The 1,153,433-nt window shown below is 46.3% G+C and overlaps 1 protein-coding gene across 11 annotated transcripts; it reads right to left on the bottom strand.

The window, feature by feature from the left end:
- Positions 1–199,741: 199,741 nt before the first annotated feature.
- Positions 199,742–1,121,141, bottom strand: ARHGAP9 (Rho GTPase activating protein 9). Of its 11 annotated transcripts, none has more exons than XM_085654614.1 (20): positions 1,121,023–1,121,141; positions 1,021,417–1,021,655; positions 1,009,613–1,009,997; positions 996,594–996,703; positions 959,479–959,721; positions 937,995–938,075; positions 852,823–853,005; positions 828,480–828,587; positions 826,951–827,012; positions 825,751–825,838; positions 759,616–759,711; positions 693,855–693,953; positions 649,706–649,835; positions 595,714–595,833; positions 588,459–588,557; positions 470,049–470,126; positions 435,157–435,210; positions 407,079–407,213; positions 371,941–372,046; positions 199,742–202,833 (listed from the first exon to the last, which is right to left on the bottom strand). In XM_085654614.1, the coding sequence occupies exons 3-20, from the start codon at positions 1,009,947–1,009,949 to the stop codon at positions 202,644–202,646; spliced, it is 2,319 nt and encodes a 772-aa protein (XP_085510740.1). In that variant the 5' UTR covers positions 1,009,950–1,009,997; positions 1,021,417–1,021,655; positions 1,121,023–1,121,141; the 3' UTR covers positions 199,742–202,643. The 11 variants fall into 11 exon arrangements, with proteins under 11 accessions (XP_085510740.1, XP_085510737.1, XP_085510738.1 ...); XM_085654611.1 differs by having other exon boundaries at positions 996,465–996,703; positions 1,121,023–1,121,124; XM_085654612.1 differs by lacking the exon at positions 1,021,417–1,021,655 and having other exon boundaries at positions 937,995–938,078; positions 1,121,023–1,121,127.
- Between the last annotated feature and the right edge of the window lie 32,292 nt (positions 1,121,142–1,153,433).

Genomic DNA, 1,153,433 nt, shown 5'->3' with positions numbered 1-1,153,433 from the left:
GAAGGTGCTGAGGATGGATCCGCCAACATTAACAAAACTGAGGGCCCCATACGTTTCCTTGAGGCCTGAAGGCATGCCAGAAGGAGCTGGGAGAGTGCTAAATATTCACAATATGGCCACCTTAAAAGCGTCTATCTGCTGTGGCGTCGATGACGGCCCAGGAAGTTTGGATGCACTGGGACCAGCTGAGTAATAGGCTCCGCAACCGGAGATCTGAAAGGAGACCAACTGACATTTTGATGCCCTTCTTTCTGCATAGAGAGTGGCAGAATAGGGCCGATACCCGTTTACCCTATTTTTGTAAATGTTTGGACTTTGACTTATCGAAGGACTTCAATCACAAAATGTACCTAAATTGGCCTCTTGTGGGACAAACCTCAGAAGCATGAACGATCTTGGAAGTGAGAGCAAGTCTGCACCCCTCATTTGGAGCGAGTCTTATGAGAAGCCCGAAACTTCTTCTTGTGTTCAACAACGTACAGCTTTACTTCTTATCTCACATCACCTTCAGGGGCATGAGGACAGACTGGTTACATAACTTTAAATCCTGCTCTGAGCTGAAACACCAGAGACACACCTTGGACAGATCCATTACCAACATCTGTTTTCTACAGTTGAGGTTTGGTTTGAAACATTGTTCTCTAGCACACTGAATTTTCTTGTTTACAGAGTCATCAGAAAGCAGTTGAAATTGAAATGGAGCTCCAAATCCACGTTGGAAGGAGTGAAAAGAAAGGAACTGACATCGGCAGAGAAGGGTAGGGCGTATATGTGGCTCTGCTCCATGATTTCCAGGACAATACAGAGCAGTCAAAAAGCCACATGACGCGCCATACGGTGCACAGGAGTATTGCTGAAAAAGCTTCCAAACCCAATCCGGCACCTGTGGAATATTCTAAAGGTGACGAATACAAAACAAGGAAGCCCAATCCATTAAAGATGGCTATATGTCATCTTAATTTAGTTCAACCTGCTTACACTGTCTGGTAGAATCACAAGGTATAACTCTGTTCTGTGCTCTACCCCAGTTCCACTGGACAAATCTTTACCTTTGGTGCCTGGGGTTTTCTGTGGAGTTTAGTTCAGCTCCTGCCCTCTCTTCACCAAGCGAAAGCTTTTCCAGGCCCACAATGCAGTAGGGTCTATAAAGGAAAATAGACACTCAGGAGTGCTCACCGAAGTCTAAAACATGTTTATTGCAAAATAGCAAGCAAGCATCAAAATTAAGCAAAGTGTGGATCGCCATATCAATGGACCAGAGCTTACCTCCCTTGTTAGCTGGAGCATGTGATGCTAAAATTCATACACTTTGGTGCTACATTTATACATATTTTAGGCTGAGCCTATTACACAACATAGCTATCTGGTTGCGAAAGATATATCGTGGGTTTACCAAGAACAAAGAGAGACTTGCACCCCTCCTATTGCTTACCATTGGTTGGCTTTGCTGTTACTCTCAACAGCCTGCTTCTTATTCTATGCCTTGTCTTGTCCATCTTATGTCAATCCCTCCCCTGGAGCCTTGCCAATTTACTTGTGTTTTTCCACTGCTCTGTTTTTTGAAAACTACTGTTTTCTTTTATCTTAAGCACTCCAAAAGAGTGCATGCGTTTTCAAGCTGTCTCCCTAGTATACTTCTCTTCCCACCTTCACAATCAGTGTTAATGTCTCTCGCCTGTTTGCTTCTCGCCTGCCACCCTCCGTGATGCGCTCGTCCTCATGTGCTAAGACAGTCGTGCTATTGTCTCTTTTTGATTCTTTTTTTAGTCATGCGCACAGCATTTGGGCTGCTAAAAACCACTGGCAACGCGAATAGGTCCCAAAGACTAGACTTATAGGTTTTGCCAGTGCTTCTTATCAATGTAAACAAATGGATGAAAGAACACGTTGTAACTATAAATCAGCACTAATGTGCAGATGCCAGGCTGTTCTTGTGGGAGAATGCGAGAAGACCTGGAAGACTTAATAAAGCAAGTTACAATAAACCTGCTAGCTTCACTAATTTCTGGTATTCACCCTTTGCCAACTTCAAAATGAGGCAACTCTTATTAGAACAGTTAGGCTAAATGTACAGTGAACAACACGAAATAGCAAAATCGCAGTGCACTTAACTAATGTTTACAATAATGAAGTAGTAATAATAAGTACTTTGGTGTCAACGGCTCCTTGTGAATAGGGAATACTATTGTAGTTTACAAACACAGCCACTTTTGATAACTATAGAAATATAATTAATTGTAATGCTTTTCTAAAATTTTGTTACAGAAAAGCAAGTTATTTACCTTTGCTAATGCTTTTTCTCATGCTTTTTCTCATGGATACTCTATACAACCTCAGATTCCTCAACTTATAACACTCTTCTGACGCCAGACTGAATTAGAAAACATTCTCATCAATACTTCTGTATGCCATTAGGAAAAGGAGTATGTTCCTGCACTGGCTCCATATCACTCAAGAATTAATGGAGTGGAGACATATATAAGCACCAACACTGTGCGCATAGGTCAGCTTCCTGCTTGACTCCTTCTGTGCGGTCAGTCGCAAGCATGAAAACAATTGTTGATACTAGTGTGCCAATTCCTAACTTAAGACTTTTTGAAAAAGAGGCCACTCCACAGGACCGGGAGGTGGCAGGACAGTGAGGATTATGTGAGTAGATAGAGCAGCGATTCCTAACATGTAGTCCATGGACCCCTAGGGGTCCATAACACATAATCCGAGGATAACCATTAAATGTTAGCAGCTTAATAAAGTGTACATATATTCAAAAAAACAAGATGTAAAGATGAGAATTTAAAAATGTTCTGTAAATGTGAAAGTATATGAAACTGGGGCATACACATTATATTGATAACTTGGTATCAGCTTGATTTGTTGGTGAGGTGCAAGTAGAGATTTAAATGCTAATAAAAATAGAGCATGAATAAGAAGCCAAAAAACAAAGTGACATGTGTAGGAAGCTGGACTTCTCTCTGCAGATGTCCCTCCATTTTCTGCCCCCATTTGAACTACTAGATGCTGGTTTTAAACTTTGCAATGAAGTTTGCTAGACAAGGTCTCCAGTGCCCGTGTTCTTGACCCTAAAATGAAAGACTTAATTGTAACCCAATTGGCAAAGAGTTTAGCTCCCTGTAAATCCCTGGTAAATGGTACCCTTGATACCCAGGGTATGGGTACTAAAGATGGTCCCTATGAGCTTCAGAATGTATTATGCAACCCAAAGGGACCCACACAAAAACTGCATGCAGCCTGCCATTGCAGGATGCGTGAAATGGTGCAAACCATTTTGAAAACACGACATGGCACACTCACTGTGTGCCATGCCCCTGTGCACTGCATAAACAATATGTAAGTCACCCCTACAACAGGCCTTAGAGCCCTAAGGCAGTGTGCATTATATTATATGTGAGGACATATTTGCATGACCAGATATGCCCCTGTGATGTCTGGTTCCATTGCCACAACACTGCAAGTGATAAGGAAGCCATCTTAAGCATATGTACTGGGCACCACATTTTACCCAGCTACATAATGGCTTCACTGAGAATAATGGTATTTGGTAGTAAACACCTTGACTTAATAAATCTACACTGATGCCAGTGGTAGATTTATTATGACATGCACCCAGAGGGACAAAGAAGAGCAAACAACAACATCCTCCCCTCTGTCCAGCCCCTCCTCTGGGAGGGACCCTTGAATTGTCCCAACCCTTTCTCTAGGGTATCTGAGGGCTTACCTGTGGGTGGCTCTTCAGATTAATTGTGGGGCAAGACACAAACCCGAAACCACTTCAACTTCGACCGTCTGGGCACCTTGGACTTCGTCTGGAACCAAGACTGTATCAAGGAAGACTCCTGCTGCTCTTGGTCTCACTGTTCTGAAAGTCTTCTTCGTCGTCTATGCCTGTGCTTTATCCAGGTCCCTCTCCAGGCCTGTGGCCATCAAAGACACCCTAAGAAATATCCCTTCGAGTAAAGAAGTCACTTCCCTGCATCTGCAGGCACCACTACGAAGCTAACCGATCTGCTGCTCCTGACGTCCTCCAGACCCTGAAAGGCTCAGCAACACAGGTGGTGGTTCTACAACTCCCTCAAGGTCTGATCTGTCCTCTCAGCAAGTTTGAGGCCACTATCCCTCGTCAGTACTGCTCTTTCGGCCCCTGTGCCTTTGGCCCGTGGGTCCTATTGAGAGCCTTCTTTGGCTTCAGTGGGCTCTTCTGCTTGCTTGGGCCCTGCTCTGACTCTCCAGCAATTGGTGAATTCCTTTGACCTTGATGGTCCCAACGTGGCACTTTTTTTGTTTGCCAGGTCTGTTGCTGCTGCCAAGGCTTGTTGGTGTTCCCACTGGGCACCATCCCCCTGGTTCTTGACTTCAGACATGGGACAGCTTGTGAACGGCTCCTGGTTTCCACATCATCACCTGATCCTCACAGCCCGAGCGACAAGGTCACCGTTATCACTCCTGCATCTTCCATCATCAGTGGTCATTGTTCTTCCGTTCCTCCTAATCACCTCCGAGAGGCATAGACTCGGTTCCCTCTGCTTGCAGATTCTTTTTACCAAGAACCCATCCTTGGATTCCACCGGACTCTTTCACCTTCCTCGCCAGCTGCATCTTTCCTGAAGTCCGCCATTGTGGTCTACGGCTGTTTCTGATGTCACTTCGCCCCTATGCACCTGGCTTCCCTAGTGTACTTATTCATGGGTGGGGTGACTCTCCAACCTTCTGTCTTCCACTGGGTTTCTTTAGGGTCCACTGGGAAGGGCCCTCCTTCTTAGAAACTGCCACCACAACTTTCCCTTTGACTTGAATTGAGTACGCAACTGTGTTTCCACTCTGCACACAGCCTCTGTAGGGCTCCTGGGTACTTACCATTGTTGGTTCCTTATGTCCCCAGCTCTTCTGAGTCTTCTGGCCCAACTCCTGACTTCGGTTGCAGTTCGCATTCTAATTCTTTAGTATATAGCTTGGTCCGCCCCAGGAGACCACTGTGTATTTGTGCTTACTTACCTGCTTACATTTGAAATATTGTGTGAGTTGTGTTGATATCCCTGAGTAGGAGAGTAACCAATGTGTTAGTGAGTGTGTATAATAAATATACTTTTTTTTTAACTACACTGTCTTTTTTTTCCATTTAACCTACACTATAAGATTAGTTCTGGTAAAACAAACTACTTCACACTCCTTCGGGACTAAGCCTGAAGGCTGCTCTCCACAGCTCCCACTAGAGAGCTTTCTAAGGTTGTTTAAGAACCCTAAAATCATCATATTAAGGGTTGCCTGTGTTAGTGCAGGGTGCTCCACTTAAATAAGTATGAACCATATACTAAGCTAGCCTCCAACAGTCGCCCACCCTCTTTAAATTTAATATCAATATTTAAGAAGTAGTTTCAAATGTATACAATATTTTATTGTAGGGTGACTACCTGTCTGTATTTTCCATGGACTGTAATTAATTATAATGCCTTGTCCATGAAGGCATGAGTGGTCCTTTATGGATGTCTTTTATCCAGAATTTTATATAAACCACTAGCACGAGGATGAGCTCTGCAAAAGAAGTGCCACAGCACTGTTTTACCTTTCAGTGTCTTTAAGAACAGGGTCAGTTGCTGCTGCTTAGGTTGTTCTTGTAAATTACGCTGTAAGGAAAAGGCTCTTTTGTGTGGTCAACGCTAAAGTTTTGGATGGATGCTGCTAGTTTTTTGACTCTGAGAGTGCACTGAGGCCTGCTAACAGGACCTCAGTGTATGTGCCCTGACCTGAATTGGCTCATATTCAATTAGCATAAGCTGACTTACTTATAAGTCCCTAGTATATGGTACCCATTGTACCCAGGGCTTGCAGGTTAGAGGGTCACCCCCAGGGATTGCAGCACTGATTGAGCCACCCTGGGTGTGACAACAGTAAAACTTTGCCCCCAGCCCACCCCTGCGGACTGGAAGAGCAATTACCACTTTGCTGCCCTAAAACCCATGTGCCCGCCCACGGTTGCACACAGCGTTTGTTCCTGTGACAGCTTTCTGCCCTCCTGGAGAGATGTGCAAATGGCACCCAGGAAAGGACATAAAAGAAGAAATAAAAGCCTGCGAGGGCTAGAGGTGTTACTTCTCCCTGGCAGGAGCCCACACGGGTATTGGCCTAAAAGGTGAGCTTCTAAGAAGAAGCCGCTTTGAAGGGCAAATGGAGTACACTAGAGAGAGGGGCTGCTCTATAATCTAGGTAGACAGGCTGGCACTCGGGAAGGAGAGGGGAACCAGTTGCGAAACCGTTTGTTCAGGGGGTTGTAGCACCTTTGGTAGCCACACCTCTGGGTTAAGCTAGGAAGTGTAACATGCCAAGCGAGGGGTTCTGCCATTTTGAGAATGGAGAATTCTGTCATAGGTAGGTGCCACATTTCCCAGGAAGTGGTCATCAAAAGGGAGGGAACCTAGTAGCCCAGCAGCTACTGATCACTTATACTCTAAGGGCATTTTCTGGGCATAAAAATGGCACCTCTAGCCCCACAGAACTCAGATCTTGATGGACTGGAGACGAGGACAGAAGAAAGACTGCCCTGCTTCACCAAGGACCAAGAGAAGAGAGGCTGCACCGACAAAGACTGCACCTGCTGAACCTGGTGGCTAGCATATAAGAAGGGTCTGTTTCTGCTGTGTCCTGCTCGTGGAGAAGTCGACTCCTAAGCCCAGCCATAGCCAGAGACTTCAATAATAATATCCACATTTGTAAAGTACGAACACTCACTCGTAAGGGTATCTAGGCACTGGGGGCCATCAGGAAGACTAAGCAAGCTATTGCCCAGAGTCACATGGTGCTGGGCTAATCTGCCACCGGCGTCGGGGATCAAACCGTGCTCCCCAGATTCCAGAGTCAGTCGCCCTGGCCGCGGCGCCACACCTCTTCCCAGTTGGTTGACCTCCAGTTAGCAGCACATAACAGCTCAAGAATTATGCTGAGGTGAGTTGGCAGCCCAAATCTTCTCATCACAGCTCGTCCCCCGCATAGCATCCTTGAGCATTTTCAGCAGCCTGCATCTCTTGCATCGGGACCACTTACATAGGAATCTGTGGCAAGGAGGTAAAAGTGCCTGGAAATTACTGACTTCCTTCAAGGTAACTGTTTCTAAGGACCTTGCTGATTCCGCGGACTGGCTCCCTGTGGAGGAGTTGGTCGCATAAAGTAACTCAAAGTAACCGCATTGATACTTACCCTAGAATTTCTTGAAAAAGTTTCTTAGTGTCAAATTTGTTGAATTGCCAATGCTAGCTCATGGTTAAGTAATAAGTGCATATTTACTGTTCTTCACTAAAGTCTATATTTCCGGAACACTCCGGTGGATCTCTTATGTTTTGGTGTTGGATTGTGTATTTCTTCTCCAATTACTTTAGTGCTGTGTAAGTGCTTTACACTAGTTCCTTTGTGTAAGCCTGACTGCTCAGAGCCACAGCTTCCCGGGGTTGAGCTAAGGATTGACAAATGAAACCTACTCGTCCTAAAGGGGTTAGTAAATGCATTACACAGTGAAGTTGCACACCACACTATATAATTTACCTAATTTCCTCACATACACCTTTTTTTTTACAAGGAGTGTTAGAGACAGGCAATTAGCAGTGAGATGATCACATTTGCATTTGAAAGGCTATCTCTGCCCTCTCACCCACTGGGTTGTTTATTCCTTGGCTGCCTACAAGAAAACAAGCATTGTCATTGATTGTTAGCCTTGCAGTACAGCAGCCAGGTTTTAAAATAATTAAAAAAGAAAAAGCGCTATGATGCAGCCAGCGCTAATGCGTTTAAAAAAAACAAAATAACACAAAACCAGGAGTGGGTTGGGGGACAAGTCAACAAGGGGGAAGCAGGGTAGTAGAGAAGGACGCTGGGAACGCTCAAATGACAGTGGTGAAGTCCATGGACAATGGAGGGTGGGCATGATGGCCTGGGGAAGCAAATTGGCAACGGTGGTGAGTGGGAAGTGATGGAGCAGCAAGCTGACAATAGGGGATAAGTGGGAGTAGGTGGGGAAGCAAGCTGACAAAGGAAGCAAGCTGACACATGGGGCTGAGGTAGCAAACTGATAACCAAGGGTGGACTGGAGGGGCTGGGAGGGCAGGATGGAAACAGAGGGATAGCGGGAGGAGATGGGACAGCAACCTTACATTGGAGTTAGGAGGGTAGCATGGGGCCGTGAGTTGAGAACCGGGGGGGTCTAGATTGGGGCAGATAGCTGACAATGGAGAGTGGGGGTGAGGGGGTGGGGCGGCAAGCTGACAAAAGAGCTTAGGCGCGATGGTTTGGGGGGCAAACCGAAAACAAGTATGGGTGAGAGGGAAGGAGGTAGAAAGCCGACAACGGAGGGTTGGCGAGAGGGACTGGGAGAGCAGGCTGACAAGATAAGGTGAGCGGGAAGGAATAGAGCAGCGAGCTGACAACAGAGCTGGACGGAACTGAATGGTGCAGCAAGCTGACAATGGAGGGTGGGTAGGTGGAGATGGGGAAGCAAGTAGATAATGGAAGTTGGGCAGGAGGGAGTGGGCAGCAAGGTGACAATAGACCATGGAGGGTGGATGGGAGGAACTGAAGAAGCACATGAACAAAAGATGGAAGGTTGTCTATGCTGGAGTACACGGTCAAGGTACTTATGATTTTTATTTACTGTTGTAATATGGTTGACTTACACAGATGTGTCAGTAAAAATGACCTTTTTTCCTTAATGTAGTCCCTTTGTCCTGAATTTTTACAGCCCTGCCCAGAATTTGTGTCTATGGCAGGTAGTCAATCTATTTTAAAGTAACTAAAAGAGTAGTGTAGAAAGTGCAGTTATTGAAAGTTGTACATCATACATAATCAATCAATCAATCAATCAGTACATTTATAGAGCGCGCTACTCACCCGTGAGGGTCTCAAGGTGCTGGAGGGAGGGGGGTGTCGCTACTGCTCGAATAGCCAGGTCTTGAGGTGTCTCTGAAGGTGAGATGGTCCTGGGTCAGTCATAGGCGTGCGGGGAGGGAGTTCCATGTTTTGGCTGCCAGGTAGGAGAATGATCTTCCTCCGGTGGTGGTTCTGCGGATCCGTGGGATGGTGGCAAGGGCGAGGCTGGCGGAGCGGAGCTGGCGGGTGGGGGTGTAGAACGAGAGGCGGCTGTTGAGGGATTCGGGGCCCTTGTCGTGGAGCGCTTTGTGTGCATGGGTGAGGAGCCTGAACGTGATCCTCCTGCTGACGGGGAGCCAGTGTAGGTTTCTTAGGTGGGCAGATATGTGGCTGTGGCGGGGGTTGTCGAGGATGAGTCGTGCGGAGGCGTTCTGTATGCGCTGAAGTTGTTTCTGAAGTTTGGCTGTGGTTCCTGCATATAGGGCGTTTCCGTAGTCCAGTCGGCTGGTGACGAGGGCCTGGGTGACGGTTTTTCTGGTTTCGGTGGGGATCCACCGGAAGATTTTTCGGAGCATGCGCAGGGTGTTGAAGCAAGAAGATGAGATGGCGTTGACTTGCTTGGTCATCGTGAGGGAGGAGTCCAGGATGAATCCTAGGTTACGTGCATGGTCCATGGGTGTAGGTGCGGAGCTCAGCGCTGTGGGCCACCAGGAGTCGTCCCAGGCCGATGGGAATTGTCCGAGGATGAGGACCTCCGTCTTGTCTGAGTTCAACTTCAGGCGACTGAGCTTCATCCATTCTGCGACGTCTTTCATTCCTTCCTAGAGGTTGGTTTTGGCTGTGGCTGGGTCTTTAGTGAGGGAGAGTATCAGTTGAGTGTCGTCGGCATAGGAGATGATGCTGATGATGTGTTTGCATTCGATGGCGGCGAGGGAGCTCATGTAGATATTGAAGAGGGTTGGGCTGAGCGAGGAGCCTTGGGGTACGCCGCAGATGATCTCGGTGGCCGCTGAGCGGAAGGGTGGGAAGCAGACTCTCTGGGTTCTGTCGGAGAGGAACGAGGTGATCCAGTCCAGAGCCTTTCCTTGGATCCCGGTGTGGAAGAAGCGGGTTTTCAGGGTGCGATAGCAAACGGTGTCAAAGGCTGCCGAGAGGTCTAGGAGGATGAGAGCGGTTGTTTCTCCGTTGTCCATCAGGGTCCTGATGTCGTCGGTGGCTGCGATGAGGGCGGTCTCGGTGCTGTGGTTGGCTCGAAATCCGGACTGGGATGGGTCGAGCGAGTTGTTTGCCTCGAGGAAGGCGGTCAGCTGTTTGTTGACGGTCTTCTCGATGACTTTAGCCGGGAAGGGAAGAAGAGAGATGGGGCGGAAGTTCTTGAGGTCTTTGGGGTCCGCTGTGGGTTTCTTCAGAAGGGCGTTGATTTCTGCGTGCTTCCAGCTCTCAGGGAAGGTGGCTGACGTGAAGGAGTTGTTTACGACGTTCCGGAGATGGGGTGCGATGATGGTGTCGGCTTTGTTTAAGATATGATGGGGGCATGGGTCAGAGGGGGAGCCGGAGTGGATGGAGTTCATGACGTTGGTGGTGTCTTCAGTGCTGATGGGGGTCCAGGTGCTGAGGGTGGTGGTGGGGGTCGTTGGTTCGGTGACTGGAGGCGGAGTCTGGGGTCCAAAGCTGTCGTGTATATCTGCGATCATTCGGTGGAAGAACGTGGCGAGGGAGTTGCAGAGGTCTTGTGACGGTGTGATGTCGTTGTTGCTGGCGCTGGGGTTGGAGAGCTCTTTGACGATGTTGAAGAGTTCCTTGCTGTTGTGGGTGTTGTTGTCTAGCCACTCTTTGAATGATATCCTTTTGGTGGTGCGGATCAGCTGGTGGCGTTCGCGAGTGGGGTTCTTGAGGGCTGTCATGTTTTCTGTTGTCCGTTCTTGGCGCCAGGTTTTTTCGAGGGTGCGGCAGGATTTCTTTGAGGGCATCTGTGAACCACGGGGTTTTCCTGTTGCCGGTCTTGCCTGGGTGGTTCTTCAGTGGGGCGAGGTCGTTGGCCCAGTTGGTGATCCACTGTGCGAGGTTGTGGGCTGCGCCGTTGGTGTCGGCGGTGTTAGTTGGCGGGTTCTGGATCAGTGATGAGAGGAGCTGGTCTGTGGTGATTTTGCTCCAGCATCTGCGGGGGATTTGTTGCGTGCGGTGGTGGGATGTAGTCTTATTGAAGGTGAAGTGGATGCACCTGTGGTCGGTCCAGTGTAGTCCGGTGGAGTGGCTGAGGGAGACGTGGTTGCTGGCGGAGAAGATGGGGTCGAGCGTGTGGCCGGCGAGGTGGGTGGGGGTGTCCACCAGTTGTTTGAGTCCGAGGCTGGCAAGGTTGTCGAGCAGGGTGGTGGTGTTGTTGTCATTGTTTTTCTCCAGGTGGAAGTTCAGGTCCCCTAGGAGGATGTATTCTGGTGAGGCTAGGGCGTGCGGGCTGACGAAGTCAGCGATTGTTTCGCTGAATTGTGTGCGCGGGCCCGGGAGTCTGTAGATGAGTGTTCCTCTGAGGGTGGTCTTGGGGTCGGTGTGAATCTGGAAGTGTAGGGGTTCGGCGGCGGAGAGTGTGTCTTCGGCGTTGGTCGAGATGTTGATGGTGTTCTTGTAGATGATGGCGATTCCTCCTCCGGTTTGGTTGATGCGGTCCTTCCGGGTGATTTTGTAGCCGTCTGGGATGGCTATGGCTATGTCGGTGGCCGAGGAGGCGTTCATCCAGGTTTCCGTGAGGAAGGCGACGTCTGGTGCTGTTGTGTCGAGGAGGTCGCAGAGTTCGATGACGTGCTTGTGGACGGAGCGTGTGTTGAGGAGGATGCACTTGAGGTGGTTGTTGTTGTTGCTTGGTTTGGCGGCGGGGGGCAGGTTCGGAGGCAGGTGAATTTGCAGGCTAGGCAGGTGAAGGGTCCGTGGGTGCGCTTCGGGGTGGCTCGGTAGCAGGCGGGTGGTCGTCTGGTGTTGAGTGCGTGGAGGGCGGCAGTGTCGTATCTCAGTCGGGTAGGCTGGCTCCAGCGGGGGCCAGGGGTTCTGGCGCTGGGTGCGGTCCAGGCGCGGACGGGCGCAGACGGGCTTGCCTTTGGTGCGCCTTCGGCGCGCCCGCTGTGCGCATCCGCTGCGCGGCCACCATATGAGGGGCTGTGGGAGGGAGGAGCAGCTGGGAGGCGGGAGCGGGGCGGCGAATGGGAACAGTGGGGGGCAGGGCCGCAGGGACGCAGCGGCGGGAAAAGTGGCACAGAACGAAAACAGGGAAAAAGGACACAGAAGGCAAATCGGGGGAGAGGGGCACAAAGGGCAAAACAGTTGAAAATAGGTGGTACAAAAGGCAACAAGGCAACAGGGCAACAAAATACAAAAGGCAGCAAGGCAACAGGGCAACAAAATACAAAAGGCAGCAAGGCAACAAGAGGGGCGAGGGACAGAGACCAGAGGAGGTAAAGGGGACGGCGGAGGACTCACGTTGCCACAGGCAGCGGCAGGAGCAGGCGACAGCTAATTGCGGGAGCAGCGTCACAGGAGGACCGTGTGGCAGCTGGGGGGGACGACCTACCTGCGGGCAGGGTCAAAGGTCGCTCAAAGGTTTGCACAATGAAAGAAGAGGCGCTGAAAAAACTTGCACTGTTTTCTTTCAAAATCAAAAAAATACTTCTCTTTTGAAGCTTTGTCAAGCTCACGTGCACTGCTTCCATTGTGATTCCATCATAGCAGGGAACACTGCAATATGAAGAAGCAATGATAAACTCTTTTTGGCCCCGAATTGTCTGAATGACAGTGGGAAGAGTGCGGTTCCGCATCACGCAATAGCACGGGGACAAAATTACTTTTAGAAACAGTATTTTCGACACCGTTTGACAAAAACAAACATGAAGATAGATTTGGGCTGACAAAAAGCAGCTCCAACGGTAAGCAACAGCTGCTCTATCAGGCTAGATGTAGTCGACAGTGCGGTCTGGGTTACACTGTTGCGTTCAGAGGTCTGGGCAGCTACAAAGTTTCAAAAGTAGGTTCAGATTTATTTTGGGAAAACAAAATTTATCCTGGCACATGGGTGACACTTGAGTCCGTGTCTTGGACAAAAACTGGGCTGTTAAAGGTATATCTGCAGAAGACCAGTACAGCGAAGGTCTCAGCTGAAGCATCGTGGAAAAAACAGTATGCATGCTGGGGGACTTTTGAGCTTCTTGTGACGCGCAGTACCAACGGCACCTCCCAATCAAGTCAGTTCCACTAAACTTGCTTTGTCAGCCCTGAGAAGCGAGGCACCGAGGGACACACAAGTGATTTTCTTCGTTCCAAAGAAATCTGCGAACAATTCATAGACCGTCCATATGGTTTCTATTGCCTGAGCTCAGCAGAGTTTTAACGAGACCTCCCACACAAGCAATGTTCTACAAAGGCAGTTTAAATTTAGAACTAACATCTTAACCTCACAAACCCAAAGGAGCCACGACTTACTTCCTGCCTGCTCTCGGGCGTCTAAGGCTGGGGATTTCTCTTCCAAGGTGTAAGTATGTGGCGTGGGCTATTACCAGTCAGGAACTGAGCTGGCACAATCTGGCAGAGATCGCCGGAAATATTCTGGTCACCTCTGTTAATCACCCTAAAAACAGGATTGCATTATGTTCTCAAAATAACATGTTACTGTTAATGCTTCTTGGAGCTACGGTCGAGGCAACACGCAGAAAAAATGGAAACAGGAAGTACGCACAATTCACGTCTTTTTGCAGGAAAAGTGCAACATGCTTGAAGTTTATGAGGTATTTTTTGTTGTTGCTTTTGCCGCAAGCAACTTCTTAGGGATCGCACCATCCAAATGTTAGTGAACAGAAGACAAGAGCAGACTTGGGGGTTCCATAGGCTAAAGACTCAGGACCTTAGACCGTCAGCCACGTGAAGCTCACAAACTGGCTGTGTGCTTAAGACGTGTGTATGTCGTATTTCTTTAGCGCGAATATAGAAAAGGACTGCTGCCTTGTCTTTTTCTTTTAAACATTTCTTAGTCTAAAGTCTGATGGTGTTCTGGGTGCGGGTGTGTCAAGAACCGCCATAGGTAGTGAGCTTGTCTGCCAGATAAACCAGAGGTGCTTGTCGTACAAAGATGTGCAAACCCCACGGAACACAAACAGGGTAGGAAATGTCTTCTTTCTATTCACAGGATTCATCTGGCCATAAAAGCAGACTCTGCAGAAACAACAACAAAGGCCAAGCATCAACACTATTAATCAGTCAACAGCACAAGCATCACAACCAGCAACAACAGCCATAGAGCACATCACAACAACAGGACACAGACAGCAACAACAGCCACAGACCACATCACAACAAAAGGACACAGACAGTAACAACAGCTGCAGACTACATCACAGCCACATGACATAGCTAAAGTACAAGCCAACGGATTATGATGCAACAGCAGACATATGCTACAAAAGTTATGTGTTACAAACTGACATTATTTCTTGTATATCTGGCATACTCCGCTGATATTTTCAAAGTTGATGTCAACCCGACAGAGCTGAGGAGACAGATATATGACTGTATACCATCTCCGTTTGAGGAAAAGAGCTTGTCTTTGTCTCAGACTCATGTATGTGGAAAGTGGGCGAAAACTGTACGAACATCCTTGTTGTACGATGGTAAGCACAACAAATTGTAGGGATCCAATACTAGTGATAGGTGGCTTCACCCCTCATTTCCAGTTACTGAACCCACATACACTCAGAGCAGTACAGATGGCAGATGAGTTAGTACCCGTGACTATGGCAAAGGTTGACAGATATGTCCCATTTTATGAAAAACATAGCTAATTATGACAAGGAAGGGTATATACCTGTCAACTTCACAGTTGTACAACTAACTGATAGGCAACAAGAGCTGCCTGTATTTGAAAATATCTATACATGTGTTGTAAGCTGCTTTGAACCAGTACCATCAGAGATTCACAAACGAGAGAAAAATGACAAGGAAAAATAATAATACTCTCACATATGCATATGCCAAGGATGTATGGCCAGCGAATGATGCAAACAGTTTAAGGGAGCAGGCACTTGTATATTTTAACACTGGTTATTCACATGCACCTGTAGCATTCAATTTATCCTTGTGTATTGTGTTTGATAAATATAGATGTTTAGAAGGAATATGGAAAGAGCTTCATGTATTGGTACAGCAAATACCTGAACCACAAAGTGAAACTGGGAGAGGGAAAAGGGATTTGTGGAATGTACTAAATATAGGAAGGATGGGTAGCAGCTTGTAGGAAAGCGACATGGCCACCCCCACTTTTTGCCTGGTATCTGATACAATTTTGACAGACGTGCACTGGGTTCCTGTTAACCAGGTACCCAGTGCCAGTGCTGTTCCCTAAAACAAGGTAACAGTTCAATGGTTACCAAATTGCCAAAACCTTTAGCACCTTGTAAGTTCCTAGTAAATGGTACCCCTGGTACCTAGGGCATGGATACCAAAGAGAGTCCCTAAGGACTGCAGCATGTAGTGTGCCACCCTAAAGGACTCATCACCAACCTCATGCAGCCTGCCATTGCAGACTGCATGAAATGGTGCACATAAATGAGAAAACACGACATGGCACACACCCTGCATGCAATATATGTTAGTCACCCCAACACCAGGCCTTATAGCCCTTAGGCAGGGTGCATTATATTACACGTGGAGACATATCTGCACAAGCAGATTTGCCACTGTGCTGTCTAGCTCAATTGTTAGGTACTACAAGTGAACAGAGAAGCCATCTTAAGTATATGTACTGGGTCTGGTCAATATGAGTTCCCAAGCTGCAGGATGGGTTTACTGAAACCCATGGCGTTTGGTATCAAACACCTTGTCTTAATAAATCCATACTGATGCCAGTAGTGGATTTATTAACACATGCACCCAGAGGGCACCTTAGAGGTACCCTCTGAAAAAGTGCCAGCTTCTTAGTGCGTTGGCTGACTGGTAAAATCCAGCCTGCCACCACAGACATGTTTCTGGCTCGCTGCAGGTGAAAGACTGCACTCTGCGTCCAGAACCAGCGCCTGCTCTGGAGGAAGGTGTTCACACCTCTTCCAGCAGGATGGCTAGTGAATCTGCATACCAAGGCAAAGGATTTCAAAGCACCTGCCGTCTTTGATATGTTGCCATGGCTTCCCCAGACCTGGGAAATGCCACCCTCTGCCTTGAGGCCTATTTGGCACCAGGACAGGTGGGAAATTAGCACTGCCCGGCCAGTCACACTCCTAAAGTGGGCTGTCTGATGAGTTCCTCGAAAAAAAGGTTCCAAGAGTTTAATTTTGTTGTAAAATGGAATTCTGGGACAGGGCTATGCCTAAACCCAACAGGAAGTGGTCATATAGGGGATGTAGTGACTCCGAAGATAAGTAGCCCATTGGCTATTATCCTTCAGTCCCTTTAATGCCCCTAAATTGAGTTTTAGGTGGCCCCTTGACATCAGGAATGCAGATTCACCTGACAAGAAAAGAAGAAGGAACAAAAAGAGCAGAAGAAGAGAGAACTGCGGACTACTGGTGGACTTTGGCGCCAAACACTGCCTGCTCCTGTCCTGACAAATGCGACAACCCAACTTGTCCTGCAGCTGTGCATCCTCCAAAAGCCCTGGAGGGCCGCCAGAACTTTGCAAAGCCATCAGCATCTCCTTTGAAGTGGAGGAGCCACTTCCCTGCAACCTGCAGGCACCGACTGCAATGTTCGGTTCACTGTTCTGCTGATCACCAGGTCACCGATGCAGCAGCCACCCAGGAGGTCACCATGTTCCCAGAGGTCAGATCCATCTCCCCACTGAGTGTGAAGACGCCAGGATCCGAGGAGCTTCCCTGCACAAATACTTGTGGTAGGGGACCCCTTGCAGCAACCAAAGCTTGTTTGAAGTCCAATCTGGACTCCAGCACCTCAAAGACTGAGCAGCCGACGAGTGATATCAGCATTGCAGAGGCCAGCACCGAAAGTGGCCCTGCTGTTCTGTTAGGTCCCTCTTTGCAAGTCTCACAGAAAACTGTGAGTGCTTCTTACGCACAGGCCCAGCTTACCAAAATCCTCTGCACACCCAGCTCCTTGGCCTGGGCCCATGACAACCGACTGTGCCCCCCAGCTCCCAGGACCCTCATGAACGTAACCCCCCATTGAGAGCTCCCGTACTTGTCCCCAAGTGCCCCTCTGTAGCCTGTTTCTAGGTGCCCCCCCCATTTGCCTACGGTGTAGCGTGCAAGGCTACCAACCCATCCAGCTCCTCTGCACCTGGGCACTCGTAGGCAGGCAAACTCGAACTGCTGATGGTACTTTGGGCCTTGCCCTCCTAGCAACTTAAGTCCTCAAAGGGACCCCCGAGATTCGATTGCAAATACCTGTATCCAGTATATGTTTCTTTCTCAATAGGAAAGCATTACCGTGTAAAAATGCTTTTGTGTGACATTTTTACTTACCCGAAAAACTGATAAACTGAAAAGTACTTATCCAATTATGAAGTTCTTGGGGTTAAAAAAATATAAAAATAGCTGTTATTTTTCTAAATTGGTCTTGAGTTTCTTCTTGAGTGTATGCCTCATTTATTGACTCTGTGTGTTCAACAAATGCATAACACTACACTCTGATAAACCTAAACTGCTTGCCCACAATACCACAAACAAGAGCATTTGGGATTAATAATTTAAGCCCTGTAAAACACTAAGGGTCGCCTGGACTTTCTGCATAGTGTACCTCATTTTGGTACACTACATAAAAAACAGTTTCCTAAACAAATCAATAGGCCTTGTAAGTAAAAAATACAGAAAAAACCATTTGGCACAAGTAGGAGGTAAAGAAGCAGACTATAAGCTGTCTTCACACTAACTACAAGTTGATCAACAACAACTAACTGAATGTTTTTCAGGAAACACTAGACAGTACAATGCAAATACAACAAAGCATAGCCAGTTTAGATATTAATCCCAGGAACGTGAGTAGCAAACTGAACAGAGATATTAACTGTCTCTTGACCCTTAATCATATGGCAACATGGGTGAGTGCAGAGGTGAGGAGGATCGTTTTGGGCAGGAGTGATGCTATTGCCAATGTATCTGCCTTGCTACAATTGATGCATCATATGGACACACAGATGAATGCTGACCAAATAGATTTAGCTACTATGAATTCACCCTTGTAGACGTAAGATTGGCAGTTGATTGCAGCCACCAACAGTCCTTGTATGGGAGGGTGAAGCAGAACAAGTACTGATGGCCAGACAACTTGGCAACTGCTCAACATTCTGGAGGCATTTTCCCTTAGCAAAACGATTCAGAAAGGCCTCTGGAAGGAGAATCATACCACAAAGTTGCAAACAGGAAGCGGGCACATGGCTCAGTTGACGTACTACCAGAGGACTGGACTGGATGGATGAACACATCCTCCTAGCACCCAAAAGCCCAAAGAGTACTGTCAGAGTGAACAACATATTGTACGTACAAGGACATGTAGCGGCATAGGCTGGCTCAGAGGCAAAAGAAGGCAAGAGAACATCATTGTATGTCCTCGAGGGACTGTGATAGTGATTGAAGGGTGTTTGGACAAAATGTTGAGTTAAAAATATTGGGAGACAGAAATAGCGGAAATTAAATATTGTGACACACAAATATTTATATTTGCACTAATATTGCTGACAAGAATATAGTTTTTGGAGGTAAGTAATAGCGTTTTAAATAATATCAATGTTTTTGATTTCATTTTCAATAATATAGTGGTTAAAATATTATTTTTTAATTACTTGGATGCATTTTAGATGATATATTAATTTTATGTGTTACGATAGTTTATCTATCTATTGATATTTTTTTTAAATGTAGCTTTTTATTTTAAGTGATTTAGAATGTTTTATTTAATTTGTCAAAGAAACTTATAGTGTCATAGTGGGTTGTTGGGTTTGTAGAGGGATAGGGTGGGAAGTCAATTAGGTACAAATTAATTATGAATCATTGAATGCATTTTATTTGATTAAATGATTGATATTTTGGTAAATTATGTAATTTTGATTTATTTTCGTTATGTTATTTGCAGGCTATTAGGTTTGTAGGGGTATAGGGTGGGAAGTTAATTAAGTAATAATTAATTACCAATTAATTGTTAATTAATTATTTAACTGATTTTAAATATGTTAATTATGGAATACTTTCTTTGTTATATTTTAGATGCGGCTGCTGGGTTTGTAGATGTACATGGTGGGAAGTTAATTATTTAATAATTGAATACAATTATTGATTAATTGATAATCATTTTATTGGATGGTAGTTATGTAAAATGGTTCATTGTTTTTAGCTTTTTAATGCATGCATATATATATATATATCAAAGCTCCAAGTTACCAGTTCCCACACGGTGAGTCAGCACTCGACCACAAACACAAGGTGGAAAGCCTTTAATCAGGGTATGGGAAGACATCTGCTCTCTGCTCACATAGGACAGCCAATTCCTCCGCCTGACGCGTTTCGAAATTATAAACTTTCTTCCTCAGAGGCTTTACGGAATTGAATGCATGCATCCGGTTTCAGTCCCTTAAATTCTATAATTACGCCCACCAATTGGCCGGTCAAATGACTGCTGCATTATGGGAACTGAAGTCCTGATATTTACATCCCTCGATGGTGGCATTAATTTCTGTCATCCTTTCAAGCCCGTAGATGGGCCGCAGCGAACAGCGTCTTCCCTCAATCCCGTGTGTGTGGTCACAAATCGGCGTGAAGTATTCCAGGCCGCATGTCCCTCTTTGATCTTGAGGCGGAGCATTTAAGGGACTGAAACCGGATGCATGCATTCAATTCCGTAAAGCCTCTGAGGAAGAAAGTTTATAATTTCGAAACGCGTCAGGCGGAGGAATTGGCTGTCCTATGTGAGCAGAGAGCAGATGTCTTCCCATACCCTGATTAAAGGCTTACCACCTTGTGTTTGTGGTCGAGTGCTGACTCAACGTGTGGGAACTGGTAACTTGGAGCTTTGATATTAGGCGGCTGCACAGCCGCCGAGTCGCGCACCGCCTCAAGATCAAAGAGGGACATGAGGCCTGGAATACTTCACGCCGATTTGTGACCACACACACGGGATTGAGGGAAGACGCTGTTCGCTGCGGCCCATCTACGGGCTTGAAAGGACGACAGAAATTAATGCCACCATCGAGGGATGTAAATATCAGGACTTCAGTTCCCATAATGCAGCAGTCATTTGACCGGCCAATTGGTGGGCGTAATTATAGCATTTAAGGGACTGAAACCGGATGCATGCATTCAATTCCGTAAAGCCTCTGAGGAAGAAAGTTTATAATTTCGAAACGCGTCAGGCGGAGGAATTGGCTGTCCTATGTGAGCAGAGAGCAGATGTCTTCCCATACTAAAGGCTTACCACCTTGTGTTTGTGGTCGAGTGCAGACTCAACGTGTGGGAACTGGTAACTTGGAGCTTTGATATTAGGTGGCTGCCCAGCCGCCGAGTCGCGCACCGCCTCAAGATCAAAGAGGGACATGCGGCCTGGAATACTCCACGCCGATTTGTGACCACACACACGGGATTGAGGGAAGACACTGTTCGCTGCGGCCCATCTACGGGCTTGAAACGATGACAGAAATTAATGCGACCATCGAGGGATGTAAATATCAGGACTTCAGTTCCCATAATGCAGCAGTCATTTGACCGGCCAATTGGTGGGCGTAATTATAGCATTTAAGGGACTGAAACCGGATGCATGCATTCAATTCCGTAAAGCCTCTGAGGAAGAAAGTGTATAATTTCGAAACGCGTCAGGCGGAGGAATTGGCTGTCCTATGTGAGCAGAGAGCAGATGTCTTCCCATAACCTGATTAAAGGCTTACCACCTTGTGTTTGTGGTTGAGTGCTGACTCAACGTGTGGGAACTGGTAACTATATATATATATATGTATATATATATATATTCACTGAAAAAACCATAGGTTTCAGGCACGTTATTGTTAGAAATTAGCATTTAAAAAACCTTAGAAATTCACTGAAAAAAAACATAGGTTTTAGAGAAATTCCCCCGTTATAGTTAGTTCAGCTAACTATAACTCGCGCCCCCGCAATGCACTGCTGATGACATCACATATTACATCACTCTTGACATGGTCAGTGACATCACTGATGACATCACTGATGACATCTCAAATGACATCACTGATGACAGCATCCAATGAATGCATGTATAAGTGTCTGACTGGATGATTTAGTAGGTGCGTGACTGACTCTATAAGTGAGTGATTAAACGTATCTTACTGAATGCATGGGTTAGTGACTAAAGTGTGTGAATGTCTGTATCCGTCTGTCTGTTGGTGTGTAAGCGGCTGCATGGGTTTGTGAATAGCTACATCAGTGTCTATATGGGTTATTGATTGGTTGTCTGAGTATCTGTATGGGTGCCTGAGTGTTTTTGTGGGTGAGGTGTGTGTGACTCTGTGCATAGATGTGTGAGTGGGTGATTCACTGGGTGCATGGTTTCAAGAGTGCATCTGTGATGGACTGTATGGGTGGGTGAGTGAGTGTGTGTATGGGTGTGTTAGTGAGTGAATGTATATCTCAGTGGTACATGTGTGAGTAACTTCATATGTGAAAGGCAGTATATATGTGTGTTGGAGTATATAAATGGCTATAAGTGAGAGTGTGTAATTGTGAGAGTGGTTGTATGGATGAGTGTGTGCTTGTATCAGTGATTGTATAAGAGCGTAAGAATGTGCTAGTTTTTGTATGTGTAAGTGAGCTGGTGTGCGTATAACTGTATAGGTGAGTAAATGGCAGTGTAATTAATTATTTGCATGACTGACTAGGTGTGTGAGTACCTCTATGGATGTGTGGTGATGTGTGAGTGTCTATATAGGTGTATGAGTGCATATGATAGTCCTGTACTGAGTGACCATAAGTATGAGTGACTGTACGGATGAGTGAGTAGATGTGTGTGTAAACCTAAGAATCAGTGAGTGGGTATGTAGTTATTGGTGTTGGAGTGTCTATGGTTTTGAGAATGGCAGTCTGTAATTTAGAGAGGGTGTATCAAAGGTTATATTAGGGTGTGAGAAGATGCATCAAATTATCACATGGATGATGTCATCAGTGATGTCATCAGTGATGTCATTTGAGATGTCATCAGTGATGCCACTGACCATGTCAAGAGTGATGTAATATGTGACGTCATCAGCAGTACATTGTGGGGGCGCGAGTTATAGTTAGCTGAACTAACTATAACGGGGGAATTTCTCTGGTTTTGTACGAGTGAAATGTCCAACTAACTATAACTTTCCCTAAAACCTATGTTTTTTTCAGTGAATTTCTGAGGTTTTTTAAATGCTAGTTTCTAGCTATAACGTGCTTGAAACCTATGGTTTTTTCAGTGAATTTTAAAGGTTTTGAAATGCAAATTTTTACCTATAACGTGCCTGAAACCTATGGGTTTTTAAGTGAATTTCAAAGGTTTTTTAAATGCTAATTTCTAACTATGCCTACAAAGGTAGGGCATGTGCAGAAAGATGAAGAAAGGCGCAGAAAGAAGCAAGAGAAATGCAGAAAGGAGCAAGTGAGGTGCAGAAAGAGCCAACAGAGGTGCAAAAAGAGGTAAGAGAGGTGCAGAAACAGGCAAGAGAAGTGCAGAAAGAGGCAAGAGAATTGCTGAAAGAAGCAACAGAGGTGTGAAAAGAAGCAAGAGAAGTGCAGAAAGAGGCAAGTGAGGTGCAGAAAGAGGCAAGAGAGGTACAGAAAATGGCAAGGGAACAGCAGAAAGAGGAAAGATAGATGCAAAAAAGGGAAGAAGGGTGCAGAAAGAAAGAAGCAAGAGAGGTACAGAAAGAAGCAAGAGACACCACCTAAACGTCCTCGAATAACATAGGGCACAGACTTCTTCCAAAACCATAGGAGACTAACACATTCTAAGATACAGAAAAGACACCAACCTTTCAGTATTAAAATACTCATATTGTGCAAAAATAAAAAAAAACACGGAAACATATGCCTTCGAAAAGACTGAATATAAGCACCTTCCAGTAACAACGGCCACTAGTTTGTCCAAAATATAGGTTTGCTTTAATGCACAAACACAAAGGGAATTATCATAATGAAAGACACACAATTGATGGACGGAATGCAGAACAAATCAAAACATTCTCCCCCCCGTCAAAATATCTGGGTTAAATTGATCATTCTTTTGCTCACCATGCCACCCCAGTTTAGACCTGGCCATATGCAAATCAGTCTTGACCCTGTGCCTCATGGCAACAGTCCAGCCCGAACTGCCAAGCCAGGTCCTCCCTGGACCAGAAACAAGCATCCTAGGACCGGTTTCGGGGTTTCACCCCTTTTCAGCCAGGATAGCTAGAATCCAGCGGCACAGTGAGCACGGGACCTACGTCTAGGCATACCCGGCACACATAGGGCGAGAAAGCAAAAGACACACAATTGATGGATGGAATGCAGAACAAATCAAAACATTCTCCCCCAGTCAAGAGATCTGGGTAAAACCCATCATTCTTTTGCTCACCGTGCCACCCCAGTTTAGACCAGCCATATGCAAATCAGTCTTGACCCTGTGCCTCATGGGAACAGTCCAGCCTGAACTGCCAAGCCAGGTCCTCCCTGGACCGGACACAAGCATCCTAGGACCGGTTTCGGGGTTTCACTCCTCTTCAGCCAGGATAGCTTGAATCCAGTGGCATAGTGAGCCCGGGACCTACGTCTGAGCAAAATAACAATGGATTTAAACCCAGATCTGTGACTGGGGGTGAATGTTTGACAATGTTCAACATTCTGTCCATCATCTTTTTGTGTTGCATTTTCACCCTAAGTGGGAAGGGTGTGCACAGACGTGGGTCCCATGCTTACTACGCCACTGGAGTCAAGCTATCCTGGCTGATGAGGGCTGAAAGCCCGAAACCGGTCCTAGGAGGCTTGTTTCCAGTCCAGGGAGGACCTGGTCGGGCAGTTCGGAATGGACTGTTCCCATTGGGCGCAGGGTCAAGACTTGATTTGCATATGGCTGGATCCAAACTGGAATGGCGTGGTGAGCAAAATAACAATGGATTAAACCCAGATCTGTGACTGGGGGTGAATGTTTGATAATATTCAACATTCTGTCCATCATCTTTTTGTGTTGAATTATCATAATGACACAGAAATACAAAGTTTGTCTTATAATGCAAAACAGAAACTCATACCAACAGCACAGAATATAAAATTCAAACAGTGCACAAACTCAGTTCAAAAATGCGATAAGACAAATGCATTCTAATGACATGAGCACAACAGGGACACACTTGTACTCACACACAGCCTCTTCTATGGTGTTAAAGCATGCTTTATTTTGGAAAATAAGCGCTTATCTCGAGCACTAGTGATCAGCGCCCTGAGACCCGTGTGTCACGGAAACAGGCATGGAGCACACTTGTGGCAGTAGCAGTCAGAAGCCAGTGAGCTGTAGGGTGCAATACTCTGTCTCCTCTGGTACGGTAAAGTCTGCAGCTTGCGTGCACATTCACTGCTCATGAAACCGTGACATATATATGGGGTTGTGTGGATGACAAAGAGGATGTCTTGTGGGCTATGGCTAGTTAAGGGAAATTGCTTTTATAACACCCCATAGTTCCAACAATACAAGTGGCAATCCGCCGGTGCTTTAGTTTTGCGTTGACAACACCATAGATGCTATGCAACGGGTTTAAAGGTGCTTGTAGACGGGTGGTCGGTGCGTGCTGAACACGGCACCCTCGCTTCTACTAAAGGTGTAATGGTGCTGTTTTGGTGTCGTACATATCTACTGATCTTGGCACGCAAGTAAATACATTGAAAAACACTGCATACACCTTTGAGCTCAGGAATAAGCCACATGGCGAGGCTTTTCGCACTTGAAGTAAAGTTGAAGAAATTAACGGTGCACGCTTCCTGGACAGAGCCCCTAGCGCCTATCTGGTTCTCATCTCCCGGTGCCGACTGTGGCGCGCCTGCTGCTCCTCGGCCCTCGGTGATCTTCTCACGAGCTCTCTGTGCACTTGTGCTCTGGTTCGAAGCGCTGCGGGTATCACTCCGAAGACTCAGTGCGGCGTGCACTACTGCAGGGTTGGGGTCGAGGCCTATGGGTAATGCAGCGCTGCAAAACATAGATACCTACCCTTACCCGTTACCACAGCGCCCCCTTCAGCCTCAGGAGGAGCAGCGCTCCCTGCTCTCCCCTCCGGCTGGCCACCGGTCACGGCTTAGGTTTCCCGGCTTCGCTGCGAGTCCAGGGAGCTGTCACCCCCCGGAGGAGGGGTCCCACCCACTCCCGGATCGGGTTTCCATGACTGACAGCGTCTCCGCGGCAACCCCATCCCCGGCTCCCACCACCGCCTCCCGCCCGCCCCAGGGTTATGTGTCCTACCAATTAGCGCGCGTCCAGGCCCTTCTCATGGCCGCTTACAATAATATTATGAAAAAGCTGCCGGGGAAGCCTGAGAGGGCGAGCTGACTGCGGCACACCACGCTGCCAAGAGGCTTCAAGTTAAAGGGTGGGGGCGCACTCCCAGCGCCGCTGGAAAGCCGAGACAATAGACACCCAAAGTCAAGTACCTGCGCAAGAACTTCACAAAAGTTTTCACATTTTCCTGGTGAGATGCCAATGCCTGTGTTCACTGCCCACCACTCTTATTTGTTCCTCCGTCTGAGGTACAAGATGGCTGCCAACACTTCCTGGTTTGAAGTGTTGGCAGCCAATTAGAGCCAAGCTCGTGCTCGGAGGGTTAGGCTCAGCCCAGATATTAAAACATTTTATTTTTTGAATATCTCAGGAACTACTGAATGGATTTACACCATTTAACAAAAAGGTCTCTTTCTTAACCAAGGGCTACCTTTTTGCCAAATTTGGTGTAATTCCGTTCAGCAGTTCGGGCTGTAGCCGTGTCTAAAGTTTCCTATGGAAAATAACATGGGGAAAACTCGTTTTGGGACCCCCCTTTTTTCTCGGCCCCTGCTTGGAAAAATCACCCCGAAACATTCAGGATAGGAGCTGACCTGAGCGGGCCATAAGTTTTGAAAAGTTTGCGAAGATTGGGCAACTGGCGCCAAAGTTATTGGGAAAACAAAAAACGCTTTCCCTATGGAAACTAGGTCCTAACTATAACTATCTACTGGTGACATGCCAGTAGATGATATGTATATATTGTAAGTTATCCTTTTGCCAGCGATTCTAGCATTGCTGAATCCACAAATGGAAACAAACTCCTCTTTCTTAGTGCACATTTGTATTTGTTGTGCTGTGCTACCATGATGCGTTTAGGCCTCGCAGGGCTTTGATCATACACATATATAGTCAGCCGGTTGACTGTACAATAAACTAGTCTGAGCCAGGACAAGGCGTCGTCATCCTTTTGAGTCTTTCAGGGGATTGGGTGATGTAATGCGGACTGTGCTGGAGTAGTTCGCGGCAGACGACGCACCCTCTGATTTGGAGTGCGGCGGCAGTAACTCGAGCGTGGAGGAGCAAAATATATATATATATATATATATATATATATATATATATATATTACCTACTGGCGGTCGCCAGTAGGTAGTTATAGTTAGGACCTATTTTCCATAGGAAATCCGCAACATTCTATTCCCAATAAGTCTGGCGCCGGTTGACGAATCCTTGCGCGTAGTGTGCCCAAATCTACGCACACTCGCGCGCTCCGCGTAGCCCCACTACGCGCCGCCCGCCTCCCGCCCACCCTCCTTTTAAATAATACCCTGCATGTTAAATAATTAAAAGGAAAGAGACTTACCTGAAGCGCGGCGTCTCCGGGGCTCCCTCTTCCTCGTTTCCAACTTCTTGTGACAAATGCGCATGCGCGGACGCCCGCGCATGCGCATTTCTCGCAAGAAAAGCGCATGCGCGAGCGTCTGCGCATGCGTATTTGTCACAAGAAGTTGAAAACGAGGAAGAGGGAGCCCCGGAGACGCCGCGCTTCAGGTAAGTCTCTTTACTTTTAATTATTTAACATGCAAGATATGATTTAAAAGGAGGGCGGGCGGGAGGCGGGTGGCGGGAGGCGGGTGGCGGGCGGCAGGCAGCTACGCTTCGCCCTGGCGTGTGCGTAGCGCTTGCCTGCTTCGTCTACTTCGAAAACTGCGAAGCAGGCAGCGCTACGTACACTACGTACACTACGTGGGCGAAGCGTAGTGTAACGCCCAGGGTTAGTGTATATTTCTGTTTTTTAAGGGTATGATTCTTATTGGTTAACAAAAACAGATTGTAAGGAACATTATATATGATAAGCTGATATGTTGAAAAGTCAAGCACACTTCCTGTCTTGTTTAGTAACATTGTGTGCTGAACTTGTGACCTGTGAGCTCAGTGCAGTGTTCCATGACCTGTTTCTATGGTAACAGGCAGAAGGCAGATTGGGGGAAGGGTTGAAATGTATTTCAGTTGGAAAGGGTTGAAATGTTTAACCAATAGAAATGTGTGTTTGCTTTTGAGTTTATGTGTGAAGGATTGTGATTTGATGTTTACATGTATATGTGTGGAAAATGAAAGGGAAACTTTTCCATTCTTTGTTTTTGCTGAGAGGTGCACAGTGCAGAGATTCTGTAAAAGAAAATATGGTGAGTGACTGATATACTTCTTAATCTACAAAAGAACTTGAAAGATGAGTTATTTAATTGTGAGGGGATGTATGTACACTATTTTGATTTTAATCAGACTAATGTATTTCTCCTGCTAAAGTGTAGGGAGTACTTTTTTTCTCTACAATCTTATTGACAGTGTGTGTGCATGTAGAAACCATTCTGTGATAAGCATTTGTGTTTTTCATTTGTTTGCAGATAACTTTGTTGTTTTTATATTTTGGTAGAATTAGAAACCAGTCATTGTTTATGAATTTGTGAAATGAGTTATGTTATGTTTCTATACTAAAATGTAGTACTACTTCTAGATGAAGAAATGTGTTTTGGTATAGTGCAAGGGATAGTGTTGTTTGTCTAGAATCACACAGTGAGTCTGTGTGCATTTGGGAACCACTGTGAGAGAAGCATTTGGTAACATCGTGTATTTGCTGACAGATAACTATTTTAAAACCTGTCATGTTGTCAAGGTTTAGTAGCATTAGAAGCTAGTCATTGCTTATGCGTTGATTAAATGAGTCAGGCATTGACACTAAAGTGCAGTCGTGAAATATGTAGATTGTGTGCAGTTCCCTTACCACTTCCACTGTAGTGAATGAGTTTTGGTAAGCTGCTAGGGATAGTGTTGTTTGTCTAGAATCACACTGTGAGTCTGTGTGCATTTGGGAACCACTGTGAGAGAAGTGTTTGGTAACATCATGTATTTGCTGACAGATAACTGTTTTAAAACATGGCATGTTGTCAAGTTTTAGTAGCATTAGAAGACAGTTATGGCTTATGCTTTCATTAAATGAGTCAGGCTTTGGCAGTAAATTGCAGTCGTGAAATATGTAGATTGTGTGCAATTCCCCTACCACTTGCACTGTAGTGAATGAGTTTTGGTAAACTCCTAGGGATAGTGGTGCTTGTCTAGAATCACACTGTGAGTTAGTGTGTATTTGGGATCACTGTGAGAGAAACATTTGGTAACATCATGTATTTGCTGACAGATAACTGTTTTAAAACCTGTCATGTTGTGAAGTTTTAGTAGCATTAGAATCCAGTCTTTGCTTATGCGTTGATTAAATGAGTCATGCTTTGACACTGATGTGCTGTACTTACATATGTAGATTGTGTGCAGTACCATTAACTCTTCCAGACTAGTGAATGAGTTTTGGTAAACTTCTAGGATAATGTTGCTTGTCTAAAATCACACTGTGAGTCTGTGTGCATTTGGGTAAGGATTGTGAGAGAAGCATTTGGTAACATCGTGTATTTGCTGACAGATAACTGTTTTAAAACCGGTAATGTTGTCAAGTTTTAGTAGCATTAGAAGCCAGTCTTTGCTTATGCTTTGATTAAATGAGTCAGGCTTTGACATAAAAGTGCAGTCCTGAAATATGAAGATTGTGTGCAGTTCCCTTACCACTTCCACAGTAGTGAATGATTTTTGGTAAACTCCTAGGTATAGTGGTTGTTGTCTAGAATCACACTGTGAGTCTATGTGCATTTGGGAAGCACTGTGAGAGAAGCATTTGGTAACATCGTGTATTTTTTAGCAGATAACTCTTTTAAAACCTGTCAGGTTGTCAAATTTTAGTAGCATTAGAAGGTAGTCTTTGCTTATGCATTGATAAAATGAGTCAGGGTTTGACACTAAGGTGCAGTACCATGTACTATTCTGTTCACTGTGGCAGAACTGAAAATTTAAAAGTTTTACCTACGCACTGTCCTAGAAGTAGTCTGATTATTTAGTCAGTTTCTAAGTACCGAATAGATTGCTTCAAATGTCTCTGCAGTATGCATGTAGTGTTCTAACATACTATATACTTGTCTTTTACACCTTCAATTCCCTAGTCAGTATCCATACACTTCCAGGAAACACCCTGTCACTTCCTTTGCAGTCCTCTAGAGACCCATTCAACAGCATGTACTAATCCATTCACTGTGCCAAAACCCAAACACTTATAAATTCACCAAGACACTCTCTTTCCAGTACTCTAATGATTCAGTCACTGCCTAAGTATTCATGCACTGAGCCAGGTCTTAGCACATGGACTTTTTCAAACCCCTATCCACTATGCATGCAGTTCTCTAACCACCTACACACTTGTCTTTCACACCTTCAATTCCCCAGTCAGTATCCATTCACTTCCAGCAAACATCCTGTCACTCCCGTTGCACTCCTCTAGTGACCCATTCAGCACCATGTACTAATCCATTCACTGTGCTAAAACCCAAACACTTATAAATTCACCAAGATACTATCTTTGCAGTACTCTAATCATTCACTCAGTGCCTAAGTATTCATGCACTGAGCCAGGCCTTAGCACATGGACTGCTTCAAACCCCTATGCACTATGCATGCAGTCTTCTAACCACCTAGACACTTGTCTTTCACACTTTAAATTTCCTAGTCAGTATCCATACAGTCCAGCACTTGTCACTTCCTTTGCACTCCTCTAGTGACCCATTCAGTACCAAGTACTAATCCATTCTCTGTGCGAAAAGCCTAGCACTTATAAATTCACCTAGGCACTCTCCTTGCTGTACTCTAATCATTCAGTCAGTACCCAAGTAGTCATGCAGTGAGCCAGGTCTTAGCACATGGACTGCTTTAAATGCCTATGCAGTATGGATGCAGTCCTTTAATCACCTACATAGTTGTGTTTCACACCTTTAATTCCCTAGTTAGTATTCATACTCTTCAAGCAAACACCCTGTCACTCACCCAGTGTGTCTCCTTATAGTACTGTAATCATTTAGTCAGTTAGCATGTAGAGTTTTAGTGAGGTAGGCTTTAGGGCATGAACTGCTTCAAAGTAGTATGCACTATGCATGTAGTGTTTTAACCATCGTCACACTTGTGGTTCAGGGACATAGTTTCTTAGTCAGTATTTATATAAAATGTGTTTGTACAGTAATGGAATAGTGTAATTTTGAGAGTTATTAATATACATTTATTTGTGATTCTTTTTTACACATACAAAATAGGAGTGTTTCTCATCTGTTTGCACTCTTCTCGTGCAAGATTGTTCGGATGAAGGGTCCTTAGGTGTTTCATCATACTTGCCGTGCCGTACGAGTATTTCTTGTTAGGATCCCCTCGTGAGAGAACTCTTTTGCAAATCTTGCACGTGATCAAGGTGGCATTGGTCTTTGTTTGCCCCTTGGGAAAAGTAAAAAATTTCCTCACCACTGAAGAAAAACATTGTGGGCGTGGTGCCTTCGGCAAAAAATTTTCCTCAGATTCGGTAAATATTTTAAAGCGGCAACATTTACAGTTTTTGTAAGTTAAACTTATAAAATTTTGTTAGCTGTAAGCATTTTATATATCTGTGATTTGTTTCTTGTGGTATTTTGTTGAGAATACCATGTTGTTTTTTTTTAACAATCTTTCTGATTTTCCAGGTCTGTCGTCGACATCCATGGTCCCCACAGGAGTGTTCCGCCTTGTTGGTTTGTATTATTGTTGTTACATTTTGTTTATTAGTTTATCGTTCATATATATGTTAATAAAAAAAGAAAGTTTGAAAATAGTTTATCGTTTACATATTTATGATTATAAAAAATAAAGTTTGAAAAAAAAATTAATAACGTTTTTGGTTGTTCTCTTAACTGCTGTGTGACTCTTTCTTTTTCTTATTACTGTTATTTGATGGAGTCCACCATGGTGTTAAATTTTGGGGCACTTATCGCTGAAATACTGGTGATATCTGCAGTTTGCACCAACTTCTGAATAGTGTGTTAGATTTATCTCAACTTTACTTCCGTTAAAGTGTTGATAATGAAATGGAGACTAGCCGTTCTCGTGCAAAAAGACACGAGGTGCAATTTTCCAATTGATTCTAAATACTAAAATGCTGTATTGAATTGCACTGAGGTATTGGCTGCACTTACAGTGTACACACAAAATCTATTAAGAAATCTCATTGTATTTATATTGATTGGGAATAGTGCGTCAGGTGCTGGATCTTGACGAGATACACTGCTCAGTTCGTATATTGTTCTGCACACGAAAAAAATCACATCACAACTATCACACCAATTGCAATGCGAAACAAATTTCCGCGATAAGACACGTTAGCACCAGGGATTTTACACCTGCTTTCTGCTGGTGTTAAGCAGGACAACTACCTGCACCATGAAAGGGAACACAGCCAAGAGCCACACCAGAACACCCACAGGTGCCATAGAGTCAATGAGCATGATACAGGGATACCCATGAGGGCCAGAAGACTCATCCCAACAACTCCAGGACCGCCAATGCCCCCCAAACCCACATTTTAGTAAGTGTGTCCCTGTGGTCATTGTCTTAGCATGATAGGCACGAGCCCTGCAACATCACAGTGTGCTGTCACCTCAGCGTTGGCAGTGAGCCTGGACGTGTAGCTACGCACGCATCCTCCTGCATGCACAACTGGCGTGTGCTGGTCTGGGGTTCACAGGTCAGTTCAGGGGTGTGCCTATCCGGCAAGGGGAACGGGGTGTCTCGGACATGTCCGTGTACAGGAAGTGCGGTAAGTGTGTCTCTGTGTTCTGGTGTGGCCTGCTACAAGAGACGCAGCAGTCGATGTTGTAAAGTGGCATGCACCACCTCCAAACGCCACTGTGATGGTGTAGTTGGAATGTAGCAGGACATGCGCAAATAGGCTTTACAATGGTGTGCCGTACGAGTGCACGAGCTACAACAGCGCACCGTACAAAAGTGTGGGGGCTCGTGGGAGGGAGGAGCAGCCATTTGGCAACATAACACACAGTGAACTCGACCATGTGCCACATGCTGGGCATCTCATCCATGATGACCACGGTCGCAGACATCCCACAACACCAACGACTGGCCTTTGTACACACCCTGTATGAATGCAGCGTGGTTTTCACTTCTATGCTCGTTCAGTGGTGTGATGTTGGCGGGTTGTGTGACTTGTGCTCCTTGTTGGTGTGTTTCATTTTGGCCATTGTTAGTCTATATGTGTGTTGTACTTAATTGTGCATGTGTGCCATTCTGCCCATCTCCCCCCTCCCCCCACTCCCTGCTTCTTCCTCTTCCTAGTGCTGTTGTGTCTATAATTTTGTTGCTGTACACATAAATACATGTAAAGAATAAATTAGAATAGTTCCTTGATTCTTTTAGGTTTCAAAACTTCTCTATTGGTTTCTTTTTAATTTTCCATATGAACCGTTTTTTAAATATTCAACAACACATAGAAGTCAGAAGTGCAACGTATTCTATCAACACACTTTCTAGAACACTCTACAACACGTGCAGGTTAAAAGTTCATACATTTTTTAAAACTTAACGATATTTTTTTGCAACATTTTCTTGAACATTTAACGACACGTGCAGGTTAAAAGTTCACGATTGTTTTAAGTTCGAACAGTGCCTTCCAAATGCAAGTAGCAGGTGTGGTTGAGCTGTACTCCACATTGGAATTGCTTTTTCTTAACCAATCACAAAGATGCTTTTCCACCAAACTAATGTGCACCCCTACTTTTAAAAAAGAATGCTTTTCATGATATCTTTAGAGATAAGTTATAGATAGGAATTAGCATTTAAAAAACCTTTGAAATTCACTGAAAAAACCATAGGTTTCATGCACGTTATAGTTAGGAATTGGCATTTAAAAAACCTTTGAAATTCACTGAAAAAACCATAGGTTTCAGGCACGTTATAGTTAGGAATTAGCATTTAAAAAACCTTAGAAATTCACTGAAAAAACCATAGGTTTCAGGGGCGTTATAGTTAGCTGGACATTTCCCTCGTACAAGACCCTAGAAATTCCCCTGTTATAGTTAGTTCAGCTAACTATAACTCGCGCCCCCGCAATGCACTGCTGATGACGTCACATATTACATCACTCATGACATGGTCAGTGACATCACTGATGACATCACTGATGACATCTCAAATGACTTCAGCTTCAGCTTCAAGAGTGGGGGTTCGCTTAACCAGTCTTCTGTCTGACCCTCGGACACATCTGACTCCTCTGTATACAATTCTTGATAAAGGGTAAGAAAGGCCTCTTCTATGTCTCCATCAGCAGTCCACCATACCCCAATCATCTTATTTTTTATCCCCCTGATCAGGTTCCTTTTATTGCCCACCTTAGTTTTCCAGGCTAGGAGCTTTTCACACCCTTCCCCGATACTCAAAAGAGCTAATTTGCTCACTTACCATTTCTTACACCAGAAGTCCTCCATATAGTCCAGAAGTCCTTCCCTAGCATCTTGCAGTCTGCTGTTTATGGTGACCCCCTTCAGTGCACCACCTAGAACCTCCTGTGCCTCCAACTAAAGCATGGAGACTCTTCCCTCAAAATCTTGGAGTTTATTCTTCTTTGTTCTTATACACAGCTATACTCGTGATCCAGCCTCTTATGAAAGCCTTAAAAAATTCCCAAGCTATATGAGGGAACAAGTCCTCATTTATCTAAAAAAACTATTCTGTTTCTGCTCTCAACTGATCTACCACCGTCTGATCCAACATCAACCTCCCGTTCAGAGTTCATCTTGAGGGGTCTAACACCTCACTCAGGGACATCTCAAGCATAACAGCAGAGTGGTCTGATAAGTGCTCAGGTAGATGAACCACCTTCTTCACTTTACTAGTGATTTCAACATTCAACTAGAAAAAAGTAAACACTGGAGAAGTAGTCATGTTTCTTTTTAGGGAAAGTAAATTCTTTAACTCTACCATCCCTCTGTCTCCGCACATCACATAGGCCCAAGCCCTTAATCATAAGCCTAACTTGAATTTGCGTCTTTAGAGAATTAGCTGTTATGCTTGTAGTGGATTTATCTAATGTAGGATCAAGCACGACATTAAGATATAATTATCGGTCTTGTAACTTCTAACAAGCGAAGGTATAGAGCCTTCAGGGGGCTGGGGTAATCTATATTTAGTACAAGATTTGTTTGGCACGTGCACAGCTCCTTAATCTATATTTAGGCCATAAAAGCCAACAATACCATACCAAGCTCCATGAATCAATACGTTGGCTATTAGCCATCTCCAATCACTATCTGCCATGTACTCATCCATGTTTGCCTGAAACGAGGTCTTATACAAAGAGGTTGAAGCAATACACTATCGCACCTAAAACCTTTATGGGGTAAATTAACAATAGGTCAAAGTGGTGCATGGAACCGGAAGATCAGCCTCTCTCAACTTCCAATCAGGAAAAATCCTTAAACATTTACACACTGAAATAGCCCAGCACCACAATTCAATTGACATGTGACAAACTTCATTCATAAAATTTCAGCACAATTGTTATATATAGTCCACAGACTCTGTCATGTTTATTTAGAAGAGACTTCTTGATTCACATTCTTGTCTTTTGATTATTTTGTTTTAAAAATTCTCTTCTTTACTTCAAATGCAGCCAATGCGTTTCGTCACTACGGACTTCTTCAGGGCTTCGAGTATGGATTGTTCTTTATAAAGCACTGTGATGATATCTTAAAATTGATTGTGCAACGGTTTTCTCAGGAATCAGCTTTTCATTGAGTCCTCTGAAGCTATTTCTCTGTAACAAATTCCAGAGCTGAGTAGTTCCGCCATAGATTTTCAATTTGATTAATCGTAGTCACAACAATAGAGATTTCTATGCTTGAGGGTTGAGATTTCGTTTTGCGAGATAACAAACTCACAAGAAACCTCCTCTCGAAGTGCTCCTTTAAACATTATGAGACTTTATTTGTTTGATTAGACTCTTTACTTCTTCAGACTCTCTCAGATTATGCAAACTGTTCCACATAACCTTAAGAATTGCTGAAAATCTAAGTTGAGAAGTGGCTTCCGGTTCCCTTAAATGTTTGATAAAGTTCTTCAGCCTCCACTGTAAGTCCTGAGTAGCTCTTGAGAAGTCTGATTCTAATTTTAAAGGAAAGCACATCTGCCTTCAGGCTATCCGCTTTGAGAGCCACTAACAGAATCTGCTCTATAAGGGAATATGTGTTGATGTTAACCGAGATCTTCCTTGCATTTTTCCTATTAGGGTTTCTTCTAAATGGATCATGATGCACCCTCAGTATAGCAGTAGCAACATCTAAAGCGGGGTCTAGACCTTCTTAATTAGGTTGACCACAAACTCTCTCAAATTGTCGCCTTCCATCCCCTCCAGAGTGTACAACAACCTTATTAACCTTATTGGTCCTAGAATTGTTTTCCAGAGGTTCCAGTTTCTCCCAGCCCTCCCTGTACCTTGTTTTCAATGTCCTAATTTCTTCAGTTAACCTCAAACTTGCCCCCTAAACTTCTCCAGTGAGTCCTCCAAGGCTTCTGTCCTTTGCATTAGCATGTCTGTCTTTCCTTCCAATACTTCACAGACGCCCTGGATACCCTTCTGATTTTTCTGTTAAATGGCACATTTTAATTTGACCTCTTCCATTAATTCAGCCAGCATCACCTCATCACTGCTCTGTGCTGCAAAGAGTTTGGGCGCACTGTCCAAATTTGCAGTAGTTTTGTGCTCTTCCTTCCTGATCGATCACTTTGTACTCCTCCACAAGCACCTGAAATCTACTCCCAAGCAGTCCTGGCATAGCATCTTTAGCTCCTACAACATTCTGCATTCCTCCATACCCCTCCTCCCTAATGATGTTGCTTTGCTGCCAAGGCTCCACCTGTTCTTGTAAGGGATCTCCTTTCTTATGTGCCTCCTTCACGGACTGAACCCTAAAATAAGACTTAAGTGAGGAAGTAATTTTATGGCTATTTGAAAATGTTGACAGGTCCACAGCTCCAGGGGCTGGCCTCACTCTGCTGCCAACAAGAGAATGCATGAAAAGGTCTGGGGCTAACACTGAGGCTTAGGCAGTATTAGATGTATTTAGTGGGGGTACCAGTTGTTGAAGGAGCAGTGGTTAATGCTAATGGTTTATTCACCACCAGCCTCGTAGGGCCACTCACAGAATTATCCTCCTTTGCCCTCCAATTAGCTTAGCACACTATCCGCCCCTGCATATTGTACTGACCTCTTTCCTCTGGTCTTTTTCTGCCTTGAAAAAGGTGACTTTGGGGCTTTATCACTGCTGCCACTGGTGTTGGCCTTCCTTGCTGTATGCATATGCCCGCCAAGCCTTCCTCTTCTCCCACTGACGAGAGCCACGGCACTGCCAATGTGTCTGCTGGCAGCTGGCAACTTTTTTTTTGCAGAGTTTTATATAGCGCGAACTAGACCCGAATCCAATCAGGTATCAGAGCGCTTTACATAGCACCAGTTACGTTACATGAGTACACACATTCATATTTTGTTAGGCACGGCGAGGTTAAGTGATTTGCCCAGAATCACAGGATGTTTGGCGTCATTACCGAGACTCGAACCCAGTTCCCCAGGTCCGAGGTCGAGCGCCCTAGCCGTTAGGCCAAACTTGTGCCAACGCTGCCTGCAATTCCCCAGAGAGAGATTCGAGCCGAAGCCCAGCAAACTCTGCCAAGTCCTGCCATTGCCTTCCTCCAAACAGCCACAACACTACCCGCCTCTACAGGAGCCCCGTCCTGATCTCTGCAACCCTCTCCCCAAACATCCACACACCAGAAGGCGTCTTTCCCTCTTTTCCTCTAGAGGTGAGTCCTACACGTCACTATCCTACCCCCTGACCCATGAGCACCAGAGGCAAGGTCCCAGCCGGCTCATTTAGCTGGCCACCATGTTCCCCGGGACAGGAATCGAATCCACAACATAGTTTTAAAACAAGCATTGGCATAGCCAATAGGTCTCGCCTTTGGGACCTTATAAGTGTTTAGCCATGCAACAGTTGCATAACTAAATACTTATAAGGTCCCAAAAGCGAGACCTATTGGCTATGCCAATGCTTGTTTGACATTTGGGACAGCTTCTGTTTAAGCCTTTGTTACTTGTTGACCACAAATGAAACCTAGGCCAAATTGGGATCCCTTTACCCCACGTTTTGTGGATTGTAAAGATGATCAGGGTTTCACTTTACTAGAGAGAAGTCTATAAAAACTGCCAAAATATGGGCTTTTTTGAAACATGGAAATATGTGCAGTTCGAAAACATTGTTTGTTGTAAGCTGTAAGTTTCTAGAGTGAAACACAATTCTGAGTTGAGCCTTAGTTTGCAAAATTCAACCCCTTAAGCTGGCAAACTACAGCCTGGCTGTCATTTACTCTGTCCTTCCTAAAACCGCATCCTTCCTGCCCCTCGCTTCTGCCCCCTCAGTATCTGTGGTGTCCAGCGTAAATGTTTTCAATTTCACAAAATATAAAACCAGTAAAAGCTATAAAAACCCAATCACAAGAGTATTACTGAACACCACACCAGATATAATTAGAGGCGGCAGGCCCGTAAGCAGAGAATCGGCCAGGGACCAGAGTTCAATTCCCGACGCGGCAGGGTCGTGGACCAGGGTCAAAACGGACTTGATAATTCTCGCCTCGGTACCTACTCTAACCAGGAACACACTAGGAAACTCTGGGCATTAAGCTTGCCTCATCTTTACAACGGCCCCCCACAGACGCCGGGGATGCCTGGTTTCACCTTGGAGATACCCAGAAAGGGACCATCTCACGGGGAAAACCAGGACAGGTTCCCCAGCGGTCTTCAGCGCCAGGATACTCCATGGAGTCACAGTGCGCTTTACAAGTACACCTACATTTACATTTACATTTACATTTACATATATATGAAGAAAATACATTTCCCTCTTAAATATTATCATAAAACATGATGCTGTCAGTACGTGACAATTTGACCTGGTACTGCTAATATATACCACTGGGCTAGTCACCTACTGCAGAGTTCTGCCTATAGTACAAAAGTGCTGTTCAATATATCAGGTGCGGCCAATAATACAGCACTGCTGCTTTAATATTCCAGGATGCTGTTAATAAATTGTGATGTTGCTAAATACTCAGAACATCAGATCGCCAGTAGGCAGCTCCACATGCAATGTTGGCTGCTAAATGTGTCAGGGGTGCTGCTCAACATGTCATGGTGAGGCTGAATATACCAACGGCGATGCTTAATATGTCACAGGTGCATAAACTGGCAGTATTCAGCAAGTGAATGGCAAGGCAGGTGAATGCAAATGAGCTGTCTAGAAATCTACTCTTGAGTTCACGAGTATCCTAACCTCACAGTGCAGGATCAGTCTCCCTGATGAAGCCCTCAACCTAAAGTCCTTATTAAATCCAGAGGTCGAAACACAGCAAGAGCTTTACTCAGAGGTGAAAGAAAGGATGATCAGCACAGAAGTCACATTTTAAAGATGTATCATATTGGACCCACAAACAAAAAAGTACAGCGCAAAAAAATCTTATATCACTGGATCAGAATTGAGTCTTGTACAAAATCATTTTTGAATCCCAACGATCCAATGATTACTAAAATTGATCTTTTTTATCACTTTGACACACGGTGGAAGAGCAAGCAACACTGCTGGTAGTCAGATTTATTGAAACACGGAGAACAATGATTTATATTAAATACTCTACTTAAAGGACGGCAAAGTGAGGAATGGGTCTTCTCCTATAAATCACATATTGAATGATGGCTAACTATCTTCATTAAAAGAATAACTAGGCATTACTGGACTCACGTCCACATGGAGTCCATTCTTCCAAAAACAGAGACACTGGGCGTTTGGTGGCTGAGCAAATGGCTTTTTCTACATTAAAATATGTCACTTTGCCAAGGTGATGCTCAATATACCAAGGGTGAGGCCGAATAGGTCAGTGATGCCACTGAATGGGCCACTTGGCTCAAAGAGCCAAAGGTCATACCTGGGAGAACCGGCTGCTGGTCTCCTTATGTCATCCGCTGATCCATTTGATTTGTGCTTGATCCCTGATGTCCTGAGCGGTTCATTATCACGGTCTTCTACTGACACCTGAAGTAGAAATGTTCTAGGAAGCAGCTTCTCTACGTTTGGGATGATTAAGTGAACAATCACATTTAACTAATGCTCTGCAAACACCAGTGCTGCTTTACTTTTTGGGGTGACGTGGTGGAAACAGCTCTTCTGTGTGCCCATAAGGAGGCTTCATAGTAGACTAGGTATTTGACAAAAGGCAGCAAGGTATCTAAGAGCAGGACTGGTCTTTATGGGCCAATGTCTGCTCTCTTCCTGACTCTGATACAGACTTCTCCACCTAGTCAGTCAGGCAGGCAGGCATTGAAGATGCAAGATGGGGGATGGAAAGCATGTGTACCCCACCTGGTGAAATCAAAGACAGCAAAGCCATTAGTAGTTGTGCCACATAAATGTTTGTTTCAAAGGTAGGAGTGTGGTGTGCAGAGAAAATATGCATCTTTCGCATCAGTGGGGACAAATGGCTCGGAGATGTCTCATATGTAGCTGAAAGTATGAGTGATTGCTCAAGTAGTCATAATGGATCAAAGTGTAAAAACTGATTTCTGGTGGCTCCGCAGTTGTATTTGTTTTGTACAATGTATGTCTGAAACAGTTTGCCAAATAGACAAACATCAGCCACAGTATTAATCTGTGCCACACTCTTTTTAGCTTGATTTTAAAACGTGCTGTGGGAGCAAAAATAAAATGAATTCATGAAGAAAAACGTATACTTTAAATAACAGTTAAATAGGGTAGCAGATGCAAATGTGTATCGATTTATGTGAAAACTATCACTCTGACAAGTCCTAATTGGCTTGATTACGTCATTTAATTGGCATCGCCCAAATAACAAATCAGGGGGCAAGACTTTAGGAAGACGTTAACCTCTTGCCTCAAAAATGTATTTACATATGTAATGCCCTATACTCCAGTCCTCTGAACCAGCATCCGTAAATTTATACAAAACAGTATCCATGACTAAAATAATAAACTTGCTTCCAAAATATGAAGGAGTGGGGAAAATATTTGTTCAATACCAAAACACACGAGCATACCTGAATACTGAACTGCTACCAGGGTCAATGATTAATTCATCAATATTGCACTCGGTCTGGGAGCAAAGCAGTTAAAGATGGCTCTTCCATTAGTAGTGATCAATAGGGGAAGTATAGTTAAGTCAGTAATTATATGGTGCCTGAACAGCAGCCAATTCTGCCCACATACACCAAAGAAGAGATCAATTTCACAAAGGAAATGAGAGATCAATTTAAAGAAAAAAAAAGTGAAGCAATATATCAGGCTAACATGGGTATAAAATGCAAATTTAAAGGGCCACTGACCCCATGGCCCAGCAAAACAAGCATTGACTCACGGAGAAGCTCACGGAGAACATGAAAGAGGCCGTGTGGCCGCGAAAGTGAAAGTGATTGCGATCAAGCGCGGCGCGCGCCCGCGCACATGCACTGTAGCTTAGGCCGGCCAGTCGCATTCTTTTTTTGCCCTCACAAAAAGTCTCGCCAGACCAGCGCATGCGCTGGGTCAGGCGAGACCTAAAAAAGTTAAACAAACTACAAACACTGTAGTTTGTTTACGTTTTTCTTTTAACCCCTTCGCCGCGGCAGGAATTCCGCCGCGGCGCTGGGGGGGTTTGGGGGCAGGTGCGGTGGCGCTGTGCTCGTGACGGAACCACTCCGTCACGAGCCATGGTTGAGCTGTGCTCATGACGGAGTGGTTCCGCCACGTCTCCTCCCACTGCGCTAATCGCCCGCACAGGCGGGGAATTAGCGCCGCATGGGCGGAGCGGCCGCCAACGGCCACAGCATGACGGAACCACTTCGTCATGAGCACAGCGCAACCGTGGCTCATGACGGAGTGGTTCCGTCATGAGCGGGGAAGGGGTTAAAAGACATTTTAGATTTTAATAAAATGGGATATTAACCAAGATGAGGAACGTATCTGTTTCCCAAACAATTATGTTCTGTTTGCTACTATCTGCATTGATTCTTATCTCATTGAAATCGATAATATACAGTCCTCTCATTGTTTTAACTCGAGAAAGAGCAATGTATGCCATTCCCTCTTTAAATACTGTTGACCCAAAGCTAATGAGTGCCTAATCTAAGCTTAGTATGTGCAATTTGTGAAATGCTACTGCACAAGCCAAATAAAGAGGAAGCTGTTCTATAAGAATAGATAGATTTAGAAAGAATCTTGCTGCACATCAGAAGATATGTCTTTGCTGTTTAATGTGGTCAAATTTAACCACAATAAATTAAATGTCTTGTTTTTTCCAGACATAACAAAGTCCACAACAAATCCCATTGCTCTATTTACTAGTTCTTCTTCTACATTTGAGTTTTGATGTACAATTACAAAAACGTTTACACAGCTGTAAATATTTCCTCGATCCCGCTGTAAGTGAAACTGATTTTTCAATCTCTTGAAATTTATTAGCTAACATTTTACTTGTAGGTATGTTTAGTCCGTGATTCTCAACTTTATCTTTAGAAGGAATATGGACAATCGTTTCTTTTTCCAAGATGCAGCATTTCATAGTTTAATTGTGCACACTCTTCTACAGTTGGCATTAAACAAACAAAGGGTTCTGATTTTGAGAAAAGGTAATACAGAACTTCAGCAGGTGGATGAAGATTAGGAAATCATTTCTTGTATTTCATATCCTTAGCATAATCTTTGCTTCATTTATTACAATGCCAAGACGAATGTCTTTAATATCTTAGCATATACTTCATCATTAGCTTGCCTCATATTTTGTGTTAATTCTGTATATGCTAAATGCTACCAAATGTCCACATTGGCTGTTCTTCCCAAACAATCTCGAGTTTGGTCTTGCAAAAGTTTATTTAAAATCAGTAGACCTTTTAGATTTGTTGGTTGTAATAAGTTTTGCTTCTAAACAGCACATTCTGAATATGAAGATGATCAAACGCCAACATTGAATTAGAAACCATACTAACTTCATCTAACTTCATCTACAGTCAAAGCTTTTAGTTTTTTAAAGACTCTCCCAAGTTTTTGGCATGCATTTGTATTTAAATGTAGGTATTCCACTTTGTTATCATGCTCCACAGGTAGAAAGAGTAGACAATGTCAGGTAATTCCTTTGATGTTATGTGCTGCTAAGTCTGTAGGAGCAGTGACTACACAAGATAAATTAGAGCTAGTAACTTAATGCACATAAGCAGTAATTCCTTTAATAAGAACACTTTTCTCTGTTCCTGCCTGTCTACTCATATATTGTAATGTAGGTTCATAAGTACTACATTTACATATTCCATTTTCATGATAAAGCCCACATCTACTGATTCAATTATGTATTTGTAAATTTATAGCTGTTCACTATTTAATTGAGATACTAAGTTATCTAAATTATATACATCCTTTTTGACTTGGTTCATTGCATTTTGTACTTCGTCAATGGAAACCACAGCTTCAGTATCAATAATTAGTTGTCCGAAAGGGTCAGCAGCCCTGGATGTAGAAGTGTTATTAGTAGATAGAGTATTTTGTTGAATTTCTGCATTAATATTGTTGTCTTCTTCTATTTCATTATTGAGCATTAGTAAGTATGTCTGAAATTCGGGCAATGCAATGTAATTTGAAAAACATAAAATGCATCTTCATAGCATTGAAAGGGAATTATAACCTCTTCTTTGTTGTGCCTTGGTTTAAATAATTGAAGAAGTGCTATGTAGTAAAATTCTTTCTTTTCTCCTGTGTCACAACTCAGTTTACGATGATTAAAAACAGTAGGTTTACTATGACATATTAAACAACCATTGGTACCTTCTACTCAAAATTTTCCAGTGTTTATTCTTCTGTCACATTGTTTCTATATGTGTAGAACTGAGCAACTTCATAGAGGCATAGTTTTTTCTAACAATGGACTTCTCTTTGGGTAGTATGTATTCAACATATTTGTTTTCAAAATGTCTTTGTGAGATCAAAATGTACTAGGTATTCAATTTAGGCAAAATCTATATAATCTTTTCCATAAGGATTGCTCTGCAGATATCTTCTGCCTTTGTAATGTAAGAAGTAACATAACTTTAAACCTCTGTTTAGTTATCTGCACAGATTGTACATCCATGCTAGCACCCACATATGTAAAATAAAGGGTTGTAGTAATACATTTGTTGTGAGGCTTGTTATCTTCTAAGATTGACGTGTTTTTAGGTGAATTACCGGCAACCGCATATCTTACTGATGACATTAAATTGTTGACTCTTCGTTTCTGTAGAGTTGGTCTTGGAAATCCAAAGTGACATTTTGAGTAGTATTTAGATTTGCTCCAATTTTCTTTCAAGCAGCATTTACCACACCTATGTGATTGAAAGCATAACATTTGCTCAAATAGATTCTTGTTCTCTTATTTGGGCTGTCACAAGTCACATAACGATGAATAAAATTTAGAGTGTGTGGATAATCGTGATGCAAGTGATGACACTCAGAGGGATGAAAGATTTGTTTTAAATATAAAGGAAGTAGAGAAGGAAGTAGAGAACTAAATATTGAATGTGGATAATGTAATGATTAAGAAAAGACTCTTGTGTGGCATGACCATGGGGATTTTGATATACACATTTAAGCTGATTCAGGATTTCGATATTCCATTATTAATAAAAATGTATGGAAATCTAAGTTTGCAGATAAATTGGGCAGTGCGTTAGAAGACCCTGATTTTACTACTGAGGGGTTCTTGCACTTCCTTTTCACGTTTAAAAACAATGAAAGTGTAGGTAAGCTCTATGTAGCCAGAAAGGGGCCTCCATTACTAGGTTGGTACGGTTAGGGAGAACCAGGTATGGTGTTTAATCGTAAAAGCTCTGAACCGGTTATAGTACTGATTTCCAGTTTGGAATGATGGGGTGGTCACTGATACAGTTGCTGAGAAGGAAGATGTTTGTCCAGGTGGTGCTTAAAGGAAATAAATACTGGTAATGCTACTCTCCCGTGTATTACTTTAGGCACAATCACAGTGTGCCATGCCCATGTACACCACATATGCTATATGTAAGTCACCTCCACAGCAGGCATCAGAGCTCTAAGGCAGGGTGCATTATATATTTCATGTGAGGGCACATCTGCATGAACAAACGTGTCCCTGTAATGCCTAGTTCCATTGCTAGACAGTGCAAGTGATCAGGAAGCCATCTTAAGGACATGTACTGTACACTGGTCATTACGAGTGACCCAGCTACATGATGGATTCACTGAAAATAATGGTGTTTGGTATCAAACACCTTGTCCTAATGAATCTATACTGATGCCAGTTTCAGATGTAATAATACATGCATCCAGCCCGCCACCACAGACAAGTTTCAGACTCCTTGTAAGGGACAGCCCATGCTCTCAGAGGTCAGAAACAATGCCTGCTCCAGTGGATGGTGTTCACACCTCCTCCAGCAGATTAGCATTTCAAGGCCAGAGGCTTCTGAGCAGCTACTGCCTTTGAAATGCAACCCAGCTTCCCCCACCCTTCCCTGAGACCTATCCGGCCCGAAAGCAGGTGGGAAATTAAGTTGTCAGAAGGTGTGTCACACTTACACGCTAGGCACACCCCTAAGTTTGGCCCCCTTAAGTGGACAGTTTTACCATCTTGGTTTTGGTGAAACTAGGAACTCTGGTCAGGATAATGTCCAATCTTCACAGGAATTGGTTATACAGGGGGTGTAGCTACCCCAGGGGTAGGTAGCCTATTGGCTACTGCCCTACACTACCCTAACCACTCCTAATGTTTGCATTTAGGGGTCCCCCAGAGGTCAGTTCCTTCTCTCAACTGAGTTTCAAGATTGTAGACCCCTCAGGAGACCCCCTGCACCAATACCCTGGGTACCGAAGCACTTGCTGTAACCAAGGCTTGTTGAGCGTCCAGTCCGGACGCTACTGCCGTCAAAGTGACCTGCATGAAGAGAGATTTCAGGTCCGATGAGGCTTAAACAGACAGTGGCCCTACTGCCTTGTTTTCCTCCCTTCTACAGGTCTAACCGTGAACCCTGACTGCCTCCAACGCAAGTGACCAGCCAGCCAAACACCTCTGCACCAAATCCAACATCCTGGGTTCACAACAACCAACTGTGCCATCTTGCTCCAAAGACACCCATGCGTTGTGCCCCCATTTGGGTTCTGCTGAATTTGTCCTCAAGTCTCCCCTTGCAGCCTTTGCTTTCAGGTGCCCATTGACTTCAACGGTGTAGTGGTCGAGGTTACCAACCTATCCAGCACCTCTGCACCCGTACACGCCAGGGCAGGTAAACTAAAAGTGCTGGCATTTCTTTGGACCTTGGCCCCCTGGCACCTTAAGTTTAGAAGGGCACCCCCAAACTTTGGCTACAAATATATGTTTGCAACATTACCGTGTTTGAGGACCATACCTCCAAAAACATTATTTGTGTATTTTACTGTTATCTTGTAAAATCAATAACTCTGAAAGTATTTATTTGATTCCGATGATCTTGGTGTCTAAATATATATAAAAATTGGTGATATTTTTATAAATTGGTCAAGGATTTCTTCTTGAGTATGTGTACAATTTATTGACTCTTCGTGTGCAACAAATGCTTAACACTCCACTCTGAGAAGCCTAAAGTGCTCGACCACACAACCACAATCACAGCACTTGGGATTATTAAAGTAAGCCCTGTAAACCAATAAGGGTCATCTGGACTTTTTGCATGGTGTGCCCTTACATTGTCCCACTACATAAAAATCCAGCTTCCTACAATGGACCTAAATATCTGAGCATCCATTTTAATTCCCTGTGTCTTCAAAACCATTTTTCATTTGTCCCTTGTTGACATGCCATGTTGATTAAGTTATATTCTAGATGTTCATCTTTTTCATGCACCCCTTCAACGAAATCCTATGCTGTTATATTAGAAAAGTCAGTTACAGTTCGTATAACATATGCAACAGGATAAGAAGTGACAAACAAGTTACTTACCTTCGGTAACGCTTTTTCTGGTGGATACAGTATCTGCCTGTGGATTCCTCACCTTATGAATATCCCCTTAGCGTCAGCATTCCGGAATTCTTTCGTAGCTCTCTGCTCCACATGACGTCACCGGAGCCATAAGAAGACCACGTCGGCGTGATGATGTCAATTCCACCCATTTTTTCCGTGCCACAGAGGCAAAACGGGGGGACCGACATAGAGACAACATATACATAATATACAGAATTCACACAAATACACACAGTGTATAAAGAAAGAAGAAAGCTTGCACTTCAAACAAGACAATAGTAAATAAACAGAGGTAACAAAGTCTTGAGTACACATAATACGTCAAAAAACTAAAACCTCAGCTTTTATGGTATAAAAGGGTGGACAACGGGGAAGTGGGTGGGTCTGTGAGGAAGCCACAGGTAGATACTGTATCCACCAGAAAAAGCGTTACCGAAGGTAAGTAACTTGTTCTTCTGATGGATACATCTGCCTGTGGATTCTGTGTGCCAGGAACAGGATAATATACCATCCCATGGGACTGCTGTATTCTTAGACTCACCCTTCGTTTATAGCCACCCGGGATTAGGGACTAGTTACCGGGATCCTCATGTTGGGAATGAGGCCAATCATTTAGACTTAATTTCTCTTAAAGAAGTGGAATCTGCAATTGAGGGACTGCCCCTAAATAAAGCACCAGGACTTGATAAGCTCCCGGGGGACCTTTTCCGTTCCCAACCTAAAATCTGGGCTCTATACTTGACTGTTCTGTTTAATGCGGTTCTGCAAGGTTCCGCACTGCCGGACACATGGCTTGGAGCCGAGATTGTTCCAATTTTTAAGAAGGGCTGTCCATTAGCCCCATCCAATTACAGACCCATCAGTTTACTGGACACCACTCAAAAACTGCTGGGCCGAATTCTTCTGAACAGACTATTAGACTGGGTGGAGGAGAACAAAATACTGACTCCCTTACAAGCCGGTTTCAGAACGGGTATTTCTACCCTGGACCAGATCTTCCGGCTCCAGGTCCTGTATTGGAAAACCGCAAGAGTGGAGGGTGGCAGCCTCTACCTTGTTTTTGTGGACCTGCGGGCCGCATTTGATCTGGTTCCCAGGGAGAAACTTTGGATGGTGCTAAAGGAACTCGGTCTCCCACCCTACCTACTTGATGTGCTGGTTCGTCTCCATACAGGGAACTTTGCACAGGTGAGGTGTGGGAAGAATGGGGAGCTATCAGCATGCTTTCCTGTAACTCGGGGGGTACGTCAGGGTTGTGTACTGGCCCCCACATTGTTCAGCCTATATGTAAATGGATTGATTAACAAACTAAATAGTCTCAGGGATATTGATGTCCCGTGTTTGGCATATGGTCGGGTGCCCGCTCTGATGTTCGCGGACGACACATTGTTGTTGTCGCGGACATCATCGGGCATCCAGCGGGTTTTGGACGGGTTTATGACCTTTTGTGCCTCGAGGGGATTGGAGATCAACCTGGGGAAAACTAAGTTTATGATCTTCAATCCCCCGAGGCACACACGCCCGAACCCTGCCCTAGGTGGTGTTCCCCTAGAAATAGTTAAGACCTTCATATATCTGGGAGTCACGCTGACTGAGCATTTCGTATGGGATGCTCAAGTAGCCAAATCTTCCCTGAGGCTATCCCAGATAACAGGGGGTATCGGAAGATTCCATAGAATCTCTATATTTAAACCTGTTACTCCTGTACTAGAGATTTATAAAACACAGGTGAGGTCAGCAGCATTGTATGCTGCTGAACTTTGGGGCCACACAAATACATCCAATTTACGGAAGGTAGAACAAGCTTTTATGCGTGGTCTGGTTGGTCTCCCCCAGAGCACGCCTCTTATACCACTGCGCCTGGACATGGATCTGGAATCCATCAGTGAATTGGCGGCTGCACGACCATTACTTTACTGGAGAAGGCTTTGGTCTGTCCCGGAACTTGCAATTTTCAGAGCGGAATTTATTGCAATCTGGGGACAGTTAAACTACAAGAAAATACCATGGCTACTCCATATAAAGACTTCCCTCCATCAAGTTGGTTTGCCCCATCTTTGGGATTCTCCAGGTACTAGTTGCGTGAGGACTCAAAGGTCCGAGATATTGGCGGGTGTCAGATCTTACAACTCCAAAATTCTATGCTGCTCGACTACCTTGGGTAGGTTGACCTCTGAGTTCTTAATGGTGAAAACTGACTCTAGGCTGGAGGCATTCTTGGATTTAGTACAGCCCCCCTCTAGTAAGAAAATTATATATTCAATTGAGACATGATTCTCTCCCAATCGGGGCGCTAACATCCAGATGGGAAAAACTGATGGAGGGCACTTGCCCAGTTTGCAAAACTTGTAATGAAGATATTACCCATATTATGTTATTTTGCCCAGCTTACAGCATGATTCGAAAATGTTGGCTTATTCCTCTGTGCAAAAATTTGGGGCTCAGACAATGTGCACAAGCTTGCAGAGTCTTGACGTATGACACTGATCCTCTTATTGTTTATGCAGTTTCCCGCTTTTATATGGTATGTGGCGGAGAAGGATGAGTTTTATTTAAAGAAATGGTTTCTTTTTAGCTTTTATCCTTTTTCACTGCTAAATAATCATGATAACGTACTGTTTAATAATCTCTTTAAAAAAATTCTTGTATTTATGGTCTTACTCTTGTACTTGTATATATTTTATTGTACTTTTATGGTCTTATGACTGAAATAAAGTTATTCATGATGATGAGGATTCTTCACCTTATGAATAGAATCCCACAGCAGTACCTCTCCCGGAGGTGGGTGTCCACCCTTCTATACCAAAAAGTCCTGCAAAACAGAGCGCGCAAAATGGCCGTCCCTCCTCACATCGGAATCTAAGCAGTAATGCTTTGCGAAAGTGTGGAGGGAGGCCCAAGTTGCGGCCTTACAGATGTCCGAAACAGGAACACCTCTAGACAATGCAGAAGTAGAAGATTTAGACCTGGTGGAATGAGCTCGAATGTCTACAGGAGGCTCCTTACCAGCCAGGGAGTAGCATATCTTGATGCACAAGATGATCCATCGTGATAAAGTGCGCTTGTGCACCGCCTTGCCCTTCATCCGACCAGCATATCCAACAAAGAGCTGGTCATCCTGACGGAAGTCCTTTGCTCTGTCCAAATAGAAGCTAATCACCTTCTTTGGATCTAAACGATGAAGTCTCTCCTCCTCCTTGGAAGGGTGAGGGGGAAGATAGAAAGTAGAAAGGGTAATGGACTGACCTAGGTGGAAGTGAGTCACCACCTTAGGCAGAAAAGCAGCCCTGGTCCTAAGTACCATCCTTTCAGCATATATGGTCAGAAAAGGAGGTTTTGAACTCAAAGCCTGGAGTTCACTCACCCTCCTGGCCGAGGTGATAGCTACCAGGAAGACCGTTTTAAAAGTTAAAAGTCTTAAAGGACAACTATGCATCGGTTCAAATGACGATCCCATTAAAAAAGTTAACACCAAATTCAAGTCCTTAAGACTATAGGAGACTTAAATAAAGAAGGCTGATCAGGTAAACACAAAAATGCCGACAAAGCCGACAAATACCCTTTAACAGTGGCCACAGCAAAACCCTGCTGGGCCAAATGAAGAGAAAAACAAAGAACATCAGATAGATGAGCTTTTAAGGGATCAATAGATTTCTCTCCGCACCACTTAACAAATTTAGACCACCTGTATGAATAGACAGACTTAGTGGAGTGTCGCCTGGCCGATAATATAACATCTACCACGTCAGGCGGGAGAGGAAAAGAATTCAAATTGCCCCGTTCAATCTCCAGGCATGAAGGTACAGGCTCTGGAGGTGGGCGTGTAGAACTTGCCCCTCAATCTGAGAGAGGAGGTCTGCCCTGAGAGGGAGACGGAGCGGAGGGTATGACGAGAGGTGAAGAAGGTCCGTGTACCACACCCTTCTTGGCCAATCCGGGCGATCAATATAACTTGGGCCCGGTCTTGGCGAATCTTTCTCAGAACCCGTGGAATCAAGGGTATGGGAGGAAACGCGTAAAGGAGTTGCGAGCCCCTACTCAACTCAAACGCGCCCCCTAACGCTCCCTGCCCCGGAAACTGGAGACTGCAGAATGACAGGCAGTGCGCATTCTCATGAGTGGCAAATAGATCCACCCGAGGTGTCCCCCACGTCCGGAAGATGTGTCGGACTACATCTGGATGAAGCCTCCACTCGTGGTCGGCGGAGAACTGCCGACTGAGACTGTCCGCACACACGTTCAGCACCCCGGCCAGAGGATTTGCCATCAAGCAATTCCGATGGTCCTGAGCCCAGGACCAGAGTCGCAACACCTCTCTGCAGAGACTGTACGACCCTACTCCTCCCAGCTGTTGACATACCACATCGCAGCAGTGTTGTCAATCAGGACTTGAACCGACTGACCGCGAAGGGAAGGGAGAAAGGCCTTGAGCGCCAAACGTATCGCCCGCAATTCCAAAAGGTTGATGTGAAACAACCTTTCTTCTGGAGACCACAGCCCTTGATCTCCAGATCCCCCAGATGTGCTCCCCACCCTAGGTAGAGGCATCCGTTATCACTTTCGCCACAGATGGAGGAAGATGGAAAGGCTTTCCTTGCGACAGATTGCCCTCCACGCTCAACCAAGACAGATTCGCTGCAGCTTCTCTAGAGATCCTCACAGACTCCCTGAGATCTCCGTTGTGCTGATACCACTTCCTGCGGAGACACCACTGGAGCGCCCTCATGTGCCAGCGTGCATGGTTGACCAGGAAGCGAACAGACCGAGCAGGCGAAGGACCTTCAGAACTGGAACAACCGCTCCATTGTAAAACAAGGGAATCATTTCCTGTATGTCGAGAATCCTTTAAGGTGGAGGGAACGCTCGACCCACAGTGGTATCCAGTACTGCCCCTATGAACAGGTTGCGCTGTGAGGGCACCAGGTGAGACTTGGGTACATTTATTGAAAAACCCAATTTGTACAACAGCTGGGTTGTTACCTGCAGATGACGACACACCATCTCTGGAGACTCTGCCTTCAGAAGTCAGTCGTCCAGGTATGGGAAAGCCGGAATCCCCAACCTTCTGAGATGAGCTGCCACCACTGCCACCACTGCCATCACCTTGGTGAAGACTTGAGGTGCAGTAGTAAGACCAAACGGAAGGACCGCAAACTGGTAATGTTGCGACCCAACTGTGAAACGGAGATACATCCTGTGCGACTTCGGGATTGGGATGTGGAAATACGCATCCTGCAAGTCGATGGACACCATCCAGTCCTCTTGTTGCAGCGCCTGAAGAACCTGCGCTAGAGTGAGCATCTTGAACCTCTCCTGCTTACGAAATAGATTCAAGATTCTGAGGTCCAGGATAGGACGTAGACTGCCATCTTTCTTGGGAATCAGGAAATACCGGGAGTAGCATCCCTGACCCCTTTCCTGCTCCGGAACCACCTCTATCGCACCTTTTTGTAACAGGGTAAGAACCTCCTTCTGAAGGAGAAGCAAATGATCCTCCGTGCAAAACCCTTGGCAAGGAGGGTAAGGAGGAGGAGGAGGAGGGCGTACCCATTTTCCACAAGATCTAGAACCCAAAGGTCCGAAGTTATTAATTTCGAGTCTTGTAGAAAATGGGTAAGCCGACCTCCCACAGGACCCACATGATCCAGGATGGCAGATCTAGGGCTGCTTTCTGCATTACCGGGAGGGGGAGGGGAGGTAGAGGAGGAGGAGGAAGAGGGATGTCGTCCAGCTCCACGAAGGCGACCTCTGCCTTTACCTCTGTAGGATTTATACAGAGGGTTTTGCTGCTGTTGTTGTTGTTGCTGAGTCTGACGGGAATGAAAGGAAGATTTCCCCAAACCACGGTATCTTCTGTAACCATACCTTCTTGACTGAGACTGTAAACCCAGAGATTTTGCTGTGGCTTTACTGTCCTTAAATCTCTGCAACGCCAAGTCAGCTTTTTTCCCGAAGAGCTTAGAACAATCGAAGGGAAGGTCCAAAAGGGCAACTTGCACATCAGGTGAAAATCCTGAAGATCTTAACTATGCATGCCTCCTAGTAGTAACAGACGAACCCATCACCCTTGCCACCGAATCTGCAGTGTCTAGACCCGACTGGATTACTTGGCGAGCAGCCACGTGAGAGTCCATCAAGACCTCACTTAAATTGCTCCAATCATCTTCCGACAGCTTAGGGAGAATCTGCTTGGCAGAGTCCATAAGGGCGTGGATATATCTGCCCAATAGACAAGTTGCATTTGTGGATTTCAATGCCATACTGGGCGAAGAAAAAACTTTCTTTGCCGATTGCTCAAGCTTTTTTGAGTCTCTATCAGTCGGTGCTTGAGGAAAAGAGCCTACCGATTGTTTTGAACAAGAAGCTTGAACTACCAAACTTTGAGGTGACGGGTGAGAAGAAAGAAAATCAGGGTCCCCTGGTGCCGGTCTATATCTTCTAGAAACAGATCTAGAAACTGCGGGAGCAGAAAGAGGATTACTCCAGACTTCTAATATCGGCTCCGTCAGGGCATCATTGAATGGTAAAAGAGGTTCCACCACAGCAGAAGGAGAAGGAAGCACCTCTGGTAAAAGATTAGGCTTATATTCAGCCATAGGAAGCTGTGGATCCAACAGTTCAGCTGCCTTCTTGATGACAACATGATAAGGAGCTACATCCTTCGAAGGAGAAGCTTTCTGTAATGCAAAGTCCCCTTCCGAAGAGACATCCTAACCACTTGCTTCACACAAGTCTTCCAATAAGCCCTCATAAATTTCCACTTCCTCTATGTCACCAGCCCGATATTGCTCCTCATCAATCAGCCTTTGAGCTTCTCTTCTAGAACGCATCCTCGGCTGCGGCATCGGCGGCGCCATCCGCGGCGTTGACGGCTCCGGCAACGGCGTCGAAGGAGGCTCCGTGACAGGGACCCGCGTCGAACGAACCCTGGAAGAGGGGGATGTCAGGACCAGCAGACCATATTCAAAAAAGAACCTTACGGTTAGGACTAATGTCCTGTTCCCCCGCATCAAACACTGTACAGGAAAGCAAAATAAAGACAGATCAGAATCTAAGATGGCCGCTACATTAGGAACGATTGAGCAGCAGGTAAGCGCTCTAGCGTTCCAGAGGAATCATCAGGATCCAGGTGTCAGCCCATTGGAGTGGCGCACTTCACCAGAGCCTTGAGGAGAGAAGGTCAACCTGTCTTGCGTCGCAAAGTTTTGTGAGGGAAAAGTCTATCGTCGAGTATTTCCAGGAGTACAAGTTCCAGGTTCCAGATATAAGTAAGACTGTTCCGCATTATAGTTGCCTGTGCGCTTGCGCTTCATTTATAGAAGTGTCAGGTTTTTGAGCCTTGCGTGTGAAGAAATAAAAACACGCAAACACCCTCAGAATTATTGTTTATGGCGACTTATACAGATGATACTTAAGAGTAGTTTTCACTACTGAGAAATCCTGTGGGAAGCGAGCAGTGAATGCAAAACCTTCTGTCAGCTGCACGAAGCGAAGCGAACTTTCAAATTCCAGTCAGCGGTGGAAGCGCCAGCACATCGTTATTTTAGCGGTCAGCACAGGCAGCTATTCACCACAGATTAGTGTGTTCTAGCGGCGCCGCCTACTGAATAGAAGTCCTAGTTAAGGAGAACACGAACAAGTGTAGGTAGTTTAAGGCTTACACTTCAGAGTCTCTTTAGTTAGGGAAGGTTTACGGAGAGTAGAGAATTTCGACTATAACGGATAGAGAGATACTCAGAGGCTAAAATTAAGGAAGTTAGGAAGTAGTTCAACTTACCTATCCAGAATCCAGTTAAGGCATCATTGGTTGTATCTTGGGTAAGAGAAACCTGTAGGATTAAGAGAAAAATAAAGAGAGTATGCAAGATAAATAAAAGGCAAAACAAATCTAAAACTAATTGTTGCATTACAGCAGATTACACACCAAGACAACCCCCAAAACAGAAGAGGAGCATTGGTCACTTATAGACAGGGTGGGTATACTGAGGAAGAAAATCACACATGAATATAATAGGGTAGAGTGTAGGTATAGACCGGACCTTACTAACGTGAATACTTCTTTTGCAGTATATACACATCTGTCACCAAAAAGAAGATAGAAAGAACGACAACACTCAAGAAAGAAAAAGACGTAGTGACTGTCTCTTCTCTGTCCCATCCCCTTCCCCCCCCCCCTAGGTTTCTCGGGCGGACTCGCATTAAAAGGCGCGTTGCCCGGAATGCTGGGAAGGGGCATTGGGAACTAGCGACATTCTGCTCCCGAGCGATTCTGAAGAGCACCGAACCTTGACAGAGTGAAGTGCCCACGTGTTGGTTCGCTTTTGAGCAGAATGGCTGAAGGAGGGGATTTGAAGAAATTAGGAGAAGTTTTAGAAGGAATCATCCAAAGGGAATTAATTTCTGTTAGAGAGGAGAATAGGGAACTGAGAAAAGAAACCACAGATTTAACCTTAAAGATGAGTAGTCTAGTTTCTGGCCCAAGTTTAAGATATTCAGTCAATCCTGAAGGAACTTCTAGTGAGCCTTCAGTCACTCAGCCTAAAATAACGACACAAGTAATTCATTCATTGTCACCCGTAATTCCTTCGGCGCCCCCTGAACGTTTTAGTGGTGATCCACAAAAGGCACAGGTGTTTTTAACTCAATGCACATTACACTTCATGTGTCGCCCGGCCCTTTTCCCTGATGCGCAGTCTCGAGGGGCATTCATATTGTCGTACTTAAGTGGAGACACTGCGTCTTGGTCTATGCCTCTGGTCACCAGTAACGCTCCAATATTATATGATTTGGACGAATTTAAGAAAGAATTCCTTCGCATCTTCGACAGAAGAAGAGCCTCCCAGGCGACAGACAATGAGTTATTAGAAATAAAACAGGGGAGTAGAGATTTAGTAGCTTACTTGGCTCAGTTCAATAAGTTAGTTGTAGAAACTGAATGGCCGGAGAACAAAAGAGCAGCTGTGTTTTATCGAGGCTTAAAGGATGAATTAAAGGATGCATTAGCACAAGTACCCAATCGACCCACAGAGATTTCAGCATTAATCGATCTAGTTTTAGAGATTGACTTCCGTCAAGGTGAACGATGAGGAGAGAAAGAGTTATTAGCCATTAAAGATGCTTTCAAGGACTGGAGACATTATTTGATGGGGGCCAGGCATGTGGTAACAGTTTACACAGATCATCGAAATTTGAAATTCTTGAAGTCTGCTAGAACTTTAACACCAAGACAGTTAAGATGGTCATTATATTTTGCAGACTATGACTTCATAATTACTTACCGTCCTGGCGTACAAAATGACAAGGCAGATGCCTTATCTAGAAGAGGGACAGAAAAAGTAATGGAGGAGGTCAAGTTCCAGACCATCATTCCAGTAGAAAAGGTGATTGGAGCAGTTTTGCGAGAGTCGCAGGAAAAAGGGAATCAGTTCTCAATGTCGGTAGAAGAATTGGAAGCATGGGTGAGAGAAGATTCTGGGCGAGAGATTCGGGAAGGTTTACCGTATCATCACGGAGCCCTTTACTTGCCGACAGTAGAAATGCAGCAAAAGGCCTTGAAAGAAAGTCACGATGATCTATTGGCAGACCATAAGGGAATAACAAAGACTGAAGACCTAGTGAAGCGACGTTTTTGGTGGCCTAGTTTGATAAAGGATGTACGACAATATGTAACCACTTGTGAAATCTGCGCTAGGGGAAAGCCGGAAAGGCAAGCTCCAAAGGGGCTGCTGCAGCCCTTACCTACTCCACCACATCCATGGCACACTATAACCTTAGACTTAATAGTTGATTTACCATCTAGCAAGGGTTATGATACAATATTAGTGTGTATAGATGCATTTACTAAAATGGCCCATTTTGTACCTTTGAAAGGAGTTCCCACGGCAGCAACCTTGGCACATACTTTTAGTCAACATATAGTTCGAGCCCATGGAATACCTAAGGTTTTGATATCAGACAGGGGTTCCCAATTCTTAGATACTGATGACCCAGATACTGATGGCCAAACAGAGCGCACCAACCAAGAATTAGAGCAGTACCTAAGATTATGTTTACTAGAGCAGGAGGGAGATTGGCCGGATTATCTGTGGGCGGCAGAGTTTGCCCACAACAATGCTAAAAACATGTCCACAGGTTATTCACCTTTTTATTTAAACACAGGAAGACATCCCCATCAATTTGTAGAATTTCAAGAGGTAGATGTACCAGCTGTAACTAATCTAGTTGAACACATGACACGAGTGCATTCGTTAGCCACAGACAATTTAACCAAGGCAAAGGCAACTTATAAGTTTTATTCAGATAAAAAAAGAAGGAAGGTACCAGACTTGCAAGCAGGTGATAAGGTGTGGTTAAACACAAAGAACCTTAGACTTAAGGGAGTCAGAAAATTTCAACCAAGATTTGTAGGTCCATATGAGATTGAGAAAAAATTAAGTGCAGTAAATTATCAGTTGAAATTGCCTAAAGGATTGCGAGTGCATCCGGTGTTTCACGTCTTAAAAAGGGTGACAAAAGATTTACGAGTTAAAAAACCCCCTAAACCAATCCAAACAGAAGTAGGGGAATAATTTGAGGTACAGCGAGTCTTAGATTCTAAGATACGAAATGGACAGTTGTACTATTTGTTGGATTGGAAAAACTATGGGCCCGAGGAAAGATCTTGGGAAGTATCTTCAAACATTCATGCTCCTAGACTAATTAGAGAATTTCATAAGATATTTCCTAATAAGCCCAGAGTGGGAGGACGTTCTTTGAGAGGGGGTACTGTCAGGACCAGCAGACCATATTAAAAAAAGAACCATACGGTTAGGACTAATGTCCTGCTCCCCCGCATCCAACACTGTACAGGAAAGCAAAATAAAGACAGATCAGAATTTAAGATGGCCGCTACATTAGGAACGATTGAGCAGCAGGTTAGCGCTCTAGCGTTCCATAGAAATCATCAGGATCCAGGTGTCAGCCCATTGGAGTGGCGCACTTCACCAGAGCCTTGAGGAGAGAAGGTCAACCTGTCTTGCGTCGCGAAGTTTAGTGAGGGAAAAGTCTGTCGTCGAGTATTTCCAGGAGTACAAGTTCCAGGTTCCAGATATAAGTAAGACTGTTCCGCATTAGAGTTTCCTGTGCGCTTGCGCTTCATTTATAGAAGTGTCAGGTTTTTTAACCTTGCGTGTGAAGAAATAAAAACACGAAAACACTACCCTCAGAATTACTTATACAGATGATACTTAAGAGTAGTTTTCACTACTGAGAAATCCTGTGGGAAGCGAGCAGTGAATGCAAAACCTTCTGTCAGCTGCACGAAGCGAAGCGAACTTTCAAATTCCAGTCAGCGGTGGAAGCGCCAGCACATCGTTATTTTAGCGGTCAGCACAGGCAGCTTTTCACCACAGATTAGTGTGTTCTAGCGGCGCCGCCTACTGAATAGAAGTCCTAGTTAAGGAGAACACGAACAAGTGTAGGTAGTTTAAGGCTTACACTTCAGAGTCTCTTTAGTTAGGGAAGGTTTACGGAGAGTAGAGAATTTCGACTATAACGGATAAAGAGATACTCAGAGGCTAAAATTAAGGAAGTTAGGAAGTAGTTCAACTTACCTATCCAGAATCCAGTTAAGGCATCATTGGTTGTATCTTGGGTAAGAGAAACCTGTAGGATTAAGAGAAAAATAAAGAGAGTATGCAAGATAAATAAAAGGCAAAACAAATCTAAAACTAATTGTTACATTACAGCAGATTACACACCAAGACAACCCCCAAAACAGAAGAGGAGCATTGGTCACTTATAGACAGGGTGGGTATATTGAGGAAGAAAATCACACATGAATATAATAGGGTAGAGTGTAGGTATAGACCAGACCTTACTAACGTGAATACTTCTTTTGCAGTATATACACATCTGTCACCAAAAAGAAGATAGAAAGAACGACAACACTCAAGAAAGAAAAAGACGTAGTGACTGTCTCTTCTCTGTCCCATCCCCTTTCCCCCCCCCTAGGTTTCTCGGGCGGACTCGCATTAAAAGGCGCGTTCCCCGGAAGGCTGGGAAGGGGCATTGGGAATTAGCGACCTTCTGCTCCTGAGCGATTCTGAAGAGCACCGAACCTTGACAGGGGACGCCAAACGGAGCCGGAGACTGCTCAAGCGGCGTCGACACCCTCGGTGCCAGAAACTGCCATGACGGCGCCATCGGCATATAAGGCATAAAGGGGGCCGGAGGATAATGCTGAGGCACGCCTAAATTAAATGCCAAAGGGCCCATGGGACCCGAAGGTGCTCCAGAGGGGCATGTGGCTTTGGTAAAAATACCATACATCGCATTCATGAAGTGCGACGGAGCCGAACCCGGCGCCGGGAACGAAGGATACTGCGCCGGTTCGACTTCCTTACGAGGAGTCTCCGGAGTCGGATCCACTGGAGTCACAGGTGGAGCCACAGGAGCAGCAGGTGACTCTTCTTCCACTGGATTCGAATCCCCATTCGAAGCCGGAGAATCAACTGGCGCCGGAGACTGCGCCAGAGTACCCAAATCAGGAGACCGGACCGGCGAAGCCTGTGGAGACTCAGAAGGTGAAGGAGTAATAACATCCTTGACACGACGTCGAGAAGCAGGAGAAGGCGACTTCGAAGCTCGAAACTTGGACGAACGACGTCGAGACCCATGTCTCTTCTTCTTCTTGTGCCTTCTCTTGGATCCATGCAAAGTCGACGACCTCGACTTCGATCTTTTACGACCTCTTTTCTCCTTTCTCACCTTGACATGTAGAGCTTAGCCTCTCTTTCCTTCAGCGCCTTAGGGTTCATTTTTCTGCAGGATGAACAACCTTCGACGTCGTGATCACTAGAAAGGCACCAGAGACAGTCATCATGCGGGTCAGTAATTGACATGTGACATGTAACTATGGTTAAAATGCTTTCATATAAATTAAGTTGCTGGCGTTTTGCAGGGATTAGATATAGTTCCAAATTGTTATGAATCCCACGTAAATGCATGCAGGTATTGTCTAGTTTTCCAAGGAAGTAATTTTGGATTACACAGTGTTTGCAGAAATCACATCTTTCTTCTGAAATAGAAAGAGAGTTTGATGTCTCTATGCCAATCTATCCTCATTTTCGATTTTGCAAGGAGATCAATCATTTTTACTTTTCTTCTTATAATGTGTTTTTCAGCAACAAATGCAGATTTGATTAGGGATTTCAGAAATTGTTTCTTGAAATTCAAGAAGATCCACTTTGTAATCGTCTAATTCGATTAATGGATTTTGTGACCCATTCTGAGTAAAGGCAACGTTTGGACAATTCTTGTTCTAAGAGAGAACATCAAAGTATTTAGTATGGATATAGTCTATACTATTGTTGACTAGTACTAGATTAGAGTGAGGCCGGCGGTCTGCAACCAGCACAAATATGCTTGGCGGTGCTGCTGCCGGCACCGCCAAGCATATTCTGAGTTGCGTTTTCACTGCCCTTTTCAGGGTGGTTAGCCCACCATGAAAAGGGTGGCAGAGAAGCAACTAAGGGGGGCCTTAACAGGCCACCCTGCCGTATTTGGGCCTGGGGTGTATGCAGGGGGTGCATGTTGTGCACCCATGAAATTGCAACCCAGCTCCTGCACGGTGTGGCATGAATTCCACACCGTGCAGGAATGTGCTGCAGGTACCTGTCACAGCAGCAGGCTGCAGCCCAGGAAACCGTCCCAGCACCGCCCGCCTAACCCAGATTACATTTGTAATCTGGTGGGCATACCACTGCTTTGGCGGTCCTCCAGCAAACATCGTGGTGGTGGCGCCGCTGGTGGACTCCCAATGTCGTAATAAGGCCCTCATTTTTTTAGAAGTTTGATTTTTATAAAATAGTGATGTTATTTTATATGTTACTAAAAATGTCCTTGCCTTCAGAAAGGATGTGCTTCAGAAATTAGAAACAGAAGTGCAATTCAATTCATATACGTGTTCTGTTTTTTTCCCTACTAATCTTCACTAGAACTTGTATATTGTGTGATTGAAAGCACGCAATTATTCTGTTGATGGTAACTCGCTTTATGAAAGTATAGTTCAGTACTTGACGTTTGTCTCCATATCCCCTGGAAAATGTTACAGAAGTTTAGTCTTGCTAGTTGTTTGTTCCATAGAGTATGTATTTTATAGGTTGAAATTAAAAAGGGTTTTGAAGCAATTTGCTGTGGAGCTTACATTTAGCCTCCATTTTAGTTTTGCGGTTTTACATATGTTTTCCCCTAGTGCAAGAATGTGCTATGCACACATTTATTCCTAATAGTCATTGTTGCCCTGTAGTCTGTACAACTAGGTCCAGGGTCGCACATTTCAGAACACGATGCTTTGTTTTATTTTCTGAGCTCGTAGGAGAAGTCTCTTCTTCTTCAAACTACCTAAAATGTTGTTCTGCACCTGTGGAACAGTACAATAAGATTGATGTTTTATTACTTAAGCAGCATCCATGCTGAAGTCGTGGAGAGGCCGGGGTCATGGCAAGATGGGTAGGACGCCTTTCCTTGTCGCTTCGTCTCTGCCACCTGCATTTGCCTTAAACAATGCCGTAATCACCAGGTAGAGAGCTAGGCTAGAGTGCTGAGAGTCCGCGGGGCTCGTATACCCCCCTGGGAGCTGAAAAGAGCAGTATGATCAGCGCCTCACCGGTTTGAGACGGGTTGCCGGGAGCGGCTCCGGTGAAGCAAGATAGCAGCGGTGGCTCAGCACTAGCTGGGAGCTGAGGCTTGTTACATCTGCAACACAAGGCGGAGAGCTCTCTGGATACCTACGAAGCTCTGACTTGGCTGCTCTACCGACTGCCACAGCCCACCTTTACAGCAGATGAAAGCAAGGTGAGCCCTGGGACCGCCAACACCGCGGGGCAGATGCGCTGTACCTCCGGTGAGTAGCCTTGGAATCGGTGGCATGGCCCTGCCACTCTGTCCAGCCAGGTGTTGCAGTCCGCGATCTGCCCTTGGACCGGGGGCTCGCTAGAGAGGGTTGAGTGCTAGGGCCCCCTTGGATGGACGGTGGCCTCGAGGAGATGATAGTGTAGGGGGTTGTCCATCCCCTGGCCAGTCCTAAAATCCAGTTGGGAACACCACGGGCTCCAGACCAGGTCGGCAGAATTCCTCTTTGCCCCGGGCATATAGCCCACTGACTCTTGCTTCTGTTGCTCTGGTGGGCCTGTGGGCTTCTGCGGCCTGGCTCTTTTCAGACTGGGGGGTTTTGCTTATAGGGGCCAAGGCTCGAGAGGATTACCCCTGGATTGAGGTGGGTGACACAAACACTTGTATCTACCTGTGTTCAACAACAACCCCCTCTGCTATCTTGGGGGAGACTGTTGGGCACACACTGCTTATACCCCCCTCAACAATCCTCTCTCTGGGTACTCAGGCTGGCCTTGTGAGCCAATTCAATTCAATTTCAGCTTTATTTCGACTTTTTGTCATAAAAGCGACATACATAATATAAAACATATATAATACACAGTCCAAAATTTCCAGGCAATATAAATGGAGGTGAGTCACATTCAATTCTATTACAGCTATGCTAAAAACATATAAATTAGTTAAGAAGCCAGATAATGTATAAAAGATTATTAAAATACATTTTTGAAAAGGGGGAAGTATAAAATTCAAATATCGAACCAAGCAAGAGCATTATCTAACCAGCCTTTAGGTGCTATAGCTTGCATCCTTTCTTATTCCTTATGAGATATACATTGAATAGGAATCTGCTTAGACCAAAAACTATTAATTGGGAAGTATTTGCTTTGAATGTGCGTTCTGCCTCTTTAAAAAACCTAAACCCCAAATTTATGCACAGGGGTTTAATCCATCGAACTCTTGGCTTTTTATAAGCTGGGCAGAAAAACAGTACATGAGCATCATTTTCTTTTGCTTTTTGTACACAAAGGGTACACAATCCACTATCATCTTCATTGCCCCTCCAACTACTGGTATTTGCAGCAATCTGTAAAACTCCATACCTATATTGTAGATACAGTGTTTTAGCTAGTGGTGGTCTTATCTCATCCATGAATTGTTCGAATATAGGGGTATCCTTCACAGATAAAAATTTCTGTGACAATATACCCAGTGTAGTGTTAGTGGATACTTCATTATTTACGTATACCCAAAAAGCGGATTTCAAAAGGTTTTTTGAGATTGGTAACATGTTCTGAGGGTTTTCCCAAAAATGGGAAAGCCCAAGCTTTTTGAACCACTGGGAGATATGTTTTAACCAAGGGATACTTTTATATTCGTCAATCCTGATTATTTCTAACAGTCCATTCTTATAGTCGCTCAGCTCAGGGGTTGTCCATAATCTAATCCAATAGAGTAATGGCCTTAATGTAGCTTGATGATCAGTTCTTTTAAGATTAATATCCAGAAAGACTGGAATTATCGGTGTTCTTACTGGTATTTTAAGTAACCTGCGTATGAAGGTGTTCTCTTCCTTCCTGAAAGTGTTATTGCAGGAGTAACCCCAGACCTCAGCGCCATAAAGTGCTGCCGATTGGGCCTTTGCTTTGAATAATTCAAGTGCCGGCGTGATTGATTTAGATTGGCTACTGCCGTGCACCTTTAGGATGGGCATTGAATTTTGTTTTAAAATTAAGTTACTTTTTTCCAATTGCCCTTTCCAATTGGGCATACTATCCAGCATAATACCCAGGTAATTAAAACTCTCGACATGTTCCAACTTCTGGTTATTTAAGGCCAAGTTCTTTCTAAAGGATTTCTGAGGGTTTATGGACATGTACTTTGTTTTGGATGAGTTGATTTCTAATCCCTTTTCCGCACAGTAATTATTAAAAGTGTTTACTAGGTTTTGTAAGCCTTGCGGGGTTTGCGAGATCAGAATTGTGTCATCAGCAAAAAGCAATGCGGTGACGACCTCATCTACTAATTTCGGGGAGTCATGTTTACAATCTTTTAGATAATTAGGTATATTGTTAACATATAGAGAGAAGAGTGTGGGCGCCAGCACACACCCTTGGCGGACGCCCCGATCCACAGGGATCTCCTTTGAGATTTCTCCTCCCTTACCCCATCTAACTCTAGCATAATTTCCTGTGTGGAGTCTAATTATTTCCTTGAGTAGCTCACTGGGGACTGCCATATCAATGAGAGTAGACCAAAGTAGTTTACGGGGTACAAGGTCGAAAGCAGCCCTTAGATCGATGAATGCTACGTACAAGCTTCCCTTTCTTATGTTAATATATTTCCAGCAAATACACATAAATCTGAATACTTGGTCTACTGTGCTGGTTTTTAACCTAAATCCTGCTTGGTATTTAGTTAAAATCTGTTCCTCCTTTATCCACGATAGAAGTCTATTTAAAATATGTCTGGCGAAGGTTTTTTGTAAAAGATCAATTAAACTTATAGGGCGGTAATTTGCTGGGTCTTAACGATCCCCTTTCTTAAAAATTGTAACGATTTCAGCCCCTTTCCATGAATCGGGAATTGGTGTCCCGGCCACTATAGAATTAAATAAAAAATGAATGTAGGGTCCCCATATTCCTACATCATGCTTTAGCAAGTCACCGGGGATTTTATCGGGGCCTGGTGCTTTACCCGTTTTAATACCCTGTAGTGCCTCTACAGTCTCCTCAAGACTAAAATGTAGACGGGTATTTTTATCAAGTAATCTATTTATGTCATAGTCATCCATGGCCATCTCCTCATTTATATTGCAATATAATTTAGAGAAGTGATTGCACCAGGTTTCTTCATCAAGATATATATCCCTAGATGATCTGCCTTTTTTATTCCCTTTGGAGATTAGATTCCAAAATGTGGCCTGTTCTTACTGGTGGGCTGCAATTAAAAGGTCATCCCAGAGGGCATCATCCCAGGCTTTTTTTGCTTGGGACAATGTCTTTTTATATGCTAATCTACTGTCTTTGATTCCCTGGACGTCCATTACTTTTACAGCCTGAATCAGGTCAATTTTCGCTTTGCGACAATCTTTATTGTACCATTGGTTTGTTGTCGCTAAATGATTATCTTTCTGACTCGAATCCTTTTTATAGATTTTACTTAACTGGGGAATCAGTGCATCTACAAGTTTATAATGTAAGTTAAGGACATCCTGGGTACCTAAAACAAGCATATGACTTCCCTCCAATATGTCAGCGAAAGAGTTATATATATTAATCATTGTTTCATCCTTGGCCAGAATATAGGGCCACTTAATGGCACGTCTGTTATTGGAGACCTGCTGTTCTCCTATAGGGCTATTTAACGTGGCTATCATGTTAGTTTTTTGTACGAAAGGTTCTGAGTGTAACCATAATTGGAGGGGGAAATGGTCGCTCTCTGTTCTATGGTCTATTTTGAAATCTATTATTAAATGCCATAGGCTCATGGAGGCCATTAAAAAGTCTATATGAGACCTATAATTTCCCCTACCAAAAGTTGGAGCCGCTGGTCTATCAGACTGGAAACGGCCATTACACGCCCTTAATTCATGGTTTACTGTGAGTTGTAAAATCTGTATAGCTGCTCTTGAATTTTTTACCATATTATTGGACTCTAAAGGAAGGATATTATTAGCTGTATCCTGTTCTTCAAATAAAGTATCCAAGCCCAATATCGGCTCATATTGACAATTTAAATCTCCTCCAACAATTACCTGCTTACTTGGACTTAAAGTATTTAAAACGGAATCAAGGAGGACTATCACCTGTGAATCTTTACTATGGGGATACGGTCTGTTATAGACATTTATTAAATATATTGTTTCTTTCTCCGTGGTTACCATTCTTAATCCCATTATATCAGGGGAATCAATCGGCAGTAATGTAATTTTTGCCTCCACAGTAACCCTTATCCAAATCACCAAACCCCCAGATGCTCTTCCTCTCGCAGATGACACTGCGCCGCGACTAAAGGTTCTATAACCCAGTCTATGTGGAATGTCTATAGCCCAGGTCTCCTGCAGAATAATAATGTCAAAATTTTCAATATAAGAACACCAACCCTCATCCTGCATATTCCTGGATACCCCTGCTATGTTCCATGTTATTAATCTAGTAGGTGGGAGTTCAGCTGCACCGTCCGCAATGATATGTGGAACATTATTTCCATGCGACGGTGGATTTACGATGGTTCGCCCCCCAATCATAGTGTGCTTGGTACCACATTGACTGTTCTCACCCAAGCTAGCAGTAGTTACCCTTTGATTTGTATAAATCTCCATAGTTTTCCTAGGATGGGCTGTCTGGGTTTCATGTACAATTACGGGGGCCTCCAACCTTATTTGGGCAATTTCAACATTGGGTTCCACTGTGATCAGAGTCATGTTTCCACCTTGGGTTGCTAGCTTAGTCTCCACTTCTAACACAGAAGGTGGTATTAGTCAGTCATTCATATCCAAGGTGCTTAATGCCAAGTACCTGTTATTTGTGTTAATCTGGAAAGGTAAACCTTGGGTATCGTTTTGGGATATGATTGGAGCGTTGATCTGCTTGCCCCTAGCTAGATGCTGATAGAAGTAGCCTAAAGGATGTACACCCACACTATTCTCTCTCGGTGCCAATGATGCTGCTCTAAGTAGTACGGTCGCCACGTGTTGAGGGTATTTAAAATTGACAATTATGCAATCTCCTTTACAAGATTTCCTGGCACTCCCAATCCAGGGGACCCGTCTAGTTGATAAAATCTGATCTGAATAATTGACAGGGAACCCACAGTTATGGTTTAGCCAGGAAACTGTTTTCCGTTTGAGGGAATCGTGTGATTCGTTTTGTGCCTTAGACTGCATAATGTCTAGAGGTGGCACATTTGTAAGTACTACAACATATGGTTCACATTGTGGGGGTAAATTAGTAGAGCGACTTTTCTTGGCTTGGACCGTTGACCAACCTGTAGAAGGTAGATCTGCATCCGGGGCATTGATTTTATCCAACATCTGGTTGTTTAGTGTGGAATTAGATGGAAGGATATTCTCCTTGTTCGGGACTTGTACATTTCTTCCCTCTTGCTCATTTGTCCCACCCTGTGATTTAATCTGAGGGTCAATTAGTGAGGAAAGGGAACCACCTAATCTAAGCACTTCTGCTGATAATTTGTCTATTTTTTCAGTTAGTGGTTTTACCACTGCCTCTAATTTGTCCTCGAAGGCCTTAATAATACAGGATATAGTATTTGATGTTGAAAATATATCATTGCCACAATTTTCTGTCATAGTCCCCTTTTGGCTGAATGAATTTTTGGGAGTAGCTTCACGATTCGATTTATACTGTGCCCCACCTCTATTTGGTTTCATTTTTCTGCACTCCCTTACAGCCCTTTTTTTTGAGGAGCATTCTAAATGATGGTCAATTCTAGTTTCATCCAATGGATTCAGGGGTATGGTGTTAGTGTCTACAGGCGTAAGTAGGGGACACTCTGAGACTACAGGAGACTCAGGAAGCGCCGTAAACTCTGTTAACAAACACTCTGTCACTAGGACATTAGGTGCCACATTATTTGTATTGGTATTGCCCCCATTACTCAAAGAGCCTAAATCAATAGGAGTAGTATTTTCGCGGCCCAATGACTTCCTTCTGTCTTTATTAATTTGGCTTACTACTTTCACAAGGTAGTTATCCATAGTGGAATAGTTCTTTGCCATAGATTGACAATATGGGCACAGTTAGGTTCAAAGCCCAATTACTTAACTGTCTGTCTGTGGTCACCCTAGTTGCCCTGGACTTAGAGAATATTACTTAAGATGTTTCAGGCACCACATTTGCAAATACAATAAATAGTGAATTATAAGTAGGGTCACACACAAAAAAGGGCCTGACGACTATCCTCTTATGTAGTTATATATTGTGTATATTAGGCCAGAGTGGTAACTGTGAGTGCTAGCTAGATCTATTTGCTATTAGTGAGTCAAAGCGTATCCAAAAGCCTCGGCCAGCAAGGATGATGAAAACACAAAGTAAGCCAGCAACCAATTAGTCACAGTTTGGTGTATGTCCATTAATGGGGGCAAAAGTCTTTCTAACGGGCTTGTAGCCAGCCAACTCTCAAGATAATACAAGACACACACTTACATGCGTGTGTAACTAAAGTACAGCAGGTGATATGCTACGAGATATATCCAGCTTGAAGTGGACACTTGCCTTAGAGGGGTGGCCCAGCCCGGCCTCCTTTGGCCTCTGACGGCCACAGACGGCCCGCCCTCTGCCCGGGCTCAGCCCGGCGTCGCCCGCGCGCGTCCCGCGACGCGGAGGGAGCCTCAGTATTTGTAGCGCCTCCAGGCGCGTAACAAGCCGGAAGGAAGTCGTGGCCGGCGCTGTGTCTGCCGGGAGCTGTAGTCCCCCCCCACTGCGGCCAACGATCACGGGTGGCGGCGAGGGGAACCAACAGCGTGTGCGTCCCGTCCCTTGTGGTCCAGCGGTGATCCTGCGGCGTCAGCAAGGCAAGGTGAGTCCCCCACTCCACCGAGGGAGCCTCAGTATTTGTAGCGCCTCCGGGCGCGTAACAAGCCGGAAGGAAGTCGTGGCCGGCGCTGTGTCTGCCGGGAGCTGTAGTCCCCCCCCACTGCGGCCAACGATCACGGGTGGCGGCGAGGGGAACCAACAGCGTGTGCGTCCCGTCCCTGGTGGTCCAGCGATGATCCTGCGGCGTCAGCAAGGCAAGGTGAGTCCCCCACTCCACCGAGGGAGCCTCAGTATTTGTAGCGCCTCCGGGCGCGTAACAAGCCGGAAGGAAGTCGTGGCCGGCGCTGTGTCTGCAGGGAGCTGTAGTCCCCCCCCACTGCGGCCAACGATCACGGGTGGCGGCGAGGGGAACCAACAGCGTGTGCGTCCCGTCCCTGGTGGTCCAGCGGTGATCCTGCGGCGTCAGCAAGGCAAGGTGAGTCCCCCACTCCACCGAGGGAGCCTCAGTATTTGTAGCGCCTCCGGGCGCGTAACAAGCCGGAAGGAAGTCGTGGCCGGCGCTGTGTCTGCCGGGAGCTGTAGTCCCCCCCACTGCGGCCAATGATCACGGGTGGCGGCGAGGGGAACCAACAGCGTGTGCGTCCCGTCCCTGGTGGTCCAGCGGTGATCCTGCAGCGTCAGCAAGGCAAGGTGAGTCCCCCACTCCACCGAGGGAGCCTCAGTATTTGTAGCGCCTCCGGGCGCGTAACAAGCCGGAAGGAAGTCGTGGCCGGCGCTGTGTCTGCCGGGAGCTGTAGTCCCCCCCACTGCGGCCAACGATCACGGGTGGCGGCGAGGGGAACCAACAGCGTGTGGGTCCCGTCCCTGGTGGTCCAGCGGTGATCCTGCGGCGTCAGCAAGGCAAGGTGAGTCCCCCACTCCACCGAGGGAGCCTCAGTATTTGTAGCGCCTCCGGGCGCGTAACAAGCCGGAAGGAAGTCGTGGCCGGCGCTGTGTCTGCCGGGAGCTGTAGTCCCCCCCCACTGCGGCCAACGATCACGGGTGGCGGCGAGGGGAACCAACAGCGTGTGCGTCCCGTCCCTGGTGGTCCAGCGGTGATCCTGCGGCGTCAGCAAGGCAAGGTGAGTCCCCCACTCCACCGAGGGAGCCTCAGTATTTGTAGCGCCTCCGGGCGCGTAACAAGCCGGAAGGAAGTCGTGGCCGGCGCTGTGTCTGCCGGGAGCTGTAGTCCCCCCCCACTGCGGCCAACGATCACGGGTGGCGGCGAGGGGAACCAACAGCGTGTGGGTCCCGTCCCTGGTGGTCCAGCGGTGATCCTGCGGCGTCAGCAAGGCAAGGTGAGTCCCCCACTCCACCGAGGGAGCCTCAGTATTTGTAGCGCCTCCGGGCGCGTAACAAGCCGGAAGGAAGTCGTGGCCGGCGCTGTGTCTGCCGGGAGCTGTAGTCCCCCCCCACTGCGGCCAACGATCACGGGTGGCGGCGAGGGGAACCAACAGCGTGTGCGTCCCGTCCCTGGTGGTCCAGCGGTGATCCTGCGGCGTCAGCAAGGCCAGGTGAGTCACATTCTAGTGACTGGATCGCCATCTTGCCTGTTTTGCCTTTGGGAGGGCATCGGCCTGAGGGCCTCTGCGGACCGTGCCTTCTGCACCCGCCCCACCACGACTTACGGCTAAAGACCTGTACTGCTCGATCTTTCCGGTCTTATTGTGTTGAAGGGTGATTTAGGTGACTTCAGTCTCTTTCCATTCAAGTCTAAGGGTTAGAGTAGTGTATAGAGCCTATTTATTAGGCACTTCGACATGATCCTGTGTTCTTCCCCATAGATCAGGGTTTGCATATATATATCCTAGGGGATAGATTCGTTAGCATTAGGGGTAATCTGTTCTGTAGTGAGGGTATTTCATGGAGCCGTGCTGAATTCAGGCCTGGTAGGCCTTAAACGGGAGAGACTCCATCTTTCCTCCTGCTCTGGCAGCTCGGGATGTTTCTAGGTCATAGGCAGTGTTTTAGTTAGGAGGTGTTATTCGCTTGGAGAGAACCGGTTCAGGCCGGCCCTTATCGAAGGATTGTATTTTTCTTCATGCCGAAGACACTACATCAGGCCGGCCGGCTGGGAACGTGTCCTTGGCACGGGGAGGTACAAGAATTTGGTGGGCGGCAGGTTACGGGCTGGAATTTTCCATGAGGAAATGCACGTCTATATTAGTAAAAGTTTGAGGCAGATACTGGCACTTGCTTCTTGTCCATGGGCGGCACCTAGCCGTTAGTAGTAAAGCTGCTACTTATTCCAGGGAAGACAGATGACAAACTTGGAGGTGGAGAAAAACCGAGAGATAGATATTCCAAAGAGAAGAGAGTAGCCGATGAGGAAGAGGTCCCAGTGACTCGGAGAGGGAGACGGGAGTAAACCCGTGATTGCGGAGGTGTGACTTCCAGGCGAAGCCGAGGCGCAGACGAGAAGGGAACCTAGATGACCATTGAGTGCAGGCTACATACGACCAAGGTGATGTCAACCCCTTACTATTAGAGTGTACAACTTAATCTTTCACTTTTCTTTGCAGGTTATGTAATATATATTATGTTCCGTGAGTGTGCATGTAATAACTAAATAAAGTATTCAGTTTGTAGTAAAGCAATATGTGCTACGTGTTCTTGTGTAAGAGGGTAACCTACTCTTCTAGTCAGCTGTGACTTAACATGAACAGATGTTAATCCTGATCAGGTAGGTGGTAACTGAATAAGGGAGAAAGGAGCCCTTCGAACTGGGGAACAAGTTGTGCTCAACTAGCTGTCTTTGTGTGATCTGATATATAGTAACACTGATGTCGTGGTAATTATAGGATGAACTCGTGCTAAGGCTGCCGTCTGGGCAGGAAGTCCTGGGTCCATTTGGGACCGCGAGGCTGTGACTGCCGTCTGGGCAGGAAGTCTGTGGCTGCCGTCTGGGCAGGAAGTCCTGGGTCCGTTTGGGACCGCGAGGCTGTGACTTGTCTAAAGCTGCCGTCTGGGCAGGAAGTCCTGGGTCCGTTTGGGACCGCGAGGCTGTGGCTGCCGTCTGGGCAGGAAGTCCTGGGTCCGTTTGGGACCGCGAGGCTGTGGCTGCCGTCTGGGCAGGAAGTCCTGGGTCCGTTTGGGACCGCGAGGCTGTGGCTGCCGTCTGGGCAGGAAGTCCTGGGTCCATTTGGGACCGCGAGGCTGTGGCTGCCGTCTGGGCAGGAAGTCCTGGGTCCATTTGGGACCGCGAGGCTGTGACTGCCGTCTGGGCAGGAAGTCTGTGGCTGCCGTCTGGGCAGGAAGTCCTGGGTCCATTTGGGACCGCGAGGCTGTGACTTGTAGGTCTTGGTATATATAGTAGGAATTCCCTGTCCTTAGGTGGTACATATATGTGGTTATTTAGGTGTAAATAGGCCCTAGGGAGGGGGTAATGTTCTGGTTTGGGTTAGAGAGGCTCTGCTGAGCGGGTTCCGAAAACCCAAGCAGAACATTTGGCGTCACGAACCGTTTACGAAACCTGTGTGCGTTGTGGTTGTCTTGTGTTTGCTTTCGGCGCGTGCGTGGTTTTGTTTGCATTTTATTTTTGTATATTTCTGTGTATAGTTTTTATTTTTCTTCCTTCTTTTCTTTCTCTTCTTTTCTTCTTTTTCCTTTTTCACGATGTTTTCTAGAAGGTCTAAATCTACTTTTAAGTTGCCCGTTGATATTCCCGGATGGGATTCAACGCCTTATGAAGCCTTGGCCCGTGAGTGGGCTGATTCCACTGGTTTGAGTGAGAATTGGAATTCTTCTTTGGAGCTGGCAGAGCCGGCTGATGTGATTGCTTGTTTGCAGAAGGCACCCGTATCGAAGGGTGAGGAGATTCCCATTTTGGGGCGCAGAGGTTGGATTCTTTTGTCTGCATACAGGATTCTGCATGAGAGATTGTTGAAGTTACAGATATCTCTTAAAGATGTGGAAGCGCACTTTGTTGAGATTCAGAATTCTCATACTTTGTTGCGGTGTCAAAATAAGTTGCTTGCTGATAAACTTGAGACTTACCAAACTATTGCCGAACGGGCGGCTGTGCGAATTGCTCGTTATAAATACAAGAACAGGCGCGGTCGGGTTTCGACGCGAAAGGTGCGTCTGGTCATGGCGACAGCTGGGCTGGATTGGAATCCTGATGAATGGGATGGTAATATCTGGAACTCGACGGATTCTTGTTCCTCGGGTGAGGAGTCTGCCAAGCGCGAGTCTTCTCGCTCCCGCCATGATTGTGAGTCTGCTTCTCGCACCTTTGATGGTGCACCCCGTGATTACGCTCGTTCTTCGAGTGGGATCAATGCTTCTTACACTGATTGTCCCTCTACGAGTACTGATCGGGCTCCTTGTGATGCTCGTCCCACGGTTTCTGCGCATCCAGTTTTCCGTCGGAAGTTGCAGCAGTCTCCCAATGCTCCGCAGGGTATTTCTTTGGACTGTTTAGAAGACTTTACTCAGCAGGAAATTAGTGATATTTTGCAGCGATTTCGGCAGCGAGCTGGTGAGTCCTTGCTCACATGGATGGTGCGCCTTTATGAACTGGGCGCTGCTGGTATTATGTTGGATACTGGCGATTGTTTAAAGTTCTGTTCCTTGAGTTTGGATTCTACTGTGCAGGATCATTTTCGTAACTATAATGGTGTTGGTCAGATTTCTTTACTCCAATTGGCGACTGAGGGTTGTAATCTAAAATATCCTACTGAATCTGACTGGCCTGTGAATGACAAGCCGTGGTATACTTTGCGTGATGCTGCTCAACGTCTCAAAGAGGAGGTGATGAAAACGGCAATTTTTCTGGGTACTGCTGACAGGTTGCTTGATGGTTCATTGACATCTTCTGTGCGGAACCGTATCATTCGATCTTCCCCTGTTGCTTATAAGCAGGTCATGATGACTTTATTGATTAATCAGACTGGTAACGTATTATCTACGGTTTTGGAATCGGTGCGCCAACTCGGTGAGTTGGGTGAGTGGTTTAAACCTGAACGGCAGTCCCGGCCTGACACTCGTACTCCTGGTGAAAATAAACTTACTAGACGTGATATTTTTTCTGGTCTTCTGGCTGATGGTGTGCGGAGGGAGGATATTGATGGTGAGACTACCGCTCGTTTGTGAGAGTTGTTTCGCAAACGTGGCTTGGATCGAAAGGAGGGTGCCCGGCGTGTTCGGACCACTGAGTGTGATCGTGGTGGTTCTGACGGTAGCGGTGATGACGACCGCCGTGGGCGCTCTGTTCGTCGTGATGATCGACGTTCTGCACGTGATGTGTCCCCCCGTCGAGAGAGAGACAGGGAGAGAGAGGGGGAAAGAGAAAGGGGGAGAACTGACTATGTTTACAGCAGACGTAGAGATGATAGGGATCAATCCCCTGAGTTGAGGAGGAGAGAGGATCGTCACAGTTTGGTTGATCGTAACCCGCAGTACAATGCAGAAGATACGAATCCGTTCCGTACTGGGAATGGATATGAACAGGAGGTACCGATACCTAAGAAACGTGAGAGTCTTTATCCTGATCTATCCTGGTACACAGAATGCAGTAAGAATGACTAGGAAATAGGTCAAGCTCCGGTACACAGATGGGCTCACAGAGATAATAGACCCTATGTAGATATTGATATTTATTGGAGACATCGTAATATCCAAAGGGCCCGAGCATTGGTAGATACAGGAGCGGAGGCCACTCTTATTCATGGAAAATCAAAGAAGTTTACAGGTCAGCCTTTTACTATTACCGGATTAGGTGGAAAAGAAACCCCTGCAGTTCAAACTTTGCTTGAAATGAGAATAGGTAGAATTCCTAGAAAAGAGTATTCTGTACTAGTAGTGCCACTTCTAGAATTCATAATTGGGATTGATATTTTGAGAGGAATGACTTTGCATCTAGATGACGGATGTTACCAATTTGGAACAACGCATTATATATCGTCCAGACCTATACGGGTTGGTCGTTTAAGAATGCCCCCCATACAAGTTCCCCATGCGACAAAAGTGGTTTGTCAGAAGCAGTATCGTATTCCAGGTGGTCATGAGGAGATTAGTACCACTATTCAGGAGTTAGTGGATGCAGGAGTCATAACCCCAGTTACTTCTGCTTGGAATAATCCTGTTTGGCCGGTGCGTAAGAGTGATAACTCTTGGCGCATGACCGTTGATTATCGAGAATTGAACAAGCACACACCCTCTTTGACTGTTGCAGTACCGGATGTTATTACACTTATTGAGAGAATCCAAAAGCATCCAGGTACATGGTACGCGTCCATTGATATTGCTAATGCTTTCTTTTCAATTCCGATTGCCCCAGAGTGTCAGGAACAATTCAGTTTTACGTGGAACGGGCGTCAGATGACGTTTAGAAGTCTTCCCCAGGGCTATGTGCATAGTCCTACGATATGTCACCGGCTGGTGGCAGAGCATTTGGCTGAGGTACCGGTTCATCCCCAAATTCAGATATGTCATTATATTGATGATGTTTTGATCCAAGGCGAAACACAAGAGGAAGTTCAGACCCAATTAGACAGAGTCATTGAGTGCCTGCGTGAGAAAGGTTGGGAAATCAACCCAGATAAATTGCAAGGTCCGTCCCAGGCTGTAAAATTTTTGGGTATTAATTGGCATGAAGGTCACCGTGAAGTGATCCCTCAGGTTAAACAGAAGATTCTTGATTTTGCAGTTCCTAGAAATAGGAAAGAAGCCCAGAGCTTCATTGGTCTGTTTGGCTTTTGGCGCCAGCATATTCCTCATTTGAGTCAAATATTGGCCCCCTTGTACCGGGTCACGCGTAAAAAGAATGCATTTGAATGGGATAAACCACAGCAAGATGCGTTTAGTCTGGCAAAAGAGGCAATTCAACATGCTCTGGATTTATGGCCTGTACGTGATGGTGACGTGGATTTGAATGTGTCTGTACAGGGCCTTTATGCAAATTGGAGTTTGTGGCAGAAACAAGGCAGGAGTAAAGTACCGTTAGGTTTTTGGACCAAAAAGTTACCTGATGCTGGTGAGCGTTACACACCCTTTGAGAAACAGTTACTTGCTTGTTATTGGGCTCTGGTGGATACCGAGCAATTGACTTTGGAACATGATATAGTTCTGCGTCCGGAAATTCCTATCATGCAGTGGGTTCTGAGTTCACCGAAAACTCACCGAATTGGACACGCTCAAGAGGCGAGTGTGATTAAATGGAAATGGTACATACAAGACAGGGCACGTGTGGGCCCGAAAGGAGTTGCTTCTTTACATGAGCAGGTGGCGCGAGCGCCATCGACTGAGACTGAGAGTGAATGTTCCGTACCTTTAGCACAGGAGTCTCCTGTCAAGTGGGGTAAGCCTTTTGATGATTTGTCCGCAGCGGAAAGAAACCATGTTTGGTTCACTGATGGTTCAGCGAGGTTTATAGGGATGACACGGCACTGGAAGGCGGTGTCCTATAATCCGATCACACAGAAATTATTGAGCACAACTGGTGAAGGTAAAAGCAGCCAATTTGCCGAGCTTTACGCTGTTTACCAAGTTTTGAAACAAGAGTTACCTGGTACATGTCATATTTTCACTGATTCTTGGTCTACTGCCAATGGACTGGCTGTTTGGTTGCCAACTTGGCATTCCCATAATTGGAAGTTACATTCCAAAGAATTATGGGGAAAAGAGTTATGGCAAGAAATTTGGGAGATGCTCCCACAGAGTACTGTTACAATCTTCCATGTGGACGCTCACACCCCGATAGATTCTCTTGACAAATTTTTTCATAACATTGCAGATGAGAAGTCTAAAATTGCTGAGGCAGTGGTGGACAGGCAAGATTCTGATATTGCGGGATTGGCGAAATGGGCACACCAGAAGGCAGGACATTTTGGAGAGAAGGCCACTAGCAGGTGGGCTGCTGATCGAGGAATTTACATTCCCTTAGATTTAATCAAAAATGTTATTTTACACTGCCCCGTTTGTCAGCATATCAGACGGCGTAAGGTGCCCCAAATTGTTAAAGGTCATTTACATCGCGGCAAATTGCCCGCTCAAATTTGGCAGATCGATTACATTGGTCCACTTCCCATGAGTAGGAATTGTCAATATGTTTGCACTATTGTTGATACATACAGTGGCCTGCTGGTAGCCCTTCCCTGTAAGCAAGCTACCCAATTGAATACCATTAAAACATTAGAATTAATTATGATGTACTATGGTGTGCCATTCCAAATTCAATCTGATAATGCATCCCATTTTCGTGGAAGAGTGGTACAGGAGTTCTGTGCGGAAAACAATATTGAATGGATATTCCATATCCCCTACTACCCACAGGCCTCGGGCCTGGTGGAGAGATTGAATGGCCTGCTAAAGGACCAGCTGCGTAAGTTAACGGATGACAAGTATAAAAATTGGCGAGACTTTTTGCCCCAAGCACTATTGATTTTGAACAATCGTCCTTTTTTAAATGCTGAATCTCCACTCATGCGTTTGTTTCCCCCGAATGCTGAGGCTATGCCTAATGAAATCAGAGAAACCGTGATGTATTGGGAAATTACTCCCGGAGCTTTGGCTCCATGTAGAGCGACCCCAGGGTCGGCAGGTTTAGACTTGCATGCTATGGATGACATTGTTATAAAAAGTAGAGATCGAGTCATCATAGAGACAGGTGTTGGTGTTCAGATACCACCTGGAAATTTCGGATTGATCGCCCCTAGATCGGGGCTGGCTGTAAAAGGCATTCAGGTGCTTGGAGGAATTATCGACAGTGATTATCAGGGAGAGATTAAGGTGCTCCTGCTGAATAGCAGTGAGATTGACTTACTGATACATCGCACTGACCGAGTGGCTCAATTACTCATAATGCCTGTTTTCAGTGGTATATTAATGAAAGGCACTGCTCCAACGTTGCTAACTGTACGTGGCCAGAAAGGTTTTGGCTCCACGGATAATCCTGGGGCCAGAGTTTGGGTGCAGTCGCCTAAGAATCCCCCTGAACAAGCAGAGGTCATTGCCACCGGTCAGGATAATACCATTTTGGTTATGAGACCAGGGAAAGATAGCTGGGAAGCGGTCCCGGCTGATAAATGTTATTTACGAGAATGATTAATGCCTGTATTTGGTTCTCTTTCAGATCATTCTTTGGATTGTTGCTGCAGGATGTGTCGGAGCCGGACTGTTTTCGGACTGGTACGACGAGAAAGGAGGGATCCTATCAACCCGGGATGAACTGGGAACCAGAGTGTTGCGTTCCTTCGCTGCATGGGATTCATCATCGAACTTTTGGACCGCACTTGTCAAAAGGGTGACTGACGCCCCTCACTTCTGTTTGACACCGATGAGATCTGTCCATGACATTCTGGCGACCTGCCTGGTTGCTGTCCCCGCCTCATTGGAAACTTTAACTCATATTTTTAATGTCTCGAAGGCCCGTCCCAATATTCTCCTGGGTGATTTTGCTACCCATGTATATTGCCCCCTATGTATTGAATTGCCGAACGAGCAAACCCCCATCCAGTCCCAAATACTTACTTATAATATCACACAAGGTGATTTGTGCTTCTTTCTTACGTGTAATCCTAGTGTGATCTCTGAATGTCTACGCCTCAAACTAAAAGGCGCCACTTCATTTACCGCTCACGAACGGACTTTGTGCTTTCAAAGGACACCGACCACATGTGTTTCAGTTCAGAACAATATGACTTGTAATAGTTTGGTAGTTACCCCCAGTCACTATCGCACGATGTTACTACCTGCCGGATGGCTTTTCTCATGTGGTAATACTTCCTGGCCATTTGTCCCTGCAAACATTTCCGGAGGCCCTTGTGCCATTACGAGACTCAGTTTGTTGATGTTTGCATCGCACCCGAATGCCAACTCTCGTGTGCTTCGAGATACTGTAATGTTACAGGAGGATTGTGACCCATCTTTGCATTTATATTCCAAGTCTGAATACCTTAGCTTAGCTGTTTCAATTATTGGTGTTCCTGCTTTGGCGGTTTATAATGCCAAATCTATTGGGAAAATGGCCTGCTGGATGGTGAAATCTATTAATCATACTTCTACAATTTTGTCTGACATGCTATTAGACGCCCAGGGTGAACGTAGGGCCATTTTGCAAAATAGAGCAGCCATTGATTATCTTTTGCTTAAACATGGACATGATTGCTCGGACTTCGAAGGTCTCTGTTGTTTTAACTTGTCTGACCATACACAATCCATTCGTGCTCACATCGACAAGTTGCGTGACTTAACAGAAGAAGTTAGAAAACACATTGACCAGGGCTGGTTTGACTGGCTCTTTAATTGGTTACCTGATATACACGCGCTACGCCAAATATTAGGTGGTATTTTGATTGCTGTTGCTGTTTTGATTTCTATCTGTTGCTTTATTCAGTGTATTCCTTCATTATTTCAATTCTGCACACTTGGTACTAGACATAGATCAGTTAGCTTTGTTTCATATTATTCTTCCACAGATGTTAGCTCCATTTAATGAATGTATAATAGACTGAAGTCAAGGGTGAAATGTACTGCTCGATCTTTCCGGTCTTATTGTGTTGAAGGGTGATTTAGGTGACTTCAGTCTCTTTCCATTCAAGTCTAAGGGTTAGAGTAGTGTATAGAGCCTATTTATTAGGCACTTCGACATGATCCTGTGTTCTTCCCCATAGATCAGGGTTTGCATATATATATCCTAGGGGATAGATTCGTTAGCATTAGGGGTAATCTGTTCTGTAGTGAGGGTATTTCATGGAGCCGTGCTGAATTCAGGCCTGGTAGGCCTTAAACGGGAGAGACTCCATCTTTCCTCCTGCTCTGGCAGCTCGGGATGTTTCTAGGTCATAGGCAGTGTTTTAGTTAGGAGGTGTTATTCGCTTGGAGAGAACCGGTTCAGGCCGGCCCTTATCGAAGGATTGTATTTTTCTTCATGCCGAAGACACTACATCAGGCCGGCCGGCTGGGAACGTGTCCTTGGCACGGGGAGGTACAAGAATTTGGTGGGCGGCAGGTTACGGGCTGGAATTTTCCATGAGGAAATGCACGTCTATATTAGTAAAAGTTTGAGGCAGATACTGGCACTTGCTTCTTGTCCATGGGCGGCACCTAGCCGTTAGTAGTAAAGCTGCTACTTATTCCAGGGAAGACAGATGACAAACTTGGAGGTGGAGAAAAACCGAGAGATAGATATTCCAAAGAGAAGAGAGTAGCCGATGAGGAAGAGGTCCCAGTGACTCGGAGAGGGAGACGGGAGTAAACCCGTGATTGCGGAGGTGTGACTTCCAGGCGAAGCCGAGGCGCAGACGAGAAGGGAACCTAGATGACCATTGAGTGCAGGCTACATACGACCAAAGTGATGTCAACCCCTTACTATTAGAGTGTACAACTTAATCTTTCACTTTTCTTTGCAGGTTATGTAATATATATTATGTTCCGTGAGTGTGCATGTAATAACTAAATAAAGTATTCAGTTTGTAGTAAAGCAATATGTGCTACGTGTTCTTGTGTAAGAGGGTAACCTACTCTTCTAGTCAGCTGTGACTTAACATGAACAGATGTTAATCCTGATCAGGTAGGTGGTAACTGAATAAGGGAGAAAGGAGCCCTTCGAACTGGGGAACAAGTTGTGCTCAACTAGCTGTCTTTGTGTGATCTGATATATAGTAACACTGATGTCGTGGTAATTATAGGATGAACTCGTGCTAAGGCTGCCGTCTGGGCAGGAAGTCCTGGGTCCATTTGGGACCGCGAGGCTGTGACTGCCGTCTGGGCAGGAAGTCTGTGGCTGCCGTCTGGGCAGGAAGTCCTGGGTCCGTTTGGGACCGCGAGGCTGTGACTTGTCTAAAGCTGCCGTCTGGGCAGGAAGTCCTGGGTCCGTTTGGGACCGCGAGGCTGTGGCTGCCGTCTGGGCAGGAAGTCCTGGGTCCGTTTGGGACCGCGAGGCTGTGGCTGCCGTCTGGGCAGGAAGTCCTGGGTCCGTTTGGGACCGCGAGGCTGTGGCTGCCGTCTGGGCAGGAAGTCCTGGGTCCATTTGGGACCGCGAGGCTGTGGCTGCCGTCTGGGCAGGAAGTCCTGGGTCCATTTGGGACCGCGAGGCTGTGACTGCCGTCTGGGCAGGAAGTCTGTGGCTGCCGTCTGGGCAGAAAGTCCTGGGTCCATTTGGGACCGCGAGGCTGTGACTTGTAGGTCTTGGTATATATAGTAGGAATTCCCTGTCCTTAGGTGGTACATATATGTGGTTATTTAGGTGTAAATAGGCCCTAGGGAGGGGGTAACGTTCTGGTTTGGGTTAGAGAGGCTCTGCTGAGCGGGTTCCGAAAACCCAAGCAGAACAAGACCCTACAGACACTTCATCTCGGGACAACCTGGGCCTTCACCCCTAATTATCGGCTGTCTTCTTTGAGACCCAGGCGGGATCACTGGGAGGCCCGTGAGTGTCATTGGTCTATTTGGCTCCCAGAAGGCAGGGGGTCATAATGAACGGGTTCCTCATATCACTGTGCTGATATTTTCGTTCCAGCACTGTAGATCACTGGAGACCCAATAACTGGGCAGGAAAAAACCTGGAAATAGCCTCTTGGGTCCCGGGAAATGGCCACTGCCTGGACAAAGAAGGACCGCAATCTGAAGGACATGTTGACCAAGTCAGTGAATGCCCCAACCGTTGACCACCTGCTGACATCTGACCTGGGCCTCCTCCACAATGAGGATGTATCAGAGGAGACTGTCACACATACCTTCCTTGAAAGCCTGTTAACATCTCTCACGGACGACCTTCAGGTGGTCAAGCGAGATCTCTCAAGTGACATCAAGGAAATCCGAAGAAATCTTGATGCGGTTGGGTATCGAGTTGCTGCCTCGGAGGACTTTTAACACAACCGCGATGAGAAACTGGAGCTTCCACAGCAAGAAAACATCTGCGTACTAGAACAACAAATTTATCTACAGGTCCTTACTGAAGACTTGGAAAATAGATCAACGCGGAACAGCATTCGCATTAAAGGTGTGCCATTGACAGTGGTGGGTTCAGACATTGCCCTCTATGTTAAGGATCTTTTCCTCTTCATACTGGAGGCCCCCCTAGAGTTTGCAATTAAAACAGAGCGGGTCCACAGGGTGGGCCCACCGAGAGTGGGGATGGCTCCTCCGTCCGACATTCTTGCATGTGTCCACGACTTTCAGCTGAAAGAGACTATTTTGTGTAAAGCTCTTAAAAAGCATCCAGTGCAAAGTAGGGATCATTCACCAACACTCTATCAGGACTTGGCAAAAATCACCCTGCAGAAACGCAGTGCCTTCCACCTGGCCACCTCCCATTTACAAAGCCTGGGGATCAGCTACTCCTGGGGTCACCCATTTCGCCTTATTCTCCACTTGAATGGCAAAAGACACCAGCTGAAATCCTTGGAGGAGGCATAACAGATACTGGGTATTGATGTCCCCGGCTCACAAGATTACCTCTCAAACTCTCAGACCTGCTTAGCTGGGCGACGATTCCTCAGACAAAGACACAACTCATCTTCATGTAGCGCCAGACCAGATCAAGCAACAAACGTACTCGAGCAGCAAGCGGTGCTGGACTTTCTGCCCGGGGCATTGGCCAAAACAGAGAGTCCACGAGACTAGCAGACATATCACCATGAACAATCACTATGCAATGGCCGGGCGGGGGGGCAGAGGAGGGGGGAACGAGGCCACAACACAGACCCCATCTCTTTGAATTCTAAGTCAACCTATTGCTCTTGGACTTGATTGTTACATCACTGTTGTTGTTATATGTTGTTGTTTTTTATGTTTTTTCCTAGGGGAAAGTACCCTTTATTGCAAACGGAACACTCTGGGTTGCATATATTCTCACGGGGTCTGGGTGGGGCCTGGGAGAATATGGGTCTTTTACATCTGGCTCGAAGCTTACCAGCACGACCGGCTATACCAAACACTAACATGGCTCATACATCTATTTGCATTCTTATGTGGAATGTGAAGGGCCTCAATAGCCCAGTCAAGCGCAAGTCAATACTCTCATACTTAGAGCAAACAAAAGCAGACATTTGCATGCTCCAGGAAACAAATCTCTTATCGACTGACTGCCACTGATCTCGAGCTTTTCCTTGTCATGTTTCTCCTCAGCTCCTAGTAAAGCGGCGGGAGTCGCTATTCTAGTGGCACACTCCTTCAAAGGCAGAATGGGATCCAAAGTAACTGAAATAAAAGGCAGATTCCTAGCATACTATGTGACCATTGGGCACCTCTCCGTCATTGTTGGCACTTTATATGCCGTCAACAGGGTCAGGAATCCTTTCTACGTAGAGCTGTGACTGAAGTCATGTCTACCCCTGAGCAGAGGGTTCTCATAGGCGGGTACCTCAACCTATTTTTCAACAATACCTAGATAGAACTGCTCACCAATATGGTCAAACGGGGGCCTTGTCCTGGAGGGGTCTTCAGTGGCTGCAAGAGGTGGGATTGCGGGGCCGATGGCGGTAGCTACATCCACGCACCCTAGAATACTCATTTTTCTCACACGCCCACAAGACATGTGCTTGGTTAGACTACTTTTTAGGGATGAAAGAAATACACGCACTGACGACTACATCCGAGATTGAGCCTGCTGCCCTTTCAGACCACGCAGCGGTGACCCTTACCATAACGCTCACTTCGACGGAGCATCCCACTCATTTGTCGCAATTATGGGGGACCCTTCTACATAGCCCGATAGTGGTTAAACAGATACAACAGGCCATAACTACATACATGGGGTTTAATGATATTCCAGGTACTTCTATAGGCACACTTTGGGAGACTTTGAAAAAGGTTATAAGGGGGACCTGATAGCAATCTAGCCTGCAGATAAAAGTTCCACAAAGAAAAGAGATGACATAAATCTTGTCAAATAAAAGAGCTAGAACAGAGTCATATACGAACCAGGCCTGAGAGTCTGGCACCAGTTAACAGCTGCCCGCTTGCAGTTAGTGGGTATAGATTTATATAGGGCAGAATATGCAGAATATCATTGACAAAGCCAAGCTCGACTAAGGACATTATGTTGCTGGCGATCAATGAATCAATGCATGAGAAGTCTCTTGTTAGGGTGCACTGGCCCTATCTCGATGCGACCCTCATCCACTTCGAGTTTAGAGATAGATGACCATCCGAGTACGACGGTCAGAGTGAATGGCCATATCTCAATCCCATTTTCCATTGGCAAGGGCAGGGATGCCCATTATCGCCCCTGGTCTTTACTCTTTATATGGAACTCCTCGCCCAGGGTATTCAATACAACACCCCTCATCACCAGCGGTACTTTTGGAGGGGAACAACAGACTATTAGCTTATACGCCGATGATGTCCTTGGCCAATCATGCAGCCTCTCTCCTGGCTTTCATGATGGAACTGACTGACTCTGGGCATGCCTCTGGATTTCGAGTCAACATTAATAAATTACAAGCCCTTAACCTCTCAATGTCCCCAACTCTGTTCTGCCGACTTAAGGCACTATATCGAATACAGTGGGCAAACCCGGCTATACCATACCTGGGAATCCAGCTGACCTCTTCAATCCAATCTACCTCCACTCTAAACTACAGTTCTATACTTCGGCAGCTTAGAAGTGTTTTATCCCGCTGGAAGCATTATCTGCTCTCCTGGATTGGCTGCATAGCTGGACTTAAAGAACAAGTTACTTACCTTCGGTAATGATGTATCTGTAAGAAACATTAGTTAGTTAGATTCCTCACCTTAGAATATCCCCAGGCGTCAGACTGGATCCGGAAGATTTTTCGTCAGCAATACCCATTGCGCGTCGCTAGGCGTCGTCTGCGGCTCCGCGTCCATCGTCGGCGTCGTGCGCCGGAATGACGTCGTCGGAGTACTTAGACGCCGCCCTCGCGCGCTGACGTCAGTTCTTGTACATAGCTTTACGCGCCAGGAACGCAGAGCCATGCAAAGACCGACACTGGTGCCAAAAAGAAAATCTTGGGGCCTGAAAAGGATAACCTTAACCCTAGATGTCAGTTCGCAGAACGGGGAGGATGGGTGAGTCGGTGAGGAATCTAACTAACTAATGTTTCTTACAGATACATCGTTACCGAAGGTAAGTAACTTGTTCATCTGAAAGAAACACGTTAGTTAGATTCCTCACCTTAGAATAGATACTCAAGCAATACCATCCCCGGTGGTGGGTCTGCGAACCAAGATCACAACAGAAAGTCCTGGAGGACAGAACGGCCAAAGAAGCCATCCCTCCGGACTTGGCTGTCAAGGCAATAATGTCTGGCAAACGTGTGTAGCGAAGCCCACGTCGCCGCCTGACAGATGTCCTGCAAAGGGACACCCCGTCCCAAAGCAGTAGTAGCCGCAGTGGCCCGAGTAGAATGGGCGCGCAGCCCAACAGGAGGGTCCTTTTTTGCCAAGGAGTAACAAATTTTGATGCACAAAACGACCCACCGAGAGATGGTCCGTTTGTGCACAGCTTTCCCCTTCTTAGCACCCACGTATCCAACGAAAAGTTGGTCGTCCACCCGGAACTGCTTTGTGCGGTCCAAATAAAAGGAGAGCGCACGTTTTGGGTCCAGACGGAGGCGGAAAGAAGGTGGGCAAGGTGACAGACTGCCCAAGATGAAATGGAGTCACCACTTTCGGAAGAAAGGAGGGACGAGGCCGAAGGACAACCTTGTCCGGATGAACAGAGAGAAAAGGAGGCTTTGAAGATAAAGCCTGGAGCTCACTCACCCGTCTAGCCGAGGTGATGGCTACCAGAAAAGCAGTCTTAAGCGTCAGCAGACGAAGAGGACAATTATGAAGAGGCTCAAAGGGAGCACACATGAGAAATGTGAGAACAAGATTCAAGTCCCACTGAGGCATTACAAAAGGGACAGGAGGGAACGTGTGAGTAATGCCCTTTAGAAAGCGCGTAACTACAGGGGACTTGAAAAGAGAAGGCTGATCAGGAAGCCGCAAGAAGGCAGAGATGGCAGCAAGATAACCTTTCAGGGTGCCCAGGGCAGAGCCCTGCCGGGCCAAAGAAAGAAGAAACAGTAGAACCTCAGAAAGAGGGGCGGAAAGGGGATCCACAGCCTTTGCTGTGCACCATGCCACAAATTTGTTCCACCGGCAGGCGTATACCGTCTTTGTGGAGGGACGCCTGGCTGCCAGAATGATATCACAGACTTCAGGAGGCAAGTCAAATGGCATCAACTGCCGCCGCTCAATCTCCACGCATGGAGGTGGAGGCTGGACAGGTTCGGGTGGAGGACCGTCCCCTGCTGCTGCGACAGAAGATCCTCCCGAAGGGGCAGACGCATCGGAGGATCGGTCAACATACTGAGTAGCTCGGAATACCAGTACCTTCGTGCCCAATCCGGAGCCACCAAGATGACTTGGGCCCGGTCGTGCCTGATCTTCTTCAGCACTCTGGGCAGAAGTGGTATAGGCGGAAAGGCGTACAACAGACCGCAACTCCACTCGTGACGAAAAGCGTCGCCGAGCGAGTGCCGCCTTGGAAATTCCAACGCGCAGAATTGCTGACATTGCGCGTTCTCTTTGGTGGCGAATAGATCTAACCAAGGCTCTCCCCACTGCTGAAAGAGACCTTGCGCCACTTCGGAGTTCAGACGCCATTCGTGATCCATCATGCACCGGCGGCTGAGTTCGTCTGCTCTGGCGTTCAGAGAGCCCGCCAGATGGTGAACCACTAGAGTGACGCCCTGGTGTTCCAGCCACGTCCAGAGGCGCAGAGCCTCCTGACAAAGGGTCCACGACCCCTACCCGCCCTGTTTGTTGCAATACCACATGGCGGTGGTGTTGTCCGTGAACACCTGCACGACGCTTCCCCTGACAGAGGGAAGGAAGGCTTTCAGTGCAAGTCGGATCGCTCTCAACTCCAACAGGTTGATGTGGAGACGAGACTCCGCCGGAGACCAGAGGCCTCTGATCTCCGTCTCTCCCATATGGCCACCCCATCCCAGGAGGGACGCATCCGTCACTACGACATGCTCCGGTTGGGGAAGGGACAGGCTCTTGCCCTTGACCCAATCGCGGTCCGTGAGCCACCACTGCAACTGCTGTGCAGTGCCCTCCGAGATCAAGACATGGTCGGACAGGTTGCCGTGATGCTGGGCCCACTGAAACTTCAGGTCCCACTGCAGAGCCCGCATGCGCCGCCTGGCGTGATGCACTAGTAGGATGCAGGAGGCCATCAGCCCCAGAAGCCGCAACACTAGCCTGACCGAAACCCAGGATAGAGGCCGAAAGATGGGAATCAGGGCCTGTATATCCCGGACCCGCTGTTCCGGCGGATAGACCCGGAACTGCGCCGAATCGAGAACCGCTCCGATGAAGAGGAGCTTTTGAGAGGGACTCAAGTGTGACTTCGGCACGTTGATGGAAAATCCCAGCAAATGCAGGAGATCCGCCGTAGTCTGGAGGTGGGAGACGACTGTCTGGGGCGAGCCCGCCTTCAACAACCAGTCGTCGAGATAGGGGAAGACTGGAACCCCAGATCTGCGCAGATGAGCTGCGACCACCGCCATCACTTTCGTGAACACCCGAGGGGCACTGGTGAGGCCGAAGGGGAGCACGGTAAACTGAAAGTGCTCTTGGCCCACCGTGAGCCGCAGGTAACGCCGGTGGGCCGGCAGGACAGGGATGTGGAAATATGCGTCCTGCAAGTCCAACGCTACCATCCAGTCTCCAGGGTCTAGGGCAGCTAGAACCTGAGCCAAAGTTAACATCTTGAACCTTTCCTTCCGGAGGAAGGCATTGACGTTCCGGAGGTCCAAGATAGGGCGTAGGCCCCCTTTGCCCTTCTTGGGAACCAGAAAGTAGTGGGAATAACAACCACGACCTACTTCTGGGCTCGGAACGCGCTCGACGGCCCCCTTGGCCAAGAGGGCCGAAACTTCCTCGTGGAGAAGATTCAAATGATCCCCCGAGATACGGTGGTGCTGCGGTGGCATGGCTGGAGGGGTCGTCTCGAAGGGGAGGGAGTAGCCCCTTCGGACGATTTGCAGCACCCACATATCCGATGTGATGGACCGCCAGTGGAGCAGGTGATGGCGAACTCTGCCGCCCACTGGCGTGGAATGGGCCTGAAAGCTCGGACTAGGAAGGCTTTGAGGCGGATGCTGCCGGGGTGGATGTGGGCTGACCTCGTCGTCCTCCAGAACCGCCTCGGCGGAAACCACGTCCGCGACCGCGCGCAGGTTGGTTCTGCAGCTGGTGGCTAGGCGTACGTGAGGAGGCACCCCTTCCTTGGCCACGAAAGGGGCGAAAAACGGAAGTTTGCGACCGCGGGGCCGAGAGGCCCAAGGACTTGGCCGTAGCCCGGGAGTCCTTAAAGCGATTCAGCGCACTGTCCGCTTTCTCGCCGAAAAGGCGAGTGCCATCAAAGGGCATGTCCATGAGGGTGCTCTGGACATCGCCCGAAAAGGACGTGGACCGCAGCCAGGCGTGACGTCTAAGCGCCACTGAGGTAGAAATCACCCTACCCAGCGAGTCCGTAGTGTCAAGCCCACATCGGATAGCATGTCGCGCTGCATCCCTCCCATCGGCCAGAGCCTGGGTAAGTCGTGTCTGGACCTCCTCCGGACACATGGGCAGCACGTCCTCCACCGTATCCCACAGAGAGTGGGAATAACGGTCCAAGAGGCAGGCGGTGTTCAAAGACCGCAGGCCCAAACTAAGGGAGGAGAACAGCTTTTTGCCAAACTGTTCCAGCCTCTTGGAATCCCGGTCCGGCGGAGCGGTCGGGAAGGAGGATTGGGAGGTAGAGGCCTGGATAACCAGGCTCTCGGGGGTAGGGTGTTGGGACAGAAAACTGGGGTCGCCCGGAGCAGGGCGGTGGCGCCTGGCGACGTTCCTGTCCACAGGAGGAACTGTGGAGGGCTTGGACCAGGTGCCCTGCAGAACGTCAGTAAGGGCCTCATTGAATGGCAGCAGAGGCTCAGTGGAGCTTGCTGCAGACTGAAGCACCTCAGTGAGGACGTTCGTCCTCACAGCCACGGCAGGCAGCTCGAGCCCAAGGGCTGCGGCCGCCTTGCGCAGCACCACAGAGAAAGCAGCACCCTCCTCCGAAGCCACAGTCGGAGGAGAGATGAATCCAGTGTCTGGAGAGGTATCCAGGCCACTGGCCTCCCCCAGTTCATCTGCCCAGTCCTGTGACAGTTGAGCCTGAACGGCCATAGGATCCTCGGATCCCTCCCAGTTGTCCCCATCATCCGATTCCTGGTATGCAGGAGGAAGGATCGGAGCCGGCCGATAGACAAAATGTGTCTCCAGCGGCGCCGAACGCGGCGTCCATCGACGCCGTATCGGCGCCGGGCCCGGAGTGGGACTGAACCGGGGCTCGACGCCGAGCGGTGTCGGCGTCGGAGGTGGTACCGGTGTCGACGCCGGCGGAGGAGGCGTGACGAGGTCGACCGGCGTCGGCGGGGACTCGGGAACGGGTCCCTCGGGCGCTTGCGGCGTCGAGGCCGGAGCCGTCGACGGCGCCGGGGCCGGAGCCACCGGCAGGCAAGGTTGCCCAGTCGGGTCCGCGGGGCCCGAAGGCACGCCAGCGGGCGTCGACGGCGGAGCCAGGTTCCTCATGGCCGAGAGGAAGGCACTGACTTCCGCCGGCGTCGCGTCAGTCCCAGGGACCGGCGGATATGGGGACTTGCGCGGAGCCTGCGGCTCCGCCGGAGCCGCGGGGGTGGAACCACCCTGACCCTCGGCCGAGTCGCGCGACCGGCGAGGGGAGTCCGAAGAGCGGTGTCGCCTCTTGGACTTCTTGGAGTGCTTCGACTTACCCGAAGACTTGGATCCCGACGACCGATGATGACGTCGGCTGCGGCTCCGCGACCGATCCTTGGACCTCCTCCTGGACCGGGATCGAGAGGGGCGCGGAGCCGAGTGGCGAATCTCGAGAAGCTTACGGGACCGCTCCCGTCTAGCCTTCGAGGTCAGGGCCTTGCAGTCCGAACACGACTCCGCGTCGTGGTCGAGGCCCAAGCAGTAAAGGCACCGGCGGTGATGGTCCGTAACCGACATCAAGCGGCTACAGTCAGCAAAGGCTTTAAAAGCAGGCATCCTACCGGCACCGGAGTCGAGACAAGATCAAAAAGGATCAAAAAAGTTAGTCAAAAAGTGACAAAAGGGGTAGCTCTCCCGGATCTGCGCTTACTGGCGCGGAAAAAAGAAGAACTGACGTCAGCGCGCGAGGGCGGCGTCTAAGTACTCCGATGACGTCATTCCGGCGCACGACGCCGACGACGGACGCGGAGCCGCAGATGACGCCTAGCGACGCGCAAGGGGTATTGCTGACGAAAAATCTTCCGGATCCAGTCTGACGCCTGGGGATATTCTAAGGTGAGGAATCTAACTAACGTGTTTCTTTCAGATAGGGTGGAGCACACACACTTCAAATGTTGGGAGGAGTGGCCAAGCTGGATTTCTGCTAACTTCGGGGCAGATTTACAAGCCCCATGCGCCTCTTTTACGCCACCGTTGCGTCACTTTTGTGACGCAGCGGCGGCGTAAAACCAGCGCCATGCTGTGGGGTATTTACAACGTGACGCATCTGGGAGATGCGTCACATTGTAAAGCCCTGCGCCAGAAGTAGGCGTTCCTGCGCAGGGGGGGCTTTCCGTCGCAGGAACGCCTCTTAAAAGTGGCTGAGTGAAATCTAAAAGATTTCACTCAGTCACTTTTGACCCCATGCTGCGTCAAAACCCTGCGCCTGCTTGAAGCAGGCGTAAGGATTGGCGCAGCATTGTGAAGATAGGGCACCCCAGAGCCTTTCTGGAGCTGCGTCGCGCTTGCGACGCAACTCCAGCAATGCGCTGCATTTACGGCACAGATGCGGCACGCATCTGTCCGTTTTTTGCCCCATGGTCCGCCGCATTGTAAATGCGGCACATCCATGGTGGCGGAGCCGTGACGCACAATAACTGGCGCATCCCTGCTGATATGCAGGGATGCGCCAGTTATTGTAAATCTGCGCTTTCATGTTCAAAGCATCTTAGGTCTTTCCATCTCTTCCGGATGCTACACCACTTGTAGCTCTCCCAGGGACAAGACCATCTTGGCGGTGGCCTTCCAAAGTTTCCTCTGCTGATGGGAGATGACCTGTATGGACGTAAAAAATGAAAAAATATATATTTGTTTGTTACTTCTTGTTTTTTTGTTTTGATGTAACAGAAGTTTGGGAAATTGATCACAAGCATTTGTAAAAATAAAACAGCATAGCTTTTTGTTTTTTTACCTAAAAAAATAAAAAGAATTTTGTGATCAGCTGTTGAGTAACATTATCCCTTGTTATGTCCTTATTTTACTAATTCAGGCCAGTGACACCATCTAGGCTGAGTTATTTGGTTGGATTATAAAAATTGCCCAAATTTGTTTTTATATGTAAAAAAAAATATATATATATATATATATATGTCAATTTGTATTATAAATATTTGTTCTTTTTTAAATTAACATATCGTAAATTTAAACAGAACTATATATATATATATATATATATATATATATATATATATATATATATATATATATATATATATATTTAAATGTGTTTAAAAATACACACCATATTATTTCTAACACTTCACTCAGGAACTAAAAGGGACATTATAGCCTGTGTTTAAATGAAAATGTTGTCATAATTACATTTTTATTTAAAACATGTACTGTTCTTCTGGTAAGCCATACAGCTTGCTGTACAGGGACAGGACCTCATTAGCCAGCATCTCCAGCTCATCTGGTGGGAATGTTTGGCGCCATGTCTCCTGCTTTGCCAGGCATTGTAGCTCCCAGAGGCAGAAAGCAGCAGCAACAGGTGACAAGGTATTTTTGGTAGCACTGTTAGGAGGCAAGTGAGCTTGTATTTTAACACAACGTACATCTACACGATGTGCAAGATCGTCAAAGGAAACATGTATTGGCTTTCAATCATTGCTTTCACACACGCTAGCCTATGGCTGTGTCCCTTGTGGAGTTTCACACCCACTACCCCGTCAACTTCCGCTGACTCCTATCTAATTCCAATTGTCCTGACAGCGAGGTCAGGTTTCCGCCATTTTAGATTGTTAAATAGTGTGTTTGTGAATGTTAAGTGCGTCACCACCACACAAAATGGTGGCTTGTTTGTTTACATGTACAAAATGCTAATCTTATTTATTTATTTAGTTTGCCGAAAATATATTATGTAGTGCATTACTGTGGTTAAATGCGATAGTTGCGTAGTTTTGCTTATACTTCTGCTGACGGAATTTTAGCTAAAAACATTTCAAATGTATCATTTACACATTTCGTTTTTAAAGAAAAGACATGTCAAAAATGCACTTAAAAAAATAATATTCACAAATAAATGGTATGTACAATTATGTTAAAAAAAATGAAAAATAAATTAACTTTGTGTTTGAATTCAAAAATATGATTGTAAAATTTATAACAATTATTTACATTTTAATTGCAGACATATGAACCCTGGGAGGATGAGAAGATTACTGGCTCGAGTTATGAGACCATTTCCAGACTTTGTCACCATGGAAGAATGGTATATAATAAAAAAAAATCAGATTATATAGACAAACTATTATTGATTTATGTCATCAGCTAGAACCAGATCATCTCCCTCACAATAGGAATCCCACATCAATAACACAAATAGTGAAAATAATGGCTGTACTCCATTTTGTGGCCACAGGATCATTCTAATACACTGTTGCATTATCTGTTAAAATGTCACAACCAACTTTCAGTGGTGTGCTACAAGAAGTTCTTTCTTCAATGAGGAGACACATCAACAGCTTAATACAGTTCCTACGAAATGAGGATTTTGCCAATGTGAAGGGAGATTTTTATGCTTTAGATCGCCTACCACTTGTGGTTGGAGCAATTGATGGCACACATATTGCCTTGGTCCCACCACACAACAGAAATCAAGTCTACCACAATCAAAAGAACTTCCATTCAGTCAAGGTGCAAGCTGTCAATATATTTTTTAGTTAATTTCAAATTTAATGATCAAGAATATTATTACATTTTTGGGTTAATTTTTTTTTTTTCATATAGGATACTCAACTTATCCTAACCGACCATGGTTGTTAGCACCGCTGAGGAATCCAAGGATGCCAGGGAATGTCCGCTTTAATGAAGCCCATGGAAGAACACGAAGCCCAGTGGAGAGGCTTCTAAAGACCAGATTATGATGTCTGGATAAGACTGGTGGAGCCCTCCTCTACTCACCTGATAAGGTGGGAAAAATCACCATAGCATGCTGCATGTTAAATAACAAAGCCCTGTGACGGAACATTAAGTATATTGCAGAGAAAGGAAACCATCATGAGCCACCGGGTGAGGATGTTGAAATGCCAAATAAAGATGAAAGTGGTGAAGAGGAAGGAATAGACTTACATCAAGATGGTATTGACAACTTCTTCACATGAGTGTAAGTATATATTTGCATATTATTACATTAAATTTTAAACAAACTTTTAATATAATGAGTATAAAAGTCTGTGCTAGACATTTTTCAGAAAGGGCAAGTTAAGACAAATACAAGGCAAAGATTTTTGTTGATCATAGTTTTGACACATTGAACTTCTGTGTTTATTTACATTGTTTATCTGTGTTTGTTCTTAGAAAATGTGTCATAAAAATCAGTCATTTGTAATGTGTCTATTTTGTAATGTAATTAAAAAAAAAGGTTTATTAAATCTATTTTAGGTTCCTCCACCATGTCATCTTTATTTGGCCATTTCAAAGTTTTGACATTTGCAGTTATATGCTGCTGATGCGAAATACAAAGGGTACATAGGTTGATCCTGTGAATGACACACACACACTTTGGATGTATATATCTTGTACAAAGACAACTTGCACAGGATTGAATTGAAGGTTTTGAGATTGCAATACTTTTGTTTTCTGTTGAACGGTGGCAAGGTCTGGAACTGTAACTGTAAACATAGCTTCAAGTATTTGGATTATGCAAGGGTTCTAATGTTTAAAAAAAAAATTGAAAAACAATTCTTTCTTCCAATTTAATCAAATATTATTTTTTGATTTGTGGTTTTTGTTCTTTTTTGTCATTTTTTAAAAATGTGAAAAGCATTACCTACATGTAATTTAAAATGTATGATGAAATAAAGAAATTGAACAAATTAAGACAAGAAATATAACACCAGTCTTTGAATTTGTAATTTTTGATTTCATTCAACAACAAAAAAATAAAACAAATGCAAGATGAAAACCAAAAACCGCTAGCGCGCAACCAAGATGGCCGCGTAGGTGCGAGGCTCCCGAGGACCTCCGCAACCTCCTACGTTTATCCTGTCTTCATCCTGCATCGGTTGAGGGGACTGTGTCGGTGAGCCTGAGCCGAGGTGGTACCCGTTTCCCATTTTCGAATCGGACCTCGGGTGCCGGAGTGAGCACCGATTGAAGTTTGCGGCCTACTTCTCTCCTGACCCCGGATTCGCGTTTGGTGGCGACCCAGTGGCAAAGTGAACAACAACGGCGGGCTGGGCCTGGCGAGTCGCGTACCCCACACTTTCACTTTCACTTTCGCGCCCCCTTGCCGTTTTCGCAAGTGGGATCACGGCGCTCTTTGTGTTGGGGTGGCCTCGCTGGGAGACCCTGCCTGCCTGCCTGCTGTGGCCCGCTCTGCCGTCCTGGGGTGGCCCCCCAGAGCTCGTGGCCTTGATTGCTTGCTCTTCACTGCGTGACTGGTGCAGGTGTGAGACCCGCGACGATGGCCACGAAGCAGGATGGGGATCGGTTGAAGGCCAAGTCAACCCGGCGTGGCGCCGCACATCAGGCCAACATCATGGACCGCTACACCCTCCCGAAGGGGTCTCCCGGCGGATCGCACAAGTCCTCTGAGTGCCTCCCGGATGCCCCGGACTTGCCCACGGATCTGTCTCTGCAAGACGTCATGAGCGCCATTGCTCAGATGAAGGCCTCGGTGGGCCAGCAGTTTGACACTTTAGCGCACAAAATCGACGCGGTCCTCATTGATGTCAACCTTGTGAGAGCTGATCTCTCTAAGACTAACGACCGGGTCGACTCTTTGGCCCACACCGCGTCGGGCCTCACGACTGAGGTGGCGGCCCTTCAAACGGAGGTGCACCGGCTCCGTCAGGCGAGTGCGCTCATGGATCGGCGCCTGGAGGACTCCGAGAGCCGGGCCCGGAGGAATAATATCCGCATCATCGGATTGCCCGAGGGACGGGAGGAGTCGGCAGCGGATCTCTTTGTGGAGGACCTGATCACTACCCATCTCCAGCCTCGAGGGCTGAGTAAATTCTTTGCCGTGGAGAGGGCCCATAGAGTTCCCGGGGGCAGACCGAAGGTTGGAGCCCCTCCGCGGCCTCTTATTGCCCGTATCTTTAACTTTCGGGACAGGGATGCGATTTTGCAAGCTTCCAGACTGCAAGGGCCGATTAAGCTGGAGAACATGAAGGTGAACTTTTATCCTGACTTCACCCAAGCGGTCCAGAAGCAGAGACTGAGACTCCTGGGCGTCAAGCGGCGGCTTCGAGGCATGAACTTAAAATACGCCATGCTCTTCCCGGCCAGGCTGCGGGTGGAGGTGGATGGTCGCACTCACTTTTTTGACCGTCCTGAAATGGCCGGGGACTGGCTGGACACTTTGTCTGGGGGTCATGATCGGGATGGCGGGGGGGGGCTGCGGGAGGGGATTGCCCACCGGACCGGGTCTGAGGTACCGATGCCGGGGCTCACTCCGGATGACGCGGCCACTTTCGGCCAAGCTTAGGGTCTTTTGTTTGTTGTACTCGTCTCCCCTCCTTTGGAGGCTGTGCGGGGTCTTGAGGGGGTACTCTTTCCTCCTCTAGGGGGTCTAGCTAGTTCCAATTATATAGGGGCGACAGGCACACTGCAAGTTGGGGGGGCTGTCTGGGCTCATGCAGGGGTGCAGGGAGGGGGGAGTTTTGTTGGGGCGGTTGGGTTGGGGTGGGGTATTGTTCATTTGTACCACAAGGCAAAAGTATTGTTGTGCTATTCCTAAAGTGCTCTCCGGGGGACGATTGATCGCTTTCGGCTATGATGGGGGGTAGGGGACTGAGTCTTTTGTCCTGGAATGTTAATGGACTGGGGGACAGGATAAAACGGGGTGTGGTCCTGCAGTTCCTGAAACGAATTTCACCTGATATAGTTTTTCTGCAGGAGACGCACCTCATTGGCAACTCCTTTCGTGCTATGAATCGACGGGGCTACCGCCTTCTGGCCCATTCGGGCTTCACGTCTGGTTCCAGGGGTGTGGGCATCATGGCTAAAACCTCGCTCCCATTGGAAGTTGATGAGGTGCTCCATGATGACAGGGGACGTTACACGGTTCTGGTGGGTAGAATGGAGGGCAGAGTGATTGTTTTTGTTTCTGTCTATGTCCCGCCAGGGTTGCAAACGACTACTTTTGCGGATCTGGGGCGCCTCCTCCTTGGCCTTCCGGAGGGGATTCTAGTGGTTGGGGGGGATTTCAACGCGGTGGTTTCCGGAACTGAGGACCGTCACCCCCCTAGGGATCTCCCCCGTGCCCAAGCGTGGTTATCTGGCCTCTTGGATACTTTGGGGTTGGTGGATTGTTGGCGTTTGAAACACCCTACGCAGAAACAGTACACCTTTCATTCCGGGGCCCATGGCAGTCTCTCAAGGCTAGATTATGTCCTGGTGCTGGCGGCGCATGCGGGGAGGATCGGGGAGGTGCGCCATTTGGCGCGGGGTATTTCAGACCACTCCCCGCTCCTGTTGCACTTCGACATTCTCCCGAGGGGGGAGGGTAGGGTGGTCCCGATTAATCCCTGGTACCTGCGTGACCCCACCATTCGCGCAGAGTTGGTTAAATCCCTTAAGCGATATTTTGACGATAATGTGGGGTCAGTGTCATCGGCGGTCTCCCTGTGGGAGGCTTTCAAGACGGTACTCCGGGGGGAGGCCCTGTCCCTTATTTCCCATTCCCGGAAGCGCGAGCGGGAGGAGGTGACCCGTGTTGAAACTGAGATAACCGAGTTGGAGGGTGACCTAGAATGTGGGGTGACGGATGACAAACTACATGTTCTCCGACTCAAGCAGGCAGCCTATAAGGCCCTCGTCACCGAGGCGGCCAGGGGCCTCAGTAGAGAGCAACAGGGGAGACTGTATGATGTGGGTGATAAGGCTGGGAAACTGATTGCGTGGCTGGATAAAAAGGAGAGAGCGAGTCGAGTTGTCCCGTCGATTGAGAAACTGGATGGTGTGTGTGTCACTGAACCGGAAGAAATTGTTGATTGCTTTGCAGAATATTTCCGTGGGGTGTATACCCCGGTGTCCTCCTGCTCGGAAGAGGATTCCCATGCCCTGCTCAGGGATATCGCGCTGCCTTCCCTTTCGGAGGAGGACAGAGTGTCGTTGGACGCCGCCCCAACATCTGAGGAAATTGCCCTCGCCATACGTTCGGTCGCTTCCGGCAAGGCCATGGGTCCTAATGGTCTTCCTATCGAATTGTACAAGCTGCGACCGGATACGCTGGCGCCGCATCTCCGTGCTATGTTCCTCGCGGCCCGTTCGGCGGGCTCCCTCCCGCTAGACCAGCGTCTGGCTACTATTGTGGTTATTCATAAGGAGGGGAGGCCGCGGGACCGGGTCACGTCCTACAGGCCCATTTCGCTGCTGAATGCGGAACCCAAAATTCTCGCCAAGGTGTTGGCCAATCGGCTGGTTGGCGTGGTGTGCGATCTGATTCACCAGGATCAGTCCGGTTTTATCCCTCATCGCAACACTGCGCTCAACCTGCGGCGCTTGCATGGGGTGCTCGCGCGTGTCCCGTTCCTACGGGCGCCGGCCATTTTGGCGTCCCTGGACGCCACTATGGCCTTTGACACACTTGAGTGGCCATATATTTGGGCGACGCTGGCGAAGTTTGGGTTTGGCCCGGGATTCATCGGTTGGGTGAAATTGTTGTATTCCGGACCGCTGGCGCAGGTGGCTGTGAACGGTAGGGTGTCGGCTCCGTTTGAGCTGGGCAGGGGCACGCGGCAGGGCTGCCCGTTATCGCCGCTCCTCTTCGCGCTTGCCTTGGAGCCCCTGGCGGAGTGGCTGCGGTGGCATCCTTCTATCCGTGGTCTCCGATGGACCCCCGAGTATGAGGACCGCGTATCTCTTTACGCTGATGATATTCTTTTGTACCTGGCTTCCCCGCGTAAATCGCCGATAGTACTGGTTGATGTATTGCACTCATTTGGCCTCAACTCCGGCCTAGTCATCAATTGGGCTAAATCTTGTGTGTATGTCCTCTCTGGGGAGGCTCCTATCCTTCCGCGGGGTTGTCCTATCCAGATTGCTCCGCGGGGATTTAGGTACCTGGGTATCTTCATTACCCTGGACGCGGAGACCCGGTATAAACAGAACTTGCTTCCCCCCCTCCAGCGCCTGAAGGATGATGTCGCGCGATGGAGGCGCTTGCCGCTCTCGCCGCTCGGCCGGGCGGCATTGTTTAAGATGATGTCGCTGCCACGTTTCCTGTACGCCTTACAGAACACAATGGACGTTGTCCCGGCGCGCTACTTTCGCGAAGTGGAGAGTTTGCAGCGCCGCCTGTTCTGGGAGGGTAGACCGCGTATCGCCCTGGCGAAGCTGACGCTCCCGTGGTACGACGGGGGGGTTGCCCTCCCAGACATCAAGCGATATTACTGGGCCTCCCAGCTGGCTGCGATAAATCACGGCCTTTACGGGCCCGCTCTAAACCCGGCCTTTGAGATGGATAAAATGTTACTGCCGGGCGGCGACTATAATCGGGCGCTTTATTCTAGCTCGCTCGACGCACGTCTGACGGGCCCCACGCGGGTCATGGTGCGAGTGTGGCACGCGGCTAACTTGGCGATGGGGTGGAAGGATCGTTTGACTCGGGCGACGCCACTATACGCATCTGAGCGGCTGGGCTCCCTGTGGACCTCGAAGGGCTTTGAGAAGTGGGACATGATAGGCATCAGCAGGGTGGGCGATCTCTGGACGAGGGGGGGATTCAAAACATTCGATGCGCTGCAGACGGAATTCCAGTTGCAGGACAGGGAGTACTTTCGATATATGCAGATCCGTCATGCGCTGTGCTCCGTATTCCCGGACGTTGCCTCCATCCCGGAGTACTCCCCTCTGGAAGATAGAGTGCTAGATGGGCATGTACCGGACGGCACGATTTCATTAATTTACAAAAAACTCATCAATGATCGCTCGGGACTGCTGACTGGCCTTCGTGAGGCGTGGGGGGCTGATGGATTGGAGCTGGATGACGAGGACTGGGTGTCTGCGGTGGCCTCCCCGAAAGAGGTGGCCATACCGGCTCTCCTTCGCTTCGTCCAGCTCAAGATACTCCATAGGGTCTATGTTACGGGGCCGAGTCTGATGCGTATGGGCTATGCTGTGGACGGGTTGTGTAAGCGTGGGTGTGGTTCTTTGGGGACCTTTCTCCATATTTTGTGGGAATGCCCGGAGGTGGCGCGATTCTGGCGTGGTGTGCATGAGGTTTTGCAGGCAGTTACGCATGTGCCGCTGCTGCCCGAGGCGAGGAGATGTCTCCTGAATGTGTGGGAGCCAACCGACTACTCAGTGCCGCAGACGTGGTGGGTGACTCTGGGATATATGGTGGCCAAGCGTGATATTGCGCAATTGTGGGGTTCCCAGAGGTCACCGACTGTCTCGGCGTGGAAGGACAACATGGATTGGTGTATGTTTCGGGAAAAGGTGGTGTATGTTGCGAGAGGTAAGCCTGGGAAATGGGTGAAAGTGTGGGGCCCCTGGAACGCCTACCGTGGGGGAATCTGTACCCCGCCGCTGAGGCCTGATCCGTCACCGGCCCCGTCTCCTTAGCCTGCTTGTCTTCCTAGTTCTGGGCATTGAGTCCACTTTTGTCTCCGTCCCGACCTATCCCCCCCCTTGATATTCCTGTGTATCGGTAGGGTCCCCCCCAGGGGAGCACATGCTATTGTTTCCGATTGTGGGTTGCCTTGTGGACTTGTTTTTTCGTTCTTTATATAAAAATGAAACCGTTTTGTGGGGTCCGGATGGTGTGGCTGCCAACGCTTCTCTCAACTCCTGTGATCTCACTTCTGCCGCAGCGTGTGTTCTACTGTTTGTATTATATGCTCTTTTTGTTTGCTAGCGGCCGGCCTGAAGGTTGTAGGCCCATCTTTGTATACCTTTTGGATTCTGTAATAAACGGTTAAAAAAAAAAAAAAAAAAAAAAAAAAAAGAAATCCAAAAACCAAACAAAAAAAAATTGTATTCTGTCATGGTGGATGAAACCATTTTTAAGAGCCAAAATTGTTTGAAATCCAATGTACAAAATACAACCGACATCAAACAAGGTAAATGTGTCCAGAAAATAGTCCACAGAGTGAATGCTAGTCATACACTGGAGGAAATTAGGTTCTGAGTCTCTTGCCAGTGGTGGTGGAGGACTTTCCATCCTTTCCTGCTGGTCCGGATGAATGTCCCCTCCTGAGGGGGACTGGTGAATCCACAGTTGCCCAGACTGAGGTGGGTGCAGATTTTCCCTCTTGTGGTAGGAAGATGTGGGAGGCCCAGATGTTGTTTGACCACACAAAGGGGAAGATGTTGCTGGAAAAGCCCTGCACATATGGGCCAAACAATCCTGCAGCACCCTTATTAGGGACCCCACATCTGAGTTGAGATTTTCCATCTGAACATTTTGCTCCCTCTGCAACTGCTTCCTTTCTCGGAGCTTTGTAAGGACCTGGCCAATCATGTCTTGGAACTGATCCCAATACTTGGTCGATGGTGAACTGGGTGACAATGAACTCTGAGGCCTCACTTTGCTGGCCCACAGATTCTGTGCCATGAACCCTCCGCCCACTACCCTGTGTCCTTGACCGAGTGTGCCCCATCTCACTGGATCCTGGCTGAATTGGAGGTGGTGGTGTTGGATCAACAGCAGCCAAGACTGGGAGGCATTAGATTGGCATGATGTTCCTTTGGACACAGGAAGTGGAGGTATCTAGAAGCTGAGTTGTGGTAACAGCTGGGGTGGGAGTGATAGGTGTGGGCTGAGTGAGACTCACTAGAGCTGTCTGCCCAGGCAGACCAGATGGACCAGCCTCCGCCTCATTATCCGGACTTGCAGGAGTGGATTCCTAACCGAAGGCTTGTTCCTGATTTGGAGTGGAGGTATCATCAGTAGCAGTGGCAGATGGTTGTCCACGTACTATGGGAGTTGGACCTATTACCAATTAATTTTTTTTTAAGTCTGGATCATACATCAAATGATTATGAAGCAAAAAATTAAGCAACCTACAAGGAAAAAATGTATATAATGATTATACCTTGCATCAAATGATTATGAAGCAAAAAATTAAGCAACCTACAAGGAAAAAATGTATATAATGATTATACCTTGCATTAGTATAATAATAAATTACAAACAGTTCAAATTACACACAAAACTCCTTTAAAAAGCAGATAAAACGATGTCTTGAAATGACAAAAACAATTTGAAATTGTACGTAAAATATACCAAACATTCAACACAACATAGTAGAGATGAGAAATGTGAAATAAACCATTCCAAGGACTAGCAGTTTAAATTTCTGAAAATTAAACAACCGATAAGGATAAATAGCATAAGACATCATATCAACATTGCAAAATACATTTATTTAAAAAACAAATTATATTCAGCAGTCAAAAAAACATGCATTAAAATGTTTAAGGCAAGATAGTTTGATTTGTGAACAACATCAACTCAATAGAATAACAAGAAAATAACAACATATAAAATTAAACAAAAAAACTGTTCAAAACGTAGCATACAACACAGATTGATAATACATAACACATGTGAAAATATGAATGAAAAGAGAGAATGACCAAAAAAACATTGCAATAATATTTTAACAAAACAAAATCAAGGGATCAGGGAACTTGTAGTCATTTCAGCTAAGCATTAAAAGCACTTGCAAAAATATAAGTTAAACATGCCTAGTAAAAATGTGCTGTGAAAATTGTACAAATATTTACAATATGAAGCACATATATGAAATATGTTATAAGGTGAAAAAACACTTACAAGCACCATGACATCATGTGAAATGTCATGGAGACTGAAACCTGTAATCTTTAAGAGAACAATATATATTCATACAAACAAGACACAAACTAAAATAAAACATGAAGAAAAACACACATATTACCAACACATATTAACAATTAGTAAAACAATTGAAACTATAAGTTTCCGAAAAAAAGGAAATAATAAATTATATAAAGGTTTAAATGTTTAAAATTGGTGCAAAACACATTAGCAATAGTTAAATTAACAGCAAAATTGACATTTAGGTTTACCAACACATTCAAAAGTAAAAGACTCACAAAAGTATAACTTACCCATCTCCACTCCACCAAGGATTGCTGTCTAGCCTTCAGTATTTAGGATCTGCCACACCTTCTCCTCCCAGGAATAAAGTTGTATGGGGGGGCTCGGAGAACTACCATCAGTCCTCTGGGTTTCCAGGTTATGCTTGGAGGTACACTTTGCCCCACAGGTCGTTTCACCTCTTCCTAATTTCCTCCTGTGTGTGCAGGTTGCTTGCTGCAGCATTTACTCTGTCAACTATTCTATCCCACATTTGCCTTTTCAGACCTATAGTTGTATTTTGTACTTGGGCTCCAAACAATTAACTCTAATAATTTCATTCACCATTACTGACATTTCTCCCTTAGTAAAACGGAGATTTCTCCTCCCTGCCATTATGAAAAAAAAGAACCCCCCCAAAAAAAAAGACTTTACTGAAAAAGTGCTCAGAAACAATGTTCTGCTGCAGTGGAATGGCAAAGGATTATTGTCTGAAATGATTTGTGTTTTATAGTATGGTATGCAGGTGAAAATGCATCAGGTGTGTGATGCTAGCATCCATCCAAAAGCCACAGGAACAGCCGCGGTGCGTCCATTGGGGCTTAGGGGCGTAGCCCCACCAGCCCTGCTGCTTGGACCCGCGTTAAATAATTAAAATAAATGTTTTAAACTTTTACGAAATTACCATTTACTGCGTAGCACCAAAATTATTCCGGCGGCGCCGGGCAGCACCCGACTTTATCGGGAGTGTGGGGGGGGGGGGGGGGGCGGGCCGGGCTGGCTGGTGTGGATTGACAGGTCTTTAAAAAAACGTTTTTTTTCCCCCGCATGTATGCTTCGGGCAGCAACTTGCCCAAGCATGCGCACCCAGGCCGGCCCCATTAGCTAGTAGGGGGGGGTGCAGGACCTGCTGGCGGCAGCGCTGGCAGCAAAAGGGCGACAGGGCGAGCAGTCACTGTGCCCTCCAAGCCAATCCTGGCGCTGCATGCAGCGCCACTGCGCCAGGATTGGCCGGTCACCGCAGGGGCAATCCATATTGGATGCCGAGCGCGTGACGTAAGGTAAGCGTGCTGCTCGGATCCGGTAACGGTCGGGTTCACTTCATTCTCGACTCGTGCGCGTCGCCTGAGCCCAGCCTCGTGGTCGTGAGGGACGGTGTGTGTGTGGCTACTACTTGCCCGGCAGGACCTTCATTAGTTCCCCCTAATAGGTAAGGTAACATTTGATGACTGGTTAAAAAAGAAACTTTCCACTGCATGTCCTGTCAGGCAGGGAAGGATAAACGCATGCTGTAAATAAATTGAAAATGTACTCGTACAGCGTACTGGAAAGGTAGAGAATGATGCATAATGTTGCCGCAGGCATGACTGCATTGTGGTTCGTGTTGCAGTGTTTGATGGAATTGAAGCTGACATCCACGGGATCAATATGGCGTCCACTGAGATGCAAAGCAGTTGTCAAGAGGACGAGAGCGGGCTGTATCTCTGCTCTAAGTGCCTGCAGGTGTCAGGGAAGTTGAACCGTCTCCATTTGGAAGAGGTGTGAATTGAAATGCAGCATATAGATAAATCATTAGTTGGAGAGGTTAGTTGTGCTAAGTGTCTGGTAGAAGGGAGGTGAATATGGGGCCGAGAAGGGAAGGTGGACTTTGAAATGGATTAAAAAAGGCCTGCACAAACGCCTTTTTAAAAGTCTTCATTTGATTTTCACCCTAAATGATAGCCTATTTTTCTCATTCCCATGTTACAGAAAGTCCCTTTTGAGTCATTAGGGGCCACATGCATCAAACTTAGTATGCCCCGTATAGAGACTGCGGCTTTTAGAAAGTGTACAACAATTCGAGGACAAATTCATTTGGAAATATACGCAAATATAAAAGAGGGGGGCGAACTTGTTAAAACGCTCTACCTTTAAATAAAGGGACTATAAAAAAATCTCCTAAACATAAACATAAACCCGGATTTGTGAAGCGCTAACTAATCAACCCTAAGGGTCTTAAGACGCTAGGGGCCGTTGGGAATATTAAGCGAGCTATTGCCCAGAGTCACATGGTGCTGGCTAATCTGCCGCCGGCGATCAAACCGCGAGCCCTGTGCTCAGGTGTCAGCCATCCTAGCCGTTGCACCACACCTCTTCCTAAATTCCATAAAATAATTGCAACTCATCATAAAGTGCAGTTGTCCTGCGGGGATCTATTATGGCAACTGCAGGGACCCAATGATTTGAAATCATAACAGCCTCTTGAGAAGGCTAAAGTCAGGTGCAGCAGATTGAATATGAATCGTATTAGCAAATATCCATCCCTATTGTTTTTCACCAGGGTTAGGTAAGGCTCCATACCCAATGTGGTGGTTTGCAAAACATATATCTAACGGTTGATTTCATCAATGCCTACTCTTCCCTAAATAAATTCTCCCTATCCATAAAACTATCCTTTCCCCATTTATAATCCTCTTTACTGGTGCCCTCAGGATTAAAAAATACCTCCTTCCTACCGTATTTGACGAAAGAATCCCTTATGTACCTGATCCAGGGTATTTTTAGAGTGCGGTCAATTGACATGCAGCCTCTCACAATTAAGTAGTTCAGGCCCAGCTCCTTCTTCGACCAAATCCTAATCCAGCTCAGTAATGGGTGAATGGCTATCTGATCACTCAGGTACCTAGCCTCTAGCTCCACATGCACGCAATAGGTTGGCGTGCTCTGTGGAACATAGAGTATGTGCCTGAGGAATTTATTTTCCTCTAACTTGAGCTCATTAGAGGGCAGGAAGCCCCAGATGTCACTCCCATATAGGGCTTTTGAGACACACTTGCCCTGGTAGATCTTAAGAAGAGCTTTAAGGGGTCTGTTTTCCAACCTACAGGAGAAGCTAAAAAAAACAGCATCTTTCAAAATCCAAAACTCCTGCTTCTTAATCATGACCACAAGTTTACAGCTCAATTTTGAAACAAATAGCACCCCCAAAAAAGGGAAATACTTTTGCTACTTCAGGGTGAGAGTCTTGGTTCTATTTGCCTTTGACCACACCACCATGATGTAATGTTTGGAAAGATGGACAGACAGATCTAACTTCCTCATGAAGAAATCAAAGGAATTCAAAAGGGTTTGCAGTCCATTAGCCATTCTCGCCATTAAAGCCGTCAAAATTTGGACAATGTATTACTGGAGCTGAACATAGCAGTTCTTTAATTACTTGCAAAGCCGGCACCCAGCGAGTTGCCCATCTCTGCCTCTATTTTCTGGTGTGAAAAATAAATCAGTAATGCACCGGTGCTTGATAAATGGGGCCCGGGTGTGCCTGTGCGACATGGCCCTGATATACGCTACATTGCTTTCAGGTACGCTTGATTGACTGGTGACATGAAGACCTAAGGGGCTTATACGAGGTATATCCGGTAAATCAAAAGCCACTTTCAAGCTACTCAAAGAAAATACAAAAGCAGCACCTGCATTAAGGTTTCTCATTTACAACAATATCTCCGATAGAGAGCTGCACACAAGAACCTTGGTCTCAGCGCCATTCAATTATTTTATCAAAATCCTTTGCAACGGGCATCTGTCGGAAACAGCCCACAGAAATGGAAGGACCTTGTTCAGTCGCATTTGGTGTCTGCCGTGCGGCATGTTTAATCCGAGAGCATTCCGCCCGCGAAAACACCAGAGCAGGAGATGAAGAGCGCAAGCACGACTTTTACACGGCACAAAGTGCCTTTTACCAGCTCTTTAATTAATAATTCAGGAGCCGCTCTCAAAACTTTAAACAAGCAGATCGTAGGCAGGGAAATGTCAAGGCTCATTAATTCACCACCGTGTGCTGACGTCCAAAAACATGCGGATAGCTAAATAAAAGTTTTAACTTTTGAATGTACACTGGTGAATATTTAATCTGATTCAAATGAAATCTGTGAATTTCCCAGTGCGTTGCGAGCTGCTGAGGTAGACGCCATTATCTAGAAGACACCTGCTGCTTTATTCCATGGAGTTGAAACATCGACATGCCCGTAGGGTTAAATAACTTATTGTTACACGAATTTATATCAAACTATGTTTTAAATACTGCATATAGAACCAGTACGGTCTATATCGACATGACACCCTGAGTTTCATGTACATATGACAATATTATTTACACATCAAGCAATTCTGTCACACTGTGCTGTCTGCACTACTTTGCATTATATACTGTATTATGAGATTTGAAAAATTCAGTAAATCAATATATCTACAGTACCCTGAGGTGCATCAATTGATCTACTATTACACCTAATTATGAAGAATTACCAGAACTATGTAGATGTGTGTATAGGTTTAACCCAGGGAACAATTATCTGTGTTCTGAGTGCGTTTATAAGCATTAACTCATTTGTATGTTATGAAATAATAAGCATATGCTTTCCTCAAATGCAAGTAAATATAAAATATGGGATACTAAAAGTGCTTTAACAAACTATGCAGTCTTCGACTGTATTTATATCGCACACCAATCAAGTTGATATCAGGTGTTACATGTGGCATCAAATATGATTATTTGTAGTACATTAAAAATATGACACTGTTGTATGAAGTTTGCGATAATGTCTTTTGTTGAGTGATTGAGTTAGTGCACTTAAAACATGTCGGGTCTGCTGATGGTTTCTTCAGGAGGGGCCTTAAATCAGCAGGTTTCTATTCCTCAGGGAACAAGGCCACAGTGATGGATGTGTTCAGGACCTTCCTGAGCTCGTCAACTATTGTCATGCTGGTGTTGTTGAAGACGTGATGGGGGCATGCGTCGGTGGGTGCCCCAGAGTACACGTAGTTCATGATGGCAATAGCATATAGAGTGGTGAGAGATTCCCAGTGGGTGAGCGGCGTTCGGCATTTGAGTTTGTGGGTGTGAACCAGTTGATGGGGTCAGCTGTAGTGGGTTGGCTTTCGAAGTTTACATCACTCCAGTATCATTAGTCTCATAAGTTATATCACTCAAATTACACACATAGTTCACAACGCTCACTTATTTCACATCACTCACAGTACTCACAACATTCACACCCCTCACATGCATCAATGACATCATCACATCCTGCACTCCATTGACATCGCTCACGGTGCTCATATCAGTCACGGAAGGCACATCCCAGACATCAGGCTCACTGTCCATATCACTCACTGCTGTCAGAACACACATCACTCACTTCAACTGCACTACGTTAGATGTCCCAGACTCTACACCCTTCTGTGTTGGAGCCTCCCTGGATCTGCATTCTCTTTCAGTGTCCAATTGCCTGCTTTGTTGCTGATTCTGGTGGAACACTTTTGATGTATGGGAAAAAGTGGTGTAAAAAACAAGACACCAATCAAAATGTGCCTATTTCCCATTGACACTGAGAACACAGCTTTTCAGAAGCACAAAGACTAGGGTTGCCCTGTCTGTTTCCTCTGTGTGTTTGTTTGCTCTACTAACTAGATTGGGTATCTCCCCATTATCCCTAGCCACTTTTCTAGAGTAGTGATGAGGTCACAGAAAAGACCGTCCTGCAGAGTTATGACACCCGCTGCAAAGGTTAAATATTTGGTACCTAGGGGTCAGACTCAGACTTGCCTCTTCAGGGACCTTACAATGAGAATGATGTCTGGACCTCAGAGGATGCAGGTTTTTGCACTCAATTCATTCCTTCTAATCTGGTAACTGTTTCTAGGGCAGTGATGGGACCTCTTTCCCTGGCAGTCACTTTCTCCTTATTTTCAAAGCCTCCAATAGATTCATCTGATGTCTAGGAAAAAATTGGAGCGTTATGTTTTTTCCCCACAGTCTTTGTTTCATTACCCTACTGTTTCAAAAATAAATTGTTATCTTTTCATTTTCAGCACCTGACAACCTGAAACATTACCGCATTTTGGGGCAATTTTCCAGCAAACAACAAGAGGACCCCAACCTCCTTTGCTGCTCTCTCACCCGACCCCGGCCACAACCCAGCAAACACCAGTATTAAAGGTAAGGCAACTGATGCTATATATTTTTTTACATCGTAGTTAGAGCATGTATGTCATGTGGTCACTCTCAAGGCCCTCAAGCAGTGTCTTTCAGTGCCTCCAGCAACCACTATGGCACAGAGAGGCAGGAGGCAGTACGGCTCTATTTTTAGCAGTCATTTGAGATGTATTAGGATAATGCACAAGATATATGTATAATGTATTTACTCAAATTTGATATTATTGCACTGCACATTATATGTTGTACCTTGATTATTGACAGGTTTCTTTAATATATATATATATATATATTGGTAAGGCCAGCAACACCCGACACCCCATCATGAATACAGTACAAGAGCTGATTACAAAGTCATTCCAGTCACGGCCACTTGAACAAAAACTGAAGTTAAAAGAATTGGGACCTCATCAGCCTGAAATAAACCTACAGCAAACTAACCAGGACAGAGGAAAAATGTCAAAACGTACATTCTCAAATGCCTGGTACACAAAAGCTGATTGGCTTACAGGGTGCCCTATAAGAAATTCTCTGTTCTGCTTCCCCTGCTTGCTGTTTGGCGGTGACTTTTCTTGGACACGGCAAGGAATGGTCGACCTGAAGCACATCGCTGAAAAAATAAAGAAGCATGCACTCACAAGAAATCATCTGGAAAACCTGCCAAGACTGGGAATGTTGGGGGAAGACGCACCAATTGAGCAGCAGATAAATGATGCGTATCGCAAATCCATTCAAAAACACAATGAAGCTGTTGATAAGAACAGACAAAATCTATCCAAGATCATTGATTGCATTCGTTTCTGTGGTGCTTTCGAACTGGCATTGCGAGGCCATGACGAATCGGAAACTTCCTCAAAACCCGGGATCTTCCGAGGCCTAGTGGATTTAATGTCAACCATAGACCAGGATTTGGAAAGACATTTAGCACATGCTACAGTCTTTAAGGGCACCTCTAATACAATACAAAATGAACTCCTTGACTGTATGCTCGAAATTATAAGAAGCCATATTGTGCAAGAGTTGCGAAACACAGACTTTGTGGCTATTCAGGCTGATGACACCACTGATGTGTCCACTCAAACACAGTCCGTGTTAGTGTTTCGGTACCTTGACAGTGACAGAAACATTGTGGAAAGATTTTATGGCTTCACGCATTTAAGTGACTCTAGTGCAGCAACCATCACTGAAGCAATACTGTGTCAACTGGACTTAATTTTCCCGGACCTGCCTCAAAAACAAAAGCTTATCGCACAAAGCTATGACGGTGCATCCGTAATGAGTGGGAGCCTTAGTGGAGTTCAGAAGAGAATTCGAGATGTGTACCCTAATGCTCATTTTGTGCACTGTTACGCCCACCAACTCAATCTTATTATGCAACAGGCGGTATCAAAGATCAGAGAGACACGAGTTTTCTTTCAGGATATCGGAGGCATAGCAGCATTCTTCACACGTTCCCCCAAAAGAACAGAAGCCCTTCATGAGATTGTGGACAAAAGCGTACCAAGGGGATCCTCAACTCATTGGAACTTTCACATTCGTACAGTCAACTTAATCTTTGAACAGAGGGAGGGCCTTGAGAAATGTTTTGTCGCCATAGCATCCAGAGCAGACTTTGATCACACAAGTCAGAATGAAGCCCATGGCTTTATTAGAACACTACAAGACAAAGAGTTTCAGTTCTTACTGTTTTTATTTCATGACATAATGATTCCTGTTGATGTGTTATACGATCAGTTGCAAAGAAAAGACCTAGATACTGTCTCTGTGAAAGCCAATACATCTGCATTTGTACAACAGATTATGAAAGTGAGAGATGGGGTTGAAGATTTAGAGAGCAAACTGCCGGAGCATTCTGTTTTTGCAAACCGCAGACAAAACATCACCTCTCTGGTTCGAATTGGAAAGGAGATATGTGACATTGTAATTGTGCAGGCGAAAGAACGATTTTCGTTCTCAAAACATTTGGTGAGTGCGACTTTATTGCAAAGTAAAGAGTTTGCACAATATGATGAATCCTTCCCTGAGCGTGCTCTGAATCAGGCTGTGGAAGCATATCCTATGCTCAAAAAAGAGCAGCTGAGAAATGAGTTAACTGTACTCTACGGAATGCCTGTGTACCGGAAAGCCACAAGCGCCTTGACTTTGCTGAGTTTAATTCATAAATTGCATATGGAAAACTCACTTACAGAGACAGTGACTTTACTAAAAATTGTGATTACGACTCCAATGACAACAGTAGAAGCTGAACGATGTTTTTCAGCCTTAAAGCGCATAAAGACATTCATCAGGAACACCATGCTAGAGGAAAGACTAAATGCTTTGGCGATGCTATCTGTAGAGAGCAAGCTAGTCCAAAAGATACCGGACTTCAACATGAAAGTAATTGACAAGTTTGCTACACTGAAAGAGAGACGTGCGGATTTCATATACAAAAAGTGAATGCTGCTACTTGTTTGAATACAAAAAATTCTGATTGAGGTAAGAAATGCATTGTTATCTCTGTTTTTAAAAGTTTTGTAGTGTTTGTTCTATTTGGAGACTACACAGATTTGCTCACCTTTGTTCACTGGCCGGACCTGTCTCCCGCAGGGTGAACGATTCGTTGCTTGTGTTGCCTATCAAACCTTTCCCCTTGGCAAATTGCGAAAACCTTTATACCATTTATATTTGGGGTACTTGCGTGGACCTATGTGAAGTGTGTGTACAAAGTTCAGCTCAACCAGAATCACGGTAACAGCGCATTGCGCTGCCTCTTTTATATTCAGTATATTGTAAGACTGTTTTTCTTCCCCCGCCTTTCCTTGTTTTGTTTCCCTGTTTTCCCCTTGCTTGCCATTCGTTACTCTAGAGTCTAATATTCAGTATGTTGTAAGACTGTTTTTCTTCCCCCGCCTTTCCTTGTTTTGTTTCCCTGTTTTCCCCTTGCGTGCCATTCGTTACTCTAGAGTCTAATAGAGTCGGAAGTCTGTAGGGGAAGACTGTGGACTTTTCTTCAAGTTCCTGACGCTCCTGCGGAACGAGCCTGGCAACCATTACACTGCTGTGCAACTTCTTCTACTCTTAGAGCTGAGATTTCCATGAGTCTTATAGTCTGAATTCAGCACCTGAGCATAATAGGACAGAATGTATGAAGCTCTGTGGTAATACTGAATAAGCAGCTACCTATGTTATGCCATCTATTAATGTAATAACTGCACTTTCACAATTGCTTTATTAACCTTCCTGCTTTCTCAAATTTGCTTGAAAATGCACGATTTTTCTTCTTTTTTTTCAAAATTTTCTTGGGGGGGGTAACCCCCCCAAACCACCCTTTTGGGGTTCGGGCTCGCTCGCTGAGCTCGCTCGCTACGGTGCTGTATGCTAATTCGTTTGCGCCCCACCACTTTAAAATCTCACCCACCGCCCCTGCACAGGAATAGTACAATGTTGAATGTGTCCCGCAACGGAATACCTCCATTGGCAATCTGCCACTAGGACAATGCCAGCACAACTGTGAAATCTAAATAAGGTTGGCGCACGGCGATGGAGTAAAGTTAGCCAGCTGGGGAGTCTGCTGCGTCAACAGCGGTGCGGCTGCTTACGCAACGGTAAACACGCTGTCAAGGAGGACGGAGGATCAGCCATCCCACATCTAAATAGCTTGACAGAATACTTTTCAATTCTGCCACGGAGAGACAACAGGAGTCCTTCTAAGATCTAAATCAGGCCCTAAGTCTCTGTATCATTAAGTTTTGTTGTTATAAATTCACGGTTCTACTAAATTCATAGGAACTGTTTAACAGATTCGTTATGAAAATAAAGAGTTTTCTTTTCATATGATATGCTTTTTCAACAATATGTTGAACATATCGTTTCTGTATGAGTTTATCTGCCTTTTTCCTTATGAAAGAAAGTGTTCAAAGCAGATTTTTTTAAAGACTTGTTTTAAAATGCTTTGCAGTTATACTCTTAATCATATCTCTTCTTGTGAAAGTGTATATTGTTCTTGAATGGGCAGCATTTTCTTTGCATGAATAGCTAACTGTTAATGGTGCTCTCTTTGTCAATTGCTTCCTATCACCCTTTTTACTACTAAAGTTGGGTGTCTATAAACATAAGAAAAATGTATTGTAGTTTTACCAGTGCTACTGTTTTTCTGTAGGAGTCCTTCTCTATGTCCAATTTTTTTTTCTCCTCTCTCTGTAGTACATGTTCTTTTTTTGCTTCTCCGGGTACTGCTTTCAGGTATTGTTTCCAGGTGAGGAAATCTGTTTTATCAAATACATAAAGTAATGGTTACAATAGTAATTGCCCTAATAAAAGTGTTACTTTTTCAATTCAGTTTCCTGTATAATTCCATAAAAAGGTTACCTGTTTAATGTAGAAATATATAGATGGAGGTGATGAGGTATAATTTTTTTATTATCTGCTATGTCTTCGAAGAAGAAACACAGGTGTATTGCTTTCCAACAGTCACCGCGACCTTTAAGGCTGTTGCGGTTATTTCGTTGTATTGGGCTGTGTTTGGGTTTATAGCCCACTTTGTGTTAATAACCAACCACATAATGGTTTACTTCTTAATTATATTTCTTATCTGGTTTTCTATTGGTTTTCATTATCATGTGACCAGAAATGTGTGTTTTAAATGCCTTTCTAATACTTTTTAAACTTCCTTACTGGAGACTAGTTCATTTTTACCTCATTTTAGTTATTGGTAGTATTCTGCTACAATAGTAGCCCAAACTGAATTTAAGCCAATAATTGTGCTACTTTCTGATTTAAATTATTCATATGAGGTACTTTGCTAATGGCCAATGGACTAACTCTTTATAAATGTGTTTGTCTAAGAGTTCCACATTCCTGTATGTCAGTGTATGTGCAAGATGGTTTGAGTTTGGCCTGTTGGGCACAGTTGCATTTTTGGAGCTAGACAGCATGCCAAGAAAGTAGGTGTTGAAAATGATTTAGGTATGAAAGGAGTTGAATTATCCTGTATTGGTGAACGATTTTGAAATGGAATCCATTAGTCCCACTACTTTCCTCTACTAGTAAATGTGACCATCCCCTAACTGGAGTTAGACTGGAAATTGAGATGAAGGAGAGATTTTCCATCTTATTATATATGTTTCCGAAAACACATTTTGTGTTCTCAAATATTTGACAGCGACAAAGGTGGACGTGGTTTACTCTAAATGCTGCTAAGTTTGAAAAGACGTGAAGACATGCAAACAAGGTAGTGTCAGCATTCCTTTAAGATCATCAAAATGTCTTCCATTTTTCATTCTAGTATACAATATTCCAATGCAACACTGCATTGTCCTGATGGTGTACATTGTAAAACCTATGCAAACCATATTTTCAGTTCAAACCTAAGAACTTGGCCGCACAAACAAAGACTCTTTTAAGAGCCATCCTATATTGTAACTAATTGTATTTTGTCATAAATATATATATATATATATATGGGACTGAATGACACTCACCTGTGAGCAAGGCGGTAAACGCTGAAACGCGTAAGGTATAAGAGTGGTTTTTCATGCTGTCATGCAGACAAATAAAAGTCAAGCCTGAACAGAAGTCGGAGTGGGGCTCTACTTTTTGGTACTATTGGCAACAACAGGATTCTCCGTTCCTGTTTTTCAAGAGCCCGCCCTGCAGGGTTGGGGGCCCCCGGTAAAGCGGAGCTTTTCTTGGAACATCTATATATATATATATATATATATATATATATATATATATATATATATATATATATATTACCTACTGGCGGTCGCCAGTAGGTAGATATAGTTAGGACCACGTTTCCATAGGAAATCCTCAACATTCTATTTTGAATAACTTTGGCGCCGGTTGACGAATCCTCGCACATTTTTCAAAATAGGTGGGGCGCTACGCTCCGCTCCTACCCTGAAAGTCTCGGGGGGATTCGTCAAGCGGGGGCTGAGATAAAAGGGGGGTCCCAAAACGCGTTTTTCCCATGCATTTTTCCATAGGACCTTTAGACACAGCTACAGCCCGAACGGCTGAACAGAATTACTTGAAATTTGGCAGAGAGGTAGTCCTCAGGTCAAGGATGTGCCTTTTGTTGGTTTGGTGTAAATCTGTTCAGTAGATTCTGAGAAAATAGCCTTTAAATCAATATATATATCTGAGCCAGCTTACGGTGCGCTTACGGTACGCTTACCGCACGCGTACGGTGACGTGCGCGAGCGCGATTCTGATTGGCTGTTACATCTAAGTAAACATTCGAATCGGTCGAAACCAGGAAGCGGCGGCCGCCATTTTCTCTCTCGCACTGTGAGGGAGGGGCTGTAAACAAAGGCAAAAAACATATAAAGGGGCTGTTTAGACAGCGCCCATGCACATAGCCATGTTAGTTGAGTCCTCAAAGATCCCCCAAGGCCAAAAACGGTAAATTTTTATTTTTTGAAAATTTCGCCGATTACGCTTACCGTACGCGTACCGTGCGCTTACGCTAAAAAATATTTTTCAAAAAAAACACACTCTCTGTGCATGGCATATTATTGTCATCACTTACAAATTAAATTTAACAGATTACCTATCACAAGGAAGCGCATAATATGTCCTCCATGTGCGCACGGTGCGTAACGTGCCCACCTTGCGTGTACGGCACTAACTGCGTAAAGTGGGCGCGCGGTGCGCGAAGCGCACCGTGCGCGCACGGAACGAACTGCGTTAAGTGGGTGCGCACGCCACGAATGGCGTAAAGTAACTTAGCATTTAAAAAACCATACAAATTCACTGAAAAAACCATAGGTTTCACACACGTTATAGTTAGGAATTAGCATTTAAAAAACCTTGCTAATTCACTGAAAAAACCATAGGTTTCACACATGTTATAGTTAGCTGGAAATTTTACTGATAAAAAACCAATGAAATTCCCCCGTTATAGTTACTGTAGGCAACTATAACTCACGCGACCGTAATCCTCTGCTGATGACATATGTGTCTTTATGAAAAAAAAAAATTTGTAATATATGTATAGCTAAAATTTAATGGAAGAAGACATGGGCAAATAAGTGTCTAAATACAGTATTAGCATCAGCAGAGGATTGCGGTCGCGTGAGTTATAGTTGCCTACAGTAACTATAACGGGGGAATTTCATTGGTTTTTTATCAGTAAAATTTCCAGCTAACTATAACATGTGTGAAACCTATAGTTTTTTCAGTGAATATATATATATATATATATATATATATATATATTACATCAAAGATTGCCCTGAGGCGAGGACACCCTTCGCAAGCTGAGTGCTTTCAACAAAGCCTTTATTTAACAGAAACGGTGTTTCAATCCAAAGCAAAGTCCTTACGCGTTTCAGAGCCGGAAGGCTCCTTCATCAGAGGATGACGCTGTGAAACCGGCAATCTTGCTGGAGTGCCATTCACTGCATGCTGATATACCGCCCATGTGGGCCTCACAGGTGAGTTCTCGTAAATGCATGCTGGGACCCGTAGTTCTGTATTGAATGCAAAAAGTTATCCCTCGTGGGTGCCGTTTCAAACAGTGTCTTTATTCTTTTACAATTACTGCCCGAGTGGGCTGGAATGGAAACAACGGAATCCGCTTACTGTCCTCAGCTGCGCCTCAAGGTCGAACAATTCTAAACCTCTTTGGCTCCATAGTAACTTCATGGTGGGGCGTCCTCCTCGGCCAGGCTGCCGAGTTTAAATTACATCAAAGATTGCCCTGAGGCGAGGACACCCTTCGCAAGCTGAGTGCTTTCAACAAAGCCTTTATTTAACAGAAACGGTGTTTCAATCCAAAGCAAAGTCCTTACGCGTTTCAGAGCCGGAAGGCTCCTTCATCAGAGGATGACGCTGTGAAACCGGCAATCTTGCTGGGGTGCCATTCACTGCATGCTGATATACCGCCCATGTGGGCCTCACAGGTGAGTTCTCGTAAATGCATGCTGGGACCCGTAGTTCTGTATTGAATGCAAAAAGTTATCCCTCGTGGGTGCCGTTTCAAACAGTGTCTTTATTCTTTTACAATTACTGCCCGAGTGGGCTGGAATGGAAACAACGGAATCCGCTTACTGTCCTCAGCTGCGCCTCAAGGTCGAACAATTCTAAACCTCTTTGGCTCCATAGTAACTTCATGGTGGGGCGTCCTCCTCGGCCAGGCTGCCGAGTTTAAATTACATCAAAGATTGCCCTGAGGCGAGGACACCCTTCGCAAGCTGAGTGCTTTCAACAAAGCCTTTATTTAACAGAAACGGTGTTTCAATCCAAAGCAAAGTCCTTACGCGTTTCAGAGCCGGAAGGCTCCTTCATCAGAGGATGACGCTGTGAAACCGGCAATCTTGCTGGGGTGCCATTCACTGCATGCTGATATACCGCCCATGTGGGCCTCACAGGTGAGTTCTCGTAAATGCATGCTGGGACCCGTAGTTCTGTATTGAATGCAAAAAGTTATCCCTCGTGGGTGCCGTTTCAAACAGTGTCTTTATTCTTTTACAATTACTGCCCGAGTGGGCTGGAATGGAAACAACGGAATCCGCTTACTGTCCTCAGCTGCGCCTCAAGGTCGAACAATTCTAAACCTCTTTGGCTCCATAGTAACTTCATGGTGGGGCGTCCTCCTCGGCCAGGCTGCCGAGTTTAAATTACATCAAAGATTGCCCTGAGGCGAGGACACCCTTCGCAAGCTGAGTGCTTTCAACAAAGCCTTTATTTAACAGAAACGGTGTTTCAATCCAAAGCAAAGTCCTTACGCGTTTCAGAGCCGGAAGGCTCCTTCATCAGAGGATGACGCTGTGAAACCGGCAATCTTGCTGGGGTGCCATTCACTGCATGCTGATATACCGCCCATGTGGGCCTCACAGGTGAGTTCTCGTAAATGCATGCTGGGACCCGTAGTTCTGTATTGAATGCAAAAAGTTATCCCTCGTGGGTGCCGTTTCAAACAGTGTCTTTATTCTTTTACAATTACTGCCCGAGTGGGCTGGAATGGAAACAACGGAATCCGCTTACTGTCCTCAGCTGCGCCTCAAGGTCGAACAATTCTAAACCTCTTTGGCTCCATAGTAACTTCATGGTCAGCTTGCGAAGGGTGTCCTCGCCTCAGGGCAATCTTTGATGTAATTTAAACTCGGCAGCCTGGCCGAGGAGGACGCCCCACCATGAAGTTACTATGGAGCCAAAGAGGTTTAGAATTGTTCGACCTTGAGGCGCAGCTGAGGACAGTAAGCGGATTCCGTTGTTTCCATTCCAGCCCACTCGGGCAGTAATTGTAAAAGAATAAAGACACTGTTTGAAACGGCACCCACGAGGGATAACTTTTTGCATTCAATACAGAACTACGGGTCCCAGCATGCATTTACGAGAACTCACCTGTGAGGCCCACATGGGCGGTATATCAGCATGCAGTGAATGGCACCCCAGCAAGATTGCCGGTTTCACAGCGTCATCCTCTGATGAAGGAGCCTTCCGGCTCTGAAACGCGTAAGGACTTTGCTTTGGATTGAAACACCGTTTCTGTTAAATAAAGGCTTTGTTGAAAGCACTCAGCTTGCGAAGGGTGTCCTCGCCTCAGGGCAATCTTTGATGTAATATATATATATATATATATATATATATATATTATATATATATATATATATATATATATATATATATATATATATATATATATATATATATATATATATATATATATATATATATGAACGCTCATTCCTTCATCACTTTCTCAATCAGGAAAAGCACTCACAGGGTTCTTTAGTTTGGCAGGGTGTTTAATTCATGCAACCCATAAATAAATATTATTTATGGGTTGCATGAATTAAAAACCCTGCCAAACTAAAGACCCCTGTGAGTGCTTTTCCTGATTGAGAAAGTGATGAAGGAATGAGCGTTCACATTGTATGCGGTTGCACCTCCGCGTTATAGCACCCGTCCGTGAGTGCGCTGGCCCAAGGTGCAGTGGAGCTGAATATATATATATATATTATCTACTGGCGGTCGCCAGTAGATAGTTATAGTTAGGACTGTGTTTCCAAAACTAATGGGGCGCTACGCTCCGCTCCTACCCTGAAAGTCTCGGGGGGATTCGTCAAGCGGGGGCTGAGAAAAAAGGGGGGTCCCAAAACGCGTTTTCCCCATGCATTTTCCCATAGGACCTTTAGTCCGAGCTACAGCCCGAACGGCTGAACAGAATTACTTGAAATTGGGCAGACAGGTAGTCCTCAGGTCAGGGATGTGCCTTTTGCAGGTCTGGTGTAAATCAGTTCAGTAGGTCCTGAGAAAATAGCATTTAAATCAATATTTATATCTGTAAGCGCGCTCCGTGCGCTTACGGTAAGCTTACCGTACGCGTACGGTGCCGTGCGCGAGCTCAATTCTGATTGGTGGTTACATGACTGTAAACATTCGAATCGGTCGAAATCAGAAAGTATCGGCCGCCATTTTCTGTCTCTTGCACTGAAAAACAAAGGTTGATAACATGAAAAGGGGGCAACGAAGAGAGTTGCAGACCCCCTAGCGTTCGTCAGGGGGTTCACGAAGGACCAAAAAGTATGAAAAATAAATGTAATAATTTTTAAAAAAAATCGCGGAGTGCGCGTACGGTAAGCTTACCGTACGCGTACGGTAAAAAAAAAAAAAAAAAAAATAGAATTTACAATCACATTTAATATATAAATCTAAGGACCCCCAAGGGAGAAAAAAACAATTGATATTTTGTAAAAAATGGAGAGGCGTGCACGGTACGAAATGCGCAACGGGGGAGCTCGGAGCGCGAAGCGCACCAAGTGCCCACAGCGCGCACACGGTGCGCGAAGCGCACCGTGCGCGCAAAAATTCAAAATAAATACATAACTTAGCATTTAAAAAACCGTACAAATTCACTGAAAAAACCATAGGTTTCACACACGTTATAGTTAGGAATTAGCATTTAAAAAACCTTGCAAATTCACTTAAAAAACCATAGGTTTCACACAAGTTATAGTTAGCTGTACATTTCACTCGTAAAAAACCAATGAAATTCCACGTTATAGTTAGATCAGGTAACTATAACTTGCGCGACCGCAATGCACAATGTGTCATTTCAGATGTCATCATTGATGTCATGAGTGATGTCACTGACCATGTCATAAGTGATGTAATATGTGACGTCATCAGCAGTGCATTGCGGGGGCGCAAGTTATAGTTACCTGATCTAACTATAACGTGGAATTTCATTGGTTTTTTACGAGTGAAATGTACAGCTAACTATAACTTGTGTGAAACCTATGGTTTTTTAAGTGAATATATATATATATATACACATACATATATATATTTTATATTTCAATAGGAACTGTGGTACTTTCTATATATTTTCGCGAAATTAATTACAGTGGTACAGCGTAAACTTAAAAAAATATATATAACTCAATTAAAATACTTTTCCCTACTGAATTTCCTAAACTGCCTCATTTCTTCCAATGCATTAAGAAAAAAAAAGGAGTATGCTATATTTCACGTAAAAACAACAAAGCAAATAGAAAGTGTTGTCTAAATAATAGGGCTGCCTTTTCATTTTGCGATTGCTTTGATTAACCAATAATATTGTGTTTCGTCAGCGCCATCTACCGCAGTGTACCACAGCCCAATATATCAGTAAGTATTTGTCCTTTATAACTTAAATACTGGTGAACCTATTCAGATCAATTAACACAAAGTACCCTTTCCACACCATAATCTATATTCCTGCTAAATTTCATGTAAATCCGTTCAGCTATTTTGTCGCTATGTCTGTCTAAATAGTCTATGGCAAATTTATTGGTTGAAAAACATGTTTTGGGATCCACTCCTATTTTCTGTATACTCCCTTAACAAATCACCATGAAACTTTGCATCAGCAGCCAATGTAGAAAAAAAGAAGCCTGCAAAGTTTTGTGGCGATTCATCAAATGGTGACAAAGTTATAAGCAAGCAGAAATCTGAGGAATTCCTATCTGTGGGAATCCCGACTAAAACTACAAAGTGGCAATCATCACACTGTAAAATATATATCAAAACAATAGAATACCCTTTCAGGCTTAGAGTGGCACATGCATTATACAAAAAAAGAAGCAAGGAGTTCTGGGTAGTTCCTAAGTTTTAGGTGGGGAGCAGCTCCTTTATATGGAACACTCTGCAACACCACTAACACTAAAACTGCTTACCCCAAATGTCTGTTTTTCTAGCTGAGGTTTTAAGCATAGGATTAGCAAGTGCCAGCCACCCGAGTTAAAAAAGTGACCAGGGGGCATATCAGCAAGGGCCGGCGATAATTATCGCTCAGCGCTCTTAGCGCAAGGATAATTATCGCCGGCCAACTCTGAATTTTATCGCGGAGATAGTGTGCTATCTGCAACGCTTATCTCCAAAGCGATAAAATTCAGAGCGCAAGCTGCCAATTGTGAGATTATCGCTGGAAATACAGCGATAATCCCACAAGGTTTGGCGATAGCTTGCTGACAGGGATAGACATACTTAGCCATGATATCCACCTTATATAGGATATCATGGCTAAGTCAGAAAAATACCAGACGTAAAAAAGCAGCGTTAACCGCGGTTAGCGCTGCTTTTTTTTATCGCTGACAGGGTTAGCGATATCCTTGATAATAGGAGAAATGTCGCTTAGCGACATTTCTCCTATTATTTTACTCTGGAACGCCCCCTTTGCATCTCATTAGAGATGCAAGGGGATGCGTGAAATAAAAGGGTGCTAACATGCGAATTTGCGTGTTAGCACCCTGTTGCTGATAGGGCGCCAGTTTTATCTCGGCTTTTTTGGCTTTTAAAGCCAAAAAAACTGAGAATAAGCCCTTGTTGATATGCCCCCAAGTCCTTTGCTATTTTACAGCAAAGGTTTAAGCTCAGGATTTACTAGTATCGTCCATGCCGAGCTGAAAAAGTACAAAAGCCTTTTACCACTCTAAGCACAGTATTTACAGCTTTGGAATGGTAAAATACCACCCAAGCCAACCTGGAATGAATAAAAGCAGTCTTTTTTCTAGCGGAGTTTTTAAGAACAGACTCTGAGAATAAACTTCTTCAACTTGTGCAGATTTGTTGGATTTCCGAACAAGGACTACAGTGTAGCCCGGAAATAGAGACAGATTTATAAGAAGATTAGGGATGGCTGAGGAATTCTGTTTGTGTGCAGTGGGAGAGCATTAGCACTTGCATTCTGTGGCAGTGATGCTCTCCTTAAATCTGATCTGGATACTTTGAATCTCTGAGAGGGCTTGTCTTAATTCGGAGAGCTATGTCTACTATGTTTCATATTATGTCAAAGCGCTGACTTAATAGTCATGGGAGACCTTTTGTCACAGCAGATTTTAAGCAATCCCGAATGAGGAATCCAGAAGTTTCACGAGAGGCCAGGCTTGATACTGATTGGTGATTTTGCTTGTGAGTTGTGCAGATTGTTGAGTGGGTGAATGCAAAAATGACTCAAAGTCCAGAAGAATGGATGGAAAAGTGATTAAATGCATGAACTGATGGATGATTGAGTACATATATGAATGGGTGAGAAATGTCTGAATACATGTATGGATGGATGAATGGGTGAGTGCGTGGACAGATTAATGGGTATGATGAGTGGTGAGTGCATGGACGGCTAAACTCATGGTGGCTGGAAGATATTCTCAAAACCTGCCTCTGTTACTCACTCACCCAAGTACTCACCTATTCATTCATCCCTGCACCCAGTTAGTGAACCATTCATCGCACCACAATAATTCACATCATCTCACTCACATAACCCCTACATTCACCCATTCATAAATCCTATGCCAACCAACAAACTGGCCCATTAATTACCAAGCACTTTCAAAAATGAAAAGCCAAATTCTCCGTGAATGCCGTCAGTAACGGTTGTTGGTTTTCACTCCCAGTGAAGAGCTCCTGGATGTCCCGTACCTCCATGAAAACACTGATGCTTACCTGTATTAAACTGTCTTCTCCAATCACTTTCACAGTCCCCTCGGGGCATGAAGTGCATGTTCACTGATAACAAATTTCTATTGCTATTTTACATTTACTCTGCCATGCTAATTAGTTAAGTAAATCAAACAATATAGCATAAGCAAAAGAAACTTCATGATTATGTGCTCAAAGAACAGATACTAATCATCAGCCTATGAAATGAAGATGAATGAAAAGGAAACAAAGGCCAGAATGCTTGGTTTCAATCTTGCTTCAGATCATTCCATCATAAAGCTGTTGGCACTTAGACCTAAAAAGAGAGAGAGCGGTTCTTAGGCACGTATTCCATCAAAGTGAAATGCAGAGTAGTTTCCAGTCCCACCATTCAGCACGAATGGAGCTACAAATGAACTGCACATCAGGCGGACCGCCTGGACTACACTGTGCCGATGGTAAGCATACGCACAGTTCTGTGGCCTTACTTTTTCACAAAGTGGTATAGATAACAGAAAACGGGAATATTTACAAATGTTATGACTAGGAGAGCTTTTGTACAGGGCAAGGCAGGACTCGACATGTGAGACAGTGGAAAATAGACTGGTAGTTGGAGGAACAAACAGATGCTTTTAGGGCTGGAAGAATGAGCGATTCTCAGCACAATGATCCGTAAAAGCATCTGTCTTCAGGGAGAGGTGATTTATATTATACAAACGTACAAGATTTTCCTGGGTACTTTGCCAGACCTTGAGGAAAAGGAATATTTCTCTTCAGAATTGACTCTAAACCCTATGTTCCTCATTCCGAGTTGTTGGGTAAATTATGACTACTGTGTAAATGAAGATTTGCTAATGGATGGTGATTCCGAGTTGTGTAGTATTTACCACGTGACTATACTAGGTAGTGAGATATAGGTGAGATGTCTTAGGGACTCAGGGGAAGATTTGCAAGCCCCTTGCGCCACCACTGCGTCACTTTTTTTGACGCAATGGCAGCGCAAACAATACGGCCAATTTACAACGTGACGCATCTAGGGAGATGCATCACGTTGTACAGCCCTACGTCACATTATACCTGAGCCAGGTATAATGTATGCAGGGTGGGAGTTCCCATGCAAAAAAGCCATGTAGAACTGACGCAGTGAAATATACAACATTTCACTGCGTCGCTCTACGCCTTCACTGTGTCAAAATCCCTACACCTGCTCAGACCAGGTGTGAGGAATGATGCAGGGCTTTTTGCATGGGACTCACCTATCTGTTGTGGCACATTGTGGGAGTTGCATCACTTTCATGAGCAACTTCAGCAATGCGTCACTTTTGTGCCAACAGATGTAGGAAGGTGGATATCTGACTATGGTTACCCCCAACTTTTTGCCTAGTGTCTAGCTGGTTTTTCGACTTAGTTGGCCTGAGATCCTGCCATTCAGGGTCTCAGGCTGTCTGCTCTCTCTTTAAAATGGACTCCATGTACCCTAGGTACATTGCCAATTGGTAAGGATCACCTTATTGGACCCTGTACAGTGTACCCTAGGTACCCAGGGCATAGGTGTACCCTAGGCCTCCCAGGGGCTGCAGCATGTATTATGCCACCCCTGGTCTGGCCTTCCAATCAGACACAACTGGCTGATCACTCAGCTGGGGCAAGGTCATGTAATCACCCCTTGCTTAGATATAGTACGCCTATATCTACCCTTATGTATAGACACATGTGTACCTATCAGTCACTCCTATGGCAGGCCTTAACAATCCTGGGGGCAGAGTGCTTGGTAACATGTGAGATGGTGCTCTAGCATGAGCTGAGCCTGTCTGCAGCTTTCGGAACCATGTCCTTATAGCTGTTCTATGATATAGCCTACCATATACTCTTAAAGTGCCTTATAATCTTAAACGGTTATGGTAACTATGGTTTGGCTTTATCAAAACATGTCGTGTAAGGTGTCTAACACTTTGGAATAATACCCCCATACCATTTCTGGTGATGAGGATATTATTCCTCTCTTCTAGAGGGAGAGACATGTTAAAATCCTACTTTGCTGTTTAACTCTCACCAAAGCCTCAGCATCACAAAATGGATGCTGCCGCCACAGACACAAGTCTGACCTCCTGCTGCTGGGAGTGATCCCGGCAAGGGAGGCTTGGACAATAGGTTTCCTGCTTGGGGAGGTGCTAGCACCTCCCCAGACAGACTTTAGTGTATTGGGGCAGGGAGGGCTGAAAGGAATGAGACATGCCTGGGGCACACATGGTGTCCCATGCATAGTCCAGTTCAAACCGGTGCTGGGGCACACCAGCCCCAGTCCTGGCGCGAAACTGGACAAAGGGAAAGGGGGTGTAACCACCCCCCTCCCAGGTCCCACCCATAAGGCGTGACCTAGCAGGTAACCCAGCCCCCCAGATTAGTATACGAGTGGTAGCTGGGCCCCAGGAGATTAGATTATCCTGAACCTTCAACTTGAACAGAAACTCTGGACCTTCGACATTCGACGAAAGAAGAAGACTGAAGAATCTCCCTTGTGGCCAAGGAGTGGCTACCCTGTGCAAACAGGCACCATCAAGAGACTACCCTTTGCTTTGCTGAAGTTCTACGAGGGACCGACTGCAGAGCCCGACCAGAGCCTTGACTTCCAGACTTCTCCGACCCTGATCCACATCCACAGCCGAGCTGAGATCCGTGGAGGCGACGAGAGACGTGGGACCGGCTACCTGGGAAAAGTGGCTAGTATCTTCCAGCGCAGCTTCTGAGGCACCCTCGAAGTTGTGCACCGGGGATTGAGAAGCCCCAACCCCAAGCACCATCTGCACCGAAGATCAGCCCCCCACACTCCACGAGTCCTGCGTGGGGCCCTTCTGCATTTTCCTGCTTGCCGCGTCTGTCCGGTTGCTTGCCCGTTGGCTAGTGGCCTTTGTGACGACACTCCCTGAAATCTTCACTGCTGGTTTGGCTCCTCCAGACTGGCTCCTGCTTCCCTGCAAAAGAGAAGCACCCCAGACCTTCCTGGTCTGCACCAGAAGCAAGTCCTCCGTTCTTCGTGGGTTCCGCTTGCCAAGGCTTGGTGAGTCCTAGTTCGACTTCGCTGCCGCCGACAGCAAGAGCCTTTGTGGGACAGCTCGCCTCCTGGTCCTGGTCGTCCTTGACGTCTCCTGGTCCCCGTGGCTGCAGCGACAAGCTTCACCCTTCACCTGCAATCTTCACGACATCGCCTGGTTCCTTCCTGGTTCCACGTGGTCACTGGCTAGTGACCTTGACTCTGTCCCTTCTGCTTGCAGGTATCCTCTCTTCTTGATCCCAGCCTTAGGATCCACCGGACACTCTTCACTGACTGCCTGTCAGCAACTTTCCTTCAGGCATCCATAGAAGTCCACGACGAAACCCGACGCAAGTTCACACCTATGGACCCGCAGTCCGTGGGCTAGGTAACTTGGGTACTTCGGTGCTCACAAGGGTAGTGACTATCCTAGGGTCTAGGTTCCGAGTCTCAACTCTCTAGCTGCTTCAGAAGTGTCCTTAAACTGTTAATTTCTAACTGCTAGTAATTCTATCGACTTTTACGCATTACGCGTGAGTGTTTCCACTCTGCACCTGAATCCCGTGGGCCTCCCACTTCCAAACTGTTGCTAGTGTAGTGTAGCCCCAGCGATTCCCTAGGCCTAGGCCTATCCTATTTCCGTGACAGTGGTCCTTATACCACTTCTTTAGTATATGGTTTGCGTGGCCCCTAGGGCCTAACTGTATTAATTACCTGTGTGACTTAATGTATGCTTAAATAAGACTGTGTTGTACTTACCTCTAATCTCATAAAGAGTGCTGAGGGTTTGACTAGAATAAATACACTTTATTTTATATATATATCTGTTGTGGTGCCCTTTCATTTGGTATTCAAGGGATTATATATGGTATCACAGCTGGCTTCACATGCCATTCAGAGTTTAGCCTAAGACTGCTCTTGTCCATGCTACCACTAGGATAGCTGGTCTATAAGGTTGACTTTACAACCAATCACCATAAGGGTTGTTTGGACTGATATAAGGTGTACACTAGAACTAGTGACATCATACATCAGGCCAACTTCTCACATTGGTGAGCAGCGGTTGGGATCTGAGCTTGCTGTTGTAATACCATTGTAATCTTGAGATACGAAATTGAAAGATCAAACAGATATTGGCTAGGTACATATAACATAGATTATAATACTTAAATCCTACTGGACTTAGTGGTTGTAGGTTGAAGGGAGTAACACACCCTGACTACAACTACCAGAGAGGTTTAGTAGTGTAGGTAGGTGCACACACCACACCCTCACTAGATCATGTCTCTGGGAGGAGATCAAGTAGATGCTCTCTCAGGAGGGGCAGGTCTGAAGAAGACCCCCTCTAGATATGATACCCTAACTTTTCAGGAGATGAGACAATTGTGTACCTCCAGAAAGTTAAAACAGGGTGCAAACCCTACCCTCCTTCAGCTAGTACAACTCCTAGAGGAGTATGATACTCTTAGGGCCTCACAGGCCAGTACCCTAGGTACAAAAGAGGGTCTACCCACCACATATGAGTCAGATGGGACTTCAGATGAAGAGGTAGACAGCCAGGGCCAAGTAGGAAGACTTAGCCAGGCTAACCTAAGCTTACATGGGAGTTTGCATGGGATCCCCCCATACAGACCCCCACGTGGGCTTAACCAGAGAAGCAGGAGAGACAGATCCCCTTCAAGGGAATTCATCCACTCCCATGTCTCTAGCATCTCTAATGCCTCTTCTCACAGGGGAATGACTTCACCTGAGAGAAAGGAGCATGAAGCCAGAATGAGGGAAGTTAATCTGAGGATTGAGATGGAAGAACTTGCCCTTGCCAAGGAGAAGCTTGCTCTGGCTAGAGAGCAAAAATTGTGTGGGTCAGAACCCACTGGTGGCAGCAACATTCCTAGAGATAGGGATAGGTCTTATGACCATAGAAATCTAAGCAAGATAGTCCCCCCATATCAGAATGGGGATGACATCCACAAGTGGATGACTGTTTTGGAGAGGGCCTGCAAAGTACAGCAGGCACCCCAGAGTCAGTGGGCAGCTATCTTGTGGCTCTCCTTTTCTGACAAAGGTAGAGACAAGCTCCTCACAGTCAGTGATGAGGATGCTAACAATTACAAAGTCCTGAAGAGTGCTCTGATAGATGGGTTTGGCTTAACCACTGAGCAATATAGGTTGTTGTTCAGAGACACCCAGAAGACACAGACACAGGACTGGTCTGATTTTGTGGATTGTGCCACTAAGGCTTTGGAAGGTTGGTTAACTGGCAGCAAGGTGCAGGACTATACAGGATTGTACAACTTGATTATGAGGGAGTAGATCCTTAATAATTGTCAAAACCAGCTCCTCCATCAACACCTGGTAGACTCAGATTTGACCTATCCCCAAGAATTGGGAAAGAGGGCAGATAAATGGGTCAGGACCAGGATTAGGCCTAAAAATCAGGGTGGTGACCAAAAGAAAGATACCACCAAGCCTCAAGAGAAGGGTGGGGACAAAACAAAAGAGAAATCTTCCTCAGGGCCCCAAAACACCACACAGGGTGGTGGGTCCCAAGCTCCCTCCTCTACCACAGTTAAAGCGCCTTACTGCCATGAGTGTAAAACTCCTGGGCATTGGAAAACTGACAGCAGTTGCCCAAAGGCTAAAAGCAAAACTGTTCCTCCAACTACTCCTGTCACACCACCTATTACTGTCAGCAGTAATCCCCCAGGTGGTGGGAGTGCCCCCAAAAATTTGGTTGGGTTTTCTTGGGGAACACAGGGGGACCCTGGCTTAGCCAATTTCCCTACAGCAGCTACTCTTGTCTGTGATGGTGGCATGGGGTTTGCCAACTTCACTGCCTGTCCCAACACTTTGGGTAGGTACAGACAGGAGCCCTACATCAATGGTAGAAAAGCTGAGGCTTACAGAGACACTGGAGCCAGCATCACTATGGTGGCCCATAGGCTAGTTCCCTCTGAGCAGCTTTTGCCTGGTTTCTCATACCAGGTAACTAACATTGATGGCAAACAGAACAGTCATCCCATGGCAGAGGTATGTCTCAGATGGGGGGGTGTCACTGGCCCTAAAGGGTGGCAGTGTCTCCAACCTTGCCTGTGGACTGCTTACTGGGGAATGACTTAGAACTCTCAGCTTGGGCTGGAGTTGAACAAGACACCCATTCTAAAATGGTAGGCCTTTCACAAAAGGGTAGTGGGGTTGTGCCAGCCACAACCCCTGTCCAAGTAGATTTCCTCCCTGAAAAGGTTGGAGGGGCAGTGGTAGCCACAGCCCAGGTGAAGACAGACTTCCCTGTAGAGATTGGCAGAGCTGTGACAGTCACAGCTCAAACCCAAACTGAGTTCCTCCCTGAAAAGGTTGGCAAGGCTGTAATGGTCTCAGCCCATACTCAGACTGACATAGGTGTAGTGAAGCCTGAAACTATGGATCACTCCACACAAACAGAGAGTAGTGGGGAGGAAGAAAAGTCTCCCTCTCCCCAGACATTAGGAAAAGGTCAGCCTCCTCAGGGATCTGACCCCACCCCTTGTGAAGGAACTGCCCCAGAGGTAGCCAGGCCTGGCCTGGCAGAGCCTCTGATGTCAGTGGCCCCTTCCAAGGTGGGACCCAGTCTGGTGCAGGTAGCCTGCCTCTCTCTACCCTGCCTCAGTCAGCCCAGGGCTGCAGAGGTCAGGGAGGCCAGTGGACCCCAAGAGGGCCCCTGTCCACAAGAACCCCCCCATCAAAAGAATGAGGATTGCCTGGCTAGTAGCCCTAGCCAGGTGATGGGTAAAAACACTCCTGAGGGATCCCCTTTACAGGTAGTTAGGGACCTCCCCCAGAGGGATTCTGTTGGGCACAGGCAAACCTGGGACCTTAGGGCCCCAAACCTGACCTGTCCCTCCAGTAAGCCCACAAAAGGGACCCAGCCTACAGCTTTAGGTAGCCAGAGGCTGACCCTGAGAGCCCAGTGCAACTCAGTGAAAGAAAGAAAGGCATCCATGGTGGAGGATGATTGGAGGAAGCTGAGGCCTCACTTTGAGGACACTCACTTCAGTACTCCATCTCAACACCAGCCTTTTACTTTGCAAAGACACACCAAAGGTAGAGATTCCCTATGGTGGAGACCTATGATACCTTTAGGATGAGGGATTGCTTAGTGGACCATGAGACAGGGGGTAGCCATGCCAGTGCTGGTTCTTCCTTATATGGCCACTTAGGCAATAGAGGCTTACCTTGTCAAGGCCAGCCTTATCTCCTTTCGTTTGGAGGGGGGGGGGGTGTGTAGGAAGGTGGATATCTGACTATGGTTACCCCCAACTTTTTGCCTAGTGTCTAGCTGGTTTTTCGACTTAGTTGGCCTGAGATCCTGCCATTCAGGGTCTCAGGCTGTCTGCTCTCTCTTTAAAATGGACTCCATGTACCCTAGGTACATTCCCAATTGGTAAGGATCACCTTATTGGACCCTGTACAGTGTACCCTAGGTACCCAGGGCATAGGTGTACCCTAGGCCTCCCAGGGGCTGCAGCGTGTATTATGCCACCCCTGGTCTGGCCTTCCAATCAGACACAACTGGCTGATCACTCAGCTGGGGCAAGGTCGTGTAATCACCCCTTGCTTAGATATAGTATGCCTATATCTACCCTTATATATAGACACATGTGTACCTATCAGTCACTCCTATGGCAGGCCTTAACAATCCTGGGGGCAGAGTGCTTGGTAACATGTGAGATGGTGCTCTAGCATGAGCTGAGCCTTTCTGCAGCTTTCGGAACCATGTCCTTATAGCTGTTCTATGATATAGCCTACCATATACTCTTAAAGTGCCTTATAATCTTAAACGGTTATGGTAACTATGGTTTGGCTTTATCAAAACATGTCGTGTAAGGTGTCTAACACTTTGGAATAATACCCCCATACCATTTCTGGTGATGAGGATATTATTCCTCCCTTCTAGAGGGAGAGACATGTTAAAATCCTACTTTGCTGTTTAACTCTCACCAAAGCCTCAGCATCACAAAATGGATGCTGCTGCCACAGACACAAGTCTGACCTCCTGCTGCTGGGAGTGATCCCGGCAAGGGAGGCTTGGACAATAGGTTTCCTGCTTGGGGAGGTGCTAGCACCTCCCCAGACAGACTTTAGTGTATTGGGGCAGGGAGGGCTGAAAGGAATGAGACATGCCTGGGGCACACAAGGTGTCCCATGCATAGTCCAGTTCAAACCGGTGCTGGGGCACACCAGCCCCAGTCCTGGCATGAAACTGGACAAAGGGAAAGGGGGTGTAACCACCCCCCTCCCAGGTCCCACCCATAAGGCGTGACCTAGCAGGTAACCCTGCCCCCCAGATTAGTATAAGAGTGGTAGCTGGGCCCCAGGAGATTAGATTATCCTGAACCTGCAACTTGAACAGAAACTCTGGACCTTCGACATTCGACGAAAGAAGAAGACTGAAGAATCTCCCTTGTGGCCAAGGAGTGGCTACCCTGTGCAAACAGGCACCATCAAGAGACAACCCTTTGCTTTGCTGAAGTTCTACGAGGGACCGACTGCAGAGCCCGACCAGAGCCTTGACTTCCAGACTTCTCCGACCCTGATCCACATCCACAGCCGAGCTGAGATCCGTGGAGGCGACGAGAGACGTGGGACCGGCTACCTGGGAAAAGTGGCTAGTATCTTCCAGTGCAGCTTCTGAGGCACCCTCGAAGATGTGCACCGGGGATTGAGAAGCCCCAACCCCAAGCACCATCTGCACCTAAGATCAGCCCCCCACACTCCACGAGTCCTGCGTGGGGCCCTTCTGCATTTTCCTGCTTGCCGCATCTGTCCGGTTGCTTGCCCGTTGGCTAGTGGCCTTTGTGACGACGCTCCCTGAAATCTTCACTGCTGGTTTGGCTCCTCCAGACTGGCTCCCAATGCGGCGCACCATGGGGCAAAAATGGAGATGCGTGACGCATCTGCTGCCGTGAAGGCGGTGCATTGCTGGATGCAGCTCCAGCAAGGCCCGGGGGTGCTCTATAGTTAAAATGCTGCGTCAATCCTTACGCCTGCTTCAAGCAGGCACAGGGTTTTGACGCAGCATGGCCTTAAAAGTGGCCTCTTAGGAGGCGTTCCTGCACCGGAACGCCCGCGCCTACATGTGGAGCAGGGCTTTACAACGGTGTAAGTACCCCGCACCATGGCGCTGGATTTGCGCCGCCGCTGCATCACAAAAGTGACGCAACGGCGGCGTAAAAGAGGCGCAAGGGGCTTGTAAATCTGTCCCGTAGTTTTTAGGTTTTTTTGTTTTTTTACACCGGTTTCCCATTTTGACCTGGTAGACTAGTGAAATCGCATGAAAATCTATTTTTAAAAAAACAAGGCAAATGTAGACTTTACTGGCCTAAGGGGGGCATTTGTCATGTAGATATATCAGCTTGAATATCTCTAGCTGGTCCTACTTTGATTCAATAAATCAGGACATCCAGAAAGGAATCCCATTATTTGGCCATCATCAGGAATTGGTAACCTCTTTTGTCCTGCAAATATCAAGGTCCACAGCATCTGAAACGCTGTTCTCTTCAGTGTCATGAGTAATATTACTAAATCCCTTCTGGAGACAATAGGTGCAAGTGCAAAGACTGGCCAGTGATAAGTGTTGTGAACAACATTTAAAACTATAGGGATCTGCACATTGGTCATAAAAATGATGGAGGTGAAAGGCAGATGAGCACAGCTTCTGGCGACGAGGGAGTCTGAGGAAACTAGAGGAGCTGGGATTATCTCCTTAGGTGACAGTGAGAAGCATTGCAAAGATTCAACCTCATGCTCCATGGTAGAACCCAAAACTTGAATGGTTGTAGTTATCTTCATGGAATAAAAATGAACCTCCATACTGGTGAAGATAGTAGAGGCGCTGGTAATAGTAGCAATGTAGACGAACCCAAATCTTAAATGGTTGTAGTTATCTTCATGGAATAAAAATTAACCTCCATACTGGCGAAGATAGTAGTGGCACTGGTAATAGTAGCAATGCAGACTGGCTGCAACCTTCTCATCAAACCCTTCTTCTGTCTTTATTGCAGAGAAGGCGAAGCATCTAAACAATAACCCGAAAAGAGATGCTACATGGGAGGATGAAAAGCTCTTTCTATTCTTACTGATCGGTACAATTGTTGTGCTTAGAGATGCATGCACTAGGGGCATCCCTCCAGAATAGGGAGTGGAAGGGCTCAGAAGAGGTGACCATCACACTGGCACCAACATGTGATGCTTTACCAGTACCATGCCTAGTCAGGAATCCCTTATACCCTGATAAAGATGGTGGCTTCCTGCTACAAAGATGATAGTCTTCTGTGTTTCTGATGCTACGTTTGAAATACCATGGGGCAGATTTACAATAACTGGTGCATCCCTGCATATCAGCAGGGATGCGCCAGTTATTTTGCGTCACAGCAGACACCTCTTGCGCCACCATGGATGCGCCGCATTTACAATGCGGCGCACCATGGGGCAAGAATAGACAGATGCGTGACGCATCTGCTGCCGTAAAGGTGACGCATTGCTGGAGTCGCGTCGCAAGCGCGACGCAGCTCCAGCAAGGCTCAGGGTGCCCCTATGCCTAACATGCTGCGTCAATCCTTACGCCTGCTTCAAGCAGGCGCAGGGTTTTGACACATCATGGCCGTAAAAGTGACTGAGTGAAATCTTGTAGATTTCACTCAGCCACTTTTAGGAGGCTTTGCGCCGCCGCTGAGTCACAAAAGTGACGCAACAGCAGCGTAAATGTTGCGTGCGGGGCTTGTAAATCTGCCCCCATATGTCCTGGGCAGAATGGAGAGAAATCTCTGAATTAAATTTCCACAAGCAGGACATGCAGGCCTTGGGCCAGATTAAGACTTTGGCGGTGCATCACTGGGTCTGTCCTGTCGCCCCACCGCCAAAGCCGTGGTCAGGCCGCCTGCCAGATTAGAAGTTTTCTCCTGCTTGGCAGGCTTTTTTTGGGTGTTCCCACGTGGGTGCCTCTAAGAATGGGCACCGCAATGGGAACGCCAAAAACTTTTCATGCATGGCCTGGACTGAATAGACAATGCAGTGCAGGATCTGGGGTGTATGCACACAGGGGGGCATCTTGTGCACCCCTGCATTTACCCCAGGGTGCAGTGGCACTAGGGGGGCCCTCTCTGCCAGGGTTTTCATGGAGGAGGAACCACCATGAAAACCATGGCGGAGCAGAAACTCACCAAGCATATTGATGTCTTCTGATTGCCGCAACACCGCCATGGAAGAGCAGTTCCCTGGCAGCTGCGGTGAGGCAATAGCGGTCCAACCGCCCTAATAGTAATAGGGCAGTCGGGAGACTGACGCCTTGCCCCCACAAGTCTGGTGGTCCATGGACCGCCAGACACGTAATCGGCCCCCTTGTAAGAATCAGCCGGATAAAAGAAATAGCTGCAATACATGCAATGCCGAAGGAAAAAGTGACTTACCTTCACTAACAATATTTCTGGTGACTACAATAGTTTACATGATATTCCTGCAGGTGTCAGACTGCATCCGAAAACATTTTCTCCAACAATACCTCTCAAGTGCTACCAGGTGGAGCCATGCAGCATCTGCTTCAACTCTGTCCTCAAAGGATGTGATGACACTGAAGAATAAAAGGCACACTGGGGTCAGTTCCTGATACGTTTTTCACCATCTATTGTGGTACGAAGGTAGGAACTGAAAGAGCATCAATAAAAGCGACAGGTCAAGATAAGATACTTCTGCAGGCCTTGGGATCTTATTAATCACTGCACTTCCTCATGGGGAAGAGCAAAGGTGGATAGGAATTTGAAAGAAGATATGTTATCCACCAGCAATATTGTTATGGAAGATAAATAATTTTTTCTTCTGAATGATACTTCTTTCTGCAGTTTCATCACCTAGTGACTGAGTCCCAAAGCAATGATATCATCCGAGAGGTGGGAATGAGTGGCATTGATTATCAATGAACTCATGCTACACAATCCTGGTAAAGTGCCCATCACTGTATGCTCGAGCAGAGGAAGTAGTGTTTACCAAATGTATGTAAGGATAAACGTGGCCATCCGGTGAAGAAAACAACCAGAACACCTTTGGTAAGAGCTATAAAAGCTGTCCTGGAATGGGCATGAATACTAGACTCAGTGTCATTCCTGGATAAAGGAATATAACATTTTAATACATAGGGTGACCCCCACCACGAGAAATCATCTTCACCAATCCTATTTGCTGGCAGGGGCTACCCCAGGTTCAGTATGGTATCTCAACACTGAGGGGCGGATTTACAATCCCCTTGAGCCTCCTCGCGCCGCCATTGCGTCACTTTTTTTGATGCAACGGCGGCGCAAAAAATGCGGCCTACTTACAACATGACGTATCTAGGGAGATGCGTCACGGTGTAAAGCCCTGCGTCACATTATACCTGCGTCAGGTATAATGTATGCAGGGTGGGCGTTCCCACGCAGGAAGGCTTCGTAAAAGTGATGCAGTGAACTCTACAAGATTTCAATGCGCCACTTTTAGGATGCCACTGCGTCAAAATCTTACGCCAGCTTGAGGCAGGCATAAGGAGTGATGCAGTACAGTAAGTATAGGCCTCAAAATACATTGCTGGAGTTGCGTTGTGCTTGCGACACAACTCCAGCAATGCGTGACTTTTTTGGCCAATAGATGCGTCAGAATTTCTGACGCATCTGTTAATCCTTGAGCCATGGAGCACTGTATTGTAAATACAGCGCATCCATGGTGGCGCAAGGACATTTGACGCTGGTGCAAGGAAACTGACGCATCTTTACAGATGGGTCAGTTCCTTGTAAATCTGCCCCTAGAAGTTCACTGTTCTGTGGTTAGTACTGATGACTGCTCCATGAAAATTGATCAAGGTGTTGACTATGGTAGTAGTGGTCAGGAGTCCATGTAATTCCATTCCTGGACGACTGGCTGATAAAGACAGGCTTTCCTGTGTCAATCACTGTGATCAAACAGGGTCCAACAGAAGACTTCAGTTCATATACTTGGGTTTAAGGGTTTAACAAAAGCACTTTATTGAAGCTTTCAACTTCTTGAACGTAGAGTCTTCTCTTATTCTTATGTTGGTTTCTTTCCATTGTCTTCCTCTTTAGATTTCTCTTGACAGATTTGCTCCTCTTTTTTAGGGACTACCTTCTGGCAGGCCGAATCACTCAGAATGAACAGACAGAAGTGACAGATATTTGTTATTTTCCCTGTTTCCATTTATTTTCCTGATTTTTCCTTTCTTCTCCTTTTTCTGTACATTTCCTTATGCCTTTTAGATTTTCCTTCCTCTATATTTTCCCTTTATTTTGTATATTTTATCTCTGTATTTCCTGTAAAACCAAGCTTCTTCTCCTTTGGTTGACTAGCGAGTAATAAGTAAACGAAATGACAGAAAGAATAATTATTCCCAACTCAAGTTTTCCTTTCTGGAAGTTACTTATTTGTGTAACAATATATCTGTAAGAGACATTAGTTAGTGATAGATTCCTTAATTTAGAATATCCCCAGGCGTCAGACTGGATCCGGAAAGTTTTCGTCAGCAGTACCCCTGCGCGTCGGTAGACGTCGTCGCATGGCTTCGCGTACGTTGCTGGCGCCGTAGCCACGAGATGACGTCATCAGAGCTACTTAGACGCGCCCACGCGCGCTGACTTCAGTTCTGTACACAACTTTTCCGCACCAGAAGCGCAAAGCCATGCCAGAGACCGACTACTGGTGCAATAGAACTAGAGCCCTGAAAGGGATGACCTGAACCCTTGAGAACAGTTCGCAGAACGGGGAGGATGGGCGGGCGGTAAGGAATCTATCATTAACTAATGTCTCTTACAGATATATCGTTACACAAGTAAGTAACTTGTGCATCTGAAAGAGACACGTTAGTGATAGATTCCTTACCTTAGAATACATACCCAAGCAATACCAACCCCAGTGGTGGGTCTGCAAAGTAGGATTACACCAGAAAGACACAGAGAACTGAACGGCCAAAGACACCGTCTCTCTGGACCTGACTGTCAAGGCAATAGTGCTTAGTGAAAGTATGCAACGAGGCCCAAATGGTCGCCTGACAGATGTCTTGCAGGGGGACACCATGTCCCAACGCTGTAGTAGCTGCTGTCGCCCTGGTAGAATGGGCGTGCAGCCCAACCGGAGGTTCCTTTTTAGCCAGAGAGTAACAGGCTTTAATGCACAAGACAACCCATTGGGAGATAGTTCGCTTGTGCACAGCACGGCCTTTCTTGGCACCCACGTAGCCAATAAAGAGCTGGTCATCCACCCGGAACTGTTGTGTGTGGTTGAGATAAAACGAGAGTGCACGTTTTGGGTCCAGACGGTGGAGCCTCTCCTCTTCTCTTGAAGGGTGCGGAGGCGGAAAGAAAGTGTGTAGAGTTACAGTGTGCCCGAGATGAAAGGCAGATACTACTTTCGGTAGAAAGGAGGGACGTGGTCGAAGCACAACCTTGTCCGGATGAATCGCCAGGAAAGGAGGTTTGCAGGAAAAAGCCTGGAGCTCACTCACCTGCCAAGCGGAGGTAATGGCCACCAGGAAGACAGTTTTCAGAGTCAATAACCACAAAGGACAGTTATGAAGAGGCTCAAATGGAGCGCACATCAGATATGTGAGAACCAGGTTCAAGTCCCATTAAGGCATCACAAAAGGAATAGGAGAGAAAAGGTGAGTAATGCCTTTGAGAAATCTATTGACAACCGGGTACTTGAAAAGAGAGGGCTGATCAGGCAACCTAAGAAAGGCTGAAAGAGCAGAGAGGTAGCCCTTGATAGTGCCTAAAGCAGAGCCCCGCTGGGCCAAAGAAAAGAGGAACACTAGGACCTCAGAAAGAGGGGCAGCAAGAGGATCAACAGACTTAGCTGTGCACCATGCCACAAATTTGTTCCACCGACATGCGTACACCATTTTAGTGGAGGGACGCCTGGCTGCCAAAATCACATTACAGACTTTGGGAGGCAAGTCAAATGGAATCAGCTGTCGCCACTCAATCTCCACGCAAGGAGGTGGAGGCTGGACAGGTTCGGGTGGAGGACTGTCCCCTGTTGCTGCGACAGGAGATCCTCCCAAAGAGGCAGTCAGATTGGGGGATCCACGCTCATACTGAGTAGCTCGGGATACCAAAATCTTCTAGCCCAGTCCGGTGCCACAAGAATGACTTGGGCCCGGTAGTGCCTGATCTTCGACAGCACTCTGGGCAGAAGTGGTATAGGCGGAAAGGCGTACAACCGACCGCAACTCCACTCGTGACTAAAAGCGTCGCCTAGCGAGTGCCGCCTTGTAAACTCCAACGCGCAGAACTGCTGACATTGCGCGTTCTCTTCGGTGGCGAATGTCTAACCAAGGTTCTCCCCACTGCTGAAAGAGACCTTGCACCACCTTCGAGTGAAGACGCCATTCGTGATCCAACATGCACCGTCGGCTGAGATCGTCCGCCCTGGCGTTCAGTGAACCTGCCAGGTGTTGAACCACCAAGGAAATGCCTTGACGTTCCAGCCACATCCAGAAACGTAGAGCCTCCTGACATAGAGTCCATGACCCCACCCCGCCTTTCTTGTTGCAGTACCACATGGCGGTGGTGTTGTGTGTGAACACCTGCACTACTCTCCCCTTGACAGAAGGAAGGAATGCTTTCAGTGCATGTAGGATCGCCCTGAGTTCCAAAAGGTTGATATGGAGCTTGGACTCCGCCGGAGATGTGGACATAGTCGGACAGTTTCCCTGATGCTACGTCCACTGGAACTTCAGGTCCCACTGCAGAGCCCGCATATGCCATCTGGCATGGTCGATTAGCAGGATGCAGGAGGTCATGATACCCAGCAGCCTCAATGTCTTCCTGACCGAAACCCAGGACCAGGGCTGAAAGATCAGAATCATAGCCCGAATGTCCCGGACTCACTGTTCGGGAGGATAAACCCGAAACTGCGCCGTATCCAGAACTACTCCGATGAAGAGGAGCTTCTGAGAGGGAATCAGGTGCGACTTCAGCACGTTGATGGAAAACCCCAGCAAATGCAGGAAGTCGGCCGTAGTCTGGAGGTGGGAGAACACTACCTGGGGCGAGCCCGCTTTCAACAGCCAGTAGTCGAGAAAAGGGAAGACTGAAACCCCTGATCTGCGCAGATGAGCTGCGACCACCGCCATCACTTTCGTGAACACCCGAGGGGCGCTGGTAAGGCCAAAAGGGAGAACAGTGAACTGAAAGTGCTCGTGGCCCACCATGAACCGTAGGTAACGCTGGTGGGCTGACAGGATGGGAATATGAAAATAAGCATCCTGCAAGTCCAACACTAGCCAGTCTTGCGGGTCTAGAGCAGACAAGACCTGAGCTAGCGTGAGCATCTTGAACTTCTCCTTACGGAGGAAGCGATTGATGTTCCGGAGTTCTAAGATAGGGCACAGACCTTTGTACTTCTTCGGAACCAAGAAGTAGTGGGAGTAACAACCATGACCTACTTCTGGCATCGGAAAGCGCTTGATGGCCCCCTTGGCCAAGAGGGCCGTACCTTCCTGCTCGAGAAGTGCCAAGTGTTCCCCCGACATGCAGTGGTACTGAGGAGGCATAGCTGGAGGTGTAGATTTGAAGGGGAGAGAGTAGCCCCTGTGGACTATTCGCAGAACCCACCTGGCCGAGGTTATGGAGCGCCAGTGGGGAAGGTAATGGCGAATCCTGCCACCCACTGGCATCAGGTGGGCCTGAAACACCGGACTAGGAAGGTTTAGAGGCGGGGGCGGCAGGGGAAGTGGTGGACTGACCCATCTGCTGTCCCCGGGGTCCAACACGGCGGGTCCAACGTCCGCGGCTGCGCTGAGACCGTGGCTGCGCAGACTTGCGGGTCTGAAAAGAACGCGCCTGGGCGCCCCGACCTTGGCCTCGAAAGGACCGAAAAGTGGACCCGAGGGAGTACGCGTGTTGGCGAGACCCAAAGACTGGGCTGTAGCCCAAGAGTCCTTAAAACGTTCCAGGGTGCTATCCGCCTTATCACCAAAGAGGCATGTACCGTCAAAGGGCATGTCCAACAGGGTGTTCTGGACATCCCCAGAGAAGCCAGTAGTGTGGAGCCAAGTAAAACGACGGAGCGCCACAATTGTGGAAAGTGCCCTACCAAGAGAATCGGCCGTGTCAAGCCCACAACGTACATTTCGCAGCATCTCTCCCCTCAGTAATGGCTTGGGAGAGAACCGCCCTTGCCTCCACAGGGCACTGAGGTAGGACCTGTGCCACAGTGTCCCACACAGAATCGGAATAGCGGCCTAGCAGGCACGCAGTATTCAGCGCCCGCAACCCAGAGCTGGCAGATGTGAAAATCTTTTTCCCAATTTGCTCCAGTTTCCTAGATTCCTTGTCCGGAGGAGCAGAAGGGAACGCACTCGGCGAGGCAGAAGCCTGGACAACCAGACTCTCAGGCGTCGGGTGTTGTATGAGAAAGCTGGGGTCGCCCGGCGCCAGACGATGGCGGTGCGCCACACCCTTGTCCACAGGGATTCCTGTGTTAGGTTTAATCCAGGTGCCCAACAGGATATCAGTAAGCGCTTCATTGAAGGGCAGTAATGGCTCCGCAGATGAGGACTGCGGCTGCAGGATCTCAGTCAGGAGATTGGTCCTGATCGGTACAGAAGGGAGCTCGAGGTTAAGAGCCTCAGCTGTCTGACGTTAAACCACCGAAAAAGTCCCAACCTCCTCCGTGGCCACGGAAGAAGGGGACAGAGTGCCAGGTTGTGGAAAGAAAGCCAGATCCTCTGGACCCTCCACATCGCCTTCCCACTCAGGCTCATCCTCGCATTGAGCTGCAAGAGGGTCCTCAAACCCCTCCCAGTATTCCCCTTCATCCATCGGTTGCTGAAGGGGCCGGTAAGTACGAGGTGCCCTGGGAAATGGGATAAACTCCCCTCCAAGAAATGGAATGGGAGGGTAAGATACTAGTCCCATGTCGGCGCCGTCCGACATCAGCGGCGGTGCCGTGCCCGGTGCCAGATCCAGGGCCGGCGCCGAGGCCGGAGTCGACACCGGGGCTGGCGGTGCTGCTGGGTATGGTGCCGGCGTAGCCGAGGCCAGAGGCGGCGGCATGGGGGCAAACCCTTCCGACAGATCCGCGGGGCCCAGAGGCACTCCGGAGGGACCCGGCGGGGCAAACAAATGGCGCAATGCCGACATAAATGCCTGCACCTCGTCCGAAGTCGCATGTGGCCCCGGAAAGGGAGAGTAGGCCGCAGGCAACGACAGACGCTCCAACAGAGCTGCGGGGGAGTTACCGCCCGCCCTACACCGCGTCCCACGATCAGTGAGGGGTAGAAGAAGAGCGACGAAGCTTCTTCTACTTTTCATGGCGCCGAAACGTACCTGTCTCCGATTCCGAAGAGCGATGCTGATGGCTCCGCGACCGGTCCCTTGACCTCCCACGGGATCGGGACCTTGATTGGCGCGGAACCGATTGCCGAACCTCCAACAAATTTCGGGAACGCTCCTGCAAAGCTTTCAGCGCCATGGCCCGGCAATCGGGGCACTCCTCGGGGTCATGGACGTGCCCCAAGCAGAAGAGACACATGTCGTGAGGGTCCGACACCGACATGTTGCGGCGGCAGGCCCTACAGGACTTAAACCCGGGCATCTCTATTGCACCAGGAGTCAAGCACACGACAAAAGAAGTAGGGGTACTGCTCTCTCTCGGATCTGCGCTGCTGCGTGGAAAAAGAAAGAACTGATGTCAGCGCGCGTGGGCGCATCTAAGTAGCTCTGACAATGTCATCTCGGCGGCTACGGCGCCAGCGACGTACGCGGAGCCTATAGACGACGCCAACCGACGCGCAGGGGTACTGCTGACGAAAACTTTCCGGATCCAGTCTGACGCCTGGGGATATTCTAAGGTAAGGAATCTATCACTAACGTGTCTCTTTCAGAGTGAGTGTTTATCAACAGAAGGCAAAAAACGAATACCCCCTAGGAGCCACCTCCTTCCGGAGGCCTAAAACGCCTTTCTGGCAAAATATTATGTTTTCCTCCTCCTTCCAACCTTAATCCATGAGTGCCCCCTCCATTACCCTATACAGGCACCGACCTAATTGAGACACGCTCCCTTGTGCGCGTGGCTAGCGCCGAACACCTCCCCAGTTCTGCTGTCCCTTGGGAGGCCCTGCGGTGCAAGCGTAGGTCTCCCTCTGTCGTTTCTCCTGAAACCTACTCAGTCATCCAGCAGCTGCTCCTCAGCCTTTTCTCGCGCTCCCGGTCCTGCCTCTCCTGCTTTCTCTCCACCCTGCCTGTTTTTCCTCCTGTCCTCCTTCTATCCCCCTCCAGCTGCCTGATTTCTGTGTTTTCTCTTCTTGTGTTTCTCCCTGTGGGAAGAAAGTAAATCAATTTTCTATCTCTCTGTGTTCCCCTTATTTCTCCATTTGCCCTCCATCTTTCTAACGGGTCTGTTCCTATTATTTCAGGAGTCAAGGTGGAGAAACCTGTCTTCTCTAATGCTGGAATTACCGGTTAGGTTTTTTTGATAGGACAAAATAGGAAAACAAAAAAAAATATATAATCAGTCATTTTGTCCTTTTCCTTTTCGTGCCACAATTAAATAAAATATGGTTGTAGTGAAAGAAATGACTGCAGAATTCTGGGATAATGTGGTTTGTTTCTACACATACAGGTGAGTGAGCCATGATCAGTGTGGAGAATAAAGTGGCGGCCTTCAAGATAATAACGAAGTTTCTCAATGGTCCCCTTAATGGCTAAGAACTCCTTCTTGATCGTACGACTAATCAAAAGGATGGTGTTCACAGTGTTCTGGTCATTTACCTGAGATGGAACGGCACCTAGCCCTACAATCAATGCGTCGGTATGTAAGATTAAAGGTTTTCCTAAATCAAGAGATTGTATAATTAGCTTGGAGGATATGACGTGCTTCACATTGGTGAAAGCCTGTAGGGCAGACCCAGGAGGGTGGTTATAAGTTGAGGTTCCCTATGATTCTTTTAATAAACCAGTAAGGGGTGCGAAAATGTGAGTGTAATTCAGAATGAATCATCTATAATACCCCAAAAGGCCTAAAAAGATTCTCATTGTTTGTTCATTTTTAGTGAATGGAACCTCAGTGATAGCCTTAACCTTTTTCTCTTGGGGCTCAATAACACCGCTTCCCAGCAGGTAACCCAGGTATTTCACTTTGTCAAATGCTAACTTAAATATCTTGGAGTTAATATGGAGTCGAACCTGCTGAAGTGTTTTTAAAATGACAGTCAGATGTTTTGAATTGTCCTGCCATTGGGTACTAAAAAAAATGTTATCTAAATATGCAGCAGCATATTGTTAGCGTGGTTCTAGAATCTGATTCATAAGTCTCAGGATTCTGGAAGGTGGCTGGTGCTAAATGTAATCTAATGGGCAATACTGTTAATTGATAGAGACCCTGAGAAGTAAGAAAGGCAGGTTTCACTTTATCCTCGGTTCTCAAAGGGATTTGCCAATATCCTTTTGTAAGTTCTATAGCAGAGATATACCAAAAGTCTCCCAGTAGCTCTATCATCTCATCTATTCTTGGCACAGGGTAGTTATCACATTTTGATACTCTAAAATCGATACAAAGGAGGACGCCAGCATCCAGCTTAGGAACCAGAAGTATGACTGAGGACCAAACAGTAGAGAATGGTTCTATGATACCCATTTCTAGCATTTGGGTAACTTCTTTATGTGTTGCCTCCCTTGGATCCTCCGGTATTCCATATGGCCTTTGTTTTATCACCATCCCAGGCTCTGTGATTACAGCATGAGAAATCTAGCGGGGATATCGAGAAATTATTGGAAAAGGGACACAGGGCATGTATCAATTTTTGTTAATGAGTCTCACTAACAAGTCAAGTCAAGTCAAGGAAAGCTTTATTCGATTGTTATTGTACCAATCATAAAAGCACATAGAAAAATACATATAAAATTTCATTTTGAATTACACAGAATAAGAATTAAAAATACACAAAAATGTTTTCGAGATAACATAAAACCATACAAATACGAAATTTGAAGCCAGCATTCATAGGGAAAGAATTGTCCAGAAATTACAGAACGCCAAATAACATACGTTTCCTCTCCTGGAGCGCTTTCTTTAAAAATGTAGCTAATCTCCACGCAATGTGTTCATCTTCCAATAACTGCAATCAAATAAAAGCTGGGCGACATTGCCTTACACCTTAACGTCTTAAAAGTGGGAGTATCCACACTTTCCTCAACTCTACATAAAATTTACAAAAGAAAATTAGGTGAATCGTGGACTGCTCAGAATGATTGTCACAAAGGCAGAGTGTCAAGTTTCGGGACCAGTTGTTCATGATTGGTGTTGTCAATAATCTATGAACGTTACCCAATCTAAATCTTGTCAGAAGCCTCCTATCGAAGGCTTCTTGTACAAATAGTAAGTAAGTCTTCATTCGCATACAGGAAAGCGTTAACTGATGGTGCATAACGCTAGGTTTTGCCATTTCCCCTGCCATTCTCAACGAGCCCAACAGTTGAAGGCCCTCTATTCTCAGGGCCTTTCCCGACACAGGTAACATAGTAGCGGGATTCGTAAAATATTCCGGGTGACCTAGGACCTTCATGAAGCTACATATAAACCTAATACAGGGGATCTTTATGGCCCCATCCAAACTCAAACTATCTTGCAGGATATCTCTATTTAACTTCGTCTACTCCTTAGTCCAAATCCTGTGCCATAGGAGTACTGGTTCCAGTTTGATGTTGAGATCGGAGATGAAAGAAAGACCCAGATCCTCATGGCACACAAAGGAGGACGTACTAGGAGGAGCGGACAAGATATACCGCAAGGAAGAGTTTTCCACCTGCTGCAGTGGGAGGGTATTAGTAAAGCCCCACACTCCTGCCCCATACATAGCGGCTGTGATGCACTTTGCTTTAAATATTTGCAAAAGGTCACCTGGCGGCTTCCTCCCCAATTTCTTAGCGAAGGATGCTAGGGCTGTGGTTGATCTAGTGAACGCAAGCTTTTTCGTAGTTAAAATCTGGGACCAACTGTCATTCTGGTTGAATAGGATGCCGAGATACGAAAAATTCCTGGTTGTGGCTATCTTATTGCCATCCAGAAACATTTCCCTTACTCTCTGGAACCCTTTGCCGCATCTCATGACAAAAGTTTTAGAGACATTAATGCTGAGGCCTAGGTCTTTCATGAAGTCATTGAAACTGTCTAGGACCCTCTGCAAGCCATTTTGTGTCCGCGCCATTAAAACCGCATCGTCTGCATAAAGAAGGGCTGGAATAGGTCGCCCTCCCGCTTGTGGGAAATCTTGTCCCTGCCTAATCAGTGCTTCGCCGAGGCCATTTATGTACAGTTTAGATAGGAAGAGGGCCAGGACGGAACCCTGCCTGACCCCTCTCCTAATAGGGAATGAATCAGTACACTCCCCGCCTAGGCCGAAACGAACACTGGCAGAGGCTCACTTGTAGAGACGCTGCAGGAAAGCTATTATGTTTGGGTCTACCCCCACAGCTCCGAGAACCACCCACAGTCTCCCATGGCTTACGGAATCGAAGGCCGCGGTGAGGTCCACGAAGACCACGTGCAGACAGCCCTTTTTTGCTCTAGTATATTTGCCAATCAGAAAAGACAGGTTTAGGCTTTGTTCTGTGGTGCCTAGCCCTTCTCGAAAGCCATACTGCAAGTGGGACAGTACCTGATAGTCTTCCCCCCAGTCTTGCAAACGCTCCAGGACAATATGACCCACCACTTTTACCATTGAGTCGAGCAGAGAAATCGGGCTGTAGCACAACGGGTCATGACGGTCACACTTTTTAAATATTGGGATAATTATTGATTCGACCCAGGTCTTTGGTATTGATGTTTTAAAACTAGCGTTCATGACTTGGGTTATTATAGGACCCCACAGGGAGATATTGGATTTAAATAAATCAACCAGCACTCCGTCTGGTCCTGGGGCCTTGCCCCCCAGGCTGTGGGAGAGCGCTCTATTCACTTCATCCAGTGTAACTTGCATCTCTACCCTATCAGGCTGAGCTGAGAGGGTAGAGGGCAGTTGTGGGTCAGAATTTCCTTGCCCGTTATAAACCTTGGTGAAGTGGTTAACCCATGCCTCCGAACATTTTTTAAGGCGATTGATATGGTAAGTTTGATTACGGGATCTGTAAATTTATTAATTTATAGCTGAGTTCTCCTATTCTCTCCACTATCTTGTATACGCCTCACCATTCGGCTTTAGGTTTATTCTCACTAGAAGTTAGTAATACTGAACCTCAATCGCCTACTTTGAATTCTCTCCACTTTGTTTCCTGATTGTAGAAATACTGCTGCCTCTTTTGGGATTTATAAAGTTGGGTCCAAGCCAACTCACATAGTTTTCCTAATCTTGTTTGCAATTGCAGGGTATATTCCAAAAGGGTTTTATCATCCAGGGAGGTTTCTTCCAGGAAATCACCAGTTATTTCTAGGAGAGCTAGGGATTTCCTCTCGAATAGTAACTCAAAGGAAGAGCAGTCTAAACTACTATGGACTTCGTTACGAATAACGTATAGGGCTAGCGGCAATAATTGGTCACAGTAGCAGCCTTCCCAGGTCATTATCTTTTTAAAAGTCAGCTTTAGAGTACCAATATATCATTCCACCAGTACATCGGTTTGGGGATGGCATATGGATGTACGTGAGTGCTTTATCCCTAAGTTGTTGCAGATTTGTGCATTAGCATGGAGACAAAAGGGGTACCTTTATCAGTTAAGACCTCTTTGGGGAACCCCACTCGTGAAAATATTTCAATTAGATGAGTAGAAATGATTTTGGAAGTGGTTTCTCTCAATGAATCTCCCTCGATTCAGCAGGTTGCATAATGGACCAAAAAAACAAGTAGCTTACATTTGGTAAAGCCTTATCTGGTAGAGACTCCATTTAGCCGCAGATTACTTCCTTAGAATTATCTCCAGGTGTCAGACTGGATCCGGAAATTTTTCATGAGCAGTACCCCTGCGTGCCAGTAGGGGGTGTCATTCAGCTCTGTGTGGCGTTGTCGGCGTCATCAGCGGCGGAAGTGACGTATGCGGTGCTGATATAGGTGCTACCACAGCGTGCTGACGTCAGTTTCTTTTTTTTCTCAAATTTTATTTATTTCATTTTATTGGCACACATACAGCAAAGAAACATAGCACCAGGTGAACCATATCACAAAATCATGCTACTGTTTTGAACAGTATCCCACAAAACGGTTCTCATATAATTCCAGTTGTGTTCACTGGAACCGAGCCGTATTACAAAGATAACCCAATTAAGGAAATTAGTATAAAATAAAAAAAGTAGAATATGCACACAAAGAGCATCAACACATCAAGTGAGAGTACGCAGTTATAAGTTGTAAGTTGGGGTTCATGTTGCAGCAGCCAGGTTGACTCCGCATGGAGTGAGGATGGGAACAAATCGCCTTAAAGAATTATATCTGTAATAAAGGAAGGGCATGAATGTGAGAATGGAAGGAAAGTTGTGGCATACCCCTTGATAAATATCCCACCAGTGTGCCCCATATGTAATTCAATCCCTTCCAAGCACGTGTGAGCTTATCCGTCAATCGCTCCATGGTTAGGCCTTGCCACAAGCGAACATGCCATTGTGGCATGGAAGGAGCCAATGGTATTTTCCATGCCGCTGCTAATCCCATCTTGGATGCCCCCAAACACAATCACATAATTGATCCGTCCCCCATAGTTCCGAAGTCCCAGCAGGACATACCCAGGCATCTGAGGCAAGGGGTTGCCCAAGATATCCTTCATCTGGGCTAGAATCTCATTCCAATATGGTCTGATCGAGGGGCAGTTCCACCAAATATGCCTGAAGTCCCCCAAGAGTCCACACCCACTCCAACAGCGGTCTGAGGTAGCCGGGTAGAACTTGTGTAGCTTTGCTGGATGGCGATACCAGTCATAGAGAAGTTTATAGTGGGCCTCTCATAGACCTAGCGACCTGTTGTGCTTAGGTATGACCTTCATGAGTTTATGACACTTGATGCTGATAATAATATCAGACACATAACCACTGGCCTACAGGATACTGCTGCTGTAGCGAGAATAGCTGCTGGAGATGTTGTAGAAATAGATGGCATGCGCCACCTAAATCGTCTCACAATATTCCGGTATCGTCAACGATCCCTCATGAGAAAAAGACAAAACGCTGATGGACGTCAGATAGAAGAAAAGAAGATTGAGGCGCAGGCTTTCATTGAGCTTATGAACTTAATAAAAAACTCAGTAGAAGATGTTTCCTGCTTCAAGCTCACTGAGTTGCGTCACAAGTATGCAGATCATATTATGACACTTGAAGTTCAGAAGGTCATCAACAAAGTCTGCTTCAAGGAAAAGGTTCTTAGCTACTTTTCACAGGGTCAAGTGCAGAATGATAGAAATCGTGTTATGCCTATTTCCAACCAATGCATGAAGCAAATGCTGAAACATGCTTTCACAGACAATGAAGGAGATTCAGCCATATTGGCAAAAGCTACCAATATAATTCGAGCAGACATCTTGGGATTTGACGGATTTCACTTTGATGCCAACTTGTCACCAAACGGTCAAAAAAACTCAGTACCAACAACATGGAAAATGGTTGTTTCAATGTTGTTGAATTGGTCTGACATCAACAGACAAGGCACACACAAATCCCAGGAAACTCTTACTATCGCCCAAACAATCATGTTCAACTGCAAGACAATAAAATCTGTGTTACAATCTGCCATTTTTTGCCATTTGAACCGCCACTTCCTTTGTACATAGGGCTGAATGTGCACAACCTGACACGGTCAAGAAAATTGATAACTCAACTGCACAGTTTGGGATTTAGCATCAGTTACCACTGCATTCTTCAGGTGAAGAATCGGTTAGCAACTGTTTCCCAGAAAGCACAGAGAGAAGGAGTTGTGAGCCCATCTATGCTTCGAACTGGGATTTTTACACCCAGTTGGTGCAATAGACAATCTTGATCACGTCCCTCCAAGCACCACGGCCAAGGGTTCTTTCAATGGCACACGGATCAGCATTTTTCAGACATCATCAATCTCAAACCCAGGACAGACCAGAGAAGCTATCACTCTTCCTGCAGAGACCTGACAGTTTCACCCCTGCACCAGCAGTAGCTCTGAACTAATCGACAGTCAAGGTGCCAGAAATCACCTTGACAAAGTTAGTTGTAGGAGATATGGTGGAAGCAATGAAGCATGAGAAACTGTGGATTGAATCATCTCTCCAACTGATTGAGACGGAGAAGCTAGAAATGGAGAGGGTTTGGCATGTTCAGCCTACCATGCTTTCCATGAGACAGAGCCATCTTTGAATGAACAGCTTTTTCACAGCTTCTGCCTCTCTTCTACGAGAAGGCAGCTTCAGCATCCATGATCAAGCATGGTATGGATGTTGTTTGTTAGTCAACAGTGGTCTTCGATCCCATGCAGATCCCAGTAGTTGCAATGGATACTCCTCTGTGTTGGCAAAGTACATACAGTGGAAATGGCCCAAGACACATTGAGAAGACATGTTTGTGGTGATGTTTGGTGGCCTCCACATAGTTTGCTGTATGGAAAACCATTGGAGACTACCTGGAAGGCTCTGGTTGGACAAATGCTCTGACACACGCAGGACTTATCATGTCAGGAACAGCCAATTCTTTTCTCAGTTGCTAACATATCTACAGGACGAGACATGCATATTAGTCATGTGCTGTTGCTCTGAAGAAACTTCCGAGAAATGCATTTCTTACATCACAGTCCCCAGACACTGAGGAATCAGAAGAAGCATGGAGACAGGAAATTGTCAGAAAGAGCCCAACATTCCACTACTGGGATACCATCTTCAGGCTTGAACTCCTTGGTCTCCTCCTTGTCAGAGCTCATCCAGAAGCCAACTTTGTTTTTTATTTAAAGTCACTGAAAGCCCTAGTCCCATGGTTCTTCGCCTTGGACCAGCAGAATTATGTGTGCTGGATCCCTATTCATATACATGACATGAAGAACCTGCCACTGTCCATCTTGGAATAATTTGTGAAATGTGGCCAATGGGTTGTTCAAGATACAACAAACAAGTTCTCAGCCATGCCTATTGATCGAGCTCATGAGAAGAATAATTAGCTAGTCAAGGGTTCTGGTGGGCAGTTTGGACTCACTGAAAATCCATCTGTGTTCAGAAAGTGGATGCTAGCAGTCCTGAACAAGCATGGTTGCTCACAAAGTTTGAAAACTGCTGCAGTCTGGATAATGCAAAACGTTGTCACCATGAAGGACTTGCAACACAGGAGAGCTTCAAGCAACATATGCTGAGCCATACAGAGACTATCAGGGAAATGCCAATCCCTTTCTAAATGTAACTGAAGAACTGCTGACTTTTGATTCTCATGATGTCCTCAACCAGTCTGTAGTTAATACAGTGTGCACAATCGAAGAGGTCGGTGAACACCAGTGCAAGGACTACAACAAGTATGTCCTCATTGACAGTGAATGGTCTATTCATGACCCAATTAGGAAGAACTCCATCCGACTATTCAAGTCTCCTGCCTCGAAAATGAGCAGCAAACAATCATAAACGATTGCAAGTCTGAAGACAGATGTCAACCTTTTCTCAAGACTGCACATCGTTGCAAAACACCAGTAGTATGATACGAATACTTGCTTCAGCCATGAAAACTACCCATTTCACCCTCCGTGTCTGATAAAGAAAAGCTTCGATTTGGGAATAAGTCTGACCTAATGACATGTTTGATAAAGACATCAGAGAAAGATGCGCCAAAACCACTTGAATTCTATTACATTGATGATGCAACTGCATTGTTGGCTAACTTGGAAAAATTGGATGAAGAATAGCCATCTACAGAGGTGAACGGTCAGGATCTTGATCCTGAGCTGGTGTCTTTGGAAGAAACAGCTGAGACAGATGTGCCAACTTCCTTTGATGTGAGGTGTTCGATGGTGCTGCTGTGGTGCACTTCATCTCGCTAACTGCAGGTGTCAGGACTTTTGAAAACTATGCCATTGCTGTTTTCATACCTGACATAGCACAGCTGCTTGATAGCTCGAGAAGGGTGTACATTGTCTGGGACAGGTATGTCAAAGGCAGCATCAAATACTCTGACAGAGAGAAAAGTGAAAAAGGAAAGTGAAGAAAGGTTGCAAGTCAAAATAAGATTCCAGGACAGTGGCAAAACTTGTGTGATGCAGACAACACACAGGATTTGTTTAGTTCAACGCAAAAAAAATCGAGAGCAGTGAATTCCCCCCTGGTAAGGAACATATGGAGACGGAATTCTGGTCAGAGGTAGTATCCTATCTATGCCAGCCTGTAATCACGAAAAGGCAGATACAAGACCGGTCTTACATGTACAACATCCCCTGCAACAAGTCTCTGTGTCTTGTGTATTCTGCACTGTGGACATCAATGTCGTACTGATTCTGACAGGAAAGTTTCACCTTGTGTCCCAAGGCCAATATCTGGGTAGCATTTAGTACAGGGACGAAAGTTTGCTGGTGTTTTCACAGCTTCACTGGCTGTGACACTGTCTCGGCATTCATTGGAAAATGGAAAAAACCAGGATAGCTGGCTTGGAAATCTTTTCCAGAAGTTACTGCAGCCATCACCTACATGGCAGTAGACATTCAGAGTGACAGCTTCCAAATTCTTGAACGCTTTACCATAATTTTGTACCAGAGAGCAAGCTAACTGGGGTCAGTGAATGAAGCCCGCAGGGGGATGTTTTGTCAGTAAAACAAGACAATGGAAGCCATCTCACCATCACAGTCTGCTCTTCTTGCACATACAAAGCATGCTGTTTACCAAGCAGGGATCTGGTCCACATGTGACGCACCTCAGCAGGAGCTACCCATTCTGGAGGGATGGGGAAGGGAAATGGACAGAGACAGTCAGTGCTGGACATCATTGCAGACAGCGCTACCAGTGGCATCTTAGGAATGTGGTGTACTTGTCAAGTGTGGCTGCAAAGCTGCAGCTGGTTCCATAGGCATGTGTGCTTGCAAGATGGCACTGTGGACATGCACTGAACTTTACAAGTGTAATTGCATCAGAAACTGAGCTCACAAAAAGATTTTTTTTAGGAAAGTTTATTAAACACAGAACATATCTTCAGATTTCAAAGTGCTGTTTCTACTTTTGATTTTTTTTAACACAATAGAAATCTGCAATTAAATGAGTTCCATATATGAGAGGTCTTGATTTACTTTTCCTTCATGTCCTCTTCTGAACTCAATAACAGAAGTATTATTGCTTACCTTGTTCCTCTGTGCCTGTTGCGCAGCCCGATTTCGGAAAAATGTCACATGACATAATCCATGAGCACTGATTACATGGATCCTACCAAAAACTATTAGCATACTACCAAACAAAATTCCACACAAGTGTGGTGCTTTTGTCCAACCTGTTCCCTCGATCTTGCTAAGATACCTCACTACTGTTTCTCAGCCCTCTCTTGCACTCCCTGTCCTGTGGCGTCCTGTCTCTTCTTCTCCAATTTCTCCACCGCCTCCTCTTGCTCCTCTCCTTCTTCTATCTCCCTCTAGCAGTTTGACTTCTGGCCTTTCTCTTTCTGTGTTTCACCTTGTGGGAAGAATGTGAGTCCTTTTTTTCTATCTCTTTTTTCTATTGTTTCCCCTATTGTCCTTTCCCTCTTTCTAATGGTTCTGTTCCTTTTTTTCTAGGAGTCGACATGAAAGACCCGGTCTTCCCTAATGCTGGAATCGCTGGAAAGTATGTGACTCCCTCTTGTTTCTGTTCCCCTCCTTCGTCAGAGTCACTGAAAATCTTCAGTGCACCATGAAACTGCTTCAAGACTTGTGCTTCACGATCAACACCCATAGTTGGCCATTTGAAGTTGAGGTGAGAGAAGGAAACCTTTTTCAAATGTAGTTGTAATACAAGAACCTTTCGGGAGGACAAGACTGAGGGTTGTGGTTATATTTGTTTTAGGAGGATATGAGTGCCTCTAGGGGTGACAGTACCAACAATGAGATGTTTTGAGTAAAGTGAAATGGCGATCTAGGTACCATCGTGAACAATAGTATACTTTCAAACAGAAATGGACAACAGACTTTTACAGTAGCACCTCACTCTTTTACTGCAGTCTTAAAAAAGTTATTGTTCGTGCACAAAACTTCAGCATCTGTCACCCTTTGGTGCTGCTGATTACAGATTCACATAGCAATTTCAACAACAAGTAGTGCACCGAACAGAATACGTTTCAGTCCTTTTGTATTTTCTTTGGTTTGATCCTTTAATATAGCATCCATATAAGATCTTAAAAGCAGCCAATGCGTTTTGTTCTTTAAAGGCACAAGCCTTGAGAACTTCTTCAGGGCTTAATGGTCAGAAATAGAATATCTTCTATATCAAGATCAAAAATCCCATCAGCGAGAGCACAGTCAGTGAACATGTAATAATATAGTGCTACTTTGATGTTTTCAGTTGGTTCACCAAATTGTTGGGACAACAAGACAAAGAAGAGACCGTCTTGACGCGAAACAAAATTGGATGAAAGTACACTCCTAGCAAATACAAGGAGCTCCAAGTGACAAGGGCTGGTCTGCCGTGATAAGCGTTCTTCCGAATTCGAGGTTGTCATCAATAGGAGTACTATGTATGAACAGACTGTCCGTGGTGGCAGCCCTTTGGTATAGCCATTTTAATAGTGGCATTAATAGTAAAGATTGGGGCTGAGAAGTGGTTAGAACACATATAAAGAAAAAAAAGTCAGTTAGAACTCCTACCCAAGATATTTCTTTTGATCTGCATCAAACAATGTTCAAAAACTATAGAAATGTGATTTTACTTTTTCCCTTTTGTTGTATTATAAACAATAGATTTCTTATATTTTTCTTAATCTAGCCCAGGTTTTTGCTATCGACTGAAGGACCTTAAGTTTGACCTTTTTGAAAAACTTTTGGTTCCCAAATTTAAACATGAAGCCTTCTTCTGGTAAACCAGCACCCCTTAACATAGCCCGAAACATGTTGCCTCCCCCTGCACTCACAGGCATTTTCAATAACATTCGAGAATGTGAAAGCTGGAAGGCCCAGGCATAGTATTGCAGATCAGGTAGCACCAAGCCCCCTTTCTCTCTCTTTCGCCTAAGCTTCTTCCAGGGTAATCTAGTCGATCTAAATCTCCAAACAAAGGAGTTTACCTCTTGTTGAAATTTGTCTATCAGGGATTTATAAAAAAGCAGAGGGATTGTATTAAAAAGAAATGTAAGCTTAGGTAAGATTGTCATTTTAACCAAATTAACCCTCCCCAAGATGGATAAGGGGAGGTGTGCCCACAATTTCATCTGTTTCTGACACTCTCTGAAGACTCGCTCTAGATTTATCTCTGCGATTTTTCCTACATCCTGTACAATTCTAACCCCCAGATACCGCATGGCGGAACCGGCCTGGGATTGTGTTCCTCTGATATTCCACGCCATTATTTCGGTCTTACTGACATTTATTTTATATCCAGAAACTTGTACGAATTCCTCTGCCAGTTTTATGACTGTCGGAAGAGCTGTGTCCTAGTCTGCTGAAAGAATCAAGATGTCGTCCGCATACAGGGCCACTCTCCTTCCCACTTGGTGGGGCTTAATTATTTTTCAAAGCTAGCGCCACTCTGGGACTCCCCAGGTTCGCCAGAATGCCTCCAGGATAGCTTGACGATACCTCTAAGAGAATCTGGGATTAAAGTGTGGGGAGATTTGATTAGCGAGGATACATTTGTTTCTTGGGAAGATCTAAGACAGAGAGTTGGGACGGGTCTCTCTAGATTTAAGTATATCCAGCTAAAAAGCTGGGTACAATCCCAGCTTAGTCGTAAAACATCATTTGGTAGGGGCACTACCCTGGAACAGCTAGTCGTGAGGCTGGTGGGAAAAAGGGAGGTCTCAGTGTGGTATTGGGTAATCGAAGAGGCGGTGGATGGGGTATTTAAGCTCGCAGATGAGTTATGGGGGGAACAGATCCTGGACACACAGTGTGATCTTCTATGGCAGGACTCGTTTAAAACTCTTTTCAGACTAGTTAAACCTGCTTGGCTGAAGCGGAACCATCTGTTCACCGCTCATTGAGCATATCTATCCCCTCTCAGATTATCTAAATTTTTTAAAGGGAAAGTGTGCAACAAATGTGGGATGGCAGAAGCATCGGATATACACATGTTTAAGGACTGCCTCTCCATCGCTTCTTTCTGGGAAGATGTGCAGAAGACTCTTGAGAGTATCTTAAAAGTACCAATCCATATAAACCTGTCCCTGATAATCTTCGGCCTCAGCAGTAACATCGTAGGCCCTGCCAGATCTCTGTTATTCTACTCAATTTTAATAGCTAGGAGGCAAATTTGCAAACATTGGATAGATCCAGTTCTACCCGATCACTCAGGGCCCGATTCACAGAACTAACTTAAGACAAAATCCTAAACTTACTACCATTTTGGTATTCACAGAAGGCACTTACTCATTTTGGTATTCACAGAAGGCACTTACTCATTTCGGTATTCACAGAAGTTAGGAGTCCTAACTTTAGGACTCCTAAATGCCTTCTGTGAATACCGAAAGTCTTAAAATTAGGATTTTTCTCAGTTTAGTAGTAGTATAGTTAGGACTCCTAACGTTAGGACTCCTAAATGCCTTCTGTGAATACCGAAAGTCTTAAAATTAGGATTTTTCTCAATTTAGTAGTCCTAAATTTAGGACTCCTAAATGCCTTCTGTGAATACTGAAAGCCTTAAAATTAGGATTTTTCTCAGTTTAGTAGTTGTAAAGTTAGGAGTCCTAACCTTAGGACTCCTAAACTGAGAAAAATCATAATTTTAAGGCTTTCGGTATTCACAGAAGGCATTTAGGAGTCCTAACGTTAGGAGTCCTAAACTTAGGACTACTAAATTGAGAAAAATCCTAATTTTAAGACTTTCGGTATTCACAGAAGGCATTTAGGAGTCCTAAAGTTAGGAGTCCTAACTATACTACTACTAAACTGAGAAAAATCCTAATTTTAAGACTTTCGGTATTCACAGAAGGCCTTTAGGAGTCCTAAAGTTAGGACTCCTAACTTCTGTGAATACCGAAATGAGTAAGTGCCTTCTGTGAATACCAAAATGAGTAAGTGCCTTCTGTGAATACCAAAATGGTAGTAAGTTTAGGATTTTGTCTTAAGTTAGTTCTGTGAATCGGGCCCTCAGATTGACTGACCTCACTATACGAAGTATCCAAGATGGACATGTCTAGAACATGTAGTAAGAAATAAATCGCATATTGGGACCTGTTGATTCAATGGAGGTAGTTTTTTTTTCTTTGGGTCCTATGATTATGCCTTTGGGATACTCCTTGGACTACCCTATGCTTTTAGGCTATTGACAATGTCCATCAGGTTTGCATAAGACCTAGCTGGAGTAAACCCAACCTCCCTCCTCTCATAACTGGGGAATTAACCTTCCGACCCAAAAAGAAGGAAAAAAGAAAAAAAAAAACGCACCCTTACGGGCTGAGGTACCGAGAGATTCCATATAAGAAGCCAAAGACATTCAAGTTCAATAAGTAAGGCTACGAATGGGTGGTTGGTCCTATCGAGGCGGTTGAAGGCGAATGAGGACAAAAAGAAAATTAAAGAATAGATTTCTTATATTTAATGCTTATGAATGTATATGTTGGGTATTGAAATATTGGCTTGTGCTTTTAAAAAACACATTGGAATATTTTTATTATATGAGAAATGGTGAAATATAGTTAATACTTTGTGATATACATCTTTTATTGCAGCGCTTAAGAAGAACATTTTCAAAACTGTCATACCAGATCAGGTGGATCTGTCTACTAATATGTTGGTGGGTCAACCTTTTAGCCATCTGGAGTACCAGGCTACGGTGTTCATAGACACCTCTTTGCTTGGCTGGGCACTCGTATAGGCCTAGGGCCCTACCTACACATAAGCATTTTGGAGCTGCAGGCAGTTCCTCTTGATCTGAACACCTTCTTTGCTTCCATTTAGGGAGGGACAGTCAAGTTTCGTCTGACAACCAATCACCATCATGCACCACCAACAGGGCTGTATCAACCCATGACCCTTCTGTTTGGAAATGTGCAGCGGGGCTAGCAATGAAGAATATTCCCATTAGCAAAACCCTGCTGACATCATCATTGTGAGTGCAGATGATCTGAGACTCCTCTCCATAGAGGACCATGAGTGGGAACTTAATCCCTAGCTTTCCAGATTAGGGTGTCCATGTGTGGATCACTTAGCCATGGTCCACAAAAGGAAGTTTCTTTGTTGGGCCTGTACCATACGCTGCTCTCTGGATGGTCCCCTTGTGGATGCATTTGAGTTCAACTAATCATGGGGCCTGCTTTGCACATTCTGGACAATCCCAAATGTACTGAGAGTATTGCAGAAGGTGCAGAAGGATCAAGCACAGCTCAACATAATCAGCATGGCTGGACAATAATTTGATTCACCGATCTGTAGAAACTCAACACTCTGCCCTTTTTCTTAGGTACTCAGAATGGGCATGCTCACACAGCTAGGTGACCAGGATCTTTAAACTAATCCCCACGCACAATCACAGGCTGCATGGCATCAAGATTGAGCAATGTCAGCTGAAGACTTGCTTAACATCAGAATTGGAAGATGTCATCTTTAGCTGCGGGAAAACACCTCATTAAGTTTATTTGTGCCGGCAACTGGAACAATTCTGACAGGAATATTGTGACCTGGAATAGCTCTGAAATGCTTAGATCTGCTGGGGAAATTGTCTTGCTGAGGAGGTTAGGCTCAGAGTGCAAGCCATGGCTAGGTAGTTTTTGAAGCTTTATAGGCAAGAGTCTGCCTTTGTTGTTTACAAACACTCACCATCAAATCACACGTCCATGACACTTGGAGATCTCTCAAAATTCTGTGGAATGCATCCAAGAGGTGCGATGGAGCATTACAGCTGTGCCAATGGAGTGTGTCCTAGTATTCGCAGAATTTAGCCCACACTTCAGGATCTGTTTGGAAGCATCCAAACTATTGACCGAATCAGAAAGAAGAACTTTTCATGTGCTCAGGTAAACTGACAATGGTTTGTTAGGCCAACTCCCAAAGGGTGTGGACATATACATCCAAAACGTATGTGCCATCCTAAGTGCGAATGGCAAGCCTGCCAGAAGCAAAGCATTTTTGCTGCAGAGTCCAACCTTTAAACAACTCATTGGTCTGGAAAAGCTATCAGAAACACATTTGGGTACAGTTTTGTGAAGGAAGTTTGTAACACCAACTCTCTGGATAGAAGTGTGAAGACCAGAATTTCAAGTCACAGGGAACAGGCCTGTGTTGTCTAGCAATTTGTCTGTGGGACTGGTGGGCCCATGAATGGTTTCTCTGGGGCAGCCAGTAAAGGCTTTAATAGTGCCTCATTGAAAGGTAGCAGAGGCTCAGAGACTGCAAAGGAAAGGCATAAGATTTTGGCCAATATGGTACATTTGGACACATTGGTGGGCGAAGTCAACTCAAGCACTTCCTCTGTTTTTCATACCATAGTAGTGAATGAAGACACTAACTGTGGCAGCTTCATAGGAGGTGCCGAACTCACAGGAGTTGGCACCCTGGAGGTCATAGGTTTTGATGGAAGCAGTGGCAAGTCTAGAGTCTGTGGAGTTGTGGGGTTAGTAGGAGTCAGTGGGAGCCTCCAAAATCAAACAAACCACAAGAGAGGGCTCATTCTTGCGGGGTGGGCCAGAGGATGCCAGAAATACTCTGATAATGTTCAGCATGGCATGCCAAAAGGCCTCAACCTGTGCGGGGCTGGCGGCTTATGGAGGCCAAAATTCCAGCTTCATCTTTTTTTTATTTTGGAATCGGCACAGATAAAGAGTTTGATACTTGGGAATAGCATCAGGAATGCAAATGGACCCATAAGTGGGACCATTTCCTTGAGGAAGAAGAGGACTGCTGCTGTGATCGTTCTCTGTCAGGGGACTTAATGGAATGTAAAAGGGGATGCTTTGGCATATCCCTCCAGTTCCTGGTCAAAATAGCTTGTCCCCCACTCCATGATGTCCATCACATGCATAAATAAACAAGGGTCACAGGCCAATGGGTCTTGTTTGGATCCACAACACCAGTGCAGTTGTTGTGTGGGGTCAACACAGACATGTTCTAGTAGGATCTGCAACAGTGTCTGAACCTTGGAATCTTTGGAGGAGCTATCATATTAGGTCACTGTTAAAGATGAATAATTTCATTGGTGAAGCACTTAGAGGAGCACAGAAACCCACTTTAATGAAGTGTGGGAAAACAGGAAAATAAGCCAGTGGGATCCTTACATTCTATGAAACTGTCACATCTTCGACAGGCAAAGTCTGTGGGAAAAAATAAGAAGCTGGTCTTTAACGCATTCATATAAAGGATAGGCAATTAAAAAAAAAAATTGTAATCAATAAAAACAAAAACCTCCTAGCAGAAAACCAGCACTTCCATGAAGGCCGACAATAAAAACTGAGAAAATGACAAAAAAGGATTAGTTACTTACCTGTAATCCTAGTTCTCATCCAGGGGTATACTCATCAAAGTCATAATCTATGAATTATCCCCGCCCATGTGTGGGATCCTGGAGCATACAGAAAATACATATATATACATATATATATGCATATGTGAAAACATATACACGCAGCCTAAAATGTTTCCAACATGGCAAAAATGCTGAAATTACATAGGTTTGCATTGTAGTTCCCCTAACCCATAAGGAAAAAAGGAAACACTAAACAATTGTCATACAATAATGCTTTATTGCCATAAAGCAAACTTGTAATTGCAGGCATTTGCCTGTAGGCTGCAGCAGAGTACTGAGAAACAAAGAAAACTGACACCTTGCCTTTAAGGCATTAGAGTAGGGGTACCGTGCCTTTAAGACCTGCAGGAGACCCTTGCTCCCATGATGCACCACAGGTGGCAGTTAGGTCAGTTCTTTTTGACGGTGCATATGCACCTGAGTAGATCTGCAATCAATAAACAATAACTTGAAGAGAATGCTCGTCCGGGGAGGTGGGTGGATCACTTATGACTTTGATAAGTATACCCCTGGATGAGAACTAGGAATACAGGTAAGTAACTAATCCTTCTCATCTAGGGGATACTCATCAATAGTCTTAATCTATGAATAGAGTAGCAAGCCCATACCCAAAGTCTCGCGGATGGGCAACTGAGCATATAGAATATGAAGTAACATCACAATCAAACAGCAGTTATGCAAACAAATTCCTCAAAGAGGCCTGCCCCACCTGGGCATCAGCCTGTGCATATGAATCTAGGCAGTAATGACGTGTAAAGGTATGTATCGAGCGCCATGTAGCCACCTTGCAAATCTCAGATATAGGAATGTTGCGAAGGAGAGCTGTAGTAGAAGCTTTTCCTCTGGTAGAGTGTGCTCGGGGTCTGCCCTGCAGAACCTTGTTGGCTAGTTGGTATGACAAGGCTATACAGGAGATGATCCATCTAGAAATAGATCTTTTAGAAGCAGCCAGCCCGGTATTTGTTGAACCATAATTGACAAAGAGCCGGTCAGACTTCCTAAGTGGAAGGGTTTTATCAAGGTAAAACTTCCATACCCTCTGGAGATCTAGAGAATGTAAAGCTCTCTCCGGGGGACTGGTTGGCTGAGGAAAGAAAGTAGGCAACTTGATAATCTGATTGATGTGAAAATCCGAGACCACCTTGGGCAGGAAACTCGGATGAGTCCGCAGCACCACTCTATTGGCGTGGAAAACAGTGTAAGGCTCCTTGCAGCACAGGGCCTGAATCTCACTTACCATGCGTGCTGAAGTGATGGCTACTAAGAAAGCAGCCTTTCAGGTCAAATGCTGCAAAGATGCCTTATGAATAGGCTCAAAAGGAGCACCCATCAATTTGGTGAGGACAATGTTAAGCTCCCAGGGAGGCAAAGGGGACCTCACTGGTGGAAACACTTTCTTAAGCCCCTCTAGGAAATCTTTGACCACAGACAGTTGAAAGAATGAGGTTTGGGTAGGAGACTTTCTATAAGCTGTGATAGCAGCTAAGTGGACCCTGATGGAGGGGTACTTCAGGCCTGACCTTGCCAAGTGCAGTAAGTATGGAAGAATCACTTGCTGTTGACCTTGAGTGGGATCAAGTGCATTGTCCCTACACCAAAGGTAAAATCTCTTCCACTTGAAAGCATAAGACTTTCTGGTGGAGGGCCTCTTTGCTTCTCTAAGAATGTCCATGCAGTCAGCCGAAAGGTCTAGCTGTCCATACTGGATGACTTCAGGAGCCATGCAGTCAACCGGAGGGAGGGGAGGTTGGGATGAAACACTCTCCCCTCGTTCTTGGTCAGTAAGTCCGGGCGGCAGGGCAGCCTCTGGTGTGGAACCTCTGACAGTTGGAGGAGATCCGGGTACCACTACTGGCGTGGGCACTCCGGCGCTATCAGGATCATTCTGGTGTTGGTCCTGTAGAACTTCTGTTTGACCGCCGGGATTAGAGGGAGCGGAGGAAAAGCGTACAGCAATGTCTGCAACCAGCTGATCAAAAGTGAATTCCCCCGTGATCCCTGCTGGGGGAATCTGGAAGCGAAGAAGGGGCATTTCGTGTTTGCCGCATCTGCGAACAGATCGATGTCCGGCACTCCCCATTGCCGGAAGACCTCCTGAGCGACGTCTTCGTTGAGCACCCAGTCGTGCGCTTCTACGAAGTCTCTGCTGAGGCCATCTGCCTGCACGTTCAGGGTTCCTGGAAGGTGGATTGCGACGATTGAGAGACCTCTCACCAGCAGCCACTGCCAAATGGATTGGGCTTCCAGAGACAGGACTTGTGACCTGGTGCCTCCTTGCTTGTTCAGATAGAACATAGTTGTGTTGTCTGTCTGAATCTGAATGTGGCTGGATTGAAGAGACGGATACAGGGATTTGAGCGCCAGATGGACCGCCCGTAGCTCCAAGAAGTTGATGTGATAACTTCTTTCTGTCTCGGACCAGAGACCTTATACCTGAAGCTGGCCCATATGAGCTCCCCAGCCTTGCACTGAGGCATCTGTGACCACTGTCTGTGTTGGAGGCGTCTGATGAAAAGGGACCCCTTGCAGCAGGTGAGAACGGTTCATCCACCATCTGATGGAGTCCCTGGCAGCTTGGTGGAGAGAGACACGATCTTCCCAGCGACCTGACCTCTGAGACCATTGATCTTCGAGTGCCTGTTGTAGAGGACGCATGTGAAGGCGTGCATTGGGCACAATGTAAATGCACGAGGCCATCGATCCCAGTAGTGAAGACACTTACCTGGCTGTGGGAAGTGCAGTGTCGAGAACAGTGTGGTACTTGAGAAGCATTGATGACAACCTCTCCTCCGAAGGACACACGCTTGCCTCTGCGGAATCCAGGGAGGCGCCCAGATAGTGTATCCGTTGAGTGGTGTTGAGGACCGACTTCTTGTAGTTGACTTGCAACCCCAAGGAATGCAGCAGGTTGAGGCAGTATGAGAGATGGCTCTGGAGTAGCACAGGTGTGGAACTTTTCAGGAGCCAGTTGTCTAGGTATGGATAGACGAAGATCTTCCGCCTGCGGAGGAAGGCAGCCACCACCGCCATGCACTTGGAGAATGTCCGTGGGGCGGATTTGAGGCCGAACGGGAGCACTCGATACTGGTAGTGGTGACGAGAGACCTGAAACCTGAGAAATTTGCGATGTTTCACTGAGACAGGAATGTGAAAGTAGGCGTCCTGCAGGTCGATGGCACACATCCAGTCTCCCTGGTGAAAGTGTGGAAAGATTTGATGCAAGGCTAGCATTCAGAATTTTTCCTTTCTGATAAACCTGTTCAGCAGGCGCAGGTCGAGGATAGGTCTGTACTCTGGCTACTCCTCGTTTTTGGACTAGGAAGTAGCAGGAGTATACCCCCTGGTTTCTTGGAGAGGAGAATAGATACTTTGTCCTGTAAAAGCCGACTTTGAAGTTGAGGAAGGCGCTTCAATTGCGGGCGCACTTTCGGAGGGGGAGACTTGAACCTTAGTAAGTAACCATGCTGCACAATATTCAGCACCCATTTGTCTCTTGTTATGGATTCCCACTCTTCCAGGTGAAAAACTATACTCCCTCCTACCGGAGTGGCGAACGGGTGCGGAGGAAGCAATGCCTCACTGTTTGGGAGGCTGCTTATGGTGGACTGTTACTGTTTGTTGTTCCCTCTTCCTCTGCCACGACCCCTCTTCTGGAATTGGGGCCTCTGCTGGTTCTGGGAGGACCATTGAGGGGTTTGAACCCTCTGCTGAAAGGAACGTTTGTCGCCCTGACGAAAGCGCTTCTGGTATTCTTTGCGCTTCTCCTGACCTACAGCCTTGACAGTATCCAGCTCTGTCTTCATTTTATTCATCTCCTCATCGGGGTGAGCCCCGAACAAGGAGGAGCCATCAAATGGAAGATTTAGAATCTTTCTCTGTGCATCAGGCTTGAGGCCTGTGAGGCGCAGCCAGGCTGAGCGCCGTGAACAGACGCCATGGGAGTAACCATGAGCGGCGAGATATGAAGTGTCCGCTGCTGCACTTATAACTTGATTGGCTACTAGCCCACCTTCTAGCAGAATTTCGCTGAAGTTCTGCCGGTCTTCTTTGGGGAGCTTTTCGGTGAACCTTGACAGGGAGTCCCAAAGAGACCTGTCATATCGCCCGAGAAGGGCTGAGGCACTTGCAATCTTCATGGAAGCAGACGTATTGCACATTTTCCTGCCATAGGAGTCCATCTGCTTACTATCCTTCTCTGGGGGGACAGAAGATGACACAGACGCCGAATGAGACCTCATGGCTGCCGCCACAATGACGGAGTCTGCTGGTGGATCAGCTCTGAGAAATAAGGGATCCTCGGCTGGGGCCTTATAGTTTTTGGCAATCCTGGATGGTACGGAGCCCACCGTAGCAGGGGTGAGGAATGTGGCCATAGCTGGTTCCAAGAGTCCTGGCACCAAAGGAAGCAGCGGTCTAGGAGCTGTGCGATGGTGTAAGGTGTCGAAGATGATAGATGTGGGAACTACAGGGGTATGCAAAGTGATTTTAGTTTCTTCGCACCCCTACCCTGGACATCTGAGAAGGTCGCGATGTCATCGATGGAAGACACCCGCGATGGAGGAGAAGGTCGGACAATAGTCCCGGACCGAGGACCTCGTGGAGGAAGACCATGTGGGCGATCTCGTGGGTCTTCTCTTATGGGGACGGTCGTGATGAGAGCTGCGACGACCCCTGGACCTTGATCGGTGCCTAGAAGGTGATCTTGCTCTTCTGGGGGGAGACTGACGACCCCTAGACCGTGATCGGTGCGTGGAAGGTGATCTTGGTCTTCTGAGGGGAGACTTGCTTCTCTGAGGAGAGATCCTAGAAGGCGAGTAAGTGCGAGAGTAGTCCGAGCCCGGACTTCTGCAGTCACCTGTCCCGACAGCTTCCAGCCAGCGAGGCGACAGACCGTACTTCTCTCCAGCCTTAGGAGATTTCTCCGGTGAAATTTTCACAATATGCAGTCCTGGGGATGATGACTGGTCCCCAGATGACATGTCCTCTGTGGCCGCTGCACTTTTTTTTCTCGAGGTCGAATGCCTCGACGTCGATTAAGTCTGCGTCACCATCAGCATCGATCGAGGGGATCTGCTATGGGAACGCCGTCCCGCTCTCGACGGTGGTCTCGACGTCGATCGCCTACGGCGATGTGGAGACCTCGACGTCGGCTTTCGCCGTCGGCCTGGTGATCTAGACGTCGATCGCCTACAGCGATGTGGAGACCTCGACTTTCGCCGTCGGCCTGGTGATCTCGACGTCGATCTCCCATGGCGCCGAGTTGGCGTCGATCTTCTTGACGTCGAGTGATGGGACTTCGACGAAGCTCTCGACGTCGACAAGGCCACTTGCGGCGAGATGTTTGCCGTCGTAACTCTCGACTCCGACCCCCTCGAGGGTGGCGGGGAGTGTCTCAACGTCTACGGAAGCCTCGACGTGGACTTTTCAGGTCTCTCAGGACCCACAGCCTTCGAGCCCGAAGAGCTGTGCCTCAACGCCAACTTTCTTGCATGCTGCGGAGAATCTCGACGTCGATATGGTGATTCGTCCCTCGACGCTGAAGAGTGTCTGGGTCTCTTCGACGGCAAATCTCCTTTTACCTTCTGCTTTCTGGACTCAGGGGAGGTGGTATGTCGCCGTTTTCAGTGTTGTTTGCTTGAAGAAGGTGGTTTGAAGACTCCATGGTCACCTCCACGATGGCTTCTGTCCCTCTCCAGCTGGGCATGAAGTTTTATGCGTTCTCTGTCACGCAGAGTCCATCTTGAAAATTTCTGGCAGTGGGGACACTGGTCAGGATTGTGTGAGGATGGAAGACACACAATACACACAGAGTGTGGATCTGCCAGTGCCATCTTATTGCCACAGGAAGGGCATTTCCTGAATAAGGCAGGCATTCTGACTGGAAAAAAATGTATGGTAAGATCAAAAAAACAGTAGAATAAGCCTTTAGGAGTCAGAAAATGTCGAGTTTTCTGAAAAAATATCAATTAAATCACTTTCGGTCAAAAAACTTATGAGCTCAAGCTCCAGGATCCTCATAGAAGGAGCCGGAAAAAAGAACTGACCTAACTGCCACCTGTGGTGCATCATGGGAGCAAGGGGTCTACTGCAGGTCTTAAAGGCACGGTACCCCTACTCTAATGCCTTAAAGGCAAGGTGTCAGTTTTCTTTGTTTCTTAGTACTCTGCTGCAGCCTGTAGGCAAATGCCTGCAATTACAAGTTTGCTTTATGGCAATAAAGCATTATTGTATGACAATTGTTTAGTGCTTCCTTTTTTTTCCTTATGGGTTAGGGGTACTACAATGCAAACCTATGTAATTTCAGCATTTTTGCCATGTTGGAAACATTTTAGGCTGCATGTATATGTTTTCACATATGCATATATAGATGTATATATATGTATTTTCTATATGCTCCGGGATCCCGCACATGGGCGGGGATTATTCATAGATTATGACTTTGATGAGTAGCCCCTGGATGAGAAGCGTAGTATCCGGAGAAGCTCCTTCTGCATGTTGCTGATTGGAGGAAAGATCAAGAACTGGAGAGCAGACTTGGTGACGCACTGGAAGGGGAAGAGATGTGTGCATAGACAAATGTTCGCACTTATATAGTCAAAATTTTGAAGCAACATTTGAAAAGCTTTCCTACAGACCTGCCTGAAGTACAGGCATTCTCCGACCAGCTGAGAAAAAGGCAGAGGAGAATTGATATAAGAAAAAGGAGAGTAAGAAAGACAGATTTGACAGTGAGCGGTGAGAAACATTCAAGGTTGGAAAGAGCAAGTCTAACGAGCATTGGCAAAGCCAATAGGTCTCGCCTATGCAAGAGCTACAGGAGTTACCGATTTGCTTTAGCCATGTTGTACACCAATGTGGCTGCTGTCAGCATGGCTAAAGGTTAGTGGGGCAAAATAAAGTGGGGTGAAGTGGAGTGGCGTAGAGCTGAGTGAAGTGGAGTGTTATGGACTGCCATAGAGTGGTGTGGAGTGTTGTGGAGGGAGTAGAATGTTGTAGAGTGGAAGGATGTAGAGTGGAGTAGAGTTGAGTGGCAAAGAGTGTCAGAGTAGAGTGGTACAGAGTGTCGTGGTGTGGTGTAGAGCAGAGTGGAGTATGCATGATCTGGTAGAGCACTGCCATTACAGACAACACATCTTCAATTAAAATTACCATAACATTTGCACAGACATACAGTTTTACTGATAAATGTATGCAGCGCACAAACAATAATGTGTGGAAATGGCAACACCTAGTGCATTGATTTGCTTTGATCATATTCAAAAATATGTTTCCACCACACTTCTTTAGCAAAAAATGTGCTTCATTTGTTATTTCCATATTCTGAAATATCCGCACAGTTTGTTTACAAACATTTAACATTTGTTTTGTGCTAGAAAACAAATAACATGTCTGGAGGGGGAACATGGAGGCCGTCAGCTAATGGCCACGAGCTCCCGGGAGGAGAGCGTCTTTCTGTAGTTCGCGGTTTCTTCCTCTCCCCACCCCCAACACTTACCAGCACACGGCATCTCGAGCTTTGTGCCCACTCCATCTGAAGTGTCTGCCTCAGCTGCCTCTCGGTACACCCTCGGCTCAGGCGGGCTGCAGGGCTGGGCTGATCCCCCACTGGGGAGCAGCCACATGGGAGCTGCAGAGGTCCCGGGCTGCTACCATCCAGGTCCGTATCAGTGGAGGTAGAGACAGCACAAGTCTGAAGGGGGCTCATAAGGCTGTAGCTGGGTTTGAGGAGCCACAGGGTGCTTTCCAGTCCTCTCAGAGAATTTGGAAGAGTATTCTGGGTGCAGAGAAAGAAGTTCAGTGTGGCCAACCTTTTTTGTCTATGGAGAGGAGTGAACTACCTTTAGAGAAGTCTTATAAATTGTGTGGCAAGGTCTTGAGGTACACTTTACGTACCAGAGCTGCAACAACAGCGTTGAGGATAAGTCCTGGTTGTGAATGCCCCTCATTTTATACAGCTCCTTGCACCAAGGAGACTGGGCGCGAGTTAAACTACCTATATAGTAAAACAGTGGAATTGTAGCCTAAAGTGGCAAAGCCTGGGAAACTAGGAAAAACTGCAAAACTGCCTCGGAAGAGCCCGCGAGGTACATATAAAAAGCTCCCGTTCTTGCAGATTAAGGTGACTCCCCTCTTTAACATCCTTCTATAAAGTGTTGTCTGTTCCAACTTTATCCAGTGAAGATAGAGAAGTGGAAAGGGGGGACCCATATGTCATCCAATGTGGAAGCTCCTCATAAGTCATCTCTAGTTAGTGAAGCCGACCCACAAAACCAGAGCAACGGGACTGAAGTGGATAGTGGCACTCCGGACAACCTAAGAAGTGTAGTCCGGATTCTTACACACATCCAATGAAGTAAGCTTGGTCCCAGGTGGCTGTCAGAGAGCGTCAGACGCGGGAGGTGTTAACTGTGGAGAACTCAGAAGAATCATTGGTCTCCATCCTCTTAGGATTAAGGAAGGAGATGAAGAATTGGTTCAAGACATCGGAAGCTAATCAGGCAGACATACAGGCCTCTTGCTCTGTTCTCACCCAAAAGTTGGATAAAGTAGCCGTTCGAACCAGGGCATTAAAAGAGGAGGAAAAACTCCTCTGGCCTAAGTTTGCTTGCAAAACGGAACCAAGCGTTAATAGAGGATCTCGTGAGGATCGAGAATCACTCTTGAAGAAATAACCTTAGGCTCCAGAATGTTCCAGAGGCGGAGGAGGGACCTGATATTAAGGCCTTTACAATTAAGTTGTTGCAATATCAACCTTGACCTGGAGATACAACAAGTACACAGAGCTCCCTTTAAAAGAAATCCCCAGAGGTAGAGGCCGATGAAAATCTTAGTGAACTTCCTTTTATATTCAGTGAAAGAGGCAATACTGAGTACAGCCTGAAGTAATGAACCCTTCATGTTCGGTTCCTATTCCCTTGTGATGAGATCAGATGTATGTCGGGCAACCGTCCAGAATCAGTGGGAACTAGGAAAAAGGATAGAGGAATTTCATAAGCTAGGGACAAAAGCTCAGTTGAAATTCCAGGCAATGCTCCGTGTCATGTGGAATAATCAAATGCACAATTTTCGAACTGTGGAAGATGCAGAGGCTTCAATCAAACTTATTAAAAAGGGGGCGGGTCCCTGAACTCTTACCGAGACGAAGATAAAGTGTGCTGGGGGTGAGGGGGTAGAAGGGGATCCCGCCAAAGGTAAGTTAGATTGAATCTTATTCAATCCCGCACAGGGAGGCTCATCAGGCATTCATGCCTGTTAGCAGTGGGAGGGTTCCCCAGGGTGGGCATCGTCACGGGGATGCGGTAGGGCATAGGATGGAGAGCAGTGGAAGAAAAAACAAAAATAAGTCCTCAATGTCACCTTTTCAAATTAGGTCTACCACTTGCCCTGTGACAGAGTGTTTAAACATTAAACATAGGCCCCAGGCCCCTGGATGAGAACGGGTACTAGCAGGGAGATCTCATTTATATCATGGAATGTAAACAGCCTCACATTTTTAAATTGCCAGAGATTGATAATGAGATACTTAGAGGACAGTCTGGCCCACATTATAATACTGCAAGAGACCCATTTAAGGCCCAGTGAGAGTAGAGCTCTCTTCTCGAAATTTAGTTGGATAGATAGGTACATTGTCTCAAAGCAGACAGGGCACAATATAGGGGTGGCCATTTTGATAAGGAGGGCAGTTGGGGAGGAGGTGATTTCATTCAAAACTGATGCCTCTGGAAGTTGGGTCATGGCAGTTCTGAGATGTGGACACTCAGAATTAGTGGATGTCAGTTTTTATGGGCCGAACCTTGATGATCCCCAATATATAATACATTAGGAGTGGAACTCAGTGGAGGTGACTACCCAGATAATAATTGGGGGAGACTTTAATACCCTGTAGAACCCCCTTTTAGATAGATCTACCAGGAAGTTTCATGCCCAAGCTCCTAGGGCAAGACTAGCCATTAAGAATATGCTCCACAATATTGGCCTGGTGGATATCTGGAGACACCTAGGTGCCGATCACGATCCTGTAAAAACCGGGTACGAACCGTCGGACGGAGCACATTCCCCGTCCGACGCGTACCCGGTCGTCAAAATATACAAACATGGAATTACGATTCGCACGGAAACACCTTTCCCGTACGAATCGTACAAAACCCCGACCGAACAAAATAAATGTACAAATGCGATCCGGGAAAGCGCCGACGTGACGTCGGGACGCACGCAGCCTGCCATTCACGAACCAGGAATCACGATTCGCACCGACGTCATCCCGCACGGACAATATTTTCCGGCTGCCAAAAACTGCCGGGAAATCAGGACGACGCGAACAAGGAGGACCTGTACGCGACGGACAGACATGGACCCGAACCTACGTGTCATCCCGGCCCTCATAGCAGTCGACCTCCTCTACAGGTTACGACGCAGACGCCGCAGAAGGTCAGAACAACACCCATGGGCAAAGGGGGGGGGGGGGGGGCAGGGGCAGGACACATAACCCCCACCCAAGTCACACAGCACACATGCCCTGGACATACCTGACCCTCAGGCCCTGGTCACTACGAGGGGGTGGGGGCGTGTCCAGCCAAGCCAGCGACCGCCACAACGGAAGTTCTTCACGACGCGAACCGGCAACACAACCATACAGGTACGTCCCGTACCCATGCCTTAAGAGCGTGGGTACGAGTCGTACCACGCCCACACCTACGTCACCCCAACAATTGCGGGACGGCACGTACCCACGTGGCAAAGGCCTGGGGACGGCCCGCACAAGCATTCCACAGCGTGGGTACGGCAATGTATGGACCGTACCCCCACCCGCGTATGCATGGAGCGTACCCCCACCACAACAGTGTAAGTACGACACGTACCCCCACCCGCGTACGTACGGAGCATACCCCCCACCCCAACAGTGTAAGTACGACACGTACCCCCACCCGCGTACGTACGGAGCGTACCCCCCACCCCAACAGTGTAAGTACGACACGTACCCCCACCCGCGTACGTACGGAGCGTACCCCCCACCCCAACAGTGTAAGTACGACACGTACCCCCACCCGCGTACGTATGGAGCATACCCCCACCCCAACAGTGTAAGTACGACACGTACCCCCACCCGCGTACGTACGGAGCATACCCCCCACCCCAACAGTGTAAGTATGACACGTACCCCCACCCGCGTACGTACGGAGCGTACCCCCCACCCCAACAGTGTAAGTACGACACGTACCCCCACCCGCGTACGTATGGAGCGTACCCCCCACCCCAACAGTGTAAGTACGACACGTACCCCCACCCGCATACGTATGGAGCGAACTCCCCACCCCAACAGTGTAAGTACGACACGTACCCCCACCCGCGTACGTACGGAGCGTACCCCCCACCACAACAGTGTAAGTATGACACGTACCCCCACCCACGTACGTATGGCGCGTACCCCCCACCCCAACAGTGTAAGTACGGCACGTACCCCCACCCGCGTACGTATGGAGCGAACCCCCCACCCCAACAGTGTAAGTACGACCCGTACCCTCACCCGCGTATGCATGGAGCGAACCCACACCCGTGTATGTTCGAAGCGTACATATTGTGAATTAGGAGGGGTGTGTGCAGAGTCCCCCCAGCAGTGCCCAGAGACAGGAGGGGTGGGTGCCTATCACTCCCAGCAGTGCCCAGAGACAGGAGGGGTGGGTGCCTATCACTCCCAGCAGTGCCCAGAGACAGGGGGGGTGTGTGCCTATCACTCCCAGCAGTGCCCAGAGACAGGAGGGGTGTGTGCAGAGTCCCCCCAGCAGTGCCCAGACATATGAGGGGTGAGTGCCTATCACTCCCAGCAGTGCCCAGAGACAGGAGGGGTGGGTGCAGAGTCCTCCCAGCTGTACCCAGAGACAGGAGGGGTGTGTGCAGAGTCCCCCCAGCAGTGCCCAGACATATGAGGGGTGGGTGCCTATCACTCCCAGCAGTGCCCAGAGACAGGAGGGGTGGGTGCCTATCACTCCCAGCAGTGCCCAGAGACAGGAGGGGTATGTGCAGAGTCCCCCCAGCAGTGCCCAGACATATGAGGGGTGGGTGCCTATCACTCCCAGCAGTGCCCAGAGACAGGAGGGGTGGGTGCAGAGTCCTCCCAGCAGTGCCCAGAGACAGGAGGGGTGTGTGCAGAGTCCCCCCAGCAGTGCCCAGACATATGAGGGGTGGGTGCCTATCACTCCCAGCAGTGCCCAGAGACAGGAGGGGTGGGTGCCTATCACTCCCAGCAGTGCCCAGAGACAGGAGGGGTGTGTGCAGAGTCCTCCCAGCAGTGCCCAGACACAGGAGGGGTGGGTGCCTATCACTCCCAGCAGTGCCCAGAGACAGGAGGGGTGGGTGCCTATCACTCCCAGCAGTGCCCAGAGACAGGAGGGGTGTGTGCAGAGTCCTCCCAGCAGTGCCCAGAGACAGGAGGGGTGTGTGCAGAGTCCTCCCAGCAGTGCCCAGAGACAGGAGGGGGGTGTGCAGAGTCCCCCCAGCAGTGCCCAGACATATGAGGGGTGGGTGACTATCACTCCCAGCAGTGCCCAGAGACAGGAGGGGTGGGTGCAGAGTCCTCCCAGCAGTGCCCAGAGACAGGAGGGGTGTGTGCAGAGTCCCCCCAGCAGTGCCCAGACATATGAGGGGTGGGTGCCTATCACTCCCAGAAGTGCCCAGAGACAGGAGGGGTGGGTGCCTATCACTCCCAGCAGTGCCCAGAGACAGGAGGGGTGTGTGCAGAGTCCTCCCAGCAGTGCCCAGAGACAGGAGGGGTGGGTGCCTAACACTCCCAGCAGTGCCCATGCAACGCAAAGGGTGGAGTAGCCACAGAAACCATGCCCACAAATGTCAGTCAGGTGCACAAAGACCCTGCAATACATGTACCACATGTGTGCGAGGCTGGGAGTATACGCATGCATAGCGCCGAAAAGAAAACATGTCCACATGAAGTCATGTCAATAGTCCACACACTCAAGTACTATGACTACCAAGGATGCCACGAATGATGCAGGTGGAGACATCGCTCAGCATGCATGTGCAAAGTTGAAGGAGTCCGTCACACACCCAGCTGATGTAGACACAGCTCAGCACCACATATTGGGAACACCCTGCAGGGAAGATGTCAGGGTACACAGAGGAAGGAATACACCTTGGGACAATTCCACCATGCAGCAACTGCGTACATGGACAGAGAAACCTAGCTAACACCGTGTGATGGCACACAGATACCAGGGTCCCCCCTATGACCAGCACACTACTACATTTCCCACACACCCAACACATGATTACCACCCAAAATCAGGTCACAGCCCCACCAACAGCAACATCAGAAAAGCAGTAGTGTTCAAAGGAAACAAAAATGGCTTTAATCAGCATGATCTTAAATAGTGTGTTAGTAGAAAGTTCAATATTTACAAAGCCCATAGGGCAGTCCATGAGTCACAGCTGGATGGGGGACACAGTGGGATGCGTGTCCCCTAGCTTGCCTGCACAGTTACAAGCCGTCGTCTTCCACAGGGGTGAGGGCATCATGTGGGGGGGAAGGAACAGGCACCGCAGGGACAGGAGGGCGAAGGGTAGGCGACGTGGGTGCAGGGATGGAGGACTCCACCACAGGGGGTGGGGCAGGGCCAAAGGTGGATTCTAGGAGCGCGCTGCACACCTTGGCAAGGTCCTCCAGGGACTCCCCTGCACCCGAAGGAACCACAGGCCCCAAGGAGGGGGGGGGTCAGAGGGATGGGTCGCAGCGCCACTGGGGGAGGGTGTGGACGGGGGGGGACTCAAGCACCCTGACCGTGGACTTCCTTGACCGCTTGCGGGGTGGTGTCACTGTGGGGCTCAGGGACAGAGCGGCCATGAAGGAGTCTTTGGGGGAGATGTGGCCAGGAGAGCTGAGGGGAGGGGATTTGGAGGGAGTGGATTGGGTGGAATGCGGACTCCCACTCTGGCTGCGTGTCACACGTTTGCCCCCCGACCCAGTGGGTGTGCCTACTACACCCTGTGTGTGCGTGTCAGGAGGTGTGCGGCGGACCTTCCCTGCTGGTGTGGTGCCTGTGTCTGTTGTGGTGGGTGCATGCTGACGTCTGGGTGTATGTGGGACAGGTATGGGAGTGGGAAGTGTGGAAGGGGCAGGGGTAGGGGGTGGGACGTAGCGCTGCAGGAGACCCACTGCTGCAGTCAGTGTCGAGTCTATGGACCTCTGCAAGTTGCGTTGGTCAGCCTGCGATGAATGAATGCCCTCCAAGTATGCCTCCATGTTGTTGAGGACCTGGCTGTGGGCATGGAGGACATTAAGGATCGCAGTCTGACCAACCTGCAACTGCCGCTGGATGTCCACAGACTCGGCATTGGCGGCAGCAGTGGAGACAGGGGCAGGGGGTGCGGTGCCTGGCAGGAAGGAGACATGCGGTGACTGTGCACGCTGGGAAGGGACACGAGCACGTGGGAGGCGGCTGATGCCAATGGAGGGGGCGGTGCGAGATGTAGGGCTGCTGTCAGATGGTGGTGCAGCCACCGCCCACTCGGAGAGATCATCCTCGGACCCGTCAGCTTCATACTCTGTTGTGCCAGTCGACAGGTCCCCGGCTTCACTCTCCTCCGCCTCAGTCCCACTCGATGTGCCAGCCACGATGTCACCTCTGGCACTGGTGCTCGGTCCCTCTGCGCCGTCTGTGTCCATGTCTCCCTCCGTGTCCCCCGACGATGCTGTGGGCAGGGTGAAGAGACAGAAATTAATCATACACCTGTATACATATGTCACATGAGTCCAATCTACTTAGGTAACAGTGCATAGCCTGAAACAAAAGAAGAGTTACAACTACAAAACAAGGTACATATGTAGGCCCTGCAAGACACAGTTGTTTGACCCACCATGCCACGGAAAAACTATGGAGAGCATGACACAATAGCAAATGAGATGACATGGAATTTTGACTGAGGAGCAAGGCCCTGGGGACAATCCAGCACTGCATCTGCACCACACAGCGGGGCAGGAAATAGGGATGAGCAGGGACCATAGCCAGGAACTAGAGGCACATGCAGCATAGGTAATACTGATAACATGCCCACCCTGACTGGCACACTGCACCTTGAGTGTATGTCCAGGCAAACATCACACACTGGCCAGTCCTAGCAAGGAGATTTCAGGTCTGGACATGTAGGCCATGCCCGCACCACCCACCCCCTACATGAGACAATTCTTTGGAGACACAGGAAGCACGTACATCTCTTAGTCTGGGTGAAATACACATGGGATGCAAAAATTCAATATTGCACACAAAATACCCAAGGTGCGCCTGTCCAAATAATCATGTACAAATGGGCATCATCAGATGATTGTAACAAGACACACAGGCAATGGCCACCGTGAGTATGTACTGGGAAAATCAGGTCAGGCTGGACAGTGGACACTTGTACTACATTTCACGTCAATATACATGGTGCCAGGGGACAATGGCACAGAGCACAACCTATGCTGTAGACACAGAGATTTTCGACATTTTCGGATTACACACATGATACCTAGGTAAAGATGCCCCTGGGGACAGTAGTGGCCACACAACTCCATGCTCCTGAATGGGAATGACTGCAACACACGCTAACATCCCTGCACTATGCGTACCTTACACTCATGCACATCATGTCACAGGCCACCACATAGGACATGCGTGCTGGAAGGCCTCGCACTTGAGAGATTAACTCCCATGTCTGGACTCAGCATTAGTGCCAACTGACATGGAACCCACAAGTCCAGAACTGGACAGGGCACAGGCAAGGTCCCAAAACCTGTTACACACCACCCCCACACATGATGCTGCAGGCATAGTACACTTGGAGAAGGTGCCAGGCTACATAACCTTGTGACGGAGTGACTACACACAGACCAGGGAACACATTGCAAGGAGGGGAAGGGAGGCAGGAGAGCACTGCAATACTGTGGGTAACAGGATCTGCACAGCACCATAAAACCCTGGCAGTGTATCCATGGAACAGTGCACATACAAATGCTGGTGAAACACAACAAACACACATGTACCTACCCCCTTCCTGCTGCTGCATCTCCTGTAGGCGCCTGTCCAAGTCTGGAAAGACCACCGCCAGCACACGCTTGTGGATGTGGGAGAGACGGCGGCGCCCGCGGTTCTTATGGCTCTCAGGTGAGTCCCCCAGCAGGACCCGTGCGATCCTCCGCGTCCAGCACCGGATATCCTGCCAGCGTTTCCTCACCTGGGACAGGCGCCGCTTCCGACCATCCGCACTCCTCACGGCGCTGACGGCGGTCAGCCATATGTGCTCCTTGGCAGAGGCGTCTACCTGTGAGGATGAACAAGTGACACTACATCAATACACCTGGCACATGTCACAGAGACACATATTAGAACACATTTGCTGTTTACAACAAGACATAGTATGCATCCAACGCATAGCACCTTTGTCATAGGGACATGATCCTCTGGGGAAGGCCAAAAGCAGTACGTGCCATTGAAAGGACACAGGTGGAATGAGGGCAACTACACAATCAATGATCCAGGCTCACACTGTGCATCACACCCACCCCTCCTGTCTCTGGGCACTGCTGGGAGTGATAGGCACCCACCCCTCCTGTCTCTGGGCACTGCTGGGAGTGATAGGCACCCACCCCTCATATGTCTGGGCACTGCTGGGGGGACTCTGCACACACCCCTCCTGTCTCTGGGCACTGCTGGGGGGACTCTGCACACACCCCTCCTGTCTCTGGGCACTGCTGGGGGGACTCTGCACACACCCCTCCTGTCTCTGGGCACTGCTGGGAGTGATAGGCACCCACCCCTCCTGTCTCTGGGCACTGCTGGGGGGACTCTGCACACACCCCTCCTGTCTCTGGGCACTGCTGGGAGACATCAGGCATTCCCACCCTGGGACCCCCCCTACAGTACATAGCATGTGTGTCACACCTGGACACAATGGCAGAAGTCACAGTCACAAAAAAGGGACACAGTCTGTGCCAGTGGACACTGCACTCACCTGATAACCTGGTCGCCCATACAGCATGGGGTACTGTGGGAGGATCCCATCCACCAAAGCCATGTTCTCCTCCAGGGTGAATGGCTGTGACCTCTCCACAGCCCTTGACATGGTTCCAGGGAATCAGTAGCAGCAGCTGGGTCGTGGAATACAGAGATGTGCAGGCAAGTGCACCCTCATGGGACCTGGCTGCCTTATATCTGCCTTGCTGGCCCATTTCATGCACAGGAGTGCAGAGTGATTGGTCACTCACATTTGCATCCTATGTTTCCTCCAATCCCTTCAAACCTAGCAGTCAGTGGGTTCTTATTCTGTTTTTTTCTTCAGCATGATGTCAACCCCACAAACACATTGCAACAAAGTAGATCCATTCCAACTGACTTCTGCTGTGCACCTTCCAGAACAAAATCAAAGTTTAAACTTGGTCTCCATGACAACCAGCATGCATGTAGGCCTTAATACTTGTCCCTCATGTGTCCCCTATGTAATTTGGAGCTTCACACACAGGTACGGTGCGTTCCGGGGCCCTAGGGCACCCCAAATGCATAGCAACGGCCCGTACACACGCCTGTACGCTCCCTATCACTATGGGTGTCCTTGCGTATGCGTACTCGTAGTGATACGGCCCGTACACACGCCTGTACGCTCCCTATCACTATGGGTGTCCTCGCGTATGCGTACTCGTAGTGGTACGGCCCGTACACACGCCTGTACGCTCCCTATCACTATGGGTGTCCTCGCGTATGCGTACTCGTAGTGGTACGGCCCGTACACACGCCTGTACGCTCACTATCACTACGTGTACGCATACGCGAGGACACCCATAGTGATAGGGAGCGTACAGGTGTGTGTACGGGCCGTACCACTACGAGTACGCATACGCGAGGACACCCATAGTGATAGGGAGCGTACAGGCGTGTGTACGGGCCGTACCACTACGAGTATGCATACGCGAGGACACCCATAGTGAAAGTGAACGTAGGCACGCGTGTACGGGCCGTACCACTATGAGTGTTCTTGCATATGCGTACTCGTAGTGGTACGGACCGTACACACGCCTGTACGCTCACCATCACGATGGGTACACATACGGCAGCACTCCCATAGTGATACGGGAAGGTACACAGGCCCTCTTAGCAGAAGTACGGTGTTTTTCACACATCACAGTGGTGACAGGCAGCACACAGGAAGGAATAGTGCTGACATACTTGTCCATGGATGGACATCAAGGCATTGTCTGGGCAGTACTACATGTGTGGGGCACAGGTGTGAAAGGCTGTGATGTGGCACAATACTCCTGAGTGGAGAAGGCACCAGATGTATGATGAGATGTGTACATATGTAATGTGTGACGGTGCAATGTGTGCCAGGCATGCCCTTGACTCCTTTGACATGTGTGCATGTCGTACTGCACACTTGGCATGAGTGTCACTGGCATGGCACGGACAACAACACACGCAAGTGTCCCCTGAGGCCCGGTACAGGGGTTACCACACCTGACATGTCACTACCCACGGTGCACGATGTGACTATGTCATGTATGTGTGGGGGGTTCACATTAGGTAGATGTTTGAGCTCCCTCAAAAGCTGCAGCCGTTGCAGCAACCAACATGTGTCTGTGTGTAGATGGCCATGGCACACTGTTCCGCACACCATGCCACATGTGGTATCAGATGTGAGGTCCGTATGTATGCATGGGACACGGAGTAGCGTAACAAGGACATGTCTGCATCCTCTCTATGAATGTGTGGTGAGTCATGACATGTGCACCTTCATGGCAAGGTGTGTGGGCTGTCCTAGTGTAATGTCATGTGACCTGTGGCTCTAGTGTTCCGCTACCAGTCTCTGCAATCGACATCCTACTTCTGCTGATGTGTGGGTGTATGTCACTCCTGTCTTGCGTCTGGCTGTTCACTTGCACTGGGACACAGCTAATCCCATGCCATGGCATGTGGAGGTTCTCAATCTGCGTGTGTAGCTGGGTCTTGGTAGGAGTGTCACCTGCCAGCCACACGTGTCCAGGGCATGTGGCACATACCTGACTCCGTATGTCGCATATGTGTATAGACAGATTAACATGTGCTCAGGACAAATTATTTGTTGTTGTGGTGCACTCACTCTTCCTTGTCACTTCCAAATTACTGCAGAGCGCCGCCTCTTCCCCGACCAATTCCGGACTTGGCTGCCATGCGGGAGAATGATTGTATCCGGTGCTACCGCTTCCCCCAACGGTTGATTCTGGATTTGACGGCGAGACTGGCACCACACCTGCAACCGCTGCACAGGTATCCTACGGCACTGACACCCAAGCTGAAGGTAATGGCAGCCCTACATTTTCTAGCCACGGGTACCTTTCAAAATACCATAGCTCAAGTTGGTGGCATGTCCCAGAGCATGTTCTGCCGTGTGCTGCATGATTTCTTAGAGGCCATGTTGATTCACCTGGATGACTTCATACATTTTCCTACCCCTGAAATGTTGACTGGGGTCAAGCGTGGATTCTATGCCCTGGGAGGGATGCCCCATGTCATTGGGTCCATAAATGGGACACATGTTGCTTTGGTACCACCACACGCACAGGAGGTAGCGTACCGCAATCGCAAGCACTACCACTCCATCAATGCCCTTGTGGTGTGTCTGTCCAACATGGTGATTTCACATGTCTGTGCTCGTTTTCCAGGATCAGCACACGATGCCTACATCATGAGGCGTAGCAGGGTGCCTGAAATGATGACGCAGCTGCGCAACGAACGAGCATGTGTTGTTGGTGGGTACAGTCTGTCTGTCCTGTATTTTGCGTAGACTTCCAGCACGACCGCTTCTCCTGTTCTAACGATGTCCATGTGCTTCCCATGTAGGGGACGCTGGCTATCCCAACATGCCATGGCTGATCACACCTCTCCGCAACCCCATCACGCCGGCCCAGCTCCGCTACAACACCGCCCATGGCCGGACAAGGCGAGTGATAGAGAGGACGTTTGGCCTGCTGAAGAGCCGATTCAGGTGCCTACACAAGACCGGCGGCGCACTCCCATATGCCCCGGCGAAGGTCTGCAAAATCTTCATGGTCTGCTGCATGCTGCACAACATGGCAGTTGAGAAAGCTGTGCCACTCATCCTGGATCAAGATGACGAGGACCATCCACCCGTGGTGGACGAAGGGCTTGGCAATGGGGCTAGTGATGTGGAGGATGTGGAGCCGCAAGAGAACATCCGGACTCGGCTCATACGCGACTTCTTTGCTTAGTGGTGAGTACCAGTGTCTGAGTGTGCACGCATTGGTCCCCGTGTGGCATGTGTTGTGATGTGTTTCTCCACCTGCATGTATGGCATGTGAGTCAGAGGTGTGTGTGGGTGTGTCACTGGAGTGATGGTGCCAGTGATGGTTGTATTTCCCCAGTCATAATTGTGTCCTAGCATGTTGTCATCCATACATGTGTCGAGTAAATGCACATGCAAGTGGCTGTGCTTTTTGTGGCTGACTTCTTGTGTGTCTCTCTTCCCCAGGTACTTGCGCATGCCGTCTGCTGCTTGCATTGTTGTGACACTGCTATTCCTCATGGACACGTCATCGTGTGCTGACTCAGCGTTACAGGCACGGACACGTTTGGAAGTCTCCTTAGGGTAAGGGATGCATCAGGGGTGTATTGGGTGTGGCAGTTGTTCACGATGTATGCACACTGCCCCTGTCGATGTTTGGTTCCTCTGCAGCCATGTTGCATCACCATGGTACACATGACATGCAGCTGGGTACACCTGAATAGATGGTCAGACTTGTTGACAGTCATCAGTGATGGGATAGTGGATTGTGATGATGGCATCAATGTGTGTAACACTGCCCTCGGACACATACGGTTTGCATTGGCTTGACATGCTGTGGGACTTCCACATCAGCGGATCAATGGTGTATGGCAGGCTCTCCGTGAGCAGCTGTGGGTGTTTAGCTGTTAGCCGACGCTTGTGTGCCAGTTCCATGGCTATCACGCATTTGTGCTGCAGAAGGGGGGTGCCAGTGTTGGACCCACATGTTACTCCACATGAAGTGTTCATGTGTACTTCAAGTTGCCTCTGCAATCCCGAAAACATGACTAATAAAGGTGTCCCTATGCCTCCAAGGTGCCTCTTCTCAGTCAATGCTGGTGTGTTGCCACGGTGCATCCAGCATGTCTGGCATGGTTTTCCCTGATAGTGGCTATGTGTCTATGTGTCGAGTAGCAAGATGCAAGCTGTGTGTGTGGGATGAGACTGTGTATTGTGCATGATGTCCATGACTGTGTGGGTATTGAGACATGTGCCATCCCCATGCATCCAACGTTGGCCAGGCCCCCATTATGTGCATCCACCGGACTCAAGCTTGCAGGACATGGTTCTGCCACCTGTCTACACATACCTGGGTGCCCCCCAGGACACTGGACATGATCCCTGACCTCTGCGCATGACTGTTGCTGTACTCAATATGTCTGTCAGCACGGTTGTGCGGCCACCCCCTCAGCTGGTTGGGCCCATCACGGGTGTGTATGGTGCTCCATGTCTGTCTTGCCTAATACACTGTGACCCGTGTGTCCTGTGCCAGACTCATGCCCCAGGGTGTGGATGGTTGAAGTCAAAAGAGAACTCAGGCATGGTTAGACTTTACAAGACACATGTAAGGTAATAATGCAACCAGCAGGCATCTTCTCTTCATGGTGTGACTTTTTATTTTAGTGGGGGGGGGGGGGGGGTATGACATGAGGGGCTTTCCGGGTGTTTGGAATCCAAAGTTCAGTAGGGGAGTTGGTGTCCTTGCCATTTGAAATCCTCAGAGTCCATACCACAGTCTTAGTCAACATTGGTCAGACAGTGACCAGCAAGGCCATGTGGCAGAGAATGTCTTTTGATGCTGTGCTGCTGTTGCTCCAGTGGGCCAGGTGCCAGGCCAGGTGTCCTGGGAGATGGTGCTGTAGCGCCGACCCTCACGGTCTTTTTCGTGGACGACCCGCCCTCCTGTGGGGACCCTCAGAAGCAGGCCGTGACGATGTCTGGGATGCTCCATCGGATGTTTCCTCCTCCTCCTCCTGATCCCTCCCTGTGGGTGGTGATGTTCTACGCCTTCTGGCACAGGGATGGTTGCCCATGTTGTCGGCCATCCGACGGAGTGTATCGTGAATTCCCGTGTACGCCGTCACGAGCTCAGCCTGTCCGTCCTCCGTCCTCCGTTGGTGTTGCAGTAGACAGGCATGTAGCTCCGCATGTTGCTGGGCCTGCTGGGTCTTGATCCCCTCGAGGACGGACACAACCTGGGCCAGGCCCGTGGTGTCCTGCCGGTATGTGTCCAGGATGTTTCGGACATGGGAATACACCGGATCCCCAGCAAACTGGTCAGGCTGGCGCCTCTGCCGTCCTCCACTCCCACCACCCCTGCCCACTTGCACCTGGCCTGCCCTTGTGGGCACATCGGGTCTCCGGGACCCCTGAGGGGTGGCATTGGCGTTGTCGCCTGCCTCCTCCTGGGTGCCCGGGACACCGCGTCCCTCCTGGCCAGCCTGGCTGCTTTGTGGTGGTGGGGCAGGGATCCTGGGTGTCTCCTGGGATGTGGCAGGAGTGGGGGTGGTGGTTGGCCCAGTTGTACCTGACGCAGGTGCTGCAGGTGGTTGGACACCAGAGGGGCCAGGTTGGTCGGGGTCATCCACAGAGTGGTGAGAGTCGTCGCTGCCGGTGGGATCGGCCTCCCGCAGAGCCGGGTCCTGTGAGTTTTCCCCCCCAGTGTTGGGGGGTGAACCACGAGGTTGACCTGTGTGTGAGAGAGCCAATGTTAATTTTGGTCCATGCAACATCCATGTTTCATCAGTTTCAAAGTTGGAACATTTCCTCTGGGAATTTGGATCTGTCTTGCATTCCACTCACAGTGCACTTGTGCATGGGTGTGTCCCTTGGGCACAGCTTTGGCGCCTTTAACTATGTGTGGCACAGTCTTACTTGCTGCGTCAAGTGTGACTGCATTCAGCAGTGGAGTGGGCAGGTGTGGCGAGCCGTGCATTGGCGCCTTCCGTGTTGCACTACGTGGGCACATGAAGTAGTTACACACACTTCAATGATGCAGGTAGCTGTCGTTGTGCTCGTGCACAGGTTGTGACATGGCCCTGTGTTTTGCCATGGAGGAGAGGGGGGGTGCTGGCACTGGCCACCCTTGTCTACATGCACGCAGTCCACCTGCTGACGAGCAGACATTCCCACACACCACATGGCTGATTTGCTCTCCCTGTGTCTCCCTCCCTCTCTGTCCCCCTCTCCCTCCCTCCGTGTGTCAGCCTCCTCCCTCTGTCCGTGTCCCTGTGTCTCCCTCCCTCTCTGTCCCTCTCTCCCTCCCTCCGTGTGTCAGCCTCCTCCCTCGGTCCGTGTCCCTGTGTCTCCCTCCCTCTCTGTCCCCCTCTCCCTCCCTCCGTGTGTCAGCCTCCTCCCTCTGTCCGTGTCCCTGTGTCTCCCTCCCTCTTTGTCCCCCTCTCCCTCCCTCCGTGTGTCAACCTCCTCCCTCTGTCCGTGTCCCTGTGTCTCCCTCCCTCTCTGTCCCCCTCTCCCTCCCTCTCTGTCCCCCTCTCCCTCCCTCTGTGTGTCACCCTCTGTCACCTCAGCCCAGCTTCCTGGGCACACACTGTTAGCAGATCTTTGAATGGCCCTTGGCTTGTTGATGTGAGTTTGTTTCTGATCTCCAGGCACCCATTGGGTGTAGTGTGTGTCTCTGCGCTGCTGCTGTGGTGGTGTGTGCTGCCACTCTTTCACAATGTTGGCTGTTCATTAGCTGCTGTCATGTGCAAAACAGTGCCTTCACCCCTATGTGTTAATGCAAGGCGTCCGCCATTTGCTGGCGAGTCTTTCCTGTGTGGGGACACACTGTTTGTCTGGCTGTGACCTAGGCCATATGGGCAGAGGGCATTGTTGTCTGCTTCTGAGTTGCACTATGTGAATTTTGGCGCCCACCTTCCCGCCATCCGGGTTACCGTGTCATGTGTTGGTGTCTTCTGTGGCCTGTGACTTGACATTGTCCAGCTGGGTGCATGGGGCATGGTGGCGCCAGTGGCATGTGGGTGTTCATGGAGTGTGGTTGAGTCATGCGATAGCTTGGGGTGGTTGCGTGCCTGTTTGTGAGTTTGGTTGTGGATGACGTTCCCCCCATGTGAGGTGCGTTGTTTGTGTACTCACCCGGGTCTCGGAGTCCTCCTAATCCTTCGACTGCCTCCACCGGCAGTATGGCCATCACCCTCTCCTCCCAGGGATGGTAGTGTACGGGTCTGCGGGACGGCCCTCCTCCAGTGACGTTGGCCTGGTTGTGTTCATACGTCATCTTGGCTCGGATCCTCCTCCGCAGATCGTACCACCTGGCTTGGCATTCCTGCTTGTTCCTTCTGGTGTCCGCAACAGCATTCACAGCATTGACGATGGTCTGCCACATGGCTGTTTTTTCTGCAATGCTGGTCTGTCTGACCAATGTTCCAAAGAGCTGTGGCTCGACTCTGAGGATTTCATCGACAAGGACCTCCAACTCTCGGTTACTGAACTTTGGATTCTTGTTAGTGGGCATGGTGAGGGGTGTGGGTGTGGATGGTGGGGGGGTGTGGATGGTTGTGGGTGTGTGGGTGTGGTTGTGCAGGTGTGTGTGTGAATGTGATGAGGGGGTGTTTGTGAAGGTGGTTGTGTGAAGGTGTGCAAGTGTAAGGTGTGGTGAAGCTTCTAGTTTGGTGCTGTAGGTTGTCTGTGGGGTCTGGCAGCAGTGAGTCTGTTGCAAAGGCTCATGGTTTGTGTGTGTGGGCCCTTTTTATTGGTCCATTGGTGGGTGTGGCTGTGTTTGAAGTTTGGGTGGGTGTGTTATAAGGAGTGGTGGTGTTTTGGGCCTCTGTTTGTTTTTGGCAGTTGCAGGTCAGTGAATGTGTTGTTTTGGTAGTTGTTGGACATGTTTTGTGGCTTTGTGCCATTCGAATGGTGTATTCTTGTGTCGTTTTGGTTTGTCCTGGTTGTGTACGTGCGTTTTTTGGCGTGTATACGGTGTGTACATGGCCCATTTTGTTGTACAGTGCTGTCCTTGTGTTTGGCTTGGTACGAGTCGTACATTCGGTTGTGATGTTGGGGCCTGGGGTGCGCTCCGTCCTTAGGATGTTGTGGTGAGGGTACGCTCCATGCATACGCGGGTGGGGGTACGACTCTGACGTACACGGGTGTAGGTACACGGGGGTACGACATGTACAGGGGTGTACATACACGGGTGGGGCTTCGACACGTACAGGGGTGTACATACACGGTGGTATGACACGTACAGGGGTGGGGGTACGACTCGAACGTACAGGGGTGTACATACACGGTGGTACGACACGTACACGGGTGGGGGTACGACTCGAACGTACAGGGGTGTACATACACGGTGGTACGACACGTACAGGGGTGGGGGTACGACTCGAACGTACAGGGGTGTACATACACGGTGGTACGACACGTACACAGGTGGGGGTACGACTCGAACGTACAGGGGTGTACATACACGGTGGTACGACACGTACACGGGTGGGGGTAAGACTCGAACGTACAGGGGTGTACATACACGGTGGTACGACACGTACACGGGTGGGGGTACGACTCGAACGTACAGGGGTGTACATACACGGTGGTACGACACGTACAGGGGTGGGGGTACGACTCGAACGTACAGGGGTGTACATACATGGTGGTACGACACGTACAGGGGTGGGGGTACGACTCGAACGTACAGGGGTGTACATACACGGTGGTACGACACGTACACGGGTGGGGGTACGACTCGAACGTACAGGGGTGTACATACACGGTGGTACGACACGTACAGGGGTGGGGGTACGACTCGAACGTACACGGGTGTACATACACGGGTGGGGGTTTGACACGTACACGGGTGTACATACAGGGGGGGTGTACATTCACGGGGAGTACGACTCGAACGTATGGGTGCTGGGGGGAGTGTTGGGCGCGTATGCGGGCACATGTCTCCATGGTTGCAATGAGAGTTCGGTGCGGACGGTGTTTTTACCATACGGTTGTAAGATCGGACGCACGGGTTGGATCGTGATTCCTCGGTCGGACTTCACTTTTTACATTTGTACGGTAAATCGTCCGAGGACGTGTCGGACACATTTTCCGACCAGAGGACGTGTGGGGAATAATTCCCAAGGCGGTTCGTATGGACTTTTTACCATGCGAATCGTGATTGCCAGTTTGTACGGCACTTGTACAATTCGTACGGTAAAAAGACCGGATACGAGTTGGACGGGGAATTTTTTTAACGGATCGTGATCGGCACCCTAATGGGCTCAAGAAGAGGGTATACTTTTCATAGCAAGAAGTATGGTCACTTCTCCAAATTAAATTATATCTTGGTCGACAAAGCTTTGGCTGGGGAAATAAAAGTTGTTGGCCATCTGCCAGGACATCTCAGACCATGGAGCAGTTAGCATGGTGCTTAAGGGCCTTAGAGGGCATAGCAACATGCGGTGGACATTAAAAATGGCAATCTTTCTGGATTCTGATGTAGTTGTTACTCTGGAAAAAGCTATTGTAAAGTTATTTTTAATCAATGTAGGCTCTGCCTCACTGGATATAATCTGGGTTTGTGCCAGAGATGCAAATTCAAGAACTCACACAGCAACTTATAGGAACTATTGATCTTGCCATCGCCCGCTCGGTTCCCTTGGCCGTGGTCACAATCTATGCGGCAAAGGCTTTTGATCGAGTTTGTTGGGCCTATCTATGAAGGGTTTTGGAGTTTATGGGGTTCAGTCAGGGTTTTATCTCAACACTACGAGCAGTATACGAAAATTCATCTGCTAAGATCCTCCTTAATGGGTCATTGACCAGGAGTTTTAGCATTCAAAGGGGTACAAGGCAAGGCAGTACCCTGTCACCCCTTTAGTTTGACATCTACGTAGAGCCGTTAGCACAATTGCTAAGGGAAGATAAGTTTGTTATCCCGTTTAATTCTCCCCCTTTTAGCAATAAGATTGTGCTGTATGCTGATGACCTTTTAATTTATACTTCTGATCCTGCCCAAACCCTACCTAGGGTGGAGAGGCTGGTTGCCGAGTTCGGGGTCTTTTCAGGGTATGCAGTGAATAATTCTAAGACGGAAATAATGTGCTGCAACCTAGATGGGTGGAGGGGGAAAGCATCAGCAGAGTTAAAATATGTTGTGATAGCCATCGTTAACTGTGTGGAGGAAATACCAGTCCATAATTTGAGGAAAGTGGCTAAGGAGGTGGATACCATGTTGTCAAGATAAAAGAACTTGCCACTGACAATTTATGGACTGTTGAACCTCATTAAGATGTAAATTTTACCCACATTCACGTATTCATTTAATTGTATTCCCCTCACTTTCCCAAAATCAATTATCAACAAGATTCAGGGGAAAATATCCAGTTTTATATGGGCCTCTTGCGGGGCAAGGCTGGCCTGTAAGAAGCTGAGGCAAAGGCTTGTGAAGGGTGGCTTGGATTTACCAAACCTAAACTTTCATTGTATAGCATTCCAGTTTAAAAACTTCCGGAAGTTATTCTGAAAACTAGACAGCTCTATGTGGGGGAAGCTTCTAGGGGAAAATGGTAAGGGAGTTTGGTGAGGGCGGTTTTCTGTGTAAGTTTGGAGCCCCACAATTTTTTACAACGGTTTGGTTAAATGTTTTAAAGTCGCCATTAAACCTCTAGTGTGAGGTGAGGAAGAAACTCGATATAGGGTTTTATTCTAATTTTGTCCCCATTTGGGATTCTCCTGGCACCCCAGAATGTATGAAGGATGGGCTAAGTCTTCCATTAAGGCATGCGGGGGTAGTGTCTTGGGGGGATTTGATGACAGAGAAAGGAATATTCCCATGGGAGGTCTTGAAAGCTATAACTCGAGGCACCCTCTCCAGGTTTAAATTATGTGCAGCTTTTCTACTGGTTTGCAACTTCGACCGCGGATGTAAGAGGAGACTGGGAATTCGAGTCCTCACTTCAGGATGAGACACCCAAAAGGAAGGAAGTTGCCCTCTGGCATTGGAAGCTCCTTGACGCTGAGGATAAAAATGTTTTGACCCCATACGCGATCTGGGAGGATATTTTTCGGAGGGTGGACATACAACCCATATGGAATAATTCCCTGAAACAGTTATACTCGATCGGCAAGTCCGCAAACTTAAATCGAACCCAGAAAATTGCAAAGTACATAACACAGCCACGCCTGAGGTGTAGAAGATGCGGCTTTATGAAAGTGCATGAGAAACATGTCTTTGTTACCTGTCCCAGAATAAAGACATTTTGGGCAAATATTGAGTCCATCTTAAAAGACATCCTGGGTGTCCCCTTCGTATTAATCCCTGTATTGGTTTAATTGGGCGTGGATAACACCAAACTTAGGGGTATATTCACAAGAACGTGTGATAACTACCGCAAGAGTAGCGTAACGCAACTTTCAATATCGCAGCCTATCACGGGAAAATAATCCTGTGACAACGTGGGATTCACAACAAGGCGGTAGCATCCGATGGTCACCAGATAGCGCGCCAAATGTCCGCGTCAAAATCAACACCACACCGCATAAACGCGATACGCGAACGCAAAAAAACATGCGATGAGGCCAACCGTGGTACAAAAAGTAGTGAAAAACCAGCCACAGGCCTGAAAATCCCATGCGTCTGGCGGAACAATGCACTATAAAAACCACAGAAAAAATACACCAAAAACAATCCAAAGTGCTTAGCAACATGGATGCACCCTGACACAGCGCAGGGGCCAACCCGAACCCCACAACCCCCACAGACTACCAGCAAGGAACAACTGGGCCAGGGAAGGCCAAGGAGAAGAGGGAGAGGAAGACGGGGTGCAGACCGCAGGAAAACATGACCAGCATCCCGGAGGTGACAGAACACTACCAGCAGCTGACCCACAAGCAGACCACCTGGATTGCAGGCGGAGTGCCGAGAAGGCCAATCCAGGAGGCCAATAGGCGCCGGCATTACGTGACTACCTAAACTAGGCACAAACCCGCTGCCAACAGGAAGGCAGCGACGGCGACAGGAGGTGGCAGTCCAGCGCCAGCAGAGGAGAAGGAAACCCAGTCCACAGTCATCAGTGTGGAGATGGTGCAAGGAGTAGGGAGTACGGACACAGCTCGAGAGGACCAGACACTACATCAACAGGGAATGCAATGAACAGGGACTGAGGGGACGGTGGAGTGGGCACAATGGCATACATGCACAACGAGGTGTACCACACTGCACACCCACAATCACCCAGGTCCATGTCCCAGATCCCCTTGGCACACTGCAGCACACACACAAAGCACGAACAGCACACCCACATTGACGACAACGAGGAACAACGCGCATAGCCAACACTGCAGAACAGAGGACACAACTGGCTCCGCACATGCACAGAAACATGCCTACTACATCTGACGGAGCCGGAAACTGTGAAATGGAAATGTACGCGTACGACCTCACATCCATCATGTAGACCAAATGTACACTGTCCCGCAGAAGAATCCTGCACCCCCAAACAGTCACAATGTACATTGCCATACAATCTGCATGCAAACCTGCACAATGCGCCAACATATATGCCAACACAAACTCAATACGCACCTCCCCTTCACATCGCAGAGGTGCACACAACATATTCAGCAGAGCACAGAATACAACACATCAGTGATGCCGGAGAGGACCACCACACCGTCGACACCGACGCCCTCCAACAGCACATGGATATCCCACGCAACCCCCCACCAGGACCCAGACAGCCAAGCTACTCAGAGGAGAACACTGAGCCTGCAACAGACCACACAGCAGGAAGAACCTGCAAGCACAGTTGGTTCACGACACTTCACCCACCCACACATCGCACCCCAATGCCATGTTCCTGCACGCCAAAAGGAGGTGGCCCAATAGGTGTGGGTAGGGGCCAAACCCGTGGAATGCGAACCAGGACACATACGTAGGTGTCCATCACCCTTCAGGGGCCACCAACACCCCATCAAGGAGACCCACACTTCAAAGAGACACATGCAGACGCACATTCACAGTACAGAACCATGGGCAGGAGCGCTCAAATTGAAGTCAGACTGAGTCGCATCTTCCTCTTACGCTTCTTCCTCTTACTCCTCTCCGTGCGACCACTGGTGTGGACTCTGCCATTCGTGATTTGCGCCAAGATGCTGGATGTGGGACCCACTGGTCCGCAGGGTAGTCCTGGTCCCTCATCCACGTGTCGCAGGCTGGCGTTGAACAGGGTTAGTAGCACCACGTGTCGCAAATAGCCCATATGGAACTATGCCTCACTGATCGGGGTGGGTCTGGTGCTGTAGTCGCTGGCTGGGAATTGGGGTCACTGCCATTCTTGAATCTGGACACATTTTCACACGTGACCAATAGGGCCGAAGAGTGGTCCGAAGGCGGCAGTAGAGTAAGTCAACGAGAAAGGACTAAAATGGGCCTGTGTCGTGGAGGCCGTGATGGACTGAGGAGGCTGCTAAGGTCGCTTCCCTCGGGCTTGGAGCTTGCGGCGGCACGTGGTGGGCCCTCCTTGACACACACCAGTGTCGGCAGGTGATCAGTGTGGCCTTGCTGCGCAGGGGCGGGCCTTGCGGTTTCATGGTCCAGCGTGCCGGGGTCCGGCAGGTGCACGGCATCGCAGGGAACTCCACTCACGAGGACGGCCTCGGCCTCGTGGCGGGGTGAGAGGCGCCGCCCTGGCAGAGACGTGCTTTCCGGAAGAGGACCACGCCCAGGGCTACGAGCTTTTTATTCACACCCCTATGCTGGCGTGGCGTACGCTGGGCCATCCCACTCCGGTCACGCTTGGGGGGGGGGGGCGTAACAGGTAACATTTCCGCAAGGTCCCCCACTGGCTGGGGTGAAATGGTTGCGTCCACTGTCCACTAGACTCCATACACCAGAGGTTTGCGTCACCATGGATATGGGTGTGTTCTGCATACTGCGGTCTGTCCAGCACATCTCCGCCACTCTTGGCATTGTGTACTTTCCCAATCATGGTTCTCCTGCATCCTTCACACATGCCTGGTTGCCACTTCTCCCCACATTTGGATGTTGTGTGGCTGAGGTGCCATGCCATTGATGGCTCATGTTCACGGCTTGGCCAGGTAACCATTGTGAGTTGTTCTGTCGTGTCTGGTGGGTGGTCATGTTGTTGTGCATGTTGGTAGTGATTTTGTGACATGTGCATTGCCAGAGTTGTGAGTTGCATGGTTGTGGAGTTGAGGTGAGTAGGGCGTCCATTTGAAACTTGCCATGGGGCTGTGCATTTCCATTGTTGCCATCCTGGGTAGGCTGGTTGATGATAGACAGTTGGAGGGTGAAGGAATCATGCACACTGGCTGTGTTTTTGGAGGCGGCATTGTTGGAGGTTCCACGGTGTTCTGATGTTGCCTGCACATTGATGTGAGACGTGTGCTTCCTTTTGTGGTGATTGTGTGCTGTACTGCGCATGTCCTACCTGTGCTGCAGGGGGCACAGGTAGGACATGTGTGCTGTGGATTGCCCCCAACAAGTGCGTGCATCCTGCTATGGCGTATGGTCCTTGCTTGGTCTCCAGCGGATCCTGTGCATTGTGTTGGACGTATGGGGACTGAGGTACCAGGGTGATGTTGATGTCCAGGACAGGTGTGGGGACTTAGATGTGGCTGGCTGTGAGACTCCTCTGACTCTGGCGGATGTTGTTTGGGGGGTGCCAGGGGCCAACAGGTGCAGCCAATCCAGCAGCTTGGTGTGGGGCTGGATGTTGGTTGTCTGCTATGTTGGAGACGTAGGCCTGTTAGGCGATGATGGTCAGGATGCGTAGGATGGTTGTCTCTATCAACCTGTAGTGGACGGTGACATTATCAGATGTTGGGTCTGTGAGGCTGGTGCGTTTCCTAGGGGTCCACTGTCCTTGTCTGCGCTGCCTCTGTGGTTGTCCTGATGGGGGGGGTCCTGGGGTGGTGTCGGTGGGTGTTGTGGCCGTCTTGGGTGTCCGGGCCGCATGATGAGTGGCTCCTTGACATCTGTTGCACTTCCGATGTGGCCCTGGGCTGTGCTCTGTATTGTGGTGCTGGCTGCCATCCGACTTAACACCAGGTCGGAGCAGGTGTAGATTTCCTAGTGCAAATGCGCCTTATCGCCTGTTTTTTGTTTTTATCGCCGATCTCTCTGGTCGTTGAGAATGGTGAGGTGTGGTGTGGTCGCGGCTTTTGGCACGGGAACGCCCACTCTGCATCTCATTAGCGATAGTTGCAGGGGTCCTCTCTGACGATGTTTTTGCGTCTGCTATCGCGGGTAAACTGGTGCTGTGGGCTGTTAGCACCAGCTTGTGAATGGAGAGGTAAATTTATCATGACTTTGGCTGCGATAAAGTGCCGTTAATTCGGCGATGGCTCCTTGTGAATATGGCCCATAGTGCATTGAGTATGGATCAAATTAGCCTTGTTTTCTACTTGATATTACTAGCAAGAATGGAGATCTGTAAACACTGGATTGACCCTGTATCCTCAAGAGTAATAGATTGGATTAAGACAGCCAAATGGACTTATCGTATGGGTATGGAAGGCTCTCCGGGAAGGAAGTCAGCGGTGTGGGCTGACTTTATTAGATGGGCTGGATTAGAGGGACCTACTGCCGAATCCACATAAGATCCAATGATGATACCAATGGTATCGATTAGAATTCCAGCCTGGTCGGTTAGCTCTAGTACGGTGAAAATAAAGTGAATGCAATAGACCAAGTGATGGTTAGAACTGGGGTTGGCGGTCCAAGTATTGCAGACACGATGGTGATATGAGGACAAAAAAAAAAAAAACATCGTACAGCACAACCCGAGTAGCCAGCATGATTGTCACATAAATCCTCTCACTTTGAAGTCAGAGAAAAAAAAGTTAACACCAAACTCCCTTGGGAAGACAGAGCCTTACACTTGACCTCTGTCTTTGCATGCACAGCAAATGTGACAGGATAAGAACAAGATTTAAATGCCTGTTTACAGAAATCCAGTGCTGGTGGAAGAATACAGTAAATAAGGTTTGGGCAAGGGAAGGGATGAAATCAAGCAGGACAGCCTAAAACAAATAAAGCCAGCAAGCAAGTGTGAGTTACAAACCACAAAGTCAATGGTAAGCAATGGGTGGAATGAATTTCCAGGGAAGCTTTCCGGGTGTCCCTAACATGTCGTTAGCAAACCACACAGCTGCCCTTTCTGGTAGGCTTCGATTTAAAAAGCAGGCTGTAAAAATAATGAATACTTAGAGAAAAATTAATGTCACATCGTTTTTTAAATATTTTAAAAATGTTCATGTATGTTCCAGAGTATTATGAATAAGTAATAGCATTTTGAGTAAACATAAATAAATTCACCTTTCTTCCACATATTGGATCGTAAGTTAAACCACATAAGAACTTTCCAGAAGAAGAAAAACACTATGGGGTCCATTATGATGTCAGGTGGATCGCCACCGCCCGACCGGCGGTGGCGATCCACCCATCTTTCCCCGCCCGCCCTCCATTTATCCCCTGCCACATTACAATAGCGGGGGTGACAGCGGCGGACGGTGTTTCTGTCCGTCGCTGTCACCGTTACGATTGCCTGCCGGGCGGAACTCGGGCCTAATATGGGTGTGGTGTCTGGAAGACACCGCCATCCATATCAGGATGCATGCCGGAGATGGCATTTCCATGGCGGCGATGCCGCCATGGAAAGGCATGCAGGAATTGCGTTGGGGGCCCGTTGCGGGCCCCCGGGGGGCTGCACTTTGGGGGTACCTATGGTACCTCCCTACATTGGCATGCACAAGGTGGCAGGCACCGCACGGTGCCTGTCACATTGTGCATGCCAATGCACAACATGCACATTTAACATTGTGGTGGGTGCTGCTTACAGCACCGCCCGCCACAATGTTAAATGTGCGGGATGCGACCGCCAGGGTGGCGGCCGCATCCTAATGGGCACAGCGGGACCGCTGCACCTCTGGCGGTCGGTCCTGTTCACCGTTATAAAGTCCGTCTGCCATCGTAATGGGCTCCTTTGTGATGGTGAAAATGCCTTAGGCCAAAGTAAATATAGCTGGATGAAACCCTGCAGGATGGCATTGTAATAGGTATATGGGTACAATTGTTTGGCTATATACTCATTCATCACCCCCGGCGACAGGCGGGAAAGACAGAAATACTATCACTGCAGGGCATCAATAACTAGTACCCTTGATCACTCTTCATCCCATGAAGACCAGACTATTGCTACAGCACAGACAGTGCATACTATTCCTCTTTTTTTATTTCTCATCACCTCCGAACACTTAGTTTTGAGTAAGAGACTATCATTTGTTCCCACTACCCATCCCAACTCTCTACAACTGCAGACGGAACTGCTAAGGTGTTTCAGGAATATTAGATTACATGCATTTTTTTACAGTCTCCCTTCTACCTACAAGTCTGACATCACTGGACTCCAGCCTACATCCACGTTTTCTCCACCTAACAAGACTATTCACCCTGAAATTCACACTTTTGAGAAACTTGTAATGAAGGAATTGTCAGCTTTGGAACAACATAAAACTTTTATCCCATATAATATTTCACTACCAGAGAAGACAGCATTACAAACCTTGAAAAACAACAATGCACTAATTGTTAAACCTGCTGACAAGGGAGGGGGAATAATAATGCAAAGTATGGACAAATACAAAATCGAATTGTGTGGTGTTATAGGGTAGGAAATAAAAAAAGTACATTTAGGTAATAATTAATGTTTTTGTTTCTAAATAATGTAATATTGTAATACTAAATATATTTGTATTTTAATTTTTAACATATTGATATTTTTGTGTTTATTTAGTTTTTAAAATATTTTTGTTGTTAACATTATGTTTGATTTTAATTTTGAACTGACTGGAGTGAGAATATTAATTGTTACCCCTCTGCTATCCAACAGTACTGTTGAACTGATTGGAGTGGGAATAGCAAATTTTACCCTGCCACTATCCTACACTTTCCCTACTGTTGCACTCACTAGAATGGGAATGGTAAGTTTTACCCCTCCGCTATCCAACACTTTCCCTACTGTTGTACTCATTGGAGTGGGAATAGAAATTTTTACATGTCCGCCATCCAAGACTTTCCCAACTGTTACACTCACTGGAGTGGGAACAGTAATTTTTACCCCTCTGCTATCCAACACTTTCCCTTTCGTTGCACTCACTGGAGTGGGAATAGTAATTTTTATCCCTCCGCTATCCAACACTTTTCCTACTGTTGCACTGACTGTAGTGGTAAATTTAAGTTTAAACATTTTTAAATAATTTACGGTTTTAATTTATAATAGAATGTTTTTTATAAAATAGATTTTATGTTATTGGTAGATATATATATAAGTAAGTACATTTTAAAATTACTAAATAAATTAAAATTAATAGTTTAAGAATTGTTTTAGAGTTAATATATATGTATATACATATATATTTATTATTATGTATATGTTTTACTTCTTTAATTACGTTTGTTTGTTATATTTGTCAAAATGTATATTAAATCTATTTTATTTAAAAAACTAGATTTTATTATTTTATATTTAATAATATATATATATATATATATACACACACATATATATATATATATATGTATATATATATATATATAGATATATTGTACAACTTTATTTTTAACATCGATATTTTTTTTCTTGATATTTTTGCACTTACCAGTTTAAGTATAGGGAGTCGATTTTTTTGACATCGTTATTTTTTCAGTAAACCCTTCAACATAGCAAACATGAAGTAGCATTCCTAGACTTAATGATCAAATTTGAAAACGGGGAGCTGTACACTACCCTATACCACAAGCTCACAGAGAGAAAAGCTCTTGTGGTCTAATCAAGTCATTACCCGAGAGCCTTAAGGGACTCCCATCCCTACTCCTAATGAACTACGCTGGTAAGTAACTACTGTTGTGGACCAGCCAATGAAAGGTGGGAATATTTTGTCCATTCTGAACAAAGAAGAACTGAAATGGATTCTTCGCACTGACAGCCTACACACTGGATTGAATGAGTTGGAAGATGGAACCTCTTTACTCTGATGCATCTTGTGTGATAAAGACTTTTTCAGTATAAAGGAGCATTTGAACCATATACTGGATTGTAGATAAAAGCTCTTTAGTCACCTGTACTAAATATACAGAGTTGTGTATAAATATATATTTTTGTTACTCCATGCTCGCCCACCTATTTTGGAATGGGTGTTACCTTTCAGCCCATGTTCACATTTATAATTATGATTTGATTGATTGAGCTATTCTTTTCCTCGTTAATTTTGTTTTTAGCACCAGTTATATTATTGCTGACCATCACGCCCAGTTATTGTGAAATAGGTTATTTTCAAGCAGGTGTTCACTTGTATATGTATGAATTGGCTTTCCTTTCTTTTCCTATTTCATTTTATTAGAATGTTTGTCCCTTATCCATGTGTCTTCAGCAGCAGCAATACACTCAATGTTGATCCTTTTTTCCCCTGGAGACTCGCTTCAGTCTGCAGTCCCATCGCTTTAATCATTTTTATAAATCACATTTTTTAAACCTTGTTCAGATTTGAGTACGGGCCACTCCCCGATGCCCATGAGTCTCTTTGCCAGTTCCTCATATTCTGTTCCGCCCACTTGGAGCTCCGCATATGGGGCACTTCGGTTCCCTCGTTCGCTACCATTGTTGGCTCAACACTGATTCTGTGCAAAGCGCTGCACCAATCAATCAATCAGGGACTTGTAAACCATGGCTACTCACCCGTGAGGGTCTCAAGGCGCTGTGGAAGGGAGGCTGCTGGTCATACTGGGTGGAGGATCATTCGATGAGCCAGGTCTTGAGGCCCTTCCTGCATTGGGTAAGCAACGCGGATTGCCTGAGGTGGAGGGGCAGGGTGTTCCAGGTCTTGACGGCGAGGTAGGAGAACGACCTTCCTCAAGTTCTGGTCTTGTGGATCCTGGGGACAGAGACAAGGGCGAGTTGGGAGGATGGGAATTGTCTGGCGGGTACGTGGAATGTGAGGCGGTGGTTCAGATTAGCTGGTCCTTCGTCATGTAGAGCTTTGTAGGCGTGAGTGAGGAGCTTGAAAGTAACTCTCTTGTTGACTGGGAGCCAGTGGAGTTGTCGGAGGTGTTGCATGATGTGACTGTTGCGGGGGATGTCGAGGACCAGCCTGGCTGTGACGTTTTGGACGCTCAAGTTTCTTGAGCTGTTTCTGGGTGATGCGGGTATAGAGTGCATTGCCTAGTCGAGTCTGCTGGTGATAAGTGCATGGATGACCATTCATCTGTATTCTGTATGTCGTTCGAAGCAGGTGGAGCATGTGGAAGCAGACTGAGGAAACTGCGTTGATTTGGTGGTTCATAGTGAGTGATGAGTCCAGTATGATGCCGAGTTTGCGTGAATGGTCCATCAAGGTGAGGGGAGATCCCAGAGTCATCCCAAGTTATAGGGGTGGGTCCCAGGATGAGTACTTCGGTCTTGTATGAGTTGAGCTTGAGGCAGCTGTCTTTCATCCAGGTAGTAACAGTCTTCATTCCACTGTGGAAGTTAGTTCGGGTGGTTGTGGGTTCAATGGTGAGGGAGCGAATCAGCTGGGTGCTGTCATCATAGGAGACAATGTTAAGTCTGTGGCTTCCGACGATGGCTTCAAGGGGGGCCATGTAGACGTTGAAGATGGTGGGACTCAGGGAGGAACCCTGGGGTACTCCACAGCTGATCTCCGTGTGTTCTGAGAGAAACGGTGGTAGTCTGACTTGCTATGTCTGGCTGGTGAGGAAGAAGTGGATCCAGTTCAAAGCCTTGTCGCAGATGCTGGTGTCGTGGAGTATTGTGATTAGGGTGTGGTAGTATACGGTGTCGAAGGCAGCCGAGAAGTGTAGTAGGATGAGGGCTGCCGTCTCGCCCCGGTCGAGGAAGGAGCGGATGTCGTTGGTGGCAGCGAGGAGAGCAGTCCCTGTACTGTAGTTGCTTCAGAAGCCAGAATGGGAGGTCTCCAGGCTGTCATTCACTTCGATGAACTCGGAGAGTTGGGTGTTGATGGCCTTCTCTATGACCTTGGCTGGGAAGGGTAGGCGGGAGATAGGTCTGAAGTTCTTAATGTCTGTCGGGTCTGAAGATGGCTTCTTCACCAGGGGGTGGACCTTGGCGTGTCTCCAGTCATCGGGGAAAGTGGCGGATTCAATGGAGCAGTTGATAGTGCGGCGAAGCTGGGGGCAATGGCGGCAGGTCCTCTGTGAAAGATGTGGTACGGGCAATGGAAGCTCTTCATGGTCTTGAGCGTGTCCTCTGTTGTGTGTCGGGTCCCAGCACAGCATGGTCTGTCGGGGTGCTGCTTGGTTGTGTGTGATGGTGGCAGGCGTGGTGTCCGGGTCTGGGGTTTCGAAGCTGTCGTAGATCTTCCTGATCTTGTGGTGGAAGAAGGTGCCAAATTTGTTGCAGAGGTCTTGGGATGGGGGGACGTCTGTGGTCTCGCTGTTGGGACTGGAGAACTCCTTGACGATGGTGAAGAGTTCTCTGCTGTTGTGTGTGCTGGAATTGATTCTGACTTGGAGTGCCGTGTTCTTAGTGGTTTTCAGGAAGAGGTGGTGTGTGTTGATGGCGGATTTGAAGGCTGTGTGAGTTTCTGGGCTTTTATTGTTCCTCCATCTCTTCTCGAGACATCTGCACATGCGTCTCGGCTCGTGGAGGGCCAGAGTGAACCAGCTGGCTGTCTTGGAGTGTTGTTTGCCTGGTCTTTTCTTGAGGGGTGCCAGGGTGTCAGCGCAGTTGGATATCCATGGGTGGAGGTTATGTGCTGCGGTGTTAGTGTCCGTAGGCGTGGCGGAGTGGTTGTGCTGAGGGAGCTGACGAGAAGTTCTTAGGTGGCCTTGATCCAGCTGAGACGGGGGAGGCGATAATGACGGTGGTGTACGGTGGGCGTGGCGAAGGCGAGATGCATGCAGTGATGGTAGGTCTAGGAGAGTTTGGTGGTGTGGTTGTAGCTGATGTTCCCGCTGGCGGAGAAGAAATGGTCGAGCATTGTGTCCATCTGTGTGGGTCAGTGCAGTGACTAGCTGCTTCAGTCCTATGTTGTCATGGTTCTACTGGAGGGAGGCGGTGTTCTGGTCACTGGGGTTGTCCAGGTGGAAGTTGAAGTCTCTGAGTAAGATGTAGTCGGTGGATGCGAGAGCCTCGGGTGCAATGAGGTCTACAATGGTGTCAGTGTAGGGGGGCCAGGGCGGCCTGTAGATGAGGGTGCAGCGGAGGGTGGTGTTGGGGTTGGTCCGGATCTGGTAGCGGAGGTGTTCCATGGTCATCGTTAGGTCGTTAGAGTGTGTGGTCAGTTGGAGTGTGCTTTTGTGGACGATGGTGATGCCTCCTCCTAAATGGTTGGGTGGTCCTTGCAGGTGTTTTTGTAGCCATTGGGGATAGTGATGTCCGGTCTGGAGCAGGGGTTGGTCCTGGTCTCTGTGAAGAAAGCGATATCAGGAGAGGTGGCGTTGAGGAGGTTACAGATTTCTGTGGCGTGTTTGTGGAGGGACCCCACGTTGAAGAGGATGCAGTTAAGTCGGAAGGGTGCGCTGTTGTTCGGCTGGGCGGCGAGAGGAGCTGTTGTGTTGGCGTGGCTGAAGGTGCAGTTGCTGTACCGGTAGGCAAATGGTTCATGGGTCTTCTTCAGTGATGCTAAATGGCAGATGGCGTGGTGTCCAGGGTTGAGGGCAAGGAGGGCGCTGGCGTCGTAGAGGTGGAGTCTCCGAGAAGCAGGGTCCCTGGTGCTGGGCGCAGTCCAGGCTTGTACGGGCGCAGATGGGCTTGCCTTTGGTACCCCTGCTGCGCGTGCAGTGCCCGCCATTATGTAGTGCTGCGGAGAGCTAGACAGCTGGGAGGTGTAAAAAGCGGGAGCGGGAAGGGACACTGGAGGGGGCAGGGCAGCTGGAGATCGCAGGCACAACAAGGGAGAGGACAGAAAAAAAAGGAAGATAAAAGAATAAAATGCAAAGGCAGAGGCAGAAAAGCAAAGGAGAAAAGCAGAAAGAGGGACAGAAACAGCAACACCATGAGCCCAGCGGTGTTTTTGCCGTCTCAATTCTATCCTGCTACTTAGCAGGTCTTCTGGGCCCAGGCAATGTTCAATATTGGCTTCAGGAAAGCCATGGCTAATGCATGCTTCCACTTTCCCTCACCTCTGGAAAATTGGTACTTTCCTTTCCTTTTATCACTTTTGAATAGGTCTTGACATTTATTCAGCCTGTAGGCATCTAATTTGCTCAGCTGTTCATGCCTACTCACAACGCGGTTTCATTGCAAACCATCTTCTGTAACTGACGTTGCCAAGTTGTACCGGGTTGCAACGCCCTATTAATAATTTGGCTTTACCACACAGGTAGGCATCATTTTGTGTAGCTCTGCTTATTTTCTTTTGGAACCTTCTGTTTCTTATATAGCATTTTTATTCTTTTTAGGGCTCAGCCTATTGAAGAGAATTGTGATTACATGACCCCTCCAATTATTGGTCTGTTAAGGCTTAATTGATAGCACAACGTAGATCTGAAAATTAACTATTCTCTTTTGCTCTTGTGGCAGGCACAAAGCAGCAGAAACAGCCCTGAATTTATGTTGAAGGGGTGAACCTAGATGGTGTAGATTCTTTTAACTACTTAGGGATCGTGTTCGATCGAGATAATAATTGGAGAAATATGGTCTCTAACACGGGGTTATTGATGGAAAAAAATATTGGGGCCCGCTTAAAGTTTGTGAAAAAACTCGGGACCAAACCAACTGAAGTGATAAAAAAGGTTTACGAGGCGAAAACACTATCCGCCGCCTCTTATGGCGCAGCTGTTTGGGGCATCTCTGATGCTTCTAAACTGCAGTGCATAGAAGATGCCTTTTTGAAAAAGCTGGTCTCCCTTCCCTAGTCGTGCTCTAATTATAACTACCACATGGAGCTGAGAGTTCCTTATATTATTGATAAGATTGGTATTGCACCAATTATGATGTGGCATTCAGTCTGCCGTAAAGAAACCCTCTCATTGACTAGAGATATTGTAAATGACATCCTGAAATTAGATGATGCAAGTAAAATAAAATGGTTAAGTTATGTTGAATCTAATCTTCTCTAGGTTGGTCTACATTATGTTTATGAGGATCCGAAGATGTGCCGGTCAATATCCAAGAAGGAGTTGAAAACTCACTTATTGGTCCATCTACAGGCGAAGAGACACAATACTAATTTTAAACTTTCTACAGTCAGATTATATTACGCTCCTCCAAGTATATATGTAAATAATGCGAACTGCATTTATCTATCGTTCGTTACGAATCTACAACCGATACGTTTTAAAGAGATTTAGTTTAAATTATATCTACCTCATGTTAGGCCATCCGCCCAAAACCTATGCGATTACTGCACTCCCATTTTGCCCTTGCGCCAAGCGATCTACTCAGAACGATCTTAATTTTTCATTCTTTTGTACATTTTATAGTGATGAAGGAAAAGATTCATTGTCCCCCTTATCTGTAAAATGAATTTTAAACAATGTTGTGTAGCCTTATATTATCTTCAGTTACTGTCTGATCCCTTTACATGTTTCTCTTTGGCCTCGTTCTTTTTATCTGCTCTGAGCAAAAGGAGATCAAATTGTAATTTCGATATTTAAAATGCAATTGAAGATGTTGGGCTGGGCAATATTTGTGTGTATACTTATGAACTAATGTTTTCCTTTTAGCTTATGTTCATTAATTATGTTTTAATACATGGTACTCTAAATTTAAATAATAGTTTTTATCTATCTATGTACATGTGTTTGTAAGATACTTTTTATGCCATTGTTTTGTAGGCGAAATAAAGTTATTTCTGACTGACTGATAGCACAGACCCCTTATAAAGAGGAACACTTGCTGGGTTACTTGTTATGTCACTATTGTACTCTAATTTAGCCTCCAATGTTTGAGATTGAGTAATTATTTTATGCTTTATTTTCTTTTTCCTATTTTTTTCATTGCTTTCCTTTTGATTATGTCCTTGCACACATATAAGTTGTCTCAGATATTTTAAATTGTTATGTCCTGCTGATGATCCTAGCATTGTAAGAGGATTAACACATTGTCGACAGCACATACTGACCCCTGACTGTATATATACTGTGATTGGTCTGGTTTGTGTTTTGTGTATTGTGACACATATGAAATATTACATATAAGTGACATTTGAAAACAACTGCCTGAGTAATAAATAAGTTAAAATATTTTCTTTAGCACTACCCACTAGTTTATTATCTTTCAAATTAAAATATTGTCTATGAAAAAGAAACTGAGATTTTGAACATTTGTGACAGTAGTAAATTCATTGATTTAATTTCAGATTAATCTTGTTTTTTGGAGGAACCGTTGTTCCTTTAAAATATATACTCATTCAGAGCACCAACATCCAAGTAGCAAGCGATCGACAGTGCAACAAGTGTCGAGTTATAATACCATATGACACCTGACTAGGAGAGCCAGGGTAAAAGTGGCAAAAGCTCCTTGTCATCTTGGGAAGGGTGCATGCATACAAGACTAACATCTATGGTACTCATGGAGACCTTTATAGAACGTGCTTTCCTGCAGTTAATCACATCACTTGGAACAACAGTTCTCCAGCAAGCAATTGATAACCTTTAGAATAATTCCTGACCACCAGGTAGGACCTTGCAAGCCCCTGCACTTTATATTTTTAAACATTTGTAATCAAATAAAACAATGTTTCGCCTTAGTGATGGAGTCAGAAATAGGGCTAAATGCCATATCTGTTTCATCTAGCAATATCGAGCCTCTAATGTGGATTCATTCGAGTAACAGCAAACCAGAAATATCCCTCTCCAATACACATTTCAAGATTCCTCATGGTCATGATTTTGTGAGGGTTTTCAAAAAGAAAACACCCACTTTGCAGAATATAGCCCAATTCAAAATTGAAGAGGTTTCCTATTGAGCCAGCGAAAAATGCACCCTTAAAATCATAACCTAGAAACTGGCTTTTATGATTGCATTTCATTTTTCTACTAGCAGGTTATGCCAATTACTATTCTTTCACAACCTTTATAGAGACATAGTGGTCGTTAATTATTGCCTGATGTAGTCTCAGATTTACATATGAGCAGGTTTTTTGACGTTCTGGATTTTTTCTCAAAATCCTTCTATCTGAACTGAATACGCTATTCAAACTCTGGAGGTGAAAATCCCATTGGAATTATTAATGGGAATGGACAAATAATGCAAGGCAGTCTTCCAAGCTGCTAGTCTATTACACACATGGGAAACTAACCAAACCAGTCAACAATTTAGATTTTGAAGGATTGCTGAATATCTTAAGTTGCATACCAAAATGTGACTAAGACTCTATAGGCACTCTGGAATCCCTTTTGACCATGGGAAATGTCTCTACAGCAGCACTTGGTTTTATAATGTTCCCGTGGAAGTTATTTTTAAAGCACCAACTTGGAGGTCTATTAATACATCCTGTTCTCAATACTGTTTGGATTCAGATGCAAAGTTTGATTCCCAAGTGGGCCAGGTGTCTCCATGAAATCTGCTTAGTTAGGTATTCTCTCATTTCCATCCGACTTCAGGATGGCATACTGCCTTAGAGCCTATTCTAAATGTTGGATTTCTGGGGAGGAACTCTCACTGGAGAAGGAAACGTTACTTACCTGTAACATATGTTCACCAGTGAGAACATCCTCCAAATACTCATTACCGACCAACCCCTTGCTAAAAGTTAACTATCTGCTACATATAACAAACGGCAGGTAAATGGCTCCAAGTATGCACTCTCCAAAATAATGTGTTCCCAACTCAGCTTAGAATGTATACGTAAAGAAACAGTTATCCTTTTCTCTGGAAACTGCTGATTTAAAGTGTTTTATGTTGTTTTACTCATATGTAAAAGAATTTAAATAGTGTAAGAAAAAAAACTTTATTTGCTGGAACATTTTTAGAAATTTAAAAAACTAAAAGTGTTTTTTTCCAAGTCCAGCCTTGGGGTAGGAGTTATACTACAATGTATGCTGTAAGGAGGATACTTTGCTGGAGGGTTTATTATTTTTCAAGGAAGATCATTAGTAGCACTAAACTGACAGATCTCATCATCTCAAGCATCGTTCAGGTAAAGGCATTTTAGACCAACACATGAAGCCTGCTGGAACGGCAGAGGACGATGCTCCTGCTCAGAACGCTGTAATGCGGGAGTGAGACATTTAGCACTCAGGTAAACTTACAGTGGCCGCTCTTCCATCACATGTTCAGGTTTACAACCAAATGTCAGCACTGAAGCTAGCATGAGCATGGCTCATACACTGAGCAATCCCGATGAATATACAGCAGTGTGAAACGGATAGGACGTACGAGGTCTCTATCAATACTGCCCTACAAGCGCATAAGTGTGAAGATGTGCTGTGATCAACATTTCTCCTCTATGTAAGTCTATGTAGGGAAGCCTTATCTGACGTCACCAAACTCTACAGACCCTCAAAATGTCTTCTTTACTGTTTGTTTCAAGCAGCACGTTAGATACGTGGCTAGACTGGGCTTGGACAAGGCATAGCCCTTAGCCCACTCACAAGTTTATCTTTACAAGTAGTTGATAATGATATGGAAATACTGGCCAACTAAGTCACTCAGTTTGGGTTTCTGAAAACTGGACTGAAATGAAAAATGATATAGTATGGATCCTTAAAACAAAAAAGACACCTGGTCAAGCTAGAGCCGGATACCTAAACTATTAAAAAGGTGAACATGGAAGACTGAGTTGCCTTTAGTTTGCTATCTTCCTGAATCCTGTTATTAACTTACTTTGCCCCAGTCTTGGTTTCTCACAATCAACCTACGCAACCGAACGGTCCCACTTTATTTCAATGCCAGCCTACGCCTTCTCAGAAAGAAAGATTTACTATTTTATTGGTTTCCAATTTGTAGATGATCAACTCTGTTGCTCCAAAATGATCCTGTTTTTCAAACATCGCAGGTGGGAGATCTCGATCTTCTAATCCACCAATACCTGGCATTTATATATTTCAACTTTTGAATGGAGCATCTCTTCTAATGAAGAGCTTCTCCTACCGTCCATCCCCTATGTACAGAAGCAGCACAACACAAATTCAATGAGTCCTTCTCTCTACAATAACTTAAAGCCGGGGTGGAGTGACAGCCAAATGTTCAGATATTTCAGCGCTCAGTTCGGCCCTCCAAGACTATTCTCCGGGTGCTGCCAGAAAGATGCTGTCGAAAGCAGTGAGGAGCAGCTCCACCACCTGGTTCTGATAGACCATGTTCACAGCGATGTTGGAAAAGAGTTCCTTCTCCGGCCGCATGAGCGTAGGCCCGAAGACAATTCCAATGTTCTGAGTAGTCATGCGGTTCGTTTCTGAGTGTTCCAATATTCTGTGTGGAAATAGAATACAGGGAGAAAAGCACACACACATTAAAGGGAGATAGGATTTATCAAAAGCATGCAGGATCTTTCCCTTCTTGGTCCAAAAAAGGCAGCAGAAGCTAGTATAAACATAGCAGACCAACAAAGTTGAATTAGAAAGTCAAGCACAGCATAACGGTAGTAGGCCCCCTGGCCAACAGGCTCTAGTAAACTGATTTAATCTAACTAAATCTTCCCTAAGAGCTCCAATACAGACTTGCAGACATCAAGCTCAGTATTTCCAGGTTTCCCAGTTCTCAGACTGTCAAAAAACAGTCTTGTGACATGACTTGAAATTAACTCTCAAGTAGTGGTGGCTGAAGCCAAGAGACCAACAAATTAATGAGCACAGGGAGACAACTTCGTTTTCACTGTGTTTTTTCAGGATTGTATCATGAAAGTATGTATGTATGTTTGTGGTATTTTTATAGCACAAACCTAGCCAAAAGGCGACTGAGTTCTTAATAGGGTCAAAGACAAGCATAAAGTCAACGAGTGATAGCAGAGGTAACTTTCTCTACTGTGAATGCTTTGTGATATGATGTTCTTTAAGTTCTTTAAAGAGGTGCGTCTTCAACTCTTTTCTAAATTGGAGTGGCACTGGGGTAGCCCTGATGGATACGGGGAAGTTGTTCCAGATCCTGGGTGCACAGATGGAAGTATGTTGGACAGAAATGTTATTTTGTTTTTATCTAGGTTTCCTAGACCACTGTCATTTTCCAAGTCACCAAGCTTAAAATATATGATACCCAAACATACCTATCAGTGGAAGTGTCTACTGGGAAAAAGTCAGGCCTTAAGATGCTTCCTTAATTTGAGTAGGTATCCTCCTTACATTCATAAATGAGCATTTCTCATTGGGGGATGTAGTGTCCTGAGAGATGGGGCACTGGGACACTAGGACCTCGGAGGAGGGCAGAGGGCAGGTCAGGTCACCGGACACCAGTTCCGGTCAGGGAAGCGTGGGGGCAGAGCACAGGAAGCAGGAGACGAGGCAGGAAGTGCAACATGCTGGCTGCAGATGATATAATAAAGAAGTGACAACTTACGTGGTGTGGTGGTGATTCTTGCTGCGGAAGCGACGCGACAACTGGCGACGAGGATGGGTTCGAAATCCATGTGTCACGGCGACTGTCGGAGCCCACCCGGTCGCGGAAGTAAAGTCGGAGCCAGGAGCCCACCCTGGTCCAAAGTGCCAGTAGAGAAAAGAACATTGTTGCGGGAGCCCACCCCTAACGCAAGTAAGAGCAGCGCGAAACTGAAATTGACGAGGCAGCCGAGAAAAGATTGAAATCCCTCCCGCACGTGAGTTTCAACTAACTCTCGCGAGAGGAGGCGGCCATTTTAAAGGGGCGAACTTCCTATTTCATACAGGTAAAATGACCCGAATGTGGGCTCTCTTAGTTAATGTTTGCCCACGAAAATGTAAAGAAATAGTCACTGTCTTATCGGCAACAGCTGATTTGAACAGGTTTTTTTTGTTTTGCTCATACTTAAGAAATGTTTTTAAAAAGTGGAACGGACAAAAACGGTTAATTTAATGGAACATTTTTGCAAATTCAACCCCCCCCCCCCCCCCCCTCTCTAAAATCGAGCCTAGGAGTGCAATTAAGTCCATAAGCTATGCTGTCATGTAGAACACCTTATGGAGGATTTGTTGTTTTTTAATGAACACCATACAGGCAGCTCCCACTAGCTCAAGCATCTGCCAGGCTAAGGCACCCCAGGCCAACAGGTGAAGCCATGTGGAAAGAGGAGGATCCCCTGCTCAGAGAGCTGAAATAGTACAGAGCTTGAGGGATACCGGAGTAAGCCATTTAAGACTCGGTTAAACACACAACAGTGCCTTCCATCAAGTGCTCAGGTTGAGGTGCACATTTTTCACATCCGCTCCCTTTTCTATTGTTACAGCACAATGCTGTATGTCTAGCCCCTCTGTGCTGCTTTTGCTTTTAGCTTACTGTTATCAGCGTTACCTCAAGAGTCCTTTACCCCCACTCTTAGAGAAGGAAACCGTTGCTGCTGTCACATACACTTCATTAGCTTGCCCGCCCAACTAATGGACCACGGAGGCTGCATATGTTTCATACTCATAAAAATTTCACAAGAATTTAAAAGAAACAGATTTGTACGAAGAAATTGTGTTTTGCAATTCTAGGGAAGCTCAAGTAGATGCTTTCTGATGAAAAGTCACTTGTGTTCAGTAAGTAATCTACAAAAGAATAAGTACCACGGACCAAAGCTTTGTTCAGAAGACTGCATCCGGAATTATCAAAGGTCGGAGTGCCAAATACCAAGGGGCTAGGTAGCCTTGATTCCACCTCATGCCTCTTTATTCCATTACCAGACACTCCCTGTCTCGTTATCACACTCCTGCAAGTTCTTTTTCATCCCTGCTTTCTCGCTTTGTCACTGTTTGATCGTCTTACTTTTCCTCCATCTTTCCTCCTTTTGAGTTTTCTCTCTCCTGCTTTGGTTCAAGGTCTGTTGAGGAAAATAAGTGCCGATCCCCAAAAATGTGTGCCACCGGACCCCATCTGCAACCACTGGCTCAAATTAAGCACTGACTGTGTCTGCGCTTACGCCACTCCACGATCCACATTGGGTGATACCCTTCCCATTTTTTTTCAAAAACAGCTGTTTACCATTCCTAATGCCCGCCGATGTTAAAACAATGCAATATAACAGTAAGGCTTAAAGCCTACAAAATGGATGTACTGCGCCCATCGACCTCAAGTCTGCCTGCCGTTCCACAATGAGCTCCATGGCATTGCCATCAAGCCTGTTGCATAACCCGAGAGTTGCTTCTGATGTTGAACTGTAATCGCACATATAAGTAAGTAACAATAGTAAATGCATGCACACTCCGTAGTATACTGTCACTTCTGCTACAGTCGCTCACTATCTTCCTTATAGGTGTCTTCTTCAATGGCAATTTCGGATGCCTTAATTTTCTAAGAGTATTTGTTCAGATTAAGGACTCTGTTTTCGCTTTGCAATCTAAAGTAAATTTCTTATTACTTTTTATCATTCTTATAACTTGTTATTAACTTATTAATTAGACTGTACAAACTCTATAGCTTGCAACTGCAAATGGTCCACTAAGCCTGGCCTTCATAAATTGATTAAATTCCAGTACTATGAGGTTCTCGTAGTTTTATTCTGAGCATATCTTCCCAGTTTGCATTAAGTTCTTAATCAGCACTCACGCACTTTCTCATCATTTCAGTATCATTCTAGGCAAAGGCAGCCTGCCATTTTGTACCTCCAACATCTGTGGTCAACACTCATAGACATTTCTACACTGACTATTGAAGTTCTCCCATCTAAAAAACAAACAGTTCTGAAAACTCAAATTTTTTTTTAACTGTTTCTGAAGGTTTCCCTCGACATCACATAAGTACTAGCCCCATCAGCATTTAGCTAATTCAATCGTTTAATTATGTACATCTCTAGGAAACTCCTCACCAAAACTGTTGGCTAGATTCAAAAGGTGTGTGTAATTATACAGTCCACCTCATTTTAGGTCTGAAACCAAGTAAGACCACATCACTCCTGCTTCACTGTCCACCACTGGCCGATGGTCCAAAAAGGACAAGGGTAACACATTGTGTTTCATTCACAAAGTTCTCCAAGGCTGTGCAGCTGACTCTCTATTGAACAAACTGGTTCGTGTATCAACCGAGCAGATGGTTCATGTCAGATGTCAAAACTCCCTATCTGTCCTCTTTATGTGATACACATATTTTGACCGAAGGTTATTTCACTCTCACGTTCTTCCATTTCTCTGAACTTTGCATTGAGCCAGTCTTTGGAAAGTGTTGTGAAAACACATCTCTATAGGCAGGCCTATGGACATGTCCGGCCCTAAATATGTGCCTACTCTTTGCCATCTGCTAGGAGCTGTAAGAGTGGCGTATCTCTGTCAGATTGCGATATACACCATGTGAACGAATTCTGTTTAGATTTGTTGATTCTAAATGTATCTCACGTGGATATCCTGAAAAGATCCACTCCAACACAGACAGTGGCTTCCCGTAATAATGTTGGAGTACATTGCATACCCTATCAAATCAAAACCCTGTTTTCTTACATTGCCAAATCATCCCAGAAATAAACTTTAGCACTGTAATGACACATTTATACAATGTTATATTTATATCCCCCTATAATAACACACAAAGAGCTCCCTTGATTGTCAAGGTTGAGCCCACCCAGACTCTATATCAGGGTGAGGACTCGATGATGAAGCATTCCACTGATAACCGTAGTGGGCGAGAGTCATTCTAAAAACACACAAGCGGGATCTCCTGTGGTAGGCAGTAAGAGGCACCAATAAAGGCTATAGTGAGGTCACTCTCTTTGATGATGTGGATTAATTAGTTGTGAAGGGGAGTGTACCTACTGATAAACTTCCTACTCCCTCTCTTTGATTACAGACATTCCAAAAATATGGCATGAAAAAGGCAATTGTGGATCTTTGCTGGTCACCTGTGACCCAGAGCAACTTTTAATCAATGCATGTTTAAAAGACAAACAAATAAATAAATAACAGAATCTTCTGTTCTATAAATCTGTTACTTTTTGTTTATAACAGTCGATGGAGTGACAGCAATCACTTCACCTTTGGCTGTATCTTCACAGGTTATGGACTTCTCATTGCAGCTTTACAAGACATGGGATCGAGAGGACACTGTGCGCAAATGTGGTGTATTATAAAGTGTGGTAGTGCAGCCTCACCATGTAATGCACTTACTAACGCCATTGGGACTGCTGGGTTTCATCTGTCAAACCCTCAGCTCAATCCTGGACAGATGTGGCACTGAGCAGCAAAGCTTACACAAAAGATCCACCAGAGGGTTCAGGTGATACATATTATATAACCAAAAATAAATAAATGCAATTTCACTCAACCATGAACAAGCCTTGGCAAAGTCAACAAATTGGTCACAAACTTTTTCAAGGAAAACATAGGTAAGTGTCAATGCGGTTGTTTAGAAGTACTTAGGGAAACCATCTCCGGCAGGGTGCTAGTCAGGGGGACCAGCAAGGTCCTCAATAACAGTTACCTTCACAGAAGAAGAAATTCTTCAGCAGTTCCAGGCACTTTATCTGTGTTGCAATGGATTCCTATGGAGCAGTCCTGATGCAAGGGATGAAGGATGCTGAAGATGCTCTAAGGATGCTGTGGATGTGACGAGGTCAATGGGGGTTTTCCAGTAGGGATTCCTCGGTTCACAAAAATGGTGAGGGGGTCCTTTTTGCAGGGTTGACTTCCTATGAAGTCATCTCTGTTCTGGTTGAAGCCAAGTCGCCACTGGACTACCAGTTGCCCGCTGTCACGATCACAGGCCAATCCTTCCTGAGTCAATAACTCTCCTTTTGAGGGCCCCTGCAACTCTCCGACAGCTGTCCCAGGCTCAGCAAACTCGGGTATATCTCTGTGCGTCGAGGCTTGGTCCTCGGTGCTGCATGGCAGCGCTGGCAGTAGCTTGAAGACTTTGGGCTACCAACTCCCCCCAGAAGGCTTCCTCCTTTTTCAGCTGTTGTTTCCCAGTACTGTGAACAGAAGGCTAGTCAGATGGCTCTTGGAGTACCTTGACTGGGCTGTGGTGACAACTCTTTCTTTGAGCACGATATGGCAGGCCCAGTCCCTCTCTGCACAAGCCACCAAGGGCAGCAGTTGCAGTCTTCGGCTGTGCAGCCTCTCTTTGATGGTCTCTCAGTGCTGCAGGGCAGTCCTTCTTCGGTCCTTCTTTTAAGTCATTCGAGATCTGAGCTCTGGGTGCCATGGGTGCCCTCTTTATGCTCGGAAAGTGCCTTCAGGGTAGGATGTGGTTGGTAGCCAATGGGCTACCAGGTTCATCCCACCTGATGACCACTTCCTGTGGTGTGTGGCATCTGGCTATCCCATGATGCACCATTCTGCCCTCTCCCATGGCGAGACCTCTCTCCTGGTGTACAGACTTCACCCCTGGGGTCTGGCTAACTCAGAGCTACAAGCCCCTGGGGCAATCGGTTTGGCAACTGGTTTTCCCTCTCTGCCTCCTGTGCCAGCCTATCTACCTCAACAATGGAGCAGCCCTCCCACTTGTGCTACACATCTGCCCTTCAATGGCGGCTTCACCTTTGAATCCTGCCTTTTGGAGCTAAAACTCAAGTGGCGTCCTGCTGGAGGGAGGTGATCTTCTTCCTGGGAGTCATTAGCAACTCTCTCCAGGAGGGTAGGAAGCTGTCTCGTGGGGCAGGCTCCATGTGTGCCTGGGAAGGCACAGGAGCTTTAAAGACAACAAAGTGGCTTATTTGCTAAAGTTGGACACTGCAAGAAGTTACATTAATTTCAATTTGAGATAAAAGTTGGGCTTAATGAACAAGTTACTTACCTTCGTAAGTTTGCGTCCGTCGTCGGTGTCGTGATCGCCGGGATGACGTCGTCGGAGTACTTAGACGCCGCCCTCGCGCGCTGACGTCAGTTCTTGTACATAGCTTTCCGCGCCAGGAACGCAGAGCCATGCAAGAGACCGACACTGATGGCAAAAAATTCTAGGGCCCTGAAATGGATGCCCTCAAACCTAGATATCGGTTCGCAGAACGGGGAGGATGGGTGGGTCAGTGAGGAATCTAACTAACAAATGTTTCTTACAGATATATCGTTACCAAAGGTAAGTAACTTGTTCATCTGAAAGAAACACGTTAGTTAGTTTCCTCACCTTAGAATAGATACCCCAGCGATACCAACCCCGGTGGTGGGCCTGCGAACCAAGATCACACCAGATAGTCCTGGAGAACAGAACGGCCAAAGAAGCCGTCTCTCCGGACTTGGCTGTCCAGGCAATAGTGTTTGGCAAATGTGTGCAGCGAGGCCCACGTTGCTGCCTGACAAATGTCCTTTGTCACCGTCATCCGATTCCTGGTATACAGGTGGAAGGATCGGAGCCGGACGGAAGATGAATCTGTCACCCATCGGCGTCGGATGCGGCAGGGGCGGCACCGGAGGAGTTGGCGCCGGCGGAGGGGTCGTGAGGTCGACCAGTGCTGACTGGGATCCAGGCCTGGATCCCCCGGGGGCCGGAGCCGCCAGCTCGCTAGGCCTGCCAGTCGAGCCTGTGGGGTCCGAAGGCGCGCCGGCAGGCGTCGACGGCGGAGCCAGGTTCCTCATGGCCGCGAGGAAGTTCCTGACCTCCGCCGGAGTCGCGTCAGACCCAGGGACCGGATGGGACTCCTGCGGCTCTGACAGAGCCGCACGGGTGGTGCCACCCGAACCCTCAGCTGAGTCGCGCGACCGGTGAGGGGAGTCCGAAAAGCGATGTCACCTCTTCGACTTCTTGCTATGCTTCGACTTACCGGATCGCGAAGACTTCGACCCCGACGAGCGGTGATGGCTGCGGCTCCGCGACCGGTCCCTCGACCTCCTCCTTGACTGGGACCTTGAGCGGCGCGGAGCCGACTGCCGGAACTCGAGCAGCTTGCGGGACCGCTCCCGCCTAGCCTTCGACGTCAAGGCCCGGCAGTCGAGGCACAACTCGGCATCGTGGTCAGCCCCAAGGCAATAGAGGCACCAGCGGTGGTGATCTGTGACCGACATCAGTCGGTGACAGGTGTCACAAGCTTTGAAGCCAGGCATCCCTATCGGCACCAGAGTCGAGGTCGACGAAGAATGGAACCAAAAGAGTTCAAAAAAGTTTAGTCAAAAAATGACTAAAAGGGTATGCTCTTCCCGGATCGGCACTTACTGGCGCGGAAAAAAGAAGAACTGACGTCAGCGTGCGAGGGCAGCGTCTAAGTACTCCGACGCCGTCATCCCGGCGATCACGACGACGGACGCGGAGCCGCAGACGACGCCTAACGACGCGCAAGGGTATTGCTGACGAAAAATCTTTCCGGATCCAGCCTGACGCCTGGGAATATTCTAAGGTGAGGAATCTAACTAACGTGTTTCTTTCAGATGTAAAGAGTTATTTGATACCTTGGAGTGCCCACTTTGATTGCACCATTCAGGATTTATGGCAGTTGAGAGGGTCAGCATGTAACCCTGTACTTGCTAATTGGGCAACCAAGTCTTTCCACAGTAAAAACAGCAGTTTTGTGGATTTTACTATCAGGACATGTAAAGTACATGTGTCACACCCTGCCTTTAGGGCTCGGTAGGCTCACCAGACAAGTGACTTACACACATGTCCAGGGAAGTTGGGGTACGACTGCTCTACAAGTCTGCAGTGGCGGACTGGGGGACTTGTTTTACTTGGAGGACCTCCAGGGTGGCACAATCAGTGCTGCAAGCCATGGGGTACCCCTCTAACTTACATGCCCTGGGTGCCAGGGTACCATTTACTAGGGACTTACAGGTAAATTAGCCATTTCCAGTTGGGTATAGCCAATTCAAAATACACTTTAGGGTCAGAGCACTGGCACCGAGGTCTGGTTAGTAGGCCTCAGTGCACTCTCACAGAGTCAAAAAACCAGCAGAATCTGTCAAAAAACTTGGGGGTGGCCATACAAAAATAGGCATTTTCTTACACGAAAGAGGCATTCCTTACAGGCACCTCTTGTAGAGATGTCTCTATTAGCAGCAGGGAATCTCTTTATTCTATTTCACATCTCCTGGACTCCGATACTAGCCCAAAACCTCTCTTAAATGTACAAACATTGTGATTGATATTCATGCAAGACCATGGCTGTACTATTCGCTAGGCATCGAGGTGCTGAGGTGTATAGAGGCTTACTTGGGACTGCAGGCCTCTGTCCTTGGAAAACGTATTGTGATGCCACCCCCATAACGGCACCTAGCCCAATGCAAGGATGGAGGCGAGAGAGTGGTGTGCACAGCAGGATCATTGGGACACTGGGAAGGATGACTAGTTCCACTGGCTGAATTCATAAAGTGGAAGTCGTGCATCATGGATGTACCCACGTTTCCAATTAAGGGGCATATCAGCAAGGCGAGGTGATAAAATTATCACCGCTTTTGCGGCCGTTTTCGTCCGAAAAGTGGCGATAATTTTATCGCCTAATTAGCAAGCTAACGCGTGAAAACTTGCGTTAGCGTAGGAATTCCTAACGCCCAGCTTTGCATCTCTAATGCGATGCAAAGTAGGCGTTCCTGACCTGACATGACAGGAGAAATGTCGCTAAGCGACATTTCTCCTACCATCAAGTCCCACGCTATGAAGCATAGCGGCAAGAAAAGTAGCGATAACCCCTGTTATCGCTACTTTCCTTACGCCTGCTTCAGGACTGACTTAGCCATGATATCCTATGGAAGGTGGATATCATGGCTAAATTTGTGAGTCCCTATCAGCAAGCTAACGCCACACTACGTGAGATTATCGCTGGGTTTCCAGCGATAATCTCACGTTAGGCAGTTAGCGTGAGGATTTTTATCGCTTTTGAGATAAGCGTTGCTGATAGCACGCTATCTCAGCAATAAAAATCCACGCTAGCCCGCGATAATTATCCTAGCGCTAAGTGCGCTTAGCGATAATTATCGCCGGTTGTTGCTGATATGCCCCCAAGTGTGCTGTGGTGACACAAGCAGCCGCCCAGCGGTGCTAAGTGATCTGGCGATCTGAATGAAGAACACCAAGGGGCATATTATCAAGCCAGGCGATAAAATTATCGCCGCTTTAGCGGCAGAAAACTGCCGCCAAAACGGCGATAATGGGCTTGATAATATGCTCTATGGAATTCCAATTGAAGCCCATGTTAGATGTGAAGGACATCTAAGCTGGGCTTCAATTGGAATTCCATGGAGCATATTATCAAGCCCATTATCGCCGTTTTGGCGGCAGTTTTCTGCCGCTAAAGCGGCGATAATTTTATCGCCTGGCTTGATAATATGCCCCCAACTATCTGCATAAATTTACGATACAAGTGAGAGCAGAGCATACACTGTGATTAGTCACAATATCATTCATATAATTCAAACAACTTCTGTGCGAAAATAAACATCAGGTTGATCGGCATCGGAATTGCAGCCGCACGAAAACCATGAAAACATCGACTTTACATTTCCTGTGGAAAAGAGCTAGCAACCCCAAATCATCTGGAACGGTTACAGTTATTCAAAGACTCAAGGAAATGTTAAAGAATAAACATCAAAAAGCATGAGTTCATTCTCTAATTGACGAATTAGGAACTCAAACTAATTTACTATGATCTCTCTGAAATCGGTGCTCCAAACGAGGGATGGCTTGGCTCTATCCTCAGTCACGGCTGGACAGGTAACTTGCAATATCGTATTTCTAAAGAATAGTGGTCCCTGCAATACAGATCCTCTTACAAATCGGCTGACCCGGAGTTCACACAGTCGTACTTGAGCCCTTCAAGTTAAGTGCTCAGGAAACGTGCCACCAAATGTCAGAGTGGCAGCCCTGTGTGGCCGGCTAAATGTGCCATAGGTGCAGCCCGTGGTCACCTCTGCACCTTCATGCACGCGAGTGTAACCACCTTAGAGGGTCCTGTAGACGGCCTTTATTCTCAAGCACTAAACCCACCACCTCCAAGGGGCAAGCCAGAAGGAGGGGCCCGGAAAACGTATCGGAAGACATAACGACTGCCTTCCGGTAAAGACCGAGGGTGGGCAGGTCCGGTGGTGGGCTGGGGGTTTGTGGCCTAGGACGTGGAAATTATTCATCGCCTCTGTGCAGGCGGCCACCGCCCGCTGCAGGGGATGACTTCACATGCCATGGCAGCGGGTTCATAGCATGGTGAGGGTGGCTCGCAGACAGGAAGGTACTCGTAACACAGAGGTCAGATGCTGTGGACTGCGCTGGACTCCAGGGGAAGCCAGCCCTGAGACAGCACAATCACCTACATTCACAGGCACTGAATCAGGTTTCCTGCATGGTCATACTCTACTTGTGCGCGAAAGAGAACCACTCACAGGTTACGAAACTTCGGGCCAAATACAGGGCCTCAGAGCCAGAATACTGGATCTAGCTATCTCTATAAAGCACATGGTACAAGTAATGTTGGTGTGGCAAAGCATACATTTTCGTGCGTCGTGGTGACTTTAACACTCTTGATTAAAAGTGGATTGCAAACAACATAAAAGGCAAATTTTAAGGGAAATGTGCTCAGTCTCATCTTGCTTAGTGCTCTACCGAACAATACCATGTGAAAAAATAAACTGTAAAATATCCTCAACCGTATATAAAGATCTCCCTACACGCATTTCGGCCTATATTTAATTCCAAAATCTGCTAAAGTCAATCGACTCTTATTTTATGGCCTGGGTTAATTTACTGTCTCAACTCTAATCCTGGCATTTTTAGGGGACAAAGTTTGGTAGCAGTAGTGAACATTTTTACAGGGTGAAATTTATAGGGGCAACATTTTGGTAGTCAATGTTAAATACAAAACATGTTTTTGCAGGCAATGTTTTTGTAGGCGGATCCATGTGGTATCCTTCTAGGGGATTTTTGGCGACGGAACTGCATTTGAAGTCTGATTAGTTTCCGTTGATGAGAAACCTGGTATGACGTGTATGTTTGACGAAGGCGCGAGCACTGCTGTGCACAACATGGTGGTGATGTGGCTGTCAAAAATGTCACGTGCTCAGTTCTCGAAAGATATAAAGACCATGACAAAAGAGCATGCTAGGATCCGTAGCTGGTAAGGAGGCTGACGATAAGTTGTTTTCAAGCCTCCTGCTTTCAGATACATTTGTTTCCGCGTGTCAGCCAGGCACAGAAGTAGACTTTTCTCCAGTCACTTCTCGGTTGGAGCAAGTTCACTCAGAAGAGGAGCCACAGGTAGGCAGTTTCCATGCGCCTTATAGACCACAAGATTGCGTGTAAATGTTGCAGGCTCACAACCAAGAAAAGGTGAGCGACGTTCCGTGCATCGACAAAATGGGCCACAAGAGCCCACAAGGAGACCAGGGTGGGCTAGCTGCCCTTGCTTTCTTCCATTAGTCATCGATATAAGGCTTCGCTCTGCTAAAGACGTGGGTGGAGCAGGCCACCCCGTGCACCACCAGTATCCCCTGATGACACAGATCTGAAGTTCTGTATATAGGCCGAGGGCGTCCCTAGGTGAGCGAAGCAATATGCAGCAAGACAGAAATAGGCTGCAGCAAGTATCACAGAATGCACTGACCGAGAGCAGAACCAGGATATGCAAAAGAGGCCAAATATGGCCCAAGTCATCTAATCCTGCAACAATTAACACGGTCTGGAGATGGCTAACACCGTCTTTAGTGGTCATGCCGCAGCCTACCAGACAGCGCGGCTGTCTGGTTTGCTATAGACATCTTGGGAACATTTAGAAAGTTGACCTGGGAATGTATTCCGCCCATTGCTTACCATTGGCTTTGTGGTTTGTAACTAGGGCCCCCCATTTTCCGTTTTTACTGAAAAACAATGTGTTTCCTGTCTGTATCTATTTTTAAAAGTGGATAAATGCAGATAATTTGGCTTCTTTTGAGTGACTTCATGCTGACATTAATGACTTTCAGGCCAATAGCTGTACATATTGGTAGCAAGGGGAGTTACAAAGCTCGATGAGAATTGCTTAAATTACTGCATATCGCAATATGTATTTGTGCTATAAGGCTAATTTTTTATGTTGGTTTATGTTTTCTGGCTGTGTAGTGTGCTAAAACCTGATAGGCATCAATGTATGACTGCCCGTTTATCTATTAAATAAATGTGAAAATATATGAGTTATCACATCATCTATTCACAAGCACAAAATAAATATGGATTAATACCAAAAAGATGCACAAAAAATAAATATGGATAAATACAGACTGAAATGTTAAAAAAAGAAATAATAAAAAACCTCTTTGTAAATCACATGTTCTAGCTTTCTATTTGCTGGCTTTATTTGCTGTAAGCTATCCAGCTCAAGTTCGTCCCTTACGTTGCCCAAACCTTGTTTACTATATTCTACCACTTTTGGGGGCATATTTACAAGGCGACGATAGAAAATTATTGCCACTTTTGCGGCCGTTTTCGGCCGAAAAGCGGCGATAATTTTATCGCCTAATTAGCAACGTCACGCTAACGCGTGAAACCTTGCATTAGCGCACAAATTCTTAACGCCCAGCTTTGCATCTCTAATGAGATGCAAAGTGGGCGTTCTTGACCTGACATGACATTTCTCCTATCATCAAGCCCCACGCTATGAAGCATAGCGGCAAGAAAAGTAGCGATAACCCGTTATCGCTACTTTCCTTACGCCTGCTTCAGGACTCACTTAGCCATGATATCCTATGGAAGGTGGATATCATGGCTAAGTTTGTGGGGCCCTATCAACAAGCTTACGCCACATTTTGTGAGATTATCGCTGGGTTTCCAGCGATAATCTCACGTTAGGCAGTTAGCGCTAGAATTTTTATCGCTTTTGAGATAAGCGTCGCTAATAGCACGCTATCTCAGCAATAAAAATCCACGCTAGCCGGCGATAATTATCCTAGCGCTAAGTGCGCTTAGCGATAATTATCGCCGGTTGTTGCTGATATGCCCCTTAGCTGGGTGACGCGACGGAGGTTTGCGCTCCAGCTTTTACAGGGGGATTGTTTATATAATGACATCCAGTGTGCAGACACGCCGTTAGTGTCGCGCACTACCGAACTGAGGAGAAATTTATCACACAGCTGCTAATTGGGAGGGAGAGCTGGGAACCACAGATTGTTGTTTTTAATATGCGAAACAAAAGCCTTTTAAAATCTTTTACTGCACTGTTGCACTTTTTAGGTGGGAGACACCATGGAGATTAGCGCTCCAGCTGTTTTAGGGGGATTGTGTATATAATGACATTCGGGGTGCGGACTAGCCGTTAGTGTTGCACACTACCGAACTGAGGAGAATTTTATCACACAGATGCTAGTTGGGAGGAAGAGATGGGAACCATAGGTTGTTGTTTTTATTCTGCCAAACAAAAAGTCTTTTAAAATCCTTTACCGCACTTTTTAGCTAGGAGACGTTACGAAGGTTAGCGCTCCTGCTTTTTCAGGAGGATTGTGTATACAATGACATTTGGTGTGCGGTCATGCAGCTGCACCCGGACAGGTCCAGGGGCCAGGAACCCTGGTTCATCTCCAGTAAGTAAAATAACTTACTCTCACCTACAACTATTAGCCCCACATGAGCCTCTTGATGAAAGCTGTCTCTACTACATAAGTTGGTCTTAAGGTGAAGCAATTTGTAAACATTGTGCCTCACCCCTCCCAGGGGTGATTGATGCCAATCCCTGTACTAGAGAGAAACCTAAGTGGCAAATGCACCCAATTAATTGCAGATCGCTGCCTGGCCATAAGCTAGAACTCTTCACCTTCTTAGAGGACAATAAAGCAGGCGCAGAATTTCTGACCAAAACCTGGCTCCATGCTGAATCCGGGCCCCACCCTGTTCAAGCCCTGCATCCTGGTTATTATGTCCATTGTTTAAATCAGAAAAACAAAAAAGGCGAAGGGATTGTGATCATCTTCAAAGATGAGCTCAGTTGCTTTACTGAATCTGTAGAAATGCCAGATTGCGAAAGCCTGCTGTTCACTATCTCGCTCTACCTTCTCAGGAGTTTTGCTGCATAGGCTGCCTGGCCCGAGTAGTAAGTCTCTCAACTCCCTTCGTGAATTGACTGCTAACCTAGCTAGCACTAGAGCAAATTTTTCCCTCATGTGAGATTTTCACCTTAATTTGGAAGAGCTGGCTGATACTAAAGCCGGTGACTTATTACAGGATCTTTTGCCCATACAATTTTCTCAAACGGTTTTTGGACCTACACATGAGAAAGGCCATCTACTTGACCCTGTCTCTTCCAATGATAAACGGATAATGGTTCAAGACCCTTTACCGATCATTTGTTCAGATCATTTCATGATTCAACTTAACCTTGAAACCCCTTGCCTGTCCTCAAATTGTAGATCAGTTTTCTGGAAAGACTGCCCCTGTTCCAAACTGCCTATTGCATCCTGGAAACAAGCTCTCATTGACTCAAGACCTACTGTAGGCTTACACCCTATATTAGCAAATGATACAAATTTCACCTTGGATTACATCCACTCTTGATCAAGTCATCCCGCAAAAAACTTTTACCAGAAGAGCAAAAGATAAATCAGCTCAGGGGTATACCACCAAGCCAAGCTCCGGAAACTCAATCATGAATGTAAAAAAGGCAAAAGCCTTTCAAGAAAAGATTATGAGGAGTCAACTAAACAAATATAAAGAGAAACCATCAGAGTCTACCATGTGGAAATAAAAAAAGATCAAGCTTCAGACTTTGAGGAAAAAATCAATTGTGCCACAAACTCCTCACGTGAAATGTTTGGCATAGCTAGCACTCTATTAGAACCCTCCTCCACCAGCTCTCCCCCAGAACCCTACCCATCATGGTAGAATTACCTCGCAAGGCTTTTTCAGAATAAAATCCACAAAATATACCGCGATTTCCAACCATCAATGAACATCAATATTATGAGCTATAAGGAAGCTACACTGGGCACAAAACCAGCCTATGCTCAGTGCTTCCCTCCCTCATAAGTTAGTTACTTTCATAGGTATATTGAGTAAAGTCAAATCCGGCTCCCCCAAAGATCCAGCCCCTTCACGGATTTTAGCGAAAGTAACTGACCAGATACTTCCTACCCTGCTGGAAATGGCCAACCTATCCTTGGCTGCGGGACTAGTCCCGGCAGCCTGGAAACAGGCCACAGTCAAGAAACCTAATTTGGACCCCCTTGACTTAGGAAATTACCAACCGATCTCCCTGATTCCTGGGATAAGTAAAACACTAGAAATATATGTCCATCTCACTCTCTCTGAATTTTTAGAAAAATATAATATTTTGCCCCCCTTACAGACCAGATTTCGAACCTACTACAGCACAGAGACTGCTTGTCTAGCAGTGGTAGGAGAAGCCTAAAAAACTGCTACATCAGGGAGGCTCAGCAGCCATGATACTCCTAGACCTCTGCTTTGATATGGTAAACCATGATATCCTGCTGAAAGTCTGTAGAATCCTGGAATCTCAGGACTAGCTCTTTCTTGGCTGATGTCCTTATGGAAAGCAGGTCCTTCCAGGTTTTTGACAGAGGTTGTTCGTCAGATATTTTCCCCTTAGAATGTGGAGTAACTCAGGGTTTGTCTCTGAGCCCTACTCTATTTAATGTTTATATGAGACCACTTGCAGATATATCATCCATCTATTTGGGATAGAAATAGTATTTTACAAAGACAACACTCAATTGGTCTTTTCTGTCACTCAAAGTCAGAACTCTGCTGCCTCCGCATGAGGCCCCTGCCTAGAGAAAGTGGCAGGCTGTATGAACAGCTACTGCCTTAGATTAAATGGAGGAAAACGGAGCTCATGATGTAGGGCAATAACTTGACCTCCTCATGTAATCTGTGTGGGCCAAGCTGTCTAGGCCCCCTCCCACCATAAAAAAAGCCATAAAGAGCCTAGGAATGTGGTTGGACAAATCACTGAACTTCAACATCCAAGCAGTAAAGCTCTCTGCCTTGTGTTGTGTTCTACATAGAATGCTCCAAAAAAGTCTCCCCTCCTACTTCCCTATTCAAAGAGGCTGATGGTCCAGGCTATTATTTTTTCCACCTGGACTACAGCAATTCCCTTTACTTGGGAGCTCCAAGGGCCACAATAAGAAAACTACTTGTGATACAGAACTCCGTCACTAGGACTTTTTGTACAATCTACCTAGACATCAGTCTAGCTCTTGCTTCCCTCCATTGGCTACCAGTGACTGAGAGGATTAAGTTTAAATCACTATATATCGCCCACAGGGATCTCCTTGACAAATGGCCTCTGATCTCCCACACTATGATATCCCCCTACCTTCCCGGGAGAACCTTACACTCCTCTATGGCCCACCCAGCCATAGTCCCTGGGGACAGAAAGGTAAAATGTGGAGGGTGCTTCTTTGTCTACAATTCAGATAAATTATGGAACAGCCTTCCGCATTCTCTGAGATCAGCTAAAAGGGGACTTCCATTTCGAAAAGTATTAAAAACCTGGCTTTTGCAGAACAGATCCAGGTAATCTTCATTTATCTGGTCTGTTCCGTACTAACAGCGCTGGCATGCCTAAAGCACTCCATAGGTGCTATAGGTGCTACAGTATATTTTTTCACCAACTTACTTTCTATAAACAGGCCTTTAAATCCTGTTCTTATCTTGTCACATTTGCTGTGCATTCAGTATCAGAAGTCAAATGTCAGGCTGTGTCCTCCACGTAGCTTGGTGTTTATTTAGTCTTTTTCTGACTTCAAAGCAAGAGGATTTATGTGACAATTATGCTGGCTACTGGGGGTCTAATTGAGGAAGGCTGTACACTGTTATTTTTTTTCTAGCACACAACAAAATGTAAATGTTTGTTAATGAACTATGCTGACAGTCAAATCAATACATTGTGTGATGACATTTCCACACATTATCGTTTGTGCGCTGAACACTTTTATCAGTAAAACTGTATGTGAGTGGAAATGTAATGGTCATTTCAATTGAAGATGTGTTGTCTGTAATGGCAGTATGCTACCATACCATGTTTACTCTACGTTACCCCACTCCAATCTACTCTGCACCAATCCACTCCACTCCACACTACTGCACTCTGCTCTGCATCAGTCCACACTACGCCGCTCTACAGTGCGACACTGCACTCTTCACTGCACTACTCCATTCTAAGTCTCTCTACAGTACACAACTCCACTCTACTTTATGCCAAGGCACTCTACCCCACATTACTCCACTATGCACCACTGCACTCTACACCACTCCACTCTATGCCAACCTCCTCTGCAACACTGCACTATATGCCACTGCATTCTACTCTGTACCACTCCACTCTACCCCTGTGCACTCTATGCCAATCCAATCTAATCTACTCGGCACCATTGCACTCTACTCTGAAACAATGTACTCTATGCCACTTCATGTAGCACCACTGCCCTCAGCCCCACTCCATTCTACTCTGCACCACTCTACCCCTCTGCACTCTATGCCAATGCACTCTATACCACTCTACTCTGCGCCGCTACGAACTACGCCACTGTACTCTGCCCCACTGCACTGTACGCCAATGCACTCTAAGCCACTCTAATCTACTCTACACTACTGCACTCTACGATATTCTACTCTATACCACTGGACTCTACGCCAGTTCACAGTTCACTCTACTCTGAATCATTGCACTCTATGACACTGCAGTCTACGCCACTCTATTCCTCTTTACACCACTTCACTCTATGCCACTCCACACCATGCCACTGCATGCTACGGCACTACTGCACTCTACCCCACCCTATTGCACTCTACACCACTATACTGAAATCTCTACGCCACTTGACTCTATGCCACTGCACCACTCTACTCTATGCAGGAGCGGTTCCTCCGCTTGAGCAGAGGAGCGTCGCCCCACCTAAATTTCCCCCAAAGACCCAGAGATGAAAAATAAAATGGTAATTTCTTACCATTTTATTTTTCATCCCCAGTACCGAGCATCAGGACGGGGGCGGGCCGCTGCTGAGGGACAGTAGCATGGAAGGAGGGTCGGCTGGCTATGCACGGTTTAAAGTGTGCATGTCTTATTGGCAGACAGTCTTGCAACGGCTAGCTACACATGCGCACTTTTAACATCTCTAACCCAGCTGTCTTAAGACCGCTGGGTTACAGAAAGCCAAAGCATCCAGAGCACTGTGGATCGCCGAGTGAGGTCACTCCCACCAATCCTAGCACTGCTCTCATGCTGGTGAAAGCAGGGCTGGGATTGGTGAAGGGAGTTGCAGCAACCTATTCCTGTGGGCATCGGTGAAAGAAGAGCCCCAGAGCGGAGGACTTTGTGTTTGGTAAGTCTTTTAATTTTGTATTCAATTTTGCACCTGTTCGCCCCCTCCGTAGATGCCAGTCGCCACTGACTCCATTTCAATGCACTCTACACCACTCTACTCTGCATCACTGCATTCTACCCTGCACCACTCCACTCTACTCTGCACCACTCCACTCTATGCCACTTCTCTCTACGTCACTCTACTCTGCAGCACTGCTCTCTCTGGGACTGAGCTCTACGCCACTCTACTCTGCATCGCTCCACTCTACGCCAATCCACTCTAATCTACTCTGTGCTACTCCACTCTACACCACTCCACACTATGACATTCTATTCTAAACTGCTGCACTGTAAGCCACTGCACTCTACGCCAATGCTCTCTACACCACTTTACTCAAAACTAATACACTCTACGCCACTGCACTCTATGCCAACCTACTCTGCACCACTGTACGCCACTATACTCTACACCATTGCACTCTGTCACTTTACTCTGCACCACTGTACTCCACTGCACTCTACACCAATGACCTTTATACCACTCTGCTTTAAACCACTGCACTCTACTCTGCTGCACTGCACTCTCTGCCACTAAATTCTATGGCAATCTACTCAATGCCACTGTACTATGTGCGACTTTAAACTATGCCAGTGCACTCTACTCTGCACCACTCTGCGCCCTCTAAGTCTCTCTACTCTACTCTACACCACTCAGGTCTAGTCCACTCCACTCTGCACCACTCCAGTCAGCAACACTGCACTCTATGCCATTGCACTCTACACCACTACTCTACACCACTCCACTCTACCCTGCACCACTCCACTCTACTCTGAAACAATCTACTCAATGCCACTGCACTCTACTCCACTCTACGCTGAGCCAGTCTACACCTCTCCAGTCTACATTATGCCACTCTTCTCTAAACTCCTGCACTCTACACCACTTTGTTTAAAACCAATGTACCCTATGCCACTGCACTTAAGCCAACTACTTTGCACCAATGCACTTTATACCACTGTACTCTACAACATTCTTCTCTATGCCACTGCACTCTACACCACTGCGCTCTATGCCACTCTATTCTACTCTGCACCACTGTATTCTACGTCACTGCTCTCTGCACCACTCTACTCTCTTCTACGACCATACTCTGCATGACTGCACTCTATGCCACTACACTCTACTCTGAAACACTCAACTCTATGCCACACTACTGCATTCTTCTCCACTGCACTTCATCCTGCACCATTCCACTCTATGCCTCTTCACTCTATACCACTCTACTCCACTCTGCGTCACTCTTCTCTACACAATTGCACTATACGTCACTACAGTCTACTCTTCACCACTTTACTGTATGCCACAGAACTCTACTTTACTCTATGTCACTGCACTCTACACCAATGCACTCTACACCACTTTACTCAAAACCAATGGACTCTACGCAACTGTACTCTATGCCAATCTACTCTGCACCACTGTACTTTACGCTACTTCACTCTAAGCCACTCTACCCCACTCCACGATACTCCACTCTATGATGCTCTACTGTATTAAACTCTCCTCCACTGACACTCTATGCCACTTCACTTTACAGCACTCTACTCAACTTTATGCCATTCTATGACACTACTCCACTGTAAGATGCTCCACACAACTCCCTCTATGCCTTTCAATGCCACTTTACTCCACTCTACACTACTATAACACACTACTTCTCTCTACTTCACTCCACTCTATGACAATCTACTCTTCTCTATGCCACTCTACTCTACAACACTCTACTCCACTCTACACAGCACCCTCTCGGTCACTCCACTCTGCTATACACCACTCCACCAGTCTATGCCACTCCACTCTATGCCACCCTATTCAACTTGACATTGTACTCTACTCTACACCATTCCACTCTACAACACTCTACTACACTGTACAACACTGTACGCTACTCCATGACACTCCAATTTACTCCACACCACTCAACTCTACTGTACTCCACTCTATGCCACTCCATAACACTCGACTCCACTTCAGGACACTCCATGCCACTCTCCTTTACCCAACTAACTTTTAGCCATGCTGAACAGCAGCCATTCTGGTGTACAACTTTGCTAAAACACATTGGCAAAGTCAGCATCTCTTGCATACACGAGACCTATTGGCTTTGCCAATGCTTGTTTTTAAATGCAGCTGGGAAAAGTAAACTGCAATAAGCGTTCACCTGTTGAGCTTGAAGGTCACTCATCAAGCATTAGAAAGTGACCTTACCATCTGTGATACATGCCTGTACTTGCATACCTATAGGGCCGGTCCAAACAGGTGCTGGGATTACAGCATTTGTGTACAAAAGCGATGAGATGTGGAGAGGCATGTTAGAGATGGAAAGAGAATGGAAATGGAAATACAATGTATTTATTAACTAGGATAAGGTGACAAAATTTGCTGTGAAATGAATCAGGTGATATTTGCCTTTTTTTCTTTAGCCCATTTGGGTAAATGCCCCTGTTACTTACCAGTAATCTTCATTACTCTGAGTCGTGGCCTCTCTCGTCACAGTCCTTACTTTATACTTCATAGGCAAATTACTTCGAATATCGCTATGGGACTTCCACAGAGGTTCTGAATACTGACCACTGTGAAACTGCCCGTTGCAGCTTGCCCTTTTTTTGCCAATCATACTCTTAAGTGAGTCTGACAAAAATGGCAGATTGGTTACTGTTGAAAAACCTGCTATTATTATATTGCATTACTACCGACTAGTGTTGTTGTTGCACTTAGCGTAATAAAATGCACATGAAAATAGTACAAGCATTTATGCCTCCAGCGCATACTGCAAGCAAATGCACCTTCAAGTGTAAAATAAAAAATAAATGGTCTTGAAGCTTATATTTAGTTTGAGATCCTTAGAATGTGCCCAGTGTCTCCAGCTCCTGGTATAGTCTGATTCTGGGTCATGCCACAGGGTAGCTCATTCAGAGTGGTTCAGTTGTATCCTGGGTGAGATACCTCTCTGGGCCGTTCTGAGTTTTCCTGTGTTTATAGCACCAAGATAACAGGCCTGAAAATACCAGAACGAGTAATCCCAGAGCATGGGAGACAAAGTCTTTCATGGTATTGCAGACAGCAGCTGCACCCATCCTCCTCCTACCCAATGGGAGGAGAAGCAAACGCTAATGCTTCTCCTAGCTTCCTCCTCACCAAGTATGTCAATGTGTTGTGTGCATTATGCTCCTCACTGTCTCTACCCTTGTCAGAAGGATCCTTGCGCTGCCTGTCCATAAGCATCTATGTCTTCACAGTCTGTCCATGTGTCTAGCTCTACTTAGTCAATCCATAAACTTCAATCTCCTCACATTATCTACCCACGTGATCCAGCCTACCACACCCCAGTTTTTAGGTATCACCTAAGGTGGTGAATGCGCTGTAGTTTGCAAGACATTTTGGGGCATGTTATCAAGGATGGCGTTAAAATTATCGCCGGTTTAGCGGCAGAAAACTGCCGCTAAAGCGGCGATAATGGGCTTGATAATAAGTCCTGGAGAATTCCAATAGAAGCCCATGTTCACACCAGAACATGGACTTCTATTGGAATTCTCAAGGGCATATTATCAAGCCCATTATCGCCGCTTTAGCGGCAGTTTTCTGCCACTAAACCGGTGATAATTTTTAACGCCGTCCTTGATAATATGCCCCGTGGTTAGTTAACAAAGGGCTTAGAGCTTATCCATTACTTGCTATTGATTGGCTTCATCGTCACTTCTATTTGCTTGCTTCTGATTTTTTAACAAGTTTAGGCTTCACATCCTCTTCTTCTGTTTGACCCTCCCAAGGAGTAAGCTAAAGTACTTGGGGGCATATTATCAAGAAACGGCTTTACAATTATCGCCGATTTAGCGGCAGAAAACTGCCGCTAAAGCGGCGATAATGGGCTTGATAATATGCCCTTGGGAATTCCAATAGAAGCCCATGTTCTGGTGTCAACATGGGCTTCTATTGGAATTCTTAATGGTATATTATCAAGCCCATTATCGCCGCTTTAGCGGCAGTTTTCTGCCGCTAAAGCGGAGATAATTTTAACGCTGTGCTTGATAATATGCCCCTTGAGTATTTCCATTGCTCGCATTTTGGTGCTACTTTTTTCTCTTTGTTAAAGCAGTCCTTGATAGTGCAAATGTCTTCATGTTTCCTGCCCCAACTGCCCCCTCCATGTCTGTGTCCTTCCTATTGCTTTCCCAAAGAGCTGTAGAGTAAAGGATACAAGCTTGTTAAAACACCTCGGGGCATATCAACAACAACCGGCGATAATTATCGCTGAGCGCATTTAGCGCTCGGATAATTATCGCCGGCTAGCGCTGATTTTTATCGCTGAGATAGCGTGCTATTAGCAACGCTTATCTCATCAGCGATAAAAATCTCAGCGCTAACTGGCTAACGTGAGATTATCGCTGGAAACCCAGCGATAATCTCACGTTAGCTTGTTGATAGGGACTCACAAACTTAGCCATGATATCCTCCTTCCATAGGATATCATGGCTAAGTCAGTCCTGAAGCAGGTGTTAGGAAAGTAGCGATAACAGGTGTTATCGCTACTTTTCCTGACGCTATGCTTCATAGCGTTAGGCTTGCTGATAGGAGAAATGTCGCTTAGCGACATTTCTCCTGTCATGCCAGGTCAGGAACGCCCACTTTGCATCTCATTAGAGATGCAAAGCTGGGCGTTAGGAATCCTGACGCTAAAGCAAGGTTTTACGCGTTAGCGTGGCCTTGCTGATTAGGCGATAAAATTATCGCCGCTTTTCGGCCGAAAACGGCCGCAAAAGCGACGATCATTTTTTATCGCCTGCTTGTTGATATGCCCCCTCGACTCTCTGCGGTATGGTTTGCATAGGCAAATACAGGAAATATGAATCCTGCATGTCACAGACTTGCTGGTTTGCCAGCACCTTCTCTATCATTAAAATGCAGCACGAGAAAGTTCTGAAAAGTACAGGTAGACGTTAAAAGGCCACTGCATCACAAAATCGATTTTTTAGACCAGAACAACAGAGGCTTTCATGATATAGGTACTGGCTCAAATAGTACCAGGACTTAGTAAAAGTGATTAATATCAGGCTGCTTCTTCGCTGGCCTCATTCTACATTCCCAGTCCACTTACCAGTGAGCCCGTTCCACATAAAACAGGATGAGTAAACGAACCTGCATGCCTGAGAGCATTCTATGAAGAAAGTGGCAAGGGTTGAGTGGGTGTGGGCACTTCCCTACGTTCTCACCTTCCAGAGTACCCTACAGGCAGCTAAGGCTTCAACCTTCTATAAATCTCCTAGTACACACGCTAGTAGTCCTGAATGGAGACCAAGCTGAATGTTCAAAATTTATGGCAAGGAAGACAAAAGTTTTAACGGTAAGTTGAAAACAGAACAGCTCGGACTTTGAATAGGTCCATGAAACTAGCGATTATTTTGCATGACAATAGCTTGAATTTTCCCCATTTCTCTAATAATATATTTTTGGGGGTATTCACCTATGCTGTAAACTATGTAGGAAAGCGCCCCATTTTGAATGGTTACCCCCCACTTTTTGCCTGATTCTGATGCACTTTGACTGTGTGTTCACTGCGTCCCTGCTACCCAGGCTCCCAGTGCCTGTGTTCTTTCCCAAAACTGTACCTTTGTTTCTACAATTGGCACACGTAAGGCACACATATAAGCCCATTGTAAAAGGTACCGGTGATACCAAATGCCTTGTGACCAGAGAGGGTCTCTATGGGCTGCAGAATGTATTGCGCCTCCCTCAGAGACCCCTCACCAAACACCTACACACTGTCATTGCAGACTGTTTTTTTTGCAGCTAAAACTGAAGTCAGCATGGCACTGTGTGCCATGCATACACAACATTACTTGTGGCATAGGTAAGTCACCACTCTAGCAGGCCTCACAGCCCTCTGGCAGGGTGCACTATACTACTGGTGAGGACACAGCTGCATGAGCAATATGCCCCTTTAGTGTCTAAGTCCATTCTCAGACATTGTAAGTGCACTGAAGCCATATTGTGCACAAGGGCTGAAAGTTTATCATTACGAACTCCACAGCTTCATGATGGCTTTAGCAAATGCTAGGAAGTTTGGTATCAAACTTTTAAGTCTAATACACTCACACTGATGCCGGTGCTGGATTTATTATAAAATGCACTCAAAGGTCACCTCAGAGTTGCCCCCTGAAATCTACCAATCCGCTCGTGTGTAGCTGATTGGTCTGTACCAGCTGGCCACTCTCAGATATATTTCTGACCCCTGAGATGGGAGCCTTGAGCTCTCGTGGGTCAGAAATAAAGCCTGCTCTGGGTGTAGGTGCTTCTTAGCTCAAAGGCTTCCTGCCCATTGTTATGCTAGCCAGGGCCTCTCTAGCTAGTAAAGATGCCCGCCTCCTGACCAAGCCCCACTTTTGGCGGCAAGGTCTGCAGGAAAATTAGTAAGCAGGAGAGGTGTGTGCCCTCTCATTCAGGACAACTCCTAAGGTGTCCCGAGCTGAAGCAACCCCCTTCCTTAGAAAAACCTTCATATTGTATGGAAGGGTTTTGGCCAATAGGATTAGGGGATGCCCCCTCCCCAAAGGGGACATTCAAAGGGTGTAGTCAATCTAAAGGTACGTAGCCCATTGGCTACTACCTGCCAGTACCTGTAATGCCCCATAATTGAGTATTTAGGGGCACCTCTGAACCTTAATCCTCAGATCCCTAACGACCTAAAGAAGAAAAGGACTGAAGAGCCGTGCAGCAGTGAACACTCCAGATGACAACTTACTTGGCCTCAGTCCTACCAGCCTATCTGAAGCCCTTGAAGAAACCTGCTCCGGAAAGCGGCTCGTCGAACAAGTTACTTACCTTCGGTAACAATATACCTGTAAGAAACATAGGCTAATTATAGATTCCTTACCTTAGAATTACCCCCAGGAGTCGGATCGGATCCGGAAAGTTTTTTCGTCAGCAGTACACCTGCACGTCGGACGGTGGCGTCGGTCGACTCGGTGTTCATCGTCAGCGCCATGGTCGCCGGGATGACGTCGCAGTAGCTCCATAGACGCCGCCCTCGGGTGCTGATGTCAGTTCGGTACACGATGTCCACGCCATAAGTGCAGAGCCATGCAAGACACTGACCACTGGTGAACAAAACTAGGGCCCTGAAAGGAAGACCTTAACCCTAGAAGTCAGTTCACAGAACGGGGAGGATGGGTGGGACGGTAAGGAATCTGTAACTAACCTATGTTTCGTACAGATATATTGTCACCGAAGGTAAGGAACTTGTTCATCTGAAAGAAACAGTTAGGTATAGATTCCTTACCTTAGAATAGATACCGCAGCAATATCAAACCCGGAGGTGGGTCTGCAAACTAAGTTCACACCAGAAAGTCCTGGAGAAAAGAACAGCCAAAGAAACCGTCTCTCCGGACTTGGCTGTCTAGGCAGTAGCGTTTGGTGAACGTGTGCAGCGATGCCTACGTAGGTGCCTGACAGATGTCATTTAGGGGGACTCCTCGTCCTAAACCAGTGGTAGCTGCCATCGCCCTGGTGGAATGGGCGTGCAGACCCTCTGGAGGCTCCTTCTTTGCCAAAAAATAGCAGGCTTTGATGCACAGAACGACCCATCTGGAGATGATCAGTGTGTGCATGGCCCAACCTTTCTTAGTCCCCACGTAACCAACAAAGAGCTGGTCTTCCACCGGGAATTGTTTGGTGCGATCCAAGTAGAAGGAAAGCGCATGTTTTGGATCCAGACAGTGGAGCCTCTCTTCCTCTTTCGAAGGATGCGGAGGCGGGAAGAAGGTGAGCAAAGTGATGGTTTGGCCAATGTGGAAAGAAGTAACCACCTGGGAAGAAAGGAAGGTCTAGTTCTAAGGACTAGCCAGAAAAGGAGGCTTGAAAGAAATAGCTTGTAGCTTACTCACCCTGCGTGCAGAGGTGATGGCAACCAGAAAGGCAGTTTTCAAAGTGAGAAGTCTGACGGGACAGTTATGTAGCGGCTCAAAGGAAGTATACATAAGATATGTAAGAGCCAACTTCAAGTCCCACTGGGGCATTACGAAGGGAACAGGAGGAAAAAATGAGTAATGCTCTCAACGAATCTATTTACAACAGGGGACTTGAAAAGAAAGGCTGATCAGGAAGTCTAAGGAAGGCTGAAATGGCTGAGAGGTAGACCTTTAGAGTGCCCAGAGCAGAACCCTGCTTGGCCAAAGAAAGAAGGAACAAGAGAACCTCAGAAAAAGGGGTGGAAAGGGGATCCACAACCCTTGCTGTGCACCATGCCACAAATTTGTCTCATCTGCAGGCGTATACCATCTTAGTGGAGGGACGCCTGGCTGCCAAGATAACATCGCAGACTTCGGGAGGCAGGTCGAACAACGTCAACTGCAGCCGCTCAATCACCACGCAAGGAGTTGGAGGCTGGACAGGTTTGGGTAGAGGACCGTCCCCTGCTGCAGCGACAGAAGATCCTCCAGAAGAAGCAGTCGGATTGGAGGATCGATGGCCATGTAGAGCAGCTCGGGATACCAGACTCTTCGTGCCCAATCCAGAGCCACAAGAATGACTTAGGTCCGGTCGCGCTTGATCTTCTTCCGCACCCTGGGCAGAAGAGGTATAGGCGGAAAGGCGTACAACAGACCGCAACTCCACTCGTGACGAAAAGCGTCACCTAGCGAGTGCTGCCTTGGAAATTCCAACACGCAGAACGGCTGACATTGCTCGTTCTCTTCAGTGGCGATCAGATCTAACCAAGTCTCTCCCCACTGATGAAAGAGACCTTGAACCACCTCTGAGTGAAGACGCCATTCGTGATCCATCATGCAACTGCGGCTGAGTTCGTCCGCCCTGGCGTTCAGGGAACCTGCCAGGTGTTGAACCACCAGGGATATGCCCTGATGTTCCAGCCATGTCCAGAGGCAGAGGGCTTCCTGACATAGGGTCCACGACCCCACCCCGCCCTGTTTGTTGCAGTACCACATGGCGGTGGTGTTGTCCGTGAACACCTGCACTACTCTTACCCGGACAGAGGGAAAGAATGCTTTGAGTGCAAGACGAATCGCCCGAAGCTCCAGAAGGTTGATATGGGGCCCGGACTTCGCCGGAGACCAGAGGCCTCTGATCCCTGCCTTCCCCATGTGGCTGCCCCATCCCAGAAATGATGCATTGGTCACCACTGTGAACTCTGGTTGAGGAAGGGAGAGGGATCTGCCGTCAACCTATTCCTGGTTCATTAGCCACCACAGCAATTGGTGTGCAGTGCCCTCCAAGATCTGGATGCAATCGGACAGGTTCCCCTGATTTTGGGCTCCCTGGAACTTCAGGTCCCATTGTAGATCCTGCATATGCAATCTGGCATGGTCCACCAGCAGGATGCAGGAGGCCATAAGACGCAGTAGTCTGAGGGTCATCCTGACCAAAACCCAGGATAGAGGCTGAAAGATCGGAATCATAGCCCGAATATCCCGGACTCGCTGTTCGGGAGGTTAGACCCGAAACTGCGTCATGTCCAGAACCACTCCGATGAAGAGGAGCTTCTGAGAGGGAGTCAGGTGTGACTTCAGCACATTGATGGAAAACCCCAGCAAATGCAAGAGGTCGGCCGTAGTCTGGAGGTGGGAGACGACAGCCTGGGGCAAGCCCACCTTCAACAGCCAGTCGTCGAGATAGGGGAAGACTGGAACCCCTGATCTGCGCAGATGAGCTGCGACCACCGCCATCACTTTAGTGAACACTCGAGGGGTGCTGGTAAGGCCAATGGGAAGCACGGGAAACTGAAAATGCTAGTTACCTACCATGAACCACAGGTAATGCCGGTGGACCGGCAGGACGGGGATGTTAAAGTAAGCGTCCTGCAAGTCCAACGCTACCATCCAGTCTCCAGGGTCGAGGGCAGACAGGCGAGCGTCAACATTTTTAACTTCTCCTTCCGGAGGAAGTGGTTGACGTTCCTGAGATTCAAGATACGACCCAGGCCTTTGTCCTTCTTGGGCACCAGAAAGTTGTGGGACTGACAACCACGACCTACTTCTGGGAAAGGAACATGCTAGATGGCTCCCTTGGCCAAGAGTGCCGAAACTTCCTGTTGGAGAAGGGCCAGATGATCCTCCGACATGCGATGGTCCTGAGATGGCATGGATGGAGGGGTAGTCTTGAAGGGGAGGGAGTAGCCCCTTCGGACTATTTGCAGAACCCACCTGTCCGACGTGATGGTGCGCCAGTGGGGGATGTGATGGCCAATCTTGCCGCCCACTGGTGTTTGGTGGCCCTGAAGGTCGGACTAGGAGGGTTTGGAGGCTGCTGCAGAGGGGGCTGTGGTGGACTGGCCCGACAGCTGGCCCCTAGAACAACGGTGCTGGTTCCCACGTCCCTGGCCACGCAAAGGCTGAACAGCTTGCGCCGGCCTGTGGCTCTGGGCGGGATGTGGCGGGGCACCCCTTCCGTAGCCACGAAAGGGGCGAAAGGCAGACTGCGCAAGGTGGGTGGTGGAGAGGCCCAAGGACCTGGCCGTAGCCCGAGAGTCCTTAAAGCGCTCCAGCCTGTTGTCTGCCTTGTCGCCGGTAAGGTGACGGCCATCAAAGGGCATGTCCATAAGAGTGGATTGGACATCCCCCGAAAAAACAGTCGACCTCAACAAGGCGCAGGGTCAAAGGGCTACCGACGTGGAAAACGTCCTGCCTAGTGAGTCGGCGGTATACAGCACACAGCGGATGGTAAACTTTGCTGCGTCTCTCCCTTCGGCAACTGCTCGAGAGAGCGCGGCCCTGGTCTCCTCCGGGCACTGAGGCAGCACTTGCGCCACCGTATCCCGCATGAAGTGGGTGTAACGGCCCAACAGACATGCAGTGTTTACCGACCGCAGTCCCAAGCTGGAGGAAGAAAACATCTTCTTCCCAAGATGGTCCAGCTTTTTGGATTCCCTATCAGGTGGAGCGGTAGGGAATACACCCTTGGAGGTCGAGGCTTGGACCACCAAGCTCTCAGGGGTGGGGTGTTGGGAGAGGAAAGTATGGTCGCCCAGGCCGGGCGGTGGCGTCTGGAAATCATCGTATCCAGAGGAGCCCCTGTGTCGGGCCTGGACCAGGTACCCAAAAGGATGTCTGTGAGGGCTTCATTAAACGGCAGCAGGGGCTCTGAAGAGCTCGCTGCTGGTTGAAGCACCTCTGTCAGGAGGCTAGTCCTGCCTGCCACTGTAGGTAGCTCAGGGTAGAGATCCTCAGCAGCCCTACGTAACACCACTGTGTATGGTGCTCCCTCCTCCATAGCCACAGTAGGAGGAGACAACATGTCAAGGTCTGGGGAGGTATCCAGAACACTGGCTTCCCCCAGTTCCTCTCTCCAGTCTAGTTCATACCATAACTGGTCGGTTAAAGGGTCCCCAGACCCATCCCAGTCCTCCTTACCCTCCTCTGGCTGCCAATCTGGTCTCAAAGAGCCAGGGTAGAACAGGGGCACAAAAGTACCTGTTGGCGCCGGCTGGGAACACAGCCAACGCCAGCTGCGGATGTGGTGCCGGTGGAATCGGCACCAGGGGAGGTGTAGCGAGGTCGACCGGCGCCGATCCGGATCCAGCGGAGTCCATGGGGCCCGAAGGCGCGCCAGCGGAGTTGGGCTGCCCAAAGATGGCGTGCATTGCTTCGTAAAACTGACGAAGCTGGGTAGGGGTCGCTCCCAGTCCTGGGAAGGGGGGGAAACCCGGAGCTGATCCTTCGGGCTCTGCACGCGGAGCCGTGGGAGGGACACCACCTGCATCCCTCGTCGCATTGGACGACGGACGGGGAGAAGTCGAAGAGCAATGATGCTTCTTCGACTTCTTCTTGTGCTTTGACTTACCTGACCCGAGTGCGAGGACTTGGATGAACAATGGTGGTGGCTCCGCGACCGGTCCCTCAACCTCCTATGCGACCGGGACCTCGAACGACGTGGAGCCGACTGCCCGGCCTCGAGTAGCTTTCGGGACTGCTCCCGCAAAGACTTCGGGCCATGGTCAGGTAGTCGGAGCACGACTTGGGGTCGTGCTCCAGGCAGCAGAGGCACTGGCAGTGCGAATCCGTCACTGACATCAGTCAGTTACAGGAGCCACAAGCCTTGAAGCCGGGCATCCCTCGTGCACCAGGAGTCGATGGACTCAAAAAACAAAGTCGACAAAAGTCGAGAAAAAGTCAGTCAAAAAGTGACTGGAGGTACCGCTCTCTCCGGATCTGTGCTTGCTGGCTCGGAAAAAGAAAGAACTGACGTAGGCGCGCGAGGGCGGCGTCTATGTAGCTACTGCGACGTCTTCCCGGTGACCACGACGCCGAACACGGTGTCGACTGACGCCACCTTCCGACGTGCACGGGTACTGCTGACGGAAAAACCTTCTGGAACCAGTCTGACGCCTGGGGGTAATTCTAAGGTAAGGAATCTATAACTGTTTCTTTCACATTTGCAGGACCAGCGCCCTCCAGAACCCTGGGAGGACTGCCTGCCTTCCCCAAAGACCAAGAACTCCCGAGGACAGCAGCCCTCTCCACAAAGAAATCAACACCAAGGACTCCATTGCCTTTTGGAAGCGCAAGTCTTACCCATTCTGCACCCGATGCCCAAGGCCCGAGTATGAGTGGCCCACTGGTCCAGTGCAGTCTCCCCAGCAATCCTGACCTCGAATACATTAGTGGCTGACCTCTCCTGGACTCCACAAAGATTCTTGCAGCCTCAGCACGAAGGGTCTTCCTGGCCGGCTTTTCCAATGTCTAAAGGCACCCATGCATCCTCAGCATCCCGACCTTGGGGAGCCTAGCCAATGGTGCCCCGGCATCCACTGACATCTCACTTACCTGCCCAGTCATTGGTCCCCTTAGTCCAGCCTCCTGGTCCGAGCCTGCAGCCGGCTTTCCCAATGTCTAAAGGCACCCATGCATCCTCAGCATCCCGACCTTGGGGAGCCTAGCCGATGGTACCCCGGCATCCACTGACATCTCACTTACCTGCCCAGTCATTGGTCCCCTTAGTCCAGCCTCCTGGTCCGAGCCTGCAGCCTCTTTGTGAAACCAAGTTCCCCGATTCACTTGCATTGGGCACCCAGCGCTGTCTTTGCAACCTGCACCCGGCCGTTCCTGTGCCGTTGGTGGTGTATGCTTGGTGCTGCCTTGTGACCCCCATGTGCTTGTCCAAAACTCCCAGGGCCTGTGCCCTGAAACTGCAGGTATTTACCTGCAAACCGTACCTCAGTCTCCACAGAATGACATTAGGCCCTCAACACCAACATTGACCTCTGCACCCGGTCGCCCCCTGTGCCGCTGGTGGTGCAACCTTGGTGTCCCCTTGAACCTTCCCCTGTGTTGGTCCAAACCCTCGAAGACTCGGGTAGTAAGTCATGTACTTACCTGTTAATGTGCATAACTGTTTTCCTTCGATAGAATGGCATTGTATTTCTTGCTATTTGCACTGTCTATTTTCTACTTTGCTATGTTATTGCTACTGTTGATTGACACCACAAAGTATTTCCAGTACTACTGTAAAGTATTCCTATTGATATTTGCAACACAATGTACCTGAAAGTATTGCTATCTTTAAACGGGTACATACCTGCAACTGAATTATTCTTGGTTCTAAAATGAAAATACCAAAGTAAAATCTTTATACAAATATTGGACTTGGAGTTAGACACTGAGTGTGTGCCTTATGTCTTGATTGTGTGTGTACAATAAATGCTTAACAAAACCCTATGACAAGCCTAAGAGCTGGACCACACTGTCACAAAAGAGAGTAAGGTATTATCTACTTTAGCCTCTGTAAAGCCTCAGGGGATCCACTGGACTCTGTGCACACTATTTATTACTTTGGTATAGTATATACAGAGCCAGCTTCCTACAAACTACTATAATCCTAAACCACATCCCTTACCCCTAATGCTGACCACATCATTTACCCCATAGTACAATGTACTGTAGCTCACAACACTAACACAACCCGCCCTAATTTACCCTTTAATCCTCCCTAAACATGTCTCTAACGGTAGCCCTAACCTCCTTTATTCACCCTCACTTAATGCCAACCCTTACCCTAACACTAAGGCACACTCTTACTCTTTCCCTTGCACCTAAGTGTAAGGCGCGCCTGTGAAAGGCTGGCAGGGATGGGACAACAGGCAGGCTCTCAGTTGAATGTGCTCATCCAGAAGCTGGCTGTAAACTTGTGAGGCACTCCATGGAAAATATTGATCTGCAATTTAAAGAAAAATAACACAACCAACAGAATAAAGAATGCAAACTGAACCCCGTTGGAAAGAAAGAAAATCCTGCTGGTGAACAGCCATTCCCAATTTACAGAAGAATAATCCTATTACATATTGGAGTCATTTTTCATCTACTGTGTTTATAATAGCTTTAGTCTATCCCCCAGAACAGTCTCTCTCTTTCTTTGTGGGTATGGTGCCCTTTATATTGTTGTTGGCACTGCCCGGAAAGAGAGTCAGTGGCAACTAGCGAATTACTTTATTACTTTAGTCATAATGACTAGCAGATGTCCCTGCAGCTCCTCCTGCCCCCTCTATTCTTTCAAGTTCCAAGACACCCTCTCCCTCTCTTTGCTCCACCCCCCCCTACCAGTTAAACCTCTTTGAAGTGTGGCTGTTTTTGCTGCAGAGGCAGGAACGGATGGCTGTCTTCAATCCAAACCTGGCAGAGAAACGCTGCATCCTTCCTCAGTACTCCTCGTGTCTTCTTCCTCCACCGCCAACACCAAAGCCATATGGAAGCTGTTAGCACAGTGGGGACCATGTTGAGATTGGGCATGCTGGGCGATAGTGGAGCATGTCTTTTCTAGTTGGCATACTCGGGGGCCGCTGGGACATTTTTAAGGCTACAGGCTGGGAAGTTACGACTATTTATATGCTCCTAATGAAACAAACCCTAAACCAACATAACCACACTGTGTAGAATTCAGAAGCCTGAATGTGGCGAGGTACTTCTACACAGGTCTGTTATTTCCGGATGGTAAAAGGGGTGCAGATATTATTAGAAAAGGAAGGGCAGTTGCACCAGAAGCCAGGTCTATAAGGGGCCCGCTACACCTCATTGGTAGCTGTTTTTTACTATCCCATCAATTTAGGTTTGCATAGATAAAGATTTACCTGTTTACAGGAACTCAGGTAATCAGCAAAATGAATTGAAAAACAAGTTACTTACCTTTGGTCATGCCTAATCTAGTAGAGACTCTATCTAGCCACAGATTCCTTACCTTTGAACATCCCCAGGCATCAGACTGGATCCTGAAGATTTTCGAGCAGTACCCATGCGCGCCGGTGTAGGAAGCTGGCTTTTTATGTAGTAGTGCCAATGTATGCAAAAAGTCCAGACGACCCTTATTTACAGAGCTTACTTTAATAATCCCAAGTGCTCTATTTGTGGTAGATTGGTTGAGCAGCTTAGCCTTATCACACAGGAGTGTTAAGCACTGGTTATACACACAGAGTCAACAAATAAGGTGCACACTCCCCAAAAAATTTGCAACCAATTTAGAAACATAGCACAGATATTTGTATGAATTTAGACACTGTGGGGCATATTATCAAGGGTAGGCGATAAACTTATCGCCGCTTTAGTGTCCGTTTACGGGCAAAAAGCGGCGATAAGTTTATCGCGATATCAGCAAGGCCACGCTAGCGCATGTTTTGCTGATTTTGCTCCCGTTTCCAGCACGCCTAACTTCACATCGCTAATGAGATGCAAAGTAGGCGTGTCTGTGGAAACAACATGGGTAAATATCGCAAAGGCAGCTTTGCGATATTTACAATGCGGGGAAGCGATTATTTTAATCGCGCTAAGTATGCCTTAACGCAGGAATTTAACATCTGCTAAATTCCTGACTAAGGCATACCTAACATGGGAGGTGGATTCATGTGATACGACCACAGGGTTATATCATCAAGCATTTTGCCGTTTTACATGGAACATCGCTGGAAAACCAGCGATGTTCCATGGAAAAGGGCGCTATCGCTGGAGCTGGAATATACATCGCCATGGCGCTAAGTGTTGTTAATACAATGCTAGCCTTGCAAAATATTCCTGCGATAGAAAAAAATGCGGTATACAAGGTCAGCGATAATTATCGCTGCCTGTTGCAAATATGCCCCCAAGATCTTCGGAATCATGTAAGCACTTTTGGAGTTATTGATTTTATAGGAAAACACTAAAAATGCTTGAATAACGTTTTTTGGCAGAGAGACGGGGCTGACCTAAAAGAGCCACAAATTCTTCCTCCTGATGTGCTGCTCCCTCGGTGGGCCCGATGGCCAACAACACAGTGTACAGGACAAGTGGGGTCGGTGCCTGTGGATGCTGGGAGATGGCTCTTCCATCCCAAGGGAGATGCTAGATGGTTGGCGAGGAGCTGGACAGTCTTCCAAGTGTTGGGGAGGATGAAAAGCTTTTGGACAAGTCGGGTCTTTGCAACTGTCGTGGTACCAGCAGCCACACAGGGTTTGTGCCAAGTTCGGTGTGGGGCCTCAGTTCTTGCGTTGACGGCTCTTCTTTCTCCTTCTTCTGTTCCCAGGTAGACAAATATGTTGCTCTGGTGTCAGGGGACCCCCAAATACTCAATTTAAGGGTGTTTAGGAAGTATATGGTAGTAGCCAAGGGGCTACCTACCACTAGGGTGACTACACACCCTGTAAGACCACTTCCTGTGGGCATAACCCTGACCTAAAATTCTCTGGTTTCACCAAGAACAAGATGATGAAACCCTTCTCTGGCTTTCCACTTTAGGTAGCCCATCCTAGGGGTGTGACTAGCAAAGTCAGTAAGTCAAACACGCCTTGTAAATATCTCATTTCCTGCCTGCGCTGGTGCCAAATGGGCCTCAGGGCAGGGGGGTAGCGATCGCCAGGTCTGGGGGAAGCTGTGGTTAAAGGTGGCAGAGGCTTTGAAGCCTCTGGCCTTGATATGCTAAATTCACTAGCCATCCTGTTGGAGGAGGTGTGATCACCTTCCGCCGAGCAGTCATTGCTTCTGGCCTGTGAGAGCGCGGTCTCTCACCTGCATGGGGTCAGAAACTCATCTGTGGTGGCAGGCTGGATGATGCCAATCAGCCAACACACAAAGTGACTAGTAGGGATACAAGGAGCACCTCTAAGGTGCCCTCTGAGTACATGTCTTCATAAATCCGATACTGGCATCACTATGGACTGATTAAGACAAGATGTTTGATACCAAACATCAGTATTTTCAGTGAAGCCATTATGTAGCTTGGTAACCCATAATGACCCATGTCCGGTACATACCTTTAAAATGGCTTGGAGCTAGACATCACAGGTACGTATCTGCTCAAGCAGATGTGCCCTCACATGTAATATAATGCACCCTGCCTTAGAGTTCTAAGGGCTTCTGAAGGGGTGATTTACACATAGTATATGCAGTGTATATGCTGTGTTCTTTGGCACTGAACACAGGAAGTAGGCAATGTCGTGTTTTCGGAATGGCTTGCACCACTTCACGTATCCTCTAATGGCAATCTGCATGCAGTTTGTGTGTGGGTCCCTTTGGGTGATATTACACATGCTGCAGACTTTAGGGACCCTCTCTAGTACCCGTGCCTTGGGTACCAGGGGTACCATTTACCAGGGATTTACAAGGGTGCTAAAGTCCTTGCCAATTGGGTTACAATTAATCATTTGTCTTGTTGTTAGGGAAAGAGCACTGGCACTGAGGCCTGCTTAGCAGGGACACAGTGCACTACCAATTAGCATCAGTGAGCAAAGAGTGGGTGTAACCATGTCAAAAAGTGGCACTTTCCTATAGCCAGTATGTGGTGTCATTTGACGAGCATAGTATCTTTATGGGTACCCCTCAGCGAGCTGACGTCAGTTCATTCGTTTCCACACCAGATAGCGCTGATCCGGATTGAGTTACTCAGTTGTTTTTGACTGGCCTTTTTCGACTTTTTGTTGATTTTTTTCGTGAGATTCTTCTCCTGGTGTGAGGATGTCACCTGCACAACCGTCCCGTTTCAAAACTTGTGGGGCCTGTCACAGGCAAATGTTGGTGACAGACACCCACTTGGTGTGTTTGTGGTGCCTAGAGCCAAGACATGATTCCAAGGTGTGTGAGAACTGCCGCTCCATGCACCGGAAGGCGCTGGAGGAGCAATCCCTCAAGCTTCTTGTTGCCTGACATCAGTCGACTCTGCAACGCTTGAAGTCCCATTTGGATGGGGCGTCCCTGGACTGCTAGAGCCTGTCCCGACGTTCCTCGTCAAAAGCAAAGCCACTGGGGAAGTCAGGGAAGTCCCACAAAAAAGAAGTCGGAGAAGTCCAAATGTCCTTCGACTTACCCATGTCCGTCAAAAACATCTGACGAAACGAGGAACCATGGACAACAAATAATATGGGCCACTGAGTCCCACAAGGCATGAAAGTAGCGGCCTAAGAGGCAGCTGGCATTCAATTAGCTAAAGGCCAAACTTGTGGAGGAAAAATCTCGCTAACCAAAAGTCTCTACCCTATTCGATTCCCTGTCAGGAGGAGTAGTGAGAAGAAAGTTTGGGTTTACTCTAGTGGCCGAAGACTGCACCACAAAACTCTCAGAAGATGGGTGCTGGGTGAGGAAAGCTGGCTCACGCGGAGCAAGACGATGGCATCTGGTGATCCGGCCATGCACAGGTGTGCCTGAGCAGGGTTGGCCCAAGAAACTAAGAGCATATAACTAAGAGCCTACTTGTAGGGGCCCAGGCCTCGACTGGCCAGGCTGCAACACCTACATCACAACATTGGTTTTAACTTCCTAAGTGGGAGGTTGAAGATAAAGAACCTCGCCGCCCTTTGCTTAACCATAGCAACTGAGGTGCTGTCTTCTGTGGAAGGCCCTGGGGGGACTAGTCCAGTGTTTTTGGTAATCCAGACTGCTGCCATCTTGGAGGCCCTCTAGGGAAGTAAGGCTGAGCAATCTCATCCTCAGCATCATAGCCCCCATTATCAAAGATTGTGCCGAATAACTCATGAAGGATATGAGCCCTTCCTGAAGGTAGAGGCACCGTGACAGAATTAAAAGAATGGTAAAAAAGCTTGCAGCACAGATGGAAAATGTACTTACCTGCTGTAACATAGTTTCTGGTGGATACTCTAACTACAGATTCCTCACCTATAGAACAACCCCCAAGGGTCAGACTGGATCCGGAAAACTTGAAAGCCATTATGCCACCAGTAGAGGGCACTAGGATCAGTCGGCGCCAGAAGTGACTGACGTCCCTGAGTTCATACAGCACCCGCTCCAGAGCATTGACGTTAGTTTCCCTCCATTTTTTCAGAGTCCTGCAAGACGGATCTAGCGAAGAGCCCGACCCTGCGTACCTGTGCATCAAGTCAGTGGTGTCTCGCAAAGGTGTGCAGGAAAGTTCACGTCGTCGCTTTACATATTTCTGCAATCGAGACCCCCGTAGCCAGTGCCAAAGTGGTTGACTTAGCCCTGGTGGTATTGGCTCTGATTCCTTCAAGTAGGATAGGATAGAATAGGATAATATTTGTAGAGCGTGCTTATACCCGAAGGTGTCAAGGCACTGGGCAGATGGAGGAGGAGAGAGAAGCGTTAACAGCCAATTAGGATGAAAATAACCATGTTTTCAAAAGTTTACTGAAAACTGGAAGAGAGTCTGCATTGGAAATGAAGGTGGGCAAAGAATACTAAAGCTTGTTGGCAGCTACAGAAAAGGAGCGGCTGCCCCATCTGGACCTGCAGAATCTGGGAGAGATCAGTTTTTTCCATTTGAAGGATCTCACGGTCCTCCAAGGGGTGTACCATTGAAACATGGTTTTCAAATGGGGCGAACTGTTACTGTGCACAGCCTTATATACCAGACTCAGGACCTTGAAAGAAATATGCTTCCTGATGGGGAGCCAGTGCAAGGCACTAATCCCTTCCCTGACTGACTGGTGCTTCGGAATATTAAGGATCAGCCTTGCCGCAGCATTCTGTACCACTGTTCAGAGACACCGCGTTGATGTTAAGGTATAGAGCGTTGCAGTAGTCCAGCCGGGAGGTGACTAGTGCGATCATGGTAGACCGATGCAGTTCTGACAGAATTTATGGCAGCACCCTTTTAAGAGTTCTTAGAATATAAAAACAAGTGCTGACAGTACAGCTGACCTGAGCATCAAAGGTCAGACCCTCATCAAAAGTGACCCCCAGATTTTTCGCTGTCCTAACCGGAAGAGATAGGAAACCAGAACATGCAGGCCACCAGGCATTTGACCAGATGGAGTTCTGTGAGCCAAATACCAGCACCTCAGTCTTGTCTGCATTGATCTTTACATAGTTGCCCTTCATCCAGCAAATAATACTGGACATACACTGATTAAGCTTCTCAGCGACGGATTGCAAATCATTTGAGATGGAAACAATAATTTGTGTCATCCACATTGGAGAATACCTGGATTCCGAATGACCTCACCAGCTCAGCCAGAGGGGTCACATAAAGGTTAAAGAGAGTGGGGCTCAATAATGATCCCTGGGGGACCCCACAGGGAAGGCTAAAGACCTTTGCTGTAAAGCCTCTGTAGTTAACGATGAGCGTTCTGCCTGACATAAAAGAGTGCAGAAGATGCATGTCCTTTCCCGTGACTCCTACATCCCGCAGACGCTGAACCATGTGCACCGGGGAGACGGTGTTGAATGCAGCTGATAGATCAAGCATAATCAGCACCACTGATCCACCCTGATCGACCTGCATGCAAATACTATCAGTGGGCGCAATAAGGGCAGACTCAGTGCTGTGACCAGCTCGGAACCCGTTCTAGGAAGCATCTAGGATCTCCTGGGATTCAGGGTATTTCATCAGTTCAATGTTGATGAATTTCTCCAAAATGTTAGCAGGGAAAAAACGAAATTGGTTTCCTTCCAGGTAACAGGGTAGCTGCCAGATAGAAGTATGTCGTTGAACACCTTGCACATGAAATTAGCTACTAAGTCAGGAGCCAGTTTAAGTATGGAGGGCATACAGTGGTCCAAAGGAGCGATAGATTTTAGGTCCAGTAAAAGTCCTTTTGTTTGCTGAACTGTGATTTGAGGGAAAGAGGTAAGAACATTCTTCCTGGAATTCCGGGTGAGTTCCCCAGCGACCGGATCGTCACCTTCAGTAGGGGTGAGCTTGTGAAAGATCTTAAGGACTTTGTCCTGAAAGTAGATTGCTACTCTGTCACAGAAATCTTGGGAGGGGTTCAGCAGCTGTGTCCCTGGTAGCTCGGAGATCTTCTTTATGACTTTGATTAGCATGCTGGAGGAGTTGTCTGCCAACTGAATCTTTTCAGTTAAAAAACGGGATTTGGCCTGGAAGATAGCATATTTATGTTTCCGCAGAAGAGATTTCTGCTGGATTTTTCCCTGGGACAAGGGTCAGCACGCCATTTACCTTCTTGTCTGCGGCATTCCCCGTAAGGGACATGAGCTCTTCCGAGAACCATGGGGCCGAAGGTTTTGCTCTTTTAATAACACCATTTTTAAAGGGGGCAACAATGTCTACGGCTTCGTTGATCCATTCGCGGAACCCCTCTGCCGTGAGAGGGTGAATGATGTACCTCCCTTCAGAAACCGTAGACAAGCGGCCTCCAAATTAGCAGGTGGCTTCTTCTAGGTGAGAGCATAGCAGATTTTAATGCAGAGGATGATCCATCGGGATAGAGTCCTCATCTGAACGGCCTTCCCCTTCTTGACTCAACAATAGCCAACAAAGAGTTGGTCATCAGAATGATAATCACTGGTGCGGTCCAGATAGTCATTCACCGCCTGCCTCGGATCCAACTGATGCAATCGTTCCTCCTCCTTAGAAGGATGAGTTGGCAGGTAGAAGGTTGAGGGGTAATGGATTGGGCTAGGTGAAACGGAGATAAAGGTAACCAGTCCTTTGAGAAAATGTAAGACAACAAGAGACTTACATAGGGATGGCTTATCCGGCAGACCAAGGAATGCAGAGAAGGCGGCTAAATAACCCTTAACAATGCCAACAGCTCACTCTCTTTGAGCTAGCGAGAGTGCGAACTGCAGCACTTGGGATAGCTTGGCCTGCAAGGGATTCATACCGTTATCTGCACACGAAGCAACAAAGTTGCTCCATCTGCCAGAGTACACCAACTTAGTGGAGGGGCAACACGCCTACCACCTCCAGTGGAAACTAAAAGGAGCTCAATTGTACCCGCTCAATCTCCAAGAATGAAGGTGGAGGCCTGGGAGTTTGGGGTGCAGAACCAGCCCCTCTGACTGGGAGAGAAGGTCTGACCTGAATTGCAGGCAGAGAATATGTGGAGAAGTGCAGGAGGTCTGCATACAATACCAGTCTCGGCCAATCCGAGGCTATTAGAATGACTTGGGCCTGGTCTTGGTAAATCTTCCTCAGAATCCGAAGGAATCAAGGAAATGGGGAGAAATTCATGATACTGCTGAAATTTCCACCTCTACTGAAACAGGTTTCCCCAAGACTCCTTCGATGGACACTGGAGGGCGCAGAATTGCTGGCACTGAGCATTTTCCGGAGAAGTGAATAGGTCCACCTTAGGAGCACCCCACTGGGGGAATATGTCCTGGACTACCTCTGGCAGTCAACGTCATTTATGATCTGCAATACAATGCCGGCTCAGGCTGCCGACTCTGACATTCATAGATTTGCTAGGTGATTGGCGGTGAGATCTCTTGGCGGGGGTGCTAGAGGGTGCACAGCAAGATGGCTGCACGTTAGTGCAGCTCCGCCGTCCGGCTACACTATCCATTCATAATCCTGCACCTAGACACGGTGGCGCGCTACATCGGTAGCGGCATTGTACCGGGGAAGAGTTCCTGTGCTCGGTGACATAATTATTGTGCACCGGATTGATAGGGGTGACGGAGACACGGCAAGGAAGGTGCGGAAGAGGTCTGTGACAAAATGGTGGCAGCCAAACACTGCCGGTATTCTAGATTGAGACGCGGACTAGACGCGGCTCCTGTGCGGCTGCACATCGCGGTGGGAGACAAGGCCACTGTGGAGACTGATCCGGAGCTCCAGGAGCTATGGCGGCCGTGTGTGGCAGAGATGTGGAGCCCGGAGCATGTCTGATGTCAAGTTGCGGACAGTGTGCACTGCGTCTATTGCTGCAGTGCTGAGGCGGACTGGAACGCTTCAGTGATACGCGGAGCAGCGGAGGGTAAAAGAACGAGATAGTGCTGCCCCCCCCCGGATCGGTGCAGCACAGGGCGGTGCTGGAAGAGGCCCGAAATACTGATTGCTGTCCTGGGGACGCAGCGGTGAGTCACGCAGTATACTCGGATTGGGGATAGCGCGGTGGGCAGAAGTGTGCGCGGGGAGGCAGGCAGACGGAAAGTGATTCTGTGATGCTCCAGACTGGCACTCACAACGAGGGAGCTGACAGGAAGGCTTTAAACAGCAGGTAGATTGAGTGGACTCCCCTGGCTTGCAGTAGTAACTGGACAGGTGCAAGATATAACAGACTGGCCTGAATTGAACTAGGTGGGTATATACAGGCGGACACTGCCCTGGGCTGTGACGGAGTGGGGGCCTAAGGAACAGGAGAGCGTTGTTGGATGACTAGCCGGCCCTCATCAGTAGCCGGCTATCGGTGTTCAACTTGAGATCTTGGGGGATACTGGGGGAACACAGGCAGAAGTTATACCCCCCCGCGGAGGAAATATTCGGCAAGTGGCCCTTTGGAGACAGGCCTGGATGCCGCTTCACAGTGAGCGACACTACTGAGACTGGAGCGAGCAGCCATGCGCTATCACCTCCCTGATTGCTAGGCCAGGTATTATGGGCAAACCGGACAAGACACAACTGCGCCTCAACTTTGAAATGCGCAAAACTGGGTGTACACAAGGCAAGACGACTTCGGATTCGGAGGCGGAGGCCCCATCGGACACGGTTCCTGACCTGGAAACTACCCTCCTAGCAATGCAGCAGAGCTTGCAGTCTATAGATGGTAAAATTGACGCCCTCAACTTACGAATGGACCATATAGCGGAAAAATTGGATAAGCAGGGCACAAGGCTGAGCGAAGTCGAGAGTGTCCACCATTGAGGATGATGTGCAAACTATATCGGATGAATTGCTCAATATGGAAAAGGTGCTCTCGATAATCCAAGCCAAGACCGAAGACCTGGAAGCGAGGTCCAGGAGGAATAAAGTACGGATAACAGGGCTACCAGAGTCAACCAATGTTGGTAAATTGGAGCTTTATGTAGAGGGGCTGATTAAGGACATATTTGGTGCTGTAAATGTATCGACTATGCTAATAGTAGAACGAGCCCACAGATCCCTGGCAACACGTCCCAGTCAGGCGACCCACCGCGGCCTATCATTGCGAGGCTGCTGAACTATCAAGATCAGGACCCAATTCTTCGCCTGGCTCACAAAAAAGGGCAGATTACACATCAGGGGAATGCACTTGCGTTCTTCTCAGAGAGTTCATTCCTACAAAGAAAATATTACAAGTAGAGGAGATACCATACGCCATGTTTTACCCAGCGAGACTGCAAATAGGTCCGGAGGGAGCATCCAAGATTTTTACAAACTCAAAAGCTGCAATGGAACATGCAAAGCTCCTAAAGAGGCGTCGCAGGGACACAGCGGATGACCCGGATGTCAATGAACAGTAACCACAGGATGGTAACTATGGTTGGACTGTGGTATATGAGGGCCTTCACATAGTCGTGGCTGTTATTTTGTTGGGTGGGAGAGCCTTGAACTACAGTTTTAAGTTGATGAGCTGGTAATATTGCTGGAGTCATCTGGCCCTTGGTGGGGACTGAGTCCGAGACTATGGCCTTGAAATAAGGTAAAACACCTGTCCAAGAATTGGGTCAATGCCACCATTGCACATTGTTAGATACTGTGCGTCAGTGTGTCAGATTATAGACACAGTCGGCCACCTCCCCACACTACCGGGAGGCTCTATGCACTCTTGTGCCCCCAAATGGGTGTTCCCCATTAATTCATTTGGGCTAAGGGAGGGGTGGGTGGTTCAAAGTTTTTCTGTTGGGGTTGCCTTTGGCAAGATGGGGGTGCTAAAGTGGGCATGGGGAGGGTGGGGCAGGTGGGGTACATGGTAGAAATGGTCAATAGCAGCAGAAATGGGTTGTTTACGGTTATGTCACAGCAGTGTGTGTCAGGTAATATTCATATAACACAATGTGGAGTGATCTGGCATTGGTGATACGATAAAGCTAATAACATGGAATATACGCGGGTTAAATAACCCCAAGAAAATTCGCAATGTACTAGCTTTCTTGGATAGGCAGGATGTACAGGTTGCCTTCCTCCAGGAGACACATCTAACTTACAGCACGAAATTACATGTTGGATCCTGTTGGACTGGGATATGGGTGGCTTCCTCATTTTCATCATACTCCAGGGGAGTGATGATCTTAGTTAAGAAAGGTACCCCATACACATTCATTAGATCTGAAAAAGACGACCAAGGAAGGATACTACTTGTTCTGGGTAAAATGGGTGACACAATGATATTGTTTGTAAACAAGTATGGGCCAAATGTTGAGGATCCCGCCTTTTATAATGATGTATGGAGAGGTATCTCCTCACATCCTACCTCAGTAGTTATATAGGTTGGAGACCTGATTGTCTGTCGGAATCCCAGATTAGATCGCTCCTCAGATACTGAGAGACGTGGGAAACAGGCAGCTTTGATACTGAGTGAGATAATGGAGGCAGAGGGTCTTATAGATATATGGAGGGCACGAAACCCAGAGGGACGGAAGGGTACATATGTCTCAACAGTGCATGGATCCTGGTCCAGGCTTGATTATTGTTTGGTGTCCCGAGAGGCAGCCCCCTGGACTGTCTAGGGTAAAGAATCTGGCTAAGACGTTGTGGGACCATTCCCCAATATTAATTGAACTTAAGATACCGGCCTGTGTTAGACCCCCGTTCCCGTGGCGGTTGCAGCCATCCTCCCTAAATGACACAGTATTTCGGGCCGAAATTGGAGTGGCAATGCACAACTATTTCTCAGAAAATGAGGGGTCTGTGGACAGTGTAGGCACTCTTTGGGAGGCCTTTAAAGTTACAATAAGGGCAGTGTGTATGGGTGCACAGGCTGGTGTATTGAAAGACATCAGGAACAGAATAAGACGTCTAGCAGATCAAATTCGCTCGCTAGAGCGAGATAATGAGTGGTATCCGACAACTGCTACGCTGGCCCAGATAAGAGAGTTGGTTGCTGAACATAACCAGACTGCGGATCAGGAGGTATTACATAAATCCAGGCGCTCCAGGGCCCGATACTATGGAGAGGGCGGGAGACCTAGTTGTTCGCTGGCGTATAAGCTGTCAGCACCCAGGGGCCAGGATCACATTACCAAACCACTGGATGTTGATGATACTGTTAAACACTCCACGTCCGAGATCAGCAAAACATTTATTGATTTTTACTCCACACATTATGGGCCTGGGCTGGAAGTGGCTGAAGCTGATATTAACAAGTATCTGAACGATATAGCGCTGGGGTGGCTGTCCGATGGGCAGCGTGAATATTTGGTACAACCGTTTGATGTTGTGGATGTAAAGGAAGCTATTAGGACTATACCTACATGTAAAGCAGTGGGGCTGGACGGACTGCCAAGTGAGTTCTTGAAAGCATATATTGAAGAACTTGCCCCACAATTACTAAAAGTGTTTGCAGAAGCCTATGAAACTGGAGTACTTCCCCCGTCACTCAGGGCAGCCTTGTTAGTTACGCTTCTGAAACCTGACACAGTAGCCAATAGGTGTGAATCATATAGACCATTTTCTCTTATAAACTTAGATACCAAAAAAATGGCTAAAATGATAGCAACTAAATTACAACATCTGATTCCTAAGTTAGTTCTTCCGTGTTCGTCCCCAAGCGATCCACAGTGCACAATCTCTGCACAATCTTTGCAGTAATACACCATTTAGATCCAAAGACACAGGCTGTTGCGGTGCTGCTTGATGCAGCTAAAGCTTTTGATTTGCTCCACTGGGGCTATATGTTTGCAGTGTTGCGGCGAATGGGCACGCCACCTTTTTTTGTAAAATGGATACAGCTACTATATACCAACCCGGAAGCACGAGTGCGAGTGAATAGATGGATATCGGATGCATTTGCAATTTGAAGGGGTACGCGGCAGGGGTGCCCTTTATCTCCGATGCTTTTCTCATTGGCACTGGAGCTGTTGGCTTGTAAGATACATCAGAAGCACTCGACAGCCGCATTGGGGTTCAGGCAACGCCCACTGATCATCCATTATATGAGGATGACATATTGTTCTAAGTCCGCGACCCAGATACGCAGTTATCCACCCTTCTACGCGAATATGTTGTATTTGAAAAGAATCCTGGGTTAGGGATAAATTGGGCAAAGCCTAAGTTATTTCCATTGACTGATTGTACCCAAGTGGTAGTACCGGACTATCCGCTCGCCTGGTCCTCTGACTCAGTGAAGTATTTGGTGGTTTGGGTACTTAAGGACCCAGAGATGGTGTTAAATTTGAAATATGGATGGGCTGTCAGTGCAATTACTGAACAAATCTCTCGCTGGAGGCGGCTCCCGCTGGCACTGGTGGTTAGAATCTCAATTGTAAAAATGACAGTGCTTCCTAAGTTGCTGTATTTATTTGTCAATGTCCCAATAAAACTAAACATTGCATTTTTAAAACGCTGCAGACTTGCTTAATATCACTGGTTTGGGCTGGCAAGCAACCGAGGTGCAGTTGGAATACATTAACACTGTCGCTCGAGAGAGTTGGTTTCGAGGCGCCAGATATAAGCCTTAACTACCTGAGTGCCCAGGCGCAGTTTTCACACTATTGGCTGTTTCCGCAAAAGTATATGCCACATTTGGCAGTCGAGGCATATACGGCTCACCCAATGCCATTGCTAGCAAAGATTTTCTATAGCGGCGAAGGCAGTAATGGCAGGGAAAAAAACCCAGTTGGCTGCACTGTGTGGGCATGGGATGCCTTGGCCAAGCGCGCGGGGAGAGAATATATTTATGCACCTGACATGCCAATTGAGGCTCACCCAGGGATAACGGTGGCAAGGGAGCGTGGGGCTCTCAATGTTCTTCAAAAGGCAAACATCACAAAACTGGGAGATTTAAACCGTAATGGGGCCTCTTTAACTATGGCTTATTTTCAAACTGGGCAACAGTATACACTAATGCATGGGTTTATATATGCCAGACAGCGGGCAGCGGTGTGCGCCCTGTGACCTGATTTGTCACGAGAGCCACAAATGCTGAGGGCGCTCCAGGTGGTTTCAAAAGGTGATGATTGTAGGGGATTGATCACCAGAATATATAGTACATCACAGCGAGAGAATGAATGGGATAGTTCCCCTGCATTGGAAAAATGGAATGCTTGATTAGAGACCCCTATATCTCATGCACACTGGGAAATGTGTTGTAAATTAACTGGACGATTGACTGCCAACTGTAATTTGCGCATTATTCATTTTAAATATCTGCATCAGGTAAATTACACCCCCGTACGACTGTTGAAATTTGGACTGCGTGAGGATGCGCAATGCCCCAGATGCCGCCAGGATGGTACAGACTTTGTGCATCTGGCATGGCTGTGCCCTGCCATATTTACATTTTGGAGTGGTGTGGTAAAAGCATTATCAGATATGACGTTGGAACAAATTGCATGTGCGCCTGAATTGTGCCTGTTAAATTGTTGCATAAAATTAGACCATGTAATAGATGTATTGTTGCAGTGGCTACACTAATGGCTAAACGTGCAGTTGCAATGTACTGGAATTCTAAGGCCGCTCCGACACTGAGAAAATGGGTTTGTGATCTAGTATTCTGCAAGGAACTGTTGAATATATATGCGGGGGAGCTACCTGAGGCATCAAAACCCATTGATTTTTGGGCCCCACTCACTGCCTATCTGCTGGTACATCCAGATATGACATAGACAACATGTTGTGATTATTGTCACTTAAACCTGAGTGATACTACATGGTCTGTTGTGATATTGTATTACACTGCTGGCTACATGATGTACTGCTGTATTTTACCTATATGCTCTATCAATATATTGTTAGGATAGGATGGGGTTGTGGTGAAGGGGTGGGGTTGTAGTTATAAAAAGGGAGATAAAAAACTGTACTGCTTCCTTGATCCTCAACAGAGGCAATTTTACTGTGTACTGAATATACTTGCAATAACTGTGATTCTGCATATTTGTGATTCAATAAATAAATAAAAAATAAAAAAAAAGACAGATCTCTTGGCAGTGTGCCCAAGACCACAGTCTCAAAGCCTTCAGGCAAAGGAGGTCAGACCCTACTCCCACTTTCTTGTTCACATACTACATCGCAGTCATGTTGTCTGTCAGGATCTGGATGGACCAAACTACGATGGAGGGGAGAAAGGCCCTGAGCACCAACCTTATTACCTGCAATTCTAGCATGTTGATGTGAAGAAATTGCTCCTCCGGAGACCAGACACCCTGATTTCTAGATCCTCCAGATGCACACCCAACTCTAGGGTGGAAGCATCCATCACTACCGTAGTCATGACAGGAGAAGGAGTAAAGGTCATCCCATATTTCAGGTTCACCTTGTTCCTCCACCAAGTCACATCCGCCACAGCGATTGGGGAAATCATTATGAAATCCGATAGGTCTCCCCGTACTGTAGCCGATGTCTGCGGAGGCACCACTGCAGGGCCCTCATGTGCCAATGTGAATGCATGACTAGAAGAATGCAGGAAGCCAACAGACCTACGAATCACAATATTCTCAGGACTGGAACCCTTGTGCCACACTGGAAAAGTGGAATCATCTCCTGGGTGTCTGTTATCCTCTGTAGAGGAGGAATGGTGCGGAGAAGGGAGGTGCCCAGTACTGGCCCTATGAACTGGAGTCATTGGAAAGGCCACAGGTGAGTTTTGGACTTGTTGAACGAAAAACCCAGGTCGAAAAAAAGAAACCTAGTTGACTGCATGTTGCACAGTACCATCGCTGGCGAGTTGGCTTTGAGGAGCCAGTCGTCCAGGCGAGGGAAGATCGGCACACCCTACCATCTGAGGTGGGCGGCAAACACTACCTTCATCTTGGGAAGACTCGAGGTGCCAATGTCAATCCAAAGGGAAGCACAGCAAACTGGTAGTGCATAGAACACACCACAAAGTGCAAGCACTTCCGATGAGACTGCAGGATAGGGATGTTGAAGTACACATTGTCCAGAGACACTATTCAGTCTCCAAGCTCCAACACCAGTAGAACTTGAGCTAGGGTAAGCCTCTTGAATTTTTTGTTTTTGAGAAAGAAATTCAGAATCCTGAGATCTAGAATGTGACAAAGGCTGCCGACATTCTTGAAAACCAGGAAGTAACGTGCATAGCAACCTTGGCTTATTTCTTTGCTGGCATTAACTCCACCGCTCTTTTCAAAAGTAGAGTAATTACTTCTTGATGCAGAATGGTCAAACGATCGGGAGGTGGGAAAGAGGGAGAAGGTGGAATAGAAGGCGGAACTTGAAGAAAGGGAAGGGTGTAGCCCTTTTCACATATCTGCAGGACCCACTGGTCCGAAGAAATGGTCTTCAAGGCGGAAAGAAAATGGGACACCTACTCTCCAACAGACTCCGTGTGGGGTTGGAGTGACAAACCAGGCTTTCTTTTCTTGAGGCTCGGGGGAGGAAGAGGTGTAGGAAGGTTGCAAGATGGGTCCTCTAGCACGACTTCTCTATTGCTGAACCAGGGGGTTAGGTTGTTTCTGGGTTGGCTGAAATTGCTTGGAACGGAAGGATCCTCTCCCAAACCCAAGAAAACGGCAAAATGATCAAAAATCTCTGTTTGTTGGTGGCAGCTGAAGACCAAGTGAACATGCAGTGTCCCATGGCGCTTTAAACGGTTTCAACACCGAATCTGCCTTGTCACCGAAGAGGCGCACTCCTTCGAAAAGAAGATCCATTAAACTGGACTGAACATCAGCAGAGAAATTCGAAGGAGACAGAAGTGCCCATGGCCTGGGCGACGGAATCAGCCATGTCAAAACCGATTTAATAACGTGTCGGGAAGCGTTCTGACCATCGGGGATGGCCTCTTAAAAAATAGTCTTTCATGTCTTGAGGGATATGCGGCAGCATCATCTGGGCCACGTCCCTTAATGCATGGTTAGATTTAGCCAGAAGACAACTGGCATTTAATAATTTCAAGGTCAATCTTCCGGCTGAAAAAGGATATATTGTGCCAATACTTTGGTCTTTGGGGCTCCCTGTCCGACCTTACTGTGGGAAAAGCTCCGCCCCACTGCATACTGGAGCAGGACACATGTATCACCAGGCTCTCTGTTGGAGGACGTGTGGAAAGAAATGGCGGGTCATCTGGTGCTGAGCAATAGCATGGAGCAACAAGCCTGTTGACTACTGGTGTCGATGATGGCTACTCCCAAGTCGCCAGGACAGGAGGCAGTAATGCCTCACTAAAAAGGAAACAAGGGTTCAGATGTAGTTGAGGATGTCAATAAGATCTCTGTGAGGACATTTGATTTCGTTACAGCCAATGGGAGCTGTAGATCCAAGACTTCTCCAGCTTTCAACATAATTTTATGCAGAGACATTATTGCACGTGCGGGTGGCCCAACTAGAAATTTCATGGTCAATTCAGGACCACTAGCCGATGATAAGCCCTGAAAATCCTGCAGGGCAATCTTGCCATTGGCATTCATAGAGGGGACCCTGCACAGGGTCTGGGTCTGTACCAATATTTAATGCATGCAGGCTCTGTAAGCCTTCTCTTCAAGCAGTCTTTATATCTCCCTACAGAAGTGAAGGTGTGATTCGACGTCCATCTGCGACACCGATGACTGCATCTGGCACCACTGGAGGCGGTGGTGGAGGCGAAGGTGGAAGCAGTGGTGGAGGCGAAGCTGGAGGTGGCGTGCTGGCTATGAGAATAGTTACGGCTCTGAGTATCGGAGTGCTGAATCAAAGCAGGGCAGCGGTGCGGGATCATAAGGTGTGGTGCTGAATGGCTCCAGCAGAAATGGCATGAACAGCGGAAGCCATGCTGGAGCCATCGAGCTCGAGGCGGCTCTGTATGGTGTCAATGACTTCACAAAAAGTTTGTGCATGACATTGAGAAATGCCATTGGATCTGATCCTGGCAAACGAAAGGCAGGGAAATGTTGCATCGAATGGGCAGGCAAGGGAGTTGGTGCCAAGTGTTTCAGGCGCGATAGAGGTCTGTCTGTAGCCAGGCCTAGTGGAGGAACAAGGCTGCATGGAGGATCCTCAGCTAGGATTTCAACAGCTACAGTTCCGAGGACGAATGTCCTGTGGGAATCAGAGAATGTCTGGGAGACTTACCTTTGGACTTTTGGGATCTCTTGTGGTTTCTCCTCCGTTTTGTGGACAAGGAAGATGGAGTCCTGGAACTGCATAGAGAATGTTTCCGGCATTGATGGTCGTCCCTGGCCCGAGCCATAAAGAGATTGGCTCATGCTAAGACAGGAAGAGCAGGATTTGGTGTCATGATCTGAGCCCAAGCACCAGAAACAGATGGAGTGGGAGCCCATGATGGACCTCCCTCCTAATCCCTAAACGGTTTAAAGCCCAATTTCTCTGGTGGAAACGTTGGTAGTGCTTAGAATTTTGTTTTGTGTGAAGGTAAAACTCCTCAGGATTTAAACCTTGGGCTGCGTGTGGAAGGTGCAGAAAGGAAACTGATGATGATGCGCTGGAGCAGGGGCTTTAAGGACTCGGGGCGTTGCCTGCTGTTACTTCCTGTGCTGACTGAGTTTTGCGCCCTCTACTGACGGCCCTGAGGCTTTGAAGTTTTCCGTATCCAGTCTGATGCCTGGGGGATGTTCTACAAGTGAGGAATCTGCAGGTAGAAGTATCCATCAGAAAAAGGGGCGAAAAGCCTCGGCCGAGGTCGGGGCAGAGCCGCCTTGGCGTCGGACAGCACTGCGGATTGGCCGTTGTCATTCAGAGTCAATTGAAACTGGCATCGGAGGATCGCGTTCTAGCGTGGGTTATGCAGGAGGGAGGGAACCAGTGCCAAAGTCGGTCCAGAACCAGTGTGCCCAACTGCATAATGTGCAAAATAACGATTGACTGGGATGTGCCCTGAGTGATTAGGAGTGGCTGAGACTAATTCAAGCATTCCAGTCATCATTTGTTGTATACTTTAGTGTGCCACTCTAAGTAGAATGGTTGTGCCCAGGCATGGGTCCTGTGCACACTGTCACTGGGATCAAGCTATACCTGGCTGATGAGTACTAACTTGGGCGAAATCTGTCTTGGTTGATAATGTTCTCGCTCAGGGAGGACCTGGCCTGGCAGTTCTGACTGGACTGTCCCGATTGGAGCAGGGTCAAGACTGATTTAGAAATGGTTGGCTTTAAACCCTGTAGATTTTGGAGGTGCCATATTTTGCTTCCACGCGTTTTTTTAGTAGAAATGTGTATGTAGATTTGCCACAATGAGATAAGGAGGGTGCTGGATCCACGTCTTTTGGTGTGGAAAGAGAGCAACACATGTCAGATCGCATGGGTGCACCGATATAGTGCAACAGGTACTACATCTGGTGCGGAATGACATTGTCGCAGAGCTGCCAGAGCCACCTGCTGGCGCAGAAGAGTACTGCTAAAAATATACCAGATCCAGTCAGGCACCTGGGAACAATTCAAAAGGTAAGGAATCCTTTTTTAGTAGTCTCCATCACAAGTACAAAGCATTTTAACACTCACAAATGCTTTGAATAGTCATTTGCAACCATTAAAATGTTTATTTCGATGGACTAATTACATTTTAGTATTGTAAGGTTTTGCAACTCCTAAAATGGAAATCCGAATGAATACCGATTTTGTATCTGGAAGGGGTGTATTTTAGATGTAATTTCAAATATATTTATCATATGCATCAATGTCTTTGCAATTGAAATCTGGTTGGAAAACACTGACATTTTACAGACCCCCAAGCTGGGGTGGTAACCCATTCGCAAAAGGGAAGGAGTTTCTTTAGTACCTTTCCCCTTTCTGAATTGTAAAACAAAGTTTGTTGGGGAGTAAGGAGTGGTCCAGGGGGCAACTGGCACCTTTAAAAAAAAAACGTTCCTTTTTAAATGCAGCTCCATTTCCTTCATGCAGTGCTGTGGGGGAGACAGCTCCAAACATGCTCTTGAACACTGTACAAACCTTTAATGAGTTGAGGGAATTTCAGCATTCAGTTCCAGCAACTGAAAAGGCAAAATGGGAGTGAACAGGATGTGTGGAAGATGTTAGCGACATCTGTGTATCTACTTATGAAAAGCCTGTGTTACCTGATTCTATGTTACCGGCCATGGTGAGTCATTTGCATGGGATAACACATGTGGGATGAGACGGGATGGTGGTGATGTTTAGGCAGCATTGGCTTAATCCACATGCTTGTGAAATGGCAGAGAACCTGTGCCATCGCTGTGTGATTTGCCAAAGGCAGAATGTGGGCAAGAAGGTTGTAGTGTCCATGAGTCACATAGGGAAGTCCTATGGCCCCTTCATGCATCTCCAGACTGATTTCGTGGAGATGCCCCAATATAATCAGTTGAAGTACATCTTGGTCATCATATGCCTAATCTCTCGTTGGGTTGAAGGATATCTCACCAGGAGATGTGACTGCCTGACCGTTGCCAAACTACTACTGCGGGAGTTGATCCGGCGATTCGGAATCCCAGTTCACCTTAAATCAAATCAAAGAAGACGCTTCAAGAACAAAATGATGCAGTTGCTATGCACGACATTAGGGATTGATCACAGATTCCACTACAGCTACAGACCAGAAGCTTAGCTGTAGTCGAAAGAGTGAATGTAACAAATAAAGCAAAACTGGCCAAAACGTGTGTCTCAATATCTCTCAAATGGCCCAATGCACTTCCCCTGGTACTGATGAGCATTCACAGAATGCCTTGCAAGAGAACAGGACCTCATGATGTGCTGAAGGGGAAAGCTATGAGAATTCCCTCTGCTCCAGCTGCAGCTCTTGTGAATGTTACAATGGTCTGGTTATCGAATAGTGCATAAGACTGGCTGATGTGATATGTTCTATCTCTCACCAGGTCAATGCCGCGACTCCGGTGGGGAAAAAAAACTCCTTGTGAGTGTGTTGATGTGAAGAAGCACATTCGCAAATCGTGCTTGGAGGAATGCCGAAGAGGCCAATACTAAGTGATCTTGGCCATCAATACTACCGTGAAGTGTGCTCAATTGCTGAACTAGATACACATCTTCCCCATCAAGAGAATGAGACGAGCAGTGGAAGAAGCTGGACCAACATCCACTAATCCTTGAGTCCACCTAGGTTTGATGTTTCAGAGGCATCCAAAGAGGAAGGCCAGTCTGAACCTTCTCAGCCTTCCAGAACACTAACAATGGCAAGAGCAGAATGACAGTACAGACTTTTCAGTCAAGGCTGACACTCCAGGCTCAAGACTGAAGTTACGCATCCGCAGAGACTGCAGGAACTCATGGAAAGCAGAAACAAACCTGCCTGGGACAAGTGCCCCTGAATTTGAGAGCAGCATTGACAGAGAATGTTCCACATCTAAAAGTAAAACCGCTTCAACTAAGCCAGAAATCACAAGAACTTTGAAAAATCGAGTAAAGTTGGAAAAAGGATGGCCAAAAACTAGGACCAGACTAAAGAGACTGTTGACAACCACTAGGGAACAAGAGATGATAAGGGAAGTGAGTGAGTTAGAGGAATAAGAACAACATGACATTGGTGATGGGTGTTCAGACTTGACTGTCCCTAAAAGATCTAGAAGGGAGAGAAAGACAAATCGCAATTATTCAGGTCCCAATTGGGAATACTTTGGCAGGATTGACACTGAATCTGACAAATGTCTGACTGACATTGATGAACCTTCATGAGTCAAAGAGAGAAACCGAAGACTCAACCTACGTCAAAAAGGACGGAAAGCGAGCCACCACCAACGCTTGAAGATGAGACCCTTGATGCGGACTGAGGTGCAGGCCTCTATGGTAAACAATGGGGGTGTGACTGTCTGGGGTGGGCACCTGTGTGGGGGGATTGCCGGGAGGTGGGGGGCTGCACTGCTTCGGACTTTGTTACATGCAGAACACCGATTAAATAATCGTCATTTGCTGTACTGTACTGTGTTAAAGAAAATAATAAAAATTGTATTTAAAAAAAAAAAAAAAAAAAAAAAAAAGGACGGAAAGTTAGGGCAATAGTCGGAGGACTATGGGGGCATATTTATTAGCCCTTGCGTCACTTTTTGTGACGCACCAGCAGCGTAAAAAATGCACCATGTTGCATCATATTTACAAAGTGACGCATCTAGGTATATGCGTCACTTTGTAAACCCCTGCGCCACATTATACCTGCGCCAGGTATAATGTATGCAGGGTTGGCTTTCTGACGTAAGTAAGCCTCGTAGAAGTGACGCAGTGAAATCTATGAGATTTCACTGCACCACTTCTAAGACGCAAATCGGTCAATATCGTATGCCTGCCTCACAGTAGGCGTAAGACTGACGCAGATACATTGAAATGGGACTTTCCCATGTTAAATGACTCATTGCTGAAGTTGCGTCACTTTTTTGACACACTCCAGCAATGTGTCATTTTTGCGCCTAGAGATACGTCAGAAATTCTGACGTATCTGTAACTACTTGCGACATGATGCGTCATATTATAAATATGACGCATCCAGCATGTCGCAAGGAGGGCATAATGAAAAGTGACGCATCGCTGTTTTCAGACTGCGATGCGTCACTTTTCATATATGAGGCCCATAGAGTCTTAGGCATCCAGCAGACACTGAATATACATCACTATAGATTTCGAGATAGGGTAGTGACTACAAAATAGTTGTAGAAGGACTAAGCTCTTCAGCCAAAGATACCGTTTTTTCACTTGATCTGATCCAAGATGGCATGGCACAGCAACACTGCAAAATTGTGCTTGTAGTCTTCATAGTCGTCCTTGCTGTTTCTGTAGTTGGCTGACTGTAGGACACTGATATGGCGAGTTTTGTAGCCGACCTTGCAGCTTGCCAACTGCTGCAGTTGGTCGTATGCCCTACGCATATTGCGGGGCACTTACTAGACCCTGTTTTTACTAACATACCCCAAATTATAATGCATGCACCCATTAGGATGGGATGGACGGACCACTTCCTGGTCTCAATGTCCTTATATGGAGTAATTCCTGCCCAGGATGAGGGTCGGTCGACCATTTTGAAACGGCCCTGGTACAAACTGAATTGGGATCATTTTGAGGCCTGTCTCTTGGCCACCCATCCAAATTTGCCAGAGGACTCTAACGAGGCACACAGGTTATCAGAATGGATAAGGCATCCATTAGACAGTCTAATCCCCATGAAATGGTCAGTCAATCGTAAATCTAAAACAAGATCTTGGTTTAAGACTGAACTCGCTGACATGCGCAAGGGATGTAAGAGATTAGAGCGGATATGGAGAAGAGACTTCAGCCCGGCTGCCAAAGACATCTATCGGGCAGCAATTAAGAGATATCATAAAGCCATATATCAGGCACGAGCTGCTTTTCTCTCCAACCAAATCCGCGAGAGTGCTAATCCTTTGAAGAGCACGTTCTTAATACTGGCCAGTTTACAATCCCAGCAAACCAGCGCTGGGTCAACCATCAAGTCCAATAAGCAGTGTGAGGACCTGGCCACCTTTTTTGTTAAAAAAGTGGATGATATTTACAGTTCCTTCCCGACCACACACAGTAACATGCCGATGGCATGTTGCTGTCAACGGGCAAATACTCTTCACACCTTTCCGCCGATTTCGGCAGATCAGCTGCTAGCACTCTGTAGTAGGATCAAGTTGGGTTCTCCCACTGACCCACTCAAACCAAATCAATTCAAGAAAGTACTGCCGACAATCTTACCTTTCCTGAATCAGTTGATCAATGGATCCCTCAGTACAGCCACGGTGCCAAGGGCTTGGAAACACACCAAGGTAATTCTGTTACTCAAAAAAACGGTGCTTGACCCAACCAAATCAGAAAGCTATCGCCCCATCTCTCTGCTTCCCTGGGCAGAAAAGATCACTGAGGCATATGTGAACTCCCTTCTGTCGGATTTTCTTTCCCTAAATAATATACTGGATCCCTCCCAAAACAGCTTTAGGCCGGGTCACAGCACGGAGTCAGCACTCCTGGCTGTGACAGAACATCTCTGGTCAGCTATGGATGAGGGGCAAACGTTGGCGCTGATCCTGCTGGACTTGAGCGCCACGTTTGACACGGTGTCCCACAACATACTGTTGAGACGCCTTGTGGAGGTAGGAATCACGGGCTTGGCACTGGAGTGGCTTGCCTCATTCCTTCATGAGAGGTCATTAGCAGTATCTGCTCCCGCGTTTGCTTCTGGCGAACACTGCATCACACAAGGGGTGCCACAGGGCTCCTCCCTTAGCCCCCTGCTATTTAACATCTATGTTCAACCTTTGGCTCCAGTAGCCAGTAGCAGGGGCTTGACCATGGTCTCCTACGCTGACAATACTCAGTTGGTGGTGGCCCTCTCTGATAACATCGAGCAGGACGCTCTTAAGTTTCAGGGCGACCTTGCGGCAGTGGCCGAGTGGATGACCGCTAACTGCCTCCAACTGAACTCCAACAAGTCAGGGGTACTGTTAGTAGGTAGGGACTAGGGGTGGGCGGAATTTGCGAAATTAACTTTCGGAAATTATCGCGAAAATGTTTAAAATTATCGCAAACAAGCGGAAATATCGCGAAGATGCGGAAGTTTTTTTCCCGCATGTTCGCGAGATTTTCTGCATGGTTGCGGGTCGCCAACTTACCCATGTGGTTGCTTGCGGGCGCGGCCATCTTGTTTTGAGTTGTCTCGTGGGGCATGATCGCGAGAAGAAAGACGTGATCGCGCGACGCATGACGTCACTGCGGGAGCGAACTGTCGCGAGACAGCGCAAATGGCTAAAAACAATACAACATCTCATGGAGAACGCGACCGGATCAAGAAAACTTGTCGGCGAACGCAGGGATTCAGGTAAGGCGATCGCGCCCGCGCGAGAATGTATTATTTTACAGCGCGAGCAAGAAACAAATTATCGCCAAGCTGCGGAAACCGGAAATTTTGACATTTTCGCGCTCTCCGCGGAACGCGAAAATGTCAAATTATCGCAATTTCCGCGAACGGAACGAAATTTTCGCCCAGGCCTAGTAGGGACCATGGTCTGTGGAGTGATCTCTGGTGGCCAGCCAGTCTGGGCAAGCCCCCCCCCCCAAACAAGCGGTAAAACATTTAGGGGTCTGGATGGACTCATCTTTAAACTATTGAGTTCAAACCAAAAAAACAGCAGGGACCTGCTTTGGACTTCTACGGGGGCTCAGACCATTGCTGGGCTTCTTCGACGCCTTTACGCGCCAGGTCATCATCCAGGCAATGGTTTTGTCCAGACTTGACTATGCCTGCTCCCTTTATTTAGCGTCAAATAAGGCGGAGGTCCTGAGGCTGCAAAGGGCACAGAATGCAGCAGCAAGAACACTTCTAGGTTTACGCAAGTTTTGCTCTGTGTCCAGCGCCATCCGTCGTCTTCATTGGTTAACTGTGGCCAGGCGTATGGAATTTAAAGCCCTATGTACTTCCTTTAAGGTTTTGAAATCCGCCACCCCTCCTATTCTGGCCAACCTTCTATCGCCATATGCTCCATCGCAGCTCCTTCGCTCACAGGGCCAGCATATGGTAGTGGTTCCCCGGATACGAAGAGTTCGCGCCGGTGGCCGCTCCTTTCGCTACAGAGCTGCCACTTTATGGAACACACTCCCTGTGCATATCCGTGGCCTCAATAATTATTTAGAATTTAGGAAGGCCATCAAGACTTTTCTTTTCCCTTCAATTTAGTCTGTGACGGCTGTGCGGTTATGTCAGTTCTTTCCTACCAGCGCCGGGACGCCCCTTTGCTGGGGCAGCTGTTGCGCTTTATAAAATAATAACATAACATAACATGTTAGATGTCCATCTGCTGGAGCAAAATATTTCCCATGTGCCAAAAAACCAAACTGATAAACCTATTACTAGTAAGGAAATGCATGAAGGTAGACGTTTGCATTCTCCTCACTCTAAGAGTGTTTATAGCTATAATATGTATTTTCAAATGCTTGCTGAATGCATAAAAATATTGGAAATTAAAAATTGTTTTGTGTGTTCCTATCTTCCAGCTTCTGCAACCGAGGAATCATCTTATTTCCACCTACCCATGTCCTATTTTTCTCTTGCAGTGTTTTCCTTAATTTGTTTAACCAGTAACACTCAATTAAATTGTTTATACTGATTACAAAAAAACTTTAGAAAATGTAGAGTTTGTGAAGTGATCAATTTGGTATTCGTGGCCAGCCAACCATGCTTATCGCTTCTCAAAAAAATTTAAACAAAGGGATGAGCATGAGTATACGATGAAATTATTTATCCTTGTAACTAACACAAGCACTACTAGTCAAGGCATGCATGACTTAACTTGTAAAATTAGCAAAGATGAGATAAGCTTCATTTATGAGTTGAATGAAAGAATGAGGCAAGTTGAAAAGAAGGGGAGCAAGGGATTGAAATCGGAACATGCTGGAAGAAGGGATAAAGGGAATCCAGACAATGCGCCCCAAAATTCTGATTATTAACCTCTAAAAAGGGAACTTTATGTATGAAAAGAAGACAAGCAGGGAATGAGACTATCGAGGAAGTGGGTTGGAGCGAATGTGAGCATAGCTATCTGGTTAAAGGTAGAGTTTTTGCTGAATCAGAGGTAAGTTGTTAGGGATATATGTTATGTTTGTGGTAAATCAGCTTACTTCCAGTTGCCACACAAATGGGTAGGTAGTTGCTATGCAGCTTTAGTTTTTCCAAATATTTATCACAATAATGACAAGGATCACCAACTCAACACCTACATGGGATGAAGTAGACGCAGCTTTAATCATATAATAAGTGATATCTTAGGAACACTAATACACTCAGGGGCCGATTCCGATCCAGGTCGGAAGGCACTCCGACCGAGTCGGATCCAGAGTGTTTTCCGACCGAGCCGGACCCCTACAGTCCGACCGAGCGAGTACGATGCAGCCGTATGCTGTCGGACTCGGTTCAGTCGGACACCCATAGAAGTCAATGGGAGCCGGTCGTACGACGTGTACATGCGCTCCCATTGACTGAATGGGTACGTCTCGAACAAAGTGCACCCCGTACAGTGGGTACGCGTTGGTGCCATCTGTGCCATACATGCCTGTGTTGGGGAGACCCATAGGTCTTCCCCTGTGTCTGAGTCATAGGGCTGAGGGTGTCAGGAGGTCCGACGCAGACCCCCAAAGTCCCACTCCAGGAGCTTTTGCGAGCTGGACACTCCAGCTCGCACAGGCTGTCCGACGCGTGCATCGTACTGGCTCGGTTGTAAATCGCATCCATTGCACGCCACGGTTAGCTTCCGACCGAGAGGTACGGAGCGGTTTGGACCCGGAAACGACTCGGTTGGTGAATCTCATTTAGCTCGCATTGTACTTGCTAGCTCGTAAAACTGTAAGAGTCGGCCGGAAAACACACTGTACAGCTCGTAGTTTTTCCAGCCGGATCGCGTTCGGTGCCCTTCCAACCCGGATCAGAATCGGCCCCTCAGTGTGAACTCTAGTGAACAGGCTTGCTACTAATACGGCAAGTGCTTTAACTATCATTCATAAAGAACAGCTTGCAATTAGAGCTATGATGATTCCAGAGTTGCCTCTCTTTAGGCATTCTTCTCGCAATGGAGGGTGGAGTTTGTAAGGTAATTCATGCTAGAGAATGCTGTGCTTACATACCCCCAAAATGGGTAACTAGAAACAGTTACATTTTCAACAGCACTAATATTACCTATGAACTAACTAAATTAGAGGAAACAGGTGCTTGGGAGGGAATAGGTTCCGTATTTTGGTCTACTGGAAATGGATTTACTAAGATAGGTGAGGGGTTAGGAAGTATGGGAGGAGGAATACTAAAACTGCTTTTGACCCCTCTCTTGGTCATACTAATTGGCGCTGCACGTGTGCTTTTCTTTCTAAAACTTTGCAGAAGAATTTCATCAAATGGTGGGTTAAACTGTGGGACAAAGAAGCTGTCAACAACAAGCGGAAGAAAGAGGAAGAGAGATGACGTAAAGGTTGAAGAGATGCAGAGTGAACTTTATGTTACCACAGAGTTGGAAAGATCCAAGCAAAAGAACCCTAGAATGATGACGACTGTTTTGTAAATAAATGCATGAGTGTGATGATTTAAAAATAGAAGGGGGATTGTGAGATCTGTTTCTACTAGATTGTAGTGTTTCATATATGAGAAACCAAGCTTATACTAACTTAGGACAACTTTGTGTTTTCTTTCATCTTCGATGTGACATTGTAGCATACCACGTGATTATTTTCGTTGTCATTATTTTCACTGTAATAAAGAATTGTAGACTTTGCAATGAAAAGACGTCACTTTTGCGCCACTTTTTGTGACGCACCAGTGGCGTAAAACATGCGCCATGTTGAGCCATATTTACGAAGTGACGCATCTAGGTAGATGCGTCACTTCGTAAACTCCTGCACTACATTATACCTGCACCAGGTATAATGTATGCAGGGTGGGCGTACCCCCGCAAGAAAGGGTTGTAGGAGTGGTGCAGCGAAATCTATGAGATTTCGCTGCGTCACTTCTAGGACGCCAATGCGTCAAAACCTTACGCCTGCCTCATGGCAGGCGTAAGGGTGACACAGGCCCTTTCACATGGGGCTTGCCCCATGTGAGAGGAACATTGCTGTAGTTGCGTCAGGCTTCCGACACAACTCCAGCAATATACCACTTTTTGCGCCGACAGATTATCGTATCTGTCCTTCCTTGCGACATGATGCGTCATATTATAAATATGACACATCATTGGTGTCGCAAGTAGGGCGCACTGAGAAGTGACGCATCGCTGCTTTCACGCAGCGATGCGTCACTTCTCATAAATGAGGCCCTAAGCACTTACCTAGCACACTGACTGAGATGTACCCATTCAAGAACAAAGTAACTGTGTCAGACAGAATAGCATACTATGTAACAAGTCACATCACCTGAATAGACTCTGGAAATGCCCAAGTCTAATGTAGTAGAATGGTGAGAGAATCTTTGAATGTATTCCATAGTAAAATGTTTTTTCTTGCTTGTTCCCCATTGGTGCATACCCTGTAACACCATATATTTGTGTAGTAAATGTATGAAGCTCTTTGTTTAAAGCCCTATAAAAGGATGCGATTTCTCTGTTACAACTCACATTTTCCCTTTTTTAAAGGTGAATCTATGCTGGATTTCCAGTAGAACTTTACTGAGTTCTTCCTGTATTTTTATGATTTATATGCTTATACACTTAATTGATTGATGGGGAAGCTTATGTATTTCTGTACTAATATTCTTTGAGTAAACTTTTAAACTTTAGTGCTTGCCTGTCGTTCTTATTGGAAACTCTTGCAACGTAACTTTAATGTATGAAATTTGGCAAGTAGAGATGGGTCCAACAGGGAACACCGCTGCTGGTTAAAGCTGTTGCCGCATATTAGGAAAGCAAATGAGACGGGTTTGCTTACTGACCGAACTGCGTGACTGTTGGCCACTATCAGCCCTGCCAAGGGCCATGCATGTAGTGTTAGAATAACGCATTTGCGGTAATTTTTCCTGCATTACCGCAATGCCTGAGATTGTCACGTAAAAGAAAGGTGTCCTGAAGTGCAATAAAACCCATGTAGTTCCAGTTTATCGCTTTGCTGGGACAGACACATAAAAGCTGAGCTCATTTTTCAAACGCCACAAGATGGCGCTAGTGTACAACAGGAGTTATAGGAATCTCAATAAATTAAAAGGTGGAAATGTCCTGCTATCACAGAAACTCATATGTAAGCCAAACCAACTTCAGAGGTTTGAAGACCGAAACACAAAACCATACACCTGTTTAATAACTGTAAAACTGCACTCCCTACTCAAACCATAGTATCAAACAGATGTGGATGACCAGCCGCAAAATGGAGCTTCTGGTTCTGAATACATGCCAAAACCTGGGTCAGTCTAAACTACGGTAAAAGGGGGGCCTGATTGGAGAACTATACAGGGAGAAGATCCCCGCTGGGGCCCCTCTCACATCCTGTAGTTGGCCTCGGATCCCACGTGGCAGGGAGCCTGGACAGACTCTGTCAATTGATCATGATCTGATCATGCCATTAATTTGATCGGTTGCCAGCCAGGGAGGAGCAGGCTGGCTAAGGCAAGAAATCTCCAATTAATGTATTGTTTCTCTGCTGCCCGGCAACAGATGTCTGACCTAGGCTGAGGGCTGTGCCATGCTACCTAGTGTGGGCGACATAATACTGTTAGCGAGAGAGTGCCACTAATGGTCGTTACATGCCACTCATAATTACACTGAAATTATGAAAACGTCACACTTAAGCAATCCAAAACCTTGGCAGCTATGCCACTATTCTCTCTATCTACTGTTCCTGTCCAGCAGCAGCTGCCATCTCATCAAGCCCCGGAAACAGCGTGGCCTTCGGGAAAAGCTCCAAGAAACACCTCCAACTTTCCTGAGAAGTGAGGCAGGTGGCTGCAGGGACTTTTTGGAGTGAAGAACATACGGAGCATTTCCTCTCCCCGAGCTTGTTTTGTCAGTTACTTCTCGACATCATTCTATTAGCCTCAGATGACGGGGGCCTGTGGTTTTCTCTCACTTTTCCCCACGGCCCTTTCTTCCGCAGTCTTCCACCGAGTCCTCTTTATTATTAACCTCTTGTGGCCCACAGGAGCGCTGGACTCGTGCAGCCGCACTCGACTCATCGCAGACATCTGGGAAGGCGAGGACAGGCCACGGGCGGGGCCTCGGACGGCCACCTGGAAAGACAGTTACATGCGCCCAGGGCTTCAAGTGGGATGGAAAAACGGGGGGCGTGGCTTAAATAAACGTAAGGTAAAAATCTGTGCTTACTGCTTAGCATAGTGAGCCGCCCAAATGGTATTTTGCTGCTTCTGTCATTGCATCCAGATATAATACAAGTAACATTAAAACAAGCTAGGACTATTGGCTTTGTCAATGGTTGTTAGGTGCTTACGATAAATAAGCAACAGCTATGGTTTTCTTGTATATAACACTGTAAATGCTTCCGTTCTGAAATAATGAGGCTGAAAGTACTACAGTGGTGGCTGGTGACATTTGAAAGTGGTGCGGCGTAAAAGTATTTTTCATACTGCACCCCAGCGAGCGAGACGGAACAACCTACGGGGGGTTTAAAAAAGAGTGGACAAATGGTGCATTTTCAAGCAAATTTGAGAAAGCAGGAAGGTTAATATAGCAATGGTGAAAGTGCAGTTATTACATTAATAAAGATCCCTCCCAAAGACATGTCCAGTACAGAGCCACAGGTGGGCAGGCTGTTCGGTATAAACTTCAGAGGACATCCCAAGACTTAGTGAGGAATTTCCACTACTGTAACTTAGAATGACAGGACCACCTACGCTTGTTAGCATCACCGACTGCGCTTGCTTACCTTGTGACACTGCATTTGAGCACAGAAAGCAATTTTTAGGTCTCGCCTGACCCAGCGCATGCGCTGGCCTGGCGAGACATTTTGTGAGGGCTCCAAAAAGTGCTACCAGGCCAGCCTAGAGCTACAGTGCATGTGCGTATGCACGCGTGTCGCGCTTTACCGCGATTACTTTCGCGGCCGCTTTGATGTTTGATCGCGATCACTTTCGCGGCCGCACGGCCGCTTTGATGTTCTCCGTGAGGCTTCAATAGATTGCAGCAGTTAAAACAAGCATTGGCATAGCCAATAGGTCTCGCTTTTGGGACCTTATAAGTGTTTAGTTATGCAACTGTTGCATGGCTAAACACTTATAAGGTCCCAAAGGCGAGACCTATTGGCTATGCCAATGCTTGTTTTACTTTGTTTTCTCGCTGGTGAGAGAAGAAACATCAAATCAAGTGCATTCATTTAAAGTTTGATGCATTTCCACTTCCCTCTGCCTAGCATTCCCCTAATGGCCCGCCGCCTCTCCGGCCGCACTCACTTTTACTTTCATGACATTATATTATATTTGTGTTATTAGCCTGGGCCTGGCACCTATCCAGGCAGGGGACTGGAGCGTGAGTGTGATTCTGTCTCTTCAGCCAGTGATGGGAACCACACTCCTGCTAGACCGCCCTCTGCTGTGGTATTCGGGAGATAAGCTTGTGTCACTTCACAACGTCACCTCCACTGGTGTCATTCTGAACACCTACGAGAGGGTCACTTCTGCCACCTCTGCTGGGCCTACAAGTGTGAAGTCGACCATCTGTCTGAGATAGTTTGAATTTTGGCTGTTTACCCCACTGTTATCTCAGAAGTGAGCGGAATATATGTGGTGTAGGAAACCGCATACCAGAACGTTTCAGCGCGTTTAATTCCATCAAATTTTTGTAAAATTGACCGCCTTTTAAAACATCATAATCGCAGTCGCGGCTCGTGCTCCCAATACTCGCGGGGGGAGGAGGGGAGTCGCGCTGGGTAGATTAGAATGAAACAAGCAAACAACTTACCGGGTCCGCGCCGCCTCTGTGTGCAATTAGCAGCCGGTGGGAGACACTGGCAGTGCCTGTAGTCCGCTGGTCCGGGGCCAGTTCGGGTTCTGTATTTGTGTGGCCAACCACGTTGCAGACCAGAAGGATGGCTGCAGGCCAGGAAGCGACCTAGTTCTGACCTTCGGTCCCAAATCCTGCTGCATGTTCCGCAAACCAGTTCAGCTGCTAGGGCCCCATCTCAAGGCCTGCTTCGCCTATTTGCAGCCATCAAATTTAAGGCAGCTGCGATCGTTGTGTAGGGCCGCCAATTGCCTGAGCGAACCTCGGCTCATAGAAGGCGAAACAGCACCACAAGCCCAGTCCCGCCGTTATCTCTCAGTTTCAGGGTGCAAAGTCCAGACCCCTCACAGCACCACTGGGGCACTGCAGGGTAGCAGGCCTCATCCGTGAGTCACTACGCAGTACGCACGAGGAGGACGAGGTCTCTCACTAACGATGGCCAATCACAGTGCGGCAGTGCCACCCACCCACGCGCGGCACCCAGTGTTTTAATGCCTGCCCTCAGGCTCAGGCTGCGCAGTGTCTCTGCCAATCCAGACGCTGCATTGGCAGCGCCAGGATTGCCTAGGGCATGGAGACGGCCCGCCCATTAGGAGACCGGGGGCTGCTGCATGAAGCAACCCTCGGCCTCTCGGGTCCCGACTCCCCCCTCGCTCTCCTGGCTACAGGAAGGTAGTATAAGGTGGCAGTAGTGCGCATGTTCGGGCTGGTCACAGCCCACAATAGAACATGCGCACAGTCGCACTATTGCAGCTGCGCTTAGTAAGCGCTGCTGTCACCCAACCCTTGCTGCCACAGCCCCACCCCCTTCAGCAGCCGATTACATGAGACTGTCTGCCAGTGCTGATTCCGAACGGAGCGACGAGCGAGTAGTTACTAGTTTTTATTACTTAATTATGAACTCAACTCTCTAGATGCTTGCGACTGTGAATGGGGCAATGTGGCTAGTGGGGCAACGCCCCAGCACCCCAATGGACGCATCGCCCCTGAAGTACTATAACGAATCTATTTGAAGTTAGATCATAGGAAGTGCAGTGATACTGCTGAAGAATTAAGAGGCATATCAACAAGGCCCCGCGATAAAATTATCTCCGCTTTAGCGTCCGTTTTCGGATGAAAAGTGGCGATAATTTTATTGCGCTATCAGCAAGTCCCCGCTAACGCGTGTTTCCATGCCTCAACGCCATTTACCTTAACGGCAAGCTTTGCATCTCTAATGAGATGCAAAGTGGGCATTCCTGACCAAAATAACGTGAGAAATGTCGCTAACCGACATTTCTCCAATTATCAAGCTGCATGCTAACCTGCATAGCAATAAGAAAAGTAGCACTAACCCGCTTATCGCTACTTTCCTTACGCCTGCTTTCAATCTGACTTAGCCATTGTATCCAATGGAAGGTGGATATTATGGCTGAGTCTGCCCTGCCCTATCAACAAGCTATCGCCTATGTTTGTGCGATTATCGCTGGATTTCCAGCGATAATCGCACATTTTGCAGCTAGCGCTTGGATTTTTATCGCATTGGAGATAAGCGTTGCTGATGGCACGCTATCTCTGCGATAAAATCCAGCGATAGCCGGCGATAATTATCCTCGTGCTAAGCGCGCTTAGCGATAATTATCGCCGGCTGTCGCTGATATGCCCCTAAGATTTTTTTCACCCAGGCGGGGAGGGCAAAAATGGAGAGCCCGATTGGGACCCGTCTCAGGCTCAGCCCCTGCTTTTTAGAACTGCCGGTGCTGAGCACTGACAGGACTCGGCCCACTTAAAGGCCTGCATGTGCCCAAAGTGACCCGTCGAACTCCCATCCAATCCCATGTGTGCAATGACAGAAAACCGTACTGTTGTCATTTATCAAAACTTTGCCAGATACAGAGCTGCGTATTTCCACTACAGAAAAAAGCTTCATATATTCGGCTTTTAGGGGTCGTTGAAAGCTCCTGCAGCGTTTCGCGGTCAAAACTGACCTAGAAAGGTATTGGCCATGAGCCTGGCTCAAGCAAGAAAAAATAAAATGAGTGAACAATTGTGACCAATTAACCACTACATAAAAAGTGGACGTGTTAATTTCTAGACGTATAATTGGGCACCAAATATGTACTTGTTCTTACTCAAGAATAGCTTCTTAACCGGTGACCAGAATGGCGGTAGAGCTCGACTTGGTCACTTTAATAAAGCGCGCAACATGACTTCTGGAAAACAGAAAAGCTTTGTGTACCGTGAAAAAACTTCAGCCACCTCTAGTGTGTCTTTCACCAACTCCGTAGCGATGCTGCCATCTGGCGAACAAAGACAATACTGCAGGCCATCGACTTGTCTATGATGCCAGGAGCAAGATCTACAATAGGGGCTGGTTGTCTGGAGAGCGCCTGGATGTTATTAGGTCTCGCTGAGCCCCAGCGCTTGCGCTGGCTCGGAGAGACATTTTGTATTTGGGATTTTTAAAGTGCTGCCTGTGGCCTAAAGCTTGAGTGCACGCGAGCGTGCACGCGCGCAGCCACCAATCACTGCTGCGCGCGCACCACTCGCGTGCTTGCCACACAGCGCGTCCCGTCCTAGCGATCGCGATCACTTTTGCTTTGATCGCGATCGCTATTACTTTCGCTTTCACGGCTGCGCGGCCGTTACTTTCACGGCCGTGCGGCCAATGCTTGTTTGGGCTTACACTCTCAATGCCCTCTGGCTCCTTCGTGCTGCTTTATCCTTCCCTCTGCTTGTGAGATCTGTGGGCACGGTCTGTACCCACCCTCTCCCCAAGTCTGGCAGCACGGGGCATTACTGCATAAGAGATGTGCGATCCGCTCCACCCCGGTACCTGCAGAGTGCGAGGAACATGAAAACCACGGGTTCAACTCTGCACGAGACAGTTTACGAGGCTGCTGTACCTGCTGTAGAAATATGTGCATGACATGCAGGTAGTGACCTCCACATCCCATAAAATAGATTAGGGGGCTACTGTGCCTGCTGCAAAGATCTGTGCCTGACAAGCAGGTCAGGAAGTCCACATCCCATGAGATAGCTTACAGGGCTGCTGTGACTGCTGCAGAGATCTGTGCCTGACATGCAGGTCATGACCTTCACATCCCATGAGATACCTTACAGGGCTGCTGTACCTGCTGCAGAGATATGTGTGTAACATGCAGGTCATGAACTCCACACCCCATAAGATAGCTTAAAGGGTTGTTGTACCTGCTGCAGAGATATGTGTCTGACATGCAGGTCATGATCTCCACACCCCATGAGATAGCTTACGGGGTTGTTGCGCTTGCTGCAGAAATCAATGTGTAACACGCAGATCATGGACCCCACTCCCCATGAGACAGTTTAGAGGGTTACTGTACCTGTTGCAGACATCTGCGTGCAGCATGCCTCTCAGGCTTCACTCCCTACGAGACAGCTTCCAGGGTTACTGTACCTGCTGCAGAGATCAGTGTGTACGTGTAACGTGGTCACACACTCCACTTTCCAAGACACAGCTTACACACAGGGTTACTGGAGCCGCCGCATAGATCTGCGCAGACCACGGGCTGCACTCCCCACCAGACATCTCACGGGGTTACTGTACCTGCTGCACAGAGACCTCTGTGCAAAATGCGGCCAAAAGGCTTCACTGACTCCTCGTGAGACAGCTGACAAGGTGACTGCACACGCCACAGAGATGCTACAAACGACGGGCTACAGGCTCCCTCCAAGCACAACAGATCAGGGAAAAAAATCTATGTGCAACAGGGAGATTAAAGGCTTCATTCCCCGTGAGTCACGAGCTCTTCATAGCACAGTGCCTTTCCAGTGCTCCGCTCGGAACTCAGCTGTGCCATTATTTAAATGTACCACTTTAAATCCAATCGGAGCTCTAATGTTGACAACGCCACTCCACCATTTCCATTTCTTTACGCCACACCCTTGCCTTCAATTGCCTCCTTGAGGTTGTTTAAAAGAGACATGCATAAATGCTCGCAGATGGACACATTCCTTTTTTTTCTGGTGCAGTTTTCTTACTATAAAAATATTTTTGATCCTTATGTTATGAAACACTTGGCGACAGTTAAAATAGCACTATTGGTGGTGTATGGAGTGGCTCTCCCCGTATGTTTCTGGAGCACTGTGCTTTACTGAGGAGCAATGCTACATTTTTTTTTTTTAACTGATCTTAATATTTATTATACTTTTGGGTGGTTTTTGTTTCTTTCGGTTGAAGGATAGGTCTCCGGTACACTTTAAATAATATTTGGAACCTGTTCATGTACTTACTAGTGATGGCTGGGTAGTTGGACGTAAGACTATTTCACATCAATGGGAAAGCCTCCTCGCTCATAGATCATTCGTATACTTCGAGGTGCATTTGAATCGGTGCTGTATGTTAGTGCACATGATTGTAGGTACACATGCCGGGTCTGGGTGCGCGGGCTGCAGGGCAGTGCACCAGATGCGTGTGTAACTGAGCTGGTGAAAATTGGGCACGTGAGAGTTTCACCATCGTGCACAGGCAGCTGACGCAGTACCCCCGCAGTGTCAAAGTTTCTGTGGTTACTCACTCACCAGCCGAGCAGCAAGCAGTGCCATTTCAGCCCCGCATGTGGCATCTCCCAAGAAGCGAGAGGAACGCTTTTATGTTTCAGATAATCTTATGTATCTTCGAAAACTCATATCAGGACAACTTTTTTTTTTTTAAACTATGTTGCTCATGTCCGTAGGTGTGTGTGTTCGTGTTTGTGTTTAGGTTGTGATATGTGACTGTAAGTGTGTTTGAGGTCTTGTGTTTATCAACCGATCTCCATACCTAGTCTGTTTGAGTTGTGGTGAGTTGATGTAATTTTGCCTTCTCCTGCCATATAATTTACTTAGCCGTGCCATATAATTACAGTGACCCTGGTCTTAGCCTTTGTACGTTATTATGTGAATATGGAAGTATACTTCAATGTGTCTATTGTAGTGTCTATCTATCTATTCTGGGAAATTCACTTAATCTCCCCTTGCCTACCAAAAATAAATGTGCACTTATGCAATGTAACTGGTGTCCACGTAAAACACTCCAATACCTTTGGGTCAGAGTTTATGCTTTATAAAAATGCAAAAAAAAGAGAGACAATTTACAAGCACAAAACCATTTTCTCCCAATTTTGAAAGGTTTTTGCAATTGTGAACATACCTATTTGCGCTTTTGAGTTTCACTTATACATACATGCAAGGAGATTTAACAATGAACACCCCCCACCCCCCCCTTCCTCCCGGGAGTCCCATGGAAGTCTAAAAATACGTTTTACCACCATATGAGGAAGGTTACTGGTCTTATTGATGTCTAAAGCGTGACACCGGAAGCTACAAACAGGTAAAGAGAAGTACTTGTAATATTGGAATAAATAATACTTTAAATTCCAATTCTTCTCAATAACCATTGCAAGAACTAGAAAACTAGAAGACATTTTTTAAGTTAATTCTTTTTTTAATAGGGTCGTGCAGTTCTATATAATGTCTTATTGGTTGCATATAAGGTAACAAAAATACTTATAACACTTTTTTTAAATATAACTTTTCAACATGCTGCACAGCAGCCATGCTGCTGTACAGCATATCTTAAATACACTGGCAAAACCAAAAGCTCTGGCTTAACACTTATAAGGTTCCAAAGGCGAGACCTATTGGCTATGCCAATGCTTGTCCTCTTAAAGGGCTGGGCCTGTATTTGTACGTGAAAGGGATCTAACACATTTCCAGAACTGCACAAGGGATGTTTTTCTTCTATGTTTGTAGCCTATGATGCCTGAATAGGTGGGCTAATAGTGCTTCTTGATTGGCCTGACCTGCCATAGAATCAGTCTTAAGCAGTCGGTGGAGGGCAGAGGCAGGATTGGATTGGTATCAAAAATTGGCCGGGGGCACATTTGCGGATTGCCTTTCCGCAAACACTGCTTCAGCAAAGTTTTATGAAAAGAGAGGGGGTGGGGGGCATGTTTTATTATTATTACTTAGATAAAAAAAATTGCACAGATTAGTTCACACTGCTGAGCCACACATGAATGCAAGTGAGACCACTTCAGGCCCTCTGCCCCCGCTCAATCTGCATTTAATGGGCCGGCCCAGCGAGAGAAAGGGAGTGATACCTCCGCCCATCTGCCTCTACCCACTGGGCCGCTGGCGGCATTCTAACAGCACAGACAGTCCAGGCTCCCCAAAAAAGCAGCCCACAGCCAGAACTCGGCTACGGGCCATTTCCCGAGTGCCAGCCTTACCAATCCAACCCTGGGCAGAGGAAGTGTTTCCCAGCTTCCGAAGGTGACAAGGTAGCTCGCAGTTGAGTGCCTGCCACAGAGGTCATAGTGTGACCTGCAGAAGGCATCTGTGAATTCAGCCTTTCATTCATCTAAGGTACAGTGCTTTATATGGAAATATAGAGGTGCAGGTGCTCACTCTTTAGAGCACCTCACTGCTCCTGAACAGGGCCGGCACTCTCCCATTAAATGTATTGCAGCAGTGCTGAGAAGTGAAGGTACTCTCTCGTTCAAATGAAAGAAGTGCTGTTACTCGGTACCGGACAACACCCGCCCATTTAAAGCACTGCCGGGATAGATACCATTAGTGCTACTGACCTTGGTAACACTAACGCCTATTATCAAAACCCAAGAGATAATTCAGTACGGGGCAGGCCCTATAATTTATACCGTTTATATTATTTTCTCGATTGGGGGTGTTGAGGACAGGCCCATGAAGGTGGTCTGTGAATCGACACGTGTACAGACAATATTATGTAACCCGAGTTAAAAGTTGCTTTCCGTTTGCAGAACGGATTCCATTCCTGCTCTCTCCGCAAGCAGCTATTTTTTTATCTTCACGCTCTAATCGTGGTCTGTGTTAAAAAACACAAACAGCTTATAAGCATCTGCTCCGTTCCGGTGTATGAGCCCCCAGGAGAGTGTCACTGAAGGGTCCCTACAAATAGCATTATTGGCTCCACTGTCAGAAGAGGACAATAAAATGTCAGTTCAGTTAGGCTTGCTGAGATCTTGTGAAAACTCCTGTTGTTTCCTGCATGGTCAACGGGTGTGTTTCCCTGGCCTTGGCGTCCCCATAATTTAGCCTCTGCTCTGAGGCTTAGGACTGTCCCAGTGAGAGGTCCTGGACTTGTCCTGTTACCTGGAGGGGGGCACCAAGCGTGTCTTACTGGCCATCTTGTATAACGTTCTGCTTCTTTGAGCTTGTCAATCCTTTGAGCTAACGCCCAGAGTGCATGTCTAGTGGGTTGGTTTGTGTAGCTTTTGTGGTACATGCATGTTGTGTTTGTCAGTGAGCCGGAGTAATGGAGGCCAGAGGGATCCATTTTGGATACCCCTTGTCTCGCCGTGCACAAGATGGAGGGTGAGGACTGTGCTCTTAGAAATTGAAAATGTATTGCTCGCATTCCTACAGCCTTAGGGTGGAGACCTAGACACTGAAGTGAGGGGAGTGGAGATGGATCTCCTTTCGATATTCAATGATACCTTTTGGTTTGCAAGGAGGTGCTGATTTCTGAACACTGCCACTTGATGGGTGGTAGAACTGATAGCAGGAACTGCAGACTGTTGTGTAAAGGGGGGAAGCTTTTAGGTGGAGCCTTCCTTTTTGTCCTTCCCTCATTACTCCTTCATTTGGGTTGCTAATAGGTAGGTGCAGAAGCTTCACTCTTTGGGGCATATTACCAAGGACAAGCGATAATTATCGCTAAACGTGCTTAGCGCGATTTAAATTATCACCGGCTATCCTGGATTTCATCGCCGTGTTAGCGGCGTATTAGCACCGCTTAGCTGACAGGCAATGTGAAAACCTGCGATAGACTGAGGTAATGAGCATTAGCGTGTGAAATCCTGCGATGATTTCACAGCGCTAATGCCAAGCTTGTTAATAGGGGAGTGTGGACTCAGCCTTACAATCCACCTCCCATAAGCATAAATGGTAAGTCAGGTTTTTTTCTGGCGTTGGAATCATGCAATAATGGAGGCTTAGCACGCGTTTTGTTATCGCCTCGCTGTCCAGGGGCAGCGTTGTTGATACAGCCATGTTGAGGGAACGCCTACTTTGCATCTCATTAGCGATATTTATCGCTGTCATGAGATGCATTACGACATCGGCTGCTAACATGCGCTGAAGCATGTTAGCGCCGCCTTGTTAATAGGGTGATAAGAATATCGCCGCTTTAGCAGCAAAAAGTGCCGCTAAAGCGGCGATAATGCCCTTGATAATATGCCCCTTTGTGTCTATGTTGTGAGTGTTCCAGGATGGAGGCAACAATGCAGTGAGAAGCATCAGTCTACATAAAGGCTGTGTCTTGAGAACAGCCTCGAAAGGACATAAGCACCGTGCACCAATTGAGGCGACCCTTATGGTGATGTAAGTGGTCTTAGACAACCATAGAAAGCTCTCTAAGTGGTAGCTGTGGAGAACAGCCTTCAGGCTTAGTCCAGAAGGAGCGTTAAGAAGCTTATTTTACCAGAGCTAATCATATAGTGTAGGTTAAACGAAAAAGAGCCACAGTGTAGTAATAAAAATAGGTATATTTATTTTACACACTCACTAATGTATTGGTATATATCCTACCCTGGGATATCAACACAATACACACAATACTTCAAAGGTAAACAGGTAAGTAAGCACAAATACACAGTGGTCTCCAGTGGGAGACCAAACCATATACTAAAGAAGTGGAATGTGAACTGCGACTGAAGTCGAGACTTAGACCAGAAGACTCAGAAGAGCTGGGGACACAAAGAACCACCTGAGATAAGTATCCAAGAACCCCATGGAGGCTGTTTGCAGAGTGAAAACACAGGTTTGTACTCAATGCAAGTTAATGGGTAAGTCACGGTTGCAGGTTTCGAGAAGGACCCTTCCCAGTGGACCCTGGAGAAACCCCGTGGAAGATAGAAGGTTGGAGACTCACCCCACCCGTGGATACCCCAGGATCCAGGATACCTACACCTGGGAAGCCAGGTGCATAGGTGCGAAGTGACGTCGGAGACCGCCGTAGACCATAATGGAGGACTTAGGAAAAGATGCCGCTGGCGAAGAAGATGAGAGAGTCTGGTGGAATCCAAGGATGGATTCTTGAAAAGGAGTATCTGCAAGCAGAGGGGACAGGGTCAAAAGTGACCAGGAGGCATGGAAGACAAATGAACACCGATGACAGAAGATGCAGGAGTGATGACGGTTAACTTGTCGCTGCAATTGTGAGGATCAGGCGATGCTGTGGAAGATCAGGAGCCATTTACGAGCTGTCCCTCGTCAGAAGTCGAGAACCAGGGGGTCGTATCCGGCGGGAGCACCTACAAGCTTTGGCAGCAGCAACAGACGTGGTAACGAAAAAGGTGCAACGATGGGACCAGCAAGGTCCAAGGGACTCACCAAGTGCAGGAGAGTCAGAGCAAGCCACATGCAAGCAGGGGAGCCCACTGAAGCCAGAGCCATCCTTGACGCTTTCATTACTAATAAGGACCTGGCCTTCTTGTCCAATATCGTACCCATCGACTGGTCTGACCATCATCTCGTACTGTTCACCATAGCTGCCATGGCTCCTTCCCTCCCCAACAAAATCATAAAACCTATGAAATTGATCAGAAATCTAAACCTCATCCCCCCTGCAGTACTCGAGTCCAAACTCCATGCTCAACTTCTCCTCATCCCTCCCTCACAAAACGCAAATAAGCTTACTGAGCACTTTAATAAAGCAGTCACAGATACTCTTGACCAATTGGCCCCAATGAAACTAAAAAATCAAAGAACTATCCCGTCCAAATCATGGTTTTACTCAGAGCTTAACAAAGAAAGACGTACACTTAGACTGACGGAGAGAACCTGGAGACAGCATCCCTCTCCCGCACATCTGACTCTCCTCAGACTAGCCAGATCATCCTACAAGAAACATATTTTTAATGAAAAGTCATCCTTCTTCCGATCTTAACTCGATCGGGCAAAGAACAGACCCAGAGAACTGTTCAACATTGTTCGTAACCAAACTTCTTCCGCACCGTCTATACCATTGGCTTCGACGTACAGATGTGAAAAAATTGCTTAATTCTTTGTGGAAAAAATCATGAAGATTGAACAATCCTTCCTCTCAACTCTGATCCCTTCTCCACACCCCCTGATCACACTACTCACACCTCTCCCCAGCTTACTCCTTTTCCCCACCCTCACCATACTCCTTTTCCCCACCCTCACCTTTCCTTACACACTTCCTCTATATTACCCCCATAATCTCTCCTCGCACTTACCCATAATCACTCCTCTTGAAACCAATCACCCTAATTCGCAACTAAAAAACAATGCCTTCTGGTATAATTTCCACCCTGTAACTGAACGTGATGTTTTTAACATCATTTCTAAACTTAAACCGTCCTCCCACACCAAAGACCCCCTCCCCACTAACCTAGTCCAAGACATGAAACACATCATTACCCATCCTGGACCTCTATCATTAATACCTCCCTGGCCTCGGGTTGTGTCCCCACCTCCGTTCAACTTGGACAAATCACCCCCATTCTTAAAAACCCTACGGCTGACCCCAATGACCTTAACAATCTCCGCCCTATCTCTAACCTCTCCCTGCTTTCCAAAGATCTTGAAAAATGTGTCCTACTCCAATTAGATAAACACATTGAAAAATTCAACTTACTGGACACCCTACAATCTGGCTTTAGGAAAGGCTGCAGCCCGAAACTGCTATGCTCAACATTGTCGACGACATACACCACTCCCTTGACAATGGCGAGACCTGTCTACTAATCCTCCTTGATCTCTCCACTGCATTCGATACGGTCAACCACGCGGCTCTGCTTAATGTTCTCAGAGATCGTTTCGGCCTCAATGGCACGACACATAAATGGTTCGTCTCCTACCTCCAACACCGATCACAGCAAATTAAAATGCACAACTGCCTATCTAACCCCACTCTGGTCTCCCTAGGAGTTCCCCAAGGATCTATTCTCTCTCCCTCTCTCTTTAACCTTTTTATGGAACCCCTCACCCACTTTCTTAAACAAGCTGGGATCAACTACCACCTCTATGCCGATGATACCCAACTCTACCGTAAGATCAAAACCCACGCTGATATCTTACACCTTAATAACACCCTCACCAAGATTCAATCCTGGTTCCAATTAAATCATCTCAAACTTAACCCCCCAAAAACTGAAATCATTCTCTTCTCCCCTAAAAACAACCACCTCCCCATTCAAACCTGGATTTTTGACCTCAATGCCCTCAACTGCTCCCTATCCCTTTCCAACTCAGTAAAATCCCTGGGTATCTCCCTTGATAATAACCTAACCCTCAATGTACACATCAAAAACTCTGCTAAAGGATCCCTCTTAACCCTCCGTAACACAAAGAAGATCAAACCCTTTCTCTCCAATGAAGATTTTAAATTAGTTGTCCAATCTCTTGTCCTACCACACATTGATTAAGGCAACGCCATCCTCACCAGAATCCCCAAACTCCACCTTGCTCCGTTTAAATCTGTGCTCAACTTTGCAGCAAGACTCATCACCGACTGCAAACGCTTCTACCACATCTCCCCTGCCCTCAAAACCCTTAAATGGCTCCCTATCGAAGGCAGGTCCGCCTACAAAACCGCTTGCATTATATACAAAGTCCTCCATCAAAATACTCCGACATACCTCGCCAACAAAATCTGCAAAACGGGCAACACAAGACCTCTAAGAAGCACAAATGCTCTCCTCCTAGTCCCCCCCCTACTGAAAAAGAAATCCACTCAGTCCCGCAACATCCCCATCATCTGGAATGCCCTCCCAAAAGACCTACAATGTAACCCATCCTACTCCAGCTTCAAAAAAGAATTTAAAATACACCTCCTCAATACATTTTGGGGTGTCTAACCTGCACCATGTTCCAACGCCTAATAGTCTTAAACTCGCCCTTCTCCCCTTCTAATCTCCCTGACCCCCCTTCATTTTTAACATTCTCTCTCCTCCCCCGTCCCCAAATCCCCTTGCCGCCACATTCTACTGGCACTGATTTCACTCCTACCCACCTCCCTCTTCCTCTAACTCTCTCAGTTCTCTTACTCTACCGTCCCTTCTCATCTAAGTTTCCCCTTTGCCTCCCTCCTCCCTGTTGCTCATCTAACCTCCCACCCCCCGCTGTCCACTTGCCTTTCCCCTTCTCACACCACCATTCGAAATCTGATCTCCCACATCCTGGTATCACTGATGTATATTGCCCTCGCTCTCTCTATTCGTGCTCTGTGATGTATGTTAACCTAAGCAGTTTCTAGTTTTTTAACATGTTGATTTATTTTTCTCATGCTGTTGTTTTATTGTTCTTTACTGTGACCTCCTTCCTACCCATGTAAAGCGCTCAGATACCTCCGGGTCCAGCCAGCGCTATATAAAACTTCTAAATAAATAAATAAGACGCACAAGAGGAGCCATAGGCCGCAGGCACAGAAGTCGCAAGAGGACCTCGAGCAGCTCACCAAATATGCAGGCCCAAGGTGCAGAGGATGGGGTGAGGACGAAGATCTTGTCTGGAAGAGATGCTGGAGACTGGAGCTTCTTTTGGCCAGAACATCTCTGGAGGACAGATTCAACAAGCCTTGGCAATGGCAAGTCAATGCAGTGCACAAGGGTGCAGTTCCAGCAGTTCCGACAAAGGATACTGGCCTCAAACTTGCTTAGAAGACAGTGTAAGCCTCGAGGGAGTTGTAGAATCACCACCTGTTTTGCGGAGCCTTTCAGAGTCCGTAAGATCTCAGTAGCTGCAAAACAGTCAGCTTAGTTGCGGTGCCTGCAGATGCAGGGCAGTGACTCCTTCACTCCAAAGGAGATTCCTTCGGGTGTCTTTGATGCCCAAAGGCCTGGAGGAGAACCTGGTTGAAGAACAGGCACAGACAACTTAGAAGACTGGCAGGACGACGAGACCAGGAGCAGCTGGAGTCTTCCTTGGTGCAGTCTCGGTTCCTAGGCGACGTCCAACGAAGTCCAAAATGCCCAGAGCGTAGAAGTTGAAGTGGTTTTGGGTTTGAATCGTGTCCCACGATGAACCTGAAGAGCCACCCAGAGATAAGACCTTAAGTACCCTAGAGGAAGGGTTGGGATGATTCAAGGGTCCCTCCCAGAGGTGGGGCTAGACAGAGGGGAGGATAATCCCATGTCCTTTGTCCCGTTTCGCGCCAGAGCAGGAGCCAAGGGCTCACTGAACTGGTTCGGACAGGAGTATGGCAAAAACCAAAGGAAATGATGGATGGAGTGTTGAACATTGCAAGCACTCACCCCCAGTCAACTGATCTGGGTTTAATCCATCACCGTTCTTTAGCCCACTCTGCCACCCCAGTTCAGACATGGCCATATGCAAATCAGTCTGACCCTGTGCCTCATGGGAACAGTCCAGCCCGAATTGCCAAACCATGTCTTCCCTGGACCGGAAACAAGCTTCCTAGGACCGGTTTCTGGCATTTCAGGCGTCTTCAGCCAGGCTTGCTTGAATCCAGTGGCAAAGTGAGCAAGGGACTCACGTCTGAGCATACCCTGCCAACTTATGGCGAACAAAGCAAAAACCAAAGGAAATGATGGACGGAGTGTTGAACATTGCAAGCACTCACCCCCAGTCAACTGATCTGGGTTTAATCCATCACCGTTCTTTAGCCCACTCTGCCACCCCAGTTCAGACATGGCCATATGCAAATCAGTCTGACCCTGTGCCTCATGGGAACAGTCCAGCCCGAATTGCCAAACCATGTCTTCCCTGGACCGGAAACAAGCTTCCTAGGACCGGTTTCTGGCATTTCAGCCGTCTTCAGCCAGGCTTGCTTGAATCCAGTGGCAAAGTGAGCAAGGGACTCACGTCTGAGCATACCCTGCCAACTTATGGCGAACAAAGCAAAAACCAAAGGAAATGAAGGATGGAGTGTTGAACATTGCAAGCACTCACCCCCAGTCAACTGATCTGGGTTTAATCCATCACCGTTCTTTAGCCCACTCTGCCACCCCAGTTCAGACATGGCCATATGCAAATCAGTCTGACCCTGTGCCTCATGGGAACAGTCCAGCCCGAATTGCCAAACCATGTCTTCCCTGGACCGGAAACAAGCTTCCTAGGACCGGTTTCTGGCATTTCAGCCGTCTTCAGCCAGGCTTGCTTGAATCCAGTGGCAAAGTGAGCAAGGGACTCACGTCTGAGCATACCCTGCCAACTTATGGTGAACAAAGCAAAAACCAAAGGAAATGATGGACGGAGTATTGAACATTGCAAGCACTCACCCCCAGTCAACTGATCTGGGTTTAATCCATCACCGTTCTTTAGCCCACTCTGCCACCCCAGTTCAGACATGGCCATATGCAAATCAGTCTGACCCTGTGCCTCATGGGAACAGTCCAGCCTGAATTGCCAAACCATGTCTTCCCTGGACCGGAAACAAGCTTCCTAGGACCGGTTTCTGGCATTTCAGCCGTCTTCAGCCAGGCTTGCTTGAATCCAGTGGCAAAGTGAGCAAGGGACTCACGTCTGAGCATACCCTGCCAACTTATGGCGAACAAAGCAAAAACCAAAGGAAATGATGGACGGAGTGTTGAACATTGCAAGCACTCACCCCCAGTCAACTGATCTGGGTTTAATCCATCACCGTTCTTTAGCCCACTCTGCCACCCCAGTTCAGACATGGCCATATGCAAATCAGTCTGACCCTGTGCCTCATGGGAACAGTCCAGCCCGAATTGCCAAACCATGTCTTCCCTGGACCGGAAACAAGCTTCCTAGGACCGGTTTCTGGCATTTCAGCCGTCTTCAGCCAGGCTTGCTTGAATCCAGTGGCAAAGTGAGCAAGGGACTCACGTCTGAGCATACCCTGCCAACTTATGGTGAACAAAGCAAAAACCAAAGGAAATGATGGACGGAGTATCGAACATTGCAAGCACTCACCCCCAGTCAACTGATCTGGGTTTAATCCATCACCGTTCTTTAGCCCACTCTGCCACCCCAGTTCAGACATGGCCATATGCAAATCAGTCTGACCCTGTGCCTCATGGGAACAGTCCAGCCTGAATTGCCAAACCATGTCTTCCCTGGACCGGAAACAAGCTTCCTAGGACCGGTTTCTGGCATTTCAGCCGTCTTCAGCCAGGCTTGCTTGAATCCAGTGGCAAAGTGAGCAAGGGACTCACGTCTGAGCATACCCTGCCAACTTATGGCGAACAAAGCAAAAACCAAAGGAAATGATGGACGGAGTGTTGAACATTGCAAGCACTCACCCCCAGTCAACTGATCTGGGTTTAATCCATCACCGTTCTTTAGCCCACTCTGCCACCCCAGTTCAGACATGGCCATATGCAAATCAGTCTGACCCTGTGCCTCATGGGAACAGTCCAGCCCGAATTGCCAAACCATGTCTTCCCTGGACCGGAAACAAGCTTCCTAGGACCGGTTTCTGGCATTTCAGCCGTCTTCAGCCAGGCTTGCTTGAATCCAGTGGCAAAGTGAGCAAGGGACTCACGTCTGAGCATTCCCTGCCAACTTATGGCGAACAAAGCAAAAACCAAAGGAAATGATGGACGGAGTGTTGAACATTGCAAGCACTCACCCCCAGTCAACTGATCTGGGTTTAATCCATCACCGTTCTTTAGCCCACTCTGCCACCCCAGTTCAGACATGGCCATATGCAAATCAGTCTGACCCTGTGCCTCATGGGAACAGTCCAGCCCGAATTGCCAAACCATGTCTTCCCTGGACCGGAAACAAGCTTCCTAGGACCGGTTTCTGGCATTTCAGCCGTCTTCAGCCAGGCTTGCTTGAATCCAGTGGCAAAGTGAGCAAGGGACTCACGTCTGAGCATACCCTGCCAACTTATGGCGAACAAAGCAAAAACCAAAGGAAATGATGGACGGAGTGTTGAACATTGCAAGCACTCACCCCCAGTCAACTGATCTGGGTTTAATCCATCACCGTTCTTTAGCCCACTCTGCCACCCCAGTTCAGACATGGCCATATGCAAATCAGTCTGACCCTGTGCCTCATGGGAACAGTCCAGCCCGAATTGCCAAACCATGGCTCCCTGGACCGGAAACAAGCTTCCTAGGACCGGTTTCTGGCATTTCAGCCGTCTTCAGCCAGGCTTGCTTGAATCCAGTGGCAAAGTGAGCAAGGGACTCACGTCTGAGCATACCCTGCCAACTTATGGCGAACAAAGCAAAAACCAAAGGAAATGATGGACGGAGTGTTGAACATTGCAAGCACTCACCCCCAGTCAACTGATCTGGGTTTAATCCATCACCGTTCTTTAGCCCACTCTGCCACCCCAGTTCAGACAGTGCCATATGCAAATCAGTCTGACCCTGTGCCTCATGGGAACAGTCCAGCCCGAATTGCCAAACCATGTCTTCCCTGGACCGGAAACAAGCTTCCTAGGACCGGTTTCTGGCATTTCAGCCGTCTTCAGCCAGGCTTGCTTGAATCCAGTGGCAAAGTGAGCAAGGGACTCACGTCTGAGCATACCCTGCCAACTTATGGCGAACAAAGCAAAAACCAAAGGAAATGATGGACGGAGTGTTGAACATTGCAAGCACTCACCCCCAGTCAACTGATCTGGGTTTAATCCATCACCGTTCTTTAGCCCACTCTGCCACCCCAGTTCAGACATGGCCATATGCAAATCAGTCTGACCCTGTGCCTCATGGGAACAGTCCAGCCCGAATTGCCAAACCATGTCTTCCCTGGACCGGAAACAAGCTTCCTAGGACCGGTTTCTGGCACTTCAGCCGTCTTCAGCCAGGCTTGCTTGAATCCAGTGGCAAAGTGAGCAAGGGACTCACGTCTGAGCATACCCTGCCAACTTATGGCGAACAAAGCAAAAACCAAAGGAAATGATGGACGGAGTGTTGAACATTGCAAGCACTCACCCCCAGTCAACTGATCTGGGTTTAATCCATCACCGTTCTTCAGCCCACTCTGCCACCCCAGTTCAGACATGGCCATATGCAAATCAGTCTGACCCTGTGCCTCATGGGAACAGTCCAGCCCGAATTGCCAAACCATGTCTTCCCTGGACCAGAAACAAGCTTCCTAGGACCGGTTTCTGGCATTTCAGCCGTCTTCAGCCAGGCTTGCTTGAATCCAGTGGCAAAGTGAGCAAGGGACTCACGTCTGAGCATACCCTGCCAACATATGGCGAACAAAGCAAAAACCAAAGGAAATGATGGACGGAGTTTTGAACATTGCAAGCACTCACCCCCAGTCAACTGATCTGGGTTTAATCCATCACCGTTCTTTAGCCCACTCTGCCACCCCAGTTCAGACATGGCCATATGCAAATCAGTCTGACCCTGTGCCTCATGGGAACAGTCCAGCCCGAATTGCCAAACCATGTCTTCCCTGGACCGGAAACAAGCTTCCTAGGACCGGTTTCTGGCATTTCAGCCGTCTTCAGCCAGGCTTGCTTGAATCCAGTGGCAAAGTGAGCAAGGGACTCATGTCTGAGCATACCCTGCCAACTTATGGCAAACAAAGCAAAAACCAAAGGAAATGATGGACGGAGTGTTGAACATTGCAAGCACTCACCCCCCGGACAGGAGTATGCAAGGAGGACAGCAAATGTGCCCTTCAAAGCAGTCTGGTGGTGCTGGTTAGCGCCCCTATCCTAGCCCAATACACTAAGTCCTGTCTGGGAGGTGGTCACACCTCCCTGTGACAAGAAACCTATTGTTCTACCTTCCCTTGTTCGAGCTCAGCTCAGCAGGAGGAGCGCAGAATCGTTTCTGTGGTCGGCAGCATCACTAGCTTGCTGTTAGATCCTGATAGACTGGTAATAGGAATACAGGGGGCACCCAAGGGGAGTCCGTTAGTACATGGGATCCTATATCCAACACTGGAATCAGTGTTGGGGTAGGATTCCAACATGTTTGATACCAAACATGACCGGTTTCGGTACAGCCAATATATAGTTAGACATCTCGCAATTGACTTGATGACCCACTATATGTATTAAATTGCTGAACGAACTAAGAAAGCCTGGAGAATCGACTCCGGGATTTGTAGGGGGTGTCTGGATATCTTGCTAGAGAAGCTATGAACTTACACCAAAGTGCCTAAAAGCCTGTCTGTCTGTTAAGGGAGGCAAGGAACCTGTTTGGCCCTGCAGTAGTAGAGATGGTTGAAGGAGTAAAGTTCACTGCATACCCGGTGAGGCAGTGGGGTACCCGGCAGAAGCAGACTAATCAACAAAGATACAGGAGGACCTTGGTGCCAGAGGTCGCCCCCTACCCCAATCAAAAGACTCTCTTGTCAGACCCTGGCAAGAAGGATAAGTTACTTAAGTGTAATCCTAGTTCTCTTCCAGGGGTATACTCATGAAAGTCATAAGCACTGAATTATCTCCGCCCAAGTGCGGGAACCCAGAGCATATACAAAAATACATATATATGTGTATGTAGTAGAAAAGGAGTACATAGTACGAAATAAATATACACATATACATGTATAACATAAAAAATATGCAGCCCTAAACACATCCAATAGGCTAAGAAGCCAGAGTTACATGTATTTCTCTAGTATGAAAATAACCCATAAACATATAATGTAAGAGAAGGACATGTACAGTAATAGCATTCAGCAAAAAACCTTTTATTTTCATCAAAGAAAACAGGTAATGGCAGGCAATTAGCCTAAAGAGGGCTGCATAAATAAATAACACCCCTGTACAGAAAAGGAAACTGGCACCTCGCCTTTAAGGCCTCAGGGACCCTGAGCACTTTGCCTTTAAGGCCTCCAGGAGAACCCTACTCCCATCATGCACCACAGGTGACAGTTAGGTCAGTTCTTTTGTACAGTATAAGAAACCTGTAGGAACCTGCATCAAAGATGCAAGAATAACAAGTAAACTGTTATTGCACGTCCGGGGAGGCTGGAGGGTTGCTTATGACTTTGATGAGTATACCCCTGGAAGAGAACTAGGATTACAGGTAAGTAACTTATCCTTCTCTTCCAGGGGATACTCATCAATAGTCATAAGCACTGAATAGAGTAGCAAGCCCATACCCACTTCCGTGCGGACGAGCAAAAAACAGAAAACTAAATTGACGTACACATGTTAAACAGTATTAGCAAACAAGTATTGCAGTGAGGCTTGCCCAACCTGAGCATCTGCCTGCGTGTCAGCATCTAAACAGTAGTGGCGAGTAAAGGTATGAACTGATCGCCATGTAGCTATTTTACAAATTTCTGGCATGGGGACATTCCTCAGGAGAGCCGTGGTAGAAGCTTTTCCCCTAATGGAATGGGCCTTAGGCTTCCCCGGAAGAGATTTGTTAGCCAATTGGTATGACAGAAGAATACAAGAAACTACCCATCTAGAAATGGATCTTTTGGAAGCTGCAGAACCTGTGTTACCAGGACCATAGTTAATAAATAAACGTTCTGAGTTCCTCAGTGTCTTTGTTCTGTCCAAATAAAACTTCAGAACCCTCTTGAGATCTAGGGAGTGGAGAGATCTTTCTGGAGGATTCGAAGGATTCGGAAAAAAGGTACGTAAAGTGATAGTCTGGTTAATGTGAAAGTCCGAGACTACTTTAGGCAAAAAGCTAGGATGTGTTCTGAGAACTACTCTGTTAGCGTGGAACACAGTATAAGGTTCCTTACAGCAAAGAGCCTGGATTTCACTCACCCTGCGAGCAGATGTAATAGCCACCAGGAACGCGACTTTCCATGTTAAATGCTGTAAGGAAGCTTTATGAATAGGCTCGAAAGGAACAAAGAAGTCTGGTTGGGGGGCTTCCTATAGGCTATGATTGCTGCAAGGTGGACTTTGATAGAAGTGAACTGAAGACCAGATCTAGCCAAATGCAGCAAGTAGGGTAAAATCACCTGTTCCTGACCCCGGATGGGATCATGTCCATTGTCCACACACCATAGGAAGAACAGCTTCCACTTGAAGGCATATGATTTCCTCGTGGAAGATCTTTTCGCTTCTTTGAGAATAGCCATACAGTCTAGATCCAATTGTAGGTGTCCATATTGGATGACTTCAGGAGCCATGCTGTCAACCGGAGGGAGGACAGGTTGGGGTGGAATACTCTCCCTGCCTGTTTGGATAGGAGATCCGGGCGGCATGGCAACCTCTTGTGTGGCACTTCCGATAGTTGAAGGAAGTCCGGAAACCACCACTGGGCGGCCACTCCGGGGCTATTAGGATCATCCTGGAGTTGGTCCTGTACAACTTGTTGATTACAACTGGTATCAACGGGATCGGTGGAAAAGCGTACAGTAAGCTCTGAGACCATTCGATCAAAAGGGCATTCCCTTGAGATCCTTGCTGGGGAAACCTGGATGCGAAGACAGGGCATTGTGCGTTTACCGTGTCTGCAAACAGGTTGATGTCTGGCGTTCCCAATTCTCGAAAGATGCTGTGAGCAACTTCGTTGTTGAGAACCCAATCGTGGGCTTCAATGAAGTCTCTGCTGAGGAAGTCCGCATGGGAGTTGAGAGAGCCCAGTAGATGAACGGCTACTATTGACAGGTCTCTCGCTAGAAGCCAGTTCCATAAGGTTTGAGACTCTATGGAGAGTGTTCTTGATCGGGTACCTCCCTGCTTGTACAAATAATACATCGTCGTTGTATTGTCCGTTCAGATTAGAATGGAGCGAGACTAGAACGACGGAAACAGGGACTTGAGAGCTAGATGTATGGCTCTCAACTCTAGCAGGTTGATGTGGTAGCTCTGTTCGGAGTCGGACCATAGACCTTGTACTTGCAGAGGGCCCATATGAGCTCCCCAACCCTGGAGAGAAGCGTCCGTGACTAAAGTCTGGGTTGGAGGGTCCTGGTGGAAAAGGACTCCCTTCATCAGGTGCGATGGCTTCATCCACCACCGGATGGAGTCCTTGGCTGATTGATGGAGAATTACATGATCCTCCCAGCGCCCTGACAAACATTGTTGTAGTGGACGCATGTGTAATCGTGCGTTTGGTACTATAAAGATGCACGACGCCATTGATCCCAGTAGTGATGACACCTGTTGAACTGTCGGGAGATGTGTGTGAAGAAGGGTCAGGCATTTCCCTTGGATGGACGCACACTTGCTTTTTCGGTGCCCAGGAAGGAGCCTAGGTAATGGATCTTTTGCGTTGGATTTAGTATGGATTTCTTGAAATTGACGTGAAGGCCTAAGTTGTGGAGAAGCTGAAGGCAGCACGAGAGATGATCCTGCAGTAGAGTTGGAGATGAGCTCTTCAGGAGCCAGTAGTCCAAGTAAGGATATATGAATATTTTCTGCTTGCGGAGGAAAGCGGCCACCACAGCCATACATTTGGAGAATGCTCGGGGAGCTGATTTGAGCCCGAACGGGTGAACTGAATACTGGTAATGTTGAAAAGACACTCAAAATCGTAGAAATGTGCGCTGTTTCTTCGATATTGGTATATGGAAGTATGCGTCCTGTAGATCGATGGAGCACATCCAATCCCCTTGATGAAGCTGTGGTAAAATTTGATGGAGTGCTAACATTCGAAATTTCTCTCTGCGAATGTATTTGTTCAACAGTCTCAAGTCCAGTATAGGCCTGTATTCTGTGGTGGGGCCTCTTTTTTGTACAAGGAAGAAACAAGAGTAGAGTCCTTGATATCTTTGAGGAGCGGGAACTTTCTCTATAGCTCCTTTGCTTAATAAGGTATTTACCTCCTTTTGTAACAACCGTTGGTCGCGGTGAGAAATGCCGCTCGGAGGTATAGATGGAGGAGGAGTTTTGAACTTGAGAAGATAGCCATTTTGAACAATGTTGATGACCCATTTGTCTTTTGTTATACGTTTCCACTCCTCCAGTTGTAAAGAAACACTTCCTCCCACCGGAGTGGACAACAGCTTTGGAGGAAGACACACCTCATTGCTTCTGTGGCTGATTTGGTGCTGCTGACTGCTGTTTGTTACCGCCTCTGCCACGTCCCGGTCTACGTTGTTGGAACTGGGACCTTTGTTGCGTTTGACCCTGTTTCTGCGATGACCAGTTAGAGGATTGACCTCGCTGTTGAAAAGAGCGTTTGTCATAGGGACGAAAGCGACAACGAAATTCCTTCTTCTTTTCAAGGCCTACAGCCTTGAGAGTATCCAACTTAGTTTTCATTTTTGCCATTTCGTCGTTCGCATGTGACCCAAACAACGATGATCCATTAAAGGGCAGATGAACGATCTTTCTTTGAGCATCGGGTTTGAGACCCGTGAGACGAAGCCATGCTGATCTTCGTGAACAAATGCCATGTGCATATCCATGAGCTGCCAAATCTGCAGAATCGGCCGCTGTACTAATGATCTGGTTAGCAAACAGGCCACCTTCCTGCACGATCTCTAGGAAATCCTTTTGATCTTCCTTGGGTAATTTCTCTGTGAATCTTGTTAAAGAGTCCCATAAAGATCGGTCATATCGCCCCAGTAGAGCGGCTGCACTAGCCACTCTCATCACGGATCCTGACGTACTGCACATTCTCCGTCCCAAAGAATCCATGTTTTTGCTGTCCTTCTCTGGAGGAGCAGATGACATAGAAGTATTGGAGTGTGCTTTCCTGGCAGCGGCGACTATAAGGGAATCCGGTGGAGGGTCAGACCGCAGAAACAATAGATCTTGGTCTGGGGCTTTGTATTTCTTTGAAATTCTTGAGGGACCCGAGCCCACTGTGGCAGGTGTCAAAAAAGTCTTCAGCGCAGGCTTTAACAATCCTGGCACCAAAGGTAGCTGAGGCTTTGCCAAAGCCCGATGGTGTAAAGTTTCAAATATAATGGATGTAGTAACCTGAGGTACAGACATGGTTATGTTAAACTTGTTGGCACCTCTACAGAGCACCTCGTTGAATGTCCCAAATATCATCAACAGGGGAAACCCTGGATGGTGGAGTTGAAGATATAGTAGGAGAATAGTCTCTATACGATGAGCTTGTTGATGCGGTCATTGTAGGAGACCTCTGTCTTCTCCTTGGCATATGTGATGGCGGGACCTTGAGCGCTCTTTTGAGCGTGAGTGCCGTCTTAATGGAGATCTGGAACGCCTCGGGGACCTACTAGCGGGAGGTCTTGAGCATCCCCTGGTAAGAGGTCTCTCATTAGGTCTGGGTTGGATCTTCCAGTGTCTAATGTCCTCCAACCATCTGGGTGCCATGTTGATAGGAGGTGATTTGCTCACCGGAGAGCCCTCCGGTGTAACTTGAATGATAGTTATACCCGGCGAGGAAGAAGTTTCCCTCGACGTCGAGCGCCGTGATCTAGACGTTGGTCTTTCTAAGCCTTCCGCAGAGATAACTTGCCTGTACCTCGACGTCGAACACCTTGACGTCGAACCAGAATGAGCCACCATCGACGACGACCGTGCAGGCGACACTCTTGATAGCGGAGATCTATGGGACGAAGTCCTCGACGTCGGTCCCTTCGACGTCGACCGCTGCTGTTCATGCGGTATCCTCGACGTCGACCCTGCCCTCGACGTAGACCTCTGACGGGTCCAAGAGGGTGATCTGGAGTGTCTCGACGCCGACCTTCGAAAAGGGGGCGGAGATCTCAACGTCGACCTCTGCATTGACGTCGATGGGCGCTTCGACGTCGACTGTGGTTTATCATGCCTCGAGCCCGAAGCATGTCTCGACGTCGACTTACTTCTCGACGGCGATCCTGTCCTTGACGTCGATCTCACTTGCTTTGCAGGTCTCGACGTTGATTTACTTCTCGATGGCGATCTGGTCTTTGACGTCGATCTCACTTGCGTTGACGTCGATCTCGCTTGAGTCGTAGGTCTCGACATCGACTTACTTCTCGACGGAGATCTTGTCTTTGACGTCAACCTTATTTGTTTAGTTGGTCTCGACGTCGCCGACACGCTGTGATGTTTTTTCTTACTTCTAACTTCTGGTGATGCAGGTCTTCGCCGTTTTCTCGGAGAGGAGGGCCCTCCAGATGAATGATGACTCTCTGGGCCACTTTTATGATGTTTTCCTCTCTCCAGCAAGCCTAGAAGTCTGATCTTCTCTCTGTCTTTCAAAGTTCTTCTTGAAAGTTGACGACAGTGGTAGCATGTCTCTGTGTCGTGAGAAGCAGGTAGACACACGACGCAGACCGAATGAGGATCGTATTTGGCCATCTTCTTCCCACAGGAAGGACATTTATAAAATAAAGGTGGCATATCTGACTAAAAAGAATGACCAATTAGTCAGAAAAAGACTGATAAATACCACCAGTAACAAGAAATATCGAAAAAAGTAGTTAGAATATAATTTCTGACTGGAAAAAACCACAATCAGTTAAGCTCAAGCTCCAGGTTCCTCACAGAAGGAGCCGGAAAAAAGAAGTGACCTAACTGTCACCTGTGGTGCATGATGGGAGCAGGGTTCTCCTGGAGGCCTTAAAGGCAAAGTGCTCAGGGTTTCTGAGGCCTTAAAGGCGAGGTGCCAGTTTCCTTTTCTGTACAGGGATGTTATTTATGTATGCAGCCTTCTTTAGGCTAATTGCCTGCCATTACCTGTTTTCTTTGATGAAAATAAAAGGTTTTTTGCGGAATGCTATTAGTGTACATGTCCTTCTCTTACATTATATGTTTATGGGTTATTTTCATACTAGAGAAATACATGTAACTCTGGCTTCTTAGCCTATTGGATATGTTTAGGACTGCATATGTTTTATGTTATACATGTATATGTGTATATTTACTTCGTACTATGTACTCCTTTTCTACTACATACACATATATATGTATTTTTGTATATGCTCCGGGTTCCCGCACTTGGGCGGAGATAATTCAGTGCTTATGACTATTGATGAGTATCCCCTGGAAGAGAACCGTGATTCAGCAGTGATGTGACGGCTGTGTGGGGCAGCATCTGCCAAATTGCTGACTAGTCTGTGCTGATTTGCTTCTGATGCACTGATGACAAGGCCATGCAGGGACGGTCCTGATGAATACAGACTGGTCCATGTGAGCTGCAACTGCTGAACTGCTGAATGGCCCAAGTGGGTTTGTATCTATTGTCCAGTCGACCCAGACATGACCTAAAACTGATGATTTTGAGAGACCCCACACCAACCTGCAGACTGGTTGGGACTGCGTCATCTCAGGAATACAATTTTGAGTTAATTGGCTGCACAGGCCATGGCGAGGCTGTTCCATACTGGCCAATAAAATTGCTAAGTAAATGCTGGGCTGACGCACTGCCAAGCGGCCTTGCACTCAGTGCAGGAGCGATTCCACCAAAGACTGCCCATGTGCTGCTGATCTCGTGAGTTTGCAGAAACACAGATGGAGATCAGGGCATCTTTGAGAGGACTTGCTCATCCTGTGAAGGAGTAAGACTAAAAAATATGAGACTCAGCACATATGTATTGGGGGAGATTGTACTGTACTAGAGTCCTAATCAGTATACTCCTGAAAGCCCCTAGAAAGAAAGGGGGAACCCAGAACATGTGAGGAGGGACAGAGAGGGAGCAAGGTGGGTGCAGCACCTGCCAAAGATAAAGCCCTGATACACTGACTTGTGTAAAATTGTTGTACTGTTTAATACTGCAAGCAACTCTATGGTTAAAGTGCTGTCTTTATTGAAAAAATAAGCACTGAAATGGGCATCCACTTTCTGGGCTCTGTTGGGTGATTTTTAGGTCTGAGCGCCAGCACCCCTACATTACTATCCTATTGCTATCATGAGAGTCAAGTGCAGAAAGGGTTGTAATTGGCCCAGTTTGCAGAGCCACAGAAAGACAGCCCCTAGAATATCAGAGGTAAACAACCTCAACATTAATGGTTGAAGTGCCATTACCCACTGTCTGTCCTGTGGTCACCTGAACATGGTCAAACAACACTGGTGATGTGTGTTTGATCTGAAACACTCATATTCAGGGACACTGAAGTCATGCATTTCTGCAATGGTGGCGATTTCCACATAACTACAAATTATCCATCATCTGCTGCATAACCTTCAGATTTTAACCCAAAAATATGTTTCTAGCTCAAACGGATTAAACATTAGTAGAAATGCAAAACGTTAGTAAAAATGCCGCAACATGTTCTTTAGTCCTGGTCTCGTATGCCCCTATCACTGTATTGCAGGTCGGCCATCTTCAAAATGGTGGTGCTCCCCCGGCTCCTCTATCAGCTGCAAAACCATCCACATCAGATCTCGCCCCGATGGTTCCGGCAGGTGAATGCAGTGCTTGGGCAGTTCTTATGGGAGGGGGGTAAGGTGTGCGTAGCTCTGCGTACATGTTTCTTGTCAACATACGGCGGGGGGCTGGCATCCTCGGATGTCCTATCGTATTACTAAGCTTCGCATCTGTTGGTTCTTAACGAGTGGTGGTACAGTGATAGAGGACACCCGGCATACGCTGTTGAGCGATGGCTTATGGGGTACTATTCATTACACACAATTCTCTACTCGGCGCCCTTGAGGGGCTCTCTGCCGGCTGTTACGAGGGTGGTATTCCTGATTTGGAGACAGGCACTGCGATGAATGGGTTGGTGGAATTCCTTGACTAGGGAGACCCCCCCTCTGGAACAATGGGCGACTACCTCAATTGGCTGCTTTGCTGGGGTTTCGGGGGTGGGACAATATAGGCATCTCAGCACTTGGGGATGTCATGAGGGGCCTGACGCTCAAATACTTCCAAGATCTCCAGGACGAGTTTCATACGCCACGGTCCCAGTTCTTTCGCTACCTTCAATTTCGGCATGCCCTATCCCCCAGCCTAGAGGGTTTAGAGTCCCTGCCGGAATTCAGTCCACTGGAAGCAAAGGTTTTCATGGGAGACTTGCCAGACTGAAAAATTTCCCGTATATACCAATCCCTGGTTATACATTGCTCCTCTACACTGCAGAAGCTCCGGGGGGACTGGGAGGAGGACGTGGGTTCATTGGAGGAGGAGGACTGGACAGAAGCCCTGGCTACACGGCGGGGTGTGGTTATAGTTATGTGAATCCGCCTTGTCCCGTTCAAGTACCTTCACAGGGTCTACTATACGCTTGTGGAGGGCGGGGTTGATTGCCTTCCCCCGAGTGTCTTCGCTGCGGGCGGGAGGAGGGCACATTCATTCACACGGTATGGCATTGTCTGTCCTTGGATCGTTTTTGGAGGGGGGTGTTTGACTGTCTATCGGAAGTCCTGGGGTGGAGGCTCTCACGCACACCACAATTGGCCTTGCTGCATGTCATGGAGGGTAATATTTACAAGAGACACCTCATGCTGCTGGGTTTCACACTGGCGAAGAGGGACATCGCCAGGGCATGGAAGGCACCTAGGGCCCCGTCTTTGGCCGCATGGAAGAATGGGCTGGACTTTTGTATGGGGTTGGAACAGCCTATCTTTGTTGCCAGGGAATGCCCACGCAAGCACTACAAAATCTGAAGATGCTGGGCGGACTATCGAAGTCGGATGTTAGAACCGCCACCAGCGGAGGAAACTCATTTATTGTGATAGGTTATGGCTATGATGTGGGGGGTGGGGGTGCAAGGGTGGGGGGACTCAGGGAGTTCCATTCGCCTGGCTTTGCACGTATGTGGGGGGCAGGGCTTAGCAGACCTTTTGTGAATCGGGGGAGGGGTGAGGGGGTGAGGGGGAGTTGGGGTTTTCAACGTATTTGTTGAATATATTTGTTCGGGCAACATTGGAAAAAGTCAAAGTCATCATATCTGTGTGGGTTGATTGTGCAGAAGTCTCTGGGATGCAGAGCTCTGCAATATATGTGCAACTTGACAAATAAAATCTGTTTTAAAAAAAAAAAATGCCGGAACATGTGTTGCTGCACAGTGAAAAGCACTTCTTAAAGATCAACTGTTCAAATTTCAGTTTATTAGGGCTGCAATTGGGTTTTACTCTGACATTATTGAAGTGAAACCTTTCTCCAGACAGTGTTAACATGGGTAAAAAATGTGAAATTATTAAGAATATTATCACAGAATGTGCTGTATTATGCCGCATAATATGCCTTTTCTTGTTGCATTATTTAGTCAATGATGCCGCACAATTTGGTCTTCCCCTGCCGCATAATTAGTGGCCATACAAATATATAAAGACCACACTTTATTTGTATGAAATAAAGTGACAAATGAACTAAGCTTTTTTGCGGTGCAAAGCTTGCAGTTCAAAAATTAAATGGTTGGCATCTACAAAATGGATTTTTGGTATTCACTAAACCCATTTGGCAATTCTGTAAAGGCTTACTGAACCACAAAATCTATTTAGAAATGGACACTTAATCATAATTTGGAAGGGGCATGTTTAGATCGTCCTTTCCAAATTACAATTTGGTATCACAATTCCGGTCGCAAACCATTCACAAGTTACTAACATCACGAAGGAAGAGGTAACACAATTGTAAAAGTGAACAGCTGTCCATTCCCTTTGCACATGTTTAAAAAAGTGTGTTGAACAGTAGCCACTCGTGAGTAAATTGGGATGCATTATATGGTGTGGTTGTGAGACCTCACAGTGTAATAAACTTACCACTCCCTTTAGGACCCTTAGGTTTCGTCTGTCAAATCCTTAGCTCAATTTTGTGTAGCTGCGGCACTGAGCCTTAAGGCTTACACAGAGGAAAGAGTGCAAAGCATTTAAACAGTACCAAAACAATTGAAGAAAAAGGCACGACACTCAAGAAATCCAACATTAATTTATAAAAATAGATTATATTTTTATAAGAATTTAGATACTAGAATAAAAAAGATGGACCAGAGGGTTCCGGAGATAAGGATTTTACATTCAATAATAAATCAAGCAATTTCACTCAACTGTGAACATGTCTTGGCAAAGTCAACAAACACTTAAAAAAGTTTTTAAAGAAAATTTAGAAGTGTAACTGCTGTCAGTTAGAAGTACTTGGGTGACCAACTCCGGCTGGGAACTAGTCTAGGGCACCAGCAAGGCCCTTAGAAACAGTTACCTCCACAGCAAGTGTTACCCATTTACTCTTCAAACGCAGCTTCTCCTTTGAAGCTCTCATTTTGGACTAACGCCCATGTGTCTTCCTGCAGGAGGGAGGTAACACCTCTCTCCCATGCAGGCTTCTATTGTGTCCATTCCTGGGAGTCATTAGCACGTCTCTCCAGGAAGGAAAATTCCTGTCTGCAGAACAAGCCCTGTGTACATCAGTAAACAGGCACTGAAACCATGGGCAACTAAAGTCGCAACTTCTTAAGTTGCACTTTCCCACCAGTGACATTACATTTTATGTAACCATTAAATTGGATCTAATTCGCTGATTCTTTTGATACCAAACAGTACCAACCTTAGTAGTCCCATTCAGAAGTTAGCAGGGCTGGGGTGCCAGCTTGTAATTCTGTACTTGCCAATAGGGCTAATAGCCTTTTCACAGTAAAAACAACAATTTAGGGTTTTTACGGTTGGAACATATAAAAGTACAGGGGCCACCTTTTAACATACAGCACCCTGCCTCAGGGCTTGTTAGGCCTGCCATAGTGGTGGCTTACGTACATTAACCAACGTCATAATTCAACAATCCCATCAACACTAAAGGAACTCAGTAACCTTTCCTCCCCCATACTGACGAAGATAGTAAATTCATCACTAAAACAAAGCAGTATATCAGATTTCCTGAAGATTGGGCAAGTAAAGCCCCTCTTTAAAAAAGTAGGAGGTGACCCTACAATTCTGACCAACTTTCGTGCAGTGTTGAATATTCCCTTTCTAGTAAAATAGTTGGGAAAATGTGTGCACAACTGTGAGAAGTTGGCCTGATGTATGATGTCACTAGTTCTAGTGTACACCTTATATCAGTCCAAACAACCCTTATGGTGATTGGTTGTAAAGTCAACCTTATAGACCAGCTATCCTAGTGGTAGCATGGACAAGAGCAGTCTTAGGCTAAACTCTGAATGGCATGTGAAGCCAGCTGTGATACCATATATAATCCCTTGAATACCAAATGAAAGGACACCACAACAGATATATATATAAAATAAAGTGTATTTATTCTAGTCAAACCCTCAGCACTCTTTATGAGATTCGAGGTAAGTACAACACAGTCTTATTTAAGCATACATTAAGTCACACAGGTAAGTAATACAGTTAAGCCCTAGGGGCCACGCAAACCATATACTAAAGAAGTGGTATAAGGACCACTGTCACGGAAATAGGATAGGCCTAGGCCTAGGGAATCGCTGGGGCTACACTACACTACCAACAGTTAGGAAGTGGGAGGCCCACGGGATTCAGGTGCAGAGTGGACACACTCACGCGTAATGCGTATAGTCGATAGAAATAGTACAGTTTTGAAATAAGCAGTTTAAGGACACATCTGAAGCAGCTAGAGAGTCGAGACTCGGAAACTAGACCCTAGGATAGTCACTACCCTTGTGAGCACCGAAGTACCCAAGTTACCTAGCCCACGGGCTGCGGGTCCATAGGTGTGAACTTGCGTCGGGTTTCATCGTGGACTTCTATGGATGCCTGAAGGAAAGTTGCTGACAGGCAGTCAGTGCAGAGTGTCCGGTGGATCCCAAGGCCGGGATCAAGAAGGAAGGGTACCTGCAAGCAGAAGGGACAGAGTCAAGGTCACTAGCCAGTGACCACGTGGAACCAGGAAGGAACCAGGCGATGTCGTGAAGATTGCAGGTGAAGGGTGAAGCTTGTCGCTGCAGCCACGGGTACCAGGAGACGTCGAGGACGACCAGGACCTGGAGGCGAGCTGTCCCACGAAGGCTCTTGCTGTCGGCGGCGTCGAAGTCGAACTAGGACTCACCAAGCCTTGGCAAGCGGAACCCACGAAGAACGGAGGACTTGCTTCTGGTGCACACCAGGAAGGTCTGGGGTGCTTCTCTTTTGCAAAGAAGCGGGAGCCAGTCTGGAGGAGCCAAACCAGCAGTGAAGATTTCAAGGTGTGTCGTCACAGAGGCCGCTAGCCAACGGGCAAGCAACCGGACAGACGCGGCAAGCAGGAAAATGCAGAAGGGCCCCACGCAGGACTCGTGGAGTGTGGGGGGCTGATCTTCGGTGCAGATGGTGCTTGGGGTTGGGGCTTCTCAATCCCCGGTGCACAACTTCGAGGGTACCTCAGAAGCTGCGCTGGAAGATACTCGCCACTTTTCCCAGGTAGCCGGGTCCACGTCTCTCGTCGCCTCCACGGATCTCAGCTCGGCTGTGGATGTGGATCAGGGTCGGAGAAGTCTGGAAGTCAAGGCTCTGGTCGGGCTCTGCAGTCGGTCCCTCGTAGAACTTCAGCAAAGCAAAGGGTAGTCTCTTGATGGTGCCTGTTTGCACAGGGTAGCCACTCCTTGGCCACAAGGGAGATTCTTCAGTCTTCTTCTTTTGTCGAATGTCGAAGGTCCAGAGTTTCTGTTCAAGTTGCAGGTTCAGGATAATCTAATCTCCTGGGGCCCAGCTACCACTCTTATACTAATCTGGGGGGCTGGGTTGCCTGCTAGGTCATGCCTTATGGGTGGGACCTGGGAGGGGGGTGGTTACACTCCCTTCCCTTTGTCCAGTTTCGCGCCAGGACTGGGGCTGGAGTGCCCCAGCACCGGTTTGAACTGGACTATGCATGGGACACCTTGTGTGCCCCAGGCATGTCTCATTCCTTTCAGCCCTCCCTGCCCCAATACACTAAAGTCTGTCTGGGGAGGTGCTAGCACCTCCCCAAGCAGGAAACCTATTGTCCAAGCCTCCCTTGCTGGGATCACTCCCAGCAGCAGGAGGTCAGACTCGTGTCTATGGCAGCAGCATCCATTTTGTGATGCTGAGGCTTTGGTTAGAGTTAGACAGCAAAGTAGGATTTTAACATGTCTCTCCCTCTAGAAGGGGGGGATAATATCCTCATCACCAGAAATGGTATGGGGGTATTATTCCAAAGTGTTAGACACCTTACACGACATGTTTTGATAAAGCCAAACCATAGTTACCATAACCGTTTAAGATTATAAGGCACTTTAAGAGGGGGAACAACCTTTACAACGCAACTTTTACAACGCACTACCTTTACAACGCATTTTTTACAACGCTTAATCCATTACAACGCATGACATTACAACGCATGACACTACAACGCATTTTTAAAAACTACCTTTACAACGCATTCCATTACAACGCATACTACCATTACAACGCATACCATTACAACGCATAATATTATACTACACTATCCAACACTTACCCTACTGTTGCACCCCCTGGAGTTAGAATAGTAATTTTTACCCCTATACTATCCAACACTTACCCTACTGTTGCACCCCCTGGAGTTAGAATAGTAATTTTTACCCCTATACTATCCAACACTTACCCTACTGTTGCACCCCCTGGAGTTAGAATAGTAATTTTTACCCCTATACTATCCAACACTTACCCTACTGTTGCACCCCCTGGAGTTAGAATAGTAATTTTTACCCCTATTCTATCCACACTTACCCTACTGTTGCACCCCCTGGAGTTAGAATAGTAATTTTTACCCCTATACTATCCAACACTTACCCTACTGTTGCACCCCCTGGAGTTAGAAAAGTAATTTTTACCCCTATACTATCCAACACTTACCCTACTGTTGCACCCCCTGGAGTTAGAATAGTAATTTTTACCCCTATTCTATCCAACACTTACCCTACTGTTGCACCCCCTGGAGTTAGAATAGTAATTTTTACCCCTATACTATCCAACACTTACCCTACTGTTGCACCCCCTGGAGTTAGAATAGTAATTTTTACCCCTATACTATCCAACACTTACCCTACTGTTGCACCCCCTGGAGTTAGAATAGTGATTTTTACCCCTATACTATCCAACACTTACCCTACTGTTGCACCCCCTGGAGTTAGAAAAGTAACTTTTACCCCTATACTATCTAATACTTACCTTAAATGCAATTTAATATTATGCGTTGTAATGGTATGCGTTGTAAAGGTATTATGCGTTGTAATGGAAATGCGTTGTAAAGGTAGTTTTTAAAAATGCGTTGTAGTGTCATGCGTTGTAATGTCATGCGTTGTAATGGATTATGCGTTGTAAAAAATGCGTTGTAAGTGCATGCGTTGTAAAAGTGTGCGTTGTAACGTCATACATCCCTTTAAGAGTATATGGTAGGCTATATCATAGAACAGCTAAAAGGACATGGTTCCGAAAGCTGCAGACAGGCTCAGCTCATGCTAGAGCACCATCTCACATGTTACCAAACACTCTGCCTCCAGGATTGTTAAGGCCTGCCATAGGAGTGGCTGATAGGTACACATGTGTCTATTTTAAGGATAGATATAGGTATACTATATCTAAGCAAGGGGTGATTACACGACCTTGCCCCAGCTGAGTGATCAGCTAGTTGTGTCTGATTGGAAGGCCAGACCAGGGGTGGCATAATACATGCTGCAGCCCCTGGGAGGCCTAGGGTACACCTATGCCCTGGGTACCTAGGGTACACTGTACAGGGTCCAATAAGGTGATCCTTACCAATTGTGTATGTACCTAGGGTACATGGAGTCCATTTTAAAGAGAGAGCAGACAGCCTGAGACCCTGAATGGCAGGATCTCAGGCCAACTAAGTCGAAAAACCAGGTAGACACTAGGCAAAAAGTTGGGGGTAACCATAGTCAGATATCCACCTTCCTACAACAACCAACAGAGTCAGCACATTGACCAATTCAACCCACTTGACAAATCAAATTTCAATCAGGATTTAGAACAGGACACAGTACTGAATCAGCCATTGTTCACATAATGGACGACACACTTATGATACTAGACAACAACGATTCTTGCCTACTCATCCTCCTAGAACTCTCATCGGTGTTTGACACGGTCAAACCTAACATCCTACTAAAATTACTAGAAAACAGAACAGGGCTCTCATGATTTGCATCCTTCCTGTAGAATCGCTCACAACTAACTAGTTAACTCATTCTCAGGTACCTCACCAGTGAGGTGTGGAGTCCCTCAAGGGTAGACCATTTCCCCCACACTTTTGAACCTATATCACTAACAGAAAGCCTCAAACAATTGAACACTGCATACCACAAGTGCGGAGACAACACACAACTATATTTAAAGATATCCTCCTTAAATGACGTCATCCAACTAAATAACACTCTAGTAAAAACTCAGTCCTGGCTATCTCAAAACAACCTCAAGCTGAACTCTCTAAAAACAGAATTCCTACTTTTCTCCCCTCAAAACAGCTCCACACTCATCCAAGATTGGCTCAAGCACCTAGTCGCCCTCAACCGCAAACCTACCAATACTGAGTCCACTAAATTCCTCCTTGGATTAACACTAGACAAGAATCTGAACATTCTAGCACACATCAGTGCAACCATGCGCAGTGCGTCATTCCAACTCAAATCACTGAAGAAACTGAAACAATTTCTGCCACTGTCAGACCACAAACAAGCAGTGCAATCATTAGTGGTCTCCAGACTAGAATATGGATCTGCGACCCTGTCAGGTCTTCCCAAAGCGAGAACAGCTCCACTCATAATGACCCTTAATGCAGCAGCGAGACTGGTAACAGGCACTAGACGCTTTGATCACATCACCCCATCGCTTAGGTATCTCTACTGTCTCCCCCTCAAGGTCAGAACTCAAATTAAAATTGCTTGCCTCACACCCAAAAGATTACATTTTAACGAACCAAGGTACCTGGCAGAAAAGATTCCAATCTCAGGTGGCAGCCGCTCACTAAGAAGTGCAAACTTTCTCAGGCTTGAACACTTTAGATTCAGAAAACAAAAAACCTATACACGCTCCTTTTCTGGATCGTCAACAAGGATCTGGAAAGCCTTACCACGCAAGGTGCGTTCAAACCCATCGACTCACTTTTTCAAAAAAGAGGCAAAAAAGATCCAAATGAATGGATTCCTTTCATAGACTCTAAGGGAGCCTTTCCCCTAGGATCAGGGGATGCCACAATGTCAGCAATATCTATATAGGTCAGAAGAACATCCTTCACAAGAAAACCCTACTCAAACATTGCTCCCCTGTTTACCTGGAACTGAATAATTTCAGAGCCGCACCATAAAATCCACCATGAAGAATCTAAAACAGTGCCTAATAATTGAATGACATACATTTATTTTGATATCTGCTTCAACAGCCCATTGTGTCTTTTACTCTTGATGTACTTGTCTATGTTTATTTTTGTTCAGTCAATCATATGCACAGCACTCTGAAACCCTTGGGTCATGTTCGTGCTTTATAAAACACTCAAAATAAATAAATAAATAAAAATAAAAAGGGAGGTTTGGGATTTTGTCATTAGTTTTAAATGGCAAAGTCGAGTTAGCAGTTTTAAACTGCCCTTCCAGACTGCGGTGAAGGACTGGGAGCCATATTTTGCCCTGTCGTAATTGTGGAGGCACAACTAGTGCTGCAGTCCATGAGAGACATCTCAACCTACAGGTCCTTGGTACCCCTGGTACCATATACTAGGGACTTACAAGTAAGTTGGGTAATGCCAATTAGGGACAAGCCAGTTAAACATACACCATTTTAAGGGCCAGAGAACATGCACTGAGTCCTGTTTAGGAGGCTCAGGGCATTTTAGAGCCATTACACCAGTGCCTAGTAGTCAAAATGGGTGCAAAAGGTGGGGGGTAAACCTGCAAAAAGTCTGTTTCCTTACTGCACTAGTCCATAAGATCATTGCCACTATTAAACCAACTTAAAAAAAAAGATTTTTTTTTAAACACAGCCCCATTTACTTTGTGGAAAACAGGGTGATTTTAAGTTGACATGGACCCTCTGTACACAATCGCAAGTTGTGCACCTCCTGGTGCTTTTGTTCACTTTTCTTATCTCTGTTATTATGTATCTGGGAATCTGTGCAGCGGTTCTATCCTAATGTACCATGGTAAAGATACTTAGTCTGAATGTAAGCGGTCTCAATTCACCGGCTAAAAGGGTAGCAATTCTTAACCAACTTAGGGCGGCACGATGTGACCTTTGTCTCCTACAAGAGACATACCTGTTGAAACAGGTTTTCCACAGAATGCGGTCGCGGTGGTTCGATCGCCAGTATTGGTCCCCAGGACAGGGGAAGAAAGCAGGAGTAGCGATCCTTGTGGCCACACACATTCAAGGGAGGGTTGAAGGGGTACAAGCTGAACTCTCGGGGCGGCTGCTTTCTCTGAGGGTGTCTCTGGCCCACCACACATTCACTTTTGCTACCCTCTATGCTCCCAATGAAAAGTAGGAACCCTTTATTCGCCAAGCACTCAGTGACGTACTGGTGTCTCCAGATCTCACCCTGATAGTAGGGTGTGACTTCAATTTGGTTATGGACGCAGCTATAGATAGGTCCCCTTCTCGTTCAGGGCCTACGGGGATGAACTCACCACAGGGGGTGCGCTGGGTTGAGGAAGCCGGGCTTACTGATAGTTGGTGAGCATTGCACCCCCAATCGCGGTCTTATTCCTTCTTCTCCGCAGCCCACCAATCTCATGCTCGAAAAGATTATTTCCTGGTTTTGGCCCCTTTTTGCCTAAGAGTCGTTGGCGCCACGATAGACGTGGCAGCCATATCTGACCATGCCCAATTCAGTTAGATATTCGCCTCCAAGCTGTACACCAGACCAGCAAAATGTGGCGCCTTAATCCTAAACTGCTAACTTATGAGGCTGCGGTGAAGGAGGTAGAGAAGGCTATAGTTGACTTTATTTCTCTCGACACGCCAGACACTGCCATCACGTCACTTTGGGAAGCCCTTAAAGCAGTCACTAGAAGGACATACATTGCGATAGCGGCAAGGCTTAACAGGGACCGAGCCTCGAAGCGAGCTGCACTCAAAGCCAGTGTGAAAGAGCTGGAGGATGAGCAGCGACGAGTAGCCACCCATACAAAGAGACGGCAGTTAAGTGCAGCACGGAAACGGCTTAGGGCGCTAGATATGGATGCGGCCGCATATGCCTTGCTACGAACGGGACAGAAGTACTATGCAGGGGGAAATAAGGCAGGGAAATTATCAGCGCAGAGGCTGAGGGCGCAGGCGCACTCTACACGTGTGCAGGCGGTCATAGATAGCAATGGACGCCACCTTACGAGGGATGAAGATATAGCGTCAGAGTTTGACCGCTTTTATGCACATCTATACGCACCCGGGGACTTCCACACGGACGCTTGCACATTATACATCGAACAGGCTCCTGTCACAAAATTACTGCCCTTTCATGCTGACCAATTGGAAAAGGATATTTCCGAGGAGGTGGTGCTGGATGCGATAGGTCGCTTGCAGTTAGAGAAAGTGCCGGGGCAGGACGGGTTTATAGCAGATTTTATAAGCAGTACGCATCCCTTCTGGCCCCCATTTAAACTCGCCTTTATGACTTCTTTAGCGAATCGGGGGAACTTTCAGAATCGATGCGTCTGGCGGTCATCACGGTGTTACTGAAACCGGGGAAGGACAACATATCGTTGTGCCTCCTACCGCCCCATTTCTCTTTGGAATGTCGATGCTAAGATATTCACTGGGAACTTGGCAGGGCAAATTGGTAGGCATATGCCAGGCTTGGTAGAGCCTGATCAGTCTGGCTTTATACCGGGTCGCATCTGTAGTGACAACACTAAGAGGCTCTTCTATCTCTCGGATAAGACAGCGCTCTTGGGTCCCAACGTTGTTTCTGTCCATAGATGCCGAAAAGGCCTTCGACCGCGTTCATTGGCCCTTCCTCCATGGGGTGCTGAAAGCGGTGGGCTTCAGACCCAGGTTCCAGCGTTGGGTAGAGGCGGGTTATGCAGACCCCAAAGCATGGGTGGGGGTCAATAATACGCAATCTCCGATCTTCCTGGTTGCTAGGGGAACTCTCCAGGGCTACCCTCTTTCGCCCCTTCTATTTGCGCTCTACATGGAGCCCCTGGCGGAATGCATCCGCTGTCATCCGCAGATAGAGGGCGTATGGATGGGGGGGCCAATCCCATGAAATAGCTCTATACACAGAAGACGTCCTACTGACTGTCACTAACCCGCGTGGCTCCCTACCTCCCGTCCTAGAGGAACTGGCTCGGTTGGGGGAAGTCTCTCGCTTCAAGGTAAACACGGCCAAGACACAAGCCCTGAACATTACTATACCACGAGCGGAGCAAGCTCACTTAGAAGCCACATTTCCCTTCCAATGGTCGCAGCAAGGTATCCAGTACCTGGGCATCCAAATACTACTAACAATAGACTGCTCGATAACCAATAACTACGAAGCTCTGTTGCACACCGTGCAATCCCTCATTCAATCGTGGCGGGGGGGCCCCCTCTCTTGGGTGGGCCGCATCACGGCTGTGAAAATGACCCTGTTACCGAAAATTCTCTACCTGATGCAAGTTATGCCATTACCGCCTCCTCTGGCTATCTTGAGGAAATTGCAGGATGCACTGGAGACCTTCATATGGGCGGGTAAGCGGGTTTGGATGGCGAACGAGCGCACATACCTGTCGCTGGCCAAGGGGGGATTGGGAATTCCTAACTTGAAGAAATATTATCAGGCCGCTCAGCTACGCTATATAGTCGAATGGCTGCACCTAATGACCGAAAAACACTGGTGCTTCCTGGACCAGGCAGTAGCCGGCATCCATATCTGGAAGCTTGACTACAGCATATATACCGCCTGCCTGGTGTATATATCTCGCCTGTGGTTAGGGCAACTATCGGGGTCTGGGACAAAGTGTGCTCCTCCTATCAACTTTCCACGCATATTTCGCCACTTACGCTGATCATAGAGAATTTGGACGTCCCTCCGGCGATGTCGGAGAAAGCGTTTGCGCCTTGGCAGGAAGCACAGTGTAAGCGGGTTGGAGAACTGTTTGATGTGCAAGGCCTGTTGGATTTTAAGGCCCTCCAACAGGACTTTGGGCTCCTGAACTCAGAACATTGTCATTACTGGGTGTCTTTATCTACGGTTAAGCCACATGCTAGCAGAAAGTTCACCTTGTTTGAACGCTGGCTTTTCACTCGAGCTGATGACTCCCGTCTTCTATCTGATATTTACTCCTTTTTAAATACTCTACCTACACTGCTGCACATTCCAGCCCGGAAGCAATGGGAGCAGGAATGCGAACGCAGTTTCACGGATAAGGAGTGGTTAGACATCCTGCACTGAGCACGCACATCCGCCACACGTGCGGTGGGCAAGGAAACACTATTAAAATTATCACACTCCAGGTATTATACCCCGGCGTGCTTGGCTCATCGGCAGAGGGGGACATCAGATGAATGCAGGCGGCATTGCGCTCACTCAGGCACGCTCACCCACTTACTGTGGCACTGCCCCAAACTTCATAGGTATTGGGTGGAAGTCCTGGCCAACATTGACACAATGTTAGATACTGAACTACCCCGCTTTCCGGCTTATATCGTATTGGGGTTGCCTAACGCTTTAACCTACCCCTTACACTCCGAACAGGGTAAGGCTATCACACTTGCATTGTGCGCTGCAAAACAGGTCCTGTTGTCCAAATGGGGTACGGATGTGATTCCGACCTACGCAGACTGGCTCCATAAACTGTGGGACCTACTGGGGGTGGAGAAATTGACTGCCACGGTGAACCACACCCTGCCCAAATTTGAGAAACAATGGGGCCCCTGTATCACATACCTCTTGGGAGAATTCCAACAATTAACCTGTCCAATATACCTACGCATACTGCAGATTACACCTCCCACACCCCCGGTTGACCCAAGGGAAATGAAAGTGAGTCTACATCTAAGTAACCTGAGCACACGTTGTTCTTTGTTAAAGGTTTGATGTGAATCTGATCTATGTCTCTCTCCTATTTTCCCCTCCCCCCCATTCCCTCATTTCTGTCTAATCGCATGAATACCGCACCGGACGATGGCTGTAGGTGCTGGATGTTGTAAACTGAATCAATACTTTACAGTTTATTCCTCGCCGGCCCATGGATGTAGGCGACAGATGTTGTTCATTATTCTCCTTTTTGAAATCAATAAAAAGTTACAATCCTTAAAAAAAAGTTAACTTTACTGAATGCCGGTCACAGACATGGTGGTTTTCTGACCGTAGCAGGATAGCATTCCTGTGATGGCCTCGAATTGGAGTCAGTCCCAATTTGAAAACTTCTGCGTTAATATTCATGAGGTAGGTCAGAATGCAATCTACTCAGAATGTGAATTTTGCCAACGGACCTATAAGTACATAGGTCGATTCACAAAATCAATTCACAAAAAGGTGGTGCACAATTTGCAACCTAAATTTTTAAAATAGAAAGTGTTATAAATAAATACAAGAACATTCGACAAGTTTATGCTGAATGAGATTCTTCCCTATGCCCTGTTCACCTTCTTTAACTGATCATTGATCAGCTAAATAGCACTGGATTTTTTTAAAGTCAGATTTCTGTCTCTCTTAACATAGCCTAGACTAATCTGTATTTACATCAAACTACAAACAAAAGGAATACAAAGTCCAGTATATAAAAGTTGAGTGACAGTGAAGCTGCTGATCATTGCAGCGTGGCTGCTTTTCTTAATTATTTGAGATCTTATATAGCATGTGCAAGAGCCTTCAGAATCAGAGCGCTTTACAGAAGCAGCTCTACAGAGCAGAAAACATACCAAAAGTATACGATTTAAAAGTAAAAAAGACAACAAAAATCCATCCAAGTGTCCAAAAATACAATAAATCACAAAAATCTAATGATGCAATAGTTATTGAAAAATGTACAAGAGCACATGTGATCAAACCAAGAGGGGCAAACAATAAACCGGATAAAAATACACTCCCGCCCACCAAGATTAGTACAGTCAACATACCAAAATAGACCCCACTATTACTCGGAGAGGGATATAGTGACTAGGGAGATGATGGGAGGTAGAATTGATCAATATGAAAGTCTTTATTTTAGATGTGGAAAGGAAGGCAACAGTGTGGATAGCAGGCAGAATGCGGTTCCAGGTAATGAGAGAACATCCAGTGTGTTTTTTGTGAAAGATGACGGTTTCTAGTCGAAAAGTGACTGGACTGTCAAGTCGACAAGAACCCACTACAACTCTTTGACCAAATATTGGGATTGACTGGAGCCAACAAGTATATGCACTAAACAAGCAAGTTTAAAGGTGGGTCTATAATCAATTAAGGGCCAGTTTAAGGGGTGCAGTACAAGAGTGATGTGATCAGTGTGGCTGATCCCAGAGACCAGTTTTGAGACGTGCAAGGCGCCATCTCGGAATGTTGTAAAGAATGACGTTCCCTTAGTTAAGTCTAGACAATAACAACGCAGGGACAATATCGTTCAGGTCATGCTGTAAAAGAAAGGGTTTTATCTCTTGAATAAGTCTAAACTGAATATTGGCATAACTGGACATCTAATTGATATGTTTATGGGGAGTGAATAAATAATCAATTAACATTTAAGAAATTAAGACATTTGGCACTCAATAATGGTCAGAGTGGTGTCTAGGACATTGGTAGAATCTAGTCATTTTTGGTCTGAGGTTGAGAAAAACTAAGATGAGCTAAGTAGGAGCCCTTTTTGTGAGGATTACATTTCAAATTACATTAAACATAGTATGTTTTCAAGTGTCTAAGCTGCTAAAGCGATATTAGAAATAGAACAGACCATCAAGTACAGATGGGTTTCATCAGCAATTTGGCGATATGAAAAAAAACAGTATCTCTGATTATGTCATCCAAAAGTTTGGGATAAAGATTAAAGAGCGCTGGGAAAAACACAGATCCCTGGGGAACACCTTCTCACAGAAGAGCAGCAATGGATATGGCACGATCTAGTTCGACCATTTGATAATGGCTAATTGGATAAGATCTAATTTAACACCTTGCCTTCAAAGACCATGAAGGTATTTAATGTGTGAATAACCATACCATGACTGAGATTATCAAAAGCCACAGCGAGATCTAAGAGTATCGGAAAGCATGAATCACCTCAGTCCAGGATGCATAAGGTATTGTGAATAATTCAAAGGGTGATGGCTTGGGTGAAACATTCTGCTGTGAAACCAGAACGGAAGTCATCAAACAGATTGTTGTAATTTACTGTTTTAGTTGGTTATCTATGTAACATTCCAAGATTCTACCATGAGAGAGTACACCAGAGAAGGACTAAAGTTATTAAAATCATTTGGATCAGCAGATGTTCTTTTTTATTAGAGGTATCACTTGGCCCACTGTCAAGCAATCTGTGAACACTCCTTGGTCACAGAAAGGTTGATAAAATTGGACCCTTGAGGCACCAAATTACAGCCCCTCTTTTGGGCTAAGATGGAGGGTAAATGATCAGCTGCACGTATAGAATTTGCGTCTGGAAATGTTGCTGATAAATTGAGTTTCAGATAATTCTGTACCAGTTGTTCGGGGATTTTTTAAACATGGCTAGACAGAGAGAGCTGGAGAGGAACAAGAAGATGCCTTCTGATAGTCTTGACTTTCGAATCAAAGAAATTACTGAATTTCTCATTTTCCTATCTGGTTCTGTTTCACAAAAGGAAGATAACAAGTTAGTGACCAATTTGCCGATTTTAAAAAGCTTCTTGGGTTGATATTTTTGCTGATCTGAATTGCAACTTAATAGATTAGGATTTTACCTCAAATATATATTTTTAGTATAATCTTCTAACAGCATGCAGTTGTTAAATATTTATCTTGGAAATATTTTGTCACCAACAGCGTTAAATCAATTTAAGTGTTTTTTGTGTTTTATTTGAGGCCAAATTCATATGATGACAGGAAGGGAACTCTGTCATGACAACGTTCCCTACCTGCCAGCAGCACAAGTTACTTACCTTCGGTAACGATATATCAGTAAGAAACATTAGTTAGTTAGATTCCTTACCTTAGAATATCCCCAGGCGTCAGGCTGGATCCGGAAAGATTTTTCGTCAGCAGTACCCCTGCGCGTCGGTAGGCGTCGGCGTCCTGATCGCCGGGATGACGTCGTCAGAGTACTTAGACGCCGCCCTCGCATGCTGACGTCAGTTCTGTACAAAGATTTCCGGGCCAGGAACGCAGAGCCATGCAAGAAACCGACACTGGTGCCATGAAACTAGGGCCCTGAAAGGGATGACCTTAACCCTAGATATCGATTTTGCAGAACGGGGAGGATGGGTGGGGCGGTAAGGAATCTAACTAACTAATGTTTCTTACATATATATCGTTACCAAAGGTAAGTAACTTGTGCATCTGAAAGAAACACGTTAGTTAAATTCCTTACCTTAGAATAGATACCCAGCAATACCAACCCCGGTGGTGGGTCTGCGAACCAAGATCACACCAGGAAGTCCTGGAGAACGGAACGGCCAAAGAAGCCGTCTCTCCGGACTTGGCTGTCCAGGCAGTAATGCTTGGCAAACGTGTGCAGCGAGTCCCACGTTGCTGCCTGACAAATGTCCTGCAGAGAGACTCCCTGTCCCAAGGCAGTAGTAGCCGCTGTGGCCCGAGTGGAATGGGCCCTCAGTCCCACAGGAGGATCCTTCTTAGCCAAGGAATAACAGATCTTAATGCACAAAACGACCCACCGAGAGATGGTTCGCTTGTGCACTGCCCGCCGCTTCTTAGCGCCCACATAGCCAACGAAGAGTTGGTCGTCCACCCGGAACTGTTTTGTGCGATCCAGATAGAAGGAGAGCGCACGTTTTGGGTCCAGACGGTGGAGCCTCTCTTCGTCTTTCGAGGGATGCGGAGGCAGAAAGAAGGCGGGTAAGGTAATGGACTGCTTGATGTGAAAGGCAGTAACCACCTTAGGAAGAAAAGAAGGGCGAGTCCTCAGAACAACCTTGTCCGGATGGACAGAGAGGAAAGGTGGTTTAGAAGAAAGAGCCTGGAGCTCACTCACTCTTCTGGCAGAGGTGATGGCAACCAGGAAAGCAGCCTTGAGAGTCAGAAGACGAAGAGGACAGTTATGAAGTGACTCAAAGGGAGCGCACATCAGATAAGTTAACACCAGATTCAAGTCCCACTGAGGCATTACAAAGGGAACAGGAGGGAACATGTGAGTAATGCCTTTCAAGAATCTATTGACAACAGGGGACTTGAAAAGAGAAGGCTGATCAGGAAGCCTCCAGAAGGCTGAAACAGCTGAAAGATATCCCTTGATGGTGCCCAGAGCAGAGCACTACTGGGCCAGGGAAAGAAGAAAGAGGAGAACCTCAGAAAGAGGGGCGGAAAGGGGATCCACAGCCTTTGCTGTGCACCATGCCACAAATTTGTTCCACCTGCAGGCGTATACCGTTTTAGTGGAGGGATGCCTGGCTGCCAGAATGACATCACAGACTTCAGGAGGCAAGTCAAATGGCATCAATTGCCGCCGCTCAATCTCCACGCATGGAGGTGGAGGCTGGACAGGTTCGGGTGGAGGACCGTCCCCTGCTGCTGCGACAGACGGTCCTCCTGAAGAGGCAGTCGAATTGGGGGATCGATTGACAGACTGAGTAGCTCGGGATACCAGTATCTTCGTGCCCAATCCGGAGCCACAAGGATGACTTGGGCCCGGTTGCGCCTGATCTTCTTCAGCACTCTGGGCAGAAGTGGTATAGGCGGACAGGCGTATAACAGACCGCAACTCCACTTGTGATGAAAAGCGTCTCCGAGCGAGTGCCGCCTTGGAAATTTTAATGCGCAGAACTGATCACATTGCGCATTCTCTTCGGTGGCGAATAGATCTAACCAAGCCTCTCCCCACTGCCGAAAGATTGCGCTATGTCCGAGTTCAGACGCCACTCGTGATCCATCATGCACAGGCGGCTGAGTTCGTCGGCCCTGGCGTTCAGAGAGCCCACCAGGTGTTGAACCACCAGGGTGATGCCCTGATGTTCCAGCCATGTCCAGAGGCACAGAGCATCCTGACAAAGGGTCCACGACCCCACCCCGCCCTGTTTGTTGCAATACCACATGGCAGTGGGGTTGTCCGTGAACACCTGCACCTCACTTCCCCGGACAGAGGGAAGGAATGCCTTCAGTGCAAGGCGGATCGCCCGCAGCTCCAATAGGTTGATATGGAGCCGGGACTCAGCCGGAGACCAAAGGCCTCTGATCTCCGCCTCTCCCATGTAGCCCCCCCATCCCAGGAGGGACGCATCCGTCACCACTACGTGCTCCGGTTGGGGTAGGGAGAGGGATCTGCCACTGACCCAATCGCGGTCCGTGAGCCACCACTGCAACTGTCTTGCAGTGCCCTCCGAGATCAGGACGTGGTCGGACAGGTTGCCCTGATGTTGAGCCCACTGGAACTTCAGGTCCCACTGCAGAGTCCACATCCGCCACCTGGCGTGATGTACCAGCAGGATGCAGGAGGCCATCAGACCCAGCAGCCGTAGGGCCATCCTGACCGAAACTTGGGATAAAGGCTGAAAGATCGGAATCAGAGCCTGAATATCCCGAACCCGCTGTCGGAAGGATAGACCCGAAACTGCGCCGAGTCCAGAACCGCTCCGATGAAGAGGAGCTTCTGGGAGGGACTCAGATGTGACTTCGGCATGTTGATGGAGAACCCCAGCAAATGCAGGAGGTCGGCTGTAGTCTGGAGGTGGGAGACGACTGTTCGGGGTGAGCCCGCCTTCAATAACCAGTCGTCGAGATAGGGGAAGACTGGAACCCCTAATCTGCGCAGATCAGCTGCGACCACTGCCATCACTTGCGTGTACACCCGAGGGGCACTGATGAGGCCGAAGGGGAGCACGGTAAGTGCTCGTGGCCTACCGTGAACCGCGGGTAACGCCGGCAGGCCAGGGAGGTGGAAATAAGCGTCCTGCAAGTCCAACGCTACCATCCAGTCTCCAGGGTCTAGGGCAGCTAGAACCTGAGCTAAAGTCAGCATCTTGAACTTCTCCTTCCGGAGGAAGGCGTTGACGCTCCTGAGGTCCAAGATAGGGTGTAGGCCCCCTTTGCCCTTCTTGGGAACCAGAAAGTAGTGGAAGTAACAACCCCGTCCTACTTCTGGGCCAGGAACGCGCTCGATGGCCCCCTTGGCCAAGAGGGCCGTAACTTCCTCCTGACTAAGTTGCAAGTGATCTCCCGACATGCGGTGGTACTGCGGTGGCATGGTGTTGGAGAGTAGGGTCTGCTTTCAATGTTCACCCCCACTTTTTGCTTTTGCTTCACTGGTTTTCGACTTAGATGTGGCTGTGGGCCTGCTAATCAGACCCACAGCCCAGCTGTTCTCTCTCTAAATTCACACAATGTACTTTAGGTACATAACCCAATTGGTAAGGATCACCTTTTTGGGCCCTGTACAGTGTACCTTAGGTACCCAGGGCATAGGTGTACCCTAGGCCTACCAGGGGCTGCAGCATGTTTTATGCCACCCCTGGCTGGCCTTCCATTATGACACAACTGGCTGATCACGCAGCTGGGGCAAGGTCGTGTAATCACCCCTTGCTTAGGTGTAGTATTCCTATACCTACCTTATATATAGACACATGGGTAACCTATCAGTCACTCCTATGGCAGGCCTTAACAATCCTGAAGGCAGAGTGCTTGGTAACATGTGAGATGGTGCTCTAGCATGAGCTGAGCCTGTCTGCAGCTTTCGGAACCATGTCCTTATAGCTGTTCTATGATATCGCCTACCATATACTCTTAAAGTGCCTTATAATCCTCGCGGTTATTGTAACTATGGTTTGGCTTTATCAAAACATGTCGTGTAAGGTGTCTAACACTTTGGAATACTACCCCCACACCATTTCTGGCGATGAGGATAGTATTCCTCCCTTCTAGAGGGAGAAGACATGTTGAAGACCTACTACCCGGTTAAAGTTAACCAGAGCCCCAGCATCACAAAATGGATGCTGCTGCCACAGACACAAGTCTGACCTCCTGCTGCTGGGAGTCCTTCCAGCGAGGGAGGCTTGGACAATAGGTTTCCTGCCTTGGGAGGTGCTAGCACCACCCTAGACAGGCCTTAGTGTATTGGGGCAGGGAGGGATGAATGAAACGAGACACTGCCTGGGGCACACAAGGTGTCCCATGCCTAGTCCAGTTCAAACCGGTGCTGGGGCACTCCAGCCCCAGTCCTGGCACGAAACTGGACAAAGGGAAGGGGGTGTAACCACCCCCCTCCCTGGTCCCACCCATAGGAGGGACCTAGCAGGTAACCCAGCCCCCCAGATTAGTATAAGAGTGGGAGCTGAGTCCCTAGGACTTTGGATTATCCTGATAACTGAAACTTGAACAGAAACGCTGGACCTTCGACATTCGACTATGGAAGAAGACTGAAGAATCTCCCTTGTGGCCAAGGAGTGGCCACCCTGTGCAAACAGGCACCATCAAGCGACCTGCCGTTTGCTTTGCTCAACGTTCTATGAGGAACCGACTGCAGAGCCCGACCAGCGCCTTGACTTCCAGACTTCTCTGACCCTGATCCACATCCACAGCAAAGCTGAGATCCGTGGAGGCGATGAGAGACGTGGGACCGGCTACCTGGGAAAATTGGCTACTTGCTTCCAGCGCAGCTTCTGAGGCATCCTCGAAGTTGTGCTCTGGGGATTGAGAAGCCCCAACCCCGAGCACCATCTGCACCAAAGATCAGCCCTCCACACTCCACGAGTTCTGCGTGGGGCCCTTCTGCATTCTCCTACTCGACGCGTCTGTCCGGTTGCTTGCCCGTTGGCTAGTGACCTCTGCGACGACGAACCTTTGACTTTCCACCACTGGTTTGGCTCCTCCAGACTGGCCCTTGCTTCCCTGTGAAAGAGAAGCACCTCAGGCCTTCCTGGTCTGCAACAGAAGCGAATCCTTCATTCTGCGTGGGTTGCGCTTGCCAAGGCTTGTTGTGTCCCAACTCAACATCGAAGCCGCCGACAGCAAGAGCCCTCGTGGGGCAGCTCGCCTCCTGGTTCTGGTCATCCTCGACGCCTCCTGGTACCCGTGGCTGCTGCGACAAGCTTCACCTCTTCACCTGCATCTTCACGACATTGCCTGGTTCCTTCCTGGTTCCTTCCCGGCTCCTGGCTGGTGACCTAGACTCTGTCCCCTCTGCTTGCAGGTATCTTCCTTCCTGATTCCATCCTTGGAATCCACCGGACACTCTTCACTGACTGCCTGTCAGCATCTTTTCTTCAGGCATCCATAGGAGTCGACGACGAAACCCGACGCAAGTTCACACCTATGCACCCGCAGCCCGTGGGCTAGGTAACTTGAGTACTCCGGTGCTCACAAGGGTATTGACTATCCTAGTGTCTAGTTTCCAAGCCTCTAAATCCTAGTTCCTTCCGAAGTGTCCTAAAACTCTTAATTTCTAAATACTACTATTTCTATCGACTTTAACGCATTACGCGTGAGTGTTTCCACTCTGCACCTGAATCCCGTGGGCCTCCCACTGCCTAACAACTGATAGGATAGTGTAGCCCCAGCGATTCCCTAGGCCTAGGCCTAACCTGTGTTCGTGACAGTGGTTATTATACCACTTACTTAGTATATGGTTTGCGTGGCCCCTAGGGCCTAACTGTATTACTTACCTGTGTGACTTATGTATGCTTAAATAAGACTGTGTTGTACTTACCTCGAATCTCACAAAGAGTGCTGAGGGTATTTTGACTAGAATAAATACATTCTATTTTTATAATATATCTGTTGTGGTGTCCTTTCATTTGGTATTCAAGGGATTGCAAATGGTATATCAGCTGGCTTCACATGCCATACAGCGTTTAGCCAATCACCATAAGGGTTGTTTGGACTGATACAAGGTGTACACTAGAACTAGTGACATCCTATATCAGGCCAACTTCTCACACATGGCTGGAGGGGTCGCCTCGAAGGGGAGGGAGTAGCCCCTTCGGACAATTTGCAGCACCCACCTGTCCGAAGTGATGGTACGTCAGTGGAGCAGGTGATGGCGAACTCTGCCTCCCACTGGCATGGAATGGGCCTGAAAGCTCGGACTAGGAAGGCTTTGAGGCAGATGCTGCGGGAGCGGATGTGGACTGACCGGCTCTCTGTCCCCCTGCTCCGCCACGGTGGAATCCACGTCTGCGATCGCGTTAAGGCTGGTTCTGAAGCCTGTGGCTGAACGAATGTGCGGGGGCGCCCCTTCCTTGGCCACGAAAGGGGTGAAAAGCAGAAGTTTGCTGGCGCTGGGCCAACAGGCCAAGGACTTGGCCGTAGCCCTGGAGTCCTTAAAGCGCTCCAGCGCGCTATCTGCTTTGTCGCTAAAAAGGCGACGGCCATCAAAGGGCATGTCCATGAGAGTGCGCTGGACATCCCCTGAAAAGTTTGTGGACCTCAGCCAGGCGTGACGACGAATCGCCACCGTCGTTGCAATCGCTCTACCCAGCGAGCCTGTGGTGTCAAGTCCACATCTAATGGAGTACCGTGCTGCATCACTCCCCTCAGCAAGAGCCTGGGCGAGCCGTGTCCTGGCCTCCTCTGGACACTGGGGCAGAGCACGTCCGCCACCGTATCCCACAGAGAGTGGGTGTAACGGTCCAAAAGGCACGCTGTATTAATGGACCGCAACCCAAAACTGAGGGAGGAAAACAGTTTCTTGCCAAACTGTTCCATCCTTTTGCATTCCCGGTCCGGAGGTGCGGACGGGAAGGTGGTTTGGGACGTGGAGGCCTGGATAACCAGACTCTCAGGCGTGGGGTGTACAGACAGAAAGCTGGGGTCGCCCGGAGCTGGGCGGTGGTGACGGGCCACGTTCCGATCCACAGGAGAAACTGTGGAGGGCTTGGACCAAGTGCCCATCAGAACGTCGGTGAGGGCCTCATTAAACTGCAGCAGAGACTCCGAAGAGCTTACTGGCGGTTGAATCACCTCAGTGAGGAGGTTAGTCCTCACGGCCGCTGCAGGGAGCTCCAGGCGTAAGGCCTGAGCCGCCCTACGCAGCACCACAGCATAAGTAGTACCCTCCTCCGTAGCCACGGAAGGAGGAGAGATGAAACCAGTGTCAGGCGAAGTGTCTAGACCACTGGCGTCCCCCAGCTCATCTGCCCAGTCCTGACTTAACTGGCACTGCTGTGCCAGAGGGTCCTCAGACCCCTCCCAGTCCTCCCCTTCATCCGTGTCCTGGTAAACAGGCAGAAATGACGGAGCCGGGTCATAGGTGAAAGGCTCACCCATCAACGCCTGAGCTCGGCGCCGCTCCGACGCCGGACCCAGACCGGGGCTGAAACCAGGGACGGCGTCGTCCGAGGACAGCGCCGGGAGCAACACCATGGGGGTCGGCGCCAGCGGCGGAGTCTTGAGGTCTACTGGCGTCGACCGGGATCCAGGCCTGGATCCCATGGGGGCCTGCGGCGTCGGGACCGAAGTAGACGACGGCACCGGGGCCGAAGCCGTCGGCTCGCTAGGGCCCCCAGTCGGACCTGCGGGGCCAGGAGGCGCGCCGGCATGCCTCGACGGCGGGAAGAGAGTCCTCATGGCCACGAGGAAGTCTCAAATCTCGCCCGGAGTTGCATGAAGCCCAGGGACCGGAGGGTGTAGGGCCGGATGCGACTCCTGTGGCTCCATTGGAGCCGCGCGGGTGATGCCACCCGAACCCTCGGCCGAGTCGCGCTACTGGCGAGGGAAGTCAGAAGAGCGATGTCGCTTCTTCGACTTCTTTTTGCCATGGCTCGACCTACCTGAGTGCGAGGACTTGGATCCCGATGAGCGGTGATGACTGCGGCTCCGCGACTGGTCCCTCGACTTCCTCCTTGACCGGGACCTTGAGCGGCGCGGAGCCGACTGCCGGACCTCGAGGAGCTTGCGGGACCGCTCCTAACCTTCGACGTCAAGGCCCGGCAGTCGGACCACGACTTGTCATCGTGTTCGGCCCCAAGACAGTAGAGACACTGATGGTGGGGGTCGGTAACCGACATCAGTCGGTGACAGACGTCATACGGCTTGAACCCGGGCATCCCTACCGGCACCAGGAGTCGAAGTCGACTCGAAAAAGATAGACAAAATGTCCAAAAAGTTAGTAAAAAAATGACTAAGGGTACGCTCTTCCCGGATCTGCGCTTGCTGAGGCGGAAAAAAGAAGAACTGACGTCAGCACGCGAGGGCGGCGTCTAAGTACTCCGGCGACGTCATCCCGGCGATCAGGACGCCGACGACGGACGACGGAGCCGCAGATGACGCCTATCGACGCGCAGGGGTACTGCTGACGAAAAATCTTTCCGGATCCAACCTGACGCCTGGGGATATTCTAAGGTAAGGAATCTAACTAACGTGTTTCTTTCAGATTAGTGGTCCACCTGCCAGATTTATACGTGGGCGGACCTTAAGTTTGGTCACGGCAGACACTAATCTGTCTCTGCCGTAGCCAAACTTCTCCGACGGCCCTGCAGAGTAAGGACCCTCGGAGGCTGACCTCTCATTCCGCTCACCTGATGGGTGGCATGACAGGTCAGTTTTCACTGCCCATCATCAACAGTAAAACCCTGGGTTTAAGGTGCAGTGAAAACGGCTAAATGCTCCACCTGCCATTGGAGAAGAAACCCATAGCGAGGGGAGCATTGCATTTTTTATTTTTAAAAAGAAAATCCTGGGGCAGATTTACAACTTCTGGCGCATCCCTGCAAATCAGCAGGGATGTGCCCAGAAAGATGTGTCACGCAAAATGATCCGTGCGCCACCATGGATGCGCTGCATTTACAATGCGGTGCGCTGTGGTGCACAGATCAGCAGATGAGTGACGTATCTGCCGGCGTAAGGTTGGCGCAGTGCAAGAGTCGTGTCTCGGGCGCGACGCAACTCCAGCAGTGTTCCAACCCGGCCTATCTCCAACATGCTGCGTCACGCCTTACACCTGCTTCAAACAGGTGCAAGGTTTTGACGCAGCGGCGTCGGAAAAGCGACTGAGTGAAATCTTGTAGATTTCACTGCGTCACTTTTCCGAGGCTTTCCTCCAACGGAACGCCCACACTGCGATGGAACGCCCACATGAAACCTGACGTAGGTTTCATGTGGCGCAGTGCTTTACAACGTGACGCATCTGCCTAGATGCGTCACGTTGTAAATAAGTCACAACGTGGCGCATGGTTTACGCCGCCGCTTCATCAGAAAAGTGACGCAACGGCGGCGTAAAAGTGTCGCAAGGGGCTTGTAAATCTGCCCCTCAGTTTCAGTAATCTGTATTTGTACATAAAAACAGAACACTGTTTGGTACAGAGCTCCATCCTGCTGATGGAGGCCTGTACCGAGCAGTAAAATGCATTGACAGGGACCGCCATGATGGCAGTTCCTGGCAATGCGCTTTATAAATGATCGCCAGCTTGGAAGTCATTTGCAAGTCTGCCAGGTGGTCCACTCCACCAGGGCCACAGAGTAATTTACTCCGTCGCCATGGCAGAACAACGGGCTGTCCGTTGAAATATAAATCAGGCCCATAATTCCTTAGTCTAGCTAGGGGAAGTTCATCTGGTCTTAGATGTTTTCACTATGAATAGGGGAAACTCATTAATGATCTCTGTCATGACCTAATTAAATATATCAGCTGTATCATTGACATTAAGATTTTTATTAAAACAGGGGCGGTTGGAAGCAAAGAAAACAGTGGGATCATCAAGATTTATGTTCTACTAGCTCTGAGTCCAATCCATGACCCAACTTCAGTTTTGCACTGTGACTGATGTACAAATAAGTCGCAACGCAGACCCACCATTCACAAGACTCAAGTCCTGCCTCATTAACATGCGTGAAGGAGGATTCTTTTCTTGAATCACTAAGAATGGTTGTGAATGAAAGGATGGGGACCTGCGAAGGACAGCACACTTCCATCCCTGAATTTGCATGTGCCTTTTTTATTCCAATTCCCCATGTGGCCATGGCCTGATAAACTGCATTATGAATTGGTAGGAGTGGGATGGCCCTTTCATGTCCCATTCAGCATTGGATTTGTAATGTGCTGTAAAATGCATTTTGTGAGCTGGAAAGACATTTCTGATTCGCAAAGTACCTTCTGTACATTTCAACATGGTGTTTTGCAGTTCATAATTCTATGATTTTGTAAATCACAGGCCTAGCATCCGCAAAAGTGGGTAATAAACAGTGATAGGAGTTGTAATAAATGATGAGACCAAACTTAACCTTTTTTGAATTGCAGAGGTAGCACAATGGAGGAAGGTTTTTAAATCTTACTATATGTTGTTGACATCACTGCCTTTGATTTAGAGAACTTAAAGAGAGATGCGTGAGGTGGGAGATGAGAAGCACTGATCATTTGGGAGAAAGAGGTATAGTGGAGGCAGTGGAGGGTCACAGTGCATCAATTTGTGCCTTGTAATACTAAATGCATCTGGCCACTGTATAGTTGCTTCAAGCGTAAGGAGTTGCTGCTGCCAGACAGAATGTGTTACTTTTCGGGATATGCTAAATATTTATTTTGCAGAATAGCCAGCATCTGTGCACATCTCTGGCCCCTGTTGTGTTTGGTGGTGAGGTTAGTGAGGGATTGTTCAGCAACCATACAGTGCTCTAATGTAAAGGACCATTTGTTGGTTTCACTTGTTCGTTCAGGGATTGAAGCCCTTTAGAGGGGCCATGGTATCTAAGGCCAAGGTTACACCTTGTTCAATTAGGTCTAGAAACCTATAAGAGGTAAGCAAAGGGGAGAGTTAAAAACGCAGAAAGCACTATTGAGCTACTAGCTGGGGGAATAGAAATTCAAATGGCATAAAAACTAGCCTGAATGTCCTTGAGCCCACGGTTCTGGTAACATACAAACCATGGTCCCTAAATCATAGTCTTACTCTGGATGGGCAAGCAGAGAGTTCACTGACCATGGCAAAGAGGATCAGGGAATGATCAGTCCAGGAGAGTGCCAGATATTCAGTGACTGTGTGTGTTGTTTCAATGATGAACCAAGTCAAACAGAGGGAATCCATACCCATAAGAAACCTCTGCGGGAAGATATAAAACACTGATACCCTCAAGTACGAAAAATTGGTTTCACCATTATACCAGGTGTTGAAACCAGCTGTCTAATTCTAGTTGCAAAGTGCCATTCTGGTGATTCAGGAGCAGCAGACAAAGCACAGACAAAATGATGTGTGCCCTTTTTCTGCATTTCACCACCAAAATTTGTTAAAACAAGCTTACACTTGGGCTCTGTACCTTCATGTGGGTGACTGATAAACAAGTTACTTACCTTCAGTAACCCCTTATCTGGTAGAGACTCTATCCAGCCACAGATTCCTTACCTTAGAATTATCCTCAGGCATCAGACTGTATCCAGAATGTTTTTGTGAGCAGTACCCGTGTGCGCTGGTAGGTGGTGTCATTTGGCTCCACATGGTGTTGTTGGTGTTGTCCACACCGGAAGTAATGTGTGCGGTGCCTATAAAGGTGCCACCCCAGCACACTGAAGTCAGTTACTTTTCACGACTTTCCATGCCAGGAGCACGGAGCCAGGAGGAACACTGACCACTGGTGTGAAAAAATAGGGACCTGAAAGGGGAAAGCCCGTTCGCAGAGAAGGGAGGATGGGTGGGTCTGTAAGGAATCTGCAGCTAGAAAGAGTCACTACCAGATAAGGCAATACCGAAGGTAAGTAACTTGTTAATCTGATAGAGCCTTCTAGCTGCAGATTTATTACCTTAGAAAGATACCTAAGCAATATCGCCTTGGAGGTGGATCTACGAAACAATTTCAAACAGAAAAGTTCTGGAGCACTGAACAGGCAAGGTGCCTGTCCCGACGGACCTAACTGCCCAGGTAGTAGCATTTTGTGACCATGAGCAGAGAGGCCCATGTTGCTGCCTGGTATATGTCCAGGACCAGAACTCCGCATGTCAATGCAGTGGCTGCAACCTTAGCTAAGGTGGAATGAGCACGCAAGCCCTCAGTGGGTTGCTCTTGGCCAATGCGTAGCAGATTTTAATACAGAGCACAATCCACAGGAAGATGGTCCGCTTCTGCACGGCCTTTCCCTTCATCGCATCAACTTACCCCACGCAGAGTTGGTTGTCCACCCGGAACTCTCTTGTGTGGTCAAGGTAGAACGACACGCTCTTTTTGCGTCCAGTAAGTGAAGTCACTCCTCTTCTTTAGAGGGATGTGGCAGAGAGTAAAAAGTAGGCAGGGTGATGGACTGGCAAACATGAAAGTGAGTGACAACTTTTGGCAGACAGGAAGCTCTAGTTCCTAGAACAAGCTTGTCTGGGTGGAAGTTCAAGTATGGAGGCTTGAATGACAAAGCCTGAATCTCACTGACCCACCGGGCGTATGTTATTGCCACAAGGAAGGCCATCTTGATGGGCAGTACCCTGAGCGGACAGTTGTGCAAGGGTTCAAACGGAGTGCACATAAGGAACGTCAGGACTAGATTAAGGTCCCACTGTGGCACGATGAAGGGGAAGGAGGATACATATGTTGCAAACCTTTCAAGAACCTATGAACAGTAGAGGATTTGAAGTGGGATGGCTGGTCAGGCAACCGCAGAAAAGCTGAAATAGCAGAAAGGTAGCCCTTTAAGGTTTCCATAACAGAGCCCTGCTGGGCAAGGGAAAGAATATATAGAGCATAAGAAAAGGTAGCAGAAAGAAAGTCAACCTGTTTTTCTCCATACCATGCCATAAACGTACCCCAACAGCAGGTGTATACTGTTTTGGTGGAGGGACACCTGGCTGCCAAGATAACAGTACAGACTTTGGGCCGAAGGTCGAAAGCTGTCAACTGTCGCCATTCAATCTCAATGCAAGAAGGCGGAGCATTGACAGGTTCAGGAGAAGAACCCTCCCCTGCTGCAGCGAAAGAAGATGCGCCCGAAGAGGCAGTCTTATCAGGGGAACAATGGTCATGCTCAATAGTTCGTGATACCAAACTCTCTGAGCCCAGTCTGGCGTCACAAGGATGATTTGGGCCTGGTCGTTCCCGATCTTCTTGAGAACTCTGGGCAGGAGTGGTATGGGCAGAAAAGCATACAGAAGGCCTGAGTTCCACTTGAGGTGAAAATTGTCTCCAAGCGAGAGCTGCCTTGCAAACTCCAGCCGGCAGAACTGCTGACATTGCGCGTTCTCAGAAGTGCCAAACAGATTCAACCAAGGCTCCCCCCACGGCAGAAAGAGACCTTGCATCAACTCCAGATAGAGACACCATTCATGGTCCGCTAGGCATCTTTGGCTGAGTTTGTCCACTCTGATGTTCAGAGAGCCCGCCAGGTCTTGAACCACCAGGGATATGTCCTGCTGTTCCAGCCATGTCCAGAGACGCAAGGCCTCTTGACAAAGGGTCGAAGACCCCACCCACCCTGTTTGTTGCCTTACCACATGGCAATGGTGTTCATGAAAATCTGATCTAGCCTTCCCTTAATGGAGGGCAGAAATGCTTTTAATGCAACCCTGATCTCCAGAGCTCCAGAAAATTGATGTGGAGTCAGGATTCCGCCAAAGACCAGAAGCCTCTGATCTCCCCCTCTCCCAGATGGCCGCCACATGTCAGGAGTGATGCATCTGTCACCACTGTCATATCTGGTTAGGGAAGGTAGAAAGGTCCACCGCTGAAACAATAGCAGCTCGCTGACCATCACTGCAGATCTTTTGCAGTTCCCTTCAAGACCTGGACCATGTCAGAGAGATTCCCCTGATATTGCGCCCACTGGAATTTCAGGCCCCACTAGAGAACCCGCAAATATCAGCGAGTATGTGTCACAAGGTGGATGCAGGAGGCCCTGAAGCTCAGCAGACTCAAAGTCAGTTTCACCAAAGTCCTGGATAGATGCTGAAACATCGCAATCAGAGCCTGAATATCCTGGACCTGCCGTTCAGAAAGAAAAGCCAGAAACCACACCATGTCAAAACAGCTCTGATGAAAGGGAGCGTCTGAGAGGGAGTCAGGTGTGATTTCAGCAAATTTATGGAGAATCCCGGCGAATGCAGGAGGTCTGCCGTAGTCTGGATGTGGGAGCTGACATCCTTGGGCGAGCCATTCTTCAACAGCCAGTCGTTAGGATAGGGTACGACTGGCCCTCATCTCTGCAAATGAGCTGCAACCATCACCATTACCTTGGTAAACAACTGAGGTGCACTGGTACGGCCAAAAGGGAGCACAGCGAATTGAAAGTGCTCGTGGCCACTGTGTACAGCAGATAATGTCTGTGGGCAGGCAGGATGGAAATGTGGAAATATGCAAGTCCAACGCTATCATCCAGTCTCCAGGGTCCAGGGCAGACAGGACTTGAGCGAGCATGAGCATTTTGAACTTTTTCAAAAGGTGCAGGTCTAGGATAGGACGAAGGGCAGCAGGAAGTATCGAGGAATAGCAACTACGGCCTACTTCTGGTGTCAACACCTTCTCAATGACTCCCTGAGCCAAGACAGCCATCACTTCCTGGTGGAGCAAGGAGAGATGGTCCTCCGCCAGCCTGTCGCAAGCAGGTGGCATGGGTGGAGGGGTGGTCATGAAGGGGAAGGAGTATCCTCTACGGACAATTGCAAGCATACATCGGTCTGATATTATAGACTTCCAGTTGGGCAGGTGATAGGTGTATTCTTCCTCCTACTGGTTGTCCATGATGGTAACAGGGCAGGCTATAACAGTCCATAAGTTGTGTCTACTGGGGTGAGGAGGAGGGTGGGTACTGGCCTGACCTCTGGCTGCCCGACTCACAAGGTCTGTGGGTATTGCGTCTTCGAAGAGACTGGGAAGATTGTGCGCGGCAGGGGCTGGGAGGGTATAGAGGTGGCTGGAACCACCTTCTGTGGCCACAAAAGGTGGATAAAGGGTGGTGAGGGGCCATGGAAAGGTCCAAGGACCTGGCTGTAGCCCTTCTGTCCTTAAATTGTTCCAGCACTGAATCTGCCTTGGACATCCCTAAAAAGCCAGTTGTTCTCAGCCAGGAATGGCAACATAAGGCCACCGTCAAGGAATCCGCTCTGTCCTGCGAGTCGGTGGTGTCAGGTACACATCTGATCGTGAACTTAGCTGTATCTCTCATGCCAGCAACAGCCTGGGAGAGTATGTCATGGGCGTTCTCCAGAACCATGGGCACCACCTGTACAACCGAATCCCATAGAGCATGGAAGTAACAGCCCAAAAGGCATGCAGTGTTCACAGACCGCAGTGCCAGGCAGGTGGTTAAAACATCTTCTTCCCTAAGGTGTTATGCCTCTTGGATTACCTATCCTGTGGGGCAGTAGGGAATGCCCTGTGATTTACATGGGAGGTAGAGGCTTGGACCAGCTTTCCGGGGCAGGGTGTTGTGTGCAGAAATTGTTGTCCCTTGGTGTGGGGTGGTGTTGGCGGGCAATAGTCCTGTTCACAGGAGCTCCTGTGCTGGGCATGGACCGAGTCTCAAGCAGGATGTCATTTAAGGCATCATTAAATGGGAGAAACGGTTGTGAGCGGGACACTCACGGATTTATTTATTTATTTATGCATTTTTATATAGCGTGGACTTTACCCAAAGGTGTCAGAGCGCTTCACAATCGGACCAGTTACGTTACATTAGGAAAATGTTACAAATGTACATTTTACAGAAGCAAATGAGATGCAAGAAGAGGTATAATACAGCAATAGATGGCAGTCACTCAAAAACACAAAAACACACTGGAATGACACCTGTACAGGCATAGAATACAACATTTACAATAGGGAGAGAACTTCATTGAGGGACTTGAAAGGGCGTGTATTAGTTCTGGAAGTGTCTTTGGAAGAGAAGAGATTCGAGGTCAGTTTTGAAGGGCTGGGTAGAGGTGGTGGTACGGAGTTGTGGCGGAAGCGAGTTCCGGATTCTCATCGCATTGCCTGAGAAGGATTGAGCCATCGATCTCTCCCTTTTGGGAGAGATGTCTTGACAGATGAAGCACCTCCGTCAAGACATTGGTCTTGACTGCCACTGAGGGCAGGTTAAAGTCCAGGACCTCAACCATCCTTCTCACCACCATAGCAAAAGAAACTCCCTGGTCTGTAGCCACGGTAGAAGGAGAGACCATGCAAGTATCTGGGAAGGTGTCCAGTCTACTGGGGTCTGCCAATTCCTCACACCAGTCCATGTTGGGGTCTAGGGGGTGGTGTTCCTCGGGGTCCAGTGGCATCTCCCAATCCTCCCCAAGTCCTAGCCCTTAGAAATAGGACTCCGTGACAGAGATGAGAATGGGGATAATGACAAGTGGAGTGGCGACATCTGGACCAGTCTCAGGGAAGGTCGAGGTGGTATGACCGGCGCTGATCCTAATTCATCCGTGGATCCAAGGGGCTCAACAAGTGCCAGGGGTGTACCCGCCAGCGGGGTACTAATAAGGGCAACTCCCGAACCCGCGGGCCTGAAGGTGCACCAGTTCCTGGAAACTTGGGGAAATGCACAGCCGGCCCAAGCACAGGCTCAACCGCGGAGCCGGGCTTTGAATGACGATGCTCCCTCGTCTCGTTGCAAGGCTCCAACAGATGGGGTAAAGGCGAAGACCTCTTTGACTTATCTTTTTGTGGGACCCCGACTGTAATGAAGATCGATGGCTCCACAACTGATCCCACGACCTTCCTATCGACCAGGATTGAGACCATCGCGGCGTCGCACGTCGAGTAACAAGTAGCTTTAGGGACCACTCCCTCAAGGCTTTGGGATGCATGGTGGGGCAGTTGACGCAAGTCTTAGTGTTGTGGTCACGTTCAAGGCACCAGAGGCAAACAAGATGCTGGTCCGTCACAAACATCTGTCGGTGAAAGGTGCCACAGGGCTTGAAGCCAGCTTTTCTAGTGGCCATCCGTGCCAGGAGAAGGATCTCAAAAAAACTTGACAGAAAGTCAAAAAGGTCAGTCACAACATGACTGGGGGTAGCTCTCTCCAGATCTGCGCTGAGTGGAGCAAAAAGAAAATAACTTACTTGAGCTCGCTGGGGTGGCGCCTCATTAGGCACCAGGCATAGCACTTCCAGCGGGCTCGATGCCAAGCGGAGCCGAATGACGCCACATACCGGAGTGCAGCGGTACTGCTCCGAAAAAATGCCCGGATCCACTCTGACACCAGGGGATCATTCTAAAATAAGTAATCTGCAGCTAGAAGTCTCTATCATATCTACCACATCTCAGGTGTAATTGTAAACAGACATGTCCACTGTCTTTTTAATTATCTGCCATTTCCACAAAGAGTTTGTGCTAGGGTGGTCCATGTATACACACAGATCTGTTATGCACATGAGTTTACTCAGGCCCACATACCTACCCACTCAAAGAGCGGTAATCTGGCATTGTTACTAATTTCTAAAATGATGAAAGTCAGCCTCTCCAAAACAAGCTGACTAAACTTCATTTTAGAAAAAGGTATAATAGAGAAATACCTCTTCCATAAAAATATTTTTTTTGTGAAAAAGATAAATGTAGACAAGTAAGAGGACAGCATGACAAAGAGGTAAGAAGCAAAAATCGGTACACAGGCAAGGGGTAGCGTGGATGGGAAGGGGGTAAAGAATTTGTAAAAAGAGAGGAGTATGGTGAGCGGAGGAGTAAAGAGGTTTGGAAAAAATTGTATAAAACGAGATAGAGTAACTGGTTTTTTTTAAAAAAAGGGTGTAAATCAGGAGGGGAAGTCAAGAGCTTGAAAAAAAGTGAATAAAGCAGGATGGGGAGTAAATGTTTTGTAAATAAATTGTGAGTAAAGCAGGTGGGGAGCAAGTGATTTTACTAAAAAGGCAGTTAAGCAGGATAAGGAGTAAGTAGTTTTATAAAAAAAAAGAAAAAAAATGAGAGGGAGTAAGGATTAAAATATGGGAATACAGTGAGAGGAGGAGTAAGAAGTTTTATAAGCATGCATTGGCAAAGCGAATAGGTCTCACACAGACATTGAGTGTGGGAGGGTAGGAAAGCAAATGGACAATAGAGGGTGGGCAGACAGAGATGGGGGAAGCACATGGACAACAAAGGGTGGGTGAGTGGTAAAGGGGAAGCACATAAACAATGAAGAGCGGACAAGAATGTGGAAGCATATGGACAACGGAGGATGGTAGGCCGGGGATGGAAAGCAAAAAGACAACAGATTGTCAGCAGGCAGGAATAGGAAAGCACATTGACAATGGTGGCAGGATGGGGAACAAGAACAGCAACAGAAGGTGGGCAGGCGTTAAGGAAGCAAGAACAACTGAGGGTGAGAGGGCAAGGGGTGAAACAGCAAGAAAGTGGAATACGAAGTACACGAGGGAGAGAGCTGGTAAACAGCTGCATTCTCAACCAGAAAGTGCTTAACCAGAAAGAAAATATTATCGCAAAAGCAAGCAGTGAAAGGACAAAAGTAATGGGTCAATTTTTCAAGGGAGGCACAAACACCAGAAGAGAAAGGAAATCCCACAGAAGCTGATGAATACGAAACAAGCAAATGACAGTGACAATAATGCCAACTGATGGTAAACGGGGGGTGGGGCTTCTAAGCCCACTGCAAGATAACAAAAAGTCTTGCAGCAAACAGTGCATGCACTGTCTGAGGCGAGATCTAAAAATGAAGTGAAGCAGAATGGGAAGTAAGGGGTGTAGGAAAGTGCTCCTTTTTGACATGGTCACCACCATTTTTTGCCCTAGTACTGATGCTTTCCGACTAAAAGTGCACTGCATTCCTGCTAACCAAGCCCCCAGTGCTGGTGCTCTTTCCCTTATAACAAGGTAAATGTCTAATTATAACACAATTAGCAAGGACTTTAGCACCCCTGTAAGTCCCTGGTAAACTGTCTCCCTGGTACCCAGGGCATGGGTACTAAAGAGGGTCCCTTATGGGCTGCAGCATGTATTATGCCACTCAAAGGGACTCACAAAAATTGCATGCAGCCTGCCACTGCAGGATGCGTGAAATGTTGCAAACCTTTTTGAAAACACGACATGGCACACTGCCTGTGTGCCCCAAGGTACACGTACTATATGTAAGTAACCACTACAGCAGCCCTAATAGCCCTAAGGCAGGGTGCATTACATTATATGTGAGGACCCATCTGCATGAGAAGATAGACCCCTTTGATGTCTAGTTCCATTCCTACATATTGGAAGTGATCAGGCAGCAATATTAAGCACATGTACTGGCCACTGATCATTACCAGTTAGCCAGATACATGATGGCTGCACTGAAACCAATGGTGTTTGGAATCAAACACCTCATCTTAATAAATCTGTACTGATGCCAGTACAAGATTTACCACAACATGCACCCAGAGGGTACCTTAGAGGTGCCCCCATGAAAACCTACTAGTCCTCTAGTGTGCTGGCTGATTGGCATCATCCAGCCTTCCACCACAGACGAGTTTCTGACCTCCTGTAGGTGAGAGCTCGTGCTCTCAGAGGTCAGAAACAGTGCCTGCTCCAGCAGAATGGCTTGTGAATTAGTATGTCAAGGCCAGAGGTTTCAAAGCCTCTGCTGCCTTAGATATGCGACAACGGCTTACCCCCAGACCTGGGGAACGCCGTCCCCTGCCCGAGGCCCATTTGGCACCAGACCAGGCAGGACATTAGTTAGTCAGGAGGCATGCCACACATTCAGGCTAGGCACTCGCCTTAGGTGGGCCACCTGAAGTGGACAGCCAAGGAAGGGTTTCAACATTTTGAATTTGGTGCAACTAGGATCTCTTGGTCAGGGTTATGCCCACTCTCCCCAGTAAGTGGTCATGAAGGGGGTGTAGTCACCCTAGGGGTAAGTAACCCATTGGCTACTACCCTGCACTCCCCTAAATTCAGTATTTAGGGGTCCCCCTGACACTAGAATTCAGATTTGTCTACTGGAAACGGAAGAAAGGACAAAGAAGAGCCAAAATCGTGAGAACAGAGATCCTGCACTGAAATTGTCACCAACCCCTGCCTGGCTGCATGCACCACGGCAATCAGAAAGACTGGCTCATCAAGAACCTGAACAGCCTCCCCAACCCCTTGGAGGACTGTTCTTACCTTCAACAACCAAGCAGTATCTCCCTTGGGTAAGAGGAGCCATCCCTCTCACACTGCAGGCAGTGACTGCATCAACCTGATACATTGTCTTTGTTATAATGAAGTACAAAGCAGGTAAGCAGATAACTCTTCTTTATTCGTACTTCCACCACCACAGGATCCAGCATAACCAAGGAAGGGAGCAATAGAATGTTGGTGACAGGGCTAGGGGCGAACCAAGGGAGGAGAAAAGGAGGGGGAGAGAGGGACGTACCAAATAGGAGATTACAACACACCTCCCTGCGTAGGGCGAAGAAAGGGAAAGAGAAAGAGAAAGTTATAAGGGACGAAAGAGGAAGACACGGTCAAGGAGGAGAAAGGAAGGACACGAAGCCTGAGAGGGAAAACGGTGTAACAGGCAGCAACATGGTCACTACAGTAACAATGTAAAGAGTAGAACAGCCAGGCTAAAAGGGAACCACACGGAACATTTTACACTATCTCATTTTACACAGTAGTCTCTGGTCCAGACAGGTGATCTCCTTGTTCTCATAGACCTTCTGTGACTGAGAGTTTGCGACTCTGTCTCTGGGTTACTATCGTTGTCCCAGCCACCCCCTTGTCCATGAGGAATGATTCTGTCCATGCTCCATGTTTGGCCATTGTCGAGATGGACTACATTCCTGCCCACACTAATTATTTTGTAAGGATCCGAAAATCTTGACGCTTCTTTCCTGCGTGCTTTTGGTAAATCCACCCGGACCCAATCACCTTCTTTGAACATTTGTGTCTTTACATGTTTGGTCTGGTCGTATCTGACTTTGTATTTAGCTTGGTGTTCTTCCACTTTTCTTGAGATTTCACCTCTGTTTACTACACCAGCGTCCATTCTTGGCCCTACCGGTGGAGTTAGTTTAGTCTTAGGGATCCTTCCTTTGAGAGAGGTGAACGGAGAAACACCAGTAACACTGTTTGGAGAAGTGCGATATGCCCATACTGTTTCCACTAGCGCTGAATTAGCTGGTGTCCCCATTACTTCTGCTCTCTGCAAACACTCTTTGAACAATCGGTTGATCCTTTCCACCAACCCATTTGCACGGGGACAGTACAAAGCAGATTTGAGGTGAGTGATGCCCCGGTGATACAGAAATTCTTTCATATTGTCCGAAGTGAACTGTACTCCATTGTCTGTAATAAGGGTATCAGGTAACCCCTCCTCAAAAAACACATTTTCTAAGAATTGTATGAGAACTCTTGTGTCGATTTGCTGGACACATTTGTAGACCAACCACCTTGAGTGATAGTCCACTAGCACCAGGATGAAACGTTCCTTCAATGTTCTTAGGTTGAGGGGACCAATGATGTCCAAGGCTAACTTTGACCATGGTCGATCAGGCACTTCGACAGGAGAAAGGGGGGGCTTGCGGGTCTGGTGAGTTTTGTCACTCCGGCTACAGTCTACACAATTTCTCACCACCTGTTCCGTCATTGCGTCCATACCTGGCCACCAATATTCCAGTCTGATTTTATTCTTGGTTAGGCTACGCCCTAAGTGTCCTACGTGTGCGAGTCCCACAATCTTCTCTCTCAAGTTCTCCGGTGGAATCACTTTCTCCCCTCTGCAAACCACATTTCCTTGTATATTGAGTTCTACTCTGACATCCCATCCTCGTCGCCAGTGTTATAATGAAGTACAAAGCAGGTAAACAGATAACTCTTCTTTATTCGTACTTCCACCACCACAGGATCCAGCATAACCAAGGAAGGGAGCAATAGAATGTTGATGACAGGGCTAGGGGCGAACCAAGGGAGGAGAAAAGGAGGGGGAGAGAGGGACGTACCAAATAGGAGATTACAACAGTCTTGCCCGCCATTGGGCCCACCGAAGAAGCAACTCGCCAGGAAGAGGTTGTCATGAGTCCAGGAGGCCAGCCCTATCGGTCTAATCAAGTCTTGAGCCGTTGACCCTTCTCAGAGCCTTTCAGCACCAATATCATGGGCCCGGAGCCCTTGCAACTACCAAGGCTTGTTGCGTGTGCAGTCCAGACTCCAACGAATCCAACACCGACCTGCCATTGAGGGACTTCAGGATCCACAAGATCTTCCTCCAGAGTGGCCCTGCTGTCCTGTTTTCTGTCCTTCTCCAGGTCTTCAAAGCCAAGTGAGAGCCTCTAAATACAGGGACACAGCTAGTGTATGTGACCCCGGGCTGGGGGGCTCGAGTGCAAAAGTGTTTTGCCCGGCGGGTTACTGTAGTTAGAGCAATTGGAATTATGAATTAAGCCCTGCAAACCAATAAGGGTTGTACAGACGACCGTTATTGGTTTGCAGGGCTTAATTCATTAAAAATCCCAAGTGATCTATTTGTGGTTGTGTTCTCAAGCAGCTTAGGCTTATCAGAGGGTAGTGTAAACCATGCGTTGTAAACACAGAGTCAATAAATGAGACACACACTCAAGAAGAAACTCAAGACCAATTTAGAAAAATAACACAGATTTTTTATATTTTAACACACCAAAGTCATTGGAATCAGGTAAGTATTTTCAGAGTTATAGATGTTTGTAGGAATAGAAATAGCTGGCACTACCACATAAAAAGCCAGCTTCCTACAAGGGGTTTGTTAATCAGGAAGGTCAGTAGGGGGTTTGGGAAAAAAAGGAAGTGAAGTGAAGTGGAAGGGGAGTAGTACAAATAGCATGGCAGGCAGGAGTGAGGGCCTTTAAAAGCAAGGGAAAAAAGGAATGGGGGAAGTTAAGGGGGAACCCGCACCCCTTAAAAGCCAAAAGACAAACTCTAAAGAAAGGAGTTTTTCATCAGGAAAGGCTTTCACCAGGTAGATAAAAAAAATTGTAAACCTTGGTTGAATGATAACATTTTGCTAGAACCAATTGTTGGTTATTCGTACCAAAAGTATATAACCCCAAAAGCGGCATGCTCCGCAGAACTCAGCAACAACCACCTTAATGGAGCTAAGGGCCTTATTACAAGTACTGGGGCCAACAGGACTGCCGTACTCGCAGCGGCGGTCCGACCACCACCACCACTGCGGTCCGCCCGCAGTATTATGAGTGTGACAGCCGGACCGCCACAGGAACACCACGTCCGGCAGGGATCCAGGATCCTGCGGTGGTCGCACAGTGCAAGGTGAGCCTGCCATGAAAACGGTGGCAGAGAGGCAACTGTGGGGGCTCTACAGGGCCCCCGCCGCTCCTGGACCTGGGGGTGCATGCAGGGGGGCACATATTGTGCCCCCCAGGAATTGCACCCCAATCCTGCACGGTGTGGCATTCATGACATGGTGCATGCCACACTGTGCAGGAATGTGCTGCAGGCACTGTCACAGCGGTGGTCTGCTGTTAAGGCTCTTCTATGAGCCTAACATAGACACCGCCGTGAAACCGCCTCAGCACTGCCCGCCCGACCTGGTTTCAACTCTGAATCTGGCGGGCGTATACACCATGGGCTTGACGGTTCTTCTAGGGAGGGAGCAGTGGTGGAGCCTCAGGAGGACCGCTAAAGTCGTTAATATGGCCCTAAGAAAAAAAAAAAAGACATAAAATATGTCAGGTATATATTGTTGCTCCCTCAGACTCCAGCACAGCTCAAGAGGGTGGATGTTGCCACCCCTAAGTTTTTTCATCTGTGTATGCATTGTTGGTCTGGGGAGAAGTATGATAGCGATAGTATGGTGTATGATTGTGGAGTTTTTGAATGGGGTATGAGTGTAGGGGACTGTAGCTGTTAGTTTTTACGTTTATTTACTCTGTACAATACTAACTTGAAAAGTAAATAAGAAAGTGTATTGTGATTCATATATAAAATGAAATGTTTTGTTCAAGTCAATTGTGAACTCTGGACATGTCTTTTTGATAATACCTATCTATACAATTACAAAGTAAAAAAAAAAAAAAAAGAAAACATTTTCCTAAATAAAAAATTCAAAAATAATTTCAGAAGCTTATGTGTGGAGACCAGTTCTTAAATTTGCCCCAGGTTGTGAGCTTTATTAAGTCAGTGGGAAAGTAATAGAGGTCGAGTGGGAGCTTGCTTTTGCAACAATATTTATTTGATACATTTTTCCCCCTTCTCCCAGACCTATTTAATAGGGAGTTGCCTTTTCTATATTGATAAAATATGTCAGGTACACTCTTCCCTGCCTAGGCTCTTTGTAAACAGGTGGACTTAATGTCTTCCGCCTCATGCACAAAGCTTCAGATGATCAATGTCCAGCCTTCCTGAAGGATAAGCTGATACAATATTCTCCTACACGCGTATTGTGAATAACCTCTCTACTCTCAGTTGTCTTGGTCGAGGATGCTATTGCTTCATTACATCATATTTTTTCTTTATTTTTTTTTTATTAAAGTGAAATATTATTGGTAAAAAATGTAGAAATATATATCATCCTAGTCATGCAGAGATACCACCGGTAGTAGAATTTATTTTGACCATTTTGATCCACATCAATCCATAAAAGCTTTCCCCTAATTATTTTTTTTTAAAAAAACATCTTTTTATTGATAAGCTTACAGCAAGGATATGCAAAGGTCCAGGTGAATAGACCGGCATGTGTCACAAACAGCAAAAGCAAAGTAAGCGGTATTTTACATCAAAAAGAAGAGAAGTATATGAAACAGCAACCCCGGAGGAACCAGACCCTAACCCACCACCCTCCCATAACAAATGACTCCCCACCCTAACCCAGGCAGAGCAGAACACAGACAGTACTCATTTAGAGACATCCCATACAAAGTAATGAGACACATATGTGGCAGAAAAACAACGACAGGCACAAAGGCAGAGCTCTCATACCAGATCCGCTGGTACATACCGAGTATGAGGCGCATTTTTCACGCCAGTTACATTAGATCTGGATGGGACAACAAATATGCAGTTAACGGGGCCCAGAAATCCTTGGGGCGTGAGGCCTCGGGCAGTTCTTCTACATAAACCCCCAGCTGATCCCTACAGTAAAGTAGTTCTCGAAGCCACATTTTCATCGTAGGGATAGTTTTAGCTCCCCAGCACTGTGCAACAGCCCTCTTAGCAAATAATGTGGACACTGCAACTATGCATCGATTGCACGGTGTGAGACGTTTCACATACCCTAAAATGCAAAGCTCGGGAGTGCAAGCCACTGGTTCCAGCACAACATCTGCAAGCATTTTTGTCACCTTGGACCAAAACGAGAAGACACCAGGACACATCCATGCCACATGCAAAAAAATCAGCATCAGCCTGCAAACACCGCACACAGCTCGCAGACTCACGGAGACCATACCTACAGAGTTGCAGAGGGGTATAATATAATTGGTGCAGATCTTTAAAGTGAATTATACGAAGATTGCAATTCGCCGTGAGACGGCCAGTAAGGTCACAGCACGCTCGCCAGATGTCGAGCGTGAGGGTGGGGCCCAGGACCCCCCGCCAACGGAGATAAGAGGGGGAGTCTTCAGGGTCGCGTTCTCGCAAGGAGGCGTTAAAGAGCCTGGTAATTAAACCTTTACGATCTTCTCGTGCCAGCATCGCCTGTTATGCTCGCAGAGTCGTGGGTTCATCTGGGAAGTTTGGATAGTCTTGACAGCTTGTCGGACTCGGACATAGGTAAATCCTAGCATGAATCCACGATCATAGTCTCCTTGAACTGCTTGTAAATGTCCTAAATCGACCTTGTGTGTACACGTCCCCCATCCGGGAGATGCCTACCCCTGCCAGCACATGGAGGGCAGACTTCTCACCCGCCACAGAGATATCAGGGTGTGCGGCCAAAGGCAGCAGAGGAGCATACAGATAAGGCAACTGCGCTCGTTTCGCTAACATTCGCCAGGCCCAAGCAGTGCACTGCACCGGATTTATCTCGGACCGGGGGCCTCCCGATCCCCCAGAGAGTTGCGGTCTGCAATGTCATTGGTAAAACCGCATCCGCCTCAATAGCCGTATGTGGTTGAAACCGTAGCGGGAAATGCCAGTAGTGCGCGAATTGCGCCTGTGCGCAGAGATAGTATAGCCAAAAATCAGGCGCCTCAACACCCCCCCCCCCCCGTTCGAAGGGCTGGACCAGAGTATCCCAGCTGCATCTGGGTTCCTTCCCACCCCACACAAATGTGAGTAATACCGATTGGAGCGTTATAAACGTTGCCATATTCAACTTGATAGGTATGTTAACAAAGAAATAGAGCAATTTGGGGAGAAAGGCCATTTTTAGAACAGCTATCCTGTCCACAAGGGAGAGGGGCAGGCATGCTCGTCGCTCAGCCAGGTCGGTAATACGCATAAGAGTGCGTCCATAATTCTCCAAGATTACTATATCTGGATCCCTATGAAGCCAAACAACCAGATATTTCATCAGTTCTGTCGTCCAGGTGAGGGGGAAGTCCAACTCTACCTCCTGCGTGCCAGGTGTGAGCGAGAACACTACCGACTTCGCCCAATTTATCCCCAGTTCCGAGAACCACTCAAATTTAACATACTCCCGGAGCACCGCAGGCAGAACCGTGGCAGGCTCACGAATGTACAATAGCATGTTGTCTGCATACAATGAGACTGAAAGTGGCCTTTGCCGAAAACGTAATGCTGCAGCTGCATGCCTCTGGCGAAGCTTGCAGGCCAGCAGCTCCAATGCAAGCGAAAAAAGCATAGGCGACAATGGGCAACCCTGCCGAGTACCCCTCTCTATGGGGAACACCGAGGACACCCATCCGTTAACTCGCACCCGTGCAGCCGGTTCCTCATAAAGCACTCTAATCCATTTTGTAAAAAATGGAGATAGGCCCATTCTGGCTAGCACCGTAAACATATAGACCCAACTGAGGGAGTCAAAAGCCTTCGCTGCGTCAAGCAGCACCGCAACAGCCTGGAAATCCGACTCAAAGTAGTGCAAGGTGGAAAAGACAGTGCGCAAATTGTGGGTTGTAGAACGAGCAGATACAAATCCATATTGGTCGGGTAAGACCAGGAGGGGAACCAGTGGTTGGAGCCTGGTGCTGATCATTTTTGCCAGGATCTTAGTGTCTATATTAATGATAGAGAGAGGCCTATAGGACTCACACAGGTTAGAGGACTTGTCAGGCTTCAACAGAGTCACCAGCAATGCCTCTTTAAGAGTAGGCGGATGCCGACCCTTCTCATAAGCTTCCACATAGACATCAAGAAGCATGGGGGCAAGATCCGACACATATGCCTTATAGAACTCACTGGGCAGCCTGTCCATTCCGGCAGTTTTGCAGGTAGGCAAGGACATTATGGCAAGTTTCACATCCTCAACATCAAATGGCAGCATAAGATATTCCCGATGGAAATTAGAGAGCCAACCCAGAGCAACGTCTTCAAGATATGCATCTATCTCGTCAGAAGTTGGAGAGTCCCTCGCCGCCTAAAGCTTGGTATAAAATTGTATCATTATATCGCACAACTCTGGAGTAGAGTTGTGTGCAACCCCCTCCTCATCCAATAATTCCTTAACATACTCCTGACTGCGAGGAGCCACCAACTTCTGCGCCAAGGAGTGGCTCGGGCATCCCCCTTCCCCATAATATCCAGCAGAGCTACGGCGGGAACGGTGCAACATCTCCTGATCTGCAGCGGCGTTATGTTCCGTGACTAAATCCCATATTCTAGCCAATTTATCAGGGGATGGATCAAGTTTGTATGCGCGCTCAAGTGCCGAAATGTCAGAGGCCAATTTGTGAATTCTGCGGCGGAGGTCCCGCAGCATGCCAGACTGCACCCCCATGCAAGCCCCTCTGATAGTGACTTTAAATGCTTCCCACAGCAGTCCAGCGCTATCAGCAGTCCCCTCATTTTCTCTGAAGAAGTCATGAATGGCTTCCCCAATCCTATGCTTAAAAACTGGGTCAGTTAACTCAGTCGGCTGTAATCTCCACGTAAATGGCGGACGTTCAGATGCGGGCACCTGCAACTCGAGAACTACCGGGGAATGGTCAGAGAGCGTGCGAGCCATATGCACCACTTTCACAGCCCAAGTGCACACCACTTCCGAGACAAGCCAGAAATCAATGCGGGACCATGTTCCTTGTACAGACGATTCAAACGTGCCCTCCCGACCAGCAGGATGCTGAATATGCCAAATATCCTGTAGGTGGCCAGCATCAAGCAACCCCAAAAGCACTTCTGCTGCCTGTTTAGTCCTAGCTATTCCTATACCAGACCTGTCCAATGAGGCCTCAAGACAGACATTAAAGTTGCCGCCCCAAATCGCTGCGGCTGTAGGAAACAGAGAGATCCTGCGCCAAACGTCCGAAAAAAAGGATGGTTCATCAGTATTCGGCCCATAGACCTTAACCAGCAGCACATTCACACCACCCAATTGCCCATATACTATCGCCACACGTCCATTCTCGTCTATGTCAGTCCGAGCTACAGTAAATGGGACACCATTTTTAACAAGAATCAGGACACCGCTAGAGTATGTAGAATAAGAGGAGGCAATCCTCGAAAACGCCCAGCGTGCACCCACTCTGTGCTCTGATTCCTTAGTAAGGTGGGTCTCTAGCAAGAAGGCTATGTGTATCTCCATCCTATCCAGATACGCGAGCACCGACCTTATCTTTTTTGGGTTATTGAGTCCACGCACATTCCAGGTGAGGAAATTCATCTTACCACCCATACCAGCAAGCCATTAAGGAGACTCCTAAAGCACATAGTACATCATGCATGCCTGAGGACTCATGTTGTTTATGTACAGGAAGTTCAATAGGCACTTGCAGCGCCCGTCTGCCTATGCCTAAAAAGAAAACACCACCCCCTGCCCACTTCAGCGACTCAAACCCACCAAAGCCATCCCAATCCAAATAATCCCCCTCCCAACAAAACCCAACAAAAGAACTGTGAATTTGGGGTATATCCACGTAAGGGGCGCAGAGTGAAACGAGCCTCCCAACGAGTAGGAGGTGGCCAAGCTGAGCTCAAAAGGTGCCAAACGATCAAGCTTCAGTTAACACAGCGAGTAACAGTATAACATGAATCACCCCTGGGGAGAAGCAGGTACCCAACCAGAGCAAATGCGGCAGTTAGACATATAACATCATACTAAGAATATATTCCTGAGGACACTAGAATAAAAACAAGGTAAATGTGTAAGCAATATAAATGCAGAAGCAAGCAGTCCAACATTCAGTCTTCTTCTTCCTGTGGCGAGCCAGACCTGGTTCGCCTATCCTTGAGCTGCTTTGCGTGTTCAAGGGCTGCCTTAGGGTTGGAAAAGATTTTGGAGTCCCCCTCAGGACCTATGCGCAATTGTGCAGGATAAAGCATTGCATAGGGGACCCCCTCAGATTGCAAGAATTTTTTGACTGCAGTAAATTCACGTCTGGCAGACTGCACCGCAACAGTAAAGTCAGGAAAAAAAGCCAAGGTGTTGCCCTGGTGTTCAATAGTCCCCTTATCCCGAGCCAGACGTAGAATAGTATCCCGGTCCCTATAGTTCAATAGCCTGGCTATTATGGGACGTGCTGGAGCGCCCGGCACAGGACACGCCGCCAGAGAACGGTGAGCACGCTCAATAACAAACATATTGGAGAGATGTTCAGTGCCATACAGTTCCTTAATCAGATTCTCCAGAAAATACTCAATTTTCCCCACATTGTTGGACTCCGGCAGCCCCGTGAGTCTAATGTTGTTGTGCCGGGACCGCGCCTCCAAGTCCTCATTCTTGGCCTGGATAAGGGACAACACCTTCTCCATATTAAGTGCCTTGCCAGCAACATCGCTCAGACCATCCTCAGTAGCCGACACACGTTGTTCAACCTCACCCATTCGGGCATTTTGTTTCTCCAACTGCGAAGAGAGGTGGTCTAGGCGGTGATTTACTGCAGCCATGGTGCCCTCAATAGATTGAAGGCTTCGTTGCATGGCCAGAAGAGTGGTCTCTAATGTAGGGGGACTGTCACCATGAGAATCTGCCTCCGAATCCGAGGCCGCCTTCTGTGAGGATTTAGCAGGCTTACGAGCCTCAAAAGTGAGGCGAGGTTGCGTTTTATCAGTTCTCCCCATGGTGGAACAGGTAGGATTCGCCCCCAAGGCCAGCGAGTACCAACCAGGACACGTGTCAAAGAGCGCAAACTAGTTCAAAGGCGGAGCAGGGGCAAGCGTATTAGGAGTCCGCATGGTCGATCTTCGCAGCCCAAGGCGCCCCGGAGGCACCCCCTAAGCCAGCGCAGTATAATGGCCCAGTGGCTGCTCACAGTCCAGCTGTCCACACAGGAGACACACAGAGCGCCAGGCAGCCTGTATAATGTAGAGGCCTCTAGGTATGACCGGTAAAGCAGCAGGGGGAGCCCCCAATAGTGAGCTGGGCCGCCCGTGCAGCTCCGCAATGCAAGCCCCACACACAATGTCCCGGCAAGGCAGGCGTATTCAGTGAAGGCCGCCGCTAGCGTCACTGCCAATTAGGGCCAAATGCAAGGCAGCGAGAGAAGAGTAGCCTCCGCAAACTCCACAAATCAGGAGGGGAGCACAGCGATCCAGCGGGGACACAGGCAAAGCGGGAGAGGCAACGATCCGCAGTCTCGATCGGAGCCGCAGTCCAGGCCCGCGCTTTTCACAGAGCCGTGGCGCCACCAGTCGCGCTCTCCAACCGGACCCGGCAGCAGCAATCAGAGTACCGCACCCGCCAGGGCCCCACCCGCCTCCGCAGCTGCAGGCCCCGCAGGCGCAGCACCCCACTCACCACTGTCAGCCCCAGGAGCGATGCGATCCGCTGGCGTACTCCAGCAGTCCAGCTCCAGACACGTAGCTCGTATGTAGGCAGCCGCTCTCCCCAGTGCCTCCTCCGCTCACAGCTGTACGCCGATCGAGCAGGCTTTTCAACCCCACCACATGAACAGGTCTGCAATGTAGCTCCAGAGGAATCCCAGGCAGCTAGCGCACCGCGGCGACCACAATACCTGCTCTGAGGGAGCGCCCGGGGGCCGCCATTTTGAGAGAGCAGGCCGGGCAGGCTAACAAGGCAGTTTTCTCTTGCTGTGATGAACCAAAGTGGGATTTAGTACTCCCAGCACCAGCAGACCGGCATCCCAGCGCAGGCCGGCCCAGTCAGGGGCTGAGATGGCGGCGGGATGTCGGCCGGGCAGAGCAGCACTAAGGTGCGGCCATCTTGCCGTGCGCCCTCTAGCACCGACGCTGTCCCCTAATTATTTAAGAACAAATTACAAGCGCCAGGCAATTTGACATTTCTTCCTGCTTGCTCTGTCTTTTAGTCTATATAGTGAGGCCTCACGATAGCAGGCAGTGTACTTTGACCATCATTACATACTGGCGAAGGGTTTGGGTTGAGCCACTCCATTGCAGTACATTATTTTGCAAATACTACCACAACATATACTGCGACTGAGAGACCTCTAGGGATAGCATGATGATCTCCTTACATGATTAACTTATCTAACATTGGACACCTTGGACTATCAGATTTATTACAGCTGTCCCGTTTAAATAACCTAGCTGGCAAATAATACAAATTAAAAATGTCTTGTAGCACTGAATTTTAAGGCTGGCAAACATCAGCAGCTGATGACTGCAGCCCAGAAATAGTTGTAACATACTAATAGTTGCCTAATTATTCAGCTTAACACACCAATAGATAGCTTGAGCCTCTACATGATTGAGACAAACTTCTTTGAAAACGAAATAAAAAGTTCAAATTCTGTTGTCCCTAAAGACATTTTCTCAAATTAGCCCTCTCTACCATTTTGAAAAGGGCCCTTATCTGCAGGTAGTTAAAAAAGAAATGTTTGGGCAAATGAAATTGCTCTTAGATCTGTAAAAAAGGCAATACTTACCAGAAAACAACTGTTTAAACTCTTAAACAAAATTTTCCCCTATTCGACATGCTAGAAATGCGCATGCGCGGGCGTCCGCGCATGCGTATTTGTCACAAGAAGTTGAAAACGAGGAAGAGGGAGCCCCGGAGACGCCGCGCTTCAGGTAAGTCTCTTTACTTTTAATTATTTAACATGCAAGATATGATTTAAAAGGAGGGCGAGCGGGAGGCGGGTGGCGGGCGGCAGGCAGCTACGCTTCGCCCTGGCGTGTGCATAGCGCTGCCTGCTTCGCCTACTTCGAAAACTGCGAAGCAGGCAGCGCTACGTACACTACGTGGGCGAAGCGTAGTGTAACGCCCAGGGTTCATTCTGACCTGTTTGGTGTGGAGAGTGGCGGTGCGAGGATTGCTGTAATCATGATTGAACTATGTTAAATTGATTTACCTTGGCAGTCCTCAGTTTTTTATTAAAAGACTACAAGTGATACAAAATGCAGCTGCTCGGATACTGTTAAAGGTATCAAAACACAATGCTGTATCTAGTGCATTGGCTGCCGGTTTCTAAGAGCATACAGCTTAAGGCTCTTTGCATAGCACATTGTGTTTTACATAACAAGGGCTCTCAGCTATTACCTCACCTGGACTGTCCTTATACTCCCAAGAGTTCATTACCATCCTCTGTCCTATGCCTATTAAAAGTTCCTAATTTTAAGAAATCTAGGAGTGGAGAAAGCTCTTCTGCCTATTTGGCTCCTAAACTATGGAACACTATGCCTGTAGCATTATGAAAGAAGAAGGATGAACTACGTTTCAGAAAGAAGTCAAAGACCTGGCTGTTACCCAAATTGCTAAGGGTACTGAAACTGGTGGGATCTATTAGCGCTGGAAGGCCTGTTGGGTAGCCATGCGTCCTAAAAATGCCAAGAATAGAATAGAGTAACTCCCCAATGATAACATTTTAAATCAGGTATGGTTCAACCACCTCCATCTACCCAGTTGTAGCCTGAAATATTTTAATGATCATCTCCATCTCCCCAAATAGATCACTGACAGAATATCAATCCAACAAATATCGAAACACAAAAATATCAGAAATTAAATATTGATAACAAAAATATCGATTCTGTACACCTAACTATAAAAAACTACAAATATTGAGAACACACATATCATTGTTAAAAATATCGATTTTTACATACATCAAAAACAAAATATTGCTACCTTTAAATAAACATAGAATGTCACAAATATTGATCCACAAAATATTGAGTGCGATCTTATCGCCAAAATAATTAAATAATCATTAAACACTTAAAAACACTTACAATATACACAACTATTTAATATGTACTAATAAAATATATGTGAGGGGCGTGGCTTGGGCGCGCATGGAGTGAGACTTGTCCCATCGAGTCTCCACTCCGGTGCCTCCCGTAGCCGCTGGTCACTGGGCCCGCTTTGCAGACTGTAAAGCCTGGACGTCTGCGGGGGGGGGGGCTTCTTGGCGACGCCTGGTGCTGTGGGGGCTGCTTGGAGGCTTAATTTCGACCAAGCTCCCTGCCCGGGAACAATCCAACCCGCTCCGGGTGCCATTTTGAGCACCGGCCGTGGCAGAGATTCAACAGGCGGCCTTCACTGCTGTTACGGGGTGGCGCTGATGGCGGCAGAGAGGTCCTGAGTGCCCTAACCTCTGCCGACCTGCTTGGGGCCCCGAGTTGTGGATGGTACCCCCTTTGGACCTCGGCACTGGCAGAGACGTACGGCAGCCCCTCTACTGCCCGGGGCGCCTAGCTGTGTGGGCAGTCGCCCCCCCACGTGTCCTGAGGGTGCATTGGATCGCGCTGGACTACCCTGAAGCTGGAGGTACTGGGATGAGGGGGTCCGGTACGGGTGAGCTCCATCTCGGTCTCCGACGCTGGGCCCGCCGTTTTATCTCCTCTTGCGACCTAAGACTTTCCGGCCCCTGCTTCACCACTCCTACTCCTTTCCTGTGGCCCTGGCTCCAGCGGTACCCCAGGTGGGGGCATACATCAAGGGAAATCCCTCCATCACTGCCTGACTCAGCCATTTTGATCTTTGGGCCCTGTGCTGCCGCAATTTTGATCCGTGTAGTCACTGGGGGCCTTCCAGATGCTGTAGAAATCTGCTCTACACTGGATGTAGCCTCACTGCCTGCAGGGCCCTTAGAGGGGTCCCAGAGACTTACTTTGCCCCTCCGGCTTGAGAACCCCCCCTCCTGGCCTACTTAGTCTGCCCCTGGGTCGGGGACCCTACTGCTGCTACGAGGCTGTAGTGCCGACCTGTGAGGGATCTCTGCGGGCTGGTGGATGCGCTAGCCCTACACTGCTGTTGAATGATCATCCCTCCTCCGCCTGCAAGAGTGTGTCTGCTTGCGTCTCTCTAACTCTCGGCGACCCCGCGCACTTGGGAGCTCCTGTTTCCAGTCTTTCCGCGTTGTTTTAGGGGGCAAGCCATCTTCGTGCTGTACGGCTCTTCGCTCCTCTGCTGCCTCACTGCCGCCCTTCCCGGGCCATGTCATCGGCTGGAGAGCTCTAGTCTTTCCAGCACTGGGTCCTTGACGTCTTTTATCTTCGCAGGCATCCCTCCTAAGCATAGAGGCACTCAAGAGTCTGATGCTGCAGCACTGACCGCCTACATTTTTGGCTGGGCTAGCTGGCAGGTTCTGTTGGGTTAGGGAGTGGTTGGGCTCCTGGATTTTATTGACTAGGGAGGGGGGGCACGTCGGAAGCGGGTACGGAGTAGGGGAAGGGGGCACACTGACAGGGGGTGGGAGGGGGGGTAGGGGACTGGGGGGGAAGGTTAAGCCATCTTCAGGAGAGTAGGGGATGCTGATATATGTATGGTATTGCCTGGAGGGGGGGGGGGATGGAGAGATGATTGATGCTTTGTTGAGTTGGAAAACAATAAAAATATTTCAACAAAAAAAAAAAAAAAGAGTCTGATGCTGCAGCTTCCCGTGAAAACCCGGTGACCTCCTTGTGGTCCAAAATGCTCTCTCATACACAGGAGGACCCCACTGCCTCGTTGGCGCCAAATGGGTCATCCGCCTCTGGGGTGCCCATCACCTAGGCCTATATGTCATCCTTCCTACAGGAAATCAAGACTGAAATTGGCTCCCTTCGGCAGGATTTAAAGGCCAGATTGCAGGACATCCGCAGGGAGGTCACCAAGATTGGCGACAGGGTTGATGGTCTTGAACGAACGATGGACGCCAGGACGGAGGATATTGATGGACTTTGGAAAAAGGTAACGGAACTGGAAGACCAACATCTCACCCTACAGTTGAAACAAGAAGACCTGGAGAACAGAAGTAGGCGGAACAACCTTCGCATCCGAGGTGTCCCATTGGAAACGGAGGAGAAAGACATCATGTCATACACGGCGGACCTTCTCCAAGCCGTCCGTGAGGGTGAGGGCACCTCGCCGCCCATGCTTGATAGAGCCCGTCGGGTACCTGGCCCCCGCAATCGCCCTAACTTTGTACCGGACATTATCACGAGAGTCCACTTCTTTGCGGACAAAGAAGCCATCCTCGGAAAGGTGCAGGGAGTTCAAGTGGTCTCCTACAATGGGCTCTCCACACAAATTTTTCAAGACCTTGCACCTTCTACGCTTCGCAGGAGGAAAGATTTCAAACCTGTGACGGACAAATTACGAGACCTTGAGATTAAATATCAATGGGGCCACCCTTTTGCTTTGATGTTTACCTGGGAGGGTGGGCGGCGGATTGCCCATTCCCTACAAGAGGCACAGCGTCTCCTCCATCTTCCTGTTGACTCTGACAATGATGACCTCCCGTCCTCTCGCATACGTCCTACAAGCCCACTCTGGCCGGAGTGGTCCACTGTTCCTCCTCCTCGTTCCAGACGCCTCTCAAGGGATCTTGAATCGTCACAAGCCAAGCAGGATGCGATCAGCCAAGTTCACTCCTTGAGTGCCTCCCTGTCTCTCACGAACTAGTCGCCTTCTGCACTGTGATGTTCCTGGCTGTGTTCTAACCTTGCTCCCAGTCTTGGGGGCCTTCCAGCCCGGACCTGGTGACTGGATTCAGTTATGCTCTTTTTCACTGATGCACGGGATGCTGTCGGTGGGGGCTCTTCACCTCGTGTGTGCCTGCCGCCCCCCCTCTCCAGAGTCCTATAGGAGAGTGACTTCTCCGAAATGGTCTGCCTTCGGGAGCCCGGGCTATTCTGAATAGACTCAACATTGACTTGGCCCAGTTGGCCTATTTTTTTCTTTATTCTTTCTCTTTTTTTATTTTCCTTTTCTTTCGCTCCCCCTTCTACAGGTTCTTTTCGGAAGCGCCTTTCTCAGAGGCTGGGATGTGCTGTTACTTTGGGAATGTATGGCGGAGCTATTGGTCACTATGTGGGGTTGGCCGGCCCTTTGCCCCTGTGCTTTATTCTTTCTCCTTGCCGCTATTCTCATCGACAGGCTTCTCCCCCTTCCCTGCGCGACCCTGGGGGGTTGTTTGTTTTCCGGTTTTGGTGTCTGTCTCCTTTAGCTTTATTGGGATGTATTTGGCTAGGTTCAGGATTTGCTAAGTTCTACGATTTGCTGATGCTGCTAGGGCGCATTGTCCTTCCTTTCCCACACCATGACACACACTGTCACATTCCTCTCTCTCAATGTGAAGGGACTCCACTCTCATAACAAGCGTCGGCAGGTTTGGCGCTATCTGTTCCAGCAAGATCCTGACGTGGTTTTCCTACTGGAAATCCACTTGCTTTCCACCGACACTCACCTCATGTCCCACCGCATATACCCCACCCAATTTTGGGCATGCTCCTCGTTTAAGACTTGTGTTGTGGTAATCCTTTTCAAGCTCGGCTGGCGCGCGACGTCCTCCCAGTGTATGGCTGACGAAGGCGGGAGGTATCTTAAGATTGACATGGTTTGGAGTCGGGGCACCTGTACCTTTGTTAATATATATGCCCCCAATCAGAAACAAGATGTGTTCTTGCGCCAGCACCTTGGGGCGTTACTACGCTCTCTCTCTACCCCTGTTGTCCTTGGAGGCGACTTTAACCTGGTTTGGGACCCTGAGCGGGATCGCACTGCGCAGGCGCACCATGCAACTGGGGCGATGTAGGCGCAGTTGAAGAATGTAATTACTGACTTTGGTTTGGTTGATGCCTGGAAAAACCTACACCCGGACTCTCTGAACTACTCATGTTTTCTCTCACGTTCACCGTTCCTACTCGCAAATTGATTATTTTTTCTTTCGCTCTCTCTGGCCCATGTCCTGTGCACGATGGACATCTCGGACATTTCTATTTCTGACCACGCGCATGTTTTGATTACGCTACACCCTCCCACTGCCCATGGCGACCCCCTTCCTCGGTGGCAACTGCCCCTCCAAGCCCTCCGAGACCTGGTAGATGTGGCAGACATCCGTAAGGAGATTGAGTCCTTCTTTGCAGCTAACTCTCTTACTGATACCCCCGAGGATGTCCGTTGGGACGCCTTCAAAGCTACTGTTCGGGGGGTTATCACCTCCATCTCTATTGCCCGGACCCGAGAGGCTCGCTTGGTGGAATCCACCCTCTCCTGAGATATTAAGGACCTGGAACACAAGGATCACGCCTGTTTCTCCCTTGCTAACAAGTGCCGCCTGGCTATCCTATGCGGTCAACTGCGCTTACAGCGCACTAATAAACCCGACCGGCTTCTTGTAAACCTTAAACACAAATTTTATGTGGGTGGGGATAAGGTCGGAGCATGCTTAGCGTGCCGCCTGCGGACCCAGACTGCCCGATCTTACATCACGAAGCTTTAATGTCCCGATGGCTCCTGGGCTGTCTCGGAAAGAGTTGTACTTTAATGGCCTTTTATACGGATCTTTATGCCCATGATCCTTGCCCATTGGAGGTGGTCGAAGCGTTCCTCGATACATGTCCTTGGGACCCTATCGATCCCTACTTTAGAGAATTACTCGATGAGCCTATCTCCCACGAGGAAATTGCTAAGGCGTTGAAGCGGCTTTCGACGGGCTTTTTATCGGGTCTTCTACCCACAATTGCGAGACCATTTGCTCAATCCCTTTCAAGCTTTACTGATCATATGGGCCTCTTTCCTACGATGAACAAAGTGGAAATAGTACTTGACCCCAAACCTGGCCTGGCCTACGCTTGCCTCTTGGTCCTCATCTAACTGGCCTAGATTCCGTAACTCTATTCATGAAGAAATGTGTCGTTGGGAAGTCTCCCTCTGGGGTGGCTGGGCCGCCTTCATGCTGTTAAAATGTCCCTTCTTCCTAAAATCCTTCATTTGTCCCAGTCTCTTCCTACTCTCTTCCTACTCCTATTGTGCATGAGGACATCCAGGCTTTGCAACGAGATTTTACCAAGTTCATTTGGGGGAAGTCGCACCCCGATTCTCTCATAAAATACTCATGCTTCCCAGATCACGGAGTGGCCTGGCCTATCCCAATTTATTAGAATATTATTGGCTTGTCAGCTCCGTTTTATATCGGAATGGATCTTTCCTGAAAGCGAGAAACACTGGTTCCACATGAACCGTGCAGTGGCTTGTGGACCACTGTGGGATTTTGCCTGGTTCCCGCGTGAGGCGCTTCCTCGCCATGCCTACTTAGCGACTCCAACAAGAACGGTCTTGGAGATATGGGATAGGCTGGCGCTCCCCCGGGGACTCACGACCTTCCCTTCCCCCAACACCACGCTAACACGCAACTCTACGTACCCCCTGCTTTCCAGCCTCAGGCCTTTGAGGCTTGGACCATAGAGGGGCGATGTGTCCTCCAGGAGATTCGACGGGTGTAGGGTCCTCATCTCCAAAACCTACTCTGTCCTTCAACACTCTGGACACCTTCCGCTCCATGGCTACCAAACGCGTTGGGCATCTAATCTGGCTGCTGACATCTCTCCGGAGGAGTGGGACCGCTTTTGGGGAGACATCCCTAAGGTATACCGTAGCATTCCCCAGGGCGAATATGCCTATAAATTGATGACACAATGGTATTATACTCCTACCCGTCTCCACCAGATGTTCCCAAACACTCCTCTGGTCTGCTGGCGGTGCCGGACTGCTAGAGGGGACTTCCTGCACATTTGGTGGTCTTGCTCGGAACTCACTATGTTTTGGAAGAGGTCCTCAGCCACAATAAAGAGATGGTGGCTTTTCGAGTTCCTGCTACCCCGTCCCTGGCGCTTCTGGGCATTGGGCCCGGCACGCTGAAGGCCATGACCTCGACACACTGGAATATTATCCTTCACTTACTAGAAGCAGTGCGACAGTCCATTGTCTCCTACTGGAACCGGCCCCATCCTCTGCCTATAGCTGCGTGGTTTCTCCGGCTGTGGGATGTCCTTTCCCTGGAACTGCTTACTGCCCGTCTCACTCACATGGACACACGCTTTGACTGCATCTGGCATCCACTTATACACCACCTCACTAAAACTGAACACTCCCGCTTGATGCCCCCTAGACTGCGGGCTCTACAACTGTTTGACGATCCCCTGGAACCTTTCTCTCGTGGCACGAGACCAGCTTCCCCGGAGTAACCTGCTTGGCCTGCTGGGCGGACTCTTCAGGCCTTGTGACTGCCGGCCTCCACTCTGGGTCTTGGCCCTTCCCCCTCATCTTCATTCTTCTGGCGCATACGCTTCTGTCCTCTTTTCTTGTCCTCACCTTCTTTAGGTTCCACCCTTTCTCTTTCTCTTTCCTTTGTCTTTTTTTTTCTCTTTCTAGTTATATGATGTTTCTTATGTTATTTGCCACAAAGTGTATTGGTGCTGGCTCAGTACGAATTGTAATTCCCAAAGGGGCGGGGGGTCTCGCTTTGACAAGACCATGTTAGCCTTGATCCAATGTTTGATTCCTGGGTTGAGTTGTTGTGTTCTCCCTTTGTTGGGCAATGAAACTCTAGCTGGGCCATTGCCTTTTGGCCCTCTACATGGCTTACCCCTGGGGTTTTGCGAGAATTCTCTCTCAGAATGTGTCTCCTATGTTTTGGAGAGTTGCTATGCCCTCATCACACACGTGTTTTGAAGCTTCGTAAACTTTGCAGGGCCTTAGGACTGATTGCTTATTCTGTAACCTCTTTTTGTTGGCCCTCCAACCTTGCCTCTCATTTCCTGCGACATGTGTAATGTTCTATTTGTTTGTACTCAATAAACAGATAGTAAACAAAAAAAATATGTGAAAATAATGTTGAAAATAAATAAATAAAAACTTTAAGAAATGTGAAAAAATGTAAACAATTATTAAACCTATAATACATATCAATCAATTGTAAGAAGAATTACGAACAAATTGTAAAGTATAAATTAAAAAATAATATATACAACTATTTAATATATACTAATACAATAATGTAAAATAATGTTAAAAAATATATATAAAAAAGTTAAGAAACGTTGAAAAAATGTAACAAATTATTAAACGTATAAAACATATCAATCAATGTTATAAAAAAATTGAAAACATTGTAAAGTATAAATGAAATAATAATACATAAAATTATTGATTCAAGACTAATAAAACGTGTGAAAATAATGTTGAAACTATATATGTAAAAAGTTAATAAATATTAAACAATTCTTAACAATAAAAAATTTACGTTGAAAATGTATAACATACAAATGTATATAAATAAAATTTACCTGATTTTTAAATAATACAGAATTTTTTTAAATTTACGTATGTTTATATATATTTTCTTTTTTTACTTGAAGTATTTATAGTACAAATTGTAAAACTATAAAGTAATAAAAATTGGAAACAAAAACGGAAAAATGTATAGCATGTATTTATTATACAAAATTAGGGAAAAGTGTTGGACACAAAATGGGGGGAATTTACTTTTCCCACTCCAATCTAAATCAATTTGAGGAAGGTGTTGGACACTAAAGAGGTGATATTTACTATTCCCAATCCAATCTAAATCAATTCAAGGAAGATGAAGGACACTAAAAGGGTGACATTTACTAGTACCACTCCAATCTAAGGGCCTTATTATGACTTTGAGGAGACAGGAGAGGTCCGCCCAGCCTCCGCCCCACCAAAGTCATAATTTGACCGCCCACTGGATTCCGATTGGAATCCAGGTCATGCGGTCCAGCGGTGGCTGGCCCACGGCAGTGCCTATTTACAGGCTCATAGGTCAGCCATAACTTGCACCGCAATGGGAACGCCATTGCAGGTTCCTTTGGGGCCTGGACTGTCAAGTGCATGCCCTGCAGGAACTGGGGGTGCATGCAGACAGGGGGAGCACACCATGTGTCCCCCCTGCATGCATCCCATGGCGCAGACGGATGATTCCTCTCCACCACACATTTCCTGGCGAGCTCACTGCCATGAAAACTGTGGTGGAGAGGAAACTCATAGCATGCTTGGCGGGGCCGCAGCGGCCCAGCAAAGGATACTGCGGCCTCAAGACCGCCGCAACACCGCCAGGGATCTCTGATCCCTGGTGGTTGTGGTGGTGTCAATGCACTCTGACAACCCAATTCTAATGGGGCTGTTGGACAGCCGGTGCAGCGGTGCCAGCACCACACCGTAGCTATGGCGGTCCGATGGACCACCTTAGTCATAATAAGGCCTGAAACCTTATTGGGGAAGGTGATGGACACTGAAGGGGTAACATTTGCAATTCCCACTCTAATCTCAACCAATTTTGGGAAGGTGTTGGATACTGAAGGGGTGATATTTACTATTCCCACTCCAACCGGAAATAATTTGGGGAAGGTCTTGGACACTAAAGGGGTTACATTTACTATTATCTAAACCAATTCAAAGAAGGTGTCAGACACTAAAGAGGTTACATGGAATATTTCCACTCCGCTCCAAACAAATTCAAGGAAGGTGTTGGACACTAAAGGGGGGATTTTTATAATTCCCACTCCAATCTAAACCCTATTTGCAAAGGGGTTGGGCACTAATGGGGTAACATTTACTATTCCCACTCCAATCTAAACCAATTTTGGGAAGGTGTTGGACACTAAAGGGATGACATTTATTATTCCCACTCCAAACTAAACCATATTGGAGAAGGTGTTGGACACTCAAGGGGTGTTTTTTTACTATTTCCACTCCAATATATACCGTATTGGGGAAGATGTGGGACACAAAAGGGGTGACATTTACTATTCCCACTCCAATCTAAACCACATTGGGGATGGTGATGGGCACTAAAGAGTTTAAAATTACAGTATTCACTTCAAAATAAAACATTTTACATAATATGTTACAAAATAAACATATTACAAAGACAATCAATACTACTATGTCGAGAGATAATGGAGCGGTGCACCACCATAATGTTCTGTTTAAGTCACACCAAGTGGTCAATTTTCTTCAATGGAAATGCTCTTTATTGTAATAATCCAACAGAAATATGAAGACAATCTCAGCCAACGCGTTTCGTTCAGGAATTGAACTTCGTCAGGGCATGCGCAACAATGAATAATAACTCCACAGTAAGGCAACTCTCTGTATTGGTGAAGAATAGTCTCAGGAAAAGCCAATGTCGCTAAAGTAGTAATCCCATATCATATGGCGGGTCTGGGGATAAAGCAATTGCCTCCTTGATAAGGGCACAATGGTTGGTTCTGGAGCCGTCAGATGTCCGTGCTCCTTCCTCGCACCGCCACCGGATGTTGGTAGAATCCCAATTCGAGAGTGGGCTACCCTTTGGGACCTATTAGTATGGCGGGCGAATTGCCACTGCCCAAACGGCGGTGGTGATCCGCCTGCCATAAAACACTGCCCGCATGCTCATTACCCCCGCCATATCAGTATGGTGGGGGGTACCGTGGCGGACGGGAAGACTGCCTGCCGCTTTTCCGCCTGGTCGACGAGTCGACCAGGCAGAAAAGGGTTTAATATGGTGGCGCTGTCTGCTAGACACCTCCATCCATATCAAGATGGAGGCGGGAGTCTGCCTTTCCATGGCGGCGTTGCCGCCACGGAAAGGCATGCGGACTTTGAACTTGGGGGCCCGTTGCGGGCCCCCAAGATGTTGGGGGTGCAGGGGGGCGCATGTGCATGCACAACATGGCAGGCACTGCGCGGGGCCTGCCACGTTGTGCATGCAAATGCACAACATGCATTTTTGGCATTGCGGCGGGTGATGCTGAAAGCACCGCTCGCCGCAATGTTAAAAATGCAGGATGCGCCTGCCAGTGTGGCGGGCGCATCCTAATCACCCCCACGTTACCGCCGCACTTATGTCGGGCAGTCCCTTTTTACGTCAGGATGGCGGGCGGAATGATACCCTTTGTCTCTACAAAGCGCTTGGAAGTAAATATATACATATATATATGAAAGCTGTCCCCTAAAGAAATATGCTGCACTCGCGGTGCTGCATCCAAATTGTGTTATTTTGCAAGGACGCGTTTCGGCGTTTGCCTTCTTCTAGCTCGCTCAAACAAACAGCATATAAATGACAGTGCCTTTCAAAGTGTCTAGATGGATTCCCATTAGCAGCAGTACATGGAAGGAAGAAAGAGATTGGTTGATCACGTCCCAATGGCATTCCTCTCTTCTTATCAACCAATCCCCTTCTTCCTTTCATGTACTGCTGCCAATGGGAATCCATCTAGCACGTTAAAAAGACACTTTGAAAGGCACTGTCATGTATATGCTGTTTGATTGAGCGAGCTAGAAGAAGGCAAACGCCAAAACGTGTCCTTGCAGAATAAAGCAATTTGGATGCAACCCCGTGAGTGCAGCATGTTTCTTTAGGGGACAGGAGCTTTCATTTTTAAATGGACCCACCTCCATTTCTGCATGCACCCGCCACAAAGAGTGCAGTATGCCTAAAGGTGGACATTGGAGCAGAGTTTATTACACGGCGCTGTGCACTGCCATGCATGCATCTTGGGTACTGGCATCGACGTTGTCGCCAGTCACACATACTGTTGGGTTTACGGCGATTTACCGACTCCAGCGCCATGTATCTTGGAGCCTCATGGTTGACGAGGGGTTCGCCAAAGAAATCATCTTTGCAGCGTGACAACGTACTTTAATGTGTGGCAACAGTTATGGGAGGACCATTAATCAATTTGACTGTGAGGGTGCCTATGTGATGGCACAATCTGTAAACATCGGAATTGTCATTCAGACCGTAATTGTTTATTTACATTCCCATAGTGCGGAAAAAATCCCGAAATAAGAACAGAGGGGAATGCCATTGGGACGTGACCAACCAAACTCCTTCTTCCTTCCATGTACTGCTGTCAATGGGAATCCATCTAGCATTTTAAAAAGACACTTTGAAAGGCACTGTCATTTATATGCTGTTTGTTTGAGTGAGCTAGAAAAAGGCAAACGCCAAAACGCGTCCTCGCAGAATAAAGCAATTTGGATGCAACCCCGCGAGTGCAGCATGTTTCTTTAGGGGACAGGAGCTTTCATTTTTAAATGGACCCACCTCCATTTCTGTATGCACCCGCCACAAAGAGTGCAGTACACCTAAAAGTGGACATTGGAGCAGAGTTTATTACACGGCGCTGTGCACCGCCATGCATGCATCTTGGGTACTGGCGTCGACGTTGTCGCCAGTCATTCAGACTGTTGGGGATACGGCGATTTACCGACTCCAGCGCCATGTATCTTGGAGCCTCATGGTTGATGAGGAGTTCGCCAAAGAAATCATCTTTGCAGCGTGACAAGGTACTTTAATGTGTGGCAACAGTTATGGGAGGACCAATAATAAATTTGACTGCAAGAGTACCTACGTGATGGCACAATCTGTAAACATCAGAATTGTCATTCAGACCGTAATTGTTTATTTAAACTCCAGCAGTGCAGAAAAAATCCTGTGATAAGAAGAGGGGAATGACATGGGGACGTGATCAACCAATCTCCTTCTTCCTTCCATGTACTGCTGCCAATGGGAATCCATATAGCATTTTAAAAAGACACTTTGAAAGGCACTGTCATTTATGTGCTGTTTGTTTGAGCGAGCTAGAAGAAGGTAAAACCGAAACGCGTCCTCGCAGAATAAAGCAATTTGAATGCAACCCCGCGAGTGCACCATGTTTCTTTAGGGGACAGGAGCTTTCATTTTTAAATGGACCCACCTCCATTTCTGCATGCACCCGTCATAGGGAGTGCAGTACGCCTAAAGGTGGACATTGGAGCAGAGTATAAGATATATATATATATACAAGCATATGACAAATAAAGTCTAATTTGTCACAACACGGCATCGTCTATCCTTGGTTTCTGAGGAGTAGGAATCGTAAATACCGGATCGAACTTGTGTGATTCGGAGCGACGACGCACCCTCTGGTTTGGAGTGCGGTGGCTGCAACGCAAGTAAAGGAGAAGAAATATATATATATATATATATATATCACCTACTGGCGGTCGCCAGTTGGTAGTTATAGTTAGGACCTATTATCCATAGGAAATCCGCAACATTCTATTTGGAATAACTTTGGCGCCAGTTGACGAATCTTCGCGAAATTTTCAAAACTGGTGGGGCGCTCCGGTCCGCTCCTATCCTGAAAGTCCATAGGAACCTTTAATCGCAGCTACAGCCCGAATTGCTGAACAGAATTACACCAAATTTGGCAAAGAGGTATCCCTTGGTTCACACTCGTGCCTTTTGGTTAAATGGTGTAAATCCGTTCAGTAGTTGCTGAGAAAATCAAAAGTAAAATCACATATTTATCTATGGCCTCAGAGGATCCGCGCACCCTATGCGCACCCAGCGCGCACCCTCCCGATCACAAGCTGCATGCTAATTGGCTGTCAACACTCCAAACCAGGAAGTGTTGGCAGCCATTTTGTGCCTCGGTAGAAGGGAGGCTCAAGAAATCAGTGGATGAAGTGTGCAAAACGTATAAATACCCTGACCCTTTAGACCTGCTTAGGGGGTCCCACAAGGACCCCCAGGGCCCCCCCTCATTTTTTTTTGTTGATAAAACTGTCAAATGCGCGCAAAGTGCGCGGATCTTGCCGTAAAAAAAAAAAACGAAGCACGGGCTCCTGCGCTTCTTTAATAATTAGCCCCCGGGGGTGCCAAATCCCGGGGGCAAAAATATTACATTTGATGGGGGGCCCAGGGGGGCCCCTCAGCCCCGGGGACCGCCACCCCCCGGGGCTACAAAATAAATGGGTGGGGGGGCTCAAAGGCCCCCCCAGCCCCGGGGACCGCTACCCCCCGGGGCTTTCAAAAAAATGGGTGGGGGGCTCAAAGGGCCCCCCCAAGCCCCGGGGACCACCACCCCCGGGGCTTTTTATATTGTGGGAGGGGGGCCGCGTGGCCCCCCTCCTGGAGCCGTCGATGGCCCTGGGAACCGCCACCCCCCAGGGCCGGCTCCTGCAGTGTCTCGGGGTGCCCACCCCCGGAACACTGCTGTTTGCTATGGCAGAGCGGGAGCCGAGGCTCCCGCCCTGTCATAGCAAACTTGGTTTGGATTTTGAAAGAGAGAGCAGGGAAATCTGCTCTCTCTTTCAAAATGCAAACCATATTGCTTTTCCACATGAGGAGCTGCATGTTAGCAGCTCCCCATGTGGAAAAGCAATGCCGGCTCCCGAAGGACGTGAGAAGCCGGCTGGGACCGTGGGGGCATTGGGGCTCCCCCCACGGTTCCCAACGTTGTATATAGGCCCCGGGGAGTGGGGTCCCTGGGAAGAATAGAACACATCTATGACGTCGAACACGTATATGACATCACGCGCAAGCGCGCGAGCGTCGCGTAAAGTAATATGTATGTGTCGCGTATGCGCCTGGAGTCGCGTACTGGTCGCAGTGATATCGCGCACGAAAATACACACCCATCGCACATCCTACGTGGATCCTACACAACAATCCTAAAATGGCGGCTAGGTTCCGCGCAGCGATCGAGAAAGGTACGCTTTGGGTGCGTGACTCCCCCAAAAAATGTGAAAATAAAACCAATAAAGAAAATAATACAAATATATTAAAAAATATATATAAAACAAAAAAAAAACTGTTTCAATATTTAAAATTTTTGTTTCCCATTTATATTAAAAATATATAATGTAATTAAAAAAATTAAATATGTAAAAATAAATAAAGTTTAAAAAATGTAGAAAATCGCGACGGGACGTGGCGGGCTGGCGGCGGTTGCCGCTTTCCCTCCTTGGCCGTGCCGCCCTGTTTAAAATGATGTCTCTTCCCCGTTTCCTCTATGCCCTGCAGAATACCCTTGACTTGGTCCCGGCCAGTTATTTCCGTGAGGTCGAAAGCCACCAGCGCGCGCTATTGTGGGAAGGGCGCCCGCGCATAGCGATTGCTAAGTTGACGCTTCCGTGGTACGACGGGGGTATCGCGCTTCCAGACATTCGACGTTATTATTGGGCCACTCAGTTGAGCGCGATTAACCATGGTGTATATGGTCCGGCGCTGAGCCCCGGCTACGCCATGGACCGATGGTTGCTGCGTGGGGGTAATTACCACAGAGCGTTGTACTCGAAGTCGTCGGACTTAACCCTTACGGGGCCCACCAGGGTGGCCGTGCATGTATGGAAGGTGGCGATGGATCCACTGGGCTGGAAGGGTAAGCTTACCCTTGCCACCCCTCTGTTTGACTCCGATATTCTGGGAAAGCTCTGGCATACAAAAGGGTTTGAGAAATGGGACCTGATCGGTATATCCAGGGTTGGAGACCTTTTGCTTAAGGGTAGGGTAAAGTCATTCGAGGAGCTGCAGAAGGAATATGAGCTAGGGAGCACGGAGTTCTTCCGATACGCTCAAGTGTGCCACGCCTTGCGGTCAGTCCTTGTAGAGGGGGAGAAGGTGCCTGAGTCCTCTCCGTTAGAGGACCGGATCCTGGATGGCCATATGCCAGAGAGTACAATCTCGCTCATTTATAAGAAACTAATTAATGTTCGGGTGGATCTTCTTCTAGGGTTGCGCGATCAATGGACCAGGGATGGCCTCGAACTAGATGATGAGGATTTGCAGTATGCAGTTTCTTCTCCCAAAGAGGTCGCGATCCCCGCGCGCCTGCGGCTGGTGCAGCTTAAAATACTCCATAGGGTCTACGTGACGGGGCCCAGGCTGGTTCATATGGGTTTCTCTGAGGAGGGCTTATGTAAGAGAGGCTGTGGTATGGTGGGCACCTTCCTACATATTATTTGGGAATGCGGTGCGATTATGGAGTTTTGGAAGCGAATCCACGATGTGATGGGGGAGGTGACAGGCATCGTCATGCAGCCGGAGGCGCGGTGTTGTCTCCTGAATGTTTGGGGTCCTACTGACCACGACACGGCACAGACTCAGTGGGTGACCCTAGGGAACATGGTAGCCAAGCGCGACATCGCTCGCCTGTGGGGCTCTACTAGGCCTCCTACATTGACAGCGTGGATGGAAAACATGGACTGGAGCATGTTCAGGGAGAAGACAGTGTATTGTGCTCGAGGGCGCCCTCGGAAATGGCACTCTGTATGGGCGCGATGGAACCAGTACAGAGGGGGCATATGCCTGCCCCCAGACCCGGACCCGCCTGAGGAGCAGCTCTCCCCTTAGCTTTCTTTCCGGCTTTGTACTTCTTGCTGGTATGTGTTTGTCTTCTTGAGTCTCTGACTTCCCCTCCTTTCCCTTACTATAGACCTGTGTCTGATGGACGAAATGGGGCTCGCTCCCCCTGATGGGAACCCTTTTTGTGCTTTGAGTACTTATCGCCTTGCTTGTGTTTAGGTTTGGGTTTGTGTTTATTTAAAACAGAACCTTTGATTCTCCTGTCAGTGAAATGTGGACGCTCACATGTGTTGTGTTTCTAAAGCTGCCGTGCCTCCGGGTTGTCGGCTGACTAGCTGTGTCACTGATTTAAAAGAATAAAGGTTTTTGGAAAAAAAAAAAATGTAGAAAATCAGTATTAAAAAAATAAATACAACTATTATTACATTTAAAAATTATCATTTAAGAAATCTTTGAAATTCACTGAAAAAACCATAGGTTTCAGACATGTTATAGTTAGCAATTAGCATTTAAGAAACTTTTGAAATTCACTGAAAAAGCCATAGGTTTCAGACAAGTTATAGTTTGGAATTAGCATTTAAAAAACCTTAGAAATTCCCTGAAAAAAACCATAGGTTTCAGGGGTGTTAAAGTTAGCTGGACATTTCACTCGTACAAAACCACTGAAATTGCTCCGTTATAGTTAGTTCAACTAACTATAACTCGCGCGCCTGCAATCCACTGCTGATGATGTCACATATTACATCATTCATGACATGGTCAGCGACATCATTTATGACATCACTGATGACATCTCAAATGACATCACTGATTACATCATCTAGTAGATGTAATATGTGACGTCATCAGCAGTGGATTGCGGGCGTGGGAGTTATAGTTAGTAGAACTAACTATAACGGATGAATTTCATGGTTTTGGACGAGTGAAATATCCAGCTAACTATAACACCCCTGAAATCTATGGTTTTTTCAGTGAAAAAAAAAAAAAGATATATATATATATCTTTTTAATATGTCATTCTATTAACATATATGTGAATTAACATCAAATTAAACTTTAATCAAATATTATCAAAAAATAAATGCAAAAATTCCAATGAATACTCGGCATACCATTAAAATATTTTGCTTATATATTAAAATTTAAATATAAATTCTTTAAAAATCTCACCACCCTTATCCCCTTAAACCCAATATCTCGCTACTAAAAACAAAACAGTTATATACTTTATTACAGCTAAACACACAAACTTCAACATCTTCATAAAAAATACATTAAACAATGTTTTTTTAAATAAAAACATACAAACACACTACAATACATTACATACTAATTAACACAAACAATATTAAATGAAGCAATAATTTCAACATCAATATTTTTTTGAACGATCTTAAAAACAACACTAAAATCCATTTCTTTACTTTCGATTTTCCTGTCGACAATATTTTTGATGTCCCAATATTCATGCCACTATATTTTTTTATCACAATATTTGTTTTCGATACTCTGTCCAAATACCTCCCGAAATAAAGCTGCGTGTGATTGAATCTATGTAACTGAACACATTTGCAGGTATAATCAAAGGCACAGCTTTAAGATATTTGAAACTGTTGGGAGGACTGACATTTTAAGTGTGTAGCAGCATTGCTAAGTCCAACTGGTATACAATGCGAGTTCTTTAAGTTCGTTTTTACCTTCTGTTGTAGAGGCTCATAACTTGAATGTATTCAATTATTAACATCAGCAGGGATTTTGTACCCCTAATTAAATGGCTGACAGAACCAAGGGTTGATCCTGTGTATGACAAACTGGTTGCATATGATAAGTATTTTGTTTTTGTTCTTCTCTAAAAGAAATAGCGCTCATTTCAATGATTTGCCTTGTTCTATGAATTTCTATCAATTTCAGATGAAACAACTGCAATATCATCCATGTATGCCAGCCCTTGTTATCAATAAGGATGATGTATTTCAACTTTAAAAGCTTGTGTAAAAAGGCTCCACTTATAGATTGAATAACAGTGGTAGGCAGGGAAAACCCGGTAATCACCTCTGCTAATTTGAATGATTGTTTATACTTTACTCATCATTACGATCTTAGGCTTAAGTTCTTGAAAAACGAATTGATTTAATGAAACTTGGTTTAGGGAGTTAGACGAGTTCAAATAGAGGGTCACTTTGTCTTCCCAGGATACCCTATATAACACCAAAGACGAGAACCCTCACCTAATCCAATCCTACTTAATCATACCTTTGATTTTGTTAATAGCAAGATCCTATTACAAATATTAAAATAGCCTCCAGGCATCTCAGTCGGTCCTGATGAAAGCCGGAGACCTACAGGGCAGTTGAGAAGTCGGATGAAACATGATGACCAAAGTGGATGTGGAAGGAATAAAACACTCCAAGCACATCTTGCTCTGTTTTTAACCAACCTAAAGCCCCTGACAATTAAAGACAAACATTGCATGCCTGGAGGGTATTTTATTATTTATAATAGGATCCTGGTAATAAAGTCAAAGGGCTCCCCCACCTTTGGCAAGTGGGGGTAGAGCCTACCTTGGGGTATTAGACGACCAGATGTGGATGAAACATGCCACAAAAGTTTGTGTGTGCAAGAGAGTCCTTTCAATTAATGAGTATTATACTTTGGAGATAGGTTGAAATAGGAATGATTAAGTAGGATTGGATTATGTGCCAGTTCTCCTGTTTGGTGACATATTTAATGAAATGTGAGCAGAATTTGAGCTTTTTCATAACTAGACACAGATACTGCCCTGACGCCCTATTAAAGTATCCCTAAGCATTGAGCAGGATCATTGTCAAAAGAACGTGCTACTCTGTCACAATAACTAATAATTCCACCTCAAGGTTTGTATGATTGGTGGTATCTCTCCCAGGAACAAAACCAGGCTTCCACGTGGACATTACATAAGTGAAGATTCTGCTCTTGCAAGTAACAAAATCTTTGAGTACATTTTGGCATCACTGTTAATCAATTGTTTTGGTCTGTATGACTTGGGCTCTGTAGAGGGCTTACCGTTTGCTAAAATTGAGCACTATTAGGTTGGGTTCAAGATGTGGGTACTATACCATTCTCCTGAATTTCTAAAAAAATAGGGAAAGTAGGAATAGTAAAATGGTGGAGTTGCTTTAAAACTTCTTGAGGTATACTGTCTTCACCGAAAGCTTTATCAAGAGGGAGGTATACTACAAAAGTATTTATTTCCTGATGAGTTATAGTGGCTTTTATAGAGGCTGAGTCACTTTATGTGAAAAGATGCAAAAGGAAATAAACTCTTAAAAATTTGCCGTTCTTCTGTATACAGCAGTTGGTGATATTCCTGTAAAACATCAACAGCGCCATATGTTCCTGTAAACTCATTTCTTGTGGATTTTTTTTACAGAATGTGTGTTATTTAGTGAAGTACGTTCTCTAATTTTAACAGCTAATATCCTTCCCACTGACCAACTGTGACACGTTTTTATTCAATTAGATGTATATTTACACACTTTGGAGTTTTCACAACAATTCCTCTACAGCACACCTTTTTTATTATCTACGACTTGTATAATAATGATTCTGTTGGATCATTTTTAAAGATTGTCTGTAAATGTTTATAGTCTATCTGTAATAAGTCTAGGTATCTCTGTTTCCCTTGATTTCCTTAGTTACTGACTTTCATTATTGAATAGCTTAACTTGAATAGTTGTACCTCTAATCTCAGATGTATAGGCATCTCACACAATAAGGGGTGCTGTGAACCAAGGTTATGACTCAGAAAGCCTCAACCCATGCTTGCATCATATGACAACCAACCAAAAGTCTGGGACATGACCTCTGCAGGTTGTTAACCGTGAGATCTAATAAAATTGGGCCATGCTCAGATGAAACATTTGGGAATATATTAAGTTCTGCTTTTGTTGCTAATACTCTTTTAGGTAGGAATGCACTAATAGAGGGCTACTTACTATGAGGGTGGGAATAGCAAGTATATCCTGGAATGCTAACTTTTACATTTCACCAGCAGTTAGATAGATTATATATATCTGCTAACCTTAAAAGTGGCATTCCAAGCTGAGGCATCTGGCATTTCCTAGTATTGAACTTCTCTTGTCTAATAATAAATTTATATCACACCAGATGATCAGAGGGTTTACCCTTACCGCTAATTTAGTTGCAAGAAAGTCAAATAATTCCAAATCATCTATATTGGAACCCTATAATGAACAAATTGTGAACCTTGCCAAACCCCGCTGGATTTGTACAATTACCTACCTTCCTTTTGGATCAGCAGCTTTCTGTATAACTTGCCAAATCCCTATAGCAGCCCCTTAGAGAGAAATATGCTGAGGAGTGTTTGATAACCTAACTTTTCTTATAGACTTTGAAGTTTACTCTTAACATTAGATATGTATTTCGTGAATACAGATTACTTCTGATTTAACTTTTTCAATTCCTCTGCAATAACCCGTCTCTTACTGATCTGATTTAGCGCTTTAATATTTCCTGTTAGAATTATCAGATCAGTCATGCTCATCCAAGCATTGGATTTGAGGGGACATAAAAAAAAATCTCTTGACTTGCTCTTTGTCAATGTTTTTATATTTTCACTTTCATTTCATGTTTTGCTTTTCCCACTACCCCAACAGCATTACATACCATCACGTCACCATCACTAGGGCAGGACATCTCCCTCAGGAAAATTACCCTCAAACTGACTAACAGTCAGTCAACACTCTAAGAACACCGCCTTCTCACACAATATAAAGCTGCTGTTAAACAACAAAACTGCTCAAAGTTTTTCATTGTGCTTTGCTTTTAGAATCTGTGGTAGTCGCAATTTGCTGATCAGTTGGAAGCTATGCAGTTACGAAGTGTATGTACTTGAAGAATCTTTTGCTCTCCTTTCCAGTCCTAATATGTGGAAATACCTTCTTAAATAAATAAATATTGAATCTTCCTATTATCGGATCCTTCTGATTCTTCCTCGATCCCTAAGACTAAAGATTGTTCCTTTATTGAAAATGTTCAAAATCCTCTAGTTTTCAGGGACTATCAACTAAGCGTTTTTCTTCTGCCCCTCTACTTGCTCATAGACATGCGTAAGACCACACTCCAATTCAAGCATGCACTCCTCTTCTGCTTTCAGTCTCTCCACCATGCAAGAGCAGAGTGATGCAACTTTCAAAACTAGAATTTAGTGTCAGTGCACAAGCTGAACTTTTCTTTGCAGTGTGACATAATCAGCAAATAAATTGAGCTTAGAGGAGGCTCGCTCTACTCCATACAGGTGTAAAGTGCGCCTAAAGGTACAAATTTGGCCTCTTTGCATTCTCTGAAAGGGGTGAAGCATGCAGCTCTACCAGCTCACTTGAGGGAGTTCTCTTGTTTCTTATCCAAGCACTTATTTGAAACTGTATAGTTGCAAGGTTTATCTTGGCTTTTGATATTACTTTCAGGGTCGCCGCAAGAGTTTGAGTCTACAATTGAGACTTCGCTATCCCGACTGACTTTACTCTCAAACATATCTAATGAAATTGGACAAAGAAGGAACTGTTCCAGACCGTCTAAAATAATGATTGATGCCCAGAGACCCTAATAACGAGCTCTATATCCTTTTATGTCACCCGAAGGGAAAGATTATCAATTGTCTCTCTCTCTCTCTCTCTCTCTCTCTCTCTCTCTCTCTCTCTCTCTCTCTCTCCCTTCAGTATCTATATCTGGAAGTAGACCTGGATCTGGATTTGATGGTTCAACAACAGAGTTTGTACTTTGAAGTTCCATGTTCCGGCTTGAGGCTCGTATTGAAATCTGGCATATCCTAATATTGGACTTGCCTAATAAGCAATTTAAATCCACAAAGATTCCCCCACTCTGAGGGGAAGGGGGCATGCCATTAGAGTCACTGGGCCTGGTTGACTGAGGAGAAGATGGCCATTATTACTACTATTCTCAAGGTCAGAGAGAGAAGGATAACTAAAAGAAGAACCGGTATGATCTGTAGTTACAATGCCCCCTGTCTAATAGGGCTGCAACAAAGTGGGAAAAGGCTCTGTCACTTTATTCAATCTTCTGACTGTGGTTCTTAGCGGAGTGAGGAATTCTGCTGCTCTCAAGGGGGTTGCCATGCATTTCGCTCCAGATTCCTTTACCTTCGTCCCCCCCCCCCAGAAGCCAAGCTGAGCATATGTTCTGTTCTCTGCCTTGTGTCTGATGCACCATCCGCATGCGTCCCTCAGCTTAACCAACAGTGGATGGCAAATTGGAGACTGCAGAGAAGGAGATGGTCTGAGCAGAGATAATTTCCAAATTACTTGAGGCTGAGACAATTGCTGCAGAGAGCATTTCACCATCAAAAATGAAAGCACAGGTAAGATATGGCTCCACAGGCTTTCTGACTTCTTTCACAGTGTTGAGGAAACCATCGAAGAGCTGTGGGCTCGCCTTCAGAGCCGTCCGTGGCATGAGGGTGAGTCAAGTACTTGGATGTCTTTTTCATAGGTGTGACCAAGTTGGGAATGGAGTAGGATGCGGACTCTGCCAGCTCCTCTCCTCTATGACCCCTAAAGCCCAGAAAGCACCCCCCATTCACGGCTACGGACTCGAAGGACACCTAAGAGCCTGAAGCTCCTCCCGGTGCAAATTAGCCGGCCGAAGACCCACCCGCAGCGGAGAGCGGGCCCAATCACTCACGCCCACTCACGTAGCTCTCGAGCGCCCACCATATTGGGCGACTTCATCCGCGGCGTCTCAATGACGTGAACTAGTGCAGCCAAGGCATAGCCTACTCCAAAGGCCAAGGCCGTGGGACAGTGTAACCCCGGGCAGGTTGGGGCCCACCACATCATCCCACAGATCCCGGTCCCTCTGCGTCCTCCAGGGGCCTCACATCGCCTGGCCGTTGGCCGCTCACCACGCCCACAATCTCCAGCAAGGCCATGCTGCCTACTTGAGAGAGCCTTGAAAGCAAGAGGCCATTTCCTTGGGGCAGGAACCAGCAGCTGCAGCCCTAAACTGCAGATTGGGGCACCAGACCCAGCAGAGCCTCAACTGGATACTTCTGATGCCCTCAGCACTCACTGCCACCCCGCCCTCAGCAGGGGGAGCATACTGGGCCTCCTACGCTTTCTTTGAGGGGCCCAATACCCTCACCTCCACTGTAGAAGAAGCTCTGAGACCCCATGCGTACTGCAGGGGGATACCACTGACTCCGGATCACAGCCTTTTGCAGCCCTGAGCCCGCTCCCAACATCCAACTAATACAAAGGTGAGCCCAGCTATCCCATGCAGACTTTCCCACAGCAGCAACATCTTGGGTCGGGCTGGCCTAATGGCCTTCCAGACTGGTTTCCCCCTCACCCTGCTGGCCCCAGCCTGACATTTGGAGCTGTATAGTTCACCTTCACACTCTGCCTCACCAAAACAGAAGAATGTTCGCCCTTGGGGTCTATACTAGTTTACCCCCTCCTACACCTCCTTAACCCTCTTCCCCCTAAAGGCCTCTGACTTTCACAAAGAGGCTTGTTTCAAAGGGACTTTAGATGTATACCTCATCAAAGTGCTTCCCCCATATTCAAAGATCATGTTTCTGAACCATACTCCAATCAGGGAATTGCACATTTAGGCAAAGATAGCAGAGGGAGCCATGTATTGCACCCTATGCCACTCTTCAAAGAGGAACTGTGCAGCAGGTCTCACCATACTCCCTGTGAGACACGTCTCTGACCTGTCCTCACTTAGACGCTGGGAGGCCCCCTCTAGCTTCACACTCAAGATGAAGGTTTGGGGTAAGGTCCAGTGAAAAATGCTATTGGCAGACTAATGGAACAAGCCGCCCCAGGTAGAAGGAAATGGACACTGACAGGAACCCCCTCAAACTGACGGGGGGCTGTCCCACTCCCTGTAACCTGGGAGTACATGGAACATTTTCTTTGCAAAATACACACAGTGATATCCTCCCTCAAATCTAACTTCAAATCATGTCTACAAGACCTGCGTAGAGACACCTTGGTCCTGGGGTAGAGGGTGGACAACCTGGAACACTACTCTGACTCCCAGGTGGAAGACCAGGAGATGCTCTGGCACAGGGTGCAAGCACTGACAGAACAACAAATGGAACAACAATTAAAGCAAGAGGACCTTGAAAATATGAGCAGGCGCAATAACATTTACATCTGCGGAATCCCCTGTGTGCTGGAGGGTGACAAGATAATGTCTTTCAACAGGAGCCTGCTGCAGTCAATCAGGGGAGACTCAGACGCGCCACCCTTGCAGATGAATCAAGGCTATGGCACTTTGAACTCAATGACCGGGACGGATGAGGCCCCTGACATTCTCACGAGAGTTCTCCATGGACAAGGAGGCCATCATGAATGTAGCTAGCATCCTTTCAACCTCATGTTCAGGGGAATGGCAAACACATCCTACGGTCCTCAGCCGAGGTGAATACCATACATGGGAGATGGAGACCCCATCTATTCTCAAACCACCAAAGACAGGAAATGCATCCCAAATGACATATGATTGGCCATAGACTCATAATACACAAAACCAAATATAGAACCTCAGCAGGGGCTAAAGAGGACATTATCTGTCATCTCTACAATATGAAGAATGAACAGCTTGAACAGGACACTCCCAAAGACCAGCAGTCCCCAGTATCCAAGGCACATGCTCACAAGAGGGCCTTTGCTGAAGGGCCCAGAGGGGAATCCGGACATCCTCCTCACACACCTTTGGAAAAAAGGACAATGAGGACTCTCAATGATCTACCAACCCTTCCTCCGACACAACTGAACTCTCCCCACCACGTCCTTTCTCCTCCCTGCCAGAAGAGGGTTGCACCTCTTAATGGGAAACAGTTAGGCTATTCCCATTATGGACAACTGGAGAAATAAGACTAGGCCCTGTTGACCTCAAGTAGTTAAATCGTATTGTTGTCTTTCTTCCCTTCTCTCAGCTTGGGACCTGTTGGGAGGGATTGAGAGATCTTCCTTCCTAGCCTTACCTGCCATACCCTGCACCTACCACATTAGCAGATGGCCTCCCCCATATTTCCATTAGAGACTTTAACACCTGCAATTTACTGTCCCTCAACGTGGACGACTCAATTTGCCTAATAAAGGCAGACAGATCAGGAAATATATACTCCAACCCCACCCAGACTTCTATTTCTCCAGGAAACCTGCATCTTGAAACAAGATCACCACTGCATGAGGCCTACTAAACACCCCTACGAGTTCTGGGCTTCTGCTCTCACTAAAACAGCTGGTGTTGAAATACAATGCAAAGCGCATCTACACAGTCACTCATTTCAGGTTGGCTTGGTTAGTATTTTACCAACTCAAAGCTGTAATATTGTGCCTGGAGTGATAAAAGGCTTTGGTCGTTTTACAGCTCAGCATGGAAAGCACTGTGCTAGTCTTATGCTTAAAGACTTTTCTGTAGACATGGCAAAGTACTTTGTCCCTTTTTATCTTGGTGTGGATGGCACTGTGCTAATCCTATGCTTAAAGACTTTGATAGAAAAGCAGACATTTGAGGTGAGCAGATCTAGAGTGTCGCTGGTGTTGAGGGTGCTCTATACAGGAGCTGCTTTCCACCTAAACTTGAGAACTACCTAAAGATCTCTGTTTCTTTTTTACATAATTTATGTGTCACTCTACGCCTCTATGTATTGTTTTGACTTATACTGGGTGCCCCCTTGTGTGTGGGCAAAGCTATACCTAACTGAGGAGCTCTAATGAAAGCAAAAAACTATATCAGGGGTTGCTTTTACTCATTTCAGGTTGGTTTGGTTGGTATTTTACCAATTCAAAGCTGTAATGCTGTGCCTGGAGTAGTAAATAGCTTGTGTCATTGTACAGCTCAGTATGGACAGCACTGTGCCTGTCCTATGCTTAAAGACTTTACTGTAGAAATGGCAAAAAACTTTGGGTCAGATTTACAAACCCTATGCGCCTCCTCGCGCCGCCACTGCGTCACTTTGCTTGACACAACGGCGGCGCAAAAAATGCAGCAAATTTACAATGTGATGCATCTAGGGAGATGCCCGTCACGTTGTAAAGCCCTGCGTCACATTATACCTGCGCCAGGTATAATGTATGCAGGCTAGGCGTTCCCACGCATAAAGCCATGTAGAACTGACGCAGTGAAATTTACAACATTTCACTGCGTCACTCTTCACCTTCACTGCGTCACAATCCCTACCCCTGCTCAGACCAGGAGTAAGGAATGATGCAGGGCTTTTTGTATGGGACTCACCTATCTGTTGTGTCACTTTCATGAGCAACTCCAGCATCATTTCAGGTTAGCTTGGTTGGTATTTTACCAATTCAAAGCTATAATACTGTGCCTGGAGTGGTAAATGGCTTTTGTCATTTTACAGATCGGCATGGACAGCACTATGTTAGTTCTATGCTTAAAGACTTTGCTGAAGAAATGGAAAAAGACTTTGGGCCTTGCAACAGTTTTGCGCTGCGTTTGCGTCACTTCCTTTGACGCATCAGCGGCGTAAAACATGTCCCTTGTTGAGCCCTATTTACTAAGTGACGCATCTAAGCAGATGAGTCAATTTTAAACCCCTGTGCTACATTATACCTTTGTCAGGTATAATGTATGCGGGGGGGGGGGCGTTCACATGCAAGTAAGCCTTGTAAACGTAATGCAGCAAAATCTATGAGATTTCACTGAACCACTTTTAGGACGCAAATGCATCAAAACCTTACACCTACCTCATGGCAGGCGTAAGTTTGATGCAGTGCTATATTCATAGCCCTCCCCCTGCATTGCTGGAGTTGCGTCATGCTTCTGACACAACTCCAGCAATGCGTCATTTTTGCGCCAACAGATACGTCAGTAAAACTGACATATCTGTCATTCCTTGCGACATGATGCACCATACAGTAAATATGGCGCATCCATCATGTCGCAAGGAGGGCGCAATGAAAAGTGATGCATCGCTGTTTTCACGCAGCGATGCGTCACTTTTTATAAATGAGGTCCTTTGTCCCTTCCTATCTCGGCATGGATGGCACTGTGCTAATCCTATGCTTCAAGTCTTTGGTAGAAAAGCAGAGATTTGAGGGGAGCAAATCTAGAATGTCACCGATCTTGAGGGTGCTCCGTACAGAAGCTGCTTTTCACCTACACTTGAGAACTACCCAGAGTATATATATGTATATATACAGACACATATATAATGGGTAACACATGAAATATATTGCTATGATATGTAACACTTGTCTTTCGGCCTCATGGTTTATGATGTCACCAGAACTCTTTAATTCGTATTTCACAGTTACCCGATATGTATCCTCTGTCTTAAATGGTTAAGAGGGCAAGAAGCCCGACAAGCAAAAAAGAAGAAGAGGAATAAAAAGGTAGGTGGGATAATACGGGTAGAGCAGCAGGTGTTTAAACATTTTCGGCAGATTTACAAGCCCCTTTTGTACACTTTTGCGCCACCGTTGTGTCACTTTTGTGACGCAGCGTAAAAACACTGCGCCATGTTGCGATACATTTACAACGTGACGCATCTAGGGAGATGTGTCAGTTGTAAAGCCCTGCGCCACATTATACCCGCATCAGGTATAATGTATGCAGGGTGGGTCTTCCGACGCAGGAAAGCCTCGTAAAAGTGACGCAGTGAAATCTACAAGATTTCGATACGCCACTTCTACGACGCCACTGCTGGAAGCAGGCGTAAGGATTGACGCAGCACAATAGGTATAGGCCTTCCTGAGCATTGCTGGAGTTGCATTGTGCTTGCGACACAACTCCAGCAATGCGTAATCTTTGCGCAAGCAGATGCGTGACGCATCTGTCCATCCTTGCGCAATGGTGCGGCGTATTGTAAATGCCACGCATCCATGGTGGTGCAAGTTTTTTTTTTCATGGCGCAAGAAAACTGATGCATCTCTGTTATAACGCAGAGATGCGTCAGTTTCTTGTAAATCAGCCCCTTTGTGTAAAAGCAAACAACATGAGTGAAGTTAAGGAAAAGGGACAAGGAAGTGAAGTGAAGTGGAGTGAAGAAAAGAAGGTGCAAGGAGGCTGAACAGGGAAGAAAGGAATATCAGGAATCTCCCTACCATAACAAGGGTAAAAAATAGAGAAGAACTGGGAGGAGATGTCAGGAAAAGACAGGTGGATCAAAGAGATCGGGGGAAGGAATAAAACATGGTAAGGGGAATTTGAGGGAGTTGACCCCACCTAATGACCACAATACAGAGGATTGAGTAGAAACTGGCTGAAACAAATCTGATGACAAAAATGTGTCTCTAAAATGGATTTTTTCCCGGCTTGACTTGTCACTCATAGTGAAAAGTACAAGGAAACCATTTGACAGAAAGAGGTTTTTGAAATCTGTATCACCAGGCTTCTTCTCCTCCAATTTCATAAACAAGTCGTAAAAAAGAAGCTAATGTTCATGGTTTAACTTTTTTTCTCCTTGACTCATAATTAATTTGTTGAATATTTCCCTCCAGTTTTTTACAGAACTGCACCTCCATGTTGACCAATATGGCACCTATTTCCACAGGGCTTTCCCTGATGTTAAAAAGTAACCTGTGAATTAGCAGATGGGGCAACAGTCTGAACTCATATTGATTTTGCTACTTTCATTCAGAAGATAGCCATGACTGCTAAGTTGCAGTTTGTACAGCACGTTCATATTTCTTTGAAAAACAAAACGGTGCAGAATTTTCCTGAATTTGAAGACGGAGGGAGGGAAAAAAGGAACTATCCAAAGTACCTATTCCAACGTTTGTTTTTTTATAGGTTTACCAAACTTTCCTCCCTACTCATAGTTCTCCTCCATGGGATAAACCAATGTACTCAAACTTATCCTCACCTCTTCAGATGCTCGAGGATGAACTTGAGGGTGTCGTGGTTCGGTCTAGGAAGACTTCTCACCTGCTGCCGAATAGTCTCCACTTTGTTAGAATACTCAGGAAGTTCTGGCAGGAGAAAGGACACAAAAAAGGAGGTTGGGAAGGATCCATGTTGCTTGATCGAAACAGAAAACAAAACACTGGACAACAGAAATCAACCAGGGCTTAGAAAAGTAGACAAAGAGCAAACATGTGTACAGTATAAAACTGAAATAAGTATAAGCATTACTGAAGGTTCAACTTAAATGCTGAAATTATGTCATTTTAATTATATAGTGCTTACTACGCCTGCCGAGGTGTCGAAGCGCTTTTTCTGCACGTAGCATGATACTCCCGGAACCCAAAAAGGATTAGTGGTGAATAAGTATAGGGAAATATGAAATCAATTTGAGTGGGATTCATGTTAGTCTGTTATTTGGATTGAAAAAGGATAGTGGAGGGACAGAAGAGTGAAGGGTTTGCTTTTAAATTTATTTAGCGCTTGCTAACCCTGATGAGGTGTCCAAGACCTTTTCAGCAGGTACCACGCTACTCCAGAACCCAAACAGGATTAGTGGGGAATTAGTATAGGAAAATATTAAATTAATTTGAGTGGTGGACATGTTAGGCTGTTATTGGGATTGAAAAGGATAGTGGAAGGATAGAAGAGGGAAGGATTTAGGATTGTTTTTGGAGCTCATAGGAGTAGGAGGAGGTTTGGGATAAGTAAAGGGGCGGTGAACAGGGAAAGTCAAAGGGAAGGGTTTAGAAATGCTAGTTTGGGAGATCTGAATAGTTAAAGAGGTATGAGATGATGCAAGGGGGTGGAGGAGGGAAGAGTCTAGAAAGGGTTATTTTGTGGATCGTATTAGTAGAATGGGGTTTGGGATGAGTGAGAGAGTGGTGGTAGAGGATATATTGAGAGAGGTATAGGGTGAAAAGTAGGTGAGAGTCTAGAAAAGGTTCTTTTGGGGATCATAGTAGAATGTGAGTCTAGAAAGGGTTATTTTGTGGATCGTAGTAGTAGAATGGGGTTTGGGATGAGTGAGAGAGTGGAGGTAGAGTATATATTGAGAGAGGTATAGGGTGAAAAATAGGGTAGTGCATTGGAGAGAGTAGTAGATTGAGGTTAGAGATGAGTCAGAGTGGAGGTAAAGGATATATTGCGAGAGGTATAGGGTGAGATATAGGGTAGTGCATTGAAGATGCTGAATTAGAAGCAAAGTAATAAATATAAAGATACAAAAGTCAATGTAAGGTATATATGCATAAGCAAGGTAATATATGCAGATTTAAATTGTAATTAATAAACTCAGGGGCATATGTACAAGGACTTAACGCTGCTGTAGCATCAAGTTTTTGACGTTACGACGGCTATTTTTTTATCGTCTTATTTACAAGTTGCCGCTAACTGAAGTTAGCAGCACTTATCCGGCGAAAACGTGAATTTTAAAGATCGCCACTTCTGTTAGCGAGAGTTAACGAAAATGAGATGCAAGGTGGATGTTGGAAGGCGGACCCCGAGGAGTCGGTGAGACCACCAAGGGGGGCCCTCTCACTGCACGAAGTAGCCGAGCGCTGCCGAGAAGTCTCCTGAGAGATCCTTCTCCTATCACGCACTAGCACAGTAACACCACCACACAGGACTCAAGGAGGTTTGTCTGGTGTCAAGCAATTCTTTATCAGCAATCAAAAGGTTACGAGGTCAATATTTACACGAAGGGATCGAGGGATCCACCAAAAGTCTCAGTGTCTCTTTGGAAGGGTAGGGGTAGCGGGACAGTCTTTGGCAGGAGTGCGGTACGAGGGTACCCGGGGCCCAGTTCTTATCCTCAAGCTGGAGGACCTCCGATCTCGGAGGGGTCGAGCCGCGACGGCGTCAGCAGGGCTCTGGCGTACAGTTCGTGGAGAGCCGCGATTCAATCCGCAGGGCTCTCAAGATGGTTTCTGCTCAGCTCGAGCCGCCACGTCGTCAGCAGGGCTCCGAGGAAGGTTTCAGCGAGGTTGGGCCGCGACAGCGTCAGCAGGGCTCCGATGTTCCAGGTGGTTCAGAAAGGGTTCACAAGAAGGAGCCGCGACGCAGTCAGCAGGGCTCGTGATGGTTCCGACAAGAGTTCTTCTCCGTAGGGTCAGCCGCGATTCAATCAGCAGGGCTCTCGACTCCGGGATACAACTGCCGAGCTGTGGTGGGGTCGCCCCAGATATAGGTCTGGAGCCCTTTGATGTCCGGACCTATGCGCCCGAGGGGGCGGAGTGGCCGGGTGGAGGGGGCCAGACGCACAGCAGGAGAGGCGCCAGGCCCATGGGAGTTGCAGGGCGATCACACCTCGAGAGGGGGAGGACAGTTGGGGGTCCCATCGATACTGTCCTCCGCCGGGGGCGATGAATGGTTCCTGCGGCACCCCCTGGCTGGTTCGTGGTGCCTCGATGTCGGGGCTTCGCTGGGGTTGAGGCCGGGTTGAGCGGGGTCGCGCCGGCTGGTGCACGGCGTGACGTGGAGGCCAACAAGATGGCGGAGCCACGAGGAGTATGCGACCACGTGCAGCTCCGGGTGAAGGGCCTTGGTGCAGTTCAGACGGGTGGCCCGTGACGGCCGGGGCGGGGAACGGGCACAATCCAGGGGGTTAAGGACCACGCCACGAGGCCGGGTCCAACAGGCGTCCCCCCCAGCCGAAGGCATGGAGAGTCACCCATCTCCTTGGGGATTCTCCTCGTCAAGGCGGAAGAAGCGAGACAGGCCGTCGGCGTTGGCGTGGTCATTGCCGGGCCGGTGTTCGACGTCAAAGTCCATCCCTTGTAGCGAGATGGACCATCGCAGCAGCTTGAGGTTCTCGCCCCGCATTCGCATTAACCATTGCAAGGGCCGGTGGTCGGTCTGGACCCGGAAGTGGGCGCCAAAGAGGTAGGGCCGGAGCTTCTTGAGGGCCCACACCACAGCGAAGGCCTCGCGCTCAATAGTGCTCCAGCGTTGCTCTCGGGTCAGTAGTCGTCGGCTGATGAAGGCCACTGGCCGGTCGAGCCCCTTTTCGTCGGTTTGGGATAGGACGGCCCCGATCCCATACTCGGAGGCGTCCGTCTGTACTACGAACTCCTTCTGGTAGTCCGGGGCCTGCAGCACCGGAGCAGTACACATGGCTGTTTTTAGGGTGTCGAAGGCTGTTTGGCAGCGGGGTGTCCAGTGTACCTTCTTGGGCTGCTTTTTGGACGTTAACTCTGTGAGGGGGCCAACAATGCTCCCATAGTCCCGGATAAACCGCCGGTAGTATCCGGTGAGGCCCAGGAAGGCCCGGACAGCGGTCTGGGTAGTGGGGGGTTCCCAGGTCTTGATGGCCTCTATCTTCGCTTGGAGGGGGGCCACCTGCCCGCTCTCCACTTGATGGCCCAGGTAGGTCACGGATCCGTGGCCGATTTGGCATTTGCTGGCCTTGATTGTGAGCCCGGCCTGCTGGAGGGCGGCCAGGACGGCCCTCAGGTGACGGAGGTGCTCGGCCCAGTGGTTGCTGTACACGGCAATGTCATCTAAGTAGGCCGCGCTGAAGGCCTCAAGCCCGGCCAAAACCTTGTTCACCAGTCTCTGGAAGGTGGCCGGGGCGTTCTTCATTCCGAAGGGCATCACCCGAAAGTGGTAATGCCCATCCGGAGTCGAAAAGGCGGATCTTTCTTGTGCGCCGGGGGTGAGCTGGATTTGCCAGTACCCGGCGGTGAGGTCCAGCGTGCTCAAGTAGCGAGCGGCCCCTAGGCGGTCGATGAGTTCGTCGGCCCGGGGTATCGGGTGTGCGTCTGTCTTGGTTACTGTATTCAGGGCTCGGTAGTCCACGCAGAATCGCAACTCCGGGGGGTGACCGGGAGCTGCGGCCTTGGGCACCAGGACGACAGGGCTGGCCCACGGGCTGTCGGAAGGCTCGATGACCTCCAGGGCCAGCATCTTCGCTACTTCGGCCTGGATGCAGGCCCGCACTCGGTCAGGCACCCGGTAGGCTCTGTGTCGTATGGGGGGGCTCTCCCCGGTGTCGACGTCGTGGACGCACCAGTGGGTCACCCCCGGGGTGAGAGAGAAGAGGGCTGCGTAGTCCCGCAGTAATTGCTGGCAGTCGTTGCGCTGTTCCGGGGTCAGGGACGAGGCGAGTTGGACCCCTTCGATCGATCCATCGTGAATGTCGGATTGCAAGAGGTCAGGCAAGGGCTCGGAGTCGTCCTCGCCCCCCTCGTCGGTCGCCAGCAGCAGGCTCAGTTCGGTCCGGGCGAAGTGGGGTTTTAGCCTGTTAGCATGTAGGACCCGGAGGGGGTTCCGGGGGGACTCCAGATCAACCAGGTATGTGACGGGACTTTTCTTCTCCACCACCTTGAAGGGCCCGGTCCACTTGTCCTGGAGGGCGCCGGGTTCGACCGGGGCCATGACCCATACTTTCTGACCTGGCTCGAATTCTACAGTAGAGGTGTTGCGATCGTACCACCGCTTCATGTCCTCCTGGCTGGCCTCGAGGTTGGCTTCGGCCATGGCTCGGAACTTGCGGGTCTGGTTTCGGAGGGTCAGGAGGTATCGGTAGACGTCAGGAGGGGCGCCTCGGGGTGTCATCTCCCAGCCCTCCTTGACCAGGCGGAGCGGTCCGCGGACCGGGTGTCCATACAATAGTTCAAACGGGCTGAACCCCAGGGACTTCTGCGGGACCTCCCGATAGGCAAACAGGAGGCAGGGCAGCAGGACATCCCATTTCCGCCTGAGGGGTTCTTCCAGGCCCTGGATCATCCCTTTTAATGTTCGGTTGAACCGCTCAACCAGTCCGTTCCCCTGAGGGTGATAGGGGGTCGTGAACTTGTAGGTGACCCCGCACTGTTGCCACAGAGACCGCATGTACCTGGAGATAAAGTTCGTGCCGCGGTCGCTCACCACTTCGCTGGGGAATCCCACTCAGGAGAAGATTCCCATCAAGGCCCGGCCTACCACAGGGGCCGTTATAGTTCTTAGCGGGACCGCCTCCGGGTACCTGGTGGCGTGGTCCACGAGGACCAGGATGAAGCGGTGGCCCAGGGCGGTTTGGGGGTCCAGGGGTCCCACAATATCGATTCCGACCCGTTCGAACGGGGTGCTGACGGCGGGAAAGGGCTGGAGGGGGGCCTTGACCCGACCCCCCGTCTTTCCGCTGGCCTGGCAGGTCTGGCAGGACCGGCAGTGGTTGTCCACCTCTCTCCGCATCCGGGGCCAGTAGAAGTGGGTCACCAGACGACTGTACGTTTTGTCTTGCCCCAAGTGTCCGGCGAGGGGCACATCATGGGCCAGGTTGAGAAGGAACTCCCGGAAGCGGAGGGGGACCACCAACACGCGGCTGGCCCCGAGTTCTGCTACTTTCTGTTCACTGTACAACAGGCCCTCGGCCCAGTAGATCCAGTGGGTGCCGGTCTGGTCACCGTTGGCTTGCGCGGTCGCCTGTTGTTGGACCCCTTCGAGAGAGGGACAGGACTGTTGCTCTTGCTGGAACTGCTCTCGGGTGGGGCCCCCTTCGTGTTGCCATTGCGTCAGCTCTGGTAGGACGCTCGGAGAAGCCACCTCTTCGGGGGAGGATTCGCTGGGCCCAGGGTCGGTGTCCGCCTCCTCCTCGCTGCTGGTGGGAGGGGGTGTGAGCCCCTCGGGTTGGGTGGTCCCGGAGGTCGAGGATGAGCGGGGGGCCTGGGCGGTCATGGACCGGGTGATGGCGCAGGCCCAATCAGCCAGTCCCAACATTCGGAGGTGCTCTCGTCTCTCTACTTGAGCCCAGGGGGAACTTTCCAAGTCGTTCCCCAGGAGACAGTCGACCGGGGCGTCGTCGCGCACTGTCACCTTCAGCAGGCCCGTCACCCCTCCCCACTCGAAGGGGACCAGGGCCATCTGGCATAGGCTTTCACTGTTGTCGGCCGTCCGTACGGGGCACAGCACATTCGGTAGAATCTGTTCAGGGGTCACCAGGTGGCAGCGGACAGCGGTGATGCTGGCGCCCGTGTCGCGAAGGGCTTCGGCCCGTTGCCCGTTGACCGTGACCTGCTGCCGGTACTTCTGGGTGTTGGTTGGGATGGGGGCGCAGGGTACCATCTCTCGGCTACCCAGGCAGACCAGGGACATGGCTGCCGGCTCCCACTCAGTGTTCTCTCGGTCGAGGGCCTCCTCTTCCTCTTCTCCTCCCCCCAAGGCGGCGGCTGTCAGCTGCCGGGGCGGGGGCCCGCCAGCCCCGTTTCTTCGGTTCAGAGGGCAGGCCGGATCGCTGGCAAAGTGTCCGGTTTGTTGGCAGCCATAGCAGGTCACTGGTGGCCGTGGTCCGGGTCGGGCCGGGCCCACACTTCGGGCTAGGCTCGGGGAGAGATGTGACTGCGGTGGCCCTCGAGGGGGGCTCCTGGGGGCCCCGGCGGGAGGGTCTCGGTTCCTGTTCGGCCCTCCCCCCCACCGCGCTGGCGTGGGGGTCCGTTGGGGTTCCTCTGGTACTCCCCCATTGAGCTCCGGGGGACCCGGGAGTTGACCCATCGATCGGCCTCGACGGCAAGTTTTCGCGGGTCGGTCATTTTGCTGTCGAGGAGGTGCTGTCTCAGTTCCACGAAGCAATTGTTGGAAAGATGTTCCCACACGATGAGGTCGACCAGCTGCCCGTAGGTGGTTACTTTGCTTCCTTTGATCCACCCTTCTAGGGCCCGACTGAAAAAGTCCACATATTCCACCCATGTGGTACCCGGGATTTTCTTGCAGTCTCTGAACCGCTGGCGGTACATTTCCGCTGTTAGCCCGTAGCGGGTGAGCAGGGCCTCCTTCATGTGATCGTAGGAGGTCATCACCTCCTCCGGTAGCTGGAGCAGCGTGTCCCGTCCTTCACTCAGGAATCGCCCCCACAGGCCTGCGCCCCAGCCTTTTCGGGGCACCCGATGGGAGGTCATGGCCACCTCGTAGGCCTTAAACCATTGTTGGATGTCGTCATTCTTGTAATACTCCTTGACGACCTCTTTCGGGATATGTACCTTGGCCTCGGAAGGCGGTAGAGTGTCTCTAGTACTGGGGGTGTCGGTCCCTCCGTTCTTGGCCTTGATCTCGAGTTCCTTGAGACTGCGCTCGTGCTCAAGAGTTAGTTTCTTTTCCTCCAACTCCCTGTGTCGTCTCTTCTCTTCTATCTCTTCTTGAAGGCGTAGCTGCTCGAGGGCCAGTTTCTTTTCTGCCAGCTGGAGTTCGCCGTCCAGCCGCAGTCGGGCGAGCTCTAGCTCGTGGCTCCGGACCTTTTCCCGCTCTCGTATTTCTTCTTCGGAGAGGCCGGTTTCTAGGCTCTTTCTTCCTCCGGTTGCCGGAGTCAGTGCGGTTGCTGCGGTCTCCGTCAGGGGCAAGGGCCCTTCTTCCTGGGAGGGGCCTGCCCCGGCCTCCAACCATGCCCTCAGAGCTTTCTGCATCTCTTCTTTGGTACCTAGGCTGGTGGTTGCAATGCCTTTGTCTTTGCAGAACTGTTTTAACTCTTTGTGCGTATATTCTTCCAGCCGTTCGGGCTGGAACTCCATTGTCGCGTTGTTTTCCTGGCTGCTCATGATTACTGTTCGTTTGGATGGGTAGCTAGTGGGTACTGGCTGGTACGTACTGCGTTCGGCTCGGATCCCGTCGCTGGCCACCAAATGTTGGAAGGCGGACCCCGAGGAGTCGGTGAGACCACCAAGGGGGGCCCTCTCACTGCACGAAGTAGCCGAGCGCTGCCGAGAAGTCTCCTGAGAGATCCTTCTCCTATCACGCACTAGCACAGTAACACCACCACACAGGACTCAAGGAGGTTTGTCTGGTGTCAAGCAATTCTTTATCAGCAATCAAAAGGTTACGAGGTCAATATTTACACGAAGGGATCGAGGGATCCACCAAAAGTCTCAGTGTCTCTTTGGAAGGGTAGGGGTAGCGGGACAGTCTTTGGCAGGAGTGCGGTACGAGGGTACCCGGGGCCCAGTTCTTATCCTCAAGCTGGAGGACCTCCGATCTCGGAGGGGTCGAGCCGCGAGGCCGTCAGCAGGGCTCTGGCGTACAGTTCGTGGAGAGCCGCGATTCAATCCGCAGGGCTCTCAAGATGGTTTCTGCTCAGCTCGAGCCGCGACGTCGTCAGCAGGGCTCCGAGGAAGGTTTCAGCGAGGTTGGGCCGCGACAGCGTCAGCAGGGCTCCGATGTTCCAGGTGGTTCAGAAAGGGTTCACAAGAAGGAGCCGCGACGCAGTCAGCAGGGCTCGTGATGGTTCCGACAAGAGTTCTTCTCCGTAGGGTCAGCCGCGATTCAATCAGCAGGGCTCTCGACTCCGGGATACAACTGCCGAGCTGTGGTGGGGTCGCCCCAGATATAGGTCTGGAGCCCTTTGATGTCCGGACCTATGCGCCCGAGGGGGCGGAGTGGCCGGGTGGAGGGGGCCAGACGCCCAGCAGGAGAGGCGCCAGGCCCATGGGAGTTGCAGGGCGATCACACCTCGAGAGGGGGAGGACAGTTGGGGGTCCCATCGATACTGTCCTCCGCCGGGGGCGATGAATGGTTCCTGCGGCACCCCCTGGCTGGTTCGTGGTGCCTCGATGTCGGGGCTTCGCTGGGGTTGAGGCCGGGTTGAGCGGGGTCGCGCCGGCTGGTGCACGGCGTGACGTGGAGGCCAACAAGATGGCGGAGCCACGAGGAGTATGCGACCACGTGCAGCTCCGGGTGAAGGGCCTTGGTGCAGTTCAGACGGGTGGCCCGTGACGGCCGGGGCGGGGAACGGGCACAATCCAGGGGGTTAAGGACCACGCCACGAGGCCGGGTCCAACAGGGGACGTTCCTGTGTAAAAACTGCCGCTAACCCCACTGTGCGATATTTACAAGGAATTCCTTGTATGGTGCAAAACCAAAATAACTGCCTCTAAGTTCAGTTAGAGGCAGTTTTTTAAGACCAGAAATTAGCTGTTCTTAAAGTTGGTGCAAACACTTGGGGCATCATTTCAGAGGTGTTGCTGCTGGACAGCACAGTAAAGAATATTGCTGCGCTGCCCTGTGCCAAAACAAAAGCTCAGGAATGTGCCCCACAATAAGATAGGGTGCAGTCCTGGGACTCATACATGAAAAGTATTGCATCGCTGCGACAAAACAGCATTGCAACACTTTTCACTGCGCCCTCCTTCAACACCATGGATGAGCCATATTTACTGTACGGCGCACCATGTCGCAAGGATTTACAGATATGTCATTATTCCTAACGTATCTGTTGGCGTTAAAATCACACATTGCTGCAATTGTGTCGCAAGCATGACGCAACTCCAGCAATGTATGGGGCAGGCCTATACCTATGGCACTGCGTCACCCTCATGCCTGCCATAAGGCAGGCAGGCGTAAGGTTTTGACGCAGTGGCATCCTAGAATTGTCATAGTGAAATTTCATAAGATTTCACTGGGCCACTCCTACAAGGCTTTGCTGCGTGGGAACGCCCACCCTGCATACATCCTGCCTGACACAGGTATAATGTGGCATAGGGGTTCACAAGGTTACTCATATGCCTAGATGTGTCCCTTTGTACCAAGTCTACTTTGGCGTCCAGGGTGTCTGCTGTCACCTTACCCGGCGGTCAGTGACCCACAGATGCTCGATCCACTGACACGGAGGAGCTGCCAGGGTGTTGGCGCAGTTGGAGCACCATTGGTGGAGTTTGCGTGCTGCGGTGTTGGCATCTGTAAGCGTTGGCGGGGTGGTGGTGCTGAGGGAGTTGCCAAAAAGTTCTTTGATGGCCTTGATCCAGCTTCAGCTGGGGGGCGATGATGGCGGTGGGTACGGTGGGCGTGGTGAAGGCGTGATGTATAGTATGATGGTCAGTCGAGGATAGTTTGGGGGTGTGGCTGTAGTTGAAGTTTCCGCTGGCGGAAGAGACGGGGTCGAGCGTGTGTCCAGCTATGTGGGTTGGTGCGGTGATTAGCTGTTTGAGTCCGATGTTGGCGAGGTTTACCCGGAGGATGGTGGTATTCTGGTCACTGGGGTTTTCCAGGTGGAACTTGAGGTGTCCGAGTAGGATGAAGTCAGTGGATGAGAGAGCCTGGGGTGCGATGAGGTCTACAATGGCATTGGTGAATGGGGTTCATGGGCCGGGAGGACTTGTAGATGAGGGTGCCGCAGAGGGTGGGATTGGAGTTCGTCCGGATTTGGAAGTGGAGGTGTCCCATGGTAGCCGTCGGTCATTAGAGTGCGTGGTCTGTCGGAGTGTGTCCTTATTTAGACAATGGCAATGCCTCCTCCTGGGCGCTCGAGGTGGTCTGTGCCGGTAACTTTGTAGCAGTCGTGGACGGTGATGGCGATGTCTGACCGGGAGCAGAGGTTGGTCCAGGTTTCCATGAACAAGGCAATGTCTGAAGACGTGGCCTGGAGGAGGTCCCAGATTTCTTTTGCGTCTTTGTGGAGGGACCGCACTTTGAGGAGGATGCAGTTGAGCCGGTCTGCTGGGCTGCTGGTCGGCTGGGCGGCAGGAGGTGCTGGTGTGCTGATGTGGCAGAAGGTGCTTTTGCAGTTTCAGCAGGCGTAGGGTGCAAGGGAATTCTACAGTGATGCTAGATAGAAGGCAGTGTGGCGTCCAGGGCTGATGGAGAGGAGGGTGCTTGTGTCGTAGCGGTAGAGTGTCCGAGACGAAGTGTCCTTAGTGCTGGGCGGGGTCCAGGGGCAGATGGATGCATTCAGGCTTGCCCTTGGCGCACCAGTGGTACGCCCGCTGAGCATGGCCACACAGCGGCCGCAATTAAGTAGTGCTGCGGGGGGGACTGGAAAGCTGTGAGGCAGGAAACATGGGAAAGGACATAGGAGGGGACTGGGACGTGGTGGGGGAGCAGGGGGTTGTAAATATATATATTTTTAAATCTTACCTCAAGGCCGGGTCCCACGTCTTCTGTGCTCCTGCTCTACTGAGTCTGCTTCCAGGAACAGGAAGCAGGCAGTCAGGTGCCCTCCCCTAAGCCAATCACAACTCTGCAATGTGGCGTTGTGATTGTTCTTGAGCAACTTGACAAGGCGTTCAGTCAGGGGCTGGAGGGGTGGGCATGTTCTGCATACAGGTTGTAATGAAGCCTGCATTGCGAACAGGGAAGTGCGCATGACTGCTTTGGGCAACCTGAGAAGGCCGACCAAACAGTCATTGCGCACTTGAGTTGGCATACCACTCCGCCCGCCCTGCTCCGTAAGTAGAGCGCCCCATCCCTGTAAAGGAAACATAGCATGAGAATACCAGAAAGTTATTATCACGTTATGTTTCCTCTTGCACTGCTTGAAAGCAATGGGGCGACGCTCTTCCGCCATCGCGGTGGAGCCGCCACTGGGGGTGCGTCACCCACAGGCTCTAAGGCCCGTGCCCGACTTGACCCCCAAGCCTCCTCCACTACGCGTCCAGATTCTCCTCACCTGGACATTGACATTGTGGCACAATCCGCTGCACTATCTCCAAAACTGTGACTCAGTCAGCAGGAGCCTCAGCCACACAGGATTTCCCAAGCCTGGGTACAGCAGTCGCCTCCAAGTCCGCTTGGGAACCTCCCGATGCAAGTGATGCAGCAGAGTCCCCTTATGCATGAAGTTGCAGCGCTCCTGCCACACAAGTTCGTGCACCTCAGGGGCCTCACTCCCAACAGCGTCCGACCAGCGCAACATCCTCCAGCCTGTGATTCAGAGAGGCGCGGCCCACCATTGGTAAATCTCTTCCGTGCACCCCGGTGTAGTGGTGGTGCGTGGTATGCGATGCAGACGTTCCTACGATGATACGCAGGAGCACCTCTACTGTTCACAGCTCTAAGGGGCACCAGGCGGTCTTCTCACACAGGTCAGCAACATGTCTCATGTGACCTGACAGACTTCACCACCAGGTAAGGGCGATCGCCAACGCCTCAATGACTACTGCCACGGCCCAGCAACTGCACAGCACCCCCGCATCCCATTCCGGGCCCCAGACGCAGGCACAGCGAGGCCTCCGGGCCCCAGGGCCTGTCTGCGCTTTCAAGGTTTTGGCTGCCATGGTGTTGCAAGGAGGGCGCTATGAAAAGTGATGCATCACAGGATGGAATGCGTTACTTACCTGTAACTGCAGTTATCCAGTATTGGTATCTTTCATAGATTCACATGCCTCAATCATTCCCCGTCGTCGGGATGGGAGTCCCCGGTACATAAATATAGTAAGGTCCCATTAGACATATATAGTAATAGGCCAAGGGTCTCACATTAGTAACAGCTCCATGTCCTTTTGTAAAAAGGACCAAACTCTAGAAAAGAACCAATCAGCTATCACCACCCTCTGCCACCCTCCTGGAAGTCCCTCAGATTTTCATAAGCACAGTGCTAAGAAGGTGTATCACTGAGAGAACTAGGTGAGCCCTTCCAGGGGAGATGGGGCGGTTGCATGTGAATCTATGAAAGATACCAATACTGGATAACTGCAGTTACAGGTAAGTAACGCATTCCTTATCCAGTATTAGGGTATCTTTCATAGATTCACATTCCTGAATCAGAGTAGTAAGCAATGATAAGCACATTTCGGATGGTATAGCATTTAAAAATTCACCAGATAATTACATATCAATGTAAAACATAGAAAGTACCAAAGGACAATCAAAGAAACCATTATGGAACACAATAGAGAAATGTGCGTATAAAAGAAAGGATGGTGGAATGAAAAAAGGGCTCACCTCTATCGAAATAGATGACGCAACACCGCCTGTCCCACTGCAGCATCCTTTATGAGTTCCGTATCCAAGCAGTAATACTTGGTAAATGTATGCGGCGTCTTCCATGTTGCCGGTCTGCAAATGTCTGTGATAGGGACACCTGCAAAGAGTGCCATGGAAGTAGACATCGCCCTAGTGGAATGGGCTCGAACCGTGGAACGCAAGGGGTGGCCCACTTGCTGGTGACAGAAAGTAATAGCTCCACAGATCCAACGAGAGATACTTTGTTTAGTAAGTGGAAGACCTTTCCTAGGTCGACTGTAAGCCACAAAGAGTTGGTTGGATTTGCGGAACGATTTTGTCCTGTCAAGGTAGAATTTAAGACAGTGTTTAAGGTCTAGAGAGTGTAGAGCTCTTTCTGCCACCGTTTGAGGATTTGGAAAAAAGGTCCGTAAGACTATAGGTTCACTGAGGTGAAAGTCTGACAGGACTTTGGGCACAAATTTAGGATTAGTCCGCAGTATGACCCTGTCATGTTTGAACTGAAGAAAAAGGTCTTGAATTGAGAATGCATGGAGCTCACTTACTTGCCTTGCAGAGGTAAGTGCTAGAAGGAGTGCCGTCTTCCAAGAAAGATATTTAAGATCAGCTTTGTGTATCGGCTCAAAAGTGTGTTTCATAAGCTGAGCAAGAACTGTGTTGAGCTGCCAAGTGGGAGGCAGAGACTTCACTGGAGGAAAAGTCCTGAATAGGCCTTTGAGAAATTGTTTAATCAACCTACTAGACCAAAGAGAAGGGCCTGCAGAAGATCTTCTGAAACGGGATATTGCTGCTAGATGAACTTTAATAGAGGGGTGAGCAAGACCTGAAGTTGTCAAATGGAGAAGGTAAGGCAGTATTTGTTCTGGGGAAGACGAAAGAGGGTGTATTTTCGCTGACTTACACCAGATGCAGAACCTCTTCCATTTTAAGGAATATGTCTTGTTAGTACTGTCGGCTCGAGCCCGAGCCAGAACCGCCCTGCAGTCTGGAGGAATGTCTAGGCCATGAAACTCTCGGAACTCAGGAGCCAAGCCGATAACTTGAGAGATGCTGGATCCGGATGCAGGACTTGTTCCCGGTTCATTGTGAGGAGAGAGGGAAACGGTTTCAAAGAGATCGGCGGTTCCAGAGAGAGAAGATGGAGCTCCGTGAACCAATGCTGACGCGGCCACGCCGGAGCTATTAGGATTAGCGTGCAGGGTCCTGTCCTCATTTTCCTGAGGACCCTGGGAATCAGGGGAATCGGTGGAAAAGCGTATGCAAAGACGTTGAACCATGCGATTGAAAATGCATTCCCTAGAGATCCCCGTAGGGGATGCCAGCTTGCGAAGTTTTGGCATTTGGCGTTCTGCTTGGTAGCATATAGGTCCAGGAGAGGAGTGCCCCAATGGGAGAATATGCGGTCGAGAGTCCGCTGGTTCAACTCCCATTTGTGGCATGTTGTATGTTGCCTGCTTAGAGAATCGGCCAGTACGTTGTCTGTTCCTGGAACATATTCCGCTCAAAGGGAAATGTTGTGATGAAGTAACCAGTTTCAGATTTTCTAGATTCGTGAGATAGTGTCAGTGAACGAGTCCCTCCCTGCTTGTTCAGGTAGTGCATCGTTGTAGTATTGTCCATCCGGACGAGAACTAGAGAACCTTTGATCCTGGGAAGGAACGCCAGGAGAGCCAGATAAACAGCTCGAAGCTCGAGGAGGTTTATGTGAAGCTTTCGTTCGGCAGGAGATCACTTCCCGCTGATTCGGAGTTCTTGAAAGAAAGCTCCCCAACCCTCCAGGGACGCATCTGTTGTGATGACCTGTGGAGAAGCTTGGAGCAAGAAAGGCAGGCCTTGAGAAAGATTCCGTGGACGAGTCCACCACTGCAGAGCAGTGACCATCTGAGGGGTCACTTGAATGACATCGTCGAAGGATCCTTCGGATTGAATCCATTGATCCGTCAGTGCTTCTTGGAGAGGGCGCATGTGGAGGCGACAGTAAGGGACAAGCAGAATACAGGATGACATCATTCTGAGAAGGGATTTGAAGAGGCGTACTGAGAGAGACTTCTTGGATTTTAAGTGATTTGCCAAATGAAGAAGTTTGTTCTGTCGCTCTTGTGATGGGAAAGCCTTTTACTGGGTTGTGTCGAGAGTAGCACCCAGAAAGGTTATCCGCTGAGAAGGCTGGAGGACGGACTTGTCCTGATTCAGAGTGAGTCCTAGGGGACTGAAAAGCTGTAGACAGGCATCGGAAGACCTAGTCGCGCCGTCCAGAGAAGGTGTCTTGACGAGCCAGTCGTCTAGATAGGGAAGTAGAGGCAGACACCATGGGGGTCCGCCACCGACATATTACAGTGGCACGACCCGCAAGACTTAAATCCGGGCATCCCTACGTGCACCAGGAGACAAGAGGAGAAGACAAAAAGTCTCAAAAAGTGGTAAAAAAATTGACCGAGGTACGTGCTCAATCCTGATCTGCTCTTTCGGCGCGGAAAAAGCAAGAACTGACGTCAGCATGCATGGGTGGCACCTAAGTAGCCTCTGTGACGTTGTCCTGGCGTGCACGACGCCAGTGACGGGCGCGGAGCCACAAGGCGCCACCTACTGGCACGCAGGGGTACTGCTAAGCAGAAACTTTCCGGATCCAGACTGACGCCTGGGGAATATTCTAAGGTAAGGAATCTATCACTAACATGTCTCTTTCAGATTGCTATGCCACACAACCACAAAGAGAGCTGTTAGTACTTAATTAATTTAGCCTCTGCTAAACCTCTGGGGACTCCCTGGGCTCTGTGCAACTATATCTTTCTTTGGTATAGGATATACAGAACCAGCTTCCTACAGATCTCCCAGAGGATCTGAGGATGACCTCATCACCATACAATAGGCCTGCTTGGGAGGAGTGCAAAAGGTTGGGAGATTTACATGGGGGCAAAAATCAGTTTATTGGAGGGGTAGAGCCGGGATGGCCAAGATGGAGTGCTTGAGGGGGGGCCCCTATGCTGTGCTACAGGGCCCAGCACCTACCAGCTCTGGCAGCTCTTGCCACCCGTACCTCAACTAGGGCAGGCAGGCGGAACGCAGTCTGCACACCTTGGACATTGAGGGGCCCCGCAGGGGCCCATCCATGGACTGCGCCGAGCCAGCATCGGCAGTCATGAGAAAGATGGTGGTGCAGGTCTGTATCTCAAAACATGGTGTCCTCCAGCATACGGGACCGTCTAAAGTGCCATGCCTGGGGCCCACACGACCCTGACTGACTGACTGAGTATTTATAAAGCGCACTATTGCCGAGGCGTCTTGGCGCTGAGATGTACGCAATCCAAGGAGAAGCTAATCAGATCTAGAGCTTGGTGAAGAGCCAGGTTATTATCAGTTTTCTAAAAAAAGAATCGTGCTCGACTGTAATCGCATCTGTACGGGGAGACAGTTCCACAGTTTAGCGGCTTGGAATGAGAAATCCTTTCCTCCCCACCTGATTCTTTTTATCTTGGGGAGGGGTACCAGTCCAGTTTTATTCGACCTTAGGCAGCGTAATGGCACATATCGGGGAAAGAGTGGTTGTATATCCTCCGCACCTCCTCCATAAAGGGCTTTGTGCACAAGGCAGAGAGCCTTAAAATCCAATCGCCGTCGCACTGAAAGCCAGTGGAGCTGTTTTATGCTAGTGGATGTAGGATGGTGTTTAGGTAGATTAAGCAATACTCGCGCGGTCGCATTTTGGAGTGACTGGAGTTTAGAAAGCTGCCTTGCGCCTGCTTCCAGGTATAGAGCATTGCAATGATCTACTCTAGACAGAACTAGTGCTCCGTCTACCGTTTTCCTTAGTGAAAAAGGAATGAAAGAAAGTTTCTGATGCAAAACTTTCAACGAGAAAAAACAAGCAGAAGATACTTGATTTATTTGTGGGGCAAGCGTTAGATCTTTATCGATCAAGAAGCCTACATTTCTAGCCTTGGGCACAGGTGCAGGACACGTTCCGGCTTCAGGGGGCCACCATAGTTGGCTCCAAACCAAAGGTTTCTGACCAAACACTACAATCTCGTTTTTTTTAGTATTAAGTTTCAGAAAATTAGTGTTCATCCATGCCATCAGTGCTGTAAAGCAGTACAAAAGGGGGTGGTGATGGATGGAGTATCAGAACCAATCAAACACTCACACCCAGTCAACAGATCTGGGTTTGTTCCATCACCGTTCTTTAGCCCACTCTGCCACCCCAGTTCAGACATGGCCATATGCAAATCAGTCTGACCCTGTGCCTCATGGGAACAGTCCAGACCGAACTGCCAAGCCATGTCTTCCCTGGACCGGAAACAAGCTTCCTAGGACCGGTTTCTGGCATTTCAGCCGTCTTCAGCCAGGCTTGCTTGAATCCAGTGGCAAAGTGAGCAAGGGACTCACATCTGAGCATACCCTGCCAACTTATGGCGAACAAAGCAGTACAAAAGGGGGTGGTGATGGATGGAGTATCAGAACCAATCAAACACTCACACCCAGTCAACAGATCTGGGTTTGTTCCATCACCGTTCTTTAGCCCACTCTGCCACCCCAGTTCAGACATGGCCATATGCAAATCAGTCTGACCCTGTGCCTCATGGGAACAGTCCAGCCCGAACTGCCAAGCCATGTCTTCCCTGGACCGGAAACAAGCTTCCTAGGACCGGTTTCTGGCATTTCAGCCGTCTTCAGCCAGGCTTGCTTGAATCCAGTGGCAAAGTGAGCAAGGGACTCACGTCTGAGCATACCCTGCCAACTTATGGCGAACAAAGCAGTACAAAAGGGGGTGGTGATGGATGGAGTATCAGAACCAATCAAACACTCACACCCAGTCAACAGATCTGGGTTTGTTCCATCACCGTTCTTTAGCCCACTCTGCCACCCCAGTTCAGACATGGCCATATGCAAATCAGTCTGACCCTGTGCCTCATGGGAACAGTCCAGCCCGAACTGCCAAGCCATGTCTTCCCTGGACCGGAAACAAGCTTCCTAGGACCGGTTTCTGGCATTTCAGCCGTCTTCAGCCAGGCTTGCTTGAATCCAGTGGCAAAGTGAGCAAGGGACTCACGTCTGAGCATACCCTGCCAACTTATGGCGAACAAAGCAGTACAAAAGGGGGTGGTGATGGATGGAGTATCAGAACCAATCAAACACTCACACCCAGTCAACAGATCTGGGTTTGTTCCATCACCGTTCTTTAGCCCACTCTGCCACCCCAGTTCAGACATGGCCATATGCAAATCAGTCTGACCCTGTGCCTCATGGGAACAGTCCAGCCCGAACTGCCAAGCCATGTCTTCCCTGGACCGGAAACAAGCTTCCTAGGACCGGTTTCTGGCATTTCAGCCGTCTTCAGCCAGGCTTGCTTGAATCCAGTGGCAAAGTGAGCAAGGGACTCACGTCTGAGCATACCCTGCCAACTTATGGCGAACAAAGCAGTACAAAAGGGGGTGGTGATGGATGGAGTATCAGAACCAATCAAACACTCACACCCAGTCAACAGATCTGGGTTTGTTCCATCACCGTTCTTAAGCCCACTCTGCCACCCCAGTTCAGACATGGCCATATGCAAATCAGTCTGACCCTGTGCCTCATGGGAACAGTCCAGCCCGAACTGCCAAGCCATGTCTTCCCTGGACCGGAAACAAGCTTCCTAGGACCGGTTTCTGGCATTTCAGCCGTCTTCAGCCAGGCTTGCTTGAATCCAGTGGCAAAGTGAGCAAGGGACTCACGACTGAGCATACCCTGCCAACTTATGGCGAACAAAGCAGTACAAAAGGGGGTGGTGATGGATGGAGTATCAGAACCAATCAAACACTCACACCCAGTCAACAGATCTGGGTTTGTTCCATCACCGTTCTTTAGCCCACTCTGCCACCCCAGTTCAGACATGGCCATATGCAAATCAGTCTGACCCTGTGCCTCATGGGAACAGTCCAGCCCGAACTGCCAAGCCATGTCTTCCCTGGACCGGAAACAAGCTTCCTAGGACCGGTTTCTGGCATTTCAGCCGTCTTCAGCCAGGCTTGCTTGAATCCAGTGGCAAAGTGAGCAAGGGACTCACGTCTGAGCATACCCTGCCAACTTATGGCGAACAAAGCAGTACAAAAGGGGGTGGTGATGGATGGAGTATCAGAACCAATCAAACACTCACACCCAGTCAACAGATCTGGGTTTGTTCCATCACCGTTCTTTAGCCCACTCTGCCACCCCAGTTCAGACATGGCCATATGCAAATCAGTCTGACCCTGTGCCTCATGGGAACAGTCAAGCCCGAACTGCCAAGCCATGTCTTCCCTGGACCGGAAACAAGCTTCCTAGGACCGGTTTCTGGCATTTCAGCCGTCTTCAGCCAGGCTTGCTTGAATCCAGTGGCAAAGTGAGCAAGGGACTCACGTCTGAGCATACCCTGCCAACTTATGGCGAACAAAGCAGTACAAAAGGGGGTGGTGATGGATGGAGTATCAGAACCAATCAAACACTCACACCCAGTCAACAGATCTGGGTTTGTTCCATCACCGTTCTTGAGCCCACTCTGCCACCCCAGTTCAGACATGGCCATATGCAAATCAGTCTGACCCTGTGCCTCATGGGAACAGTCCAGCCCGAACTGCCAAGCCATGTCTTCCCTGGACCGGAAACAAGCTTCCTAGGACCGGTTTCTGGCATTTCAGCCGTCTTCAGCCAGGCTTGCTTGAATCCAGTGGCAAAGTGAGCAAGGGACTCACGTCTGAGCATACCCTGCCAACTTATGGCGAACAAAGCAGTACAAAAGGGGGTGGTGATGGATGGAGTATCAGAACCAATCAAACACTCACACCCAGTCAACAGATCTGGGTTTGTTCCATCACCGTTCCTTAGCCCACTCTGCCACCCCAGTTCAGACATGGCCATATGCAAATCAGTCTGACCCTGTGCCTCATGGGAACAGTCCAGCCCGAACTGCCAAGCCATGTCTTCCCTGGACCGGAAACAAGCTTCCTAGGACCGGTTTCTGGCATTTCAGCCGTCTTCAGCCAGGCTTGCTTGAATCCAGTGGCAAAGTGAGCAAGGGACTCACGTCTGAGCATACCCTGCCAACTTATGGCGAACAAAGCAGTACAAAAGGGGGTGGTGATGGATGGAGTATCAGAACCAATCAAACACTCACACCCAGTCAACAGATCTGGGTTTGTTCCATCACCGTTCTTTAGCCCACTCTGCCACCCCAGTTCAGACATGGCCATATGCAAATCAGTCTGACCCTGTGCCTCATGGGAACAGTCCAGCCCGAACTGCCAAGCCATGTCTTCCCTGGACCGGAAACAAGCTTCCTAGGACCGGTTTCTGGCATTTCAGCCGTCTTCAGCCAGGCTTGCTTGAATCCAGTGGCAAAGTGAGCAAGGGACTCACGTCTGAGCATACCCTGCCAACTTATGGCGAACAAAGCAGTACAAAAGGGGGTGGTGATGGATGTTTGATTGGTTCTGATGCTCCGTCCATCACCACCCCCTTTTGTACCGCTTTGTTCGCCATAAGTTGGCAGGGTATGCTCAGACGTGAGTCCCTTGCTCACTTTGCCACTGGATTCAAGCAAGCCTGGCTGAAGACGGCTGAAATGCCAGAAACCGGTCCTAGGAAGCTTGTTTCCGGTCCAGGGAAGGCATGACTTGGCAGTTCGGGCTGGACTGTTCCCATGAGGCACAGGGTCAGACTGATTTGCATATGGCCATGTCTGAACTGGGGTGGCAGAGTGGGCTAAAGAACGGTGATGGAAAAAACCCAGATCTGTTGACTGGGTGTGAGTGTTTGATTGGTTCTGATGCTCCGTCCATCACCACCCCCTTTTGTACCGCTTTGTTCGCCATAAGTTGGCAGGGTATGCTCAGACGTGAGTCCCTTGCTCACTTTGCCACTGGATTCAAGCAAGCCTGGCTGAAGACGGCTGAAATGCCAGAAACCGGTCCTAGGAAGCTTGTTTCCGGTCCAGGGAAGGCATGACTTGGCAGTTCGGGCTGGACTGTTCCCATGAGGCACAGGGTCAGACTGATTTGCATATGCCATGTCTGAACTGGGGTGGCAGAGTGGGCTAAAGAACGGTGATGGAAAAAACCCAGATCTGTTGACTGGGTGTTAGTGTTTGATTGGTTCTGATGCTCCGTCCATCACCACCCCCTTTTGTACCGCTTTGTTCGCCATAAGTTGGCAGGGTATGCTCAGACGTGAGTCCCTTGCTCACTTTGCCACTGGATTCAAGCAAGCCTGGCTGAAGACGGCTGAAATGCCAGAAACCGGTCCTAGGAAGCTTGTTTCCGGTCCAGGGAAGGCATGACTTGGCAGTTCGGGCTGGACTGTTCCCATGAGGCACAGGGTCAGACTGATTTGCATATGGCCATGTCTGAACTGGGGTGGCAGAGTGGGCTAAAGAACGGTGATGGAAAAAACCCAGATCTGTTGACTGGGTGTGAGTGTTTGATTGGTTCTGATGCTCCGTCCATCACCACCCCCTTTTGTACCGCTTTGTTCGCCATAAGTTGGCAGGGTATGCTCAGACGTGAGTCCCTTGCTCACTTTGCCACTGGATTCAAGCAAGCCTGGCTGAAGACGGCTGAAATGCCAGAAACCGGTCCTAGGAAGCTTGTTTCCGGTCCAGGGAAGGCATGACTTGGCAGTTCGGGCTGGACTGTTCCCATGAGGCACAGGGTCAGACTGATTTGCATATGGCCATGTCTGAACTGGGGTGGCAGAGTGGGCTAAAGAACGGTGATGGAAAAAACCCAGATCTGTTGACTGGGTGTTAGTGTTTGATTGGTTCTGATGCTCCGTCCATCACCACCCCCTTTTGTACCGCTTTGTTCGCCATAAGTTGGCAGGGTATGCTCAGACGTGAGTCCCTTGCTCACTTTGCCACTGGATTCAAGCAAGCCTGGCTGAAGACGGCTGAAATGCCAGAAACCGGTCCTAGGAAGCTTGTTTCCGGTCCAGGGAAGGCATGACTTGGCAGTTCGGGCTGGACTGTTCCCATGAGGCACAGGGTCAGACTGATTTGCATATGGCCATGTCTGAACTGGGGTGGCAGAGTGGGCTAAAGAACGGTGATGGAAAAAACCCAGATCTGTTGACTGGGTGTGAGTGTTTGATTGGTTCTGATGCTCCGTCCATCACCACCCCCTTTTGTACCGCTTTGTTCGCCATAAGTTGGCAGGGTATGCTCAGACGTGAGTCCCTTGCTCACTTTGCCACTGGATTCAAGCAAGCCTGGCTGAAGACGGCTGAAATGCCAGAAACCGGTCCTAGGAAGCTTGTTTCCGGTCCAGGGAAGGCATGACTTGGCAGTTCGGGCTGGACTGTTCCCATGAGGCACAGGGTCAGACTGATTTGCATATGGCCATGTCTGAACTGGGGTGGCAGAGTGGGCTAAAGAACGGTGATGGAAAAAACCCAGATCTGTTGACTGGGTGTGAGTGTTTGATTGGTTCTGATGCTCCGTCCATCACCACCCCCTTTTGTACATCAGTGCTGTAAGGCAATTGCGAAACCGCTCCGCCGTCAAATCCACGCTTTGCGTGACTGACCCCACTAACTGGGTGTCATCCACATATGACACAAGCATCAGACCAGTAGTTTTGCAAGTGGGGCGACGCACAGATTAAACATGGTAGGGGACAAGGCCAATCCCTGGGGAATTAACTTTCCTGACTGAAGTCCATCCCAGTGAATTAGTTGTTCCCTGGATGACAAGAATGATGTTAGTAAGGCTAGAGGCTTATCCCTAATGCCAGCCGCCTTCAGCCTTCGCACCAATACCACATGGTTTACGGTGTCGAAAGTTGCGGTTAGGTCAAGCAAAATAAGGGCGGCCCTGCCCCCTCCTTCCATCACCTTGCGGATTTCTTCTGTCGCCATAATCAAGGTTGACTCAGTAGAGTGCCGAGATCTAAAGCCATGCTGGGTAGAGTCAAGGATGTTATTCTGATCCAGATATTCTGTCAGTTCAGAGTTCATAGCTTTCTCCAAGATCTTGGAGGGTAGCGGGAGACAGAATATTGGACGATAGTTTTTGGTCTTCAACGGATCAAGCGTGTTTTTTTAAGAATAGGTCTGATACAGGCCTTTTTCCAACGCAGTGGGAAGACCCCTGAACTTGTGATCCCATTTAGTAAGGGGGTCAAGGATGCACTGATCTCCTAAGGAGCCAAATGTAAGATGTAAGAGGGCAGGGTACAAGGTACAATACGGACCCCAGTGAGTCGTGAGACCGCAGAGGAGGCGTGGGGCCCTGACCTGAGTGGAGGAGGGGTAGAGCACCCACTGAAAATTTGCTGTGGCAGAGAAAGCCATGCTGACCCCTGGAAGGTGGGAGTGCTCGGCAATGGTAGCAGGGACAGGGGGCAATCAGCCCTAGTCTGTGATCCTGGCCAGGGACCTGCCGGCTTTGGTTGCTCGGGTCAGGTGGGCCGTAGACCACACACCTTGGACATAGAGGGGCCCCCCAGGACCAGCACGGCCCCACTCGCAGCCAACACTGATAGATCATGGTATGCAACAAACATCCAGCAACCGGGGCACAATACAAAATCGACAAGTTTATAGCTCCCACAGTCACAAAGGGGCCCGAGGAGGAGACTCCCAGGCTCTCCAGGCACGAGAAGGGGAGACACCATGGTCATCCTTCAGGCGATTCAAGACTCCCACACAGCACTCAAATTTAAGATAGGGGAGGTGCCAGTAGACGCGACCCTTCTACACCAAGATCTCCGCAACACAACAAGGAGGTTTCCGAAGTGGAGGGGGGCATCTATGAATTGGAGGATGCAGTCCAGGAGCTGAAAAACAAAATGTCCCACCTGACCTCGAACTCCAAAGCTCTCACTGTCAGGGCTGAGTACGCTGAAAATAGGAACTGAAGAAACAACCTTTGCTTTGTGGGATTTCCAGAAGATGTCGAGAGGTCTATACCTGCGGTGTTTTTAGAGCAATGGATTACATCCTGGATCAGCCCTGCCTGACTGTCGCCATGCCTGGTCCAAAAGCCTGGCCCCGACCTCGGGGGCACCATCCCAGGGACACGATTTTGCGGTAGACAAGGATCAACGGCCAACTAATGTACCAAGCCGGGCGGGTGATGATGTTCTCAGACTACACCAAACAGGTTCAGGTCCAACGCTAAATTATGTGGCAAGATCAAGCAGAAACTCAGGAATATGGCACTACAACACACACTCCTTTTCCTGGTGCTCTTGCAGGTTGTCCTGGAGGGCAAAACTCATATTATGATACTCCAGATAAGGCCTGGACTTGGCTGACGGAACAACAGCCCTTGTGGACAAACCTGCTGCCTCCCTGGGGGTCCACTAGCTCACAGGCCACTAGAAACTTCTTGACAAAAAGTAGGGAATAGCTTCTGGCAACCACATAACATAAAACCCTGACCCCTCAGGATCGTGGAAACAATATACTACTTTTCATTCAGTCACTCATCTCAGAGAAGTACATAGAAGAAACAGTTGGTGTGTTTACAATAACATTTATTGCACAGTTGTTATTCTAGTACTGGTAATAGGTGCTGCAACAACTGTTGGACAGTAGCAGAGAAATATGGCCAGCAGTGCAGTAGAATAAAAATGCATGGTACAGTTTTACCATTGTGTAATAGTAATGAACACATACATGAAATACAGAATGCATTAAGATAAAGCCTATACCCCTATGATGCCTAACTAGATGTACTTAAGTGTACCTAGCATGTGTGTAGGTCTTAGAGAGCCAAGAATCCCCCTAGGATTTGTTCTAACCCCATTACCTTAGTGGGACTTCATCCTGATCTCTAGCTGGACACCCCAGGATGGGTGGATGGACCTCTGCCAGCTGGAGCTGTGGCATGACGCAGGTTGCAGCATCTCAGGTCAGAGTGTCGGCATGGATGTCTCGGTCCCCTCTGGTTTGCTTGGACAAAGGGAGGTATATTTATACCTGACAGGTGCCTTGGAATGTTAGTATTGACGTAAAGTCGGTCAGAGGAAGACGTCAGGAATGAACCCTTAGGGAATAGTGGTTCATGCATATTTAAAGAGTTCTTGGAGAAATCAATAATCCTGTGCTAGGGAAAATCCCAAGAACTTAAGGGTCTGTCTCTAAGAACTCGTTGTGACGTAGGTTAGTCACTGTTGGACATGGAGATAACGTATTTAGGATGGACTGTCTTCTGCACCCAGAGCACACGTCAGATAAGGGACAGCCTCTGTTGCCTGTTATTGTGAAGGGAGGGTTAATGTAGGTGAAAGAGCCTGCCTGTCTTTGTGGCACGAAGGATTTGTGCCTCTAAAACGGCGCACATATGTTAGGTCCTCAATCCAGCACATAACACAATGGAAGACCAACGGACCCGCATGAGCCGCAAGTGGAGGGGGGGGGGGAGGGGGCTCACTGTATTAGGGCACATCAGCACTATATTATCATATTATCCTTGAATGGCCACAGAGGCCGGGAGCTTCTGACGGAAACTTCAGGCTCTATTTTCTCCACCATCTACCTTGAGATGGGATCAGTTCTTTGGCGACAGATACTTCTATTGAGGGAAAGTTTAGGGAGGGGGGCAGTTGAGGGGAAAGAGTTTTGGTTAATGTGATTTGTTGTTTGGGTTACAGTTATCTTTGTCGGACACTGCACATGGTGAACACACTTCAAAACTTGATCTATCCTGAGGACCCACTACTACCCACACCCACACAGTGAGGCCCCCTGGTGAATCTTGAGACTCGGGACATCTCATACCTCTCTCGACTGTACTTCGCTTGTGACGCCATTTGACCCACCAACAAGGCCTTCACAGTCCTGATGTGGAAAGTTAACAGCCTGTTAGGCCACATTAAAAGGGGTGCGGTCCTTCAGTTCCTCCACAGGTAGGGCCTCAAAGTAGTGATGCTGCAAGAAACACATCTCTTGGGTAAGAACTGCTCCCTCCTGGCTAGATATGGGTACAGCAGAGTCTACCACGCAGGCTACAGTCACAACCCTAGGGGTGTAGAGATCCTCCTTCATAACTCTTTACCGATGGCCGCATCCAGCATTACACGTGATACCCTGGGGCGGTTTGTACTGGTGGTAGTCTCTATTGATGATACTCACTATAATCTCCTTAGCCTACATATCCCCCACAACTCGCCACCTCTACATTGTCATCTTTAAGAGACTTGGTGCACTGCTTCCCAACCATCAAGCCAATCATGGTGGGTGACTTAAATGACATCACGGGTACCATGGATTCCCTTTGGGGCCCCAAAACAGCACTCAGGGAAGGGAGTAGCCTTGGCAGCTGTGCAGAGGGCCTGGGGTTTTGTGACACATGGGAGGTCTGGAATCCAACAGCACATGAATACACCCATGTATCAACTGCCCACGGATTCCTCGGTCGCATAGACCTCTTTCTGCTGCCAGCCACCGGCCTCCTTTACGCACGTGATTCCCACATTCTTGTCTGGGGACTCTCAGACCATGTGTTGGTTTCTCTATGTATGGAGGGACTCTGAGAGGGGATCTGAGAGGGAGGAAGAACGGCTAATGTCGTGTTTTAATGCATGGTTCCTAACCGATCAGCAGTTAGTCCAAGCCCTGGAAACGGACATACAAATCTTTCTTGACACTAGCCGAGGGCTGTTGGAACCCCTGGGGACGCTATGGGGGGCTTGCAAGGCCACTATGCGAGTAAACACCTACGTCTGAATCTGGGGCCTTACCAGCGAGACACAATCCTGTATATCACAATTGTAGGCCTTGATCCTGAAACTTGAGTCCAGGGGTGGGCTTGGGGGGATTATGGGGCGGGGGGGTGTCTTGCCAGAACTCCTTGGCCATCTCCTGACAGTAGTGCGACTAACTTGCGTCATCTTTGCTTGGGCAAAGCCTGCAGATGCTGGGAGGCCTCTGCTAGTAGGGTATATGAACAGGGGGACAAGCCTGGCAAACTTCTGCACTGGCTGGCCACCAGGGAGTGGGAATCGAGAGTAGTATTCCATATCATAGGTCTGGGTCGTGCACAGGCCACTTTGGGGCTGGAGGTGGCTGCCATGTTTCCGAACTAGCATAGATCCCTCAATGACACAAGATTGCGGTCCCCATGCGAGGAGGAGAAAGGGAGGCCCTTGATCAACCCCTTATAGTGGAGGAACTCCGTGACACTTTCATGGCCCTTAACCCGGGCAAAACTCCCGGCCTGGGTGGGTTCCCTATGGAATACTACTGCAAGTTATGTACTCTTCTCTTGCCCCCTCTCTTAGATATGCTCCTCGAGGTTACTAAGCTGGGCCATCTTCTCCCAAACATAGACTTAGCTACTATCGTGGTCCTGTTGAAGCAGGGCAAGTCCCCAGACCAGTCGGCCCATCTTTTTTCATCAACACTGAAGTTGAAATATACGCTAACCTGCTGGTACGACGCCTGACCCATGTATTGGGATGCCTGGTCCACCTGGACCAATGTGTATTTATCCCCCAACGCGGCACTAGACACTGAATTCATACGGTTCACTTTGCCCTGGCCAAAGTTCAGGAATTACACTGTACCACGGCACTGATGCTCCAACATTTGGAGAAAGCTTTCAATTCCATGGACTGCACCTCTCTTTAGGAGGCGCTGACTAAAATGGGACTGGGACCCAGGTTCCAAGACTAAGTTGGTGCACTGTATGCTGGGCCGCAAGGGCGGGTGCAGGTGAACAGCGTACTCTCCCCCAACGTTCCTAGTTGCCAAGGCACCAGACAGGAATGCCCTCTGTGGTCCCTTCTTTTCGCCCTTGCCATGGAACCCTAGGCCTTGTTCAGTAGCGCTAACTTGTATACGGAAGTGGTGGGGTGCGGGAGGGAGAGCACAATAAACAACAAAAATAATTTTAAATAAAGAAAATTGGACTTGTCTGCTCCGACGGCTGCCGTCTTACTACCGATCCCCGTGTGAATGCTATTCCCAGCATTTTAGCAGCCCTGGGTTGGTCTAGGTGCCTTGGTTCGGCACTCAGACATAGCCTGTGTTGGTTTCTCCACCCAGCTGTACAACACAGCTTGGTGGACAAAGGCCAAGTGCGCATGACGGTTTGGCCAGCCCCAGAGGGGCGGCTAAACCGTCATGAGCACTTGGCAGTGCCCACCACTCCCCCCTCCTCCCTGGTGCTGCAACTGCAGCATCAGCGTAGGTGGCCAAGCCCCTCCCTCGGCTCGCAGTTGCAGCCTGCAGGACTAAAAATGAAACGATAATTAAAATGTTTTAACACAATTTTATTTTTGTCCTTTGCCCTTGCTGGCTTTCAGCAGGGGGGCAACATTCCTTCGCCTTAACGGAGGAGCTGCCCCTGGCCTCGTTGTTATGATCTGATGCCCAGGTTTGAGGGTTTGACTGGGGGATGGCACCGGAGGACAAAATAGCCCTCTATGACGACGATGTCCTTCTGTTTATGATCTGTCCTGCGGAAACAGGATCCCACCTTCCTTCTATTCCTGACGCCTTTGGGAAAGCATCACAGCTCACAGTGAACTGGCCCAAATCTCTGCTGATCCCTCTTAAGGGGGTTAAAGCTGATGAGACTTGGCATGCGGACCTGCCGATCCGTTGTCTAAGCTTTTGTTGCCTGGGGATTTACATGACGTGGGACCCGAGGCTGGCCTGGAGCCTCAACCTTAGCCCCCTTACCTGGGCCATCCAGGCGGACCTCGACAGATGTAACAAATGTCCGCTTAATTAGCTGGCAGAGTGGCTTTGTATAAAATTATGGTCCTCTCACCTCCTTGATGTCCTCCAGAATTTCCCCTTCCCTGTATCCAGCCAGTGGTTTGCTACCATAACCTCCTAAGCACGGAATTTTCTCTGGGACAATAAAGCCCCCAGTATCTCCTTCGACAAATATATCCATTCTACATACAAGGGGGGCATGGCAATGGCCTATATCCGCCTTTACTATTGGGCAGCGAATATGTCTCTTTACATCGAGAGCAAATACCACGCGGTAGGTTACCACGCAGACGTTACATCGTCCGCGTTGTTACCACGCATGGCTTTACATCGCAAGTCGTTTCTATGACTTGCACTAGATGGCGCGCTGGACTTAGGAATAGTATAAATTACTATTCCTACTCCAGTTAGCGCAACAGCAGGGAATGTGTTCGATTTGAAATCCAACACATTCCCTGGTGTTGCGCGCCATCTAGCGCAAGTAGTTGAAACGACTTGCGATGTAATGCCATGCTTGGTAACAACGCGGACGATAAAACGTCCGCGTTGTAACCTACCCGCGTGGTATTACCCGCGTTGAAACCGCTGTTTCCCTTGGGCAGCATATACCGTTTTACGACCTGATAAATGGAGGGTGGCCCACTCAGCCTTTAGACTAGCGGTCTCCCTGATCCGTTTTGTCTATCTTATGGGCGTGCTCTATGGTGCACCGATCCCCCTGCTAGCTCTCGGAGATCACCAAAGTGGCTTTCACGACCTGGAGGGCTGCTCTGCGATGAATGAGATGGGATCAGGGGTGACCCCAGAAACTTCAAAGTGTACCGGCAGATGACTGGACAACAGGGGCACCAGACTGAAGGGGTTCAAGGGATGGGAAACTATTGGCATCTCTCGACTGGGGGACATCTGGGAGGGCAACCACATGAAGTACTTCCAGGACCTCCAAATATCGTTCTTCCTCCATAAATCACAGTTCTTTTGTTACCTTTAACTCTGCCAGGCACTTTCTGGATACCGGGCAGCAATGGCCGGACCCCCTGACACCAACCCCTTGGAGGTCAAGCTCTTTATGGTCCCACTGGCTGAAGGGAGTAGCTCTCAGGACTACAAGGCCTTGATCAATCACTCCCCCTGTGCATTGTCACACTCGAGGGAGCAATGGGAGGGGTGGTTAGGCCAGTTGAAGGAGATGGAGTGAAGAGAAGGATGTATGGCACCCCAAAACCTGGCCACTTCTGCCCGGTTATGTCTCATCCAGTTGAAATTTCTCCATTGTAACTACCACACCCCAGGTGCCTGTGGAAAGCTCAGAGGCTCCTCAACCCAGCCTGCTCTAGATGTGGAGGGGATTCAGGGGACTTCTACCATATGGTCTGGAAATGTCCCATTATCCACAAATATCGAGTGTCTATTTTTGCGTCTCTATCTCAGGTACAGGCCCAGGACCTCAATGCACCCCACAAGGTCAAGTTGTTGGGTTTAGTAGATGACCTTGGGGGCCCTAGAGGAGACCACACGTTAGTGGGGCTGGGTACACTACTGGCAAAAAAGGACTTGGCCAGATGTTTGAAGTCATCAATAGCCCGATGTTGAAGGAGTGGAGAGTGGACATGGACTGCTCCGCAAGGTTAGAGGGGCTAATAGACTGGGCCCGAGGGTGCCTGTGGTAACACTTGAAGATATGGGGAAAATGGTGGTCATATTATGGATTAAATACTGGGTCTACGTGTTTTCCAGTGGGTGAGTGGGTTGAATGTGGGTATTGTCCGAGAATGTATACATGATCCATAGAGCGGATTGTCATTGTGTGTGTTGCCCTGTACTTCCAAATAAACTCTTGTAATAAAAATAATCAGCTTACTAATCCTCTCCCTAATGATCTTGTGTATCATATTCACACATTGTTGGCAAGGCACAATATCATGATCCAGTAGGAGGTAATGTAAGCACCAGGAATGTCCCTTCAACTGCACTATGGCATCACACTTAATGCAGAACTTAAAAGAACATTTGTGAGAGAAAGACATAAATGAACTGTATATTTTACCTGAACAAAATACTCAAAAAGTAGTAGAATATGTTGGAAAACATGCTAGGTTAGAAAACGACGGTGCTGAAATGAAAAACGCATGTGTAGCAAGCTCTTATTATGAATTATGAAGTGGAAAAGGGAACTGAACTAAAACTGATTTTCTGATGCTGAGCTTTTAAGAAGACAACAGCTTACTCTATAAACAAAACTTATAGAAGCAGTTACCTTTTTCATGGGTGCTGCAGCTTAGGCTTTTTTTCTTTATTTCATGTTGTTCAAAAAGGGATATTAAAAAGGATTTTGTTGTATGATTAAATATCAAATAAAAAAATAAGAGTTTCATAAGAACAGTCTGGAATCAATGAATTATTGGGAGATTGTGAACCTGGGGGTTGTGTACTACTGGATAAATATTGTTTAAGGGTAAATAATGTTTTCTCACCTATCATGAGGTCTGTTTTGGAGATGTGCTGTTAGTTTTGTGTACCAGGCTCTAAACTGTTGGAAATAATCTTGCAGAGTATTGAAGTTGGCCTGGTCTATTGATGCGTCTGCGCTGGAGTCAGTACCAAATAGGAGTGTATGGAGTAATTATGACTGAATTCAGAAAACATTATGTTTATACGGTTCCAGTGTTTTGGCTCTCTTTGATTAGCAAATAATGCAAACTGATGTCTCTGTGATGTATGTGCAGCCTCTTCTCCTCCTTTGTACGGTGAGGTGGGGGAAAGGAGGATAGAAGAGTGATTGATTGATCCAGACAGAAAGGGGTGACCACATTCCTCAGGAAAGCAGCTCTGGTTCACTTTAGTGATAAAAAGTGGTGAAGGTGGCTTGATGCTCAGTGCTTGCAGCTTATGGACATGCCTGGCTAACCTAATGGCAACTAGAAAAAACTTTTTAAGGAATAAAAGCCTTAAGGAACAACTTTGAAGTGACTCAAACAGAGCTCCGATCAAAAAGTAAGAACAAGGCTCAAATGTAACTATGGCATAACAAAAGCAGTGGAAGTAAACATACTGGTCAGACCTTTCATGAATAGTGAAAAAATGAAGGACTTGCGAAGGAACGGTTCATCCAGGAGGCAAAAAAAAGCGAACAAGGCTGCCAGACACCCCTTCACCATACCTATGGCACATCCTTTCTAGGCCATGGAAAGTGTGAACTTGAGAATGTCAGACAGCAGTGTTTTCAAGGGAGCAATCTGGTGACCTGCACACCAAGCGATAAACCTGTATCACCTCCCAGAGTAAACAGATTTTGTGGAGGAACGACAAGCAAATAAGATCATATCCACCACATCATCAGGCAGTTGGAAGGCAGCCAAATATCCCAGTTCAATCGCCACACATGGGGAGGAGATGTGGCATAACGACCAGAGCTGCTGTATTTGGAATGGGGAACCAGGTTTAAGTTCTGGTGTCAGCTCAACAACCTGTGATTCTGAGCAAATCATTTAATCATCCACTGCCTTAAAAAAAATTAATCCGACCTTGTGTAATCTGGTGCTTATATATAGTGCTCAAATGCTTGGTGCCAAGTTTGCACTATATTTAAAACTGCAAAAAAATAGAGATGTATGCTCTGGAAATTCAGGTAGGGACCTGCCCCTCAACCTGGGAGAGAAGAGGATCCCTGAGATGAAAACGAAGCATGGGATACTCAGATAGAGGTGCACAAGGTCTGCGTACTACACCATTCTCGACCAATCTGGAGCCACGAAGATGACTTGGGCCCGTTCCAGGCAGATCTTCCTCAGAACCAAAGGAATAAGGGGTGTGTAAGGAACCGCAACACGTCAACAAGGCTCTTTGGACCGGATTCCGTAAGGCACAGAACTTCAGGCAAAGTGAACTGGAACAAGTGGAAAAGAGATCCACATGGACATGCCACATTGATCGAAAATGCTCTTCACAACCTCTGAGTTGAGTCGCCACTTGTGGTTAGCAAGAATTCGCCGACTCAGGTCATCAACTCTGGTGTTTAACGATCCCGCCAGATGATTCGCCATCAACCAAATCCCTTGCTTTTGCTCCCAGCGCCGCAGACTCTGAGCTTCAAAACAGAGAGACTAAGACCCTAATCCCCCCTGCTTGCTGACATACTGTATTACAGACATATGTTCTGTCAAGATCTGGACTGACCGACCACAAAGGGAAACGAGGAATGCCTTGAACACTAGGCCAATCCCCTCAGTTCGAGCAGACTGGTGTGGAAACTGCTCTTCTGGAGACCAGAACCCTACTATCTCCAGCTCCTCTAACTGAGCCCTCCACCCTAGAGTGGAGGCGTCCATCATTACCATGGCTGGATGGGGATGTAAGGCCATTTCGCTGGGAAAAAAAAGAGAGGTAGGGACTTAAAATAAAACTCCTGTAGGAAATAATGTCAATTTAAATTAAATTATTTAAAATTGATAAAAATATAAATTCATATAATAATAATCATAATAATAATAATATACAAATAGAACACAACAATTATTATTTAAAAATTAAATAATATATCTGCGCAATTTTTATATTTTTAACCTTCCATTTTTAACTAATTTAACTAATTTAATTTAATTTAGCATTATTTCCCATGGGGTTTTATTTTTGGCGCCTACCTCTATTATTTTCTATGGAAGGGTATTGCAGAACCAGTGGTTGGCCATGCGTAGTGCTGGACTTACTACAAAAGTAAGTTACCACAAAAGTGCAGTTTGTGAATAACGAAAATTAATCTAAATTAATGTTAAAAAAATATTAAAATGGTGCACTTGTATTATTAAATGATTAAATAATACATCTGTACCATGTTTATGTTTTTTACATTAATTTATATTTTTAATTACTTTACAAAATGTAATTTAATTTATTTCCTATTTGTTTTATTTTCAGTTCCTTCCTCCATTGTTTTCAATGGGAGGGTATGTAGTACCAGTAGTTGCCCATGGGTCGTGCTGGGCTGGACTTACTACAACAGTTTAAGTTACCACAAAAGTACAGTTTGTGAATCAGGCCCTGAGACACAAAAGCGGTAAGCTCTGACATCAGCAACGGTGTAAGGGGTGCAGGGGGAATTACTGACGGTGGCACCGCAGGCCGGGAGGGTCTCGGCAGGGCCGGATTTATTGTCAAGAGTGACATCATTTGGACAAACTGGGACAAACACGAGGCAATTTTTGCGAAGGTAAGTCATGGTGATGGGAACCCGTATGGCAACCCCATATGACTCACAGAGTCTCATCGCGTGCCTGAATATCTCAACAATGGCGTTGAGATAAGGCACTAGATCAGCTACGGAAGTCTGGGTATGGCAGAGGTGGAACTAGACCCATCCCAGAGTTGGCCTGAAGTGGAGGTAATGGTGCCGGGATCCCAAGTTGTGCAGGTGGCAATGGTTCCTGCTGGACCAGAGCCTCAACCAATTCTGGCTCTAAAGAGGAGTCCAAGAGAGGCCGGAGTGATTTACCCATTCTGTGTGGGCTCCCATACCTCTTCTTCTTTTCGTGTTTTCGGGAGGAGGATCTAGACTCCAACAAAACTGGAGACATCCAGTGGGGTCTGGACTTGCGCCTACCTCTAGTGCCCTTGACCCTGGCCAATAAGAGCTTAGCTTCCCTCTCTTTACTGACCTTTGGGTGCATGATCGGGCATGACTCGTAAGATTTGGAGTTGTGGTCAGAGCCCAAGCATCACAGACAGATTTTGTGGAGATTGGTAATCAACAGATGTCCCTCATATTTGCCACAAGGCCTAAACCCTCACCTCTTGGGAGGGGACATGGCTTTTGCAGTTGTAAAATTTTAGGAAGATTTATGACAGAATTTCTGTAGAGAAGTAAGCTCCAGTATCTTGTCAACGGTGCGGAGAAAAGGGAACTGACAGGTACAACTGTGGGGGAGCTTTATGGGGTTGGCGACATGTCAGGGACAGTACTTCCAGTGTCAGAGGAAGACGTGCCCCCCTCCCATCACAGAACAGCTATGGAGAAAGGTTTCCAAAATTTGGGATATGCCTCAACATTAGTATGGCACCTGGGGGAGTAGTCACGAGGTGAGACATCTGAAGGTTCAAGTCTCCCTCAGAAATATATATATAGTGTAAATTTACCAAACAACAACAACTAGATACGCTCTGAAAACGATTTTAAGAAAGTGAGGATGAAGGGCTGATTTCTGTTTTAGGGAGTGGCATTTGAGAAAGGTTAGCGTGCATAACATTTGCAATAAGCATTTTGTTTCCCTTTGATAGAGCTCGTGGGCTTCAGACACTACTGCCAGTAGCTTTCAATTTTCATGTGATTATTTTAGCAAAATTGAGAACTAAAACGGCACACTTTTAACTGAAAAGAAAATGAAAAATGTATTCATTTAATTGGGTAAAGAAATAAAACTGAATTAAGAGAAAAAAAACATTAAAAAACAATAAAACGACTTAGAAAAGCACAAACAGTGCTGAAGATGAAAATAAACGTTATTGTAGTTAAATAAGTGTCTCAGAAGGAAAAACGGATACAAAGATCTTGAAAACTCACATACTGCACTGAGACCTGATTCTTTAAAATTATGTACAAAACAATCCTGCCAAGCAGACGACACTGGAGCCTAGCAGCATCTCTTTTACAGACCTTTAAACATGATCTTCCCTTGATATCACACATCATCTATCCCAAGGTATTTCAAACTGAGCAATCAACTGTCAATCCTATACTGTAGAAAATGAGAAACAAGAATATTGAATATGTTTAAAATGCCAGCTTACTGATCGCTGCCACAAACTCATCGAACAGGTTGTAAGGAATGACGGGATCTGGGAGTTCCCGAAAGAACAACTTCACAGCTCCTGTTATCACGTGTATGTCGTCCCATTCACTGTGGTCCAAATTCAGTTTTTCTTCTATAGAGCGACCCAAAGGATAAAGAGAAGAGAGCAAGGGAATTAATACGCTAGTAAAACTCAGTCAGTCATCTCTATGTCTCTATGAGAATAAGACACCTATGTGCTTCTGTACTTCTAGGCTAGGGTTACCACATGGCTGACACTTGATTCTGGTAAGCTAACCAAAATATTTTTAGCAAAATTATCAACAGCTTCTGGCGTCATAAGACTAGAGAAACACGATCTTATGCGGTCTGAGATCCAGTCATGAACTATATACCAAGTTTAAAAATTGGAAGGCAGAGAAGCAATGGTTTGCTGTTCAATAATTAACAAGGAAAACATTTTTGCATAATAAAGCGTCACCGGACACAAAACAAACACAAGCAAGAGCACATAACCAAATTAGTAAAAGCAATGCAGAAGCTGTGAAGTAGTCCACCTGCCTCTGATACCAAAATAATACACTGACACCATTGACTGAACAGATATGAAAATCATCAGATCCACGGAGCGTCTTTAATATCAGTTGCAACAATCTCATACATCAAGATGGAATGAAACACATTTTACACAAAGCTTTGAAAGACATATAGCTGCAAGAGGATATTTAGAGCGCCACCCAATGAATTGATTTCATTTTTAGGCTGCTAAACCACAGCAGGGACCCAGTATATTTGTGGTTTGGACATTGAGAATCGAGACAGCACAGGGTGAGAAGAGGTGGTAGCATGTGAATGAACCATAGTAGGTTAGAGAACGCAAACTGCTCCGAAATCTACCCTGAAGCAATAAGAGCTATGACCAGTTATCACTGAGGTACCTAGATCGAGCCCAACCAAAACACAAACAAACGCTCATTATATTTGGCCCTATTCTAGATGGAGCTTACAATTAGCACGCACTGTATTAAAACAACGTATATCTTATTTATGCTATGTTATGGCTATTTGTATAGTGCACAACTCACCCAGAAGGGTACCCTGGTGCTGAAGGAGGAGCAGTATGATCTGAGCCAGGGTCGGGGCTAGGTGAAGAGCCAGGTCTTCAAGTTCTTGCGGAGTTCAAGAACTGTGGAGAAGGCTCTGATGTGTGGTGGCTGGTCATTCCAGGCTTTAGGCACAATGTAGAAGGCCCAATACCCAGATCTCGTTCTCCGTATGCAGGGGAGGGGGGTCAGTAGGGGTCCAACTGAGTCGATTTATCTGCAAGTTTATGCAGTTGCTGAGGTACATGGATCAATGTTGTGCAAGGCTTTGTATGTGTGCGTGAGGAGTTTGAAGTGTGCTCATTTGAGGATTTGGAGCCAGTGGAGCTCTTTCAGGTGCCGGTTTATGTTGGTGCAGGGTTGGAGGCTCAGAGCTCGCTGAGTTTTGTATGGCCTGGAGTCTTGTGGTCAGTTGAGCATTGAATCCAATATATAGTGTGTTGATTTAGTCCCGCGTGCTGGTGATGAGGGCTTGGGTGACGGTTCTATGAGTGTTGGTGGGGAGCCGTTTGAAGATCTTCTTGAGCATCTTGAGTGTGTGTAAGGAGACTGCATTCACTTGGCCAGTCATTGTGGGTTAGTTGTTGATTCCTATTCTGAGGTTCTTTGTGTGGGTCGCCAGGATGTGTGTAGGTCTGAGTTTGGCAGGTCACCAGGTAGAGTCCCAGAGCGAGGTGTATGTGCCAAAGATTGCTACTTCTGTCTTGCAGCCGCGGCCCGTGGAGGGAGTTCCGTGGGGCGGTAAGGCGGGGCGGGGAGGGGCAGGGTGGGGGGTTCTAAAAACCGGAATATGGATAATTGCAGGTCAGTAAATATTTAAATAAATAAAACGAATTTCCTAGCGCGCGCTGCATCGCATTTTGCGATGCAGCGCGCGATACGAAATTCGTTTTGTTTATTTACTCTCAATAAATATATACCCAAAAGGTACTCTCCCCTGAGAGTACCTTTTAGGTATATATACACCATATCTTTGCCGGGGCAGGCAGAAGAGAAAGACTTCCATGCTGACACACTAACGCGAAACGCTGAGGTTCCTGCATGCAGACACTCCAGCTAGCAGTGGTCTGACATCCCTCGCGGGGTATCTGTCTCGAGACCAAGACAGGGTCCCACAGTCTCTCACTTCAGGTAACGGGGTTGACTTCAGCCTAGAGGGATTCTTGGCTCTACACCTACATACATGCTAGGTACACTTAGGTACATCTAGTTTGGGTTGCATCGTAGGAGTGCACATTATTATTATTATTGACATGTATTTATATGCTTGCATATATTCATTGTTTTAACACTATGGTGGGAATCTACCATCCTTTTACCCTAGTTGTGCTTGTAAATCATTTATATCAGTTTCTGTCTTATGGTTGTTTCAGCACACCTGTTTTACACTAGAATGACGCTGGTTCAATAAATCCTTATTGGAAAACGTCCCCACCGTTTATTCTTTGTACTTTCTGAGACAAAGTGCGCACGAGTGACTGAGTGAAAAGTACTGTACTGTTTCCACGATCCTTGATGGGACAGGGTTGTCTTGTTCGATAGTTGTCAGGAACTATTCTCTCCTTGGTAAGAGAAGCTTACAGTGGCACTGTGAGCTAGCTGCAGAAAGATCCATTAGGATGAGGGCAGTGGTGTCACCACTGCCCATGATCATTTGGATGTCATCCGTTGGGGCGATTAGGGTGGTCTCTGTACTGTGGTTGGGCATGAATCCAGATTGGGTGATGTCAAGGAGATAGCTATAATGATTGATTCATTCGGAGTGGGGGTGAAAGTTGCACTGATGGGGTCCAGCCCTTTAATGAAGATGTGGTTTGGGCAGGGTTTTGAGTGTGCTTCAGAGCATACGGACTGCATGGTTATGTAATATTAATGGATACTTGATATAGCGCAACGACTCGCACACAGAGGGGCATCTCGGCGCTGAGGTAACAGAGAGGTCAGGAAGCAGCCGTTAGAACAGTCAGGCTTTGAGATTTTTTTAAACACATGAAAAATCAGGCATGACCTAATAAAGAGGGGAAGCTTGGTCCAATGGTAAGGAGCAAGATATGTGAATGCCCAACCACCATACTTAGATGTGCGAATACGCCGGGGACAAAGAAGAAGTTTACTCCTTGATCTGAGGTTTCTATCAGGCAGATAAGGAACCAGTTTGTCCTGTAGGTATTTGTGTCCATTTCCTGACAGGGCTCTGTACGTTAGGCAGAGGAGTTTAAAAATTGCTCTTTTCTTTATGGCGAGCTAATGCAGGCATTTGAGCAGAGGGTCATATCAGTTTCTTGAGTGGTGATGGTGGACCAGGTGATCAGGGTGGTCCTCTGGGTATTGGTAGAGATAGGCAAGAGAGCTGCGAGATTTGAGGGGTCCGGTTGGGGCTCCAAGTTTTTGGAGACGCGGGTGATCTTGTTGCTGAAGTATAGGGACAGCTGGGTACAGAGAATGTTATGCTTGTGGAACTTGCTGCTGGAGAGGTGAAGTCTTTCACTATGGCAAAGATTACCTTGGTTCTGTTGGTTCTGCTTTCAATGCGGTCGGTGAGTGGAGAGTGTCTGGAGGCTCTGATTTTCCGATGGTGCCATCCGAGGGCGGATCTGTTGGGTGCTCATGTCTGTGTTGTTTTGGCCTTATCTCAATTTAAAATCAAGTTGCTTGAAGTGGAGTTTAGGAAGCCTCAGCTCTTCTGTGTATTAGCTAGCGTGTTGTCTGGTTTTCGTGGCTTTTTTGGCTGTGACTGAAGCCAGGTTATCTGTGCTGCAGTGATCCAGGTATTGAAGTTAAAGAAGGATTCAGGGAGGTTGTTGTTGTGTTGAGTTGAGGCCAGTGATGTAGGAATTGTTAAAGACCAGGATACTTTTGACATCTTGTTTTAGTCCTGTCGTGAAGATTAGGTGATGCTGTTCCTTTGCATATAATTATGTACATTGAGTACTTGTACACTGCAAATTCAGCTGAAAAGTAACAAAGTGTTGTACATGGTGGAGGTGGTGCTTATGATTCTTTATGTGGATACAGGTAGAAGAGTTGCATTTCAAACTATGTCTGATGTTAGGAATGTGGAAGGTGCAACCGCTTGTCGTGGTGTGCCTTTGGTTAATTTCTGAAGTGAAAGAGTAACGTGTAAGATGAATCTTTGACAATATGCAGTTCCTACGTGCGTAACAGAAGACTTGTCTTCTAATTTTCAGTTTCTTTCACTTCTTGGTCACTATTGTGGCAATGTCAAAGGTAAATGTGAGGCATTGGCTACCTGAAATCTTAGTCTTATTTGCCAGGTAAGTTAGGATGGTGGACATTACTGTCTTAAGTCAATGGCACAAGTGGGGAAACAACAGGAGCCAGAGAAGTTGTAGAAAGAAGGATGTGATCAAATTATCCTTGACCATTCCCTTGATGTGTTCGGCAGCCACATGAAGAATGTTCCTCAATGGTACAAATTGGAATCTTGCATTTCGGCAAACAAGATATTACTATTATCCAGGTGGGACAGAGCCAATGCTTGAAGGCTGTTCCAAAGTCGGCTTCCTGATGACATGTCTTGAATCTACTCAGCAGTAAAAGCTCATCCTACATTAGATATTGAGTCCTTGAAGATGAGACTGATGTAGAAGCTGTGATCTGGTGCAGTCCTGGTGCTAGGGTGTGAAGAACAAGTTAATTACCTTCAGCTGTGCCTTTACTGGAAGAGGCTCTATCTAACCACAGATTCCTCACCTTGTGAATACCTCCAGGCACCAGACTAGATACCGAGATTTTTTAATAGCAATTCCCTCATGGGATGGCAGGTAGCATTGTGTGGCTCCATGTTGCATCCCTCCTGCCCCTCGTGTGATGTCAGGGCCACTATATCTGTACAACTTCTGTGTGCCAAATTCAGCTTCTTTCTGATCTATGTCCTCACCATCTGACACAAAGCCCATAGAAATCAGAATTTGTCAGTGTGTTGCTCTCTAGACTGGACTGGAATGGACTGTGTGTGGAGGGTAGGCGGTGAAGAATCTGCAGTTAGAAAGTCTCTACTAGAAAAGGCATTACCGCAGGTAAGTAACGTGTTCTTCTGATAAAGACTTCTAACTGCAAATTCCCCACCTTGTGAATAGATATCAATGCAATATCTCCCCAGGTGGTGTGTCTGTGGAATGACTCAGACCAGGAAATCTTGCAAGACAGACCTGGTAAAGTGCCCATTCTGCCAGACATAGCTATCCAGGCAGTACTGTTTCTTGAACGAGTGAAGGGACATCAACCTAGAAGCCTGGAAGCTATCCAAGACTAGCACCCCGTGCGAGTACTAGATTTTGATACTTGGATAAGGAAAGACCAAAGAGTAGAATGTCGGACATCTGTAAAGGCTGAATGTCATGTCCAGAGCAATAGACACCAAATTTACCCCCAGCTTCCCACATATAGAGTTTTGAGGAAAGTATGCCTGGCTGCCAGAATTACATAAACAACTTCGGGAGGGAGATGGAAAGCCATCAACTGTCGCCGTTCAATCTCCACACATGGAGGTACAGGTTGTGCCATTCAAATGCAGTATCCGATGCTGCTGTTGTGACAGGCGGTCCTCCCAGAGGAGCAATCAAAGTGAGGGGCAGATGCTCATGGTCAGAAGTTTACAGTATCCATACTCTCCTCACCCAGTACGGGGCCACTAGGACTGCTTGACCCAGTTCTTTATTGATCTTTTTCAGCCCTCTAAGTCGGAGGAGCAAGGAAGGAGATGCATACATCAGTCCCGAGCACTAGTCGAGGCGAAAGGGGTCTTTGAGTCAAAATCCTTGTGGGAACTCCAATGCACAAAACCTTGGACGCTGCACATTATCTATGGTGACCAATAGATCATACCAGGGTTCTCCACATTGTTGGAGGATGCCCTGCACCACCTATGAGTGCTACTACCATTTGTGACCCACTAGGCAGTGTCAGCTGAGTTTGTCCACCCTGGCATTTAAAGATCCTGCCAAGTGTTGGGTGATCAGGGAGATTCCCGGAGCTTTCAGTCACTTCCACAGACTTAGGTCCACTGGTAAGGCCAGAAGTTAGCACAGAGAACTGAAAGTGCTCCTGACCTACCTGAAACAACATGTAACATCTGTGGGATTGCAGTACGGGGATATGAAAATAAGTGACCTGTAAATTCAACGCCCCATCTAGTCTCCTGGATACATGGTAGACAGTTGTCTTGGCTGGTATCCCCTCCCAAGGACCCAAATAAAGTAAAGTTGCCTGGGTAACTGCAGAACAGGCAGACCTAGGTCTAGAGAGCAGGCAGTGGCTTTGCTCGCTTTATATCTTTCCAAGGCTGAATCGTCTTCGCTCCAAAGAGCCTAGAGCCAACAAAGCGCATGTCCATTAAAGATTGCTGGACGTCATTGGAGAAGCCAGTGGAGCGAATCCAAGTATGGTGCCTAAGCACCATACTGGTCCCGACTGCCCTATCCAGATAGTCAGCAGTGTCAAGACCTGAGCATATAAAATACTTTGCTGTGTATTGGCCATTTCGTATAAGAGTTTGTAGGAATAGCTGAATGCCCTCAGGAATGCCCGGCAACATGTTAGCAACTCTATCCCACAATGCGTATGGAGACAGGTAATGTTGACTGACCGGAAAGTCTAGTAGAAGAGGAAAACATAATTTTGGTGAATGTTCTAATGCATTTGGATTCTCATACAGATGGGGTGGTCGGAAATACATTTGGATGAATTCTGCTCGTAAACACCTGCACTAGTAGGCTTTCTGAAGTCAGATGTTGCAAGTGGAAATCTGGGGCTCTGGGGACAGGTCTATGCTGTCTTGCTATGTGATGTTGACGGGGGGGGGCAAGATCCTGGTTTTGACCAAGTGCCCATCAGTACGTCAGAAAGAACTTCATTAAAGAGTAGAAGAGGTTCTTGATTTAAAACCTAAAACCTCTGCCACTCTCCTGATTACAGTGCGACGGAGGTAGACTCCTCGGTTGCCACTGCAGAATTGGGTGTGTAAAGCACAATGCCTGGAGGAGTATCCAGGTAAATGGCATCTTGAATATCCTAAAAAAGATACTCATCGTCATAAAGGTCATCAATCATCAATTATTGGGATATTTCAGGGTACAAATGTGAGTAAAGGTGTGTTGTATGACCTCTGTGGCGCTTGCAGATGATTCTAGAAGCCTAGCAAAACTACTGAATACACTTCCAGCATTGGTGCAGGCACTGAGGCTTGGACTGGTGGTGTTGGTTGTGACGCCGTAGTCAGCATCAGATGTTGCACCAGAGTTGGCGAGCCAAGCTAGAGTAAAGGACCTTCCTCAAGTCGAGGTCTAGCCGTGCAATCAGTATCAGGGACAGATCCGCTAGCAGTAATCCTATTGGAGGCACCAAAGATCTAATTCATGGGCAGTCACAGATCATGGGACTGATGTGGCATTGCTGAAGGGCTGGAAAAATTTGAGTGCATCAGGAGCAGGGTCAGGTTCTGTTCCAAAATGTAAGAACGGCTCTGTAGCCTGAAAATACCCGGGGAGTAATGTGACTGTGAATGGTGGGAGTGGTGGGAGGAAGCAGAGCCATGTTTGAACTTCTAATGTTTTCTGGATTTCTTAGAATTACCTGAGCTTCGTGACTTTAATGACGATCACTCACAATATCGGACTCAAGAGCCAGAGGGTTTCCATGCCCTTGACTGGGCCTGGGTCTTACTCAACTTCTTTCGAGTTTCGCAATGGCAAGTCCGGCTTTGCGGATGGCCATATGTTTAATCTTTACACAGCAGTCGCACACTGCTAAGACATGTGTGGAGCTGAGACACCAGAGACAGTTACCATGAGTGTCAGTCACAACATCCTGCCATGACAGTCCCTGCATGGTTTAAAATATGTGGTGTTAGGAGGAGACATCCCAGCAAACTGAGAAAATGTAGATGAAAAAGAATTCTGTCAAACTGACAGGATAAGATTGAGCTCTAGGTCTGTATCAGAAGGTGCGGAACGAAAGGAACAGATGTGGGCGCCTTAAGGTGGTACAGATATATATAGCAGTCCCAACGTCACATCTAGGGTGGGACAGATTTGTTTCTTGATATGGTCTGGGAAAAGCTTAATCTTGTCAAACATTCAAACATAATTTTTCAAAGTGCCCATAGGGCTACTGCCCATCCATATGCATTCAGGACATCATACTCAATTACAATGCACCACCGTGGGAAGTGAATGGCAAGATGGCAGACATGATGTGAATCTTCCCAGCTCTTTCCTGCCCAAACAGTAACCCTTCAAAAATCCTACACCATCATTGGCTTCAGAATCTGTTGCCTACAGAGGAGAAAACCTGGAAGACCTACGAGTGTGCTGCTGTTGCTCAAAGGGCTTTGCATGCCATGCTATGGAATTGCTGACAAGGGCCTTGAGACCTCCACGATGCAGCTGAATTTACGATGGAAGCCGGACAAGCATGAGCCCGTCTTTGGTGCTGTGGGGATCCCTGGAGGCTCCCCTTGATCCTGGGTGCCCCTCGAGGGGCAAAATTAGAGCAAGTTGCGTCACTCAGCTAGAGACTGACTTCTGGCATGTACTGGGCATCTGTGTAACTGCAGATGGTGACCTGTTTGGGGGAAAATATAAGCAGGTTTTCCATTCTGGCATTGCAGACTTTGTCCCACCAAAAGCAATGAGGAAGAAGAAGACACTAGGGCCCAACTGGTGGAAAACGGATGCAGCTTGGGTCACTAATATGGAGTGGTTGTTCAGTAGATCTCTGCAACCTATTGGGATCTTTGAAGCCAAATGCAGGGCACAATGATTGGTTTTCAGTGTATTCTGTCACAACAGGCAGGTGAGAGTTCCTGCCATACTGATTGTACAGGCTATCACTGTGGATTCTTATCAGTATGCATTATTGTCTGTGGCAGAGCACTATGCTTGCCCACACTGATTTAGCTTGCACTGCAAGACTGATGCATCTGTGGCGGCTATAAACTGCTCTCTTTGAGATCGGCAGGGTGGTCCCTCCTGCGGACCTGTGTGTACTTTGTAACTACAGCAGGCTCCCTTAACTGGAGGACACTAGTGGGCGGTTCGGTGTATTGACTGTCACTAAAACATAAAAAATGAGTAAAGATAAAGTAACCAAACCTATTCAGGCCAATAAAATAATGCAATACACAACTCCAAATGGCCTCCCTGGGTGTAAAAAAGTGCACAAGAGATGAAACCTAAACACCGATTCTTGAACCATCATCACCAGAGCTCCTAAAAACTATAACTGATTCACAACAGGCGGTGAAGAATAAAATTGACACGATTAAGGTGGAAATGACCCTTATCAGGGCAGACCTGGGGAAGCTTGCAGATCAGACTAAGACGAATACATATAAACTACAGAAAGGCACGAGAGACATCTTGGAAAAGCGAACGATGATCAGGCTCCAGGAAACTGAGTACTGGAGGAGAGGATGGAACAGGCTGAGGGCCGCTCACGACATAGTAACCTGCTTATCTTGGGCTTTCTGTAAAGGACAGAAGGCCAACAAGCTGAACTCCTCATGGAAAATTGTATAATGAAGAATATGAAACCTAAAGGCCTATCAAATACCTCAGCAGAATGGGCCCACAGAATCCTGACTCTGCCATTAAGGCCTGGGATCCCCCCACCCACCATCTCGAGAGCCATGGTAGTGCACTTCTTAAACTGTTGAGACAAGGAAGCTATCTTACAACGAGCATGCAAAAGTAGGACATCACAGTATGAGGGCCTAACGATCCAGGTCTGTCCAGACTACACATATCGAGAGCATAATAGGAAATCCTTTAGAGCTGTTTCGAACAAATTACGTGAAGAAAGTCTGAAGTAGATATTACTCTTACCCTCCAAATCGAAAGTGATCAAGGAAAAATGTATTTTTTTTATGGTAGCTGCGATAGCATAGGACTGGCTCCAGGGCTGGCAGAAGTGATAAGAGATTCAAAGTACTGGATACACAAATGGAGAAGGACTGGCAAATTTAAAAAAACAATGGTGCAAAACGGCACCCATTCCGTTGGAACATGTGGTGGTGAAGTGTGATGGAACGTTGAGTAAAAGTGATATTAGACAAGATGATGAAGACTATGCCATTGCATCTCTCAATATCGAGAAAGCTTTTGATACCATCTGTTGAAAATGTATGTTTAGGATGCTTGAGAAGATGAACTTTGGCCCATACATAATACAGTGGATCAGGCTTTATACCTACCCTTTGGTGAGGGTAAAAATGGGAGAGACTGTCTCTGAGAGATGGGAGTTTTAACGTGGTACACGACAGGGGTGTCCCTTGTTACCCATGCTGTTTGCTTTAATCATGCAGCCGCTGGCACAAGGTGCTTAGAAAGAGAAATAGCTCAGATGGGCATTAAAATGTCATACTCACAAAAAGAGGCACTGTTCCCGAGCGAATCAGGTCGAGGAGTGACCAGGATCCACATATGAAAAATGAAGGGATAGAGGAAATTAGGTCAGGGATGAAGTGCTCTGGGTGGCGGGGGAGACACAATATTGTCTCTTGTTGCCCTCACACACCCCGGAGGATGTCATGCTTCATCATCGGGCGTATGCTCCTCGTCAGGCCGGCGGTGCAATGCCCTGCGGGTCCGACGAAGGGTCTCTTTGGCGGAGATCTTTTAGAGAACTGCCGATGGGTGCATGCGGGTGTGTGGGAGGGGAGTCCCAGAAAGGTCGGTGCAAGCTAGTGTGTGTGAGGTGAGTTAAAAATACCTAAGGAGTACCGGACAAATGGTGATTTAATAAAGAGGTACCCTTGGTATGTTTAAAAAGCCCGTAGGTAGGTCGTTATCAGTAGAGACGTACCCTACTTTTACATCCTTCCAAAGATCCACAAAGGGGTCTCCCCCTGCCCAGGTCGCCCCATCGTTTCAGGGATCGGATCTCTTCTGGAGCCCCTCAGCCAATTCTGTGACTTCTTCTTGCGCCCTTTGGTTCAAGCATCACCCGCATACCTGCAGGACACCCGGGACGTCCTCAACCTTATCCAAACCATCAACGAGGAAAACACCGAAAACATCGACCTACTGCTCACACTCGATGTCGAAGCACTGTACACTAATATACCACAGGCTGCAACCATCGAGGTGATTAGCAATCTCCTTCAAGAGTCTGAGCTTCCCACTAACACCCCGGCAGCCTTCATTTCAGCACTTATTGCATTGGCACTCACCAATAACTTCTTTATGTATAAGACAACCATTTACCATCAGGTACAAGGTACCAGTATGGGCAGCACCTTCGCGCCGAGCCTGGCAGGCCTGTACATGTCCCATTTTGAAGCAACTCACATCTTTGCGGACACTAACCCCTTCTGTCAACACCTGGTGACCTGGAAACGTTATATTGACGATATTCTGGTCCTATGGAGGGGCCCCGTAACCTTGACCAAGGACTTCCACGAATGGATCAACAATCAAGATCCTCACCTCCGCTTCAGCATGACAACCAGCAAGGAAAGGATCGCTTTCCTGGATCTATCCATCAATCTTGAGAATGGAGTACTACACACCAACACCTACAAAAAAGATACGGATTGTAATAGTCTCCTGAGCTTCAAAAGCCATCACCCCAAAGCCCTTAGGGAAAATCTCCCCTACGGGCAGTTCTTAAGGATTAGGCGCAATTGCAGCAAAACACAGGACTTTGAACTGCAAGCCAATTCTTTGGCGGAAAATCTGAAAGAGAGACATTACCCTCAACATGTGATCAAGCAGGCCAAGAAACGGGCTAGAAATAATACCCGTGACGGCCTCCTGGAAACAAGGGAGCCGAAAATCAATGACCTGATCAGATGTGTAACTACCTTTACTCCGCTCTCGAACCAACTTAAGAAAATCATCAATCGCAATTGGCGGATTCTAAACAGCGATACCTTGAATATTCCAGCACCCCGATTTGCTTTCAAAAGGACGGAGAACTTGAGGGACCAACTTGTCAAAACAAGACCTCGACCTACACAGATGACCAGAGAAAACACTCTCTGGAACCTTCCAGCTGTCAGAGGCCACTATCCATGTGGTTCATGTGGTGCGTGTGCCTCCACCCAACACACCAAAGTATTACAGTTGGGCAATATTAGATGGGAACAATGCAAGCACACCAATTGTAACACCATGAATTGCGTATATCTGATTTCATGCCCCTGTACCCTCTACTATGTAGGGATGACGACCAGAGCGATCAAGAAAAGGATTAGTGAACATAAAAGTAAGATCAGACGAGCACGCTCAGCCACGAAGTTGACCAACCACTTCTTGGAAAAAGGCCACTCTTGTGAAACTATCCAATGGACCATCCTGGAAGCAAATTCCCATTGGAGTAGCGATTCACTCTTCAGACAAGAACAACGCTGGGTCCATCGCTTACATACCGATACACTTGGCCTGAATGATGACATCCCTTGGTCAGAACTATAGGGCTGACCTACGGGACATGTAGCCTGTTTAGGACCCGTCTCATTTGCATAATTATTTTTCTGATCTGGTGGCTACTCGCATCTCTTAGAGCTGATTGAATGGCACACCTACACACCACCTGAGACCCTATCAGCAACAAGCAGCCTGTTTAGGACCTGTCTCATTTGCTTAATTATTTTTCCTGATCCGGTGGCTATTCGCATCTCTTAGAACTGATTGAATGGCACACCTAAACACCACTTGAGACCCTATCGGCAACATGAGGGGAGTGACCGTGCGACCCCTCCTCCCTACACCATCACTACCAGCCTTACCCCCCAACCGAGGTAGGCTGCACACTGTCTGTTGCCAACTACCTTTGTCGAGAGCTCTATCACATGCTATTGATATTATGCCTCACTTCCTGTATAACCACTACGTAGTGCATGTACCTCGGTAGGTTGAACACTTTTTAAACGAAATAATGGTGATACCATCGTGCCTCCAAGTAATTCACACTGAACACCTTCTCTCCACGCATGCACAGATCCAGCTCGCTAACTTCAACGCATGCGCGAGCCTACACGGGCTTGTCTCACACACCACGCATGGGCAATTCGCTCGCTTGTGACGCTGTACCTCGCGCTTCCACCGGAAGCGGGCACCTCCCCACTCTCACAGGTCCTGCCCCCTTAAATACAGTGAGTGTGTATTCTTCAACCTACCTACGAGCAGGCGTCTGGACCGGGCAGGTTTCCAGTGCCGTCACCTGAGTAACCCGTGAGTACTTTTCAGGTTCACCACCCGCCTCTGCATCCGAAGTAAGTCTCGATTCTGCGAGTGCTGGTTTGTTGTAATTATGACTAATGCTGTACATATAATTTGTTTTCTCCCCTACTCGGGCTCTGCTGCTTTGGAACCCGGTACTTTTTCCGCCTACAGCCCTAGAAGGTGTGGGCATCCAACGCCATTAGTCTCATGGAGTAACTCTGACTCCGTTGCTAGGTAAGCACGCACTCCCAACCTATTTGGTAGGCCCCGCTATCTGCGTGTATGGATCCCTCTGATACTTGCAGACTCTCGCACTTGCGAGTGTGACAACAGCCCTGTGTTGTAGCTGCGATGTGGTTGCCTGGAGTGGGCTTGGCCGGCCTCTGTTACGGAGCCATCCCGGCTTGATTCTCAGAGCCCCCACCTCCCTCTGGCACACCCTCTGACAGCCAACGCGGTGATCTGTGAACGCGAACTTGTTATATCATCTTGTAGCCTCCCTATGCCTCCATAATATGTGAACTGCCTGTGCTTTCGGTAACTGGTGCTAGATACGGAGACAATGACGCTCCGCTGTCACAAATGAAAGAGCAGGCATTGTTTTAACCCATGTTCTCTCTCCTCTTTGCTTCTCTCTATTTTAGGTCAGCTTCAAAAATAAGGGGGCATAACTTACTCCTTTATTCACTCACTACTTATTTAGGAGGTATATACCTATTTTCCCCCTCCTGATCAGCGATAGGGATAATTCTACCCTACCCGCTGTATTTTGTCTGTGCACCTTCTACACTTCACCTTCACCCCTGGTCCTGATGAAACGCCAAGGATCACTTTGACCACCCAAGGCGTGAAACATGTCGACCTCTTTTTAAAGTTATCTAGACACATTACTTCTCTACTGATAACGACCTACCTACGGGCTTTTTAAACATACCAAGGGTACCTCTTTATTAAATCACCATTTGTCCAGTACTCCTTAGGTATTTTTAACTCACCTCACACACACTAGCTTGCACCGACCTTTCTGGGACTCCCCTCCCACACACCCGCATGCACCCATCGGCAGTTCTCTAAAAGATCTCCGCCAAAGATACCCTTCGGGGTCCCGTAGGGCATTGCACCGCCGGCCCGACGAGGAGCATACGCCCGATGATGAAGTATGACATCCTCCGGGGTGTGTGAGGGCAACAAGAGACAATATTGTGTCTCCCCCGCCACCCAGAGCACTTCATCCCTGACCTAATTTCCTCTATCCCTTCATTTTTCATATGTGGATCCTGGTCACTCCTCGACCTGATTCGCTCGGGAACAGTGCCTCTTTTTGTGAGTACCTCATCGATTCTTTTGGAGCATAGGCACTGGACCATTATCAAGCTCCTGGCCCCCCCCCCCCTCTCTTTTTGACACATTAAAATGTCATGTCACTACACGCGATCAACACACTTGTTTATATGAAGGACACTGTTTTCTGGACTCAACACTAATTGGCCCAAATCTTGCTTGTTTCCAATAGAAGCAATGGCCTGATGCACAACGGAACACCTCTTGGATTTTATGTCAGAATGGCAACATGGATCTCTAAAGTATCTCAGGATACATGCAGCTTATTTCCAAGATGAGGAATTTAGTTAAAGTTTGGAAAATCATGCTAAATATGACCTTATGGTCCCATTTTGAAGGCGGCTTCTCTTGTCATTGATAAATAGAGTGTCCCTTGTTAAAATGATACTACTCCTCTGATGTTTGTATGCACTCCAGGGAATGAAGAGTTCACTTCTAAAGTCGATATTCCAAAAGACTGACAAGGAACTTGCAACTTAGTTATGGGGAAAAGGTGCACCAGACTTAAGCTTTCTAAGTTTAAATTGCCATATGAGCAAGAAAGAATAGCTCTGCCTGACTTTGAATGTTACTATCAGGTTGCCCAATTACAATTTATTTAACAATGGATAGATAAGGTCCATAACTGAATAATAAAAAAACATTTGTGGTAGAATCCAAAATATGAGGTGACCCTAATTTTCAAAGGTTAAAACATAAGGGGGAGGTTTCAGGCTGGATGGGTGGAGGTTGCTATACTTTGTGTGACATATACAAAGGTGACACGCTTATAATGTTTTAGGAGGCCGAGCAAAAGTTTGCCTGTTACTTTTTTACCTTTGCCGGAATTGTGAGGATGGCAAGGCTTACCTGGGAAGGATTTTCTTGGCGCAACACCCCCATCTCTTCTCTTCCCTCCGAATCCAATATTATCTACAGTCTCACTGGCCTTACTTACAGTGACATTCTTTGTATCATGCACTTACTAAGCCCTGCTGTGTGACCGCGAGACACAATAACTGTCCATTAAGGACAAATGGGAATACGACACTGGAATACCATTTACTGTCTGAATGGGAAAAGGTACCGTCATACCATATGACAGTGTCCAGTAATGCTTGTTCCTGTCTGACCCAATTTAAAATGATATGTATGGCGCACCTCAACCTGCCCCACTAAAAAAAAATATCTCCGTCTAGGTTGAGGGAATGGTCACAATTCCAATTGTGGAATGCAGATTTCTCACATATAGTCTGCACTTGTTCAGGGGTGATAGGATTTGGAAACACATGACAGCAGCCTTGATGGCGATGCTACCAGGGGCAGTGACTCACTTCATGACCTGAGACATATGGTCTAGTAGGTTTACATGAACAAAAAAAAGGAAGAGCAAAAATCGTTATAAAGTCAAGGCTCCCTTGTTGCTACTGGCAAAGCTGAATATAAGGATTCACTTGTTACAACTGAAAGGCTCCTCCACAGTCATGTGTAGAAAGGATGCAAAGAATAAGTTACGTACCTTCTGTAGCAGTTTATCTGGTAGAGACTATCTTGCCGCAGATTTCTTACCTTAGAATATTCCCTAGACATGACCAGACTGGATCCAGAATTTTTTTGCAATCCCTCTGGGCACCGGAAGATGACGTTGTTCGGCTCTGCGTAGCGTTGCTGATGTCGTCCATGCTGGAAGTGACATGTGTGGTGCCTATATAGGTGCCAACCTATCGGGCTGACCTCAGTTCTTGACTGTTTTTTCTGCACCAGCAGCATTGAGCTAACCTGAGGAGGAATAACTAGGTGAGGTCTCTGTAGTCTAAAATTACTAACAGTCTGCAGAACAGGGAGAATGGGAGGGTCGGTAAGGAATCTGTGGCTAGACAGAGTCTCTACCAGATAAGACATTACCGGAGGTAAGCAACTTGTTCATCGGATAGAGACTTCTAGCCGCAAATTCCGTAACTTAGAATAGATACCAAAGCAATTTTTTCCCAGAGTTGGGTTTGCGGACTATTCAGACTAAAAAGTCCTAGAGGACCGAATGTGCAAAATGCCCATCCCTGCACACTGGCTGTCTAGGCAGTAGTGTTTGGCAAACATATGTAGTGATGCCTATGTGGCAGCCTGCAAGATCTCCAGAACTGGGACTCCTCAAGCTAACGCAGAGGTTGCTGCTTTAGCTCTGGTGGAATGAGCCCTCAAGCCCTCAGAGGTTTTTTCTTGACCATTGCGTATCAGATCCTAATACAGAGAATAATCCATTGAGAGAAAGGTTATTTTCTGTAATGGCATCCCCTTCTTTGACCTCAAAAACGCATGAAAGAGTTGATCGTCAACCCAGAATTCTTTTGTACTATCTATGCAGAATGACAACGCTGTTTTGGGATCCAGGCGATGGAGTCTCTCCTCTTTCTTGGTCCGATGAGGGACAGGGAAAAAGGTAGGCAATGTGATGTCCTGCCTAACTTTTAAAAAAGATACTCAAGATTTAAGCACCAGCTTGTCTGGGAAGAAGGAAGTGTACGGGTGGGTTCATGGATAGCGCCTGCAATTCGCTAACCCTCCTGGCAGATGTGGTTGCCAGAAGGAAGATGATTTTGATGGTCATAGCCTTAGAGGGCAGCTGTGCATGAGGAAGTTGAGGACTAAAGTCAGAGCCCATTCGGACATAATGAAGAACGCAGGAGGAATCATGTGTCACAACAGGTGACTTGAACAGGGAAGGTCTGTCTGGCAACCACAGGAAGGCGGTAATGGCAGTATCGTACCCCTTAACTGTGCACAGAGAAAAGCATTGCTGGGCGAAGGATAGAACAAACAGCTGAACTTCAGACAAGGGTGCAGACAAAGGATCAACAGATCTATTTACACGCAAAGCCACATCTTTGTCCCATCGGTAGGCGTAAATCTTTTTTGTAGAGAGACGCCTGTCTGCTAAGATGATCACACATTTCGAGAAGGAGGTCAAACACTCCTGACTGTCGCCGTTTAAATTCCATGCATTTAGGTAGAAATTGAACAGGTTAGGGTGCAGAACCATACCCTGCTGCTGCGACAGAAGATCCTCCTGAAAGTGCAGCCTAATTGTATGACAGATGCTCATGCTCTTGAGTTCGGGATACCAGCCTTTTCTTGCACAGTCCGGGTCCACTAAGATAACGCGGGCCCGGTTGTGCTTAATCTTCTTGAGAGCTCTGGAATGGAGTGGTATTAGTACAGGAGTCCGGAGCTCCACTCAAGACGAAATGTGTCTCTGAGCAAGAGCCGCCTTGGAAACTCCAGCATGCAGAAGTGTTGTCATTGTGTGTTCTCGGCGGTGACAAATAGATCTAACCAAGGTTCTCTCCAATCTCTGAAGAGGCCTTGAACCACCTCCAGAAGGAGAAACCATTTATGATCTGTAAGGCATCATGGCTGAGTTTGTCTGCTCTGGCATTCAGAGAACGGATCAGAGATTGAACCACCAGGAAAATGTTCTGACGTTCAAGCCACGTCAAGAGATGCAGGGTCTCTTGACACAGGTTTCCTGACCCCACACAGCCCTGCTTGTTACGAAATCACATGGCGGGGGTATTGTCTGTGAAAATGTGAACCAGCCTTCAATTGATGGAAGGAAGGAAGGCTCTTAATGCCAATCAGATCGCTCTCTGTTCCAACAGGTTGATGTGGAGCTGAGACTCCACCGGACACCAGAGTCCTCTTACCTCCACCTCTTCCAGATGCCCACCCCAACCCCGAAGTGAAGCATCTCATCTGTCCACTGTGAGCTCTGGATGGGCAAGATAGAGGGGTCTGCCACTGACCCAGTCACGACCCGTGAGCCACAGCTGCAGAGCCTTTGCAGTCCCCCTCAATATCTGGACCAGGTTGGTGAGAATCCCCATGTGCTGTGCCCACTGAGTCTTCAAATCCCACTTCAGAGCCCGCACACGCCAATGGCCATGATTTACCAAGAGGATGCAGAAGGCGATGAGGCCTAGCAGCCTCAGAGTCAGTCTCACCGAAATCCAGGATACAAGCTGAAACATCAGAATCATAGCCCGAATATCCTGGACTCACTGTTTCGGAGAATAAGGCTGAAACTGCACTGTATCCAGAACAGCTCAGTTGAAAAGGAGCATTTGAGAGGGAGTCAGGTGTGACTTCTGCATGTTTATAGTGATCCCCAGAGGGTGGAGCAGGTTCGCTAAAGTCTGGAGGTGGGAGACAACTGCGTGGGCAATCCCGCTTTCAACAGCCAGTCGTCGAGGTAGGGGAAGTCTGGAACCCCTAACCTTCGCAGACGTGCTGCAACTATAGCCACCACCTTGGTGAATACCCGAGGGGCGCTCTTGAGGCCAAAGGGGAGCACGGCACAATAAAATTCCTCGTGGCTCACCGTAAACGCAGGTACCATCTGTGGGATATGGAAGTAAGCATCCTAGAAGTCCAATGCTACAATCTAGTCTCTTGGATCAAGGGCAGATAAGACCTGAGCCAAGTTGAGCATCTTGAAGTTTTCCTTCTTCAGGAAGTAGTTGATAGGGCATAGGTCTAATATGGGATAGAGGCAGCCATCCTTCGTCGGCACCAGAAAGTAGCGGGTATAGCAATCACAACCTACTACTGAGTTGGTACCCTCTTGATGGCTCCTTCGACCAGGAGAGGCAACACTTCCTGTCACAAGAGCAAAGCCTAATATGGGATGTAGGCCCCCATCCTACTTCAGCACCAAAAAGTAGCAGGAATAGCAATCACAAACTACTTCTGATGCCGGTACCTTGTGGTTGGCTCCTTCGACCAGAATAGCCAATACTTCCTGTTGCAAGAGGTAGTCATCTGTCAGCCAATCAGAGGACGGTGGCAAAGGTGGTGGAGTCTATTGGAAGTGGAGTGAATAGCCCCACTGGAAGATTTTCCCAGGCCAGAGCAGGACATCAATGAAGGCTTCATTAAAGACTAGTAAGGGTTCTGAGGAGGATACCCAGGGCTGAAGCATCTCTGTCAAGACATTAATCTTGACCTCTACCGTGGGCAGCATCAGGTCCAGGACCACAGCCGCCCTCTAGACCACCATACCGAAAGAAGTCCCTTCCTTCTTAACCAGAATAGACCAGTGTCTGGTGAGATGTCTAGACCACAGGCGTCAACCAAGTCCTCGTACAAAGTGTCATTGGACATGGGCTCTGCTAGGGGGTCGGAGTAGCCATAGAGATACACAGATCCCTACATTAGTGATCCTCCATGGGGCTTTTAGGAAAACAGTAATCCATCTCCAATTCCTGCCATTTGGGGCTGATTAGTTTCCGGAGCTGGCGCCATGTATCAGCATTGGCCACTACTGGAATGGTACCCAGAGGAGGTCGCATGGCTGCAGTCGGGCCGATTCTGATCCACCAACAGATCCTGAAGGGGTAGTCTATGGCCCTCCTGAAGTAATGAGGCACGAAGGCACTCCAGAGCTGTTCGACTGTCCAAAAATTAGGCTAAAGGCCTGGGAGAATTCATAGAGATGGGCAGGGGTTGCTCCAGAAAACTTGGGGAAGCATGGATCAGATCCAGTGTCAGACGCCAGCTGTACAGGAACAGCCTGTGAGCGGGTTATGGAATGTGGTCTGGTTCACTTGGGTAGTCCGAAGAGAAGGAACAACATGAAAAAGTTGAAGAGCGCTCCGACTTCTTTGACTTCTTCTTATAAGACTTACCGAAGAAGTCCAGGATCATATGGCGAGCAGTCATGAGCTTCATGGCCTGCTCGCGGAGGGCTCATGGTCTGGCACTCCGTGCAAATCGCAGAGTCTTGCACCACAGACACACCAAGTGGGGGTCCGCCACCGACATCTCTCAATGAAAGGCTATACAAACATTGAATTTGGTGAGTTTCTTTAGGGACATTCTGAAAAAATAAAGTAAGGCACACTAGTCTTTAACAAAAGGTCGAAAATATTCAGGCCAAAAATGACTGAAGGAAGCTCATCTGGATCTGCGCTGATGGCACAGAAAAGGAGGAACTGAAGTGAGCTTGCTGGGGTGGCGCCTATATAGGCACTGCACACGTCACTTTTGGTGAGGACAATGCCAACAAAGCCACGTGGAGCCAAATGACTGCAAAAAGATTCCAGTTCCATTCTGATGCCTGGGGAATACTCTAAGGTAAGGAATCTGCAGCTAGAAGTCTCTATCAGGTAGAGTGGTAACTTGCGGAGGAGATCTTCATGAAAATGATACACAGACAGAGGCTGCAGTTGGGCTTTGCAGGTTCAGGGGAACTTTGGGAGGTACTTCAGGGATGGCTTTGTGGACCATTCAGTCAACATTCAGGCTGCTCTTCCCTACACTGCCATATTTGTGCAGCCCACAATGTTTATCACATAGCCTCTCCACGTCTCTTCGTCTCCACACCTTCTTTTCTTCGCTTGGCGTCATCGGATGGACAGACGACTTGACACGGACAGCACTGTATTGTGTGCTTACTCCTGCTCAGCTGCTATCTGCTGCTGTTTATTGCTGATTAGCCAGGCCCTGTTCTGGGGGCACTGCAAAACCCTTTTTTGCTGTGGTTCTAGTGGCTGCTACAGGGACTGTAGGATTCTGTCACTGTGCCCTTCTCCCTCGGGGAGCCAGGGAAGACTGGGAGTATTGTATGGTGAGCGTGTGGCCCCCGGCAGCTTGGAAGACACTCAGGAAGTTCAGGTACCTACTGTTGTGGCTGCAGGAAGCAGGAGAGTGAGCTCTGTTTGGTCATTTGGCCATTTGGCCTGAAGTATCTTTCTCAAGTTGTTGTGCTTTAATTTTGGCAAAAAGATCACAAGACAGCAAATAGTAGCAGCATATGGTCCGCGCATGGACATGGACTCGCGATTTGACCTAAGATGAGAAAATATTATGTACCATGTATACCAGATGTAACAGCTCCCCCTAGGATGCATCTGAACAGATTATCTCTCCAATTGATTGACATAACATTTACTCATGGCCTACGTGCATGTAATGGCTGCTCTCTATCTGATACAAACACTTTTCTGACTTTTCAAAGGGGGATTTACAGGAACAATATAGACTATATTCTGTTGGATATAAGGGTCTGGAATGCCACAATCTACATGATGGTTGTTCAAAGAGAAGTGAGCAACCGTTATCTCATATGGTTTATTGTTTGATAAGCAGGTATGCAACTCCCATAATAATCTTGAGGCCTTATCAATTAACAATAATCGCAGGACCCTCAGATGGAATACCATTGCCAATTTCAATGATATAATCTCAAATATCCATGAGACCATAGGTGCTGCACTAATTCTAATGATGGAGAATATTGACAAGCCCAATCTAGCCCTAGAGACTAACTGCAACCTCTTTGAGAAACTCAAAAGAATACTCTCAAAAAGAACACAAACCTATTACTAGAGTTCCTAGGCTTCAAGAATGGTTCACACTGATGTGTAGAGCTGCCAAAACTGCACTTCTGGTTACTATCAAGCAGGGAGACAGGGAAAAGATATCAGAAGGCAGTGCAATTTACAAAGCTACACAGCACTCAGCAGAACTGAAGTGGGAATTGGGAAGGTGGGAATCAATCAATTAAGTTACTGGCAAAGCATGACTACTCACCCAAAAGGGTCTCAAAGTGCATAGGAGGGTATGGTTGGACTGCTGATCCGCTGCAGGAACTGTGGTTCAATCGAAGAGCCAGGTCTTGAGGTCCTTCCTGAATTGGGGCAGTGACTGTGATTGACTTAGGTGGAGAGGCAGGGTATCCCAGGTCTTTGCTGTGAGGCAGCAGAAGGATCTTTCCCCGGCCGTGGTCTTACAAATATGTGGGATGGCGGCAAGGGCCAGTTGGGCAAAGTGGACGTCTCTGGTGGGTGCGTGGAATGTGGGGCGGTGGTTGAGTTATGCGGGTCCCCCATTGTGTAGGACTTTGTAGGAGAGTGAGAACCTTGAAGGTCATTCTTTTGTTGACTAGGAGCCAGTGTAGATCTCTCAAGTGGCTGGAAATGTGGCTGCGACACGGGATATTGAGGATGAGTCTGGCAGAAGCATTCTGGATGCTCTGCAGATCCTTGAGGAGTTTCTGGGTGATGCAAGCATAGAATGCGTTGCCGTAGTCGAGTCTGCTGCTGATGAGTGCGTGGCTGATCGTCTTTCTGGACTTGGTGGGGATCCACTTGTAGATCTTTGGGAGCAGGCGTAGAGTGTGGAAGCAGGATGATGAGATGGCGTTGATCTGGTGTTTCATGGTGCTGCCAAGATGATGTCGAGATTTCGTGCGTGGTCTGTGTGTGGGGGTGGAATCCAAGATCTGTGGGCCCCAAGGAGTCCTCCCAGGTGGAGGGGGTGGAGCCCAGAAAGCGGACTTCGGTCTTCTATGAGTTTAGCTTGAGGCAGTTGTCATTCATCCAGGTGATGACAGCCTTCATCCCATCGTGGAAGTTGTCCTTGGCGACTGTAGGCTCGTTGGAGAGAGAGAGAGGATCAGCTGGGTGTCGTCGGCATAGGATACAATGTTGAGTCCGTGGTTCCTGACGTTGGCTGCGAGCGGGGCCCTGTAGATGTTGAAGAGAGTGGGGCTCAGGGAAGAGCACTGAGGCACCCAGCAGCTGACCTCTGTGGATTCAGAGTGGAACGGTGGTAGCCTGACTCTCTGTGTTCGGCCGGTGAGCAAGGAGCGGATCCATTCCAGGGCTTTTTCGCGGATGTATAGGGTGTGGTGGGAGACGGTGTCGAAGGCGGCTGAGAGGTCCAACAAGATGAGGGCTGCAGTTGCGTCTCAGTCAAGGATGGTGCAGAAGTCGTCTGTGGTGGCAAGGAGGGCAGTATCGGTACTGTGGTTGCTTGGGAAGCCGGATTGGGAGAGGTCGAGGATGTGGTTCGTTTAGAGGAACTCGGAAAGTTGGGCGTGGATGACCATCTCCATGACCTTGTCTGGGAAGAGGAGCAGACAGATGGGACTGAAGTTCTTGAGGTCCTTCGGTTGGCAGAGGGTTTCTTCAGCAAGGGGTTGATCTCTGTGTCTTCCGATAATGTGGCAAAGTTGATGGAGCAGTTGATGGTGCAGCAGAGCACGAAGGTGAGGGAGGTGCCGGCTCTGTTGAAGATGTGATGCGGGCAGGGGTCTGAAGGTGATCAGGAGTGGATGCTCTTCATTCTCTTGAGGGTGTCTCAGTGGTGAGGGGAGTCCAGCTGAGCAGGGTCTGCTGGGGTCTGGTGCCGTTGGGTGAGGTGGTTGCGAGTGGGGTGAGAGAGTCTTGGGTATCGAAGCCGTTGAAGCTGTCATAGATCTCCTTAATCTTCTGGTGGAAGAAGGAGCTGAGGTTGTTGTAAGAGGTCTTGGGTGGTGGGGGGTGGGGGGGGGGATGTCTGCTGTCCCTGTGCTGTGTTTGGCAAATTCTTTGACCCCAGCAAAAAGTTATTTGCTATTGAGTGCGCTGGTGTTGGTCCTTTCTTGTAGGGCCACTTTCTTTGTTGTTCTAATGAGGTGGTGATGTGTGGAGACAGCGGTTTTGAAGGCTGAGCGGTCTTCCAAGGTCTTGCTGCTCCTCCATCTCTTCTCGAGCCATCTACAGGTGCGTCTGGACTCATGAACGGCGGGGGAGAACCAGCTGGCTTTTTTGGAGTGTGGCTTGCCTGGTGCTTTCTTGAGGGGGGCCAATGTGTTGGCGCAGTTGGAGAGCCATTGGTGGAGGTTGCGAGCTGAGGTATTAACGTCCGCGAAATTCGGAGGTGAGGTTTTGCCGAGGGAGGTGGTGAGCTGTTCTTCAGAGACCTTGTTCCAGCTTCGGCGAGGGTAGGGGTAGGTGTGGTGGTGTACGGTGGGTTTGGTGAAGGAGAATAATTATAAGAAGCAGCTAAGACTAATAACTTAAGACACTTCTAGCATATAGTGAGCCATGGCGGTCGTGATATTGCCATGAGATGAGAAACCCACATCCAGCCAGGTGATTGGGTGAAACATTTTGAATCGCTCTATGCCACTATAACTTCATCTTCTCTTCAAGAGCCCTTCCACAATGGGAACAGCTTTTTCAGACCAAGTGGCATTAGACACACTATCACTTTCTCTTCACAAGATACTGAGACAGCAGTAACTTCCCAGAGCCAGAGGTACACCCCAGGCTTGGACAGAGTTCCTGCAGACGTGTTCCGCTGGGAGCCCAAAATAAAGGAGCCTTATATAAATCTTATCTCCGATGTCATAGCCGCGGGCGGACCAATCCCCTCCTCATGGATGGGTATTGAGTTTGTACCCATCTTTAAGAAGGGTTGTAGAAACTCGTCAGGAAATTATCGCCCCATAAGACCTCTGGATAACTTTTAAAAGATCTTCTCGAAACAAGCCCTTGATACATTAGGCGACTGGATCAAGGAAAATTACATTTTAAGCCATTACCAAGCAGCCTTTTAGGGAGAAAACAAAAACTGTGGACCAGGTCTTTAGATTTTGTGAAACCAAATGGAGGATGGTGGACATTGGCAGGGGAAACCTATATATTGCATTTGACAGTCTTACAGCAGTATTCGACCTGGTTTCCAGAACGAGGCTATGGGTAGTTCTAGCTGAAATGGGAGCTCTGCCTGACCTTTCTCTCAAAAATAATACACCTCCATGAAAACAATATTACTCAAGTTAGGTGGGGCCCAAAAGGTGGACAGACAGATCAAATTATTGTTGATAAAGCCATCCACCAGGGCTGTGTCATGGGCCTGATATTGTTCTTTCTCCATATCAATGGCTGTATTAGCTTTTTGACAAATTATGAAAAAGATGCACCAACTCTAGCCGGGGAAAGGGTTCCAGCGCTATTTTTTGCTAGTAACACCCAGCTCATTTTTAAATCCCCAAAAGGACTACAAACCCTGGCTCACAGGTTTTCTACTTGTTGTAATACGCACGGGTTGGAACTCAATGTCCAGAAAACTAAATGTATGTGTTTCTATCAATATAACAATTTTAGGGGGGAATGATGTTGGGGGAGAACCGGCCTTAGAGAGCCAATACAATAGATTATTTGGGAATCAGGCTAACTGGCTCCAATTCATGTGTGCCACATATTACAATAAGCTTCGCGCCCATGCAATTAATGCTGCCCTTTATGGTTCAGAGTTAGGGGAATTGTGACGGTACAAACCTAGGGGTTGAGGGGAACAAATATATAAGGTCCTTAACGAATCTCAGCCAGAATACTCCTCTATTACCCTTAAGGTTAGATCTCGCACTGAATCCCATTGTAGAGTGCATTGTAAAGGTCTATATTTTATTGGCTTCGTATTTGGTGTGTTGATGAGTTGAGACCATTTAGGGATGTGCTTCATGATATTATTACCAGAGCTCGAGTCTTGACGATCCCTTGGCTGAACTATATTAAGATGTCCCTACAGAACCAGGCTTGAGAGGCAGCTGGAATAATCCATCTTCTGTTTACCCAACTGTAGTCACTAGAGCGAAGGTCAGGTACTGGGATTCATTCATGGAGAAGAGGGTATCTTCTGTATTCCTAGGCACTTTATCCAAAGCTTTTTCGCACTATAAAACTGTATTTAAGTGTGAGGATCTTTCAGACCCTATTAATCCACCATTTTTAAGGTCTTTGTATTTGAAGTTTAGATATGGTGTTTTACAGTTAGTTAAATTTACATTTGCTTGGTCCCTATCTGCCACTAAGTCCAAACTGTGTCCTTTCTGTTGTATGTTGGAGGATTTGGAGGAACATCTTTTGTATTTTCTGCGCGCCCTAATCTAGACCTAGAGCTCAATGGGTTGTTTCATTATGTTGGTCTATGGGCGTATCGGACCAGACAAATATGTTACGAATATGCAAAACTGTTTCAAGAAGTTATATAGCATTTCCTGTTACTTAATTTTTGAAGACAGTGGGCTGATAAGGTCTAAAACACTGGGCAAGGCCAAAACTTCTACTGTAAAATAAGTATCAGTTGATTTAAAGCTAGCCTTTTATTAAGTGTTTCTAGAATTTTAAAAATATTTGTTTGTCTGACCAACTGTTAATGTAGAACAAGTATCTGTCGTTATAAAATGCATGCTTTTTATCAAGTGTTTTTAGAATTTTAAAAACAATTGTTTTGTTTTCTTGATCAGCTGTATTGGTATGAGGTTACATAGGTTTTATTGATTGTTTATGCTGTATCTTGTTGATTGATTTTATATCCATACTGACAATAAATATGAAGAGATATGGAGACATAGGAAATAACAAAATGACTTGCACGAGTGGCGGGAGTTAACAGACTGTTTGATGGGAAAACGTGATTGCTTTAATCCTTCACAATCTTCACGATTTAGATATTTGATTGCATGGTATAGTCCTTGGTAAATGATGTATTAATAAGAGGCTATATTCCTGTTGCTGCACCTGTGAATGTGCTCTCTGGTATGAAGTAATTGATTAAGACCCTTGATTATGTTTTGTACCTGTAAAATCAATCAAAGATGTTTTAAAAATTGTATTGCTGTGCTAGACTGTCAAAGAATGCCCTTCAAAGTAAAAGCTGGTTTCTATAATTAAGGATGAGATTACTTGCCCTCCACTAAAGTTGCAGTAGACTATTTGATGTATTCTAATTTCTCTGTACTGACCTTGAAGATTTCTCCACCAGTCAATGTCTCTGCCATGGGAGGAGCCACCTTGGTGGGGAAAATTCTCCCAAACATTAGCCCAATACACAGGGTGGATACTGGAAATTCCATTAGCAATGATTTGATCTGAAAACGTCCTGTTAGTGGGGATACATTGTTAGCTACCATTGCACGTGTCTAGCCTCCTTGTAAGCTGAGGGTCTATTACTGTATCCTAGGTACACTATATTTACCTTTGACAGTCTGCCACAATTTCCATGGCTGTCTTTCCCAAAGTTTACTCCCCTAGATCCATACCTGGTGGAACACCTGACTCCACTCAATGATGTGGCTGTTCCTCCACTATTTTTAATGGGAGTGCCTAACCAGCCCAATAGTGAATAAAAGGATTTCCACACCGGCGGAAGTTCTGCCATATACAGGGCTCAGAATTGAACAGCTATGTTGGCAGGTGCAAAGACCAAGGACTGGATTGTTTTGGGGTGGGACTCCCTAATGTCCTCCTCTAAATGGGGCTTTAGGTCAATTTTCAACCGGCTAAAATGTGATTTTAGCTAGAGTGAAAATAATTCAAATTTTGGAACCAGCTCCCAGCAAGAGATATTCAGATTGGTCTTTCGGGACTCATTCACTCCATCAAAAATGACAAAGAGAACCATATCACCTGATTCCCAAATACACTGATTTCATTAAAAAAAATGTAACATCATGCATGTTAGCAGAGAAGCTTGGTTGCAGACAAGAAAATGCAGACAGTGTAGGTGAAATAATAAAGGCACAGCATACAATGACACATGAAAAGCTGAAACTGGACAAGCTCTGGACGAAATGCTATACTGAAGACTTAAACCTATGGAAACACTGAACATACGAAACAAGTGGTCAAATAGCTACCTTGTGGCCTCTTTTCCGGGAACACATATCGTCCATCAGATGTCACTGCCCTCTCTGGAAAATAACAGGTAATTGGACTTTTTTGTCACTTTCAGAAAAAAGTAAATTGGAACAATTGGTGTTGAAGAGTTATATTTTTCGCATAGCTTCAAGAGGAAATGTTTGTAGGATACGTGATGAACATTTCACAGAACTTTAGGAGGGAGAAGCCCTCTAACACTCAAGAGAATGTAGGGGTTATTTGGAGTATGGCAGACAGGATACACCACCACAGATATGACTAAGTACCATGTCTGCCGAACTAACAGTCCATCTCTATTTTTAGAGTTCTGTTATGTTTGTATTTTGTTAGGTCTCTGCCTACATAAACCTCACACGACAGCCTGACTTACATCGGGCTGTTGGTGTAACTTCGTCAGACCATCTGCCATGGTTTTAAAAAAACTAAGGGGCATATTATCAAGAAACGGCGTTAAAATTATCGACGCTTTAGCGGCAGAAAACTGCCGCTAAAGCGGCGATAATGGGCTTGATAATATGCCCTTGGGAATTCCAATAGAAGCCCATATTCTGGTGTCAACATGTGCGTCTATTGGAATTCTCAAGGACATATTATCAAGCCCATTATCGCCGCTATAGCGGCAGTTTTTTGCTGCTAAAGCGTTGATAATTTTAACGCCGTGCTTGATAATATGCCCCTAAATATTTGCTGAGCGAAAGCATCAAACAAGGCATCAGTGAAAGTATAATGCGTTGAGAGAGATGACATAAAGATCTCTGTCAGGCAGGCAGAGATCTCTAAATATAGAGGGCTATAGTTCACCGTGGAAACGGAGTACATGCCTCTACAGCCCCAATGGAGAAAAAGTATAGCCCGCCTAACTCAAAATAACCTTGCAAGTGACTAAACGTTTCATGGATCAGATAAAGACCAACGCCACGTTTAGGGAACATTCAGGGGCATATTATCAAGCACGGAGTTAAAATGATCGCCGCTTTAGCGGCAGAAAACTTCCGCTAAAGCGGCGATAATGGGCTTGATAATATGCAGCAGAGAATTCCAATAGAAGCCCATGTTGACACCAGAACATGGGCTTCTATTAGAATTCTCAAGGGCATATTATCAAGCCCATTATCGCCGCTTTAGCGGCAGAATTTTAACGCCGTTTCTTGATAATATGCCCCACAGTACTTCAAAAACGGTTTGTAGTAAGTAGAAAATTCAACTGCAACAAGTTTATGAAGGAACAGCTACTTACCTTTTACAAGTGTTCTACAGCTAGTTTATTCTCCACTGAATCAAAACTGTAAAATAATTCTTGGCTGTCAGGCTGGACTACAGAAACACTCAAAAATGTATTAGCTTTTATTTCAATAATATTTTCTACTTCCCAGTTTACATTTTTTTTATTTGAAAATGAAAAACTACACAAAAACAGTTTAAGTCTGGCACCCACTAAAATAGATGACTGTTCCTTAAAATGTTGCTTCAGTTTTGAGCTAAGCCTACTTCAAGGTAGCAAGGTTAGCCGCATGGTATCTACTTCATCTCAGTTATTTTTCAGATAAATGTTTAAGGAGAAGATTTTTTGCAAGTATTTAATAACAGGCAGAGTGAGAAGGCTGGCTATGCATCTGGCGAGGATAGCATTTTTGGAGAAGGAAAATCTACTTACTCTGTAAGCATCTGTTCGTAGGTGTGTAATGCTGTAGATTCACATGCATAGCATCTTCCTGCCATCTAGCATTGGGCTCAGATGTGTGCAAGCTGTTTTTCTTCAAAGAAGTATTTGGAGTCACGAGATGCGCTGTGACTCTTTTACTTGGTGTACACTATGCATGGACACCGACTGTTAGATTGTTTTTCGCACAATGGGTGAGATTATGTATGAAATGTGAATGAACAAGTGAAAGAAAGAAATATGTGAGAGAGCCACATGCCTCCATGGAAGAGAGTGGGTGCATGAGAATCTACATCACCACATGCTACAAACAGATGATCACGTTTTATTGTTCGTAGCATGTGTGGCTGCAGATACACGTTTGGTATAGACTGTCTTGCAGAATCTTCCAGCAAGCAGTGGCTAGTATGTGAGAGATGCAGATGTCTGAAATAATGTCCTCAACATCGTCTGGCCTAGTAAGGCCTCTTGACAGGCCAGGATGTCCAAACAATTATGCTTAGTAAAGGTGTGTGAAGTTGATGAGGTGGTCGCTTTACAGATTTCTACATGCAGGATGTTTCCTAGGAAGGCCATAATCACACCCTTTTTACAGGTAGAATGTGTCCTAGGTGGTGCAGGTAGAACCCTTTTTGCCTTGTGATAATATGTCTGAATGTATTTGACTATCTTCCTGGCAATGCCTGCTTTGGAAATGGAATGACCTCTCTGGGGCTTTGGAAAGGAGACGGATTTACAGAATAGCTTTGTCCTGTCAATGTGGTACACAAAGAGCCCATTTCACACAAAGAGCCCATTTCACACCCAAAGTATGAAAAACACTTTCTGCAATGGAGTCTAGTTACAGAAAGAAAACTGGGAGCCCTACTGTTTGGTTGAGATGGAAGGGTGATCCCATCTTGGAAGGAATTTAGGACTGTTCTCAAGAACTACCCTATCTCTGCGGACCTAGGTGAATGGCTCCTGTATGGTGAGCACTTGCAGCTTGCTAATGCATGTAAGAGAGGTAAATGCCACATGGAAGGCCACCTTCCAGGTGAGAAACAGGAGGGCACAGGAATACATTGGTTCAAAGGGTGGACCCATGAGTCTGGTAAGGGCTACGCTTAGGTTCCACACCTACCCTGGAGGTATCCTGGGAGGTATGAACCTTTTAAGATCCTTCATAAATGCTTTGACTACAGGGATCTTGTGTTCCCTGTTCTTCATGTAGGCCACGACCGCAACTAAATGTAGATGACTAGAGGTGTAGGCAAGGCAAGCCTTTTATTTGTAACCATCTCTGTCTATTGGGTTTAGTAGAACATAAGCACCCTCCATCCCTCAGTCTCAAAAACAGAAAGAACTAGTGTTGGAGAAGAGCCTCTTAAGCTTTGTGGGATAGCAGTACCAATCAAATACAGTTTCATAGTGTTCTTCCCTATCAATAATGCTGAGGGAGTTTGTGGCTATGTCCCGCAGGAGGAACTTCCACTGAGAGTCTGATATATGTGTGTGTGTGTGTGTGTGTGTGTGCGTGTGCGTGTGTGTGTGTGTGTGTGTGTGGGTGTGCGTATGCAATTTTCAGCCAGCGGAATCATAACGGATGGGACAGGAAGTTACCATGTCTAGTAAAATAATGAACAATGATGATATTTTACCTCTTGACTCCTTGGCCAACTTCACAAATTTTTCATACACGGTATACATGTGTGGATGCATAACCAGTGTTTCAATTGGGTTTAATGAAACTGTTCATTTTCCTGGAGGCAGAACTTCCGCTTACACCCTTTAAAGGAGAGGACCTCTTGATTACAAAACATGTCTGAGATGGAGAAACAGTCTCCTATTAGTCAAAATGGCACGGGTGTTGGGCTGGAGTAAAAGTTGGATTACGTTGAATAGGAGTATGTGGTGTCAGAAACAATGTGTCCAATGATCTTTGAGTAATGGAGTCCCACACCTCCGGTGAGGTTCTGGTAGGAGTGCTGAGGTAGGCTTTGGGTGGGCCAGACCCGAGGTTTCCATATTAGATCCAAAGGAACGTGTCAACCACTGCCCACTCCATTTGGACCCAATGTTTCCTAGAGGCTCTGATGGACCAGTAAACAATAACTCTCAGTTGAGATAATTTATAATAGAATGCAAAATCTGGGAGGGCTTTTCCTCCCTTCGCCTAGACAAGCCATTAGACTTTGTGACTTAAGGTGGCATTACGAACTCGCCAAATAAATTGTTATGTCAGCGAATGCAGCTCAGAGAGGAAGGATGAAGGGAGAGCAATCGTGAGGACCTGGAATAGGTATAAAACCTATGAGTAAATATTCATTTTAGGTTCAAATTTCTTTATGAACTTTTACCATGATGTACTTATGAACTCAATACAATTGCGACAGTCTCAAGAGACATAGCCCAAAGGCAAATTTACATCTTATTTCAAAATTAAATCAAAAGATATAACTAAGACTATAATACAATCCCAACATTAATCCCTACCACCAAATTTCGCTTTAGATATGAAGTGTTGCAATGTACTGATCCACATTACAAGGCTGTGTCTGGGCTGGGACCTCCCCCTATCTTTGCCAAGTGCAAAAGTGTAGATATTTTAGGCATGTCAATTCTCGAAATGCTTGAGAAAGGATCAACAGGAAGGGGCCCCATTGTTTCACAAAAGAGGCTCCTTGGTCTACGAGTGTTAAGGAGATTCTCTCCATTCCCAGGAAATGCCATAGACGATGTAACCAACCCCGTGGCTGTATGTGTTGTACCCCAGTGCAAGAGTATGTTCTGGGTTGAAGCTCCTAGGGCTAGGCCTATTTGTCTGCCACATCTGGATTTAAGGGATTAGTTAAGGGGGCTGGAAAGACCCAGCAGGGTATATGCTGGGAATCTCAGGATCTGCGTGTGGAGGTGCGAGTCTATTTAGTCAAGTACCTGTGTCCAGTAGGCCTTAAGTAGAGGGTGATTCCAGAGGATGAGCACCAAGGTGCCATTCTCTCCACAGCCTCTCCAACAGTCGGCGCTGCGGTTGGGGATTATTTTGTGCAATCGAGAGGGAGTGAAATACCAATACATGCCTACCTTGGTAAGGGTTTCCATAAGTGATGTGTTACATGTTGTATATCTAGCCCTATAGTATATATTTGTCCATTCCTGATCTCTCAATTGTCTTCCCAAGTCGCGCTCCCACCTTTGTTGTCCCGCCCTGTACATGTGCCTGTTATGTTGAATCAGAAAGGAGTATAGGTCCCATGTAAGCCGTGTCGCAGATGTTTTAGCAAGTAGCCACTTCTCATATGAAGTGAGGTGTCTATGCACGTTGGGCTTGTTATCATGGTGTAGTAACCAGTGGTGTAGTTGCAAATAGACGAGTCTTTCAGACTCTGGGATATTAAAGTCAGAGCGGAGTTGGTGGAATGGGAGAATCCCCTTCTCGTCAAACATGGGGCCCATTGAATGGCACTTTGTTCATCTCCATCGCGCAAAGGCCTATGGGACAGGCCCAGGGGTGAAGTCTGGATTGTCGAGCAGTGGCGTAATAGGGGAGGGGAAGGTCGTAAGGCAACACCCAGTGCTAATTTGGTCCCAAGCCTCCAATGTTGCTCGTGTAATTGAGGAACGCTACAGGATTGGAGGTCTTTGTGCCCGAGGTAGAAAAGGGACCCTCCATAGGGATGGGCCAGCCACCGCCCTATCCTGAAAAAGACAGTGTTTTTCTGATTCTGGTTGGTACCATTCCACTACATTTCTTATTTGGGCTGCTCTGTAGTAAGTGAGCAAATCTAGCATGAACAGGCCCCCCATCTGGGGCAGGAGATAATTAGGTTCCTTTCTCATCCGGGGTGTCTTCCACATCCAGATATACTGCATTATCTCCGCTTGTAGTTTAGTAAGCATTCCCCTTTGTGGTGTGAATCTAGTTCTCGAGAGTGCAAGCTGCAGGGGGGCTAGTTAACCTCTAGGATGGTATCTTGTTGTGGAATCTTTATCTTTTTTCCTGAAAGAGGCCCTATTTGATTCTAACCTGATTATCTCAGGGAGGGAGTTCCACAAGATGGATGCTTGGTAAGCGAACCCAGTTCCTCCCCATCTAACTCTTTTTGTTCTGGGAACACAGACCAATCCTGTATTGGCAGACCTGAGAGAACGTTGGGGCTGGTATACAGAAAACAGAGTTTGGATGTCCGCAGCCCCTTCTCCATATATTGCCTTATGCAATAAGCATAAGGCTTTAAAGTTCACTCTCTGACGGACTGGGAGCCAATGTAGTTCCTTAATCGTCGCTGACGTCGGGTGATACTTAGGTAAGCCATGTAGTATCCGAGCCGCAGCATTCTGAAGTGATTGAAGTTTTTTGATCTGTCCTTTGCCAGCTCCCAGATAAAGAGCATTACAATAATCGATTCTGGACAAAACCAAACCTCCGACCACAGTTTTCCGAAGTGACAAAGGAATGAAGGGTAGAATCTTCCGCAGGGTTTTTCATGTGAAAAAGCATGCTGAGGTAACTTGATTTATTTGTGAGGCAAATTTAAGGTCTTTATCATGCATAAATCCCAGATTCCTGGCCTTTGGCACCGGGACTGGACAGGTTCCTGCCTCTGGTGGCCACCAAATTTGGCTCCATACAGAAGGAAGATGCCCAAACTCTAAGACCTCAGTCTTTTCTGTATTTATCTTTAAAAAGTTTGAATTCATCCATGCCATTACATCTGTAAGGCAATTGATGAACCTCTCAGCTGTTAGCCCGACACTTTGGGTTACAGAGACCACTAGTTGAGTGTCGTCAGCTTACGATGCCAACATTATGCCATGATCTTTAATTACCTGTGCCAGGGGGCTGACATATAGATTGAATAGTGTTGGCGACAGGGCTGAGCCCTGTGGGACTCCACAAGGGAGATGGAATGTTCCAGATTGCAGGCCATTCCAGTGGATCAGTTGTTCTCGTGCTGTGAAAAATGATGTGAGTAGAGTCAGAGCCACATCTTCAATACCCACAGCCTTCAATCGTTGCAGCAGTACCGCATGATTTACAGTATCGAAGGCTGCAGTCAGATCTAACAAGATGAGTGTGGCTCTGCCTCCCCCGTCCATCACTTTGCGGATCTCTTCTGTGGCCATGATTAAAACTGACTCGGTGGAGTGCCGGGAGCGAAAACCATGTTGTGTGGAGTCCAGAATGTTACTGCTATCCAAATATTCTGTCAGTTCTAGATTCATGGCTTTCTCCAAGATTTTGGATGGTAGTGGGTCACAGGAGATTGGGCGGTAGTGTTTTAATTCTGAGGGATCTAAAGAGGCCTTCTTTATATTGGGCCTAATGTATGCTTTTTGGCAGTGGCAGTGTCTTGGCAGGTTGAGGACCAGCCTTGCGGCGGCGTTTTCTATGTTCTGTAGCTTGCGGGTTAGGTTTTTGTTTATTCCGGCGTAGAGTGCATTGCCGTAGTCGAGTCTGCTGGTGACCAGGGTGAGTGACGGTCGAGGGGGATCCATTTGAAGGTCTTACATAGGAGGCAGAGGGTGTGGAAACAGGAGGACGAAACGGAGTTGATCTGGCGGTCCATGTTGAGCTCGGAGTCCAGGATGATTCCCAGGTTGCGTGTGTGGTCCGTGGGGGTGGGCGGGTTTCCGAGGGCGGGGGGCCACCAGGTGTCGTTCCAGGCGTCGGGGTTTGGGCCCATGATGAGTACTTCTGTCTTGTTGGTGTTTAGTTGTAGGCAGCTGTTTTTCATCCATTTGGCGACGGCTCCCATGCCTTCTCGAAAGTTGTGTCTGGCCGTGTTGGGTTCATTGGATAGGGAGAGGATGAGTTGGGTGTCGTCTGCGTATGACACAATGTTGAGTCCGTAGGTTCTGCCGATGGGTGCGAGTGGAGCCATGTAGACGTTGAAGAGCGTAGGGCTGAGGGAGGACCCCTGAGGGACTTCGCAGTTAGTTGGTGTAGGGTCCGAGAGGAAAGGGGGGAGTCTGACCCGCTGCATTCTGCCAGAGAGGAAGGGGCGGATCCATTCGAGGGCCTTGTCCTGGATCCCTGCGTCGAGGAGTCTGCGTATTAGGGTGCGGTGAGAGACTGTTTCGAATGCCGCTGAGAGGTCGAGGAGGATGAGGGCTACTGTTTCTCCTTTGTCCAGTAGGGTGCGGATGTCGTCTGTTGTGGCGAGGTGGGCGGTTTCCGTACTGTGTTTTTTTCTGAAGCCGGATTGGGAGGAGTCAAGGATGTTGTGCTCTTCGATGAATGTGGCAAATTGTCTGTTGATGGCTTTCTCGATGACTTTTGCTGGGAACAGGAGCAGGGAGATGGGTCTGTAGTTTTTGAGGTCGGTGGGGTCCGCCGAGGGTTTCTTCAGGAGGGGCTTGACCTCGGCGTGTTTCCAGTCGTCAGGGAACGAGGCGGTCGCCAGGGAGTGGTTGATGGTTTGGCGGAGTTTGGGTGCAATGGTGTCGGCGGCTCTGTTGAAGATGTGGTGGGGGCAGGGGTCCGTGGGGGCCCCGGAGTGGATTGACTTGATTGTCTTCAGTGAGTCTTCAGTGGTGAGGGCTGTCCAGTTGTCAATCGCTGGCTTCAGGGTGTCGGGTGGTTGGCTGGGGTTCAGTGAGTTGGTTGTCTTCGTCGAAGTTGTTGTAGATGCTCTTGATTTTGTGGTAAAAGAAGGTGCTGAGTTTGTCGCAGAGGTCTTGGGAGGAAGGAATGTCCGTCGATTCGCTGGTGGGTTGGGCGAACTCCTTGATGATGTGGAAGACTTCTTTGCTGTTGTGTGCGTGTGTGGGGATTCTGTCTTCAATCGCTTTTTTTCTTGTTTTTTCTGGTGAGTTGGTGGTGGGCGTTGGTAGCGGCTCTGAAGTTGTTGTGTGCTTCTGTGGATTTGGTGTTCCCCCAGACCTTTTCGAGGCAGCGGCAAGGGCGTCTGGACTCTCGAAGTTCGGTGGTAAACCATCTGGCATTCTTGGCATAGGTGGTGTTGTTTTTCTTGAGGGGGGCTATGGCGTTGGCGCTGTCGGAGATCTGTGCAGGGTTCGGGCTGCGGGTTTGGGGTCGTCGGTTACCGCAATGGTTGGGGTGGAGTTGCTGAGTGAGGAGGTGAGCTGGTCGTCAGTGATTCTGGTCCAGTTTCTTCGTGGGAGCAGGTGCTGGTGTCTGTGGATGGTGGGTGTTCTGAAGGTGCAGTGGACGCATCGGTGGTCAGTCCATGGGACATCGGTGGTGTGGCTGAAGGTGATGGAGTTTCCTGTTGTGAAGAGGGGGTCGAGGGTGTGTCCTGCTGAGTGCGTTGGTTCGGTCACGATTAGGCGGAGTCCAATGTTGTCGAGGTTCTCCAGGAGGGATGTGGCGTTGGGGTCCAGTTGGTTGTCGAGGTGGAAGTTTCCTCGTTCCTCTAGGGGGCGACAAGGTCGTCCACTGAATCGAAATCTCAACTGATTTCCTTGATGTCCTGCAACAGGTCCCTTTTAACTGACTGCAGGTCTTCTTTGAGTGACAGAAAAAGCAATTCGATGAAGGAGTGAATGACTGGTTCCTCTCCTCCCACTTGATCCTGGGGCTTCAACACCTCTACAGAGGGTGGCGAGTCTCCTATGCCACCCTCAGCTGATCAAGAGAGCATATCCTTTATGGTGCGATCTTTCTTATTACAGGCGGGTGGCATTTCCGGTATGCGTAGAGTTAGTCAGTAGCTCAGCTATTGAGAGGCCTACTTCCCAGTGAGAACTCCATACAGTTCCCGTGCAGCAGAAGGACAGGGTCAGAGCTCCAGGTTGTGGTTCAGTAATTGATCTGACTTCAGGGAACGAGTTGGCCAGTTTTGGGCACCGCAGTTTCCCCCAGGCAGGGCCGTCGCTGTATTGCCAAGCCCAATGGTGGTGTAGCGAGCAGGAAGCGCCAAGACGACAATGGGAAGATGCCATTGTGGGATTGGACTCTAAATGGGGATGAACTGCTATATGCACTGTTTTATGTTTTTTTATGGTCTACTGAAGACCAGAAGCTGGTTGGTGATTGTGCGCTTCTCCATGCTCCGGTGGGCTGGGCCTTGTCCACTCGAAAGCCAGATGCATGAGAGAACTTGGTACGATTATAGGCTCTGTTGCTCCCATTCTAGTTAAGCTTTTCTAGCTTAATGCAGGCTGTCAGTATTTGGATGTCTGACAACTGCCCCCAGTTTAATTCAAGTAAGACTGAGGTCCTGCTCTTTGGTGTTCATTCTTCATTCTGGACTACGGCACGGTGGCCCCAAGAACTAGGCCCTCTCCCTACGCCAGTCAGCAGAGCCCACAATCTGGGTGTCTTGATAAATGATAAGCGCTCTCTCACTGATAAAGCCAATGCAGTCTCTTCCAAAATGGTCTATACTTTGACGCTGATAAAAAAAGCTTCTTCTTTTCATTCCATCATCTCTACAAAAATCACTAGTTACCTTTCTTGCAATTTCCAAACTTGATTATTGCAATGTACTTTACCTTAATGCTCATCAACATGTGATTATAAAGCTACAAACGATACAAAATACCACAGTCCGCCTTCTCCTCAACATTCCAAAACACCAATCGGTGTCCAAACATTTGAAGAAACTTCATTGGCTGCCGATCAAGCCCAGAATTGTTTTTAAGGCTCTCTGCATCACATACAAGGCTCCACGTGATCAAGGGTTAACTTTCCTGAAGAACAGCTTCAATTGGTACATTCCCAACAGGCCTCTAAGATCCTCCACAGCCAAATCTGTGAATCTGCCTAAATACAAACGTGTGTTGTGGGGAGGCAGCAGCTTTGTGCTGGGCACCTCCACTTTCTGGAACAAGCATCCCCTTCATATTAAATTTTCCACAAATCTTCTAGCTTTCAGAAAAGCTCTCTAGACCTGGTTATTCAATTCTTTATAGGTATTTTATTCTCCGCAGGTTTCTCTTTTACGTTCACAGTAGCCAGAGCCAAGACACCCATGGGTATTCAAGCGCTTAACAAGTTCATCTAACATTAACATTGTTTACAGCACTACTTGTCAATATGTTGTTGTATTTCTTGTATATGATACAAAAAAACGATTAAACAAAAAAATAAAGTATTTAATTTACCTCTAAGTGTCATTATCCCCCTCTGAAATATTTGTGATGGGTTGTGTTTATGCTTGAACTTATCTTCACAGAGTTGATCAAGCAGACGAGATCTCTCCATCTGACACACCCTCCGGACTGCCACCACAGTGGTGACGCAATGACCTTGTATAACGACTTTAAAAGCATCCCAGGTGCAGGCCCAGGATGTGTCCTGAAGTATGTTATGTGCAAAGTAATCAGTAACACAAGCGCGCATATCTGACCTCAAGACTGGGTATCTCAGCACTGCCGGATGAAAAATACATCTCCCAGAGGCCTGTGGTCTCAAGATCCATTACAGATGAAGCTCAACTTGGGCACGATCTGAGAAGGATATCGAATGGATTACAATCTCCTAGATATGTTGCATGAATGCATTGTTGAGTAGAATGTAGTCTATCCTGGAGCAGGTCCTGCATACATGTGAGAAAAAGGTGTAATCTCTGTGGTTCTCATAACTTGCTCTCCAAGGGTCTCTAAGCCCCATGTCTCCCAAGGTCAAATAGATTGTGAGAGGGCAGCTTGTTCCATCTCCATTTTGGTGTTCTATCTAAAATTAGTTCTCAGACTGAGTTGCAGTCACCGGAGAGGGTAATGTCCCCAGTAGCCAAATTCGACAGAATGTCCAAAAAGGAACACAAAAATGAGATCTGGTTGGTGTTAGGAGCATAGACCGTCGCCACCGTGTGAGGTCTGCCTTGCAGTGTACTGGTCACTATAATGTAATGGTGTTTTTTCTCTGTCTTGTGCGCCCAAGACTGAAAGGCAAGACCATTATAGAAGAATAGAGCTAAGACATTATGTTTAGTAGTCGTGGAGGAACATAGACCATAAGAGTATTGTTTATGCTTAAGGCAATGTTCATCACGCATATAAGGTATGTCTCTTATACCTATGTCATAGCGGCCTTTGCAGACAGCACTAAACTTTGGAGCGCTGACTAGGAGAATTTAGACCCTTACATTTAATGAATAAATTGTAAATATTGCTGCCTGTCAAGTCAGGGTCTCCTAGAAATAAGCCAGGGGAATACCCCTCTGATCCAATCTGCATGCCACCTATGTACCCCTTGGGTGACCAGCCAATAATACGACCTTTATATGAACTCAAAAGACTGTCCTCTCTATCGACCAAAGAACTCCTCCAATCCCACCCAACACTAAGATCAGAAACATATGAACATTAGCGAAATACGATAAATGCAGGTAACTGCGAAGGGGTCAGTATGCTGGACCCGAAACAGACAGGTCGACATTGTGCACCTGAATTGTTGTCTATAAATCTTACATCCTAGGGCCTATCATTTGCTAAAGAAACATGTAACAACCCTGAAACAGTGGAGACGAAAGAAAAAGATACAAAGGAACAAGAGACCAATGTGTAAACTTGGGGTGATGTCACTGCAGCCAGGCCACCCGCCCAAGTGTGGATCACTATACCAGTGAACTCCACAGGGTCATTACAAGCCTCAAAGGAGACCAAGCACGGCAAAACACAAATTTTCCAAAGGTGAACATAGTCTTTAGCCCCATATGAAGGGCCGTGGACCTGAGATTATAAGTGCAAGATGACCACAAAATGAAAGAGCTAGGACCCAAAGACAACATACAAATGGAGGAGACCACAAAAAAGGAGAAAGCAAAGACAGTTCAAGAAGGTACATCCTACCGTGGTTGGCCTGGATCCTCTTCTGAAGTTGTTGGTATGTGCAGGGCTTCTCCTACCTTTTTGACTGGTTTGGCTCAAAATCGGCTTCTTCTAGGGGGTTGTGGTCTGTCTGTTCCTCTGCAAGATATGGCAGAGACACATCTCGGAGTTGGGCAGTAGGGTGTCAATCTGTGAAAGGATGAAGTTATTCTGCCACTCATAGCCAAGGCCAAATGGGAATGTCCAACGGTACTTGAGTTTCTCTTTCAGCTTTCTTTCTTGTGAATACGCCCTGATGCCAGACTGGATATAGTGAATTTTCTTCAGCAATTCCCTTGCATGTCAGTAGGTGACATCATGTGGCTCCGCGTCTTATTCATCCTGCCATGGATGTGATGTTGGGTTGCCACCTCCGCGTGCTTACGTCTTTCAGATATCTGTCACGCCATTGGACACGGAGCCTTAGTAATCAGATTGTGTCAGTGTGCAGCTCTCTAAACTGGCATCTTATTATCATGGATCAAAACAGTCCATTCCACAGAAGGGGAGGTGGGAGGGTTGGTGAGGAATCCACCAGAAGACAAAGCATTAAGACTGGCATCCTACACACCAGTTCTCTGGTAGGAGCTTATGCTCTGGCAGAATTTGCACTAAGGCTGTTTCTTGGTCAATTTGTAGCAGGTATTGATGTCCACCTCTCGATTGTTTCTGCACAGCTTTTCTCTGATTCACCCCAGAGAAGCCTAGAATAGGTGATCGCCCAGCTGATGTTCCATGGTATCATCGATGTAAAATCTCAAAGCTCTTTCTGGGTCTAGACGATGTAGCTGTTCTTCATCAATGGGTAGATGAGGCAGGGCAAAGAAAGTTGACAGGGTGATAGACTGTCATACGTGGAAAGGAATGCCAACTTTCCAGAGGAATGCTGCTATAGTGCGTGGTACTAGTTTGTCCGTAAAGAAGTTGATATATGGCTGCTGGACAGACGGAGCTTGCAATTTACTCATGCTAGAAAGAGACACTATCGCTATGAGGAATGCCATCTCCAGGGTAAGTAGTCAGAGAGAATAGCAGTGCAAGGGCTCGAATAGAATGCACATGAAAAAAAGTGGCAAACTGATTGAGCTCCCACTGGGGCATCCTAAACGGTGATGGGGGGAGATATAGGTCAGCCTTTGAGAAAATGCATCACAACAAGTGATTTAAAATAAAGATGGCTGAACAGGTAAACATAAGAAACCTGAAAGAGAAGACAACCTTTAACTGGTGCCACATCAAGGGCCCTGCTCAATATCCTCAATATCCTGAAAGTGATTTTCTTTAATTCCCACACACAACTCTTAATGACTTTGGATACTGAGGTGCTTTATACTAGTTTCCCTGAACAAGAATCTCTGAAGGTCCTAAAATATTGAGGGTTCAAATCTGAATGGCTCTCAATAACACCTAGAAAGGGTTTATTTTGGACTGTGCACACATGGCCCGTGCCAGAAATTACTTTAGATTTGAGGATGATTTCTATTTACAAGTGCACGGAACATTGGTGGGCTGCACTCTTGCCCCAAGCGTGGCATGTCTTTACGTACATGCATTTGAAAAAGAACATATCTTCAATAATTCCAACCCATATTTTGTAAAAATAGCATTATGAAAAAAAGAAGCTATAATGTTTGCACCTTGGATTAACTAACATGAGTTTCTCAAATTCACTATGAACAACAGCAGAATAGAGCTTTCCTTCGTAGATATGATGATAAAAACTACTGACAATACTCTCAAGTGTGAGGTATGTAACAAACCCACTGACTGTAATAGCCTTTTACGATATGACAGTTGTGACCCAAAAGCTCTACGGGACAATCTCCTTGTTGGACAATTTCTGAGGCTGCACTGAGAAATAAAACTGCAGTCATCAAGTGCATTTGTTAACTTAAAAACTGCAAGAGAAGGAATATCCAAGAAGGCTAATGCAAAGAGCATCTACAAGGGCCTAGAAAAGCTCCACAGACATGTTATTGCAGACATTAAAAATACCTACAACTGACCGTCATATTTCTGTGACAACATATGGAACCCATTCTAATGTAATACAGAAAACTGTCAATAGGATCTGGAGTATTCTTACATCTAGGGCAGTGGTGTTTGAAAAAACAATGTTTGCTTTCCAAACGGGGAATATCTATCAAGGATGAGCTGGTACACACACGCCCTAAAAAAAAACATGATCAAAAAAATAATCTTGTCACTGAGTGGAATCTTCCACCCCTAGCAGGACATTCGCCTTGTGGACATTGCAAACTATGAACATTTACAGGAGTCAAACAACCAGACTTAGGGATGCATGTACCATGGGTTCTAAGACAATTTACTAACTGTGACTGTAATCTATATGATAATATGTCCGTGTGTTAAGATGCCAAGATACATAGGGATGGCTACACTTAAGAGGAAGACGAGAATTAATAAACACATGAGCACCATCAGGTGCAAAAAGACCTACAAAAATGATGTGACACTTTCTTGAACAAGTCCACCTCGAGAATGACTTAGAATGGACAATTATCGATCAGATATCATCAAGTGTAATGAACATCAATAATAAGCTTTTATATGTGGAGTAAAGGTGGATCTACCGCCTAGGGTCGTCAACTAGGGGCCTCAACGGTGATGTACAATGGACACAACTTTATTTGGAACACTATACGGCTACAGTGTGAGGTTGTCACCATTGAACTGTTTAAACATTTATCTTGCTCCACCCTCCCCTTCAAGTCCCCTCTACCTCTCTGTGAGATATTTACCTTTTGGAAATATAAACACTGATTGGACTTTGACCCTTTTTACATTTTTATTATTGATTTTGTTTGTGTGGGGGCATGATATAGACCCCCCCTATAAACACTTTTGCGTTTCTGTTATTTGTATCTGAGTATAAAATCAATCACACTTTTCATCAGTGGGTTTGGTCTATTAGCGTTCCTCTATAGAAACAAAGCCATTCGTTTCATCTTGTTATACCACTCAAATCGAGTCATTAATTATCCCTTCAAAAGTCCATTCTTGAATGATTAGTTAGTCATTATGACTTCCTAATTTCTAAATTAACATTTTAAGTTTAGGTTTGTGTGTTCTTTCTTCATGTTGCGTTCACTATAGACAGCAAAGACTTCATTTCCCATGAGTCTGAGTGTTGGTACGTCATGTACAGGTTACATACGAATACATGTACATGATGCAATGCGTATGCAGTGTAAAGGATCGCATGTTCTGTGTCTCCCTCGTCTGATATATGGCAGCATGGGGATACTCTAGGTGTTGGTGTAAAGGACAGCATCTCCCACTTGACGAAGTATGTGCCCGGATAGATTGATAGAGGCTACACACTATTGTAGTCGAAACGCTTTATTTAATCCCTAAGATCAAGTACAGATATAAACTAAGGGCCCGATTCACAAAGGAAGAACTTGGACCTGAAATCGAAGTTTATACCCGAAGTCTATATTTAGACCTGAAGTTTAACTTTAGATGTGAAGTTTAAGTTTAGACCTGAAGTCTAACTTTAGACCTGAAGTTTAAGTTTTGACTTCAGGTTTTAAGTTAGACTACAGGTCCTTAGATCTAAACTTAGACTTCAGGTCTTTCTGTTATTTGTATCTGAGTATAACATTATTTGCACTTTTCATCAAGGTGTTTGGTCAATTAGCATTCTTCCATAGAAACCAAGTCACTCATTTCATCTTGTTATACCACTCAAACTGAGTCATTAATTAGCCCTTCAACAGTCCAGACTTCAGGTCTAAAGATAGACTTTAGATCTAAACTTACATTTCAGGTCTAAAGTTAGACTTTAGGACTAAAATTAGACTTCAGGTCTAAGTTTACCTTTGTGAATCGGTACCTAAGTGTATATGAACAATAATATGTGATCTCATTACATGGCTATTTCCCTTCACATTAGCCGCATTATGTCTTGCACCACTAAGGACTATGGGAATTCATCTGTGTGTCTTGTCTATTTGTTGAACTTTTTAGTTTGTCCGTTTGCAAAATGGTACCATTATACTACTAGCTCATTTATATGTATATGTATTAACCAGAACATATATGACAATATTTATTTTGAAATAACTATTTTTCGCTTCAATCATCAATAGTCGGTTAGCATAGACAACTATCACTTGGTCTTTCTCAGTCACTGGAAGTTTCAGTGGATATGTATTTTGATATGTCAGTTATTGGTAATGCAATTAGAGCGTGGCTAAAGAGGAGATGCCCTCCATTCTGAACCATGAAGCCCAAATTTACTCCTAAGATGGCTAAGTGACCATGTTGTCTGGATGTTATCATGCTTGTCATCTGCATGTAAACACACTTTGCTTGATTTTAAAGTACCATCCATCACACAAGAATCCCTCACTCTCCCTAGAGTTTTGCAGTGCTCACTAATGGGATGAGTATGAAGAATGAATAAATTTCAGGATGTGGTAACATGCATTGACATATACTCTTGTTATGAGCATGTTTGGTAAAAAAGAAGCTTTTCTGATGTTAGTTGAATTTTTTCTCATACAAATATATTTGTGGTTTTGTTTGTTCCTATAGGATTATATACTTAATAAGAACTGATAGGTATGGGAGCCTTTGCCTCCTTTCTGCATGGAATCCATGTAGTGAATGAGTAGGTAGCTCTTTGGCCCTGAAGAAGATCTTTGACAAGGTTTGGCACTTTGTTAGGCCGAAACATGTTTGTATTTTGAAGTGATCCGGTGAAACATTAATTTTTACCTGTATGTCACATTCTTTAATTTTAACCCATACCAGGGGTACCAATTTATAAAGAAATGTTCTTTGGGTATACCTCTAGGTATTTTTAACTTATGATCTGGACCTTTGGATTTGTCCTATAGAAAAAATATCTAAACTCCTTTTTTTGGTTGAGTCCACTGGAGTTGTACCATCCTACTCCCGTGTGGAAGATGAAGCATGCCATTATAAGTTATGGGTGATGTGACCTCTCAAATCTCTCAAGATGACCCTGTAGGTCAAGCCCGGTTCAATATCTCAGAACAGGATATGATTTATATATAGCTCCTCCAGTACCTTGTGTGGTAAGATGCTAAATGTAAGAAAATGCCTCTTTTTGTATGGTCGTCCACATGTTTTTCAACTGATGCTGCTAGTTTTTCAACTTTTAGAGTGCACTAAGGCCTGCTATCCAGACCTCAGTGCCAGTGCCCTGACCCTAAAGTGTATGTTGAATTGGCTATAACCAACTGGGAAAGGTTAAATTACCTGTAGGTCCCTAGTAAATGGTACCATGGGCATGTAAGTTAAAGGGGTACCCCAGGACATGTAGTTCTGATTGTGCCACCCTGGCCATCCCCCAAGTAACACAAGTCCCCCAGTCCACCACTGCAGACTGGTAGAACAGTTGTGCACTGCTAGCCCGAGTTTGCCATTGAAAGCGATGGCAAAGCCACCACTTCCCCTACACATGTCTGTGTGAGTCACCCCTCTGGCAGGCCTACCTATCCCAAAACGCAGGGCACAGCATACGGCACAGGCAGAACATGTACTTTACATGTCCTGAGAGTAAAACAAGCGAAATAACAGTTTTCACTAGGTCGCTCAATTGGAGAGTGCAGTGTTACACACTGGCTCCTCAGCTGTGCTACCGCCTGACAGTTGTGACCAACAAAGTGGGCACTCCCAAGGTAACAAACAACTTGCTGAGACATATCTCATGTCAAAATTAAAGTAACTTGTTGTAGTGTGTAGCTTTAGCCAAGCTGCCACTTTGTTGCCTTTAAAACTCCTGTACATTCCAGGGCACACATGGAGCCTGCTCCACGAGACAACTTTCTGTCCTCTTGCAGAGACGTGTTAAAGACTTTCAGGAAGGAGAACAATGATAGATTGCAGGCCAGGGAGATGTCACCTCCCTCCTGCACGAAGCCACTTGAGTGTTAGCCCCAAAAGACAGGCTGCAAGGGAGAAGCCGCCTTGGAAGGGCAGCTGTGTAGCACTAGGGGGAGGGCTGCCCCACTGTTGAAATAGACAGGCTGGCATGGGAGGCAGAGAGGAGAAACCAGCTGCTAAACCATAAAGGTAGCCATACCCCAGGGGTTGGCTAGTGAGGTCTGTACACCACAAGAGGGGTGTTGCCATCTTGGGATTGGGCAGAGTGGTGCATCCTGGGATAGCCAGATGCCACACTCCACAGAAAGTGGTCACCAGGTGGAAGGGAACCTGTTAGCCCATTGGCTATGAACCGCAGTACTTTCCGAGCATAAAGAGTGAACCCTGGCACCCAGGCCTATGATCTCGACTGACTCGAAAGAAGGACCATGGGAGGACTGCCCTGCTGCACCGAGGGACCAGCAAAGAGAGGCTGCACAGTAGAGGACTGCACCTCCTCCTCCTTGTGGCTAGCGAAGAGAGGGATTTGTGCCTGCTGTGTACTGCTCAGGGAGAAGCTGTCTCCAGAGACCAGTCAAGCCAATAGAACTCCATGGGCCAGCTGACTGGCCTTGCGCTCACAGCACAGGGACACAACAGCTGAAAAAGCCTGCTGGAGCATGTTGGTAGCCCAAAGTCCTCAAGCCGTTACCGCCGCCTCTGTGCAGCACCAAGGACCAAGACCTGAAGCACTGGTGGTGCACCCATGTTTGCTGAGTTCGGGAGTGCTGTCAGACAGTTGGTGGACCTTCAGTTATTGACCCAGGAACGATTGGCCTATGACCGTGACAACAAGTGACTGGTAGTCCAGTGGCAACTGGAGTTCGGCCAGAAAGGAGAAGACTTTGTGGGACATCAACTCAGCAACCAGGACCCTCACAATCTTTGTGGACCGAGGAATCCCTGCAGGAACACCCCTGTCGACCGTATCATATCCACAGAATCCTTGGAGCATCTACAGCATCCTTCATCCCTTGCATCAGGATCACTCTATAGGAATCCATTGCAAAGCGGATAAAGTACCTAAACCTGCTGAAAGACTGCTTCCTCTGTGAAAGTAACGTTCTTCAGGACCTTGCTGGTCCCCCTGTCTAGCTCTCTGCCAGAGTTGGTCACCCAATGTACTTCTAATCAACAGCATTGACACTTACCTACGTTTTTTTAGAACGTTTCTAAGTGTAACAATTTGTTGACTTTGCCAAGGCTTGTTCACGGTTGAGTAAAATTGCATTGATTTATTACTGCTGGGAAAAAACTATATCTCCGGAACCCTCTGGAGGATCTTTTTCGTTCTAGTGTCTAAAATCTAATAAATACAGTCTATTTGTATGAATTGGTGTCGGATTACCTGAGTGTTGTGTCAATTTCATCTTCAATTGTTTTGGTGATGTTTGAATGCTAAATACATATTCCTCTGTGCAAGCTTTGCTGCTCAGTGCCACAGCTACCCAGGATTGAGCTGAGGGTTTGACAGACAAAATCTACTGGATCTAAAGGGGTTGTTAAGTGTATTACACGGTGAGGTCACTCAACCACACCATATAATACACCCCATTTATTTACACTTATTATAAGCAAAACAGCAAAATATCAGACAACTGTGCCTACAACGGCTGGATATTTTGGAAAGATCACCACACATCAGAATTCTACCTGCATACTGAATAGAGTGTTTTAGTCAAGGGATGCCTGGCTGCCAGGATGACACTCACTACTTCGGAAGGGAGATCCAAAGCTGTCAACTGTCACCGCTCAATCTCCAAGCAAGGAGGTTGGAGTGCAGGCTTGGGTGCAGGAGCCTGCCCTGTTGTTACAACAGGAGGTCTTTCCAAAGAGGCAATCGGATCGGAAGACAAATGATTATGGCCAAAAGCTCTGAATACCACACTCTCCTCGCCTAGTCCGGGACAACCAGCACAATCTGGGCCCAGTCGTTCCTGATCTTTTTCAGGACTCTGAACAGGAGAGGCAGAGGTGGGAAGTCGTACAGGACTTCTGAGCTCCAATCTAAGTGAACTGCCTTGGGAACTCCAATGCGCAAATGTTTTGAGAGTGTGCGCTTTCAGCAGGTCCAAAAAGATCAAGCAAATGTATTTTCTGTAGCTAGAAGACACCTTGTGCCAGCTCTGAAAACTGAAACTGCTGGTGAGGACTGCAGAACAAAGGGTGTGGAAATAGGTGTCCTGCATATCCAGCACCATGTGCAGTCTCCTGGGTCAAGGGCAGTCAGAACTTTGGCCAGGGTGAGCATTCTGAATTTGTCTTAGTGAGGAAAAGGTTCAGGAAGCAAAGGTTAAGGGAAAGGACGGAGGACTCTGTCCTTCTGTGGCATCAGGAAATAACGGGAATTACAACCAGTCCCAAGCTCTGATGCGGAAGCATCGCAATGGCTCTCTTTTCAAATAGATGCTGAATTTCCCCTTGCAGACTAGGCAAGAGGTGTTGTGATGTAGGATGTATATTCAGAGGGATGGAGAAGAGGTGGAGGGTGTAACCATTTTGTAAAATTTGGAGCACCCATCAGTCTGATGTAATGCTGTGTCACCCATGGAGGTAAAGGTGATCCGACCTCCTATCAGGCGATAGTGAGCCATCGAGGGCAAACTAAAATGGCGTTACAGCAGCTGCGGGAGGGGGGGCATGGTTTTAGGAAGTTGGTTGCCCCTAAGTGCATGGACGCTAGTGGCTGGACCCCTAGCCTCTCCCTCAAAATGCTTGGGGGGCCAGTTGCACCTGAGGGAGGGTCTGACAGTCTCTGCTTATATCCCCTTCCGATGCCTCAAAAGGGACGAAACTGGTGGGGAAACTGCTATAAAGGCGACGCTAGCCCAAGAAATTGTGCTTTTATCTTTCTCTTCTTGAAGTGCTTCAAGGTTGAGTACGCTTTGCCTCTGAAGAGAAATGTGCCACCAAATTGCATGTCTATCAGGGATTGTTGGACATCACTAGAAAATCTAGTTGAACAAAACCAACAATGTTGCAGAAGCACCACACATTTCCCAACTGCCCCACCCAGGCAGTCAGTACTGTTCAGGCCTGAACAAATTACATATTTAGCAGCATCCTGGCCATCCTGAATTAAGCTTTAGGTTGACCCTGAGGTTTTCTGGGACTGCTGGCAAGATCTTTGCCACCATGTCCTGCACTGCAAGCAAGTATCTACCTAGGAGGCAACGCAAGTTCACTGAAGGGAGGGCAACGCTAGTGGAGATGAACTTGTGTTTTGAAAATGTTTCTATGCATTTTCCGTGCAGTGTGAACAAAAATACATTTGGGTTCAGCCTGCTCTGAATTATCACGCTTTCTAGCATAAGGTGTTGGAGGAGAAAGGCAGGATCACCTGAAGCAGGTCTGTGTCTCCTTGCTATTTGATAGTTTATTGGTGGACAAGATCCTGGTTTTGCCCAGGACCCTTGCAGTGTGTCAGTCAAGTCCTTACTAAATGGCAGGAGGGGTTCCTATGTTGTGTCTAGCAGTAGGATTTTTGTAAGGACGTTGCTTTTGGCCTTAGTAGTGGTAAGATGCAAGTCACGGACATCTGCTGTCCACCATTGCAAAGGAGGCAGACTCTTCAGTTGCTGGAGCTGGAGGAGGGGAGAGTAGGCCAGCATCACGTGATGTTCGAGCACACATGCATCTTGTACGTCAAAAAAAAGTTTTTGTCGTTATAAACATAATTGTTATCATCATTAGGGTCAGGCAGGTCATAATGGAGCAGCAGCCTGACGACTGTAACTTCGGTGGATGTGAAGGCAGATTAGCTTCTAGTCCAAAAGGACTATGGCCACCCCTCCCCCCTCACAGCCAATTTGTCTCTGGATAAGACTAGACTACTGGGTGTGAACTTTGAGACTCTGTTGGACATTGCAGCGGATTCACTTCCGAGTTCGAAAGGACTATCGGCTCCACCTCTGGTGGTGTAGGTGCCGGCGCTAAAACAAGGGGTCACGGCATCGTTGTTGGAGCCTTGAAGAACATTAGGCGTGGAGCCTGTCTTGGAGTTTAGATTACCCCAAAATGGGTTCAAGGGGCACAGTTGGCATTGGGGGCAAATTCACAGGCGGTAATTCGACTTGGGCCCCCTTGAATCGTTAGGGCTGTAGGCGGGATCCGGTAGAGTGACTAAAATTTGCAACATGACATCCCTGAGTTCCATGATCTGTAGCAGTGTCACCGATGGACTAAGGAATGGCAGTTGGATCGGAACCAGCTCACAGAGGTGGTGGCTTTGCAGGGGCCCCAACGTCACATACAGGGTGCGATGAATCTGACGTAGAGCAGCAAGATGCCACCTACTGATGTGCAAGGGAATTGCTGAAGAAAATCCTCTGGATCCAGTTTGGCACCTGGGGGTATTCACAAAGTTAGGAATTTGCGATTAGAAGTATCCATCAGAAATGTACAAATTTCACCAGCAAGTCCGTTGTCTTAGACATGTCCCACTGATGACTTGGGACCATTCTGTGTGCTTTTTCTATGCTGAAGTTAGCATGAGGGTCTCCCAGGACATGTGAGAAGTGGCCTGACAGGAAGTCTTCCCAATCTGGGCCCTTGGACCCTTCCTGCAGATTTCTTAATGCAAATGTTATTGAGTCAGAGGGGGTTCTCTAAATCTTCATGTTTCAGAGTGTGAAGAATCAGGTCTGGGTCTGTAAGAGTCAATTTTTGCTATTATCACTTTCCTTATTCAACTTCTCAAACATCAACTCCATCTTGACCACCCAGAATCCTACCTGGTCAATATCAGCCTTGAAAGAGCCCACTAGTGCACAGAGGTCTGATTTCAGAATCCTCAAGTTTGTGGCGATATCTGCTTTTAGTTGTTCTGTAGCTTAGACTTGAAGGTGGAGAAACTCTCCAGAAGATTAACCTTCATAAGCGCGATGGTGAAGTTTGGAACCCCCTCCCCAGTGACCGCTCGGGATGAGCCATGGCTGTTACTTCCCACAGGTTTGCGTCTTAAAGAAAGTCAAAATGCTCTTCTGAACCTGCTTTTTTGGGTGGAATGGATGTGTCTAAGGTAAATTCTGCCCTGTGGCTAGAGGGCACCAAAGAGGTGTCTGATAGAGGGGCAGCAAGTCTCCTCATCAGCAAAAGGCAACGCGCATGCAGTAAATCATCACACAGGGCCCAAGGGTTTCAAAGGGAGGCATGTGGCAGAACCCAAGCCCCTAATCAGCATAGAAATGTAGCTTCTCACCCAACCACTGGGGGCTACCGAGGTGGGCGAGCTTCCACTCTGCCATGGCTTCTGTCCTTGTCCATAGGCCACAGTAGTTCAAATAAGCAGGTCCGCTTTCTTAACACAGGTGTGTATCTGTTTCAGGCTGCGCCTCAACCATAGGTCACAGTTCCAGGCATGCTGCACGTTGCTCCCCTCAGGAGGCGGAACAGGTCTCTATGTACTCCCTTCCTCCCCCACAGCACATCTTCCATAATGGGCTTGGAATAGGGAGGCCGGTTACAGAGATATCATATGGAAAGTACAGGGCCTGGCTGGAGCGGTAAAAGGGCATGTCTACACAGACCATTTGCCTGGCTATGCCTGCCCAAGGCCTGCCTTTTGTAAGTGCTTGAAGCAGAGAATGATATCCTGGATAGTAGGCTGAAAGGTATCCAGGTCTTTGGAGATGGAGTAATGAACAAGCCTTTGCCATTTTGCCAGGGAACAGGCCTGAGTTGTGCGCTGACAGGCCTCCTTTAAAATTGACATACAATCTTATGGAAGGTTGAGGTATGTGAATTCTAGGACTTCAAGTGCCATATCGCAAGGTTGAGTTGCTCAGGGTCCGGATACCTGACCTTGTCTTTCATGCGAAAGTCCAACCTGAGAGGAAGCCTCTTGTGGGTCTGAGTGACATCTCAAGGCTGGTGAAGCACCAAGGTTGCCTGGCTCAGGTTAACGCTTCTAGGATGAGGGTTAGTGACATTTGCCTGAGTTTCCTCACCACGAAAAACAAGAACGGGAGAGGTGAAAAAAGCATAGGCATATATATCCCTGACCGGTTAAACCATAGTACATTGTACATGAACTGTGGATGTGGGTACATGGCGGCGAAGATTAAGCATTTTGCTTTTCTTGGGGTGGCAAACAGGTCTATCTGAGGAGTCTCCTAAAGCTGGAACTGTCTGTGAAGAACCTTTGGATAGAGTTCCTATTCATGGCCTTGTTGATGTGACCTGCTGCTCAGTTCCACAATTCGTTGTCCACCCCCAGGAGCTGCTCCACTGTGAGGTGAATGCCGTGGTGGATAGCCCAGTGCCAGATCATCTTAGATTGGAATCCATCCCTCAAACACCATAACTAATTTTGATTATGTTCATCACCTATCAAGCTCACCCTTCATGTAGCAGAAGGACAAGATGGTGGAGACAGCATGAAATCCCTGCTTCGTGTGTCATTGCCTTCCAACTCAACAGGTGAAATACTTGTACCGGTCAGAAAGACCATGCATCACTGTAAGATCACAAGATGCAACAGTGGCACAGGATCCTGGCACTAATGCTGGTAAGGGGGGAAGAAAGGAGCCAAGGAACCTGACCTATGCAGTAAGGGCACAGGCCATTAGACTGGCAAAGCCTAAATGAGAGGCCTCTGGGAGGTAGCATTCTGTGTAGCTGCAGAAATGCTGAGCCCAGGTCGCAGCCGTCAGATATAACACGTGCAGAGATGCATATAGTATTTTGCACTTTAATAAATGAGCAAAGCCACAAGGCATGTGTTGATGGAGGTAATACTCAAGAAGAAAACAAGTTACATACCTTTAACTGTAGTTGTCCAGTAATGGAAGCTTTCATAGATTCACATGCCTGAATCATTCCCCGTTGTCGAGATGGGAGTCCCCGATTTATAAAAAAGCAATGCTTAAATTAGTACAAAACAGAAAAGAGGCCTAGGCCTATTTCCATTTTGCAACCCATAACTCTCGTTATGTAAAAGAGACCAAAATTGTCCCTGAACCAATCAGAACCTCTCATCCTCTAGAACACTCCTTAGAGAACCCTTTGCCCCTCAGATTTTCGAGCACTGGTGCCAAGATAACTTTTGTGCCAAAAATCCAAAGGTAGGCCTCTCAGGGGAGGAGGGTGGGTCGCATGTGAATCTATGAAAGATTCCAATACTGGAGAACTACAGTTACAGGTAAGTAACTTGATTTCTTACTTCAGTAGTGGAGCTTTCATAGATTCACATGCCTGAATCAGAATAGCGAGCAGTACAACAGCACATTTTATTGTGCATAAACCTGACCTCAGCCAGCATATGGACTGAAACTGCACTTTATAGATATATATATGTTGGATTTTCAAACTTGCAGATATCACACAGTATTGAGATAACTTTCGATATCAAAATAATAAAGTATACCACTCGTAACATCTGACATGATAAAACGTCACAATAAAACGTGAATATGTAACAAATAAAGGAAGGAGGGATGAGAAAGAGAGCTCACTGTTACTGGAAAAGGTTTCTCAGTACCGCTTGTCCCACTGCCACATCCTTCTCAGCAGCTGCATCCAGGCAGTAATGTCTGGTGAAGGTGTGCGTACTCTTCCAGGTAGCCGCCCTGCAGATATCCTGTTATATAGGAAAAACAATGGTTCCTGTGGAATAATATACTATGAGGATATGATACATAAGCACAATCGCGATATAGAGGGTTAGATGATGGCAGAGCACGAAGGAACCACTAACACACCGATTACAGTGTAGTATATTTTATGGATTTTTTAAACAATAAACTTAGGAGTAAACATTATACATCAAAACAACATTTGTGCATAGTGTTCCAAGTGACAAAGGGAACCTACAATTAGGTAATTGTACCAGATCAAGCTGACTGATGCGGCTTTTTCTGAATCTACACGCGGAGCGCTGTCCTGCTTTTCCATTCTTCTACCGAGAAATACTCTCAGTGCATTGTCACTGGTAATCCACAAAGGGATTCTACAACGCTACGGCTGTGGCGTATAATTAATTGAGCCCCTCTGGCCCACCTACATACACCATTGCATTGACAGCCTGTCCTCACATTGAGTACCCGGAAGGGTCCTCCTGTGAGTAAACCTTTTTCCTCTTTTCTTCACTTGTGGCACATCATTTTCACAAGGATGCACAACCATATATTAAGATGTCCCTTCATCAATAGTCCTGAAGAGACCCCACATTGTTTTGAGGGTCTAAACGCCGTCGACATACAGAAAAAGTGAACCATTTCCCCAGCACATATCACTGTATATAGCTGCTGTTCACATGGAATTATTATGATAATGGTCGACTTGTACAAACTGTGGAAACCTTGTATTTAATATTCACATTGTTCCATAGGTTTAGGTTCCCTTTGTCACTTGGGACACTATGCACAAATGTTGTTTTGATGTATAATGTTTACTCCTAACTTTATTGTTTAAAAAATCCATAAAATATACTACACTGTAATTGGTGTGTTAGTGGTTCCTTCGCGCTCTGCCATTATCTAACCCTCTATATCGCGATTGTGCTTATGTATCATATCCTCATAGTATATTATTCCACAGGAACCATTGTTTTTCCTATATAACTATTACCCTGGTTCCTTAGATGAGTAGGGTTCCCCTGTTTTTTCTTGAACTGCAGATATTCTGGACAGGTACTCCAGCAAACAAAGCAGTGGAAGTGGACACTGCTCTCGTAGAATGAGCACGAACTTGTGCATTTAACGGATTCCCAGCCGCCTAATGACAATATTGTATTGCACTGGAAATCCATCAGGCAATTTCCCTTTTGGATAGAGGAAAACCCTTCCTGGGTGCACTAAAAGACAAAAAAAGTTGTGAAGACTTGCAGAAAGGTTTTATTTTTTGTAAATAGAACTTGAGACAGCGCTGGACATCCAGTGAGTGGAGAGCTCTTTCTGCCGCTGTAGGTGGTTGAGGAAAAAATCTTTTCAAATGATAGTCGGATGGCATCTTGGGTATGAATTTCAGATTAGTTCTGAGTACAATACAGTCTTCCTTAAACTGCAAGAATGGTTCTTGTATAGTGAGAGCCTGTATCTCCCCAACTCTTCTGGCCGAAGTGAGTGCAATGAGCAGAGCTACCTTCCATGATAGGAATTTGAGATCCGCCCTGTGAATGGGTTTGAAGGGTTGCTACATTAATTGAGATAACACAATGTTCAGCTGCCAGAGAAGTGGTGGAGGCTATATTGGAGGAAAGGTGCGAAATAACCCCTTCATGAATTGTTTGATGATTCTTTCAGACCACAACGATGGTCCCAAGGAAGTTCTTCTGTAACATGATATAGCGGCTAGATGCACTTTAATAGAGGCAAGAGCTAAACCAGAGTTTGCCAAGAGCAGAATTTATGGGATAATCTATTGAGCTGCCGACCTCAGGGGATGAATATTAGCTTCCTGGCACCATAGACCGAATCTTTTCCATTTCATCCTGTATGTTTTGTTTGTACTCTCTGCTCTGGCCTTTGACAAGATATCTTTGCATTCCGATGAAATATTTAAATGTTGAAATTCACAGTGTTCTGGAGCCAAGCCGCTAAACGTAGTGATTTCGGATCTGGATGAAGTACTTGTCCCTGGGACATCGTCAAGAGCGAAGGAATCAGTTTGAGGCGAATCGGGTGAGCCTCCGACAGTAGAAGAAGCTCTGTGAACCAGTGTTGTCTGGGCCACCATTGGGCTGTCAGGATCATTCTACATGGTTCCCTCTTAATCTTTGTAAGAATGCGTGGCAGGAGGGGAATCGGAGGAAAGGCGTATGCAAAGATGCCTGACCATGCTATCAAAAACACATTCACCTAAGATCCCCGTTGGTGAAGCCAACTTGCGAAGAATCTGCATTATTTGTTCTGAGCTGTTGCCGAGAGGTCCACTGTTGGTTCTCCCCATCTTAGGAAGATGCCTTCTAGGATATCCTGATTGATCTCCCACTCATGGCAGGTTGATTTGAGCCTGCTCCGAGTGTCCGCCTTGACATTCTGATCCCCTGGAAGATGTTCCGCTTTCAGGGATATTCCATTTTGAACAGCCCATTCCCATATTTTCTGGGCTTCCTGAGACAGGGAGAGTGATCTTGTACCGCCCTGTTTGTTGAGATAATGCATTGCTGTTGTGTTGTCTGTCCTGATTAGTACAGCCGATCCTTGTATTTTCGGCAGAAAAGCCAGCAATGCTAATCCCACTGCCCTGAGTTCTAGTAAATTGACGTGAAGTTGCTGCTCCTGTAACTTCCAACGACCGCTGACCTGAAGGTCTTGAAGAAAAGCCCCCCAACCTTCTAGGGATGCATCGGTGGTAATAACCAGCGGAGCTGGTTCGGTAAGGAAAGAAAGGTCAACTGAGATATTTTGTTGTTGGGTCCACCACGCTACTGCTTGAATCATGGTCGGTGTAATTTTTACAATGTCGTCGAAGGATCCCTTTGCCTGGCGCCATTGTTGATCCAGTTGTTCCTGCAATGGACGCATTTTCAATCAGCAAAAAAGAACGAGGGGTATGCAAGAGGACATCGTTCCTAGTAGTGACTGTTAACGGCGTACTGAAAGACACTTTCTTTTGTCAAATGCCTGGGATAGAGAGATTAGCCTCTGTTGCCTCTCCATGGAAGGAAACGCTTTGTTTACTCTGGTGTCCAGAATCGCCCCCAAGAACGTGATGTTCCTTGCAGGATGGAGGGATGACTTCTCCGTGTTTAGAGTCAGGCCTAACTCGGCAAACAATTCTACACATGCTGCTGTTGACGACTGTGCCGATGCTCGTGAAGGCGCATTCATTAACCAGTCGTCCAGGTAAGGAAACACCTGGTGTCTTTGTTTCCTTAGAAAGGCCGCCACTGGAGCCAGACATTTCGTGAAAATACTCGGGCTGATTTGAGGCCGAACGGCAGTACCTTGAACTGGTAATTGTCTCCGGCTACAGCAAACTGAAGATACTGCCTGTGGGAAGGATGAATGGGGATGTGGAAATACGCATCCTGCAGGTCAAAGGTGGTCATATGAGCCCCTGGGTTTAAGAGTAGCAGAAAGTCTTGGAGGGAAACCATCCGGAAAGATTGCTTTTTGAGATAAGTATTTAGAGTTCTCAGGTCCAGAATAGGACGCCATTGAAGAACATTCTTTCAGGCTCGAAAAAACGGGAATAAAATCCCCTTCTTCTCTGGGAGATTGGCACCGGTTCTATTGCTCCCTTTCGGAGCATTGTCTGAATCTCCAAGCGCACCGGGCGTAGATGTTTGACCTCTTGACGTGTCGGAGGAGTACAAGGGGGGATTTGAAGGAACTCTAGAGTATGTCCAAATTGTATTAGATTGAGGACCCATCGGTCCATAGTTATTTTTTGCCACTGATGAAGATGATAGGCAATTCTTCCACCCAGAGGAACATGTGGAGGGGATAGGGTAAATGTAGCCGGATCCTGAAGGTTGTCATTGTCTTCGTGACTTATCTTTTCCTTGACGACCTCCTCTTCCTCTAGGGGCAGATTTTGTATTACCTCCGGCCTGTCGTTGACCGTACTGTTGTCGGTACGGCTGAGAAAATGTAGAGTAGGAGGGGTATCTGTTCTGTTGGTATCCCCTCTGTATGATGTTTGGCCTCTTCCTCTAGCTCCTCGAAAGGGTACCTTCTGGTACTGCAGTGTCCCCAGGGATTTTGCGGTATCGGTATCCTTCTTGATACTTTGTAGCACATCATCCACGTGTTTCCCAAACAAGGCTTCCCCATCGAAGGATAGATCCAAGATCTTATTTTAGACCTCCGGTCTAAAACCTGTCGCTCTCAGCCATCCTTGACGGCGCAACACCGCCGCCCCTCCAAGCGATCTAAAAGCTGTGGTCGCGATGAACAAGTTACTTACCTTCGGTAACAATGTATCTGTAAGAAACATTAGTTAGTTAGATTCCTCACCTTAGAATATCCCCAGGCGTCAGACTGGATCCGGAAGATTTTTCATCAGCAATACCCCTTGCGCGTCGCTAGGCGTCGTCTGCGGCTCCGCGTCCGTCATCGGCGTCGTGCGCCGGGATGACGTCGTCGGAGTACTTAGACGCCGCCCTCGCGCGCTGACGTCAGTTCTCGTACATAGCTTTCCGCGCCAGGAACGCAGAGCCATGCAAGAGACCGACACTGGTGCCAAAAATAAAATCTAGGGGCCTGAAAAGGATAACCTTAACCCTAGATGTCAGTTCGCAGAACGGGGAGGATGGGTGGGTCGGTGAGAAATCTAACTAACTAATGTTTCTTACAGATACATCGTTACCGAAGGTAAGTAACTTGTTCATCTGAAAGAAACACGTTAGTTAGATTCCTCACCTTAGAATAGATACCCAAGCAATACCAACCCCGGTGGTGGGTCTGCGAACCAAGATCACACCAGAAAGTCCTGGAGGACAGAACGGCCGAAGAAGCCATCCCTCCGGACTTGGCTGTCAAGGCAATAATGCCTGGCAAACGTGTGGAGCGAAGCCCACGTAGCCGCCTGACAGATGTCCTGCAAAGGGACACCCCGCCCCAAAGCAGTAGTAGCCGCTGTGGCCTGAGTAGAATGGGCGCGCAGCCCAACAGGAGGGTCCTTTTTTGCCAAGGAATAACAAATTTTGATGCACAAAACGACCCACAGAGAGATGGTCCGTTTGTGCACAGCTTTCCCCTTCTTAGCACCCACGTATCCAATGAAAAGTTGGCCGTCCACCCGGAACTGCTTTGTGCGGTCCAGATAAAAGGAGAGCGCACGTTTTGGGTCCAGACGGTGGAGCCTCTCTTCCTCTTTGGAAGGATGCGGAGGCGGAAAGAAGGTGGACAAGGTGACAGATTGCCCAAGATGAAAGGGGGTCACCACTTTCGGAAGAAAGGAGGGACGAGGCCGAAGGACAACCTTGTCCGGATGAACAGATAGAAAAGGAGGCTTTGATGATAAAGCCTGGAGCTCACTCACCCGTCTAGCCAAGGTGATGGCTACCAGAAAAGCAGTCTTAAGCGTCAGCAGACGAAGAGGACAATTATGAAGAGGCTCAAAGGGAGCGCACATTAGAAATGTGAGAACAAGATTCAAGTCCCACTGAGGCATTACAAAAGGGACAGGAGGGAACGTGTGAGTAATGCCTTTTAGAAAGCGTGTAACTACCGGGGACTTGAAAAGCAAAGGCTGATCAGGAAGCCTTAAGAAGGCAGAGATGGCAGCAAGATAACCTTTCAAGGTGCCCAAAGCAGAGCCCTGCCGGGCCAAGGAAAGAAGAAAGAGGAGAACCTCAGAAAGAGGGGCGGAAAGGGGATCCACAGCCTTTGCTGTGCACCATGCCACAAATTTGTTCCACCGGCAGGCGTATACCGTCTTTGTGGAGGGACGCCTGGCTGCCAGAATGATATCACAGACTTCAGGAGGCAAGTCAAATGGCATCAACTGCCGCCGCTCAATCTCCACGCATGGAGGTGGAGGCTGGACAGGTTCGGGTGGAGGACCGTCCCCTGCTGCTGCGACCGAAGATCCTCCCATAGGGGCAGACGTATCGGAGGATCGGTCAACATACTGAGTAGCTCGGGATACCAGTACCTTCGTGCCCAGTCCGGAGCCACCAAGATGACTTGGGCCCGGTTGCGCCTGATCTTCTTCAGCACTCTGGGCAGAAGTGGTATAGGCGGAAAGGCGTACAACAGACCACAACTCCACTCGTGACGAAAAGCGTCGCCGAGCGAGTGCCGCCTTGGAAATTCCAACGCGCAGAACTGCTGACATTGCGCGTTCTCTTCGGTGGCGAATAGATCTAACCAAGGCTCTCCCCACTGCTGAAAGAGACCTTGTGCCACTTCGGAGTTCAGACGCCATTCGTGATCCATCATGCACTGGCGGCTGAGTTCGTCTGCTCTGGCGTTCAGAGAGCCCGCCAGATGTTGAACCACTAGGGTGACGCCCTGGTGTTCCAGCCATGTCCAGAGGCACAGAGCCTCCTGACAAAGGGTCCACGACCCCACCCTGCCCTGTTTGTTGCAATACCACATGGCGTTGGTGTTGTCCGTGAACACCTGCACGACACTTCCCCTGACAGAGGGAAGGAAGGCTTTCAGCGCAAGTCGGATCGCTCTCAACTCCAACAGGTTGATGTGGAGACGAGACTCCGCCGGAGACCAGAGACCTCTGATCTCCGCCTCTCCCATATGGCCACCTCATCCCAGGAAGGACGCATCCGTCACTACGACATTCTCCGGTTGGGGAAGGGAGAGGCTCTTGCCCATGTCCCAATCGCGGTCCGTGAGCCACCACTGCAACTGCTGTGCAGTACCCTCCGAGATCAAGACATGGTCGGACAGGTTTCCGTGATGCTGGGCCCACTGACACTTCAGGTCCCACTGCAGAGCCTGCATGCGCCGCCTGGCGTGATGCACTAGTAGGATGCAGGAGGCCATCAGCCCCAGAAGCCGCAACACAAGCCTGACCGAAACCCAGGATAGAGGCCGAAAGATGGGAATCGGGGCCTGAATATCCCGGACCCGCTGTTCCGGTGGATAGACCCGGAACTGCGCCGAATCGAGAATCGCTCCGATGAAGAGGAGCTTCTGAGAGGGACTCAGGTGTGACTTCGGCACGTTGATGGAAAACCCCAGCAAATGCAGGAGATCCGCCGTAGTCTGGAGGTGGGAGACGACTGCCTGGGGCGAGCCCGCCTTCAACAACCAGTCGTCGAGATAGGGGAAGACTGGAACCCCTGATCGGCGCAGATGAGCTGCGACCACCGCCATCACTTCCGTGAACACCCGAGGGGCACTGGTGAGGCCGAAGGGGAGCACGGTGAACTGAAAGTGCTCCTGGCCCACCGTGAACCGCAGGTAACGCCGGTGGGCCGGCAGGACGGGGATGTGGAAATAAGCGTCCTGCAAGTCCAACGCTCCAAAATTCTCCTCTTCCAGGTCACTTCCAATTTTTCTGGTGTTTTTTCCCTTGTCGACGAGCCCGTTGACGACACCGTCGTCATCAATGCCATCGTCGTCGACACCATCGTCGTCGATGCTGCCGTCGACATCAACGGCAGTGCCTTATCCGTCGTCGATGACGTAGTCACCGTCGTCGTTGTAGTCGTCGACGATCCCGCCGTCGGAGCAGTCGTTGTCGTCGTTAAAGTTGTCGTCGTCGACGACGATACCGGTGTTGAAACCGTCGACGGAGAGTCAGTCACAGGTCGTGAAGGCTTCTTTGGGACTAACTTTACCTCAATCTTCGTTGTTGACGACGAAGTTTTCTTCGTCGACGGTCCTGTCGACGATGCTGAAATCATAGATTTTACCTCAGGAGGTATTGAGGAAGGTTTTTTGAAAGATTGTTTGACCTGAGGGGGTGGTTGAGATGGCTCAGAACCAGTCTTTTTCACAGTCTTATCCCCTGAAGCATGTCCCTTTCTCTCCTATTCTCTACGCTGAGGAGATTTTGAGGGACTGCGCCCAGAAGGCCCATGAGTGGTCTTTTTGAGGGCCTTCTCAGGACGCTCTTCTGAGGTATGAGCATGAGGTGATTTCTTCCTCTTTTGAGATATCCTAGATGAAGATGAGGATGCCTCATCGCTATCACTGGAGATAACCTCCTTTCTGGCCTTAAGCTTTTGAAGCCATATTAAAAGGCGTCCTTCACGGTCCCTTAGAGTTTTACTCGAAAAGGTACGACATACGTTACAGTCTTTCGCTTGATGGTCCGGGTAAAGCCAGTAAATGCAGTAAGAATGAGGGTCATCAGTGTAGAGCCTTTTCTTGGAACAAGTAGCAAAGGCTCTAAACAAACCCTTTTTCTCTTTTCCAGACATTCTCAGGTAGAATGAATTGTAAGTCAGCAATGAAGATGATCTCAGTAGATGAAAATCACTGAAAAAAATCCAAATCTTAAGTAGCAATTTTGAGCAGAGCTCAAAGGAGACTCCCTAGCACAACGTGCGGTAGAAAATCTGAGGGGCAAAAGGTTCTCTCAGGAGTGTTCTAGAGGGTGAGAGGTTCTGATTGGTTCAGGGACACTTTTGGTCTCTTTTACATAACGAGGGTTGCAAAATGGAAATGGGCCTAGGCCTCTTTTCTGTTTTGTACTTATCTAAGCAATACTTTTTTATATACCGGGGACTCCCATCTCGGCGACGGGGAATGATTCAGGCATGTGAATCTATGAAAGCTCCAATACTGGAGTAACCTTATTATCTTACATTTTGTTTGTGCTAACGTATTATATTGACCATGATAATTTACACATCAACCAGCTCCCTATTCCCTTAGCATCCAAAGCAATAATTGTGTCTAGGCAAATTTTAAACTGGAAATACTTCAGGTTTGGAAACTTATGGGCATTATATCGCTAAACAAATTAAACTATTCAGTTATAAAAGTCACTCTCCCATGGACTACTGAAACAACTATCAGTTTTAATGCCTCTGCATCTCCTACATACCCTGAACATCCACTAAATCACAGTTCACTTTGGAGGTAACCCTGCGACGAAACACCCATCTCCTCCTAAACTAAAGTAGATTTGAGTTGCTTCCATGTCATTTGCAAAAGAGAAGTTACTCACCCCTGTCAACAATGAAGCGAAGCTTCTGGATGATGGCCAAGTTACCATTGACTCTGTAGATTCCATCGACGTTGAGCCCTGTAAAGAAAACATCAGGGAAGAGGAGTTAATGTTGGTGACTGAAAACATTCTTATCCAAAATGTAAAGTGCACCCAAAATGGATTCTGCAGGACTTTGAAATATTTAGTAAAAGTGACTTTTAGTTTTAGTTTATAGAAGTGTACCCGCATAGAAAGGTGTGGTATTTTAAAGGGGTGTGTATATGTCTATGTGCAACGAAATAACTTTATGACCTTTTAAGAATAACTTGATAGTCTCATGAACGTTATGGGAAAGCATATCACTATGTATTTACATTCATAAACACTGCGAACAGATAACCTGAGGAACAAAGCTGCACTGTGACACATTGCATGACCAAAGGTACATGGGTCTTTATTGTCAGAGGATTTGGATTCAACAGAACAGACGAGTTTTGTGCATATACGTTTTTATTCCCTTCCTGAAATTTCGGAGTGTTAACCTGCACAAGCCCTGCTGCAAACTTTGTAAGAGATACAGGAGCTGATGTTATCAGATTGAGCCACTTCTACTACGTATAGATGCCTGGAGTGGCCGGGTATATTGCGATGATGCACCGAGGGATAATGACCTATTTCCCCATCTCAATCTGACAAACATCTGCATTGACATTTGCCCAACGTAGTGCAAAATGTATACCATTGTCTTAATGCTCCACGCCAAGTTAGTGTTCAATTTTGCAAACTGGGAAGGAAAATAAAAGAAGCTAACCGTCCACATTCCTTAATGAGACACTAAGTCTCATAAGCTTGATATGTGTGCAAGACTTTCCTCTTCTACTAAGTCATGGCCGAAAGGTCCCCCTGGGACAGCTATTCATAATCACACATTTTTTAAAGATATGGTCTATGGCCTCAAAAAATCCTGAACACTTTAACATGGCAAACACTTACTTCAAATGATAGGTGGCTTCTGACACAATAGATATTGTTATAGTCTGAAGTGTTTGACAACAAATACAAGGGGGCATATTATCAACGGCCAGCGATAATTATCTCTGGCCGTTCATAGCGATAGAAAAATTATCGCCAGCTATCGCTGAATATTATCGCCATGATAACGCTATATTTACAACGCATAGTGCTATGGCAATAATATTTCAGCGATAGCGGTGTTTTCAATGGAACATCGCTGGTTTTCCAGTGATGTTCCATTGAAAACAGCGATAACATTGCTGATAGGACCCTGTGGTCCTATCAGCATAATCCATATCCCATTAAAAGTATACCTTAGTCAGGAATTTAACAGGTGTTAAATTCCTGAGTTAAGGCTGAGGTAGCGCGATTTTTTTTATCGCTGCACCTCCTTGTTAATATCGCGAAGCTGCCTTCACGATATTAACATGTGTTGTTTTCACAGCCACGCCTCTTTTGCATCTCATTAGCGATGCGAGGCTGTGAAAAAACGGGCTCTACATCAAGGAAACACGCTAGCGCGTGTTTCCTTGATGTAGAGCCCGTTTTCCTTGATGATATTGCGATATAATTATCGCCGCTTTTCACCCAAAAACGGACGCTAAAGCGGCGATAATTATATCGCCAGCACTTGCTAATATGCCCCTAGGTTACTTACCCTTAGTAACATCAATTCTCAAGGACACATAGTCTTTCTGGAGAGCCCTTCCCCAAGTCTACAAGCTGAATTAAGAAATTTGACAGCGTTACAGTCCACCCAGCAGCAGGTGGCCTTGTTCACTTCTGAAGGGTGTTAAGTTGTTAGTGATTTTACACAACCATAACACAAATGTCTCCATGAAGAGATTGGGAGACCTTGGCCCACACTGATTCCTTATGTAACACTTTAGCTTAGCTCTTTGTGTTTTGATCAGTCTGGACCTCCACTGGATCACAGTGATGAGGGACTTTAACAGCAGTTCAACTGTTCTGAGTTTCATATTGCTGAGTTGGTTATTCGCCTCCTTTTCTAACCACAAGGGCGTTTTCCTGTTTGATCCATAATGTGCACTTTATGTGTCCATCACCATTGTTGCCACTTTGGAGGGGTGAATGGCATATCCTTCAGGAGACTAGATGGATAATTCTACTACTTCACTGTTTTTTGAAAGGTGGATGTAAATCTGATTACATCCCTTTAATCACTGGCTGCCTGAATCCAGTGTCCATTCAAAGCTTTCTATATGTCGGCGCTCCTAATATGCTAAGTTGAACTAAGGAATTGGAGAAACCACTTGTTACTTGTTAAGTGCTTTCTAATCATCCAATGAGCATTTGTACATGATAACTTCATGGACATCTTACTCCTATAGTTTACCCTTTCTGTTAATGGCTTTCCCTCTTGAATGACCAGATCCCTCCTAGGAACTGCAACCACTTGAATGGAAACATCACTCATTTAGAGTGGTCTACCAATAGGCAAAACTCAAACATGTCACAAGTTTGGATTAACTTTCTGAATAATGAGCCAGTCACCAGGGAAACCCAAAAGGTATCCTTATGAGTGCCTCTTTCTTCCTGGCATCGTTCTAACCAATATTTTCCTGTTAAAAATGTTTTACACTTCCTTCTTTAGTATGCTCGATTGTTTGGAATGTGAAGAGGTCATTTTGAGAACTAGACTGTTTGTATGCTGCAAAATGTTGAATATCCTTTGCTCAGCCGTCATCTTTTTTTCACCTCACTATGAACATCTTTATGCCATCTTTCAACAGAGTAGACACGCTGTTTGCCAGGTTTGCATGGAAGAGTGGATCTGAGGGCTGCTCAATCAAAGTTTCTTCTACTGGGGTCACTTTGCATTAATAATTTTGTCCTTTTTGTTGGTACAAGGAATGTGGGGTTGGCGGGCAAGCATTAAGGAATTTTTCAGATCAAGCAGGGCAAAAATTATCTCCTTTTCCCACTGGACATGAATACTGATGCACTGGTGATTTTTCTATGAAGCAAACAGATTAAAGTAAACCACTACTCACTGAAGACTAAATAAAGAATGGCCTAATCCATGTGCTATTCATGAGGAGCATAGTATAATTTACTCAGAGTCCTTCTTAGATATTGTGCTTCTTTCCAAATTAAAAAGCATAGGAAAAATGTGTTTCAATCACTTCTGCCATAGCTGGACAGCCAGGTGGAATACATGAAGTGTTTTGAAGCACTCTGCTTGTCCGAATAGAACATGGCTGCTGTGCTGAATGTGAGGACTTGGTCAACTTTCCATGGATGAAGGGGAAACACACAGAAAAAATGTTTTGACTCCAGGTAATTTATGTGGAGTTGTATCTTCGGAGTTGACCGCAGTCCAAGAATGTGGAGCTCCTGGTATCAAGCTCTGCAGCCATACTGAGATGAGTTAGTTGACATCATTATTTGTGTGACTAAAACAACTGGCCTTTAGAAAAGTTTGTTTTATGACGACACTGTGCTAAGAGACTCATCATTTTGCCAGAAATAGGTTTCTGGGCTTACGTTCTTGCTGCTGATCGCAATACAGGTAAGATGGTGTTGCACAGCTCTCATTTTCTGAAAGTTAGGCATGGATACAGGAGGACTTAATTAGTAGTAGCCTCTGTATGCACCATGACAGTGTCTGAATCCTCAACAAGAAGTAAGCAATTGTCTGCTTGAGCGCTTCCATCATCTCAGGTAGGCACAAAATACCATTCCCAGAAAAATGTCAAGCAGATCCTCCAAAAACTATTTGAAACATCTTAATATACATGAAGAAACTTAAGTTGTGAAGCATGTTGAACGCCAATGGCACTTTCATGGCTGTTTCTTCCAAAGGCTGAGTTTGTATCAACTATTTATCGAAGTACAGATGTAGGTGAAAACACTGCAGGATGCATAAGCATTAATATCACTGGTGCTAAGTTTGAAGAAATCAAAGATGACTTCAAGGAGGCTGATGAACCATAGCAAAAAAACAGATACACTGACAATTCTCTCTAGACAGGAATTTGAAATTAAACATCTTGGAGGTCTACAGCTGCTAAACAGTTTCCTTGATGTAACACCTCCAGAACTACAGCCAGAGTCACTATGTGGAGCGAGTCCACTCAGAGAAAGGCATTCAGACTGTACACCTCGTCAACAGGCCTTATGTCCCTTTTTAAGGAGGGGGAGGCAGGAGAATTAAGTACACACAGTAAAACCTAGACCTTTTTTGTCATCCAGAACTATTTTGTAAAAGAGCTTTTGAAGCATCGGTAGCCGCTGTGGAAACCAATGTTGGTGATTGAGACGACGAGAAAGACTTTAAGAAAGATTGTCCAATGCAATTTTCAGTACCCATTGATGTTGAGTGATGAAAGACCATTGGAACTGACATTTGGAAAGTCAACCTAATATTTGAGTCAAGCAGATGTCTTGATTGCATATGCAGATTTTACAGCCAGGGAAGCAGACCTCTAGTTGCGGTGAAATGTGTGTTTCCCAAGTCACACTGTCATGGGTATTATGCTTTTTCTTCTAGGTATTCCCCATTTTAGATGGTATAGGTTAATCATTTAGCTGTGAACGCAAATTCCTAATTCAGAATGCATGTTTATGTCATTTCTTTTTGCAGTGTGATAATAAAATGTGCTCTATTACAATCACAGTATTTTATCTGAAGTTGACTATTCTTTTTTAAGTAATTGTTACTGAATTGTGAACTAAGTTTCATGAAAAGTTAATAACTAGGTGCCTTGTTGATTGTTATTTTTCAAAGAACACAGTCTTGCTGAATGTGAAAAGGTAAAAGGGCATAAGGCAACTTTCTGCTGCTTGTTTATTTTGAAAGATTTAACAGCGTCTAAATAATATTATAAAAGCTAGACAGAGTGTGTGAATGAGCAGTGACGTTCTTCCAGGCAACACTAGGACTGAACAGCCTATGCAAGTCAGACGAGAAGACATTCGACCTTCACTGGCTGAGCTTTATCATTCTAGCTGCAAGCATAAAATAAGAATAGCAAGCACTGCTATTATTTTGAAAATAACAAGTTATTATTCAAACTGTTGTGCATGTGTGAACCATCTGAAACTAAAATTAGGTCTTCTTTTGAGTTAAAATTAGCTTAGTAACTTTTGAAATGAGAACAGGATTGTTATAAAATACGCTGCCAATATGATAGAATATTTCTTGCTGTTCACAATTTTAGTAAACGTTGCAGTTACCCTTCTGTTTGTCTTTATTGTAGTTACTATTCATATTGTGTGCACTAGGATAAGATTTTGATTAAAAAAAAGAAATCTTTAAAATGTATCCATATTTTCCTTGTGTTCTTCCTTAATGAAAGAGGGTTTGTGGTTCCACTAACTAACCCACTGATTTCTCAAAGGATTGGTAGTTACCTCAAACACATCCCACTCAAATATTGCTCTGTAGGTTGTAGGGTGGTTGCAGTCCAACTGGTTTTAAATCTCAAGTGGCACATTGGGTCGTCCATAGTGACAGGGGGTCTGAAAAAAACTAAATCTGGGTCATGTTCTGGAAAGAAAATCTAGAACATGTATCAATATACAGAAGATAGCTTTCCTTAAGAAAGCTGTCCTGTCGTAAAAGCTTATGATGCTTGTGAAGTTTGATAAACCCCTTTGTTGGTTTGAAATGATTGAGTTCAGGAACGTACTTGTCACTGCCTTAGTCAGGCATTTTCAAGGACCCAAAAACTGGAAGAGGTGAACAAGCTTTTGCCATTAAATAGCAAATGTATGACCTTTGTCTTTAATATCTCCAGTAAGGGACTGAAATGCATCAACCTTAAATTCTGAAGCCCAAAAAGGAAACCTCATCATCCTCAGTCACAACAAATTCCTCAAATCTATCAATGTTGTCCCAGTTTTGGAGGGTGCAGCATGATGCAAAGGTGGGGGAATTAATCTGTCTTCAAACTAGAGAAGCACTTTTGCAGCTTTTATACCCCTGAACCCCTATTAGTAACACACCTTAGCCTTCTTTTCTATTACTGAAAAGGTGGCACAGCTGGCTGTTTACTTACAGCTCACAACTGCTGAGACCACTGCCGATTAAACTGATCAAATTCACCTGTCCAAAATGGAAATGTTATTCAGGGTGCAATAAACAATGTCTACAATGTTAGCAAACAGTGGCTCAAATTTAAGGTCTTACCATGTAGAAACAGACTGCTGAATAATAGACTCCTTCACTGTTATGACAAATTTGGCAAGGTAAGAAGGAGCAGTTTTACAGCCCGGTCCAGAAGTCACAGGCTTATTTGCTGCTTATCATTACACAGGGCAATTGTTTAGTTTGGTGTGACTGGTATAGACCACCCTAGACTCAGATTTATTATCTGTGTCAGGAGAGCCATAGCTTTGTATGTGGTGTCACTCATGAAACACAATACTGTTGACCTGGCTGATGAATGATTTAGAGTGTTGCTTGTGTCAGGCTAGAGTGTTTAACCGCCTGATTTTAGCATATTTGATAAAGAATCAGTCATCAAGCGGTGAACATAACATGGAATTTAAAATGGTCTCCTTGAAACATATCCAACTGATAGCACTGTAGCCTTAAAAGCTACTTGAAGTTTTGGAAAATGCCTTTTTTCTTCTCATACATATTATACTGCCCAAGCTTTGGGACCTGTGCATTAGCCAGGAAAAATGGCAGAGGAGCCTGAGGATGTGGTGAGAACCAAACTATGCTTTCTGGATAGTCCAGGTCATGATGAAGTATGAGGCAAACTGCTGATGTAATGGAAAGAAATTATTGAAGGCACAAAAAGTACTGCAGAGGGTAAACTTCTAGTTACTATGCCAAGACTGAGTGTGTTCAATAGGTTAAAGTTCAACATCCGGTACCAGAGAATCTACTGGTATTGGCACTAGTATAATACTGTGTTCTTGCTTTCTCTAGTTACCGTTTCAGTCCTCTATCCCTGGCCATTTATTTTAGCGCCTTCTGGAGCAACGACCGAGGAACAGCATTAGAAAAGACCTATACCAGTGATTTGACAGCACCCTAACCCCTCTCTTTGTGTATGAAATACTGCTATACGAGAAATTGATTATTTCCTGCAACACAATATGGACACAATTACAACACTAGTACACAAGTTAGAGGTCCCTGCCAGAAGAAGGACTAGTTACTTACCTTCAGTAACAGTCTTTATGGTGAATACTCTATCTACCTGCAGATTCCTCACCTGTTGAATATCTCGATGTACATGACTGGACCAGAAAAATATCAATACCTAACCTGCGATGGTAGGAGGTGTTAGGCTCGTTCTCTGTGTATGACCCTTGATATGACATCATCGGTGCCATGTAGTGTCATCCCGGCATCCTGATATCAGTTCCTTGTTCATTTTTTTCCAAGCCCTAAGACAGTTATGCGGTGGATCAATCTAACTTGGAACTTCATTATCATGGTACCTATGACCATTCCTCAGAATAGGGAGGTGGGTGGGATCAGTGAAGAAAATGCAGGCGGATAGAGTATTTACCAGAAAGAATATTATTGAAGTTAAGTAACGTTTTTCTGAAGGATGTTTCTATTTGCAGATTCCTCTCCTTTTGAATAAATACCATATTAATGCCTTTCAGACTGTGGGTCTGAGGAGATGGTCACACCAGAAAATCCTACAACACATATATAAAATACCCATCCCTTCAGATATCTGATTCTAACTAATAATTCTTAGTAACTTTGTGGATAGAAGCTCAAGTTGCTGTTCTGCATATGTCCAAAATAGAGACACCTCTGAATAAGGCTGAAAACGTTGCTTTTGCCCTGGAGGAATGGGCTCCTGATATCTCCAGCCAGTTCCTTCGTGGAAAGGGCATAACAGATCTTAATACACTGTACAATCCATCTGAAGTCTTCTTCTGGTCAGATTTGTTCTTTTTGATATGCATACTGCCTATGAGGAGCTGTTCATCAGATCGGAATTCCCAGATCCTGCCTATGCAGTAGCTACCCACCCTACAAGGATCTCAGTGGTGCAGGGTAATGGACTGGCCAACATGAAAGGGGGGCACCACCTCTGGGGAAAGAAAAATGTCACTTACCCTGTAAGTATCTGTTTATGGCATGTAGTGCTGAAGATTCACATGCTCTGCATACTCCTGCTATCTAGTATTGGGCTCAGACATGTACACTTGGTTTTCTTCAAAGAAGACTTTCAGGTCACAAGGTTCAGTGACACCTACCATAGCTGGTAATGTGCATGGGCAACGACTACACAGTTAGATTGCATTCCCACATGGTGGGTGAGGATGGAGATCGGGCAAGAGAATGTGCAAAGATGTCTTTGCCACAGAAAAAGAAAAGTTAGAGAAAAAAAGACGTCTGCAACAACCAAAGCTTCGGGGGAGAAGGGCGGCACATGTCAATCAACAGCACTACATGGCACAAACAGATGCTTACAGGGTAACATTTTCAGTTCGTGGCATGTGTGGCTGTAGCTAGAATGGATGGAATGTACAGTAGTTTCTCCATAAGGCAGTGGCTAGCCAGAGGATGTTGCAGAAGATTGGAGAAGCGTAAGTAGTACAGCCAGGCCCACCTTGGCCTGTGGTAGCGCTAGGACATCCAAAAAGGAGAAGGCAGCCGTGGTGGAGTAGAGAGCTGCCTTTTGGCTTTGGCATAGCAGATTTGAATGCACTTGACTAGCCAGCGAGCTATCCCTGCTTTTGAAATGGTGCTGTCCTTGTGTGGTTTTGAATAGGCAACAAATAACTTGTGTTTTACTAAATGGTTTTGTCCTATCAATCTAGTATATGACGGTCCTCTTTATGTCTAGTGTGTGAAGTGCTCTTTCTGCTACTGAGTCTGGGAGCTGGAAGAATACTGGGAGATAATTGTCTGGTTAGGGCGGAAAGAAGAGATCACCTTAGGTAGAAACTTTGGATTAGTTCTAAGGACTATTCTGTCAGTGTGAATCTTAAAAAGGGCTCGTCTTACGTGTGCGGTTGAATCTCAGGAACACGTCAGAAGGAAGTGATTGTGACTAGAAATGCCACCTTCCAGGCAAAAAAATGGAGAGGGCAAGAATGAAGGGGCTCAAAAAGTTGTCCCATTAGTCTAGTTAGGACTATATTGAGGTACCAGAATGGGACTGGGGTATCCTGGGAGGGATAACCCTCTTAAGTCTTTCCAGGAAAGTTTTAATAACAGGAATCCTTAACAGAGAGGAGTGCTCCCTGTTCAGTTATGCTGCTGCCGCACCTAAATGTTATCAAATGAATGTGTCACCTAGGTCTGAGTGTTGCAAGTGAAAAGGGAACCAAACAACTTCCTGCACTGTTGGCTTTAGTGGGTCAATGTGTTTAGGTAGACAGTACTGGATGAACCTCTTCCACTTCGCGGCATAGAAGGCCCAAGTAGTGGGGCGGCGGGCCTCCCTGAGGATGACCATGAGGATGACCATACACTCAGGGGGCAAATTGAGGTAACCAAACTCTAGGATTTCAGGAGCCAGATCACTAGGTTAAGCTGCCTGATGTTGGGATGCCTGAAAGTGCCCTGGTGTTTCCGTGAGAAGGCTCGGCTTGATGGGGAGCTTCTCGTGAGGAACTACAGACAAATCGTGGAGGGTTGTGAAACAAAGTTGCCTGGCCCACGTGAGGGCCACTAGGACTAGGGTGAGGGAGGTTTGCAGAAGCTTCCGAATCATGTACGGAAGGAGTGGGAGAGGCGGAAAAGCAAACGCAAATATCCCTAACTAGTTCATCTAGTGCCATGGACTGTAGGTGTGGAAACCTGGAGGCAAAGTGTGGGCATTTGGCGTTTTCTGCAGTTGCAAAGAGATCTTGTGAGAAGTTGGCCTGATGTATGATGTCACTAGTTCTAGTGTACACCTTATATCAGTCCAAATACCCTTATGGTGATTGGTTGTAAAGCCAACCTTATAGACCAGCTATCCTAGTGGTAGCATGGACAAGAGCAGTCTTAGGCTAAACTCTGAATGGCATGTGAAGCCAGCTGTGATACCATATATAATCCCTTGAATACCAAATGAAAGGACACCACAACAGATATATATATAAAATAAAGTGTATTTATTCTAGTCAAACCCTCAGCACTCTTTATGAGATTAGAGGTAAGTACAACACAGTCTTATTTAAGCATACATTAAGTCACACAGGTAAGTAATACAGTTAGGCCCTAGGGGCCACGCAAACCATATACTAAGTAAGTGGTATAAGGACCACTGTCACGGAAATAGAATAGGCCTAGGCCTAGGGAATCGCTGGGGCTACACTACACTAGCGTTAGTTAGGAAGTGGGAGGCCCACGGGATTCGTGTGCAGAGTGGAAACACTCACGCGTAATGCGTAAAAGTCAATAGCAATAGTACAGTTTAGAAAACGGTAGATTTAGGACACTTCCGGAGTAGCTAGGAAGTTGAGACTTGAAAACTAGACACTAGGATAGTCACTATCCTGATGAGCACCGGAGTACCCAAGTTACCTAGCCCACAGGCTGCGGGTGCATAGGGGTGAAGATGCGTCGTTTTCGTCGTCGACTCCTATGGATGCCTGAAGAAAGATGCTGACAGGCAGTCAGTGAAGAGTGTCCGGTGGATCCCAAGGCTGGGATCAAGAAGAGAAGAAACCTGCAAGCAGAAGGGACAGAGTCAAGGTCACTAGCCAGTGACCACGTGGAACCAGGAAGGAACCAGGCGATGTCGTGAAGATTGCAGGTGAAGGTGAAGCTGGTCGCTGCAGCCAGGAGGACCAGGAAGCGTGGAGGACGACCAGGACCAGGAGGCGAGCTGTCCCACGAAGGCTCTTGCTGTCGGCGGCGTCGAAGTTGGACAAGGACTCACCAAGCCTTGGCAAGCGGAACCCACGAAGAACGGAGGACTTGCTTCTGGTGCAGACCAGGAAGGTCTGGGGTGCTTCTTCTGTGCAGAGAAGCGGGAGCCAGTCTGGAGGAGCCAAACCAGCGCAGAAGATTTCAGGGAGCGTCGTCACAAATGCCACTAGCCAGCGGGCAAGCAACCGGACCGACGCGGCAAGCAGGAAAATGCAGAAGGGCCCCACGCAGGACTCGTGGAGTGTGGGGGGCTGATCTTCGGTGCAGATGGTGCTTGGGGTTGGGGATTCTCAATCCCCGGTGCACAACTTCGAGGGTACCTCAGAAGCCGCGCTTTAAGTTACTAGCAACTTTTTCCAGGTAGCCGGTCCCACGTCGCTCGTCGCTCGTCGCCTCCACGGATCTCAGCTTTGCTGTGGATGTGGATCAGGGTCGGAGAAGTCTGGAAGTCAAGGCTCTGGTCGGGCTCTGCAGTCGGTTCCTCGTAGAACGTGGGCAAAGCAAAGGGTAGTCTCTTGATGGTGCCTGTTTGCACAGGGTAGCCACTCCTTGGCTACAAGGAAGATTCTTCAGTCTTCTTCTTTCGTCGAATGTCAAAGGTCCAGAGTTTCTGTTCAGTTTTGCAGGTTCAGGATAATCTAAAGTCTTGAGGCCCAACTCCCACTCTTATACTAATCTGGGGGGCTGGGATACCTGCTAGGTCACGCCTTATGGGTGGGACCTGGGAGGGGGTGGTTACACCCACTTCCCTTTGTCCAGTTTCGCGCCAGAGCTGGGGCTGGAGTGCCCCAGCGCCGGTTTGAACTGGACTATGCAAGGAACACCTTGTGTGCCCCAGGCATGTCTCATTCCTTTCAGCCCACCCTGCCCCAATACACTAAAGGCTATCTGGGGAGGTGCTAGCACCTCCCCAAGCAGGAAACCTATTGTCCAGGCCTCCCTGGCTGGGATCACTCCCAGCTGCAGGAGGTCAGACTTGTGTCGTGGCAGCAGCATCCATTTTGTGATGCTGAGGCTTTGGTCAGAGGCTAACAGTGAAGTATGATGTTAACATGTCTCTCCCTCTAGAAGGGAGGAATAATATCCTCATCACCAGAAATGGTATGGGGGTATTATTCCAAAGTGTTAGACACCTTACACGACATGTTTTGATAAAGCCAAACCATAGTTACCATAACCGTTTAAGATTATAAGGCACTTTAAGAGTATATGGTAGGCTATATCATAGAACAGCTATAAGGACATGGTTCCGAAAGCTGCAGACAGGCTCAGCTCATGCTAGAGCACCATCTCACATGTTACCAAGCACTCTGCCTCCAGGATGGTTAAGGCCTGCCATAGGAGTGACTGATAGGTACACATGTGTCTATATATAAGGGTAGATATAGGCATACTATATCTAAGCAAGGGGTGATTACACGACCTTGCCCCAGCTGAGTGATCAGCCAGTTGTGTCTGATTGGAAGGCCAGACCAGGGGTGGCATAATACATGCTGCAGCCCCTGGGAGGCCTAGGGTACACCTATGCCCTGGGTACCTAGGGTACACTGTACAGGGTCCAATAAGGTGATCCTTACCAATTGGTTATGTACCTAGGGTACATGGAGTCCATTTTAAAGAGAGAGCAGACAGCCTGAGACCCTGAATGGCAGGATCTCAGGCCAACTAAGTCGAAAAACCAGCTAGACACTAGGCAAAAAGTTGGGGGTAACCATAGTCAGATATCCACCTTCCTACACAACCCCCCCCCCCCCCCCCAAACGAAAGGAGATAAGGCTGGCCTTGACAAGGTAAGCCTCTATTGCCTAAGTGGCCATATAAGGAAGAACCAGCACTGGCATGGTTACCCCCTGTCTCATGGTCCACTAAGCAATCCCTCATCCTAAAGGTATCATAAGGTCTCCACCATAGGGAATCTCTACCTTGGGTGTGTCTTTGCAAAGTAAAAGGCTGGTGTTGAGATGGAGTACTGAAGTGAGTGTCCTCAAAGTGAGGCCTCAGCTTCCTCCAATCATCCTCCACCATGAATGCCTTTCTTTCTTTCACTGAGTTGCACTGTGCTCTCAGGGTCAGCCTCTGGCTACCTAAAGCTGGAGGCTGTGTCCCTTTTGTGGGCTTACTGGAGGGACAGGTCAGGTTTGGGGCCCTAAGGTCCCAGGTTTGCCTGTGCCCAACAGAATCCCTCTGGGGGAGGTCCCTAACTACCTGTAAAGGGGATCCCTCAGGAATGTTTTTACCCATCACCTGGCTAGGGCTACTAGCCAGGCAATCCTCATTCTTTTGATGGGGGGGTTCTTGTGGACAGGGGCCCTCTTGGGGTCCACTGGCCTCCCTGACCTCTGCAGCCCTGGGCTGACTGAGGCAGGGTAGAGAGAGGCAGGCTACCAGCACCAGACTGGGTCCCACCTTGGAAGGGGCCACTGACATCAGAGGCTCTGCCAGGCCAGGCCTGGCTACCTCTGGGGCAGTTCCTTCACAAGGGGTGAGGTCAGATCCCTGAGGAGGCTGACCTTTTCCTAATGTCTGGGGAGAGGGAGACTGTTCTTCCTCCCCACTACTCTCTGTTTGTGTGGAGTGATCCATAGTTTCAGGCTTCACTACACCTATGTCAGTCTGAGTATAGGCTGAGACCATTACAGCCTTGCCAACCTTTTCAGGGAGGCACTCAGTTTGGGTTTGAGCTGTGACTGTCACAGCTCTGCCAGTCTCTACAGGGAAGTCTGTCTTTGCCTGGGCTGTGGCTACCACTGCCCTTCCAACCTTTTCAGGGAGTAAATCTACTTGGACAGGGGTTGTGGCTGGCACAACCCCACTACCCTTTTGTGATTGGCCTACCATTTTAGAATGGGTGTCTTGTTCAACTTCAGCCCAAGCTGAGAGTTCTAAGTCATTCCCCAGTAAGCAGTCCACAGGCAAGGTTGGAGACACTGCCACCCTTTTAGGGCCAGTGACCCCTCCCCAGCTGAGACATACCTCTGCCATGGGATGACTGTTCTGTTTGCCATCAATGTTAGTTACCTGGTATGAGAAACCAGGCAAAAGCTGCTCAGAGGGAACTAGCCTATGGGCCACCATAGTGATGCTAGCTCCAGTGTCTCTGTAGGCCTCAGCTTTTCTACCATTGATGTAGGGCTCCTGTCTGTACCTACCCAAAGTGTTGGGACAGGCAGTGAAGTTGGCAAACCCCATGCCACCATCACAGACAAGAGTAGCTGCTGTAGGGGAATTGGCTAAGCCAGGGTCCCCCTGTGTTCCCCAAGAAAATCCAACCAAATTTTGGGGGGCACTCCCACCACCTGGGGGATTACTGCTGACAGTAATAGGTGGTGTGACAGGAGTAGTTGGAGGAACAGTTTTGTTTTTAGCCCTTGGGCAACTGCTGTCAGTTTTCCAATGCCCAGGAGTTTTCCACTCATGGCAGTAAGGCTTTTTAACTGTGGTAGAGGAGGGAGCTTGGGACCCACCACCCTGTGTGGAGTTTTGGGGCCCTGAGGAAGATTTCTCTTTTGTTTTATCCCCACCCTTCTCTTGAGGCTTGGTGGTATCTTTCTTTTGGTCACCACCCTGATTTTTAGGCCTAATCCTGGTCCTGACCCATTTATCTGCCCTCTTTCCCAATTCTTGGGGAGAGGTCAAATCTGAGTCTACCAGGTGTTGATGGAGAAGCTGGTTCTGACAATTACTAAGGATCTGCTACCTCATAATCAAGTTGTACAATCCTGTATAGTCCTGCACCTTGCTGCCAGTTAACCAACCTTCCAAAGCCTTAGTGGCACAATCCACAAAATCAGACCAGTCCTGTGTCTGTGTCTTCTGGGTGTCTCTGAACAACAACCTATATTGCTCAGTGGTTAAGCCAAACCCATCTATCAGAGCACTCTTCAGGACTTTGTAATTGTTTGCATCCTCATCACTGACTGTGAGGAGCTTGTCTCTACCTTTGTCAGAAAAGGAGAGCCACAAGATAGCTGCCCACTGACTCTGGGGAACCTGCTGTACTTTGCAGGCCCTCTCCAAAGCAGTCATCCACTTGTGGATGTCATCCCCATTCTGATATGGGGGGACTATCTCGCTTAGGTTTCTATGGTCATAAGACCTATCCCTATCTCTAGGAATGTTGCTGCCACCAGTGGGTTCTGACCCACTCAACTTTTGTTCTCTAGCCAGAGCAAGCTTCTCTTTGGCAAGGGCAAGTTCTTCCCTCTGAATCCTCAGATTAGCTTCCCTCATTCTGGCTTCATGCTCCTTTCTCTCAGGGGAAGTCATTCCCCTGTGAGAGGAAGCATTAGAGATGTTAGAGACATGGGAGTGGATGAATTCCCTTGAAGGGGATCTGTCCCTCCTGCTTCTCTGTGTAAGCCTACTTGGGGGTCTGTAAGGGGGGACCCCATGCAAACTCCCATGTAAGCTTAGGTTAGCCTGGCTAAGTCTTCCTACTTGGCCCTGGCTGTCTACCTCTTCATCTGAAGTCTCCTCTGACTCCTCTGTGGTGGGTAGACCCTCCTCTGTACCTAGGGTACCTGCCTGAGATGCCCTAAGAATGTCATACTCCTCTAGGAGTTGTCTTAACTGAAGGAGGGTAGGGTTTGCACCCTGTTTTATTCCTCTGGAGGTACACAAGTGTCTCATCTCCTGGAATGTTAAGGTATCATATCTAGAGGGGGTCTTTTGCAGACCTGATCCTCCTGAGAGAGCATCCACTTGATCTCCTCTCAGAGACATGATCTAGTGAGGGTGTGGTGTGTGCACCTACCTACACTAGTTGTATCTACTAAACCTCTCTAGTAGTTGTAGTCAGGGTGGGTTACTCCCTTCAACCTACAACTACAAAGTCCAGTAGGACTTAAGTATTATAATCTATGTTATATGTACCTAGACAATATCTGTGTGATCTTTCAATTTAGTATCTCAAGATTACAATGGTATTACAACAGCAAGCTCAGATCCCAACCGCTGCTCACCAATGTGAGAAGTTGGCCTGATGTATGATGTCACTAGTTCTAGTGTACACCTTATATCAGTCCAAATACCCTTATGGTGATTGGTTGTAAAGCCAACCTTATAGACCAGCTATCCTAGTGGTAGCATGGACAAGAGCAGTCTTAGGCTAAACTCTGAATGGCATGTGAAGCCAGCTGTGATACCATATATAATCCCTTGAATACCAAATGAAAGGACACCACAACAGATATATATATAAAATAAAGTGTATTTATTCTAGTCAAACCCTCAGCACTCTTTATGAGATTCGAGGTAAGTACAACACAGTCTTATTTAAGCATACATTAAGTCACACAGGTAAGTAATACAGTTAGGCCCTAGGGGCCACGCAAACCATATACTAAGTAAGTGGTATAAGGACCACTGTCACGGAAATAGAATAGGCCTAGGCCTAGGGAATCGCTGGGGCTACACTACACTAGCGTTAGTTAGGAAGTGGGAGGCCCACGGGATTCGTGTGCAGAGTGGAAACACTCACGCGTAATGCGTAAAAGTCAATAGCAATAGTACAGTTTAGAAAACGGTAGATTTAGGACACTTCCGGAGTAGCTAGGAAGTTGAGACTTGAAAACTAGACACTAGGATAGTCACTATCCTGATGAGCACCGGAGTACCCAAGTTACCTAGCCCACAGGCTGCGGGTGCATAGGGGTGAAGATGCGTCGTTTTCGTCGTCGACTCCTATGGATGCCTGAAGAAAGATGCTGACAGGCTGTCAGTGAAGAGTGTCCGGTGGATCCCAAGGCTGGGATCAAGAAGAGAAGAAACCTGCAAGCAGAAGGGACAGAGTCAAGGTCACTAGCCAGTGACCACGTGGAACCAGGAAGGAACCAGGCGATGTCGTGAAGATTGCAGGTGAAGGTGAAGCTGGTCGCTGCAGCCAGGAGGACCAGGAAGCGTCGAGGACGACCAGGACCAGGAGGCGAGCTGTCCCACGAAGGCTCTTGCTGTCGGCGGCGGCGAAGTTGGACTAGGACTCACCAAGCCTTGGCAAGCGGAACCCACGAAGAACGGAGGACTTGCTTCTGGTGCAGACCAGGAAGGTCTGGGGTGCTTCTTCTTTGCAGAGAAGCGGGAGCCAGTCTGGAGGAGCCAAACCAGCGCAGAAGATTTCAGGGAGCGTCGTCACAAAGGCCACTAGCCAGCGGGCAAGCAACCGGACCGACGCGGCAAGCAGGAAAATGCAGAAGGGCCCCACGCAGGACTCGTGGAGTGTGGGGGGCTGATCTTTGGTGCAGATGGTGCTTGGGGTTGGGGCTTCTCAATCCCCGGTGCACAACTTCGAGGGTACCTCAGAAGCTGCGCTTTAAGTTACTAGCCACTTTTTCCATGTAGCCGGTCCCACGTCGCTCGTCGCCTCCACGGATCTCAGCTTTGCTGTGGATGTGGATCAGGGTCGGAGAAGTCTGGAAGTCAAGGCTCTGGTCGGGCTCTGCAGTCGGTTCCTCGTAGAACGTGGGCAAAGCAAAGGGTAGTCTCTTGATGGTGCCTGTTTGCACAGGGTAGCCACTCCTTGGCTACAAGGGAGATTCTTCAGTCTTCTTCTTTCGTCGAATGTCGAAGGTCCAGAGTTTCTGTTCAGTTTTGCAGGTTCAGGATAATCTAAAGTCTTGAGGCCCAACTCCCACTCTTATACTAATCTGGGGGGCTGGGATACCTGCTAGGTCACGCCTTATGGGTGGGACCTGGGAGGGGGTGGTTACACCCACTTCCCTTTGTCCAGTTTCGCGCCAGAGCTGGGGCTGGAGTGCCCCAGCGCCGGTTTGAACTGGACTATGCAAGGAACACCTTGTGTGCCCCAGGCATGTCTCATTCCTTTCAGCCCACCCTGCCCCAATACACTAAAGGCTGTCTGGGGAGGTGCTAGCACCTCCCCAAGCAGGAAACCTATTGTCCAGGCCTCCCTGGCTGGGATCACTCCCAGCTGCAGGAGGTCAGACTTGTGTCGTGGCAGCAGCATCCATTTTGTGATGCTGAGGCTTTGGTCAGAGGCTAACAGTGAAGTATGATTGTAACATGTCTCTCCCTCTAGAAGGGAGGAATAATATCCTCATCACCAGAAATGGTATGGGGGTATTATTCCAAAGTGTTAGACACCTTACACGACATGTTTTGATAAAGCCAAACCGTAGTTACCATAACCGTTTAAGATTATAAGGCACTTTAAGAGTATATGGTAGGCTATAACATAGAACAGCTATAAGGACATGGTTCCGAAAGCTGCAGACAGGCTCAGCTCATGCTAGAGCACCATCTCACATGTTACCAAGCACTCTGCCTCCAGGATGGTTAAGGCCTGCCATAGGAGTGACTGATAGGTACACATGTGTCTATATATAAGGGTAGATATAGGCATACTATATCTAAGCAAGGGGTGATTACACGACCTTGCCCCAGCTGAGTGATCAGCCAGTTGTTTCTGATTGGAAGGCCAGACCAGGGGTGGCATAATACATGCTGCAGCCCCTGGGAGGCCTAGGGTACACCTATGCCCTGGGTACCTAGGGTACACTGTACAGGGTCCAATAAGGTGATCCTAACCAATTGGTTATGTACCTAGGGTACATGGAGTCCATTTTAAAGAGAGAGCAGACAGCCTGAGACCCTGAATGGCAGGATCTCAGGCCAACTAAGTCGAAAAACCAGCTAGACACTAGGCAAAAAGTTGGGGGTAACCATAGTCAGATATCTACCTTCCTACAGATCTATGTCAGGAAACCCCCCAACACAGAAAATAGGGGAGCAGGACATCTGGGTGGAGTTCGCATTTGTGGACCTGTTGAACAAGTTACTTACCTTCGGTAGCGATATATGTGTAAGAAACATTAATTAGTTAGATTCCTCACATTAGGCGTCAGGCTGGATCCGGAAAGATTTTTCATCAGCAATACCCTTGCGCGTCGCTAAGCGTCGTCTGCAGCTCCGCGTCCGTTGTCGGCGTCGTGATCGCGCGGTGACGTCAGTTCTTGTACATAGCTTTCCACACCAGGAACGCAGAGCCATGCAAGAGACCGACACTGGTGCCAAAAATTCTAGGGCCCTGAAAGGGATGACCTCAACCCTAGATATCGGTTCGCAGAACGGGGAGGATGGGTGGGGCGGTGAGGAATCTAACTAACTAATGTTTCTTACAGATATATCATTACCGAAGGTAAGTAACTTGTTCATCTGAAAGAAACACATTAGTTAGATTTCTCACCTTAGAATAGATACCCCAGCAATACCAACCCCGGTGGTGGGTCTGCAAACCAAAATCACACCAGAAAGTCCTGGAGAACAGAACGGCCAAAGAAGCCGTCTCTCCGGACTTGGCTGTCCAGGCATAGCGTTTGGCAAACGTGTGCAGCGAGGTCCACGTTGCTGCCTGACAAATGTCCTGCAAGGGGACTCCCCGGCCCAGGGCAGTGGTCGCCGCTGTGGCCCGAGTGGAATGGGCCCTCAGCCCTACAGGAGGTTCCTTTTTAGCTAAGGAATAACAGGCCTTGATACACAAAAAGACCCACCGAGAGATGGTTTGCTTGTGTACCGCCCACCCCTTCTTAGCGCCCACGTAGCCAATAAAGAGTTGGTCGTCCACCCGGAACTGTTTGGTGCGGTCCAGATAGAAGGACAGCGCCCGTTTTGGGTCCAGACGGTGGAGCCTCTCTTCCTCTTTCGAGGGATGCGGAGGCGGAAAGAAGGTGGGTAAGGTAACAGACTGCCCGATGTGAAAGGCAGTAACCACCTTAGGAAGAAAAGAAGGGCGAGTGCACAGAACAACCTTGTCCAGATGGACAGAAAGGAAAGGAGGCTTCGAAGAGAGAGCCTGGAGCTCACTCACCCTTCTAGCAGAGGTGATGACAATCAGGAAAGCAGTCTTAAGCGTCAGCAGACGAAGGGGACAATTATGAAGTGGCTCAAAGGGAGCGCACATCAGATAGGTCAATACTAGATTCAAATCCCACTGAGGCATTACGAAAGGGACAGGAGGGAACATGTGGGTAATGCCCTTAAAGAATCGAGAAACAACAGGGGATTTAAAAAGAGAAGGCTGATCAGGAAGCCGTAAGAAAGCAGAAATAGCCGAAAGGTATCCTTTGAGGGTGCCCAGAGCAGAGCCCTGCTGGGCCAGGGAAAGAAGAAAGAGGAGAACCTCAGAAAGAGGGGCAGAGAGGGGATCCACAGCCTTTGCTGTACACCATGCCACAAATTTGTACCACCTACAGGCGTATTCCGATTTTGTGGAGGGACGCCTGGCTGCCAGAATAACATTACAGACTTCAGGAGGCAATTCAAATGGTATCAACTGCCACCGCTCAATCTCCACGCATGGAGGTGGAGGCTGGACAGGTTCGGGTGGAGAACCGTCCCCTGCTGCTGCGACAGAAGGTCCTCCTGAAGAGGCAGTCGGATCGGGGGATCGATCGATAGATTGAGTAGCTCGGGATACCAGTATCTCCGTGCCCAATCCGGAGCCACAAGGATGACTTGGGCCCGGTCGCGCCTGATCTTCTTCAGCACTCTGGGCAGAAGTGGTATAGGCGGAAAGGCGTACAACAGACTGCAACTCCACTCGCGACGAAAAGCGTCTCCGAGCGAGTGCCACCTTGGAAATTCCAATGCGCAGAACTGCTGACATTGCGCGTTCTCTTCGGTGGCAAATAGATCTAACCAAGGCTCTCCCCACTGCAGAAAGAGGCCTTGCGCCACGTCCGAGTTCAGACGACATTCGTGATCCATCATGCACCGGCGGCTGAGTACGTCTGCTCTGGCGTTCAGAGAGCCCGCCAGATGTTGAACCACCAGGGTGATGCCCTGATGTTCCAGCCATGTCCAGAGGCACAGAGCCTCCTGACAAAGGGTCCACGACCTCACCCCGCCCTGTTTGTTGCAATACCACATGGCGGTGGTGTTGTCCGTGAACACCTGCACTATACTTCCCCGGACAGAGGGAAGGAATGCCTTCAGTGCAAGTCGGATCGCCCACAGCTCCAGAAGGTTGATATGGAGCCGGGACTCCGCCGGAGACCAGAGGCCTTTGATCTCCGCCTCTCCCATGTGGCCCCCCATCCCAGGAGGGACGCATCCGTCACTACTACATGCTCCGGTTGGGGTAGGGAGAGGGATCTACCACTGACCCAATCGCGGTCCGTGAGCCACCACTGCAACTGTCTGGCAGTGCCCTCCGAGATCAAGACATGGCCGGACAGGTTGCCCCGATGCTGGGCCCAATGAAACTTCAGTTCCCACTGCAGAGCCCGCATCCGCCATCTGGCGTGATGCACCAACAGGATGCAGGAGGCCATCAGACCCAGAAGCCGCAGCACCAACCTGAGCGAAACCTGGGATAGAGGCCGAAAGATTGGAATGAGAGCCTGAATATCCCGGACCCGCTGTTGGAGAGGATAGAACCGGAACTGCGCCGAGTCCAGAACCGCTCCGATGAAGAGGAGCTTCTGGGAGGGACTCAGATGCGACTTCGGCACATTGATGGAGAACCCCAGCAAATGCAAGATGCCTTCAACAACCAGTCGTCGAGATAGGGGAAGACTGGAACCGAATCTGCGCAGGTGAGCTGCGACCACCGCCATCACTTTCGTGAACACCCGAGGGGCACGTGGCCTACCGTGAACCGCAGGTAACGCCGGTGGGCCGGCAGAACGGGGATGTGGAAATAAGTGTCCTGCAAGTCCAACGCTACCACCCAGTCTCCAGGGTCTAGGGCAGCCAGAACCTGAGCTAAGGTGAGCATCTTGAACTTCTCCTTCCAAAGCAAGGCGTTGACGCTCCTGAGGTCCAAGATAGGGCGTAGGCCCCCTTTGCCCTTCTCGGGAACCAGAAAGTAGTGGGATTAACAACCCCGACCTACTTCTGGGCCAGGAACGCGCTCGATGGCCCCCTTGGCCAAGAGGGCCGTAACTTCCTCCTGCAGAAGTTGCAGGTGATCCCCTGACAAGGGGAGGGAGTAGCCCCTTCGGACGATTTGCAGCACCCACCTGTCCGATGTGATGGTACGCCAGTGGAGCAGGTGATGGCGAACTCTGCCTCCCACTGGCGTGGAATAGGCCTGAAAGCACGGGCTAGGAGGGCTTTGAGGCGGGTGCTGCCGGGGTAGATGTGGATGGACTGGCTCGTTGTCCCCCTGCTCCGCTTCGTTGTAATCTACATCTGCGACCGTGTTGAGGCAGGTTCTGCGGCGTGTGGCTAGACGGACGTGAGGGGGTGTCCCTTCCTTGGCCACGAAAGGGACGAAAAGCAGAAGTTAGCGGGCGCGGGCCGAGAGGCCCAAGGACTTAGCCGCAGCCCTGGAGTCCTTAAAGCGATCCAGCGCACTGTCCGCTTTGTCGCCAAAAAGGCGACTGCCATCGAAGGGCATGTCCATGAGGGCACTCTGGACATCCCCAGAGAAACTCGTGGACCTCAGCCAGGCGCGGCGACGAATCACCACCGTGGTCGCCATTGCCCTGCCTAACGAGTCCGTCGTGTCCAGTCCACATCGGATTGCATGCCATGCCGCATCCCGCCCCTCGGCAAGAGCCTGGGCAAGCCGTGTCCGGGCCTCCTCCAGACACTGGGGCAGCACGTCCTCCACCGTATCCCACAGGGAGTGGGAGTAATGGTCCAAAAGGCACACAGTGTTGATAGACCGCAACCCCAAACTAAGGGAGGAGAACAGTTTCTTCCCGAACTGTTCCAACCTTTTGGATTACTGATCCGGGGGAGCGGACGGGAAGGAGGTCTGGGAGGTAGAGGCCTGGATAACCAGGCTCTCGGGTGTGGGATGCAAAGACAGAAAACTGGGGTCGCCCGGTGCAGGGCGGTGGCGCCGGGCCACGTTACGGTCCACAGGAGGAACTGTGGACGCCTTGGACCAGGTACCCCTCAGAACGTCAGTCAGTGCTTCATTGAACTGCAGCAGAGGCTCCGAGGAGCTTGCTGGCGGTTGAAGCACTTCAGTGAGGAGATTAGTCCTCACGGCCACAGCAGGCAGCTCCAGCCCGAGGGCTTCAGCCATCTTGCGCAGCACCACAGAAAACGTAGCACCTTCCTCCGAAGCCACGGACAGAGGAGAGATGAAGCCAGTGTCAGGGGAGGTATCAAGACCACTGGCATCCCCCAGTTCGTCTGTCCAGTCCTGAGATAACTGGCACTGCCATGCCAGAGGGTCCTCAGACCCCTCCGAGTCGTCTCCATCATCCGATTCCTGGTATACAGGTGGAAGGATCGGAGCCGGGCGGAAGATGAACCTGTCACCCATCGGCGTTGGATACGGCGCCAAACGGCGCAGCTCCGACGCTGGGCCCGGACCGGGGCTAAACCGGGGAACGGCGTCGTCCGAAGGCAGCGCCGGGGGCAGCACCAGAGGGGTCGGCGTCGGCAGAGGGGTCGAAAGGTCGACCGGCACCGACCGGGATCCAGGCCTGGATCCCCTGGGGGCCTGCGGCGTCGGGACCGGAGTCGGTGACGGGGCCAGAACCGCCAGCTCGCAAGGCCTCCTAGTCGAGCCTGCGGGACCTGAAGGCGCACCGGCGGCATCGACGGTGGAGCCAGGCTCCTCATGGCCACGAGGAAGTCTCTGATCTCCGCCGGAGTCGCGTCAGACCCCGGGACCGGAGGGTATGGGGTCGGATGGGACTCCTGCAGCTCCGATGGAGCCGTGCGGGTGGTGCCACCCGAACCCTCAGCCAAGTCGCACGACCGGCGAGGGGAGCCAGAAGAGCGATGACGCCTCTTCGACTTCTTGCTGTGCTTCGACTTATCGGAATGCAAAGACTTCGACCCGACGAGCGGTGATGACTGCGGCTCCGCGATGGGTCCCTCGACCGGGATCTCGAGCAGCTTGCGGGACCGCTCCAGCCTAGCCTTCGAGGTCAAGGCCCGGCAGTCGAGGCACGACTCGGCATCGTGGTCGGCTCCTAGGCAATAGAGGCACCGGCGGTGGTGATCCGTGACCGACATAAGTCGGTGACAGGCGTCACAAGGTTTGAAGCCAGGCATCCCTACCGGCACCAGAGTCGAGGTCGACTGTAAATGGAACCAAAAGAGTTCAAAAATGGCGCGGAAAAAAGAAGAACTGACGTCAGCGTGGGAGGGCGGCGTCTAAGTACTCCGACGACGTCATCCCGGCGATCATGACACCGATGACGGACGCGGTGCCGCAGACGACGCCTAGCGACGCGCAAGGGTATTGCTGACGAAAACTCTTTCCGGATCCAGCCTGATGCCTGGGGATATTCTAAGGTGAGGAATCTAACTAACGTGTTTCTTTCAGATGCTGCATCCTGCTGAGCAGGTCTGTAAAGTCGTTGTCTGCTCCCGGAAGTGACTCCACTAGGAGGTGAAGTTTGTGGTGGATCACCCAACCCCATATGCCCTGCGCCAAGGCCAACAGCTGAAAGGAGTGCGTGCCCCGGTTTCTGTAGGTAGTATGTGGCAGACTTGTTGCCTGTTTTGCACAAGACAGCGTTGAGGTGTACGTGGCAGAAAAAAGCCTTGAGTGCCAATTGAACCGCCAAAACTCCAGATAGTTTATGTGAAAAGTCTGTTGGAGCAGAATCCCCAAATCCTTTGCAGTAATGTCCTGTATGAGTAACCCCCCTCTAACCAGCCTGTGAGAGAGGAGTCTGCGGTGATGGTCACTTGGGAAACTGTGTCTAGGAAAGGCCTGCCCTGCAACAAATTGTTGCTGTTTGACCACCGCACAGAGCTATGGGCGCTGAGCCTTATCACGACTAGATCTTCCCATAGACCCTTTGCTTGTGACCACTGTGCTACGAGGCACTCTTGGAGTGGGCGCATGTGTAATCAGGAGTGGTGGATGATCATGAAGCAGGAGGGCTTCATAGCAAGTAGGCGCAATTAACTGACTATCTGGCTGAAAAAGAGGCAGCAGGGACTGATAAGCTTGGACTCGAGCCAGACTAGGGTAAGCTTTTCCAGCGACGGAATCCAGTATTGACCCTAGGAAGTGTTGTTTCTTTAAGGGCTGGAGGTGGGATTTGCCCATGTGATGATGAAGCCCAGATCACAAAGAAGATCTAGGGTGATCTGTGTGTGATCTAAACACTGCCACTTGCTTGACTCTTTATCAGCCCTGCCGCCACCCAGCAGAAGATGTGCTGTGGGAGGGCCTGAGAGGAGCTCAGTGGTCCCGCAGGATATTCCGGGCTGTTGAGGAGGCTTGAGTGAGCCCATCCTAAGGAGTACGAAAGAGGTGCTGCGGGTAGCGCTGCCCCAGCGATGCCCTACTGACATAGTGACAGCCTCGCTGGCATGGGTGGAAGCCTGGATGGCCTTCTATATTTGAGATGGGCCTGACATGGGCTGGGGCACCACGAGGCTGGTACCGGGCTCTCCCTTCTGCCCGCCTGAGGCTTTGAACCCTGCAGGGAATTTGACTGAGGACATAGAATGCCCCGTGGAATGGATGGCCGCTCTGGAGACATCCTGGGGAATCAGAACTGACCAGATGGGCCACTAGGCCCCTCCTGCTTCAACACAGAGTGCATTCCTCGAGGACTGCTCATGTCACCTTGGAGGGCCCTGTGACCGACTCCGGGGGCTGGTGGGTCCATCGGCTGAGCATAAAGAGAAACTTTGTGCCGCTTTCTCATGGGAGTGACAGCTATGGCCAAGGACAAAATCCCCCCACAAGACAAGCGGGAAACTCTCAATACGTTTGCCTACCCTGCTGTGAATCCCGTGGAGCCCTTACAAAACCTGGGCAAAGGGACGCACAGAGCTGCCGCAGATATGACAATGATTAAGGCTACCATTAATCAGTCCAGAGACACGCTTGGTGCCAAGATAGGTGCAGTGGGGGAGGACGCCATGCTATTACGAAACATCGCGCGGTGCCAATATTACGGTTTCTGGACTATACTAAGATGGTCCAACAGCAATGTAAATCCTTCACAGAGGCAAAAAAAAATGAGAAGCCTCAATATCCATTGTATGTTGCTCTACTCTGCTAAACTCAAGAGCCTTTACCAGAACCAAACCAAACCTTCTTCTTTGACTCTCTGGAGGCGACCTTCCAATGGACAGATGAAAAGTTCTGTGTGAAACCGCACACATCGCTCCCGATTGCGACTAGTGGCGACCGCAAAACATGGGCCTCCCCACATCGATCCCACAACAGAGGATGGAATAGGAACAGCTCATGTTCATCCTGGAGAAATCGATGCAACGAGGTCGAGAAGTCACACGAAACCAGCGACCAGGAGGCGAAAGTGTCTGCAAAACCAGTGGGAGAGGTCGGTAACGACCATACAAAACTTGAACTGATAAAGACCTGATCAGCGCCATCCCTGGAGGAGGGGCGAACGGGAAAAGCAGCAACTCTTCCTTCACTGGGGAGCCTCAGGATGACGGAATGTAGACCCAAGCTGATGATATGGAACACTTTAATGAGAGGCAGGACAGTGCTAGGGCCTCAGGGCAGTAATCGTGCCCCCCCCCTTGCGTGCTGGCTGCCCACTGAGACTGAAGGGTGCAGCACCAGTCATGAATAGTTGGGACAAGATCCAGTTGGTGTACGTCAGTCCTGGTGCCCAGTTAGCATCAAGAGCTGCACTGTCCCACAACAGATACTTCATGTTACTGATGGAGCAGGTAGTGCAAAATTTTGTATACCTCCTCTATTTTGCATGGAAATACTAATTAGATAATCTATTAATTATAATATTATTAAACGAGTGCTGCATGTATATTAATTCAACATTATTAGAAACAAATTATACGTGGGAGACTGCCAATTGCACGGCTTAATAACTCATGTAACTAAAATCTGTACGCATACTAACAGTAGTATATGTGATAATTAGGTATTGCATGCTTTATGTTGCTTTTGTAACGTTTGCACCTTCGTTGAGGATCGAAAAGGTGAATATGATTGCTTTAAATGTCGCCATATGCTAGATAAATACAAACACATAAAGGGATTAGTAAGGGGTTAACATTAGAACCATCATTTCTATATATTAATTATTCTTTTGTGTTTGTTTCGCTTAAGTTCAAAATTCAAATTCAAATAGACTTTATTCGGATTTCAAAAAACCATCCATAAAAGCACAAAGTAAATTTTAAAAATACACATATGATACTGCAGTTTTGGGCCACAACTTGTCATTTACAAATATAATTTATAAAAACAGCAATGAAAACTCAAATGGCCTTTATACTGTACAATGCATAGAACCACCTTAGATACAATATATAGCAGTGTACAGCAAAGGGTAAATATAGGTATTATGAAAACAAGACAAATGCGTTATAACACATTAGGTTAGTGCAAATCATGTTTTAAAGTGCAAAGTGCATATCTTGGTATAAAATTAATCAATTCTCAAGGACCTGCGTGAGCATACAATAGCATTAAGAAAATTGCTAACTCTAAAAATTAATTCATCAGATCCCAACATTAAAAAATGTCTATAAGCGTGATTGAGGTCGGTCAAATCATGTTTTCTACAATACGGGATTAAATAGTGCCTTGTAAACTTCATGTAAAAACCACAGCCAAAAATAAAGTGTAACATACTCTGGGTTCCACCATGGTCACATGGGCAATTTAATTTTTCCAGATTGTTAATGTAGCCCAATGGGAAACAGATAAGATTAATAATACTCCGGTCCCTGAATCTGAAAAGTAAGGTCCTCTTCCATCTGCCCAATTTTTTACATAAATAGGGCTGAGGTAACATCGAGAATTCAAGGGATGATTCCTGGATTTGTAAATATTTGATAGTAGATGGTTTCACAGAATCTACTCTTTCCCTCTCTATGTAATAATGCTGATAGAGTGCCCTTCTCACTAAATTTTTGTGGGAGCCATCAATCTGGTCAGGGTGTGTAAAGAGATGACCATAGTTAACACTCATGAGGCTCTTTTCTACCGCATTAATCCAAGGAATTAAGTTGGCATTCTCGCAATTCAGACAGTCCATAATAATCTCACGGGACAGGGAAGCTGCCGGGTTTTTCCAGACCCTTAACCAGAACAGTGCGGGTCTGGCTCTTATAAAATCCTCAACATAATGTAGTTTTAATTCATTATGGCATACAGTAGTTGGTGCACTAATGACTCCCCCCAAGATTTTCCGGCAAAATCTGTTCTCTTCTCTCTGTAATTCCGAACAGTTCGAAAACCCCCAAACTTCAGCCCCGTATGTGCCAGTTGGGAGACATTGGCTCCGATAAATTTGTAATAGGCTGGGAACCACGTCCGCCTGGCGCGGTTGGCGGAGAGAGATAACAGAGTTGATCGATTTTGAGAGTTTATTTCTCCCCATTGCAACGTGGGGTTGCCACGAGCCGCTATTAGAAAATAGCAGGCCCAAATATGGGAAAGTGCAAGTGCTTTTTAAGGAGTTTTGACCTATCGCAATCTTTGGGATTTTATAGTTTTTAGGACCACAGGTCATTAAAAAAGATTTACTGAAATTAGTGCACAGACCTAAGTCAGACATATAGTCAACGAATCCCGAAATTAAAATTCGTAGGGCGTTCGGGGTGCGGCCTATGAGTACCGCATCATCCGCGTAGAGTAACGCCGGGATTGGTTTCTTATTAATCATAGGGACGTCTTTTGTCAGGTTACATAAAGAGTGAGTTAATTCATTGATGTATAATATAAAAAGCAAGGGGGCCAGAACGCAGCCCTGTCTGACCCCCTTGCCTATTAAAATTTCGTTTGAGACCTCGCCTTCATTATTTATTCGGACGCGGGCCTTCAGGTTGCAATGGAGGTTGGCCAAAAAGTGGACTAGTGGTTCATCTAAGCCGTAATTTAAAAGAATGGACCATAAGCGGGAACGGTTTACAAAATCAAATTCTGAGCTTAGGTCCATGAACCCAAAATACAAGGGGGATTGTTTAGCTCTTGTGTATTTAGCCATTATAAGGTTGAGGTTCAGACATTGTTCCACCGTGCCAAGTTTGCTCCTAAAGCCTAACTGGCAGCGGTGGATGATAGAGTTGTCATCTGCCCATGTGCTAATTCTATCGAATAAAACCCTGCCAAGGACCTTCAGGGTATTATCGATCAACGATATTGGTCGATAACACCCCGGGTCCAACCTATTTCCCTTTTTGAAAATAGGCACAATAGTACTACTGGACCAAGTCGGGGGGATAGATTTCTTACTCAAGTTGTTAAAAAGATTACAGAGTAAGGGGGCCCAGAAGCTTATGTTGGATTTAATCTGGTCGATAGACAGGCCATCCGGGCCTGGTGCCTTGTTACCTGCACTATTTCCAATAGCTTCCTCTACCTCCTCTAATGTTATAACTATGGTGCTATCTGGGAAATTATCCTCGGTATGATCTCCAACTTCCGCATATAATTTCGAAAAGTGGGTGACCCATGAGTCTCCTGTGATATTGCAGTTAATCGGGGTGATGTTGCTTCCCAGGGCTCTCAAATTCTTTACGTTTCTCCAAAACCCGGTTGAGTCTTTTAGGGCAGCCGATTTCGTTAGATTATCCCAGTGACTTATTAAAAGCTCCTCAGTTCTAACTTTTAATGCGTGTTTATATTTAAAGCGTAGTGAACTGACAAGGGACACATCTCGAGGTTTAACTGCCAAGGCCTTTCTGAGTTCTCTATTGGCCCTCGAGCAATTAGTGTCAAACCATCTTTGATCGGTTACATTGTGTTCTTTTGTCGGTCTGGATATTGCCCTTTTTATAGCTATGCATAAATCACAAAAAGACTTAATTATGTCGGGGCCACCGAATGCTAAACATTTGGAGATCAACAGAGGATTATTCCTGATCACAGTAGATAGGATCTCTTGGTTGTCGATCCCTCTCCAAACAATCCTGAGCCCGTCTGTAGAGACAGTGATATTTTGGGCTCCTGTCTCACAAGGGCCTATAGGTTTATTGATAGATTTAAGTTGGATTACTATGGGCAGATGATCGCTATATGGGCTATTAACGACCTCAGCACTAAATAACACTTCACTAAGGAGGGAAGAGGTAAACATATAGTCAATCGTAGTTGAACTACCACGGCCAATGTAGGTAGGGGCCGGCTCAGTTCCCTCGGGGGATCCACATAGGCTCATTACATCATCTAAATCCCTGCTATGTAATAAATCCAATAATTCGGCACCTCGTCTACAGGGCAGGGATGTATGGTGGATGTGGGCATTAAAGTCTCCACCAACACAGATGCCATCAAATTGGCCAAACTTTTCCCCATTTACAACTTCATCAATGAAATTAAACAGTTCCAAAAAAGTAGGATTTGGATGGTTAATAAAATCATTATTATAAAAGTTTATAAGACAAATTCTTAACCTAGCAACATATTTCACAGCTATCAGATATTTACTGGCCACATGTAAAGGTTCAATTTTCACGTCTTTAGAAACTTTTGCCCAGATGGATAAACCACCACTTGGTCGCCCCGAAACGGAGGGCAGAGCAGTAAGATTATGGGCGAAAAAACCCTCCAGTAATTGAGGACATGTACACCATGTTTCCTGCAGCATTACCACATCAAAGTGACTTATCCATGTAACCCATTCTTTAATTTTCATCTTGCTTGAGAGCCCAGCAATATTCCAACTAATAATACTAAAAGTATCAATTGGTGGAATAGTGGTGCGAGGAGGCTGGGCAATGGGAAGGTAGGGGCGTACTACCAGGGGTGAAATTAATCCATCTGGACGGGGCTCAGGAGTGTTTATAAATTTTGCCCTTTCCAAAGGCATTGTACTAGTAGCCTTATCCGGTGTAGTGGAGGAAGTTAATAGTGGTCAATCTAGGCTACCTAATTCAGATAGGGCGGAGAATCTGTTGAATAAAGGAATTGTGTTAGGGGCCGTTTGGAATATTCTGTGTGGGGGCCTATAAAAATGGCCCAGTGGGTGAAGAGTTATGGCAGTCGATGTATTGGCATAGGTATTGTGTGTGTCTAAAAAGAATCTTACTGAACTCGGGTGTCGGAAGTTAATCACTATGCAGTCCCCACTGATATTCTTGTGTTGTGGGCCCACCCAGCTTACCCGACAGGTTGATATAATCTCATTAGATATGTTCCATCTTGCCCCTTTATGTTTGGTCAGCCAATCAGTGCATTTATTGTGCAATTGTTGCCATGACTCACTTTGGTTTTCGTTAAGGGCTGGTACACCAGCTAGCACAAGAACATATGGGCAGGCTTCTGGGGGTAAGTGAAGTGATGGTCCTAAATTATTAGTGGTGCTATTTCTTACTGTCGCACCTCTACTTGCGCTTACACTCTCCGGTTTATTGCCTGTCCTATCTTTACGGGTTACTGATGAAGTAATAGTGGGATTAGCGCCCAAGCTCACGGTATTAGTAGTAGCTCTTCCTGCTGCTCCAAAAGAATCATGATTTGGGCCCTTAGTCAGTGCGGGTTGGGTATTGGTTAAAGTACTGCTAGATGGAACGGCTTTAACCGCTGTTAAGCTTTTAGTGTTACTGTGGCCGGAGTCATTAGTAGTGGCCAAACCTCCCTTCCTCAGATCATTGCATAATGATTCTAATTTGTTCATAATTTTTTCACCCCGGGCGACATCCACATTCATAGTGCCTTTCCTTTTAATTTCCTCTTTTTTTACAAGGGTTTCGATTTTGTCCAATCTTTTAAAAACAAGATTAAATTGCTTGGCTATTTGAATCTCGACTTGCTTAAAAATGGTATCAACGATAGTTTCAATCAGGTTGCCATTGACTTTGGGTTGGATATTGTGGTCAGTGTGCTCAGTCTGGGTACTGACCGAATTGTCAGTCTCATCGCATAGTCTAACAACCTCACATATACCCTTATCCCGGGCAGGAGACTCTGGACTACAGACAGGGACGGTAGGTCTTCCCGCTCCTTCATCCGATGGTGAAAGTTGCGATGATAAATCCTCAATGGAGCCTGATAACACTTTTTCACAGTCATTTCCTTTATTTTTGTTCCATAAACTTTGTGGGGTAGGTTGGTTTCTACAATGACTTGGTTGTTTCCTCTTGTTTATGGTACGTTTCACTGGGCCTCTCTTACGTTTCTCCCTTGTTGTTACGACAGGACGTGTTGTTTTGTCTGATGCGGATTCCGCTAGTTGGACAGTTACAGGTACAGTCACCAAGCTGGTTGTATCAATAATGGGAGTTACAATATCAGTTTGGGCTGATGTTTTAATAACTGTTACTGTAGGGGAGAGGGGGAGACCCGAAGTAGGAGATTCGTTAAGGGACTGGGAGCATGATAAGGTAGTAGTAGGAAGTCCAAAGGACATCCTGCGTTCGGTGTCCGCAATCTCGTTGGTAACCATGGTGAGGGCATTAGCCAGTAATACATCAATCGATGAGGGCAACTCGATAGGGGTAGCAGTATTAGCAGGTGTGGGCTTCATCGTGCGTTTCCCCATAGTTTATGTAAATACCTGTATGGCTTGGCGATGCAAGGGGGGGGGCCCAGCCCAGCCTCGTCCTGCCCCGGATGGCCACAGACGGCCCGCCCTCTGCCCGGGCTCAGCCCGGCGACGCCCGCGCGCGTCCCACGACGCGGAGGGAGCCTCTGCTTATGTAGCGCCTCCGGGCGCGGAATTGGGCGGAAGGAGATCCGGAAATCAAAGGATGCCGGGAGCTGTAGTTCCCCCCCACTGCGGCCAGCGAAGGAAGGTGGCGGCGAGGGGAACACACAGCGTCAGCGTCCCGTTGCAGCCTGGTGGTCCAGTGGTCTTTGCCAGGTAGGTCCTGCAGTTGAATGCTCGAAAAATGGTCCCCCCGCTCCACCGAGGGAGCCTCTGCTTATGTAGCGCCTCCGGGCGCGGAATTGGGCGGAAGGAGATCCGGAAATCAAAGGATGCCGGGAGCTGTAGTTCCCCCCCACTGCGGCCAGCGAAGGAAGGTGGCGGCGAGGGGAACACACAGCGTCAGCGTCCCGTTGCAGCCTGGTGGTCCAGTGGTCTTTGCCAGGTAGGTCCTGCAGTTGAATGCTCGAAAAATGGTCCCCCCGCTCCACCGAGGGAGCCTCTGCTTATGTAGCGCCTCCGGGCGCGGAATTGGGCGGAAGGAGATCCGGAAATCAAAGGATGCCGGGAGCTGTAGTTCCCCCCCACTGCGGCCAGCGAAGGAAGGTGGCGGCGAGGGGAACACACAGCGTCAGCGTCCCGTTGCAGCCTGGTGGTCCAGTGGTCTTTGCCAGGTAGGTCCTGCAGTTGAATGCTCGAAAAATGGTCCCCCCGCTCCACCGAGGGAGCCTCTGCTTATGTAGCGCCTCCGGGCGCGGAATTGGGCGGAAGGAGATCCGGAAATCAAAGGATGCCGGGAGCTGTAGTTCCCCCCCACTGCGGCCAGCGAAGGAAGGTGGCGGCGAGGGCAACACACAGCGTCAGCGTCCCGTTGCAGCCTGGTGGTCCAGTGGTCTTTGCCAGGTAGGTCCTGCAGTTGAATGCTCGAAAAATGGTCCCCCCGCTCCACCGAGGGAGCCTCTGCTTATGTAGCGCCTCCGGGCGCGGAATTGGGCGGAAGGAGATCCGGAAATCAAAGGATGCCGGGAGCTGTAGTTCCCCCCCACTGCGGCCAGCGAAGGAAGGTGGCGGCGAGGGGAACACACAGCGTCAGCGTCCCGTTGCAGCCTGGTGGTCCAGTGGTCTTTGCCAGGTAGGTCCTGCAGTTGAATGCTCGAAAAATGGTCCCCCCGCTCCACCGAGGGAGCCTCTGCTTATGTAGCGCCTCCGGGCGCGGAATTGGGCGGAAGGAGATCCGGAAATCAAAGGATGCCGGGAGCTGTAGTTCCCCCCCACTGCGGCCAGCGAAGGAAGGTGGCGGCGAGGGGAACACACAGCGTCAGCGTCCCGTTGCAGCCTGGTGGTCCAGTGGTCTTTGCCAGGTAGGTCCTGCAGTTGAATGCTCGAAAAATGGTCCCCCCGCTCCACCGAGGGAGCCTCTGCTTATGTAGCGCCTCCGGGCGCGGAATTGGGCGGAAGGAGATCCGGAAATCAAAGGATGCCGGGAGCTGTAGTTCCCCCCCACTGCGGCCAGCGAAGGAAGGTGGCGGCGAGGGGAACACACAGCGTCAGCGTCCCGTTGCAGCCTGGTGGTCCAGTGGTCTTTGCCAGGTAGGTCCTGCAGTTGAATGCTCGAAAAATGGTTCGCTTAAGTTGACATCTGGGCCTAATCCAAAATGCCCGCTGACTCCGTACCCAGAAATGGCACCGTCTCGTGAAGCGTGGAGTCAACTACGCATGTCCGGACGGAATCGTGAACTTCTTAGCAACCTTTATACATCATGTCCCTGGTCAAGAATAACAGTTTGGTGGTCTGCCAAGATAAGGGAACAATCAAGAATACAGCCGATACTAATGTGAACTAGTGACCTCACAACTCGGACTGAACTGAGGCGCTGGGAATAAGAATCGGACGATCCCAACCAGCCAATCACCACTGTTCTAGGCCTAAAAATGTATCTTCTTAACCTGATATTATTATTATAAAAAGGGTAGTAGAATAGAGAGAATTCATCACGCGACGCCTTTTTCCCGATGGTCCAGATGCTGCCCGACCGCTTGATGACTACATTTCTTTTCCAAATCCACGGGCTATGATAGATGCTTGCACGATTTCTGGTCCTTTGATAAAATTTGGGACTGTAACGTGCTGAGCAGAGAATTTGGACTTTGAGCCCTGGCCTGCTTTATTCGGACAATTTACGACAAATTTGGTTATGCAGAGCCAATGAATTAGAGGACCCCAGATAGCCAGATTAGGTAAATATGATGTTCTGCGATTTACTTAAATTGATCTAGAAATTCTAAACTTTTGACGAAACAAGTGAAAATATAAATCATTATGAAAATATAGATAAACAAATATTGATTAACAAGAAAATATGAGTTTGTGGTTTTTTATTAAGGGAAATAAGGATTCTGAGTCTTAAATGTGTTTTAGCTGGTTTTAAATCACCATCAACCTATCCAACTAATTGGTTCGTCGACCAAGTGGGTAGAGTGCCTTGATGTTTAGGATTAGGGATCTATAGGCGACGAATGCTAATGTATATTTTGTAAAATAACTTTTCTCTCCCTATAGGTTATAAGGCATTCCCCCACATGTCCAGCGTAAGAATGATATCATCCCTCCTGTGTGCAGACCCGTGAGAGAGAGACGTATGAGTGTTGGTGTTATGGGCCCCACCAATGAATGCGTGTGTGAATGAGTTAGTTTGACGGCCGGTCTGCGACGCCGGGAGGACAGTTTGTGCTCTCACTCTTTCCCCGGCTTTTGCGCTGGATCAGTTTTTCTGGTAGCAGAGTTATGGTTTTATTGTTTTGGTTTGGTGATTATTGCTTATTGATCTGATTATTGCTTATTGATTTCTCAATTTTGCTTATTGATTGCGGATGTTTGGATCAGAATTAGTTTATGGATTAACACTTTATGTTGAGTTGTGTTGAGTTTTATATTGTTTGACGGCTTCTGGGATGTAGGAAGGCGGAAGTTTGAAACAATTCTGTAGTAGAGCAGAGGTAAGCGCTGTTCTCTGGAAAGACGGAATTGTTGTTGTTGCCCTGTAGGTACACGGGGAAAACGTGTGACGATTGAAGTTGCACGATGCATTTTCTGGGTTCGATTGGTAACATCGTCGTGTGTTGCCGCTAGGGACATTTTCTGTATGAGAGAAATGTATGGTAGCGAAGGCCACCTGTGAAATTTTGGTCTTAAGTACCAGGAGTCCAAAAGGCACTCTGATTATGCTTATCACTGGAAAGGTAATAGGTGTTCCCTAAGCTTGTTAGAAGGATAAAGTAGAGGGAAGTGCTACTTTGTTAACGAGTATCATAATTCTGTAGTAAGGCAGAGGTAAGTGCTGCTCTCGGGAAAGACAGAATTCTGTGTGAATTAACTACATTTTCCATATGAAAGTGCGTGAATGAAATATCATTCAGGCTAATTGAGAAACTCTGGTTTTATTTCTCAGGAGCAAAGCGTCTCCAACAGGTGTCTTAATTCTAGAGAAACGGTTAGCTAATGCTTGTTAGAAGGATAAGGTAGAGGGATGTGCTACTTTATCAACGGAAGTAACGATTCCATAGTAGGGCAGAGGTAAGCGCTGCTCTCGGGAAAGACGGAATTCTTGTGAGAAAGGTCATTAACTATACTTTTGTTAGCAAAACAGATAATGGTGGCGTTTCTATGTCGTTACTAACAGATTTGTAAGTGAGAAACAATGTAAGAAAGTTTGCCGATAAATTTTGTAAAGGAGGGGTCAGCAGAAGCAGGAGTAGCGAGAAAAGCTGATGTCAGAAAGACTGCGCTGGGATTGGCCAGCTGTAAAACAACGTAGACGCTCCTGATTGGCATGTTAGTGTACGCCGCGCTAGGATTGGAGAATTACAAGGTGACGTAGATGCTCTGGATTGGTGCGTTAGTGTGAGTCGCGCTGGGATCGGAGAATTACAGAAGTGACATAAACGCTCTGGATAGGTGCGTTAGTGTAAGCCGTGCTACGATTGGTTAAACAACAGAATAGTCATAGGGAAAATCTAGCGGTACTGAAAAGACAAAATGATGTATTACGATCCACCAGAAAAGGAGAAAAAGTCCTGGTTTGGAAAAATCAAAGGTCTATTTAACAAGGACAAACCGATTGTGACTAGAGAGGGACAATTACTTCCTCCACCAAAATTGCCCGCATCCTTTATGGTTGCGAAATACGGATATCATACATGTATTTGGTTGGACAATTGGGCAAAGTATACAAAAGATGATGGAGTTTTAGCATTCCCAGAACATGGTTCATTTAATTTAGCGGTTTTGAGAAATTTAAGAGAAAGAATGATGAATTTAGTACCGAGACCTAGACCAACTCAGTTTGAAGCATTGACAGAATGGGAAGACGAGATGCATGACAGAGAAAGACAGAGGAGTGGCGGAAGGTATAAGTATATGTTTGGTAGATCATATGGACAGGAGAATCATGATGACAGAATGAGGAGATGGCGAAGTGCAAATATGACTGATGGTTTGTTTCCTGTGAGACATGCTGAAGAGGTTAGCAGCAGAAAATATATGGAAAAAAGAAATAATCTAGAATCAGGAGGGTATGGTGTGCATGAATCGGAGGATGATGTTCTTGATTACATGTTTTATAAAAATCCACCCCCATATCAATCAGATTCCACATTATTAACACCAAGTGCCTCAATGAAAGAGACACCACGAAATATAAAATTTGAATCAGTATTACAAGAGGTAGGAAGAAATAATCCTTTTAGAGAAATAGAGAAAGAACAACATGGTAAAACAGGTAATGAAAATTCAGCTGAATTAGCAAAAACCACCTTAGAGTTAACTGAAAAGATTAGGGAATTGACCAAAAACTTAGAAGCTGTAACTGTTCCTGTAACTATAGGCCCTGTAATGCCTATTTTTGATAAACAAAAGGATAGTGAGCATTGTCTGACGATTCCTTATAACAGTAATAAACAGACTGAGAGGCCAAGAAATAGTTCGGATGAGAATCCATGGAGACAAACAGTAAGTATTTCAGAACAAAGTACGCCTAAAAACTTGACAGTAAATCAAAGTTTAGTGGACAGAATAATAATGACAACAGAATCAGTTCCAGGGTAACCAAAGGGTTCAGAACAACCTAGTAGCGAGAAAAGTTCAGTGGGACCCACTACAGAATAATTAAGCGTATGGTTGAGGAGCTTACAGCGGAAGGATACAGAACCCCAACCTATAGATGTGGCCAAGCTGAAAATTGTGTTGGAAGAATTAATAGTAGGGACTATCCCCACAGAGAAGTTAAAAGCGTATCAAGATGAAGAGCTATTATTTTTATGCAAAAGTATAACATGGAGAGCAAGGAATCTACATGAAAGATTAGAAGAAGTAGCAAATGAAATGGGTATAGACTTTGAAAAGGTAAAGTCTTTACAAAAACCATACCGAGTAGATTTTTCAGAAAAGGATATTGAAAATCTGAACACTACAGGACGAACAACCCAGATTAAAGACTTAATCATTTTATTAAGAAAATGGGGAGATGTAGATAAATGGAAAAGTAGGTGGTTTCGGAAGCGAGATGATATCTCAGACAAAACGTTTGCAGCTTTCCCAGTAGTAACAGAACGTCCCATGAGAGAAATGCCAGGTGGAGGATATGTACATGTACCTTGGACTAGACAAGACATTTTGTCATTCACAAATGATTTCCCTCGATTCCACGAAAAGCCAGTCGAGTGGTATAGGCAGGTAGATAGGTTTGTGAAATTATCAAAAGTTCTATGGATTGATTTAAACAGTCTTATTGACATAATAGTACCAGCAGACGTATGGACAGAATGTAAGATAATGATTAGCTGGCCTACACAAGAATACCCTAGAGACCCCAAAACAGGTGCCCCTGACCCTGAAGTAATGAAAAAATATGAACAGGTAATTACTTTTCTGAAAAACAAAGAACCCCCTAAAGAAACTGATAGGGTAAAGATTGACCGAACTCATCAAGAAGCAAAGGAGTCGATACATGCCTATTATGAAAGGTTAATTCTTGCCTTTAAGCAGTTTAGTGGTGATGAAAATCTGAGTGAAAAGGATTTGAGTCATTTTGTATATAGATTTGTATATGGGCTATGACCAGAAATAAGTGAAACGATTAAACAGCATACAGTGGATTGGCAAAATAAGAAAATAGACGAAGTACTGAGACATGCAAAATATTTTAGTAATGAGATTGAAGCTGAGCAGCATAAATTAAAAGAGAAAGCTATGTGCGCTCAGGTAAAGGTGGCAGAAAGTCAGGAAGCTCAAATGATTGAACAGGCAAATGGTGCAGGTATGAAACCTAAATTTAATGTTGGAAAAGGAAAGGGACATTTTAATATAAATGAAGCCAAAAAGAAATGGCCATGTCATAATTGCTTAAGAATAGGGCATTGGAAATCAGAGTGTAAATTTCCCCCGAGTGCTAATGATGATAATGCATCATTGAATTCACAGGTGCAGAAAGAGGTGAGTTGTCAACCACAGCGACAGCAACAGGTTGTTGCCCAACCGAATCAGGCGCCAAAACTGCCTTTTCCACGGAGCGTAAATCCTCAGAAATACAGTAATGAGACAGGATTCTACAACGAAGAACAGGGAACTAAGCTGCCGCGCGCTAGTGCTGTTTCACAGTATTGGCTACAACGCGATGAGAGTGAGTCAGACGAAAACTATTGACGGTGCCGAAGGGAGGAAGAGGAGTGCGTACTTGGCGCAACTCTAGAAGTAGACCAGAAGGCCCTTTTGTGGATGGAAAGGTTAATGATGAAAATATTACTTTCCTAGTAGATATTGGTGCTACTCGTTCAACTGTTAGGTTACCTGATGTTAAAAATCTTCCTCTCTCAGACTAAACAATCCAAGTAGTTGGAGTGTCCAACAGACAGATAAAAACGTGTCTCACTGATCCAGTCAAAGTTAAAATAGGGAAATTTTCTGAAATGCACCGCTTTGTTGTGTGCGATTCAAGCCCTGTAAATTTGTTAGGGAGAGATGTGCTGTGCAAAATGAATTGCACTATATTTTGTACTCCCGATGGTATAGCATTTGAAACTCCAGATGAAGACGTACTGTATAAAGTGACTATGGCTAATATGGAACCTGAGATTACTGAGGCATTTGCTGTATTTGATCCTGAGGAATTGCCTCAAGAATTGATTGAAAAAGACAGTAAAACCAGAAGTGTGGGATTTTACAGGAGAAAATGTGGGATTAATGAAAAATGTAGATCCCGTAAAAATTGTGTAAAGGAAGGATTAAATTACCCAAATGTTCCACAGTATAAATTGACACCAGAGATAATCACTGGAGTTACCCCTATAATAGACAGAATGATCAAACAAGGTATTTTGAGAGAAATAATGAGCAGTCCATGTAATTCACCAATTATGCGTCCGAAAAAGCCTAATGGAACATTTAGAATAGTGCAAGACCTGAGGAAAATAAACAAAATTGTTGTGTCATGTTTTCCTGTTGTACCAAATCCATCTGTGATTTTGTACCAGATTCCTCATGATGCAAAATGGTATACAGTAATCGATATGTGTCATGCTTTCTTTTCTATCCCATTGCATCATGACAGTCAACCGATTTTTGCGTTCTGGTTTGGCGAACGTATTTTGGCATGGTGCCGAATCCCACAGGGGTATACAGAGAGCCCCTCAATATTTAATCAGATATTGAAAAAGCCCTTAGAATATCTAAAGATGCCTGAGAGTTCAGTACTGGTGCAGTATATTGAGGACCTACTTGTGGCGTCAAAAACTCGAGAAGCTTGTGTGGATTGCTAAATCATTTGGCAGATGGAGGACTTAAAGTATCTCCGTCGAAATTACAATTTTGTCAAAAGGAAGTACAATATTTAGGCAACAAAATCAAAAAAGAATTGAGGAAAGTGACTGCAGACAGGATCAAAATAATTAAGGGAATGAGAGCCCCAATGACGCAAAGAGAAGTGAGAATGTTCCTTGGAATGGTGGGATATTGTCGTCAGTGGATAAGTAACTTTTCCCTGATTGCGAAACCTTTGGTACGCTTAACAAGAAGTGATGTAAAAGACCCCATTGAGTTAAACAAAGAGGAATTAACAGCGTTTAAACAATTGAGAGACAGTTTATGTGAAGCACCAGCACTTGGTATGCCTGATTATGAAAAAGAATTTGAACTTTATTGCAGCGAAAGAAATGGATGTGCACTTTCTGTATTAATACAGAAACATGGAAAATTAAGGAGACCAATTGCATATTTCTCAGCTATATTAGATCCCGTAGCTGTAGCATTGCCAGGTTGTCTGAAAGCCGTAGCAGGCACTTGCAAAAGTTATGAACAAAGTGACGAGATTGTGATGGGATATCCTGTGAGAGTGTTTGTACCTCATGATGTGGCAATCCTTTTAACAAGGAGCAGCACCAAGTTCATGGCACACAGTTGTCTGACTAAATATGAGAAAGTTATCCTAGGTGCAACAAATGTGAGCCTGGTGAGATGTCTGAATGTGAGTCCTTCAACGTTACTGCCTGATGCTGAGAATGTGGAAGTCAGAGATGATATGGATCATGATTGTTTGGAAGTGCTTGATTTCTGTACCAAACCACGTCCTGATATTAAAGATGTACCTTTGACAGAAAGTGATTATGTGATGTTTGTGGATGGATCCTGTTTGAGAACGGATGATGGAGTTCTAAGTGCAGCATACGCAGTTTGCACAGTAGCAGCAGTATTGGAAGCGTCATACCTGAAAGGAGTAAAATCAGCCCAAGTTGCCGAACTGTTTGCTTCAACAAGAGCATGTAAGTTGGGAAAGAATGTGAGAGTGACTGTGATAACCAATAGTCAGTACGGTTTCGGTGTAGTGCAGGATTTTGGCCAGATCTGGTCGCAAGTAGGATTTTTGACATCAAGTGGAACTCCTATAAAGAATGCTGAAGTGGTTGGAAAATTGCTTGAGGCGAAACAGCTGCCTAGGCAATTGGCAGTTGTGAAGTGTGCAGCGCACACAAAGTCTAATGACTATGTGTCAGCTGGTAACCAATTCGCAAATGATATGACTTAATATTGCGCACAAAATCAGAATTCGATCAGTCGGGCAAGAGAAAAAGAAATTAATTCATGTCCATTGTTGTTTACTAACATTGTGAATACATGGGAAGAAGTGAGACAGTTACAAGAGGAAGCAGGAAATGAGGAAATGAGACAGTGGGTAAAAGCAGGATGTGCACCAAGGGAAACAGATCATGTGTGGGTCTATCGGGATGGAAGACCAGTTATGCCTGATAGCATGGTGTCCGCTATGGCACGGATGTATCATGGACAAGCACATGTAGGAAGAGACGCAATGATTAGATTGTTCAAGCAAACATGGTATAATGCAAAATTCAGACTTGTAGCTGAAAGCCTTTGTCAAAGATGCCTTATATGTCAGCAGTTCAATCCCGGAAGAAAAACAGTGGTAAGTCTAGGAACGATAGGTCGAGGAGGGCCTTTCACCAGGATGCAGATTGACTTCATTGAAATGCCTCCCTGTAACAGGTTGAGGTATGTTTTAGTGATGGTCTGTCTGTTTTCTAGATGGGTAGAGGCATACCCCACAAGAAGGAGTGATGAAATTACAGTGACCAAACTACTATTGAGAGAGTTTATCCCTAGATTCGGGTTTCCAGATACAATTGAGTCAGATAGAGGAAAACATTTTCATAATGAAATCATGAATCTAATTTGTGAAGCATTGAATGTACAACAAAAATTACATTGTGCCTATCGCCCAGAAGCTTCTGGCGTTGTGGAACAAGTAAATGGCACTATTAAAAACAGATTGGGAAAAATGTGTTTAGCCACAGGTTTGAAATGGCCTGATGTCTTGCCTCTGGTACGCATGACTATTAGATCTATTCCAGATAGAAATACAGGTCTGAGTCCGCACAAAATTGTCATGGGAAGAGCCATGCGACACTTTTTCATACCAGTCAACAAACTGTTGCCTATATCTGATGACTTGGTGTTGGATTATTGCAAGGGGTTGGCTGATTCCGTTCATTCTGTGTTCCATCAGGTTGGATCGGATGCCACCACCCTTGAAAAGAAGCCAGCTCATGATTTGAGCCCAGGGGACTGGGTGAGAATTAAGGTGCACAGAAGATGAAACTGTTTGGTCCCACGTTGGGGAAAACCACGTCAAGTGATCTTGACCACAACAACAGCAGTAAAATGGGCAGGAGTGAAGAATTGGATACATGCTAGTCACACCTTGCGAATTCCAAACCCAGTGGATAACAAAGAAGGAGAGTACTTCGAAGAATCAGATACCAGTTCTGAATCTGATACTGAGGACACAAGAACAAGACAAACTCCTGAAAGGGGGGAATCAGAATTAAATCCAGTTGTTGCCCCAGAAAATCTTCCATTAAGAAGAAAATTGCAGATTTATGATACCAGCTCGGAATCGGATACTGAACCAGTACAAGTACATGAAAAGAGAAAGATAAACGGTGAAGAGATTGTCAAAGAAATTTTTGATAAGGAGATTCCAAATGAGAGTTTAAGAGAAATTCCACCTGAAGTAATAACATTAGATGGTAAGGTGCCAGATACAGAGCGTGAGGGAAAGATTTTTGCGGAAGACCCCCGAGGAGTTGTAGGGAACTCACTCATCCAGTTAAAGGAAGGGACAGTTAGTCAGCAGGAAGATTGTGTGGAAGAAACACGAGGAGGGACAGAAGTAGGGAACGAAATAGAAGTGGTGGAAAGGAGAACAGTTGAAGGAAAAAGTCAAGTTGAAACTGAATCGGAAGACAGTGATGAAGAAGTACCAGAAGGTCGAGTCCTAAGAAAGAGAGCATGGAGAACTGAGAAAAATTACAAAGGAAATAAACTGAAGAGATCAGCAAGAGATGAAATTTGGCCAAATAAAATAAAGAGACTGAGATACAGATTAACAAGAGTGAATTCATCTAGAGCTGAACAAGTGAATGAAGTATCAAGCCAAGAAACATTGAAAGAAGGGGAAAAAGCCACAGTGGAAGAAAATAAGAGAACGAGAAAACCTAAGCAGAAGTATAAGTCGCCGGAATGGTCATATGTGGCACTGCCTGAAATAAAAGAAGAGGCGGACAGCCAAGGAGATCCAGAGGTGACTGTACCAGAAGTGGTTGAGGAAGACGAAGAATCGGAAATCCTGAGAGTTATCTTGTCCGATATTGGAGAAGAGACGGATGTTCAGGAAGTTCTGTACCAAGATTATGAAAGGAAAGTAAAAGACGATCAAATGCCAAACTGAGAAGACCAAAAGTGACCCAAGTGGGAAGACAATAAATTACTAAAAGAGACATAACTGATAGAACCAAGTAGGTGCTTAGAGCCTTGGGTTAGACAAAATTAGTTGTGAAGTAGAAGAGGCTAAGTCAAAAGACACTGTTCATTTTTCAAAATCGCAAACACAGAAAGTAGCAAAACTAAATGTGTATTTCTTAGAAGATGGTTTAAAATGTGTTGTTGTTGTACAGGATTACTAATGCTTCTATGGAGTGTATTGGCTTTAATAGTTTCATTCAAGGTTACATTAGGAACAATAGAAGGATACAGTGAGAATAAAACTAATGTAGAAAAGATTCAGAAAGTATACCCGACTAAAATAGATAGAAATTATTTACATAAAGACAGGTCTATAAATGATTTCTCTAACAATGTATTTTCAAAATTACTATATGAATATGTAAAGACGATGGACGTGAGGGACTGCTACGTCTGTATGCAGTTACCTGCTTCTGTTTCAGAGGGAGTGACCTATCATCACCTCCCAGTAACATATGGAATAACATGTAGCGTAATAGCAAGTTTGTTATACAAAGTAGGGAAATTAGAATTTTATTTTTCATATGTAGAAAATGTAGTTTCACAACTACCTGTAATTAACAAGTTGAATAAAGTCAAACCTGCAAAAGTGTTAGGTGAATTTTTCTTAGAAACTAAAGAACTAACATTAGAGTCCATATTTAGAAATAATCTAACCTGCAGCTTAAAGAAGGAGGAGAAAGTTTTCTTGGATATGGTTGAAGAAAGGAGATTGAAAATGCAAAAGAAAGTACCTGAGGGAAAAGAAGAAAAGACAGTCTGGGATGTTGAAAAAGAGAAACATTTGAAAGGAGAAGCTAGTCCAACGATGGCTTTAGATTGGCCTCAGAAAGGGAAGTTGTGTATTAGAAGGAATCAAACTGCAAATGATAATTATTTTGTAGGTAAGAGTGATTGCCATGATACATATCGAATCATGGTTGGTTGGGGATTTAAAGGAGGAAATGATCCAGTTTTTCCAGGATTATATTTTATCTGCGGGAACAAAGCATATTATCGTTTGCCAGATCATTGGTATGGCACATGTTATATAGGCCTGGTTTTCCCAAAGATATTCCATGTGGGAAGAGGAAGAGATGGTGTACATAAGTTAGGTAGTCAACCAACTCGTAGAAAAAGAGAATCTTGGTCAGAAATTGTAGGAGACATATTTGGAGCATTGATACCAGCAGTGAGAATATCTCTGAATGCACACAAAATTAGAAAATTATCAACAGTAGTGGATCGCTTGTCAACAAGCACTGCCGGAGGATTCTTATTGGTAAATACAGAAATGGTAGCCATGCGTGCCATGGTAATGGAAAATCGACTTGCCCTTGATATAATTCTAGCAAAAGAGGGTGGAGTCTGTGGAATGCTGAGAGTTCAACATTGTTGTACTTACATTCCTGATGAAAGTCAAGATTTAAAGACATACATTGAAAATATAACTGATTTGCATGAAGAAATTGCACCACTGGAGGTTGAAGGTGTTTAGGAAAAGATTGGAAAGAAATTTTCCTCTATTAAAGATTTCCTATTAAAATTAGGTAGTACATTTTTAGGTAAGATCCTATTTCCATTAACGTGTGTAATATTTTTAATATTAATCTTAAGACTAGGATGTTTATGTTACAAAAGAATGAAAATACGGAAAAACATAAAAAGAAAAAATTTGAAGAAAGGAGAAAATAAAAGACGAGAAAGTGAAATTGAAGAAGTAGAATTTGAAGAAATGAAAGATAGTCTGTATAAAAAGGCAAGAGAAGAAGAGACAGGTGAAACAGAAATGTCAACTAATCAATTTTTGGATTCATTTCTTTTTATATAAGTTACAAAAATTTTGGTAGTGTGGGGATATAATCACCAAAGGGGGGATTGATGGAGCAGGTAGTGCAAAATTTTGTATACCTCCTCTTTTTTTCATGGAAATACTAATTAGATAATCTATTAATTATAATATTATTAAACGAGTGCTGCATGTATATTATTTCAACATTATTAAAAACAAAGTATACGTGGGAGACTGCTAATTGCATGGCTTAATAACTCATGTAACTAAAATCTGTACACATATTAACAGTAGTATATGTGATAATTAGTTATTGCATGCTTTATGTTGCTTTTGTAACGTTTGCACCTTCGTGGAGGATCGAAAAGGTGAATATGATTGCTTTAAATGTCGCCATATGCTAGATAAATACAAACACATAAAGGGATTAGTAAGGGGTTAACATTAGAATCATAATTTCTATATATTAATTATTCTTTTGTGTTTGTTTCGCTTAAGTTGACATCTGGGCCTAATCCAAAATGCCCGCTGACTCCGTACCCAGAAATGGCACCGTCTCGTGAAGCGTGGAGTCAACTACGCATGTCCTGACGGAATCGTGAACTTCTTTGCAACCTTTATACATCATGTCCCTGGTCAAGGATAACAGTTTGATGGTCTGCCAGGATAAAGGAACAATCAAGAATACAGCAGACCGGAACAAGCCGATACTAATGTGAACTAGTGACCTCACGACTCGGACTGAACTGAGGCGCTGGGAATAAGAATCGGACGATCCCAACCAGCCAATCACCACTGTTCTAGGCCTAAAAATGTATCTTCTTAACCTGGTATTATTATTATAAAAAGGGTAGTAGAATAGAGAGAATTCATTATGCGACGTCTTTTTCCTGATGGTCCAGATGCTGCCCGACCGCTTGATGACTGACATTTTTTTCCAAATCCACGGGCTATGATAGATGCTTGCACGATTTCTGGTCCTTTGATAAAATTTGGGACTGTAACGTGCTGAGCAGAGAATTTGGACTTTGAGCCCTGGCCTGCTTTATTCTGACAATTTACGACAAATTTGGTTATGCAGAGCCAATGAATTAGAGGACCCCAGATAGCCAGATTAGGTAAATATGATGTTCTGCGATTTACTTAAATTGATCTTGAAATTCTAAACTTTTGACGAAACAAGTGTAAATATAAATCATTATGAAAATATACATAAACAAATATTGATTTACAAGAAAATATGAGTTTGTGGTTTTTCATTAAGGGAAATTAGGATTCTGAGTCTTAAATGTGTTTTAGCTGGTTCTAAATCACCATCAACCAATCCAACTAATTGGTCCGTCGACCAAGTGGGTGGAGTGCCTTGATGTTTAGGATTAGGGATCTATATGCGGCGAATGCTAATGTATATTTTGTAAAATAACTTTTCTCTCCCTATAGGTTATAAGGTGTTCCCCCACATGTCCAGCATAAGAATTAAATCATCCCTCCTGTGTGCAGACTCGTGAGAGAGAGACGTATGAGTGTTGGTGATATGGGCCCCACCAATGAATGCGTGTGTGAATGAGTTAGTGTGACGGCGGGTCTGCGACGCAGGGAGGACGGTTTGTGCTCTCACTCTTTCTCCAGCTTTTGCGCTAGATCATTACCAAGGTATAGGGTGGGGGGCATGGAGAGTTTGTATTTTTGTTTATTGTTTACAATGTTTGCACCAGTTAATACCAGGGGCATTGCTGTCCACTCGTTGGCAAAACCAATATATCTCCCAAATGGCTGAAACCAGAGAGGAGACCCAACATAAACAAATCCACATAGTATCCTGGAAAGACAATGGTCTGCTCGACAAAATAAAGCCCACAGTAATTCTTAAAGCAGCTAAGAGATTGATGGACGACGTCCTATTCTTTCAGGAGATCCACTTGTTGGGAACCAAGACGCCCTTCCTGGCCAATTCGGCTAATCAAAAGTCTACCACTCAGAATTCGCCATGGGTTCATGAGGGGTGGCCCCTTTAATTAAGGGAAGTCTCCCCTTCACGGTCACTAAGGAGTGGACATATGGCTGTAACAGGTCTCATGAATGGGGAACTCCTAGCGCTTGTCAATATCTATGCTCCACCACCCATTAGCACGTCTTTCTTGGAGACTCTGACAGGACTGGGAGGAGAACTCCTAGGGGGTTCAGTGGTGTTGGGGGTGACTGAAATAGGGTTGTAGCTGAGCATATAGACAGAACCAGGATGGGAGATAGAGCTGCCACAAGTCGTACATTGATGGAGCCATTCATAAAAGCGCTGGGGCTGGCGGACGTTTGGCACCTCCGCAACTTAAGAGAGAGGGACTTCACATTCTACTCTAATGCACACAACACATTCTCATGTCTAGATTATTTCCTGTTGCCCAAGAGTGAAATACACAGTGCTATGCAGGCAAGGGTACTAGCCTGTGGTCTTTCTTACCACTCCCCAGTGGAACTTCGGAGTGACTGCCGGCTGGTAAAGACCTCTGACAAGATAGAGACTAGCTCCAAGGTCCCTCCAAGACAACGCATTTAGGGCACACATAGGCGAGGCAGTCAACACATACTTCGCAGATGATCAGGAGTCAGTGACCTCCCTGGGTGTGGATTGGGAGGCCTTCAAAGCCACCCTCCGAAGAATGATCATAAGATACTTGACTGGTAAGAAACGAGATAAACAGCAGGTGATTAATGATCTAGAGTCTAGGATACTGCACCTTGAGGTGCGCTGCCTGGAAAGCCCAAATCGGAAGCTGCATGGAGACTTGGTCCACACTCAAACTGTATTGCAACACACACTATTAGGCCGGGGGAGAAACATTTAGCTAGCCTCGCAATCTCGCATTCATCAGAGGGATGATAAGGCTAGCAAACTCCTCCACCAGCTGTCCTCCAATATACAGCAGCACACCCCAGACCTCTGCCTCACGGACTCAGATGGATGAACAATCACTGGTGATGGGGCTATAGCCCAACGCTACGCACAATACAATTCTGACTATACGCCCAGCATGACAGATTGCCCGCGACCTTGATAGATGTTTTTGTGGCAGACCTGCCCCTACAAATTCTCAATAGCATAAAAAGGCAGTACCTGGAAGATGACCTCACAGTGAGCGAATTAACGGTGGCCCTAGGCAAGCTGGACTCAGTAAAATCGCCCAGCCCCAGTGGCTTTTGGGGGGAATTTTTCAAAATGTTCATGCACAAACTGATACCCCTCTGGAAGACATCATACGTGAAGCAGTGAAAGCTACACGACTTCTCCCTCACTTTCGCAGAGGTAAGTTTGTGGTAATCCCAAAATTGAGGCGACTTCTAGACGCCTGCTCCTCGTATCTCCCTATCATCCTCCTCAATACAGAGGTCAGGATTATCGCCAGGGTGTTAGCCGACCACCTACTTACAGTAAACCCTTCACTGGTCCACCTGGACCAAGCGGAATTCATGCCTGCATGTGCCACCAGACACAATATCAGGCAATTGCATAATGCAATAGCTCTCTCAGGCCAACTGGGGCGACTCGCAGACGTCCTCTTGGCAAACATGGAGAAGGCGTTCAACTTGGTGAGCCACCTCAACTTTGGGTCTCGATTTTTAGCTTATGTGGTACTCCTGTATACTGATCTAACTGTCTGTGCCGATGACGGCAGCGCAATATCCATGTCTTTTGCCATACAGAGGGACACGCGGCAAGGATGACCGCTAGACCCACTTCTCTTTGCCAACGCAATTGAACATTTGACTGGGTGGTTCTGCATCGATTCACATATATGTGGATATGAGTGGGGACCCAGGGTGTCTATGCCGATGACGTCTTGTTCTAAATACCAGACCCTTAAAGTACGGGCCTGAGAGCTCTACAAATGTCTCAAATCTTTGAAGAGACGTCCGGTCTATTTGTCAACTTAGCCAAATTCTCAGTTTTTCCTATCCTCGGCCACCCGCAAGACCTTAGCTGGGTGTCTGAGCTGGCGATCATTACTTAAGGATTTTTGTACCTAGGAGTGTTCATCACTCCTCACAGCCATATGGCATGGGAACGCAACATCTGTCCACTGATGGGCTCACTCACAGTAAAGACTTGGTCCACTCTGCCGCTATTTTTTATGGCCAGGTCCAAGATTTTTAAAATGGTGTCACTGCCCTGATTTTTTTACCCACTACTAAACTACCCCTACTACATACCCCAATACTTCTTCTGTAAATTACACCCCATGCCCCACAGTTTCTTGTGTAACCAAGGTCTCCCACATAGAGCCCTGGCAAAATACTTCAAATCCACACATGAGAGTGGTATCGCAGTGACCGATGCTGAATCCTACTACAGGGCCTCACATCTTATGGTAATAAATGAATGGTGGTATGACACGCAAGGGGACCCAGTTTGTGCCACAGAGAAATGGATGCTTCAGGGGACTCCTATTCAACAACTTCTCTATGGAGGTAAACCAAAATCCCTGCAATGAAATTAGTGATCCAATTATAGACAACTTCCTTGAAGAATATGGGATGGGAGGGAAAACTTACAGACCAGACACCACTATAGGAAGGCTCCATGCTTCCACAAGTGGCGGCCCTAGAGGATTTCCACAGGTGAGACATGATAGGAATATTTACACTCAGACTTAATGGAAGACACGGTCCTTAAATCCTATCACACACTACAAAAAGAGTACGCCCTACACCATAGCAATTTTACTGGTATTTACAGGTACAGGTATGGCATGCATTAATGCCCTACATAACAGGACTAGAGAACTTACCTGAATATAATCCTCAGGAGGCGAAATTACTACTGGGGGAACTGGAGAAGCACAAAATGGTGCAGCTATACTGTTTACTCATACATCACATGGCAGACACATTTGGAATGCTCCGCTCTGTATGGGAGCATGACCTGGGCTCTCTAACAGATAAGGAATGAACCAAGGCAATAACCTCACCACGGCACTCAGCAATAGTGACGCCTGATACAGCTCAAATAAATAGAACGCACTTCACGAGGTATAGGTTCTGGAGGATAGGTATTGCGTCCTCCCCTGCTAAGGTTGGGTGGTAGGGAGGAACATACCCCTAGATCCGAATTTGGTCCTCTTGCACATCACCATAGATTTCGATGTAGACCAATATAACCTGTCACTACTGAAATTGGGACTGACTATGACCAAAAGAGGCAGCCCACAAATGTAAAGATGGCAAACATTCAGCAGTATAGTAATGGCGCCTGGGACTCAAATAGGGAATGAGTAGGGAGCAGCAGTATATGAAGCAAGGGGATGTGCCCATAAGTAAACTAGGATCTGGGGGAAATGGGCAGACTACAGAGACATCAACATAGATGCAGGTGTCTCACAGCCTGCTATGATAGACACAGAGATCCGGTCATTTACATGATGATGGTTGGGACCTCCTCCAAGCCAACAAACTGTGGGCTGTTCAGGGAGGGACAGCATAAGAGGGGAGCTATGAGAGAGAAACAGGGGAGAATAGTCATGTCAGAGTTGCTTTGATTTTGTATCGTTTCCTGTAATGATGCACTTTTATTAAAAGCAATAAAATGTGTTCGAAAAAAAAAGAACTGGGTGGTACGTTGAGTGTGGGTGTGTTCTTCCACCAAGAAGTCCTCTTCTTCTGGTAGGGTGTGTAGGTACACCTTGTGAAAGGTGGCTGCCCTGTGGATAACCTCATGGTATGAGGTGGTATCGCCAGGAGGGAAGGTTTGGCAGGGTACAGGTCAGAGCCATTGGCACCTGGAGGGAAAACCCCATAATCATTTCAGGGGTCATCCAAGGGTTCCGGGTCATATGGAACATCATAGGGGACTAAGGTTGGAGAGCTTCCCTCACCACAAGATTAATGTGTATACATACCCCTGTGGCAAAAGAAGCTGAAGGCCCCGTGGTGGTGCAGGGGGAGGTAACTGGAAGAGGTGGAGAAAGAGGATGGGGAGGAAGAGAAGGCCTCTAGGGCAGTGGACCGGTACCCCTATTTTGGCTTTTTTCTGCTTCGGAGGCGATGGGGGTTTCGATGCCAGTTGCTCCTCAAAAGTGAGCTGCCTTTTGCGAGAGAGAGTCTGCTACACCTGTGGAGGGAGCTTTGAATTGATTTTGTCCATGTGAGGATGGATAAACAGCCTTTGTTACCGAGAGTCCAACTCCACCTAAAGGTGCTGTAGGATCTCAGCACCTTGACTAGCTGTCTCTGGTACATGCGGACGCAATTGATTAATAATGCCAAGTAACTTATTTTGATCTAGATTATGCCTGCCTGGTTGCTTTTGTCGTGTTACGATGCTCGCAGGTGACATATCAATTAGGAGCTTTTTTGGCCATTTTACATATCGATCTACTGACACAACCATGCCTAATATCTTCATTTCAATGTAGCACATGCTAGCTTGAAAAATTGAATAGACTGCGGGACGCATCAGCCATTGCCCATACAGGGCTCAATTTTGTTTGAAGAATGGGGTTTTAGCCGCATAACAATAATTGTGAATTATTCTTTGGTTATGCATTATGCGGAGCGACGAATTATAATTTACAAATGAATTAATCAATGAAAGTTTTACTAAGATTATGCTATTGCTGCTTCAAACTGTGTGAATTCTCTTTTCAGAGCTCTTTCTTAACTGGCAAAGAGCATTTATGATAATCACAGGAGTGACACTCATGCACACCTATTGAATGAAATGGATATTTTCTTTAATTTAAGATGGCGACTGCAGTAGGACAGGAATTTACTAGTCCTTGACATTAGTTCTTTTTTGATTGTTATTTGACAACCTTGTCCAATGAACTGTCTTGTATCATGCATTTAACTGAGCCTCACGGCATGAAACGCCGACATTGACAAAGGCGCTTACCGAAACATGTCTGTTTCTCTACATGTTCTAATAAACGAACAATATAACTATACTGCAAGTGCTGGCCATCTTCTTTTGCTGGAGCATTGATTTGTGTCCGTGAGTTCACCCTCACATGTTGAGCACCCGCCCGTGAGTTGCCTGCGAGCAAATATACACACACACACATATACGTGTATGTTTATCTATATATATATATATTTAGGCTTTACACTTACCAGCAAAATACTGACATCCGTGGTAATGGTATAAGCGCAGTTTTCTTTTGCATGGTAAAGACATGCGTTGTAAAGATTAATGTGTTGTTAAGGATGAATGGGAAAGGAATTGCATGGTAACGGCTGAGTTGTAAAAGGCTGTTTCCCTTCACAGTGTCCTCCGACACCCAGATGAAATCCGAGAGGTTCCTTAGGTGCTGGGCCCAGTGAGACTTCAGGCCACACTGCAGAGCCCGCATGTGTCACCTGGCGTGGTCCACTGGTAGGATGAAGGACGCTAAGCCGCCAAGAAGTCTCAAAGCTACTCTCATTGAGACCCAAATCAAAGGTTGAAACTTTGGAATCATAGCCTAAATGTCTTGAACTCATTGAGGCAGAGGAAAGGCTCAAAACAGTACTGTGTCCATGAGAACTCCAATGGAATGGAGCCTCTGATAAGAAGTCAGGTGTGACTTTGGTTCATTGTGCAGAATCCCAGCAATGTCAAGAGGCTGGCTGTCATCTGGCGGTGGTCCACGGCAATTTGAGGGAATCTGATTTTCCCAACCTCTAAAGATGGGCAACAACCATCACCATCACTTTCATGAACACCTGAGAGACATTGGTAAGGCCGAAAAGGAGCACTGAGAAATGAAAGTGCCTGTGGCCTATTTGGAACTGCAGGCAGCATCTGTAGGATTGGAGGACGGGAAGAAAGAAATAGGTGTCCTGCATGTCCAGAGCCATCATCCAGCTGCCTGGATCCAGGGCAGACAGAACTTTGGTCAGAGTGAGCATCATGCATTTGACCTTCTTGAGAAAGAAATTAGGGGGGCAGAGGTCTAGAATAGGACAAAGTCCTCCATCCTTCAATTGACACCAGAACGTAACTGGAGTAGAAACCAGCCTGACTTCTGATGCTGACACCCTCTCTATAGCTCCCTTCTCCAAGAGAGCTTGAACCTCTTGTCGGGGAATATACAAATGGTCATCCAAAACCCGTAATTGTGTAGGTGGCACGATGTACGAGTTACTTACCTTCGGTAACGATGTATCTGGCGGAGATGATTCTAGCCACAGATTCCTTCACGAAGAATTATCCCCAGGCGTGTGACTGGATCTGGAAAACTTTTTGCCCACCATCACTGCGCGCCGGGGGGACGGCATCATGCGACCCGGCTCAGGCGTCATACGCGCACGTGACGTCAGCGAGGTCACATAAGTCCCACCCCAGCGCGCCTACGTCAGTTTTCTTCTGAGAACTTTTCCGTGCCACAACGCAGAGTCAGCAGACAAAACTGTGAGAGTACAGGAACAGTGTGCGAAAGAGCAGCAAAAGGGAATGGTGAGGAACAACACCATGAAGAGCAGCACCCGGCACTGCAGTACCCGAAGGCAGGGAAAGAATAAAGAACAGGGCAGCAACCCTGCCAGTACAGAGATAGCCCCCCCCCCCCGAGACAAGGGACATATGTAAAAATGTCACGATAACAGGCAACAAGACTACAACCCCAACCAAAGACAAGGTAGGGGAACAAATCGGGGACACACAGGGAACGACAAAACTCCAAGACATCCCCATCACAGAGTGTGACAACCCCCATCAGAACAAGGGCAGAGGCACAGCCAAAAGACCCCAACCTCAAGGGTCGCAAAGTGCCAGAAGTACCAACAAACCTATCCGCCCATGTGACAAAGGGGAGGAAAAAGGGGGAGGGACAGCCCAACAGAAAGAGGGAAAGAATTTACTCATAGAAGACACAGCCACCCACAGGGAAGCGAGTGCAAAAGACCAAATCACAAGCCCTCGAAGAACGGGGAGGAAGGGCGGGCCGTGAAGGAATCTGCGGCTAGAATCGTCTCTACCAGATACATCGTTTCCGAAGGTAAGTAACTCGTACATCTGATAGAGACTACTAGCCGCAGATTCCTTCACGTAGAATTGATATCCTAGCCACACCCAAGGGGAAGGAGGGTCTGCAAGAGGACCCCACCCACCGGGGCAGGACAGAGGACTGCCCGGGGGCCGAGTCCAAAACAGGACGAGGAGCCCCGTCCCCCAGGCAAGGGGTAACGAAGTGAAGGAGATTGCCAGTCCCCACTCAGCAGAAAAAACAAGGCAAGGCGCAAAGAGGCCAAACAACCCACGCCCACGTGAAGCAACAAAACCTCCGCCCAAGGCCAAGGCAAGGAAAGGAGCACTGAAGGAGAAGAGCAACCTAGAGATTCCAAGGAGAAGAGGAAGAGCAAAGGCAATCCCAGACAGGATGGCGCCAAAGGAGAAGAGCAGCCTAGAGACTCCAAGGAGAAGAGGCAGAGCAAAGGCAATCCCAGACAGGATGGCGCCGGCGGCAAGGAGCAGGCGGAAGCCGAAAAGGGGGGCTCCAGGTCACCCAGCAAGAATCGACCAACACCCCGCAGGGGCAAACTGCGCCTGCAAGAGGGTCCAGAAATCAGGGACCATCACCCCCACCGGGAGAAGAGGTAAAGCCGAGTGCAATGCCCACTGGAAGCAGCGGAGAAGGCAGGATGACAGTCCCACTAAAGCCCCAAAAAGGGACAACAGTGCATAAAGAACAAGAGGGCGGCGCTGGCAAGCTTCGCCAGATGCCAGGGACACCACAGAACGAACATGCAAAGCAAAAAGGCGAAGAAGAAGGTTGCATCCGCAACATACCATAACGCCACGAAGAGCAGAAGCCCGCAGGCGACCACAACTCCCCAGCACATACGAGGGCCATATAACAGCCAACCCTGCCCCACATGGGGCATGTCACATCCCAAGACCTGGGAACCTCTTAGGAAGAAACTTCCGCAGCAGAGAACAACAACAACAAAAAAAAGAAAAAGATCTGCGGCAAAAAACCCAGCAGGAGGCCTATCAAGCAGCCAGAGGGGAAACACAGAAAGCCCAATCTCAGGCTCAGCATGGTGTGAAAAACCCAAAGGAAAAACACACAGTCAACAAAAGGGCTGGCCAGCAGCCAAAAGAACCACAACCTCAGCCACACAACCGGGGCGACCCGCCCCAACGGAAGAACAGCTCCAAGAACCAGAGCCACACGCAGGTCACTGAGGAGGAGAAGAAGGAAGGGGAGGAGGAGGACGAAGAAGCCCTGCCAAGAACCTCTGGATGGCCGAGTCCGCAGGGGCATGGAACAAAAGAGAACCATCTAAGGGAAGGTCCACCAGCCGTTCCCGAACATTCTCCGGGAACACACTGTCTCGAAGCCAGGCATGGCGACAAAGGACTACCGAAGACGCCATGGCACGACCCACCACCTCCGAGATGTCCAGAGCGGAGCGAAGGATAAACGCCGACAGCTCCCGACCATGGTGTCGCAAATCCACACAGGCACCCTCCTGAGAAGCGGCAGACATAAGGGACTCCGCCGAATCCCACAAACAAGAAGTTGCCCTAGCCAAAACACAAAATGTGTTAAGAGCCCGCAGAGCCGCACTATTCGAGGCAAACACATTGCGCCCCCAGGAGTCCAGCCAGCATGCCTCCCGTGACGGGGGGGACAACAGCAGCGGCAAAGCAGGAAAGGCAGACTGTAAAAGGGGGCCTCTGATCGAAGGGTGAAGAGAAAGGCACACCGGAACACGGGGTGCCGGATGGTGGTGGTGCAGAAGGGGCTGGGGCACCGGGTCCCCCGTGGCAGGACGGCCCCAAGGCCCCAAGAGAGAAGAATGGAGAGAACCCTCGAAGGGAAGCAACAGTTCCCTATCACCAGAGCCCTGGTGGAGAACCTCCAAAAGATGATCGGCGGGGAAATGGGCAAATGGATCACCCATACGCAAAATGACCACAGCCGTGGAAACAGCACGGGCGAAAGCCGCACCTGCCTCCATGGGGCCCCGTTGGGGGGAAACCAGCTCCTCGTTAGGCAAGAGGGACCGGGGAATGGGGGACCTGCGGCTCCTCCGGCGAAGACCGCGGTTGTGGAGACGGCGAAGATGATGTCAGGGAGAAAGCCACGACACTGCGGCCCGTCTCTGGTGAGGAGGACACCAGCAACCGCTGAACCTCTGGAGAAGAGGAGGCGTCCGAAGACGAGTCAATGACCCGACGTCGGCCAGGCGCCGTAGAGTCTGCAATCTGAGGCAGGCCACCGTCGGCAACCGGCGCCAGAGGAGACGCCGAGGCGACCTCCGACACAGCACACAGCGCAGGAGACCGGAGCTGGGCCGGAGCCGGGGTGGCGAAGGGGCGGTGCCGTTCCGGTGCCGCCCTGACGTCCGACGAGGCAGCCACCTGCGTGGAGGGACGAGAAGGGGAAGACTGGAAGAAAAGACTGGCCTCGGAACAGATGTGAAGTCTGAGTCCACCACCTTAGGGCCTCCTTCATCCGAGAAGTGACGTTGATTACGTCGTCGGAACTTGAGGTTTGAATCCATTAACGTTGCAAGTCCTCTTGAAAAGGCCTCATGTGCAATCGAGTTAGCGGCACGAAATCTATTGCGGAAGAGAGCATCACCAGTAGAGATTTGAATACTCTCACAGAAACACACTTTTTCTGTACAGCTTGAGTGCTAATGCCCGTAACCTTTGTTGCCTTTCCTCGAAAAGGAAAGCTTTGTTGTGGATGGTGTCCAGCGTGGCTCCCAGAAACGTCGTTATCCAGTTTGGGAAAATTGAAGATTTCTGAAAATTGACTGACAGACCCAGTTTGTGAACAAGAGTGAGGCAATCGTTTGTTGCATTCTCCACTAGGCGAGAAGATGGCGCCTTTAGCAGCCAGTCGTCGAGGTAAGGGAATACCTGATGACCTTAGCTTCTCAAGGCTGCTGCCACTGGAGCTAGGAATTTTGTGAAAGTCCATGGGGCCGATTTGAGGCCAAATGGAAGGACTCGGAATTGATAGTTGGTACCAGCCACTGTGAACCTTAGGAATTACCTGTGTTTCGGATGAATAGGAACATGGAAGAATGCATCATCAAGATCCAATGAAGTCATGAAATCGCCACTGTTGAGGCGTTGTAGGATGACTGAAAGGGTAACCATCCTGAATGATTGACTCTTGAGAAATGTCTTTAATTTTCTGAGGTCTAGGATAGGCCTCCACTCTCCCAACTTTTTGCGAATGAGAAAGAAGCGGGAGTAAAAGCCTTTCCTCTTTTGGGAAAAAGGGACCTTTTCTATTGCCCCTTTCTGAAGCATGACACATGCTTCTTTTTGGAGTAAGTGAAGGTGAGGGGGGGTGTGATCCCCTGGGAGGAGTATTGGGAGGTTTTTGGATGAATTCTAATGTGTGGCCATAAGAGATGAGATCCAGGACCCACATTCGGGGGGAACGAAAAAGCAGCTGGTACCCTGTTGTAATCACTGCTTGCGGCCGGTTTCACGGCCTTGGGTTCGCGGCTTTCGTTTGGAGCCTTGCCTGGAGAAACCAGCTGTATTCGCTTGGCGGTAGGATTGCTGCTGATATCCCTGATGGTATTGCGGCTGGTAAGTCTGATAGGACTGGGACCGTTGGTAATTCCCTGTATAATTGGAGAAGCCCCTACCTCGGGCTCCTCGAAAGGGCACCTTGCGGTACTGCAGGGTTCCAAGCGCCTTAGCAGCGTCAGTATATTTCTTAATGGCAGTTAGTGCCTCATCAATATGGCTGCCGAAAAGGCTGTGACCATCACAGGCCATATCCAAGATCTTGGTCTAAACTTCCGGGCGCAAATTAGTCACCTTTAACCAGCCTTGACATCTTAAAACGGCAGCGCCAGCTAATTGCTTGAAACCAGTTGTGGCGATGTCCATAGCGATGTCAATTATTTCTGACGCCGCTCGCTCTCCTTCCGTGAGTATTTTAAGAAACTCTTCCTTGCTATCTTCCTGAATGACATCCTTCATTGATCTGATGTCGGACCACATTTGTCTAGCATAACAGGCTAAAATGGCCAAAGCGTTAGCCGCCCTAACTGAGACTGCCGCCATCGATGAGAACTTTTTCCCAATAGAATCAAGGCTTCGACCTTCCTTGAAGATCGACGGAGAAATGATAGGCGTAGATGGATTTTTTGATCGTCTCTGAGCTGCCTAAGAGATCACAGAGTCCGGTTTAGGGTGACTTGTAAGGCACGCCGGAGAGCCCTCCGGTGCTCTATATTTGTTATCCAACCTTGGCAGCACTGGAAGCACGGAAGCTGGTGCCTTCATGACCTTGATTCCTTCTTGCCAAATATGATCAATGATGGGTATTGATCTGACAGTCTTTCTTGCCTGGTCCTTAAAATCATAAAGGAAACAGTCCAATTGATGCACAACTGTTGGAATATGAAACCTGCTAGTGGCTCTGTCCATAATATTATGGAATCCTCTGATATCCTCCGGGGGGTGAGTCCGAAGGATGATGAGGCAGTGGGGATGGTGTTAGCGCTATGTAGTCACCCCACTCATCCGCTGGTGGAGGAGGCTCTGGTATCTCTCCTTCTTCCTGCTCTTGCTCAGATGTAGTAGGGTCTTCTCTGGGAGGAAGAGGAGTCATGGGACATTATGCCATCCCAGGAGTGACAGAAGGTGGAGGCAGAAGTGCTTGAGGAGCTACCTGCGGAGGTGGAGGAGGTACAACGACATCATCTTGAGGAGGAAACCTTCTCTTATAGTCTGCCAACATATTCTGAAGGTCTAGATTTTGCTCCGGAGGAAATTGTGCAGACTGCTGTCTAGGCTGCTCAAAATATTGTTGGTACTGAATAGGAGGGGCTAAAGAATCCTGGTAATACTGTTCTGCCTCCACATATTCATCACCCTCTTCCTGATATTTAGTGTTCAGTTCAGATGGACTACGTGCGGCTCGAAACTGGCCTTCGTCCTCATCGAATCCTCAATATCCAGAACATGGCTGGGAGGTAGGGGAGAAATTTTCGGTGTCCTGAATTAAGGCTGTGCAGATTGCTGGAACGGGGTTGACGGACCTGCATAATAAACCTGATTTTTCGAGGTTAGTGTCGTCGACGATGGAGAAATTCTCATTGTCGATGGGGCCGTTGTCGATGGTAAACCAGTGATAGTTGACGGCACTGTCACAGACGTTGGGATTGCCATCGATAGAGCATCTCCAGTCGACGGCTGTGTCGTCGACGACGGTAGCATTGTCATCATCGATGGTTTCATGGTAGTCTACGATGGTGTCATCAATGGTTTCGTCGACGACAGCTTCGCTGACAGGCTCGTCGACGGTATGGATCCTTTTATACTTGCCGCCGATGTGGTAAACGCGTCGACGATTTTGACAACAAGAGAGTCACAGTAGTCATTGTCGAAGTAGAAACAGACGTCGAAGGTGAACTTGACCCAGAAGAAGACTTGTGGCCCGTTTTACCTTTGGAATGGCTAGTAGACTCTGGTTTAGCCTTTGACGTTCCTGGAGTCTGGGGGGATCCAAACTCTGAGGAGACCTTGGGATGTTTCTCCTTTTTAAGAGATTCCTTGGCCACATGAGAGACTTTAGAGTGTTTCCTTCTCTCTTCAGGCTGACCCTCAGGCGACCTGGGTCTCTTGAGTGACATAGAGGACGTGTCGCTATCCACATCAGAAGAAGCAGATTGCTTCTTTTTAAGCCATATTAGAAATCTTCCTTCTCTATCCCTCAAAGTCTTGGTTGAGAAGGTGCAGCAAATCTTGCATGGCTGGGATAGAGACAATAAAGACAATCCTTGTGGGAATCATCCACATGTAACCTCTTCTTCCCACAGGATTTACAGGCTCTAAAAAATCATTTTTTATCAGACATTCTTCTTAAAGAAATCTAAAAGAGACTTATCCGAGAAACTGAAGAAAACTGAGCAGAGCTCAGGGAGACTCCCTTACGCAATGAAGTGCAGTGAAAATCTCTTGGGAAGGTTCTAGAGGGTGCTGGTTGCTGATTGGCTGAGTTTTCAGTTTGGTCTTTGTTGTAAAAGGAGACTAATAGGCTATAGAGTATATGGTCGCTACCATAATAGCCTATGGAAATGTAATATTTACTTCAATCAATCAATACATTCGTAGAGTGCACTACTCACCCGAGAGGGTCTCAAGGCGCTGGGGGGGGAAGGGTGCTGCTACTGTTGGAATAGCCAGGTCTTGAGGAACCACCTGAAGGTTAATAGGTCCTGGGTCTGCTGTAGGAGGATGGGGAGGGTGTTCCAGTTTTTGGCGGTGAGGCGGGAGAATGATCTGCTACTGGTGGTCATTCTAGTGGAGCTGTCGGTTCAAGGTGTAGAAGGTGAGTCGTCTGTTGAGGTATGCCGGTCCGGTGTTGTGGAGCGCCTTGTGTGCGTGGGTGAGGAGCTTGAAGGTGATCCTCTTGTTGACAGGAAGCCACTGCAGGTCTCTCAGGTGTGGTGTGATGTGGCCGTGGCGAGGGATGTCGAGGATTAGGCGTTTGGAGGCGTTCTGTATGCGTTGTAGTCGTTTCAGGAGTTTGGCTGAGGCTCCTGCGTAGAGGGCGTTTCCGTAGTCCAGCCTGCTGCTGACGAGGGCCTAGGTGACCGTTCTTCTTGTTTCGGTGGGGATCTACCTGTAGATCTTGCGGAGAATGCGGAGGGTGTTGAAGCAGGAGGACGAGACGGCGTTGACTTGCTTGGTCATGGAGAGCGTTGAGTCAAGGATAAATCCCAGGTTGCGTGCGTGGTCGATGGGTGTAGGTGCTGTTCCCAGGGCGGACAGCCACCAGGAGTCGTCCCAGGCTGAGGGGGAGGACCGCTGTTCTTCATCCACTCGGCAACAGCTTTCATTCCTTTGAGGAGGTTGGTTTTGGCGGTGAGGGGGTCCTTGGTGAGGGAGAGGATCAGCTGGGTGTCGTCAGCGTAGGAGATGATGTTGAGGTCGTGCAGTCGGGCGACGTGTGGAGCGGTACCATGTAGACGTTGAGTAATGTTGGGCTAAGGGATGATCCTTGGGGTACGCCGCAGATGATCTCGGAGGCTTCGGAGCGGTTAGGGGGGAGGCGTACGCTCTGGGTTCTGCCGGAGAGGAAGGAGGTGGTCCAGTCCAGAGCCTTTTCTCGGATCCCTGCGTTGTGGAGGCGAGTGTGTAGGTTGCGGTGGCAGACAGATAGGTCCAGGAGGATGAGGGCCGCGGTTTCGTCGTTGTCCAGTAGGGCCCTGATGTCATCGGTGGCGGTGATGAGGGCAGTCTCGGTGCTGTGGTTACTGCAAAACCCGGACTGAGACGGGTCCAGGATGTTGTTCTCCTCGAGGTAGCGGGTCAGCTATCTGTTGACGGTCTTCTCGATGACCTTCGCGGGGAAGGGGAGCAGGGAGATGGGTCTTAAGTTCTTGAAGTCCCTCGGATCCGCCTTGGGTCTTTTGAGTAAGGCGTTGATCTCGGCGTGCTTCCAGCTCTCCGGAAAGGTAGCGTCTCGAAGGAGATGTTGATGGCCTTGCGGAGATGGGGTGCGATGGTGGCGCTAGCTGTGTTGTAGATGTGATGTGGGCATGGGTCTGACGTAGAGCCGGAGTGGACTGTGTTCATGATTTTGATGGTGTCATCGTCGTTTATGATGGTCCAGGTGAGCAGGGGATCGATGTGGGTGGTGGCCGTGGGGTCTGCGGTGTCGGTGGTTGCCAGGGCGGTCAGGTCGTTGAAGCTGTTGTGGATGTCTGCGATCTTCCGATGAAGGTGGCAAGGGAGTCATACAGGTCTTGCGATGGTGGGATTTCGTTGGTGTTGGAGCTAGGGTTGGCGAGTTCCTTCACGATGTTGAAGAGCTCTTTGCTGTTGTGTGCGTTGTTGTTGGTCCTTGAAGGAGGCCCCTTTGGCGGTTGTGAAGAGGTGATGGTGTCTACGGATGGCGTTCTTGTGGGCTGCGTATCTGTCTGGTGTCTGTTCGCGGTGCCATTTCTTCTCTAGTGTGCAGAAGGTTTGCTTGGAGGCCTGGAGGTCCATGGTGAACCAGCTGGCATTCTTGTTAGTGGGTCTGTTGGAAGGTTTCTTGATCGGGGCGAGAGTGTCGGCGCAGTTGTCGACCCAACTCCAGAGGTTGTGGGCGTCGGCATTGGTGGGGTCGGCAGATGGTCTTTGGGCGAGGGTGGTGTTTAGCTGGTCTTCGGTGATTTTGTTGCAGCTGCGGCGGGGGATCTGTTGAGTGTGGTGCTGCGTTTTGGGTTTCCGGAAGGTGAAGTGGATGCAGCGATGGTCGGGTCAGTGGAGTTCAGTGGTGTGGCTGAAGGAGACGTGGGGGCTTGCGAAGAAGATGGGATCAAGTGTGTGGCCGGTAGGCAGAGGCAAAGCGTCTTTGTTGTAGGCCAATTTGTATAATTTATAGGGGTAAAAATATTTTGGTTAGTTTGCTGAAAAGTCAAAATGTTGCCAATTGGGCGCTGCTAACCATTCATAGTTAGTCTTCAATTCCAAAAATGCTGCTGGTAAAGCGGAATGCCGTGAAATCTAAGACGTTGTCCATTCCATCCATCGAAAAAATGTATGCCATCCAGTTTAGTAGGTCGAACGAGCACACATGCTCCTTATATCCAGAAGCAGTTAGGAACATCTCAGGGCAACCTGTGTTAACCTCGATGAAACTGCTGTCAATGAGGTGCTGCAAGAGAGCCCAGGTACGCAAGTCTGCCGTTGGTCGGAGCGGAGGATCGCACACCAAACGCATACCCCTGGCACACACCCGGTTGTGGTCCTTCAGTGGACCCATTAGCAGAACGTAATCCAGAGCAGCATGTGTGGTATTGGACAAGCAGAAATCCATGGCCCATTGAAAAATGCACCGGAGGCAGTGAAACACAGGTTGCACGCAGGTGAAGTAGGCATAGCGGAAGGTCAGCCAGTAATCGATGACAAAATATTCTACTGGCATAGAACCAAAGAGCTGCCACATATGATCACGGTACAGTTGCAACTGGACCGGGTCTGGTAGCACCACAGATCGAGCATCCATTGCGAAGCAATAATAGGGGAACCAGTACGTCGCAGACCAACAAGAGCACCAGGGGACACCCTCCGAAGGCGCTGGAAAAATAGAATGAATAAAACCGGAATTACTCCAAAAATAGTCTGAAAGGAAGAAACAAGGCCAGATACAACAAGTTAAAAAAAGTAAGCTTGGCCCTCCATATTAGATGCATTAAAGATTTGGTGTATTAATTCCCCAACATGAAGTGGGAGATTTGTGTATAGCAACGAGTTTATCTCGCATGTGGTTCTTGCCACCTGCAATTCGAAGGTCTCTCGAGCCAATGTGAGAGCGACTTGAATCTTTTTTCAAATTTGGAATGGAAGACCCAAGAGAACTATTTACAATCCCATGCGGGGTTGGAAATAGGACATTGCTGCAACACATAACTCTTTGAGAAACTGTTACTATATACGGGATGCCAGCTCTCAAGTCGCAGCAATCGTGGTTATTCAAAATAAGATAACTACCGTTAGAAAGCAAAGTTAATATGGGAATAATAGCTGGGACAGGGGTACCTTTCAAAAAACAAGCAAGATTATGGGCGGAAACGTTACAGGCACCGTGTAGCTGAACCTGTTTACAGACAGGAAATGTCCTACTGTGGAATCACAATCCTCCCTGTAAGGAAAACTTCCTTTTCCGCACATTGACATCTGTAAGCAAAAGGTAAAGACCACAATTTGTGAATACAATTATTGCCAAGAGGCTCATATCCACCAATCGGGTAATGTTTCATGCATGCTGTGAACTGAAAAAGTGAGATAGGCAGTGAAATAACCCCATGTATTAACCACACAGCTGAATCAGTCTTGGCCACCGAAAACGGTAACTGTTCTAATGGTTCAATATGTAACAACGTGTATTTGGCATCTTTCATGGACATTAATTTCTGTTTATCAGTCAAATTAAACGGTAAAAACAGATAAGAAGCATTCCATTTTCCATTTTTGAGTGTTTGCAGCGTCCAAACAAACTGCATCACAGAACGCAACTGAGTTTAACCATGATACAAAACAGACATTTCACATTGAACAATGTCAATGACAGAAGAAACAATATTATCTAAAGTATATATACGGGAAGACAGTGTATTAATGCTGTTATCGACAACTGCAAGGACTATTTCCAAATTAGCCTGGTCAATTTGACAGAGGCGTACTGCAGCTTCCATTTGAGACAGTTTCCAGATTTCATTATATGAGGAATAAATAAAAAGTTTTGTTCGAGGGGCCTTCGAACCTAAAAGAAAATCATTTAAATCAATGTCACCTGATAAATGGGAAAGGCGTTGTTACATATTCGACAGTGTGAAATGTTCCAACCATTGCTGACATAATTTACCCACGGAATATGTGGTAACTGTATGCGAATATGGGAAATGTAGATCAGGTCTACTCTGTGTAAAACCCTTTGTAGTTTTCAAAAAACGTAATTGACATGCATTTGAAGATGTCGGCCACATTAACCATCCCAAGGGATCAATATCGGAAGAGTTTAGTGTGCCATTTTTAAATAAGACCTCTAAGTCTTCAATTGTATAATCGGCATATTTTGCCATGTATCATACGCTGCTATAGATAGAATGGAGGGAATGTTTAGATTTTTGGTCGTTGTTAAACCCAAACAAGTAGTCTGTTGTACGGTGTCATTTAAAAATAAAATTTGAGACGGTATCTAACAAGCACGATGCAAAGCTTCTGTGCCCTGCACTTGCCAATCTTTAGTACCCCAAATGGATTGTAAATCAATTGTGTCCTTACAATACTCATAACCCTTCAAGGAGAAATCCTTCCTGAAGAACATAGTGTAAACTAGTTTAGTTTGGGTTAACATAAATTTAGATTGGGGTGGCATCTTCAATTTATAAAAATAGGACTGTGGGTTGGATGGATTGTAATCAGAAAAATATACAAATTACTTTGTTGGATCTTCGAACTTCCCAGTAATGGTGTTGGGCAATGTTTCCATTGGGTATAATTAAAAAAGGGCCTCTGTGTTTTTGTTTTGAGTAAGAAATGTTGGCCATAATGCTGATAACAAAATAAATCTGCGTAATTTGCCAAATTTGAATATGTCTTCAATGTCAAATGCAGCACAATATTTTAAACAGAGAATAACGAATGAACGGCATGAACATCCCAGTCACCAGAATGGATGTCGGACAAGACCACATCTCCCAAGGAAACGCGGAAGACTTATGGAATGTTCGAAATTTCCGTCGGCCCATGGATTTCGAAAGCAACTTTATCCCAGACGATACCATCAACAACAGATAACGCTGATATATTGACAAGAGCTTGGTCTCTTTTCATGATGTGGGACGATGTGTGAGGGGCAGCTCCATCAACAAAGTTCACAGCAGAGTGTTCAGGTAAATAATGGCCATTAATGAGTAGAAAAACACAGTCACAAATCCAATCCACATGAAGAGTAATATCATCGTAAGCACCATCCAGATACATGTCCAGGGTGGGACCAAGTAAGGGGGATATTCTCAAGAACGTGTGATAATCATCGCAAAATTAGCTTAACGTAACTCTCCACATTGCAGTCTATCGCGGGAAAATAACTCTGTGTTAACGTGGTATTCTCAAGCCGGCTGCACCATGCGATAGACCCACGATAACGCGTCAATTGAACACGTTAAAATCAACGTGATGCCGCAAAAATGCAATATACGAACGCGAAAGAAGGGGCGATGACGCCAATCGCGATACAAAAATCAGTGAAAACCAGCCACAGGCCTGCAATACCCACGCATCATGCGGGAAAATGCACTATAAAAGTTGGAAAGAAAAATACATACAAAAGCCAAACAACAGCGAAGCACAATGGAGGTAACCGGAGCAAGTGCAGAGGACAAGCAGAACCCCACAAGCCCCCCGGAGTTCCAGCCTGGGACCTCGGGGTCAGGGAAGGGCAAGAACAAGAAGAGTAGGAAGCAAAGGTTCAGTCCGCAGGAAAACAGGATCCTGATAACGGAGGTGATAGAACAACATCAACTACTGTTCTTCACCTCCACTGTGTCACTGGGAACCAAAAACGGAATATGGCAGACCATCGTGGACAAGGTGAATGCAGTCGGAGTGCTGAAGAGGACAATGGATGAGGTCAAGAGGTGCTGGAATGATGTCAAGCGCAAAACCAAGCAGAAACTCGCAAACAACCGGAAGGCAGCTATGAGGACTGGAGGTGGGAGCCCAGCGCCACAGGAGGAGCTGGACGAGATGGAGGAAATGGTGTCCACAGTCATCAGTGGGGAGACGGTGGCAGGAGTTGGGGGACTGGACACTGCTCAACATGACCGTACACAACATCAACAGGGTGAGTAACGACCAGGGACTGGGGGGACGGGGGAGATGGGCACAATGGCACACATGCACAATTAAGCATAGCACATCTGCAGACAAGCTATGCCCCAGATCCCCAAATCCCACCAAGAGGCCAATGCACCCAATTATGCAACATCCCAGCATTGTATAAGCACAGAAGCCAGAGGCACACCTCATATAAGGGCTAAGGGGCAGCCAAACCAGAGCTGCAGGTGCTACTCCCGCAAAATGCGGCACACACACATTACATCCAGAGCACATCAACATTGACAACGATGTGGTACAAACCGCAACACGTCCACAACAGAACAGAGGACACAACTGGTGCCACATGTGTGTAGAAACTGGCCAATCAAATTTGGCATTGCAGGGAAATGTGAGTTGACAATATACACGTACAAACACACATCTGTGATGTTGTCGGAATGTCCACTGTCCTGCATCAAATAGGCAGCTCCCCCCAGTTACAATGTACACTGTTATGCAGTCTGAATGTAAACATGAACAATGTGTCAACATATATGTGAACACAATGTTAAACTGCATCTCCCCTTCACATTGCAGGTGGAAATCCAACACCTCCACCAGAGCAGTCCGAATCTCTCTTCCCTGATGACGAAGAGGACCACCACACCTTCGACTCCGACGCCCTCCAACAGCTTGTGGAGAGCCTCTGCAGCCCACTTCCAGGAGAAGGACAGCCCAGCTGCTACGAGGAGAACCCACCCCCTGCACAGAACACACAGCAGGCAGCACCCATCACCACGGCTGCCTCCCAGGACCCCGTGACGAACACATGGCCTTCCAACGCCATGTGTTGGGGTGCTAAGAGAAACTGGCCGAACAGGTGCAGGTGGGGTTCAACCGCATGGCAGCCAAACTAGACACCATACGTGGGTGTCTAAGTCCCATCAGAGACTACTCACAGTCCCTAACGGACACCCACAGTCCGCTCCATGCTCTCCAATGAACCATGGCTGACATCGCTAGAGTCCTGACTCTGCGACAAGAACGACTGTCTAGTCAGAGTGCCTCCAGCGATCTCGCCCGGGAGTTGGGACACATGCGGAGGATCATGGAGAACATGGAGCGGACGTGGCGGGAAGAGCGGCTGCCACGGCTGCACACCAGCAAGAAGTAGCTGGGTCCCTCAATGCCATAAAGACCCTCCTCATGGCATTGCTGCCACAAGGCCTGGCGCTGATGCATGCTGCTGCTACCACCCCGTCCACATTTCCGGCCCCTGATGTGTCAGTGCCACACAGTGCGGCAGACATTCCACCTCCGGCCCCTGAGGTGTCACTGCCACACAGTGCTGGGGACAGAACACCACCACCCACATGTGAGGCACATGAAACAGCAGAGGACGAAGATGCGGATGAATCTACCTTGGTGGTAAGAAGGAAGCGGTAGCATTCATCTCCGCCATATGGCCTGTTCCTGCCCTCTGCATCATCACCTTCCACTGTCCCCCGATGCACTCTGCGACACTCACCTTGGGCCTCGACATGGACTGCCATATTCTGTTTGTTCACCAATGACACAGCTATCAGACTGCGGACTGAACTCCTCCTCTTCTGATGTACTTGTCATTCCCTGAAGGACTCTGGCTGGCCCTCCACGGGCCAACAATGCAAGGTGGGGTTTGCATGGCCCTGTACTGCTCCAGCAGCAACACTCCACTGAAAGTGCAATAAACATTCCTTTTCACACCGATGTGTCATGTCTATGATCTTGCAAGTGTGGAGGTATGGATGAATGTTGGGCCAATGATTCCCCCTTACGTCCAGGTTGCTCATGTTGTGGGACTTGGGTCACAGGGTGACACATTGCCGATTGCGGTCTGGGTGGTGCCGACACTAGAACGGAGACACACGCATTAGTTACTTCCTTGTCCAGCCCAGAATGGAACCACACCCAGAGCCTGGGGGTCATTGTTCACACCCTTATGCTGGACTGGCATATGCCAGGAAAACCCACTCTGCTTACGCTCACGGGGGGGACGACAACGCTACGTGTCCCAGGTCTACCCTGAAGGGATCTGCTGCTCACAGGTCTAGTTGTCAGCATGCCACAGCCACTCCCTCACGGCTGGTTTACACCCACACCACACCCATCCAGCACAGCCATCACAGGACGTGACCCTGTCAATAAAAAGGGCCTGGCGCACGTGCTGGATGCCATTTCCACTCTGTAACTGGGTGTCTCCGTGTGGTTATCATTTATGCATGAGGGTCTAGGGCCCGGGCACAGCACATTGACCAGTGCCGGGGGTGACATGATGGCATCCGCTCCATGAGACTCAATCATAAAGGGTCCATGGCTTGCGGTGCACAGACTTGGTGGCATCGGATACACTGCGACAGGCACAGGCACACCACCACGGGACGGTGTCTTTTGGTGCACTGAGGTAGGGGCACATTAAGTGCTGAGCGGGTGTGCAGCCTGCGATGATGCGCCGTCCTGGCGGTCCAGACTGGTAGGATTAGTGTGAGCCCTGCTGGACCGCAGTGTAGGCCTGAGCCAGCGGGCAGTGCGGGCCTACCGACACGTGGCGTCGCCTCGCGGTTCACAGAGTTAGTGGCACCTCAAGAGCTGAGCGGGTGTGCAGCCTGCGATGATACCGTGTGCACTGATATGTTCTCTGCCATAGCAAAATCAAGACACAGAATCAAGTGTGTGACCTGGTGTGCCGCGGTGCAGGGCTGCATGATGTGAAGGGTGCCATGGTCGCATGCCCCGAGCTTGGAGCTCACACCAGCATGTGGTGGGCCAGCTTGGAGACACGCCGGCGGCGGACGGTGAGCAGTGAGGCCTGGTTGGCAGGGGGCGGGAAATCACCACTGGACAGCGGGAGGGACTGGGGTGCATCAGCCTGTGTGCGCAGGGGCGGGTAAGCGATGATGGCGTGTGCAACTGTATGGACTCTGCCATTCATGTCTCTGAAAACTGTTTCAGATGAGGGACCTGGGGGACTGCAGTGTGTACCGGCACGTGGTTGGAGACACACCGGTGGCAGCAGGTGAGCAGTGAGGCCTGGGTCCGCAGTGTTGGCACTCCCTCTCTCTCTCTCTCTTTCTCTCTCCCTCTCTCTCTCTCTCCCTCTCTTTCTCACTCCCTCTCTCTCTCTCTCTCTCTCTCTCTCTCTCTCTCTCTCCCTCTCTCTCTCTCTCTCTCCCCCTCTTTCTCTCTCCCTCTCTCCTTCTTCCTCTCTCTCTCCCTCTCTTTCTCTCTTTATCTCTCTCTCTCTTTCGCTCTCTCTCTCTGTACTTTGATGAGCGCATGACACACCTTCTTATCTAGCTTTTTGTCTTGCAGGCTGTGACTTACAGAATGTCCTGAGAAGACCCGACATGACTGTTACGAATTGTTGTTTTGGGTTTAGTCTATAATAAACGTATTATTTGGATATTCTAAGATGAATGTATGACTCTCCTTTTTCTGACCACACATGAATGTTAGGTAGTGTGTTTGTGCGACTACAGGCGAATTGTGTGGTTCATGGTTGTGTGGAGTTGATGTGCAATATCTTCGTCCAAAGGGGGGGGGGGGGTGCCCGGGGTAGGGCCACAGGGAAGGGGGTCCTGTGGGGGGTGGCGGTGGGTGTTGTTGCCCTATTGGGGCTCCGGGCTGCATGTTCAGTTGCTCCATGACATCTGTTGTTCTTCATGTGTGGCTCTGGGTTGTGCTCTCTTGTCTGGTGCCGGTTGTCATCCTACTTTACACCAGGTCAGAGCAGGTGTTAGTTTCCTGCTGCTAACGCGCCTTATCACCTGTTTTGTGATCTTATCGCAGATCTGGCTGGTCGTTGAGAATGTTGCGAAGTGGTGTGGTTGTCGTGGGTTTTTGCTCGGGACCGCCTACTCTGCATCTCATTAGCGTTAGTTGCCGGGGTCATCTGTGGCGATGTTTTTGCGGCTGCTATCGCCTGAAAACTGGTGATATCAGCTGTTTGCACCAGCTTGAGAATGGGGAGATACATTTATCGTGACTTTGGCTGCAATAAAGTGCCGATAACTTGGCGATAGGTCCGTGAGAATATGCCCCTAAGTCTTTTTGAATCAGGAGATGAAGACACTGGTACGGGTAGGGATCTCCCGCACAGAAGATGACAAGGAAGATGTGCCAGAGGAAAAGCTATTACGAATCCATATAATAACCACTGGACCTCAGCTGAAGCTGCACCAGATGTTTCAGGTATGGTACCCTCAGGAATATCAATTATGATTTCAACTGGAGGAGAATCATACTCAATATCCACAGGAGTGGATGTAGAAGGAAAAACTGGTAATAATTAAATTGAGGTTTCCATCTCCCCTCGTAATTGCTGGGGAGTAGTCGAAGATACAGAAATCATCGGGTTCAGCGAAAGTTCTCAACGTGGAATACTTTGAGGCATACTATTCAGTATCGACCAAATGGTATAAGTTGACATGTTCAATTGAAATGTAGTGATTCTCCTTACGACCAGGTAAAGGATGTAGTATCACAGTAAGGGTTCCCTTCAAGCCAAGGGCTCTGACCGGTGCATGGTAGGATGGACTAAATTCTTTATTGTTCTCCACCTTTTCACGGACCAGATGTCCAACTTTAGGAAGCCAGCCAGAAACAGGAATCTGCACCGCTGGATCTGCAGAAGAAGGCAACTGGGCTCTTGCTTGTGAATCGCAAGCTTTTTGTAGATCCTGTAACATAGCACAATGATTATCTACGTCAAAGGTTGCGGCAGTCGCCAAAACATCTAGACTATCAAGGTCTGGCACAAACATTTTAATGCCTAAGAGCATTTTGTATGGGGTTCGACCACCCAGAGATCTTCTAGGGAGATTATTTAGTGCACGTTGGACTCCATACAAATTAGTCAGCCAACTCCTTCCAGTACATAAGACTCGAGCTGGCAAAACATTTTTAAGTCACGGTTCATCCGCTCCACAACTGAATTGCCCTCGGCCCGGTATGGAAAGGAATATTGCACCTGCACCCTCAGAGACTTAATCGCCTCCCGGTAAGCCTTAGAGGCAAGCGCAGGACCTTGGTCAGAATGGAAGGTGCCACAAGCAAACGTCCCGACAAAGACACACAAATCTTTAATGACAGTTCGAGTTTCAGCACTACGTTGAGGCCAAACCCAAAGGAATCAAATGCACAAATTCACTGCAACTAAGATGTGTTTAAAAGCAGTGTCAGAAGTCAACAGACCGCAGTGATCAAGATAAATACAGCCAAATGGCAGAATAAAGATGTAAAGCAGAGTATGTGATGGGCGTGCAACAGTAAAAGGCTTAATTTGTTGACAAATGTCACAAGAAAGAGCATATTTATGTGTCCGTTGATATAAACCATGCCATCAAAAACGCTGCTGTAGCAGAGAAACAGTCACATCAACACCAGCATGTGCAGAAGCAACACCCTCATGTGCGGCTATGAGTAAAGAAAGTCTGCGGTCCTCTTTGGTAATCCGCCGATCCCCAACGGACAGAATAGTAGCAAATGGAATTTGATCTATTGACAAGTGGTATGTATATTGTAAAGGAAAACCTTGCGGAAACTCTGTCCCCTCCTTCATAGCAGCAATAGCGGCTAAGATATCATCATCAATTTTAGTCATGGACCTAGTGACTGCTGCAAAAAGAACAATTGATGAACAGAACGCAGGACAATGTCATACATTCACCCCAGTACAGAGATCTGGGCCTAATTCCATTGTTTTTTGGCTCACCATGCCTTTCCAGTTTGGACCCAGCCATATGCAAATCAGTCTTGACCCTGCACCCAATGGGAACAGTCCAAACCGAACTACCAGGCCAGGTCCTCCCTGGACTGGAAACAAGCATCCTAGGACCGGTTTCGGGCTTTCAGCCCTCGTCAGCCAGGATAGCTTGACTCCAGTGGCATGGAGAGCACGGGACCCACGTCTGGGCATACCCGTCCCACTCGGGGTGACAAATGCAAAAAGAACAATTGATGGACAGAATGCAGAACAATGTCATATATTCACCCCAGTACAGAGATCTAGGCCTAAATCCATCGTTTTTTTGCTCACCATGCCTTTCCAGTTTGGACCCAGACATATGCAAATCAGTCTTGAACCTGCGCCCAATTGGAACAGTCTAGCCCGAACTGCCAGGCCAGGTCCTCCCTGGTCTGGAAACAAGCATCCTAGAACCGGTTTCGGGCTTTCAGCCCTCATCAACCAGGATAGCTTGACTCCAGTGGCATGGAGAGCATCTAGTGACTGCTGCTACAGCACAAGTGGCTACTGCAGATTTGGCTGCCTTATCAGCCAGTAAATTACCAACAGCTGGGCTCCCACACGTTGATGGCCCAAAGTGTGGATAACATGAGTGAGTGGCACACGTTCCTTAAGAGCTGCTACCTGAACCCAAAGTGTTTTATGCCTAATTGCGCTACCTTTAGAATCACAGAAATAATTTTGTTTCCAAAAGAATAAGTTGTCATTGAAGGATTGTACACAGTAGAAGGAATCACACACTATAAGTGTAGGAATTTCTGGATCAGCAAATTCAAGAGCCAAAACTAAAGCACGTAGCTCCGCCAATTGAGCCGTGCAGTCACCAAGGGACTGTGTGTGCACCAAAGAGGATTTCAAATCCCAATCTACAATTTTTCCTGCCACTATTGTGCACACAGCCGAATAAGGGTGTTTAGAACCAACGGCTGGCTGCGCAGATCTATCAGTGTAAACTATGCATTGGTACTGATCAAGAGGAAGTAATGACAGAGGAGGTGGGTGAACATGTTAATATTGTAAAAACTCCTGTGTCTGTAAAGACGGGTCAAAGATAAAATTGACATCAGCAGACGTTAAAGAACTAACCCATTGTATCCAATGAGGATGCAAGGCTTTAGAGTTCGGGGCACTAGCTTTCGTAACTGGCTCTAAAGCGGGTACTGGAGAGACCATGAAAATGCGTTTACCATGAGCCAGGGTGCCTTCTTTCAGAACCGCCATCTGGACAGCCGTCAAAAAATGTTCTGTAGGAGAGAAACGTATCTCGGCCACAGAGTACAAATGAGATTTATATGCAATGGGGACCGTGTCCCCCTCATTAAACATCAAGTAAGTGAAACCTAACGTGCCTGGTACAATCCTTGTGACCAAATTTGTAGAATTGTCACGTGTTAACAAGAAGTTGATCACAAGCAGATCAGACTGCAAGGAGCGGAGAATCGCGGTATGTTCCGGAAGCCAACAGGAAGCAGAGAAAGAAAGTTGTATCAAAGAGTAAAGCGGATTGATAGGCTGGGCATAATCAGGAATGTATGTCCTCCCGAAATTCAGGAAACCCAGCAGAGATTGTAACTTTTTAAGGGTAGAAGGAGGTTGCAATTGTACCAACTCCCTACCTTCATTGGTGAGTTCTTAACCCAGAAAAAGAACTGCCAAACAGGCAATATACAACTTTGCAAAGTTAAATTTGTATCCCAAGTCAGCAAAAGACATTATGATGTGATCCACACATAAAAGATGCAGTATCAATTCATCCTCCGTCAAATAAATGTCATAGACGTAAGAGAAAGCATGAGGGTCAATGTCATGCAATAGAGACACATTGCATGCCGCAAAAGCGCCGGGACTATTCCTATACCCCATTGGCAAATGAGTATACCTTTTGTGATAGCCAAGGGCACTGAATGCGGTCCAGTCACGGCTTTCAGAAGCCAAATTGTGACTGTAAAATCCGTAGGAGATATCAAGAGTCGTTTTATATTTTTTATGAATAATCCTATCGACTTACGCAGAGCTGTGGGTGTTCTGTACCGCAAAGGTACGAACATGACTGTTCAAATGAAGGTCATCCAAAACTATACAATATGAACCGTCCGGTTTCGATATCGGGAAAAGAAGATTATTCATGGATGAAACACAGGGTTCAATTACACCCTGATATTCCAATTAGGTCAAGATTTCACTGATGAAAGCTTTTGCTTCACGTTTAATTGGATATTGTGCTTGCGGTTGTGGCATTGAACTCAAAGGAATTTCATGTGCTGGGGACTCTACATCCCAACCCACCTGATTACGATACACAGCCGGGGCAAAGTGCTAGTGCTCACTCTGCTGCGTATGCTTGTTTAGCCTCTTCTGAGACATAACTCGAGAAACTTGGGAGAATAACATCCTCCCCTCTAGAAGAAGCTAGAACAAATGGGGGAGGCCAATCAACCTCCGCCAACAAAATATCATAGGAAGAAGTAAGGTTGTCCCAAAAGATTGCCATAATTGTGAGCTTAATATCACCTTCAATTTGGAGGCCTATTTCATAAAGTCTATCAGGGGAGGCAACTCCTGTGTCAGCTGATCCACTGTAATGAATGTATCAGTTGCTTTCGCCTCCAGACACTGGTGGAGTGCCTCCCGCACAATGGTAACTTCAGCCGAGCTGTCGAGGAGTGTTACCGCCCATCTCCAATCGAGGAGCAGGGTTCTCAACGTCTGAGGCATACTTTGCAGTCAGTGCAGCAACTTTCTTCTTTTGAAAGGGGCACGGTACTGAGGTGGTCCCTCCTGTTTGGTTTTTATATCAAACTGGCGCTGCGGGTCAAATTGTGTCTGTGTGGACTTGCCTTGTCTACGATCCTAATGCTTTCCCCCACTGATCTGTTGATCTGATGATTCCTGTCCGGTCCAGTATTGGTCCAGCACGAGAACTAGGCTTCTGTTGTTGCAGCAGCTGATTTTTATCCCATGCTTTTTCTAGGAAAGACTGGATGACCCTCCTTGTCCGGAGGGTGTTTACTTTGTACCTGAGTGTAAGGTCTTACTCCCAAACTATTGCGACCCAATGATGTATATACATCCGCAAAAATGATCGGTAACTGCCGCTCCCGATCAACGTCCGCCACTGCCAAAATACGTTGACGTACTTGCAAGCTAACAGCTTCACCTTTGAAATTGGCTCAGAATCATATCAGAGACAATAGGGAACATGCCCAGTAATCTCATCCTCAATTCCAGGGCTGGACCAGCCCCGTGTTCATCTTGATCCATCTTCAGAACACTCATGGAGGGGGTGCGAAAGCACAGTGTATACACTGCAGCAAACACTGTCCCCCAGATGGTGGAATCAGCTAAAGCAGGAACAATACCACTCAGTACACTCATTGTATGGATCCTGTTCTTCTCAACAGGTGTTGTATGGGGAAAAACAGCTTCGCGTTGCTAAAATATTTCTGCATGCCAGTTAGGGAAATCATCCCTATTCTGAGTACGTTTGCCCATCACTGAATTAATCATGATCATGATGGGACTTATGACAAGACCACCACTGTATCCCGGTGGTTGAGCAGCGGAGCCACTTGAATGTTACAAGACATGAACTGAATGACAGCTCTATGTATATGAATCAGCGTTGCATGTAACTGACGTAGCTCTGCGACAGGAACATTAAGATAATTTGGTTGTGGTGTAAAACCAGCCAAAACGGGCCACGTAGCCCCATCAACTGATAAGGAGCCTAAACGGACAACAGAAACAGGGTGAGAAAGTGCGCCATTAAACCATATGGTATGCTCCCAGGCTGTTAACGGAACTTCAAGTAATCTATAAGGCGATAATTACGCGGAACAGCAGCTGCAGTATATTAATGAAACAAATTATCATCCCCATCCTCGTCTGGAAATGTAATCCAAGTATAGAAAACTTCTAAGCGGTGAGCTGCATCTGCCTCGACAACAAAGATAATATCAGGCTCTGCATTAGGGACTCCGTGTTGTGTCAAATGGGCTGTAACCGCAGTGCGGTTAGGCACAGCAATAGCGACTGCCATAATAGAAGCAGAATAACAAATCAATAGCACGGTAGCTCAAAAGTGGGTCAATAAAGAAAGAAGAACCTTTTAAAATTCAAGCTTGAGAAACCTATAAAACGTAAATATAGGAGGCTAAGCCCCCCCCCCCCCACCACAGACGAATCCGGGAACCCGTTAGAGGGAATTGTGGACAAGCAAAAGCGCTACTCAGGGGTCTCGTGAATAAGTACCATACCAATCTTTGGTGGCGCCATGTTGCAGGGATTCTGCACAAATACAGAACTATGCGCAGGAAATGGGACCTTGGTGTATAGGGACTGAGTCTTCCCACCACCTTAGTACCCACGAACCAAGGACCGACTAGCTATAGTGTCTCACTAGAGACTGAGACTGAGAGAGGCCATAGACAAGGTGGCACCTGCTCGGAGGTAGAGAGTTAGGAAAAAGGGAAAAGGGGGCCCCTGGTTCAATGAAGACCTGAGAGGAAGGAAACACATTTTGCACCAACATGAGAGGTCCTGGCGCAAATCATATGACCCAGCGGTGCTGGCAGAATACAAAGCCGTGTTAGCCACATACAAAAAATCCATTATGACCAGGAAGGCTGAATACTACGAGATCAGGATCATGGAAGCCAATATCAAGCAGAAAGAAACCTTCCGAATTCTAAAAGAACTTAGTCAGAAACAAGAGCAGAAATCCACTACTTGCCCGGAAGATTGCAGTAAGTTCCAGTCCTTCTTCCTCCATAAAGTCAGGGACATCTTAACTGACATACACACTACACCCGTTGATCAGTGCCCCCTGGTGGCGAACCCAGTGACTTATGCCCATGGCAAGCCTCTCACCACCCGTCCAAGGCTTGACCAAGACTCCCTGATCCATTTGATGGACAGTGTCAAGTCTGGCTCGCCAGCGGACCCCTGTCCACCAGGGGTGTTCCGAATGGCCCTACCTGGGGTAGAGAGGGAGGTCCTTGACCTGCTCAATGGCTCATTGGAAACGAGCTGTGTCCCTGCTAACTTCAAGGAAGCCAGGGTCACCCCCCTACTAAAAAAACCAGGGGCAGATGCAGCCAATTTTAAGAACTATAGGCCCATCTCCCAACTTCCCTTCCTGGCAAAGGTAGTGGAACAGCATGTCCTCAAAAGCCCTATCATACTTCACCGAGGAACAACAGCTGCTCCAGGTGCGGCAGGCAGGTTTTAGGGCCCACCACAGTACTGAGCTGCTAATGCTGGCTGTGATGGACGAACTTAAGACTACCGCCGTGGTTCTCTGTGGGCTGGCACATCAATGGATTGCGTCTTTCCTGTCAGGTCGGTCACAAAGGGTACAACTGGTTGACCGGGTGTCTAATATCGGCGCACTAACATGCGAAGTCCCCCAGGGCTCAGCGCTGTCCCCCCTTCTATTCAACATCTATCTCCAGCCACTCGTGGCTGTTTTGGCCCGCATGGATTGCCAAGCACTCAATTACGCTGATCATACTCAATTAATCCTTCGGATTGACAACTCCTCCATTGCCCAAGCGCGTGTGCAAAACATACTTAGGTTTACGGTTAACTGGATGACAGTCAATTCATTTGAAATCAATGTCGATAAGACCGAGGCTCTTGCCATCACCACCGGAAACAATCCCTGGAGTGACCTCTTTTGGCCACGAGAGTTGGGTACCACCCCTATGCCAGTTCTGGTGGTAAAAAGCCTTGGCATCAAAATAGATTCCAAGCTCACCATGTCGAACCAAGTGTCCACTGTGGTCGGGATCTGCGTGGGCTTACTGAGACACCTGCGGAAACTGGCTCCCCTCCTCTCATTTGCCACACTACAGACGGTTGTGTTGGCAATGATTGTGTCACGGTTGGACTATGGCAATGCTCTGTACATTGGTCTCCTCGAGGAATTGCTAACTAAACTACAAGTAGCCATGAATGACGCAGCTAGACTGATCTTTAGGCTTCCAAGACAGGCACATGCTACTTGCCTACTGCGGCAGCTGCACTGACTTCCCCTTAAACAGAGAGCCAGGTTCAAAGGTCTCTGCATTGCCAACAAAGCCTCATTAACAAGTGAATGGTCTTTAAAAGACCTGCGAAGTACTTGGGTGCGGCGGTTGTGTGTGTTCCAGGGAAGCTGTCTCAGCGCGGGGTGAGGTGACAGGGACAGCAGGGTGAGGTGAGGGGGGGGCAGCAGCTAGTGAGAGCAGCGGGTGAGTTTACAGCGGAATGGAAGAGAGAGTGCGACAGAGGGAGGGAGAGAGAGGGAGAGGGGGAAGACAGAGAGCGGGAGACAGAAAGGGAGAGACAGAGAGAGAGGGAGACAGACAAGGAGACAGAGGGAGAGGAAGGGAGAGGGAGGGAGAGAGGGAGGGAGGGAGACAGAGAGAGAGGGAGGGGGGAAGACAGAGGGAAAATAGAGAGAGAGGGGGGAGGGAGACACAGACAGAGGGAGACAAACAGAGTGAGTGAGACAGAGGCAGACAGAGAGAGAGAGAGGGACAGAGACAGAGAGAAAGGGAGACAAACTGATTGAGAGAGAGAGAGGGAGGGAGACGGGGAGAGGGAGGGAGACAGGGAGAGGGAGGGAGAGAGAGAGAGGGAGGGAAGGAGGGAGGGAGACAGAGGGGGAGGGAGACAGTGGGAGGGAGACAGAGAGGGAGGGAGACAAACACAGTGAGTGAGACAGAGAGAGAGAGAGGGAGAGAGGGAGAGAGGGAGAGGGAGGGAGACAGGGAGAGGGAAGGAGAGAGCGGGAGAGGGAGGGAGACAGAGAGAGGGAGACAAACAGTGAGTGAGGCAGAGGGAGGGAGGGAGACAGAGAGAGAGGAGGGAGACAGAGAGAGAGGGAGGGTGACAAGAGGGAGGGAGACAGACAGAGGGAGGGAGAGGGAGCGAGGGAGACAGAGGGAGGGAGGGAGACAGAAAGAGAAGGAGGGAGAGAGAGGGAGGGAGACAGAGAGAGGGAGACAGAGGGAGGGAGACAGGGAGGGAGACGGAGGGAGGGAGACGGAGAGAGAGGGAGACAGAGAGAGGGAGACAGAGAGAGAGGGAGGAAGACAGAGTGAGTGAGACAAACAGAGTGAGTGAGACAGAGAGAGGGAGGGAGACAGAGGGAGGGAGGGAGACAGAGACAGACAAGAGGGAGACAGACAAGAGGGAAGGAGACAAGAGGGAGGGAGACAAGAGGGAGGGAGACACGAGGGAGGGAGACAAGAGGGAGGGAGACAAGAGGGAGGGAGACAAAAGGGAGGGTGACAAGAGGGAGGGAGACAAAGGGAGGGAGACAAAGGAAGGGAGACAGGGAGGGAGACAGAGAGAGGGAGGGAGACAGGGAGAGGGAAGGAGAGAGATGGAGAGGGAGGGAGACAGGGAGAGGGACGGAGAGAGAGGGAGGGAGACAGAGAGGGAGGGAGACAGAGAGGGAGGGCGACAGAGAGAGAGGAAGACACACAGAGTGAGTGAGACAGAGGGAGACAGAGGGAGGGAGGGAAACAGAGAGGGAGGGAGACAAGAGGGAGGGAGACCAGAGGGAGGGAGACCAGAGGGAGGGAGACCAAAGGGAGGGAGACCAGAGGGAGGGAGACCAAAGGGAGGGAGACCAGAGGGAGGGAAACAGAGAGTGAGTGAGACAGAGTGAGAGGGAGACAGAGAGAGGGAGGGAAGGAAGGAGAGGGAGGGAGACAGAGAGAGAGGGAGACACAGAGTGAGTGAGACAGAGGGAGACGGAGACAGAGGAAGGGAGACAGGGAGGGAGACAGAGAGAAAGGGAGAGAGAGAGAGAGGGAGGGAGACAGAGAGAAAGGGAGAGAGAGGGAGGGAGACAGGGAGAGAGAAGGAGAGAGAGGGGAGGGAAACAGAGGGAGGGAGACAGAGAGAGAGGGAGACAAACAGAGTGAGTGAGACAGAGGGAGACAGAGGGAGGGAAACAGAGAGGGAGGGAGACAAGAGGGAGGGAGACAAGACGGAGGGAGACAAAAGGGAGGGAGGGAGACAAGAGGGAGGGAGGGAGACAAGAGGGAGGGAGACAAGACGGAGGGAGACAAGAGGGAGGGAGACAAGAGGGAGGGAGACAAGAGGGAGGGAGACAAGAGGGAGGGAGACATACAGAGAGAGGGAGACATACAGAGGGAGGGAGAGGGAGGGGGGAGGGAGACAGAGAGAGGGAGGGAGACAGAGAGAGGAAGGGAGACACAGAGTGTGTGAGACAGAGGGAGACAGAGGGAGGGAGACAGAGACAGAGGGAGGGAGGGAGAGAGAAAGAGAGACAGAGTGAGGGAGAAAGAGAGAGAGATGGAGAGAGAGGGAGACAGAGAGAGGGAGAGATAGAGATGTGTGAATGCCGGGTCTGGTGGCTCAGTGGACGAAGGCGTCCGCCTCAGGGGCCTGTGTTCAACCTCATGGTCAGAGTTTTTTTTTTGTTCTAGCCCCACCCCTCCCCCACTGCCCCTGCACCCACATGTGCGGCCCTCGGCCACAAACCACACTGTAAATTTGGCCCCCGAGAGAAAGTTTGTGAGTACCCATGCCTTAGTCTATAGATGGTAGATCTACATCATGGGTGCTCGTATCCCTGGAAAGGGCCTTTCCAAGTGTGTGTTACCTATTTGTGCCCCCACTAAAAACCCACGTACGCTGTCCAAACAACAGCTGCATCGGAATGTTTTGTCTAAGGGCTAAGGACTGGCCAGAACAAAATGACAAGGGGCATTGTTGCTCGACCTTGCATACAATGTTCAGTCAGAATCCCAGGAACATACAGAGAGCGAACACAGCGATGAGTTCTCATGTGAAAGCAGTCTTCGAAATTATTGCAAAAAATAAAGACGTGTAGTAACGTGTGCAAAGCAGCAGGCAAGCTGCAACGAGCTCATGCTAAGTTATTGAAAAACTACAATGTCCCTATGGGCCACGTGACAAGACTGGCAGATGCGAACATGCGTTTTTCAAATGCTTCCATGCGTTTGACTCTGTCTGGAAGAGTGGAGAAGAACACATTTTTGGTTCAACGTACTGGTGGAGCCCTGAACTATCAGATGCTTAGACCTGGAGTACTGAAAGAGCAAAGATGAGTCCCTTGGAGCTGGTCTGTGTCTCCTGGCTTTTTGGTGATCGACATGAGAGAGAGCTCAAGAGAGAGTTTGTGAGTGCCTTACTGAAGGGCAAGAGGGACTCTGCTGGAGTCTGTCGCAGTGGCAGTTGGTGAGCACAATTGTTTTCACTACTGAGGGTAGCTGCAGATCAAGGACTTCTGCTGCCCTCTTGCTCACAATAGCAAAAAGGCAAATTCCTCTGTAAGAGGGACCAGGCAGAGAGTTGAGGCCAGTGTTAGGAGATGTCTTAAGGCCACTGGATTCATGGTGGACCAAACACAGGTTTTCGCCATCATAAAGTTGGGATTTATCATTCCAGTCCTCATCATCTTGTGGATCAGGATCAGAAAAGTGTTGTTTTAAAGGCAGTGTTCTGTCTTAATTTGTTTGAAGCTGAGGTAGAGAAGGGCATGACTTCATCCGAGGTCATAGTGGATTCTGGCATTGGTGGTGTTGTTGCTGGCATTGATGCACTGGGACCTGGTGCGGGGCTCGGTGTTGTGTGAGGAGTGAGGTAGGTGTCACCCCCATATTTGGACCAGACCCCGCAATGGGTCCAGAAGGCACAGTCGGCATCAAGGACGGAACTGCTGGCAGAAATCCAGCTTGAGGACTCCTCGGATTTGTGGGGCCCAGACGCACATCGGAGGGAGCCCTTAGTATACCAAAAATGTTCAGCATGGTTTTGCAGTGTCACTGATGGCCCAGTAAATTCGGGCTGTATCGGTAACGTAGCGTACACTGATGTTCATCTAATTTCTCCTAACAAGATTGACGAGAAGAGGGTGAGTCACAATGGCTTTTCACTTACCTGACAATTACTAATAAGGTGATGATCTCTCTCGGGATTGGCCTAGGGACAGTCAACGTGTCATTGGCTTCGACCTAGCCAGGCACACTTTTCTACTGTCCCCTGTGACATAGAGCCTGGCGGTCCGGTGTGACATTCAGATACAACAAAGAAAATGCGCTGCACAATTTTGAGTCATGCGAGGAGCCCAGAGACCTCGTGGGGGTCTGTCATCGGCATTTGTTTACAGCAATGCTTGATAAGCTTACATCCTTTAGTTTTAGCGGCATACTTACCCCATGCACAATGGAGACATTTTAGTAAAAGTTCTGTCAAGTGACAGAAGTGAGGGAGCAAGCTCCAGTTATGCGTGCTAAGGAAAAGAAAGAAAGGAACCAACATTGAGGTGCATGGAAGGCGATTATATTGTGCCCATTAAGTCAGTTTTTGGCGGCGCAGATCAAACGCAGAGGCACACAATGCCAACTCCATTAACAAAAGACCCACCAAGTTGCGTCGACTCTGCCAGCAATTCCCCCCTGCCTCAACAGCGTCAGATGAAGAAGAATTTGTTGGAGGTAGTCAAGCCAGGATTATAGCCGACCTAATCCTAATGTGCCCTTCCGTCGGGGAAAGTGTGGCGGGAAACCTCCTATTTCGAGTTGACGGAATCAAAGGAAAATAGGTAAAAACGTACCTTTTTTGCTGTTTCCGACTTTCGTTTCCATCCTGGACCCCACTGTCCAGGTCCTTCCTTTGCTGCTGCAACTTGGCCACAACGCCGATCCACTCCATTGTCACCGGGATCAAAGGTAAGTATTTTTATACTTGTCTTACTATGACTAGTGTGTTCGCATTTGCTTCAGTCTCATGTATTGTAACATTGCTCTTACATGCAATTTAGTATGTGTCATGCATAAGTGTACGCCTTACCACTTATCGTGGTCAAATGTACACCCCTGAATTGACACTTAAACAAATATTTATTTGTTGGTGGTGGTTGTGTGTGTGTATGTTATTGGTATACTATGCTATGTGTAAAAGCAATGGCATTACACATAACCTACATATTCATTTTGACCCATTCACAGAATAAATGTGTAGTGAGGCAAAAATGACGAGTACTTACCTGTCTTCTCACCACCAGGGACTCACTCCATCAGGAATCCGCCAACAGCACAAGGGAGACATCTAAATTGGCTTGGTGCAAACCCGCCAATCATGACGGCGACGGAGTACTGGTAGCCAGCAGAGAAGACCGCAGACGCGGCAGTTACAGAGTATGTTGATGCCACAGCTAAATACAGTGCATGGAATGCCGTTAACTTGACGGAGTACTTGTGACCGCCACCGCGGTGCGACAGCGATAATACCGGCAAGATTTAAATCAGGGGTATTCACAAGGTGAGTAACAAGGTGAGGAATCTGCGGTTAGAAGTAATCAGAAGTTTTACATTTATTTATATTTTTAAAAGTTAAAATAAGTTGATGTAATTGAACATTAATTCTTATGGGCTTTTATTTTAAGTCCCTGCCTCCATTATGTTACATGGGAGGATGTTGTAGTACCGATGGTTGGCCACGTGGGATGCTAGAGTTACTCTAGCTCTGGGCTGGAATACCATTTACTTCTGTTTAGGGTCCTGTTTGCAGGTAGTTACTATAGAAGTGCAGTTTGTGAACACCAATGGTGTAAGGATATGCCTCATTTTGACTAATACTGCTCGTTTTTAAACTCTGAGAATTCATTGAGACCTGCTAACCAGACCTCAGTGCCCTGACCTTCAAGTGTATCTCGAATTGCGACTCAATTGGAAATGTCTAACTTACCTGTAAGTCCCTAGCAAATGGTGCCCTGGTACCGAGGGCATGAAGGTTAGAGGGGTACCCAAAGGCTTGTAGCACTAAGTTGTGCCATCTTGAAGGTCTCTCAAATAAAATGAGTCCCCCAGTCAGCCACTGCAGACTGGTAAAGCAGTCTTGCACTGCTAGCCCTATTTTGCTATGGAAAGGAATGGCAAAGCCACCACTACCCCTGTACATGTCTGTAAGTCACACCTCTGGCAGGCCTACTGAGTCCTTAACGAAGGGTGCGAAATGTGACACCGGTAGGACATGTACTATACATTTCCTGACAGTAAAACCAGTGAAAGTTTTTACAGTGGAAAGATTTGGTCAACCATTTGGTGAGTACAGTGTTACAGTTGACCCCTGAGCAGTGCTAACTCTCGAAGGTTGAGACCAAAGTGGGAACTTCAATGTGTCAAACAACTTGTTACATTAAGCACGACTTGTATCTCAAGTCAAAATGAATGTAACTGGTTGCAGTGTGCAGCTTTAGCAAAGCTGCCACTTAGTTCTGGTTAAAACTCCTGTGCCTTCCTGGACACACATGGAGCCTTCTGGAGAGACGTGCCAACGACTCTCAGGAAGGAGAACAACAAGGATTTGCAGATCAGGGAGGTGTTACCTCCCTCCTGTGGAAAGTCACCTGAGTTTTAACCCCAGAAGGCTGGCTTAAAAGGTGAAGCTGCCTTTGAAGGACAGATGAGTAACACCAGGGGAGGACTGCCCCATTGTTGAGGTACACAGGCTGGCAGAAGAGGCAGAGAGGGTAAACCAGTTGTCAAACCGGTTTGCCAGGTGTGTGTAGCCCTGTGGTAGCCACACCTTCGGGTGGGCTAGGGAGGTATGAACACTGAGAAAAGGGTCTCACCATCTTGGAAGTGGGTGGAATGGTGTATCCTGGAATAGCCAAATACCACACTCCACAGGAAGTGAACACCAGGAGGGGAGGGAACCTGGTAGCCTATTGGCTACCAGCTGCTTTCTACCCTGAGGGCTCTTTCTGAGTGTAGGAGAGTAGGATCTGCACTTATGTTGCCCCCACTTTTTTTCTGATGTATACACTGGTTTCTGGCTATAGTCTGGCTGGGTCCTTGCTAATCAGGGCCCCAGTCTCTCTGTTCTCTCTAAACAACTTTGAGTGCATACTAGATGCACTAGTGATTGGATACTGTGGTACCTTATGAGCCCCTAGTATATGGTACCCTAGGTACCAAGGGCATAGGTACTTCACAGGCCTGCCAGGGGCTGAAGCATGTATTATGCCACCCCTGGGAAGCAGACTAAATCTGACACCACAGGCCTGCTACTGCAGCCTGGGTGAGGAAGTGTTAGCAGTCCTCACTGAGGTATAGGTTCCTATATCTCACCATACACAAATAATACATACATACATATAAACCCTATGGCAGGCCCTATCAATCCTGAGGGCAGGGTGCTTGGTTTAAAATGTGAGGGGGTGCCTCTGCCTGAGCAGGGCCCCTGTGCAGCTGGCAGGGTCTATTCCTTGTGGCTGTTTGTGGATGCGGTTAAACCATATACTCTTAAGTGCATTATAACCTCCCGTAAATGCTAACTTTGGAATTACTGCATCAAAACATGTCGTGTTTGGTGTTAAACAACTTGGAATCATACCCCCACACCAGTAACTGGTGTGGGAGTATGATCCCACCCTTCTAGAGGGGACAACATGTACCTACTGTGGTTACACGGTAGAAATCTGAAAGAGCCCTGGCATCACAAAATGGATGCCACCAGCACAGACACTGGGCTGCCCTCCTGCTGCTGGCTGAAACTCGCAGTGGAGGAGGCCCAACAATAGGCATCCTGTCACAGGGAGGTGTCACCACCTTCCAGACAGGATTTAGTTATTGGGGCTGGGTGGGTGCACTCCTAGAGTGCTTTGAAGTCCTGCACTGGGGGAGCAGTAGGCTCCTCTGTGCATATGCCAGCTCAAACCGGTTCAGGGGCTACCTGTTCCTGCTCTGGCGCGAAACTGGACAAAGGGAAGTGGGTGTAACCACCCCCTACTCTGACCCTCCCAGAGGAGTGGTCCTAGAGCTAGCCCCTCACCTATCTTCAGTATAGGACAGGAAACCTTGCCATTGCAAAGTAGATAACCCTGGACGACGCTCTACAAAGATGAATCCTGGCCCTTCGACGTTCCACTACCTTTGGAAGACAAAATAATCTCCCTTGGAGTCAAGGAGTGACTCCCCTGCTTGGCAGGCACCAAAAACTCTAATCAACGGTCACAAACTTTCCCACTCCCGCCGGAGTCCGAAGTCCCTGCAGCCCCGGAAGTGGATTTCCTGACTTCTCGAATGCCATTGTGAGTCCCCAGCAGAGCTGAGGCGAGTGGACCCCACGAGTGACGAGGAACAGCAATACCCGGGTACCGTGCACTATTGTCGAGTGCAACCCCTTCACGACGTTCTACGAACTTGTGCTTTGGACCACTTGTGGCCCAAGTCTCCAGCAGGCTTTGCAGCGAATATCAGAGGCCTACCCCGTTCCGAGTGACCGTGGGCTCTTGTGAAGCATTTCCTCAAGAGGCGTCTTCGCGATCCCTTGCCCGTTGGCTTGTGGGTGGGACTTTCTTATCGACTCAAAGGGCTCCCCTGGTTGCTCCAGGCCTGCCCTCACTCACCCTCGCTGGGTGAGTCCCTCAGACCTTGCTGGTCTGCACCATTGACTAAATTCACTGTCCACAAGACTTGCTGTTGCCAAGGGTTGTTGGCTCCAATCTGGTTGCCGACACCACAGTCAGCTGCAGACGTCGTGGGACACTCCGAATCCAGCTGCTGGTCATCGTCGATCCTTCCTGGACCTCGTGAGCAAAGAGTCAAAACACCCTTGATCACCTGAAATCACCCGACTTCCGTGGGCATCCATCTTCCTGGCCCCGGATCACTGGCAAGTGACTGTGAACACTGTCCCTTCAATTTTCAGGTCATCTGCATCTTGAATCCAGCCTTGGATTCCACCGGACACTTCTTCAGTCTTCGCAAGCAGCAAATCTTCTTTGGTCTCCATAGAAAACAGCAACGCGACCCGACACCAAAAGACACCTATGCACTCGGCTTCCCTGGGTGAGGTAACTCGAGCACTCCAGTGCCCTAGTGTGTGTTAGCCCTCGAATTACTTACCATGTAAGTGGCTTGCTTGTAGACTTCCTCGAAGTACCCTAAAACTTTAAAAATCAAACCGCGACTTACTCCATTGTAATCAATAGTGAACCCGCAGCTGTGTTCTCACACTGCATGCGTCTCCCGTGGGTCTGTTACTTACCTGCTTTTACTGCATTAGTGAAGCCCCAGCGATTCTACAGGCCCTAGGCCTTGTCATTCTGCAAGTCGACTTTCCTAAACTTCTTTTTTAGTATATGGTCTGGTACGCCCCTAGGGCCCCAGCCATATTTGTGCTTAGCTTATTGTGAAAGGTTGATATTTGAATGTGTTCCTGACTTCTAATCTCATAGAGAGATTAGTAGAGTGTGTCTAGAAATAAATACATATATATTTGATATATATACCTGTGTGGTGTCCTTTCATTTGGTAATTCAAGAGATTATAAGGTAAAACAAGCTGCTTTACATTCCTCTGAGACTTAGCCGGAAGGCTGCTCTCCACAGCTACCACTAGGATAGCTTTCTTTAAAAGGTTGTCTTAAACCTATCTACCATAAGAGTCGAATTGGACTGGTGCAAGGTGGCCACTATAACTAGTGACCAGCATATGCCAGGCCAACTTCTCACACTGGGCATAAAGGGGGCGGCACCCAGACCTCAGATCTCAATCAACTTGGAAGAAGGACCAAAAGGAGGACTGCCCTGCTGCACCAAGGGGGCAGCAAAGAGAGACTGCATCGACAAGGACTGCACCTGATGCACTTGGTGGGTAGCAAAGAGAGGGACTGTGGCTGCTGTGTCCTGTTCAAGAAAGAGCCTTTTCCAGAGCTCAGTTAAGCCAAAAGAACTCCGAGGGCCAGCTGACTGGCCTCCTGTTCACAGAACAGAGACACAACAGCTGAAAAAAGCCTGCTGGGGCAAGTTGGTAGCCCAAAGTCTTGAAGCCGCTACCACCGCCGCCGTGGAGCACCAAACACAAAATGCAACACACAGAGTTGCACCTGAGTTTGCTAAGCCTGAGAGGGCTGTCGAAGAGGGGCTAGGACCCTCAGAAGGTGAGTTATCGACTTAGGAAGGATTGGCTTGTGACACCAACAACGGAAGACTGGTAGTCCAGTGGTGACTGGACGTCGGCCAGACCGAGGAGGACTTTGGAAGTTGTCAACCCTGCAACCGGGACCCCCTCACCATCTTCGTGGACCAAGGAATCACTGCAGGAACACCACAAACAACTGCATCACACCCACAGAATCCTTGGAGCATCTTAAGAATCCTTCCTCCCTTGCATCAGGACCACTCTATAGGAATCCATTACAACACGGATAAAGTGCCTGGAACTGCTGAAGGGCTGCTTCTTCTGCGAAGGTAACAGCTCAGGAGGACCTTGCTGATCCACCTGACTAGCTCCCTACCAGAATTGGTTGCCCCAAGTACCTCTAACCAACCGCATTGACACTTACCTAAGTTTTCTTTGAAAAAGTCCGAAGTGTCCAATTCATTCAAATAGCCAAGGCTTGTTCCTGGTTGTGTGAAACTGCTTTGATTTTATTTTTCCTAGCATGCACTGCTCTCGCCATGACGAGGGCCTTTGGGAATCAACTTCCATTAGCTTGTTGGCCAGTTTGTTACCATCCAACCTGGCTCATCAATACACAGGTTTTAGTGGGCATAACAGAGATCAATAGTCTGTGTATTTTGATCGTTATCTAAGACCTGTTATAAGATGGAGCTTTTTTTCTTGCTTAAAAGGTACCCGGCCTTCTACTTCCAAGTCACGACCTAGGGCTATATACGTTGGATGCTATGTCACCTTCAACGATATTCCGGCCAGTGGACATATCGGCTTACAAACACCAGGTGAGATAATCTGCATGGAATCATATCAATATTGGCTGGGTATTTATATCATACACTCGTCTTTCCACTTTGCAGCCGTTTGTTTTTAGGTCTCGTCTGGCGTTAGCAGTGCGCATGCACTGCTCTCGCCATGACGAGGGCCTTTTGGAATCGATACGATTCCAAAGCGTGCACGATGGGAGACAGATGAGACAGAAGATGTGCACGCGGGGATTGGATGCTTTACTGGCGGCGTGATACACTGGGGACTTTATTTCGCCACCAGTAAAGGCAGTTCCCGGGTGCACATCTTCTGTTCGTCCCATGACGGGCCGCGCTTGTTTACTCAAGAACTTGGAGTGCAACGTTTGCTTGACAGTTGGGCGACGGATTAAACACGCAGTCCTAAACCCTTCCTAACTCTGCCCCAGCCCTACTGGCACAAGTCTGACACATTAAGGATTCTCCTCCTGCGCTGGTGAACATTTCTTCCAGACGGACTCCCAGCATTAATCTCGATTCACCCCTCCCCCCCAAGCTCCCCCTTTTCTTTTCCTTGCAGTTAAGAGGTCAACCCTCCTCTTGTCCCTTCGTCCTGCTCATAAGACCCAGTGAAGCATCAGAGCGGGGCCTCGGGGCACAGGAATTTGCAGGGACTGCAGAGTTCACAGGGCTGAAGGAACCACATGGACATGGTCACTGGGTCACAGGGGGCGCGGCGGTCTCCGGGGTGCTGGGCTGGGGCGACAGATTAAACACGCAGTCCTAAACCCTTCCTAACTCTGCCCCAGCCCTACTGACACAAGTCTGACACATTAAGGGTTCTCCTCCGGCATTGGTGAACATTTCATCCAGACGGACTCCCAGCATTAATGTCCACTCCCCCCCCCCTCCACGCCCCCCCACCCAAAGCTCCCCCTTTTCTTTTCTTTGCAGTTAAGTGGTCAACCCTCCTCTTGTCCCTTCGTCCTGGGATGGGGAGTGTTGCCGATATTGGCACTATGTCCCTTCGTCCTGCTCATAAGACCCAGTGAAGCGTCAGAGCGGGGCCTGGGGGCACAGGAGTTTGCAGGGACTGCAGAGTTCACAGGGTCGCAGGAACCACATGGACATGGTCACCGGGTCACAGGGGGCGCAGCGGACTCTGGGGTGCTGGGGATTCCCTCTCTTGCTTCACAGCTCGTGTTCCTTCAGTAGCTCTCCCTAATTCTTCATATCTGCCTGCTTTGGCTCACTCTCCAGTGTTGGGCCGGAAGCCAGCGGGCCACTGAACCTATAATTGCATTTTATTGAAAGACATCTTGAGAAGTTGTGCTAATCTGTGGCACGAATCTTGGAAACACATATGTCTGGGCCTAAAACCGCACCAGGGCTATGGTAGTGTGTGAACCAATAAGATAGCTGAGTTGGTTAATGCACCTGCTGCACGTTTCAAGTGGTCGATGAAGGGGCCAGACCCTGCGGCTGCTTTGGGGTTTTCTAGTCCATGTTGTACATGTTCACTCATGGCGCCAGAGCTCTGCCAGGCAGGGAGAAGCGTTCCTTGAAAACTTAAGATACTTGTGTTTTTGTTATTGAAGGACTCTTACGTGTGGCAATTTGTTCCACAAATGCTCCTCTGGGCTTTTAGTGTGGTAGAAATGTGTCTTTCAAAGCTTTATTGGATTCTGCGGAGAAAGGAAGATTAAACAATGGTCCTCCAAGGCTGTCCACGTCTAAGGCTAGGATTGTATGGTAACACACTGTCTTGGAGTTGACAGTGAGTGCCCATCCCTTTGATTCAGTGTGCTCCTGCGTTGAATTGACTGCGGCATTCGCTGCAGCGTGGGTTCTTGGAAACCTGGGGGGATGCACCCCAGAGCTGTAACTGCACCCTGCATGACTTGTCCTGCAGAAACCTGTATCCGAGAATAGAAATACAGCCTCTCCTCCAGGTTAATAAAACTAACCCACAGCCTGCTTTCTCCCTTCTTTGTTTTTACACAGCGCTCTTATCATGTTTCTGCTGATTTAGGGAGCTTTCCCATGGCCTGGATGAGGAGTAGGGATGCTGGGTGAAAAAAAGGAGTACAAGGTGAGATGGACAGATGAGAATGCATGATAGTTTCCATCGAATAAGAACCAAGCACCTGGATGAATTGTTATTTTGTTTATTTAGCTCCTTCTCAACACTGGTGAGGCCCCAAAGCGTTGCCCAGTACCTGTCGTGTTTGTAGTGCCTGTTATGCACGGTTGGGTGAGTGGATGTGCACAGTGTGGCCTGTGTGGAAGTGTTGGTGAAGCGATGCAAGGGTGACTGTTCTCATAAGCTAAACGGTGACTCGGAAGAGCGAGGAGTTGATCAGGTCACACTTGTGGGCACGTTCCATGTCCAGCTGAAGTATGCAGATCGGCGCACCAGTTGTTGGGTTTTAAGAGGCCATGATAAGGGGGGATCCTGGATGGCTCACAGGGAGGGTCAGTTAGCAGGGAGGCGGCCAGGTGTTAGTGGGATCAGTAGTGGTTAGTGAGGTGTCTGACTCAACTTCTGCACTTGGGGGTTTCAGGGGTGAAGCCAGGCTCGGCCCGATAGCGCCCTACTTGGTTGGTTTGTCCAGACTTTATATTGCAGAAGTTTGGCCTGGGGCCATTGATGGCTCAATGTGCAAATATGAGGTCCTTGAAGGAGCAAAGCTTGGCCACAGGAGCCAATGAAGAGCTTGAAGGGCAGAGGTGATGTGGTCACAGCTTTAAAGGAAGTAACAGAAGCCAGGCAGTGATATTCTGAATGCCCAAAAATCAGCAAACAATGAAAATTGGAGCATCCAGGTGTAGTGGAGTGACATACTCTAGCAGGGAACAAACCGAGACAATGGCTGCATGAATCCTGTGGGCGAAACCTTGGTAAGTGGGGATAGTTGTGGGAACCTCAGGCTGTAATGGAAGGCTTTTGGAGTCCGGTTTACCTCAGCTTAATGTTCTCCGCCCTGCTGGTGCAGTCAGGCACAGGCCTACTAGTCGAGTCATAACTAACTTTTGCCATGCCACTATTTTGACAGAAGTGTACCTTCTTTACCCGCTCCCTCATAGAAACTTTACTACAATTGGCACACATAAACATTGCTCTCTGCACTCTACCAAGAGGCCAAGGATTGGCTGAGCATGAATTCTGAACGCCTCTATCACAAACTGATGGGTACTGTTAGTGAGACAGCTCTCAATTGTGGTCCGTTATAAACACCCACCCACAAGCCATACCCACACAAACACCTAGAGGCAACTGTTTCACAATACAGTACACACTATACTGAGTATAAGTTGCATGAAAAAATTACAGAAATGCAATATCCTGTAAACAAGAAAATACTGTTAAAGAATGCAAGACTAAGTAAAACGTGAAATGTAAACAGGAACAGCATTGTTGTTCTGTGCCTCAGACAGTAGTCTGTTATATCCAGCTGCGGCTGTCGCCTGGTGGTGAGTCATGGGGGGCTGTGCCGGATAGGGGGCAGAAACCCCGTAAAGTCCATTGAGGTACTGGTTGTTTTTCATTCATGTATTCATGCTTTTTTGAGACAGCCCATGTTGATGGAGACCTTCTAGAGTTTTCCAAAACTCTTTCCATGCATTCAGTTGTGAATGCAGGTGTCCCTGCCCTTAGAACGATAATAGAAGGACCACTTGGGGCAGAAGTAGAATTATCCATTACTTCCATATCCGTCTTCCTCGCCACAGTAATTAACACATGAGCATCAGCCTCCCATAGAACCTCCAAGCAAAAGTTAGCATACTAGCCTCCCATCCCTCCAAGATGGCCACTTCCTCCAAACACCAATCATATACAAGCATTGAAAATGCAATAGGTCTCGCCTTTAATTAAGTTAAAGCCATTTGCTTTGCTAATGGTATTGTATAGCAAAGCAAATGGCTTTAACTTAAATAAAGGCGAGACCTATTGCATTTTCAATGCTTGTTATACAATTGGAGGGACTCTGTTTCCATCGGACAGGCCCATCTTACATACGCTCATCCGAGTAAGTGGTTGGCCGTCATTCCTTCTTTGGGGCAATTTAGGGAGGTGGTCCCTCTAGGTATCTTTCCGGAGTGGTCCCTCCGGGTCTGTGTAACGTGCTCATAGTTCCATCTGGATGACATGAGCACCCTTTCTAGTTACATTGACCGTTTGATTTAGCCGCCTTTCCTTCAATGTGTGGGGCCACACTTCATGACTCCACCCTTGAGGTTGTCAACTCATTTAGTGCAGCTATAATGTTGTTGCCCTAAATCATCTTTAATTTTATTCGACCTTAGGACTGAGCAACCAGGTAGTTGAGCTCCATCTTGACTTGTCCCGGCACTGTGGCATTCTCTTATTCTTGGGCAGCAGCAACTTCTATGTTCCCTGTCAGCGCTATGTGCCCAGTGGCCGATTATAGTATCCTAGGTAATATAAGTGTTCTATACACCAATTCATCAATAGCTGTGTTGAAGTTGCTCACGCTTTATGCAATTTATGTCATCATTTTTTTATTTTTTTTTCTTGTGTGAATTATTTTTAGGGCACTTTTATAATCGGTGTCATTCTCACAGTGGCGAACATCGTCACTTCGCCGATTTTGATCATAAGAGGCCTTTCTTAAGTTTTTGGGCCCATTCTTACAATCCTTGCCACCGAGTCGTGGCAATACCCACGCTGTTCTAGGTAACTTTATTGCTTTTCCCCTTGTAGCAATAGCATGCATGAGGTTGGATCATCTTCACCATTTCATTATTGGATCAACATGACCTAGACAAAATTTTGCATGCTATTCGTTTGTGCTTCCACTTGTTTAGTAATAGCACGCTTAAGATACATATGGGCTCTTTTTAATATCAGTTACACTTAAGACACTGCACCTATATTGTTTTTTGGATTGGTTTTAAATATCACTTCTCACTTATTTCTTTTCATTACGGTAACACTGGTGACCTTTTATCTCTTTCTGAGATAGCACAGTTATTAGGGAATTCAAATTCAGGACTATATACTGTCTGGTTTTTATTGGTTATTCTGATCCTTGACAATGAAAAAATTATCTCATTGTGGGCATACTGTATATGCAAACTATCTGTTCTTGTGTCCTTTTTAGGTCTCGGCTAGCGAAGGCTGCGCTTGCGCAGTCTCGCTCGCGAGATTTCATGTTTTTTAGTACGGGGCTTGAACCCGCCCCTCTTCTCCATTGGCTGGCTTCCTAAACGGAGGCCAGCCATTGGAGGAGAGGGGCGTCTGTCCGTTTAAGCCCCGTCTTTTTCGGATTCGGGGGCGTGTTTTTTACTTTCTTTATCTCCTCTGGAATGTAAACATTACAGCCAATGAGAAGAGGAGAGAAAGTAAAACACGCCCCCCAATCCGAAAATGCCACTGCGTTTCTCCGAGGCATTTCTGCTTGACCTCGGAGAAAGGCGGTGGTGTTCATGGCGTCATCCCCGTCCACCACTCCCCCTGCTCTCGGCTCCCTCGGTGCTCCTCGGTCTAAACGCGGTCCCTCCAACTTGGACGGTCCCGCCTTTCCGCGGATGGCTCGCCGTCTGGTGAAGCCCATCTATGAGAGAGCCTTTCCGTCCCTCCGCCCCCTCGCTCATCATTTCACTGATGACTGCCCAGGCTTCACAACATCACTCACACAGACAACAGTCACTAGGAAAACTACACAAAGCACTAAAAAATCCATTAGAGTTGCCGCTCCTGCTAGTCAAACAACTCATGCTTTAATTATGGGTATATCTGCTGGCTAAATACCACTGGCACACACTGCTTGCCATCAAGCCCCCGATGTGCTACGTACTTCCTGGCAATCACCAACGTTGAAACGCTTGCAGGATACAGTAAACTGGTTTATAGAGATTAGAAATGGCAGAAGCGCGGTGTGCAGGAAAGTCCGCTACGTGCAGCCCCCCTTTCCCCCCATACTGTACAGGACAGTAAAAGGGTGCGTGGATTACATAGCGACAGTGATTTGAACAGAGGCGACCCGGTCACATATCTGCAATGAAGCTCTCCAAAAGTCTTCCGAGTGAAAAACTGCCAAAAGTTGTGCCGCTCAAGCACCCGAGCTGGTGTCACAAGGAGGTTTCTAGCCACACTGCTTGGCTGGTCTCGTGGTTTTAGATATTACACCCCATCCTTCAGTAAAACAACATGGCGGGAGTTTCACCGCGCCATTTCAAAGAGCACGTGAAGGAGACTCCTAGCATTACAAGGAATTGACATGGGAGTGCGGCGATCAGTTTATCGCTGGACAGATGCAGAAAAAGCCCCACAACACAGCTAATAGAAAATATGTACACCTCTTTATATACGAGCTCTGAACCCACTGCAGCCTTTCATTCAGTTGCATAAGCAAATTCAACATCTCCCTTTGCAGACTTCATAAAGACGAAGATGCGAATGCGCACGGAAGCAGCTTGCTATATAGTTATACGATAAGATGTCCACAGTATAGGGGCCAACGCGAGCATCCAGGCCCTGTTCCTTAGACTGACAGCTCAGATTGGCCTGATGTCTTACATACAATGAACAATTACCGCAAAGCTGTCATTAACGCGCGCAGCAAACCAAACAATGGGGACTAGCTTATCCTAGTGACGCCAGCACAAGCACATGGGACGTTACACTCATAAGCCGGCTGAGGGAGCGCAGATGGCTGTGTGTATGTGTGGGTGGCTATGTGTGTTTGGGTGGCTCTGTGTGCGTGTGGGAGGCTCTGTGTGTGTGGCTCTGTGTGGGTGGCTTTTTTTGTAGGTGGCTCTATGTGTGGTGGCTTTGTCTGTGTGTGGGTAACTCTGTGTGTGTGTAGGTGGCTCTGTGTGTGTGGGTGGCTTTGTGTGTGTGGCTCTATGTGTGGGTGCAAATGCAATATGTCTCGCATTTGAGAGTGATTAAGCTATTGACATTGTAAATAACAATGCCGTTTCTTTAAATGTTTTAAAAACAAAAACAAAAATAATGTCATGAGCAATGCCAATAGCTCTAACTTTAACAATGCCGAGACCATTGCATTGTAAATACTTGTTTAAATACTGATGTGGATGGCTCCATAATGAAGGCACTTCTGGCGAAATGTGCGTAGTTATTATACCGTCAGTTATCAAATCATCAGGTCATTCATAATATGATTTATGTCTGTGCTTTACTACAGAATGTTTCAACATGGTTTTTTGTCTTCAGCTGTGCATAACATAATAATTGCTAATTGAAAATGATGCTAGCTATGTTCTAGTTATGCTAAATGACTTTATCAAATGTTATACTGACACAGCTTTATGTACAAACAAATGTTAACGACACTTTGTAAATACATGTTCAATAATGTCCCATGATCTTTTAACTTTAATATCCTGTCTCTAGAATATTGAATACAACAAAAAATATTTATAATATAAAAAAATTGAAGCATATATTTTGAAAAGGAAACAACTCTTTTTGGTTATGATTTTATCTTTGATCTATTTGTAATGTTGCATGTCAGTTAGAAAATCTGTATGCCCACAGATCTATATGAACTATTCTTTGCCCAAGTATGTTTTCAAATGTAAGAACCTCTGTGAGGGACAACATCTAGGATATCGCCTTGCTGAGAAACATATTTAAAACCTTGAGGGAGAGAATGGGACGCAGCCCGCCGCACTTTTTGGAGTAAAGCCCTGCCTAGTCTCCGGTTCTGGGACTAGCTCCACAGATCCTTTTCCCAACAGAGTCTTCTTCCAGGAGAATGCAAGTGTGCTTGTCTGACTGAGAGGAAAAGGCGGAAGGAATGGGAGGGGGATATACCTGTAAAGGAAGTGTGTTGGACCTGTCAGCCCTAGGGTGGTCTCCCCTTCTATTTTTGTATCGTGCCTCATTTTTTTCCACCCTCATTTTTATGTTGGACTAGGTCTCCGGGCGCCTTTTCATTGCCAGGCAGTGTTTAGGTGCAGGTGCTCCCTTCTCCCAAGATGGCTGCCACAGACCCCTGCTACTGCAGGGTGGTCGTTTTTCATAGTAGCACCCTAGCTGCCAGGAGCTGGCTGGGACCCACAACAATGTTGCGATACCAGCCCGCCTTTTTGTCCCATAGGTAGAGTGGGGAAGCTCCTGGAAGATGCTGGAACCTTCTAGAAGGGAGGTGGGGTTTTACTTTTGCCGCCTTGTCTAGAGGTCACCTGACCTAGGGCTACTTAAGAGTGGGAGGGAAACTTTTGTGGGGAGTTGGCCATTGAGGTGAAGCAGAGCTGGAAGAATCCACCAGGAGTGTAGGCGGTAGGGCCTAGCCAGGGACTTATGCCTCTGAGAGTGACAGGATTTAGATACTGCCTCTTAAGTGAGTGAGGTGCCCTGTGAATCTCACTGATCTTGCCCAGTAGTAGGAGGACCCAGAGACTCTCTGCCAGCCTGACTAGGAAGGACCTAGTCGCCCTCTCCATCCCTACCCCTGTAACAGAACCCCTTAAGGGCGCCAGATACATCTGCGCCAAAAGACTTCATCTGTCAACTGAGAACTGAAACCTAACTTTAAGAACTGAGACTGCATGACAAGAGCGAGCTGTAAGCCTTGAATGCCAGAGCTGAGACTGCGTGTCCAAGCTAACCTATTGAACTAATTGCTAAACCGATTGCCAAGCCACCGGGGATCGACCAGGTACTAGCGCTGTGACCCCCGCGCTCCCTGCCCTGGTCTGGGACCCCCGGCAGCGTGCTCCGCTGAGCACTTTACCCCATCCTTAATTTGAGCCCCCCCCCCCCCCCCTGCGACGACGAAGCCAGCGCGCTCACCGCCGCGGCCTGGAGGCCTGGAGGAGTGCCCTGCTGTGTCGCGAGGCCCAGGCGAAGCCCGGGGCCCCGTCGCTGCCGTCGCAGCCGTGTGAGGAGGTGCGCAAGGTCGGGGGCGAGTTCCCCCAACGTCGTGAGGACGGACGCCTGCTGACGCCGAGACGGAGGTAAGCCCGGAGGCCGAGATCCCCCCTGGTGCGCCCCCTGCTGGTCTGGAAACCACACCGCACTTGGCCCGGGTTGTCCCCTCCGTGGGAGTCCCCCCCCTGCCTGCGCGACGGAGAGACCCCGCCGAGGGATCCTGTCCGTGTCCCCCCTTCTGTAATACTGAGCGCAGTGCTCTGTGAACTGCACCGGAGCATAGGGACCCGCTCCTCAAGTCCGGTCACCCTCCCCGCTGGAAGCCGCCCAAAGAACTGACTGACATTACCCTCGGGTGGCGCTTCACGCCACCGACCCTGCTTCCCCAGCCGGAGAGACCGGGACTGCGAGTAGCGCACTGTGTTATATGCTCTGCTCGAAAGTAAATTACATGCCAAGGAATGCGAGTAGCGCACTGTGTTATATGCTCTGCTCGAAAGTAAATTACATGCCAAGGAATGCGAGTAGCGCACTGTGTCATATGCTCTGCTCGAAAGTAAATTACATGCCAAGGAATGCGAGTAGCGCAATGTGTTATATGCTCTGCTCGAAAGTAAATTACCTGCCAAAGAATGAGAGTAGCGCACTGTGTTATATGCCCTGCTCGAAAGTAAATTACATGCCCAGGAACGCGGGTAGCGCACTGTGTTATATGCTCTGCTCGAAGGTAATGATATACAACTGATTACGAGTAACGCGTTGTGATAACTGTTCTACGCAAACGTTTCCACATGCAACTGATTGCGCGTAGCGCTGTGTTTTATGTGCCTTGCTTCACAGTACTAGGGGCCAGTGGTCACGAGGAGCGCTCAGTTCGACAGGCGCCATGTTGATGAACCCAATGTTCCCCCTTACAAGTAGTACGCTGTGTTAGACGGCCTGTTCAGGGAAAGACTTTACATAAGCGTGCACAGCGCTAGAATCTCCCGCATTTAACCAGTGGGCGTGGGTACATGAACGAGGTTAGGCACTGCATAGATATCACCAAGAGTGTCGCATGTACTGAACGATGGTATTATGATTCATGTATTACCTTGTTATTTCCTGAACTGCAACTGACCAGCTATACTTGGATAAACTTGAAGTATTTGCATAATTTAAACGGTGTGGCGTCCCTTATTGTGTGTGACTCTAGTCCATGAGAAGCATGTGGTGTATGGTTGCTTAACACATAGCCCTCTGATTGCCTGACCGGCTCGCGCCACGTTACTGCCCTTAGGGCCTGGTGAAACCAGGTTCCTACATTGTTGGCGTGCGGTGGGATCCTTGGGACTTGTGACCATACAGCACCCTTCCGTGAGGCGAAGGGCGCCACAATTAAACGCCTGTTATGTTCCAAAGCTCTAAAAACATTGATTGCTGCATTGTTAGTTCCACTGTCCAGGTTGAGAGTGCAAGAAGCCTGGTGAGCCGGTAACTGTTGCCTATACCCTAGGAATTTTCTCCTTAGTGTCTAGGTCCCCACCTGCCAGAATGGAATCCCGGTTAGCTGACCTCGAGGGGTACACAGTGAAGCAACTAAGGGAGTTCGCGCAGGAGTTGGGGGTGCCTGGGATGCGGAGGGCCAAAGCGCCGGAACTCCGTACCGCCATTAGGGCATGGGTAGAAGCCCACCCAGAAGGGAGAGGGGATGAGGGACAGGAGGCGCCAGATGCACCTCAGGAGGAGAGCGCCCAAGAAGTCCTAGACATTGTAAACATAGAGGAGTCTGAAAATGTGCCCCCAGGGAGACGTTCTGGGGCCAGTAGTAGGACAGGGTCTAGTAGGAGCGCGTCTCCAAAGGAGTATGAGGACAGAAGGGAAGAGAGGCAGTTAAAATGGGAGCTAGCCAAACTGGAACAGGAAAGAGAAAGGGAAAGGGAGAATAAGAAATGGGCAATGGAGGAGAAGAAGCTGGTGCACGAGCTTCAGTTAAAAGAGCTGGAGCTCCGCGCCCTCCAATTGAACGCGTCTAACAAAGACAATGGTGGCAGCATACCCAGGGAACCTCAAGAACCAAAATTCTACCTACCCAAAGAAGTCATAGCCAATTATACACTAGGGGATGACATCATGAAGTGGTTGGAGGCATACGAGGTAGCCTTAACGGCCCATGGGGTACCCGAGAGTAACTGGGGAGGTGGTCTCTACCGGTATATACCTCCCACTGTTAGGGACACCCTGTTATATTTGGCCAAGGCGGATCAGGTTAAGTACGCCCCCATGAAAGAGGCCTTGTTAAAGAAGTTTGGCCTGAACCCCGAGAAGTATAGGCAGAAGTTTTGTGGCAGCCATAAGCTGTCCACCCAGACATGGGTAGATTTTTTTGATTATGCGAGGAAGGCACTAGATGGTTGGGTGCGTGGCAGCGAGGTACAGGACTACCAAGGGTGGTACGATCTTTTTTTAAGGGAACACCTCTTGGATAAGAGCTTTCCGGAGCTGCGCCAACATCTGGTGGACCTCAAGCTGAAGGATCCTCGAGAGCTTGCGGAGCAGGCAGATATTTGGGTGAGCACCCGGGTGTCTCACAAGGGCCCCGGGGGAGATGGCTCGAAAGGCGGACAGGGTTTCCCCCAGAAGAAAGAGGGGGGAGATAAAAAGGTGGAGTTCTCGAAAGGTCCCCAAAATAAGTTTGGGAAGGGAGTAGGAACCCCACCCCCGTCCAATTCCACAAGACCCACTTACCCTGACAGGAGTCAGCAGCCAAGGATTGTGCGGTGCTACGAGTGTGGGGAGATTGGACACTACAGAGGAGATCCCAAGTGTCGCAAGCGACCACCAGCCCCATTGGGCGGGAAAAGTCCCGGGGTGAGTAGTATAGCGCTTGGGGTGGAGCTGCCCTTAGATAGGGAAGGGGAGTGGACAGGCCTGACACTGATTTCACTCGGGGATAGAGAGGTGGTCCCCGTAGTGTCCCTGCCCCCGAACACTGCTAAATATCAGCAGAGGGTGAGAATTAATGGGGAGGAGGTGGAAGCTCTGAGGGACACAGGTGTCCCCAGACCAAGTAGTCCCCGAGGAGTTCCATCCGGCCGTATTGGCTGACGGCAGTTTGAGTCACTATCCAGTGGCTCGTGTTCCATTCGAGTGGGGAGGAGTCAAAGGCCTACTGCGAGTTGCTGTGAGCCCTGCCTTGCCTGTGGGGTGTTTGCTAGGGAACGACCTGGAGCACACCAAATGGAAGGACGTCGAGTTTCGCGCTCACACTGAGATGCTGGGATTACCAGGGTGGACTTGCGTGAGCACGCGGTCCATGGCTGCCCGGCATGGAACTCACCCGGAGTTGGAGCCTGGAATCATGGCCCAACCCAAACCCAAACGTGGGAAGAAGAAGGTGGTAGAGGACATGCCCCGTGAGTCGGATGGGGAGGCCGCAGAGGTGCCCCCGGAGTCCGCGGAGGTAGATGTCGTTCCTGTGGAGGACTTGCCGACCCTTGCTGACTGGCAAGTGGAAGGAGGGCCTACCCGGGAGGAGTTTTGTCAAGCACAAAGGACGTGCCCCACTCTTGAGGGTATGCGGCGGCAGGCCGAAGCTCAAGTGGCCAGTCAGGAACTGGGAGGTTATCACGTGTATTGGGAGGATGGTCTCCTATACAGTGAGCCCAGGGTGCCGGTACATGGATCTTCGAGGGCCATAGTGGTCCCCCAATGTTACCGGGCCTTCCTGCTGGACTTAGCGCACGAGATCCCCTTAGCTGGACACCTGGGCCAGGACAAAACCTTTGCACGGTTAGTCCCCCATTTTTATTGGCCCAGGATGAGGATTGCCTCAGACGCCTTTTGCAAGACCTGCAAGTCTTGTCAGGCTAGTGGCAAGACTGGGACTAAGTTGAAGGTCCCGTTGGAACCGCTCCCCGTGGTCGGGACCCCTTTTGAGAGGGTCGGTATCGATATTGTTGGGCCATTGGACCCTCCGACCGCAGCGGGACACCGGTTCATCTTGGTTTTGGTGGACCACGCCACAAGGTACCCAGAGGCTATTCCTCTGAGGACCATCACTGCACCGGTGGTGGCGCGGGCACTGTTGGGAATTTTTACCCGAGTGGGATTCCCGAAGGTCGTGGTGTCGGACAGGGGCACAAATTTCATGTCGGCCTACATGCAGGCCATGTGGAAGGAGTGTGGAGTGACCTACCGGTTCTCCACCCCTTACCACCCCCAGACTAACGGACTTGTAGAGCGCTTCAATAAGACATTGAAGGGGATGATCCGAAGCCTTCCCGAAGGCTTGAGGCGTAAGTGGGACGTCCTCCTCCCCTGCTTGTTATTCTCCTATCGGGAGGTACCGCAGAAGGGAGTCGGGTTCAGCCCGTTTGAATTGCTCTATGGCCATCCCGTTAGGGGTCCCCTCAGTTTAGTGAAAGAGGGGTGGGAGAAGACTTCGCAGAAGCTTCCCCGTGACATTGTCAGCTACATGCTGGCGTTCCGCAGCCAGATGGCCAAGCTGTGGAAGGCAGCCACAGAGAACCTGGAGGCTAGCCAGACCGTGATGAAGGAGTGGTATGACCGCAACGCTCGGACGGTCGAGTTAGACGTTGGACAGAAGGTGTGGGTTATGGAACCTGGGGAGCTTTGTGCCCTCCAGGACCGGTGGACTGGCCCGTTCGACATTGTGGAGCGGCGAGGCCAGACCACATACGTCGTGGATGTAAAAACCCCCCATCAGCCCCTCAGGGTGCTCCACGTCAATCGCCTGAAGCCGCACCATGAGCGATCGGAGCTTGCTCTCCTTATGGTGACGGATGGGAGCGAAGAGGAAGAGAGTGAAGCTCTTCCTGACCTTCTTGCGGTACAAGAGAAGGATGGTTCGGTGGAAGGTGTAGTCCTCTCCCCATCCTTGACCCCAGAGCAGCAGAGGGACTGTCGCCATGTCCTGGGACAGTTCGCCTCGTTGTTCTCCCTCACGCCTGGAATCACTCATTTGTGTACCCATGATGTGGACACAGGGGATAGCCCCCCGGTGAAGAACAAGTCTTACCGACTCTCTGACCGAGTGAAGGATAGCATCCAGCGTGAGGTGGCAAAGATGCTGGAGCTGGGGGTGATAGAACCTTCCAGCAGCCCATGGGCTAGTCCAGTGGTGTTGGTGCAGAAAGCGGCCCCACCGGGTACGACGCCAGAACTCCGGTTCTGTGTGGACTACCGGGGGTTGAACTCTGTCACGAAGACAGATGCTCACCGCATCCCACGTGCAGATGAGCTGGTGGACCGGCTGGGAGCAGCCCGGTACCTCAGCACCATTGACCTGACGTCCGGATATTGGCAGATTGCCATGGCCGACGGAGCACGGGAGAAGACAGCGTTCTCCACCCCAGAGGGCCACTACCAATTTCGAGTGATGCCCTTTGGGCTCAAAAATGCTCCGGCCACATTCCAGCGGTTAGTGAATCAGGTACTATCTGGCCTGGAGTCCTTCTCAGCACCCTACTTGGATGACATAGCTGTCTTCAGTAGCAGCTGGGAGGACCATCTGCGACACCTCCAGGAGGTATTGCAGGCGCTGCAACGCGCTGGTTTAACCATTAAAGCCAGTAAGTGCCAGATTGGACAGGGATCTGTCGTGTACCTGGGACACCTGGTGGGCGGAGGTAAGGTGCAACCCCTCCAGGCCAAAATTGAAACCATCTTGGCTTGGGAGCCCCCCAAGACCCAAACCGAGGTCCGAGCTTTCCTCGGCCTCACTGGGTATTACCGCCGGTTCATCAAGGGATATGGTACCATCGTGACCCCCTTGACGGAGTTGACCTCAAAGAAACAACCTCGCAAGGTCATATGGACAGCTGCATGCCAAGAAGCCTTTGATACGCTGAAAAATGCGATGTGTACAGCTCCAGTACTAGCAACACCCGATTTCAGCAAGGAATTTATTGTACAGACCGACGCCTCAGAGCACGGCATAGGTGCGGTGCTCTCGCAACTCAACACCGAGGGCCAGGACCAACCTGTGGCCTTCATATCTCGAAGACTCCTCCCTCGGGAACGGCGATGGAGCACCATTGAGAGAGAAGCCTTCGCGGTGGTATGGGCTCTGAAGAAGTTGAGGCCATACCTCTTTGGCACTCACTTCCTTATCCAGACCGACCACCGCCCCCTTCGCTGGCTCATGCAGATGAGAGGCGAAAACCCCAAGTTGTTGAGGTGGTCCATTTCCCTACAGGGGATGGACTTTCGGGTGGAACATCGGCCCGGAGTTGACCACGCCAATGCTGACGGTCTCTCCAGGTTTTTCCGCCTTAGTGAAGAGAACTCCCTAGAGGTTGGGTAGCTCTCCCCTCTTTCGGCTGGGGGGGACGCATGTTGGACCTGTCAGCCCTAGGGTGGTCTCCCCTTCTATTTTTGTATTGTGCCTCATTTTTTTCCACCCTCATTTTTATGTTGGACTAGGTCTCCGGGCGCCTTTTCATTGCCAGGCAGTGTTAAGGTGCAGGTGCTCCCTTCTCCCAAGATGGCTGCCACAGACCCCTGCTACTGCAGGGTGGTCGTTTTTCATAGTAGCACCCTAGCTGCCAGGAGCTGGCTGGGACCCACAACAATGTTGCGATACCAGCCCGCCTTTTTGTCCCATAGGTAGAGTGGGGAAGCTCCTGGAAGATGCTGGAACCTTCTAGAAGGGAGGTGGGGTTTTACTTTTGCCGCCTTGGCTAGAGGTCACCTGACCTAGGGCTACTTAAGAGTGGGAGGGAAACTTTTGTGGGGAGTTGGCCATTGGGGTGAAGCAGAGCTGGAAGAATCCACCAGGAGTGTAGGCGGTAGGGCCTAGCCAGGGACTTATGCCTCTGAGAGTGACAGGATTTAGATACTGCCTCTTAAGTGAGTGAGGTGCCCTGTGAATCCCACTGATCTTGCCCAGTAGTAGGAGGACCCAGAGACTCTCTGCCAGCCTGACTAGGAAGGACCTAGTCGCCCTCTCCATCCCTACCCCTGTAACAGAACCCCTTAAGGGCGCCAGATACATCTGCGCCAAAAGACTTCATCTGTCAACTGAGAACTGAAACCTAACTTTAAGAACTGAGACTGCATGACAAGAGCGAGCTGTAAGCCTTGAATGCCAGAGCTGAGACTGCGTGTCCAAGCTAACCTATTGAACTAATTGCTAAACCGATTGCCAAGCCACCGGGGATCGACCAGGTACTAGCGCTGTGACCCCCGCGCTCCCTGCCCTGGTCTGGGACCCCCGGCAGCGTGCTCCGCTAAGCACTTTACCCCATCCTTAATTTGAGCCCCCCCCCCCCCCTGCGACGACGAAGCCAGCGCGCTCACCGCCGCGGCCTGGAGGCCTGGAGGAGTGCCCTGCTGCGTCACGAGGCCCAGGCGAAGCCCGGGGCCCCGTCGCTGCCGTTGCAGCCGTGTGAGGAGGTGCGCAAGGTCGGGGCCGAGTTCCCCCAACGTCGTGAGGACGGACGCCTGCTGACGCCGAGACGGAGGTAAGCCCGGAGGCCGAGATCCCCCCTGGTGCGCCCCCTGCTGGTCTGGAAACCACACCGCACTTGGCCCGGGTTTTCCCCTCCGTGGGAGTCCCCCCCCCTGCCTGCGCGACGGAGAGACCCCGCCGAGGGATCCTGTCCGTGTCCCCCCTTCTGTAATACTGAGCGCGGTGCTCTGTGAACTGCACCGGAGCATAGGGACCCGCTCCTCAAGTCCGGTCACCCTCCCCGCTGGAAGCCGCCCAAGGAACTGACTGACATTACCCTCGGGTGGCGCTTCACGCCACCGACCCTGCTTCCCCAGCCGGAGAGACCGGGACTGCGAGTAGCGCACTGTGTTATATGCTCTGCTCGAAAGTAAATTACATGCCAAGGAATGCGAGTAGCGCACTGTGTTATATGCTCTGCTCGAAAGTAAATTACATGCCAAGGAATGCGAGTAGCGCACTGTGTCATATGCTCTGCTCGAAAGTAAATTACATGCCAAGGAATGCGACTAGCGCAATGTGTTATATGCTCTGCTCGAACGTAAATTACCTGCCAAGGAATGCGAGTAGCGCACTGTGTTATATGCCCTACTCGAAAGTAATCACCTGCCCAGGAACGCGAGTAGCGCACTGTGTTATATGCCCTGCTCGAAAGTAAATTACATGCCCAGGAACACGGGTAGCGCACTGTGTTATATGCTCTGCTCGAAGGTAATGATATACAACTGATTACGAGTAACGCGTTGTGATAACTGTTCTACGCAAACGTTTCCACATGCAACTGATTGCGCGTAGCGCTGTGTTTTATGTGCCTTGCTTCACAGTACTAGGGGCCAGTGGTCACGAGGAGCGCTCAGTTCGACAGGCGCCATGTTGATGAACCCAATGTTCCCCCTTACAAGTAGTACGCTGTGTTAGACGGCCTGTTCAGGGAAAGACTTTACATAAGCACGCACAGCGCTAGAATCTCCCGCATTTAACCAGCGGGCGTGGGTACATGAACGAGGTTAGGCACTGCATAGATATCACCAAGAGTGTCGCATGTACTGAACGATGGTATTATGATTCATGTATTACCTTGTTATTTCCTGACCTGCAACTGACCAGCTATACTTGGATAAACTTGAAGTATTTGCATAATTTAAACGGTGTGGCGTCCCTTATTGTGTGTGACTCTAGTCCATGAGAAGCGTGTGGTGTATGGTTGCTTAACACATAGCCCTCTGATTGCCTGACCGGCTCGCGCCACGTTACCGCCCTTAGGGCCTGGTGAACCCAGGTTCCTACAAAGTGCATAACTAATTTCTATAATCTGCACAACCTACTGGTCTGTCAGGATGGCCAGCCAAGCCTTCAAGTAATGTGACACACTCCCTCCCATATGACCCCTTGTGGGAAAAGAAAATAATCAGCTTACTGGGTGGGTTTGGAGAGGAGGAAAAAGGCTGGTGCTAACCCCCTTGGCTCTTGGATCCACCTCAACACCTGCACTGCAGCTGATACTTGTTAGGCTGCTGGACTGGCTGGGAGAGTTGGTGCTGGCGAAAACACATACCGCTGGCATAGCCATGGAGTTTGCAGTATTGCCTGTCAAACTGACAGGCAGGGGAAGCCAACTCTAGCGAATTTGTCATGGCTCACTCTTGTTTAACTGCTTGCAGACTGCGATATGACAAACAAGTTTATTAAAGTTCATGCACAGATTTCACCCCTTTCATGGCTTATCCCTTGTTCAGGAGACTTTGCTTGCACCGTTAATATTCATAGCTGGTGCTGTCGCTTCAGTCTTGCATATGAATCCCAGTTCATAACTCTCATACTCTGAGTATGGGCTTCCTTGGGCTTACTTGTTACCTTGTGCTTGAATGGCATCCCATTCCAATTGACTCAGAGGATTTTTGCTTCTCTTTCAGGCTTTTCACTCCCAGAATTTCTCTCATTCCTGTTGGGCTTTAGCGCCTTTGACCTAGAAAGAAGAAAGACCTGTGGAAAGGAAAAGTGCTGTCTCCGTAGTAGTCTCACTCCCCTCTTCCTTTGTACTTGCCTGAAAAGTAGGACCTCCGTAAGGAAAGGTGCTATCTCGTAGCCAGTCTCCATCTCTACTAATAGAAAACTGGCTTTTATAGCCCCATGCCCCACCTGCCTTCTCCCTCTACTACTGGTCCTGTTCTCAAGCGCCTTCACCCTGAAAACCTCTAGGTCCTGTCCCCTTCTCCTCAACAATGGTCCATTACTTTCTCAGCATTCTGATGTTTCCCTGCTTGTAGCGATTATTCCCGCTCCCAGAAACCTGCCTGCACTCCTTTCAGAGATACGTGAGCTGGCTCTCCCCATTCTGGAACAGGTTTTTGGGTGAAAAAAAAACATAGCCACTTTGCTTTGTGATGCAACAACTAACAGATTTCCCTTGTTTGTAATGACCACCTATCCTCCCACTACGGGTCCCTCTATCAACCACAGAGGCAGCCGTGGTCAGTGCAGGTAACAGCAGTGCGGCTGTGTAAGGGGGGATTTCGAGGGGCGATGCAGAGGGAAAATTAATCATGTATTTAATTTTCCCTCTGCATCGTCCTTCGAAATCCCCCCTTACCCATCCCCACCGCCCCACTGCTGTTACGTGCACGGACCGCGGCTGCACAGAGGTCCTTATCTTGGACACTTCTCCCTCCAGAGTTTGGTTCTGAGAGCACCCTTCTAGGAAAGTGCCTCTTTTGACAAGGTTCCCAGTGCCAGATCTCTTTCCTAAAACTGTACCACGATTAGCACACCTTCAGCCACCCTTATAAGTCCCTAGCAAAAGGCAACCCTGGTACCTAGGGCATTGATACTGAGGAGGGTGCTCCAGGGCTGCATCATAAATTGTGCCACCCCAGGGACCCCTCACCAAGGCCAATCACACTGCCATTGCAGGCTGTGTGTCTTGGTGCAGAGAAAGCCAGAGTGAACATGGCATAAAGCCCTGTGTGCCATGCCCCCATACATTGCATGAGGTATAGGTAAGTCACTCTTACTGCAGGCCTTATAGCTCTAAGGCAGTGTGCACTATATCCCATGTGTGGATATATTAGTATGAGCAGATGTGCCCCTGCAATATCAAGTCCATTCTTGGATATTGTAAGTGCACAGGGAAGCCATAGATAGTACATTGGCTGGATACTTGTCATTACGAGTTCCCTAACTCCATGATGGCTTCACTGTACCCTAAGATGTTTGGTACCAAACATCTCATACTAATAAATACTCCCTGATGCCGGTGTTGGATGTATTAATAAATGCACACAGGAGACTCTTTAGACAGTCCTCTGAAAACCTACCAAACACTGGTGTGGTCTCTGACTAGTCTTACCCAGCTTGCCACCGCCAGACATGTTTCGGACCTCATGGGCTGAAAGCCAGTGCTCTCAGAGGCAGGGAGCAAAGCCTACTCTGGGTGGAGGTGCTTCATACCACCTCCACACCAGGATGGCCTTCCAGGGCAGGAAGCTTCAAAAGCGATGCTGCCTTTGAAATGCTACCCTTTCCTGTTCCACATCTGGTGGGAGGACAAACGGAAAATGTGTTAAATTAGGAGGTGGGTCCCCATCCAGCCAGCACCACACCTAGGTTAGCGTAGGTGATGAGGACCCCACTTTTCATTTCCCTCAATCTTGGTTTGTGAGGGAATTAGCCAATTAGGGTCAGGGTAGTGACCCTTTCCCACAGAAGTGGTCGCTTGAGTGGTCGCTTAGAGGGAGTAGACACCCTAAAGGTAGGCAGACCATTGGCTACTACCTGTCTTCCCCCTGTAACACACCTAAATTCAGTATTTAGGTGGCATCCCTGGACCCTGACCTTAGAGTCGACAGACACAGAGTAGAAAAGGACAAAGAAGAGCTGCTGAACCGAAGACTGAAGCCCTGCTGCAGTAAATTGGTGCCAAGACCAGCCTGCAGCCTTAAGGGCTCAACCATCGTGGTGTGCTTTCTCGTCCTGCAACTGTGAGGCCTCCAAGAACCCCAAAACTCCTCCAGCCTTCTACAAATCACTAGAGAATTCCCTGGAGTAGGGGTACTGCTCCCCTGCAGTCCGCAGGCATTGAACCCGTGAAGTCCGGTTTGTTGACTTGCTGCTCCCGGGCGACTCCGACGCAGCACCTGAACCAAACGTTTAGGATCAGCTCCAGAGGATAAGATCTGTCTTCCCATCAAGTTTGGAGTCACCAGGATTTACCAGAGCTGTGCCGCACCAATATCTAGGGTACTGGACCCCCTACAGCATTCACCGAGAGGAAGTTGTCCAGTCCAGACTCCAACTGCCCAGGAAGCAAGCACCCGACAAGATCCCTGAGACTCACTTCTTGAGTGGCCCAGCTGTCCCGGAATTGCCTCTTCAAGTTGCCTGCCCTGACTGCAAGGACATCTCGAAGCCTGCCACCTGGCTGACCTATCTGTCCTTCACCTGGTCCCACCGGCCTTGGTAACGATGATCCAGCTGTGCTCCCGTGGTCCTGAGAGCCTTGTGACCTGCTCCCTTGAGTAGGACCCCTTGGACTAAATTTAAGTCTCTTTGTGCATTGTGTTTTGTTTTCAAGTAGCCCCCTTCTTCGTAGCGCACCAGCTACCAACGACCTCAACACCCTGCACCCAGACAAATCCAGGACGCTCATGACTATCCGCTGGTAGAACATTGGACCTGGCCTTGCTACTTACCTAAATCCCGAAGGAGAATCTTGAGATCCAACTGTGTGATGTTATATGCATTTTTCTATTTTCTCCCATTGATTTAAATGGTGCGTAATTGCGCACAAAAGTAATTCATTTAGTAAACTTTGAAAATTGCTATCTGAAAAGTACTTACTGTAGAATGAAGTTCTTAGTCTGAAAAATGATATACGAATCGGTGTTATTTTTCAAAATTGGTCTCAGATTTATTCTTGAGTGTGTGTCTCATTTATTGCCTCTGTGAGTACAACAAATGCTTAGCACTACCCTCTGATAAGCCTAACTACTCACACACACTAAAGCAAATACAGCATTAGTATCATTTACTTTTGACTCTGTATACCAATCTGGGACCTCCTGGACTCTCTGCACAGTGTACTTCATTTTACTGCAGTATATAAAGAGCCAGCTTCCTACGACCTGCATTCATCTATTCACACTGCTTGAGAGCCGAGTCCACATTTTCGCCATGTTGGCAAGAGCCATTAAAGGGCATGTCCAGGAAGTTGCCATAGACATTCCCTAAGAAACTCGGAGTAGAGCTAATTATGACATCTGATGGCCACTAAGAAGCCCACAGACTTTGCTACTGAGTCCACTGCGTCAAGGTCCACCCTCCAGATCTGTTTTGCTGCGTCTTCTCCATCACAGACCACTTCAGCGCAGTTGTCCTTAAGATGGCCCAGAAAGCTAGGCACAACCATGAATGACATTTCCCACAGACCATAGAAATATATCTGGCCAAAAGGCAAGTGGCATTAGTGGACCTGAGACTTCCAGAGGAGAAAACATTATTATCATGGGCTCTTCCATTTTACACTCCTGTGCATTGGTAAAGGATCATGGATTCTGTTTAATGCAGGAAGATGCCTATAGCTACAGGCTTTCAACTGATGGGTGAGCTTAGAGGAAATTAGGATCCCTTTGGGTCGGGCAATGACGATGGGCAATTTGATGGCTCACCTTCATGGCAAAAACTGGTTTGGCCCATACTACCTTAATAGGCTTCAACAGAGCTTTGATAAACAGGAGCAAAGACTCATATGATGATGCAGCTGGTTGAAGAATCTTTGTCATGAGTTTCAACCTATTTTTCTCCATAGGTAGAGGTGATTCCAGGTTACCTGCAGACTTTTTAAATAATGTAGTGAAAGAGGTTACTTCAGCAAAGGGCAGCCAAGGAAGGGCACTCAAATTCTACCTCTTAGGATGTGTGCTGGCAGATCGCATTTTAGAGGGCCAGGTGGTCTGCAGTGTCTACCTTAGCAGGAAATAGCAAGTTGGCTACCTCACTACTGCCATCGTCATCATGGTCAATGAAGTGTTGCATCTATATACAATCAGAGTCTGTGCCAAAGGTGTTACCCACACAATGGAAATGTTCATCCCTCGGAAAAGGCTTGGACTTAAACTTTTCTCTGTACTCGCCTCCACTACTAATCTCTGCTCCTGCCTGCTTGAGCGCATGAGGATGTTTTTCTTCTGTGGGATGGGCTGCAAAGCCAGAGCTGGTATAGTGCTGGTGGAGGAGCTACCGGTGGAACCTAAAGTGCAGGCACCGGGGAAGAGCCTGCCAGCGGTAGTCCAGTCAGGGGTCCTTCAGGTTATGTGATGCCCAGTGGCGTACCAGAGGAAATCAGATAGCTATGAACCAGGGGCCCACATGCCATAGATGAATGCAGTGACATGCAATTGATTGTTACAGGAAACTCCAGAGACACTGGAGGAAGGGTTGGCACTGAAGTTGGCAGCAGTGTCAGTGCTGGAGATGAAACTGGCTCCAATGATGAGGTGACTTCTTCCAAGTCCTACTTGTGACTTCTACAAACTCTGACTCTGAAGAAGACTTTGTCGCTCAAACTGGAGAGTTGCATGTCGACCTTCCTCTGGAAATGGATTGATGCATTTCACTCATGTGCCCCCTCATGTGCATTCTCCTCTTCTCCTTTGATTACTTGGAGAAGGGGGAAGACCTGAAATTGGATCAAGACCTGGATTGAGCCTGGTGCTTGTCATGCACAAGCATCATAAAGAACATCACCTCCCACTCCCTTATGGCTTTAGCGGGCAAGAAGCCAAATTGGTTGCATGATGTTGAGTCATTCTTAGACCCTAAGCACCACAGACAGACTTCGTGAGGGTCCAAAATGGACATCTAAGGCACGAATTGGAGGTTTTGAAGTCTAAATTTTGGTCTAGACATCTTATATCTTAAGCAATGCAAAAAGCTAACTTCTGTAGAAAATATTCCATGGAGAGACGAAAAGAGTGCAGAAAAAAGTGAACTGACAGGGCACCGTCATGGTGCTATATGGCTCCGGTGAGGTAATGCCTGAAGTGGTACCCAATGATAAGATAGAGTTGAAGGCCAATACTTAATAGCAGGAGGGTAACTGCAAAGTTTCCAGATCCATTCTGCCGCCTTGGGGGGTATTCAAAAGGTGAAGAATCTGCAGGAAGAAATATCCATCAAAAGAAAAAATTACAAACATTACCTAACAATACTTCTGGTAGAGGCTTTATCTTCCCACGATTGCTCACCTTATGAATACCCTCCAGGTCCCAGTCTGGATCTTGAAACTTTCCCTCAGCAATAGCCCTCCAGCACTGCCTAATAGCACCACACTAGTCAAATTACAGCTTTGCCTGCCCAGCACGTGACAACATCAGCCGACATATGTCACTGTCTTTTGCGCTGACATAACTGCTGCAGCATTTTTTTTCAGTGCCCAACTGAGAAGTGCAGAGTAAAAGAGCTATCAAAAACAACAATAGCTAGATATATATCATGGCATACCTTTGTGCTACTGTTACTGCTGTTGCTGGGCCTGGAACGGTTAGAAAGGGTGTATTTGTTGCAAGGGCTGTCTACTGGAGAAGCCCCATAGGCAACAGTCTTATGGTGGAACTGTTTTTCCGGGGAGTCAGGGACTAAGGACAAGCCATGGAGCAGGTATGAATGAAATATTACAGACAAAAGTCAGCTTTCCCTGTGATAAGCCTCTCACCATCGAAGGGTCTGACCATTAGTGCCAACTGTACATTTCACACCAAGTCAGGTAGGAGAATCTAAGCATGCCTGTAGGTTTTGAATGCTGGACCTTCAGTGTAGCCATTGTTTCAACAGAATCTAGGCCACACTTCAGAATATGTTTGGTAGCATACAGACCATCCTTCACTAAATTGAAGAAGGCCTTCTTCCCATAGTCACAAAGGCGAACTACAATTGATCCTTGCCAAGTCCCACAAGGTATATACATAATCTTCAAGAAGGCCCTTGGAGTCAGCAGTGCTTAGGACTAGACAGATGCGAAAACCTGTTTGAACTAGGTGCTATGCAATCTGCCTCTAAATTACCAGGCATTAGTAGGGTTTTTCCCATGCAGCCACAGCAGGTTTCAACAAAGCTTTGTTGAATGGTAGGTTGGGTTATGGCGCTACCAAAGGTAGACATAGGTTTCCTTCATGATATTACATTTTGTGTCAACAGTGGTCAAGGGCAACTCTATCACTCTGCTGCTTTCTCTACCAAATAATATAGGCCCTCAGAGTGAGGGCCTGAGGGATAAGGAATGTCACCCTCTAGAGATGTAATGAGACCAGTAGCATTTAGGAGTTCCAAGAAAATGCCAGTGTCCATGTGAGATGGAAGGGGGAGGTTAGCAGCCTCTGAATCATCTCCCTCTGTGCATTTGTAATCTCTGTTGGGCATGTCCTAGGGTGACAGAGTCAGAGCTGAAGATTTTCTTCAGTTGAGTGAACAGCTGTGCTCTAGAAAGAGTGTCCCCTCCAGGGACTGGCCTATGGAGGAGGCTCAAACTTCTTCTCTTAACATTTAAATAATGCCTACCAGCTTTGAGGACTAAGGCAGTGCTGAAGGTGGCTCCAAGGACATCTCTGGTGTTAGTGTCGTAATTGGGAAAGAAGGGATGGCCACCTGGTAGGCAAGGGCTTCCTTCTATATTGCACCAGGCCCTGAAGCTGTGGAGGTGCGGAGTCAGGAGGTGTTGGGCCAGAGCCGCTGGAACTGCCAATCCCCCAAGATCATAGCTACCTTTGGTGAGTGTCCCAGATGTATTAAGGACCCAGCCTCAAGATATGCAGCATGGCCTGTTGAAAGTCCTCTTCTAGTGAAGGGTTTGTGGAGGGAGGCAGATACTACAGTTTCATCTTTCAAGGTAGCAGGATTGGCTCCAAAGACATCCTGCTACCTTGACAAGCAAATGACCAGTGTAGGGGGACAGCACCACTGAGTCCCCGCATAATCTGCAGAACTAGAATGTTTCCTCAAGAAAGAAGAGGGCTTCTCCTTCATGTGGTATTTCCTTGTATTTTTATGAGAGAACGCCTTGTGGGAATGCTCCTTATTGCCAGACATACCTAAAAGAGTGGAGAGGTACAGATTTGCTGTGTCCTTAGGGGCTTCCGACAGAAGTTGCAAGCCGAGGGGTCATGTTTGGATCCTAGACACCACAAGCAGATGTCTAGGAATCTAATCAAGGAATCATCCTATGACACAGTAAATGGGGTTTAAATCCCAAGAACTTAGAAGGTGACATATGAACTTACTGCTGTCAATTAAGCTGAGGAATTTCATTGGTAAACGCCAAAGAAGAGCTCCAGACCCACAATGATAAGCCACTTACAAATAGGATCTGACACCAGTGCACCAGATGGCACAATATGTAGGCAGGTGCTGTCAAAGTATGGGTGGGTGAAGTTGTAACTGGAGTTACGTGACAATACCTGGTGACGCTGGCGAACTACTGCTGGTGGAAAAAAGTGTCTCTGCTGTGATACCAGTATTTCCTTCAAGATGGCGAAAAGCCTTATCCTCACTGGTTACCTCCTCTATACTTCAGTAGAGACAGGACAAAAAGCTCACTGGATGCAATTTTCTCAAATAAGACACAGAAGCCTTGAGTGGATCAACTTCTGAGGAGAAACCACTGCATAGTATACATTGTATGGAGCTGGTTTGCAAAAGCATGCTTGGAACAGAGGAGCCAATCAGAATGAGAAAAACAAACCAAAAATACCCCATTGAGTGAGGGGAGACAATAAAAAATGGAGGCACCTACATAAAAAGGCGGAGCAACAGAAGCACTTTTATGCGCCTCTGCGATTGATTAAAAAAACATGAACTGGGTAGAGAGAGGGGTGAGACAATGACATGGAGTGGGTCTGGTGTGCAAGGAGAAGACACGCTGGGTTCATTATAAAAAATTCTGCATCCTGCCATTATGTGAAAAAAAATATTGACAAAAATGGTTGATGACGCATGGGTGGGGACATAGCTGGAGTTTCAGAAGGAGATACTTGCGGAATTTCCTTTTTTTGGGGAAAGAAAGAATCTTGTGGAAAAGCATTTGTTTCGGTCCTGCTTGTACAGCCATCATCGCCAAACAATTGGGAAGGAGACAGAGACAAAAACAAAATTGTACAATGTGTTGTGCCTCGTGAATGTGTGACACTAAGGCTAGGCAGATGCCTGGCAATGTTTGAGAAAAGAAGTGATCAACATGGCAGTAGTCCCTCTAAAAGAGTAAATAATGATGCCTTCATAGCTATCTCATTGTATAACAAAGCTTAATGCATAAAACAATACATTCAAACATTGTCTATTTTGACAAATCTGAAAATTGTCTGTTTTGGCATTGACTTTTCCTACTTAGATTAAGAAAATCCAACAAAAGGCTGGTCACCCAGCCTGTAATCTTTTCATAGAGAAATCCTAAAGCTCATAGCCACCTCAGGGTCCAGTCTAGCTTGAGCAAATGTTCCCTCCTTTTAGAAGGGAAATAGGGTGGGAAACAAGAATTTTTTGCGTCAAATGGAACTCCGCTTCTAATTTTGGCTTGTCCATTGGGGTCACCTTTTCATGATAAAGAGACAATAAAATGGGAGAGATGCAAACCACCTATGGTTACTTCGTCCTGTAAGCTGATATATTTACTATAAAATCTATTTAATGAAAGAAATCAAAAGACTACGAATATAGAGACACAAATGGAATGTTTAAACATGCTACATTTGGGTAGCCCCAACTCAATCTGCCTTGAAAGTCAAATGGTAGAAGAGATTTCTCCATATGACCTGGTCCTGCAGAATAATGCACCCTTTTTCAGAGGGCATGGTAGATACACTTGGAGCTGTTCTGGGTCACCCTATCTACCTAACTCACAAAATGGAAATTCTAAATATCCAGGAAGATGAAGATTCCACAGGTAGAGAGAAAACTCTGCTGAGACTGAGATTGGTCCTGAGGAAAAGAGAGACTGCCCAAAAATTGAGGAAACAGCTCCCACTATCAAAAAAATGGAAAGCCAGTTTAGATACAGTTTTTATATTGGACATCCCAATTATGAAGTCAGAGGCTGCCCCAGAAGGATCCACAAATCTGGAAATAACAGGCAGATTACTGATAAGGGGAAGAGAAAAGGATCTGACAATACGTAGGCTTAACGTCTAGGGTTGATTTGGGTAAGGTCTACTCCAATATTATATTTAACAGAGCAATGGGAATGAATTTGAAATGTTTGAAACATGCAGCAACAAGGTTGCTTCAATGAGTGTGCATATAACAGTATCACCTGTTCATGTGGTGTTTTTCTTGCTTCTATATAGTAGCACTATTAATACAAAATGTCAATAAGAAAACGTTACTTACCTGCGGTAACAATCCTTCTGGTGGATACTCTATCTACCTGCAGATTCCTCACCTGTAGAACAACCCCAAGCATCAGACTGGATCCAGAAACTTCAGAGCAACAAACTCGCTGGACTCAGTTGAAGCCGGAAGTGAAGTTAGGCAACACCACGGGGGCCACAAAGCATCCACCCCGGCACATCGAGGTCAGTTTCCTTTTTTCCACGCCTTCAACGCGGATTTGGAGCTTAAACTCTGAGGGAATTTTTCCTCAAATTTTTTTTGTTCCACTTCCAGTACCGTGTCCCCCTCTCCTGCCCCCTCCCGCAATGTAGGGAGTGTGAAGGACAGATGTCCATCACAGACCCCCATGCCATCTGTTTATGATATCTACGGTCCGACTATGACTCTACATCCTGCTTCTCTTGCCTCTCCATGCACCAAAAAGCCATCAAGGAACGGGAGGCCAAGCTCTTCATGGCCAGGGCGAAGGATGAACACCAACTTTGAAAGATTTCTCTACCACGATCCAGTTCTCCATCTTCTTCTTCACGCAAAAATAAAAGATAGCATTAAAGGAAGGAGAGAGGTGATCCAGAGGTAAGCCCCCTAACTGATTCAACTGATGTGAAACAAACACTTTCAGAATAAACTTGTTTTGCAGATCTTTAGGAAAGGTAACCTATAGATACAGCGCTATCCTAGGGATAGCTCAATATCTGAAATGTCCACATGTAACCCTCCAACATATCTCAGTTAAGCACATGTACGACAACAAAAAAGAACTAAGGAAGGTATTTCACTGGGCATCTGTTCTAAAGCATGTGAGTTGAGACATACCAGGAAGAGAACTTGCCCCACTAGCCTACACAAACCAATTTCTTGAAAGAACGCTGAGCTACCAAAACAACATAATTGACATGGACCAGTTAACTGAGGTGTTCCACTCAGTCTCCTTCCTCCAAGCCAGAAAGCAATCTTCTCCCAGAGTTAACAGGATCATTTCAGCTTGATGTATCCTGATCATTTGAGGCAAGAATGGGACTTGTAATGTACAGTGGAAGGGAAATCCTGGATAAATCTTGCATGTGCCTTTGGCACTCTTCCAGGAGACACATTCCAGAATTAAACATGCTACATTTTCCATTGTCCAAAGTGGCAACCTGTTCATGCACATGTCCCTCAACAGACAACTATCTGACCAAAATCGTCCAGATGGAATCCCTATTTGAAAGTCAGCAAGGTCACTATGCTCAAATCATCTGTGCAAGAGTATACTTTTCCAGCCAGGTGAGCCAATAACACTCAACAATGTGATGAGTCAGAATTAGTATTGTATTGCTTCATTGGGAGTGTTAGAAATAATTCACCCCCTCCTCTTGTCCACATAATGCATTGCTGTAGTGTGGTCCCCAGTAACCTGACTCTGCAGCAAATTGCATCTAGGGCTGCTTTCTCAGTACTCTGACAATTCAGCAAGTAACATCACTGGAAATTAATTCTGGAAAATCACAGACCCCCTATCATTGAGGATGCACTCAGTTCGAACCCTCTTTCCTTACCCCGTTTGTCCACAGCCTCAGTGCAGAGCCGCACAAACTCGGGCACAGTTGTGTTCTCTCTCTGGCACAGGGCATCCAAACGGCATCCGAATACTTGATCTGAAAAAGGTACAAATTACAGATTAGTGCCCATAAGTGACTAATATAGGGCATAATTAAAACTTTGTCAAATATCTTGCATGGGTGAAGTGTTGCTTGACAGTGTCTGCGTCAAAGCACTGCAAACAAATAAGTTACTTACCTGTAACTGTAGTTCTCTAGTATTGGTATCTTTCATAGATTCACATGCTTGAAACATTCCCCGTCGTCAAAGTGGGAGTACCACAGTACCATAATAAAGCAGTATGTATCATTATCATAGGCTATAATTGCAATGAACAATCAATTTAATAGCCTATCTATAGCATTTTTAAAAAAGGACCAAACTTCAAACTTTAACCAATCAGCAGGCGATAGCACCCTGTAGAACACTTCCAAAAGTGGCTGAGTCCCTCAGATTTTCAAGCACGAGTGGAATAAAATAATCCAGAGCTATAAGGGGAGCTTCTCCGTAGAGGAGGTTGGGTCGCATGTGAATCTATAAGAGATACCAATATTGTAGAACTACAGTTACAGGTAAGCTACTTTTTTTCTTCTCCAGTATTGAATCTATCTTTCAGAGATTCACATGCTTTAATCAGAATAGCAAGCAGTTACTGTATTTGTATACCTGATAGTATTAGCACAAATAGGGGATGGTGGGTAGAAAAAATATACATAACATATTCATATGCAATTTAATATATATATCATACATTAAAATGTGCATAAATACATAAGCAAACACATGGAACCAAAAGAGGGTCCCCTTATCGAATTAAGTGGTGTAGTAAAATACGTCCAACCGTGCATCACTGTGCTGTGCCGATTCCAGACAATAACGCTGTGCACACTCTTCCAAGTTGCAACACAACATATTTTCTCCAGAGGCACTCCCGCAAACAAAGTAGTTGAGGTGGAAACTGCCCAAGTTTAATGCGCCTTGGTTTTCGCTGTGAGTGGCCTGCCAGCGTTTTAGTGGCAGTACTGGATTGCAGCTGAAATCCATCAAGCGAAGGTAGCTGTCCTGACTGGAACACCCTTACAAGTGTGTCCATATTAGACTGACAGTTGGCCAGTTTTGCTGAGTTGTTTAGTGCGATGTAAGTAGAATTTTAAATATCGTTTGATACCTAGCATATGAATAGACCTGTCAGCTGGTGATGTTGGATTCAGAAAGAAAGTTTAAAATATTATAGGTTCATTGAGGTGAAAATCCAAAGAATCCTTAGGAATTCATTTTTGATTAGTTCTGAGAACCACCAAATTGCTTGTGAGGCGCAAGAAGGGTTCTTGAGTTGAGAAAGTCTGAATCTCCTGTACTTTCTTCGTCGGAATGAGCACTAGTAACAAAGCGACCTTCCATGTGAGAAGTATGAGGGTTTCAAATGAACTCTTCATGAATTGAGATAGAATTATGTTCAGGTGTCAGTCAGGGGAATGTGCCCTTACTGGAGGAAAAACTCTGAACAATCCTTTCATGAACTGTTTGATGATTCTGCTTGAGCACAAAGAGAGAGAATGTGATGAGTGTCTATATATTGATATTGCTCCAAGATGTACCTTAACAGACTCATGCACCAACCGTGACTGAGCTAGTAAGAGGAGATAGGGTAGTTATCTGCCAGATGATGCCTGTAGAGGATATAGGTTTGATTTCTGGCATCACAGACAGAAATGTTTCCATACGGTTTATATTGTTTTATCATGGCTTCTGGCCTTCGAGAGAATATCCCTGCAGGCCTTAGGAATATTCAGATCTTTGAATTCAAGAAATTTAGCAGCAATGCGCATATGAGGAGAGAGGTTGGAGCAGGATGACCTGTCCTTGGTTCATCGTCAAATGTTTTCGGGATGTAGGTAAGTGAATGTGGTGGGAATCCGACAGTAGGAAAAACTCTGTGAACCAATCCTGCCTGGGCCACCTGGGGGCTCTCAGGATGAGGCGACACCGCTTCCATCTTGATGAGAATCTTTAGTTTTAGAGGTATCTGGGAAAAACGTAGCTATAAATCCCGGACCATCTTATCGAAAAGACATTCCCCCATGATCCTGGATGTGGATGCCAACTTGCATAGAATTGGCATTTGTAGTTCTCGTTTGTTGCAAAGAGATCTAGAGCTGGTTTGCCCCAGAATGAGAAGATCCTATTTAGAGCTGACTGATCAAGCTCCGATTTGAGGAGGCTGTTCATAGTTCTACTTAGAATGTCTGCTAATAGATTGCTTGTACCAGAAGCATGGACGGCCTGAAGAGTTAGCCTGTGTGTTGTTAACCAGCTCCAGACTCCCTGAGCTTCCGTAGACAGCACCAGTGATCTTGTGCCTCATTGTTTGTTCACATAGTGCATGCTGGTATTATTGTCCATGCAAACTAACACCAAAGACCCTTCTATCATTGGCAGGAAAACTTAGAGACTGAGATAGATGGCTTTGAGCTCCAAGTGATTGATATGTATGCTCTTCTGGAGCGGAGACAACTTTCCATGAATTTGCAGGTTCTGCAGATGACTGCCACAGCCCTCCAGGGAGGCACCCACAGTGAATACGATGTGAGGTATTTGAGGTATGAACATGAGCTCCTGTGGCAGGTGGGAAGTCTGGGACCACCAGGCTAGAACTTCCATCATACCTGGTGTGTTCTTCACCAGGTCCTTGAATGATCCTTCAGTTTGAATTCTTTGTTTTTGTAGCTGTTCCTGTAAGACTCTTATTTTGAGACATGCCAGAGGGATCAGATTGATTGTTGAAGACATCATGCCCAGAAGCTAATTGAACAGACACACTGAAACTGTTTTTTTTTTTTTGGGGGGGGGGGGGGGCGGGGAATAGGGTGAGAGCCAGTTCCAGAAATACTTGTTTAATATCCGGAGGTCTATGATGGGTCGCCACTTCCCGGTTTTCTTGTCTATGATGAGAATAGAAGCCCATTCCTTGCTGAGAATGTGGGACTTTCTCTATGGCATCTGTGGTTAAAATAGGAAGTACTTCCTTCAGAAGTAGATTGAGATGAGGTGGGTGTCCTCGTTTTGGTGGAGTGATGGGCGGAATCTGGATGAACTCTCACATGTGACGATATGTGATGAGATCCAGGACCCAGTTGTCTGATGTTATTTTCCACCATAGATGAGAAAATTGTGGAATTTTATCTCTCCCAGGATGCTGTGCTGGAGGGGGCATAAGCAGCACTAGAACTTTGTCACTGTGTTCTGCCAGTATCTCTTGAATGCACTAACTGCCTTCTCCTTGGTGGTTGCCTGGAGTAGGCTGCAGCTGGCAGTGCCCTAAATGGTTGGTGTTGCTGGTAAGCTGGTCTAAAGGGCAGCTTAGAGGGCTGATAAAACTGATACCTCTGGTATCCTCCTCGTTAGGGATAAGTGCCTCATCCACAGGCCCCTCTAAAGGTTGGATTTTCAAAAGTGTAATGTGCTCAAAGATCCTGCGGTGTCAGAGTCCGCCTTGACCGCTTGCAAGGCATCGTCGACATGCTTGCTAGACAGAGTGTTGCCATGGTGTGGCACATCTAATATTTTAGTTTGCACCTCAGGTCTAAATGTTGTGGCCTTCAATCAACCTTGGCGTCTAAGGATCGCTGACCGTGCCAGTTGTCGGAATCCTAATGACCGTTGATCGTGCCAGTTGTCGGAATCCTATTTAAGCTATATCCATAGCGCAATCTATGATTTTTGATGTGAACCTTTCGCCCCCCTGCAGAATCTTTTTCACTTATGCCCTTTATGTGTTCCGGCAGAAATTCCATGTATGGTGCGATGACTGACCACATTTGGCGGTCATACCTGCCTAGTATTGCCAGTGTATTGGTCGCCCATACAGTAGTACCGGAAATAGTTATTGAGAACCTCTCCCCAGTGTTATTGAGGTGTCCACTTTGCTTGACAGGCAGGGTTATGATTGATGTGGAAGGGTCTTCTAATGACTGTGAGGCGTCTATGTGATGACCGAGTCTGGTTTCTGGCGCTTTTTACTTCTTATTGATCCTTGGCAGGACTGCTGTTACAGTGCAGAGTTTTGAATGTTTATAATTCCTCCGGGATATAATCAACAATTGGAACAGCTCTTGCAGCCCTTCTCTTTAAAATCATAAAGAAAAGACACGATTGCTTGCTGTTGGAAGTTGGAAGCATTTGACTGCTCATTCCATAAGGGTATAGAAACCACCAATAACATCTGGTGGGGAATCCACCGGTTGTGGTGCGGGAGGTGAAGGTGTCGGTATTAAATAATTGTCAAATTCAGCGGGTTCAGATTGAGTATTATGAATGTTATCTTCTCCCTATCCTCGCCCGAGTCCGACAGGTCTTTCCGAGGAAGCATGGAAATATTTGACACCCGGGTCATTCTCGGAGAGGCAGGAGCATCAAAGGATGCTGACGCATCGGAGATAATTTTGACCTTGCAGGCTCAGGAGAGCATTTGTAGCAATCCTCTAACTATCTTGTACTAGAGCCACCGGGTCCTGAACCATGCCCCCTGGAGTTGGAGGCAGAGCGGTGAAATTGCTCCAAATATTGTCTAGGTCCCTCCATATATTGATGTCTGTAAGGGACATGCTCATATTAGTCCCATTCCCCTTGACATAAAGTTTTGATGGACTATGTGGTGTCTCTGTTTTTTGTTGATGGCTACAGTGTTTTTGCCGTCATTTGCATTGTCGACTAGGTCACCGTCGATGAGTTGGACATAGACACAGTTGTCATCGTTGACGAGGTTTGTCGTCAATGAGGTTTGTCGTCAACAAGGCTTGTCCTTGACGAGGCCATCATCGTCGATGAGGCCTTTGTAGAAGAGGCCGTCGTAGATGAGACCGTAGTCGACGAGGTTATCATAGACAAGGCCATCGTAGACAAAACCGTCATCAACAAGGTTATCATAGACAAGGCCATCATAGATGATGCTGTTGTCAACTGGGCTATCGTTGATGAGGCAGTCGATGTGCCTTATTGTCAGGTTATATTTCACCGTGACTGGTTCTAAAAAGGATTTCCTTGACGTAATGTCAAGGAAGAAGAGGAAGTTGTAGGCTCTGATCTTGCCTCTGAGTTTTTTCCATTTTCTCTCTATGAGAAGTGCCTTTTGAAGACTCACAGTGAGTCTTTTTTATGGCTTTACTGTGAGCCTCTGGAGACCCTTGGTGCAATCTCTAGCTTTGACCTCCCTTTGACCTCTCCTGTGAAGGAATCCTCACTGTCCTCCTCATCAGAACTGACAGATTTAAGATTCTGTAGCCACAATATTATCATCTCTATCTGTGAGATATTTTTTAGACGAAAAAGGTAAGACATATTTTGAGGTCCGTTACCTTGTGGGCAGAATAAAAGCAGCAGATGCACTCCTAGGGCCACATATACACAGCTTTTTTTGCTGTCGCAAATGGGCTGATTCACAGAATCGGCCCGTTTGCAAAAGCAAAAAGGCTTTTTGGCATGCACAAAGCCCAAATAGCGAGCAGGTAACTTGTTAGTGAAACGCTATTTGGGTTTTGCGATTCAGTATTAGAAAGGCGTGTGCTAAGGGTGTCCCTTCCTAATAGCGACTCTCAGTGCCATGTACAAATGTTTTGCGACCGAAATGCAGTCGCAAAATATTAGCATTTTACCCCTTACTTCAAGTAGGTGGTAACCGAAACACAAACAGGAAGGTGTCCATCCCCAAGGGGACCACTGCCTACTTCTAAAAAATGAAACTGAAACATTTTTTGTGACTTCCTACCTTCTAGTCGCACAAGTTGCAATTAGGAAGTTGCAAAATAAAATCTACATATATGTGCCACCTAGTGTCTTCAGGCTGTAACCTCTCCTTTTTTCTGTTGTTTTGACATATTAGTGCCAGGGTCAGAGAAATGAAACAGGATGATCCGAAATAAGTAATAGTTGAAGAAAGTGAGCCGAGCTCAGAGAGACTCCCTTTCACACAATGTGCGGTCGAAAATCAGAGGGACTCCGTCTCTCTTCGGAGTGTTCTACAGGGTGCTATCGCCTGATTGGTTAAAGTTTATAATTTGGTCTTTTTTTTTTAAAAGACATAGACAGGCTATTAAAGTGATTGCTCATTGCCAATATAGCCTATGATAATGACACATACTGCTTTATTGTGGTACCGTGGGACTTTTACTTCGACGACGGGGAATGATTTAAGCATGTGAATCTACGCAAGATCCAATACTTGGGAAATCAAGATATGTAATATTTATGTCAACATATAATCAAGAGTGCAAACAGTGGCTGGTCACTCACCTTGACACTAGCACCCATTATTTTGATACTAATAGTACCTTTCCTTGGGGTTATTCTTTGATATAATTTGTCGTATTAATACACAAAATGAAAAAACCTATTAGCCCACCATTGCAGAGGCCAACTCTATACAATATTGTTTACACAGGAAGTATGTTTGTACATTGGTAGACATCGCTGTACCACAGTTTGGCTAATAAATCAAACCACATGCCTGTACTCAATGGTTTCATTTCCAAATTCCTCCCTGTTTGAAAAAAGGGGATGGAAGAAAAGTAAGAACTGTATAAAGAGTCACATTTTCCAATCTCAGAATCCTCCACAAGCTGCTTTCATTCCGACCCACAACTCCAGAAGTGCAAAAACATCAGCAACACAGTTTAGCATATGTCTGGTTGAATCTCTAGCTTCCCATATGCCCCTCAAGTGCAATCTTCCAATGAAGTCTCCTCTTTCTTCTGTATCTTGCTGATCATCATCAGCCAGGAGCTAACCATCGGGTCAGATCCCGCTTCAGTACCCCTTTGTTAGTCGCCTCTGTGACACTTAGACTAGGCTGAGCTGCCAGGGGGACCAGAAGTAAACCACCTTCTATGCTTATTCACAACCAGGGGACTTCTACAATATGGACCCCCCCCCCCCCCCGGACGATCTCTGCTTCCGCCAGTAACTGTGGGTGCTTCCTTCCATCCAGATTTTTGGCAAGATTAAATAAATCTTCGCATTAAGGAAAAGACTGAGTGACATGATGGTCTACCTTTTCAGGGCTTGTCTCAGAGCAGAGTATTCAAACTTTGCTTACAGATGAGTTTGGTGTTCAAGGTTAATGTCCTTACTTCAAGATGGCCGGGTGCCTTTTTGAAGTGGTTCATGTCCTTATTTCAAGGAGGCTGGTGTATCTTTTCGAAGGGATTCATGCCCTACCTTTGATGAGCCCCTTCTCCTGCAAAGCCTGCAGTGGTGGACGCTTCGTGATAAATCTTCTCAATCTGTTTTTCACCCGCTTCTTGTCTGAATTTTCTTGGCCTGAGAGTGTTCGATATACTGAGGGGTTGATAAAAAGGACAAAAAAAATTCATCACGTTTATGTAACATCAAACAGTCTTTCTTGGTTGCAAAGCACACAGCGGTTGCCAGACTATCTTACAGATAACCAAAAACAGAGTGGGTAGTCACAGAAGAAGAAATCAGTCATCCTAATAAACTTTTAGCACTAATTATTTAATTCAGCAACTCATAAAAATCTAAATCTGTTATAATCTCATATCAATTAAAGCAGATCAAAGGATAGATATAAAATTGCATAGTAACATTTCTAAACCATTCATTTCTGTTACAAATTAATCTTTATCGGGAATTAGAAGAAGCTCAAAATCCAACGGAGAGGTATTACATAGTCCAGTTTAGAAAGCTCCAATATCTTCGTGATATCCCCTATTCCAACTGCATGATTTTTAGAATACTAAAATTATCTCAAGCTAAAAGTCCCATCATAAGGAAAAGTAGACCTGAGTGAAATTTTGTTTACACCAGCATAATCTTGCATAATTTCTGGCATTTGGTGTTACGCTTGTCAGGCAAAATGCCTGACATTACACCATTATTTCAAGCTGGGTAACTGAGATGTAATTCGGACACAAATCCTATTGCTGGAGCATTGGAACAATGTGAAAGATAGAAAAAGAAAGGATGTTTTTCACATCATGCACAATTTTGTGCTATATTTTAGCAAAAAATGCATCATCAAGTCCAAAATAACCAGTTCAAGCTAAAAAAAATAACTCTAAACGCATTTTGCTCTACAGAACAACGCTAAATGCTGGACCTGCATTTCATGTAATTCAGCATCATTTTTTGGCCATGAATTTCACCGATATACAAAACAAATCGTCCCTTGGGATTCCATTTTTATTTACCCTTACCGGTTCTAAAAATGTATCTTTATTTTTTTCATCCATAAATACATTTTGATGAGAAGAAAGAGAAGGATGAGATTACTATATGTAGATCGAATAAATGTGTATCATTTTTGATGAATGAAAAATATGAAACATACATTCAATCACCAGTTAGGGTTCTACATAGTGTAAACAGAAAATGAATGCCATGAGACCTTTTGTTTTGTATATAAAATGTTTAGCGCCACACCCCCCCACGTAAAAAAAAAGAAAACGCATCGCCATAGCAGCCTCCACCTCCCCACAAACAAACACAATTTTTCACAATCATTCTGGTAAACTGGCAATGTTTAAGTATTTACTTAACAAAAAGATCCATCTCTTACGGGGAGAAAAGAAGGAAATTCAAACCTGGGTTATATGGGTGTAAATGTCCCACAGTGGTTGGACATACACAAAGGTGTTTAAATACCCCTCACACACCAAGAATGACCAGTGGTGTCATGCTTCATCATAGGGGTCTTCCCGCCCCGCTGCGGGACGGGGCGTGCTACGACCTACGAATACGTGGGAGCACTGATAATAAAGTGCTATGTGTAGTGCAGTGGGAGGGTCTGGGATAGGTGTGAATGTGAGTTAAAAAGGACCTGGCCCCTAGGACAAAAAATTTTAATAAGTCGGAGGGGGCTGGTACTAGTAAAAGGGTGGTGCGGAGACTTCCTACTCAATGTGTGGTGTTCTCCTAGTATGTTGTCGACATGTTTCGATGCTAGGCATCTTCTTCAGGACAGGGTTAAGATCCCTCCTATGTGCGCATATTGGTACTCATGATAAGTTTATCAATGTAAGAGAAAACATGCGTGAGTATACAGTACCTAATGGTATTCGTATTTAATTCTGTAAGAAAAATAAAGCAAATTACTCGTTCAGATTCCCAGGAATTGTGAACATCGTACCTGCAAACAAAAGAAGTGTGCCACGAAGGTGACAAAAAACGTGATAGTTTTAGCCATAACTCTAAATGGTTGCAGAAGAAGGTGCAGTGACCTGTAAGAAAAGTAGAGACATACAAGACACTACAAACAAAAAACAGAAAACACACACTCTAAAAATAATGGACGTTACTCTTATCAGGATAAGGAACCAACGGTGTATTGAAAACATACTTAAGTGTATGTGAGGTATTGCCTCATGGACCTTAGGGTTGATGGTAAACAATAAGGAGCCTCAATGCTGAAAAAGATAATAAAAAGGAGAGATGCCTGTTATCTACTGACTACTCCTAGAGAAACGCCGTTATCGGTGTCCTCCAGCGGCTAAGCCGTACTCACGTATCCTTTAGCAGCCAATCGCTACATGTGCATCCATCCCAATGTCCGGTCGTCCTGTGGGGAAATCCCTACTGTGCTCAGTTTAAATACAGCTGGCTTCTATCAATTTGCGGGGAAACTAGTTGCACCTGGTGAGTTTCAGAAGACTTCCGGTTCAAAGGGTGCCGGTAGACTAGACCGGATCGAGTAAAAGATCTATGTCAACCGGAAGTGAGGACCCAATACGGGTATTAAAATGGTACGATCACATGCGCCCACTGGTAAATGTAAAAAACAAATAATAAATCAAAAAATGAGGATAGAGGTCTCCCAAGTGTATTGCCTCAAAGCCTGTTTGACGGATCGAAGAGGTACGTGCTGGACTTAGTGAGAGCGAGAAGCGTCTCTCGTATGTCGAGAGGTGTGATAACTGAATTGGCTCTCGTGTGTCGAGAGGTAGCTGAATCACAACGGGGAGAGAAAGAGCCAATGCTGAGAGGAGGTGGGACTTATCCGAGGGCGGGGGTAAAAGGGTGTCAAAATATGAGGATTGACACATGGATTGGTAATCCATCCTAGCCCTTCCTGTCATTTAACAAAGACAGAAGAAGTTCTTCTGACGGTAGAAAGGATGCTTTGGTGGTTTATTCTGAATACAAGTACAAGCATCCAAATAGTGCCAGGAAAAGAGTGTCATAATTGATCTCGTTGGTCATAAATGACAATGAAAGGGGTGAGGCAAGTCACTATGACAGCTGTGACCATGGTATGTCATCGTTCAGACCAAACACGTGAGTGCCCAGACGGAACACCCAACGTTGTTCCTTCTCGAAGAGTCCATGCTCATTCTGTAGTTGCTTTATGACCGTCCATCTGAGATCGTCGACCCCATGATTCTCAGTCAGGAAATGCGTCGCCATCTTGGTCGTGCTTTTCTTGCATCGAATGTTACTCTTATGTTCGCCCATTCGCACCTTTACTGGTCTGGTGGTCATACCCACATATTCCATTTTACAGGGGCAAGTAATAAGATACACAACGTTTTTGCTGTTGCAATTGGTAAATTTTCGCTGTTCCCAGACTGTGCCGTTGGCAAAAGTGATACTGGTACTTTTCTTAGTGAGTGTGCAAGTGCTGCACATCCCGCAAGGATGGTGCCCTTTGACTGGTGGTAGAATAACACTCACGATCTGTTGGGCAGGTGGTTTCCGTGGTCTGGTGTGAACCAAAATGTCCTTTAAATTTCTACCCCTTTTGTGAGAGAACATGGGTTTCGGTAGATTGAGGCCTCCACAATTTAGAATTTTCCAATTCTTATTTATGATCTTGGAAACCTGGTTTGAATGTGTATTATAGGTTGTGACACAGATAGGCCTGGTTTCCTCTTCCTGTGGTGGTCGATTTTCTAAAAGAGAATCCCTATTGTTGTTCCTTGCTCTCTTGAAACCCTTTTTGACAACTGCCTCTGGGTAGTGTCGATCCAATAATTTCTTCTGCAGGTCTTTTGCCTGGGCCTTGAAGTCTGTCAATTCTGAGCAGTTCCTACGTAGACGTAGGAACTGGCCATAGGGGAGATTATCACGAAGGTGTCTGGGATGGAAACTATCATATAGCAACAGGCAGTTCTTGGCCGTTGGTTTAAAGTGTGTGCTGGATTTCAATCTGCCTTCATCTGCATAGATGTTAAGGTCTAGGAAAACTAGGTTGCTGTTGGATGATGTATGCGTAAACTTTAGAAAGGTATTTTGTTCATTCAACCAATTCATGAAGGTGACGACTGAATCAGAGTCTCCTTTCCAAATCACTAGCACGTCATCAATATAACGTTTCCACAAGATGATGTTCTGTTGAAACGGGTTGTGAGGGTTCAGTATCTTTTGAGACTCCAGATGGTGGACATATAATCCCGCTAGGCTCGGCGCAAAGGTACTACCCATGCTGGTACCGTGTTTTTGGAGGTAGTGCACATCATGGTACAGAAAATAATTCTTCTTGAGGGCCAGGGTAATACATTCCATCACGAGGTTGCGAGGGGTATGATAGTTCCAAGGGGTGGAAAAAAGAACCTCCTCAATGATATCCAAGGTGTCGTTGTGCGGTAGACTAGTATATAGGCTTTCCACATCCAATCCTATTAATAGGTGTTGGGTAGGATCAAAAACCAGATTTTCAAGAAGTTGTAATACTGCTTTTGTATCTTTTAGATAGGTATCCGTACCTTGGACTAGTGGTCGAAGGAATGCATCCGCAAATTTCGACAAAGGCTCTAATATTGAGCCAATCCCAGATACAATGGGGCGTCCAGGGGGATGTTCCAGGTTTTTGTGGATTTTTGGGATTGTATAGAAGTAGGGAGTTCTAGGTGCCTTCTGTACTAGGAAGTCCGCCTCCTTTCGAGTGATCCAATCATGTGCAGTGGCCTCTTCCACCATCCACCATGTTTAAGTATGTCTGAACATATTTAAACATTTCACTTAAGTTGTATTTTCCCTTTTAAATATGAAATCAAATACATGATTACCAAAAATACTATTCTAGTGAACCAGGCCTTACTACAGTGTAAAGATATCTACAATGTGATTATCAGAAATGGGCGGGAGCGGTTTGAGGAAAATTTGGAGGTACTTTTTCTTCCCCTTTGACATCTCCTCCCAACCAGGATATAAATGACAAAAGATGTTGGTAATGGCTCATTACTGATTTTTAACATTTAAATCAAAGAACTGTTATCAGCATAGTGTTTTTCTTGGCCAGAGCCTGGCATGCCCCCCCCCCCCACGCATCAATCAAGGCACCCCAGATTGCAGACCTCTGGTATAACAGGCTGTTGTTATTTATATACTACTGTGAATTTCACCCAGGCCTAAAAATAGGTATCTGACACTCTATACCCATGGCTCTGATGTGTACCTAACATGTATCCTGTCTCCAAAATATATCATTTTCTTTCAAAATGACAATACAAATAAACTAATCTATTTGAGGAGAAGTGAGACAAAACCCAAAAGGACTTAAAACAATATCTGTTCCATTAGAGTGCCAAAATAACCACAGTGCTGGGTCAGACTCTTTTTATGGTTCTTCATAGGGTGCTTTGGGGGCAGACATGATGTACAATTAAAGCCTTTTACCAACAACTTATTATTGGCATTGTCAGTCAAGAACAGGCAAACTGTGGAAAAGTCAATACAGATGTGACCACATTCAAATATAATGAAAGCAAATAGTATATATCGTAATTGATATCTTTCAGGTTTCCGTCAAGCTTTGTCTAGCAATAAGCTGTTTAGGTACACACGTTTCTTCTCTAACAGATATCCCACTACATAAAAACAATAGTTTGACTCTTAACCTGTTTTTGACCATAGGAGCGGAAAACATTAATTTTAACTGAAAACAGACAAAGCAGCTTTCAAAGAATGCGTAGGGTGCTTGTATCACACATATCTGGAAATGTGGTAACACTGCAATGGTCCATAGAGACGTTATATATAGTTCCAAACCTCTTTGGGATATTCATGATGAATACCTACAATTAATTTAACCACCGTAAACTTTCCATTACCACACTAATACTATTTTGTATGAATTGCAATTGTGTCACTGACCTTTGTCTCATCCCAATTAATCCACATATCCCCACTAAGCAAGCCAAAACATGTTATCATCTGTACTTAAACATCTAAAAATAAATAAATGAAACAAAAAAATAAATGTCGGTGCCCAAACGTTTTCTTAGGAAGTCACTATACACTTCTACCACTAGCACAGCCACCTCCACCAACCAAAATTCTATTTTGGTCACAATATATGGAGGTTTCTATTAATGCATCGTATCTGCCACTACATATTTCTTTCTATTATTAAGCTACTGCTGTTAAATCTGACACAAGGTGGTTAAAGGCTCTCATACCAGAACCATATTTCCCAGTGCCTTTTACTCATGATCTTTGAAAATGAGCACTGCCACCCCTGGACCGAATATAAAGTGCCCCTGTCCCCTAGTTGTCCACTGTAGGAAAGTGCCCCTTTTTTACTTGGTTACCACCCCTCACTTTGTGCACTTTATGTGGTGCAACTTTGACTGAGAGTGTGCTGGGTTCCTGCTAACCAGGTCTCCAACTCCAGTGTTCATTCCCTAAACTGTACACTTGTTCCACAATTGGCAGTCCTTTGGGATCCCTGTAAGTGCTATCCCTGGTACCTAAGGCCTTGGAACTAAAGAGGGACCCTAAGGGCTGCAGCATGAATTGTGCCACCCTAGCCCTAAGGGAACCCTCACCAAGCTCATTCAAACTGCCAGTGCAGCCATCGTGTCTTGGTGCAGAGAAAACTGAAGAGTCGACATGGCATACATTTCTTTGTGTCATGCCTGCTAGCACTGCAAGTGGTATAGGTAAGTTACCCCTAACGCGGGCCTTGCAGCCCTAAGGCAGCTGCACTATACCCATGTGTGGGCATATCTGCACGAGTGGATATGTCCCCGTGATACACACATATCTAATTTCACCCTTAGATATTGCCAGTGCACAGGAAACCCATAACAAGCACTTGGGATGGACACTAGTCATTACGAGTTCCCCAGCTACATGAAGGCTTCACTGTACCCCAAGGTGTTTGGTACCAAGCGCCTCGTCTTAATAAACCCACACTGATGCCAGTGCAGGATTTATTAATAAATGCACCCAGAGGGCACCTTAGAGGTGCCCCTTGAAAACCAAATGACTACTAGTGTGTTGACTGACTGGTCTCGACCAGCCAGCCACCATAGACAGGTTTCTGACCTCCTGAGGTGAGAGCCTTCACTCTCGGAGGACAGGAACAAAGACTGCTCTGGGCAGGTGTTCACACCTCCTCCAAGAAGGATAGGCATTCCAGAGCGGAAAGCTTCAAAGTCTCTGACACCTTTGTTATGTGACCCCAGGTCTTTCCATATAGTGGAGGTGCCCACCCCCCTGTCCTGACCCTGCTATTTGGCAGCAAGACAGGTGGGAAAACTAGTAAGATCAGACCCACATCCAGCCAGCACCACGGTCAAATTGATGTGGACCACACTTTTCAGATTCCTTCATGTTGTTTTGGATAGAATCAGCCTTCTGGAGACAGGGTTATGCCCACTTCCCACATGAAGTGGTCATATAGAGGGTGTACATGCTCTAAAGGTGGTTAGCCCATTGGCTATTACCTGTCACTCCCCGTATTGCCCCATAATTGAGTATTTAGGGAGCACCCCTGAACCCAAGAACTTAGATTCTACAGAATAACAGAAGAGGGACTAAGAAGAGTCACTTGCTGGCGAGAACTGCAGCAGACCTTTGGACTTTGGCGCAAGACCCTGCTGTCCTCAGCCCTCTCTCGACAATCACAACAGAGTGACATGTCCTGCGAGCTGGAGAACTACCAAAGCTTTGGGTAGCCTGCCAACACTTCGACAAACACCAAAAGTCTCCCTTGGAGTACAGGAGCAACTACCCTGCAGTCCACAGGATTGACAAGCAGAGTCCAGTCCACCACCTTGCATCTCCCTGGCCCGACTGACACCGCAGATGACCAGGAGAAGGTACTTGTGCTCTGGAAGGTCAGATCTGTCTCCCTACCGAGTGTGAAGACACCAGGACCAAACGAAGTCGTGCAGCACCAACCCCGGGGTACCGGACGCCCTACACAAAACATCAACAGCGAGAGTTCAGTCTGGATTCTCATTGCACTAGGACCAAGCAGCCATCGAGGGACATCAGGATCACTGAGACCCACTTCAAATGTGGCGCGGCTGCTTTGATTTTGCCAATCCAGCTGTTTGTCCCTGACCATGAGGTGCAACTTTGTGCACCCAGCCCAGCCGACTAAACCACTCTGCTCCAGAGCCCCCCGGCCTGGGTTCTCATGAATCGACTATGCCCTGTGCTCCAAGACCCCCTGCGACTTGAGCCCCCGTTTGGGAGCCCTCGGACTTGCCCACAAGTACCACTGGGCATCTTCTTTCCAGGTGGCAACCCCTTCTCCGTAGAGCCAACTACCAGCCTCACCAGCATCCTGCTTCCGGCAGAATCTGGGTGATTCCCGAAGAGCTGCTGACAGTACTTTTAACCTTGGCCCATCACTACTCCTGTCCCCGAAGGTGAACCCCTGAAACCGAATGTACCTACCTTTATGCATCTTTGACTTTTCCTCCCAAAGAATTTCATTGTGCATAAAAGAGCACAGGTTTGAGCGTTTACTTACCTGTGAATATTTTTTATCAAAAACTGTACTTACCTTGAAACGAAGTTCTTGAGTTTGAAATATATATAAAAAGAAGTGATATTTTTCTAATTTGGCCTTGGATTTATTCTTTGAGTCTATATAATTTATTGTCTCTATGCGCACAACAAAGTTTAGAACTACCCTCTGATAAGCCTAACTGCTCGACCACACTACCACAAAAGAGAGCATTAATATTATCTCCTTTAGCCTCTGTAAACAAATTCGGGAACCAATGGACTCTGCACAGTGTACTTTGTTTTAGTACATTGTATAGAGAGCCGGCTTCCTACACTCCCCAACAACCACCGGCTCAAATTAAGTACTGGTTAACCTTGCAATTGACTCTCTTATCCATTCATGTGGCCTGTCTCTGTACTTCTATGTCTTACCTAGCCCAGGAGACTGGATGTGGATGGCACATTTTTCTTTGAGACCAATATTAATTCTTAATTTCTTATGATATACCATCTCCATGCTCAAAGTTTATCTAAATCATTGTTTTCTACCATTCCAAATTGTACTTACAAGGTTTAGTAAACATTATTTTGTCCTGGATATGTCTTAACTATATTTGCATTCTCCTGTGTTTAATTGGTATTAGTTTATATCTCTCATCAAACTCTATAATAGTTTGTAACGTAAAAAATAATTACTACAGGTACATCCTACATTGAGTAAAGAAAACAGGCGTTCCATTGGTAGCTCTAAATAGGGAAAGTGTACTTTCTCTTCGTCTTCTCACATGAGCGTCAACCACTTCCATCATCTTGGTGAACACCTGAGGGGCGCTCGTAAGGCCAAAGAGGAGCATGGTGAACTGAAAGTGCTCAAAACCTACCATGAATCACAGGTAATGTCTATGGGCGGGCAGAAAAGAGAGGCAAAGTATGAGTTCTGCAAGTTCAATGCTACCCTCCAATCTCCTGGGTACAGGGCAGAATGGTCCTAAGCAAGAGGAACATTTTAAACGTCTGCTTCTTGAGGAAGAAATTGAGAGACAGCAGATGGAGGTTAGGAAAAAGACCTCAGTCCTTCTTGGGTACCAGAAATTAGAGGGAATAGCAACCACCTCCTACTTCTGGCATTGACACTTTCTCTATGGCTCCCTTTGCGAAAAGTGGTCCTCCGTCAGCCTGTCGTAAGTAGGTGGGATGGAGGGAGGGGTAGTCTCAAAGGGAAGGAAGTAGCTTCTTCGGACAATCTGCAAAACCCACGGTCCGATGTTATAGACCGCCAGTGGGGCAGGTGATGGTAGAACCGGCCAGCCACTGGGTGCCAATGGTGGTAAGAGGGCAGACTATAAGTGTTTGGAGACTGTGGCTGCCGGGGAGTAGTGGACTGGCCTGACTTCTGGCTGCCCAACCCACAGGATCTGTGGGTAATGGGTCCTCAAAAAATGTAAAGACACACCTGGGCACAGTATTTGACAAATTATGCGGGCAAAAAAACTCTAGGATAATGACAATTTAAAAAGAGCAAACAATTATCACCATAAAGTTTTTGTTTTTTTTCAAATTTATCAAAAACATTTCTTTTCTATGAATATTTTTTTTATATATATATGATTTTTTTTATAGTTTAAAAAGGTTTTATATTGTCATACTTCTCAGTGAACCCATAAAATACAGTGATATGTAATACAAGCATGTATACAAAACTGGTAATTCATTACACCATATAATACATAATCATCGATCAAACATGATAAATAATCCAAATATCAAAACGATGTGCAGAGACTGGCGCTTTGTTGTCAAGCTTAGGGATGGGCGGAATGTGCGTAGTCACGCTACGCAAAGCTCCGCTTTTTTCCTGTTACTTCCGGCATAGACGCCGCCACGCGGAGTCGAACGACGCCACCTACTGCTGCACAGGGGCACTGCTCAATTACATTTTTCTGATCCAATCTAACACTTGGGGATAAATCTAAGGTAAGGAATCTGCAGGCTAGAGGTCTCTTACAGATACAGGCTATATCGCCAATCTTAATTATATACTTTAGAATTTAAAAGCAAAAAAGAGTCAAACCTTTAAAAATCACTTGAAAAAAATAAAAAGTAAATACAACGGTAGAGGGTTTCGTTAGGTTCGAGGAAGAATGGCGCTCAAGCGTGTGCAATATGGGTCTCACTAACGTAGAATAAGTACGGTGCTGACAGGTCAGGGGTAACAAACCCAAAGAAATAGCCCCTGCAACTAAATGGGTCAAGACCCACCCAAAAGGACAGTAAATGGAGTCCTGTGCACACGTTTAGGATACTGCTTTCGGTATGCTTAGTAAAGATTGAACCAGAGTCAAATTTTACAAGTCTTTGAAATCATGAGGGTCGACATCAGTTGTATCAAAGCAAGATTTTTTTATGTATGTAAATTCCGACCAATACAAAATGTAAACAAAACAGCCGACATGTGTTTCGTCACACCGTGTTATGATATGACTCTTCAAGGCTGAGAAGGACACAAAAAAATTAAAAAAGGAAATAAGTCAAATAATAATAATAATAATAAAGAGGGTCCGAAAGTCATAATCACGGGCTGAAGTGGGTCACTTTAAGACAGTAATACAAATGAAAGGAGAAGAGGAAAGAAAACAAGCAAAAAAAAGGGGAAACAAACAGTAGAAACCTTTGGAACCCACTATATTGCGACTGATGTAGGTGATTTGGTATCTTAAAAAAAGGAAAAAATCCAAGGAGTGTTGGAGTAACTGTGAGGGAAGGGAAATTGGGCACAAGATATACGAGCGTGAGAAAGGATTGGGAAACAAACACAGGTATAGGATGAAGCAAGAAAAGGGCATATTTAGCGACACTAACGTGGTCATAATAAGCATTTCAAATGATTGCAGAAAGTAAACACAAAGAGAGAAACGTTGCAAGCAAATGACGGTATGGATAATATGTTAACATGAGAACAGTCGAAATCATTGAAAAAAATACGGTACTAGCAATAACCGACCGAGAGAATGCGTCATTCACTGTAATCAAAGTTAAGGAAAGAAAGACATATCAAAGTAGTCACAAACTGTGGTAGTAATCGAAAATGCAGAAGTAGTAAGTAGTGCACATCCGATTAATAAATGAGCATAAGAAAATTCAAAACTGACATGACGATGCAAAAGGTAATATTTCGGGAAGTGTGCAAAGCCAAAAAGAATCAGGCATATAACAATCACAATGCATGAACTTGAAGTACTGTAGTGTTAAGGAAATCACGTTAGTCGCATATCAGTGCATCAGATAGCATATGCATGGAAACAAATTAAGTAATGCAAGTCTGAAAGAAAAGATGCCAGTGTCTCGGAAAAGGCAAAAACAAAAAGCAAACAATGACGCCAGGAAAGAAACAATCCGTACAGTAGCAAAATCTACACATTAGATATAGGATCTAGTAGGTGAAAGGGTGCTGGTTACTCTCGTATACGTTATGTTTAAATCCACAAACAGATTGTGCTGAAAGCCGAAACTCAGGACCAAGAATGTGACAGCAGAGAAGACAAAGTAAGGAGAAAAAGGAGAAAAGGATAGGGTAGAGCACAAATTACCTGGTTGTAAAAAGAAAGCATGAAAGCGGTGCTGGGTCGTGGCACGAAGAGGCCAAAACAAGGGCGGGAGGGAGGTGGGATCTCCCAACGTAGAGTAAGAGGGCGGTAAGCCCCAACCAAACTGGTATGAATGGTTTCCAAGGGGTCTGGAAAAGGGAGTAAAAATGACAAACATGAGGCTGGGCAAGGCAAAGCAAAAAGGTGTAAGCCTTCGGCCCAGTGGCGTGTAGGCTTACCGGTATAGGAAAGATCTCGGGTGCGGGATCAACGTGTTCTCTAGAGTACGGGGAGCAGAGTCTAACGAGAACCGGAAGTTTAAATAAAGAAAACGTGTGCAGCACGTAAACGACTAGAGCGGGTTGCGGTCGTTTAGTGCGGAAAACCGGAAGTGAGGATACATGTTCACATGGTGGTGGTGGTGAGCTGTGATTGGACGTCGATCGGAACAAATGTGAATGGTCAAAATAAAGTTAATGGGAGAGAAAATAATAGAAGATGAAAGGGAATGAGAATCTGTACGTGCAGAAGGCTCCTGAAAGAAGGTTAGATCAGTGTGGGTGAGATTTAAAGGGTTGAGCCGAGAAAAATAAAAGGTGAACTGGAAGCCTGTGAGGTCGTGGGATGAACAGAGCAAACCTGGACAAAAGTTACTAAGAAAATCATAGTGTAAATAGAAGAGATGAGATAATAGCCAAAGACAAGAGTTGGAAAGTCTGAGTAAAACTCAGAAAGGAATCTCAGAAAAAGGCGATATGAACCACAGTGGGTGAACAGAGAGGAGGGTAAAGAAGTAGGAGTGAAGAGTCAAAAAAACAAAGTGAAACACAATAAAATTACAAGGTCCTGCATGTTCAAAACATTATTCAGAAAATGACAGTTAACGTAATTAAACTTAATACTGTAAGTTTTAGAAAACTCTAAAACAATAAAGTTAGATCCTAGATGTTGACATGGGAACAGAGGTGGAACACAGAAAACAGAGCGAGAGAGGAAAAGTCTAGGGGGAACACAGCTAGGTTCCCAGAAAGTATTGCAGTTCATGGTCGATGTTAAGACCGTGTTTCACCGACTGTAGACGCAAAATCCATGTTGCCTCTTGTCTTCTTAGTTTCAATTCGCGATTACCGCCTCTGACATTGCTTCTGGTGATGTCTATTCCAAAGAAAGAGAGGCTTTTGCGTGGGCCTTGTGTCTTACATGTTGCTATGTGTGAGGCCATCGGATATTTGGCATCTTCATTGTGCATGGCCCTGACGTGCTCACTGATACGTTCTTTCAGGGATCTGATTGTGCTGCCAACGTATTGTTGTTTGCAAGTACATTAAAGGATGTATACAACGAAGGTGAAATTGCAGTTGATGTTACAGGTAATCTCATATTTCTTGCCATTCCAGCTGCTAAATTCTTTGGTGCCATTCATGGCCCATTTGCAGATTCCGCAACATCCACATTTAAAGAAGCCAACAGTGTGGGGCGTTAGCCATGTAGAGGAGACCGATGTGGGGCGTGGAACTGTCGGACAGAGTCTGTTTCTTAGCGTTCTACCTTTGTGTGTTTTAAGAACATCCTTCACAAACACTTTTTACTTCTTTTTAAAGTAAGAGGTAGGAGAATATATGGCAATGAAGCTGTAAAGGCTGAAGCACTGTAAGGAATGAGAATAGGAATCTGAGCCTTTAAGGGGCTCATGACTTCCACTGTCCCATTCTGCCATGCAGGTGGCAGTTTACTTAATTCTTGTTGACAAACAAAATAGCAGTATAGAGTTATATTTACTTTGATCTCATCCCTTGGGGAGGAGGGAGGGTTGCCTATGATTTCAATGGAGATTTCCCTGAGAGAGAACTGGGATTACAGGTAGGAAACCATCCCATCTCTATCAGGGGATCTCTGTTGATAATCATAAGCAATGAATACATTAACAAGCTTGTTCCCTATAAAACCGCGAGGGAGGAGAAATAGTATAACTAGGCAAATAAGCGAGTCTTGTTGGACTTAGGCAGAGGCCATAGCATCCGAATCAAGATAATAATGTCTGATAAAGGTGTGAACTGATCTCTAAGTTGCAGCTTTGCAAATTCCAGCAATTGGGATCTTTCTAAGTAATCCAGCAGTCACGTGTTATCTCTGGTGCAGAGGGCTCTATGTCTATCAGGTAAGGTTTTGATTGTCTTCTGAAGACACTTCATACAGACAAGGATTGTTTAGAAGTGACAAATCCTATCTGCAAAGGACCATAATTGACAAAAAGTTGTTCTGACTTCCTTAAAGGTTTTGTTCTTTTCAGAAAAAACCTCTCTACTCACCTAACATCAAGAGTATGGAAAGACTAATAGTTTAATCGACATGGAAATCTGAAACTATTTTTGAAAGTAATTTAGGATAGTTTCTCATCACTATATTGTTGCTATGAAATACTGTGTAGGGTTCATGTGAGCATAGGGCCTGTATCTCGAAAACTCTACCAGCAAAAGTGATCCCTACAAGGAGGGAAGCTTTCCATGATAAATGTTGGAGAGAAGATTTATGAATACGTTCAAAGGGAGAACCCGTAAGGCAAAAAAGGACGATATTTAGTTCCCATGGAGAAGAAGGTCTTCTAAGAGGAGGATATGCCTTTTTAATGCCTTCCAGAAAATCCTTGACCACAGATATTCTGAAAAAGGACATTTGTGAAAGACATTTTTGATAGGCTGTGATTGCTGCAAGTTGAACTCTAATAGAGGAGAATTGCAACTCTGCTTTAACCAGATGGAGAAGGTATGGAAGAACTGTCTCTTCTTGACACGTAAAAGGATTATAATTGTTCTGAGAACACCAAATGCAGAATCTTTCTACTTGAAGGAATAGGAAGTTCTAGTCGATGGTCTTTTGGCTTATCTCAGAACCTCCATGCATTCCTGAGAGAGGTTAAGGTGAGCATATTGCATGAGTTCAGGAGCCATGAGGCCAAGTTCAATGAGTCAATGTTTGGATGTTGAATCTGGCCTCTGTACTTCTGAAGAAGATAAGGTCTGCACTGCAGCCTCCCGTGCCGACACTCTGAGAGGTGAAGGAGATCCATGAACCACCACTGTCGGGCCACACTTCTTAGCAATGAGAATAATTCTGACCTACGAGTGTGACAGCTTGATGATCACTGTTGGCAGTAGGGGAATTAGAGGAATAGACTAAAGGAATTTGCTTCACCAGCCAATCCAAAAGACATTCCCCAGTGTGCCTGCTTCGTAGAACCTCAAGGCGAAGCTTGGGCATTTCTTGTTTTCTCCTTCTGCAAAAAGATCTATTTGGGGAAAACTCAATTCGGAAAAAATATTGTGAAGTACAGAGTCATTTAGTACTCATTCGTGATTTTCTTGCAGGATTTGTCTGCTTGAACATTCTGGCTTCTCGGAAAATGTACCACTGTAATCTTGAGATTCCTAGATATGAGTCACTTCCAGATTGTTTGTCCTTCCAGAGACATAGGTCTGGATCTCGAACCTCCCTGCTTTATGGTTATTGTACTGTCCGTCTGAACGAGAAGAGATTTCATTTTGAATACTGCCCTCAATTCCAGAAGGTTGATGTGGTAAGAGTGTTCCTTCTGAGACCATATGCCTTGTATCTATACATGGCCCAAATGAGTACCAGAACTTGTTAGAGAGGCATCCGTCACTATTGAGTGAGTCGTGATGTCCTGACAGAAATTCATTGCTTTGGGAAAAATGTATGAGTGGCACCACCACCTGAGTGACTGTTTTGCTTGAGTGGTTAATATCCCTCTGCCTTCCCATATTCAAGAGAGTTGATCCCATTGATCCTCTATATATTGTTGGAGAGGGCACACGAAGAGACATGCATTTGGAACCAGAAGAATGCATGATGCCATCAAGCCCAGCAGAGAGCAGACCTGCCTCGTCGTTGGATCGGCTATTGCCTTCAGATTGCGACACTTCTGAATTGTAGATAATCGTCTCTCCTCCAAACGAAAGACACACTTTTATGTGCATTGTGTCTAGGACTATACCCAGATTGAGTCAGATGATAGCATGATGATATCTTCCTACAATGAACCTCAGGAATTTCTGATGTTTCTTGACTATCCGTTGGGAAAGTAGGCATTTTATAGGTCTAGCGAACATAGTCAGTCTCTCTGAAGAAATTGGGAGTAGATTTGGTGAAGAACCAACATACTGGATTTTTCTTTGCCAATCCATTTGTTCGCTTTCTTCAGATCTAAGGGGCATATCATCAAGCGGCAGCGATAATTATCGCTGGCCGCGTTTAGCTTGCACATTTCTGACGCTGTCTATCGCCGGATTCTATCGCCCGGTTAGCACACTATTAACAACGCGCATCGCCGAGGCGATAGAAATCCCGGCAAAATTGGCGAAAAGTGGCAATATCGCAGGATTTCCAGCGATAAAAAACAGCATTAGGGAAAACATTGCAGATAGGGAGATGTGGACTTAGCATTACAATCCACCTCCCATGATACATATGGCTAAGTCGGAAAATTAGCAGGCGTAAGAAACCGGTGATATACCTGGTTAGCGCTACTTTTTATGTCGCTAGGCGGGTTAGCGATTTCCTTGTTGATAGGGAGAAGCTGTGTTAGCAATTATTTTCGCTGAATTTCAGTCGGGAACACCTACCTCGCATCTCATTAGCGATGCAAGGCGAGGCGCAAAGTAAATGGGCGCTAAGGCATGGATTCACGCGTTAGCGTGTCCATGCTGATAGGGCGATAAAATTATTGCAGCTTTTCGCCCAAAAACGGACGCTAAAGCTAAAGCAGCGAAAATTTTAACGCCGAGCCTTGTTGATATGCGCCTAAAATTGGTCTGTACTCGTTTTTCGGAACTTTATTTTTCATAAGAAAATAATGGGAATACAATCCCACTCCTATCAGGCAGGAGGGGACTTTTTCCACTGAGTGTTTCTGCAAGAAGTTGGAGACTTCTGGTTGCATTTTACCCTGATGGTAAAGGAATGTTTTTTAGGGTGGAATGGATGGTGGAGGACAAGTGAATTTGAGAGAGTAACCATGCCCTACAATATTCAGAACCCATTTTTCGGTGGTTATCTTTTTGCCACTCTTGAAGATAAAATGTTATACTTTCCTTTACCAGAGTAAGCAATGGAGAAGGAGGAAAGGATGGCTCATTGTTTGCAATTAATGGCTTGGGCAGATGATTGCTGTACTCCTCTGCCTTTTGACTTACAGCACTGTTGCTGATGTCCATGTGGCTGAGATGATTGGTGTTGTTGTCCTGGAGTGGAGGGATTTGAGCCCTCTTGTGGAAGTAGCGGCAGTCATAGGCATCTAGGATTGTCTCCTATATTCTTTCCTTTTCTCTTATCCAACAGCTTTGAGAGTGTTAAGTTTGGATTTCATTCAAGACATCTCATCAGCATGAGAGCCCAAAAAAATTCTACCTGAAAAAGGCAGGTTCAGAATACAATGTTGGGTTTCAGGTTTCAAGCCTGTGAGTCTCAGCCAAGATGAATGCCAAAGTGCTAAGCCAGGACAATAACCATGTGTTGCTAGAGTGGAGAAATCGTCTTGCTCACTGATACCTTGTTTTGACAGCATCATGCCTTCATTAACAATCTCTTGGAAATCCCGATGCCAGTCTCTGGGATGATCTTCTATGAACTGTTGAATTAAATCCCCGAAAGACCTATCATAGCACCCTAGGAGAGCAGTCGCACTAGCAGCTTTCATAGAAACTGCAGAGGTTCCGAAGGCTTTTCTGCCCAATGAATCCAATTTCTTGCTTTCTTTGCCAGATGGTACTGTAAAAGATAGAGCTGTGGCATGAAGTTTCTCAGCAGCTGAAATGATAACAGAGTCTGATATTGGATTTGAGCGAAGAATAGATGGATCTCGATCCGGTGAACTGTATTTTGGATGGATTAGCCTTTCCCTCAGCTACGTCAAATCTCTTTTTGCCTCATACGAACTGTAAGTGGCTAACAAAGTCTCTTTCTTTTTTCTTCTGTCGTGGATATTACACGAAGGGTATGGATCATATTTTCTTTATGTTTTTGCAGATAATTTGAATGAATTGCAGTGCAATAACTGCACCTTTCTGTTGCTTAAGATGAACCAGCTTTGGTAATCTATTGTTTTATGAATTATGCATGGAGACTCACTTGCTATTGTTTTATGAATTATGCATGGAGACTCACTTCCATGTGGTGTGCTCCGATGTCAAACATTTTTCTAGTGCCCATATTTTTGATGTAATTTTTCTTTTTAACCTTTTTTTGTTAATCTGTTTATGGTGCATTCTCTCTTTCTTTTTTTTTATATTGTTGAAGGCTCTTTCGTTTCGTTCATTCCTTGGGCCTTTGCTTTCTAAGTGAGACTAATATGAATTATACTCTATGTATTGATCACAACCAAAAAATTGTTTTTCCCGTACCATCATTTATGATAATTATCCTTCCTTTTTCAAGTTTGAATAACTGATGGTTGCTCTTTATATGTTCTGTCCTGATGATGACCTGATAATTGAATATGGTCAAAACGCTGTCAACGCCTTCCTTGGTAAAAAATAAGAGGAAGCATTGAGTGTTGTTTGTTTTCTGTGATCCTACAAACCTGTTATGTATATAATTTTTCCTTTTTTGCTGTGATTATTATTTGTGCTTACACTTCAGTTTGTACTTTGTTATTGCCATATGTTTATGTAACCCTTTGAGCACCCTCTGTATTATTGTATATTTGAATTTTCTACCAATGAAAAATATTTCTTTTGATAATAACTTTTCAAGGGTACTGAATTATTTTATGATTTTTTTAATGGGATTCTCTACTTGAATCATTTGACGTGGTAAATGTTTTGTTTTTGAACTAGGAACCTGAACCACTGTAGCATTTCCACACAGTAGCCTTTACAGCAGCCAGAGTCAGAAAAAGTTCCATCGCTGGTTCTAAGAGGCAGTGAACCGAAGGTAGTAGTGGTCTAGCTGCAGATCTTTGATGCAGTGTCTCAAAAATGACTGACGTAGATGTATTAGTGGTTGGTAAATCATTATTCAATTTGTTTGCACCCCTGATAAGTACATCCTGTAAGGTGTTAATATCATGTACAGGAGATATTCTTGATGGAGGAGAATGTGTTAAAGTAGGCAAATACAGTCCTGAAGAAGATGCTGTATGCCGAAATCATGAGGATCTCGATCTGAATGTACAATTTCTTCTCCGTCTTCAGCATGAGTGTCTCTGATACCTTGGATGATGATGATGATGGGATGTCGATCTTGACCTAGACCTAAAGCTCTGAGGTCTGGTGTCCGGGAGCAAGATCTAGGTTGCCTCGGTGTAGGTGCCACTGGTACAGGGGACTGTGGTGGCTGAAAAAGGGTGAATGGAGGTATTGGCAGGGGAGGTCCTGTTGGACTCAATGGTTGAAGAGGGGGAGGTGTTTGCGGAGGTGGAGAGAAATGTTGAGGAGTAGTGGATTCTGTTGGAGTCTGAGAGGGTGTTGGTAAATCCGGAATGGTCACTAGAGAGGTCAGCCTGGATGGAGAATAGGCTCAGGAGTACTCCGAAATAGGACTCTGATGGAAGTCTGCATGCTTTCAACCGCGAAAGCCGCCCTGCTGTCTTGGTCAGGGACGTTGTATGATGTCTCGACGTCAACTCACCTCTCGACATCTGTCATGAGAGTCTGTCAAGCATAAGATACAGATCCTCTGCTGGTCTGTTTTTGCCATTTTTCTGACACATTCTGGCAGGCTGCAAAAATCGATTGCATTTTGTGAAAAATTAGATATATTTCCTGTCAGGAAAATATCTAAAAATACTCTCCGCCCTAAAGGACATTAAGTGAATCAGCTTTAAAAAGCCATACATGAGAATTTTTGAGGAAAAAAACTTAAAAAGGCAGAGCTTTGCCTCAGGATCCTGTCAGCAGGAGCTGGAAAGAAAGAATTGAGTTAACTGCCACCTGCAGGGCAGGATGGGACACTAGAGGTCAAGAGGCCCTTAAAGGCGCAGTGTCATTCTTTTCTGTGCTGTAGCCTGTACAGCTACATTGCTATATATTCTCCTATCTCTTACTTTAAAAAGAAGTAAAAAGCGTTTGCGAGGGACGTTTTTAAAATGTCACTTTTTATTTTTTCTCAAGTGACTTTTGAAGATTTGACTCTTTATCCTTTCTAAATTTTAAACTATTTAATTAAGATTGGCAATATAGCCTGTTTTAAGGCTGCTAAATTTAGCGTCTGTGTCACATATGTCTCCTGGCCTTTCAAAAGAAGGGCGAAGTGGATGTGACTTTGAAAGGACGTGCTCTAGGTTGGCTGCACAAAGGCCGGACTATTCAGTGCTTATGATTATCAATGGAAATCCCCTGAGAGAGAATTGTATAATAGCAGCCGGTTGTGTTTCACTAAATCCGTTTCACACACTGGCTTATTTGCTCTGGATTGCTTCTGATTCACTCATATGCTTCATGGTACTTTGAATACTGCAAATACATCCACTCCCAAAATATTTGATGTCAGGCAACTTGCATAGGGTACTGTGACTCCAAGGAAATCCTTGTGACCAGTATTGCCGATCCTAGGTCGAACAGTGAAAGCTTCTCTTGGAGACTGGTGTGAAGTAGAACATTAGTTCACCATAAATACAATGTCAAAGATATGCTAAAAAGATAAGACTTTTATCATTATTAATGGAATATGTGGAGTTACTTGAAATAGTTCTAGCACAATAGTAACTTTCTTGACGCATTATCTCCGTTATTATGTAACTTCACTTTGTCTTTTATCTATGCCGAGCCATCAGGACTCACATTACCAGGGCTAATCCAAATAACTGCCAAGTACAAATTAGTCCCTTGCAAGCATTCTTACTCCACTCTTTGATACCGGTAACAGTCATAATTGATCGTCCCCGGCTTAGCTAAATGGGAGCTGTGTGCAGGGACCCTGCTGCTCCACACCTTTTAGTCAGTGGCGCTGGAACAATATTTTGAGCGGGGTGAATCACTGAAGTCTTAGGAGTTGTGAAAAATTCAAACGTCAGACAAAGAACAAGTGTACCAAACAATCCAATCTCATTCAGCAGGGGAGTTGTATTGATGTAGCATGAAGCTGGTGGTGCATTCTGGAGCATTCTCCCGCAAATATCAACAGCAAGTTTTCCATTGAAATGGCTACTAAATTTGAAGACACATCAGTTTTACTGATAAAACTTAATAGCACAAAACAATAATGTGTGGTAATTAGGCTTTACCAAATATATATTATTTACGCATTACAAAGTAAAGTGTCTTGATCCATCACACTTCAGAAGTACAGAAATGTTGTCTGCTAGAAAAACATTTAAATTCTACAGTCTTTCCTTTCAAACTCCCTGTACCCCAGCAAAATTGCCACACAGTTTACTTTATAAAATCCTTGCACCTTGTAGTAAGAAAAGGAAAATTAATCACTAATCTCCAAGTTAAAAGATTAAGCAGCAATTTGTCAAACATAACCTCCATCTTTCAATGCACAGCAAATGTGACAGGCTAAAACAAAATGTTTTAATTTATTATTCTTTTACCTTCTGAAGTTATGCATGATTACTTTGAGGATGCTGCAGCACCTCCCGCACCGCTATTTCCAGCTCCTATTCTTCTAGTTGGCAAAGGTCGCACAATCTGAAGCTAACAGATGTTGGGGAAAGCAGCATCAAGTATAGTGTGAAGCAAGGGTCTGTGGCCAGCAGTAGCAGACATTGCTACACAAATCTGGGTGCTTGGGCAGCCACTTACCAGCGGGACGGACATGCAGGGGAAATGTGTGTGGTGTAACACTCTTACAGGGAACCAATGTCACCTGAATTAAAGATTCACAGAGATGGATATCAAGGTCACTTGAATAAAAGATTCACAGGGATGCAGGGTGCAGCCACATGGGCCATATGGATCATCAATGTTGCATTGAGGGAAGGTGCTGTGCAAATGCAGAGTGCAGGCTAAAAGGCTCAAAACATCATCAGTGCCACACATCTGAGGACTCACGCAGTGACCGCAATGGGAAACAATTAGGCTTTTTGGGAGTCATTCATGAGTGGTGCGGGTCAGACTGGGTAGCAATTGTTAGCTGTCGGTTTTGGTGGGCATGACTTTTCACACCACCTTGCAGCAAGTTTATGAATGCTGAACGTAGACTGTGGATGAACAGAGGAGGTCTTCTGCACACAGGGCAGTCCACCTCCTGGATTCCTTCAATAGCAGCAAGAAAGTTTCTTGCTCAATCCGAAGGTATAGTCCTTACCTGTAAAATGGAGAAAGACAAAATATCCGCCTCCAACCCTCACTATAGTCAACCGCACCCAAATTGTACTAGTGGCATGGAAGATCATGGAGGTGGTACTCACCAATGTTAAAAGGAGTACATTTGTGGGCATTCAATGTTTTAGTGAGCAACTTGACACAATCATGTAGAGGAAAACTAAACGCGTATCACAGGTCTCCTGCACACAAAAAACATATCAGGTCTTGCAGAACATTACAATGAAAGGCAGGTTGTTACATGGACACTGCACTGGAAACTTTTGGATTAGGCATCTTATAAGGTCCATGGTCATCCTAAAAATCTCAGGTCAGAATTCAACAGGTACTACCTTAAACTTTCATGCTTCTAAGATTGGTAACAGGATTTCACAACAGGATTCACAAATGTTTTTGACACAAGCACTGCATAATTGTGCAGTCACGTAATTTGTAAGGGCAATCCCCCTTTAAAAATTGACAAAATCAAGAACGGAGGGGGTTTAGCATCCCACAGAAATTCTGGTAGTATGTTCAATTCCTGTGTAAGCAAATCTACCTCCTAACAAGGTTTAGAAACTGAATTATTTTTTGGGGTGGGTGGCTACCCATCCCAAGGAACAATCACAACCCTTGTCAGGCTGAACCCTCAAAGTCACTAAATTATACTGAGCTGAACCCTCTGGTAAGTATGACACACAGCAGACAGGCTTAACTTAGGACAATGTGTAAAGTATTTCTGGAGTACTAAAACAGTAATAAAGTTAAATTGAAAAACAATAAAAATCCTAAAGAGGATTAGAAAAATAACAAACAAAATGACTTCATAATGACCACATTCTAATAAAGGGAACCACAGGTATGAAATAATAAAGTTTAAAGTAGAAATAGCGCCAAAAGCACAAAGCTCCATTGATAGTCCATTGTCATGATAGACCAGGACCTAGGCGCAATTTTAAGTGCGATGGAGCACGTGTCGGATGCCCCAATCAGGTTTGTCCTGGTCAAAGATTTTACCTTATAACTTGGGGCTCATTTATATCTTGGCGGTAAGCATATGCCGTCGCAACGTTCCCATTTCATTTACAAGGCGAGCATTACTACCCAGGTAAGTACCACGCACGCTAGGGATGGATAAAGGTACAGGGTTGTAAGGGTTATAGGTTTCAGGGATGGGTAAGCATGGGGTGAGGGGGTATTTAGGGTTCAGGGATGGTAAAGGTACGGGCTGGATGGTAAGAGATTTTTAAGGTTTTATGGGTTAAGGAAGGGGGAAGGATATGGGCTAGTAAAGTTTTTTTATGATGGTGGGATTGGGAGAGAAGTTTAGACAAATACAATATATACATTTAAAAAATCAGTTGTTACCACAGAAAATGCAAGATAAGGACTCACAGTGTAATACAATGCATTTTAAGGGTCAACATGTATTACATGCGTGGTAAAGGCATGCATGGTAAATAAATCCATTGTAAAAACTGATATTCGCGCAAGAAACACATGCAAATTGAAAATAAATACCTTTTCTCCTACTTTGTGCCTACCTCAAGGAGGTACATTTTGTGACCCAAATGTTAGTAGATAAGGCTTTGTCTAAAAAAAATAATTGGGTGGTAATGTAGGAATACTCATATACCAACCAAAGGACGCCTCCTTGATACAAACATTAGCTTTTATAGAGCGCAGCGTTCACCTTGCAAGTAACCTGGCACTGGATTGCATCACCTTTGGTTACTTTGCACTGGCTCAAAGTGTTGACAAATCTGGCCTTTAGTGCGCTTGCCTAGGCCTGTCCATCCTTGGCCCTGAAACTCTTAGGCAGCAGGCGGTAATTAAAAAAATATATATATATTTCTTTGTCATTTCTCTCTCCTTACTTTTCCTCACCTCTTCTACCCTACCCCTCTCTATTTATGTCTCTTTCTCTGCAACTCTATGTACCTACAACCTACCTTTTGGTCTCAGCTCTCTTTAACTCACCTTTGTCAACCTCACCTCTCTCTCAATATACCCTATAAAACTCACTCAAATTAATCTCTTTCTACCGCTCTCTTATGGTTTTTCCTGACAGTGTCGCTATATCTATGACTGTCACACCTGGCAAATAATGCAGGTGGGAGCGGTGAACACCATCAGGACGATACAAACCGTACAATCAGGCGCCAAGAGTAAGGATTGTACGGAACCCATGAGGCATTTAAGACAGTACGTGCAAGTCAGTCCTGCAGATCAACAAACATTGTTTCAGAACTTGGCTGAGTGGCAAGGAATATGGGGTCGCTGATTGTGGGGGCGCTGATTGAGCCATGAATTGGAGATCATTGCTTCTTTGATGAGAACTGGGGTATTTAAGTGCCTGCATAGACTACAATCCCCATAACTCTGCACAAGCGCCTGCACGCAAGTAGTAATGATGATATCACAGCGGGCCAGGGCCAGACTATCAAAGTCACTTCCGCCCCACCGTGTTGTCGATTATTTCCATTTATGGCAGCATACGGAACACACGAGTTCTGCTTGGCACTCGGCCAGTGTGGTAAGGGAGCGCATGCACCACTAGGGTTCATTGCATGTTTCGTTAGGATACTGGTGCTGTCAGAGTAAAGTGGTACTTACTTACTTAATGAGACGCCTTTATTGTTGTGGATATTCAAAGAGTGCCTGATTCCCTTCTATTGGCGAGCCTGGGTTTATTGGCGGACTCATGCAGAAAGAAGTGGGTTCTCGTTCGCATTAAGGATTATACTATGTGGTCAGACCAGCCTCTGATTGCAATGAGAAACTGGCTGCTCTTTGTGGGAACAGAAAATAAGTTACTTACCTGTAACTGTAGTTATCCAGTACTGGTATCTTTCATAGATTCACATGTGTGAGAAGTTGGCCTGATGTATGATGTCACTATTTCTAGTGTACACCTTATATCAGTCCAAACAACCCTTATGGTGATTGGTTGTAAAGTCAACCTTATAGACCAGCTATCCTAGTGGTAGCATGGACAAGAGCAGTCTCAGGCTAAACTCTGAATGGCATGTGAAGCCAGCTGTGATACCATATATAATCCCTTGAATACCAAATGAAAGGACACCACAACAGATATATATATATAAAATAAAGTGTATTTATTCTAGTCAAACCCTCAGCACTCTTTATGAGATTAGAGGTAAGTACAACACAGTCTTATTTAAGCATACATTAAGTCACACAGGTAAGTAATACAGTTAGGCCCTAGGGGCCACGAAAACCACATACTAAAGAAGTGGTATAAGGACCACTGTCACGGAAATAGGATAGGCCTAGGCCTAGGGAATCGCTGGGGCTACACTACACTAGCAACAGTTAGGAAGTGGGAGGCCCACGGGATTCAGGTGCAGAGTGGAAACACTCACGCGTAATGCGTAAAAGTCGATAGAATTACTAGCAGTTAGAAATTAACAGTTTAAGGACACTTCTGAAGCAGCTAGAGAGTCGAGACTCGGAAACTAGACCCTAGGATAGTCACTACCCTTGTGAGCACCGAAGTACCCAAGTTACCTAGCCCACGGACTGCGGGTGCATAGGTGTGAACTTGCGTCGGGTTTCGTCGTAGACTTCTATGGATGCCTGAAGGAAAGTTGCTGACAGGCAGTCAGTGAAGAGTGTCCGGTGGATCCCAAGGCTGGGATCAAGAAGAGAGGAGACCTGCAAGCAGAAGGGACTAGCCAGAGACCACGTGGAACCAGGAAGGAACCAGGCGATGTCGTGAAGATTGCAGGTGAAGGTGAAGCTTGTCGCTGCAGCCACGAGGACCAGGGAACGTCGAGGACGACCAGGACCAGGAGGCGAGCTGTGCCACGAAGTCTCTTGCTGTCGGCGGCATCGAAGTTGGACTAGGACTCACCAAGCCTTGGCAAGCGGAACCCACGAAGAACGGAGGACTTGCTTCTGGTGCAGACCAGGAAGGTCTGGGGTGCTTCTCTTTTGCAAGGAAGTGGGAGCCAGTCTGGAGGAGCCAAACCAGCAGTGAAGATTTCTGGATGCGTCGTCACAAAGGCCACTAGCCAACGGGCAAGCAACCGGACAGGCGCGGCAAGCAGGAAAATGCAGAAGGGCCCCACGCAGGACTCGTGGAGTGTGGGGGGCTGATCTTCGGTGCAGATGGTGCTTGGGGTTGGGGCTTCTCACTCCCCGGTGCACAACTTCGAGGGTACCTCAGAAGCTGCGCTGGAAGATACTCGCCACTTTTCCCAGGTAGCCGGTCCCACGTCTCCCGTCGCCTCCATGGATCTCAGCTCGGCTGTGGATGTGGATCAGGGTCGGAGAAGTCTGTAAGTCAAGGCTCTGGTCGGGCTCTGCAGTCGGTCCGTCGTAGAACTTTAGCAAAGCAAAGGGTAGTCTCTTGATGGTGCCTGTTTGCACAGGGTAGCCACTCCTTGGCCACAAGGGAGATTCTTCAGTCTTCTTCTTTCGTCGAATGTCGAAGGTCCAGAGTTTCTGTTCAAGTTGCAGGTTCAGGATAATCTAATCTCCTAGGGCCCAGCTACCACTCTTATCCAAATCTGGGGGGCTGGGTTGCCTGCTAGGTCACGCCTTATGGGTGGGACCTGGGAGGGGGGTGGTTACACCCCCTTCCCTTTGTCCAGTTTCGCGCCAGGACTGGGGCTGGAGTGCCCCAGCACCGGTTTGAACTGGACTATGCATGGGACACCTTGTGTGCCCCAGGCATGTCTCATTCCTTTCAGCCCTCCCTGCCCCAATACACTAAAGTCTGTCTGGGGAGGTGCTAGCACCTCCCCAAGCAGGAAACCTATTGTCCAAGCCTCCCTTGCCGGGATCACTCCCAGCAGCAGGAGGTCAGACTCGTGTCTGTGGCAGCAGCATCCATTTTGTGATGCTGAGGCTTTGGTTAGAGTTAAACAGCAAAGTAGGATTTTAACATGTCTCTCCCTCTAGAAGGGAGGAATAATATCCTCATCACCAGAAATGGTATGGGGGTATTATTCCAAAGTGTTAGACACCTTACACGACATGTTTTGATAAAGCCAAACCATAGTTACCATAACCGTTTAAGATTATAAGGCACTTTAAGAGTATATGGTAGGCTATATCATAGAACAGCTATAAGGACATGGTTCCGAAAGCTGCAGACAGGCTCAGCTCATGCTAGAGCACCATCTCACATGTTACCAAGCACTCTGCCTCCAGGATTGTTAAGGCCTGCCATAGGAGTGGCTGATAGGTACACATGTGTCTATTTTAAGGGTAGATATAGGTATACTATATCTAAGCAAGGGGTGATTACACGACCTTGCCCCAGCTGAGTGATCAGCCAGTTGTGTCTGATTGGAAGGCCAGACCAGGGGTGGCATAATACATGCTGCAGCCCCTGGGAGGCCTAGGGTACACCTATGCCCTGGGTACCTAGGGTACACTGTACAGGGTCCAATAAGGTGATCCTTATCAATTGGTTATGTACCTAGGGTACATGGAGTCCATTTTAAAGAGAGAGCAGACAGCCTGAGACCCTGAATGGCAAGATCTCAGGCCAACTAAGTTGAAAAACCAGCTAGACACTAGGCAAAAAGTTGGGGGTAACCATAGTCAGATATCCACCTTCCTACACAACCCCCCCCCCCCCCAAACGAAAGGAGATAAGGCAGGCCTTGACAAGGTAAGCCTCTATTGCCTATGTGGCCATATAAGGAAGAACCAGCACTGGCATGGTTACCCCCTGTCTCATGGTCCACTAAGCAATCCCTCATCCATAGGGAATCTCTACCTTTGGTGTCTCTTTGCAAAGTAAAAGGCTGGTGTTGAGATGGAGTACTGAAGTGAGTGTCCTCAAAGTGAGGCCTCAGCTTCCTCCAATCATCCTCCACCATGGATGCCTTTCTTTCTTTCACTGAGTTGCGCTGTGCTCTCAGGGTCAGCCTCTGGCTACCTAAAGCTGGAGGCTGGGTCCCTTTTGTGGGCTTACTGGAGGGACAGGTCAGGTTTGGGGCCCTAAGGTCCCATGTTTGCCTGTGCCCAACAGAATCCCTCTGGGGGAGGTCCCTAACTACCTGTAAAGGGGATCCCTCAGGAATGTTTTTACCCATCACCTGGCTAGGGCTACTAGCCAGGCAATCCTCATTCTTTTGATGGGGGGGTTCTTGTGGACAGGGGCCCTCTTGGGGTCCACTGGCCTTCCTGACCTCTGCAGCCCTGGGCTGACTGAGGCAGGGTAGAGAGAGGCAGGCTACCTGCACCAGACTGGGTCCCACCTTGGAAGGGGCCACTGACATCAGAGGCTCTGCCAGGCCAGGCCTGGCTACCTCTGGGGCAGTTCCTTCACAAGGGGTGAGGTCAGATCCCTGAGGAGGCTGACCTTTTCCTAATGTCTGGGGAGAGGGAGACTTTTCTTCCTCCCCACTACTCTCTGTTTGTGTGGAGTGATCCATGGTTTCAGGCTTCACTACACCTATGTCAGTCTGAGTATGGGCTGAGACCATTACAGCCTTGCCAACCTTTTCAGGGAGGCACTCAGTTTGGGTTTGAGCTGTAACTGTCACAGCTATGCCAATCTCTACAGGGAAGTCTGTCTTTGCCTGGGCTGTGGCTACCACTGCCCTTCCAACCTTTTCAGGGAGGAAATCTACTTGGACAGGGGTTGTGACTAGCACAATCCCACTACCATTTTTTGAAAGGCCTACCATTTTAGAATGGGTGTCTTGTTCAACTCCAGCCCAAGCTGAGAGTTCTAAGTCATTCCCCAGTAAGCAGTCCACAGGCAAGGTTGGAGACACTGCCACCCTTTTAGGGCCAGTGACACCTCCCCAGCTGAGACATACCTCTGCCATGGGGTGACTGTTCTGTTTGCCATCAATGTTAGTTACCTGGTATGAGAAACCAGGCAAAAGCTGCTCAGAGGGAACTAGCCTATGGGCCACCATAGTGATGCTAGCTCCAGTGTCTCTGTAGGCCTCAGCTTTTCTACCATTGATGTAGGGCTCCTGTCTGTACCTACCCAAAGTGTTGGGACAGGCAGTGAAGTTGGCAAACCCCATGCCACCATCACAGACTAGAGTAGCTGCTGTAGGGGAATTGGCTAAGCCAGGGTCCCCCTGTGTTCCCCAAGAAAACCCAACCAAATTTTTGGGGGCACTCCCACCACCTGGGGGATTACTGCTGACAGTAATAGGTGGTGTGACAGGAGTAGTTGGAGGAACAGTTTTGTTTTTAGCCTTTGGGCAACTGCTGTCAGTTTTCCAATGCCCAGGAGTTTTACACTCATGGCAGTAAGGCTTTTTAACTGTGGTAGAGGAGGGAGCTTGGGACCCACCACCCTGTGTGGAGTTTTGGGGCCCTGAGGAAGATTTCTCTTTTGCTTTATCCCCACCCTTCTCTTGAGGCTTGGTGGTATCTTTGTTTTGGTCACCACCCTGATTTTTAGGCCTAATCCTGGTCCTGACCCATTTATCTGCCCTCTTTCCCAATTCTTGGGGAGAGGTCAAATCTGAGTCTACCAGGTGTTGATGGAGAAGCTGGTTCTGACAATTACTAAGGATCTGCTCCCTCATAATCAAGTTGTACAATCCTGTATAATCCTGCACCTTGCTGACAGTTAACCAACCTTCCAAAGCCTTAGTGGCACAATCCACAAAATCAGACCAGTCCTGTGTCTGTGTCTTCTTGGTGTCTCTGAACAACAACCTATATTGCTCAGTGGTTAAGCCAAACCCATCTATCAGAGCACTCTTCAGGACTTTGTAATTGTTAGCATCCTCATCACTGACTGTGAGGAGCTTGTCTCTACCTTTGTCAGAAAAGGAGAGCCACAAGATAGCTGCCCACTGACTCTGGGGTACCTGCTGTACTTTGCAGGCCCTCTCCAAAGCAGTCATCCACTTGTGGATGTCATCCCCATTCTGATATGGGGGGACTATCTTGCTTAGGTTTCTATGGTCATAAGACCTATCCCTATCTCTAGGAATGTTGCTGCCACCAGTGGGTTCTGACCCACACAATTTTTGCTCTCTAGCCAGAGCAAGCTTCTCCTTGGCAAGGGCAAGTTCTTCCCTCTGAATCCTCAGATTAGCTTCCCTCATTCTGGCTTCATGCTCCTTTCTCTCAGGGGAAGTCATTCCCCTGTGAGAGGAAGCATTAGAGATGCTAGAGACATGGGAGTGGATGGATTCCCTTGAAGGGGATCTGTCTCTCCTGCTTCTCTGGGTAAGCCCACTTGGGGGTCTGTATGGGGGGACCCCATGCAAACTCCCATGTAAGCTTAGGTTAGCCTGGCTAAGTCTTCCTACTTGGCCCTGGCTGTCTACCTCTTCATCTGAAGTCCCATCTGACTCATCTGTGGTGGGTAGACCCTTATCTACAGCTATGGCACCATACTTGGCAGCTCTTTCAGCATCATAGGCCTCCAGAAGCTCCACTAGCTGTCCAAGGGTAGGGTTGGAACCCTGTTTTAATCTCCTGGAGGTACACAGTTGTCTCATCTCCTGGAAAGTGAATGCATCATATCTAGAGGGAATCTGTCTAGGATTCTCCTCTCCTAAGGGAGTATCAGTGTGATCTCCATTCAGGGACATGATTCTAGTGAGGGTGTGGTGTGTGCACCTACCTACACTAGTTGTTTCTACTAAACCTCTCCGGTAGTTGTAGTCAGGGTGTGTTACTCCCTTCAACCTACAACCACTAAGTCCAGTAGGACTTAAGTATTATAATCTATGTTATATGTACCTAAACAATATCTGTGTGATCTTTCAATTTAGTATCTCAAGATTACAATGGTATTACAACAGCAAGCTCAGATCCCAACCGCTGCTCACCAATGTGAGAAGTTGGCCTGATGTATGATGTCACTAGTTCTAGTGTACACCTTATATCAGTCCAAACAACCCTTATGGTGATTGGTTGTAAAGTCAACCTTATAGACCAGCTATCCTAGTGGTAGCATGGACAAGAGCAGTCTTAGGCTAAACTCTGAATGGCATGTGAAGCCAGCTGTGATACCATATATAATCCCTTGAATACCAAATGAAAGGACACCACAACAGATATATATATAAAATAAAGTGTATTTATTCTAGTCAAACCCTCAGCACTCTTTATGAGATTAGAGGTAAGTACAACACAGTCTTATTTAAGCATACATCAAGTCACACAGGTAAGTAATACAATTAGGCCCTAGGGGCCACGCAAACCATATACTAAAGAAGTGGTATAAGGACCACTGTCACGGAAATAGGATAGGCCTAGGCCTTGGGAATCGCTGGGGCTACACTACACTAGCAACAGTTAGGAAGTGGGAGGCCCACGGGATTCAGGTGCAGAGTGGAAACATTCATGCGTAATGCGTAAAAGTCGATAGAATTACTAGCAGTTAGAAATTAACAGTTTAAGGACACTTCTGAAGCAGCTAGAGAGTTGAGACTCGGAAACTAGACCCTAGGATAGTCACTACCCTTGTGAGCACCGAAGTACCCAAGTTACCTAGCCCACGGACTGCGGGTGCATAGGTGTGAACTTGCGTCGGGTTTCGTCGTAGACTTCTATGGATGCCTGAAGGAAAGTTGCTGACAGGCAGTCAGTGAAGAGTGTCCGGTGGATCCCAAGGCTGGGATCAAGAAGAGAGGAGACCTGCAAGCAGAAGGGACAGAGTCAAGGTCACTAGCCAGTGACCACGTGGAACCAGGAAGGAACCAGGCGATGTCGTGAAGATTGCAGGTGAAGGTGAAGCTTGTCGCTGCAGCCAAGAGGACCAGGGAACGTCGAGGACGACCAGGACCAGGAGGCGAGCTGTCCCACGAAGGCTCTTGCTGTCGGCGACGTCGAAGTTGGACTAGGACTCACCAAGCCTTGGCAAGCGGAACCCACGAAGAATGGAGGACTTGCTTCTGGTGAAGACCAGGAAGGTCTGGGGTGCTTCTCTTTTGCAAGAAAGCGGGAGCCAGTCTGGAGGAGCCAAACCAGCAGTGAAGATTTCTGGATGCGTCGTCACAAAGGCCACTAGTCAACGGGCAAGCAACCGGTCAGGCGCGGCAAGCAGGAAAATGCAGAAGGGCCCCACGCAGGACTCGTGGAGTGTGGGGGGCTGATCTTCGGTGCAGATGGTGCTTGGGGTTGGGGCTTCTCACTCCCCGGTGCACAACTTCGAGGGTACCTCAGAAGCTGCGCTGGAAGATACTCGCCACTTTTCCCAGGTAGCCGGTCCCACGTCTCCCGTCACCTCCACGGATCTCAGCTCGGCTGTGGATGTGGATCAGGGTCGGAGAAGTCTGGAAGTCAAGGCTCTGGTCGGGCTCTGCAGTCGGTCCCTCGTAGAACTTTAGCAAAGCAAAGGGTAGTCTCTTGATGGTGCCTATTTGCACAGGGTAGCCACTCCTTGGCCACAAGGGAGATTCTTCAGTCTTCTTCTTTCGTCGAATGTCGAAGGTCCAGAGTTTCTGTTCAAGTTGCAGGTTCAGGATAATCTAATCTCCTGGGGCCCAGCTACCACTCTTATCCAAATCTGGGGGGCTGGGTTACCTGCTAGGTCACGCCTTATGGGTGGGACCTGGGAGGGGGGTGGTTACACCCCCTTCCCTTTGTCCAGTTTCGCGCCAGGACTGGGGCTGGAGTGCCCCAGCACCGGTTTGAACTGGACTATGCATGGGACACCTTGTGTGCCCCAGGCATGTCTCATTCCTTTCAGCCCTCCCTGCCCCAATACACTAAAGTCTGTCTGGGGAGGTGCTAGCACCTCCCCAAGCAGGAAACCTATTGTCCAAGCCTCCCTTGCCGGGATCACTCCCAGCAGCAGGAGGTCAGACTCGTGTCTGTGGCAGCAGCATCCATTTTGTGATGCTGAGGCTTTGGTTAGAGTTAAACAGCAAAGTAGGATTTTAACATGTCTCTCCCTCTAGAAGGGAGGAATAATATCCTCATCACCAGAAATGGTATGGGGGTATTATTCCAAAGTGTTAGACACCTTACACGACATGTTTTGATAAAGCCAAACCATAGTTACCATAACCGTTTAAGATTATAAGGCACTTTAAGAGTATATGGTATTGAATCAGTCGCCCAATTAGCATTCTCTGTCAGCAATTTTCTCATTTTAGGCGATCTCAACTTACATTTGAATGACCCGACAGATCGGATAGCCGCTGACCTTCTCCAAGACCTGTCGTCATTCAACATCCGACTGGTAAACAATGAACCCACTCATGAGAAGGGACATTTATTGGATCCCGTCCTCACTAATGCGATAGCCATCACCACCAAGCTTCCCTTGATCCTCCCTTGGACAGATCACTTTCTTGTCCCAATTTTCTGGGAAACATCTCTCACCAACCCTCAAACCTCTAAAATTCAGACCACTGACAGGCGGTGGCACAAACTTGCACCTGGGGAATGGGCCGCCGTGCTAGCAGAGTCCACTCCTGAGCTCTCCAGCGATCCAGCTATGGCTGACGGGCAGGTTAATGAATGGATAACCTCCTCTCTTGATGCACTCATCCCTAAAACCTCCTCTCTTAAACACCTCAAAAGAGTAGCCTCGGCTCCATGGTATACACCAGAGCTTAAAGCCCTGCGCCAAGAATGCAAGAAAACGGAACGATCCTGGAGGAAAGTTAAAACAGAAGCAAACAAAGAGATCTATTCGGCTTCTCTCCTTAATTACAAAACCACCATCCGTAAAACCAAAATAGTGTTTTTTCAGGGGAGAATAGAGAAAGCAGTATGCTCCAGCAAGGAATCCTATGCTATCCTAAAAGACCTTTTGAAACCCCCAGCACCCGCACCTAAACATCCCACTGACCCTATAGCTGACCAGACTAAATGCCAACAATTGGCGGATTTCTTTTACGGGAAAATCTTAAAAATCCTCGAGGTGATTCCCTCCGTGATTCCGGACGAGGAACAAGATCTCCCGCAACCGTCAACATCCTGCCGTCTCTCTTCTTGGGGCCAAGTCACGACTGAAGAAGTAGAAGACACATTAACATCCATAAAAAGCGGCTCACCTAAGGATCCAGCCCCACTCCGAATTCTCAAAAAGGTAGCCTCCACGATCATCCCTCCTGTGACTCACCTGATTAACACCTCATTCCAACAGGGAGTTGTACCCCTAAGCTGGAAGGCGGCGGTCGTGAAGGCCCTGTTAAAAAAACCCTCCCTCGATCCCGAAAATCTGGCGAACTATAGGCCCATCTCCCTACTCCCAGGAATCAGCAAGATCGCTGAAAAACTGGTGAATAGAAAACTTTCCCAGTTCCTGGAGAGTAATAACATACTAAAAAGCTCTCAGACGGGCTTTCGCCCAGGGCAGGGCACAGACATCGCCCTCCTAGCAGCGGTTGAAGAGGCCAGAACGCTACTGGACGGAGGAGGATCAGTGGCAGTGATCCTCCTCGACCTAAGCGCGGCCTTCGACACCGTTGACCACCGACTCCTTATCAAAAGACTCAAGGGAGCCGGTGTAGAGGGCTCCGCCTTAGCCTGGCTTACATCTTTTTTGGCTCAAAGGACTTACCAAATCTGGGAGAACAACGCCCGCTCCTCCGAAATTCCCCTCCAATGTGGCGTGCCTCAGGGCTCCTCCCTGAGCCCCACTTTATTTAATATCTATATGTCCACATTGGAGGAGGTTATCATTCCATTCGGAGTGAGTGTCGTCAGTTACGCTGACGACACACAATTGGTTGTGTCACTATCCCACCCCAAACAACAACCAGCAGATCTATTTAATTGTCTTGCGCAGGTCCACCACTGGATGAACACTTCTGCCCTAAAATTAAATGGATCAAAAACGGAGGTTCTGCTCCTGGGCCCAAAAGGACTTACACTGCCCCCGAACATTTGGCCAGCATGTTTGGGCCCTCCTCCAGAACCCAGAGAGGAAGTAAAGAGCCTGGGAGTGTGGCTCGACACCGACCTCTCGTTCAATGTGCAGGCAAAGAAAGTGGCTGGGACCTGCTTTGGTCTCTTGAAGTCATTGAGGAAAGTCCTACCCATCCTACCCCCCAACTCCCAAAAGTTGCTTATTCAAGGCCTAATAATCTCGAGGCTTGACTATAGCAACGTGATATACCTGGGCGCCCCGGAGATGACTCTGAATAAACTGCAAAGAATTCAGAATACCGCGGCCCGTATCCTCACGAATACTCCTGCCAGAGTGTCGGCCAAACCGGCCTTAAAATTCCTCCACTGGCTCCCTATAAGAGAGCGGGTCAAATTTAAGGCCCTGTGTCTGGCCTACAAACTACGACGAAATCAAGGCCCCCCTGCTCTCAAGAAATTCATCGCCCCTTATAAATCCTCAAGACCTCTCCGTTCCGACACCGAAAACCTCATTGTTGCCCCCAAATTTAAGAGAGCCCGATCGGGAGGAAGGCGTTTCTCAGTCCAGACTGCACGACTTTGGAACACCCTCCCCCGAGTCCTGCGTCTCGAACCTCAATACCTCCGGTTTAGGAAACTGCTTAAAACCCACCTTTTCCCACAGTGAATCATTCCTGGCCCTTATCTCGTTCCTTTGTTCCGCCCTCCCTGTCCTCTTTCTTGCCCCTCCTTTCTTTTTCCCCTCCCTTGGTCCACTGCACTCAGGAGATAGGATTTTTTTAGCGCTGGGATACCTTCGGGTGACTACGCGCTCTACAAAAATAAATAATAATAATAATAATAATAATATGGTAGGCTATATCATAGAACAGCTATAAGGACATGGTTCCGAAAGCTGCAGACAGGCTCAGCTCATGCTAGAGCACCATCTCACATGTTACCAAGCACTCTGCCTCCAGGATTGTTAAGGCCTGCCATAGGAGTGGCTGATAGGTACACATGTGTCTATTTTAAGGGTAGATATAGGTATACTATATCTAAGCAAGGGGTGATTACACGACCTTGCCCCAGCTGAGTGATCAGCCAGTTGTGTCTGATTGGAAGGCCAGACCAGGGGTGGCATAATACATGCTGCAGCCCCTGGGAGGCCTAGGGTACACCTATGCCCTGGGTACCTAGGGTACACTGTACAGGGTCCAATAAGGTGATCCTTACCAATTGGTTATGTACCTAGGGTACATGGAGTCCATTTTAAAGAGAGAGCAGACAGCCTGAGACCCTGAATGGCAGGATCTCAGGCCAACTAAGTCGAAAAACCAGCTAGACACTAGGCAAAAAGTTGGGGGTAATCATAGTCAGATATCCACCTTCCTACAACATGCTTGAAATCATTCCCTGTCAACAAAGTGGGAATCCCACAGTACCTTAATTAAGCAGTATGATAAAACTATCATAGGCTATAATGGCCCTATGCCATGAATTTAATAGCCTAACTAGGTCCTTTTAAAAAAAAGGACCAAACTTAAAGTATAAACAATCAGCTGCTAACACCCTTTAGATAACACCAACGAGAGGCTGAGTCCCTCAGATTCTCCAGCACAAGTGGGAGTGATATCCCAAGTATAAGAGGAGCCTCTCAGGGGAGTAGGGTGGGTCGCATGTGAATCTATGAAAGATACCAATACTGGATAACTGCAGTTACAGGTAAGTTACCTATTTTTCGATCCAGTATTGGGGTATCTTTCATAGATTCACATGCTTGAATCAGAATATCAAGCAGTATTCTAAGCAGATGGTAGGTAGTAATAATATATATGTGTTGAGCATACTTTTCAGAATAAAATGTATAAATATACATGCGCATATTAGATAAATAATTACATGCAGAAAATACGTAAGCATGAGCATTGTATAGAATGACAAGCAATGATGTGTGAATGTCAACTAGAACACACAATCATAACTTATATAATTAATGCAAGTTAGAAAAAGAATACCTGTATTTAAAGAGGCTCACATTATTGAAATAAATGTCAGAAAACCGCCTGACCATGGCTGCGTCATAGCGCTGTGTAAATTCCAGGCAGTAGTCCTACATGAATGAATGGGTGCTCTTCCACGTCGCCGCATGGCATATCTGATCAGGTGGAATTCCAGCAAACAGAGTAGCCGATGTAGAGGCTGTCCTCGTACAATGCAACAAAGGTTTGCCAGCTTTGATGTAACAAAATTGAAATACTGCAGAGATCCATCTGGCAATGATTGGTTTCGTCACTGGCACTCCTTGGCAGGCCCTGACCATAGGCCACCAGTAGCTGGTCAATTTTGTAGATGCCTTTAGTTCTGTGTAGGTAAAACGTAAGAGATCGTTTGATGTCTAGAGTGTGAAGCGTCTGTTCAGCCGGTATAGCCGGAATGGGAAAGTAAGTTCGGAGGATGACCGGTTCATTAAGGTGAAACTGGGAAGGAACCATTGGAATGAATTTGGGATTTTTTCTGAGAAGCACAAAGTCATCTGTGTGGTAAAGGAAAGGTTCCTTTAAAGTAAAAGCCTGTATCTCACTAACTCTTGTATGTGAGAGTGAGGAAAAGAGCCACTTTCCATGTGAGAAATTTTAGCTCAGCCCTATGGATGAGTTCAAAAGGTCACTTCATTATTTGTGAGAGTACCACATTGAGGTGCCATTCCAGAGCTGTGGCTCATACTGGCAGGAATGTCCGAAAAAGCCCTTTCATGAATTACTTTACTAGTCTTGACGAGGGACAAAGCATTGGAAGAGTGTCTGTACCTTGAAATGGCAGCAAGGTGTACCTTTACTGATGCATACACTAGGCCTGACTTAATCAGAGCAAGCAGAAATCGCAAGATTTGTTCTGGAGAGGCTTGAAAAGGATGCAAGTTGGTCTTTTTGCACCAAATACAGAATCTCTTGCATTTTAATTTGTAAGTCTTGTTGGCGCCTTCTATCCTCGATATGGGAAGAATGTTTCTGCATTCTTGCATTATCTTTAAATCCCAAAACTGGTAGAATTCAAGAGCCAGGCATGCAAGTGGAGGGATGCTGGTTCCGGATGGCATATTCGACCACTGTTCCTGGTCAGAAGCGACGGTGTTGATGAAAGGAGAATGTGTTTGGTCACTGAGAGAAGGAGAAGCTTTGAGAACCAGTGTTGCCTGGGCCATTAGGGTGCGATTAGTAGGAGACAACAGGGTTCTGCTCTCATTTTAGTTAGGACTCTGGGTATCAATGGGATGGGGGAAAAGCCTATGCATATATCCTGGACCATCGCATCGAAAGGGCATTCCCCCATGACCCTGGGAGAGGGAATCTGCTGGCATAAAACTGGCATTTGCTGACACTGTTCGTGACAAAGAGTTCCAGCATTGGTTTTCCCCATTGTGAGAAGATTTTGTTCCGTTGATGCTGGTCCAGTTCCCACTCGTGACAACGGTCTTTTGTCCAGGTGAGAGTGTCCGCCAATGTATCGTGAAGACCCGGGACATGCTCAACTCTCAGGGATATGCCGTGATCTGTCAGCCAATGCCAGAGCTCTTGGGCTTCTTTGGAGAGTGAGAGACTTGGTTCCTCCCTGCTTGTTGATGTAATACATGCTGGTCGTATTGTCCGTATGAACCAACATTGAAGATCCCTCGATCTTTGGGAGGAAAGCTTGCAGGGAGAAAAATTTTGCTTTCAATTCCAGGCTGTTGATGTGCATAATTTTTGGGAAGAGGACCATTTGCCCTGGATTTGGAGGTCCTGCAAATTCCCTCCCCAGCCATCCATAAATGCGTCCATCGTGATGATGAAATCTGGGATGGAATGTAGAAATGTGAGACCTTCTGATAGGTGTGGTCTGTGACACCAGCACTTCAATGCTTCTCGTATGCTTAGTGTGACTGAGATCAGGTCCTCGAAGGACCCTCTTGTTTGTACCCACTGTAGTTGGAAGTTCCTCCTGCAACAGTCTCATTTTGAGGCGTGCCAAAGGCATCAGGTTGATTGCAGAGGACAGCATACCTAGGAGCGATTTGTACGTTCTCACTGAAACGCACTGTATTCTTGAGATGTCCAGTGCCAAGTCGGCCAACTGGCATTGCCGGTACTGTGATAGAAAGGCTTTGTTCTGAACAGTATCTAGGTTGGCTCCTAGGAATGTTAGTGTTTGAGTAAGGATTGGAGAAGATTTGCGATGGTTTACTGTAAGGCCTAACTTGCGAAAAAGTGCCAGAAAGTCCTTGGTGGCTGTTGATGCTTGCTGTGCAGTTGGGGCTTTTAGCAGTCAGTCCTCTAGGTAGGAGAATACCTTACGTCCTTTCTTTCTAAGTGAGGCTACCACTGGAACAAGGCATTTGGTAAATTTCCGCTGAGTAGATTTTAGGCCGAAGGGTAGTACCTTGAATTGGAAATGGCTACCAGTTACTGTGAATCTTAGGTATCTTCGATGCTCCGGATGAATGGGGGTATGAAAGTAAGCGCCTTCCAAATCAAGAGATGTCATAAAATCTCCGCTGTTGAGGCGATTCAAGATTTCAGAAATTGCAACCATTCTGAAAGTTTGTTTCTTGAGGAATTTTGTTGGGTTTCTTGAGATCCAATATAGGTCTTCACTCCCCTGACTTTCTACTTATGAGAAAGAAACGGGAGTGGAAACCTTTACCCTTTTCCGTTACAGGAACTTTCTCTATTGCTCCTTTGGAGAGCATAATATTGGCCTACTTTCTTAATAAGTGAAGATGAAGGGGGTGCCTCCCCCTGGGAGAGAGTTCGGTGGTTTTTGTGTAAATTCTAGGGTGTGGTCATAGGCAAATAAGTCCAGCATCCATTTGTACAATGTTATACTGTTCCATTGATGGATGTGGCTGGATATTTTTGCACCAACAGGACGGGAAAAGGTTGTAGTTCGTACCTAATGGAAATCACTGCTTGCAACCTGTGTCACAACCCTGACAAGGTGTTCTCCTTCGGGATCCCTGTTTGGAAAAAACAGCTGTTGATGACTGGAGATAAGAAGGCTGCTGGTAACCCTGTCTGTACTGGGATTTGCAAGGCTGGTATTTTTGGTGGGTGCGTTGATATCCATCCTTCTAACTTGAAATGTCTCAAATGCGCGCACCTCGAAAGGCCAATCTTTGGTACTGTAGGGTGCCCAGGGATTTGATGGGGTCAGTATCGGTTTTAATGGCCAGCAAAGCCTCATCTATACGTTTTCCAAATAACGATTCTCCATTGCATGCCATGTCAGGATTTTGGTTTGGACCTTGGTCTGAATGATACTGCTTTCAGCCATCCTTGGTGTTGTAGCACAGCTGCATCTACTAGCTGTCGAAAGCCTATCAAAGCAATATCCATTGTGCAGTAGAACACTTCAGATGCTGTCCACTCACACTCTTGCAAAATCTTCCTGGCTTCTTGTTTCATGTCCTACGGGATGAGATCCAACATAGATACCATATCAGACCACATCTGGCTATCATAGCGGCCCAGAATCGCCACAGCATTGGCAGCCCGAACTGTGAAGGTAGACATTGAGGAGAAGCATTTGACAATGGCATCCAATCGGCGTCCATCCTTGTCAGGAGGTGCGACAATTGGCGTTGATCGATTTTTAGACCTTCTCTGTGCAGCTTGGGATATCACAGAATCCACCTTGGGGTGCCCTGTAAGGCATGCCAGGGAATCTTCTGGAGCTCTGTATTTTATATCAATTCATGGTAGGACTGCAGCCACTGAAGCTGGAGTCTTCTTGACTTTTATTCCCTCCTGCCAAATATAGTCAATAATGGGTATAAAGTGGATTCATTTTCTTGTCTGTTCTTTAAAATCATACAGGAAGCAGTCTGACTGCTTTACCGCCATGGGTGGGTGAAACTTGGTAGCAGCTCTTTCCATCAGATTGTGAAATCCTCCAATATCCTCTGGAGGAGAGTCAGCTGGATGATTATATAATCATCCCACTCATTAGCCGGCAATAGAGGATCATGAATTTTACCCTCCTCACCATCTTCATCAGAAGAGGATGCATCTTCCTGCATAGGTAAAAGTGGACAAAGAGTTATATGCAGTGTGGCTGGAGATGGCATAGTTGGAGTAAGAGGAGCATTGGGCGGTGCTGATGGTGTTGCAGGACGTTCCTCCTGAACTTGACGAAATCTCTTTCTGTAGTCTAACAGCAAAGCCAGCAGGTCCTGGACTAAGGATGGCCGTAGGTGTGCAGTATCCTGTCTATGGGATCTTGAGTAGAACCCATAAGGCTCAAATAGTGTCTGAGGACCAGGGCAACAATGCTAATAATACTGGTCCTCATTATCATAGTCGTCCTCTTCTTGATGTTTTACATGGAGCTCAGATGGGCTATTGGCTGTGCCCAGAGGACCCTCCTCGTCAGAATCTTGAAGATCTACTAGGTGACCTGGGTCTTACGGAGACCCCTTGCTCGGTGAAGTAGTCCCTGGACGCAAAAATGTTTTGGTGACCTTAATCTGCACTCTCGTCAATGGTGGCGAAGACAGTGTCCTCTTCAGATAAGGCTGGCTTATCACAGATGTTCCAAACAGGGGGCCCAAAAAAGATCTTGCCATGGGCCCCATAAATCCTTATGATGTCACAGGAGTCATACACTGGAAACCTAAACATAGCAAGTACAACAGTCATTTCATCACCTTTGGCTGCATGTGCTTCCATGTTCTGCATAAAGCAGAACAGAGCCAACTCAGTCCACAACACTCGATGGTCCATATGACACAGACATCTGTGAAAAGAAGACTGCATGAAATCACCAGCTTACAGAAATATCCATGTGATGGATACTTGCATGGGCTGTATTCTCGTGACTGCCACACATCAGGCCAGGCTGCTTATGTGAACTCTATAACTAAGACAGTTTATCTTGAAGTACACCCACAAATACCTACCAGGAAACGCTACAGCGATCACTTCGCACTAAGGGCAATATTCATCACAGCTCTTAGTTCCGCCCATAATCATGGATCTTCTCAAAGACGTTTTAGAGACAGCGAGACACTCGCTTTCTAACAAGTGCTGAAAGGCCTACAAATGTCAGAGCTGTATAAGGGCTAGTTCTGTAACATAATATGAACGTTGGGCCTAACATTTCTTTTACAGCTGTATGCCTAATGTATGTCCTCCAGAGTCTTGCTACAAATTTGGATCTATGAAAGATACCAATACTGGATAACTGCAGTTACAGGTAAGTTACCTATTTTTCGATCCAGTATTGGGGTATCTTTCATAGATTCACATGCTTGAATCAGAATATCAAGCAGTATTCTAAGCAGATGGTAGGTAGTAATAATATATATGTGTTGAGCATACTTTTCAGAATAAAATGTATAAATATACATGCGCATATTAGATAAATAATTACATGCAGAAAATACGTAAGCATGAGCATTGTATAGAATGACAAGCAATGATGTGTGAATGTCAACTAGAACACACAATCATAACTTATATAATTAATGCAAGTTAGAAAAAGAATACCTGTATTTAAAGAGGCTCACATTATTGAAATAAATGTCAGAAAACCGCCTGACCATGGCTGCGTCATAGCGCTGTGTAAATTCCAGGCAGTAGTCCTACATGAATGAATGGGTGCTCTTCCACGTCGCCGCATGGCATATCTGATCAGGTGGAATTCCAGCAAACAGAGTAGCCGATGTAGAGGCTGTCCTCGTACAATGCAACAAAGGTTTGCCAGCTTTGATGTAACAAAATTGAAATACTGCAGAGATCCATCTGGCAATGATTGGTTTCGTCACTGGCACTCCTTGGCAGGCCCTGACCATAGGCCACCAGTAGCTGGTCAATTTTGTAGATGCCTTTAGTTCTGTGTAGGTAAAACGTAAGAGATCGTTTGATGTCTAGAGTGTGAAGCGTCTGTTCAGCCGGTATAGCCGGAATGGGAAAGTAAGTTCGGAGGATGACCGGTTCATTAAGGTGAAACTGGGAAGGAACCATTGGAATGAATTTACACTAGGCCTGACTTAATCAGAGCAAGCAGAAATCGCAAGATTTGTTCTGGAGAGGCTTGAAAAGGATGCAAGTTGGTCTTTTTGCACCAAATACAGAATCTCTTGCATTTTAATTTGTAAGTCTTGTTGGCGCCTTCTATCCTCGATATGGGAAGAATGTTTCTGCATTCTTGCATTATCTTTAAATCCCAAAACTGGTAGAATTCAAGAGCCAGGCATGCAAGTGGAGGGATGCTGGTTCCGGATGGCATATTCGACCACTGTTCCTGGTCAGAAGCGACGGTGTTGATGAAAGGAGAATGTGTTTGGTCACTGAGAGAAGGAGAAGCTTTGAGAACCAGTGTTGCCTGGGCCATTAGGGTGCGATTAGTAGGAGACAACAGGGTTCTGCTCTCATTTTAGTTAGGACTCTGGGTATCAATGGGATGGGGGAAAAGCCTATGCATATATCCTGGACCATCGCATCGAAAGGGCATTCCCCCATGACCCTGGGAGAGGGAATCTGCTGGCATAAAACTGGCATTTGCTGACACTGTTCGTGACAAAGAGTTCCAGCATTGGTTTTCCCCATTGTGAGAAGATTTTGTTCCGTTGATGCTGGTCCAGTTCCCACTCGTGACAACGGTCTTTTGTCCAGGTGAGAGTGTCCGCCAATGTATCGTGAAGACCCGGGACATGCTCAACTCTCAGGGATATGCCGTGATCTGTCAGCCAATGCCAGAGCTCTTGGGCTTCTTTGGAGAGTGAGAGACTTGGTTCCTCCCTGCTTGTTGATGTAATACATGCTGGTCGTATTGTCCGTATGAACCAACATTGAAGATCCCTCGATCTTTGGGAGGAAAGCTTGCAGGGAGAAAAATTTTGCTTTCAATTCCAGGCTGTTGATGTGCATAATTTTTGGGAAGAGGACCATTTGCCCTGGATTTGGAGGTCCTGCAAATTCCCTCCCCAGCCGTCCATAAATGCGTCCATCGTGATGATGAAATCTGGGATGGAATGTAGAAATGTGAGACCTTCTGATAGGTGTGGTCTGTGACACCAGCACTTCAATGCTTCTCGTACGCTTAGTGTGACTGAGATCAGGTCCTCGAAGGACCCTCTTGTTTGTACCCACTGTAGTTGGAAGTTCCTCCTGCAACAGTCTCATTTTGAGGCGTGCCAAAGGCATCAGGTTGATTGCAGAGGACAGCATACCTAGGAGCGATTTGTACGTTCTCACTGAAACGCACTGTATTCTTGAGATGTCCAGTGCCAAGTCGGCCAACTGGCATTGCCGGTACTGTGATAGAAAGGCTTTGTTCTGAACAGTATCTAGGTTGGCTCCTAGGAATGTTAGTGTTTGAGTAAGGATTGGAGAAGATTTGCGATGGTTTACTGTAAGGCCTAACTTGCGAAAAAGTGCCAGAAAGTCCTTGGTGGCTGTTGATGCTTTCTGTGCAGTTGGGGCTTTTAGCAGTCAGTCCTCTAGGTAGGAGAATACCTTACGTCCTTTCTTTCTAAGTGAGGCTACCACTGGAACAAGGCATTTGGTAAATTTCCGCTGAGTAGATTTTAGGCCGAAGGGTAGTACCTTGAATTGGAAATGGCTACCAGTTACTGTGAATCTTAGGTATCTTCGATGCTCCGGATGAATGGGGGTATGAAAGTAAGCGCCTTCCAAATCAAGAGATGTCATAAAATCTCCGCTGTTGAGGCGATTCAAGATTTCAGAAATTGCAACCATTCTGAAAGTTTGTTTCTTGAGGAATTTTGTTGGGTTTCTTGAGATCCAATATAGGTCTTCACTCCCCTGACTTTCTACTTATGAGAAAGAAACGGGAGTGGAAACCTTTACCCTTTTCCGTTACAGGAACTTTCTCTATTGCTCCTTTGGAGAGCATAATATTGGCCTACTTTCTTAATAAGTGAAGATGAAGGGGGTGCCTCCCCCTGGGAGAGAGTTCGGTGGTTTTTGTGTAAATTCTAGGGTGTGGTCATAGGCAAATAAGTCCAGCATCCATTTGTACAATGTTATACTGTTCCAGTGATGGATGTGGCTGGATATTTTTGCACCAACAGGACGGGAAAAGGTTGTAGTTCGTACCTAATGGAAATCACTGCTTGCAACCTGTGTCACAACCCTGACAAGGTGTTCTCCTTCGGGATCCCTGTTTGGAAAAAACAGCTGTTGATGACTGGAGATAAGAAGGCTGCTGGTAACCCTGTCTGTACTGGGATTTGCAAGGCTGGTATTTTTGGTGGGTGCGTTGATATCCATCCTTCTAACTTGAAATGTCTCAAATGCGCGCACCTCGAAAGGCCAATCTTTGGTACTGTAGGGTGCCCAGGGATTTGATGGGGTCAGTATCGGTTTTAATGGCCAGCAAAGCCTCATCTATACGTTTTCCAAATAACGATTCTCCATTGCATGCCATGTCAGGATTTTGGTTTGGACCTTGGTCTGAATGATACTGCTTTCAGCCATCCTTGGTGTTGTAGCACAGCTGCATCTACTAGCTGTCGAAAGCCTATCAAAGCAATATCCATTGTGCAGTAGAACACTTCAGATGCTGTCCACTCACACTCTTGCAAAATCTTCCTGGCTTCTTGTTTCATGTCCTACGGGATGAGATCCAACATAGATACCATATCAGACCACATCTGGCTATCATAGCGGCCCAGAATCGCCACAGCATTGGCAGCCCGAACTGTGAAGGTAGACATTGAGGAGAAGCATTTGACAATGGCATCCAATCGGCGTCCATCCTTGTCAGGAGGTGCGACAATTGGCGTTGATCGATTTTTAGACCTTCTCTGTGCAGCTTGGGATATCACAGAATCCACCTTGGGGTGCCCTGTAAGGCATGCCAGGGAATCTTCTGGAGCTCTGTATTTTATATCAATTCATGGTAGGACTGCAGCCACTGAAGCTGGAGTCTTCTTGACTTTTATTCCCTCCTGCCAAATATAGTCAATAATGGGTATAAAGTGGATTCATTTTCTTGTCTGTTCTTTAAAATCATACAGGAAGCAGTCTGACTGCTTTACCGCCATGGGTGGGTGAAACTTGGTAGCAGCTCTTTCCATCAGATTGTGAAATCCTCCAATATCCTCTGGAGGAGAGTCAGCTGGATGATTATATAATCATCCCACTCATTAGCCGGCAATAGAGGATCATGAATTTTACCCTCCTCACCATCTTCATCAGAAGAGGATGCATCTTCCTGCATAGGTAAAAGTGGACAAAGAGTTATATGCAGTGTGGCTGGAGATGGCATAGTTGGAGTAAGAGGAGCATTGGGCGGTGCTGATGGTGTTGCAGGACGTTCCTCCTGAACTTGACGAAATCTCTTTCTGTAGTCTAACAGCAAAGCCAGCAGGTCCTGGACTAAGGATGGCCGTAGGTGTGCAGTATCCTGTCTATGGGATCTTGAGTAGAACCCATAAGGCTCAAATAGTGTCTGAGGACCAGGGCAACAATGCTAATAATACTGGTCCTCATTATCATAGTCGTCCTCTTCTTGATGTTTTACATGGAGCTCAGATGGGCTATTGGCTGTGCCCAGAGGACCCTCCTCGTCAGAATCTTGAAGATATACTAGGTGACCTGGGTCTTACGGAGACCCCTTGCTCGGTGAAGTAGTCCCTGGACGCAAAAATGTTTTGGTGACCTTAATCTGCACTCTCGTCAATGGTGGCGAAGACAGTGTCCTCTTCAGATAAGGCTGGCTTATCACAGATGTTCCAAACAGGGGGCCCAAAAAATATCTTGCCATGGGCCCCATAAATCCTTATGATGTCACAGGAGTCATACACTGGAAACCTAAACATAGCAAGTACAACAGTCATTTCATCACCTTTGGCTGCATGTGCTTCCATGTTCTGCATAAAGCAGAACAGAGCCAACTCAGTCCACAACACTCGATGGTCCATATGACACAGACATCTGTGAAAAGAAGACTGCATGAAATCACCAGCTTACAGAAATATCCATGTGATGGATACTTGCATGGGCTGTATTCTCGTGACTGCCACACATCAGGCCAGGCTGCTTATGTGAACTCTATAACTAAGACAGTTTATCTTGAAGTACACCCACAAATACCTACCAGGAAACGCTACAGCGATCACTTCGCACTAAGGGCAATATTCATCACAGCTCTTAGTTCCGCCCATAATCATGGATCTTCTCAAAGACGTTTTAGAGACAGCGAGACACTCGCTTTCTAACAAGTGCTGAAAGGCCAACAAATGTCAGGGCTGTATAAGGGCTAGTTCTGTAACATAATATGAACGTTGGGCCTAACATTTCTTTTACAGCTGTATGCCTAATGTATGTCCTCCAGAGTCTTGCTACAAATTTGGAGAGCAGGCTTGCAACAGTGTGAGCAAGCATTGGCAAAGCCAATAGGTCTTGTTTATGCGAGATCTATTGACTCTGCCATTGTTTGTTAGCCATGTTGCAAATGGCTGAAAGTAAAGAAAAATAGCTTTATGACAAAGCTGGCACGAACTGTGTTATAGAGTTTATCTTATTTTTTACTTGCAGCTATGCTGCACTGATACCAGCGCTGCTGTATAATCTATACTATAACACTCCTGTAGATCTATAGTCTGGGGGCCACAGGCGCACTCCTGACCTCTGCATGCAGCCCCCTGTTAAAACGGGCAAGCATTTACAAACTAATCGATTTGAAAGAAAGCAAGTAACTAGGGTGTCCTGCACAGTCAACGTTTGAGCCACCTTTATTTTTAAAGACATTCTGCCACAAATGTTTAAAATATGAAAAAGTCTTATAAAAAATGTAATCTCATATGCTGAAGTGTTTAATTTTAGGGGCCGATTACAATCTCGTCCGGAATGGCTCCGAATAGGATTTGGTATTGCAGAATCCGATTCTGAACTCTTGTTTCCAAACAAATCGTACACATTTCCCAAAGACTGATTACAATGCCTGGGAACCGTTTGAGCAGTCCGAATCAGTTCTGAAAGGCATTCGGACAGCCCGAGCCTTTTGGAGCCAAATCGTACAGCTCTATGGACATGGTTTCCGAACGAGCGAGTACGATGACCGATTCGGACAGCCGTTCTGATTCGGTCTGCCCGACACGAAACGGCTGTCAGAATCTGTCTTTGGGGGCCCGTTGTGGGCCCCTCTTCACCTGGAGGCGTTCGATTGTGGCCCATGGGGGTACCTAAGGGACCTCATTTCCCAGCCATGCACATTGTGGCAGGCACCATGAGGTGCCCGCCACAGGGTGCAAGGTTTTCCCCAACCACCCCTTTTTTCAATGGGAGCCTGCGTTCTCGTTTGGAACACAGGCTCCCATTGAAGTCAGTGCGAGTCCGACTGAACGATGTTGGGAAGTATCGTAATCGGCCGTTCGGACTCCCATGAACCGATTCGTTCGGAAATGATTCCGAGACCGATTTGTTCGGAACAGTTTCCGGACGACATCGTAATCGGCCCCTAAGTAGTAGTAGTAGTAGTAAATCAGACTAAATCAATGCAAATGTTGATTTTTAAGGAATTTTCAAACATGAATTTTGAAATGGTAATGCTTCCACCCACCCTGACAATGCCATTAGTGACCAAAGAGGCAAGTCAGTAATGTGCACCCTTTGGATGGCCGGGGTTCCTATTCATCATGGACAACATTTTAGTAAAGTCAAATGTTGGAGAAGTCTTCATACAGCACAAATCCTGAAGGTATGTATTTAAAGATCGTATTATATGTAATAATAAAGAACAAGCAATGGCAAAGCCAATAGGTTTCCTCTATGAGAAATCTATTGTCTTTGTCAATGTTTTTTGAACATGCTGCAGATGACTATAATAAAGAAAAGAAAAAACAGAAAGAGCTGCTGACTTGGGGAACTGGGTTTAAGGCTCAGTGTCGGCTCAACAACCTGTGATCCTGGCCAAATCATGTAATCTCCCCAGTGCCATAATAAGTGCCTTTGTGCAATATAACTGGTGCACTTGCAAAACGCTGAACTACTTCATAGAACTTTTAAGTGCTTTTTATAAAAGTTGCCCTTACTGTGAAAAAAGGTGCTCTGTACACTTTTAAGATGTGCCAGTGTCCTAGGTGAGGAGAAGAGGAAGCCTATAAGGGAGGAAGCCCGTGAGGGGATAGAGGAAGGGTCAGGAAGTGTGGCCGCAGCGGTGGAGACGTCTGCACTTGCACTGCGCCACAGGGAGCAGTGGGATGGCAGATAGTCAATAGGGAGAGGGGAGATATCGGCCAGAGCTGGTTCTGAGTTGGGGTAGTAGTAAGATATAGCAATAATAAGTATTCAGTGGGTTTCCTGGACCTTTTGGCCACTGTGCCACTGCACCTGCTGTATCATTCAAATCATGACCCTAGTGCCTGCAAGGTAATTGCATGTGACTACTTGTTTGGTAATAAAATAAAACAATAATCAGTACCCAGTGAGTATCCTATAGCTTTTGGCCCCTGGCTCACTGTACCTGCTGCACCATTCAAATCATGGCCCTGTTGCCTGCAAGGTAATTGCACTTTTGACTGTTTGTTTAGTAGTAAAATGTAGCAATAATTGGTGTTCAGTGGGCATCGTAGAGCTTTTGGCCCCTGTGCCACTGCACCTGCTCCACCATTCAAATCATTACCCTAGTGATTATAAGGTCATTGCACTTTTGACTGCTTGTTTAGTAGTGAAATATAGCAATAACCAGGGTTTAGTAGGTTTCCTAGACCTTTTGACCCCTGGGCCACTGCACCTTCTGCATCATTCAAATCATGACCCTAGTGCCTGCAAGGTAATAGCACTTGACTGCTTCTTTAGTAGTAAAATATAGCAATAATTAGTGTTCAGTGGGTTTCCTAAAGCTTTTGGCCACAGTGCCTGCTGCACCTTCAAATCATGACCCTGGTGCCTGCAAAGTAATTGCACTTGTGACTGCTTGTTTAGAAGGAAAATATAGCAATAATCGGTTGTAGTAAGCTGGCTCTGTATATACTATACCCGAGTAAGGTATAGTGTGCAGTCCAGGGAGCCCCCAGAGGTATAGCAGAGGCTAAATTAGGTAAGTACTAACAGCTCTCTTTGTGGTAGTTTGGCCGAGCAGTTAGGATTATCCAGAGGGTGTGTTAAACATTTATTGTATTCACTTGTATCACTCAATCAAGAGTGGTGGCACACAGTTAGAGACAGAATCCAGACTAATTCGGTAAGTATAAAAAAGGTATAGTTGTATTTTATTTCTGGAACCATACGTTGCAGTTTAGTTTTCTTTTCTCCATATAAACATCAGTTCAACACTTAGAACATTTTAAGTACAAAATCTCTTAGCATGGGTTTCTATGGGAGAAAAAGTGTTAGTGGTTTCTCAGATAAGTACACAACTTAAGAGTTGGAGTTTTTCGGGGGTTAGGACCAAGGTTACCCAAGGTGAGATGGGCGCTCAAGTTGCACCACCAGCGGCACTGGGGCAGCCAGGTGCAGACTGTAGGGGCCCAACGTTAGCCAAAGAAACTAAGGGGGCCTTCGGTTAGGGACTGCTGATGAGCAGGCCACTCGGGTGTGGGAGAAAAGCTCCTAGGGTTTAGGTTAGTACTGCAGGGGCCAATGACCAGCACAGGAGCTGCACCACCAGCGACTCTGGGGCGGCTGGGTGCAGGGTGCAAAAAGGATGTCAGGGACCCTGTGCTTTTCAAAGGAGACCTTCGGTAATGTAAAGTTGCTTCAGGCTCGGGCAGGGAGACTTCTTGAAGGTGACCACCAGCTGGAGAGGTAAGCTGGGTTCTTGGGGGATGCCTGGACACCACAGGTTGGGCCACCCAAGGCCGTGGGGCATCGGTTTCAGGGGTGTCTTCCGGTTGCAGTCAGGGGGACCCTTCAGGTTGAGGCTGCAGGAGTCATCTCGAAGCTTGAGGGAGGTCGGGGATCACCAGAGCCTTGGTCAGGATCGCTGGGAAGACCTCCTTGTGGTGTTGGGCCACTCGAACTCGGGCTGAGGGCATCTGGTGCAGAATCGCAGAGTCGCCGGAATCCGGATTCTTTGGGTGAGATTTGCTTGAGCAAATCCAATGCTCACAGGAGACAGAGTCTGTAAGAAAGATGGTTACAGGGCAGCTCCTCCGGGCTATGGGGGTTGCTGGCTGCTGGACTAGCTGGGGTTCTTGCCTTAGGCAGGTCGTAAATGGGACAAGACGGTAGGGCTGAGGCCACAGCAGTTGGTGTCCTCTTCTTCTTCCTTGGTCAGCACGGCTCTTCTGTCCTTCTTCTTTCTTCCTCGAATCTGAAGAGACAAGGTTTAGGGTTGCCCCAAAATACTAAATTTAGAGGCGTTAAAGGGGTATGTAGGTTGGGACCAACATACCCCTTACAACATACATTGGAGGTACACCTCCAATTATGCCACCCTCCAGTGAGAGGGGGCATGAGCCTCTCCCTAATTAGCTGAGTCCCCCCATCTACAATATGGAGGGGACTGAGATATGTGCTTCACGTCGCCTCCCTCACCTGAGGGGCGGCGTTGGCAAAGTGGGCACACCTCTCTTCCTAGCTCAGATTTCCCACTGATTCTCCTGCCCAAAGTGGGGGCCAGAACCGGTGAGAGCCAGTTGATGGGGGCAGCAAAAGTCAGGAAGAGCTTCGAGAGGTGGTAGGCTTTTGAAGCTTTCCCTTTCATGGACCCAGCCCATCCAGGGGGAGGAAGCATGACACTTCTGCCCAGGATGGGCTTTGTTTCAGGACCCAGAGAGCGGAGGTTGTCTACCCAGGGGTCCAGAAACCTGTCTGGTGGTGGCAAATGGCAGGCGGCCATTTAGGAACCACACCAGGGCTGGTCGGTTTTCAGGGGGCATCTCTAAGATGCCCTCTGAGTGCATTTACATTAAATCCCACACTGGCATCAGTGTGGGTTTATGTGCTGATAAGTTTGCTACCAAACTTCCCTGTTTTTAGTAAAGCCATTATAGAGCTGTCGAGTTTCTAATGACCAACTCCCAGACCACATACTCTTTATGGCTTTACCACACTTACAATATCTAAGAATGGGCTTAGACACTGTAAGGGTACAGGGCTCATGCCACTGTACCCTCACCTTAGGGCTAGTGCACCCTGCTAGAGGGGTGACTTACCTAGGCCTCAGGCAGCGGGTTGCAGGCACGGCACACAGGAATGTGTGCCATGTCGACTCCTCGCTTTTCTCTGCACCAAAATACGCAGCCTGCAATAGCAGTGTGTGGTTGTTGAGATACAGGGTCTCTAAGGGTGGCACAATAGGTGCTGCAGGCCTTAGGCTCCTTCCCTGGTCACAGTGCCCTTGGTACATTTTACAAGGGACTTACCTGGGGCCAGAGATGTGCCAATTGTGGGTACAAATGTATAGTCTTGGGAAAGAACAAAGGCCTGGGAAATTGATTGGCAGGGACCCAGGGCACATCACATCAGGTTGCATCAGGCAAAAAGTGGGGAGGTAATCATGCAAAAAAGGGCACTTTTCTACATCAGTGTTCAGTGGGCTTCCTAGAGGTTTTGGCCCGTGCCACTGCATCTGGAGCACCATTCAAATTATGACCTGAGCACCTGCAAGGGAATTGCGCTTGTGACTGTTTGTTTAGTAGTAAAATATAGCAATAATCAGTGCTCAGTGGGTTTCCTAAATATTTTTTCCCCGTGTCACTGCATCTGCTGCAGCATTCGAATCATGACCCTAGTGCCTGCAAGGAAAAATGAGGGAAATCGTTTAAATCCAGTATTATATGTGTTCTGAAAAAGGCACAGTTGCAGTTAAGGATAAACACAAAAGCATTTATAAAAAGTGCCTATAAACTCCTCCAAGTATCCAAAACGAGTTGCCACAGATGTAATAAATAAAGCATACGTTTTACACATCAAACTGAAAATTAAGCATTGCTAAATTGTGTTACAATGCGGCTAGTTCTTCTCTTTGAAAATATATTATCCTGTTCTTGACAGTTAATGGGCCATAAACAGTGTAAATTACCAAAATAGAGAAATTTTGCAAGAAATGTGTTACATATGAAAAACAATTCCAAAAATGTATTTAATTCTCATGCAGAACTGTTTCATCATAGTACTACTAGTACATCAGACTAAATCAGCGCGGACCGCAAGCGCCCTCCTGATCTTTGTATGCGAACCCCGCCCCCACCCCCCGTCCCCCCCCCCCCCGTTGAAAAAGGGCAGGCATTTATTTAAAAGTTAATCGACGTGAAAAAAAGCAAGTAACTTGCACATCAGGCTACATAAGTGCAATTTTTTTTTAAAGTAATAGTTTTCAAACATTATTTCAGAAACGTTCGTGCTTCCACCCACCCTGACAATGCCAATAGTGAGCTTCATGCACCGCAAATTCTTTGTGCAGGTGAAGAATGAGATATCTTTAGAGATAGCGATGTCTAAAATGAAATCTAAAAAGGGACACATGCAGGCTCCATGGAGAAAGTATGCTGCATTCCTCTTTCCTGCAAACGCTTTCACTTTGAAGTCAGCCAAAAGCAAAATAAACAACAGGCTCCCTCACACAGCTTGACTTTTGACCTCGGTCTTTGAATGCCCAGCAAATGTGACGAGACAAGAACAAGATTTACATGCCTGTTTATTAATGAGTTTGTGAAAGAACAAGGCTTTGGCATGGGGAGGTACAAACTCAAGCTGTATAGCCTAAAGCAAATAAAGCCTGCAAATGGAAAGCCAGAAAACGGGAGTTACAACCCACAAAGCCAATGGTAAGCAATGAGCAGAATGCATTCCCAGGTCAACTTTCTGAAACTTCCCAAGATATCTTTCGCATACCACATAGCTGCTCTATCTGGTAGGCTGCGACCTAAAAACATAATAACCTAAAATTAAAAACGGGAACTTTTACATGAATGCATGTTTGGCTTGCACTACTTACGTGAAATCTTTAAACCATCCTTTGGCTTTGGGGGAATATCTTCTTCATCCCCGCTGCCATCTAACAAATCAAAGCTGTTTGTTCTTCTGAGAGAGTATAATGTTAGTGGATCCATTGGGTTCTCATCTTCCTGTAAGAATACAATACTGTTTGTATTATTTCCCTAGCAGACTCCAATGCATGCAATTTCTAGTAAACTTCCTCCATCTTAGCTAAGGGTGATACCATTGCAAACACTTTTATCACCAAAACTATTAACTAAAATCATAAGCCCAGAGTGGGATTCACTACACATTAGTTCTGCTAGGGGCAATTCCAAGTTGCCATCAAAGACAAAAGCTGCTTACTTGCAACAGTGGTTCTCCCCGGCGTTTGTAATACTTTTTAATTGACAATTATCGTTAGGATATGAGTGCCATTGGAAACAAAACTCAAATGCTCAAAAAACCGACACATGTTTTGTCTATCAGGCCTATCAACTCAAAACGTGGCACTGTGCATCACACAATATTGGCAGTCTTCACCCGATAAACAACTGACATCACACAGCGAATAGAAGGTCAAACCAACAAATTACAGAGAGTAAATATCCTGCTCATTTGCAGAGGCTCTAAAGCTTTATAAAATCCCTTATGGATTTTTCATCCTCCCTGGGTTATAGAATGTGTCTTTAAAAGCTTTCATTTGCATATTGCGGCGAGAGAGAGTAGAGGAGACTCTTAAGCTACACTGGGCCCTAAGGCACACTTTCCCCCATAACCCGGGCCCTTAATTGACTGACACTAAAGCCATGCCCAATCTAAATGGCCAGGACTTTGTTTAACTTTAGAGTTTGTGACAGACTCAAAACCTCTCCTCCCGCCGGCCCTACAACCCCAACACACAGTAATGTCAACTCACGCATTTGGGGCGCCATCTTAGTTTATTTGGCATCTGGGTATGACGGTAGTAACATTTAGGCAATTAAATGAAATTGATTAGGAGAATCTTTCATGAGAATCTGTAGAAGATACTGATGATTAAGTACAATCGTTATGGATATATGAACAACGCACTGCCTGACATCTTTTATTGCCTAGAACTGGGCAAATACCCTCAAGGATAAATAAAAAGACAATAATAGGTACACAGGAGAATGCCTAAGCTTTTGCGCACAACATGCATTGGCTTAATATTATGGGCAGATTAGAGACATCAGCAGAGACATACCACAAGAAAGCGCTCAGTTATTGTTGTTGCCCGAATTAAAGAAAGGGCATTTATTCATTTGAACATAAGATTCTACAGTAAGGTCGGATTACGAGTTAGACGGTAAATAGGATGCAGTACAATTGCACCCGATTTTCCTGGTACTGGCTGCTTAAGTTGTCCGTTGCTGTGAACAAAATGCATGATTACCAGTATTTCCAGGTCCCAAAAAAGGAAAATGTTACTTACCCAGTAAGCATCTGTTTGTGGCATGTAGTGCTGTAGGTTCACATGCGTAGCATAATCCCGCCATCTAGCGTTGCGCTCAGGTGTGTGCAAGTTGTTTTTCTTTGAAGAAAGTCTTGCGAGTCACGAGATAGAGTAACTCCTCCTCTTGATTGCAATGAGCATTGTCCTTGACTTCATTTGTGAGATGACCATGTGAAAGTAATGTAATATGTAGTTAACTGCAACCAACAGTGGTCTCCAGGGAGGAGAGTGAGCGCAGGTGAATCTACAGCACTCCATGCCACAAACAGATGCTTACTGGGTAAGTACCGTTTTCCATTTGGGGCATGTGTGTCTGTAGATAGACACATGATTAGCATAGACTGTAAAGCAGTTCTCCTCCATAAGCGGTGGGTAACCTAAGGGGGCTGCAGTTTGAAATAATGTACGTAGAACTGCTTGGCCTAAATTAGCTTCTCAACAGGCCATGACACCTACGCAGTAATGTTTTGTGAATGTATGTGGTGAAGACCATGTAGCTTCCTTACATATGTCAGCCACAGGTATGTTTCCTTAAAGGCCACTGAAGCTCTTTTTTTGCGAGTGGAGCGAGCTTTTTGAGGGAAAGGTAGAGTTCTTTTAGCTTTAGCATAACAAGCCTGGATGCATCCGACAATACAGCGGGAAATTCCTGATTTAGAAATGGCCCTCCCTTTGTGTGGTTTTGAAAATGCAATAAACAGCTGTTGTGTTTTTCTAAAGGATTTGGTTCTATCGATATAGTACGTGAGGGCCTTTTTACATCCATCATGTTTAAAGCCCTTTTGGCAACTGTAGGAAGGTGGAATCTGACTATATGGTTGCCCCCAATTTTTTCCTGGTGTTTGAATGGTTTTTGACTAGTCTGGCTGGGATCCTGCTATCCAGGACCCCAGCCTATCTGCTTACTCCCTTAAATGATTGGTGTGCATATTAGATGCACTAGTGATTGGATACTGTGGTACCTTATGAACCCCTAGTATATGGTACCTTAGGTACCTAGGGCATTGGTACTTCACAGGCCTACCAGGGGCTGCAGCATGTATTATGTCACCCCTGGGAAGCATTCACAATCTGACACCACAGGCCTGCTACTGCAGCCTGTGTGAGGTAGTGTTAGCACTCCTCACAGAGGTATAGGTTCCTATATCTCACCATACACACACATATAAACCCCTCTTGCAGGCCCTAACAATCCTGAGGGCAGGGTGCTTGGTTTACTATGTAAGGGGGTGCTTCTGCATGAGCGAGACCCCTCTGCAGCTGGCAGAGTCTATTCTCTGCTGCTGTTTGTGGATGTGGTTAAACCATATACTCTTAAGTGCATTATAACCTCGCGGTAAATGCTAACTTTGGAATGACTGCATCAAAACATGTTGTGTTTGGTGTCAAATAACTTGGAATCATACCTCCACGCCAGTAACTGGTGTGGGAGTATGATCCCACCCTTCTAGAGGGGACGACATGTACCCACTGTACTAAACAGTAGAAATCTTCTAGAGCCCTCGCATCACAAAATGGATGCCACCAGCACAGACACTGGGCTGCCCTCCTGCTGCTGACCGAAACTCGCAGTGGAGGAAGCCCAACAAAGGGTATCCTGTCACAGGGAGATGTCACCACCTCCCAGACAGGATTTAGTGTATTGGAGCTGGGTGGGTGCACTCTTAGAGTGCCTTTGAAGTCCTGCACTGGGGGAGCAGTAGGCTCCTCTGTGCATATGCCAGCTCAAACCGTTTCAGGGGCTACTTGCCCCTGCTCTGGCGCGAAACTGGACAAAGGGAAGTGGGTGTAACCACCCACTACCCTGACCCTCCTAGAGGAGTGGTCATAGAGCTAGTCCCTCCCCTATCTTCACTATAAGATACCAAGCATTGCCAATGCAATTCAGATTAACCCTGGACGACGCTCTACAAAGAAGAATCCTGGCCCTTCGACGTTCCACTATCTCTGGAAGACTGAAGAATCTCCCTTGGAGTCAAGGAGTGACTCCCCTGCTTGGCAGGTACCAGTAACTTTGATCAACGGTTGCAAACTTCACCGCTCCCGCCACAGTCCGAAGTCCCTGCGTCCCCTGAAGTGGATTTCCTGACCTCTCGATGGCCATTTTGAGTCCCCAGCGAAGCTGTGGCATCTGGACCCCACGAGTGACGAGGAACAGCAATACCAGGGAACCGTGCACTGATTTCGAGTGCAAACCCTAAACAACGTTCTATGAACTTGTGCTTTGGACCATCTGTAGTCCAAGTCCCTAGCAGGTCTGGTACCGAAAATCAGCGGCCTACCCCGTCCCGAGTGACCGTGGGCTTCTGTGGAACTTTTCCTGCAAAGGCGTCTTCGCGGTTGCTTGCCCGTTGGCTAGTGACTCACCCGAAGACTCTCATCGACTTCAAGGGCTCTCCTGGTTGCTCCGGGCCTGCCCTCACTTACCCTTGCTTGGTAAGTCCATCAGACCTTGCTGGTCTGCACCATCTTCGATCTTCACTCCACACGAGACTTGCAGTTGCCAAGGTTTGTTGGCTCCAATCTGGTTGCCGGCACCGTCATCAGCTGCAGACGTCGTGGGACCCTCCGAATCCAGCTGCTGGTCATCATCGATCCCTCCTGGACCTCGTGATCGAAGAGACAAATCACCATCGACGACCTGAAACGACGCAACATCAGTGGTCATCCATCCTGCTGGCCACCGGTCACTGGCAAGTGACTTTGAACACTGTCCCCTCAATTTGCAGGTCCTCTTCATCTCCAATCCATCTTCGGATTCCAGCGGACACCTCTCCAGTCGTCACAAGCAGCAAGTCTTCAGTGATCTCCATTGAAAACAGCATCGCGACCCGACACCAAAAGACACCTATGCACCCGGCTTCCGTGGGTGAGGTAACTCGTGCACTCCGGTGCCCAAGTGTGTGTTGGCCCTCGAAATACTTACCCTGTAAGTGGCTTGCTTGTTGACTTCTTCGAAGTGCCCTAAAACTTTAAATTACAAACCGCGACTTGTGCCATTGAAACCAATAGGAAACCCGCGGCTGTGTTTAGACACTGCACGCGTCTCCCGTGGGCTGATTACTTACCTGCTAACACTGCAGAAGTGAAGCCCCAGCGATTCCCAAGGCCCTAGGCTTTTTCATTTTGCAAGTCGAGTTTGTTAAACCATTTTCTTAGTATATGGTCTGGTACGCCCCTAGGGCTACAGCCATATTTGTGCTTAATTTATTGAGAAGTGTTGACATTTGAATGTGTATCTGGGTTCTAATCTCATAAAGAGATTAGTAGAGTGTATCTAAGAATAAATACATATATATTTGATATATATACCTGTGTGGTGTCCTTTTCATTTTGTAATTCAAGAGATTATAAGGTAAAACAAGCTGCTTTACATTTCTCAGAGACTTAGCCTGAAGGCTGCTCTCCACAGCTACCACTAGGATAGCTTTCTTTAAAAGGTTGTCTTAAACCTATCTACCATAAGAGTCGAATTGGACTGGTGCAAGGTGGCCACTATAACTAGTGACCAGCATATGCCAGGCCAACTTCTCACAGCAACTGAGTCAGGTTGTGGAAAAAATACTGGCAATTTGATAGATTGATTTAGGTGGAACTGAAATACCACCTTTGGAAGGAATGTTGGATCGGCACGCAGTACCACTTTGTCTTTATGTAGTTGGAAGAATGGTTCTTCTAAAGTTAATGTGTGAAGCTCACTGACACATCTCAGTGAAGTGATTACAATTAGAAAATGTTACCTTTCAGGATAGAAGCTGGAAGGCGCAGGAGTGTAGGGGCTCAAATGGAAAACCCATCAGCCTTGTTAACACAATGTTACGATTTCAAGAAGGGTGACACAATTTTAGAGGTGGTACCAAGTGCGAGTACTTAGGGATTAGATTGACTCAGAACCTAAATTGGGCACCACAGGTGGAAAAAGCCCACCTATCTTTGATTCCACACACAACGCACATAGGAAAAAGTCACAGGAAACAATATAAAAAGAGTGGCTCCAGCATTGGAAATTTATAATGTGAAGACCTTGGATGCGGTCCTCTACAGCGCTGAGCTGTGAGGTTACTCCCATATTGAGGGTCTATTCTTAGTGGAGCAAAGGTTTTTAAGAACTTTATTGAACTTGCCTGTAAGTACACCATTGACCCCGTTATATTAAGACTTGGGCCAAAAGAAACTTGCTGACAAGATAGGATGTAGAATGCTTACCTTTTGGTATAGGCTATGGACAAATCCTGTCCTCAAGTCTTACAGTGAGGGTATTAAAGACTCTTGGTCCCCCAGTTTGCACGGAAAAATTCCATGGCTCCGTGCAATGAAGGATCTACTTTATAGATTGAAACTGGAAGAATCGTGGACCACTCCCAAAACCATATGCTTGATTGGCAAGGCCAGTATAAGGGACTTTTTTGGGAAAATGTGGCAGGTAACAGTGTTAGGATGTGCAAGGGCTCTATATATGTGTCTTTTATTGACCGGAAGCAGTTGGCCATCTATGAAGGCACTATTGGCGAAACTGTCCCTCCACTGGCTAGGAAACTTTATCTGCAATTTAGGCATGGTAACCTACCGATACGGTCATTTACCAACCAATGGCAACGGAAAAAGCGGCAAAGTGGTGAAATGTGCCCAGGTTGTGAGGAGTGTCCTGAAACGCCTATTTATGTTTGTTTTTTTGTTCTTTCTATAAACAAATACGCGTAAAATTGATTGTTCCCCTGGGTAAAAACTTGGGTTGTCGGGTGCTTAGCGAAGTCATGTGGAGTGACACTAGCCAGATAATAGTTTTTAGGTCGAGCCTAGAGCAGCTCATGCGCTGCTTGCTCGACTTTTAGCAAGGGGGTTTTCAAAGTGCTACCAGAGGCTTTTGCTGGCCTCAAGCTGGCGGTAACGTGTGCGTGCACGCGCGCAGCCGCCATCTGTCTTTTCTCCGTCACAGGTAATTAAGTGCATCGCGATCACTTTCGGCAATTAAGTGCATCGCGATGCGCTTTCACTTTCGGCGCCCGCGCGGCCAATGCTTTTCGCGCGCTTGTTGTATAGGTTGAAATACTGACTACATCAGGCACATCTAACAATTCTTGTCAACTTCAATATTTATGTCATCACCACTAGCTCGATGACAATTAAAAGTCTGTTTGCCAAAGCGGACCGTTGATGCCATGCACCTTGTGAAGGAGCCTGCTCGCTGCAAGGCCACACATCATCAGCTGCCATACCTTTTATCATCAATGAATGTGTGTAAAATCAGAAGTAGGTGCAAACGGGTGCACAGAAGTGATGTCTTGAACAATGCCAGCAGTCTTTGTAAATCGATACTTTCTTACCTCATCATCTGTCATATTTAAGCCCCTGGAGGAGCTCTGGGCATAGCTGATCTTAGTTTTACAAAGTCTCTCAATGCAGTCTCTTTGCCAAGTTACATCGACACTTTCTCTTTAACAGAAAGTCCACCGGGCTTTGCTGCTGAGGAGGTTATCGCTCCTACCTCTAGTAAAATCTAAAATCCACAAAACCCACCTCCATTATTCAGAAACTAAAATACCCAGTACCAGCCTGTTTTGTCGCATGAGAACGCTGGAGATGATTCAAGACATCCTCAGCAGCAGTGGCTCTTGACACCAAGGAGACACTGAATCCATGACGTGTTGGCACTGAACAGCAAATCCAAGGCACATGTCTGGTGAATGTGAAAGTCTCAAAATAATTTACACCGGGACATGGTACGAGAAAAGGCTTTCACGTCCTTCCCTGCTCTTCACATTAGTATAAAACCATTTCTGCATTGTGACCGAAGTGTAGGTAATACACAGTATAAAGCTGCTAATTAAAGAATTCCATTCATGTCTCAGGTGGAATACTTGTGCCTCAGGGTCAGACAATGCCCTCACTGACAATGAATCTGCAATTATAGAGCGTAGCCACCATTACACGAGAGACATTATGAGATCTGGCAAACAGAACCCCTCAGACAACAGCAACAAAACACATGAACTTCATGAAAACTACAATTGAAGGATCAATGATCTCATCAGCCCAGAACCCGGACAACAAACATGTCAAGATGAGTTTTCAGACAGACTTACTTTGGAAGGTTGACCATGAGGACTCCTTTTCTCAGAAGCATTTATTCGCAATAAAACGCCATATATTTTACAGTTACTAACCAATGTTTTACCCACCCGAGAATAAACCCTTGGAAGAATAAACGGACAGTAAGTTGGACAGTGAATGCTACTGTGTGTAATTGGATTCCACAGCTCTTTGGTTTCCTGGCGTCCTGTTCTTTCCCCGCACAAGCTCCTTGAATACATCTATACTGTTCTACCAAACTTCACCACCGAGGTCCAGCCCAAAAAATGGAACGTTGACACTCGAGTAATACAGGACCAGTGGGAGGGTGGAGCAAATTCGTGCCCCTCATCAACAGCTGACAGATCACCCGTGAAGCTTAGATTATAGATTCTCACTGGGATACAAAGACAACAAGCATTGGCATAGCCAATAGGTTTCGCCTTTGGGACCTTATAAGAAAACAAGTTACTTAACTGTAACTTTGGTTCTCCAGTATTGCAAACTTTCATAGATTCCCATGCTTGTATCATTCCCCGTCGTCGGAATGGGAGTCCCCGGTATACATAAAATAGCAACAAAAACCATTACCAAAGAGAACCTAGGCCCAGGCCTATTCTTGTTTTGCCACCTATCCATCTCTTTTTGTAAAAGAGACCTACAAAAATGACCAACCAATCGATTAGCCTCACCCCGTAGAACCCTCCTGAGAGAAGCTCAGAACCTCAGATTTTCGTAGCCGCTGTGTAACCAACCACTGAGGATGGATAAAGCTGAGCTTTCCCAGGGGAGGCGGGTGGGTCGCATGGGAATCTATGAAAGATTCCAATACTGGAGAACCAAAGTTACAGGTAAGTGACTTGTTTTCTTACTCCAGTATTGGAACTTTCATCGATTCCCATGCTTGTATCAGAGTAGCTAGCAGTTATCAGCACATTCTTTGGGACCATGACCAATATCACAATAGGAACAAAGTCATAGTATATACACCATAAACACCTTTGCAATGGTTTATAACATAATTAGAAGGTTCAGAACACATAAACACATGAGGTGCAAAAGAATGTGCAAGAGCTGATAAAACAGTAATATGGAAGGAGGGATGAAAGGGAAAGCTCACCACTACTGAAAGAAGTTCCTCCCGAATGCCTGGCCGACTGCTGTATCACTCTGCGTCTCAGAATCCAGGCAGCAATGCCATGTAATCGTATGTGTACTGCTCCAGGTCCCTGCACGGCAGATCTCCCAGACAGGAACACTAGCAAAGAGAGCTGTAGAAGAAGACATCGCCCTCCTGGAAGGAGCCCAGACTGGACCTTCCAGGGGCTTGCCTGCTGTCTTGTGACAATATTGGATATCATCGGTGATGCAACAAGCGATCCCCTGCTTGGAAAAGGGGAAACGCTTTACAAGGATCCCTAAAAGACACAAATATTTGAGAAAACTTCTTGAAGTTTTTAGTTCCTTGAAGATAGAATTTTAAGCACCTCTGAATGTCCAGAGAGTGAAATGCTTTCTCTGCTGGTGTAGCCGGTTGAGGGAAATCAGTCTTAAGAATCACAGGTTTATTCAAATGAAATCCCGATGGAACTTTAGGAATTAATTTTGAGTTAGCACGTAGAACCAATGATCCTGATTTGAACTGTAGAAGAGTTCCTGAATGGTGAGAGCCTGCATCTCTCCCACACGCCTCGCAGAAGTCAAAGCTAGAAGAAGCGCTACCTTCCAGGAGAGGAATTTCAATTACTGCTTTGTGAATAGGCTCGAAAGGAGGTTTCATAAGCTGGGCAAGACAAAGTTCAGATGCCAAAGAGGAGGAAGAGGAGGAGGCTTGACCGGAGGGAAAACTCTGAAAAGTCCTTTGAGAAACTGTTTAACTATCCTTACAAACCAGAAGGAAGGGCCTGAACATGTGAGGCTGAAAAGAGAAATTGCAGCCAGGTGCACTTTGATAGAATAGTGAGCTAGCCCCGACTTTGCTAATGATAGAAAGTATAAAAGAACTTCAGGTGGCTCCAAGTCAAAAGGATGGAGACCATTGAGTTGACACCAGATATCGAAACGCCTCCATCTCAATCTGTAAGTCTTATTAGTACTTGGGGCTCTTGCCGGAGAAAGTATCTATTTACAGTCTGCTGAGAGATTCAGACCCAGAAATTCTCGCTGCTCCGGAGCCATGCCGAGAGCCGAAGAGATTGAGGATCCGGATGCCAGACTTGGCCCTGGGACATCGTCAGCAGCGAAGGAATCAGCTGCAAAGGCCGAGGAAGGTCTCGGGAGAGAAGGTGAAGTTCTGTGAACCAACACTGTCAGGGCCACGCAGGGCTTTCAGAATCATCCTGCACGGTTCTGCTCTGAGCTTCCTGAGAAGCCTAGGGATCAAAGGAATGGGAGAAAAAGCGTAAACAAATGCGCCTGACCAGGCCATTGAAAACGCATTCCCAAAGGATCCCGGATGGTGAATCCAGCTTGCATAGAACCGGCCTTTATTATTCTCCGGAGTGGCAAAGAGATCTATGGAAGGTGTGCTTCATCTGTGAAAAAACCTTCTGAAGAGTGCAGTCGACAAGTTCCCACTTGTGGCTGACATACTTCAGTCTGTTGAGAGTGTCCTTGTTGAGGACACCTGGAAGATGCTCCACCCGGAGCGATATTGCTTGTTGAATTGATCACTCCCAGATCAATTGGGCTTCCTGCGACAACCATCGTGATCTGGTGCCTTCTCCTTTGTTTATATAATTCATGGCTGTCGTGTTGTCCGTTCTTATAAGAACTGTTGACCGTTATATTCGTGGAAGAAAGGCTTGCAAGGCTAGGCGAATCACTCTAAGCTCCAGCAGATTGATATGCAACAGACTATGTTGAGACTGCCACCGCCCGCTTACATTAAGATCTTGTAACATCAATCCCCCGCCTTCGAGAGAGGCATCCGTAGTTATTACGTGTGGCACCGGGGCTAGCTTGAAAGATAGACCTTGTCGTCGAAGGACCCATCGATCTGGAGCTCCTCTTGGAGTGGACGCATTCTTAATCTGTAGTGAGGAATCGGGAGTATGCATGAGGAGATGGAACCCAGAAGGGACTTGTAGAGGCGAACTGAAAGTGACCTTCTTTTTAACAATCGGGAAGCCATGGACATTAGCTTCACTTGCCTCTACAAGTTCCTTGTTTATGGAAGTGCTTAGAATGGCGCCCAGACATCTGGATGTCCTTGACGGACGGAGAGAAGACTTCTGTTTGTTGATTGTTCGGCCGAAATTGGCAAACCGGCATGTACACGTTATGACTGCTTCCTGTGCCGTTTGTTTGGCAGGAGCTTTTAGCAACCAATCCTTCAGGTAAGGGAAGACCTGAAGCTTTTGTTTCAGCAGAAAGGCTGCTACCGGAGCTAACACGCTTGTGAAGATCCTTGAAGCAAAACGCAGTCCAAAGGGAAGAACCCTGAATTGAAAAAGGCTCTTGGCTACTGTGAAGCGAAGAAACCTCTTGTGAGCTGGGTGAATGGGTACATGAAAGTAAGCGTCATCTAGATCTAGAGTGGCCATGAAATTCTTGAGTTGAAAAGACGCAGGATGTCTTGTGGAGAAACCATCCGAAAGGATTACTTGATGAGATAGGTGTTGAGCTCCCTCAGATGTAGTATAGGGCGCCACTTTTCCAATGTCTTCCGCATCAAGAGAAAGCGGGAGTAAGACCCCTTTCCTTTTTAAGAGATAGGGACTGGTTCTATAGCTCCCTTGAGGAGCATGGGATGGACCTCTAACCGTAGCAGACGGAGATGTTTCGATACCTTGGCGCGAGGAGCTTTGGATGGTGGTTGTTGAACAAACTCCAGGGTATGGCAGTTTTAAATGATGTCTAATACCCAACGGTCTGATGTTATTTGCTGGCAATTGTGGAGGGAATATGCAACTCTGCTTCCCACTGATGACACAGGAGGAGAGAGGGCAGTAGTCAGAGCCAGCAAGCCGCTATTGGCACTTAGAGTTGTCTCTGCCCTGGCGACCTTGTCTCCCTCTGATGTTCGAGCGAGAGAAAGAAGAAGAAGAAGAAGAAGAAGAGTTCTGTCGTTGGTTATAATTCAACTTGTAGGATTGTTACTGTGTCCCCTATATGAAGAGTCGCCTCTTCACCTCGCTCCTCTGAATGGAAAATTGCGGTACTGCAGAGTCCCTAAGGATTTTGCTGTTTCTGTATCCTTCTTAATGTGTTTTCCACACAGTGCTTTTACATCAAAGGGCACATCTAAAACCCTATTCTGGACTTCCGGGCGGAACCAAGTGGCAAGCAACCAGTCCTGTCTGCGAAGGACAGCCGCTCCGGCCAAGGACCGAAAAACAGTTGTTGCAATATCCATTGTACAATCGATGACCTCTGCTGATGTCATCTTGCCTTCCTGGAGAAACTTTTAAGCTTCTTTCCTTCCTTGTTCCAGCAACTGATCGAGGTTTGGGGACAAGTCGCACCACATCTGGCGAACGTATTCCCCAAATACAGCCAAAAAAATAGCTGCACCGACCAACAGGCTGGACATAGAGGAAAAAACTTTTGCCTACATTATCTAAACGCCTGCCCTCTTTATCTGGAGGAGTAATAAGGGGAGCTGAAGGATTCGCAGATTTCTTTTGAGCGGCCTGTGAAATGACAGAATCTGGTATTGGCTGACTGGTCCAACAGGCTGGGCTACTTTCCGGAGCCTTATATTCATTCTCTAGACGAGGTACAACTGGATTGCCCATGGTCTTACTGCCAAACATGGTCCACAATCGGAATTGACCGGACCGACCTTTTATACGGATCTTTAAATCATAAAGGAAGCACTCCACCATGGTCCTGGGCAGGACGAATGTCTTGGCGGCCCTCTCCCTTAAATTATGAAAAAAAAACTATATCCACAGGGTGGAGGGGATCAACAGGTGACAGAGCAGGAGAAGCTGCATCTGGAATGACAGTCATTCCACTCCACATCTGGATCCTGGGTTGCGACCTTGCCTTGGTCATCTTCAGAGGTGTCATCCTGAACGAGAAGTGCAACTGGCGGAATATCCTGCGCTTCCAACAGTAGGCTCTACTGCAAATCAATTTCTGTAATCCCAGAGCATAGCTTCTAAGTCTGTTAATAGAGAGGAGGGAATTTGGACCATCTCCTGATGATAGTCTTGTTGGTATTGAGAGGGAGGACCATACTGCTCTCATACTCCCCTTCGGAATCCGTCTTCTGGCATTTGACATGTAGCTGAGTAGGGCTGTCCCCATAACCAAAAGCTCCCTTCTCCTCATCTGATTCCTCTTCATCAAGAAGAAGTGCAGGAGGCAAAGGGGTCACCCTCCTTGGAAAAATCATCTCTGGCGTGATTTGATGCTTCTAGAGCGAAATTAATGTTTGTTTTTTTATTCACCGTCGTCGACGAAGAAAGAACAGTCGACACATAAATCACCTTCATCGACGCTGCCGTCGTCGACGCACCACTCGTCGCCGATGTCATTGTCGTCGTCGACGTCTTCATCGATGTAGATGTTGTTGGTGTCGTTACAATCATCGTTGAGATCGTCATCGTCTACACCATCGTCGACGATACCAATGAAGTCGTCGATAGAGCCCTGTGTTAGCACCGGTGACGAATAAACCACCGTCGACGAGCCCGTCGACGGGGTGATAGAAAATGAAGACTGTACCTTAGGCTTTCTCGTCAACGGACTCAATGACACCGTCGTCGATGAGAGTGTCTTTTTGAAGAGTTTACCTCAGAGGGTAACGATGATGTCTTTTTTGAAGGTCTTAGAAGCCTCAGGAGACTACTTTGGAGACACAGACTTTGATTTCCTCTCCAGACGCACTCATTTAGATAGTCCTTCCATCTCCTTTACACATTAGTGAGGAGATTCGACAGGACTAAGGCCATCAGATCTATCAGAGATCCATTTCAAGGCCTTACCAGGGCATTTCTCAGAGGGTGAAGGAGAAGTTCTACCCCTCTTCATATACCTTCTGGAGGACGCAGGAGATGACTCATCGCTGTCACTAGACACTGGCTCCCTCTGAAGTTAGGTCAGAAGACGCCCCTCACAATTCCGCCAAGTCTTGTTAGAAAAAGTGCTGCATAACTTACCGTCTGCAGCCTACTGTCTGGGTACAGACAATAAATACAGCCCTTGTTCAATATATATAATCTCTTCTTAGCAAATGCCTTAAAAGGGCCTTCTTCTCTTTATGACATCCTGGAATTGTAGAATTAAAAACGGTTGAAAAAGTTGAAAAAACAAGTTGTAGAAAGAAAACTGAGCAGAGCTCAGTGGAGACTCCCTTGCACAACGTGCGGTAGAAAATCTGAGGTTCTGAGCTTCTCTCAGGAGGGTTCTAGGGGGTGAGGCTAATCTGATTGGTTGGTCATTTTTTTGGGTCTCTTTTACAAAAAGAGATGGATAGGTTGCAAAACAAGAAAAGGCCTAGGTTCCGGTTGGTAATGGTTTTTATTGCTATTTTATGTATACCGGGGACTCCCATTCCGACGACGGGAAATGATACAAGCATGGGAATCTATGAAAGTTCCAATACTGGAGTAAGTATTTAATTATGCAGCACAATATCCTTGGTGCAACATCAACTGTTGCATGGCTAAACACGTATAATGTCCCAAAGGCGAGACCTATTGGCTATGCCAATGCTTGATTTGTGTAGCCATGTTCCTCAAGGCTTTTTGGATCAAGCAAGCAAAGCTCATGCAGCCTGCCATGGTTTCACTAAAAGAATTTGTATAATGTGTGAAGTGCTATGTTGTGACATTTTATATCCCATAGATGAAGGAACTACCTGAAATTTAGTGACTTTCTAGTTTTAGTGGTGTAAGCACAATGAATTCTAGTGTCTTTTTATATGGTTTTTAACTCATATTGTTATTTATTATTTTATGCAAAATTGTATTTTTATGTATTATCTATTGTGCTGTTTGTTTGTTTACACTTTTATGATCCACGTCATCGAAATAAAGTGCTGCTGATGATGATGATTTCAAATAGGAACTGGTGGTACCCTAGGAGGAATGACTCTTTTGAGACCCTCTAGGCAAGCTTTAATTACAGCAATCCTGAATAGAGAAGTATATTGTCTGTTTAGGAGATATGTTGCTACAGCTGCTAAGTGCAGCCTTAGGTATGTAAAAGCTAACTCAGAGGCACGTAAATGAAATATATAACAGTCAACATATTGCACTTTTGCTCCTAGAGGAGCAATGTATTTTGAATGACAATAGTAAACAATTCTGCTCTACTTTGCCGCATAGCAGGCCCTAGTAGTAGGCCTTCTTGCTTCCTTAAGAATGACCATAAACGGGTGAGGTAGATTTAAATAAACAAACTCTGTGACTTCAGGAGCCAGATTACAAGGTGGAGTGACCTGGGGTCTGACTTTTCCATGGTTCTGAGTGAAAAGGCCCTGCCTGTTGGGGAGTACCTGGTGAGGAACTACTGATAGTTCTAGGAGTGTGATGAACCATGATTGTCTCGCCCATGTTGGAGCCACTAGGATAAGGATGAGAGATGTCTGCCGAAGTTTGCGAACCACAAACGGAATGAATGGGAGAGGTTGAAAAGCCTAAGCAAATATCCTGGACCAATTCATCCAGAGTGCGTTGTCCTTGGACTGTGGGTGTGGGAACCTGGAGGGAAAGCTTGGGCAGTTGGTGTTTTCTGTTGTGGCAAAAAGGTCTATGTGTGGGTAACCCCAACTCTGGAAGAATGGAAGGAGGACTTGCACGCTGAGTTCCCATTCATGGATTTGTTGGTGCCCCCTGTTGAGGAGATCTGCAAAGTCGTTGTCCACTTCTGGGATGAATTCCACTAATAGGTGAATGTTGTACCAGAGAGGCCATCTTCAGAAGTTCTGGGCTAAATGCGAGAGATGAGAAGACCTGGTGCCCCTCTGTTTTGAAAGATAATACATGGGAGTCAAGTTGTCTGTTTTGATGAGGAGTACTTTGCCAATTAGGTGGGAAAGGAAGGCTTTGAGCTCTAGATGAACAGCTAGCAACTCCAGGTCATTGATATGGAGATGTGTTGGACTGATTGTCCAATGTCTCTGGATAGTCAGATCCTGCAAATGCCCTTCCCAACCTGTGAGGGAAGCATCTGTTGTTATGATTCTCTGCGGAAATGGGTCTAGGAAACGCTGTCCTTTTAGGAGATTGATGGTATTGCACCACTGCAGAGAGTAACAGCCCTGGTGGCTTACCAACTCTAGATTTTCCAATCGGCCCTCCCCTTGAGTTCATTAAAGCGCTGAGCACTCCTGCAACAAACGCATATTGAGGCTGGCATGAGGCACTACTGCTACGCATGAAGCCATGGTCCCTAGGAGATGCATAATCGTTCTCAATGTTAGCTGCTGATGAGGCTGAAACTAGGGAAAGAGTGCCTGGAGTGATTGAATGCGGGCAGAATTTGGGTAAGCTATCCCCTGCTGATAGTTGAGGATGGCTCTTAAGTAAGATTTTATTTGAAGGGGTTGGAGGTGGGATTCGGCTGCATTGATGGTGATGCCTAGTTGATGAAGTAGATTTATGGCGGCTTGTGTCTGCTGAAAACACTTTTGATGAGTTGTGCTTTTAATGAACCAGTTGTCCAAAAATGGGAAATCGTTTTGCCTGCATAGATGAGCAGCTACTACTGTAAGGCATTTGATGAAAACCCTGGGGGCTGTAGTGACCCCGAATGGGAGCAATCTGAATTGGAAGTGTTGCCCGTTTAGTACAAACCTGAGGTATTGGCGATGGGCGAGTGAATTAAAATGTGGAAGTATGTGTCCTTAAGGTCAAGTGCAGCAATGAAGTTGGCTTGTTGTAGTAGTGGGATGACATCTTGAAGAGTGACTATGTGGAAATCCTCTTAGAGGATGTACCTGTTAGGAGGTGTGAGGTCCAAGATTACCCTAAGGCCCCATCCATTTTGGGAAAAAGGAAGTAAAGTGAATAGAACCCTGTGCCTTGCTGGTGTAATGGCTCAGTTTCTAGGGCCCCTTTTTTTCAGAAGTGTCTGAATGTCCTCTCTGAGCAACTGTTGATGGTCTGTTGAGAGTCTGTGGTTGAAAGATGGAATGTTTGGAGGTTTGGAAGTGAGCTCCAGACAATAACCATGTTGGATAATATACAGCACCCATTGGTAGGAGGTGATAGTCCACCATGCGGGAAAGAACCTTTGTAGTCCGACCCCTGACAGGTGTTGTGTGATCGAGGGAATGGTCGATAAGTCATGGTTTGGTGGTAGAGGGGGAACGTTTGGTGAAATCGCCTTTGCCTCTGTCGCTAGAATTCTGGTTGTTGAGCAGCTTAAGCTTATCAGAGGAGTGTTAGGCATTTGTTGAACACACACAGTCAATAAATAGTTCACACACTCAATAAGAAATACAAGACCAATTTATAAAACATAAATAAGAGTTATAAAGGAATTTAGACACCAAGATCTTAAAAATAACTTAAGTACTTTCAGGGATATTCTTTTAAGAAGAAAACAGCAAAATTGCTTGAATAACTGTTTTGAGGAACGCGCCTTGAACTCTACAGTGTTAATCAATGGGAGAAAAAACACATGTTGCAAAACTGTACTTGCAGTATGAGTTAAGGGATGCCCTTTTGTACTTAAGGTGCTACGGGACCAAAGTCTAAAGCAATACCGACTGTTTTATTTTACCTGCCCTGGTGCATCTGAGTGCAGAGGTGCTGATCGGGTTGGTAGCCTCAAGCCCTACCCCGGTAAAGTCAAAGGGACCTGAAACAAGAGGCTGCAATGGGGAAGTTGGAGACAAGCCTGGCTGAATCCAAAGATGGGCTCAGGTTGTGGGGACCCATAGGCCAAGGGGACGCCGTCAGAAGTCATGAACTGTGGGTCCCAGGTGCAGTGGTTCTTGACTGGCTGGCCACTTGCATTTGAGGCTCACACAGATGTCGGTAGATCTGCAGAGGAGGGAAAAAAAAGACAGCAGTGCCACTCTGGTCATGGATCTCATCAGTCCTGAAGTCTCAAGACGTGCAGGAAGGTTTCTAAGGTGGTGGGGTCCATGCTGGACAAAGAACACGCCTTGGCTGCTGAAAATGCCCCGGTACTCAGGATATTGGTGCAGCGGGGGCTCTTGGAGAGTCTAGTGTTTTGAACCTTGGCAGAGAGGAGAGGCTGACAACATAGAGCGATAAAAACATCCTCCTGAAGTGTTGCTTCCTCGGTGGGCCCGATGGGCAACAACACAGTGAATTGGGCAGATGAGGTCATTGCCTGCAGATGAAGGGAGATGCTTTCTTCACCCCAAGAGAGATAAGAGCTGACTGTTGAAGGGCGGGGCAGCCCTACAAATGTTGGGGAGGATGCACAGCACCTGGACGAGTCAGGTCTTTGCAGTTGTTAAGAAACAAGCAAATCAGGGTTTGGTGCCAGATTCTGAGCAGGTCCTTGGTTCTCGCAGTGTTGTCTCTCCTTTGTACTTCTTCTATTCCCAGGTAGTCAAATCTGTTGGTCTGGTGTAGAGGGTACCCCTAAATACTCCATTTAGGGGCAATTAGGTGAGTATATGAAAGTAGCCAATGGGCTAACTACCACTAGGGTCACTATATTTGCTATATGACCACTTCCTGTGGGGTGTGGCCATAACCCTGGCCCAGAGGTCTCTATTTCACCAAAAATCAAGATGGTGAAACCCTTTTTGGGCTGTTCACTTCAGGAAGCCCACCTTAGGGTTGTGACTAGTCTGTGAGTGTAACACACCTCCTGAACATCTAATTTCTCGCATGCTCCGGTGCCAAATGGGTTTCAGGGCAAGGTGTGGCATTCCCCAGGTCTGGGGTAAGCCGATGGTCGTATATCAAAGTCAGCAGAGGCTTTGAAGCCTCTGGCCTTGATATGCTAAATCGCTAGTTATCATGCTGGTGGAGGTGAGAATGCCTTCTGAAGAGCAGGCATTGTTCCTGACCTCTGAGAGTACTGGCTCTCCCTTGCAGGGGATCAAAAACTCGTTTGTGGTGGAAGGCTGGAAGATACCAGTCAGCCAACAGACTAGTACGGTTATAGGGGGCAACTCTAAGATGCCCTCTGGGTGCATTTCTCCATAAATCTGATACTGGCATCTGTATGGATTTATTAAGACAAGGTGTTTGGTAATAAACACAATTATTTTCAGGGAAGCCATTATGCAGCTGGGTAACTCGTAATGACCAGTGCTCAGTACATAACTTTAAAATAGCTTCCTGGTCCCTTGCAATGACTTGCAATGGAACTAGGCATCACCAGGGCATATCTGCTCATGCAGATATGCCCTCACATGTACAATAATGCACCCTGCCTGAGGGCTCCAAAGGCCTGCTGTAGGGGTAACTTGCATGTAGTACATGGACTGTACTTTGCGTTGCACACAGGGAGTGTGCAATATAGTATTTTCAGAATTGTGTGCACCATTTCACGCATCCTACAATGCCAGTCTGCATGCAGTTTGTGTATTGGTCCTTTTGGGTGACAGAATACATGCTGCAGCTCTTCGGGACCCTCTTTAGTACCCATGCCCTGGGTACTAGGGGTACAATTGACAAGGGTCTTACAAAGGGAAAATGTCCTTGCAAATTGGGATACAATCAACATTTGTATCGTTTTAGGGAAAGAGCACTGGCATTGGGGCCGGTTAGCAGGGACCTTGTGCACTTTTAATCAAAAACAACAGTACCAGTGAGCAAAAAGTGAGTGTGACCATGTCAAAAAGAGGCACTTTCCTACAAGAGGTAGTTTTGGACCCTGCCCGATATAATGAACATCGAAAGGAAGCACATTAGGAAAGCATTTGTAATGCTCCCATGGCCTTGGCAGTTTCGTTATCCTTCTTGATCTTTTCTAAAAGGGAGTCCACTTGAGGCCCAAAAAGGTGTTCCCCACCAAAGAGCAGGTTTTGTTGCACCTTAGGCTTGAAGCCTGAAACTCGGAGCAATCCATGTGTCCAGAGGAGTAGACTGCAATTATGCCCCTAGCTGCAGTGTCAGCTGCATCGATGGCACAAAGAATGGTTGTGTTTGATATAGGTTATTCCTCAGAAGTAATTTGATAAGCCCTTTTCTTGCATTCTTCAGGGAGATGTTGGAGGATTTCCTCCATTTTCTCCCAATGAGCCCTGTAGTAGCGTGATAGGAGTCCAATGGAGTTTACAATTTCCCAATGGATGACAGACTGTGCAGCGACCCTTTTACCTGCTGCACCTATCTTTTTTCCCTCCTTATCTGGTGGGGGCGATATCCAGGTGTCTGAGAGTTAGCCCACTTACTAGTTGTGGCCACAACTAGGGAGTCAGGTGGAAGTTGCTGTTTAATGTATGTAGGGTTGACAGATAATGGTTTGTATTTTTTGTCCACCCTGGGTGTGTTGACTCTGGTCCTGACAGGGTCATTAAAAATATCTTGTGTGTGCCTGAACATTCCTTTTAACATTGGCAGATACTGTGCCGGCCGCTGAGTAGATGGGAGACTTTCAGATAATAAATCATCCTCCAAAGGCTGTGTGTGTAGTGGGACCTTGTGGAATGTAGCCACCCTAAGTAAGAGGTTACGGTAGGTGATGTTAGAATAAATAAGGCCATAGCGAACCACTGTTGCATGTACATTAATTTAGCAATGGGCCTTTGCTGTTGTTTCCCTTCCTCCACATCTACCTGTATAAGGCCCTGCTGAATGAGGAGATGCAATATACACTTGTCAAATGATTGAGCTGTGTGGTGGCTCCATGATATGGTTCAAAAAAAGGTTTTTCTGTGGTTAGTTTCTGACTTTATAGAGTCTGGGTCTCAATAGAATCACCTTGCTTTCCGTTGGTAATGATGTTTGCTAGTGGTTTACATTAAAATCAAATAACTTTAAACACAATTTTGTTTTTAATGTAAACATTTACAACACTTTACTTTATATAAGTTCATTTTTATGCTTTTATACACTTTTGATAAATTTACTCCCTGCTCTTAGCAGGTGGTAAATTTTGGTACTAATTTCTCATGTTGGAGAGGTTTCTTCTCAACTGGTATTAGTAATTTTTCTTTCCCGCATGCATATTTACCACAAAACAAAAATCGCTTGTGGTTTTTCTCCAGTCAATTTTATCGCATGCAATTGAACCTCATGGTAAATTAAAATACAGTGTTTGCCCGTTTATAAATAACTTCCTTCACAAATTGAAATACCTTTATTTAAGAAGCCATTTTAATTACTCCCAACTTCAAAGATCAGAGACTAAAATCTGGATGAATTACTCTATATTGAGCTCAAGTATATTGACCTACAATATTATCGCATCCAGGAGATTTCATACCACTACATCATCATGGCAAGTAGAGCATTATGAATATTAACACAGGTGCAGGTTTGGAAGTAGAGCCCTGTCCTATTGCTGCGACAGGAGATCCTCCTGAAGAGGCAACCTGATAGGAGAACCAGGACTAATGCTCAGGAGCTTGGGATACAATACTCTGCGTGCCCAATCCGGACCCACAAGTATTACATGGGTTCGGTCGTTCTTGAGAACTCTGGGCAGGAATGGCATCGAATGAAAGGCATACAGGCAGCCTGAACGCAACTTGAGACTAAATCTGTCTCCGATTGAGAGTCACCTTGGAAACTGCAGCTCGAAACGAAGACATTGCGATTTCTTGGGGACCTGGCAAATAGATCTAACCAAGGTTTTTCCCCATTCTCGGAAGAGACCTTGCACCATCTCCGGATGGAGATGTCATTTGTGATCATTTAGGCATCGAGTGCTGAGTTCGTCCGCTCTGGGATTAAGAGAGCCTGAACCACCACGAAGATGTTCCAGCCATGTCCAAAGGCGTGAAACCCCCTCGCACAGGGTCTAGGGCCCTACTCCACTACATTTGTTGCAGTACCGCATGGAAGAGTTGTTGTCCGTGAGCAACTAAACCAGCTTTCCCTTGATGGGTGGAATGAAGCTTTTAAAGCCAAATGGATTGCTCTCAACTCCAACAGGTTGATGTGGAGTCAAGATGGTCGCCCCAATCCCAAGAGTGACACATTTTTGACTACTGTGACTTCTGGCTGGGGAAGAGAGTTCCCTCCAATAACTGAACCAGGTTGGGGAGATTCCCTTGATGCGGAATCCACTGGGCTTTCAGGTCCCACATATGCCAATGGCCATGCTTCACCAGCAGGATGCAGATGGCCATGAGGCCCAGCCGCCTCAAGTCAGTCTCACCAAAATCCAGGATAGAGGATGAAACATCTGTATTAAAGCCTGGATATCCTGGACTTGCTGCTGCTAAGGACAGGCCCGGAACTGCACTGTGTTAGAATGGCTCAGATGAAAGGGAGCGTCTCAGAGGGAGATAGGTGCAACTTTGGCATGTTGACAGAGAACCCCTGAATATTCAGGAGGTCCGGCAGAGTCTAGGGGTAGGAAACAACTGCCCAGGGTAAGCCTCCCTTCAACAGTCAGTCAACAAGGTTGGGGAGATTGGAACCTCTTTACCTCCGCAGATGAGATGTGATCACTGCCTTTCCATTTGTGAACACCTGAGGGGCGCTGGTAAGACAAAAAGTAGCATGATGAATTGGAAATGCTTGCGACCACCTTGAATTGCAGGTAACATCAGTGGGCTAGCAGGACCAAAATATGAAAATATGCATCCTGCAAGTTCAACGCTACCATTCAGTCTTCGGGATATAGGGCAGATAAGGACTAGGGGTGGCCGGAATTTGCGAAATCCACTTTCGCAAATTATCGTAAAAATGTTTAAAATTATCGCAAACAAGCGGAAATATCGCGAAGATGCGGAATTTTTTTCCCCGCATGTTCGCGAGATTTTCTGCATGGTTGCGGGTCGCCAACTTACCCATGTGGTTGCTCGCGGGCGTGGCCATCTTGTTTTGCGTTGTCTCGCGGTGCATGATCGCGAGAAGAAAGACGTGATCGTGCGACGTATGACGTCACTGTGGGCGCGAACTGTCGCGAGACAGCGCAAATGGCTAAAAACAATCCAACATCTCATGGAGAACGCGACCGGATCAAGAAAACTTGTCGGCGAACGCAGGGATTCAGGTAAGGCGATTGCGCGCGCGCGAGAATGTATTATTTTACAGCGCGAGCAAGAAACAAATTATCACTAAGCTGCGGAAAGCGGAAATTTTGACATTTTCGCGCTCTCCGCGGAACGCGAAAATGTCAAATTATCGCAATTTCTGCGAACGGAACGAAATTTTTGCCCAGGCCTAATAAGGACCTCAGCCAGAGTGAGCATTTTGAACTTTTCCTTTTAAAGAAAGTAGTCGATAAGGTGCAGATCTAGCATAAGAACAAAGTCCTCCATCCTTTTTTGGCACCAGAAAGTAGTAGGAATAGCAACCATGAACTAATTATGATATTGGCACCCTCTCAATGGCTCCTTTGGCCAAAAGAGCCTGTAATTCCTGTTGCAGGAGTGAAAGGTGGTCCTCCGTCAGCCGATCTTAGGACGGTCATATGGGTGGCTGGTTTTCCATAAAGGGTAGGGCATTACCCTGCTGAACAATTTGAAGCACCCATCTGTCTGAAGTTATTGTTTGCTGCTGGGGCAGGTGGAGCCAGATCCATGGTGCTGTGAGGACATAATAAGATCTGTGGGAGCCACGTCTGCCACCACGAAAGGACTGAGGAGCCTAGCCGCCATGGTAGCTAGGGGTGAAAGGATGTGGCTGGTAGCCTCTACCATAGCCACAGAAGGAGCAATTGGCGGAATGCTGCTGCCATGGTGAACCCAAACGATTTAGCAGTGGCCCTATCATTAAAACGTTCAAGCGCCGAATCCACCTTGTCACGAAAAAGGCAAGTGCCATTGAAGGGCATGTCCATAAGGAATGCCTGGACATCTCCCGAAAAGACAGATGACCTCCACCAGGCATGGCGACGTAATTGCTCTGCTTAGCAAGTCGGTCATATTAAGTCCGCAGCGTATGGAGAACTTGAGGCGTCTATTTGTATAGTTCACTAATCACATGGGGGCATATGTATCAAAATCCGTTATTGCGATTCTCAAATAGCGATTTTTTGAGAATCGCTATTTGAGAATCGCAAAATGGGATGTATTTAAAAATTCGCAAATATTTTGCGATTTCTTGTATTTCTTTAATTGCGATTAGCAAATTGCGAAATCAAATTAAGGAATACCTTCCCATTCATTCCTATGGGCCAGGAGGCCCATAGGAATGAATGGGAAGTCATTCTCAATTTGCGATTCGCAATTAGAGAATCGCAAATTAAGAATAATTTCAAGGGTGCAAGGGTGTCATAAGGACACCCTGATGCACCCTTGAAATGAGCATGTGTGTGCATATGGCGCACATACATGCCCTAAGGGCATGTATGTGCGCCACATGGCACTTTGAAAAATGCCAAAAAGTGCATTTTTCAAAGTAATCGCAAATTACCACCAACTTGAAGTTGGTGGTAATTTGCGATTTCTTAAGGAGAAATCACACAACTTGGGTGCTTGTTACATAGCATTTAAGGAATCGCAATTTGCGATTCCTTAAATGCTTACGCAAAATTAAGGAATCGCAAAATTAGCGATTCCTTAATAATGCGATGCGAAAATGGCTCATACATCGCATGTTGCGATTTTGTATTTGCAAACGCTGTTTTTTTGCGAATCGCAGCGTTTGCGAATACAAAATCGTTTGATACATATGCCCCCTATAGATGTATTCAGGCACTTAGGCAGGTGTGTAGATGTTTGGTGCCCAAGGTGCTTCTACGAAAAGCCAGGCCTTTAGCTTCCTTCAGAACCCAAGAAATGACGTGGAGGCTCTGATGTATTGAGGGTGGTTGTTTCATGTCTTGGGTGCGATGTAGGAGAATGTATGAGAGTATCGGCCCAATAAGCAAGCAGTGTCACCGACCACAGTGAAAGGCTGGTGGAAGAGAAAATCTTCTTCCCAAAGGTGTCCAGCATCTTGGATTCCCTATCTGGTGGTATGGTAGCAAACAAGTCAGGGATGACACTATAACTAGTGGTCTGCACCACCAGACTTTCAGGAGTAGGTTGTTGGGTGAGGAAGGCTAGGTCCCCTAAGGCAGAACAGTGGGTAGTGGTCCTATGCACAGGAGCCCCTGTGTAGGCCCCAAGTAGTATGTCTGTGAGGGCTTCATTAAAAGGGAGAAGCAGTTCAGATTGGGTGACTCCCGGTTGAAGCACCTCCATCAAGACATTCGTCTTGACAACCAAGGAAGGCATTTGAAGGTCCAGTACATCAGCAGCCCTCCTCACCACCACTGCAAAAGAGGCACCCTCGTCCATAGCCACAGTAGCCAAGGCAGTGTCTGGGGAGGTGTCTAGGCTGTTGGCATCCGCAGATCCTCATGCCAGGTGTCCTCAGTGCCATCTAATGGCTGGCATTCATAAGGGTCCAGTGGCCCCACCCATCCATCTTCAATTCCAGTGCCATAGGAATAAGGCAACGGCTCAAATCTGGAGGATCAGCCCCCAGTCAGCACTTGAATTGACATGGGATGGTGCCACTCTAACTCGATGTTGGAGTCGTGGAAAATGATGGGGATGGTGCTGCTGGTGGGCGATGAGGGCACCGGCACTGGAGTGAGCAAGAGGGAAGGTTGAGGTGGTATGACCGGCACCGCTCCAGATCCATCTAAGGATCCAATAGGCCAGACTGGTGCCAGCAGAAGACCAGTGGGTTCCCATACTGCACCTGTGGGGCCCAAAGGCACTCCAGCGGGAACGGGCGCCCAAATATGAGGGGCATGGTAGGCAGGGATCGCTCTGGTCCCTGGAAATTCTAGGAGGCACAGAGACAGCCCAGACACAGGATAGAATGCCAATGCTCCCTCAACTCATCATAAACTTTCAACAAAGGGACATAGTCAAAGACCGCTTTGACTTCTTATGCTTCATCCTCTTGTGGGACTACCCGATTTCCCCGATGACTTCAACTGTGGCTCTGCAACCGATTCCAGGACCTTCCTCTTGACGGAGATCGGGAACATCGGAGCATCGCACAACGAGCAGCGAGAAGCTTGAAGGACCGCTCCCACAAGGCCTTGGGGTGCATGGCCTGGCAATCGATGCAGGACTTTGTGTTGTGATCGTGCTCCAGGCACCAGAGACATACCAAATGGGGGTTCATCACCGACATTTGTCGGCAACAGGCACCTCATGCCTTCAAACCAGCTTTCCTAGTGGACATACCTGACACACCCAGAGACAAGAATCAGAAAACATCTCGAAGAAAAGTTGAAAAAAGATCAGTCAAAAAGACCTGGGGTAGCTCTTCTCTGGATCTGCACTGAGTGGCGTTAACAAAAAGAACTGACATCAGTGCTCTGGGGTGGCGCCTATATAGGCACCATGCACGTCACTTGTAGGGCGGACGACGCTGCTGATGCCCAGCGGAGCCAAACAAAGCCACCAACTGGTGCGCAGGGGTGCTGCTTGAAAATCTTCCAGACCCAGTATGACACTTGGGGATATTCTCAGATAAGGAATCCGCTGCTAGAAGTTTCTATCAGATACACACATTTTACAATGCATGTTTTTCATTATCTTACATTTCACTTTGCATTTAAAATGTGATCTATAATAACACATTGTTGCATGAAGCAAATTTTAAATACTATCCACAACAAAACACAAATTTCTCAAAACATTGACAGACATAACTGTATTCTCAGGCAAACCATTTACAGTAAATAGATTACGCTCAAATGTTCTAAATCTTCTAAATACTAAAATCAATTAATAAATCATGCATGCATACAAAAACAACAAGTAACTTGCAATATGGTCCTATATATCAATGGTCAAAGTAATGTCATAGTTAGGTGAAATGCTCAGTAACAATGTAAGGTTTTTAACAATAAAAACCACAGAAATTCACCAGTTATATTCTCAAGTAACTATAATGCATGACACCTACATTATTTCGGAGCTGGGCACCGCGATATTGTTTTGTGGTGGAGGACGGAGACTCCAATTGAGTTTAGGCGACCGGAACACTCTGGAATTAAGCTGAAATATTTTGCAGACTTAAAGGTTAAAATGTTATTGAAGGAAAGGAACTTTCAGCAGCGCAAGGACGTTACTTGAGAAAATGAAAAAGTGAAGAAGTAATCTATGAACACGAGGAGATCTTGAACAGTAAGCTGCACACATGGCTTTTTGCTATTAGCTGTTTTGTATGTACCCTCTTGCAGGAACATTTGCTTTGATTAATTCTTTCTCTGGGTTGTATTTAATGAGTGCGCACTACGTGACTGAAATTAAATAGACTGGAGTATTAAGGGGCCTATTAGCATGGCAGACGGATCGCCACTGCCCAACTGACGGTGGCGATCCGCCCACCAAAACAACCCGCCGGACGGCCTTTTACCCCCCGCCACATTAGCATGGCGGGGGTACTGCGGCGGAAGGAAAGACCGTCCACAGCTTTTCCGCCGGTAGGCAATCTCACAATTGCTACCGGGCGGAAAAGGCCTATAATATGGTGGCGGTGCCTTGCAGGCAGCGCCATCCATATTATGATGTGGGCGGTGTCATGCCTTCATGGAAAGGCATGCGGTTATCGCTTTGGGGGCCCGTTGTGGACAACATGCTTTTTCTACATTGGGGCGGGTGCTGCTCACAGCACCGCCCGCCACAATGTTGAATATGCGGAATGCGACTGCCGCTGTGACGGTCGCATCCTAATTGGCGGTACGGGACCGCCGCATCACTGACGGACGGTCCCAGCACCGCTAGGGTGGCGGGTGGACTTCCTAATGGACCCCTAATTTTGGACGGGCTGCTGTGCATTCCTCGAAACGGGATGTGCAATTAAGCACTGAGAGACTTGGTGCGTTGTTTACACTTTCTGAATGCATGTTTACATTGGATTGATGTCATTGGAGACTGTAATTTGAAAAGTGCACATTGCGAGACTTTTTTAGCAGACTTCATTTAAATAAGCAGCTGTGGTTGACCACTAAGTGCATTTTGTCAATGGAATAAGTCATTTAAAATGATGAGCAACATACATTGTATGATTTAAGTTAACAATGGTTAAGGTATTACGTTTTGTATTTATTTCATGTACGCAACATCGTCTAAAATGTCTAAAGTAATTATGACCAACTTTGAAGGTTATAGGTATATTTCCCGGAGTGTTTGATAGTTATCACAATGTATTGTTCTATGAAAGAATATAGGAGTTATGTTTTTATATGTTTGAAAAGTACGGAAGTATTTCTTTATGTTTATGTTACCTTGAGTGCATATACGGGTCACAAAGTGGCGCTTTTTCAGATGATTAATGCTGTTGACACAGCCGAAATGCGTCCTTATTCCAGAGTGGCCTGTCTTAAATAAACCTTCGTGAGATTACCTCTGTCCTAGAGTGCCGTTTCTTTCTCACACATGGAGGATCTTTTCTGATATATATATATATATATACACACATATATATATATATATATATATATATATATATATATATATATATATATATATATATATATATATATATATATAGATATATATTTTGGTTCAGAAAGTAACCTTTTTTTTAAATGATGTAAATCCATTCACTATTTGCTGAGAAATTCAAAAAATAAAAGTTTCGATATCTAGGGACGCGGTGGAGTCACGAACCCTTCCGACCACAAGCTTCATTCTAATTGGCTGCCACAACCACGAGCTTCATTCTAATTGGCTGTCAACACTGCAAACCAGGAGTGTTGGCAGCCATCTTGTGACGGTAGAAGCGAGTCACCAGAAAACAGAGAAACAAAGATATAAAACAAGAGAAGGGGGCAGGGTAGAAACACCCTGACCCCCTAGGCCTGCTCAGGGGGTCCCAGAAGGACCCCCAGGGCCAAAAAAATATATATATTTTTTAAATCAGCGCAATACGCCCTGGGGTCGCGAATTCCGCCGAAATTGTTTAAAAACAATGAAGCGCCGGTACCCGCGTTTTTATTTTAAAGCAGCCACCAGGTGGGCTGGGTCCTGGGGGCATTTCTTAAAAAATAATAGCGGGGGCCCACTGGGGCCCCCGCAGCCCCGGGAACCACCACCTCCCTGGGGCTTCACTCATGTTGGGAGGGGGGGCACCCGGACCTCCTCCTGGAGCCCGTGATGGCCCTGGGGACCGCCACCCCCCAGGGCTGGCTCTTTCTGAGTCCCGGGGTGCCCGGTGCGCGGCTCCCGCCCTGTCATAGCAAACTTGCTTTGGATTTTGGAAGCGAGAGCAGGGAAACCTGCATGTCAGCAGCTCCCCGTGTGGAAAAAGCAATGCCGGCTTCCGCAGGACGCGGGGAGCCGGCGCGGCCGTAGGGGCTTTGGGGCTCCCCCCACGGTCCCCAACGGTGAGGCCAGGCCCCGGGGGATGGGGTCCTTGGGGCCCGAATTGGCCACGGGAGGGGGCCCGATGCGGACCTCTTTTCGTTTGTTTTTTGAGCGGCTCTCAGCGCGGCACTCGAGTACTTCTTAAGTCTGTCAAACACCGAGGGGTATATTCTGAAGGACACATCGCCGAGTTAACGGCACTTTTTCGCAACGAAAATGGGGATAAATTTAACCCACCATTCACAAGCTGGAGCAAACTGCCCATATCACCAGTTTACCAGCGATAGCAGCCTCAAAAAGCATTGTCACGGATGACCCCGGCAAATATTGCAAATGAGATGTGGAGTAGGAATACCCGTGCAAAAAGCAGCAAACAAATCCCTTGGCAAGTTTCTCAACCACCAGCAAGATCGTCGAAGAGAGTACAAAACAGGCAATAAGGTGTGTTAGTAGTAGGAAGTTTACACCTGCTCTGAGCTGGTGTAAAGTCGGACTACAACCTGCAACATGAAAGGGAGCCCAGCCCAGAGCCACACCTGAATGACAACAGATGCAATGGAGCCAACAATCATGCAGCTCGGACACCCAACATTTACATGTTTTATATGTAAACATTTATATTTACATATAAAACATTTTATTTAAACAAAACAACAAACTAAAAGTAGGTACAGGCATGGCGTGTCATCCCTCGACAATTTGTGAATCACAGCCTGCAAGACAAAAAGAAAGATAAGATTGTGCGTCATGCGTCCATCAAAGGAGAGAGAGAGAGGAAGAGAGAGAGAAAGAGAGAAAGAGTGAGATACAAGGAAGAGAGAGAGAAAGCGAGAAAGAGTGTGAGAGAGAGGAAGAGAGAGAAAGAGTGAGACAGAGAGGAAGAGAGAGAGAAAGAAAGAATGAGAGAGAGAGGAAGAGACAGAGAAAGAGTGTGAGTGACAGAAAGGAAGAGATGGAGAGGGAGAGTGAGTGTTGACACTGTGGAGAAAATCCTCACAGCTCACTTTTCTGCCACCGGTGTGTCTCCAACCACGTGCCGGGACATAGTGCAGCCCTCAAGCACACTCATCTGAAACATAGTACAGAATCAGTAATGGCAGAGTACATACGACTGCGCATGCCTAAATCGCTGTCCCGCCTTTGTGCATCCAGGCTGCTGCACCCCATCCACTCCCACCACCCAGAGATGTCTGCCCGCTGCTGTGGACCCAGGCTGCTGCACCCCATCCAGTCCAAGTGCCCGGAGGTGACTGCCCGTTCCTGCTTACCCAGACTGCTGCACCCCATCCACTCCCACTGCCCAGACGTGTCTACCCACCCCTGCGCACCCAGGCCTCACTGCTCACCTTTCCGCGCAGAGGGCACCCTCCACATCATGCAGCCCCGCTCCGCAGGCCACCAGGTCTCACATTTGGTGCTGCGTCTTGATTTTACCATGGCAGAGCACATACCAGTGCATCTGCTATCATCGCAGGTTGCACACCAGCTCAGCCCTTGCGATGCCACTAACTCTGTGACCAGTGAGGCCACGCCACGTGGCGGTAGGCCCTCGCTGGTCGATGGCTCAGGCCAACACTGCGGTCCAGCAGGGCACACAAAACCTGACCTGTCCGGACCACCGGGACGGGACATCATCCCAGGCTGCACACCCGCTCAGCACTTACAGTGCCCTTACCTCAGTGCACCGAAAGTCACCGTTTTGTGGCGGTTTGCCTGTGCCGGCCGCAGTACATCCGATGCACCAAGTCTGAAATTGAAATGGCGTGAAGCACGTGCGCCCGGTCCTTTTTATTGGCAGGGTTATGTGTCCTGTGACACCTGTGCTTGATGGGTGGGGTGTGGTTGTAAACCAGCCATCAGGGAGTGGCTGTGGCGTACTGACAACTAGACCTGAGAGCAGCAGATCACTACAATGAAAATCTGGGCCATGTAGCGTTGTTGTCCCTCCCTGTATGCGTAAGTGGATTGGGCTGGCCTGGCAAATGCCAGTCCTGCATGAGGCTGTGAACAATGACTCCGGAGCTCTGGGCGTGGTTCCGTCCTGGTCTGTATGAGGAATCAACTGATGCCGGTGTCCCTGTTGTAGCACTGCCGCCACCCGGGCTGCAAGCGTCAATGTGTCACCCTGTGACCCAAGTCCTAAAACATGACCAACATGGAAGGTAGGGGGAATCACTGACCCTACATTCATCCATATTTCCACACATGAAAGATCGTGCACATTACATATCTGTGTGGATATGAATGTTTATTGGACATTCAGTGGAGTGTTGCAGCTGTAGCAATACAGGGCCATGCAAAGCCCAAATTTCCGTTTTTGGCACATGGAGGGCAGCCAATCAGAGCCAAACTCTTGCTCGGGGATTAGGCTCCGCCAACATATGTACTTATCCAATCACTCCGCCAATTCCGAAGCACTTGTAAATTCACTATACACTCTCCTTGCAGTACTCTAATGATCCAGTCTCTACCTATGTACTTATACAATGACTGAGACAAAGCTACATAACCGAAGTTTCCCCCACTGCCAGAGGTAACATGGTTGCGAGCGCTGTCCACAGCAGAATGTAATGTGGTAGGACCTAGGGGCAGCATCATGCATACATAATGAACACACGGACACGGTTAGATAGATAGTGGAACTGGGTATGGGCACGTGCGCTCGGCCCCTTTTTAATACCAGGGTCACATGTCCAGTGACATCTGTGCTGGATGCGTGTGGGGTGAGTGTAAGCCAGCCCTCAGGGAATGGTTGGTGCTGGCAACAAGTACAACAGTAATCATCGGATCACACACAGAGATTCAATCATAAAGGGTCCATGACTTGTGCTGCACTAAGTTAGGGGCACCAGATGTGAAATAATACACAAAAGATTCTATCGTAAAGGGTTCATGACTTGTGGTACACTGAGGTAGGGGCAGCAGATCTGAAATCACACACAAAAGATTCTATCATAAGGGGTCCATGAGTTGTGGTGTACTGAGGTAGGGGCATCAGAAGCATTCCGCATGTGCACAGCTAGCGATGATGCGAGGGCCGCACTGGTAGCAATGTCTGCGTCATCTGCAATCGCAACTCGATCTGAATTGTGAGCCCTGCAGTCCGCAATGTAGATGGAAGGCAGTAGTCAGCACAGACATCGATGAATGCTTTTTGTCACTTCATCTTGACAAAATCCGAGGACATAGAGTACAATTCTGTCTGCAATTAATAAATCATGTCTCAATGTAAATTGTGAACTCTGCTGACCGCAGTGTAGGTAACAAAAGAGGAAATATGTATGGAATACATTGTTGAAATGTGTAGGTTTCGGGGACGTTATAGTTAGTTGCCTACTGGACTCTGAAATTAATGAATCAAGATTGAATTCGAACTGTGAGTTCTGCTGGCCGCAGTGTAGACTGCCATTGAGTGTTCCTTTGAACTTGCAAGATTAATTTGGTCATTGTACTAAAGCTATAATTGATATCAACAAAGTTCTTGAAGCAAGGATACTAAAAGGATATTGTGTAGGTTTCAGGGACGTTGTAGTTAGTTGCCTACTGGACTCTGTAATTAATGAATCAAGACTCAATTTTAATTGTGAGCCGTGCTGACCGCAGTGTAGGCCAGAGGCAGCGGTAAGAAAGGGCCCACAGCCACATGGCGTTGAGTTTAACTGCACAGTTAGTGGCACCTGAAGCAACCAGCGTGTGCGTACCCTGCGATAATGCGTGGTCCGGGCGGGCCGCACTGGTAGCAATGTCTTTTGTATAATGAATCCTGCCTTAATAAGGACACGTAGCGTTGACTTGTGGTGCACTGAGTTAGTGGTACCTCTGGTGCTCAGCGTGTACGCAGTTTGCGATGATGCGTGGTCCGGGCGGGCCGCACTGGACTGCGTCATCTGCAATTGCAACTCCATCTGAATTGTGAGATCTGCTGTCCACAGTGTAGATCGAAGGCAGTAGTGTGTACAGACATAACTCTGCGGTGCTGTGCTGCTGTGTTCGCAGGGGGCTTGTGTCGAGGAGGCCTGCGGTCATGGCGGCAGCCACGTGGCAGGGTGAGGGCCTCCGCTCTGGCAGATGCGTTGGCCTTCACACAAGTGAACCATGCCCAGAGCCCCAGCCTATTTATTCACACTTCTACGCTGGAGTGGTGTACGTTGGACCAGCCCACTGCGCTTCCGCTTACAGGTGACGACGACACAGGTACATGATCAAGATCTTCCCTACTGTCTGAGGTAACGTGGTTGCGTCCACTGTCCACAACACTACAAGCACCAGCATTATCTGTACACATGGAGAGGTTTGTGCTCTGCATAGTGAGGTCTGTCCAGCATATCACCGATACACCTGGTATTGTATGCATTATTATTGGTGGGTGACTTGCGTCCTTCACACATGTTTGGTTGCCACATCTTGCAACATTCAGCTATTGTGTGGCTGAAGGGCCATGCCGTTTTTGGAAGGTCTTCTGTCCTGTTGTGCGCTGCCTCGGTGGTAGAGGGGGGGGGTCCGGGGGGAGGTCCTGAGGATGGTGGCAGTGGGTTTTGTGGCCTTCTTGGGTGTCGGGGATGCATGATCAGTAGCTCTATGACATGTGTTGGTGTTCAGATGTGATTCTGGGCTGGGCTCCCTTCCACACTGTAGGTAGTCATCCTACTTTACACCAGTAAAAGGCAGATGTTACATTCCTACTGCTAAAGCAGCTTATCGCCTGTTTTTGGATCGCACCGCAGAATTGGCTGCTCGTTGAAAATATCGGGAAGCAGTGTTTTCGTGTTATTTTTTCACAGGAACGCCTCCTCTGCATATTATTAGCGTTAGTTGTTGCTCTCATTTTTGGCGATTCTTTTTTGCGGAAGCTGGAAAACTGGCGATATCAGTTGTTTTCACCAGGTTGAGAATGGAATGATAACTTAAAATCACTGAAAAAACTATAAGTTTAATGAACTTTATAATTAGAAATTAGCATTTAAAAAACCTTTGAAATTCACTGAACAAACCATAGGTTTCAGGGACGTTATAGTTAGAAATTAGCATTGGAAAAACCTTTGAAATTCACTGAAAAAAACATAGTTTCAGGGACGTTATAGTTAGTTGGACATTTCACTCGTACAAAACCAGAGAAATTCAAACGTTATAGTTAGTAGAGCTAACTATAACTCGGCCCCCGCAATGCACTGCTGATGACGTCACATATTACATCACTCATGACATGGTCAGTGACATCACTGATGACATCTGAAGTGCACTGGGTTCCTGCTAACCAGGCCCAAAGTTTCAGTGTTCTTTCCCCAAAACAAGTCAACTGGTGACTTGATCTCCAAGTGACCAAGCCTTTAGCACCTCTGTAAGTCCCTAGTAAGTGGTGCCTCTTGTATCCAGGGAATACGTACTAAAGAGGGGCCCTAAAAGCTACAGCTTATCTTGTGCCATTCTAAGGAACCCAGCACCAAACTCATACAGACTGCCACCGCAGGATGTGTGGCAAGGTGCTCCAAAAAGTGAAATTATGACATGACACACACTTTGTGTGTCATGTCCCCTAAAATCTGCATGTAATATTTGTAAGTCACCCCTACGGCAGGCCTTACAGCCCTAAGGCAAAGTGCATTATATTACATGTGTGGACATATCTGCATGAGCAGATATGCCCCTGTACTGATCAGTTCCAATGCTGACAGTACAAGTGACCAGGGAAGACGTTTGAAGATTATTACTGGACACTGGTAAAACGCGTTTCCCAGCTACATGATGGCTTCACTGAAACTAGAGATGTTTGGTATCAAACATCTCGTATTAATAAACTCACACTGATCCCAGTGATGGATTTATTAATAGATGCACCCAGAGGGCACTTTAGAGGTGCCCCCTGAAAACCTATCAACAACTAGTGTGCTGATGGACTGGCCCTAGCCAGCCTGCCACCATAGACGAGTCTCTGACCCCAAGGGGTGAGGACCTTTGCTCTCAGGAAGTCAGGAACAAAGCCTTCTTGGGCAGAGGGTGTTTACACCCACTCCCACAGAGCGACCTGTGAATTAGCATTTCAAGGCAAGGAGCTTCAAAGAGCCCAACACCTTTGGAATGCAAATCTGGCTTTCCTCATAGGAGAGGATGCCAACCCCCCTCTGTCCAGGGCCGGTTTGGCACCTGGACATGCGGGAAAATTTGTAGTCAAAGAGGCATGTTCACCTTCAGGATAAGGTGGGCTACTTGAAGTGAATATGAAAATAAGAAGTCTGCCATCTTTGTGATGGCAAACTTAGGAACTCTGGGACAGAGTTATGCCCACTTCCCACAGGAAGTGGTCATAGAGGGGGCGTAGTAACCCCAGGGGTAAGTAGTCCATTGGCTACTACCCTACAATCACTAATCGCCACTAAATCAAGGATTTAGGGGAGCCCCTGGCACCAGGAAATCAGATCCTGCTGACCTAAAAGAAAAACTGAAGAGCCGCAAAAAGCAAGAACAGTGGAAGAAGCAACTGACTTGGCGCCAACCCTGCCAGCCTGTTCGCTGTTCCTGACAATTGTGCCAAAGTCGACTAATCCTGTAAGCTGCTGTGCCTTTAAAAGCCTGAGAGTACTACCAGCGCTTTTGCCAAGACTCAGGAACACTGGTGGAGCAGCAGAGCTGTTTCTCTGCAGCATACAGGTCACAAAGAAAGAACTGTGAGGACTCAGGACCGCCTAAACCTGACACCAGTCAGCACCACTGCACTGGTCGCTCCAAGCCAGAGTTGAAGTGGGCCAACAGTGCCAGCATGGTCCCCCAGCCTTTCAAAGAAGCCCACCTTGGGTTAGCCAGGAGGAGACATGCAGTCCCAACTGACCACCAGTGACTCAGCTGTGAAAAACCATTCGCCTCAAAACACTTCTGTACCCGTCGCCCCGGTCCCAAGTGGAAGTGGACCAAATGTGTTCTCAGGTCCCTGAGCATCGTGAGACCTGAGTCCCCTTGTTTGTTCAGCCTAACTGGTTTCCCAGTTCAAACCTGCAGCCTCTTTCCTACCGGACCGATCCCCATTGACTAACATTGGGCATAACACACCTTTGCACCCGGCCACCCCATAGCCTTCCAAGGTGACGTGTTGGTGTGGCCTTGGACCTTGCCCCACACTCACCTTAAATCCAGGAGACTGATCCAGTAGGTGGCCATGAAGGGCCCAAATGCAGTACATGTTTTTCCCCCATTGGATAACATTGGGTACCCGAAGTTGAAACACTCCTCTGCACCCGGATGCCCCAGAGCCTCCTGAGGTGACATGTTGGTGTGGCCTTTGACCTTACTCCATACTCACCTTAAGTCCAGGAGACTGTCCCCGTAAGTCGTTGTGAAGTGCCACAATGCAGTACATGTTTTTCCTCCATAGGAACCAGAGGCTGAAAAACACTTCTGCAACAGTCTGTACCAGTGACCTGTTGGTGCTGCTTTGGACCTTGCCCCATACTTACCTTAAGTCTAGGAGATTGGTCCTGTAAGTCACTATGAAGCACCTATATGTAGTGTTTGTCTTTCCTCCAGAGGATAACATTACAGATCAGAAACTGAACTGTGTTGATTTTTCAAGCCAGTAAAAATTCATAACTCAAAATGTACTCACCTGATATTGATGATCTTGGTGTCAAAAGTTATATCAAGACAAGAGTTATTTTCTATAAATTGGAGTGGATCTCCTTATTGAGTTGTGTGCATCATTTATTGACTGTGCATTTATTGAAGATGTCTAACACTTCTCTCTGATAAGCCTAAGGCTGCTCGACCACACTAGCCCCTAAAAGAGCAACTTAGGATTGCTAGAGCAAGCCCCTGTCCACTCATAAGGGATATCTGGTCTCTTTGCACAGTATACTTCTTTTTGGAACACTATATTAAGAACAAGATTCCTACAGACATTAAAAGAAAAAAAGGCTCACCTTATTGTAATTGATAATGAAGGACTGCCCATCCCACTGCCGCAACTCTCTGTACTGTTGAATCCAGACAGTAGTGCTTGGTAAATGTGTGTCTGCTCTTCAAAGTAGGTGCTCTACAGATGTCCTGAAGAGACACACCAGCGAACAGACCAAATGACATAGACACACTTCTGGTAGAGTGAGGTCGAACCTTGGATAAAAGAGGTTTTCCAGCATTACGATGACAAAACTGGATAGCAGTAGCAATCCAACAAGCAATGCTGTGTTTGGAAAGCTGATATCCTTTCCGACGCTTACCATATGCCACTAGCAACTAGTCGGATTTTTTAAATTGCTGGGTCTGATGCAAATAGAAGTTTAAACATCTTTTAACGTCTAATGAGTGTAGCATTTCTTCCGCTATGTTCAGCATATTTGAAGACAACGTTTTGAGTATGATAAGCTCATTAAGATGAAAGTCTGTCGGCACCTTTGGAATGAACTTGGGACTGGTTCATAACATCACTCTGTCCTCTCTGAATTGTAAAAAGGGTTCTTTAACTGTGAACGCTTGAACTTCACTTACTGTCCTTGCAGACGTTAAGACTAATAATAATGCCAATTTCCATGAAAGAAATTTTAGATCAGCTCTATGAATAGGCTCAAATGGAGCCTTCATCAACTGCGAAAGGACCAAAGTAAGCTGCCAAGATGGAGGAGTTTGCTTTGTTGGTGGAAAGGCTCTGAAAAGGCTGTTAAGAAACTGATAAGTCTATTTGACCACAGAGGAGATGAACTAGATGATCTCCTAAATCTGGATAGAGCTTCTAATTGGACTTTAATTGAAGTATGAGCCAGGCCTGCTTTGACTAGATGTAGCAAATAAAGCATAACATGTTCTGGTGGAGGTAAAAGAGGATGAATTGGTGATTTCTGGCACCACAAACAAAAGCGTTTGCACCTGAGCTTATAAGTAATGTTAGTAGAATCAGATCTGGCTCTAGCAAGAATTTATTTTCAGTCTTGGTGGATATTTATTGCGTTCAGGAGCCATGCTGATAAGTGCAAGGACGCTGGATCCGAAAGAAGTATCAGGTTGTGGTTCATTGACAATTAAGTTGGAATTTGCTTCAGGCGAATGTGACGTTTCTCCAAGAGCTGTATCAGTTTGGCAAACCAATACTGCCTAGGCCATTTTTGGGCTATCAGAATTATCCTGCACAGTTCTTTCTTCATTTTGTTTAGAATCCACAGGATTAATGTGATCGGGGAGAAAGAGTAAGCAAAGATCCCAGACCATCTCATCGAAATGCATTCTCCCATGATCCCGGTTGTTTATTCCAACTTGCATAAAACCGCTTTTTTTCGATTCCGATGAGTTGCAAACATATCTAGATTTGGTTTGCCCCAAAGTCAGAAGACATTGTCCAGGGCATCTTGGTTGAACTCCCACTCATAGCAGCTGTTACGGGGAACAACCTTTACAACGCAACTTTTACAACGCACTACCATTACAACGCATTTTTTACAACGCATAATCCATTACAACGCATGACATTACAACGCATGACACTACAACGCATTTTTAAAAACTACCTTTACAACGCATTCCATTACAACGCATACTACCATTACAACGCATACCATTACAACGCATAATATTACACTATACTATCCAACACTTACCCTACTGATGCACCCCCTGGAGTTAGAATAGTAATTTTTACCCCTACACTATCCAACACTTACCCTACTGATGCACCCCCTGGAGTTAGAATAGTAATTTTTACCCCTATACTATCCAACACTTACCCTACTGATGCACCCCCTGGAGTTAGAATAGTAATTTTTACCCCTATACTATCCAACACTTACCCTACTGATGCACCCCCTGGAGTTAGAATAGTAATTTTTACCCCTATACTATCCAACACTTACCCTACTGATGCACCCCCTGGAGTTAGAATAGTAATTTTTACCCCTATACTATCCAACACTTACCCTACTGATGCACCCCCTGGAGTTAGAATAGTAATTTTTACCCCTATACTATCCAACACTTACCCTACTGTTGCACCCCCTGGAGTTAGAATAGTAATTTTTACCCCTATACTATCCAACACTTACCCTACTGATGCACCCCCTGGAGTTAGAATAGTAATTTTTACCCCTATACTATCCAACACTTACCCTACTGATGCACCCCCTGGAGTTAGAATAGTAATTTTTACCCCTACACTATCCAACACTTACCTTACTGTTGCACCCCCTGGAGTTAGAATAGTAATTTTTACCCCTATACTATCTAATACTTACCTTAAATGTAATTTAATATTATGCGTTGTAATGGTATGCGTTGTAAAGGTAGTATGCGTTGTAATGGTAATGCGTTGTAAAGGTATTTTTTAAAAATGCGTTGTAGTGTCCTGCGTTGTAAAGTCATGCGTTGTAATGGATTATGCGTTGTAAAAAATGCGTTGTAAGTGCATGCGTTGTAAAAGTGTGCGTTGTAACGTCATACATCCGCTGTTACTGGTCCTGCTTAAGGTCCCTGCTATAACATTCTTTATTCCAAGGACCTGCTCTGCTTTCAATTTCACCTGACGTTTTAGTGCCCACAACCAAATCTTCCGAGTTTCTTGAGACAGCGGTTGACATCTTGTGCATCCTTGCTTGTTGATGTAATGCATGGTTGTGATATTGTCTATGGTTTTAGCACTTATGCTCCCTTGATTCCTGGGCGGAAGGCCTGCAGACTCATTGCGACTATCTTAAGTTCCAACAGATTTATGTGAAGATTTTTATAATGTGGAGCCCATTTCCCCTTTATTTACAAATCCTGAAGGTGTGCACCCCATTCCTCTAGGGAAACATCAGTTTGCACCACACAATCAGCTATTTGAGGCATAAAGGTCAATCCTATGGAAAGGTGGTTGTTTTGGGTTCACCAAGGAAGAGACTCTTTCATGGTTGGAGTAATTTGGATGATGTCCTCAAAAGAGGCATGAGTTTGGAGCCATTGTTTGTCCAATTCCTTTTGCAGAGGCTGCATTTGGAGACTACAAAATAGTAGTAGATAAAGGCATGATGACATCATGCCTAGAAGGGACCTGAACAGGTGAACTGAAACAGACTTTATTTGCATCGACCTTTCCGCTAGTAGCCTTAGCCTGGTTCGTCGATCTTCTGTGAGATAAGCCTTGTCCTGAATGGTGTCTAAAATGGCTCCCAAAACATTTTATGGTCTTTGATGGATGAATCGATGATTTTTTGTGCGTTTAGAGTTAAGCCTAGGTTCCTGAATAGAGTAAGACAGGATTTTGTCCCTTTGATTACTTCCTTGCATGTAGAGGTTTTTATCAACCAATCATCGAGGTATCGAAATATTTGATAACCTTTATGCCTTAAGTGAGCTGCCACTGGAGCTAGACATTTTGTGAAAATGTTTTGAGTCCAAATGGAAGGACTTTGAACTTTGAATGCAGGCTACTTTGAATCTTAAGAATTGTCAATGCTTTGGGTGAATGGGAATGTGAAAATTAGCATCCTGAAGGTATGTAGTCTCCGTGGTTCAGGAGCTGGAGAATGTCTTGGAAAGTAACCATACGAAATTATTGTTTACTAAGACATTAGATTAACCTCCACAGGTCTAAAATGGGCCTCTATTCCCCTGTCTTTTTCTTGATCAAGAAGAAGCAGGAATAAAACCCCTTTCCCTTCTGATTGTGTGATACTCTTTCTATTACACCCTTAGTCCTGTCACTGTTCCTACTTGTGTCTCTACCCTGGGAAGTTTGTTTCCTCCTTACAGTTTGCTAGCTGTAAGCCGCTGATGGCGGTTGTCTGTACTGTTGTTGAGCATATTGCAGTCTGTATTGTTGCTGAAAGGGCTGGTAGTGTTGTGTTAGATAAGATTGGTATCCTTGTTATGTACCCCAATGTACCCCAATATAGGCCTATGTAGCCACACAACCTTTTACATACATTTGTCTTACCTTGCTCTGCATAACGGTTCTAGCTCTGACCTTTTACCCAGTTATGGGCTGAATAAATTTCGATCAGTTCCTTGGAAACTAGCGTCATTTATTATGCATGAGGATTCTTAGAAAAGTCCCTGCACATGACGTACATAACAGCATGAACATACTTTCTGTAAAAGTCATGGTCAACTTCATCCTAGGGCGAAATAACTACTTTGCATAATTGCAAGTATTGTTCTAAGCTCATTTGCATAATCATATTCACAACACATAGATTATGTAAGGAACCCAAAGGCTATCTTTATCATATAAACATCGATTATATAAGGAACCCCGAGGCTATCTTTATGGTGTAAAAGAACCATACCAAGACTAGATAGGCAGAGAAGAAGCTTCCACGCTGACACAAGATGCTGGGATTCTGACCTGCAGAAGCTTCAACACACAGCGGTCTGACATCCCTTGCAGGGTGTCCAACTCAAGACCAAGTCGGGTCCATCATTCTCTCCCATCAAGTAATGGGATTGGATCTTTCCTGGGGGATTCTTGGCTTTACACCCACATACATGCTAGGTACACGTAGGTACACTTATTTAGGGTTTGCATTTTAGGAGTACACATGATTACTGTCATGTCTCTATATGCCTGCATATATTCACTGTTTTAGCACCATGGAAGAATTCGACCTTAAATTTACTCTGTTGGTGCTTGTAATCTTTTACATCTGTTTCTGTCTATTGATTGTCGCAGCAAACATGTTTTATACTAGAATGATGCTGGTTCAATAAATACTTATTGAAAACGTCCCCATTGTTTATTCTTTATATCTCTCTGAGACTGAGTGAACACGATTGACTGAGCGAAAAGTACTACACTGTTTCCACAATCCCTGAAGGATAAAGGGTTGTCATGTTCGATAGTTGCCAGAAACTATTTGCTCCTTGGTAAGGTTAGGGGGCTTATGGTGGCTCTGTGAGCTAGCTGGTCTAAAGGCTAATATATACTTTGGGGGCGTCTGGAATCAGTCTGGACACCAATCCCTTAGTTTATGTTGTCTAGACACGTAGATCCTATGTATTTTTAGGAACTACACAACATCCTCATCAATATGAGAACATACCTGTAGCACCTCAACAATGTGTCTTTCAAATAATGCCTCTCTGGCAAAGGCATGTCTAGAATTTTACTTTGGATTTCAGGTCTGAAGGAAGTACCTTTAAACCACCCTTGCGGACAACAGCAGCACCTGCCAATTACCGAAAGCCTGTTGAGGCAATATCCATTGCATAATCAATCACTACTTAAGAGGCTCTCTCACCTTCTTCTAGAATCTTTCTTACCTCTGTCCTTACATCTTCTGGTAACCGATTAATGTAAAGAGTGATATCCGACCATATCTGCCTAAGAATCTGCTAAGAATTGCCAGAGAATTGGGCGCTCTAACAGTTATAGCTGACATTGAGAAAAATCTCTTTCCTATGTTATCCAGACATTGACCCTCTCTATCCGGTGGCGTTGATATAGGCATAGAAGGGTGCTTGGAATGGCACTGAGCTGCTTGTGTTATTACAGAATCTGGTTCAGGATAGCCTATCAGTCTGGAGAATTATATTGCACCTTATATTTTTTGGCCAACCTGGGTAGTACAAAAAGAACAATTGATGGACAGAATGCAGAACAATGTCATACATTCACCCCAGTACAGAGATCTGGGCCTACATCCATCGTTTTTTTGCTCCCCATGCCTTTCCAGTTTGAACACAGCCATATGCAAATCAGTCTTGACCCTGTGCTCAATGTGAACAGTCCAGCCCGAATTGCCAGGCCAGGTGCTCCCTGGACTGGAAACAAGCATCACAGGACCGGTTTCCGGGTTTCACCCCTCATCAGCCAGGATAGCTTGACTCCAGTGGCATGGAGAGCACGGGACCCACGTCTGGGCATACTCATCCCACTCGGGTGACAAATGCGAAAAGAACAATTAATGGACAAAATGCAGAACAATATCATACATTCATCCAGTACAGAGATCTGGGCCTAAATCCATTGTTTGTTTTTGCTCCCCATGCCATTCCAGTTTGAACCTAGCCATTGGCTGATATGGGGTGATACCCCAAAACCGGTCCCAGGATGCTTATTTCCGGTCCAGTGAAGAACTGGCTTGGCAGTTCGGGCTGGACTGTTCCCATGAGGCACAGAGTCAAGACTGGGGTGGCATGGTGAGCAAAAGAACAATGGATTTAACCCAGATCTATTGACTGAGGTCGAATGTTTGTTTGCTCTACATTCCGTCCATCATCTGTGTGTCTTTTGCTTTCTTGCCCTAAGTGTGCCGGGTAAGCCCAGATGTGGGTCCCGGGCTCACTGTGCCACTGGATTCAAGCCAGCTTGGCTAATGAGGGGTGATTCACTGAAACCGGTACCAGGATGCTTGTTTCCGGTCCAGGGAGGACCTGGCTTGGCAGTTCGGGCTGGACTGTTCCCATGAGGTACAGGGTCAATCAAGACTGATTTGGATATGGCTTGGTCTAAGTTGGGGTGGCACAGTGAGCAAAAGAACGATGGATTTAACCCCGATCTATTGCCTGGGGGTGAATGTTTGATTTGCTCTGCATTACATCCATCATCTGTGTGTCTTTTGCTTTCTTGCCCTAAGTGTGCCGGGTATGCCCAGATGTGGGTCCCGGGCTCACTGTGCCACTGGATTCAAGCTAGCTTGGCTGATGAGGGGTAATGCCCCAAAACCTGTCCCAGGATGCTTGTTTCCGGTCCAGGGAGGACTCGGCTTGGCAGTTTGGGCTGGACTGTTACAATGAGGCACAGGGTCAAGACTGATTTGCATATGGCTGGGTCTAAACTGGGGTGACATGGTGAGCAAAAGAACTATGGATTTAACCCAGATCTATTGACTGGGGGTGAATGTTAGATTTGCCCTGCATTCCGTCCAGTGGTGGCTCGCAGAGGGAGTGCTGTGGGGCAGTGGGGCGCGGGAGAGGCTGGGTTGGGGGGTAGTGGACTCGGACATATGACGGACAGGAGTAAAGTAAGTAATTAAATAAATAAAACTATTTACCTTGCGCTCGCAAATTGGGACCTGCCTAATTATTATTCATTAGGCAGGTCGGTCTATGACTTACTACAATTCCCTATTTTGCGAACCAAACTATTAGTACATAGGGTGGTTCAGATGATCAGATTAGGTATGCAAAATGGCGGTGCACAATTTGCGACCACTTTTTGTGAATAAACTCTTAGTACACCTAGTCCTGTATTTCCTACTTTGTCCGTCATACATAATGTGTCCAATTCTGTTAAATATGTGGCCTGTCTTGACAACGGACACCTAATTTATAAGTCAATTAAATAATCGCCCTACAGTTCAATCCAGACATCAAGACACTCCATAATGAATATATCCTGGTACCTACCAGCCGCTTTAGAACCTTGCGCAGTGACTGGTGCCATTCGTAAATGATGGAATCGTTATCTGACTGTAGAAGAAACTCATTACCGGTCACCATACGAAGCTGTAGAAGAAACAAGAGAAGAAATTGACAGATTCTTCATGGTACTTCATGGCTACAAAGTGTATATGTGGTTTTAAGTGAAGCAACGCCTAAATTTGTCTATATATTTTTTTGCATAATTGGTAATTTAGCGCTGAGTTTTGACCACAACAAAATGAGATGCCAACAAACATTTTGTCCAAGACTTTTGATCTATAAATGTGACAATGAAAGTAAAACTTTAAATGTGCCCTACTGCCACTTTACAATTGTAGATAGCAAAAGTTAGTTTATGTAATCATTTGCATCTACCATTTACACAAGCAGTTTTTATGCTGTCTTCATGGTTGTGCTACAACTCAGATGATCATCCACAAATTAATGAATTCACATTCCTCCCTTGGAAGAATACTGTGCCCCTATCTTCTTTTGTGAAGAATTCTGCACCGAGAGAACTGTTTATTGTCTTTAAAACTTCAATCTACTTCTGTTTTAAGGTGCTGCTCTTGGTTTTATGGCTTGTGCTTTTGAAATGACCCAGATCTCACTCGACTTACTGTGGTGTTATCAAAAGTCACTTGATAAAATAAAGGCTCCTGTAATGTCCAGTAAAGATAATTAGCAGTAATTATGCCTAATTAGAAAGTTATTCTCTTGGCAATCATGAGATATCAGGCAGCTAATATACAAATCACAATATAGACATTGAGCGAGTTATGGTCTATCATACAGCTGCTGTCCCTGTAATTATGTGTGCCTGACACAGCTATGCTAGCATTTGTTCATCATCAGGCATTTATTGGGTGAATCACAACCGGGGCTATTAAAAAAGGTAACGTTATGCGTGTAAGTGTACTTTAAACGTTTGGCTTATTCACCATTTACGAGTGTAAAGTTACTCAGAAGTGTAGATTTGCATGTCACGACCCCCTTGCAATAGAAAGTGGAGCCACAATTACGACTGTAAGTACTACTGCCAAAAAGGAGCAGCCGTACGTCGACCATCACACATGGCCAACCAGTGATACTGCAACGCCCTCCCATAGAAAATATAGAAGCAAGGGACTTAAAATAGAATTTCATAGAAAATAATGTTAAATTAAACCAATTGATGTATTTGACTTTTTAACTATATATATAAAATTAATTTAATGTTAAAAAAAATAACGTAATATGATGAGGGGCAACGGAGGGGCCTGCTTGTAACGAGAATGTATTGACTATGATTCTCCACACGTGACAGCTAATGTACTCATGACACTGGATTTATGTAATGTGATCTCTCGAGCTTTTGTTAATAAAAAGATCAATAAAAAAATAGTTCCGGAGTGTACCGAGCCGGACTCCTGCAGTCCGACCGAGCGAGTACGATGTGGCTGCATGCTGCTGGACTCGGTTCGGTCGGACTCCCATAGAAGTCAATGGGAGCCGGTTGTACAACGCGTACATGGGCTCCCATTGACTGAATGGGTACGTCTCGCACAAGGGCGCCCCCTACAGTGGGTACACGTCGGTGCCATCCGCACCATTCATGACTGTGTTGGGGAGACCCTTAGGTCTCCCCCTGTGTCCGAGTCGTAAGGCTGCGGGAGATGGGGGACCCCCAAAGGCAGCTTCTTGGACGTTTTGCGAGCCGGAAACTTCGGCTTGTCCGGCTGTCCGACGCGTACATCGTACTCGCTTGGTCGTAAAACGTCTCCATTGCGCAGTGCGAATCGTGTCCGTACGTGTCAGTCAGAGCGGGTCGGATCCGGAATCGGTTGGGTCGGGACACACGCGTCCAGTCGCATCGTACTTGCTCGCTCGTACAGGTGTCCGAGTCGGTCGGGAAACACGCGTCCGACTCGTACCTTTTTCCCGCCGGATCGCGTTCGGAGCCCTTCCGACCCAGATCCGAATCGGCCCCTAAGTAGTGACCTTACATGTGTGAGACTCTCCCCGTATAAAAGACAGAAGAGGTGGAGGTGGAGCTTTACACTCATAAATTTATGAATGCCATTCTGTAGTAAGTAGTACTACTTTATGTACTACAAAATGCAGTTTGTGAACCGGGTCCTTAAGATTTTGCTAAGAGTAGATGTGACTTACTCTTGTAGTACACCTGGCTAACTCCTTAATTTCAGGCAAACTCCGGTCTTACTCATGCCATTCAACAGTAAGCCAAGAGCACTATAAAAGCAAGTCACAGCAAGATATGGGTGACTTGAGCTCTGTGTCCATACTTATGGCCAACCATCAACTAGTGATTGTGCCAGTAATCATATTCTATTCCTTACTTCCTCAAAACAGAAAGTATGGATTGATCCATAGACTTCCTTTTTTCAGTCATATTGGTGGGGATGGTGGGCATAAGCCACAACAAGTCATTCAACTGAACAACCATTTATACTCTTGGTAAATTGGTTTCGGACCACGCAGATGTTGACGGTCAGGGATGTTCAATGTCTGATGATCCCCCACATTTCTGCTGGTTGACGGTCGGGTTAGCAGCATCCAGCCTGTAAGGCCTTTGGATCGTGGCGCCTGCCCAGAATATATAAAAAACAATAAAGTCCTGATTGATCCGGCACTCATACTTGCAACTCAAGTTGTCCTAACTGCCAGATCATTTTTACGTCTGGCTTTTCTGTGCATTTGTTGCTGACCTTATGAGATCATCCCAAAAAATAGCTTTCAGGAGTACTACAGAGAGGGGATTTGGCTACTGCCACATGTTGGTGGATATGAGCAGGGCCGGCTCTAGGCATGGGCACTATGGGCAGCTGCCCACGGCCCCACTCCTGCTCACAACTAAGGGACCCGCTCTGCTTTTCAAAAAAACGTCAGCGCTTTGAGGCCCAGGGAGAAGCAGTGTTGCAGAGCTGCGTGGCTCAAGTCTCACAGCCATGAGCAGAAAGGGCTTCAGAAATCTAATCTCTGCCTCTGTGTAACAGCGATTAGATGGGTGCTTGAAGTGCTGTAAGGTGTGAGGTGAGCCCTGCCCCTGTGTGAATATAAATCAGGGTGTACTACAGGGCTCACAACAAAAGAAAGAATCATGTCCCATCACCTAGGACGGAGAAAAGGGAGACAGGCGTCATCAAAATTTAACAAAGCACATATCTTCAACACACAGAGGCGTTTTACCTTAGTAGATGATATTATATAACTGGATTTAGATGTATTTAGTCAAAGTGAGAGTTTTTAAACATGAACTGAGAAACATTTCTGCCCCAGCCATGATGATCATTAGTGTACTAAGAGCAGGGCTACTGGAATTATGTGGCAAGAAAGTACCAAATAAGGTGTCAGGGTTTACTACCTTAAGCAGGAAAAAAGGCAAATTATGTGGCATAATGCAGCACATTTTGTGATAGTATTACATAAAGATTTTGGCAGTCACCCAAATACAGCAATAAGCAACAGAAAAATGATCCAGTTAACCTTTTCAAATGGCTTTCCTCTGTGCAGCAACATGTCTTGCTGAGTTTTTTGTAACATTTGATCCATTTGAGTTAGAAACAAAATCATTTTTTTGTTACAAGCTGCAGATTATGCAGCAGATGGCTTATGCGGCAAATCCTTATTAATTGTGTAGAGAACACAGCAAACGCAAAATCAAATAATTTCAGTGGCTCTGGCTAAGAGGCATATCAGGGTTCATGTATACCCTATATGTGGCCTACAGTGTAAGTAAACATGCAGCAAGATTATAGTCTATTACATTAAACACAAGAGGAGTTGTACAGCTCACACCCTGATTGGACGTATTTGAATGTGCTCTGATTTGTGATGAATAAAATGGAGGTTGGTGAAATGAAGCATTTGCCTAGCATCACACAATTTGGTCAAATAAATCCTCCATTTTCCAGTTTCTCACTGTGCAATTCTGACACTACATGGGTATCTCATTATGGCATTAAAGCTTAACGCTTCGTCTTCAACTCTTCGAGCATGAGACTAGAGTCTGGGTGAGCAGGCAGTGCATTGTATTTTTGGCAGTTTTATATAGCACAAACATTGGCCATGGACACAAGAGCGCTTCAAGACAGACTACAGTCATTTTTTTCCAGCACAGAGATTTGTCTGGATTCAAAAGATGTTGAGCCATGACCCGGACTGAAGCCTGGCTCCCCTTGATGCATGGTGGGAAGCTGTAGCCACTAGGCAACGTTGGTTTCTGTGAAAGTTCGGATCATTTTGAGCTTGAGGTACCAAGAGGATCTTGAGGTGAGCAGAACTAGGCCTCTTGCTCAAGTTTTCAGTTGCCCACAAAAAATAACAAGCAAAAGAGAGTAATGTTAGGAGATTCAGAATCCATGCAAAAATGTAAAAAAACTTTGGAGAGTGTGAATCTCGAAGAGGAGAGATGGATGTAAAGGAAGAGAACAGCTCAAATAAGGTAAGATGCTAGGGGGAGAAGAGAGGTAAAGTGCAGCATTCGGAGGGAAGAATTGGATGTGAGAGGGACAGAACGAGCAAGAAGAGGCTGAGGAAAAGGGAGAGATTGATGTAAAGGGGGCAAAATTAGCAAAAAGTTAAGGTAAAAGAAGGTGAGTGGCTGGGTGGGATGATGAGAGGAAAGAAGTAGAGTACTGGGGGAAAGATGGCTGTAAGAGTGGCAGAATCAGAGAGTGAAGGTGAGGTGCTGGGGTACAGATAAGTGAACAGAAGATAATGTAGGGATAAAGTAGATATGAGAGGAGGCGGAAGCAGCAAGAGTAGATAATAGGGTGGGCAAGAGACAAGGTGAAAAGTAGGGCATGCAGAGGTGAGGTGGATGTAAGTTGGCAGAATTAGCAAAAATGTAAGAGGCTGGAGAAGAGTTAGAAATGTTGTTGAACCAGTGCGTGCTGTTAAGTCCGTTGAGCCTTCTGCCAACTTTTGCAATTCCGTATCTCTTTATTTTCCTGTTATAAAATGTAAAAAAAAATGTGTTTGTTTTTAAATGAATATGTCATCCTTCACAAAGGGTTGTGATCTTGGACCATCCTCAATGCGTCTGTGGAATTTCAACCTGCTCTCTGTGTGCTCTATTACCGCTCTTGACATTTCTATTAAATCTCACTCCCAGTTGAACTGTTTCCTGCCCATGTCCTGACCAGAGATCTATAGATCATAGATCCTGTCCTGAACTCCCTTTACAATATCTTGATTGCCTCCTCATACGTTCCTACCAATGTAAAAAATAAACAAGCTGTGGTTGTTTCTCTGCCCAAAAAACCTTCAGCAGGCTCAAAACATCTCCTAACATCTCTTTGCTACCTTTTTCTCAAATGTCCCACAATATTTTTCTGTGACAGGAAAAAAGCTGAAGCATATTGTAATACCTTTTCTTTGGGTCAAGGGCAATAGGTTATTTACTGGTAGAATCATTGTAGTATACCAGTGTTTACAACTACTGTTTCAGAAGTGACTAATTTAATTTGTTTAAAAGTTATTCTTTTAAGAAACTTGTCTCTTCAATGGTGGCAAAAACAAGCAGCAGTCAAAGCTTACTTCAGGAAGTGATAAAGGTATTGGAAGTCACAACTGATGAGCAACTTATGAAGCCAGCCTAGCTATGTCTTTTAAAAGAGACTGATTTAGATCAGGTGGTAATGGAAGGAAACCACAAAAAAATGTGTTCTGTGTCCCCCAATACCCAACAAGCGTCTTACAATATCTCTGTGTGTGCAAAGTGTCCTGCAAAGTGATAATGGACAGTAGTCCACCCTGCAAGACTTTAGTGCTACAAAGTCCAAGGTAAGGGCAAGATTCAAGTAGAAAAGACAGAGAATTTGCATCTAACTGACGGGTCCACGGCCGTGCCACTTGTTGAGATTATTTTTTTATTACTGTGGATAAACTGGGCTCCTTGCTTGGGCTGGTGCACAACCTAAAATGATGCTACATCCTAAGGGTTGGTGTGCACTGATTCAATCTGCCCATGCTCACATAGCCAGCCTGCACATTTCATATGCAGAATGACAATGGGCTGGCCTGGGCAAGCACAGTATGATGTGCACCTCCTCCCACAGCAAATAATGGCAAAGAGGCCCGGGTATATGACTGATTTTCAAAAGCAAAGTTAGAATTAGTCTACTGAGGAGATGAGGGGAAGACAGGAGTGCAGAGGAGATGGGGCTATTGGGTGGAGGGCTGCTGAGAAGCAAGGGGGCATTCCATGGAGTACATCAATGCACATGGAGTGATCTGCCAAACACTTTGCCTATGTGAGTAGTTAGCCAGTGGGTTCAGGGAAGTAGATCTTGAATTGCAGGTAGGAAGACCAAAAGCGTTTGGTTAGATACTGGGGGAGTGACTTGTGGATGATGGAAATGGATTTGCAAGGGACTTCCATTCAATTATCTCTTTAACCAAGATGAATTTACCTGAGAGCAGGCACAATTTGGTTATTTCTTCTTAAGTTAAATGAGTTCAGTGGCATGGTTCTGGTCTCTCTGCAATTTGGCAAGTGTCTTCTCAGATAGTAAGGACATGTGACTTAATTTTTTTAAACTGTAAGTTTCTGGTGTTACTTTAGCGTTATTTTGCAAGTTAAGCAACACCTCCCCCAAGCTACCTATTCCACATTGCTACATTTCCTTTCCATATAGTCTTAAACTGCACAGATTCTATGATAGGAAGCCCTTTTTGTATCTCTTTAGCGACTGGCTCTCAGTATAGCTTTGGCAGTCATTTGTTCCCTGGCCACAAACTGTTTTCCCTTTTAGCCATCTCTTCTGTATATCTTTGTTAGTTCAGCTTTTTCATCTCTTACGAATGGAGTTTGAGACTAATTGCTATGTTTAGGCACTCAGTGTGTAGGTGTGGGCCAGCCGTTGGTGCTTCTGCCTGGCAATATATTAGCCACCCCAACTGTGTATAACATTTGTGCTGTTCTCCTCATCTTATTTTTTGGAATCCGTGCTTTCTGTTGTTTGCTGCGGCTCTTGCAGGTCACTCACCCAGTCTAGCATGCATCTGTTTAAGTTAATCCACTATCCCTGCTAAAAACCAAATGCCTTATCTTAAACTTCACTAGCGTGCAGGGAGGAGTGGGGATTCACTTGAAGTCCCGCTGTATAGTTCTGGGATAATCTCTGACTTGGAATTTTAATCATGTCCTAATCTAGAAACAATCAGTAAACATTGTAGCAATCATATCAGTTTTGGAGAGACCTAGGCTAGCTTTCTTAGCTAGTTTGATTAATGTAATGTATTTCCAAGTAATACAGCTTTAAAAAAATATATATGCTTATTTTATTAGGATTATTATTTATATCCGTAGCCATTTCAGTGATATCCAGACTAGGTAATTAGTTTCTTTCAAAGTTGCTTCAACGAATTCAGAACATTAATGTCCAATTGATGCCCCTTCCTGTGATGTCACATCTTAGAGGGGTCTCGCATGTTCCTATTCTGCCCAAGGCCCCACAAACACTAAGACCGGCCCTGGATAAGAGTACATGTTTTGATTGGGCAGAAGTTGAGTACTTCCACAAAACAAGCATTGAAAATGCAATAGGTCTCGCCTTTGATTAAGTTAAAGCCATTTGCTTTGCTAATGGTATTGTATAGCAAAGCAAATGGCTTTAACTTAATCAAAGGTGAGATCTATTGCATTTGACAGCAGGCTGCACCCAGCGCTACCCACAGTGCCCCATGCGGCTCGCCACCGCACGCACATAAACAGTCACAGTGACAACAGCAAGCACTAGCCACCCAGCCAAGATGTGCGTCACCAGCCCCTCCCCCACAGGTTCCCGTGTGCCGCACGCCCTACAAATTGAGAAGGAATATTAAGGGAAGATAAAGATCCCAACTTACCCACCAGTTGTGTGTCATGGAGTCAGGTGGCGCTGCTTGCCGCCGCTATCTGCCCTCAAGGTATGGGGGCAACGGAGGCCACACATATGCCTCGAAGGGGGGAGGCTGGAGGCACAGACAGCGGAACAAAGGCGGCTGGGCCAGCCTTTAATCCTGGCGCTGAGCTGGGGCCAGCGGTAGTTCTCTGGAGCGTGCACGCGCTCAAAGTGCGCTGCGTGCGTCCCTCCCTTCTCACATGCAGAGAAGCACACATGAATAATTCAGTGCCCGTCTCCTGGCTTCCCTGCGTGGCCCAATCACCGAAGCCCGCGGGTAATGGGCTTCTCCGGCTCTTGCCAACGGGCCTCTTTTCTGCGCTCACGGCCCAAACAGAGACAATGGAGGTAAACCTGGGCTCCGGCCAGGTGACATCGCCCGCGCAGACCCGAGCTAGAATGGGAAGGAAGAGGCTTGGGCGGAACGGCATCTTTACTGTATAACCAGGGCTTGCACATTAACAATCGAGTTAGCCCGAGGTATTAAGATGCAGCCTTTCTTACAGGGAAAACCAAAAACCTGCAATTGGTAAAACCACCCTGTTTTATCACAAGGACGTCACAAACCGCTTTTAATAAAATACATGTTAGGCCAGTCGGCACAGTAACTGCCTATACACAGACCTGCATGGCGTCCTCCCATGTCAAACATTACAATAAAGTGATATTTATTGAGACCTCATCTCAGTCCGAATCCTGGTATGCTGCTACTTTGTGCGAGATGTAGAGGTGGGGGGCCGCCACCTCAAGTACCCCCAAACCACATGGGAATTAGGCATGTAAAACGATAACTAAAAATGTTCCCCTTGGATTGGAAGCTGGGGAAATCTGGGGAAAGGAGAGTGGGTGTCCTGGAACAAGCCATATGGTGTCTGTGCAGCTGACGCGGTGCTGTTGTAAATGTGCAGCTCCATGGTGGAAATAAAAATTAAACCAGAGTCGTGGAGTTGGTGAAGCGGGCACAGTGCTGTTTTAAAACAAGCTCTCGGCATTGCGCAAAGGCAGCCACGTGCTTATAGTTGCATTGCGCTTTCACTTTAAGTGAAAGCGCGATCCAAAAATAAACATGCGGCTGCCTTTGCCAAAGCCGATAGCCGAATGGGAACAAAAAAGTGCGTAGCGGCGCGGTGCTGTTGTAAATGTGCAGCTCCATGGTGGAAATACAAATTAAACCAGACTCGTAGAGTTGGTGAAGCGGGCACAGTGCTGTTTTAAAACAAGCTCTCGGCCGAATGAGAACAAAAAATTGCGTAGCCGCCAGTAAAAGATGCAATCCGGTTTGGCGAGGCCAAAAGCGGACAGGGTGGTAACCAGGAGGGACTTAAAAGCCTCCTGGACAATCATAACACCCTGTTTTGCATAACTGGTGACGCAAAATGACGCGCACCAATGCAAAACACGGGCGGAGCAGAAAGCGAGCTTCTGGAATCGTATTGATTCCAAGAAGCCCTCGCATGGCGAGAGTAGCGCATGCGCACTGCTAACGCCAGGCGAGACCTAAAAAGTGCTTCCTCTCCTTGCAATTGTGATTATTTTGTTTATCCAGCTGTCTGAGCCAGCATGCGCATGGCTGCCTACAGAAGACTCACTAACATGTATAAAACAGCAAGCTTACAATGGGATAGGCCTTGACCTTACAGGAGCACACTCATGCAACTGTAATGCTGTTATTTTTTTTTCTGTTATTGACTTAGTAGCTGAATTTTCTAGTAGACAGAAGGAATCTGGTCTCCCTGAAAACACTTCTTTAAAGATGCACGTTACTACCTGGAGCATGTTCATGCTGACTCTGATACATGCAAGGTGAAATCCCGCAAAAAAATGAATAGGAAATTCTACACTACAAAGCATAGTTCAGCATCATCCTAAACTTCTACCGTTAGATGGATACACTGCACAAAATGTGTGTAACTTTCCAATTTTGGGTGCCAGATACACAGAATAAAACATGAGCTGTTATTAGGGTAGAGATATTTTAGGTCTGGCGTGGCAGCACAGTTGTCACTGGACTTTTTGTAATCAACAAAAAGAGAGCTTTCAGGGTGCTACTGAGAGAGGAGCTTAGGCTCTACACTCATAGTGGTTCCCCTGAGTGTTGGATTTGATTATCCCGAAGCTGTGTGCTTTCTCTTAAAAGAGTGCTTGTGTTGCACTTTTGGCTTGTGGCATTGCACTTAATTCAGCAAAACCGGGTTGGTTATAGTGGCAATCCACTGATCATGGCTGTGGGCCTGGTCTGTTTATTATGACATGTTACTATAAAGGCAGTAGACCCGACATATGTATTGTGAAAAACATATGATAATATTATTGTTGCTACTCTGTTTGAAAGCACGTGGAGAAGGATTTTGTTACATGGAATGTCACAGACTATCGGCAAGAAGGAGTTTCTTTATATGGAATCTCACAAATTATTGTGGTAGGTAAGGGTTTTGATGTTGGGAACCCCCATGAGAAACAGGATATAGAAGATTTTCTCTATGAGAATACTTAATAGGCCCTCTTCGGAGAAATAGTATTTGTCATACAAGCACCCGCACACATTTAACATGACAGCAGATATTGTGCAATCATGTCCTCATCATGTAGTTATCCTGCCAACATTAAGGCCTCATAAGATACTTAGGGCCTGATTACAATTATAGGTGCCATTTATCGCACCTCGTAAATAACTAATACCACAGGGCTTGGTATTTATCGGGTGTGATAAAGAGCACCTATTATGACTTTCTGGGGAATAACATGAGGATTTTGGTGTTTAACACACCAAAATCTACATGATATGGTCATTACTGCATGGTTTTCCCCTGTTACATTTTGGCAGGCTTGACCTGCCAAAATTTAACAAAGGTTGGAATAGTGAATGCATCCAAAAATCATTGGATACGTTAAATAACACTCAACTTAACATTCCCGACCCGACAGGTGTTTAAGCATGGATCTGAATTAACCAACCCACTCATAATCAGGCCTTTGGTGTACTACAAATACATCACAGTTTATACTTTGTGGGATTTTACATAGCAGATGAGTACTTTGGGGTCTTTACATCGCAGGTAGGGTTTCTACTTTACACTGTAGGCCTTTACTTTACACGTTAATGTTTTTTATTTATAAAAATCATTATATATCTGTACATGTTTATATTATATTCAAGTATATGTTTACAAATGTTTATATATGCATAAAGATTTATATATACATATATATACATAGATGCCGGGAGAAGGAACAAGTATGACAGCTGCGGGGATTTTGGAGTGAGGAGCGGGCGGTTTTCCGACTGCCAGTACTTGGTTCTGTGTTTCCTCAGCTAGAAATGCCTTGCCCAGAATACTGGCGCCCTTTGGTGACTGGGCATCGTGGATGCCGAAGCAAAAGCGGTGAGGTGTGTTGTGGCATAACTAATTTACGTTACGTGTGCCCTTCACACAGTTGCAATTGGTGCTGCTGATTTAGGGTGACATTTAAAGTATTTTCCATTAGAACAAGTTTGTAAAGATGGAATGATTATTTCCGCCACGGGTACAATAAACACAAGGTTCAATTTTAAATTTAAACTGGAACACAGGTGTTGTGTACGAACTGAGGTACTTGTATGGCCGTTCAAGAGGATTGTGGGCCTTGTAGTCCTGTCGAGTGAAGCAGTGATTACCCGGTTGTTGGCATTTATGTTGGACATACACACATTGGGGCAGATTTACAAGCCCCATGCGCCACTTTTGCGTCACTTTTAACATGGAAAAAGTGACGCAAGTGGCTTGTAAATCTGCCCCATTGTGTGCAATCAGAGCTCCGTGGTGAGGACACTAATTTTATCACTGAGTTATTTTCCTGTGTTTTTTGATTCAACACGCATTAGCATGTTATGTTTGATTTTTGTCCTGATGTCTTTTAGGAAATGATGTCTCTTTCTATATGTGTTAAAAGTACATGCAGCACGTTTTAATTCATATATTGCATTTCTATTTTATGATAGATTCATTTTCTGTAATCAGGAGGGCATAATGTTGTAGAGAGCATTGGCGCCATAATGTTTTATGTACAATACCTTGGCTTGTCATCATGACATGTTTCCATCCAGGACATGAGATACATTGTTTCTGTGCATTTATCAACAGGCTGAATATGTTTTGATCCTAGGAGATAATAAGCTTAATGTGCACTATGCCGATAGTTATATAGTTTGTCTCATTGCACTTTGCATTTAATGTAATGATGAGCTAAGCAAGCTTTATCAACTACATCAATGGGACTTTAAAATGTACTTTAATCAAACATAGCATTATTGCTGTAATTTTGCGGGTTGGTGGAACAGTTTAAGTCTATTTTCTATGTTCATGCCCAGGTGGTGATGACTATTTGAACTCGTACTCTTTGCGGCGCCAATTGGATTGATAAAGGCTGCTGTGCAGCCGAAACGCGTATCTCTCCTACTGTGGGGTCCAGGGAGACCTGACAAATAAATAAGCCTTATCCCTGCTTACCTTGAGTACGTGCCTCTTCTTTGTTGGAGTAGGATGTTCGTTTGGATAGATATATATATATCTTTTGAAGAGAAGCTATGATATCTATATAAGAAAATTGGGCACTTGCACAATCAATAATTATCATTTATTCCTCCAACGAGCAAACACGTTTCGGCTGCCATGCCTTTTTGAATGCTCTTTGTACACAAAGATGAAACTAAAACTGTTCCATTTAAATTCATGTAACTGCACTTCCATTGGTGAACTCTATGTAAACAGTAAGGAAGGACTTGCGATCTGAGGTCAAACTTTCTTTTTACTTTTTTGCGGCCGCCATATCAGCAAGTGTAATGTTTGATTGTCGCACAATGGAGATATTGGTTTTTGATGGTGTCCTTAAAGTATGCAATAATACACAGTCTTGCACACAATGGACCTTGTTTCCAACAAACATAAGTAATATCAGATCATATTACTCACTTGCTCATTGTTCGTAATAAATCCTTCCTGACTACATTTTCCCCAAATGAGCTGCCACTCTATTGATCAGGGGCCGGCTGTAATTTGTAAATCTGGCATAATATTAAATTTGCATTTTTCACTGTTGTCTCTTCAGTGATAAAAATATTAAGTTGTCCCTTGCCTGCCGTACTATCGACCCTGGAGCGTAAATATATATAATTATACATTCATAATTATATACACCTATATAATGATGAGAAAGGGTGCATTTAAAATGATAAATGTTTAAATAAATTATTTATAATTAATTAATCTAATTATTTCATCATCATCATCAGTCTTTATTCGATTTAAAACAATCATAAAAGACACAAACATAGTACATAAAACATGGATTTCAATAAATACTTTAAAATACATTTAAAAAACACATTAAACACATCAATAGACTGACATATAATAGTTAAGAACACTTTTAAATAATCCCCAGTTCAATAGTTAAAAGGAAAACCCAGACGCTAAATTCATTGAAGACCATCAAGGGTACGCTTAATTGCTTTTCTTCGCAATGCCCATGCCCATCCCAGATATTTTGCCAGTGCGACAGAAACTATTGTCAAAGAGCTAGTGCGCAGAATGCGTAATGCCACAGCGCTGCTCCTTGTACCAAGAGTCTTGCACATAGGGGAGAGCCATACACGCCTTGGGATAGTAAATGCCGGACAGGCAAACAGGAAGTGGGGAATTGATTCTATTACAGCCCCGCATGCAGGGCACTGCAATTCCGATTTCCTAGCCCACCTTCCAGTCAGAAATCTAAGAGGCAAAGAACCAGCTCTAAACTGGAAGTAAAGCTTCCTATCACCCACATTAGTGACCAGATCCCAGTATAGTTCAAGGCTAGGGGAGTCTTTAAACTCTAGAAAATTACTGGACATCCCCATAGCTTTACTCAGTACCTGGGAATCTATTCTTTCCCAGTATGCTATTTTAAGAGAACTTTTTGATGGAAACTGGGCAGTCGTTGGATCGTTCCATATTTCTTCCATACCCATGTCTTTTAGAGACGCATGTAAGTTCTTCAGCCACTCAATTTTATGAAAGACATCAGTTTTTATAATGTCCATAAGGCCATTAGCATAGTGGGAAAGTTCAGGAGTAGTCCAAAGCCTCCGCCAGTATAAGACCGGAGGGAGCCTTGCGATATTCTTAATGGACCTCCTGCCCAGTTCATACCTAAGTGGTATCAGAGGGGTGCTCTGGGGAAGACCAGCTATACTACGAAAGAATTTATGCTCCACACTAGTCAGAGTCGCCAACTGATCAAAGCCCCAGAGCTCCGCCCCATAAAGCACAGAGTTTAGGGCCTTCGCTTCATAAACTTGCAATACCGGGCTTATTGGTTTCGTGAATGACCTATTAAATTCCCTACTCAGGGCACCAGTTAGCTGTTTAAATCGCAGGGAAGCCATTTCAAGATGTTTACGCCAGTTATTGCTACTTGAAATTTGCATACCAAGATACGTAAAATTGGTTACCATTTCTAGAGATTGCCCATTCATGGACACACTTTTCCCTCGGAAACTACTATGAGGGTTGAAGGCCATAAATTTTGTTTTTGCCACATTGACCTCCAGACCATAATCAAGGCAGAAATCTTCAAACAGGCGGAGGGCTTTTTGCAGGCCATTAGATGTTCTAGATACAATAAGCGTATCATCTGCAAACATTAGTATGGGGATGGAGACACCAGCCAACCTTGGAGCATCAGTATTGACAGAGAGCATGAGATCAACAATCCCATTTATATAAAGGGAAAAGAGCGTGGGTGCCATAGTACAGCCTTGTCGCACACCACGCTCAACCGGGAACTCAGGGGTGTCCTCACCGACCCCACCCCACTGAATCCTAGCATAGTTGGACTCATGCAATCGCATAACCATTGTCAAAATTTCTTTGGGAAGACCTAGCCTCTCAAGAACTGCCCACAACCGGTGACGGGGAACGAGGTCGAAGGCAGCTCTTAGATCAACAAAAGCTGCGTAGAGACTGCCCTTTCCCAATGTCACCACCCTCCAATGGAGCTGGACAAAGCAAAAGACTTGGTCCACCGTGCTGGTTAATTTTCGAAAACCTGCTTGGAAGGGTGACAGGATATTATTATCATCAATCCACTCTTGAATTTGGTTCAGGACCATCCTCCCTACCACCTTCTGGATAGAATCAATAAGGCTAATTGGCCTGTAGTTTCCTGGGAGCGTCCTATCACCCTTCTTAAATACAGGAAAGATAACAGCCCCCCTCCATGATTCCATTTAATCAATACCTCAATATATTTAATGAAAACATATTGATAAAAAATGTAATTATATAATAAATATTAAATAAGGTTATTATTTTTTTTACAGTTAGTTAAAAACAGTATAGATTAAACATAAATACAATGGAGAGATGGATGGAGGGGCTTGGAGGGGTAGCGGAACCCAGGAGGTAAAATTGAGTGAACATGTAAAGAGTACGTCGTTTCAGGTTGCTGACGTTCTTCAGTTATGTAACAATGCCTCAATATAAGGGGATACACTCAATGTGGGAAACACCATTATGTAGGGTAGAGTTGTAATCAAAGATACTACAATGACTGAGTGACGGGGACGATACTAAAGGAACCTGTCAACTGATAAGTCATTTTATTTCTCCTGTGTTGGTCATTTTGTTAAATAAATCAAATTTTTAGTTTTTTTAAGCAGAGAATGTTACTTTAAAAAAAATGTCATTTTCAAATATAAAAGTACGGGATTAAAAACTAAATACATTTTGTATTTATTTTAAATTTGGGGTATTAAAGGTGACAATGGGTGACAATGGAATTTTAGGGTTCATAGATGAGTAGTTTTTAGAAGTGGCTTGGAGATTATAGGGTTCAGGGATAGGTAGTTTTTAGGAGTTAGAAGAAGTTGTTAGGATTCTGGGATGGACAGTAATTTTGGGTAGTAAGATGGTTTTGGGATGGGTAGTACATAGTAAGGGCCCAGGAATGGGAAGTGCATAAAAGTAGTAAAACATTTTAGGGCTCAGGAAAGCATACAGTATACAAGTTGTAATGAGCTTTAAGGGAAGGGTAGAGTATAGGGGTAATAAGGGGCTTTTGGGGTTCAGGGATGGGTAGAGTATAGGGTAGTCACAGGGTTTAGGGTTGGAGATGGGTAATGTAATGTGGTGGTAAGTAGTTATTAGAGCTCAGGGATGGGTAGTGAAAAGGGGTGGTGAGTTTTTAGGGCTAAGAGTCGGTAGTGTATTAGGATAGTATGGCATTTTTGGGGCTCAGGCACTGGTGTTGGTGTTGTAAGAGACTTTTAGGGCTCAGGGGTGGGTTTTGTATAGGGATAGTAAAGTGTTTTTAGGGTTAAGGGATGGGTAGTTTAAAATATTAAAATTAAAAGTAATTACGAAAATAAGATTAGTTTATTTTTATTAAAAATGTAACATTTAATTCATGTTTAACATTTAATTGAGATTTGTTCATACTATTTACAAATATAAATAACTATAACATTTCTTGCCCAATCTTCAAGGAATCGCGCACCCTGAAGTTGCTTGGTGTAAGTTTATTCTGACATTTTGTACATCAACAACGCATACACCCAGCGTATTTAAGATGGAAACCGCCTTGTTCACGGGTGAAAGAGAATTACCCAAAACCAATTTAAAAAGCTCACCACAAAGTATAAACATAAACAAGGGGCTAGGGTGCAAAACGACTTGTCAGCATGAAACTGATATCGCAGCCATTTTGAAGTGTACAAATTCATGAAAGAGAAACCTCGCTATTGACTGACAGCCTGTCCTCACTGAGGTATACTGCAGAATCATTGTACAAAAAGGGCTACAAAATTCAGACGTTTCATGATGCACTCCAGTAGGCATGAATATTAAGGCAAAATAATATGCACCAAAGGAAGACAGAAATAAGTATATCTCAACCATTACAATTCGCAATTGCAGCCACATAATCAGATTGCGATAGCCAGCCAATATAGAATTCTCATGTCTACAGAGGGATTTAAGCAGAAAGCCGAAGTGGTGAAAATATAGTAGAAATAAGATGAAAAAACATTATATATATATATATATATATATATATATATATATATATATATATATATATATATATATATATATACACACACACACACACACACACACACACACACAGATATAAAAGTAAACATTTGATGACAAATGTAACAGAAAGGGGTTACCCCTGATCCATACTGGATACCGCACTTCAACAGGTTCAACAAATGCAGAGAGAAGATCTGCTGGTCTCCAGAACCATCACCTCAGACACAATTACTGGGAGTCTTAGATTCATTACAACATATGATCAGAAAGCTAACGATGTGAAACACATTTTAGGCAAACACTGGCAAATACCTCTGAGTGACAACAGCCTACAGGGCTCAACTGATTATTTTCTCAGAGTAACTTACAAGAGAGGGAAGACTTTAAAAGACATACTTCTATTAGTAACACCCTTACCTTCCTAGTAACATCAAATGTTGTTTCTATCCATGTAAGAACAGTAAGGCGTGTAAACATTGTTCCACTACTATCAAATATCAGTCACCCTTATCAAAAGTAGAAAGAACTATTGACAAATACCTCACATGCACATCGGATTTTGTAATTTATGTCTTGATACGCCCATTGTGAAAAATAGTATGTGGGTAGCATGAGTCACCCAGTTAAGAGGCAGGTGTTGAAACATCTCAGAGCTATCAGCCACAATGATAGGCACTTTTCCGTAGTAAGACACTTCATGCAAATTCATGGTGGGGACAACAGTCTACTCAAGTTCTTTGCTATTGACAGGTTCCCGGTGACAAAAAGAGGGGGTGACAGAACACAGTCACTTAAACGTTCGGAGAACGCACAATGTGGAATTTGATACAAAGGCTCCAATAGGGCATAATAATGAGGGAGAGCTTAATGTACATTTGGGTTAAGTATTGTGTTTGTTTCCACACCTCCTTCTCCTTTACTATGTCCATAGTTCCATATGGTTGGGACTTAACATTAGGATCTTACTGATGTAGCTTTACTATGCCTACTGGGTTATACATTATATGTAAGGTTGTTCTAATGTCTCCCTCTACTTACAATGTACATTGATATTATAAAACTTTTAACCTGTTTTGTTTCCTTTTTTGTACAGGGCTAGTGCAATAATTTGCAGACAGAATAATTGGACATTTTCTCAAGCTAAGATGAGAGTTTTTTCTTTATTATGTTATTTGGGGGTCAGGATGGTAAGTTGATATAACATGCATGAGGAACATTTTTTGTTTATAAGCCCACTGGAGTGATATTACATTTGCCATAAATTTGTTACTTATTGTTAGGTATATATATTTTTATCAATTATTTTTTTACATATCATTTCCACTATATCTGTCTACTTGGGCTTGATGCTTTTAAATTCCCCTGTAGTTATGGGAATTCTATATTGGTTGGCTATCACAATCTGATTATGTGGCTACAATTATGAATTGCAATTGTTGTAATATATTTATTTCTGTCCTCCTTTGGTGCATATTATTGCCTTAATATTCATGCCACATTAAACACATCATGAAACATCAGAGCTTTGTAGACATTTTTGTAAATTGATTCTGCAGTATACCACAGTGGAGAAGATTGTCTGTCAATAACAAGGTTACTGTTTCATGAATTTGTACACTTTAAAATGGTTGCGATGAGGGGCGTAGTCAAGATAGCGACAGATAAGACGTGCCTTCTCATCCCTCTGTCGCCGACCGGGGCCTGATGCCTACCCTTCATATTACAAAGCACAAGCCCTACAGTGGCCTGGCACTGAGGGGCATTGGCGGAGGCTGCGAGGTTCACTTTTGAGCCAGTTCTGCTCTGTGGTCGCAGCCGCCCGAGCAAACGTATCGTGGTGGCGGCTGTGGCACAGTAAGACCCGCACTGGCCACGACTTGCCTGCCTGCATCGACTCTGGTCCCCTCTTCCAGAGGTCTCCCTCCTGACCAGAGGCCCTGTAGATACTCTCCATAAGTGATGACCCTCCGCACGACCCAGGACACCAACGCGTGGCCCTCAAGATGGCGGCAAGTTCATAGGTGAGGAGTGGATCGCGGCCCCGCAGGGACACAACCGCACTGGTCCCGGTGTCACTGCTCAAGGTGCCGGGTGAATATTGAAGGATGTGGGGACCTGCTTCCTGGCTGTGGCATTGGGAAGACCCAATAACTGGAGGCTCTTGAATACCGGGCAGCACAGAGGAGGCAGACCCTGGCCGCTAGGTGCTGCAATGATGTTGCGGGAGCAATGCTGATCGCCGACCTGCTGAAGCTTGCCCAGAGGCCCTCACCGTAGCAGATACACCCACGGGACACAGCAGTGCAGCTTGGGCCTGACAAGCCATTGCAGCGGCCACTTGAGATTACCACAGCTGACTGCACATCAACCCTCACTGGAGAGTTCTCTGGCCTGACACAGGACGTCTGCCGCCCCCTTGCTGAGGCCTCAGCTGCGACAGGAGCTGACTGGAGTTGACAGAGGTGAGAGAGGAGCTGGGGGCACGTGACAAGCACTGAGACCCCCGGGAATGCTCTGGAGTCCGAAGGGACAACCTGAGCTGCAGCTGTTGTAGACACGTCAGGGCTAGCCTGCGGCCCCCTTGCTGAGACTGTGCTTAGGCATCCAGAAGAGACTAGGGGAAGAGAGCCAGTGGAGCGCGACCCTGAAGGTGTCCCTCTAATGGCAGAGACTGTGCCCAACGACACTGGGCTCCTGCATATTTGATAGACTAGAGCCTCGAAGAGCCAGACTGGAGCCCCCCCCCTTCTCATTGCCTGTTTTCTTGAGGACGCTGAGGTTGAGAGCTTCTCATGCAGAAAAAGGTACCCTGACTTGAAACTACGGATTAGAGGCGTGGCTTGAGTGGTGATGAGGGGACTACACCGCAGGTGGATGTGTGGAGCCCCTGCTCAGATATTAAGCACTGCACAGGAGGGTGACTTTAGAAGGACCGAAGACAGCGATTCCGAACATCCCGCTACTATTGACTTGCTGGAAGTGGCCTTTGACAGTTACTGGGTGCTCTGCAGGCCTCCGTAAAATGCTGTGGGCGTACTGCCTCCTGCTGCTTGGGTCTACGATGATCATGGCTGCAGCACGAGTGAAAAAGAAGCGATCCCTCAAGGAGATGCTGACCAAACCAACCTGGGCCCGTCCAGAGGGCAGTCACCGAACTATCAACCAGAGCAGCTGGCAGATGGAAAGGACAATGAGGGACCGGTGACTCGATAGTTTCTGGAGGCCCTGTTCGTATACCTCCAAAATGACCCTAGACAGTTAAAAGAGATCTTTCACATGACTTAAAGGAGGTACGCCGCGACCTGAAGGAGGTGGGGGACAGGGTCTCGACCCCTGAGGACAATGAGTCCAATCGCAATGACAAAATCGAGCAACTCCAGCAGGAAGTAATTTGCCTCAGAGACCAACAGATCCATTTGCAGAACCATGCGAATGATCCAGAGAACCGGTTGAGATGGAATAACATCCGCATCAGGGGGCACCAACCAAAACAGAGGGCACGGACATCGAAGCATGTGAGAGGGTCTTCTTCCTCCAGATTCTGGAAGCACCATCCAACAGGGAGATACAGATCGACACTGTTCACAAGATGGGTTCTCTGAGACCAGAGAATGCCTATCTGGCCAACATCCTGGCATGTATCAATGACTTTTCAACTCAGAGAAATCATACTCCACAAAGCCAGGGACCTTTATCCTTTGCAATTCCAGGTGCATATGCTGACACTCTACTAAGATGTATTGGCTCTCACCCTGCAGAAACAAACAGACTTTCGCAAGGTGACCATCTTGCTTCAGGACAAGGGCATCACTTACTCCTGGGGCTGCCCGTTCGGCATAGTTTTTCGCTGAGAAGGGAAGCTCCATCAACTTTGATCCCTGCCTGGGACCTGTCTGGAGCTGAGCATTGAGGAGTCTACCAAGGAGCGATAGCAGCCAGCCCTGAGATCGGAGAACTCGAAAATGCATTTGCTGTTAGGGAGGCTCAACCTTTCCTAAGAGACTATTTTCAGATCCCGAAACCACAGCCATGGAGCGGCGAGCGGTGCTGGACACACTGACTGGCGAATCTGACATGCTGGAGATGACCTGAGCATCACTGAGGCTTTCAGATCGCATTTAACAGTAACGGGGTGAGGGAGACTGCTGGGGCGGGGGTGCGGAGGGCCTATACCTTATTGGGAGGTGTTTGAGATACTCTAATGGGCTCCCAAACCCAGGATCCCAATGGAACACTCCTGGCCATAGCCAGTGCCTTAAGTTCTCATGGGACTGTGTTTTTGTACCTGTTATGTGTTCTTGTTGGGGGAGTACTTGCATTACACAGGGGTGCATTACACTCTAGGTTCCCCAAGCATGGGATGTCAGGGTTCGAGCTAGCCACACTGGAGGGAAGGTTGGTTATTACCCTAGGTAGCCGTTGCTGCACTTTTCTTCCATCCCCTCCCCACACAATAAAGTAAAGGTTGTCACCCTCTAAAGTGAAGAGCGATTCTTTCTTATTTAGAATAGATTGGGGCTGACCTATGTCTCCTGCAAGAGACCCATCTGGTCTCCGAAGACTGGCAAAGGCTTTGGTCCCACGCTTTTCCGCAATAGTTCTTCTCTTCCGCCACCTCCAAGGCAGCACGGGTTGACATTTTGGTCTCCTGCTCTTTCCGCGGGCGGGTGGGCTCTAAACTAGCAGATGTAAATGGGAGGCTGCTGGCATATACTGAGTGTGGGAGACTGCATCTTAGCAGATTAGCTTCCCTGTAGGCCCCTAATGTCGGGCAGAAACAATAAGATTAACAAGAGACACAAAGGAAGTTTATAATATTTAATTAAACTATCATACTCTAAGATGCAATATTTGTGCCATAATTTGAAAACAGATGCATACCACATATATCATTAGCATGGTTAACGACCCATGTACCATAAAATGCCCTATGATCATTGTTGACTGGATTCGCAGTAAGGGACCACTTGTTCCTTTACAAATACTTGTACCCATGGTCCCTTATATACATTTGGGTTCCCTTGGCTATGAAAATACCTTCTTGCACAATCACTGGATTACAAGGTATTACATATTTATTCCCCCTACTAGGTTTTAGTGGGTTCCCCCCTTTTTTCCTTTATTTTCCCACCTTTGCTCATATCATGACAGACCATATACTTCTGTACTCAGATGACTACATCAAGAAAATACTAGAAGGGCCTTCTCTTTTCTATGTTACTCCGGATTTGGCGCAACCAGTTAGCTCTAGTTGCAAAAAGAAATATGTTAGACTAAAACTCATTATATGCATGCTAAGACTACCTGAAGGCAGACACCATCCCAGTTGGCCTACAAGTTAGGAATATTGCAGGTTTCTTCACTGATGACAAAGACTATTTCAATTGCTTTAGTTTCATAGGTACCACTTGTTCCAGGCTTTGGATGGTGCTTGGTATTGACACTATCATTGAACACAATAAATAATGTTGTGAAAAAATGAATGACCCGGAGAAGCAAATTAAGGAATCAAATGTGATTTCCGAAGCTAAGAATTTGCTTGAAAAAACTGAAAAAGCCACAACTGATGACTTTTACAACAACAGGGTGTACACAAGACCCTACTTTGGCTGAGCTTTGGGCAGATATAATAAACAGAATACCCTAGTGACATTCTCAGAACCTTAAGGAGAGTCTTCAGACAATTCTGATCTAGGGGAAGGTGCTAGCTCCATCACGGAGACCTCGAAATAGGAATTTAATTTTCTAGGAAGAGGCCAGGGGTAACCACCAGCAAGAGAGAGAGGCCGGACACAACGATCATACAGTGTGCTGGGGGAGCGCCAAATATGGCAGAAATATTTCCGATGGTGATAAGTAAGAACAGTACCAATGTCACAATGAGATCCACCCAAACTGTCCCCATCTTTATTTTATCCACTTATTTACTCTCTAGGAAAGAAACTTCATTACTCAGTAAAGGACTCGCTTTCGTCTCCACGACACGTCACAACTTCCTTGAACTTCAAACTGAGATGTTAACGTTCTTCAGGAAGATTCCTCTTCGTGCCTTTTTACTTGAGAATCCAAGCCTTCCTAGTGTAGCCGACAGACATTTCTGACCACCCCCAACTTTCAATCCACCACAAAACTGCATTCCTCCAGAAATACACACCTTTGAAAGATTAGTTCTTGAATGAAATTTCCAGTTTAGAACGCAGACACGACTTCATTCCGTACAAATTACCCATTACGGAAAAGAATGCACTGTCTTAAACTGGATCACTCATTTGTCATCAAACCTGCTGATAAAAATGGAGGAGTAGTAATACAGAGCACTGACTCATACAAAGGTGAGATCCTTAGACAACTGTCAAACACTGACCACTCCCTTAAACCTAACATGGACCCTACTAAATTCATACAAAGACTTATTTCAGACATCACACAAAAGGGCAAATCAGAAAGCTTCATATTTTTTAACAAAAAATCCCAAAGAACACCAGTCATTTATACACTTCCTACAGTGCATAAAGATATGAACTCACCCCATGGACGCCTTATTGTGTCAGGATGCGGCTCAATACTAGAGCCCCTTGGTCAATACGTGAATTTCTTTATCAAGATCTTTGTATCTGAAACACTTTGCTATATAAAAGACACTATGGGCATGATTAACAAGGTAGAACACACTGCCTTTGACCCCCATTCAAGTATTCTGTGTACACTGGATGTTGAGTCCTTGTACACTAACATTCCCCAAAAAGAGTGCCTAGAGAGCATTGAAAAAATCCTTGAATCAAGGATACGCCCACGCGCAGTTCAAACAACGTTTATTCTGACACTGTCGGAACTCTGCTTAACTCGTAACTTTTTCTAATTTGATGGTGACTTTTTCCAGCAGATTAAAGGGACATACATTCATGGGAGCAGTTTTTCCGCCTAATTTCTCTATACTTTTCATGGGCCACCTAGAAACAGAGATTATTATGTCCCATTGTAATCCATTTCACTGCCAGATTAGCCAATTGAGATGTTATACAGGCAACATCTTTATGATTTGGCATGGCTGTGAGAACACCCTCAGTGACTTTGTCAGTTGGCTCAATACCCATTGCTGTGGAATGAAATTTTCACTTTCACACAGCAGGTCTGTAATCGCTTTCCTGGATCTACTTATCAGATCATCCCCACAGGGACTTTTAATATCACTTCTCAAACTGAAAGAAAGAAACCCCCTTCTTGCCTACACTGCCAACACCCTCGGGCCCTCAGTGATTCTCTATCCTTATTACAATTCTTCCGACTCCGGAGAAACTGTTTGTTCAAACACAACTTCTTTTCAGAAGCTAAAATCTTATGCACCAAACTACAATCCACGGGCTACCCACGTAGACTGGTAAAGCAGTCAATGAGAAGGACCTGGTATATGATCGCATGATCTGCGTAACTACCTATTCCCATACTGCAAATTGGGTAAAGAAATGTATATTGAAACACTGGCCAGTGTTGAATGCAGGTGAATTGCAATTAGAAAGACCATTGTTTGCATTTTGCAAGACTAGATGTAACAAAGATCACTTGGTTAGGGCTAGCCTTCCCATTACCAAACTTACACAAACCTTACTAGAAATGTAGGGGTTGACCTCCCGCTTGGGGCATTTCAAATTTGGTAATTGTAGTGTCTGCCCATTCACCATCGAGACTAAGAACTTTGCACATAATAATGTGAACGCTGTGTTGAATCAATGTTCTAACTGCAATACCATGAATGTTATATATGCTATTACCTGCCCTTGTGTACAGATCTATATAGGGCAGACAACAAATTTTTCAGCACAGGAGCGGCATCCGCTGCAAAGTGAGCAATGCACCACTGGTGGACCACTTCGAACTCAAAGGCCACACGGAGAATGATTTAAGTTGGCAAGTACAAGTAATCATGGTGGTTAAACCCATAACCAGACGCGCAGACATGAATTAATTACTAAATAAAGAAGAGTTGAAGAGGATACTTTGAACTTTGAACTAACAGCTTACACACTGGCTTTAACAGAGCAGTGGACTGGACTACTCTGTTATAATTGTTCTTGTTTTTTGCAGAAAATACACTATGTCTGCAAAGTTTGAAAATATACTGTCTTGTCCCACTAATATATTTCAATTATCCCACCTATTACTACACTGTGCCCACATTGTGTGCAGAATTCCTGTAATGTCCCTCAATTGAATTTGATTGGCTCATTTGAAAAATGCCTCATTTACTAATTGCCTGAAATATTGCTGATCCAAAATGCATGGATATAATACATTGGGTTGTCTTCACGAAAATATTAGGTTTGCAAATGTAATATTTTCACATTACGGTCCAAATTAGGTATTACGATTTGATTAGTTAATGTCTAACAATTGAAATGATCAGCTGACATGCTTTAATTAGCTTTAGATACTTATTCCATCTGTGGTTTTTCTGCACTTATATATAACAGTGAACCATGTGTAGTTGATATGATAGTGAATTTGTTGCAGTATAAATGTTTATAACCAGTTTTTATGAAGGTAATTTGTTTCTCTGTCTCTGTTAACCATCTCCTTCTCTTATTCTCACTGCACCACCTTCAAAAATCTTCAACCAATGTTAAGATGGCCGCCATGTTTTCTCCACTTCCTGCTAGCATCAGTCGTTCTTTTAATCCAGGTAGTTGCACACATGCACACTATTTCTTTATAACTGCAGACCAGCTTCCTACATGGTCGCTGGTTTTATGCAGGCGGGTGATTGATGGAGTGTGTGTGGTCTTCACTGCGATAATATGGTAGGCATTAATTTCACCACTGCGGACCTCATTGATTGATAAACCTTCTCGCTCACGGCTAATTCCACATTGCTGTGTTTGTTGGAACGCTGGTTCTCTTGACTTCGGGAGCTTCTAGGATGCAGAAGGATTGGCGCATACAGCCCGCTCTCACTGTGGTTGTTCATTTCCTATAATTTTGGTAAGCGTCACCTTGCAGATCACTGTGCTCCTTTCTTCAGGTCTTATTTATGTATAGTTGCATGCTTATTTCCATCTGTCCGTTTTCCTTTTAGATTTGCAGGTTATGGTACTTTCTTGCCCCATGGTTCAGTGATGTGACACCCCATTGCAGGATCAGGTTCGTGTCAGGCTAAATTAACTCACTAAGTTTTCAGCAACTTGTCCACCGTAATTTGACACCTTTATTCTTTATTCCTTCCTTAAGTTATCAAGAATTGTTCGACCGTCACCCTTTTTGGATTTCATCACCCCATTTGGGGCTGATGTTAGGGCAGTCAATTTTTTTATTCACTCTTTGAAATTGTCCTTAACTATTTAGGTTCTGGTACACCCTTCTCGCATGGGTTTTTTATCACGTTTACTGCGACACCTTGGTTACAATATGATGCACGACACCAAATCATGTATGTGCATGGAATGAGAGCTCATTGTCTTCCATTATGGCTGATACCATTACTAATTTATTTTCCCTTTTTTCTCTTTACCCCTTCTTTCAGCTTTTTTTTTACATACCCCCTAATCTTTCTCCTTTCCCCCTGCATAGCTTTCCTTCTGTTCAACCATTTTTTAGTCTAAGGCACATACATTTATGTCCTGATGATGATCCTCATATTTTAAAGTGTGATCGAAACATCGTCGATGTGAGAAGCTGGCCTGGTATATGCTGTCCACTAGTTATAGTGGGCACCTTGCACCAGTCCAAACAACCCTTATTGAGGATTGAGTTTAAGACAACCTTTATTGAAAGCTATCCTAGTGGTAGCGATGGAGAGCAGCCTTCAGGCTAAGTCTCGAAGGAATGTAAAGCAGCTTGGTTTACCAGATTATAACCTCTTGAATGACCAAATGAAAGGAGAACCTCACAAGGTATATATATATATAAAATATATGTATTTATTACTAAACACTATCTACTAACCTCAATATGAGATTAGAGAGCGGGGTACACAATATTACAATTCTAAAAGGACAGTAAATAGCACAATCAGCCGCAGTTGGTAGTGGGAGTAGCTGCCGGGCGGTGACGTGGGGAGGGGTAGGGGCAGGGTGGGGAGTAGTAAACTATGGATTACGGAGGTTTTCAGGTAAGTACACATATAAATAAATAAAACAAATTTAGTTGCGTGCACTGCATCCCCAAATGCGATGCAGTGCACGCAACGAAAGGACCACTTGTTCCTTTACAAATACTGTCATATTATAAGACAGATTGGCCCAACCCCCCCTTTTCTACTGAAGCTAAAGTATTATATATTATAGAACACTGGGATTAGTGGCGGACCCCGTACCTTAGCATACACAGGTAGATGTTCTACATCTCAGCTGATGCAGCACACTTGCCTCAGGACCTTCGTTCAGTGTGTGTTTTTCAGAACACTCGTCCTCCGTTATATGACAAGGCATGTGAGCACACAAACAGCAGCGGCATTCTCCTGTTATGTCTAGGTGCTAGTATCTGACCAGAAAGAATAGCAAGGGACATTGTTTGACCTTGTCTAGTGCGTTCAGACCAAATCCCAGGAAAAGAACAAAATACAAAAACGTGCAAGCTCCATGCAAAAACTAAACATGGCACAAACACACACGTATCAAATAGTAACGTGCAAAATAAAAGCAGCCTACATCGCATACAGTTAGGCTAAAATAGAGGAAACGACAATGCGCCATGCAAAAAACACACCCCCTTTGGCCAGGCCAATAGCACAATAAAAAGCACTAACGATATAAACGTAATTAAAAGCTAAACAGACTCAAAGCTCAGCTTTTAACAGCCATAGCCTGGAAATCTAAAAAATGTGATAGTTGATTTGGAAAAAATCGTCGAATCATAGTGCTTCGGAGGAATCCATTGTGTCATTCGCCAATTCAAAGGCTAAGGACTTCACAAAGGAGTCAGACTCTGCACATGAAGACTGACAAACAGCCCAAGTCATGAATTCCGAGGAACAGACATGATCCTCTGTCCCAGCAGATGCTAGAATAATTACCGGGCAACCTGCATACACCAATGCACATATTTCCTCAAAAGTGAGCGGCTCAAACTTCGCATTGTGGATAAGTCACAAATCCAAGAGACAGTCCTGAAAATAGATTGCTAAGGGACTCATTAGCAGTTCAATGTTCAAGGCAGCTGGTGTCTGCGAAGCCAACCAAATATCCAGTGCCCACTGAAAGGGGCACCAGAGGCAGTGGAACATGGGTTGTACGCCGGTAAACCAGGCAAGCCGGAATGTTAAGGACCAGTCAAGATCCAATTCTTGCAGTAGAAATATCCCAAAACTCTGAAGCATATGCTCACGATAGTGTTGGAGAGGTTGTTGTTCCAGAGGGCCAGCAAAAGGAGCATCCATTGTGGAAAAGCAGAAATAGGATGAGAACACCATAATTGAGAAACAACAGCAGCAGAAATCATATAAATACAGATGCATGAGGCCTATATGTAGCTGTCGAAGGGCTTTCAAGATATTAACCTAAGGCCCAACTACACACCTTGCACGTGCACTTTACAGTTTTTAGCCTTCTGACAATGCTTCCTTGAGGGGGGTTTGTAAGTTGGGTTTAATTGAAATCGCATGTTAAAAGGAAGTTCTTAAGTGCCTGGACTTACCCCTTTTTTTAAATGTAATTCATATATATTTTAACTTTATTATGTTGTATTAATGACAGCTCTACTTTTGTTGTGCTGAATAGCTTGATGCTCTCTGGTTTTAGCATGGCACTATAATGGATTCGTTGTATACACTTGTTGTATCACGGTTTCAATGCTTCAATCGTTTTATATTTTTTTTATATTTAAACGGTGTTTATATAGCTTTTATACGTGAGCTATTGAAATAAAGCTTATACAACAACTATAAATAGAATGAATAAAAGCCGGTATTATTCCAAAGATAGTTTGGAATAAACTGACGAGGCCAGAGCCGCAACTTTAAAAAAGTGCACAAGACCGGCTGTACTACAGGCATAAAAAATTTGATGCACTAATTCGCCAAAATGCAGGGGAAGACTTGTATTTAACAATGTCTGTATTTCACTTGAAGTGCTAGCCACCTGCAATTCAAAGGTGTCGTGAGCAGATTTGAGAGCTACTTCATGTTGAAACAATAATGCTTTGAGTCTGCTTAGCTTGTCGAAGTCTGCCTTCAAAGTTGGAATGGAAGGCCACAAAAAACTAGTTACTTACCTGTATACTATGGTTCTCCAGTATTATCTTTCATAGATTCACATGCTTGTATCTTCCTCGTCGTCATGGTGGGAGTCTCACGGTAACAGAATGACCACAGCAGTACTAGAAAAAACTGCTTAGCAAAATCCCATAGGGAATCATAATATTTGGTAACCAAACCTCATCATTATTTGGTCCAAGACTCAGCCAATCAGCTGCCAGCCCTGACATCACACTCCCCAGCAGAGCCATCCTACCTCAGATTTCCAGCCCCAAGTGAGAGACAAGGATATATCTAGAGATAAAGAGGCTCTACCTGAGAAATGGGGAGGCGGGCGGGCCGCATGTGAATCTATGAAAGATAATACTGGAGAACCATAGTATACAGGTAAGTAACTAGTTTTTTCTCCAGTATTCAATATTTCATAGATTCACATGCTTGTGTCAGAACAGCGAGCAGTACTTATACCAAACTGCATTTCTAGGATAGAACCCCAAATAGTCTGTGGGCTTTGCTCTTCTGTCTAGAATATTAACATACATTACAGTTTTCAAAATATTCGAGAAAATAATCAGTTAAGAAGACATATATACATTTGCAATATGTATACCAGAACATTTATATATATATATACATACATACATAATTTGATAAATACCCTATTTGAAATAGATGACGTAGAACTGCCTGTCCCACTGCTGCATCATTTTTCCATGCTGCATCTAGACAATAGTGTCTAGTGAAGGTGTGCGCATTTTTCCACGTCGCTGCTCTGCAAATGTCCGGCAAAGACACTCCTGCAAATAGAGCCGTAGAAGTTGCCATTTTTCTTGTAGAACCTTGGCTTGTAAAGGTTTTCCAGCTTTGACATGACACAAGGAGATCGCCGAAGTTATCCACCTTGAAAAACTGGATCTGGAGAGTGCCAGACCTTTCCTGGGATCAGAAAAGGCTACAAAAAGCTGGTTAGTTTTTCTGAAAGATTTTATTTTATCGATGTAGAATTTCAAACACCGTTTAATGTCTAAAGAGAGTAGTGCTCTTTCTGCAGATGATGAAGGATCTTTAAAAAATGTAGGTAATACCACCGGTTCATTCAGATGGAAGTTGGAAGGGACCTTAGGAATGGATTCGTTCTAAGGATAACTCTATCTTGTCGGAATTGTAGAAAAGGTTCTGCAATTGAGAAGGCTTGGATCTCGCTGACCCTTCTTGCCGACGTGAGAGCTAATAATAAGGCCGTTTTCCATGAGATAAACTGTAAGTCCGCCTTATGTACTGGTTCAAACGGCGGTTTCATGAGCTGTGTAAGAACCGTATTAAGCTGCCAAGCAACCACTGGGCGTTGCACCGGGGGAAACATCCTGAAAAGCCCTTTTAGAAATTCTTTTATAACTCTTTGAGACCAAAGAGATGGGTGGTTAGGAACTCTTGTGTACCTTGAGATAGCGGCCAAATGTACTTTTATAGACATATGAGAAAGTCCAGATTTAGCCAAATTTAAAAGATATGGAAGAATTTGTTCCGAGGAGACGTGAAAAAGATGCAGATTTTTAGATGCACACCAATGACAAAATCTCTTCCATTTAGCCGAATATCTTTTATTTGTAGAGATTGCTCGAGATCGTGACAGAATATCCCGGTATTCCTGAGGAATATTCAAAAATTGAAACTCATGTTCGTGAGGTTCCATGCTGACAAGTTCAGCGATTTCAAATTTGGATGAAGAATTTGACCGTTGTTCATAGTGATTAGATCCTGCACTAATGGACACTGTATCCTGGGTGCCACTGATAATTTGAGAAGTTCGGAGAACCAAGCTTGTCTCGGCCATGCTAGGGCTAATAGAATCAAATGGCACGTTCCGATTTCATCTTTCTCAAGACTTTCGATATTAGCGGAAATGGAGGGAATGCATACGCAAACATCCCTGTCCAGCACATCTGAAGAGCATTGCCCCACGAACCTTTTTGTGCAAACCTGCTTGCAAAGTGTTTGCATTTTGAGTTGTGGCGATCCGCGAAAAGACCTAGCGATGGAGTGCCCCATCGATGGAATACTCTGAGAAGCTGTCTTTGGTCCAATTCCCACTCGTGAGAAACATTGGACGATCTGCTCAGAACATCTGCTCTTGTGTTGTCCACTCCTGGAACGTGCTGGACTTGAAGTGATATGTTGTGAATCAGAAGCCACTTCCAAATTTCCTGCGCTTGTTTCGACAGGATTTTTGATTTTGACCCCCTTTTTTTAGAAGGTAAAACATCGATGTTGAACTGTCTGTCTTAGCAAAACAAAATGGACAAGTTTTTTGGTGATTTAGAGCAAACGTTTTTCGCTGTCACCTTATGGGAAACTTGAAAGGAGAGTGCACAACTGTTGTAGAAAAAAACCCTCACCCACCTACTTAGTAGGTGGCATGCTTCATCACTGGGGCCCAACTGGATTGCCTAGTACAATCCAGCTGTGCTACGACGCCTGAGTTACAGCGGAGCAGGATTTTTGAAGTTGAGCAGAAAGTGACGTGCTATGTGGAGTGTAGCTATAGGTTAAAAATGTCTCTAAGGAATGCCCTTTTGGAAAAAGTTTTATTGGAAGGGTCCCAGGACAAGTGTTAAAAATTATTCGGGATCTCTAATTAGGAATATTATTTTCCTTGGTATCCCTTGTAAATAAGGTCTACTAGTTTCAGCCTACTAGATGTTTCTGGAGGCTTTCGTCAGGACCGAAAAAATGGTGACTGGCCGTAAAAACATGATAGAGGCCAGGTGAAGTGTAAATATCAGCACACACCCTAAAGTGTGCTGTGAGTGTAGTGGCGATTTACTCACAATATCTCCGTTTGAGAGTACATGTAAATAAAAGGTTAATTAGTAAGGACACATAAAACAGTTGTATACATGCTTTATCTATTGAATGCATGCTCCTTTGTACTTGTAGCCGGTGGTCTAATGCCTGTAGCATGGTGGGCATGCACGAACACTAGAAAGAACTTGCGTGGCTACAATGTGCCCCAATGGTGTAGATATACACGGGGAGTCCATAAGTGGATAGACAACAGGTGAGTCAATAGCGTTGTATACTAGGGCACATAGTGCTCATAATCTCTATCGTCTATCGGTAGTGTATGTGTGTTTGGTGCAGTTATATCTTGCATGAGACACACTCTACTATTTTGTGACAAATGGTGACACTCGTAATGGCTAGTACTGTATATTGGAGACATACGCGTGAATAACATTCAACGTTAGTTTAGTTGTGGCGCGTTGTATCTTGCTGTAAAACTAGCGTGAAGACTAACACACTGACAACAACATTGAAGACAGACAACACAAAGGCTGATAAAGCGATCTCACTTGGGTATCGAGGTGGTTATGCCTCTAGTATCCGATCGACGTGTGAATTCCCCTCTTGACCCTAGTGGAATAGAGAGGTAATGGATAGATCGGAAGGTTGAGCAATAAAACGCTACGTGGGTTTTTTTTCACTGTGCGTGTAAGCGCCACTTACTATGTGTGGAGCTCGTCTGAGCCTCTGTAAGGGGTTAAGATAACAAGTATGCCGGCGTGCTCCATGTAGGAGCCTAGTACTCACGTTTGTCAGGGAAAGTCAGGTCCGAAGTACCTAGAGCGTCGATCGGGTCCTCTTGGTAAGCCCCGTACTAATGGTTGGAGGGGGCTAAGAAGGAAGCGGAAGAGAGGCGGGATGTCACGTGGGCTGTCACGTGGGCGGCTCTAAAAGACTAGAGCGTAGTGACTGCGAAGGGTGGAAACTGCGCATGTGTGAGCGCGATGTGCATGGAAGGGGAAACTGTCACGGAGATGACAGGATCGGTCCAGTACATGGTGACTATGGATCAAGATTTTGTGTGTCGTTCCGCTGCGGTGCAGGGGGATCATCTGGTAAAGAAACACGAGCCGGATGGGCTATAAAGGAAGGAATAAAATGTATGCCATCCTGTTACAAGTATGCTCAGGTGTCTCAATAAAGTTGTAGAGATGGATAAAAAAGGAAGGAATGAAGTGGATGCTATCCTGTTAAAAGAGTGCTCGGGTGTCTCAATAATGTTTTGGTGATGGCTATCATACATATGATCATGTGTGATGTGATAGCGTTACCAAACAGTACAAGGCATCAGGGTGGGGAATATACACTCTGGTAGGTTAAAATCCTGTTATGTGTATTGCGAAGTGTAGTAGATTAAAATACTATTATGTGTATTTAACTTATGAATACAACTTAAAAGGTAGTAAATAAACGCAGGTTGTGTGAGCACCATAGTCCCAGTGCAACGGGCGGGAAATGGGAGTGAGAGGTCGCAGATATGTAATTTAATAGTGACATGGACTTATTTGTAGTATATGTATTATTATTGAAACTGGCAATGCTACGAGGACTTATGTGATGTAATGACGTCTACATAGGGTCCTGAGAGTAGGGATTGGGGTGCCAATAGCAGGGTGTCAAATAAGCCAGTATAGTTAAGAGTGGGCATATGTCTATAATGGTAATCAAACTGCAAATATCCTTGAGTCTGTTAGGGAATGTGCAGTTGAAACCGTGATTACGTGTGTTACATACATTGGTTCTAGAATTTGTTCATGAGCGATGTATGCTGTTCCAGGGTACGTTGTCTATATACCCAACGTTGTTCTTTTTCGAACAATCGTTCCTGGATATTGGTCTGATTAGACTCAAGTTGTTCAATTATGACCCAGGACATGTCGTTGGTGGTATGTCCCTTAGCTAGATGATGTTCTGTGAGTTTTGTCGTGCTGCGTTTGCAACGGATGTTGCTGCGATGTTCACAGATTCTGATTTTGACTTTTCTGCTGGTCATCCCGACATATCGTAATTTGCAGGGGCATGTAATGAGGTAGAATACATTTGCCGAATTGCAGTTAGTATGTTTCATGATGGTCCAGGTTTTGCCTTGTTCAAGATGTAAGGTTTTAGTTGTTTGAGTAAGATGGCAGTTGCTGCAGTTGCCACATGGGTAGTGGCCTGTCACTTCTGGTAGACCCCAAGCATTCCGTACTGTACTGGGGGCATTCAGGACTTTTTTAGGTCTGGTTGATACAAGACTGTCTCTGAGGTTGTGAGACCTTTTGTAGGAGAATAGTGGTTTGTCCCATTGTAGTTTACCTGAAGTTACCATTTTCCAATTGCTTTGAATAAGTTTGGCTACTTTGTTTGAGATGGAATTAAAGGTAGTTACGCATGTGAGCGGTATAGTTATTGGCGTATCCACTTTGGGTTCCAATAGACTGTCTCGGTTTTGGTTCCTTGCTCTTTTTTGCGCTCTTTGGATGATTCTGTTAGGGTATCCACGGTTTTGTAGTTTTTTTGTCAATTCTTCTGATTGTGTTTTAAATTCTTTTATTTCACTGCAATTTCGGTGTAGTCTAAGGTATTGGCCAAACGGTAGATTGTCCCTCAGTGGCCTAGGGTGAAAACTCTGGAAATGTAGAAGGGAATTTTTGGCCGTTGGTTTGAAATGGGTTTTTGTCGAGAGTACCCCATTTCGTGCTTCAATCTCCAGGTCCAAAAAAGTGATGTTGGTACGGCTTGTTGTGTGAGTGAATCTTAAGTTAGGATCGAGTGTGTTTATCCAGTTTAAGAATTCACTGAGTCTTTGGTTATCATTTGTCCATATCAGGAATACATCGTAGATGTACCTCTTGTAGAAAGTGATGTCCTGGATATATGGTGATTGATGGTTAAGGATATATAGATCTGCAAAATTAGACACATATAGACCCGCTACACTGGGAGCGAAGGTGCTACCCATAGGTGTACCGTATTGTTGGAGAAAGAGGGTGCCTTCATATTAAAAGAAATTGTCTTTAAGGGCTATTTCAGCACATTCCATTACGAAGGATTTAGGAGTATTGAAGTCCCAGGTCGTTTTGTCAAGGGAGGTGCGGATAACCTCGAGGGTGTCGTCTTGAGGTAGGCTGGTATAAAGGCTTTCTATGTCCAGGCTTACTAGAATAGATGTAGTAGGGTTGAACTCAAGATTATTGATTTGGTTCAGTAGGTCTTTGGTATCTCTTAAGTAGGCAGGTGTTGATTGAACCAATGGTTGCAAATAGAAGTCACAAAAGCGGGAAAGGGGTTTGAGTAGCGAGCCTATACCAGAAACAATCGGTCTGCCAGGAGGTGGTATTTTGTTTTTATGAATTTTTGGAATTGTGTAGAAATATGGAGTAGTAGTGCCACCTGAGGTAAGGAAGGATGCTTCTTGTTTGCTGATATCACCATTGGATTCTGCTTCATGCACCAAGATGTCGATTTTGGTCTTTAGTTTTTCAGTAGGATCTTCGTCCAGTATTTTGTAGTTCTTTGGGTCGTCTAGAAGGCGCGTGCATTCCAAATGGTAAGCATTCTGATTTTGAATAACTATGCCTCCGCCTTTATCCGCTGGTTTTATGATGATATCTTTGTTGTTTTTGAGACTCCTTATGGCGTTATACTGTTGAGCTGTAGTGTTGTTGAATACTTGATGCTCATGGGTATTTTCTATACCTTTGTATATTGCTTGTTCGAAAGCGATGAGTTCCGCTGGTGTTGTGTGGGGTGGAGGAATGAATGTTGATTTTAGTTTGAGGGTGGTGTCGCCCATTTCTTCTTTTTGAGTATCATTTGATGGTAAATTTTCAAAAAATGCTTTGAGTTTGAGTTTACGGAAAAATTCTGATGATTCACAATGCAGTTTGAATTTGTCGAGTCTTGCTGTGGGTGAGAAACCAAGTCCTCTATTCAGTACCTCTTCTTCTGCTGTAGTGAGAATGTGGTCTGAAAGATTAGTTATTAGACTCTGCTTGTGCTTGTTCCCGGTTGCGGTTCCTTTGTCCTGCTGCGTGTGTTGGCGCTCGGGTTCTCGTTGTCCTCCCAGTGTACTTGACCTCTCCGTGGACGTCTTCCGCGTCCTCTTTGGCCTGATCCTAAAAAAGGAAACCGTTGATTAGGGTTGCCGTATTGGGGTGGTGGTTGTTGAATTTGTGGATTCCAGCCGTAGAACATGGGTTGAGTCATAGGTGGAAAAGGAGCCTGATAGTTGGGTAATACTCCTGGATACGTGTTGGGCCATGGTTGTTGCCAGTATGTATTTCCTCCTCTTCCTCTTCCACGTTGTCTGTTTCTGTAGTAACTTTTGTCTGATCCGGAACTATCAGTGCTGCCGCCGCTGTGCACTGAGGACCCCTCTTCTGATGATATGGAATGGGTTGATCTTGTTGGTGCTTTGTAGTCTGCATCTGAGTATGGATATGTTTTTACAAATGAAAACTTCTTCAGATCTTTTTGGAATTGTTGAATTTTAGACTGTGTGAGTTCTTCCGTGTAGTCTGCGTTTTCTTTGTTGACCTCCTCTAATCTTTTTTCATATGAGGTTAGTGTGGTCTTGAAATGCTGTTCTGTTGCCTGGATATCTATCAAGATGGCATCCGAAAGTCTTTTTGCTGTTTGGATTATGAGGATAATCCAGTCTCTGGTGCAATGCCATGCAATTTGTGCCCAGTCTCTGCGGAATGCTGCATCATCCAGGAATATGCGTGGCGCATTTGTTACTATCAGGCCCTTCGGGGCCGTGTTGGATCGTAAGTATTCAGTTAATATGACCCTGTGTAGTATTGTTCTGATTCGTGTTCTTTTCTTCTCGGACAGGTTTTCCCAATCGGCACTTTGTGAGATGGTTTGTGGCACGTTAAAGTCTGCTAGTAATGGAGATGCTGCTAAGATGTTATTAACATCCTCATCTGTGAACGTGAGTCCTGTGTTTTCAGCCATGGTGTCTTAAAAGTTGTTGATGGAACGTGTCATGTGAGGATATTGATGTAGAATAGAGCCAGGTGTCAGTTTATGAATAAAAATTGGCTCTCACAGCTGTGCGCTCTAATTACAAATAAGAACAAAAAGAGAGCGAGGAAAGAGAGAGAAAACTTGTCCTCTTCCCCAATAGCTTTAGCAAAACAAAATGGACAAGTTTTTTGGTGATTTAGAGCAAACGTTTTTCGCTGTCACCTTATGGGAAACTTGAAAGGAGAGTGCACAACTGTTGTAGAAAAAACCCCTCACCCACCTACCTAGTAGGTGGCATGCTTCATCACTGGGGCCTAACTGGATTGCCTAGTACAATCCAGCTGTGCTACGACGCCTGAGTTACAGCGGAGCAGGATTTTTTGAAGTTGAGCAGAAAGTGACGTGCTATGTGGAGTGTAGCTATAGGTTAAAAATGTCTCTAAGGAATGCCCTTTTGGAAAAAGTTTTATTGGAAGGGTCCCAGGACAAGTGTTAAATTTTATTCGGGATCTCTAATTAGGAATATTATTTTCCTTGGTATCCCTTGTAAATAAGGTCTACTAGTTTCAGCCTACTAGATGTTTCTGGAGGCTTTCGTCAGGACCGAAAAAATGGTGACTGGCCGTAAAGACATGATAGAGGCCAGGTGAAGTGTAAATATCAGCACACACCCTAAAGTGTGCTGTGAGTGTAGTGGCGATTTACTCACAATATCTCCGTTTGAGAGTACCTGTAAATAAAAGGTTAATTAGTAAGGACACATAAAACAGTTGTATACATGCATCATCTACTGAATGCATGCTCCTTTGTACTTGTAGCCGGTGGTCTAATGCCTGTAGCATGGTGGGCATGCACGAACACTAGAAAGAACTTGCGTGGCTACAATGTGCCCCAATGGTGTAGATATACACGGGGAGTCCATAAGTGGATAGACAACAGGTGAGTCAATAGCGTTGTGTACTAGGGCACATAGTGCTCATAATCTCTATCGTCTATCGGTAGTGTATGTGTGTTTGGTGCAGTTATATCTTGCATGAGACACACTCTCCTAATTTGTGACAAATGGTGACACTCGTAATGGCTAGTACTGTATATTGGAGACATACGCTTGAATAACATTCAACGTTAGTTTAGTTGTGGCGCGTTGTATCTTGCTGTAAAACTAGCGTGAAGACTAACACACTGACAACAACATTGAAGACAGACAACAGAAAGGCTGATAAAGCGATCTCACTTGGGTATCGAGGTGGTTATGCCTCTAGTATCCGATCGACGTGTGAATTCCCCTCTTGACCCTAGTGGAATAGAGAGGTAATGGATAGATCGGAAGGTTGAGCAATAAAACGCTACGTGGGTTTTTTTTCACTGTGCGTGTAAGCGCCACTTACTATGTGTGGAGCTCGTCTGAGCCTCTGTAAGGGGTTAAGATGACAAGTATGCCGGCGTGCTCCATGTAGGAGCTTAGTACTCACGTTTGTCAGGGAAAGTCAGGTCTGAAGTACCTAGAGCGTCGATCGGGTCCGCTTGGTAAGCCCCGTACTAATGGTTGGAGGGGGCTAAGAAGGAAGCGGAAGAGAGGCGGGATGTCACGTGGGCTGTCACGTGGGCGGCTCTAAAAGACTAGAGCGTAGTGACTGCGAAGGGTGGAAACTGCGCATGCGTGAGCGCGATGTGCATGGAAGGGGAAACTGTCACGGAGATGACACGATCGGTCCAGTACATGGTGACTATGGATCAAGATTTTGTGTGTCGTTCCGCTGCGGTGCAGGGGATCATCTGGTAAAGAAACACGAGCCGGATGGGCTATAAAGGAAGGAATAAAATGTATGCCATCCTGTTACAAGTATGCTCAGGTGTCTCAATAAAGTTGTGGAGATGGATAAAAAAAGAAGGAATGAAGTGGATGCTATCCTGTTAAAAGAGTGCTCGGGTGTCTCAATAATGTTTTGGTGATGGCTATCATACATATGATCATGTGTGATGTGATAGCGTTACCAAACGGTACAAGGCATCAGGGTGGGGAATATACACTCTGGTAGGTTAAAATCCTGTAAATGTATTGCGAAGTGTAGTAGATTAAAATACTATTATGTGTATTTAACTTATGAATACAACTTAAAAGGTAGTAAATACACGCAGGTTGTGTGAGCACCATAGTCCCAGTGCAACGGGCGGGAAATGGGAGTGAGAGGTCGCAGATGTGTAATTTAATAGTTACATGGACTTATTTGTAGTATATGTATTATTATTGAAACTGGCAATGCTACGAGGACTTATGTGACGTAATGACGTCTACATAGGGTCCTGAGAGTAGGGATTGGGGTGCCAATAGCAGGGTGTCAAATAAGCCAGTAGAGTTAAGAGTGGGCATATGTCTATAATGGTAATCAAACTGCAAATATCCTCGAGTCTGTTAGGGAACGTGCAGTTGAAACCGTGATTACGTGTGTTACATACATTGGTTCTAGAATTTGTTCATGAGCGTTGTATGCTGTTCCAGGGTACGTTATCGTTTAGTCCTGAGATGTGGGTTGAGAGTCTATATACCCAACGTTGTTCTTTTTCGAACAATCGTTCCTGGATATTGGTCTGATTAGACTCAAGTTGTTCAATTATGACCCAGGACATGTCATTGGTGGTATGTCCCTTAGCTAGATAATGTTCTGTGAGTTTTGTCGTGCTGCGTTTGCAACGGATGTTGCTGCGATGTTCACAGATTCTGATTTTGACTTTTCTGCTGGTCATCACGACATATCGTAATTTGCAGGGGCATGTAATGAGGTAGATTACATTTGCCGAATTGCAGTTAGTATGTTTCATGATGGTCCAGGTTTTGCCTTGTTCAAGATGTAAGGTTTTAGTTGTTTGAGTAAGATGGCAGATGCTGCAGTTGCCACATGGGTAGTGGCCTGTCACTTCTGGTAGACCCCAAGCATTCCGTACTGTATTGGGGGCATTCAGGACTTTTTTAGGTCTGGTTGATACAAGACTGTCTCTGAGGTTGTGAGACCGTTTGTAGGAGAATAGTGGTTTGTCCCATTGTAGTTTACCTGAAGTTACCATTTTCCAATTGCTTTGAATGAGTTTGGCTACTTTGTTTGAGATGGAATTAAAGGTAGTTACGCATGTGAGCGGTATAGTTATTGGCGTATCCACTTTGGGTTCCAATAGACTGTCTCGGTTTTGGTTCCTTGCTCTTATTTGCGCTCTTTGGATGATTCTGTTAGGGTATCCACGGTTTTGTAGTTTTTTGTCAATTCTTCTGATTGTGTTTTAAATTCTTTTATTTCACTGCAATTTCGGCGTAGTCTAAGGTATTGGCCAAACGGTAGATTGTCCCTCAGTGGCCTAGGGTGAAAACTCTGGAAATGGAGAAGGGAATTTTTGGCCGTTGGTTTGAAATGGGTTTTTGTCGAGAGTACCCCATTTCGTGCTTCAATCTCCAGGTCCAAAAAAGTGATGTGGGTACGGCTTGTTGTGTGAGTGAATCTTAAGTTAGGATCGAGTGTGTTTATCCAGTTTAAGAATTCACTGAGTCTTTGGTTTTCATTTGTCCATATCAGGAATACATCGTCGATGTACCTCTTGTAGAAAGTGATGTCCTGGATATATGGTGATTGATGGTTAAGGATATATAGATCTTCAAAATTAGACACATATAGACCCGCTACACTGGGAGCGAAGGTGCTACCCATAGATGTACCGTATTGTTGGAGAAAGAGGGTGCCTTCAAATTCAAAGAAATTGTCTTTAAGGGCTATTTCAGCACGTTCCATTACGAAGGATTTAGGAGTATTGAAATCCCAGGTCGTTTTGTCAAGGGAGGTGCGGATAACCTCGAGGGTGTCGTCTTGAGGTAGGCTGGTATAAAGGCTTTCTATGTCCAGGCTTACTAGAATAGATGTAGTAGGGTTGAACTCAAGGTTATTGATTTGGTTCAGTAGGTCTTTGGTATCTCTTAAGTAGGCAGGTGTTGATTGAACCAATGGTTGCAAATAGAAGTCACAAAAGCGGGAAAGGGGTTCATGTAGCTAGCCTATACCAGAAACAATCGGTCTGCCAGGAGGTGGTATTTTGTTTTTATGAATTTTTGGAATTGTGTAGAAATATGGAGTAGTAGTGCCACCTGAGGTAAGGAAGGATGCTTCTTGTTTGCTGATATCACCATTGGATTCTGCTTCATGCACCAAGATGTCGATTTTGGTCTTTAGTTTTTCAGTAGGATCTTCGTCCAGTATTTTGTAGTTCTTTGGGTCGTCTAGAAGCCGTGTGCATTCCAAATGGTAAGCATTCTGATTTTGAATAACTATGCCTCCGCCTTTATCCGCTGGTTTTATGATGATATCTTTGTTGTTTTTGAGACTCCTTATGGCGTTATACTGTTGAGCTGTAGTGTTGTTGAATACTTGATGCTCATGGGTATTTTCTATACCTTCGTATATTGCTTGCTCGAAAGCGATGAGTTCCGCTGGTGTTGTGTGGGGTGGAGGAATGAATGTTGATTTTAGTTTGAGGGTGGTGTCGCCCATTTCTTCTTTTTGAGTATCATTTGATGGTAAATTTTCAAAAAATGCTTTGAGTTTGAGTTTACGGAAAAATTCTGATAATTCACAATGCAGTTTGAATTTGTCGAGTCTTGCTGTGGGTGAGAAACCAAGTCCTCTATTCAGTACCTCTTCTTCTGCTGTAGTGAGAATGTGGTCTGAAAGATTAGTTATTAGACTCTGCTTGTGCTTTTCCCTTGAGCAAGTGGCCTTTCTTTACAGATGGCCATCTGGACAGCAGTCAGTATTTTTTCAGAGGATGCAAAACGCATTTCTGCTCCAGAATATAAATGTGATTTATATGCTATAGGCACTGTTTCACCTTTGTTAAAGGTGATGTATGTAAATCCAATTGCACCTGGTAAAATATGAATGACTAGGGTTGTGGTATTGACACGTGTATGCAAGTGGCATTTTTCAAGCACGTCAGATTGTAGCAATCTGAGTGTATCTGTGTGTTCTGATGTCCAGCATGAAGTAGAGAAATCAGGGCATATTAATGACAAAAAGAGTCCCTCAGATGTTGCACTCTCCGAGAGTGGGAACCAGTCCAGTGGGTAAGGACATACTTAAAATTCTGTGCTTATCTTGTGGTCCCGAAAGGGAAAACAGCTTCAAGTTTTTTGGGCAATCCAAATTGGAAGTTCTTCACAATTAGTGGGTCATTTGCCCATAACTGAATGAACAATTACAGGACTAATAACAGGCACTGCAGGCAACTGGGCTTGCACTTGCAGGCCAAGTCTAGCTAGACCAGCTAATAGCATACGTGAACTAAATTTTGTTAGACGTCTATACAACAAGGACATTGTACAAACCTTGGGGTTTGCAAGAGATTTAAATTGGGTAAATGGTGTATACCCAGCTAAGTTCGGCCAAGTAGCCCCCTTATAACTGAGAGGACCCATACAAACTGATTCAGGAACATGAGGAAGGGCGCCAATAAACCGAGTCTGGTGTGCTCAGACCGTAAGAGGAATTTCAGTAAGTGCATAAGGTCTATATGCGGCAGGTACTGGTGGAGTAGTGTATGTATTAAAAGAATGAGTGTTAGCATCCACAGCTGAAAATGTGCCTGAAGAATAAACGATATCAAAGCGGAATGCTGCATCTGCTTCAATTCCCAAAAATACTGGTGCTCCTGACTTAGGGACTCCATATTGTCTCAGATACGCATAGACTGCTGGTCAGTAGTTGGCTGTAATAGCTACAGGTTGTGCTATAATTAATTAATAAAAGATTCAAAGTGTGATACAAACAGGGTATCTAACCTTTTAATATTCAAGCTTGAAAAAACACAAATTTAGTTGTTCCCTAGAAACTTAGGAGGAGAAATTCCTAACACCACAGACGTCTCCGGTAAAAGTAGCAAGGGTATTGTACACAAGCACAAGCACTGCTCAGGGTTCACACAAATAAGTACCTGATCAAAACATTGGTGGCGCCATGTTGCAGGGATACTGCTCAGGAACAGAACTGTGCTTGGACCACAGAACATCAGCATGTAGGGACTGGGTCACCAAACCACCTCAGTATCTATGAGCCCAGCCTGACTAGCTATAGTGCCTCACTTGCCCGCCTAACCTTTTGAGAGAAACAAGTGAGTTGGCACCCCAGAACACAACACTCTTGACCCTCTCAGGGAACGTAGTAACAGGACACACCCTTTCCCTCACTCACTCGTACTTGTCCACAGTAAGATAAACAAGCGACACGAAGGAAGTTTATAATATATATTTAAACTATCGCGCTCTAAGATGCAGTATTTGCGCCACAATTTGAAAACAGATATATACCCCAAATATCATTAACATGGTTAACGAACCATATACCATCAAAAGCCCTGTAATATTCTGGGAAAGATTAGCCTAAACCCCACTCTCCCCTTTCTATTGAAGCTAAGGAAGTATATATTATAGAACTCTGGGATTAGTGGCAGACCCCTTACCTAAGCATACATAGGTGGATGTTCTACATCTCAGCAGACGCAGCACTCTTGCCTCAGGACCTTCGTTCAGTGCGTGATTGTTCAGAACAGTTGTCCTCATATAAATGATAAGACGTGTGCTCACAAACAGCAGCTGTATTCTCTTGTTATGTCTAGGTGCTAGTGTCTGACCAGAGAGAATAACAATGGGCATTGTTGTTTGGCCTTGTCTAGTGTGTTCAGACCAAATCCCAGGAAAAGAAAAAAATTCAAAAATGTGAAAGCTCTACGCAAAGTGGCACGAAAACAAGCGTATCAAATAGTAACACGTGCAAAATAAAAGCGGCCCACATCGCATATATTTAGGCTAACATTGGGAAAATGACAAGGGGCCATGCAAGAAACACACAACACTAGCAGTGTGCCGCTCTATTGGCCACTTCTTTGATGAGGAGGGCCCTCTCCCCTGAACAGCTGGGTAAAGATGATGGGCAGATGTACGACCCTGAATTGCATGCACAAACTGATTTGCGACCCATTTGCGAATGCAAAATGTTACAGGGCCATGTACAATTCCTAAATAGCAATTGATTTTCGACTCGCTAGTTAGGAATTGCGAGTCGCCATTAGGAAGGGGCGTGCCAAGGGCGTCCCTTCCTAATAGCGATTCTCTACCCTATGTAAGAATGTTTTGCGACCGCAATTGTGGTCCCAAAACACTCGCAAATTACCGCCCTCTTCAAGAGGGTGGTAATGGTGCCGCAAATGGCAAGGGGTCCCAAGGGGATCCCTTGCCCTTTGTGACTGGCTCCAAAAATATTTTTTAAGGGCAGGCAGTGGTCCCAAGGACCACTACCTGCTCTTAAAACATGAAACGAAAACGTTTAATTTTTTTTAAAAATGCATTCCGTTTTCCTTTATGGAAAACAGGCTGCATTTAAAAAAAACTGTTTTATTGAAAAGCAGTCCCAGACATGGAGGTCGGCTGAGCCCAGCAGGCCACCATCCCTAGGAAGGCCAGCCATTCCCAATGGGGTCGTAAATTGCGAGTGGCTCTTTAATATTCATGAGCCTTGCATCTTGCGACCTCATTGGGAATCGCTAACAGTGTCTCTGACACTGCTGTACATTTGCTTTTGCGACTCGCATCTGTTCGCAAAAACAAATGGTCGTACATCTGGCCCAAAGCGCTGCCAGAATCAGAGAGAATGCATTACATTCATGTCCGTCATTGACTCACCCACCCGACTGTATGGGCCGGGGCACAGTGCCTGCTTTCTCCCTTTGAGAAGTGGTTGGTGACGAAGATCTCTGCTAGCCGCCTTATCGCAGAACTATATGGTATCCGTCAACATGCTACCCAGGCGACTAAGACTTCAGGGCAGAAGCGGTGGGAACTTGAATTGGGGAAGACGCTGACGCACAAAGAATGGGACGAGGTTCACTATAGAGCATGACATACAGCACGTAGCACGGCCAGCATTGAGACCGCTACTAAAATAGTTATATACTGGTATGTTACCCCAGTGCGTCTCCATAGGGGTAACCCTGCGCATAGCGCTGACTGCTTGAGAGGTTGTGGGTCTCCTGGGATGCTTCTCCACCTAATGTGGGACTGACCCAACTTACACGATATTGGGACACGATACTGACTGATACTGACTGACATAGATACCACTTTGACACACAGCTACCCCACTTCCCCGCATACACCATCTTAGGATTCCCAAATTCTCTCACCTTTCTGCTTAATTCCTGCAGGGGGCGACACATTGGTCTTGCTGAGGGCAGCCCTCCAAAACATTCTCTCACATCGGGGAACCGACAAGCTCCCGACATACCTCAGATTGTTGCGCAGCTTATGGCACATATTAGGGATGGTGAAACTAACCCTTGCACTAACCAGTCAGAAGCGACGATAACAGAGAGCTCTGGCAACCTTATATTGCTCTCCTATCCACGGAGTTTCAGAAGTTGACTTGCCCTAGATACCTGTGTTTACTGCGCCTGGCAGACACAGACACCCTAGCACAAACTGGGCAGGCTGACTTGGGTGAACCCACGGACAGGGAATAGAGTGTTAAAAATCAGATGACATTGGATGTGAGTACTCTGGTGGGGAGGGGAGGATATGTTGAATATTACTTTGAAATTTGATCTGATCGTTTTAACTTGGGGGGGCGATTTCTTGCTCATTGTTTGCTGGTGTGTCCTTATTGAAATGCAAAAAAAAAGATTAGAATCATAAAATGGGGGCAATTTTGTTTTCATCTTGACAAGTCGTTTTGCACTTTAGTTCTTTGTTAATGCTTATATTATGTGGTGAGGTTTTTTAAATTGGTTTCGGATAATTCACTGTCCCTTGTGAACAAGATGATTGCTGCCAAAATGCATCGGGTGTATGCGTTGTCGATGCACGAAATGCCAGAGTAACCTTACAGCAAGCGACTTTGGAGTGTGCGATTCCTTGAAGATTGGGCAAGGTTTGCATGTCAGAAAGATTTGCAGGGTCTCACACTGTTCGTGCACTACTGCCGCAGGGCTGGGGAACTGAGAGGACTGTACACCTTGGGTATATATATATATATATATATATATATATATATATATATATATATATATATATATATATATATATATATATATATATATATATATATATATATATATATATATTCACTGAAAAAACCATAGGTTTCACACACGTTATAGTTAGGATAGCATTTAAAAAACCTTGCAAATTCACTGAAAAAACCATAGGTTTCACACATGTTATAGTTAGCTGGACATTTCACTCGTAAAAAACCATTGAAATTCCCCCGTTATAGTTAGTGCAGGCAACTATAACTCACGCGACCGCAATCCTCTGCTGATGCTAATACTGTATTTAGACACTTATTTGCCCATGTCTTCATCCATTAAATTTTAGCTATACATATATTGCAAATATTTTTTTTTCATAAAGACACATATGTCATCAGCAGAGGATTGCGGTCGCGTGAGTTATAGTTGCCTGCACTAACTATAACGGGGGAATTTCAATGGTTTTTTACGAGTGAAATGTCCAGCTAACTATAACATGTGTGAAACCTATGGTTTTTTCAGTGAATTTGCAAGGTTTTTTAAATGCTAATTCCTAACTATAACGTGTGTGAAACCTATGGTTTTTTCAGTGAATTTGTACGTTTTTTTAAATGCTAAGTTACTTTATGCCGTTCGTGGCGTGCGCGCCCACTTCACGCAGTTCGTTCCGTGCGCGCACGGTGCGCTTCGCGCACCGTGCGCGCACAGTGATCACGCGGTGCGCTTCGCGCACCGTGCACGCACAGTAATCACGCGGTGCGCTTCGCGCACCGCGCGCCCACTTTACGCAGTTAGTGCCGTGGGCCATGCCGTGGGCCATGTACGCACGATGCGCTTAGCGCATCGTCCACACACGGAGGACATATTATGCGCTTCGTTGTGAAAGGTTATCTATTAAATGATCAATTTATAAATATGGCATGCACAAAAGGTGCCCTTAGGGCATCCTTTGGCACACGGGGTGTGGAAAATGTGGATAATTTTTTTTATTTTTCGGGCTGTAGCTGTGTCTAAAGGTCCTATGGAAAAATGCATGGGGAAAACGCGTTTTGGGACACCCCTTTTTTCTCAGCCCCCGCTTGACGAATCCCCCCGAGACTTTCAGGGTAGGAGCGGAGCGTAGCGCCCCATTAGTTTTGAAAATTTCGCGAGGATTCGTCGACCGGCGCCAAAGTTATTAAAAATAGAATGTTGCGGTTTTCCTATGGAAACAGGGTCCTAACTATAACTACCTACCGGCGACCGCCAGTAGGTATATATATATATATATATATATATATATATATATATATATATATATATATATATATATATATTACCTACTGGCGGTCGCCAGTAGGTAGTTATAGTTAGGACCCTGTTTCCATAGGAAATCCGCAACATTCTATTTTGAATAACTTTGGCGCCGGTCGACGAATCCTCGCGAATTTCTCAAAATAGGTGGGGCGCTACGCTCCGCTCCTACCCTGAAAGTCTCGGGGGGATTCGTCAAGCGGGGGCTGAGATAAAAGGGGGGTCCCAAAACGCGTTTTTCCCATGCATTTTTCCATAGGACCTTTAGACAGGGCTACAGCCCGAACGGCTGAACAGAATTACTAGAAATTTGGCAGAGAGGTAGTCCTCAGGTCAAGGAAGTGCCTTTTGTAGGTTTGGTGTAAATCTGTTCAGTAGATTCTGAGAAAATAGCCTTTAAATCAATATATATATCTGAGCCAGCTTACGGTACGCTTACCGTAAGCTTACCGTACGCGTACGGCGGCGTGCGCGAGCGCGATTCTGATTGGCTGTTACATCTAAGTAAACATTCGAATCGGTCGAAACCAGGAAGCGGCGGCCGCCATTTTCTCTCTCGCACTCTGAGGGGGGGGCTGTAAACAAAGGCAAAAAACATATAAAGGGGCTGTTTAGACAGCGCCCATGCACATAGCCATGTTAGTTGAGTCCTCAAAGATCCCCCAAGGCCAAAAACTGTAAAAAAAAAATTTTTTGAAAATTTCGCCGATTACGCTTACCGTACGCGTACGGTGCGCTTACGCTAAAAATTTTAATAAAAAAAAAAAACACTCTCTGTGCATGGCATATTATTGTCATCACTTACAAATTAAATTTAACAGATTACCTATCACAAGGAAGCGCATAATATGTCCTCCCTGTGCGCACGGTGCGTAACGTGGGCACGCGGTGCGCGTAGCGCACTGCGGGCCCACCTTGCGTGTACGGCACTAACTGCGTAAAGTGGGCGCGCGGTGCGCGAAGCGCACCGTGCGCGCACGGAGCGAACTGCGTTAAGTGGGCGTGCACGCCACGAATGGCGTAAAGTAACTTAGCATTTAAAAAACCGTACAAATTCACTGAAAAAACCATAGGTTTCACACACGTTATAGTTAGGAATTAGCATTTAAAAAACCTTGCAAATTCACTGAAAAAACCATAGGTTTCAGACATGTTATAGTTTTACTGATAAAAAACCAATGAAATTCCCCCGTTATAGTTAGTGCAGGCAACTATAACTCACGCGACCGCAATCTTCTGCTGATGACATATGTGTCTTTATGAAAAAAAAATATTTGTAATATATGTATAGCTAAAAATTTATGGAAGAAGACATGGGCAAATAAGTGTCTAAATACAGTATTAGCATCAGCAGAGGATTGCGGTCGCGTGAGTTATAGTTGCCTGCACTAACTATAACGGGGGAATTTCATTGGTTTTTTATCAGTAAAATTTCCGCTAACTATAACATGTCTGAAACCTATGGTTTTTTCAGTGAATATATATATATATATACATATATATATATATATATATATATATATATATATATATATATATATATATATTACCTACTGGCACTCGCCTGTAGGTAGTTATAGTTAGGTCCTATTTTCCATAGGAAATCCGCAACATTCTATTCCCAATAACTTTGGCGCCGATTGACGAATCTTCGCGAACTTTTCAAAACTTTTGGCCAGCTCCAGTCCGCTCCTATCCCGAAAGTCTTGGGATGATTCGTATAGCGGGGGCCGAGATAAAAGGGGGGTCCCAAAACGTGTTTTCCTCATGCAATTTCCCATAGGACCTTTAGCAGCAGCTACAGCCCGAACTGCTGAACGGAATTACACCAAATTTGGCAGAAAGGTAGTCCTCAGTTCAGACTCGTGCCATTTGCTTAAATGGTGTAAATCCGTTCAGTAGTTCCTGAGAAAATTAAAAGTAAAATCACATATATATCTCGGCGGAGCCTAACCACACATCTCATCGTGGGATCTGATTGGCTGTCAGCACTTCATCCAAGAAGTGTTGGGAGCCATCTTGGGACCAATATACATGATAGCCCCTCATTAAAAAGCATTGCAGTTAATAGAAGGTTTTAAGACTTTAGCTACATTATAAATCATTTGTTGATGGTACCATACTAATTTTAGGAATTGTGGTATGTTCTAAGGTGATTTTACCATGTGAAAAAGCCTTCTGCTGGGATATCATGAATCATATTTGAGAGAAAACAATTTTCTCATGCTTTTCCCACAGAGGTTTGGAAGGTGATCTATAAGCTAAACTGAGAGCATATTTTCTGTAAATTCACATTATCTTTCTCAGTCATGTGAGAATGAAGTCTGACATTCTCAGTAAAACATGTACATCCAACAAGGGCAGAGACTGTCAGTTGATTCCTTTGTGTTCTACTGCACCTTCCCAGAGTGTTCCAAAGAACAACTAGAGCGCTAACAGTCCTACTTATGTTAAACGTATGGCACACCTGAAGCCATCTTGATCGGAATAAAGTGGTAACTCTTAAAACATTTAATTTAAAAAGGAACAAAATGAGGGGGTTCATTTTGCATCAGAAAGTATGATTAGTGCTGTAGAAAGAAAAATTAGGGCACATTTTGAGTGACTTTTCAAATCCTCTTTTATTTCATTAAAAAACTCTTGACATGCAGACTGAAACATGCACTTTCAATACCAGCAGCAGACTTCCCTGGTGAGCAGTACCTTTACCACAGTGATCTAATGAGCAACTAAAGTGCTAACATTCTGAATTTATGGCAAATGTGTGACACAACTGAATGCCTTCTTGATGGAATCAAATTAAAAAACTGAAAGTATTCCTACTGAGGAGACTTTAGTAAATGAGGAAATTAGGAAACTTCAAAAAAAATAAGTCTCCCAAGATGGCCACCAGAGACAAAAGAGCCCAAATGTAGCACAAATATCACCCAGATGTAGCCCAAGTATAGCCCAATGACAGAATGTCCCAGAGTGTTCTAAAGAACAACTAGAGCGCTAACAGTCTTACTTATGACAAAAGTATGGCACACCCGAAGCCATCTTGATTGGAATAAAGTGGTAACACTTAAAACATTTAATTTGCAAAGGAACAAAATGAGGGGGTTCATTTTGCCATAGAAATTATGATTAGTGCTGCAGAAAGAAAAATTAGGGCACATTTTGACTTCTCAAATCCTCTTCTATTTCATTAAAAAATTCTGACATGCAGACTGAAACATGCACTTTGAATACCAGCAGCAGACTTCCCTGGTGAGCAGTAGCTTTACTACGGTGATCTAATGAGCAACTAGAGTGCTACCATTCAGAATTTATGGCAAATGTGTGACACATCTGAATGCCTTCTTGATGGAACCAAAGTAAACAAGCATTGAAAATGCAATAGGCCTCGCCCTCGTTTAAGGTAAATAACATGCATATGCATGCATATATGTATATGTATGCATGCATTTATATTTGTATTTATATATATATATGCAGATTATATATATGTTTATATATGTATGTATATATATATACATACATATATATAAATTCATGAATAAACAAATGCCCAAGCATATCCAGATGCACTCATCTGCTGTTGATTTGTTAACAAAGGCGGACAGTCGTTTCGCACCAGAAAGTTTTTGGAGCGCCCAACGCGTTTCAAAGTTCATTCAACTTCTTCATCAGGGGCAGTAGCATGAAAACATTAGGAAAAGCCAGCCTGCAATCTCTACTCTTGCCATGAAACAGACGGAACCCACTGAGGGTAACTACACTATCCAGCGTGCACCTGGGCACTAAGCCACACCCACTCAGGGCGGGACAATATATAATTGCAGGCTGGCTTTTCCTAATGTTTTCATGCTACTGCCCCTGATGAAGAAGTTGAATGAACTTTGAAATGCGTTAGGCGCTCCAAAAACTTTCTGGTGCGAAACGGCTGTCCGCCTTTGTTAACAAATCAACAGCAGATGAGTGCATCTGGATATGCTTGGGCATTTGTTTATTCATATATAAGTTCATATGCATATATATGCATATATATGTGCATATGTGTGCGTGTAGAGAGGTAGAGGTAGAGAGGTAGAGGTAGAGAGGTAGAGAGTAGTAGAGAGAGAGGTAGAGAGATAGAGATTAGAGGATGAGTAGTAGAGAGTGAGTAGTAGAGAGTAGTAGAGAGTGAGTAGTAGAGTGAGTAGTAGAGAGTGTGCAGTAGAGAGTGAGTAGTAGAGAGTAGTAGAGAGTGAGTAGTAGAGAGTGAGTAGTAGAGATTAGTAGAGAATGAGTAGTAGAGTGAGTAGTAGAGAGTAGTAGAGAGTGAGTAGTAAAGAGTAGTAGAGAGTGAGTAGTAGAGAGTGAGTAGTAGAGAGCGAGTAGCAGAGAGAGAGTAGTAGAGTGAGTAGTAGAGTGAGTAGTAGAGAGTAGTAGAGAGTGAGTAGTAGAGAGTGAGAAGCAGAGAGTGAGTAGTAGTGAGTAGTAGAGAGTAGTAGAGAGAGAGTAGTAGAGAGTGAGTAGTAGAGAGTGAGTAGTAGAGAGAGAGTAGTAGGGAGTAGTAGAGAGTGAGTATTAGAGAGTGAGTAGTAGAGTGAGTAGTAGGGAGTAGTAGAGAGTGAGTAGTAGAGTGAGTAGTAGAGAGTAGTAGAGACTGTGTAGTAGAGAGTGAGTAGCAGAGAGTAGTAGAGAGTGAGTAGTAGAGAGAGTAGTAAAGAGTGAGTAGTAGAGAGAGTAGTAGAGAGTAGTAGAGTAGAAGACAGTGAGTAGTAGAGTGAGTGGTAGAGAGTAGTAGAGAGCGAGTAGTGGAGAGTGAGTAGTGGAGAGTGAGTAGTAGAGAGTAGTAGAGAGTGAGTAGTAGAGGGAGTAGTAGAGAGTAGTAGAGAGTGAGTAGTAGAGAGTAGTAGAGTGAGTAGTAGAGAGTGAGTAGTAGAGAGAGAGTAGTAGAGAGTGAGTAGTAGAGTAGTAGAGAGTGAGTAGTAGAGTGAGTAGTAAAGTGAGTAGTAGAGAGTAGTAGAGTGAGTAGTAGAGAGAGTAGTAGAGAGTAGTAGGGTAGTAGAGTGAGTAGTAGAGAGTGAGTAGTAGATAGAGTAGTAGAGAGTAGTAGAGTGGTAGAGAGTGAGTAGTAGAGAGTAGTAGAGAGTGAGTAGTAGAGAGTGAGTAGTGGAGAGTGAGTAGTAGAGAGTGAGTAGTAGAGAGTAGTAGAGTGAGTAGTAGAGAGGGAGTAGTAGAGAGAGAGTAGTGGAGAGTAGTAGAGAGTGAGTAGTAGAGTAGTAGAGAGTGAGTGGTAGAGAGTAGTAGAGTGAGTGGTAGAGAGTGAGTAGTAGAGAGCGAATAGTAGAGAGTAGTAGCGAGTGAGTAGTAGAGAGTGAGTAGTTTAATTTAAAAGGAACACAATGAGGGGGTTCATTTTGCCATAGAAATTATGATTATTGCTGAGAAAAGAAAAATTAGGGCACATTTTGAGTGACTTCTCAAATCCTCTTCTATTTCATAAAAAAATTCTGACATGCAGACTGAAACATGCATTTTCAATACCAGCAGCAGACTTCCCTGGTGAGCAGTAGTTTTACTACAGTGATCTAATAAGCAACTAGAGTGCTAACATTCCGAATTTATGGCAAATGTGTGACACTTCTGAATGCCTTCTTGATGGAATCAAAGTAAAAAACCTGAAAGTATTACCTACCGAGGAGACTGTAGTAAATGAGGAAATTAGGAAACTTCATAACAAATAAGTCTCCCAAGATGGCCACCAGAGACAAAAGAGTCCACATGTAGCACAAATATCACCCAGATGTAGCCCAAGTATAGCCCAATGACAGAATGTCTCAAAGTGTTCTAAAGAACAACTAGAGCACTAACAGTCTTAGTTATGACAAAAGTATGGCACACCTGAAGCCATCTTGATTGGAATAAAGTGGTAAAACTTAAAACATTTAATTTGCAAAGGAACAAAATAAGGGGGTTCATTTTGCCATAGAAATTATGATTAGTGCTGCAGAAAAAAAATTAGGGCACATTTTGACTTCTCAAATCCTCTTCTATTTCATTACAAAATTCTGACATGCAGACTGAAACATGCACTTTGAAAACCAGCAGCAGACTTCCCTGGTGAGCAGTAGCTTTACTACAGTGATCTAAGGAGCAAATAGAGTGCTACCATTCAGAATCTATCGCAAATGTGTGACACATCTGAATGCCTTCTTGATGGAACCAAAGTAAATAAGCATTGGAAATGCAAAAGGTCTCGCCCTCGTTTAAGTTAAAGCAATTCTGTTTGTAATTAGGTGGCTTTTAACTTTGCTTGTATTAGTGTTTTTCAAACTTTCATGTACATAACATGCATATGTATGCATATATGTATATGTATGCATGCATTTATAATTGTATTTCTATAGATATGCAGATTATATATATGGTTATATATATATGTATGTACATATATATAAATGCAAATGCATATATCTGCATATATATATGTGCATATGTGTGCGTGTAGAGAGGTAGAGCGAGGTAGCAAGGTAGAGGTGTAAAGGTAGAGGTGTAGAGGTAGAGAGGTAGAGGTAGAGAGGTAGAGAGGTAGAGAGGTAGAGAGTAGTAGAGAGAGAGGTAGAGAGAGGTAGAGAGGTAGAGAGTAGAGAGTGAGTAATAGAGAGTAGAGAGTGAGTAGTAGAGAGTAGTAGAGAGTAGTAGAGAGAGTAGCAGAGTGAGTAATAGAGAGTAGTAGAGCGAGTAGTAGAGAGTGAGTAGTAGAGTAGAAGAGAGTGAGTAGTAGAGAGTGAGTAGTAGAGAGTAGTAGAGAGTAGTAGAGAGTGAGTAGTAGAGAGTGAGCAGTAGAGAGTGAGTAGTAGAGTGAGTAGCACAGAGAGAGTATTAGAGAGTAGTAGAGAGTGAGCAGTAGAGTGAGTAGTAGAGAGTAGTAGAGACTGAGTAGCAGAGAGTGAGTAGCAGAGTGAGTAGTAGAGTGAGTAGTAGAGAGTGAGTAGTAGAGTAGTAGAGAGAGAGTAGTAGAGAGAGAGTAGTAGAGAGTGAGTAGTAGAGAGTAGTAGAGAGAGAGTAGTAGAGAGTGAGTAGTAGAGAGTAGTAGAGAGTGAGTAGTACAGAGTTAGAGAGAGAGTAGTAGAGAGTAGTAGAGTGTGAGTAGTAGACAGTGAGTCGTAGAGAGTAGTGGAGTAGTAGAGAGTGAGTTGTAGAGAGGAGTAGAGAGTGAGTAGTAGAGTGAGTACTATAGAGTAGTAGAGAGTGAGTATTAGAGAGCAAGTAGTAGAGAGTGTGTAGTAGAGAGTGAGTAGTAGAGAGTAGTAGAGAGTGAGTAGTAGAGAGAGTAGTAGAGAGTGAGAAGTAGAGAGAGTAGTAGAGTAGTAGAGAGTGAGTAGTATAGTGAGTAGCAGAGAGTAGATGAGAGCGAGTAGTAGAGAGTGAGTAGTGGAGAGTGAGCAGTAGGGAGTGGTAGAGAGTGAGTAGTAGAGAGTGAGTAGTAGAGAGAGAGAGTACTAGAGAGAGAGTAGTAGAGAGTGAGTAGTACAGAGTAGTAGTGTGAGTAGTAGAGAGTGAGTAGTAGAGAGAGAGTAGTAGAGAGAGTAGCAGAGAGTGAGTGGTAGAGAGTAGTAGAGAGTAGCAGAGTGAGTAGTAGAGAATAGTAGAGTGAGTAGTAGAGAGAGGAGTAGTACAGTAGTAGAGAGTGAGTAGTAGAGAGTGAGTAGTAGAGAGAGTAGTAGAGAGTAGTAGAGTAGTAGAGAGTAAGTAGTAGAGAGAGTAGTAGAGAGTAGTAGAGAGCGAGTAGTAGACAGTGAGTAGTGGAGAGTGAGTAGTAGAGAGTAGTAGAGAGCGAGTAGTAGAGAGCGAGTAGTAGAGAGTGATTAGTAGAGTGAATAGTAGAGAGTGAGTAGTAGAGAGAGAGTAGTAGAGAGTGAGTAGTAGAGAGTAGTAGAGTGAGCAGTAGAGAGTGAGTAGTAGAGAGAGGGAAGTAGAGAGTAGCAGAGAGTGAGTAGTAGAGTTGTAGAGAGTGAGTGGTAGAGAGTAGTAGAGAGTAGTAGAGTGAGTAGTAGAGAGTGAGTAGTAGAGAGTGAGTAGTAGAGAGAGCGAGTACTAGAGAGAGAGTAGTAGAGAGTGAGTAGTACAGAGTAGTAGTGTGAGTAGTAGAGAGTGAGTAGTAGAGAGAGAGTAGTAGAGAGAGTAGTAGAGAGTGAGTGGTAGAGAGTAGTAGAGAGTAGCAGAGTGAGTAGTAGAGAATAGTAGAGTGAGTAGTAGAGAGAGGAGTAGTACAGTAGTAGAGAGTGAGTAGTAGAGAGTGAGTAGTAGAGAGAGTAGTAGAGAGTAGTAGAGAGAGTAGTAGAGAGTGAGTAGTAGAGAGTGAGTAGTAGAGAGTAGTAGTGAGTGAGTAGTAGAGTGAGTAGTAGAGAGTAGTAGAGAGTGAGTAGTAGAGAGTAGTAGAGTAGTAGAGAGTGAGTAGTAGAGAGAGAGTAGTAGAGAGTGAGTAGTGGAGTAGTAGAGAGTGAGTGGTAGAGTAGTAGAGAGTAGTAGAGTGAGTAGTAGAGAGTAGTAGAGAGTGAGTAGTAGAGAGAGAGTAGTAGAGAGTGAGTAGTAGAGAGTGAGTAGAAGAGAGTAGTAGAGAGTGAGCAGTAGAGAGTGAGTAGTAGAGTAGTAGAGAGTGAGTAGTAGAGAGAGAGTAGTAGACATAGTGAGTGAGTAGTAGAGTAGTAGAGAGTAGTCAGTCAGTGTTAGTCAGTCAGTCAGTGTCAGTCAATCAGTGTCAGTCAGTGTCAGTCAATCAGTGTCCGTCAGTGTCAGTCAATCAGTGTCAGTCAGTCAGTCAGTGTCAGTCAGTCAGTGTCAGTCAATCAGTGTCAGTCATTGTCAGTCAGTCAGTCAGTTTCAGTCAATCAGTGTCAGTGTCAGTCAGTGTCAGTGTCAGTCAGTGTCAGTCAGTCAGTGTCAGTCATTGTCAGTCAGTCAGTTTCAGTCAGTCAGTGTCAGTCAGTGTCAGTGTCAGTCAGTGTCAGTGTCAGTCAGTCAGTGTCAGCTAGAGCAGCTCTGCTGACCTGGTTCTCTGGCTCTAAAGCAGCTTTGCTGACCTGGTTCTCTCCCTCTAAAGCAGCTCTCTTGACCTGGTTTCTCTGGCTCTACAGCAGGTCTGCTGACCTGGTTCTCTGGCTCTAGAGCAGCTCTGCTAACCTAGTTCTTAGGCTACAGAGCAGCACTGCTGATCTGGTTCTCTGGCTCTACAACAGCTCTGCTGACCTGGTTCTCTGGCTCTAAAGCAGCTCTGCTGACCCAGTTCTATGGCTCTAAAGTAGTTCTGCTGACATGGTTCTCTGGCTCTAGAGCAGCTCTGCTGACCTGGTTCTCTCCCTCTAGAGCACCTCTGCTGACCTGGTTCTCTCCCTCTAAAGCAGCTCTACTGACTTGCTTTCTCTGGCTCTACAGCAGCTCTGCTGACCAGGTTCTCTGGCTCTAGAGCAGCTCTGCTGACCTGGTTCTTAGGCTCTAGGGCAGCTCTGCTGACCTGGTTCTCTGGCTCTAAAGCAGCTCTGCTGACCTGGTTCTATGGCTCTAAAACAGCTCTGCTGACTTGGTTCTCTGGCTCTAAAGCAGCTATGCTGGCCTGGTTCTCTGGCTTTGAAGCAGCTATGCTGACCTGGTTCTCTCCCACTAAAGAAGCTCGGCTGACCTGGTTTCTCTGGCTCTACAGCAGCTCTGCTGACCTGGTTCTCTGGCTCTAGAGCAGCTCTGCTGACATAGGCCTTAGGCTCTAGAGAAGCTCTGCTGACCTGGTTCTCTGGCTCTAAAGCAGCTCTGCTGACCCGGTTCTATGGCTCTAAAGCAGTTCTGCTGACCTGGTTCTTAGGCTCTAGAGCAGGTCTGCTGACCTAGTTATTAGGCTCTAGAGAAGCTCTGCTGACCTGGTTCTCTGGCTCTACAACAGCTCTGCTGACCTGGTTCTCTGGCTCTAGAGCAGCTCTGCTGACCTGGTCCCTTGGCTCTAAAGCAGCTCTGCTGACCTGGTTCTCTCCCTCTAAAGCAGCTCTGCTGACCTGGTTCTCTGGCTCTAAAGCAGCTCTACTGACCTGGTTTCGCTGGTTCTACAGCAGCTCTGCTGACCTGGTTCTCTGGCTCTAGAGCAGCTCTGCTGACCCGGTTCTTAGGCTCTAAAGCAGTTCTGCTGACCTGGTTCTCTGGCTCTAAAGAAGCTCTGCTGACCTGGTTCTATGGCTCTAAAGCAGTTCTGCTGACCTTGTTCTCTGGCTCTAGAGCAGCTCTGATGACTTGGTTCTCTGGCTCTAAAGCAGCTCTACTGACCTGGTTTCGCTGGTTCTACAGCAGCTCTGCTGACCTGGTTCTCTGGCTCTACAACAGCTCTGCTGGCCTGGTTCTCTGGCTCTAGAGCAGCTCTGCTGACCTAGTCCCTTGGCTCTAAAGCAGCTCTGCTGACCTGGTTCTCTCCCTCTTAAGCAGCTCTGCTGACCTGGTTCTCTGGCTCTAAAGCAGCTCTACTGACCTGGTTCTCTGGCTCTACAACAGCTCTGCTGGCCTGGTTCTCTGGCTCTAGAGCAGCTCTGCTGACCTGGTCCCTAGGCTCTAAAGCAGCTCTGCTGACCTGGTTCTCTCCCTCTTAAGCAGCTCTGCTGACCTGGTTCTCTGGCTCTAGAGCAGCTCTGCTGACCCGGTTCTTAGGCTCTAGAGCAGTTCTGCTGACCTGGTTCTCTGGCTCTAAAGCAGCTCTGCTGACCTGGTTCTATGGCTCTAAAGCAGTTCTGCTGACCTGGTTCTCTGGCTTTAGAGCAGCTCTGATGACTTGGTTCTCTGGCTCTAAAGCAGCTCTGCTGACCTGGTTCTCTCCCTCTAAATCAGTTCTACTGACCTGGTTCTCTGCCTCTAGAGAAGCTCTGCTGACCTGGTTCTATGGCTCTAAAGCAGCTCTGCTGACCTGGTTCTCTGGCTCTAAAGTATCTCTGCTGACCTGGTTCTCTCCCTCTAAAGCAGCTCTGCTGACCTGCTTTCTCTGGCTCTAGAGCAGCTCTGCTGACCTGGTTCTCTGGCTCTAAAGCACTCTGCTGACCTGGTTCTCTGGCTCTAAAGCAGCTCTGCTGACCTGGTTCTCTCCCTCTAAAGCAGCTCTGCTGACCTGGTTCTCTGCCTCTAGAGCAGCTCTGCTGACCTTGTTCTCTGGCTCTAAAGCAGCTCTGCTGACCTGGTTCTCTGGCTCTAAAGTGGCTCTGCTGACTTGGTTCTCTGGCTCTAAAGCAGCTCTGCTGACCTGGTTCTCTGGCTCTGGAGCAGCTCTGCTGACCCGGTTCTCTGGCTCTAAAGCAGCTCTGCTGACCTGGTTCTCTCCCTCTAAAGAGCTCTGCTGACCTGGTTCTCTGGCTCTAAAGCAGTTCTGCTGACCTGGTTCTCTGCCTCTAGAGCAGCTCTGCTGACCTGGATCTCTGGCTCTAAAGCAGCTCTGCTGACCTGGTTCTCTGGCTCTAGAGCAGCTCTGCTGACCTGGTTTTCTGGCTCTAAAGCAGTTCTGCTGACCTGGTTCTCTCCATCTAAAGCAGCTCTGCTGACCTGGTTTATCTGGCTCTACAGCAGCTCTGCTGACCTGGTTCTCGGTCTCTAGAGCAGCTCTGCTGACCTGGGTCTCTGGCTCTAGAGCAGCTCTGCTTACCTGGGTCTCTGGTTCTAGAGCAGCTCTGCTGACCTGCTTCTTAGGCTCTAGAGCAGCTCTGCTCACCTGGTTCTCTGGCTCTACAACGGCTCTGCTGACCTAGTTTCTCTGGCTCTACAGCAGCTCTGCTGACCTGGTTCTCTGGCTCTACAACAGCTCTGCTGACCTGGTTCTTAGGCTCTAGAGCAGCTCTGCTGACCTGGTTCACTGGCTCTCCAACAGCTCTGCTGACCTGGTTCTCTGGCTCTAAAGCAGCTCTGCTGACCCGGATCTATGGCTCTAAAGCAGCTCTACTGACCTGGTTCTCTGGCTCTAGAGCAGCTCTGCTGACCTAGTTCTTAGGCTCTAAAGAGGCTCTGCTGACCTGGTTCTCTGGCTCTACAACAGCTCTGCTGACCTGGTTCTCTGGCTCTAAAGCAGCTCTGCTGACCCGGTTCTATGGCTCTAAAGCAGTTCTGCTGACCTGGTTCTTAGGCTCTAGAGCAGCTCTGCTGACCTAGTTCTTAAACTCTAGAGAAGCTCTGCTGACCTGGTTCTCTGGCTCTACAACAGCTCTGCTGACCTGGTTCTCTGGCTCTAGAGCAGCTCTGCTGACCTGGTCCCTTGGCTCTAAAGCAGCTCTGCTGACCTGGTTCTCTCCCTCTAAAGCAGCTCTGCTGACCTGGTTCTCTGGCTCTAAAGCAGCTCTACTGACCTCGTTTCGCTGGCTCTACAGCAGCTCTGCTGACCTGGTTCTCTGGCTCTAGAGCAGCTCTGCTGACCCGGTTCTTAGGCTCTAGAGCAGTTCTGCTGACCTGGTTCTCTGGCTCTAAAGCAGCTCTGCTGACCTGGTTCTATGGCTCTAAAGCAGTTCTGCTGACCTGGTTCTCTGGCTCTAGAGCAGCTCTGCTGACCTGGTTCTCTGGCTCTAAAGCAGCTCTGCTGACCTGGTTCTCTCCCTCTAAATCAGCTCTACTGACCTGGTTCTCTGCCTCTAGAGCAGCTCTGCTGACCTGGTTCTATGGCTCTAAAGCAGCTCTGCTGACCTGGTTCTCTGGCTCTAAAGCATCTCTGCTGACCTGGTTCTCTCCCTCTAAAGCAGCTCTGCTGACCTGCTTTCTCTGGCTCTAGAGCAGCTCTGCTGACCTGGTTCTCTGGCTCTAAAGCAGCTCTGCTGACCTGGTTCTCTCCATCTAAAGCGGCTCTGCTTACCTGGTTCTCTGCCTCTAGAGCGGCTCTGCTGACCTGGTTCTCTGGCTCTAAAGCAGCTCTGCTGACCTGGTTCTCTGGCTCTAAAGTGGCTCTGCTGACCTGGTTCTCTGGCTCTAAAGCAGTTCTGCTGACCTGGTTCTCTAGCTCTGGAGCAGCTCTGCTGAGCCGGTTCTCTGGCTCTAAAGCAGCTCTGCTGACCTGGTTCTCTCCCTCTAAAGAGCTCTGCTGACCTGGTTCTCTGGCTCTAAAGCAGTTCTGCTGACCTGGTTCTCTGCCTCTAGAGCAGCTCTGCTGACCTGGTTCTCTGGCTCTAAAGCAGCTCTGCTGACCTGGTTCTCTGGCTCTAGAACAGCTCTGCTGACCTGGTTTTCTGGCTCTAAAGCAGTTCTGCTGACCTGGTTCTCTCCCTCTAAAGCAGGTCTGCTGACCTGGTTTCTCTGGCTCTACAGCAGCTCTGCTGACCTGGTTCTCTGCCTCTAGAGCAGCTCTGCTGACCTGCTTCTTAGGCTCTAGAGCAGCTCTGCTGACCTGGTTCTCTGGCTCCACAACGGCTCTGCTGACCTGGTTTCTCTGGCTCTATAGCAGCTCTGCTGACCTGGTTCTCTGCACTCACGATGCACGTACCCGACTTATAATATACGTTTATTATAAGTACAAATATATTATTTTTATGAATATCTTAGATAATCTTTTGCCCTAATATGTATATTAAAGACACATACATATCATTTTGGAACATACATTTTTTTTGCGGGAGTCGTGCACCCAACGTGCCCCAGCACGTGTAGGACGTCACGCGGGACCCGCAACCGCGCAAGCATCTCGTACCGTAATGCGCATGTGTTGCAAATGCGAGGGAGCAGGAGTCATGGACTGGTCGCATATCAATCGCGCACATCACGTAATATTAAATGTATATGATGTAACTGAAAAACATGCAGCCGTCGCACACCGTACGCGGATCCTTCACGACTTTTCTAAAATGGCAGCTAGAATGCGTGCACCCACCGTGATCTGTACGCTTTGAGTGCACGACTCCGAAAAAAAAATGGATTTTTTTTAAAGAAAATAATATAAATATATTAAAATAAAAAATGAAAACAAGAAAATTAATCAATATTTCAGTTTGATTTTTTCTTTTTTTTGCAATTTTCAGAAAAATATAATGTTATTTAATGAATAAAACATTTATAAACAGTTAAAAAACTGTAGAAAATCATTACAAAAAAATAGGTATAACTACCATCACACTTAAAAATTTGCATTTAAAAAACCTTTGAAATTCACTGAAAAAAACCATAGGTTTCTGAGACGTTATAGTTAGAAATTAGCATTTAAAAAAAGCTTTGAAATTCACTGAAAAAAACCATAGGTTTCAGAGACGTTATAGTTAGAAATTAGCATTTAAAGAACCTTAGAAATTCACAGAAAAAACCATAGGTTTCAGGGGTGTTATAGTTTGCTGGCCATTTCACTCATACAAAACCCTAGAAATTCCTCCGTTATAGTTAGTTCTGCTAACTATAACTCGCACGCCCGCAATGCACTGCTGATGATGTCACATATTGCATCATTCATGACATGGTCAGTGACATCACTGATGACATCACTGATGACATCTCAAATGACATCACTGATGACATCATCCACGTGACAATCTGATACACCTCATCATACACTAGTATAACCTTTCATCACTCACTGTAAAATACATTGTACCATATTTGAAACCATTGACACACCAATACCAGTTACTACATACCGACTCACTGATTCCTAAGTCTACACACACAACTACCCATTCAACAACAGAATCATTTATACATGCAGTTACTAATTAATAGAACACTATCAAATGCACTTATACACTTATATAGACATTGACACATCAGCAGTCATCTTAGTCGGTTATGCAGTCATCCTACTCACTCATGAAAAAAATTAATCACACTTACATTTACTCACTTACACAATTATCCAACACCTCATTTATTCAAACACATAGTAACTCATAGTCAATATGTTAAAAATTCACCATTACAATTATACACTCATTCATATAGTTACTCTCACAATCACTGACTCTTACACATACTTATTTATATACACCAACTCCCACATACAATGCCTTTTATTTTTTTACTTTGTTGAAGATGTACAACTAAAACATATATTCGCTCACCAACACACAAATAAATACACTCATTCACCCAAACAACTGTTTCCACATGCACTCTTAAACCTATACACCTAGTAAATCAACCATTCACACATATATGCATAGAGTTACACACACACCATCCAACCACACACAAACTCAGTGTCCCATACAAATACTCACCCAACTAATCAATAACTAATATACACACTCATGTAGTTAGTGACCAACTGATGCAGCATGTTACAACAACAGAGACAGTGATGCACACATTCACATAGTTTAGTTACTAATCCATGTATTAAGTGAGACACTTTTAATTACTCACTTAAACAGACAGTCAGACAGCTACTAAATCCTCCATCCAGACAGTTATATATCCACTCAATCTTCAATACAGATTGGTATATATATATATATATATATAATACATATTTAAATTTCAAACTAAACCACATTCACTGGATGATCTCATCAGTGATGTCATCAGTGATGTAATTTGAGATGTCATCAGTGATGTCATCAGTGATGTCACTGACCATGTCATGAATGATGCAATATGTGACATCATCAGCAGTGCATTGTGGGCGCGTGAGTTATAGTTAGCAGAACTAACTATAACGGAGGAATTTCTATGGTTTTGTACGAGTGAAATGGCCAGATAACTATAACACCCCTGAAACCTATGGTATTTTCTGTGAATTTCTAAGGATTTTTAAATGCTAATTTCTAACTATAACGTCTATGAATATATATATGTATATATATATATATATATATATATACACCGAAGGCCTACATACAGCCCTAACAGCTCCCCAGCCCTGCAACAGAAGTACGCAAACAGTGTCAGACCCTGCAAATCTTGTGATCAAGACCGCACGTCAGCGGCTGAAACGCGTCACGGACGTAAGGCGGATGCCTTTTGTATGTATTTATTGGTGAATGAAACCTGAATAAAAGCTAATATTGGAAATCTACTTGCGTTGAGAGGTCTGTTCCTGCTGGGTAGAAGCGGTGATTTGCTGTCTGCCAGGACTGCACTGGATATATATATACACACACATGAAAACTGGACCACTTTAGGTAAGATGAAGAGCCTCACACGGGGTCTTGGTCACATGACCATAGTTTGTTTCATGAGTCTTTTAGACGCTACAGTGCATAAACATAGACGTGCAATTGTGTATATTTTTGTGAAAAAATAAAAAAGGGCATTTCACAATTTTGTTTTGTTAACATTCACAGAAAATTTGTCTTACAAGTTAAAAAAAAATATTAATCTTAGTTGCTTTTTTAGCATTACTATTTCATGGACACCGCGGTTGCCAGTAAGAAGTTATAGTTAGCACCTAGTTTCCATAGGTAAAGTATTTTTTGTTATGCTAACAACTTTGGCTCCCGCTTCTGTGGGAGCAGAATACTGTATCTGTTTCCCTGCCCCATCACTGAGATGGGGTCCCCGGGATCAAAATCGGCCTGGGGAGGTGGGCCTTGTGACCCTCTCCCCATATAAAATGCACTGGGCCAAGGGGTATGGGATCCCCAAACCCAAAAGCAGCCCAGGGAGGGGGCCGCAGGTGTGCTGCCTTTAGGGGGTTGGCCACAGGATGTGGCCGAAGGCTAGGCCTTCTGACCAACCCCACGCTGCGCACGGTTAAATGCTGTGTATGGTGTGGGGTTGGTTGTATGCAGGGAGTTGACTGTAGGGCCTCCCCCACAGCGCACGGACGAAGGCTGTGCATGGCGGGGGATTGACTGCATGTTGGGGGGGAGGGTTGGCAACGATTAACTTATGGTAATGAAATATTACTTTACATTAATACAAAACTAGAAATTCAGTGAAAAGGAAAAGGTTACAGGGACGTTATAGTTAGGAAATAGAATTTTAAAAACCATAGATGTTCACTAAAAAAACAAAGGTTACAGAGTGGTTTTAGGTAGGTTGAGATTTTACACACACACAACCATAGAAATCCAGAAGTTATAGAGTTATCTCAAGTAAGTATAACTTGAAAAAATATGCCCCAACTCATTCGCCTATACATCATTCTCTATTCCAAACACTGATTAAAGAGATCTAGAAGCAATCGGAGTTGGGAGCTATCAAGATATTTTCTACATCAGAGATGTGGCTGGGCTTCAACTTACTCCATATTCTTCCCTCTTTAGAAGGAAGCCTCAAGACCCTTCTGAAACTATTCTAGTACCAAGGGCCTTCCAATGAAACAATTCAAGGTTGTTTCTCTGACCAGGATTCTGTAATCCCTTCAGGAGACATGCTGGCTGAAACGACTGACTTGAAAGCCCCCCTACATGCAGAATACAATTTGGCCCTCCCTTCAAGAATACCAGCTTCTTAGAGGGAGGTGTATATGTGGCTAATGGTATGGAAATGTGGGCCAGGGTCCCCTTGAGAATCATTCAACCACCATAAATAGGTCAATATCTTTCAGCCAAGACCACCTCCACTAACTTCTCTAGCATATTTTGATCAGCAATCATCATCATCATCATAATCTTTATTTGATTTTATAGATAAAATCACAAAAGACAAAACATTTCAGTTAAAAACAACATATAGAATATCAGTATCATAGTCATTCATGTTTAAAAACTCCCACCAGAAAGCGCACAAGAAAAAAGCAGGTAATAGGTGAATTCAACAGCTGTAAAAAAAGTAAGGATGGCCTAACTTGGTTAAAATTAAGCGGTGATAAAATTGGGCGTATAAAATTGTGGTGCAGGTAACTATATTTTGGGCAAAACATACATGTAATGTGTCATTAATCGCGATGTTTTCGCAGCTGCATGGGGGCAGGTCTGAGTATTTGAAACAACCCCGATTACAAGGGACCAGTCGTTGAAATAATTTTAACCTAAAATAGGTCAGCGATCGGCGTTCATGGCGAGCAATCAATATTACTGTGTTGTAAATCAAAAAATTCCAAAGCAAGAGGAAGAAGACAGAGAAAAAAAGAGATAGTTTTGGAACCTGGACCTGCATAAATAAAATTAAATACCAAAAAAAAAGAGACAGGACAAGAATTGGGGAAAGCTGTAGAAAATGGAGTTGATGAACACGATATTAACATGCATGGTAGAATGCAGGACTGAGAAGTGGCTTCCCAAGAAACACCAGCTGGTAACAGGACGAGAAACAAGAAGGGGCTTTATAATAGATGGAGGAAACAGTATGCATTCAAAAATCTGCAAGGCAGAAGACACCCAGAGGGCTAGATGAAGTACAGAAAACATGTCCTGTAGACTACAAAAGAAAGTGAAACAGGAGCCCAGAGGAAGCAACAGAGAACAAAGAGAGAAGCAGCACACAAGCAAAAAAAGAGGCAACAGAAAAGAAAATGTGGACATGAGAGAAGACACTACTGGCAACACTACAGCAGATGATAAGAAATGAGCAGAGATTGCAGTAGCTTTTTAGAGATAGCAGTCCTTAAAAGCGTAGGTGCTTTAGGAGTCCAACAAACCTACATGGATAACGTTCTTCTTGCTTGACATGTCCCGGGCCCACTCTAGGATGGCTCCTCTGAGGTCCACGCTGCTTTCCGGCTTGCTGTGAGATGGTTTCTATTGAACAGAACATTGAAAGTCCAGTGTCTTAAGTTAGAAGTTTACTGGTAGAAGGAAACTTGTGATTCTACTTCAACATCGAAGTATCAACAGACATAAGGACCTCTCCACCATAGTGTGGGATCGAAGAGCACAAATCAATAGCTACAAATTATAATTCCTGAAAATAGGCCTGTAGAAAGTAGTGTTATGTCTTTTGTAAATAGTATCAACTTCAATTATATTTTGTCACTATGAAATAGATTTGGTGTAAGTGCCCATTTTAGCCCAATCCACTGGGGGAAAAAAGAAATATGTAGCAAGGCTCTGCTCTGCAACGGGGTGTCTGGAGTCTGACTTCAGCAGCGCACCAAAAAAATGTCTTAGTAAGCTTCTACAATATCGGTCTGTCTCATCAACCAGCACAGTTCTTTCTTTCTCTAAAGTGAATCGCGCCAGGGAGAACAAAAACCAGACATAACAGAGAACTTTTGGTATGGTGGGCCACATCGTATTTTGCTGGGCAGATGCAGTCATTGCAACCACCACCTCAGTCACACAACGGTCATCCATGCATAGTCTAACTGATTCCATTAGTGTATCCTCCCTGTTCCCAGGTATTTGGCACGTTGGCCAACTTTAAGCCAAGGAGCAGAAGTCTGCTTTAGTGGAGCTTGTTGTTGAGCTTGAAGGAAAGAAATTTACTGCATTTCCGTATGATTGGTGTACAAAAGTATTAACCACTTAAGTATATTATGCACATCCAATCTGCCTGTTTCAAATGAGGGTACGTTTATTTATCTCTTTGTTTCCTTTAATGCCTGATAGCTATTTGGCAACCCTTTTTAGTATGAAAATATTGCCCTTCTGCATCTACCAGTCAAAGACAAAATATTTCAATGCAATGTGTGGAAAGTACGGCAGGGGACGTTGAAATCTAAGTTTACAAGCATACTGTACAATAGCTAACACCCATTTGTGTTTGGATATGCTCGGCCATTCTGGACGAAGCTGCATATGCTCTCATCCAGTGTCGTGCTGAGCAGTGAAAGCAGAGTCATGTAATGGTGGCTGAAGTCTTCCCAGCTGACCTGCTTTTGCACTTATTAGAAAAAGGATGCCTCTGCTGTTGCTTTTGCTGTAAGCTCTGCCAGTATGGGGTCTAAATCCAATGGTGGGAGAATCTAGTAAAGAAATATCAAGACCTTCACAGGAGAAACACTTCGCCTCTGATGTAAAGCATCCGTAAACGGGCCTATCAATCTTCCTGGATTCTACTCATATAGATGCGGTAAGCACTGTCCTATAATAAAGACAATAGTCTCTGTATCACCACCCTTCCCTTCAACATCTTCAGAAATGATGCTCTTAGGACCTTTTGCTGGATTCCCACACAAAAAGGAAAGGAACTCATTGAATGTAAGGTATTCAAATAAACCTTGTAAGCCACTGACAACAAACCACTACTCAGTATGCATAACCTGTAGTCACTTTTTTACACCAAGCACAGAAGAGAGAGGTGTTGTCCTAAACCTTTGGAGCCAGAGTGATGATGTAGAATGACTTAAATGAGACTGCAGCCCTGTGGTGTTCTCTAGGAGGCCAGTCAGCTAATCCAACTTCCAGAACAGACTCCACCACAGAGTAACATGCATCACGTGGAATGTTTAGGGGTTCTATTGATCCATAAACCTACAGCATCTCTTTCCCTGATATAAGAAATAAATAAAAATTATGAACATAGTACAAGTTAAGAGAACAACAATTTAACCCCAAATGCAAAAATGTATTCACCCAAGATCCGAAATGCCTGCAGTGGTTGACTCATTCTGAACCACAAACCTCCCAGAGCTTACCTCCTTTCTTTCCTCTGATGCTCTCACCTGACCATCACCACCACCTCTTTCTTATACCAATTCACCCTCGCCATCACTACCACCACTTCCTCGTATAAACTCACCACTTTGAAATCCACCTTCCCTTCTCGATTCCTTAATTCCACACCCAACATCATCATCCACCCACTGCACGCCTCGATATCCTCTCTTCTTTCCCGGCATACACCACCTTTCTGGTATAACACCACTCTTCTCTTGTCCTGTTTTTGTCCATTCTCCAGTTCCACCTAGTTCTCAGATACCAACTTGACCTTATATAAAGCTCTAGACTTGGAGGACCCGACACATGTCACCTCTATGAACCCCTCCCACTGCACTGCCTTTAGTCTACCTACATTTTTCACCCTCCTCTGCTAACTCCCACACCTATCCCCCCATCTTGCCCCTTCTCTCAACCACACAGGGACAATTTTGGAACCCCCCTGCCCTGCCCCCCAACAAAGTAAAGGGTGTAAGACCCATAGATTCACTAACAGTGGTACTGCAAGCCAAATCTTATCTCGTATTGATGCTTCTATCTCACTCCCACTTATTGTAGCTATTACCACAATACCTTCCTTACACCAACTCAGCATTTTGCAACTTACCTTCCATCCTCGATAATTTAATCAGCCAACATCATCATCCAACCATCCTACCCAGCTACACCTTGCCCCAATCACCTCTATCAACCTTCCTTCATTGCTAAATTGTTGTGTTCAACACCTAACATCATCATCCACCCATCCTACCCAGCTTCACTACGACCCAATCACCTCTATCAACCAACCCTCATCGCTAAATTATTATAGTAAACACCTGGTGCTATAGTGATGATGTAGGATGACTTCATTGAGACTACAACACTGTGGTATCCACCAGGAGGCCAGTCATATGGTCCAACTTCCAGGGCAAACTCCATCACAGATTAACATGAATCATATGAAATATGTATGAATTATTTTGAGCTTTTAAGCTACAACCGGAGGCAAATGGTTTTTTTTGGGGGGGGGGGGGGCAATCAAAAAATGTAATAAATGGAAAAATCTCCTCCATAAGAAATGGTGAGGCAACAGAAATGGAGACAATAGCCCAAAAAGTTGTAGCAACTAAGATGCCCATTACTGAGTCCCAGGTTGCCAGTGAAGTTCTCAACTTTTTGCTAGTAATGGATCCTTAAGTAGACTGATATTTTCTCCTTCTTCTAGGACCAGGGTTGGTGAACCTCCTCTATGTTAACCCACAAATGTGTTGCAGTCCAGCACATGGGTGCACATCAACACAAACACACACACACAAAATGTGGACATTTGGTGAAATGTTTTCAAAGACTTCTTTTTAGCACAAAAAGGTAATTTATAAAAACAAATAAATGTCAAAATCCTAGCTGAAAGGCAGTAGAGGACAGATTGTCCCTGGTAAGAAGGAGAAAAATAAAATCTATATTTCCAGAAAGTGTAACTGACATTGCTGATGCCCAAAGAAGCCAACAATACACTTTAAAAATGTGAAAACTAAGCTTAAAAGGGCACAGGAAAGCTGCTCCGCAGATGAGAGAAATAGGTTCCTGACATTGCTATGCATTCAGGACCGTGGAGTTTCGGAAACCATAAACGAGAGGTGTCAATATTCCTTTACATGAAGAGGCGGTTAGACAGGTAACCAGCTGGTCCATCCTTTTTGACCGAATACCAACTCAGAAACAAAAAAGGGACCACATGTAAACTGAGTCAAGAGTGCCAAGTTTTCACCTTGCTTATTGTAAGAAAATCCCTTCTTAGAAAAAAATATATGCCAGGATCCCGCACATAGGCAGATATGTTACCACATTAATGACCATCAAATAAGATTCCATGGTGGTGAATTTTCATACAAATACTAAGATTGTATTCATCCTCCTACAAATTTAAAAATAACTTGTTTGTCTATAATGTGTAATTCTATAGTTTTTGTCATTTCTAGTTACTGTAAAAAAACGGTGTTAACATTACTTAACTTAAAGATACTCCAATGAAAAACACTTAAGGGTTTTAACATGTGGCATGCAGGTCGCACAAGCAAAGTTGCCTAGTTTCCAAGCTCCATGCCAAATGTGCTTCTCCAGTCCAGGTTTTTTTCTTTATATTCTGGGACTTCTAGTCCTGTTTTGTAATGAACTACAAATTACTACACATCCCGGAATTCAAAGTAAAACCTAGTTTGAGGCAGCACATTATGCATGGACCTGGGAATCTTGGCAGGGCTGCACCAAATACTTAACTCATTGTATCTCAGAAACATGAACTCAGTATGCATTACAGTGGTCAGAGCAGGAGAGGATTCATCATGGGGGCCAACCAAGGTAGATGGCGATAGGCAATAGGTAAATTCATAGTTTCTTACATTTAATCATTAAAAACATTAATATCTTGAATAATGATTTCATATATTTAATTTTGAATACAGATTTAAGTAACATTCTATACTTCAAGAAAGAAACCAAAATATTGAGTCTGGTGTATCTTTCCCTAACTAAGATGGGCTCCACATAGTGAGAATCCCATCCCAAACAAGAACAAATCTAATTTAGAATGTGGTGGCCATCTCTGAACTCTGCAATAGAAAGGTACTTGCCCTGAAGAAGGAATGGTTTCTTACATGTAATCCTAGTTCTCTCTCAGGGGAATCTCCATTGAAATCATAAGCACAAAATAGTCCCGCCAACGTGCGGGAATCCCGGAGCACCTCTTTAAAACATATTCTCAAGTATAGATATTCAGCTTATTTCAGGAAGTCTATGATTAGCCCTTATCTCTCAGGGGATCTCCACTGATAATCATAAGCACTGAATAGAATAGCAAGCCCATCCATACAAAGGGTGGTGGAAGAGAAAAAGAAGATACTCAGAAACAGCTAAGCACAGAGATTCTTTAGAGAAGCTTGTACGAGTTGAGCATCTGTTCTAGCATCAGAATCTAAGCAATAGTGCCTCGCAAAAGTATGAACGGACCTCCATGTGGATGATTTACAGATTTCTACAAAAGGAATGTTCCTTATTAAAGCTGCTGTTGCTGCTTTCTCTCTGGTAGAATGGACCTTTGGTTTACCTGTGAGGGTTCTTTTTGCATTCTCATAGCATAACAGAATGCAGGAAACTATCCACCTAGATACAGACTGTTAAGACATGGCAAGACCTGTACAGAAAGGGCCATGTTTAAACACATATGTTTGGACTTAAGAATATCTTTTGTTTTATCTAGATAAAACTTTAAGACCGGTCTCACATCTAAAGTGTGGAGAGATATTTCTGCTGGAGTTGATGAATTCGGAAAGGTGGCAGGGTAATGGATTGATTAATTAGAAAATCCGAAACTACTTTAGGCAAGAATTTCAGATGAGTTCTCATAACTACCTTATTGCTATGAAATATTGTGTATGGTTCATAGGAGTATAAAGCTTGAAGTCCACAAACGCTACGTGCTGATGTGATGGCAACCAGAAAAGCAGATTTCAAAGAAAAATGCTGAAATGAGGCTTTATGAATAGGTTCGAAAGGGGCTGCCATGAGGCGTGAAAGTATGATATTCAACTTCCAAGGGGAAGGACGGCAGTTTTGGGGGAAAGACTTTCTTAATAACTTCCAAGAAGTTCTTAATAACTGGGACTTTAAAAAAGAGATTTAGGAAGGACATTTTCAGTAGGCAGTAATATCTGCCAAATGGACTTCAAAAAAAGAACATTATAAATTAGATTTGGCCAAATGAAGTAAGTTTGGAAGTAAAGCTTCTTATTGGCATGTGGTTGAATTACTTTTCTTGTTAAGAGCACCAGATACAACATCTCTTCCATTTGAAAGGATACGATTTACGTATAGATGGACGTTTAGCCTCATTTAGAATGTCCATACATTCTTGTGGTAAATTCAGATGTCCATACTTTATGAGGTCAGGAGTCATGCTGCAAAATTCAAAGAGGAAATGTTGGGATGAACCATCTGGCCTCCATGAGAAGGTCCGGTCTGCACGGCAGTCTCATGTGTGGTCATTCCGACGTGAAGCAGATCTGTGAACAACCACCATCGGAACCACTCCAGAGCTATCAATATCATTCTGACCTTAGAGTAAGACAGTTTGATGATTACTGCTGGAATCTGGGGTATCAGTAGAAAAGCATAGAGAAATTTGACAGACTGGTTGATCCATGGGGAATTCCTCAATGTGTGTATACGCAGAAGGGTCCTGAGGAGATTTAAAAGACCAGCGAGGGCAAACTCCCCAGTTACAATAACTCAGTATACACAAAACCCTCTGGTCTGGTAAAACAAGAGAACGCAAACAAGAGGCTGGCTACAGGGGGGTGTCCCTTTTAAGGACGGTTTCCGTCACACACCAGTGATGTCATGCTTCATCATTGGGAATCCTCCTCACACCATGAAGCCTAGTCATGGTGCGGGATACAACCCCCTTGCTGCGAGGGAGGAGCTTGGGGATATTTTATTGGAGGGGTTGTTACTAAAACCCAATGTGAGCTTGTGGAGTGTCATGAGAGGTGTAGTGCAATTAAGTGAATGAGTTAAAACTAACTGTAAGGTTAACCTCGCGACCTTTATTTTGGCTACCTTGTGCTAGAGTTAAAAACAAAAAGTTACGACTGAAACCATTAGATTCAGTTGTACTGGATAGTGCTCAACATGTTTCAGCCAATGACCATGCCAGTATTGTGGCTTTCTTCAGGATCTCTATGTTAGCTACTGCCATGTAAAGTGAACAAAATCCATGAAAAATGACATTGCATCGGTGTATTGAGTAGAAATACTAAACCAGTGATCTAGGAAATTCAAAGGGACGGATTCACCGGAAGGACCTGCAGTAGTCAGGCAAACTGCCCCATCTGTCCTTGGCAATTTGCCTAAGGTGCACACACAACTCCAACAGCTATCATGCACGGAGCAAGCGAGACGTGTGCCCCTGGAAAGCAAATTCTTCAATGTCCCTGGTTGCGAATAGATCTATAAGACGAAAACCCCAGGTGCAGAAGATGTCTTAAACAACAGAGTTGTTTGGTACCCACTTGTGATTTTCTTGAAGAGTCCAGCTTAGGGAGTCTGCTTGTGTATTCTGGACACATGGTAGATGGGTCATAGTGATCCTTAAGCTTCTGGCCGGCAACCAACTTCCATGTAGCTTGGGTTTCCATTGATAAGTCTCTAGACCTTGGCCCTCTTTGTTTGTTCAGATAGAATATCATTGTTGTGTTGTCCGTCTGGACAAGGAGGGATTCCGTCTTGAAGGATGGCTGAAAGGACATTAGGGCCAAATGAACAACTCTTACTTGAAGAAGGTTGATATGGTAAGTCATTGCCTGCATGGACAACGTTCCCTGTATTTGAAGGTGATCCATGTGCGCTCCCAAACCTGACAGAGAGGCATCAGTCACTATTATTTGGGAGGGAAACTCCTGATGAAAATACATCCTTTGTAGCAGATTTGTTAATTGACATCACCATTTGAGAGACTGTCTCACTTTGAGGGAAAGGGTGATCTTGTCTTCCCAGTTGCCTGTGTATTGACTGCACTGGTCCTCCTGGCACTCTTGCAGTGATCCTCATGCAGAGATGGGTGTTTGGCTTCTGGCTTCAGAAATAGGCAGGATGCCATTGAACCCAGAAGAGATAGCACTTGTCTCACCGATGGATTGAAAACTTTCATGAGAGATTGACCTTCCAAACGTACGGATAAAAGTCTCTCCACCAAAGGATACACTTTTGCCTTTATTGTGTCTATAGTTGCTCCTTGGTAATTAGACTGTACTGGTGATGAGGGTGGTTTCTGGTTATTGATGTTTAGACCTAATTGACTGTAGAGACAGTGACTTGATAATGCTGTCGAACTTGTTGAGTTGATGTCTTTATAAGCCAGTCATATAGGTACGGATAGACAAACATTTTGAGTTTCCTGAGATGTAAGGCGGCCACTGCCATGCACTTTGAGACAATTCTGGGGGCTGATTTGAGGCCAAAAGGAAGTACTTTGTACAGGTAATGGTTGTGTCCTACTACTCCAAACTGGTTATTGGGATATGAAAGTACGCAGCTTGAAGATCTATGGAACAGTTCCAGTCCCCTTGATGGATATGGACGATAAATTTGATGTTAAGTTAGCATTCAGAATTTTCTTTTCTGCATCCATTTGTTTGTGACTTTCAGATCTAGTTTGGGTCTGAATTCGTTTTTGGGATCTTTCTTTTTCACCAAAAAGTAATGGGAATAAATTCCTTTTCTTCTTTGGTGAAAGGGTACAGGCTCCACCGCATGCTTCTGCAGAAGGATGTTCATTTCTGATTGCAGCATTTCTAGATGTTGATTGGATAATTTTCGTGAAATGGTTGGTGGAGGACTGATAAATCTTAGACACTAACTATTAACCATTCTGTACAAAGTTCAGAACCCAAGCGTCTTTTCTGATAGAACTCCACTCATTTAAATATTTGGTAATATTTCCTCCTACCGGAGAGGGCAAAGGAAAAAAGGGGAAGAAGAGGCTCACTTCTTGGAACCTGTGGGAGGTTTTCCTGCTTGAACAGTTTAGTGGCCACCTCTTACTTTTGGTTGATGACTTAGTTGTTGCTGGAAAGGCCTTTGTTGCTATTGCTGGTGGTGTCCTTGAAACCAGTGAGGGGGTTGAACCCTCTGAAGATTGTAATATCGCCTGTGAGGTCTGTAAGGATGTTTTCTCTGTGTGTTAAGTTTGTCCACACCAACTGCTTTTAGGGTTTCCATTTTGGTTATCATACGAGCCATCTCGTTATCTACATGGCTCCCAAATAAAGTGGTATACCATAGAAAGGTAGATTCCAAATTCTCTGTTGAGATTCCTGCTACAGAGCTGTTAAACAAAGCCAAGAATGTCTCCTGAGAGCTAATCCATGGCAATAACCACGAGCTGCTACCAAGGAAGAATCAGCGGCAGCACTGATTACCTGATTAGAGAACATTATGCCTTCATTTATAATCTATATAAAATATTGATTACAGTCTCTTCGGAGATTATCCACAAATTGTTGCAGGAAGTCCCATAAAGACCTGTCATATTTGCAGAGGAGGGCAGATGCTCTTGCAGACTTCATTTAAGTAGCTGCAGTCCTGCATACTTTGCGTCCCACTGAGTCGAGTTGTCTACTCTCTTTGTCTGTGGAACCATGGACTAAAGATAAGTTGTGTAGACTTTCTTTGAAGCCAAGAATACCACTGTATCAGGAGAAGGATCTAACCCAAAATTAGCGGGTCTTGCTCAGGAGTTTGTATTTTTTCTGGAGTCTAGATGGAGCCGCTGTGAGACGTTGGCCTGGTATATGCTGTTCACTAGTTATAGTGGGCACCTTGTACCAGTCCAAACAACCCTTATTGATGTAAGATAAATCTTAGACACTAACTATTAACCATTCTGTACAAAGTTCAGAACCCAAGCGTCTTTTCTGATAGAACTCCACTCATTTAAATATTTGGTAATATTTCCTCCTACCGGAGAGGGCAAAGGAAAAAAGGGGAAGAAGAGGCTCACTTCTTGGAACCTGTGGGAGGTTTTCCTGCTTGAACAGTTTAGTGGCCACCTCTTACTTTTGGTTGATGACTTAGTTGTTGCTGGAAAGGCCTTTGTTGCTATTGCTGGTGGTGTCCTTGAAACCAGTGAGGGGGTTGAACCCTCTGAAGATTGTAATATCGCCTGTGAGGTCTGTAAGGATGTTTTCTCTGTTTGTTAAGTTTGTCCACACCAACTGCTTTTAGGGTTTCCATTTTGGTTATCATACGAGCCATCTCGTTATCTACATGGCTCCCAAATAAAGTGGTATACCATAGAAAGGTAGATTCCAAATTCTCTGTGTAAGACAACCTTTACTGAAAGCTATCCTAGTGGTAGCTTTGGAGAGCAGCCTTCTGGCTGAGTCTTGAAGGAGTGTAAAGCAGCTTGGCTTACCAGATTATAACCTCTTGAATAACTAAATGAAAGGAGAACCAAAACAACAGTAAATAGCACAATATACAATGGGCCCCAGGGGGAGACCAAACCATATATTTAGAAAGTGGTATAAGAACCACGACTTGACTAGACACAGTGCCTAGAGCATGTAGAATCGCTGGGACCCCAAGGAACCACCCAAGGAAGTGACACAGGAGACCCACGGGGGACGTGTGCAGTGTGAGAACACAGCTGTGAGCCCCATAAAATTCAATAGGAAAGTCGCGGTTGGAATTTTAAAGAATAAGGACACTTAGAAGAGGACTTTGAGCAAACCCCTTTAGACTTAGGGGGTTCTAGAGCCAGCACCCACAGGAGCACTGGAGAACTCGTGTTACCTCACCCAGGGAAGCCGGGTGCATAGATGTCAAATGGTGTTGGGAACCGTCGTTGATTTCAATGGCGATGTGCTGCAAAGTGCTGCTGCTGTGGAAAGGAGAAGTGTCCGGTGTGATCCAAGACTGGATCGAAGATGTGAAGAACCTGAAAGCAGAGGGGACAGAGTCTGGGTCACTTGCCAGTGACCAGGGGCACAATAGATGAATGCCCACCGATGTAGCTGTTTCAGGTGCGAAGAGGTGAAGCTTGACTCCACTGCAACGGGGACCAGGCGGCGTCGACGACGACCACAGTTCGCATGTGAGCTGTCCCACGAAGGATGTCGAGTGCTGGTGGGTCAGTTTAGTTTCCAGATTGGAGACCAACAAGCCTTGGCAACTACAACCAACGCAGTGAGAGAAAAATGGCTTCGGTGTGGACCAGCAAGGTCCATTGGACTCCCCAAGCGATGGAGAGTCAGGGCACGTCTGGAGCAACCAGGAAAGCCCGTTGAAAGTTAAAGTACACTCCTCAGGGACCCACAAGTCAACGGACAAGGGACCGCGAAGGGACCTCGAGAGGAATCACTCAATACCAGCCCACGGGTCATTCGAGGAGTGTAGGCCAGCAATCTTCAGTGGAATCACTGATCGGGGTCTGGACTACAAGTAGCCCAAAGCACAGCCTCAGGGATCGCCAAGAAGCATATGCTGCAGCAAATGGTCGTGGTGTCCAGGGGTTCGGGTTGCACGTTCCCCACGAGGGCTTTGGATCTCAGAGTTGCTGAGAGCACGGATCGGCCTCGGGGAAGCTTGGAAACCCACCTCCTGTGTTGCCAAATCGTCGGCGTCCTTCGGGAGCAGCGTTGATGCAAACCGGACAGATGCGTCGTTGGTGCCTGCCTGGCAGGGGAGTAACACCTTTACTCCAAGGGAGATTCTTCGGTCATCCAACGTCGTGTAGATAGTAGAAGTTCTTGGATTCTGTAGCAGAGTTTCGTCCAGGTAAATCTAAAGTCATGTAGTCAGGGGTTCCTACTTTATACTCAAGGAAGGGGTGGGAAAAACTCTGGGGACCCACCTATGGGAGGGTCAGGACAGAGGGGTGGCTACACCCATGTCCTTTGTCCAGTTTCTTGCCAGAACAGGGACTGGTAGCCCCTGCAACTGGTTTGAGCTGGACTATGCACAGGGACACCAAATGTGCCCCCAATGCAGACATCAAAGCACTCTTGGAGTGCACCCACCCAGCCCCAATACACTGAAGCCTGTCTGGGAGGTGGTTACACCTCCCTGTGACAGGAAACCTATTGTCCAGGCCTCCCCTGCCGGAGTTTCGTCCAGCAGCAGGAGGGCAGACTTGTGTCTGTGGCTGGCAGCATCCATTTTGTGATGCCAGGATCTGTTAAGCTGGTACCGGGTATACCGGTGTTGTCATGTTTCTCCCTCTAGTAGGGTGGAATTATACCTCCCACACCAGTTACTGGTGTGGAGGTATGATTCCAAGGTGTTTGAAACCAAACACGACATGTTTCCATGCACCCATTCCAAAGTTAGCATTTACCGCAAGGTTATAATGCACTTAAAAATATACGATTTGGCTGCATCACAAACAACCCCAGAATAAAGGTTCCGAAAGCTGCAGAGGGGCTCTGCTCATGCATGGGTACACTCTCACATGAAACCCAGCACCCTGCCTTCAGGATTGATAAGGCCTGCTATAGGGGTGACTGATAGGTTTATATGTGCAGTGATATGGAGTAGATATAGTGAACCTATATCTAAGTAAGGGGTGCATGCACCACATTACACAGGCTGCTGTAGCAGACCTGTTGTGTCATTTTAAATGGCTTCCCAGGGGTGGCACAATACATGCTGCAGCCCTTGGTAGGCCTCTAGGGTACCTATGCCCTGGGTACATAGTATACCATATACTAGGGACTTATAAGGGTACCCCAGAATCCAATCTGGAGTGTGCCTAAAGTACAGGCTATCAATTTAGAGAGAAAGCAGCTAGGCTGGGGCCCTGAATAGCAGGGTCCCAGCCAGACTAAAGTCGAAAAACAGTGAAAAATCAGCAGTGGGGGTAACCATAAGAAGCAGATCCTACTTTCCTACAGCTGCTTTGGCTGAAGCTGGTGTGAGGAAAAGCTCCATAGCTGGTTCTAATAACCCTGGAACCAGAGGCAGGAATAGTCTTGAGGATAAACGTTGATTAAGGGTTTTGAAAATGACCAACCTCGTTGATATTAGAGCAGGGCACGGAATGTTCAATTTGGTAGTTCCTCGTATAAGTACTTTTGAAAAGTATTGATCTCATCAATTAGTGAGACTCTTCCCTGAGGAGTCAGTCAAAGTTGGTGAATACCTACTGATGACAGAAGACATTGTTTAATCAGTGGCGTAACGAAAGTTTAAGGGGCCCCCCTGCAATGTACACAGAGGGGCTCCTGATCCGGATTTAATACGGAGCGCTCAAGTTTTATTACTGGGCTGAGGGGACCTCCTGCAGCTCGGGCCCCCCCCTGCACTGCGGGGGGATGCGGCAGCCTGTGTTACGCCCCTGTGTTTAATAATATGAACGTATTCAAGACTGTGACCTGGATCTGGGTTGGTATCAGTGTCTGTGTCGAGACAAGCGCCTCGACAAAACGCGCTTAGTACGGTGACGGCGACATCGTGAAGTCACTCTTGACTGTGATCTGTGGTAAGATCTATAACTCTAGACCTTGCTTGTGGAGACTTAGATCTTTGTGGAGAAACTGGTGGTCTCACTGGGGAAGGAACTACGAAAGGTGCGTAGGTGTGAGGCAGAGGTGGAGGTGAAGTACGCGGTGTAGGCTCAGAAGGAGCTGTCAGCTGCGATGGAGAAAGTTGTGGAGAGTCTAGAATAACTATTGTTGATGATGGAGAGTATGTCCTGGAGTGTTCTAAATCAGAGGTTGATGGCAATCGTCTTGCTCTCGCTTTTCTGACCCACTCAGCAGATCTGAAATGTCTAGACATCAAATGGCTTCCCAAAGTCGAGTGTCTCGTATGTCTTGACGCCACAGAATCCTTCGACGTCAATCTTCTGTGTATCCACGTCGAATGTCGCCTCCTCTTTGACGTCGCGCTCTTGTCAGCAAGCCTGTTGCCACTGTACCTCATCTCGATGTCGAAGTCCTTGATGTTAAATGGGAATTACGTAGTTTTCTTGGCCTTCTCCTCTTTTCGGATCTCCCTCCCATGAAGACTTCAGACAGTAGTGGTAGAGCCCTTGTGGAGGACTGACCATCTCTTCACTCATTTGAAGTCCCACATTCTGATAGTGCCTCTTGCTGTCTTCATCTCTCTTGTGTTCCATGAAGATTAATCTTTTCACTGTCTTCAGGGCATGCCTGGAAAACGTCTTGCAGGAATGTGACTGTCAGGAAGGCAGAGAATATAGAGATCATGAGGATCTGATTTTGCAATTTTTCTGCCACAGACAGGACATTTGGCAAACGAAGATGGCATTTTATTTGGCTGAAAAATTTATTTTCCTATCAGAAAATTACAAATACTCAAGACATCCGAAGACGTACAGTAAACTGTTGTCAAACAATCTTAAGAAGATTTCTGCGATGAAAAAAAAAATGCAGAGCTCCAAGATTTTGTAACCAGGAGCCAGCCAAAAAAATCTGCGGTAACTGCCACCTACTGGGCATGATGGGATGTTGGTGGGCTTTGAGCCCTTAAAGGCACAGCATCACTTTTCATATCTGCAGAACTGCAGCCCATAAGTCTCCATTGTCCAATTTCTTCTTCTCCATTGCCTTTAAAAAAGGTTTGGGGAAGAAATGAATAAGGAAGAATTACACATCTTCTGTTAATTCTTCCTGATTTTTAATGATATTTGGACCCTTTTTTCAATTCTAAATTAAAGCAATTGGCGATTTGCCTTCCTTATAGGCTTCAAAATGTTGCTATCAAATTATGTGCTAATCTTGGCATTCCTGAAGTAAGGAGAATATCTACATCAGTGATGTCATGAGTGATGTCACTGACCATGTCATGAGTGATGTAATATGTGACGTCATCAGCAGTGCATTGCAGGCGCGCGAGTTATAGTTAGCTTACTAACTATAACGGGGGAATTTCAATGGTTTTGTACGAGTGAAATGTCCAGCTAACTATAACATGTGTGAAACCTATGGTTTTTTCAGTGAATTTCTAAGTGAGTATATGTGAGAGTGAGAGATTGAAAGAGTTCCTGAATGAATAAGTATGTGTTTCTATAAGTGATTGTTTAAAAGACTAAGTATGTGTAAGTTTCTGTAGAAGTAAGTGTGGTGGTGTGTGTATAACTGTATATGCAAGTAAATGGATGTTTGATTCTTTATTAGCATGAGTGACTATGTGTGTGAGTAACTCTATGGATAAGTGGCGTTGTGTAACAGGATGTATAGGTGTATGAGTACATATGATGAGTGAGTATACATGTATGAGTGACTATATATGACTGTTGGTGAAGCAGTTGATGTGTATGTAGATCTTGAATTTACTGAATAGCTTGTTGTAACTGGTATTGGTATCGCCTTTTTTTATAAAAACGTTAGTCTCTATTTAAGAATGTGTGTATCAAAGGTTATATTAGGGTGAGAGGAAATCTGCCACTGTATCACAAGGATGATGTCATGAGTGATGTAATCAGTGATGTCATCTGAGATGTCATCAGTGATGTCATGAGTGATGTCACTGACCATGTCGTGAGTGATGTAATATGTGACGTCATCAAAAGTGCATTGCGGGCGCGCGAGTTATAGTTAGCTTACTAACTATAACGGGGGAATTTCAATGGTTTTGTACGAGTGAAATGTCCGGCTAACTATAACACCCCTGAAACCTATGGTTTTTTCAGTGAATTTCTAAGTTTTTTTAAATGCTAATTCCTAACTATAACATGTCTGAAACCTATGTTTTTTTCAGTGAATTTCAAAGGTTTTTTAAATGCTAATTCCTAACTATAACACCCCTGAAACCTATGGTTTTTCATTGAATTTCAAAGGTTTTTTAAATGCTAATTCCTAAATTTAACATGTCTGAAACCTTTTTTTTTGTTGGTGATTTTCGAAAATTTCTGAAATGACAATATCTTAAATGTAATAATAGCTCTATTTATTTTTTGATATTAATTTTCTACCTTTTTTTATTATTTATTTTTACATATTTTTTTAAATTATATTAAATATTTTTAATCTAATTTGTTTTTCGTTTTTTTCAAATATTGAAACTCGAATTTTTTTTTGTTTAAGAATTTTTTGCAAAAGAAATTTCTTTCCTTTTCTTTTTGGAACCGTGCCCCCAAAGTGTACCTTCCTCGATCACTGCGCGGAACCTAGCCGCCATTTTAGGACTGTTGCGTAGGATCCGCGTGGGATATGCGATGGGTACGTATTTTCATGCGCGATTATTATGCGACCGGTACGCGATAGGAATCGTGCACCCTACGCGAGAGGAATCGTGCACCCAACGCATACATACCAGGGGCTGCAAGCGGAATCGTGCAACCAACGCGATAGGAGTCGTGCACCCAACGCGTGCACACCAGGGGGCGGCGCTGAGCGCCGCGCTGTATGCGCGACTCCTAATTTTACTGTAAAAAAAAAAAATAGCACCTATTACTAATTTCCCCCGGGGCCTATATACAACGTTGGAGACCGTGGGGGGAGCCCCAATGCCCCCACGGTCTCAGCCGGCTCCTCGCGTCCTTCGGGAGCCAGCATTGTTTTTCCACTCGGGGAGCTGCTAACATGCAGCTCCCTGTGTGGAAAAGCAATATGGTTTGCATTTTGAAAGAGAGAGCAGGTTTCCTGCTCTCTCTTTCAAAATCCAAACCAAGTTTGCTATGACAGGGCGGGAGCCTCGGCTCACGCCCTTCCATAGCAAACAGCTGTGTCCCGGGGTGGGCACCCCGAGACACTGCAGGAGCCGGCCCTGGGGGTGGCAGTCCCCAGGGCCATCGACAGCTCCAGGAGGGGGGGCCACGCGGCCCCCCTCCCACAATATTAAAAGCCCTGGGGGGTTGTGGTCCCCAGGGCTTGGGTGGGCCTTTGAGCCCCCCCACCCATTTATTTTGTAGCCCCAGGGGGTGGCGGTCCCCGGGGCTGAGGGGCCCCTCTGGGACCCCCATCAAATTTTATGGTTTTTGCCCCCGGGATTTGCCCCCCCTCCCCCGGGGGCTAATTATTAAATAAGCGCGGGCTTCGTTTTTTGTTTTTTTAATGGCAGGATCCGTGCATCCAGCGCGCATTTTGCCGTTTTTTCAACAACAACAAAAAATTGGGCCCTGGGGGTCCTTGTGGGACCCCCTAAGCAGATCTAGAGGATCAGGGTATTTCTACCCTGCCCCCTTTATGCGTTTTGCACACTTCATCCACTGATTTCTTAAGCCTCGCTTCTACCGAGGCACAAAATGGCTGCCAACATTTCCTGGTTTGGAGTGTTTACAGTCAGGTGACAGTCAATTAGCATGCAGCTCGTGATCGGAAGGGTGCGCGCTGGGTGCGCATAGGGTGCGCGGATCCTCCGAGGCCATAGATATATATGTGATTTTGATTCTCTCAGCAACTACTGAACGAATTTACACCATTTAACCAAAAGGCACGAGTGTGAACCAAGGTCTACCTTTTGGATTGTAGCTGCGACTAACGGTCCCTATGGAAAATTGCATGGGGAAAACATGTTTTGGGACCCCCCTTTTTTCTCAGCGCCCGCTTGACGAATCACCTCAAGACTTTCAGGATAGGAGTGGACCGGAGCGGGTCACGAGTTTTGAAAATTTGGCGAAGATTTGTCATCCGGCGCCAAAGTTATTCTAAATAGAATGTTGCGGATTTCCTATGGATAATAGGTCCTAACTATAACTAAATCTTGCATAAATTCAAAATTTAATGCTCAGCTGTTGGACGCGTTTCGCCTGTCCCGCAGGCTTGTTCACCAACCATTAACAATAAAGTTTGCCACCATTTTAAGACACTCGCTGCGTGTCACGTGCACAAGAACTACAAATGCAGTGTATTCAACAACAGACTAGTAGTTTTACCACATAAACATGAATTCGTGTTTAACATTATTTAAACATTTTTTCTTTCATATCGTAGCTTGATTATTCGGGAGTATTTAATAACCCAAGAATTTAAACTAAATATCTGAAGAGAAACAAGCAAGTTCATGCAGGAGGACAAATTACGCGCTGTCATTTTAGTATGAACACCGTAATGATCGGTAGTGTCAATATCAAATGCTTATTGAATTCTCACTGCGTAACATTGCCGTTTTCTTTATTCTCATTATCTACAATATTTTTGTTAATCAAGACTGGTGTATTGCCCAAGTGGGCCAAAATTCCAAATTGTTGAATATGTTTGCAGATATTACAGTCTACAACAGTGCTCCCAAAAAAATAATAAAAAATAAAAAAACTTAAAAAATAATAATATAAGAAATGGTTAAAAGCGGAAGGGAAGTAGGTTGCACTTGTATATTGATCATAGGTGGGTATGCAGGTCTTCCTCAACATTAAGCCCTGTCGGGTTCTTACAATTCAATTTGATTATATAAGAAGATTCAAGTCTTCTCAATTGTTTTTCCTTATTACCCCCTCTTTTGCTGCTCTTAACCGCATCAATTACAAAGTATGACAAGCCTGCTATACTTTTGTTGTGAAAGCGTTCAAAATGACGTGCCACAGGGTACGATTTATCACCATTTTTAATTGCTCTCAAGTGTTGTAAAACACGCTTGTGCACAGGCAAGATAGTGCTGCCCACGTATCTCAGGCCACAAGGGCACTGAAGTACATAGACAGCAAAATCTGTCTTGCACGTGTAATGTCCTTTGATTTTAAATACTTTATTAGCAAAGCCTGATGTATACCTGGAGGTGTTCGTACCATGAATACAGGCTTTACATTTCGTACATTTCACAAAACCTTCTTTCTTTGTGAGCCACATAGTGGCTGCTGTCTTAGTGGGCGGAGTTTTCAAAACATTGCTCACCAGCATTTGTTTAAAACTCTTTGCTTTTCTGAATGTTATTTGTGGTTGTTTCTTAACTAGTTTGCCTAAGGTAGGTTCACTACAAATCAAGTGCCAATGTTTGGTCAGGATGCTCATTACTTTTTTATGTTGAATGTTGTAAGTAGTTATCATCCTGCACTCATTTTTGTTCTTATTATCATTCTCCAGTTTTTTCTTTGTGTTGCTTTTGTTAAAAAGAATGTCTTCCCTTGTCCTTCTCTTGGCTTTCATAATAGCCGCTCTAATGCACTCCTCAGAATACCCTCTGGCCATAAAGCGCGACTGCAGTATTGATAGTTCTTTATCACAGCTCTCTTAATTACTGCAATTGCGCATAGTTCTTAAGGCTTCACCGTAAGGGATGCTCTTAATCAAATTTTGAGGATGGAAGCTTTTGGCGTGTAGCAAAGTGTTGCCAGCCGTAGGCTTCCGGTATAGGGCAGTTTCGAGTTTATCATTTTTGATGTAGATAGACAGATCTAGAAAATTCACATTGGTTTTACTGATGGTACTGGTGAATTTGAGGTTTAAATCATTGCTTTGTATTCTGTCAATAAATGTCACCAGTGATTCCTCACTGCCTTTCCAAATGACAAACAAGTCGTCTATGAAACGACTCCAATGCATATCATTGTTTTGCCATTCTTCTGGGTACATTCTTTGGATCACCTGCTCCTCCCACCAGCCCATATGCGCCAAAGTTATTCTAAATAGAATGTTGCGGATTTCCTATGGATAATAGGTCCTAACTATAACTACCTACTGGCGACCGCCAGTAGGTAATCATATATATATATATATATATATATATATTCACTGAAAAAACCATAGGTTTCACACACGTTATAGTTAGGAATTAGCATTTAAAAAACCTTGCAAATTCACTTAAAAAACCATAGGTTTCACACATGTTATAGTTAGCTGGGCATTTCCCTCGTAAAAAATCAATGAAATTCCCCCGTTATAGTTAGTGCAGGCAACTATAACTCACGCGACCGCTGTATTTAGACACCTATTTACCCATGTCTTCTTCCATTCATCTTTAGCTATACATATATTTCATTCTTTTTTTCCAGAAAGACACATATGTCATCAGTGATGTAATATCTGACGTCATCAGCAGCGGATTGCGGTCGCAGGAGTTATAGTTGCCTGCACTAACTGCGCGAAGCGCACCGTGCGCGCTCGGTGGCCACGCGGTGCGCTTCGCGCATCGCGCGCCCACTTTACGCAGTTCGTGCAGTGCGCGCGCGGTGGGCACGGAGCACTTCGCCCCCAAGGGCCAAATACATTTTTTTTTTTTAGAAAAATCGCGGAGTGTGCGCACGCTGCGCGAACTTCGCAGAATTTTTTCCGTTTGGGTGGTGCGCGATTTTTCGAAAAAAAAAAAAATTTTTTTTTGCACTTGGGGGTCCTTCTGGGACCCCCTGACCACGGCTAGGGGGTCAGGAACTGTCCACTCTGCCCCCTTTTCACGTTCTCCACATTTGTTTTTCACCAACCTCTAAGTGCGAGAGACAAAATGGCGGCCGACACATCCTGGTTTCGACCGATTCGAATGTTTACTAAGATCTAACAACCGATCAGAATTGCGCTCACGCACGGCAAGGTGCGCGCACCCAGCGCGCACGCTGCGCGCGTACAGATATATATATTGATTTAAATGCTATTTTCTATGGAAATACTGAGCAGATTTACACCAAACCTGCAAAAGGCACTTCATGGACCTTATGGCTACCTCTCTGCCAAATTTCACGTAATTCTGTTCAGCCGTTCGGGCTGTAGCTGCGACTAAAGTCCCTATGGAAAAATCCATGGGGAAAACGTGTTTTGGGACCCCCCCTTTTTCTCGGCCCCTGCTTGACGAATCACCCCGAGACTTTCAGGGTAGGAGCGGAGCGGAGCGCCCCATTAGTTTTGAAAATTTCGCGAGGATTCCTCAAATCGGCGCCAAAGTTATTCAAAATAGAATTTTGAGATTTCCTATGGAAACTCGGTCCTAACTATAACTATCTACTGGCGACCGCCAGTAGATATATATATATATATATATATATATATATATATTACCTACTGGCGGTCGCCAGTAGGTAGTTATAGTTAGGACCACGTTTCCATAGGAAATCCGCAACATTCTATTTTGAATAACTTTGGCGCCGGTCGTCGAATCCTCGCGAATTTTTCAAAATGGGTGGGGCGCTACGCTCCGCTCCTACCCTGAAAGTCTCGGGGGGATTCGTCAAGCGGGGGCTGAGATAAAAGGGGGGTCCCAAAACGCGTTTTTCCCATGCATTTTTCCATAGGACCTTTAGACAGAGCTACAGCCCGAACGGCTGAACAGAATTTAATGAAATTTGGCAGAGAGGTAGTCCCCAGGTCAAGGAAGTGCCTTTTGTAGGTTTGGTGTAAATCTGTTCAGTAGATTCTGAGAAAATAGCATTTAAATCAATTATATATCTGTGGCAGCTTACGGTGCGCTTACGGTGCGCTTACCGTGCGCGTACGGTGGCGTGCGCGAGCTCACATCTGATTGGCTGTTAGATCTTAGTAAACATTCGAATCGGAAGAAAGGAGGAAGTGTCGGCCGCCATTTTGTCACTCGCACTGTCAGGGGGGTGAATAAAAAAGGTGGATAATGTGAAAAGGGGGCAGGCTCGACAGTTCCTGACCCCCTAGCCTTGGTCAAGGGGTCCTAGAAGGACCCTCAAGGGCAAAAATGAAATTTATTTTTTTTTCGAAAAATCGCCGAATGCGCGTAGCGTACGCGCACGGTGTAAACTGCGAAATTCGCGGAATTACGCGTACCGTGCGCGCACGGCAAAAAAAATTTGCAAAAAGGAAAGCTTAAAAAAAAATAAAAAAAATTGTGAGGTAAGGTTGGCTCTTATAAGAGCCGTTGGGTTAATACAGGGATAGAGGAAAGAAAGAATGGGAATATTATAAGCGTCTACAAACATGCTGGTCTATCTTATTGTTAATAAGGGGAAGACTGATCTCCCCATAAACAATAAGACCACCACATCTTGTACACCTCATTTCAACCCTCCCAAATCGAGGGTTAATGTCCACAGGAAAAGAAGAAGGTGATGCTCCCACCTCAGAGGAAGGGCTCAGCTGAGCTGCCGATGATGTACTCGGCTGAGCATCTGAGGTTGGGCTCTGGTGACTTACTGAAGAGTTTTCTCCAGTATGTCGAGCAAAGGTCCTGGGATGTCTATCCTGCAGGTGTCTTTTCATAGAGTGATTTCCAAAGGAATATTTCTTCCTTGGATTTCCTCTAGATAAAACACGGCCACAAAGTGTGCAAGTGACCAATTGAGCATTCACCTTTTTCTCTCCCTCTGGAAAAGTAAAATACTCCCATACAAAAGAAGTCTTTTGTTTCCTCCTTCTCTGGATCATGGTGGTGCTGCTGGCCTCACTCTCAGAAGAGCTCTGCTGTTCTGCCATTGTATCCCAATGTCAATCCAGCTCCTTCTCCTAAGGGATCTCAAGCAGTAATGAGGGGAATGGGTGTGGTGTTTGAAGTTTCTGGAACTGAAAGTAGTTTAAACCAATGAAAAGTGTTCTTTCAAGCAGTAATGAGGGGAATGGGTGTGGTGTGGGAGGTTTCTGGAACTGAAAGTAATTTCAACCAATGAAAAGTGTTCTTTGTGGATCACATGACCTACCGTGCGCGCTCCGTAAGCTCACGGTACGCGCTCGTAAACAAGTACGCATGCGCAAACGTGACGCTTACGGAGCGCTTACGGAGCGCGTACGTAAGATGCACTCGCGCATGCGCATTACACGCCCCTGCGTAACCGCGACGTTGCTTCCGCGTGTACGCGTACGTCACGCACGTATCACGTAGGCGCGCTGTACTTATGACGTGCTGAGCACGTAGCGTCAGCTTACGGTACGCGTATCCTATTACGTACGCGCACCGTACTTATGACGTACGGAGCGCGTACCGTCAGCTTACCGTACGCGCACGGAAAAAAAAGCATAAAAAAAAAAAACCTTTCCATAATGCAGGATATAGTACATATATTATTTTATACATAGGTTTACAAAAAATGTCAAAAAAAAATTTGCATTTAAAAAACCGTACAAATTCACTGAAAAAACCATGGGTTTCACACACGTTATAGTTAGGAATTAGCATTTAAAAAACCTTGCAAATTCACTGAAAAAACCATAGGTTTCACACATGTTATAGTTAGCTGGAAATTTTACTGATAAAAAACCAATGAAATTCCCCCGTTATAGTTAGTGCAGGCAACTATAACTCACGCGACCGCAATCCTCTGCTGATGGTAATACTGTATTTAGACAATTATTTGCCCATGTGTTCTTCCATTAAATTTTAGCTATACATATATTACAAATATTTTTTTTTCATAAAGACACATATGTCATCAGCAGAGGATTGCGGTCGCGTGAGTTATAGTTGCCTGCACTAACTATAACGTTTTATGTTAAGATGTTACAAGATGGCGCCCAAAATACGGCTACCTGTTGTACTAACGATGTCCTTTCACTATGTTTATTGACTACCAACACGGAAGTATATGTATTGGCATCTTTATTGAAAATCACTGTGTGAACAAGCCACCACGGTGGCGAAACGCGTCACGGTGGGTTTATGAAGAGAATAAACCCCCACTTGGATATGAACTAGAACCTGGTTTACTGTGTCAGAGGTTTTTGAGAGCACGAGTGGAATCCCGTTTTCTCGACATATATATATATATATATATATTCACTGAAAAAACCATAGGTTTCACACACGTTATAGTTAGGAGTTAGCACTTAAAAAACCTTGCAAATTCACTTAAAAAACCATAGGTTTCACACAAGTTATAGTTAGCTGTACATTTCACTCGTAAAAAACCAATGAAATTCCACGTTATAGTTAGATCAGGTAACTATAACTTGCGCGCCCACAATAAACTGCTGATGACGTCACATATTACATCACTTATGACATGGTCAGTGACATCACTCATGACATCAATGATGACATCTGAAATGACACATTGTGCATTGCGGTCGCGCAAGTTATAGTTACCTGATCTAACTATAACGTGGAATTTCATTGGTTTTTTACGAGTGAAATGTACAGCTAACTATAACTTGTGTGAAACCTATGGTTTTTTAAGTGAATTTACAAGGTTTTTTAAATGCTAATTCCTAACTATAACGTGTGTGAAACCTATGGTTTTTTCAGTGAATTTGTACGGTTTTTTAAATGCTAAGTTATGTATTTATTTTAAATTTTTGCGCGCGCAGTGCGCTTCGCGCACCGTGCGCGCGCTGTGGGCACTCGGTGCGCTTCGCGCACCGAGCGTCCACGTTGCGCATTTCGTACCGTGCACGCCTCGCCATTTTTTACAAAATATCTATTGTTTTTTTCTCCCTTGGGGGTCCTTAGATTTATATATTAAATGTGATTGTTAATTCTTTTATTTTTTTTTACCGTACGCGAACGGTAAGCTTACCGTACGCGCACTCCGTGATTTTTTTTAAAAATTATTACATTTATTTTTCATACTTTTTGGTCCTTCGTGAACCCCCTGACGAACGCTAGGGGGTCTGCAACTCTCTTCGTTGCCCCCTTTTCATGTTATCAACCTTTGTTTTTCAGTGTGAGAGACAGAAAATGGCGGCCGATACTTTCTGATTTCGACCTATTCGAATGTTTACAGTCATGTAACCACCAATCAGAATTGAGCTCGCGCACGGCACCGTACGCGTACGGTAAGCTTACCGTAAGCGCACGGAGCGCGCTTACAGATATATATATTGATTTAAATGCTATTTTCTCAGGACCTACTGAACAGATTTACACCAGACCTGCAAAAGGCACATCCCTGACCTGAGGACTACCTCTCTGCCCAATTTCAAGTAATTCTGTTCAGCCGTTCGGGCTGTAGCTCGGACTAAAGGTCCTATGGGAAAATGCATGGGGAAAACGCGTTTTGGGACCCCCCTTTTTTCTCAGCCCCCGCTTGACGAATCCCCCCCAGACTTTCAGGGTAGGAGCGGAGCGTAGCGCCCCATTAGTTTTGAAAAATTCGCGAGGATTCGTCAACCGGCGCCAAAGTTATTCCAAATAGAATGTTGCGGATTTCCTATGGAAACACGGTCCTAACTATAACTATCTACTGGCGACCGCCAGTAGATAATATATATATACATATATATATATTATATATATAATATATATATATATAGTAGATAGTAGTAGTAGTAGTAGATAGTTATAGTTAGGACCGTGTTTCCATAGGAAATCTGAAAATTCTATTTTGAATAACTTTGGCGCCGGTTGACAAATCCTCGCGAAATTTTCAAAACTAATGGGGCGCTCCGCTCAGCTCCTACCCTGAAAGTCTCGGGGTGATTCGTCAAGCGGGGGCCAAGAAAAAAGGGGGGTCCCAAAACACGTTTTCCCCATGCATTTTCCCATAGGACCTTTAGTCGAAGGTACAACCCGAACGGCTGAACAGTTTGTGGAAAAAGTGACATCAATTGCACAAAGGTGTCCTTAACAAGCATTTCCAGACCTACCCCAGTTATAGTGCCTAGGTCATTTCCACCACAGTGCACAATTATAAGGTCAGGCTGTGGGAGATGTAGAAAGGATTTCACCAAAGGCATTAATTGGTGCCACTTTAACCCTCTCTGACCAATCCATTTAATGTCTACATTTGGCAAAGCAAGGTCTTTCAAAATACCTATTTTTTCTGCATACTTTTCACTCCAGAAGACATAGCTATGACCTACAATCCACACTGTGAACATCTTTCAAGGAGATCTGGATGCACTCAGAAGGTGTCTTTCAGTAGAATGGCAATATGAAAAGAAAGATAGTTGTAAAATGGAGGCTTCCATCCTTTTTTTTTTTAATAAAAAGAGCTCATTGGCTGTTTCAGACCATTCTACACTAAAAACTAGGCTGTATGTTTAAATTTTTAAAAGCATGTTTTGTATTGGTTCAGAAAAATGTGTTCCCACAGAACATTACTATGGATTTGCTGGTAGGTTTGAAAAGTCAAGCACTCTTGCTCTTTGGATTGTGTGCTGAACTTCTGACCTCTCTGCCCACACTAGTGTTCCATGACCTGTTGCTATGGTAGCAGACAGAAGTCATGTTGGGGGTAGGGAAAATTTGGAAAGGGTTGAAATTTGCAACCAATAGAAATGTGTGTTTCCATTTGAAAAAATGTGGGAAGTACTGTGATTTGAAGTTAACATGTATATGTGTGAAAAAAGAGAGGGAAACATTGCCATTTACTGGTTCTGCTGAGAGGTGTACAGTTCAGAGATTCTTGCTCTGATAATCTGCTGTGTGAGTGCCACATTTCTTTCTCAACTAACTACTTTTAAAGGTGAGTTATGAATTTGAGAGGGGATATATGTGGTGCATTTTGATATAAAAATAGAAATGTGATTCTTGTTTTAAAGTTGTGTTTTACATTTTATGTTTTGGAAGATATTTAACTGCCTTGAACTTGTAAGATATTATGGAGTATGTCTTCACCATAAGTTAAGGTGTACTGGTATCACCCAGGAATACTGTTTTCTGCCTAGAATCACACCATGAGTCTGTGTGCACAAAGGAATTGTTGTCAGAGATTTAATTTGTGGTGGTCTGGTTCTGTAATACTTGCATTCGTAGGAAATGGGCAGCTTGTTTTCTTGAAGTGTGATGGCTAGCATTCAGCACAAATCAATATTTCACAAATGAGAGGCAAATGCTAACACATTTGAAAACAACAGGGTAGATTTTCCTTCCACTCCTGCAATGGGTGAGGTAGTTGCTACGTGTTACAAACTCCAATTAAAACTTACCACACATGTACTCTTACATACATCTCTGCAGTCTTCATGCAGTTGTGCAAGCGTCCATGCAGATCTCTCTTGCACCTGACAATACACAGTCTCCAGAAGCACGCTCTTAGCACACAGGCAGTTGCTTCTCCTGCACTCCCATGCTAAGTATTCAGCACTGTGTGGTATTTCAGATAGCAGTGTGTAATGCTACCACATTCAACATCACCAAGGCTCATTTCGTTTGCTCTAGTCTAATCACTCACCCAGGTTCCACATGCTCATGCTCTCAAGTAGCTGTTAGGACATGTGCTCTTTTCTGCCTCTCTAAACTATAAGGAAAATGTGTCAGGCTGTTACAGTAAATCTCACTTGCAAAACCACAGTGGTAAATGTGCTATGAAATTGCCAATCAAATATCGTTTTCTGCGTAGAATCGCACCATGAGTCTGTGTGCACACAGGAATTGTTGTCAGAGATTTAATTTGTGTTGGTCTGGTTCTGTAAGACTTGCATTCCGAGGAAAGGGGCAGCTTGTTTTCTTGAACTGTGATGGCTAGCATTCAGCACAAATCAATATCTCACAAATGAGAGGCAAATGCTAACACATTTGAAAACAACAGGGTAGATTTTCCTTAAACTCCTGCCATGTGTGAGGTAGATCCTACATGTTCAAAACTCCAATTAACCCTTACCCCACTTGTACTCTTACATACATCTGTGCAGTCTTCATGCAGTTGTGCAAGTGTCCATGCAGATCTCTCTTGCACCTGACAATACACAGTCTCCAGAAGCACGCTCTTAGCACACAGGCAGGTGCTTCTGCTGCACTCCCATGCTTACTATTCAGCACTGTGTGGTATTTTAGATAGCAGTGTGTAACGCTACCACATTCAATATCACCAAGGCTCATTTCCTTTGCTCTAGTCTAATCACTCACCCAGGTTCAACATGCTCATGCTCTCAAGTAGCTGTTAGAACATGTGCTCTTTTCTGCCTCTCTAAACTATAAGGAAAATGTGTCAGGCTGTTATAGTAATTATCACTTGCAAAACCACAGTGGTAAATGTGCTTTGAAATTGCCAATCAATAATCGTTTTCTGCCTAGAATCACACCATGAGTCTGTGTGCAGACAGGAATTGTTGTCAGAGATTTAATTTGTGTTGGTCTGGTTCTGTAAGACTTGCATTCGTAGGAAAGGGGCAGCTTGTTTTCTTGAACTGTGATGGCTAGCATTCAGCACAAATCAATATCTCACAAATGAGAGGCAAATGCTAATACATTTGAAAACAACAGGGTAGATTTTCCTTCCACTCCTGCCATGGGTGAGGTAGTTCCTACATGTTCCAAACTCCAATTAACCCTTACCATACATGTATTCTTACATACATCTCTGCAGCCTTCATGCAGTTGTGCAAGCGTCCATGCAGATCTCTCTTGCACCTGACAATACACAGTCTCCAGAAGCACGCTCTTAGCGCACAGGCAGGTGCTTCTCCTGCACTCCCATGCTTACTATTCAGCACTGTGTGGTATTTTAGATAGTAGTGTGTAACGCTACCACATTCAACATCACCAAGGCTCATTTCCTTTGCTCTAGTCTAATCACTCACCCAGGTTCCACATGCTCATGCTCTCAAGTAGCTGTTAGGACATGTGCTCTTTTCTGCCTCTCTAAACTATAAGGAAAATGTGTCAGGCTGTTACAGTAATTATCACATGTGCTTTGAAATTGCCAATCAAATATTGTTTTCTGCCTAGGATTACACTATGAGTCTGTGTGCACACAGGAATTGTTGTCAGAGATTTAATTTGTGTAGCTTTTATTGTGTAAGACTTGCAGTCGTAGGAAAGGGACAGCTCATATGATAGATTTTGAAAAGCTCATAAAAAATATAGTAATATATTTAAATTACATAAAAGTTTTTTTTTTTTAGTTTCTTTCAGGTATTGCTGAACAAGACTGAAATAAATTAAAGATGCCTATAAAATCAAGAAAGAGAAAAGAACAGCAACAACATCTATATTTGAAGACAACTGGACAACAAAAATTAGTTGAAGAACCTCATGTTGGAAAAAAGAGAAAGCCTTCTGGTAAGCAGACTAAGGATTTTTTTAAAAATATCCTCAAGCAAAGAAAAAATTTAAAAAATATATCCACTGGAAATAGTGTTTCAAGTAGAAAGCAACAAGACAATCGACAGAATATACTAAATGCTAATTTAGAATCAGAAGTAAGAAAGATTGCAGAGGAGACTGGTTTGGGACGGTCGGGCGCGTATCGCTTTGGCAAAGCTGACTCTTCCCTGGTATGACGGGGGCATCGCGCTTCCTGACATTAGAAGGTACTATTGGGCCTCCCAGCTGTCTGCCATTAACCATGCTACGTACGCTCCTGGTTGGAACCCGGCATATGAGATGGATAAATTCCTGCTTCCCGGCGGTAACTATAACAGAGCGCTTTACTCTCGATCTGCCGGGAGGACCCTCACGGGCCCTACTAGGATTGCGGTACGTGTGTGGAAGGCGGCGAATGTAGCTGTGGGCTGGAGTGAGCGTTTAACGTGTGCTACTCCTTTGTTCGCCTCAGAGCGCTTGGGAAGCCTCTGGACAACGAAAGGCTTTGAGCACTGGGATACGATCGGCATTAGCAGAGTGGGGGACCTATGGGTTAAAGGCGCGGTTAAATCCTTCGCGGCGCTTCAGAGCGAGTACGAGCTTAGTGAAAGGGAGTTCTTCCGCTATGCCCAGGTTCGGCACGCCCGACTCTCTGTCTTTGGGGAGGGGACCACGGTCCCTGTTGCTTCGCCTCTCGAGGACCGTACACTCGACGGACACGTGCCCGACAGTACTATCTCTCTGATTTATAAAAAACTAATAAATAATCGGGCTGATCTCTTGGTGCGTCTTCGGGAGGCGTGGACGGGGGATGGGGTTGAGTTGGATGACGAGGACTGGCAGTCTGCGCTGTCATCCCCTAAGGAGGTTGCCATCCCGGCCCGTCTCCGTCTGGTCCAGCTTAAGATTCTCCATCGTGTCTATGTGACGGGTCCCCGTTTGGTCTCAATGGGATTTTCTGACCACGGGCTCTGTAAGCGTGGCTGCGGGCTCAGTGCCACCTTTCTCCACATCCTCTGGGAGTGCCGCGAGGTGGCGGAATATTGGCGCCAGGTGCATGATGTTATGAAACGAGTCACTGGGGTCGCTCTGCTGCCGGAGGTGCGCCGATGTGTTCTGAATGTGTGGGAGCCCAATGACTATAATGCGGCCCAGGCTCGGTGGGCGGCCCTTGGGAACATGATTGCAAAGAGAGATATTGCGCAGCTTTGGGGTTCCCAACGGCCTCCCACCGTGTCCGTATGGAAGGAGAACATGGACTGGTGCATGTTCAGGGAGAAGACGGTGTATGTGGCTCGTGGTAAACCGGGGGCATGGGGTAGAATCTGGGGTCAGTGGAATGTGTATCGAGGGACTATCTGTTCTCCCCCCCTGGTGGATGCGTCTGAGGTTGCCTTGTCCCCCTGATCCTTGAGGGTTCCTTGCTTAATTTGTTCATCTGTGTATAGGTTTGGTTTTCCCGTGGCCCCCCCCTCCCTCTCAGACCCCCTTTTTATTGACCACCCTATGGTGGTCGGGTGTGGAGTTCCTCTGCTGTGGTTAGACGCCCTTTCAATGTTTCTCGCCTTGCTTTTTGGTTTTTTATTTAAATGTTTTTTTTTTTTCTTTTTTTAAAAAGGGTGTATCCTGACGACCCTTATGTGCAGTCTGATCTCCTGTAATTTAGCGGAGCCCCTGTGGGCCAGTCATTGTTTTTTGAACTGCTTGAACATCTCTGAATACTAGCGGCCGGCCCAGGAGGTTGTAGGCCCGTGCTTGTACCCTTTTCTCTGCACAATAAAGCTTTTTTTGGAAAAAAATGACTTAAAAAGAAAAATAGATTTTAAAAACATTCGTAGAAAAATGTTTCAGAGAAGAGTGATGTTCAATTTGCTAAAGGATGTGAAAAAATATAAGAAGAAAGCCAAATTTTATAAGAAAAAGAAACATATTGAATCAATTGTTGCAAAGGCTTTGGAATTAAAAAGAAAACTATTCATTTTAATTTTGAACAGGATCCGTACATTAGATAAATTAGTGAATGTAATGAAGTCAAAAAGAAAAATAGAAGTGAAAAAAAACAACTTTTGTAAAGTGTTCTTAGGAGAATGGAAGCATAGTTCAAGTACTGAACCATTTTTTAATGAAGAGAGTTATATTCAAAGTAATAGTTTGCTGTATGCAGTTGACACCAGTGGTCGAGCATATGAAGTTAAGGATGGTTGTGTAATGGAAAAGGAGAAAATGGTTCCAAGTAATGAGGAAGAAGTGTTAGCTGATGAGGTTATGGGGAGACGCCCTAAAGCCCCAGTGTACACTTGGAATTGTAGTAGTATTTGTACTGTACAACAGGAATCTATTGATAAATTTCGTGACTTTCTAAGAGAATATAGTAAAAAAAAGTGTTAAACAGAAGATTAAGGTGCTTCAAAGACTAGATCCATGCAGAGTGAGAGAGAATACTGGCTTGCAAGGACATTCTCTGGCTTGTCTTTCTAGGAAAGTTTGTCAAAGTGTTTTTCACCATTTTAGGATGCTGGCAGTTCATCATACTGAAATGAGAAAGTTTGTGAGAAGATTGTATTTTGCTAAAAGTCCAGCACTAAAGTTACATGAGTTGAATAGTGCTCTGTTCCGTGGATCTGTATCAGATGTGAAGAAGGTTTGTGAGGATATTGAGTTTTGTTACTTTGGTCCAGAGCAAGAAAGTGCAGGAAATGACACAGTTATTGAAGAAAATGTGGAAGAGAATGTTGAACCCACTGTTAGTAAAACATTTGAAGATCAAATGACAAAATTTACTATCATCTCTAATGAAAGACCAAATATTACTTGTATTTGTTGCCGGAGAAGCCATTATAAAACTCAAACAAGGAATGTTGATCTCTATAAAAAAAGTGAAAAAGAAAATAATTATGAGTGGAAGGATTTTGCTACATATTTGTTTCTGGAAAATTGTTTTGAATTGGGTGAAGATCAGCGTATTTGTAAATACTGTTATAACAAGTTAGAAAAAAATAAAATGCCAGCTAGAGCTGTACATAATAATTTAGAATTGGTTGATATTCCTGTAGAGGGGAACAACCTTTACAACGCAACTTTTACAACGCACTACCATTACAACGCATTTTTTACAACGCATAATCCATTACAACGCATGACATTACAACGCATGACACTACAACGCATTTTTAAAAACTACCTTTACAACGCATTCCATCACAACGCATACTACCATTACAACGCATACCATTACAACGCATAATATTACACTATACTATCCAACACTTACCCTACTGATGCACCCCCTGGAGTTAGAATAGTAATTTTTACCCCTACACTATCCAACACTTACCCTACTGTTGCACCCCCTGGAGTTAGAATAGTAATTTTTACCCCTACACTATCCAACACTTACCCTACTGTTGCACCCCCTGGAGTTAGAATAGTAATTTTTACCCCTACACTATCCAACACTTACCCTACTGTTGCACCCCCTGGAGTTAGAATAGTAATTTTTACCCCTATACTATCCAACACTTACCCTACTGATGCACCCCCTGGAGTTAGAATAGTAATTTTTACCCCTATACTATCCAACACTTACCCTACTGATGCACCCCCTGGAGTTAGAATAGTAATTTTTACACCTATACTATCCAACACTTACCCTACTGATGCACCCCCTGTAGTTAGAATAGTAATTTTTACCCCTATACTATCCAACACTTACCCTACTGATGCACCCCCTGGAGTTAGAATAGTAATTTTTACCCCTATACTATCCAACACTTACCCTACTGATGCACCCCCTGGAGTTAGAATAGTAATTTTTACCCCTATACTATCCAACACTTACCCTACTGATGCACCCCCTGGAGTTAGAATAGTAATTTTTACCCCTACACTATCCAACACTTACCCTACTGTTGCACCCCCTGGAGTTAGAATAGTAATTTTTACCCCTACACTATCCAACACTTACCCTACTGTTGCACCCCCTGGAGTTAGAATAGTAATTTTTACCCCTACACTATCCAACACTTACCCTACTGTTGCACCCCCTGGAGTTAGAATAGTAATTTTTACCCCTATACTATCTAATACTTACCTTAAATGTAATTTAATATTATGCGTTGTAATGGTATGCGTTGTAAAGGTAGTATGCGTTGTAATGGTAATGCGTTGTAAAGGTATTTTTTAAAAATGCGTTGTAGTGTCCTGCGTTGTAATGTCATGCGTTGTAATGGATTATGCGTTGTAAAAAATGCGTTGTAAGTGCATGCGTTGTAAAAGTGTGCGTTGTAACGTCATACATCCTCCTGTAGAACTTAGTGATTTAAATACATATGAGTCTATACTCATTCAATGTGTCCATCCGTTTCAGAATAAGAAAATTTGGCAGGAGCTGGTGGATGTAAGAAAAGTACAAAGAGCAAATCTATATTTGAAAAGAAATAATAAATGGTATGAATCAATTTATATGGAAGAAGATGAAGAAGTTTTACTAGCAGATACAGGAATACCAACTGGGCAAATTGAAAAAGTGGATAAGTCAAAAGAAGGAGAAATTTATGAACATTTCAGCATACATCCTCTTCATTCTAAAGAAGTTATGGGAAACACTATTGATCTGTTTCAGATGAAAAAAGCAAAAGGAACTCCTGTGAGTGTATGGGAGGAGAGCTTGGAAGCTCGTTGTTTTCCCCAGCTGTTTCCTACAGGAAAAGGTGGACGATATGATGAACGTCCAGTACAGATTCCTGCTTCTGAGTATCGGACTACAAGATTATATGCAGAAGATCCAAGATTTCGTCAAAGTATTCCTTATTTGTTCCATCTTTTATTTGAAAGTGACTTATCTGCACTATCTTATCTATCTATCTTATGCAGTAAATCACATTTTGAAAACTGGAGTACATTTACATAATGTGTCTGCAAAGGATTTTCTGAACAAAGTGCAACAGCGAGATGATCATTTGGAATCACAATTGATTAATTTGATGGCTTGTCAGCGTGGGACTAATGAATATTGGTACCGACTCCATGGAGAATTGAAATGTATGTTACGGAATTTACCTTACCCTAAGCTGTGCTGAGTACGCTTGGGATGATTTACTGGATTTTCTTCGAGAGGCAAATTCAAATATTGAAAACATCCAATACAAGACAGCAGGAGAATTGTGCTCATTGGATCCAGTTAATGTTTGCAGATATTTCAATCATAGATTTGAGACTATGATGTCCTTCATCTGCAATAAAAAAAATCCACCTCTTGGAGAAGTTGTGGATTTCTTTTGGAGAAAAGAGTACCAAGCAAGAGGTGCTCCTCATATTCATATGCTGTTGTGGATCAAGGATGCCCCAAAATTTGGAACAGATTCTGATGATGCAGTTTTATCTTTCATTGAAGGATATGCAACATGTGCTATACCTAAAAGCACAGAAGAAAAAACTTAAAAGAGCAAGTTTTACGTTTCCAAAGTCATCGGTGTGGAAAATACTGTCGACGAAAGTACAAGAGTAAAGATAAATTCTACACAAAATGTCGATTTGGATTTCCACAACCTGTTCTTTCAAAAGGAAGAGTAAACAGTTTTATGTCAGCTGTGCGACATACTATTACAAGAAAATCTCCGAAAAATACCTACAACCTAAGAAGAAAAGAAGAGTCAAAATATATAAATGACTACAACCCAGTCATTTTATTCATGTGGAATGCTAACATGGATATTCAGTATGTAGCTGACAATTCTATTGCTGTTGCTTGGTATGTCACATCTTACATCACTAAATCTGAGAAAACGGAATTGAAAGAAATGTGGGAAGAGATTTCTCACGAGAAGACTGTCAGTAAAAAGCTCTACAGTTTCAGTTTAAAGATGTTATCGCATCGAGAAATTGGCTCTTACGAATGCTCAGATAGGTTATCATCTGCAAGTCTGTACTCCAAATCCAGAAGAATAATTTGGGTAAGTTTAAGCCTTGCAGGAATGCGAAATTGGGTATTGAAATCTATTCGAGAAATTGAATATTTAGCAGAGTACGAACCAGAAAGTACAGACATTTTAAGAACAAACATGTTGGACACATATTACCCAAAGAGAAGTCATGATCTTGAGAACATGTGTCTCTATGAAGTGCTGCAGAACTACATTTTTAAACGCAATACCACAGAAGACATCAACAATGGTAAATATAAAGTCATTGGTGAGGAAGGATGTTTGGTAAAACAAACAAAAGGAAGTTTGATTAATCACAGAAAGCTGAGTTGCGACACTACTGACAGGAAGGAATTTTACCACTTAGCACTTTTACAGTTGTTTAAACCATGGCGTTCAGAGGATAAATTACTTGGACATTTTCAAAGCTATGAAGATTCATTTAATGCATGCAAAGATACCATAGAATGCAGTACTTTCACAACTTATGGACAAATGTTAAATGAAGAAATTGAACAAGAAGCAACAATTGCAGCTGAAGTAGCTAGAGACAGTTCTCAAGACAGTCAAAGTACTGGGACGCTCAGTCAAGATCCCCTAGGACAACTAATCGTAGAAAATGAAGCTGCAATAGCCATGACTGAAGTGGAAACAGCTATGAATCAAGCTCAGGAAGATATAATAAACTAACCAAATTTGGAACAGCAACTGAATGATGAACAACAACAAATTTATGAGGAAGTCACAAAACAAATTGATCATGGATTACTACATTAAAATAAAGAGTGCTCATGCACATCATTTGAACCAATCAGAATGTATGTGAGTGGACAAGCTGGAACCGGAAAAAGTTTCTTAATTAAAGTAATTAGAAGCTACCTACAGAAAAAAACTGATTCAACTTTGTCTTGTGTTGTTACTGCTCCAACTGGGTTAGCAGCATATAACATAAAAGGAATTACCCTCCATCGTTTGCTAATGTTACCAGTAGAGCATGAGAACAAAATACAATACCACAAGCTAACAGGAGAAGCATGTTTTGAAGTTTCAAGAGTATTGAAAAAAATGAAAGTTCTCATTATTGATGAGGTAAGCATGGTATCAAACTTAATGCTTGCCTTTGTGCATTTAAGAATGCAGCAAATTCTAAAGACAAACTATGACGTGCTATTTGGAGGAAAACATGTTATAGTTTTTGGGGATCTACTGCAGCTCACTCCAGTTAAAGGACAACCAGTATTTCATACTCTTACACATGAAGACACAAAAAAGTCATTAGGAAGTATAGGTAATGTGAATATTTGGACATACTTTGAGTACAAAGAACTCATTACCAATATGCGGCAAGCAAATGATGATGATTATGCAAGTATTCTCAAAGATATCAGAATTGGACTACTCACAGAACATGGCAGAAAAGCTTTACAGAGTCGATTGCTATGTAATTTGTTTCCAACAGAACAAATAGTTCCAGAGAAAATATACAAGAAAATTGCTGGAAAAAATACTGTAATCTGCTTAATGCCAACACTACATGAATGCTCTGTATTCAATCAAGAACTTTTGAAATTGGAAAATGAAGAGATTGTGAAACTGGAAGCTGTGGATAAAATACAGCATGAAGGAATAACTATTATATTGACAAGCAAATTGACAACTACATTGGATTCTCTAGAGAAAAACATATCAAAAACAGCTGGTTTAGAAAAGAATCTTTATGTATGTATGAACTGTCGAGTAATTTTAAGACGTAATTTGGATGTAGAAAAAGGTTTAGTGAATGGAGCTATGGGTAAAGTTGTGGGTTTTGTTAATTATCAGAAAAAAGATGGAATTGAATTTTTAAAAATAAAATTTGATCAGATTGAAGAGGTTAAAGACATTAGTCGTTGTTCAGTTCGTTTCTTGCTTGTGAAAGACTTATATGTACGTAGGAAGCAGTTTCCGTTTTCTCTAGCATATGCTGTAACTATTCACAAATCACAAGGATTAACTGTAGATAGTGCTTTTGTAAACATTGAATCTAGTGTGTTTAAAGAAGGTATGGCATATGTTGCTTTGTCACGCGTGAAAAAAATATCTGATTTATTCATGATAGACTTTGATGAGTCAAAAGTTAGTGCTGATGCAAACTGTGTAAAGGAATATAATAGAATAAGAAGAAGCTATGCTCCTCATTTAGGTCAGTATCCTGTGTTTGAAAAACGTGTTGTTTGTCGGAAAAGGAGAATTGAGAATATCTGTAATGAGGATGTACAGAAGAGAAAACAAAAGGAGAGTGATGTGATTGCAAGCAAAAAGAAAAAGGACAATGTTGAAGAGGTTGTTGGTTGTCATTTTGAAAATAGCTCTGGTGTCAGCTGCTACGCTAATGTAGTGCTGAATGTTGTATTTTATCTTGAAAGTTTGCAAGAGCAGATAATACTAAATCATGAAAAAAGATTTTGTTCTCTGCTGAGTTTTCTTTATGAGAAGCTGAGTAATGATAAAACTAAAATAGAAAGTGCTTCTGATGTTAGAAATCTTTTAGATGTATGTTCTGGATGTACACAGTTTACTCAAAATGTCCAGCAAGATGCACAAGAATTCTTAATGTATATGGTTATGGTACTGGAAGATGAAGGGGTAGAAATAGAAAATATGTTTGGTCTGTCTTATAAATGGGAACATAGTTGTGAAAATACATGCAGCTCTAATGTTGATTCTGAAAGGTTCATATATTTAACATTACCAGAGAGTAAATCAGTGACTTTTAGTAAATTAGTTAAAGATGCAAATGACAACATGGAATGTACTCAATGTAAATCAGAAATGTTATCAATGTTATTTTTAAAGAAATATGGACAGTATGTAATTTTAATGATGCAACGTTGTAGAGCTGATGGAACAAAATTGGATACTTTCAATATCAGGAAAAACTTTTGTTGCAGTTGCAATAATTTTCCATGATGGACCTTCTATAACTTCTGGTCATTACACAGTTTATCTAAAATGTGAAAAAGGCTGGACACTGTGTACTGATTCACAATTGATTTTCAAGCAACGTTTGCCTGCAGAATTACCAAATTCATACTTAATTTTTCTAAAACCAAAATTTTAGATTCAAATTGCAGCATTTGAAGAAACCATTTTTTCGATTTTATAGGATTACCATTGGATATTTCACCAAAAAAGAATTTAAAAATTACCATTTGGCCTCATGGAAAGGTAACTGTTTCTATTGTGGACTTCTTTGACAGATATTGACAGATATTATTTTGGTGTATGAGCTTAAGCAACAAGATTTACAGACGTTATTTATTGCAAATAGTTATTGTTCTTAGAAGATATTTTTAATATATATGTTACATTTCTATCAAGGTATGTTTTACTGAGGAGAGATTCAGGGCTTTTTTTAAACAATCTTTCAGATTGTTAATTTTTTTGCCCGCTGTTAAGTGATGAATGCAATTGATTTCACAATTTGCAGTGAAATTCAATATATTCTGAAAACAGCAAAAAAAGGGCAAAAAATTACTTTGTTCAATATGAAAATATGTGTACTGTATTCTAAAATGTATTGTTAAATATTACTACTTTTTTTCTTTTTTTTCAGATCGAGAAAGAAAATTTAGGAAATGTAATCCTTTTTTCTAGCAATTAAAAAAAACATTTATTTATAATTAAGTTATTTTGTCGGTCAGGTAAGTTTGAAATATCTGTATTTCTCACCCCTTCACTTTCATGCTCCCTTTTCTTCACTTCTCCTCACTCTGCTTTTCTCATTCCCCTTCTCTCTCTCTTCTTCCTTTACTGCTCTTTCGTAACTCCCTCACTCCTTCTATACTACTCCCCTAGGTTTACTGCCTCCATCACTACTTTTTCAACCATGTATCTCTCCCTGTCTCCATGTGTCTCAGTCATTCTAACTGCCTTACTCCTTCTCAGTTCCTTGATCTGTCTCTGTTTCTGTCTCTCTCCCTTTGTCTGTCTTACCCTTAATTAGCTTAACATCTCTTGGGAAATTAACAAGGCCCCTGCGCCACCACTATGTCACTTTTCATAACGTACTGGTGGCGCAGGGAGCTCCTCCATATTTACAAGGAGAGGAAAAGCCACCCTGCGTGACTTTTCCTTTCCACATAAATACAGCCACTTCACACGCAGCACTGTGCGTTGAAGGGGCGTTCCATGGGTGTTGTTGTGGGTGTTCCCACGCATCACTCAAAGAACTAGACACTTCTCCAGGTTTACGAGAAATCGTAACTCTGGAGATGCGTGTGAATGCTACACTACCCCTAGAGGTGGCGTAGCGAGGCAAAACGAGGAGAAATGTTTTTATTTCTTCTCGTTTTTTCCTCTTTTAGTGCGTCCTCCATTCTACAGCACGCATTGAAAGAGGAAAAAGCCTCTTTTTGTGCAGGAAGGTGTCCCTTCCTGCACAAGAACAATCTCCCTACCACGCAGGCATCCTTGAACCATAGTGCAAGGAAGCCTGCGCCGGTGCATGGCTGCAGTTTGTACGCCTGCGCAGGGGAAGCATAGAGATGCGACAAAAAAATCGTATAAAAAATAGAATTAAAAATAAAGTTTAAGTGTTTGGATGTTGGTTGGCTCTAAAAAGAGCCATTGTGTTAATTGAGTGTTTTTTGGTACCTATAAGTAAGTATCGATGCAGAGTCTAAAGATCAAGAGGAAGACTCTGTTCCCTTCATCTGTGAAATGTACACCGTCTACTCTATAAATGCCTTGCCAATCCCCTCACTATTTCTTCTTATTTCGTGGGACAAGGAGCAGAACAGGTATCAATTTTAGTTGTAAATGGCAGAAGAGCAATCTACTTCAGGGAGTGAGGAGGACATCTGGATGCACTCAGAAGCATTGGTTCATAGTAGTTTCTCTTCCAGAATCTTCATACACCATAGCCACTCCCCTCACTATTTCTTCTTATTACCTGGGACAAGGAGGTGAGCAGCAATCAATTTTACTTGAAAATGGTAGAACAGCAGTGTATTTCAGGGAGTGAGGAGGAGACCTGGATGCACTCTGAAGGTGTCTTTCAGTAGAATGACAAAATGAAAAGAAAGGTAGTTGTAAAATGAAGGCTTATAAACTCATTGGCTGTTTCAGACCATTTTACAATAAAAACTAGGCTGTATGTTTACATTTTTAAAAGCATGTTTTATATTGGTCCAGAAAAATGTGTTCCCACCGAACATTACTTTGGATTTGCTGTTAGGTTTGAAAAGTTAAGCAATCTTGCTCTTTGGATTAGAAACATTATGCGCTGAACTTCTGACGTCTCTGCACACACCAGTGTTCCATGATCTAATGCTATGCTAGCAGGCAGAAGTCATGTTGGGGGTAGAAATCATTTGGAAAGGGTTAAAATATGCAAAAAAAAGAAATGTGTGTTTCCATTTAAAAGAAAGGTGGAGAACGTGAAAAGGGGGTAGGGTACAGAGTTCCTGACCCCTAGCTTTTGTCAGGAGGTCCCTGAAGGACCATGAAGGGTGAAAAAAATCGCGGGGTGCGCGTACCGTGCGCGCACGGCGGGAAAAAAACAAAAAAATAGAATTAAAAAAAAAATGTAAGTGTTTAGATGTTAGGTGGCTCTAAAAAGAGCCGTTGTGTTAATTGAGGGACAGAGGAAAAAAAGACATGGCAAAATTATAGGGTGTCACATGTGTGCTGCTGTATCTTCCTCTCTATTAGTGGAATGCTGGTGTCCGCATAAGAGATAAGAGCATTACACAAGTTGCACCGCCTATGCACCCTCTCAAGCAGAGGGTGTATATCCAGAGGTTCCGAAGAAGGTGAAGCTGTCGCCGCAGATGAAGTGCTCTGCTGAGCTGCCGATGATGTGCTCGGCAGAGCTGCTGCGGATTTGCTCGGCTGAGCTGCTGGAGGGTTTTCTCTAGCAGCTTGAGCATAAGCTACAGGATGTACATCTCTAACGTGCCTGATCATAGTGAAGATACTAAAAGAGTATTTCTTTTTAGGATCTCCTCTTGATAAGACACGATCACAAAAAGTGCAGGTGACTTTGGGAGCATTCACTTTCTTCTGCCCCAGTGGAAATGTAAAAAATTGCCAGATAAAAGAATCTTTCTGTTTCCTCTGTCTCTGTCTCACAAGAGTCTCCTGCTCACTCCCAGAAGATGACTGCTGCTCTGCCATACTGAAGTACTGAAGTACTAGAAAAGCTGCTCAGCTCCTTCTCCCAGGGAATCAGAAGTAATAATGAGGGGAGTGGGTGTGGTGTTGGAAGTTTCTAGAACTGAAACTACTATAAACCAATGAAAAGGGTTGTTTCTTAATCACATGACCTGAAACTACTATAAACCAATGAAAAGTGTTGTTTCTTGATCACATGACTTGCCGTGCGCGCACCGTATGCGTACGGTGTGCACCCGGTACAAGCACGCATGCGTGTGCGTAGCACGCGCGCATGTGCGTACGGAGCACGCGCGTACGCATCACGCACGAAGTACGCATGCGCACATAGATCACGTACGCATGCGCACATGGAGCACGTACGCATGCAAGCCACGTGCGCGCAACGTACACGTACCGTAGGCGTACCGTAAGCGTACGGTGCGCGCACGGTCAAAAACCCCTAAAAAAAAAAAAACAATGTTTAGAGGTTTATAGAACATATTAACTATGCTGCTCAACTATATCTAAAAAAAAATTTTTAAAAGCTGAGCCATTCCATATTGCAGGATACAGTAAATCTATAATTATATACATAGGTAGCATATTGTAAAATAAAGAAATAAAAAATATAATAAAACATTCATAAATTAGCATTTAAAAAACCTTGCAAATTCACTGAAAAACCATAGGTTTCACACACGTTATAGTTAGGAACTAGCATTTAAAAAACCTTGCAAATTCACTGAAAAAACCATAGGTTTCACACATGTTATAGTTAGCTGGACATTTCACTCGTAAAAAACCAATGAAATTCCCCCGTTATAGTTAGTTCAGCTAACTATAACTTGCGAGCCCGCAATCCACTGCTGATGACGTCACATATTACATCACTCATGACATGGTCAGTGGCATCACTCATGACATCACTGATGACATCTCAAATGACATCACTGATGACATCACTGATGACGTCATCCATGTGATAAATTACCACATCTTCTCACACCCTAATATAACCTTTGATACACCGACTCATAATTTAAGAGTTCAATTCTCAAAACCATACATACTGCAATACCAATAACTACATACCCACTTATTTACTCTTAGGTCTACATACACCTCCACTCATTCACCTGTACAGTCACTCATACTTACAGTCGCTCCATACAAAACTAACATATGCATTTATACACCTATATAGACACTCACACACTACCAATCATCCATAGAGGTACTATCACACCTACTCAGTCATGCAAATAATCACACTCCCATTTACTCACCTATGCGGTTATACACACTCAAGTTCACTTACTCATAAAAATAGTAACACATTCTTACACTCTTATAGAATCATTAATACAAGCACACAATCATCCATACAGTCACTGTCACAATCACACACTCTCACATCTACCCACTTATATACTCTTACACGCATATATACTGCCTTTCACATATGTAGTTAGTCACAAATGTACCACTGAGATATACATTCAATCCCTAACACACCCATACATACACTCACTCAACCAAACAGTCCATCACAGATGCACTCTTAAAACAATGCACCCATAGAATCACCCACTCACACATCTATGCATAGAGTCACACACACCCTACCCACACAAACACTGAGGAACCCATACAGATACTGAGACAAGCAATCAATAACTCATACAGACACTTATATAGGTATTCACAAAACCATGCCGCCACTTATACACCAACATACAGACACATAAAAACATTTACACAGTTTAGTCACTAGTCTGCAGTAAGATACATTTAATGACTCACTTATAGAGTCAGTTGCGCACCACAAAAAATCATCCATTTACATACTTGTACACCCACTCATTCTTCAACAGGCCTTTCCCTATACATATTAAACATATTAAAATTGTTCAGAAACACATACTCAATGGATGATGTCATCAGTGATGTTATCAGTGATGTCATTTGAGATGTCATCAGTGATGTCATGAGTGATGCCACTGACCATGTCATGAGTGATGTAATATGTGATGTCATCAGCAGTGGATTGCGGACGCGCAAGTTATAGTTAGCTGAACTAACTATAACGGGGGAATTTCATTGTTTTTTTACGAGTGAAATGTCCAGCTAACTATAACATGTGTGCAGGCCAATAACGGCAATACCAATAAATGCAATATCAATGTATACCATACCTTGTGCCCGCATGACCATCCCAATACTCGTCAATGCAATATCAATGTATGTCATAACCTTTACCAGCACAGTAGCGATGACACCAGAAACGATGATATCAATGTATGTCATAATAGATGCACAAATACTAGTAAGAACAATGTCGATGTACATTATGATCCAAGCAAACATAACAGTGTCAATACCAGTAAGAACAATGTCAGTTTATGCTATGACAACTGTAAGCATGATGTTACAGTTGACAATAAAAATGATACTAGTGACTGCCATACTATTTTCAGGAGTTCTAGTGAACTCACATCAGTGCTGTTGGATTCACCCAAGGTGACCTCGCCATCAACCTCAAATAAGAGATACATGGTTAGACAAGTCCTGCAAACCATACCCATGCCTATCGAATACCAGGTTACAGGTGGGGTCTCTCTTAACCTAAAGGCAAACGCGCGCCCAGACCAATTCCACAGAAAGATAGTTGCACCACAAACAAGAGTGAGAAAATTGGCCCCAATAAAACATGTTTGGCCAAAGGCTTGCGTTCCCCAAAATACCACAAATCTAGAAACCACATGTAGATAGAAACATTCAGCCAATCAGGACTTGACATGCACAGCACGCGTAGTGATCACAAGCTCCTCATACTTGACATCTGGACACATACATACTGACCCAAACTAGCTTTTCCTGAGGTCGAGAGTCATCTGTGTCCTTATCAGATGCCCGCATTTGTTGATTTATGACTGAGATGCTTTGTGGAATGTACAAAATTGCTTTATTGTACCTAATGAACTGCATATAACAACGGCCAAAACTTTATACACTAAGAGACATTGAGCAGATGAACTCTGTCTCTGTCGAGGCTCTCCCGGATGCAGCATTTAATTGAACCAACTTGTTTTTCTGTTTGCCAAATGCCTCTTGTCTTTTCATTTATGTAAGGTAAACTCATATCGAAGCAACATTTATACATATATATACATATGTGTATATATCCACACAACCCCTATACCCAAAGGGAAGACAGCACGCACAAGAGAGCTGCATGATTAAGGCTTCTTTATTATGGTGGGCCTCTCTCAACCCAGCAACCAAGAGAGACTCATTTTGTCTGTAACCACAGCCTTTGGCAATCTGGTAAGCGCCATTTTTCTTTCACATTTTATCGTGTCACTTTCATGACATAGAAAAAATACAGAAAAAATGCCACATATTTCAACAAATCATCCTTTGCATTAAAACTCAAATGTTGTGCTGTATAAATACAGTGAAGCTGCTACAAAATTTGCACATATTTTATTATAAAAGGTATAATGCACCCATTATCAATATTTTGTCAATGTTTTTGCAGTCCAACAGAATATAATCATAATTCTGCACAAGGAACTAAAAACAACTTCTTTCATGTGTTTGAACACCTTCTTTCTCCTACTAAAAAAAACATTGCTCAAACCCTCTCAAACAATAATAATCTTAGGTTAATTGTACGCTCTGCATTTCTTTTATACTGGCAGTTAATCAAATGTATTGTTCGCGCACCGTCCATCGCCTTCTTATGTCATTAAAATCAGCAATCACGTCTCTTGATTATTTATATGCGTGTTAAACTTGCCAATTGAAAACATGATTTCCTGATTTGTAATCACGATACCAAACAGCAAACAAGTTCACTTATACACTTGGGAACATTAAAATTGCCATACCTTTTTCAGTGTCAAGGAGGACTACTAGTCCCATAATGCCACATTGAGAAAAAATGAACAATTCCTGGCTTATAAATGACACCAAATAGTTTAAGTGGCAATTCATGTAAGGACAATCCAATGCCCTGTGCTTTTAAATCAACGGGGTTTCCGTACTGAAAACACTCTTATCCGAGATATTGTTTCTAGAACACACTCTTGTATGACAAGTCCGAGGCATCCACACGTCCTCGCATCAATCTGTCAACAGTCTCCATCTTCTTTAGCAGCGCTATGTAAATACTCTTGCGGAGTCGGGGTCGCTCCACCAAATACAAAAATACAATTATTTTAATATATATATGTGTAAACCAGTATTCGCGCTGCCGCGCAAGAAAGAGCCCGCACTCCAGTAATTTCATAACGATGATTTATTTGGCTGAAAAGTTTTGACCTGCCTGTGGCAAAATACAAAATGTCTCTCAGTCTGCCAGTGCAGCCTGAATGAGCAGTTTAAAACTGCTAGTTCGTCTTGGCCATTTAAACCAAAGGCAAAGCCCCCACTTCCTTTAACAATATATGCTAGTCTCCCTCAAGCAAAATCTACCGAGGTCTAAGGCAAAGAGCTATATATTATTAAATGGGCCATGTATTTTAATATGTCCTAGCAGCAAAGTCCTCAAATTGTCATTTTTGCTGTGGAAAAGTTAGTAGCCCCATTGACTAGTACAGAGTTACTGGCTGACCACTCCGTCTGGCTAACTTCTGAATAAGACTACTAAAATTGATACTTCAAGGTATCAAATGAATTGTGACATTAACCTGACTTGATGCCCAAGTCAAATTTAATGTCACTCTTTGAGAAAGGCAACTTTTAGAAAGCTGCCACCCTGTTGTCTAGTTTATCTGTTAGCTTTCACAGTTGCTGGCCACCAGACAGCCTTCTGCTGCCCTGGGGAGTGGTGTGAATAACTCCCAGGCACAGGAACAATAGAAGCCTGCTACAGAGCGAGGTGTTAGCTACCCCTCGCAGGAAAGCACTCAGGGTATTCTCCCAAAAAGCAAGCTTCAAAGGAGAAGCAGCATTTTTGTGGGCAAATGACGATCGCACTCACATAAGACTACCCCTTTGTTCAGGTAGACAGGCTGGGGTGGGAAAAGAGACGGGAGACCAGTGATCAAACCAATTTTCCCTTGGAAATGTAGCCCACAGGTAGCCACACCTCTATGGTTGGCTACCAAACTCCTTACATCCAAGGAAGGGTTCAGACATCTTCAGGATGGGCAGTGGGCTGTGCACCCCATCCCCTTTTAATGCTGCCCCAAGGATTGTGCCCCCCCCCCCTTGCCTATACAAAAAAATCTGCCGCCCCCCTCCCAGACGGGAGCCCGCATTTTCTTTAATCGGAGTCAATTAAAAAACAAATCTAGTTTTTGCCCCAAGGGGGTCCGTCTATGACCCCATGCCCAACCAGGCCGAGGGGGGGTGAGGGGGGGAGGGGGGGGGGATATCCCTATCCCCGCTTGATAGATCACCCAAACTTTCAAGGAAGGAGCTGATGTGGATGAGACTTAGTTGGGGGAAAGTTCTGTGAAATTTCGTCGTCATATATGTATACAAATTAACTGAAAAACCCAAAGGTGAAAGGGACATTATAGTTAGATGAAAATATCAGTTAAAACATAGTGTTTTCAATTAACAAAACCTTTAAATGGTGAGGGCACGAGTTATAGTAACTTCAGGGCATGAGTTACAGCTACTTGAGAGAACTATTACTGGTGAATTTCTGTGGGATAGTTAGTTTAAGACACTATGGAGCATATTCACGTGGAAGTGGCGGGGAGAGGCGTTAGCCTCCTTGGCTTAACGCCTCTCACCGTCACTTCGGAAACACCACGCTGCACCCTATTCTCAAGAATGTGGTGCAGGCTGGCATTTCCCCCATCGACGGTGCTAAATCTCACGACTTAACGCCAGAACAGGCACCCTTGCACCAGAGCGCAAGGGTGTCTGCGAGCAGGAAGGTTTGTTAATACACAGGAAGGTGTCCCTTCCTGTACATTAACAAACCGAAAATGCCAGTTTGCTTTTTCCATGTGTGCTGCTACATGCAGCACACATGCCGACTGCCGGATCTCGAGGAGCTTGCAGGACCGCTCCCACCTAGCCTTCGAGGTCAAGGCCCGGCAGTCAGGGCACGACTTGGGATCATGGTCGGCCCCAAGGCAGTAGAGACACCGACGGTGGTAAACCGTAACCGACATCAGTCGGTTACAGGCATTGCATGGCTTGAAACCGGGCATCCCTACCGGCACCAGGAGTCGAGGTCGACTCGAAAGATGAACCAAAAAAAAGTCCAAATAGTTTAGTCAAAAAGTGACTAAAGGGTATGCTCTTCCCGGATCTGCGCTTACTGGCGCGGAAAAAAGAAGAACTGACGTCAGCGTGCGAGGGCGGCGTCTAAGTACTCCGACGACGTCATCCCGGCGATCACGACACCGACGATGGACGCAGAGCCGCAGACGACGCCTAGCGACGCGCAAGGGTATTGCTGACGAAAAATCTTTCCGGATCCAGCCTGATGCCTGGGGATATTCTAAGGTAAGGAATCTAACTAACGTGTTTCTTTCAGATAGAGTAATTTTGGTATAGATCAATTAAAAATTCTGCCACTCTGCTAGCAGAATTAAATCATAAAGTGGTTTTTAAAGTTAGAAACCACTGCATATAACAATTGGCGCCTGTGCATGCTCTGCAGTGATTAAAGTTTTAATAACCTCAGAGTATGTAAGGGGCGGGCGTCAGAAGATCGAAACTCTAGAAACCACTGCATACCACTCTGACCCTTACAGTGATTCAAAGTTTGAATCACTGTAGAGTATTTAAGGGCACCAGGCACCAAGTGGTATTTGGCTACGCTATTTTCATAGAGCAAAATATACCCTTGCATCCATTTACTGAACACAAGGGTGCATTTTATGCTATGAAAACAGCACCAAATGCCCACTCACCCCGGAATTCCACTGAATATGGTGGAATTTTAATGTAATCCTACGATTCCATGGAATCAAACTATGCCAATTCCACCCACCCTGTTTTTTTCAGTGAGTTTCTGAGTAAAAAAAAAAAGTAAAATAACTTATTACTACAATTCCTGACTATAACGTCACTTTTACCTTTGTTTTTTCAATGAAATTCTATGGAGTTTTTTTTTTACGTAAAGTAAGATGTCCTTTACTGTGTGCAGGGTGCAGTTGGTTGCAGGGCCTGGCTGCATTCAAGCAGAATTATTGATTTTGTTAAAGGGTCACGACAACAAGATATAAAAAGTGGGCCTATTGGCTTTATCAAAGGGTGAGCATATCAATGTATATAAAGGAGATCTATCATCTTTGACCAAAATCACCAATATATTTATTCAAATGTATATGTCACAAATTCCCACAATGCAATATTTAATAAAAGTGAATATTATAAAAAATATTTAATAAAGTTTTCTTCAAAAATGTTATAAAATCAAAAATTTTCATCCCACAAAATTAAATCATAAAAATATCCACAGGAGAGCCTTGCACTCCGGGACCTGACCACCCACCAGGCTTAAGGGGGAAGGGTATTCCAACCCTGCCCCCTTATATGTTTTATGCCATTTTTCCAGGACTCACAGCTGAGTTCCGAGTACTAAGATGGCTACCGCCACATCATTGTTCATGTGGTGGCAGTCAATCAGATCTGTGTTGGCAGTCAATCAACTCTTGTCTCAAGGTAAATATATACATACTTTTATTTTGCACAAACACTGCCCAAGGGCATTGGACAGCTTTACAAGTGTACCAGATTAGATTACAAAAGGTCAGATTTGTTTAAAAAATACAACACCACCAGCTACATACTACACTCCTCCTGAATACATTTGCTACACTTTGTGAAGTTACGATTTTCACAATCCCTATGACTTCAGTGATGTAACATTGATACCAGCATGACTACTCTGAAAATTGTTCCAGCAATACTGGTGAAAATGTGCTGAGCTATGTCACTAAGTGCAGTTTCAAAACAAACCCTTGCAAGTATTCCCAAGCAAGACTCCCCGGTGAACTAAACTATTTCTAAAGAGAATGTGATCCCTATACATGATCATGCACAGTCATCCCACTTGTGTCTGACTTTCACGCATAAATAAAGATGTGCCCTAACGGTCAGAGCTGACAACCTTGGATCTGGGGAAGCCAGTCGAGTCCTGGCAAATCACTTAGGCCCTGATTTAATTCTCGGAGGTAAGGATACTCTGTCGCAACAGAGTATCCTCGCTGCCAAGAATACAGTTCTCCCACTCCATTTAGATGCGGGCAAACCTTCTGGTAAATCATGGCAGAGACTACTCCATCTCTGCCATGATTAACCCCCTCTGACAGGCCCAGGGGAGTAAGGGCCGTCAGAGAAATTACTACATGCCTGCCCACCCATTTTGGATAGGCACACATGTAGTAAATTTTTACTATAGCCTTATAGCCTGCACTACTACTCCATCCGCCAAAAATTAAATTGGGCCCTTAATCTCCTGTGCTTAAAATAAATGTAATCTGGTGCCTATGTAAAGTGCTCCTATGTTGTTGGGTAATCTTCTGAAATGGGTGTATGTGTGTGTATGTATGTGTGTATGTCAATCAATAAACTTTATTTCGGTCGATCGACCAAAAATGTACGAAAATAGATATGCACAAGTAGGTAAAAATTATACATACAAGAATCATTAAGTTCATTAACGAACAAGTTACTTACCTTCGCTAACGATATATCTGTAAGAAACATTAGTTAGTTAGATTCCTCACCTTAGATTCCTCACCTTACAATATCCCCAGGAGTCAGGCTGGATCCGGAAAGATTTTTCGTCAGCTAGGCGTCGTCTGCGGCTCCGCGTCCGTGATAGCAGGGATGACGTCGTCGGAGTACTTAGACGCCGCCCTCGCGCGCTGACGTCAGTTCTTGTACATAGCTTTCCGCGCCAGGAACGCAGAGCCATGCAAGAGACCGACACTGGTGCCAAGAATCTAGGGCCCTAAAAGGGATGCCCTTAACCCTAGATATCAGTTCGAAGAACGGGGAGGATGGGTGGGGCGATGAGGAATCTAACTAACTAATGTTTCTTACAGATATATCGTTACCGAAGGTAAGTAACTTGTTCATCTGAAAGAAACACGTTAGTTAGATTCCTCACCTTAGAATAGATACCTCAGCAATACCAACCCCGGAGGTGGGCCTGTGAACCAAGATCACACCAGGAAGTCCTGGAGAACGGAACGGCCAAAGAAGCCGTCTCTCCGGACTTGGCTGTCCAGGCAATAATGTTTGGCAAACGTGTGCAGCGAGGCCCACGTTGCTGCCTGACAAATGTCCTGCAAGAGACCGCAACTCCACTCGCGACGAAAAGCGTCTCCGAGCGAGTGCCGCCTTGGAAATTCCAACACGCAGAACTGATGACATTGCGCGTTCTCTTCGGTGGTGAATAGATCTAACCAAGGCTCTCCCCACTGTCGAAAGAGGCCTTGCTCCACGTCCAAGTTCAGACGCCATTCGTGATCCATCATGTACCGGCGGCTGAGTTCGTCTGCCCTGGCGTTCAGAGAGCCCGCCAGGTGTTGAACCACCAGGGTGATGCCCTGATGTTCCAGCCATGTCCAGGTGGTTTTGAGATAGGCAAATTTGAAGTCACCTCACTACGTTTTGGGCCCTTGCCTGTCGTGGGAACTTGGGCCTCCCAAACAAGTGAGGCACCATTTTTACCGGGAGACCCAGGGGAACGCTGGGAGGTGGGAAATTTGAGTGAGCCCGGTGATGCCACAACTTTCCCACACAAAAATGTGTGAAAAACGTGATTTTTTCAGCTAAAATTGAGGTTTGCAGGGAATTTTGGGTAAGGAAACGTTGGGGGATCCACGCAAGCCATACCTCCCTGGAAGCCCCCGGGTGTCTAGTTTTCAGAAATGTATGGGTTTGATAGGTTTCCCTAGATGGCCGCAGAGCACCGGGCCAAAAATCCAGGTGACCCCCCTTGCAAAACCAGGTGGTTTTGAGATAGGCAAATTTGAAGTCACCTCACTACGTTTTGGGCCCTTGCCTGTCGCGGGAACTTGGGCCTCCCACACAAGTGAGGCACCATTTTTACCGGGAGACCCAGGGGAACGCTGGAAGGTGGGAAATTTGAGTGAGCCCGGTGATGCCACAATTTTCCCACACAAAAATGTGTGAAAAAAGTGATTTTTTCAGCTAAAATTTAGGTTTGCAGGGGATTCTGGGTAAGGAAACTTTGGGGGATCCACACAAGCCATACCTCCCTGGAAGCCCCCGGGTGTCTAGTTTTCAGAAATGTATGGGTTTGATAGGTTTCCCTAGATGGCCGCAGAGCACCGGGCCAAAAATCCAGGTGACCCCCCTTGCAAAACCAGGTGGTTTTGAGATAGGCAAATTTGAAGTCACCTCACTACGTTTTGGGCCCTTGCCTGTCGCGGGAACTTGGGCCTCCCACACAAGTGAGGTACCATTTTTACCGGGAGACCCAGGGGAACGCTGGGAGGTTGGAAATTTGAGTGAGCCCAGTGATGCCACAACTTTTCCACACAAAAATGTGTGAAAAAAGTGATTTTTTCAGCTAAAATTGAGATTTGCAGGGGATTCTGGGTAAGGAAACGTTGGGGGATCCACACAAGCCATACCTCCCTGGAAGCCCCCGGGTGTCTAGTTTTCAGAAATGTATAGGTTTGGTAGGTTTCCCTAGATGGCCGCAGAGCACCGGGCCAAAAACCCAGGTGACCCCCCTTGCAAAACCAGGTGGTTTTGAGATAGGCAAATTTGAAGTCACCTCACTACGTTTTGGGCCCTTGCCTGTCGCGGGAACTTGGGCCTCCCACACAAGTGAGGCACCATTTTTACCGGGAGACCCAGGGGAACGCTGGGAGGTGGGAAATTTGAGTGAGCCCGGTGATGCCACAACTTTCCCACACAAAAATGTGTGAAAAAAGTGATTTTTTTCAGCTAAAATTGAGGTTTGCAGGGGATTCTGGGTAAGGAAACGTTGGGGGATCCACGCAAGCCATACCTCCCTGGAAGCCCCCGGGTGTCTAGTTTTCAGAAATGTATGGGTTTGGTAGGTTTCCCTAGATGGCCGCAGATCAGCGGGCCAAAAATCCAGGTGACCCCCTTGCAAAACCAGGTGGTTTTGAGATGGGCAATTTTGATGTTACCTCACTACGTTCTGCGACGTTTCCTGTCGCGGGCACTAGGCCGACCCACACAAGCGAGGTACCGTTTTTCTCGTAAGACTTTGGGGAACACGGGGTGCGTGGAAATTTGTTGATCCAAGCAGATTCCGGAACTTTACACCACAGAAATGTGGGGAAAATGGGCTTTTTTTTACAATGTTTTAGGTTTGCAAGGGATTCTGGGTAACAGACCCTGGTGGGAGGCAGTCAAGTCACCCCATCCTGGATTCCCCTGGATGTCTAGTTTTCCAAAATGTATAGGTTTGCTAGGTTTCCCAAGGTACCCGCAGAGCTAGGGTTCAAAAACTACAGCTAGTCATTTTGCCAAAAAAGGGTCATTTTTCACTCCGAAATTGAGGTGTGACCACGTTGCGTTTTGCGCCGTTTCCTGTCGCGGGCACTAGGCCGACCCACACAAGTGAGGTACCGTTTTTCTCGTAAGACTTTGGGGAACGCGGGGTGGATGGAAATTTGTGGATCCACGCAGATTCCGGAACTTTCCACGACAGAAATGTGGGGAAAATGTGTTTTTTTGGACAATTTTTTAGGTTTGCAAGGGATTCTGGGTAACAGACCCTGGTGGGAGGCAGTCAAGTCACCCCATCCTGGATTCCCCTGGGTGTCTAGTTTTCAAAAATGTATAGGTTTGCTAGGTTTCCCAAGGTGCCCGCAGAGCTAGGGTTAAAAAACTAGAGCTAGGCACTTTGCCAAAAAAGGGTAAATTTTCACTGCGATATTGAGTTGTGACCACGTTGCGTTTTGCGCCGTTTCCTGTCGCGGGCACTATGCCTACCCACACAAGTGAGGTACCATTTTTATCGGGAGACTTAGGGTAATTCAGATTTGTAAAGGAACCGTTATTATCTATTGACTTTCGATGCATTTCTGCCTTCCAAATGAAAGACATTGTGTAAAAAATAAGTCATTCTAAAAAATGACTGATAATTCTCATGCTAGTATGAGTATTCCCAATTTCAGAAATGTGCAAATATCTACTGTTTCCAAACTCTATATTTTGTTCCCCTTTTAGAAATACATAGGTGTCTTTCATACCGATTTTTCCATGTACACATTTTTACAGAATAATTACTATATACCCGGTACATAATAAAAAACCATTGCAAGTTGCTGCTCAGTTTTTGGCTCTGGGCTCGTCGGGTTCTTGGTGAACCTACAAGTCCTATATATCCCCACAACCAGTAATGTCCAGCGGATGCAACGGTATATTGCTTTCAAAGAGCTGTCATAATTAGAAGAAGTTACAGGGGAAAACGTTGACACAAAAGGCTGTTTTTTTCAACTAATTTTCAATGTATCCTATATTTAACTGTTTGTTTCTATAAAAAAACCTTGATGGATCTACACAAATGACCCCTTGCTGAATTCAGAATTTTGTCTTCTTCTCGAAAATGTATAGCTTTCCAGGATCCATTATTGCTTTTAACTGGAAGGAGGTCAAAAGCACAAAAAATAGCAAAAATAGGCTATGTCCTAGAAAAATGCCAAAACTGTGTAAAACATGTTGGGTTTCTGACAAAAGTCTGGTATCCCAGAAAAGCTGGGAAAATGGTGATTTCAACCCCACAAACCCTTTTTTGATAACATTTGCAGGGAAAAACCCAGATGCTTTCATTTGCAGCCCATTTTTTCCAATTTTTCCCAAAAAAAACAAAATTTTGCTGTATTTCAGCTCATTTCTGTGACCCCTCCAGGGGAATCCACAAACCCTGAGTACCTTCAGAATCCCCATGATGTTGGAAGAAAAGGATGCAAATTTGGCGTGGATACCTAATGTGGTCAAAAAGTTACAGGGGCCTAAGCGCGCACTACTCCAAATAGCCAAAAAAAGGCTTGGCACAGGAGGGGGAAAAGGCCTGGCAGCGAAGGGGTTAACACTCAAACGTTTTAAAAACACTAATACTCACTGGATGATGTCATCAGTAATGCAATTTGAAATGTCATCAGTGATGTCACTGACCATGTCATGCGTGATGTAATATGTGAGGTTATAAGCAGTGCATTGAGGGGGCGCAGGTTATAGTAAGCTCAGATAACTATAACTGCTGAATATCTCTGAATTTGTATGAGTGAAGTGTTAGCATAACCATAACGTCCCTGTAACCTTGGGTTTTATTAGTGAATTTCTACTTTTTTAAATTCTATTTCCTAACTACAACGGCCCGCACGAAATAAAAGCTGATTGATAAATACCCTGGTGGTGCGACTCTCTTCTGTGCAGCTCGTTGGAAGGATTTTGTGGATACAGATAGAGAGATAGATAGAAATATTTATATATATATATATATATATATATATATATATATATATATATATATATATATATATATATATATATATATATATATATATAGTTGCACAAATACTGCCAAGGGCACTAGACAGCTTTCTTTATATGTGTACCAGATTAGATTACATATGGTGAGAGTCACTAAAAAAAAACCACCATTAGCTACATACTACACTCTTACCACCCTCCACCTGAATACATTTGCTACATTTTGTGAAGTTACAAATGTTCACAATCCCTATGACTTCAGTGATGTAAAATTGATACAAGTAATCCCACCGTTTTTTGTTTTTCTAAGAACTTTTGCGCTGTTTGACAAATCTTCACGAAATGCTCAAAACTAGTACACCAATCACTTTAACTGCTGTCTGGAGAATTTCGGGGTGATTCGTCAAGCAGGGATTGAGAAAAACATGGGGTCCCAAAACGCTTTTCAAACAGGAAGTGATGGTAGCCATCTTGGGGCTTGACTTTCAAGAAAAAGGATAAAAAAACACAATACAAGGAGGCAGGGTAGGAACACCCTCAAGACCACAGTTTTTTTTATTTTTTATTCTTGCTGCTAATTCTAAAGGATCCATAGAAAAAAAGAAAAAGAAAAAACAAGAACAGTTCCCCGCATTTGTGTTTAGTTTTCTTGTCCCCCGGATAGGCCAGGTCCCGGAGGGATATTTACAATTATATTATAGGGCTTGGCCTTATGTATAAGTTGGAGAGGGGCATGTAGCCCCCCTTCCGGACAGATATCGGCCCCAGGGAACCAACCCCTTGTGGCCCGGCCTGGTCTAAAAAGGGTAAGAGGGGCAGGCAGCCCTCCTCCCTGGACTGATTTCAGCCCCGGGAACACCATCCCCCAGGGTGCAGCCGAAATTAGATAAGGGAGGGGGGTGCAAGACCCCCCTCCCAGAGACATTAATGACCCTGGGGATCCCATACATTATTCCAAACCACAGGAAAAACCCGTAGCCCCAGTTGAGACCTGGGTGGGTATAGTATCATGTAACAATGTCTCGATGGGAGTCAATGAAAGGGTACAAGTTAAAGAGAAAATTAATTACAGAAAAACAAAAACACGTAATCTCAACTTTTGGTTTTAAGCGCAATTATATTAACAACAAAGGCATAAAATGATGGTGTTAAGGGTTACCGTGCAGCATCAACCATGCTTTTTAAGTTGTGTACTAAGTGTAAGGTGAACACATTGTGCTCGAGAACAAATAATTAAACAGTGTAAGTGAAACATGTGAAAAAAAGTAAAACAGCGTTTTGGGAAAATTTTGAAGAATTATTATGTATGAACTTTATCATTACAGTACAGATCGTGAAAAATAATGTCATAATTAGCAATCCCAAATTAGCTGGTACAATGCGACGGCGTTTTGACCTTCATGACTAGAGATCATCATCAGGACAAGAGTGATACAAGGAAGAAGTTTGCTGTCTAATGGGGGAGAAATGTAAACTAACCCTTGAGCCAATGCAAGATTGCGTAAGGGACCTGTGTTAAGGTTCCTCAACACAATCCAAGGCACCTAAGGAGAAAAGTAGAGAAGACAAGAAAGGCTAACATTAGCCCCCACTAGCGTTACTAGAGTGAAGAGGCCTCTTCAAAATCAATTGAAGGGTGGCGAATACACTCACATGGATGGAACCAGAGAGGGAAGAGAGGATTCACTGTGGTCCATCAGGGATTATAGTAATTAGGTCAGAAATGAGCCAGTTCAAGGTACTCTTGAGAAAATAAATGGCTTTCCTTCCGTCCCACTTCCAGTGCCATTGCCTTCACTTCCCTGGTTGGTATCAGCACACATTTGTGGCTGCAATTAAGTTAACAGCGCACACAGTCTTAACTCTTATTTCTCTTTACTAATGCAGATGCATTCTTGTCTGCGTGAAGACCCCAGCCAAGACTATTGGTTTTCCTCACTTTAGAACCTAAGGCCAGTATCAATCCTTTTGAAGGCTATAATCACAACATTGGTGAGTCCTATGACAATACATTCCTGACTACGTAATTTCTCACTTTCTATATCATACACTGACCAGGATGTTCCTGCTTTTGTCTCAAATGTCCCTGGAACTGGATCTTTTCATACCTATTACGTGTAATCCCCGACAGACATTCATTGAATCCCATTGAGACACTGTTGCATGATACACCACCGGGACACAGAAACATGTATTTGCTCTCGCTTGACAGGATCAATTTCAAAGCTCCTGGCAAGCGAGAGCAAACATGAAGTATGTTCCCAGCTGGAGAGAGCTTTAAAAATGCTCCCGCCAGCTGGGAGCAGATTTAAGATCTATTTCCCTGACCACACTGATGCGGGCATGGAGACAGATCTGAATATTGCTCCCGCCCGCAGGGAGCACCTTTTTAGCTGCTCCCTGCAGGCGGGAACAATGCCAGCTCCCGCTGGATGCCGGGAGCCGGCTGGGGCTTTGGCGGCCTTGGGATTCCCATTGCGGCACCCACCCTTTGTTGGCATGGCCCAGGGGATGGGGTCCCTGGGCCTGAAATCGGCCCAGGCAGTTCCCCCCCTTCCTTTTAATTATTGTCCGGGACCCAAAGGATGGGGTCCTCAGGCCGATTTAGGCCCTCCCCTACTAAATATTGTGCCAGACCCCGGAGGATGGCGTTCCCAGGGACGAATCGGCCTGAGGAGGGGATCCTCATGCCAGGAGGTGGGTCTTAATGCCCCAGATAGAGAACACATATTATTAAGCAAGGGAGCTGTTGATAAGTTTGTCCCTGAAAGAACTGTTACCATTTCAGTCCCTAATAATGATAATGATGGTAAGCTCCTCGGGGCAGCCAGTTCACTAACCATTACAACGCAGAAGCATCCTTAGATTCTGAGCAACCATCTTGTAAAAAAAATGAAAGCCCACCATGAAAACCTGCAATGACATTGTCACATGTAGCTAGTGGGAGATTTAGTGGGGGAGTCAGTGGGCATCCATAGCGCTCTGAAATCAAAATGAACTAACTTTTATTTTACCAACTTCATAGTAAATTGGAAACACTAGTGAAAAAACGTTTTATGCATGCAATAAGAGGTTGACCATGATTGAAAAGGTGCATTCCGGATTGATAAAATCCCACGGGCGGTATCGCTGTTAATAATACAGTCCGTCCTAATGATTTGGAAATCATGTAGTCAGAGAGTTGTTCCACTGTAACCGTTCCATTAGTTCCAATAGGGAATAATAACAGGGTGGGAAATGGGTTCCCGGCTCCACCCTCAAAAAGCAGCTGGGTAACCAATGTAACATAATGTCTAGGCATGTTTTTACCCCCACGATTGATAATACTCTTCTTACTCATTTCCCACTCAATCCTGGCCAGGTGAAGTAAGATGATGCTAACAGTCGGAGGCATCCCACTAAAGTAACTCCATCAACGACTCCCTCAATGTTAATTCTTCCAACTGATGTCACACCGTTTGTTGCAATTTTAGTGAAAGTACGGCACTTGAAATAAGGTTCAACACAAATCTATTCTCAGTTAAAAAATAATGTTGTTCACTGGTTTGATGGGCGAATTGGTGGAGGTTGTTTCTTATTCCAACATATAAATATGGTCATACACACCACCAGGATTGGTTTGGACTCCAAGTTTTTGAGGGGGATTGTAGGAAAGTTGGATCTGCTTCTTATGGTTGCCCCCACTTTTTGCTTGATTTTCACTGTTTTTGACTAGTCTGACTGGTATCCTGCTAATCAGGACCTCAGTCTGTTTGCTTTCTCCTTTAAAATGTTATACATGTACTTTGGTACACTCCAGATTGGATACTGGGATACCCTTATAAGTCCCTAGTATATGGTACCCATGTACCCAGGGCACAGGTACCCCAGAGGCCTCCCATGGGCTGAAGCATGTATTATGCCACCCATGAGAGGCCATGCAAAATGGAACTACAGGTCTGCTACTGCAACCTTTGTAAGCTGGTGCTTGCACTACTTACTTTAGATATAGGTTCACTATATCTATAGGTCACTACACTTAAAACTTATAAGTCACCCCTATAGCAGGCCTTATCAATCCTGAAGGCAGGGTGCTGGGTTTTTAGAGAGAGGGTGCCCCTGCATGAGCAGAGCCCCTCTGCAGCCTTCGGAGACCATTCTCCCGGGTTGTCTGTGACTCAGCCGGACATATAGGTAGAGGTGCATTATAACCTCGCGGTAAATGCTATCTCGAAAACGGCTGCATAGAACCAAATCATGTTTGCTATAAAAACCTTGGAATCATACCTTCATACCAGTAACCGGTGTGGGAGATATGATTTCACCCTTCAGAAGCGAGCTTCGTAAGGTCACTGGCCTATCCGGTACCAGCCTTCTCGACCAGGACAGCACAAAATCGATGCTGCCGACCAGAGACACATTTCTGCCCTCCTGCTGCTAAACCACGCTCGAGCAGAGGAAGGCAGCAAACTAGGCATCCTGTCACAGGGAGATGTGACCACCTCCCAGACAGGATTTAGTGTATTGGGGCTGGGTGGGTGTACTCTGAGAGTGCCTGAAAGTCTCCCCTGGGGGCACATTTTGTGTCCCTGTGCATAGTCCAGCCGGAACTAGTTATGGGAGCCATTGGCTCCTGCTCTGGCGCGGAACTGGACAAAGAACATGGGTGTACCCACCCCTCTGTCCTGACCCTCCCCTAGGACGGCCCACTGAATCTGTCCAACCCTCTCCCGTGGGTACAAAAGATCTTACCTTGCTGTAAGACTTTAGATTTTATGTGGACAAGATTCTACAAGAAAAAACCACTGACCTTCGACGGTCTGGACTTCGCTAGACTTCGACTAGGACTGACTTTGTCTCCCTCTCTGTCCAAAGCTTTGTCTGTGCCCTTGCTCCATACAGGCTGCGTGCAGGACCTGTGGTGCACTAAGGACAACCAAAGAATCTCCCTTGGAGTGAAGGAGTCACTCCCCTGCAACTACAGGCACCTTAACGCAACTAAACCGGTCTGCTGCTCCTGAGCTCCTGCGTACTCCTAAGATTTCAGCAGTGCAGTAGGTGGGTTTTCTAAGGTACCTGAGGTCGATCTGCCCTCTCAGCAAGTTTGAGGCTAGTATCGCTCGTGGGGACTGCATAACCCAAATCCCTGGGCACCGCGTCCATTTGCAGTTGCATATGCTTGTTTGCGATTCCCGAGCTTGTACATTGGACTCCGTGTAGTCCTGACCCAGAGCAGTATTTGCACGAAAGAGCTCGAGCCTCCTCACACTGAGTGCTTTGTGGTCTGGTACTTTGCAATCTTGATAGAGGTCCCCTTGCGACTCCTGGTCGTTTGGCCTGTGGGTCCCCCTGAGGGTCATCTTGATTTCCTGGCTGCTCCAGACGTGCCCTGACTCCCCATTTCTTGGTGAGTCCCCTGGACCTGGCTGCTCCACACAGTAACCTGCTTGACCATCCTGCGTGGGCTTCTCTTGCAAAGGCTTGTTGGTGCCCCAGCCGGACACTGACCCCTCAGCACTCAACATCCTTCGTGGGACAACTCACCTGCGGCTCCTGGTTGTCCTCAACATCTCCTGGTCCTCGTGGCTGCAGAGTCAAGCATCCCTTCCTCGCACCTGAAGCACCCGACATCGGTGGGCATTCGTCTACTGAGCCCCCTGGTCACTCTGAAGTGACCCAGACTCTGTCCCCTCTGCATTCAGGCTACTCCCTTCTAGAATCCAGGCTTGGATTCCTCCGGACACTTTTCACCTTCATGGCAGCAGTACTTCTTCACAGCCCTCCTTGAGAACGACGGGGGTTTCCGACACCACTCCAGATCTATGCACCCGGCTCCTCCGGAATAGGTAACTCGGGTACTACGGTATCCACGGGTGGGGTGGCTCTCCAATCTCCTAAGTTCCAAAGGGTTTGCTCAAAGTCCTCCTAGAAGGGTCCTTAAAGTTTAAAACTATAACCGCGACTTTACCATAGAATTGTACAGAGCCCACGGTCGTGTTAGCACACTGCACCTGTCCTCTGTGGGGTCCCTACCTACTCACCTTGGGTGGTTCTTTGGGGTCCCAGCGATTCTACATACTCTAGACCTTGTCTTGACTCAAGCCGAGATTGTTATACCACTATTTTAGTATATGGATATGGTTTGGTCTTCCCCTAGAACCCACTGTGTATTGTGCTACTTACACAACTGTTCTATTGATCTCGTATCGTGTGCTTTGTGTTCTATCCTCGTGTAGAGGATACTAGAGAGTGTTATATTAATAAATACATATTTTTATATAACTACTGTGTGGTTCTCCTTTCATTTAGTCAATATTGGAGGTGATATTCTGGTAAAACAAGCTGCTTTACATTCCTTCAAGAATAAGCCTGAAGGCTGCTCTCCACAGCTACCACTAGGATAGCTTTCTAAAGGTTATCTTTGACCTCATACTTCATAAGGGTCGTTTGGACTGGTGCAAGGTGCCCACTATAATTAGTGAACAGCATATACCAGGCCAACTTCTCACAGGGATTGTATAGAGGTTAATCTTGATCAGCCTGACCTAGCTGATATCACAGCTACCTGTTTCAAAGGTGCCCCTTCTGTAATCCAGGTTCTACCTTTGGGTTATTTTCCTAAACCGCATTTGTCACAAGGAGGTTTTAGTCTTCCTGTTTCCAGCTGTCTACAAAGTTCCACTTTACCTAACACTTTTAATATTCAAATGACTAACAGGTTTGAGACTCTGAGTACACTGGATAATGATGATTGACTTGATAATGCTCCCAAAGATATGATTAACCCTCGCCCTACCAATAATGTAAACGGCAAAGTAACAGTCAGTTTTTCAAGTACAGGGGTGTAACATTAGCAAGGTGTGAATCGCAGTCAGAGTCAGACCGCAGGCTAACCCAAACAAATTGAGATCTGTTAAGACAAATCACGAATGAGAAACACAGAGATAGTGTTTGGTGCATCCACAGAAATTAGGACAAAGGCAACGAATTCAGTCTTCTTTGATGAGTAAAGTGACTGTAGGGAGCAGCTCCTCCCCCCTCCCCTACTTAAATGACGACCGCTGCGGGGAGCGCGAGCTAGATCCCTGACCCTCGGTCAGTGATCAGCTCTTCCCCAGCAGCTTTGTCTGTCTGCGCACAGTCTCCGGTCTCACCTAGGCAGGGCTCGAGACCTCTCCCTGCTGGGTTCCGCACCTGGAATTCTTTGATTCTTGCATACTTGCTTACTTTGCACCTGGAATTCTTTTTATTCCTGCCTACTTGCTTACTTTGCTTATTACTGCTTATTGCCTATTGCACCTGTATTTCATGGGTTCTTGCTTATCTCGCTTATTTTCCCTTGCATTCCCCCAGTGGCCCGGACGCTGGTACTGCGTCTGTTTTTCCTGCCGCAACCCGACCCGCTACCGCCTCCCAGCTCCTCGCCCCTCCCCTACTTAAATGACGACCGCTGCGCGTGCTGAAGGCGCACCTAAGGCAAGCCCGTCTGTGCCCATCCGCGCCAGGAACGCGCCCAGCGCCAGACCCCCACGAACGCCACGACACCCACCACTGCTACAACGCCAACACCCTCCATGAACTCAACACCGGCAGATCATCAAACTGCTTCCAGGCCAGCCCGAAATACACCCACGGACCCTTCACCTGCCGTAGCTGCACCTTCACAAGCCGCCGAACATCTGCACATCCCACCCCACCCGTCAGAGCAGAACGCAACCACCTCAGATGCATACTACTCAACACCCGCTCCGTCCACAAGCACGCCATCGAACTCTGGGACCTACTCGACTCAGCCTCCCCGGACGTCGCCTTCCTAACAGAGACCTGGATGAACCCGTCCTCGGCACCCAACATCGCCATACCCATCCCCGATGGCTACAAGATCACCAGAAGGGACCGCACCAACAGACAAGGAGGAGGTTTCGCCATCATCTACAGAAACACCCTTAGAGTCTCGACCTGCACAGCAGAAACCTCCAGCACCACCGAACACATTCACTTCCAGATCCACACGGACCCCAACACCACCCTCAGAGGAACACTCGTTGTCAGACCCCCCGGCCGCAGTTCGTGACGCCATCTCCGACATCGTCAGCACGTACGCTCTCGCTTCCACAGACTACATCCTCCTCGGAGACCTGAACTTTCACTTCGAGAACCCCAACGACAGCAACTCCGCCGCTCTGCTCGACAACCTTGGACTCAAACAGCTCGTCACGACCCCCACCCACACCGCCGGACACACGCTCGACCCCATCTTCTCCGGCAGCAATCAGGTCTCCTTCAGTCACACCACCGAAGTCCACTGGACCGACCATTGCTGCATCCACTTCACCTTCAAGAAACCAACCTCGCACCAACACTGGCAACGGCTCCCCTACCACAGCTGGAAAAAAGGTTACCGAAGACCAGCTCATCACCACCCTTGCCCGAGACCCACCAACTGACACCACCGACACTGACACAGCCACCCGCAACCTCAGGCAATGGATCGACGGCTGCGCCAACACTCTCACCCGGATCAAAAAACCCTCAAACAGACGCACCGACAGAAAGGCTAGTTGGTTCACCACCAACATCCAGGAATCCAAGCGGACCTGCCGAAGACTCGAGAAAAAGTGGTGCTGCGAACAGACACCAGACAACCATGCAGCCTTAAAGAACGCCAGCCGCAAGCACCACCAACTCATCCGAGCCACCAAAAGGACCTCCTTCAAGGAATGCATCGACAACAACGCACACAACAGCAAAGAGCTCTTTGACATCGTGAAGGAACTCTCCAACCCCCAGCTCCAGCTCCAATGACATCCTGCTGTCGCAAGACCTTTGCAACTCCCTAGCCACCTTCTATCACTGCAAGATCGCAGACATCCACGACAGCTTCAACGCCCAGACCATCCATACAGCCGCCGACACCGCAGACCCACCACAGCCCCCCCCCCCGCCTCAACAACCACCTGATTTCCTGGACCCACACCAACGACGAGGACACCATCAAGACCATGAAAACCATCCACTCCAGCTCACCATCCGACCCCTGCCCCACCACATCTTCAACAAAGCAAAACGCATCATCTCACCCCAACTTCGGAAGATCATCTACAGCTCCTTTGAGATCGCCACCTTCCCGGAACGCTGGAAGTATGCCGAGATCAACGCCCTACTCAAAAAACCCACAGCGGACCCAAAGGACCTCAAGAACTTCCGACCCATCTCCTTGCTCCCGTTCCCGGCGAAAGTCATCGAAAAGATCGTCAACAAGCAACTTAACCACTTCCTCAAGGAGAACAACAGCCTGGACCCGTCCCAATCTGGATTCCGCAGCAATCACAGCACCGAAACCGCCCTCATCGCTGCCATATTCGACATCAGGACCCTGCTGGACAGCGGCGAAACCACGGCCCTCATCCTCCTGGACCTCTCGGCTGCCTTCGACACCGTCTGCCACCACACCCTACGCACACGCCTACACGACGCAGGAATATGCGACAAGGCCCTGGACTGGACCACCTCCTTCCTCACCAACAGAACCCAGAGGGTCCGCCTGCCCCATTCCGTTCTGAAGCCACCAAGATCATCTGTGGCGTACCCCAAGGATGGTCCCTCAGCCCTACCCTTTTCAACGTCTACATGGCACAGCTCGCCAAAATCGTCCGCTCGCACAACCTCAACATCGTCTCCTACGCCGACGACACACAGCTGATCCTCTCACTCACTCACCAAGAACCCCGCCACCGCCAAAACCAACCTCCACGAAAGAATGAAGGCCGTCGCCAATTGGATGCAGAACAGCCACCTGAAACTTAACTCAGATAAGACAGAGGTCATCATCCTCGGCTCCACCCCCTCCACCTGGGACGACTTTTGGTGGCCAGCCACCCTGGGAACTGCACCCACACCCACCAACCACGCACGCAACTTGGGGTTCATCCTGGATTCCTTGCTCTCAATGACCCAGCAAGTAATCACCGTCTCCTCCTCCTGCTTCAACACCCTCCACATGCTCCGCAAGATCTACAGATGGATCCCCACTGGAACCAGAAGGATGGTCACCCAGGTCCTCATCAGCAGCAGACTGGACTACGGCAACACCCTCTACGCAGGAACCATGGGCAAACTCCAGAAAAGACTCCAACGCATACAGAATGCCTCTGCACGCCTCATCCTCGACATACCCCACCACACCCACATCACTGCCCACCTGAAAGACCTGCACTGGCTCCCAGTCAACAAGAGTATCACCTTCAAGCTCCTCACCCACGCCCACAAAGCACTACACATCGCCGGATCAGCATACCACGACAAGCGTCTCACCTTCTACACCCCGAACAGACAGCTTCGCTCCACCGACCTCGTCCTCGCACCACGCATCCACAGGACCTCCACCGGCGGAAGATCCTTCTCCTACCTCGCTGCCAAAACATGGAACACCCTCCCGACACGTCTGCGACCCAGGACCTGCTGACCTTCAGGAGACTTCTCAAGACCTGTCTATTCGAGCAGTAGCTGCACCCCCCACCCCACCCCCCCTCAGCGCCTTGAGACCCTCACGGGTGATTAGTGCGCTCTACAAATTGTTGCTTGATTGGTAAAAGGACTTACTCCAAGTGACGCCCACGAAGAATTAGGGTATCTCCATTTATCTGTCCTGAGGAAGACCTAGAGGTGTGATCTAATATCACACATAGTATATATGGGTCGAAACGTTTACGGAAGTAAAGAGCTGGCTTGCACTACATGATTGTGTTGGATAAAAGATCTTTTCACTTTTCCTGATGAAATATAATAGGAGACTTTTTAAGCAGGTCAAGAGCAACTGAGATTCATTTCTTCCTAAGTTTGCTATATTATAGTAAAGCATATTCACATACTGTAAAAGCACTTTTTCCTTTTCACTGCACACAGAGCACTGTGTTTGAGATATATTGCAATGTGTACTAATGTTAAACAACATATGTTCCATGCAGGAAAAACTTGCGTGAGTTTGGAATCTATAATGTGATTGATGTATTTTAGGAGAGCATTGTTGCGCTACCTCCCACTGACTGTGGAAATAGCACAAGTTAATCCGACAGAACCATATGTGCTTTTTGTACTGCAAAGATCTACATGTCATCGGCAGGTCATATGTTTAAATCACTATCAGTGAATATGGTTGTTTATCATACTGAGGTAGATAAAACAAGGAGTTATTGAAATACTCGTTTTATGCAATGAGAGGCAAATTAACTGTAGTATGAGCTATGCAAATGTTCACGTATTAACACTGTCCTACAGAAGAAGCATGGGATGGTGGTAACTGAAACTTGATCTGTATATTTTAACAAGCAGGTCAAGCACATATAACTTCACAATGCTTCACAGATAAAGTACAGGAGACTCACTACTTGGGGAGGCTGGGGGTCTGTGGGGGTGGAGCTTCACATAGGCTCATACCCTTAACAAGCAAAAAAAAAAAGACTGAAATCCGATATTTTGCATCAAATAATTGATGTGATACAGGGTTGGGAGTGCCCACCATAAGAATACAGTCAGTAAAACATGTGGGTTTGGTTTAACTAAGAGCTTTCCTCAGTCAGAGGAACCAATCTGTAGGAAAAGCACAAATGTCTAGGTCCAGCTTATAAAGGTTCCTCCTGCTTTTGAAGACAAATTACAGGATCAAATTCAAAAGAGTACGGGAGCTGTTGTACCTTGACTTCCATAATATAGTCTACATTGAGCCCAAGAGAAGAACATCCAGATCACACAAGCCAAGCAAGTCGACTTTGCCTTAATTGCAGGATGTAAGACCATATAACATCAGCTCCTACAGAACACCACTGGCTCCCTGAAGAAGAAGGACTGTTTATAAACCTCTGAGGAAAACGGGACCTAGGACCTCTTAAAATAAGACCACCAATATACTCGAAGCCAATTCCCTCAGGTATAGCACTACAAGACAGACCAACCAATTGAAATGTAAGAGGGGGAAACATACACGTACATCCATAAGAAAAAAATCTAGGCTCCTCTAGGGGACACTGCAAAGCACAGCATCATGAAAGGAGCTCTGAAAGCCTACTAATTTAAGAAGGACTATATTCACAGTCATATTCCAATCATGCCTGGCTCTCCAATGAGGGACCAGGCTCCTGATAGTTACTTTAGTCCTGAGCACTGATTTCATTAACTGGTGAGTGGTCAAAGAGCTTATACCGTTTGCTATACACTGACGTCTACAAGGTTGGACTGAATATAAGACTGATCTATAACAATTTAAGAGTTAAAAGAGGGATTGTGGCAACATGTGCGGCATGGGAAACTATAATGAGATACTTTAATATGCATAGAAGAAATGTAAAGACAGAGGGACAGTTATTAAAGATAAAGTATTATTTCCAAATATCGAGATTTATTAGGGTAATAAGGCCACATTTTCACATACCCATCCAGATGGATTCTGCGCCTTTGGGTCTTTGTAGAATACCAGACTGTTCCCAGCGAGAACCACCCACGATGAGTTCCAATTCTTTCTGCAAGGAGACACAATAGATGTGTCCATTTTTTGTTCCCAGGTTTATTATTGCAAATTAATTCTAAATGCAGGTACTCAACCTCTGCGACACAAAGCATTGCAAGGCCAGTGGTGCTGGCATTTCAGTCTCTGGGACACAACACTAAACCCATCATACACTGGACTTTCATCAACCCAGCATCTGCCTCTCTTTCATCTTTAGAACACATTGCACTTCAAGTCAAGCATAATCTGCTCTTCCATCTAAAAAACACGTAGCACGCACTTCAAAGCATGTGCTTCTCTTCCATCTGTAAGACACATAGCACCTTAACTGCTGCCTCTGCATATGCTTCTTTTCTATCCCCAGGGCACACAGCACCTTAACTCGAGCATACTCACCTCTTATATCTGAAAGATACAAAGCACCTCAATAAAAGATGGTGTTCATGTTCCATCTCTAGGACACATTACACCTTAACCCAGGCATATGCTGCTCTCCCATCTCTGAGATACAAAGCACTTCAGTGCATAGCATGCTTTGCTCTCCCATTTTAGCAACACGTAGCACCGCAATCCCACCAGGCGCTCCTTTACCTCTGAAATGCCCATGCCTCAATCCCTGATAGTATACCAAACGTGTCCTCCAACTGCCATAACAGCATGCGTTAATTTGTTTCTCCCACTCCCAGGCCTATACTGCAATCTCCTTGTGCACAGCTTTCTAAACCATCTCTGCAATAATAGCACAATCCCTACACATACTGTTTTTACTGAACCAACTCTGCACTTCCAGTATGCACTGTTTCTGTTAAACTACCTATGTCACACATCACAACACCACCCATAATATAACACCAGAAGCGCATCAAGTACGGCTGCAAATTGTGGTTCCAACTTAGCACTGGGTCAAGGGCTTTCAATGAAGAAATGTACCATGTATGGGTCAAGGGCTTTCAATGAAGAAATGTACCATGTACTGGACAAGGTCTGTGTCCAACATCCCTGGATTTGAGACCTGAAAAATAGGGTCTAAAGCCATGATCATAGATCCACTGACTAATAAACACAGCTTGCAGGTCACGCTTTATTGCCCTCTCTGATCACCATCCCATATATCTTTCTCTGTACCTCAGTTTTCGCCCTCCTTCTGCTATCTTGGTCTTGTTTAGCTGGCCAGCTTTCTCCACCTCCTGATGTGGGAAAAACAAAAATAATAAAACAAATTATCATTCTATGCTAATTGTAAGGGAGGTAGAAAATGAAAGACATGGAAATATGGAGAAAATATAGAGGGGAAAATGAAATGATAAGAATAAAGAAGCTAGGAAAAAAGAAAACAATGACAAAAAGGAAGGGAGAGGAAAGATACAGGAAAAAGACAAAGAAGAGTGTGAACATCCTACATCGATCAGATATGTGAGTATCAGAAATGGGATTTCTCATACATGACCATAAGCATAGGAGTGATAATGGCCATCTTTTCATGTGCCATCTAAATGTATGCATCATTCATTAATTATTCACCATCCATTCCTCTTTTCATTCACAAAATTCCAGCCAATCATGCTTCACTCCATCCTATCGACTATATCCATTAAACATCTCTTCATTCACAATTCTCCATCCATCGAGCATTTCCAACAATTTATCGACCGCTCATTATTATCCATCCCCATTAGATATTATTCACCATTTGCCATCCATTTACTCTCCACCCAATCACGTACCTTCATTAGTAAAAAATGACTGTCTAAAAAGACTTCATGGTGAGTTTCAGAAGTGAACACTCTAAATGAGGACTCAAGAACTTGATAGAATACTCAAGGTGAGGCCTCAAGGCCTGCATGAAATATGCTAGATTACACCTCAAATGCGGCGCAATGCTCCAGATGAAGACTTCAGACCCTCCATAAAATGTCTAATTCTAGACCAAAAGAGACCTTTACTTTCAAGATACGCAGCCGCATTTAATTAAGGGTACAAACTGACACTGAATGAGGCTCAGGGTGAACAGCCTTATCATCCGTGTGAACACCCTGCCTTCTGGATCACCAGGAAACTAAGATCAAACAACACTAGATGATATTGGAAATGGTGGATGTTGCACTATACAAAATCGCTGTAACATGACATAACATACCACAATCTGCACTCGAGCTTCTGCCGAATTAACCTATGCTAAAGAAGATACAGCGGTTTCTGGTGCAAGTTATTGTTTAAGATCATTCACTTTGCTCTTCTGATTCTATACATTTGATTGTTGTCACAGCCATAGCAGGTCAGTATGTTCAGGTTACAAAAACGATTAAAAGGACAAGCTGTCTACTTGTACAGGTCATACTGGTTTTGTTTATAAAGGACGTTTCCATTCCATCATTAGGAGGTATGTAAAGTATGCAAGATCAACATTTTTTAAACCGAACCAATTAGACAACGTGATCAGCAAGTAAATTCGCTACAGCCCTCAATCTCTAAAATTTGTGAAAAGTAGCAAACTCCTTTATTTGAGAAGAAAATGTAAACATCAATAGAGTTTGCACTTAAAAATCTAGAAAGATAGGGCTGAAACAACAACAGCATGAACTGCATGGGGAGCCCGTCCTTTCTATTAACACAAATTAGTAAGTTATAAGGAAGCAACAACTATTAAGACTCACGTGGGGCATGTCATCGACCTTGGCGGACGCCTTGGGTACTGCTGGACACGGTTTTGTCTCTGTGAAACGTTCAAGGTCGTGGTGTGACAGGTTCCTTCGATGAGTGGCCTATTTATGTAGAGAGACAGAAAACTCCACGTCATGTACATATGAATGATGATGGTACATTCGATGGGCATACTGACATTTAGGCCCTCGTCACTATTGGGCAGGACTTATCTGGTGGTATAATAGCAGAGGAGTACGTCTGTTACTGAGCTATGCAGGATTACACGGGTCCATTCAAAGTTAATGAGGTCAGAATGAGGAACAGCGTAAGGATGCATTTGGACCACACCCGAAATCTGTATTTGTGCTCTGTTCGTGGAAAAACCATAGAGTGCGGTCATTTCTCACAACTTGGATTTCAATGGCTGAAGCAAATACTGTTTGCGCCAGCTATTGACTTTACCCCGCCATTTGCAACAAGGCCCTAAGTGTTTAGTTGCTGCTGCTGTTTGTCATATCATCATCCTTCACCTTTCATCACAACTTCTAACCTCTAAATCTTTTCACCACAGCAGTGGATGGTCTTACAGATTCACCATTCCTTCTCTTCATCCATCCAGCCATCCATCTCTACATCATTCTTCCGTTCTCCATCCTCCCCTCTATCCTCCTTTACATCCATCAATTCACCCTCATTTACATCCACCTTTCTCTCCATCCATCCAACTTTCTATCTCTTCACACACATCTACCCACCAATCCATTCACCATTTTACCCATTCACCTTTCTATCAACCTTTCTGTCCGTTCATTCATCCATCCACTCATCCTTCTTGCCCCTCCATCCATCCTTCCCTCTCGCTTTTCCCTCCTTCCCTCCATATTTCATGCTCCCTTGTTACATGTGTTCTCCCATCCGACAACTATATATTATTTTCTAGTAGTTGTATTTAAGTTTGGAAGCTAGTGTCTCAGAGCAAAGTCAAAGGAGCCTAAACATGTTAAAGATTTGTATGTTACATTCACTGCCCTGTGGCACAACCCACCCCCAAGCTGCTGGTGTGAGGGGTTGATGACACCTTGTTGAGACGGATTGTTGCTGAGACAGGTCCTTGGTGCTACGTCAGACTCTGTCACATGTCAAGCGAGACTAGTCCTTCTCCAGGCAAGTTTCGTAGAGGCAAGCATGCAAAGAAATCCCAAGCAGGGGGCGGATAATGAGCACCAAATAGCACACTTGTTGAGAAGTCCCACTGCTACCACATTGGGGCATGCCTACTTTCGCTTGACATGGAGAAGGCTTTTGATAGAGTAAATTGTTCTTTCTTTCGAACAGTCTTGGGCAAGGTGGGACTGGGGCTGGGCATGATTACTAAAATCATGGCCTCTTATGTCGCAGCAGACACTTCCGTATTAATGGGGTGTCCATTGTTTCTCCTTTTTATTTGCCCTAGTAGTTGAACCGCTGGCCATCACCATCCACTGAACTGCTGTTGTGGTGGGTATCCTCTTTGGTGGCTGGGACCATAAGATTAGCTTTTTCATGGATACTCGTTTGCTCACTATCTCTCAGCCCTCTATCTCTCTCCTGGCCATTATTGCTTGCCTGACTGCTTTTGAGCCAGTATCTGCCTTCAAAATCTACATGTTCAAATTGTGCACACTCAATCTGACCACACCCCAGCAGTACCTTCCTGCACTGTAAGATTTGTCACCGTTCTAATAGTCCCCAGATAAGATTCGATATCTGGGTCTAAACCTCACTCCTACACTCACATCTTGGTCACGGGCTAACTGACTGCAACTACCTCGCTCCATTTAAGCGGATGCTTGTTAGTGGAAACGCCTCCACATCTCTTGGAGGTCCGGGTTAATGTCATAAAAACAAATGTTCTCCCCTGGGTTCTCTACCTATTCCAGTCTTTGCCCACTCCAATCCCACATGAGGATATCACACGCTTGCAACAAGACAAAAGTTCCTTCATCTGGGGCAGGAAGCGGCCAAAGATATCTAACTCCTTAATGATGCAGTCTCGAGACAGGGGCAGCCTGGCCTGCCCTAACCTTCTTAAATATTACTGAGCCGCCCACTTACGATATATTTCTGAATGGGTGGTGCGGGAGAGTGAGAAGCACTGGGTCCACATAAACCTGGCAGTAGCCTGCCAGCCTCTATGGATCTACACTGGATACCCAAACACACCCAACCGCACAATGCTTATATTGCTACCCCCACTAAGACAGTTCTTGACATATGGGACACACTACTGGCTAAGAAGGGACTTACTACCTTCCTCTCTCCTAATACGCCTATTGCAAGTAATCCTGATTTAACACCTGTGCTGCTGCCCCAGTCCTTTGCTAGCTGGGGGATTGGAGACTGTAGGACGTTGTGTGGCATCTTCGTTGGGACCTCCAGAAAGTCCTTCGACCAGTGCAAGGCTGACTACCACCTCCCTGAGACAGCGAGATTGCAATATTGCCAACTGCTGCATCGGGCGTTGCATCCCTCCATTTATCCTGGGGTTGACCTTAGAAAAGCTGTTGAGGGTGTATGATCGGTCTAGGAGACTCATATCCAACACATACCACACGCTTCAACACTCCACATCCCCTCGCACCCACACATACCAAACTTCTTGGCAAACTACCACCACAAAGGGCATTTCACTCAAACAATGGGAGACCCTATGGTGCAATATACCCAAAACATACAATAGCATATCCCTCAGGGGAACATCATACAAGCTAATGTTCCAATGGTATTATACACCGACTCGCCTTTCCTCCATTTACCCATCTACTTCCTCCCTTTGCAGGCAGTGCGGGCTGGTAGTGGAAGATTTCTGCCACATATAGTGGTCCTGCAGCCTTATTCCTACTTATTGGAAGGCGATCTTGGGTCACATTAAGGCCACTGTAGGGTTCCCACTCCCCGCCTCCTACCTCATAATTATTCTTGGTGTCCTACCTATTGCCTTGGAAGCGATGACCCATGCCGACTGGAAACTTATTAGCTACATGCTGCATGCATAGTGGGATTGACATGGAAAAAGACAACGCACTCATCTGCTGCTCAGTGGCTCTCTCGCTTATGGCACGTGATGGTGAGGGAACAACTCTCCCATAACTCAACTTGGACTGAGGCTAAATTTCAATCTGTCTGGCGTCTCACTTAATCAATATCTCACACGCTTAGATTTCACCTGCTTCAACCCGCCAAAAATAAGTGCGCAGCGCTTTGCCTGACCCTCCTCCCAGGGCTTCACCTCAATAGCTGATCTATCCCTCTCACGCTGTGAATAGCACCCATATCTGCATTACACTACAATACTGCTCCTAAATTTGGCTTGTACGTTGACAACCTTGACCTGCAGTTGATGTACCCTGTTGTTTCTGTGTTTTTCCCCTGTCTGTTTTGTAGCACGCCATATTGAGGATGACCTTGTAATCTGACAATGTATCGCTGGTCTTATTTTTCTCCAATTGGCCATAAACCATACGCTCTGTCTGTTTGCTATGCGATGCTTGATCTCCTGTCATACTATGATGTATTTGGTGATCATGTCGTACCCTGTTGTACTGAATTGAAATTTTCAATAAAGAGATTCTGAAATCCTCTCATTTTGGCGAGGGGTTACCAGTATGACCCCTGATTAACAAGGACCAGTTGAGTGAAAACCTGAGTCTTGAAGTAGATGGAATCAAGAGAAGGGTTAGTCTGAAAAAGGTTTGGAAATCATACAGTAAAAATTCACAAAGGTCCTAAGTAAAAACATGACATTCATGTTGACAGAGCCGACCTTTGTCAGGGTAGCGCCCAGGGCAAAAGAAATTTGGCACACTCACTGCTGCTGAGGAATAACGTAAGGCAGCAAGGAGCCCCTTTTGTGTTCAGAGGTAAGTCCCTGACTAATTACATCAGAGTTGTGGCTGCCCTCTGATTGCAAACATCACAGCTCCTCCAACTCACATGAGTATTAATGTCTCACGCTGGTGCCAAGTAGTTTGTTTAGGTGGTTTAATAGTGGGTGGCAGCAGGATGTGAGAGGAAAATGGAAGGGCAAGGAAGGAGCTGATGGGGGTGTTAAAAACAGCTCCTGCAGCACCAGAGTGAGGTGAAAGGGACTCTGCTGTATGCATTAACTTAGTGCAGACAGCTCCTTATGCCCTGTTGAAATCCATATTCATGATGTTGATATAAAAGATTCCTTTATTAAGTGCAGCACAGTACCACAGTACTACACTCTAGCAAGTCCACTGGAAACTGACTTTCTATGTAGGATTCTAGAGCGTGCTTACTGTCAGCAGAACAAGAACTGCTTTGGAACATATATACAGTCATTTGCCTAAGCAAATATAACACAGCTCTGCCCATAATTAAACAACTCAACAAAAAGAAAACATACTAAATTGGCAAATCATATGTAGTCATTAAACTTGACCGGTGGACGACTAATCTTGCATTCTCTCTTTACTCTAGATGCCACAGACTCAGCATCGAATGATCCATTCACATTTGTTTCCAACACAACATTCTCAATGTCACCACTTTGGCTACCTATCTCAGTAGAGAGGCTGCCACTCAATGCACTGGCAACAGAGCTTCTTATACTTGGTTTGTTATTTCATAAAACGCTTTGACTTCCTTCCAACTGGCCAACTTCATTACCATATACTTTTTCACCTCTGCATTCGACCACTTTCCTTAACTTCCACACTTTTTCCATCCTGAGTGACCACACTGCTCTTATTTACCTTCACAACTTTCAACATTCAAACACATTATGAATCACCTTTGTAGGAAAGTGCCCCTTTATGACATGGTTACCTTAACTTTTTTGCCTTGTATCTGATGCAACTTTGACTGAACGTGTACTGGGTTCCTGCTAACTAGGTCCCCAGTATCAGTGTTCTTTCCCTTAACTGTACCATTGTTCCACAATTAGCACTACTTTAGTCTCCATGTAAGTCCCTAGTAATTGGTATCACTGTTACCTAGGGCGTTGAAACGAAAAAGGGTTCCTAAGGGCTGCAGCACGAATTGTGTCACCATAAGGGACCAACCTCATGCAAACTGCCATTGCAGCCTGCGTGTCTTGGTGCAAATAAAAACAAGCATTGGCGTAGCCAATAGGTCTCGCCTTTGGGACCTCATAAGTGCTTAGACAGAGCTATTGGCTTTGGCAATGTTTTTAAAGTATGTGGTAGAACAGCGTACTGTACTGATTAGTTATGAAGTCACTCACAGGAGGCCTGCCGACTGAGCCCACTGAAATACTATGGTGCTGCTATCTGGTCTGATCACATCCATAGAGCAGTGCAGATAGCAGCTGGGACTCAGTCCTGGCAAGACTGTTATTTTTTGGAGAAAGAATATAACACAATAGTGGGGAGCGCTTTCTGTAAGGACCTTAACAAAGTACTGGGGTAGCAACAGTTTGATACTTAAATAAAAACATTTAGACCAAAAAAAAACACCACACAAGGAGTAGATAGAATTGGCCACTCTACTGTACTGTCTGCCCTTTCATTGAGATCACAACAGATAATGGTATTCTTTCCAAAAATAATAAATAAACATCCTAAACATACACGACCAAGGAGTCCTGCAATTGGTCCAAAAGGTCACCAAAACAAATGCATGCTGAAATAAGAAGGTGCAATGTTCTTACAATTTTCTTAACGCGTGCACAGACTTGAGAGCGTTGTACACCCATCTCTGTGAAATACTTATACAAAACAACTCTTATCTGCTGTTTTACTGCCAAAACCAAAACAAAAATGCAGCCAAACCCAATATAATTTTGATGAATTGCCGAGTGGGATGTCGCAAGTAAGCGAAGCAGTGCAGTCAGTGCGCCACTGAGGGTACTATCTAGCCTGTAATTTTTTGTCAGGCGTAGTGAAGATCCCAACTTTGCAGCAGTTGGTAATGAGTCCCTTGAAATTATAATGCTACTCTCCCTTTATCCATCATTCAAAATAATTGAGCCAGACACATTATTCTGAGAATCAAAATGGCTTGTGAATTAAAGGCGGAAAATTCAGTTGAGAATTAATGCACTTAGAGGGGTCTCACGGTTGGAAAATGCATGATGAATTGCGGTGAGGCGCAAATTGTTCCCTTCCTGTCATGGGCCAGTTCTTGGGGTTTTTTTGCAGATTTTTTATAGCGTGAACTCGACCCGAAGGTATTGAAGCGCTTTACATGAGCACCGGTTACAACACACAAGGACATTCTTTTTCACAAAATTTGGGACTTATATTCCCATGAATGGACTAGCCATATAAACTACAGCTGGCTGCATTGAAAGGATCACTAAACACGAACCTGTTTCTAAAGTTGCGACATTCACTACAGCTTCGCATCACAAGCTTTCCCAGGCAGTTTTCAATGTTAAGAAGATTGGCTGTGCGCTCAGTCACTCACTTGCAAAGTTGCTTGTTATAACCAGGTGCACATTTGACCGTTTTCATTATACAATGAAGAATGGGCTCTAAAGCCATAAAAAATGTAGGAGCACGGACCATGTTATAAATGGGATGTAAATGACTGACCTTGTATGACAACTTAAATAGTGCTTAGAGTAACTTTTAGACCCTAACATCGAACTTGCTACAGTAGTTCTCAAAATGTACCCAGTTTCTTGGATGTTATGACCCTCAGCAAGTTGTTACATGATGTATCCCATAAAGCACCGAAAGGTCACACAAAATAATCTGAAAAATGTTCAGCTATGCACGTGAGATGGTCGAGATCCACGTGTAGTCACTCAGACCACCATGGTATCTGTGCACACCCACACTCCAAGTCATACGTCTTTGAAGCGTGTCCTCTTTCCAAACAGCATCGTGGACAACATTCTTTACCAGAGACCCTTACTCTACCAACACTGCACCTTCACCGTACCTTCAGAGAGAGTCCAGACAATGTTATCTACCTCTGCCTATTCAATGGGAGCTGCCATGACACAAGACACGTTCCAGGGAAGCATGCACGACTCTACCCTACCACGTGCAGTCGCCTTCTTGGGAGGGAAGAATTTCAGGGACATGCCGAACATCAAATGGAAACGCAACTTCCCTGAAAATAAGTGTAGCGGCCTTCTTACATATGTGGATTTATGGGATCCTATACATAAGAGGCAAGCGCTTTGCAATTATATCCATTTATGCTTGACTAAACATGTGTTTCTATTGTTTATTATACTTTTACATACAAGAATTGAATACTTAAATAGATTTGAAATGAAACATGTAAGTCACTCTTTCAAAATACAACAGTACTTCTTGACAACACAGCATTTGAAAAAGGCACCTATGAGTGCCTGTTAGTATTTTTGGTTGTCAGTCAGGTGTTTCCTTGACATTACTGGAAAATTCTGTCAGTCAGAGATGGCCGCTACTTTCAGTAAAACATATGAGTATTTTCGTCAAGTGCCTGAGAAGCCCACACCGAGGCTTGCATCGCAAACCTTACAGTGTACTACAGGAAACAACCTACCAGCCAGTGAGAGAGAGGGGGAGCAGGAGGTGAGCACACGAGTGGTGGGCGCGCGCTTGGGAGAGTCTTCACTTTTCAAGCACTGCACTTGTGCTTGTGGCGCGCCCCTGCTCGCTCCCGCAAGGTGGATGCCGCCACAAGCATGCACGCTGCGTAGGCGAGACCTAAAAAAAGAGTCAACATGGCACACATCCCTATGTGCCAAGCTGACCCAGCACTGCATGTGGTAAAGGTAAGTCACCCCTACAGCAGGCCTAACAGCCCTAAGGCAGGGTGCACTACACCCATGTGTGGGCATATCTCCATGAGTGGATGCGCCCCTGTGATATCTAAGTTCACCTTGGATACCACAAGTGCACAGGGAAGCCATATCAAGTAAATGGGCTATATACCTGTGATTATGAGTTCTCCAGCTAAATGATGACTTCACTGTAACACCCAGATGTTTCATGCCAAAGATCTCATCTTGACAAGCTCACACTGATGCCAGTGTTGGATTTATTAAGAAATGCACCCAGAGGACACCTTAGAGAAGCCACCTGAAAACCTACTAACTACTAGTGTGTTTACTGACTGTTCCCGGCCAGCCAGCCACTCAGACAAGCTTCTGACTCCCTTAGGTGAGAGCCTTCGCTCTCAGAGGCCAGTAACAAAGGTTTCTCTGAGCAACGGTGTTTACACCTCCTCCCTCCAGGATGAGCCTTCCAGGGAGGTAAGCTTCAAAGGCCCTGCCGCCTAAATTATGTGAACCAGGCCTCTCCAGACAGTGGAGATGCCATCCCCCTGTCCTGACACCACTTTTGGTGAAAAGACAGAATGTAAAATTAGTAAGAATAGGAGGTGTGCCCACCTTCAGCCGGCACCACCCCTAAGGTGGACCAGCTGATGTGGACATCACTTTTCAGAATCCCCCATCTTGATTTGGGTGGGATTAGTATTCTAGGGTCAGGGTTATGCCCACTTCCCACAGGAAGTGGCCATATAAAGGGTATTGACAACCTAAAGGTAGATAGCCCATTAGCTACTACTTGTCACTCCCCTATAACATCACTAAATTGAGAATTTAGGTGGCACCCCATGAATTCAAGAATTCAGATTCGACGGATAAAGAGAAGAAGGTCGAAGAAGAGTCACTGCCCAGCAAGAACTGCAGAAGAGCTGTGAACTTTTGCCTGCTCACAAACTCTCTCGACAATCGTGACCGAGGGACTCATCCTGCAAGCTGGAGAACTATCAAAGCCTTGGGGAGCCAGACAGCATTTGGAAAATTGCCTACAGTCTCCCTTGGAGTGGAGGAGCTACTCCCCTCCAGCCCGCAGGCACTTCCAAGCAGAGTCCGATCCACCGCCTTGCAGCTTCCCAGCCCAACCTATGTTGCAGACGACCAAGAGAAGATACTCGTGCTCTGGAAGATCCTATCTGTCTCCCCAACGCGTGTGAAGACACTAGGACCAACCAGAGATGTGCAGCACCAATACCCGGGGTACCGAATGCATTATACCCAACACCAACAGTTAGAGTCCAGTCCGGATTCTCACAGCACCATGACCAAGCAGCCATCAAGTGACATCAGTATCACTGAGACCCACTTCATGAGTAACCAAGCTGTCCTGATTTTGCCCCTGTCAGCTGTTTGTCTCTAACCACGAGGAGCCTCTTTGCGCATCAGCCCAGCCGGCCTAACCACTCTGCACCCAAGCCGTTCGGCCCGGGTACCTAAGAACCGGCAATGCACCCTTGCTCCAAAACCCCTTACGACTCAAGCCCCTTTTGGGAGCTCACAGATTTGACTCCAAGTCCCCATTTGCGGCCTGTTTCCAGGTGGCCCCCTTCTTTGTAGCACACCCAGCTACAACCTCACCAGCACCCTGCTCCAGGTGAAACCCAGGCAGTCCCGAAGAACTGCTGATAGTACTTTGGGCCTTGGCCCGCTTTAACTCTAACTCCAGAAGGTGAACTCCTGAAACCTACTGTACTTACCTTTATTGCATCTACAACGTTTCCCACTGGACTCTCTGCATGGTGTGCTTCGGTTTAGTGCACTGTATAGAGAGACAGCTTCCTACAACCTTTCACTGTGAATCTAGGTTTAAACATTCTTACCCAATCTCCCACTTTAAAGGTGAGTTCTCTTACTCCCCTACATTTGTCGTCATACCTACTTTTCCTTTTTTCATTGTTTCTCCTTCACCCTTAAAGATATCTCCTCTACATCCATGACATTCCCATTTGACATTTTCTTTTTTGTCCACAATGGACATAACTCAGATACTGTGTCTCTTCCTTTCAACAAGTTGTTATATTCCTGAGTTAGACCCATGTAGCGAAGCAACTTATTTCTTACATTGTCCTCACAAATAACATTTTCAACTGTGACCTTTAGCACATATTTGCATGCATGACAATGTTGGATTCGTTTCCCTGCAAAACTAATCTAACGTCAGACCATTTAGAGTTATAGACAATTATGACTAAGGCATATCTAGCTTCATGAGGCAAATTCTCATACGGGCCAGAAATGTCAAAAGCAACTTTTTCCCAGGAAAGCTTCAGCCAGGACACAGGTTTCAAAGAAGCAGGAAACCCCTTCAGCATTTTGTCACTGTTGGCACACACACCACATTCTCTCACCACTCTGTCCGCCATCCTATCCATACCAGGCCACTAAAAATTTGACCTGATTAGCCTTTTCATAGAAGACATTCCTGGGTGTCCTTCATGCGCAAGTTTCAAAATGTCTTCCTGCATAGACTTTGGAGGAACACACTTTCCTCCCATGAATATTAAATCCCCGTCCATTTTCAATTCTCCAGATACCCTATAAAAAGGTTTAATCTCTGAAGACACGCATTTCTCCTTGGGCCAACCTTCCATCAAGTATTTCTTTATCAGTTTCCACACACCACCTTCACAAACTTCTTTTTGCCAAACATCCTCTGATATGCCTTTGAATTTTCCACTCACAAAGTCCTTGATGTTTACAACCATCTCGATCTCATTGTGCTTATCTACACTTTTGCTATTAAGACACAGCAATCTAGACAGGAATCAGCTGTGACATTGTACTTGCCTGGCACATATTCAAATCTTAAGTAGTACTCCTGTAACCTAGATGTAAGTCTAGCTATGCGTTCAGTGGTATTCCATCCACCACCTGGTGGCAAAATCCCAACTAATGGTTTATGGTCTGTCCTTAGTATGAACCTACTCCCACATACATAGTTGCTGTAGTGTTCAATGGCCCATACCCACAATTCCTTCTCGATTACGGCACACAACCTCTCAGTATCACTCAGAGTCCTTGACGCAAACACAACACCACATCCACATTTCTGAGCCAGCACTCCTCCAATACCATATAAACTGGCATCTACCGTAATACAAGCTTTGTTCAAATAAAAAGGGTTGACTGTGGGCGTGTAGGTAAGTACCTCTTTTGGACATGGATAGCCCCCACCTTTTGCCAGGAAAATTATGTTGTTTTGACTGGAAGTACACAGGGTCCCCGCCAACCAGGTCTTCTATGCCAGATCTCCTTCCCTAAACTGTATCTTTTGTTTCCACAATTGGCACCCCTTTAGCTCACATTTTAAGTCCCTCATAAAAGGTACCCAGGGCCTTGAGGTTAAAGAAGGTCTATAAGGGCTGTAGCACAAATTGTGCCACCCTAAGGGGTCCCTCACCAAGTACATGCACACTGCCACTGTAGCCTGCATGTCTTGGTGCAGACAAAACTGAAGAGTTGAAACATAGACACTGCATGAGATATAGTTAAAACACCGCTCTAGAAGACCTTAGCACTAAGGCAGGGTGCACTATATCTCCTGTGAGGGCATGAGCAGTTATGCCCCTGCAATATCCTTGCCGATTCCTGGATATTTTAAGTGACCAGGGAAGCCATAGTAAGTACATGAGCTGGATACTCGTCATTACGAGTTCCCCAGCTCCATGATGACTTCACTGAAATATGTGATGTTTGGTACCGAACATCTCAGCATAATAAACCATACACAGATTTCAGTGTCAGATTTGTTAAAAAGTGCACACAGAAGACCACCTTAGAGGAGTCCCCTGAAACCTACCAACCCTTAGTGTGGTCACTGACTGACCTAAGCCAGCATGCTACCACCAGAGTGTTCTGACCTCATAGGGAGAGGGCCTGCACGTTCTGAGGTCGAGAACAATGCCTTTCCTGGGTGGAGGTGATCATACCTCCCACTGCTCAAGTAGATCCATCTGTGGCGGGGAGCTTCAAAAGCGTTGTTGTCTGTGTAATGGGACCCTAGCCTCTCCTGTATGAGGTAGCAGGCCCCCTTCCTGACCTCACTCTCTTTTTGTCAGTAGGACAGGTGGGAAAATATAGAAAGAATATGAGGTGTGCCCCCCTCTGCCAACTCCACCCCTCAGGTGCTGGAGGTGAGGTACACTTTTCAGTGCCCACCATCTTGAAGATGGTGGGACTTATCCAATCAAGGTTAAGTCCATATCCCCCTCCCACAAGAGGTGGGCAAGATAGAGAATGTAGACACCCCAGGTAAGATGCCCATTGGCCACTACCTGTCACTCCCTTGTAACGCCCCTAAATCTAGTATTTAGGTGGCACCCCCAGACCCTGAATTTCATTTCCTGACAACCTAAGAAGAGTTGGACAATACAGAGTAGCACCCGCAGAGAAGACTGAACAAAACCACTAACTTGGCCCTAGCCCTACCGACCTGTCTGCAGCCCTTGATGATCCATAACTGTTGGACTTGGCCCTTTTTGGCCAAAGTTCCTTAAACTTTTTGCCTTCCTCCTAGACCTTTTTCTGACATAATGTTGCCGACTTAGATGCTTTGGGCACTTTGCCACTGCTGATCAGTGTCAAAGTGCAGGTGCTCCCTGTATAAAGTGTTATGGTAATTGGTTGGCCATAATTGGTATGTTTGTCTTACTAGTAAAGTCCCGAGTAAAGTGCACTATGTGTGCCAGGGATGGTAATGCAAATGCTACTAGTGGGCCTGCAGCACTGATTGTGCCACCCACACAAGTAGCCCTAAGAAGAGATCTCAGGCCTGCCACTGCAGTGCCTGCACGCAGTTTGTTAACTGCCTTGTTGTCCTGGCAAGTGCTCCCACTTGCCATGCCTTACCTTCCCTTTTTATGCACATTAGACACCCCTATGGTAAGCCCAAGGTACCCCCCTGGGCAGGGTGCAATGTATGTGAAAGGTAGGATATGTACTGAAGTGTGTACCATGTCCTGACAGTGAAATACTGCCAAATTCGTTTTTCACTTATGCAAGGCCATCTTGTCCATAGGACAGAATGGAGAATGCTGTGTCCCATGTTTCCAGCATATCTTCTCATAGGCATAAGATGGAGATGGAGTTTAGTGTGCCTGAACTCAGAATTTAATAACACATCTTTTTGAGAAGATCTTTTTGTGAAGATGGTTTTTGAATTGTGTGTTTAGAAACCATGCTTTTAGAAGTGGCTGGTTTCTTGTCTTAAACCATCCTGTGTGCCTCTGCCTGGTTGTATATTGCCTGCCTGGGTTTGGATGTGACAGGGTCTGGGAAGTGTCCTGACCCCAGGGAGGAGTAGGTGAGACAACAACAGGTTGGCCTGCGTTTGATGTGGGGGGGAGGAGTAGCCCCCTGGATGTGATGAGGACTGTGTTGTTGCCACCAGAGGATGGCTCCACCTCCTGCTGAGCGTCTGGGCCCCAGACCCTGACTATCAAAGGAGGAGGGTGTGCACTGGCAGGAAGACACCCAGGTGTGGTTTGGACAGAGGTCTGAGTCCCCTGAACACAAAGACTTCAAAGGCATTTAAGGGTATAAATGTAAGAACTGAAGCCCCTGAACTCAAGACTGAAATCCATACTGAAAAAGGATTGAACCTACTTTGTGCTCAAGAGGAACCTCTGCCAAAGAAGAACAGCTGAAGAGACTGAAGAGAAGGACTGCTCTTGTGTGTGTTCTGGGGCTGGCCTGCAGTTTGCTGATTTGACTAAGGAGAGGACAAGGGACTTTGCTGTGTGCTGTGTCCCCCTGCTTGTGAGGACTTTGCTGTGTGCTGTGTCATGAAGTAGCGTGTCTCCAAGGGCCCGAGGAGAGCTGGTCCCCTGTTGTGGAAACTCAGGAACATAAAAGTTTCCAACTGTGTCTCAGCACTTGGTGGTTTTGCATGCCTGAGACTGCCGTGTGGTCTGTGGTACTGTTTACAAGGTGCTCCGTGATCGCATTGCCCCTGCAGCATGAAACATCGTCCACGCTGCTGTATTGCTGTTTGTGGCCCGAGCCGTCATTGTAACTGAGGCTGTGAGTAAGGCTCACCGCCGCCGGCCTGAGCCGCAACGTGCTAAAGGCTTACTTGAAACTAAGGACTGTGTCTCAGCGACGATGTGTGCGTGTGCTTTTTGCACGCCTGAGACAGCATTGTGGTCTGTGGTACTGTTTACGAGGTGCCCCATGATTGCATTGCCCCTGCAGCGTGAAACATCGTCCACGCTGCTGTATTGCTGTTTTTGGCCCGAGCCGTCATCGTAACTGAGGCTGTGAGTAAGAATCAGCGCCACCGGCCCGAGCCGCAACGTGCTACAGGATTTCCGGAAGACTGCCGTGTGGTCCGTGGTACTGTTCACGAGGTGCCCCGTGATCGTATTGCCCCCGTAGCGTGAAACATCGTCCATGCTGCTGTATTGCTGTTTGTGGCCCGAGCCGTCATCGTAACGGAGGCTGTGAGTAAGGATCAGCGCTGCCGACCCGAGCCGCAACGTGCTAAAGGATTTCTTGAAGCTAAGGAAGCTACAAGGTGAAAGGGATCGTAATCGCTGTTCACCGAAAGGAATCTGCCCAAGATCATCAATGAAGAAGGCAGTGCCATAATCCGTCCGGCTACAGCGTCGCCTAGCCACAGAGCTGCAACGTGACAGGATCGCCCAGCAGGACGTCCGACAAGCGGAGAGAGAGGCAGCGCACCCCCCCAGGTAAGGCTTGGACTCCGGTCGGGAGTCGCAAGCGTGTGGGGCCGGGGGAGGTGTGCAGGAGGAGTACAGGAGTGCTCCGAGCCCTCTCCCACTGCACCGCGTAAGACGCGCTTAGTCCCTGAGCGGCCCGTATCTGCCCAGCAGTACCGTAGCCGTCCCTGTAAGCTTATGACTGTTGTCTCTGGTGTTGGGGCCTAGTGGGGGCTCAAGTTGACTGCTCAGATTGGCGTACAGCATTATCCTTGCATAACGAATCGCAATATTCTTGCATTACGAACTGCCTGATTTTTGCATTACGAGCCACATTATTATTGCATTACGAACTGCCTGATTCTTGCATTACGAACCACATCATTATTGAATTACTAACTGCCTGATTCTTGCATTACGAATCGCATTATTCTTGCTTTACGAACTGCCTGATTCTTGCATTAAGGACTGTCTTATTACTAGAAGTTGTGATGACTATACCTTTCGCAGTGATACATACGTGGGTCGCTCAGTGTTATTACCTGTATTTTGAAATATATAGATCATGACTACTATACATTTTGTGCTGCTGTAACACCATTCTGGCTTGTTGTGTTGTAAATGTAAGATGTTTTTTGAAAATGTCAATAAAAAAATTAAAAAAAGGACAGTCTTATTACTACATTACAAACTGCATTACGAACTGCATAGCATTGCATTAGGACTGCATTAGAGATCGTGAGTTGCTCATTAATACCGCAAGAACCTACAAGTGATTGCTGGCCTAATAACCGGCCAAGTGAATTATTACGAATACGCATATGTTGGATTTCTATCATTTGGTCTCATTGTATTCCTTTTTATAAAGATACAGCTATTTTTATGAAACCAGTGCGGTGTCCATTTGTGGTGTTATCACTGTGTTACTGGGAGTGTGGTTGCGAATACTTTACACATTGCCTTGGAGATAAGCCTGGCTGCTCGTGCCAAGCTAACCGGGAGTGAGCAGGGATTATCTAAGGGTGTGTCCCTCCTTACCCTGACTAGAAGCAAGGACCCTATTTGGACTAAGGTACCTAGCTCAGCCAACTAGAGACCCCCAATTCTAACAATAACCAATAGACGACTCGTCCTGCAGCCCAGCAGCCTCCAGAACCTTGGAAGGACTGCCTGCCTTTGATAAAAACCAAGATGTCCCAGGAACCCTCTTCAAAGTAAAGATTGTGACCTGTAGAACCGCAAAGCCTGCCCCTGGTTCCACTGCTGCACACAACGCCTTCAGCCTCAGTCCAAATGGCCCACCGGTTCCAGTAAGGTTCCCAAGCCCTCCAGAGCCTGAGTCCACCATGAGTTGACCTGTCCCGGGCTCCTCACTGTCACCAGCAGCCTCTGCACCGAGACCCCCCTAATCACGACCTACTCCAGTAAGACATTTCCGACACCAAAAGGCACCCCTGCACTCGTCCACCCTTAGTCTTGGTGAAGAGGACAAAAGGTGTTCTTATGTCCCCAAGTATCGCAACTTACCTCTACAACTGTTGATTTCCTGTGAATGGCTTCTTGGCCTGAGCCTGCAGCCTTTTTCCAATTTGGCCTGTCTCCATTGCTTTCTACAGGTCACCTGATGTTGTGTTGGCACAGTGCACACGGCCGCCCTTGTGCCTCTGATGGTGGAGTGTTGGTGCTGCCTTGCGCCCGGTCCAGTATTAGACTCAACCCTCGGAGACTGGTCCTCCAAACCGCTGCAAGCAGCCTCTGTCCAATTGCCAGAGTTCCTTTTGATTTGTATTGGGCGCCCGACCTCGAACTTGCAATCTGCACACGGCCACCCCTGAGCCGCTCGTGGTGCACTGTTGGTGCTGAACTGACCTTGCCCAATACTGAGATTAACTCGAAGATTTGTCTTGTAAGTCGATGTTACCCATATATATGCTGAATGTTTTCTTCCTCTCATAGGTTAACATAGCAAAGTCTTAAAATAGCAGTGTCCACTTTTTACATTGAAACGTATTTCTATTGCAAAACGTATTTTGCCAAGATAAAGTTCTGTGGTTCTACAAAATAAACATGACTAATTATTTTTTTTATAAATTGGCCTCGGATTTGTTAATTGAGTGTGAGTCTCATTTATTGCCGCTGTGTGTACAACAAATGCTTAACATTGCCACCTGATAAGCCTAACTGCTCGCCCACACTACCACAAAAGAGAGCATTAGTATTATCTATTATAGCCTCTGGGGATCTACTGGACTCTCTGAACACTGTATCTCTTTTTGGTATAGTATATGAAGAGCCAACTTCCTACAGGGCGCTTGCACAATTTCCTCTTTGATTTGTTGGAACGCTCTTTGTTGCCTCTCTGCCCTTTTAAACTGTTTTGTTCCAAGTTTGCTCTCTTAGAGGTTCCATTTTGGTGGCAAAAGTTATAATACTAGCATAAAACTGCATATGATAGCAGCTTCTCTTTATAATTTGGAGCAGGGGCATTATTAATTGATCCAACAAGGATTGCTTTGGACCTACTCCATTTCCAGATATGGTGTGTCCAAGATATTCAACCGAGTCAAAGAAAAATGAGCACTTTTTCTTCTTCAGTCAGCCCATGAAACTCTAGTCGTTTGCATACCTCCATGATATGTTTCATATATTCTTGTTCATTCTGGGAAAATATATGTATATTATATATATATGGAAGCATTTCACAAATGTATCTATGTCTCTTAAAATGTGAAATATTGGGCTATGAAACACAGAGGCGCTGATGCCAAGCCAAAGGGTATCCCTTTGAACTGGAACAATCCTTGGGGAGAAAGAAATATAGCAAGGTGTTTTGATTCTTCAGTTGACTCTATGTGGTCATATGCTGAACGAAAATCCAATGTTGAAAACACTCTGGCTCCTTTCAGCATGCACACCACCTCATTAATATTTGGCTGTGGGTGACACTCAGATGACTCCACTTCTTCGATTATTCGCTTGTCAACCATTCCCTCCAACATAACCTTTTATTCCTCTCTCATATTCACTGTCTCTCCTTCAAGTTTCTGTTCCACGGGTATTGCGCTACTCTTCACCTTCCACCTTCCCCAAATTTTCTGTGAATACCTTAGGAAATTGACTAATCATTCAGTCCTTATTTTTACCACCAGTTACAATCAAAACAGGCTCCTTACTTCTAGGGTTGAGAATCATTCCCAGTTTCCACTGGTCTCTCAACACTAAAACATTCATACCCTTAGCTACCATATACAAATTAATATAGGCCAATCTGCCTTAAACTCAATATCAACGTCCTCATAACCCACAAAATATATTCTGGAACCATCAAAGCTTTCTGCGAATATATCTGATTACTTTAGGGTGTCTAAACACAACATGTCTACAAACGTTTGCACAAAGTATTCCTTTGTAACTTTTGTCTATTGTAAACCAGAATATGCCATTTGTTCCAGGTCCACATTCAATACACGCACTATCAATACACACTTGGGTTGTCTCATTACTTCCTGCTTCTCCACACACCCACCAAACTCTTTAATGGATAATAATAAGCCATATTGCTACCACCCTCTCAATTGTGACTCCAATCTTCGCTGACACACGAAACCTTGACTGTAGTGCTATTATTGGTTCTATGGATTTCAAAAGAAGCAATAATAGCACTGGCAGGGTGACTCCCCCTTTTATACATTCATTACCTAATGCGGAGATTGAAGGTGACAATGCAACATGATTGGTGTTACCACACCTAAAACAATGAATATTCTTTTCAAACTTGTTGAATGCCTTTCCACCTAAATGCAAGCTTCCGGCATTCACACTACACACATCTTCATAAGAAGCCTTATTCTCCTTATCTTCCAATGGCAGATCTGTGACTGGGGGTGACTATCTGAAAAGTTTCAGCGCTCCATCCATCGTCTCCTTGTGTTTCTTTGTGCTACTTACCTGTTCTATTATTGAAGGATTGTGTGTATTGTGATTATATCTCCGGGTAGGAGATATTGCAATGTGTTAGTGAGTGTTTATAATAAATACCCATTTTTATAACTACACGGTGTGGTTGTTTTTCACTTAACCTACACAATACGGTTAGTACTGGTAAAATAAGCTGCTTCACACTCCTTCTGGACTAATGACGGCTGCTCTCCACAACTACCACCTAAAGAGCTTTCTAAGGTTGTCTACGACAGCTAAAATCAACATAAGGGTTGTCTGGATTAGTGCAGGATGCTACACTTATATAAGTGAGCACCATATACTAAGCCGGCCTTCTACATAACTATAACTCGCATCCTCACCATACACAATGTTGTTACCAATGATGTCATTTCAGATGTTGCAGTGATGTTATCAATGATATCATAGAACATGTCATAAGTGATGTAACACAGGAAGCAATTAGCAGTGCAAGGCAAGGGTATGAGTTATAGTTACTTTAGGGCACAAGTTAAAGTTACTTGGGATACCTATAACTGGTGAACTTCAGGGATTTTCCTTGTTTTAAATGGTATGTATTAACTGACATTTTCACTTAACAATAACACACCTCTAACCTTTATTTTTGTAATGAATTTTTACATTTTCTTAATTTAAAGTTAGCTATTATTACAATTCCTAACCGTAACGTCACTTTAACCTTTGTTTTTTTTTGTGAATTTCTATGTTTTCTTTAATGAAAAATAAATGTCCATCACTGGGCGTGACATGGTGTGGGGTGCAGGGCATGGCCCCCATGAACACCCTACACCCTGCAGCACACGGCCTTTGACTGCTCTGGCCTTACCCTTCTCTCTGTTAAAATTGTACACAGTGTGGGGGTGGGCGCAGGGCCAGCTTGCGTGGGGTTGGGCGCAGGGCCAGCCTGTGCCCAACCCCCGAATGTGCACACAGCTGTGATGCAACAAGATAAAGGGCGTCATTATAAAAAGCGGGCCTATTTGCTTTATCAAGGGGTCAGCACATCAACATATATAAGCAGACTTATTGTCTTTTTCGAAATACCACCAATAACTATAATCAAATGTATAATTTATAAATTCACACATCACAATGTTTAATTAGAATTATTGTAATACATACAGTTCAGCTTGGAGTACTTTAAAAGTATGGTATACTCCTGGTACAATAGGTTAAATGACCCAGGAAACTTACTGTTTTTTCCCCTGCAGGCCCAGCAACTTTAAAAACAAGCATTGGCAAAGCCAATAGGTCTTGCCTATGCGAGAGCTATTGGCTTTGGCAATGTGTTTTAGCCATTACGTACACCAATGTGGCTGCTGTTCAACGTGGCTAAACATTAGTGGCATGGAGTGGGGTGGGGTAGATTGAAATAGAGTGGAGTGAGGTAGACTGGCGTAGGGTAGAGTGGGGTATAATGGAGTGGGGTGGATTGGGGTAGATTGGAGTGGGGCGAATTGGGAGAGTTGGGTAGATTAGTGTGTTAGATTGAATTGGGGTAGATTGGTGTGGAGGGGATAGATTGGGGTGGAGTGGGGAATATTGGAGTGGGGTAGATAGGAGTAGGGTAGATTGCGGTAGACTGGAGTGGAGTCAGCTAGACTGGAGTGGAGTGTGGTAGATTGGGTGGATTATAGTAGGGTAGCAAGGAATGGAGTGGGGTAGATTGGGGTAGTTTGGAGTGGGGAAGATTGGGATGGAGTGGGTAGGTTGGAGTGTTGTGGGGTAGACTGGGATGGGGTGCAGTAGATTGGAGTGGGGTAGATTAAGGTAGAGTGGGGTAGATTGGAGTGGAGAAGGTTGGAGTGGAGTAGATTCGGGTGGGGTTGATTGGAGAGGGGGAGTCGTGTAGATTGAATTGAGGTAGATTGGGTGAAGTGGAGTAGATTGGGGTGGAGTGGAGGAGACTGGGAAAGAGTGGCATACAGTGGTTTGGGGTAAATTTGAGTGGAGTGAGGTAGATTGGAGTGGGGTAGAGTGGAATGGGGTAGATAGGAGTGAAAAAGAGTGGTGTGGGGTAGATTGGAATGGAGTGGGGTTGACTGGGGAAGAATGGAGTGCAGGGGGTTGGGGTAGATTGGAGTGGAGTGAGATAGATTGGAGTGGAGTTGAGACTGGAGTGGAGTGAGATAGACTAGGGAGGAGTTGGGTAGATTGAAGTGGAGTAGGGTAGATTAGGGTGGAGTGCAGTGGGGTAGATTGGGTGGATTAGAGAAGGGTAGATTGGAATCGAGTGGGGGAGATTGCAGCGGGGTACACTAAAGAGGGATGATTGGTGTGGGGTAGTTTGGATTGTGGTAGATTGGAGTGGAGTACAGTAGATTGGAGTGGAATGGGTTGAATTAGAGTGGGGTGGGGTCGATTGGGGTAGGGTAGACTGGGATGGAGTGGGGTGGATTGGGTTCGATTGGAGTGGAGTGGGGGTAGATTTGAGTGGAGTGTGGTAGCTTGTACATTTGGGTAAAGTGGAGAAGAGTGTGGTATAGTAGAGTGTGGTAGATTAGAGTGGAGTCTAGGGGAGTAGATTGGAGTGTAGTAGATTTGATTGGAGTGAGGTAGATTATGGTTGATTTGAGTGGGGTAGACTGTGGTGGAGTGGGGTAGATTAGAGTGGAATGGGGTGGATAAGAGTGGAGAGGAGTTGGATAGATTATAGTGGAGTTTGGAGTGGGGTAAATTGGCACGGAGTAGGGTAAATTGATCTGGGGTAGATTAAGTGGAGTGGAGTAGAGTGGGGTATATAGGAGTGGGGTGGGTTGGGGTAGATTGGAGTGAATTGGTGTGGAGAGGACTGGATCATAGTGAAGTGGAGTAGAGTGGATTCGGGTAGATTGAAGTGAAGTGGACTAGACTGGGGTAAATTGGAGGGAGGTGGAGTAGATTGGAGTGTACTGGGATAGAGTGGAGTGGAGTGGGTAGTCTGGAGTAGGGTAGATTGGAGTGGGGTGGTGTTGACTGGATTGTAGTGAAGTGGATTTGGGTAGAGTGAAGTGGAGGGGTGGAGATTTGGTTAGAGTGGGGTAGATTGGAGTAGGGTGGATGGGAGTGGGGTCGGGTGGAAAAATTGGGGTGGGGTAGATTGGAGTGGAGTGGGGTAGACTGAGTGGAGTCGGGTAGGCTGGAGTGGAGTAGATTGGAGTAGATTGGAGTGAAGTGGAGTGGGGGTAGGGTAGAATGGGGTACACTGGAGTGGAGTGGGATAGATTGGAGTGGAGTAGATTGGAGTGGGGTAATTAATGTGGAGTGGAAGGCCATAGAGTGGTGTGGCATGTTGTGTCATGGAGTGAGTGGCGTAGATTGGAGGGGCGTGGAGTCGACTGGTGTGGCGTGTCATGGAGGGTCTTGGAGTGGAGGGGTGTAGAGTGAGTGGCTGGTCGTAGAGTGGAGTGTTGTAGAATGGAGTGGCGTGGCATAGAGTGGAGTGGTGTAGTGTGTAGTATGCTTGGTGTGGTAGCGCACTGCCATTACAGACAACACATTTTTAATTGAAATGACCAGACCCCAATTGCCTGTCGCAGGATCCCTCCCGATGGTCCAGTCGCGGAGGTAAGCTGCTGGCGTGCCTGACCTTCCCTCCTGGCTCGGTGGGGCTCAGGCTGGTGACCCGTCCACCCCAGGCATGACCCAGGGAGCCTGGCTGCGTGCAGCTCGTGTCTGTCTGTGGACAGCTGTCCGTCACTTAGAGAACGCTAGAGCTAAGACGCCTCAGCATTTGAGCACTTCAAAATTTTTTACTCACTTACATTTCACCAAAATACAGTTTTACTGCACACAAACGATAATGTGTGCAAATGTCATCATGGTTGATCGTATTCAAATATTTGATTCCACCACACTTCAGATTTACAAAAAAAATGTGCTTCATTACAACTAATTCTGACATATTTTGTTGTGCTAGAAAAAAAATCACACCCTCTCTTCTTACATGGATGTTCAGCAGTATTGTCACATAAATTCTCTCACTTTGGAGTTAAAGAAATAAAAGTAAACAACTAGCTCCCTGAGAGCTTGATATTTGACCTCTGTCTTTTAAATGCACAGCAAATGTGACAAGATAAGAACAAGAATTAAAGGCCTGTTTACAGACAGAGAGTTCATGGGAGATTACAGTAAACAAGGTTTGGGCAATGGGAGGGACAAACTCAAGCTGGATAGCCTAAAGCAAATAAAGCCAGCAAATAGAAAGCCGAAAGATGTGAGTTACAAACCACAAAGTCAATGGTGAGCAACATGCGAAATGCATTCCTAGGTCAGCTTTCTGAATGTCCCTGAGATGTCTTTAGAAAACCATACAGCTGTGCTTTCTGGTAGGATGTGACCTAAAAATGATTGGTGATGACCCTTCACCTTCTAGGAACACCACCAGGAACAAAAAATCTAATAGAAAAAAGCCCTGGCGTATTATGGGGTTATCCTTACATGGAGCAGTGAATCAAAACCTTGTTTTACATTTTAAAGTAGGTGCCCCGGTGCTCGCCAGAGGCAGCCACAACATATTCAAATATTGGGGGCGCAAGGGAAGCCTAAGCCCAGCGGATCCGGCCAGCTCTTCAGCCACCACTGCAGAGGGAGCCAGACATTTTTTTGTATTTTTTAAAAGTGGATGCCTTGGTGCCCACCCCAGGCACCGACATGTAGGCCAAACATTGGAGGGCTGCGGGGGAGCCTCCGTGGTCCCAGCTGGCTCTCCAGCCAGCACCCATTGAGGTGCTGGCGGGAGCTGGCTCGGTTACTTTGCTCCCATCTGGGCAGGAGCAGCCGTCTTCTTTGTTCCTGCCCGGGTGGGACCAAAGTTGTGTTTCCAACGCGAGAGTGTGTGGGAGGGGAACTGCAGTGTCCCAGTGAATAGGGTTCCCGGGACACTGCAGCTGTATTGAGCAGTGTCTTGAGGTGGCTCACATGCACCCCTCCCCAAATTTGAAATCATGGCCCCAGGGGATGGGGTCCTGGGCTTCAAGAACGTTTAGGGAGGGGTGCACGCCTCTCTCCTAAATTAAAAACTTCATCAGCCCTGGGGGATGGGGTCCCTGGGCCTCAAGGAGGCTCAGGGAAGGGGCCATACTCCTCCACTAATATTATAATGAGCCCTTGGGGATGGGCCCGCCAGGCCCTAAACAAGGCTTGGAGAGAGGGGGCGGCTTGCCCCCCTCCTTTACCAATAATTTACTTATTGACTCCTGGGATGGGGTCCCCGGGGCCTCAAGAAGACTTTGAGAGGGGAGCAGCAAGTCCCCCTTCCGGATTAAATTCAATGTGTCGACCCCCTGGGCCCTAGCCCACCTCAAGGGACTTTGTGTTTAAACGCACAGGAGACCACTATTTTTTTAGCGGTTCTTCTGATCTGTGGAATTGATAAAGAAAAGGAATACCTTTTCAGCTGAAAAGGGAGGTGGGTCCCTCTGGGGCTCCCCCACTAAGCCTAGGGAGCAGGGTATATCTACCCTGTCCCCTATATCTTTATTTTACTTTCTCTCCAGAACAGGGGACAGAGTCCACAGGTCCTAAAATGGCTGCCACCACATCTTTATGATTTGGTGACAACCAATCATATCTTATCTCAAGATGTGTCAGAGCAGAACATAATGGAACTAATTCACAAAGTTTTTGTATGTGCGTAGTTGTGACTTACTCAATGCTTGGGTGTTAATCCCTCAGTTTCCAGGAGTCAGAATGGAAACTCCCAGAAAAAACCTTCGTAAATCAGACTCCCAGACTTTAATCCTGATGATACCCCTCGAAAACATGTAAAGTTTTTAAAAAGCAAGTTCCACAACAGGCAGATGGTGCATTACCCAGCATTATTATGAAAGTAGCCAAGGATGAAGGAAAAGTTCAGTAAAAACAAGTTTGACTAACGTTACTCTTAAAAACTGTGACTTGAATTCACTGTCAAGAACCATTTCCAATGTACCTTGAATCCTTGCCCAAACCCTTTTCCAAGCTTACCTTAGGTGCCCGTGTTTCAGAGAGGACCATCGACTTAGTGTAAGTGAGCCTCTGCAAAGGAGGAGTGAAGTTTTTGATCTGTGTGCGGGCATCTCTGAGTGGATCGTCTGCTGCAGCCAGGTGCTCACTACAATCTGTGCTCTTCAGATTCGAATAGTACTGCTCCACCAACTGGACTGTGATCTAAAAGAAAAGAAAGTATTCAGATTCTTTTTATTTCCAAGAATAAATTCTTACAGAAATATTGCACATTACCCAATTCACTGACAGTACAATTACAACTATCATAAAATCACCAATAAATACTCACTTAATTAGGTCAATAAAGCCAACACAAAACACCAACATAAAACAAGAATAAAATGGTATATAAAATATCTTCTTACTACAGCTCATTGGGCGATCTGCAGCCCCTTTATTCCACTTGTATCAAAAAGTTTGAAAGTGCATCAGTTTAACCAATAACATGCAGGACTAATTTCGTCGGTTTAAGCAACAAAAGAACATGGTGCAGGTCAACATAGCGTAAACCATTTTAAAAATCGCTTTTGACAGATCATCATAGAACAGTTAGCCGTGCTGGAGCATAAACATCACATCTCAATGTTAACAATTAAAAATGCATTGTGCCAGGCCATATTTATCACAATTATCAGAGTTTTCATCAGTTTGGCCTCAGTAATGGACCCAATTATCCAATTTCAGGGCCAATCTCATAACCAATGCATCCTCCTAATTTGATCTACATCTACCTCATAGTTCAAGAAGCATCCCTGTAACTCCAAACAGAATGCCAACGCCAGTCTAGGACAGCTAGAGAGGTGAAATCTTGGAACAGGATAACAACATTTTGTTCAAATATTGTACGACGGCATTGGCTACATCCTGGTGTCTCAAACCACATGCCAGTTTTAGTCTCTCACATTTTTTTAGAACAGGTCATAGGTTATTTTACATTTGCTCTAAGACGAATACACAATCCACTAGTAGGTGGCTCACTGAGTATTTTGTACCCCACTTACATGGACACTGATCATGTTTCTCGCCTATTTTCGCTTTCAGACTTGGCATCTGCCATCCTCGGTCAATTCCTACCCTCAGCCGCAGGATTTCATTTAGCAGAATCCTGTCTGGGATTCTGTACAGATACGGGAAAAGGTCCATGCCCTCCTGAGAAATTAGAAAGGGCACAACAGATCTCTTGTTCCTCAAGTACTGAAGGTCCTCACTCCAGCTAGTTTCCTTAGCACAGAGCCTTGTTTTACTTCGCCCCGCCTTCAAGGTGCATATCTGGAAGTCCTAAGCGCTCCAACATTACTGACACTGGATTCCTCTTACCAGGGAAAATTGATAATACCTCAGGGAGAATTAACATTGATAATTTATCACAGGGGACTCCATTTCTAATAAAAATATACAATCGTAGCTTATAGCTTGAACCATTGCAATTTTTGGAAAACCAGGGAGTGATTTCAGAATGCTACTTTCTAACCCTTCCCAAGTGACCTGTCTATCCATTGCCATCACCTCCGCTCCACATAAGGCCTGAGGGATTAATTTACCCTGTATGACTTTACTTAGTGGCTCGAAAGTATAGCTGCCGTGCTTCAAACCATTTCAAGCCATTCACTTCAGTTGTCAATAAAAGCCTTGAATCTTAAATCATCTAGAAAATTTGCCCCAAATACTTATACTCTTGAACCTGCTCCAACTGCGCATTGCCTAAAAACCAGGTGAATGTCCTTTTTCTTTTTGCAAATAACAAGGTTTTTGTCTTTTCAATGTTAAGCGTTAATATATTTTCAAGGCAATGAATTTGCATTGGAGGCCAATAGGCATAAGATTCATCACCACCAGGTCACCTGAATACATAAGGCAACTGATGTGCTGACCTCTAATCTTGGAGAAAAACTATGAGTAGCACTTAAAGCCTGGGTCCTCTATCAACAAACTAAAAAGCAGTGGATCTAAAACACACACCTGTTGTAAGACATTCTCTACCAGGATTTTCCTCAACAGGCTACCTGTTCCGTCAAAATCAACCTGCACCCAGTTATCACTATGTAGTTTCATCAGGAGATCTAACAGGGTCTCGGATATATTCCACTGTTGGAGCTTTTGCCAGAATGTGCTTCTATCCACTCTGTTGAATGGCACCCCAAAGTCAATGAAACAGCAGCAAACACCACCTTCCAGCGGGAAGAGGTGTGGCGCTGCGGCCAGGGCGACTGACTCCAGAATCTGGGGATCACGGTTCGATCACCAGCGCCGGCGGCAGATTAGCCCAGCACCATGTGACTCTGGGCAATAGCTTGCTTAATCTTCCCGACAGCGCCTAGCGACCCTTACAGGTGATTGTTCGCGCTTTACAAATGTGGATTATTATTATTGACCTCCTTGAAACACCCCACAGCATGAAACAGTGGTCCATTGTTGAGGGCCTGGGCCTGAAACCTCTCTGCTCAACAGGGATCAGTTTTGTTTCAAAAGCCCAGGCGGCTAAATGCTTTAATAGGGGTTGAGAAATAGCATAGAAGTGATATCTAGCAAAAAAATCAGATAATAGTTCAATGGCTGACACGTTATGCCTTTTTTATGAATAGGCTTCATTAGGGCTCTCTTCCATGAATCTGGAGGGATGCCTGTAGACATTACCCATCTGAAAAACCAACTCAAAATTAGGCCCCACTTTCTCGGATACTTCTTAAAGATAACAGATGAGAGACTATCTGGACCTCCAGCCCTGGAGGCTTTCATATTGCAGATTATTTCAGACAGTACCACTTCAGTCTAGGAGTTTGCGATTGCCTTTCTATCAGCTTGAGAGCTAGCCGAGGTCATCGACAGATTTTCAGAGTTTCCACCGATACAGAGAGAATAAACAAAGGTGTACCAATCTTCCTAACTTATCTGTGTCTCACGGGAAGATGGTGAGGTAAGGGTAACCAAATTCACCAGCCGCCAAAAGTGCTTACTATTCTTCTCTACAATGGTGCCTAACATTAGCTCCCAATTTAACGTGTAAAATTCCCTTTTTTTATGGACACAAAAGTTACGATATGCAATTTTCTAAGAGTCTATGGCTTCTCTTACACTCGCTTTATTTGGATTTATAGTAAATCATCAACAACTCTTATGTACAGCTCTTATTCCCTCCCGACAGTTGTCATCAGACCAGCCATTGCCTTTTCCTTTAGTTCACTGACTGGCTTAAGGCCATCCTTTGCCAAGTTAAAGTGGGATAATAATTGCTTCATCAGTCTTCCGTACCAACCTATCGCATCATCTCCTATTTCCAAATCTAGATGGTCAAATTCAATTGAAAAAAGAGCTTGCAGTGGATCTTCCATAATTCAAACTTGAATTCTTCATGGTAAACTAGATCAAGGGGCAAGGTCTCGTTTTCACTGGTAGCTGCCGGAAGAATACAGTCGGGAATGATTAATGCCAACCACAGCTCCTTCAATGAATCACCAAACTCTTTAAATGCTGATTTCTCATTAAAATCCCCCTACAACAAAGAGAGTATCAGGATAATCCAAGAACAATCTTTGCACATCATTAACCAGATTCAACACTTCACCCTCGGGTAAGGGGCGGGCTGGTGGAACACATATGTTAGACAAATCATTTGTTTTAACTCTGCATCATCAGTGAACAGATAGATTAAGCACCATACACGAGCAGTTTGCAAATTCGTTTTCCTTCCACAGTGGACAGATACCAATATTAGTAATTCACCTACTACTCTTTCCCTAATCGAGTCCTGGCATTTTGTGCTATAGAGACACATCCCTCAATAACTGGGTACTCCAGCAGCCAGGTTTCCTGGAGGAACAATACTGGGTAATTAATCAGGACTTCTCCGTAATTTCCCATTTTCATGAAAGATTTAAACCCATGAATGTTCCATACCATGACACACCATGGCAGTAGATGCCTTGACTCCTACAAATCAATCTCCTCAGCTCCTCCAACACTCCAAGCTGAAACATAAGGACCCTGCACGCCATTAGGGAGGGTGCTCTCCTCTCCTTAAGAACTATACCTCTGACGACTATGGTCATTTTTCCTCCTGAAATTAAGAGGGTGTCTGATCACATCAAAATCGAGAAGGTGGGGCAGAGCTTGATTGCCCCTAGTTTGGACTCGATCATTTTGAAACGTAATGGTAACTATTCTTTCTTGGGACCGATCCCGTTCCCACTAGCTCCTTCTGGCACCTGTTCTCTGCACCACACCCAAGAACCTCGTAGAGGTACCCTGATTGCGTTTTTACCCACTATGTTCACATAAAAATTGGGTTTTCCAGGGGCAACCCCCATCCCCGACTGACTAACAGGCTCCCACTTTACTTTGATATGTTCACATAGGCAAATGCCCTTTGCTACCAAAGCTGGTGCCAAGGCTTTAACTAAACACTTAGTATCCTCAGAGGCAAATAGTACACATGTTAACTCCTCCACCACTATGGTCTTGAAGCCAACCAATTCCAGATCCTTTGAGGTGATATTCTTGAATCTTAGATCTATTTATAGGTCGGCAGGCAGAGTGCTGTATTTTTTTCTTAGATTGGGTTTTAAAAATAACTGCCTGGGATCACGTCTTACTTGGACAGGTGGAGTCTTTTTTAAACCAACCTTAGCTTTGCTTTTGCCAGCAATACTGCTACGAGACGTGGGATGTGGGGGGTCTCCCCATACTACTTTTGCTCCTATGTGGGGGGTCTCCCCATACTACTTTTGCTCCTAATTGCCTCCTTCATACCAGTCATACATTCAGCAGTCTGCTCCAGAGTTTTTCTTCCCCGTGGAAATTTCCTCAGCCTTCTTATACAAGGCCTCTCCCTGGAACCTTGTTGCTTTCCCTTCATAGGATTCACAACTGTAATTGGTAACTCAAGAGGTTGCCTAAGAGACCCACTTCATGCATCTTCTGCCATTCCACACAGTTTAACCTTCCCCTCCTTCTGGTGGCCCTCTTTTCGTCCCTCATTCTGCATGACAGGTTGATACTAAACTTTGACAGGACTCTTCTCTTCCCGAAACCACTCCCTCTTTTCAGTACTAGACAAGGGCACTTTGAAATTAAGGCCCCACCCCCTACAACACTGTGGTAGATGGCATAACCTCTTGGGGGCCTCAAAGAACACCTAATTATGGGATGAGCCCACACTCCCAGGGTAGCGTCCTTAGCCCTATCCTTTAATGTTTTACTTATACTTTCAAGAAGTTTGATCTGCCTAACGTTTTGAGTGTTATTCAATACTAAGGCTGTTAACAATCCCTGAAAAGTTATTTGCATAAGGGATAAAACATTCAGCATTGTCAAGTCTTGGGTAAATTCAGAATAGAAAGTGGTGGCAGATTACTTTGACGAAGGATACGAAGATCTGGAATCTGTGGCTCAGTCAACTAGCACTAGTGTGTAGCACCTTTTACTTTCAGGTCAGAGCCATGGCTTGGCTAATTGGAAGAAACACAATACCTCTTACACCCAGCCTGTCAATACCAGACACTGACACACCTGCTTATACGTTTATCTTACTCACTATATTGGTCTCTAAATCACCCTTAACATGATATACTAGCCAAACTCCTCATGTCCACTTCCGTTTTAACAGCAACTAAAAGTGACAAGATTATTAGCCAAATAATACTGACAGCCAGGTCGCAATTTACTATCTGATGTTTGCTACATAAATGGTCCGGTGTCAACACAAACAGTGCTTGTAAGCTTCACATTAGAGATTTCAATTTTTTAGTGTTTCATGGCACACTGGAGAAGCAATGTACTATAAAAATGTCAAATACAAGGCAAATCAACACAACACAAGGGAAAGCACACTGGAATGAAATGGAGAGATGACTGGCAATACTATTTGAAGAGCCTACTGTAAGTGGCTCTGGGAGCCCAGGCATGAGCAAAGACAACTTTACTTGAACACATGTTCTGTTGACAGGTAACTCCCTGCTAACGCTCCAGACATGTATGAAAGATGGATACGCCAACTCCACCTGAACAATGCAACAGGAGAAGTGAGTTTGGTGGCAAAGAAGTGAAACAGGACGTTGCAACAGGTCTTTAAAGGCTGTACCAATCAAGAAATGTACCATAGTTGCTAAATGTATTTTAAAATCCAATACATGGGTTCCTAGAAGGGCTGAGAGATGCGTATGTGTGGGGTGTGTCTCTTAACACGCCAAGCAGATGGGAAATTCAGCTTCACTCAAGCAAGAAGAGACAGTGTATTTCTTGGATAAGTTAGTTCAGCTGAGAATATTTACCACTGTGTAATTGTGATTCAAGGATAAACGTAAAGGTTAAATTAAAAATAAAATGTAAAATGTGCTTATGGGACTCTATCACTATTTTCACCTTGTCTTTCCATGAGCGGTCTTGGCTTACCATAACCGCAAGGACCATGATTATAATCTCTAGCCTGCTTGGCCCATCTCACTCACAACCATTGTTTGCAGTCTGGTATGTTACCCAGCTGGATCTTGTCACGCTGGGTATCAACACATTTCGACCCAATCTAATCCAGACCATGCCCCCCCCCCTCCCGCTTGTCTTGTTGCCATACATGGCAGGGCTAAGATCTGGGCCTCAACATATTCTCTTGTTTTAAATGTTGGGGTGGTGGAATGGCTGAGAATAGAGGGAAGGAATAATATGAACCTTGTCTTTCCATGAGTGGTCTTGGCTTATCATAACCGCAAGGACCATGATTATAATCTCTAGCCTGCTTGGCCCATCTCACTCACAACCATTGTTTGCAGTCTGGTATGTTACCTAGCTGGATCTTGTCACGCTGGGTATCAACACATTTTGATCCAATCTAATCCAGACCATGCCCCCCCCCCCCCTCCCGCTTGTCTTGTTGTCATACATGGCAGGGCTAAGATCTGGGCCTCAACATATTCTCTTGTTTTAAATACTGGGGTGGTGGAATGGCTGAGAATAGAGGGAAGGAGTAATCTCTAGCCTGCTTGGCCCATCTCACTCACAACCATTGTTTGCAGTCTGGTATGTTACCTAGCTGGATCTTGTCACGCTGGGTATCAACACATTTCGACCCAATCTAATCCAGACCATGTCCCCCCCGCTTGTCTTGTTGCCATACATGGCAGGGCTAAGATCCGGGCCTCAACATATTCTCTTGTTTTAAATGCTGGGGTGGTGGAATTGCTGAGAATAGAGGGAAGGAATAATATGAACTGGCTATCCTCCACAAGAGGGGTTCATTGCTAAAAGTATATTGGTATTGGAGTTGTATGTTAACTACTGCCAGTCAAGTGGTGAGAACATGGAGAGGTGTGTTAGCTACCGGGATGCTGGAGGGAAATCTGAAGGCAGATGCTGGAGCGGTCAGAGTGGAAATAAAACGATAAGGAATTCTGTGCATTTCAAGTCGGCTTCAATATTGATAGCCCTGTTTGCCTAGCTTCTGCCTCCTTCTCCTTATGCGGATCTAGTCCATTTTGCATGGAGGATCAGTTCCTTCAAGAATGTGAAGACCTGATGGGGCTGATATGCATTCCATTAGAGAGAGACAACTCATAATGGCATTCTCGTGGAAGACACATGGGAGCGGAATGATGTTAAAGTGGTTGGGGGTCATGTGGGATTAAGGATTGCCCATACTTATTCAGCATCTTCTGGATGCCAGGAGTAGGTATTGTAGTGTCCTCCTCAGCCCGGGAGCATACAAATGAACACAACTCACATGGAGCTCTGTAACAGACGTCTTTATTCCCCAGCATAAGTATTACACTGTACTCTGATTACATCATAACCATTAATAACCACAACGCAACACCGCCCAGCAAGTTGCGGAATTCCTATATTGAGTCCGTCCAGAACTGCAAGGGTCTTTGCACACATAGTCTCACGACACTACTTCTTCCGCTTTGTTAAATAAAAAGTATAAACAACAGTCGCATTATATTTCTTCAATAAGTCATTGAGGCGCTTGCTCGAGTGGTATGAGGGGGTTGAGATTCACTCTGACTGTGCACTGATGGCACAGGTTCTGAAGCTTGATATGGACTGTTAGGCAGGGTTGTCTCATTCAAAATTGCAGGAGCTGACAAAAGTCGAGGTAGGTGCTTAAAGTGTGACAAGTCCTGTGTGCTGGACTTTCCGGGACGATGCGCTGTCATCATGTGTCCTTACATGTCAAAACTCTCAGAGGGTCAACAGCAAACGGAGTGTCAGTATTCTGCTTTCGTTTCTGTTTGACCAGGACCCAGTCACCTTCATCGAAGACTGTTTACTGAGCACGTTGATGCTGATCGGCATAAGCTTTCATTTTTCACCTTCGAGAAATGTCTGTAACATGAACCATATCAGGATTCAAGGATTAGTCTACTGTCCACTGTGGCAGTTTGGTTCCGATGGCTCTCCAAAATAGCAAGGTGGCAGGACTCTCATCAGTTGTGGAGTGAGGAGTTGAACAACAGGCACAGGGGCCTGGAACCCCTCCATTGATGTTCACTGAATTACCCTTTTTAGACTACCCATAATTTGTTCCACACTATTGGCTTGAGGTCACAGAGGTGTACTCTTTTAATGCTTGACATTTAGGGCCTGATTACGAGTTTGGCGGTACAGGTACGGGACAGTATGCCACCGCCCCGCTCCCACACCGTCAGATTAGGAGTTTTCTTCTGGTCTGGCAGGTGGTCCTTTGGAGTTCCCACTGTGGTGCCTTTCAAAAGGCATCGCACTGGGAAAGTTAAAGCCCGTTCCTGCACGGCATGGACTGGGAAGTCAATGCCATGCAGGAAAGAGGGGTGCATGCACACAGGGGGCACATGCATCCCAAGGGCGATGAGGCACCAGAGGACCCTGTAGGACCCCCCTTTGTTTCTTCAACGACACCATAACAAATGGGGTCTTACCGTCTTGGTTAGGGTCGCAGTGAGGAAACTTGCAATAAGCTTGAGGGTGCAGCGGCAATAACACCAGGTATACTGCTGCCTCAAGACCGCCATGGCAGCACCAGGGATCGCGTATCCATGGCGGCTGTGGCGGTCCACTCACGGTCCGACCACAGTACTTGTAATAGGACAGTCGGACCACTGGTGCGGCGCTCCCCCACCGCCACTACACCTCCACAACAGGTTTGGCGGTCCGAACTCGTAATCAGGTCCGACTAGAAACTCCTTGAATACTTTGATATCGAATGGCAGCCTATTGTGGATACCCCACACTGCAAAGATGTCATTCAGCTGCTCAATAGACTTGTCATGGGTTGTTGAAGATAACTCCTCTACTGAAGGAAAGCGTGAATATTCATCAGTGACTACAATGAGATGATCTTCATTTCCTAAGGTTCCAAAGAAAACAACTGCAACTCTTTCTCAAGCCTGTGCAGGAAGGCCAGACATTATCAATGGATTCTGCGTCACTTAAGGGGAAGACAGTTGCAAAGATGGCATTCTTTTAGTTCCCTCTCAACTCACTCACTAGGTGCTGGAACCACACTCGGTCTCTTAGGAATCTTTTGCTGGCTACAATGCCACGATGTCCTGCATAGGCTAGTTCAATGACTTGCGTTCTAAGGCTCTCAGGTATGATGATTCTCGAGCCTCTCAATATAACACCTTCCCTGGCCACGGACAGTTCATCCTGAATTTTAATTTTGTTTTTAATTCAACATCGTCAGCAAAAGTTAGATTACTCTTTTTCCATGACTGAGCTGAAATATCTTTGTGGATAAGCATGTTCTTATCGACATTAGTAGCAGCAATAATCTGCTCAATGGATAGGGCTGCTGATGTGCTGGACCTATCAATGAAGTTAATGTACTCCTCAGCTGTTTTGGATGTTGAACTGTGACAACGTAGTGGTACTCCTAAAAAGTAATCAGTAGAGTTCTGATCTTTACCCAGCTAGTGTACAATTGCATAGTAGTACTCTTACAGTTGCATTCTCCACCTCTCAATGTGAGGAGGCATCTTGGCGTTCGGGTTTCCAAAAATAGTGAGCAGCGTTTGGTGGTCTATAATGACAGTGAAACGTTTTCTGTATAGAAACACATGAAAATGTTCGCAGGCCCGCACTACAGCCAGACTCTCCTTCACTCGCTGAGAATAGGCATGTTTAGTGTCAGACAGGCTTTGACTGACGTATGTCACAATGTGTCTCTGAGCATTAGGATAACCATTATGTTGAGTAAGGATTGCCCCCAGCCCCACCAGGCTTGCAGCTACTGTGATCTCAGTATGCAACTTGGTGTCAAAATAGGCCATCTCGGTTGCATTCACAATCGCATGTTTTATTCTTTTGAAGCTTTGATCACATTCAGCAGACCACTGGACAGGGATATTTAGTTTTGTTGAGTTTCTCAATGGGGCACTCACACTAGCAAAGTCACAAATGTACCTTGAGCAATACCTGGCCATGCCTAAGAAGGATTGCAGAATGGTGACATCCTGTGGGGGGCAAATAGCTGACAGTGCTTGCACTTTATCTGGGTCAGGAGTCATTCCCCCATCAGAGAATATGTGCCCAAAGAATTTGAGTTTAGTCTTGTGAAACTCACACTTTGCTGCATTCAGAGTGAGACCTGCATCAGCAAGTAACTGGCACACTTGTGTAAGAGCCTTGTCATGCTCCTTTTGCAATGCTCCAAATACCAGTATATCGTTACTGCAATTAAAAGCATGCGTGACAGGTTGAATTATTAAATGTATAACATCCTGAAATAGTTCTGCAGCTGGTGATGCTTCTTTTGTAGCTGAACAAACTAACATGAGCCAAAAAAATAGTTATGTATCTGCAGTTCTATGAAATCAATCAAAATTTGTATAGCGTGACTTACCACCCCGGTGGGTATCAAGGTGGTGAGGTATGGGGAGCTTCAGTAGAAGAGCCAGATCTTGAGTTCCTTCCTGAAGTCAGTGAGTAAAGTGGAGGTTCGGAGATGTAGTGGGAGCGCTTGGCAGCTAGGTGGAAGGCTCAACCTCCACTGCGGCTCCACCGGATGCAGGGAATGTGGACAAGGGAGGCGGAAAGGACTTGTCTGGCCAGCAAGTGGAAGATCAAGCGGTGGTTGATGTAGGAAGGTCCGACGATGGGAAGGGCCTTGTAGGCAAGGGTCAGCAGTTTGAACTTGCATCTCTTCTGGACAGAGAGCCAGTGGAGGCTACTCAGGGGGGTAATTCTGATCAATTTGGGCAGGTTGAGGATGAATTTGGCTGTGGCATTCTGTATGGTCTGTGGTTTTTGAGAAGATGGGTGGTGGGTTCGGTGTAGAGTGCATTTCCATAGTCTAGTCGACCTGTGATGAGGGCTTGAGTCACTGTTTTTCTTGCACTGATGGGAATTCACCTGAAAATCTTCTGAAACATGCAAATTATATGGAAGCAGGAGAAGGCATCGGCATTGACCTGGTGCTTCATGAAGAGATCGCTGACCAGGACAATGCTGAGGTTGCAGGCGTGGTTAGTGGGGGTGGGAGAGGGCCCAAGTGCAGTGGGCCGCCATGTACCAGCCCACGGGGAGGTGTTTCTGTCGAGGATGAGCACTTCTGTCTTGTCTGTGTTTAGCTTTAAGCAGTTGAATCTCATTCAGTTGGTCATGACGTTTTGTTTATTGTTATAGTTTTTTGTTAATGTAAATGTCTGATGTACGATACTTTCATAACTTAATTGTCGAATAAAGTTTTCAAAATGGTAAAATGGTAAATTGACTCTGGTAGTGGCGGTGTCTTCCGTGAGAGAGAGGATGAGTTGGGGGTTGTAAGTGTATGATATGATGTTGAATCTATAAATGCGGATGATGTCAGTCAGTGGGGTCATGTAGGCGCTGAAGAGGGTGGGGCAGACGGAGGATCCTTGGGGGACTCCGCTGAGGATACTTTTGGGTTCCGAGGTGAAAGGCAGTAGGTGGATTTACTGTGTGTGCCCTGTGAGGAAGGAGGTGATCAATTTGAGGTTGTTTCCTCTGATGCTAATGTGGTAGAGTCTGGTGATGAGGATGAGGGTGTAGTGGGAGACGGTGTCGAAGGCTGTGAAAGGTTGAGGAGGATCAGGGCTACTGTTCCAACTCATGTTGATGGCATCGCTTGTTCAGGTCAAGACGGGAGAAGACTTTGGCACTGTTCAGTTGCATGATCGTGTCCGCTTTGTGTGGCCCATGATGTCTTTCTCTCCTGATTGCTTTGCTGGCCTGTCACATAACAACAGAGATGCGCACTGCACCTCCACTGTACTTTTCTGGCACCACCACTATGGGCGAAACCGATGGCTTAGGGCAAGTGGAGCGCTCATTGATGTAATGCTTCAACACCATTTCTAGTTCTTTCTCAACTGCTTTTTGCAAGTGAAAAGCGACTGTGCAAAGCCGCCCGGTCAAAGGGATGAATGTCCTCATTAATGTGACGTTGCACTTTTATTGTCCTAAGCCTTCCTACGCCATGAAACGATAACGGAAACTGACTCACAATTTCAGATTGAGTGTGGAGATTGTAATTGAGAGATATCAGTCCCATGTCAGCAGCAGTGGCAAAACTGAGAATGCATGCACTGGGCGAAGTTCCTTGAAGAACGTGAATTGGTGCATGCACTGATATTGCTTTATGTCTCATTGTCGCAGTGAATGAGCCTCGACTCTGCAACGGTTTAGAAGCAGCGCACATGTATACCTTTGTGTTTAATGGGTTGAGGCGTGGCACAGGAGAGAGGATATTGAACTTTTCGACTGGCATGATGTAAATCAACTCACCACTGTCTATGACAAAGGTTATGGGGAAACCCTTGACCTTTATTGTATTTTTGGGGCATTGTCCAAATGAATTTGGTTGTTTCATTTGCCTTTGTCTTTTGTTCTTCCTTGCAAGCAGCCAAACCTACATGTGCCAGTCATCCCTTGGTCGATACCATTATCGCACACCTTCTTCACTGGTGCTTGACCACAACGTTGAAGAGCTTTTCTAGAATGACATGACAACGATTGACTTTGTCTGGTTTCTATTTGCTGTAACTGATGTTGCTTTTTGGCCTTGTCAGCGTGGCAAGAATGCTTCTGGAACCGTCTAGAGTTCATTTTCTCTTCTTGCTGTGACATATTTGGTTTCTCTTTCGCTTTGCAAACCATTATGAGGTGTTTTCTTTTCTGCAACCTTTGCACGTCTGTCCTATGGCTGAAGATTTGCCTTCATGGGGAAATGAAAACCCACATTGGAAAAACAACTTTTTCTTCTTTGAAGACGTCAACTTGAGGGCATCTACCTTGTGCTTACTTTTCATGACCAATGCTGATTCATTTTTTGCTGTTCCAGCTTCCATATCAGTACCTTGTCGATCTGCCCTTTCATCAACCCTTGCAGCCATTAGTACTTTCTAAACTGAATGCCTCTCTCAACATGCGTCTTCTGAAAGACAGCTATCGATAACTCTAAGGCGTATGCTTTTTCATCATTAAATTCACTAAACTTACAGTGTTTGATAAGCACATCAAGTCTTTCAACAAACTCATCCATCGTTTCACCAGCTTGCTGTCTCGCTTCGGTGAAAATGTACCTTTCTTTGATCTGATGGCACGATATTACATCAGTCTGCGAGATTTTCTTCAGCACTTCCTTTCCTCTGTCACCAGCCAGGTTCTTTAAATACTTAAAGATTTTTTTATCCTCTACTTCTTCTAGGGCATCTATCAAGTCATCGAACATCTCGATCCATGCAGTCCACCTGGCGCCAATATTCTGCATCGTGGCAGTGTTGGATAGCATTGTACTTAGCGATCGTTTCTACTATGCTGTTCAGAGGACATCTGCTGTTCACCTGGACCTATAACTTCTACACGCACTGGCCATGTGCTCGCACTTGGGTTATCACGCCTGATCTGAGGTCATAGATCCTCGTCTTCTTTCTTGACGGTAGGTACCGGTTTTGTTTCTTGCACTTAGTCATTGTTGCATTTAGCTTTTTGCATCGTATCTAGTTGTCACTGTCTTTAGTGTTTTGCTTTGTATCGATGATGGCCCTGTGTTATGGCGCAACACAGTATTTCTTGTTTCAACCTTACCGTACTCTGGTAGTCTTTTCCAATGAACTCCTCCGCAGGGCAGGAGTGGGGCTTTGACTCCACACACACCAACTTTGAACTGCTTCTCATCAATATGAGCGCATGTGGCACGCAGAAGCAGTTTGCTGTATCATTGCAAACTCTTGAGGAGAGCAGTCTCACTTCTTTGGGGCACGTATCCCCTGCTCGTCACCAGTTATAGTGTTCTCCCCAGCCTGGGAGCCTGCAAATGAATACGCCACAAATAGAGCTCTGTAACAGATGTCTTTATTACTCAGCATACGATCACACACTGCACACTGCACTCTGATTACGTCATAAACGTTAATACCCACAACTTAACACCTCTCAGCAAGTTACGTAATTCCTCTGTTGAGTCCGTCCAGAACTGCAAGGGTCCTAGCACACATAGTCTCATGACACTACAGGTATTCCACGATTTGTGTTTGACAATTTCTAAGCACACTTAAATTAATATTGAGTTACGGTCAACCCGGAGCGCATGATGACAGCGTCATTCATGCTTTTATTTCTAATGTAAAGCTCCAGCATGGTATCACTGCCCAATGGCAATGATGTGCACTGTTCAGCCACTGATTTAGCTACGTCCCTTAGAACTATCCATCGCTAAAAAGAATGTGGGTCTATTTATAAAAGCAATTGTGGTGTCTTCTGTGGTTTAGTTTGGAGTGGGCCCTTTGGGATGAATGGGTGTCCAGAAGCCCTATTCTGCTGTGCAAGGCTAGTTACTGGTTCATTGGCTGTCTATAATTAATGCCACTTTGGCACTCTTGCTATAGCACCTCTTAACGTTACTGAGCATATTTGCATGTTATTTTAAAAAATGTATTTCTTTTAACAAAAGAATAACACTTTTTGGACACTACATTTATTGCAAACAATAAATATGCTGTATAAGCTAGTAGTTCTGCCCCACATCACTCTCCATGAGTAAGCCCTGACCACTGCACTTTGCTACCACAACTACCAATGTCTTAAAAGCAGGTACATGGCAATTCTGTGAAATCAAAGGTGTACCTAGTTTCTCTGTCTCCAAAGAAAGGGGATATATTCATTCCAAGGGTCGCTATGCTGCCCCTGAGTCACACTGGCCCTGACCAGGGTTGCTTTGAGAACAAAATTAGGCCCGGGCACCGAAGGACAAAGTGGCCCACATTTGTGGGTAATGACATTTCATGAAACGTTGCTTAGTATTGGGAGTGATCTCTGATAAATTAAGATTTCTAAACTTGTGGGGTCAGTAACATTGGCAAAGACTAGACTCACCACTAGACACCATTATTCCACAACAACTCACCCACGGGTTTCCTCACCTGATCTTCAGGTCTATACATTTCTCTACTTCGGGTGCCTGAATGTGTTTGTCACCTATTGGTCCCTTAGTCTGTGCTCCCCCCCAACCCCCAAAGATCCCTGAATATCCTGTATTATATCAGCCCATGAGTCAGAGAACCATGTGCATCCTTTATGTCTTGAGGATTCTGTTCACCCTCAAGAACCAGAGGTCTTCCTCTTTTGGTTGTCACTCAGGAGCCTCTCTGCAAGTGATGTCTTTAGGGATTGCATACTACTTTGTACTTGATATCTTTTGTATTGTGGGTAGAGACTTGATCTGAATCAGGAAAAGCTACAGGAATTCACTCCAAATGTATTTATTTCTCTCTGTCTCTATATCCCTTTCTTACTTGCTGTGTGCACCTCTCTTGTTCTTCCTATCACTGTTTGCCCCATCTCTAGTTCTTCCTTTTTCTCTCATACTCTACTTCTTTTCCTCTCCTTGGTCTCTCTCATTCTACCTATGTGCTTCACTCAGTCTCTCACATTTCCCCTCTCTTTTACTTTCTTTCTCTCTGTCAACAAATCCCTCCCTCTCTCCCACTCTTGACTCCCCTGTGGGCTATTTTTTTTTTACTTATTTGTATCTCTCAGGCCCTTATTTCACCTGTCATTTTGTATCCCTCCTTTAAGTTTTATTTCATATCCCTGTCTTACAAACCTTTCCCTTTTCTCCTGTCTTGCTCTCTCCTGTCAGCCTCTTTCAAGTCCCTCTGCCTCTTAAATTTATTTGTACTAAACTTAATGTTATATTTGTATGTGTCCCCTTTATTGCTTTCTGCAGACAGTAATGGAAAGCCCTCCACTCCAGTGCCTGGAGGCAGCGTTGAAACCAAAGGAGAATCCACAGGTGAAATTTCCTTTACTATTCCATCCCTTTGATGAAGGAAATTCCACTGGTGCATTTTAATCTACATTTAGCACTACCTCCTGGAACACCACCAACCTCTAAACTAAGCCCTAGAATGAGGGATATAACTAGGATAGTGCATGTGAGGTAGTAACCATGCTTCCTTTAACTTCATAGACCATGAAATGTGTGACACCCTCTACTGCCTTCTGCTCCTTTCCATCATTTCCTTTGCCATTCACTTTTATTTTATTTTTGTATTTTTATATAGAGCAAACTCTACCCAATGGTATTGGAGAGCTCTATATGGACACTAGAAACGCAGGATGCTGAACCAACGCTGAGACTCAAACCTGGTTCCCAAGTCAGCAGTTCTGGCTGTTAGGCCACATCCTCTACCACTTTACCAAATCACAATTAGGGTTTCAGAATACCTACCAAATCGGTATTTGGAAGCAGCGTGTTAAGGCCGCCCCTTCCAAATATAGATTCTTAAGGTATGTAATAAAGTTTTGCAACAGAAATCCAGTAGCAAAACACTAATATCTTACCACCTCATCAAAGGTAAGCCATTTACAAACTGTAAGGGGTCAACAAGAGACCCATTCCCCATTTGTGAATGTTGACAAAAAAAAATGTTTTAAGAAGTTAAACCACTGCTTTACTTCAACATTATGACTAATCTGAAAAACATCAATATAAAACTATTCTTGCAAACTATAAAAAGATGGTCATTAATGAAAAAAGCCATTATTCCATCCAACAAATTGAAAAAGCTGGCAACTCTAGTAAAGAGTTGTTTCAGGTTATAAAGAAACTCACTTCAGCTACAAAAAATAACTCTTCTATCTATAACTAAGAATTTTGCGACACGCTTGGCCGGACGGTTAAGGTCGACCAAGTCTTTGACCTATTTGACAAATCTAAAGTTAATACAGACTTAAAAGACCAGGAAGTGATTAATGACATGCTGCTCACTGAATTCACTCTTCTTTTAGCTGCCAAATCCGGCTCCCCTGAAGACCCATTCCCCCAAAAGGTTTTACAGCTTGCAAATCAACACATTGCCTCCTATCTATCATCAGTGTTTAATCAAATGTTTTTGCAAGGATCATTTCCCATTATTACAAGCTTGTATCCTTCCTCTTATTAAGAAGCCAGATTTTGACATTAGTGATCCTGCTAATTATCGGCCCATTTCAAGACTTCCTTTGCTAGCTAAAATTGTAGAAAAAATAATAACTGCAGAACTGTCCAATTTTTTTTCTGAGAATCAGCTTTTAGACCCCAGTCAGTTTGGGTTTAGAGTGAATGATAGTACATAGAGTGCATTGATAAAAACTACTGAAGAAATACGAATTACATTAGATGGTGGAAGGTCAGCAGCGCTTAGTTTACTTAACCTGTCCGCGGTGTTTGAAACGGTGGACCATGGTTTATTGATCCACCGTCTGACCGCTATAGGAGTTAAAGGTAAAGCTCTTACTTAGCTAACATCCTTTCTATCAGGGAGATCTCAAACTGTGAATCTGGGCCAGTTCAAATCCTCACCTTTTACTCTGCCATGTGGGGTTCCTCAGGGCTCTTCATTGAGCCTGACGCTTTTTAATATTTATGTCTCAGAACTTACTGCCCCTTTGATAAAATGTTTCAACCTGAATCCAACATCCTACGCTGACGACATCCAATTGGTGGTCTCAACTGTGGATAATGATGTCAACTGCTCTCTAAGATTACACGATTGTGTAATCGCCCTGAGTAGCTGGATGAGCAAATACTGCCGAAAACTGAACTCAAGCAAAACAGAGGTTCTATTATTTGGTAACCTCTCTCCAACATGGTCTCCTGCATGGAGGGCAGACAGCCTGGGCCCACCCCCCACTCAAATGATTAAGGCTAAAAATCTTTGCTTAATCATGGATGAGAAACTTAGATATGAGGCCCGGGTGTCTAAGGTAGTGTCCTCCTCTTTCTATACCATTAAAACTCGGAGGAAAATTCCCAGAAATACCAGGAAGACTGTTGTTTACTCGTTAATCATGTCTTAAGCTGGATTACTATAATGGCTTATACATGAATCTCCAGGTTAAATTACTTGGGAAGCTCCAGGCGGTGCAGAATGCAGCCGCCAGATTGATCCTAGACATTACCAAATATCAGCCGATATCTGCAGGCATTCAGGATTTTCATTGGCTCCCGGAGCGACAGCAAATTACATTTAAGGCGCTCTGTGTTGCTCATAAGGCCTTGTACAGAAAAGGAGCAACATTTCTATGGAAGGCTTTTAGCTGGTACACTCCTAGAAAGCTAAGGCTAGACTGGTTACCACCATAAGAGTTAGAAAAGCGAGTTGGGGAGAAAGAAGTTTCATTAGCAGTACAGCCAGGCTTTGGAACTCTCTTCCGTTACATCTCAGGACTATACCTACTCTTCTTGCCTTCAGAAAGGAACTCAAGACTTGGCTATTTAGAAATTAGCTATACCTCAGTATAGTACGTTCATGTTCCTGAAAGGGTCAAGACACCCACGGGTATACGCACGATATACAAGTTTCTATAACATAACATAACTGCTTACTCTTAAAAAAAGTTTGTGAAACTTTTTATTTATTTTAAACGCATCCCATTTCCCGAGCTGCATTAAAAAAAGATTGTTTTATTTAAAAGTAAACATAGCCATAGCAAGCAGTCTGCTGACCATACCAGGTCACCAATCATGTGATGGCATCGAATGGTAGTAGGTTGCAATTTTGTCACCTATCTTATTGATAGGCATTAGGTAGGTAGGTCAAATTGCGACTCTACCATTTGGTATTTTGTAAACCGTCCTATTAGTAAACAGGTCAGTTTGCAACATTAAAAAATTCTGTAAAAGTTGGTACGCAAATTGCAACTACTTTTACAAAATGCATTCTTAGTGCAACTGGCCCAGAATGTTTTATTCTCTAATTTTCTCAATTCAACACCCCCTTGTTCCCAGGCTTTTCTGAGCAGACAGAATGGGCTCGCAAAAATGGTCAATTGAATGTGGATTACTCTGACAGAAGCTAAATTCCATTGGCCAAGGCCAGCTGGTATCATTCTAGATGGCTAGCAAGGTACCTGGGTCAGGTGGGAAGCTCAAGCACTTTCATTGTTACTGGGCGCATGTTGGTTTAGAAGCAACTGGATATAAATCTGCCAAAGCTACCAAACGTATATAGGGTTCCTGGGACGGATCTTTGTTCTCTTTCCACAAGTAAACACAGAGATGACATGAAGGAAAACTGCTATTTTGTTCAGCATTCCCTGTGTCCATTTCCAATCATTCTGCATGTGGTCTCTCAGTCACACAGTTGACATGTATCAGAGTTCTTCTATTATAGGGGAAGGGATGATTTTTCCAGGAGAGAGCTTAGTACCAGTGAAATGGTCTGTGTCTATGATCTATAGTCATCGGGCACTAGTCTTCTGGTCACTTGATTGCCCGAAATGACGGGGAGGCTACTCTTAACTAGGGGCAGTGGACTGCTTCAATGCAACCCCTGGCCAAAAGAGCATTAGGTTGTGCTGATGAAAGTAAGAAACGTTGTTACAAAAAAACAGCAGGGCAAACTACCATAATGCTACACAGTAGAGAGGAACAACTTCCCATGCCAAACACCATTTCTCCTTAAAAATGTAGCTAGAATTTTGATAAAGTGGTGAGTTCCCATAAAACAGAGAAAGTAAAATGGGGGAGGAGCTGTAGACTGCGCCCGGCAAGATGGACGCTTAGGAGACGAGTTCTTCCAAAACGGAAAAGACAAGCCTGTAATAAAGCTGTGTGAAATCGACTACTAATCTACCTGGATAATTATTGGGTCCAGAGACCTACACAGCACGAAAAGAGAGACCTTTTCCGCTGATGTGAAGCCAGTCCCCTGCGCCAACAAGCTGACAGCCTAACAGTGTCATGTAATCCTTGCAGTCGAGTAGTCAGAGGCTCATAAGGACTTGGACACACTTCCAGGCTCCGCGATTGTCTAATGCGACGCCAACCTCCATCAAAATTGTTGATAAGCAGTGCGGCAGTGATGATGAAACCCGGGGAGGCACTTCAAGGATTGAGAGTGACGTCAGCGTCAGAATGCGGCAGGGCAGGCCTACTACCCTTGGCCCCCTTATAATACCCCAGTGTTGCCTGCTTTGTTCCAACCAGCGCTACATGAAGGTACTGTTCTCCTGCACCTTTTATTTCCCACTCTACCCGCGCATACAAGTGTTCTGACTGGCCTGGGTGGCAGAAAGTGGCAGACTCTGGGGCCAAGGTGCTGCCGGCTGCTACCGTGGATGGGTTTATTAAGATAGCAGTGGGGCTAGTCAATAAATGGACCTGTTGGAACGCCAACTATCATTGACCCCGGCCCATAACAGGCCTACTCCCAGTGAGCCCAGGTCCCCGACGAACCCAGTGCCAGGGCTACCATTGAGATTTGAAGCACCCTGCCTCAATTTGAAAGTGGAGCCAACAAAGTCTCACGGTGTGTCTGTGAATTCATAACCAGAGGAGGTCGAAGAGCAGCCAGCTAGCCCACCATTGTGCCATGGGAGCTGTGTATCAGCTAAAGGAATAAGGAGCGGAAGGAAAAGAGCAGCCGTGTTCCATAAAGCCAAGAGACTGTGTCCCTCGAACCAGGTGAAGGTGGGCACACTGGTTGGCGTGCCTCAGGAAACGCCCCTCGAAGACACTCAAGACTTGTATGATAAGCTCACACCATAGGTAATGGAGAGTTTAGAGACCATTTAACAATGCCTGGGTTCAATTGCGTATGCATTGAGGAGCTTCCAGGACACAATGGTTGCCAAGCAGGTAGTGCCTGAACCTCCACAAATAATACTTGTTAACAAGGACAACTGCTCCAAGGGGGGAGTCGGGTGCAAACAGCTGCCACATTGACCATGACAACCTGCCATGAGTACTAACCTCCCGCCTAGTGTGCAAGAACAAGTGGAACTTTGCCCATCTGGCCAACTGGCTGGTGCTGAGGAGATGGGAAGGGAGAGAGAGGTACCACACCTAACTAGGGACCCAGTGCAGGGGTGTGCGCCCGTGTAGGATCTGCCTTCATGGTTACCCCCACTTTTTTGCCTGGTGTCGGCGTGTTTTGACTGTAGTCTGCTGGGATCCTGCTAATCGGGACCACAACAACTGTGCTCTCTCCCCTAAATTGGCTCTGGTAAGTACTTTGGACCATCCACAATTGCCTACTGATGTGCCCTTATAAGTCCCTAGTATATTGTACTGAGGTGCCCAGGGCATAGGTACACCAGGGGTCTCTCATGGGCTGCAGTATGTATTGTGTCACCCATGGGAGTCCACTCAAACTGTGACTACAGGCCTGCCATTGCAACCTGTGTGAGATGGTGCTTGCACCTCTCACGACAGATATGAGTTTCCTTATATCTGAGGTCACTACACTTAAAACCTATGCCACTCCTATTGCAGGCCATTCAGTCTTGAGGGCAGGGTGCTTGGTTATAAGTATGAGAGGTGCATGGACTGGACAGTCCTACAAACCTCGAGGACGATTCTCCAGGCTTTGTAAGTGCGGTCAGCCATTTTTAGATATATAGTGTACATCAGTCTTTACAAGATGTCTAACTATATAATGGCTGCGCTGAACGTGGTCATGTTTGGTATCAAACATATTGAAATTATACCCCAACACCAATTACGGTGCTGGATGGATGATCCCATGTACTGCAGGACCCCTTAGAGAAGCCCCCTGTGCTCTAGGTACCAACCTTTCAGGGTCTGCCATAAAGCTAGTGAGTGCTGCTGCCAACCGCAGACATGATTCTGCCCTCCGGCTGCTGAGTCAAGTTTGAGCAGGGGAAGGTAGAACAATTCGTTTCCTGTCGCAGGGAAGTGCGACCACCTCCCAGACAAGACTTAGTGAATTGGGCTGGCGTGGGGGCACTTGCCAGCACCACCATACTGCTTTGAATGGCACATTTGGGGCCCTTTCTGCATACCCCAGAAGGACCCAGTTCAGGGAGCCCCTGGCTCCCACTCTGCATGAAATGGTACAAAGGCCATGGGAGTATCCTCCCCTTTGTTCAGCCCCTCCTCTAAGAGGGACCCCTGAGTCATCCTTGCCCCTTTACCAGGGTATTTAGGGCTTACCTGTGGGTGAGTCCTTAGATTTGTCATGGAACAAGACTCACCTCTGAAACCAAGGCACTCTTCGACCGTCTGGACACTTGGACTTCGTTGGACTGCGACTAAAACTGAGACTGCATCAAGGAAGACTCCTGCTGCTCCTGGTCTCGCTGTTCTTCAAGCCTTCTGCCTCGTCTGTCTCTGTGATTCACACAGGTTCTCCAGAAAACCTGTGGACATCAAGGACACCTGAAGAAATCTCCCTTGGAGTGAAGAAGTCACTCCCCTGTTTCTGCAGGCACCGCAACGAAGCTGACCGGTCTGCTGCTCCTGTCATTCTATGGACTTGCCAAGGCTCAGCAACACAGGTGGTTGTTCTGTGGCTCCCCTGAGGCCTGTCCTGTCTTTTCTGCAATTTGGAGGACAAAATCCCTCGTCAGAGCAGCGGGGACCAAACCCATGTGCAACGCATCAACTTGCCATTGCCAAGGCTTTTTGGTTCTGCACTCCAGAGATCCTTGGGCTACAAGAAGCCCCAGCCTCCATCACCTCACCCCTTGAAGATCAGAATCCTCACTGCATCCTTTGCACCGTAGGCCTCCATCTTTGGTGAGCTGCCTGAGGTCCTGTTGTGACTCCTGTGCCTTCGGCCTGTGGGTCCTCTTGAGGGTCTTCTTCTGCTTTGGTGGGCTCCCCGGCTTGCTCGGGCCTACTTTGACTCTCCTGCACTTGGTGAGTCCCTTGGACCTTGCTGGTCCCAAATGTTTGCATCTTTTCGCTTTCCATACCAATTGCGACTAACAACACTTGTAGGTGCTCTTGCTAGACAATGACCACCTAGACACTGACATCTGACGTGGGACAGCTCATGCACATTTTCTGGTCTTCCTCAGCATTGCCTGATCCTCACAGCTACAGTGACAAGGTCATCGTCTTAACTCCTGAGCTCCCTGCCAAAGGTGGGCATTGTGCCTACGTGCCTCCTGGTCATCTCCGTGTGGCATAGACTCTGTCCTCTCTGCTTGCAGGTTCTTCTCTTCAAGAATCCACCATTGGATTCCACTAGACATTTTCACGAACTTCTCCAGAGGGCTTTTGTTCCAAAGTCTTTCATTGTTGTCTATGGCAGGTTCCAAGGTCACTCCACCCCTATGCACCCGGCTTCCCTGGTGCAGGAAAACAACCTGATTCCTGGGGCATCCATGGGTGTGGTGGCTCTCCAACCTTCCGTCTTCCAAAGGCTTTCTTCGGGGTCCTCTGGGAAGGGTCCTTGTTCTTTAAAACTACAATTACGACTTCTCCATTGACTTCCATTGGGCATGCGGCTGTGTTTCCACTCTGCACACAGCCTCCCTGGGGTTCCTGGATACATACCTTGAGTGGTTCCTTCGCCCCCTAGCTCCTCTGAGTCTTCTGGTCCAAGTCCTGTATTACTTGCAGTTCACATTCCACTATCTTAGTATATGGTTTGGTATCCCCCTGGAGACCAGTGTTTATTTGTGCTACCTCCCTGATTCTGAAGAATTCTTGTATGTATTGTTTATATCTCAGTGTAAGAGATATACCAATGGGTTAGTGATTGTGTTGCTAAATAAAGATGCTTATTTTTATAAACACTGTGGTTCTTTTTATCTAATCTACATAGTTGAATAAATGTGGTAAAACAAGCTGCTTTACACTCCTCCAGGATAAGCCTGAAAGCTGCTCAACACAGCTACCACTTTGAGAGCTTTCTATGGTTAGCAAAGACCACTAAGTGTTGCCTGGATCAGTGCAAGAGGCATCACTCCTTAGAGTGTACACCATATACTAAGCCAGCGTCCTACATCCTGTTACATTGAACTTGCCACCAGAAGCTTGCCCCTATGTTGCTATACTGTTTAATGTCCCTAGCAGAGGGAGCAGAGGAAACGTTTGTACCAAATCAGAACAAGGCAGATTCTAGCAATTTTCTCCACACCCCTGGGTTTTTTCTATCACCACCTGAGGAGCAGGAGTGGGCTCGCCCTGCACTCTGTGGTAGACAGCTACCAAAATGGGATGTGGAGAGTAGAGTCTGCACAGTGGGAACATTTTGTGCCACTAAATTCTCCCTCTCCCCTAACTGAGGTGGACTGACTCACTCCTACCTAGAAGGGCCCTACTAGCACTGGGACTGGCCCTGGAATGGTGAATCCAGTTAGTGTAAGTGACAGTGTGGAGATCAATAGTACTAGGTCCTTAGACCATGACTCTGGATGCCAGCTGGGTGTCATAGGAGCCAAGGATTCCCTGACTGGCACCAGACGTGACATCTTTTTAGTGCTCCCAAGTGCCCCAGAATGCCTGCAGGGGGATATTTCTGGTGCCCCACTCCATAATCCATGTTCCCCATTACCTCAGACACTCCTGCTCAGCTGGAACATTGCAGAAATTAAGGGGCAAATTAGGGGAAACTGATTGGGGCAGTTTTGTTGATAAACACAACATATGCCTGTTCCAGGAAACATGGGCCCTTGAGCAAGTGAACTGGTGTGGCTATAAAAGTTACAATGTCCCAGCAATCAAGTTCAGTGCTGGGCGCCCTTCTGGTGGCTTATCAGTACTGGCCAGAGCCACCCAATCCCATTCAATTATGTCCCTTCACTTGGATTCTCCTGACATCCAAGCATTGATATTCTAGAGGAGAAACTCACAACCCCTCATGATCATCAATATTTACTATAGGAGCACCAGCTATGCTATAGATGGGACTCTAGAACGCTGCAACTATAGGACAGAGTATTAGGGAAGTATGCAAGTAGTCATCCTGTGCTTGTTGCAGGGGACTTCAACCTCACTTTTGAGCCAAATAGCTTTGTGAGTGACCTATCTAGAGACGAGAACCAGATACGGAGCAACCAGGATGTAGCACCCTCGAAAACAAGGATTTGCAATGCAATCGGTCTTGCCTTTGGGACCTTTTATGTATTTAGCTATGCAGCACATTAGCCTGAGTGCTGAAACATCTACTGTTCTTTAACATGGAGGGAAAGTAAGCACCAAACTGCGTGACACGCCACATATGGGAACACATGGAGAGAAATATTGCCTTTCAACGGGAAATGGAAAGCTCTGTTTTTAATATAAAATCAGGGCCTTCGGTGGTCATATCACTGAAAATACAAGATTTGAAAAAAATATTATTGTCTACAGGTGCTTGTGGAAGACAATTTCTATGGACTGGAATCTAGAGAATGCTAAAGTGATTCTGGTATTTTACTGACCTCTGCTGGTCGTTTTCTATCAAGAAGATTAAATAGAGGCAGTTGCCAGAAAAATAAAAAAAATAAAGTCCCTAAGCAGAAACCAATTCTAGTATTTTAATAACCTCTACTGGTCATTTTCTAGTAAGACAGTTAAATTGGGGCAGTCGAACAAGCAGAAAGCAATTTTAGTATTTTTCTGACTTCTTCTGGTCATTTTCTATCAAGACAGTTAAATAGAGGCAGCTGAACAGAAAATAAAAGTCCCTAAGTGGACGCAGACAATCCTAGGATCTCCAGAGCCCACAAAGTACATATACATATAAGTATATACTAAAGTATATACAAGAGGTCTCGAATGCTCGACCTAAAAAGGCTTCATTCAAGAGCAGCATTGCAGGATGTCGACCTCACCATTACCTGTGGTATTCTGCCTTGCAATGAGCGCTCCTCCTCAGAAACTTCTTGCCCTTTACCTTCAGACGAGGTTCCTAACGCAGTGCAATTGTTTACATTCTCCTTGATGTAAGATTGTGGGGTGAGATGACCGACATGGATATGGTAGAGAGAGAAGTGAGTGACCACAATCCCTTGAGTATCAATGAGCCTCCCATACCCTGCAACCGCAGAGCACGCCCACAGGCAGCTTGTAGCCACAATCAATAGGAGGAACCTGAGTTAGGAATCAGTGGCCTCCTCCCCGGAGGAACTCAGGACCCTATACTCAATTCTGGCCATACATATGAAGGGCATATGTGGCAATTGGAGAAAAATGATTTGATCCTTGCCGAGCATCATACGGTATTCTCTAAGCTGAGGGGTGTCTTAACTTAAAAAGTTTGGGGTCGCCCAAAGCCATCAAAGGGATGGTTTAACGACAAGTGTAAAAAGGCGAATGTGGATCTCTTGCAAGTTATAAAAAGGGGGGGGACAGTCAAACTATAAGGGTGCATAGGGTGAAATATTGGGCCAGTATGAGAGCAGCAAAAGCAGCATCGGAGAATGATTTGTGGGTTTATCTGTTAGACACCGCTGTGAAATACGAACAGAATGAGTTCTGGCCCTTAGTCAGCAGAAGTGAAGGCAGGCTTGGAAATCCTGTGGAAACATCTATCCTCCCCTGTGAGTGGGTTGCACATTTCAATAGCCTGTATGACCCTACACATGCATACAAGGGCTCTTTCGGGAATGGGAGCGTCTCTAGCATGAAGAGTCAGTCCCGCCCAGTAATCTTCACTCTTGAGGAAACAGAACATGCAGTGGCCTCGTTTAAGCTCGGGAAAGTCCCATGTCTTGATAAAGTTCCTGCAGGTGTCTTCAAAACTGCCCAAAGGGTTTGGGTGCCTTACAATATTATGGCCTCCAACACCATAGCAGCAGAAAGGGCAATTCCCCCATCCTGGAACAGGGCAAAGATGGTTGCAATCTTTAAAAAGAGGGGCCCGGGTGTGCCCTCTAACTACCCCATCAGCTCATTAGCCAATCTTTAAAAAATCTTTTGCACGCAGGTCCTTGAGGACTTGCTGGATTGGTGTGAAGACAAACAGATTCTGATAGGGCTACAGGCAGGATTTAAGCAGAGGGTCAGTGCAGTTCACAAGGTCTTCCGGTTTCTCTTGTTTAAATGGAAGGCAGTGGACCTGGCCTGGGGCAATCTTTATGTGGCGTTCATTGGTTTGCACGTCGCATTTGACTTGGTGCCTTGGGAGAAATTGTGGGAGGTGCTTTCATGGATGGGGCTCCGCCTGACCCCTTATACTTGATTAGATTATTGCATGAGGGAAACTTTGCCAAAGTAAGGTGTGAAGTAAAAGGAGAACTAACGGAGGCCTTCTCTGTTAACCAAGGTGTCTGTCAGGGATGTGTCCTTGCCCCTACCCTCTTCCTTCTTTATATCAACAACTGTATTGCCTACTTAACAAACTGTGCCAATAATTCCCATATTTTGGCGGAAGTAACAATACCGGCCCTCCTTTTCGCGTACGACACGCTTTGCAGTCCAAAACTAGGAGGGGCCTGAAAAAGCTGATTGATAGTTTTAATCAGTTTTGTAGTGATTTTGGTCTCCAAATAAACACCTCTAAGACAAAATACATAACATACACTAGGAAGGGCAGGGTGAGTGGGGTCAACAAAGTGGGGTCTGAAGTTCGGGAAAGGGTCTGTGATCTTGATTACTTGAGCATCAGACTAGATGGATCCTGGGACTCCCAGATCTTAAATAGTACCCTAATTGTAAAGCAGCAGGAGGGAGCTGTACTCAAGTTAGCTAAAAAAAGCAGCCTGATCCCCTGTATGTCCAGCAGTGGAAATCTACAATGCCCAAGCTAGGGGGACTGCTCTGTATGGGGCGGAACTATGGGGCTACTATAACCCCAGCCCCATGAGCATAGCAGAGAACAATTTTCTCAGAAGCCTGGTGAGCTTATGGAAGGGCACACCACTGGTCCCACTCCACTAGGACCTGGGGATCAATGAGATATTGTTATTGATGGTGTTGAGACTCTTTCTGTGTTGGATTCGAATTTGGGGTACTGAGGAATTGCGACACCTCAAGAAGGAACTCCAGGACGTCTTTGTGGCCAATGGGGTGTGGGAAATCAGATGGTTAGGGGTGCTCAAGAAGGGGTGGATTGAGTTGGGCCTGGGGAAGTTTTGCAGTGGGCAACGATCCATTCAGAGAGGGGATACTGCCCTAATTATGAGAGAGAAAGTGACCAGGTTTAGGGCTCACTCATCATTTCAAGGGAGTTTAACAAGTGCCTTTCCTCTACAGAATTCACTGCGTAAGGCCGAGGAATTCCTGGATTTCATCGGCCCAACTCATCCTTGGTCCCTGTACCTCCAATTTAGGTATGGGTCTCTCCTCCTAGCAGTTGCTTGTTGGATTTTAGTACTAGTGGAAGGTAGTTGTTCTAACGTGGCTGTGCAGGGTTTACGCCTGTTGTCGCCGTCTGCTGATGAAGTTTCAGTCTCCGTATTTTGACTGTATGGCTTGTTTTGTCCGCGTCTAGAATACACCTCTGCCCAGGAGTATACTTCCCCTAGTTTGTAATCTATGGTGTCGCGTTTGTATTTGTGAATCTTTCTTTCATTGATCTCTTGGGTGTATTTCTCTAATTGAGAATTAATATCTTCAAGTGGTTTGGACCAGTCATCCGTTGTCATCATATTCATCAATTCAGTTTTTGTCTGTGAAATCTCCTTAGTTAGTTCTTCCAATATTTTTGAAAGTTCCTCAATGATGAGTAAAATGAGGTCAAGTGAGCACTTGCTGAGAATAGAGTACCACTTTTCAACAAATCTCAGGCTGTTTTTGACGATCGGACGAGCGTCTGACCGCCATCGCCGTGGGCAGGTGACCGTCCGAAAAATGTGTTGGCGGTCCCACCCACTCTATTACGATACGACTGCCGCGTAGGCAGACGTAAAATGCCTTTTTCTACGGCGGCCTGGAAAAGAGCTGCAGCACAAGCCGCAGTAGAAAAAGGCACTTTACAAGCATCCATGCACCGTGTGTCAAGCACCATGTGGTGCATGCCACACAGTGCATGAATGTATGGGGGGCACCACATGTGCCCCCCGGCCCCTTAGCAGAGGCCCACGAGGGACCCCCCTGATAAGGCCATTAGAAAGGGACATCCTAATCTCTATGGTGGTGTCTGCGCAAGCACCGCCTCCATTGTAGGGATTGAAGTCTGAGCGCCTCCCCCCGGCGGCGGTCTTTCTCCCCCGACATCATCGATCCGACCGCAGGTATTGTAATCCGGCGGTTGGACCGATGGCCTGGATGTTGGGCGAACCCCCACTGATGGCCTTTTGGTGGCGACCCGCCGACATCAAAATGAGGGCCTGAGTCTCTAACCACTCCTGAGGCGGAAGCCGGGAGAGTTTGTTGCGCATTTTGCTGTGATTTTATTTTGTATTGTCATTGCTTTTAATATCACTGTACACTCACCTGTGAGCACTTTACCCCCCGATAGCTGCTAGAATCGCCCTTGCACAGAGGATCTTATCGCTGTTCGGGAAGGGAACAACTTGGCCGCCATCGCGCGCCAAACATCCGGCCATGCTCACTTCCTGAGGCCACGACTCTCTCCTCCCTATAACAATGTGCCTTCCTCGGACGCGCAGCGGGCGAGCGCAGCGGGCGCGCCGTATGCGCGCCGAAGGCGCGCCATAGGGAAACCCGTCTGCGCCCGTCCGCGCCAGGCCGGGCCCAGGGCCCACCACCCCTGGAGTCCACGCTTCTGGATCAAGGGTTTACTCGCCTGATCTACTATTCTCCATGCGACCCCCTGTTAAGCAAAGCTGCAAGATCCTACCTAATGACAGGCACAATTCCATCTCGTGCTCTTACTGCAACTTCCAACTCGACGTCCTCCAGCACTGTCGGCCCATTTCCCAAGGCCATAAGCCGAAGCATACGTGGCTGCTCGGAAGCCTAAACTGCAGATCCCTTGGCAAACATAAAAGAAATATATACGACCTTTTGTCCGACAACCTACTGGATGCCTTATTTCTCACAGAGACATGGCTACACGCCAGCTCAGGCCCAGACATAGCTGAAGCCCTTCCGCCCAACTATGCCATTGTCAGACAAGATCGACCCACTGGAGTAGGAGGCGGCATAGCAGTCATTTTTAAAAAATCGTTGCAATGCACCTTGGAACACGTTCCCCTAAACGCCTGTGAGATAGCTCTTTTTAAACTCCTACTCCATCCGAATTATTCCTTCACGGGTCTCCTGATTTATCGACCACCCGGCCCGCTGCAATCCTGGGCCACGCAACTGGTGGACTGGGTCGCCTCGGTCAGAATAAACTATAGTAATTTATCCATTATTGGAGACCTAAATATACATTTGGATGACCATCTGAATAAATCTGGCATAAATTTAACTCACGATCTGGCTGCCATGAACCTCACCTTGTGGAACTCTGGAGCTACACATAAAGGTGGTCACCTATTGGACCCAATTTTTTCCAGTCTTCCCCTGTCACTTAGCCACCCAGCCGTGCCCCTGCATTGGTCAGATCACTTTCTTATTTACTTTAGTGTGTCTGACCATCTGACTTTTAGTCCCTCCGGCAGGACAGGGCAGTCCGGCAAAAGGAACTGGAAGAAACTGGACATAACCCATTTTATGTCTGTATTGGACTCTGCTCCTCTGGAAGAATTATTTAATACCGAGGACATAGAGATTGTAGCCACTAATATTAACAAATGGCTACTAGGAGCCCTAAACATCTGTCTCCCGTTGGCACGCAAAAAATTTACATCCCACAATACTCCTGCGCCATGGTACAACGAGGAACTGAGGGTAGCTAAATCCAAGTGCAAACGCTTGGAACGCCTCTGGAGGACAGACTACTCCCCTGTAGCCTGCCTGACTTACCGAAAAGAACTCAAGCTTTATCATAAAGCATGTTCCACGGCCAGAGCTACCTACGTGGCGAAATCTATTTCAGATGCCACCAACAAATCCAAAATTTTGTTTAATCTTGTAAGAGAATTAGCGGGCCCAAATACTTCAGCCAAACCCCCTCCACTGAATAATGCCCAATGTGAAGAATTGGCACGTTTCTTCACAGATAAGATTGATACAATTTACCAGGACATAGTAAAACAACATCAGACACAAGCAGTGATAGATCGGGACCTTGACCCGCAGATGGATGCCATCTCTCCTGCGCCATACTTATCTTATGAGCCACTTACAGTCTGGCCTGAGATGAACAATCAGGGTCTCCAAGACATTTTAGGGAAAGTTAAATCTGGTTCTCCCAACAACCCCCTCCCAATCTCTGTACTTAGACTTTTTGATGCCCCACAACTTTCCATCATCTGCCAAGCTCTAAATCTATCCCTCTCCACAGCAAAGGTTCCAGCCATGTGGAAACATGCCATGGTGTCACCCCTCCTTAAGAAACCATCGGCAGATCCGAAAATCCTGGCCAACTTTCGCCCAATATCCCTCTTACCCGCCTTCTCCAAAATTATGGAGAAACATGTCCACGTACACCTCGCCAGTTTCTCGGAGGCTAATAACATACTACATCCCTCCCAATCGGGTTTCCGCCCTGGCTTTTCAACAGAGACAACTCTGCTTGGTGTGATGGAAAATCTTCGCCTCCTAGTTGACAGAGGTGACTCCGCTGCGCTGATCCTACTTGACCTCAGCGCAGCGTTTGATACCATCTCCCATGACATTTTGTTAAACTCACTTTCCACTATGGGCATTAGGGGCAAAGCACTAGAATGGATATCATCTTTCCTAACTCTTAGGACGTTTCAAATCACCTCCAGTACTGCGACCTCGAATGTCCACCCATCCCCTCATGGTGTCCCTCAGGGCTCGGTGTTAAGCCCTCTGCTTTTTAACTTATACGTTACTCCGCTTGCCCAGATCGCTGAAGTAGCTGGTCTAAACATGTTTACCTATGCTGATGATTCACAGATCATATTTTCACTCTCAAATGGAGATCACGACTCCTCCTCCCTTCTGCAGTCTGGCCTTAGGAACATCTCCACCTGGATGAGTAAAAACATGCTCAAACTTAATGGTAGCAAAACGGAAGTTCTGATTCTGGGCCCAAATCAAAACCTCTGGAACCTAAGACACTGGCCATCTGAAATGGGCTCCCTACCCACTCCGTCACAAAAAGTTCGCAATCTAGGCATTATCATTGACAACGGCCTAACCATGGAGCCCCAAGTTATTAACCTGACATCCACCTGTTTCACCATCTTGAGGTGGCTCAGGAAAATCATTTGGATGCTACCTGACGACACTCAAAAGTCTGTGGTCAATGCACTAATCACCTCCCGTTTTGACTACGGAAATGTTCTTTACCTGGGGTCTCCACAGGCAATCATGCGTCGCCTTCAATTGGTGCAGAACGCTGCAGCAAGACTGCTCTGCAAGTGCAATAGAAGGGAACATATGTCCGGTCACCTCAAGGCTCTCCATTGGCTACCAATCACTAATAGGGTCAAATTTAAAACACTTAGCCTTATGCACAGAATCAAATGGGGCAATGCCCCCAGTTATCTGCGAGCCCTTGTGCGTGCTTACACTCCGGCTCGCTGTTTGAGATCTTCATATCAAGGTCTTTTCTGTGTACCCAAAGTTCGCCTAGCGAGGATGGGGGGCAGATCTTTTTCCCTACTGGGTGCTAAGCTCTGGAACTCCCTTCCTCAGCATTTACGTCTGGAAAGCAGCCATATCCGCTTCCGCAAAGCCATCAAGACCTGGCTCTTTTGCCAGTAATTTGCTCCAGCCCCTCCTTTGAGTTTTTTTGTTCTGCTCAAGTGGTGAATATCTCTTAGCGCCGGGAAACCCTTTTTGGGTAGCTGTCGCGCTTTAAAAAACAAATAATAAATAAATAAGTCCCTAAAAACAGGTCTATTTGGTCTACACGGTGTAAATCTCTGACTAGCAAGTTGTTCACTGCTGCCTATTCATCTATATCGCTCTGCATAATGGCCAATTCGAAGGATAGAGACCAAGGACCTCAAGGAACAAAACTCAGGAAATAAAATAAACAAATAGGGGCCACCAATTTCAGAATCTCTAATTAGAAGTATATCGGAGTTAGCTACAGATATTGATCTGATACTTCAAAGACTAAATACTCTCTATGATCCAGCGCAAATAAAAAAAACAAACACCAAAATCCCCAAAAATAAAATGATAGATCTAAGAGGGGATGTAAGGCACTGTCAAGCAGAAATGATGAGGCCAAATCTAAGATATGCACGGCCAAAAACTCGCAATCTGACTTGAAAAGGAAATCAGACATCCTTAACAAAAGGTTGAAATCCTTGAAGGGTAAGTTACTGATTTGGACAACAGGAATAGGTGGGGGAACCTCAGAATTTTTAGACTCCCCAAAAAGTTGGGATGGCAGTGCAACAAATTATGCCAGCTTTTTACAATCATGGATCCCCCGCACTGCTGACATCTCATTTGACAATGATCTCCAGAAAGAGTGCACTTAAGATACTAACCAGGTTTACACCACGCTCCAAATCCCCTAGATTATTAATATTTAGACCTTTCAGATGCCAATAATCAGGAGATTATCTGAAGCAGAGTAAATCTATTGTCTGAAACGGTGCAAAAATAGGATATTGTCCAGAAAACACCAAGACTACTGTAGCACGCAGGAAGGAATTCCATAAGCTGAGACCAGTCTTGAAATCACTCAATATTCAATTCTGTTTTGCAGGACCTTTCAAAATAAGAATGATACATGAAGGTAAAGGTATCATATTCCATGAACCAGCAAAATTGGAGTTACTTATCAATAATCTACAACATGCACAAATGGAAATATAAGAAACAACAGACAATTAGTCTGGTAACAATTAACCTATCTTTGACCCTAGGAATATAACAAGCTTGACTAACTTAGGGATGCTTTAATACTCTTTTATGCATATTTCAACTCTACTATATGTCTGGGTTTATGTGGCTATACTAACAGTGTATGCCCTACATTTCATAACCATTAGGTAAACAAAACTTGCTCTCATTTTTTGTCACTTTTGAATAACAACATATTTTTCAAATGTAGCTATAAGATATACTTCCACATTTCAAATCAATACAACTGTAGGATACTGCCACTTTTCGACATTGCCACTCCCACTTTTTGCCCATTGGTATTGATGTTCTTGACTGGATGTGCACAGGGTTCCTGCAAATCAAACCCCAATGCCAGTGCTCTTTCCCTAAAAACTGCAACATGCTCAATTGCTCCCTATTTGGCAAGGCCTTTAGCACCCCTGTAAGTACCTGGTAAATGGTACTTATGGTACCCAGAGTATGGGTACTAAAAAGGGTCCCTATGGGCTGCAGCATTTATTAACCCACCCAAAGGGACCCACACAAAGACTGCATGCATTATGTAAGTCACCGTACAGCACGCCTTAGAGTCCTAAGGCAGGGTGCATTATATTACAAGTGAGGGCACATCTGAACTAGCAGATATGCCCCTGTGATGTCTGATTCCATTACTAAGACATTGCAAGTGATCAAAAAGCCATCTTAAGTATATGTACTGGGCACTGGTCGTTACGAGTTACCCATCTACATAATGGCTTCACTGAAAATAATGGTGTTGGGTATCAAACACCTCGTCTCAATAAATCTATACTGATGCCAGTATCAGAATTATTGTGACATGGATCTAGAGGGCACACCTCTGAGGTTCCCCTGAAAACATACTAGTCCTCTAGTGTGTTGGCTGACTGGTATCGTCCAGCCTGCCACCACTAACATGTCTCAGAGGCCATAATTAATGCCTGCTCCGGAAGAAGGTGGAAACACCTCCTCCAGCAGGATGGCCAGGGATTTCATATTTCAAGGCCAGAGTCTTCAAAGCCTCTGTCGCCTTTGATATATTACAACGGCTTTCCCCCAGACCTGCGAAATGCCACCACCCTGCCTTGGGGCCCATTTGGCACCAGAGCAAGCAGGAAATTAGATACTTAGTAGGCGTGTTGCACTTCCAGGCTAGGCACATCCTTAAGGCGGGCCACCTGAAGTTAACAGCAAAGAATGGGTTTCACCATATTGGGTTTGTTACAACTAGGCACTCTGGGTCTGGATTATTCCCACTCTCCACAGGAAGTGGTCATATAGGGGGTGCAACCACAGCAGGGGTAAGTAGCACATTGGCTACTACCCTAAAAGCCCCTAAATTCAGTATTTAAGGGTCCTCCCGAACCCAGGAAATCAGATTTGTCTACCTGGGACAGAAGAAGGACAAAGAAGAGCAGTCCCGGTGAGAACTGAGTACTTACTCTGAACTTGGCGCTCAACCCTGAACCTAAACAATAGCACCGACCGGGTTCATCTAAAAGCTGTGCATCCTCCTAAGTCTTGGGAGGACTGTCCAGCACTTCACGAACCACAGAGTATCTCCCTTAGGGTGGAGGATCCACCCCCCTGTATCTGCAGGTATCGATCGCACTTACCCGGTTCTTCGTTTTTCTGGCAACGGGTCCCCCGAGGAAGCAGCTCACCAGGAGGAGGTCACCGTACCGCGAGTGCCTTCCCCTACCTGAGGTAGGTCAGGCAACTCACGACACAAAGAACTAGTGGAAGAGAAAGTATTCCTTGAGAGACTAGCCAGAAGAGCAGCCCTTGAAGCCAAACTCCTGGCTATAGAAAAAGAGATGGGTCTAGCACCCATGAGTGATGGCAGCAATAAAATAAAAAGGGAAACAGAGGAAAGGTTCAATCCCAAAATCCCCACAGAGATTGCCCCCAAATATGTTGAGGGTGATGATATCACAGAGTGGTTTATAGCCTTTGAGAGGGCTTGTAAAATTAGAAAGTTAGACCAGAGGCACTAGGGCTCTACTATGGGAATTAGTCTCAAGAAAGTGCAGGGATAGACTGCTGACACTGGACGAAGAAGATGCTGATTCCTATGACCTCATGAAGGATACTCAGACTGAGGCCTTTGGACTCAACACTGAGGAGTACAGGATTAAGCTCAGGGAGACTCACAAAACCTAAGTCTGTCCTCATAGATTGTGTTTCACAAATAAAGATTTCCCTTTTGTGTCAATCAGAACCACCTGTATAAGGGTTGTACAAATTATACTAAGAACCAAAGAAGGATGATGGTAACAAACCAAAGTAACAAAATATCCTATTCAAGCATCACAAAGTCTAAATAAATTATTAATTGATTAAATTTATTATGCCTACATCAAAAGAATTTTGTTTTATCACTGTTGTATTCAAAGGACATTAAACATAATACATCCTCATTTCCAATGTTGTACAAAACAGACTTTTATTTATAACATCAATAGTTTCTTTATACAGTGAAACAATTAAAAAGTCATGAATAAAAATTGGTTCAATAATACTTCACAAATTCAAAACATAATAATTAAACATAGTATGTTAAAAACAGTTTAACTGTGTCCTCTTGTCGACGCGTTTCGGTGTACTCTGTATTTAATAACACCTTCTTCAGGACCACAACATAAAAACATGGACTGTTCACTATATCAAATTTAAAAAAAATATATATATATATATATATATATATATATATATATATATATATATATATATATATATATATATATATATATATATATATATATATATATATATACGACTTCCTTTTGTTTTCTTTCTTTCTTCCTTTTAAATTAAAAACTTTTTGCAACCGAAAAGTATTGCATTCCTCTGTCCCTTAATGGAGCGTAAAATATCACTAAAATCTCTCTGTTGTTGTAGAATTCAATATTTTAATAGACAGAGGGTGTTACCTTCGTTTTACCCAAAAACTTAGAATTGACTACAAAGGTTTTTTCTTTTTCCTTTTTTTCTTTTTTTGCGGTATTTGAAACCTTTTTCTTAATTAATTAAAAAGGTGTCTTCCGGCATTTTTTATCAATCGTTGGAGATTTCAGATTTTCAATATTTTTTCTGAAGATTCCTCCGTTTAGAAATTGTGATGTCTCAATTGCCGGGCTTCGGTGCATCATAGATTGTGTTAACTGCTCAAAACAAACACTAGGACACTGGTTAAAAGGCAGCAAGGTGCAAGATTATGAAGGGCGCTATACATTGATAATGAAAGAGCATCTGTTAAGTAATTGTACATCTGAAAAACCGCATTAGTACCTAGTGGATTTAGGGTCAGTCTCTCCCCAAGAGCTGGGAAGAAGTCTGACCACTGGTTCAAAACAAGGCTGTCCAGAAAGACGTAAGGTGGGGGCTGAACAAAGGAAAGGGGTTATGGCTCCACTCCAGGACAAAGATTTGGGGGGAAATTCAGAGTCTTTTAAAGGCCCCCAAATACCTGTTCAGGAGGGTGGGACCAGAGATACTCCCCAATCCAAGGGTGGGTACCAGGGTAAAATCTGGGATGCCAACAAGGCTTGGTGTCATCTCTGTAGGCAGAATGGACACCGAACTGAGGATTCTTCCTGCCCCAAAGGGTTACCAGAAGTCTAACAGCCACAGGGGTTGCTAGTTTTCAGGTGGGATCCCTGGTGTTCCCTAACCATGTCAGAGATCACACTGAAACGACCTTAATCCCAGAAGGAGGGGTGGATATGGCTACCCTGGCACAGTAATCTAGAGAAATACAGACAAAAGCCACATATCAATGGGGTTGAGGTAGAAGCTCTGAGGGTTACAGATGCAAATGCCCCAATGATGACTGAAAAACTGAGATCCTCAGAACAGTACTTAACTGGACAGACATATCCAGTTATCAATGCTGAAAACATTATCAAGGTTCATCCCATGGCTATGGTGACCTAGGAATGGGGATGGGTTACTGACCAAAAGAAGGTGGTGGCGCCCTCTGCAATTCCATTAGAATGCCTGCTAGATAATGGTCTGGAGACCTCAGCATGGGCTGGAGAGCTCAGCGTGGGCTGAGGTAGAGATGAGAACCGATGCAGCCATGCTAGGAGTACTTGAATGGGTGTGTGTAAAAACAGGAGCACAAAGCAAAGTCCCAGGTGAAAAAGAGGTATTGGAGCCTGGAATAATGGCCCAAACCTCCAAGATAAAAGGCAAGAAGGCCGGGAAACCAACTTCTGAAGAGACACAACCCAGGTCCCCTCGCCTTAGGGCGAAGGCCTGTCAGCCCTTGAGGGAACTCAGCCTCAGGAGCTTGGGTCTTACACCAGAGCTCCTAGGAGCAGGAGGACCCTCTAGGGAAGATCTTTCCTAGGGACAAACGGCCTGTGCCACTCTTGAGAGCATGAGACAGCAAGCTGCGGCACAGGAAAAGGGAGATGTCAGTGGCTCTCACAAGACCTATTGGAAGGAGGGACTCCTATACACTGAGACCATAGATCTCACACCTAGTGCCACTAGGAGAGTGGTAGTGCTACAGCAGTATAGAGAGTTCTTACTCACTTTGGCCCATGCCTCCTCCCTAGCTGGGCATCTTAGCCAGACAAAAACATGGAGTAGGTTGGTTACCAACTTCTACTGTCCCAATATGTCCCAGAAACTGAAGGAGTTTTGTAACTCCTGTGTTGCCTGTCAAGCCAGTGGCAAGACAGGTAGCAAACCAAAGGACCTCTTAATTCCACTGTCAGTGATTGAGGTTCCCTTTGAAAGGGTAGGGATTGTCATTGTTGGTCCCCTTGACCCTCAAACAGTATCAGGAAACAAGATTTATTCTGGTGGTAGTGGATCATGCCACGAGGTATCCTGAGGCAATTTCCCCTTAGGACAGTTGCCAGGGCCCTCTTAAGCATTTTTACAAGAGTGGGATTCTCTAAGTAGGTGGTTTCAAACAGAGGTAGTAACTTTATGTCCGCTTACCTGAAAGCCACGTGGGCTAAATGTGGGGTGACATACAAGTTCACCACCCCATATCATCCGCAAATCAATTACTTTGTTGAAAGGTTTAAAAAGACCATGAAAGGTAGGATCATGGGACTCCCTGAAAAACTCAGAAGGAGATTGGATGCCCAGTTGCCATGACTCCTTTTCGCCTACACACAGGTGCCACAGAAAAGAGAGGGTTTTAGTCCTTTTGAGCTTCTGTTTGGCCATTCTGTTAGATGTCCACTGACTCTGGTAAGGAAAGGATAGGAGAAGCCTCTCAAAGAGCCCAAACTGGACACATTAGACTATGTGCTTGGCCTTCGTTCAAGGATGGCTGAGTACATTGACAAAGCATCCCACAATCTTGAGGCAAACCAAGAGCTCGAGAACCAATGGTTTGACCAAAAGGCTGTACTGGTTGAGTTTCAGCCAGGGCAAAGGTATGGGTTCTGGAGCCTGAGGAACCAAGGGCCCTCCAGGGAAAATGGAGTGGGCCTTACCCTATACTTGAGAGAAAAGGGGATGTCCACTACTTGGTGGTCTTTGGCACTTCCAGGAGCCCTCATAGGGTTATCCATGTGAACCGCCATAAACCCTTTTATGACAGTGCTGATGCGACTACGCTCATGGTCACTGATGAGGATCAGGAAGAAGAGAGTGAACCTCTCCCTGGCTTTCTCTCTAACAACCCTAAAAAAGGATCTGTTGAAGAAGTTGTCCTTTCAGACACCCTCACTGCCCAACAGCAAACTGATTGCAAGCAAGTCCCAAGGCAGTATGCTGAGCTCTTTTCTTTAATCCCTGGTCAGACAACCTGGTACACACACGATGTGGACACTGGGGAAAGCCTATCTCTCAAAAACAAAATGTACAGGGTGTCTGATCAAATTAAGGAAAGCATCAGAGCTGAAGTCAGCAAGATGCTGGAGTTGGAGGTGAATGAACCCTCTGAGAGTGCTTATAATAGCCTAGTGGTCTTAGTACCCAAACCTCATTCCTTCTGGCTGGGCTGCAGGCTGAATCCTTGGTGACTCGGAGGATGCATGGCCATGGAGTTGCACAACTTGGAGAAGCACAGGTACGAAGATACAGCAGGAATCTTCACACCGGTGCAGTCTTGTCTTTGGTCCTGGCTTGAAGAACAGCAGAGTTCTAGTGTCCACCAACAGAAGAGTCTTTGGACAGTCTTCAGTTGACAGGCTGTCGGATCTAGAAGTTGTTGTCGGGACGAATCTAAGGACCCTCCCTCAGAGGAGCCCTTGAAAAACCCTAAAAAGGGGAAGGACTGCTTCGCTGGTGACCCACCTATTAGTGGGGTCAGGGATGCTACTCAGCTGTCCCAACTAGTCAGCTGCCCCCAGTGGCCAAGATTTAACATGGTAGAATCAAGTGGCCACCTGTAGTAGCTCAGGGCACTTCCCTAGAGAGGATCTGGACAGGGGGATGGACACTCCCCTGACCTTTGTGTGGTTTTGCGCCAGGGCGGGAGCCTAGGGCTCCTGATCTGGGAAAAACTGGTTTATGCATGGAGGGCACACTTCCTTCAATGCAGTCTAGTGGCGCTTGGAAGCGCCCCAACCCTACCTAATTCTAAAGGAGAGGTGGTGGCACCTCTCCTTCGCAGGATATTCTTTGTTCAGCTTCCTCTGCCTGAGTGAAGCTCATCAGCAGGAGGGCAGAACACTGTCCAGGGTGGGCAGCAGCAAAGGCTGGCAGGCAGACTCTGTAAGGTTACACAGGTAGGCATTGGGGGAGTCCTCTAAGCAGCCCCCCAGTACATGGTATCATGCAACTAACACTGGAATCTGAGTAGTTGCATGATTCCAAAATGTTTGATATCAAACATGACCAGGTTCAGGGCAGCCATTATGAAGTTGAACATCTCAACTTGCCAGTGTCCACAACATACCTTATAATGGCTAACCCACAGTTATAAAGCCCAGAGGATGGAGTCCGGGGTTTGTAGGGGTACCTCTGCTCGTGCAGGGGAACCTACACACTTAGAACCAGGCACCCTGCCCTTGGACTGAAGGGCCTAATTTAGGGGTGACTTATAGGTGAAAAGTGCAGTGACCGGGATATAAGGGAAACCTTATATTCAAAGTGAAAGGTGCCAGCACCATTTCGTGCAGACTGCAAAGGCAGCTCTGCAGACACAGTTTGCATTGGTGACTATAGGTAGCAATATACATGCTGCAGCCCTTAGGAGACCCCTGGTGTACCAATGCCCTGGGTACCATATACTTGGGACTTAATGGTACACCAGTATGCCAATTGTGGGGTGCACAAAGTACTTACCAGAAAATGCAGAGGGGAGAACACTGCCACTGGGGTCCTGGTTAGCGGGATCCCAGTGAACTACAGTCAAAACACACTGACAGCTGGCAAAAGTGGGGGTATCTATGCCAGAGAGACCCTATTTTCCTACAATTGTGACACTTCAGACTGACTGAGGATAATCTCACCTGCGAAGAATACACTCTTGCGGAGATTGTGTCTATAATAGCCCCCAAATAATGAATGATCTGGATGAGCATTGTATGTTTTTTTTAAATTGATCTGGAAGAACTCTTTATGAGCCAATCATCTAGGTAAGGGTAGACGAATATTATCTTTCTCCTTAGGATGCTGCAACCACGGACATACATTTTGAGAATGTTCTAGGGGCCGATTTCAGGCCGAACGGAAGCACTTTGTACTGATAGTACTTCTCTGCCACTCTGAAGTGTAGGAACATATGGTGTTCTGTGGCAATTGGGATATGGAAATATGCATCTATAGGATCAGTCCCCCTGATGCAGCTGTGGGTAGATCTGATGAAGAGCTAGCATCCTGAACATTTCCTTTTGTATATATGTATTCAGTACTCTCAAGTCAAGAATAGATCTGATCTCTTACTTCAGACCCTTTTTACTCACTAGGTAATAGCAAGAGTAGTTCCAAATCTCTTTTGGGTGCAAGGAACTTACTCTATGGCCTCTTTTTGGAGAAGACTGATTACTGTCTTTGCAAAAGGCCTCTCTGATGACATGATGTTTTCAAAGGTGGAACAGAGGGAGGAGAGGATCTGAAACGTAGAGAGTAACCATTTTGCACTATGTTTAATAACTGTTTGTCTTTTGTGATAGAATGCCACTCTTCCAGGTGCTTGGTAATACTTCCCACCACTGGAGTGGGCAACGGAGAATGGGGAAGTAAGGACTCATTGCTTCGCAGTTGGTCTGGTAGAGGGTGCAAGTTGTTGTTACGATTCTCTTCCCCTGGCTGGTATGTGAGACTGGTAATGAGACCTGGCTTGTGGTTGTTGTGACCAGTGAGGGGATTGAAGCCTCTGTTGATACCACTGTCTATCATAAGGCCTGTACCTCTTCCTGAATTCCTTTGTCTTCTCCAGGCCTACAGCTTTGAAGGTGTTCAGTTCAGATTTCATCTTGGACATTTCCTCATCTGCATGTGTCCCAAAAAAGGTAATTCCCCGCAAACGGAAGATTCATGATCATGTATTGGGTTTCTGGTTTGAGGCTTGTGAGATGAAGCCAGGAAGATCTTCTTACGCAGATACCATGAAAGTATCTATGCCTGGCGAGGTCTGAGTCGTCCACAACTGCACTGATTATTTGGTTGGCTACCAATCCACCTTCATGCAGTCCTTCCAGAAAGTCTTGCCTGTCTTCCTTAGGCAACTTTTCTGTTAATCCTGCTGAAAGAGTCCCCTATCGGATCGTCCCCGTAAGGCAGAAGTGCTAATGAAAGAAGCAGATGGTCCATATATCTTCTTTCCAATAGAGTCCATTTGCTTGCTGTCCTTATCTAGAGGGACGGATGAGGAAGAGGCCACAGAATGTGTCTTGCGTGCTGTAACAATTATGACTGAACCTGGTGGAGGATCAGCCTTCAGGAACATAGGATCCTGGGCTTGAGCCTTATATTTTTTGAGGATTCTCGATGGAGCTGCTCTTAGAAATGCCGGAGTCAAGAAAAATTGTATTGCTGGTTCCAAAAGACCTGGAATCAAAGGTAGTAGAGGTCTTGACACAGCTCTGTAATGCAGTGCTTCAAAAATAACCCATGAAGAGGTGGTAGGCGAAGGAATATCAATGTTCACTTTGATGCGTGTCTTATGGGAACATCATTTAAAGTCGTAATGTTTCCCACCGGGAACACTCCAACTGGTGGTGTGTCCGTTGAGGTAGGAGAATAATCTCTCACTTAGGATTGAGAGGCAGTGGATCAGAAGTGTGTTCTACGCCTCCCATGCAGTGATCTGGAAAGATGAGTTCATCGAGATCTGGAGGTAGGCCTGGTCCTAGCAGACTTGGACATTGATCTATGCCTTTGCGGAGTCCTGGATTGTCATGCGGACTTCAGTGCAGTCACACGTCTTCCCTGAAGTGTTACTGGAGAGTCCTGGGAGAATGCAGGCGGAGGGGTGCGTTTTGGTGATGGTGCACGCTAGATAACCCTGGAGGCAAGGAACGCCTGCAAAAAGTCTGAGCATGAACTCTGAGGTACGGGATCTCGCCACTTACACCCGCTTTCCAGCCAACGTGGGGAGAGACAAAGATGTACCAGAAGCAGGCCTAGCTGGTGAAGAAGACCTTGGTTCCGCTGATTCAGATGGTAAAATCTGCACCTCTGATGACTTTGAACGACTTCTTGAAGTAGATATTCTTTTACACTGCATCTTTGACATCGAGCATGATCTTTCTGGCTGTGTCGATGTCGGCAGGTGTGTCTTTGACATTAACAAACGTTGTGTATCTTTTGGCGGCATATCATTCAATGTCGACGAGTGTCTCTTCGTCGACAAACACCGGGCATCTTTTGACGGCGTATCCTTTGTCGTCGACGAGTTTCACGATGGTCAATGCCACTTGGCCATCGACGGAACTGTTGCATCCAGTGAATCCCAACGACTGCTTCGACGGCTGTGAAGATCTCAAAGTCGAGTGACGATGAGTCTTGGACATCGATGGAACCCTCAATGGCGATGTGAGGCTCAACGTCAAGTAGCAAGTCTGATCCAAAGCCACTCTCAAAGACGACTTTGAACAAACAGGTATTTTCTCTGATTTCACCATCCTACCTCTCAGCGTCGATCGGGTTTTCTGTTTCTCAAGTCTTTTATGGGATCTTCCTCTGTCAGATAAGAGGAGGGCTCTTTGGATGAGGACTGAGACTCCCCAAGGCCTCTTGAAGATCCTGTAAGTTGTCTCTATTGAAGTCTATGCAGCCTTATTTTCTCTCTGTCCTTCAGGGTTCGTCTGGAGAGCTTCTGGCAATAAGGACACGTGTCTGGACGGTGAGACTCTGGAAGACACATGATATGGACTGAGTAGAGCTAAGTCTGGGCCTTCTTTTTTCCACAAGAGGGGCACTTCACAAAAAGTGAAGGCATGACTGACCGGAAAAATATATAATTCCTTTCAGAAAAACAATACCCTGTGCTCTAGGTACCGAGATCTTTCAGATAAAGTTAAAAACTGGAATTTATGAAGAGATTTTTCAGACAAAATGTCAAAAAATAGCAGAGCACAGTGCTTTAGGATCCTGACAGGTGTAGCCGGAAAAAAGAACTGACCTAACTCTGACCTGTGAGGCATGATGGATACAGGGGATCTAGTGAAATCTTAAATGCACAGAGCTATATTTTTGTTCTGTTGTATTTTGAATGCAGCCTACGGGCTAAGTGTGTCTCATATTCCCTTTCATTTTCCTTTTAAATAAATGTTTTGAATCTTATTGTCTCTTTTTCTGTTTATGAAATACCTTGGCAATTGTTAGGTGATTTAATATGAAAACTCAATGTCATTTGGACATTTTTAGCCTTTGTTATAGGCTGCAGATATGTGTGTGTGTGTGTGTGTGCGCGTGTGCGTACGTGTGTGTGTGTGTGTGTGTGTGTATATATATATATTTATATTCACTTAAAAAACCATAGGTTTCAGACATGTTTCAGACATGTTATAGTTAGGAATTAGCATTTAAAAAACCTTAGAAATTCACTGAAAAAACCATAGGTTTCTGGAGCGTTAGAGTTAGCTGCACATTTCACTCGTACAAAACCATTGAAATTCCCCCGTTATAGTTAGTTCAGCTAACTATAACTCGCACGCCCGCAGTGCACTGCTGATGACGTCACATATTACATCACTCATGACATGGTCAGTGACATCACTCATGACATCACTGATGACATCATCCAGTGAATGTGTGTCTTTCTGAAAATTAAATATTTTTTATATATGTAGATCTCAAGGTCGATGGAAGAATAAATAGGTATATAAGTGTCTAAAAGGATGAATTTTTTTTGTTGTAAAGTTGATCGTATAACGGACTGATTAAGTATATCTTAGTGAATATATGGGTTACTGAGTAATGCTTAAATATGTAAATATCTGTATCAGTCTCTCACTTTGTGTATAAGTGACTGCATGGGTTGGTGAGTAGCTACATGAGTGCCTATATGGGTTATTACTTGGTTTTTAGAGTATCAGTATGGGTGTCTGAGTGTCTGTATGGTTCAGTGGAGGGTATTATTTAGTGCATAGATGCATGAATGAGTACGTCACTGTTTGTATGTGTTGAAGACAATATGTTTGCAGGACTGTATGGGTGGATGAGTGTGTGTATGGGTGTGTTAGTGAGTGAATGACTGTCTCAATAGTGTCTTTATAAGTAACTACATATGTTTTAAACTAGTATATGAGAGTATTGCTGTATATAAGTGAGTATATGTGAGAGTGAGAGATTGGAAGACTTCCTGTATGAATAAGTATGTGTTTCTTTAAGTGATTTTTTAAAAGAGTAAGTATGTGTAACTTTCTGTAGAAGTGGTATGTGTATAACTGTATATGTAAGTAAATGGATGTTTGATTCTTTATTAGCATGAGTCACTATGTGTGTGAGTAACTCTATGGATGAGTGGCGGTGTGTAACAGGATGTATAGGTGTATGAGTACATATGATGAGTGAGTACATGTATGAGTGATTATATAGGACTGTTGGTGTATGAGTGGATGTGTATGCAGATCTTACAATTACTGAATAGGTTGTTGTAACTGGTATTGGTATGACCATTGTTTAGAAAATGTTAGTTTCTATTTTTGAGTGTGTTTATCAAAGGTTATATTAGGGTGAGAGGAGGTCTGTCACTCTATCACAAGGATGATGTCATCAGTGATGTCATTTGAGATGTCATCAGTGATATCATGAGTGATGTCACTGACCATGTCATGAGTGATGTAATATGTGACGTCATCAGCAGTGCACTGCGGGCGTGCGAGTTATAGTTAGCTGAACTAACTATAACGGGGGAATTTTAATGGTTTTGTACGAGTGAAATGTCCAGCTAACTCTAACGCCCCTGAAACCTATGTTTTTTTCAGTGATTTTTTTTGCTTTTTTAAATGCTAATTCCTAACTATAACATGTCTGAAACCTATGGTTTTTTCAGTGAATTTTCGAAGGTTTTTTAAAAGCTAATTCCTAACTATAACATGTCTGAAACCTATGGTTTTTTCAGTGAATTTCAAAGGTTTTGTAAATGACAATTTTTAAATGTATTAATTGTTATATTTATTTTTTTATACTGATTTACTACATTTTTTTAAACTATTTATTTTTAGATATTTTATTTTTTAAATTACATTATAATTACATTATACATTACATTACAAAATATACTTTCACAGAATGAATTACTTTAGTTTAAATACTTTGCAAATAGGCAATAGACTTTTAGGTACAGTAGTTACAGTTGTTGCAATGGGCAACACAATTTCAAACCCAATGCAACATTGAGCTCAATGGGAATTTCTAGTTAAATGCAATTAGTTACTTTATGGATTACTTTTCTAACCACAGGACTGGATCCTAGATTCAGTCCTGTGACATCTTCTGTAAACAGTTGAGTAAAAGCGTTTTGGTTACTCTAGTGATTTTTAAGGAATATTATTGTATTTTAAAAGTTGACAGAAACTTTTCTGGTGAAAACCAGACAATGGAGTCCTATGGAAGGAAATACAAGTTACTGGTAAGTACGGTTAGAATTACTTTTCAGGGTCAGTGCTGGGCTAAAAGATGCAGCACTGGGTTCTCTCTTGATAACAGGTGAGTACATCGGAATTCGTTGTTCGGATGATTTAAGTTGAATTTTCTAAAGTTCCAAAACTCCACACTTAGAAGAATTTCCAAGTGAAACCAGTCAATGTTAGCCAATGGAAGGACATTCAAGTTACTGGTAAGTACGGTTAGAATTACTTTTCAGGATCAGTACTGGGCTCAAAGATGCAGCACAGAGGTCTCTCCTGATAACAGGTGAGTAAATCAGAATTCGTAGTTCGGCTGATTTTACTTCGGTCCAGTATATATAGAGCCACTTTCCTACACCATCCCCTCCCTTTACCACTGTGCAAACACGCCCTGTGGCGCGTTTTAGGTTGGGGAAATTATTCCCCTTCAATCCTGAGGGTCCCTAGAGTCCAACTAGCCCACTAGGTACATCCAGTAAGCGCCACAGAGCTGCGTTGCAGAGAGGTGTAAAAAGGGGCGTGGCCTCTGAACAAATGTCTGCAATGCAGCTCCCTGGCACATACTGGAGATACCTGTTGGGCTATTTGGCCCTCAGGGACCCTCAGTATTGAAAGAGAATTAAGTCCTCAACTTAAAACGCGCCACAGGGCGTGTTTGCAAAGTGGTGAAGGAAAGGGCGTGGCCTGAGGTGACATGTCTGCAAACACGCCCTGTGGCGCGTTTTAAGTTAGAGAATTAATTTCTCCTCAATCCTGTGGGTCCCTGGGGGCCAACTAGCCCACCAGGTACCTCCAGTATGCGCCAGGGGTCTGCGTTGCAGAGAGGTGTTCAGAGGCCATGCCCCTTTTTACAACTCTCTGCAACGCAGCTCCGTGGCGCTTACTGGAGGTACCTGGTGGGCTAGTTGGCCCCCAGGGACCCTCAGGATTGACAAGGAATTAATTCCCCAACTTAAACCGCGCCACAGGATGTGTTTGCACACATGTGAACTCAGACCCGCCTCCTCCCTTCACCACTGTGCAAACGCACCCTTGGCGCGTTTTAAGTTGGGGGATTAACTCCCCTGAATACTGAGGGTCCCTGGGGTGCAACTAGCCCACCAGCTACCTCCAGTAAGTGCCACAGAGCTGCGTTGCAGAGAGGTGTAAAAAGGGGCATGGCCTCAGACCACCTCTCTGCATTGCAGCCCCCTATCGCATACTGGAGGTTTCTGGTGGGCTAGTTGGCCCCCAGGGACCCCCAGTATTCAAGGGGAATTTGTTCCCCCTCTGCAAACGCGGCAGGGGGCGCGTTTGCAGAGTGCTACAAGAAGGGGGCGTGGCCTTCGGCGCGATGCCGGTCTTTTTCTTTTTTTTTTGTTTAAGAAGGGGGGCTGTGTGGTCCCCCTTCTTTTTCTAATATTTTGGCCCTGGGGACCCCATCCCCCAGGGCCTGCCCCCTAATTTTTTTATTTAAATAAAAAATTCGGGAAGGGGGCTGCGGGCCCCCCTCCCAAGGCCATAATCGGCCCCGGGGACCCCATCCCCCGGGGCATGGCTATTTTTTTTTTATTTATTTGCATATAGGAGGGGGGCTGCCTTGCCTCCCTCCTTAGGCCTTTTATGGCCCCGGGGACCCCATCCCCCGGGGCCTGTTTTTTTTAGTTTTTTTTTAATTTACATTTTGGGGAGGGGGGCACGCTGCCCCCCTCCCGGGCCACTTGTAGCCCCGGGGACCCCATCCCCCGGGGCTGGCCCTCTCGTTGGAAACCGTGGGTGTCCCCAATCCCCCCACGGTCCCGCCGGCTCTCCGCCTCCTGCGGGAGCCGGCATTGCTTTTCCACATGGGAAGCAGCTAACATGCTGCTCCCCATGTGGAAAAGCAATCTGCTTTGCTATTTAGAAGAGAGAGCAGGTTTCCTGCTCTCTCTTCCAAATAGCAAAGCAGTTTGCTATGACAGGGCGGGAGCCGCGTGGCTCCCGCCCTGCCATAGCAAACTACAGTGTCCCGGGGGTGGGCACCCCGGGACACTGCAGGAGCCGGCCCTGGGGGGTGGTGGTCCCCAGGGCCACAACAAGGCTCCAGGAGGGGGGCCGCACAGCCCCCCTCCCATCTTTTACAAAGCCCCGGGGGTGGTGGTCCCCGGGGCTGGGGGGTCCGTCACGGACCCCCCAATTTGAATCTTTAGTGCCCCGGGGAGGTGGTGGTCCCCGGGGCATGTGTGAGCCCCCCCCACACAGGGTATTTATTTATTTTTAAAAAGCCCCGGGGTGGCGGTCCCCGGGGCTGCGGGGGGGCTGTGTGGCCCTCCCCGCAAAGTTAATAAAGTCAAGCCCCGGGGGGTGGCGGTCCCCGGGGCTCGGGAGGCCTTAGAGGCCCCCCCACATTAAATTATTAAGCCCTGGGGGTGGCGGTCCCCAGGGCTGCGGGGAGGCCATGTGCCCCCCTGCAGTTATTCATACTTTGCCCCGGGGGTGGCAGTCCCCAGGGTAGTGTGGGGGGGATTGGGCCCCACCCACACTTTATTTTTATCATGTCCCCGGGATTTGGCCCCCCCCGGGGTTAATTAGCATTGAAGCGCGGGAGCCCGCGCTTCATTTTTTGGGGGGGATCGGCAGGATCAGCGCACCCGGCGCGCATTTTGACGATTTTTTAAAAAGTATATATATTTTTTGGGCTTTGGGGGTCCTTGTGGAACCCCCTGAGCAGGCCTAGGGGGTCAGGGTGTTTCTACCCTGCCCCCTTTTCGCGTTTTGTGCGTTTTTTTATTAGGTTTCTTGTGCCTCGGTTCTACCGAAGCACAAGATGGCTGCCAACACTTCCTGATATGGAGTGTTGACAGCCAATTAGAATACAGCTCGTGCACGGCAGGGTGCTCGGATCCGGCGCGGCCATGGATATATATGTGATTTTGATTTTGATTTTCTCAGGAACTACTGAACGGATTTACACCATTTAAGAAAAAGGCACGATTCTGAACCAAGGTCTACCTTTCTGCCAAATTTGGTGTAACTCCGTTCAGCAGTACGGGCTGTAGCTGCGACTAATGGTCCCTATGGAAAATTGCATGGGGAAAACATGTTTTGGGACCCCCTTTTTTCTCGGCCCCCGCTTGACGAATCACCCCGAGACTTTCAGGATAGGAGCGGACCGGAGCGGGCCACGAGTTTTGAAAATTTCGCGAAGATTTGTCAACCCGCGCCAAAGTTATTCCAAATAGAATGTTGTGGATTTCCTATGGATAATAGGTCCTAACTATAACTACCTACTGGCGACCGCCAGTAGGTAATATATATATTGTTAAAAGCACCAACTACACTATTTTTTTGCATTCACATACACAGACACACATTTATTGTTGAATATGTGTTCCGGGGTCCCCGCACGTGGGCGGAACTGTTCAATGCTAATGACTATTGATGAGGATCCCCTGGAAGAGAATAATAAAAAAAATTCACACCCACACAGCACCTTTACAAGAATTGATTACTTAGTTACAAATTAATATACGACAGCTATGTTGATCAATACCAAGATTGAACCAATCATAATTTCAGATCATGCATGTATATCTTTGAAGTCAGACTTTACTAATGTTAGACCCATGGATAAAATATGGAGAATGAATGAAGAGATCTTAGACAACAAAGAGGCAATAGAATTGATCATCTCCACAATTACTATTTTGAATAAAAAAAGTTGACAATATTTCACTAGAAACGATCTGGGTTTCCATGAAAGCTACAATAGGAGAGTTGATGATTGGGATCATGGCCCAAAATAAATTGTTAAACACCAAATTACCCTCCTCAGAAAGATAAATTAGGAAATTATGAAATATAATATATTCTAGAGATAAAAAGGTTTTAATCAAACGAAAACCCTTAAAACTTTAAGTGAAATAGCACATGAACTGGTCAGTAAACTGAAAGCTATGAATGTAATTGAACGCAAAAGAGTGGCTATAATTATGGCTATCTTAAAGATAAAAACCAAAAAACGAATATTGTGGTGGTTACAGAAATGGATGTGAATACATGCACTAGTGGGAAAGAAATATATTCTGGAGACTTTTCATAAATGTAACTCTGCATTTTATAATCCATAATACAGAATATGAATAAAACGAAACTGAATAAAAAGATACATCCATCGGAAATATTCAAAGGCTAAACATCTCTAAAGTTAGGGACGGCCCCTGGGTCAGGTGGCCTAAATGCAGCCTTCTGCAAAAAACGTCATGACACCTTTCTTCCTCAATGAGAAACTTTTTTTACACACTTGAGACCAAGGCAGATATCGATCTTGAAGATAGACTGTAAGATTTACGCAAAAGTACTAGCTTTATTTCTAGAAAAGATCCTCTTTTAGATAATCAATATTTCACAGTTAGGATTCTTTAAAGGTATGAAAGCATCTCATAATATCAGATTATTACGCATGTCATCGAGAAGGCTCTGCTGTTGCATTCCCCCTCCATGGCGATGGCAATGGTTGAAGATAAGGCCTTTGATAAGATTTCGTGGACTTTTCTGCATTCAGTGCAATGAGAATTTGATATGGGGTTAGACTTTAAATGGCAATATACAAACATCCTAAAACCCACTACAGAATTAATGGTCACAGTTTTCCAATTTTAATTTACGCCAAAGCACCCAATAAGGATGTCTCCAGGTCAAAGGTATACAATTCAACACAAAAACTCATAAAATTGCAAAATATGCCGACGGTATTTTAATATTTACTAAAGAGATGGAACTAGCTGTTCTGGAAATTTTCGCTTCAATCAACAGCTATGCAATTGCCTTAGGTTACTCCCTTAATAGGGAAGAATACAAGTTACTTACCTGTAACTACAGTTATCCAGTATTGGAATCTTTCATAGATTCACATGCCTGAATCATTCCCCGTCGCCGAGGCGGGAGTCCCACGGTAAATATAAAAGTAGTGCCAAGAGTAAATAATAGTAGTAGGATAAAAGAAAAAGCCTAAGGCCTAAGTCTTAGTAGCCTATCTACATCATTATAGTAAAAAGAACCAAAGATTGGTCCCAGCCAATCAGCTGCTAGCACCCTCTAGAACCTTCCCAGCAGAGGCAGTTCTCCTCAGATTTTCCTAACACAAGTGAGAAGTAAGTATCCCAGATATAGAGAACTGACTAGGCGGGGAGGAGGGTGGGTGCATGCGAATCTATGAAAGATACCAATACTGGATAACTGTAGTTACAGGTAAGTAACTTGTTTTCTTATCCAGTATTGGGGTATCTTTCATAGATTCACATGCCTGAATCAGAGTAGCAAGCAGTATAACCATAAACTGTTGTTTGCGGATGGTGGGAGACACTGGTTCATAAACTCCCAAATAGCATTCTCAGTGTTTGAAAAACATCTTTCTCTCTTTTTTTAAAAAAAATGGAGAAGTCTTAAAGAAAGCAAAGCTATATCCAAGTATTATGTAATATATATATATATATATATATATATATATATATTTTTTTTTTTTTCTATTGTGTGAAAAAAAAAAATATATATATATATATATATATATATATATATATATATATATATATACAAATATTTAAAATCTTGCAGACATATAAATCTGTACATTTGCATGAATATTAAAGAATGGAATAATACATAAAAGGGCAAAAATACCGGAGTCTGATCTTAATGAAAGAGATGGCGTAGAACAGCCTGTCCAACCGCTGCATCTTCTTGATGCGAAGATTGAACACAGTAATGCTTCGTGAACGTATGGACTTTTTTCCATGTCGCAGCACGACATATATGTTCCAGAGTTACTCCAGCAAACAAAGCTGTCGACGTTGATACTGTTCTTGTCGAATGAGCTTTGACTTTCCTCTGCAAAGGTTTGTTAGCCTTGACATGGCAGAAATGAATAGCAGATGCCAGCCATCTGGCTAGAGTTGCCTTTGTTACAGCATTTCCAAGAGTTGCTTGACCATAGGCCACGAACAGCTGGTTGGATCGTCTGATATCCTTAGTTTTCTGTAGGTAGAATTTTAAACAGCGTTTAACATCTAGCGAGTGTAATGCTCTTTCAGCTGGAGTGGATGGATCCGGAAATAATTTTTTTAATCTTACTGGTTCATTCAAGTGAAATTGTGTTGGTACCTTAGGAATGAACCTGGGATTTGTTCGAAGGGTTACGTAGTCCAAAGTAAAATGTATAAAGGGTTCCTTTATAGTGAAAGCTTGGATTTCACTAACCCTTCTTGCCGAGGTAAGGGCCAGTAAATGGGCAACCTTCCAAGTGAGGAATTTGAGATTAGCTTTATGGATCGGCTCAAATGGACGCTTCATTAACTGCGCTAGCACGGTGTTCAGTTCCCACTCTGGAGGGGTGCTCGCACTGGAGGGAAGGCTCGGAAAAGTCCTTTCATAAATTGTTTGACAAGTGAAGAAGAGCAGAGAGAAGGGAATTTTGAGCATTTCCTGAATCTGGAAAGAGGAGCAAGATGTACTTTGACAGATGAAAAAGTAAGCCCAGACTTGGATAGAGAAATCAGATAAGGGATAACTTGTTCTGCAGGAGCTTGAATTGGGTGAAAATTATTCGCCTCACACCAACAGCAAAATCGCTTCCATTTGAGGCGACAAGTCTTGATTGTGCTTTGGGCACGAGATTTGGCCAATATTTCAAGACAGCCCTGTGAAATGTTGAGGTCCTTGAACTCTAAGAAATCAGGAGCCATGCGTGCAAGTGCAGTGACTGTGGGTCCGGATGAACCACTTGGCCTCCGTCCCTTGACGACATCGTAGGCATCGGCAGTAGGCGAAGGGGCTTGTCTTGAGACAATAGTAGAAGTTCCTGGAACCAATAATGTCTTGGCAAACGGGGTGCAATCAGAATTAGATGGCAACCTTCCAGCTTCATCTTGCGGAGCACCTTCGGAATCAATGGTATTGGGGGAAAAGCGTACGGAAAAATCCCTTACCATCGCATGGACAGGGCATTCCCTCTTGATCCCTGTTGAGGGAACCTGCTGGCATAATATCGGCATTTCTTGTTTTTTCTCGTTGCAAATAGATCCAGTGCTGGTTTGCCCCAAGCTTGGAACACTGTGTTCGCCTGCTCCTGTTCCAGCTTCCACTCGTGACAGTCCGACTGAGACGTGCTCAGCGTGGCCGCCAGGGTGTTGTGGAGACCCCCGACGTGTTCGGCTCTCAGGGCATCTTGTGGAATGTGACCCATTCCCACAATTCCTGAGCCTCTTGCGAGGGCGTAGCTGATTTCGTTCCTCCTTGTTTGTTGATATAAAACATGCTGATGGTATTGTCGGTCCGGACTAGCACAGAGGAACCCGCAATCCTCGGGATAAATGCTTGGAGAGACAGAAAAATGCTGCGGAGCTTCAGCCTGTTGATCTGCTGTTGTTTTTGTCTTTGAGACCATCTTCCTTGAATCTGCAAATCCTGCAGATGACCTCCCCATCCTTCCATGGAGGCATCGGTCGTTAAAACGAAATCTGGAATGGTCTGTAGGAATGTGAGACCCTGGGTTAGATTCTGCGACCACCAATGTAGAGAATTTATCATGCGCGGCGTGACCTTGATGGTATCATCGAACGAACCCATGGCTTGTTGCCATTGAAGTTGCAGTTCCTCCTGAAGAGGTCTCATTTTGAGCCGTGCCAAGGGTATGAGATGTATCGCTGAAGAGCACATCCTCAGGAGCGAAGCAAACATTCGGACTGAAACTGACCTTCTTTTGAAATTAACTTTGCCAATTTTTGAAGACGCAGCTGGCGGCTGTGTGACAAGAACGCTATGCACTGGACCGTGTCTAACCTTGCTCGGAGAAAAAACATGACTTGGAGAGGACGTAACTGTGATTTGCTGTCGTTGAGAGTCAACCCCAGAGAAGAGAAGAGATGGATACATTCTGCTGTGGCAATCTTGGTTTCGTGTTCTGAAGGACCTTTGAGCAGCCAATCATCTAGATAAGGGAATACTTGTATTCCTCGAGATCTCAATGCTGCTGCCACTGGTGCCAAGCACTTTGTGAAGATTCTTGGTGCCGATTTCAGCCCAAACTGGAGCATTTTGAACTGATAATGGGTGCCAGCCACTTGAAAGCGAAGATATTTGCGATGTTTGGGGTGGATAGGTATGTGGAAATATGTGTCTTCCATATCCAGAGAAGCCATAAAATCTCCTTTGTTTAAACAACTCAAAATCTCGTGAAGACGAGGGGGAGGGGGACCCCTGGGCGGAGTAGTAGGTGGCTGTTTGATTAATTTCAGGGTGTGGCCGTTGGTTACTAGGTCTAGAACCCATTGGTCTGATGTAATTTCCTGCCACTTGTGAACAAAAGCTGAAATCTTTGCGCCCACGGGTAAGGAAGGTAAAAGGGTTGGCGCCCTGTGGAGATCACTGCTTCCTGTTAGTGTCTCGACCTTGATACTGTGATCTCTTTCAACCACCCTGACGGGAGAAACTAGTCGTAGACTATTGACGGTATGATGTCTGGATGTAAGGCTGTCTATACTGGGATTGATACTGCCTATTTTGTTGGTTTTGGTATCCTCCTCTTGATGAAAAACCACGTCCTATCGCTCCTCTGAAAGATCCGCGCCCGTATTGAAGGGTGCCTAATGATCGTGCGGTATCCGTGTCAGTTTTTATAGCTAAGAGGGCCTCATCAATATGTTTACCAAACAAAGATTCTCCATCATAGGCCATGTCTTGAATCTTTGTTTGCCCCTCAGGTCTGAAAGTTGTGGCTTTAAGCTATCCCTGGCGTCTAAGCACTGCAGGCCCTGCTAGCTGACGGACGTTGGTGTTCACGATGTCCAAGGCGCAATCTATAGTTTCCAATGCGGCACGTTCTCCTTCCAACAGAATCTTGCTTTCTTCCTGCTTTCGGTCCTCAGGAATGAGGTCAATGAGACTCGCCATGTCTGATCACATTTGACGGTCATAACAGCTGATTATGGCTAGAGAATTGGCAGCTCTAATAGAGGCCGCTGCCATGGTAGAGAATTTTTTGCCTATAAGGTCCAGACGACGTCCTTCCTTGTCAGGCGTTGTGGTGATAGGCGTTGCGGGATTTTTAGATCGCTGTTGGGCGGCCTGTGAAATTACTGAACCTGGCCGAGGGTGGCCAATTAGACAGGATGGGCTGTTAGCAGGTGCACGGTATTTCTTTTCTATGCACGGAAGCACTGCTGGAATAGATGTAGTGTATTATAGGTACCGCTCTCATGATCTTCCTGGACTCTTCCTTGAAATCATGAAGGAAACATTCTGTCAGTTCGACTGTAACTGGCAGTTGAAATCTAGCTGCTGCCCGCTGCATTAAATTATGTACAGGATGCAGTCATAGATGAGGCCTTCGTAGACGATCTCATCGTAAACTAGGCTGTCGTAGACATAGTTATGTAGGAGAGGCCGCCATCATAGATGACCGTCATGAAGAACCATCATAGATGAGGCTGTCGTAGACAACCGTCATAGACAAAACCCATCATAGATGAGGCAATCATAGGTGAGGCAATCCTATGATGGCCATCCGTGGATGAGGCCATTCGTGGATGAGGCCATTCGTAGATGGGGCAATTCGTAGATGAGGCCATTCGTAGATGAGGCCATACATAGATGATGAGACTGTTGTAGACGACCGTCATAGACAATACCATCATAAATGAGGCAATCATAGGTGAGGCCATGCCGTAGATGAGGCAATCATAGATGAGGCAATCGTATGATGGCCATCCGTGGATGAGGTCATTCATAGTTGAGGCCATTCGTTCATGAGGCCATACATAGATGAGGCCATACGTAGATGAGGCCTCATTGATAAGGTTATCATAGACGACCGTCGTAGATGACCATTGTAGATGAGTTTGTCGGCGAGATGAGGCTGTCCTAGGCAATGCCAATGTAAATGAGGCCATCGTAGATGAGGCCATTCGTGGGTGACCATCATAGACGAGGCCTTCGTCGACGACCGTCGTAGATGAGGCCGTCGTCGAAGACCGTAGTAGATGAGGCCGTCGTCGACGATCGTCGTAGATGAGGCCGTCGTCGCCGACCGTCGTAGATGAGGCCGTCGACAACGCCCGTCGTAGATGAGGCCGCCGACAATGACCGTCATAGATGAGGCCGTCGTCGAAGACCGTCGTAGATGAGGCCGTCGTCGACGACCATCGTAGATGAGGCCGTTGACGACGACCGTCGTAGATGAGGCCGTCGACAACACCCGTCGTAGATGAGGCCGCCGACAATGACCGTCGTAGATGAGGCAGTCATCGACTACCGTCATAGATGAGGCTGTCGTAGCCTGCCATCGTAGACGATTGTCATAGGAGACCATAGTAGACGAGGCCATTGTAGACGAGGTCAATATTGGTGAGGCAGTAATAGTAGGCATGGAGTTTTGTTATAGACTCCTTATTATCAGAATATGAGGATTTCCCTGATGTAGTGTCAGGGATGAAAAGGGAGTTGTAGGATCTGACTCTGAGGAAGTTTTTTCCAATTGCCTCTCTCTGTGAGAAGTGCCTATCAAGACTCAAGGTAAGTCTTTGTATGGCTTTTTTGCGCGCCCTCTGGAGACTCCTGGCGCGACCGCTCCCTTTGACCTCTCCTATGAGGTGAAGGAATCCTCGTTGTCCTCATCAGAAGTGACAGATTTAAGTCTCTGTAGTCCCAATAATAGCCTCATCTCTCAGAACATGAGAGTTTTTGAGGAAAAGGTTAGACACATTTCGTAGTTGTTGGAAGGTGGGTTATTGGTAGGGGCAAATGTAGGTCTGCCACTGGCAATAAGGCCACTAACACATGATAGGACCCAGCATAGGTCTTAGAAAATTATTCCTATGCTCAACCCTTGGTAACGTGGCTGCGAGCAGACAGGCTTAACTTCAAAGACAGGTATGTAAAGCATTTAAAAACACCATTTCAGTAAATAATTAAGACACAACACAAAATAAAAATCCAACACCAATTTATAAAAATATGTAATATTTTTATCTGTTAAATGACACCAAAATGAAAAAAATCCATTGTAGGGAACCAGAGATATGAATTTTTAAAGATTAGTCACTTTCTAGTGCTTAGAAACCAACAGTGCCCCTTTTAGTCATTTTGTTTTCTTTGACAGGGGCACACCTTTAGAAACGGTTCTGGAGAATGTCTCACCACTGTGCAGTGCCGCCTTCTCCAGCAGGCGGGTCCAGTTAGAACTCCTTCCTGAAGTTCTGCTTGCGGGTCCCAAAGTATCCAACACACAGTCCAAGGTTCTGGAATCTCCAAGAGGGTCCTTGAAAGTGTGAAACTTCAATTCCGCAATCCACTTGAACAAAACCCTTTCAAATCTACTGGTACTCCAGGCTGGGGATTCTTTGTGGGGATGTCCAGGTGAGCTCTGTTAACCTGTAGCTTGCAGGGAGTCTACTTCTTAGTCCTTTTGTAGCAAGGTATTCCACAGGGCTGCAGTTTTCAGATGGCGCAGTTTTCAGACGTCAGGCCTTAGAAGTCTTTGCACAGCAGAACTTCGCAGCAGGGCAAGTCTTGCTTCAAGTAAGTTTCAAGCAGCAGATCTGGAGGGCTCTGCCCCTCTCAGATACTTATTCAAAATTCTCTGGGTCAAGCCACAGGTCACTTCTGACCAATGAAAGCAGGGTAACTCCTCATAGTTATGACCACATCCGGTAGAGTGTGGCATTATGTTGTCCCAGATTGCATCTTTCTTCCAAATCCATAATGGCTGATTTTCCAGCAAGGATGTAAGAGCTGGCTAAACACACCCCCTGGGATGGCTTATTTCCATGGACTCTCCCCCTACCATCTGCACATACCTTCCTTAAGCCTAGCCCTGACTCCCGGTCTAGAGTGTCAGAGTGAAACTGAAACCCAGGCCTCCCCTCTGCCTTTGAAGAGCATAGTTTACGACTCCACTTCCTGGCCTGGCATACCTATAGACCAGCACACTGCCCTCCCAGCAGAGTGGCCCTTTATCACCTCTTCAAAGCAGCCTGGCTAATCCACTTAACTCTGACCAATCAGGGCAGAACACTGGAAGGCTGAATTTGGACTTACAAACAAGAAAGTCTTATAACTTCTTGTATGTACACTTTAGGAGAAATTCAACAATATAATAGTGTTGGATTTACTACTACCATTCTGGGAAGTCTTTGAATGGTCCGGCTAGTCCTCTCCTATCAATATTTATTAATCTTTAACTTCCTACCATGTTAACCTATGGACCATGGGGTTTGCAATGGGGAAATGACTTGGGCCAGTCTTCTAGCACCAGGGCTTATAAAAACATATTTTATAAGTATTTCCCTAATTTCTACAGGACCCCCCACCCCCTGTGCAACTAGGGGAGACTTTAGGGGTTCTGAATCTGTAGAAATATTGCAGATTCTCCTTTTACTGTGTTTCTAGTATCAAAGTCGAATTTGACCAGCAATGTACTGTTTCAAAGCAGTCCTGGCACCCAGTGCTGCTTTTAAACTGACCTCAGGCTTCAGCACTGCACACATGCTAGTGCAGAAAAAGTTGCTGGCCTCTAAACCGCCATACCCCAGGGTACTGGGGACTTCTAGGTAGTTTCAATCCCCTGCCCTATTATATACTAGGGGCATATGGGGTAGGTCATGCCAATTACAGGGGTACCCCACCATACCATAGTGTACCCTAGTGTATGTTGGGTGTTTTAACTGTATTCTAATGTGTGCCTTTCAGCTTGGCACTGGCCCTGGGCCTGGTTAGGCAGAGCCCAGGATCAGTCAGAGTCAGTTACCACCAGTTCCAGTCCGCAAAAAGTTGGGGGGTGCCCAGGGCACAGGATGACTTTGCAACAGTAGTCTATTACCTTGTTTTCTGCCACTCTGCCATATTACTGCCTTATAGTGCCAGGGTCAGAGAAATGAAGTATAATCTTGGATGATCCAAATAGAAGTAACAGCTGAAGAAACTGAGCAGAGCTCAGGGAGACTCCCTTCACACACAATGTGCGGTGAAAATCTGATGAAAACTGCCTCTGCTGGGAAGGTTCTAGAGGGTGCTAGCAGCTGATTGGCTGGGACCAATCTTTGGTTCTTTTTACTACAATGATGTAGATAGGCTACTAAGACTTAGGCTTTTTCTTTTAGCCTACTACTATTATTTACTCTTGCCACTACTTTTGTATTTACCGTGGGAATCCCGCCTTGGCGACGGGGAATGATTCAGGCATGTGAATCTATGAAAGATACACCAATACTGGATACAAACAAAAATCTTCCCTTTAAATGATCTATGCCACCCTGATATTATAGGACCCTCTGAGTTCAAGTGGCAAGCTAATCAACTAAAATATTTAGACACAGATTTGAAAAAGAATCTAGATTTAACAAAGGAATATCTAGAGGACAAGATTACCAGCAAATTCGAAACCCTAACAGAGTCATAGTCTCCTAAGTTTATAACATTGTGGGGAGAATTGAAGCTGTTAAAATTATGATATTCCTTCAAACCAATTTTTATTCAAGTATGTTTCCCTTATTTTTTGCTGCAAGCTTGTTTCATTGACAAAATAGTATCACATTTTATCTGGCACAATGAAAAAGCCAGAACAGCTCTACCTAGACTCAACATGATGGCTTCACTGTACCCCTAGACTCTATATTTCATTCCAAATCTTTATTTCGGTCACTATGGACCATAAAAGAATGCAACTGAATACAATTATCAATTGAACATTACACATAAAATAATAATAAAAAATCTCATGTGCCGCTCGATATAAAACATTTAAAATTGAAATACATTATTATTTAGACATAATAAAACGGTTACGAATAAACCACACCGCATTTAAAAATTTGGCTACGGCAAATACAATTGGGGCAGATAGATCAGACTTTAGAATTCTATATGCGGGTTGGTGTTCCCTAAAACCCAAGTTTCTAAGGAGTGGGACAAGCCAGTGTTTCCGTGGGTTATTGTATGCAGGGCAAAAGAAAATAACATGTACTTCATCTTCTCGCAAAAGAGGACATACTTGGCAATTTGGGGTAGTATGGATCTTATGCCAATGATCTGTATGGGCCCTCAAGGGGAGAGTTCCATAGCGCCACTGCATATACAACTTCCGTGTTAATGGTGGACCCATGTCATCAAAGACTGATTCCAAATAATAGTGATCTTTGATGGTAAGAAAATGTTTGGATAGTGAGTCCTGGCGTAAGGGCTCTGTTGCTACCCGTAGCTTGTACTCGTAGTATGCCTCCGCTAGGGATCTACGAGAGATCCTAGGGCAAGCTCTCAACGGGTCTAGCCACAGCTCCGATCTCCCCATCGCTTCAAAAGTGTACTTGATATATTTAAACCAAGATATTTGTAACACTTTTGGAAGATGCAAAATTTCTTCAAGTTCTGCTCTATAGCTTGATAGCTCCAATGAGCTCCATATTCTGCGCCAGTAAGTCAGGGGTTTAAGACCCAACTCCTCGGTAATTGATCTTAGGCTGAGGTCAAGTCTTAACGGGAGGAGTGGGGTGCTAGATGGTAGTGCAGCCAATTGCCTAATGAAATTGTTCTCAGTTGTCTGTAGTTTCGGGCACACTATATGCCCCCATAACTCGCCCCCGTAAGTTACTGCCCCTCTTGCCTGGGTTATTTAAATGTGGAGAGGTGGGCCTAGTGGCTTATACGAGGACCTAGATATCATCCGTGATATGCCACCTGATAACTGGGCAAGTTTCAGATTTGCCTTCGTTATATGCAAGTCCCAAGTCAGGGTTGGATTTAAGGTTACTCCCAGATATTCGAAAGTAAAAACCCTGTCTAATCTAGCGGAACCTATCATAGGGTTAGGGCGGGTTGTGGGGGGTGGGTTGAAAATCATGAATAAAACTAGGGGAGGTGTGAAACTGCTTAACTTTTATAATTACCAAACATCAATCCTTTTAAAACACGCTTGCTGGTGACTCTGTCCCACTTAAGAATTCCCAACCTCTCTGGCAGAAATAGAAAAAAAAGGATAAACTGCTTCCCTGTAGGTAGTACTTCACACACACACACACACACACACACACACACTATCTTCTGTTCAAGTTTGGAGGACAGATATTACATCCCAAACGTCCATCACTGAACTTGACAGCATGGCTCCTGAATTCCTCCAATATAGACATTGAGGACATTCTAAGAGAGGCTAAAATACCTTCCACCAGAAGATCATATGATTTCATATGGAAAAGGTTTTATTAATGGTGAAAATTATCACAATACGATCTTGTGCCAAGAAGATGGAGTCATTCTTCATTTCCTCGAATGGCTAAATCAGGGATGCAATTTTCATCCATTAAGGTTCACCTTGTAGCCATTACGGCCTGTAGGAAATCTCCTCCACTGATATCTTTCTTTAGAATTCCAGTGGTGAAAGATGATTTAGAAGGGCTTAGAAAGGTGTTCCCTCCAGTTGGAACACCCTCTCCTCCATGGGAACTGTAGGAAGCTAGCTTTCTATATAGTGTACTAAAACTAAGTACATTGTGCACAGAGTTAAGTAGGCCCAATTGGTTTAAAGAGGCTAAAGTAGATAATACTAACTTTCTCTTTTGTGGTAGTGTGGGCGAGAAGTTGGGCTTATCAGAGGGTAGTGCTAAGAATGTGTTGTACTCATAGAGGCAATAAATGAGACACACACTCAAAGAATAAATCCGAGACCAATTTAGAAAAATAACACATATATATATATATATATATATATATATATATATATATATATATATATATATATATATATATATATATATATGTATATATGCTCAAGCAATCCGTCGCAGAACTCCACTTCACAGGCGCTGCACAAGAGACGGTACGGACCCAGATTTTCGTGCTAATTATTTTATTTCATTTCAAACCAGCACTGTCGCCATGACGCGTTTCGGCTTCAAAGAAGCCTTGATCACATGACGCCCAGAGGAGTGACCATGAAATTTAAAGTGCCAGTGCAACAATCATGTGATTATGGGTACATAGACATCGACAAAATACTTTGAAGTTTAACAAATGTGCAAATTGCTCTTTTTTTCTTCGTGCAAAGTTGCATATAATGACAAAAAATGCCTCAGAAATCAAAATTATTGGCCTGTAGACATCTACAATAAAAGTTGACTAGTGCAAATACTGTTTAGAACATGTGCAAAATGCTGCTTTTATTTGTGCAAATTCGCATTTGGTTAAAATACCTGTCTATTGACTTCATAAACACGTTAAAAGCCAAAACTTCAGAAGCCAAGACATTTGTATATTACTATCCTGAATATACATTGCATATAAGCAAATAACTATAAATTATGTGCAAAGTTGCAAGGATTTAAAACAGTGTCAATTTAAAAACACGTTAAAATCAATCCTTTGTCATAGCTTAAAAATAAGTTTGAAACCCCATTGTTCAATTAAACAATCATAGAATGCTCGTAATGACTTAAACGCAGATTAACATTCAATATTAACAACAATCATATACATTTATATAGTGTTGTGTCATCGTAATTGACAAAAAATGTTAATCTTTAAGGACGCCCTGGTGAGATGGACATCTCAAGTTAGAGAGGATACCAAAAATTAATATTGCTGTCATACAGCCCGAGTGGGCTATCTTGTTGTATCCCACTTGACCAATCGCCATGTGTTAAATATGCCATCCACCTAGGCGTCACTTCCCATGCATTCTACATGTGGTATCCCCATATACTATAGAATATGTATCTTTTGTGTGTTTCAAAACTTACAGTATGCAATTTAGCCACTCAATAGATAAATCATTGTCGAAGGAACCCATAATTTCAAAATTTCAAAATAAGTGCAAATGTGCAAAACTCTATTAATACAATTTTTAAAAGGCTATATGTTGACTCACTCGTTACATATATAAAAAAAAAAAGGCATAGAGTTAAAATTTAGGTAGTAGAGGAGGTGGTTGAAACTCATCTCAAAGTTGTTGTTTTAAATCAATAATCAATTATTACAGAAAGCATATATAGTCCCTTTATAGACAAGTGTAGAGATCTTCACTGGAATTAAGCCCATTGGGCACTTTGGAATCCAACTCCAGGATATACTTAGTCTCTAATTTTCTAAGAATTGCCTCTCGATTACCACCTCGTCTGAGTGGGAGTACCGTATCAATCACGTAGTAGCTGAGGTGGTCAAGACAGTTATTGTGGCATTCTTTGAAATGACGAGCGACAGGGTACGCCGCGTCACTGTTATTGATTGCCCTTATGTGCTGGAGTATCCGTTTGTGAACCTGCAACTTGGTACTCCCTACGTATTGCAGGCCACATGAACACTCCAGCACATAAACGGCGTATTCTGTCTTGCAGGTTAATCTTTTCAGAATAGGGGTAGGAGTTGCACTGAATGGACTAATGAACGTAGTTTTATTTTTGCCATATTTGCAAGCTTTGCATATAGCACACTTGTGAAAACCTTTAATGTCCTGCAGCCATGTTCTAGAAGCTATTATTTCAGGGCTACTTTTGACCAACATGTCGCTCATTGAGCGTGCCTTGCTAAATGTGATAGCAGGTTTTTTAGGGCAAGATTCCCCTATGACTGGGTCATTGCGTACCACTACCCAGTTCTTGTTGATTAGCTTACGTACGGCCAAATGTTGCCTGTTGTAAGTTAAAATCAACCTGGGTGGATCATTGTTAGTAGTAAAGTTGTCACTAGGTTGGATGGACTTTTTAGGCGCAAGGGCTTCTGTTCTTGAAATATTCATAGTCTTATTCATTGCCTTCTCTAGAACGTTCCTAGAATATCCCCTGATCAAGAATCTTTTCATACTCTCAGCTTGTGCCAGTAGACACTCAGACTCAACACTACAGATTCTTCTGATTCGCAGCATTTCCCCATAGGGAATGTTGCGAATCAAGTGCTCAGGGTGGTGGCTAGAAGCGTGGATATGTATATGTATATATATATATATATATTTTTTTTTTTTATTATTTATTTCACACTCAAGAAATTCTTTTCAAGGTTAAGTACAGTTTTCGATAAAAATATTCACAAGCAGGTGAATATTTCAAACCTGTGTGCTCTTACGCACTATGCAATCCTAAGGGAGGAAAAGTCAAAGAAGCATAAAGGTAAGTACAGTCGGTTTCAGGGGTTCTTCTTCTGGGATCGCAGTAGTAGTGGGCCAAGGTTCAAAGTACTACCAGCAGTTTGTGGGGAACCGCCCGGGTTCTACTAGGAGCAAGGTGCTGGTGAGGCTGGTAGCTGGAGCCTACGGAGAAGGGGTGCCACCTGAAAAGAGGCTGCTTAGGAGGACTTGCAGGCAAATCCGAGGGCTACCAAATGGGGGCTCAGGTCGCAAGGGGTTTTAGAGGATGGGGGCACAACCAGTTTGTCGGGACATGGGCCAGGGGACCCAGGAGCAGAGTGGTTTGGTTGGCTGGGCTGGGTGCACAAAGATGCACCTCACGGTGAGGGACAAACAGCTGGCAAGGGCAAAATCAAAGCAGCTGGGTCACTCTCAAAGTGCTTCTCAGTGATGCTGACGTCCCTCGATGGCTGCTTGGTCCTGGTGCAGTCAGAATCCGGACTGTACTCTTGCTGTTGGTGTTATGTGCAGAGTGTCCGGTACCCCAGGGGTTGGTACTGCACGGCTCCGGTTGGTCCTGGTGTCTTCACACTCGGTGGGGAGACGTTCCAGACCAGGAATATCTTCTCCTGGTTGTCTGTGGCATCGGTAGGGCCGGGGAGCTGCAAGGCAGTGGACCAGACTTTGCTTGTCGGTTCCTCTGGACTGCAGGAGAGTAGCTCCTCTACCTCAAGGGAGACTTTCGATGTTTGTCGAAGTGCTGGCAAGCTACCCAAGTCTTTGGTAATTCTCCAGGTCACAGGACATGTCACTCTGTCGTGTTTGTTGAGAGAGGGCTGAGGACAGCAGGTTTTCATGCCAAAGGTCTGCTGCAGTTCCTGTCAGGCGGTAACTCTTCTTCGCCCTCCTTCTGTTGATCCATCAAATCTGAGTTCTTGGGTTCAAGGGGGCCACCTAAATACTCAATTTGGGAGCGTTATGGGGAGTGAAAGGTGGTAGCAAAAGGGCTACCTACCTTTAGGGTGGCTACGCCCTCTATATGACCTTAGAATGCTAATTCCATCCAAAACAACATGGAGGAATCTGAAAAGTGTGATCTACATTAGCAGGCCCGCCCTAGGGGTGGTGTTGGCTGAATGTGGGCACACCTCTTAATCTAACTAATTTGTCCGCCTGTCTTGCCGCCAAAAAGTGTGGTCAAGACAGGGGGGTGGGCACCTCCACTATCTGGAGAGGCCCCGGGTTGCAAAACAAAGGCAGCAGGGTCTTTGAAGCCTTCTGCTCTGGAATGCCCATCCTGCTTGGAGGAGGTGTGAACACCTCAGCCCAGAGCAGCCTTTGTTCCTGTCATCCGAGAGCGAAGGCTCTCACCTCAGGAGCTCAGAAACCTGTCTATGGTGGCTGGCTGGCTGAGACCAGTCAGTCAACACACTAGTAGTCGGTAGGCTTTCAGGGAGCACCTCTAAGGTGCCCTCTTTGTGCATTTGTTATTAAATCCAGCACTGGCATCAGTGTGGGTTTATTTAGACGAGGTGTTTGGTTCCAAATGCCTTGGAGTACAGTGAAGCCATCATGCAGCTGGGGAACTCGCTATGACGAGAGTCCAGCTCAAGTACTCGTTATGGCTCCCCTGTGCACTGGTAATATCTAAGGGTGAACTCCGATATCACCGGGACATATCTACTCTTGCAGATATGTCCTCACATGTTTGGAAGAACCATGCACTGTTTTTCATTCCAATAGAGTGGTGATGAGAACTCATCCAAGTCACTCATCCAAGTTTCTTCCAAAGGTAGTTTCACCACATTAATCAGAGTATTTCACTACCTACCTGTAGGGAAGTAGGATCTTTCTTTTATGGTTACCCTCACTTTTTGCCTGGTTTCAGTAAGTTTTGACTGTAGTTTGCTGGGATCCTGCTAATCAGGACCCCAGCATCTGTGCTCTCTCTTTGGTACCTCCACAATTTGCTACTTCTGTACATCCACAATTGGCTACAGGTGTACCCTTGTAAGTCCCTAGTATATGGTACTGAGGTACCCAGGGTATAGGTGCACCAGGAGTCTCCCATAGCCTGCAGCATGTATTGTGCCACCCATGAGAGACCACTTAAACTGTGATTACAGGTTGGCCTTAGTAGCATGTGTAAGCTGGTGCTAGCACCACTTAAGACAGATATATGTTTTCTCATATCTGAGCTCACTGCATTTATTTTAAAACCTATAAGTCACCCCTAAGGCAGGCCTTTCATTCCTGAAGGAAGGTTGCTAGGTTAAAAGTGTGAGGGTGCCCTCCATGAGCAGGACACCCCCTACAAACCCCGGAGTCAGTTCTCTGGGCTTTGTAAGTGCGGTCTGCCATTTTTTATACATATAGTAGCCATGCGTCATTACGCCATGGCTAACTATATATTGGCTGTGCCGAACCTGGGCATGTTTTGTATCAAACATGTTGGAATCCTACCCCAAAACGATTACCAGCGTTGGAGGTATGATTCCATGCACTGGGGGGCTCCTGAGGGAAGCCCCTAGTACTACCGGTAACAGCCTTCCAGGGTCTGTCAACAAGCTAGTGCTGCTGTCAACCCCAGACACAATTCTGCCATCCAGTACAATAGGTTTCCTGTCACAGGGAGGTGTGACCACCTACCAGACAGGACTTAGTGTATTGGGCTGGGATGGGGGCGCTTGCAAGCACCACCAGACTGCTTTGAAGGGCACATTTGTGCCCTACTTGCATACTCCAGTTGGAACCAGTTCAGGGAGCCCTTGGTTCCCACTCTGATGCAAACTTGACAAAGGACATGGGAGTATCCTCCCCTCTGCCCAGCCCCTCCTCTGGGAGGGAACCTTGAATCAACCCATCCCTTTCCTTAGGGAACTTAAGGGCTTACCTGTGGGTGGCTCTTCAGATTCATCGTGGGACAAACCTGAAACCACTTCAACTTCTACCATCTGGGCACTTTGGACTTCGCCTAGGAACCGAGACACAGCCAAGGAAGACTCCTGCTGCTCCTGGTCTCATCATCCTGCCAGTCTTCTGCGTCGTCTGTGCCTTTGCTTCATCCAGGTTCTTCTCCAGGCCTGTGGAAATCAAAGACACCCAAAGCAATTTCCCTTGGAGAGAAGGAGTCACTCCCTACATCTGCAGGCAACGCAACAAAGCTGACCGGTCTGCTGCTCCTGACGTCCTACGGACTCCAAAAGGCTCAGCAACACAGGTGGTCATTCTGAAACCCCCTCGAGGCCTACACTGTCTTCTCAGCAAATTTCTTCCTCCAGAGAAATTCGGGCTACATACAAGAAGCTCCAGCATCTCTTCCTACCAAGTTCTTCGTCCTCACTGCATCTCTGCACCGTGGGCCTGCATCTTTGGTGAGCTGCTCAAGGTCCTCTTGCGACTCCTGTGCGTTCAGCCTATGGGTCCCCTTGAGGGTCTTCTTTGGCTTCAGGGAGCTCTCCTGCTTGCTCGGGGTCTGCTCTGACTCTCCTGCAATTGGTGAGCCCCTTGGGCCTTGCTGTTCCCAACGTTGCACCTATTTTGTTTACCACGTCTGTTGCTGCTGCCAAGGTTTATTGGTGCTACCGCCGGACACCGTCGCCCTAGTTCTTGACTTCCAACCTGGGTGGGACAGCTCATAAATGGCTCCTGGTCTTCCACAGCGTCGCCAAGTCCTCACCGCTGCAGCAACAAGGTCACCGTCCTCACTCCTGTATCTTCCGTCATCTTCCATGCATCCTGGTCACTTCCGAGTGGCATAGACTCTGTCCCCTATGCTTGCAGGTACTCCTCTTCAAGAATCCATTCTTGGCTTCCCTGGTATAGGTATCCTGGTTCCTAGGGTATCTACGGGTGGGGTGACTCTCCAACCTTCTGTCTTCCACTGGGTTCCTTCAGGGTCCACTGGGAAAGGCCCTTCTTCTTAAAAACTGTGACTTTCCCATTAACTTGCATTGAGTACAAGGCTGTGTTTCCACTCTGTACACAGCCTCCATGGGATTCCTGGGTACTTTCCTCGGGTGGTTTCTTGTGCCCCTAGCTTTTCTGAGTCTTGTGGTCCAAATTCCACCTTCGGTCGCAGTTTGCATTCCACTTCTTTAGTATATGGTTTGGCCTCCCTGGACACCACTGTGTATTTATGCTTACTTACCTGTTTTATAGTTGAAATATTGTGTGTATTGTGGTGATATCTCCAGGTAGGAGATATACCAATGTGTTAGTGATTGTGTATAATAAATATACTTATTTTTATAACAACACTGTGTGGTTCTTTTTCATTTAACCTACACTATATGATTAGTTCTGGTAAAAATAAGCTGCTTAACACTGCTTCTGGACTAGGCCTGAAAGCTGCTCTCCATAGCTACCACTTAGAAAGCTTTCTATGGTTGTCTAAGACCACTAAAATCACCGTAAGTGTCGCCTGGATTAGTGCAGGGTGCTTCAATTAAATAAGTGTGCACTGTATACTAAGCTAGTCTCCTACAGATGCTTCTTGAGCGTGAATGTGTAGCTCCACACTACATTCATGAGTAAGCCTTAGACTGCTTGACTATGCTTACCCTGGCTGTCAAGTGCTAAAATTGTGTAGTAGGGTTGAACTACATGACACTTGCAGTAAACAGCTAAGATTCACACGAACTGAGCCCATTAACCCCTGATTGCCATCAGACTTCTGAAAAAGGGTCTACAGTTGCTCACTGTGGTGAACAACCTGGGAAGCAGGAGAGTAGTGTTCTCGAAGGGAGACGGATCCCTAACTGACTAGAGTGATGCGGTACTCGGGCAAGAGAGTGAAAGACAGAAGACCTGGCAGTTCTTAGACCAGAATATGGCCATTGCTCAGCAATCTGAGCTGAGAAACCTCCCAAAGAAGCACTTTCAGTATAGCAGAGGAGAACAGGAGTAGCAATGAATGCCTTAATAGAATCAGTAATTGATTGATTGTGTGTGTCTATGTGTTTTTTTGGTTGGGTGAAGTCAAGGCATTAAGTGGGCTGAAAAAAGTAAGGAAGTCTCTAAACGGGGCATGACCTAAAAAAGCGTGACTAGAAGTAGTTCCAAGAGGTGTGGCCTATGTAAATAAGTGTGTGGCTTGAAACATGTAAACTAAAAATCTGTATCTCCCATATTGTGCCACCCGACCGGTAATGTGGTGCCTCTCTGTGAGCTTTTTGCTATTGCATTCAACAATATAACACAGTAAAACATAAAACAAGCCAGACCTACTGGCTTTGCCAATGCTTGTTAGCAGTATCAGATAGAGTAACAACTGTGATTTCGTTGTGATTATTTATATTTGACATTGTTTTCATTCTGAGAATATGAGATTCTGAATTAACCTTTACACACAATTACAGCACCAACTCAACTGTAAACACTGCATTTTCTTTCACTTTCTCCCTGTCAGTATTTTGACAGCTCTGTACCTCTTTCAAACACTTTTCCTAGAATCGCAATTACAATTGACACCTCTGACCACCGCTGTGTATCATCTGCAGAGTGGCCAAGGATTGGATGAGCATATATTATGAACACCTTTGTGTCCCACTGACAGGCACTGTGAGAAAATGGCAGTTCCTCAGCCTCAACCAGAGAGCTTTCAATCGTGCCCCGTAATAAACACCCACCCACAACCTGAACTGACACAGGCACATGGAACCGACTCAATTCTCAGTCTGCATGATACAAGAGAAATATTATGCACAAAAATAACACTCACTAGGAAAAAGCACACTCTTAAAGAATGCAAGATAAAGTAAAACGTGAAATTTAAACATGGACTGTGCCGCGTCCTTGGATTATCTTAATCGTTTTTACAGCCATTGTTCAGAAATCGAGTAGGGATTTCACTGAAAGATAAAGTTATGGATATAGGTCTCCGTTTCAATGTCTATATTTAATTAATGACGGGTCTATGATCGGGAGGGACCCGGCACATTTAAAGCCCTGTGTACGTTCCACATATTCACTTGACGAGCATTCAGCGTGTGACCAGCATCACACATTTGTTGATCAAGTGCCAAAATTGTGATTAGATTTCTGTTGCCAACATTAAGAACTTAATTTAACTATTACACTACGTAACCTTCATACATGGTTAGACTCAAGTTACAATATGAACTGATGAATATACCTCTTGCAAGATTATGTTTACTTTGTAATCCTTAAGAACAACTTTTTAAATGTTTTATAAATGTATCGACATTAAAAAATATTTGCTACAGTGCCTCGGACAAGTTCAGTTTAAATTCTCCCTCGAGCAGCTATGAGAGGCACACGTTGTGATTAAATCTATTGTGGTGACCCTGTAACTATAATTCAAATGTCACTTCCTGGTTACGGTCTGTCTGGCAGAGTTTTACTCTACTGGTCAGTTTCCGTCTTACTGTAAACTGACACACTTTTGATGCTGACGGCGAGTCATTTTGCCTTACTTTTCACGCTAAAACCTTTTTAGACATTCCTGATAACTGTGATTGCTCACATGTCAGACTTGGGTTGGTAATGTAATATCTGCTACTCTAATGTTGGTAACTGATTATGCGTTATGATTAGTAACCCGAATCAACCAGCTTTATGATTCAATACCTTTTCCGCTGGAATAGGTGATTATGAGGAATGTTACAGTTATATAAACACCACTAAAAACGCCTAACCGTAACCATTAGCGTTTTGTCACCCAAAATTGTGGGCCAAATTAATCTTGTCAAGTTGTAAATCAACAAACCTTAGTTATAAAACGTGCTCGGTATATCAACGTGCACCGAAATCTATACAATTAGGGGCAGATTTATAACGGACTTGCGCCTCATTTACGCCGCCGTTGCGTCACTTTTGTGACGCAGCAGCGGCGCAAATCCTGCGCCATGTTGCGCCCCATTTACAACGTGACGCATCTAGGGAGATGCGTCACGTTGTAAAGCTTGCGCCACATGTGGGCGTACCTGCACAGGGGGGGGCGTTCCGGCGCAGGAACGCCTCCGAAAAGTGGCTGAGTGAAATCTAAAAGATTTCACTCAGTCACTTTTACGGCAATGCTGCGTCAAAACCCTGCGCCTGCTTGAAGCAGGCGTAAGGAATGACGCAGCATTGTAACAATATGGCACCCCCGAGCCTTGCTGGAGCTGCGTCGCGCTCGCGACGCAACTCCAGCAATGCGCCAACCTTCCGCCATCAGATGCATCACGCATCTGTTTATCCTTGCACCACGATGCGCTGCATTGTAAATGCGGCGCATCTATTGTGGCGCAAGGGTAAACTTTCGTGACGCATCTTTCCTGGCACATCCCTGCTGATTTTCAGGGATGCGCCAGGAAACATAAATCTGCCCCTAAGAATGTTAAGAGAGGATGTGGCATAACGTTCAGTGCTGCTGACGTTAGAATTTAAGAACCAGGGGGCAGATTTACAAGCCCCTTGCGCCTCATTTATGCCACCGTTGCGTCACCTTTGTGACGCAGCGGCGGCACAAATCCTGCGCCATGGTGCGGGGTACTTACAACGTGACGCATCAGGGAGATGCGTCACGTTGTAAAGCCCTGCGCCACATGTAGGCGTTCCTGCGCAGGTGGGGGGCGCTCCGGCGCAGGAACGCCTCCTAAAAGTGGCTGAGTGAAATCTACAAGATTTCACTCAGTCACTTTTAGGCCCATGCTGCGTCAAAACCCTGCGCCTGCCTGAAGCAGGCGTAAGGACTGACGCAGCATTAACAAGATAGGGCCCCGCAGAGCATTGCTGGAGCTGCGTCGTGCTTGTGACACAACTCCAGCAATGCACCACTTTTACGGCACAGATGCGTCACGCATCTGTGCCGTTTTTGCCCCATGATGCGCCACATTGTAAATGCGCGCATCCATGGTGGCGGAGCTGTGGCGCACAATAACTGGCGCATCCCTGCTGATATGCAGGGATGCGCCATTTATTGTAAATATGCCCCCAGGTTCGAGTCTCGTCTCAACATCCTGTGATTCTGGGCAAATCACTTAGGGGCAGATTTACATGCCCTTTGCGACACTTTTGCGCTGCCGCTGCGTCACTTTTGTGACGCAGCTGCAGCGTAAAAATGCGGCCAATTTACAACGTGACGCCTCTAGGGAGATGTGTCACGTTGTAAAGCCCTGCGCCACATTATACCTACGGCAGGTATAATGTATGCAAGGTGGACGTTCCGACGCAAGAAAGCCTCGTAAAAGGGACGCAGTGAAATCTACAAGATTTCACTGCGCCACTTCTACGACGCCACTGTGTCAAAACCTTACGCCTGCTTGAAGCAGGTGTAAGGAGTGACGCAGCACAATAGGTATAGGCCTTCCTGAGCATTGCTGAAGCGACAAGACTCCAGCAATGCGTGGCCTTTGCACCAACAGATGTGTGACGCATCTGTCAATCCTTGCACCATGATGCGCCGCGTTGTAAACGCGATGCATCCATGGTGGCGCAAGTTTTTTTGCGTGACGCAAGTAAACTAACGCATCTCTGCTATAATGCAGAGATGCTTCAGTTTCTTGTAAATCTGCCCCTTAGTCTCTCTGGGGCAGATTTAAAAGCCCCTTGCGACACTTTTGCGCTGCAATTGCATCACTTTTGTGACGCAGCTGCAGAGTAAAAATGCGGCCAATTCACAAAGTTAAAAAGAACAACAGGAGCATAACCCGTAAACCTCGTTGAGATAGGGTAATAATGTAAGAAAAAACAACAACTCTCAACTGGTATCATACGACCAAGACAAATGATTTGCATGTAAAAAACATTACAAAGGAGATAAGGAAGACTCAAGAAGAGAATGATTTAAGAAAAATACTGTATTTGATTAGGAAAAAATTGCTTACATAAAAACATGTATAAATTTGAAAGGTCCAAAAAATGAAGCAGTAATAGCAGCACTGTACATACAGTTAATATATCATAAAGACAACCCGGACTTGTACTTGGTGCTTAAAGTGTATGTGACACGAAGACGGCGACGCAAGTGACAAGGTGAGATCAGCAAGGGACGGCGCAACGTGAAGTGAAAGTGAATAGTGGAATGATAATTACAAGGTTCTGAATTCAATTTTCGACATTAGAGAATTATTTTTACATCAATTTGAGGAACCATAAAGCCATCAGTTAAGCTGAAAAGGTCGACGGCGTTTCGATCCTGATTAAATTGGGATCATCGTCAGGACAGGGTTGAATTATTCATCACAGTGCTATACAAGAAAGGAAAACAGTTTGAATGTAAGACAAAGAAGTATAAATTGTAAAGGGGACAAGCTAAGGTCCAAGTATTCAGAGAGCTAGTCTTGTCAAGTAATCAAGACGTGCAGAAGTGACGGGGAAAAGGCAAGGTAGGTGTTAAGGTAGTGAAGGGGGGGGGGAAAACAAGAAGGAGGAGAGTGGAAGGGGGAAAGGAAATAAGCAATGTATTTACCTAAATGGATGAAGGTTCAAGGTTAAGGGACGGTGGAGAGAAAGGGTCCAGAGTAATTCTGTGAGGAGAGAGATGAAGATGTTAAAGTCATAGGGGCGGTGTCGACATAGGGGGAAAACATCCGATGATTGCCAGAGATAATTACCTGGGGCTGGGTGACAAAGGGCGGGGCGCTGGATCCAGAGCAATGAAAGTCAGCAGGTCTGGGTCGGCGAGAATGAACTCGTGGCCGTAAGGCGAATTGGCTGATCGGGTGTCAACAATTCTGAGGTGGGGGTGGGAAGGTAGTCAGAATTAGCTATACAGACAAAAAGTGGCGTGATGCTAAAATTAATTGGCACATTGAAAACGCGATAACTTACAACTAATTGGTATTCGTTTCAGACACAACGACTAGGGGCTTGAAACAGAAAGTGGTTGGTCACGAGGAATCCAAGATCATAATCGACTGGAGCGGAGAGGATCAGAGTAAGGGGGAGGGGCGGCCAGGACAGCCTGAATTGGGAAATAAAATTAACACGGAGTTGTCCATAGACGCTATCAATGCGAGGGAAAAGGCCGGGAAAAACTGCAGCCAAAAGAATGCGCTTACCTAATGAATGCGGTGTCCGGAAGGAAAATTTCAGGGGATGGGGGCGGTCAGGACTGCCTGGAAACGAAGTAATTACAGGGAGTCAACAATGCGCGCCAACAACGGGAGGGGAGGTGCGGGACTCGAGAAACCGGGACGGCATGCTTACCTAATGAATATGACGTCCGGGGGGTGTCTCAGTTACCAGGACTCCAGCAAGGCTGATTACTTCGTGGGGATACGTGGGGAAAGCAATGCTGAACAAATAGGCAAGCAGGGGGAGTGGTTATGACGTAAGACTACGTCCGGTTGAGAGGTCAAGGCAATGAAGATAGAAGAAAGTGTGCTAGAGGGAATAGGGAGAAAGGGGGGTGGAGGAAAATTGTAAGAAGGACACATGACAATTAATTATTATATTACAGCTGGCACGGGGACCAGGTGGTGTAATAAAAACGGCTGTAAATCGGGCTGTACGTAACAATAAACATACTAAAGGGCATGTGTTGAATGTCCTCGGTAATCACCTAAAGAATAAAGTGTAAAGGGGTCAAGGAGGGTCATGAATATGACAAGGGGCCAGTCAGTGAAGAAGAAGGGAGGGGGGTGAGTGACGGGCAGGGTAAAGGGGAGAAAGAGAAGGGAAGGAAAGGGTGAAAAAGACAAAGGAGGAAAAATTGCAATTTAAGAATCAAGGGTATGTTGAAAATAAATTCAATAAGGATACAAGTATATGGGGGGGGGGAAAAAAGGGGGGGAGAGGGGAGGTGGTTAGGGGGGAGGAAAAGAGCAGGAAGGCAAACATCAAGGAGTCAATACTTTCAGAATCTTGAGCGGAAAGAGAATAAATTCCAAGGGAACATATGTATAGACAGAGACTTCAGAGCAATATCGTACTGTTCCATTCATCAATGGTGTTTAAGCCAGCGTTTACGGAGTCACAAATGGTCATCCATTTGGACTCACTTTTGTTCAACAATAGTTTAATATTACCCCCTCTAAGTGGTAATGTGGGTTGTTCAATTACTTGCCAAACAAAATCTGTGGAGTTGTGACCCTTTTCCAGGAAATGGTTCACCAATGGAGCAGTCAATGTCTTACAGTGTATTCGGCTTTTGTGTTGTATGATACGCTGTTTAATCATTTGGGTTGTTTGTCCAATATACGTAAGGTCACAGGGGCATCTGATTGCATACACTACGTTATGGGACCTGCAGTTAGTCATGGTTTTAAGTATGTAGCTTCTGGCGCCTGTTTTGAACTCCTTGGTATTTCGCGTTAGATCACACACTGAACAGTTCTGACATTTGTAATGGCCATTGATAGGGGGAAGGCCCCACGCTGCAGTAATGGAATTGGTTTCAGGTGTGTTGGAAGGCCAGGTTATAGCATGGACCAAGTGTGTCGCAAGATTTTTACCCCGTTGATATGAAAACAGGGGAGGTTCCTTGAAGGAGTCAAGCTGTCTGAGTACAGACCAGTTACGTTTGATGATTTTAGAGACCAAATTACTACAAGGGCTAAATTGCGAAACAAAGGGAATTCGTGACATGTTTTGTTTAGGTTGTGGTGTCAGAAGTACTTCCCGTGGACAGTACCAAGCTCTCTTCCGTGCTCTGGACAGAAGGCGTTTAGGATAACCTCTGTCTGATAATTTTTGCATTAGGACATCTGATTCAGAGAAATAATCTTTTCGCCACTTACAATTCCTACGGATACGTAGGAATTGGCCATAGGGGAGACCATCGCGCAAAGCTCTGGGGTGATAACTGGAGTAATGGAGAAGGGTGTTTCTCTCCGTGGGTTTTCGAAAGAGGCGAGTACCAATAACACCTTCCTCGGCGTGTATAGTGACATCAAGGAAGGGTAAATCATTGGATTTAGCTTCACATGTGAAATTTAGATGTTGCTGTGACTGGTTGAGCCAAACCATGAACAAATCAAGTGTCTCTGAAGTGCCTTTCCAAAAGACCAAGATGTCGTCAATATAGCGACGCCAGAGGGAGATACACTCAAGGAAGGGATTGATGCCCGTGAGGATATGGGTTTTCTCCAAGTTGTGTACATACAGAATGGCAAAATTTGGGGCAAAACATGCACCCATGGATACTCCTTTAACTTGTAGGTAAAAGGATTCACGGTATAGAAAGTAATTGTTCTCTAACGCAACTTGGAGTAAATCCATTACAAATTCTGTAGGGATCAAACAGGGGCGTGGTCTAGAATCTAGGAGATCTCTTATAACTCGAAGTCCATCCGAGTGGGGAATGTTAGTGTAAAGAGATTCGATATCTAAGCCTGCCATGATTTCAGAGTTGTTATCGAATGGTCTGTTCTCAATTGTCACAATGAGATCCATGGTGTCTTTAATGTAAGTATCCGTGTGGGGTACGAATTCTTTGATAATTGCGTCAATATACTTTCCCAAAGGTTCCAAGATGGATCCGCACCCGGACACGATGGGACGGCCCGGGGGGTTTGTAGGGTTCTTATGAATTTTGGGAAGTATATACAGTACTGGTGTCCGAGGGAACTGGTTATTTAGAAAATTAAACTCCTTTGCAGATATAATATTGAGGGTTTTTGCTTTTGCAGTCAATGCCAATATTTTATCCCTAAGAGCAGGTAAGGGGTCTTTGGTCAATTGTAAATAGTGTTTTTTATTCGAAAGTTGTCTTCTTATTTCCAAATCATATTTGTGATTGTCCATGAGTACTATACCGCCGCCCTTATCTGCTGGTTTGATGGTCAGTTGTGGATTATTTGCAAGATTTTTAAGAGCCAGTTTTTCAGATAGCGGTATGTTATAAGGAACATATTCAAAACGTGTTCCTAAGTCAGCTACTTCTTGTAGGACTAGACGTTCAAATGTTAGAATCTCAGTGGGCATGGCAATGGAAGGGGGGTTGAATCTCGAGGGGGGATGAAAACGGGGAGTCAAAACGTTAAGATCGCGAGGTTTGTCAGAGAAAAATTGTTTCAATCTTATGCAGCGAAAAAATGTCAAAAGGTTAGTTTGTAGGTCAAGGAAATTGGTACGTTCCGTAGGTACAAAACTTAGTCCTTTACTGAGTATCTGAGTCTCATGTTCAGAGAGAATGTGATCAGATAAATTGAAAATAGGTATAGTCGATGAATCGTTAGCAGGGGCAATTGAGCTCATTGGGGAGGTCCCCATTGGTAATACCTGTTGCGAGTTTGTCTCTCCCCTGGGTATTGGTGTTGGTACTGGCGATTGTTGCGTGGTCTGGATTGTGATCGGCCGCGTCCGCGGCTGGGCCCTAAAAAACCAGGTGGTAAGAGAGGTTGAGGTCTTTGAGCCAATCCACTCGTGCTAGACGTACTGGCTCCGTCTGAGTCTTCCAAGGAGGTGTTGGAGGAATCTGAGAAAGTAACACGCTGGTTGTTACGTGATCTACCCCAAGTGTGTGTCCTAAGGGGGGTAAATGGAGTGTTGTAAAACTCTTCTCTAAGATAAGGATAAGTATTATCAACACTATAAAATTTGATATCCTTCTGTATTTTAGTGACTTTTTTATTTTGTTCGAAGGTATTAAAAGTCAGGATAGTTGCACTAATTTTATCAAGAAGGTTTTTGGCCTCTGTACAACTAGTGTCTGCTAGAATCAATTTCTCCAATTCAGCAATTTCCTCTAGTTCAAGTCGACTATGTTCTATTGCGGTATCGATCCCCAACACCATCCAGTGGCGAGAGCAAGTGGTGGCCAGGTGGCTGAAATTTAACCGGAATTTAGGATCTTGGGTAAAGATAGCCGGTATATTTCTAATTTGTAGGCCTAGTGGTATTACTCCTGATTTTAGGTATTCCGTAAGCATACGGGCATGTAAATCAGTCCTGATTTGCTTCTTTTTCAATTTTTCAAGTTTGTCCAACAGTAGACGAGAGGAATTAGGGGTGGAGACAGGGGTGGTGGAGGACGAGGGTCCTGAAAGAAGAGAAGGGCCACCAATAAGTCGTTGGATATAATCCTCAGAATAAGAAAGAGTCTCCCTAGACATTCTAATAGACAAATAAATCCCTAAAAGAGAGACCTAATGAATAGGCTGAACTAGTGGATCACAAGGTGATCTACTCTCGCAGCTAAAGAGCTGCTCACAATCTTAAAAAGAACAACAGGAGCATAACCCGTAAACCTCGTTGAGATAGGGTAATAATGTAACCTATCTCGCAACAGGTATTACCAATGGGGACCTCCCCAATGAGCTCAATTGCCCCTGCTAACGATTCATTGACTATACCTATTTTCAATTTATCTGATCACATTCTCTCTGAACATGAGACTCAGATACTCAGTAAAGGACTAAGTTTTGTACCTACGGAACGTACCAATTTCCTTGACCTACAAACTAACCTTTTGACATTTTTTCGCCGCATAAGATTGAAACAATTTTTCTCTGACAAACCTCGTGATCTTAACGTTTTGACTCCCCGTTTTCATCCCCCCTCGAGATTCAACCCCCCTTCCATTGCCATGCCCACTGAGATTCTAACATTTGAACGTCTAGTCCTACAAGAAGTAGCTGACTTAGGAACACGTTTTGAATATGTTCCTTATAACATACCGCTATCTGAAAAACTGGCTCTTAAAAATCTTGCAAATAATCCACAACTGACCATCAAACCAGCAGATAAGGGCGGCGGTATAGTACTCATGGACAATCACAAATATGATTTGGAAATAAGAAGACAACTTTCGAATAAAAAACACTATTTACAATTGACCAAAGACCCCTTACCTGCTCTTAGGGATAAAATATTGGCATTGACTGCAAAAGCAAAAACCCTCAATATTATATCTGCAAAGGAGTTTAATTTTCTAAATAACCAGTTCCCTCGGACACCAGTACTGTATATACTTCCCAAAATTCATAAGAACCCTACAAACCCCCCGGGCCGTCCCATCGTGTCCGGGTGCGGATCCATCTTGGAACCTTTGGGAAAGTATATTGACGCAATTATCAAAGAATTCGTACCCCACACGGATACTTACATTAAAGACACCATGGATCTCATTGTGACAATTGAGAACAGACCATTCGATAACAACTCTGAAATCATGGCAGGCTTAGATATCGAATCTCTTTACACTAACATTCCCCACTCGGATGGACTTCGAGTTATAAGAGATCTCCTAGATTCTAGACCACGCCCCTGTTTGATCCCTACAGAATTTGTAATGGATTTACTCCAAGTTGCGTTAGAGAACAATTACTTTCTATACCGTGAATCCTTTTACCTACAAGTTAAAGGAGTATCCATGGGTGCATGTTTTGCCCCAAATTTTGCCATTCTGTATGTACACAACTTGGAGAAAACCCATATCCTCACGGGCATCAATCCCTTCCTTGAGTGTATCTCCCTCTGGCGTCGCTATATTGACGACATCTTGGTCTTTTGGAAAGGCACTTCAGAGACACTTGATTTGTTCATGGTTTGGCTCAACCAGTCACAGCAACATCTAAATTTCACATGTGAAGCTAAATCCAATGATTTACCCTTCCTTGATGTCACTATACACGCCGAGGAAGGTGTTATTGGTACTCGCCTCTTTCGAAAACCCACGGAGAGAAACACCCTTCTCCATTACTCCAGTTATCACCCCAGAGCTTTGCGCGATGGTCTCCCCTATGGCCAATTCCTACGTATCCGTAGGAATTGTAAGTGGCGAAAAGATTATTTCTCTGAATCAGATGTCCTAATGCAAAAATTATCAGACAGAGGTTATCCTAAACGCCTTCTGTCCAGAGCACGGAAGAGAGCTTGGTACTGTCCACGGGAAGTACTTCTGACACCACAACCTAAACAAAACATGTCACGAATTCCCTTTGTTTCGCAATTTAGCCCTTGTAGTAATTTGGTCTCTAAAATCATCAAACGTAACTGGTCTGTACTCAGACAGCTTGACTCCTTCAAGGAACCTCCCCTGTTTTCATATCAACGGGGTAAAAATCTTGCGACACACTTGGTCCATGCTATAACCTGGCCTTCCAACACACCTGAAACCAATTCCATTACTGCAGCGTAGGGCCTTCCCCCTATCAATGGCCATTACAAATGTCAGAACTGTTCAGTGTGTGATCTAACGCGAAATACCAAGGAGTTCAAAACAGGCGCCAGAAGCTACATACTTAAAACCATGACTAACTGCAGGTCCCATAACGTAGTGTATGCAATCAGATGCCCCTGTGACCTTACGTATATTGGACAAACAACCCAAATGATTAAACAGCGTATCATACAACACAAAAGCCGAATACACTGTAAGACATTGACTGCTCCATTGGTGAACCATTTCCTGGAAAAGGGTCACAACTCCACAGATTTTGTTTGGCAAGTAATTGAACAACCCACATTACCACTTAGAGGGGGTAATATTAAACTATTGTTGAACAAAAGTGAGTCCAAATGGATGACCATTTGTGACTCCGTAAACGCTGGCTTAAACACCATTGATGAATGGAACAGTACGATATTGCTCTGAAGTCTCTGTCTATACATATGTTCCCTTGGAATTTATTCTCTTTCCGCTCAAGATTCTGAAAGTATTGACTCCTTGATGTTTGCCTTCCTGCTCTTTTCCTCCCCCCTAACCACCTCCCCTCTCCCCCCCTTTTCCCCCCCCCCCCCATATACTTGTATCCTTATTGAATTTATTTTCAACATACCCTTGATTCTTAAATTGCAATTTTTCCTCCTTTGTCTTTTTCGCCCTTTCCTTCCCTTCTCTTTCTCCCCTTTACCCTGCCCGTCACTCACCCCCCTCCCTTCTTCTTCACTGACTGGCCCCTTGTCATATTCATGACCCTCCTTGACCCCTTTACACTTTATTCTTTAGGTGATTACCGAGGACATTCAACACATGCCCTTTAGTATGTTTATTGTTACGTACAGCCCGATTTACAGCCGTTTTTATTACACCCCCCCCTTCACTACCTTAACACCTACCTTGCCTTTTCCCCGTCACTTCTGCACGTCTTGATTACTTGACAAGACTAGCTCTCTGAATACTTGGACCTTAGCTTGTCCCCTTTACAATTTATACTTCTTTGTCTTACATTCAAACTGTTTTCCTTTCTTGTATAGCACTGTGATGAATAATTCAACCCTGTCCTGACGATGATCCCAATTTAATCAGGATCGAAACGCCGTCGACCTTTTCAGCTTAACTGATGGCTTTATGGTTCCTCAAATTGATGTAAAAATAATTCTCTAATGTCGAAAATTGAATTCAGAACCTTGTAATTATCATTCCACTATTCACTTTCACTTCACGTTGCGCCGTCCCTTGTTGATCTCACCTTGTCACTTGCGTCGCCGTCTTCGTGTCACATACACTTTAAGCACCAAGTACAAGTCCGGGTTGTCTTTATGATATATTAACTGTATGTACAGTGCTGCTATTACTGCTTCATTTTTTGGACCTTTCAAATTTATACATGTTTTTATGTAAGCAATTTGTTCCTAATCAAATACAGTATTTTTCTTAAATCATTCTCTTCTTGAGTCTTCCTTATCTCCTTTGTAATGTTTTTTACATGCAAATCATTTGTCTTGGTCGTATGATACCAGTTGAGAGTTGTTGTTTTTTCTTACAATTCACAAAGTGACACATCTAGGGAGATGCGTCACTATGTTAGGTATAATGTATGCGAGGGTGGGCGTTTCCACGCAGGAAAGCCTCGTAAAGGCGACGCAGTGAAATCTACAAGATTTCACTGTGTCACTTCTACGACGCCAATGCATCAAAACCTTACGCCTGCTTGAAGCAGGCGTAAGGAGTCACGCAGTGTAGTGGGAATAGGCGTCAAATGCATTGCTGGAGTTGTGTCGTGCTTGCGACACGACTCCAGCAATGCAAGACTTTTGCCCCAACAGATGCGTCAGAATTTGACGCATCTGTCAGTCCTTGCGCCATGGTGCGCCGTAAATAAGGCGCATCCATGGAGACGCAAGGAGGCATATATACAAGCCCCTTGCACAACTTTTGCGTCATTTTCCCGGTTAAAAATTATGCAAAAGTGGCGCAAGTGGCTTGTAAATACGCCCCAATGTTTCTCAGGGTGGCGCAGGAAAAGTGACGCATCTGCACAGATGCGTCACTTTCTTGTAAATCTGCCCCTTTGTGCTTTAAAAATATGGATGTGTCCTTGTGTAACGTAACTTGTAGTAGTCGTGTAAAGCGTTCCGAACCCCCTCGGGTCAAGTTCACAATATATAAAACTGAAAAAAATTAAGTTGGCACTCATTAGAAGCCAGACACTAAATCTACGTACGATTGTTTGAAAGGCAGAAGTGAACAGAGGCTTTTTCAATTCACTACGCTAAGTAGCACGGGAGAACCTTCCCGAACAACAAAAAAACGCATGCTACAATCTTTCACTAAGCTTCCCTCTCCTTTCCCCGCCCCTTCCGCTCTCGGTATTTGAGAGGGCTTGGCCGCTCGGTGTGCTCAGTGCACCCCGGACGCGGGCAGCGCTAGCAGGGGTGTGTGTACAACACTTACGTATCCAAGTTCCGCCAGGGGAGCTTTCCGAGCAGCAGGCTCTTCTCCTCCAGCCCGTGTCTCCTCCATTCCTTCTGCCCTGAGGTCGAGGAAGTGACCGGGGCAACGGTAACTCTTGACGTGACGATGTGAGCGGGACACAAGAAAGCCCCAAGGAGGAGGAGGGCGTCACAGCGGGGAGAAGCGCAGAAGGAGGAAGTGCCGGGACGAAAATGCAAAAGAATACAGAACTGCAGCTGGGCGGCTGTGGGTGGCGACTGGTTGACTGACGTGCGGGTATGCGAGTCTTGTGGGTGCACGTGAGGCCTTTGGGATAATATGTCTGTGTTTCCTTGCTCCTTCCGTATCTTTCACACAGGGCTACACTGTGCAAAGACCTTTCGGATTCTTGCCATGCCTGAAACCGGGACTTCAGACTGTCCGGTCCCAGATTTCTGTAGATCATCCCGTTATCTTGTTGGGTTGGTGTCGTAAAAATGCAGAATCACAAGTAGTTGCAAATAACTTGTGATTTATATAGCTCATGCTACTAGTTTCTATCTTTTCGACACCCCCCTCTCCCAGTGTTTACCTTTCAGTCACCCTACCAACATGTTGAACTTCACGCCTAAAGTGCCAGCTAAGTGCATAGGCCAAGATACTACATATTTGATTGATTAAAACCACTTATGTAGTTAGTAGGTGCCCTAGAAGACCCATAGGAGTCAGTTTTAGACAGCTGGGGTGCAATATTTTATTGTGAAAAGAAGCAAGGATTGCTCTGAGAAAACTGTAATACATGTTCGATGAACCTGCTGCACCTGACACGAGAATGCTCCTACTTAAAAAGTGCCATAAGTTGCAACAGGGGCGCAACACCCATTGGACTCAAAGGGCTTCAGCCCCCCCCCCCCTCGTGTGTGGCAACCCGGGATGAGACTCCTTCCCGGGCGCACACTCAGCCGCACCCGAGCACTTCACAGGTCTTTAAAAGACCATTTGCATGTTAATGAGGCCTTTCTGTTGTTTCACCCCCTCTAAGAGCCCCTGCAGCTCCACTCTGCCTATTGCTTAAAAATTCAGCCCCCCCCCCCAAAATCAGCTCCACTCTGCCTATTGCTTAAAGATTCAGCCCCCCCAAATCAGCTCCACTCTGCCTATTGCTTAAAGATTCAGCCCCCCCCCCAAATCAGCTCCACTCTGCCTATTGCTTAAAGATTCAGCCCCCCCCCCGAAATCAGCTCCACTCTGCCTATTGCTTAAAGATTCAGCCCCCCCCCCGAAATCAGCTCCACTCTGCCTATTGCTTAAAGATTCAGCCCCCCCCCCCCCCCCCCCGACATTTTTTCTTAGCGCCCCCCCCCCTCCGAAATTTGGCTTTAGTTGCGCCTCTGAGTAGCAAGTTTAAAAGCTTCCGAAGTCTCTAGACTGACTTTCCAAACTGGTACCGCCTAGCTAGACTGGGCAAGTTAAACCACGGGCTTGAGACTGAAGTAAGCGAGCGAGTAGCCGGAGGAGTGAAGTAAAGGTGCTGTACAAATTCGTCTCATGCAGACGCTCTAATGACGGGCCCAGATTGCCCCACCCCTACAGAAGGTAAACATTACAGAAGGTCCCAGAGGGAGGATATGGTGCCACGACGTATAATTTCAAACACACCATTGTCCCTACCTGGTCTGGTTCCCCATTCTCGGAGGCCTTCGGGCGCTCCCTGGGTTCTTCCGCCTCGGGGTTACCTGTTGCCATGGGAGCCTGCTGAGGCAAAAGATAGATCAAGTTTACACTTCCTCGTCAAAGAGCAAACAGATTATCTTTGTCAGACAGGACATTGTCGACTGAACGAAGCGGATTAACAGTTCTGTACCGGTAAAGCTTGCCAGGCATTGTAATCACCACAAATACGTACTTTCTTTCCGACCACATTGCCTTTGGCTCGCAGGGGCGTAACTGGACCCACACTTAGGGAGTGGGCTAACACTTAAAAAAGTAGGGGTGGTGCCATTTTCAGAGCTGAATCAAAACTATTTGAGGGGATCTCTTCACTTTTCTGGTACAACACTATAATATGGGGTGTCACTGCTCTCAAAGAAATTCAGCCAATAATGCCTTTTTAAGTGCACTGGTCTCAACATAAGAAGAGTTAACAATGTTCAGGGTTCTTCCTCAAAGAATCTTAGCAGCATTCATATTGTTGTGAGACACATTAAGCCAATAGAACTGGTAAGGTGTGGAACTTCGGGTTTTACTCTGTTGAACCGACGGAGGAAGTATTCCATTGATGGAGCCAACAGGAGGCCAGTCGACAGAATACTTAAGGTACGCCTGTCTCTAAACAAGGCAGGCAGACCAAGGGTTTAGTGGGAGGGTACTCTGTCACATTTGCAGCAGATTACCCTAACCACCAAACTCTAAATCAGGCCCTTGGTACACAAATCAACTTTCTTACAGTCAAGGGGAAGAATGCCTTGTGTCCAAGGTTTGCAACACACAGCATGTTGAACCGGTATTTGCTTCATTCTAAATAGTACCCTTTGAGTTTTAGCTGCCATCAACTGTTTATTTTCTGTGATGTGATTAGGCAATCCAAGGCCTGAAATGAAGCCCACATTTGGAAAGATGGTGACTGCACAGACATTCAGGAAACACAGAGCCTGAGCATGAAGTGTGATTTCTCAAAGGTGCCACAATAACACAGAATCAATGACCTGCATCACCCCCCATAACGTTGATATTTGTAGAATATTAAATAGTAATGCACTTTATACAAACTAGTTGACAACAAAGCTTGTACTAAGCTTCAATTTATATCAGTGGGAGTTTTGCAGATGGCATACTAAGTATACTTCAATTGAATTCGTGTGTGAGGTTGGGTTGACTAATGCGAAACCAACAGGGATCCATGTTTGTTCCTATGGTAAAATATTTAAATTCCAGCAGGCCTGGCCAGCCCTCTATTCCTCTGAGGTCGAAAAAATGAATACCATTGTAGTGGCTAACAACACATTTCTGTTATTCACATTTTATTTTATGACATATAGAAGTCATGGAATACGACTTACAAAATGTTAATTGCTAGCCTAACAGAAGAAAGATAAATGCATGACACTGGTAAATAGCAAGAGTAATGGGGTGAAATCAGAAGTAGAACTGAAAAAAGGGTATCGGCAACCATGAGTCTTTACAGTATAAGGAAAAGAGTGAGTTGCAGGCCTACACGTTTCTGTTGTCTTGAAGCAAGCTGGAAAGCGAGAGGGAAACATAAACACAGCAACCCTAATCCCAAACTCATTTGTATTTCAGAGGCAGAGTACTGGTTCTTCTGGGCAGAAACCAAGTACTGCAAGATAATAAATACCTGCTCCTGGCATTTTCAATTTCAAGCAGTGCCATACCTGTTGGCTGAACTCTTGGTCATCTTTTTAATTATCATCCTTTCCTGTAACTTGTTATCTGCTACTTCTCTATTCTCACCTCCTTTTTGCTCAATCCCCCCCGCTTATTCTCTCTCCTTTTCCATTTCTTATGCCTTTCTCCGTGTACATTCTCTTTCCATATGTCTCGCACTCACTCTCTGTAGCGCTATACTCTTTATGTTCTTCTCTTTTTTCTCTTTCGCCTCCTTATCTGGGTATGTTCCTATCTCTTTTCCCATTCTCCTCCTCCTTACCTTGTCTAAATCTTCTCTGTAAATTTCTACTATTTGTTTGACTATTCAGAGGCTTTGAGGTGCTCTCAAAATCTGTATGACCTCTGCGACATACAACATGCCTTCAACAGGTACAGTGCATTTAGAAGGTGGCATAGAGTGAACTTTGCCAAATGTTATAAAGTACAGAAAGCCGCAAATCTAGGACATCTGGTCTTGCAAATTATGGTTACTGCACAAGCCTGGATTGTCGAATCCAGCAAAGCCATGCCCAGTAATTACCACAGGCATAGCTATTAGCTACAGATCATACGTTAAGAACATGGATTGTGAGTTTGAGAGAGGTTTGGTATTATAGATAACCATAACTGACAAAAATCAATGTCAAGGTTGTTGATCATACTGCTCACATTTAAACCCTTAGCGCACTGTAATGATGTTATAAAATGAACATCTTCATTCTTCATACCTCTTGTATATGGAATTTAACCAGTTGGAAGCCTAGAGACTAGTATGGTAGGCTGCAATATACAACAATATTCAGGATTTCTGAAAAAGATGAGATGGGCTGTGGGAGGTGGTGATATTCACAGTGTTTGAAGGCTCAAGTTGGTAGTCCCTCAGTTATGTAGAGGTTCATGTAGAAGACACCCTTATGCTTTTGCTGTAAACATCACTGTAGGAAAGTGCCCCTTTTTGACATGGTCACCCCCACTTATAACCTGGTATCTGATGCAAGTTTGACTAAACAGGTCCCTGGTGCCATTGCTCTTTACCTAAAGCAAAGTAACTGTGCACTTGTTCCCCAATTGGCAAAACCTTCAGCACCACTGTAAGTCCCTAATGGTACCCCTGGTACATAGGGCATGGGAACTAAAGAGGGTCCCTAATGGCTGCAGTATGTATTGTGCCACGCCAGGGGACCCAACACAAAACTCATGCAGACTGCCATTGCAGGCTACGTGAAATGGCACAGACAAAAGTGAAAACACGACATGGCACACACCCTGTGTGCCATGCCCACAGACACTGCATGCAATATATGTAAGTCACTCGAACAGCCAGCCTTATAGCCCTAGTGCTGGGTGCATTATATTACATTACCGGACCCCTTGTAGCAACTAAAGCTTGAGTCAAATCAAATCAAGTTACTTTATTCGGTATCTGTTAAAGATGACCATAAAAGTTCATATACATGAATCGAAACAAATTTAAAATTCCAATTCCTTATATCATTAAAGTATTATAAATAAAAAAAATCATCAGAAGATAGATTTACGATATTTAAAAACATGTTTTAAAAATACAATTACAGAAGCAATGATAAATTCATTATCTAGTTATTGCGGAAAACGAAATGCTAAGTGGCACTGTCTCAAACCCGATCTTTTTAAAACTGGAATAATCCACGTTCTTCTTGGGTTTGAATAAAATTTGCAGAAGAACATTATATGTATTGTTGATTGGGTCAAGACGTCATCGCATGGACATTTGCTTAAGGCTCTTGACCAATCATTTGGTGCAGGAAAACTTAAAGTTCTGTATAAAATGTTCAATCTAAACCGGGTTAACAGAAACCTGTCATAATCGTTAGTTGTCAATACAATATACGGTTGTATGGCAGTAGTTGTTTGGGTCATATGATAGTGTTTGAGGATCTTTGGAATATTCAGGACGGCCTAATTTAATCAGGAATGTTCTTACATATTCTAGCCATCTTATCCCACTTGCTCCATCCAACACCAAGGCATCTATTAGTATGTGACAATTAAAAGCCGCCTCCTCTGAGGTCCAGACTTTGTGCCACAGGAGGATTGGTTGGATCTTAATTAAGTCCTCCAGGCAGGGCATGCCCAGTTCTTGGTGGCATACATAGTTTGATGTACTGTCTGGGACAGCTAGGAGCGACCTGAGAAACTTGTTTTCAGCAGTTTGCAGTATGTTTACCCCTGCATAACCCCATATTCCTGCTCCATAAGTTGCGACAGCCACGCTTTTTGCTGTGTAAATCTGTAGCATTTCAGAAGGGGAGCGTCTACCTAATTTTCTGCTGGAATTTAGCAGAGTCATCAGTGATTTAATAAATAAAAGTCTTCTGGCCTTAATTGCCTGGGACCAGGAACCTGAATGGTCAAATACAATTCCTAAAGCTTGAGTCCAATCTAGACCCCAACGCCGCAGAGACCAAGCAGCCAAAGAGGGACCTCAGCATCACAGAGGCCAGCACAGAGAATGACCCAGCTGTCCTGATTTGTCCCCCTTTGCATAACTTACTGAGAACCATGGGTGCCTTTGACGCACTGGCACCAGCCGACTAAAACCCTCTGCTCACGAGTTCACCGGCTCAGGTCCACAACAACCGATGGTGCTTTCCTGCTCCCAGGACCCCCACAAACTGAGCGCTTGGACTTGTCCCCAAGTCCCCCTCTATAGCCTATTTCTAGGTGGTACCCCTCTTTGCCTACGGTGCAGCGCGCAAGGCTACCAACTCATCCAGCACCTCTGCACCCATACGCTTCAGGGCAGGTAAACTTGAATTGCTGGTGGTACTGTGGACCATGGGCCCCTAGCCCCTTAAGTCCTAAAGGGGACCCCTGAGAATCGTTTGCAAATACCCGTATGCAGTACATGCCTTTTTCTCCACAGGAAAGCATTCCTGTGTAAAAACGCACTTGAGTGAATATTTTACTTACCTGTAAAAAATTGCTATTACGAAAAGTACTTGCCCAATTACGAAGTTCTTTGTGTTTTAAAATAAATATAAAAATGCTTATTTCTCTAAATTGGTGTTAAGTCTCTTCTTGAGTGTGTGTCTCATTTATTGACTTTGTGTGTGTCTAACAAATGCATTAACACTACCCTCTGATAAGCTTCACCTGCTTGCCCTCACTACCACAAAAGAGAACATTTGGTATTATTAATTTTAGCTATGTAAACCAATAAGTGTGTCTGCACTATCTACATAGTATACCTCGTTTTGGTATACTACATAAAAAGCCAGCTTCCTACGATCACTCATTTGGGTCTCTGTAAACAATCCAGTATTGATCCGGCACAGTTGACTTTCAGTTACAGATTGGCTTGGTTTAGTACGGGAAGGTATTCAAGATTTTCTGTATAATTCAGTTTGACATGATACTACTTTGCATTTTAGGAACCGATCAGCAATATTGCAGCTACACTGTTCCCATCTCAGATATGTAAATGTAGTGTAGTTGCACTCTCATGATTTTGCAGGAATGCAGTTGAAGCTGCATCTTAATCACCTCACATGTTCAAGAAGCACACCTGCACCCTGCTCACTACGTGTATGAACGTGCCACAGCATTAACATTTGTTTCTCCAGCATGATTGCAATTGCTTTATATCCACGCATGATTTTTGGTTAACTGAAATCCGTCATGTTTAGAGTGCATTTTGAACAAAAACACTTAAAAACTGTTCTAAAACTCTTACCATGACACACTTTTACAATGACATTCTGGACAAAAGATCATTCTCGGCAGTTTTTACTTTGCTGGTTGTTTTGCCCATGGACGGAGACAAGTTGCCAAGGCCTATCCACATAACATGCTCAAGTATGTCTTCACTCAGGGTAATCATTGGGCTCCTTTGCACCCACCTTCAGCAACAATATATGAGTGCACTAGTGTGCCACATTTGCAGCTCTGTGTCTTCGAAGCCACGAGTCACAGTACGATTTTCTCAATGGTGGAGGATGCCCTCAGTACTGTGGTCATGGACTCCAGTGTGCGCAGTCCTCAGTGAAAGCCGAGCTGAAGACAGGGACTTGAAGTTAAAATCATTATTATCTATGCAACCATGCAACTGATTTAGATTCTGTATGCAGTTATGGACTCAGCATGACCTCACTTAACTAGCCCTCAGATTTTTCCAGGTCAGCAGATGGAACAAATAAGGACATACTCTGGTTTCCCTGCAGTGCTCGTAAGGTCAGGGATGAAAGGATATTATCAAACAGGGATACTGGTGATAATGCGTTTCTGGGCCCTGAGTGATGCAGACAGATGTAGGTGTTTTCTCTGTACAGACCCTTGGCAACATTGTGTCTTGCAGTTGCACAGCCTTCACAACTACATCTTCCACTGGTCCTAATGTGGCTAGGGCACCGGGGCAGCTCGACTGACCCAGAACAAGGAGCAATAAAGTTTGTGTGAACATCAACGGTTCCAGGAAAATAATAACTGTTTCACAATTAATACAAAAAAATCAATGCAAAAAAGTAAATACAGAAAAATCAAATACAAAGAATGTGAAGTGCCCACACAGTGCTTCAAAGTTATAAAGAATTATCGTAAATATGTTTTATATACAACAAAAACACAAAATAGACATTACAGTACATACATTCTTGCTGCTCATCATATTACACAAACAAATACTTTAGACAGTATATAGTATATTGCAAATGAACAGAAAATAACAAAGGGTCCCCAACTTTGTACAAAAGTCTATAGATGAAAGTTGTGGGTTTTAATCCCTTCCCAAATGCCAAAAAGTGTTGCCGGCGTTTTGATACCTAAAAGTCAAAGGGTCATCATCAGGACAGAGAACAATTTTATGAGCAAAGCCAGAGAATCCGAAAAAGATGTACAGAGGGCACCTTTAGTGAAAGATAATGAAACAAACCCAAAATCTGTAATAATGATCATGTTACCTACGTCAAGACCATCCATAGATTTTAGGGATTAAAACATTAAGTCCAAAACCAATCCTTCCAGAAATAAACCAAAACTAAGTCACCTATAAGGGACAAATAATGGCAGCTGTTATGAAACCCAATACTAGGATGAATACCTGTGCACCAGGTGAGCCAAACTCAGCTAAATTAAATGGTGGGCGACCAGGTAGATAACACCTGTGTTAAAAGAAAGGTGTATATATGAACACATGCGCCCCATGCATAAACCAAACTGGAAAAAAATAATATCACAAAGTCAAATTATTGAACAAACGTGTCAAGCAATATATTAACCACTGTTGTTTCAAGCGTGATTAACTTAAGAAGTCATCACTTCCAATAGCCCTGTGAACACATTAAGACACCACTCGCGTGGCTTCACGTGGTAGCCGCAATAGAATTCATGTTAAATTGCCCTATCTCCTACAAGAAAGGAAACATGTTGGCACTGTAAACAATCTATACATCGTTCCAAAAGAGCAAATAACCGGCACGGGGTTCTAGCGCTTACCTGCCAGCAACAATATGCTATCCAGTATACTCCTCCAATCTGTATCCCGGTATGAAATCCAACAGCGCACATGCCGAGCAACCCGATGAGTGGCATATTAAACAGCGCTTATCACTCTAGACATAAATAAGTAACCCCTATGGAGTAGCATAACATGGGCGCCAAGCGTCCCAAATAGAGTGCATGCGAAATGGTGCTAATCACCAGAAACATAGACAACGTATACCCCATGCAAATCATGGAGACTGTTGTACGTAAACACATCCTAATAAAATGGTACTAATTCACAAATTGCTTAAAATAGATTAAAAACTAGTGACCAAACAAAAATAATCATCCAAAACATTGTTACAAGCATCTATTTTGGCAATATTGACAAAGCAACAACAAATTCTGGCCGCTTATAGGAAAGGGGGAGACTATTTAACACAACCAATAGCCCACAGCAAGATTTGGGAAAATTATTTCTATCCAATTAGACACTCTATCACGGCAGCAAATTAGTTTGTGCATACACCTTAATGATAGAAAAAGAAGAATAAAGATAGAAACAAAAGAAGGCAACTCGAGTTCCCAATAGTTCAAAATGCAGATATCATTGCAATTCATACTTCATTGATGAGACTAATATTCTAAACAAATTAGCTGTATCAGTATTGTAAAATATGACTGTAGATTGAAATTACAATAAGGCTTGCAAAATGGAAAGCTAGAAGGACTTTACTTATGCAAAGCTGGAAAGACCATTGAAAGAATCATTATAGAATAGGAGTAGTACCCTTTACAGATGTAAAGGTTTAAGAATGCCAGAAATGACAAATACCAAATATTACAAATGCAAAACGTTACAGATGTAAGAAATGTAAAAAATTATTACAGATATGAAAATGTTGCTTATTACAGATGTAACAAGCATTGGCATTGCCAATAGGTCTCGCCTTTGGGACCTTATAAGTGTTTAGCCATGCAACACTTGATGTTGTTGCACCAAGGATATTGTGCTGGATAACTAAACACTTATAAGGTCCCAAAGGTGAGACCTATTGGCTATGCCAATGCTTGTTGATACATACCACCATCCAGTGTCACTGGAAAACTGCATTCAAAAATCCTGAAAAAGAGCAGGCCCAACATGTCGGACCTCCATTTTCATTTTTCATAGACAAAGCCAGCACCTTCCCCAAGTTCATACAAATCTACTATAAGTTGCGAAAACCAGAACCTTATCAGATCGATCAAATGAATGTCTAACACTCACATTACGAGCATGTAGATTGTAACAGTAACAGTAGGCAGAAAGGTGATATTTATGGCAACATGTTTATTTTTTGCACCCCTTGGGTAATAAGTACAAAAGATAGACTCTCTTCGCATGTTTCTCCACATTTCACTACAGTGCAATATTTAAAAAAAAAATCTGACTGATATTAAACTGATTCTAATATATTTTCGTAACAAAAATTGAACTGCTTTTTGGTATATTTAATTTTACACTAGAGATTCTACATGTATTCCTCATACTTGTAAATATGTGGCCTCTCATTTGAAAGAGCATCGCACCAAGGATTTAAGTGGTTTGTGGGAAAGGTGATGGTGTGACTGTGTATTATGCAGAATAAAGTACCCCCACCATACATTATAGGTAGATTACAAATCACTTTGGAGTTAAATGACCTTATATGTGAATTCTGTCCTCAGCCTCGATATGATCAAGGAACTCCTCAGTGACTTGCAATATCCTTGTAATGTATGTCAGGAGGTACTTTATCCCATATATAGGCCCTTCACTGGGTACCAGACAGAAACATTATTTAACTAAGCAATAACAGTCGACAACAATACTGTACTAAAATTAAACAGTTCCAGAAGCAACGGTCTTGTTTCACCAAAGAAATTCCAATAGCAGATTGACGCCACCCACTCATTGAAACACCGTTACGTCACATGAAGTGTCATCACAACATATTAGAGATAAATGTCTACCACATGTAATACTCCAATGAGGTATAAAGATCTGATTCATACCCCTAAGACTAGGCAACAAAAATAACCAAATTCAAAAGGAAAAGATTGTTTGTACTCTGTCGTACCCCCGGTACTGAAAATTTGGAGCTGGAGAGCAACAAAAAAAAAAGAAATCAGTAATAATACGGACAACCAGATACTAACTTAGATGAAGCTAAACACACACTTTCTTTTAAAAGATCACAAGTCAGACAGGTTAAATCATGGGGCGTTTAAAGCATAACAGAGTTTTAATGCAGCAACATGACACTTTCTTCCCCCTCGACATCGCTTAATGATGCCCAGCCGTAGGACAATGCCAGCACTTTAAACCTCGACTGCAACAGCGCTTAAAAAAGAAATACAAAAGTTACAAAATAAGTTGCACTTCTGTAAAATGGACTCTTCTTCTAAAAACCCCCAAATCATTTGGATGCCACAACCAGTGCTTAAATAACAATAATGCGCTTAACACTCAAGTACGCTCTGGGTATACACCACTTTTCTTCCGGCTGTGTTCCTTGCTACATCCGCACTCTTGTAGTCATAACAATGTTCACGTTTTAGGTTCTGTCTACTGCACGTACTCAAGATCAAAGAAACTTCAGATAACCTCAATCGCCAGGGGTGCTGTAATACCGGCAAACAGCTGTCCATCAAAAGCAGCACATCCCAACACTCTCAAATCAGGCGGGAGATTCCCAAATATAAGTCTTACCTCCCAGATTCCGAACGTGCTGAAAAAAATCCAATTGGTTTTGCCTTCCTGCAGATGCTAACCAACTTCAGTAAGTGAAGCAAAGAGGATATAATCAGAAAGCTAGTTTTATTATAATTGACAGGAGACTGGAAAGTAATAGGAAAGCCTTAGTTTCCATGTATCCACCTATTGGTTAGAAAAACTACCCGCCCCTAGCAAAGACGGCCCCCGTGTTGTCTACCACGCTTCTGGTAAGCGATAGTGAGCTCCTTTCATCCCACTTTTTGTTTAAAATCTTGTCAGTCGCTTGTTGAAGTTTTTTGGACAACTTTAGTTCCAAAAACATCTTGGTAATGGCTTATTTTAAAAAGCCAGATTCGTAGCAGAAGTTTGTACCAGACAGCTGCTACTAAAAACTTGGCGCTAGTCATCCAATAACAGAAGAGCTGTACATGCTCTTGACCAATCATTGGCAAAGAGTATACAAAGGGGCAGATCCTTGTGTTTAAGAAGCACTGTGATTATGAGAAGGACGTCCTAAATAAATACGGTCAACAAAACAAACAAGCAAGACGAATAAAGCGCTCCAATACCTTTGGGTCGAGTTTGCACTATATAAATCTGCAAAAAGAAACCGGCCTGCGGAACTACACGCTCTAGCAGGCCAAAATCACAGGCTTCAATCTGCTGATTACAAGAATCAAACTATAACAGTTTGCTCTGCTGTATTTAGAATTAATTGCGGTTGATCGGATACCTGTTTGCCAGTCGATGGCAGCCTTGAATCCGAGTAGAAAACAAGTCTCCGTCAGATATTGACCATCCGTATATAAAGCTCACGTGAAACGCTACTCTCTAGCAGGGACAAGGGTCGTATTATCCAACGTCACAGTAACCTGGAATCGAACCCGTGCCCAGCTTGGAACGCAGGCCTCCAGGAATAATTACCTTCTCTCTCAGCACCTAAGTCCTTATTGGGCTTCGAAAGCTGCGTGGGGGATTTTCAAGATGGCGGTCGGCTGAACCTCTTTCACTGAAAAGAACTTACCCTTCAAGTACCCGTTCAGAAGTATATGGCTTATAAAATACCATACATATGGCTAATTTGACATTTCAGCAGCAGTGGTCAAAATCCACAGTATTTTAGTCATAGTAGTAAACAAAAAAGCATTGTGGGTGAGAGGAAGCATTAACAAGAAACCGGAGCAGCAAACTAGGCAAACACGGTCAGTAGATCCAAGGTGAGCAGAGGGGATCTACTTGAAAGTAACGGTCACAGAGGGGAAAGCCTGACAATTGGGTTCCGAGACACAGCGGGGGGCTGCAATGGGTAAATGAAGTATTCAGTGATATAGATCAGTGTGTTATGCACGTGCTGCTGAGAGCATGTGACGAAAGCAGGTTACATGTCTGAAACCCAGTGCAGCCACCAGATGTTCAATAATCAAATTGATAAAAGAGTTATCGAATTGGGTGGGAATAGCGCCTATACAAACTGGGCATGTAGAAAACATTACCAGAAGAATGCATCCTGAAAAGACCGTGGGCTACACAGGGTCGCACAAGAGGAGGGAGCAAACGGTAATGGGTTCGAGGCGAGTGAAGGTGTTCAAGACGCCTCAATGACGGCTGTAGAAAGGCCTGATGAGATGAGAGCGCCAGGGGTTGATAACTGCCTAAAATGGGCGCACATGAGATTCCGCTCATTAACAAAAACCCAGCGGGAGGGATGGATTTGTGTCAACAGAAGAGGCAGCGGCGCATCCAGTGGCAAACTGCTGTGCATACAGAAGGAGGGAGGGTGCACGCAGAGAAATCCGTGGTCGGGTATCAGAGTGGAAAAGGTGAGGGGGAAATGAGAGCGGCGCAGCGGGAGATTGGCGGAAGAGAAGCCAATTGCAGCCTGGACAGTGAGAGGCAGCGTAGAGGTGAGGCGAGTTTAGAGGTTGGGAGGAAAGGCAGGCTTGATGAGGCACGGGCAGGGAGACAGTGAGATGAAACAAGAAGCAGACGTAATGAAAGAGCGAAAGATAGGAATGAGAGCGCAGAGATGAGGAAAGAGCCCAGATATGAAAAAAGAGCAGACAGGGAACAGAAGTAGGTCGATGGAGTTAGGTGGCGCGAGAACACACTTGGGAGAGAGAACGGAGGCAGGGAGGGAGAGGGCAGGGGTATAGAGGGAGAGCGAATGCAGAAACAAACAGAGGGAAGGCAAAGGTCTTTGTGTTTTGTAATTTATGTTAACCAAGTACTGTCCTGGGAAGCGCTTGCTGAAAATACACAGCCCGGGAGTGGTCCGCTCGTGAGAGAGGGGGAGCAGGAGGTGAGCCCGCAAGTGGCGCGCGCGCTTAGGAGAGCAGTCTGCTCACTTTCAATCACTGCACTCGTGCTTGTGGCGCGCCGCTGCTCGCTCCTGCAAGGTGGATGCCGCCACAAGCACGAGTGTGTGCTTGAAAATGAGCAGACCGATGGCTAAAGGCCCTCCCAGAGCACCGCATGCGCGTTGCCTAGGCGAGACCTAAAAACCAAATGAGGCATCACAAAATAAATGTCCTTACATTCATAACTGTAATCAAGTTGAGCATAGAAATGAAGACAGTACACATATACATATCAAAGTAATGTCACAGAGTTTCACTCTTCCATCATACTGAGTCCTTTTGTGATGCTGTCACATCTTTGAATTCAGCAACATTCGGCCAGATTTAGAATGGACTGAGTTTCGCCTCCACACAGAGGTCTCTTAACTCAATGATGTGCCATTTGATGTCATTTGCAGAATGATTGAATTCCAAGAAATGAAAAAACAGTGGAGCAGAAATTATTTTACAATGGATTCTGCATTTATGTTTTTAGAGACGTGTATTCATCTTCTGCATAGTGTGTCCCACATAAATCAAATTGCACGGACACCAGATGGCATAAACAACATTTTGAGAAATACAAATGGTTTGATCTTTTGAATTATGTGTAAGGTCACCTTGGATGAACTGTTTTGTATTATTAGATGAGGCAAACATTATACAATTCCCACATTTGAAATGGCCCACAATTGTATTCTGAGCCGACAAAGAGGCTAGATCAGATGGAGTTGTTTTGGGGATATCTGCATAGACCAAGTGATCTCAAAAATTCTTTCCTTTCTGAAAGGAAAACAGGGCCAAATCATTTGTAATGTTTATTGCTCTAATCAGAGACCAATGTTTCTTCAGAATCCTGGTAATAACATTACTCTGTGTACAGAGGGTTGTAACACACACAATCTTTTCCATGTATTTCTTAGACTAGGGGTCAGCAAAAATTCACTGTGGTAATACCAAACATGTTTCAAAGAGCTTATTATCAATCTTGTGTGGTAGCCACAGGCCTCCTGTTTCCTTGCTAAGATGTTAGCCTCACGGAAACAGTCATCCTTAAATCTGTAATTTCTTCACATACGAAGAAACTGCCGAAATGAGCGGCAGTCTTTAAGGCCATTAGGATTGTGGCTGTATTCTGAAATAAGGTATTACGAGCAGTGGGCATGGTGTATAGACTTGTGTTAATGTACCCTCGTGTACCAGAATAGTGAGGTCCAGAAAATCAATCGGGCTATTAGTAAAATGTGATGTAAATTTCAAATCAACAAACAATGAAGCTATTGTAGGGAATCAGTGAGTAAAAGATGATCACCAGTCCAGATAAAGTATGTAACGTTTCCACAGACATATATTTCCAAATAAACGATTAGTGTTTGGGTCGAAATCATCTACAAACAGAATGGCAAAGTTCGGAGTGTAAGAAGCCCTCATAAATGTACCTTTGATTTGCATGTAAAAGTGCCCATCAAATTCAAAATAATCACATGCAAGAGAAACACTTTGAAGAATTCAATATTAACAATCTCTGTACCAGGCCAGCTAATCACTCTGATACCCTCTGCCTGTGGGATGTTATTATATAAAGATTCACTATCTAAACAGACCAATAATTCCCTATCAGGATTAAAACCTGTGTCTTCTATGTGGTTGATCATATCACCCCTAGAATAATCTACCATTTTCATTAATGGACTTTTCTAAAAACGTTGTGGTCCCTTTGCCATTTTCTGTTCATTTGTTATACACAATGTACTGTCTTAAGTATTTGTTTGTGTAATATGTTGAGCAACAATAATTAATATACTGTAATGTTTATGTTGTGTTTTTGTTATTTATAAAACCTATTTACAATAATTCTTTATAACTTTGAATCTTTGTGTGGGCACCTCGCATTCTTTGCATTTGATTGTATTGACAGTTTTGTATTCATTGTGAAAACAGTTTTTTTTCTCCTGAAACTGTTGTTGTTCACATAAACTTTATTGCCCCTGGTTCTGGGTCAGTCGGGCTGCCCTTGCTGTGTTTATAGTGTAGCAGGTTTGCTAAGAAGGTTATAATACGGTACTCGGTCACATCCAATTCATTATGACTGAAAGGGTCACTCCTATTTACTCAGAGGAGTACATTACGAGAAAAAAAGTGGTCCTTCACTTTTGGGACCTTCTACGAGCTCCCCAGTTGTTAGTTAGACTCAGGCACTATTGGATGAATTAGAAATTTTTTGCAAAAAGCATGTGCATATACCACAGTGTTCATTCATTAATGATGACTGAATATTTAAAATCTGATACAATTCCATTAGGTTTTAAAGTACGTAACACGCCTGTGATCTTTACCAACGACCCCAGGGCCAGGCTCCGTAAAGGCTTTAGCCATATCACTGTTGCATGTTCGTGTCATTAGCTAGTTCTATGCATTGACACAGTGCTGGAGCATAGCAAAAAGGAATTGGAGATTACTGCTAAATTAAAAAGAAAATTCGGGAAGGCAGCATAACAGCTGATGCCAAATCTACGGTTGAGAAAGTGAAAAACCGATTTTGGAATTCTCCATTCCCGCCTACATTAATTCAATACCAGGGGTAGCCTGCTGACATGACACTGCATTAAGAGTGATCAGCACATAGCGCTCTCTTTGGGCTGTGTCTGAGGTGAGGGTCATGAATCCCTATACATGTTCCTCAATCTTGAACCCACAATACTCTGTTGTATTTCTCATCTGATTTATTTCACTTTTGACCAACCATTGGGGCAACATTGGACTCCTGTCTACTTTTGAACAGGCATTGCCTGGGATTTACAAACACTTAAATAGCTGGTTCTTTGACATTATGATGGCCAGATTCTGAGCAAAGGTGGTTTAATAAGAACTTTACAGACAGAACTCCTATTGAACCATTGAAATTCCATTTAAGCTTATAGAACTTCCACTTAATAGAAAGAAGGCAATTCAATAACAAAAGAAGTTCATCTTATCAAAGTTGTCTGCAGTGCAACACATTTTTGTCAAATTGGTCCCCAGCAGAGGAGCCTGTTAAACAATGTCTGAGGCTCGTTGAGTATTACACTGGCTCCTATTTTAGGACTGCATTAAATTTAAGGTTTTATATATTAGGATATGATGGACGGAGTGCTGAAACTTTTCAGAAACTCACCCCCAGTCACAGATCTGGGTTCAATCCATCATCGTTCTTTAGCTCACTTCACCACCCCAGTTCAGACCCATATGCATATCAGTCTTGACCCAGTGCCTCATGGGAACAGTGCAGCCCATAACTGCCAAGCCAGGTGTTCCCTGGACCGGAAACAAGCATCCTGGGACCGGTTTCAGAGTAACACCCCTAATCAGCCAGGTTAGCTTGAATCCAGAGGCAGTGTGAGCAAGGGACCCACGTCTGGGCAAACCCTACCAACTTAGGGCGAACAAATCAAACACATGAAGATAATGGACAGAGCGCTGAAACTTTTCAGACACTCACCCCTAGTCACAGATCTGGGTTGATGCCATCATCGTTTTTTAGCTCACTTTTCCACCCCAGATCAGACCCAGCTATATGCAAATCAGTCTTGACCCTGTGCCTCATGGGAGCAGTCCAGCCCGATCTGCCAAGCCAGGTCTTCCCTGCACCGGAAACAAGCATCCTGTGACCGGTCTCAGTATAACACCTCTCATCATCCAGGCTAGCTTGAATCCAGTGGCAAAATAATCGAAGGACCCACGTCTGGGCATACCCTGCCAACTTAGGCCGAACAAAGCAAACACAAGGAGATGATGGACGGTGCACTAAAACTTTTCAGACACTCACCCCAGTCACAGATCTGGGTTGAATCCATTATTGTTCTTTAGCTCACTTCGCCACCCCAGTTATATGCAAATCATTCTTAACCCTGTGCCTCTTGGGAACAGTCCAGCCCAAACTGCCAAGCAGGGTCTTCTCTGGACTGGAAACAAGCATCCTGGGACCGGTTTCGGGGTAACACCCCTCATCAGCCAGGCCAGCTTGAATCCAGTGGCAAAGGGAGCAAGAGACCCAAGTCTGGGCATACCCTGCCAACTTAGGCCAAACAAAGCAAACACAAGGAGATTATGGACGGGGCACTGAAAGTTTTCTGACACTCACCCCCAGTCACAGATCTGGGTTGAATCCATCATCGTTCTTTAGCGGTAAACAACCTTTACAACGAAACTTTTACAACGCACTACCATTACAACGAAACTTTTACAACGAACGTGATGTAACCACGCGATGCCATTACAACGCAAGTCTTTACATCGACTTGCGCTAGATGGCGTGCTAACATTACAAATAGTGTAGTTTACTATCCCAACACCTTCCGTACTGTTAAGTGGACTGGAGTTGGAATAGTAAATTACGCTTTTCTAATGTTAGCACGCCATCTAGCGCAAGTCGATGTAAAGAGTTGCGTTGTAATGGCATTGCGTGGTTACATCGCGTTTGTTGTAAAAACCTGCGATGTAACTGCACGCGTTGTAAAGATCCACGTTGTTACGTCATACATCCTTCTTTAGCTCACTTCGCCACGCCAGTTCAGACCCAGCTATATGCTTCACCCTGTGCTTCATGGGAACAGTCCAACCCTAACTGCCAAGTCAAGTCTTCCCTGGACCGGAAACAAGCTTCCTGGAATCGGTTTCAGGGTAACACCCCTCATCAACCTCTTTGTGATGGAAAAAAATGTAAGGCTTATTGATGACTATTGCTTGAAGCCACTCTTCCTCATTGCTTTAGTGACAGACGATCGTATACCACACTATTGACATCAGAAATATCGCGCTACCAAAATATCATGGACAAAATTTCAAGGGCCAAACTGTTGAGAAGGTAAGTGTTTATAAATAGGTATAAATGTACTATTCTTAAATTCACATCAGAGTACAATGACGATATATACACCATCAAGGTAGACAGATGTGGAGTTAAGTAAAGTAAACCTATACTTATCTATATCAACTTACCTTCACAATATTTTGGTCCTCAATATTTTATCCACAATATTTTGGCAGCACGATATTCTGTAGGTGATACTAAGTTGGAATACCTGTGATCAGTCGCGACCGGTATGACTCCTGGGTGGGAGGGCGGGTTGATCACGCGTGGAGGGGGTTGCGCTGGAGGGGTTTAATTTAAAAAAAATAAAAGTTAACTTACCTTTGCCGGCCCAGTCCTGCGACGTCTTCTCTGAAACAGGAAGCAGCCGCAGGCAGCCTCCCTCCCCCAAGCCAATCACAACGCTGCAATGGCAGCATTGGGATTGGCTGGGAACCCGACCACACGGGCATCTAAGGGGAGGCTATTTTTTCCATGTAGGTTGCATGCAGCCTACATGGAGAAAAGGGAGAGTGTGTATGACTGGTTTGGTTGGCCCCGGGGCTGACCAAACAGTCAGTGCCCTCAGAGTGGGCAAGCCACTCCTCCCCTGCCCGCCTCCAACCAACCCTTCTGCTTTCTCGCAGTGCGAGAAGCAGTAACATAAAATGGTATTTAGAATACCATTTTATGTTTCTGCTTCTTGCACTGCGAGAAAGCAGTGGGCGACGCCCCTTGGAGGAGCCGCCCCTGTCCGTGATAGCCATTAAGAAAGCAATATTCCAAGGCAAGTAATGGTGATCTGACTGCCACTAGGATTTGGAAAGGTTCTTATTCAAGGAGATAGAATTATATTTACTCGGTCTCTCAGTCTCCTGTAGGCATCTCCTGACAGATTTTTAATGTTTTCAAGGAGTCAAAATCTGAAATTCTGACCACACTTACATTATGTTTATCCTTCCAGCATGTCTTTTCACCATAGAAAGAGCATCTATCGAAATAAGACAGAATTCTGTCCCCTAAACAGCAGATGGGTGAGGACAAAACGATAAAAGGGGGGAAAAACGACTCTTACTTTAAAAAAAACAGAGACACTAAGCAAAAGCAAAAAAATAAACAAGAAAATCTACGCTTTTAGTTGGAAGAATAGCTTGAAAATGACAGACGTTTTCCTCTTCAACAGAGCCTTTTCAAAGCTGGTAACACATTTTACAATACTCAAACTTGGAAAGGTGCGATGCAAGTTTCCATCATTTAGTACTATAAACTATGGCATTTCTGGGGTTCAGCTGTGATAAAGCAACATCATCATAAGCAAACATGGGTTCTATGGTGTGGGAAAGTACAGTTTATAGAATCTTCAAAGTAGCAGAGTCCATTAACTCACTAAGGGCCTCATGTAGGTAAATAAATTTTACCGTTTCTTAAATACCGAGCCGTACCGAATCGGTAAATTAGAATCGGTAAGTTATATGTAGGTAAAAATTCGGTAACAGTTATCGATTCGGTAACATTCGGTAATCACGAATCGGAATTCACCGAATCGGTAAATACCGAGGTGGTATTTACCGAATCGGAAAATACCGAGGTGGTATTTACCGAATCGGAAAATACCGAGGATACTACCACCTTCCCTTTACTAAGAAGCTAATATTATTATTATGCTAATAGAAGGTCTCTTAGGCTTGAATAGGGGACCCCATACCTCAAAGATCAGCTTAGTGAAATCACATCACAGGAGCATCAGGAGTCTTCTCGCAGGAAGGCTCGTCTTCGGTCTGAATCATAAACATGATGTCTGTGATATTAAAAGCACCAACTTTCAGGTATTTGCAGCTGCGCGTGTGTTATGGCTAAACAGTGGGTCGATCAACCTAGAGTGGAAAACATGCATTGTGTAATATTCCAGACTGTTTGTCACACCATGTACAGACCAAGGTCGCTGCGCAGAGCTTGGGATGGTAACAACAGATTGCTCTCGTGTGAAGCAAGTCTCGAGTCAGCAGTTTATTTAAGAAATAACATGTAAACGCTGTGTCGTGTGCAACGACCAAAAGATGGCTTTCTAACATTTAACGTGGTTATGCTAACTTAACAATGTATGTACGTATTCAGGGAGAACTCACTACACGCCCCCTTGATCGAAGCACTATTCAATAGGCAAGAAAAGAGAGAACGCAGAGTTCAGTTTCGTCAGAGCAGAACAAGGCGTAACCAATGCTGCGCCAAAGTCCGAAACTACAAAAAATAGCAGCATAGAATTCTTAAAAAAAATGCAAGTATAAAATAAAACTCAAAACGACCATCAGGAAGAGAAAAATGAGAAATAAAAGAAATAAATGTTGCGCCAGGGTGCTGTCCAGTAGCACAGGCGCAATGGACGACAGTCCAGTTAATCCATGAATATAGGCAGCATATGTGGCCACTGCTTCCAACAAAAAATCGTTTGCAGGGCCACTGAAAGTCTCAGCCATCCAATTAAGTAAAGAAAAGGAACATACGTGTTCTCCAACCATCGGAGCCTCTAGCACAATCAGAGGGCACCCGGAATGTTCCTCCAAATAGCTCATAGCCAAGAAGTCGTTGGCGGCCGCTGAGATGTCCCAATTACCCAGGATACCATGCGCCGCACCACAGGCCATAATCCGGACACCAGAACAGGCCAACTCGTGAGACACTAAGGGCCTCATCAGTCGATCGAAATCCGGCACCGGAGACACCATGTTGGTCAAGCACAAATCCAGAGGCCATTCAAAGGGACAATCCAGGCAGTGAAATACAGGTTGTACGCAGGTGAAGTAGGAATACCTGAAGGATAATCCATAAGCCAGGCTCAAAGTCGCCAATGGCAAAGTACCATAAAAGTCAAGCATCCTATCACGAAGAAGATGCAGACGGGACAGGTGCTCGTGTGGCACAGAAGGAGCAGCCATTCCGGAGTATAAAAAGGAAAAGCAGCACACCTGCCACTAGCGCCAGAAGCAGCGGGACACCTCCAAAGATGCTCGAGAAAAGTGAATGAAGAAATGCCGGAATCACACCAAAAATAGTTTGGAAAGAGGTCACGAGACCCGAGCCCACAAGTTTAAAAAAATGAGCCAGGCCGGTCGTGGACGAGGCATTGAAAATAGTATGGATCAAAGAGCCGAAATGCAGGGGGAGGTCAGTATTCAGAAGCGCCTGTACCTCAGTGCGCGAATTAGCAACGTGAAGGACAAATGTTTCACGAGAGGAAGTCAAAGGCACCTCTTTTTGGGACAATAGCGCTCTTATTCTGCACAACTTGTTGAACTCTGCTTTCAAGGTTGGAATCGAAGGCCAGATGGAAACATCCAGCCGCCCATGCGGGGGTGGTAAAAGAACATTATTGCAGCAGACAACTTTCTGTCTGTAGATGCGTTCCTCCCGTCGCCAAACCCTCAGTCCTGCTGCCTGTAGACGTAGGCGCCTTGCAATGACATACATAGCGGCCATGTTGTCCACGCTGTTGCATTTTGGGATTGCTTATATGCACTGTTGATGGTTACCACCTGCTTTCAATCCGTGTTAATTACCGACTCTTATTTACCGATTTTCTTGGATTTCTTAATTACCGAGTGCTCCTACATGTCATTTTAATTTTTACCACTTCATATTTACCACTTCATATTTACCGATTCGTTAAGTATGTATTCGGTAAATCTGATTCGGTATTTTAGAATTCGGTAAATATGATTCGGTATTTACCGCCTCATATTTACCGAATAGTCGTTTTTGGACTCCTACATCTCACTTGTCTGAATACCGGTCGGTAACGGCATATTTACCGAAAATCGCCCGTTACCGACCGGTATTTGGCTTCCTACATGAGGCCCTTAATGAAGTTGAAGCGCAAAGACACAACTACCTGCCTTATTCTTCGCTTTTAAAACGTTTTTCAACATTTTCAGTCAATCATATATTATTATGATTGACTCGACAATGTTTTTATTTTAAAAAGCCAGACAACGAAGACACACGTCACATAGGAACGCTTTTGTGTCATGTTTTATCAAAATTAAAAATGCAAATATATTTACATTTTCTTTTGGGATCTTGCACACACACATCGTTATTCAACCGTTGAATGCTAAGGAGAATTCCAACATGCATATTAGGTCATGTTCCCGATCTCTGCGAACCCAACGTTCAGGTTTGTGGTAAAGAAGCAGGGTAACATGAGATTCAGAGTGAAGAAAGGAGGAATTTTTAAGAAAATGTAATCAGAATATTCTAACAATGCAGCACCTAAAGTGTAGAGGTACAGCTTCACACACCTTCAGACCCTGATAAACCCTGAGAATCCCTGACTGCTCTGTGAGGAGACAGTGAGCTTCACCCCCAGACCCAATAATACGAGCAGAAGCAAGAGAGCCTGGGTCGTACCTGTCCTGGACTCTCATTGCGCCCCTTTCTTGGTGGCTTCCATGACTTCTCCTTGGTCTCTAGATTGAAGAAGTAGGTCCTTCCTGTTTTGGGGTCCAAATGCTGTTCCCAGACATCAAGAACTTGCATGGGTGAGCAAGTGGGTGTTGGGGGATCCACCTTCACGTTTCTCAACTCCTCCAGGTTGGTATAGAGTGGAGAATCAGGCTCAGGAATTTCCATGACGGGTTCATGAGAGGGCAACTGGAGGAGAACAGGCAAACTGAAGTTAGCTTAAAGTTACTTTAAACGAACAGTCATCCAAAAACAGACTACTAGGGCAGAAAGACTTGATCTTTACTCTAGCAGAGATAACTTGTTTCTGACACAAATCTAGTATTTATAAGCTAGCTGCACAGTGACACACACGGGGCTCTTGTGCAAGTTTCTCATGCGCTATAGTTCAGATGAGCTTACCACTGCAAGAGTGTTTGGAAATATCTAGGCATAGGAACTAGTCCAGAAACCACCTACCAATCTATGGCCAGCACTTTTGTTTTCCAAAGAAAATCAAGTTGCACTGCATAGTGTATGACTAAATTCTTCTCATCTGTCTCTAGGCTTTCCAGAAGCTGCACACCATAACATAGGTAAACAGAAAACTCAAACACACTCACAAGAATTCTCCATCCAAGTCGAAATAAACCCCACCATTTTCACTCGAGCTTTCCCCTTTGTTAAAAAAGTGTACCTCATAACTCCAATTTACCGCACAAATGGAATAACAAAAATTGTACATATGTGAAAGTTACGTAACTATGTTCGATAGCTCCAAAGAAGGAGTTACATATTTTAGTAGTCGGAGATTTCTTTGCGTTAATCCAAACTTTACATACTATCTGGAGATGTGTGAGCAATATTTAATTGGGAATCCACTTGCAACCGCAACACTAGCAGGAACCAGGTTTATGTTTTCATCTGTGACCCAAGGTACTACATAGTGTAACAAGAGGCAAAACCAGAATACTGGAATCAAGATACTCGCGCTCTTTCATGGTAGCCAGAGTTCAGAAGCAACCGTAACCACGGGAAATCAAGTGTTTTCAAGATTGTGTGTGGGATCGCCACAGGCAAGCACTGCAATGCGTACAAGGGTCTGGGGACCACAGCCATTTTAGCCAGTGCTAGCCAGCCCACCTGGGACAGCAGGAATGTTAATCAGATTTTCTTTGTATACAATTTCCTTACAGTGTCTCACTCATTTCCACAGATGATTAGGACACGTGCTAATTTCTAAAGGAAAGACACTTATGTTTGCACATCTACACCAGGCAATGGATACAACACTGATTCAGTCTTGTTTACTGGGAATCTGGACAGCACACTTTAATGTTCTGTAACTACAAACATATTTGTATTGTATCATTGGCTTCATTTACCTCAATCTGTATTACAATCACAACAGGGTATTTCATCTATCCCAATCTTTATCACAATCACAACATGGTATTTTATCTATCACAATCTTTATCACAATCACAACATGGTATTTCATCTATCCCTATCTTTATCACTATCACAGCTGGGTATTTCATCTATCCCAATCTTTATCACGGTCACAGCAGGGTATTTCATCTATCCCAATCTTTATCACAATCACAACAGGGTATTTCATCTATCCCAATCTGTATCACAACCACAACATGGTATTTCATCTATCCCAATCTTTATTATAATCGGTATATTATTCTTTGCTGCAGCGGTTGCGCCACAGGTTCAATCACAAGTGCAAACATGAATGTGAACAGAGGACACTCCTGCAACTGGATCATTTCAGGCAGTGTTGACTATTTGTTTTAACACTCAAATCGACTTCTGTGTATAGCAAAGTCCCCAAAACTATGTATCTCCAATTCTGAACCTTTTCAAAGTTTCTGACTTAAACAGCCAGTCATTCCAGTGCCTAAAGCTTTGTACATGTCTGAACGCATGCTGGCTTGAGGTAGCAAGGTCTTGCTGCAGCTCCTCTATGAGCAAAAATAGTGGTCAGTTCAAGTCATCGCTCATGTCTTAAGACAAATTCAAATTCCGCCAACGCCGATCAGACGTTGATCTTTCAAGGTCAGTAAATCGAGTAACTCTGCTTCTAGCAAAAAATGTTATTTACAACAAGTATAAATGGTGGAAATGTGGTATGAAGCACTATAATTTGTCAGCCAACAGTCCCTGTATACACGTCTGTCTCAAATTTCCATATTACAGGCCACATGTGATGTGCCTAGACACCTGTGATAAGTGAATGGCATAGTCAAAATGAAATAGCCTCTCAACTGTAAGAAGTTATTAGTGTTAAGTTCTGACATCACAATTCCTGCTGCCAGCGCCAGCAGCCAAGAGGAAAGGCAGGTCACAGAATGAAACTGAAGCACAAGTTACCACTTGTGTAACGATATATCTGTAAGAGACATTAGTAAGTGATATATTCGTTACCTTAGAATATCCCCAGGCGTCAGACTGGATCCGGAAAGTTTTGCTAGCAGTACCCCTGCGTGTCAGTAGGTGGCGTTGTGCGGCTCCGCGTCTGTCGCTGGCGTCGTAAGCGCCGAGATGACGTCACGGAGACTACTTAGGCGCCACCCAAGCGCGCTGACGTCAGTTCTGTACACGACTTTCTGCGCCAGGAACGCAGAGCCATGCAAGAAACTGACCACGGGTGCCAAGAAACTAGGGCCCTGAAAGGGATGGACCCTAACCCTAGAAATCAGTTCGCAGAACGGGGAGGATGGGTGGGGCAGTAAGGAATCTATCACTAACTAATGTCTCTTACAGATATATCGTTACACAAGTAGTAACTTGTGCATCTGAAAGAGACACGTTAGTGATAGATTCCTTCCCTTAGAATAGATACCCCAGCAATACCAACCCCGGTGGTGGGTCTGCGAACAGATTACACCAGCAAGTCGCGGAGAACAGAACGGCCAAAGAAGCCGTCTCTCCAGACCTGACTGTCAAGGCAGTCATGCTTGGTAAATGTGTGCAGCGAGGCCCACTTAGCTGCCTGACAAATGTCCTGCAAGGGGAAGCCGCAACCCAAGGCAGTAGTGGCTGCTGTTGCCCTGGTAGAATGGGCACGCAGCCCCACAGGAGGCTCCTTCTTAGCCAACGAGTAACAGGCCTTGATGCAGAGAATGACCCACCGAGAGATGGTCAAGACAAGATTCAAGTCCCATTGAGGCATTATGAACGGCACAGGAGGAAACGTGTGCGTAATGCCTTTCAGGAAACGGGTAACAACCGGGGACTTACAGAGAGAAGGCTGATCTGGAAACCTCCGAAAGGCGGAGATGGCCAAAAGATAACCCTTGATAGTGCCCAGAGCAGAGCCCTGCTGGGCCAAGGACAGGAGGAAAAGAAGGACCTCAGAAAGAGGGGCAGAAAGGGGATCCACAGACTTTGCTGCGCACCATGCCACAAACTTGTTCCACCGGCAGGCATATACCGTCTTGGTGGAGGGACGCCTGGCTGCCAGAATGACATCACAGACTTCGGGAGGAAGATCAAAAGCTGTCAACTGTCGCCGCTCAATCTCCACGTATGGAGGTGGAGGCTGGATAGGTTCGGGTGGAGGACCGTCCCCTGCTGCTGCGACAGAAGATCCTCCCGATGAGGCAGTCGGATTGGGGGATCGATCGCCATGCTGAGTAGCTCGGGATACCAGTAACTTCGTGCCCAATCTGGAGCCACAAGAATGACTTGGGCCCGGTCGCGCCGAATCTTCTTCAGCACTCTGGGCAGAAGTGGTATAGGCAGAAAGGCGTACAATAGACCGCAACTCCACTCGCGATGAAAAGCGTTGCCTAGCGAGTGCCGCCTTGGAAATTCCAACGCGCAGAACTGAAGACATTGCACGTTCTCTTCGGTGGCGTCTAGATCTAACCAAGGCTCTCCCCACAGCTGAAAGAGATCTTGCACCACGTCCAATCTCAGACGCCATTTGTGATCCATCAAGCACCGTCGGCTGAGTTCATCCACACTGGCGTTCAGAGAACCTGCCAGGTGTTGAACCATCAAGGTGATGCCTTGATGTTCCAGCCATGTCCAGAGGTGTAGAGCCTCCTGACATAGGGTCCAGGACCCCACCCTGCCCTGTTTGTTGCAATACCACATGGCGGTGGTGTTGTGTCCGTGAAGACCTGCACCACACTTCCCCGGACAGAGGGAAGGAATGCCTTCATTGCAAGCCGGATCGCCCGAAGCTCCAACAGATTGATATGGAGCCGGGACTCCGCCGGAGACCAGAAGCCTCTGATCTCTGCCTCTCCCAAGTGGCCTCCCCATCCCAGGAGGGACGCATCAGTCACCACTGTGTGCTCCGGTTGGGGAAGGGAGAGGAATCTGCCATTGACCCAATCATGATTCGTGAGCCACCACTGCAATTGCCGTGCAGTGCCCTCCGAAATCTGGACATGATCGGACAGGTTGCCCTGATGCTGCGCCCACTGGAACTTCAGGTCCCACTGCAGAGCCCGCATATGCCATCTGGCATGCGTCACCAGCAGGATGCAGGAGGCTTCAGGCCTAGAAGCCGGAGGGTCATCCTGTCTGAAACCCGGGACAGAGGCCGAAAGATCGGAATCATAGCCTGAATATCCCGGACTTGCTGCTCGGGAGGATAAACCCGAAACAGCGTCGAATCCAGAACCGCTCCGATGAAGGGGAGCTTCTGAGAGGGACTCAGGTGTGACTTCTGCACGTTGATGGAGAACCCCAGCAAATGCACGAGGTCGGCCGTAGTCTGAAGGTGGTTGACCACTGCCTGGGGCGACCCCACCTTCAACAGCCAGTCGTCGAGGTAAGGGAAGACTGACACCCCCGACCTGCGCAGGTGAGTTGCGACCACCGCCATCACCTTCGTGAACACCCGAGGGGCGCTGGTAAGGCCGAAGGGGAGCACGGAAAACTGAAAATGCTCCTGGCCTACCGTGAACCGCAGGTAACGCCGGTGGGCCGGCAGGACGGGGATGTGAAAATATGCGACTTGCAAGTCCAACGCTACCATCCAGTCTCCAGGGTCGAGGGCAGCCAGGACCTGAGCCAGAGTCAGCATTTTGAACTTCTCCTACCGGACGAAGCGATTGACGTTCCGGAGGTCCAAGATGGGGCTCTGGCCCCCTTTGTCCTTCTTGGGGACCAGAAAGTAGTGGGAATAACAACCACTCCCTACTTCCAGCCCAGGAACGCACTCGATTGCCCCCTTGGCCAAGAGGGCTGTGACTTCCTGCTGGAGAAGTACCAAGTGATCCCTGACATGCGGTGGCACTAAGGCGGCATGGCTGGAGGGGAGGACTGAAAGGGAAGGGAGTAACACCTGTGGATAATCTGAAACACCCACTTGTCCGATGTAATATGGCGCCAGTGGGGAAGGTGGTGGCGGATCCTGCCACCTACCGGCGTGGGGTGCTCCACAAAGCTCGGATTAGGAAGGTTTGGAGGTAGAAGCAGCGGGGGTGGAGGTGGACTGATTCCCAGACCCGCCCCTGCGGAAGCCGCGGCTGCGCAGAGGCTGGTTCTGCACAAGGTTGCTGAAGGAACGTGCCTGGGTGCCTCTGCCGTGGCCACGAAAGGAACGAAAACCAGGAGTAGCCGGGCTTTTTGCGGAAAGACCCAAGGACTTGGCCGTGGCCCGAGAGTCCTTAAAACGCTCCAGTGCACTGTCGGCCTTATCGCCAAACAGGCGAGTGCCATCAAAGGGCATGTCCATGAGCGAACTTTGGACATCTGGCGAGAACCCGGCAGATCTCAACCAGGTGTGGCGATGAAGCGCCACAGTCGTAGAAATCGCCCTACCCAGTGAGTCCGCGGTATCCAAACCACACTGAATGGCGAACTTAGCCACATCCTTACCCTCAGCAACAGCTTGGGACAGCACAGCGTGGGTCTCCTCAGGACACTTAGGCAACACCTGTGCAACTGTATCCCACACCGCGTGGGAATAGCGGCCCAATAAGCAGGCGGTGTTCACTGACCGCAGTCCCAAGCTGGCCGAAGAGAACAACCTCTTACCGAACTGTTCCAGCTTCTTAGAGTCCTTATCTGGCGGAGCCGTGGGAAAGGCACTCTGTGACATCGAGGCTTGGATAACCAGGCTCTCAAGCTTAGGATGAGTGGTCAGAAAAGCGGGGTCACCAGGCGTCGGGCGGTGAAGCCTGGTGACATTCTTATCCACAGGGGCACCTGTGGCTGGCCGCGACCAAGTGCCCAACAAGACGTCAGTGAGGGCGTTGTTAAATGGGAGCAGGGGCTCCGACGAAGTGGACGCCGACTGGAGCACCTCAGTGAGGAGATTAGTTATGAGGGCCACCACAGGGAGATCACGGTTGAGGACCTCAGCAGCCCGATAGAGCACCATCTTGTAGGAGGCGCCCTCCTCCATGGTAGGCGGGGGCGAGGCAAACCCCGGGTCAGAGGAGACGTCGAGGTCGCCAGCATCCTCCAAGTCGTCCACCCAGTCCTGCTCTGAGTCACACTGATGGGCAAGAGGGTCCTCGGACCCCTCCCAGTCGTCCTTCACCTCTGTCATATGGGGAACAGACCACAACGGCAGAGCTGGGGCCGGAGAAGGAACAAACGGCGTAGGAAACGGCGCCAGCCAGGGCCGAGCCAGCGCCGCGTCCCAATGCGGATCTCAGGCCGGAACAAAATGGTCCTGGAACATGGCGAAGGGCGGGACGAATGGCACCCACTGTGGCGCCGGGGGCGGAGCCGAGGGTGGCGCTGGGGCCGGAGCCGGCAGCGCTGTATCTTGTGGTGCCAGGGCCAGAGCCAACGGCGCAGGATCCTGTGGCGCCGAAGCTGGATCCACCGGCGGCCCGTCAGGATCTGGACACGGTACCGCGGGCCCGAAGGCGTGAGCCCGAGGCCTAAAGAGGTGGTCCATGGTAGCAAGAAACTCTTGCACCTGTTCGGGAGTCGCCGACAGACTCGGGTAAGAGGGGTAGACCGCGGGACTCCCAGGCTCCAAAGGAGCCACAGGGGTAGAACCCCTGTCCCCCTCGTCTGCATCCGAGGAGGACCGACGGGGGGACGTCAGAGAGCGAACTCGTTTCTTCGACTTCTTTTTGTGTCGTCTCTTACCCGAATCCGAGGGCGAAGACTTGGAGCCTGAGGAGCGACGACTGTGGCCCCGCGAAAGTTCCCGGAAACGGTCCCTGGATCTGGAACGGCACTGGGACGAGTGCCGGACCTCCAGCAGCTTCCGGCGCCGCTCCCTCAAGGCCTTCAGGGCCATGGCCCGACAGTCCCGACAGGACCGGGAGTCGTGGTCGGTCTCCAGGCAGTAGAGGCAGACATCGTGGGGATCCGCCACCGACATATTGCGACGACAGGCCCCACAAGACTTAAATACAGGCATCCCTACGTGCACCAAGGAGTACAGGAGACAAAATGTCTCAAAAAGGGTAGTCGAAAAGTGACTAAGGTACGTGCTCTAACCAGATCTGCGCTTACTGGTGCGGAAAAAGAAAGAACTGACGTCAGTGCGCATGGGTGGCGCCTAAGTAGTCTCCGTGACGTTATCTCGGCGCTAACGAGACCAGCGACGGACGCGGAGCCGCACGACGGCACCTACTGACGCGCAGGGGTACTGCTAGCAAAAGTTTCCGGATCCAGTCTGACGCCTGGGGATATTCTAAGGTAACGAATCTATCACTAAGATGCTGCAATTTAAAACACAAAAACAAAATATGGCTTTTCCTTCTTGTGCTGTGTTATTCTAGATGAACAGTGATAAGCAGAAAGGGCAACATGCTTGTTTTTTCCATGCTATAGTTAATTATAAGAAAGTTAAAATCTCTCTGCATGTTTCTCCACATTCTGAGCTACAGTAATGTTTTAATCTAACTTGCATAAAAATGATTCGGATATCTTTTTGCAACAATACCGTACTGCTTTTCTGGTGTGTTTAATTTTGCACTATAGATTCTAATTTCATTCTTCAAGTTTACAAACATCCTATCTCTTTCATATGAACGAGCACCACACCAAGGAAGTAGTTTGCGGGAAGGATCATGGTGTGACCCTGTATTATAAAGAATAAAATGCCGCCTGCCGTAAATTTGGCCTTGTTCCTCTTTATGGTTATAGAACTCATCTGTGACTTGCAATATTATTTAAAAGTACATCAGGGATTCCTTTTTCCCATGTATAAAAACAAGTTATTATTTGTTTATGATTATTACACCCTCCCCCATTTATACCACAAAAATGAATTTAACCAAACCACTGCACCCTGTCAGGGTAGAAAAATGAGTACATTTAATTGGTCCCTCATGTGAACCTGTAGTTCCTTCCTGACCACTCAATCTCGTTAAGTGGAGTAGGAAAGATGAACCTGGTCTCTGTCAAATGAGCATCTCATGTTTTGTGCTAGTATTCCCTCGTCTGGAATTACCAAACAACTGTTGGTGTAATAAGTGGGATCACTCTTTTTTCTGGCTACTGTGTGAAATCTGATGTTATCTCTGTAGCTCAACAGCTGATCATCATGACTATTTAGGGAAGTGATCCAGGAGGTTGTTACTTGTCTGGGGTCCAATGAGCTCTGGTTACTTGTAGGTCATTAACCAAATCTATGTGCAATGAGGAGATGAAGTACTCTAGAGAGGTCGTCATCGGATATGCTTCTTTCTTCAGTAAGGCCCGACTGTTGACATTTCTCCATTATCTTTCCTCAAATTCATTTAGTTTGTCTATGTTATGCTTAACTGTATTACACATTTTCTCCATTGAACTCATTTTCTCTACCTTCCTGTTTTCAAAATCAGAAACCCTCTTTTTTCTGTTTCTGTTGTACGGTCCCCTAGTTTTTCCATATCTTGTCACAGAAAATGCCACTGTGATTGCCAGAGAGCCTGACATTATTGTAATGCACGTACTTCCCTCCAGAATGATCTTTTTGAAGTTTGAGTAAAACAGCATTGCCTGTTCTGCCCTCCTGGATAAATTGGCAAGTGCACAATCCTATGCAAGATGAGACACTTTTCGTAAACTGTGTGTTGGCTACGTGGACGTAATCAATCAATCAGGGATTTGTAGAGCGTACTACTCACTCGTTAGGGTCTCAAGGTGCTGAAGGGAGAGTGTGAGCAGCTCCGTTGGATCATTCAAAGAGCCAGGCATAGCCTTTATGCTGAATTAACATCAGATTACATAAACAATGTGTCCACTAATACAGCAACACTGGAGAGTTATCGATCTAGTAGTTCACGCTGACACCACTCACAGAAGAAGGCATCGCATCTTGACAAACTATATCTACATAATGCAGCCACACACATTACGTAGGCAGGTGTTCTTACCCAGCCATCATAATAAAAACCCTTACAATACCTCAACAAAGCCAGAGGCTGTCCACAAAACCACAATAAAGGAAGGGGGAATGGATCCATTTGAGAGGACTTTCGTCAATCTGAACTACTGGAATCCAAAGAGGTCGTTACAATTACATCTTGGGTGAACAGGAGACCAGGCTGACCCCGCTGGGAGAACATCTATGTTGCTACGTACACTTATAAGGATTTTATCTGTGTAAGAATCATAACAAGCTAAAAATGTGACTTGTTCTTGGCCACAATGTAAGACTTATTACAGATACATGAAGTTGTAGCATTCCCTAGAGAAACGAGTGGCAGGAAGAAACATCACAGGTGATGGAGATAATGCTTTAAATTGCTCCTTTTAGATCCAGTGCTCAACGCTGCACAAGGCTTAAAAGTGTATGCATGTAGTCTTTTCAGTCACACAGACAGTCTCTTAGTAGAGCTGTATGGTTGTGACTGGTTGTACAGAAAAAATAGCTACCAAGCTCTGGGGCACCAACCACTCTTTGGCTGGCCCCCACACAGCACTTTCAAAGAATTTATACTCCAAGTTATAAGCAGAAATCAAACGAAGCTTCCAACCAACATTACTTATACATCAATGAAAAACGGTCAGTTTTCACTGATGATGGATTTAATCAATCATAACATTTCTTGTATATATTTATTACATAAATCCTGCGTGTACATCTGCAAACATTCCATACTAATACACATTTATAGATCCCTGGAACAGTGATTTAACAAAAGACAATCACACAGAAACACAACAGAAAGAATTCCAATCCATTACACACGCAAACACGGGCATGGTAGCTCATCGTCCATCTGTTCCTTGTTACTTCCTTATTACTTTTTGTGAACATAGTAGGGTGGTTGTAAAAGGAATCCAATGTTCAATCCACCTGGAGGTAATCCCAAATTCAATGGAGTCCTGGGGGAACACCCCCTTAACTTTCACCTCTAATTAACTGAATCGAAGAACAGTATATGTTGTTGGACTCCTCCCACCATAAGGTTGACGCATTTCAGACATAATTATTTGAGGCCTTCTCAGGACAGAGGAAGACAAGAAGAACTTGAGCCTAGAATTTAAAAGAATCACTGCTTCATATCTCAGATCGTGCATAGATGCAACAGTATATATACATAAGACCCAAATATCTTTATCATCATATAACCAATATATTACCAAAGACCATTTGTGCCAAAAGAAACAAAACAGAGTGGTGCTGCCAGAACTCATGGAGATGTAATCAGTTTGGTGGTACAAACAATCATGACACTCGTGACAGCTGAACGTGGACTATGTGGGTGTCCGAATGCAACTTCATTAAACCATGCAACCTGCAAAACACTTGAACCCTGAAATCATTCTCTGAAATGCTAGACCACACAGTGACTACAAGGGTGTGTGCGTGCTTGTTCTTGCAAACTAATAGAGGCGGCAGTTAACAGATCCTCATATTGTAATAAGTGTGTCGCTGTATTTCATCCTTACAGCAGCTATTGTATGAGAGGGGACATCCTGATGGAAAGGCATCCCTTGTAGGACAAAAAGTAGTCTATAGTCAGTGCCTTTTTTGTGCTCACAGAGGTTGAGGTGGATGTGATCCACCAGGGGCTTTCTTTGGAGCCCTGAGAGTTCTTCGGCCTGTAACCTCACTGCAATCCGATAACAAGTATTACAGTTGTGATGCCCTTAGCCTCGAAAACGGTTGTCTCCTTTGATGTAATGTGTGATTTTTTCCTTACCCAAGACATTTTGGGTACTAATCATGGAGGTGTGGACTAAGTGCCGTTATCTATTTTGAAAGGACACTTGCTTGCAGTTAACAGCATGATATTCAGCAGTGCCGCTATCTTCTTACGTGTTTTCCAGTTAGTGGAACCACCCAAGACGGATACCTCCAGTGTCTCTAGGGATCCATATATTGATTGACTCTTCTTTGGCCTTTAAACCCTCCACAAAGAACCCCTTTAGTCAGTCACAGCTCTACATTATGTGTAATAGTGTCCCAGCCTCCACATCTCCTCCAGCATAGTTAGTACCACGGCACAGAGCGGGACACGGCATAGGTAACATAGACGGGCGTACCGTTTGACGAATGTGTGACTAAAAAGGACCCCGCCTTCTCTGTGACAGTGAGGCTGGTATCCCCTACACTATAGGGTTGCAAAGACAAATCACTTACTAACATGTAGGAAAATATGGTAGGACCAAAGTTAAGAATCCACCGTAACCCAACCTAATCAATTCTAATAGAATTTTATTTAGAAATGTTCCCATAGGGATCCATATGCCCTGATGAAAGCCCCGGACCTTTTAGGCTGGCAATAGTACGCAGAAACATGTCAGCAAGTTCTTGGGTGTGAGTCATTATACTCTAGTACCCAACCCTTTTCATTTTTAATCATACCTAGTGTTCCACTAATAAAGGTAGAATTGCCCAGGAACACTAAGTTATTTTTAGAATATTCATCTGGATCCCCTCTTACATGGTGCTGTCCAGTAAGATTTATGCAAGAACTCCCTCCTATTGAGTCAGTTGAGAACTCCTATGATGAAGCATGACACTAAAAAGTGTGTGAGGTTACCTCTTCCACTAAGGATGACTTCTCTGAAGACAGGAATCTAAGGTTCAAGTCCTGTGAAGTTTGCATATGCACCAGTGCCAATAATTTTGGGACTCTGAGTACACGGTTCTGTGTATTACTGTCACTGTACTTTTACATTGTGTTAGTTCGAATCTATTTTCATGCATTGCATGCAGGTGTGTTGGTATGAAATGGCATCTATAAAGGATTTTCCTACTAAGAGAAAAATCACTAGTCCTTCTATCGCCTCCCTTTTAGCCATTTATCTGACCCTTTTTAAACACTCTTTGTTAATACATGAAATCCTGCACATCTGGTTCTCCTCTTAATCCCATATCTATCAACATAGTACTCATGGGTATCCCTGGACTCACTACAGCACTTTACAAGCTCAATCACCTTTCATTACAATCTTGAATTGTTCCCACTGAACTGAAGCAATGCACAGTTAAGCCATTACTACTAACATCTAACCTAGACCCTGAGGGCAGAGCTATCTTCCTTTCACTCTTCTTCCTGCTGTTGCTACAAATCTTGAAAATCTAGAAGACAAGCAGCAATGCACAAACTGAGAAACCTATTCACTTCTGGGTAGCTTCCAGGTTAGTCTTATAGAAGTGCAGAGTCAGAACTAATTGGTGCTCTGGCTGACCCTTTGGCGGCTGCTGACACTGATTCCGCCAGTATCTTAATCCGTTTTGATTTCTCTGCAGTCTTTGACATAGTCATAAAATCCTACTTATTAGACTGTCCAAATGCAAGATCAAAGAACTGACTTAACAGGATTTAAATCCTGTATTGCCACCCAGACCCAAAGAGTAATGTTAACCAACTTTTTTTTACCATCCTTCTTGCTACTAACTGGAACTAAATGAATTCAACCTAACTGGGCTCTACTCTTTCACCCTACTTATTAGGCCTCTCCTCCACATCATCAGAAATTATAAAAGTTCAACAAAATCTTATGCTGCCAACACCCAGCTCATCTTTCGCCTAACTGGCCTTGACTACTCTTCTGGACTGCCTTTCAAGGTGAGACTCTACAAAATGTTGAGGCTCAGGACAGGGGCCTAGAAAGGGAGGCCATGGGGCAGAGAGACAGAAAGAAGGATATGTATCTGCTAGTAAGATCTTGGTTTTCTCCATATTTATTTTGAGCTAGTTTGTGTCCATCCAGTGCGTAATGTTGTCTAAATTGAAATTGGATTATAAATTTATAGTGCACATTTAGATCTCTTCCGTTGTCTCGATATATTTTCTATATCTTTAATGGTTCAGATAACTTTTCCCTCTTCCAAACCTTGATGCCAGAAAAACAGTGGTCACATCAAACATAGGTTCTTGGCTCAACTAGTATAATTCCCTTTATATTGGCATCTCCAAACATCAATTACTCAGACTTCAAATTATTTGGAACCAGGCTGCTAGAGCAATTGCTTTAACCTCAAGCTATAGGTCGGAAAACCTATTTTGTCCCAGGTTCATTGACTGCCTATTTATAAAAGGCTTATTTTCAAAACTCTCTGTCTTGTACATGAATGCCTATTCGATTCTGCTCCCAAATTTCTAAGAAAACGTTTTCATAAATATTAACCTATTGGTCACCTTTACTTCTTGCAAGCAAATCTTCTTCGAGTTCCTCGGCTCAGAAAACACCTCTGTGGTTGCAAATCCTTCAAGGTTTTAGCCTCCAATTACTGAAATCAACTTTCCAACTAAGCTGATATCAATACCTTGAACCTTCCTTTTCAATAAAAAAAACTAAAACTCTACCTTTTCTTGTCTTAATTCTTTTTCCTCTCTTCCTGTTTTAGGCTGCTTCATCGAGAGATCCTGAGTGAATTTTAGCATTAGCAATAAAGCATAACTTGACTCCATGTCAGTGGATGAAATATGTCTAGCACCACAAATTAGGGAATTCCATTGGTCCTCCATAAGGTCTAGCCCAAATTCTTCTTCCCATTTGTTCAGGAATCTGGCTTTCCGGCTGGTCCCTTTCTCCTTAGGAAGCAGTTTATATTTTCTAGAAATTAGATGTTCGTTATTTGATACCATCTGGAGACGTTTTTCAAATGAAGTGAGAAATATCATGACTGCTACTCTTATGTCTGGCTGGAAAACTCCATGTTGTACTGCTAGTATCTATATCACTCTGATTCTTTCAATTCATATTGCTGTTTCATGCCCTGGAATGATTTAATCCCCCCCGTTTCTATTGGCTTAATCTACCATGGCGGATGCAATGAGGCCCATCATGCTGCCCACCTAAACCACGTTCTTGTGATGAGGGAGATGTTCATATTAATGAGTTTATTCTTTTAATTGACCCAAGGTTCCTCCCTTAGTGGCCTCCGTGCTCACCTGTAGTCCAGGAAACTCCAGTGTTTTTCAGCCTCTAGTTTAGGCCACTTTAAAAGTTATCGGAGTTTGGATGCTTGATAGTACCAAACTAGATTAGGTATTCCCAGGCATCTGTGGCCTCTCAGACAATAGCCCACTCCCAACAATATTCTCGCCTTCTGCACCCCATAAAGTTTTTGCATATGCGCTGAAGTTTTATCAACATCCGTGGCTCATTTGCTAAGGAAAGGGGGTCATGGTTCATGGTGGCTATGAGGCCAAGCCATGACTGGGCTAATTTTGCCATCGCTGAGATTCCATCCGACCATCAGAAACTAGCAGAGGGAAAGTTAGTGGCATATGTTCCCAGTATTGACCTCAAAAAACGTAATTGTGGTGGAGTTTGGCCTAAATGGGGAACAAGACTGCAGCCACTCCCTTGTCTCATTCGGAAATATTGATAATCAAGGTTTCGGATTGACGCAGGTTTAGTCTAAAACTGGAGAATTCACTAAAAGCTTTTTATTTCACCATTGAACGTTTAAATTTGGTAATCCTTGATTTTACCCCTCTATTTTTGACTTATTATGAATCTCCTGGGCCTGGGGTTCTAAGTAAATAGGTACACAGAAATCTCCAGAATGGATAGTTTCTGGGAAAAATAAGAACAATGTCTGGAGGCTGGTATTGAATGAATCCAAAACAAGTGAACCAAATTAACCTACATCAAATATAAAATACATTAATTTCAAATACCATACTCGGTGGAAGGTCTACACCAAATATAAAGAAATTATTTTGACGACAAGTTTTTTCAATACTAAATTAAGATCATTAATAGGGTATATGTACATAGGGCTGATCAATCCAATCACATGCCACACAGCTCGTATATTCAAAGTCCATAAATATATAAGTGGCGGTAATCAGTGTAATTCTACTTGTTCATAGACCCAGTACCCATCAAACAATCTTTGCCTTTGTAATGAAAAATGCACTGTTGAACTAGTAAAACCAATGTGGAATCATCATCTACGATTCAGCCTGCAAGGTTAACAGTACATGAGCTTATCTTCTAGACTAGGTATCAAAATGTCAAAATGACAAACCCTTTGAACCCAATATTCCGGAACGGGAAGGAATTCCTATATATATGAACCAAATGATGAATAATGTGACAGTGCACAACTAATATATCGCTATAGCAGCGGGAGATCTAAAAGGGGAACAAACACCCAACCAATAGCAGTCCTACCCAACTATAGTTTCACAACCACTCTTCTCTTCTGGGGGACTTTTGGGTTGCCCTAGTTGAGTTGAAATAGGGTGCTAAGCTCAGGGCAAATTGAACTGGCAACACTGAGCATCCCTATCCCGTGTTTTCTTCCATCTTCACCATGGGAGAGTCCCTACCCTTCACCCTTACCGAAACAGAAGGGTTTGCATACCATTGCTACAGAATAAACTCAAGGACCAAACCTCCTAGCTATGATAACCTAATGGAGAAAGCTCCAGTTGTTTCTGTAGAAAGTAGTTTCAGCACTACACAACAGTACTAAGGCTGGGTTATTCATTTTGCTTATTCATCTATTAGGTGCAAAGTCTTCTTGGAGTTGTGGTCATTGAGCTATGAAAGCAAATTGATCCAGATTGATAAACTGAGGTATGAGCTTATCTAAGCGGGCCTTCGGGAATATTTTCACGTCTACAGTCAGTAAGGAGAAGGGGCGATAAGGACTACATTCGTCCGGGTCCTTTCCCAGTTTAAGCAAAACATATATTCTTGCCTCTGCATAAGAAGATTAGAGAAGCGTGAAGACTGTATACTATCAATTTGATTGATAAAGCTGGCAATTATGCTAAAGAATTGTTTGGAGTTTTAAACAAATTCACAAAGCCTCACACTTGGACTTCTATTATTCCTGCTTCTCAATCTCTGTGTGACGCTCTTGCAGATCCCTTTGAGGGGAAAATCAAAAACATTTTTCAGAACTTTTCCAATTCTACATCACTACCGGTTGTTGCCCCACCCATAATATTTACATCACAAGCCCCTTGGCCTTACTCAGAGAGTTTGAGCATATCACTCAAGAGCAAGTATCCGATATGGTGAGTAAAGTTAAATCAGGTTCCCTTCCTGATCTTTGTATCCCCTATGTCACCCTTGTTTCTATTGATGACTACTTTGTTCAACCTCTCTCTGAATTCAGCAATCATGCCATTGGAATGTTAAGGGGCATAAGGTACATCCATTCTGAAAAGCCCAATGCTGACCCAAATGAGCTTGCCAACTATCCGCCTAATTCACTTCTTCCTTATCTAGGCAAGCTTTTGGAGGCTCTTGTAAAACAAACAACTCTCCTCTTACCTGGATGGCCATCTATTATTGGATCTCACGCAATCTGGCTTTAGGGTGTTTTCACAGCACAGAAACAGCTTTGGTGGCCGTTCTGGATTCCATCAGGTGATGTTAGTGTTACTTGACTTGTCAGCCGCATTCAATACTGTCTCTCATTCCATCTTGGTCCACAGAATCTATGAGATAGGTATCCATGGGAAAGCACTGAGGTGGTTTAAAGACATCTTGAATAATAGGACCCCGATGGTTTCACTTGACTCTTTTAAATCTCAAACTATGACGTTGGACAAAGGGGTCCCTCAAGGCTCCTCCTTGAGCCCCACTCTCTTTAACATCTATGTAGCACCCCGTGCCCAAATAGTCAAATACTGTGGCTTTGTAGTAATCTTATATGCAGATGACATTGAATTAGTTTTATCCTTTGGGCACCATCCAAAAAAGTTAGGAGTCCCTTGAGTTTGGTGAAGGAGAGATGGGAGTTACCTCTCAAACCTCCCAAACAAAACATTGTGTACTATGTACTTGGTCTCCGCTCCAGGATGGCTGAGTACATGAAGAAGGCCAGCAAAACCCTTGAGGCAAGTCTAGAATTGCAAAAAGCTTGGCACGGCCAAAAGGCTGTTCTGACTGTTTACCACCCAGGGCAGGTGTGGGTGCTGGAACCTTTGGCCCCAGCAGCTCTCCAAGACAAATGGAGTGGACCCCATACCATAATTGAGCAAAAAGGTGAGTTCACCTATCTGGTGGACCTTGGCGCTCCCAGGAGCCCCCACAGGGTGTTCCATGTGAACAGGCGCAAACATTTTATAGACAGGGCTGACATGGGCTTGCTGATGGCAACTGATGAGGGACAGGAGGAAGAGAGTGACCCACTCTCTGATCTCCTCTCACAGAACTCTGATGATGGGTCAGTTGATGGTGTAGCTTTGGCAGGCAGCCTCACTGACCAGGAGCAGATTGGAAGGTCCTCAATCAATGTAGGCACATGTTCTCTTTGACACCCAGTCAAACCACCTGGTGTACCCATGAAGGGGACACAGGTGAGAGTCTACCTGTTCAGAATAAAATCTACAGGCAGCCTGACCATGTCAGAGATTGCATCAAGACTGAGGTCCAAAAGATGCTGGAGTTGGGAGTGATTGAACCCTCAGATTGCCCTTGGGCTAGTCCAGTGGTCCTGGTACCAAAACCTCACACCCAGGGTGGTAGGAGAGAGATGAGGTTCTGTGTGGACTACCAGGGGCTTAATGCAGTCACTAGGACTAATGCTCATCCAATTCCAAGGGCAGGTGAGCTTATTGATACTTTGGGCTCAGCCAAGTTCTTGAGCACATTTGACCTCACTGCTGGCTATTGGCAAATCAGACTAGCGGAGGATGCAAAACCAAAAACTGCATTTTCAACCCCTAGTGGGCATTATCAATTTATTGTAATGCCCTTTGGTTTGAAGAATGCACCTGCCACATTACAAAGGCTGACAGGTCTGGAGCCCTATAGTGCAACATATCTTGGTGATATGGCTGTCTTTAGCTCCACCTGGGAGGATCACCTGGTCCACCTGAAGAATGTTTTGGGGGCTCTGCAGAAAGCAGGCCTCACTATCAAGGCTACTAAGTGCCAGATAGGGCTGAGCAAGGTTGTGTACCTGGGCCTATAGTGACTCCCTTGAATGATCTCACCTCAAAGAAAATGCCCAAGAAGGTTCAGTGGACAGTTAGCTGTGAGAAGGCATTTGATGATCTCAAGCAGGCCATGTGCACTGCTCCCATTCAGCACAGTCCTGACTACTCCAAGCAATTTATTGTCCAAACAGATGCATCTGAGTTAGGGGTAGCGGCTGTGTTATCACAACTTAATGCAGAGGGACAGGATCAACCAGTAGCTACTAATAGCAGAAGGTTCACCCCAGTGAGAAACGTTGGTCAGCTATAGAGAGGGAAGCCTTTGCTGTGGTCTGGGCCCTGAAGAAGTTGAGGCCATACATGTTTGGCACCCACTTCATTGTTCAGACAGACCATAAGCCCCTCTTATGGCTAAAACAGATGAAGGGGGAAAACCCCAAACGTTTGAGGTGGTCCATTTCCCTACAGGGGGTGACTATACAGAGGAACATAGACCTGGGAGTAACCATGCCAATGCAGATGGACTCTCTAGATATTTCCACTTAGAAAATGAAGACATAACTGGGCACGGTTAGTCTTATCTCCTTACGTGGGGGGGGGGGTGTTGTGTAGGAAAGTAGGATCTGCTTCTTATGGTGACCCCCACTTTTTGCTTGATGTGATGCTGTTTTTGAGTAGCATGACTGGGATCCTGCTAATCAGGACCCTAGTCTATCTGCTTTCTCCCTAAACTGTTGTGTTATGTACTTAGGTACACTCCATATTGGATACTGGGGTACCCTTGTCAGTCCCTAGAATGTTGTACACATCTACCCTTGGGCATAGGTACCCCAGAGGACTCCCATGGGATGAAGCATGTATTATGCCACCCATGAGAGGCCATGCAAAATGGAACTACAGGCCTGTCATTGTAGCCTGTGTAAGTTGGTGCATGCACCACTTACTTAAGATATAGGTACTATATCTAAGGGTAACTGCACTTAAAACCTATAAGTCACCCCTCTAGCAGGCCTTTACAATCCTGAGGGCAGGATGCTTGGTTCTAAGTGAGAGGGTGCCCCTGCATTAACAGGACACCCCTGCAGCCTACGGAGTCCATTCTCCCGCGTTGTACGTGAAGCAGCCATATACTACTACAGAGGGGCATTATGCGACCGCGTGATGACCAACTCTATAACAGCTGAAACAAACCCTATTGTGTTTGGTGTCAAGCATGTTGGAATCATACCCCCACACCGGTAACCGGTGTGGGAGGTATAATTCCACCCCTCAGAAGCGTCCTTCATGGGGCCCCTGGTGTTCCCGGTACCAGCCTTCTAGCTCCAGACAGCACAAAATGATTACTGCAGACCAGAGACACATTTCTGCCCTCCTGCTGCTGAGCCAAGCACGAGCAGGGGAAGGCAGAACAATAGGCATCCTGTCACAGGAAGGTGTGACCACCTCCCAGACAGGATTTAGTGTATAAGGGCTGGCTGGGTAGACTTGCCAGACACTGAAAGTCTGCATGAGGGGCACATTTTGTGTCCCTGTGCATAGTCCAGTTCAAACCAGTCCTGGGAGCCGTTTGCTCCCACTCTGGCACAAAACTGGACAAAGAACAAGGGAGTAACCTCCCCTGACTCTTTCCAACCCTCTCCTGTGGGTACTTAAGGGCTTACCTGGCTGTAGGACCTTAGATTCATTGTGGACACGATTCAGAACTGAAACCACTGCACTTCAACCGTCTGGGAACTCTGAGCTTCGCTGGACTTCGTTTGGGCCTGACTTCATCTCCCTCTCAGTCTGCTGCATCGTCTGTGCCTGTGCACCTTACAGGATCCGTGTAGGACCTGTGGAGCATCCAAGACACCTGAAGATAATCTCCCTTGGAGTGAAGTAGTCACTCCCCTGCATTCGCAGGCACCGCAACACTGCTGACTGGACTGCTGATCCCGAGCTTCTCCAATCTCCGAAAGGCTCAGCAACACAGGAGGTGGGTTCCTATGTCCCTCTAGGCCCGAGCTGCACTCTCACCAAGTTTGAGGTCAGATTCCCTCATGGGGACTGCAATACCCGAACCCCTGTGCAGCGTGTACTTTTGCAAGTGCATGTGCTTGTTGACAATCCTGCGACAAGTGCCTTGGGCTCCAAGAAGCCCCAACCTCTGGCATCGTTTTCTACAAAGATCTTCAACCACCTCGCACCGTGTGCTCCGTGGCCTGTTGTTTTGTGTACCTCCAGCCTGTGGGTCCAATTGAGGGTCCTCTTTAATTTCCTCTGGCTCCCCTGATTGCTCGGGCCTGCCCTGACTCCCCTGTGTGTGGTGAGTCTCTTGGATCTTGACTTCCTGCATGGGTTGCTTTTGCCACGGCTTGTTGGTGCTCTCGCTGGACACCAACCCTTCAGCACTCGACATCCTTTGTGGGACAGCTCGCATCCGGCTCCTGGTCGTCCTCAACGTCGCCTGGTCCCCGCAGCTGCAGAGTCAAGGTCACGTCAACTATCCTGAAGCACCCGACATTGGTGGGCATTTGTCTACCGAGCCCCTGGTCACTCTCAAGTGACCAAGACTCTGTCCCCTCTGCTTTCAAGTACTCTTCAATAAGAATCCACGTTTGGATTCCAACAGACACTGTCCCCACTTCCAGCAGCAGCTCTTCTTCAAAGTCCTCCATTGAGTTTGATGGCGGTTTCCAACGCCATTTCACACCTATGCACCAGGCTTCCTTAAGTTAGGTAACTTGGGTACTTCAGTATCCATGGGTGGGGTGGCTCTCCAACCTTCTGTCTTCCATGGGATTTCATCTTAGGCCACTGGGAAAGGTCCCTAATCTTCAAAACTCCAACTGCGACTTTCACATAGAATTGTACGGAGCCCGCGGTCGTGTTCCCACACTGCACCGTCCACCGTGGGGTCCCTATCTACTCACCTTGGGTGGTTCCTTGGGGTCTCAGCGATTCTACGTCCTCTCGACATTGTCCTGACTTGAGTTGTGGTTCTTATACCATTTTCTTAGTATATGGTTTGGTTCCCCCCTGGGGCCCACTGTATACTGGTGCTATTTACTGTGATTTCTTTGCTTAAGTATTGTGTGCTTGGTGTCTATCTCCATGTAGGAGATACTGTAACGTACTGGATAGTGTTATATCAAATAAATACATATTTTTATAACTACTGTGTGGTTCTCTTTTATTTAATTTAAACTATAAGATTGCATTGTGGTAAAACAAGCTGCTTTACACTCCTTCACGACTAAGCCTGAAGACTGCTCTCCACAGCTACCCCCTGAATATTTTTCCAATGGTTGTCTGAGACCTCTTAAATCACCATAAGGGTTGTCTGGACTGGTGCAAAATGTCCACTTACATTAGTGGACAGCATATACCAGGCCAGCATCTCACACCAGTTTATTCTGGTCTTTCTTAACCGGAGTTCCTATTTCAGGCTGTTGCAGGTTACTCAAAGTGGCAATCAGCTTGTTTGTTATTCTTTTGAGATGTCATCTTCTGCAACACTGGTTTCTGGAAGAGGTATTTTGGTAATTGGTCTTTCTTGCCCCTAGTAGTGGTCATTGTAGCAGGGTGACCCTCCTCACTCAATATGTTTCTGTACCGCTCAGCGTGGAGCACCTACAGCACTCCTCTGGTTCAGGGCTCAAGGGACATTACTCCCCACTCTGCCAGCACCCGTAACTTTCCTGCCGTTTGGGCATCTTCCTGTACGCACTGCAGGTGTGTAGTTTATGTTGGTAGTCGGGAATGGTCCCGGGCCCTACACATCCGCCACCAGGCTGGGCGTAGTCACTCCTGTTGGTACGGTCTAGAGCCCAAACATCGCTGATTAGGAGCCTTGCGGAAGCACTGTGGATTATACCCCAACTGCGGGGTGCTTGTTACTTTAACTGGGGTCCAACGTGAGGAGTCGAGGCCTTCTTCCAGTATGTCCAAACACTGTTCATGGGGCAGGAACATCACTGGGCTCATGCCACTGCTAGTCAGAGAGCAAGCCCAGAGCGCCCATCTGGAACCATAAGGCCTGCCCCTATGCCATTGTTGTCTGAGTGGTCCCAAAGATTCTTCCTTCATCTTAATGACTAGGCATGTGAGCCGGTCAGCATCTATGCACTCTCTATAAAGTTTCCGGACAATCCTGATCCCCGGTCAGCATGGTATTAGGGGTTGCTCTGCCCCACACCACACTGCCAGTCTCCCCACCTTAGGTCACGAGCGGCCAGCCAGTCTGATGGTTCTTAGATGCTAGTCACTCACTGTTCATAGAAGGTCCACTTGGGAGGCTGTCATGCCGCTATCTCACCAGACTATGAATTACTGCCACTATCAGGTCTCCTCGTGTGCCAAGTCAACTACTGGGTCGCCACCTTGTTGACAGTCCGCGCTACATAATCTACGAAGCTCAGACCTCTTCAAAATCAATTTAAGTTTAAATGAAAATGCTGCTTTTGGCTGGAAATATAGCAGCATTTGCTGCCACCTCTAAAGTAATTATGATATACAACTCAATAACAATACAAAGCACAATAACAGCACAACATAAACGTGACATGGCACAACAAAGCAAAACAGAATGTAACACAACAACCACAGTACAACACAACAACAACAGATATAAATAATACAGGACAACTACATAACAGCACACAAAATTACACATTTACACCTAAACAAGATGCAATGGGGCAAATATACACACATTACCACCTACAATTATCTGCTTTCATGGCACCGCGGTAAAAGGCGCTTCGAAGCTGTGAAAGATTCACTGAGTTTTAGCAGTCCTCAAACAAGTGTGTCCCAAACTGTACCAGCAGATCCTTCAGGTGATTTAAACCATATGCCTTGTCCTCTGAGCTTCAGGGGTTATGACACACTTCTACCAGTTCACAACTCATAATGTGCTTTCATAGCATAGATAATAGGTAACATATCATATTACTTTGCACCATTACAAGTGTAATACCCTTCAGTTTCCCCGACCGTTCTATCTGCTATACTGTTGTCTGAGAGAAAAAGCCCTAGAGGAAACAGGTTTAGTTTTTCCACGAAAAGAGTAGGCATGACGTTTGACTATGCCTCGTTTAGCTGTGGCCCAGACAGCTTCTCACCACAGAAAACAAATAATCAGGAGACTTCTTCTGGAATCCCTCCGTCTTCAGTCTGTCACTGTGACATATCGCAGAGGGACCACGGAAACTGCTGTCACCGAATGGAAAGTCCTCAAGCTGAAACCTCACCTCACCAAATGCAATCACACCCCCTACGGTACAGCTGAAGAAAACACCTGAAAGGTCTTCAGCTGATACTGATGAACATCCAAACAATAAAGCCCTCTCTGGTTAGCGGAGTGAAATCCAGCCCAGGACAGAGGCAGACTGCTTTTGAAGTGTCAGACATAAGGGAGAGAAAAGAAGTTTCAATAGGGGGATCACTGTGGTCTCTCTCACTCTCGGTGTCTTCCTGGGGAGCTTGAACATACTGGTTCACTTCCTGGTTGCTTTTTGGCAATACCGTCTCCCCGGCTTTGGAGCTCTCAATTATGACGGTAGGATATGCAGGAAGTTTCCCTGGAAAGGCCAACGCTACCTCCAATATTGCTGAGCACCCAGGCAGAACCTTTAACTTGTTATCTGCTCATATGTCACCTGGAGCAAGGGCCATGAGCCACGAAGCTGCAGCCGGGCAAACTACACATGTTCCCTTGAGGATGCTTTCCTTAGATCACAGCTTCACACCCACTCAATCTTCAGCAAAACATTCCCGGATAGCCACATTATAAGGGCACAGACACCACAGCGAGGTGTCTACAAGCGCGCGACTGTCATCCTAGTGGGGAAATCCATGGCTCTGAAAAGTTCTCCAAAAGGCCATTCACATGCTGTCAGCACCCCTAACAGCCAATATGATAATGATCATCTGCAAAGTAACAACCTAGAACTATGCTCAGCATGTGTGGGGAGGTGTTGTTTGCACACCTCTAAGAAACTCTGGCTGACGGAATTCTTCCTTCGGGAATAAGGCACATAAAAAAGTGCCCCTGTTAAACATGGTACCTAGAGAGCCTGTTTCAAGGCAGACAAAATAACGGGGCGATTAATGGTGGATAAAGCACAACTTTATGGGGCATCCCAAGGAGGGGAAAGTTACATGATCATACTGTGTAGTGGTAGGACTCACCACATATGTAAGACTGTGAGAAGGATAGAAATGAGGAAGGTAATGCATGTTTCCTACTCTTGACAGAGAGAGAGAGAAGCAATAGTCGCAATTCATTCCAGCCAAGTAACCCGGCAGGTCTTCCTCCTGTGCTCTCTGCTCTACCCCGAGGCATTTGTGGCATCCAAAACAGTTCAACAGCCACTATAGGAGCAGTCTTAAAAGGCGAGCTTTACAAACATGTGTCCTCCAATTTGTGTCATGGGCAATTATTTCTGCTACACTGAACTCGCTGTTTTTAGTTGTCTTTTTGAGGTGTTCTATACAGGTGACAATGTCACTTCTCATACATTTCTTAGCACTAATAAGAAACAAGAACATGTACAAACAAAATTAGTCATATAATCGAATTCAGAAAATTCCGAAATATACAGAAAACATATTGTGCAGCAGGGTTGTGCCTGGACGCCCTTCCAAGTTATACGGGTTCGTAGAATGCGACAGCAAAGAAAGGCCTCTTAGGCCAGCCTATTTACCCACCTACTCTAGACCATGATGATCCGTCTTAATTTTCTGGGTTTGATCTAGAAGTCCTACAGTATTTACTGCCATTTATCAAATATAGCCTTTTTTAATTCTACATATGCCACCTGGTTCTAGATATACTCTGTGTACTGCACATACCTTGTCAAAGGACCTGAAGTAGTGGCAGCCTTCAATATGACTCCAAAGGCTGCAACAAGCCCATCTCACCCAGTCATCATCACAATATAAAACAAGCAACAATTACCTAGCCGACACACCCAAGAGGCAGGAGTGAAGTGAAGGATACTCCTCTCTGCAGCTGATGTTTACCCCAAAAGATGCCGTTCTGCCCAATGTCTTCCTATTTTACTCTTCTTTGCGGCTTTCTGGCGATTCTCCTCCTCAAGTCAGATACCTTTACTGCAACTACACAGTCAGTGGCAGCTCTCGCCCCTCCCTGTATCAGCTCTGTCCACATCCTGTTCTCAGTCGTTGCAGAAAAGGAAAGAAGACACTTCCTCACTTCGCTGGTGCAACCAGTGTGCAAATAAAAAACACAAAATCCAACAGGCGAGCAGAACGATTGCTTAATGCTTCTCTTTGCGACATAGCCTGCGCCAAACGACCTGACTGGCTTACTGGGCACGTCGCTCTGGGGAGAAAGAATAACGGGATGCACCAGTTTCATTACTAGACGGTGACAATTTACAGGGCTAATACGGGGTGTTGCTATATGACAAAATCCGCTGTCCGGAACACAGAATCGGACGATCAACAATGCAGCAGGACACAAATGAACATGGACAGTCAGGTTCACTGACTACATGCATTTATTGAGATATGAGATTTTTCAGTCCTTCCCACATTCTATTCCTGCCCTGAATATGATCATGGTTGTATGGGTGTGAATGTTGGTGGTATTGTGGACAACTTATTATTAGGCAGAGATACCTAAACAGTGGACAAGGCTAATACATTTAAACGGATTGTGTTAACAGCTGAAGGGTGTGCTATGCAACATGTTTGCCTGTTGGTTATATTCTGTATTAGGTAATGTAAGCATTCTACATTAAAAGATAGGTGTTTGTAAAAATACATTGGATTTTCTGACAGCGCACGAATCCATGTGGACTGGGACTTATGGTATAAAAAAGCTTGTTCTGCACCATGGCAACTTTGGATTAGAATAAAGGGCTTTACTAAGTAATTTAAAATTACTATTTTAAGTAGTGAAATGGCTGCTTTTGTAGGGCATTATGTCATTTTAAATCAAATAACAGTGACAAATTACTGTATCCAGATAAGACTGATACTCTAACTGATAGACTTATTAGAGCCGGCTGCCAAGTGCTATACTGGTTGTCAAAGGCCATGAACCCGAATTGCGGCTCAGACCTATAAGGAGGGAGGGGGCCTTTACCAACCGGTATAGCCCGAGGCAAAAGGTCTATAAGGCTATTAGAACAATTGACATAGGCGTACCCGCCGACGCTACTTCATGGACCACAATTCTTTGGGGTAACACGCTGGTAGGCCTAGCAGAGTGCGGCCAATCGGATTTTTGTTTACATTCAGGCTCCCTTGAGCCGGTGGGGCTGCCGAGCCCATGGCTACGCACCTGCGCGCCTTGAGTGGTACTTTACCTGAGAATATTTTTTGGCAGCCTACGCAGCAACCCTACACACATACCTACTCCCTGCTGACGAGAGGCAACTACCTCGAAACACGTGTCCAGGGATGGCTAACGCGACACTTATTTTCATTTTAAACTTTTGGCATAGGCGTACGCGGCGACGCTACTTCATGGACCACAATTCTTTGGGGTAACACGCTGGTAGGACTAGCAGAGTGCAACCAATCGGATTTTTGTTTACATTCAGGCTCCCTTGAGCCGGTGGGGCTGACGAGCCCATGGCTACGCACCTGCGCGCCTTGAGTGGTACTTTACCTGAGAATATTTTTTGGCAGCCTAGGCAGCAACCCTACACACATACCTACTCCCTGCTGACGAGAGGCAACTACCTCGAAACACGTGTCCAGGGATGGCTAACGCGACACTTATTTTCATTTTAAACTTTTGGCATAGGCGTACCCGCCGACGCTACTTCATGGACCACAATTCTTTGGGGTAACACGCTGGTAGGACTAGCAGAGTGCGGCCAATCGGATTTTTGTTTACATTCAGGCTCCCTTGAGCCGGTGGGGCTGACGAGCCCATGGCTACGCACCTGCGCGCCTTGAGTGGTACTTTACCTGAGAATATTTTTTGGCAGCCCACGCAGCAACCCTACACACATACCTACTCCCTGCTGACGAGAGGCAACTACCTCGAAACACGTGTCCAGGGATGGCTAACGCGACATTCATTTTCATTTTAAACTTTTGGCATAGGCGTACCCGCCGACGCTACTTCATGGACCACAATTCTTTGGGGTAACACGCAGGTAGGACTAGCAGAGTGCGGCCAATCGGATTTTTGTTTATATTCAGGCTCCTTTGAGCCGGTGGGGCTGACGAGCCCATGGCTACGCACCTGCGCGCCTTGAGTGGTACTTTACCTGAGAATATTTTTTGGCAGCCTACGCAGCAACCCTACACACATACCTACTCCCTGCTGACGAGAGGCAACTACCTCGAAACACGTGTCCAGGGATGGCTAACGCGACACTTATTTTCATTTTAAACTTTTGGCATAGGCGTACCCGCCGACGCTACTTCATGGACCACAATTCTTTGGGGTAACACGCTGGTAGGACTAGCAGAGTGCGGCCAATCGGATTTTTGTTTACATTCAGGCTCCCTTGAGCCGGTGGGGCTGACGAGCCCATGGCTACGCACCTGCGCGCCTTGAGTGGTACTTTACCTGAAAATATTTTTTGGCAGCCTACGCAGCAACCCTACACACATACCTACTCCCTGCTGACGAGAGGCAACTACCTCGAAACACGTGTCCAGAGATGGCTAACGCGACACTTATTTTCATTTTAAACTTTTGGCATAGGCGTACCCGCCGACGCTACTTCATGGACCACAATTCTTTGGGGTAACACGCTGGTAGGACTAGCAGAGTGCGGCCAATCGGATTTTTGTTTACATTCAGGCTCCCTTGAGCCGGTGGGGCTGACGAGCCCATGGCTACGCACCTGCGCGCCTTCCTTGAGCCGGTGGGGCTGACGAGCCCATGGCTACGCACCTGCGCGCCTTGAGTGGTACTTTACCTGAGAATATTTTTTGGCAGCCTACGCAGCAACCCTACACACATACCTACTCCCTGCTGACGAGAGGCAACTACCTCGAAACACGTGTCCAGGGATGGCTAACGCGACATTCATTTTCATTTTAAACTTTTGGCATAGGCGTACCCGCCGACGCTACTTCATGGACCACAATTCTTTGGGGTAACACGCAGGTAGGACTAGCAGAGTGCGGCCAATCGGATTTTTGTTTATATTCAGGCTCCTTTGAGCCGGTGGGGCTGACGAGCCCATGGCTACGCACCTGCGCGCCTTGAGTGGTACTTTACCTGAGAATATTTTTTGGCAGCCTACGCAGCAACCCTACACACATACCTACTCCCTGCTGACGAGAGGTAACTACCTCGAAACACGTGTCCAGGGATGGCTAACGCGACACTTATTTTCATTTTAAACTTTTGGCATAGGCGTACGCGCCGACGCTACTTCATGGACCACAATTCTTTGGGGTAACACGCTGGTAGGACTAGCAGAGTGCAACCAATCGGATTTTTGTTTACATTCAGGCTCCCTTGAGCCGGTGGGACTGACGAGCCCATGGCTACGCACCTGCGCGCCTTGAGTGGTACTTTACCTGAGAATATTTTTTGGCAGCCTACGCAGCAACCCTACACACATACCTACTCCCTGCTGACGAGAGGCAACTACCTCGAAACACGTGTCCAGGGATGGCTAACGCGACACTTATTTTCATTTTAAACTTTTGGCATAGGCGTACCCGCCGACGCTACTTCATGGACCACAATTCTTTGGGGTAACACGCTGGTAGGACTAGCAGAGTGCGGCCAATCGCATTTTTGTTTACATTCAGGCTCCCTTGAGCCGGTGGGGCTGACGAGCCCATGGCTACGCACCTGCGCGCCTTGAGTGGTACTTTACCTGAGAATATTTTTTGGCAGCCTACGCAGCAACCCTACACACATACCTACTCCCTGCTGACGAGAGGCAACTACCTCGAAACACGTGTCCAGGGATGGCTAACGCGACATTCATTTTCATTTTAAACTTTTGGCATAGGCGTACCCGCCGACGCTACTTCATGGACCACAATTCTTTGGGGTAACACGCAGGTAGGACTAGCAGAGTGCGGCCAATCGGATTTTTGTTTATATTCAGGCTCCTTTGAGCCGGTGGGGCTGACGAGCCCATGGCTACGCACCTGCGCGCCTTGAGTGGTACTTTACCTGAGAATATTTTTTGGCAACCTACGCAGCAACCCTACACACATACCTACTCCCTGCTGACGAGAGGCAACTACCTCGAAACACGTGTCCAGGGATGGCTAACGCGACACTTATTTTCATTTTAAACTTTTGGCATAGGCGTACCCGCCGACGCTACTTCATGGACCACAATTCTTTGGGGTAACACGCTGGTAGGACTAGCAGAGTGCGGCCAATCGGATTTTTGTTTACATTCAGGCTCCCTTGAGCCGGTGGGGCTGACGAGCCCATGGCTACGCACCTGCGCGCCTTGAGTGGTACTTTACCTGAGAATATTTTTTGGCAGCCTACGCAGCAACCCTACACACATACCTACTCCCTGCTGACGAGAGGCAACTACCTCGAAACACGTGTCCAGGGATGGCTAACGCGACACTTATTTTCATTTTAAACTTTTGGCATAGGCGTACCCGCCGACGCTACTTCATGGACCACAATTCTTTGGGGTAACACGCTGGTAGGACTAGCAGAGTGCGGCCAATCGGATTTTTGTTTACATTCAGGCTCCCTTGAGCCGGTGGGGCTGACGAGCCCATGGCTACGCACCTGCGCGCCTTGAGTGGTACTTTACATGAGAATATTTTTTGACAGCCTACGCAGCAACCCTACACACATACCTACTCCCTGCTGACGAGAGGCAACTACCTCGAAACACGTGTCCAGGGATGGCTAACGCGACATTCATTTTCATTTTAAACTTTTGGCATAGGCGTACCCGCCGACGCTACTTCATGGACCACAATTCTTTGGGGTAACACGCAGGTAGGACTAGCAGAGTGCGGCTAATCGGATTTTTGTTTATATTCAGGCTCCTTTGAGCCGGTGGGGCTGACGAGCCCATGGCTACGCACCTGCGCGCCTTGAGTGGTACTTTACCTGAGCATATTTTTTGGCAGCCTACGCAGCAACCCTACACACATACCTACTCCCTGCTGACGAGAGGCAACTACCTCGAAACACGTGTCCAGGGATGGCTAACGCGACACTTATTTTCATTTTAAACTTTTGGCATAGGCGTACCCGCCGACGCTACTTCATGGAACACAATTCTTTGGGGTAACACGCTGGTAGGACTAGCAGAGTGCGGCCAATCGGATTTTTGTTTACATTCAGGCTCCCTTGAGCCGGTGGGGCTGACGAGCCCATGGCTACGCACCTGCGCGCCTTGAGTGGTACTTTACCTGAGAATATTTTTTGGCAGCCTACGCAGCAACCCTACACACATACCTACTCCCTGCTGACGAGAGGCAACTACCTCGAAACACGTGTCCAGGGATGGCTAACGCGACACTTATTTTCATTTTAAACTTTTGGCATAGGCGTACCCGCCGACGCTACTTCATGGACCACAATTCTTTGGGGTAACACGCTGGTAGGACTAGCAGAGTGCGGCCAATCGGATTTTTGTTTACATTCAGGCTCCCTTGAGCCGGTGGGGCTGACGAGCCCATGGCTACGCACCTGCGCGCCTTGAGTGGTACTTTACATGAGAATATTTTTTGACAGCCTACGCAGCAACCCTACACACATACCTACTCCCTGCTGACGAGAGGCAACTACCTCGAAACACGTGTCCAGGGATGGCTAACGCGACATTCATTTTCATTTTAAACTTTTGGCATAGGCGTACCCGCCGACGCTACTTCATGGACCACAATTCTTTGGGGTAACACGCAGGTAGGACTAGCAGAGTGCGGCTAATCGGATTTTTGTTTATATTCAGGCTCCTTTGAGCCGGTGGGGCTGACGAGCCCATGGCTACGCACCTGCGCGCCTTGAGTGGTACTTTACCTGAGCATATTTTTTGGCAGCCTACGCAGCAACCCTACACACATACCTACTCCCTGCTGACGAGAGGCAACTACCTCGAAACACGTGTCCAGGGATGGCTAACGCGACACTTATTTTCATTTTAAACTTTTGGCATAGGCGTACCCGCCGACGCTACTTCATGGAACACAATTCTTTGGGGTAACACGCTGGTAGGACTAGCAGAGTGCGGCCAATCGGATTTTTGTTTACATTCAGGCTCCCTTGAGCCGGTGGGGCTGACGAGCCCATGGCTACGCACCTGCGCGCCTTGAGTGGTACTTTACATGAGAATATTTTTTGGCAGCCTACGCAGCAACCCTACACACATACCTACTCCCTGCTGACGAGAGGCAACTACCTCGAAACACGTGTCCAGGGATGGCTAACGCGACCTTCATTTTCATTTTAAACTTTTGGCATAGGCGTACCCGCCGACGCTACTTCATGGACCACAATTCTTTGGGGTAACACGCAGGTAGGACTAGCAGAGTGCGGCCAATCGGATTTTTGTTTATATTCAGGCTCCTTTGAGCCGGTGGGGCTGACGAGCCCATGGCTACGCACCTGCGCGCCTTGAGTGGTACTTTACCTGAGAATATTTTTTGGCAGCCTACGCAGCAACCCTACACACATACCTACTCCCTGCTGACGAGAGGCAACTACCTCGAAACACGTATCCAGGGATGGCTAACGCGACACTTATTTTCATTTTAAACTTTTGGCATAGGCGTACCCGCCGACGCTACTTCATGGACCACAATTCTTTGGGGTAACACGCTGGTAGGACTAGCAGAGTGCGGCCAATCGGATTTTTGTGAATTGAGAAATGGTTAGACTTACGCTGTACACCTTGAAAACAATCTCAATCATCCATTCAAAAATGAATTAACCCCTTCCCCGCTCATGACGGAGCCGCTCCGTCATGAGCCACGGTTGCCGTGTGCTCATGACGGAACGGTTCCTTCATGTCACGGCCGTTGGCGGCCGCTCCGCCTACGCGCCGCTGTTTCCCCGCCTGTGCGGGGGGACAACGCAAATGGGCGGAGTCATGACGGAACCGTTCCGTCATGAGCACAGCTCAACCGTGGCTCATGACAGAGCGGCTCCGTCATGAGCACAGCGCCACCGCGCTGCCCCCCCGCACCCGCCAGCGCTGCGGCGGAATTCCCGCCGCAGCGAAAGGGTTAATACATTTATTTGTTTGTTCCTGACAATTCAAATCACATAGTACTAATTACTTCAACATCACATTTTGAAGAAAATCATGCTCGATGCGTATATGGAAGTGGGCCCGGAATGCCACGGAAAGTATATTGAGTAGTTACAATATTGTTACCAGAATATTAAGGACCAAAATATCAACAAGAAAGCATATTTAGACTTTCTATACCTATCTCCACACCTTGATGGTATATATATCTTCAAGGTATGTAGATGTAGCATAAAGCATAGTAAAACTATACCTCCCAATGTGCACTTACCTCCTCGATGTTTTGGTTTCTGATATTTTGCTGATGATATGGTCATATTACTTTCATGACATTCCAGACTACAACCGTGTACATGTACATTACAGATACATGCCTATTTGGCTTATGGAAATACGAAAAATGAATAAGTGATTTCAAGGAAAGGGTATAAATCATCTCTTATCCAGCCATATATGAAAGCGCAAATAAAGGCATGCTGCGGGGATGTGATGTCACAATAAATTCAACATACAGTCTAGGACTCTTTGACTTGCTATAAAACACACTTTTGTGACAGAAATTTGCAAACTAACCTAGAACACTTTTGATATAATGATACAAACCTATTCTTAACTTTTGGTATTTTTATTTTTCGTAACTAATTTATTAAAATGTTTAATTTGCCAGTTGTGCATTATTCCTTTGCGGCAGTCGTTGTGAAACTACCCTTTGCCACCGGGTTATGTAACATATTCATAATGTTAAAAATTGTTGAAACATTTTTCAGAATTTCTTTTCCTTGACTCGACAAGTCTAGGCTTCCAGCGGCAGCACTGAAAATTACCCTGGACTGTGACACCACCAGGGGTTGCAACAGCGCTTGTGAAGAAATGTAGACGAGCAAGCCACAAGCAGTTGAGCCAAAAACAAGCTCCACATACAAGAGGAGCACCTTTCCATTATCGTTACTGTAATTCATATAATCTTCAGGCTAGATGGAACAGAGGTGAATGTCTGTGGGGCACATGGCACTTAAATGTGCAGAATGTACAGCCCCTGGAATCTCCTACAAGAAATATGTGCATGATTGAGAGCGCATTTACACTCATAGCCCTGAGCTTAAAGGGGTGTTAAGTACCAAAAGAGAGGCAAATATTTACCTGGAACACCTCTGGGTACTTCCCCAACCGCAGACAATCTAGGGAAGGCAATGAGGAGGCTGGGTGCATGGGTAGTGGTGGTGCTGGTTGGAAACGACCGCCAAATTTGTAAAAAAAAAAGGTGCTAAAAGTTTTCCAATATGCCTGCTCCAGTACTGCCAAATTTCGAGGTTGTATCTACTTGATTCCAACTCATGTCTCTTTGTTCCATCACCTTCTACACTGCCTATTTCTTGATCTCACTCTTGTACGTTCAAATCAAATCAAACTTTATTCGGTCGTTCCGACCATAAATGCTTACAATGCAAAAGGATAATAAAAAATACATTGTAATAGTACCTTACCAATGTTAGAACAATAAAGTGCAAATGCTTACAATACATACGTTCAAGTTTGATTAGATGACAATGTTCATTAGACAATTTGCAATAAATTATTATTCGGAAGAATAGCAGTTATGATAAAAGTGGTTAAGATAATCGAATTAAAATGATAAAAAAATAAAGGGAATAGTTATCACAGAGAAAAACCCTGCTAAAGTGCATTAAAGGTCCCACTATAAAATCTCAATAAAATGATAGGACCACAAACAGTTTTAAAAATCCTAGTGTTGTTAGTGAGTTTCTCGAGTAATAGGTTTAAATAAGTGGAATAGAAGAGCGCTACGGTGATCAATATGACTACTTAAGTGAGCGCCTTCTGATTATCCACATTTTTCCGAGAAACTTTGCAAGTGCACAGACAACAGGTAATCTTGAGTCCGCTCTTAAAATACGCAGTGCTTCCTGGTGACATTGTGTTTCCAGCAGCCTACAAACAGGTGCCAACCATTTGCGTCTCGGGGTGGTGTACAATGGGCGGACAAAAAAAATGTGTGCGATTGTCTCAATGGACTCGATGCAACTACGGCAGTGTAACTGCCCTGGTACAGGTCGACGCTACTCAGCTGTGAAGGAGTTTACAGGAAGTGATCCAAATCTAAATTGGATAAAAAGCTTTCTATCCTGTGGAATTGTAATGGCCTCCAAATATTGCTCATAACCACTATGGGTTTTAAAGGCCATACATTCAGTTGTCAGGTGCCCACCATGTGTCTGTGATGCGTTAGTCTGAGCCACCCAGTTCCGGTATTTCAATTTAAGCATCCTTTTACTGGGTAAAGAGCAAGGATCACTGGCGTTACAAGAGCTTCCTAACCCTATTGCTGCAAGCAGAGATGTTACTGTGACAAACCACCTGATTTTGTTAAAGCGGTTGAGTTTGTAAACTTCGTCGGAAACAGATGCATAGTGTAGCAACTCAGGGGTTTGTTTCAGACGCAGCCAAAAGAGCAAAGGGCGAAGTCGCGCCTTATCCACGATCTAATGCCTATCCATATCCCTCCTATGAGGAAGAAGTGGGGTACTCAAAGTTTTCCAATATGCCTGCTCCAGTACTGCCAAATTTCGAGGTTTTCTCTTCTTGATTCCAACTCATGTCTCTTTATGCACCACCTTCTACACTGCCTATTTCTTCATCTCACTCTTGCATGTTCTTTTTCTTCACCTCTGCTTTCTCCCTTTGTTGCTGTTTTAGTATATTTATCTTCCTCTTTCTTCCACTCTTTTCAGTGTTTCTCTCTCTTGCTCTGGGTTAAAGACTGATGATGAAAAAATAATTCCTGGTATCCTAAAATGAGTGCCAATGCCCACTGACTGAAACTACTGCTACAAATTAAACACTGAGAACCCATGTCAGAGAGGTCTACTGTGGATTTGTGTGAAGATGCTTAATCTTTTCTCACATAGCACACATAATTCTCACAAGAACTATAGGCACACGAGAGTGGCTGTCCACCTAACCATCGGGACACTCACAATGCAGTTCAATTCGACATCCTCATTTTCACTATCTTATTGCGGGTACAAATGCTCTTTCATACCTTGCCCTGGGGAATGTTCTACAGTTTATATACATTGCCTGGTGAACGTTGCTAGAACAGCACACGCAGAACACATCCCGTGATACAGTTCAGGTTAGACATTTCTGCTCGAACCAATTCTCCCTTGAGAAAAGGTTATACAGTGAGTGGAGGTGTAAGGCTAACAAGAAATTATGTGTGCTATGGTAGCCCAATAATTGCGGTTTACGCAGGATTATGGTTGCTGGATAAAGTACTTAAGGGACTAGTCTTTTAGTAACACTGAACAGGGTGCCAAGGAAACAGGTGACTAGATCCATAAAGGCTGCCAGTAAAATGTTGTCAGATCCTTTAACTCTGGGCCTGATTAACAAAGGTAAACTTCCCCGTTTGTTTTTCAGTATTCACAAAACTGCAATTTTTTACTAACTTCACATCTGCGGAGACTCCGCAGTCATGGCGAAGAACTACACACATAAAAAGATAGGACATCATACATGAGTGCTTTCCCAGGGCAATACAAACCCTGACCATTAAAGATTTCTAGGTCTTTGTATCAGCTTGCTATATTTATCACCATTATAAATAAAGTTAGGGGGATGATTTACAGTTTGGCTGAAAGGGTACTCTGTCATAGTGGTCTTCTCCAAACTAACGGTCTGCTCGTCTGATGTAGAGGCTGGTGGACTGAAAGAATGTCAACGACGAAGCCTACTCTGGCTCTGTCGCCAGCATACTCCTTCGACGGCTCAACAGAGTACAGGCCATCAGAGGTTAGGCATCCGACTACCTGCCCAATTACTTTTTTTTGGTGCTAATTACTGTAGGCAAAATGGAACAATAAACAGAAACAAGGCCCACACACCATGGGAAAAAACTCCAATGGTGTGGGTATCATTCGTTTTTCGTTTTCTAAAAACAAATTTCCGCTTGGGGAGTATGTTGTTGAAAAATGAAAAGTAGTGTAAAGGTCCGACATGCGGCTGTCTTGTTTGACAGAGAGGTCAGTCAAACTTTTAAAACATTGACAGGAACCGCTGTGACATTGGTTCCTATCAATGTTAAAAGTTATCCGCAAGGGTGGAAAACAATTCTAGATTGGTGGGCGAAAGTCCCTACGGGTGGTAAGTGCAATGTCCTCGGCCATCCCGACGGAGTACCCTCCATCTGCCAAAGATTAAATTAGTCCCTTAGTTTCCAAAACATTTCACATTTTTCTGAATGTATTGTACATCATAACTGTTATGTAAACTCACCATTGTTGAGAGATAATTAACGAAATAGATTTACACATACATATACTTACAAACACTTATTTCTACCTAATTGAAATCAGTACTGCTGTAATCATCCTCTTAAGGATGAGAGGCAGACTAGTGATTGCTGCGATTTGTACCGAAAACATCTCAATCAGAAATATGGCACCCTACTATACTGAGCTAGCCCATTAAATTCGCACTCCTTACATGACAATGTTTAAAAGCCTGGACTCACCACCTTTATGATCTGTAAGTCTTCCCCAGATGTAGACCGGCCCTGTTGATATTTGCAATATTGCATGTCCCACTTTCCTGTTCTTTCGTAGCTACTGGAGGTCTGTATGGAATGTTGTCTAGTACTCACTTGGGAAATTTCTGACAAATTCATCCCGTGCAAAGCCTGGTAGCGTGTCAGTTGTGGTCCATGGAAATGTGAGGAAAGGTCTTCCCGGGATCTAAATTGTACCTTTGGACCTGAAACGGGTGCGAAGATAAAAGATTATTGAACTGGAATAGCACTGCAAAAACACTCATGATATGGACTTTCAGCTGAAATTTCGAATAAAATATAGTGTCAAATTGTTTACAACTGCACACCAAGCAAGGGAATCATGCAAGCAAAGTGAAAGCACCCCAGAGTGCGAAAAATGTAATTGATTTACAGATCTGCCATTAAGTGGAATCAATACCGAATAGTTACCTTCTGAAGTGCTTCTCCTGTTGGAACTTTTATCTACCTAGATTCCAAATCTAAACGTTTCTGCATATGCTCATCCAGCGCTAGATGGCATTGCTGTATGTGAGAAGTTGGCCTGATGTATGATGTCACTAGTTCTAGTGTACACCCTATATCAGTCCAAACAACCCTTATGGTGATTGGTTGTAAAGTCAACCTTATAGACCAGCTATCCTAGTGGTAGCATGGACAAGAGCAGTCTTAGGCTAAACTCTGAATGGCATGTGAAGCCAGCTGTTATACCATATATAATCCCTTGAATACCAAATGAAAGGACACCACAAAAGATATATATATAAAATAAAGTGTATTTATTCTAGTCAAACCAAACCCTCAGCACTCTTTATGAGATTCGAGGTAAGTACAACACAGTCCTATTCAAGCATACATTAAGTCACACAGGTAAGTAATACAGATAGGCCCTAGGGGCCACGCAAACCATATACTAAAGAAGTGGTATAAGGACCACTGTCACAGGAATAGGATAGGCCTAGGCCTAGGGAATCGCTGGGGCTACACTACACTACCCAAGGTTAGGAAGTGGGAGGCCCACGGGATTCAGGTGCAGAGTGGAAACACTCACGCGTAATGCGTATAATCGATAGAAATAGTACAGTTCTGAAATAAGCAGTTTTAGGACACTTCTGGTATAGCTAGAAAGTCGAGACTCGGAAACTAGACCCTAGGATAGTCAATACCCTTGTGAGCACCGAAGTACCCAAGTTACCTAGCCCACGGGCTGCGGGTGCATAGGTGTGAACTTGCGTCGGGTTTCGTCGTGGACTTCTATGGATGCCTGAAGGAAAGTTGCTGACAGGCAGTCAGTGAAGAGTGTCCGGTGGATCCCAAGGCCGGGATCAAGAAGGAAGGATACCTGCAAGCAGAAGGGACAGAGTCTGGGTCACTAGCCAGTGACCACGTGGAACCAGGAAGGAACCAGGCGATGTCGGGAGATTGCAGGTGAAGAGGTGAAGCTTGTCGCAGCAGCCACGGGTACCAGGAGACGTCGAGGATGACCAGGACCAGGAGGCGAGCTGTCCCACGAAGGCTCTTGCTGTCGGCGGCGTCGAAGTCGAACTAGGACTCACCAAGCCTTGGCAAGCGGAACCCACGAAGAATGGAGGACTTGCTTCTGGTGCAGACCATGAAGGTCTGGGGTGCTTCTCTTTTGCAGAGGAGCAGGAGCCAGTCTGGAGGAGCCAAACCAGCAGTGGAAGTTCAAAGGAGTGTCGTCGCAAAGGCCACTAGCCAACGGGCAAGCAACCGGACAGACGCGGCAAGCAGGAAAATGCAGAAGGGCCCCACGCAGGACTCGTGGAGTGTGGGGGGCTGATCTTCGGTGCAGATGGTGCTTGGGGTTGGGGCTTCTCAATCCCCGGTGCACAACTTCGAGGGTGCCTCAGAAGCTGCGCTGGAAGATAATCGCCACTTTTCCCAGGTAGCCGGTCCCACGTCTCTCGTCGCCTCCACGGATCTCAGCTCGGCTGTGGATGTGGATCAGGGTCGGAGAAGTCTGGAAGTCAAGGCTCTGGCCGGGCTCTGCAGTCGGTCCCTCGAAGAACTTCAGCAAAGCAAAGGGTAAGTCTCTTGATGGTGCCTGCTTGCACAGGGTAGCCACTCCTTGGCCACAAGGGAGATTCTTCAGTCTTCTTCTTTCGTCGAATGTCGAAGGTCCAGAGTTTCTGTTCAAGTTGCAGGTTCAGGATAATCTAATCTCCTGGGGCCCAGCTACCACTCTTATACTACTCTGGGGAGCTGGGTTGCCTGCTAGGTCACGCCTTATGGGTGGGACCTGGGAGGGGGGTGGATACACCCCCTTCCCTTTGTCCAGTTTCGCGCCAGGACTGGGGCTGGAGTGCCCCAGCACCGGTTTGAACTGGACTATGCATGGGACACCTTGTGTGCCCCAGGCAGTGTCTCGTTTCTTTCATCCCTCCCTGCCCCAATACACTAAGGCCTGTCTGGGGTGGTGCTCGCACCTCCCAAGGCAGGAAACCTATTGTCCAAGCCTCCCGTGCCGGGATCACTCCCAGCAGCAGGAGGTCAGACTTGTGTCGAGGCAGCAGCATCCATTTTGTGATGCTGGGGTCTGGTTAACTTTAACCGGGTAAGTACGTTTCAACATGTCTTCTCCCTCTAGAAGGGAGGGATAATATCCTCATCCCCAGAAATGGGATGGGGGTATTTTTCCAAAGTGTTAGACACCTTACACAACATGTTTTGATAAAGCCAAACCATAGTTACCATAACCGTTTAAGATTATAAGGCACTTCAAGAGTATATGGTAGGCTATATCATAGAACAGCTATAAGGACATGGTTCCGAAAGCTGCAGACAGGCTCCGCTCATGCTAGAGCACCATCTCACATGTTACCAAGCACTCTGCCTCCAGGATTGTTAAGGCCTGCCATAGGAGTGGCTGATAGGTACACATGTGTCTATATATAAGATAGGTATAGGAATACTACACCTAAGCAAGGGGTGATTACACAACCTTGCCCCAGCTGAGTGATCAGCCAGTTGTGTCATAATGGAAGGCCAGGCCAGGGGTGGCATAATACATGCTGCAGCCCCTGGTAGGCCTAGGGTACACCTATGCCCTGGGTACCTAAGGTACACTGTACAGGGGCCAATAAGGTGATCCTATCCAAATGGGTTATGCACCTAAAGTGCATAGTATTAATTTAGAGAGAGAACAGCAGGGCTGTGGGTCTGATTAGCAGGCCCACAGCCACATCTAAGTCGAAAACCAGTAAAGCAAAAGCAAAAAGTGGGGGTGAACATAGAAAGCAGACCCTACTGTCCTACAAAACATCCCCCCCAAACTTAGGGACATTATACTAACCTTGACCAGTTGAGTCTTCATGTTCTAAGTGGAAATATCTGGAGAGTCCATCTGCATTGGCATGGTCAGTCCCAGGTCTATGTTCCACTGTGAAGTCCATCCCCTGTAGGGAAATGGACCACCTAAGAAGTTTGGGATTTTCACCCTTCATCTGATTTAGCCACAAGAGGGGCTTGTGGTCTGTCTGAATCTTCAAGTGAGTGCCAAACAAGTATGGCCTCAGCTTCTTCAGGGCACAAATCACAGCAAAGGCCTCCCTCTCAATAGCTGACCAACGTTTCTCTCTAGGGGTCAGCCTTCATGTTATAAAAGCAATGGGCTGGTCTTGACCATCTATATTAAGTTGTGAAAGAACCGCTCCCACACCCAACTCAGAAGCATCTGTCTGGACAATAAACTCTTTGGAGTAGTCTGGACTTTTCAGAATAGGTGCACTGCACATGGCCTGCTTCAGGTCATCAAATGCTTTTTGACAGCTCACTGTCCACTGAACTTTCTTTGGCGTCTTCTTAGTGGTCAAGTCATTAAGTGGTGTCACAATGGACCCATAGTTCTTGACAAACTTTCTGTAGTACCCAGTCAGGCCCAAGAAAGCTCTGACCTGAGTCTGGGTAGTTGGAGGAGTCCAGTCCTTTATGGTCTGGATCTTGCTCTCCAGTGGTTGAACCTGACCCCCACCGACTAGGTGGCCCAGGTATACAACCTTGCTCTGCCCTATCTGGCACTTAGTGGCCTTGATAGTGAGGCCTGCCTTTTGCAGGGCCTCTAAAACATTCCTCAGGTGGACCAGGTGATCCTCCCAGGTGGAGCTAAAGACAGCAATATCATCAAGATAAGCTGCACAGTAGTCATCCAACCCAGTAAGGACTTGATTCACCAACCTTTGGAAAGTGGCAGGTGCATTCTTCAAACCAAAGGGCATTACCACAAATTGATAATGTCCTCCTGGGGTCGAGAAAGCAGTTTTGGCCTTTGCATTCTCAGCTAGTCTGATTTGCCAGTAGCCTGCTGTCAGGTCAAATGTGCTCAAAAACTTAGCAGCTGCCAGTCTGTCAATGAGCTCATCTGCCCTAGGTATTGGGTGGGCATCTGTCCTAGTGACAGCATTGAGACCTCTGTAGTCCACACAAAACCTCATCTCTCTCTTACCATCTTGGGTGTGAGGTTTTGGCACAAGAACTACAGGACTAGCCCAAGGGCTCTCTGAAGGTTCAATGACTCCCAGCTCCAACATATTTTGTACCTCAACTTTTATGCAGTCCCTGACATGGTCAGGTTGCCTGGAGATTTTACTCTTCACAGGCAGACTGTCACCAGTGTCCAACTCATGGGTGCACCAGTTTGTCTGACTTGGGGTCAGAGAGAACATATGTCTGTAGGATTGCAGAACTTGTCTGCAGTCCTGTTGCTGATGGACAGTGAGGCTGTCAGAAAAGACCACACCATCAACTGAGCCATCATCAGGGTTCTGAGTCAACAGGTCTGGGAGAGGGTCACTCTCTTCCTCCTGCCCCTCATCTGTAGCCATGAGTAAGCCCATGTCTGCCCTGTCAACATATGCCTTCAATCTGTTGACATGAAGTACCCTGTGGGGGCTTCTGGGAGTCCCAAGGTCCACCAAGTAGGTGACTTCTCCCTTTTTCTCAACAATAGTGTGGGGTCCAGACCATTTGTCTTGGAGTGCTGCTGGGGCCACTAGCTCCAAGACCCACACTTCCTGCCCTGGCTGGTAAACAGTCAGCACAGCCTTTTGGTCATGCCAAGCTTTTTGGAGTTCTTGGCAGGCCTCAAGGTTTTTAGAAGCCTTCTTCATATACTCTGCCATCCTGGAGCGGAGACCAAGTACATAATCCACTATATCAAGTTTGGGTTGTCTGAGAGGTCTCTCCCATCCTTCCCTTACTAAACATAGGGGTCCTCTTACAGGATGCCCAAACAAAAGCTCAAAAGGGCTGTAGCCAACCCCCTTTTGTGGGACCTCTCTGTAAGCAAACAGAAGGCAGGGTAAAAGGATGTCCCATCTTCGCCTAAGCTTGTCTGGTAAACCTTTTATCATTCCCTTTAGGGTCTTGTTGAATCTCTCAACAAGCCCATTGCACTGTGGGTGATAGGGTGTGGTGAACTTGTAGTTCACACCACACTCCTTCCACATTGCAGTCAAATATCCTGACATGAAGTTGGCACCTCTGTCTGAAATGACCTCCTTTGGAAAGCCCACTCTGGAGAATACTCCAAGTAGGGCCCTTGCCACAACAGGACCTGTTGTGGTCCTCAGGGGAATAGCTTCTGGATACCTGGTGGCATGGTCCACTATCACCAGTATGAATCTGTGCCCAGATGCTGTTTGTGGGTCCATTGGTCCTACAATATCTATGCCCACTCTTTCAAAGGGAACCCCCACCACAGGTAGTGGTATGAGGGGGGCCTCTGTGGTGCCACCTGATTTGCCACTGGCTTGGCAGGTGACACAGGAGCGACAAAACTCCTTGGTATCTTCTGACATATGGGGCCAGTGAAAGTGAGGGACAAGCCTGTCCCAAGTCTTGTTCTGGCCTAAGTGTCCTGCAAGGGGAATATCATGGGCCAAGGTAAGAAGGAAGCCTCTGAACTTCAGTGGTATGACCAACCTCCTGGATGCACCAGGCTTGGGGTCTCTAGCCTCTGAATACAGCAGCCCTTCATCCCAATACACTCTATGGGTACCTTGAGCATTCCCTGCAGCCTCAGCAGCAGCCTGCTGTCTGAGGGGTTCAAGAGAGGGGCAATCTAATTGTGCCTGCCTCAGATCTGCCCTTGAAGGTCCCCCTGTCCCAAGAAACTCAACCTGATCAGGTTCAAGTTCTTCTAGGACAGTTCCTTCAGGGATCTCAGAATCATCCTCCTGTGAGGGCTGATCCACTACCTGAGGCAGGGGGGAAGGCACAGCTTTTACCCTACTGCTCTTTCTCTTGGGTTGTGACTGGTCCATAGTTCCAGGATCCAGCACTTGTTCAGTGGTGCACTTTTTGGCCTGTGACCTGGTCACAGCAAGGACATGTGCATCTATCCCCAGCATTTCTGCATGGGTCCTATACTCCACTTCAGACCAAACTGAAGTTTCAAGATCATTGCCCAGTAAACACTCTACAGGAAGGTCTGAACTAACAACAACTTTCTTGAGGCCAGTTACCCATCCCCAGGAGAAGTTAACAATTGGCACACTATGGGAGGTAGTGGCATTGCTAGCGTTGGTCACTAGGTAGTTCTCACCTAGTATAATCTGTCTAGGGTCCACAAAGGCAGGTGTCACCATTGTGACACTAGCCCCAGTGTCCCTGTAGGCCTGAGACATTCTTTGGTTGATAATAGGAGTCTGTCTGTACTTGCCCAGGTTACTGGGGCCTATAGTAGAGGACAAAGCTATGTCCCCATCACAGATCAGAACAGCCTGAGTAGGTATTCTGACTAGGCCAGAATCCTCCTCAGTTCCTGGGGTTAACCCTACTACACCCTTTTGCTGGGAACCACCACTTACAGCTGAACTAGGGGGTACAGTTGCCTTAGGGGCAATGGTGGCTGGGGGCTTATCCTTTTTGGTGCACTCACTAAACCAATGTGAGTTGGACTTACAATAGTTGCACCATGGTTTCTTTTGGCCATCTTTCTTTTTATCCTTTTTGGAACCACCCTCCCCCTGAGCCTTTTGGGGCCTGGTGAAGACTTCTGGTCTTTTTGTTTCTGATCATTACCCTTCTGGTCTGCCTTTTTCTGATCACCGCCCTGGTTCTGTTTTTTCTGCTTAACTCTAGTCCTGACCCATCTATCTGCCTTCTTTCCCAATTCTTGGGGAGAAGTCAGATCAGAATCAATCAGGTGTTGATGCAGTAGCTGGTTTTGACAGTTGTTAAGGATTTGTTCTCTCATGATCAAATTATACAATCCTGTATAGTCCTTAACCTTACTTCCCACTAGCCAGCCTTCCAGAGCCTTAGTGGCACAATCTACAAAGTCAGTCCAGTCCTGAGTCTGTGTCTTCTGGGTATCCCTGAACAACAACCTGTATTGTTCAGTGGTTAGGCCAAACCCATCAATTAGAGCACTCTTCAGGACAGTGTAATTGTCTGCATCCTCATCACTAACTGTGAGGAGCTTGTCTCTACCTTTCTCAGAGAAGGAGAGCCACAAGATAGCTGCCCACTGACTTTGGGGTACCTGCTGTACTTTGCAAGCCCTCTCCAAAGCAGTTATCCATTTGTGGATGTCATCCCCACACTTGTAGGGAGGGACAATCTTGCTCAGGTTTCTATTATCATAGGTCCTGTCTCTATCCTTAGGGATATTGCTGCCACCAGTGGGTTCTAACCCACTTAACCTTTGCTCTCTAGCCAGAGCAAGCTTCTCCTTGGCAAGGGCAAGTTCTTCCCTCTCAATCCTTAGATTAGCTTCCCTCATTCTGGCTTCATGCTCCTTTCTCTGGGGGGAAGTCATTCCCCTGTGAGAAGAGGCATTAGAGATGCTAGAGACATGGGAGTGGATGGATTCCCTTGAAGGGGATCTGTCTCTCCTGATTCTCTGGTTAAGCCCACTTGTGGGTCTGTATGGGGGGACCCCATGCAGACTCCCATGTAAGCTTAGGTTAGCCTGGCTAAGTCTTCTAACTTTGACCTGGCTGTCTACCTCCTCATCTGAAGTCCCATCTGACTCATCTGTAGCGGGTAGACCCTCACCTGTACCTAGGGTACCAACCTGGGAGGCCCTAAGAGCATCATACTCCTCTAGGATCTCTACTAGCTGAATGAGGGTAGGGTTTGCACCCTGTTTTAACTTTCTGGAGGTACACAATTGTCTCATCTCCTGAAAAGTTAGGGTATCATATCTAGAGGGGATCTTTCTAAGACCTACCCCCCCCTGAGAGAGAATCTACTTGATCTCCTCCCAGAGACATGATCTAGTGAGGGTGTGGTGTGTGCACCTACCTACACTAGTTGTATCTACTAAACCTCTCTAGTAGTTGTAGTCAGGGTGTGCTAGGCCCTTCAACCTACAACAACTAAGTCCAGTAGGACTTAAGTATTTATAATCTATTTTATATGTACCTAAACAATATCTGTGTGATCTTTCAATTTAGTATCTCAAGATTACAATGGTATTACAACAGCAAGCTCAGATCCCACCGCTGCCACCAATGTGAGAAGTTGGCCTGATGTATGATGTCACTAGTTCTAGTGTACACCCTATATCAGTCCAAACAACCCTTATGGTGATTGGTTGTAAAGTCAACCTTATAGACCAGCTATCCTAGTGGTAGCATAGACAAGAGCAGTCTTAGGCTAAACTCTGAATGGCATGTGAAGCCAGCTGTTATACCATATATAATCCCTTGAATACCAAATGAAAGGACACCACAACAGATATATATATAAAATAAAGTGTATTTATTCTAGTCAAACCCTCAGCACTCTTTATGAGATTCGAGGTAAGTACAACACAGTCTTATTCAAGCATACATTAAGTCACACAGGTAAGTAATACAGTTAGGCCCTAGGGGCCACGAAAACCATATACTAAAGAAGTGGTATAAGGACCACTGTCACAGGAATAGGATAGGCCTAGGGAATCGCTGGGGCTACACTACACTACCCAAGGTTAGGAAGTGGGAGGCCCACGGGATTCAGGTGCAGAGTGGAAACACTCACGCGTAATGCGTATAATCTATAGAAATAGTACAGTTCTGAAATAAGCAGTTTTAGGACACTTCTGGTATAGCTAGAAAGTCGAGACTCTGAAACTAGACCCTAGGATAGTCAATACCCTTGTGAGCACCGAAGTACCCAAGTTACCTAGCCCACAGGCTGCGGGTGCTTAGGTGTGAACTTGCGTCGGGTTTCGTCGTGGACTTCTATGGATGCCTGAAGGAAAGTTGCTGACAGGCAGTCAGTGAAGGGTGTCCGGTGGATCCCAAGGCCGGGATCAAGAAGGAAGGATACCTGCAAGCAGAAGGGACAGAGTCAGGGTCACTAGCCAGTGACCACGTGGAACCAGGAAGGAACCAGGCGATGTCGGAAGATTGCAGGTGAAGAGGTGAAGCTTGTTGCAGCAGCCACGGGTACCAGGAGACGTCGAGGACGACCAGGACCAGGAGGCGAGCTGTCCCACGAAGGCTCTTGCGGTCGGCGGCGTCGAAGTCGAACTAGGACTCACCAAGCCTTGGCAAGCGGAACCCACGAAGAATGGAGGACTTGCTTCTGGTGCAGACCAGGAAGGTCTGGGGTGCTTCTCTTTTGCAGAGGAGCAGGAGCCAGTCTGGAGGAGCCAAACCAGCAGTGGAAGTTCAAAGGTGTGTCGTCGCAAAGGCCGCTAGCCAACGGGCAAGCAACCGGACAGACGCGGCAAGCAGGAAAATGCAGAAGGGCCCCACGCAGGACTCGTGGAGTGTGGGGGGCTGATCTTCGGTGCAGATGGTGCTTGGGGTTGGGGCTTCTCAATCCCCGGTGCACAACTTCGAGGGTGCCTCAGAAACTGCGCTGGAAGATACTTGCCACTTTTCCCAGGTAGCTGGTCCCACGTCTCTCGTCGCCTCCACGGATCTCAGCTCGGCTGTGAATGTGGATCAGGGTCGGAGAAGTTTGGAAGTCAAGGCTCTGGCCGGGCTCTGCAGTCGGTCCCTCGAAGAACTTCAGCAAAGCAAAGGGTAAGTCTCTTGATGGTGCCTGTTTGCACAGGGTAGCCACTCCTTAGCCACAAGGGAGATTCTTCAGTCTTCTTCTTTCGTCGAATGTCGAAGGTCCAGAGTTTCTGTTCAAGTTGCAGGTTCAGGATAATCTAATCTCCTGGGGCCCAGCTACCACTCTTATACTAATCTGGGGGGCTGGGTAGCCTGCTAGGTCACGCCTTATGGGTGGGACCTGGGAGGGGGGTGGATACACCCCCTTCCCTTTGTCCAGTTTCGCGCCAGGACTGGGGCTGGAGTGCCCCAGCACCGGTTTGAACTGGACTATGCATGGGACACCTTGTGTGCCCCAGTCAGTGTCTTGTTTCTTTCATCCCTCCCTGCCCCAATACACTAAGGCCTGTCTGGAGTGGTGCTCGCACCTCCCAAGGCAGGAAACCTATTGTCCAAGCCTCCCGTGCCAGGATCACTCCCAGCAGCAGGAGGTCAGACTTGTGTCGTGGCAGCAGCATCCATTTTGTGATGCTGGGGCTCTGGTTAACTTTAACCGGGTAAGTAGGTTTCAACATGTCTTCTCCCTCTAGAAGGTAGGGATAATATCCTCATCCCCAGAAATGGGATGGGGGTATTATTCCAAAGTGTTAGACACCTTACACGACATGTTTTGATAAAGCCAAACCATAGTTACCATAACCGTTTAAGATTATAAGGCACTTTAAGAGTATATGGTAGGCTATATCATAGAACAGCTATAAGGACATGGTTCCGAAAGCTGCAGACAGGCTCAGCTCATGCTAGAGCACCATCTCACATGTTACCAAGCACTCTGCCTGCAGGATTGTTAAGGCCTGCCATAGGAGTGGCTGATAGGTACACATGTGTCTATATATGAGATAGGTATAGGAATACTACACCTAAGCAAGGGGTGATTACACGACCTTGCCCCAGCTGAGTGATCAGCCAGTTGTGTCATAATGGAAGGCCAGGCCAGGGGTGGCATAATACATGCTGCAGCCCCTGGTAGGCCTAGGGTACACCTATGGCCTGGGTACCTAAGGTACACTGTACAGGGGCCAATAAGGTGATCCTATCCAAATGGGTTATGCACTTAAAGTGCATAGTATTGATTTAGAGAGAGAACAGCAGGGCTGTGGGTCTGATTATCAGGCCCACAGCCACATCTAAGTCGAAAACCAGTAAAGCAAAAGCAAAAAGTGGGGGTGAACATAGAAAGCAGACCCTACTCTCCTACACTGTACATCAGCATTACGAAAAAGTTCTGTTACTTTGAGAGAAGGTCAGGCAGAATAGGGAAACGACCCTCTCAGGAGGTATCAGTTCTCAGAGACTTTGCATTTTCCATAGCACTTTTCACTGGCACTAAAATGTCACAAGCTCCTATTGTCAGTTCACTACACAGTGTGGCATCAAGCTTCCCATGATCACTCCAACAATACTTTTTTTTAGAGTTTAAAACGTAATTTCATGTCAATTTTTGGCTAAGAATACCATTTGATGATGGTGGTGCATGCAGGCACCTTTTAGCTGCTTTGGAACCTCCTTAAGTGACTAGTGAGAGTTAGTGTGATTGTACTAATAAAGTTGTTTTTCAGAGAGGATTAAAATCTTATTGAGTTGTATTCAGTACATGTACGGACCCACAGATTGTTCCACATATTTAATTCAAATTCAAGAGAGATTTCTTCCTTCACTGACTGACAGGAACCCTGCTGGTCTCAATAGGCCAGTTTTAGGTGATCTTCAGATCCTGGTACATAGTGACCACAAAGGTTCATTCTTTAGGTAGCTTGGGGCGCCTTTGTAAATGTAAGTATGTAAGATGTAGAGGTTTTTCTGATTAACATCGCTCTCTACCTTCAACCAACGTTCTATTGTCAGACATATGATAACATCCACAATATCCAGTAGCCAGTCTGAGTTCTGAATTCTATGCGACCTGTGGTAGGTATAGTACACCTTCAATCAGGCACAGAAAGTGACATTTAGCCATCACCACGGCTCCTATTGCACTAGATTTCAAAGCTGATGGAGTTTAATGAACCACTTTTCTAAGTCCAGAAATATATTTGTCATCACCTGAGCATTCAGAGAGATATGTTCATTCAGATATACACAGAATAACTGATTCTCAAAGATATTTGGTAATCTGCTCCTCCCCAGATTTACACTCTTGTATTGTTGCCGATTTATAAATATCAGGAATTCACAAAGATTCCCAAGAGGACACGTAGAATCCTTCGATTGTCACATGGTTTTTCAGGAGAATTCCTAGGATTGATTTGTGAATTTTGAATTATAGCCATGCAAAAGACTTTTCACGGGCTACATCTGTACATTGAGGGCAACTGGCCATGGGATGAAGCCCTTCATTTCTGCAACTGTCATTTTTCCATGGGAAAAAGAAACTATTTCCCGCAGACCACCACTACTTGTGATGGTACTTCATCCAAAGTCAGCAAAAAAGCAGCAGCTTGTTAAACTGAGAGACTGGTGTATTGACAGAGAATTTGAATGTTATTGGCAAAAACATAAACCAGTCTTGGTCAGTCAGCAAGGAGAAAGCCAGGCCAGGCTGTCCCTCTATTCTTACCACTACCTGGAGCCGTTTAAAAATAGCATAGTCGCAAGGACTGAATGTTGCAGAAAGATCTTAATAGGAGTAGCATTGCAAGGCCTGAAACTGTAATACCACAACATTATCTGTAGATCTGTGGAACAGTCAAAAACCACATAGTCTAGTATCTAAAACCACATCAGAGTCAAGATGGGTAAAGGGTTCGACCACCACCTTTTAGGAACCTTGCTGAACATTGAAGACCGTGCCATGGGACGATAGTTATTACAGTGTTTTGGGGGTGTCTTTGTTAACAGGGAAATGCAATAGTTGATTTTAGAGCTTGGCGCTCTTGACGAGTTATTAATGATATCCACAACTTCACTGATAGGCAGATTAGAAAAGGCTGGCAGTAAGCATGCTTGCTGCACGACACCGCGCTCACTATCAGTAGGCTTCAGTTAACCAAAGATCAGCTGCTCTGAAAAGAAAACATCTTGCTTAAAATAACGGTTGCCCTGCAGTGTCATATCTCTTTTCTATTATGCAAATGATCTACTGTAGAATCTGCCAGCTACCTGTGCATCCCTGTGCCTTCCTGCTGGTGGCCAGTGCCAGGGAAGGGCTCTGGACTCCGTCGCCCTTGAGATGCACTTCTTTCATGCAGGCAGCGGGCACGTCGAAAGGCTTCATCTTGGACGCGTCTCCAAACCTGCGAACTTGCCACCGGTCCTCCGTGGTCTTACTCAGAAGGAGGAACAGGTCCCCATCCTTCAGGGATACCAAGCTTCCGTCCATCGTGTGGTACTGGTAGTCACGTTTCGCCCGCAGCGTGATTGCAGGGGCTGGGGTCAAAGTGAGGGCTTTTTCAGTCCGTTTCCAGGTCCGGCCAACTAACCGCCACCTTCCTGGCATCTTCTTGGAAGCAGGGAAGATGGCTGCTCTAGATGGCCTTACCCATCTCTGGAAGGCAACACCAGGATTAGTGACTTTATTTGAAATATTTTTACATAAAATATGCGAATAGCGCTCAAATAGGCACCTGCGCTCTGGTGACTACAGTTGCAATGCAGAGAGCATTATCGTAAGAGTACACCATGTAGCATACGGCAGAACTACCAAGCTCAAGCAGTATTGCGAAAGCAAAAGCGGAAATAGAAGCCAAATACAATCAGACCATGTTGCAACATGAAAAGAAACAGAACACGTTCGTGGCTCAAAGGCAACACAGCCCCCTGCGGTAGGTCCACCCCTTAACTGCCCCCAAACCTTTCAGAATGACAATGACTCAATTCCGCCCAAGGCCAATGAATATCTGTGAAAGATAGGAGACTCAGGGGGGTCGCTTCACATTCCGCGGGAAAAGGGGTGGGGGGCTTGGGGGAGGCATCATTTTACGTAATACCACTTTCCGGGCTGTGCTCGTCATCCCTTGTCAACATGCACAGGAGTAAGCAGTTTAGATGAAAGTGGCTGCTTTCAGCATCGATGGTATTTCCCACCCAAACCGTACTGTTTCACTTGCACATTCCTCTCTACCAGGCTGTTCCTAGGTTTACAGGTGTAGCCATGGCCTCCTGGAACTACAATAACTTACTTCATTCTGGGACGGGGAGGAAAGTGCAATGGATTCCTACCAAGAATCTTATTGACGTTTTGGTTCATTATTTTGAGGTGTTTAAGAACACAATGCATGTCTTAAAAATATTGCCATTATTCCACCCCGAAAAATACCGGGCTAAAATTAGTAGAGAATGTCTGTCTTAAAGTACATTAGGAGCCATGATGCGGCTGGAAGCTCATCCATTAGTGTACTGGTGTCCATGGGATGTACACTGTAGAAGATGAGCAGCAGAACCATCGTTTCTTTCTGTAAATGACAGGGGCCTCTGCTCATATAGGGGCATATCAGCAACACCCGGCGATAATTATCGCGCAGCGCTCTTAGCGTGAGGATAATTATTGCCAGGTAACGTGGATTTTTATCGCTGAGATAGCGTGCTATTAGCAACGCTTATCTCCTCAGTGATAAAAATCCTCACGCTAACTGCCTAACGTGAGATTATCGCTGGAAACCCAGCGATAATCTCACGTAGTGTGGCGTTAGCTTGCTGATAGGGACTCACAAACTTAGCCATGATATCCACCTTCCATAGGATATCATGGCTAAGTCAGTCCTGAAGCAGGCGTAAGGAAAGTAGCGATAATAGGGGTTATCGCTACTTTTCCTGCTGCTATGCTTCATAGCGTGGGGCTTGATGATAGGAGAAATGTTGCTTAGCGACATTTCTCCTGTCATGTTAGGTCAGGAACGCCCACTTTGCATCTCATTAGAGATGCAAAGCTGGGCGTTAGGAATCCCCACGCTAAAGCAAGGTTTCACGCGTTAGCGTGGCCTTGCTAATTAGGCGATAAAATTATCGCCGCTTTTCGGCCGAAAACGGTCGCAAAAGTGTTGATAATTTTTTAGCGCCAGCTTGTAAATATGCCCCATAATACGTTCTGCATCGGCACTTTTCTCTGTGGTAAGAGAACAATGAAATAGACGGCGATGGGCAGAGCTGGGAACGGCGAAAAGTGCCAGAAAATGAATCTTGAGCTTACTCAGTCACTTGCACTATTGGTAAATTCATTTTTCATTGCCAATAGATGGTATTTGTAAAGTGTAACACATGCCATTAGCATTGCTCCTTGATACTGAAGGTGGCTCCAGGGCTATGTTATGTAGCCGCAGCCCTAAACTTGTTAGTGATGATGCCCACTTCAGTATATCCATGATGTCCCCGTGTCTGTGGTCTCCTAATGTGTTGGACTTGCCTATGGAACCTAGGGGCTCATTATGATGGCGGGCGGACATCTGTCCGCCCGCCATAATAACGGTGATGGGACCAACCGCCAGACGCGTGGCGGTACCACCGGCCCAATTAGGATGTGCCCGCTATACTGGCGGGTGCATCCTGGCCTTTTACCATTGCGGACGGTGCTACTGGCTGCAGCACCATCCGCAATGGTAAAAGGGCATGCACAGCATTTCCCTGCACCACGTGGCAGGCACCACGCGGTGACTGCCGCTTGGTGTAGGGAACTGCTGGGGGGTACCATCGGTACCCCCCAAGTGCACCATCCCACCCCCCTGGGGCCCACAATGGGCCCCCAAAGCAAATCCCCGCCATCTCCACGTGATGGCAGTGTCCCCGGTTACCCTAGTCCCCTTTGTCATTTACTCAACACCACTGCCTATCTGTCATTGTCACTGCACCTCTGTACAAAGCCCCCTCTCTTTCTGTGTAACCATGTGTCTTTGTACCCATTTCTTAGCGTTTGTTTATCCTATGGGTAGTCTCTCTAGTGTCTCATCGTCAGTGTCCTGTGATCTTTGTTTAATTTTCAGTGTCTCGGTGTCAGTACCCTCATATTCCTCTTTCACAGTTATATATCTATTTTTTTTTTATTATGCACTACATGGACCTAACCATATATAGGGGCTGAGAAAAAATATACCAAGAAACAGGCAAAACAGCCACTTCTTAATGACATTTCAAAGGAGAGGAGAGAATATTCCTTCTGGAAATGAAGCGAGAGACGGTTCTGTAGTTTGACCTAAACTTCGGGTCAACTTGTAACTTGCAATTTTTTTGAAAACACACTTTGGCCAAAAGTCTTTCATGCATCAGAAAGAACATACAAACAGAACAGAAAAAATACAAGTCAAAAATGTTATTTAAAACTAAAGACTAAAGAGCAGCGTTTCTTAACCTGTGGTCTGGGAGTACAGGTGGGCGAGCCACTGAAAGCTTGAGCCAGGCTCCAGCCCCAAGACTGGCTCTGGCTCAGCTCTAGGTCCTGTTGGAACCTTGAGCCCAAAATGAGCCGAGTTTTTATGTGACTTCTGCGTCCCTTCCTCCACCAAGGATGTGTTATTACTGTCAAAGCTACCGACTGTAGAACGGGGAACCCGGGTTCGAGTCTCAGTATCTGCTCAACATCCTGTGTTTTGGGTGCTTTACTTAATTTCGCCGTGCCTATAACCAATGCATGACGCCTTTTGAAATGTACTGCTGCTCATGTAAAGCCTCAGCCTTCTGGTCGAGCTGTGCTATTTTTAAACACTGTAGAAAACGAATCAAGAGTTAAAAACAAAACCTTAATATAAGGGAAGATAATACAAAACTATTTCCAGGCTGATTTGTAGAAAATAAAACCTGAATAAATAGGGGCTTCCTTGCTTAAATTGAGTGATCTTAAACAAATACTTTATTTCAACAAAAATCCTTTTTTCTTCATTACTGTGTATGAAAGCACTTTCAAATATGAGTTCAGACTGCTAGCTGTACCAAACTACTTTTAATAAGTACTTCTCAGTGCAGTGCTATTATGTCACAACACTAAAGAATGGGGGACAGGGAGCGTCTTTAGAAAAGCTAGGTCCAGTACCTTTGCTCCCAAGAACTAACATTTATTCACGGTGTGGTAACTGTTCCTAAAACAAGGACCCATAACCAACTTGGTTACACATGAAAGAAAAATAGATGGTGGGGTAATTTTAACACACTTTAACCTACCCTTTTAGGCCCAAACACCCGCATGCACAACTGTGGCGTCTTCTAAAAGATCTCCAACAAAGAGCCCCCTCGCGGGGCCCGTGGGGGACAGCAGCGCCACCCCCACGAGGAGCAACGCCCGATGATGAAGCATGACACTCGCAAGAGTGTGTGAGGGCACTAATTTCTAAAGGAGAAATTTCCCCGCCTTCATCAACTGGGAACCACATATAGCGACTACCTTACCTTTCATTCTCTATTTTTCTTTCATGCGTAACTAAGTTGGTTATGGGTCCTTGTTTTAGGAACAGTTGCCACACAGTGATTACAGTGCTATAATGTGCCTTGTTAATGTTAAAGCTTCCATACGTCAAAGTTTTTTTTAAATTTTGATGAGACTTTAGCATATTTCTCGTAATGTTTACTCTATGATTACATAGCAAATATTTTCAGGCCTCGGCTCATGCACGCTCTAAGATCCGCGCCAGACGATTGGCTCGGCTCTCCCTGTTCCTTTGTTTGTTCCCCCAGCTCTACCCAGGGGTCTGTGACACCCATTCAGGGGGCAACTGCTAAAATAATTAAATTATTTTTATAGATCAATGAAGTCTATATAAATAAAAAAGCAAAATTGGAAATTTTAAAACCTTTTAACAATGTGAAGAAATTTGAAATTGGAGGCTAAGAATTTAGGGCCTGATTACGATGGGGGTGAACCCGCCACTGGCAAGCTGCCGGTGGCGGGTTCACCACCATCGTAAGGCCTTTTTCCGCCCGCCAGATCAGGATGGTGGGTGGTGTGCCTGGCGGGCGAAAAGCCCATCCGCCATGGTTCCGACATTGCCTGTTGGACCCAACCCGCATCCACAAAATGGTGGCGGTGCCTAGCAGGCACTGCCCGTCAGATTTGGATGCTGCATCCCCACCAGCCTGTCTATGGCGGTTTAACCGATATTGAAAGGCTGGCGGGGATGTACTTTGGGGGCCCGTTGCGGGCCCCCCTTGCGCAGGGGCATGTGGAATTTGCACTTGGGGGGCACCTATGGTGCTCCCTACAGGTCTCTGCACCAGGTGGCACGCACGGCGTGGTGCCTGCCACGTATTGCAGGGAAATGCACAACATGCATTTTTACCATTGTGGCGGGTGCTGCAGCCAGCAGCACCCGCCGCAATGATAAACATGCAGAATGCGGCCGCCACACTGGCGGTCGCATTGTAATGTCATGAGCAGGACCGCCGCCATATAGGCGGCCGGTCCCAATCCCTGAGACAATGGCGGACGGCCTTTCCGTCTGCCATCGTAATCAGGCCCTAAGTTCGTTTTCCCAGACTAATTGATGGGAGCAGTGCAAGTGCACCAAACAGAATGAAAATGAATGTAGAAAAGCTCCAACCTTCCCATTAAAAGTAAAATGTATATTATTTTTATATTTGGTTGTGGATTAAATAAAATAATTCATTTGTGTATTTGTTTGATGAATGCTTGTTTCCTTATTATTGGGTTTTGTTTTGCTGTACTAATCATCGAAATGGTGCAGATACAGAATATCAACGTCGAAATATCAAACTTTATGAATATCGAGTCAAGAATATCGATGGTGAAAATATTGAGGTCAGTTTTTTCGTTGTTTAAAATATCGATTTTTGTATAATGTAAAATATTGATTTTATGAATATTGATGGCAAATATATTGTTGTGAATAATATAGACTATTGTTTTGTTTTTGTTTGATGTTTTTTTTAAAATTAATTTGGTAGTCGTTATTTTATATTTTTCAATGTATTTTGTATGTGAAAATGTTTTTTTTTTGTATTTTAATTTATTTTTAGGAGCGGAAAGTTGGGTTTATAGGGGATAAGGGTGGGGAGTTATTTAAAAATATTTGTTTAAAATATTAAATAAGTTTTACATTTTTGTAAAATTTTAGGAGCAGGATGTTGGGTTTAAAAGGGTGGGGAGCAATTTAAAAATATTTATTGATTGTTTTATATTTTTTCAATTTTATGTAAAAAATTAGGAGCCGGTTTATAGGGGATAAGGGTGGGGAGTAATTTAAGAATGTTGGTTAAAAAGAAATTTTAATAAAATATTGAACGATATAAATAATTTAGAAAGAAAAAAATTGAAATGTTGTCTCCCACTGCACTTATTTGGGCAAAACCCTATCCGACCACAATCCTATCGAATTGTGCCTTTAGTGGGGCCGGTCTCCGGCGCCGATACCGACTTGGAGGATGCAACCCCTTCAATTAGAAGACCAGGTCTTCCGTGATACATTACAAACGGCGATCACCACATACTTTGCTGTTAACGAAGGCACTGCCTCGACACGTCCCCTAGAATGGGAAGCTTTCAAGGTCTCTATACGGGGGGTGTCCCTGAGCTCCTTGGTGGGGGCCCGTAGGGAAGTGATCCGGGACCTAACGGACCTGGAGGCAGCGCTGAAGGAACATGAAGTAGCGGCCCAACTGGACGAGCAGGCCGAGGAATCCTTGCAGACGGCCAGAATTAAGTATGCGGAAACTCTAGAGCGTCTTCACTTATTAGATTATAGGGCGTACACCCAGCGCACGCACTCGGAGGCTGACAGAGCGGGCACGTTATTAGCGTGGCTTATTGCCCCCCCAACTTGTCCTACTCCCATCCTGGTTATTAATACCATACAACACGGACAGGTCCAGACTCAATTGGGGATAAACTTGGCGTTTCGGACCCATTACGAGACACTCTATGGGGCGCACCCAACACCGGGCGCGGAGGATCTGACTGAGTTTCTGGCGCAGGCGATCTTACCAGTGCTGTCTGCAGCAGAAATTCATGACTTAAAGGCGCCGATTACCCCGGCCGAGATCAGAGTAGCTATTAAGTCCTTATCCTGTGGGAAGACCCCTGGCTCCGACGGGCTACCCATTGAATTTTACTCCACTTTCTCACCTCTCTTAATCGCCAAACTACTTCAACTTCATATGACATCACTCGCAGAAGGGAGGTTGCCCCCTACCACTCGGGAGGCGATCGTCACATCCCTCTTAAAGCCGGATAAAGATCTCCTAGATATGTCATCCTATCGGCCTCTGTCGATCCTTAATACAGAATATAAAATTCTTAGTAAACTCCTTGCTAACCGCCTTCTCCCACTTCTTTCGCGGTTGATCCATACAGACCAATGCGGCTTTGTCCCACGGCGGAGTACATCGCTGAATCTTCGGCGCTTTTACGCCCTCTTGCATGCCTCCGGGCTCCGACCACTGAGGGCAGGGTGTCTATCCTTGGACATATCGCAGGCCTTCGGCACTCTAAGTTGGTCTTATATGCTGGAAGTGTTGGCTAAAATGGGCGTTCCCCCAGAACTATGTGCCTGGATTCAGCTGCTCTACACTGCCCCCACGGCCAGGGCGAAGACAGGTTCGATTATCTCCTCGGCCTACCCTATATTTCGGGTTACGCGCCAGGGTTGCCCATTATCGCCTATATTGTTTGTTTTGGCACTTGAGCCTCTGGCCCAGAACCTTAGGCGGGCCATGGTCCCCCATGGCATTCAGATGGAGGGTGTCCTGCATTCAGTCTCACTTTACGCAGACGACATGCTGCTGTACTTTCGTGATCTCCAGGCTGACATGAGGGAAGTGGTGGATCTTTTTCTTCACTTTGGGGAGGTTTCCGGGTTGCACCTCAATGCTTCCAAATCTATAGCCTATTCCTTCAGTGGCACGCTCACGGCTCCGGAGCTACGTTTTGGGCCTTTGTCCTTCAGGGTGGCACCAGTCACTTTTAAGTACTTGGGGATTAATATCTATTGGTCCATGCCGGATGTCATAGCAGGCAACCTGGTACGCACAATCTCTTCCATACGTTCCTAAATTACATTTTGGAATACATTGCCTCTTACCATCGCGGGACGGTTGGCGATATCTAAGATGGTGATGCTGCCTCGCCTGCTTTACCATTTCATCAACATCCCGGTGGTATACCCTGCTTGGATCTTTCGAGAGTTGTATACCCTGTTGATCTCGCTGATCTGGGGTCCAGGGAGGCATAGGGTGGCATTAGCTAAGCTGCGGATCCCGAGTGGTGCCGGCGGTATGGGAGCGCCTGACTTCATGGCATATTGCATTGCTGGTCAGCTGCAGTGGATGGCCTACTGGCTGGCTGGGAAAACCTGTTTGAAATAGGCTACACCCGACCCAACTAGCGCGTGGTACCTTGCAGTCGTTGTTGTGCCCCGGTGCCCCTGAGCCATCGGACCCCCCGGCCCTACTGAAGATAGCGCTTCATTATTGGACAAGGGCATGTAAGTATGCTAAAATCCAAAATCCATATTCTCCCAATATACCGCTGTGTGGCCTCCCCACGAGGCAGGGAATTCTGAGTGCCGGTCGATTACGGAATTGGGCGCAACAGGGGGTGGAGACAATAGGAGCCTTTTTTCAGGAAGGCAGTTTGATGCCCCACGTGGACTTTGTGCGGGTGAACGCGGTACCCGATACCCAGTTTCTGCTCCATGCGGTGTTCTCCCGGTATATTCGGGCACAGTGGCAGGCGACACCTGTAGAACCCTCAACATTCCACCTCCTGCGCTCCCTCCACATAATGGGCCATGGACGTTTCCTGGTTCGTTGGCTTTACCGTGGCCTCCGAGAACACACAAATTTCCTTGGCTCCTCTCAGGTTGTGGTGGGAAGCAGATTTGTCCCGGGCATTTAGTGATAGAGAGTGGACCTATATACTGGAATACCCTAAGAAAGTGTCCCGCAATTGTAGGTTGAAAACTATTCAATTGTTTGTCCTCCACAGGGCTTACCTTACACCCCATACACTAAGTAAGATGTACAACACAGCGGTATCGGCCTGTCCTCGTTGCCCGGCACCAGATGCCGACCTGATGCATATGCTGTGGCTCTGTCCGGCGCTGCGGGGATACTGGGGTAGGATAACGCAAGTTTTATTTACAATCACCAAGCGCCCCTCCTGGGACACAGCAGAGGCTTGTTTATTGAGCCTTTTACCGCTCCCCCTTAAAGCGAAACTGTTGCGTCGTTTTGCCAATCTGACTTTAATGCTAGCAAAGCGCCTGATAACACAGCGTTGGAAGTCTCGTGCCCCACCGCGTGTAGAGGCCTGGGGAGAGGAGGTGTTGCGCTGGTCGGTGGCGGAGCGAGAGGCCCTGCACCATGAGGAGAGTCGGGGGCTGCGCAAGCGTCCTATCTCCCTTGAATGGGCACACTTGACTGAGCTGTTTAAAAGTGAAATGGGGGAGGAGGCTGCAGGGACCCATCCCCAGAGTTCCCCTGTATGTGCTGTGGTACCTGTCAGCGGATAAGATTGGTGTTTGATGGAACCTGTCTCCTGGCAATGAGAGATGAAGTATCCCAATGATTGAAGCCACTTCCCGGTGGGTGGTGGTTTACTCCTCCCCTCCTTACTCCACTTATTCTCATTCATCTAGTTCTCCCCTCTTGCTGCACTGTTCTGCCTCCTCCCTTCCCCTGCCGCACACTTAGGGTGTGGTCTCCTTCCCCTCCCCCCCCGGGGAATGCCCTGCGGCCCTCAGACCGAATTTTTGTGGCATGGGTTGGATATGGTGGGTGGGTTCTGGGTGGGATGGGGAGTTGGGGGGATATTGGGTGGCCACCACTCCCCGTGGGTAAAGTGTCTTGAAGGATGGTTAATTAGTGCATAGCAATGTGCGTGATTGCTTGCCTTTCAGGCCGACCTGATACATTTTAAGAATGTACGGACAAATGTGCTACACTACTTACAGGTTGGCGCAAGATGCTTGCGATGTCTCCACTGCCATATATGTACTTAATGTGATTAATTCAATATGTAATCCATTGCTCCTTCTAATGAAAATTGAAATGTCAAATGTTCAAAAATGTTGACTTTTTTGGGTGCTAATATTTTGATGTAAATTGTGTAACATATTTATTTGTATTTTTATTACAAACTTTTTTTATTGTTTTTAGTTTTTATTTAGTTTCAAATCTGTTATTAAACATTTGGATAATTTTGAATATTTAAATGTTAAATTTTAATTGTGATTTAAAATGTAATATTTATATTTTTGTGAGGAGTGTCTCAAATATTTAATAATAATTGTATTTTTTAATCATTTATTTTTTTGAATTTTTAATGAAAGAATTTGGGGACAAATTAAAAAAGTGTGTTAAATTTTTAATTTTGATAAAAAAAGTAAATTTTTGTAAATGTTTTTTGTCTTCATAGTTTTGAACTATTTTATAATTTTAGATATTTGTAATTTTTAGAATATGTTGTATTTTTCTTTAGTTTTTTTATTTTGGAGTTAGGAATAGAATTTTTGGGGGGGTTTATTATCCAGCACTTTCTTTGAGTTTAGTTGGTTTTGGAGTTGGAATAGTAATTTATTATGGATTATTATCCAGCACTTTGCCTGAAGTTTAGTTGGTTTTGGAGTTGGAATAGTAATTTTTTGGGGTTTATTATCCAGCACGTTCCCTGAGTTTAGCTGGTTTTGGAGTTGGAATAGTAATTTATTATGGTTTATTATCCAGCATTTTCCCTGAGTTTAGTTGGTTTTGGAGTTAGGAAGTGTACATTTTTATTGTTTATTATGTAGTTTTTAAAAGAGTTTATATATACATTCAAATAAAAAAGGAGACCAATGTTAGTTTTCATTTGCAAACACGTATTTATTTTGTTGACAATTAAATTGTTTTCATTTAGTTTTGTTATACAATTTTTGACAATATTAAAAACATGATTCAGAAAGTTTTCTATTATTCAGAATTTATTATAAAGTATGATATATTTTTAACATATATCTTTCATGTACATTTGCAAAATGAAAAATATATTTTTACATACAGTTTTTTAACAGTTTTGAAAAATTGTAAATTGTCTGAAGTATAGTCATGTAATAGTAAAGTATATATATTTTAATTTCTTTAATTAGTAAAAAGTAAACATTTTAGTACATTTCTTTTTTAAAATGTAACACATTTTATATAGTTTTATTTTAGTTGTAAAATTATATATGTATTTTACAAATTTGAATTTTTTACTTTTTTTATTACTTAGTATATTAAATATTATTGCAAAAAAATAATTTGATATATTAAATGATTTACAATTTGTTTTACAAATATATTTTTGTATAATTTTTTTTATAAAACATTGTTATATTGGTTGCACATTTACAATAGTCTTATTGTAATTTTATATTTTGAAGGTGAGTACATGAAACAAAAATAGGGGCTGATTACGATGGCGGTCGTAGGCCCCTCAGCAGTGCTGGCGGCGGCGGAAAACGTTGATTTAGTTACTCCGGAAGGGGTCATCGCGACCACCATATTACAATGGGCAAAGATAGTCCATTTCCCGTCCGTCACGGTGTTTCCAGATTCGCCAAAAATTTTGTTACGCAACGGTGCCGGAGGGAGCCAATAGAGAAAGCCAGCCGAACGGAATGACGTTCTGACCGCCAACCAGATCACGATGCGTCAAACAGCCCATGAGAACCCGAAGGTAAAACCAGCTCATCGGAGATGGCGGAAGCACAACTACAGAGAGAGCTCAAGTCAGAGACACCTATCCACGTTCCTGCACATGATGGATCCTGCTCTACAAGCCCTGCCGCTGATCTACCTGATCCACTACCAGTAGATAAGACGCCTTCGTGGTCAACAGCAGAGGTAGGTACAAAACATCCTGCTCTACAAGCCCTGCCGCTGATCTACCTGATCCACTACCAGCAGATAGGACGCCTTCGTGGTCAACAGCAGAGGTAGGTACAAAACATCTCCCCACATGCAACCCCTTGACAACAACAACACACAGCAATCGCGCAGGTGTAATTTACCTGTCAACATCGGACACCCTGATGGACACAGGAACATATACCACAGTTAAAGTACCCATTTCTTTCACGAAGGTACACTGTCATTTAAGCATCGGGGGCACCCATCTCCATAGAAATTCTGCCATCTAGCCCGGTCATGGCGGTCACATCACAGCAGCGGTGGCGCGGTGGCAACATTTGCCCATATGGTTGTAGAAGTCCAGCACATGGTTCCAGGATAGCAAGATCCTTATATCATTCTCCACCCCACAAACAATCAAAAAGAGCATCCAGTTAGCACAACATAGCTGCTGCAAGGAGTCATGTGCAGGCACAGTGTATACAGTGACATCTCTGTAGGATCATAAGAAAATGTATAGCAACAGGAGTGACAGATGAGGCAAGAGTCACTTCAAAGGGACAATAGTCATCATTGCAGTCAAATAAGGGTTAGTCCACATCCAAGGGGGAATAGAGGAGGCTAGAGCAAACAGGATGTGTATGGGGAGTGCACAGTAGTACAACAAGGTGTTGGATGAGTCAGAGAGCAAAGGTAGATGACATTTAAAGATAGCCACCGCTGCCACATAATCACAGTTCAGCACACACCCTAAGCAGGCATTGCGAAGGGTCATCACATACAATGGCAGACCATACCACATAATGACAGCCCATAGCATGAAACACTGTAGAAGTTTTCTGACTCAAACAGCAAACTTAAAGTAAGCATCAGTGTGCATTTGTCTCGTTTGTGTACTGCTGCACTAAATGACCCCATGTGAGTATGTCCTGTACATCAACAACACTGACTACCCTGCCACTTCACTGAACACCTCCACACCATCACTCCACCTCTTCAAAGGTAGCACCAACTATAAAATATTGAATGTATGCCAAAGTGTCAGGAAGTGTCCATCTTGATAGCAGTAAACTCCTCTTCTTAATTTCAGCATTTCTTCAGTCCTTCTTCTCTTCTTCTGGTCAGTTCTTGTCTGAGGAGATTAGGTTCGGGGTTTCCCCTAAATACTAGATTTATGGGCGTTACAGTTAAGTAAAGGTTGGGACCAATGGGTCCTTCCTTCGGGTCGGTACACCCCCTATTATGTCATCCTCCAGTGGGGGTGGGGGGGGGCATATACCTCTGGTTGGCTGGGTCCCCCCATCTGCAAGATGGCGGGAACTGAGAGTTGTGCTTCACCTTGCCTCCCCCACCTTTGGGGTGGGGTTGGTAAAGGTGGCCACACCTTTCTTCCTCACTTGGTTTTCCCGCTGATTCTCCCACCCAAAGTGGGGATCAGAACCAGTGGGAGCCAGTTGCTGGAAGCAACAAAGGGCTGGGGTAGCTCGCAGAAGTGGAAAGCCTTTGAAGCTTCCCCTTTATGGACCCTGTCCATCCTGGCGGAGGAGGCTTGGCACCTCGTCCAAGGATGTGCATTGTTTCAGACTCCCGAGAGCAGCTGGCTCTCGACCCAGGGGTTCAGAAACATGTCTGGTGGTGGCAACTGGCGAGCAGCCACTCAGCCAGGACAATATAGTTAGGTTGTTTTTCAGGGGGCATCTCTAAGATGCCCGCTGAGTGCATTTTTCATTAAATCCCAAACTGGCATCAGTGTGGATTTAATGTGCTGATACGTTTGATACCAAACTTCCCAGTTTTCAGTAAAGCCATTATGGTACTGTGGAGTTCGTAATGACATACTTCCAGCACTATATACTCTTACTGGCATTACTGCACTTACAATGACTAAGAATTGGATTAGACACTGTAGGGGTACAGGGCTCATGCACCTGTACCTCCACCACTGGTATAGTGCACCCAGCTAGAGGCGTGACTTACCGATGCCAGGGCAGTGGTTTGTATGCATGGCACACAAGGATGTGTGCCATGTCGACTCTTCACTTTGTTCTGTACCAAAACACGCAGCCTGCAATGGCAGTGTGTGTGTGTGTGTGTAAAGGTGCATGGCTTCTATGGGTGGCACAATAAGTACTGCAGCCCTTAGAGGCCTTCCCTGGCCACAGTGCCCTTGGTACCTATGGTACCATTTATAAGGGACTGACCTGTGGCCAAAGAGTGCCAATTGGGTTTTGTTTTAATGCAGTTTTAGGGAAAGAACATGGGCCCTGGGTACCTGATTGGCAGGAACCCAGGGCACACTCAGTCAAAGTACTTCAACAGTTTGGCAAAAAGTGGGGGCAACCATGCAAAAAGAAGGCACTTTCTTACAAAAGCCCTGCCCACCCCCAAACGAAAGAGGATGAGACTAACCTTTCAATAGAGAGTCTTCATTGTCTAAGAGGAAGATCCTGGAAAGTCCATCTGTATTGGCATGGGCAGTCCCAGGTCTGTGTTCCAGAATAAAGTCCATTCCCTATAGGGAGATGGACCACCTCAAAATTTTAGGATTTTCACATTTCATTTGCAATTGCCATTTGAGAGGTCTGTGGTCAGTTTGAACTAGGAAGTGGGTACCAAACAAGCATGGTCTTAGCTTCTTCAGGGACCAAACCTCAGCAAAGGCCTCCCTCTCAATTGCACTCCAACGCTGCTCCTTGGGAAGAAGCCTCCTACTTATAAAAGCAACAGGTTGGTCTTGCCCTTCATCATTGGTCTGGGAAAGGACTGCTCCTATCCCTAGCTCAGAGGCATTAGTCTGCACAATGAACTGCTTGGTATAGTCTGGAGCCTTTAGAATTGGTGCTGAGCACATTGCCTCTTGCAGGGTGTCAAAAGCCTTTTGACAGCTAACTGTCCAGTTCACCTTTTTGGGCATCTTCTTGGAGGTGACTTCTGTGAGGGGAGTCACAATAGACCCATATACCTTCACAAACCTCCTGTGGTACCCAGTCAAGCCAAGGAATGCCCTGACTTGTGTCTGGGCTGTTGAAGCTACCGAGTCCAGGATGGCCTGGATCTTGGGCTGTAAGGTTTGCACTTGGCCTCCACCAACAACGTGGCCCAAGTATACCACTGTTCCCTGCCCTATCTGGCATTTGGATGCCTTGATAGTTATGCCTGCAATTTGCAGAGCTTTTAAAACCGTCCCTGGGTGGGTCAGGGGATCCTGCCAGCCGGAGATAAAGACAGCAATATCATCTGGGTATGTTGCACTAAAGGACTCCAATCCAACAAGGACTTGATTCACCAACCTTTGGAAGGTGGCAGGGGCATTCCTTAAACCAAAAGGCATAACAGTAAACTGCTAATGCCCATCAGGTGTTGAGAATGCTGTCTTTTCTTTTGATCCTGGTATCATGCCAATATGCTAGTACCCTGCAGTTCAGTCAAAGGTACTTAGAAATTTGGCTGCACCCAATTTGTCTATCAGTTCATCAGTTCTTAGGATAGGGTGAGCATCTGTCTTGGAGACAGAGTTGAGCCCTCTATAGTCCACACAGAACCTAATTTCTCTCTTTCCACCCTGTGGATGAGGTTTGGGGACTAGAACCACTGGAATAGCCATGGGGCTCTTAGAGGGTTCAATAACCCCTAACTCCAGCATCTTGCTGACTTCAGCTCTGATGTTTTCCTTAACTTGATCAGACTGTCAATGGATCTTATTTTTGACAGATACACTGTCACCAGTGTCCATATCATGGGTACACAAGTTTGTCTGACCAGGAGTGAAGGAAAATGGCTTAGCACACTGCTGCAAGACTTGCTTGCAGTCTGCCTGCTGTTGGACAGAGAGAGTGTCTGAATAGACCACTTCATCTGCTGACCCATCTTTGGGGCTGTAAGAGTGGAGGTCAAGGAGAGGTTCACTCTCTGTCTCCTGATCCTTATCAGTCACCATCAGCATGGTGAAGTCATCCCTATCATGGAAAATCTTAAGGCGGTTCGCATGGTTCACACTTTTGGGGCCCAGGTCCACTAAGTAGGTGACCTCACTTTTCTTCTCTAAGATAGGATAAGGGCCACTCCATTTGTCCTGGAGAGCCCTTGGTGCCACAGGCTCCAAAACCCACACCTTTTGCCCTGGTTGGAACTCCACCAGTACAGCTTTTTGGTCATACCAGTGCTTCTGGAGCTACTGGCTGGCCTCAAGATGTTTGAAAGCTTTTTCCATGTACTCTGCCATTCTGGACCTTAGGCCTAGTATATAGTCCACAAGAGCACAGAGCCTGCTTTCGGCTCTGTGCTCTAGTCTTGACACAAACAATCTCAGGGATGTCCAGCATTGCTGCATGGGTTTTGAATTCTATCTCGGCCCATGTTGAGGTTTCCAGGCCATTACCAAGCAGACAGGCAGCTGGAAGTATTGGAGAGACCACTACCTGTTTCAGGCCAGTAACCCCCCCCAGTCTAATGTCAGCATAGCCATGGCATGGTTAGTGGTAACACTGTCAGCGTTGGTGACTAGATACGTTTTCCCAATCAGGTATGGCTCTGGGGAAACCAGTATAGCTCTCACCATAGTGACACTGGCACCTGTATCCCTCAGGGCTTCTATTCTAGTCCCATTGATGCAGGGGTATTGCAAATACGTCTTTAAGTTGGGTGTCCATACAGTTAAAGTGGTAAACTCAAGTTCACCCTCAGTGACTAGAACTGTTTCAGTGTGAACCCTGATTTGCTCTGGGCACACTCTTGACCCCATCTGGAGACTGACTACACCAGTAATAGCTGTAGGAGGACTAGGGGGCTTCTTGCTAGGACAAGTACCATCTCCAGTTAAGTGTCCCAACTTCTTACATTTGAAACACCAGGCCTTTAGGGGATCAAAGTTCTTCCCTTCGTATCTATTACTGGACTGGAAAGAGTTTTGGGACCCGCCCAGTGAGCAGGTTTTTGGGGCCCTTTCAAATACTCAGGCTTTTTAACTTTGGGATTCTCACCCCCTTTCCTCTGGGGAGGTTTTGTAACCCCTTTCTTTTGGTCACCCCAGTGGCTGTTTTTGTTACCCTAGTCTTGACCCAGTGGTCTGCCTTCTTTCCCAATTTCTGGGGAGAAATTTGACCTAGGTCTACTAAATGTTGATGTAACTTTACTTTAGTGCAATTACTCAAAATATGTTCCTTCATAAACAAATTGTAAAGTCCATTGAAACCATGCACATTACTGCCAGTTAACCACCCATCTAGTGTCTTAACTGAGTAGTCAACAAAGTCAATCCAGGACTGATTTTGGGTTTTGGGAGCCCCCCTGAATCTAATTCTATATTCCTAAATTGTGAGTCCAAAGCCCTCAATCAGAGTATTCTTCATGAGGTTATAAGACCCAGCATCTGCCCCTGTAAGGGTCAGGAGTCTGTCCCTGCAGTTATCAGTGAACAGTTCCCAAAGGAGTGTCCCCCAGTGTGACTTCTTCACTTTTTTCATTTTACAGGCCCTCTCAAAAGCTGTAAACCATGTTGTGATATCATCATCCTCTTCGTATTTAGGGACAATCCCTTTGGGGATTTTAGGATCATGAGATTGCTCTCTATCCTTGTTTAGTAAATTGCTGCCACCATTGATGGGTGATGAGCCCATCTCTGCTCTCTCTCTTCCTCTACAGCCAGGAGTCTGGTCTCCAGATCCAGTCTTTTTGTGAAACTCACTAAAAGATTGGTCACCTCATTGAGGCTGTCCTCAATGTCCTCAGAAGTACCTGACCCACCTGTGTGGGATCTAGATACAGTGAGTTGCATTCTTGGATTGAGGGGCACTGGGGCCCTTCTCTCCCTATGAAGTGGTGGGAGAGAATTTGTAGTTAACCTCATTCCCTCCCTCTTCTTCTTCCTCTGAGAGGTCTGCACCATTCTCAGAGGGATGGTCCTTAGCATACCCTGCCAACAGCTCCTGGAGCTTTTTTTTGGAGGGATGGGACCCCATGTTAATATTTTTAAGTTTACATAAAGACCTTAACTCCCTAAATTCTAAGTGGAGATAACGGGTGAGGTCGAGCTCCTAAACCTGGTTCTCTATGTCATTGTTGTTATCTTCACTAACAGCTGGGTTCTTGTTAAGACACATTGTAAAAGAAAACTTCTAACCCCTCTTACCCCTAACTAAAGTTAGCTTTTATTTTTTTTAAATGCTAAAGGGACTTAACCAAGGCACTAAGAAGACTTTTAGTAATTTGGAAAAATGTGTCAATTCAAAAATTAGAATTCTAAAGACAATTTAAGAGTTCTGTCGTGTGATCAGCTATTGACCAAGTGAGTCCAACAAATGCAAAGTTGTATATCCCACCGCTGATCCAACAATGTAGGAAGCTGGCTCTGTATATTCTATACCAAAATGAGGAATGGTGTACCTCGAGTCCAGTGGAACCCCAAAGGTAGGCAGAGGTAAAAGTAGATAGCACCTTACTCTCTATTTGTGGTAGTGTGCGCGAGCAGTAAGGCTTTATCAGAGGGTAGTGTTAAGCATTTGTTGTACACACTCAGGCAGCAAATGATGTCACACACTCAAAGACTGAACTCAGACCAATTTGCTTGTATAAAACATATTGCCTAGTTCTTTTATTTCTAGAACCAACCCAAGCCTGGTACAGGTAAGTGAAATAAATGCTTTGCAAAATCTTATGCAGTGTTTTACAGTTGAATGCAGGTTCAAATGCAGTTGGTTGAATTACAGGAAAGTCAACAGTTCAGAATTACTTTTTAGTTACTTTACAGATTACTAAGTACGTTTCTTTTTAGATTACTTATGCTAATCAGTGTGATATGCCTAGATATCACACTGAAACATCTCCTAGACAAACGGTAAGTAACTCACATTTAGTACATATGCAGTTTTCAATATTCTATACAAACCAACTTCACACTATGGCAGGAAATATAGTTATCGGTTTACAGGTAAGTAGTTACTTGTGGGAGTTGGTATTCAGGGGTTAGAACCAGAGTTCCCCCAGGGTCAAGGATGCACTCTTGAAACACCCTTAGCTGCACTAGGGCGGCCGGGTGCATAGTGCTGAGGCCCAAATGTTATCCAATGGGAGATAGGGAGCCTCCGGTTGGTGGCTGCTCACGAGCAGGCCACAGGGTTGTGGGAGCAAAGCTCCTGGTGTTAGGCTCAGGGCAAAGGGGGATCCGAGTTAGCACACAAAGTACACTCGCAGCGGCGCAGGGGCATCTGGGTGCAGGGTGCTGTTTTGGAGTCGGGTGTCCTGTTGTTTTCAATGCAGATTCTCCGGTTGCAACAAAGACTGCAGGCTCGGGGGCGAAGATCTTCTGGAGCTGACCACTGGTTTCAGAGGTAAGCTGCAATGCCTGGGGATGCTGGGACACCATCGGTTGGGCCACCCAAGGCCGTGGGGTGTCGGGTGCAGGGGTGTCTTTAGGCATCGGCTTTTCTTACCAGCTACGGTTGCGGTCGGTGGGATCCTCCAGAAAGGGGCTGCAGGCTTCGCTTGGAGATTCGAGGCAGGTCAGAGATCAGACAGGGCTTAGTGTACTGGGACAGGGTTGGGGCATTTGCCAGCGCCACAGAGTCTGCGCGCAGGGCACACTTGGTGCCCTCCATGCATAGTCCAGTCCAAACAAGTCCAGGGAGCCGTTGGCTCCCTCTCTAGTGCAAAACTAGACAAAGGACAAGGGAGTATCCTCCCCCTTGTCCAGCCCCTCTTTAGGGAGGGACCCCTGAAACTTCCCAGCCCTTTCCTTAGGGTACATAAGAGCTTACTAGAGGGTGGGTCCCTAGATTCGGCGTGGGACATGATTAATTTCAGACACCACTTCTTCTTCAACCGCCTGGCACTTTGGACTTCTCTGGACTTTGCTCTGGGCATCAAGGCTGTAACCGGGAAGACTCCTTCTACTCCTGATCTCCTCGCCTTGCTCTTCTGCTGCAACGTCTTTGTCTGTGCAGGAACTTTCCAAGGCCTGTGGGCATCCAAGACACCTGAATGAATCTCCCTTGAAGTGAAGGAGTCACTTCCCTGCATCTGAAGGCACTGCAACTAAGCTGACCGGTCTGCTGATCCTGGGATTTCACGCATTCCAAAAGGTTCAGCAACACAGGTGGTGGTTCTTGGTTCTTCACATCCCTCGAGACCTGCCCTGTCCTCTCACCCCGATTGAGGCCAGTATCCCTTGTTGGAGTCGCAGGAACCGAACCCCGGTGCACCGCATCGACTCGCAGTTGCAAAGGCTTGTTGGCTTCCTTCCACCAAGATCTTCAAGCTCCAAGTAGCCCCAGCCTCAAGCATCTCCAGTGACCAAGATCTTCGCCCTCACCGCATCACTTGCATTGTGGACCTGCTTCTTCGGTGAGCTGCTCGAGGTCCTCTCGCGACTCCAGTGCCTCTGGCCTGTGGGTCCTCTTGAGGGTCAACTTTGAATTTTTCGGGCTCCCCTGTTTGTTCGGGGTCTGCCCTGACTCTCCTACTAGTGGTGAGTTGCCTGGACCTTGCTCGTACCAACATTGCACCTTCTTCGCTTTCCATGTTGTTTGCAGTTGCAATGGCTTGTTGGTGCTCCCGACGGACACAGACCCCTCAACTCTCGACATCTGACATGGGACAGCTCGTGAACGGCTCCTGGTCTTCCTCAGCGGCGCCTGGTCCTCACAGCTGCAGCTTCAAGGTCACCGTCAACTCTGCAGCACCCGACATCGATGGGCATTCGTCTTTCGTGCCTCCTGGTCACTTCCACGTGGCATAGTCTTTGTCCCCATTGCTTTCAGGTACTTCTCGACTTGAATCCACCTTTGGGGTCCACCGGACACTTTCAGCTTTTCCAGCAGCGGCATCTTCCTGAAGTCCTCCATTGGGTTTGATGGAGGGTTCCGATGCCACTTCACACCTATGCACCCGGCTCCCCTGGGGCAGATATCCTGGTTCCTAAGGTATCCTTCCTAAGGGTTTCTTCAGGGTCCACTGGGAAGGGTTCTTCTTTAAAATTGCAACCATGACTTACCCGTTGATTTGCATTGATCCTGCAGTCATGGTCCAACTCTGCACACAGCCTCCTTGGGTGGTTCTTTGGGACCCCGGCACTTCTACGTCTTCTGGGTATAGTCTTGACTTGAGTCGTGGTTCACATACTATTATCTTAGTATATGGTTTGGTCTCCCCCTGGTGACCACTGTCTATTACGTGCTACTTACCTGTTTCTATTAAAAAGTATTGTGTGCATCTCCGGCTAGAAGATACCTGTGTAGGAAGGTGGAATCTGACCACATGTTTACCCCCACTTTTTGCCTGGTGTTTTTCTAGTTTTTGACTTAGTTTGACTGGGACCCTGCTAATCAGGACCCCAGTCTATCTGCTTTCTCCCTAATATGGATTGCATGTACTTTAGGTACACCACAGATTGGATTCTGGGGTACCCTTATAAGTCCCTAGTATATGGTATCCTATATAGCCAGGGCATAGGTACCCCAGAGGCCTCTCAGGGGCTGCAGCACCTATTATGCCACCCCTGGGAGACCATTCAAAATGACACCACAGGTCTGCTACAGCAGCCTGTGTAAGGTGGTGTATGCACCCCTTACTTAGATATAGGTTCCCTTTATCTATACATATCACTGCACATATAAAACTATCAGTCGCCCCTATGGCAGGCCTTATCAAACCTGAAGGCAGGGTACTGGGTTTTATGTGAGAGGGTGCCCATGCATGAGTAGAACCCCTCTGCAGCCTTCGGAACCTTTATTCCGGGGTTGTTTGTGATGCAGCCAAACCATATACTCTTAAGTGCATTATAACCTCGCGGTAAATGCTAACTTTGGAATGGCTGCAGGGAAACATGTCGTGGTTGGTGTCAAACACCTTGGAATCATATCTCCACACCAGTAACTACTAGAGGGAGAAACATGACTTCAACGATACACCCGGTACCAGCTTCACAGAACCCTGGCATCACAAAATGGATGCTGCCAGCCACAGACACGAGTCTGCCCTCCTGCTGCTGGACAAAACTCTGGCAGGGGAAGCTGGACGATAGGTTTCCTGTCACAGGAAGGTGCAACCACCTCCCAGACAGGCTTTAGTGTATTGGGGCTGGGTGGGTGCACTCAAAGAGTGCTTTGATGTCTGCACTGGGGGCACATTTGGTGTCCCTGTGCATAGTCCAGCTCAAATCGGTTGCAGGGGCAACCAGTCCCTGCGCTGGCACGAAACTGGATTAAGGACATGGGTGTAGCCACCCCTCTGTCCTGACCCTCCCATAGGTGGGTCCCCAGAGTTTGACCCACCCCTTCCTTGGGGATAAAGTAGGAACCCCTGGCTACAGGACTTTAGATTTACCTGGATGAAACTCTGCTACAGAATCCCAGAACTTCTACTATCTACACGACGTTGGATGACTGAAGAATCTCCCTTGGAGTAAAGGAGTTACTCCCCTGCAAGGCAGGCACCAAAAACGCATCTGTCCGGTTTGCAACTACGCAGCTCCTGGAGGACTCCGAAGACTTTGCAACACAGGAGGTGGAAATCCAAGCTTCCCCGAGGCCGATCCGTGCTCTCAGCAATCCTGAGATCCAAAGCCCTCGTGGGGACCGTGCAATCCGAACCCCTGGACACCGTGCACATTTGCAGCAGCATATGCTCCTTGGCGATCACTGAGGCTGTGCTTTGGGCTACTTGTAGTCCAGACCCCGAGCAGTGATTCCACCGAAGATTACTGGCCTACACTCCTCGAGTGTCCCGTGGGCTGGTATTTAGTGATTCCTCTCGAGGTCCCTTCGCGATTCCTTGCCCGTCGACTTGTGGGTCACTAAGAAGGGTACTTTGACTTTCAACGGGCTTACCTGGTTGCTCCACACGTGCCCTGACTCTCCATTGCTTGGTGAGTCCACAGGACCTTGCTGGTCCACGCCGAAGGGGTTTTACTCTCACCGCGTGGGTTGCCATTGCCAAGGCTTGTTGGTCTCCAATCCGGACACCGAACCCCCCAGCACTCGACATCCTTCGTGGGACAGCTCGCCTGCAGACTGTGGTCATCGTCAATGCCTCCTGGTCCCTTTGGCAGTGGAGTCAAGCTTCACCTCATCGCAGCTGAAACACCCGACATCGGTGGGCATTCGTCTATCGTGCCCCTCGTCACTGGAAAGTGACCCAGACTCTGTCCCCTCTGCTTTCAGGTTCGCCTCATCTTCGAGCCAGGCTTGGATCACACTGGACACTTCTCCTTTCCACGGCAGCAGCACTTTGCAGCAACTCGTCATTGAAAACAGCGAAGATTACCGACACCATTTGACACCTATGCACCCGGCTTCCCTGGGTTAGGTAACACGAGTACTCCGGTGCTCACATGGGTGCTGGCCTTAGAACCTTCTAAGTGTCCAAGGATTTGCTCCAAGTCCTCTCCTAAGTGTCCGTAATCTTAAAAATTCCACCCGTGACTTTCCCATAGGATTGTACGGAGCTCGCGGCTGTGTTCTCACACTGCACGCGTCCCCCGTGGGTCCCCTGTGTCACTACCTTGGGTGGTTCCTTGGGGTCCCAGCGATTCTACGTGCTCTAGGCACTGTGTCTAGTCAAGTCGTGGTTCTTATACCACTTTCTTAATATATGGATTGGTCTCCTCCTGGGGCCCATTGTATATTGTGCTATTCACTGTCGTTTTAGAACTGTAATATTGTGTGCCTTGCTCTCTAATCTCATAAAGAGGTTAGTAGAGAGTGTTTAGTAATAAATACATATATTTTATATATATACCTTGTGTGTTTCTCCTTTCATTTGGTCATTCAAGAGGTTATAATCTGGTAAACCAAGCTGATTCTATTCCTTTGAGACTTAGCCTGAAGGCTGCTCTCCATAGCTACCACTAGGATAGCTTTCAATAAAGGTTGTCTTAAACCTAATCATCAATAAGGGTTGTTTGGACTGGTGCAAGGTGCCCACTATAACTAGTGGACAGCATATACCAGGCCAACTTCTCAAAACCTGTATGTGTTAGTGAGTGTTATATAATAAATACATATTTTTATAAATACACTGTGTGGTTCTTTTTCACTTAATATATATATATATATATATCAATAAGATTATGTTCTGGTAAAACAAGCTGCTTTATACTCCTTCTGGACTAAGCCTGAAGGCTGCTCTCCACAGCTACCACTTAGAGAGCTTTATATGGCTATCTTAGACCACTAAAATCCTCATAAGGGCTGTCTGGATTGGTGCAAGGTGCCCACTTACATAAGTGTACAACATTTACCAAGCCAGCTTCTCACACCAAACATCCCAGTTTTCAGTAAAGCCATTATGGGACTTTGGAGTTTATAATGACAAACTCCCAGCACCATATACTCTTAATGGCATTACTACACTTACAATGTCTAAGAAGTGGCTTAGACACTGTAGGGGTACAGGGCTCACGCATCTGTATCCTCAACACTGGAATAGTGCATCCAGCTAGAGGGGTGGCTTAACTATGTCAGGGCAGGGGTTTGTAGACATGGCACAAAGGGATGTGTGCCATGTCGACTCTTCACTATGTTCTGCACCAAAACACACAGCCTGCGATGGAAGTGTGTGTGTGTGTAAAGGTACAGGGCCTCTAAGGGTGGCATAATAAGTGCTGCAGCCCTTAGAGGCCTTCCCTGGCCACCGTGCCCTTGGTACCTATGTGTGCCAATTGGGTTTTGTCTAAATGCAGTTTTAGGGAAAGAACATAGGCCCTGGGTACCTGAGTGGCAGGAACCCAGTGCACACTCAGTTAAAGTACATCAACAGTTTGGCAAAAAGTGGGGGCAACCATGCAAAAAGAGGGCAATTTCTTACAATAAGAAATGTTGTTTTTCTGTTGTAAGGTTTTGATTGGCTTCTGTATTTTCTATAGTAAAGAAAGAGAAGCATAATCCTCTCCTCTGTGAGCTTAATAGAATTGAAAATTCTTTACGCGATAGCTAGAATAAATTTTAGTCTCAGCCTCCTGGACGCATCCAATGGTTAGCATTCCAACTACTCTTTTTATACCCTTGGTAGCTGGCCTATCGTGCTCCATGGTCTTTGCATGGACGTGGGTGCCCGATGGACGGAGCTTCACTCCCCGGTAAGCGTCCTGATGCTGTTTTTTTTCACTTTTCGGAAACCTGATTGTCCTGTTAATTCAATTCTTAGCTGAACATGACCTGATCCCTTTGTTTTCCATTCAGTGACCAATCCAGAGTCACGATTAGTACGTGGGTCTCTGTAGTCTGCGACCGGTTGGCAAAGAGATCCTGTCCATTTTCCCTGCATAACTTATCAACTGAGCGTTTTTTTAACCTTTGAAGCCTAATTGGGTTTTTTGAAGTCACGGACACGTTGGTCTCTTAGTTACTCACAAGGTGGTGAGTACTTATGCCGTGCCTCCCGATACCATGTAAGACAATTGAATGTTTTTGACATTTCCAAATTTCTTCCTTTCCTTTTTCCTTCTCTTCTTTAGAAATTGTTGCCCTGTGGTGCGACTGAGTGGCACCTCTTACTCGAGTCACTGGAACTATATCGCTCCCATACTCACTCACGTCTCTAATTTACTTGAAGAGGTCTCCTCCTCCACAGGGGTCTAGCATGAGGTCCCTGGCATTGTACATACAGTTATTGACCATAGGATATTATTTGTTATGGCATTTATTTTTTATTCTGGCCCAATTTTAATCTTTTATTTCCATTCCTTCTCGTCATCTCCCAGACAGCAATCAACCATGTATGTGCATTTCTGTCCTGATGATGACATGAAATCTTGAAGGTCAAAACGCCATCAACATAATCATCATCCGTTCACTGTCAATTACACTTTTTCCGTGATTCACTTGAGCTGATTTACATTTTTCATGAGCACTAAGGGGCCCATTAGGATGACGGGCGGAGGCACCACCACGGTGCACAATCCTGACAAGTGACAGGTCAAATATAATAGGAGAATACCCCAAGGATGCACTCATAACAAACCCAGGAACAAGAATAGCCCTAAGTGCATGTGACAGACACACAAGTAATGCATACTACACTGGCAACACACATCTGAATGAATCACAATGCACAAACAAATCACACACACTGACATGCAAAGAGAACATCACACACAGAGCATCTGTCAGCTGCAAGAGACAACACAGGCCAAACACTGCACACATCCACATCAAACACACAACAGATGCTCATGCCAATCCATCACATTGCAAACACAGCTGGACATCAGGGGATGCACACCATGCAATTACAAGGCAATATACACTCACAGCACTGCATGCACGACAAGCAGTGTGTGCACATCAAACATACCAGTTCCACACAGATATGAGTGCCACACCATGAACCCCCATAACACAAATCACCATAGCACACAGACATCACACTCAGGAAGTGAAGAAGTACCTCAGCAAACACATATACAGCTCACCCACCACCCACAGATGCACAAGTCTGTGACACCCAGGTGAAAACAACATGACCCGAGGACTGTGCAGCACAAACAGTTAAACTGCATATGAGCAACCATGACTGCAAAACAGTACAAGAAAATCACATATAACCAATTGGGAAACTGGCCTGAGTGTCACATTGGACCTGTACACAGATCAGCCTCCCACAGTGTAGTGTCACACTATGAAGTGGTGGGGAGGCTCACACACTGGCAAGCCATGGGGTGGAAGACATGAGATTGAAGTGGTGTGTTCTTCAGTAGAGGACAGGTGAGGAGTGCCCCATATACAAATAGATGGAGTGCACACTCACAATGGGTAGGCATCAGAAGCACAGATAGGGAATGTTATGACTCCACAACCCACATGTCATACTGGAGCCAAAAAAGCCTCAAGTGACAGCAATGCATGAGAAAACACACCCACAATGTCAGTGTGGCTGAGCAGGTCTGCACAGTGAGCACAAACAGTATCAAGACCTCTTTTGACACATCACTTTGCTTCTCTGTTGCCGCAAGAGGCTACTGGTGCTTTGTTTCACTGTTGCCGCGAGGGGCTGCCAGAGGCTCTCAGACGTCGCGAGAAGCTGCTGGAGGCCATGAAAGCCTCTCTGTAGCGGCAGGAGCCTCAAAATCTTTTCAGCAGCAGCAGGAGCTGCAAAAGACTTTCCCTACGGCGGCAGCAGCCGCAAATCAATTCCAGCAGCGGCAGGAGCCTCCAAAACATTTTTCTAAAGTGGCAGAAGCCGCAAGAGCCTTTCTGTAGTGGCAGGAGCCGCGAAAGCCTTTCTGCAGCGGCAGGAGCCGCGAAAGCCTTTCCCTATGGGAGGAGCCACGAGTCAATTTCAGCAGCAGCAGGAGCCGCCAAAACATTTCTCTACAGCGGCAGAAGCCGCGAGAGGCTTTCTGTAGCTTCAGGAGCCGCGTAAGCCTTTCTGCAGCGGCAGGAGCCACGAAAGCCTTTCTCCAGCGGCAGGAGCCGCGAAAGACTCTCCTTAAGGCGGCAGGAGCCGCGAGTCAATCTCAGCAGCGGCAGAAGCCGTGAGTTCATTTCTGCATTGGTAGGAGCTGCAAAACTTCTCTCTGGCGCAGACCGCGAGCACAGTCGCCTGACATTGAGGAGTGGGCCGACCGGGTCTAACTCAGAGCCCCGGGTTAAGGGGGTCCTGGACTGCACCGGTCGACCAATGGAGCAGCCGAGAGTGCTGAGGTGCGGCTGAGGTGCGGAGGAGACCCGGAGAACTGTGCTGTCCTGAATTTCAACTTCCCCAGCGAGAGCACCTGGCCCAGCAAGGCACAGGTGAGCGAGGTCATCACAAACAGGCGAGGTCATCACAAGGCTTCGATGAAGGGGCCCATGGAGCTAGGGGCAGCTCTGATCCATCCTGCGAGTACTGCCTTCCATCACTAGTCCTGTTGCCCCACTGCCCCATTGATGCACTTGCTCCTTGCCTCCCTGCAACACCGCCCCGCCTTTTCGCTCACTACATACCGCATCGGAGAGGACAACGCTCCACGGGGGGGGGGGGGGCTACTGTGCATAGCCACTGTCACGTCAAGACCCTTCAAAAACTCCTCTCTCCCAGCACTTTCGCGATTCCTCAGCACCAACGAAAGGAGCACCCGCCCCTTCAGCATTCGTCTGTGCGCAATCTGGTATGAGCTGCAAGCGGATCACTTGGAGCAAACTGCAGGAGGAGCTCCCTCAGTGTTCCACTTAGCAATGAGCCCCAAAAGAAAAGGGCGAGCGCACACAACCCCAGAGGAAACTCTCAAAACTCATTCCCCCAAAAAAGGGATTACAAGGATTGCAAGGAGTAAATCACTTACATATAACCGTAAGGAAACACCGCAAGACGCTGCACAAAAGGGCTCGATAAGGCACTTCCTTAGGAAAAAGGACACCCTTAACACCGACCACGGGACAACCCTCGGTGCCCCATCTCACGGCTTGAGCCTGGCCCAAGACAGCAGTCCCAAAGGTCTGGGCAAATCACCCCCGGAGCAAAACCGTACGTGCGGGGAGGGACTACTCCCGAGTAAGGAATCCAGGAAACAGAAGGAAAAGGAAGGTGCAGCCCGTGGGCAATCCGACCCGATGCAGCTCAATGGTACAGTCACGTGCCAAACCCCTCTTCATATCTCAGACACGGGGCAAGACGCCACACTCACTAAGCCACACGAAACAGCCGTAATCAAGGATGCACCAACTTTAGTGACAAAAGCGCAAATTCATCAAGACATAGCCCATGGTTCAGACACCCAGAGCCCGGAGCCTGAAGTAAACTGCATAAGTCCATGGTCACACTCAGTGACCAAAGGACTAGACTCCCATTCCGGGAGGGGACCTAACAGCTTCATTCCTCTACAATTTGGGCCAAAAGATCGAAAGAACTTTAGAATTAACTCCAAATCTGCTGCTGCCATCAACACCCCCATGGGGCATCAATTCAAAAGCCGACCACAAACTCTGCAACGTCAGCACAAATGCGGATATGGAGAAACCTCCCTCGACCGAGATAAACTGTACCACCAACAAAGCTCTTCTATGGCAGTCAACCAAAATGGAAGTCCAAATAGACCTCCTACAAGCCATAGTAGCCCGTCTAGTCAATATAAGCTCCAGGGTGGACGAATTAGACAACAGGCTCTCCCAGTACCTGGTCTCAAACCTGGGGGACTGCTCCTGCTGCCGCTCAACCCTCATGGAGAAATGGGCCTCCCTACGGACATAGTAGAAATAGCCAAAGGACGCTGGGAGACATCAAGTACAATCACTACAGACGACAGGGTGTTGACTAACCGCAATCGCCAGGCGGCAAGAGAGCCAGCAGGACCTCGACAGGGTTTGGAACCAAAGACCTCAGCCGAACAGGGCAATCCTAAAAGGGCCCGAGGGACATCTAGTCTAATCCAGGGGCACAATGGGGGGAGCGATGCTCCGGCACTAGACCCGCAGGAACATACCCTCAGTACAATGGACGCACAAGATTTTACTTTATCAAGGCGAGCAAAAAAGAAGTTGAAGAAACAAAAAAAAAAAACAAAGACAAGAGGGAGACAACAGCAGTTGATGAAGGGCATCGCTCCACCCATGCAAGGGGCCACTAACCTACCCCAGCCCTACCCAATTTTTATCACCAAACACTGTGGCAATAAGGTCTCGCAGGCTGTTCACCTTCTGGCAGAAGAGCAAACACCATTAATCTCACTGAGCACTCCAACCGTGATGGACCAAAAACCTTCAGTAAGGCCAGACCAGCCTATTGACAACGATTCAACAGTCAGATCAAGCCTGGCACCACGTGAGGCAAGCCCCCAAATAGCGACAACCATAATAGCGCAGCAACCGCCGGATCTGTCCCCCCTTGACTTGACAAGAGTCTGGCGCTGGGGGCAATCAAAGCCACAATAAGCGGCCCCAAGCAGGACATCCTATGACCAAACAAGGAAGCCAAAGCTCAGAATCGAGGCTGGAAGTGCCCTCTCCACACAGGGGCAAAGTGGCCCCAACTCCGGGCCCACCAATAGCGGTCCAAGAGGTAAACCTCACCCAAGGTACCACAGTACGGGACAGCACAACATCTTGAACAGGAGCAATATACTCCGCCTCTTCAAACATCTGGCCATCCTAGAACAAATACAAACAGGTGACATAGTATGAGTGAAATTTCTGATCACGAAGGGGACACACACGGTGACTCAACAGTGGTGGGTTTAAATCACTTAAAATTATAACAAGCCATTGTAAACAACTCTACACAACTTGCTGAGTGGGGCATCGATGTCCAGACGGTGCCGTACCCAAAATACCCTCATGTTCTGGCACCAGATAACAGGGGAAAGGCCCCTTGGTTGATCCTGCATGGGACAAATAGTTGGGGCTCTCCGGGTAAAACTCGGACAGTTACCAGGGTCCCAATGGACATCAGGATAACATGCCAAAATAACCATCGGGACATTCGTGCAGGCCCCTTTTTTCCAAACCCATCCAGAATCTCAAGTGGGGGGCACCAGTATTCCTAACAGCAGAGAATTCCAGTCAGCCAGGGGAGCGACCAGGCAAAGAGCAGTCCACAAACAACAACTAACCTTAATCTCCTGGAATATAGCAGGGATTAGTAAAATCTGAAGCAGTTTCTGGAAACTGGCGATATACTCTGCCTCCAAGAGACCTGGGCCTTGTCCAGCACTTCACTGGCAGGGTACTACGAACACTTTATTCCACCTACAAAAAAGAATCTATTTGGCCGACCAGCCGGTGGTCTATCAGTCTTTATAAAGCACGAAAGCGCCCTCGAAGCCACAGCTATTAACTTAAATGCACCCGGATTGCAAGGTCTACACATCAGAGGCCTGAACCTCAACTCACATCCAATGCCCCTTTTAATAATTAACTGCTGCATCAATCCGGTGCAGCTCACCACGAAAGAGAAGTTGGAGGCATTGCTGGGGAAACTAGAAGACCTCTTGTGTAAATATAAAGCTCACCAGGTTATCCTAGCGGGGACTTTAACCTGAAGGACCTGGATACAACCAAACCCCCCCCCTGAAATCCAGCAGGGCTGCACCCTTGTTCAGCTTCTTTAACAACTACAAGCTGATCTCAACCCACGCACTGAAAAAAGCCTACTCGAATACATGGGATCCTTCCCCCAACTTCAGAGACATCTCAAGAATTGATTACATCATGGCCGCCGAAGCGCTGGCAACCAGATTGGAGGACTTTGAAGTTGAAGATAGGACGGAAAGCGATCACAGGCAATTGAGAGTGGTCTTTCTGATGACAGTTCCGTCAGCTCTCTACCACCAAACCAATGGTGTGTCAGGAGGGGATGAGGAGGATCAAATGGTCGGACAAGACAGGTAACATGCTCCAAACATGCCTGGAAGAGAAACAGGCAGGCAGTTTGCCTTCGGCGCTCTCACCCATAAAGGACTGGGATGATACCGTGGAGGACCTACAAGCAAAGCTCGGGAACTCCCAGTCACAATCCCCCAGGCCCAACAGGCAACCAAGAGGTGGCAGCACATGGCCAAACAAAGACATACAAGATTGTAAGCGGCTCCTGCGTAAGGCCCTCACAAAAAAGAAAAGAGGGGGCGACCCATCGGAGGGACCATCGGTGGCTTCACTGAGAGCAGCACTAAGGAAGAAAATATGGGAACATAAAAATGCCACCATGGAAAGGGAATGGCTCAAAGTCTTCTTCCTGATAAAGCAGAAGAACCCAGTGCATCTGTGGAGACATATAAACCAGATGAGCAGCAGAGTCTCAATCTCAAGAGAGAACGGTGTAGCAGAAAAGGACTGGCTGATTTTTGTTAAACAGCTCTATGTAACTGCCCCCCCACACAAAGATAGATCAGAAGGGGTCAGTGGCAGGGCGGGCAGAGACGGGCAATCCAACACCAAGCCAGGTGAGACGATCGACAGCCAAGGCAACCGGTCTGTGGGTCACAGAACGCCGGTGGAAATATATTGTACACCACCAACCCAGCTAAATCCCCAAATGGTCATCAAGACCATCAAGAACATGAAGAACGATGGGGCCCCCGGGCCTAATGGGATTCCAGCACCGGTCTTCAAAAAGGCCCCCGATATCTGGGCAGCAATTCTGACTCCCTTATACAACTACACTTACCAGACAGCTATAACTCCCGACTCTTGGAGGGGCTCCATCCTGATCCCTATTTTAAAAAAAGGAGACTGCTCAAAGCCATCAAATTACAGGCTTATCGCCCTTCTTGATCTCGAAGTCAAGGCCTATGCCCGCCTTCTACGAAAGGACCTGGAGATATGGGGAAGAGAATAGCATTATACCTCTTTACCAGACTGGCTTCAGGTCACAGGCATCGACCATGGACAACGTATTGGCACTGGCATACCTATCAGTCCAGGCAACCCGGAAGAACCACCCTCCACTTTACTGTTGCTTCGTGGATTATAGCACAGCCTTCGATAAAGTTGTTCGTAGAAGATTATGGTGGAAGCTAGAAAACTGGGGCATTGCACTAAACCTCCTAAAGACAATAAGATCGCTGTATGAAGACACCTGGGTAAGGGTCAAAACCAGCGCCAGCAGAGTGCCCCTGAAAATAATTACGGAGAACGGGCTGAAGCAAGGCTGTGTGCTGGCACCCATACTTTTTAACCTATACACGGCGGATCTGGGGATGGCCTAAAAGGAGCCTGCTTAGTAGCACCAAGACTAGGAAACATGAGGCTGCCGGTGCTCCAATACGCCAACGACACAGCCATAATGGACCACAGGAAGGCGGGCCTACAAAGAGCCCTAATTGCACTAAATCACTTCAACAACTTCATTACTTTGACAGTAAATCAAGGAAAGACCATGGTCATCATTTTTGGGACCTATCGCCAGAAAAAGAAAGCACAATGGCAAATGGGCAACTTGCAAATCAAGACGGCGGAGTCATTCAATTACCTAGGGGTTTGGCTGACGGAACAGGCTAAGGGGAATGCCCACTTGAAACACCAGAGCACCAAGGCTACTATGGTCATACATTTACTTAAGCAACTAAGCCACCACCTGATCAGTCCGACTGCCGGTCCAATACTGAAAGTTTTAAAAGCGAAACTTTTACCAGCAATTAGCTATGGCCACCTGGTCTTCCCCGGGTCACAGCATGCCTGCTTAAATTAAAAACAATCTAAAGCATATAAAACAGTGGACAGCAAGGAAAGCAAGGCTAAGGCTGGAATAGAAGTGGCGAGGCCGGACTTGATGTGCCAGGGGGACCTTATAAAACTTTATCTCAGGATTTTAAGAGCCCCAGCTAACACACTAAAACACCAACTGAGAATTATTTTTGAAGACCCATGCACAACCTGGCACACCACCCTTGATAAAGCGATTGAAACACTGAATATAGTGGAAGAGAGCATATTGCGGCTGGAAATTCCGATGAACGCTTGGAAAAGAGCTATAAACAAACAAGTGCGAGAAATTTCATTTGATCTCGACTGGAAATCTCTCTGTTCAAGTTCACACTTAGAGCCGCTGGATAGCTCTTACACGGTAGGCAAAGCCCAGGCTTACCTAAGTGACGCTCTCACTCTATTGGCCCGAAGTAAAATTCTGTCCATGAGATTAATCACTTAGGAATTACGGATTTCAACTCCGCATGGGCCCGAAGGGGGGATGCCACAAACTGTAGATTCTGCCCCTAAAAGAGGGAATCGTGGCTGCACCTCTTATGCTGTTGCCCCAACTTCAACGACGAACGTCGGCGACTATTGCGCCCGATCTGTACCATCAACAGAATAAAATCTTGCAGTGAAACGTCAGCCATGCTCTTTTCCAATTCCAGCACGACGACCCTAGCAAGACTGGGGAAATTTATCTATCACATCAGGAGCGCCTTAAAAACGGCAAACGAACAAAATAACACTGTGGGGAAGAGCATTATAAATCCAGCGGAAGACAGTTGAGGCGGTCTCGATTGTGCGTAGATGCCGTTCTGCACCTCCAGCACCCCCTCCAGGATAGCGCCTCACAGGATAACCGACCAGAGGTCAAGGGGAATGAGCCAAAGCTTTACAATGCTACCCATCTCCACAGAACATCGTAGGATTCTGGATTGTTATTAAAGTCACACCTTCATAGTTTCAAATCCTGAGGAAGGCTGATCGTGGTGGAATTGGGGAGGGGCGGCAAATCTATTTATCAAAAAACTTTTACATTTCTACTATAAACTGAAGTTTTATCATTGTTTTAACTGTAATATGTTGATTGCTTTTACTGTAATGATTTTAATTAATTGTACAGTTAATAAAAATATATTTCAGTATCAAGACACATGGCTGATCAACAAAACACAACACTGACTTGCCAGTCACACACTTTGCATACTCACAATTGGCACCAACAAAAAGTAGGTGTCCCCCAGAAGTGCAAGGACACACCACCACACTCCACAGTGCACAACCTACAACTCCCACATGTGCACACAATCACAAGCACAGGGCTGACTAATCCAACTAACAGGCACCCAAATCCACATGTGTGCACACTTCATGACCACCCAAGTGCACACATTGAAATTTACCCATGTGACTAGGATGACTGGCCATCACAAAATGAGCATACACCAACACTGCTGTTCACACATCAAGAAAGATCACACAGACATGATGGACCCTGGCCAGCCTGCCTGCAATCCTGTGGAAAGAATCCCACTCTGTGCTGGCAGTCCATCCAAACATGACTTGTGTACAATGTAGCTAACATTACCATAGAATGATTATGATAACAGTAGTTCATCACAAACAACCATCATTGCACCCCCAAGCCTGAGTGAAGAAGAACTGAATTGCCTGTCACCTCTGCCAAACCCTGAAAAAGTGAAATAAGTAATTGGCAATGTTAAAGTGGCATACAGAGCATGTGTCACATTAAACCATACCCACACATAAAACCCTTTATTTAGCAAGGACACTGACAAAGCATACAACAGGATTATCTGTCTTTATTATATATTCCACAGATAGGCATCACAAGTAGACCAGAGCAAGGCCAGTGGCCAGTCCATAGTGCAGAGTAGGTACATGAGAACCTGCACAGGGAATGGCCAAACACAGTAATGAACCGCAAGGCCAGTGGCAAGTACAACAGTTTGTACAGTTTATTTATTATAATTTGGGACTCCGAAGAGTTCCACATAAAAGAAAAAGATACATTCAAAAATCAACATTACACTCCGTAAAAAGAGAGACAGTAAAGTGCTAAATTCATCATATCGTATCATATAAAAACAGGGAAGAACGTATATATGGGAGCCATTCAATACATTTTTAAGTGCCAAGAGGATTGATCCATAATAAATCAGATTGCCATCGATGGGTATTTAGGAGACCTTTAAGAAGATTACAATCTAATGCTATCCATTCCAATCCAATCCAAACAAGTGTTTTCGACAGTTAGTCATAAAAGCATAGTACAAAAATATTTCAGTCATAAAAGCATAGTACAGAAATATTTCCTTCTACATAATGCCGGGTTTAGTTATTAAATGTGCTGGTGTAATATACATTAGATTATCATAACAAACTAATTCAGTTAAAAACTTTAAAACCAGTACCGTATGCTTGATAACCTAAACAATTGTATGGATTTCATCCAGAGGAGCATAGTAAAAAAAAATTTCATTACACACAATGCCAGGTTAGATTATAAAATATGCTTGTGGGATTTACATCAGGTCGTCATAAAAAACAAGTTTTGATAAAAACTTTAAAACCAACAATATCTGCTTAATAGCCTGAACAATTATATAGTGTTTAGCATGGGGAGCACCAAACTTTTGTCCCTTGGGTAATAGCAGCTATATAGTGATGTATGGCTATAATTCCCCTAGTACATGTGCAGCGTGTGTGGTGGCCTACCCCCTATTGAACGGATGATAGGTTTGATCTTATTGCCCATGCCCAACCTAGGAATTTTGCTATGGCTACAGTAATGGGAGTTGACGTATCAGTATGTAAAATTCTTTCAGCTTCTTCGCTTCTACTAGTAATTAACCTTTTGCAAATTGGCACCAGCCATACGCGTCGCGGGGCGGGGCAGTATATGCTGGACTCGCTGGTTCTCAGGGTTTTGTGCATTACCACCTCCCAGTATTTTTCTTTTAGAATTTGTTTTGAGGGAAATCGAGCAGTGCCTGGATCTTCCCATAACATTGTCAGGCCAAAACTTATTAGGGTGTCTCGAACCTCACGTATCCATTTGGTTTGATGGAAATTATCAGCATTTATTATATCCATGAAACCTGCCACATAAGGTTTCAATTCTGGTGTTGTCCACAGTCTGCGCCAGTATAGTAATGGGCGTAGTTTTGCAATGTCTGCTACGGACTTTCTCCCCAGATCATAGCGAAGAGGACACACTGGGGTGCTTTGAGGGAGGTTAGTAATCTTGCGTAGGAACCTATTTTCTGCTGTGGTAAGTTTTGCCAGATTCTCACACCCCCACAATTTTGCTCCATAGAGGGCTGAGCTAACCACTTTCTTATTATATACCTGGAGCACCAGACTAATTGGTTTTGTGACGGAAGCATTGTGCTCCAATTGGAGCACTCCCGCTAATTGTCGATGCTTTAGTGCAGCCAGGTCTATTTGTTGATTACATTTTAGATCACTCTGTATATTAACCTCCAGATAGGTAAACTCTATAACTTGCTCCAATGGGCGGTTATTCACTAAAATAATACCTTTAAAAGATCTGTGTGGGTTAAAAGACATTTTGTTTTGGACACATTGACTTCCAGATCCCTCTCTGCACAAAACTCCTCAAAAATTAGCAGTGCCCGTTGGAGGCCACTAGGGGTCTTTGAGATGATCAATGTGTCGTCCGCGAACATTAAAATGGGAATTCTTTCACCTGCTAGTGTCGGGGCATCGGTGGCAGTAGATTCCATGCTGTTCACTATACCATTGATAAATAAGGAGAATAGTGTGGGTGCCATTACACATCCCTGTCGCACACCTCTCTCTACAGGAAAAGCATCGGTAACCATTCCCTGGGAGCCACATTGAATTTTAGCATTGTTAACCTCATGCATTCTGACAATGAGTGTTAGCAGTTCAGGTGGCATCCCCAGTTCCTTAAGGATCATCCATTGTTTAGAGCGGGAAACAAGAGCAAACGCTGAATTTAAATCGACAAAGGCAGCATATAAACTGCCTTTGCCCAAGACCACCGTCTTTCAGTGTATCAAAATAAAACGAAACACCTGGTCTATGGTGCTAGTATATGAACGAAAGCCAGCCTGCAGGGGGGATAAAATACTATGCTCCTCTATCCACTCCTGGTTCTTATTAAGGATTAGCCTCCCCATTATCTTTTGTGGATAATCTAAAAAGCTGATGGGCCTATAGTTACCTGGCTGAGATTTGTCCCCCTTTTTATAAACAGGGATAATTTCTGCCCCTTTCCATGAGTCTGCTACTGGCGCACCCTTGGCAACCACATTAGCCACTAACCAGATGTACCTACACCATATTGTGTTGTCATAGAGGAATATATCTGCAGGGACACCATCAGGGCCAGGTGCTCTACCTCCTGCTACCGATCTAAGTTCTATAATAACGTCAGCACTACAAAAAACCTCATCTGAATATAGCACTTGAGCGGGTTCCACCCGGTTTATCTCTAGGGGGCTACAAGCATATTGAGGTTTACAATGATTGACCCAGTCTTCCTGCATTACATGATTATGCAGTTGTTCTGGTTGCCCTCCTCTATCCCACTTAACTATATTCCAAAATTGTTTGCTGTCACTCGAGGCACATGCCTCTTTTAAATCCTGCCATCTTTTCTCATCCCACTTTTTCTTGCCCATTTTCTGGGTATTCCTATATATTTGCCTGGCCTCTCGCACTGAGGCGGGCTCACCTGCTTTAATAGCTTTCTCAAGTAATTCCCTGGCCTGTCTACATTCCTTATTAAACCAGCGGCAGCCCTCTGGTTCATTCTTTTATTAGGCTTACATTGCTTTACAAAATAGGTGCGCAGTAGGGCAAAGAGCTTGTTGTGAATCAGAGTAGTAAACTCAGGTATTTCAGTAGCAGTTGTATTAGTCTCCAGCACAATAAGAGCATGGTCAATTTCCCTAGATATACTTGCTATAGACTCTTGGTTTTCTGCTATCGTTACCCATTTTAGGCACCTCATGTCATTAGTAGGAACAACATCACAAAAAAGCGATTTGCTCCCCCTCTGAGTAGATGCCTTTTGCTGCATGCTATCATAAAAACTTTCAAAATTAAAACCATATAATAAAATGCGGGGATTTGGCAATTCTCAATACAGTACAAGATAACCAGCAGCATAACCAATTAGTGAAAAACGAGAATTTGTCAATTCCAATACAGTACAAGATAACCAGCAGCATAATAACAGTGCAAGAATATATCAAACCTCACAGAAAAATTTGCAGCATACAGTACTCGATAGCTAGCAGCATAAAAGTTTGGAAAAGTGCAAGTGCTCAGAAACATATGTAGTAATCAATCAATGCTGTTCTAATATATATTTAAAAATTGTTTAAAAAAGTTAAAAAATGTAAAACAAACAAGTTCAGATTTAAGTGCCAGCAGACAGTTATGGGCCTCTTCTGCTGTGGTGATATTATACTTTAAAAAACAATTCTTAGGTATCTGCGACGTACTGGTTGTAATGTAGGGCAAACAAATAGGACATGATTTAAGTCTTGTATACAGGAGTTACATAAGTGACAAAGTCTTTCCTGTCTAGCAATGCCCTCCCAAGCTCCTGTTACGATTCTTAGAGGGAGTAAATTCAGTCTAAGCAACAGAATAACTCTACGTACTCCATGTTTGAGATTCCATAAAACGTATGGTTGTTTTTTTGGGTAAATACTGCTCCCCACAATACAATCATTTTTACTATTCTCTGCGCACATTTTAGTATCTCTTTTGCGAAAACCCCATAGATTGTTTTTTTAATTCTGATTTTTAGAGCACGTTTACTGAGTACCGCCACACTATCCATATCTAAGCCAAACATTGTAATTGCTTTTAAATGATTCCTAAAAAGAGCACTCTTTTCTTTCATGCTGACAAAGATTTCCTCACATAGTGCTACCCGTAACATATTCTCGGAGCTGTTTACCAGTGCGTTTCTCTATCTTAAGCACGCAGCCATAGATAGCACATAGGTGGAGAGTAAACCAAATTCTAGCCTGATCGCTGCGATAGGAGCAGCGCAAATTACATATCTGACGCCAGATCCGTCCCTCCACTTTCTCGAATTTATCCCACTCTTGTGCATCTATTGTTTCACAGGCATAGCTCATTGCTGGTGGTATCTTTATTTTTTAGACTGATAAAATGTGTGGGAAGTGTCATTTCCTGCAGTGTGTATACAATCGATTAATTGCGAGGGCCTGTAAGATTGCCTTGCCATTACAATGATCGATATGATTGCTACCGGAACACCTGTTTGTAAAAAAAATTCCTAAATATTGATAAAACTTTACTACTTCTAGTTTCTCATTTCCCAAGTACCAATGCAGGATTTTTCTGACTGTATATCCCCAATAACTAAAAATCATAACTTTACTCTTTAAAATATTTATTTTTAAATAGTATTCTTCTGTATACCTATTCAACTCAACAAGGCGTCTTTGAAGTCCAGTTGGAGTTAAATCCATGGCATCATCTGCGTATAGCAGATAGCTCAACTTTAAGTTTCCTAATTTAGGAGAAACCCCTTTGCTGAGCCCCACTCTTCTTGGCAAATCATTAATGTAAATAGAAAAAAGAAGAGGGGCCAAAAGGCACCCTTGCTTCAGCCCGTTATTAGTTTCTATTTTTCTCAAAAGACCCTGTGCTCCCCCCAATAAAACCTACGTCCAAGTAGAGGAGTGCAGTGCAATAACCAAGTGCAATAAATTCCCTGGTATCCCCATGGTGACCAGTTTTCGCCACAACATCCCCCGATGTACCCGGTCAAATGGTGCGAGGAGTCTATAAAAGCCGCATATAACGGCATTCCCCGGCTCACTCGATATTTTTCGATTAAGATTTGCAAGGCTGTGATGTTATCCAAGGTACCACTGTTTTTGCGAAATCCTGTTTGTTCTACGGGAATGAGATCGTTTCCAAATGCCCAATCTTGCAGATGGGCAAGAATGCTGTTAGAAATGGGGATCTCTAAGTGGCAGCGGCTGGCGCCGATGTCCAAATAGGGATCCTTCTTCCTAAGTCAGAGTAAGGGGCTTTGATAACCCCTGCTCAACCCTGTGGTAACGTAGCACGAGCAGACAGGCCTATCTCAGAGGCAGTGTGTGAAGCATTTATGACCATACACAATAACGCAGTGAAGACACTGCAAAGGGACACCACACAAGTAGCTATAGAAAAATAAGTATCTTTATAAAGGCTTAACGCAAGGCTCAAAAGCAATCATGAAACCACAATGCACATAATTACAGATTCACTTCAAAAGCAATAGAGGCACTCAAAAAGCGTGCAGAACGAACTTAGGGGCCGATTAGGATGGCGGGCGGACTTTCGTCTACCCGCCACCCTACCAGTGCTGGGACCGGCCGCCAGTGGTGCGGCGGTCCTGCACTGGCAATTAGGATGCCACCGCCACTGTGGCGGTGGCATCCTCCATTTCCAGCATTGTGGCGGGCGGTGCTTACAGCACCGTGGATGGTCTTTCCATCCGCCGGGGTCCCCCGCCATACTAATATGTCAGGGGGAAAATAGGAGGCGGGTGGAGGGAAATGTCGGGCGGATCGCCACTGCCATGCGGGCGGTGGCGATCCGCCCGACATCATAATCAGCCCCTTAGTTCGAGGCCGGGATCCACGCAACCCGGTGATGCACAATGTACCTGAGATTTAAAGGCGCACGGCACGCAGCCTCACAAGGAAGCCGCGGTAGTGACAGGCGGACTCGCAAAGGCCACAGCTCCCCGCTGTAGCGGTCCACGGTGTGCACTCACGATAATCCTGGGACGGGGCTTAAAGTCGGCCACCCAGCGGCACCCGCAGGGGATAACAAGATCCTCGAAGTGGTGACTAGTGCGGGCACTCAGCGGCACAGCTCCTCAGCTGCAGCGGCCCACAATAGCGATAGCAATTATTCTCGTAGGACGGCAAATGCGGGCTCTCAGCTGCAACAGCTCCTCAACTGCGGCGGACCACAATAACGATCACAATGACTTTGGTAACACAGGCAAATGTGGGCTCTCAGCGGCAACGCCTCCTCCGCTGCGGCGGCCCACAATAGCGATCACGATGACTTTGGTAACACAGGCAAATGTGGGCTCTCAGCGGCAACAGCTCCTCAGCTGCGGCGGCCCACAACAGCGATCACGATGACTTTCAGCCCGCGTTCCCTGCAGTAGAATCAGAGGATCTGGAATTCTCAACAGAGGCCTCACCTGCAAGTAGAATCCCTCTCAAATAGGAATCCAGATGGCTGATAGGTGAAGTCTAATGTCCCTGAGACTTCAGCAGGAGGCAAGCTCAAATCAGGCCTTTGGGTAGTGGCTTCAGCAAGATGGATACAAGTTTCAAAGTCCTTTCCCTCTCGTTACACGGACAGAGGTTCGTCTTGACATCCCAAAGTAACACACCCTGTAGGGGTTTTAGCACAGATCTTTATAGCCCAGTCTTTGTTCTCAAAAAGTCACAAATCACTGAACCCAGCCAGAACCAGTTTGGTGTCATCCTGGAGCACTTTATTTACGAGGCTACATCCTGCCTTTCAGGGAGAGGGGGTCTGCCATCAGACGCACAGTGGGAGGTGGAGGCATCATTCACCTTGCCAGGCACAGCCCTGCTCGGATCAAAGGGTCACCCCTCCCCATACTCCAACTGCAGATCTCTCTATTTGGGTCAATTAGGATTATACCAATTTATACATTCAATTTACAATAGGGAGCATTCGCGCTGTGGCACTAAATGGCAGTGTCACAGCGCCCAGAGCTTCTAACACCGGCAAACACAGAGGAGACAAAAGCGAAAAATGGAAGGGAGACCCACACCAATGGTGCCAGGTCTAACAAATGCTCTTCGCAAATAATTTGCCAGTCGCTTCCAGGAGAGAGATCTGTCTATAATTGGCAGGGGAATTTTTGGGACCCTTTTTGTATAATGGAACAATTATACTTCCCTTCCAGGATTGTGGGATGTCGCCCTGGGTATAACAATGGACAAACAGTGGATGTAAATATTTTGTCCATGCTTCGCCATCCTGTTTTATTATGGCTATTGGTACATCATCTGGGCCCATCGCACTAGAGTATCTTGCCCCTTTAATATAACCCTCTATTTCAAGGCACAAAGGTGCTCCATATTCGCTCCCCGCGGATGGGGCAGAGGCAACATCTTGATTCCATCCAACTGCAGAATTTAAAACATACAGCTGTGAAATATACGGAGACCATTCTGTATCTGGAATTAAAATGCGTTTTGACTTCTCTCTACCTTCGCAAAATGTTGCTATCAGCGCCCAGTATTTCCTAGTGTCACCGGTTTGAGCAACCTCTCGAAGTTTAATCCAATTTGAGTGTTCAGGAAAGGACAAGCACAGTAATGAACAGCAAGGCCAGTCCAAAGTGCAGAGTAGGTACATGAGAACATGCACAGGGAATGGGCAAACACAGTAATGAACAGCAAGACCAGTGGCCAGTCCAAAGTGCAGAGTAGGCACATGAGAACCTGCACACAGAATGGGCAAACACAGTAATGACCAGCAAGGCCAGTGGCCAGTCCAAAGTGCAGAGTAGGCACATGAGATTCTGCACTGGGAATGGGCAAACACAGTAATGAACAGTTAGGCCAGTGGCCAGTCCAAAGTGCAGAGTAGGTACATGAGAACCTGCAAAGGGAATGGGCAAACACAGTAATGAACAGCAAGGCCAGTGGCCAGTACAAAGAGTAGTCACATGTGTGCATGAGAGGCTGCACAGGGAATGGGTGAGACTGTACACTGCCATGGTCAGCAACACAGTTAGGGTGGATAACAATGAGCAGTCCAGGCACCGCTGTGGGAGAGACAGGTGTGTGAGGGGGACTTTGACTCAGATTTGGCTGTCAGTCGGAATGGGACGTGGCTGAGTGTCGGGGCCAGTTGGAGGACTGGACCTGGGAGAGACAGGACCAGCTGAGGTCGAGGCATCAGTGGATTTCGGAGCCGGAGGGCTGCTTGGATCCGGTGGTATGGTGGCATGTGGAGGTGGAGTCATGCTGCCGTGAGACACCGTATAGGAGGGAGAATGTGGAGGGGTGCCTTTCCACCTCTTGGGGACTCGATAGGGAATAATTGTCTTGGGCGGAGTGGTAAGTGGTGCGGGCACAACAGGCACACTCTCCACCAAAGCTGCATCAGGTGCAGCCGGTGGGCCTCCCTCTGGGGACCTGCTGGATCCAGAGGTACGCTTGGCCTAGTTTTGCCTTTTCCCCTCCATCACCTGTTGACCAGGTGAACCCCCTACAGTGACCTCCTTTACCTGCTTCACAGGGGTCTGGATGGGAGTAGAGGTTGTGGGTGAATCTGCCTTAGCTGGCTTTTTCTGTGGACACTTAGCAGGCACCAGCTTCATAGCAGGCACGGGAACTGACTGCTTTCTTTGCGAGATGCTTTTGGGACAGGAGTGTCCTTGCCTGGGGATGCCTTTGAGGCATGTGACCCTGAGGCCTGCTTCTTGGCTTGATGTCCCTGAGTGTCACCTGAAGGGCTTTTGCCTTTGCGCTCTGGGGTGGCTTTGGTTTGTTTGGGGGATAGTGTCTGCGCTCTGGCCCGCTTGGACTGCTGCGGTTGTGTGCTGCATGTGGTGTATCTTGAGCCTGAGGTCTGTGGTGTGTGGTCACTCTCCTCAGATGTAGCCACTGCAGGGGGTGGCCAAAGGGACTGGAGCAGGACTCTGAGCCTGTGACAGCTGAATGGCTGTCGTCACTGTGGAGGACAAAGACTGGACAGTCCTGTGTAGCCCACTCACGTCTGAATGAATGCCCTCCATGAAGGCAACTACCTGTGCCAACTTCTTGTCATGGTCTAGGAAGGCGTTAAGGAGAGTTGTCTGACCCACACACAGCTGGTGCAAAAGGTCCACAGCCTCAACGCTGAGGGCAGCAGGGGAGACAGGGGCAGGCGCAGCGGTGCCTGGGAGGAAGGTCACTCTTCCCTTCTTACTGTTGCGAGCACGTGCAGCACTGGTTAAAGTAGGTGGGAAGGTGGGCACTGGACGTTGTGTGGTGGAAGAGGAGGCAAAGTTCCCGCTCCCTCTGCCCACCAACATAGAGGTGTCACTGCTGGCGTCAGATGATGTTGAGGTTGGTGTCACTGGCTGTGATTCCTCAAGCAGACTCCTGTCCTCCTCCGAGGCGCTGGTCACATCAGTGTCAGTGTGCTCGTATGTAGCAGTCATGCCTGATGCCTCACCACTGGTGTCTGTCCCCTGTCCTTCTGTGCCCACGGTAGATGCTGCAAGAGACAGAGACGTAGGTTCAGTTTAGTGCCATTCACACAAACATCATATGCAAGCAAAGCACAAAACAAGATGATGATACCCCCATGTTGCACACCACCCTGTGCAGTGACATTGTGCAACCTCAATTCCAAAGTCAAAATTTGCGTGTTATCATGCAAACTTGGCATAAGTGACCCATGTAATGCCCACACAGCCAAATAGCCTGCCCGTGCCTCCATGTAACCAGACATACAGATCCCTCTGAGCATACCTAGGGCCCGGAGGGGAGAATAGATGTACCTCCCAACATGTTGCCACAGTCACATCTAGAGTCAGCATAAGGGGACAACACAGACACAGACTCCAAAATATCAGTTCACAATGGCCATGAGCTCATGCCATCCACCATGTCATACTTTGGGGCACAACTACAATTGCACATTGGTGTCAGATGTGTAGTTCTTACAATTTTGAGGTCAGGCACTGCACACATTGATGTAAGCACACTCAGATGAGGCACACTGCCGTTCACTTCCATGGGATGTCCCTGACTCCCCCAATGCAGCCAATGCCTTAAGGCCACAACTCATAATGCAATGTTAAGGGCCATTACTTCAATGACATGAGAAAGTACAGGTAGGGAAGATGCATGACAGCTGCACCCAACACAGAGGCCACTTACCAGCCATTGCATCACACTAACAACATCACAGAGCTCAGCACTGGCTCAGGCTTGTAATACATGCAGTCACTCACAACCAAAGTCACCCTTCCCAGAATACTCACCCCCAGCTTGCTGCTGATGGTCCTTTAAATGTGCATCCAGCTCAGGCTGTGTCACAGCTAAGATGCGGGCCATTAGTGGTGTCATGCTCCTGCACGCCACCCTGCCAGCCCAAGGGAGCAGCCCCAGTATCAACTTTGCCACGTTTTTGCTCAGCCGGCAGATGTCATCCCACCTCTTGTGACAGTGTGTGCGCCGTCGACTGGAGACACCCAGAGCCCGCACCTTGCGTGCAATGGCCCTCCGCACGGCCTTACGCTAGTGGACTTTGAGCTGCAGGCATGGGAGACTAGAGGGGGAAAATTCAGTGACACTGGGTTATGTACCACTATCTCTCTGTACAGGAGCATGATACTAACTCAGCACTACTTCACAGATATGTTTAGCAGAGACAATACAGCATGACACGTAGTACATAAGCATGGGATAATCATTCTAACATGCATTCAGGTATGAGGGTAGACACAGTACCTGCCCATCTCATACACATGCAGGATGCCAGCACAGAAAGCGATGTGTAGGAGGCCCACATGTGCTATCCAGTTCGTGGGTGAGCAAGACATACATTACATTGGAAATGATGTGTCAGGGCTGAATCACTGAGTCCAACACTGCACAGCCCCCAATGTCCTTGCCCTGTGAATGGCTCACTGTGTCATGGAGTTCACATTTAGGGACATGATCTTACAATCTCACACCCTTCGAACAAGGTCTGTTGTGTGCAATCTACAGGGCTGAGATAGCTCTTTGATGGATAGTCTAGCAGACAACCCATATGTACATTCAGTGATGTGTCCTTGTCAAATTGGGCAGTGACTGTGCTGGCCAGGGGGGCTCACACTGAGGTTCAATGTGGGGCATCCGAAATGTCACATGCAAGGACAATATGAGAGGGCAAGCAGTGCCTACACATGCGAGTCAGTACACATGATGATGAAAATGGAAGGGGGTCGGTACAAAAGTAAAACAATCTGCTGTGTCATAGGTGAATTTCCACCAAGAGTGTCACCCTCTGGCATTCAAGTCTTGTGCATAATGCTGACCTATACATGGTGGCAATATTAAGTCAGACACATTTCCATCAGTACCATCTGGAGGTAAACCCTTGGTAATGTCACAGATGACCCTGTGAAGAACATCAGGGACCCACACATCCATTCACACAGGTAATTTCTGTCCTGACTCCTGCTTAACAAACTTGCTGTGTCACTGTATGGCTGCAAAAACAATTCATGTCCCTCCCATCCTGATGTGCAGCCAGGGAAATATGTAAAATAGGCTACACACCCCTTTCCCCAGGAGTCAGCATGCTAGGCAGTGTATGACACAACCCCGCACTCAGGCACATACTGCAGCAGATCAGCTTCATGTGTGCACTCCCTGAACTCTCACTTCCACTCTGAAACACTTACCATGATATCTGGAGCACCATATAGCCTCCCATACTGTGTGAGCACCTCATCCACCAGGACCTCCAGCTCCTCTGTGGTGAAGGGACAGGCCCTGATGTTCTCAGTCCTCACCATCACTGGGTACAGGAGACAGGAGCAGCAGCAGTTGGTGGTGAGGAGTGTCAGGCAGCAGTGTCTGGAGACAGGAGCATCATCAGTTGGTGGTGAGGAGTGACAGGCAGCAGTGTCTGGAGACAGGAGCAGCAGCAGTGGTGGTGAGGAGTGGCAGACAGCAGTGTCTGGAGACACAAGCAGCAGTAGTTGGTGGTTAGGAGTGGCAGGCAGCAGTGTCTGGAGACAGGAGCAGCAGCAGTTGGTGGTGAGGAGTGTCAGGCAGCAGTGTCTGGATACAGGAGCAGCAGCAGTTGGAGGAGAGGAGTGTCAGGCAACAGTGTCTGGAAGCATTGGAAATGTGAGGCTCTCTCTCACACATATATAGCCCCCTGGGATAGTTTCAGTGGTGATAAGCTGCTACAATTGGTGTTCCAGGTCCGCTTTTTTCAAATGCATCCAATAACCGGCCTTGCAGTGGTGGAGCACACCTCCCGCGATTTAAAAAAATGCATTAGGCTACTGCAATTGCGGTTCCCATTGGCTGTAAGGGCATGGGCATGGACATTGGCGGTGACACACCGCAGGGGCCAGGCGGTCGCTACCGCGAAATGGCTGCTATCCTTGGTGCCTATGACCGTGATTTGGGAGGCGGAGCATACCAACCGCAATTTGTCTATAGGTATATCACTGCCATGAGTGTGGCTTTGGCATTGGCAGTGACACACCGCAGGGGCCATGTGGTCGCTACCGCGAAATGGCTGCTATGCATTGGTGCCTATAACTGCCATTTGGGTGGCGGAGCATGCCAATCGCTATTTGACTATATGTATATCACTACAGCGAGTGTGGCTTTGGCATTGGCAGTGACACACAGCAGGGGCCAGGCGGTCGCTAACGCGAAATGGCTGCCATCAATGGGTGCCTATGACCGTGATTTGGGTGGCGGAGCACGTTGACAGCACCTATGGACACATCATGCTGTGTCAATGGCCAATGGCCAGTTCTCAACAGTGCACAGTAGACACCTGATTCATGCCACAAGATAGTGCACACAAAGCCAATGTAACATTTAGCCCACTGCTGACTACACATGCCATGTTGGTGTATATGTTTGAAAACATTGGCATGTACTCCCTCACATGTCACTTCTGATATTGCTGGGCATGTTCACAGATCAGTGTTGTGATGGACTCTCCAATGGGTACACGTCAATGTGTGATAGGGCTGAGCAATTCACAGTGATGAATGTCTGACTTCACAATGTGCATAATTCACTGTCTACTTTGCTTGGCTCATGCACATACTTGTTGTTAACGCACAGACTGTGCTCATTGTGTTGTCGATGTGTGCCCTGTTCGACTTACACAAGAAGGTGTGGCAGGTACAGCAGCTAGGTAGGAGACAGTAGTGTTGCTGTTTCACACATATGCTGTATGAACTACCGTCAGTGCTGGTTATGCAAGATGTGGCCATATACCTTTGGGCATTCACATAGTCAGATATTGTTTTTGAGGTACTCACTGTGTGAACAGTGGACAAGTGTACGACTAGTGTAGCTGAAGGTATAATACCAGTCATTGTTGGCGTTGTGTCAGTCAAAACGTAAGATGTTGGACACGTCACATGGTGGATTGCAATGACATGTGTCCCTTTTCATCTCACCTAGGAGGCGACCAAATGTTCATTGTCCCTTCACAGTGCTGGAGGACATGGAGGATGAGGAAGTCATACGGAAATTCCGTCTGGATCGACCCACCCTACAAGACCTATGTGCTCTGTTGGAACCCCATCTGCGGCCTCGCAGAACGTATCTGACTGCTTTGACACCAACGTGTAAGGTGATGGCGGCCCTGCATTTCTTTGCTACTGGTTCATTCCAGTACACGGTGTCCAGCGCAGGTGGGATGTCGCAACCTATGTTCAGCATGGTGCTATGTGACGTCCTGTCCGCTATGATGACCTACAAGGACAGATACATCCATTTCCCCAGGAGGCATGAATTGGCGGCTGTGAAGGCTGATTTTTATGCCCTTGGACACATCCCTAATGTTGTTGGTGCCATTGACTGCACACATGTTGGCCTGGTTCCACCACAGGCACATGAGCACATCTACAGGAACAGGAAACATTTCTATTCCATCAATGTGCAAGTGGTGTGCCAGGCGGATATGATCATCTCACACATCTGTGCCAAATTTCCTGGCTCGGTCCATGACTCGTACATCATGCGTAACAGCATTGTGCCACAGCTGATGGCTAATCTGCTTCCAGAGCGTGCATGGATTGTGGGTGAGTACGCAGAGTCAAGTAGCGTGCTGTGTGTGTGACATGCTATCCTCAGCCACAGTTATATTACAAAGTTGGTCTGTGTATCTCACACCTAGGTGACTCTGCATATCCCAACCGGCCTTGGTTGCTGAGCCCACTGCAGAATCCCAGGACCCCAAGTGAAGTCCGCTACAATGATGCCCATTGTTAGGACACGTTGTGTGGTGGAGCGTACTTTTGGTCTCCTGAAGTCACGATTTCGCTGCCTGGACAAGACCGGAGATGCACTAATGTACTCGCCCAAAAAGGTGTGTCAGATAGTAGTTGCATGCTGCATGCTCCACAACCTGGCCTTGCGCAAGGAGATCCCCCTGCTCCTGGACGCTGATGAGTAGCCGAGGCCCCCGCCTGCAAACCAAACCATGTCCAGTGACGAGGATAGTGGAGAGGAGGAAGGTGCGACCTGCGTCAACAGCTCATCAACTGCTACTTCCCTTGAAGGTGAGTGACAACGTACAAGGGGGCCATTGTCTGCTGATGTTGTTGTTGGTGAAAAGGTCTAGGTGAGCTTTGTGACTGCAGCCTGTTGTTGACTCTGTGCTGGCTGCTAATGTTTCTGGGACAGGGTAGCTTAGCACAGCTACAGGATGTCTATGTCGGTACTGTTGCTCATTGTAATGTGTGCAGATTGGGGTACCTTGATGACAAGTGTTGTGTGATGGCTGTGATGCCACCGCCTGCCTAATGAATATTGTTCTGTTGTGTTTTCCTAGTTCCCTTCAGCCTCTCCTTGCCTACAAACAATCTGTGCTCCTGGTACATTGTAATCATGGTGAACATTGTACATCCTGTGATAAATATGGAGCAGACACAACTACTTAGGTGTGTAAGGAGTGTTTATTTACAATGGGTACATATGACATGGGAGTGAATATTTACAAAAAAGTGAATAGTGAATCAATGAGTTGTCAGAGATGGAAGATGAGACAATTGAGTAGTCACCACATTGATGTGGTGACCCAGTCCGACAGACGGATGCCATTAACATGGCAGTGTGGGGAAGGACAGTCAACAAACTCAATGCAATGGTGAAGAGGTGTGCCATCATGGCTGGCTCCTTGACTGGCGTTTGGCAGGTGCCTTGCCACGAGATCCACCCTTGGATTCTTAGGACGGCCCCTTGGTCGTGTGGCGGGGGGGCCTCTGCTGCGGGACCAGTGGGTTCTGAGGAGTCCCCTATCTCTGTGGCCGCAGGGGCGGATGTGGAACTGTTATCCTGCGGGCCACCGGAGGAAGGTGGGGGTGTTTGGGCTGCAGGCCTGTCCCTCCGAACCGCCACTAGCTGGTCCAGGAGGTCCACGATTTGGCCCATGCGGGTGTCTATGGACCTCAGCAGCAGGCGGAGCTCACGGGAATCTTCCTAAGCCTGGCCCGTTTGACCCTGGGCCCATTCATAGGCCCCAAGGACTCTGGTGATGTTGTCCAGGGCTTCGTACCAGTGTCCGGTTGTCTTTGACTGCCCCTTGCCCTCCCACCTGCCATGCTGTCACAGACCTGTTGCCTCACCACTGTACACACCCGCCTACTCTCCCTGCCCTCCTCAGTTGGTGGGGTGGTCATCCTCTGGGGCAGGGAGAGTGTTGCAGGCAGCACTGGTGGTGGTGGATGCTGCACAGGTCGTTACAGCAGGGGTCAGCATCGTTGTTGTTGCTGACGTGGTGGCGGGAGAGGCCAGTGGGGTCCTAGGACCTGTTGCGCTCTAGCATGCCAGATGGGCCGGCTTCTTGCTCCGCATCCTCGAAATCCAGGGAGTCATCACCAGAGAGTCCATGTTCCAGGGGTGGAGACTGGCTCTGCAGGTTGGTGTTATTATCCTCTGCAGTCAGTTCTTGGTCACATGTGGGACAGATGGGAAATGGTCATTGACGTGCACCCCTCAAGCTTGGTGTTTGATGTATCTTATTTACAGGTTATGTACCACACAGTTTCCTAGTTCTCACATTGTATGTCTGCACAGTGATATGCATCATGACATGATGTGGAGGTACATACATTACTTGTCCATGGTGTGACATGTAAATGGATACCATGCCCCACGTGCAGATTTTGTGATTACGAGGACATGTTGTCATCTAACGACTACGACTTGATGTGAAGCATCTTTGCTGATTACTCTACCTGGCAGGCGTTACAGCTGCGCATGAACTTGCCATTGTTATGCATACCTTTGTCATGTCCTGTGCTTTGCTCTATTTGTTCTACAGACCATGCTTGTTTTGTTTTCATATGGTCCTTCAAGCTCTGCCCCCATGGAACTTACAGATAGCATTCAGTGCTGTGCATCATTGTGACCTGAATTTCTTCAAAGTGTGATTTGGTGAGTCACACTTTGGCTTCTGTGACAGTTACATACGCTTAGCTGTCTGCACACTGTAATTGTATATTGGATCTGTGCCAATTGTGGTGGGATGTGATTGTTGGTGTGGTCATATGGCTCATATACTTTTTGAGAGAAATGGTGGGGTGCATGCACTGTCTACTTACCTGTTCTGTCACACATTTGGGGGGAACTTCTAACAAATCTTTCTGGGTGTGTGGTGGAGTGCTCCATCTTGCTGAGCTGTGGGACATGGGGGCCTGTTAGGAGTTGTAGTGCAGGCCTCCCCCCCAGACACACACGCTCCTCCCTGTTAAGATGGCTACCTACCTGTAAGTTTGATGAGTGAGATTCAATGGCTGGCACATGGTTGTGGGTGTGTGGAGTGCTCCATCCTGCTGAGCTGTGGGACAAGGGGGCCTGTTGGGAGTTGTAGTGCTGGCCTCCCACACACACACCTCCCTGTTGAGATGGCTACCTACCTGTAAGCTTGATGAGTGAGATTCAAAGGCTGCCACATGGTTGTGGGTGTGTGGAGTGCTCCATCCTGCTGAGCCGTGGGACAAGAGGGCCTGTTGGAAGTTGTAGTGGTGGCCTTCCACCCAGAGACACCCCTCCCTGTTAAGATGGCTACCTACCTGTAAGTTTGATGTGAGCAAACATCCCTCCCTGTTAAGATGGCTACCTATCTGTTAGTTTGATGAGGGCAATGTAATGGCTGCCACATGCTTCTGGGTGGGAGGGAGTGCTCCATCCTGCTTGGGGGGGGGCAAGGGGGACTGTTCGGAGTTGTAGTGCTGGCCTCCCACACACACACACCCCTCCCTGTTAAGATGGCTACTTACCTGTAAGTTTGATGAGTGAGATTCAATGGCTGCCACATGGTTGTGGGTGTGTTGAGTGCTCCACCCGGCTAAGCTGTGTGTTAGGGGGCCTGTTGGGAGTTGTAGTGCTGGCCTCCCACCCACAGACACCCCTCCCTGTTAAGACGGCTACCTATCCTGTAAGTTTGATGTGTGCAAACACCCCACTCTGTTAAGATGGCTACCTACCTGTTAGTTTGATGAGGGCAATGTAATGGCTGCCACATGCTTCTGGGTGGGGGTGTGTGCTCCATCCTGTTCAGGGGTGGGTTAGGGAGGCCTGTTGGGAGTTGTGGTGCTGGCCTCCCACCCACAGGGGGGGAGGGTGACAGAGTTAAGCGTCACTAACGGTTCGCATAGGCACTGATTTTCTTCTCGCCGAGACCTTTACTTAATCCTTCATTTGAGTTGCAAATGTGTAGCATGCAACCAACCACACTGGGTCCCCAGCATGTGGTATGTCACCTAAGTGTATATTACTCACACGGGTTTAAGCGCGTAAATTCCCACTAGTTGCCCTACCTCCTTAATAATTTTCTCTTCCCTACTCCTCTTTATGTCACCCTCCCTTCTCCCTCCCCTCTCCCCTCTCCCCTTATCCCTTAACCCTCTCCCCCACCTTTTGCAGGCAAGTTTCCAGGCATTTTTTGATTGTTAAGTCCTGATGATGATCCCATAACTGTTGCTGGGGATCGAAACGTCGTCGACAACCACGTCTTAAACTCTAACCTTCATTTGAGATTTATGTGGAGTACAAGATGTTCTTGTTATTGTGACTATTGTTATTTTCTATTTTCACCAAAAAGTCACTTTTAAGTCATATGCCTGAGGTAAGGAAATCTGTTGATTTCCTAAAACCCCATCACGTCCTCCTCATTTTATGTTAATGTAACGTTTATGCTTTAATTTTTGTAAATAAATCCTAAATTTCATCCATTTGGACAAGAGTAGACCCAATCCTGATTGGAGTGTTGTGGCTATATGTATGTATTTTTCTTGAAAGGGACCGCTGTCTCTAATAATTTACTACTAACCTTGGTCCCTTCTGACTATAAGGGTCCCCTAGTTCCTTGTTTATACTCAGACATGTTCGTGGTGTCAGTGAGGCACCTAAATATTAAATTTAGGGGCTTTTAAGGGAGTGAAAGGTAGTAGCTAATGGGCTACTTACCCCTGGGGTCACTATACCCCATATGTGACCACTTTCTGTGGGAAGGGGGCATGACTCTGTCCCAGAGTTCCTAATTCCACCAAAAACTCAAGATGGTGGAACCCTTAGCGCATCAGGTAGCCCACCTTTGGGGTGTGACTAGCCTGGAGGTGCAACATGCCTACTGCAAAGCTAATTTCCCTCATGCCCTGGTGCCAAATGCGCCTTAGGGCATAGGGCGGCATCTCCCAGGAGTGGGGGAAGCCGGGGTTGCATATCAAAGGCTGCAGGGGCTTTGAAGCCCCTAGCCTTGATATGCTAAATACCTAGCCATCCTGCTGGAGGAGGTGTGAACACCTTATTTAGGAGTAGGCATTGTTTCTGACCTCAGAGTGCGCCGGCTCTCACCTGCAGGGGGCCAGAAACCGGTCTGTGGTGGCAGGCTACACGATACCAGTAAGCCAACACACTAGATACTGGTAGGTTTTTCAGGGGGCACCTCTAAGGTGTCATCTGGGTCCATGTCATAATAAATCTAGTACTGGCAATAGTACAGATTTATTAGAACAAAGTGTTTGATAAAAAACACCATAGGTTTCAGTAAAGCCATCCTGTAGCTGGGGAACTCGTAATGACCAGTGCCCAATACATATACTTAAGATGGCTTCCCTATTCACTTGTACTACCTAGTAATTTAACTAGACAGCACAGGGGCACATATGCTCATGCAGATATGCCCTCACATGTAATATAATGTACCCTGCTTTAGGGCTATAAGGCCTGCTGTAGGGGAGTCTTACACATATTATATGCAGTGACTTTGGCATGGCGCACAGTGTGTGTGTCATGTTGTGTTTTCACACATGGTTTGCACTATGCCATGTAGCCTGGGATGGCAGTCTGCGTGCAATTTGTATGAGAGGTCCATTAGGGTGTCATAATATATGCTGCAGCCCTTTGGGACCCTCTTTAGTTTCTATATTCTAAGTTTCAGGGGTACCAGTTACTAGGGACTTACAAGGGTGCTAAAGTGTGTGCCAATTGTAACACAATTAGACTATTTTACCTTGTTTTTAGGGAAACTGGAGCCTGGTTAGCAGGGACCCAGTGCACATCATTTGAAAAACATCAGTACTAGTGGCAACAAGTGTGGGTGATCCTGACAAAAAGGGGCACTTTCCTACACAAACCCATCAAGTTTCTTGGCGTCATCAAGCACCAGGACCACACCACCCTCCTGGATTGCTTACTACTCGCAGAGGCTCACTTTGTGCTCCAGGACTCTGCTTCCAGTCTCACATAAACACTCCACAGACATTTTTGTCAGCTGCTCGCCTTAGTTGTTGACAATCATAGTGCACCAGTCCCTAGCCACTACTGCTTCTGTGCATGCGAGCAGCGCACATGTGCAGCAAAATGTTCTGTACATGGCGACATGTGTGGTGCAGAGATTGACAGAGGCAGCTAATTTGCAACCAGGCGGAATCACTTTACTGTGCATGGGCCTATTATCAGGTATGCATGTAAACATCAAAGAACATAATACTCATGTATTAGATAAACCAGCATTGTACTCTATTGCAGCATAGACCCATTACAGCCATCGCTCACTGGGAAGGCTTGACAGCGGCTCTGTGGGAAGCCTAGCAGCAGTCACAATACAAAACTCGATGTCCGCTAGGGAAGAAGAAAATACGTTACTTACCTGTAACTGCAGTTCTCCAGTATTGGTATCATTCATAAATTCATATGCTTAAATCATTCCCTGTTGTCAAAGTGGGAGTCCCACGGTACTTAGTACAGCAGTATGTATCACTATTATAGGCTATAATAGCAATGAAAAGTCTGTTTAATAGCCTATCTCTGTCCCTTTTAAAAAAGGACCAAACTTGAACTATAACCAATCAGGTGACAGTACCCTCTAGAACGTTCCCAACAGAGGCTGCATCCATCAGATTTTCAAGCACAAGTGGGATTAAATAATCTCAAACTATGAGGGGAGCATTTCAGTGGAAGAGGGTGGGTCGCATGTGACTCTATGAAAGATACCAATACTGGAGAACTGCAGTTACAGGTAAGTAACTTACTTTCTTCTCCAGTATTGGATCTTTCATAGATTCACATACTTGAATCAGAATTGCAACCAGTTATAGCTGGTACACATATTAGTAATAGAAGTGCCCTTGAAGATGGTGGGTAACAGTTTAAAACACGTCTCTATATATCCATAACATTGCATAAATAATATGAAAAGACAATTATGCAGTATACAAAAATATCATATGCATTTGTAAAGACTTAATAATCATCATCAACTTTATTTTCGATCACATGGATCTTATAAAGTGCAAGGTGCCATACAATATAAAAAACCAGTACAAGCAATAAATGAGACGATTTATAAAGTGCAATATGCAACAATGAGTAAAACAATTGAATGTTAAAAAACATTTTCCATAAAATGGCCCAAAGTTTGATATACAGAGATTAAAAACTATGTAATTTATTTAAAACGTTGGATCCATAATGCATGCCAAAATTTGGCCAGACCAAAAACAACCACCATGCGAGTGTCGATAGCTAAGATTCTCATAACCTCTAGGTAATGACCAAGCCCAATCAGTTAACACAATGGCACAATCCATTTGCCCTACAACCTTCTATATTGGGGGCAAAGAAGAAAACAAGTTACTTAGCTGTAACTTTGGTTCTCCAGTATTGGCAACTTACATAGATTCCCATAGCTTGTATCATTCCCCGTCGTTGGAATGGGAGCCTCGGTAAATAAAAAATACCATAGCGGTAGGTACAAAAGAGAAAGAAAGGCATTAGGCCTCATCTCATTTTGTAGCATATCCACCTCTTTTTGTAAAAGAGACCAAAATGATTCAACAACCAATCAAATTAGCCTCACCCCATAGAACCCTCCTGAGAGAACCTCAGAGCCTCAGATTTTCGTAGCCGTTGTGGAACAATATAACAGAATATGCTGAAGGCTGAGCTTTCCCAGGGGAGGAGGGTGGGCACATGGGAATCTATGAAAGTTACCAATACCGGAGAACCAAAGTTACAGGTAAGTAACTTGTTTTCTTACTCCAGTATTGGAACTTTCATAGATTCCCATAGCTTGTATCAGAATAGCTAGCAGTTAGGAAAAAGGAGGCACATTTTGTGTAATAATACATTGTATCACCTTGCATGTATATCAGCATGAGAAATAAAAGTTACCAAACATCAGTCAGTAAACATCATCAGATACAAAATGTGCGAACCAATAACAGGAGGGTTAGAAGGGAAAGCTCACCGATCACGGAAAGAGATTCCTTAGAACAGCCTGTCCCACTGCAGCATCGCTCCGCGTGGAAGATTCCAAGCAGTAATGTGCCGTGAAGGTATGGGCACTGCTCCATGTAGCTGCCCAGCAAATGTCTTTGATCGGTTCTCCAGCGAACAGAGCAGATGAAGATGAAACTGATCTTGTCCAGTGCGCCCGGACCCGCCCTAAGTCGTTGGTGCGTTGGATATAAAATTTTAAACACCTTTGAACATACAGAGAATGAAGAGACCTCTCAGCTGGAGTTGTCGGTCTAGGGGAAAAAGACTTCAAAATGACTGGTTCATTCAAATGAAAATCCAAAGGAACCTTCGGGATGAATTTTGGATTTGTCCTCAGGATAAGAGTGTCTTTTTTGAACTGCAAGAACGGATCCTTAATAGTGAGAGCCTGAAGTTCACCAACCCTCCTGGCTGATGTTAAAGCAAAGAGGAGGGCCACCTTCCATGAGAGAAATTTAAGATCCGCCCTATGAATTGGCTCAAACGGAGGCCTCATGAGTTGAGCAAGGACCAAGTTGAGCTGCCACATGGGTGGAGGAGGTCTAACTGGAGGGAAAACCCAAAAAATCCTTCAAAAAATTGTTTCACGATTCTCACAGACCACAGAGAAGGGCCTGAAGATGTTCGTCTGAACCTAGAGATCGCCGCCAGGTGAACCTTGATAGAAGAATGGGCGAGACCTGACTTGGCCAGAGACAAAATGTATGGCAAAATCTGATGAGGAGCAGAAGAAAAAGGGTGAATGTTCTGTTGGCGGCACCATAGGCAAAAACGTTTCCATTTTAAACGATAGGTCTTATTCGTACTTGGTGCGCGGGTCTGAGCTAGCACCTCTCTACATTCTTGAGGGATTTTCAAGCCCTGAAATTCTCTGTGCTCAGGAGCCACGCAGTCAACTGCAGAGAGCTTGGGTCCGGATGTACCACTTAGCCCTGGGACATCGTCAATAGAGAAGGAATTGGACGCAGGTGAATTAGATGATCCTTGGAGAGCAGGAGAAGCTCTGTAAACCAAAACTGGCGGGGCCACGCCGGTGCCACTAGAATCATTCTGAAGGGTTCTGCTTTGAGCTTCCTGAGTAGTCGTGGGATTAGCGGAATTGGAGGAAAGGCGTAAACAAAGGCGCCTCACCAGGCCATCGAAAGCGCATTCCCCAATGATCCCTGATGGTGTTCCCTGCTTGCGTAGAACTGGCATTTCCTGTTCTCTGGAGTGGCAAACAGGTCTATGGAGGGTCTGCCCCAAAGATTGAAAACTCTCTCCAGAGTGAGCTGATCCAATTCCAAAGATTTGAGACGACTTAGCGTATCCGCTGTCTTGTTGAGGGCACCCAGAAGATGTTCCGCCGAAAGTGAAATTTGGTGACGGATAATCCACTCCCAAATCTCTTGTGCTTCCTTGGACAGCAGAGGAGACCTTGTGCCACCCTGCTTGTTCACGTAATGCATGGCCGTCGTGTTGTCTGTATGGACCAGGACGGTGGATTTCCGAATCCTCGGAAGGAAAGCCTGTAAAGCTAGACGAATCGCTTTGAGCTTCAGTAGGTTGAAGTGGAGAAGACGTTGTTCGGGCCGTCAGTGGCCGCTCACTTGAAGGTCTTGCAAGACCGCTCCCCAGCCTTCCAGAGAGGCGTCCGTGGTAAGTATCAACGGCGCTGGAGTGACTGTGAAGGTGAGACCCTTTGAGATATTGTCTTTGACCATCCACCATCTGGCTGCCTCTTTCATAAGAGGAGTGATGATTACTTTGTCGTCGAAAGAGCCTTCTGCTTGACGCCACTGTAAGTCCAATTGCTCTTGGAGTGGGCGCATACGAAGTCTGCAATGCGGAATTAAGGGAATGCAAGATGAGATTGATCCTAGAAGAGATTTGTATAGGCAAACAGACAGAGACCGTCTTGGTTGCAAATGACGGGCGGAGGTGATCAGTCTTTGCTGTCTTTCTTCTGATGGAAAAGCTTTGCAACAATCCGTGTCCAGAATAGCCCCCAGGAACTTGGCTGACCTGGACGGACAGAGGACTGACTTGTCCTTGTTGAATTGAAGTCCCAGATGACTAAAAAGTTGAGTGCAGCTTTCGACTGCTTTTGAAGCTGCCTGAGAAGAAGGTGCTTTCACCAACCAGTCGTCTAGATAAGGAAAAACCTCTAGCGATTGTTTTCTGAGAAACACTGCGACTGGGGCCAAGACCTTTGTGAAAATCCGCGGCGCGGATCTGAGTCCGAAAGGCAGGACCTTGAATTGAAAGTGGCTCTTGGCTACTGTAAAGCGTAAAAACCTCCTGTGGGCCGGGTGGATGGGAACATGGAAGTATGCGTCTTCGAGATACAGAGTGGCCATGTAATCCCCTGGATTGAGAAGCCAAAAATTGTCCTGTAGGGATACCATCCGAAACAAGAGTTTTATTAGATAAGTGTTGAGCTCCCTCAGGTCTAAAATTGGGCACCATTTTTCTACAGTCTTGCGAACGAGAAAGAACCGGTAAATAGAATCCTTTGCCTCGTTGAGACAGAGGTACTGGCTCTATCGCTCCTTTGAGAAGTAGTTGGTGAGCTTCTAGACGTAGAAGGTGTAGATGTTTGGATTCGGTGGTGTGAGGGGCTCTGGAGGGTGGACGGTGTTGAAACTCCAGTGTGTGGCCAAATCGGATGATATTGAGGACCCACCGATCTGATGTGATGAGCTGCCAGTTGTGAAGGCACTGTGATATCCTGCCACCACTGGTGTTACAGGGGGTGAAGGAACAGTAGACAGAGCTGGGAAGCCGCTATTGGCGCTTAGAGGAATCTCTTCCCTGGCGCCCTTGTCGTCCTCTAGAGGGTTGGCGAGAGAAAGACGACGATTGGCCCTGTCTTTGAGAATACTGGGGCCTGTAAGACTGAGATTGTTGCAAATAGGAGGAAAAGCGCTGCTGCTGGTATCCACCTCTGTATGAAGAAAAACCTCTTCTTCTCGCACCACGGAAAGGTACTTTGCGGTATTGCAAAGTCCCAAGGGACTTCGCTGTTTTCGTGTCCTTTTTAATGTCCTGCAGTGCATCGTCCGTATGCTTTCCAAAAAGCATCTCACCATCGAACGGCAGATCTAAGATTTTATTTTGGACTTCCGGGGGAAACCAGGTGGCCCGAAGCCAGCCTTGCCGTCTAAGGACTGCCGCACCTGCCAAAGAGCGGAAAGCAGTGGTAACAAAGTCCATTGCGCAATCAATAATTTCCGAAGAAGAACGCTCTCCTTCCTCCAGGATTTTCTTTGCCTCAGCCTTCGAGCCCTCTGGTAGCTGGTCCAAATACGGAGATAAGTCGCACCACATCTGGTGATCATATCGTCCCAGAATCGCCAGGCATTAGCAGCCCTGACCAGGAGGCTGGACATAGAAGAGAACCTCTTACCCACATTATCAAGACGCCTACCCTCCTTATCCGGTGGTGTGGTAAGGGGCGCTGATGGATTCTTTGACTTCCTTTGGGCCGCTTGAGAAATTACAGAGTCCGGTTTCGGTTGGCTAACCAGACAAGCAGGGCTATCCTCCGGAGCTTTGTACTTTTTCTGCAGTCGAGGAAGAACAGGCATGACGGTAGCTGGAGATTTCATTACCTTTATCCCGTCATCCCAGACATGGCCCACAATTGGGATAGAACGGACAGACTTTTTATAAGGCTCTTTAAAATCATAAAGAAAACATTCCGACTGTACTGATGGTATGGGAAGATCGAAACGTTTGGATGCTCTTTCCATTAAATTGTGGAAACCCCCTATATCTGCTGGAGGAGAATCCGCCGGATCCGGAGATGGAGAAGTGGGATCCGGAATTATATAGTTATCCCATTCCCTATCTGGATCTGGGACTGAGATTGTGCCCTGGTCATCATCCGATGAGTCATCATGAACTGTGACTACATTTTGTTGAGGTTCCGTTGGATCCGGAACCGGAGCTTGTGGAAGCTCCGGTTACAGCAACAGGAGCAGAAGATTGAGGTGCAGGTGGAGGTGGAGACACTTGCACTGACTGTTGGCCGGAGGATTGAGATGGAAATCTTTTCCTATAATCCAGCAACATTGTTGTGAATCAGCAATCAGTGAAGACGGCATAGCCACCATGCCCTGCTGCGACTGTTCCTGCCTAGTTTGCGGCAGATATTGTCCTTGGTCTATATAATAGTCCTCAGAGTCTGAGTCCTGATATTTGGCACGTAATTAGGATGGGCTATATGCATCCCCGTAAGGGCCCTCATCTTCATCTGAAAACTCCTTCTCCAAAAGGAGTGCCGGAGATAGTGGTGTCACTCTACGAGGAGAAGTCATCGCCGGTGTAATCTAATGTCTTTTTATTGAAATTGCCACACTTTGAATCGTCGACAAGCACCGTCAACGACGAAGGAGTGATCGTCAACGGAATCGTCGTCGAGACCGTCGTCAGTATCATGCTGGAAGCTGTAGATGTCGACGTCGTCGACGTCGACACCATCCTCGTCGTCGGACTCGTCGACGTCGAGGTAGTCATCTTCGTCGACGACATGGAAACTGTTACCTCAGGTTGCAGCGTCGACGAAGTCGTTGTCGACGAAGGCACTGGAGACGACAAAGCTCTCGTTGACGAGCCCGTTGACGGAGCTGAAATCGACGTCGGTTGATTCTTTGACGCCGTCATCGCCGTACCTGATGCTGTCGTCGTCGATGGGCGAATTTTCTTGTCAGCTTTCTCCTCAGGCAGGACGGAAGCTGTTTTTTTAACAGTTTTGGCTTCTCAGAAGGTGGAGGTGAAACCGAAGGCCCATGGCTCACCTTCTTAATAGAATGTGCCTCAGAAACCAGTCCTTTCCTCTCCTTTACACCTCGGTGAGGAGATTTGATGGGACTGCGCCTGTCAGACCTATCAGAGGTCTTTTGTAAGGCTTTGGCAGGGGGGTCAGAAGTAGTTGAAGGTGAAGACCTACCCCTTTTTTGAGATCTCCTCGAAGATGTCGCATAGGAGGCATCATCACTATCACTAGATACCGGGTCTTTCCGTGACTTTAACTTTTGCAACCAGGTGAGCAAATATCCCTCACGGTCTCTCAAGGTCTTTGAAGAGAAGGTCCGACAGATCTTTCAGTCGGTGGCCTTGTGGTCAGGGTACAAACAATAAATACAGTCCTTATGTTTGTCCTCCACATAAAGCCTCTTTTTTGAACAAGTAGCACAGGCTTTGAATAAAGCCTTCTTCTCCTTGTCAGACATCCTGAAGAACGCTGAAGAGAAACAGTTGAAACACAGTTGAAAATAGAGAAGTTGAAGAAAAATCTGAGCAGAGCTCAGTGGAGGCTCCCTTGCACAACGTGCGGTAGAAAATCTAAGGCTCTGAGGTTCTCTCAGGAGGGTTCTATGGGGTGAGGCTAATCTGATTGGTTTTTGTATTATTTTGGTCTCTTTTACACAGAGGTGGATATGCTACAAAATGAGATGAGGCCTAAGCCTTTCTTTCTCTTTTGTACCTACTGCTATGGTATTTTTTATTTACCGAGGCTCCCATTCCGACGACGGGGAATGATACAAGCTATGGGAATCTATGAAAGTTCCAATACTGGAGAATATAGCAAGTGGACTATTGATTCTGGGCATGCCTTACATGTAGGACTCTGATCTGTGGTGGCCTTGCTACTCCACTTTTTACATACCAGTTTGGTGTGTAAGGTTTTGAAGTGAAATTGGATAAACAATTTACGTGCCAGTGGTGGTACAATTTCGTAAATTGTTTCCTTGTAAAATGGGGCAAATTTAAAATTGATAAAATCCTGGCTCAGGATGCCCACCGGATTGGCCATCTCCTTCACCATAATAGTATCCCAGTATATCTCTTTGACCCTACATTTTGAGACAAAACACAATCTTTCAGGAGTGTAACAATATTCCTCCATCCCAAGGCTCTTCAATAAATTATTCAGAGAACTGAATCACAGGATAGAGTTAACCTGGGGTCGCTTCAGGAGATCCAATGCCTCTGCTCTAAATGGAGTGTGCTCGTTTACAGACCACAGGCTGTGCCAAAACATTATCTGCTTATTGCCTAACTTGTGCAATAGCAATTTTTGGCCCAGATCCAGAAACATGAGAACCAAGGGAGTACTATAGGGAAGGTTTAACATTGAGCAAAGAAACCAATTCTCTACAACAGTGAGTGAGTTTGTATTTCCAATACCCCACAATTCGGCACCACCGAGGGCTCCCCCCAGTGTTTTGGTGTAGTAAATTTGTAATGCTCGGGCCACTTTCCTTGTCACTGTTTTTTTGTGAATTTTGCTTCAGTGGGCCGTCTGTTGTACTAGTAATATTTGGGCCTTTTTGATATGTGGCACCCAGTTTAGCTCTGCGGTTAGGTGGATTCCCAGATAGTCGAAGGCATAGCCTTGCTCTAGGGGACTAATTCATACATACATTCACTTTTTTGGAGGCTTGGAATTTCCCATCAAGAAGATCATATATTTTGTTTTAGTCTCGTTTAGTACCATGCCATACTCATTGCATAATTCCATAAAATTATTCAACAGGTGTTGCAGACCATGGGGGGATTTAGAGATTAGTAGGGTGTCATCCGCGAAGAGTAGGGCTGGTGCTATTCTCACCCCCACCTTTGGTGCGTCGCATCCATCCCTATCTAGGTAGTCAATCACCCCGTTTATCAAAAAAGAAAACAAGGTGGGGACTAGGACACACCCTTGTCGTACTCCACATTCGACAGGTAATTGCTCAGTGAGTTGATTATTATCCCCCCATCTAACTTGTGCTGTATTTGAAGAGTGCAGCCGAATTAAAATTTCTAGGAGGTTAAAGAGTATACCCATCTCTGCCAGCCCCCTCCACAACTTGGCTCTCGGTACCAGGTTGAATGCAGTGCGTAGGTCCACAAAGGTAACATATAGTTTTCCCCCTTTAACGCTGACCTACCTCCAGTAGATACACAATAAGCGGAAAACCTGATTCAATGTACTAATATTAGCACAAAAGCCTGCTTGAAAGTCGCTCAGTATGTGGTGCTCTGAAATTTAAACCTGTACTCGACGCAACACTTGCTTGCAGAACATTTTCTGCAACAAGTTGATTAGGCTTGTAGGCCTATACCTTGCCGGGGTGGCTCTATCGCCCTTCTTAAAAATGGGGATTATCTCCGCTATATTCCATGAGGAGGGAATATTCATGCCTGCTGTAATGGCATTCATGATCATATTACTGTAAGAGGCCCAGAGAGTTATATCCTCTTTGTACAAATCATTTGGGATTTGATCAGGGACGGAGGCTCTGGCTGCGATGCTGGAACAGATTGCCACCGGGTTTCTTCCATAGAGAGCACCAAGTCCTCCATAGCATCTTTCTGGTTTACCGCCCCCCCCTTCTCTTCGAATAGAGCCTCCAACTCAACACTACCTAGTGCATAGAGCCCCCCAAAATGGGTCACCCACTCCTCTGGCTGAACTGTAAACTCAAGCTGCTTTTTTCCAAAAGGTTTTAGTATCCTTAATTGATGATGCCTTTTGGAGGAAGGACCAGAGTGAATCTTTCCATCTCTTCTGAGCTTGCTCTAGAGCTATCCTGTAGCTTTTTCTACATGCCACTAGATCAAGGTGAACGTTGGATTTTGCTTCCCGTACAAGGTCGGAGTTGGCTAATCTACATTCCTGGTTATACCAGGCTACTTGGGGTTCTTGTTTAGTCTGGATCTGATTATACTCCTGCTTCTGCTTTCTACAGGGTTTGGCCAATAGATCCCAATGTCATGAAATGTGGTTTCATGCCCTAGGGCACAGCTTCTCGATTATCTGGTCCTTGGCAAGTTTTTACATCTCTACCAGATTTTGGTGTACTATGCATTTCGCTAATTCCAGAGCCTCAGGATGTTCTTACACCCAGTCCCATCGAATCGCTCTCATATTATTCGTAATGGACAGTTCTCCCAAGTCCTTCTTCCCCTGGCTACCCAATTCAATAGTGTTATCACCCAAATATGTTAGGGCCAGGACCAGGGCATTATGGTCACTATCTGAGCGATTGACCATTGCCATATCATGAACTAGTGGCCAGAGGCTAAGTGCAACCAGACAATAGTCAATCCTGCTGGCATAGCCAGGTATTTTAAAGGTCGCTCCCCTTTTTTGTTTGATTTTGTTCTCCCATTTGTGGCTCTAATGTCATTTTGCAATGAGAGGGCCAACACCTGACTACCTCTCCTTGTCCACCTAACTTGGGGGAGTTCTAGCTGTGGGACCTGCCAGACACTATCCCAATCCTCGATCAGATCTCTTGGGATCATGGCTGAGGGTTCAAAGGTACAGTTTAAATCCCCTGCTACCAGGACTGGGGCACTATCAGCAGTTTCAGATAGTACATGATCTAGAAGCGCATAACCAGAATGGCCAGTGCAGACGAGCATAAGTCCCATGGATCTGCAAGAGACAAGGTCACAGAAAGGAACAAAACAGTATGACAGAGTAAGGGCATACAAACGGAGCATGCACAACAGTGGATATTAAAAATGACATGTGGAGGGACAGATGTCACCATGCAGAGATATACAGAACCATGACTACCAGGAGATACATGTATGTGGATGATAGTGATACACATAAGCAGACAATGTGGACCATGAGAACTACACCACACATATGCAAAATCCCACTGAAATGTAGCATCAACAGCACATATGCGTCAGCAGAAAGAGGCGGCGCACCACCAGGTAGTCAACCGGCCAGCCGTACCTGGAGGTACAACAGGTAATGGATACCAGCCAGGTCAGGCACACACATAAGGCTTGCTCCCAGGAGGGAAAGAGAGAGAGAGAGAGAAAGAGAGAGAGAGAGAGAGAAAGAAGATAGAGACTGGATCTGGGACAAAAACCCCAGATACAACAGCAAGGAAAAACCTAGAATGTCTGCCTTCTCGCTGTGTGGATATCCCATGACATATATACATAGAGACATATACGTATATATGAAAATATAGCTATTGAAAGACACGGGGAACTCGAAGAGCACACCCTACATAATATAGGAGGCCGCACAATTGGTACCAATGGCATTGATGCGAACCAGAACAGGATATAACACATGTCAAGACACTGAAAAGGCAACATCATCAGGGAAGGAACCCTGGTCTCCCACGTGACAGGTGGAGATATTGACCACCACACTAACTACGAAAAAGAGTAAGTAATACACATACATGGAAGTCAGAAAAATACATATATAGATATATATATATACAGATACCGCAGAATTGGCAATGAGTATCCTGAAAAAGAATACTACCACTGATAACATCAGCTGGGCCAGGAACAGGAGTACCTGAGCCCCTGCGCAGCAAGAAGCAGAGGGACTAGAGCCCCTGCCTGGGAAGTGCATAGGGAAAAAGGGCACAAGGCAACGTGCAGCAGTGACGTGTCTGGCATGGACTCTACTGCCCATAAGCAAAAACCAGACAGGGTCTGAGCTGCAAAAGAAGACCTAAGCACGTCCCAGCACCTGGGAATGAAGAGTAGACAATACCACAAGAAGAGAACGCGACCAAGACAGTGGCGCAAGGCATATCGCAAGCACCCCGTGACTATGAACAAACCCAGTGCGTACTCACATATCGTGTCCATATAGAACACGGAAAGAAACCGCTCCAGAGCGGAACAGGAGAACATGCCCACAAGGAACACTTGCATACGTCTAATACAGCCAACGTAGGCAAAAAGAGCACAGTGAAAAGGTGAAGAACGCGCCAGGGTGAGCCAGGTGTGGCAGAAAACCAAAAACACTATGGAGCAGTCTGCCTCCATAGAGGTAGAAGAGTGCTACGGACCAACCGTGGACCACAACTCATAAGCTCCAGGAGAGAGCCATGCCAATCTTGTGGGTCTCACCAGAGGGGACATCCTACAACAGTAGGAAGAGCGAAAAAGGGAGGAGCCTACAGTATGAACTATAGGACAGTCCCCCAGAGGGACAGAAAACAACCAGCCTAAGAAGACTCCGTGGGAGCCTTCGAAGCTTCCTGTGCAAGGAAGAGCGGATATACAATAGCCAATGAATACCCCACATAGGGTATGTCTTATCCCCATAAAAAGCCAGGTACACCTCTTTGGACTAGCTCGTAGGCAGAGGACTCAAAAAGAAATACAGAAACAGCTTTCTAGCTGTACCAAATAAGGACAGAAACGGGTGATTAGCCGTACAGTCCGTCCGAGCAATAACGTCTTGAACCCATAGATAGATACCAGAAAAAACAGTGACAATACTGCAACCAAAGTAAAAGTCCGCAACAAGAATTAAAAACCACGAGATTTATGGAAACCCAGACATGAGACGTTGGACTGCTGAGTCAGCATGACTGTCAAAAAGGTAGACCCCATCAAAGGGTAAATCCTGAGGACGCTCCTGAACATTCTCAGGAAAACTGCCATCGCGCAGTCAGGCATGGCGGTGCAGAGCAACTGACCTAGCCATGGCCCGACCCACAGAGTCAGTGGTGTCCATGGCCAACCGAATGGAAACCTGTGCCAGTTCCCGTCCACCATGAAGCAGCTGATCCAGGTCAGCCCGAGAGCGCTCCAGAAGAGATGGAAGGAGAAGTCCGACCAAGTTTCAAAGGGCAAAAGTAGCCCGTGCAACATGCACGACGTGTTCAAAGACTGAAGGGCCGAGCTAGTGGACGCAAAGATATGGCGGCCACACAACTCCAACCAGCAAGATTCCCTAGTGGGAGGAAGTAACGAAGGAGAAAGGGACAAACAGACAGGGTCATCTAGAGCCAGGCGATGACGATGTGCAATAGCACGACCCACAGGGTCTCCCGATGAGGGTCTCGCCCAAGTCCCAAGAAGAATGTCATATAACGACCCGCCAAAAGGCAGCAAGGGCTCCACCTCCACGACGCCCTGGTAGAGTAGATCCAACAAGGATTAAAGAGAGCAGAGAGACTGTGGGAGGCTGCATCTGTAAGATATCCGCAGTTTTGTGAACCGCTCTCTCAAACGCTGCACCGGCCTCCGGGGCCATTGTAGGTGGCGACAATAAGCCATCTGTTAGGAACGGTTGTAGACTAACCCATTCACCAAAAGGCAGAGGCTCTGCAGCCCGAGGACGACCAAAAGATTGCCAGTGCCCCATGGGCACCTGCTCCGAGGTGCATCGAAACAACCCTGAGGGTGGTGAACCCTCAGGGGCCTCATCCTCCTCCACCAACAGAGGAACAGCAGGGGATGCTACCGGCGTCGACCGAAGTCGAGACAACGTCGACGACCACCGGAGAGGACTCATCTGCCCGGCGTCGGGCAGGCATCGACCCGACCTCCACCGAGATGGGAAACTGTTGTGGGGAACGGCATCGACTCGGAGTCGAGCTCAACGCTGCAGGCGCATCTGGTGCCAGTGCGGGGAGTCCCACTGGGCTCTGCGGTGGCTCCACAAGAGGGCAGGACGTCTGACTGGAATGCCCCTCCGGGCTCTGTCCCGTCGTCGCAGCGACACCGGAATTGGAGTCAGGGTACTCGATCGGCACCGAGGACAAACCCGCTGGCAAATTCTCGTTCTGAGCCCCTACCCCCTCTGTGCAGCCCAAAGGCGCACCAGGGAGAGGAGGTGACCCAAAGGTGGCCTGTAAAGCCGGAGAAATGGCTTCCATCTCAGATCTAGTCGCCCCAACACCAGGAAATGGTGGGTAGGTGAGGGTCGACTCCTGGGGGCCCGTGTCCGGGGAAGACCGGGAGCAGCGGGCCCCAGCGTCATGTTTATGGTAGGTCGACGACCTCCGTGACTTCCTGTGATTACCTGCGTCAGGGGAGCGACGTTCGCAGGAACGACTTCATGACCTGTCCCGAACCGAAGCTCCAGCTCAAGATGGAGACCGGCGACGCGAGGACTCCTAACGGGACATCTGGGGGGACAGCAACTTCATCCGACATTCCCGCAGGGACTTCGACTTCAGCTGCTGGCAGGTGTTGCAGTTCTCGGAGCCGTGGTGCTCTCCCAAGCACCACATGCAGATCTTGTGTTGATCAGTTGCCGACATCTGCCGCGGACAGGTCTCACACGACTTGAAGCCCCTAGGCATCACACACTGTTCCTGGATGCTAAAAGGCGTCGATATGGCAAACAAAAACAGGCCAGAGGAACCGCTGCTCCTGGATCCGCATAGGGACACGGAAAAGAAGGAAACTAACGTCAGCGCACCGGGAGGGACTTATATGGCTCCACTAACGTCATATCCGTGGACATCAGGGCGGAGCCATGCAACGCCGCCCCCCCCCCCCAGCGCGCAGAGGTACTGCTGAAGATTCTCTGGATCCAGTCTGACGCCTGGGGATATTCTAAGTTAAGGAATCTGCAGCTAGATGTCTCTATCAGATACAGACAAAGAAGAAGACTTGCAGAACAGCAAGACCAGGAGCAGCAGGAGTCTTCATTGATGCAGTCTCGGTTCAAGGCAAAGTCCTGTGAAGTCCAAGTGTCCAGATGGTCGAAGAGTCACGTGGGTCCAGTCTTGAGTCTTGTCCCATGAGAATCTGAGGATCCACCCACAGGTAAGTCCTTAAGCACCCTAAGGGAAGGGTTGGAACAACTCAAGGGTCCCTCACAGATGAGGGGCTGCACAGAGGGAGGATACTTTCCTTTGTACAATTTTGCACCTAAGCGGGAGCCAAGGGCTCCCTGAACTGGCTCAAACTGGAGTATACAATGAGGGCACCAAATGTGCCCTTCAAAGCAGTCTGGTGGTGCTGGGAAGCGCCCCCACCCCAGCCCAATACACTAAGTCCTGTCTGGGAGGTGGTCACACCTCACCGCAACAGGAAACCAATTCTTCTACCTTCCCCTGCTTGAGCTTGGCTCAGCAGCAGGAGGGCAGAATTGTGTCTGTCGGTCTGCAGCATCACTTGCCTGCTGCTAGACCCTGAAAGGCTGTAACTGGGAATACAGGGGGGTACCCCAAGGGAGCCCCCGAGTTCATGGGATCATACTTCCAACACTGGAATCAGAGTTGGGGTATTATTCCAACATGTTTTGATACCAAACATGGCCGGGTTCTGTGCAGCCCCAATATAATTAGACATCTCGTAATGATTTATGTCCACTATATCTATTAAAATGGCTGACCACACTTACAAAGCCTAGAGAACCAACTCCGGGATTTGTAGGGGTGTCCTGCTCCTGCAGGGGCAGCCTCACACTTATAACCAAGAACCCTGCCCTCAACACTGAAGAGTGTGCCATGGCGTGACTTATAGGTTCTAAGTGCAGTGATCTCAGATATAAGGGAACTTATATCTGTTGTGAGGGGTGCAAGCCCCATCTCACACAGGCTGCAATGGCAGGCCTGTGGTCACAGTTTGAGTGGGCTCCCATGGGTGCAACAATACATGCTGCAGCCCATGGGAAACTCCAGGTGTACCTATGCCCTGGGTAACTTAGTACCATATACTATGGACTTACACGGGTACACCAGTAGCCAATTGTGGATGTACAAAAGTATTCACCATGGTCAATTTAGGGAGAAAGCACAGTGATTGGGGTCCTAATTAGCAGGATCCCAGTCAGACCAGGTCAAAAACAGACTGATATCAAGCAAAAGATATGGGTAACCATGAAAGCAGATCCTACTTTCCTACACTGCCACATACTGCAGTGTTGAAAACCTGAGGCCCATGGGCAGCGATTGTGTCTCTGGCGACTGTGATGATTATCTCCGGCTGCTGTGAGGCCCGCTGCAACCTTCCTCACAGCATGGCGGTGTCCTGAGAAGACTTCGCTTCCCTTCCGGCTGTCAGAGGTGACTGGGGACAGGTCTGCCTGCTAAGGGACAAGGCAGCTGTCGATGGTGTTAACTCCTTGATTTGTGTCCCCCACTGGGCAACGGCTGCACCAAGAAAAGGACTCATCCCTGTGACTGCCTGGGTAGCCATGCTGTGGTCCCCTGCGGTGGGCGCCCCTCACTTGCTGCGTCCTGGGGACTGATGATCAAGGAGTCAAGCGGACTGCAGGCGACCCTGGATCTCCGAGGTCGCAGTGTACACTCGAGGCCTAACTGACCCTAAAGAATCCGTCTAGAAGTGGGCAGTATCCAGACTCCATCGGCCCACGCGGACCTCTAAGACTGGGCCTCACGAAGTGGAGCAGTCTACAGTCTGCAGCGAGCCACCTAATCCATGGTGCACTCCCATCGATTAGCTTTCCCCCCCTCCACCTGGCAATAACACATAAGCAGAAGATACCCCGCCCTGCCGCCCAACTGGGCTGACCGCGCTGCGGCGGCCCATACAGCAAACCCCTTTAAAGTACCATGAGAGGGGGCGTGGTTAAGATGGCGGCGGAATAGGACGTGTTTCCCTATCCCTCCGGCGCCGCCAGCCATAAGCTTTGACATATCACCCTTCCCGATGCCCATCCAAACTTACCGTCGGGTGTAGCGGGGTGTCCTGCTGTCCTGACATCGGCGGCGAGCTCCTTTGCTGGCGTTTTGGTGGCTTTCCTACCTTGTTTGGGCTGCCCGGCCCCGGCTTTGCTGAGGCCCGGCGGACCTGGCAGGGGCCTGTTGCTGCTGCGGAGCCTCGCGCTGCCGCGATCCCGCTTGCCTGGTGGTGGGGACCGGAGCCTGACCCCTCCTGCGGTGCTAACGGAAGAGGGGTGAAGTGGAGCGAAGCGACCGCCGGCGTGCGGTTGGAGCAGAGAACCGCAAGGTAGCCGCTATTTTGGGGAGCCAAGGGCAGCCTGAATCTACTCCTGCGGGATGCTGAGGCAGGCGAGGTGCGGCGCTAGGGCTGTCGTGCAGTCATCACTGCAGACATAGCTGCTTGCGGAGGCCTGGTGGACTTCTGGGCGGCCCGCGCCACTTCCGTGAGGAGCGAACAGTGCTTGAGTGCTATCAAGGTGAGGTGTGGTGGGGCAGTGAGCCCGGTGACTCGATCCGCACGGCGGCAGACAGTGTTGGTGAGAGTGGGCGCTGCCTCTTGGAGCGCTGTGAGAGCTGCCTGCTGCTTCGAGCCCCCCCTGCTGGTGTGAGGAACTGTGCATCGTTGTGGTGGCCGGCCAGCATCCCACGGGCGATATTGGCGCCAGCAGGCCCTAGTGTATTTGGGGCGGCCCGCGGTCTGGGGCCGAGTGGCAATGATTGGGCCCGGGCTCGCTTGGGCTAGCAAACTAAGTGCCTTCTCTAGCCTTGGAGGTCTGGAGCACGTGGCCTGCTGTCTTTGTTAGTTTGGAGGCCTGCCCTCGGCCCGCAGCTCGGCGGGCGGTGGTCCCCGTGCCGGGGCTTGCGGCCCGCATTGTACCAGGGTGGATGTGTCTGCCCCGCTGAGCAGTCCTGGGGAGGGCCGGATGCCTTGCTGATCATCATATTGTGGGTGCTGCGAGGGAGTGATCAGTGGTAGTGACGTTTCCCTACAATGTTTCTATGGTTGCCCATTGACGCTGACAGCGCCCGAAGTTGAGCACCCGCTGTGCCTACCCCCAGATCGGCAGTGGAGGGGCCGTGACCCCCTTCGGGCATAGATTCTCACCCGGGCAACCTGCATCCCTCAGCTTGTGCTCTGAGGCTCACAGTGGGAGAGGCCTAGTTGAGAGAGAGTTAGCATCCTGCTGGAGGCCCACTGATCTACCCAGTCCGGAATCCTTGAGCTTGGCATTGATTTGTGGTGCAATGCAGGCTTCATCATCAGGCGCCCTTCTGATTGGTCTGCTGGTCGACTTGATCTGCGGGTATCTGCTTTTTGCAGGTTTGAAAGGGTGCCTGCTCTTGCCTAGCTTTTGGGAGTATCTTGCAGCGGGCTGAGTCCTGAGTGCGGCATCATGTCTTCGGCCAGAGGAAGAAAAGAAAAGGCCCTGAAGGACCTCCTCCAAAAAGCATCAGGTCACGTTGCCCCCCAGGCGGGCACTACGATACCACAGGTGGACGACGATGACGCGCCAGCAACCAAGGCTTTTATGGTTGAACTGTTTACAGCTATTAAGGAGGATTTAGTGGAGCTGCGCTCCCAGCTTTCGTCCGACCTAAGGGAGGTCCGGCGCGATGTTGATGCCATAGGTGAACGAGTGGCGACTCTTGAGGAGTACGACCTCGGGAGAGAAGATGCCCTGCACCAGCTTCAGAAGGAGGTGATTCGCCTCAAGGAGCAGAATCTAGATCTTCAGGCTTCTACAGAGGACTTGGAGAACTGCTCCAGACGTAATAACATCCGGATTCGGGTGGTTACTTGGAGGGAAGAGGGAGACGACCTCTGTGCTTACGTTGACGATCTCTTTCATCAGATCCTTGGAGATGATGGGGGGCAGGAGATCCAGATGGACAGGGTTCACAGGGTGGGACTCCCCCGGGGTGCGAAAGCGCCCCCCCCGGATATCCTTGTCTGTGTGCATGATTTCCAACTCAAAGAGCGTATTCTCCACAAGGCAAGAGATCTTCACCCAGTGCAGTTCCGGGGTCATCGACCCATCCTCTACCAGGATTTAGCGGCCTCCACGTTGGCTAAACGCAGGGAATTCAAGCCCATCATCAACCATCTCCGTGAGTAGGGTGTCCCCTACTCTTGGGGTCATCCGTTTCGCCTTATCTTCAAGCATCAGAGCAAACTCCTGTAGCTCAGCTCTTTGGATGACGTATATAATATCTTGGGCCTGGAACAGCCCTCTGCTGCAGCTGAGAATGATAAACCTCTCCCTCGGCAGCGACGGCGCTCCTCCGAATGGCAGCGAGTTGGAAGATCGTCACTCAGCTCTAAGCCGGATACGTCTGCTAGCAGGCTTGCGAGAGAAGCGGCCCTCTCGTCGGTGTCCCAGGTGACAGACAACACTGCTGTTCCTTGATCTTTAGGACGTTTGACATCGGATTGGGTTCCTTGTTGGTGCTGGAGGGAGGGGGACAGTCAGAGGGTAAGTAGTACTACCGCTCCCCGTCACACAGAGTAGTTGCTCTGTAATATATGGATCGGACTGGGAGTGCGCCACGTCCCCTTGAACATTTGGCCGACGGCACAAACTTTTGTCACATCTGTGGTTTTTCTGTTTTTTCTTCTTTGTTTTGCTGTTCTTTGATGCTTGGGACTTGGGATTTTTGGGGGTTGTTTTGGGGCTCCGCATCAGTTCTTGGGCAGAGTTGGTTGTCACCTAGGCTCGGGGGTATGTTCTACACTGCTTGTGACTCTATTGGGCTTGGGCAATCGAATGCTCTTTCTCCCCCTCTAAGTGGCGATGGGTAAGGACTTAAAAATTGTGAGCTTGAATGTCAGGGGGTTGAATAATCCAGTTAAGCGGGCCGCAATACTCTCCCTTTTAGAAATTGCTGAAGGTGATGTTTGTTTACTTCAAGAAACCCAACTTTTAGGTAAAGATACTAAGCGGATGAGGGATAGGCGTTTCCGACTGCAGTTGTGGTCCTCAGGTGTGACCAAGAAGAATGGGGTGGCGATCCTCTTCAGTGCACAAGCGCGATGCAAGGTAGTTTCCACGGTAGCGGATATCAGGGGCAGGTTCTTGGCAGTCCGGGTACAATAGGGGAATATACAAATGACGATAGGGTCCATATATGCCCCAAATGAGCGATAAGAGCCCTTCTTGCGCCTGGCTCTCTCTGAAATTCTTGCCTCTCCTGATGTGGCGCTTTTGGTTGGGGGAGACTTGAATGTGGTGATGGACCCAGGGATGGATAGATCAGCACAGAGAGCTAATCAGGCAGGGGCACTATCGCTGGGAGGGGAACAATGGTTAGCTGACTGTGGATTGGGGGATGTTTGGCGTATTTAGCACCCTACTGAGCATGACTATACTTACTTTTCAGCAGCACACAAAACATATGCGCGTTTGGATAATATTTTTGCTTCCCCCTCTCTCCTTTCTAACTTGCACACTGCAGTTATTACTCCCCGCTCTCTTTCAGATCATGCACTCATTTCAGTACTGCCCACGGCGCGAGGCGAGTGCTCAAAACCGTTGGGCTGGGGTCTCCGTGACTCCCTTCTTCACTCTGAGGAGGTCACCAATTGAATCCGAAATACTATAGTACACTACCTCTTGGAGAATGACCAGGTGAGCACTGCTCTCGCTGAGGTGTGGGAGGCATTGAAGCTGGTGGTGCGGGGTGAATTTATTGTGGTTGCAGCTTCCTTTGCGCGGCTTCGTAAAGAAAAGCACGCAGAGTTGGAGATGGAGGTAGGAGAACTTGAAGCAGTGCACAAGCGGACCGGGTTGCCGCGAGTTTGGAGGGCGTTGGAAACGCAGCGACGCATGCTGAAGCATTTGGACCTAGACAGAGCTGAGTATGCTCTCCTACGATTGCGGCACAAATTTTATCTCAGTGGTGATAAGAGTGGGAGGATGCGTGCACATAGCCTCCGAGCGCAAGCGCAGATGTCTGCGATCCATTCTGTCCGAGACCTGAATGCGGTGGAACAGACCACAGACCCTCTTATTGTAGACGCCTTTCGTCAGTTTTATCAACGCCTTTACGCGAGGGGCGACGTCCACTTGCACGAACCAGGGGAATATTTGAGTTCTTGTGGTATTACTCCCTTGCTCAAATCATCGGCCGACCACTTAGACTCAGATATTCGGGTCGAAGAGGTCATATCGGCGATAGCGCAGTTAAAAGTTGCTAAGTCGCCGGAACCAGATGGCTTTCCGGCACTGTTCTACAAAACATTTTGTGTGGAGCTGGCTCCCCTTTTAACAAGGCTTTTTAACTCCTTCCTCGACACTGGGGAAGTGACGCCTTCAATGTCAGAGGCAGCAATTTCTGTAATTCTTAAGCCTGGGAAGGACCCTACAGATTGTGGGTCGTACCGGCCAATCTCGCTTTAATATTGACGCGAAGTTGTTCGCAAGTGTTTTGACCTCACGCCTTAGCCCTCTTATGGATGGTCTTATAGACCCGGACCAGTCTGGCTTTATTCCAACGCAGCAAGGAGGGGACAACACTAAACGGCTCCTCCACCTCATAGATTTAGTGCACCGCTCACACACTCCGGCCTTCTTCCTCTCGATTAATGCGGAGAAGGCCTTTGACCGCGTCGATTGGGAGTACTTATTCGCAACTATCCGCGCATTCGGGTTCGGCGATAACTTCCTCCGATGGGTCCGTTGCTTGTACGCTTCTCCCCAGGTGGCGGTGCGGGTTAATGGTTGCAAGTCGACCCCCTTCCCCATTGCCTGGGGCACGCGGCAGGGTTGTCCCCTGTCCACACTTTTATTTGCGCTCTATATGGAGCCTTTCGCCCAACACATTCGGTCGAACCCTGACATTGTAGGTATCAAGTTCGGAGCTGACACAGATAAGATTAGTATGTATGCGGATGATGTCATCCTCTTGCTTACACAACCTCGGTCAACACTTCGGTACCTGTCTAGGGAGCTTACTGCCTTTGGGGATGTCACGGGGTTCAAAGTCAATTTTGCGAAGTCGCAAATTCTTAATATCTCTATCCCCGAGTCTAAGGTTCAGGACCTCCAGCAAGAATTTGCCTTTCCGTGGGTGCATACGGATATCACATATCTGGGCATTCGGCTGACTTCATCCATCGCTAAGACGACCGCCCTCAATTACGCACTATTGATGGAGCACACGGTCAAGGCACTGGCCGCCTGGTCGCGTCTCAAGTTGGCATGGTACGGGAGATTAGCGGCTGTGAAGATGACGGTGCTCCCGCGCATCCTGTACATCTTCCAAATGCTCTCTGAGTCCTCCCCCAGGCGTCCTTAAGAAATTGCAAGGGCTCCTTAACAAATTTTTGTGGGATAACAAGAAGCCACGGCTCGCGCTGGCGATTGTTACCTCTCCGAAAGCCCAGGGAGGGCTTGGCTTCCCGCTAGTGGGTGCTTACTACCAAGCGGCTTGTCTCCGTTACATCACCAAATGGAATAGGCCCCTGTCCAGTAAGCACTGGAATTTTATGGACCAAACAGTGGCCGGACTAAATATTTGGCGCGAGCTGTGGTTTCCACGCAGGCACAGAGCATGGGGTCTATACTCCTCTCCGGTCACCTCCCCGACCTTAAAGGTGTGGGATCGGCTAGCGAGTCAGAAGGGGTGGACCACGTTTCCCTCTATGTCCCCTATTGTGGACAACCCCGACTTTCAACTAGGTTGTCCGTCTCCAATCTTCCACCCCTGGAGGGAGGAGGGTTGCAAGAGGGTGGGCTCCCTTTTTGACCTAGACAGCTTGATTCCTTTTCCTCAATTATGCAAGGATTATGATCTACCAAAATCGAACTCCTTCCAGTACTCACAGCTCGCACATTGGGTTACACGGTCTGAGAACTTCGCTCTCATGTCCCGACCCTTGACACCCTTTGAAAAATGGCTGGTGTGTAAAAAAGACGATCGTAAGCTCATATCGGAACTCTACGCTATGATCACTGCACAACCTTAGAAACAACGCACAAAGGCGCAGATCAGGTGGGGGACTGAGCTGGGGAGGCCCTTAACGTGCAAGGAATGGGAACACAATTTCTACCGTGCGCATCACACTGCTTCTAATACAGCGGGTGCGGAGTCTGCTTATAAAGTGGTCTCTTACTGGTATTATACTCCGGAGCGCATTAGCTCCTGGGACAGATCCAAGTCAGAACTCTGCTGGCGGGGGTGTGGACTTACCGGTACTCTGGTACACTTGCAGTGGCATTGTCCGAAGCTGGTGCGCTACTGGACAGCAATCCTTGATGACATTGATTCTGCCTTTCAAAGTACATTGCCGCGAGCTCCTGAGCATACGCTACTGGGACTTCCCCACTCTGGGTCCTTCCCCTTGAAATCATTGAGAGGTAAACAGATAGCCCTAGCGCTACTTGCGGCGAGACAGGTATTGGGGGTCCTCGACAGTGCCAGACCCTCGTGATTGGATTCAGAGGCTTTGCTACCTCCTGGTAATGGAGCGCTTATCACTTAGCGTAGATGGGAAGGGCAAGGAATACGCGAAACTATGGGCTCCATTCTTGCAGCTCCTTACCAAGGACATGAGGGAAGTAACGCGTCCGAAATACCTGCAAATGTTGCAGCTCATACCATTAGAACACCCTGGTGCTTCTACTACTTGAATTGCAAGATGTTGGCCACTGGTTGGTGGCTTGGAGGTGTTAGGAGAGGTGGTCTTGAACTGATGCGGAGGGTGGGGTGGGAGGAGGTGGGTTTGTTTCTTTCTTTGTTTCGTATTTTGTACAAAAGTGGTATCTTCGCTGGGTGCCTTCCGATTTCTCTGAGTTTTGAATTCATTGCGAGGTCGTCCTTAGGGATGTAGACCTGACCGCCGTGTAATACCCTTCACCTTTCGCTCTGCCGGCGCCCTGATGTAGGCAGATAAGCTGTGTACTTGTGATCTTTCTACCACACAATAAAAATGATTGGACCATTGGCGCCATACCTGGTGAGAGTGATGCTGCTGAGCCCTGAGCTGGGTGCTAGATGTTTTCTCAGCGAGGCACTGGTGCCAGGGGAGACATCCAAATCATGGCAGATCCGCGGGGCTGCTGGTACTGGGCCTTGCGCAGCGAAGGGAGGTACGGCCCTGGAGGGTCCTGTTTGACTGTGAACATGCCTGTTGTCTGCAGAGTCGGGTGAGGGATGTGCAGGGCCTGACCCCTGTGGGGGCCCCGTGGGCATCTCTTTCGGTTCGCCGGGGACTGTGCACTGACAGGAATGCGTGAAGGTCACACCCAAACCCTCATACTTGCCAACGTTTGGGCATCACTTCTCCTCCACCCCCCTGGGATGTTGGCGTTAGAGCTGTGGGGTTCCCCTCTCATCTAACCCAACTCCTACTAAGGGCCACACCACTAATAATCGACTTACAGTAGGCCGGGGCACCCCCCGGTGTGAAGCCTGAGCCACTAATAGCCTATTGACCCAACCTTGGGGGAGCCATGTACATACCCAAAACCCCGGGAGCGTACCATTTGGATCAGGAATCCCACCCACGTTGCTGCTCCCTTGAAAGTGGAGTACCTGGGCCATCCAAGAGGCAAGACATACGGTGAGACAAACACTGTCTTGGGAACTATTGGCACACAAGTCACATCTAGTGACTGCAACCAGCTCTGGCACAAGTATTGGGCTCCTGTCTAGGTCACACTAGATCCTCTGGCTCGACCTCTACACCAGGCTCTGATTACCACCTCATCTCACCGGCGCCACAGGTAAGGACAGACCTTCACACCCATCAGCCTCTGATACCAGTATGCCACCAGTCATAGGAACATAGGCAGTTCTGCGTCAGACAGACCCTACCACCTAAGGGCAACCTAGCCACCACCGTCCGAGCCATTCTCACCTTTTAGACCTCAGTTGAAATCAAAATAGGGGAGATACAGGTCGACATGGCGCTCATGCGATAAGACCTGCGCAATGCCACTGTGAAGATCACTGCGGCAAAGTCCTGCAGATCCACAGTGGAGGATGACATTTCCACTCTGAAGACACAAGTTTTCAGACTACTATCACACACAGATGAACTCCACAGTTGTACTGGGATGCCAAAAACTGGTCCTGCCAAAACAATCTGCGCCTCATAGGTATTCCCGAAGGAGCAGAACCTATGCAGGCAGCAACCTTCATGGAGAACTGGATCAGATCCTGGATGCCTACAGAGCGTATGTCCCCGTGGTTTGTTGTGGAGTGGGCACACCGGGCCTTGACACCAAAGCTGCCATCTGGCGCCCACCACAGGCCCATAATGTATTCTTTATTGGATGCTGCCTTGCAGGAAGCCCATGCCCACCCAGACATATCCTATCAAGGCAACAAATTCTATATATTCTCGAATGACACAAAGAAGGTACAGTTCCGGCATCGTTCGTACACCGTGGTTAAGCAGAAGCTCCATACCCTCAATCTTCCATACAGACTGTTATTCCCAGCTCGCCTCAGGGTGTTTTTCACCAATAAAACCCACTTCTTTGACTCCCCGGAGGCAGCATGAACATGGCTCACTGAGGAGCGACCACTTTACGTCCCCAATATCTCTCCATCTTCCACCCGACGACAGGGCAAATTGGCAAAGCCGGACATGGCCCCGAGCCACGGAGACAGAGTACTCACTCATGCAGGGGGCGCACCACCAAAGGAGCAATCTCATTGTCACCTGCTTCAGCAGTGGGGGACTGGGCTGTGTCTCCAACGCCAGCCCTCTCACCTCCTGGGCCTGCAGATCCAGCCTTGAACTACTACGATCCTCATGAGCGGCCCATCTCTACGCAGGCCACCCGGTCTCTGGTGAGACACTGATCCTGCCTCTTGGTCGATGCCGAGCGATGTTACAGACACTTACCTGAGACCTTTGGGTGCTGACGTCTCTGGTCATGATCCTACATTAAGGAGGGGCCCACCACTCCATTTCCAAGTACAGAATGTGTTTTTGTTTAGTGCTTACTTATGGGGCGACAGATGCTTCTAGGGACAAAGTATGTGGAAGGGGGTGGTTGGGGGAGAGTTGGGGAATGGGTTAATATAATGTTGATGTTTAATTTCTGTTTGCACACACGACACGGCTCTTAGCAACAACCTGTTTCCATGCTATCCATGCGAGAAAGGGGATACGCTGCCACACTTCTCAGATGACACTGTGTCACCAAATTGCATCTCACCTATGCCTGACCACTCTTGCAACCCAAGTCCATGGTCTCAGTACACCCTGACCTAGAACCGCCCCAGGTGCTCTCCTGGAATGTCAATGGGCTTTTAGATCACATGAAATGCACTGCAGTTCTAAAATATTCTCACTGATTTCTCCCGGAAGCTTTGATGTTACAGGAGATGGACTTGATGGGCAACCACTCCCCATTTTCAGCACGCCACAGCTATGACAGAGTTTTCCACGCAGAGTTCTCACATGGCTCCCAAGGGGTGGCGCTCCTCCTTCGTCGCTATTTTCAACTGACGGTTAAGCAAGAATTCATAGACCCCAAGGGGCGCTACTTAGCCCTGACAGGAAATGTGGGAGGGAGTATAATTAACCTAATCCCTGCATATGCTCCCCCAGCGACCTTGGAAGCCTTCCTTCAGGATCTTACCAGCTTATTTGCGGCACTTCCGGAAGGTCTGACGGTCACTGGGGTTGACTTCAATGCAGTGCTGGCTCCACACCAGGATGCCACCGGGGCCCATTCTGCTGGTTGCCGCTTGGGTGCATGGCACCTCTCAGACTGGGCCTCTCCGTTTGGGTTGTGCAATGTCTGGGGGATTTGGAACCCCCAACAACTTCATTAGACCCACACCCTGTGGCACATCATAGTCACTCCTACATAGATCTCATATTCATGCCCACCCCAGATTGTCGTACTGTTACTCATATTCAAATTCTCTCCCATGGCATATTGGACTATGCCCCCCTACTTCCCTGTTTAGGCTTCCCCACAGCTGATCTACGACCTATATGGCATCTGAACGCCTGGTTCCTCCAGGATGAGGTCTATGAACAAGCACCTGGGGAAGAAATCAAGGCATACTTTCGTCTTAATGATGGCACGGTCCAGTCACCGGGTATATTATGGGCTGCTAGCTATGCCACTATTAGAGGGTATGCCGGAGGGTATCTTAAAAATAAAAACCGATCCAAATCCAACATCTCTCTCACCTGGAGGTCCAGGCCCTCCATCTAGAAAGGACAATAACTAGGAACAACTGGGAGGGAGCTACCCAACAATTTGAGCTGATACGGGAGGAAATACACATTTCTTTTTAAACAGCGAAGAAGATGTGGAGAGCATCAACAGCCAGGGTCTATGGTTGGGGAGAAAAGAATGGTAAACTCCTTTATTGGCTCGAATCTCGCCCCTTTGTAAACCGGATTATACCGGAGGTAATCGATACCCAGGGGCACACTCAATGTACCCTCCATGGTATAGTACAGACTTTTGCTGAGTACTACCAACGGCTCTACACGGCAGCCCCACAGATTGAGCCTGCACAAGTACCCCACCTTCTGCAGGAGATATCTGTCCTGAAACTCTCCCAGACCGTTTGTCAGCTGCTCTATCAGCCAATATCAATCGAGGATATTGGGACTGCCAGATCATCAGTGGCCTTCGGGAATACTCGGGGCCCAGATGGGTTTCCTATAGAATATGAATCGACTTTTAGAGTAGAGAGGCCATGACACCCTGGCTCCATGCCCTTTATGAGGAAGCGGCGAAGAGTAGAGCCTTCCTCTCAGAAATTGACACGGCTACGATTGCAATAATTCTCAAGTCGCTACTCCAATTGTCCTCGTCTTCAGATTTTTAGCCAATTTACTCAACACTGAAGTGACGATCTAGGCCACGATCCTGGCTCCCTGCCTCAGACCAGTGCTTACTGCACTCATCCACCCTGATCAAAGCGGCTTCATGCCCGCAGTCGTACGCGGCACTGTCTTCGACGCCTTCACGTTGCGTTAGCTCACCACCAACTTTTATCATCCGATCTGACCGTACTCCTTATAGATTTTGAAAAGGCCTTTGACAAAGTGGACTGGGGATACTTGGAAGGGGTGCTAACCAGAGCCGTCCTGGGGCTGCGTTTCCAAGGACTCGATGGTGTACTGTATTCCAATCCTACAGTCGGGTCCAGGTAAATGGTATCCTGCCGGACTCCTTTCCCATCCGTAGGGTGACATGTCAGGACTGCCCCCGTCTCCCCTCCTTTGTGCCCTAGCAATCGAACCTTTGACTTGCCTCATGAGGTGAGATGCCCAGATATGGGGTTGGCGCTGGGGTGATGCCATAGAAGACCGCATTGCGCTTTACGCAGACGATGTCATGCTCTTTTTAACTGACCCTGTGACGACCTGTCCCAGTGCTCCAGCTTTTTGGTCAGGCATCAGGCCTGCAGGTCAACTCAGCTAAGTTCATTTTGGTACCATTAGCTGATTCACTGGACTGCATCGCAAGGCAATTTACCATCTCAATTAGGCATCTCAGCTTCCGGCATTTAGGAATATGGGTGACACTCCACCCAGAGCTCACGTGGTCCCTGGATCTTAACCCATTGACTAAGAGAGCAAAAGACGACCTCTGCAAAATGGAAAACTTTACCACTAAACTCAATGGGCAGAATAACCTTATAGAAAATGATGATCCTTCTCCAAGTTCTTTATGTCTTCCAGAATTTCCAGCTCTACCTGCCGCACCAATGTTTCTAACCTTGGACAGACTGGCCACTTTGTTCCTTTGGGGTGGATGTAGGCACTGCTTGGCCCTTGACCACTGTCAGCCCGTGCCCTATCAATGACTGTTTCTCAGGGGGTTGGTCAGACCTGACATGCCAACTGGAGCTTACATCTCTAGGGATCCCCCAGATCAACCACTACAATAGACGCATTGGTATGTTAAACTGACATACAGACCCCCCTCTATGGCATGGCACCTGGCTGAGAGAGGTGTCTTCATTGGAGGGCTTTGGTCGGTGGGACTTGTAGGAAAGTAGGATCTTTTAACCCCACTTTTAGCCTTTTGACTGTAGTACACTGGGGTCCTGCTGAGGACCCCAGTGTATGTGCTCTCTCTCCTCAATTCAATGGTAAGTACTTTGTACACCCCACAATTGGTATATTGGTGTACCCCTGTAAGTCCCTAGTATGTGGTACAAAGGAACCTAGGACATTGGCTAAGTCTAGATGTCCAGCTACATAATGGCTTCACCAAACCAAATCATGTTTTGTATCAAATATGTTGGAATCAAGCTACTACACTGATTATGGTACTAGCTGCATGGTCCCATGTACTGGGGTGCTCCTTAGAGGACCCCCCCATGTATACCTGCATAGTCTTGAAGGGTCTGCATGCAAGCCAGTGCTGCTGCTGACCCCAGACACTGTTCTGCCCTCCTGCTGCTGAGTTTAACTCATTATGAACAATAGAGGGTTATGGCTCTAATCAGCAAGGTTAGGCCAATCTTGGAATAATATAACAACAACATGATTGCCAGTACTGATGTTTACTATGTGAATTCCTTTAACTAATCACACGTGGCACTCGTAGTGACTAAAAAAAAAACATTTTTATTTTTTTAATTCAATTTCATAAAAACTTTATCAGTTCACTTTAATAATTCAATGAACGGTTGAACGATGTTACGTAGAACTCTCTTGTGATCCAGGTCCTGAGGAAAACCCCCTCTTTTGGGTTTCTTTTTTTTTCTTTTTCTCCTATTTTTTCACCTTATTTGTGTCATTCTTCCATGTGTCATGAAAGTTTGGAACCTGAGCTTGCTCATGTATTACGTTTCTCTTCTCCCCCTTTTTTTGTCAAATGTGATGTCTAGTGTTGTATCATATTTGTGATTTAAGATGAATGTTATATATGTGTGGAATTTTATGTGGTCTACGTAAAATCATTCAACCATTCATTGAATTATTAGAATTAACTGATAACGTTTTGATGAAATTGAATTTAAAAACCTTTTACCAAACAAAAAATAAAAATATATATATTTTTTCAGTCACTATGAGTGTCACGTGTGATTGGTTGAAGGAATTAACATAGTAAGCATCAGTACTGGCAACCATGTTGCTGTTAGATTAGCTGAGTTTAACTCAGGCAGGGGAAGGCAGAACAATGGAGTTTATTTACAGGAGAGGTGTAGCCACCTCTACGGATTTAGGTATCTTAGGCTGGGGTGGGTGTGCTTCCAAGTGCCTCCAGACTGCTTTGAAGAGCACATTTGGTGCCCTCCTTGTATAAACCAGTTTGCCCCAGTCCACAAAAACTACACAAAGGACAGAGGGTTGACCACCCCCTGTCCAGCTCCTCCCGCGGGAGGTGCCCAGAGCTCTGCCAGGTGGTCACTTGATTTGGCCATCTTGAATCTTAGATGGGCAGAGGCCCCTGGGAGCATCTGACTGGTCAGTCCACCAGAGTAGTGTCCCTAAACCCCACTGATAGGTGAGTTACCGCAGAAGTAGTCCTACCCCCTTTTCTAGGTTACTTAAAGGCTCCCCCGAGGGTGAGTCCTTAGATTTGTCAGGACTTCGTCTATAAGAACCGACTGGCTTCGCCTGAAGATTTGTCTGAAGACTCCTTTGCTGTTGGACATTGAACTCTGCTGATGGACTGAGCCAGGAACTAAGACAAAGACTGCTTCTGGTAGGAAGGCTCCTACTGCAACTTTGTCTCCGTGATCGTCCAAGTTCTGCAACCTCCTTGGATCTGCGCCCTCCTGAGTCCCCCACAACTCTACAAGCATCAAGACAGCAAGAAGCAATCTCCCTAGGAGTGAAAGAGTCACTTCCCTGCATCTGCAGGCACCTCGACGACGACGACTACAGACTTGTAGATCCTGCTGTTCCATGGACATCTCCCGGCTCTACAATACAGATGGTGGTTTGTTGGCTCTCCAGAGGCCTGAACAGTCTTTTTTCTCTGCTACTTGGGAGACTGTTATTCCTCTCCAGACGACCGGAACCGCATCCCTGTGCACCGCGTCTCTTTACCGTTGCCCAGGCTTGTTGTCTCTCCTGAATGAAGATTTTCAACCTCCAAGACGCCTCAGCTTCCAGCACCATACAGCTCCAAGAGTGATATTCTCCCTGCTTCTCCAGCAACGTGTGCATCCATCTTCTGTGTGCTGCCGAGGCCACCCTGTGACTTCCTGTGCCTGCTGCCAGAGGGTCCTCCTGGGGTCTCCAACGATTCCTGCTGGCTCTCCTGCTTGCTGAGGGACAGCTCTGATTTACCCTTGCTGGGTGAGTCCCACAGACCTTGCTGGTCTGCAACTAAGCATTGTTTCCTGCAACACGTCTGTTGCATTTGCCAAGGCTTGTTGGTGGTTCTGCTGGCCACTGACCCCCCTGCATTCCTCAACTGGCGAGGGATAGCTCGAGGACGGCTCCTGTGCTCCAGCATTGTCATCTGGGCTTCACAGCTGTAAATTCAAGACCTTTGTGATATAGCAAAGTACCTCCGACAAGGGCTGGCATTGTGTTCCTGCTCCTCCTAGACACCTCGGGTGGTTTGGACTCTGTCCCCTCTCTATGCAGGTATTTCTCACCCAGAATACATGTTTGGGTTCCACCGACCTGGATCACGAGATTCTGTAGCCGACAGACAGCCGAGGTCCCCCATTGACGGAAATGGGGGGTTCCGACACCACTTCGCATCTATGCACCCAGACTCCCTGGTGTTGGTATCCTGGTTCCCTGGGTCTCCACGGGTGGGGTGTCCTCCAACATTCCTTGATCTAACGGGTTTCCTCTGGGTCCCTTTGGGAAGGGTTCTGAAACAGTAAAACTCCAACTGCGACTTCCCCACGTTATACTATGGACACTGACCCGGGGTACCTCTTCTGCACACGTGCGCCTAGCAAATTTTAGTAACTTACATGTGGTGGTTCCGGGCTCCACATGGTCCCTAGTTCCTTAGGTGTTAGTCTTGGTGTGGTACTCACCTCGCATTACATTTACTTAGTATATGGTTTCCCCCCACCCTTGGGGCCCGTGTGCTTTATGTGCATTGCTTACCTGTTTTGAATGATATTTTATTGTCTATTGATATCTCCAGGTAGGAAATACACCAAAGTAGCTTTAGTGTAAGTGTATAATAAATAAAAAATAATTTTTCTAACACTGGTGTGGTTCTTTCTTGTGTGTTAGCCTCACTGACTGACTGTGTGATAATGTACTCGCTTTACATCCTCCTGGATAAGCGTAAGCTGCTTTCTACAGCTACCCCTTGTGAGCTTTAGTTAACAGGGACCACTACAACTATCACGAAGGGTTGCCTGGACTCAGTGCAGGGTACCTTACCAATAGGTAGAATATGCGACGTTACAACAAATGCGATACAACCCATTCCATTACAACAGGGTCATTACAACGACCGCGTTGTTACATCGCATACCATTACAAAGCAAATCGTTAAAACGACTTGCTGTAGGGGGCGCTGGCTGTTGGAATAGTATAATTTACTATTCCAACTCCAGTCTGTGCAATAGTAGGGAATGTGTTGGATTTTAAATCTAACACCTTCTGCACACTTTTCCCCTACAGCAAGTCGTTGTAATGACTTGCGTTGTAATGATTTGCGATGTAACAACGCAGTCGTTGTAACGACCGCGTTGTAATAAAATGCGTTGTATAACATTTGTTATAAACGATGTCTTCCCTACAGGTATACACCATATACTGAGCCAGCCTCCTCCAGGACCTCATCGGCATAACACAGATGGGTGATGTCGGCTCTGGGACCATAATGGCACTTTCCAGGAGCTGAAAGAAACCTACATAATTAACTCCACACAATTTTACAAATACTTGCAACTTAGACATGTGCTCACTACTCATGTTCCCAGCGATACCTCCATCCCAAAGTTCAGCCCACTGGAGGCAAAGATACTAATGGGGGCATTGGGAAAAGGAGACATATCCCAGATTTACAATACACTCAATACTAATGCATTTCCTATCCTGGATCACCTCTGACTGCACTGGGAGCGATGGTTGGGCCTCTTAGAAGACGATGATTGTCAAGATGCCCTTTATGCCCCCGGGTCATAAGTATTTCCTCCACATTGAGACTAATTCAAGCATACTACCTACACTGTGGCTACCTCACCCTCGCCAGATTACATTGCACCAGTCTCCTTGTGAGCCCTGAATGCCCCTGCTGCGCAGAGATCCCGGCTGAATTCTATCTTATGGTGTGGTCATGCACAGTTATAAATAAGCATTAGTCTGCCATAGTTACAGAACTCAATGAGGTGCTGGGATGGGAAGTCCTACACACTTCACTGGTCCTCCTCTTGGGGATTTTGGAGGGCTCTGGAGGCTCCTGTGCAGACAAGGCATTCTTGGGCACAGCCATTATGGTGGCAAAGCAAGATATAGCCACCAAGTCGAAACAGCCCTAACTGTGACATAATGGTGCAATGGACTGGATTGGTCCGAGATGCAAGAGAAACCTGTGTATGAAGTGAGAGACTGACCGACGAAACACAAACGAGTGTGGGGGAAATGGTTGTGTCGCCAAGCTGCGGAATGCGGAAATTTGGACATTTTCGCACTTTCCGCGGAACGCGAAAATGTCAAATTATCGCAATTTCCGTGAACGGAACGAAATTTTAGCCTAGGCCTAGTCAACTGGAGTGAGTCAGGCGAAACTATGATGAAAATATCTTTCTAATAGCAATGCATTTATATTTCGCAATGATTTGAATTGTTCTTATCTGCATGGCATATGTTGTGTACAAATCTGAGATGTATCTCGTCAATCTAATGCATGGTTATACTATTGTTAATAAAATCAATAAACTTGATTAATAAAAAAAACAATGCAACTTCACTGCCATACACATTGTTATGTGGGAACTGGGGGATCCTGGGGAAATCGGGGGGGGGGGGGGATGGACACATATTGTGGCAATGTGAGTCTTTTAATTCTGGAGTTGTGTGGTCACCTTACTATTGGAACAAACTAAGTACCAAGTACACAGCTTTAGCACTTGACCCTAATGGGAGGAAGGCAGAGAAGTCCAAGCTTTCAAGAGGAGGTGGGGTTAGTAACAAACTTAAATCTCCACATACAGACAATACAATGTGATAGACCAATTTCTAGCCGGTGCTTTTACTTTCAAAAGAGGAAAAGTACTTTAAATTCACACACACAACTAAATCCTAAACATAAAATTATAAATGTACCGAATTAAAACAGGACCTCTGAAGTCCCTCCTGAGCTAGAGATCTATGTAAGTAGGTCTCTTAGTGTTAAACAATTAAACTCTGCTTTGTGGTGTTTTTAACGGAGTTCACAATATACAGCTCCTAGCTATTTTATTTGAAAGAGTTCAATATGTTCGACTCCTTCCTACAATATTTATCTTTGGGGTACAGCATGCAAAGCAAGTTCTTAATGTGTTTGGCACTGGGTCTGCATTAACAACATATCTATCAGTTATGAGCAATGGAACTTCCTCTGAAGTGGGTTAACACAATTGCAGTCAAATCAAACGCCCATCCAGAAAATGATGTGCAAAGTAGCAGAGCCAGACCACCTCCCTCTAAACTGCTTTTTTTATATAACACATTTTATTATTTTCACTTAAGCAAAAAACCCAAACAATTAAGCTCAGGTCTGAGTGGCCAGTGTAAAAACAGCAATCTTGACACTTGTGGCACGCAAAATTACCCACACCAACGTACATCTGCACTATCTCAAGTCCAACAGCCAGTGCAGTCCCTTCAGAAGGTATGAGCCTTTCATCACCTGGCCACAGTCCTTAAATCCAGTCCTAGCACTCCAAATATGGTTGAACTTTTGAGGTACCCCCTGCACCTTGTACACCAGTTTTTCCAACGCTAACAGGAGTCCATACCTCTGTCTGATTCATGCATTGACGGTACCTGCACATCCTGCCAGTGCCTGCCAAAGTTTCTCTTGGTCACATATATGCTGTGATGATTAAGGTCCGCAAAGCTCTTGAGTCCCCCACTGTCCCCTCGGGTTGAACTCGGGCAGAGCCTCCAGCCTATTCTCGTAGCTCTCGAGAGCATGTCACAATTGAAGGTATCGCTAAAACAGTGAGGAGTGCAGGTGAAACTTATTCACAAGTAGTTGGAAATACTGCATGTGACCATTCCCCAAAACATCATCCAGTGTGGAGATGCCAATCAAATCCCACTGTCAGATCCCCATCAGGCCGCCGTTTCCACAAGCTACATCCCATGCCAGAGAGGAGTTGCCCCCGATAGTGTGGTGTACCATCTCATATTGCGAAATGGCGCATACCAACAATGAATCAGGACCTGTGTAACAGATGGTAGGGAGTGCAGGAGCACCCGACCTTACAGCAATGAGAGTAGCCCGTGACGCTGGAGCAGTGATAGCTCCAGTCTGTGGGCCAGGTCACCCCTGTCAGCCTGGAACCAGTAATTTTTGTTGACCAGCTGTGAGTCCTAGTAATACAGCCTAACATCTCCCCACCCCAATCCTGCTTCGAATGTGGAGAATCAGCACTTTTCAAAGGACACCTCAGGGGCCTTCTCAGCCAACAGAAAAGTGAAAATGTGCATCTGCAGGGAAGTATAGAAAGTAGGCAGCTCTGGGGTGGGACATTGCATCCTCACCACGGTTAGCCATATTGCATATCACGGAGGATATCGGGGGGAATAGATATAAGTGCCACCTTCTATTCTTGGGTCTCACACTGGCAAAACGTGATATCGCCCGGGTCTGGAAAGACAAGTCCCCACCGTCGCTTGGGGTATGGAAAAGAGGTCTAGACTTCTGTATGGGCCTGGAACTCCCAGTCTTTGAAGCAAGGGGATGCCCCCGTGAACACTACAAAATTTGGAAAAGGTGGGCTGACTACAGGGGATTGTATCTGGAACCCCCCGTCTCACACTGATGAACAGTTGTTATGACATTAGACATTTGTGTAGTGCTTTTATTCAATGTGACTGTGGGTGGCAAACGCTCTCTCTTTATTTAGGATTGTTATATTTCTTCACCAATGGCAACGTGGCATAGTTGTTTTTCATTTTCTTTTCTTTTTCTTTGTTTATCATCTTCCTTGCAATTTATTTTCTGTGCAATGCATCCTATATTATTGCTAAAAATGTTGACTCTCATATGTGTCACCCTACATGTGTATCTTGGGTGCTCTGTATGATCCTTGTATTGTGTTGGCTGTCAACAATAAAAATATGTTGTAAAAAAAAAAGAAAGTAGGCAGCAGTGGATAAGGATAATGCTGCAGCACATATAAGAAGCGAGGGAGAGAAACCATCTTAAAAATAGCGCCCAAAGTCTGCAATCGAAAGCATCAGCTTGGCTCATTTGTCCCTGTCTCTCTGGACCCTGGCCACTAACCAGACTATGTTAAGGTCCCAGTAACTTGACTTAGAAAGGGCGATAGGCATGCCCAGACAATAGAAATTGTCCTCTCGTAGTCAGGGATCCACCCACTCCCGGCCCAACACTCCCCAAATGGGCACCAGGGTTCATTTTTTCCAGTTCACTTGAAGCCCTGAGGCCTTCCCATAAATCTCAAAGATGGCAATAAGCCTCTGCAGGCAGTCTTGATGTCTCAGAGAAAGAGGAGCATATCATTCGCATAGAGCGAAACCCAATCTTCCATCTCTCCCACCAAGTGGATGCTGCTGAGTCTGGCGTCAATCCGGATAAGCTCTGCTAAGGGCTCCATCACCAGAGCAAACGATAGTGGAACCAAGGGGCAGTCCTGCCAGGGGCTTCTCCCAAACAGGAATCTCTTAAAAAGGGTCCTGTTAACGCGGACTCGAGCCCACAGTTCTGTACATAGTGCTAGAACTGGGGTCCAAAGCTGATTTTGTGGTGGACTGCCAGGAGATAAGGTCAATGCACCGTATCGAATGCTCACTCGATATCTACCAGGAGGAGCACCACGTTGCCCTCCAGTTCCTCTAACTGGGCATGCACCAAGTGCAAGCGATGCAGACAGTCCCGATTTCCCCTACCTGGCATATAGTAATTTTGGTCAGCGTGGACAACCGACTGAACCACTACGGCTAGTCAAGTGCTCAACACTTAGGACAGAATTTTCACCTCCATGTTGATTAAGGAAATAGGGCGGTAGGACCCACAGTCCTCCTGGGGTTTATCTGGTTCCAGGATAATCATAATAGTGGCACCCCCTGAGGTCCTGTAGGAGGCTCGCACAGGTGTACACCCACAGATGAGAAATCAGCAGAGACACATAAAGCTTGTAAAGTTCCACTGGGAGTTCATTTGGGCTAGGGGCCTTCCCTAAGGGCATTATGGAGACTGCCTGTTGGATCTCCTCCACAGTAAGAGGTACACCAAGGTCCCTGCTCTCCTGGGCCGATAGCTCCGGCACAGGCAGGTCCAAGATTAAGGGCTTGTCCCTCTCACAGGGTGGGGGTTCCAGAGCGGCGCATAGAGCCGGGAAATGACAAGCGAAACCCCGTGCCTTCTGTCTGCCCGTAGCAGTATCTAACTCCGCGCAGTCCGCAGCTCTGTCACTAAGGTACATGGATGGTTGGCCGTCGCCAGGTAATAAATCAGCTTACCTGCCTTTTCACCCATTTCATATACTCTGTCCTCGGAGTATAACCAACTCAATTTTGCCATATCTAAGAGCTTGTAGCAAAGGGCCAGGCGTGCCTGGGCCAGTTGGCTCTGGGCACAACGGACGGAGGACCCCTTCCAAGCATTCCAGGTCTGCAATCTCATCCTCAAGGTACACCAGCTCCTCCTCCCTACTCCTTCTGCGCCCACCTATGGACGAAAAAGACCATCATGAAAGCTGTCTAGTTAAGTCACTAGAGAGGAGGTGGAACCTTCGTTAAATTCAAAATTTTCCAAGATGGAGTCCCTGCTTTCCTCTGCCAAATCTCCATCGTGCAACCACCAGGTATTTAACCGCCCCAACCCCCACTCGCCCTGGTGCCCACCTCCAACCACCAGCAACACAGGGGAGTGATCGGATAGTGCCTGGGGGAGAATATGGGACTGAGTAGCAACTCCAGTGTCGGAGGAGGGGAGGAAGAAGTAGTCTAGGTGGGCAGACATGGTGGGGGTAGAGGGAATAGTAAGTGAACTGTCTCTCATCACAGTGATGCAACCGCCATATATCTACTAACTCCAGTGCATCCACCCAGGACTTAAGGCATGTAGTGCGAGGGACGAACGGAGCAGAGGTCGTGTCCATCTCCTGGTCCATGACGACATTGAAATCTCCCCCCAATAGAGTAAACCCGAGGGCGCCACAGATAGGTGTCACCCCCAGCAACTGACAGGGTACATACACGATCCTCAATGTCCAGGCCATTCCATTCAGTTTCCCATGCAGCATCATGAATCGCCCTAATTGATCAGCTGGAACTTCAGTTTCAGTGGGATGGGCACCTCTCTAGATCCCCTTGTGTAGACTAAGTGGCATACTCTGATGTAGCCATACATCCCCAGGAAAGAGCACTGGTCCCTAGGAGGTGCATCTCCTGTAGCAAGATGACCTTAGGGCCATGTCTCGTGGCGTATGCAATGACTACCCCCGCTTAATCCTTTCGCTAAGGCCGCTCACATTCCAGGTGACTAGTTTGTATTCCCCCATGTGATCTGCCATTGGTCATGAACTCTATGTGTCTGTGCTGTTTGTGAGAGCCTGCATAAAACATAGGTGCATAGTCCCATGTCTTGAGCCTGCAAAAAAAACAATAAATACCAACAGCATCCGATCAACTGTTAACGGCCCTGCAACTCGCAGTTGCCAAACACGCCTCCCACCCACCTTCCTACACTTCCCCCCTTGAAGCATCTGTCACCCTGAAAACAGTAAACCCTAAAATTCCCAAACAAAACACAAACTAGTAGAGGGGCAAAGTCCCAACAGGACCCCATCATCATCTGTGACCGCTGTGGTCTGTCTCCCCCCTGTACCCGCATTCTTTTCTGTGCCCATTTTTCTTGCCTTCTGTTCCTCTCGTTGCCCCTTCATTCTGTGCCCTCTTTTGCCTTCTGTTCCCCCTCGTTGCCCCCGATTTGTGCCTGTCTTCTGGTGTCTATGACCGCTATTGTCTGTCTCCCCCCGGTGCCTGCATTCTTTTCTGTGCCCGTTTTTCTTGCCTTCTGTTCCCCCTCGTTGCCCCCTGATTAGTGCCCGGTTGCCTTCGGTGCCCTCGCCGCTCCCGTTCTTGCCGCTGCATCCCCTACGGCCCGCCCCCCTCGCAGCCCATTCGCTGCCCCTGCCTCCCAGCTCCTCCTCCCTCCCACCTCCCCATATATGGCGCTGCTGCGCGGTGAGGAGAGCGACCCTTGACCTTGTTAGGTAGGTCGCTCCCCCACCACACAGCTCTGCCTGTGTGTCCTGACCCTGCCCCAGCTGCTGCTGCTTTAGAAGTTGAGGCCCTCCTCCACCCGCAGGCTACCACCTGCGCCTCATCCCTGGTGGCCAGTGGTAGGCCTTAGGTTTGTATCACTGTCGCTGTCTTCCCTGTACTGTCTTCTGGTGTCTGTGACCGCTGTTGTCTGTTTCCCCCCTGTGCCCGCATTCTTCCCTGTGCCAGTTTTTCTTTGCCTTCTGCTCCCCTCGTTGCCCCTTCATTCTGTGTCCTCTTTTGCCTTCTGTTCCCCCTCGTTGCCCCCGATTTGTGCCTGTCTTCTGGTGTCTGTGACTGCTATTGCCTGTCTCCCCCCTGTGCCTGCATTCTTTTCTGCACCCGTTTTTCTTGCCTTCTGTTTCCCCTTGTTGCCCCCTGATTTGTGCCCGGTTGCCTTCGGTGCCCTTGCCGCTCCAGTTCCCGCCTCTGCGTCCCCGCCCCCTTCACTGCCCATTCGCGGCCCCTGCCTCCCGCCTCCCAGCTGCTCCTCCCTCCCACCTCCCCATATATGGTGGCCGAAGGCGCGCCTAAGGCAAGCCCATCTGTGCCCGTCTGCGCCCAGCGCCTGAACCCCTGGTCCCCACACCCGCCACGACGACCGCCGCCGCTACGATGCCAGCACACTCCACGCTCTCAACCCCAGACGGACCCACATCTGCTTCAAAGCCGCCCGAAACGCACACAGGGTCCCTTCACCTGCCGGAACTGCAGCTACACCAGCCTCAGAGCCGCCGAACCACCCGCCAAGAAAGGCCACAATCACCTCCGATGCATCCTACTGAACACCCGCTCCGCACGCAAACACGCCATCGAGCTCTAGGACCTGCTCGACACTTCATCTCCGGACGTTGCCTTCCTGACAGAGACCTGGATGAACAACTCCTCCACACCCGACATCGCCATTGCCATCCCAGACGGCTACAAGATCACCCGCAGAGACCGCACGAATGGAGTCGGAGGAGGAATCGCCATCGTCCACAAGAACAGCATCAGGGTCTCGACCAGCCCTGACGACACTCTCAGCACCACCGAACACATGCATTTCCAGATCCACACAGACCCCAACTCCACCCTCATCTACAGACACCCCGGACCCCGACCCCAGTTCAGCAACACCATCGCCGACTTCATCAGCACGCACGCCCTGACCTCCACCGACTACGTCCTCCTCGGAGACCTGAACTTTCACCTTGAGAACAACAACGACAGCAACTCCACCACCCTGATCGATAACCTCGCCAACCTCGGACTGAAGCAACTCGTCACAACGCCGACCCACTCCGCCTGCCAAATGCACGACCCCGTCTTCTCCTCAAGCTCCCACGTCTCCTTCAGCCACACCACCGAATTCCACTGGACCGACCACCGCTACATCCAGCTTCCAGAAACCCACCACACACCACCACACCCAACAGATCCCTCGCCGCTGCTGGAACAAAATCACCGAAGACCAACTACACGCAAACCTCGCTGTCAGCCCACCCACCGAACCCTCCAACACCAATGCTGCCCACAGCATCAGACGCTGGATCGACGACTGCGCCAACACCCTCGCCCTGCTAAAGAAACCCTCCCACAGTGACACCAGCAAGAGGGCTAGCTGGTTCACCCCAGAACTCCTAGCCTCCATGCGAGCCTGCCGGAAACTGAAGAAGAAATGGCACAGTGAGCAGACTCCGGACAGCCACACAGCCCACAAGGACGCCATCCGCAACCACCATCACCTCATCAGGACTGCCAAGAGGACCTCCTTCAAAGACCGCCTCGACAACAACGCACACAATAGCAAGGAGCTCTTAAACATCATGAAGGAACTTTCCAACCCCAGCTCCAACACCAACAACACCCCGCCGTCGCAAGCCCTGTGCGACTCCCTCGCCACTTTTTTCCACCGCAAGATAGCAGACATCCACGACAGCTTCAACACCCAGACTGTCCCAACAGATATCAACACAACAGAATCTCCGCACACCATTGACCACGACCCCCTGCTAGCCTGGGCCAACGTGAGCCTCGATGACACCATCAAGACAATGAGCACTATCCACTCCGGCTCCCTGTCAGGCCCACTCCCGTACCACTACTTCAACAAAGCCAGCAGCTCCATCGCACCCCACCTGCGCAACATCATCAACCTCTCCCTCGAGACCGCGACCTTCCCAGAGAGCTGGAAACACGCCGAGATCAACGCCCTACTCAAAAAACCAAAGGCGGACCCTAGAGACCTCAAGAACTTCCGGCCCATCTCTCTACTTCCGTTCCCGGCCAAAGTCATCGAGAAGATCGTCAACAGACAGCTAACCCGATACCTTGAAGAAAACAGGATCCTGGACCCTTCCCAGTCAGGGTTCTGCAGCAACCACAGCACCGAGACTGCCCTCATCGCTGCCACCGACGACATCAGAACCCTGCTGAACAACGGTGAGACCGCGGCCCTCATCCTCCTGGACCTCTCTGCCGCATTCGACACAGTCTGCCAACGCACACTATGCGCACGCCTCCACGCCGTAGGGATCCGAGACAAGGCTCTGGAATGGACCACCTCCTTCCTCTCCGGCAGAACCCAGAGCGTCCGCCTCCCCCCATTCCGATCCAAAGCCTCCGAGATCATCTGCGGCGTACCCCAGGGATCTTCCCTCAGCCCGACACTGTTCAACATCTACATGGCCCCGCTCGCACACGTCGCCCGACAGCACGACCTCAACATAATCTCCTACACCGACGACACTCAACTGATCCTCTCCCTCACCAAGGACACCATCACCACCAAATCCAACCTTCACGAAAAAATGAAGGCCGTCGCGGACTGGATGAGGATCAGCCGACTGAAGCCGAACACAGACAAGACGGAGGTCCTCATCCTCAATTCAAACCCCTCAGCCTGGGACGACTTCTGGTGGCCGACGGCACTGGGGGCAACCCCCGACACCCACCGACTACGCACGCAACCTGGAAATCATCCTCAACGCTCTCTATGACCAAGCAAATCAACGCCATCTCCTCCTCCTGCTTCAACACCCTTCGCATGCTCCGCAAGATCTACAGGTGGATCCCAACAGACACAAGAAGAACTGTCACCCAGGCCCTCGTCAGCAGCAGACTCGACTACGGAAACGCCCTCTACGCGGGAGCTCCAACCAAGCTCATCAAACGTCTGCAACGCAACCAAAACGCCTCTGCACGACTGATCCTCGAAGTACCACGCCACAGCCACATCACCCCCCCACCTGAGAAACCTGCACTGGCTCCCCGTCAACAAGAGGATATCCTTCAAGCTCCTCATCCACGCACACAAGGCACTCCAGAAGACCGGCCCAGCCTACCTCAACGGATGACTCTCCTTCTACATCCCCAGCCGCCAGCACTCGCACCGTCCCTCGCATCCGTAGGACAACCACCGGCTGAAGATCGTTCTCCCACCTCGCCGCCAAGACCTGGAACACCCTCCCACTGAGCCTACGACAGACCAAAGACCTGCTGACCTTCAGGAGGCTACTCAAGACCTGGCTGTTCGACCAGTAGCGCCCCCCCTCCCAGCGCCTTGAGACCCTCACGGGTATGTAGTGCGCTCTACAAATGATTGATTGATTGATTGAATTTGTTGTGACTACCAAATGGCCGCTCAGAGGGTCCAGCATTTTTACAGAGGGAGCCACTACTCCTTGGACCAGATGCAGATTTATAGTTGCCGTGGGTGATACGGTGTCGTGTCCTCTGACCTATGGCAGTGTCTGTTTTTACTGTTGAGCTGGAGCAGCGGTTTCCAAGCAATAGTTGTCAAGTTTTTATGAGGAGTGAGAAACAGTGCCCCATCACCTGGCTTAAGGACTGGGCACTCGTCCACCCAGGCCCAGGCGCTCTCTGGGGTATCAAAGAACAAAGTGCGGCCATAGTAAATGACTATGAGGGGTGCTGGAAACTGCAGCATGTAAGTGATCTGCATGTGAGAAGTTGGCCTGGTATATGCTGTCCACTAGTTGTAGTGGGCACCTTGCACCAGTCCAAACAACCCCTTATTGATAACAGGTTAAAGACAACCTTTATTGAAAGCTATCCTAGTGGTAGCTATGAAGAGCAGCCTTCAGGCTAAGTCTTGAAAGAATGTAAAGCAGCTTGTTTTACCAGGCTATAATCTCTTGAATGGCTAAGTGAAAGGAAACCATACCAGGTATATATATATAAAATATATGTATTTATTACTAAACACACCCCTCTAGTCTCTTTTTGAGGCTAGACTCAAAAGCACATAAGTTACACTTCAAATAAACAGTAAAGTAGCACGAAATACACGTTAGGCCCTAGGGGCGAGCCAAACCATATACTAAAATAGTGGTATAAGAACCACGACTTAACTAGACACAAGGCCTAGAGCCTGTAGAATCGCTGGGACCCCAAGGAACCACCCAAGGTAGTGACACAGGGGACCCATGGGGGCCGTGTGCAGTGTGAGAACACAGCGGCAAGCTCCCGTTAGCTTCTATAGGGAAAGTCGCGGTTAGATTTTTAAAGATAAAGGACACTTAGAGATGGACTAGGACCAAACCCTCTTGGACTTAGACAGTTCTAGGGTCATTACCCACGGGAGCACCGGAGTACTCGAGTTACCTCCCCCAGGGAAGCCGGGTGCATAGGTGTCAAATGGTGTCGGGTCACATCGTCGTTTTCAATGGAAGCTGGCGAAGAAGTGCTGCTGCCGGGAAGATACGAAGTGTCCGAAGAGATCCAAGCCTGGATCGAAGATGTGAAGAACCTGAAAGAAGAGGGACAGAGTCTGGGTCACTTGCCAGTGACCAGGGGCATGATAGACGAATGCCCACCGATTTCGGGTGTTTCAGGTGAAGAAGGTGAATCTTGACTCTTCAGCCACGAGGACCAGGAGGCGTCGAGGACAACCAGGAGCTGGATTCGAGCTGTCCCACGAAGGATGTTGAGGGCTGCAGCGTCAGTGCCCGGATTGGACACAACAAGCTTTGGCAACAGCAACCCACGCAGAAAGGAGAAAGATGCTTCGGTGTGGACCAGCAAGGTCCGAGGGACACCCCCAGCAAGGAGGAGTGAGGGCACGTCTGGAGCAACCAGGGAAGTCCAAAGACAGTCAGAGTTACCTTCATAGGGACCCACCAGTCGACGGACCAGGGATCGCGAAGGAACCTCGAGAGAAATCACAAAATGGCAGCCCACGGGTCACTCGGGGTGACTAGGCCGACAATCTTCAGTGGATTCTCTGCTCGGGGTCTGGGCTACAAGTAACCCAATGCACAGCCTCAGGAGTCGTTGAGAAACTGATGCACTTGCAAATGTGCACAGTGTCCAGGGGTTCCGGTTCCACTGTACCCACGAAGGCTATGGGGCTCAGCTTTGCTGGGGACTCGGTTCGGCCTCTGGGAAGTCTGGAAATCCACCTCTGGTGTTGCAAAGTCTTAGGCGTCCAGCGGGAGCTTCGGCGATGCAGACCGGACAGATGCGTCTTTGGTGCCTGCCAATCAGGGGAGTAACTCCTTTACTCCAAGGGAGATTCTTTGGTCATCTGGCATTGAACAGATCGTCGAAGGTCCAGGATTCAGTTGCAGAGTTTGGTCCAGGAATATCTAAACTTCTGGTTACAGAGGTTCCTTCTTTATACCCAAGGAAGGGGTTGGACTAACTCAGGGGACCCACCTATGGGAGGGTTTGAAAAGAAGGGTGGCTACACCCATTTCCTTTGTCCAGTTTTGCGCCATAGCAGGGGCTGGTAGCCCCTGAACCGGTTTGAGCTGGACTATGCACAGGGACACCAAATGTGCCCCCAGTGCAGGACTTCAAAGCACTCTCAGAGTGCACCCAACCAGCCCCAATACACTAAAGCCTGTCTGGGAGGTGGTGATACCTCCCTGTGACAGGAAACCTATTGCCCAGGACTCCCCTGCCGGAGTTTCGGTCAGCAGCAGGAGGCCAGACTGGTGTCTGTGGCTGCAGCATCCATTTTGTGATGTCAGGGCTCTTTTAAGTTGGTACCGGGTATACCGGTGCTGTCATGTCTCTCCCTCTAGAAGGGGGGGATCATACTCCCACACCAGTTACTGGTGTGCGGGTATGAGTCCAAGGTGTTTGACACCAAACACAACATGTTTCCGTGCAGCCAGTCCAAAGTTAGCATTTACAGTTGGGTTATAATGCACTTAAGAGTATATGGTCAGGCTGCATCACAGAAAACCCCGGAGAAGAGATTCCAAAGGCTGCAGAGGGGCTCTGCTCATTCACGGGCACCCTCTCACACAAAACCAAGCACCCTGCCTTCAGGATTGATAAGGCCTGCCATAGGGGTGACTGATACGTTTCTATGTGCAGTGAAAGGTGAGATATAGTGAACCTATATCTCAGTAAGAGGTGGATGCACCACCTTACCCAGGCTGCAGTAGCAGACCTGTGGTGTCATTTTGGAGATCTTCCCAGGGGTGGCATAATACATGCTTCAACCCCTGGTAGGCCTCTGGGGTACCTATGCCCTAGGTATATAGTATACCATATACTAGGGACTTATAAGGGCACCCCAGAATTCAATCTGTGGTGTTCCTAAGGTACTAGGAATCAATTTAGAGAGGAAGCAGCTAGGCTGGGGTCCTGAATCGCAGGGCCCCATCCAGACTAAAGTTGAAAAACAGTGTTACAGCAGCAAAAAGTTGGGGATAACCATAAGAAGCAGATCCTACTCTCCTACACAACTCCCCCCCCCCCAAACGCAGGGACATTAAACTAACCTTGACCAGTTGAGCCTTCATGTTCTAAGTGGAAATATCTGGAGAGTCCATCTGCATTGGCATGGTTACTCCCAGGTCTATGTTCCACTGTATAGTCCATCCCCTGTAGGGAAATGGACCACCTTAAAAGTTTGGGGTTTTCACCCTTCATTTGTTTTAGCCATAAGAGGGGCTTATGGTCTGTCTGAACAATGACGTGAGTACCAAACAAGTATGGCCTCAACTTCTTCACAGACCAAACCAAAGCAAAGGCCTCCCTCTCAATGGCTGACCAACGTTTCTCTCTGGGGGTCAGCCTTCTGCTTATGAAAGCTACTGGCTGATCCTGACCATCATTCAACTGTGACAGTACAGCCACTACCCCAACTCAGATGCATCTGTTTGCACAATTAACTTTTTGGAGTAATCAGGACTTTGCAGAATGAAAGCAGTGCATATGGCCTGCTGCAGGTCATCAAATGCCTTTTGACAGCTAACTGTCCACTGAACCTTTTTGGGCATTTTCTTGGAAGTAAGGTCATTCAATGGGGTCACAATGGATCCGTAACCTTTTACAAATCTTCTGTAATACCCAGGCAGGCCTTAGAAGGCTCTCACATGAGTCTGGGAAGTGGGAGCAACACAGTCCATTATGGTCTGGATTTTGCCCTGTAGTGGTTGAACCTGGCCTCCACCTACAAGGTGGCCCATGTCCACAACCTGACTCTGCCCTATCTGGCACTTAGTAGCCTTGATAGCTAGGCCTACTTTCTGCAGGGCCTCCAAAACATTCCTCAGGTGGACCAAGTGATCCTCCCAGGTGGACCTAAAGACAGCAATATCATCTAGATATGCTGCACTATAGTCTTCCAGGCATGTACGGACTTGATTCACCAACCTTTGGAAAGTGTTAGGTGCATTCTTCAGACCAAAGGGTATCACCACAAATTGGTAATGCCCACCAGGGGTAGAAAATTCTGTCTTTGGCTTTGTATCATCAGCCAGTCTGATCTGCCAGTAGCCAGCTGTCAAGTCAAATGTGCTTAGAAACGTGGCTGAGGCCAAAGCATCTATTAGCTCATTTGCCCTTGGGATGGGATGGGCATCAGTCCTAGTGACTGCATTGAGATCCCTGTAATGCACACAAAACCTCTTCTCTCTCTTGCCATATTTGGTGTGAGGTTTAGGCACCAGGACTACTGGACTAGCCTAAGGGCTATCTGAGGGTTCAATGACTCCCAAATCCAACATCTTTTGGACTTCTGTCCTAATACAGTCCCTGACATGATCATATTGCCTGTAGATCTTATTCTTCACAGGCAGACTGTCCCCAGTGTCCACTTCATGTGTGCACCAGGTGGTCTGACTTGGAGTCAGAGAAAACATATGTCTGAACTGACTGAGAAGTTTTCTGCAGTCAGTTTGTTGCTGGACAGCGAGGCTGCCTGCCAAGGCTACACCATCTACTGATCCATCATCAGGGTTCTGAGAGAGCAGGTCAGGGAGTTGGTCACTCTCTTCCTCCTGTCCCTCATCAGTAGCCATGAGCAAGCCCATGCCTGCCCTGTCAACATATGGTTTTAGTCTGTTGATATGAAGTACCCTATGGGGACTCCTAGGGGTTCCAAGGTCTACCAAGTAGGTAACCTCCCCTTTCTATTCAACAATTGTATGGGGGCCACTCCACTTGTCCTGGAAGGCTGCTGGGGCCACAGGCTCCAACACCCACACTTTCTGCCCTGGCTGGTAAACAATCAGCACAGCCTTTTGGTCATGCCAGGCCTTTTGCAATTCCTGGCTAGCCTCAAGGTTTTTAGTTGCCTTTTTCATATACTCAGCCATCCTGGAGCGGAGACCAAGTACATAGTCCACTATGTCCTGTTTTGGAGGTTTGAGAGGTAACTCCTATCCTTCCCTCACCAGACACAAAGGACCCCTAACAGGATGGCCAAACAAAAGTTCAAAAGGGCTGTAACCAACCCCCTTTTGAGGCACCTCCCTGTAGGCAAATAAAAGGCAGGGCAAAAGGATGTCCCATCTGCGCCTAAGCTTCTCTGGGAGTCCTTTGATCATGCCCTTTAAGGTTTTGTTGAATCTTTCAACTAAACCATTGCATTGTGGGTGATAGGGTGTGGTGAATTTGTAATTCACTCCATACTCCTTCCACATTGCAGTCAAGTAACTAGACATGAAGTTTGCACCCCTGTCAGATACTACCTCGTTAGAAAAACCCACTCTTGAGAATATACCCAAGAGGGCCCTTGCCACCACAGGTGCTGTAGTGGTCCTAAGTGGAATGGCTTCTGGGTACCTAGTGGCATGGTCTACCACCACCAGGATAAATCTGTGCCCAGATGCTGTTTGAGGATCCATGGGACCAACAATGTCAATCCCAACCCTCTCAAAGGGAACCCCCACCACAGGTAGTGGTATCAGGGGGGCCTTTGTGGTTCCACCTGCTTTGCCACTGGCTTGACAGGTGACACAGGAGCGACAAACCTCCTTAGTGTCTTCAGACATATGGGGCCAATGAAAGTGAGGAACAATTCTGTCCCAAGTCTTGTTTTGGCCCAAGTGTCCTGCTAAGGGAATTTCATGGGCTAGTGTCAGTAGGAAGCCCCTAAACCTCAAAGGTATTACCAACCTCCTGGAAGCACCAGGCTTGGGGTCTCTATACTCTGAATAAAGGAGTCCATCATCCCAATAGATTTTATGGGTACCACTAGCATCCCCAGTAGCCTCATCAGCAGCTTGCTTTCTGAGGGGTTCAAGAGAAGGGCAGGTTTTCTTCTCCTGGCTCAGATCTGCTCTGGAAGGGCCCCCTGTCCACAAGAACTCAACCTGGTCAGGTTCAAGCTCCTCTGGGACAGTTCCTTCTTCAGGTCCAAGATCATCTCCATCAGGAGGCTGATCTGTATTCTGAGTCAGGGGGGAAGGCACTGCCTTAATCCTACTGCTCCTCCTCTTGGGAGGCACCTGGTCAATTATTCCAGAATCCAGGGCCTGTTTAGTTTTAGACATTTTGGCCTGTGACCTAGTCACAGCAAATACATGTGCAGGGATCCCTAGCATTTCTGCATGTGTCCTGAGCTGCACTTCAGCCCAAGCTGAAGTTTCCACATCATTGCCAAGTAAGCATTCAACAGGGAGGTCTGCACTTACCAGAACCTTTTTGAGGCCAATTACCCCTCCCTAGGAGAAGAAATTCACAACTGCCAAGGAATGGTCTGTCCTGACATTGCTAGCATTGGTCACTTGGTACATTTCACCAAGTATAATCTGCCCAGGATCCACAAGACCTTTTGTCACCATTGTGACACTTGCTCCTGTGTCCCTGAATGCCAAAGCCTCTTTTCCATTAATCAACGGCTGCTGTCTATATTTGCCCAAGTTACTGGGACTCACAAAGGAGGACATGTCCATGACTCCATCACAGATCAGGACAGCCTGAGTTGGAACTCTGACTAGGCCAGAGTCTACCTCAGAACCCAGGGTTAACCCTACTACACCCTTATTCTGAGTATTACCACCACCAATTGTAGCTGCACTAGGGGGAACAGTTGCCTTGGGGCAATGGTGGCTAGAGTTGAGTCTTTGGACTTGGTGCAATCACTAGTCCAGTGAGTTTTCTGCTTACAGAGCTTGCACCATGGTTTATTTTGGCCTTTTCCTTTATTAGATTGAATTCCCCGCTGAAGACCCGAAGAAGATTTTTGGGGACCTTGTGAAGACTTCTGGTCTTTACCCTTCTCACCACCCTTGTCAAATTTCTTTGAATTTTGCTTCTTCTGGTCACCACCTTGGTTCTGAACCTTCTGCCTCACCCTGGTTCTGACCCATTTGGCTGCCTTCTTTCCCAATTCTTAGGGAGAGGTCAGATCAGAGTCCACCAGGTACTGATGCAACAGCTGATTTTGATAATTATTAAGGATCTACTCCCTCATAATTAAATTGTACAATTCTTGAAAGTCATGCACCTTGCTGCCAAGTAACCAACCCTCCAGAGCCTTAGTAGCTCAATCCACAAAGTTCACCCAGTCTTGATTTTGTGCATTTTGGGTATCTCTGAACTTTAACGTATATTGTTCAGTGGTTAGGCCACACCCTTCAATCAATGCACTTTTCAGACTGGAATAATCATCAGCATTCTCCTCTCTAACAGTGAGGAGCTTATCTCTACCTTTGTCTGCAAAGGGGAGCCACAAGATTGCTGACCACTGCTCCTGGGGGAACCTTTGAACTTTACAGGCCCTTTCCAGTGCAGTAATCCATGTGTGGATGTCATCCCCACTCTGGTAGGGAGGGACAATCTTGTTTAGCTTTCTATGCTCATGAGACCTCTCCCTAACAACAGGGAAGTTGCTGCCACCATGGGACTCTAGTCCCATCTTTTTTCTAGCTCACAGGAGCTCTAGGGATTCCCTGTCTAAAGACAGCTGCTACTTTCTGATTTTAAGCTGAGCTTCCTCATACTTCAGCAGTCTCTCTCTCCTCTGCTGGGAGGTTTCCCTCCTATGAGCAGAGATAGAGGTCCCTATGGATGAACCAGAATGGTTAGGCTCTACTGAGGGAGATCTGGACCTTCAAGGCCCACCACCAACTCTCCCAGGAGGGACAAAGAGAGTACCATTGTGGCCCTCTTCTTAATCATCTAGGGGAGCTGGGTTTCCAGGTCAAGATCGTTGTCATCTTCCTGGTCAGCATCAGAGGTCTGGTCATGGGGAATTTCACCCCTAGGCCCTTCCTCATCTGCAGCCCCACCCACTCTGCCTACCCCTTCAGACACTATAGGTATTCTGAGATCATCCAACAGAAGTACCTCTATGAGGCGTTGGGTGTTTGCACTTTTGCCTGTCTTCAGTCTCCTAGTACTGCATAATGCTCTCAATTCCAAGAATGGGAGGTAAGCATACTTAGAGGGAAGAAGCCCATTAGCTTCTGGCAGGGACCCACTGGTTCCTGGCCTTGAAGACATTACTAGTGAGGTGTGGTGTATGCACTACCTACTCTAGTATGGCCTACTAAACTCTCTTGAGTTGTAGAAAGAGTGTGCTAAGCTCTTGACACACAACTCTAAGTTCAGTAGAACTTACTGTATTCTAATCTTAGGTACTTTTAGTGGTTTTCAGTTAGTCACTCAATTGAGATTATCTGGTAAAACAATAGCAAGCTGGAATCCCACACGCTGCACACCAATGTGAGAAGTTGGCCTGGTATATGCTGTCCACTAGTTGTAGTGGACACCTTGCACCAGTCCAAACAACCCCTTATTGATGATAGGTTAAAGACAACCTTTATTGAAAGCTATCCTAGTGGTAGCTATGGAGAGCAGCCTTCAGGCTAAGTCTTGAAGGAATGTAAAGCAGCTTGTTTTACCAGTCTATAATCTCTTGAATGGCTAAGGAAACCACACCAGGTATATATATAAAATATATGTATTTATTACTCAACACACCCCTCTAGTCTCTTTATGAGGCTAGAGGCAAAAGCACATAAGTTACACTGCAAATAAACAGTAAACTAGCACAAAATACACGTTAGGCCCTAGGGGCGAGCCAAACCATATACTAAAATAGGGGTATAAGAACAATGACTTAACTAGACACAAGGCCTAGAGCCTGTAGAATCACTGGGACCCCAAGGAACCACCCAAGGTAGTGACACAGGGGACCCACGGGGGCCGTTTGCAGTGTGAGAACACAGCTGTGAGCTCCTGTTAGCTTCTATGGGGAAAGTCGCGGTTAGATTTTTAAAGATAAAGGACACTTAGAGATGGACTAGGACCAAATCCTCTTGGACTTAGACAGTTCTAGGGTCAACACCCACGGGAGCACCGGAGAACTCGAGTTACCTCACCCAGGGAAGCCGGGTGCATAGGTGTCAAATGGTGTCGGGTTGCGTTGTCGTTTTCAAAGGAAGCTGGAGAAGAAGTGCTGCTGCCGGGAAGATGCGAAGTGTCCGTAGAGATCCAAGCCTGGATCTAAGATGTGAAGAACCTGAAAGCAGAGTGGACAGAGTCTGGGGCTCTTGCCAGTGACCAGGGGCACGATAGACGAATGCCCACCGATGTCGAGTGTTTCAGGTGAATAGGGTGAAGCTTGACTCTTTAGCCACGAGGACCAGGAGGTGTCGAGGACAACCAGGAGCTGGATTCAAGCTGTCCCACAAAGGATATCGAGTGCTGCAGCGTCGGTGCCCGGATTGGACACAACAAGCCTTGGCAACAGCAACCCATGCAGAAAGGAGAAAGATGCTTCAGTGCAGACCAGCAAGGTCCGACGGACTTCCCCAGAGAGGAGGAGTGAGGGCACGTCTGGAGCAACCAGGGAAGCCCAAAGAAAGTCAGAGTTACCTTCACAGGGACCCACCAGTCGACGGACCAGGGATCACAAAGGGACCTCGGGAGGAATCACAAAATGGTGGCCCACGGGTCACTCGGGGTGACTAGGCCGACAAACTTTGGTGGATTCTCTGCTTGGGGTCTGGGCTACAAGTAACCCAATGCACAGCCTCAGGAGTCGTCGAGAAGCTGATGCACTTGCAAATGTGCACAGTGTCCAGGGGTTCCGGTTCCACAGTACCAACAAAGGGCTACGGGTCTCAGCTTTGCTGGGGACTCGGTTCGGCCCCTGGGAAGTCTGGAAATTCACCTCTAGTGTTGCAAAGTCTTTGGCATCCAGCAGGAGCTTCGGAGATGCAGACCAGACAGATGCGTCTTTGGTGCCTGCCAAGCACGGAAGTAACTCCTTTACTCCAAGGGAGATTCTTCAGTCATCTGGCATTGAACAGATCATTGAACAGATCGTCGAAGGTCCAGGATTGCAGAGTTTCGTCCAGGAATATCTAAAGTTCAGGTTACAGAGGTTCCTTCTTTATACCCATGGAAGGGGTTGGACTAACTCAGGGGACCCACCTATGGGAAGGTTTGGAAAGAAGGGTGGCTACATCCATTTCCTTTGTCCAGTTTCGCGCCAGAGCAGGGGCTGGTAGCCCCTGAACCGGTTTGAGCTCGACTATGCACAGGGACACCAAATGTGCCCCCAGTGCAGGACTTCAAAACACTCCTGGAGTGCACCCACCCAGCCCTAATCTACTAAAGCCTGTCTGGGAGGGGGTAACACCTCCCTGTGACAGGAAACCTATTGTCCAGGCCTCCCCTGTCAGAGTTTCGGTCACCAGCAGGAGGCCAGACCCGTGTCTGTGGCTGCAGCATCCATTTTGTGATGCCAGGGCTCTTTTAAGCTGGTACCGGGTATACCGGTGCTGTCATGTCTCTCCCTCTAGAAGTGTGGGATCATACTCCCACACCAGTTACTGGTGTGGGGGTATGATTCCAAGGTGTTTGACACCAAACACGACATGTTACCGTGCAGCCAGTCCAAAGTTAGCATTTACCGTTTGGTTATAATGCACTTAAGAGTATATGGTCAGGCTGCATCACAGACAACCCCGGAGAAGAGATTCCAAAGGCTGCAGAGGGGCTCTGCTCATGCATGGGCACCCTCTCACACAAAACCAAGCACCCTGCCTTCAGGATTGATAAGGCCTGCCATAGGGGTGACTGATAGGTTTCTATGTGCAGTGATAGGTGAGATATAGTGAACCTATATCTCAGTAAGGGGTGCATGCGCCACCCTACCCAGGCTGCAGTAGCAGACCTGTGGTGTCATTTTGGAGGGCTTCCCAGGGGTGGCATAATACATGCTTCAGCCCCTGGTAGGCCTCTGGGGTACCTATGCCCTGGGTACATAGTATACCATATACTAGGGACTTATAAGGGCACCCCAGAATCCAATCTGTGGTGTACCTAAGGTACTAGGAATCAATTTAGAGAGGAAGCAGCTAGGCTGGGGTCCTAAATAGCAGGGCCCCAGCCAGACTAAAGTCGAAAAACAGTGTTACAGCAGCAAAAAGTGGGGGTAACCATAAGAAGCAGATCCTACTCTGCATTGCTCTGAGTTTCTCCTACGCTGCCTGAAAGGTGCGTCTCTCATGCTGTACCTTCAGTGTGTAGTTGGGGAAGAGCATCACCTTGATTCCTCAGCAGAGCAGTTCACCTCACCCGTGACCCTCTTGGATAATTGCATCGTTGTCCACAAAATTGAGGAGCTGGGCAATGATTGGCTGAGGGGGGCCTTTGGGGGCTGCCTAGTAGCCAGAGACCTGGGCGCCCTCTCCACCAGAAAACAAGTTGATGAGTCCTGCGGGAGCCACGACCAGATCCACTCAGCGATTTCGGTAATGGGCCAGGGCCCCCCAGTTCTCTCTGGGACCTCCACTATACTGACATTGTTTCTAGGACACCTGCTCATTTCTTTAGGAGGCCCAATCGTCGCCAGTGGCTAGTTGATTCAGCCTGGAAAGACTTAATGTTGTCCTCAACCTCAGTTAGCCGCCCTAAGTGTAAGAGACCCTCACCACCGTATTACAAATGGTCCTGGCAAAGTAGGGAAAGGTCGACACTGAACAGTTTTATCTTTGCCCATGTCCCCTTGCCGCCTCACCCGGGCGAGTGAGGATGGAAACAATGGGGCCCAGCAGTGTGCACGCCGGGGGTCACAGTTCACATAGGGGTCCCCAGCACCAGGGATCCCTATCGCTGTCACCAGGACAACTCGACCTCCAAAGGGGGGATCACAACCTCATGTTTCACTCACCCAGTACCAGGGGATCCCGCTGTCCAACCACCTGGGGTCTAGGTCCCTTCAACAGCTGTCACCAGTGGAGCAGCAATGAGCCGCCGCCAGAGATTTCGCTAGGGCCCGGGTAATGCAAGGCCCTATGGAGAGCGTCCTCATCACTCCGGCCTTCAAGGAAGGGTCCCAGTCCTGCCCAGTCTCCACAGCCCAGGGCTGGGCATATACCGCCTAGCGCCACACCCAGGGATGGCCTCTCAGTCTGCAGTGCGAGCAGTCATGGAGAAGCCTCGGGGCAACAGAGCACTCAATCCACTGCTGCCAGGCCTTGGCCATAGCCACTACCACAGTCACAGAGGTACCTTCCCCTCTCACAGGCACAGCTCCTGCGTCATAATGCTCCACCTCGTTTTCCTCGCACTGGGGGCCACCGTAATTTGAACGTAATGCATGCTAATTGAAAATATAGAAAAGAAGAGAAAGACACGCTGCCTTTCACATGCCCCCAGTTATAAAAGTAAATGAACCAAAAATAGTTCTCAACACATAGATTGAAAGCCTAAAGCATGGGTTGTGCACATCAAAGAGACAATGTGCATAGAAAGCAGGCTGGCTGGCTCTTTAGTCTGCAGAGATCTTATCATGCACTATACAGTGTCCACAGTTGATGGGCCCAAACGCTGTCAATCGTCCAAAATGACCATAGGTTAAAGTGACACCGACACTTTAATGGATGTTTTCTGCTTTGAATTCTCCCAGCTCTGCCCAGAAGAGAAACATTTTCGTTTCAAACTAATTTGCCAATGCTTTCTATTCGCTTTCATTCTAAATGTGAATTTGTGGTTGCTTACAATAATATTGTATGTGTGCAAACAAATCAAATGGATATGTTCCTAAAAAGAAGGGCATAAATAGATGAAATAAATGTAATTTTAAGTCGTTCATTAAGGATAAAAGCATATTTGGGAATTAATTTGCAAGAGTGCCTATGTCGACCAGGGAAATCTTTGGGACAAATGACAGTACTTTGAGAAACTTCGTCCAAAACATGACTTGCTAATGATATCAATGTATTTTTGATGAGTGCTTGAGTTCATGTTTTGTGGTTTGTAGATAACGCACACAAATCTAGTCAGGCGCTAATGTTATTTCAAACTTTGGTACATGAAAGTTAGATCGTTTGCTTTCAACAATGCACATTATGAGTGTCACTTCGCCTTGTGACATCGTTTGTGGTTCATGAATGGCAACAAACAGCTGTGTTAAGAGATATATTATTTGCATTAATTACACTCCACATAATTACACTTTACTCAATACACCATTAATACACCCCACATAAATGCATTCTATACCGCATATCTTGGAGCCGAGATACATAATTGTACCTATCATTTACCGGGTTAATCCCGAAGATTTCTACTGACGCCGTCATTGTAGCAGCGCTCTCACCCCCAATCGCCGCCAAATTAGCAGCGTACCAGAAGCACCTTCTGTTCCCTAACCAAAACCCGTTTAGGCTAATAGGCTCTACCTAACAGGCATGTACCTTATGTCCTGATGATGAACCGCCCATTCTCTCCACGGTTCGAAACGCCGTCAACACCTTGATACACCTTATACAAAAAACTGTTATTTATTTCTTTGTAAAGGTGTTTTTTGCGATTTGTTCCTCACAATTCTGTGTATACTCATGTGAAACAAACCAATTAGCATTGCCTTAGCCTCCTGTTGTTCACCGTTCTCTCTTGTACCTCATGGCTAAGTAGGACACAGGCTTGTGTCCCACTTTATGTACTGTCTGTACTAATTGTTTTTAAAATTGTTTAAAAGTAAATATTAGACCTCTGTCCGGCTGGGCAAGTCAAGCCAGTATAGTAACGACTGAGTCTATATTAATTTCGCTTTCACAAATTCTTCCTTCTAGGGACCATTGTTGTCTAGAATAATACATAATTCCAATAAGCATAAAGTCACTCAGCACTGCTCTGTTTCAGGCCACACAATTCAACTACGCACATTTGCAATACACATCACATAATTCCACACCAAACAACATATTTCAAATACAAAACACAACTCCACAACATGCCTTATATTCCCCAATCTACACCACAGATTTCCACATCATTCCACACATTTTAATAGCACATCACATAATTAAAATCCCCAACATGCCACTCCACAACGCACAATATCATTCCACATAATAAACTCCATAACATACAATCTCACTCTACATAATTCCAGTACACTTACTATCATTTAATTACTATCCACATAACTCCACAGCACGCCATGCCACATATTTCCACTACACAAATCCACTCTACACAAATCCACTCCACACAATTCCACACCACACTATACCACAACTAACTAATACGATACAACCCACATAATACCACTATACTCCACGTACATACACTCCATAATACAGAGGGAAAAAACATTGCCATTTACAATGCCAAATAGCTCTAACTCAAACAAATGCGAGACCTATTGCATTTCCAATGTGTGTTTCATAAGCAGTAGGAGAACTGTTTTTCTCAAATTAAAAAAATATGGGCAAGTCGTGCCTCTCAGATCCTGCCCACTTCCACCACTGCCCATTTAGGGAGAAGTGAGCGATGCCCTTTTAAAATTAGAACATTTTCATGTACAGCCCACTGTAAGCTTATAGTATTGCTGAAACAAATCGTCGTGAATAATCAGAAAAATCTTTGGATTTGGTACAGGGATAGCGAGATACTCTTTAGAAATAAAAAACAGAAAAAGTAGGACGTGATATCTAAATGCAAATCTGTCCTCTTACATTACGTCTCACATTACAAGAAGTATAAAGAGAGAAACGGGGACTTTGGTAAAAAAACAAACAAACAAAAAACGAGCCAACAACTTGAGTCCAGACACCATGAGCATGCTCGTCGGACAGGCAGACGTTCCAAGTCAAGGGCCTGTTCTTACCTGTTTCAAAGAAATTGAGAAAACAGGAAGTACCACTGTACGGAGTGCAAGTACTGGAAAGTTGATGCAAGTTCGCCTCTGTGAGATTTTAGTGGACGCCGTCCCGTATGCTTATCATCCTTATTAAAATGGACACAAATAGACCATGAAGCAAAAACCACATCCTTCCTGTGAGACTGACACAAAATCCATCACTGGTGCAAACATTATTTCATACCACTGCATGAAGCTGTTATGGTCGTATAGAAGAGCATCCGACATGTCGGGGTGCTCAAAGGAAAGTCTGGTGTGGGTTTACTTCGTGACTTCCTGTCAAAGCTACGAGCGGGCTCTTGGTATGGCTCATCCCACCTGTCACTGTTTCCTGTCAACTGGTTTCACCTTAACCAATACTCGTCTGCAATTTGCAACAGAGGAGGTCTGGCAGTCTGCAGGCGGAGAAAAGAAAAGGCTGCAGCCAGGTGGACAGCGACCTCTGTATAGAAGTTATTTTTAGGGGCAGAGGAGCCCTCAAGAGCCAACAGATAAAAGTGGAGGGGCTACCTAAACTGACAATCACGAACATATATATATATATATATATATATATATATATATATATATATATATAGAGAGAGAGAGAGAGAGAGAGAGAGAGATATATAGATATATATATAGATATATATATACATTGACAAAACTGATGTTTAAAGTGACGTTATAGTTAGGAATTGTAATAATATCTCACTTTACATTTAAAAAAAACAGAAATTCACTGAAAAAAACAAGGGTTAAAGATACGTGTGTGTGTGTGTTTTTCAGGCCACTTTCTTTTGCAGTCTCTCGGTTACACACATGCCCTTTCTGGTATAGCTCATAGCAACATCTCTTTCCTCTCTGGAACCCTGTTTTTACATTTCCCTGTATATAATTCCTTGCATCTATTTGCCCTCACCTCCCAATGCAGAACACACTACATCACCTGTAAGCACTGCTTTGGAAACTGAGGTCGCACTTTTTAAATTTATGCGTAAACTTAGGTTACAATGGTTCTTCCACCACGCAGTTCAAGACACACAGACTGACATCTCTACACCTATGTCTAAGAAGATTTTTAAGCCAAAAAGTACGTTTATGTCTCCTCTTTCGCATAAATCTCTTGATTTATTTGAGATATTGATCAAGAAAGACCTGGCAACAATACATCAAAAATCTTGTAAACAGAAGAACTTAACTCAAAAGGAGATGGTGACACTACGAAGATTGGCCACTAATGAGAACATAACGTTTCAACCTTCAGATAAGGGAGGAGCGTTGGATGTAATGAATACAACATATTACAACTGCAAAGTGGATCAACATGTTCTGGACACTGACACCTACATAGCCCTGGAAGCTGAGCCAACAAATGCTTTTCGATCTGTTTTACTTCAGATTTTGAAAAAAGCTAAAGACTTAGGTTGGATAGATGACAATACTTACACGTTTTTAACATCAGAGCATCCCAAACGACCTCACATATATATGCTACCGAAGATGCATAAAAATCCACAGGACCCACCATTCCGCCCCATTGTGGCTGGTTGTGGGTCCATACATGAACCGCTGGGAAATATTTTTAGATCACTATCTACAACCTTTGGTGCAGAAGTGGATAAGTTACGTTCAAGACACCACTGATTGTCTCAATAAACTGCAGAATATCACAGTACCACCTAATGAAGAGATCTGGTTAAGCACCATTGATGTATCAGCCCTACATACATCAATTCCACATGGTGAAGGAATAGAAGCTGTGGAGTGGATTCTGTTAAGACATGAGTACGAAGAGTCATTGAATATCTTCTTGTTAGAACTCTTGCAATTTTGTCTCTACCACAGTTACTTTGCGTGGAAGGGCCAATTTATTCTCCAAAAGACGGGAACTTCAATGGGTTTTACAGGGGCACCCACATATGCCAATATTTCTATGGCCAGATTTGAAGACACACATATCTTGCACAACACAACATGGATGCGTCATCTTTTAATGTATCTACGGTACATTGATGACATTTTGATCATTTGGAGGGGTTCACAACAACAACTAGAAAATGCTCTAGAATTTTTGAATAACTGTCACTCCCACATCAAATTTACACACTCCATGAGCACAACAGTTATTAACTATTTGGACATTTTAATTGAACGCAAAGGAGATAATCTGGCTACCAGGGTGTACAAAAAACCCACGGATAGAAACAATGTACTACATTACAATAGCTTCCACTCACCTACTCTGAAAAACCACCTACCACTATCACAATTCATTAGAGTCAGGAGAATAAGCTCTGATGAAACTCAGAGCATAAAAGACATTGAGGACTTATCCCTCCAATACAAACAAAGAGGATATCCAAACACTATACTAGATGCAGCTAAACAAAAAGTTCTTAAGCTACATCGCACTGAGCTGTTAAAAAAAACAGTAAAGTCACCATCGAAAAGAGAAGTTTGTGTGCTACAGTTTTCTACTGCAGCACCTGCCATAAAAGGTAGCATTGAAAAACATTGGTAGATTATTGAGCAGGAACAAGACTTTAAACAAGCATTCATAGCACAACCTATTTTTGCGTATTCGAGGTAAAAAAACATTAAAGAAATTCTTAAGAAAAGGGATGTGATACACTTAGACACTGGCAACCAGGGTATGCGTAAATGCCACAATTGCGGTCACTGTGGGAATGTTATTGTTGGTGATAATTTTGCGAATCCGCACACAGGGAAAATGATTAAACTTAAACACACTGCAGACTGCAACACTAGCATGGTAATATATGCCATAAAATGCCCATGAGGGCTGGTGTATGTAGGAAGGACAACGAGGAAAGTTAAGGTTCGAATAACTGAACATAAAAGCATTATTAGAACTGCTAACATCAAGTCGTGTTTAGCTGTACACTGGGGGGAGATGAAGCGTACCATACCACAGTTGCGATTTACCATATTAGAGAGGGTGTTGGAATCAGCACATGTCGATGCCACTAGACATTTAGCACAAAGAGAGACGTTCTGGATACGTTTTCTTAAAACACTTATGCCCTGTGGTCTGAATGACAAAATTGAAATGACTTGTTTTTTATGATGAATGTATTGTTATGACTATGCATACGCATTGTAGAATTGTAACTGCAATTGTTTTTGGTACGCAGAATTTCTGTTATATAGATTGTTTCTCAGGCTCACTGGGGATGTGGCTGGGGCACGCAAAATTGCTACATCGATCATAGGCACAAGAGACACATAATGAATTAAATCATGACCACATCTCACTTAACTTTTAATCTTTAACAATTATTTTTCTGTTGGCTTTTTGTAGCATATATTATTACACTCACAATTTGCGCACAACACTGAATACCCGGAACTTAGGTGTTCGTCATGAGCATAGGTTTTCCATAGGTCAAAAAAACGCCCACAAGGCATGTCATGTGATGGGCCCAGATTATTAATCATATGTATTTTTATTTACATTGTTTTGAGTTTTATGAATTGATTTCCGACCAAAAGGCGACGCATACAAGATGAGTGTTTGCGGTATCGTTTTTTAACATAAGGCACAAGTGAAAGTTTTTCCTTTTTTTCCGTGAAACCCGGCTATACAATTGGGTTCCTAGAACATAGTCTGCTTTCTATTTCCACCGTGGTGAGCATTACGTCATACGTAGACGCAGGAGTCATTAGCGAGGAGCGAGGCTCCTGGCACACTTTGAACACTTTGAATACGCGGGAAGGAGAAACCGATGCGCGGTTGTATGCAGTTTCGGATAGGTACGTTTGGGGGGTAGCCCATAGGGAGGGGTTCATATGAAACCTGGATACTGTGGTGGTTTACACACTAAATGACTATTCTTGTCATTTACAGTGGAATACGGGGTTTATCAGCAACCACGCTTTCGGGACACCAGAGAGGGTCGTGATTTGAAGAAATCAAGTAGGTTTTTCAGTTGTAGCCCAGTAAGGGGGCTTTCGGCTAATATGGTTTCGGCACATGAAGGTATCTTGTGTACACATTTCATGTCTCGTTTTTTATAGACGTTACACACTGGCTGTTTCTTCAATTTCAGCTCCGGCAAAGGTGAGCGTTTTGGTTTATTGGTGGCAGTTTCAAATCAGCACGGGTCATGGAGTCTGGTTTAGACGGCGCGTTGTACACTACAGACTGATTTTGACACAGGGTGACAGTGGTGCACCTACTCATATTTAGTTATCCACTTAAGGTGTGTCCATTTTGCGTGCGTTGGTTACGCATGGTTGGTGAGCAAGACAAACAATATCAGCACATGGTTTATGTTGGGACAATTTAGGTTTATCCAACACTCCTATTAGTCAGATATTCGTGATATTAACATGTTTCCATGTAGAGGAAAACTCATGTTAAAAAGATAATATTACATCATTTTCAGTATTCCCTGATGAAGGTATCCCACCGAAATGCATTGGGAAATGTAAATACTTCGCTTGAACAATGAAGAAAGGAGAAAATGAAAAAAGATCAAGAAAATAAACAAGAATACATTGTTTGTTATCTGATTCACATGTTTCTGTTGTGTTACTTAGTGTAAAACTTTTGATGTATACTTATAGGGAAAATCAGCAATATATGTTTGATTACACATATGTTCAAATATTGGTAAGAGAACCATTACTTTGAATATAATATTGATGCACCGTCAGGGCAAGTGAACAGTGCGCCCCTATACACAAACAGGTTCTGTTTGTTTTGTTTTTGGATAATTTCCAAAGTGCCACATGGCGTCGCCCCAATAGAAGGACAGCAAGACACTATTGAGTTCTCAAAAGAATTTCCAGGGCAGCTCGGAAGAGCTACAAACAAATAGAGGAGACAGCACAGGATAAGCATCTTGGATACAGCAACCCTGCTACTCACAGAAACAGGCAATGTTGTCCAAAACGTCACTGACCACTGTAATCCAGCAGGTGCGCCACCATAGTTGTCATTGAAAGGTAAATCCAGCGACCAATAAATAGAGACCCCCAGGTGTCGGATTGTGTGCGTTCCCACTGCAGTGCTGGGGCCGCAAGTGGGGGACTGCCCTCTACCATCACACACCATACTTGCTCCAATTAACTTCTAGCCCCGATTGACAGCCAAACTCTGTCAACGCCTCCACTGCCCCCTGTAGATAAGAATCCTTTCCCCGCAGATAGAGTAACATATTGTCCGCATATAAATAAAGGAATATAGGCACGTCAGCAAGGCACAGCCCACAAAAGTGATTACCTAAATGAATCGTACAAGCAAACAGCTCAGTTTCCAGAGCAAATAATATGGGGACAGCCCTGTTGGGTGCCCAGTTCCACCTCAAAAACCTCTGATATCGGAGGGCCAGTGCGGATTCTGGCAAGCGAACAAGTGAAAAAGAGCTTCGTCCACCTGACAAAGGTAAGGCCCAAGCCCATGCCAAACACATAGTAGCGTATAAAAATTCTCACCCACGCTAGTCATAGTACTACGTGTGGGGATGAAGCCCGTCTGATCAGCATGCACCAGGGAGAACATATGGAGAAGCCAGCGGACGGCTAAACCCTTGCTCAAAATCTTATAATCTGTGTTAAGCATAAAGAGTGGGTGGTAGGTGTAGGAAGGTAGGATCCTTCTAGCATAGTTACCCCCCACTTTGTTGCCTGGTGTCAGTATATTTTTGACCTAGTCTGCTGGGATCCCGCTAATCAGGACCCCAGCAACTGTGCTTTCTCCCCTAAATTTGTTCTGGTAAGTACGTTGGTACCTCCACAATTGGCTACTGATGTACCCTTGTAAGTCCCAAGTATATGGTACTGAGGTACCCAGGGCATAGATATACCAGGGGTCTTTCATTGACTGCAGCATGTATTGTGCCACCCATGGGAGTCCACTTAAACTGTGAGTACAGGCTTGCCGTTGCAGCCTGTGTGAGTTGGGGCTTGCACCTCTCATGACAGATATAAGTTTCTTTTTATCTGAGGTCACTGCACTTAAACCTATAAGTCACCCCTATGGCAGGCTCTTCAATCCTGAGGACAGGGTGCTTGGTTACAAGTGTGAGGGTGCCTCTGCATGAGCAAGGGCACCCCTATAAACCCTAAAGTCGATTCTCCAGACTTTGTAAGTGCGGTCAGCTGTCTTAAGACATATAGTGGACATCAGTCATTATGAGATGTCTAACTATATAGTGAATGCTCCGAACCTGGTCATGTTTGGTATCAAACATGTTTGAATCGTACCCCAACACCAATTCTGGTGCTGGAAGTATGATCCCATATACTGGGGGCTACCTAGGGGACCCCTCTGTACTCCTGGTAACAGCCTTTCAGGGTCTGCAAGTAAGCTAGTGCTGCTACAGACCACAGACGTGATTCTTCCCTCCTGCTGCTGAGCCAAGCTCGAGCAGGGGAAGGCAGAACAACAGGTTTCCTGTCACATGGAGGTGTGACCTGCTCCCAGACAGGACTTAGTGTATTAGGATGGGGTGCGGGCGTTTGCAGCAACAGCAGACTGCTCTGAAGGGCACATTTTGTGCCCTCCCTGCGTACTCCGGTTTGAGCCAGTTCAGGAACCCTTGGTTCCCGCTCTGGCGCGAAACTGGACAAAGGACAGGGGAGTTTTCTCCCCTCTGTCCAGCCCCTCCTCTGGAAGGGACCCCCAAGTCGTCCTAACCCTTTGCTTAGGGTACTTAAGGGCGCCCCAGTGGGTAGGTCCTCAGATTCATCGTGGCACCAGACTCAACCCTGAAACTACGTGGCTCTTAAATCACCTGGACACTTGGACTTCATTGGACTTCGTTGGACTTTGACTGGAACCAAGACTGCACCAAGGAAGACTCCTGCTGCTCCTGGTCTGACTGTTTTTCAAGGCTTCTGCTTCGCCTGTATCTGTGCTTCACCCTGGTTCTCCAGAAGACCTGTGGGCATCAAGGACATGGTAGTGAAGGAGTCACTCCCCTGCATCTACAGGCAGCGCAACATAGCTGACCGGTCTGCTCCTCCTGACTTCCCAAGGCTCAGCAACACAGGTGGTGGCTCTGTGGCTCCCTAAAAGCCTGACCTGTCTTCCCTGCAATTTGGAGAACAGTATCCCTCGTCAGGGCTGCTAAGACGGAACCCTTGTGCACCTGGTCGACTTGCCAATGGCAAGTCTTGTTGGCGCTGGACTCCAGAGATTTTTGGGCTACAAGAAGCTCCAGCCTCCAGTACCTCACTTCCTCAAGAACAGAGTCCTCCCTGCAACTCCTGCATCATGGGCCTCCAACTTTGGTGAGCTGCTTGAGGTCCTCTTGCGACTCCTGTGCCTTCGGCCTGTGGGTCCTCTCGAGGGTCTTCTTCAGTGGGCTCCTCTGCTTGCTCAGGGCCTGCTCTGACTCTCCTGCCTTTGGTGAGGCCCTTGGACCTTGCAGGTCCCAACGTTTGCTCCTCTTCGTCTTCCAAGCTAGTTGCGGCTTCCAAGGCTTGTTGGTGCTCCTGTCGGACACTGACCACCTAGACATCGACATCCGACGTGGGACAGCTCTTGTACAGCTCCTGGTCTTCCTCAAAGTAACCTGGTCCTCATAGCTGTCAACAAGGTCACTGTTGTCTCTCCTGAACACTCGACATCAGTGGGTATTGTGCCCCCATGGTCACCTGTGAGTGGCATAGACTCTGTCCCCTCTGCTTGCAGGTTCTTTACTTCTAGAATCCCCCCTTGGATTCCACCGGACTCCTTCACAGTCTTCTCCAGAGGCATCTTCTTCGAAGTCTCCCATTGTCGTCTATGGCAGGTTCCGATGTCACTTCACCTCTTACATTTTTGATTAAAGTTGGTAAAAACAAGCTGCTTTACACTCCTTCTAGATATGCCTGAAGGCTGCTCTTCACAGCTGCCACTTTGAGAGCTTTCTATGGTTATCAAAAACCATTAAAATCACTGTAAGGGTTGCCTGGATTAATGCAGGGTGCCTCACTTCAATTAGTGTGTACCATATACTAAGCCAGCCTTCTACAGTAGGAATCAAGGAAGAAAGGGTCTTTGTCTTTTTTTGGGAGTGATATAATCGCGGCCTCACGCAAAGACAAAGGGAGCAAACCACACTGATGAGAATCATTAAAGAGGACCAAAAATGTGTGGACAAGGACCGGAGCATAAGGAATGGGGTCAATAAATGTATTTTCGTGAAAATTTTATAGACGTAATTTATTAAGCTAATTGGACGATACGAACCAGGGCTTTACAGTGGTTCACACTTTTTCAAAAAACTTATGATGACTGCTTCGGTGAAGGAGGTGGGAGGGTCCGTGCGTTCTAAAATTTAATTAAAGAGAATGACCAAAAATGTACTTAATTGATTAATAAATAGCTTATACACTTCTGCAGGTAGACCATCACTCCCACAAGCTTTCGCTTCTGAGTAGTGCTTGAGAAGGAATAGTTTCTTACCTGTAACTCCTGCTGTCTCGTTGTGGAATTTCTATTACAGTCATAAACACTGAATAGTCCCGCCCATGTGTGAGGACCCCAGGGCAGTTCTTCAATATATCTTCTTAAGTGTGGAGTTTTGTCTTTCTTCAAGAAGGCCTGCAAAGACACTTAAGAAAGAGCCAGATTATGCAGCCTATATACCTAGGCTACAATGGCCGAATTCTTCACCATTAAGACAAACAAAGGGCTAGTATAAGGTATTTGAGGATAATTTGAGATGATTTGCAAACAGCATAAATCTCCCTAACAAACCCTTTTTTATGGTAGAGATGAAGGAAAGCAGGACAGAGTAGCCTCATAGGTTGTCATTATATGGCTAAAAAAGAGACTGTGCCTTTAAGAACCAGAGGCCACCAGTATCCCATCATGCACAGCAGGTGGCAGTTGCTTCAGTTCTTTTTGAAGGCGATATATGAACAGATGTAATTATATGGATACCTCTGTCCATTCCACCAGGGAAGAGGGAGGGTCGCTTATGACTATAATGGAAATTCCACTATGAGAGAATAGGAGTTACAGGTAAAAAACTATTCCTTCTCTCGAAGGGGATTTCCATTTATAGTCTTAAGCACTGAATAGAGTAGCAAGCCCATCCCCATATGGTGCGGTGGAGAAGACTGAGGATCAACTAGGAAGCTTAAGCAAATAGATTTCTGAGGGAAGCCTGCCCTGCCTAAGCATCTACTCTAGCATCAGAATCTAGGCAGTAGTGCTTGGTCAATGTATGTACTGATATCCAGGTTGCTGCTCTGCAAAATTTTAGAATAGGGATATTGCATAGTAAAGCAGCAGTAGCCACTTTCCTCCTAGTGGAGTGTGCTTTAGGTTTACCTGAGTCTTTTCCTAGCCTTCTGATAGCACAATAAAATGCACGAAACTATCCATCGTCAAATGGATTGTTTGGAGGTGACTAGTTGATAAGTAATTGGTCTGATTTGCAGATGTCTTGTTTATTGTCTAGATATAATTTCAGAACTCTCCTTATGTCCAAAGAGCGTTGAGCTTGAGAATGACAAATTGTGAATGCGATGTTGCGCCTCTGGTTTGAGAGATGTCAACCGGAGCCAAGCATGTCTTCTTAAAGTTACTCTGTGACAGTAGCCATGAGCAGCTAGTAACAAAGAATTCACTGCAGCCCATTATAATGACTTGATTTGAGACCATTGAGCCCTCATTGGCGATTTCCATGAAATCCTCTCTCTTATCTCCAGGAAGATGTTCAGTGAAATGCTGGATGGAATCAAAAGGGCCTGATCAAGCTGCTCAAAAAGACAATAGCGCTGGAAGCCTTCATAGATGTGGCTGCTCTGCTGCAGACGTTGCGGCCTGCTGAATCCAGTTTTCTGCTCTCTTTATCTGAAGGAGAAAATGATGATGGAGAGGTGAAATGGTATTTTTTAGCAGCCAAAATGACCACAGATTCGGGTGGAGGACTAGAGCGGAGAAACAGAGGATCTTGATCTGGAGGTCGGTACTTCTTTTGAAGCCTGGATGGAGCAGACTTCCCTATGACTGGCGTCAAAAAGAGTTCCATGGCAGGTTCAAGGAGGCTGGGAACAAGTGGAAGCAAAGGTCTTCAAGCTGTACACTGATATAGTGTTTTGAAAATGACCGATGTGGAAGGCGTAGGAGCCGACATCGGTATGTTCAGCTTGGCCGCTTCTCGGACTAGAACCTCATAGAAGGTTGTAATGTTATCCACCAGGGAGACACAAGGCGTTGGAGAGTCAGTCAAAGTTAGGGAATATCTTCCTGTAGTAGTGGAGGAAGTTTCAGTTTGGCCCTGATGAGATTGTGACCTTGATCTGGTGTGGTAAGACCTAAGGCAACGATGAGAATGATGTGAAGACGTGGAAGAGCGCCTATATTTACGATGGCCACGATAAAGAGAGTGGTGGCGCGATCAAGCGCGCGACCTAGGCCTTGGAGGTGGAGGTGGAGGGCCTACAGGAGGCACTGGAGGAGGCGCTACTGGTGGACGAGGCGCTATTGGTTGAGGTAGTGGCAGCAGAGGCGGCGGAGGAGGTGATGTCGGTAGAGGAGGTGATGAAGGTGGAGGTGGCGACAAAGATGATGGCAGCACAAGAAGAGAGGGTGAATACAATCATAAATATTGTGAATCTGGAGAGGAATATATTATTCTACTCTTTTTCCTTGTCTCCTGTGCTCTCCTCAAAGTTGAAAAACTCTTCGATGTTGACCTATCACTACGTTTGGAAGTCGGTGCAGTCCTCCACCTCCCTTAACATCAAACTTTTGTGTAGTTTCCACTAATCTGTAGGAACTGCATGTTTGATGGACATCATAACTTTGGGTGAGGTGCCTAGACTGATTCCGGGCACATCCACAGGATACGTTGGCCTTGAGACCAGCTAGCTCACAGTGCCACCATAAGGCAACCACTGAACATGACTACCTAAACCCTTCAGGGATCGTAGTAACAGATCATAACGCTTGGCTCAGTCACTCATGCGTACTTGTGCTCAGAGAGATATACAGAGAATACACAGTGGGATGTTTTTAATATCTTTATTGAACCAACGTTATCCTTGTATAGAACACATGTGCTGCGATAATCAGTAGACAGAAGCAGATGAAAGGGAATACAAGTCCCAAGAGTGAACTGTAGATATAGTTCTACCATGGTTCTAAAACAGTGTAAATATATGCAAGATAGTAATCATGCGTACTCCTACTATGCAAACCCTACTCTGCGTGTACCTAGAGTGTATGTAGGTGTGAAGGCAAGAATACCCCTAAGGGACGATCCAACACTATTACCTGGTGGGAGAGAATGTAGGAGCCTGTCTTGGTCACTAAGATGTCATACCACAGCCTGGTGAAGTCTCAGCATGCAGGGATCCTCGGTATCAGCTGCAGTGCCTTCCCTGCTAATCTTCTGGGATGCTCATTATTTATAATAGAAAGCATCCTTGTGATTATGTATAGATTAGCAATGTTATGGATATGTAGATAGCCCTGTCGCCCCGTGTATGAAGATAGAATGACATTTGTACATTGAGCGCAAAAAAGCCTTGTACATAGTGTTCGAGGCATCGTGTTAATGTTATGCGAAGCTAGATGTGTAAACAGAAGTAGTTTCAGAGACACTAATACAACATTGTCACGCAAGTGAATATGTGCGAAAGGGCACAGCAGAAATGTAATTGTGCAAAATTAGGACAATGTAAGAAAATATGCAGCTTCGTTACTTGAGCCTAACTCGGGCACGTAACACCAATTCCTCAAACTAAGGGTCTATATATAAAAGCTATCTAAAAGCCAGCAGGCAAATATGAAATTCAAACTAAAAAGATGTAAAACCACTTTTAAAATCATCTGAAAGCAAGCACCCCAGGCAAGATGGCGGCTGGTCTCTCAGCCAAGTGAGCGCTCGTAGTCTGACCTCCCTGATCCCCCCCCCCCCCCCCCCCGATGTGAGACGCCGGATCGGCATGGACTGTGGAAAAAACTACTAGCAAGCTGCTAACTGCTATGAGACACTAACTGCTACCGGGAATGCTGTGGGACTTACTTCTGGCAAAATACTTTGTAGCGGGCTGCCCAAGATTGCTCCGTTTCCTTGGCTGCAGAGTAGTTTTCTGGCGGGTGTCTGCGGGACAAGGCAGGATTCTTGGCCGGTCTGGGATGCCACCGAAGAGTGCAAGGGGCAGAAAGACCCGCAGTACAGGAGGAAGCGTCATACTGAGCAAGCCTCCGGGAAATGCCTCAAACAAACAATGACGTGGAGTGGCTGAAGATTGCAACAGCATCCCGGTCAGTAACACCGATAGCGAGAAAAGAGTGACTCCCGCGATCTTCATGGCAGCCAGGAAAGGCAAAAAGACGACTTTAGGACAGGACACACCCGAGGAAGGTGCCGCATCAAGAGACTCTGCCAAGGCGAGCGAGGGAGACGGTGGGATCACAGGATCTACTAAGACTAACACAATGTTAGTGAGAGAGGGGGACTCTGAGCTCTGTTCTAGACCTGCAGTGCAAAGACAGGTCTCCCTGCCTGATACTAGGAGGGGGCCTCACCAGCCGAGGTGACTTCAGAAACACCTATAAGCCTGGAAACAAAAGCTCTGTTGTCTTCTGGCAGCAGAGTGTGTGCAAACAAAATAGATAGCTCCAATGATGGTGTAGAAACTGAGGGTGTAAATTTGACAGAGATAGATTCAGAGGGGCCCTTTTTCTCGCTCTCAGACCACTCAAGTTCATCTGGTGATGAATCCCAACAGATGTCTGAAGATCCTTTCAGTTTAGCAAGTGGGCGGTGGAGTGAAACCAGCAGTATATGTCAGGAGGAGGAGACCCCCGGGAATGATAACAGGTCATCTAGCTCTGGGACTGTACGCAAGAAAACTATATCACACACATCAAAGTGGATTGATACACAGGTCACTCTAGGTCAAACCTCAAAGGAGAAATTGGGTAATGAACCCAATAATATGCCTTTACTGGGGGGGCAAGACCAACACTGTTCACTTGAGCGCCCAGAGGGTATTTCATTGACAGTCATATACGAGACAATGATGGCACATAGAGAAGAAAGCCGGGCAGAAAGCCAGAAAACTCAAGGCGCATGCAGGAAATTGCAGAATTCGATTCGGAGTTCGGCCAAATCCTGTTCAGAAATTGCGGAAAGGATATCCGAAGATGAGAATCAAATCTCTACTCTTGAGGATGAGATGGCAGCACAAAAAATAGCCACTGACGCGCTAACAACACACAGGGATGACCTATCCTGGAAGATTGAGGACATGGAAAATCGCCTACGGCCTTATAATTTAAGAATTCTTGGCGTACCTGAAGGGGTCGAAGGTTCAGACCCCCGGAAATTTGTTCTGAAACTTTTTACAGAGACTTTCCCGGAACTGTCTCAGTGGGCATGGGACACTGAGATACAACGGGCCCACAGATTTCCCTTTTAAATGAAACAGAATCAAACCAATTTGAGGCCCAGAGCTATATTGATATGCCTGTCTAATTTTCTATCCAGGCAGGCGTTGTATGATTTAGCCAGGCCAGATAGACAGAGAAAAGCGGTTGGTGTAGAGTTTTTTTGTTCGTACCGATTTCTGTCCTACTACTGTGGAATAAAGGTGGCAACTACTGCAGTTAATCACGCCGTTCCAAGATAAGGGTGCAAAAGAATACCTCTTAAGCCTAGCTAAGTTGAAAATAATATATAAAGAGAAAACGAGATTTTTTACATCTGAGCTGAAAGCAAAAGAGTATTTGCAAGAGATTAAGCCCTAGGATAGATAACACATAAGTAAGGGAAACCCTAGCTAAATGTCGGCCAGAATAATGTTTGTAGTCTCTGCAGATTGCTGAAGATTTATGCGGATCCGCATGCTAATGAATTCCCTGTCTTTTCTTGGGTTTTTGTTTCTCCCCTACACTGTTTAAACGTTTTTTTTTACTGTTTGGTTTATGGTGAAGATAGGGGTAATAGGCACTCGGGGGGACACGGGGGTACAGGGGTGGGTACGAGGCTCTCCATCACTGTAGACCGTTGGGTCTATCAGCCTCTTCGCTGGGGAAGGCAGGGGGGGTCGCCTTCAGTGGTAGAGGAGGCCGATGTGGGGAGGAGAGGTGGCGCTACGTTGCAGGGAGGAGGGTGGCTACCAAGGTGGGTGGGGATGGGAGGGTTAAAAGTATCAAAAAAAGCCAGTAGTAACTACAAGATTTATGAAGGAAAGAGAGATGATGTCAAGAGAGACAGGAAACTATGTCTGTTTGTTTAAACCAGGATAAGATGGCATTTTTAACTGTATGTACATTTAATGTGCGGGGACTCAACGAGAGGGGGAAACGGCAAAGAGTGGCACGTGAAATAAGGAATATGTCACCTGATGTAGTCTGTATCCAAGAGACACATGTCCCTTGGAGCAAACACATTATATTGAAGGAGCTAGGTTATGAGCTACAGGTGTGTACTTCCCAAGGGACTATCACTAGAGGTGTTGCTATACTTGCGAAAAAAGGCCTTTAAAAAATCACGAAAAGGGCAGCAGATAAATATGGGCGATGGGCCATGATTGAATGTATCACAGCTAATGAGAAGTCTACAATCTGTTCTGTATATGGCTCGAATCATGATGAATCACAAATCATTGAATACTTAAATATAGAATTGGCCAACTGGGCAACCTCTCTAATACTTACGGGGGATTTTAATATCCAATTAGGAGAAGTGACTACGAGATAAATACGTTGGCAAGAAACCTAAGGTACACAAAGCCTTACAACAGCTTCTTTACGAACATGACCTAGCCGATGTATGGCCCAGGTTAAAACATCCAGAACCAGGATACACACATTATTCCTGCCCTCATCAAAAGTTATCGAGGTTAGATTATTTTTTTGTAACGAAAACTTATCAAAAAGATGCAAATATACAGATTTTTCCCCAAATAACCTCGGATCACAACCCAATACTTTTGAAACTTGGAATGCATGGTTTAATATGTCCCAGAAGCACACTCTCCTTTGACAGGAAGCTACTACTAAATGAAGAATTTATTAGTCACGCACGAAAATGGGTAACACAATTTCTAGCCATAAATCGTAACTCCACTAAATATGGTATAGTCTGGGATGCAATGAAAGCAGGACTTAGGGGAGCGATATTAAGCTTTGGACTACATGCGCAGAAACAACTTAGACAGCACCAAATGGTGTTATATGAGGAACTACGATGCTCTGAGTGCAATTTGATAGAAGCAGTACAGGGAATGCTAAATATTGCACAGGCACAAACAGAGGTGGCATGGTGCAAAGCTAAGATAAATGAGGAATGGGCCAAAGACATTGTAAAGAAATACCAGTTTTTTAAATGCGAGTGTTATGAGTGTGGGGAGGCAACAGGGAGATGCCTTGCGAAAAAAATCAGATCTAAAGAGGTAGAAAACTCTATTGTGGCAATTCAGGATTCCGCAGGGAGCATAGTAGAAACATCGGAGGGGATTCGAGAGGTATTTGGGTTTTTTACGAGGAACTGTACTCAGCAGACACTGACACTCAAAGAGGAGGGGAGGATTTATATAGAGATCCTCTTGGGGAAACTGTGAAGGAAGGAGATGAGAGAATGCTAGAGGAGCCTATCTCATGAAAGAGTTGATAGACGCTGTTGGTTCATTAGCTACAGGGAAAGCTGCTGGCCCCGATAGGCTTCCATTAGAACTATATAAACTTTTATTGCCAGAAATACAATCAGACATGCTAGCTGTTTTTCGGGAGGCACAAGAGGGCGCTCCCCCTGCATCTTGGGATGAAGCCAGTATCATTATCTTTCTTAAAAAAGATAAACCTCCCACACTGCCAGGGTCGTTTAGACCGATCTCGCATATAAATTGCGATGGGAAAATCTATGCAAAGATATTAGCATCATGGCTTTCTCATGTGATTACACCCCTAGTTTCGGTCCATCAACACGGATTCATACCAGGTAGAGGCACGGTCAATCATATAAGTAGAGTTACGACAATGATAGATATCGCCAATAAACGTAAATTGCCATGTAGGGTGATACTACTGGATGCAGAAAAAGTGTTTGACCGTGTCTCCTGGGAATTTCTTTGGGCAACAATGAGGTGGTATGGGTTTGGTGCTGGGTTTATTCAGGCAATTAAAACAATGTATAGATCACCAAAAGCGCGAGTGTGTGCGCTAGGGTTAGAATCGAACCCTGTGTCTATACTAAGAGGTACCCGGCAGGGTTGCCCCTGTTCTCCCCTGCTATTCGCGCTATATATTAACCCGTTCTTGAATCTATTGGAACAAAGGCTAAACACATCATTATTAGGCCCTAGGCAAAAACGGGTTAAAATATTTGCATATGCAGATGACATAGCGATAGTCTCACCGGAGCCTGCCATCACGTTGGTGGAGACCGAACAACTTGCTTCAATTTTTGGGATGAGCTCCGGGTACAAACTAAACCTAGCAAAGACACAGGTTATATGCACCGATCAGGCACATTTTAATGACCCAAGAGTTGTGGAGGAGGCAATATATTTGGGAGTCCGCTTGAACGCATCCCTTGACACGATGGTCATGTCTAATTGGGAGCCTCTGCTCTGTAAGATCAAAAAAGATTTGGACAGGATGGAAGGTCTTCATTTATCAATGCTGGGAAGATGTAATGTTCTAAAAATGAACATCTTGCCAAAGGTTCTTTATATTTTAAGGACAGTCCCACTTGAAATTTCAAGAAAGCAGATTCAGAGACTACAGTCTATCTGTAGTTGTTTTTTATGGGCACAGGGCAAACCTCGTCGAGCATGGAAATTTATGACCCTTCCGCGTGAACGAGGAGGTTGGGCAGTTCCTAACTTCCAGTTGTATTACTGGGCTTGCCTATTACAGTATGTGTGAATTTTATTGGTTGGAGCACATGAGGAATATACAGAGAATACGCCTTATATTTTTCAGCTGTTACTAGGCTCTACGGCAGAGAGAACTTTCTTTAAAATCCTTGAACCCAGCTACTATAAAACGTTTTAAGGTGTTTCAGGCCGCCCATAAGGCCTAGCTCCAGATCAGGCGACATATGAAGATTGGTAGGATTAATTACTATACCCCTATGGATGACATAACTTTATTGCCAGCTATTTTCTCGGATGGCATTATGAGCAGATGGAGAAGCAAAGAAATTCTGACTTTAGGGAACCTAGTTGACAGTAGTGGCACCAGGACATATACTTCATTAATATCTAATTATGATCTTCCCAAAGCAGATTTTTTTTAAAATACCTACAGATTGGGGACTATCTGAACAAAAGAGGGGATGCCTCACGCTTAGTACATAAAAATAATCTATTAGAAGTTGTGAAGGGTCGGGGAAAAATTGGTAATATATATCAAGCACTTATTGAAGTACAAAAGGATGATGTGGAGGCACAAAATGCTAAATGGAATGCTAGACTGTCTGTAGAGGGTAATATTATGCAAGAATCTATTACATTAGCTGACAAACGGAAGCCACGGGGGTACAGATTGAGATAACCCCAATAGTTATGTTGCTAGGGGTGCTAGAGGAGGATATGCATACACAGGGAATGTACACATTTAGATATTTAATATATATTGCTGTTGCTGTGGCAAGATTATTAATAGCTTCTCTGTGGCGACAGAAGGAACCCCCTACTTTTGAGATGTGGAGAGGAAGACTATTCGCTATATGCAAACTAGAAACCAACCTATATGCTATTAAAGGGCTACAGAAGTGAGGAAATATGAATTTTGTGATCAGTTATGTCCCCTATCGTAGACCCCAACGGCTCCATGTGCATGCTATAAGTACATGTATGTTCCCTCCAGTTCCAGTTATGAAGACGCAAATACATGTACGTCCACCGTCAACATGTCCTCTTTCAGATCCGCCATGAATGGGTCAGATATTCCATTCCTAAGTATGAAAGGCCACCGACTTTATGTGGTTCACTTTCCACATTTTACAGATTCAGGCGAGTAGGCCCTGATTTCTGCCATCAAGCCTTTTCCTGCCTTCTGCCTCTGAAAGCTCCAGTCCGAGCCTGCATCTGTATTCATGAACTTTGTCCTACTCCCTGCGCGGCTAACGGTGCCTGATCCAGCCTGTTGCCTGCCAAAAACTGTATTTCACCTTCAAGATTATCTGCTCCGCTCCTCATCCGATGCATTCCTGTCTAGTAGTTTAGGTAAACATTCTTCCAGCTACCGTGCTAAGGGCCAGGCCTCGCTGTCCTCGTGCAAGTAATTCATAGCCCCTGTTACCATGGAAGATTCCTGCCCCCTCGCATCTCATGTAGACACTTAGACGCTTGTACACGCACTAACAGTCAGTATAGAATAGATTCTATCCTAGAGACCTTTCCTTTTGGATAACACAGTTCTTTAAACATAGGATATTAGATATGATTTGGGATTAGGTTGACATGACCCCCCAGACTTCTGTCTCCACATGTAGAGCTAAATGTCAAGTCCCCTTCACCCTCTAGTTGCACGTCAATCACACGTCATGCGGCTGCGCGCGCATCTCTGCCAAATATTTCTGCTGACATTGTAGGATTCTCTTATGGATCCACCCACTTGTGACATCATGTATAATGACGTTTTATAAGTTACGCCTATATGTCCGCCTTTTTTAGTTACGTATGCATATTTTATCTGTATTATCAGCTGTTACGCCTCTTGCATCTGTCTTAATGTAATGCTTTCCATATAAATACCATTACCTGTCAATAATGTATTGCCTTCCTTCCTGAACTCTCGTGGTGATGGAATTTGAAGCCTGCAGTTCGAATTGTATTTCCTTTGTAGAGGAATAAAGCCTTTTAGAACCTCTAATACCACGGATTCTGCCTCTTATATTTACTGAGTTATTCTTACTAGACTTTACCGCATAAAAAATAGTACCGGTAATGAAATATTTACCACATAAATTGGCGCCCGAACAGGGACACTTTCTCATCTCACGCGCCGGAGGTGCGTTGCAGGCCCGGTCTCCTGCCACAGCTGAACGGACAAAAACGCGTACCTGCAGGATTTCCTGTATCTCCCTCCGGCCAAGCGGGGGTGACTGAGGCTGCGATCAACACCCAGACGAGGCGGTGAGAAGTGCGAAGTATCCCGACCAGAGCCTAGCTGAGAGAGCAAGATCCGAGGTATACAGAGGCCCACCAGGTTCCGAAGTTCCGAGTCGAGTCGAGTCCAGTCCAGTCCGGTCCAGTTTCAGTTCAGTTCCGAGGCCTTCCGTTCCGAGCTACCCGGTGAGTACCATTGCCGGGGAGGCATTTAACGTGCACATAGTCTGTGCCGGTCAAGACGGGTTTGGGTACACAAATCCGGTCTGCACTGTTTCAGCAGTGTATCTGTACTGTTTAGCAGTATATCTAGTATGTCTTGCATATAAATACGTATTATCTAGTGTCAGTATTATGTCAATAACTAGTTTTCTATTAGTTATCATCGTTCGTTAAACTGTTAAGTGTTAAATGTTTTAATACGTCCTACATATTGTGGTGTGAATGGTTGTTCATTATTGTGTTTATTGTATTAAGTGTGTTCAAGATTAGGTAACCAGACCTAAAAATGCCGCTCTTTTCGAAATTAAGACAGATCAAAACTAGAAAAGGGGTACTCGAAGAAGCTGTTCCCATCCCACCTAGGGACACTCCAGGGTACTTTATGTATCATAAGCATGGCCTAGATGCCGTATTATTTCTTGATTTATGGGTGGACTACACCAAGGATTTGCCAGAAAATCAGAGATGGCCCGCAGCGGGGACCTGGGATGCAGATTGCATCATGAGAGTAGAAGAAGAATTATGGAAAAAGAAAGCCAGACAGTCACAGAAAGATGCCATTGAATTATGGCGTAAAGAATCATATAGACGTACAGAAAAAGCGCTCAGACAGGAAGAGAAAGGTAGAGAGAATTCAAATAAAGCCCGAGAAAATCTATTAATTGAGGAAGGTACCCGAGTAAAATCAGAACAAGTAGATAGACAAAGAAACACTCTTATGAATGGTATGTATCCTCTTCTGGCCGAAGGGTTACCTAAGGCTACCCCGGAAATACCAAAAGACTTGACTCCTCCATTGCTCCCGATAAAAGCGCATCCCAAAACACATCCTAAAACAGCAAAGGACGTTTTCCTTTCCTCCTATTTAGATGACTTAGCTCCCGAGTATGCTAATTCCACCCCACACACACCGCTTGCCGATGGTGTTCAACACCAAGAGCATCCGTCTGTATCCCCGCAACAACAAACTCCTACGCCCATCCCCACAGGTCCATCCGTTTCTACTGTTTTTCCCGCATCTACAATTTCTATCTTACGTCCAACGAATCCTTTCTTGCCCAGCACCTCAGATGGTGCTACAGGAGGTACGACAGACATGTTTGCCACACCGCCGCGAAATAAACAGACCCTTAGAGATTTAGCACTCCAACGTACACCCCAACTAGCAACATCCGACATGTTTAAAGAACAGCTTGTGGATTGTAGATACGACCCAGTGCCAGGTAAACAGGACAGATTGCTCATATCATCACTACGTATACGACGAGCTACATTGTATTTAATGACGATACCAGGAATGGTTGAACACCTAGACAATATATATCGCTTTGTCCAAACAGGGCGAGGTCCAGAAAGTATTAACGAAGCTATGGAATACCAGAAAGTGGATGTCCAAAGACAACTACTACGTTTTTTCATAAACTGCGTGATTAGGAACCAAGACAGGCCTGGGGCAGATCATGATACCATGCAAAAACTTGCCAAATGGGGTCAGAACATATCAGACGAGAAACATGATAAACAGGCGTGTATAATCGCCATGTATCGAAAGATCCGCAAGGAAGTAGAACGAATACATAAAGAAAGACGAGAAGCAGACAGAATTGAATCAGAGGAAGAGGAGGAGCAAGAATCAGAACAATTAGAAACGATAGCTTACGTAGGTAGAGGAAGACCCCATAATAATGCTAGAGGCTTTAATGATCCGATACGTCCGATACGTCCAGAATGTAGCAGACATTTTCAAACCCCTATGTTAAATACAAGATCCCCTGAACACCTATTCCAAGCCGCTGATAAATTACTCCGAGATCGAAGGGGGTACCATATGCTCGATTCCATGGACGAACAAGAATTAGCCAGGTCAGCAGTACAATGGGCTGACAGTCCCAGTAAATACAGTGATGATGCACTAGCACACACGTTTCTGAATCTTGCCCCATACGAACAGCGTTTAGCTAGTATATACATGATTCAACACCTCCTTATATTATATAAAAGCCAACACTCCGATCCTGGACCCTTACCTGACATATTGACAGAACTACTCACGAATACATGGAGAGGGTCAGGTACTGATTTGATTAAAGAAATTCTAGAATTCCGAAACCAGTATATAGCTTTCGTGTGTCCAGAACACGTTCCAGTTCCCATTATGGGAAGAAAAATGTATCATATAGATAGACAGAATCCCTTACGCGAAGTACACCCAATCAGAGGTGAAGGTAATAACTTTACACGCGTGTTTGTGTACACGCCTATAACTAAAATTGAATTATTAGAAATGAAGAAAGTAGTACCCAGCCATGACAAGGATCCAGCAGGTTTCCACCGTGAGATAAAAGACATGTTACTCATGGGAGAGTATACCTACCCCGACATTATGAAAATACTGAAAGTGTTAATGCCTGCCGGTGTTTACGAGAAACTCAAAGAAAAGGAATGGGAGGTGGGAGACCAAAAGATAGATTGGACAGCATTAGAAAACGAAGAAAAGGCCCGAGCTGCAGGAGCAGGGCTTGGGGAAAAGACTACAGCACTACCAGGATTACTAGTGCAGGTACTGCCACGTTTATTAACTACGAAAAAGGAAGACTGGGGTGCAATCTCAGCCTGTAAACAAAAGCAAGATGAAGACACTAGTGATTTCTATTCCCGATTTGAAAAATGTTTTGGTATTAATAGTGGCATAAAAGCAAGTAGCGAGTCATATCCACATCTGTTTGTGACAAAATTAGTTGAAAATTCCCTACCACAAGTCAAGAATAGAGTATTGAAATTCGAGAGTACCTGGCAAGGTAATACCCCGTCACAGATGTTACAGATGTTACAATATCACCACAATAGAATTAGAGAAGAACAAGAACACGAACAGAGACGTATGAAAGATACAAAAATGAAAATGCTTGTTGCTCAGTCAGTTCCAGCTGATGGTCATCAAAAGGGTGATTCCGCAGGTCCAACGAAAGGGACATGCAACTATTGTAAACAACAAGGTCATTATATACACGATTGTCCAGTCCTGAAACATAATATTGCCACAGGTAGAACCCAGGAAAGACCACGTCCACCTAGACAGGATCAGAATCAACAACAAATTCCTCAGCATGTACAACCTAGGTCAGCTCCGCAACAACTAGCTCCGCAACAGGCAGCTCCACAACAGACCGTAGCACCACCACAAGCGCAGCCTATTGCTGCCACACAAGCAACAACGCAACAGAGGTATCAGTATGCACAAGCAGAACAACTATACGACGCAGTGAAGTTCCAGGGGCACCCCTCTCAGGCTCACAGAATATTTCCCTTGGATTCTCAGGAAAACCTATAATTAATGACGTAACAAAACCTCTTCCACTCACGGTTGGTCCATTGACACGTACTACAGATTTATTGCTTACTAAATCATGTCCAGAAAACTTGTTAGGTATAAAAACATTGAAAGCTCTAGGAGCTATAATATGTTGTTCTCCGGAAGGAGTACGACTATTTCTACGTGACTTTAAAGGTCACTACGTGTCCAGAAACATGGATCACCGGCTGCAGAATTTACCTACACATTTATGGGCACAAGGCCCCACTGATGTTGGTTGCATGAACATTACACCATATCGAGTCACACTGAAAACAGGAGTAGTACTACCACGAATGCGACAATACAAGTTACCACCAGATGCTGTTGTGGCTTTGCTGCAAATCATTGACGAGCTCATTGCACAAGGAGTGGTTGTCGAAACCGACTCCAATGTGTGCAATTCCCCGATAATTCCGATTCTTAAAAGAACGGATCCAAATGCACCACCAGTATATCGATTAGTTATTGATCTGCGCGAATTAAATAAATGTATTGTACCACAATACCCTGTGGTCCCAGATATCTCTTCATTACTAACAGCTATTGACTCAGAAGCAACGTTCTTCACTGTAATTGATCTCAAGAATGCTTTCTTTAGCGTCCCAATAGATCCGAAAAGTCAATATCTGTTCGGATTCAGTTTAAATGGACGAAGTTTTAAATTCACACGCGCACCTCAAGGATTTACAGAAAGCCCCAGCATCTATAGCCAAGCACTGAAACGAGAACTTGACAGTATCCACATGCCAGTCAACACTGCCTTGCTTCAATATGTCGATGATCTGCTGATCACCGCCCGAAGCGAACCTGAATGTGAAACAGCGTCACTGACGGTTTTAAAATTTTTTGCTGACAAGGGGCACAAGGTGTCCCCTTCTAAGCTGCAATTCTGTGTCCAGCGAGTTGTTTACCTTGGGCACTCGCTGTCCAAGGAGGGAAGACAGCTTACACCTGATCGCATCCAGTTAATCGCTAACATGCCACCACCCAAGACACAAAAGGAGGTGCGGGCTTTTATAGGTCTCACTTCATACTGTAGGCAGTGGATCCCTCAATATGCATTTCTAGCAAAACCACTCATCCAGTTGACAACACAGGAGGCAGCCACATCGACTGTCCTCCCTTGGACTCAAGAACATACATATGCCTTTGAAAGCTTAAAGAAAGCTTTATGTCAAGCACCTGTTTTAGCAACACCATGTTACAGTAAACAGTTTACACTCTTTGTTACAGAACGCGACGGTACTGCCTTGTCAGTACTCACTCAGGAACAAGCAGGATCACACAAACCATGTGCTTATTTCTCTAGTACATTAGATCCAGTAGCTCAGGCTCTTCCTGCGTGCCTGAAGTCAGTGGCAGCAACAGCTTTAGCAATCAGACAAAGCGATGCCATAGTGTTAGGACATCAATTGACAGTACAAGTACCACACGCAGTAGAGGTTCTCTTGAACCGCACACAAACACAACACTTGACTATAGCGAGACTCACCGGTTACGAATTGACATTGTTTCAGCCACACATAGAAATCAGACGTTGTAATACGTTAAATCCTGCCACACTGTTACCAGTAGGCGGAACAGATCCATTGGCACATGATTGTGTCGAAGTCATTACTATCACGACGAAACCCAGACAAGACTTGACAGATATCCCTTTATCAGATCCAGACCTGACATTGTATGTAGATGGTTCATGTATGAGAACAAGTACAGGAGAGTTAGTGGCCGCTTACGCAGTTACAACAGACACTGAAGTCATTGAAACAAATTGTATTAACACTTTGTCAGCTCAAGCAGCAGAGCTCATCGCTCTGACACAAGCCTGTATTCAAGCCAAAGATAAGAAAGTCAACATATACACAGATTCACGTTATGCATTCGGAGTCGTCCATGACTTCGGCGTACTGTGGCGAGAGAGAGGTTATTTAACTTCTCACGGTGCCCACATCCAACACGGACACCTCATTCAAGCCCTATTAGACGCGATTCATCTACCTACTGCAATATCGATTATGAAATGCAAAGCCCATACAAAAGTTACCGATATCATTTCTCAGGGTAATGACCTAGCTGACAGAACAGCTAAACAGACTGCTCAGAATCAGACTCACACAACTGACACGACAAAGACAATAGTTCCGACACCAACACATTGCATGACAGTTAAGGATCCCGCCCTTGATGTAATTGACATACAGACACATGCTACACCAGAAGAAATAAAGAAATGGACTGAATTAGGAGGGATCCAAACGGATCAAGGATGGATGACGAAGGAAAAATCTATATGGTTTCTTCCCGACTCCATGGTTCAAGTCATCATTAACACAATACATAGTCCAGCGCACCTAGGAGAAAAAGCTATGCTAGACAGTATTCAACACATTTGGTTCAACAAACACTTGCGAGCAGCAGCCAAACAGAAAGTACGTACCTGTATGATATGTTGTCAGTTTAATCCAGGTAAAAGCATCCCCGTAGAACAGGGTGGATTTCAATCTCCCGATCATGCTTTTGAAGTCCTCCAGATGGATTATATCCAGATGGAACGATGTCGAGGATTCAAATATGTTCTCGTAGTTGTCTGTGCTCTTTCCCGTTGGACAGAAGCCTACCCGGTTTCAGATTACACTGCCCCGACTACTGCCAAACAGTTAGTTCGAGAATTCTTCCCACGGTACGGTTTACCACGTGTTGTCTACTCTGATAACGGTCAGCCGTTCTCATCCGAACTGATGAAACACGTTTCCCTTTTGTTAGGCTACCAATGGAAATTCCACTGTGTCCGACATCCCGAGGCAGCAGGTCTCGTGGAACGCCATAATCAAACTCTGAAAATTAGATTGTCCAAAATATGTAGAGAAAAAGGTGTCGATTGGATAGTAGCCTTACCAGTTGCACTCTTTTACATGAGAATGGTAGCACATTCTCGAACAGGGCTATCCCCGTACGAGGTGATCTTCGGTAGACCACCAAATATGTGGGGGACGCCTATACCTCGCAAAATCACTGATGTTGACTGTAATATGCTGACAGATTACCTGGCTTCCTTGATGTCTGCACTACAATCTTGTCGTTCACAGGTAGCTGCAGCTTTTCCCGATAACACTGAGGTGAAGCCCCATGACGTGGTTCCAGGCGACCTGGTTCTGGTACGGAATTTCGACCGGAAGACCCAACTGGAGCCTAGGTGGAAATCGCCTAAGCTCGTTCTACTAACAACAAGGACAGCCGTGAAGATCGAGGGACGTAAAGGGTGGTTGCACTCGAGTCATATCAAGAAATTTTATGGACTACCGTCCAGTGTGAACACTCAACCCTGCATTCCCTCACAGACAGACTCAAAGCTCCCCTTGGTTGAACCCACGAAAACGGAACTTTATAAACTGAAATTAAGGTCTAGCAAGTCAGACAATTTGATTGTTTAAGTCCTCTCCAAGGTGAATCGGTTGAATTTGTCTCTGACATGTATCCTCTAGACCGGAATAGAGAAAGAAATCAACAGATGCAGCTTAAAAAGCATGCGTATTGTAAATCACTTCGTAGTCACTGCACAGTAACATTATTAATTTTGTTTTTTCAAAGTTTTCTGATCATTATAACTAGTATATTACTTCGTATGTATTACCCTATTTCTAAACGTGCTTACAATGTTACTGCTGAACATTCTTTTAGTGAATTACCTCCGCATGAGTTGTCCTATAGATTTGCGCTGCGCAACAACACATTCATTAGTATGTTACATCATTCCCATCAGACCAGCAATGCTACAAATTGTTGGATATGTGGCCGACTCCCTCCCTATCAGAACTATAAGGGAGTTTTGCCCCTCTTTCCATATCCGTTCACACACAATGGCTCCTGTGGAGCATGGTTTAGTTTGATCAATTCCCTAGATTCAAATTCCGTAGTTTATCAAGACAACTGGGTATGGGGAAACCTGAACCTAGTTTTGCTTAAAGTCTGCTACCCTAACAAGGAGGGACTTCCCAAAAGAACAGGAACTGATCTAGAAAATGAAGTATATGGATTAGGTAATTTTACACTTAACCTCATGATCCTGAACGTTGAATCTGAAGCTACACCAATCTTGCCCGCCATGTCAGTATTCCCAGTTAAAGGGGAATTATGTGTAAGAAAGAATGGTTCCATACACATGGGCCATAGTAAATGCACCATTGTAATAAAATTCAGTGATCAAGGCAAGTCTACATTTAGAGCTTCCCGTCATTCCTACTTCATATGTGGCCAGACCGCATATATACGTCTACCTCTAGATTGGGATGGTACCTGTTACATAGCATTCCTTCTGCCACCTGTTTTCCTAGCTCCTCCTGATTATCACAGAAATACCCATTTAGTACACAATAGACAGCAGAGAGATCTCCCAATTGTCGATTACACTGAAACGGCATGGGAGCAATATACAGATTTCAATAAAGGTTTCTTTCCCTATATAGGTACAGTCACTAATAGTAAGCTGATACGTAGATTAACTAGAACCCTTGAAGCAGTAGTGAACGAGACTACTTCCGCCTTAGGCAATTTAACAGAAGAGCAGTCTGCTATGCGGATTGTTGTGCTTCAAAATCGTCTTGTCCTTGACGTCATCCTGGCCGATAGGGGCGGAGCTTGTAGGGTCATCGGATCAAGTTGCTGTGTTTTCATACCAGAAAATTCGCCGTCAGTATATAAAGCCATAACTCGCCTTCATAAAATTGTGAGCCAGATACACCAGAGTCCAGGCACCTGGACTTGGTCCGGTTGGTTTTGGAGCGTGTTGTCAGCCTGGGGATGGAGAATCCTATCCTTCCTAGGTATTGGCTTTCTCATACTATTCAGTTGCTGCTTATGTCTACAATGTGGGCCAGCGATCTGTGGTCTGTGTGCCACATCGTGTATCCCACATCCAAGTTTTCGTTCAAGATCCCGGAAGAAGAAAGAAGAACAAATGATGCTATATGAACAGATCGATGGATTGATGAAGATCGATATCTCCTGAGGGTCCGTAGGGGACAAGGAGGGAATGAGGAAATATGAATTTTGTGATCAGTTATGTCCCCTATCGTAGACCCCAACGGCTCCATGTGCATGCTATAAGTACATGTATGTTCCCTCCAGTTCCAGTTATGAAGACGCAAATACATGTACGTCCACCGTCAACATGTCCTCTTTCAGATCCGCCATGAATGGGTCAGATATTCCATTCCTAAGTATGAAAGGCCACCGACTTTATGTGGTTCACTTTCCACATTTTACAGATTCAGGCGAGTAGGCCCTGAATTCTGCCATCAAGCCTTTTCCTGCCTTCTGCCTCTGAAAGCTCCAGTCCGAGCCTGCATCTGTATTCATGAACTTTGTCCTACTCCCTGCGCGGCTAACGGTGCCTGATCCAGCCTGTTGCCTGCCAAAAACTGTATTTCACCTTCAAGATTATCTGCTCCGCTCCTCATCCGATGCATTCCTGTCTAGTAGTTTAGGTAAACATTCTTCCAGCTACCGTGCTAAGGGCCAGGCCTCGCTGTCCTCGTGCAAGTAATTCATAGCCCCTGTTACCATGGAAGATTCCTGCCCCCTCGCATCTCATGTAGACACTTAGACGCTTGTACACGCACTAACAGTCAGTATAGAATAGATTCTATCCTAGAGACCTTTCCTTTTGGATAACACAGTTCTTTAAACATAGGATATTAGATATGATTTGGGATTAGGTTGACATGACCCCCCAGACTTCTGTCTCCACATGTAGAGCTAAATGTCAAGTCCCCTTCACCCTCTAGTTGCACGTCAATCACACGTCATGCGGCTGCGCGCGCATCTCTGCCAAATATTTCTGCTGACATTGTAGGATTCTCTTATGGATCCACCCACTTGTGACATCATGTATAATGACGTTTTATAAGTTACGCCTATATGTCCGCCTTTTTTAGTTACGTATGCATATTTTATCTGTATTATCAGCTGTTACGCCTCTTGCATCTGTCTTAATGTAATGCTTTCCATATAAATACCATTACCTGTCAATAATGTATTGCCTTCCTTCCTGAACTCTCGTGGTGATGGAATTTGAAGCCTGCAGTTCGAATTGTATTTCCTTTGTAGAGGAATAAAGCCTTTTAGAACCTCTAATACCACGGATTCTGCCTCTTATATTTACTGAGTTATTCTTACTAGACTTTACCGCATAAAAAATAGTACCGGTAATGAAATATTTAGAATGGGCACTAAAATGTGGGGGGCTTTAATTGAATTTATGACGCCCGCAATATAAGATCACAAGTAGACCCTGCGGGCTCGGAAGGTTCTTAGCTTGCCTGGTGGTAAAAATCGCATACCCCCTCGGTTAATGTAGTCATAGGCTAGTTACAAGCCACTAGTTACTTTCTTTAGCTGGTCCTTTTTGATACTTGCCTATCCGCATTTAGAACTTAATGTGTAAGGGGCTGAAACTCCCATGTGGGGGCCTTTTTGGTATCTTTTATTACAGATTATACAAATGTTATTTATCTTGTATATTCTTTTACTGGACTAATCTCTCGCTGGTGCTTTTCTGTCTTATGTTTGCTATATATTGATGCTCTCTGTAAATGTATACTGGCTTAATAAATAAAGAAAAAAAGAAAAAGAAAGCAAGCACCCCTTTAAAATATTCATAAAAGCTTTAAAAAATCATTGTATTCTTTAAAATCCCAAGCAACCAGAAAGCCATGGTCCCTAGAAAAGCAGAACAAATATGGTTCTGAGTCATTTTTTTTTTTTTTAAAAGGCCAAAATGTTCCCATTCCCACCACACGGAAAAGCCAATTGTTTATGTGTTCTGAGTGGTAGTCGCAACATTCCTGTCACAGGCAACCGCAGACGCCGTTCTCAGTGGCACACCTCAAAGCAGGTTTGTGGAGCAAAGGTGATTCCATCCAGTTCCCACAGCAACCGCTGAGGGAGGGACTGTATCCTGTAAGCGTATCGTGGAGCTGGTATACAGTTCACTAGGAGCCGTAGCATCCCAGGGTGGCTCAAAGGATGCATTAATCAGCATTGGAATATGCTGGGGACAACATCCATGGGCCTTGAAGGGGTTCATCAGTACTTCAATTTCTAGTGGCGCAACCGATTGTGATCCGAGGCATAGAACCTATATGCATTCATGGTTGGAAAGCATGCAGCGGAATACAAGTTGTACAGAGTGAAGCCAAACAGGTCTGAAAGACAAGAACCAAATCTCATTCAGTTCTCGAAGCTAAGGTGTGTCGAATGCTGAGGTATGCACTCACGGCATAGAAGCACAGCCAGTGCTGTCTCCATTCCGGGTTTAACTGGGACCTCCATTGCGGAGCAGAAAAATTTAAATCAGGATTCTAGCCACAAGTAGCAGGACAAGCGGGAGACCTCCTATAACAATTCCCGACACGGAGTGTATGAAAGATGGTATAACCCCGAAAATGGTCTGAAAGGTGCTAACCAGTCCAAAGCCAATACATTTTAAAAAGTGCACTACTCCCTTCATATCAGACATATTAAACATACGGTAGACCAGCTCACCAAAATGCAGTGGGAAGTTAGTATGGTGTAGCGTCTGTATTTCGGACGAGGACCTGGAGATCAAACGTCCCCCTGACTGATGTTAAGGCCACATCCTTTTGAAAAAGCATGGCTTTCAGTTTCCTCAGAGAATGAAAGCATATGTTGGGAAAATGTATCAAAGGCCATAGTGTTGCCTGCCTAACTTTGCGGGCAGCTGGAAACATTATTTGGGTGCAACAAGTGACTATGGAATTAACTGTTACTAGATAAGTGATGCCTGGTTCCATTCCACAACAACCATGATCATCCAGCATCAAATAGCTAACATTCGAGAGCAGCTTGAAAAACGGATGAGTCACGGCAGCCGGTGAACCCTTCAGATAACAAGACAAAGTCGTGACTGAAGCGTTGCCTGCCCTAATCAGTGAAATGTCCTTGCATACTAAGGATCCGCTCAAAGCATTCTCAAAGTCTGAACCGCTGAGAAGGACTTTCATGTCCCCATTACTGCATCTAAATCTGAATGGTAATTCCCAGTATTCATGCACATTACCTTCCCCTAGCGCTTTATATCTGCCTACATGGTGGTAGTGCAGGCAATATTGGAATTGGAAAGTCGTGACCGGTAGGGTAATGTAACCATGGATTATCCACTCTGTGGATGGTGCCTCAGCCATGGTGAAAGGTTATTGGTCTAATGTTTCAATGTGCAATATGGTATATTTTGCATCTCTTAATGCCATTAATATCTGTCATTCAGTCAGTTCGGATGCAGAAAAAAGACTTGCGTTGTAGATATAACGCCAAGGCACATGGCCAGAACGTAATGTTTGAAGCATCCAGCTTAATAATACAATGGACTGTAGTTGTGACTGTCTATGTTGTAAAATAGACATATCTTGCTATATTATGTTAATTGCAGAAGATAATATGTTTCCCAGTGAAAACATTCTGGCTGTTAATGTGGTCATGCCATAGTCAACCACAGCCAAAGTCTTTTCTAAATTAACCCTATCAATCTCACACAGTCTCTCAATAGCTTCCTGTTGAGAAACTTTCCCCAGCTCATTGTATATTGTATACAAGAGCTTTTGATGGTGCTTCCAGGGACCTAACAAGAAATCCGTGAGATCCATGTCATCAGAAAGAAGGGACAGGTGTTTTTTCACATTAGAGAGTGTTGAAGTTTTAAGACAATCAAGGCACAACTTCCCAACACTATATGATGTCACCACCCGAGTGTTCTGAATGTACATATCACTGATTCATTGATTCTAAGCCCTTCAGTATTACCCAGGAACCTAGATTGACACTCATTTGTGTCCACAGGCCAAACCAAATATCCCTTCCAATTGGGGTCTTATGAACTGTAAGAACCGTTTCATATCATGGTATCAAGTGTACCCTCACTGTATTGTGTAAAATGCTGCCAGTTCTCAAAGTGTGCGAATGCAGGAATAGGAGGTGTGTTCAAATTTTTCATCTTGGCTATTCCAAGGCAGGAAGTTTGTTGTACTGTTTTGTTTAGGGAAATCACATGATGTGGTGTGAGGCATGCTCTGAACAAGGCCTCCATTGCCTGATCCTGTCAATCTTTTGTCCTCCCAGACAGATTTTGTGCCTATGGTGTCTTTCCAAAAGTCGAACTCTTGTACAGACAATTGGGAAATAAAGGAAGCAGAGTATATCAGCTTGGTGTTCGTGAGAATGTTTTATTTGCAGGTGTAGGTGCAAGCCTATAGTAGTAAGAGGCTGGGTCTGATGTGTCAAAAACAGAAAAATAGGCAAACCTTTGTGCAAATGTTTTTTAACTACCTTTCGGCGGTGTTGGACAGTGCTCCCATTGGTTGTAATTAGAGAAAGCACGTGGGAAGCTAGCTGTATGTAAGAAGTGGTGGCCACAATGTTGATAGCAAAATTTGTCACCAAAATTAGATGTACAATTTTACAATTCATCTTAAAAAAAAGCAGTTGATTTCTCTAGATCTGCAAGCAAATTGTGCACAGTTTCAATGTCTCAATCATCTGAGAAAGTACTAGAGGTGATGATGTTATTTAAGGAAATTTTAAACCAATATGGTATTTGTAAAAGTTCAGTAGGACCATACACATCATATGATACCCTGTCCTACACTATTCCTTCCAGAACTGGAACTGCTGTAATGTTCACAAGAGACAGGTCCCTTAGTGTGATGATGCATGTGGCTTCAGAACCAAGTTCACAAGTTGTGCTGCAGAGCATTTTTAGAGACAGTTT

This window comes from Triturus cristatus, chromosome 4_1 (genome assembly GCF_964204655.1).
Source record: "Triturus cristatus chromosome 4_1, aTriCri1.1, whole genome shotgun sequence".
Taxonomy (NCBI): domain Eukaryota; kingdom Metazoa; phylum Chordata; class Amphibia; order Caudata; family Salamandridae; genus Triturus; species Triturus cristatus.
This window is presented reverse-complemented; position numbering and strand designations above follow the sequence as displayed.

Coding starts and splice junctions, on each gene's coding strand:
- ARHGAP9 (XM_085654608.1), bottom strand. CDS start 1,009,949: ATGCCAGGAAGGTGGCGGTTAGTTGGCCGGACCTGGAAACGGACTGAA. Junction 853,006..937,994: donor AGAATGGGGAACCAGACCAG/GTAGGGACAATG, acceptor CTTTTCTTTTAG/ATCACAGTCCAGTTGGTGGA. Junction 595,834..649,705: donor GGATGGTTTAAAGATTTCAC/GTAAGTAGTGCA, acceptor TCAACCCCTCAG/TATATCGAACACTCTCAGGC.